The 975,175-nt window shown below is 44.0% G+C and overlaps 2 protein-coding genes and 1 long non-coding RNA gene across 8 annotated transcripts; 1 reads left to right on the top strand and 2 right to left on the bottom strand.

Annotated features, from left to right (window-relative positions):
* Nucleotides 1-460: 460 nt before the first annotated feature.
* Nucleotides 461-435,053, bottom strand: STEAP2 (STEAP2 metalloreductase). 3 transcript variants are annotated; one of them, XR_013601690.1, is made up of 6 exons: nt 434,911-435,053; nt 399,928-400,424; nt 259,730-260,257; nt 184,273-184,437; nt 82,821-83,029; nt 461-6,353 (listed from the first exon to the last, which is right to left on the bottom strand). XR_013601690.1 is itself a non-coding variant. In XM_078663584.1 (5 exons), exons 1-5 carry the CDS (start codon nt 435,050-435,052, stop codon nt 6,069-6,071), a joined length of 1,617 nt encoding a protein of 538 aa, XP_078519710.1. In that variant the 5' UTR covers nt 435,053; the 3' UTR covers nt 461-6,068. The 3 variants fall into 3 exon arrangements, 2 of the variants coding, with proteins under 2 accessions (XP_078519710.1, XP_078519711.1); XM_078663584.1 differs by lacking the exon at nt 82,821-83,029; XM_078663585.1 differs by lacking the exon at nt 82,821-83,029 and having other exon boundaries at nt 434,907-435,005.
* Nucleotides 435,039-537,294, top strand: LOC144784653 (uncharacterized). Of its 2 annotated transcripts, XR_013601692.1 has the most exons (5): nt 435,061-435,174; nt 452,481-452,521; nt 459,589-459,653; nt 507,152-508,157; nt 536,894-537,294. It is a non-coding gene; the product is annotated as an uncharacterized LOC144784653 (long non-coding RNA). The 2 variants fall into 2 exon arrangements; XR_013601691.1 differs by lacking the exon at nt 536,894-537,294 and having other exon boundaries at nt 435,039-435,174; nt 507,152-509,412.
* Nucleotides 537,295-548,848: 11,554 nt separating this feature from the next.
* Nucleotides 548,849-691,642, bottom strand: STEAP1 (STEAP family member 1). 3 transcript variants are annotated; one of them, XM_078663583.1, is made up of 5 exons: nt 691,581-691,642; nt 689,996-690,134; nt 648,984-649,496; nt 554,676-554,840; nt 548,849-549,488 (listed from the first exon to the last, which is right to left on the bottom strand). In XM_078663583.1, the coding sequence occupies exons 2-5, from the start codon at nt 690,029-690,031 to the stop codon at nt 549,231-549,233; spliced, it is 972 nt and encodes a 323-aa protein (XP_078519709.1). In that variant the 5' UTR covers nt 690,032-690,134; nt 691,581-691,642; the 3' UTR covers nt 548,849-549,230. The 3 variants fall into 3 exon arrangements, with proteins under 3 accessions (XP_078519709.1, XP_078519708.1, XP_078519707.1); XM_078663582.1 differs by lacking the exon at nt 691,581-691,642 and adding an exon at nt 690,919-691,463; XM_078663581.1 differs by lacking the exon at nt 691,581-691,642 and adding an exon at nt 690,928-691,462.
* Nucleotides 691,643-975,175: the final 283,533 nt, after the last annotated feature.

Genomic DNA, 975,175 nt, shown 5'->3' with positions numbered 1-975,175 from the left:
TAAACATCATCACGTCCACCCTCTGCTCAAAGCCCTTCACTGGCTTCCTGTTTCAGAGCGCTGCAAGTTCAAACTAGGCTGTCTTACTCATAAATCTTTGGCCGGCATCGGCCCTTTCTTCATCTCTTCCCTCCTATATCGCTATGTCCCCTCCAGACACCTCCGATCCTCTGACCTAGCACTCCTCCAGGTACCCAGATACAGGCGCAAAAAACACGGAGGTCTCAGATTCTCTTTTCTGGCCCCCTCATTCTGGAACTCTCTTCCATTGGAACTTAGACTCTCTCACTCCCACCCTCAATTTAGGTCTCTCCTTAAAACCCACCTTTTCCGTAGTGTTTATTCATAAGCTTTTCTCTCCCCCCCCCCTCTGCCTCCCGCCGAATATAGTGAACAGCGCCAAGAAACCGTCCGGTGTATGCCGCGCTTTATAAGTAATTTTTACATTACAGTTAAAGCAAACAGTACAAAAATCAAAAGACATTTTATTTTTGGACGCACCACTTTTTGTTTAAATTACATTCACATGTACAACTTTACACTAACAAACAATTAAATTTGAGGAGAACCCTGCCTAAGTAATATGACAAACACAGTAATCAAAAGAGCCAAATACACAATCGCATAAAGGTAGGATAGGCAGAAGCAATTCAGAAAGATGTTTGTGAAGGGAATACAAATGGTTATAAATTTCAACGATTTAAGACACCTTTAAATGTTTATCACCAAATTCTTATTTAAATATGTGTAGATTTATTTTTTCATCTCAGTGGACCAAGGCAGGGAACTTACAAGTAAAAAAAAAAAAAAGGACATTGACCTTTATATCTGTGTCCACTGGCGGAAAATAAAACACAGCATCTGTGACAGGCAAGTGCTGCAAAGTGACATCATCAGAAAATAAGAAACCCATCTGGACACGGGAAGGAGGCAACACAGTGCATACCGTTGGTGTACCAGGGCCTATGGTACTATTTTATTCCAATTAAACAATAAAGTTATTGCTACTTTCTTTTACATTTTTCTTGTTAAGTGTTTTATTCTTCATGGCCTAAGACAAGGGTGCTATATACTATGTTAAATAATACATCTTGTTTTGTCCAGTAACACTCCATTCATGAAAGTACAGGATTCTATTTTATGTATATAACACTGCACTACTGTTTTCAATGGTCATGCCTCTTTTAAAGGTTTCTTAGATACTCTTCTTAGGCCATACCTGTTTTAGACCAGCTCCATAGCTTTTTCATGCACTTAAGGGACAAGCTGTATTAAAGAGCCAAATGGTAATGACATATGTTCCACTTGTGATATCCTCAGTATATGTATTATTAATACATTAGTTAACACCATCGCTGCTGATGGAATTCTCCTCCTGTGCTGGCCCTTATTAAAATGGGTGTGGTCGTGACGGAACCATTCCGTCATCAGCACAGCCCAACCATGACTGATGACGGAATGGTTCCGTCACAAGCATCGAAGGGGTTAATACAGCCACTCATACCCTCATTCATATGCTAGGGACATATACTTCATGTTATTGCATTCCCTACCAAACTGTGGTCCTTAGTTGATTAAAATAATGTTTGCAGTGTGGTCAAAAAGACACTGTATAGTTTATTAAGCATCATTTATCAAATGGGTGCTTAGAAGGCATCAGTTTGTGTTAACCGGGGCCAGTCTGGGCTCTGAAACTATTTCCCAAAACATTTCTAACTCCTTCCCACAAGGAACTGTTCAAATAGTTGCATTACCTTGTAACTGAATGATAATATGGATACAGGTCCTCAGTTTCAAACAAGAATCCATTGGCTTGTTACAAGTCTGGATATACTTGAACATTTACATGTTGACGATATACACGAAAAAACCAGCGCAGCTGACCAAAAACGTATCAGAAAATGTAACAGAACGTTCACCTTACTGATGAAATCAGCCTTCAAAATGATTTTTAAAAGTTTGGACAGCATACTGTATAGAGATTCCCATTTTCATTGCAGATCCTGTGATAGTAATACTGTGGAAAACAGGAAAACTAAACAGCAATAACATTCAGTGATTTTTGGTCTAGGAACATATGTTTCTTAATAAAAAAGTTTTCACCATTATTTGTTTTATGTCCTGCACTGCAGTTTAAATGTACACTGCTATTTGTTAAACACACTTAATCAAAGTCAGTTTTGATCTCATGATATAGATTAACTTTTGCTATACGAAGTACAAAAAAAAGAATTTGAAAAAAAATCAAACATAAGAATTTGTTTAAATGCTAAAAGTTTAACTCTAACAGAATGTTCATCAGTGCCACGTAGGACTGAAGTTAAACTAGCAAAAAAAATGTAATATATTATTGAGACACTCAATGTTAAAATATTTAGCAGGATGTGGTAGAACGCTCAGGTTGGAATCTTATATGATTTTGAGAAGAGCCAACCATCAAATCCACATTTCCTTCACAATAATGAAGTTCTTCATAATTGAGAAGACACACAGCTTTAGTTGTACCAACACATTCCTTGATCTGCAGCTAGACTGAGCGACTATGTCACAGCCATTCAATAGTGAACAAGCACACTTAAATGGTAACAAAACCAAATTGCCAACTATTGGAAACAATAGATGTCGCTGGCATGATGCCCTTTAACCCCAGCCCCACCTCAAGCTAACAGAACTGCCAGCCATTTGTCATGGTCAAATCTCTCGGGGTTCAGCCTGGTGAAGGCCTCTCCTTAAAAGCACACATCAGCATTGTCTCCTCATCCTACTGTAATCTGTCGACAGTGATGGAAAAATCCTTCCCTTCTTGCCTCATGAACTCCACTCGAGGGTGGTTTTTGGCTTTATGCCTCCTATATTGACTATTACAATTGTCATTACGTAGACCTGCTTGACTCCCAATTCCAGAAACTGCAGAGGACTCAATAATAGCTGTAAGGAAAGTCTCCTGATAAGTTTGATCATGTTCAATGCACAGACGGTACTCCACGTGCTTTCCATGAAGCAGGGGCCAACCTGGAGAGCTTCTGTCTCACGCATAGGGTTTATTATGGGTCGAGCTATGCACAGCTTAGAGAGCAGCTTTCCTTGTAAAAGGCCCTCAAACCTTTGCCCTCTAGTTCAGTTCTTGTAATGGAAGATCCTTAGATCAGTCTTTCATGCATCAGCAGACATTTACGAGGAAACATGGACCCCAAACTTTGGAATGAGCTCTCTTTGCATCATCCAGAATAATGCAGTTTTTAGAAATGCCCTCGTTGCTTTTCTGCTTTATTGATGACTGCATGTTAAGCCATGCTTACCGCTAAATTTGTTTTTCCTCCTAAAGCATTACTTTTAAATTACTCCTTTTGTATCAGGGCCAAAATACCTATGCAGTGCTTTCATGTGCTCTAAAAGTAATAAATAAAATAGGTGTAAATGTGCGCCCTTATTGTTTCTGTGTGTCTGAGTGAAACTTCCACTCCTACTGTATAATGTACTGGTTGTGTATCTGAAGGAAAGCTGCACTGAATAAATTCTATATACATACGGCAACTCTTACTGCTGCTGCCTGTACCGTACTGTTCTTTGTGAGGGAGGGACGCTTCCAGCGTCCCATATCGTACCAGTTCTGTATCTGAGAGAAGCTTGCACTGCTGCTCTGCGTGAAACACATTTCAGTGAGAAATTATGAAGGCTGAGATAAATTAATTACTCTGAATGCCCTTTCAGTTATAAATAAATGAGAAAAAAAGAAAAATCACAGTTCAACCGTCTCAAATGAATTTTTAGTGTGCAATGATAAACTTGCACGAAATCCCCCAGTTTGCCTTTTGATTGAAATACAGGGCACTCCGTCCTCGATTATACATGTTTAAAAGCAGCCTCCCAATCCACACCAACAATCTTATCCATTTCCCAAGCATTTACGATTAAACATCATATTGTATTTAGCATTTTGCACCCAACTATAAATGGATTACTTTACTTGCTCTGTTATTCAGTGGTGGAAACCATGTGTTACAACAGAAACGAACAGAGGTTTTGCAGATTTGTCTTCAACTCCGAGCAGTATAAGCAGCATTCAAACTGAATGACAAAGCCTGGTTTTCTTGCTGCGACAAACAATTAGAAGATAATACACTGAGCATCGTGGCAAGTAAACACGCCACTAATTTACACAGAATTCGATAGGATGTTAAAAAATGTTGATCTACTAAAAGATATTCCCCTTCAGTGTATGTAGACAATACATTGTTTATGCAAGGGTTGATTACGACAACTGGAAGGGGAGTGTGAGGCACAAAGGGACCAGAGGCTCCAACGTCTCTGCCAAAGCAAGGCGTGTGCTGCTTTGCTAACTAACTGCAAATCCTCAAGGGATTGTCATGCATCTGGGCCTTCGTTAACAGTGACATCAAACGTAGTAATTACTTTAAGGACAACAAGGGCTTGTGCATGCTGTGGGATTTTGGTGTGCTGCCCTAATTACTCGTCCAGCGACTGTGACATTATCTTACCAACGAAAGTGAGTGCAGAGAGGGGACAGAAGGAGCAAGATTTCAGGGTCGGCTGTTGCTGGGGCATACTACTGCAAGGCAGGGTGGCCTTTGGCCGGGGGGCGAGCTGGACCCAGGCCTGGGGCAGCAATGTTCCGAGGGACGCAGCAGGGAATTACCTGACTTAATGTCATTCAAACAGCAACTCGTCAATCCCACTTTGTTTTAATCGGGTCCCGTTAAAGACTTTGTAAACTGCTCTTAATGTACTTCAGCCTAATTGTTAGCACCCCATCAACCCCTTTCCTCCTCCCAACTCCATCAAACCTCCTGCCGACACACCGCAATGACCCCCACACCCAACCCCCAACCCACAATAAACACCAATTTTCTTTACGCCTAAGGCACAGTCCCGGTCAATCAGATTTAGGGCCGACCCTTCTCCTAGTTGCTGTGGCTAATCCAGAACTAGAAACTGGGAACTTGCTCACTAGGCTTGCTCAAAATAATTTGGGTCAGGTAGTACAAAAAGCACCAGGACGACTTTTGCGCACACACAGTAGCATACTAAAAGCTGTAGAGTGCTACAATGCAAGCAAGAAATTAAGCCCCCACCACCTGGTGAGGTAGTGAAAGGCAGCCATAATTGGTGTATAAAGGCCTCTCACACTCATGATCCCCAGATCTATGCCCCTGGTTCCAAATTTGCCTTTCATCAACTCTCAATGATTAAGTCTGCAGTGAGTAACCACAGTCTCAACTGTCAATAAAGGCTTGTCCTGTTTAAAGCCAAAACACCAATATAAACAAGGATGGCAATGCCAATGTGTGTGGGTTTTAAGGAATGGTGTATGGTAATGTGAAGCATTACAAGCAAATGGCATGAGAATGGACATGCATTTGTGTGGCAGCAAAGAACTGTATAATACAATTGGTGTAGGTTGAAAGGTCAGGCGACAGTTGCACGGTCAAGCCAGACCTAAAAATCCATGTAGGTTAATGATTGTCTGGTTCAGTCTGTTGCTACCAGGGAAAACACTATACATTATCTAGTTATCTAAGACATTTTTAGAGCATTACAATGTTGTGTGTGTGCCCCTGAAAATGTAGGCGCAGGAATCCAGATAAATGTACAAAATGATAACATCTATGTGGTGGGAAAGCACTTTTTTGTGCAAGCACACATTTCTGTCCAATCAAAACATGTACTCCTGGCTCCCAACGTGTGGCCAAAGCCAAACCCCCATTCTAGTGATGTTCACATAATTGTCTGGCAACAGCTGCACTGTCAAACCAGACCATAATAATCACACAAGGCACAGAGAGAACACAAAACACATGGGTACAAAATGATAAGCTAAACAGAGTTTACGGGTAAGCAATAAGTACACAATATTACTTTGAGGTTTGTTTCCAGGAGTAGATATAGATAATCCACTGCGGTTAAAGGCTACAATGAGCCGGTGTTTCAAGCACATCTTCGCTGTGTTGGTGTAATTGTGTTTCAATCATCTCCAACAAAAAAGACTTACATAAAAGTATTGATTAGCAAATCAATATTAACAGGTACTGTCAATATGGGTTACAGCATCAAATGACTGTGATCCTTTCTGGTGAGAGCTGTGATGATGTACCATATGATTCTTCAATAAATTGGCTTCTCTCCCAACCTCGTCTGATCCTTCTCAGTCTCCAGCTCACACATGGAAGAAGTAAAATAATTTTACCCAGCACTACAACGAATGGTAGCACGAGACCAAGGACAAAGTTTGGTGGGGTGTAAAACCTGTAGTATTCCTCTTCGAAGGCTCTTTTCCATCCATAAATCAATATGTGAAATGTGCCTATGAGAAGAGCGACATATCCAAGTGTGGACTTTGAAAGACAGAAAAAAAAGATGTTAAACAAGTAGAATAGAAAACACTTTACATAAGACATCATTCTTGATAGCATGCAAATGGTGCATTTTAAAAGACTAAGCAATGTAAAAAACACATAACTGCATCATAAAAATACACAGATTCAGGGTTTAGCCCAATGGCCCTTATGTATCAATGCATTTCTCCATAGACCCAGAATGGAGAAACTCCTTTGATACATCACGCCCTCTATTCATAGAAAAGGTGGTTCAGGATTACAAAATCTGCATGTCTATATATGTTACTTCTGTTGCTCTTTCTCCCACCATTCTGATATTTCTGAGGGCTGTAAATAGCTGATGTGACTAATAGCGAATTTTACAGTTGTCAGTTTAAGAGAGTTGGCCTTATGGCGATTCAAACTGATGACCTGCACATCAATCCATAGGGAGAGTGTTTAAATCAATGATCAATCCTACCTGATGAATGGGAATTTGCACATGGTGTCTTTCGGCACTCTTCACATTTCTACATGTCAAATAGAGCCTCAGTGCTAAATTGGTCCACACGGTCAATTTCGGTGCAAGTTTTCTCAAGCTGAAGCTTACACATGGCCGTGTCCTGGGGGGCGGGGGATACGCATAGAAGGGGATAAGGGGGCTTCATACTTTGCTCTTTTAACACAGGGAAATGCACATTTATTCATTTTGAAGATGGTACACTATCTCCTTTGGTGTGTGCCTTCCCTACCACAAAAGTATGTTGGGGAGAAGCCTGTTTTTCTTTCCTTTTCACTTAACAACAGAATATGACATGTTCTCAGGAAAAGTCATTTAGCAAATTTGAACTCAATGAAAGAACTGCAGGCAAAGTAATTACCTGCAGTGTTTCTGGTTCAGAGTCAAACAAGCTTGACTTTTCTGTATTGTGAAGGTGTTGTCAATGTTCTGTAATAAACGCAATATCGGTATGAGGGTACCACAATATCGTAGACCTATGGTCATGCAACAAAAATGTAGCGTGTCAAACATTGTTTTTAAAACTAGTGCTCTATAGCTCCTCTGTAGAGTTAATATTAGAAAATCGACACCCTATGGAGCGATATTTTTGTAAATGATATTTAGGCCACAATATGGGTCAGCGATATTTTCAGCATGAGCAGTGCTAATGTGCACCCAAACACAAGTTGCGCGCGCGCGCACACACACACACACACACACACACACACACAGTACATTATATGCAGCTACAGTATATAATAACATTAGCTGATCAAAAAGAAAAGAAACAGTAAATATTAAAAAGCATTGCAAAATAAACAGGGCACAAAATTGAATTAAACAAATATAATTTTACAATTAAAACCTTATCTTTAAACTGATAGCTAACAAATATTTAATTCTAGTATAAAAATACCCCATCAGTTTAAAGTATTATCTTGGTTTTCAACAACAACAGAGAGAACATAGAGAGCCATTTTTTCAAAAATCCTAGTTGGGTTGTTGCCAGAGGTGAGAATTAACTCAAGGGACTAACAGCTGTATGTAATCTGTTCTCTGCATCTGTTTTCTCGAAGACTAAACCCCTGATTAAAAGGGAAAAAAACGATATATATATAGGATTCTGAGTCACTGTACTCAGCCCACGACCTGTCGGACCTGCTCTCCTTGGGTTGGAACGTTGTGCGGGGACTTGAGAGGTTTCCTGAGTGTAATTAACTGCACACAGCGCGCCCAGTACTGCCACGCCTGCACTTTCCAGCAAGATTCAACTTCATTCCCCCACGTCCCACCGGCCCAGGTATGAAGGTTTCTGGGAGCTGTAGTTTCCAGCGACGCTACAGCTTGGTGGATGGTCACATGGTTGGGGGAGGCGTCGGCTCCTTACCTGAGAGCATGCAGAACTATTTTAACTGGGTCAAACTCACCTGCAGTTCGTCAGCGGCATCTGAGGAAGCCACACCCCGCCGAAATGCATTATGCCACAACTGCTGTATCATTAATAAAACCTCTCTCGAATTTCCCTGCCTGTGGCCCCTTCCTTCTGCTTTGCTGGAGGTTTTCGTGGATATTGTTGTGTCAGCCAGAGACACATTAAAGGGGCCCCGTTCTACAAGCTGGCTGCCACTGTTACTGGTTCCTGCGCAAGCAGTCGTTTCTTCGGTCAAGGTATTGACACGTGACAGCCCACCTTTGGAGGGTGAGACAAGCCAGGGATGCCGCCACACGGTGGTCTGTGACTGCACAGAGGATTCTGAGTCACTGTACTCAGCCCACGACCTGTCGGACCTGCTCTCCTTGGGTTGGAACGTTGTGCGGGGACTTGAGAGGTTTCCTGAGTGTAATTAACTGCACACAGCGCGCCCAGTACTGCCACGCCTGCACTTTCCAGCAAGATTCAACTTCATTCCCCCACGTCCCACCGGCCCAGGTATGAAGGTTTCTGGGAGCTGTAGTTTCCAGCAACGCTACAGCTTGGTGGATGGTCACATGGTTGGGGGAGGCGTCGGCTCCTTACCTGAGAGCATGCAGAACTATTTTAACTGGGTCAAACTCACCTGCAGTTCGTCAGCGGCATCTGAGGAAGGCACACCCCGCCGAAATGCATTATGCCACAACTGCTGTATCATTAATAAAACCTCTCTCGAATTTCCCTGCCTGTGGCCCCTTCCTTCTGCTTTGCTGGAGGTTTTCGTGGATATTGTTGTGTCAGCCAGAGACACATTAAAGGGGCCCCGTTCTACAAGCTGGCTGCCACTGTTACTGGTTCCTGCGCAAGCAGTCGTTTCTTCGGTCAAGGTATTGACACGTGACAGCCCACCTTTGGAGGGTGAGACAAGCCAGGGATGCCGCCACACGGTGGTCTGTGACTGCACAGAGGATTCTGAGTCACTGTACTCAGCCCACGACCTGTCGGACCTGCTCTCCTTGGGTTGGAACGTTGTGCGGGGACTTGAGAGGTTTCCTGAGTGTAATTAACTGCACACAGCGCGCCCAGTACTGCCACGCCTGCACTTTCCAGCAAGATTCAACTTCATTCCCCCACGTCCCACCGGCCCAGGTATGAAGGTTTCTGGGAGCTGTAGTTTCCAGCGACGCTACAGCTTGGTGGATGGTCACATGGTTGGGGGAGGCGTCGGCTCCTTACCTGAGAGCATGCAGAACTATTTTAACTGGGTCAAACTCACCTGCAGTTCGTCAGCGGCATCTGAGGAAGGCACACCACGCCGAAATGCATTATGCCACAACTGCTGTATCATTAATAAAACCTCTCTCGAATTTCCCTGCCTGTGGCCCCTTCCTTCTGCTTTGCTGGAGGTTTTCGTGGATATTGTTGTGTCAGCCAGAGACACATTAAAGGGGCCCCGTTCTACAAGCTGGCTGCCACTGTTACTGGTTCCTGCGCAAGCAGTCGTTTCTTCGGTCAAGGTATTGACACGTGACAGCCCACCTTTGGAGGGTGAGACAAGCCAGGGATGCCGCCACACGGTGGTCTGTGACTGCACAGAGGATTCTGAGTCACTGTACTCAGCCCACGACCTGTCGGACCTGCTCTCCTTGGGTTGGAACGTTGTGCGGGGACTTGAGAGGTTTCCTGAGTGTAATTAACTGCACACAGCGCGCCCAGTACTGCCACGCCTGCACTTTCCAGCAAGATTCAACTTCATTCCCCCACGTCCCACCGGCCCAGGTATGAAGGTTTCTGGGAGCTGTAGTTTCCAGCGACGCTACAGCTTGGTGGATGGTCACATGGTTGGGGGAGGCGTCGGCTCCTTACCTGAGAGCATGCAGAACTATTTTAACTGGGTCAAACTCACCTGCAGTTCGTCAGCGGCATCTGAGGAAGGCACACCCCGCCGAAATGCATTATGCCACAACTGCTGTATCATTAATAAAACCTCTCTCGAATTTCCCTGCCTGTGGCCCCTTCCTTCTGCTTTGCTGGAGGTTTTCGTGGATATTGTTGTGTCAGCCAGAGACACATTAAAGGGGCCCGTTCTACAAGCTGGCTGCCACTGTTACTGGTTCCTGCGCAAGCAGTCGTTTCTTCGGTCAAGGTATTGACACGTGACAGCCCACCTTTGGAGGGTGAGACAAGCCAGGGATGCCGCCACACGGTGGTCTGTGACTGCACAGAGGATTCTGAGTCACTGTACTCAGCCCACGACCTGTCGGACCTGCTCTCCTTGGGTTGGAACGTTGTGCGGGGACTTGAGAGGTTTCCTGAGTGTAATTAACTGCACACAGCGCGCCCAGTACTGCCACGCCTGCACTTTCCAGCAAGATTCAACTTCATTCCCCCACGTCCCACCGGCCCAGGTATGAAGGTTTCTGGGAGCTGTAGTTTCCAGCGACGCTACAGCTTGGTGGATGGTCACATGGTTGGGGGAGGCGTCGGCTCCTTACCTGAGAGCATGCAGAACTATTTTAACTGGGTCAAACTCACCTGCAGTTCGTCAGCGGCATCTGAGGAAGCCACACCCCGCCGAAATGCATTATGCCACAACTGCTGTATCATTAATAAAACCTCTCTCGAATTTCCCTGCCTGTGGCCCCTTCCTTCTGCTTTGCTGGAGGTTTTCGTGGATATTGTTGTGTCAGCCAGAGACACATTAAAGGGGCCCCGTTCTACAAGCTGGCTGCCACTGTTACTGGTTCCTGCGCAAGCAGTCGTTTCTTCGGTCAAGGTATTGACACGTGACAGCCCACCTTTGGAGGGTGAGACAAGCCAGGGATGCCGCCACACGGTGGTCTGTGACTGCACAGAGGATTCTGAGTCACTGTACTCAGCCCACGACCTGTCGGACCTGCTCTCCTTGGGTTGGAACGTTGTGCGGGGACTTGAGAGGTTTCCTGAGTGTAATTAACTGCACACAGCGCGCCCAGTACTGCCACGCCTGCACTTTCCAGCAAGATTCAACTTCATTCCCCCACGTCCCACCGGCCCAGGTATGAAGGTTTCTGGGAGCTGTAGTTTCCAGCAACGCTACAGCTTGGTGGATGGTCACATGGTTGGGGGAGGCGTCGGCTCCTTACCTGAGAGCATGCAGAACTATTTTAACTGGGTCAAACTCACCTGCAGTTCGTCAGCGGCATCTGAGGAAGGCACACCCCGCCGAAATGCATTATGCCACAACTGCTGTATCATTAATAAAACCTCTCTCGAATTTCCCTGCCTGTGGCCCCTTCCTTCTGCTTTGCTGGAGGTTTTCGTGGATATTGTTGTGTCAGCCAGAGACACATTAAAGGGGCCCCGTTCTACAAGCTGGCTGCCACTGTTACTGGTTCCTGCGCAAGCAGTCGTTTCTTCGGTCAAGGTATTGACACGTGACAGCCCACCTTTGGAGGGTGAGACAAGCCAGGGATGCCGCCACACGGTGGTCTGTGACTGCACAGAGGATTCTGAGTCACTGTACTCAGCCCACGACCTGTCGGACCTGCTCTCCTTGGGTTGGAACGTTGTGCGGGGACTTGAGAGGTTTCCTGAGTGTAATTAACTGCACACAGCGCGCCCAGTACTGCCACGCCTGCACTTTCCAGCAAGATTCAACTTCATTCCCCCACGTCCCACCGGCCCAGGTATGAAGGTTTCTGGGAGCTGTAGTTTCCAGCGACGCTACAGCTTGGTGGATGGTCACATGGTTGGGGGAGGCGTCGGCTCCTTACCTGAGAGCATGCTGAACTATTTTAACTGGGTCAAACTCACCTGCAGTTCGTCAGCGGCATCTGAGGAAGGCACACCACGCCGAAATGCATTATGCCACAACTGCTGTATCATTAATAAAACCTCTCTCGAATTTCCCTGCCTGTGGCCCCTTCCTTCTGCTTTGCTGGAGGTTTTCGTGGATATATAAATATCCGAACACAAACAGCCCCAAGGAGAGCGCACTTTGCGTAGCGGGTGCCGGTGTAGAGAACGGGCTTGTCCTCATACTATCTCTCTCACCAAAGGTTCCTTTGTGGAAAGGAAAACACCGCACTCCAACAGGGTGTGATACTTCAAAGATTTATTCTTGTGCAGTTAACACCACTGACCACCACCAACGCATTTCAACCTAACATTAAGTCTTGCTCACCTTTCCACGAAGGAACCCTTGGTGATATATATATATATATATGTATATATCCTATGCTTAAGACTTTGCTGTAGAAATGGCAAATGCCTTTGTCACTTTCTATCTCGGCGTGGATGGCACTGTGCTAAACCTATGCTTTTTAAAGACTTTTATAGAGAAGCAGACATTTGAAGTGAGCAGATCTAGAGTGTGACGCTGGTGTTGAGAGTGCTCTATACAGGTGCTGCTTTCCACCTAAACTTAAGAACTACCCAGAGTTCTCTACTTCTTTTTTGCATAATTTATGCGTCACTCTATGCCTGAAAGGGTATTGTTTTGACTTATATTGGGTGCTCCCTTGTGTCTGGACAAAGCTATACCTCTCTGAAGAGCTCATATTAGAGCGAAACACTGTCAGTTCTTGCTTTTAGTGATTTTAGGTTGGCTTCGTTGGAATTTTACCAAATCTAAGCTGTAATACTGTGCCTGGAGTGGTAAATGGCTTTTGTCATTTTACAGACCGGCGTGGACAGCACTGTGCTAGTCCTATGCTTAAAGACTTTGCTGTAGAATTTAAACAACGAGAAAAAATGCCAATACTGATATCTTCTTTTGAACCACAATCTTTTCAGGAATGCAAAGACTACTGTGCAATGCAAACCAAGTGCTATTTAATAGCTGTTTATTAAGAAGATTGTTATTTAGAAAATTATTTGAAATTCAGACAAAGATCACAACAAGATTATATACCAACAATGGGAGTGAACACTAAACATGAACAAAAATCACACATGGCTTCATTCATCACTAATCAAACATTCCACAGTCATACCTCACACATACACTCAAATAGGTACTCACTCAAGCGGGGAATAAATGCACCAATGGAGGAGTACTAAGTCTGCCAACAACAATATTTACATCATAAATTGTTTAAAATATACCATATCCAATTCCATTCAACAGTTGAATTCATTCAAAAGAATATATATACAACAAGGTTAGGTGTATTGTTGCCACACAAAAGATTACAAAGAAATTAATTAGAAAAAAGGGCAATTTGGCAGACCCGATGGTCTACGCGTTTCGAATCCATTCTACTTATGGGATTCTCCTCAGGACCAACCAAAGCCAGTATCAAAAGGTAGAATCTTGTCAATCTTATGCCACCATATCTAGTCCTCCTAATGAAGGTCCAACCAAAGTACTCAAAGGACTGGTTTAATAGTGTACACGACCCACTCAACCCTCACAGGGGTAGTGGTTACCTCCAAACGCCGAGTGGCGCTGGGCAATATAGTTTTCTTCCTTGCTCGAGGCACAGGGGTGATAGAGGGTCTTCCAAGCTGTGTACGCGGCATTAAAACCGGGCGGAATTAACAAATAATGCAGAGAATCAACGCTGCGATGTGAATCACGAACGACAACAATAAACGCCGGGATCAGTCGACGGTTTTGGCTTCGTCGTCGACACTGATGTCGTCGACGAAATCTTTATCATCGTCGATGGCTTTTTAATTAGAATAATCGACGACACAGGCTTACCCGCCGTCGACGATGGAGTAGTCGTCGTCGTTGATGAGAAGGCTGACGACGCCGTCGTCGTCAACACCGTCGTCGTCGACGTCGAAACATAGACTGGAGACACAGTCTTCTTCTGCGCTGAGGAAAGCGTTGACGAAGTCGTCGTCGACGACGGCGCAGGCTTCCTGAAGGCAGGAACCTCCTTGTCAGACGTTGTGGATTTTGCCTCTGAAGACTTTTTGACAGTCTTTTTAGGAGGAACGTCTGTAGGGCTAGGGGAAGCAACCCTTGGCCTCTTCAAGGATAATTTAGAGGAAACAGAAGCTATCTCACCGTCCTCTGAAGACTCCAGGTTGTCTCTGGTTTTCAGCCTGTTCAACCATAGTAATAGTCGTCCTTCTCTGTCTTTAAGAGTCTTTGTAGAGAATGTTCTACAAATTCTACATTCTTTTGGTGTATGGTCCGGATAAAGACAGTATAAGCAGGTTTCATGCTTATCATCAATATGGAGCCTCTCCTTACCACAAGAAGAGGAAGCTCTGAAGAGACCCTTTTTCTGTTGATCAGCCATGGTAGAACTATGAAGAAAATATCCAATTTCTGCTGAAGAAAAGAGTTTAAACAAGGAAACCTGAGAAGAACTCAGGTGGAGACTACCTAGCACAACGTGCTGTAGAAAATCTGAGAGACTGAGGCTCCTGACAGGAAGGTTCTAGAGGGAGGTGATAGCTGATTGGCTACCTTCTGGAGTTTGGTCCTTTTTACAAAAGGACATAGATAGGCTACTAAGGCGAGGCCCTTAGGCCTATTTTTCTCTATATATGTGTATAGGACATTGATTTTCTATGTACCGGAGACTCCCGTCTCGACGACGGGGAATGATTCAGGCATGTGAATCTATGAAAGACACCCATAATACTGGATAATTGCTGAAAGAAGCAACAGAGGCATAGAAAGAAGCAAGAGAAGTGCAGAAAGAGGCAAGTAAGATGGAGACAGAAGCAAGAGCTGTGCAGAAAGAACAAACAGAGGTGCAAAAAGGCAAGAGTGGTGCAGAAAAAAGTAGGAGAGGTGCAGAAAGAGGCAGGAGGGTACAGAAAGAAGGAAGAGAAGTGCAGAAAGAAGCAACAGAGGTGCTGAAAGAGGCATGAAGAGTGCAGAAACAGGCAGGAATGGTGCAGAAAGACAGAACAGGGGTGCAGAAAGACGCAAGAGGTGCAGAAAGAAATAAGGGGTGCAAAAAGAGGCAAGAGGGGATTAGAAAGAAGCAAGTGAGGTACGGAAAGAGGCAACAGAGGTGCAGAAAGACGCAGGAGAGGTGCAGAAACAAGCAAGAGAAGTAAAAAAGAGGCAAGAGAATTGCTGAAAGAAGCAACAGAGGTGTGGAAAGAAGCAAGAGAAGTGCAGAAAGAGGCAAGTGAGGTACAGAAAGAGTCAAGAGAGGTGCAGAAAATGGCAAGGGAACTGCAGAAAGAGGCAAGAGGGATGCAAATAAAGGGAAGAATGGTGCAGAAAGAAGCAAGAGTGGTACAGAAAAAAGCAAAAGAAGTGCAGAAAGAAGCCAGAGAGGTGCAGAAAGAGGGAAAACAAGCGCAGAAAGAGACAACAGGGGTGCATAAAGAGACAACAGGGGTGCAGAAAGAGACAACCGGGGTGCAAAAAGAAACAACAGGGGGCAGAAAGAAGCAAGTGATGTGCAAAAAGATGCAATAGAAGTACAGAAAGAGGCAAGTGAGGTGCAGAAGGAGGCAAGAAAACGGCAGAAAGAGGCAAGAGAGTTGCAGAAACAAGCAAAGGGTGTAGAAAGAGGGAACAGGTGTGCAGACAGAGGCAAGAGAGGTGCGGGAAGAGGGGTACCGAAAGAGGCAAGAGGGATGAAGAAATTTGCAAAAGAGGAGCAGAAAGAAGCATGAGCAGTACAGAAAGAATCAACAGAGGTACAGAAAGAGGCAAAAGGGGGGCAGAAAGAGGTAGGAGAGGTGCACTAAGAGGTAAGAGAGGTACAGAAAGAGGCATGAGGGGTGCAGAAAGAAGGGAGAGAAGTGCAGAAAGAAGCAACAGAGGTGCTGAAAGAGACAAGAAAGGTGCAGAAAGAGGCATGAGAAGTGCAGAAAGAAGCAAGTGAGGTGCAGAAAGAAGTGGAGAAAGAGGCAAGAGAGATGCAGAAGGAAGAGAGTGAGGTGCAGAAAGAGGCAAGTGAGGCGCAGAAAGAGGCAAGAAAGGTACAGAAAGAGTCAAGAGAAGTGCAAAACCAGGCAAGAGAAATGCACAGAGGCAAGAGAGGAGCAGAATGAGGCAAGAGAGGTATAGAAAGAAGCAAGAGAAGTGTAAAAAGATGCAGGTGAGGCAAGAGGTGCATAAAGAGGCATGAAATCTGTAGAAAAAAGCAACAGAGGTGCTCAAAGAGACAAGTGAGGTGCAGAAAGGGACAAGAGAAGCGCAGAAAGAGGCAAGTGAAGTGCAGAAAGAAGACAGTGAAGTGCAGAAAGATGCAAGAGAAATGCAGAAAGGGGCAAGAGAGGCACAGAATGAAGAGAGGCTTGTGCACCATTAGTACCAATTTTAAACTCACATTAGGCAGTAAGTAACACATGACCAGTTCAGCTTTGCAAAGGGGCTTCCACCACGCTGTAACATGTAAAGCTGCATTTTTGGGAACATTTGAGCCGTTTCAGCTAGAAACAAGGCTTTTTTTGTTCAAATCTGCAGATTAGGCAGCAGATGGTGGAATATTGTGGAAAATGTTTAATTATGTGTAAATTGGTGCAGCCGAACAGTCACATAATTCCAGTGGCCCTGCTCATACCTCCGACTAGGTCCAATAGTGCTCCTCAGTGGTTCCTTCTGTTTCTTGTGTCTCATTGAGTTTATAGTTTAGCTTCTATGGAAACGAAGAAGACTAAACCTGAGGTTACCACTCCACAACAGAGTCTACAACACAGACTACAATACCACATATTACTCCCCAAATCACATAATTCCGCCTCCAAATAATTCATTTACACTGAATACCACATACTTTCTACTCACATAATTGCACTACACACAACGAACATCCACTCTACAGCAAAAATACACTAGTAAAAAACTTTTACATTTACAACGCAAATAGCTCTAACTCTCGCAAATGCGAAACCTATTATATTGCAAATGCTTCTTTAACTAGTAGTCACGTTTGCAGAGTGGTGGAGAAAGGGTGCTGGGCCTCCGACCAGCCCTCAGGAATTCCGCTTCTTGATCCCCAAAGTTCCTCATGAGTAAAGTGGACTTCATCCCCCATCCCGTAGTCTGCCCGGAGGCGCGTTTGCAGAGTGGTGGAGAAAGGGGGCGTGGCCTCCGAAGAGGTTTTAGCAATCCCACTGTGTGGGACTTACTGAAGGTAACAAGAGGGGTAGTTGGCTCCAAGGACATCCTTGGGGGCCAACTACCCCTCCTATTGCCTCCAGTAAGTCCCACACAGCAGGATTGCTAAGTTCTCATAGCAGGCCATGCCCCCTTTGCCCACCACTCTGAAAACGCGCTCCCGGGCACGCTCTTGGATGGGGATTGAAGTCCCCTTAACTGCTGGGGGTCCTTTGGGGCCAACTAGCCTACCTCTTACCTCCAGTAAGCTTCAAACAGTGGGATTGCTTTGAGGTGAACACAGCAAAAACACAGTTGATGGACAGAATGCAGAACAATGTCTTACATTCACCCCAGTACAAAGATCTGGGCCTAAATCCATCGTTTTTTTGCACTCCACACCACCCTAGGTCAGACAATGGCTATATGCAAATCAGCCTTGACCCTGTGCCTCATGGGAACAGTCCAGCCCGAACTACCAAGCCATGTCTTTCCTAGACCGGAATAAAGCATCCAAGGACCGGTTTCTGGCTATCAGCCTTCTTCAGCCTGGATAGCTTGACTCCAGTGATGTGGAGAGCCTGGGACTCACGTCTGAGCATACCCAGCCCACTTGGGGTGAAAATTGCAAAAAAATACACAGTTGATGGACAGAATGCAGAACAATGTCTTACATTCACCCCAGTACAAAGATCTGGGCCTAAATCCATCGTTTTTTTGCACTCCACACCACCCTAGGTCAGACAATGGCTATATGCAAATCAGCCTTGACCCTGTGCCTCATGGGAACAGTCCAGCCCGAACTACCAAGCCATGTCTTTCCTAGACCGGAATCAAGCATCCAAGGACCGGTTTCTGGCTGCCAGAAACCGGTCCTCGGAAGCTTGTTTCCGGTCCAGGGAAGGCATGGCTTGGCAGTTCGGGCTGGACTGTTCCCATGAGGCACAGGGTCAGACTGATTTGCATATAGCCATGTCTGAACTGGGGTGGCAGAGTGGGCTAAAGAACGGTGATGGATTAAACCCAGATCTTTTGACTGGGTGTGAGTGTTTGATTGGTTCAGATGCTCCGTCCATTACCACCCCCTTTGGTACCGCTTTTGGCCGCCATAAGTGTGGCAGGGTATGCTCAGACGTGAGTCCCTTGCTCACTTTGCCACTGGATTCAAGCAAGCCGGGCTGAAGACGGCTGGAATGCCAGAAACCGGTCCTCGGAAGCTTGTTTCCGGTTCAGGGAAGGCATGGCTTGGCAGTTCGGGCTGGACTGTTCCCATGAGGCACAGGGTCAGACTGATTTGCATATAGCCATGTCTGAACTGGGGTGGCAGAGTGGGCTAAAGAACGGTGATGGATTAAACCCAGATCTTTTGACTGGGTGTGAGTGTTTGATTGGTTCAGATGCTCTGTCCATTAACACCCCCTTTTGTACCGTTGAGGTGAACACAGGCTACACCCCCTTTCTCCATCAATCTGCAAATGCGCCTCCTGGCGCGCTATTGGTTGGGGATGAAGTCCCCTTTCCTCCTGAGGGTCCCTGGGGGCCAACTAGCCCTCCTGCTACCTCCAATAAGACCCATACAGCTGATTTGCTGAGAGTGCTCAGGCCACACCGCATTTTTACACCACTCTGCAAACGCTGCACCTGGCGCACTGTTGCTTGGGGGATGAAGTCAATCTATGTCCTGAGGTCCTCAGGACACAAGAGGATCTCATCGCCCCACCAGCAGGGCACCAAGAGGCGAGTTTGCAGAGTGGTGTAAAAAGGGGGGAGGCCTTAGACCACTTCTCAGCAATCCCACTGTGTGGGGCTTACTAAAGGTAATTGGTGGGCTACTTGGCCCCAAGGGGCCCTAAAAAATGAAGTGGCCTTAATACCCCAACTTAGAAAGCACCAGGGGGTGCGTTTGCAGAGTGGTGCAGGGAAGGGGCGGGGCCTCCGGCGAGATGTCAGCTTTTCTTTAAAAAAAAAATATTTTTATAAGGGGTCTGTGTGGCCCCTCACTTCTTTAAGTATTTTATGGGCCATGGGGACCCCATCCCCAGGGCCTGAGCATTTTTTCTTTTAGTATTAAATATCTTTTATTGAGCATGTCAACACAGAATGATCATCAAACAAATGTGAGCGGTTGCCAAGCAGTTCGTTAATACCTAGGGTTCGAGTACAGTGGAGGGAGTCCAGGACGACATTGCATTACCAAAAGCGAATTTATACACAGCAAGCCGCCTACAACCTATCATGGGCCGGCCGCGTTTCAAACATTGCAGTATTACGTCATGAACGCTACTGTTCCTTCTGTAGACCTTCACCTCCTTCCGCCTTAGCGTCTCGTAGCCCGCCCCAAGTGCCGTACAACGCCGTTGGTCGATACACTCCTCAAACAACAAACCCCAACCGCCTCCCCGAACCCAAGGAATCAAACCCTCCCCCTCCCCAACACCCCCTCAACCCCCGTCAACCCCCCCCAACAGTCCCGGCCCCCCCATGCCCTCCCTCACCCTCCCCCCGTGGTCCATGATCTCGTTCCAATAGTTGTGACAGCATCGTCCATTGCATTTTTTCTTTTAAATAAAAAAACAGGAAGGGGGCCGCGTGGCCTCCCTTCCCTGGGCCAATAATAGCCCGGGGACCACATCCCACGGGTCTTGTCTCTTTTTTTTTATATATTACAGTAGGGGAGGGAGGCCGCGTGCCCCCCCTTCCCTTTGCCAGTTCTGGCCCCGGGGACCCCATCCCCCGGTTAGCCTGGAATATTTTGGGGAGGGGGCCGTGTAGCCCCCCTCTTAAGGCCAGTTATGGCCCCGGGGCCCCATCCCCAGGGGTCGGCCTTCCTTAAGTGTACTGGAGAGCTAGAAACAGTTCATGTATGTAAAGGTAGCCCAATAAAATGTTATTTCGAACAAGTGTGCTATTGAAGGACGATCTACACATAACTGCTGTGCAATTATGTTATTAATGCACTAGATTGCATCTCTCTTGAAAAAACTCTACGTAATTCCTTACATATTCCATTCTAGATTCACTTTACAGAAGAAAACTGGAGCCATAATCCCAAGGCCTAGTTATTGTGATTTTAACTCACTGCACTAAAAGGTGTGTGTTCTGGTTAAACATAATTCTTTACAATTTATTACTACAGCGTTGCAAATTGAAATAACTTTCTTAATTGTCAGGAAGCCTGTTCAATCTACTTTCATTTTACTGCACAAACTTTACTCTTTAAATCCTGGTTTTAGTGAAAATGTCTTGTTTTAAAACAAACAAGATGGAAAAAGTGCCATAATAACAGTAGACCAGAAAAAAACAGTATCCCAGGTGGGATTCAGAACCAAATTTATTAAGCTTTAAAATAAAACAAGCATGTGCAACTGTGTTATAAGCCACATCCCTCCTATGCCCCACCTCCACCTCCTCCCCCATCCACACCCATCTCCATCAGCATTTCCTCCTCCTCCCTCTCCTAATCAATGGTCGCCTAATATACCAGAAACGTTCCATCATTGAACACAGACCTTGTGGTGCTTCTGTGGGCAGGCTCTAGATATGGGTTCTTCGAGTTTGTAGCACCAGTGCATAGTGGAGGTCTATTTGACAATGCTTGGGGCCACAATACCAGTGCATTAACGAGCAATGTCTATTTGCTAATATACTGGCAATGCCTACTAATACGTGTTTGTGCCTAGAGAGACCCAGATCTTCCGAAATGACCAACAAGGCTACACTCAGGTTAAGTTCTGTTGGTTTCTCCAGCATTTGGGAAAATGTTCCTGTGTTGGTATTCCAGTACGTCGCTATTACAGAGCAGGATCACACCATGTGGAAACAAATCTGCTTCAGGTGCGAGGCATCGGAGGCAGTCCGCAGTGGTACGTTTACCAGCCCTCCATAGATTCACGGGTGTATCGTAGGTGATGTGTAAGTAGTTAAATTGGATCATTTTAAGTCGAGCCGGGTCCCACGCAGGCCTCCCATTTCAGTTTAAGAGCATCAACAAGTGTTCTGTATATTTGGGAGATCCACCCCTTCCCCAAGGAGCACTGGAGGAGCTTAGCTATGATTGGGAGCCTCGGATTCCATTCAGTAACGGAATATAGAATGTCTTTTTTTTTTTTTTTTTCCAAAACCTTTATTGCACTTAGCATAGTACACAGCGGTTCGCCAACAACCCCACGGGCCGGCCGCTATATCGTGTAAGTTAGACATGATTCAAAATTGCAATGTAGAAAAGAAAGCAACAATGTAGTCAAGTGTCCAGTAGAACATATTACACATTAAAAGTGCATTCGATACAGATTTATCAACGTTAGAGGTGGTTTTGGTGGCATTTTGTCTTTTTATGAAAAATAACAAACTACAAACCAAAAACAGTAGGAATGATAGTGCGGTCTGACTTAGGTCAATGCAATTTCTCTCGGGAGATGTATATTCCCTCCCCCAGTGTCAGTATGCTAATGCCCCAGTTCTCCCCCCATTTCCGTCCACCCTCCTCCCCATTCAGCACGTCGAAAGAGGGGACGCATACAATAGCCCCGTTCGCTCTCCTGCCCATCCACTGCAACCCAGGTCATCCCCCCTCTTCCTCATCTCCAGAGTCCTCTGGTTCGTCCTCATCTAAAGGATCACAAATGTCCCCCCTGTAACCATTCCATTTCAGCCACACTTTGTTCCATTTCCTCGGGCAGGCTCGACTAGAATACACCGCCCTCTCAGTCACCATCACCGCATCCATGTGTAGACACCATTGGGATTTGGACGGGAGGACCGCCACCCCCCATCGCTGTGCTATGTCTCGCTTTGCCATCATCAAACCCACCGTGACCCAGATTTGTTCATACCTAGACAGGTCCGTGGGTTCCCAAATGTTAAGCAAGCACCTCCGCGGGTCGGGCAGCAGGGACCGATTCAGAGTTTGGGAGATCGTACGCAGTATTTGTTTCCAGTATTCCTGTATCCCGGGACATTCCCATATAGTGTGGAAAAAGGTGCCCTCCTCCCCACATCCACGGAGGCAGTATTGATGCGGCGCTCTATGTATGCGGTGTAGCATGTACCTCGTGTAGTATACTCTGTGCAGCACCTTGAATTGTACCAGGCGCATACGCGCTGAGATGCCCACCTCTTTGGATGAGCCCAGTGCTGCATTCCATTCATGTTCATCCATGTCCCCTACGTCCTCTTCCCATTTCCCTTTGAGTTGGAGTGTTGGGTCCGGGGAGTTATTAAGCAATTTACGGTACGTGAGCGACGTCGCCCTCTCCAACATGTAGTCAGTGAGGAGACGGTCCTCCAGAGGCGAGGAGTCGGGCAGAGGTGCGTCGGGGGGTAGGGCCGCGAGCAATGCATGTCGTATTTGAATGTATCTATAAAGCTCCCTGTCACCCAAGCCATACAATTCTTTTAAGCGGGTGAAGGGTATCACAGCATTCCTCTCCCATAAGTCACCCACCGTGGAGATGCCTATCGCGTCCCAGTGTTCAAAGCCCTTAGTGTTTCTCATATTACCTAGTGCCCGTGAGTCCCATAGCGGAGTCAACCCGGTGAGCTTCCCCTTCCAACCCAATGCCGCCGTCGCCGTGTGCCACAATTGAACGGTTAATTTAGTGGGGCCCACTAAAGCCCGTACCTTACGACGGTCGTATAACGGTCCCAGCATGGTATCTATGCCCAACTGATCCCTATCCAACTGGAAGGCAGGTTCGGTATGCGGGGCATGAATCCATTGGTTTATTGGTTTCAGGTGTACAGCCCAATAGTACAACTTGAGATTTGGCAGCGCAATACCCCCATCATACCAATCCCTATGTAGCTTTGATTGTGCCACGCGTGCAGGGAGGTTACCCCACAGAAGGGTCGATACTAGAGCAGCGACTCTCTGGAAGAATCGCGGTGCCACGGGATAGGGTGTATTTTCGAGGACGTACAAGAAACGCGGCAGTGCCATCATCTTATAGAGCGCCGCCCTGCCCAAGAGTGTCAGTGGCAGGTCAGACCAGAATCCGACATCTCGTTTCAGCCTGTCCAGGTGGGGTTTCAAGTTTTTATCGACAAATTCAACCGGATCCCTGGTGACGTGGATCCCTAAGTATCTAAAGGAAGAACCCGCCCGTTTCAGCGGGCACGTGTCGGACAGAATCGGGGCCGGGCCTCGCAAAACGTACAGCTCCGATTTGGTCCAATTCAGCGCATATCCAGAAACGCTGCCATACGCATCGCAGATATTCAGCAACGCCGGCACCCCATCCTCAGGGTCTGTCAGGTAAAGCAGCATATCATCTGCGTATAGTGACAGACGGTCTTCCCAACCCCCCCTCCACCTTATGCCCTTGAGAAGCGGTGTGGTTCTCAGAAGGGTCGCAAGAGGTTCCAAAGAGATTGCAAACAGCAGGGGCGAAAGAGGGCACCCCTGTCGTGTGCCCCTTCCCAACGGAAATGTACGTGATATATGGCCGTTAGCCACCACCTGCGCCACCGGGTCGGTGTACAGTAGTTTGATCCATGCTATGAAGCGAGGGCCGAACCCCAGACGGCTCAATGTCTCAAACAGGTATTCCCACTCCACCAGATCAAAAGCCATTCTGGCGTCCAGGGCCAAAATCACTGCTGGAGTGTCGATAACGTCCGCCCTAGCCAAGATCCCATGCAACCGCCGTAGATTTAAAGAGGTGTTTCTATGCGGCATAAACCCGGACTGGTCCGGATGTACAATTGACGACAGATGGGGCAGGAGCCTTTGTGCCAGGAGTTTAGCCAAAATCTTCGCTTCGGCGTTAAGTAAGGAAATAGGCCGATAGGAGGAACATTCATCCGGCGGTTTGCCGGGTTTGGGGATGGCCACGATGGTCGCCGCCCGCTGGTCCGGCGGGAGGCGACCCCCTACCAGACAATCCGCATACATCCCCAACAGATGCACACTGAGGGCTTCAGGCATTGCTTGGTACCATTCAATGGGTATGCCATTTGGGCCCATTGCCTTTCCCGGATGTAGAGCCATAATTGCCATCTGGACTTCATCGACAGTAATGTCTGCCTCCAGCTCAACTGAGGCCTCCTGCGACAACGTCTGGACCTCTATCGGAGCCAAGAGGGCCCTGGCCCTTTCAGCGGTAACCATACATTCCGGGGTGTATACTCGCTCAAAATGGGTCGCCAGCAACTCTGTAATTTGTCGCGGATCAGTGTGTATTACCCCTCTCTCATCTTTCAGACTTTGGATTCCCCTAAAGCTGCCCTCTCGCCTATCAAGCCACGCAAGCATTTTTCCAGCTTTGTCTCCTACCTCATAAATTCTATTACGAGTGTCGGCTAAGTGACCCTTCACCAGCCGACGCAAGTGATCAGCATATAATTGTTGCTGGAGGGTGAGGGCGTGAAGGCCGGCGGGAGAGGGGTTAGTCTCATGGGCTTCGGTTTGGGCCAGCAGCGCCACCTCCAGCTCATCCACCTCCCGCGACAGCTGCCGTCTATGCCCCGTGATGGAGTTGATTGCTTGCCCCCTTAGAACCGTTTTGTAGGCTTCCCAGAGTACTGCCGGGGAGCGCACCGAACGTATGTTTTCAAGGAAATACTGCTTCGTCGTGTTTGTGAGAGCCTTACGGACCTGTGGGACCTTGAGGTATGTAGCACTAATGGGGTAAATGCGTTTTCGCGCACTAGCCTGTGTGGAGAGTGACAACGTGAGTGGCGAGTGGTCGGAAATCCCCCTCGGGTGAATCCCCATTGCATCAACATAGCGGAGGCCCTCCCCCAGTGATAGGAAGTAGTCAATGCGCGACAGACTGCCATGTACCGTAGAGTGGAAAGTGTATTGTTGCGCGCTGGGGTGTAAGTGCCTCCAGATGTCAGTCAAACCCATGGACGTCGCGAAGCGTCGGAAGTAGGATTCCCCCCCCTGTGACGCAGGCGCGGGGTGCTTGTCCAATTGTGTGTCCATGACAGCATTAAAATCCCCCCCCAGAATGATCTCACCTTCAGGGAGGGTCAACAGGAATTCCCCCAGTTTCGGGAGGTGGACCGACTGCAAAGCTGGTGGAATATAGACAGACACCACATTGAAGAGCCTCCCCTCCCATTGCCCATGCAAAGCTGCGAAGCACCCCTGGTCATCGGTCTTAGTCGACAAGGGAAGGAATCGGGAGTTCTTTCGTACCAATATACCAGAACCCCGGGATCCCGACGTAAATTCAGAGTGAACCCACATTTTATAGCCACGCCTATCCAGGGCTTTCGCTGCCCCCCCTACCAAATGTGTTTCTTGCAGCAGGGCCAAGGTAGGTCGCTGGCGCTTAATTGCAGTCAGAACCAACCCCCGTTTAACCTTGTCACCCAAGCCTCTCACATTCCAGGACAATAAACATAAGGGAGGGCAATGTGAGGCAGCGGACCCCACGTCCATTACCGGGCCAGTACCATCAGCCATCAGTGCTTAGAGTGGTCGGGGTGTATCGTTTGAGCGGCTGAGTCGCAAACATGGCCGTGCCCCTGCACGGCAACGAGGAAGGGAACATTACGGGGGCATAGCATCGCTGTCTTTTCCCAGCAACATACATTGGCGCACACAAGGGTTAAAGCAGTGGCCCCGACCGCTCACATACATTCCTAACAGAAACAAGAACAGTTCTGAACAATCCCCCCTCCCTGCCCCCCTGCCAAACGGACTTCGAACTGCCCGCCACCCCAACCAAGCAGAGTGCTTTACCCTTCCCATAACTAGAGTACTTGCGCGTAGGGGGGGAGAGCGTCTCCCCGGGCTGGCGGCCTCCCTGTATGCCGTCGGGGCGGCCATGCCAGAGTCTACGTGCAGCAGTCCAAACAGCAATTCACAACGGGAGCCAGTAATCTCCAGTGATGCAGAGTTCGGGGTAGGAGTCATTCGGTCCCACCTCCTCCTTCAAAGCCATGGGACGGAGACCGCTCCAGTCTCTCTCCTCGACCAGATGTCTGGGAGCCTGTTCATCTGCCACCCCTACGATCGTGATCCGGCCTATGCGTCTTGCGTTGTCTCCCAACAGTGTGCCAGCCCTCCAGCCAGTCCCGGGCCGTTTCAGGGTTATCAAAAAACCACACCTTTTTGTCCGCTACCACTCGAAGTTTAGCCGGGAATAACATGGAGTACGGCAGTTCCTTTTCTCTCAGGGTCTTTTTCACTTCTAGGAACGTTCTCCTCCGCCTGGCCACTTCTGCCGTGTAATCCGGAAAGAAAGCAATCTTTGAGTTTTGTACTTGTATGGCTGGCGCAATCCTTGCGGCCTGCAGAATGGCGTCCCGGTCGCGGAAATTGAACAACCTGGCCAGTATTGGACGCGGCGCGCCTCCCGTCCTGGGCTTTCCTCCCGGAACACGATGGGCCCTTTCAACCGAAAAGAAGTTCGAGAGCCCCTTAGGTTGCAGCCGGGTCTTGATTAAGTCCTCCACATAGAGGTCAAGTGTCCCCGTGTCTTCCGATTCCGGCACACCTAAGATACGGACGTTGTTACGTCTGGAACGGCCTTCCTGGTCATCCAACTTGTCTTTAAGAAGCTTGTTGTCCGTCTGCAGTCGTTCCACCGTCGTCTGTAATTCGGACACATCCTCGACCAGCGACTTGGTGACCACTTCCACCTGTTTGACCCTTTCGTTTATTTTTTGGAGATCAGCCCGTATCAGGGTGACTTCAGTCGCCGTGGCACCCACCGTCGCCTGTACCTGGGCCAGCGCCGCCAGGACATCATCAAGCGTGGCTTTCTTCGCCCCCTCCGCTTCTGCCACTTTACCAGCCGATATTCGCTGCTCCTGGGGTGGTGAATGTCTGCTGTACGCAAACTTGTCCAGTTTGGCTTGGGCGGAGGCACTTTTTGGGCCTCTGTTCGACATGACTTTAGGTTAGTCCAGCCAAAGAAGGGGTGGGGGAGGGGTGCCTTCCGTCGCACCGGCCCGCGCAGGTGGACCCACAAGGAAGTCGATGATGGCCCCTCGCAATTACACACCAGGGGGGGGGGGGGGGGGATGTCACCCCTGCCAATGCCACTCCTCGGCTATTTGCCGGTTGCGCCCTGAATCTGCCCCCCAGCTGCCTTCCGGATTATGGCCTCATGGTAGGCCTCGTGGATCCTCAGTGTCACTGCTGTGCAGTAGTGTCCAATCTCCCGCCTCGTAAATAGAACCGGCAGCAGGGGCCCCACTGGCGCCCTCGGAGAAGTGGCTGTGTCTGGCACACCTGGGCCCCTCACTGCCGGCTCCGTGAAGATGAACTGGCCGGCCCTCGGCCCTGTCGCAACTTGTTGGGGGCAGCGGGAGAGCAAGTGTTCCGAGGCGCCGTCCGCTCCTCCGGGTGAAGCGCGTGAGACGGGGGCCACACTCGAGCGTCCCCAGGGCCCGACAGTACTGGACAGGGCTCCGTGGGTGCGTAGATCGACTCACCCGGCGCACCGGCACTTCCGGCCTCCCCTCCTCCGGCTTCAGGCCACTTCCGGTCGGCCGCCTGCGTTCTGTGGCTCCGCGGCTGCAGCGCTGCAGGCAGGCCCAGCTCCTCCTCTTCGAACAGTCGGCGATTCCGCTCCCGGCGAAGCCTCCGTCGCCCCCAAAATTTCAGCAACGGTAGCCGCACGGTCTCTGGGTCCGGTCCGCCCCACCCAGCTGGTGAGGGAAGGATATAAGATACGGATTGATGCGGGAAGCCGCTTCTTCCCGGGAGCCTCCCTAAGCAGCGGCCGCCATCATCGGCTGCTAGCCACGCCCCCCTAGAATGTCTTTTTTAATCAATATCTGTGAAACTAGGTTGAAGAGAGAGAGACAAAACAGGAACTGGAGCTCATGGAATGAGTGCATGGTTGTCCCATGCTAGACATTTCCATATTAATCTGATCCTTAATCTGTCCCACTTGCCTCAGCCAGCGGCCTTTCCAGAGCAGGGTCTGCCTCTGGGGTCTATTATACCAACCCACCATTCGCAATATGGACCACCACGACTGGATCACTACTTTTGTGGGTTCCAGAAGCCGCTGATGGAGTGAGCTGCCATATAGTCAAGTTTATTTATTTATGATTTTGGAACTCAAATTAGATCCACATAAAGAAACAACACACGCAAATACATTTCAATACAATCACTAATAAAGTTTCCAAGAAAGAATAAACATTTAAAATCCTCTAATATATTTCTAGAAAGCTTTTAAAAAAGTTAAAAATGTTATAACAGAACATTTCATTAGGGGGATTATAGATGGAATCTAACAATGCAGGGGCTGAAAGAATACTTAATTGAAGACAAATTGGTCTCAGCCATTTACGCCTATAAGAGATTAAAGCTGGACATACAAAAAGCACATGGTTGATATCCTGCCATATAAAACATGCAGTGTTGTGTCCAGTACCATACAATTTATTCTAGTCTGTACGCTGAGTCTCTCAAGCCACCAATGAGCCAGTCATTACTTGAAATTGGAAGGCGCAGTAGTACAGCCGTATGTCCACCATGTCCATATCATACGACTGCTGACAACACCAAATATGGGATGCAAGAGTTTTGAACCATCGCACCGGGATTGCCAATGGGAAGTTTTGGAGGGTATATTAAATTCATGGTAGGATTATCATTTTGAATAAAGTTACTTTGCCTAGTAATTTATTGGTAGCAAGAACCAAGTTCGGAAGTCCACTTAAATGAGGGCCTCTAAGGGTGTCATGTTGAGGGACCATGTGAGCTCTGGGAGCACAGAAACATATATACGCCTAAATATTTCAAACTGACCCATTTGACTGAAATCTGTCCTGGCCATGCACTCACATCCACATTCCCAGATACAGGGACTAAAAGGGCATTTGTCCCAGTTGACGGGGAGCCCGAAGGCTTCCCTGTAAACCGACAGGAGCAGCAGTAGTCTGGGACCAGTTACCGAAGGGTTTCGGGAATATATGAGTACTTCATCTGCATAAAAGGAGATGCAGTCCTCCTCATCAGGGCCCCGCGCCAACCTTGCAGCTGAGTGTCACAGCGGATGAATCCGGCTAGGGGTTCAATTGCCAGGGTGAAGGGGAGGGGTGATAGAGGATAGCCTGTCTAGTGCCTCGCTGGATTGGGAGTGTGTGAGGAGGAGCCCGCCTTTACCCCGTGATAGGTCCCCACCACAGCTTTCCAAACGAGTTGCCGTCTGTCGGCCTGGACAAGAGAGGGTTAACTAACCCGGACTCCTCTTCCCTGCAGGAACGCCCAGGGAAGAGTACCAACCAATGGGAAGAGACCTGGGGCATTACAAGGGTGGACCTGGCGAGCAAGGAGGAGAACCCGGAAGACGCCTAGGAGCAAGGAGGACGGCGTGTCGGACCCGGACGAGAGGAACCTGGAAACCCTGAAGACGGTTGGACCCGACGACCGACCGAAGACCAGCGCTGGCACCGCGGAGGACGAGGACGGCGTCACCGGTGAAGCAGAGGACTGGTCCGAATATTGGTGGTCTCCCCCGGAGAACGCCAGTATGCTGCCGTAACTCGGGAGAGTTCCGGCATTCGCGGTATGTGAATCGGGCGAGGGAGGGTGAGGGGAGGGAGATAACGTTCTTGGGGCACGGGGATTGAAATGTTTTGTTTTCCATTTGCCTCGGGGAGGAGCACGGGGATTGAAGTGTTTGCCGTGTTGCCTCGGGGAGGGGAACGGGGATTAAGTGTGTTTTTTTTTTCTTCTCCTTTACCTCGGAAGGGGAGGAGCGGGCGCACCTTTCTTTAGCCAAGCTTTCTGACACTGCATGTTGCTATCCCTATTATTGCCTACTAGAACATGGCAATTAACTGTTCGTCACTAAAGAAACTCGTAACCTGCAGAAAGGGACGAGTTGAGACTTCTGCGCCTTATACCCCGAAACCTGACCACGTTCCATCCTCTGCCTCTGCACTACCTTTTGACCAAAAGCACACCCTGTGTTCCCTACCACCTTGGTGACGGTACTCTTATACCAAACATAACTTTGTGACAGCCCTATTTACCGCCTCGGTTTCTTCCCTTTTCTACGGTACCCAGGGGAACGCCATCACCACCCACCTGAAGAAGAAATCGGCAGAGCAACCTCCAACACCATCCAGAAACTATCATCCCGAAGTCTCGCCTGTGTTGTTCTTTTATTTTGTGCACTGTGTTTTGAATAAATACGCCATCATAGATCCACGCATAAGACCTCCTAGCTTCTTTTTCCGCCTGTCCCTCTCACAGAGTGGTTCCAAGAGTATACCATTATTACGTACATGCGCTGCAGGACTGAAGTACAGGATGCTAACAAATCTGTAGTACCTTGGGCCACATGCCATACACTCAAGTACAGCGGCTAGAAAAGACCAGTGGACTGAGGCAAAAGCCTTTTCAAAGTCCACTAGAAGCAGGTTGTATGTATCAGGTATTTTGGACCTGCATAACACTGCACGGTGAAGACGTCCGATACAGTGACGCGTGCTGTGCCCCAGCATAAAGCCACATTGGTCAGGATGCACTAAGTTGATGACTAATCTGGTGAGCCGGTGGGGGGGTGCTAGTATCTTGGCGAATATCTTGAGTTCGGTGTTAGAGATATAGACCTGTGTGAGGAACAAAGGTCAGGGGAGTATTACTGGTTTGTGGATAACTACTATAGTCACCAAATCAAGTTCCTCAGGGAATCTGCCATAGTCGACAACGTCTAGGTACAGTTTGTTTTTTTAACATTTCTTTTTATTAACAGAAGGTTATCCACCCCTTGACTTATGCCCATTGTGACACAGATAATAGGTAAAGCACGAATACCAGTTGGTATCAAAATTCTGACTAATTACATTGGTTGGTATAGGAAGGTTTGCAAAGCAACAATCTTTTACATGTATAATTAATGATAGTCAGGTGAAAAGGTCAACACATTGGGCTCTCTCTATATGTATTCCATCCACCCCAGATCTTCTCCTATTTCTTGGGGCAATCCCTACCCTCATACACAGATCTCTCCACCACTATGCAGCAATCCAATGTTTCGCGCCAAATGTAGCCTTGCCAAATGTGGCCTTGCCCCTTCGTACATTCAAAGTCTGGGTACACCTTACGTTCCAGCTCGACAATTGAGATCTTCCAGCCTCTCACTGTTTACAGTTCCCAGATTTCGACTTGTCCGTATGAGGGGTAGCTCCTTTGCTTGTCTTGGCCCTAGGATTTGGAATTCTCCTCCAATTCCCCTTAGGAACTGTCCCTCTCTGCTATCTTTCCGTAAATGCTTAAAGACGCTTCTATTTTCTGACTCGGCTTGATCTCTGTGCTTCCTTTTTGCATGCTGTTTAATTGATCCTGCCTCCACATGCTACTGCGCCGGGAGATCATGTTGGGTAGCTGCGTGCTTTACAAGTGCAATTAATAAATAAATAAATACATTGTTCCGGTGGTCTACCCTCCAATTACTACCACAGAGGCGAGTCTGCTCTTTTGGGAGAGTGCCCACTTTTCTACTTTCATTGAACTTTTTCAGGAGATAAGGCCAAATGGTGGGTGCCGTGAGTTTGTATAATTCTATAGGCATACTGTTGGCCCCCATAGCTTTGCCTGGTTGTAGTGCTCCGATGATTGCTTCCTTTCCCCTTCCGTGAAATTGCTTTTTAGAAGCAATACCTCATCTGGAGAAAGGGCCGGGAGGAGTCTGGCCGCTAGGGAGTCCTGCTCCGAGGTCACCACATCTGAGGAGTAAGTAAGTAAGTAAGTAAATTCTTTATTCCTCGGTTAATTAAAACCATTACAATGTATAACATTCGGCGGCATTTAAAACAAATTTTAAGGAATGGGGAAGGAATAATAAGTAGCAGAAGGGAAGGGGAAGAAAGTTTAAAAGACGAGTATAAAAACTATGTTACAAAAAGACTGTCACTGGTTCCAGTGAGCTTTGCTGGAGCACAAAATTGTCATTCAGTGTTCTTAGATCTCGACGAGGATCGATTCGATGGCTGTAGGCCTCGTTTATTTCACAAAGCTGTCCAGAAATTTTACTGATCGGCAGATCAGTTGTGGGTCCACTGAACATAGTATCTGGACTATCGCGGATCGACAGGTGCAGACTCCTTGCTCATTGAGTTTGTCTTTCAGCCAGTGCCTCCGGTCTTGATACATGGCAGGACAGATACAAACTATGTGTATAATGTCTTGTTTACCTGCACCACATCTGAGGAGTATAATTTTGAGTGATTGGGTGTGAAAGCGTCTGCAATAGCTTGTGGTTCTCTTAGGTGCTCTCCGTCTGGTGACTCCACTTCTGCCCCCCATCTGTTGGTGTGTTCTCCCCTATCTAGCCAGGCAGGTTTTTCCCCAGATCGTTCTCCCAGTTCATATACCCGTTGTTGTGTAGCTTTGGGTTTGATCCTAGCCGCCTCTGCTACTACATCTCTATACTATTGTTGTTTCAGTCGTAAGCGGTGTTGTCTGTCTATTTGTGCATCCTGCACTAACTGAATCTCAAGCTTTAGGATCTCTTGTTTGAGCGCCTCCACCGTTGCATTTTTGTCCCTTTTGTGTCCTACTATCAATGAGAGGGCCTGACCTCTAGTTATCGCTTTTAGGCTTCCCAGAGCGTTAGTGAGGAGATGACGGAATGTTAATTTTCATTAAAGTAGTGGGTTATTTGTTTTAGGAGCCCCTCCCGTATTGGTGGGAGTTTAAGGAACCAGGGATTTATGGAGATTGTATCCCTCACTCTTGGAGGGCCCAACATTATCTCGCCCATACAGGGGTGTGGTCCGATATCCCTCTCGCTAGGTGCCTCACACCACAGAATTTTATTAGGGAAGAGGTCGATGAGATGAGGAGGTCAATGCGGGATATGCTACCGTGGGCCCCAGAGTGGAAAGTGAAGTGTTGTAAAGATGGATTGAGCGTCCTCCAGACATCCACCTTCCCCAGTGCCTTTAAGAAGTTTGTCAGTTGGGTTTTACAAGGGGGGACCTGCCTGGGGGGGTGGGAGTTCATTCATGATTCAGGTCTTCAATCAGTATTGTTATTTGAAGGGAGATTGCATGGGGAGGGGTAAAACAACAAAAGAAAGAACACCGCCGTCAGTACATACGTCTGGGGTTTGAGGAGGGGTGGGGTAGTGGGGAGGTTCCTTAAAGCGAGATCCTAGGTTGCATAGGTCTGCATGCAGCAGGGAGACTTTGGTTGTACCAGTGTCTATACGGAGTTCCAGTGGGGTACAGACTCCCTGGATTGCTGCCATGATGTAGTGCAAAGACACAGAGCCTTCATCTGGTGCCTGCGGGGCGTCAGGGGCCTGAGGACCTCCATGGTTTCAGGCCCCTTGGCTTGTGCAAATTTATCAATCTTTGTCTGTTGGGACACTTTCGTGGTCTTTCTGCTGGTCATCCTGTGAGAGTAGTTGTGCAATTTTGTGGGGGAATGAGGGGCGCAGGAGTATTCGATGCCGCCTGTTTGTCGGTTCCAAAATGTCCAACGCCGCCTCTCGAGTTTTTCCCCGCGTGACACCCTCCAACCCGCTCGGCCCCTTTGTACATTGCTCCAGCAGCACTAGGTCCTCTTCAAGGGTGTGTGTCCTGCTGCACACCCGGCTACGGTTCTGTAGATGTGGTTGGATAGTGTATTGTGGGTGTGGTGATATTGTGGTGATATCGTGCCACAGGAGATCTCTCCGCTCCTCAAGAATAGAATGAAAAAAAAGGGGGATGGGCTCATACTTCTCCAACACAACTCAGTTGGGTAGTTATAGGGTGTGCAGTCTTCGCTTTATTTTCTACTCCCCTACCTGAGGTGACTCCGTATAGATTAGTACTGAGATGTATGGAGTCATGATTGGTCGATAAATTTAGGACCATCAATGGGTTGTGGCTTCTAGGAACAGAGTAAGTTCTCCCCTCGTCTGGGAGTCTGATGCACCCTCAGATGGGCGAGAATGCTACCATGTTCGGGATTTCAAACCGTCTGCAGGCAGTATCGCTCACCTCCTCACTGATTGAGGGTAAATTGTGCGGTATTCAGCGCTGTTGCATCTAGGGGTGGCTGCCGGCTCGTCCAGTGTATAGACCAAGCACCAGATAGGCGGTGCTCTCATAGTTCAGCAACTGGAGGGGTGGTTGGAAGTGGGAAGGAGGGGTCGGGCGGGCCAGCTCCCAGTTATTTTCCGCGCCTCCGGGGTTCCAGCAGACAGCCTCTTTTCACTGCCGCCCCAAGCCACACTCACTTCAAGGGCCCTCGGGGTCTCTCTAGCATAGCCATTCGGGTCGGGCCGCATCCCGCAACCCCGCCGGGTTTGAGATCTCCATAAGTAGGGAGTTGAGGTCTGCTCTTTGAGAGAAAGGGAGGGAGGGAGGGAGGGAGGGAAGAGGGATATGTGGCAAAATGGGGTTGGATGTGTCTGCTGGGAAAGTGGGACAAGGATAATAAACAGCCCGATGGTAGTCAGCAAAGCATACGGCTATGGCGGCCCACCTCCGTTCACCCATACTGTCTGCAATATCCAGGACCACCCTTGATGGCATGTTTCCGGGGGCGAACCAGTCAAATAGCTTGCTGGATTTGTGCAATGTTAATAGAGTTGTTAGACTGAGGTTTGCACGGACTGCTGAGCATAATCTAATACTAATTGTCATAGGGCAGTCTTATCTCGAACAGTCTCTGGATGTGAGGGAGGACAGGGGAAGGGGGGGTACCCAATGCATTGTTTTCCAAGACGGAGCATACACATCTCGAGGTCAGTCATATGGGATAGTTTAATTTGCTCCATGTGGCGCAGGAGGAACCAAGTAATGCCTTTGATCATGGCTTTGCCAGTGACCTAGAGGGTCCTAGCTGAGAAGACCGAGCACAGATTAATTGCGAAATAAGCTTGGATTTCTGTCTCCAGTGAGTCTACATATTGAGGGTCAGAGAGATGCCAAGCACCGAGTCACCAGATTGGACAGCGAGTGGCTACGGTAGTCCAGCAAAACAGGGTAGTGGTCTGAGATTTCTCGCAGGAGAATGTCTGTGATTGTAGTGTGTAGGTAAAGTTCGATGCAGTACATGGTCTTGTGTGTTGCTGAGGTGAGAGTGAATTCCCGTTGCTAGGGATGCTAGACTCTCCAGATATCACAGAGCCCCGGAAAGGACATCAGATCTGTTAGGGATTCGGAAGACTCCGTTCGGTACATCGTTAGAGCGGCTGTAGAGTCAAATATGGGGTTCGGCAAAAAAGTTACCCCCTACACTGTAATTCCAGGAGGAAATCCCAAAATGATTTGCCTACAAGCCTCCTGAGGCAGGATGTAAAGGCTGAGCAGGTTATATTGGTTCCCTTCAAGTGCGCCTTCTACTCCCAAATAACAGTCCTTGTGGTCTAAGGTAGTGGATACGACTTGAAAGGGTAAGTTCCTGTGAAAAAATATTGCTACCCCACTCGTGCCTCTAAAAAACTCTACGTGGAAAACCCGGTCATTCCCATAGTGACCAAGGATGGAGTACTGTGTTCCAAAAATATAGGTTAAAACCTAAGAACTGATGGAAAGCGTCTTTTGACATATTGTAGAATCACTGCACAATTGATATGATACAGGAGACCTTTTACATTCCAGGTAATAATTGAGAAGTTAGGCATGGTGAGATGGAAGGCCTAGGAGCCATTGAGAGCGACCGAGTAGTCACGGCCCGGCTGGCCGTGTTGTTCGCAGCAAGAGAGGTGGATGGCGAGAGGACAGTAAAGAGGAGCATAGAGTATACAGCCGGTCTAGGTAATGCAAACCATATTAATAACTGTGTAACAAAACATCACAAAAACAATACGCATACCCCACCACCCCATCCCACTCCCCGACACCCTCCACCCCATACGGCCCTCTAGAAGCATCCGTCACCCAACATTCCCACAAACCAAAACAGGTACCAATAATTGTTATAGCTGTGGATTGGGGCCTCCACTATACTCTGGTATCTGCATTCCAAGTGGCTGCTGCATGGCTCAGATTTTCAGCTGTGGCCTTGTCCAAGTAGATCCACAGTATGGAAGGGCATTATGGGGCCTGTAGGTTTCCTACATTCTGGGGACAGCTGTCCAAGGAAAGGACTGCATCGTTGGTCACTTGCGAAGACAGTGGCTCAGGGGGTCTTGAGAGGGTCTCCAAGGGCCGTAAACTTACCTCTGTCTCAGTGGAGTCTGATAATCATCAGTTGATGCCTCTGATCCTGCGTGATCTTGCCCTGTGTTGTGACCACGGGCATGAAGGGTTGTGATGCAGGATTTTTCTCTGTGTCAGGCTCTGGGAAGGATACCTGTCGGACAGGTGGATGCTCTGTTTTCCAGCTGCCCAATCCCAGGCAGCCTCGGGGTATCGAAGAAGTGAGTGCAAGAGTCATGAATGAACTTCAAAGAAGCAGGAAACATTGGCATATACTGTAAGTTCATCGCCCTGAGAGTTTCTTTAACCTCTTGAAAGGATTCACCCTTCTGCTGTACTCCTTGGGAGTAGTCTAGGAAAATCATAATACGTACTAATTGAAAATAGAAATCTTCGGCTTTCTGTGCTTCTCTAAGGATGACATCTCAATCACGGAAGTTCAGTACTCGTGCAATGAGCAGTCGAAGGGGCACTCTGGGTGAAGAGGTCTTGAAAAGGGTTTTTAGTCAGGAATAGAAAGGGGCGCACAGCTAATGGTTAGCGCTTGGTGTAAATCCATTCAAGTAGGGTATGAGGTGCAAAAAGGTTGAGGGGATAAGCCCTATAACAATGAAAGCCTTCGCCACCACTGTATATAGTACAAAACAGATCACCTATGCACACTCTCGTAGATAAATTGAATATGTCAAAGTGGACATAGAAAGCAAAGGACACAAAGCCTATTAATAAAATGCAAAATAACAGATCTTGTCCTTGGAGTAGGTTGTTCCAACAGTGGTGTCTTTAATTTTCAACAGAGACCAGCCGACACGTGTTTCGTTGCACAGGGGATTGTTTCCCGCGACTCCTCAGGGCTCAAAATACAATGCTGGGAAAGGGTATCGAATGAGTATCAGAGAAAAACTCCAGAGAGAGGTATGGCAATTCCGGGATGTGTTCCGTAAGAACACTAATGTTAAATTTCAAGCCGCCGTTGTGTGGGACGACGATGTAGATAAAGAACGCCTTCTAAATTCGAAGGTCTTTGGAACGCAGACGGGTGCATCTGGAACCAGTTACTCGTACCGTGATATGGCAGGGTCACGAGTACCCTTTCCCCAGCATCTTTGGATCCTGGGAGATTGAGAATTCCGAAACTATTTCCATTACCCTCCTACAAGTCCTGGGCCCTGTTGGGTCGGAATTATCACCGACAGAGCGACTCACGCAACGACACTCTTTGTATTTTGAGCCCTGAGGAGTCGCGGGAAGCACTTGGGGTGAAGGCCTGTAGGCCAGGGACCTATGGGCGAGTTCCAGTACAAACTAAGAAGTTAACTGATAAGGTGGTATCCAGGATTGTGACCAGGATTAAAGAAATGCTTCTGGAGCTGCTTACTCCGCCTGGAAACCCACAAATCACAAGTTATTACATCTCAACCTGTTTTTGTCATCTTCCGCCCTTGCCTTCAATTGTTTTGAGAAAATTATGAAGGGGTTCAGTCCAAATTACCCTCCCATACCTGGGCTAGGGACATCACAAGGATGAAAAAGTAGAAAAAATGGGGTATTGAGGGATCAATTCAACAAAAACTTTATAACCAAGATATATTTAATTATCTTGTTATGTACAATTATTTGCAAGGAATACAATTTCACAAATTTACAAACACAGATATACGCATCACAGAACAAGGTGGCACACAACAGCAAAATTATATATAGATTATACACAATTACAATATATATACACATCACACAAATATAATACATACATTACATATAAAATGGTGTACCCTACAAAAAAGAAGAATAATTGGGATATACAATATTCACTACAAGCTTAGAGTGATATATAGCTACAAAGGAAATCCTCTCAGCGCCTGAGTTGTAAATTCTCTTTACACAAAATATATGTATATATATATATATATATATCAATGCTCGAAGGTGTCCACCTTTGAGTAGCACGCGAACAGCAGCTTGGTTTATGTATAGGTGAGGACGGGGATCCACTCGTAGACGCCGCTCCGTACGGGATCTGCCCGACGCGTTTCGAAGCTCCATATGCTTCTCTTCAGGGGCTTTAACGGAAGCGGTGTGCGCAACCGCCGACCCACTTCCCCATTTAATATATAACACACCCACCGATGGGAGGCTCAAATGAGACTGTGCATTCTGGGAAGTGTGGTCCGGGAAGCACACAATCAAGTCCTGTATGGACTCCACCAGTGGGCCCGTCCTCGATTCCAAGTATGACTGCTGCTTCACTTTCGTGACCCCCAGGGTACCGGGGTGGTGCATACTCCGCGGCTGGACGGCCGCGTATAAATCAATGCTCGAAGGTGTCCACCTTTGAGTAGCACGCGAACAGCAGCTTGGTTTATGTATAGGTGAGGACGGGGATCCACTCGTAGACGCCGCTCCGTACGGGATCTGCCCGACGCGTTCCGAAGCTCCATATGCTTCTCTTCAGGGGCTTTAACGGAAGCGGTGTGCGCAACCGCCGACCCACTTCCCCATTTAATATATAACACACCCACCGATGGGAGGCTCAAATGAGACTCTGCATTCTGGGAAGTGTGGTCCGGGAAGCACACAATCAAGTCCTGTATGGACTCCACAAGTGTGCCCGTCCTCGATTCCAAGTACGACTGCTGCTTCACTTTCGTGACCCCCAGGGTACCGGGGTGGTGCATACTCCGCGGCTGGACGGCCGCGTATAAATCAATGCTCGAAGGTGTCCACCTTTGAGTAGCACGCGAACAGCAGCTTGGTTTATGTATAGGTGAGGACGGGGATCCACTCGTAGACGCCGCTCCATACGGGATCTGCCCGACGCGTTTCGAAGCTCCATATGCTTCTCTTCAGGGGCTTTAACGGAAGCGGTGTGCGCAACCGCCGACCCACTTCCCCATTTAATATATAACACACCCACCGATGGGAGGCTCAAATGAGACTGTGCATTCTGGGAAGTGTGGTCCGGGAAGCACACAATCAAGTCCTGTATGGACTCCACAAGTGGGCCCGTCCTCGATTCCAAGTACGACTGCTGCTTCACTTTCGTGACCCCCAGGGTACCGGGGTGGTGCATACTCCGCGGCTGGACGGCCGCGTATAAATCAATGCTCGAAGGTGTCCACCTTTGAGTAGCACGCGAACAGCAGCTTGGTTTATGTATAGGTGAGGACGGGGATCCACTCGTAGACGCCGCTCCGTACGGGATCTGCCCGACGCGTTTCGAAGCTCCATATGCTTCTCTTCAGGGGCTTTAACGGAAGCGGTGTGCGCAACCGCCGACCCACTTCCCCATTTAATATATAACACACCCACCGATGGGAGGCTCAAATGAGACTGTGCATTCTGGGAAGTGTGGTCCGGGAAGCACACAATCAAGTCCTGTATGGACTCCACAAGTGGGCCCGTCCTCGATTCCAAGTACGACTGCTGCTTCACTTTCGTGACCCCCAGGGTACCGGGGTGGTGCATACTCCGCGGCTGGACGGCCGCGTATAAATCAATGCTCGAAGGTGTCCACCTTTGAGTAGCACGCGAACAGCAGCTTGGTTTATGTATAGGTGAGGACGGGGATCCACTCGTAGACGCCGCTCCGTATGGGATCTGCCCGACGCGTTTTCGAAGCTCCATATGCTTCTCTTCAGGGGCTTTAACGGAAGCGGTGTGCGCAACCGCCGACCCACTTCCCCATTTAATATATAACACACCCACCGATGGGAGGCTCAAATGAGACTGTGCATTCTGGGAAGTGTGGTCCGGGAAGCACACAATCAAGTCCTGTATGGACTCCACAAGTGGGCCCGTCCTCGATTCCAAGTACGACTGCTGCTTCACTTTCGTGACCCCCAGGGTACCGGGGTGGTGCATACTCCGCGGCTGGACGGCCGCGTATAAATCAATGCTCGAAGGTGTCCACCTTTGAGTAGCACACGAACAGCAGCTTGGTTTATGTATAGGTGAGGACGGGGATCCACTCGTAGACGCCGCTCCGTACGGGATCTGCCCGACGCGTTTCGAAGCTCCATATGCTTCTCTTCAGGGGCTTTAACGGAAGCGGTGTGCGCAACCGCCGACCCACTTCCCCATTTAATATATAACACAACCACCGATGGGAGGCTCAAATGAGACTGTGCATTCTGGGAAGTGTGGTCCGGGAAGCACACAATCAAGTCCTGTATGGACTCCACAAGTGGGCCCGTCCTCGATTCCAAGTACGACTGCTGCTTCACTTTCGTGACCCCCAGGGTACTGGGGTGGTGCATACTCCGCGGCTGGACGGCCGCGTATAAATCAATGCTCGAAGGTGTCCACCTTTGAGTAGCACGTGAACAGCAGCTTGGTTTATGTATAGGTGAGGACGGGGATCCACTCGTAGACGCCGCTCCGTACGGGATCTGCCCGACGCGTTTCGAAGCTCCATATGCTTCTCTTCAGGGGCTTTAACGGAAGCGGTGTGCGCAACCGCCGACCCACTTCCCCATTTAATATATAACACACCCACCGATGGGAGGCTCAAATGAGACTGTGCATTCTGGGAAGTGTGGTCCGGGAAGCACACAATCAAGTCCTGTATGGACTCCACAAGTGGGCCCGTCCTCGATTCCAAGTACGACTGCTGCTTCACTTTCGTGACCCCCAGGGTACCGGGGTGGTGCATACTCCGCGGCTGGACGGCCGCGTATAAATCAATGCGCCAGAAATCAAACACAAGAAGTAAATATATGGGGACTCCTTAGAATGATGTCAATTGTTTTGAGGTAGTGAGTAGCTTGGTGACCGAGGTCTTGAGGACGTCATCTTCCAGGGAGGAGACCCTATTTGCAGCTTCTGCGACTGTGGATGTAATGTTGCGAAGATCCTATCTAGCAAGGTTATGTCCACTTTCACTTTGTCAATTTTAGTATCCACGGAATCTTTGGAGGCTTAGGTTGCCTTGAAGAGGATACCGGTCTGTAGATTCCTCTGACTGTGGCATCGGAAGCCCATTTTCATGGTGTTACCAGCAACTGAGTGTGTGGTAGTAGTGAATTTGTCTGGGCTGGAGATGATGCACCTTTATGTTTACCCGTAGGGTTTTCTCGAGCGGGGCAGTCTGTTGAGTGTCTCCGGTGGGCCCCCTTAGGCCCTCTGGGGCGTCTTACGAGAGTTCGCCACAGGGAGACCCGCTTGCCCCAGGGCCTAAAGTAATCTTTAACACCCGAAAAGGATAGAAGGTGCAGTTGAGCCGCGGACCTGAAGTGAGTTTATTTTGTTTATAAAGTCTCAAAAGATTATCTACGTCCACCCTGCGGATGGGTGCACCGCCCAGTGCAATGTAGTCAGGTCATCGGGCAGATCTCAGTGGGGCCTAAAGGCTTCCTTCATGTATGTGCTGCAGATCCGCTAGTCGAGGCAAGAATGGTTCGGGGGGCAGCTCCCTAACTGCCTAGGCCACACTCCATCGCAGCAGCATTTAAAGAGGGTCAGAAGCCAGGTGGGAGCTGCTCAATTGCCGGTACGAATCAGGTACAAGCCCAATTCCACTGCTACAGGTCGCAGGAGCACATTATGGTGGAGCCTCCACACTTCACTCTGACTTCTCCAGCCGGCCGCTGTAGGTGTCACTACTGCAGAATGGTGCAAGGTGTGAAGCCACTAGCGCCAAGTCATAGCCCAAGGTCAGCAAGGCCCAGTCTGCTCTGAGACAGCCCCTTGCGACCCGCGTCCCTCTCATTCTCGCATGTCTCTGGGGCACTCAGCAGGGTCAGCTAGGGAAGAGCAGTCTGAAGGCCACGTTTAAAAATGTGCAGCCATATGCATTTGTCAGGATAATGTTGGCAGCCTAAGCCACGCCCCTCCGGGAAAGATGTGTTAACCATAGAAAAGACACACCGCTCTCACAGAAATCCTACACTAATGATGATCATTTACTATTGCAAGGCACTGGGAAGTGAACTAATGAAATGGGATGAGAAGCAAAGAAGCCACCTAGGAGTTGGAGTTTATTATTTGTAATTATCTTACAGCAATAATTCAAAACAAAGTAGAATGGTAACACACATTGTAAATCAAAACCCCAGTAAGCATTTAATAATGTAATGATCATTTCAAGGAGTGAAATGTGCAATAAACAACGGTGTCAGAACCCGTTCAGAGGGTCACAGGGCAAGCAGGGGAAATAGGGCCCAACTGTAGGCGTTGAGGCCTTTTACTCCTGAAGCCTGAAATACTATGGATCCTGAGCAATTTGAGCAAGTGCTCGTTCAGGACTGGACTCTGTGTTAGCGCAGATCAAGCAGTTCAAGGCTTCTTGGGGAGCAAAGGGGGAGGTAGACATAGGAGGTAAACACAGACCGACAACTCAAAATACCTGCAGAAGCAGCAATTAATGATTGTCCAGCGTGGAAACTGAGGTACACTTTGTACTCATTTGCCGCAAGTATATATAAATCCCTTCTGCCCTGGGTGGCAAAAATAACGGAGGCTCATGTTAACAATGTACTGACCCAGTTTGTGAACAAAAATTGTATCCTAGACCCTTCTCAGAATGGGTTCCGAACGGGTCATAGTACAGAAACGGCCCTTCTGGCCACTACTGAGCAGATCCGGTCTCTTGTGGACAAAGGTCAAAGTGCGGTGCTAATTTTATAAGATCTCAGCGCTGCCTTTGACACGGTGTCCCACGAGATTTTACTCCAGAGAGTCGAGGAAGCAGGGATAGAAGGCCTGGCCTTGGAATGGCTTGGCTCATTCCTGACCAATAGATCATTCCGAGTCTCATTACCCCCACACACATCTCAGACCCATGCCATTGGTCAAGGGGTTCCCCAAGGCTCGGCCTTGAGTCCACTGCTCTTCAACATATACGTCCAGCCTCTAGCTGCGGTCGCCAAGCAATGGGGCCTCACGATCGTCTCTTATGCTGACGATACGCAGCTAGTGGTCACCTTGGCGGACGGTGCCTCTCCCTCGGCCTCCAAATTCAAAGACGGCATGACGGCAGTGGCCAATTGGATGGCAGCCAATTGTCTAGAGCTAAATGCCGGAAAAACTGAGGTTCTGTTGGTGGGTAAGCACGTCAATCTGTGGAATGATCAATGGTGGCCGGCAGCCCTGGGATCAATTCCCACCCCAAAAAGTGAAGTAAAGAACCTGGGGGTCATGATGGATTCCTCACACTCCTTTCAAGCACATACCAGGCAGCTAGCCGCATCGTGTTTTGGTATTCTGCGAGGCTTAAGACCCATCCTAAAATACTTTGCCCCCTCGGTCCGTCAACTTATCGTGCAAGCTACCATCATTTCACGTTTAGACTATTCAAACTCTCTTTTCCTGGGGGCAAACAAAGTAGAGATAATAAGAATGCAGCGCATTCAAAATGCGGCGGCTAGAGCCTTGGTGGGTCTGCCACGTTTCTGCTCAGCCTCCAGCACTATCCGTAAATTGCACTGGCTCCCCATTGATAGATGCATTCATTACAAAACACTTTGTATTTCTTTTAAGATTCTGAAAAGCGGTAGCCCAGCTTTGCTGAGCAACTTGATCTCGCACTATGTTCCGTCGCGCCCTCTTCGCTCAGCAGAGCTTCACTTAGCTACGGTGCCTAGAATTACGCTTTCCAGGACAGGAGGTCGGGCTTTTCGATATCTTGCGCCAAAGCTTTGGAATTCCCTTCCGGTTCACATCTGCGCTATTAACTGTTTGACATCCTTCAGAAAGGCTATTAAGACCTTTCTGTTTCCATCACCTTAGTCTCTTCTGGTAATTCCTTGGCTGGCTCATATTGTTATTGTCTCCTCATGTGACAGCGCCGGGACGCCCCTTAGCTGGGGCAGCTGCGCGCTTAATAAACGGCTAACATAACATAACATAACATATCCCCGAGATATAGGTGGTTTCTTTATATATGTCACAGTGTAGGCGTGAAAAAGTGCACAGTGGTATTGCACCTACTAAAAACTGATACAAGAAATGCGTTATTAAGCTGTAACTGCAGTTATCCAGTATTGGTGTCTTTCATAGATTCACATGCCTGAATCATTCCCCGTCGTCGAGACGGGAGTCTCCGGTACATAGAAAAGCAATGTCCTATAGACATGTATAGAGAAAAATAGGCCTAAGGGCCTCACCTTAGTAGCCTATCTATGTCCTTTTGTAAAAAGGACCAAACTCCAGAAGGTAGCCAATCAGCTATCACCTCCCTCTAGAAGCTTCCTGTCAGGAGCCTCCGTCTCTCAGATTTTCGTACGCACCAAGCTAGGTAGGCGTAATACTGTTAGAGAGATAAGTGAGTCCTTCAAGGGGAGGCGGGAGGGTTGCATGTGAATCTATGAAAGACACCAATAAGGGATAACTGCAGTTACAGGTAAGTAACGCATTTCTTATCCAGTATTATGGTTGTCTTTCATAGATTCACATGCCTGAATCAGAGTAGCAAGCAATACATTATGCACATTTCTGATGGAACAGCATATACCAGTCTATAGATAATACATATCATGCGACTATGAGCCATCAATAAGTAACAAGAAATAAGTAAATAAATGTGCATACCAGCGAAGGATGGCGGGAAGGAGGAAGGCTCACCTCATTGGAATAGATGGCGAAGCACAGCCTGGCCCACTATTGCATCCTGCATCAGTTCCGTATCCAGGCAGTAGTGCCTGGTGAAGGTATGTGGCGACTTCCATGTCGCTGCTCTGCAAATGTCCAGTATTGGCACCCCAGCGAACAGTGCAGCCGATGTGGACACAGCTCTTGTAGAATGAGCTCTTACTTTGGAGTGCAATGGCCGTCCGGCTCTGTCGTGGCAAAAGGCAATTGCCGAAGATATCCATCTTGAAATGCTTTGTTTGGAAATCGGAATGCCTTTCCTTGGTCTACTAAAAGCGATGAATAGCTGATTTGTTTTCCTGAACTGTTTTGTCAAGGTAAAATTTAAGACACCTTTTCAGGTCCAAAGAGTTCAGAGTTCTTTCAGCTGCAGTGCTGGGATTTGGGAAGAATGATCGGAGGACTACAGGCTCATTTAAATGGAAGTCTGACGGGACCTTAGGAATAAACCTAGGATTAGTTCTTAAAACCACTCCGTCTTCCTTAAACTGCATGAAGGGAGTCTGCATTGAAAGAGCCTGTAGTTCACTGACCCTTCTTGCTGAGGTCAGTGCCAGTAGGAGGGCTGTTTTCCAGGAGATGTATTTGATGTCTGCCCTGTGAATGGGTTTGAAAGGGTGTTTCATCAATTGGTTGAGGACCACATTGAGATGCCATGTTGGTGGAACCCTCCGTGGCCGAAGAAAGGATCTGTAGAGTCCTTTAAGGAACTGTTTTATTAACCTGTGTGACCAGAGAGAGGGCCCTTTTGAAGTTCTTGTATACCATGAAATCGCCGCCAAATGAACTCTGATGGAGGCGTACGCAAGGCCCGACTGTGCCAGGTGTAGCATGTATGGTAGTAGCTGCTCCGGAGTAGCCTGAAAGGGATGTAGACCTTTGTCCTTACACCAGATGCAAAGCGTTTCCACTTTAAGGAATAGGTTTTGTTTGTGCTCTCCGCTCTTGCCTTCGCGAGGACATCTTTGCACTCCTGCGGGATGTCTAGCTGGCAGAACTCTCGGTACTCAGGAGCCAAGCCGATAACCTGAGTGATTTCAGATTCGGGTGCTGTACTTGGCAGTTGGACATCGTGAGCAGGGACGGATGTTGACACAGACGGATTGGCGGGTGAACTGAGAGGCGATGGAGGTCCGTGAACCAATGCTGCCTCGGCCAGAACGGGGCAATCAGAATCAGAGTGCAGTGCTCTGTCTTCATCTTTCTGAGGACTCTTGGTATCAGAGGGAATGGCGGAAAGGCGTACGCAAACACGTTGCGCCAGGTGATGGAAAATGCATTTCCGAGGGACCTTAACTCCGGATGTCAACTTGCGAAGTTGCGGCATTTGGCGTTCTCCCTGGTGGCAAAAAGGTCGATCTGCGGTGTCCCCCATTCCGAAAAGATGTGATCTAGCACCTCTTGGTAGAATTCCCATTCGTGGGACATAGATCTCTGTCTGCTTAGAGCATCTGCTATGACGTTGTCCTTGCCTGGGACATACTCCGCTTTTAACGTGATACCGTGGAGCACAAGCCAGTTCCAGATTTTCTGCGATTCGCAAGATAGTGTGAGCGAACGCGTTCCTCCCTGCTTGTTCAAGTAGTGCATCGTCGTAGTGTTGTCGGTCCTGACGAGCACTGGGGAGTTCTTGATGCGCGGTAGGAAAGCCTGCAGAGCTAGAACAAGCATTTGCAATGCAATAGGTTTCGCATTTGCGAGAGTTAAAGCTATTGGTTATTGGTATCTGTTTTGATATTTAACATATACATAAAAGGCATTGCCATTTACAATACCAATAACTTAAACTCTTGTAAATGTGTGACCTATTTTACTCAGCTGCCATTGTCCCGGCGGCTTGGAAAGTGAAAGCACACATGGCGTGCTGAATGTTGCAGGAAAGCATGTTGTGCCTGCGGTAGGAGAAACTCATTAAAGAAAATAGTGCTTACAGACTAAATAAGACATACCGTGTAACAACAGAAGTAAAAGGGCCAGTCCTCATGGGAGGTTAAAAATGGAGGCAATGCAGTACTAAGGAGGGACTAAGAAGCCTATTAATGAATCAGGAGCCAGCATTTACAAAGGATAATGACACAAGCCAATGAAAAATATGGGAGGAGTGTGGGCAGAGCTTCAAGTCCATACTCGAATACAGCATGCCTCTCAGAGCAGCGCATGCGCTGCCCGGACTTGACCTAAAAAAAAAGAAGGTCGTGGAGCAGGCAATAATTTGACAGGAAATGGAAAATAATCTGTAGAGGAACAGGACAGGGGCCACGCTCAGTAGCACTTGTCAGAACGCATTAAAAACTTAACGATATACTTCTGTTGAACAATAGCATGGCAACGATCCTATGAGGCTATTTAAGAGATGTCTTAAAGTCTTACAGTTTACCTGTGAAACACCAAAAATTCAGAACATTCAACCATAGCTCACTGAAGTTGACACATATTCATAACATAAGAGAATAGCCATTTACATTAGAGAGGGCAAATTTTGACTAGCTGAATACACTTTATGTTCTAAATTCCGATGTCAATTTTTCATAGTATTGGCGCGAGGCCTTGCATAAATCCATTTGGTCTCCTCGAAAATAATGCTTTTAAAATTATGTTAACTGAAGGAGTACTTGTTCATATATCCTTCATGTTATATTCTACCATTAATTTGTATTATAAGTAGTTTGTGCTAGAACCAGCAATGTACATCGTCCAGCATTTACAGCCACGTGCCTTTTGTGTAAATAGGTACACGAAAATTGTACACACTGTTTCTACATCGAAGTTTAAGTACATAAAAGCTCTGCAGGGAAAATAAATGATTTTCCCATATTCGATTTTCAATTGGTACCAAAAAAAACACGCAAAACTGTCTGGCAGACTATATCAAGCAGCCATGAATCCGGCGTGGCAATGCTCTTTCAGAAAACGCTGGCACATAAATATGTGGACGTCTGCCTGTATTTGACTTTCAGGAACATAAAATGAAAACAATATCGTGTCGTGATGGAGAACAGCTTCTCCGCCCTGCTCTGCTTGGTGCATGCCAGTAAAATATTTTTAAAGAACGCCTTATGCGTGAAAATGCTAATTCCTTCTGTTTACGTTTGCCTGTCAAGGGCAGGCTCCAGGAGAATGAAATTACAATTCGCAGTGAATAAAAAGAGCGCAAGCGGCTAAACGGGCATGGCCCTGGTACGCATCTAGACTGTGACTGTACCGTAATGAAACCTACGACTCTTTTGTTCAGTGGGTAAGGATAAATTCAAATGCTAATCCTCGAAGGTTCTTTTGTCTTTATTAAAGTGAGTGTCAAGCTCAGCGCAGTATTTTTTCTATTCTGTTCTTTCCTTAAACTACTCTCAGCCCAAGCCAGGACTACTTCCCAAGACCACTTTTCATGGCGTCTTGGTTTAATCCTTATCATGTCTGTGGCACAAAATGGCCGCCTGTCATTTATTGACCAAGGCCCGGCCGCCCCCCTGCCTTTTACTGCTCCCAGCCTCTCATGCAAAGTGCTAATACAGTGCGGGGCGGGATGAACGACAGAACAAGGCAGCTGCAAATGAAAATCACCCCAGGGAAGGTTACAACGAGATAAAGTTTTCGACAATAAGATTCCAGAGACTGCTGACTGGGGGTAAAGCTCAATATTTTGGTCTCTGTACAAATTTGCTTCAATCTTATACAACTCCCATGCAGCCGCGTCCACAGCTGCACGCTGTAAACAACAAACACATCTATTTCCGTCAGTCCTGCTGATGCTACGAGAAAAGTGCCGGAGCATAAGACATGCACAGATGCGGAGTCTCACCTGAGCCTGGCACTGCCCTCCGTTTGGCCCCGCTAACTTAATATCGTTGTTACGCAGCTATGGGTCTCCTGGCAGAGAGCTGGCTCTGGGCAGAAAGCCTCCTTTCCAGCTCATCTGACAACTCCAATCCTAGAAGCATCCAGGGCCCAATTAAGAAGACACATCTTATCAAGGAGCTTATTTTGCATAACAGAATACAAATGACGAATAAAAATTTAATGTTTAATAACTTAGTACAAAGAGGGCTGTTGATATAGAAAGCCCGGGATTTGTATGGGCGCTGTCAGGCTCGTGATAAAACTGTTATATAGGAACACTTGGCAAACAAGTCAGGTCCCGGGCCGTGCTGTGATTGGCTGACGTCACGGGGGTGTCCCGGGCAGGCAGCCAATGACAGCCCGGCCCGGGAATGACGTCACGGGGGTGTCCCGGGCCGGCAGCCAATCACTGCGCGGCCCAGGACAAAGGGGCGGGGCTTAAAAAAACACCGCGAAACGCCCCCGAATCGCGTTTTCAAGAGAAAGCGTGATTGACAGCCTCTGTCTCCCAATGGCTAGCCTCCATTTATGGAGCTAGCTAATGGTAGACAGAGGCTGAACCAAAGTACATATGTAGGATCATGAGGTTTCGCCATGGGCGGAGCAACTGCGTACGCAGTTGCAACGGCCAGGTCGAAACCTAAAAACTGCCCTCAGCTTTAGGAGGTTGATATGGAGCTGCGTTTCCTGGTCCGTCCACTTGCCGCTGATCTGAAATTCCTGGAGGACAGCTACCCATCCCTCTAGAGAGGCGTCCGTTGTTACCACATGTGGGGCTGCAGGAAGCAGGAATGGTAGCCCTTGTGAGAGGTTCTTGAGCGACCTCCACCAGAGTAAGGCCGTGATCATTTGTTGAGTTATCACAATGCGATCCTCGAAAGAACCTGTGCTTTGAGTCCATTGCTTGGTCAAGGCCTCCTGCAGTGGGCGCATTCTGAGCCGACAGTGGGGAATAAGCAGGATACACGAGGACATCATCCCCAAGAGGGACTTGAAAGTACGGACCCATAAAGTCTTCTTCAAGGCTACTGCGGTGGCCAGAGTGATAAGCTTGTGCTTTCTCTACTGAGATGGGAATGCTTTTGAACATTCCGTATCCAATGTCGCCCCGAGAAAGGTAAGAACTCGGGAGGGCTGTAGAGTAGACTTCTCGTGATTGAGCGTCAGACCCAGGTGCTGGAAAAGATTCAGACAGGCGCTGGAGGACTTGGCTGCGCCTTGCATAAATGGTGCTTTCACCAGCCAGTCGTCCAGATATGGGAAGACCTGGTGTCCATGCTGTCGTAGGAAAGCCGCCACTGGAGAGAGGCACTTGGTGAATATCCGAGGTGCCGACTTGAGGCCAAATGGGAGGACACAGAATTGATAGTGTTGACCCGCCACTGCGAATCTGAGGAATTTCCTGTGACCTTTGTGAATAGGGATGTGGTAATATGCGTCTTGCAGATCTAAAGACGTCATAAAGTCCCCTTCCTCTAGTAACCCCAAAATCTCCTGGATCGTAACCATGCGGAACGATTAACTCTTCAAGAATGCGTTGAGTGCCCTGAGATCTAAGATGGGCCTCCATTTCTTCCCTTTCTTTTGTATCAGAAAGAAGCAGGAATAAAATCCCTTTCCTCTGCGAGCTGATGGTACTCGCTCTATTGCTCCTTTCTTCAACATAGAAGAGACCTCTTGAAGGAGTAATCGTAAATTCCTGTGTTGCATTTTGTGAGGAGGAGTTGTCGGGGGAATTGATTTGAATTCCAACGAATGTCCGAATTGGATCAATTGGAGCACCCACCAATCTGTTGTAATTGATCTCCAATTGCTGAGGAAGTGTGTCAGTTTTCCTCCAAGTTTGAAAAAATGAGATTGTGGACGGACTGGCTGCTGGAAAAGGTTATTGGCGTCTGCCAGTGGTTTTCCTTTGTTTTTTTCCCCTGTAGTTGGACCTTCCATACGAGGTCTGGCGACCTTGTTGCTGCTGTCGCTGTTGGTATTGCGATTGGCCCTGATTATAGGAGTATGTGGATTTGTTTTGGTAAGATCCTTTGTAAGAGGATTGACCTCTACCCCTGCTCCCTCGAAAGGACCGGCTCCTAAACTGTAGTGTGCCAAGCGCCTTTGCCGTGTCAGTATCTTTCTTGATCATTTGTAGGGCCTCGTCGATTTTCGCCCCAAAGAGGTGTTGGCCATCGTAGGGCATGTCCAGTACCTTAGTTTGGACCTCTTGGCAGAAAGATGTAGCTTTAAGCCACCCCTGCCTTCACAAGACCGCAGCCCCTGCCAGCTCTCTGAAGCCGGTCATTGCAACATCCATCGCACAATCAATAAGTTCCGATGCTGATGTTTGGCCCTCTTTAAGGAGGGATTGAACCTCCTCTTTCACGGTGTCTGGTAGCTCCGCCAGATACGGAGCAATATCCTCCCACAATTGCCTGTTGTAGCGGCCCAGTAGCGCAATGGAATTAGCTACTTTCACAGTCATGGCCGACATGGTGGAAAAGCGTTTGCCAATATTGTCTAGTTTCCTGCCCTCCTTGTCCGGTGGAGCTGACAATGGAGCCGCCTGGGTAACCACAGAATCTGGCTTGGGATGACCAGTAAGGCAGGCTGGCGCTGATGTTGGTGCCTTATACTTTTTGTTCAGCCGTGGTACCACTGCTGAGACTGAGGCTGGTGTCTGCATCAGCTGTTTTCCCTGCTCCCATATGTGGTCAATGATAGGAATTGATCTGGTTGTTTTCTTAACCGGGTCTTTAAAATCATACAGGAAACAGTCTGTTTCATGAGATTCCATCATCATATGGAATCTTTTGGCCGCTCTCTCCACTAAGTTGTGAAATCCGCCAATATCCACTGGCGGTGAGTCTGAGGTAGTGGGCTCAGGTGTGGCTGGAGAAGGAGCGATGTAGTCCTCATCGTCTCTATGGTCAGACTGGTCATCTCGGACCTCTCCATCCTCCGGTTCTTCAACTTCTTCGTCAGAAGACGGGATATCCTGCACTGGCTCTCTTTCCTGATGGATCACTAATGGTGATGGTCTAGGCCGTGAAGATGGCGTCGGTCCAGATGTAGCTGGATTTGTCCCCTTTGATGGAGCAGAGGACGATTCAGGAAATCGCTGCTTGTAGCCTTGAATCAAGAACTGCAAGTCTGAAACTATAGACACAGGAAGGTATACCATTGCCGTGACTTGCGTCTGGACTTGTGAATGCTCAGTCTCGTTTGTAAATTCCACTTCATCCCTCTCATCATCAGTGCTTTGGGACTTCACTATTAGCTGTGAAGGACTGGTGGCCTGTTCGTACAGATCCTCGTCTGAGTCCTCGTCCTGCAGTAGGCAAGTTGGGGGCAACTTTTGCACCATACTGGGAGACGTTAAGTCTAGTGTTATTGGCATTTTTGTGCCCTTTTTTCCAAGAGGGGTTTGATGCATGCCCTCTGCTGGTGTTAATGGCCCAGTCTTCGGTGGTGGGATCGTAGACGGCTGCATGGCAGCTGACAATGGAGAAATCAGCTCCGAATGCTTCCATAGTGTCGACGAGGACGTCGTTGACGGTGTCGTCGTCGACTGAATATCAATCGTCGTCGTTGGCGCCTTCGTCGACGGTACCTTCGTCGACGGAACCTTCGTCGTCAGCACCTTCGTCGACGGTGCACTCGTCGACGGTGTCTTCATCGTCGTCGATGCCTTCGTCAACGGCACGCTCGACGAAGCCAAAACCGTCGACGTCTTCGACGGTTTTGGCTTCGTCGTCGACACTGATGTCGTCGACGAAATCTTTAGCGTCGTCGATGGCTTTTTAATTACAATAATCGACGACACAGGCTTACCCTCTGTCGACGATGGAGTAGTCGTCGATGAGAAGGCTGACGACGCCGTCGTCGTCGACACCGTCGTCGTCGAAACATAGACTGGAGACACAGTCTTCTTCTGCGCTGAGGAAAGCGTCGACGAAGTCGTCGAAGTCGTCGTCGACGACGGCGCAGGCTTCCTGAAGGCAGGAACCTCCTTGTCAGACGTTGTGGATTTTGCCTCTGAAGACTTTTTGACAGTCTTTTTAGGAGGAACGTCTGTAGGGCTAGGGGAAGCAACCCTTGGCCTCTTTAAGGATAATTTAGAGGAAACAGAAGCTATCTCACCGTCCTCTGAAGACTCCAGGTTGTCTCTGGTTTTCAGCCTGTTCAACCATAGTAATAGTAGTCCTTCTCTGTCTTTAAGAGTCTTTGTAGAGAATGTTCTACAAATTCTACATTCTTTTGGTGTATGGTCCGGATAAAGACAGTATAAGCTGGTTTCATGCTTATCATCAATATGGAGCCTCTTCTTACCACAAGAAGAGCAAGCTCTGAAGAGACCCTTCTTCTGTTGATCAGCCATGGTAGAACTATGAAGAAAATATCCAATTTCTGCTGAAGAAAAGAGTTTAAACAAGGAAACCTGAGGAGAACTCAGGTGGAGACTCCCTAGCACAACGTACGGTAGAAAATCTGAGAGACTGAGGCTCCTGACAGGAAGGTTCTAGAGGGAGGTGATAGCTGATTGGCTACCTTCTGGAGTTTGGTCCTTTTTACAAAAGGACATAGATAGGCTACTAAGGCGAGGCCCTTAGGCCTATTTTTCTCCATATATGTCTATAGGACATTGCTTTTCTATGTACCGGAGACTCCCGTCTCGACGACGGGGAATGATTCGGACATGTGAATCTATGAAAGACACCCATAATACTGGATAACAGAAACATTTGGATTTGCTCTTCAAGATTCCTAAAGTGGGCTTGGTCTATTAGAACTGCCGTGATGTAGGCTAAGGCCAGATACGTCACAGTTGGTTGCACAATTCACTTAAGAGCTACAGAATTTTTATCTGGACAAGTGAGCAATTGAAAATTATAACTGATCACTGAAAATTACATGACCACCATTTTAAGATCTGGTTGAATCCGCAACTTGTAACCTTCTGCACTATTCATTTTAGAGCTGTCTGGCCTTTCATCTAGGGGAGTTTGAATTGTAATTTCGATTGACATATTCTTGTTGTTAATTGTTTGGTCTTGGTCTTCGGTTTTATTTGTTAAAATCTGTTCTTGCTGCCTCTCAAATGCCTGGCTTTACACATGCCAACTCCATCCACTCTTTGCACTATCTACAGCGCATTGCCAAGCGTTACTCGTTCTCATACTTCTATTAACATATTTATAACTTGTTTTAACTGATATTTTAAGAGTTTGTTCTTGTTTATGTTGTATTGTACTTTTTAAGGTTGTCTGTGACAAAAATAAAGTAATTTGATCAAACTGATGATGATTGTCCAGTCAAATACTTGCTTTAATGGGGGTGGCCTGGAGGGGTGTATTTATCTATGAACACAAAGTAAAACATGACATTGACAAGCAATACACAGTCCCCTGGGATAAGTGTTCTATTATTTCATAGGAGGGTCCCTGATTCTCAACTTCCCTCAAGCTAGTGGTAATTCCCCATTCACTATAAGATGCATTCAGGTAAAAACCCACTAGTAGTCGGAGTTTGAGGAATAGCACTTTGAATCTCGTTTAAAGTCAAAAGTGTTCCAGTGCTGCAGCACTAGCTGACAAACAAGTTCCCCCAGTGCTGTCCGGCCTGAAAGTAGTCTTACCCGCACTGGCAGGATTACAGCGACCAGACTCTAAGCACCACACCCTATGTTGTCAATGAAGCTGCAGAGGTTGTCTCCAGTAAGTCTTTCACATGCATCCCAGGCTGGCAGTAGTCAAAGTTCCCGAGTTCCTCACACACGGTCCTGCGACACCAGTGGCTGGGGGGGTTCTAAATGCTACTATGATGCTGGGTAAGTTCTTCGGTTCCTCCCAGGTTGGGGGTGTGACGATCCTGGTACTGGTCCTCAGTCATAGCTCAAGCCGGCTAAGGTCACTGCAGTAGCCTCGTTCCTCCATCTGTTTCAACCAGACACGCTTCTTGGTTGGTTCTGGTGCACTCCTGTGGCATACGGGGTTACCATTCCTCCTCTAGGCATAGGCTCCAGACCAATCGGCACACCAGAAGTATTCACAGTGGTCCCAGCTGACATATGGGGGTTGCCGCTTAACACTGCACACGGCCAATGACTCGTTCAGGTGCAGCAATGGTCACGACTCATTTAACATCAGCCCTCCTCTGGCATGTGAGGTTGGCAGCTTCTCCCTGCACTCCGGCAATGATCCGATCTGTGCAGCAGCCATCTACGCACATTATGCTACGGGGATCCAATCGTCAGGATCCCTCTACTGCACCGCTCTCTCTCTCAAACTTTCTTCTTTTCCTCACAGGGCATAGTGGTCTTGGCAAGAAGGTAGGCACTGGTGCTACAATGCAGGTGGGCTTGGATTCACTAGGTGATGTCCCCTCACCCAGCTTGTGACGACCAGGCCTTGGCTCCAGTCCTCGTCTCAGGCAGAAATTTTGCAGAGCTTCTCCTCCTCGCACAGCCTGACTGGTTGCTTGAAAGTTAACAACATTTGAGGGTTTAAAGCTCCCTTTCTTATAGTCAATTTCCAGACATCAAATATGGTTTAGTCTGAGTACTGAAGTTTATCTTTTTTCCTTTTGAAGTGCCCTCTCCTCTGTTCTCTCTTCCTCCACAAAGCAGTGCGTCACAGCAGGATCAATTCCAAGTCTGATGGCCCCATAACACAGGCCATGGCCATGAATAGAGGTTCACTCCTGGATGGCTGCCACAGTGATGTGAATCAAGAGGTTACCCCAGTGCCTCTGCCATACTAATATGATTCTCTTATAAGCCCCATATCCTTCCTGAGATATGCCTGGAGCCCTTCATAGTGACCTCTGTCTGAATCATAGAGCAGGCTTTTTAAGTGTACTGGAGAGCCTTGCTCTACTTTTCTCTAATGTGTCCCACCCAGCTTACAGGAATACAGCAATGCACAAATCAGTCTACGGGGATTCCCCTACTTCCGCATGTTTCTGCATTCAGCCCTGGCTCTTCCAAAATGGAACAGTCTCTTCCCAGGATCGTAACACTCACAGGCATACATTTACCCAGCACATGCATGTAGCATGCATGTAGCATACATGTACTGTGCAGCACTACATCCTTCATATATTGTACCAGTCAGAGGCACACATACACCCAGCACATACATAAAGCATACACGCACTGCACAAGTAGTGCATTATTTTTTTATTGTTCCATTCACTGCCACACCCACCACATGTATACCACATACATACTGAGCAGCACTACACACACAACCAATGTAGGCCATGGGTGAGTTAAGCACACAAAACTGGAAACTTAAATGAGTGAGCCCGTAGGGTTCAATAGGTAAAAATGCCCTAGTCACTCCTGCTGATCACTACATTGTATGCTGCCTCCACTGCACTCATACTGGTCAGTTCCTGGGAAAGGTCGAAGCCCTTCACAAACATGAAATTAGCACTTTGGACGCCCCTCTCGGTTTAAAAAGACGACAATCTGTGAGACAGGCTTTTGTCATGGCAAACACACATGATTCACGTTTGCCCATGACAATAAAAGTCAGCATTAGGGATCCAGATATCAATACAGTTGGGGCACTCAGGTCAGGGATGCACGTCCATCACAATGTGACTGACTTTTCCATCCAAACAATTGGACACTTAATAAAACCAAACTACTATTTCAATGTTGTTTTCAAAGTTACAGAAATGTGTACGTGTCAAAGACTATAGTATTATAATATGTCTGCAAAAGGACCATAGAGGTTTCAACCCGTAATGTCTGGCTTGGGATGGCTTCAACATCAGGATGATATTGCTGAGTCACTTCTAAAAGTCACCATTCATCAGACATAAAACAATGGGCCTAGGGCCTTCAGTATAACAATAAACCAAAACATGCTGTCTATTAAGTACAGAGTTTGTCAGTTCCTGAAAACTCAAGTAACAATACAACAAGGCCAAAAGATGGATCGGTCCTAAAAAACACTCACAGCTATATGTTTGAATCGTGTCTGTGGACCCCATCCTAAATCAGACAGAGGCTTGCACTACAGTTCACGCTCCGTTACCTACCCCTTTTAGTTCAAGCCTAGGCAGCGCACATGCGCTGCCTCTGAGACGCGTTGTAATCAGTGTTTGGGCTAACAGCACACTCAGTTCCGTTTTACTGCTCACTTCAATTGACTTTTAAAAATTCTTCCCCGCTAGTGGTTTATCCTTCCGTTTTGTCCCGCCTTGTTGTCATTTGAATCAGCCCATAGAGCACCGTCTAACTTCCCCTCTCATTACGCTGTTGTCTTTGTGTTGTGTATGTGGTACTCCTTTTTCTTTCACACGTTCTCCTTCGAGTTCCGTTGCGCTATGTTCTTTCGGCACCGTCTTTAACTTGATTTTTTATTCATTTAAAATGCTTCGTAAACAGATGCTGGTTGTAGCAGTTGCGATGCGCAGTGAATGGCAGCCATGAGTCTAGCAATGAACGAGGGTGGCCTTGGAGCACAAGGCAAGAGCTTTTTAACTGCTGCTGCTTGTGTCCATCACACAAGTTTTACCTGAGCCCCAGGCTACACCATATTTAGGTGAGGAAACTCCGCCTTAGGCCCGTAGACTGCAGGATGCGGTGGCTCCTGGTTTGGACAACTGCTTTTAATACAAACCAGTGCAGCAGCAAAGCCTCACTTACGTACTTTAACAAATAACTATAAAACATAGCAGTGAAAAGTAGAGACAATAGAGCAAAAGGCACTAGAACGTTTCTCTGAAGTGCGCTCTCTCGCACCACATGGGGCACTCTCAGCACCACCCGCAGAAGCATGATTCCCCGGCCGAAAAGTGCAGGCTCCGAAGGAGGCTACACTTCACCAGCAAAACAGAACACATGAGTATCTTTCTGTCTCCCTGCAGTCTCCATTCACAGACTCCCTCCCTTCAGTCGCCGCCTTCATTCTGCTGGGCGGTTACCTTTAAAAATAAAGACTCTGATGGTGGCAGTTTTTGCTCAGTCCCAACAGCCTTCATTTTTATTTTTCTATATGCAGACAGCGTTCACCATTCAGACATTTAAGGCAAAAGAGGAAGCCAAAGGGGCAGCCATCTTGAAATATATATTTTGTCTGTAGTTGCATTGTAGCAGTTGAGAAAAAAAACTGAATTTTTAGTGATTTAGTAGACTATGTACTTTTTAAATCTTTTAAGATAACTCTGCCCCCGTCCTAGATAAATCATTTAAAAATATATAATGCTTACATTTGGATGGGATGCCACAACTGTGTATGTTTTGCCCTTTTCTTTCACATTCTACTTCCAAAGACTTCCAAGTCCACTGTTGCCTTCCAGAGTTGTAAAGACCCATGCACATTGGTGCAACCCCTGGATTAGATCATACATGAAAAACCACGATAGCTGTGTTTCCTTAATACCATTTTAACACAAATGTGCTGCTGAATGTGCACAGTGGTTTGAAAACAGTTTTTATCGGAGAGTCTGGATGTCTGAGGCTTGCGAAGCAACCAAAGCCCAAATCGAGGATGGGCAGCAGAAACTTCAGAGGCAAGGAAAGGAGTGGGCCATCGTTGAAAGATAGCGTATGCAGTCTCACACAATGGCTGACTCCAATTCTCAAACTAAATAAAACACAACAAGGCGTAGATCGTATATGTAGGAACAACCAGAACTAATAATGATCCAAATAATAAAATGCTTGCTTTGGAGTCATTCAATGTGCAATGTAACTTATGGGTCAGTGATCCAAAAAGCCTATCAGTTCCTTGGGTGTCTAGGAAAACAAAGCTTGCAATGTATAATCAATGCTAACTTACACAGTAGGGACCAGGACTGCATACGTACTAGAGTCTTTTTCATCATTTACAATCAGTAAAAAGATATTGCTACAGTACAACACAGTGATGTGAAAGTGCTTGTAGAATGTCTAATTTGCGAGCATAGTGAAGGTATTCATCCCAAAAAACAATATGACAGTCCAAAAACAGATAGTCAACAGTGGCCCTTAAAGTTAACACTACACTTGTCAAGCTGGGGCTGACCAGCTACTTACTTGCATCTCCTCTGCAAGTTTATCTGACCCTCTTTTACTGGGTGATGGATGGTCAGCCATTTGAGACAGTGAATATGGGGCATTTAAATGGTGTGCGATTCTATGCCCTTCCCCTCTGTGCCTTTTTAGTTCTCGCCTAGGCAGCGTCTGCACTGTCTCTTTGAGACATGCTAAATTCAGGATATGTGAGAGTGCACCAGACATGTGTCTGAGTACCTAATGCACTGCCTAAATCACTCTTAGTACGTTATTGTTTTTCTAGATTCCCCCGATGAAGGGCCTCAGTTACCGCCCGAAATGCATTTGGATTTGTGATTGAACTATATTTGAATAACTGTATACCTTAAGCTTGGACTTTGTGAATTTCAACATTTTCCATGGATACATTGATCGCTTCTACATAAAGGAGAGAAAAAATCAAAAGAATAAAAGAAAAGGAACCATATGTTTTATTTCATCTACGTTTGTATACTGAGTATAACAGTTCAAAAATTGCTAAAAATGTATTTTGATCATAACTAAAGTTTGCTGTTTTACACTCCTAAGAGTGATTTAGGCAGTGCATTAGGTACTCAGACACATGTCTGGTGCACTCTCACATTTTATGACAAAAGGTTTGCAGAACCTTTTTCCTTTTGCACGCAATTGCGCATTGAGTATAAATTTGATTAAATGTAATAACCACTATTGACTATTTGTTAAAACTGAGTGCATCCAGGTTGCCTTGACTTTCAATTTCAATATTACTCTGCACTGCAACCACTTTGCACCACCCTAGAAAAAGTTCACCCTTTTAAAACGCACTATGGCATCTTTTGATGATATAGCTCATCTAACAGACAATAAAGCACAAACAAAAGCTTATACCTCAGCTGAAGCTGCAGACATTTATGAACTCATCAAATAAGTAAGGAAATTCGATGTTTCCTCTGGTCCAGTTCAACAACAGATTAAACAACTCGAGTATCTTATGCGACGTGAAATCAATCAACGCCTGCATGCCACAACGCTCATTCAATACCATTGAGCTAGTAGGATCCCCCGCGGATTGGGTCTATCAATCAAACCCATGTTATTCAAAATGAATAAAAAATGTATGGAAAGATGGTACGCTATCTTAAATAAATGCTCTCTCGACCTTATTTTACTGATTATCGAAGAACTTTCACAAGTCCTCGTTGGTTTAGAGACCGAAATCAAAGACTTACAAGCTACTTTAACAACGTATGGAAACTGAATCCTTTACCTCCACTTTAGAAGATATCAATAAAAAGCTAGACTCCTACGCTAAAGACCTCCACGAACGCAAAATCAGAACATTTCGTCGAGACACAATCGACTATAAACTGGATGAGGTCTACTCTTGGGCTGAAGTGTATGCACAAAAAAAGAACATGGCAGAAAAAATCTGATACAGCGTCTTCTGATGAAAGTGTAGTTTCCATTACTGACACTCAAATGACCAGACCACCCGTATCCACAATATCCAGAAGCGACCCAGCCAAAGGCGTGCCTTCAACATCAAAGTCTTTTTTATCCACCAGCCCGGCTGCAAACGCACCGCCAATGGAAACCGCACCTCAAAAACCCGCAGAGGTCACAGATTCAGGAAAACCGACGAGAAAGAAGAAACACTAGTTGTTAATATCTCCTCAAAACAGCTCACTCAAACTCAAATGACGGTACTAAGTAAAGGCTGCTCATTTGTACCGACGAACCAAGCAAAAAACTTAGATGCCCAGATAGAGCTGTTTAGATTCACTAGAAAATTGAGGCTACGTTACTTTTTTTCCACCATAAATTCTTCGATGTCTATTCCAGAATCCACGGAGTTACAAGAATTCAAACCGAAAAGCTCCTTCATTTCGCCAATCTCTCATAAGACAATTGATCTTTTCGAGACTCTAGCAAAACAAGATATTGCGAAACTGCCTTCAACAGCTCACTCTAAACAAAATTTATCAAAAAACGAAAAGGATTCACTACGTGCACTACAAAACGATAAAGATCTACACTTCACCCGTGCTGATAAAGGTGGCGCACTAGTGGTCATGGACCAAGAAAAATATGAACACAAAATAGAAGACATGTTAAAAGACACAACCACATATCTTCCTTTGACTCATGACCCCACCAATGAATTCTTGAAAGGGCTTCACATCATTCTCAGTAAAGCTCTAGAAATGAAATGGATTACCTCAAAAACTAAAGAATACTTATTCAGCAGGTACCCGCGGAGACCCCGCCTGTACATGCTCCCCAAGATTCATAAGTCCCTAACAGATCCTCCACTGAGACCGATCGTCTCAGGATGTGATTTGACACACGATACCTTGGGAAGATATTTGGACACCTTTCTTCAACCCATTGTGAAAGCTTGTAAAACTTATGTACAAGATTCAACACATTTACTTAATATCCTTGGTTGCACTAACATTCCATCTGATGAGGAAATCTGGCTAAGTACAGTGGATGTCGTTTCCCTGTACACTTCCATCCCTCATTCAGAAGGCATTGAAGCCATTGAATGGGCATTACTAAGAACTGACTAACTGAGAGCTAATCGAGTGTTTTTACTTGAAATCTTAGAATTTTGCCTTTTCCACAGCTATTTTCAATGGAAAAACCTTTTTTCTTGCAATCCAATGGTACGTCAATGGGATTTCCAGGAGCCCCCAGCTATGCTAACATCTTTATGATGAAATTTGAAACAGAAAACATTCTATCTAAAGCTGATTGGTCTGAGCATCTATTATTGTTTAAACGATACATAGATGATATTCTTATCATATGGCGAGGTTCGCGTGATACACTCGAAAACAACATTCTGAAACTGAATAACATCCACCCACGTATTCAGTTTACTTCTCAAATTGAAGCCAAAAGTATTCCATTTCTTGATGTATTAATCACTCTTCAAGAACAGCAAATCACTACTTCATTGTACACCAAAAAGACTGACCGTAACAACGCTCTGGCCTACCAGAGTTTTCACCCCTGGTCACTCAAACGCCACCTACCATACAGTCAATTTCTTCGAATCAAGCGGATACATTCTGAAGAACGGACTGGCATGCAGACCATTGAGAACTGCAAAGATAAATACAAAGCAAGAGGGTATCCACCTTCAATCATTCAACAAGCAGAAATCAGAGCTAACACCCTTAAAAGAGAACAACTACTAACTAAATCCACAAAGGCTGATACTCCTAAAAGAGAAGTTTTTGTCTCCACCTACTCCACGCAATCAAAAATGCTTAAAACCATTATAACAGACAGATGGTCCCTATTGAGATCAGAACCAGATTTTAATGATATGTTTTGTGAACCACCAATGTTTGCTTACAAAAGAGCACGCAATTTAAAAGAAATTCTTAATAAGTCACCGACTCCTCGAGTTGCATACAAAGGAATGTTAACCTGCATGAACTGCTCTAATTGCGGGAATATGATCAAAGGCAACACTATCAACCACCCAAGATCAGGAAAATCAATTCATCTTAAAATCAACGCAACTTGTAACAGTCATCATCTGGTATATTTCATAAAATGCCCATGTGGCCTATTATACGTAGGCAAAACGGAAAGAGCATTAAGAATTCGGATTACTGAACACAAAAGTCGTATCAGGACTCAAACTACAATTTCTCCAATAGCAGTCCACTGGCGCAATATGAAACACAACATAGCACAACTGAAATGCAGAGTACTTGAAACAATAGATTTACGACCAGACAGAGACACTAACAAATATTTATCTCAGCGTGAAACATACTGGATTTGGTTTTTGCAGACACTGACCCCACTAGGTCTTAATGACAAATTCGAACTAGCATGTTTTCTCTAAATTGTGAACTCTCAGTATTTTATACTCGATATGCATAGTAATTTCATGATTTTGCATTTATACTCACACTTAATTGAATACTGTGATCACAAATTGAATCTCTACTGTTTTGAACTTATGGTCGAAAAACCTAATGTTTTGTATTCAAACTTATACTGAGTGTAATAATGTGTTAATTAATCTCTTCCGTTTGTACATATCAGATACCTACCTGTTGTTAACTGGATCTTTACATTCGTATTTAGCCTACTCTTTTTTGTATTGACGCAATATTTCCCCATTCTAATATGGCCGACACTCTCTTTTCTTAATCTCCGGTCCTATTTTCATTTCTACTCACTTCCGGATATCTCCGATAAACACAAGCCGTGGGCTCACACGACTAACACTTCCTGCATGGTTTCCACCGGGTCTCCGGCATGCCGTTTCGCGTTTAACACTGGTAAGAATATAACTTTCTAGTACGCTCACACACAATCCGTCATTTAATTTGGATTTTATTTTTACGAGCCACTCGTTTGTTTTCCACAGGCGTCGTTGCACTGACGAACAAAGCACTCTAGACATCTTATTGAAAACCATTACGGTAAGCTATACTTGAGTGTTGTCAGGATTCATGTGTACTTAACACTGACAAGCGACGAAACTCATTGAGTTTCATGATTCTTTTACTTATTCAGCTGTCGCGTTTTCCGTGATGGCATAAGACCTCTCGAGAAATTCATCCGACTTCGTAAGTGACTCACTGGATGCTGCACGCACGCTATATCTGCATGCTCACTAATTTCTGATTATTAATTTTCCCTCGACGATCTCTCTCGAGTAATGCATGATTCGTTCACCTTAAGTCAATTTTTTTCACTTTAGGCACGTTGCTGTTCACTACCACTTGGCATGTCCACTCTTACTTTCGGCTCCTCACTATCCAATCCTCGATTCATTTCAGTTATTACTCTTTCCACATGTTATAACTTATTGTTGCTTCACCATCCATTTCTTGGATACATTATTATTCTGGTTCTCTGATATACCCTAGCCCCTATTCCTTGCTTCTGCGTTTGTGTTACTAAATAGCCTGCAGCCTAAGATCTCTTTTCTTAAAATACGTTATTGTTTTTCTAGATTCCCCTGATGAAGGGCCTCAGTTACCGCCCGAAATGCATTGGGATTTGTGATTGAACTATATTTGAATAACTGTATACCTTAAGCTTGGATTTTGTGAATTTCAACATTTTCCATGGATACATTGATCGCTTCTACATAAAGGAGAGAAAAAATCAAAAGAATAAAAGAAAAGGAACCATATGTTTTATTTCATCTACGTTTGTATACTGAGTATAACAGTTCAAAAATTGCTAAAAATGTATTTTGATCATTACTAAAGTTTGCTGTTTTACACTCCTAAGAGTGATTTAGGCAGTGCATTAGGTACTCAGATACATGTCTGGTGCACTCTCACATTTTATGACAAAAGGTTTGCAGAACCTTTTTCCTTTTGCACGCAATTGCGCATTGAGTATAAATTTGATTAAATGTAATAACCACTATTGACTATTTGTTAAAACTGAGTGCATCCAGGTTGCCTTGACTTTCAAATTCAGGATATCGGCATTAAGCTCTGTCCACTTTCCGCCCATCTTTTTAATTGGCTCCTGTTGCTGTCCTTTGTAAATGGTGGCTTTTCATTGGTTAATAGGCTTAGGAGTCCCTCCTTAGTGCCGCCTTTTCTCTTATTATAACCTTCCATAATGACAGTCCCGGTTACATGTCCCATTACTCGTTATGTTATTTATTAGTTTCAGGGCATTCTTCTACTTTTTGCTTCGTTAAGCTCCGGAAGTGCATGCAGCCTCGTTTGCACCCTCTCCTGGGTTGCAGCTGAGTCCTCCTCCTGTCCGTTTGAGCCCTCTCTTCAGCTGCACCTGCCTCCTCCCTACTGCTTTTTCAAATGCAGGGCCTACAATATGCTTATGTTTAGGATTAACGCATTTCAGCATTTGAGGCTTGCACGCTCGTTATGGGCGCTCTAGGTCCTGTCCTTGCTTCAACCCTCGCCCGCTGCAGGGCGCACGTGAACGGTGGGAAGGACAACCGCGCCACGAAAACATCATGTGACCCACGGACTCCCAGCGCCATGCTGTGCTTTAACTTTTACTATGGCGACCACGCGCCTCGCCAAACTCAACTTCCTTAACCGCTCAGCCAGCCTCGCCAGGCACTTTCAGGCCAGGAGTAGTAGTTCAGCCAGCTCAATTATGTGTTAGCCCAGACACCGCCATTATGGTTCCTCTTATTAGATCTGTATGCGGTATTATCTTTTTCCTCAGTTTACAGCTTGAATACAGCCTAGTCTTTTTTCTGTCTACACACCATATGAGTGGTAGCTTCCAACAGCCGTAGTACGCGTTAACACGGATTCACATAGCTCCACACATGCTTCCACTTATAAGGTAGATGCGGATTTCAGTCTCATTTCCCATATTCGGTGCAGATGGCAGGCCGAGAGTAATGGCTCCGGAGTGTATGTAGAAAGCGGTTGTAGTCCATGGTTAAGTCCCTTCCTATCTAGAGAACCATTACACATGCTATTTATATTGATTTGTCACCTTCCGTGGGGCGCTGTTTTATTAAGCTCAAACGTTCCTATACAGTGAAGCTTTTTAAGTATTATGGACTTTGATCGATAAATAGCTGCGAAGCACAGTTTGTACATTTTTGAACTGTGCATATAGCTGGAATCTTTATGTATCTGCAGTATTGGACCACACCACTAATTTCATTGCCAAATCTCTGCTACTGCACTTCTGCAGCCTCTCCCCCACCCCCCAAATACACCGCTCTTGCTGCTCTCTGGTATTTCTCTTTAATACTGCTCCATGTAGCTCCTGAAAACTTGCTGCCCCCTGTTCCTTCCTCTTCAGGCAGGGCCACTGGAATTGTGTGGCAGGGGATGACTCCAAACCTCATACATCCACTCCAAAGTAAAATTCAGACATTAGACATTGTCATTTGCAAGGCCAACAGCTCTAACTCTTGCAAATGTGAGACCTATTGCATTGAAAACGGTGTTCGACTTCGAGCCTTGTTGCATTCTTGCCGTCTCCTGTCCTCCTTGCATACATCTGTTTAATAGGTGCTGCAGAATTTCCACTATACTTCGGTTCTTGGGAAATATTCCTGGTTTGTCTGGGAGCTAGTCACAGACTACCTGCTCACCAATACTTGTGTATACTTACTCGACTGACTTCCAACGCAGGAGATGTTGCCCTACTGTTATGTGTATTTGTAAAGCGTAATATCACCTGTGAGATTATTCTAGCGATCAGCAGGAGTGTGTGTGTGTTTGTGTGTGTCTCAAGCCTTGCCTAGGGCAGGTGTGTATGTATGCTTAAATTATAAAACCTGGGTAATAAAAACAGTGAACAGTGTTAACCTTATCAGCCCTTTTGAAGTATGATACGCAACCAGCTTCAACAAGTTCAAATTCTCATCTAAAAGATAACCCCCAAAGGTAGATAAATGCTGCAGTATCACGAAAATAGATCAGACAAGAACGCCTGTCTGGAACTACACATTGTCAATTAAAAGAGTAGTAAAATATCATCTGGCACATTTCAAGCTGGAGCCATGGGGAGTGGGTCTGCCTCTTCCTGTCAATGACTGGCCCACCCTTGGCCCAGGCTTCGGCAGGGCGCACCCAACCCATGTCCCAAGCATTGGGTAAGGTCAAAGCGCTTTATAGGGGGTAGTCAGGGGCCCGCCTACTCGGCGATGATGGATCCTGGTACTTCATGTTCCAATACAAGCCTGGTGGCATTCTGCACAGCGGGTAAAACCAATGCCACTTATTGTGAGTAGTAAACAGAAGCCCGCCTCCTCTGCAGTAAAAGATCCGGGGTCTACGAGTCACCACACAAGGATGATGTCTTGTCTCTACCTACCCAAGCAGTTCATGCTCATTTGGGGTGTACGGAGATCCCCTTCCTGCCAGATACTGTGATTCACAGATAGTATCGGCCTTTTTACCAATTATCATTTGGCAGACTTCAATAGGTGTAAACAGATTTTCTTAAACAACAATATGGCTTTTGGTAACAGGGAGGAAGTTGACATGGCCAATGACAAGAGACAGATTATGTTAAGTGCCAAGGGAAATCACTCTTTTCAGAAACCGATCAGATAGTAATGTTGTTGCTGGGAAAATCTGAAACCCTGAGACGTAAAAATGCACATATAGGCCATTGAGGCGGGTTTACAATGTTTCGGTTCTGTACACATCTTGATGTGAATTTAGTGGGGTGAAGTTGCCAATTTATACTGCAACCTCACTATTGAAATCTATTGTTGCTTGTACCACTTCTTGAGGCTGGGAAGCCTAGAATCTACTTGAGGATGGTGGAGCATGGCTAATCTGAGCATACCTTGGTAGCTTGCAGCTGAATGGTGTCTTCTTGTACAAGACATTAATTAGCTGTCCATTTCACTAGAGGATACAGGAACACATGCACGCACGCACAAACTCTCTTGGCTTGGCCATGCATATCTTAATACTAGAGCAATCCTATCTGCCATAAATGTCACTGGAAAGGGTCCTGCAGCACTAAACAATACTTTCCATGGCCAGGTTGTTCTCTCTTTTACAACGTTTCTCTAATAGTGAGTAACTGACTTTGGTCAACGGAGTGGTCTGTACTATGTTGATGGTATACATGACACCACTACCATATTTTCCTTTACCATCTTGTTCTAACCCCAACTATGTATGAAGGAATACATGTCTACATATCTCAAAGTGCCAGTGCTCATCTTGTTGGTCAGTGAAATCCATAGTGACTTCTCCAATGTGCTTCCTTTTGAGTGCAGATTGTAGGATTCCTTTTCCATTTTGCCCTGTAGCAGAGTGAAGGTCTGGTAATCATCACCTGAGCTTGCCTCTGTACTAGGAACTTATGTACAGGAAGTCTTGTTGAGTGAAGTTGGGCTTTTTATCTATGCAGGTGGGTAATTATGCAATGTTAGGGCACAGAAGTGTCAAAAGAAGTGTCAAAAGATGTTGTGTACTGAAAGTTCTCAGTTTAGACCAGCTTTCATGAGGCGGGATAACGTTGTGAATCTTGCACGTTTTCACTTGTCTTACTGTGCATGAAGTTATGGATTGGTCTGCGAAGCTAGTGTCTGGTGATAGTCAATGGCATCTATGGGTAGGATAGTCCTTGCTGCGTCTAGATGCACTGGGAGACGGCAATAAAGGAGCTGTATTCCGGCATATCTGAGGTGGCTGCTGTAATCAATGTCATTGTAGGACCGCAACTCTGTTATATGTCTTGATTTTCTTCAAGTGCTGCTGTTGGCACACCATGGCACTGTTGCATTCAGACACACTACTATCTTGGAATTAGATTATGCAGTCTTCTTGTAGGTAGTGCTGCAGGGGTCCTGCACTGCGTGATCTTGTCTGGTGTAGGTGGCATTATCAGTTTGATAGGTGTTCTTACATCCCAGATTGCTCTTCATGGGACAGATCTATACTGGCTGCCTACTTTTCCCTGCAAGTTTGACATGTCTTTCTAAATAAGCTAATTCTGCCTTCTCAAGCATTGAGGATTTTGCTTCATCTTGGTAGGTGTTGAGTTTCTGTATGGGAATGCTTCGAGTCTACGGGTCAGTTTTCACAAGAGTCAGTTTGCACAAGCCACCCAGCTTGTGATGATGGCCCGTTTGCAGAGCTGTGAAATATTGGCAGGCTGGGAGAGGAAGGTCTGTGCAATGTTCTGGGAGCAGTCCTGGTGCATCCAGATCAGCCATGGCATTGTCCCCTTCATGCTTGTCTGAGAGCTCGACAAGTGATAAGGAGGAGGCAAGCAGCATGTTGCTAAGTGTTTCAATTGCTTGCAGGTCCTGCTCAGCTCTCTTTGCAGCCCCGCCTTAGCCTCTGAATTCTCCACATGGAAGTGCCGGTCCAGCAATAGAAGCCTACTCGCAGGGATGCATTGTCACATCATCGCTGTTCACTTATAACACATGAATACAGATAACTTTACAGAAAGTAGTCTCCTGCACTTTTTTTATTAGTATTCCTCAACATTTTCGGAGCAGTGTGGCTTTTCCCTTTACTATTTCCCCAAAAAATTACCCAAAGTACACTATTAGAGCGACCCCACTTTTTTGACATATCACCCAACACTTGACATGTTCTAAGCTATTCCAATTTCAATAGGTAATGGCTGTGTATTGGTATTACCTCTTCATTCTCGATTTGCACAATGGTAGCACCATGCCATCGTTAATCTAACAATGTACCTTTTTTTCATTGGCATATATTTTCAATGAATATCTAATTCTCGTGTTGCTTATGTCATGGCAAATATAATCGTTGCAGAAGCTTATTGAATAATAATCTTCCCTTTATGCATTGTTGAACTGAACTTTCCATAGTGTTGGGAAAGTAACTGAATCTGCCAAATCTTCTTCTATTGCTCAACAATCACTGGGGAATGTGTGTAAAAGTAAGAGCCCCATTGTTATTTTCAATTTAAGGCACTGGAGGCATGGCAAAAATTACACACTGTCAGAAAAGGAAGTGACTTGAGGACAAACTTTGCCCTGCGGGAAAGTAAATAGCTGTTTTATTTTTTAAACGTGGCTCAGTGTATCAGTCAAAGTCACTGATTAGACAGTCGGAAAGTGACATCTAGATTTTCACAATACACAAGATATAAAGACCAGACAACTGAAAAAACAAGCATTTGCAATAGGTCTCGCATTTACGCGAGTTTGAGCTATTGGCATTGTAAGTGACAATACCTTTTATTTATGGTTTTGTTTTTAAAACCTAAATAAAAGGCATTGTTATCTACAATGCCAAAAGCTTAAACTATCGAAAATGCGAGACCTATTGCATTGCAAATGCTTGTTCAATAAGCAGTAGTTCCTGAAATTCCCAACCATGATCTTCCATCATGGGACAGGTACTAATCTCCGCAAATAAGAAAAAAAAACAAAAAAAAGCATAGATTGACGTTTCCAGGGCCCACTTAAGAAATGCATTCAGGTAGGACAGCTCGCTCACAATACCATATATATGCCCCTGAGGACTTGCAGAAACACCCCTCAAAACACCAAAATCCTAGAACCGGAGGCAACATTATGCAACACACTCATCACTGGTAAACACTAAAAGTGCAATAAGCCCGCACTACTTTCTGTTAAAGCCAAGGGGAGACAGAGTGGTCATATGCGTTCAGTGTCCGGGACAGCGTGGCACCGGGAGCGAACAAAAGTGAAAAAGCTCTGGGAGATACAAGTGTATCTGACACCCTTAACATGCATCTGTTATTCATATTTTCGAAACAATTAGCAACTAACTTCGATATCGCCAATTAGCCCAGTGTCATGCATAACACATCACATACTATCTTTTGAGAAGCATTCCTCTGCATGATGGGATGTGTAGAGTCCATGTTACCATGAACACAGAGGGGTTGTCGGCTATATAAGATTCTTAATATGCTAGATAACCATACTGTGCGACATACTGCAACGCTCACCATATGTGGCAGAGAGACAATATTTTTTTTTTTTTAAAGAGGGAGAATAAGTAGCAAGGTGCAAGTGGGGTAGCGAGAGACTCTACTATCCCTTCTTACCTTCTTGCGTCTCTTTCCACCCCCTCCCCCGGCTGCAGCTCCGGTCCCGGTTCCAGGCACTAAAATCGGGTTCTTCTTCAGAAAAAACAATGACATGGTGCTTTGCTCGATGTAATGCACAAGCGCAACTTACAAGTGCAAGGTTAAACCATGGCCTCGCCTACCTTCTACACTGTTAGAAATAGAAACAGAAGAAAGAACAGGCAGCCCGAGTGGCAAGCACCAAACGTACGGCCATGTTGAACTCGTGGCACATCACATATGTCAAGGAAATCAAATGTTGTCAAAAATGTGATCGTAAATTTAGACAAACTGACTGATATTACCAAAATATGCCTGGAGAGTGACATGCATTATCTCCGTAAAATAAATGTAGTATCCAAGAGTACTATCCCAGACTGATTGTAAAGAAAATAGTGTATTGTGACGCTTAAATGAAGACGTTTACCTTCCTCGCTAGGTCATTAGTTGTATTCCTCGTTCATTGCCGGAAACAATTCCTTTTGTCAAAAAGGGATTGGTTTATGAAATATGAGAGGAACGTACCCCTTGGAACTTTACCTACCTAGTATAAGTGCAGCCTCCTAAAGCAAGGGGCAGGAGATGGAGATGTGCATACGAGTGCACAACTCCTGTACAAGCTGTCGCCGTGAAGCGCGCCATGCGCGCATTCTGCTCAAACGCCGAGAACGCGGACAGGAGATGTGCGTAGGCGTGCACAACTCCTGTTCTCTGTATACGTGTGTAGGAAGGTGGATATCTGACTATGGTTACCCCCAAACTTTTTGCCTGGTGTTTAGCTGATTTTTTACTTTAGTTGGCCTGGGACCCTGCTATTCAGGGCCCCAGGCTAATTGCTCTCTCCTTAAAATAGACTCCATGTACCTTAGGTACATACACAATTGGAACTGGTTCACCTTATTGGCCCCTGTAACAGTGTACCCAGGTACCCAGGGCATAGGTGCTTCCAAGGCCTACCAGGGGCTGCAGCACGTATTGTGCCACCCCTGGCCTGGCCTCCATATTTGACACAACTGGCTGATCACTCAGCTGGGGTAAGTCGGTGTAACCACCCCTTACTTAGGTGTAGTATGCCTATACCTAACCTAAAATGGACACATATGTTCCTATCAGTCACTCCTATGGAAGGCCTCATCAATCTTGGAGGCAGAGTGCTTGGAAATATGTGAGATGGTGCTCTGGCATGAGCTGAGCCTGTCTGCAGCTTTCGGAACCATGTCCTTTAGCTGTTTCATGATACTGCCATACCATATACTCTTAAGTGCATTATAATCCTCGCGGTTAAATGCTATCTTAGGTTTGGCTTTATCAAAACATGTCGATTAAGGTGTCATACGAATTGGAATACTACCCCCTCGCCAGTTCTGGCGACGGGGGTAGCATTCCACCCTTCTAGAGGGACCCGACATGTACCTAACCTGAACCCCGGTTAAAGTTAAACAGAGCCTCAGCATCACAAAATGGATGCTGCCACCACAGACACAAGTCTGACCTCCTGTTGCCGGGAGTCCTTCCAGCGAGGGCAGTTTGGACAAAGGGTTTCCTGCCTTGGGAGGTGCTAGCACCACCCCAGACAGGATTTTGTGTATTGGGTAGGACAGGGCTGAATAGAATCAGACATGCCTGGGGCACACAAGGTGTCCCTGTGCATAGGCCAGTTCAAACCGGTGCTGGGGCTTTCCAGCCCCAGTCCTGGCGCGAACTGGACAAAGGAAAGGGGGTGTAACCACTCCCCTTCCTGGTCCCACCCAGAGGAGGGGCCTAGTAGGTGATCCGGCCCCCCAGATTCGAATAAGAGTGGGAGCTGTGTCCTGAGACTTCAGATCATCCTGAATCAACTTGAAACTAAGAAGACGACTGGACTTCGACATTCTGCTGCACAGAAGACTGAAGAGCATCTCCCTTGTGGCCTAGGAGTGGCCACCCTGTGAACACAGGCACCATCCAGCAACTCGACGTCTGCTTTGCCGCCGCCTCCCGCCGGAGCCCGAGCCCAGAGCCTGATAAGACCCAGACTCCCAGACTTCTCACAGCCCGATCCACAGTCCCTGCAAAGAAGGGACCCGTGGAGGCACCGAGAGACGTGGGACCGGAACTCTTGAAAGACCCCCGAGAAGCTGACTGCGCAGCATCCGAGGCACCCTCGATGCTGTGCTTTGGGGTTTGAGAAGCCCCAACCTCGAGCAGCCCTTGCACCGAAGATCAGCCCCCAGCATCTCCACGATCTGCGTGGGGCCCTTTTGCACTGTGCCACTCGACGCGCCATCCCGGCCACTTGCCACGCGGCTAGCGGCCATCTTGGCGACAAAATCTACGAACTACACCGCTGGTCTGGTTGCTCCAGACTGGCCCTTGCTCCCCTGAAACGGAGCACCCGCTCTGACCTTGCTGGTCCGAGTGAGAAGCTTGAATCACTTCCTGCGTGGCTTGCTTTAGCCAAGGCCTGTTTGCTCCAATCAAGTTGCCGACACCGCCATCAGCGAGAGCCTACGTGGGACAGCTCGTGACCAACGCCTGGACGTCCTTGACCTCTTCGTGTCCACGTGGCTGCAGAGACAATCTTCACGACATCGCCTGTTTGCACCCGACATCGCCTGGTTCCTTCCTGGTTCCACGGTAGTCACTGGCTAGTGACTTTGAACATTGTCCCCTCTGCTTTCAGGTCTTCACCTCTTCAGATCCACCCTTGGATCCACCGGAACTCTTCACATCGAGCCGCCTGCAGCATTTACAGCTCCAAGCACCATCGACCTGCGTGACGAAACCCGACACTACTTTGACCCTATGCACCCGCTTCCTGTGGGTGAGGTAACTCAGCAACGCCGGTGTTCCCACACTGGTATACACCTCTAGTGTCTGTGTCTAAAGTTTCATCCTTTTAGGTCACTCGGAAGGTTCCTTAATAACTAACTTTGTAACTTTTACGCACCATTGACATTGCATTGTGCGTGCGTGCACTTTCCGCACTGCACCCGAGTCCCGCGGGCCTTTCCTGACTTCATCACTGCTAGTCTCGAACAGCTCCAGCGATTCCCCAGGCCCTAGGCCTCTTCACTTTCCCCATAGTGGTTCTTATACCACTATTTTGGTATATGGTTTAGGTGGCCCCTAGGACTCATCCATATTCGTGCAACTTTTGTATATTTAAACTGTGTTTTGTTTTAACGCATTTGCTTCTGTGCTCATCAAGAGTATAGGGGATATTTGTAGAAATAAATCTATATATATTTTCAATATATATCTGTGTGGTGTCCTTTCATTTGGTATTCAAGGGATTGTGTATGGTAAAACAGCTTGCTTCACATGCCTTTACAGAGTTTAGCCTAAGACTGCTTAGTCCATGCTACCCCTAGGAAAGCTTGTCTATAAGGTTGACTTTACAACCTGCACCATAAGGGTTGCTTGGCATGGTACAAGGTGATCACTAGAACTAGTGAGCATCATATACCAGGCCAACTTCCCACATTGGTGAGCAGCGGATTGGGATTTGAGCTTGCTGTTGTTTTACCATTACAATCTTTGAGAGTATCATTTGAAAGATCATACAGGTACCTGATAGGTACACTAAAACAAGACTAGTATATTTAAGTTCTACTGAACTTAGTTGTTGTAGAGGATAGGGAGTAGCACACCCTGACTACAACTACTAGATAGGCTTTGTAGGAAAACACAAGTGTAGGTAGATTGCAACACATCCACCACACTAGAGCAATGTCTGGAGCAGAGGGATCCACTGGACCTATCTCTGTTGAGAGTGACCCTCCAAGGGCACCATCCAAATTTGCTATCTTTCCTTTTAAGGAACTGAGGCAGCTGTGTTCCATGAGAGGAATCAAAACAGGTCCTACTCCTACAGCAGGACACCTCAGAGAGCTGTTAGACCAGTCTGAAGCTCTAAAGAACTCCAAACCAGGCCCCTCAGGGACTGGTGATGGAGGTTATCCTTCTAAAGAAGAAAACACTGATGCCCCTGCCCCTGTTATCCACATAGATGAGGAAGACAGGTCACTGGAGACACTCAGCCAGAGGATGAGGAAGAAGAGGAGGAGGAGGAGGAAAGTGGGTCTGATGATGGGAGAAATAGCCAGGTGTTAGTCAGCAGGCTTAACCAGGCTAACCTAAGCTTATTTGGGACTGAAGGTGGGTCCAACCCATTCAGACCCCCAAATGGACTTAACCAGGAGCATAGGAGGAGGAGGAATCACTCAGGTGAATCCAATACTTCCCATGTTTCTAGAGGTTCTCATGGCAACTCCAGAAGGGAGTTGACTAGCCCTCAGAGAAGGGAACATGAGGCCAAAATGAGAGAGGCTGACCTTAGGATCCAGAAGCAACAATTAGAAGTTGCCCTGGCCAAAGAGAAACTTGCTAGAGCAAGGCAGCCTAGAGAGAGTGGATTAGGATCCACTGGTGGCAGCACTATCCCTAAGGATAAAGACAGGTCCTATGACAATAGAAACCTGAGTAAGATTGTGCCCCCCTACAAAGTTGGGGATGATATCCACAAATGGATGACTGCACTTGAGAGAGCCTGCAAAGTACAGCAGGTCCCTCAGGATCAGTGGGCAGCAATCTTGTGGCTCTCCTTTGAAGGTAGAGGCCGAGACAGACTCCTCACAGTTAGTGATGGGGATTCTAGAAACTACCTGGTCCTGAAGAGTGCTCTGATTGAGGGGTTAGGCTTAACCACTGAACAGTACAGGTTAATGTTCAGAGACACCCAGAAGACACAGACTCAGGACTGGTCTGAATTTGTTGAATGTGCCACTAAGGCTCTGGAGGGCTGGTTGCTGGGAAGTAAGGTTACAGACTATACAGGATTGTATAATTTAATTATGAGAGAGCAAATCTTAAGTAATTGTCAAAATCAGCTTCTACATCAGCACCTGGTGGACTCTGATCTGACCTTTCCACAAAAATTGGGTAAGAGGGCAGACAAATGGGTCAGAACCAGGATCAGGCCTAAGAACCAGGGTGGTGACCAAAAGAAAGAGACTACCAAGCCTCAAGAGAAAGGTGGGGATAAAACCAAAGAGATAACTTCCCCAGGGCCCCAAAACTCCAATGGAAAGGGTGGCCCCATGACACTTCCTCTACAGAGAAAAAGCCTTATTGCCATAACTGTAAAAAGCCTGGCCATTGGAAAACTGACCCCAGTTGCCCTAGGGCCTGCAATAAGGAGAATATCCCTCCAGGTAACACTCCAACACCTCCTGTTACTGTTAGCAGTAATCCCCCAGGTGTTGGGAGCACCCCCCGGAATTTGGGTGGGTTTACCTTTGGAGCTCAGGTGGATTCTGGCCTAACCAGGACCCCTACCTCAGATACTCTTGTCTATGAGACTGGCATGGGGTTTGCCAATTTCACTGATTGCCCAAATACTTTGAGCAAGTATAGACAAGAACCCCTCATCAATGGTTTGAAAGTTGAGGCCTACAGAGACACAGGGGCTAGTATCACCATGGTGACTGAGAATCTAGTCCCCTCTAGGCAACTTTTACCTGGTGCCACATACCAGGTGACAAACATTGATGGAGTTCAGAAAAATCATCCCATAGCAGTGGTAAATCTCAGCTGGGGAGGAGTCACTGGCCCAAAGAGAGTGGCAGTGTCCTCAAACTTGCCTGTAGATTGTCTACTGGGGAATGATTTGGAAATCTCAGCCTGAGCTGAGGTTGAACAACAAACCCATTCTAGAATGGTAAATCTCTATGGAAAGGTTAGTGGGGCTGTGATGGCTACAGCCCCAATCGAAGATGTCCTTCCTGAAAAGGTTGGTAGGGCTGAGCAAACCTCAGCCCCATCTTTAGCTAACTTCCCTCCTGAAAAGATTAGCAGGGCTGTGATGGTAACAGCCCATACCCAAACTGAGTCTCCTCCTGAAAAGGTTGGTGGGGCTGTGATGGCCACAGCCCAAACTCAAACTGATACATGTGTTGTGAAGCCTGAAAAGATGGATCACTCCACACAAACAGAGAGCATTGAGGAGGAAGAGAAATCTTTCTCCCACCAGACTTTAGGAAAGGATCAGCCTCCTCAGGGAACTGATCTTACCCCTGATGAAGGAACTGCCCCAGAGGTAGTCAGGCCTAGCCTGACAGAGCCTCTGATGTCAGTGGACCCTTCTCAGGTGGGACCCAGTCTGGAGCAGGTATCCTGCACCTCTCTACCTTGCCTTAGTCAGCCCAGGGCTGCAGAGGACAAGAAGGACAGTGAGCCCCAAAGGGCCCCCTGTCAAATAAAGCACCCACATCAACAGATTAGGGGCACCGAAGCTAGCAGCCCTAGCCAGGTGAAAACTTTAAAAACCCCTGAGGGATCCCCCTTAAAATTAGTTAGGGACCTCCCCCAGATGGATTCTGTTGGGCACAGCCAAACCTGGGACCCGAAGGGCCCAAACCTGAACTGTCCCTCCAGTAAGCCAACCAAGGGGACCCAGCCTCCAGCTTTAGGTAGCCAGAGGTTGACCCTGAGAGCACAGTGCAACTCAGTCAAAGAAAGAAAGGCCTACATGGTGGAAAGTGATTGGAGGAAGCTGAGGCCTACAGAGGAATCTCACTTCAGTACTCCATCTCAACATCAGCCTTTAACTTTGCCAAGACACACCACAGGTAGAGATTCCCTATGGTGGAGACCCTCAGACACCCTTAGGGTGAGGGATTGCTTAGTGGACCATGAGACAGGGGGTAACCAAGCCAGAGCTGGTACTTCCTTATATGGCCACTTAGGCAATATAGGCTTACCTGGTCAAGGATAGCCTTATCTCCTTTCGTTTGGGGGGAGGGGGGGTTGTGTAGGAAGGTGGATATCTGACTATGGTTACCCCCAAACTTTTTGCCTGGTGTTTAGCTGATTTTTTACTTTAGTTGGCCTGGGACCCTGCTATTCAGGGCCCCAGGCTAATTGCTCTCTCCTTAAAATGGACTCCATGTACCTTAGGTACATACACAATTGGAACTGGTTCACCTTATTGGCCCCTGTAACAGTGTACCCAGGGCATAGGTGCTTCCAAGGCCTACCAGGGGCTGCAGCACGTATTGTGCCACCCCTGGCCTGGCCTCCATATTTGACACAACTGGCTGATCACTCAGCTGGGGTAAGTCGGTGTAACCACCCCTTACTTAGGTGTAGTATGCCTATACCTAACCTAAAATGGACACATATGTTCCTATCAGTCACTCCTATGGAAGGCCTCATCAATCCTGGAGGCAGAGTGCTTGGAAATATGTGAGATGGTGCTCTGGCATGAGCTGAGCCTGTCTGCAGCTTTCGGAACCATGTCCTTTAGCTGTTTCATGATACTGCCATACCATATACCCTTAAGTGCATTATAATCCTCGCGGTTAAATGCTATCTTAGGTTTGGCTTTATCAAAACATGTCGAGTAAGGTGTCATACGAATTGGAATACTACCCCCTCGCCAGTTCTGGCGACGGGGGTAGCATTCCATCCTTCTAGAGGGACACGACATGTACCTAACCTGAACCCCGGTTAAAGTTAAACAGAGCCTCAGCATCACAAAATGGATGCTGCCACCACAGACACAAGTCTGACCTCCTGTTGCTGGGAGTCCTTCCAGCGAGGGCAGCTTGGACAAAGGGTTTCCTGCCTTGGGAGGTGCTAGCACCACCCCAGACAGGATTTTGTGTATTGGGTAGGACAGGGCTGAACAGAATCAGACATGCCTGGGGCACACAAGGTGTCCCTGTGCATAGGCCAGTTCAAACCGGTGCTGGGGCTTTCCAGCCCCAGTCCTGGCGCGAACTGGACAAAGGAAAGGGGGTGTAACCACTCCCCTTCCTGGTCCCACCCAGAGGAGGGACCTAGTAGGTGATCCGGCCCCCCAGATTCGAATAAGAGTGGGAGCTGTGTCCTGAGACTTCAGATCATCCTGAATCAACTTGAAACTAAGAAGACAACTGGACTTCGACATTCTGCTGCACAGAAGACTGAAGAGCATCTCCCTTGTGGCCTAGGAGTGGCCACCCTGTGAACACAGGCACCATCCAGCAACTCGACGTCTGCTTTGCCGCCGCCTCCCACCGGAGCCCGAGCCCAGAGCCTGACAAGACCCAGACTCCCATACTTCTCACAGCCCGATCCACAGTCCCTGCAAAGAAGGGACCCGTGGAGGCACCGAGAGACGTGGGACCTTTTGCACTGTGCCACTCGACGCGCCATCCCGGCCACTTGCCACGCGGCTAGCGGCCATCTTGGCGATGAAATCTACAAACTACGCCGCTGGTCTGGTTGCTCCAGACTGGCCCTTGCTCCCCTGAAACGGAGCACCCGCTCTGACCTTGCTGGTCCGAGTGAGAAGCTTGAATCACTTCCTGCGTGGCTTGCTTTAGCCAAGGCCTGTTTGCTCCAATCAAGTTGCCGACACTGCCATCAGCGAGAGCCTACGTGGGACAGCTCGTGACCAACGCCTGGACGTCCTTGACCTCTTCGTGTCCACGTGGCTGCAGAGACAATCTTCACGACATCGCCTGTTTGCACCCGACATCGCCTGGTTCCTTCCTGGTTCCACGGTAGTCACTGGCTAGTGACTTTGAACATTGTCCCCTCTGCTTTCAGGTCTTCACCTCTTCAGATCCACCCTTGGATCCACCGGAACTCTTCACATCGAGCCGCCTGCAGCATTTACAGCTCCAAGCACCATCGACCTGCGTGACGAAACCCGACACTACTTCGACCCTATGCACCCGCTTCCTGTGGGTGAGGTTAACTCAGCAACGCCGGTGTTCCCACACTGGTATACACCTCTAGTGTCTGTGTCTAAAGTTTCATCCTTTTAGGTCACTCGGAAAGGTTCCTTAATAACTAACTTTGTAACTTTTACGCACCATTGACATTGCATTGGTGCGTGCGTGCACTTTCCGCACTACACCCGAGTCCCGCGGGCCTTTCCCGACTTCATCACTGCTAGTCTCGAACAGCTCCAGCGATTCCCCAGGCCCTAGGCCTCTTCACTTTCCCCATAGTGGTTCTTATACCACTATTTTGGTATATGGTTTAGGTGGCCCCTAGGACTCATCCATATTCGTGCAACTTTTGTATATTTAAACTGTGTTTTGTTTTAACGCATTTGCTTCTGTGCTCATCAAGAGTATAGGGGATATTTGTAGAAATAAATCTATATATATTTTCAATATATATCTGTGTGGTGTCCTTTCATTTGGTATTCAAGGGATTGTGTATGGTAAAACAGATTGCTTCACATGCCTTTACAGAGTTTAGCCTAAGACTGCTTAGTCCATGCTACCCCTAGGATAGCTTGTCTATAAGGTTGACTTTACAACCTGCACCATAAGGGTTGCTTGGCATGGTACAAGGTGATCACTAGAACTAGTGAGCATCATATACCAGGCCAACTTCTCACAACGTGCACGTCCCGTCCCCCTTCCGACGAAAAACCGACAACAATAGAACTCGCCAAGGCGAGCTACTCATGCGCTGCATCGCTAGGCGAGACCTACAAATAGTACGCTTCATTAGGTTCAATGTGGAAAACCATCAAGCAGTGTGTAATATATAAATCTGAAACACATGCTCTCCGTTTTGGCGCCTGTGTTGTTCTAGCAGGTTCGCCACTTCATTTAAACGGGATGGGGCATACTGCCGCCAGGAAAAATGTACCCATGGAAACAAATACAGGAATGGTGGATTTGTGAGACGAGATGCCCGTGGCAAAACTGTACATCGACATAATGGGGCGCAGAGTAATCTGTGAAGTAACCCTGAGAATGCTATGCCATGAGTTGTTTCTCTGAATATTATGTCACAGACTAGACACCACGAGAACCGTGTACCACAAAATAGTGTCAGAGCTCAATGCCCTAGATCAATCAGGCATATGATAATCAAAATCTTCTGTGCCACAGCAAAGCCAGTGCAACCTACCACAAATCTGCAGCTGTATCTGGCAATAGTTCAAGCAGACCACTACAAATGGAAGTACTGCTATCAATATTTTAATGAAATCTAATCAAGAGGATTAACAATTATATCCCGAAATGATAAAAATAATCTGTATTCTGTATAATTGTTATGGGTTTCAGTCTAGAGAGCCATGATAGGCAAAAAATGATTAACTTGAATGTGGACCTAAGTAATTTCCTGTTGCTGAGGTTAGTTTAGGAATTTCACTCATTACCTTTTTGTTTTCCTCACTGCATGCTCTAAATGAGATGGGTAGTCCTAGGCACTGGTCTATAGTCCTTGTGTTATAGGAATCAAGCTACACATTACTGATAAGGCCTAAATTGCCCAATACCAGTAAGGTGCTGCTTGTGTTACAATATCGAGGGGAGCTTGCCTGGCAATTCGTTTTGGACTCTTCCTATTGGAGCAGAACCATGGCTGATTTGCAATCATTTGGCCCTTCTCCCTACCCGGCCCCACAACCTGTAGCCGGGACCCCACACACAGTTGAAAGTTGTGTCAACGGGCTTCTAATACTTGCCCTTAGTTGTACAGTTTCATCCTCCATTTTAACACATATTCAGATTGTGATTCAGATGCCAGTCAAAGGAGAAAACCTTTTACTATTCAAATGCAAAATCCCTTTCAGAAAAATAAGGCAGAACAATCTAAACTGAGGGACGAAACCAGTATTTCACAGATGCCTCAGCATTAGTAATAATTGTACAATAATTTTGTGTGGCCCCTGAAGGTACTCAAACATCCAGCCCCATGCTGGGTGCCATAATACTATTTTACAAGTCCCCCTGTACACTGCACCATAGGTTCTCCTCAGCTCTCAGGTAAGAATAGGGAAGAACCAACTTACCAGCTTCGGCAGGAGAAACAAACAGGGATGTGGCCCGCGTATCTCTCATAACCTGCATGTTACAATTTAGGGTGGGCGGTGACCTCCGCTCCGCCAGCGGAGTTTGCAGAGTTTTGCAAACTCCGTGCTCAGCTGGGAACACAGAGTTTGTAATAAAAACTCTGATTCCATTGCATGCCGAAGTTTGCTCCCGCCGCTTCCCCCTAGCTAGGACAACATTAAGAGACACACATAAACTATATGAATATAACTGATCACGAAAAACCACATCAAGACGATTCGCTGTCTAAGCATCACTTTTTATTTCTATCTGTGAAGATTGAAGTGAGTGTCTTCCAATCATTACACTCTCTAGTGTACGCTCTGTCAATTCAAGTGTCAGAATAGGAGCGCCGTTGTTTGCAGAATTCGGATTGGTTTAATGTTTGGGAGAGTGTAGCTAGATCATTTAATTTCTCATTGGAGTCTTGCTTGGTTGTGCCTCTTAGTAGATGTAGGCAAGGTGTCGGTTTGAAAGGTTCTAAGTGTCTCAGAGTGCTGATTGACAGATTTCCTTCTCCAATAGGTATACGGTATACTGTGAGGCAGCCAATAGATGTGTTGTGAAGGAAGTGCGAAGGTTGAATGAGGTTTGGGTTCAGTGCGAGTTACTGGCGGTGTGGTGACCCTTGAGAACTGTTGCCGATATCTAATCACCCCCAACACCTGTGGCCGCCATGAGTGGCCGCCATGAGTGCCCCCGTATTCCGTACCCTCTAGTCTCGCAGTGTGTCATTAAGACAGTGGGTCTTTGGTGATCTATACCGCCGCTGGATGGGCAGCGCAGGCTCCACCATGCCTCGGGAGGAACTGGAGTCGCTGGTGAAGCAGCACAAGGTGGTGGTTTTCATGTGTGGATTCAGTAATGCCGTTGAACAGATTCTGCGCATGCACGGTGTACAGGAGAATGGAGCCCACAATGTTCTTGAGAATCAGGACTTGTGGCTGGGTGAGTGTTGAATGGGGGTACAAATTTAGTAGTGTGCCACTAGAGTTGTTGCTCTGTGGGTTTATGGCCCATTGTCCAATTGCAGTCCATTCTGCCTTGGCGCGCACATTATCCATGCCACTACTCCCCCTTATGGTTACTGCCACAGTGCCAGGCTTTCCATCACTATGCATGTCCCACTGGAAAGTAACTGGGCACGCGAGCCGGCTAGGCAAACAGCCATGTGGAACCAGTGACAAGGAAGACATGGCATCAGAATGCTGAGCCTGTTAGCTTGCTTCTCTCTCACTCACTCCGCTGAGCGGATCACTGCTGAATTCCACTGAGTTTTTATGCAACTCCGCGGAATTCCGCAGAGTGCAACTCCATGAAGTCCGCCCACACTTGGTTAAAATGTGTAACAAGTAATGATCAGATCCTGCCAGAGACGGTCAGCAATGCGTGTATTTGGTTTGGTGTGGGATACTAAATGCCTTTTCCCAAAGAATGCATACACACAAAAAACATTTTTAAAAGGCTTTATACATTAATTCCACATGTAGTGCAGAATATGTGAAAACCCTTAATTGCATGTATAAGCGTTATGGTGATTGAAACAAAAGATGTAAAGAATATGAAAAACTGCCAACATGATTAATGACATTCACTTTTGATGCACTCTGAGACTGAATCAGTCCACTCAGTTCTCTTCCTCCTCAATTCTAGCATTCGAACCAAAATCTTGTCAATATCAGGCGTTTCCTAAATGGTGCACAACCATACCTGCTTATTATGTTCGTATTTTCCCATTGTGTTGCTTGCTCGTGGGCAAAGCTGCTCTTCATCTCTGTTTTGTCACTGTTCTGAAGACAGTGTTTGTCACGCAGAAGATTCTTCTGGAATGTCTGAAGCTAGTCTTTCTCTAAGAGGCTCGAGCACAGGCTTTATATTAATATTGTTCAGCATTAATATGAGAAAACGAAACGTGTGATCTGTGATGCAAGGTATGAAGAGAAACAAGTAAATTATCTTGCACATTTGTCCAAGACTACTGTGTTTGTCACTAAATAACACATTGCATGAATACATGACATATGAACTGCTGATGCACCATCAACTTATAATAAAAACATTGCTATACAGTGAATATACAAATGAAAAAAGCAAGCAACATTATGCACAGCAAAATATATGTAAATGATAATGAGCACATGAATAAATGTAGGCTATGAGGGGGCTGAAAAACAGAAATTAGCAAAGAAATATGACCGAGTAAAAATGTGCTGAGATTGAAAGAGGCTGGAATTACCATTTCGGAATAGTACCTGCACGGGTAAACCCATTACGAGTTAAACCACTTCTAAATAGAAATAAGTGTGTGGACATGGAGTTACCATGCACTCCCTTTTATGAGGGATTTAACTCCCACATTTGCAACCTGCTTTAAGAAGGTAGTAAATGTTGCTATTGCCATAGCAGTCAATCCTCATATGATTTTACCAGCAGGAATAATATCCAGCTGGTAAACGACTGTGCCATACTCCCACACCTGGGAAAATGGTGTGTAGGCCGAGTGGTCCATTCGTGATAAGATGGAACCCTACCTAGCATTCCACTCCGCCCGACTCTTAATCAGGTCCTTTACATTTTAGGGTTAGGAAGTTGTTTCTCTGTAAATTAACATCATTTATTATTTTACGTTCTGATGGACAGTCTACTCTTCGTAAATGTCTTTTTGAAAACGGGGTGTTTTGGTTCACTTTCTCCCACTTGCTACATCACTCAAGCCTGGTTGCTTTAGACTAAGTACAACGGTTCATAGAAAGGGGAGAAAGTGCACAAAAAGCGTGCATATTTCATGAAGGCCCTAAGGAAGAACAGTCTTCATATGGTAAAATGAGGAGAAAAAAAAAAGATTTATGCATGCCACAAATAGACAATCTCTTCAAATGCAAAGGTTTAGGTAACAAATGTATTCACCAATACAGGCGATAAAAAAGTAACTGTGAATGAAGTGAACATGAGGGCTTTGAGAATCAGTTTTAGATTTCAAAATATTAGAATGAGGGGGCACCAAGCTTTTCATGTAGGGATGTACAATGTTTTCACTGAGAACATTAGTGTTTACTAAAGTGCTGCTAGTCAGGAGTCTGCTCCGGACACACTCATCTTCCTGGTGGTCTGGCAACATTTATATAGCATCAAAAAGACTATTAATTGTGTTTAGAAGGTCTGTGTTGGTAGTGAATGATGTCAGAAATACTGTGCTTAAACTGAACACACTTAAAGAGCTCTATATAAGATAAAGTACCGCCTGTCGCACATTAGAAGGATATTTCAAGTCACTGAGGAGTTCTTTGAAAAGATAGAGGAAGGAGGCCAAAGACCTAGTGCCTGTAGAGCAGGGAACTCCCACCTTTCTAATAGCAAGAGCTACTTCTGGTTATTGAAAACGGTTGTGAGCTGCTGACTAATATAGGGATAAGATAAATGTACACAGAGGTCAAATAACTTAAAGAAAGAGCATAAACCATAAACGGCACAGGAGCTTTCTCGTAAAATGTTTACATTTGGGGTCTCTATGGATCAGTTTTGCCCCTCTGCTCTTGACAGCGAACGGGACAAAGAGAAATAGAGGAAGAGAGCGAGCGAGAAAGAATGCGAGAGGATAAAGGAGAGGAACAGAAGAACAAGAAAGACAAAGTAATAAGAAAGGAGGGAAAGAATGAGGAAACAAAAATAAATAGCAAAAGGAGCAAAAAAACAAGCATTGGCATAGCCAATAGGTCTCGATTTTGGGACCTTATAAGTATTTAGTTTTGCAGCAAAATATCCTTGGTGCAACAACATCAGCTGTTCGTGGCTAAACCTTGTATCTTATAAGTGTTTAGCCATGCAACAGTTGATGTTGTTGCACCAAACATATTGTGCTGCATAACTAAATACTTATAAGGTCCCAAAAGCTAGACCTATTGGCTATGCCAATGCTTGTTGTATATAAGGCGGTGTCCCTGGGGTCTCCTCCTCTTTGTCTCCTTGGACCCAGGGAAGCTGCAAGAAGGTTGGAAACAGAGAGGCATGTGGCACGGTGGGTCTAGGGAGGCCTGGCATAGGGTTGCAAGGACCACTTGGCTCAGTGCAGTGTTAGTGTGATCTTTAGTGCTGAGGTTGACGGGTTCGATCCTTTCGTTGGTTAAAATAAACAAACAAACAAACAAATAAATAAATAACACAATAAGTTTTAATTTTTGGAGGCCCGTACCTGGCCTTGCCTAGCGGTGTAGGAAGCCTGAATTTGTTATGGGGGATATATGGGCAGCTGCGTGGTGTTCAGCAGGTTTATGGGATGGGGCGTTGTCATCGTCGCCCCTGTTTCCTCTACTTCTTGAGGGAATACATGCGAGATTACAATGCGCACCGGGGTGGCATCACGGCTGTGTTCTGACGGATTCGATCCTTTTGTTGGTAAACAAAAAAAAAAAAAACTCAATAAGTTTTAATTTTTGGTGGAGTGTCACTGGCCTTGCCTAGCGGTGTAGGAAGCCTGAATTTATTGTGGGGAATATACGGGCAGCCGCGTGGTATTCTGCAGGTTTATGGGATGGGCGCGTGGTCAGTGTTGGCACGTCATCGTCGCCCCTGTGTCCTCTACTTCTTGAGAGAATACATGCGAGATTACAATGCGCACAGGGGTGCATTGTGGCTGGGTTCTGCGCGTTAGCGTTGGCAGGAAGGGTTCTGTTCCCGCTGCCGACGTTGCATTTTTTAAAATAAATAAAAAGGTGCTGCGAACAAACGTGTTAAATTTCACATTAATTTTTACACCTTGAGCATACTCGGTGTTCCAGGGGCAATCCTCTTAAGCAGTTGGGCAGTGCAGTGCCTTTGCCTGATGCTTCTGCCGCATGGTACAGGGCGGGCCGATAGGTGGTGGGCGTGGCCGGAGGTGCGCATCATTTTGTTGCCCCGGTAAGGCGTCCCGCGGCAGCGGCCTTATTTCTTAGGCTAGTGACCCACTGGCTTTGGCAGTCAAGCAGGCGCAGAGAACCTATGGACCCAGATTGTGGTTTAATGTCCTCCGAGGCAGCGTGTGTCTGCATGGGCTAGTTCTTGCGTATACCATCATGAGTGAGCAGTAAATGCACACCGTTGGGGGGCCAAATCCTGAGCTTTAAGGCAATTTAAAGCCGCGGCTGGTTGCAGGCTCAAGTTGCATGGTCGGACTGATGCAATGGCCTGCTCGTTTCTAAAAGGGGTGGGGCTTTGGCTTCCGGCACTGTGTATCTTGTAGTTGGCCCGGTTTTATGAGGGTGGATTGCTTATCCCCTTGTTATGGTTCGGGGAATTGACCCTATCAAGTATTTGTTGCACATGCCAGTCTCGCTGAAGGGCAGACGGGAGCAGAGTCCTTTAGTGTAAAGGGTATGCGTGTGACTATGGTTTCTGGTTTTAAAGGTGTTCGATTCCTGCCATTGAAGAGTTTTTTCAACCTAAAAGACCACAATCACCTTTGGGGATTAGGGAGCCCGCCTACACTGGCTGAGCACATGATCTTGAATCCGCTCCCTGTTCTTGCACCTTCGCTGCTCTGGGCAAACCAGATATATACATGCCTAATTACAACCGCATGGCAGCTTGTACATGTAGGCCATTTCTGTGTGGAGTCCAATATTCTAAGTGCAACACAATCTACTTTATTATGGGAGGTAGAAAGCACAGTATTAATAAAGTGCTGTTCAATGCAACACCACGCAATGAATTGTTAGCGGACATCATTTGGAGTAGGTTCAGCAGAAATTATATGGTTTTATTTCCTAAAGAACCTTGATAATTGTTTCTGTTTGTTATAATACTTTGTGTATCTACGTCTGTTGGAATTCAAAATAGCTAGTTCATTCCACATTTTCCTGTAAACACATAATGTACTGCAAACTTTGAATTTCCCTGCCGAATGTTTATAACAAATACGTAAAATAATGTAGTTCTCCATTGCCGAATAATTCCAGCTGCCCATACAATAATAATACTCTGGGATAGAAAATCGATGAGGAAACTGAAAATCTTTAAACTCCACAGGACATCTTTTAGTGGCTGTATCACATTTACAACACAGATTAAATACACATGCAGTTGTTCAAATGTATTTTATTTATTAATTAATTCGTTGGGGTTTAAGTCTATAATCGCGGCACCCGTTATTTACTTTTAACATTAAAAGTGAAGAGCGGGTGGCAAGATAAAAGCAAAGAAAGAGATGTTTTTTCTATTTCTTTACTTTTGCTATAATCGCGGCACCCGCGCTTTACTTTTAAGTAAAGCATCTATTTCTTTACTTTTGCTATAATCGCGGCGCATGCGCGTTACTTTTTAACATTAAAAGTGAAGAGCGGGTGCCACGATTATAGCAAAAGTAAAGAAATAGATGTTTTTCTATTTCTTTACCTTTGCTATAATCGCGTCACCTGCGCTTTACTTTTAATGCTAAAAGTAAAGCGCAGGTGCCACGATTATAGCAAAAGTAAAGATAGGGACACGGACAAGGCGGAGCGAGTGGGTGCGTGGCTGTGAAAGTGAAAGCAGCTGCAGCATCCACACGCTCAATGACCCGTGAAAGACAGATGGCGGCTGCGAATGTGCCCACTCGCGAGAACGCATGTGCTAGGCCAGCCATGGCAGCATTTTTTGTAAATGTGTATTCAGAAGGGATTAAAGGAAATAGCACAAAGACAATGCAAGAAGAGTAAGGGGGCAGCAAAAAGGACGAACAAGTAGGAAGTACAAAAGGAGAATAAGAACAGATCTGAAAAATGAGGAGTGTAAAGTAAGACAGCACCATTCTGCTGTGGGATGAGAGAGTCCAAGAATAGAGCCAGAAGAAACAGTCAAATAGGAGTCAGTTAAAACAAGAATATGAAATGAGAAGAGAGACTAAGACAAGAGCACAGAAAAAAAGAGAGAAGGAAATGCAGCAATGGGTACTGACAGTGCAAAGCTGCTGATACAGAAGACAATATCACTGAGGCGTGAAGATAAAGAGTGAAACAATCAAACAGAACAGAAAGTAGGGATGGGATGGGAGAGTGAGAGAAGTCTACAGAAGAAATACAAGCTATAAGTGAGCAGAAGCTCAGAAATAAAAAGCATTGGCAAAGCTAATAGATCTCACTTTTTAATAGTTATCCGACCGTTTGACTTTGCCAGTGCTTGTTGTTGATGTCGTCTTGCATCAGCAAACGGCAACAAATACGTTTTTTGTGCCAATGCAACATGCTTCTTGTGCCGATGTGGAACTGCATAGAAGGGAAAAGAAAGTGAGATCATGAAAACATGTGAATGAGTTACCACGCAGGCCTGCACATGTCATAAGACTTTGTGTTTTATCTGACTATAACAAGATGAGAGACACCAATCTTGGGGTGGTAAATAAAAAAGTATAAAATGTGTGCTAAAGCATGTATGTATGTGTGTATATATATATATATATATATATATTACCTACTGGCAGTCGCCAGTAGGTATATATAGTTAGGACCTAGTTACCATAGGAAATGCCGAACATTCTATTGGGAATAACTTTGGTGCCGATTGAGGGATCTGCCTGTAATTTTCCTTAAATTTGCCTCGCTGCGCTCCGGGGGGATTCGTCAAGCGGGGGCCGAGAAAAAAGGGGGGGTCCCAAAACGTGTTTCCCCATGTTAATTTCCATAGGGACATTCTGACAAGGCTACAGCTCGATTGGCTGAACGGAATTACACCAGATTTGGCAAAATGGTAGGGACTGGTATGGAGCAGTGCCTTTTGTATGTTTGGTGTAAATCCCTCCAGTAGTTTATGAGAAAATTGAATGTGAAATTGAGTCAGATGCAATTTTCCATAGGACCTTTAGATACAGCTACAGCCCGAACGGCTGAATGGAATTACTGCAAACTTGGCAAAATGGTAGAGACTGGTATGCAGAAGTGCCTTTTGTATATTTGGTGAAAATCTCTCCAGTAATTGTTGAGAAAATCGACTTTTTTCAAATTATATATCTATAGGCGGGACACGGTGCGCGCACGGGCTTGCACCGTCCTTGCACGTGCGCGGACCTTAGCGTGCGCGTGCAGAATTCTGATTGGCTGTTGGACGTCTGTCAACATTCCAGTCGAAAAGAGGAAGTGTTGTCCGCCATCTTGTTTTTGTGGCAGATGATAGTGGTTGTAAACAGAAGTGTAATAGTTGACAAGGAGGCAGGGTAGAGATTCCTGAGCCCCCTAGTTTTGTCATGGTGTCTGTAAAGGACCCCGAAGGTTGAAAAAAATAAAAAATAAAATTTGTTAAAAATCGCGGGGTCCGCGCACCGTGCGCGGACCGCAGCTCAAAAAGACAAAAAAGAAATACATTAAAATAACAAGTTTCAGTGTTTAGATGTTGGTTGAGTGCAACATTGAGTGATGACTCTTTCACCTTTGGGTTTAGGTAGGTGTTTTGTGGAGAGTTAGTATGGTAATTGGTAGAGAGCATTGGGGGTAGGTTGAAGATAATGTGAGTTTGAATGTGTTGATAATTTGAACCAATTAAAATGTTACTTTGGTTTTGATTTTGTGTGTGATGAAATGTGATTGGCTGGGTATTTGAATATGTATGAAAAATGAGAGGGAAACACAGCCATTTTGAGATTTTAGTGTTTGAGGTATACTTCTGAGGTGTGAGATTGAGACAGAATTTACTGTACAACAGTTTTCTAGAAGGTGAGTTGTTAATTTGTAAGGAGAACTCTGTTGTTCACTTTAAGTTAATAGGAAAAATGTTTTCTATTAGTTATTTAATGTTTTTCTCTAATACTTATGGATTGAGTAGGGCAACATCAGATGCAGTGCTTTGTATTTCTAATTCTTGCTTGATACTATACACTGTCCAGGGAAACACGGCCATTTTGTGACTATAGTGTCTGAGGGACTTTTGTGTGGAATTTTTGGTGTTCAATTTCTGGTGTGTGTTTTACACAGTAGTAACTCTTCTTATAGAATTTAATAGTTTTTCTCTGCCCTATCTCACTCTTATCCTGCAACATCTCACTGTCTTTCTCTTTCTTTTAATAGTACACTAACTTCAATAATGGTTGAAAATGAAGAGTCATTTGACATCGTTATAGACATTTTTGTGACTGTTATTGAGGATGTTCCTGTTGATGAAAGTAATCCTGAAGGAGATACCATGGCAGATTTTTTTGATGAAACACTAGATATGGAATTAATGGAATGTGTAGACGTTGTTGAGTTTGACGAATCATTTTCAGACACTTTGATGGATGAAATTTCTGATGAAGAAATGCTACAAGTTCTTTTAGATTTTGAAAATTCTGATAAATAAATTTTAATTTAGTAAAGAAAAATAGTTTTGAAAATTATACTTATTTAAATGTAATTTATGAGGTAGTAGCAAAGTGATACAATTTTGTGTTCTTCATGTCCTGTATCCTTTCTGTCACTGACTGTCTCTGATGCACTAGTTTACAACATAAGTAAGTATATAGAACAGCAAGTGTGTTTCACCAGAGTAGGAACTCATGACCCCCTACGCCAATTCTGACCACACATTGAGAAAGGAAGGAATCATGTGAACAAATCTGTTTCTGCTTTCCTGAAAGACTACAGTATGGATTCAATATACCACAATAACTTGCATTACAACGTACAAGGTATCTACAGAGGAGACGATGTCCATTTCCATTTAGTTTTATTTTTATTTTTTTTAAATTCCAATAGGTCGGCGCACCGTGAGTGCTCGGTGAATGCACGGTGCGCGAACCCTTTCGCCGCCATTTTGTGGTTTCGGAAGAGAGTGAAAAATAGAACTTAAAAACGTGGGAAGGGGGTAGGGTAGAGTGTCCCTGACCCCTTAGGCCTTCTCAGGGGGTTCTTCAAGGACTCCTAAGGTTAAGAATAATGTTTATTTTTTTTTTAAATACCAGAAAACACGATAGGTCCGCACACGGGGAGTGCTCGAGAAGGGCTCGGTACGCGGACCTCGGTAAAAATTAATAAAAAAATTAAGTTAAAAATCATATTTGAGTGTTTACATGTTAGTTGGCTCTAAAAAGAGCCGTTATGTTCATTGTGGTTTTTTTGGTACCTACAAGTAAGTACCAATGCAGAGTCTGATGTTACAGGGATAGACTTTGTTCCCTTCATCAGTGAAATGTACACCATCTGTCCTATAGATGCCTTGCATGTTGTAACGCAAGTTGTTGTGGTATATACAACCCATTCCATAGTCTCTCATGTATGCAGAAACAGATTTATTTACATGTTTCCTTGCTTTCTCAATCTGTGGACAAAATTGATTGGACCAATTCCATTTTTGCCTTTGGCATATATTGGAATAGACAAAGGCAGTTTGAGGAAAAAGTGACATAAATTGTCCAAAGATGTCCTTCAATAGCATTTCCAGACCAACCCCAGTCAAAGTGCATAAGTCATTTCCACCACAGTGCACAATTATGAGGTCAGGATGTGGGAGATGCATGAAGGATTTCACCAATGGTATCAATTGGTGACATCTCAATCCTCTCTGGCCAATCCATAAAATATCCACATTTGGTAAATCAAGGTTTAAAATTCCTCTGTTTGTTGCATACCTTTTAGACCAGAATACAAAACGGTGTCCTACAAACCATACTGAAGGCATCTTCAAGGCAGGTCTGGTTGTACTCAGATGAGGGCTGTAAATGAAATGGCAGTTGGAAAGCTTGCTGTTTAGAAAAAAAACAAGCATTTGCAATGCAATAGGTCTCGCAGTTGTGAGAGTTTGAGCTATTGGCATTGTAAATGGCACTGCCTTTTATTTATGTGTTGGTTTTTAAAACATAAATGAAAGGCATTGTAATTTACAATGCCAATAGCTTAAACTGTCGCAAATGCGACACCTATTGCATTGCAAATGCTTGTTGGAAGTTGCAACACTTATATTATTTAGCCTGTCACTGTGTGTAGGCATTTGAAGCAAGCAAAGAATAGAAGGACGAACCTGGAGAAGGGCTGCCTCAGAAAACTGGGTGTGAGTGGCCATTTTAGGATGATAAATGTTAAGCAACACCAATTGACAAGATACTCTTACAAAGTAGAAGGAGGTTAATAGATACATGAATGGCAATTATTGTTTTTTCCCACTTCCGAAAAATAGTCAAAATTACTGCAGTTCATTATTTCTTCAAAGCCATGTTTGTAAGCATCTTAATGTGCACAAGATCATTTTTTGCTTTGTCCACATATGTTTTCCTAGTTACCCTTCTTGTTGAAAATGCAACGTTTCTAACAAACAACATAGCTGTTTCAAGTGAGCTGCGCTGGTGAGGTCACACAACTGGCTGGCCCTGTGATCTTGCCAAAAGGGCATCCTTCTATTATGTCTACTTCAGAAACCTTTTTGGAATATGGTAAACCGCCCGACTCCGAGTCACGTTTTTTTCTGCAAAGGGGCCTTGCTGCCCTTTTATAGCCCCGCCTATGTATGAATATGTAGAACCACCATAGAGAGCATGATGGGAACTGCCGGCAGCAATATATGTAATCACCTTAACGTACATGAATTTTTTTTGCTTTGCCCACATATGATTTTCTACTTACCCTTCTTGTTCGAAATGCAATGCTTCTACTAGCATGCTTCTGACATGCTGCTCAGCTGTTTAAAGTGAACTGTGCTAGTGACGTCTCACCACTAGCTAGCCCTGCAATCTTGTCAAAAGGGCGTCATTTTATTATGTCTACTTCAGCAGCCCTACTCGGATTCACGTATTTTTTTCTGCAAAGGCACCTACCTGCCCTTTTATAACTGCGCATATGGCGAAGAGCAACCAAACATTACAAATAAAACAAGTATTAGTGGAGAGGCTATGGGGCTGCTGACTCGAGAGTGGGAGATCCGGATTTGAGTCTCTGCTCCTCAACATTTTGTCATTCTGGGAAAATCACGTAATTTCTCCTGGTGATAAGTTGTGAATATATATGTGCTGCAAAACAAAAAAGCACGTAATGAACCGCTTTTATGGACGCTCTATTAAATAAAAAGCCACGGCGATTGCTGCTCGATGCTGTGGTGAAAGTGGGAGGGGTGGGGTGTTCTTTGCAGACAAGCATTACGGACACTCTAATGGGGCACTTTGAACAAAGAAAGTGAAACCAGCCACGACATCCATGGCGATTGCTGCTCGATGGTGTTTGGGAGGTGGGAGGGGTGTTCTTTGCATGGAAGCATTATGAGCGCTGTAACGGGGCGCTTCTGAAATAACAAGTGCTGGGTGAGAGCAGAAAGGAAGCGTCTGGAGCAAAACATTTACAATTAATGAAAGAAATCCTAAATCAAAGTGCGAGCAGCAGAGAAGCAACGGCGGGCAGCAATATGAACCAGTCTTTGCTTCCAGGTTGTAGATGTTTGCATTAGAGGACAGGCACTTTTTTTTAGGTCCATAGGGAAGTCACCTGAACAGGCTGCTTTTCTGGTGGATGACATTTCAAGGTTGTCTCATTTATTAACCTTAGAAGAATGAACGATTGAGTGAGCACCTGGAAGAATTCACTCTTCCGTCTTGTAAGTTAGCTGCAGGCAGTGGGGGCATGTATTTCAATGCGCTGTTTTTCCACAAGTGGAACTTGTGACTAGTGGTTTGTAGAAGTATCTGAGCAGCATGTACCCTGACCCACTGAGCTGTTGTAACAGAATACAAACCTGTGACCTGCAGGTTACTTGCCAAGCTCTGCATGAGGCGCAATAACCCTCCAAACTATGTTAGGACAATTTAGCTTGTGGCCAGCAGATTACACGCAATTCTCTGCAACAAATGCTAAATACCCTAATTTATTTTAATATGTGATCGATAAAGTGAGCTCGAACAGCTTGGTGCGTAGTTTCCTCTAGTCCATCTGTTTGTGGGCGGAGTGTGATAGAATAATGTTTATTTCCTGGCAGGCTGCAGGCGTATCTATCGCTGCTATGTCCCACAGACTCCCCTGGGTTACTGTTGTAGCAACCTTCCTCTGCCTCCTGGGCCTTCTGAGACACCTGTGCCCAGTACCCCGTCCAGAATGCCGGTTATAACGCTCAACCCGCTGCCTGGTCCTGGCTGGCCTCGGTTGGCCACTGAGGCTGTGCAGCAAATGCCTGCTGCTTACATGGAAATTTGTGAACGCCATGTTAGATGCGTCAGCCAGCTAGATGGCTCAGTGAGTTGATTGCTGTAACCTACATGTCACGGATTCGAATCCAGCAAGGCCATCTCAGCCGTATAGCCTTCCGATGCCAGTAAACTGAGTACCTTAAAAATTGGCAATAGGCAGATCTGTTGTTCACAGTGCCGAGAAACAAAAAGATACAAGGCGCTAAATAAAAAGGAGATTATTATTTTTATCCTCACAGACAACGCTTTTCTAAACCTCCCTTCACTACCTAAACCTATAAAACATTCTACAAGTTGCGGGCGCATGGTGGGAATTCTCTGCATGGGAGTGCATTTGACATTCAGTAGCTCGCACGTAAATTATTTAAGCAGGACACCACTTCTGGGCTTGTAGGTAGAAAGAAGTCCATAACCCCGGCTGTCACTGGAATAAATAAATATTAATTGACATGAAAACTGCCCATAGTTGAGCATAACACTGAGCAGCTCCGTGGTGCACACAATTAAAAATTAAAAGCTACCAGAGCCTTGGATTGCACTACGAGCATTGTTTTTCATTACTTTTGAATGATGTCATTTTGAAAATTACACATTAAGGAGCAGGTGTGTAAAATATGTAGAACAGCTTTATGTCTCTGCATTTTTGCTACGAGTCTTGCCAGCATGCTTTGTAATTTGAATCCAGCCGCATTCCAAGCTCAGACACGAGACGAAAAAAAAACAAAAAACCATGGCTGTTTATCGGCGCCGCGCGCCTCTCTGCAGACTCCCCCTGCATTCCAGAGAGGCGCGCGACGCGATCCGGTCTGCCATGCCATGCTGTGAAGACAAGACCTGGCCGCGAACGCACAACGTTATCCTATGGGGAAACGCTGCGCGCGGCCAGGTCTTGTCTCCCTTCGTCGTTCTCAGACTGCTGAGACGCCGACTATAGTTCTCGCTGCGAGAACGCGCTTTCAGCGCGTTCGTCGTAGGCGAGACCTAAAAAGGAGGACATTCACTGCACTTGAAGCTTAAGAAATGATTGGTGCTTTCTGAAAATGGAAAAGAGCATATTACGGTACATAGTTTTGTTTTTTAAAAGAAGCAATTCTATTGGTTCACAAAAGGTCATTGAAAGAAACATTGCACATGATTAGCTGTTATATTGAAAGCTCTAACAACCTTGCTGGATTCATTTGCAACATAGCATGATGAACTTTTAAACTCTGTTCTTCCTTAGGTGGGAGTTACCATGGTAACAGGTTGAATGAGCAGTAGGGGGATGGGTGAATATTATGTGAGTTTGAAAGTGTGTAAATGTAGAACCAATTGAAATGTTAGTTTAGCTTTGAAATAGTGTGGTAAGACATTTCATTGGTTATGAGCAGAAATAAGTGAGAAGAATGAGTGGGAAACTGTGCCATTTCTGTTTCCAGTGTCTGAGCTGCAGTTCAGGGATTCTGCTTAAGAAAATCTGGTGTGTGTTTCACACTGTTCTACATTTTCAAAAGCGATTTTAAAGGTGAGTAATATAGAGAGAGTGCTGTTTGCAGTATTGGGAAGCATAACAAGCATATTGGGCTGTATTCCTGTTGTATTTTGAAAATGAGTCAGGTTTCTGCATTGTAGTGTAGTGTTCATTTAAATGGGTTGTGCTCTGTGTGTAAAATGATTTACCATGCTAAATGTTTTTTGATTACATGTGTGGCTTAAAGATTTTTGACAAGGATCACAGTGAGTGTCTGTGTGAATTAAGGAATTATATTTTTACCTTTTTCCATAATGTTAGCTGTGTGTGCCTACAGTTTGCATTTTTTAGTTTATACGGTAGACTTCTTTTTAAATTGTTTTTTATGCTTGAATTCAATGCTGGTATAGAGATAGTGTAATGGTTTCATTGGACTTGTAAATATGCTCCTTTTTTAGAAGTGCCTTGTGCAACCTTTAACATGGGTGGAAGCAGTGAATGTATGGAGAGGGATAGGAATAGCTGATAGAAAACCACATGAAATGGTGTGGAAGATGCATAAAGGATTTCACTAATGGCATCCATTGAGATGGAATATAAGATAAAGAGGGGCATATTTACAAGCCCTTGCGCAATGTTTGACATGGGTGCAAGCAGAAAATGCATGCAGAGTAATAAAATTGGCACACAGACAAGAATATGAAATGTCGTGAGAGATGCTTAAAGGGTTTTTCTAATGGCATAAATTGAGATAGAATATACAAAAAAAGAGAGGCATATTTACAAGCCTGTTGCGCAATGTTTAACATTAATGCTGGTATAGAGATAGTGTAATGGTTTCATTGGCATATTTACAAGCCCCATGCGCAATGTTTGACATTAATGCTGGTATAGAGATAGTGTAATGGTTTCATTGGCATATTTACAAGCCCCTTGCGCAATGTTTGACATTAATGCTGGTATAGAGATAGTGTAATTGTTTCATTGGCATATTTACAAGCCCCTTGCGCAATGTTTAACATTAATGCTGGTATAGAGATAGTGTAATGGTTTCATTGGCATATTTACAAGCCCCTTGCGCAATGTTTAACATTAATGCTGGTATAGAGATAGTGTAATGGTTTCATTGGCATATTTACAAGGCCCTTGCGCAATGTTTAACATTATTGCTGGTATAGAGATAGCGTAATGATTTCATTGGCATATTTACAAGGCGCCTTGCGCAATGTTTAACATTAATGCTGGTATAGAGATAGCGTAATGGTTTCATTGGCATATTTACAAGCCCCTTGCGCAATGTTTAACATTAATGCTGGTATAGAGATAGTGTAATGGTTTCATTGGCATATTTACAAGCCCCTTGCGCAATGTTTAACATTAATGCTGGTATAGAGATAGTGTAATGGTTTCATTGGCATAAATTGAGATGGAATATACAAAAAAGAGAGGCATATTTACAAGCCCCTTGCGCAATGTTTGACATGGGTGCAAGCAGAAAATGCATGCAGAGTAATAAAATTGGCACACAGACAAGAATATGAAATGCCGTGAGATATGCGTAAAGGGTTTTACTAATGGCATAAATTGAGATAGAATATACAAAAAAGAGAGGCATATTTACAAGCCCCTTGCGCAATGTTTGACACGGGTGCAAGCAGAAAATGCATGCAGAGTAATAAAATTGGCACACAGACAAGAATATGAAATGATGTGAGAGATGCGTAAAGTATTTTACTAATGGCATAAATTGAGATAGAATATACAAAAAAAAATATTTACAAGCCCCTTGCGCAATGTTTAACATTAATGCTGGTATAGAGATAGTGTAATGGTTTCATTGGCATATTTACAAACCCCTTGCGTAAGGTATATTCTTGTCTGTGTGCCAGTTTTATTACTCTGCATGCATTTTCTGCTTGACATCTACCAGCTGACCTGTCCCTGCAATGAGAGATACATAGGGATGACGATTCGCAAGTTTCGCACACGGATGCTAGAGCACAAGAGTGCCTTCAGGTGCAATAAAAGCTTTTCGAAATTGACTAAACACTTTCTGGAACATAATCACAGGGAATCAGACTTTAGTTGGACGGTTCTTAAGAAGCATATATCCCCCCTCACATTGGCGATGTGTCAAAATTTTTGTTCATGAAAGAACAAAAGTGGATTTATAAATTGCGTACAGACAGTCAAGGTTTAAATGACGAAATACCCTGGACCACCCTTTAGATCCATACATATAAAGATCCAATTAAGGGGTCCATATTTATGAGTAAGTACGTTCTTCCTATATACTGGGTGTGGAGGCTTACTATGGTAATAGTGAAGATCGATAAGTCTCCTGGTCGACACTATATAGATTTATCATGCCTTGCTATGCCACTTTCAGCATAGTACACTAAGCATAGTATCAAGGGACGTACAGAGGGGAACAGCTTCTTACATAAGTGCCCACGGTCCACTGGACCAAGTTGTTTCGAATAATATGGTATGTCAACTCTTTTTCTAAGCATAGGTCAAGTATTCCCATGGAAACACAGATTACACCGTCTCATTATCCGTTTTTCCACAGAACATGCTGGTACCAACTTTACTTTCATCATGGATTGTTTCCTTGGTGTTTCTAAGCTCGTGCACTACGATTACCACGCACTATGATTTGCACTCTTACATCCCAACCATCGATCAGTTCAAGTCATTCTTTGCGGCAGTCTTTACTGACACAGTTACATAGGAGTATTCACTGCCCAGTGGATAGAAACTACGCGCACTCCAAACTACAGTTCGTAAATTGGTGAAGTCATTATGTAGTTTCTTGAAAGATCGCGAGACCACGCGCTTCAGTTTGTTGTTCACGAACATAGCGTAAGAAGAGCATATTTCCGGACTACAATAACTCTGACAGTGACGTCATCATGTAGTTCCCTAGACATCGCGAGACTACGCACTCGTGTTTGCCTGCATTGTTTCTTCCGATGCAGTGAGAAAAGAGCGAGGGTAAGCCTCTGTTTTGCTTTACCTTCTTTGTAGGTATACCACAATGCGCTTCTGTATATGCCGCTATATTAGGGTAGGCTAAATATGAACGCTTGACTGGTGGCACGTTTTTCCATTTGAATCGTAGTGCTTCCCTTTGATTGGGCACAGACATTTTGTTGTGACCTATAAGTACACCCTAGCCTGCACCGATCGTTGCCTCCCCCTGACTCGGGACTTGTCAGAGGCAACGACGGACAGGTATGATGTGGGGTGCCACAAATAATTTGTGATTTTAAGTCTCTGAAAATCCTTAGCAGTAATGTGCCATCTGAGAGCTAAATGGGGCTCACATTTCTAGGATTGGTCTTATAAGTTTGAGAGTAGTGGTAGAGAAGCTACCCTGGAGGGGCGAACCTCTAGAGTTTTGAGAGGTATGTGTGGAGAGGATTTGTAAAGCGTTAGGAAAACTGGCAGAGTGCACCCGAGGATGCAAGGGAGAGTGGAATCAGTTTCTTCACCCTCTTGTATTAAGCACGTGTTTCCTTACCTTTACAGAGCGGCCCTCATTTTTCCTGAGCACGGTCCAGGTGAGGTGAGGTGAGGTCTAGTCCCCGGTCATGCTGGGTGAGTGTTACAATCTTTACTTACTCTACTATGAAGAGAGAGATAATAGGACGCAACTCTAACACTATGTCATGTCATGGTGTTTGTTATTTGAGATGTACAGTTACACCACTTGACACGGAGGATTTGTAATTGATCTACTGTATCCTTTTGAATACTTCCTTGGCAGGAGTATAAGTTACTCACTTTATTTTTCATTCACTACACTTACTGGTTTGATCACTTTGCAGTAGCAATGGTTTAGAACAGAGGCCCTGAAGAAGGCCTTGGGTCTTTTCCCCACTCAGGCTGAAACATGTTGGCCCTCTTGCAGTTACTTGTTTAACACTGCTTCTTTGCACTGTTCTTGTTTTTAACTAGGAAGGGGTCAAGTTTTAATAAAATATGTCTTTTTGCCCTCTATCCCATTTTAACTCACCACTATTATAATTTTTGCACTGCACATGAACCCATCAGATCAATTTCATATGGTCAGAGTGTGATTGTGGGTATATACCCAGCTGCGGTTTAGGGTAAGACAGTGGTCTCAATGATCAAGAGACTTATTACCCTTTTTGGATGACCAAATGATAAAATTGATCATAACAAGTCTTTGATGGGAATCCTAGAAACACTCGTTGGGTTTTATACAATCACCTGTGGCTGTGTTTATTGAATTGATGTCCTATTTTAGGAATCGGATCAACTTTTGATCATCGATGCATCTTATTAGACACCATCGACTACAGATTGAGGCTCTTTGATATCCTCATAAGTAGACCCCTAGGTTTTTTGGTTTTTTTTGTTGTTGTTTATATATTGATTGGGGGGTTGTAACCTAGGCTAGGTCTTTAAATATCCCTCAGACCCTCTCTCTACTGTTTCGTATACTATAGAGAGTGATATGAGACACACAAAGAGAGATGTGAACTAGTGTTTATATTGTTTAGTTAATGTAATTGCTATGTGCTATGTTGGTAGTGGTCTATAATGTCATATTTTTCTTTTCAACAGATTCTAAATATCTACAGAGTCATAATAGATTATGCCTACCAAGAACCGCAAACAAAGACTTTATAAGCAAGTTTTATCAATCAAGAGGACTCAATTAGAAGATTCATCCAGAAGACAATCTTCAGAGAAAAGAAAAAATGCTCCTGGTAATGCACCTGTGCTTCCTATTTTTTTGCAGGATAACTTGAATGGACTCTTGTGCAAAGGTTATTAGTTTCTGGCAACAAATGCATTACATCATCAAATTCTTAGGTTCAGGTTGGATATTTGCAACCATTGATGCTTGCATTGGTTGTGCTGTTGGTTGAGAAGAAGTGCTGGGAGCAGAGCCCTGCTCCTCTGATGATCATTTCATACTTTACTCCAATTGTTTGGATGTATATTCTTGAAATGGCGTTCCATGCTAAAAGTTCCAAAGCTGTACTTCTTCTGTGGATCCCCTCTGGAAAGTACAGTGTCACAGATTTTGCATGTGACAAAAGGCGCATTTACCTTTTTCTCTCTTTCTGGGTTTTTTAAAAATTTCCGTACTATGGACTCTCTCTGTGTTCAAGGGGTTTTAGGAACAAACTCTTCTGAAGATGAAGTAGAAGAATCCTCAAGTTCCTTATGTTCAGAATGCTCTTGTCCAAAGGCTATTAGTTTCTGGCAACGAATGCATTGCATCATCAAATTCTTAAGTTCAGGTTGGATATTTGCAACCATTGATGCTTGCATTGGTGGTGCTGTTGCTTCAGAAGAAGTGCTGGGAGTAGAGCCCTGCTCCTCTGATCTTTTCATTACAGCTTTACTCCAATTGTTTGGGAGTATATTCCGGACATGGCGCTCCATGCTATAAGTTCCAAAGCTGTACTTCTTCTGTGGATCCCCTCTTGAAAGTACTGTGTTACAGATTTTACATGTGACAAAATGTACATTTACCTTTTTCTATTTTTCTGGGTATTTAAAATATTTCCGTACTATGGGCCTCTCTCTGTTCTAGGGGTTTCTCAGGTTCCTGCTGTTCAGCCATTTCAATAGATTTTTCAAGAGAAAAGTGCTGATGAAAAAAGGTGTTGCTTCCTCAAAAGCCAAAGAAGAATGATGAAGATGACAGGGGTCTTTCAAGAATTAGAGTAGGAAGTATTATAAACCAATAAAATCTTTTGTTATAAGGTCACATGGTTGGACGTAAGCTTACGGAGTGTTTACGGAGCGTTTACGGAGTGCTCACGTAAGCTTATGTTGCGTTTACGTTTTATTTACGGAGCGCTTACGTCATCTTATGATGTGCTTACGTGGTACGCACCCTCGTGACATTTATAATTGTTTAAATAAAGTTATATATGTTGTTTAAAAGTTTAAAATAAACATGTTCTTTATTATCTCAGTTAATATGTTCCTTTATATTGTATAATGAATAAGTAGATATAATGATTTAGCACCCTCGTGAGATATATAATTGTTTAAATAAAGTTATATATGTTGTTTAAAAGTTTAAAATAAACATGTTCTTTATTATCCCAGGTAATGTGTTCCTTTATATTGTGCAATGAATACGTAGATATAACGATTTAAAGTTTATAAAACTTTCGGAGGTAAATAATGAATTCCTGTGTACATGCATATCTGTGCATGTACATTTGTGCCATGTGGCACACATACATGTCATAAGACCATGTATGTGTGTGACATGGCACACAAGTCAGAATCAGGGGTGCAACAGGCTGTCAAAGTGACAACCTGTCTCCCTTGTCAATTCGGTAATTTTACCGATTCGGTATTTACTGATTCGGTAATTGCCATTGATTCCTATTGGCCTCAAGACTTATAGGAATCAATGGCAATTACCAAATCGGTAAATACCGATTCGGTAAAATGAGTGAATTATACAGATTTGGTAATTTCAAAAGAGAAATTACCTACATCCAAATTACCTACTCTTAAATATTGAAGTGGTATGATTTGGTATTTATGAGTAGGTAAATCGAGATTACGTACATTTGGCCTATTGAGTTGTTACATATTTCTATACATATGTTACATTTCAGTGCTTTGGAAGTAGTACAATATACTATAGGTAAACACCTTATAGGTTTATGCTGTACCACATCCTTATAGTTTTGCACTTTGACATTCAGTATGACAAACTTTTACATACAAACATAGAAATTTAGTTCTTTTTTTAACCAGTAGAGGTAGTTGCAAAAAGAACTGTTTGGTACGCACCCTTACAAGATTTGTAATTGCTTAAATAAAGTTATATATGTTTTTTAAAAGTTGCTTAAATAAAGTTATATATGTTGTTTAAAAGTTGCTTAAAGTTATATATGTTGTTTAAAAATTAAAATAAACATGTTCTTTAATATCCCAGATAATGTGTACTTTTATATTGTTCAATGAATATGTAGATATAACGATAAAACTTTCTGGGGTAAATAACGAATTGCTGTGTACATGCACATCTGTGCATGTACATTTGTGCCATGTGGCACACATACATGTCGTAAGACCATGTATGTGTGTGACATGGCACACAAGTCAGAATCAGGGGTGCAACAGGCTGTCAAAGTGACAACCTGTCCCCTTTGACAATTCGGTAATTTTACCGAATCGGTATTTACTGATTCAGTAATTGCCATTGATTCCTATTGGCCTCAAGGCCCAAAGCAATCAATGGCAATTACCGAATCGGTAAATACCGATTCGGTAGAATGACTGAATTAAACAGATTCAGTAATTTCAAAAGACAAATTACCTACATCCCATTTACCTACTCTTAAATATTGAAGTGGTATGATTTGGGACGCGATGTAGGTAGGCATTTACCGGTCGGTAACGGCTGAATTTGGCCGTTACCGACCGGTAAATGCCTTTTCCTATGTAGGAGGCATTTATTTACCGATTTGGTATTTTTACCGATTCTGTATTTACCGAATCAGTAAAATTACCGAATCGGTAAATACAGACTCGGTAAAAATACCAAATCTGTCAATTCTAATGTAGGTAGCACTGTTGATAGTGCTAGAGGCATCTAAGAATTCGTTATTTACCACTCAATGCAATTGGGTGGTAAATAAGGAATTCCTGTGTACATGCACATCTGTGCATGTACACCTGTGCCATTATTATTATTATTATTATTTAGTCACTTGTAGAGCGCGAACAGCTACCCCCAACGGGGGTGTCCCGGCGCTGACAGCGTGTGTAGTCCAAAAGGGTCCAACCGGAGGTTCCAACAAGCTAGATCTGGGAGAAGAACCAGGTTTTGAGTTTCCTGCGAAAAGTAGTCTCGGATGAAAGGAATCTGAGTTCTATTGGGAGGGCATTCCACAATCTGGAAGTGGCAACCACAAATGCTCTGCCGCCAATGCGAGATAGACGAAAACGTGGGCAGAACATAAGCCCGAGATGGTTAGATCTTAGATCCCTTGTAGCTAGGGATCGCCTGATTCGGAGCTTTAAGTAAGCCGGGCCCCGGCCATTGAGGGCTCTGAAAGCAAGGACCAAGGCCTTGAACTGGATGCGGTATCTTACAGGTAGCCAATGGAGTTGGACCAGATGGGGTGAGATCGAGTGACGATAGGGGATGTTGCAAACCAGCCTGGCCGCAGAATTCTGCACTAATTGCAGTTGATTAATGAGATATGCAGGGGCGCCAACATATAGACTGTTAGAGTAGTCCAGATGAGATGTGATTAGAGCGTGTACTACTGCTCTGCGGGAATCAAGAGGTAAAAAAGGAGTACTTTTTTTTATCATTCGGAGTTTTCCGAAACAGGCTGATGACACCTTATTAATCTGGGTTTTGCAGGACAGTGCTGTGTCAAATTGAAAGCCCAGGTTACGAGCAGCTTGCACCGGCACAGGGGGGGGATTGAGTTGAGATGGCCACCAGATGTTGGAAGGGAAGGGAGATTTTTGATTAAAAAATAGCACCTCAGTCTTATCAGTATTCATTTTAAGATTGTTGATGGACATCCATGAGGCGATGTTAACCAGACAGTGGCGGAAGTCTGCCATGGAGCTGTCAGAGTGATCCCTGAAAGAAAACACAAGCTGAGTGTCATCAGCATAAGAGATCACTCTGACGCCCCATGTTTCGACTAATTCCGCCAAAGGCCTCAGGTATACATTAAATAAGAGGGGACTGAGAGCAGATCCCTGAGGAACCCCCCATCTCAAAGGTTTTTTGGAAGAAACAAAGGGTCCGAGGGAGACCTGTTGAAATCTATTAGACAAGAAAGATTTCACCCAAACCAGAGGAGTTCCACCTACACCTACCTCCTGTAAGCGAGTCAATAGAATGTCGTGTGAGATGGTATCAAATGCGGCGGATAGGCCGAGGAGAACCAACATGGTCTCCTCGCCCCTGTCCACACACTCGCGAATAGATTCAGATACTTCCAATACAGCTGATTCTGTACTAAAATCAGGCCTAAATCCTGATTGAGTATCATGAAGGAGGTGGTTGGATTCCAGATATTCAGATAACTGCTCCTGTACTGCTTTCTCCAACACTTTTGCAGGCTTGGGGAGCAGTGAGACGGGGTGGTAGTTGTTAAAGCACAGTGGGTCAGCACCAGTTTTCTTCAGAATGGGTATCAATAGAGCCTGTTTCCATAGGGAGGGGAAAAAAACAGATTCCATAGAAGAGTTCCATATGTCTAGCAAGGGTTTAATCAACAAAGGTGCCAAGTCACTCAGGACATCGGCTGGGGCAGGGTCCAGAGGGGAGCCAGATTTACATTTCAAATACAGCGATAGAGCATGGTCTTCCGTTAAAGGCTTAAATGAGGTAAACACATCCGCATAGTTGATGGACTGAACTGGCGGTACAGTGAAAGAAATATGCTGGATGTTTGCTGTGATCTTGTTTATTTTCTCAAAGAAAAAGTCGGAAAGTCCTTCACTGAGTAATTGGCTAGGGATGATAGGGGAGGCCATTGCGGACGGATTCGCAAAATCCTTGACAATATTAAAAAGGGCCTTGGAAGAATGTTCCGCTCTTTGAATTTTATCTGCAAAGTACTCTTTCATAGTTAGACGTTTCAATTTATGAAAATCTTTTAGCGCAGATCTGTAGCGGGCCTTGGCTGCCGGGTCATAACCCCGGCGCCAACTTCGCTCCAGTTTCTTACACTTACTTCTGTTTTCTCGTAATAACTGAGTGAACCAAGGGGCCGAAGGTTTGGATCTTAAAGAAGAGAGGTTTTTCAGAGGGGCAATCTGCTCGATAGCTTCAAGAAGATTTTTTATTAAATGAGGCTACACGTTCATTAAGATCGTTAACTGGGGAGGCCGAAGTGGTGTTAAATCCATGCTCCAAAGCAGGATAGGTAACTTTGTGCCAATTTCTACCCTTGTCTCTGCAGGTGGTTTCTATCCTAGATGCCTTGGACAAATAAACCTCAAACGGGATTAGATGATGATCAGTCCACGTTAGTGGCACCGACGGGAGGACTTTAAGGCCCGGAAGATTTGAAAAAATCAAATCAAGAGTGTGGCCTGCAGAATGGGTCGGACCGCTCACCTCTTCAGCTAGATTTAAACCTTGCATAGCGTCAAGAAGATTTTTAGCAGACAAACAGTCATGCAAATCAACATGGTGATTAAAATCCCCCAGCACGATGAAATCAGAGTGTTTAAGGGAGAGATCAGCCGTGGCGGCAATTAACGAGTTCAAAGCCGACTGATGGGAACGCGGGGGATTATACACCAGCAGACCTGAGAATATAGCAGCGGAAGACTCAGTGATGGAAAAATAAAGAGCCTCTATGGGCTCGACGTTAGGAATTTTCCTAGAGGTAATGGTGAGGTGGTCCCGTAAAATAACGGCAATGCCTCCGCCAGGTTTCCAACCCTCGCGGCTAATTCCTGTGAAGTGATAGCCCGAGGGAATAGCTAGGGCAATATCTGGATTGGACGTGTCCTTAATCCAGGTCTCGGTGAGGAAAAGTAAATCCCATGGTGTAGATGTTAGTAATAGCCAAATGTCGCTCGAATTGCATGGCAGAGAGCGGCAATTTAGTAAGCCAGCTGTGAGGGATCGCGTGGAAGGGGGGGGGGGCTTCGGAGTGGGAGAGGGGGAATTGATATATGTAGCTAAGGAAAAAGCGCAGTTGTTACATTTAAAATTGGAGCTGCAAGGGGAGGCCAAATCGCAACAGATCTCAGGGGTGCAAGGTGCCTGATTTAATGCCATGAGCTGGGATCTAGACCAAGGTTGATAAAGGTAGAGGGGGGGAGCAGAAGCATGGCTGGCCCTAGGCACGGGGCTGGCGCGGACGGGCGCAGACGGGCTCGCCTTTGGCGCGCCGCCGGCTCGCCTTTGGCGCGCCGCCGGCGCGCCCGCTGCGCTTCCGGTGCCAGGGAACCATTTATGCCTGTGGGGCGGGAGGGGCCGAGCACTAGACCGCTCGCCGGCTCCTACCTCACACAAGATGGCGCCCAGAGTAGTCGATCCCAGCCAGACCGTAGTCGTCTGTGATGGGGGCTACAGCGCTTCTGGGAGACGAAGGTAATTCCCAAAATGTAAGCGCAGAGAGCGCAAGGACAATAAGTATTTTTAAAATAGTGGGCGAAAGTAAAATGCACCACAAACAATTTGCGATGAGTTTTAAAATAATAAGCATCAAGTCACATAGATAATAAATCTCTCAAGCAGAGTCCCGGCTTTCCGCCTCAGGACTTACTTACACAGCTGTTAATCGCCGAGTGAAGGGAGAGCCAGTGCTTTTATGCTTGTGGGGCGGGAGGGGCCGAGCACTAGACCGCTCGCCGGCTCCTCGCCTCACACAAGATGGCGCCCAGAGTAGTCGATCCCAGCCAGACCTTAGTCGTCTGTGATGGGGGCTACAGCGCTTCTGGGAGACGAAGGTAATTCCCAAAATGTAAGCGCAGAGAGCGCAAGGACAATAAGTATTTTTAAAATAGTGGGAGAAAGTAAAATGCACCACAAACAATTTGCGATGAGTTTTAAAATAATAAGCATCAAGTCACATAGATAACAAATCTCTCAAGCAGAGTCCCGGCTTTCTGCCTCAGGACTTACTTACACAGCCATGTGGCACACATACATTCCCTAAGGGCATGTATGTGTGTCACATTGCACACGAGCCAAAAACAGGGGTGCTACAGGGTGTCAAAGTGACACCCTGTTCCCCCTGGAAGGATTCGGTATTTACGGATTCGGTAATTACCGAATCGGTATTTGCCATTGATTCCTATGGGCTTCAAGGCCCATAGGAATCAATGGCAAATACAGATTCGGTAATTATTGAATCGGTAATTAACGAATTTTACCGAATCGGTAATTAATTCGGTAAAAATACGTACATCCCCATTGCCAGTTCTTAAATACCGAATCGGTATGATTCGGTATTTAAGAAGTGGTAATCTGGGATTACCTACATCGGGCCCTCGGTATTTATGAGTAGGTAAATCGAGATTACGTACATCTGGCCCATTGAGTTGTAACATATTTATATACATATGTTACATTTCAGTGCTTTGGAAGTAGTACAGTATACTATAGGTAAACACCTAAAGTTTTTGCACTTTGACATTCACTATGACAAACTTTTACATACAAACATAGAAATGTAGTTCTTTCTTTAACCAATAGAGGTAGTTCTAAAAAGAACTGGGTTTTTTGTTGTTTTTGTTTTGCTGGAAAAACGATGTAAAAAAATAAACTTTTTAAGGCAGATAATTGTTCAACCGGAACAAACTATGAAAAATAAAGAAATAAATTATGGGGTGCACATGTGCTTCCTGTTTTTTTGCAGGATAACTTGAATGGACTCTTGTCCAAAGGCTATCAGTTTCTGGCAACGAATGCATTGCATCATCAAATTCTTAAGTTCTGGTTGGATATTTGCAACCATTGATGCTTGCATTGGTTGTGCTGTTGGTTGAGAAGAAGTGCTGGGAGCAGAGCCCTGCTCCTCTGATGATCTTTTCATTACAGCTTTACTCCAATTGTTTGGATGTATATTCTTGAAATGGCGTTCCATGCTAAAAGTTCCAAAGCTGTACTTCTTCTGTGGATCCCCTCTGGAAAGTACCGTGTCACAGATTTTGCATGTGACAAAAGGCGCATTTACCTTTTTCTGTCCTTCTGGGAATTTCCAAGCTATGGACTCTTTTGGTAATCTAGGGGTTTCAGGAACAAACTCAGGTTCCTCATCTTCAGAATGGTTAGATTCCTCATGTTCTGAATGCTCAGGTTCCTCATGTTCTGAATGCTCAGGTTCCTGCTGTTCAGACATTTCAATAGATTTTTCAGGAGCAAAGTGCTGATGAAAAAAGGTGTTTCTTCCTCGAAAGCCAAAGAAGAATGATGAACATGGGAGGGGTCTTTAACAATTGGAGTAGGAAGTATTATAAACCAATTAAATCTTTTGTTTTGAGGTCACATGGTTAGACGTAAGCTTACGGAGCGCTTACGTTGCGCTTACGTAAGCTTACGTTGCGTTTACGCTCTATTTACGGAGCCCTGACGTCATCTTACGATGCGTTCACGTAGTACGCACCCTCGCGAGATTTATAATTGCCTAAAGTTATATATGGTCTTTAAAAGTTTAAATTAACATGTTCTTTATTATCCCAGATAATGTGTACCTTTACATTGTGCAATGAATACGTAGATATAACGATTTAAAGTTTATAAAACTTTCGGGGGTAAGAGCGCGAAGCTTTTACGGTGCGCGGATGGAGCTCTTACGTTGCGTGCACGTGCGACGTACCCTCGCGAGATTTGTTACTACTTAAAAAAGTAATATACTGTTGTTAAAAGTTTAAAAAAACATTTTCTACATTTTAGCAGATATTGTCTACCTTTAAAATCTACGTTAAAAACGTAGATATTATGTTTTAGAAACTTAAAAAATTTGCCGGGGTAAGAGCTCAGAGCGTTTACGGTGTGCTTACGGAGCGCGGACCCTGTAATCATATAAAAAAAAACCTAGAAAATAAAAATTATATATATATTATATTAAATATATATATTCAGTGAAAAAACCATAGGTTTCAAGCCTTACATAGTTAGGTATTAGCATTTAAAAAACCTTGCAAATTCACTAAAAAAAACATAGGTTTCAGGTCATACATAGTTAGGTATTAGCATTTAAAAAACCTTGCAAATTCACTGAAAAAACCATAGGTTTCAGGTCATATATAGTTAGGAATTAGCATTTAAAAAACCTTGCAAATTCACTGAAAAAACCATAGGTTTCAGGTCATATATAGTTAGGAATTAGCATTTAAAAAACCATTGAAATTGCTCCTATATAGTTAGTTGTACTAACTATATTTCGCGCACCCGCAATCCACTGCTGATGATGTCACATATTACATCATTCATGACATGGTCAGTGACATCACTCATGACATCTCAAATGGCATCACTGATGACATCACTGATGACATCTCAATTGACATCACTGATCAGATCACTGATGATATCATTCATGTGATAATACGATGCACTGCTTCACACTCTAATATAACCTTTGATACACCCAGTGTTAAACACAGACTAGCATTCTTATTTATTTTTTTGTTTTTTAAGTTTTATATAGCGCTGTCAAGACCCAGAGGTAACAGAGCGCTTTACAGTCGAGAATAGCATATAATCAACAAAAGCATGACATATGAAGTGTTTTTGACAATCAACGAGTGTCACAGTGAGAGCTGCATATGTGTACTGCAGAGCTTCTTTGGTTTCAAGGGTTCAATACACTTTACAGTCATAAAATCGCATATAATCACCAAAGGCATGGCATAAGAAAGGTATTGACAATCCACGAGTAGTAGTAAGAGCTGCATAAGTGTACTGCAGAGCTTCTTTGGTATCAAGGTTCAATGCGGGCACAACGTTCTGGTGTTGCAGTCTGTTACATCTTATCCACAGCCAAGAGAACGGATGAGGAACAAGGATTTGAGTTGGGTTTTAAATTCCACAAAGGACACCAATACCAGTTACTACATACGCACACACTGATTGCTAGGTCTATACACACATCCAATCATTTACCCATACAATCACTCATACATACAGTCACTCATCAATACAACACTATCATCTGCACTCAAACACCTATACAGACACTCACACTCTGCCACTCATCCATGGAGTTACTCACACATCTAGTCAGTCATGCAAAGAATCAATCACACTTTCATTTCCTCAACTATACAGTTATACACACAACACCTTACTTATTCAAACATATACTAACACATACTTACTTTGTTATACAATTACTGATACAAGTACACAATGATCCATACAGCCACTCCCACAATTAGTGGCTCTTATGTATAGTCATATATATATGCCAGCTACCCCCACACACACTCAGTCTCCCATACAAATACTTCTGCAAACAATCAATAACACATATAGCCACTCATATAGCTACTGATCAACACATGCAGCAGCTTACACAACAACAGACATACTGATGCACACATTCAGACAGTTTAGTCACTAACCCATGCATTTAGTAAGACACATTTAATCACTCACTCATACAGTCAGTCACGCACCTACTAAATCTTTCATCCAGACACTTATACATCCACTCATTTTTCAATATGTAAAACATATTTAAACTTTACAGAAACACACAGTCACTGGATGATATCAGTGATGTAATCAGTGATGTCATCAGTGATGTCACGGACCATGTCATGAATGATGTAATATGTGACATCATCAGCAGTGGATTGCGGGTGCGCGAAGTATAGTTAGTACAACTAACTATATAGGAGCAATTTCAATGGTTTTTTAAATGCTAATTCCTAACTATATATGACCTGAAACCTATGGTTTTTTCAGTGAATATATATATATATATATATATATATATATATATATATATATTCACTGAAAAAACCATAGGTTTGACACCAGTTATAGTTAGCTGGAAATTTTACTCGCATAAAACCAATGAAATTCCCACGTTATAGTTAGTTGGACTCACTATAACTTGCGCGTGCAATGCACTGCTGATGACGTCACATATTACATCACTCATGACATGGTCAGTGACATCAGTCATGACATCACTGATGACACTATCCAGTGAATGTGTGTCTTTTTTAAAAATAAATATGTGTTATATATGTATATGTAAAAGTTGATGGAAGAATAAATGTTTAAATAAGTGATTACTTGGATGTTTTAAAACATTTTTTTTATTGGTTAACTGGTTTATTAAGTGTATCTTAGTGAATACATATATTAGAGAGTAATGTTTAAATATTTAAATATATGTATTAGTGTTTCACTTTGTGTATAAGTGGTTACATGGGTTGGTGAGTAGCTACATGTGTATGTATATGGGTTATTAGATGTTTTTGTTAGTATCAGTATGAGTGTTTGTATGGTTTGGTGGGGGTATTACTTAACACATAGATGCATGAATGACTGACTCTCTCTTTGTATGTGTTTTGAGGCAGGCATATGTGCAGGACTGTATGGGTGGAAGAGTGTGTATATGTGTGTGTTAGTGAGTGAATGACTGTCTCACTAGTGTCTTTATCAGTAACTACATATGTTTAATCTAATATATGTGAATATTGATGTATATAAGTGAGTATATGTGAGAGAAAGAGATTGTAAGAGTTCCTGTTTAGATAAGTATGTGTTTCTATAAGTGATTGTTTGAGAGAGTAAGTATGTGTAAGTTTCCATAGAAGTAAGGTGGTTGTGTGTGTATAGCTGTATATGCAAATAAATGGATGTTCAATAGTTTATTTGCATGTGTGAATATGTGTGAGAGTATCTTTTGGATGACTGTCGGTGTGTAACAGGATGTATAGGTGTATCACTACATATCATGAGTGAGTATATGTACGAGTGACTATATAGAACTGTTGATCAATGAATGGATGTGTATATAGATGGTGGAATTATTGAATTGTTTGTTGTAACTGGTATGGGTATCTCCATTTTTTTGAAAATTTTAGTTTCTATTTTTGAATATGTGTTTCAAGGGTTACATTACAGTGAAAAGAGGTCTGTCACTCTGTCACAAGGATGTTGTCATCAGTGATGTCATGACTGATGTCACTGACAATGTCATGAGGGATGTAATATGTGACGTCATCAGCAGTGCATTGCACGCGCAAGTTATAGTGAGTCAAACTAACTATAACGTGGGAATTTCATTGGTTTTATGCGAGTAAAATTTCCAGCTAACTATAACTGGTGTCAAACCTATGGTTTTTTCAGTGAATTTCATAGGTTTTGTAAATGCTATTTCCTAACTATAACGTGTGTAAAACCTATGGTTTTTTCAGTGAATTTCATAGGTTTTTTAAATGCTACTTCCTAACTATAACGTGTTTAAAACCTATGGTTTTTTCAGTGAATATATATGTATATATATAAAATTTCTATGGCAAAATGAAACCCCTCATTTTGTTCCTTTTCAAATTAAATGTATTAAGTGTTACCACTTTATTCCAATCAAGATGACTTCAGGTGTGCCATACTTTTGTCATAAGTAAGACTGTTAGCGTTCTAGTTGTTCTTTAGAACACTCTGGGACATTCTGTCATTGGGCTATAGTTGGGCTACATCTGGCTGATATTTGGGCTACATTTGGGCTCTTTTGTCTCTGGTGGCCATCTTGGGAGACTGCATATCAGAATTTTTTTAATGAAATATAAGAGGATTTGAGAAGTCACTCAAAATGTGCCCTAATTTTTCTTTCTTCAGCACTAATCATAATTTCTATGGCAAAATGAACCCCCTCATTTTGTTCCTTTGCAAATTAAATGTTTTAAGTGTTAACACTTTATTCCAATCAAGATGACTTCAGGTGTGCCATACTTTTGTCATAAGTAAGACTGTTAGCGCTCTAGTTGTTCTTTAGAACACTCTGGGACATTCTGTCATTGGGCTATAGTTGGGCTACATTTGTTTTTTTTGTCTCTGGTGGCCATCTTTGGGCTACATTGGGCTACATTGGGCTACATTGGGCTACATTTGGGCTCTAACATATATATAGCCCAATGTAGCCCAATATATATTTTTTCAAAGTTAATTTTCTCAGCAACTACTGAACAGATTTACACCATTCAAAGAAAAGCGTAATCTGCGAGCCGGACTCTACCTTTCTACCAAGTTTCTTATAAATCCATTCAGCCGTTCGAGCTGTAGCCGTGTCTAAACGTCCTATGGAAAATAACATGGGGAAAACACGTTTTGGGACCCCCCTTTTATCTCAGCCCCCACTTGACGAATCCCCCCCAAACTTTCAGGGAAGGAGCGGAGCGGAGCAGGCCATCTTCTTTGAGAAATTCGCAAAGATTCGTCCACCGGCGCCAAAGTTATTCTCAATAGAATGTTGCGTATTTCCTATGGAAACTAGGTCCTAACTATAACTACCTAAGGGCGACCGCCAGTAGGCAATATATATATATATATATATATATATATATGTAACGCAAATGCCTGAGCATTTAAGGGGCACACTGCGGGGCTCTGCCTTGCGGGCTTGTTCGTTCCAGCATACGTCTCCACACTGCATATTGTTTCTTGCCCGACGCGTTTCTGGGGGAACCTCCCCCCCTCCTCAGGGGCTGCTTCCATCAGACGCTCGAAGGTGCATCATTTGTTTTCTTGACCTTTTGTTAGCACAAGTCTCAAGGTAGGCGTATATTGTCATCTTACGTCATACCCAGCATTGTGGGACTTGTAGTTACTATGGTGATGCACGTGTTTGTGTAAACTTTTTAGTAAAGTCGAGGGTCTGGGATCCATCTTGCATTCTATTAATACCTATAGTAGGCTGCCTGTGTGTTTCGGTGCGCTGCATATGTAATAACGAGTCCTGCGCTCATACTGCTTCCAATTAGTTTGGAGACCCGAGCTTCATCCAGCTGCTCGTTTGTTCCGATTAGCTGGCGATGGTGCTCCCTCCACGGCCAGGCTGCCGTGTTGTAACATGTAACGCAAATGCCTGAGCATTTAAGGGGCACACTGCGGGGCTCTGCCTTGCGGGCTTGTTCGTTCCAGCATACGTCTCCACACTGCATATTGTTTCTTGCCCGACGCGTTTCTGGGGGAACCTCCCCCCCTCCTCAGGGGCTGCTTCCATCAGACGCTCGAAGGTGCATCATTTGTTTTCTTGACCTTTTGTTAGCACAAGTCTCAAGGTAGGCGTATATTGTCATCTTACGTCATACCCAGCATTGTGGGACTTGTAGTCACTATGGTGATGCACGTGTTTGTGTAAACTTTTTAGTAAAGTCGAGGGTCTGGGATCCATCTTGCATTCTATTAATACCTATAGTAGGCTGCCTGTGTGTTTCGGTGCGCTGCATATGTAATAACGAGTCCTGCGCTCATACTGCTTCCAATTAGTTTGGAGACCCGAGCTTCATCCAGCTGCTCGTTTGTTCCGATTAGCTGGCGATGGTGCTCCCTCCACGGCCCCTTAAATGCTCAGGCATTTGCGTTACATGTTACAACACGGCAGCCTGGCCGTGGAGGGAGCACCATCGCCAGCTAATCGGAACAAACGAGCAGCTGGATGAAGCTCGGGTCTCCAAACTAATTGGAAGCAGTATGAGCGCAGGACTCGTTATTACATATGCAGCGCACCGAAACACACAGGCAGCCTACAATAGGTATTAATAGAATGCAAGATGGATCCCAGACCCTCGACTTTACTAAAAAGTTTACACAAACACGTGCATCACCATAGTGACTACAAGTCCCACAATGCTGGGTATGACGTAAGATGACAATATACGCCTACCTTGAGACTTGTGCTAACAAAAGGTCAAGAAAACAAATGATGCACCTTCGAGCGTCTGATGGAAGCAGCCCCTGAGGAGGGGGGAGGTTCCCCCAGAAACGCGTCGGGCAAGAAACAATATGCAGTGTGGAGACGTATGCTGGAACGAACAAGCCCGCAAGGCAGAGCCCCGCAGTGTGCCCCTTAAATGCTCAGGCATTTGCGTTACATGTTACAACACGGCAGCCTGGCCGTGGAGGGAGCACCATCGCCAGCTAATCGGAACAAACGAGCAGCTGGATGAAGCTCGGGTCTCCAAACTAATTGGAAGCAGTATGAGCGCAGGACTCGTTATTACATATGCAGCGCACCGAAACACACAGGCAGCCTACTATAGGTATTAATAGAATGCAAGATGGATCCCAGACCCTCGACTTTACTAAAAAGTTTACACAAACACGTGCATCACCATAGTGACTACAAGTCCCACAATGCTGGGTATGACGTAAGATGACAATATACGCCTACCTTGAGACTTGTGCTAACAAAAGGTCAAGAAAACAAATGATGCACCTTCGAGCGTCTGATGGAAGCAGCCCCTGAGGAGGGGGGGAGGTTCCCCCAGAAACGCGTCGGGCAAGAAACAATATGCAGTGTGGAGACGTATGCTGGAACGAACAAGCCCGCAAGGCAGAGCCCCGCAGTGTGCCCCTTAAATGCTCAGGCATTTGCGTTACATGTTACAACACGGCAGCCTGGCCGTGGAGGGAGCACCATCGCCAGCTAATCGGAACAAACGAGCAGCTGGATGAAGCTCGGGTCTCCAAACTAATTGGAAGCAGTATGAGCGCAGGACTCGTTATTACATATGCAGCGCACCGAAACACACAGGCAGCCTACTATAGGTATTAATAGAATGCAAGATGGATCCCAGACCCTCGACTTTACTAAAAAGTTTACACAAACACGTGCATCACCATAGTGACTACAAGTCCCACAATGCTGGGTATGACGTAAGATGACAATATACGCCTACCTTGAGACTTGTGCTAACAAAAGGTCAAGAAAACAAATGATGCACCTTCGAGCGTCTGATGGAAGCAGCCCCTGAGGAGGGGGGGAGGTTCCCCCAGAAACGCGTCAGGCAAGAAACAATATGCAGTGTGGAGACGTATGCTGGAACGAACAAGCCCGCAAGGCAGAGCCCCGCAGTGTGCCCCTTAAATGCTCAGGCATTTGCGTTACATGTTACAACACGGCAGCCTGGCCGTGGAGGGAGCACCATCGCCAGCTAATCGGAACAAACGAGCAGCTGGATGAAGCTCGGGTCTCCAAACTAATTGGAAGCAGTATGAGCGCAGGACTCGTTATTACATATGCAGCGCACCGAAACACACAGGCAGCCTACTATAGGTATTAGTAGAATGCAAGATGGATCCCAGACCCTCGACTTTACTAAAAAGTTTACACAAACACGTGCATCAATATAGTGACTACAAGTCCCACAATGCTGGGTATGACGTAAGATGACAATATACGCCTACCTTGAGACTTGTGCTAACAAAAGGTCAAGAAAACAAATGATGCACCTTCGAGCGTCTGATGGAAGCAGCCCCTGAGGAGGGGGGGAGGTTCCCCCAGAAACGCGTCGGGCAAGAAACAATATGCAGTGTGGAGACGTATGCTGGAACGAACAAGCCCGCAAGGCAGAGCCCCGCAGTGTGCCCCTTAAATGCTCAGGCATTTGCGTTACATGTTACAACACGGCAGCCTGGCCGTGGAGGGAGCACCATCGCCAGCTAATCGGAACAAACGAGCAGCTGGATGAAGCTCGGGTCTCCAAACTAATTGGAAGCAGTATGAGCGCAGGACTCGTTATTACATATGCAGCGCACCGAAACACACAGGCAGCCTACTATAGGTATTAATAGAATGCAAGATGGATCCCAGACCCTCGACTTTACTAAAAAGTTTACACAAACACGTGCATCACCATAGTGACTACAAGTCCCACAATGCTGGGTATGACGTAAGATGACAATATACGCCTACCTTGAGACTTGTGCTAACAAAAGGTCAAGAAAACAAATGATGCACCTTCGAGCGTCTGATGGAAGCAGCCCCTGAGGAGGGGGGGAGGTTCCCCCAGAAACGCGTCGGGCAAGAAACAATATGCAGTGTGGAGACGTATGCTGGAACGAACAAGCCCGCAAGGCAGAGCCCCGCAGTGTGCCCCTTAAATGCTCAGGCATTTGCGTTACATGTTACAACACGGCAGCCTGGCCGTGGAGGGAGCACCATCGCCAGCTAATCGGAACAAACGAGCAGCTGGATGAAGCTCGGGTCTCCAAACTAATTGGAAGCAGTATGAGCGCAGGACTCGTTATTACATATGCAGCGCACCGAAACACACAGGCAGCCTACTATAGGTATTAATAGAATGCAAGATGGATCCCAGACCCTCGACTTTACTAAAAAGTTTACACAAACACGTGCATCACCATAGTGACTACAAGTCCCACAATGCTGGGTATGACGTAAGATGACAATATACGCCTACCTTGAGACTTGTGCTAAAAAAAGGTCAAGAAAACAAATGATGCACCTTCGAGCGTCTGATGGAAGCAGCCCCTGAGGAGGGGGGGAGGTTCCCCCAGAAACGCGTCGGGCAAGAAACAATATGCAGTGTGGAGACGTATGCTGGAACGAACAAGCCCGCAAGGCAGAGCCCCGCAGTGTGCCCCTTAAATGCTCAGGCATTTGCGTTACATGTTACAACACGGCAGCCTGGCCGTGGAGGGAGCACCATCGCCAGCTAATCGGAACAAACGAGCAGCTGGATGAAGCTCGGGTCTCCAAACTAATTGGAAGCAGTATGAGCGCAGGACTCGTTATTACATATGCAGCGCACCGAAACACACAGGCAGCCTACTATAGGTATTAATAGAATGCAAGATGGATCCCAGACCCTCGACTTTACTAAAAAGTTTACACAAACACGTGCATCACCATAGTGACTACAAGTCCCACAATGCTGGGTATGACGTAAGATGACAATATACGCCTACCTTGAGACTTGTGCTAACAAAAGGTCAAGAAAACAAATGATGCACCTTCGAGCGTCTGATGGAAGCAGCCCCTGAGGAGGGGGGGAGGTTCCCCCAGAAACGCGTCGGGCAAGAAACAATATGCAGTGTGGAGACGTATGCTGGAACGAACAAGCCCGCAAGGCAGAGCCCCGCAGTGTGCCCCTTAAATGCTCAGGCATTTGCGTTACATGTTACAACACGGCAGCCTGGCCGTGGAGGGAGCACCATCGCCAGCTAATCGGAACAAACGAGCAGCTGGATGAAGCTCGGGTCTCCAAACTAATTGGAAGCAGTATGAGCGCAGGACTCGTTATTACATATGCAGCGCACCGAAACACACAGGCAGCCTACTATAGGTATTAATAGAATGCAAGATGGATCCCAGACCCTCGACTTTACTAAAAAGTTTACACAAACACGTGCATCACCATAGTGACTACAAGTCCCACAATGCTGGGTATGACGTAAGATGACAATATACGCCTACCTTGAGACTTGTGCTAACAAAAGGTCAAGAAAACAAATGATGCACCTTCGAGCGTCTGATGGAAGCAGCCCCTGAGGAGGGGGGGAGGTTCCCCCAGAAACGCGTCGGGCAAGAAACAATATGCAGTGTGGAGACGTATGCTGGAACGAACAAGCCCGCAAGGCAGAGCCCCGCAGTGTGCCCCTTAAATGCTCAGGCATTTGCGTTACATATATATATATATATATATATATATATATATATATATATATATATATATATATATATATATATATATACAGAAAAGAAGGAGAGAACTCTGGGTAGTTCCCAAGTTTAGATGGAAGGCACCTCCTGTATAGAGCACCCTCAATACCAGCCACACTCTAAATTTGCTCACCTCAAATGTCTTTTGTCATTTTACAGCTCGTCGTGGATAGAACTGCGCTAATCCTATGCTTAAAGACTTTGCCGTACAAATAGCAAAAGACTTTGTCCATTTCTATCTCGCGTGGATAGCACTGTGCTAATCCAATGCTTAAAAACTTTGATAGAAAAGTAGACATTTGAGGTGAGCAAATTTAGAGTGTCGCTGGTGTTGAGGGTGCTCTATACAGGAGCTGCCTTCCACCTAAACTTGGGAACTACCCAGAGTTCGCTCCTTTTTTGCATAATTTATGCGTCACTATGTCGTAATTTAGCAGCGATTAGATTAAGCATTAGCAGAAGACATCCTGTATTTAGAGACTATCTTGTCTTTTTATGGAATCCATTTTGTATTTGGCAGCCATTTTAGATGGCCATGTGCTCACCATGTACTCAGTCCTATCTTGCTGTTCTCTGCTTGGTATATTTAGCCTCTTCCTCCTACTTTGCACATGCTCAGTTGTGCTTGCAGCTGCTAATATTCTGTAACTGTCAGGATGTGCTTGCTAGCATTGGCAAAACTGTTAGCTCCTCCTACTTGTCGACTGTGCATTTTCTGTATGACCATCTAAGTGTGTAACTCTTCTTATGTGCACTTGTACTGCCCTTTTTTAGCCCCTGTGAGGGTATATAAGAGATGCTGTGGCCTTCAGTCCTCAGACCATCTCATTCAGAGTGCTGCAGCTTCTGTGTGACATGGCCTCACTTGTTGTAATTTAATAAATATGTTTCTCTTGATTACAGATTCTGTGCCAACTTTTTCATGCTGCTTTAAAGGATCAGGTGTTAGTGCAAACCCCTGAGATGGGATTTTTGATTTCCTTCATTTGGCGCGCCAACTTGGGGCTCATCAGAGCGGTGACTATCTGAAGGAGCGATCTTGTCAGGAGACAGACATTTACTGAGGAAGACAAGGCAGGATTCTACTAAAGGAGGTACCAATTCTGGGGGTTCTTAGTCTCTGTAGCCCAGTCTACTTCTGATCTTACTGATTTTTGATCCTCCACATGATGGCACCCCTGACTGAGAACATTTCTGGCGTGAATATTTTAAAAGAAAAGACTGTTAGGTCATTCAAAACTTGGCAGATAGAACCTGGACGCTCGTGCTTGGTAAGAACCATTGTATGGTAATTACTGTGAGCTTATGGTAGCCAGTGACTCGCAAGGCAGTTTTAGGATACGCTTGCTGTGGCTTATGGATATGGATATGGATATGGATATGGATATGTATGGATGATCGATCATATTTATGATATGGTTTATGTGATATGTGCGTTGCAACAAATGTAGGCAGGTAATGTGGAGATGTTTCTCCATTTATGGTTATGAGCGGCGCAATGATTAAGTGCCATTTTAGATTATGATAATGCATATTTTGCATTATGTTTGTTTGCATGCCTGTTCCAAACTCACATGTAAAATGTGTAGTTTTATGAGAGGTACCATAGTGAGATATGAATTGAATTAGCCGGCTTCCCCTAGAGGGAAAACTTAAAATAGGTTTTAGGTATGAAAACATATTTCTTCCTTGGTGAAATTTTTCCCCAGGGAATTTAAATATGCCCATAATACACATGAGGATCCTTTGTTCTGTGCAATTTTATGTATGAAGATATGCAGAGCGGTTTTTGGTGTTCTGCCAGCCTGAATTAGTGAATTGAGAGTATTTCTACTTCAGTTTTTAGAATACTGTTGAGAATAGGGTTTCTCCTTGTAAATATGACTTACAACTGGAATTTACATAGGTGGTTTGGATGCAGTCTGCGGGCTGTGTTTTGTTTCTGGCTTTAGTGTTGACCCATGGTTTAAAAGGTGTGTTTAAATGTCTAGCTGGTTTGTGGGTTTTTCCCATTCATGTAACTTTTGCTTGTACATTGCGTCGTCGCTATTTACGAAACATGGCTAAAGCGCGCTGTATTGTGTGTCTTTTGTGTTTTACCCCTTTCTGTTTATGTCTGTACTGAGCTCAAATGCATTTTTTGTGGTTATTTTTGATGTTTTCAGTCTGTTAAACATAATGTTAGATTAATTAATATTAGGGAAAAATTCGATAGAAATTCAGGAATGACCTATGTGATGTGCTAAACATAACTATATGTTTCTCCTTAAAGTTATAGGGTAAGGAATAGCGCACATGTACAATTGTTAAATGTTTAAGGGATAAACTTAAAATTCTTATTCACTAGGAATATTAAAGGCCTACAGCAGAAAAATTAAATGGTGTGTTTTTGTAGACGACACTCTCATAACATGTTTGCTCCTATACATCGCATTAGATGTTAACGGACAAAACAGTTTAGCTGGAGTGAATTTTTCTGAACTCGAAATGTGTATTCTTGCACACGCATTTCAAAGCTTGGAATGTCTGTTTTTAGTAAGGCTGCCACCAGGAAATTCAACACTGGGTAGGGCTTGCCGTCAAGGACACAGCTGTTGTTTTCGCAGGCCATGTTTATTTAGCCAGGACTTCTTCCTTAAGTTAAACGTGCAACTTTGCATTTCAGAGTGTTATTTTGAAAGCAAGGTTTACAAAAATAAGGTTAATTATTTGAATCAGAGACATACATTTTAATTGCGGTTTCCCTTCTCTTTTAGCATTTATGGCTCTGTTGCTAAAATCATTGTCCTTTTCAAACAAAAGTGGCGCGAAGTTGACGTGTATTTAAAATTGAGATTATATGCTTAGGCGAATGACTGCTCTAAAAAGATAAGCAAGGGGCAGATTTATAATAGGGATGCAGCTTGGTTTTAAGATATAGGATTATTACAAAAACGAAATATGGAGAGTAATTTTTTTAATTATGACATAAAAAAATTTATTTTTGAAAAAAATAAGGGCTTTTTAAAATCGTTTTTTTATATTCATAAAGCTTAATACTCATACTGTGACCTCCTAGCATTATAATTTAATTTAAGTTGTGCAGTACTGCATAATGAGGACATTTATGTATGGGACATTCACTTGGCGCAGGCGTAAGAAGTCATTTTTTTTAAAGATTTACATGAGATATGTCTAAGTCTGTTTCCTGCAATCTCTAAAGAACATTTTGAGGATGATTAATATGTAACACAATTATAGGTTATTTATTTCTAAGTGCCTCAAATTGCAAAGTCGATATTGTGTTAAATAGACCATTTTAAAAGGCTTTCTTGCCATTTAAACTAGTTTTATAATGCCTTAGGCTTCAGTGAATGCATACATTCAAGTATAATACAAATGTGCACGTTTGCTTTTTCATAGCTTAGTGAGTTAATGTGCCCAGCGCAGAGGTTTGTGTTTAATATCAGGGTTGAAGGTTTTTTACTTCAGCGGGGCCTACTGAGCCATTCATTCATTTAAGGTTGATAAAATGTGTAGCATTGCATGGCACAGTGACACACATTTATTCTGAAGCTGGTATGGTGTGTTGTTATGTTCCATGAATTATTCACAGTAAATGTGTTAATGCTCTGAGAATAAATAAATTGTAGTTCTCTAAAAGAAGTAATATATTTAAAATGTCTTTTTTTAAATAGGGTTGATTATTGCACAGACTTGCAGAGACTTATTGTCTTTGTCAGTTTCACAGGGAGGTTACAAGAAAGCTTGGTGCTCCAGCCAGATTTTGACCTTTAGGTCAGTGTGGTGGGGGCTTAGGAGTATGTGACAACAAATGGTGAAATGATTGCTTGGAAAAGCGTCACGCAAAGGAGCCATTCACGTCGACATTTGAAGAGTGCATTCCTGACACGGCTTTTTATAAACAGCAGGGCCTAAACTGGGGGGTTGGTGTAAGGGACACGCAGAGACTGTGAAAGAGTTTTTGCTTAAGAGATTTTGTACATTTACAAAAACTGGGTGGTTCTACTTGAGATTTTGCGTGTTATGTGAAGTATTGGCTGTATGATGAAACAAAGATGTGTCTTTATGACTTCTTTGAAATGAATTATCTGTGCATTTTTATGTTTTTTGCATTTCTTGTATGAATTTTCCCTGCTTTTCCTGTGTGTCTGACGCAACACAGTAAGTTATATTTGACAGCTGATCTTCACTGACTGCTTGATCTGCTGTCAAAAGGGTGAGGATGGATTAAAAGAAGGTGTTATTTAGGTATAAGTCTGACAAAATTAAAATGGGCCCGAATGTTTTTTTTTAATGTTATTGGAGTGTTTATTGTGCAGAAAGTGCATGAAATGGTGTTGCATGCTATTGTGTTTTTCTGTGCTTCGGTATATAGCAAAGTATATCTGATGGCTTGGCATGAAATGTCCTATATTATGTATGTTTGTGATCCATGTTGGTGCTTTTGTAAGTTTTTCTGTGTTGTGAAGGGATGACATGACGATGTATATCCTTTGAGCAACAGTGGTTAAAACTTGTTAAGTGGTAAAACTTGCTGATACTAAATTATGATATACGATATTGTTATATTGTGAGCCAGAACAGACAGCACTTCACCAAGTGCATGCCTGTGTGGTTATAATATATACAGCAAAGTGTGTCACCTTTACTCACGTTACTGCTCTTTTCCCTTAAGGAAAAGGCAGCCTCACATTTATATTTCCTTGATTGGACCTAAGGAAGCAATTATAGATCTGTGACTCTTATGCAAGGTGACCTAATTTCTATATAGTATTAGTTAAATGATGTTCTGTCTTAAAAGGAAACCAGGTTTCATTTTCCCCGAGAAAGGAAGGAATGGGATCACTAGCTGAGATTACCGTAGATGGTGTAGTGGCCAGCGGTAGAGTTATAATATGTGTACTATTTTTGACTTTTTTGTATCACCCATGCTCTTGGCATTATGTCCCAAACTTGATTGTCACCCAAGTCATTTTTTGTCCTTCCTATAGATTTTTCTTTTGCTGCTTCTCCCCTGATTGATGTCACATTGTGCCTAGTTTTTGGGGATTTTAGCTGTGTTCTAGTCCTATTTTCTTTTTCGTTTTTCTTTCACCATTTAGAGGTTTACATTTCCAGACTACAGTGATGTATCAGGTTCCTCTATAATATGTGTAATTCCCTTTTGTATGACGAAACTGGTTTTCAAAATTTCTTCAGGCCTACTCTGATGTTTTCTAGTCTGACTGTTAGGGTAGTGATAGATTATAGTAAGATCAGTTGTCCACCTCAATAGGAGATACTTTCACGTGTATTTAGTATGACAAATTCAAATGCCTATTCTAAATTTGGTTTTCAGTTCTTTTTTCCCTGCTGCTTTAATTTTTGGTGGGATCAGATGTGTCCTAATCATAGAAATACCAGGACTCTAGTTCTTGTCTGTTGTTTCTACATTGCTATTAGCTTTTGTATTGTATAGTCCACCTGACGCACAATTAGTCTACATGTCCCTGATAATCTGTATTATGTGATTTCTCTTTTTGAGGTGTTCTAGATAAGGAATTTAGGAACACCTGCACTTAATAATTGAGGAAAGTGTGCTTACCCCCTTAGACAATGCCACTATGTGTGAAGACATCCATTATGTAGTTGTCTACCTTTAGATGGATGAGGGTATGCTCTCACATGGAAACCCAATTGAAGAGGCTAGAGGTGCTGTTTTACCTACTACCTTTTGTCTTTGTACTCTATGACAATTACAGTATTTTGTTTTTGATCACTATAGTCCCATGGTGTATGGCCACTCCTTTGAAGATTGCAGGCCACCTGCTTGCAAATCCCCTGCAATGAATTGTTTTTTGTATACTTGCCAATAGGTCCAGCCTGTGTTTTTTTTTACTCTCACATAGATAGATGGAAGTGGTTCTTGGGTGCCTTGCTAATATATGGGGCATCCCAAGACTAGGAAGTATTTTCTAACACTCTGTTGATAGACTGTTTCTGTGCCTTGTCTAAAGACAATTTGTTCTGTCCACCAATAGATATTTGCTGCTGTACAAACCACTACCAGAGGGGCCCGGACATCAGATTCAGCCTGGGGAGTCAGCGTCAGCACCAGTGCAGCTTGAAGCCAAAGTGAAGGTAACCAGCACAAGCATTTCTGGCAACTAGGACCTCAGTGAAGGCGGAAGCCCTGTGATTAAGTGTGTACCCCTGCCACTGTTTTGAGCGAAAGACGGGGTCACAAATCAGAAAGGAGAAATCGTGGATCATGCCTAGCTGAGAGTCACAGACCGACCAGAATGGCAAGGAGGTTTTGCTTGAGGTGACCCCTTCTGAAACAAGGGTTGCTTCAGAGATCCTAGAATCAGGCCTCTGATTTCTGGTCCTAAAGTGAATACAAGTTTGCACCTTTGTTTGTTGGTCAAGAGATACCTGGGTACACTGGATGCAATGTGTAGCCCCAACGAATGAGCAGTGCGCCAGCAGAGCAATATAGGAGATAGGGAAGGACTTGAGATTAGGGTTCAAGTTCTGTGTCTCTGGTGCCTGTTAGATTGAAGTGAAGAAAAGTGGTGCACTGTTTGAGACACTGGACAGGATCGCTAAGAGCATTTGCCTGTTGGGTGACTGCCCTATCCTGAAAGAAGAGACTTTTTTCCTTGAAACTGGACTGTGATTCTTGAGTTGCGAGTTGTGCAGCTCCACCGTGGAAACAACAAAGAGCCTGCCTGTGAGGCTCAAACGGACACAGGGAGAAGACTCCCCCTCTGGTTGGTTGTACAGCAGATTCAATTTCCCCAAGGACTTCCTCTTTTTGTTAATAATGTATCCCTTTAGTTGTCCCATTTTTGAAGAGCAGCCCTTTACAGCTCTTGGTCCTAATTCCTATGGCCCTGTGTGGTCCTTCTGGTCCCAGATATGCTTGATGTTCTAGCCATCATAAAAGGAAAATGGAACAGTCAATTGGAAAATGTTTTTATTAGATATGAGCTGTTAGCTATTCTGAAATTTAAAATGAATAGTCACTGAAATGCATAGGAGCCCTGAAAATGTCTACTAGATGATTTTAGGATTTGCTTTAGCTTAGGCCAAGAAAAATGATAATTCTGTTTATAATAGTGGCCATTGCTTTCCCCTACTGTCTGTATGTTTATTATGATCCAATGCCCGTTTTTCTTGGATTCCTGCTGATACCCTTAGTGAAATGTTTAGACTGGAAAATGCTCCTCTAGCAATGAATTAAGATATTGAAAATTGTGAAAATGAATGTACAAATATTTTCTATGTTCTTACTGGATCATGGGAATGTCTTCAGCTAATGCTGAAAGGGTCGTCTGTCGTAATTTAGCAGCGATTAGATTAAGCATTAGCAGAAGACATCCTGTATTTAGAGACTATCTTGTCTTTTTATGGAATCCATTTTGTATTTGGCAGCCATTTTAGATGGCCATGTGCTCACCATGTACTCAGTCCTATCTTGCTGTTCTCTGCTTGGTATATTTAGCCTCTTCCTCCTACTTTGCACATGCTCAGTTGTGCTTGCAGCTGCTAATATTCTGTAACTGTCAGGATGTGCTTGCTAGCATTGGCAAAACTGTTAGCTCCTCCTACTTGTCGACTGTGCATTTTCTGTATGACCATCTATGTGTGTAACTCTTCTTATGTTCACTTGTACTGCCCTTTTTTAGCCCCTGTGAGGGTATATAAGAGATACTGTGGCCTTCAGTCCTCAGACCATCTCATTCAGAGTGCTGCGGCTTCTGTGTGACATGGCCTCACTTGTTGTAATTTAATAAATATGTTTCTCTTGATTACAGATTCTGTGCCAACTTTTTCATGCTGCTTTAAAGGATCAGGTGTTAGTGCAAACCCCTGAGATGGGATTTTTGATTTCCTTCAACTATGCCTGCAAGTATATTGTTTTGACTTATACTGGGTGCTTAAAGACTTTGCCGTACAAATGGCAAAAGACTTTGTCCATTTCTATCTCGGCATGGATAGCACTGTGCTAATCCAATGCTTAAAAACTTTGATAGAAAAGCAGACATTTGAGGTGAGCAAATTTAGAGTGTTGCTGGTGTTGAGGGTGCTCTATACAGGAGCTTCCTTTCACCTAAACTTGGTAACTACCCAGAGTTCTCTCCTTTTTTGCATCATTTATGCGTCACTCTATGCCTGCAAGGGTATTGTTTTGATATATATATATATATATATATATATATATATATATATATATATATGAAAATGGAATTTGGGCGGGGGTGTTGAGGTAACTGGGAGTAACGTAGAAGCCAATAAAAAAAACTGAGAGAAAAGTGGGGTTAAGAAACAGACAAGGTTTGAGTGTGTGTGTGGGGTGGGGAGTAGTCAACACCGTGGGTCTGATAATGATCTTGGCAGATGGGATACTTGTCACAAACATGATGGATATCCCGTCCGCCATATAAGAAGTTCAGTTATATCCTATGGAATACAGCGAACGGGATAAGCATCATGTTTGTGGCAGAGTATCCAGCCTGCCAAGATCGTACTCAGGCCCTGAGTTCATAGGGATTTGAGGGGGGAGAATATCACACTAGAGAAAGCAGAAATCATTCTCCATGACGTGCTGAAAGCAAAAGAAAAACTGTTTCCTAATGCGGAGCTGTGGAAGGATACAAGTCATCCAATCAAAAGAATAGTGAAGAAGGCATGTTTTGGAAGAGCGACAAACACAAGAAGAGGAAGAAAAGCCCTTGAATAAGATAACAGAAAATGAAATCGACAAGAAATCAAAAGCAAAGGGCTGACCCAAAGTCCATTGTTAAGTACAGGCATTCGCCACAACAGGTCTTCAATAATAGCTAAATGAAGAGGATAAAGCGCATACAATAATGAAATGTAGGTGAGGAAATAAAGCAGAGAGAACTGAAAGATGTGAGAGAGCAGAAGCGAGGACGTTGCATAAAAAATAATCCTTTTTGGTTATTCTAGTACATTTGAGAAGATTCATTATGGGCAGGCCACATTCTGGGAAAGAGCAGAGTAGTCAGCACAGAGAAGGGTAAAAGGGAACAAGTCTTCTGCTATAATCGCGGCACCAGGGCTTTACTTTTAAGTAAAGTGCGGGTGCCGCGGTTGTAGCGAAAGTAAAGAAAATAGAAAAAAACATCTATTTCTTTACTTTTGCTATAATCGCGGCATCCGCGCTTTACTTTTTTAACAGCAAAAGTAAAGAAATAAATGTTTTATTCTATTTGTTTACTTTTGCTATAATCACGGCACCCGCGCTTTACTTTTAACGTTAAAAGTAAAGCACAGGTGCCACGATTATAGCAAAAGTAAAGACATGGACACAGACAGGGCTGAGCGAGTGGGCGCGCGGCTGCAAAAGTGAAAGCAGCTACAGCATCCACACGCTTAATGACCCGTGAAAGACAGATGGCGGCTGCGCGCGTGAACGCAAGCGCTAGGCCAGCCATGGCAGCATTTTTTTAAGCCCTTACTTAAAGTCTGGCCAGATCAGCGCATGAGCTGAGTCAGGCGAGATCTAAAAAGGAGACGAGGGAAAAGTCAATTTGAGGGAAAATAAATGAGGAAGAAAAAAGAAAACAGTGAAAGGAATTAAAGGATAAGAAAGAAAGAGGATAAGAAAGAAAACATAAGAAATGGAAAAAGAATGAAGGAAGACCATGATCGAGAAAGAAAAAGAACAAAAAAAAGAAGGACAGTAGGGAAAGGAAAACCGAGAGAAAGAAAAAGTAGAAAAAAATAATAAAGGATCCAAGATGGAGAGACACAGAGAAAAGAAGAGTGGGGTAAGAAATGAGTAAAAGAAAGGAAAAAGTACAATAAGTAAATACAACAATAAAAAGATAGAAAAAAAAACAGCGACGGAAAGATAAAGAGATAAAACTGAAAGAAAAGAGGAAAAAGTGGGGACAGGAAGAAGAAGAGAAAGGTTAAAGGAAAGGAAGTACAGAGGGAAAAATCAAGATCGAGGGGAACAAGAAAAAATAAATGGAGAAAGAAGAGGGAAAACAGTAGTATTGAAAAAGCAAAAGAAAATATTTATTGAGAGAAGGAAAGAAAAAGGGTGAAGAAAACTAGAGGGAAACGAAAACTAGAAAAAGAGGAGATAAAGAATTGGTGGGGGGAGGGATAGAAAGAAAAAAACAAGCATTTGCAATGCAACAGGTCTCCAAATAATAAAGTTTGAGCTATTGGTATTGTAAATGATTTTTTTTTATTTATGTGTTGGTTTTGAAAATAGCGAAATTAATAGCTTTGTCATTTACAATGCCAATAGTTTTAACTTTCGCAAATGTGACACCTATAGCATTTGTAATGCAATATGTGTTGTATTTACGTGACTTAGAGTGAGGGCGATAGTTAGAAGCGTGCACTGACGTCTGGTGGTGTGTGTGTGAATGGTGAAATTGTGCACTGACGGCTGGTGGTGTGTGCGTGACTGGTGGAAGCGTGCACTGACGGCTGGTGGTGTCTGTGTCCGGTGAAAGCGTGCATTGGTGGTGTCTGTGCGTGGTGAAAGCGTTTACTGATGAGTGATGGTGTCTGTGCGTGGTGAAAGTGTGCACTGACGGTTTGGTTTTCAGTGTAGTTGTGTGTGTGTTTGTGTTTGTATGTGTGCTTGTGTGTGTGTGGTTGTATGTGGTTGTGGGTGTGTGTGTGGTTGTGTTTGTGTGTTGTGTGTGTGGTGTTGTGTTGTGTGTGTGGTTTTGTGTGTGTGGTTGTGTGTGTGGTTGCACTGTAAGGCATTCGCGAGCGTGGCAGTGCTAGAGTTCACACCTTTTCAGTGAGAGGCTTCGGGGTAGAGGTGTGCCAGAAAAAAACTCATATATATATATAGATATATATATATACATATATATATATATATATATATATATATATATATATATATATATATATATATATATATATATATATATATATATATCAGATATACACAACAGTTTCAGCACACAGCCGACCGTACCAACGCCCCCCACCACCACCCTCCGCGCCTGGACCCCGGTCAACACCGAAGACACCATCCGCACGATGAACTCCATCCACTCCGGATCACCAACCGACCCCTGCCCTCACCACGTCTTCAAAAAGGCCGACTCCGTCATCGCACCCCATCTCCGGGACATCATCAATGCCTCCTTCGACGCCGCCACCTTCCCAGAGAGCTGGAAACCTTCAGCGGACCCCACCAACCTCAAAAACTACCGCCCCATCTCGCTCTTGCCTTTTCCTGCCATGGTCATCGAGAAGACCGTCAACAGACAGCTGGCCGCCTTCCTCGAGACGAATGGATCCCTCGACCTCTCGCAATCCGGCTTCCGGGCCAACCACAGCACCAAGACCGCCCTCATCACAGCCACCGACGGCATCCGAGCCCTATTCGACAACGGGGAAACAGCGGCCCTCATCCTCCTGGACCTCTCCGCAGCGTTCGACACGGTCTGCCACCGCACCCTAGTGCAGCGCCTCAACAACATCGGAATCCAGGAGAAGGCACTGGAGTGGATCATCTCCTTCCTCGCCGGAAGAACACAGAGTCCGCCTCCCCCCGTTCAGATCCGAGGCCACCGAAGTCATCTGCGGCGTACCACAAGGATCATCGCTCAGTCCCACGCTTTTCTTTTTTTCTATTTTTTTTAAATTAATTTATTTTGTTTTAATCAGTGAAAACATGCAGTAGTACAGAGTCACTTGCCTACATCCCTTCTCGGGCCGGCAGCACCGTCTGTCATCATCAAATCAGGAATCATGTACATTGACAACATAAGTAAACTAGCAACTTTCATTTACTGTGAGGTTAAGGATCATTAGCTGTACCAATGTGTGCCTGTACTACATGACGTATTTCATACAAACAAGAAAAGGAAAATATGCCCATCAGTACGTTCCCCCCCGATAGTCTGAACTTCCCCTCCCAATCTCACTCCCCCCTCCCCCAACTGACCTAAACTAGATGCGCTTACCAGTTACTAAGCCCTACTGTGTTGTGAGCTGTGTACTCTGTGTATGTGCCAGTTGAGCTGTAGTCATGTGTGTGCATGCTCGCCTTGCCGTGCTCCCTTTCCCTACATTGTGTGTGCCGCTATACAAGTCGTGATACGTGTCTCCCGCCCATGTCCCACCAATGTCATGGCAGAGGGGGGTGGTGTAGGATCTCTCCCCCGTCGATATTATCTAGTGGAGTGTGGCAACCCTCGGCACCTCGCGTCCCCCCTGTGAATGTGTCGGTGTGTCACTCTCCGCATCCTTGGCTGTCAGGTAAGCCTGGTACAAGCCCCAGAAGTTCTTAGGGTGGCTCCTAGGAGGGAGCAGCTCTCCAAAGGCCTCCGATTGCGTATTACAGTATAGCATCTCGCGAGACCATCTTCCCAGGACTGGCAGAGGCCCTCGCATCCAGCAAGTCGCTACCACTGTACGCGCCACCAAAAGACCCATGTCAACAAGCCTGCGCAGTGGAGCGGGGACCGACTTGGAGTAACCCAGCAAAGCAAGAGCCGGGTCTGGCGGTATCTCTACCTCAGTCATATTACTCATTTCGCTAAAAACCGCCTTCCAGAATTTTTGTACTCCCGGACACACCCACGCCATGTGCATAAAACCAGCTATCGGCGCGTGACACCTCTCACACTCCGCTGATTGTCTAAGACCATATTTGTGGAGTCTTTCCGGGGTGTAGTACACCCGCTGTAAATATTTAAAATGAATCAGCCGGTGCCTGGCATTCAGAGACACCCTCCTAGTACTTGTACAGCAGTAGGTCCACATAGCGTCGTCTATCTGTACGCCGAGATCCGCCTGCCATGCCAATCTCGCCCTGGTGTAGTTTACTTGTGTATGTTGGTGTCCAATTTTGTACAAATTGGTAATCAATTTACGTTGGGATGTTGTTTTTATCACGTAGGTGAACTCCGGTATTTCTGGGGGCTCCGCTAGGTCCGGGCCAAGCAGTTCCAGAAAGGCTCCACGTACTCTATGATATTGAAATTTTTCTAGGAGTGTATGGTGCTCTCTGCCCTGCGAAACCTGCTCCCAGGTCTTGACTATCCCAGCCTCGAACAAATCTCCCATAGTTTTAATATCAAGTTTTTGCAAGGCCCTGACTACTCCAGTTTCCACAATCGTGGGGAGCCATCTTGCCCATTCAATCGGCATCAACGGGGAGTAAAGAAGCTCGCAGGCCTGTGATCGCAGTATCGAGTGCCAAGCGTGATTAGTGGCCATAACAGAGTCGAGTGTTCCCACTCTGTGGTCCATAGGGTCACATACTGTAGCCGGCAGCGGAACAGGGGCTGCAAAGAGACGCTCCATTATCACGTGTGGGGTGTCTCGACGGCCGTGAATCCAGGTGTGTAAGTGCGTGGCTTGCGCAATTCGGTAGTATCTTTCAAAGTTAGGCGCTCCCAACCCACCCTGCTCATACGGGAGCATCAGAACCTCCCATTTCACCCTAGGCTGTCCACCCCCCCATGCCAATCGAATGAGGAGCTGCATGAGAGTACGGAAGAATGATTTCGGCATTACTATGGGGAGATTAAAGAATAGAAAGAGGAAACGGGGAAGTACCACCATTTTAATGATAGCTATTCTACCCATGAGGGAAAGCGGGAGTTTGCACCACCTGTCGACATCGTCAGCTAGCTTGCTACAGGCCACCCCATAGTTTTCGCGGACTAAAACGTCCGGGTCAGTGTGTATCCGAATGCCAAGGTATCTGACTGGATCCGTAGACCACACTAGAGGGTACTCCATGTCAAAGCAGTCAGTACCTCTAGTTAGCGGGAATGCCACCGACTTAGTCCAGTTCACACGTAGTCCGGAAAGTGCCCCAAAGCGCACCACTTCCCGCAGGACCGCCGACAAGTTATTAACAGGATCCCTGATATATAGCAGTGTGTCATCAGCATACGTGGAAATCCCTATCTTATATGTCGGAAAGCTGATAGCTCTGTGTCTGTGGTACTCTCGAAGTGCACACGCCAAAGGTTCCGCAATCAGCGCATACAGTAGCGGAGATAGGGGGCAGCCCTGCCTGGTGCCTCTACTGATCGGGAAGGGATCCGATACAGCGTCTCCTATCCGAACCCTGGCTGTAGGCTTATGGTAGAGTGCACCCAACATTTGGACAAAGGGTTCGCCCACACCCAGCTTTCTCAACACCCTAAGCAGAAAGGGCCACTCCACTGAGTCAAAGGCCTTCTCCATGTCTAAGAAGACAGCAACAGCCTGCGTGTCTTGGCGGGTGTGTTGAATCGCGCCCAGTGCCGTGCGAATGTTATAGTTCAGGTTGCGTTCAGGGATGAAATCAGCTTGCTCCGGCGCCACCAAACCGGCCACCAGCGCCAAGCGCGTCGCCAACACTTTCGCGAAAATCTTGGCGTCAACGTTGATCATCGATAATGGCCTATACGACTCGCAATGGTCAGGGGGCTTCCCTGGTTTAAGTATCGCTACTATGAGAGCCTCTCTCATGGATGGGGGCATCATTCCAGTCTCACATATTTCGTCAAATAGAGTGGAGAGATGTGGAATCAGCAGGTCTTTGAAGGCTTTGTAGAAGCCCACCGTCAGTCCGTCCGCCCCGGGGGCACTGCCGGATCTCATGCCCTCTAGAGCGTCAGCAATTTCATCCTTTTGCATCGGGTCCATAAGGAATTCCCTTTGCCAATTTTCCAGGAAAGGCATCTTGATATAGCTCAGATAGTCGTCTATTTCGTCCTCTACATTGGTTAGTCTAGCTCCCCCTCACCATAGATGCGCGCTGAGGCGTATTTACCCAGGTGGCGCACCTCCCTGTCTGCTTCTTCACTAAATTCCCGGAGCAGATCCTGCATTCTTGTCACGTCAGCTTCGGGATCGTTCGCTTGGTGAGCCCGCTCCAGCCTCGCTATACTCTGCTCTAGGTATGACAGTCTCTGTCGTATGGCCCTAAGTACACTGGAATGTTTTGCCATCACCTGGCCCCTTATGACCACCTTAAAAGTCTCCCAGACGGTGGAAAAAGTGTCAACCGACCCAACATTAGTGCCGAAGAATGATTCTATCTCTTCGGCCAGCTCTGCTCGGAAAGTCTCATCAAGCAATGAGTATGGAGGGAACCGCCAGGTGTAGGGGGGTATTCTTTTCTCCGGGGTGTCTATCACCATCAGAACTGGGGAGTGATCAGATAGTGTACGAGGCAGTACCTCACATCTCCGTACATGTTTCATCACGACACGTGACGCCAGCCAATAATCTATTCTTGTATAGATGTTGTGGAAAGCAGAGTAGTGTGTGAAGCCCCCTGTGTTCGGATATTTGTCCCTCCAAACATCAACTAAGTCTAGTGTGAGCATTTCCGCCTGTAACTGTTGTGCCGCTGCCGCCGGGCGTCGTGAGGGCCCCGCCGATCTGTCTACCTCCGGGTCAAACACCAAGTTGAGATCGCCCCCCCATAGCATCTTGGAGTATGCATACGGGGTACACGAGCTGGCCAATGCATTGTAGAATGCAGGAGTGTCATAGTTCGGGCCGTACACATTGACTACGATAAAGTCTTGCCCTTTCCCCACACACCTCGAGATAACAAATCTGCCATCCGGGTCGGCTCTCAATAGCGTAAGCTGTAGCCGGGATTTGGGGTTGACCCAAGTGAGTACCCCCCTGGAGTGTGAAGTGAAACCTGCCTGCACAGTGCATCCCGCCAACCCTCTAGTATTCAGCATTGTACTAGTGGAAACTAAGTGCGTTTCTTGTATGAGGGCCAGGTCAATGTGCTGTCTCTGTAGGTAGTTCAACACCTTCCGGAGCTTACGATAATCATTAAGACCCCTCACGTTCCATGTCAGGGCCCTGAAGCAGATCGTGTCTCCCTTCAAGCCAGGGTTAGTCGCTTCAGTCATAGACATTACAATCTAAACAGCACTATATAGGTCACAAAAGCAGGAATGTTGTGGCACTCAGGGAGGGTCAACTGGCAAGGACGGCGCCCTCCCGCCAATGCACCAAAGGTAACACCGCAGTGTCTGGCAGACATGGGCGAGCATACACTAGCTGATATGGGCGAACATACACCATCAAACACACCTTGTATTTACCTCATCAACAATCCATTGTTGTCACCTGCATTCAAGGCATCCCTAAGAACTTTAGCATACAGCAACATCTCGTAAAACAATCCCCAACCCCCAACCTCCCTCCCACAGCAGACCTCCCCCAACTTGGCCCGACAGTATACCATACCTTCCCATCCCCCAGCGTCTCCCCACCCAGCCCCAACTTTACCCCAAGTGGCCCACGTCCGGGCCACAATAGCCAAAGGCGCTAGGGCAGAGGTCACCAAAGTAGTCAGCAGTCGTAGATCCAACAGTTCTCTATGTGATTCGACCCCTACGCCTACATACCCTTATTATCTACCATTGCGTAGTGAATCTTAGCATTTCTCAAAAAAAGAAAAAAAAAGGGGGGGGGGGAAACTCCATGCTCCCCTTACACGCGGAACGTGGGTATATCTCACCATTCGAATTACTCGGCCACCTGCCATACCTCCCGCCCAGTAAATGTATTACGAAATGCACAAGTGTCCGCCATACAACCCAAGAATCATTGTCACCTCATTCCCGCCCCTGCTGGTGAGCCCACTCATATACCTGGGATAAACACACCTAAGGGGGCCCCCTCACGGGTGAATACTGAACCATTAACAATATGTACAAACAATGCAAGAGGCATTGTCCAGTAGTCAAACATTGGTAAGATCTCACCCAGTAGACTCCGCTGTACTCGTATATGAGCTGCTGATCCTCAGGTTCGTCCATTCGCCCACAGAGTTCTGGAGCAACGCCACTACCGACCCCGCCCCACACATGCAGCGGGAGGGAAGCCGCTCGCTCAGTCCTGCTCGTCCAGCAGCGCTGTATCTTCATGGTCCTCACTTTGGCTACGCGGGCTATTTCGCCGTTCCTTCGACCATACCTTCAGAGATTTCTGTAGCTCCCTCGGGTCTGTGAAGAAGTGAGATCGGCCCTGCTTATTGATGCGGAGTTTAGCGGGGTACAACATCGCGTAGTCCAGACCCAGCTCTCGCAACTGCTTCTTGTAGGGGGCAAAGTGGCGTCTCTCCTCTTGTACCTTAGCCGTGAAGTCCGGGTACAAAGATATGTTCATCCCCTCAAACTGCAGTGACCCCTTTTCTCTGGCCACTCGCAACGCCGCATCTCTGTCCCTGTAGTTTAAGAGTTTGGCTATGATGGGTCTTGGTGCAGTACCTGTTGCAGGCTTGGGCCCCAGGGTGCGGTGCGCCCTCTCCACAACAAACATCGATGAGAAGGTTTCTTCGCCCAGGAGGGTGGTAAAGAGCTTCTCAACAAATAGCTCCATTTTCCCAGTATTTGTCGTTTCCGCCACTCCCGTTATTCGTATATTCGAGCGCCTGGAGCGCGCCTCCAAGTCCTCCGACTTGTCCTGGATGACTTGTAGCAGCTTACTGAACTGCCTGCGATCTTTGTCCCACTCCAATTGCGCTTCTTCGACCTCCGTGATCCTCCTTTCCGACATGTCGAGGCGTTCCGCATTCTTATCAACCCTCTCCGACATGCGGTCCATGCGGTAGGAAAGGGCGTCTATTTTGGTGCCGACTGCTGTTATGCTATCCTGCAGGCCCTTCTCCATGTTTGTCAGCATGTCCCTGATTTCTGAGCACATCCCGCCCTCAGGTGCTGTAGATCGCGTTGGCGACCCCGCGGCCTGAGGCTCCGGGACCTTCGCCCGTCTTTGGTCGAATGAAAGCTTGGGCTGAATCCTGTCGCCCTTACCCATGGTGCACCCGCCAGTCGTCCAGTGGGTGTCTGCTACTCGTCGCCCGTAATTCTGTTCACTCCTCGTGGGGCTATCAGTCGCGAGCCACAGGCTGCGTTATCGGCGTAGGGCGTGAAGAGTGACTCTAAGCTCCGCAATGCCTTGCCCACAGGGGCCCTTTGTGAACGTCTATCCTGGAGCGGGGCCCTCGTCGTGCGCTTCACTCTGCTCACCGGTCTAAGCGGGGCGGGGGGGGCAGAGCCCGTCGCGCAGTGGGCGCTGTGTGTATAGCCGCACCCCGTTGCCCTCTGCGTACCTCTCTCCTCTTGTTGCAGTGCGACGTGGTGCCGAGAGTGTAGGCCAACCGACCTCCCCGGGCCCGTGGTGAATGGATACCAGCGTGTCAGGTCACTGGGACGGGGTCTCCGCGGACACAGCTCACCCCCCACCTCGCCTCAGGACACTCTTCAGAATAGTCCCCTCGTCTCAGGAGGGGCGTCGATGTGGTCCAGAGCGCCGTTTCGCGCTCACCGTCACAGTGGGGGGCCAGGGATCAGGGCCCAATGTGCGGCGAAAGCACTCGTGTTTTCTGCGCCTGTAGGCCGTCAGCGGCAGTGTGCCAGACAGAGACGCGATTTGGGCTCCAAGGTCCGGCTCCAGCGACGGTGGCACCGCAGGATCCGGCGCGTCTCCAGCGGAGATCGGGGCGCCTCGCACGTTCCAGGGGCACTTAGTACACAGCAGCCAGTGCCGGCCGCGGCTCCCGATCGCCGTTTAATATGCCTGTATCAGGGCGGGAATGCGTCTTCCAGGCCTGCAATGCTGTCCGGCAGGTCTTCGGTGGCTGGAGGCGCGCTGTCTGGCGCCGACACGGCCAACTCACACCGCCGCGGGGAGAGGCCTGTCACCGCGCCGCACGCACAGCTACGTACAGCGGATCCTCCTCAGCGCAAGACCGGGGATGGAGGCCCAGTCCGCCACTCTGCGCGTCCAGTAATTGCGAGCCGGCGTGGTTCTCCCCGGGAGTCGGAATCTCTGACCGGAGGTGCCGGACGCTTCTCCCAGTTAGATTCAGCTGCTGGATTGGCGATTCACACCAATGGAAGGATTATAGTAAGGATTATGAGGGTATCGGCGAGGAGCCTAACGCTCACGCGTCCACCATCGACGCTGGCAAGCTCCGCCCTCCAGTCCCACGCTTTTCAACGTCTACATGAGCCTCCTCGCGGCCATCGCACGCCAACACAACCTCAACATCATCTCCTACGCCGACGACACCCAGCTGATCCTCTCCCTCACCAACGACCCCGCAACCACCAGAACCAACCTACACGAAGGGATGAAAGACGTAGCCGAGTGGATGATGAACAGCCGCCTGAAACTGAACTCAGATAAGACGGAAGTTCTCATCCTAGGATCATCACCCTCCGCCTGGGACGACTCCTGGTGGCCCCCTGCCCAGGGCAGCGCACCCAAACCAACGGACCACGCACGCAACCTGGGCTTCATCCTGGACTCCTCCCTCTCGATGACGAGACAAGTCAACGCCGTCTCCTCGTCATGCTTCAACATCCTACGCATGCTACGTAAGATCTTGCGGTGGATCCCCACCGAAACCAGGAAGATGGTCACCCAGGCCCTCGTCACCAGCCGACTGGACCGGAACCACAGCCAAACTTCAGAAAAGACTCCAGCGCATTCAGAACGCCTCAGCACGACTCATCCTGGACATCCCCCGTCACAGCCACATCACCGGACAACTGAGAGACCTGCACTGGCTCCCCGTCAGCAAAAGAATCACGTTCCGACTCCTCACCCACGCACACAAAGCTCTCCACAACCAAGGCCCCAGATACCTCAACGACCGCCTGACCTTCTACACTCCCACCCGCCAGCTACGATCGACCAGCCACGCCCTCGCCGCCGTTCCCCGCATCCGAAGAGCCACAACGGGAGGAAGATCTTTCTCCTACCTGGCTGCCAAGACATGGAACTCCCTCCCCATCCACCTCCGCCTGACCCAAGACCACCTCTCCTTCAGGAAGCAACTCAAGACCTGGCTGTTCGAGCAGTAGCGGACCCCCCTCCCCCAAGCGCCTTGAGACCCTCCGGGTGAGTAGCGCGCTATACAAATGCTTTGATTGATTGAATGATTGATAATAAACGCCAGATTGCAGCATAATGTGTACTAAAATAGATCAGCCTAACAAAAGTGTGTAAAAGACAATACATTAAAAAAAAGTTGTGCGCATTAGCTCAGGCGAGACCTAAAAAAGGACCATGAAGGGCCCCTTAAAATACGGCTCCTCAGGGAGAAAATTAAGCAAAGGAAGGGGAGAAAAACGTTTTTCATAGTGGAAGACCCACTAGGTTGTTTAGAAAGCAATATGTGAATATAAGTTAATATATGATCATTGCTCTTCCATGCCTAGTGCAACTACGGGTCCTTCTACCCTGCCTAGAGCGTGTGCAGCCCCTTCTCCAGGATTAGTGAATGTGATGTTCCCTCTTTCATTTCCATAGCTCATCCTCGCCTAGGCTATCACTTCAATGTGACTTGGAAGTACTGGAGGAGATAAGTGTGTTCCTGCAGCCTTCCGTGCAGCCCAGTGGATTGCAGCAGATGGCTCGTGCTTAGCTTTCCTCCTGGTCTGCTGAAATAATGATGAATCTCGTTGGCCTAATGACACATTAGAAAGAAGGTGGCTGCAGGCCAGTCATGTCTCAAAGCTCCCCTTTCATGTACAATGTCCACTGTGGATAGCATCAAACAGCATTATTGCAGCAGGCATTGTGTGTGACCCCGGTTATTGCGTGCGTGGCCTGTAATTTATAAGCTCAGCTTTCAAGCACTTAACTGCTCAGTTTGGCGCTGTCTCAGTCTCTCTATAGCCCAAGAGTATACAGATACGTCGTGACCTGGAGTTCCAAGCAGAGCAATCGGAGAACGGTTTTTGATCAGAAACGACAGACGTACTTAAAATTTTGTTAGAATTGCCTCACTTTTCTTCTTCATGCTTTTCACGAGCATAAGGAGATGGTGTGGCCTGGATCCTTGGCACACAGTTCCAGAATCTTCCACTCGTTGAAGACTCTTTCTTTGCATCTGAGCTAAGCTAGCGTTTTCTTCAATACATTCCCCATTATATTTCCTCTGTGTGCCCTATGAGTAAATTGGGTTGTTGATGAGACAAAGAGTTTTAAAGTGCAATCTTTATTTTATGGGGAGCCAAGAGGAGCAAACGCCGCTAAGACCCCAGCCGAACTGTGACAGGTCATATTGGGTTCGAAAACGAGGTTTGAACCGCAAGCGTCCTTTCATTGGCTCACACCTTTAGCACGACGGTATGACCGGTGGCTCCCTTCTGAGAGTGTGCAAAAGGTCCAGCTGGGCAGAAAACGTGACGTTCAGTCTGGGATGAAAAGCGGAGAGGGCTGGAGGCACATTGCCGGTGCCTGCCTCCACCGCCTACCAAGCCCGTGCAGCCGCCACCACCGCGGGACGAGAGGAGTCCGATAGACCCGGTGAGTGGGGTGGGGGCTGTGTGTGTGTAGGCGTGAGCCCGTGAGTGGGGAGGGTGTGTGTGTGCGCGTGCGTGACCCGGTGAGTAGGGTGGTGGGGCTGTATGTGTGCGCGTGAGCCCGTGAGTGGGGTGGGGGGTGCGTGTGTGTGTGTGTGTGTGCGTGTGTGTGTGTGTGTGTGTGTGTGCACGCGCACGCACACGTTATCTGCTTCCTGGCAATGTGGGACAGGAGACGTGCACGCTCACATGGGGGAATCTCCTGCGCGTGCACATCCCCTGTCTCAGATTCCCAGGAAGTGGGCAACAATAGATACTTCGTTGGACGCAATGCTTCGCATTGCTACACCAGCTCGACCTAACAAAGAGGGGGCAAAAAGAGGGTAGAAATGAGAAAGAAAAACGTTGAGAAAATAGAGTAAAATAAAGCCTAGAGCAAAAAGTAAGAAACTAACAAAGAACGGATAAAAAAGAAAGAGCGGAATAAATTAGTGTAAAATGATAGAAAGAAATAAAAAAGGGCAGAAAAGACACTGAGGAAGGAGAGAAAGACATCAAAGCAAGGCAAAATTAAAGAGAGGGCAGGAGAGGCAAGAAAGAAAGGAAAAATTAAGTGCACTTTTCAGAAGAGGCACTGTCGGCTTTCAAGACCTCACAGAAACCTGTTCAGTGTTTTAAACAGCAGCTAACTTATGTGGGCATGTTATCTTACGTTATGTTATGTTAGAAAAACGTATACAGCGCACAGTTACCCTGAGGTGTCCTGGTGCTTGCTGCAGCCCTCCCACCTTTCGTAGATTGCTGCCAGAGTGGTGTTCAGGACAACCATGTTTTCAACACCTTCCTAAAGGCCAATAGATCATTAAAATTTCTCAGATAGAAAGGGAGCTCGTTCCAAGCCTTAGCTGCACCAGAGGCAAAACTTCTGCCTCCCCATCTAACTTTTTTTGTAGGTGGTACTACTGCTAATTTCGCACCTGACGAACGTAAAGATCTTTTAGGCACGTACCACTGAAATTGATGCTTCAGATGGGCTGGGCCTGTGCCTTGAAGAGCTCGGAAAACTAAACAGTGTTTTAAAGAGGACCCGTTTTTTAACGGGCAGCCAATGAAATTTTTTGATTGCACTCGAAATCGATGCGTGTGTGGGGTGGGGAGTAGTCAACACCGTGGGTCTGATAATGATCTTGGCAGATGGGATACTTGTCACAAACATGATGGATATCCCGTCCGCCATATAAGAAGTTCAGTTATATCCTATGGAATACAGCGGAAGGGATAAGCATCATGTTTGTGGCAGAGTATCCAGCCTGCCAAGATCGTACTCAGGCCCTGAGTTCATAGGGATTTGAGGGGGGAGAATATCACACTAGAGAAAGCAGAAATCATTCTCCATGACGTGCTGAAAGCAAAAGAAAAACTGTTTCCTAATGCGGAGCTGTGGAAGGATACAAGTCATCCAATCAAAAGAATAGTGAAGAAGGTATGTTTCGGAAGAGCGACAAACACAAGAAGAGGAAAAAAAGCCCTTGAATAAGATAACAGAAAATGAAATCGACAAGAAATCAAAAGCAAAGGGCTGACCCAAAGTCCATTGTTAAGTACAGGCATTCGCCACAACAGGTCTTCAATAATAGCTAAATGAAGAGGATAAAGCGCATACAATAATGAAATGTAGGTGAGGAAATAAAGCAGAGAGAACTGAAAGATGTGAGAGAGCAGAAGCGAGGACGTTGCATAAAAAATAATCCTTTTTGGTTATTCTATTACATTTGAGAAGATTCATTATGGGCAGGCCACATTCTGGGAAAGAGCAGAGTAGTCAGCACAGAGAAGGGTAAAAGGGAACAAGTCTTTTGCTATAATCGCGGCACCAGGGCTTTACTTTTAAGTAAAGTGCGGGTGCCGCGGTTGTAGCGAAAGTAAAGAAAATAGAAAAAAACATCTATTTCTTTACTTTTGCTATAATCGCGGCATCCGCGCTTTACTTTTTTAACAGCAAAAGTAAAGAAATAAATGTTTTATTCTATTTGTTTACTTTTGCTATAATCACGGCACCCGCGCTTTACTTTTAATGTTAAAATAGCAAAAGTAAAGACATGGACACAGACAGGGCTGAGCGAGTGGGCGCGCGGCTGCAAAAGTGAAAGCAGCTGCAGCGTCCACACGCTTAATGACCCGTGAAAGACAGATGGCGGCTGCGCGCGTGAACGCAAGCGCTAGGCCAGCCATGGCAGCATTTTTTTAAGCCCTTACTTAAAGTCTGGCCAGATCAGCGCATGAGCTGAGTCAGGCGAGATCTAAAAAGGAGACGAGGGAAAAGTCAATTTGAGGGAAAATAAATGAGGAAGAAAAAAGAAAACAGTGAAAGGAATTAAAGGATAAGAAAGAAAGAGGATAAGAAAGAAAACATAAGAAATGGAAAAAGAATGAAGGAAGACCATGATCGAGAAAGAAAAAGAACAAAAAAAAGAAGGACAGTAGGGAAAGGAAAACCGAGAGAAAGAAAAAGTAGAAAATAATAATAAAGGATCCAAGATGGAGAGACACAGAGAAAAGAAGAGTGGGGTAAGAAATGAGTAAAAGAAAGGAAAAAGTACAATAAGTAAATACAACAATAAAAAGATGGAAAAAAAACAGCGACGGAAAGATAAAGAGATAAAACTGAAAGAAAAGAGGAAAAAGTGGGGACAGGAAGAAGAAGAGAAAGGTTAAAGGAAAGGAAGTACAGAGGGAGAAATCAAGATCGAGGGGAGCAAGAAAAAATAAATGGAGAAAGAAGAGGGAAAACAGTAGTACTGAAAAAGCAAAAGAAAATATTTATTGAGAGAAGGAAAGAAAAAGGGTGAAGAAAATTAGAGGGAAACGAAAACTAGAAAAAGAGGAGATAAAGAATTGGTGGGGGGAGGGATAGAAAGAAAAAAACAAGCATTTGCAATGCAACAGGTCTCCAAATAATAAAGTTTGAGCTATTGGTGTTGTAAATGATTTTTTTTTATTTATGTGTTGGTTTTGAAAATAGCGAAATTAATAGATTTGTCATTTACAATGCCAATAGTTTTAACATTCGCAAATGTGACACCTATAGCATTTGTAATGCAATATGTGTTGTATTTACGTGACTTAGAGTGAGGGCGATAGTTAGAAGCGTGCACTGACGTCTGGTGGTGTGTGTGTGAATGGTGAAATTGTGCACTGACGGCTGGTGGTGTGTGCGTGACTGGTGGAAGCGTGCACTGACGGCTGGTGGTGTCTGTGTCTGGTGAAAGCGTGCACTGGTGGTGTCTGTGCGTGGTGAAAGCGTGTACTGATGAGTGATGGTGTCTGTGCGTGGTGAAAGTATGCACTGACGGTTTGGTTTTCAGTGTAGTTGTGTGTGTGTTTGTGTTTGTATGTGTGGTTGTGTGTGTGTGGTTGTATGTGGTTGTGGGTGTGTGTGTGGTTGTGTTTGTGTGTTGTGTGTGTGGTGTTGTGTTGTGTGTGTGGTTTTGTGTGTGTGGTTGTGTGTGTGGTTGCACTGTAAGGCATTCGCGAGCGTGGCAGTGCTAGAGTTCACACCTTTCAGTGAGAGGCTTCGGGGTAGAGGTGTGCCAGAAAAAAACTCATATATATATATATATATGGATATATATATATATACATACATATATATATATATATATATTACCTACTGGCGGTCGCCAGTAGGTATATATAGTTAGGATTTTTTCTCTATGGGTTTTTTGAAAATTCTATGTCTAATAACTTTGGTGTTTGTGGACGGAATTGGCTGAAATTTTCAGGAAAATGGCACATTTTGTTTCTGAGCAGCCCCTGAAAATTGGGGGGGGTTCGTCCAGGGGGGGTTGAGAAAAAAGGGGGGTCCCAAAACGTGTTTTTAACATTGAGTTTTCCATAGGGCGGTTGGCCTCACTTTTAGCCCGAACGGCTGAATGGATTTGCACGAAACTTGGCAAAATTGTAGGGACTGGTAGCCCGATGTGCCTTTTGTAGGTCTCAATATATGTGCTACAGTGGATTTTGAGAAATTAACGTTTAAAAAAAGATATATATCTGTAACAGCGGACCGGGCAGCGCTCCAGGACGCGTACTTTTCGCGCAACGGAGCTTTGTGAAGCGAAGCTGATTGGTTCTCCGGCGTCTGTCAACATTCCAAACAGTCCGTAGCGGCCGCCATCTTGTCTCTCGGTAGGATCGAGAGACAAGAGGAGGCCAAAGCGAAGGGGCAAATGACCATAAGGGGGAATAGTAGATCCTCGCTGACCCCCTAGGTTTGATGTGGAGGTTTTAAAAGGGCCCCGCGGGGCAAAAAAAAAAAATAATAATAATAATCGAACGGCTGAATGGATTTGCACGAAACTTGGCAAAATTGTAGGGACTGGTAGCCCGATGTGCCTTTGCTAGGTCTCAATATATGTGCTTCAGTGGATTTTGAGAAATTAACGTTCAAAAAAAGATATATATCTGTAACAGCGCACCGCTTCGCGTACTTTTCGCGTTACGGAGCTTTGCGAAGCGAAGCTGATTGGCTCTCCGGTGTCTGTAAACATTCCAAACAGTCCGTAGCGGCCGCCATCTTGTCTCTCGGTAGGATCGAGAGACAAGAGGAGGCCAAAGCGAAGGGGCAAATGACCATAAGGGGGCATAGTAGATCCTCGCTGACCCCCTAGGTTTGATGTGGAGGTTTTAAAAGGGCCCCGCGGGGCAAAAAAAAAAAATAATAATAATAATCGAACGGCTGAATGGATTTGCACGAAATTTGGTAAAATATTAGGGACTGGTAGCCCGATGTGCCTTTGCTAGGTCTCAATATATGTGCTTCAGTGCATTTTGAGAAATTAACGTTCAAAAACAAGATATATATCTGTAACAGCGCTTGGCTTCGCGGAGATAAAATTATATCTGTATTACCTAGCTGTTGCTAACACCAGTTAGCGACGGCTAGTAGGAGATAGCGACCATCTTGGGCCCCACTTTGCATGTGAGTGATATTTATCACTAATGACATGCAAAGTGGGCATGCCAAGATGTTAGCGACTGGAAACAGTCGCTAACATCGCTATCTCCTATTATCAACTTTTGGAAATATTCGAGATAAGCGCGAATATCTCCAAAAAGTAACAGCTGCCCTGAGCAGTTCTTAGCCATGTTATCCAATGGGAGGTGGATAACATGGCTAAGAGCATTAGCTCGGTAATGCATGAATATCGCTGAGTTTTCAGCGATATTAATGCATTGCGGTCGTTTTTTATCGTATTTGCGATAAACCTTGATAATAGCAAGGTTTATCTGCGATAATTTCTGACGGTAAAAAAATCTTTGCAATGCATCGTTAGGGATAAATATCGCTTAACTTTGGTAATATGCCCCAACGTCTGTTAACGTTCGATTCGAAGGAAATCAGGAAGTGTTGAAAAACATTGTCTGCGCCATCTTGTCTTTTTTCAAATGCCACACTTTTGTCGTGCACGGCAGCCATTTTAGATGCCTTGACCAGACCCACTCTGTGCACGCTGTCGATCCTTAGCATGGCTCCCCACCCTCGCAAGCATCTCACCCAGGCAGTGGTCACCCCCGCTCTCTGTCTTATGCATGGGTAATAAACCTCCCCCCATCTGCGCTGCTCTTCCCTGAGAATCACACCCTGTGCCCGCCCGACACCTCCCTTTCGCCCTATTCACTACCGCACCCTCTGACACTCCTTTTCCTCTGTGTCCGATTGTCCAGGCCGGTCCTAGGCTATCAGCTAGCCCTGCAGATGTAGTTTATGGCCACAGCTGTAAAGAATCACCCCTCTTCAAAGGAGTTATAGTAGATCTAGGCCCACACTCGATGAGATCCGTCACAGCAGAAGCGTTGCTATTATCTGAAAACCATCCTGTATTGTGATTGGGGAGGGGACCGAGCGTGAAGCGGAAGATTCCAGGGATGACTCTTTGTACATCAAAGTTTTTACAATTATGTGTCACATTAAAAATATATAGCACTCCGACAAAGTAGTAAGATTATAAAACTTTAATAATTTATAAATATATACAAGAAAACAAAAATAGTAATAACATATAAACATTTTTAGGGAAAAACAACGAAGTAGCGGTCGGCTGTGCGAATAGTCCCAACGCAGCACAACGTCCAGATTTCCGGCGTGGGGCGTCGCGGGGGGTGGGTCATCAGTAGCAAACTGTTGTGCGAATAGTTCCAAGGCAGCAGAACGCGCCGAAATCTAGATGACACGAAAGTGATGTCTAGTAAGTTGCCACCCAGCAAATAACGGCGTGGGGCGTCGCGGGGGGTGGGTCATCAGTAGCAAACTGTTGTGCGAATAGTTCCAAGGCAGCAGAACGATGGCACCAAGGTGATGTCCAGTAAGTTGCCGCACTGGTTTTGGTATCCTACAATGCTGCTCCGAATAACGGCGTGGGGCGCCCCGGGGGAGGCGGCGTGAACGGGCCTCTCCAGGTGGAGTGTCATCTGTTGTAGTGGGGCGCCCCTTTACCGTTTCAGTTGCCATTCCGTCCGTTTTTGGTCCACTGTGTCAAAAGCCGCCATTCATCTGAGTTGCGCCCACTCTTGCGGTGCAGCGATAGGCGGCTGTCACAGGACTCTCAAAATGGTAGCAGGCTCTTTCCTTTTTGGGCCTGGTCCACTGAAATGGCTCTGGGACACCTTGGAAATCGGACGCTTGTCTGCTAGGTCTTGGACCCCATTCTCGAAAGCGTCCCCTCCGCCTTGAGAATTCATCAAAAGTTTTGGGGGCCCCGACTCCTGCAGGCTTCTGGTGGGGAGCGGCTGCCATGATTGCTCGCGGAATGACCACGACGGAGCTACGAGATGGTGGTGCTCTCATGCTGACGCCAGTTTAGTCTGAAACATCCAGAAACAAGGTGGGGCTTTCATCGTTTGCGAAAAAAAAAAAGTTTTCATCCAATGAAAAGTGTTGTTTTTAGGTCATATGATCAAGCCTTCCATCATTAGGAAACCAAAAGTAAAATGAACCAATGAAAAGTTTTATAAACAAGTCACATGACCTGTTATGCGGCATAGGGTATAGAATGCGGAGAAAATACGTTGGCACGTGAGGCGGCGTCAGTAGCGGACCGATGTGCGAATAGGCCGAAGGCAATACAACGCGCCAAGATCCGGATGGCACTGAGGTGGTGTCCAGCAAGTTGCAGCACTGGTGTGGCCATCCTACAATGCTGAAAGTCGGCGTGGGGCGCCCCGTTGGCCTGTGAGTTTGCGTCAGTAGCGGACCGATGTGCGAATAGGCCGAAGGCAGCACAACGCGCCAAGATCCGGATGGCACCGAGGTGGTGTCTAGTAAGTTGCTGCACTGGTGTGGCCATCCAACAATGCTGAAAGTCGGCGTGGGGCGCCCCGTTGGCCTGTGAGTTTGCGTCAGTAGCGGACCGATGTGCGAATAGGCCGAAGGCAGCACAACGCGCCAAGATCCGGATGGCACCGAGGTGGTGTCATAGTTGAGAGTTCTGAGCAGCGGTTGTAACACTGTCTGAAGCTTATTTGCAGCTGCTGCAGCTTCACTATGCGTCAAGATCCGGATGGCACCGAGGTGGTGTCTAGTAAGGTGCACTGGTGTGGCCATCCTACAATGCTGAAAGTCGGCGTGGGGCGCCCCGTTGGCCTGTGAGTTTGCGTCAGTAGCGGACCGATGTGCGAATAGGCCGAAGGCAGCACAACGCGCCAAGATCCGGATGGCACCGAGGTGGTGTCTAGTAAGTTGTCGCACTTCTATGGCCATCCTACAATGTTGAAAGTCGGCGTGGGGCGCCCCGTTGGCCTGTGAGATGGCATCAGTAGCGGACCGATGTGCGAATGGGGCCAAAGGCAGCGCAACAATATTTTCTGATTTGAAGACACCACAAGGCGCTGAGATGCCAAGATCCGGATGGCACCGAGGTGGTGTCTAGCAAGTTGTGGCACTGGTGTGGCCATCGTACAATGGTAAAAGTCGGCGTGGGGCGCCCTGTTGGCCTGTGAGATGGTGTCAGTAGCGGACTGATGTGCGAATGGGGCCAAAGGCAGCGCAACAATATTTTCTGACTGACACCACAAGGCGCTGAGATGCCAAGATCCGGATGGCACCGAGGTGATGTCTAAGTTGCGGACTGATGTGCGAATGGGGCCAAAGGCAGCGTAACAATATTTTTTGTATGGAAGATACCACTAGGCGTTGAGATGCCAAGATTCGGATGGCACCGAGGTGATGTCTAGCAAGTTGCTGTACTGGTGTGGTCATCCTACAATGCTGAAACTCGGCGTGGGTCGCCCCATTAGCCTGTGAGATGGCGTCAGTAGCGGACCGATGTGCGAATAGGCCGAAGGCAGCACAACGCGCCAAGATCCGGATGTCACCGTGGTGGTTTCATAGTTGAGAGGCACTTCATCTGCAGTGGGGCGCCGAGATCCGGATGGCACCGAGGTGATGTCTAGCAAGTTGCTGTACTGGTGTGGTCATTCTACAATGCTGAAAGTCGGCGTGGGGCGCCCCATTAGCCTGTGAGATGGCGTCAGTAGCGGACTGATGTGCGAATGGGGCCAAAGGCAGCGCAACAATATTTTCTGAAGAGAAGACACCAAAAGGTGCTGACATTCCAAGATCCGGATGGCACCGAGGTGGTGTCTAGCAAGCTATGCAGTTGAGTTGTGTGCGCACTTGCGGCGAATAGGTCGAAGGCAGCATAACAATGTTTTCTGAATAGAAGACACCACAAGGCGTTGAGATTCGGTTACCACCGAGGTGATGTCTAGCAAGTTGCCGCACTGGTGTGGCCATCCTACAATACTGCTCCGAATAACGGCGTGGGGTGCCCGAAGGGGGGGGGAGCCGGCGTGAATGGGCCTTCCTAGGTGGAGGCTCGTCTGCTGTAGTGGGGCGCCCCTTTACCGTTTCAGTTGCCATTCAGCTGAGTTTCAGCTGCTCTTGATGCTACAGCGACAGGCGGCTGCAAGAGGACTCTCAAAATGGCGGCCTGTTCTTTGGATTTGGGCCTGGTCCACTAAAATGGCCCTGGGACACCTTAGAACTCGGACGCTCGATTTTTTTTTCCTTTCCTGTACATGCAAAAAAAGGTAAATGCCCGGTACGTTACACGCTTCATCTGCCACGATGAACTCTCCAGAGGAACCGAAAAAAAATATAGTTGTGGTAACTATACCATGCATCGTCATATGGAGAGGTGGCACCAATTAATTATAGTGCTGCATAAAAGAGAGATTTGGAGGAGAACCCCTGACCTGCTAGTACATTCATCAAAGAAGTGGCACTGAGAGCTTCAGAGGCAAGGGAAACGGTCCCAAATATTTAGAAGAACTTTGGAAAGATTAAACTGACATGTTTAGATTGTGGCAAATTAATTTCATGTGGACAGATGAGTGTTACTCTAATAAATACAGCATATGAACATCATTATAGTCGATGGTTGGTAGAGACATTTTGACTATATCCTGGACCTGCCCGTCCTCGCCCAAAATGGCGCCGGAATAAATGGGACTCGTAACTCCTTGTTGTGTACTGGTTGCAGAACCTTGAAATCACGAGATACGTATGCAGTTTTGAAGCACATGGCGGGCGGGGACGAGAATTGATTGAATATTTCGACATCCCTATTGATATTAAGTTCTGATGTGTTATTGATTACTGTACTGTTGAAAGTTCGAATTAACGTCACCCATGGTACTTGCCCGCAAATGTATATCTAGATAATTTTATTGTAACTGGCCCTGTCGTATTTTAATTATAAAATGTACGTCCACCGATTCCGTAACTGTTAGACACCTTAGTTCTTGCAACCTAATGGCCCGCCCGTTACGTTCCTCTACAGTGTAAATGTCTATTCATCATATACGATTACAGTTTGCTCCGTGGCAGGCCCACGTGGTTATAGGCTCGTATTTGTATAATGAAATTTTCACAATAAAGGTTTTTAAAAGAAAACATGGTAGTAGTATATACATTGGTAAAGTTTTTAATAATAGTGACTGTTTTAGAATCATTAAAAGGCAAGTGAAATAAAGCAGACCAATTACATGAAGGGTAAAAGGTATAATACGAAGGAACGCAGTAAAGATAAATGGTCAAGGGCTGTTGTGTTTTCTATTCCTGCAACATAAAGTGATCGATAAGAATCTCATATTCAGGCGTATCGGCGACTAAGACAGCAGGTCGACCCTCTTTTGCTCAACGGCTCCGTCATGGGACGAAGAAACGCTCTTTTTCTCGAAAAAAGAATATATTTTACTTGCAGGACAGTTGTAAAATTTCCGGGAAAGTACATTAGCCTGGAACATTATAACATATATTTAAGAAAAAATAATGTTCGGAAGTAATGAAAAGCGTAATTTTTAGGTCATATGACCAAGCCTTTCATCATTACAATAAGAAAAGTAAAATGAACCAATGAAAAGTTTTATTAACAAGTCACATGACTTGTTATGCTTACGTTACGCGCTGCGCGCCCCGGATGACTTCCGGATGCGCTAACGCGGCGCGTCATATGACGCATTACGCGACAACGCAGGTACAGAATATAGTCAAAATGTCTCCACCAACCAGCGGTCGGAACACAACCCCTTTCAGCAGGCTAAATAGTTCTGTTAAATGACAACAGAAGGGACAGGCAACAAGAACCATCAGTCAAAGAGGGGAGGGCTAGTTCTTCTCTACCGGGTTACATTGGGGCGCTACCGGAACTGATCGAATTGGTAGTCTACAGTGTTTCTGGATGTTTCAGACTGAAGCTGGGGTTAGCATGAGAGCAGCACCATTTCGTAGCTCCGTCGTGGCCATTCCGCAACCAATCATGGCAGCCGCTCTTTATTGTTATTTTGGGCGGGGTGGGTGGCGGAGCCGAGCTGTTTTGCAGCCATCATTGTGTGGAGTTCAGTTCATCTCACTAGTTTTGTATTTGTCATGAGGGGTTGTTCCTAATGTTTCTATTTTAGCGAGGTCAAAAAGAGATCCCATTAGTGGCCTACTGATTTTGCTCGATTCCTTTTCTTTTTTTTTACACGATTTTTCGTTATCTGCAAAGACTAAACAGAGTATTGCGACTCTGTGTTTGTTTGTAAATAGAGAATGAACCAAAGAGAACTAATTCTAAAACAGTAAATACTTGAATAACAATCAATCAAATGGAGAGAGAAGCAGGCACGACGGATTACAACGGGGGCAAAGGCCTGCGTTAACTACCTTTCACTATCTGCAAAGAGAGAGTACTCCTAATAGAAATGAGGGGGGGGGGCACCATTCAAAGCAGATCAGTGTGCATAAACACGAAAATGTTTTCACTTACCACGTACTTGACATTCGACAGCTTATGATATTTGCTATTAAAAAACCATTGAAATTCACTGAAAAAACCATAGGTTATAGACCATATATAGTTAGGAATTAGCATTTACAAAACCTTGAAAATTCACTGAAAAAACCATAGGTTATAGACCATATATAGTTAGGAATTAGCATTTAAAAAACCTTATTTTACTCACACAAAACCATTGAAATTCCATATATAGTTAGTTGCACTAACTATATATCGCGCACCCGCAATCCACTGCTGATCATGTCACATATTACATCATTCATGACATTGTCAGTGACATCACTGATGACATCACTGATGACATCTCAAATGACATCACTGATAACATCACTGATGACATCTCAAATGACATCACTGATGACATCACTGATGACATCTCAAATGACATCACTGATGACATCTCATTTGACATTACTGATCACATCACTGATGACATCATTCATGTGATAATACGATGAACCTCTTCAGACTCTAATATAACCTTAGATACACTCAGTGTAAACAGACACTCATAGACTGTCACTCATCCATGGAGTTACTCAGACACTTAGTCAGTCATGCAAAGAATCAATCACACCTCCATTTCCTCAACTATACAGTTATACACACCTTACTTATTCAAACATATACTAAAACATATTTACTCACTTATACAATCCTGGATACAAGTTCACAATGATCCATACAGCCACTCACACATTCACTGGCTCTTATGCACAGTTATTTATATATGTCAACTCTCACATGTACTGTGTTTTACATATGTACTTACTTTGACATGTAGCACTGAGATATCCATTCACTCACCAATACACTCATGCACACAGTCAACCGCCCATACAGCTGTTTCCACATGCACTTTTGAACCCATACATCTAGTCAATCAACTGCTCACACATCTATGCAGAGAGTCATACACCTCCCAGCCACCCAGACACACACTCAGTCTCCCATACAAATGCTTGGGCAACCAATCAATAACCCATACAGTTAATCATATAGCTAATGATCAACACATGCAGCAGTTTACAGAACAACAGACATAATGATGCACAAATTAAGACAGTTTAGTCACTAACCCATGCACTCAGTGAGACACATTTAATCAGTCACTCATACAGTCAGCCATGCCCCTACTAAATCCTTCATCAAGACACTTATACATCCACTCATTCTTCAATATGTAAGACATATTTTAACTTTACAGAATTATACAGTCACTGGATGTAGTCATCAGTGATGTCATCAGTGATGTCATTTGAGATGTCATCAGTGATGTCATCAGTGATGTCACTGACCATGTCATGAATGATGTAATATGTGACATGATCAGCAGTGGATTGCGGGTGCGCGATATATAGTTAGTGCAACTAACTATATATGGAATTTCAATGGTTTTGTGTGAGTAAAATAAGGTTTTTTAAATGCTAATTCCTAACTATATATGGTCTATAACCTATGGTTTTTTCAGTGAATTTTCAAGGTTTTGTAAATGCTAATTCCTAACTATATATGGTCTATAACCTATGGTTTTTTCAGTGAATATATATATATATATATATATATATATATATATATATATATATATATATATATATAAATCAGGTAGCAAGTGCATCAGTGTCTTTTTTATTTCATTTTCTCATGTGCAGCAGGAGTGCCTGTCGCCTTGTTCACCGGAATACAATATATATATATATATATATATATATTATTGTCACAAATGAGGCGGCACAACTGGATTCTTATTGAAGCCTTTTAATCAGCGCTTCACCCACTTGGTGGGGTGAAGCGCTGATTAAAAGGCTTCAATAAGAATCCAGTTGTGCCGCCTCATTTGTGACAAAGTGATTTTTGGGTCTGGATCCGACCCCTGGGCTGAGCACACACTGATGAGCGCACTCGAATTCTGCTGGATCACATTGTGGCATATATATATATAGATCCAGAAATAAGTCCTTCCTTGCCAAAAAGATCAGAGGACAACAGCGGGGATTCCAGGTAACCTTTTTATTCGTCGCATTAGGGCATAATGCATTTCGGCGTTTTCTTTGCCTTCTTCAGATGCCTTTCCATGCCTTGGGTCACTCTTGTTTCCTCTCATGGCTATCGCGGTGTCCAAGTAGTTGGAGTAAAGCAGACTCCGCCTTGATGCTCTGCAGCTGTTGTTTAATGACCCCTAGGACTCAATATCCCAGAATGCACTCATCAACTGAGAGTTATCTGCGGAGAAATGTAGCGCTCTTCAATGCGCCTTGATGTACCTATTGCCATGGGGGGGGGAGGAGGACAGATTTGAGTCCAGAGAGTCCTGAAAAAAATGATGACGTGAAAGGCCACCTCAGGTCCCCAACGCTGCAACCCCAGGATCAGTTCCAAACAGGGCTGTGACACTGTGATGCCGTGATTCAGTATCTCCGTACAATCCTGGACTGCAATCAGCAGCAGCCACTTGTCTGTAGTGTTCTCGAAGGTGGGCCCGCAAATAACCAATACCTTGATGATTTCTGCCACAACGCATTCACTTATTGCGGGCCACTTGTGCAGCGGGTCCTCTGTAACACGCGCCAGGGCACAGCTCGTGTAAAATATCCAGAAATAAGTCCTTCCTTGCGAAAAAGACCAGAGGACAACAGCGGGGGTTCCAGTTAAACCTTTTTATTCGTCGCATTAGGGCATAATGCATTTTGGCGTTTTCTTTGCCTTCTTCAGATACCTTTCCATGCCTTGGGTCTCTCTTATTTCCTCTCATGGCTATCGCGGTGTCCAAGTAGTTGGAGTAAAGCTGGCTCCGCCTTGATGCTCTGCAGCTGTGGTTCAATGACCCTTAGTACTCAATATCCCAGAATGCACTCATCAAGTGAAAGTTATCTGCGGAGAAATGTAGCGCTTCAATGCGCCTTGATGTACCTATTGCCATAGGGGGGAGGAGGACAGATTTGAGTCCAGAGATTCCCGAAAAAAATGATGACGTGAAAGGCCACCTCAGGTCCCCAACGCTGCAACCCCAGGATCAGTTCCAAACAGGGCTGTGACACTGTGATGCTGTTATTCAGTATCTCCGTACAATCCTGGACTGCAATCAGCAGCAGCCACTTGTCCGTAGTGTTCTCGAGGTGGGCCCGCAAATAACCAATACCTTGATGATTTCTGCCACAAAGCATTCACTTATTGCGGGCCACTTGTGCAGCGGGTCCTCTGTAACACATTATCAACACACTTGTATATCTGAAGTTGTAGAGTGTCCATTATTTGCTGTTTATTAACCTCTGATCTGTGCTACATACCATACCACACACCACATTATTTTATATTGGTACATTATATGGGGCGTTGCAGTTGACATTTCAAGACTGATAGCTAGAGTTGACTGTGCTGGTGATCAAACATGTGAACTTCATGTTCAAATGTTCTAATCTACATGCTTATGGACACTTGTACAAGTATGTATATGTACCTGCAGGGCGCAAACTTAGGGGCACATTATGATGGCGGACGGACCTGAGTCCGTCCGCCACCATAGAGTAGGAGGGACCGTCCGCAGGTGCTGCGGCGGTCCCTCCATGCAGATTAGGATGTGACCGCCAGGGTGGCCGTCACATCCCCAATCTTTAACATTGCGGCGGGTGCAGCTTCAGGCATAAACGCAACAGGGATCTGTTGACGTATTTCTGTCTAGACAGTGTACCTGTGAACATCAGGGGTGGTGACCGATTACAAAAGCTGAGGCGATTAGAATCGCGCTATATTATAGACCTGCAAAGTAAAACACCGCTGGGATTGAATATGCATGAGGAATTGGCAGTACATCTGGGGTGATGTTTGCATTACACGTGTTTAGATGTATGTATATTACGGTATCGTAACACCTAATATGGTCGGCTGACCATTACGGGAATTACAGTAACTGATGAGTTATGATACTTAGATGTTTGGCCAGTGCTTGACCGGATGGTCATGTTGATTGTGATGATTCTGAGATTATCTGTTTCTAAAGATCATGAAGTACATGCTAATTTGTGCAATAGAAGTTTTTTTCACTGCATGGCCCATTCAGGGCTGGATTAATACATAGACTATAAGGGCTTAATTGTGGATCATGCCCATTCAGGGCAGGAATTTTGATAATCGTTCACCTATATAAGGTGGGACTGTATAAATATGAAATGTTGGCATACTGCCTCTGCATATCTATTGCAATATTTGAATGCTACAATATGGCGGCACCCCCAGCGGAATGCTTTGAGTCCTTTGTCTATGTTGATGAAATGTTTACAGGCAGTGATTATAAAATGTAAAATGGACGCCGCGCGCCTTTGTATGACAAATTGACGAAGGCCGATGCCGAAACGCGTCTTTGCTATGCTGTGAGGTTTACGAATAATAAACCTGAGTAAACCACCCCCACGAGTGCTGCAATTCTTATACAGAGTTTGAACCTGTGGATGTTGTGAGCTGAATATATATATATATATATATATATATATGCATATATATATATATATATATATATTACCTACTGGCGATAGCCAGTAGGTATATATAGTTAGGATTTTTTCTCTATGGGATTTCTGAAAATTCTATGTCTAATAACGTTGGCGTTTGTGGACGGAATTGGCTGAAATTCTCAGGAAAATGGCACATTTTGTTTCTGAGCAGCCCCTGAAAATATGGAGGGGTTTCGTCAAGGGGGGGCCGAGAAAAATATATATATCTGTGACAGCGCTCCGGTTAGCGCCCCGGTTCGCGTACCGGACGCGTCACGGAACTTTGCGAAGCTGATTGGCTCTCCGGTGTCTGTCAACATTCTAAACAGTCCGGAGCGGCCGCCATCTTGTCTCTCGGTAGGATCGAGAGACAAGATGTGGTGAAAAACGAAGGGGGAAATGAAGGAAAGGGGGCAAGGTAGACCCCTCCTGACCCCCTAGGATTGATGAGGGGGATATTAAAGTCCCCCGCGGGGCAAAAAATAAAAAAATTAAAAATTTGCGATTTTTCGCCGTAGAGGCACGCCCCAGTACGCGAACCAGGCAGCTAACCGGGCAACTAACCGGCAGCGTAACGGGAGTCTGAGGAGAAGCTGATTGGCTGTCAACATTGTAAACAGTCCGGAGCGGCCGCCATCTTGTCTCTCGGTAGGTTCGAGAGACAAGATGTGGTGAAAAACGAAGGGGGAAATGAAGGAAAGGGGGCAAGGTAAACCCCTCCTGACCCCCTAGGATTGATGAGGGGGATATTAGAGTCCCCCGCAGGGCAAAAAAAAAATAAAAAATGTTGCCATTTTTCACGGTAGAGACGCTTCCCGGTACGCGAACCGGGCAGCTAACCGGCAGCGTAACGGGAGTCCGCCATCTTGTGTTTTTGGAGCGTCCGGTTCGCGTACCGGGTAGCGTCCCGGTAAGCGTAACAAGGGGAAAACCAAGAGAAACAGTAAAAAAAAAATTAAGGGAATAGATTTCCAGCAAACTTGGCAAAATTGTAGGGACTGTTTGTTTGATGTGCCTTTGCAAGGCCTCAAGATATGTGCACGTGTGGAATTTGTCTAATTAAGGTTAAAAAAAATATATATATCTGTAAGCGTGCTCCGGCGCGCTTACGTTACGGGTTTTGTTTGCGCTGCAGAGCCGATACGTCACGGTTATGCGATGCGTCATGAGGCGTCTCACGTGGCTACGTGATACGTCACGTAATAAAGAATATATTTTACAGCTATAGATATTAGCTTTTAAAAAACCAATGAAATTCACTGAAAAAACCATAGGTTATAGACCATATATAGTTAGGAATTTGCATTTACAAAACCTTGAAAATTCACTGAAAAAACCATAGGTTAGAGACCATATATAGTTAGCTGGACATTTTATTGACATAAAACCAATGAAATTCCATATATAGTTAGTTGCACTAACTATATATCGCGCACCCGCAATCCACTGCTGATGATGTCACATATTACATCATTCATGACATGGTCAGTGACATCACTGATGACATCACTGATGACATCTCAAATGACATCACTGATGACATCACTGATGACATCTCAAATGACATCACTGATGACATCATGACACACCAATACCAGTAACTACATACGCACTCACTGATTCCTACGTCTACACACACATTCACTCATTCACCCATACAATCACTCATACATACAGTCACTCATTATTACAACACTATCATATGCACTCATACACCTATGCAGACACTCTGCCACTCATCCATGGAGTTACTCACACACCTAGTCAGTCCTGTAAAGAATCAATCACACTTCGATTTCCTCATCTATACAGTTAAACACAGAACACCATACTTTTTCACACATATACTAACACATACTTACTCTCTTATACAATCACTGATACAAGTACACAATGATATGCACAGAGTCACACACCTCCCAGCCAGCCACACACACACTCAGTCTTCCATACATCCACTCATTCTTCAATATGTAAAACATATTTAAACTTTACAAAAACACACAGACACTAGATGATGTCATCAGTGATGTCACTGACCATGTCATAAATGATGTAATATGTGACATCATCAGCAGTGGATTGCGGGTGCGCGATATATAGTTAGTGCAACTAACTATATATGGAATTTCATTGGTTTTATGTCAATAAAATGTCCAGCTAACTATATATGGTCTCTAACCTATGGTTTTTTCAGTGAATTTTCAAGGTTTTGTAAATGCAAATTCCTAACTATATATGGTCTATAACCTATGGTTTTTTCAGTGAATATATATATATATCAGATATACACAACAGTTTCAGCACACAGCCGACCGTACCAACGCCCCCCACCACCACCCTCCGCGCCTGGACCCCGGTCAACACCGAAGACACCATCCGCACGATGAACTCCATCCACTCCGGATCACCAACCGACCCCTGCCCTCACCACGTCTTCAAAAAGGCCGACTCCGTCATCGCACCCCATCTCCGGGACATCATCAATGCCTCCTTCGACGACGCCACCTTCCCAGAGAGCTGGAAACCTTCAGCGGACCCCACCAACCTCAAAAACTACCGCCCCATCTCGCTCTTGCCTTTTCCTGCCATGGTCATCGAAAGGACCGTCAACAGACAGCTGGCCGCCTTCCTCGAGACAAATGGATCCCTCGACCACTCGCAATCCGGCTTCCGGGCCAACCACAGCACCAAGACCGCCCTCATCACAGCCACCGACGGCATCCGAGCCCTGTTCGACAACGGGGAAACAGCGGCCCTCATCCTCCTGGACCTCTCCGCAGCGTTCGACACAGTCTGCCACCGCACCCTAGTGCAGCGCCTCAACAACATCGGAATCCAGGAGAAGGCACTGGAGTGGATCATCTCCTTCCTCGCCGGAAGAACACAGAGTCCGCCTCCCCCCGTTCAGATCCGAGGCCACCGAAGTCATCTGCGGCGTACCACAAGGATCATCGCTCAGTCCCACGCTTTTCAACGTCTACATGAGCCCCCTCGCGGCCATCGCACGCCAACACAACCTCAACATCATCTCCTACGCCGACGACACCCAGCTGATCCTCTCCCTCACCAACGACCCCGCAACCGCCAGAACCAACCTACACGATGGGATGAAAGACGTAGCCGAGTGGATGATGAACAGCCGCCTGAAACTGAACTCAGATAAGACGGAAGTTCTCATCCTAGGATCATCACCCTCCGCCTGGGACGACTCCTGGTGGCCCCCTGCCCAGGGCAGCGCACCCAAACCAACGGACCACGCACGCAACCTGGGCTTCATCCTGGACTCCTCCCTCTCGATGACGAGACAAGTCAACGCCGTCTCCTCGTCATGCTTCAACATCCTACGCATGCTACGTAAGATCTTGCGGTGGATCCCCACCGAAACCAGGAAGATGGTCACCCAGGCCCTCGTCACCAGCCGACTGGACTACGGTAACTCCCTCTACGCCGGAACCACAGCCAAACTTCAGAAAAGACTCCAGCGCATTCAGAACGCCTCAGCACGACTCATCCTGGACATCCCCCGTCACAGCCACATCACCGGACAACTGAGAGACCTGCAATGGCTCCCCGTCAGCAAAAGAATCACGTTCCGACTCCTCACCCACGCACACAAAGCTCTCCACAACCAAGGCCCCAGATACCTAAACGACCGCCTGACCTTCTACACTCCCACCCGCCAGCTACGATCAACCAGCCACGCCCTCGCCGCCGTTCCCCGCATCCGAAGAGCCACAACGGGAGGAAGATCTTTCTCCTACCTGGCTGCCAAGACATGGAACTCCCTCCCCATCCACCTCCGCCTGACCCAAGACCACCTCTCCTTCAGGAAGCAACTCAAGACCTGCTGTTCGAGCAGTAGCGGACCCCCCTCCCCCAAGCGCCTTAAGACCCTCCGGGTGAGTAGCGCGCTATACAAATGCTTTGATTGATTGAATGATTGATAATAAATGCCAGATTGCAGCATAATGTGTACTAAAATAGATCAGCCTAACAAAAGTGTGTAAAAGACAATACATTAAAAAAAAGTTGTGCGCATTAGCTCAGGCGAGACACTGTTTTATGAATTTATAATTAATTGTGTTATTGATATTTTTACTTTGTATGTTAATTAGTGTTTTTTTAATTAGAATAGGTCAAGTGTATAATTTGGTTATATATTTGAACCCAAATGTTTTTATCCTGAGTATATACACTCAATCATAAAGCATAATTTTGTACTTTTAATTTGTATGTTGCGCCTTGTGTTGTCGCTACCTCCCTGGTGATATCATATTTGATGGTTACTTTTCACAGAGACCTAAAAAAGGACCATGAAGGCCCCCTTAAAATACGGCTCCTCAGGGAGAAAATTAAGCAAAGGAAGGGGAGAAAAACGTTTTTCATAGTGGAAGACCCACTAGGTTGTTTAGAAAGCAATATGTGAATATAAGTTAATATATGATCATTGCTCTTCCATGCCTAGTGCAACTACGGGTCCTTCTACCCTGCCTAGAGCGTGTGCAGCCCCTTCTCCAGGATTAGTGAATGTGATGTTCCCTCTTTCATTTCCATAGCTCATCCTCGCCTAGGCTATCACTTCAATGTGACTTGGAAGTACTGGAGGAGATAAGTGTGTTCCTGCAGCCTTCCGTGCAGCCCAGTGGATTGCAGCAGATGGCTCGTGCTTAGCTATCCTCCTGGTCTGCTGAAATAATGATGAATCTCGTTGGCCTAATGACACATTAGAAAGAAGGTGGCTGCAGGCCAGTCATGTCTCAAAGCTCCCCTTTCATGTACAATGTCCACTGTGGATAGCATCAAACAGCATTATTGCAGCAGGCATTGTGTGTGACCCCGGTTATTGCGTGCGTGGCCTGTAATTTATAAGCTCAGCTTTCAAGCACTTAACTGCTCAGTTTGGCGCTGTCTCAGTCTCTCTATAGCCCAAGAGTATACAGATACGTCGTGACCTGGAGCTCCAAGCAGAGCAATCGGAGAACTGTTTTTGATCAGAAACGACAGACGTACTTAAAATGTTGTTAGAATTGCCTCACTTTTCTTCTTCATGCTTTTCACGAGCATAAGGAGATGGTGTGGCCTGGATCCTTGGCACACAGTTCCAGAATCTTCCACTCGTTGAAGACTCTTTCTTTGCATCTGAGCTAAGCTAGCGTTTTCTTCAATACATTCCCCATTATATTTCCTCTGTGTGCCCTATGAGTAAATTGGGTTGTTGATGAGACTAAGAGTTTTAAAGTGCAATCTTTATTTTATGGGGAGCCAAGAGGAGCAAACGCCGCTAAGACCCCAGCCAAACTGTGACAGGTCATATTGGGTTCGAAAACGAGGTTTGAACCGCAAGCGTCCTTTCATTGGCTCACACCTTTAGCACGACGGTATGACCAGTGGCTCCCTTCTGAGAGTGTGCAAAAGGTCCAGCTGGGCAGAAAACGTGACGTTCAGTCTGGGATGAAAAGCGGAGAGGGCTGGAGGCACATTGCCGGTGCCTGCCTCCACCGCCTACCAAGCCCGTGCAGCCGCCACCACCGCGGGACGAGAGGAGTCCAATAGACCCGGTGAGTGGGGTGGGGGCTGTGTGTGTGTACGCGTGAGCCCGTGAGTGGGGAGGGTGTGTGTGTGCGCGTGCGTGCGTGACCCGGTGAGTGGGGTGGTGGGGCTGTATGTGTGCGAGTGAGCCCGTGAGTGGGGTGGGGGGTGCGTGTGTGTGTGTGTGTGTGTGCGTGTGTGTGTGTGTGTGTGTGTGTGTGTGTGCGCGCGCACGCACACGTTATCTGCTTCCTGGCAATGTGGGACATGAGACGTGCACGCTCACATGGGGGAATCTCCTGCGCGTGCACATCCCCTGTCTCAGATTCCCAGGATGTGGGCAACAATAGATACTTCGTTGGACGCAATGCTTCGCATTGCTACACCAGCTCGACCTAACAAAGAGGGGGCAAAAAGAGGTAGAAATGAGAAAGAAAAACGTTGAGAAAATAGAGTAAAATAAAGCCTAGAGCAAAAAGTAAGAAACTAACAAAGAACGGATAAAAAAGAAAGAGCGGAATAAATTAGTGTAAAATGATAGAAAGAAATAAAAAAGGGCAGAAAAGACACTGAGGAAGGAGAGAAAGACATCAAAGCAAGGCAAAATTAAAGAGAGGGCAGGAGAGGCAAGAAAGAAAGGAAAAATTAAGTACACTTTTCAGAAGAGGCACTGTCGGCTTTCAAGACCTCACAGAAACCTGTTCAGTGTTTTAAACAGCAGCTAACTTATGTGGGCATGTTATCTTACGTTATGTTATGTTAGAAAAACGTATACAGCGCACGGTTACCCTGAGGTGTCCTGGTGCTTGCTGCAGTCCTCCCACCTTTCGTAGATTGCTGCCAGAGTGGTGTTCAGGACAACCATGTTTTCAACACCTTCCTAAAGGCCAATAGATCATTAAAATTTCTCAGATAGAAAGGGAGCTCGTTCCAAGCCTTAGCTGCACCAGAGGCAAAACTTCTGCCTCCCCATCTAACTTTTTTTGTAGGTGGTACTACTGCTAATTTCGCACCTGACGAACGTAAAGATCTTTTAGGCACGTACCACTGAAATTGATGTTTCAGATGGGCTGGGCCTGTGCCTTGAAGAGCTCGGAAAACTAAACAGAGTGTTTTAAAGAGGACCCGTTTTTTAACGGGCAGCCAATGAAATTTTTTGATTGCACTCGAAATCGATGCAAATTTCGAGATTCCAGTGAGCAATCTGGCTGCTGCATTTTGCAACATCTGAAGTTTTTGCATACTGTGCTCCTGCATGTTTAAGTATAGACTATTACAATAGTCTAGTCTTGACATAATCAAGGCTGTGACCACTGTGCGCTGGCCGTCTTCTGGCAGAAGAGGCTGAATTTTCCTCGTAGTCCTGAGAGAATATATGTTGTGGCAGAGACAACGGCATTGACTTGACCGCACAAGTCAAGGTGTTCATCTATTACCACTCCCAGGTTTTTAACTTTCCTGGAGGGTATTGGTAAAGTCCCGATTGAGTTTGGACACCAAATGACTCGATCAGGGGGGCTGATGGAGCGAGATAGAAAATAGAAATCTGTTTAAACTCGTGAAGTCACACTTCCATAACATAAAATAATAATATTAATAATTTGTGATGTGTTATGCTAACACAACTTGATTAAACTTTACACACGGGGACATTAACATGTGTGCTCATAAACGTGCATAATTGTTGCATCTTTTGTTCGTGCAAAAATAATAAGATAATTTTGTTGTTTTCGTTTTGTCATTACTAACTGCAGCAGATTTAAAAGAGGCATGTGCTTATTTTGCTTTTCTTGTCTATGTGGTGTCATTTCTACTATTCTAGGTGCATATAAGGTTTAATGGTTTCATGAAGACTGGTAAATATAAAATGCTGCTTTATTTGTTTGCTTCTTGCTAGGTAACATTAGACTAATTGGGAGGGTTAATCAATTAGTAGACGAAGGGTGGAAACAGAATAAATAATATTTCTTACATTAATACTTTTCTTGTGTTTGTTTTATACTAGAAAAATAAGTTGCCTGCTTTTGGGCCTAGTTTGCTCGAGTTTGCTAAAAGATGAATTTAATTTCTGCAAGGAGCACGAGATGTCCATTTTAAATGTTTCCATCAAAATTACATTCACTGAACAATGAAGAAGCGTTGTCATTATTTTTGTCGGACGTGGCCAAGGTCAGAAACCGGTAGAAAGAACATTTGATAACTTGGCATCCGAGGAAGTGTAATGAAGCCAGTGAGAACTCTTGCTCAAATTTGTTGCAAATCAAGGAAGCTTTGGAACACGTACAAGAAAGACAATGGTCCCAAAGAATATGACCGAATGGAAGTTTTGAAATGTGGGTGACATGTCACTTGTCACTCTTGGACCAATGAGACATCGACTTTTGCAGAAAATTTTCCTTTACTTAGATTAGCTAGCATAGAAAGGTATAAAAAACCCATGCCCTAGGGATGGGCTGGCTGCTGCTTTTCAACTTTCAGATGAGGGTGTCGTGCTGTCGGACTTTGCGTGGAGCACGTAAGAATCCTTAAAGAACTATACTTTATTTTCATTTATTTAGCTTAGTTAGGGACTTAGGATTTTTAGAAATGCTAAACTTATAATTCCTTGCTTAAAACTGTATTTTTCTTATGATATTTTTCAAACATGCTTGCTATGATTCTAATAAAATTTGCATTTATAAAATTATATTCCTAATAATTTAAAATTAGTTAATAAAATCTTACTCTTGAAAACAAGCTGGTCTTGGTTATTCAGAAGTACAGGTTACTATTAGCTAGATGCCATTGCCATGGTGGTCATTTAAATAGTTAGGATTTGTTCAAATGATGTCATCGTTTACCGCGGATGTATATAATTGTATATAATTTGTAAATAAGTTGTATAGGTTTAATTTGGCCACCTGATTCAGTAGGTCAAAATATGTCATGTTTGGTTAATGGGTCCATGAGTTAAAGTAGTATTTTATGAAGTAGGTTATAGAGTTAGGTAGCATTGCTTATGGCATATTTCCTATAGGCCGCTGGATCAATTATTCTGGTAGCAGAAATTGATGGTTGCTAAGGGTAACCAAGGTGTTATGATAGTTGCTAAGGGTAACCAAGGTGTTATGGTATGGATATAGGATCGATGTTTAACACATGTTGAGTTTGTTTTTTGTGCTATATGTGAGTCGTACCGGTACAGATTGTGTGATGAGAAGGTAGTCACACAGGGCATTTGATCTGTTTCAGAGTAGTGATATCGTCGTGTATCACGAGTGTTGTGGTCGTGCAACACAGTTTTAGGGCTAGGTGTGAATCTTGTATAGTGAGGATTATCTAAGAAATTTGAACAGCATGAGAATAGGGACAATGCGCCTGTTGTAAAACTCACTGTGATAAGAGTATTAGTTATATTCGAGCTTGAGTGAAGGGTAGGGTAATGTCGGTGCATGATTATCTATAAACAGGTGAGAGTCCTGTACGGGTACATGTTTTATATCTATAAAGAGGTGAGAGTCCTGTACGGATAACGTCATTATTTTGCTAACGGTGCATGATTTCTATAAACAGGTGAGAGTCCTGTACGGATTTCATGTGTGTTTGAATTTAGGGATTTTTCCGTGTGAAAGTGCGTGATTGTTTTGTAATTTATGTTCGAGTGGAACTTTCGGACAGTCACTTAGTTGTGCGTTCTGAGGGAAATGAGTTCATAATTACTTGTTTAAAGGGTAGAGTAAAAAGATTACTGTACTGGCAAATGCATATTCTATGGGAATAGCGTCGTCTATTCCGAGAATGAGAATACTTGAATGTATGTAAACTATTCTATTTAGAGAAACAGACAGATGAGTCTTTATTGTCATTGTTAAAAATTAATTTTCACTGAAAAAGTGTTTTCAAAATGGCGCTGTGAAAAGATTTTGTGAAGGAGGGGTAAGCGCTAGGAGTGAGAAGTGAGAAACCGCAGCTGCTGTGTACGTCACAGAGCCGCGCTGGGATTGGGTGATATACGTCATAAGCTGTGTCCTGATTGGTTCTTGAATCTCTGACGAGCTGTAAGCTGATTGGTTCTTCAGAAAATCTCAATTTTTATTGGTTGAGTAAAAAAGTGACGTAGCTCAACTCTCATTGGCTTGTTGGTGTGTTTCGCGCACGGATTGGTTGTTTTTGCAGAACATCCCGGAAATATTTTACGAACGAATTTGTCGATTGAATTTAACTCTTAAAAATGAGTTATCATTTTAAACACGTTGAGAAAAAGCCAACGTTGTTTCAGAAACTTACAAATTTTATTTCACCTGACAAGAAAATTGAAACGCGAGGTGGTAAATTACTTCATAAGTACAAAACACCTGCAGCGTATATGGAAGGTGAATATGGTTATCATACTGTTTTGTGGTTTGATATTTGGAAACACTACACTAAGGATGATGGTGTTTTGGCTTGGCCTGATGATGGTTCATTTAATGTAAAAGTTTTGAGAAATTTGAGAGAGAAAATGAATGCTCTTACTCCAAAGCCGAGACCAACTCAATTTGAAGCTTTAGTTGAATGGGAGGATGAGATGTATCAATTACAAAGGGAAGCAAGTGGAATTAAAAGACCTCCTAAGGCTCCAAGTTATAGAAGAGAGACACATGAGGATAGGATGCGAATGTGGAGACAGGGAAGCATGAGTGAGGGACTCTATTTAATTAGAGAGATGGTTTTAGGTTCTCCTGATGGAAAAAGAACTGAAAAGAGAAATAATGCTCCTGTAGAAAGTGAATCTGAGGATGCAGTTTTAGAAGAAATCTACACTTCAGATAAAAGGAATGAGCCTTTGAGACCCCCTAGGTCATGGTCTACTCCGATGGTTTCTACAGAAACTACACCGAGTGCACCTCCAGTTATTGAAACTCCTAAAATTTACCCAAATAGTTCTGAATCTTTTGAAACTCCAAGAAAATCAGAAGCTGAGGCAAATGCAAATGTCTGTATTGGAGGTAGACATTTTTCATTAATTCCAAGAGAAAGGGAAGCTCCAAAAAATTATGTGAGAGAAGTTAGAAATGTGGAGGCTGGAGATTCTTCTGAGTATTTACGATCAAAAGAAGAATTAATTCGACAAATAACAAAAAGCATGGAAGCTGTGACAGTTCCAGTGACAATTGGTCCTGTTCAGCCTGTTTTTGAGCAAAGAGAAGTTAATAAGACAGGTTTGACTGTTCCTTTAAATGCAGAAATTCAGAAGGTTGCTGAAAAATTTTACTCAGACATATCTGAAATTAACTCTTCAAAATCGAGAATGCCTAATTTGACTTTTAATGAGGATTTATCTCCAAAATCAACGATGAGTGCAGAATCTGATGCTGAGTGTTCAGAAGTCAGAGTGACAAAACCTAAACTTGATGTTGCAAAATTAAAAGCAAATCTGGAGGAATTAATAATTGGTACAATTGGTCCTGACAGTTTACATTTTTATCGAGATGATGAACTACTGTTCATTTGCAAGAGTATTCAGTGGAAAACAAAAAATAAATATGATCAGTTGGATGAACTGGCAGCTGAACTTGAAATTGATTTGAGCAGGCAAAAGAATTTTGCAAAACATTACAGATTAGACTTTTCAGAAAGTGACATTGAGAATTTGAACTCAATGGGAAGAATAATGCACATAAAAGATTTGATTGTTTACATCAAAAAACTGGGAGAATTGAGCAAGTGGAGAGTGAAATGGACGAGAAAGAAGGAAGATGAGAAATTGGAAAAATTGTCAAAACAATTTCCAATGAGAGAGATTGCAGGTGGAGGATATGTTCATGTCCCTTGGTCAAGACAGGACATATTGCTGTTCACAAATGATTTTCCAAGACTGAGAGAAAAACCAGTCGAGTGGTACAGGCAAGTGGACAGGTTCATCAAAGTCTCAAAAGTTTTGTGGATTGATCTGGATGGATTTTTTGACATTGTTGTCCCATCAGATCTTTGGACAGAATGCAAAATAGCCATAAGTTGGCCAAAAGTAGAACCTGAGCGAATTAAAGAAACAGGTGCTCCAAATCCAATTGTAATGGATTTTTATGGAAAGGTGATTTACTGGTTGAAAAACAAAATTCCACCAAAAGAGGTCGATTGGGTTAAGATAGAAAGAACAAACCAGGAAACAAAAGAATCGGTTCATTCATTTTACGAAAGGTTACTGTTGATTTTTAAACAATACAGTGGCTATGAAAAACTAGACGAGAAAGATATGAGTCATTTCGTCTATAGATTTGTTTATGGTTTGAAACCAGAAATTGCAGATATGATCAGGAATAGTATTGTCGGATGGCAAGCACTTTCTGTTGATGACATTTTGAGAAAAGCAAAATACTGCAGTGATGAGTTAGAAGTGAGACAAAAGAAGCTCAAGGAGAAAGCCATGTGGGCTCAGGTAAAAGTGGCTGAGCAACAGATTGCTAGTCTTGGTAATAAAAACACAAATTTTGTTCAAACTACAATTTCGAATCAAGGTCAAGGGAAGTTTAAAAGTAATAATTTTGTCAGAAAAATTAACCCAAGGATTGAAGAGATGAAGCAAAGATTACCTTGTTTTAATTGTGGCGAGATTGGACACTGGAAAGATGAATGCAAGAAACCACCTAGAAATTTTAAAAGTCCATTGTTAAATCAACAGATGCAGAGTGATGTTGACCTGCAGCAACAGCTACAGTTGCAACAGAATTTAAACGAGTTAAATCTTCAGCGACAGCTGCAGCAACAGGTGAATAACCGACAGAGTCAATTGCCACAACCTCCTTTTCCAAATTGTGGGGGAACTCAAAAATATAATTCTGGTGTGGGATTTCAAGGAGATGATCAGGTAATAAAATCCCAAAGGCAAAAGGTGCAAAATGCTTCACAACAGTTTTTGTTAACAGAAGGTCAGGAAAGTGATTCTGATGATTTCTACTGACGGTGCCCGAGAGAGGAGGAAGAGTGTGTTGTTGGAGTCACTCTTGAGGTTGACCAGTCTGGTCCATTTGTAAACGGGAAAGTTAATGATGTAGACATCACTTTTCTAGTGGACACTGGTGCTACCCGTTCTACTGTTAGATCAGTGGAAATTGAAAACCTACCTCTCTCTGGGGATACCATCCAAGTTGTCGGAATAAGCAATCAACAAATCAGAACTGATTTGACTGATCCAGTACCAGTTGAAATTGGAAATTTTAAAGATAAGCACAGATTCGTGGTTTGTAACAGTAGTCCAGTGAATCTATTGGGCAGGGATATATTGTGCAAGATGAATTGCAGAATATATTGTTCTCCTGAAGGAGTTGAATTACAAACAATGGAGGAAGATGGCTTGTACAGGATGACAATGATGCTAATGGAATCAGAGGAAACAAAATTGTTTCCTGCATTTGAAAAAGAGAATTTGCCAGAAGAGCTCAAGGAAACAGTGAAATCTGAAATTTGGGATTTGACTGGGAATGAGATGGGTCTGATGAAACATGTCGATCCAGTCAAAATTACACTGAAGCAAGGAATACAGTTTCCTAATATTCCTCAGTATAAGATGAAAGCAGAGACTATTGAAGGAGTTATACCTGTGATTGAAAAATTCATTAAACAAGGTGTCTTAAAAGAAATTGAGAGTAGCCCTTGTAATTCACCGATCATGGGAATTAAAAAATCGAATGGAACGTACAGGATTGTTCAAGATTTGAGATAAGTTAATCAGATTGTTGTTCCATGTTGTCCTGTGGTTCCAAACCCAGCAGTCATTTTGTATCAGATTCCACATGATGCTGAATGGTACACTGTCATTGATCTTTGCAATGCATTCTTTACTGTTCCTTTACATCCAGAGAGTCAGGAAATTTTCGCTTTTAGATTCCAGAGTAGGACCCTTGCATGGTGTAGAATCCCTCAAGGCTATACAGAGAGTCCTTCAATCTTTAATGAGCTGTTAAAAAGATCTTTGGAAGATTTAGATTTACCTGGCAGGTCTACATTGGTGCAGTATATCGACGACTTGTTGATTGCTGCTAAAACAAGAGAAAATTGTGTAACAGACACAATAATACTTTTGAATCATCTTGCAGATGAGGGACATAAAGTGTCTCCAGCAAAATTGCAGTTTTGCAAACAAGAAGTGAAATATCTTGGTCACAGAATTGCAAAGGGAAAAAGACATGTGACAGTTGAGAGAATAAAAATGATTCAAGCAATGCAACCACCAAGAACACAGAGACAGGTTAGGATGTTTTTGGGGATGGTTGGCTACTGTCGACAATGGATAAGTGGATTTTCGGTAATTCCGAAACCACTACAGAGACTGACAAAGTCTGATGTAAAAGATCCAATTATCCTCAATGAAGCTGAGATGGAATCTTTTGAGAACCTGAAAAAGAGTTTATGTCAAGCTCCTGCTTTGGGCATGCCAAATTATGAGAAAGATTTTGAACTGTATTGCAGTGTTAATCCAGAGACATGGGAATCTAAAGAAACCCATTGCATACCTCTCTGCAGTTCTTGATCCAATTGCAAAAGCCTTACCAGGTTGTTTGAAAGCAGTTGCAGCTACAAGTGTCAGTCTTGAGCAAAGTGAAGGAATCATAATGGGATTTCCTGTGAAAGTTTTTGTGCCTCATTCGGTTGAAATATTACTGACAAGAGGTAAAACTCAACATTTAACCAGCAGCAGATTGACTAAGTATGAGAAAATCATACTGGGAGCAGACAGGGGCGGCTGGTGACATTTGAAAGTGGTGAGGCGTAAACTAATTTGCATATTGCACCGCAGCGAGCGCAGCGAGCGAGCGCAGCGAGCGAGCCCGAACCACCTTGCATTCATCCATACATCATTCATGCATCCACCCATCCATCCATCCACCCACCCACCCATCCATCCACCAATTCTGCATCCATGCAGCATCCATCATTCATTCATGCATTCACCCATCCATCCTGCATCCATCATTCATTCATGCATCCACCCATCCATCCATCCACCCTGCATCCATCCATCATTCATTCATTCATGCATCCATCCATCCATCCATCCATCCACCCATCCCCCCATCATCCATCCTGCATCCATCCTGCCTCCATTCCTGCATCCATTCCTGCATCCATTCATGTGTCCACCCATCCATCCACCCATCCTGCATCCATCATTCATTCATGCACCCACCCATCCATCCACCCATCCATCCTGCATCCATCATTCATTCATCCACCCATCCACCCATCCAGCATCCATCCATCATTCATTCATGCATCCACCCACCCACCCACCCACCCAGCATCCATTCCTGCATCCATTCCTGCATCCATTCATGCATCCATTCATGCATCCATTCATGCATCCACCCATCCATCCACCCATCCATCCACCCATCCATCCTGCATCCACCCTGCATCCATCATTCATTCATGCACCCATCCATCCACCCTGCATCCATTCATCCATCATTCATTCATCCACCCATCCTGCATCCATCCTTCATTCATGCATCCACCCATCCATTCATCCACCCATCATTCACCCATCATTCACCCATCATTCATCCATCATCCATCCACCCACCCATTCCTGCATCCATCATTCATTCATGCACCCATCCATCCACCCTGCATCCATCCTGCATCCATCATTCATTCATGCATCCATCCACCCATCCATTCATCCACCCATCCATCCTGCATCCATCATTCATTCATGCACCCATCCATCCACCCTGCATCCATCCTGCATCCATCATTCATTCATCTACCCATCCACCCATCCTGCATCCATCATTCATTCATGCATCCACCCATCCATTCATCCACCCATCATTCATCCTGCATCCATTCATGCATCCACCCATCCTGCATCCATCATTCATGTATTTTTATGACCATATAACTTGCACACAGCTTGTCAGTGTTTAATACCAGTCTCGAACCTTGTACTCCAGCACCAATGATACATGATTAATATTAAATGTTTTTAAAAACATGTATTTATTCAACACCAATTTCACACCTTAGTCGGAACATCATTTTTATTTGTTTTTTAAAATATCTATTTATTTAACACCAAAGTAAGTCATGTATACATTTTTATGGTTCGATAAGAGGCTCGAACCTGGTTTCCAAGCACCAAAGTCGGCCGTGCTATCCGTCAGGGGTTATGTAACCGGGCTATGTAGTGACCAGCCAATCCTGCGCCAGGATTGGCTGGGGGGGCACCATGACTCCTCGCCCAGTCGCCCTGTGTAACCCCGGGGGCTGCGGCCCGCCCCCTGGTCCTCTCTCTAAGGGGGAATTCACAAGAAAACGATCTGCGCATGCGCGGGCATGTTTGTGCCCAAAAATACACTTGCGCAGCTGCAGCAGCCCGATCCTTCCCACCCCCTTGCGCACTCCGGGAAGGTCGGGTGTCTCCCGGTTTCCCGGCCGGCAGATAGCGCGATTTTTTAAAATAATTGTGTTTGGCTTCTAGTGACGACGTGGTGGGTCCATGGGGCATAGTGGGGCTTCGCCCCCACGCCCCAATGGACGCACCGCGCCTGGGAGCAGACAATGTTTCCATTTCGAGATGCTTGAATTTGAATCCTTCTACATTACTGCCTGATTCTGAAATTGTTGATGAAGATGAAATGGAACATGAGTGTTTGGATGTCATGGAATTTTGCACCAAACCAAGGCAGGACATTAAAGATGTACCTTTGCCTGAATCAGATGTAGTCTACTTTGTGGATGGCTCCTGTCTGAGGACAGAGGGAGGTGTTTTGAAAGCAGCATACTCAGTCTGTACAGTTGCAGATGTTGAAGAAGCATCATGTCTTGAAGGAATTCGTTCAGCACAGGTGGCTGAATTGATTGCTTTAATTCGTGCTTGTGAAATATCAAAGGACAAAAGAGTTACCATCATTACTGATAGTCAGTATGGGTACGGAGTTGTGCATGATTATGGACAGCTCTGGTCTCAGAGAGGTTATCTGACTTCAGCAGGGTCACCAATTAAGAATGCAGTTTTTATCAAAAGATTAATTGATGCCATACAGTTGCCAAAAGAGATCGCAATTGTAAAGTGTGCAGCACACATAAAAGGAGTGGATATCTCAAAGGGTAATGCCTATGCAGACGAGACAGCAAAATACTGTGCAAGAAAATGTTGTGCATACAATCGGGAAAAAAGTAAAGAATCTGATTCAAATTCATTAATGCTAACAACGGTTGTAGAGACATGGCAGGAAAAATGAAGCAGATGATGAGGAAAAAGATTTGTGGTTAAGAACAGATTGTAGACCACGTGATGAGGATGGAGTGTGGACCTACAAAGATGGCAGAATAGTCTTACCAAATTGTTTGATTGCTGATATGGCCAGATTGTTACCTCGGTCCTCGGATGCTTGTTTCCGTTCTGGGAAGGACATGGCTGTTGTAGTTCGGACTGGACTGTTCCCATGGGGCACAGGGTCAGCGCTGATTTGCATATCGCCATTGTCTAACCCAGGGTGGTGTGGAGTGGAAAAACGATGGATTTGGGCCCAGATCTTTGGACTGGGGTGAATGTGTGACATTGATCCACATTCTGTCCATCATTGTTGTGTTTGCAGTTACCGCTCTAAGTGTACTGGGGATGCTCAGACGTGAGTCCCAGGCACTCCACACCACTGGAATCAAGCTAGCCGGGCTGAAGAGAGGTGTTACCTCGAAACCGGGCCGGTCCTCGGATGCTTGTTTCCGTTCTGGGAAGGACATGGCTGTTGTAGTTCGGGCTGGACTGTTCCCATGGGGCACAGGGTCAGCGCTGATTTGCATATCGCCATTGTCTAACCCAGGGTGGTGTGGAGTGGAAAAATGATGGATTTGGGCCCAGATCTTTAGACTGGGGTGAATGTGTGACATTGATCCACATTCTGTCCATCATTTTTGTGTTTGCAGTTACTGCTCTAAGTGTACTGGGGATGCTCAGACGTGAGTCCCAGGCACTCCACACCACTGGAATCAAGCTAGCCGGGCTGAAGAGAGGTGTTACCTCGAAACCGGGCCGGTCCTCGGATGCTTGTTTCCGTTCTGGGAAGGACATGGCTGTTGTAGTTCGGACTGGACTGTTCCCATGGGGCACAGGGTCAGCGCTGATTTGCATATCGCCATTGTCTAACCCAGGGTGGTGTGGAGTGGAAAAACGATGGATTTGGGCCCAGATCTTTGGACTGGGGTGAATGTGTGACATTGATCCACATTCTGTCCATCATTGTTGTGTTTGCAGTTACCGCTCTACGTGTACTGGGGATGCTCAGACGTGAGTCCCAGGCACTCCACACCACTGGAATCAAGCTAGTCGGGCTGAAGAGAGGTGTTACCTCGAAACCGGGCCGGTCCTCGGATGCTTGTTTCCGTTCTGGGAAGGACATGGCTGTTGTAGTTCGGACTGGACTGTTCCCATGGGGCACAGGGTCAGCGCTGATTTGCATATCGCCATTGTCTAACCCAGGGTGGTGTGGAGTGGAAAAACGATGGATTTGGGCCCAGATCTTTGGACTGGGATGAATGTGTGACATTGATCCACATTCTGTCCATCATTGTTGTGTTTGCAGTTACCGCTCTAAGTGTACTGGGGATGCTCAGACGTGAGTCCCAGGCACTCCACACCACTGGAATCAAGCTAGCCGGGCTGAAGAGAGGTGTTACCTCGAAACCGGGCCGATCCTCGGATGCTTGTTTCCGTTCTGTGAAGGACATGGCTGTTGTAGTTCGGACTGGACTGTTCCCATGGGGCACAGGGTCAGCGCTGATTTGCATATCGCCATTGTCTAACCCAGGGTGGTGTGGAGTGGAAAAACGATGGATTTGGGCCCAGATCTTTGGACTGGGGTGAATGTGTGACATTGATCCACATTCTGTCCATCATTGTTGTGTTTGCAGATTGTATCATGGCCCAGCTCACCTTGGAAGAGATTCCATGGTCAGACTATTTCGAGAGACTTGGTTCAATACAAAATTTAGAACGATTGCAGAGTCTTTTTGTCAAAGGTGTTTATCATGCCAACAAATGAACCCAAACAGGAAATCAGTTGTAGGTACAGGGGTAATTGGTCGAGAGGGTGGTCCCTTTACAAGGTTGCAGATGGATTTCATTGAAATGCCTCTACACAATTGTTTGAAATACGTACTTGTGATTGTTTGTTTGTTTTCAAGATGGGTGGAAGCATTTCCTACACGACATTGTGATTCAGTTACAGTGGCAAAACTGCTACTCAGAGAAATCATCCCAAGGTACGGTTTTCCAGTCACTATTGAGAGTGATGGAGGAAGCCATTTTGATAATAAACTGATGAAGCTGATATGTGAGGCGTTAAGCATTGAGCAGAAAATACACTGTGCATACAGACCAGAGGCATCTGGGGTGGTTGAACAGATTAATGGGACTATTAAAAACAGGATTGGAAAAATGTGTCTGGAAACAGGAGTAAAGTGGACTGATGCTCTTCCACTTGTTTTAATGTCATTGAGAAGTACACCTGATAAAAAGACAGGTTTGAGTCCTCATGAAATACTGATGGGAAGAGTCATGAGACAAGCTTTTGTACCTGTGGGCAAATTGTTGAGCATAAATGACAGTGCTATTTTGGATTACTGTAAAAAGTTATCTGATATAGTGACTTCTGTGTCTAATCAGGTGGGAACTGAAGCACAATCAAATGAGAAAGTTCTGACACATGATTTGAGACCTGGTGATTGGGTCAGAACAAAAGTACATCGAAGAAGAAATTGTCTGGCTCCTAGGTGGCAGAAGCCTAGACAAATAATTCTGGTCACTACAAATGCAGTGAAATGCAGAGGATTGAAAAGGTGGATTCATCCTAGTCATACTATTCCAGTGCCTACTCCTGAGAGTTCTGATGTTGAAAGTGATACTACAGAAGATTCTGATTCTGAAGTAGAAGGTGAAACAAATCCAGATACTGAAGATCGACAGAGAGGTCGACATCTGGAACCTGTGCCTGTGAATGGAGAGTTGACAAGAAAAGATTTGGAAATTATTGAAACAGATTCTGAAGAAGAAGAGAATCTATTAAAAGGAAAAACAACTGAAGATTCAGTCAAGAAGATTAATGGAGTAAGTTCTATCGAGGACAGAGAAGCTGAATCAAAAGAAATTTCTGACCAGGAGAGTATCGAAAAGCAGAAGTCAAGCTCTGAAGTAAGGAACGGAAAACCAGAATCTGGGAAGTTGGAGGTAATTGAAGAGGAGGAGGAAGACGAATTACCGAGTACCAGTGATGGAAGACAAAGCATAGTTCCTGAAGGAGTGAAACTGCCGAATAGAGAAGTTCCTGAGTCAATCATTGAAGTTTCAGACTGTGATACTGAAGAAAGTGACGTGGATAGTGAAAGTAGAAGTCCAAAGAAAAGATCTTGGAAGTCAGAGACAAGTGCTTCAGAACCAAAGAGAAAATTCGTGAGGAAAACAGATTTTTGGCCTGGTGGAAGATTGAGAGTCAGGTTGATCAAAAAACCGAAAGAGCAGGTAGAAGAAATCAGTAGTCAAAAGGGTTCTGAAAAGGAAGTTGGAGTTGGGAGAAAAATTGAAGTAGTGACAAGAAAGGGAAAGAGGATTATAAAGCCAAATCAGAAATATAAATCTCCTGAGTGGACTTATCTAGTAATTCCACCTGTCATTGACATTTACGATAGTAGTCAAGAAGAAGAAATTGAAGAAATTAGTGACAATGATTGAAGTACAGAAATTTTAATTGGGATTTTTGGGTTTTTAACTTTTGGCGAAAGGCTGAAGAAATCTTGTTAGGTGACACAAGGTCGAAGAAAACTTGTTTAGTTGAGGAAAACTTACTTTGTGACATAAGGTCGAAGAAATACTGTTAGGGTCTTGAAAAAAATATATATATATATTTTAAAAGGGGGGTGTAAATAATTAATCATTTAATTTTTAAAATAGTTTTTTTTGTTTTCTTTTAAGGCAAAACTAACCAAAGATGCCTTACGTTATGGAACAGAGTACTTCAAGGTGTTCCATTTTTAAGAGATGCTGTAAGATGACTCTGGTGTGTCTGCTCATTTTAATTCTGCTCTGGTTAGTTTTAGCTGTGATCATTCCATTTGAAATTAACAAAGATTTTAACAAAGCCAACATGACAAGCAAAGCTTCAGTTAGTCAAAACAAACATAGTGCAACAGGCAAAGTTATTGATCATCAACCTAATATTCATCAGGACAAATCTATTAGTGATTTTTCAAGCAATACATTCACAAAGCTTTTGAGTGAATATGTCAAGGTAATGGATGCAAAAGATTGCTACGTCTGTGTTAAATTACCTGCTTCTGTTTCAGAGGGAGTGACATACAATATGCTTCCTCTTACATATGGTGTGACATGTAGTGTGTTAGCTAGCTTGTTCTATCAAACTGGACGCTTAGAATACTATTATTCAGATTTTGACGAAATTTTTGCAAATTTAAAAATTGAGGGTGCTTTGAATAAGCATAAGAAAGCTAAACAGATGAGGGAATTTTTCCTTGTTACTAATGAACTCACCTATGAGTATGCTTACAAGAACAATCTAACCTGTAAACTAAGTGCTGAAGGAAAGAAGTTTTTGAATCTAGTTGAAGAGAGGAGAGCAATCTACAAGAGAAATGAAATAGTCAAGCAGACTAAGTCTAGGTTCTGGCAGAAAGAGGATGAGAAGCTAAATGGCAAAATGCTTGATAATGTTGCAATTCACATAGACAAACCAGTTAGTGGTAAGCTTTGCATTAGAAGAGACAATACACTTTTTGATAACTACTTTGTGGGTGCAAGTAATTGTGAAGATACATATCAGATCATGGGAGGTTGGGGATTCAAAGGTGGAAAAGATCCAATTTTTCCTGGAATTTATTTTGTTTGTGGTGACAAGGCTTACTACAATCTCCCTGATCACTGGTATGGAACTTGTTATGTTGGGATTGTTTTTCCTAAAATGTTCCATGTTGACAGAGATTCGGAAGGACTGTTCAAAATCAACAATTATGTAAATAGGGTTAAAAGAGAAACTTTCACAGAGGTTTTGGGAGATATTTTTCAAGCAGTGATACCTTTTGTAGGTATAACCCTGAATGCAGGAAGAATCAGAAGATTGTCCACAATTGTTGACAGATTGTCAACAGATACAGCTGATGGTTTTCAATTAGTGAATGTTGAGGTCATTGCAATCAGATCCATGGTGATTCAAGATCGCCTTACTTTAGATATACTCTTAGGAAAAGAGGTAGGAGTCTGCGGCATTTTACATGTGCAACATTGTTGCACCTATATCCCTGACGAAAGTAAGAACATTGAGATGTACATTAAAAACATCACAGAGATGCATTCAGAGATAATTCCATTAGAAGAAGAAGATTTTACAGAAAGACTTTCAAAAAGATTCCAATCAATTAAAAATTGGTTCCATGACATTGGAAGTTCTCAAAAAGATTCCAATCAATTAAAAATTGGTTCCATGACATTGGAAGTTCAGTTCTTGGCAATATTTTGGCACCTTTGATTGTGATAATATTCATTTTTGTTCTGACAAAAATTGGTTGTTTGTTGCATAAGAGAAAGAAACAAATGAAGGAAAAGAGAAGAATTTATAAAATCAAAAAAGAAGAAGAAAGGGAGATTGAGTTACAAGAATTACACAGAGCACGTTATGACAATTGCAAGGATTTTGCAGAAACAAATTTCTAGAAATACTGACACAGATGAATTTGAATCATTTTCCAAGAAATCTAAATTTCCAAATTTTGGGTGGTGGTGTGGTGATTTGTTAATCACTAGATGAGGGAGTTGATGGAGCGAGATAGAAAATAGAAATCTGTTTAAACTCGTGAAGTCACACTTCCATAACATAAAATAATAATATTAATAATTTGTGATGTGTTATGCTAACACAACCTAGATTAAACTTTACACACGGGGACATTAACATGTGTGCTCATAAACGTGCATAATTGTTGCATCTTTTGTTCGTGCAAAAATAATACGATAATTTTGTTGTTTTCGTTTTGTAATTACTAACTGCAGCAGATTTAAAAGAGGCATGTGCTTATTTTGCTTTTCTTGTCTATGTGGTGTCATTTCTACTATTCTAGGTGCATATAAGGTTTAATGATTTCATGAAGACTGGTAAATATAAAATGCTGCTTTATTTGTTTGCTTCTTGCTAGGTAACATTAGACTAATTGGGAGGGTTAATCAATTAGTAGACGAAGGGTGGAAACAGAATAAATAATATTTCTTACATTAATACTTTTCTTGTGTTTGTTTTATACTAGAAAAATAAGTTGCCTGCTTTTGGGCCTAGTTTGCTCGAGTTTGCTAAAAGATGAATTTAATTTCTGCAAGGAGCACGAGATGTCCATTTTAAAAGTTTCCATCAAAATTACATTCACACACAATCCAAGCTACACAGAGACTGGTACAGCGGGGGCATCGCGCTACCGAATTTAAAACTGTATTACTGGGCTGCCCAATTGAAACCCATTAATCAGTGGATACACGCACCGCAGGCCGAGCCCGCATTTCATTCGGACAGGGAGCAGTTGGGCGCTGATAGTCTGTTGGGTCCACTGTATGATCGGCGCAAGTTGCGCACCCTGCTCGGCCCCACCAAGTTAACGGTACAGATATGGCACGCAGCCACGGCAGCTCTGGGCTGGAAGGGGAGAATCACGAGGATGACTCCGCTGTGGGACTCTCGCGCACTGGGCAACCTGAAGAACACCAAGGGGTTCGCACAATGGGACACAATAGGCATTTCCGTGGTGGGTGACCTGTGGGAAGGGAGTGCAGTGATCCCCTTTGCCCGACTAAGAGAACTCTATGAGCTCAACGACAGGGAACTCTACAGATACATTCAGATCCGTCACGCATTGCTTGCAGCCATTCCAGCAGATACGCTACTCCCAGAGTCCTCACCCCTGGAGGATCGCCTACTCACGGATTACATGTTAGAGCGGGCGACATCCCTCATCTACCGCAAATTACTTAACAACAGCCCCGAACCCACAGCACACCTGAAAGAGAAATGGGAGGGGGAGGTTAACGACATGGATGAACACGAATGGAACGCAGCACTTGGGTCCCCTAAAGAAGTAGGCATCTCGGCACGCATGAGATTAGTGCAATTCAAGATCCTGCACAGGGTCTATTACACACGGACAATGTTACATCACATACACAGGGCGCCTCATCCCTATTGTCTGCGTGGATGTGGGGAGGAAGGCACATTCTTCCATACTATATGGGACTGCCCCAGGATTCAGGCATACTGGGCACAAGTACTCCGCACAATTTCTCAGGCATTAGAACACTCCATACTACCTGACCCGAGGAGATGTTTGCTAAATATATGGGAATCTACTGACTTGACCCGATACGAGCAACTTTGGGTCATGGCGGGGCTTATGGTAGCGAAACGTGACATAGCACAACGCTGGGGGTCAGCAGAACTACCGACTAAATCCCAGTGGTGCTTGAACATGGATCGGGTGATGTTGACCGAGCGGGCAGTATACATCAACCGTGCCTGCCCCGGGAAATGGAATAAGATATGGCTGAAATGGAATGAGTACAGGGGGGGCATCTGCGAACCCTTGCGAGAGGAGGCTCTGGATGTCTCCGACGATGAAGGGGAAGGGGGCTAAACCTGGGTGGGAGGGGGGAGTGACGTGTGAGCCTGGGCTGCAGCGGAGGGTGGCCTCATAAAGTGTAGACTGGTGAGCGAAGGAGGTAGGGACGGGCGGGGCGGGTGGAGGCATACGCGCGCTGTCTAGGGCTGGCAGATTCCCGTACATCAGAAAGGCACGAAAAACTTGAAATGCTTTGATTCATGTCAGACCACAATGTCATTCCTAACTGTTCTTGTTACGAGTTTGTTATTTTTCACAAAAAAGGAACTACAGAAAAAAGAAAACTCCATCAAAACCTCAATTCCTGCATTGAATAATTGCTTAAACGGCACTTTTATTGTTTCAGTACACTCAGTCACAAATTCCTTGTCACTGTGATATTGCTAACCTTTTTGCTGAAAGTCTGTGTACTCAACGATCCTTGGATAGCGGCCGGCCCACAGGGTTGTAGGCATTCCGCTGTGTTATATGCAAAGTGCAATAAAGGTTTTGGAAAAAAAAAAAAAAAAAAAAAAATTACATTCACTGAACAATGAAGAAGCGTTGTCATTATTTTTGTCGGACGTGGCCAAGGTCAGAAACCGGTAGAAAGAACATTTGATAACTTGGCATCCGAGGAAGTGTAATGAAGCCAGTGAGAACTCTTGCTCAAATTTGTTGCAAATCAAGGAAGCTTTGGAACACGTACAAGAAAGACAATGGTCCCAAAGAATATGACCGAATGGACCAATGAGACATCGACTTTTGCAGAAAATGTTCCTTTACTTAGATTAGCTAGCATAGAAAGGTATAAAAAACCCATGCCCTAGGGATGGGCTGGCTGCTGCTTTTCAACTTTCAGATGAGGGTGTCGTGCTGTCGGACTTTGCGTGGAGCACGTAAGAATCCTTAAAGAACTTTACTTTATTTTCATTTATTTAGCTTAGTTAGGGACTTAGGATTTTTAGAAATGCTAAACTTATAATTCCTTGCTTAAAACTGTATTTTTCTTATATTTTTCAAACATGCTTGATATGATTCTAATAAAATTTGCATTTATAAAATTATATTCCTAATAATTTAAAATTAGTTAATAAAATCTTACTCTTGAAAACAAGCTGGTCTTGGTTATTCAGAAGTACAGGTTACTATTAGCTAGATGTCATTGCCATGGTGGTCATTTAAATAGTTAGGATTTGTTCAAATGATGTCATCGTTTACCGCGGATGTATATAATTGTATATAATTTGTAAATAAGTTGTATAGGTTTAATTTGGCCACCTGATTCAGTAGGTCAAAATATGTCATGTTTGGTTAATGGGTCCATTAGTTAAAGTAGTATTTTATGAAGTAGGTTATAGAGTTAGGTAGCATTGCTTATGGCATATTTCCTATAGGCCGCTGGATCAGGGCCAGAGAGGATACATAAATATTAAAAAGCGTAGGGCTCAATGATGGCATCTGTCTCTATTCTCAAGCCTTCTGATAAGCATTTATCATCTGAAAACGGCTCAAAGACAGCCTGCTAGCTACTAGTAGCTCGTCATCCACCTGTTGGAGACCCCTGCTTTAGCAGGTCATGGAAGTTTGAGGTGACTTGCAAATCCCTTTTACCGTACAACAAAAGACTTTTTATTCCTTATAAAGCATGACCACACCATCACTCTTACCACAAACTGCTAATTACTTGGTGTCTTGCTCCTTCATATGAAAGCGATAGTATTGTTGCAGACATGAAGTATAAAAGAGGAATCTACAGTGCAATTTTAAACTTGCTATTAAGCAGTTAGTAATTTGTTGCAAAAACATATCAAAATAGTTTACTTGAAATCAGGTTAAAGAAATGACGTAATCTGAATAAGCATCAAGTAATATGCAGAGAGATCATTTCTTCTCTCTAATAAAAGATGTCCAAAACCATGTTGCCACACAACTATCATTTATGCTACATATCTTGCTAACACTGCAACTGTAATTCTACGTGACCGCCTTTCACCTTGGCTGCTGCCTCTGCAGCAGGCATTATGACGTCACAATTTAACTGTAAAAAAGTTACTACACTTGAGCTGTTACATAATTTCCTTATTGCACATGACTTCAGACATCACAACTCAATTGTAGTAAGGAAATTAAAGACAGCTTTTTATACTGGGAATGCAGGCTTAAATGTATAACAAAAAGATAAAGCAAATTAGTACCCCCGATACGCAACCTGATTAAGAAAATATGAGACACATCTTTATATTTTAATATCACAGCGCTCAGGAAAAAGCTTGCTGACTGAGAAAAGCACAATTTCTCAAAATTGAATAACAGATAACACAAACTCATATTTTGCAGCTTTATTTAAAACGATATTAAGATTTTCCTCGCAGGGCACATGTCTTGCATTCACAATATCAACCAAAACTAGGAGGAAGCCCGGTTCTGCCTTTGGTTGGTGAAAACCCTACACAGGCTCTGACCGCCAAACGTCTTGTCTGCATGTTGCTGTGTAGCGTTATATTATGAGCCACAAGACTCCGCGTAGTTGTGACATACTTCTCTGCTATTGTTTTTGTGATCAACATTGCTTCAGCTGTGGCTTTATGTTTCAAACTGGCACAGTTAGGCTGCTACAAAAACATTCTTATGTAGTTCAATCATGACTCTAACATGTCACATGTATTTGTAAAGCACACGTTCACCCAGAGGTATCTTGGCGCTGAATAACATGGTTTTTGTTACCCAACTCAACGGTACTCATTTTATCGACCTCAGATGGATGAAAGGCTGAGTGAACCCCCCGGGATTTGAATCTGTGACCATGAGGTCGAACAGAGGCTCCAGTAGTGGATGCATTAGTCCACTGAGCCACCAGATCTGGGATCAGAGCCTGGGTACTGTTGATAATTGGGAGGCATTTGATCTATTCCTCAGGTCCAAACAGGAGCATCATGAATTGATAAGACAAATGAAGACCTGCCTCGTAGGTAAGATTCTGAAGTGGCCCTGCAAGAGGTTTTTTTTCTGAATCATTAGTATCCAAACACCATTTCGACAAAGAATGTGCTCACTATAAAAACACATCTGACTATTGTATCTAGGAAACTGTGCATTCAACAGGACAACAAGAGCACATTAATACAAAAAACCCTTTTGGGCGCCTGCACACTATCAAGATAGTCTGTTTTTTCTCAGTAACACAGTACAGTTGGTTGGTCAATAACCCCTGAAATGTTAACAATCGAATTACTTTAGAAAGCCAATGTCAGTGACCAGCACCCACACTCAGGGGCTGCCGGTTTTTTATGGGCAATGGGGCTATGCCCCTTCCATTTTCTAAAGCATAATCATTGTCTGTAAGGTGGAGCAAAGACTGTCAGGCGGAGCATAAACGGCCCGATGCTTTACTTGCGTAGGCATCTGGCAGTCTAAACCATTCTTTGCCAGGCAGAAGATTTCACAGCAATGAGAGCAGAGACCTAATCAGCCTGGCGAATCCCTGTCAGGTCCTCCCCCTAATGACGAGGGAGAGCCTCACCAATACAGTTTGCCCTTGTGCATCAGGTTTAATCCCTGAAGTGCCGAGAGCGGACTATCAACGACGTCTCGTCACAGAGTCAGCAACCTTCACTGACCCAACCTCACTCCTTGAGGAGATAGAGGAGGTCTCTCTCTCTTTGGCTGATCCATGGCCAGGTTAGCCAATGAGGGGAGGTGGCAGGATCCTATGGTCCTCCATTCCCTCCCCAAACGGTCCAGCTCCTTCTGGTGCTTTCCACACCTCCCCAAGCCCCCCCCCCCCCCCCAGCGGTCCTGCTGTCACTGCAGCGGCCTGGTAAGAATTTTTTTTATTTTTATGTTTGGATGCATGTAAATATGTATTCATTGCTCCACGTGTGGATGGGTGTGTGCTTGTGAATGGTGGGTCTGAGTATGCACGCTCGTAAATGGATATGTGAGAGTGTGCTTGAGGATGGGTGGGTGGTTGTGAATATGTGTGTTGTGCTTGCGAGTGGATGCCTGGAATTAAGTGTGCGTGTGTATGCCCACTCCACTATTGGTAGGAATTATGAGCAGATGCTGCTCCCACTCTGTTTCAGCACTACTGTCCGCAGATGATAGTATAGCCTTTTATGTAACGAGGACTTATAACCATTAAAACATACATACAGTGCAACATGCACACAACAATATTTTGAAAAACACAATAAAGAGTATTACTTGTTTGAAATCTACCTGAATAAAACTGAATTCCCTCCAGTTTAAAGCACTGCTCACTGAAGGGATGGAGGTTATTGCTAGCAGAGAAAGCAACCCAAGGCTCATGATTCCAAAGGAAATATACATTTCAATTCTCCATACTTCTTCTTCATTCCAGGAATTTTCAATATTTGCATGAACCTAGTGAGGAGAAAGCCACATAAAGAAACCATATTAAAGACTACATATGTAGTACATCTAAAGCAAAATTTCAAAAGCACACTTTCAGCATAAAACGTTTTGGGACTCCTTGTTCAAAGTTTTTTTAGACAAATATCAAATTAACAGATTCCTATAACTTGTGTTGTTATTTTACAGATCTTTCTTCCAATACTGCTACTAGACCTACATGAGATGATGTAGCAGCCTCAGTCAAACCTTGTACAGAATGAAAAAAATGCTTCGTTTGGTTCCATAAAATATTTTTTTAAACAAAGAAAATATGCTCAATTCTGTGCCAAGCAAGCATCCCTGGAAGATACGCTTCGTAACTCAAACTAAATAAAATTCGGAAGCTACGTTTAAAGAATAAGATTTCTTAAAAAGTCATAATACAGATTTGTAGCAGCCGTGGAAATTACATATTTACAAACCGGAAGAAAATAACGCAATGTGTTACACTTGTTTGTAAACATAGCAGACGTTACAGAACTGCAGTGATCAATTTATATTCACAAACTGTTAGTGTGCAGCAGTGCTCAAATTATATTCACAAAGTGTTAGTGTGCAGCAGGTTGTAATAAATTGATCGATATATTGATTATATGTTTATGATGAAAAAGCTCTAGAAATAGAACTTGGAAATCATGAATTGCAGGCTATTGTAGTGATATGTTCCACAGATCTGTTATTCTAGTCACACATATAAAGAGCAGAACAGACTACGCCTAGTTTTCCACAGGACTTCTCTTACATCTATTGCAACAAACAGCATATTTGATGTTAGCGGGATTAAACATTAATTCCCATAACCTGATACATTTAAGCCGTGCACAATTTTCCTGGATATAGCAAACTTCACCCCAACACCTGCCCTAAAGACCTATTTACTAATGTACGACTTTGCTGCCAACATTCCAACAAATACAACACTTCAACGCAACATCAAACATAAAAGGAAGATACATGGGGCCTATTCCTGCCCACTTAAGGTTTGTATAATTGTGTCCAGCAGTCGTTCCTGTACATTTCAGCAAAAGAATGAATTCACTTGACAAACCTCCCCAACACTGGCAAAAAAAGATCCTAAAATGGACAAATCCCATTTTTGGAAAAAGTACAGAGATTTGTCAAATAAGGACTGGAGTTAAGTCATTAACAAGGGTTTCCCTATGCATGTGTCACCAATCCATCACTGTCGTCTGGGATATCACCAACGTCATTTGTAATGTCATCCGTGACATCATGGGCCCGATTTACAAACTCACTAAGGTAGTAAGGTTACATTAACAGCCATAAATGACTCCATGTTTTTCTGCACGTAAAATTATGGATTACTAAAACCCCCCATGTAAGAGGGGGAAAGTGGGAAAAACAGGGCATGGTTTACCATGACAATTTGTAAATACCTCAAAGCTCATGAGTTTGTACGCATTCATCAACTTCTCTCTGATTCATTCCCACGCACATCGAATACATTTGTACCCAAGTTAAGGTCAGGTATAACTCCCCTTTCAGGTTAGAAAGTGTAATGATTACCCCGAAATATGGTGGGGGTAAATGGGAAGGGGTCTCTCCCTATGGAAAAATGTTTTCACATAGAGAAAAACGAAACCATAAACGAGCACTGGCAAAGCCGGTAGGTAATACTTATGGGAGAGCTTTTGGCTATGTCAATTTCTTTTAGCCATGTTGTGTGCAGCATGGCTGGCAGGAAAAAAAGCATGACGTTTCCACGAGGGGCTGTGATCTGGTTTCTTAGTATGGGAAAGTGCTCCGCCATCACAAAAAAAATAATGTTTAACATGTCAGAGCTGAGGTTCTCCGTTTTGTCTTGGCATGAAGACAGCGACAAAAGGTCATGTAGAGCAGGGAGTACAGTGCAGTTTGCATCTTTGTAGCATCATCAAACTGGTTGACGTGACTTTTGGGCACTTTTTTTCTGGGCTGGATAAGAGGTGGCAAGAAATACAAGCATTTACAATGCAATGGTCTCGGCATTGTTAAAGTTAGAGCTATTGGCAATTGCTCATGACATTATTTTTATTTATGTTTTTGTCTTTGAAACATATAAATAAATGGCATTGTCATTTACAATGCCAATAGCTTAATCTCTGGCAAATGCGAGACCTATTGCATTTGCACCCACACAAATTAACAGCTTCAAAACGAATCACATAGAAAACACATCACACACATATCACACACACACACATATCACACAAACACATATCACACACACACGCCCATATCACACACACACACACCCATACCACACACACACACACACACATATCACACACACACACACACACACACACACACACATATACACACATACACACATACATATCACACACACACACACACACACTCTCTCTCTCTTTCCTAAAGTTTTGTAAACACAAAGCTTTGGTCATGAAAGATTGTCCTCTCCAGAGACGAATTAAGGAAACAGAAAGAAAACAAACGTGGAGATGGTGGAAGATAAGGCAGAGGACGCAGCCAGTGAAGACGCAAGCCATGGAAAGCATGCATTAAACTGCCAGACTGGGGTGGATAACAGAGACCGAGGCGAGAACAGAGCTGTGACATTTGCTCGCTCGCCCGCCCTGTAAACAAGCCTTCTACACACTGCCTGATATTTCCATCTCCATTGATTGCAATGAAATGACCCCCAAAAACACTCGCTCTCACCCTGCTTCAGAAGAATAGCAATTCAAACCGGCTATTATACCCAAACAGTTTTCTTTCGAAATATCGATGTCTCCACTTGTGCAGCTGGGAAAGGGGGATGAACCTAGTTTTGATTTTCAAGTGAAAATAAACACACTCAAAAAACAAGCATTGGAAATGCAATAGGTCTCGCATTAGGAAAGTTTGCGCGATTGGTATTGTAAATGACACTTTTTTTATTTATGTGTTGGTTTTGAAAATAGCAAAATTAATAGCTTTGTCAGTTACAATGTCAATAGTTTTAACTTTCGCAAATGTGACACCTATAGCATTTGTAATGCAATGTGTGTTGTATTTACGTGACTTAGATGTATTGATATTACAAATACCAATGGCTTTTAATTTTGTAAATAATGTGGTGGTGGATGCGGTGGTGGTGCATGTGGTGGATGTGGTGGATGTGGCGGTGGATGTCATGGTGGATGTGGAGGTGATGGTGGATGTGATGGTGGATGTGGTGGTGGATGTGGTGGTGATGGTGGATGTGGTGGTGGATGTGGTGGTGGATGCGGTGGATGTGGTGGTGGTGGATGCAGTGGATGTGGTGGTGGTGGATGCGGTGGTGGTGGTGGATGCGGTGGTGGTGGTGGATGGGGTGGTGGTGGGTGTGGTGGATGTGGTGGTAGTGGGTGTGGTGGATGTGGTGGTGGTGGGTGTGGTGGATGTGGCGGTGGATGTGGCGGTGGATGTGGCGGTGGATGTGGCGGTGGATGTGGCGGTGGATGCGGTGGTGGATGTGGTGGTGGATGCAGTGGTGGTGCATGTGGTGGTGGTGGTGGTGGTGGTGGATGTGGTGGTGGAAGATGTGGTGGATGTGGTGGATGTGGTGGTGGTGGATGCAGTGGATGTGGTGGTGGTGGGTGTGGTGGATGTGGTGGTGGATGCGGTGGTGGTGCATGTGGTGGATGTGGTGGTGGTGGATGTGGTGGTGGATGTGGCGTTGGATGTCATGGTGGATGTGGAGGTGATGGTGGATGTGGTGGTGGATGTGGTGGTGGATGCGGTGGATGTGGTGGTGGTGGATGCGGTGGATGTGGTGGTGGTGGATGCGGTGGATGTGGTGGTGGTGGATGCGGTGGTGGTGGAAGTGGTGGTGGATGTGTTGGATGTGGTGGTGGATGTGGTGGATGTGGTGGTGGTGGATGTGGTGGATGAGGTGGTGGTGGATGCAGTGGATGTGGTGGTGGATGTGGTGGTGGGTGTGGTGGATGTGGTGGTGGATGCGGTGGTGGTGCATGTGGTGGATGTGGTGGTGGTGGATGTGGTGGTGGTGGATGTGGTGGTGGTGGTGGTGGTGGATGTGGTGGTGGTGGATGTGGTGGTGGTGGTGGTGGTGGATGTGGTGGTGGATGTGGTGGTGGATGTGGTGGTGGATGCGGTGGTGGATGCGGTGGTGGATGTGGTGGTGGATGCGGTGGTGGATGTGGAGGTGATGGTGGATGTGGTGGTGGATGTGGTGGTGGATGTCATGGTGGATGTGGAGGTGATGGTGGATGTGGTGGTGGATGTGGTGGTGGTGGTGGATGCCGTGGATGTGGTGGTGGATGCCGTGGATGTGGTGATGGTGGATACGGTGGTGGTGGTGGATGCGGTGGTGGTGGTGGATGCGGTGGTGGTGGTGGCTGGGGTGGTGGATGTAGTGGTGGTGGGTGTGGTGGATGTGGTGGTGGTGGATGTGGCGGTGGATGTGGCGGTGGATGTGGTGGTGGATGTGGCGGTGGATGTGGCGGTGGATGTGGCGGTGGATGTGGCGGTGGATGTGGTGGTGGATGTGGAGATAGCGCATACTTATGGCATGACTAAAAAAAAAGCAAGCTGGTTCTGAGACGCTGCGGGCTCTTAACGACAGATGAAATCAGCAGCATTCCTGGATTTCTTAAAGTTTGTCAGAGGGGAGGGGGGCCGTGGGCTTTGCAGCACTCATGAGGCGGTTTTATACATTTTGGTTATCCATTCGTTGTGGGCAAGAGATGGGGAGATTACCAGTGACGGAGGGCAGGGCGCAGACCTTTGCAGCTGTGAGCGCATTCAATTAATGAAAAAAAAAAAGAAGACACGGCCGGCCGGCCGTGAAAAAGCCTTTGATGCAGCAGGGGGTAATTAGGGGAGGAGAATGGCTGGGCTGAGGCAGAGCGCAAAGCCTTTGATGCAGCAGGGGGCGGAGCAGGAAGAGCTGCTGGCGGCACCAAGCTGACGATTTGATGCTGAGCACGCGCATTTTAACTAATTGCGCTTGCGCATTGAGTTAAAAGTACACATGCACTGCATCAAATCGCCAGTCTAGGTAAGCTCTGTTTAAGCCCCTATAGTCTCGCTCTGCTCAATGCGCATGCGCATTGACAGGCGAGACCTAACAATGCTTATCTCCCGGGTGGACCAGGTTAACCATTTTAAGAGTATTGTAGCGGGGTGGCCACAAGTGCGCTTTCGCCCGTTATTGCAGGTAACTCTGTAAGCCATCTGGTGGTGTCTAATTATGCCTCACTGGGGCGTTAAATCGCTTGTTATTTCATTATAGCTGTGTGAAGAAAAAAAAGGTTGTACGGAAAGCAGTAAAGAAAAAAACAGAAACTTGCTCACATTGATTTAAAAACCGATGGAAGGAGAAGGGAATTTTTTAATTCTAGAAAAATGAATGGTAGAATATTCCGCAGTGGGTGGTTACGCAGTGGGCCCGCACGCACGCGTGATACCATTGCGTCAGGCCGGTGAACAACATGTCAGAATATTTTACTCTTAAACGTGACTATACCATTACATATCTAAACCGTAGCCTCGTGCGACTGACGCGAGCAGTCAATAGTTACAAAACATATGTCTGAGAGAATAACAGGAATGCATGAAGGCTGAGCTGCAAAAATAAACAAAGATTTGTGATGAGGGACAATGACATGAATGAAATAGCTAATCACACAATGGAGTGCCGAGCTCAGAAAACGTTGATTAAAGCCTGGTGGAAATTCCAGTTGCAACTGGTTACTACTGGCACCGGTTGCAGATGATTAGTTTTACACATTGAACCACATGCATGTCCGCCAGGAGGACACTCTGGAGAGGCTACACGTCGCTGGGTTTGCCTTTGTTCTTACACTCAGATTGAACAGATGCTTTTGCACAATCCCTTCTTTCATGCACAATCCCTTCTTTCATAACTTCTTAAGGAAACCCACACAATACGGTTTATTAAAGGCTTCTTTTAGAGGGGAAAACGTAAAATGTGGCTTGCAGTTCCAATGTTTACAATTGGAGGGGTAAAGTTTCAGAATGGACTGCGGGCGCCGAAGAGCTGAATAGCCCAATTACAGCCACGCGAAAAGGGGACATTATTGTTTTAAAATCGACTGCCTGTTCGCTCTTTCACTTTCTTGGTACTCCAAAATGTGGGTTTGTTGGTTAGTGCCTGGAGAGAGGCTTCTATCTTGTGTAAGCTAGGAAAGGGGAACAGCGCCTGGACCGTTCCCCGAAGCCCTCTTGTAAAGCCCGCCCCGTCTCCCTTCGTGGTTCTGGCCGTAAATTGTTGTGTGATGTTTGTTGATGGTTCTTGTATGAGAGATGAAAAAGGTGTTCTTCGTGCTTCGTATGTTGTATGTACAGTGGCCATGGTTCTTAAAGCAACCTGTCTAGAGGGATAAATTCAGCCCAAATTTCGAAGTTGGTCGCTTTGACCAGGGTCTGCATAATTGACAAAAATCTACGAATAATCATATTTACGTATAGTCAATATGGTTTTGGGGTGGTGCATGACTTTGGTCAATTGTGGATGCAACGTGGATTCCTGACTTCTTCGGGATCACCGGTTCGGAATAGTAAAGATTTAAAAGACTTGTTGAATGCACTACAATTGCCCAAAGAGATTGCAGTGGTTAAATGTCCGGCACACAGATCAGGAAATGATTATGTGACTAGTGGAAACAGATACGCTGACCAAGTGGCTAGTTTCTGTGCACAAAATTCAGTCTCGATTAATAAAGGAACAGAAAAAAAGAATACAGATTGTCACTTGATGTTCTCCACTATTGAAAGGTCGGATGAAATTATTCAGGTGCAGGAAGAAGCCAGTGATGAGGAAAAAGAATTTTGGATTAAATCTGGCTTTAAAAAGAGATCAGATGATAAAATATGGGTGTATACAGATGACAGTAGTGATGTCAGATTGTCTACTGTCACAGATGGCCAGAGTGTACAATGGAATTACACATGTGGGAAGAGATGCCATGATCAGAGTCTTTAAGCAGTCATGGTATAACTTAAAGCTTAGGGTTATTGCAGAGAGTCCGTGCCAAAGGTGCGTCAGCAGCAAAATCAAGGCAGAAAACAATTGTTAGTTGGGGTTGAATTGGAAAAGCAGCTTGACCTTTTACCAGGTTATTGGCAGACTTCATCGAGCTCCCTCCTTGTAATAGACTAAAATATGTGTTGGTTGTTGTTTGTCTGTTCTCTCGTTGGGTAGAAGCTTATTCGACAAGAAGAAGTGATAGTCTAACAGTTGCTAAATTGGTTTTGAGAGAAATAATACCTATATTTGGATTTCCAGTCTCTTTAGAAACAGATAAAGGTAATCATTTTAATAAGGAAATAATTTGGATGATTTGCTCAGCATTACAAATTGAGCAAAAGCTGCATTGTGTCTATCGAAAAGAAGCGTCGGGCGTGGTCGAGCAGATTAACAGTACAATTAAGTCCAGACTGTCAAAAGTGTGTGCATCGACAACACTGAATTTGCCAGATGCTTTACCCTTGGTGTTAATGAGTTTGAGAAGCATTCCTGATAAAAAGACTGGATTATCCCCTCACGAAATTATTATGGGAAGAGCATTGATACCAACAGATGAATATTACTGATGATCTAGTGCTTGATTATTGCAAGGGATTGGCTGATGTGGTGCATTCTGTGTCTCATCAGGTGGATAAATTTCAACCACAACACAACAGGAGCAAGCACATGATTTAAGTCTAGGTGAGTGGATCCTGGTGAAGAAACATGTGAGATCGCCGTGTTTGGAACCTAGATGGCACGACCCTTACCAAATCATATTGGTAATGAGGACAGCAGTGAAGTGTGGTGGCTTGCCGGATTGGATACACGCAAGTCATACAAGAAGAGTCCCAAGTCCACTTGAAAGACAAAAAGAACAGCAACTGGAGAGATGAGAAGAGCCAGAAGCTGAAGAACCTGAAGCTACAGAATCTGAAGATACAGATTCCAAAAGTGTTGAACATGTGCTAGAACAGCAGAAAAGTCGAATAAAGTAGACACCAGCTACTGGGTCTCATAAGATTGCTGTTGAGAGTGGCAATGGAGAAGTGTTGAGTGAAAACAAAGAGCAAGTGCAACAGAGAAAAGGTCTCAATAAAAGAACTTGCGAACTTGACACTGAGGCTGAAGAAACAGTTCAAGGAAAGAAAGCAAGACAAGGTGATGTGTGGCCAGAGGGAGTGAAAAGACTGAAATATACTCTGAAATAAAAGATAACCTGATACGATAATTGAAGTTCCTGATCAGATTGAGCAAAGTGAGTCTGAAGAAGAGTCAGTTCATAAAACGAAGAGAGTAAGAGTTCCAAACAAGAAATACACAGCTCCAGAATGGACATATGTAGTGTTGGAAGAAATTGAAAACACAGATCGGATCAAAGAAGACACGTTGGTACATAGCAAAGTGAAGGAGACGGTTTTGAACGACCTCAAAGATCTGTATAAAATAGGGTGAAAAACAAAAATTCATTGAAAGAATTACAGAAAATCAAATTAGAAAAATCTGTAGAAGAAAAGGATATTAAGAGAAAAAAGAAAAAGAAGGGGTAAAGAAGAAAGCCATAAAGTGTGAGGATACACTACTTTTGATAGATTTTTAAATTTTGGATAGATTTTTAAATTTTTATAGATTAGATTTTTGAGTTAGATTTTTGAGGTTTTCTTAGTTTTTTAAAGAATGGACAAATATTTTGTGAGAAATGGCAAATACAGCAGAGACTGGACATCAAAATCGTAGTTTTAAACGTAGATGTATTAAATGCTTGCCTAATGTTGGTGTGGTTAACATTAATTGTTATTGTGCTTGTCTTAAAGTTAACTAATCACAAGAATAACACAAATACTAATGGTGTAATGAGTGATAAAGACTCACATATTACATTAGAGAAGATGAAAGATGATAGCATCTCATTGAATGTTTGTACGAAATTACTTTATGAGTATGTGGATATAATGGATGCAAGAGATTGTTATGCGTGTATGCAATTACCATCGTCTGTCTCAGAGGGGGTGACCTATCATCACCTACCTTTAACATATGGTGTGTCCTGTAGTGTATTAACAAGCCTCTTCTACGAGAAGGGTAGTCTCCAATACTATTACTCTAACATAGATGTAGTGTTATCAGAAATTCCTATTAGAAAGAATATGAATTGAATAAATAGTGCAAAAAATGCAGAATACATGGGACAATGTTTTCATTCTACACAAACAACAGATACAGTATATGCACATAGACATAATTTAAAGAAATAGAATTCATTAACATGGTTGAGGATAGAAGACGAGAGATTCAAAGAAAAGCTGGTGAGCAAAAGTCTCATGTACCTCCATGGGTTTTCAGAGAAGGAGATTACAAGAAAGGCGAGACTTATGCTGCCATGACCCTAGACTGGTATCATAAAGGGAAGCTTTGCTTGCTTAGACAAAAGATTGATTATAATAATTATTTCATTGGTTCTAGTGAATGTGACCATACCTTTCTAATTAAGGGAGGATGGGGAATTAAAGGGGGAACTGATCCTGTTTTTCCAGGAATTTATTATGTGTGTGGTAAGAATGCCTACTATAGGTCGCCTGCAAATTGGTATGGGTGTTGTTATTTAGCCATTGGATTTCCGAAAATTTATCACATGGATAAGAACAATAGAATCAATGAAGTAAAGAATGGATTAATACCCAATAAGAGAGCAAGTTTTTCAGAAATAATTGGGGATGTTTTTGGAGCATTGATACCTTCAGTTGGAGTTATTCTGAATTCATTCAAACTTTAAAAATCGTCCCCAGTGGTTGATCGTTTATCAACAGACACTGCGGTGGGTTCTTAATGGTGGATACTGAAATGGTTGCGATTAGATCTATGATTTTACAAAATCGTCTTGCCCTTGATGTATTATTGGCTAAAGAGGGTGGAGTCTGCAATATGTTGAAAATACAACAATGTTGCACTTATATCCCAATTTGTAGCAATTATAGCAATTGGCAATTCCCTACATTAGGGAATCGCAAATTACCACCAACTTCATGTATAAAATTGTTTATGTCCACACGTATTAATTATCGCAAACCATAGATTGATTAAGAACTCTATTACTGTCCTAAATTATTCCTTACTGTTAGGACGTTTTGATGTCAGATTGTTTCAGAGGGTATATCACTTGAGTGAAGAACATAGGTGAAGGCTTTATTCAGAAACTTCATTTTTCATGTATTCACAATGAATAAACATGGTGGCAAATTGTGTAAAAGTATTTGTTTTTAGTAAAAAAATAAATTATGTAATAAGAATGCACACTGCTCCGCTGAATATATTAATTTTTACAAAACCTATCATGTAATGCCCCAGTCTTAGTAGAATCTACAGAAAGTGTTTTTACAGTGTGCATTAGTTATTTTTTAAAGCGGTGGATGCAATATTTGCCCTGAATTGTAGTGGGTGTGTGTGTGTGTGTGTGGGAGGAGGGGGTGTTGTAAATGTGTATGAAACTTATATAGCGCAGGACTTACCCTGGGGCATCTCCGCGCTTGCTTAGGGAACCCGTCCTGGTATTCCCCTGTGAGAAACCCCGGCAGGGTATCCACAAGGTGAAAGCCAGGCATCCCGCCACGAGGGGCCGATGTGGAGATTAAGCAAGCTATTGCCCAGAGTCGCAGAGTGTGACCCCGTGAGTCGAGTAGGCACCGGAGCGAGAATTGTCGAGACCGTGGAATTTATGAGCCCGAGACCCGCCGAGGCGGGGAAACGAACCCTGGTCCACGGTCGATCTCAGATTCCGGGTCTGCCGCCTCTAACCACTGAGCCACACTTCTCCACTTGTGGGGGTGGGGTGAGTGGGGTTGTGTGTGGGGTGGTGTTTGTGTGTGTGTGTGTGTGTGCGTGTGTGTGTGTGTGTGTGTGTGTGTGCGTGTAGTGTGTAGTGTGCAAGGCAATTTTTTCTTGACCAAGCGATTATGCCATTTTTTCTAAAGTTTGACAAGGATCCCCCCACATAGCCCAAAAATTATCTTGATTGTGCCAGGTGCTGCATATTGTCATGGGTGCTCCCGTATGCCATGATGCAAAGGTGTTTACAAGATGCCTCGCATAGGTTTTGTACTTGAAAGGTAACCTTCTGATACAAAATACTATGCCTCAACAAATTGAAAACTTTTCACACATTGCATGTGTGTTATATAGTGCAGCACACATGTAATGTGTAAAAAGTTACAAGAAATTCAAAACATTTCTCCAACTTCACGCCTTTCTCAAGAAGGTGTGTTTTTCTGATGCAAAGCCCTGTCTAACATCTTTCACTAGATAAGGCTTTGCATTAAAAACCTGGGTTGGAGCATGGAAATGCCCAAAAAACACCCATAGCAGGCCCTGGGATGAAAAGTAATGCAAAGCAGCACAAAGCATTATGTGTGCTACTTTACACTTTAACAAAGTGACACCCGGGTGTTCTTTGCACGGATTTTGCCACCTCTGAGGCAAGGGGCTCGCAAAAGCAGTGCCAAAGGTGGCAGCTGCAACTCCTGGAAACATCTAAATGGCCTCTGTGCAGGTGACATTGTGGGAAGCACATTTGTCTTAGAACGTGTTCACTATTTTAGTTAGTTTTTTATTTTTCACAATAAAATCTTTTTAGCACTTTTCTCAGAGAGAGAAACAATATAAACTGAAAAAGACACAATTTTGAGAGGTTGCATTCCTAAGGTGCCCACTGTGTGAAAATTGTTTTTTGTTGGGGTGGTGGTGGCGTGGGTTCATACGGGAGAGGAGTTGGCCTAACGGGTAGTTTAGTAAAAACAATGGTTCTGTCGGGCATGCAAACTGATTACTTACAAATATATATCCATCTTTTCAAGGTTGTTTCAGTTATTTTGTACAATCATCAGATGACAGCATTTGTCTAAAAGCAAATCCCGTAACAAGGAGAACATGTAATACTATATTTTTAATCACTGAATTATTTTCATTCATGAGTACCTTGTTTTTGATACATATAAATTAATCAAAACAATTCAACATAACTTCATAACAAACGGCGCATATAAATAAGGTGCGTGCAATGTGACTTGTGGTGCATTTGTGAAAAAGTGAATTATATACAACAAGTGAGTGAAGGGAGGGGTTGGGGGAGGGTACGTGGTGTTTCTTAGTAAACACTTTACAGGCCCGTTTCCATATTTGATTATAATACAATCAGTACGCCACTTTCACTTGGCCTTAGTAACTGAATGTTCTGGACTGGTCCACTGGAGGTAATATCGTCGACGTTTCGACCCTTGGACGCCTTAGTTCTGGGGTCTGGGACGGGTCTTCTTCAGGACTTAAGAGGATGGGGTAGTGAAATTGCGCCTATGGGCCATTCTTGAGATCAGCGCCCAGTGGGTGTGTGGGTTGATGACCCCTCCGTTCGAGCCATCCGGCTTCTGGAAAGTTAGGTTCCTGACGAATGAGATTAGCAAGTCCCGTTATGCTTTCCACTGCTGGTCGGGTATCGGAAACAGAATGCCGCCGAAGATATCCAGGGCGCTCCTTATCTAAACATCAGCCGCCTCAATTTGAGCGATCTGAGTACGTATTAGTCGTATTGAATTGTCGTGTAGACCCGCGCACTGGGTAGGAATCCCTCTGATGCGCAACCGGCAAGTCGCAAATCTGGGGAACCAGGCTTGAGTCTCTGCAATGACGCTGACGATCCTGTGATTCTGGGCAAATCACGTAATCTCCCCATGCCTCCCAAAAAAAAGAATGTGTCCTCATGTAACGTAACTGGTGCTATGTAAAGCGCTCTGATACCCGATTACGGGTCAAGTTCCACACTTTGCAGTTCGATTAAAGGAGGGTAAAGAAAGGGAACATACTAAATCAAAACGACTTTCACAATTCAGATGACAGTTTAAATAGGAAATGAAATCTTATGCAATTCAGTTATTCAGGTTTAGCTTAATCACTAAAGGGAAGGTAAGAAAAGGAACAGATGCTATATAGAAAATGATTCAGCATTTGACTAAAGGTGGGTAGGAAAATGGGAACACGCTAGTAATCAATGAAATATGTGAGAATTTTATTTACCAAAGGATGGGGAAAGAAAAGGAACATATGCAATATAAACAGGCTTTGCAAAATAGGGTAGGTAAGAGATAGGAACGCAAGATAATATCAACACCCACACAAACTTATATTTACCTAGGATAGAGTGAAGACCAACCCTGGCCACGGGTCAGTTTGGAAAAGACGGGAAGAACCCCAAGGACTTAGGTGCCAGTAGGCGAGCAGGTGCAGCTCATGGACAGTCAGGACAGAATACCCCACAATTTGGATCAGGCCCGGTTCACCAAAGGTTAAGACCAACACCTGCAGCTTCGGTTGCAACGCCTGCGCTACTCCCTCTCTGCAAGGAATCTGCCAAAACCCCGATTGGGTTCTCGAACCTTTCAGCAAAGTGCTTCGCCAGCACTTTCACCTCCCAAAACCCCGAATGGGTTTCTCGAACCTCCCAACAGAGTGCTCCGCAGCTCTCTGCTTAAGTCCCCTATAGAGTGCGTTGGGTCAGTGACAGGTCAGCTATTCGGACAAGTCGGACAATTTTTCTAGCTAAACCTACGCTAGTTATACTGTTTTTCGGGTCAGTGTACCACCCCCCAATGTTGCAAGTGTAAGGATCCCCAATTTTGATTGGACAAGGGAGAGGACAGGTCATCACCCCACCTAGAATTTTGACTTTCTCAGGCTTAATATTCAATTTCTGTACCCGCCCCTCAAATTCCATTTTCTCATGACATATGCCTTTCGTAGAACAATGGTGAATATAGCAGTTATTACAAATGTATCAAATCCTAGTACAGTTCAGCTTCTTCTCGCTAGGTCGCAGGTCGGTTCCCAGGAGCATCTTGGCTGTGGCTGCCAGCTGGCTGGGTTCCACGTCTGCAGAGTTCTTTTTCCCTCTCAACGTGACTTGCGCAGTAAGGACTTTCAAAATGGAGTAGTAAGCACCTCCCAGGCCAAAGAATACGATACATGAAAAGTAAGAGAAAACAATTTAGAACACAATAATAAATTATTACACTGTATACCATGAATTTCTATACTACACCCATTACTGTAATATAAACTATAGCGTTAGGATTAGGCAGAACGAACAGCTTAGCGAAAGCAGCAATGCAAGCTTCAGGCATGTGAGAACACACAGCAGCCATCTTAATTCTATTGCGTATGTGCAACTATTTTCCCTCCGAGACATTGAATACGTCACGTCACATGGGTATGACCGACGCATAAGCAGTCTAAATTCCCAAGTAGCTGCGGCCATTTTAATATGCAAGCGTATTAAGGTTAATAAACACATAAGCAAGCTTCACTCGGTCGCCCCGTATAATGTAAAATGCGCAAAATTAGTAACACGAACATGTTGGTTATTTTATTAACGTTATTCGAGGTTCATGAATACAAGCGAGTCGCTTAATGTGCGAATCCTTGCTCCATCAATAGGTCTGGGTTCAGGAGGGACAGTGGGGTTATTTGAGGGACAGAAGCAGGGTTAGGCATTAGCTCTATGTTATCAACTGATTTAGGGCTAGGGAGAGTGTTTGAGTTAAGTTAAACTGCAGGACACAGTTAAAATTAGGGTATTGGTTAGTGATAGAGTTCAGGGAGCAAGCAAGGGAACTGAAAGAAAAGTACATTTTAAACAAATTATCTGAACTAAATATATATTTCAACAGATACTAGCAATTTTGATGCATTTGCAAAATAATATTTTGAAATGGAACGTGTTTATAATAGAATTTGTTTGGGACTTTAGTTCTGATACTCAGGGTAACAGTGCAACCAACAGCTGACAAAAAAAGAAAATACATTTAAACAACTAGACCACTGTGAGGTTTCTATGATTAAACCCACCACAGGTCCTGTCGTGAGCGGCACGGGACGGCAGAAGCTGCTTGTATTGAAGTATGTTTTCCCTCTCCAGAAACGTATGTGTTATTTAATTGAGCTGCTAATCTGGCAGCAGACATTGAACCAATATCTAGCTAATTTAAAATAAAAATTCTAGTGATTAAAAGATATGAGCACTTTAATGGAGACCCAATGTAATCCACGGTAAGCATAGACTCATCACAACTAGACCTGCACAGTATCCTGGCAACAGCAACCACCAGAATGACATACAAATGTAGACTATCAGCACCAAGGACACACCTCGGCGCCCCTTTTAACTGTGCACCAAAATAGTTTTATTTTGCTGTTCCAAAAGACCAGACCAGGAGAAATCAGTGTACGTGTCCATCCATGACCCTCGGACATCCATGATGTAAAACACACAGAGAAGAGACACCATGATTGACATTGGTACTTGAACCATTGTCAGCGTTTGTGAAGCAGAAGCCCAGAAACACTTATGCCCTTCAATCCCACAAAATGTCCAACTCTTTTTAAAACGCACAATCAACTCTAAAGCTATTCGTTGTAATCACATTTTGGCAGCGGTACCAATCATCAAGAAAGTCCTAACGTCGCTGTGCAGGCTTTTGGTGAATAGTAACAAAAAAAATGTACGTTCAGAGGTGTAAATATGCCTAAATACAACCCGAGCACATAGTTGCGGCTTCAAAAGGAGCCCCTAGATCCAGAAAGGAACAGACAGCACGCTTCCACCAAGCCTTTATGAACTAAATGACATACACGAAATGAGGTAAATACTTGTAACTGCGTGCCATCTCAACATGCTTGGCTGTCATACTGAGAAATAAAAGTTACATCCAAGAAAAAAAAAGACAAAATATTTACTTCACAGTAAGTACAGTGAAAGTAAAGCTGCGGGCTATTCTATCGTAATGTAGAGAAACCAAATGAAAACAAGCATTGGAAATGCAATAGGTCTCACATTAGGAAAGTTTGAGCTATTGGTCCTATAAATATTTTTTATTTTTATTTATGTGTTTGTTAAAATAGCTAAATTAATAGCTCTGTCATTTACAATGCCAATAGTTATAACTTTCGCAAATGTGACACCTATAGCATTTGTAATGCAACATGTTTTTAGTCACGTGACTTAGATGTATTAATATTACAAATAACAATGGCTTTTATTTTTTTTGTTAAATTAATTGTTAAATAATTTATTTAATTTGTAATGGCAATAGCTTAAACTTTTGTAAATAACTTTTGTGAAGATTATATTCAGTGTTTTTTATTGTGACGAAAATCCAAGAACAGAAGTGAAACATCTTTTTTGTGATTTGTAATAAAGCTTGAAAGCTTGAAAACAGCTTGAAACAGTGTCGCCTGTCGTGAACTGAGGGCTGTAACTCACTGTGTAATGCACTATATAAAGGCGACCACAAAATACAGAAACTGTGAATTGAACTTTACAGGAAATGGGAGCCGAACAATGGGGAGAGGGAGGGCAGGGTGATTTATGCTTCCAGATTATGAGGTGGAAGTGCTCTGGCGAATACACCGCCCCCTCCCCACAGTTGCAAGTCAAACTTGAGCGAAGAGAAGAACATGCAGTGTTGCAGATCCTGAGCTAACTTTTGTTTACCTTTGTCAGTGGCAGTGTAATCCCTGTCAAAGATTACATGTTGTTTTTATTTATTATTTACTTTGTGTTTCAGCCTGCCGCTAGTTGTGCTAGTTGTGTGCGTGTGTGTCTGAGTGGGAGTATTCACTCACTCGCTCATCTTACATGAAACCGAGCTGCATAAAGCCTTGGGGAGTCCTCAATACTTAGGAACCTCTGCTGTCACAATACTAAGAAACAAGCTTGGCAATGAAGCCAGCTGGTTTAAAAGGGGGAAGGCTGTCGATTCTCTGACATCTAAGATAACATAAAGCACAGAGTGATGTTACCATAGTGTAGCCCACTTCTTGGTAAAGTTAGTGGCAAAATAACAAGACGGTTGATGCATCATAATCTTGGTCATGGGCAAAAGCTGGATCAAGGTTATCCAGGCAAAGAACTGGTCACGGGCCACTAGTGCGTGATCGCTCATTATAATGAACCAAACATAGCTCCCCTTAATACACAGCTGCCAGGTGAGGCTTGCTACCTTCTTTTTGTAGCCTTTCCTGCCTGTCTCCTGACTTTCGGAGACGTTTTTTTTCCAAATTAATTGTGAATCGGCATCAGCTATTTGGCCATTTGTGTGGTTGCATAGCGGCAAAGAAGAAACACATTTAACTGCTCCTGAAAAAGGCAGAGAATGTCCTTGTCAAAGCTCTAGGGGAACTAAGTATTTAATTACTCTTCTATTCTCTGAGTACTTTAGCATACAAAATTACATAAAAATACATCCTTCGCAAGAGTTTGTGATATTTCTCGTATGTGGCAGAAAATGTGCTGCACATGCTTTCCTTGTGATGGGAAAACATAACACTCCTTGGATGCCGCTAGTTGTGCTAGTTGTGTGCGTGTGTGTCTGAGTGGGAGTATTCATGTGAGTGTGAGTGTGTGTGCATGTGTGTGTGTGTGTGTGTGTGTGTCTGAGTGTGCATGTGGGTGTGTGTATGTGAGTGCATGCATGTGAGTCTGTTTGCAAGTGCATGTGTGTGTGTCTGTGTGTGTGTGCGTGCGTGTGTGTCTGTGTGTGTGAAGAATTCTCTCATGCTGTATTTTGAGAAAGCTTTTGTGTATGCTGTCTATGTTTGTAAGCGCTGCGTTTAAAAAACAAGATGGAGGGAAGGCAGAGAAGGGGAGGGGGAGGAGAAATGCGACACAGCGGGCAGGGGAGGGGGCGGAGCAGGTAAAAAAAACAAGACAGAGGGAAGGCAGAGAAGGGGAGGGGGGAGGAGAAATGCGACACGGCGGGCAGGGGAGGGGCGGAGCGGGGAGAGCGGCGATGAGGGTGTGAAGCAGCAGGGGCCTTTGAAGTGAAGCCAAGCTTCACTTCAAAGGTATGGGAGGAGTGCTGCTGGTGATTGACTGGCGATTTGATGATGTGCACGCGCATTTTAGGTCAATGCGCTTGCGCATTGACCTAAAAGCACACGGGCACAGCATTAAATCGCCAGTCAATCGCCAGTCTAGGTAAAGCTTATTTAAGCCCCTATAGTCTCGCTCTGCTCAATGCGCATGCGTATTGAGAGGCGAGACCTAAAAAATAAGTGCAATTCATAACCTCAGCATAAAACTAACTTCAACACAACTCTCGTACCCTTCTGTCTTGGTGGCACCCTTGTCCGTGGACAGGAGGTTTGGGAGGGGTGGAAAGCAGGTCTGTAGCAAAGCACGCAATGATTCGGACAGCCTTAGGCTCTCCCACACACCCATAAGGATGATTCATACAAGTCTCTTTGATCTTTCACTCAATGTCATTAACCGTAGCTTTTTCCGAGCATTTCAACCTGCGTGCAATTTCACACTGAATGCTTACTTGTCTCGATGCCAATGCATTTTCTATAGGAGTACCTTCCTGTACATGGCTTTTCAGCCCTGGGCAGACAGCTGCTCTGACGGACGAACAGCCACATCCATGCTTTCTAGCTTATGTGGCACTAATCAAGAAACCCGGGGCTGCGCACAAGAAGACACGCGGCCACCATAACTGAATGTAAAACTGTGCGATATATTTTTAAACGGTGCCACGTTACCCAGGCCGAATGAAACGGCTTTAGTGAGGGCTTAAGGCACATTATTTCAGATTTTAACAAAAAACTGCGATGTGGGCAACCTGTGCACAAGACGCGCAGCCGACATCATTTAATAACAATTTTAAAAAAAGCCTGGTGGACTGTACAAATAGAAAATAATAATTAATAAGGTTTTATTCACACAACACTCACTTGTAAAGTAGACCGTGAAGAGAAGCTTTTATTGTTGCATTTGGCCACACAAGCTTCGAACTCTCCACATTTATGTACACCAATTTACGGTGAGGTAAATGGAAAAGGAAAGAAAAGCGAAACGGCAAACAGATTGCAAATGAGGGCTTCTGTGATGCCACCTCGAGGCAGGACCACAAAAGGACAGATGTAGCATAAACTGTAAACACCCTTGAATTACAGCACAACAATGGTTCAAGTGATGCTTTCACGCTGTAGAACAAATGGCACTGATCATGTCACGAGACGCACAGCAATGATGCCGGCTGCTGAGTGCGCACGCTGTAACACTGCCCTTTCCCACATGGAGCAGTAACCATGGAGACGGGGACTAAAACTAGTTTAAGAGCAACATATACCATGGCTTTTTATATACTTCCAGAGCACGCAGCGCTATCACAATTCATAGCCATACATTCACACTATTGCCAGCAGGAAGCAACTGCTTGGGGAGAGTCAAATAAGACAAGCAGGCAGGCAGGCGCGTTTGAAGACAACACCATGGATTACTTCGGATTCAGCAAGTCTAGAATAGTTCATGCATGCAGTACTGCACTGCCGTGGAGTTTCTATGCAGACGTTTGACTGAGCAGTTTCAGACGGTAAGCTTGTAGGTATGAACAAACCAATCATGATGACCTGTGGAGAGGAGTCACTGATAATCTGCGAGCATTGCACGACACACACTGTTAGCTAGATTCTGCTTCCCTGGCTCCAAGAAATGCATCATTGCTTCCTTGAGAAATGGATCCAAAAATGAAAATTAACAATCCCGCCGAGTGGTTCGCGCGAGCCACAGGAGACGTGCTTTCAATTATAGTGCCCGTGTGTGAGCACGATAATTGAAACCACGTGACGGCCTATTGGTGTCTATTAAGCGCACCAAGCACGTAATAGACACCAATAGGCCGTGGGCGGAGCAATGCACCCGCCTTTGGCCAATAGCGTGCAGTCTTTCATTATAAGACGCACGCTAAGGCCACTGGGGTAGCTGAAAAGGAAACGCGCACGCACGAGCCTGTGCGATTCCAGGTCAGCTTGAAAACCCCGTTTTTCTCCTACTAGAGGTCTCGCGACCTGCTCGTGCAGTGCAACGCAGGTCGCGAGATCTAAAAAGGAATTAAAAAGGAATGAAAGGGGAACGAGAATGGTAAAATAAATGAGCCCAGAAAGGAAAAAAGGATGGAAAGGAACAAGTGGTAGGAAGATAGGAGGGAGTGAGGAAGAGACCAAAAACAATAAGTGGCCAGGATGTATGTTTCAGACATTGGTCACATGCTACAGCATTTTGTTACTGTTAGTGGTTTAAGTTCCTCAAGAAACAATCAACAAGATTCTGAGTTTATGGACATCACAAAGCATAACAAAACCAGTTCAGTGGATTCTCTTGATGGGTGATTTTAATATGAATCTCTTCCAGGTATCTCCTAGGGATCAAATACTGGACGTTATGGACCAAATCTGGCATATTCCGGCGAAGGAAGTACCCAAACAAAGATCTGATAGACTGGGCAAAGAAGCGGTGAGAAATTTGGAGCACCACGGATTCAGAGTATTAAATGGCCGGACGTATCAGGATATACCAGCTCAAGCGACTAATTACTCGGTAAAATCAAAAGCAGTCATAGATTACTCACGAATATCACTCCCAATATATCAGATGGTAACAAGTTACAAGTTGGGCAATAGGCTGGAAAGTGATCACCAAACACAAATTATTAGTCTCAAATTTTCCTCTACATGACCAAACTGCCCCAGAGTTAGGTCAGAACATTGGCCTTAATTATATGAGACTACACTGGTCAGTAAATAGTATACAAACTATTGAACAGCAAGCAAGAGCCCAGTGGAAAGCTTCAAATAAAACAGATCAAAATCCTTTGACGAAGTGGGTGCTGCTTTCAATCTGTCTAGTAGAAAAAAATGCTGTTCAGTCAAAAGTCAGGACAGCAACAGTTACGTCATTCCCAAATAAGATGTCTGCACAACTTAAAACAGCAAAGAAAAAATGTAATCATGCCTTAAAGGTTTTAAGAACTGACGCATCCTTCAGAATCAGAAATTAGGCCCTACCAAAATTAAGGTCACTTTATAAAAAAGAGGTATGGTTACAAACAAAAGCTAGATCTATATTGGTGTAAAATTAATTATGCAGCTAAACGTAAAGACGCAGGTGAGTTTTGAAGAAAATGGCAGGAAAAAGCAACTAATATCTTCAAATATATCGGAAGAAGTCTGGGAAAAGCACTTGGGTTCTACATCAGGTGCCAAAAACAACATAATAAAGCCAGTGGAAGGTGGATCAGGTGATCATTTAAGGGACATCATGCAGTTAAAAATCTAGTACACAACAGTGGAAACAATTATAAGCTCTAGTCGTCGGAGTGGTGCGCCAGGACCAAATGGCATCTCGCAAGCCCTATTTAAAGAAAACTCGCAATATTGGGCTAATAATCTGACAATACTATTTAATTACGCCTTGAAGAATGAAGAAATTCCAGATAAATGGATGGGCTCATTCTGGGCCCCGATCTTTAAAGCTGACCAGTCCTCGGATCCTGTGAATTATAGGCTAATAGCCTTAATGGATTGTGAAGTGAAGTTTTTTGCTAAATGCCTGCTGGCAGAGCTAACGGCTTGGGTGGGAGATAGTAAACAGCTGCCAATGAATCAAACAGGGTTTATAAAAGGCATGGGGACTATTTTTAACATTCAAATGTTAGCTCTTATAACTGAAGTGTCGTTCATTGAAACTGTATTTATGTTTTATTGATTTTAGTTCGGCCTTTGACACGGTACAAAGGAATATTCTTTGGAACAAGTTATCAAAAAGTGGAATTGCACCTAGTTTGTTGAGAGCGATCCAACTGCTGTAAACTAATACCTGGACGAGAGTAAGGTTGGGGCAGGGTACATTACTGTAAAAAACCTGATAACAAGGAATGGGCAGAAGCAAAGATGTGTGTTGGCTCCTACCTTGTTCAGCCTGTATTTGGCTGATATTTCGCCTAGGTTGAACGATAGTAATTCTCATTCCACGTCGGTGGCAGGTTTTAAGGTGTCCCATGTATGGTATGCAGACGACATTGTATTAATAAGTTACACAAAGGTGGGGCTGCAGAGACTAATAAACGAAACAGCGCGATGTGCTTCATCTCACAGGTTGAAGGTAAACTTAAAGAAGTCATAAAAACAATGCTGGTGTCAAGGGGGTTAGCAGCGCAACCTCGATTGAGTATAGAAAGGTCTGTATTAGAATCAGTTTCAGAGATGCTAGGGGGTCAGGTAAGAATAAGTGGGCTGCACTATATAGAAGAAATAACTCACTAATTGCAGCATTTGAAACCCTAAAGAACAACTTAATTGGTCTTCACCTCAAACCATTACTAGAAGTAATATCAGTAAAATACGTTCCTTCTCTGACGTATGGTGTATAGACGTTTAGAGGACGTGCTGAAAATATTATAGACAAGCTGGTACCAGGTACCTATAGTAGCTTGTTTTATTTCCCTCAGCAGACATCACCAGCGCAAATTCGACTTGAATTTGGCCTTAGATGACAGAACCTAAACAGCTTAGGGGCAAATTCGAAATTTTGACACAAACTGAGACGGGATAATAACGCAACGCTGATGAGTGATTTAGAAGGCGATAAGTGACAATAAACATAAGCAGGCCAACAATTGCTTCAAATTGGCTATAGATATGTTCAAGGCTGAACAATTATGGGCTTTACCTCTTTCACAGGTGGCATTTAACAAAGTGATAAATGGGTGTAACAAAAAAATGTCCTTGCTGCTGGATAAAGCAGCATTGGCTAAAAGAGCCCATGCATGGACAGGGATTGCTTCATATGGTATGCTTAAAGCTCAGAGCTATATAGGGGGGTTTAAATAGCCAAAGGGCCAATTTGAAATTTATGAATCTCCGGTTAGGCAATAGCCTATTCCATGGGGACACCCTAACATGGAAAGAGTGGTAATAGGATGTGTCACCTCAGTAATTATAATAGAGAAGATATTTTTCATATCATCTGTAGTTGCACTGGGCTTTTAGTGGAACGTTGGAGGCTGCTGAGGCAGGATTTTAATAGTCAATTGATACGATCAGGCCAACAAGCAGTCCTTGCCAGCCTGCAGTGGGAAGGTTTGCAATTTACTGGCAGATTTTTGAAGTTTATAGAAATAGAAGAGAGGAAATTAATAGTAATCAATTAAGAGGTTTTTTTGTATTTATGAATTGAGGAACTGTACTTTTAATTATGTGGTTTTTAAATAAGGGTTTGGGATTGCTTATGTATGAAAGGCAAGAAAACTGCATAAAGAGGCTTTACTTTTTGGATTCTTAAAACATTTGTATTAAGATATTTTTTACTGTAAGTTTGTACTAACTGAACAATACATTTTTCATTAATTCCTTGCTCTCTTAGAAATACCAGAAAGTGCAGGCTTCAACTCGGATGGTTTCAAGTGGTCTTGCAAGCAAAACCAAGTATCAAAATCTGCGTGCATAAAAAATCAATCAGTACTTGCTCCTTGTTCCAGGGAAGTATACATAGACTCAATGAACTGGACATGAGCTCACCAATGAAAAATAAAAAAATAAAACTGACAACGTAGCCAAACAATGGAAAGCAATGGGCGGCTAAAAACCCCTTTTCAGAATTTATGTTTTAGGTCTCATCTAGGCAGGGCTTGCGCGGTCTCTTTGAGACCTGCTGTATTCAGGTATGGACTTGAAGCTCCAGTCATTTTACGCCCATCTTTTCAATTGATTCTGTTACAGTAGTTTCCAAACGGTTGCTTTCGATTTGTCAGTAGGGTTAGTAGTCCCTCCTTCGCACCACCTTTTCTCCTTTTGCAACCTCCCATGGGGACGGGCTCTTTTACTGTGTTGTTACTTGGTATGTTTTATTTAGTCTATGAGCACTATTTTCTTAAACGGCTTTCCCCCACTGCACACACATGACATGCTTTCGTGCAATGGGGTCCCTTTTCAACTCTCTGCTGACTTTCATATTATGCGTGGTGGTATCACTTGGGCATGAAGTAGAGCCACCTTTCTTTTGTTTTGCACGCCCCAAACTCTTTTCCTTCCTCCGTCCCGCTTCGCATTAGGAGCCCTCCCCACCCCACTCAGTATTCTTGTTCGGCGTTATCAGGGGGGTGGAACCGGTCCCTAGTCACAGCTTGAGGAGATGTCCTCAAAATACACACTAGGACGCTGCTCCCTGCTACCCTCCAGGACAGCCGAAGCTGCCTCATAGCCATGCTGGCGCCGCAGCTACTTGGCATGGCGGGTGTCATCAGAAACACTCCATCCGCCATGCCCCCAGCTCTGGCAGAATTTGCATCTTTCCCCAAACCTGCATCCTGGCTTGTTCTGCCTATTTTATTAAAAAGTAGGCAATCCTATCCTCTTTCTTCCCCTTAAGGTTAAAGTATCGGGCTGCGCACGCTGCTTTTTAACTTAAAAAATGGCGGACGTGCAGCTCAATATTCTTTCCCTCACAGGTCACAGACCACAGCGCCCACTTTCATTAGTAACGCCCGCTTTCATATCATACGCCCACTTTAATATTATAAAATAAGATCATCAACATGGGCGCAACAAGGCGCCCACTTCAATATTATCAACACAGGCGCAGAGCTTTAAGCTGCAGCACGGCACCTGCTTTTCAATGCTCTTGGTTGTCTACTGCGAAATGTACTATATTAATTTCCAATAGGTCAGGCTGCACTTCCTAATACAGGGTTCATTATTAAAGAGTACCCTCCAAAGAGCAGGGCAGTGACCGCTAGTCACCTGGAGTGCTTATGTCATGGGTTATTTAAGAGCATAATGTATCACACATACAGTTAGAATCATGACCGCTCTGGATTGCTGGGAGGCATGTTACTTTGGCTATGCTCTAAAGAGATTGACTGAATCACTTGTGTTGTGTTTCACCAAACTGTAGCTCTGTCGACTTAGGCAGCCAATGCACAAATATGCCTCAAGGTCATACGTTTAGGTCCAGACTGGTTCACTCTTCTCTTGCTCTAATACGGTTAAAGCTGATAAAATGAGGGCTGTTAAGTTGGGTAATAATAATAATAATTATGCTTTTTATTGGCACCCACAGAGGATATGATTTCGTTTGTTCAGTGTGCTAAATAAATGTAGTAATCAACATTGTAGGACATAAAATACCTATAAGCTTGCAATCTCTCTATACATAACTGAATGTTGTTTTTTACTATAGTTTAGTAGTGATATTAGTCATCTGAAATAAGACATAATTACTCAACTGTAATGAGCTTTAAGGCTGGCTTAAAAGTTAGCTGCCACCTTCCATTCTTCTTAAATTAGTGCAGCCCTCTTTTGCAACTCGTCGCCGACAAGCCTGTGAGCTTATTGTGCATATTTTAAGCCATACCCTTTAATCGCCTACACCACGTCTTTTTAAAAAGGATCCATTTTAAAGGCCACCCAAGCTTTTCTCATCTCACTAAAAGCACTGCTCTCCTGTCCTAGGATCCCTTCTATCCTTCTCCCTCCCTTACTCTTCCGGACCATGCCTCCATGGCCATCTGACTATTTGCAAACAGAACAGAGAATGCAAATAAAAAAGCTAAATTAAAAAATGTTGTCATTTTTAACGCCAGCAGCTCTAACTTTCACAAATGCAAGAACTATTACATTGCAAATGCTTGTTTTTCTCCGTCTCAGGCACGACCTACAAACGTGCATTTGCAGCTTAGCCTTCTTTCCCAGAGTGTGTAAATGTGCACTGTGTACAGTGAAGTAGAATGGTAACTATTCACATGACTAACTTAGTGTAAGCCTGGAAGGTATTCCACGTGTACTATTGCAGAGTTTTGTGAAAAAGAGAAAAATGAAAATCTGCAGGATTATTAATTCTACAAGTACAGATTTACGATTCCTTGTGTGAAACGTGTATTGTTTGTTAGGTCACGACGAGTTGTGTATTGGGAGGGGTCATCTGTAGTCACGAATCTCTCAACATAACTAGGCAATATCAGTGGCCTGTAGATTTTGGATCATATCAGTAACTTGTAAGATAAATATTTTGACGAGTTTCACAGTTTTTTATTATAGTTTTTAGATCACATTAACACATTTAATTCTCAGCAAACAGTCCCCCCCCCCCATTTTGTCATGTAACACTTTAGCCTCTGGCTAAAATAACAGCACATATATAGTCCTTTAATTGTGCACAGAGGACTGTGCATAGTTTATTGCTGTACCAGTGGCTTGTCCCTATGTCTCAGAACCTGCTGCGCATGCCTTTCACCCTTGTGCAACAATCTTTTGGTAGAATTGTCTGTACCCAGCCTTTGCCACACCGATCTAGTTAACCTTCTGTGAGCACAGTTGAGCTGTGTGAAGCAGGCTTTAAACCCACGGCATGGCCCCTCTACTCAATCAGAAATATGGGCAGTGGCGATGGTGGTACTGGGAGCAGGGTGTGCCCTGATATACATTAACACTAGCTTTTTGAATAGTAGCCAAGCCACTGGTAAGTTCAAGACTTCTTTACTCGTCCTCCGTCTGGCTGTAACTGCAGGTCAACAGAACCCCCGCTACCTCCCTGTTCTAGCTGAGTTCCACGCAGGGAACTCACCCAAAATTCTACCCCAACACCCCCCCCCTTCCTACCGGATAAAATATGGACAAATTACTAAATGAACGAGGAGACGCAAAAAGGAATTAGACAGTGGAAAATAAAACACATGACATATTATTCATGAAGAACAATAGCAAGGAAATTACCTAAAAGGGCACAATGGAAAACAAATTAAACCCTTTCGTAATCGCTAAACTTCGTGGGGCATACCTTTGCCCTGACAGATGCTCTCAAGACAGCACTACTCCTGGTCGGGATAGGTCTTGAAGGATGTGCCACAACTCTGCCAAATACCCTCCCCGCAGCACAGCCATTGGACTGGGTACAGTCACCCTTGACCAGAGAGAAACCAACATACACCCCTATCTTCCTCCCTACATACTCAGGTTTTGATCTGGGTAAAACAGAAATAAAACACTTGTTCCACGTCTTTCCATTTTCTAATACCACAACATGTTCCTTCACACCAACAGGTGCAGAAAAACGTGACCAACCCTTGCGGACAAAACCCGGTCTCTTAATTCTAACACAGTCACCCACCTGGACAGTTAGAACACGATGATGTTCATTCATGGAACCATACCTCTCCTGCACTGCAGTCCTCACATCTGCTACCTTCGCCATTTTTGTTGCATCCACAGTTATCCTTTCCATCCACTCTTTAATATGCTTTGTCCCTGCAACTCTCCCCCTCAGCAAAGTAAAAAGAGACATCCCAGTGCTTATGTGAGTAGTAGTTCTCATGGACCACAACATATCAGTTCACCACTTGTTTCCAATGTGACCCATTGATGAGTGCAAGCTGCAATTGATCTTTGATGCAACAATTAAACCTCTCCACAAGACCATTGCTGCGGGGATGGTAGAGAGAAGTTAAAATGTGCTTTATACCAGAATCAATAAGAAAACTATCCATTTCACTAGATGTTAATTGGGTTCCGTTGTCCGTTATCAACTCTTCTAGAAACCCTTCCCTAGAAAAAATGTCTTTGAAGAACTTCATGATAGTGTCCGAATTCTTACTGTCCACAAATTTCCCCTCGGGCTACTTAGACATATAGTCTATCATAATCAACGCATATTTGGGTGTACTGCCCCAAAACTAAAAGGTCCAGCAACATCGAACGCCACTTTACTCCATGGAGTATTCTTAACCACTATAGGATTGACAGGTGACAGGCAAGTCACTTACGACTGGTCACTGAGGATACACGTACAACAATGGCTAACATAGTGTTCAATCGCCCTGTCAACGCCAGGCCACCAAAAATCCTCCCTTATCCTTCATTTCATGGCTCGGATCCCAGGATGACCTTCATGGGCCAGGACCAGCACTCTCTCCTGAAGACACTCTGGGACAACCAACTGCTCACTCCTACACAGAATGCTCCCCACAATGGAGAATTCTTCCCCTACTCTCCTGAAAGGGACCAATGATTCAAGGGTATTCCTAGGAGTGGGCCAACCATCTACCACACACTTCATCACCTCTAGAAGGGTTCGATCATTTGATGCTGCATCTAACATTCTTGTTCAGACATTGCCCCCTTTGTGGAATCACCAATCGAACTCCCTACACACACAATTTCTAAATCATCTATATCCTCCTGAACTTCATCATTGTCCTCTAAGGGCAACCTTGAAAGGCAACTGGCAACATCATTTTTTACACCAGGCACATACTCCAACCTATACTGGTAATCCTTCAGTCTATACTGCCACTTGGCGATGCGCCGGGTCGCTCTTCCCCCGCCCCTGGTGGTGAACAGAGCTAAAAGAGGTTTGTGGTCAGTTCTTAAAACAAATTTCCTTTCCCCACACAAATTGTTTGAAATATTGAACACCCCACCACATGGATAAAGATAATTTTTCAATCGTGGAGTAAGATAATTCTTCTCCACAAAGCTTCCTAAATGGAAATGCAATAGTCTCTTCTTTTCCCTCAGCCTTTTCCTGCATAAGCACTGCCCCCAGACCCACATTACTAGCATCAGTGATTATAATGCATGAGTCATTAATGTCAAACATTTTTAGCGGACCAGCATTTACAATTTTCTATTCAATAGCTTCAAATTTTTTCTCGCAATTATCATCCCACACAGGTTTTTCATAAGGCTGTTTTGTCAGAAAAATTCTTAACAAATTTGGAGTAGTACTCCACCATCACAAGGAATGAATGGAGCTGATCCTTGTTTTGGGGTTTCAGTGCACACAATGGCATCCAGAATTTTTATCTTGGGCTCAATTCCTTTCCTGGATACATGATGACCCAACTAATCAACACCCTTTTGTGAAAATGAGCATTTCTCTTTTTTTAGTGTCATCCCGCTTCCCTTGATGATGTCAAGAACTGTCCTCAGTCTGCGGTCATTCCCTGAAAATGTGGATATAATCTTGGAAGAACATAACCCCTTTGATGTTTCTGAACAGATTATTCATCAACCGCTGGAATACAGCGTATGCTGAAGCTAATCCAAATGGCATTCGGATATAACTAAATGCTCCTTCAGGCGTAACAAAGGACATTAGATGCCAAGAGTCCCTGCTTAACTCAATCTGATGATACGCCGATGATCCACCAAGAGAGGTAAAATATTTAGCATTGCCCAAGGTTGACAAAATTTCATTTATGTTGGGTAACGGTTGCCGATCCACCCAGATTTTAGAATTGAGATCTCTAAGATCCACACAAAGTCTCGTTGACTTGTCAGCATTGAGGCAAGTACGATTATTCCTATACGACACAATTTATCCTGTTCCATTTTTAATTCCCCACATAAGCTTAGAGGTACTTTACGCACCTTATGAGCTACAGCCTTTGCGCGGGTTTCAAAACTATGCAGTGCTGAAAACCTTTAAACTTTCCTAGCCGTTCACAAAAGACATTGGGGTAACATCTGGCTCATTCCTCAACTCCAATTTGGATGACCAAATTGTAGTTAGAAACACTTGCTAAATGACAAGTCCTAGATATGTTGTCAACATTTTGTTTAGACATTACCATATCGGGATGAATAGGGTCTAAAACAATCCCAAAATCACCTTGTTCATTCCAACCTAACAAATTACTACCCTTCTCAGTCTTAAATTTGCTCACAACTTCCACTCTTTTGCCACAACAGTGTTCTTGATTTCACCAATATCTTTTTTGTTCAGCAAAGTAAACGGAGAACCCGAATCAGCCAAGAATTTTATGCCTTTCATGTTCACAGAAATAGAATAAGACCGGGGTTTCCTCTTCCGTAAGGCTGTGATGGACGATATCGCTACCACAGTGTTTTCCCTTTGATCTATTGAGGACAGCATCAAAAGAGTGTTGTTTTCGTCATCGGAGTCGCCGAAATCTTCCCCAGTGTTCTTGATTAACTGTGGAGGAGCAGATTGTTGAGTAGTGTTTTCGTTGAACACTCATGCAAAATGGCCTCTATGTCCACACTTGAAACACAATTGATTCAATGCCGAAGAATATCTGGCATTGACCAGATGGGATCTGCTCCCACAGCGGAAGAATGATCTTCGACATTTGAGAAAGACTTGGATTGGTTCCTTTACTGGATTGCTTAGCGCTGGACTTGGTGTTAAGGTGTTTCACCTCCCCAGATTTGGTACCTTCTTTCATTTCCTTCATGCATACTTGTGAATGTTCGATACTTCTTGCTAGCTTTAATGCAGACCCTAGATCAGGATCTGCAGTTGATAAAAGTTTGTCTTGGATTTTCCTACTGTTGGTCCTTTCTATCAATTGTCTCTGATAATATCATCAATGAACTCTATAGTTGCATGTTGCAGCCAGTGTTCTGAGACTTGCGACAAAGTCATCAATTGATTCTCCTGGAAGTTGAGAACTTTCAAGAAACTTGTGGAGTTCAAGCACAGTGTTGTTCTTAGGATTGAAACGCTTGTCTAGGGTACTAATAATGGAGGCATACTCGTCAATAGTTGTTGAAGAATCCCCGCTCTCCGCTCTCAATGTGAAAACACAATCTCCAAAGGTAATGTTTTCAAAATATTACGACCTTCAGTACCTAGATTGTAAACTAAGAGTGCTTTTTTTAAGTGAAAGTGTAGGCTTCAATAGTTTCTTTCCATTGATGCCAATTTAATGGAGGAGTGCCTGGTGCTTGAGGAAAAGGTGCTTATGCCACAATTCTCTCCATAGGATAAATGCTATGGTTAGATGATGAGAATTTTAGTAGCTGCTGTAGTAAGAGTAATCATAAAGGTATATGGACTGTTGCTGAGTTTCTTAAAAAATAATAATAATATATTATTAAAATAATAATAATATTGAAATGCTTTAATAAAATAACATTTCCCTTGAGTTAATCTTGAGATGTATTAAAATCATGCATCAAAGCAGGTAGAGTTCAAATTAATTCTTTATTGGTCCTCCGTCCGGCCGTAACTGCCGGTCCCCGAACCCCGCTATCTCACCATTCTATCAGTGTTCCACACAGGGAACACAACCAACATTCTACTCCTTTCAAGATCACCTGGAATCCTTTTGTAACAAACATTTAAAAGAATACCAAATGTATTTACGCCAGACAACTAAACTGGCCTTATCCGAGTTAAGTTCTTTCTTAAAGCACCTTAAAAAGCAATGCTTCTATGAGAAATCCCACATTGTATCGTTCCCTAAAATGGAGGATGCCAAGACAAACATGCCACCAGGCAGTGTTGGCAGGTTGTCACGATTGACCACTTTGCACCCATATGCTAATTTAACTGAAAAGTGCAAACGTTTATGTTGAATAACACACACATAATAAATGCCAATTTTGTAGTGGGTAGTCCTACCTAGACACAGCAAGCATACAAGTGAAGCAACATAATGTATTGACTTAACTTAGCCTAACTGTTGATGCCATATTAACAGAGATTTTTATGCTAACATTGAAAGGGCCTATTTTTCACGACTGAGCTGTTTTGCATGAGATAATTTCTTTTCACTGCAGATGCTGCAACTTACCAGAAGTCTTCTGTTAGTTTGTGAATAGGAATTGGTTTTGTACTAGAAAACTAAAAGTAAAGTTCTCACTCGGGGAAGGGGAGGTGTAATTAGACAACAGGAAGAATGACTTGTGAGAAGAACTGTCTGAACTGCAAGATGTGGATGAAGTATCTTTTCAAGGACTTCTTTTTTGTGGTCCACTGTAATGATGTGAGAAACTAGAGAGTTTACACGATCCCAGGGTTTATCAAGCGCCTATTGCATATTCAGATAGGCAAATGCGTTATTTGTTTCCATCTATGTATTTTTAGTTCATATTAGTGTGTGCTCCGAGACTAGGTTGTCGCATACTGTAGATCCTTTTCTGGGTTTCTTGAACCCATCTCTCTCTCATGATAGATTACTTTTTGAGCATATTCCCATTTACTAGAGGTCTGCTTATTTATAGGTGAGAATATTTTTAGATTTATGCGTAGGGATTTTATTCTCTCATCAGAACTCTTTATTGTTGTCTGAACTAACACCTTATTGCATTCTTAATTTATATTAGGGAAATTCCTTTATGGAACACGCTTGCTTCATTATTACTATTTTGACAATTTTTACTAATATTGTTTTTTATCTTATTTTGAAATTTGAATTTATAATGACTAAATATTAATACTATTGAATAAATAAATCTATTTGAATTTCATTGTTAATCAAACCCTTTAACTTGTACAAATTCTCTTCATTGATTTTACAAATGTCAAAAGAATTGCTGACACTGAAGGGTTGATTTAAACGACTGCTCCTTTTAAATGCTCACAATCGATGAACAAAGGTCCATAAAACCAGTGGCAGGGGTTATTTAATGATTACACCGAAGATTAAGGCATTAACACTTGGTCACTTTTATTTGGTCGCCTCCTATGGAAATTAATGCACTACATTAATTTAATGCTGCAGCAACAAATGATGGACGGAATGCTGTAACGCCACCCTAGTTTGGACCCAGCCATATGCAAATCAGTCTTGACCCTACTACTCAAGACAACAGTCCATCCCGAACTGCCAAGCAAGGTCCTCACTGGACCGGAAACAAGCATCTTGGGACCGGTTTCAGGGTTTCGACCTTCATCGGCAATGCTAGCTTCAATCCAGTGGCACAGCAACCAAGGGATCCACATCTGGGCATACCCATCTCACTTAGGACAAACAGTGCTGCAGCAACAAATGATGGAAGGAATGCTGAATGAATAAAATATTCACCTCCAGTCAAGAGATCTGGGTTATAACCATCGTTCTTTTGCTCACTACCCCACCCCAGTTTGGACCCAGCCATATACTTTTATTTAAGACATCTTCCTCCTGAGTAAATGATCTGTTTATTGAGTGACCTCAAGGGCAGTTCATCCTACGCTCCCAAAAAGTTACACCACCCAGAACCGGACAGGCGGCGAGTGTGAAGTTATATCTGAATATACACATATAAGAAATGTTATAAGGAGAATATTCTTGCATAACTTAACCCATTTAGTGTTTGCTTTACAGGTTCCAGGCTTACGGAGTGCTAAGCCTGTGCTGAGGTGTTTATTTCTTCCTTTGGTAATCACAGGTCTCAGAGGCACTGGAACTTTTGTTGCATGGTTTAGCCTGTGTTAACTTGCAGCCTCATACTCTGCCAGTTTTCCAGTCACATTTTCAAAATATTAGTCATAATATGCAAGAGTTATTAGAAACCTAAAGTTTCCATTTCGTATAGACTAACCACCTCAATCATAACTACAAAACTACAACCACCAAATTAGAAATATATATATATATATATATATATATATATATATATATATATATATATATATATATATATATATATATATCTGTGAAATGGTTTCAGCAAACTTCACCAGGCAACACAACTATATTTTAGTTTACCAGACGTAGATGCTTCAGACTGTAAAGAGTGGGATCCTACAATTCTAGGACGGGATTGACAAGTGGTGACCCCTATATTGGGCCAGTTGGCATTCATGCCCCCTTAGTAGCGTTGAACCGTGAATGATAAAAACTGGTTTAGCTCAATGGTAGCTGGCCCATAAGTGTGTGGCGTGAGAGCCCTTCTACTTTCCAGTGCCCACTCATGACATTCATTACAGTGATGACTGGCCAATTAGGACTTGGTAGGTGTAGGCCCACTATTTACTAGTCACCCCTCTAGGGGCTCATTAGCTATGCTGATGGCTTGCACAAGTAGATAGAGGTTATCCGAGCCACAATTCTCTTATGTGCTGTGTGCATGTATAAAAAAAACTGCTATAGCACACTCGAGTCAGGGATGGCGCTAGCATGTGCCATCTCTCAGGCAAGGGCCTCCATAGACCATTGCCTCCTCTGTTAAGTACAGACTTGGCAGGGACTTGTGTGGTACAAAAGGAAACTATCAATCATGACTGCTTCTACAGGTTCTTGTTACCGCATTTTTACTGGAGCTTTCTTAGGTAAAAACTGTCTGCACCCCAACAGGCCCAGGAAAGGTAAGGCAGAAAGGGAGAAAAGCATGTATATGTGTCTGAGCGTGTATATGGTGTGAATATGTGTATGTGTGTGGGGTGAAAATGTATGTGTGTGTGTATGTGTGTGAGGTGAATGTGTGAGTTTAAGGTTGCGCGGGCGCATATCTGCGAGCAAGTGAACGGATGTGAGTGAATCTGTGTGTGTGTTTGATTCGGGGAAGTAGGGGTATTGTTGGAGAGATATTAGTGCTCACCTTGGCTGATAGGTTCATAAATTGGTCATCTTTGACATATAGTGGCCATTCTTAGTGACGGTCTGTCTATCCCTAGCATATATTTGCCCATATCTGACACATTGGAAAAATTCTACCGCAAGATTAATGGTGAGAAATCTTTGACATATTGTGCACATTCTTGATGGCACTCTGGATATCCATTCTTCACATTTAGCAAGTATTCTTGATAATATTCTGGCCATCACTGGAGAAATGGCAGCAAATCATTTATACACTGGGGCAGTGTTGATAACATTCTCAGGGATCACTCAAATAACTTTATACCATTCTTGACACACCGTGGGAATTCTTGTCGACATTCACCCTGTACCTCACATAATAATGGGTGATTCTGGACTACTGTTGCCACCCCCAGATCAGGCCTGGCGTAACAGTGGTCTATCGGTGCCATACCGTAGCTATTCATCACAACTGGCAATCCATGGGAGGTAAGTGCTTCTTCCTTGAAATATATGGGGCATTTTTACAATGTTCTAGTTGTCCCTGGCATAATTAAGACCCACCCGTAGCATACAATGGACATTGTTCACAGTAACAGCGGATCATCCTTGACAAACTGAAGCCGTTCTTCACTCCATTTCAGATATCCTTTGCATGATGGTGATCATCATTGACAAGTTACAGGCTTTCTTGACGTAATTGATGTTATCTGTAGAACAATGGTGAGCTCAATGGACCCTATCCTTCACTTACTGTGGTCATTTGTTAAATAATTCTAACTATCCCAGGGCTAATGCCGATGAAAATCCCTGTCATCTGGAGGCCACTCTGGCAACTGAGTATAATAAGTGGGCATGATGTCAGAATTTGTCCATGTGTGGCTGAGGGTGAGTGAGTTCTTGGTGACCATGACAAGCTGATATTTGGGGACAACATTTGTATTTGTCAAACATGAAAATCTAGAATTTTGGCAAAAAATACATTTTTATGAAGCTGGCAAGTCTTACAGTAGCAATGAATGGGGCTTATTTATTCAAAATGTTTCAGTTAAATGGTGAAACACGAGTATTCTCAGAAATTAGCAAGCTGGCGTTGTTTATACGATCACTGCATTTCTGGAGTACATTTAAAGTGGACATTTGAGTGGTAACTTGTTCCTTTAATACAACCAGCTGCTTTTAGGGAAATGGTGTGCACAATCTGGAAATTCTGTAAGGAAAAAAATTAAATTTTCCAATGGTGTTCCAAGCAATCTGAACCAACCCTCACATATGTCCTCACCCCGTTTCCAAGGACCGTTAGTGTTTACCCTCTGCACACAAACCTTGAAAAAGAGTGTAGTCTTAGATAATTTATGTGACACACTGTAAAATATCCTATTCAGGCCTGGAGGAATAAATATGATGTTTTCAGAAAGAAAATCCAGAGCTCCACTAAAGTAAATCGGGCTCACGTGCTTCATTCAGACGATTCAAAGAAGGAATTTCTTGCCCATCTCTTTCAAAGTTCACCATATGCTACAGATTCAACTATTGTGGATGAAATGACCTGGAATTATACCATTTAAGAAGATCATGTTATCTTTATTACTCAAACATGCAATTACATTTAAAACTGAATTATGGTAAGTAAAGTCCAAAGGTTTCACCTGGTTTGATTTGAGCATCAAACTCACCCAGTCCTAAATAGTTAGCCACAAAACTTTGCATGTTGACACTTATTTTACTGTAACGATTGAATGTATGGTGTTCAATGCAACTCAACACATTATAAACAAGCATTTGCAATGCAATAGGTCTCGCATTTGTCAGAGTTAGAGCTAGAGCTATTTGCATTGTAAATGACAATGTATTTTACCTTTGTAGTTTGGTTTTGAGTATAGTGGATGTATGAACAGAGAGACAGCTACAGCACTGCCTAGAGGCCTTAGAATAAGGCATTACCACTGGTACCAGAGAAGCAGCTGCAGCACTTCGTAGAGGACTTACCGATGAGACCAGAGAAGTAGGTAGCAGCCCTGTGTACAGGACTTATATTGAGGAATTACTGACTAGACCAGAGAAGCAGCTACCAGCACTGTCTAGAGGACTTAGAATGAGGAATTACTGACAGGGCCGAAGACGTAGCTGCAGCACTGTCCAGAGGACTTAGAATGAGGAATTACCACAGGGACCAGAGAAGCAGCTGCAGCACTGTCTAAAGGATTTAGAATAAAGAATTGCAGATGAGACCAGAGAAGCAGGTAGCAGCATTGTATAGGGGACTTAAAATGAAGAATTTCCGAAGCAACCAGAGTAGTAGCTAGTGGCACTGTCTAGAGGAACAAGAATGAGGAATTACCATTGGAACTATAGAAGTAGCTAAAAACACTGCCTAGAGGACTTAGATTCTTGGCGGAAATGGAAATTCATCACAGAATGATCATCCCTGTGTAGCCTCAAGTAAACAGTATGGCAGAGTGTTTTTTGCCCACAATAAAGAGGGCATTGGAATGAGCCGGCTCCCTCTGCTCTTGGCGTCCTCAGGCATTCAGGACATGGTCACTACAACGCCTTGTTCCGAGTCCAGGACATGGTCACTACAACGCCTTGTTCCTTGTCCACTCCAGGCCTTTACTCGTTGCTTGGGCACAAAGCCTGTTAACATCAGTTGCTTTCAGACAAAAAATGTGCACTGTAGCTGCCTTCACGGCGCACGGACATGCTCTGAACACATGCATTCTAAGAGTCATAGGCGTGGAGTAACCACGGTGAACCAGATGTGTTATACTGCAGATCTGACAGTAACAGGGTGAGATGGTGGAGTTTGTTATGCAGCAGACCTACTATACTGACGGTGCATCAGCGCTTTGCCAAAATATATAGCTAGAGGCGCTACACTGCAGGAACGCTACTGTAAGGTACAAGGGTTTTAGAAACATTATACTTCAAAGGCGCTAGAGCGAGGTGGAAGATGTTTTGTAAACCAGAAGTACTACTCTGCAGGTCCGGCTGCCCTACTTTGGGACACAGAAGTAAAATGTGCTACAGAGAAGCAGTACATCCGAAGAGCTTTAGTAACTAAAGAGAGCGCAGGACTTTCGGTATAGATGCTGCACTATCAAAGTCAAACAAAATAGAGTTAGTCTTGGAAAATCTCTCTAAAAAATGTTTATGGCTTTGTTGTGATTATTTGTTTTTTCCAACTGAAAATAATTTGTATATTTTCCCATTGTTTGTTAGCTGTCTGTTTTTAAAAAAATTCTGCTTTGCATTGTATGGAAGTGGTATGTTTGAGGTTTGAGTGAGAACAATTTGAAATGTATTTAGAATGCTGGTTGTAAATAGGTCTTTGTTGTACATAAGGTCGTAGATGATAAACTTGGTATAAATTAGTTTTCCAAAAAAGTCAAAAGTGAATAATTGACAAAAAACTAAAAGAAAAAATGAGACTTTTTGCTCACAAAACATAGGTTTAATCTCAGATGTTTTTGCCAAAAATTAAGGCAAGCAACTAGTTAGCTGCACGTGCACTCTGTTTTGTTTATTATTAGCTTGTGGCAAGCTGTGCTGTTGGGAGCCCAGACCCAGTGGTGGTGTTAGTGCACTGACAATAAAGCACGGAAGATTGAATGCTTCAAGAAGTAGCACATATATTATATGGAAAGCAGGTGCATGATATTGCAGTTGCACTAAAGAGACGCATGAGTTTTTATTAGGTCACATAGGTGCTAGACAGAGAAGCGATACAACCAGTGTGCACACACTCACCGATGCCGAACCCCACTAAACTGCACCCCACCAGCAGCGCATCCTTGCTGCTGGCGACTCCCATGACCACAGAGCCAGCCGTGAAGAAGAAACTGGCCAGCAAGATGCAAGGGCGGCGGCCCAGTGCCTGTTGAGATACCCCCCGGTCAGTGCCGGCGCACCCACGGTACCAGACACCAGCATCTCCTCTGTCCTCTAAAAACGATCCCAAAAGCGCTCTTCCCCCTGCTCCCTATTTGTGTACACTGAAGTTAGCTCTCTGAGAGGAAGGGGTGTGCTGTATGTAGCTCTGACAGGTAAAGATGCAGCTTTCAGGGTGGCGATTGTTCCGAATGAACATGCTGGACTGGCGACTAAACTTAAGGTGTCCGTTCTCATGCTCGGAGCCTGTAAGATATTGTATTTGAAAAAGTTTAGCCTCTATAAACTACACGTGCTGCAAAAGTTGTGTAACTGACGAGTCTTTACTCTTTAAAATAAGAACCTGCAAAATAAAGGATATCTTGGAATTATCCAGCTGTGACAAACAGATGTGAGTGAGTCTACAAAGGACACCTCCACTGGCCTCTTAACGGATGTCACTAGACATATCAATGAATGATTAAGAGGGCAGTGCTAAGATGTTTAAGTGTTTTTTGTGACAAACACGTTATTACATTAGTCAAAGGGATTCCCATGCTCCCGATTCCCTTTGTAATTCACTAAGGATTAATATTACCTGATGACCAATAATCCAAAAACTGTAAAATTCCACTTTCAATTATAGCGGGTGAAAGAAATTCCTAACTTTAAAGTGTGACCACACAGGCGTGCGCGATAAACCGTTTTGTTCCCCATCTGGGTGAATAAGTATGCATTTGACATGTCCTGTACTCGTCAAGAAGACATGATTGGCCAAATAGGTGCCTAGAAACAAACGCTGCCTCGGCCACGAACTACTCCAACTATTTAACCCTTACCTTAATGGAACAAAGTGAATTTGTGTCAGTTTCTTTTTCTCTTTTGCTCCATTAAGAAACTTTTTGGAGGAACCAATGTTTCTTTTGGCAATTTTCTCCAATTATAGAAAGATTTACATCTGAAAAGAATTTCAAGCATCAGTGTGTATGTGGCGTAACGCCTATAGCGGCAAACTGGGGAACTGGGCTTGAGTCTTGACGGGAAGCTCAACATCATGCAATTATTAAGAACGACAAGCATAAATGCATGCAGTCACCCATACCTTGCAAGACAATCACACTTCTCTTTCACATTGTCACACAGCTGTGCAGTGTGTTCCCCTGTGACCTTTGAGGTTTAAATGCACCCAGACCAAAGACGCTTAGTATTTGTTTTTGTCTTCACACGACGAGAAAAATTAAGTCTCAGTCACTGAAAATTGTGCCTGACAGCTGGGGTGCAGCTGCTCTGTTTGACACCAGTCAGCCAAAACTTCCCCCAATTGAAAAGAGGTGCTTGGGGGCTCAGTGCGCCCCTCCGCGCCACCAGGGGTTAAGGAGAAGAGCTCCACATACTTTTGCAGGACTTGCCTGCAGTCAGCTGCTGTTGGTCAGAGGGTGTCTGAGTAGACAACTCCATTCACTGACCCGTCTGTGGGACTGTAAGAGAGGAGGTCAGTGTGAGGTTCCCTCTGTCTCCTGATCCTCATCAGTAACCATCAGCATGGTCACATCAACACATTCATAAAGTAGTTTGAGGTGGTTCACATGGATCACCCTTTTGCGAGTCATGCTATTGCCCAGGTGTACCAAGTAGGTGACCTAACTTTCTTTTATAGGATAGGGTAAGGAACACTCCATTTGGCTTGGATGCCTTGGTGCTTCTGCCCTTGGATGGGACTCCACCAGTGCAGCCTTTTGGTCATACCAGAGCTTCTGGAGCTCTTGGCTGGCGACAAGATTTTTAGATGCGTTTTCCATGTACTCTGCCATTCTGGAACAGAGGCCTAGTACATAGTCCACAACACAGGGGTGAGGAATTCCTATCTCCCGATGCCAGAGACATCTAGATTTCTTAGAAGGGCAAGAGGTTTTAATTTGTATTTTGTCCAAAGGACAAGTAGACAGTGTTATGGTAATCCGATACACAAACACTGTAGGTCACAGTCAGTTAATAAGTTGCTCTAAGCAGTTTATTGGCAGTGAAAGAGTGAATGCAAAAGCTGGGGCCTGCACTTTAATTTCCCCAGAACAGAACAACAAAATGATAAAGCAGAGTTCAAAGTTGGAGCCAGCTTGATAAGCTTGTGTGGCTTCCAGGCCCTCCTCTGGTCCTTTTATTTTCTTCAAGCATGAGACAAACATCAGCTTCTGCAGCTCCAGTACACTAACAGCACTGGCATGTAAGAGGCTGCCTTATCTGCCTCTTGGCCCCTTGCTCTGACTTGAACTGTATGACCCTTGCCTTGTAGTTTCTGCTCCACTCCTGGGCCTCATCTTCAAATCACTTTGCTTTCCCTTCTCATGCACCCCCTCCTTTGCACTTTGCCTTTCCTGTACACCTTATGTTAAACCCTTGTCTGAACATGCTAACCCCACACCACCACCCTCCGCTGCCCTCTCTGAGATCCCTGACCCGCTCCCCTTGGCCTCTCATATCTTACCTCATCGAGGTTCACATTAAAGCTCATTAGTTTCCCCATGGGCTTTCATGCAGGCCTAAGGCCACCCCCAATTCTGTCCTTGCACTAGGCCTCTCATATCACTTTGTGACTGGACCAGGGGCATTGTGAACACACTGCTGTAGAAACTACAGCAGCTGTGGAGTTTTTGATGGGCCTCTTCAGTCTGCAGGCCCGCAGACAAAGGCCCATAATGGACTTGAAAGGGTGGGTGGGTGAGTGAGTGAAAGGGTGGATGAATAGAGGAATGGATGAATGTGTGAAAGGGTGGATGGATAGATGCATGTATGAATAAGTGAAAGGGTGGATGTATAAATGCATGGATGAATGCGTGCAAAAGTGGATGATAGATGCATAAATTAATGAGTGAAAGGGTGAATGGATAGATGCATGAATGAATGAGTGAAAGGCTGGATTGGTAGACGGGTGGATAAATGAGTGGAGTGTAAGGGTGGATGTTTAGATCCATAACTGAATGAATGAGTGAAAGGGTGGATGGATAGGTGCATGGATGAATGAGTGGATGGATAGGTGCATGTATGAATAAGTGAAAGGGTGGATGTATAAATGCATGGATGAATGCGTGCAAAAGTGGATGATAGATGCATAAATTAATGAGTGAAAGGGTGAATGGATAGATGCATGAATGAATGAGTGAAAGGCTGGATTGGTAGACGGGTGGATAAATGAGTGGAGTGTAAGGGTGGATGTTTAGATCCATAACTGAATGAATGAGTGAAAGGGTGGATGGATAGGTGCATGGATGAATGAGTGGATGGATAGGTGCATGTATGAATAAGTGAAAGGGTGGATGTATAGATGCATGGATGAATACGTGCAAGAGTGGATGATAGATGCATACATTAATGAGTGAAAGGGTGAATGGATGGGCGCATGGATGAATGAGTGAAAGGATGGATGGATAGATGGATGAGTGGAGTGAAAGGGTGAATGGATAGATGCATGGATGAATGAGTGAATGAGTGGATGAATGGAAGGATGGATGTGTGAAAGAATGGGAGGATAAGTGCAAGGGTGAATGAAGGGATGGGTGAGTGGATGGATAGGTTGAAAGTGGATGGATGAGTGAAAGGATGGACGGCTTATTGAAAAGGTGGATTAATGGGTGAGAAAGTAGATGACTAGATGGCTGACTGGGTGGGGGATGGATGGGTGGGTGGAAGGGTTGATGGATGATGGATGGGTGGGTGGACAGTTGAGTATAAAGGTGGATGGAGGGATTAGTGAAAGGGTGGGTGTATATATGAGCAAAACGGAAGATGGATGGGTGAAAGGGTGGATGGATGAGCGAAAGCATAAATGGATGAAGTGAAAGGGTAGGTGGATAGATGAGTGATGGGGTGGATGGATGAGTGGATGGTTGGATGAGTGAAAGGATGGATGAGGGATGAGTGAAAGGGTGGATGAATAGGATGAACGGGGTGAAAGGATGGATGGATGAACAAAAGAATGGAAGAGTGAAAGGAAAGCGGGATGGATCAGTTGGATCGATAGGTTTGGAGATGGCAGGATAGGCTTTAGCAGCTACAGTAGAGGTGGAGCGCTTGATGGGCCTCTTCTGTCTGCAGCTCGGCAGACAAAGACTTGTAATTAATTTGAAAGGATGAATGGATGTGTGGGTGAAAGGATGAGTGAGTAGAAGTGTGGCTGGCTAGATGGATGGATGAGTGAGTGAGTGACTGGGGTGGTTGAGCGACGGGGATGGTGGATGGACAAAGGATGTTATAATGGAAAGGGTGAATGAGTGGATGGGTTACAGGGTGTAAGGATTAGAGAGAGAAAGGATGGATGAGTGTAAAGGGTAAGTGGATGGATGAGTTGAAGGATGGATTGATGGATGTGTCGAAGGGTGGGTGGAAGGATGAGTAAAAGGAAGGGTGGATAGATGGAGCGAATGGAAGGGTGTATAGATTAAGTGAAAGGGAGGGTGTATGGATGAGCAAAAGTATGGATGGATGGTTGAAATGGATAGGTTTAAAGATGGATGGGTAGATTTGGATATGGATGAGTGGATGGACTGACGGATGAACAGATGGACGAACAGATTGGTGAAAGGCTAATGGATAAAAGAATGAATGGGTGCCAATGTAAAGGTGAAATGCTAGATATCAGTGGGTGAAAGGATGATTGGATAGATGCTTACATGGATGAGACAAGAGAGCTATTCTGGAGAGCTTGCTTGGTGTCATAAAAACTTTGAATCAACATGGGGGGTATTTAAACTTTCTGGTTACTCACTTGGCCCACACTATGCTCCTTTCTCTACTTCGGGATTATGAGGTAGGCGTGGTGCTGTTTGCCAGCGCGTTCTAACTAGACAGCTAGTATTTGGTCTCATAAAGGCCACATTGCCGTATAAATTCCTGGCACTGACCAAAACTACTTCGTAAAAGAGCAGAATGCGGTCACACACAATGAAGCCAGCTCACAGATAGGAAGAGATAGCATTTTAATAAAAACAAAAGGTCTAGGTTAACTCAAATTTAATTAGTGGCTCAAATGTTAAAGTCACGAAAGTGCACCCATGATATATGTCCTTGTAGTAATGCAGATTTACGTTTTTCATGAATTTCCTTAAGTAGGCCAGGAAACTGTAGTCCTAGAAAATATTTGTGAATTGCATCTTAGCATGAGCAAATATGAATATGCCCCAGCGGAAATCTGTTGAGTGTTTACAAGTTCACTTTCTCCAACCAAATTTTTCCCAGCCCTGGAAGAAACTTTACTTCTGCCGTTGTCAGGGGTACATTTCCGACCTTTCTCAGTATGGGAAAAGATTAGAGAAGAGCTGGTGAAAACCTCTAAAATTCAAATCCTTCTATAGTATTAGCCTGACATAACCAGAGAGGCTATTATCAGAGCTCTTCTATAAAGAGATTGAAGCCATTATTTGACAGCGCACTACATGGCACCAAAGGGACAAGTGGATTTTGTTAAAGGACAAGTAGATTTATGAAGCTACTTGTCGGACAAGTACATATTCCATTAAATTCCACACCCCTGACAACATCCTTCTTAGGTTCTTGGAGAGTCTTCTCCCAACCTTCCTTCACAAGACAAAGTGGTCCCTAAACAGGATGACCAAAATGGTGAAAATTCTACTACCCTTCTGAGGCATCTCTCTGTAGGCAAAAAGCAGGCATGACAAAAGGATATCCCATCTCTTATTGAGTATTTTAGGGAGTCCCATGATCATGCCGGTCAATGTCTTGTTAAATCTTTCAACAAGGCCAATGGTTTGTGCGTGATAAAGTGTGATGAACTTTTAGATCACCCACACTCATTCCACATGTTTCATGCAGACATGAAGATGGAACCTCTAATTGATACCACCTATAACACCCTACCCTGGTAAAGATACCAATAAGGGCTTTGGCTACTGCAGAGGCTGTAGTAATCCTAAGGGGGTTTGACTCAGGATACCTGGTAGCATGATCCACTACTCCCAGCATATGTTTGCTTCCTGATGCTGTGGGTGGCTTAAGTGAAGCCACTACATTCATGCCTACCCTATCAAAAGGAGTCCCAAATACTGGAAGTGGAATTAAAATGGCCTTTGGGTGTCCCCCTGTCTTGCCATTGGCTTGACAGGTGACACAAGAGCAGACAAACTCCTTCACTTCCTGGGACATTTGGCCAGTAGAAATGTCTGGCAAGCCTATTTCATGTTTTTGTCTCTCTATAATTCCCAGCTAGGGGGATGTCATGGGACAATGTGAGGAAGAATTCTCTAGATGCCTGAGGCACTACCACTCTCCTAGTTACACCAGGTTTGGGGGTCTCTGGCCTCAGTGTAAAGGAGCCTCTCCTTCAAATAGGTCCTGTGGGAGCCACTGACATCTCCCTTTTACTGTTAAACAACTTGCTGTCCCAAGGCTTTCAAGAGTAGGACAGGTCCTCTACCAAGGGCACGGCTCTTCTCTAGAGGGCCCCCCTGGGCCCAGGAGCTCAACGTGGTAAGGTGCAAGTTCCATGGGCTCAGTTCCCTCCTGGGGTAACAAGTCCTCCCCCCTGAGGAGAGGGGTCCTGAGCTATGTGCTGTTCAGAAGCTGGTCCCCCAGTCTTCTTACCTTTCCTCTCCTCTTGGAAGGTTGGGCCATTATTCCAGACTCCAACTCTTCTTTCTCACCCTGTGCTCGACTTTGTACTCTTGTTTTTACACACATCATCTCAGGGATTTGCAGCACAGCTTTTAGCTCTACCTCAGCCCATGCTGAGGTCTCCAGATAATTCCCTATCAGGCATTCAACTGGGAGTTTTGACAATACCACTACCTGTTTCAGGCCAGCAACCCCTCACCAATCTAATGACACCATTGGCTGAAGTGAAATTATCAGCGTTGGTGATTGGATTGGTTTTTCCAGTCAAATGTTTACCTGGGGAAGAAAAAGAATAAAAAAACAAATATATATTTTCCTGGGGAAAACAGTGAGTCTCTCACCATTGTGACACTGGCACCTGTATCCCTCATCAGGGCTTCTATTCTAGTCCCATTAATCAACGGGAACTACTGGTACTTTTTCAGGTTACAGGGCCAGACAGCTAGAGTGGCCAATTCGACTCCACCCTCAGAGACTAAAACAGCTTCAGTGCAAAGCCTAACTTGCTCCTTGCTCTGGGCACAACATTGATCCCATCTTGAGACTTGCCACACCAGTGCTAACTGGTAAAATTCTATACGCAGCCTGAAGCGCACCTACCTCTCCGTCGTTGAGGAAGGGCTGATTGGACACCATTTTTCGAACATGAAATCCCAGATGACGAAGTTCCACTATTGAGTGGGCTGATGGGTACTTTTCATGGGTTCTTATTCTGAACTGGGTTCTTATTCTGAACTGTATTTCAATACTCACTTTCCTCTGTGTGTCTCCTGTACTACAGTAATCGTCTAGTTCCAGTTACCTTTGTAGAATACTTTATAGGCTCTGCATTGTGTTGAGAATAAACAAAGACTTGTGGCATCTTCCGTGTGTTTAATTGTACAGTTGGGGGACAAGATACCACAAGGTCTATAAACTAATTCCCCTCGGGCCCTTCTCCACTCTGTTGTTCTAAGGGAGTAGTAGGGCATTCTTTTTGGGACAGGCAGAATCTTCAGTTCTGTGTCCAAACTTCTTGCAGATGTGACACCAGGCCTTGAAGGGAATCGGAATCTTTACTATTGTACCCACTACTGGGCTGGGAAGAGTTCTGGGGCCCACCCTCCTGTGCAGTGTTTTGGGGGCCTTTAGGCGAGACTTGATGTATTTTTTTGTATCACTTTATTTTTCATCCAACCAGTAACATATTACATACAAGACAAGTCAGGTTACTCTGTGCAGTTGTACATAACATTTGGAGTCACAAGTTACATCATACACATATCAGTTAACACATATGTCATTCGAAGATCAACGGAGGTTATCTTAACCCACTTGTGGTTCTACACTCCCCAGCAATCCAACTCACCCTCTAGCCCATAGTGCCTATTTCCAGTGTAGTGTCCCAGGCATGGCAACATAGTGGCCATTTATATCTTGGGCAACTCATGGTTCGGGTTCCGTTGCTGCCTGTAAGTATTGAACAAGCGGCTCCCAGAAGTCTCTGGGCCTCAAAGCTTGTGGGATAACCTCTGCATAAGTCCCCAGCGTTGTCTTACAATATGTCATGTCCATGATCCAGTCTAAGTCTGGGGGGTCTTTTGCTTCTCCACTTCATCGCAATACACCTTTTTGCTAGTAACAATGCTACCGCCAAACATTTCCTACGTCTGGCGTGTTTACATTTCCTAACACCTAGAATGCATACCAAGGGGGTGTTTGGGATTTGCTCTGACAGCATTTCAGATAGTGTAACTGTAACTTCGTCCCAATATGTCTGCAGTTGAGGTCATAACCAAGAGGTGTGTAAAAAGTCAGGGCCTGGTGCGTTGCACCTCTGGCAGTTGTCAGTCTCTCTCAAGCCCAGCCTGTGAAGTTTGGCCGGTGTATAATATATCGTTGATGGAGGAATTTGAAATGAATGATACGCAAATTGCAATTTGATGTGAGAAGTGTAAGTTGTGTGCAGCTATATTGCCAGTCCTGTTCATCAATTGTCTCACCTAGCGACATCTCCCATCTACCTAGTGCCGCGCTAGGTTTCTCAGCCTGTTCCTCTTGAGCTGCGTTATATAAGCGTGTCACCAGTCCATTCCGATTGGGAGCCGTTAATAATATTGGTAATATTTATAAGACGCAAGCAAGGGCAGCTGCTCTATATGGAGGTGAGCTGTGGGGACACTGTGCTGCCCCGGAAATCACAAAAGTCGAGTCCAAATTTGTAAGGCGATTATTATCACTTCCCCAGAGTACCCCATTAACACCACTGAGGTTAGACTTGGGACTGACGCCCATTGCAGACGAGTTAACAGTAAAACCTCTAAGGTTCTGGCACAGACTATGGACCACTCCAGATCTCATAAATTACAGGGATGAACTCAAACAGATCCTGAGCCTTAACTGTGTGGGCAAAATTCCCTGGCTCGCGTTCATCAAGCGTGAACTTTTAAGTTTAGGACTACAGCCCATGTGGGAAGAGCCAGACAGGGCCTGTGTCCCGACATAGAATCGAAATTTGCCTAGCTTAGTAACGGTAAGTTTCAATTCTTTTAAGGACACGGAGGCGAGATTATCCCTCCCAGACCTCCGGGGGAGATCCCATCCGTATGAGAGTAAGTAAGCAGGTTTTGGCTTTCCTGGTCATTTGTTTATTGGTATTGTTAATGCAATTTTTGTACCTGTGAAGAGTGGTTTGCTTTCAGATTTTGTCGGCTTTACCACGCGTACGCTGTTGTGTCTCTTCCGCTAGGTAATGAAGGTTCAAAACAGGACCGTTGAAAGGTTGTCGTGACTCGCACGAAGAAAGAGGAAGAGGGCACAAGATGGACGCTCTATCTGCATGTTATGGACACTGTCAAAGGACTATCAATCGGTTGATACCTATGGACTGATGGGATATGTAGTTTCATAATGTATTTTTTCTGATGTAATGTTCATAATCCCTCGTTTGGGATTTTGATTTTTCCTGAATTGAATGCTTTTCTGGGCTGCTGTGAGTTTGGTTATAATAAACAGTGGAGAAAGGAAAAGCATAATCCTCGCCTCCGTGTCCTTAATAGAATTGAAACTTACCGTTACTAAGCTAGGCAAATTTCGATTCTCACTGTAGTCTATCAGAGATGTCATTTTTTTTCTGAATGCTGGAGAAAGTAGTTGACGTCGCAGAGTAGCTTTTTGAGTGTACATCATTTGTCATGCAAAAAGCTACCTTTAATATAAAGAAAATGAACCCAATAGGCTTCCACTGACAGAGAAGAAAAGGAGCTAGCTCCTTTAAGAACCTGAAAAGCACCTCTACCCACAATGCCTTGAAGCGGCAGTTTGTCTGTGAGAGTCATTTCTTTTTTTTAACGGAAAAACGATGACTCGTATGTATAGAAAGCCGGGAAGGAGAGTAGATCGTTTTTTACTTCAATGAAGATACCTATGATGCAGAACTAGAACTACAGGTATGTAACCTTTTCTTCTGCATTGTAGGGTCTTCATTGATAGTCATAAACGTAGAGTAGCAAGCTATAGAAAAGCTATTTCCACTGCTGTCAGTCATTTGTTATAAGAAGAAAATGAGACCATTTTGCAATGTAGGATACAATCTAAAAATATGGGCGGTATCAAGAAAAGCAAAATCATTAAATTATTTAAACAGGTTTCTAAGTGTTTCTTGGTCGAACTTTGCTTCCACTTGAATGTCTAAGTCTGTGTCTAGACAATAGTGTCTTGTAAAGGTATCTATTGACCTCCAAGTGGCTGCTTTACAGATATATTCAATCGAGACATGCAATATCCACAAAGTGGTTGCTGCTTTACTTCTTGTTGAGTGAGCCTTAGGTTTACCTGATAAAGGGTTGTTGGCAATCTGTGAACATAAAGAATTACATGAAGCTATCTACCTTATAATGGTTTATTTCGAAGCAGCTAAATCTTGCTGTAAAGAGCCATAGTTTACACAGAGTTGGTGGGATATTCTTATATCCTTTTATTTGTCCAAATAAAAATGGAGAACTCTATTATAATATGTAGAGAATGTAGAGTGTTTCTCCCTCTGCTATAGACGGGTTAGGAAAAAAGGTAGGCAGTGTAATTGATAGATTAACATAGAAATCTGAAGCTACTTTTGGTAAAAAAAAGATGGATGTGTACATAATACTTCTCTATTATGATAAAACAACTATAAAGGGTTCTAGTGATGACAACGATTGCCGTTCATTAACTCTGCTTTTTTAATAGCCATTCCCTCCGTACATAGTTTCCCGTGACAGATGCTGTACAGTTGATTAGTGAATTGGTTCGAATGGGAGACCCATCAATCTTGAAAGTACTGGGTTTAGCTCCCTTGGAGGCGATGCTCTTTTAACTGGAGGGGAAACTTTCTAAAATAAATCCTTCATCGCAGGAATCTTGAAAAAGGATAGCTGTAGTGAAGATTTCCTGTATACTGTAATAGCGGCTAAGTTGACCTATTGATCAAAATTGCTGACCAGATATGGCTAAGTGAAGCATGTATGGTAGAATTAAATTTTCTTGTGCGTTGATAGAGTTAGGTCTGTTGTTTCAACACCACATGTAGAACCGTTTCCATTTGAGAGCATAACACAATCTTGTTGATGGTCGTTTTGATTCTGTAAGGATATTCATACATTCCGCAGGTAAGTTTAAATGGTCATATAGTGTGATCTCAGGAGTCATGCTGCCAAATTCAAGGATTGTAGAAGTGATGTAGGACCAGACCTTATGTCTTGATAGGAGGTCTGATCTGACTGGAAGACATCGGTTTTGGGTCACAGATAACTGGAGAAGATATGTGTACGACAACTGTCTCTGACAGTCCGATGCGATTAGAATCATTTTCAGGTTCGATTCCTGTAATTTCTGGATTAACAGCAGTATTAGCGGCATTGGTGGAAAGAACAAGTTACTTACCTTCGGTAATGCTTTTTCTGGTGGATATAGTATCTGCCTGTGGATTCCTCACCTTGTGATATCCCCTGAGCCAGCAGCATTCAGAATTTTTTTGTAGCTCTCCACGCCGACGAGGACGACGTCACAGAAGCCCAGCTTTGCTCGCGACTCCGCTGACGTCACTGGAGCCATAAGAGAGTCTTGTTGGCGTGATGACATCAGTTCCGCCCTTTTTTTCCGTGCCTTCGAGGCACACGTACGGGCCGACACCAATATTACAGTATACATAGTACACAGGATTTGAAACAATACACACAGTGTAAAAACAATTCAGAAAAACACTTCCATTGAAAGTACAAATAAACAATATCAACATTGTAGGTATACAAGGGTGGACAACGGGGAGGCGGTGGGCCAGTGAGGAACCCACAGGCAGATACTGTATCCACCAGAAAAAGCGTTACCGAAAGTAAGTAACTTGTTCTTCTGATGGATACACCTGCCAGTGGATTCCTCACCTTGTGAATAGAGTCCCACAGCAGTCCCCACTCCCAGAGGAGGGTGTCCACCCTTCTATACCAAAAAGTCCTGTAGGACAGAAAGCGCAAAGTTCCTCACCTCGGAATCTAAGCAGTAATGCTTCGTAAAGGTGTGGAGGGAGGCCCAAGTTGCCGCTCTACAAATGTCCTCTACAGGAACACCTCTAGACAAAGCAGATGTTGAAGACTTTCCTCTAGTAGAGTGAGCTCTAATACCCTCTGGAGGTTCCTTACCAAATCTTGATGCACAAGATAATCCATCTTGAAAGGGTGCGATTGTGCACCGCTCTGCCTTTCCTGCAGCCAGCAAAACCCACAAAGAGCTGGTCATCCACACGATAGTCTTAGTCCTATCGAGGTAAAAACTCACCGAACTCTTAGGGTCCAGGCGGTGAAGCCGCTCCTCCTCCTTTGAAGGGCGAGGGGGAGGATAGAAGGAAGGAAGGAAGGGTAATGGACTGCCCCAGATGGAAGGGAGTTACCACCCATCAAGTAGGTTAGGACAAGATTTAAGTCCCATTGAGGCACAATAAAAGGAGTGGGCGGATATTTGTTGGTAAGGCTCTTAATGAATCGTAACAAAATAGGTGATTTAAACAAGAACGGCTGATCCGGCAAGCAAAGGTGCACCGACAAAGCCGATAAATAGCCCTTCACAGTAGCCACGGCAAAACCCAGCTGGGCTAAAGAAAGAGCAAACTGAAGGATGTTGGATAAACGAGCCCTTAAGGGGTCAATAGACTTCTCTCCACACCATGAGACACATTTGGACGACCTATAGGAATAAATATACTTGATGGATTGTCGTCTGGCCGAAAGAATCACATCCACCACGTCAGGCGGGAGAGAGAAATAATTCAGATTTCAGATTGCCCCGTTCAATCCCCAGGCATGAAGGTGTAAGCTCCGGAGGTGGGGGTGTAGATCCTGCCCCTGCGACTATGAGAGGAGGTCTGCCCTGAGAGGGAGGGCACGAGGAGAGGTGGAGAAGATCTGTGTACCACACCCTTCTTGGCTAATCCGGGGCGATCAATATGACTTAGGCCAGGTCTTGGCGAATCTTCCTCAGAACCTGAGGAATCAAGGGTATGGGTGGAAACGCATAAAGGAGTTGTGAGCCCCAACTCAACTGAAACACGTCCCCCAAAGCTCCCCGCATCGGATACTGGAGACTGCAGAAAAGGGCAGTGAACATTCTCGTGAGTGGCAAACCGGTCCACCTGAGAAGTTCCCCACGTCCGAAAGACGTGACGAACCACCTCCGGATGAAGCCTCCACTCGTGGTCGACAGAGAATTGCCGATTGAGACTGTCCGCATGCACGTTCAGAACTCCGGCCAGATTATTTGCCAACAGACAAATCTGATGGTCCTGAACGCAGGACCAGAGATGCAGAGCCTCTCTGCAGAGACAATGCAACTCCACTCCTCCCTGCTTGTTGACATACCACATCGCGGTAGTGTTGTACGTCAGAACTTGAACCGACTGACCGCGAAGGGAAGGGAGGAAGGCCTTGAGCACCAAACGTATTGCCCACAACGCTAGAAGGTTGATGTGACGCAACCTTTCCTCTGAAGACCAAAGACCTTTGATCTCCAGGTCCCTCAGATGAGCACCCCACCCTAAAGTGGATGCATCCGTTATCACTGTGGCAACCGATGGAGGAAGATGAAAGGGCTTTCCTTGAGACAGGTTGCCCTCCACACTCCACCAAGAGAGATCCGCAGCAGCTTCTCTGGAGATCCAGATTGATTCCTTGAGATCTCCGTTGTGTTGATACCACTGCCTGCGGAGGCACCACTGGAGCGCACTCATGTGCCAGCGTGGATGGCTGACCAACAGAATGCAGGAAGCAAACAGACCGAGCAGGCGAAAGACCTTTAGGACTGGAACGATGGCTCCATTGTAAAACAAGGAAATCAATTCCTGAATGTCGAGAATCCTTTGTGGAGGAGGGAATGCTCGACAGACAGTAGTGTCCAGTACCGCCCCTATGAAGAGGTTGCGCTGAGAGGGCACCAGGTGAGACTTGGCACGTTTATCAAAAAACCCAATTTGTACAACAGCTGAGCTGTCACCTGCAGATGATGAAGCACCTTCTCTGGTGACTCTGCTTTGAGCAGCCAGTCATCCAGATAGGGGAAAACTGGAATCCCCGATCTTCTGAGATGGGCTGCCACCACTGCCATCACCTTGGTGAAGACTCAAGGTGCAGTAGTAAGTCGAAACGGGAGAACCGCAAACTGATAATGTTGCGACCCCACTGTGAAACGGAGATACTTCCTCTGCGACCTCAGGATCGGGATATGAAAATACGCGTCCTGCAAGTCAATCAACACCAGCTAGTCCTCTTGCTGCAGTGCCTGAAGAACTTGCGCAAGGGTGAGCATCTTGAACTTTTCTTGCTTCAGAAAAAGGTTCAAGATCCTGAGATCTAGGATTTGATGTAACCTGCCATCCTTCTTGGGTATCCGGAAATACCGGGAGTAGCATCCCTGACCCCCCCTCCTGCTCTGGAACCACCTCTATCGCACCTTTTTTCAATAATATTAAGACTTCCTCCTGCAGGAGAAGAAGGTGGTCCTCCGAGCAAGCCCCTTGACAAGGAGGGTAATTTGGAGGGAATTCTCGAAAGGGAAGGGCATACCCATTCTCCACAAAATTGAGAACCCAAAGGTCTGTAGTGACCGATTCCCAATCTTGCAGAAAATGAGTAAGCCGACCCCCCACAAGACCAACATGATCCAGAATGGTAGATCTAGGGTTGCTTTGCTGTGGTAAGAGAGGGGGAGGTAGAGGAAGAGGAGGAGGAGGAGGAGCGCTGACGGCCTCGTGGGCGACCTCTGTTTTTGCCCCTGTAGGATTTGTACAAGGTGTTTTGTTGCTGCTGTTGCTGCTGTTGAGGTCATCTATATGTCTGAAAGGACAACTTCCCAAATCCCCTATCTCCTGAAGGACGAGCCTCTAGTTTGAGCTTGAAGACCAAGAGATTTGGCTGTTGCCTTGCTGTCTTTAAATCTCTCTAAAGCAGCATCCGCCTTTTTAACAAAAAGTCCTGCACCATCAAACGGTAGGTCTAAAAGCGTAGCTTGAACATTAGCCGAGAACTCCGAGGAGTTGAGCCATGCACTCCTTCTTGTAGCCACAGAAGATGCCATGATTCTGGCGACAGAGTCAGCAGTGTCTAATCCACTTTGTATCACCTGACGTGCAGCCGCCTGAGTAGCATGTAACACTTCCTCAAAATTCTTTCTATCCTTTTAGGACAACTTAGGTGCGAGCTGTTTAGCCAAATCCATTAAAGCATGGATATATCTACCCATAAGACAGGTGGCAATAATTGACTTTAGTGCCCTGCTTGCCGAAGAGAAAACTTTCTTGGCAGATTTCTGGAGACTCTCTGTCCGCCAGAACTTGCGGAAATGCACCTGAAGATCTTTTTGTAAAGGCAGCCTGAACAACAAGGCTCTCAGGAGAAGGATGGGAAGATAAAAAGTCAGGATCCCCTGGAGCCACCCTGTATCTCCGTGCAATGGTTTTGGAAACTCCAGGGGCTGAAAAAGGCTTGCGCCAAACTTCCATCACAGGGTCAGTGATTGCCTCATTGAATGGCATTAGAGGTTCAATTACAGAAGAAGGTTAATGAAGAACTTCTGTTAAAATGTTCGACTTAAACTCAGTAGTGGGAAGCTGAAGATCCAAAAGTTCTGCTGCCTTTTTGGTCACTGTGTGATATGGAACCACATCCTTGGAAGGAGTATCAGATGCAGGCGAAAGTTCCCACTCTGGAGAGATATCAAGGTCACTTGCTTCCCTCAACTCAGCAAAATATTCATCTGAGTCCTGAACCTCACCTTCCTCCATCTCCTCCAACTGATAACTCTGTTCTTCTATAACCCTCTTGGCCTCTCTCCTAGATCTTATTCTAGGTGCAGGCGTCAAAAGAGCCAAGACCGACTCAGTCGGATTCGGAACCGGCATCATGCACGGATCCGACAGCGCCGCCTGCGCCGAACGAGGTCAAATAGAAGGCGCCGGAGAAGATGGAAGCGGCGTCGATGTCCTCGGCGCCGGGAAATGCCAAGACGGCTCCGCCGGAAGAAAAGGCATTAAAGGGGCCTGGGCATAGGCCTGAGGAATCCCCAAATTAAAAGCTAATAGACCCATGAGACCCGAAGGTGCACCAGAGGGGTACATAGCCCTGTTGAAGACTCCGTACATAGCATTGAGATAATGCGACGGATCTTGAACCGGACCTGGAAAAGGAGGATAGGTCCCCAGGACTGAATCTGAGGCAGGAGTTACCGTGTTCAGGCCAGCCGGCGCCAACAGCGAAACCAATGGAGTCGCCTGCTCATCCGGCACAGGAATCTCTTCTTCTGGAACCGGAGAATGAACCGAAGTCGGTGAGGGAACCGTCGTCGGAGATCGAGGTGGAGAAGCTGCAGGCAAAGCTGATTTTTCAGGAGAAGCTGGATTCGAGGGAGAATGAGAAACAAAGTCCTTATGGCGGGGTCGAGATGGAGAGGTCGACTTCGGGGCCACTTCTTTATCAGAATGGTGTCTTGATGAATGCCTCTTCTTCTTAGCTCTCGAAGCATGCCCCGACGTTGACTTCGTGCCCGACCTCGACCTGGAGCGCAACCTCGACCTTCTCCTACTTCTTTTTTCTTTTCTCATCTTCGCCATGAAGATCTCCACTTCCCTCTATTTCAGTGCCTTCGGATTCATTTTCCTGCAGTAAGCACATCCCTGGACGTTGTGATCCGACGATAATCATCAAGCATAGTCCTCGTGTGGATCAGTAATGGACATATGTACTCCGCACTCCCTGCAAGGCTTGAACCCGGACTTCCTCGATGACATCCTTAAAAGGAAACAAGAAGAAGCACAGGAACACAGCCAGAAACACAAAGTAACAAGCGTAACAACAGAGAGTCCTAGAAAAACCCGTTAGCGTCGATGGCGCGGAAAAAAGGAAACTGACGTCATCACGCTGACGAGGCTCTCTTATGGCTCCAGTAAAGTCAGCGGAGTCACGAGCGAGCCGGGCTTCTGTGACATCGTCCTCGTTGGTATAGAGAGCTACAAAAAAATTCCAAATGCTGCTGGCGCAGGGGATATTCACAAGGTGAGGAATCCACTGGCAGATGTATCCATCAGAAAGCATAGGCTAATGGAGTTGACTAGTTAATCAATAGGGCATTACACATCGAATGAGATTCTGACACCCTGGATGCAAATTCTCAGCATTTTTTTGTTTTGCGTCGTGGCGAATAAATGTAATGTTGGTGCACCCCATTCTGCGCTGATGTCCTGCATTACCTTGCCAATGACAATCCATTTGTGATTTTTTTTATAATAACAACTGAGAAAATTAGTTTGAACATTTGAATTCCTGGTATGTGAAAGGCTGTAAGAGACAATCCTCTTTCTAGTGGCGAAGTGTCACATTGCTTGAAGCGGAAGTGGTAGCTGGCTTGGTTTTGTTCCCCCTTGTTTGTTAATGTAATACATTGTCGTGGTTTGAATCAACAGATCCTTGGAGGTGAGAGCTAGGTGCACTGATTTTAGTTCTAACAGTTTTATGTGGTAAGACCGTCTATGACCACAGGCTCTGAACTGTGAGGTGGTTAATAAGTGCGCCCCATCCAAGAGTGAAGCATATGAGACAATTGTTTGCGAAGGATGTTCCTTCAGAAAAGGAACTCCTACTTGCAGACTGTGAGGTTTGGACCACCAGGTCAGAAATTGCCGTGCACTGATAAATATATTCGTCTTTCCATGTCCCATTTTTTGTGACCATTGGTTCCCTAGACAATACAGAAGAGGTCCAAAGAAGATTCTTGCACTTAGGACTATGAATATGCAGGATCTCATGGACCCTAGGAGAGATGCGATTTGACAAAAAGTTTGTTTGACTTGTTGAATTAGGTCTATTTTATCTGTTTTTGATAATACTCTCTTCTCCTAAAGATACAAGTTTTCTCTTGGAGTATCTATTTTTGCGCCTAGAAAAGTGAGGCACTGTACTGGTGGTGAGATCGATTTCTTAACAAGCCTAGTCGGGACAGTACATTTTTTGAGTTTTAAAGTCTTTTTTCCGCTTCCACATAGAATCTGCCTTTATTAGCCAATAGTCGAGATAGGGATATACAAATATTATTTTTTTCATGTGAGTTGCAACTACTGTCATACATTTTGAGAAGGTACAAGGAGCTGAATTTAGACTGAATGAAAAAACAGCATATTGATAGTGTTCATTACCTACCAGAAACATTGGATATTTTCTGTGAGGACGGGAAACTGAAATGTGAATATACAAATCCTGTAAATCTATTGCACATAACCAGTCACCTTTACTTATGTGAGGATAGATTTGATGAAGGCCCACTATCCAGATTTTTTCTTTTTTGATAAAATTGTTAAGGAATCGGAGGTCCAGGATCCGTTGATAAACTTTGGGATGGCTTTTCTTTTGGCCCAGAAAATACCTAGTGTATATACCTTTGTTGATCTAGCTTGAAGGAACCTTCTCTATTGCCCGGTTTTGTAATAGTAAATACGTTTTGTGTTGTAGATTGATTAGACGACCAGCTGAAAAAGGCCATGGTCAGACAGATAGTGGAGTGTTTGAAGTGGATTGACTATCTTTTTTGTATGATGTTAAACACCAGTCTGTCCGTGGATATGTTTTTCCACTCTTCCAGGAAAAAGCCACCCCTCCTGTCAGGATTGCAAGTATTAGTACTTTAGTAAGGCAAGGGATGAGAAGGGGTGGGGTCTGTAAGAAAAGCAACGTGTGTTTCAGATGTCCAGTGATCAATCATTGGAAAACAACAGCCAGTTTGAGTGTAGGAAAGGTTTTTCAAGATGGCCGTCGTTTTAGTTCAAGGATATGATGCATCTGGTGTTATCACGTTCTTAGAATTTCTTTGTCCAGCATTGTTGAAATTCTAAGCTGTGCACTTCAGTTTGATCTTGAAAGGAAATAAACGTCTCAATGGGCATCTCCTTAGCTTTAGTGCAAGTTACATGAAAGTAAAGCGTTTCCCTTTATATTTCCATCTGGGGACAGTTCCTGGAAGGTGGAGAAGTGATTGTGAACTGTGCATTATCATTACAAGGTTCACAGAGATGTCTTCACTGAAGGTGATAGGTTGGAGCAGAATTCCGGATCTGAACACCAATTACTCAACCTCCACGTCTCCAGCAACTCCATCTATTGGGCGGAACAGGGTATTGAGTGGCATCCGGCAGCTCAGGCTCTTCGATGCAGCGGTCATTCCTTCAGGAAGGTCACTTGAGTTTGGCCTTCATTTTTCCGATCCCGAATACTAATATGCGGTCATCATCCCGTGTGAGCGAAGCATTTTTCAAAAGTACTTTTAGTGCAAGTTTAAAATCGAAATGCTCAGAAAGTAAAATGGATCATTTAATGACTCTCTAAGGGCAAAGTCAAACTCAAAGACTTTTTGCAAAGTTTGCTACATGCCGACGGTTTCCCTTTATAGATACCTTTGGGGCGGCTTCCCTATCTTTTCCTGCTCAGTCTTCCCATCCATGTTCCTTTTTTCGTTTAATGGCCAACTCAGTTCTGAAAAATTCTATTGAATTACAACTAAGAGACTATAATCGCAAAGAAATCCAAAGCTACAAAACTGACTACAGATCGAAAGATATAGAAAGGACGCATGTAAAAAGATCAGATTGCAAAGGAAAAGTGGTTACAATGCTACAGATATTTGAACTATTTTTGAGTCTATCAGCAGAAACATTAAAACACTAAATATGAAATTGTAAATAGTTAATTACCAGAAGAGAGGAAATAACGCCAATAAGCTAGGTATGATAATATCAGTTAAACATATAGATAGAAATGTAATTCTTTGAGAATAGCAATTATAATGTTGTTATAATTTAGGCTTTAGGTATTCCCTCATGTTGAAGACAGCAATAGTACACAGAAGACACAATGAAACAGACGAAGTCAGTTAGAGGGAGTCCAGCTGTCAGACGGGAGTTGTCTCTTCTCTATCCTGTTCCCCTTTCCCCCTTGCTGGTGACATTAGACTGTATTCAGGCTGGTGGCACTGATAGATGGGCACTGGGAGCCTGCATCAGTTCTGTCCCTGTGGACAATTCAGGGTCCTGGCAGCTACCCTACCTTATTGGTAAACTTTTGAACGGATGTCAGTTTTCATTGTTCATTGTTGGAGTCGTTTATTCCCTTGTACTGAGAAGATTTTGTTGCAGCCGTTCTTTTTTGGTATCTCCTCTGACATGCTCTGTGTGAATGTTTCTGCTGGTGCAAAGGCTGTTATGGGCATCTAGGGGTTTGAACCCTATGATAATAGAATTGCCTGTCTTTTGGTTTATATTGTTGCTTGTAAAATATTTTCTGCTCTTCTAGACCAACAGCTTTAAGTGTTTCAGCTTCATTTTTCATCCTGAACATTTCTTCCACAGTGTGTTGCGCGAATAGTTATCAATCAATCAGGGAATTGTAAACTCACTACTTACCTGTGAGGGTCTCAAGGAACTGGGAGGCGGGGGGGGGGGTTAGGGTGAAGTGATGTACCTGAAAATTGCCAAAGTACAGTTTTTAACTAGGCATCAGATTTTAGGGAGGCTATATGAAGCAAATATCATCTTCCCAGGAAAATTCCATAACAGAATGAAGTCACAGAGAATCCACTGAATCAACTGCAACACTAATAGGTTGATTCAAAATTAATGAGCCTTCCTTAATCATTTCCCAAAAATCTTGCTGTCTGTGAGTGGGAATATCAGATACAAAAGATTTCATGCCATCCCATATCTCTCTGTGATATGTACCCAGAAGAGCTGCTGCATTGGTATTCATTAAATGGGTGGAGGCTGTACTGTAGATATTTTTCTCTATTGCGGCCATTCTTTAGCTCTCCCTGTCCAGTGGAGCTATGGAGCGAAGCACGTTTACGTCTAACTGCCATAACTATAATGATTGAATCTGGTTTGGGATACATAAAAAAAAGGTGATCTTGCTGTGGTGGCTTATATTTCTTAAGCAATCTTGGTATAGCAGCTTTAACAGAAGCCAAGTTGAATTTAATTATTCTTGTTCAAGAATGACGAAACTGTTGGTTGAGGAGTGTTAATGTTCAGTTTGGTTGGACCTCTTACCAAAGCTTCTTGGAAAATAAGGATATCATCCACTAGAGATACTCTAGATAAGTGGTTTCCAAACTTTTGACTCCTGAGGATCCCCACTGAATCACTACTGGAAGCCGGGGACCACCAAACAATTTGTACAATTTGAATTTCTTTTTAAAAACGCCTTTTGAAGCAGAGGCAATTTAAAGAGGGAGACAGCCTGAATTGGGTCTATTGGCATGGACATGTATGCATACAGCAGTGTATTATTTAGTGGTACAAGTCTCCTGCACTCAGCCATAGCAGCACCTCTACATTATCATTCCAGAGCCTTGGAGGGGTGACCCTTCCTTACAGCAACAGGTTGAATGATTGTGAATTATTAGCATTTTTACCTATTCACAGTTTAAGAAGGTCTAAAATATTATACAATTATGAAGCATTTTATAATAAAGACAAGCCCCAAGGAGCAACAAATATTGTGAAAATTCTAACAAGATAGTGCACAAAGCGATGAGTCCAGTGTACAGAGCAAATTCAAGGTCTGTATTAGGAGTTCATCATGGAAGGGCAAGAGATGGCAGGAAGGTATCTGCACAGGAGGCATATTGTTTCAGCGAGATCATGGAACAATGCTATGCCAATTACCATAAACCCCTGTTAGACATAACCTTTAGTCACAGACAGCAGAACAACATTTTACCACCAAGGGGTGAACAGTGCAGTTAAGGCATATTTCAGAGAGGACTCGCGTGGCACCTGACATGATCCTCTCTTGTTAGGATGCCCACTGCCCCGTCCCTTGCCAAAAACAAACTGCAAAGGCTACACAGAATAAGAGCTTGATGATTCTGAATATGAAAGCTTGACAGCACAGATAATTCACCCATGGGCTTGTGGAAAGTGAGCTATCAGACAGCAGGACAAAAATCCTACTGCTGATCCTGGCTGCATCTATTTTTGCCTGCCTGCCAAGTAACGGTAACCTATACACATGTGCCTTTCAACGCTTTATTGCTTTTATTGTATTGCCTGTATTTTCATTGTTGTGTCTGTGACTGCCGTTGTCGGTCTTCCCCTGCTGCCGGTACCTGGTCCGTGCCCCTTTTTCTTCCCTCTGTTCCCCTCGCTGTCCCCGTGCTCTCTCTGCCCAGTCTTTTCTTCTGTACCCCTCGCTACCCCGTGTCTCTGCCCAGTTTTCCCTTCTGTATCCCTCGCAGCCCCGTGTCTCTGCCCGGTTTTCCCTTCTGTTCTTAGCTGCACCTATATTTCTGTATTTTGCCTCTGTGCCTCTCGTTTTTTGTGCCCGTCTGCCCTCTGTGCCACTCATTTTTCCCTCGTTTTTTGTGCCCATTTTGCCTTCTGTTCCACTCGCTTTTCCCTCGTGTTTTTTGTCCCTTTCTGACCTCTGGTCCACTCGTTTTTTTGTGCCTTTCCGCCCTCTGTTCCACTCGTTTTTCCCTCGTTTTTTGTGCCTTTCTGCCCTTTGTTCCACTCGTTTTCCCCCGTTTTTTTGTGCGTTTCTGTCCTCTGTTCCACTCATTTTTCCCGCTTTTTTTGTGCCCTTCTGCCCTCTGTTCCACTGGTTTTTTGTGCCTTTCTGCCCTCTGCTCCACTCGTTTTTCCCCTCGTTTTTTGTGCCCTTCTGCCCTCTGTTCCACTCGTTTTTTTGTGCCTTTCTGCCCTCCGTCCCACTCGTGTTTCCCTCGTTTTTCGTGCCCTTTTGCCCTCTGTTCCACTCGTTTTTGTGCCCTTCTGCGCCACTTGTTTTTCCTTGTTTTTGTGCCCCTTTTGCCTTCTGTTCCACTCGTTTCCCCAGCTGCTGTGTCCCCTGCGGGCCGCCCCCCTGACTGCCCATTCGCTGCCCCCGCCTCCCGATTGTATTGTTGTGGTCGCGCTGCCCCTGCGCCAACATTCACAGCTCTTGTGTACTGTGAGGACGCATGGGCATTTCATTTTTCACTACGACAGGCACTAGAGTCCTGCAGACCCCCGGGGAATGTCTCATGGACCCCTGGGGGTACGCGGACCACAGTTTGGGAAACGCTGCTCTACATGGTGACTGAGGTGGAGAGGTTGGTGTATAAGAGAAACGCGGATGGCGATCTGAAATGTGAAGTGGACAGACCCCTTTTGTTACCGGGCATTCTAGGTGGTGTTGTCGGAACAGGTGAAGCGTTCTATTTTCTGATAGGAGACATGAAAATAGTTTTGGAAGCTTTTCTGTCTGGTGAAAGAACGAAGGGCTTAAATGGTTTGAGGCCTCTTAGACTTCTGGATGATGCTTTGTGGGTGAAGTGGCGTATCTGTGAGTCACTGGATCATCAGATGCTTGAGAAGCTTTAATAGGGGCAGAAGGAGAGCCAGACCTCTCTGGGGATGAAGAAAGCCTAACCCGAGAAATCCTTGAAGTCGAAATAAATAGAACCGATGTCGTACAAGTCTTCTTGGCTGTTAATGGAGTTTGTGGTGGTGAAAGATGACTTTTTGACATTGTATGTTGGGATTTTGATGTCGATCGAGTGTGTGATGGTAGCGGAGTTGGTGCAATTGTGTTCTTCAGCATCAATGACAGTGATAGTCTGGACGTCGATTTGTATGCTAAACGGTGACAACAAAGTTCCGACATAAACCCTTCTTCAGAGGATCAGCATGCCGATGCTGAACGTCTTGACAGCGATGTTGGTGGTCGCGATGCCGACAAGCTGTGTCAATTGGAGGGTCATCGATGACTATGTCTGGGAGGAGATCTTTTATCAGCAGATCTCCCTTTGTGGGAGTTTTTTTGCCAGATTTGTAGGTTTCTTCAGAAGGACAAGACTAAGCTCTTTCTAATCTTCTCTTTTTCTCTTTCTCTGCTCGAATGTCCTCATGCCTCTTAATCTGATGCCCTCCCTTTCCTCAAGACTCCTTTTTGACATTTTATTACAAACGTCACATCCTTTTGCCTGATGTGATGGTGAAAGTCACACCACACATACTTTGTATGCATCTGAGCTTGCCTTCTTTCTTCCACATACGGGGCAGTTGGCAAAAAGAGGCGGCTTTCTGACTGGAAAAAAGTGTTGGCTCAATGTAAAATTAGCTTTACTCAACTGAAGGAATGTTAAAACGTTTAGTAAAACAATGGCTTGAAAAATGCCTTAGCTAAAAACAATTGTTTCGAAGGTGCCAAGAAAACACAGAGGTGTTTAGAGATCCTGCCTGAAGGATCCAGAAAAAAGAACCGACTATCACAGGCAAACTGCCACTAAAACGCACTGTAGATAGGGGTACTTCTCAGTTTCTTAAAGGAGCAGGCTCCTTTTCCTTCTCTGTCAGTGTAAGCCTACCTCAAAGCTTTTTCTCTTCATGCTCTTTATATTAAAGGCAGCTTTACTCCATGACAAATGATGGACAATCGAAAAGCTACTGTCTATTTTCTCAACATTCGGAAAGAAAATGAGATCTCCCACAGACTACACTGAGAATCCACGGGAAATTAGCTTGAAAGAGGAATATTCTCCAATGAGAATTTCTACAAAGATTATATACATTAAAAAGGTTTTCCGGGGTCCACATGAGCAGCAGAGAATTATTCAACATTTATGACTATTAATAAAGATCCTACAATGCCCAACCATGTATACATTTTCAGCAATGGTTCCTCCTGTAAGGATTGCCTTAAACACAGTAAGAATATGAAAACATGCTCTAGTTGATTGAGAGACTGGCACATGCCAGAGCTATTGCCCTTTCTAATATTATAAATGAAATTCTTGCAATGCAAAGTATGGTTATACAGAACAGAAGGGCTCTGGATCTTATCCTTGCAAAGAAGGAAGGGGTATGTGTGTAAGGGAATAAACAAACACTCAGTGCTGTGACCATATTCCCAATAATAAAAAACACAGCAGCAGATCCTCCGCAATGGCGGAGGAGCATCGTCCCACTGGATCAGAGCCAGCAAATGAAAAATAAAATTATATTTTAATATTGTTTTATTTTTCAGCAGATGGCTGAGCCAGCGTGTGTAGCGCAGAACTGGGGTCACACAGAGGAGTGGTTGTGTACTTCTAAGTGCTCATGTCTGTTTAGCTGAACGTTTTAGGCCAGCCAAACAGACTTGCGCAGTTAGTTTTCTCCAACCCAGCTGTTTTCTACAGCCGGGTGAAGGAACATGCCAGACTGCCTGCGCAGATCGTCTAAGCAGCCCGCTCAGGTCAATCCCGGCAGCTGTTCTCATAGTATACGAGCAGCGTCTGGTTTGGTTGAGCAGTCTGTTCTAGGGAATGTAGAGAGCAGCAGGAGAAGCGAGAGGCGGCCGCAGGATCAGGTACTTTTTAAATGTATTTTTTTATTACAACCACTGCGCCGCTGCTGCCCAGCCGTCCCCCCCCCCCCAGCAGCGTATTGGAACCAGCTGTGACTGGAAAAGCATGTGAAGAACTTCAGATCTGATATTTCAAAGGTCTTGTGAGAAGAACATGACATAGGTAGTCCGGGTTTTTGGGAGAATGTAGGGGGTGTATGGGAAAATGAATATTAAGCCTCATTAGTATAGTAGCTGTTCTTTTTGTTCGGCTATGAACTTGTGCTGGGCCCAGTCTCTCTTCAAAGTGCTTGGAACTAGGGAGGGGTTGCTGGCACTTCAAGGTGTATGAGGAAAGGTTAGGAGAAATGAAGGCAGACTAAGTTAGGCAGTATGAATATCAAAGAGGGCAAGATGATTAAATGACATTGAGTGATGAATGGAGAGGAGGAGGGAAAATGATTCTCTATGCCGCAATTAAGAAACCTGGCTGACTCCATCATGTTTATTTGTGTCTACACCATCACATGACACAAAAGCACAGCTGGGCTAATATTAGAAATCTTAAAATGGTATTTTTCAGAGCTCAAATTTCTTATGCTGTGAGAATTATATGGGAGGATGCTCACAGTGTTCTGTGAGTTAAATATGAGTTTTAATGTTGAATCCATGGCAGGAAGAAGGTTTCTTCCTCATTAGTCTTGCTAGCTGTGCCAGGATGAGCTATCATGTATAATTAATGAATGCTTTATTTCTCTGCATGTGCTATTTGGAGATTTCCATTACTTGACAAGGGAATATCTGTTCATGCTTAGTGATGAATTGTTAGACATGTAGTAACAGACACTGGCTTAGAGGTCCTTTCATAAATGCTTAGCTCTCAAAGTATCCCCCACCTTGGAATGGTTAAATCACTCTTACAGAGTTTCAAATTCAGGATTCCTATTTTCAGCACTCAGAAGAAGGTAGCAATTCACAGAAAGAAGCAAAAATGCACCGTTTAAAGTACTCCTACAGACGGGTGAAGATGTATTACTTTTTAGAATCCACATTCATTTCTAATACAATTACTACATCTGGAAATGTGTGCCAGGAGCACTTTAACAGACATACTAATAGGAATGTCATGGGCCCTGTAGACTGAGGTTCCCATTCCCTAATATGTAATTCTGCATTGCATAGGCTTAACTACTAGGGAAATGGTGCCCAATCAGTAAACGGACATTAAAAAAAAAAAACATTTCTCTCCAATAGGGAAAACTTTCTTGCCTATAGAGAAACCCATTTCCTAAATTGCCCTCCAAATCTGTCCATTCCCAACCTAGTCATTGAGTCCTTTGCTGAAGTAAATTTCTGATCATTTTCAGTGTGGGAATTGACCATTCATAGTTTGTGAATGTCCACAGCTTTCACAGTCAGGGTGAACTACGCGTCGTTTCGACAAATTCCCATCCCTTGCATAGAGTTAACACTGAGCATTTCTCAGCATTCATAGCACAGAAATAAGCAGTAGCAATCCAATTTAATGTTGCCAGGTTTCCTTGTAAGAACACCTGGTAGGCGTAGAGAAAGGCATTTTCCACTGTTGATATTTGTTTAGGGATTAGGGCTGAAAATCACTTGTCCCAATAAAGTCTCAACTGTATTGAAATGTTCAAGTCCAGGTGCCACTGAAAATATTAAAGATTCTCAAGACAATTTTTCTTTGAAAAAAAGTTGCGTAATTTCACAAATATTTCAAGATGCTAAGGTAATAAAGTAGTGTTATACAAATAGCCCATTTTGATGCATATCCTTGGGAGGGACAGACTTGTGAAGCATGCATCTCCATCTTCAGATACGGGGTAGTTGGTGCTCTGTCTCCATGGCCTGGAGTTAGTGGCTGCTGGGGAGTAATCCTCATAAACAGTGTAGCAAGTCATGTTCCATCGCCTTTCTGATGAATACATAAGGATGAAACACTGTGTCAAACGCTGTACAAAATTGGCTTGAAGACCAGAGCAAAGACAAACACACAGAATATGGAACGCCATGTTCTGCATTTACCACAACGCATTGCTTGGGGACAAATTGAACAGGCCAGCTAGTAGTTTGCAACTCCACCTTCAGGTAAAAATAGAACCAAGGATGGCTTGGCTTGAAACAGATGTCTATCAAAGAACTGAGTCCTGTTGCACTTTCCATATAGACTATATTGGAGAATCAGACAATTACACACTTTTCCATGACTCTAGCTCACAAATACAATTCATACAGTCCGGAGCTGGAGCTCAAGTTTCTACCTGTGACTGCAATAAGATTTCCCTGCATAATCCCTTGAACTGCAAAACACTTTGAAAGTCATTGATAAGTAAGGATATTCTAAAGCACGTCTGCCATTTGTATTATTTCTGGCATTGAGGCCTATCAAAAATGTGTCATTTCTTATTGGGGTGTGCGTATGTCTTAGTATTTGTGCAGTGCTGGCCCTGCCCCTTATACAGCCTGAGTGTGCATGGCTTTATGCCTATCTCGTATACATTTCCTGTGTCCTTGCCCTGCTTTCCCTGGGTTCATATCTCAGTGTTTGTGTGAGAAAATCCCTTCACAATGTACTCCTAAGATTTCTCTTCGTCATAAGTTTCCTACAGCCACAGTTAACTACTTGGAGGGTGGCTCACCAAATCAGGACAGGAGGTCTGAGGGTAATGACCATGATATGAGACTCATGAAGGTATCACTTTTTCTGCTTTCCAGGGTTCACGATACATCCAGTACCCAATATCAGTACCCAAGTGCATGTCCTAGGACCACTTTGTCTATTGCCCGTTGTGAATATTGTGTTGCAGCAACCATTTCCTACTGTCGCAATACTGATGTCCTATCGTCTGTCTTCCCCTGCATTTGGACAGGTGTCCCAGTGTTCTTGCCTCAGGAGATTTTGTTCATGTGTCCTTGTCACAGAGTTAGCATCCTAATGTTGGTACCTTACTGACCAAGTTCCATGGCTCCGTGACTATGCACAACTGTTTACATTTGTATGTAGTTGTCTTTGTTCCTTTTTCCTTTTCCATTTGCCCTTGTGTCTCTGGAAGAACTTCGGTCTATTTCATGAAGTCATGTTCCATATTCCATGGCCCAATATGTGTGCCTGTATCCATGTCACATCATTCAAGGCCCAGTACATAACCCACTGTTCTCCCACTGCCCTTGCCCCAACCAGTCCGTGTCTTCATGTCCCAGAGTTTCTGTCCCAATGTCTGTGTTCAAGTGTGTTTGTTTCAGTGTCCTTATCCCAGTGTATATTTCAGTGTCCTTGTCATAATACAATCAAGCAAAGCAAAGCAATTTTGATACAGATAACCCTCTGCTCTGCACTTCCAAGGCTTTCACTCCGACCTAAACTTCACCCAGTCCTGCAACAAACCCATCCACAACAAGGGCACCACCCTAGACTTAGAAATCGCCCAAGAAAACATCATACAACTGGATTACATATCACCCTGCGACTGGTCAGACAACTACCTAATCTCACTTCAAGTCTTGGAAAGGGTACTGATCAGACAGAGTCAACCCCGTAAAAGCAATCAATGGGCACACGATCTAAGGAACATCAACGTTACTGATCTTATCCACATTAGCAATAACCTCCCTCCTCTGCCCCTAATATGACTAACCTTGAAGACCTACCCAAACTTTACATCCACTCCATGACGAATTTGCTTGATGAAATCACTCCAAAACAACTCAAAAGGTTTCCCAGCAAACAATCCAATCCCTGGTTTAATTGCCCCCTTATAAATGAAAGACACAATCTAAGGGTGGCAGAGAGATCATGGATGTTGGACCAGGCCCTTTTGGCAGGTTCACTCCAAAACGTTTTGCTTTTTCCTGGCCTATTTCTGTAACCTGGTGGTAGTGATTTTAGGTCTCTGCGCACTTTTTCACTGTGGTCCAGTGTAAAGTGCGTGCGCCCTCTGTGTGTGGTGAGAGTGATCTGCCCTCCCATAGGAATGCATGGGGAATATGTGTGACCATGGTAGTTCCTGATGTGTGGGGAGTGCAGGGCCGAGTTTGGTATGTGCGAACTCGTGAGATTGAATGCTGTGCAATGATGTATGCGGCATGATTGTGTCTAGTGTGGAAGTGCCACTTCTAGAAGTTGGCATGTTCGTGTAATTTGTGTCTGGTGTGTGATTGGCTGGAGCTGGCTGGTGAGCCTGGCTCCAGGAGTCTGGAAGGGTCTGCCCCGGTGGTGAATGGAGAGATTAGCATGCTGATGTGAGGGAGGAGTACACCTGGGACCCGAATAGGGCTGGTCCTTCCCTCCACAATGCTGGCTCCACCCCCTGTGGTGCGTCTGATGTCCCTAGCCTGGCCAGTGAAAGGGAGTTCCCCATAACCAGTTGTAGCTGGTTCTCCCTTGCCAGCACCTTTTACAACAAAGGATGTTGTTCCTGTTGTGTGCGTGGGCAAATGCTTTACACATTGCATCCGGGATAAGCCGGTCTGCTCGTGCCAAGCTACCAAGGGGGTGAGCAGGGGTTATCTTGGCGTGTGACTCCCTTGCCCGGACTAGAATGGTGGTTTCTGCCTGGCTTTGGCGCAAGCCTTAGCCAACCAGAAATCCCAGTTCTAACTTTGGTGGCAGCGGTGGGATTAGGACTTGTGTTTGCGCAGTACCACAGCGACTACTGGCTACATTACAAAACTCTGCATGTTAGATAGTCACATGTTGGGGATTATTGTTTTTGATTTTGTTTTTCCTCAAGAGTGTCATTTTCCAATGGTGTTCCTGCGTTTTATGTTTAGTGGCAGAAGAGAGAAAATGACAGGGCGGGACGCCAGTAGAGGAGGAGGTTCCCATAGATAATGAATCCCTTGCTGGTTCCAGTGCCCAATCCCTGTTCCTGTCCCCAGGGGTGTGGGTAGATGGAAGAGAGGGAGTGTGGAGGAGAAATTGCTTGCTCGGGAGGGTGGTTATCCCATGAGTGTAGTGTGTGTGTCTGGATTCCCCAGTATGGTGGGATCCAGTGGTGGCAGCTAAAATGTGTCCAGTGCGTAAAGTCCCATTCCCAGTTCCCAGAGTATGGTGCCTGATGCTAAGTAAGAGGGGTACAGGTTGAGAGTCAGGGGCAGTGAGGAACTGTCTCACCAGTCTGGAGGGGGAGTGTGTGGATGAGTGGTGTGTTGAACTGGAGTTGGTGTGAGTTTTTTTTGGTAAATAAAAAGAGCTTGCACGGGAGGTGTACCTCTGGTGGTGTGCAGGAGGTCCTGCAGAGGCACTGGACGAGAAGGTGGACGTCTGGCGGTGGGCTAGATGTCTTGCAGAGGCATTGGGGAGTGATTCCAAAAGGAGTGGCTTGTGTATCTGATGATCCTGTGTAGGGGAAGAGGTTCATGTGTAGCCCAGCTAGGTCCCAGTAGGATGGTAGGGGTGTAGGGGCTCACGTCCTGTCTCAGTGGAGGCGGAGTGAGTGTTGGACGGTGTGTCCCACGTTGGCCCGAAACCCTGTCTCAGGGCCTGGAGGGTTCCTTAAGGGAGCGCCAGGTCATGGGCCTAAGCTGTACTTACAGGTCATCTGAGGAGGATCTTCCTGTGTCTAGAGGATGGAGAGTGTCTGTAGCCAGAACTCCGGCGGTCCTGGTGTTGGGCAGTACCGCTCCTAAGTGGAGGGTGCAGAAGTCCTGGTTCGCTGGGCATTTGCCCGTCTAGAGTGCTTGACCATTTGTGGGGCCTCTGGAGGTCGTTCCCCGAGGAGGGGGGAGGCCAAGTTCAGGTTCAGCCTGACTTGGAGGGAAGGGCATCTGTAATCAGTGTCCTGACTGGTTTGGCTTCCAGGGGTACCGCTCCAAGGTGGGAGGGTGCAGAACTCTGGAAGGGGGTGCAGAGGGAGGGCGTCCTTACCTCTGACCCCGGTGCAACCTGAGGATTTAGATCCTAGGTTGGGAGATTAGGAAACTTCCAGATCAAGAAGGAATCTCTGCCAACGTAAATCAGCTGAAGAGACTGAGGGGGCTGCCCTTGCTGTGTGTTCTGGGGCTCACCAGCAGTTTGTTGTTTCCACTAAGGTAGAGGAAAGGGGACTTTGCTGTGTGCTGTGTCCCCCCCACCTGCTTGAAGAGGGACTGTGCTGTGTGCTTTGTACCTCCGAAGAGAAATAGTTTCCAGGTTCCAGACCAGTGATGGAGAGAGGTCCTGATCTGGTGGGAGAGATGTGTTCTGGTGGGTGCTTCCCGTGGAGGGTGCAGAACCCCAGAAGTAGAGGTAGGGTGGGGCATTCTTGCCCGTGACCTCTGGTCAGTCTGAGGGTATGGTCCCTAGGTTGAAGGACCAGTGGTAGTTGTAGCTACACTGAGAGGGAGAGTGGAGACTGGCTATTGTGTGCCAGGGGTTACTGCCCCCCACTCTGTGAAGTAGTCAGGACCTGTGACATCTGGATGGCCTAGGGCCTGGTCCTTGCTGTGGACGACTAGAGAGTGCCAGTGGGGTATCCTAGTTGGGCCAGAGAGCTCTTGTTGAGAGAAATCCATGTGGGTTCAGAGTGGCGTAGAACCGGAGGGTGTCCCTGCCGTGCGGGCCCGTGTCCGTGTTTTGTCGCCCAAAGCAGGGAAGCCCATCAAGGGAATGATTGGTCTACCCTGCGTTTTGGCTGGAAGGGGGTCGTGTTGGACCTGGCCCCTTTGGCAGGTTGACCCCAAAACTTTTTGCTTTTTCCTGGCCTATTTCTGTAACCTGGTGTTAGTGATTTTAGGTCTCTGTGCACCTTTTCACTGTGGTCCAGTGTAAAGTGTGTGCGCTCTCTGTGTGTGTGGTGAGAGTGACCTGCCCTCCCATAGGAAAGCATGGGGAATATGTGTGACCATGGTAGTTCCTGATGTGTGGGGAGTGCAGGGTCAAGTTTGGTATGTGCGAACTCGGGAGATTGAATGCTGCGCAATGATGTAGGCGGCTTGATTGTGTCTAGTGTGGAAGTGCCACTTCTAGAAGTTGGCGTGTTAGTGTAATTTGTGTCTGGCGTGTGATTGGCTGGAGCTGGCTGGTGAGCCTGGCTCCAGGAGTCAGGATGGGTCTGCCCCGGTGGTGAATGGAGAGATTAGCATGCTGATGTGAGGGAGGGGTACACCTGGGACCTGAATAGGGCTGGTCCTTCCCTCAACAATGCTCGTTCCACCCGCTGTGGTGCGTCTGATGTCCCTAGCCTGGCCAGTGAAAGGGAGTTCCCCATAACCAGTTGTAGCTGGTTCTCCCTTGCCTGCACCTTTTACAACAAAGGATGTTGTTGCTGTCGTGTGCGTGCGCAAATGCTTTACACATTGCCTACGGGATAAGCCTGTCTGCTCGTGCCAAGCTACCAAGGGGGGGAGCAGGGGTTATCTTGGCGTGCGACTCCCTTGCCCTGACTAGAATGGTGGTTTCTGCCTGGCTTTGGCGCAAGCCTTAGCCAAACAGAAATCCCAGTTCTAACAATGGAGAAACTCTACCTCTACAACAAACCTCAAGCAGTTGAGGAAGACAAGAAGTGCGTATCATAAACATATGCGTTGCGCCTAAACCAATCACTTTAAATCACAACTTAACAATGGCAATAACAGACCGGAAAAACTCTTGAAATCATCAAACAATAAGCAAACCACTCAACCAACCAGTTCTCTTCACCTAACTACTCACTTCCAAGTGGTGAGGAGTTCTCTACACACTTCAGAGACAAAACAAGAAAGATTGAGCTAGAAGTACAATAAACCATTACAAATACACATTTATCAACCCAACCAACTCCCTTCTCCATGTTTACCCTTGGTCAGTCCCCTCTCTCAGGATACAGGGATTATACTCCACAAAATATTGCGGCGTGGAATACCTTTTCACTACTTGATGAAAAACTATTATAACCTCCCAGGAACCTTCAAATCATTTCAATGATCTGTTGCCCGCCAAGTGCTTCAAAGAGCTTAGATCCTTTGTGCTCCCACTCTGGTCTAAGATTGTCCACAAATCTCTCCTGCAGGGTCTGATTCCTGACTGCCTCCAATTAGGATAAGTCACCCCCATCCGGAAGAAGCCTAATGCAGTATTATCTAATCCGAACAACTTTCGGCCAATCTCTAATAGCATGACCGTAGCCAAGTTACTTGAAAAATGTGTTCACAAACAACTCTGTAATCACATAGAACAGTTTCAATTTATGGACCAATTCAAATCGGGTTTCAGATCCAGACAGTCCAGAAACTGCCCTAACACACATCGTCGATTACGCCTTGAGATTACTTAACCAGAACGACCTCTGCCTTCTTATACTTCTCGATCTCCCATCGCATTCAACACGGATACGCACTCTCCCCCATGCTTTTTAGGTCTCGCCTGTCGATGCGCATGCGCATCGAGCAAGCGAGACTATGGGGGCTTATCCACTCTTTGTCCAACTTGCAAGGAATCGTGGCGATTCCTTGCAGTGCCCGTGACTTTTAAGCTCAATGCGCATGCGCATTGAGCTTAAAAGCGCGTGCACATGCCCCCAGCCGCCTGCCTTGCCTACTCTCCCAGCTGGTGCCGCTCCACCCCCTGCGGCATCAAAGGCTTTCACGGCCGGCCGGCCATGCTTTCAGTTTCACGACCGGCCGGCCGTGTGAAGTGCATTTCAAAGCCCGCTCTCCCTGCTCCGCCCCCTGCTCCGGCCGAGACGCATTTCTCCTCCCTCCTCCCCCCTCCTGGGTCAGGTTACCCTGCTTTCTCTTTCGCTTTTTTTTCACTAGTGATTAACTTTTCCTTCGCCTTGACGCCGGTGGATGCAGCGTTTCCTCGCTCCTAGGTAGGTGTCTGGCTTTTGTGCAGTTGGAAGAGCTTCTCTGCAGCAGTTTTCTTTCGTTTCCTGTGTTTCTGTTGGCTCCTTTGAAGTTGGAATGTCATTGGAGTTGGGTGTTTGTGACTTTCTTCTCGGCTGGGCGGTGTTTTAATGCGGGAAAGGAATTGCGTGTTGTTTATTTTTATTTGTATAGCCCCATACTCTTTTCATGTTCGGTATGGTTACTTCTTGTTGGTCTCAAACTTAAACTTTCGCACAGAAGTGTCTGTAAAGTGAAGTAGTTGTTCTAATGTAGCTGTTTGGATGGCATCGCGGTGCTAGGCGCAGGTGAATTCAAATCAAACCAAGTAATTAACCCAGTCGAAAAACATTTAGGGTACTTTGTATTTAAATGATTTATCAATGCGTTTTCTTTCAGATAACTGAAAGGTGCAACACAGCATTTTAATGATGTTTACATAATCAGAACTGCATGTATTACGAACAGTAAATGCTGTGTGTTGAAATTCAAGTTCCTCTAACAAAGGTGTGCTATATGCTTTAACAAGTACCGCGCTACATGAAAAGCTAACACAGCATGTGAAAATAACTTTACTTTTCAGGAGCACGTGAACAATAACAACGTGCTGATATCGAATTAGACATGCCTGTTGTTTGTCAAGAGAGTGGAAGTGAGAACTTGTTGTGAACACTGTTTTTAAGTTGTGGTGTTGTGTCTCACTGAGCAGCGCCACACATCACGCATTTGGCATGTGCCCGTTTCACAAAATATCAGCACATTTAGGGAATGTTCCTCAGAGCTCAGCGCGCGTGGTCGGTGCGATAAAAACTTCACTTGTTCATGCACACTAATTGCCTGCCAGCGCCGAGTTATTTGCAGACAGACTGTACACCGCACCGCAGCCGGGTGCTTCATGCCAAAGTGTGCTCTGCAGAGTTTAACATGCTCATTCTCGCGTGGTAGCATGTAGAGAAGGTGCTTCTTGTGTATGTTGTCATGTATTAACATTAATAATAAATCGTATTTCGGAGACTCCAGCATACCTGGTACACAGGTGATTTGCAAGACACGTTTTATTTCTCTCCCAAACACAAACGCATGCAGACAGACATGCTGTTGCTGCAGAGGTCGATGAAATCTCCATAAAATTATCGAAATGAAATATAATTCACTGTTCCTTTGGTTTATCAACTCCTTTACACTTTTGAGTTGCGAATGTGTACCATTAAAGAAAAGAAAATACATTTAAAAAAAGTTCAGAGTGCCTACTTTCTGAGAGGTGTGAGGGCTCCAACAAATAACTTGAAGTAGAAGCTGGTTTTCTGTGTGATCTTGTTTTTTCAAGTCGTTTTTAGGTCTCACCCTCACTCACCCTCACCCTCACTCACCCTTAACCCCTCACACTCACTCACCCTCACCCACCCTCAACCCCTCACCCTCACTTACCCTCACCCTCACTCACCCTCAGCCTCACTCACCCTCACTCACCCTCAACCACTCACCCTCACTCACCCTCACTCTCACTCATCCTCACTCACCCTCAACCCCTCACCCTCACACTCACTCACCCTCAACACCTCACCCTAACTCACCCTCACCCTCACTCAACCCCTCACTCACCCTCACTCACCCTCAACTCCTCACCCTCACTCACCCTCAACACCTCACCCTCACTCGCCCTCACCCTCACCACCCTCAACCCCTCACCCTCACCCTCACCCTCACTCACCCTCACCCTCACTCACCCTCACTCACCCTCACCCTCACTCACCCTCACTCAACCTCAACACCTCACTCACCCTCACCCTCACTCACCCTCAACCCCTCACCCTCACTCACCCTCAACCCCTCACCCTCACTCACCCTCACCCACCCTCACCCTCACCCTCACTCACCCTCAACCCCTCACCCTCACACAGTGCAATAGGTCTCAGACCATTTCAGTTAGAGCTTTTAGAAAGGTTTATGGCTTTTTTTATTTGTAATTCTTTAGCATAGGCTACAGGAAACAAAAATGCTAAACATTTACAAAAAAAACCCATAAACAATTCTAAAAGCACTAACTCTAATGGTGCGAGACCTATTGCATTTCCAATGCTTGTTAACCTACTCATGGAAACAGTCACCGAAATTCTGAACTTCGCAAACATACAATATCACACGTATGCAGACGACACTCAATTAATTATACTTAAGAATGTCATCACCGGATGACATCACAACTCTTAATACTGCTCTTCTGAAAACCCAACATTGGCTAACTCATAATCACCTTATGCTAAAAGTGCTCAAAGCGGAATTCCTCTTGATTGCTTCCCAAAATCACTCTGCCCCATTGAAGACTGGCTCAAACTACTAATAGGGCTCAATTGTGCTCCTCATGTTGTAGATTCCGCTAAACCATTTGGCATAACCCTGGACAAACACCTGAATAAACAAAATCACATCAGTGCAACCACAAGAGGAGCCAATTAACAACTTAACAAATTAAGGAAACTCAAACCTTTCCAGTCAACGGATGACATGCAGTTAGCAGTACAATCCCTAGTATTCTCCTGCCTTGACTAAGGCATAGCAACCTTGGTGGGGCTACCTAAAGCCGGACTGGTTCACCTTAGAGCTACGTTGAACTCAGCGGCCAGACTCTTCATGGGATCACGAAAACAAGATCACATCACACCAAATCTAACTCAACTTAATTGGTTCACTCTTAAAACAAGGATCCAGTTCAAGCTAGCCTGCCTGCAACTATAGACTTGAAGTTACCAAACTAACTTTTAGCTCTTGCTTTACCGTTTGGATCTACCTCTTATCCATGTTTTGCTTTGTTTTCTTATATCTATGATGATCACCCTATGTCTGCTTAACTTCTTTTATGGTTTGCTTACATGTACAGGACTCTGATACTCTGTCGGTTCATGTCCGTGCTATACAAAACTTTTCAAATAAATAAAATATTGAACCACACTAAATACTGTAACTGTTCTCTGTATGATAATGACAAAATGCATTTTACCTAAATGAGGAAAGAGACATCTTACCTGTTGATAAGCCATATTGAGGAATAAGTATCTCTCCGACCTCCTCATTGGTAAACAAAGGCTGTAAACAACATGGACCACTGCAAAAAAAAAACTAAGTAATCCAAGCTGTTTCCGACACTGTAGCCAATTTTCCAGCCAAGGAGGGAACCGTCTATATTTCGTATGATGGAAGAGCTGGTAGGCAGCTGCTAATAATCCTGCCAGGTACACCAAGGAAAGAAGGGTGATAGCAACAATTGGCAAAGTCTTGTTCACAATTTCAATAGGAATTTTGTAGAAGTCGCTCTGCTGGTTTCTCACATAGGGATGAATGACATCTCGGATGAAAGAATAAATGAAGAAAAAAGTAGCAAGACTCACAGCCACTACCACTGGACCTTTCCACAGGGTGAATAGCCTCAGAGGTACATTTTCTATGTCTCTTGCAGAGGATAATGTCCCCAGATCTATGGGGATGAAGTTCAGTTGGCGTGCTAACTCGATAACCTGATGGCGAGCTTGTTGATCATTGCTGCAAATATACACCTGTTTAAAAAACAGAAATATGTCACGACTAATACTCAACAACATCATTTGGAACAGCTCAGAGTTAGAAGGATTTACAGATTAAAATAATTAAGGTAGCATGTAAATTTTAATAACTGCCTCATGCAAAAATGAACATGCTGGAACACTCATCTTTTCCAAATGCAATTCAGTACATTGAGAGCATTACAGATCATAAATGAATTCATAAATATATTGATACAGAGACAAAACAAAACAAAGCATGAAAATATGACCACAAACATTTCATATGCAACAGACAAAGACTACTTTTTTTTAATGACCTTGAGTCATTTCTAGATTGCCTACCTTTAAAGGAAACTGCTATGACACCTAAAGCCCATTAACTTCTGAGCTTATATGACTCAAGACATCCATGTACCCAAATGACCACTATATAAGAGAATTGTACTAACATCATGCTTGCTAATACCATAACAAACGCTTAAATCATTCATCCCAAAGACTGTTTGAGTTCTACTGCACTTGTCGTTCTGGATGCCTCACACTATAGATTCACTTAGGCTGCAGTAGCTGATAACCGTCAGCAAAGTATCATTTTTAACTACTGAACTGCTACTTGTATCACCATTGTAACCTGTACTTTTGTCACTAATGATACAAGATTCTACAGTTTAAAGGTTAAAAGTCATCATACAACTTTATTTGGCTTAAAATTTAAAAAACAATAAAGAAAATACAAAAATAACAATGCAGCCGTTAGGTGGCTAATCACGTTCTATGAGTAACGTGCCAAATATAGGTTAAAACTAAATGATGGACTTCTGCTGAATTAAAATTTTGCAAAACAAAAACAAAAAAAACACAGCACTTGTCTACATAGTCTGATCATAAACTCCGTCAAATTTGGTTTAATAAAATTAATTCTGAGGGCCTGGAAAAAAAAAAAAAAAAGAAAAACAATAAGGAGCATTCGTTTTACAGGGGTAACAAATCAGTAGCGGCTGACAGATATAAAGACCAGCAGTCCCTGGGACAGCATCAGACTCCCCATCCAATCCCCCGGCTACTCAAGCATGAGAGCAGCGTGGGGATTGGCCCGAGCGGGCTGGATTAATGCTCGCTCATGCACAAGGAGTTTGTGCTGTTTCTCCAACCCATCTGTACAAAACAGCCTAGTTGGAGAAACCGAAGATTGCATGTCAGTTTGACTGACCTGAAATGGACGGCCACACTGACATGCGCACTTAAAAGTGTATATTTAAATCTCCCCAGCCCCCCCCCCCTCCCATGGCTCAGCCTACCCGTTCCTCCCTGAACAAGCTGGTTCAGAGCCAGCAGATGAAAAATACAACAATAGTAAAATATAATTTTGATGTTCAGCTGCTGGGTCTGAGCCAGTGTGACGATCCTCCTCCACCATAGACGAGGAGCCGCCCTGGTAATAATCCAAATACCTAGACCAATCATTACAGCATGGAAATAAGACAATGGGGTGGGCCAGATTTAATCTAACATGAGTACAAATAAATCTTTGTTGTCTATTATGAATAAACACCAAATTGTCTTGCAGATCTGATAGTGAACAATACCACCTATACACGACTTTTTGACTAGCAGCAAGACTTTTTCCACTTCCAAATGTTGTAAACATAAGTGATTAAGTTCAACCTTACCAACTTTAGCTAATGTCATTGAACAGTCAAAAAGATGTGGGCACTCATGTTTATGACAAAATGCCCTGATGTAGCTACGACATGGAATATGGAGCACACGATCTAAGGCCAAACAGTCCGAGGTGATCTGTTGGCTCAATATGGCCTCCTGCTTGGTCCAAACCCTGTAACAGAGGAGCAGGGGTTGAAGCCTGATTTGGTCTTCTACAAATGGCACACCTAATTCGCTGTAACACAGAATAGAAGCGCAACTTGATGAACTGACAACAGCCTCCTTATACGGACATTTTGTGTCACTTGAAGCTTCGTGACTGGAGCAGGCCCTCAAATTCCACATCCATATATGGCTGCTGATATACACTTGGTACGATAGATAGTGCACATTTCCTTCAGAGGAATTGTCCCAAATTAATGCGAAAATTGCATTAATGGACTTTGCCAACGGAGGATTCCTAAGAGTAATATGTTGCTTTCATGAGCATCCTGTATCAAAAAGTACCCCAAGAAAGGAAAGGTGGTAATCTATTTAAGAGTGGCATTCTCTGCACAGAACCGACACTGGTATAGATACTTCTTTCCAGAAATCACGACAAAAAGGTTTACCCAGGTTAACCTTCTGCTATAGGACATCCACAAATGAAACTGAAGTATTTAACAAAGCTTGCAGTGCCCTAGGAGTATTAGCCATCAGGACATCATTGCCGGCAATCAGGAAAAAGGCTGAAGATGAATCTGTATTTAAAATAAAGCAAAAAGAACAAGAATTACAGATAGCCTCCCTAGAGCAGCAGATTAATCTAATTCCCATACAGAAGGAGCTGGAGAGCTTAAAAATTAAATATCAGGCTAATCTGGATAAAATGATCAAAGAAAAGTGGGATGCAAGTAAACTGCAGAACTTTTCTTATGGGGAGAAATCTGGTCGAATATTAGCTTGGAAGGCTAGATCCGATCGTACTAGGAACCAGATAAGTAAATTAAGGATACAGAGATCTGGGGACATCTCATTTGACAACGACGAGATGTTGAGAGAAATTAAAACGTATATGCAACATCTATATATGGGGAACAACGACCAAATCTTAACTGAAGGTGCAGTCCATTGGTTAGAGGGGGTATGCCTGCCACATCTGACTGAGACAGATAGCCTGTTTTTGAGTTCTTTGATCAAGGAGGGGGAAGTTCACGATCAATTAAAAAGAATGGCCAGAGGAAAAGCAGCTGGCCCAGATGGGCTCCCGGTAGAAGTATACCAAATGGGGTCTGACATATTGGTTCCTATTCTTACGTCTTTATTTAATAAAGTACATCTAGTAGGAGAGCCCATTCCCCCGTCCTGGTTAGAGGCCACTGTTACGTTAGTTTTGAAGGCAAATAAAGACCCTACTAATGCCGAGTCTTATAGGCCAATCTCACTGCTAAATATAGATTACTAAATCTTTGCGGGCGTGTTGGCAGGGAGACTGGCCAAAGTAATTAAGACTGTGGTCCATGAGGATCAGAGGGGGTTCATGCCTGGTAGACAGCTGAACGAGCTGACTTTCCAGGCAATTGCTGCCATTGATTATGCCACAGAGGAAAAATCTCCATTAACTATCGTAGCAATTGATGCCGCCAAGGCCTTTGATCAGGTTAGTTGGTTGTACTTGTGGGAAGTTCTGTTAAAGTTTGGTATTCCAGCCAACTTTATAGCATCTGTTAAATCATTGTATCAACACCCCAGAGCCAAATTTCTTGTAAACAACTCACTTACAGACTGGGTTCAAATAACTCGCGGCACCAGACAGGGATGCCCCCTCTCTCCCTTATTGTTCAATCTATATTTAGAGCCCCTGGCTATCCAGTTAAGATCGGATACTCTAATCAAGCCTTTCCGTATAAATGAACTAGATTTAAAACTTGCCTTATACGCGGATGATCTTTTATTGTTTACATGCAATCCTGAAATATCAATTCCGCGATTATTTCATCATGCGGAAGCTTTTGGTGAGGCTTCAGGGTACAGAATCAACAAAGAGAAAACCGAGGTCATGCAATGGAATCCGGTGGTTCAAGTGCCTGGAACAAAGCCTCGGATGAGATATCTAGGTGTACATTTGCTACAGAACATCTCCGAGATTTCCAAAGCCAACTTGGACAGAGTTTACAAAGATATAAGTGTACTTTTACATCGATGGTCGGGACTGCCATTGAACATTTTCGGGAGGGTAAACCTAATTAAAATGGTTATTTTGCCAAAGATCACATTCCTCTTTAACTCGATTCCTTTGTCATTTAACCCCAAGGATATTGCCAAATTGCAGGGACGAATAGGATCTTTCATCTGGAACTCTAAATCACACCGAATCTCCATGAAAAAATTGAGAAGAAAGCTGAAGATAGGTGGACTTGCTATGCCTGACATCCTACATTATTGCCATGCTTTTCACTTTAGAAATTTTAGACAAATGGCTGACAAAGCTGATACATCTTGCTTGGGTCGGCTATTTCAGGCGCTATTACATAGCATCCCCCTAGGGCATGAATCTTTCTTATTTAAGTTTGGAGACCCAAAATTCTACAAGAAGGTCAGACTAAAGATATTGGGAACGGCCCTGAGAAGTTGGGTGTTTCTGAGAAAAAAACTAGATATCCCCTATTATACACCTCTGGCCCCTATATGGGACTCTCCGGGAACACCCGAATGTCTCAGGGATCAATTATCACTCCCCCTCAGAACAGCTGGTATCATGCAGTGGAAGGACCTCCTTGATGACTCAGAGTTACTAGGGTGGGATTCACTCTCCCGTCTGACAAACGGAACTCTTACCAGGTTCAAATTTTATCAGTTATCTAGCTGGTGGAGTACTATAGCTTGGGGTCTAACAGCTAATCCTAAGTTTGATCTGGTAAAGAAAAAAGGGAGCTGGAAAAAAGAGATCTCCTTCTGGTATGAGGCTTTAAATGAGAAGGATGAGGTCACAGAACTTGAACTTAATAAACTATGGGGAGAAGTAACAGCTTTGCAGGGCGATAAATTACGAGCTCTATGGGGAGATTCTTTTAAACTACTACATACAGTCGTGAAATCAGCCCCCTTAAAACGAAATCATCTGTTCACCCTGTACAGAGCGTATATATCCCCTAAGAAACTGGTTAAGTTTACAAACCTTGAACACTGCTGCCCACGCTGTAAGGCTTCTACTGCGGACGATGTGCATATGTTTGTTGAGTGCCCAAGACTATCGCCTTTCTGGGCTAAAATCGAAGAATTTATAACGGAAGTTTTGGGTACTCATATAGCCATTACACCCATGATCATCCTTTTTGGGCTAGGGGAAGAGTACCAGCTTAATGAGATGAGGACCAAATTCTTATTTTATATAATGGTATTGGCTAGACGGGAAATATGTAAATCCTGGAAATCAGAGAAGGCTCCCACCTTTGCTGATTGTCTAAGTTATATCATATATGTCAGCGAATCTGATATTGCTTGTGATGGCTTAAGCCTTGTTAAGATCTGGGCGGCCTTGGCGGCTTGGCGGAACAGATGAGAAGATTCCTATGATTTTACCCGGGTACTGTTGGTGTTTTGTCTCCTACCCAACCAAGGGTATTCCAGATTAAAGGGTATGGAGTGGACATAGCAAACAGTTTCAGCCTGGAGGGGATTCTCTTTTTGAATCCCTTGAATTTAATCCTGGTGGCCGGTACATCGCAATGGCGAGAGGAGGAGATACCCTATCCAGAATACCCATTATTGGTATATGAGGAATTAAAAAAAAAAAAAAAAGAGTGGCATTCTCTGCACAGAACCGACACTGGTATAGATACCTCTTTCCAGAAATCACGACAAAAAGGTTTACCCAGGTTAACCTTCTGCTATAGGACATCCACAAATGAAACTGAAGTATTTAACAAAGCTTGCAGTGCCCTAGGAGTATTAGCCATCAGGACATCATTGCCGGCATAAATTAGAAGTGGGACAGGGCCCAATCTGCAGCATATCGCAGCTGTTCTCCAGCAACACACTCTAAGTACAGTCTGTAGCGACTTATACAGCATATGATAGGTTAAGTATAAGGGGAGTGCAGTATATAATGTTATTTCAATGTATTGACCCTGTTGGACTGCAACTATCCAGCATTGTGCAGCAGATTAACACCTAATGCCCATCTTCACAGCTTGTAAGTGTACACCACATTGATCCATGTAGTTTAAGCGGAGAGAGGGGAGGGGGTCAGATCAAGCCCACCAAACAAAGGAGAAGTTCTTTAGTAAATGACACAGTTAAAGAATGATTATACAAAGCAGAGCCTTGGAAATTGAGACATATCCATTAGGACTATTTGTATGTTGGCAATACTGTTGCATATCCTGGTGTCTAGGGTCAAGGTCTCCACTGTTTGGATTCCTAACCCACGGGTGCAAGGACTTAGTTCAGTGCACCACCACTGAGTAAGGAAGTCCAGGTTATTGCAGCCCCACACAGTCCACTGATCATTACTGTCGGCATAGTGTTTGTGCTTTCTGTGTTACTAACAGCCCCATACAGGGTTCAGGGATACAGTGGTAATTCAAACCCAATTTCGTTCTTAGAATAGCACACTCAAGCATAGCACTAAGAAAAGACTGAGTCACATGTACTAAAACATTTTCCCATAGACGGAGAATGAGTAAAACTCTTTGATACATCCGGCCCTATATATTTAAAAATGTTTAATTCAACTGTTTTATTATATTGCTTAATACATGAATAATAACCATAGAATGCAATTTAAACATTGCTTGTGCATGTTGATAGCAGTGAGAATAAAATTAACAGTTTGGAATGTTCCTAGCAGCCTACCACCCTAAAGCTACTTCTATGGGCTACACTATGAGAACCTGGAATAACCAGCCTCTACAGTTTCTCTGGCCCTGTGACCCGCATACCTATTCACAGAGGATCATCTGTGTTCAACAGCCTTCACCAGGGACAGAGAGAGCTCCTTCAGAAGGAAAACACACAATCAGTTAAGTTCAAGCCCTCTGTAGTATCCTGATGTTATGAATTGCCTCTCCCATGTTTCCCTGTCCCTGGCTGCTCAGCCTGTGTGAGTGTTCTAGATGGAATGTTTGGTGTTTGGGCTATGAGTGGAATGCTTGGGTGACTGAATCAGGAATTATAGTTGATGGATGGGGCTGAGCAGCTAGCAGGCTGCTCCCGTGGGGTTGCTGGACTTATACCTGGCCTTGTTCTACCTATTTACCAGCCTATTTGCTACTTGAATGAACCTACATTGTCTACATATCTCTAGCGTGGTCCCTGATTACTACACTTATTTTTGGTGACGAGTTGAGGACGTCCCCACGCTCTACAGTGGTACAAGTGGACATAAAAATACTTCAGGATGCCTCCTTCATCATGATGGAAAGGAGCCGACTAAAGCAAGCCACAGGAACAAGACGAAACAAACAAGAGTTACATGGGGACACACAACTGTGTCACTCTAAAGACATTATTCTACAAGGACAATATATGAAACTGGTACAGCCACAGCACGCAAAGCCGCACCACCGGTGTCCATCACCTCGGACAGCCCCCACACAAGCGTGCTGTACAACAAGATACTTCATGGGCGCTGCGCAGAGTGAGCTTTTGAGTACAGTAAGTCTATATCTTCACTACAATGACGTTGCCCAGAGCGTGTGCCTGTTCATTGCCTGCGTTGGAACTGAGCCAGGAGACATGTTTGGGGCTGCGCTGTCGTCAAATCAGTGGCAGTAGCTGGAAGTACGAGGTCAGGTGATAAGACGTGTTTGAGGCCAAACAGCTGTGGTGTCCACAAACCTCAACATACAGTACGCCAGTACTTATGATGCAAAGAAAGTGTTTGGAAGAGCGATTACGGGTGACCGAGCATGTTTGCACCATATGACACTCCTGAGCAGACTTAGGACAAGTCTGGAAGTGAACTTTTCCCACTTAGCGACAATGTTTTGCGAGCGTAGGTCAATTTTTGTCTAGCATTGTTGGGTTAGGCTGAGACCTCAAGTCTTCAGCGTCCAACCGCAGTTTTGAATAAATAAAAAAAAAAAAGAACTTTACAAGCGCCTGTGTGCGCTCACCTTTGTTTAGCACTTTTATCACACGCAGTCTCTGCTCTGTTCTTCCTCACATTGCGTCGCATTCTACAGTATGACGTGCCCGTTCCCTCAGCTACATTGATGCCTTCTGGCGTTTAGGGGACGCCGCTGCCGTGAGCCTCCCAGGACTACGTGACACAGCACGCCGCCATTTCGGTGATGACACACAATGCGGATTCTCGCTTTGGGTCTCTTTCTCTTCGCCAATCAAGTCTACACCTGCACGTCGTGTCAAGATGGAAGGATGTTAAGGACTCCTTATAGTATCTTCGGCGCGTTCCTGATGGGCTCTCTGCAGTCCGTGAAGGGACTCGCTCTTTTGTAAAACTCTTCTGGCTGGAGGTACTTTTCAAATCTTTTCAGTGTGTTTTTAGCTGTTCTTTCATCCAGTTTCACTCATTCAGTTTGCCATGATCTGCCATTCACGTCCATTTTACGAGTACGGAGTTTCAATAAAGTTAACTGAAGCTTGATGACTGACAAACGTCTGAGAGAGGAATGCTCAGCAAGGCGCTTCATCGCTTACTGTTCCCCAGCTGTTCTCTGTATCGAATGAAACATACGTTTCTTTATTTGGGCATAAAACTTTGTTAGCTGAATGGTCTGAGGCGGAGCAGCATTTGGACACTTTCATGGGAGTCTTTGCTCACAAGTGTTGCCTACGATCCAGTTAAATGACTGTTACAGATTCACTTTTGCTTTCTGACAATGCTCCTACAAGCCTTATATGGGGATTTGTCATACTTATTGATACAGTGTTAAGCAGTGTTATTTTCGAAAATGTGCATTGAATTTCTGTTTGTACAGTGTTCACATTATCCCTTATATGAGGGGTGGCCATGGGGGTACGTTTTTTGTTTTTTTTCCTCCCTTATCTACATTTTTTGACCTCGTTTTGGGGGATGATGATTGTGTTTTGTTGCAGGGGTGGTCCCTGCGTGCATAAGACACCTTGCGCTGCACAGATATTTGTTGCAGGGGTGAGTCTCTGCGTGCATAAGACACTTTGCGTGAGTTTTTGTTGCAGGGGTGGGTCCCTGCGTGCATAGGATGCCTTGCTTTGCACTGGGTTTGAACTTTTTAGACTTGCTGGTTGTCCTCGTTGGTCTGCAGTGGCAGGACATTGGGTAATAGTCCCTCTAGTCCTCATTCACAAGTACGTTGTCTCCTTCTTAGGGTGGGGGCAGGATGTCGGGTACTAGTCCCTTCTGTCCACATATACTTCACTCCTTACATTGGAGATGATACATTTGTACGTTTTCTCATTTTTTTCTTCATAAGAGGAGGGGGATGGGTATTATTGTTTATCCATCTTTCTCTCTAGTCTTCTGTTCCTTTCCCTCTAGTGATGCGTGTTTCCCACATCCCTGAATCTGGGCTCTAGATTAATCTGGATTCGTTTTAGTCCCCTTGCAATGTTGTTTTTCCCTATGTACTGTTGCTTTAATTTTATGTATACAGTTTTATGCTGTTTTTATCTTTTATGCTTGGTTTACGTTACATCATTCTTCTGTTCATTAGGGAAGAGAAATGCAGTATCCTGATGTTAAGGATTGCCTTTCCCATGTTTCCCTGTCCCTGGCTGCTCAGTCTGTGTGAGTGTTCTGAATGAAATGTTTGGTGTGTGGGCTATGAGTGGAATGCTTGGGTGACTGAATCAGGAATTACAGTTGGTGGATGGGGCTGAGCAGCTAGCAGGTTGCTCCTGGTGGGGTTGCTGTGACTTATACCTGGACTTGTTCTACCTGCCTGTCTGCTACCTGAATAAATGTACATTGTCTACATATCTCTACCGTGGTCCCTGATTACTACACCTCATCACTGGATCGACTTATCATAAGTGTATATGCACAGCAGTCTGCCAGGCTCTCACGTAATAAACTGGTGCGAAGTCCTCTCCAATTCAGTGGTAAAATGAAGAGGTTTATATAGAATATTGACCACTGACTTGATCTACATTGCAAAACCTAGTAACAACTATCCAAATCTGAGATACAAATGGTCTAAACCAGCAAGAAGAAAATATATCAACTTGGACTACATGTTTATCTTATACGACTGTTAAACCTTAAAACTTAAACATTGCAAGTTAGTGGCATATTTGTGTTGTCTGATGGTATAAAAAATCGTTGTTTAGAGGAAAAAACACTTTCATAAGTTCTGCGAAAGATAATGACATTATGAATGTGGACCAAAGGCAGACAAGCGAATTCAACACTTTCAAGATAAAGCCCGACTGGGAGTTCACGACATACCCAGCTTGTTTGTATAAGGGTTACTACATACCCATAAAGTGCTATTTCTGAAAAGGTATCCCTTCGATTGATGTTGCCTAATGCACAATTTCATATTAAACCATGGCGTTAATTGGAACATTTGCAACTGTAAAAATTCCAGCATCAGATCCTTCCATGGAATCTGTTTGGTATGAAGCTTGACACTCTTACAACCCTTCGGTCACGATTTGTGGAATCTGTGGGGTCGCTAACTACCTAGGGGTAAAAATATCATCTAAAACCAGAGATATAATTGCTATAAACTATGATGCGTTATTAAGAACAACCGTTTTGCTATTAAAAAAATGGCATAAACTTCCTTTAAATATCATTAGTAGAATCCATCTGATTAAAATAAAAATCCTTCTGAAATTCCTTTATTTATTTCGATCTATACCACTGGCACTTAATAACTCCTTTTTTTAAAAACTTGACGCAATTTTAGTTGTTTTATCTGGGGATACAAGAAAGTGCGTAGGTCCCTGTCAGCACTTAAAGGCTCCTTAGCTACGGGGGGGACTGTACTTCTGGGCCACTTTTATCAGTCGTCTTCGTTCCTTGCTTACTTCGGATACGCAATTTTTTTTCCATATGATTATGCTCAACTCAGATTCTAGAATGTTTTTGTTAAGATTGAATGACCCAAATTTTTACAAAAGGGTCCAATTTAAGACCGCCAGAGACACAGCCAAGATTTGGTTCAATATTTTGTCTTTTTGTAAAACATATTTTTTTCATCCCAAACTACGGCTTTGGGGAAACCCGGGATCTTTAACGACGGACGGGCAAACAAACGGTCCACCTACGGAATTTCTACTCTTGGGGTTCTCTATGGCTCTAATGGCTTTTTAGATTTCGCTGCACTTAAAAACTTATATAACTTGACAGAGGAACTGAGGTTTAAATATATTCAAATCCATGACTTTTTGGTTCATGAGGAAAATGAAATTTTGCCTGACCAAGATGCCCCCTACGTGTACCCTATGTTACATGTATGTGCATGTCACCCATGCATATTTCTCTTAGTGGCTTGAATCACAAGGCCTCTGCAATCACGTCCTGCATTAAGGTGCCTGTCATCAAGTTTCCCAAACGTTAAGCTAACATGAAGGCCCATGTATTTGCATTGTGCACTTTTAAATAAATATCGTAATAAACCCTTTTTGTGGTTCAGTCTGAGCCACTTTCTGAATTAGGGTTTTCATGACTCCTGACACACTGCAAGCTGCAGTTACGTAACTCTGACCTCGCATACTTCTAGCTCAGCCGAAAGAGACCCAGCAAGGGTTGCCAAGATAGTATTATGAATAACAGTTATCTGCCTGCTGTACAGAGTCACATTCCTGCCCAGTGAGGAAGGTAAACAGAACCCGTCCGCGGAAGATAGGGCCTAGCCTAGCCTCTCTGTCTCCATTGAAGTAAATCACAGTGCTTGCATCCATAGAAAGCTCACAGCCCCATGCAATGCACAAAGAAATATATGCTTTTCTGATTCTTAGCGATGAGCAACCTTTGCTTCAGATAATACATCCCCTGACTTAAGATATCAGTTAGTACCAGACGTGCTGGTCGCCTTGACACTAAAGATCTCTCTACTAGACTGAAAGTCAGCTCTCCTCCCAGTTACACGTCAATTGCACGTCATGCTCAAATTGCGTGCACAAGTAGGGCAAAGTTCCAGCTTGCCATATAACTCCTCCTCTATGTAGCCACCCACCTATCACCCACCTGTGACTCATCAAGTGTACACCCTCATGCACGCCCACATGCTCTTATCTCTTTCTTTCATGCTCTGCCTGGAGCGCTCCTCCCTATGTACAAGGAAAAATGTATATATGTGTTGTTCTCTGTAAATAATGTTAGAAGACCCTTCCTGAACCTCAGTGGTGATGGAACAGATTCTCCCTTAACTCGAGTTATTGGAATAAAGCCCTTTTAACTTGGACACCACGGACTCTCTGCCTCTCATTTGATACATGCTATTTGTTAATGCCTAGAAATTATGCCAGGGTAATATTTTATTTACCACATTAATTTGGCGCCCGAACAGTGACATATCCTTTTCCCCACGCGCCGGAGTTGTAGGTCCAGCTTTGCCCCCTTCTACAGCCGTGACGGACTTTAAAGTGTACACGCCATCGCGATTTCCCGTTACTCCCTCAGGCCCAGGAGGAGGACGGACTGTGACCAGGCATCCATACGAGGCGGTGAGGATTGCGGATCGTCTCAACCAGAGCCCGACTTGTGAGAGAGCAAGGTCCGAGGTTTCCAGAGGTCCACCCGTTCCGAGGCACATGCGTAGACGTAGATGCGTAGAAGTCCGAGGCCTTCAAGTTTTGCTTCTCGGTGAGTACCACTATGGGGAATGCATAAAGTTTCAAGACGGGTTCATTTTATATGAACACGGTCAAGACGGGTCCACGTTATTCGTGGAAACGGTAAAGACGGGTTCAAGTTATTCGTGAAAACGGTAAAGACGGGTTCGTTTACACGAGCGCGGTCAAGACGTGTCTCATTTTTGAGACCGGTATGGTTGTACTGTATTCCAGTGCATATAGTTTTTCAAGTACATGTTTAGTTCTCTGTATTGGTTTAGATCATGTTTGTTTTAATGTTATGATGTTTTAGTGTGAATGATTGTTGATTGTTTCAGTCTATTTTTGTGTATTGTATTTCCATTGTGTTGGTTTCAACATGCCACTGTTTTCAAAATTGCGTCAGATAGGGACCAGAAAAGGTATACTAGAAGAGTCAGTTAACATCCCGCCTAGAGACACACCTGGTCATTATATGTATAATAAGCATGGATTAGACGCCATCTTGTTTTTAGATTTATGGGTAGACTATACAAAGGACCTGGAGGAAAAGTATAGATGGCCTATCTCAGGAACATGGGATTCAGAATGCATTATGAGAGTAGAGGAAGCGCTATGGAAAAAGAAATCAAGACCCTCTCAGAAAGATGCCATTGAATTATGGCGCAAAGAGTCACATAGGAGAACAGAGAAAGAATTTAATAAAGCAGAGAGAACTAAACAAGCAGCGGAAAAAGTGAAAGAAAAAGAATTGCGGGAGGAGGGGGAACGGGTCAAAACAGAACAGACTGATAGAGAAAGGAACGCCGTCGTTACTGGTATTTATCCCGTCCTCTCAGAAGAACTAGCTAGAATGACCCCCTCAGAAACACCCAGTAGGTCGCAAACGCCACCACCTGTACCCTTTAGAGTATGTAGAAAGAAGCCAACAGTATCAGAGGCTTTTATTTCCTCCTATCTAGAATAGTCCCCATATATATAAGTTTACTGTGGAGTTCCTTGTAAATAGCTCCTTGTAAATATGGTTTATGAAGAGAATGTCATTATTATAACTTGTTGAGTTTCTTGTGAATATGGCTTGTGAATAGCGCCATGTAGTTATGGTTTGTGCAGAGCATGTTATCATTACGTTAGGCAGGAGAGAGCTGGATCTTTTTCAAGTGCTTGGAGAAAACGTTTTGGAGATGTGCGTACGTGTTATGTGATAACGTGGAGAGATGAGTTCATGACTTTCCCATGTACTGCAGTCATTGGGGAAAGATTGTGCTTCAGCTGCCAAAGAGTTAATATCTTGTATTGAGAAGGCAGTATTTGTTTTAACATGCTGTTTAACAAGGTGTTGAGGGATTTTGGCGTTTTTTGGTCGAGATTTGGCCGATTTATGGCCGTTTTTGGTGTTTGGGGGGGGGGGGGGCGTGTTTTTGAGCGGATATTTGTACCCGTTCCAGTGGATGGATTTGGTTGCCTTTTGGTGAGGATTTAGGGAATGGCTTGGACTACTGTGATGCCAAATTTGAAAAGGATCTGAGCTGTGGAAGTGGTGGAAAAAGCATGTTTTGTGCGGAGGTGCGATTTGCCATGTTATCCAATGGGCGTTTTTCTGAAAATTGAGAAATTATTTTGGGGGTGTTCCAGGTGCGCTAGGGGCCCGGGGGTTGGATCAGCGGTAGAGGAGGTGGATGGCCAGGTGTGCTGAATTTTGGGGATTTTTGGCTTGGGCGGAAGGGTGTGTTTGGCTAATGTGTATTTTTGGAAAATGGAGCTGTTTTGATTTGTGCGTGCTTTTAGGCCGAGATTTCGTGGTGTGCTAAGTAGTTCTTAACTGAGTCTGCGGGATCGGCTGAAACTTGGGAGTGTCTAGTTTTGCGGCAAAGTAGTTTGAAGGAAATTGGTGGAGGGGAAGGCTTCTTTTTGGCGTAGTTTGGAAGTGCGTTTTGGCACGATTTCATGGCTGTGTAACTCACATGCATGGTTATGTGAGCTGACACTAAAAGTCAGTGAGTATTTAGTTGATTGATGGTTTGATTTAACTTTTTCATTGGTTGCTGGGTCTGCCTATGTGCTTTGTCAGTTTGCTGACTGAAATGGTAACGTCTTGCATGGAGAGTAAAGAAGTGTTCATTTAACATTCTATTTCAAATGCGTCCGTGTATTTGTGTGGGTTTGCCTTGGAACACTTGATTTAATGTGTTTGACTCAGAGGTCGGTAAGCTGTAAATAAACCAGTCGGATTGAGATAAGGGTTTGCACGGAGGGTGCTTTAATGTTTTCACGGTTGAGAAGAAAATATAAAACAGACCCATCATAGAATGTGCTTTTAATTAGTGTAATGCAACCGTGTGTTTTTTTTAAATTAAAATTTGTTCTATAAAATATACATTGTTATTGTTCCCAATGCAAGCTGCCCTTTAGTATAGCGTGTGACAGTTAATCCACTCAATTAGACAACATGGTTTTTTGAACCTCAATTAGAAAACATGGTTTTTTTTGGAAATGATGAATCTGGCCCTTTTTATAGGTAGAATAGAAGAGCTTGCACACTTAATTATGAAACTCTTGGTTCTGCAATGCAAAATTATAGTGTTTCACATGTTATTTTCATAAAGTAAAATGTGATGTGTTTCCATGTCATGTTGTTCTGTTTCTTTTTTTCCTTTGCAGCTAGTAACAATATTTTATAAAATAATTATTTTAAAATGCTAGCATGTGTCTAGGTTACGAAATAAAATATGTCCTTATTAATTACTGATTTTAGGATGTTTTTTATCACGTTTTAAATTTGCTTCAGTTAAGTTAGAGAATGTTGGTTAGCTATCTGTTTTGAATTACAGAGAATGTGTTTTTCGACCTTGAAGTGGCCTGACTCCCAGGGAAAGATATTTTGTAAAGGGAGGGCTTTTCCCTCTTGAAGCTCCGAGCAGTACCCGTCTTGTTATCATTGGCCATACTCCAATTCTTTTCCGCGGACATTTGTTGATATAAACTGACAGCCCTGTGGGTGACATCACAGTGAAGGGGAAGGCAGTGTAGAGAAAAAAAAACTTGATGAGCCGCAGAGAAATTGTTTATATAAGGGGGGGGGGGGTCAAGTTGCTCTTCCTTACAGCCAGCACAGAAAGCTTCATTGACTTCAGATAAGAGCATGCTTGCAAATGAATAGTTTTTTCCTCGTAGTGTAAACAGAATAATTGGCAGGGGTTTCGCTCTTGCAATGAGTCCTAGCATTTACAGTCAGGCATTAAAAAGACAGCTAGACAGTGTTCACATGCCTCCCAACACTGCTTACTACAGTACGTAGATGACATCCTAATTACAGCACGTTCAGAACCAGACTGCGCAAATGCATCACTGACAGTGTTACATTTTCTGGCTGACAAAGGGCACAAGGTGTCCCCTTCCAAGTTGCAATTCTGTGAAAAGCAAGTGGTGTACCTTGGACACTTACTTTCCAAGGAGGGTAGACAACTAACACGAGAACGCATACAGCTCATTTCTAACCTTTCACAGCCCAAGACACAGAAAGAAGTACGTGCATTCATTGGCCTCACTTCATACTGTAGGCAATGGATTCCCCAGTATGCCTATCTAGCCAAACCACTCATACAGTTAACTACACAGGAGGCAGCCACTCCGACTGTCCTCCCTTGGACACAAGAACATACCTTGGCATTTGAGGAATTAAAAAGAGCATTATGTCAAGCGCCAGTTCTAGTCCTAGTTACAGTAAGCCTTTTATGCTTTTCATAACTGAACGGGATGGAACAGCGTTATCTGTCCTCACACAAGATCAAGCAGGAAAACACAAGCCTTGTGCTTATTTTTCTAGTGCCTGAAATCAGTTGCAGCAACAGCCCTAGCCATAAGACAAAGTGACTCGATAGTGTTGGGTCACCCTCTGACAGTACAGGTTCCACATGCAGTGGAGGTTCTCTTAAACAGGACACAGACACAACATTTGACTGTAGCAAGACTGACAGGATATGAACTGACATTATTTCAACCACACATAGAGATCAGACGTTGTAATATTCTGAATCCTGCTACACTTTTGCCCTCAAGTACAGTAAATGCACCGCCACACGACTGTGTGGAAGTAATGAATATAGTGACGAAACCAAGACAAGACCTGACAGATATTGCACTTCCAGACCCAGACTTAACGCTCTATGTAGATGGATCCTGCATGAGAACGAGTGCAGGAGAATTAGTAGCAGCATATGCTGTGACCACTGCTACTGATGTCAAAGAGACACAGAAAATAGACACACTATCAGCACAAGCAGCAGAGCTCATCGCTCTGACACAAGCCTGCATAAGAGCTAAGCACTTGAAAGTAAACATTTATACTGACTCACAATATGCCTTTGGCGTAGTTCATGATTTCGGGGTACTTTGGAGGGAGAGAGGTTTCTTGACCTCCCATGGGACCAAGATCCAGCACGGCCAGCTCATTCAAGCCCTGTTGGAAGCAATACATTTACCTACAGCCATTTCTATCCTGAAGTGCAAAGCACACACCAAAGTTACAGACACCATTTCCCAGGGTAATGACCTGGCAGACCGAACAGCTAAACTTACAGCCCAGACAGCCCAGACACCAACAGACACGACAAGGACAGAGGTACCATTACTGACAACATGTATGACAGTCAGGGATCCCACTCAAGATGTACTCGACATACAGACACATGCCACTGCAGATGAGATAAAGAAATGGACTGAACAAGGAGGGGTCCAGACTGAACAAGGTTGGATGACTAAGGGAAAAGGTACATGGTTTCTTCCAGATTCTATGGTACAAGTAATCATAAACACAGCACATAGTCCAGCACACTTGGGAGAAAAGGCAATGATAGACAGCTTACAGAATATCTGGTTTAACAAGCACATGCGTACAGCAGCGAAGCAGAAAGTACGAACATGTATGATCTGTTGCCAGTTCAATCCAGGTAAAGGCATTCCGGTGGAACAAGGCGGATTTCATCCTCCTGACCACCCTTTTGAGGTCCTCCAGATGGATTATATCCAAATGAACAGATGTAGAGGTTACAAGTATGTCTTGGTAGTTGTGTGTGCACTATCTAGATGGACAGAAGCATATCCACTTCCAGATTATACTGCTGTGACAACAGCCAGGCAATTAGTGCGCGAGTACTTCCCCAGGTATGGATTGCCTCGGGTCGTATATTCCGATAACGGTCAGCCATTCTCCTCTGAATTAATGAAACAAGTGTCTCTTCTGTTAGGATATACTTGGAAATTCCATTGTGTAAGACACCCTGAAGCAGCAGGCCTTGTAGAAAGACATAATCAGACAATCAAAACAAAACTTGCTAAGATATGTGCAGAAAAAGGCGTGGATTGGATGGTAGCCTTGCCGGTTGCCCTCTTTTACATGCGTATGGTAGCTCATTCCAGAACAGGCCTATCCCCGTATGAAGTAGTCTTCGGTAGACCGCCAAATATGTGGGGTACACCTATGCCTAAAAGAATAACTGATGTTGACAGTAACATGCTGACAGATTACCTGGCTTCCTTGATGTCTGCACTACTCTCTTGTCGTTCACAGGTTGCTGCCGCCTTCCCTGACAACACCCAGGTCAAGGAACACGCCATAGTCCCTGGGGACTTCGTTTTTGTGCGGAACCTTGATCGATCAAGCCCCCTTGAGCCACGTTGGAAGACGCCGAAGTTGGTGCTACTGACCACGAGGACCGCAATAAAAGTCGAGGGACGCAAAGGATGGATCCACGCTCAGCATTGTAAAAGACACTTTCGACAATCTGGTACTTCAGTAAAAGACAATACAGACTTTACGCCGCTTGCACCGCCTGCGCCGCCTTTACTAGAAAAGACTCCACAGCAGGAGTATAAATCTAAGTTAAGATCTAGTAAGTCAGACGTAGTTTAATTGTCTAAGTCCACTCGGTGGTGAATCGGTTAGACTAGATTTCTGACATGTATAAGATCACATACGAGAATAGTAAGAAAAAAAAAACATGAAAGCAAAATACTGCAAGCTACTACGCAGTAGATGTATAGTTACTTTGATCATTCTTTTTATTCTGTGCATTGTTATAATCTGTGTCAGTTTATTACTACATGTTTTCTTTCCTATTTCCTCACATATACACTCTTCTAGTAACAGCACCATAGAGCATACATTTAGTGAACTGCCACCTCATGAATTGTCATATCGACTTGCATTGCGTAACAATACTTTTATTCAAATGTTACACCATTCTCACCAGACCAGCAATGCGACTGATTGCTGGGTATGTGGCCAACTGCCACCTTATCAAAAGGCGAAGGGAGTTCTGCCCTTCTATCCTCTACCGTTCTCACACAATGGTTCATGTGGAGCATGGTTTGCCTTAATGACCTCAATAGATAGAAAGTACATAGCTTATCCAGGTGGCTGGGTATATGGAAACCTGAATAAAGTAATGAATGAAGCATGTTTTCCAGACAAAGACGGATTTCCTCAAAGGAAGGGAACCGATCTAGAGAATGAAGAGTACGAGCAGGGAAATGCATCCGTTAATTTTATAATGGTAAATGTTCAGCCCAAGCAAAATACAGGTCCACCGTTTATTTCAGTTCTACCAGCAAAAGGTGATTTATGTGTTGGAAAGAAAGGTTCAGTACATATGGGACACAGCGAGTGTAAAGTTGTAGTAGAGTTTAATGATGAAGGACTTTCTTCTTTCAAAACATCACGCCATACCTATTTCATTTGCGGTCAGACAGCCTATGTACATCTGCCCTTAGACTGGGGTGGGACTTGTTATATAGCATTCTTATTGCCACCTGTATTCTTGGCCCCATCCCATTATCATAGAGATTCACGACTAGAACATGTTAGAGTAAGGAGAGAGACAGATGCCTCAGGGATTGATCAGACTGAAACAGCTTGGGAGCAATATACAGATTTCAACAAAGGATTCTTTTTCTTCATAGGTCCCGTCCAAAACAGTAAACTGATACGCAAGTTGACAAGGACTCTTGAGGCAGTAGTGAATGTGACTGCATCTGCCCTGGCGAACTTGACCCAGGAACAGTCTGCTATGAGACATGTTGTTCTTCAACATCGCCTCGTTCTAGACGTCATCTTGGCAGATAGGGGTGGAGCTTGTAGCGTGATCCGATCTAGTTGTTGCGTTTTCATCCCAAATAACGCGCCATCTGTGTATGCAGCGATAACAAGGCTCCACAAGATTGCTCATGGCATACATCAAGACCCAGGCACATGGACTTGGTCCAGTTGGCTCTGGGGTGTGATATCTGCTTGGGGATGGAAAGTGTTGTCCTTCCTAGGAATGATCCTACTTATGATATTTGGTTGCTGTCTCTGTCTGCAGTGTGGCCCGGCCATTTGCGGCCTGTGTGCAACTGCATGTGTTCCACATCCAAGTATACAAAGGGTTAAGGACGAACAAATGATGCTGTATGATCAACTATACGGTCTCATGAATATAGATGTATCCTGAAGGGTTAAGTAGGGGACAAGGAGGGAATGAGGAAAATGAAATTTTGCCTGACCAAGATGCCCCCTACGTGTACCCTATGTTACATGTATGTGCATGTCACCCATGCATATTTCTCTTAGTGGCTTGAATCACAAGGCCTCTGCAATCACGTCCTGCATTAAGGTGCCTGTCATCAAGTTTCCCAAACGTTAAGCTAACATGAAGGCCCATGTATTTGCATTGTGCACTTTTAAATAAATATCGTAATAAACCCTTTTTGTGGTTCAGTCTGAGCCACTTTCTGAATTAGGGTTTTCATGACTCCTGACACACTGCAAGCTGCAGTTACGTAACTCTGATCTCGCATACTTCTAGCTCAGCCGAAAGAGACCCAGCAAGGGTTGCCAAGATAGTATTATGAATAACAGTTATCTGCCTGCTGTACAGAGTCACATTCCTGCCCAGTGAGGAAGGTAAACAGAACCCGTCCGCGGAAGATAGGGCCTAGCCTCTCTGTCTCCATTGAAGTAAATCACAGTGCTTGCATCCATAGAAAGCTCACAGCCCCATGCAATGCACGAAGAAATATATGCTTTTCTGATTCTTAGCGATGAGCAACCTTTGCTTCAGATAATACATCCCCTGACTTAAGATATCAGTTAGTACCAGACGTGCTGGTCGCCTTGACACTAAAGATCTCTCTACTAGACTGAAAGTCAGCTCTCCTCCCAGTTACACGTCAATTGCACGTCATGCTCAAATTGCGTGCACAAGTAGGGCAAAGTTCCAGCTTGCCATATAACTCCTCCTCTATGTAGCCACCCACCTATCACCCACCTGTGACTCATCAAGTGTACACCCTCATGCACGCCCACATGCTCTTATCTCTTTCTTTCATGCTCTGCCTGGAGCGCTCCTCCCTATGTACAAGGAAAAATGTATATATGTGTTGTTCTCTGTAAATAATGTTAGAAGACCCTTCCTGAACCTCAGTGGTGATGGAACAGATTCTCCCTTAACTCGAGTTATTGGAATAAAGCCCTTTTAACTTGGACACCACGGACTCTCTGCCTCTCATTTGATAAATGCTATTTGTTAATGCCTAGAAATTATGCCAGGGTAATATTTTATTTACCACATTCATAGGATGAAAATCTCCGGAATCTCAGATTCTGACATCTGGGATTGTTTTTACTCGTCAAAGACTAAATCATTCATTAGCACAGGATATAGCTGCTTGATTTCGTATAAAAAAACCGAGTGCTTAAAATTAGCCGAGAGATGGAGTTCTAAGCTGAGCCGGACCATAAACTCGGATCAAATAGCTCATTCTTTCTCAAAAATTAACAATTTGGTGCAATCATTGAGCTTAAGACTGCAACAATTCAAAACCACGTGTAGGTTATATCATACCCCTGAAGTGATTCTTAAGTGGTCAGCAAACGTTTTATATAGTGACCGCACCAAATGTCCCAAATGTGACATCATTGGGGCTAATCTGGAACATATGCTATTTTCTTGTCCGTCGTTAAGGGAGTTTTGGTCTGTCATGGATAGGGTGCCTAAAATGAAATTGGCAATGCCTCCCTCACTTTCGGCTTTAACTGTACTTTTAGATATTCACGATGTTACCCTTCCTCAACAGGCCTTAACCACCATCCTACTATCCTGTGCCAAATTAACCATCGCTCGCGCTTGGATCTCTTCACAACCACCACATATCATGGAGTGGTGGTCTCTGGTTAATGAAATTCACGGCATGGAGGAGGCTTTGGCCTGACTCAGAGGCGCTGGGTCTCTTTTAAAATTTAATCAAATCTGGGGTAATTTTATCTAAAAGTTTCTTTGGTTTATATGAAAGGCTTAATTTAAAATGTTAATGAGGTATGTTTCTTTCTCTCTGTTTATTCAGTATATATCAAAAAGGAAAAACTGTACTTTTATACAGTGTTAAAAACTAATTTATTTTTTGTTTGTTCCTGTCTGAACTGGTTTATTCTTGTTGTTTTTGTGCTACTAATAAAAATCTTTAAAAAAAAAATTTTAAAAAAAGAAGCAGCAGCTTGAGACACTGGCTCGAATATCCCCAGATTGGAACTCAAGCAGTCGATGTTACTGCACTCTTTAAGGGGCTTCTCATTAATAGTAGAGGGAGGTTGTGAGGCTCTACTCTGAAGTCTCCTTGGTGTCCAAGAGGATCTGCTGTACAGGATCGGCCATATGGTGCTTCCCAATGTAGTCAATGGACACTAGTCTGTTTTTCTTGCAACCAGCTAGTAGACGCAGCATTATCAATTGTGTGCCTTTTACCCTTGGATCTGGGGTAGGTGGTCTATAGAATGGTTCAAACACTTATGGAAGGATCTTCTCGCTGTAAAATCACCTACTTGGGGAGTCCACCCAACAGCAGCTGGCAATACATTTTCTTTGTCAGTGGCGGTTTCAAAATGCTTCAAATGACATCACGTGTCTCTGACCTCTTGGACATTTTGAAAAATAGTTAATGGTAGTCTAGGTCAAATTCTTTTTCTTCTGCCACGTTCTCAGGATTATTTACATCAGGTACGAACTTAGCTACCCCAAAGAGTATTTTGTATGGATTGTTGCTACCCTCTACTCTTCTAGGTAACGCATTAATGCTCTCTGAACCTCATAGAGGAGTTGGCACCAACTAAATTTTGAATGAGCACCCTAGCGGTCAGAGCTTGTTTAGTTATGGCATTAGCTTGCTCGATGAATCCATGGCTCTTCAATCGAAATGGGTTGCAGAATTGCAGACATAATCTGAGAGAAGATATTGTAGTCCTGCAATCCTTTGAGGCAAACGCAGAACCATTGTCTGAATAAAAGATATGAACTGCTCCCAAGCACTGCAAGTCCGTTAGGACTGCTCGAGCACCAGCATTTCTTTTTGGCCAAACCCACAGGAATCCAGAACATGAATAGATTACTACCAATATGTATTTATATCGATTAATGGTCCAAATATAAATTCTAAAGGGTAGGTTGGAGATGGTGAGGGGGGGGGGGTCTGCTCTGGTCGTCTAAAAGTAGAAGCTTTAATCTGCTGACAAATATTACATTCTCACACTTAATCTTTGGCTTGCTTTGGTAAACCAGCCAGCATAAGCATAGCTGTAGCACTGCAACTGTGGCACTCATGCCAGGATGGGAAGACGCTAGACCTTCATGGGCTGCTTTAACGTAATCTAATCTAGACAGCTTACTTGTTATTGCCCTAATTCCCACTTGGGTATGGAAGCCACTGTAATTTGATCCGAATTGAGTATGTAGGATTATCAAAAAGGAAAGCAGACTGGAAGCATTTCAATCTTTACTATCGGTTGTATCGCTGTTAGTATATGTGTCAAATTCCGCTTGAGATCTGGTTAGGACTGGTAATTTAGCAGTATGCACAACAGCCTTCATGGCAGTTTCAGCTACACAGTTCCATTTGGCCTGAATCCAGTCACAATGAAGGCCTAAAGTGTGCCTCTCATGAACCAGTAGAATCTTGTCTTGTAAGACATCTACCTATCCATAGAGTTGTTTATTTTTAATAGATTTCCCTTTTGAATCTGTTCAAGTGCCAGCGTTTTAAATCAGCATTGTAACCTTGCAATCAGAAGGAGAAATCAGACCCTATTATTGAGGAAACTGACAGATCAGCTTCTGCGGTGCAAACACCAAGACATGAACTTCTTAGCAGGTTGTGCTGTCACCTAATAATTTGTTGTCTTTAACTACACCTTGCACTTTTGCGCAGGCTGCAGAGAACTTTTGTCTACTACCATTCGTAGGCTGTGCAGAGCCCTCTGTTAAAAACATGTTCAGGTATGACTCATGGATAATACTTGAGGAGTTGGAGATATATTTTGTTCATATCAGAGAAATTCTTATGTCTGGAGAGTCCGATCATAGTCAAACTTTACTTCAACTGCACTTAGCGAAGAGGCCCATTGCACCATCTTGGTTTAGATCAACAGCATTAGGAATGCCTGCCTTAGTGGCCGCTTCTAGAGTGCATGTGAGGGAGAAACCACAATTATTCGCTTTATTAGTAAAAAATGCTTCTACAGTAGATTAGAAGTGTGACTTGTAAGCTATGGGAATTGTCTGAACCCTAATTGTACATTACATATGTATAACCCGAGGTGCTTGGTACAATATTTAGTACTAGGTTAGTCTTGTTATACTTACTCTGTAAATATTTTGTCTCTATCATGTCTGCCTGTAGCGCACGCAAGATAACAGTGTGTTTGTTTGTCTATTGTTTTGGAGAAAAGGACTTTGCTTACTCAGCATAATGTGGCAAGTAAGTTCGCCCAAAGTTAAGAACTCCCAATCGGGATTGTAACTTCTTAATGTGTCTGGGGGCTGCAAGGTAGCACATTTCTGAATGAAATCTTGTGCAAGTCTCTCGCTTTGGATAATTCATACCCAGGAAAAATCAGTCAGGTCAACACTTTTAGATTTTTTAAAGTTAATTTTGTAATCATGTGATGTCAGTATTGTCACAATACAGTCCACTCTGGTCTGTATTTAAGTCATAATCTGTGAGGTAAAATTTGTTGATGTAAGATCGTGCCTCTGGAACTGGTTGTAAGACCTCAATAATATGTGCCGATAACAAGCCAGGGCTATCCTTTTACCCCATGGTTATCTCTTAAAGGAATATTTAATTCCATTGAAGATAAAGGCAGTTAGAGATTCCTTTTCAGGCACTATGTTTTGACTAAAAAACCCATTGGAAATGTCCAGGGTTGTTTTGTATTTATTCATACCAGTTTAGTCATTAAACCCCTGCTGGGACCACTTTCAACTCTGTATGCCCGTGTGTGCGAGTTCAGATTTCCATAGTTTAAAACTATCCTATATGATCAGTCTGGCATTTAAGTGGGGAAAAAGGAGTTTTCAAATGTGAATTACATGGCACTTAAAACCTTGATATTGTAGGCGATTTAATATTGCTTCTACATCGTGCTTCGTAATATAGTTTCATAGGATATAGACCCTACATTTGGGGCTCACTGGGTAAGGGAATAAAATGTGGAATACATAGCTTCTCTCACCGAGCTTGGTTTCTGTATAAGGTTGAGGTTTGTTTTACAGCAGACTCTCTTGCATAAATTTACCCGATATCCTCAGGTACTATGGAGTAATACTACTCATATCGCTTCCTCTTATTGGGGTGCTTCCCTAATGAAGACCGGGGGTCAAATGACCTCTGCTAGTACACTATTATAGGCTTCAGATAAATGAGGCCAGAAGACTACTTTAATTGTGCTCAGTATATCCCCCTCAATATGTATATTTAAACTATTAACCCTATCTGGAGAATTTAAGTGTTTATATGTAGTCTTAACCTGCATTTGTTCATCAGTTGGCCTATCAGCCCACAGAACCTCCTGGAGAGTCTGATGAACTATTGTCACCTGCTGCACTGTTTAGCAGTGCTCTTGCCCAAATCCCATTCCGCAGACATAGCCGTAGCTGACATGGCATGCTTCTTAGAGTCTTGCCACTTTAAAAAATAAAAATAAATAAGTCTTAAGGGTTAGAATCGAAATTTGCCTAGCTTAGTAACGGTAAGTTTCAATTCTATTAAGGACACGGCGGCAAGGATTATGCTTTTCTTCCTTCGCTATATTCCAATACCAAAAAACACAGCAGTCAGAAAAGCAATAAAATGACTTTTTCTTACAACAGGTAGAAAAAACGTAATTTGCTCTCATAAGTAATGAAAAAAAAACAGTCGATAAACATCAAATCCCATCAGTCCGAGGGATAGCATCCTAACAGAGTCCTTCTACACTGTCCATAACTCATAGAAAGCTCCACCATCTTGTGAAGACCTCCAATTTCTTCGCGCAAGTTACGCCTTCACTTCATTGGTCCTGCTTGGCTCCATCATATCCTGCAATGTTAGGACAGCCAGTGATTGTATTTCAGGTCACCTTCCCAAAGTCAACACCACATCTTTCAAGAACAGTAGTATGCAGACAACAAGTATTTCACTGGAAAAATTAAACCAGTTTACTTGCGTAAGTACGGGTGGGTTCGCACAAAGTGTGCAACGGAAGGGATGATCCTCGCCTCCGTGTCCTTAATAGAATTGAAACTTACCGTTCCTAAGCTTGGCAAATTTCGATTCTATGTCAGGACCGGAGGCTCCGATTATGCTAGTTCAAAGCTTACTTACTACCAACTGAGCAACCTCCACCACTGGTTTGAAATAAAACCTTTTGAAGGTGGAGTCGGAAGACCAATCTGCTGCGCGCATAAGGTCTTCTAACAGACCTCCTAAAAAGAAAGCCTTCGAGGCCATGGCACCTCTCGCTGAATGTGCACCAAACTGCTTTGTATCAATACCTACCTCTTGCATGAACCATCTCACCCACCTGGCTATCGTAGGGGAAGAGACAGCATGGTGTGGGTTCTGCAAGGCAATAAGGAGTTGCCATACGCCTGGAGGGCGGAATTCAATTGCCATTTCCTCATAGGATTTCAGACAGTTTACCACACAGAGCTTGGGCACATCCGCAAAGGCCGGGTAAGAGATCGTCCTGGAATCTGACTTGGTGCGGCGACCAAGTGTAAACGTAACCCCTTCTGGGGAGAAGACTCTTGCTGTAATGTCCAAAGCCCGAACGTACGAGACCCTACGACAGGACACCAAGCACAAAAGCACAGCTAATTTTGCCGAAAGTTCTTTCAAAGAAAGGTATTTATTAGGTTGCCAGGACAAAAAGAGGTTGAGGACCAAATTGATGTCCCAAAGTAACGTGGCTCCGGGGGCAAAGACAAACGAATACCTCGCAGGAGCCTACAAACAAACGGGTGCTCCCCAATCGGGGCACCGTCCACCGGGCAGTGAGCTGCCGATATTGGCGATCTTATCGCGTTGATAGATCTGTAAGCCAGGCCATCCGTAGCTAGTTCGGCCAGGAAATTCAACATGGGAACGACGCCTGCGACCACAGGATCCAAATCCTGTCAAAGAACCAACGCATCCACTTGGTCTATGCGGACCTGAACCGCTTAGAAGTGCTGTCTGCCCAGGCCTTTGTCAAGAGGCTTTGAGCTTGTCCCGAAAGCGGCCAGCGTCTCCTGAAAGCCTCCATGCCATGAGACGGGAGAGATCCCTGGAGTATGAGGTGGTGATGCTCCCTGTCCAGATTCAGAAGGAGATGAGGAAGCGGAGGGAGTAAGATAGGAAAATCCCAAGAGAGTTCCAGAAGAACTGGAAACAAGACTTGAGACGTCACCACCACCGCCTCCGCCCTCAAAAGGCGAATTCGGGTCGCCGTTCGAACCACCATCGCGAACGGTGGAAAGGCATAACCCTTCTCCAGACTCCAGTCTTGGAGAAAAGCGTCCGTGGCCTCCGCAAGAGGGTCCGGCCTCCAGCTGAAGAAGCGCGGAAGCTGGTGGTCCAGGCGGGACGCAAAGAGGTCCACCGAAAACGGTCCCCAGAGGTTGTCCAACCATTCGAAGACCCGAACATCCAGCTTCCACAGGCTGGAGTCCCTCAGGTGTCTGGAATGCCAATCTGCCACCTGATTGGCCTGACCAGGTAGGTACTCCGCCGTCACCGAGACTTGGTTTGCCAGGCAATATTCCCAAAACTCCTTTGCCAGGTTCGCCAAGGCATGGAACGGGCCATAACGTACCGCTGACACGTTGTCCATCTTCAGTAACACGCACGAGGTCGCCTGATGCCTGGTCCAACAGCGGAAGGCGAAAGAACCTGCGAGAAGCTCCAAGCAATTGATGTGCAACTCCTGTTCCTCTAACGACCACACGCCGCCGGTACAGAACTCTCTGCAACGGGCTCCCCAACCGGACCTGCTGGCGTCCGATTCTATTACCAGATCTGGGGATGACTCGAAGATTGCCCGGCCATTCCAGGTCTCCATGTGCTGCAACCACCATGCCATCTCTTCTCTGGCGTCCTCCAACAGGGGGACTGACTGATCGTACGACAGCCCCTTCCTGAGATGGTGCGCCTTTAGACGCTGCAAAGCCCGGTAGTGAAGCGGGCCTGGGAAGATCGCCTGTATGGAAGAGGAAAGAAGACCTACCACCCGCGCTAGCTGGCGGAGCGACGTCTTCGGTTTGGAGATAGTCTGCCTCAAGGGGTGACGGATCTTGGGCATCTTGCGGGCCGGCAGACTCAATGAAGAATTCACGACGAATCCTAGGAAAACTAGACTTTGGGTCGGAGAGAGGACAGACTTGCCCCTGTTGACGACAAACCCCAAGCTTTCCAAAAGGGAGATCGTCAGCAGCCATTGGGATAGCAACGTCCTCGGACACTGCGCCATGAAAAGAATGTCGTCCAGATACACGATCATTCTTACCCCGCGACCCCTCAGGGATTCCACCACCGGATGTAGCACCTTTGTAAAACACCAAGGTGCCGAGGAAAGTCCAAATGGAAGGGCGGTGAATTCGTACACCTGACCCCGCCATAAGAACTGGAGGAAACAGCGATGAGGAGGATGGATCGGGACCACCAGATACGCATCCTTTAGGTCCAACCTGACCATCGAATCCTGAGGCAGGAGGTCATCCCGTAGATGGATACCCTCCATCTTGAAGTGTCGGTAAACCAACCACCCATTGAACTCTTTGAGGTTGATCACCGTCCGTCGTCCCTCGTCCGTCTTTTCCACCAGAAAGACGTTGCTGAGGAAACCGTTGGGATGCAGGGCTGATCAACAGATGACTCCCTTCATGAGCAAAGCGGACACGTCCTCGTCGATCAGCTGTTAATCGGGAATGGAGAAAGATGGGATGTGGACGCACGGCCTGCCGCGGTCGGTCGTAAAACTCTATATGAAAACCTCTCACGGTCTGCAGAACCCAGGCATCTGCTGTGAGTGCCGACCAAGCATGCTGAAAATCCGCCAAGCGCCCCCCAATGCGCACTTGCTCCGCCGGGATGACACTCACCTACTGACTGACCACCGCCTGAGTTGCTCTTTAAACCGCTGTGGCCTCGGAAACGTTGCCCCTTGGTGGGGTAGAAGTTGTTAAAGTTTGCTGAGGTATGGTACTGTCCTCTGCCGGAGCCTTGTCCCCTATTATTGGTCTGCTGACCGCCGCGGCCGGTCGCACGGCCCCTCCCGCGACCGGCCCCTTTGGAAAAACGGGTTTGGAAGACCCTCTTGATATTCGATTGGGCCTTGTCCAGTGAGGTGAATGTGGCAACGAACTTCCCCAACTCTTTTACAAAAGTGTCCCCAAACAGGCCCCCTGTGCCACGGCTCCTGCCTCAGAGGACGCCAAATCACCTAGCTTTGGGTCCAGCTTGATGAGTAAGGAGCGCCGGCGTTCTGTTGACAGGGCGCAGCTGGCATTACCCAAAAACAGTTATTGACCTCTGCGCCCAGTTGGAAAGAACGTCTGAGGAGATAACGAACCCCGTCGCCTTCGCCTCCTCCGCCATGTCCAAGATCTTGGTCATTGGACCAATGGCATCCAGGAGCTTATCCTGGCACGATCGCCAGGAATGATCTATCCTCTTACGAGGGTCCTTTATGTATTTAGCGAGGAAGGTCGGCATTTTGGAATCTAACTCGGGAGTAAACACTACTTTCCCCTCCAACGTGGGGCGCGGACACTCCGCTCTAAGGCACCCCCGCGCTTCCTTCTCCAGAGGCTTGCGGAGGCGTCCCACCACGAACTTGGCCACCCTGACCCCAGGGGCCCAGGCTGCTGAATGTGGATGAATAATTCCATCCGGATCTAGCATGCCAGAGGCGTCCTGGGGCAAGGTGCACGAGGAACTAGCCGGTCGCCAGGACCGCGAAGACCCCTCGTCGTTGTCAGAGTCAGCTGGGGAACCCCCGTCCTGGGACGGGGAAGGGCGTGCTGTGGATACTGAGGGCTCAGGTGGCGGGGGAGGCACAGATGAGGGTGGCACGGACTTGGCCAGGAACGCGCTTTTCAAGAGTTCGAAGGCATCCTTGTCCATCCACTACGCCCCTTCCGCGCCACCTTCCCCGCAAACCTTCTTGTGTGGTGGAGGATCCTCACCAAAGCTGGTGGCACGGGAGCTGGAGGACCCCCGTGAGCTTGGGTCAACCTAGCGCACTTCGCAATAATGCGGTTAGTCAGGCGCTCCTCCATCGGAGTCACCACCTCCATCTCACACCTGAGAATGGAGGTATCTACCGCCTCAAAGAAATCATCATCCAGAGGTAGGTACTGCGTCACCACCTCCTCTTCATAATAACTATCCTGCTCCATGGCCCCTTAGATACCACTGGCCAGGTATTTAGGCACCAAAATTAGGGGTCACCCACCCAAGAAACTTCTGGCAGCACTCAGGGAAAAAACGGGCTAGCAGTAAAATTACCAAGCCCGTGAACACACAAGAGAAACCCCCCAGTGCAGGCCTAATCTCCCCAACTACCAAATCTGGAGGAGTGGTAGGCAAACAGGCAGAAAAGAGGACACCCCCCCCCACTATCCTGGGGTCTATGGGCAGATTGGAGACCTGCAAATGATTTTGTGCTGAGGCAAAACTCAACAATGGGCTCCACACAATGCCCTAGGCACGCGGGCTGTCAGACGGAACTGACACAGCCTAGCCGCCACCAAACGCGCCTCCGTGAAAGTGCACAATGTCGCCGTCAGCGAGGAAAACAAGGCAAACATTAGATATTGAACCCATTTCACCATGAAATGTACTGATTTTTCAAGGTCTATGTTCCTTGTGGCTTTGTGAATCTTTGAGAGACTTATTTTCATGCGTTATATACCAGCATTTTGAAAGGTGTGTGGGCACTCGAGCCATATTTTTATTCTAGGGACGAAAGATGGAATGTCTCCGCTGTTAATATGTGTAGAAGGACTCAGTTTCAGGCAAGTATAGGACATGTTTAAATTGTACAAAAGTCATGGCGGCAACATGATAGTGAATAGCTGCATGCTGGAATAAGGTTTTAGATGTGGGTGCAAGGTGAGATGACATTTTATGAGTTTTAACCACAATGTCCAAATACACTGTGGAATACAGCTGTATCGTACCATGCCATTTATGCAGCCATGGTAATAAGGCTTAAAAGCACAAACATTCGGTTTTTCTCAAGCACCAGCGAGATTTTGTTATGATCGCCTATCATCTATTGTCTTATGGTTTGAAGTTGTGTAGTAAAACAGCATATTTGTATGTGCAGTGCTCCCAGATACCCTGTTCTAGACAAAACTAGCTGGTGAACACTCTGAACGACCTTCGAGTGCTTGTTGGCGCAAATTAATTTGAAAAGCTGTGTCTCCATCTGCTTCATAGTAAAGGATGGCAACTGCAGCGGTAATAGACTGCTGTCATACAAAAATTTACATTGAGCAGAATGTATTCTGTCCAGCCATGACATTTCCAATCTTCCACACCAGTGCAGATTGTTCTGGAACATTTCAAGCAGACGTGGAATGTTAGGCTTCCAAAGAGGCCTTTACCTGCTGAAGTCATGGCTAAGTGACTCATTCTGACCATGGTCATTTTAAACCACAAGCAAGCACACTCCCATTCAGTATCAGACTGAAATATTGAGTGCAGTGTATTCACCAAATTGACTTTGAATGCCAATACCAATTCAAAGTTTTGAATTCTTAACTATTTGAGTAAATGTTGTTGTGTTATCCCTCATCAACTAAAGGATGCCATCTGCGAACGGCACTCATTCTACCTGTCCACTGGAGTCAGGGAACTTTCAGATTTCAGAGCGCTGTCAAATTTTGACAACATGTTTCTTGAAGATGAAGATATTCTGGCGTGATGCCCATCCGTACCAACCCTGCTCTCCATCCACCTCTGTGTAAATAGGTCCCGCCTCCTTGCAGCGAATCAAAATATTAATAGCTTGAATGCCTTAGTAGACGTGCTGCTGTCTTAAAATGACTCATGGACTCCAGGAGCTGCATAGGCAATATTGAAGTTAAGTTTCAGCCCAGCTCTCGAAAGGCCTCTGACTAATTTCCATTCATAACACATGACATCGGCCACAAGCTAGTATGCTTTCTCACTGGACTTCAGTCGGAACATTCGGACACTTACAAACCATACAGTTGCAAACTAAAGAATATACAATAAGAATCGAATGCGGTCGTCTTTGGTGACCAAATAACCAATTAACCATTGGCCATGCATGTTAAATACAAGTATTCTTAATGACAGAACAGTCAGAAGATATGAGCAAGAGAGAGGGTTCTTTTTGTCTTAAATGGGTTTATCTGAAGAAGGGAATATTTACAGATGGGAAAAGTGTGATTCTCAGTGAAACCCTATTTCCATTCCATATGTAGAACCCTAAAGTAGCATCAAAGTATGACTAGCATGAAACCTAAAGTGAAGACACTTCACAATGGGAACTCGTGCATTAGTATCTATTGATATTTCAAGAGCAGGAACCTAGCTAGAGGGACACAGAGGTCTGGATTCATGATGGTTGATGTCAGCAAGTTGTCAACAAGTCCAAGAGTCTGGATATTATATTACGATTCACAAGTATTCAGATTTAACAAGTTGAAAGCAACACACTGAGAAATGTTAGGCACCAGGAATTAAGAAGCAGTTCTCATGAGTGGACAGAACGACTGTAGCAAATGTTAAAATTAATTACAAATCGTACCAAATTCGTTGTTCTGCAGCTATACACATTAAACCCTAGACCGGAGATCTGACTGTTAAAACATGACAACATTAAAAGGAGAATATTACTGGAAACGGGTATACTTATGTTTTTTTACAAGTGTCAGTTTAATCAAAAAAAGTCAAATTACACCGAACAGAACACGAAATAATAATAGGGTGCGGAGTCTGACTAAACATTTGACAAGCGACAGAGCTAGATCATAGCCTACTGGGGTGGTCATAAGTGCCAGGTGGCTCTTGATTACACTGTTTATGCGTGCAGTGGCGGTCCCATTTGTACCCGTGGTTTTCACTGACCGATACACGGATGTCACAGTTAGACATTTGCAGCGTTAGTATGTGGGTGTTCAGCTGAGGTACATTTTTCTGAACAGAAGGGGATCTTCACACAAAGTCACTGTCAAGGGCTACGTTTTTTGCTAGTTGAAACCAACACTGCCAACTAACGAAGCTCCCAGGTTGTGAAGTCAACTGAAGCACAGTAACCATGGCAGCTGATGGAACTGGATATTGCATCTCGGTATTGAACACAGAAAGCAAAATTATATGAATTGAAGACAAATAATAATGAAGATGGGTATTTAAGCTTAGGCGAAGTAAAAAAAAACCCACTTAAGATCAACTTAATAAAACGGTAAAATATTCATAAAACGTTCTTTAATATACTGCTCCTACCCAGGACTACTGCTATTCCTAAGCTATACAAAGAGCACGTGTTACTATCACCTAATGCTACTCGTTCTACCTACATTGGAAGTATGGGAAGATGTCGCATGAACGGGAAAATCTGAACTTGGCTCTGCCTTTTGAATGTGGAATAGTCCCCGTTTACTAAACTGTACAGTCTTTACAAATAATAAATATATTAACTGATCTAAAATGTGCGCAAACTCGCTTACAATGCTCACAACAATCCACATACATTGCTATACAATTATTTGCATCTGTTTAATATATTATTGAAACGTAGCTTAGTAACAAGAGTTTCTTATCTATTATCTCATCCAGTATTTAGAGACAAATGAGACGGAGAGGCATGAAATATTTGAGGATTCAATCAAATAATCGATCAATCAAGAATCCAATAAAAAAACAACCTATCAACCGCATTCTCTAAAATGGTTGACACTTCAGACTAGCAACAAATCGATAGCAGCACAGTTTGCCAAACTAAATTCAGCGTGTAGGTCAGGGGAGTAGGGGGGCTAATGTATCATATGCAAGGAATCAGTGTTTTTAGTTCTGGAATTAGCAAATATTATACACATATAATATAGTTACTTATAAGGGCTTAGGCCAATCCTCTTCGTCCATAGGTTTGTTGTTGTGACATGCACGATTTTCCCACCAATTTCACATATAGCACATGGGCAACGTGTCCGCTCATTTCCACCATTGACTAACTTCACTGCAAGTAATGGCATTCAGATCTTCCACAAAGAGGACACTTGCATGCAAAATAGCTCCCTTTAGCCAGTAGAACTTCTATGAAAAAGTGAGCTTTTTGAGAATAAAAACGTATTTTGCTTTAAGCCATTTTTTCCAAATACATGTAGTCTCATTAATAGAGTGCCAGTATATAAATGTATTTGACCGTGCTATCCTGCAGCAGGAACTCTTGCCTGACAGGGAGTTTTCCGAAATGAATTAAGTCAATATATGCTTTCTATGATCTTCTAGAGTGAAATTAATCAACAGAACTATAGAGGAGAGGGCACTCGTCAACAGCTGTCCTTCAGTGGACAAAGCGGTATTAGGTCCTTAATGGTAAAGTCATAGAAAGCAATCAATTCAGAAGACAATAAGCAAGTAGGGACAGCAGCTCAAGCTTGGCAGCCATGTTCCCCATAATGGTTCCACTGTTAAGTCTGGTAGGCTGGAGGTAAAATCATGAGAAATACTGACTGAGGAAAGGGTCTTTCAGTTGGTTTTTGAAAGCAGGAAAGGAGTTTATTGTCCAGATTACTTAAGTGATGGAGTTGAAAACCTCGGGAGCACAAGCCGAGGAGAATTATTTGGAGGTACTACTTTTGCTTGACTGCTGGAATTTCTAGTAGAAGCGACTCTGTACTACAGAGTTGACGGAACCCACCGGAGAACTCCTATTTCTTAGCCAGGTAGTGAGACAGATATAAACAGATAAGTGTATGAACTATGAAAATCAGTTTAAGATTAGATCATCTCTCATTTGGCAGCCAGCTTAATATAGGGTTGATGTGATTAAAGCAGTCAACAACTGGGATAAAAACGAGTTGTAGCCAAGTATATATTAGTTGGAGAATGCTTCAGGTGTCTAGATACTGCATAGATCAAGATAGTGAGCTACCTACATAATGCATTCCTTAAAAAGGCATCAAAAGTGTCATCTAGGGAGAAGGAAATATTGAACTATGGCACTTATAACCACAGACCAGCTATATATTTAGGTCGCATGTCGGTACAACTATATTCATCTACTGAAAAACATCTGAGCACATATTCTAGCCAATGAATTTACCCCATGTCTTCCTTCATTATCGGCTATTTTTTTTCAATGGGCAAAATTGGACTTTTGGAAGCAAATATATTAAATAATGTTAGACAAGGCAGTTTTGACATGATCAATAGGTACCAATACTGTCAGAAAACCAAGCTCGCTAAAACAAATACATGAGGTGTGCCCGAAGAAATTAAAATAGAAGCATCGAAATTACATTTTCATAACTCAGATGAGAGTAGGTTTAACTAGACCATCACGATTAAGACACAGGAATTAAAAAAAAAAAAACTCACAAAAGCCAGGATGGGGAAAACTGCCGTATTTCGCGGTAGTTGTTGGTTTAGAAAGCTCACCTAGTACCATCAGGCTTCAAAGTGCTATTAAAACTAATACACTAAAGTGATGTCAGTGATCAGTGTGAACAAAACGGACGGACAGAAATAGTAACGAAATAGCCGGGTCATCAGATTGTTACTGAATCTGAAGAGCTCAGCCTTAGCACGCACGGCGCTTAATCCCAAGCAGAGCAGCTTCAAGGCACTTAAATGGAATATGAAGTGGCGATTCCAGCTTGGAATAAAAAACTTTATAAACTAGGCACAGGGTCTCGCATTTAGTACGTTCATACAAATATGCCCGGTCATCCTCTATGTTCTGGTTCATAAAACCACCAGGCTCCTGTTTGACAAAGTGCCCTTGATAGGGGTGTCCTGTGGTACTGTCTAACACCGGATGCAAAATTAATTACGTTGTTCTAAATTGCATAATTTCATGTACTTTGTGTTATACTTTTTTTCCTTTCTGTCATTATACCTTCTGGCTTATTTGGTGGTTGGTAAGGTAAAATCCTATTGTGTGACCACCAGAACAACACCAACAGAATTTTCGCAAGAGGCTCTTGTTAGCAGCACTGATTTTTGTGTGTTAAAAATTGGGTAACTGGTTGAGTGGGGAGCGAGCCCTGGTCAAGCAGCAGCCACAATCTTAGTCAGTGCAAGGCCTAAATTAGGCCTAAATTAACCTGTGCTCACCCTCTGGTAGCTTGGCACAGAGCAGTCAGGTTTAACTTGGAGGCAACGTATAAAGCATTTGTTCAACACTTCAAACAGTAAAATAGTGAAAACACCACACAAAGATCTCACACCAGGTTAGAAGAACAGAGCAAAACTAAAAAAAATAAAAACAAGAAAAAAATTACAAAAATCCAATCACAAGAACCAGAGCTATGGATTTTTAATGCATGAACTGTAAAATAGCACCTAGAAACAGAAAGCGCCAACTGCAGCTATCTGGTTGTGGTAAAGCAGGTCAAAGTCAAAAATCTAACCGACTGTGATAGAGGTGTGGTCGGACACAGTCCCAGATTAGTCCCACTCAAGTTTTACCTTCTCAAATTTTGTGCCAGGAGTCCTGTTCGCAGGAAAGAAGTTCACCGGGAGCAGTGAGAGTGGCACTGGTCAGCATGTGAGGAGGTTCGAAGAGCAGCCTTGCTGGGTGAAGAGAAACTTGCAGCTGCTAGCACTGGTTTCCAGTGAGAATGGTCCCACTCGCAGTCGCAAAGAGCCCATAAAGCTTGACTTTAAGAGCTTGAGAAGCACATCATGGGCAAAGGAACTGAGAGGTGCCTCTTGGGGGTCAGGAACTTGTTGAAGACAGGTCCGGGAGTTGTGGGGAGCCAGCTATGCTCCCAAGACTCTCATCAGGAGGCCAGCAGACTAGCCCTTTGAGTCATTCTGGGGTCTTGGGTTCAAGATGGGTTCCAGGTCCAGTTCTTTCTCTCCAAGCAAGAGGGCAGAAGGTCAGCTTAGCAAGGAAGCAGCTCATTCAGAGAGACAGTCCTGTCAGCAGCACAGCAGTCCTTCTTGGCAGAGTATCCATAGCTCCAGTACTTATGCGCAGTGGTGCCTTTGGAGAGGGGAAGACTTCAAAGACATGCCTTTGATGTGCACAGATGTTCTCCCTTCCAGCCCTGGCTCCAGACTCTCTGCGGGGGGAGGGGTATGCAGCCTTTTGTGTGCGAACAGGACACAGCCTATTCAGGTGTAAGTGAGGCTGTGCCCAGCTCCTCCCTCCCATCCTGCCAGAGAAGTCCCCTTTAGACACACCTAAGCTCCCACTGTGTGTGGCTGTCTCGGAGGAATAAACAAAGCCCAACTGCCAACAGTCATGTGATCAGAGACAGGCTACAGGCACCAAATGGCTAAAGCACAAAAATGCCAATTTTCTAAAAGTATTTACAACAAGGGGTGGTGATGGACAGAGTCTCTGAATTAAGCAGAGTACTCTCACCCAGTCAAGAGATCAGGGCTAGATCCAACACCGTTTTTTAGCTCATTGCACCATCCCAGTTTCAGAACCTGGCTGTATGCAAATTAGTCTGTCCCTGGCCCAGTGCATCATGGGGACAGGGCAGACCAGACTACAAAAGCCAATTCTTACACTGGGAAGGAAACAAGCTTCCGGGGACCGGTTTCTGGCATTACAGCCGTCTTCGGCCCGGCTTGCTTGAATCCTGATGGTGCAATGAGCAAGGGACTCACATCTGAGTATACCCTTCCACGCTTAGGGTGGACAAAATTATTTACAACAAGGGGTGGTGATGGACAGAGTCTCTGAATTAAGCAGAGTACTCTCACCCAGTCAAGAGATCAGGGCTAGATCCAACACCGTTTTTTAGCTCATTGCACCATCCCAGTTTCAGAACCTGGCTGTATGCAAATTAGTCTGTCCCTGGCCCAGTGCATCATGGGGACAGGGCAGACCAGACTACAAAAGCCAATTCTTACACTGGGAAGGAAACAAGCTTCCGGGGACCGGTTTCTGGCATTACAGCCGTCTTCGGCCCGGCTTGCTTGAATCCTGATGGTGCAATGAGCAAGGGACTCACATCTGAGTATACCCTTCCACGCTTAGGGTGGACAAAATTATTTACAACAAGGGGTGGTGATGGACACTGGGCCAGGGACAGACTAATTTGCATATAGCCAGGTTCTGAGCTGGGATGTGGCAGTGAGCTAAATAACGGTGATGGATCAAGCCCTGATCTTTGGACTGGGTAAGAGTTGTCTGCTTAATTCAGACACTCTGTTCATCACCACCCCCTTTTCTGAATCGTTTTTGGCCACTATAGGTGTGGCAGGGTATACTCAGACATGAGTCCCTTGCTCACTGCTCCATCAGGATTCAAGCAAGCCGGGCCGACGAGGCTGAAATGCCAGAAACCGGTCCCCGGTAGCTTGTCTCCTTTCTGGTGAAGAATTGGCTTGGTAGTTTGGTCTGCCCTGTTCCCATGATGCACTGGGCCAGGGACAGACTAATTTGCATATAGCCAGGTTCTGAGCTGGGATGGGGCAGTGAGCTAAATAACGGTGGTGGATCAAGCCCTGATCTTTGGACTGGGTAAGAGTTGTCTGCTTAATTCAGACACTCTGTTCATCACCACCCCCTTTTCTGAATCGTTTTTGGCCACAATAGGTGTGGCAGGGTATACTCAGACATGAGTCCCTTGCTCACTGCTCCATCAGGATTCAAGCAAGCCGGGCCGACGAGGCTGAAATGCCAGAAACTGGTCCCCGGTAGCTTGTCTCCTTTCTGGTGAAGAATTGGCTTGGTAGTTTGGTCTGCCCTGTTCCCATGATGCACTGGGCCAGGGACAGACTAATTTGCATATAGCCAGGTTCTGAGCTGGGATGGGGCAGTGAGCTAAATAACGGTGATGGATCAAGCCCTGATCTTTGGACTGGGTAAGAGTTGTCTGCTTAATTCAGACACTCTGTTCATCACCACCCCCTTTTCTGAATCGTTTTTGGCCACTATAGGTGTGGCAGGGTATACTCAGACATGAGTCCCTTGCTCACTGCTCCATCAGGATTCAAGCAAGCCGGGCCGACGAGGCTGAAATGCCAGAAACCGGTCCCCGGTAGCTTGTCTCCTTTCTGGTGAAGAATTGGCTTGGTAGTTTGGTCTGCCCTGTTCCCATGATGCACTGGGCCAGGGACAGACTAATTTGCATATAGCCAGGTTCTGAGCTGGGATGGGGCAGTGAGCTAAATAACGGTGATGGATCAAGCCCTGATCTTTGGACTGGGTAAGAGTTGTCTGCTTAATTCAGACACTCTGTTCATCACCACCCCCTTTTCTGAATCGTTTTTGGCCACTATAGGTGTGGCAGGGTATACTCAGACATGAGTCCCTTGCTCACTGCTCCATCAGGATTCAAGCAAGCCGGGCCGACGAGGCTGAAATGCCAGAAACCGGTCCCCGGTAGCTTGTCTCCTTTCTGGTGAAGAATTGGCTTGGTAGTTTGGTCTGCCCTGTTCCCATGATGCACTGGGCCAGGGACAGACTAATTTGCATATAGCCAGGTTCTGAGCTGGGATGGGGCAGTGAGCTAAATAACGGTGATGGATCAAGCCCTGATCTTTGGACTGGGTAAGAGTTGTCTGCTTAATTCAGACACTTTGTTCATCACCACCCCCTTTTCTGAATAATTTTCTAAAAGTGGCATTTCAGATTTGCAATTTAAAATCCGACTTCACCACAAGCTTGGATTTTAAATTGTGACCAAAAAAAGGCAGTTTGCTGAAACGCGTCAGGTTCATCATGTTTCATTCTGTGCGCGCTATTGAAAATAAATGCTATTTCCCGGAACCTGGCTGTGGCACATCTTTTGGTATTTCATTAACGGGAAGTGCTGTCTCCCGCAGCCATGGCCGCCCTGCAGGTTGTAGGCCCAGACGACAGTAGAGTCTTTTGGAGTGATTTATGACGGGGCATGACCCGCTCACCCCTTTGCAAGCCTGTGGATTATCCGGCGATGTTGTGAAGGGGGAGAGAAAAGGAGCCAAGGGAGGTCAATACCTCCGCTTAGCAGGTTCTGGTTAATGCGCTATTGAACATGTGCAGGCATAACAAGGAATGCTTCTTGTGCACCAGTGTCTGTCAACAAGCCATACTTACAGTTTAACATCATTTGGAAAGTTTGCAGTGGTAAAGAACATCATTGTGAAAGTACAGCTAGTACACTGTTACTGTAGGTGCATTATGGGACTTGCAGTTTGGCTTGAAGGCACGTGACTTGAATGAACATATAAATATCACCTGGGACACTGCACAAAGTGATGACGCACCTTTGAAAAAGGCAGTTTTTGAAACGCGTCAGGTTCATCACGTTTCCTTCTGTGCGCGCTATTGAAAATAAATGCTATTTCCCGGAACCTGGCTGTGGCACATCTTCACAGCCGCCCTGCAGGGTTGGAGGCCCCCGACGAAAGTGGAGTCTTTTGGATATATTATATTATATATCACAGCTCCACTCGCACCAACAAAACAGTGCACTCATAGGCGGGTTCTTTCTGTGGTGGTGCCCAAATCAACATCGACGCTCCAGTCAACTTCCCTTCTTTTCAAAAGAAGTCAAGCACTCCACTGGGGTAGAGTAGCAGATCTTTATTTAGCCATCAGCAGCCTTAGACAGACGCGTTTTGTTTCCTTCGTCAGTGTCAGTTTCATGCACTGCGAGGACGCCATTTAAACTATTTTCCAGTCACCCGGGTGACACCCTCGATGATGGCAAGAGAACTTCACATATGTCTCATAAACTGTTGGCCATCTTAACACGGTACATTCATGTGCTTTGCAATGGAACTTTCGTAAGAATATGCCACAGTAAACAGATTGCACAGTGTGTAAGCAACATTATGATTAACATACTATTTACAGGTATCACAGTAGTATTTACAAGTATTTAAACAGAACAAAGTTCACGGCCGTATATCAGCTAATTTGAAATTAGAAAATGTGCAAGTGCGGGCTCGAGAGAATATAGTCACAGTTCAGCCAGCCACGCGTCTGTCTAAGGCTGCGGATGGCTAAATAAAGATCTGCTACGCTACCCTAGTGGAGTGCTTGACTTCTTTTGAAAAGAAGGGAAGTTGACTGGAGCGTCGATGTTGATGTGGGGCACCACCACAGAAAGCACCAGCCTACGAGTGCACTGGTTTGTCGGTGTGAGTGGAGCTGTGAATTGTATCCGGAGCACCGTGTCAGGACTTGTTAGCAGTGGAAACGCGCTGGGAGAATAATTGCACACCGAAATACCGTCCCAGACAGCAAACTTAGGTGACAGGTAAGCGGTGTATTAAAGACTGTATACAACTTCTTAACCCTGCTAAAATAGATTTCTGGCACAAGGCGTTTTCTGGGGCATGCGTAGCGTGTGAGGAGCGGCTGCCCTCACACTTATGAACAGCCATCAATATGTTTGATGAAACAGACCGCTGCGAGGCTGCACGGGACATTTTCAAAAAGCACACAGCAGCAGAGGGGAGTACAGAAACTACATCTAAAGTAAAGATACACAATGTCCTCCAGGCTCAGTTTGTAAAATTGGAAAGATTATATGAGAGAGAAGTAAGGAAATAGTGGGAGGCCACCTCCTTACAAAATTACATGGATGTGGATAGGGTACCGCAGGGACTGCGGATCTACACAGTCCCTGCGTATGAGAACCCGGACCCGCGCATTTTAGAACAATGGGCAGAATACACTGCAGAATCATGTAAAGGAATGCTGGACATCCAAGTGAAATTTGCTTGAAGCGATCGGGCAAAAGCCTTGGAAGAGAGTGCGAGTTTGGAGGAAGAAATCCCGAAAGATACCGATAAAAGCAAAATTGGAGAGATGAGAGAACAGATGAAGCAACGGCTGGCTAAATATGAACATAAGATACGGCAAAGGATACAAGAGAAATTTGAAAGAGACAAAACGCGATTACAGCCAAGGCCGGTTTCTGACATTCGCAAAGAAATTTGAAGGACCCCGTACAGAACTAACGAAAAAGACCACTGCTGCCCCACAAGAAAGAGTCGAGACCTCTGAGTCTGAAGTAACTGAGGGGGAACAATCTGGCGATGAGACATCGACAGGACGGAACAACCAAGTGAAGACTCCCTTTCACTTGGAGTTCAACCTGATCCGCCAAACCTGGCTCAGAGGGGGGAAGAGCAAGCCACCCGAAAAAAAAGAACAAAAAGACACGGGGGCTGGAAGGGGAAGAACAGGAGCCTCTGGAACACGCAAGAAGAGAGGAGCCAGATGGTAGAAACTGCTGATAATCTTTCCATAATCAATTTGACGAACTGAGAACTAACAACAACAGAAGAAGAGACACTTAAACTAGGACTAACATTCTGTCCCAATAACAAACTGGAATTTACTCAAACCAGGATCGAACTGTTCAAATTAGTCAGGAAGATCAAGCTACACAAATTCTTCAAACTGAAGCCCTCTATTTCAGAGGCTAGACAATTAAAAACGAAATCCCAATTGAAGGACACTGGTATCCTTGCTGTACAGGACCTGGACATGCTTGAAATGTTGGAAGAACTACGCACTTAACAGGTCCTTGATGACACTGGATGTACAGATATGGGTCTAAGGACAAGAAGAGTAGGGCTCTAACAAGAGGCACGAGTAACTTGTTTTAAACCCCTGTCACAATTCAATCCACAGATGCCCTATGAGGCTATTGATTCTTTCTCTGAGGCAGTCTTATGGGTTCTGACAAAATTCCGTCCCACCTTGTCAGAATCCCCGGGGCGCGGTGGGACACCGCTGACTGCAACCGCCGAACTGACGCCGATCCACACGTCACGAGAGATCAGGAACCACAAGGTCCGGCATGCCTAGCGCGCTCATCGCGCACCCGGAAATGCGTACTTAATGCGCATTGGACGGAAGGGCCACTGTCGAATATTTTGGTAACTGGCCGGCCGTCCGTTGTGTCCCGCTGTACCTTGGATCCTGGGAACACGGAGCTGGGTGCAGTTTCGGCGTCGGAGGAGATACCGCTTTACGGAACTCAGGTATCCATTTACAGGAAGCGAGCGGCTGCTCGTTTTGGAATACCGACTTGGAGTCCGGTTAGAGCGTTGATTTTTACGCTCCCGGGACGGACAGGAACAGAGACGCCCACCAAAGGAGGTGGTTGCCGCGTCTCTGTTTTGGGGGCTTGTGTACTGATTCAGACCCCTCGGTGGAGCGCCCGGCCGGGTGTTCCCGAGGCGAGTGTCTAAACTAGAAGACGCCTTGGCGAGATTGCCCCATCAGTCGTCCTCGAACGGCATTTTCGGCCGTTACTCTGCACAGTGTCCTCTGTTGGTTGGATACCGGGACCGGTGTCCATGCAGAGGACGGTTGGATCTCGGCCCTTGTGAGCCCTGGGCCAACGACTGATGGGTATCGTATGACTTACTTTATTTCCGCGAGACTAAGCATCGCATGTACTATTGTTTTTCCTAACCTAAGTGTACTTGTGTTTATTAAACAAGTACATAGCAGTACAATTGTATCTTGTGGGGTTTTCTTACCAAAATACTCGATCCCGAGAAAACCGGGAGATTACATAATATTCGACCATCTCAAACTAATCCTCTCCCGATCGAGGTAGGAAGACCATGGCCACGCTGGATGATGTGGTGGCGGCCTTGGCAGCCGTCCAAGTAGAGCTGACGGCTTCCAGGCAGGAAATCGCGGACCTAAAAGCTAGGTTTGAAGCAACGCAGCGGAATCCCTTTGATGCAGGCAGTCAGGCAACGCCTCCATCCCCGGCGGTGGTGGTAGAGATGCCCGTGTCCGTTCCCCTGGCCACTCCGGAACGCTACAGCGGAGACCCCGAGTCCATGCAGGTATTCATGACTCAGGTGGCATTGCATTTGTCCTGCAAACCCAAGGCGTTTCCCACGAGCCAGGCCAGAGTGGCCTTTCTCATCTCATACCTCGCTGGAAACGCGGCTCAATGGGCGGTGCCTCTTGGTGAGCAGGGACGACCCCATCCTATGCGATTGGGGGGCGTTTCGAGAGGAATTCCTGAAAGTATTCGACCGACGGGCGGATACTTATACCGCAGACCGTGAACTACTGGAACTACGTCAAGGCAACCACGACGTAGTACAATACTTGAACACCTTTTGTCGATTGGTTGCGGAAACCAAATAGCCGGTATCGAAACAGATAGCTGTGTTCCATCAAGGACTGAGAGAAGAGCTCAAAGATGTAGTGGCACAGATCGACCCCCAGCCCAAAACATGTGAAGGTCTTATCGCCTTGGTCCTACGCTTGGATCATCGGTTGGGGGAACGCTGAGGAGACCACAAAAAGAAAGGGAAAACCATGCCAGTCCCAGGGACGCCAGGAGCCCTAGAGGGCGTCGTATCTACCAAGGCCGAACCCATGGATATCGGAGCCGTTCGGGCAAGTCTTACTTCTACGGAAAAGGAAACACGGAGTAAGCAAGGCCTCTGCCTGTATTGCGGCAAGAAGGGACACTACGTCCGTGAGTGCCCTGCCAAACCAAAGACCAGCCGCAACAGGGCCTTTCGGCCAGTAACCGCAGCAGTCGACATCCAGTCGGAAAACTAACTGACTCCCTGAGAAGCGAAGGGACCTCTCGGAGTCGCTCTACCATCCCTTCTTTGTTGAGTCCTTCTCGGTCGCAACCGCAGCACCTCTACGTCACCGTTCAAGTATCCATAGACGACAGGTGGAGGGCAGTAGAGACCATGGTTGACTCAGGGGCCACTGGCCTATTCATGGACGAGGATGAGGCTTGTCCGTTGGGGATCACCCTCGTGCCCAAGGATCGCCCGGAGGATGTGTATGCCGTGGATGGAAGACGACTGGTCACCGGCCCCATAGGGCATCACACGGGTGTACTACCGGTAAGATATGGGGAAGATCACGAAGAGGGCATCGATTTCAGCAGCATCCGCGCCCCTAGGTACAGGATCATCCTGGGTCTGCTGTGGCTCGAGAAGCACAACCCGACCGTGGATTGGGTCACCCACCAGATCAGGATGACATCGCCGCATTGCCGCCAACACTGTGGGGTACAGAAAGGGCTCGCACCCGGTTCTGGAATGGATTACACGGTGGCCACAGCAGCTGAGAAGGCAGTTGCGTTGCCCGGTGTGTACCTTGCCTTCCAGGACGTCTTCGATGAGGCTCGGGCTGAGGTCCTCCCTCCGCACCGGATCTACGATTGTCAGATTGATTTAGTTCCGGGTGCCAGTATCCCCAGCGGCAGGCTGTACGCGTTAACGGAACCTGAAAACCTCCATCTACGCTCCTATCTCGATAAGCTCCTTAGGTTGGGGTTCATCCGACCCTCTAAGTCTCCGGCCGCGTCACCCCTTTTCTTCATCCCAAAGGCCAACGGTGAGTTGAGGGCCTGTGTAGACTTCAGGGAGTTGAACGCGATCACAGTGAAGAATCGGTATCCTCTGCCGCTCATAAACGTCTTACTGGAACAGGTGAAACATGCCCGGGTGTACACGAAACTGGACCTCAAAGGGGCATACCATCTGGTGCGGATGCGCAACGGCGACGAGTGGAAGACGGCATTTAAGACCAGATTCGGCCTCTTCGAATACCTCGTCATGCCGTTCGGGCTCTGCAACGCCCCTGCGGCCTTTCAATACTTCTTAAATGAGGTATTCCGGGACATCATGGATGAGTATGTAGTGGTGTACATTGAAAATATCCTCATCTATTCCAACACTGAGGAGGAACATGTACACCACGTGGCCACGGTACTCCAGAGACTCAGAGACCACCTGCTGTTCTGCAAACTCAGCAAATGTGACTTCCACGTCACATCAGTGGAGTTTCTGGGAGTGATGCTGAGTCCTGAGGGCCAGGAAATGGCAGAGCGCAAGGTCGAGGCCGTGGAAGATTGGCCAACGCCACAGGGGGTGAAGGACGTGCAGTGTTTCATTGGGTTCGCCAATTTTTATCGCCGCTTCATCGATGGATTTTCAGGGTTGGTGGCCCCAATAACACAGCTGCTGCGTAAGTCACAGCCCTTCCGATGGAACGCGGATGCTCAAGACGCTTTTGTGGCTCTGAAGAAGGCCTTTATTTCTGCCCCTATCCTGGCACATCCGAACCCTGACTTGCCTTACGTGGTGGAGGCGGACGCCTCCGAGGTCGCAGTAGGAGCCATCCTGTCGCAACGACACCAGCATTCCAGAGTACTACACCCCGTGGCGTTTATGTCCAGAAAACTGAACCCCGCGGAACGGAACTACCACATAGCGGAGAAGGAGCTTCTGGCCATAAGGGACGCTTTTGCGGAGTGGAGGCACTGGCTGATGGGGGCCAGACATGATGTCATGGTGTACACGGACCACCGCAACCTGCAGTTTATGACCGCGGCGAAACACCTGTCACCTCGGCAGATGCGGTGGATGCTGTTCTTTTCCAGTTTTCGCTTCCACATCACATATAGACCTGGCTCGGAAAACAGGAAGGCGGACGCACTGTCCTGTCAATCGTCTGCTCTGGCTCCGCCTCCTGCGCCGGTGCACTCCATCATCCCACCGGGTGCGGTGATCGGGGCGGTGCAGCCAGACCAATTCCTTAGGGGCATTCAGAAGGGGATCCAATAGTTCGCCTGGAAAAGGTGGCTATCGTGCCATAAGGAATGGCGGGTGGTAGACGGTATGCCTGTGCACGGTAGTCGCTTGTTGGTGCCCACACCCCGATTACGGAAGCAGGCCTTTGAATGGTGCCACACGTCGCCCTGCGCGGGCCATCTGGGGTTTGAGAAAACCGTGTCCAGTCTGGGAAGGCACTTCTGGTGGCCGTCGATGCGTTCGGATGTCCGCAGATGGGGAGATGAGTGCTCAGTCTGTGCCACCGCGAAAACGGACCATCGCAAGCCACAGGGCCTGCTGCAACCACTTCCGTCGCCCTGTAGGCCCTGGGAGAGCATTCCCGTGGACTTTATCGTGGGGTTACCGAAGGATCAGGGCTGTACGGCGGTCATGGTGGTCGTGGACTATCTCACGAAGATGGGGCACTTCGTGGCCTGCAGGCAGGTACCCTCGGCGGGCCAGCTAGCATTGCTCCTACTGAAGAACGTGGTACGGTTGCATGGGTTGCCCACGACTATCGTGTCGGACAGGGGCTCGCAGTTCACGGCCCAGTTCTGGAGGAAGTGGTGTTCGGCGTTACACGTCACATCGGCCTTATCGACGAGCTATCACCCACAGACGGATGGGCAGATGGAACTCCTTAACCAGTCACTCAAGCAGTATCTGCGTTGTTTCGTGGACCAGGGGAAGGAGGAGTGGGTGGATCACCTATGGCTAGCGGAGGTCGCTTACAACAACGCCACCCACAGCTCCACCAAATCATCTTCGTTTTACACCAACTATGGTCATCACCCCAGGTTTCTACCTTTCGTTCACCCGGTGAAGGTCCTTCGGGTCCCAGAAGCAGCTAGGAGAGTGGCACACATCAAGGAGACTCTGGTTCGATCTCGTGCCTGCCTGGAGGCGGCCGAAACAGCGTACCAAGCCACGGCCGACAGAAAGAGACGGCCAGGACCTCTCTATTCGGTGGGGGGAGTACGTTTGGATATCCACCAGGAATCTGCGGTTCCGGAAGCACAGCGTGTTTCAGCCTAAATTCATTGGTCCGTATCGCATCACTAAATGCCTCAGCCCTGTGAACGTGCGCCTAAGTTTGCCTAGCCACCTGAGGATCCATCCGGTGTTCCACGTATCCCTCCTGAAACCTGCCGCTCTGGGCAGACGGGTGCCTTCGGGGCCGGTATCTGTGGACGCCGATGTGGAGTACGAGGTGGCAGGGATCCTGGACTCCAAGTGGCGGGGCGGCAAGCTCTGGTATCTGGTGGCGTGGAAAGGGTACGGCCCTGAGGAACAGTCCTGGGAGCCCGAGGCGGGCGTCCACGCACCGCGGCTGGTTACTGCATTCCACAAAAAGCACCCTGCCTGCGCGGGACATGTTCGGAGGGGCGGTTCAGGGGGGATGTACTGTCAGAATCCCCGGGGCGCGGTGGGACACCGCTGACTGCAACCGCCGAACTGACGCCGATCCACACGTCACGAGAGATCAGGAACCACAAGGTCCGGCATGCCTAGCGCGCTCATCGGGCACCCGGAAATGCATACTTAATGCGCATTGGACGGAAGGGCCACTGTCGAATATTTTGGTTACTGGCCGGCCGTCCGTTGTGTCCCGCTGTACCTTGGATCCTGGGAACACGGAGCTGGGTGCAGTTTCGGCGTTGGAGGAGATACCGCTTTACGGAACTCAGGTATCCATTTACAGGAAGCGAGCGGCTGCTCGTTTCGGAATACCAACTTGGAGTCCGGGTAGAGCGTTGGTTTTTACGCTCCCGGGACGGACAGGAACAGAGACGCCCACCAAAGGAGGTGGTTGCCGCGTCTCTGTTTTGGGGGCTTGTGTACTGATTCAGACCCCTCGGTGGAGCGCCCGGCCGGGTGTTCCCGAGGCGAGTGTCTAAACTAGAAGACGCCTTGGCGAGATTGCCCCATCAGTCGTCCTCGAACGGCATTTTCGGCCGTTACTCTGCACAGTGTCCTCTGTTGGCTGGATACCGGGACCGGTGTCCATGCAGAGGACTGATGGGTATCGTATGACTTACTTTATTTCCGCGAGACTAAGCATCGCATGTACTATTGTTTTCCCTAACCTAAGTGTACTTGTGTTTATTAAACAAGTACATAGCAGTACAATTGTATCTTGTGGGGTTTTCTTACCAAAATACTCGATCCCGAGAAAACCGGGAGATTACACACCTGTATCAGAGAACTAAATTTAGAAAGAACTTAAACAAGGATCAAGAAACCCTACTGCTCAATCTCAGCAAAAACGATAGAATCATCTGCAAGCCTTCTGATAAAGACGAAAATATCGTGCTGCTGATGAGAGAGCAATATTGTAGGGAATCTTTGTTATGTGGTTGCCTTGCCCTCTGCCTGTGTGTGTTTGTCTGACTATTGTTTATGTCTACATTATTTTAACATCTGATACAGAGAGGGAGGTATAGCTGGAAGTGAGCAAGGCAACCACATAACATAATTATGCAGGAAGCCTCTCACCGCAAAACCACATAGAGAGAGGGAGACACACGCAAAAGCGTATGTAGAACATCACTCATGCATGCAGCAGGAAAAGGGCACTCAGCACTAAAAACAGGCAATAACACAGCGCGTAACATATTATGATAAAACTAACATAGAGCGCTAAGTGGTCAATGAATAGAATTGATCAACTTAAATAACATGGACCGACTTTCTCTACAAGTACCAGCATGCAAAGCAACTATCATGTGTATAAAATGTTGAAATCAAAGAAGGACCAATTGTCTAAAACAATGCCGTGATCAAGAACGCTGAAGTTCGAAACGCGTAGGCGATCTCAATTGTTGGAATAAAATAACTTGTAAAACCATCCCCGAGTGGAGTGCCATCAACTTTGGAACTTTTGTGTTTTAATACGAACGGGAGACTGCCTTGACCCCGTGGATGGCACCAGCTTAACAGAGCTCCTCTTGCGACAAGGCAAAGTGCGAGGGAATTTGACTTACAGGGGCGAGCCCAACGCCCACATCGCGTCTCCGCTCAAAAGACCGGGTGAGGAACAACCCGATAACTTGGTGAAAAAAGTGCTATCTGGAGCTGCAGAAAGGAAAGAAAAAGCACGTAACCCAAGGAGAGCGAGTGAAAAGAAAATACAAACAAACCATCCCACCGCCTGACTGGTTGAGCGCCGACGTGCTGGGTCGGAGGACACGGACACGGCCGGGAGTCTCCCAGGTAAGGAGAATCGGCGATGGGGTAATGTTTGTGGGCGTTGCCAGCGAGGTGAACAAAACAGTACTAAGGCTACCATTAGCTGTACCAAACGAGTTTTTCGGCAAAAGCAGTCTGAAAACAAATCACCTCACACGGGGATACAGAAGCCAATTGAGATTTGAGGAGAATAAATTACTCCGAGCGCAGTAATTGAGCAAGTATCAGTTACGGGCGCTAAGAAAGACAATTAACCCTTCGAAACGATTAAAAACAAAACGTCTGACCAACTAAAAGCATTTAAAGACGCAAACATAATAAACAAAGCAGGAAAATCAGTACGATATTACAATGGAGGAAAGAAGCGCAAAACGGGCTTCCAAAGCAGAAGATATTTTTAAAAAAACAATACCAGGCAGAAAACGAAGGGACGATACAAGTAAAAACACCTTGGCAATTATTTCTAACATCAAACAATTGTTTGCCAAACTAGAAAAATTGCAACGAAAAGAGATATCCCGTTCATGGGAAATAATCACTTTGGAAAAATACGTTGAATGTGATATGGTCCCTAGAGGATTGAGAATATTTGTGCTACCAAATCATCCAGACACTAAGCCAGAAATGCTGGAAGAGTGGGGCAGAAACAACATGGCATGCTCCAGGAATATGCTGCTAATAATAATCAAACATGCCCGGATAGAGGTAGATGAACTACATGTGGCCATCAGTGAGATCGAGAAATGCATTAGTGAATTAAATGAAAATCCTGAAAATCTGAAGAAAATGAGAATGGAAATGGAAACGAGTCTGGACAAACATGAAGAAGATGTCCAAAACAGAAAACAAAGAAAATTTAGGAGAGACGAGGATGATTATCTATTTGGAACAATCTTGACATTTGCCAAAAAATACGACTCCAATAAAAAACAGTGGAAACGCACTCCGAATGGCAATGAAGAAAAATCACTAAGTGAAGAAGAATCGGAAGTCAGCGATGGTGAACAACGACAAACAGGGGGCCAACAGCTAAGTTTTTTAGACGAACCTCAGCTACTCCACAAGGAGCAGCAAACGTCGAAAGCAAGACCTCAAAGAGGAGGATACAATCGCACCAGAGCCAGAGGCAGGGGCTCATTCCAAGCACCAAAAAATCCGGCAGGAAAACAAGGAGAAGCAGGAAACACAAGTGGTGGATACAATCTGAGAAACAGAACAATAACAACGAAAAAGTAAAACCCACCAAAAAGAACAGAAAAATGCCAAACCTGGTGATCAACCTATCCAGGTACACCCTGACTAAAAGCGAACGGAATCTTCTAAATAAAGGACTCTCCTTTTGTCCAGAAATCCACCAAGAGATGACGGATACAAAAATTGATCTGTACAAGTACGTACGAAAACTAAAACTCAAAAAACATTTCAAAAGATATCCGAAATTAGAAACAACATTACAAGAACAAAAAGAAATAGATAAAACCCAACAGAAAAGTCACAGTCTGTTTAAAATGGCGGAAATATCACAACTTCGAGTGGCTCATGACTTAGCCAATGAAACATCAAGTACACAACTGGGCGACACTCAAATATTGGAGGGAATGGAAATGAATGAATGAATGAATGAACTGAGTTTTATCATGCGCAAACTTTGCCCAATGGGCGTCAAGGCGCCTAATTCAAATAATACAGCTTGCAAATCAAACCAGCAATCTCTCATTGGTAGGCTTTGATAAAGTACCACGTCTTAAGGGCCTTTTTAAACAGATCAATTGAGGGTAAAGTTTTGACCTCAATTGGAAGAGAATTCCAAAGCTTAGGAGCGGCAGCAGAAAAGGCTCTCGCTCCCCATCTGGCTAGCCTTGTACGGGGCACTACCAGTTGAAATAACCCTGCAGATCGAAGAGATCTGGTTGGGATATAGCGGGTAAGCAGAGACCCAAGTGCATCATCCGTGCCAGCTGCAAGAGCTCTGTATGTAAGACATAGAATCTTAAAAAAGACTCTATGCTGAACAGGGAGCCAATGAAGATCTCTCCTAGCAGTCGTGGCTGAAGATGCCAAGGGAAGGGCCAGAACAAAACGCGCTGCAGCATTCTGCACGATTTGCAGTCGATGGATAAGGCCCTTGTTGGACTCCACATACAGGGAGTTGCAATAATCGAGCCTGGAGCCAACAAGAGCGACTGCAATCTGCTTACGAGCCTGGAGAGAAAGATGGTTACGGATCCTATTTAGGATCCTGATAACACCCCAGCAAGTGGCCACGGTCCTATTTACTTGGAGCGTCATAGAGAGTGAGGTGTCAAAGACCACGCTGAGATTTCTGGCTGATTGGGAGGGAGTGGGGCAGATGCCAAGAGATGAAGGCCACCAATCGCTCGACCAAACATCTTGGTCTTTCCCAAAGACCAAGACCTCTGTCTTGTCGCCATTTAGCTTTAGGGAATTGATGATCATCCAATCTGCCACATGCTGCATTCATGACCTAAAGCTAATGGCAGATGTATGGACAGAGGAATGAGCCAGTGACACCATGATCTGGGTGTCATCGGCGTAGGACACCACCTCCATCCCCTGCGATCTTACTAGTCTAGCAAGGGGGGCCACATAGATGTTAAACAGGGTCGGACTAAGGGCCGACCCCTGTGGCACCCCACATTGCAATGACTTGGCAGGGGAGAGGAAATTTCAGAGGTTTACTCTCTGTTCTCTACCAAGGAGAAAGGAGTTAAGAAGATTCAAGGCCGGCCCAGTAACCCCTGCCTCCCTGAGCCGAGATGTTAAAATGGCGGGAGACAGGGTATCGAACGCGGCTGTGAGATCTAATAGGACAAGTACTGTAGTTTGGCCACTACCCACTTTGCGTCGGATGTTATCTACTACAACAGTGAGTGCGGGTTCAGTACTGTGATGCTTTCTGAATCCGTGCTGTGTGTTATCAAGATACTCACTGGTCTCAAGAAAAGTGGAGAGGTGAGAGTTGAGGTGTGCCTCCAATATTTTTGCAGGGGCCGGGAGCAGAGAGACTGGCCTGAAGTTTTTAAGAAGGCCAGGATCCAAAGACGGTTTCTTGAGGAGAGGCTTCACAATAGCCTTCTTCCACACTGGTGGAAAGGAACCCTGGACAATAGCCCTATTCATGACTTCCAACATGAGCGGAAGAATGCTGTTTCTGCACTCCTTCAGTATTTTTAGCGGTAAAGGATCCATTGGGGAGGAAGATTTAGTCCTATCAAGTAGGAGGTTCAGTCCTTCCAAAGACAATAGAGGAAATTGCATAAATAATTTGGAAGGGCCTTCACCCAAAGTGTCCAGACTGGCTATGGCAGAAGGAATATCCTTATCCAAGGAGTGGCATTGGGCTTATAAAGCGATGTGAGTGTCCGAGATTTTACTGTGAAAGAAGTCGGAGATGTTATTACAAAGATCCTGAGAACTAACTACAGGATCAGGAAATTGGAGAGAGCATAGTGAATCAGCAATTTTAAAAAGTTCCCTGGATGAGGTTAGGGAACCTGTAAGATTGGAAAAGTACTCCTGCTTCTCCACTACAACTCTCTGTTTATAGTCCCGTAAAGCGGACTTATGAACCTCTCGGTCTTTCGGATCCCAGGATTTCCTCCAGCTTCTCTCGCTGCTCCTATACCCCTGCCTTAAAAGTCTCAGATGTTCAGAGAACCAAGGTGCAGTGGGTTTCTGGCGAGCTACATATCGAAGGGAGGCGGGGGCAAGCTTTTCCACAGCATTAGTAATAGAGTCCGTAAGTTCTTGAGCTGCCTCATCCGCATCCTTAAAGGAGAAAGACTCCGAGATCCGAATATGAGAAGCAATAGTGTCATCTGTAATATTTCTAAAGTTTCTCCTAGGAATAAATGAAGTAGCGACATGATTGGCTAAGGGTGGGGCAGGAAGAACAAGTTCAAGCGGTACTGCAAAATGATCTGTCCAGACCAACGGCAAAGGCGGGCCAGTAGATAACCTAGAATCACTAGAAAATACCCCATCAAGAATATGGCCAGCCTTGTGTGTTGGGCTACTCACCAACTGAACAAGGTCACAGGCTCCGAGTGACTCAATTAATGTCAGGGTATCCTTTGAGCTGATTTCATCAAGATGGAAATTGAAATCACCCAAGATGGAAAGATAGGATTTTCCAAAATAAGGTTCTAGGATTCTGAGTAAATCTGAGGAAAAACTCGCCCTAGGGCCGGGTGGCCTGTATATGAGTATTCCAGTGAAAGAGACAGATGGAGCACACAAAATGCAAAAATAGAGTGCCTCAAAACGATCTCCAGGCATTGATAGAGATTTAACAGTGCAAGAAAAAGAAGATTTGAAAAGAACGGCAATTCCTCCACCTCTACGCAGTGGTCTATCCTGCCTATGGAGAGAATAGCCATCAGGAATGGTCAAGAGTAAATCGTGACCGGAGGAATCCGAAGCCCAGGTCTCCGTGATAAAAACCCAGTCCGGCTGTCTTTCTTCCACAAATTCGTGGAAGGCAACGTTGTGCTTGATCAACGATCGCGCATTAATTAGGAAACCGGTTTTAGGCAACAAAACAGAAAGGCATCCCAAGCGCGAATGGGATCTTATAGGACTGGGAACAGGGCAGCGAAAGGAAACCTTACATGTCATGCATCGCTGGGAATGTAGGATTCCTTCAGGAGAAAAGCGGTGAGAGCATCGCTGCTCTGATGGTCTAAAAGCCATGAGTTCCGACATGGAGTATTGCCTAGGTACCTCATAGGGTGGAGGGGGGGAGCCCGCCGAGTCCAGCCCGCCCTGCAGCACGTCCTCAACGCGGACGGGCGCAGACGGGCTGAACTCAGGCGTAACTCCGAAATAAAAACCAACAAAAGACCAAAAACATCCTTTAAGGCCAAATCAAAATTCTGCCCAACCCTATACCCAGGTAACAAAATAGACATCTTTCAGGACCTGGTGTTAGGAGAACTGGAGAAAATGAACAATGTCAACCACAAAAGAGGTGAAAATCTAAGCAAGGAAGAAAGATCGGCAATAAAATCGCTGAAATTAAATACCACCATCGAAATCAAGCCTGCCGACAAAGGAGGTAACATCGTCATCCTAGAAAAAGAAGATTATGTAAAAGAGGCGACGAGACAGCTGGAGGATACAACAAAATATACTTTACTTGCAAAAAACCCCACGAAGGAGTTGACATTGGAACTAAGAAACAAATTGGAAAAATGGAAAAAACTTGGCCTCATATCAGAACAAGAGAGGAAATTCCTAATGGTGGAAAATCCTATAACACCGACCATATACTTCCTCCCGAAAGTGCACAAGACCCTTAACAAGCCACCAGGGATACCAATAATCTCGAGCTGTGGCAGCCTGTACGAAAATTTCTCAATCTACGTGGACAATTTCCTTGCACCAATGGTCCCCACCCTAACATCGTACATAAAAGACACTGGCGACTTTTTACGAATAATATCGAACACTGATTGGCAACCAAACTACCTCCTTATAACGATTGATGTAATCTCGTTATATACTTCAATTGACCATACAATTGGCCTCCAAGCAATACAATACTTCCTTCAGCAACAACCTGTTGGCCAATATGAGCATTCAAAAATGTTGTCAGAAATGATAACGATGTGTTTATACAACAACGTGTTTCTATTCAACAGGAAGGTGTATGCACAGTGCTGGGGGACAGCCATGGGAGTTTCCTTCTCTCCAAGCTACGCAAATCTCATGATGGTGTGGTGGGAGAGATGCGTGGCTTGGGGAGAGGAAAACGACCACCCTATGGCCAACGTGGCGCTGTGGCTGCGCTTTATTGATGACCTGTTCCTGCTCTGGAGGGGAACAGAGCAGGAATTTCTCTCATTTTTTGAGGTCTTAAACAGCAACACAGTTGGACTCAAGTTCACTTTCAATCTGAGTTCCAAAGAGATAGAGTTCTTAGACACGAAAGTCTACGTGAGGAACAATAAATTAGAGACAACTGTGCACCGCAAAAAAACAGCAACCAACAGTATTCTTCACGGTAAGAGCTTCCATCCTGAGAGCCTCAAAAAGAGTATACCCTACGGTGAACTCCTCCGTATGAAAAGAAATTCCTCTGAAGAAAGCGAAATGGAAGTAAAATTCAAAGACACGAAAACCTGTTTCATACAGAGAGGGTACAAAATGACGGATATTGTCAGAGGACAAAAATGCAGCCAGAGAAATTAATAGGAATGAAATGCTCACATCTGAAAAGAAGACAAACAAGCCATCACTAAGGAAGAGAAAGAGAGAACAAATAGACAAAATCAATACAGAAGAACAATCGTCCCCAAACACAATGGAAACAACATCGGAAGAACAACCAAGGTTGATAATTAAATACACGAAAGAAAACCACAAAATACAAAAAATACTGACGAGATACTGGCATGTACTAAAAAAGGATGGTGACATTGGCAGTGATATAGGAGAGAGACCATTGGTAACCTACAAGAGAGCTCCAAATCTATCAGATCACCTAGTACACAGTCACTTTGTAGACCGGAAGAGTCCCTCTTGGCTGGAAATTAAACAAAGAGGATTTACAAAGTGCTTAGTGTGTAAAGCCTGCCAGATTGGAAAAAATCTGAAAAACATTTGTGATCCGTCAGGAAAGAACTTTGAAATAAGAGAGGTGATAACCTGCGAAACATCTTTCGCCGTGTATATACTGCAGTGCAACTGTGGTAAGAGGTATATAGGGAGTACCACATGTCCCCTAAAAAAACGAATCCTTGAACATACTCGGGCGATACAAAACAAAGACTTCTCATACGCCATGGCAAAACATATAGCCACCCATCCTGGCAAAACCTGGCATCATATGACATACTCAGGTCTAGCTATGATACCCCAACATGAACGTGGTGGGGACAGAAAACTCAAATTGAGACGACTCGAGTCGAGACTTATCATGAGATTCAAAACCATGCAACCACAAGGACTCAATGGGGACGCTGAACTTTATGTTCATCTGTAATTACTAGTGTAAATTGTAAAATATTGACTGAATGAAGGACTGCATATTAGAACTGTAACTGAATGATCTATTATACACATGTATACTATAACTTCTCCCATACACATGTGGTAACGAATTGCGGTGACCAGGGCACTCAGCCTAGGAACCACGAGCACTTCCAGCTATACCTCCCTCTCTGTATCAGATGTTAAAATAATGTAGACATAAACAATAGTCAGACAAACACACACAGGCAGAGGGCAAGGCAACCACATAACATCATTATGCAGGAAGCCTCTCACCGCAAAACCACATAGAGAGAGGGAGACACACGCAAAAGCGTATGTAGAACATCACTCATGCATGCAGCAGGAAAAGGGCACTCAGCCCTAAAAACAGGCAATAACACAGCGCGTAACATATTATGATAAAACTAACATAGAGCGCTAAGTGGTCAATTAATAGAATTGATCAACTTAAATAACATGGACCGACTTTCACTACAAGTACCAGCATGCAAAGCAACTATCATGTGTATAAAATGTTGAAATCAAAGAAGGACCAATTGTCTAAAACAATGCCGTGATCAAGAACCCTGAAGTTCGAAACGCGTAGGCGATCTCAATTGTTGGAATAAAATAACTTGTAAAACCATCCCGAGTGGAGTGCCATCAATTTTGGAACTTTTGTGTTTTAATATATATATATATATATATATATATATATATATATATATATATATATATATATATATGTATATATATAATCAATCAATCAATCAATCAATCAAGGCATTTATAGAGCGCACTACTCACCCGGAGGGTCTCAAGGCGCTTGGGGGGGGTGGGGGGGTGCCGCTACTGCTCGAACAGCCAGGTCTTGAGCTTCTTCCTGAAGGAGAGGTGGTCTTGGGTCAGGCGAAGGTCGGTCGGGAGGGTGTTCCAGGTCTTGGCGGCCAGGTAGGAGAAGGACCTTCCTCCTGTTGTCGCTCTTCGGATGCGGGGGACGGCGGCGAGGGCGTGGTTGGTCGATCGGAGGTGGCGTTTGGGAGCGTAGAAGTTGAGGCGGTTGTTGAGGTAGCTCGGGCCTTGGTCGTGTAGGGCTTTGTGTGCGTGGGTGAGGAGACGGAAGGTGATTCTCTTGTTGACGGGGAGCCAGTGCGGGTCTCTCAGATGTCCGGAGATGTGGCTGCGTCGGGGGATGTCGAGGATGAGTCTGGCTGAGGCGTTCTGGATCCGCTGGAGTCTCTTCTAGAGCTTGGCGGTGGTTCCGGCGTAGAGGGCGTTGCCGTAGTCCAGTTGGCTGGTGACGAGGGCCTGGGTGACCGTCTTATTGGTCTCGGTGGGGATCCACCGGAAGATCTTCCGTAGCATGCGCAGGATGTTGAAACAGGACGCGGAGACGGCGTTGACTTGTCTGGTCATGGAGAGGGAGGAGTCCAGGATGAAGCCCAGGTTGCGTGCGTGGTCTGTCGGTTTGGGTGCGGTGCCCAGGGCGGGGGGCCACCAGGAGTCGTCCCAGGCGGAGGGCGAGGAGCCTAGGATGAGGACTTCCGTCTTGTCTGAGTTCAGTTTCAGGCGGCTGGTCGTCATCCACTCGGCTACGTCTTTCATCCCTTCGTGGAGGTTGGTTCTGGCGGCGGCGGGGTCGTTGGTCAGGGAGAGGATCAGCTGGGTGTCGTCGGCGTAGGAGATGATGTTGAGGTTGTGTTGGCGTGCGATGGCCGCAAGGGGGCTCATGTAGACGTTGAAGAGGGTGGGGCTGAGCGAGGAGCCCTGAGGAACGCCGCAGATGACTTCCGTGGCTGCAGATCTGAACGGTGGCAGGCGTACTCTCTGTGTCCTTCCAGCGAGGAAGGAGATGATCCACTCCAGAGCCTTTTCCTGCGTTCCGATGTTGCTGAGGCGCTGCACTAGGGTGCGGTGGCAAACAGTGTCGAACGCCGCGGAGAGGTCTAGGAGGATGAGGGCTGCTGTTTCACCGTTGTCCAGCAGGGCTCGGATGTCATCGGTGGCAGCGATGAGGGCGGTCTCGGTCTCGGTGCTATATATATACATATATATATATATATATATATATATATATATTACCTACTGGCGATAGCCAGTAGGTATATATAGTTAGGATTGTTTTCCATAGGGAAATCGCAACATTCTATTGGGAATAACTTTGGCGCCGGTTGAGGAATCTTCCTGAAATTGTCCTTAACTTTGCCTCGCGGCGCTCCGCTCCTTCCCAGAAAGTTTGGGGGGAATTCGTCAAGCGGGGGCCGAGATAAAAGGGGGGTCCCAAAAGGTGTTTTCCCCATGTTCCATAGGGCGGTTGGACTCACTTTTAGCCCGAACGGCTGAATAGTTTTCCACCAAACTTGGCAAAATTGTAGGGACTGGTAGCCCGATGTGCCTTTGCTATGTCTCAAGATATGTGCTCCAGTGGTTTTTACGAAACTTAACTTTGAAAAAATATATATTGGGCTACATTGGGCTATATATATGTTAGAGCCCAAATGTAGCCCAATATAGCCCAATGTAGCCCAAAGATGGCCACCAGAGACAAAAAAAAACTAATGTAGCCCAAATATCAGCCAGATGTAGCCCAACTATAGCCCAATGACAGAATGTCCCAGAGTGTTCTAAAGAACAACTAGAGCGCTAACAGTCTTACTTATGACAAAAGTATGGCACACCTGAAGTCATCTTGATTGGAATAAAGTGTTAACACTTAAAACATTTAATTTGCAAAGGAACAAAATGAGGGGGTTCATTTTGCCATAGAAATTATGATTAGTGCTGAAGAAAGAAAAATTAGGGCACATTTTGAGTGACTTCTCAAATCCTCTTATATTTCATTAAAACAATTCTGATATGCAGTCTCCCAAGATGGCCACCAGAGACAAAAGAGCCCAAATGTAGCCCAAATATCAGCCAGGTGTAGCCCAACTATAGCCCAATGACAGAATGTCGCAGAGTGTTCTAAAGAACAACTAGAACGCTAACAGTCTTACTTATGACAAAAGTATGGCACACCTGAAGTCATCTTGATTGGAATAAAGTGGTAACACTTAATACATTTAATTTGAAAAGGAACAAAATGAGGGGTTTCATTTTGCCATAGAAATTTTATATATATATATATATTCACTGAAAAAACCATAGGTTACACACCAGTTATAGTTAGGAATTAGCATTTAAAAAACCTTTGAAATTCACTGAAAAAACCATAGGTTTCACACCAGTTATAGTTAGCTGGAAATTTTACTCGCATAAAACCATTGAAATTCCCACGTTATAGTTAGTTGGACTCACTATAACTTGCACGTCTGCAATGCACTGCTTATGACGTCACATATTACATCACTCATGCATATATTTAAATATTTAAACATTACTCGCTAATATATGTATTCACTAAGATACACTTAATAAGCCAGTTAACCAATCAATTTTTTTTTTAAAACACTGAAAAAACCATAGGTTTCAGGCCTTATATAGTTAGGAATTAGCATTTAAAAAACCTTTGAAATTCACTAAAAAAACCATAGGTTTCAGGCCTTATATATTTAGGAATTAGCATTTAAAAAAACCTTTGAAATTCACTGAAAAAACCATAGGTTTCAGGAGTTATATAGTTAGGAATTAGTTTTTAAAAAACCTTTGAAATTCGTCAAAAAACTATAAGTTTTAGTGGTGTTATAGTTAGCTGGACATTTTACTCATACAAAACCAATGAAATTGCTCCTATATAGTTAGTTGTACTAACTATATTTCGCGCACCCGCAATCCACTGCTGATGATGTCACATATTAGATCATTCATGACATGGTCAGTGACATCACTGATGACATCTCAAATGACATTACTGATGACATCACTGATGACATCATCCACGTGACAATCACATACACCTTTTCATACACTATTACAATTTTTCATCAGTTTGTAAAATACAGAGTATCATATTTAAATCCATTGTCACAGCAATACAAGTATCTAAAAATCCACTCAGTGATTCATAGATGTTTACACACATCTAATCACTTACCAATGGATTCACTCATACATGCTGTTAATGAACAATAGAACACTATCAAAAATACTTATACATCTATATCGACATTAAACAACAGCACGCATCCTATTCACATATGAAGTCATCCTACTCACTTATGCAAACAATGGATCATACTTACATATTTACTTAGCAAAACACTTATACAAACACCACTTCTTCTATTCATTTAGATAGTAAGTCATACTAAGTGAATTATAAAATCATTATTACAAGTATACAGTGTTGGCCCTGCGCGGGGCAAGCCCAGCACAAAGGGGGTAGCTTGGCTCAAGTGACAAGGCAAGTGAAGGCTGTAGTGTTAAGCCGGCTTTGACCCAATAATAACCCCCTGTGCAGCCACACCAAAAAGAAGGACACCACACCACTGCTGTAGAAAAATACGATTCCTTTATATAAAAATTTGTGAGGGAAAGTTCGATTTTAAAAGCACAAATACATTTCCTTCAGTATCAATTTCGGGGACTCAGTTCAAGAATAAATATCATAAATAATGTCACAAATAAGTAGCATTAATCAATAGGATAGATTTCACAAATAAACATTGGTCAATAAATAGCGTCAATAAATAGTATAAATATCACGAATAATTATTGTTCAATAAATATATAACTATTACATTTGCACACAGAATCAATACTGGTTCGTTTTGGCTTATCAACCACTTGTATGTTCTGGTATCGCTGCCACCAATTAATTACTTCAAAGACATTGCATTTGCCAAATGTTTCAATAAGGAAAGATTACTCTTACAGTTTGTGCTGATTAGGGCATACAGGTTTTCCTCTGAGTACTGAATTACTTTTGGTACTCTTTTGGGACCAACCAGGGTGTATGCGCGTGAATCTAAAAGGCAAGGAAACACAGTGAACACTTCATTTCGCTTTCGGCTGCCACCGGGGGAAGACCTCTGTTGCCGGTGAGTCAATGTGCGCTTAGGGGCTTCCAGACACTGTTAGTACTCGGGCCGCACCAGTTCAAAGTCTGTAGACTGACGAACGGGCTGCCGGCAGAGTCGCACAACCTTCGCGCTGTTCTAAGCAATGCCGGTTCACAGTTCTTTCCCAACGCTGCACCCCACCTCACAACGGCTGCAATCGGGGAACGATGTAGTCGGGCACAGTTCTCCTCTCGTCAGCGACGGGGTTCCCAGGGGCTCCGTGGACCTCCCTCAGACTTCCTTCTTCGGGGTGGTTCCCGCCCACAGCTACAACTCCCGGGTCACAGAGGAGGGGCAGAGACGCTAGTCCCGCCCAAGGAAGGCCGGCCTTTCCCCGCCCCGGCGCACCACCTCACCTTCAATATGCGCAGGAAACGCTCTACGCTGATGGGGCTCGGAGACGTCCGAGCTCCTCACTGGAGGTGCCTGTCACAAAGGGGGGCACTTCAGGGATCGCGGTCGCGGCGAACTTGCTCTCGCCTCGCGACTCGTGAAATCAGTAACGATTCACCACCGGGGGGGCGGGGAGGCACACGACTCGGCCAAAGTCTTTGGGGCAATTGAGGCACTCGCTGGGCAGGCGCTGTAGGCGCTAGGTCGTTACACACGCAGCTGACTGGAACGCCAGTCAGGGTCAACGCTAGGAGCCTTAGCCACTCTACTGCCTGCGCTACCAGCCGCCTCAGGGGTCAACAGGGCAGGTGTCAATCTGGTGTCAAGTCAGGAATCTAATCTAATCTGCATCTTCTATCTTAATCCAAAATGGCCGCCAGGGACTGGGCCTTATATAGCCAGTGCCCTGGGGTACTGGCACGAGCCAGAAGGTTCTAGAACTCTTGTGGTTCTAGAGCAGCCATTTTGTGTACCTAAGGAAAATAAAGGAATTCCTGTCAGAAATGCGCGCCAAACAAAGGGGGCCAAAACCTCAAAAGGCCAGGGTTCATGAAGGCTCCAATGGGAGTCACTTCACATGAGGAAAAAGGGTGTCCACCATTTTAGGTCCATTTATACAGGTTGACAACCCCGGTTTGTAATGCCACAGGTTTGGGCCAGGCGCCTTGTACATAGGTGCCACAAACCTTGTGAGCAACTGGGCGTCAAGGAACATCTAACCCCATGAAACAACACATAAAAAGTCCTGGTAGACAAAGAAAAGCGACAAATTTTGGGAGGTACAGGGGAACAAAAGAAATCATAGTGGTGAGGGGACTCTCAGAAGCAGACGGGTCTAACACGCGTCCCCCCCAGCTGAAAATGGGGAGAGCTACCCAACCCCTTGGGAGTTCTTAACACTAAGGCGGAAATACCTGGAGAGACCGTCTGCATTGGCGTGGTCAACTCCGGGTCGGTGTTCCACCCGAAAGTCCATTCCCTGTAGGGAGATAGACCACCTCAACAGTTTGGGGTTTTCCCCCTTCATCTGCATAAGCCAGTGAAGGGGTCGGTGATCTGTCTGAACAAGGAAGTGCGAACCAAATAAGTATGGTCGCAGCTTCTTCAGCGCCCAAACCACCGCAAAGGCTTCCCGCTCAATGGTACTCCATCTCTGTTCCCGGGGAAGCAGTCTCCGTGACAGGAATACCACGGGTTGATCCAGACCCTCTTCATTGAGTTGCGATAACACCGCCCCAATGCCAATGTCGGATGCATCTGTCTGGACAATGAATTCCTTCGTGAAATCTGGAGCCTTCAGGACTGGAGCGTTACATAAAGCTTGTTTCAGAGTGTCGAAGGCTCGCTGACAAGCCTCCGTCCAGATGACTCTCCTGGGTTGCTTCTTGGCCGTGAGTTCTGTGCGGGGTGCCACTATAGTGCCATACCCCTTCACGAACCGTCTGTAGTAACCTGTGAGGCCCAGGCAGGCTCGGACCTCAGTCTGGGTCTTGGGGGGTTTGCAGGCCATGATTGCCTCAATCTTCGCCTGAAGGGGCTGCACCGTTCCCCGGCCCACCAAGTGACCTAAGTACACCACCGACCCCTGCCCAATCTGACATTTGCTGGCCTTGATCGTCAAACCAGCCCGTTCCAGGGCCTGGAGAACGGTTTGCAAGTGCTGCAAGTGATCCTCCCAACTGCTACTGAAGACAGCTATGTCATCCAAGTAAGCAGCAGAGAATGACTCCATCCCGGTGAGGATAGTGTTCACCAGCCGCTGAAAAGTGGCAGGAGCGTTCTTGAGCCCGAAGGGCATAACACAGAACTGGTAGTGTCCTTCAGGTGTGGAGAAGGCTGACCTTTCCTTGGCTCCATCAGTCATGGGAATCTGCCAGTACCCTGCAGTGAGGTCAATGGTACTGAGATATTGGGCAGCTCCCAACCGGTCAATCAGTTCATCCGCCCGAGGGATCGGATGAGCATCGGTCGTGGTTACCGAATTTAGTCCTCGGTAGTCCACACAGAATCGTAATTCTGGTGTGGCGCCGGGTGCAGCAGCTTTGGGAACCAAAACCACCGGGCTAGACCAAGGGCTACTTGAAGGTTCGATGACTCCTAGCTCCAGCATCTTAGCTACTTCGCTTCGGATGCTGGCCTTCACCTTGTCAGACAGCCGGTAAGACTTTGACTTCACAGGTGGGCTGTCCCCTGTGTCCACGTCATGGGTACAGAAGTGGGTCTTACCCGGAACAAGGGAGAACAGAGGAGCGAATGAACCCAAGACCTGGCGACATTCCTCCTGCTGCTCAGGAGTCAGGGATGGCGAGAGTTTCACTCCCTCTACCGACCCATCCTTTTCTTGAGACGCTAAAAGGTCGGGGAGAGGCTCAGTGTCCTCTTCCTCCGATCCATCAGTCACCATAATCAACATGACTTCGGGCCTCTCGTAGTGGGGCTTGAGGCGATTGGCATGTAACACCCGATGCGGGTGCCGAGGGGTCTTTACGTCCACCAGATAGGTAGCCTTGCCCATCTTCTCCAACACCTCATAGGGGCCTGTCCAACGGTCCTGGAGGGCCCTCAGCTCTCCAGGCTCCATCACCCACACCTTCTGGCCAGGCTCCAACTCCACTGGGTGAGCATTGTGGTCATACCATGCTTTCATGACTGCCTGACTGGCTTCCAAGTTGTCAGAAGCTTGCTTCCACAACTTAGCCATTTGGCTCCGGAAGGCCAGCATGTAGCTCACCACATCCTGGGGAACTTTCCGGGGAGACTTTTCCCAGGAGTCCCTCACCAGGCTGAGAGGTCCACGTACAGGGTGCCCGTACAAAAGCTCGAAGGGGCTGAAGCCCACTCCCTTCTGTGGCACTTCCCTGTAGGAAAAGAGCAAACAGGGTAGGAGGACGTCCCATTTCCTCCGCAGGCTTTCGGGTAGACTTCTGATCATACCCTTCAAGGTTTGGGTGAACCTTTCCACAAGACCATTGGTCTGTGGGTGATAAGGAGTGGTGAACCTGTAAGTCACTCCACACTCCTTCCACATGGCCCGCATATATGCTGACAGGAAGTTGGTCCCCCTGTCAGACACAACTTCCTTGGGGAATCCCACTCGGGTAAAGATCCCCATCAGGGCCTTCGCCACTACCGGTGCAGTAATGGTTCTCAGAGGAATTGCCTCTGGATACCTTGTGGCGTGATCCACCAGTACCAGGATAAACCTGTGACCGGATGATGTCGGTGGATCTAGGGGCCCAGCAATGTCGATGCCCACCCTTTCAAAGGGGGTGCCAACGACGGGAAGTGGTTCCAGGGGAGCCTTCAGCTTCGTCCCTGTTTTCCCACTGGCTTGGCATGACACGCACGACCGACAGTATGTGTCGGACGCCACTCTCATTCGAGGCCAATAAAAGTGGGGGACAAGCCGGGCAAAGGTCTTGTCCTGACCCAAGTGTCCTGCCAAGGGAATCTCATGAGCCAACTCTAACAGGAAGGCTCGGTAACACTGTGGGACTACCAGGGCCCGTGACAATCCGTGCACTGGCGCCCTGGGCTCACTGTAGAGGAGACCATCCTCCCAGTAAACACGATAGTTACCAGACTCGTTACCTGCTGCCTGGGCTTCAGCCTGTCGCCTCAGACCCTCGAGGGTGGGACATTCCCTCTGTCCCTTGCTCAGTTCCTCCCTGGATGGACCTCCCTCCACTCGCCACTCCGCGGGGATAGGCAGATCCTCCAACAGAACCATGTCCTCCTCCGCGGACTCCGGGTCCACCTCCACAGGTGGCCTATCCGTCTCACGGGGCATGGACATCGAGGCAGGCTCCTCCTGTCCTCGATATGTTCCCTCATCAGCAGCTGGGTGGGCCATTATTCCAGGCTCCAACCCACGCGACTTCTCCTCTTGAGCAGCCGCAGACCTGGTACTCACACAGGCCCAATCAGGTGTACCCAGCATCTCAGTATGAGTCCGGTATTCCACCTCCTTCCAAGCATTGTGCTCCATATCACTGCCCAGCATACAATCGACTGGCACGGCGGGGCTTACGGCAACTCGAAGTGAACCTGCAACCCCTCCTCACTCAAAGGGAACCTCGGCCACAGGATAGTGTCCCATTCTGCCGTCAGCCATCGCGGCTGGATGAAGTACGCCTGGAATCACCTGCTCTGAGGACACCAGATGACTCCTTACCATAGTCATACTGGCTCCTGTATCTCTCAGAGCTTCCCCTCTATGGCCATTGATGGTGACCCATTGCCCATACTTGGTAGTATTTGAGGGCACCTGGATCTTTGGAACCATCTCCCGATCACCCAGGGACACTAAGGTGACACCCGCCCACTCCCTCCCCTTAACTAAGGGCATCTCCTCCCCGAGCGCTACACTAGCGACTCCCGGGGCCTTTCCTCCAGTGGGAGGGGGTGGTCTCTTTGGGCATTTCATGTCTCCCTTATAATGTCCAATACCACCGCACTCAAGCAATGGATAACCCTTGGCTGCTGACTCTGGCCAGGATTAGGGTTCTTCTGCGGGTTAGCCTTAGAAGTGGAGAAGAAACTTTTCCCCTTAAAGGTATTTTGGGGGCCTTTGGAGAACTCCTGCTTCTTGTTATCTCCCCCCTCTTTCTTCTGGGGAGCGCCCTGTCCGGACTTCTGAGAATCTCTCCCCGTCCCCTTCGTGGACACTCGGGTACTTACCCAAATGTCTGCCTCCTCAGCAAGCTTACAGGGGCAAGTAAGTTTGCTGTCTACCAGGTGTTGCCTCAGCTCGGGAAGACATTTCTCGAGTAGATGTTCCTTGAGTATTAGGTCGTACAACCCTCAATAGTCCTCCACCTCACTACCTTGGACCCACCCATCCAGGGCTTTCTTGGCAAAATCCAGGAAGTCAACCCAATTCTGTGAGCTCAGTTTGTGGCTGCCCCTAAACCTTTGCCGGTATTTCTCGGGGGTCAACCCAAACTTTCTGATGAGCGCCACCTTCATGGCGGGGTAATTTACCTGTTCCTCCCGGTCTAGGGCCAATAGGGCATCCCTACCTGTCGGAGGCATGTACCGGTATAATCCACCACCCCAATGCTTCTCATGGATCCCATGGGCTCTTAAGGAGACCTCATAGGCTGCCAGCCACTTGGCTATGTCGTCTCCAGCGGTATAACTGGCGACTACGTCCTTGGGTAAATGGGGCCTGGACTCCCTGGCAAATTCCTTTGACTCGACACCCTTCGGAGTGATGTTAGGGGCCTGGAATTCGAGTTCTCGTAGCTTGAACTCGTGTTCCATCCTTTTCCCTTCCATCTGCAGCTTGGACTCATGTTCCAACCTCCTCCCCTCCCTCCTTTCTTCCAACTCCATTTTTGCTATTTCCCACCTTAACAGTCTTTCCTCTCTCCTGTCAGCTAACTCGGTTTCTGACAACCCTCTCGATGACACACTGCTGCCCTCCCGTGAGGTTGCCTTGGGGCTGATTGACATCTCACCCACCCCCGGGGGACATTCCGCAGTCCTATCAATGACAGTACCTCTGTCCGATTCCTCCTCCTCCACCGTTCCCTCCGTGTGTGCTTCCACCCATGCTCGCAGACTAGTACGAAGCTCCTCTCTTTTGGCCCCTCGCCTGACAAACACTCCCCTCTCCTGACAGAAATCCTTGAGCTGTGCCACAGTATAGGTCTCCAGCTCTGACATTTCGAATTCCATCTTGTCAGTGAAAAGTGTGGACAACCACCCCTAAGTAGGTGACCAGGATAAGAATTTTGAGGGTCACTTCCACCCACCTCCAGGAAAGAATTTGGAAAAAGCAAAACGTTGAATTTGAGGGCCGCTAGGAGAAAACTCCGGGTGTGTACCTTTGGTGCACACTGAATTATTATGGGGTACAAAACAGCACGGCTCGAAATCCCACCGCTGCCACCAATTTTATGTTGGACCTGCGCGAGGCAAGCCCAGCACAAAGGGGGTAGCTTGGCTCAAGTGACAAGGCAAGTGAAGGCTGTAGTGTTAAGCCGGCTTTGACCCAATAATAACCCCCTGTGCAGCCACACCAAAAAGAAGGACACCACACCACTGCTGTAGAAAAATATGATTCCTTTATATAAAAATTTGTGAGGGAAAGTTCGATTTTAAAAGCACAAATACATTTCCTTCAGTATCAATTTCGGGGACTCAGTTCAAGATTAAATATCATAAATAATGTCACAAATAAGTAGCATTAAAAAATAGGATAGATTTCACAAATAAACATTGGTCAATAAATAGTATAAATATCACGAATAATTATTGTTCAATATATAGAATAAATAGGATAACTATTACATTTGCACACAGAATCAATACTGGTTTGTTTTGGCTTATCAACCACTTGTATGTTCTGGTATCGCTGCCACCAATTAATTACTTCAAAGACATTGCATTTGCCAAATGTTTCAATAAGGAAAGATTACTCTTACAGTTTGTGCTGATTAGGGCATACAGGTTTTCCTCTGAGTACTGAATTACTTTTGGGATCAACCAGGGTGTATGCGCGTGAATCTAAAAGGCAAGGAAACACAGTGAACACTTCATTTCGCTTTCGGCTGCCACCGGGGGAAGACCTCTGTTGCGGTTGGAGTCAATGTGCGCCTAGGGGCTTCCAGACACTGTTAGTACTCGGGCCGCACCAGTTCAAAGTCTGTAGACTGACGAACGGGCTGCCGGCAGAGTCGCACAACCTTCGCGCTGTTCTAAGCAATGCCGGTTCACAGTTCTTTCCCAACGCTGCACCCCACCTCACAACGGCTGCAATCGGGGAACGATGTAGTAGGGCACAGTTCTCCTCTCGTCAGTGACGGGGTTCCCAGGGGCTCCGTGGACCTCCCTCCGACTTCCTTCTTCGGGGTGGTTCCCGCCCACAGTTACAACTCCCGGGTCACAGAGGAGGGGCAGAGACGCTAGTCCCGCCCAAGGAAGGCCGGCCTTTCCCCGCCCCGGCGCACCACCTCACCTTCAATATGCGCAGGAAACGCTCTACGCTGATGGGGCTCGGAGACGTCCGAGCTCCTCACTGGAGGCGCCTGTCACGAAGGGGGGCACTTCAGGGATCGCGGTCGCGGCGAACTTGCTCTCGCCTCGCGACTCGTGAAATCAGTCACGATTCACCACCGGGGGGGCGGGGAGGCACACGACTCGGCCAAAGTCTTTGGGGCAATTGAGGCACTCGCTGGGCAGGCGCTGTAGGCGCTAGGTCGTTACACACGCAGCTGACTGGAACGCCAGTCAGGGTCAACGCTAGGAGCCTTAGCCACTCTACTGCCTGCGCTACCAGCTGCCTCAGGGGTCAACAGGGCAGGTGTCAATCTGGTGTCAAGTTAGGAATCTAATCTAATCTGCATCTTCTATCTTAATCCAAAATGGCCACCAGGGACTGGGCCTTATATAGCCAGTGCCCTGGGGTACTGGCACGAGCCAGAAGGTTCTAGAACCTTCTCTGGCTGTGACAATGACATGGCACTCTTGAGGGGTATTTTGGACACTTAGAGCCACCGTACTGTGGTTCTAGAGCAGCCATTTTGTGTACCTAAGGAAAATAAAGGAATTCCTGTCAGAAATGCGCGCCAAACAAAGGGTGCCAAAACCTCAAAAGGCCAGGGTTCATGAAGGCTCCAATGGGAGTCACTTCACATGAGGAAAAAGGGTGTCCACCATTTTAGGTCCATTTATACAGGTTGACAACCCCAGTTTGTAATGCCACAGGTTTGGGCCAGGCGCCTTGTAAATAGGTGCCACAAACCTTGTGAGCAACTGGGCGTCAAGGAACATCTAACCCCATGAAACAACACATAAAAAGTCCTGGTAGACAAAGAAAAGCGACAAATTTTGGGAGGTACAGGGGAACAAAAGAAATCATAGTGGTGAGGGGACTCTCAGAAGCAGACGGGTCTAACATACAGTTATCCATACAATCACTCACACAATCATTGTGTCTTATGTATACTTATTTATATACAACAACTGACACATACACTGCCTTTTATTTTTCTAGTTTGTTGGACCTGTACCTTTGAGAAATATATTTGCTCATCACCACACCCATAAAGAGATTCCCTCACCCAAACTGTTAGAACATGTAGTTTTAACTTCATATATCTACTGAATCAACTATTCACACATCTTTGGACAGTCACACACCCCCCACCGAACCACACACACTTTCACACTCCCATACAAATACTCAGTTAACTAATCAATAACTAATATAGACTTTCACATAGCTAGTAACCAACTGTAGAATCAGTTTACACAACAACTGACAAAGTGATACAGATATTCACACAGATTAGTCACTATCCACTATATTTAGTGAGACATTATAAATTGGTCAAGTAAACAGTCAATTACACTGCTACTAAATCCTCCATCCAAATATTTCTTTATATATATCCACTCATTCTTCAATGTAAATTGCTATATATATAATGCATATTTAAATAACGAAGCAAACCACATTCACTGGATGATGTCATCAGTGAGGTCATTTGAGATGTCATCAGTGATGTCACTGACCATGTCATGAATGATCTAATATGTGACATCATCAGCAGTGGATTGCGGGTGCGCGAAATATAGTTAGTACAACTAACTATATAGGAGCAATTTCATTGGTTTTGTATGAGTAAAATGTCCAGCTAACTATAACACCACTAAAACATAGTTTTTTGAGTGAATTTCAAAGGTTTTTTAAAAACTAATTCCTAACTATATAACTCCTGAAACCTATGTTTTTTTCAGTGAATTTCAAAGGTTTTATTAAATGCTAATTCCTAACTATATAAGGCCTGAAACCTATGGTTTTTTCAGTGAATTTCAAAGGTTGTGAATTTCAAAGGTTTTTTTAAATGCTGATTCCTAACTATATAAGGCCTGAAACCTATGGTTTTTTCAGTGAATATATATATATATATATATATATATATATATATATATATATATATATATATATATATATATATATATATATATATATATATATATATATACACACACACACAAGCGCATTCCCGCAAGTTGTGTGGACCTGCAGCAAAGGAGTTTCTGGGCCCTTTAAGAAATTTGAAACAAACTTGAATAAAAAATAAACATTAAAATGATCTCAAGGATTAGGTAGCGAGGGTGGTGGGTGAAATAAAATAATAAAAAATAGAGCTGGGTGGCAGGAGAAAGAATAAAGGTGGGAGAAAAGCAGCACATAAGGGACAGCACAACAAGAAGAGCGGGGGCAAGTATTTGTCAGTGGAGAAGAACATGAGGGAAGAAAAGGAAAACACATGCACTCTCATGGTTTCATTTGACGGAGGACACGCTCTAAGCCCACTATAGGCTTTCGGGTTAGTTCACAAGAGGTTCTTCGCAACAGAGACAAATAATAAGAGACCTTTAAAGTCTTGAATTAACAGACTGGTATATTCAACCTTACAACTTCCATTAATTCCGCTACAAATTTATGTGACGATTTATCCAAATTTTCATATAAATAATCTCTCCAAATCGGCACAGCATTAAATTATGTGGCAACATTGACAGTTCAATTTATCAAGGCCCTCAAAATTTCACCATCCTATGGTCATCCTTTCTGGATATGGCCTCCTCAGAAATTCAGAATACAATTAACAAATGTAAATCCAGATCTCCATCCAATCTCTGTCCTTACAGAGGACATATCTCCTCTGTTCTACTAAATGTACCTTTAAAAGATATTAGCAATCTTTCCGCTTGAAAACCTATGAGCTTTACAAAAGGTACCACATAACCCCTTTCAGAAAAAAGCATTAACCTTGATCTATCCACGTTCTCTAACACAAACCTACCACTCTCTTTTCAGCAATGGATACATTTTTAGAACTCTCTGAAGCCAATCAACTTTCTGCTGTTTTAAAAACGCCAACATCTTAGATGATGGCCATATGGATTTTCATCATGGGTATAGATAGTACTGAGACATCTAAGGTAGCTGCTATCTACAACGTTTGCTCATCTCCTGATTCTGAATGCATACATTCCCAGATTTGCACTTTCTCCTTATTTATTCAACGTTTATGATGATAAATGTTTATTGTTTAGTAAAAGTAAGCAATAAAATGTCTTTATTTTTAAAAACTTAAAAGCTTTACATTCTCAATGTAATTAAACTTACTAAATCGAAAGATTTAGCTTTCTACCACTCAGTTAAGAGATACTGTTCAGGCCTGTTTGTAAAGTTACATGCATTCTCCACTTAAATATCATGGACAATTAAGTTTCTTAGTACTTCATAGATTTCTTTGTCTGCTTTGTAGCTAGTGTTTCTGTTTTCAGTGCCAGATTATGGCAGTTGAGAAACTGTATCAGTTCACAGTTCATTTGAGAATCTGACAGGGCCAGCCCTGCTATTATGGCCACTCTGCATGTCCTTATTCTTCTGGTGTTTAGCGCTTTTCCTCATAAAGTGGCTCGTGCTGTGCAAAGTTTGGGACATGTGCAAATTAGATGAATAAAGTCCTCTTTGTTACTGCCGCAGAGTCTGCTTTGTGATATACCCTTTTGGACCCAGGTTGACTGGTCTGCAATCGATGGTAGTTTCCCGAAGTGAAGAGCCATCAGTTGTCTTTTTTGGTAGTTCGAAAAAGTAATACTTCGATAAGGTGCCGGCGGAAGAATCTTATAATTTTTGATCACCATCCAGGCATGCGTGCTCTCCCTAAAGAGGTTTTAATTGACTAGCAAGGAGTGAAATTTTGCAGTTTTGTTTATTACTTGCTTGAAGGTTGATTAAGTCAAGTTTTTGTTCCAAAGCTCGCCTGTACAAGTGGTCAGGCTTTTTGAAGGTATTGATTGTATGGTGATTTTGTGTTGTTGTCTAGTTCCGCCAAGAGAGCTTTGTTCAGGGTGGAGTTAGCTGTAATCTGTTTCAGTCTATACCAAAGCTTTATCGTTGCATGCATCCGCCCTATTGTTTCGTTTATTAGACCAAATTCAAGTCTCACGTGCTGGTGAAGCAGACTAATGTATCTGAAAAACCTTTTTGTGTGTAGAGACTAGCAGTTTGTTCAGAAGTTTGGAGTGTTTGCCATGTAGAGCAATACTATTTACAACAAGGGGTGGTGATGCACAGAGTCTCTGAATTAAGCAGAGTACTCTCACCCAGTCAAGAGATCAGGGCTAGATCCAACACCGTTTTTTAGCTCATTGCACCATCCCAGTTTCAGAACCTGGCTGTATGCAAATTAGTCTGTCCCTGGCCCAGTGCATCATGGGAACAGGGCAGACCAGACTACAAAAGCCAATTCTTACACTGGGAAGGAAACAAGCTTCCGGGGACCGGTTTCTGCCATTTCAGGCGTCTTCGGCCCGGCTTGCTTGAATCCTGATGGTGCAATGAGCAAGGGACTCACATCTGAGTATACCCTTCCACGCTTAGGGTGGACAAAATTATTTACAACAAGGGGTGGTGATGGACAGAGTCTCTGAATTAAGCAGAGTACTCTCACCCAGTCAAGAGATCAGGGCTAGATCCAACACCGTTTTTTAGCTCATTGCACCATCCCAGTTTCAGAACCTGGCTGTATGCAAATTAGTCTGTCCCTGGCCCAGTGCATCATGGGAACAGGGCAGACCAGACTACAAAAGCCAATTCTTACACTGGGAAGGAAACAAGCTTCCGGGGACCGGTTTCTGCCATTTCAGGCGTCTTCGGCCCGGCTTGCTTGAATCCTGATGGTGCAATGAGCAAGGGACTCACATCTGAGTATACCCTTCCACGCTTAGGGTGGACAAAATTATTTACAACAAGGGGTGGTGATGGACAGAGTCTCTGAATTAAGCAGAGTACTCTCACCCAGTCAAGAGATCAGGGCTAGATCCAACACCGTTTTTTAGCTCATTGCACCATCCCAGTTTCAGAACCTGGCTGTATGCAAATTAGTCTGTCCCTGGCCCAGTGCATCATGGGAACAGGGCAGACCAGACTACAAAAGCCAATTCTTACACTGGGAAGGAAACAAGCTTCCGGGGAACGGTTTCTGCCATTTCAGGCGTCTTCGGCCCGGCTTGCTTGAATCCTGATGGTGCAATGAGCAAGGGACTCACATCTGAGTATACCCTTCCACGCTTAGGGTGGACAAAATTATTTACAACAAGGGGTGGTGATGGACAGAGTCTCTGAATTAAGCAGAGTACTCTCACCCAGTCAAGAGATCAGGGCTAGATCCAACACCGTTTTTTAGCTCATTGCACCATCCCAGTTTCAGAACCTGGCTGTATGCAAATTAGTCTGTCCCTGGCCCAGTGCATCATGGGAACAGGGCAGACCAGACTACAAAAGCCAATTCTTACACTGGGAAGGAAACAAGCTTCCGGGGACCGGTTTCTGCCATTTCAGGCGTCTTCGGCCCGGCTTGCTTGAATCCTGATGGTGCAATGAGCAAGGGACTCACATCTGAGTATACCCTTCCACGCTTAGGGTGGACAAAATTATTTACAACAAGGGGTGGTGATGGACAGAGTCTCTGAATTAAGCAGAGTACTCTCACCCAGTCAAGAGATCAGGGCTAGATCCAACACCGTTTTTTAGCTCATTGCACCATCCCAGTTTCAGAACCTGGCTGTATGCAAATTAGTCTGTCCCTGGCCCAGTGCATCATGGGAACAGGGCAGACCAGACTACAAAAGCCAATTCTTACACTGGGAAGGAAACAAGCTTCCGGGGACCGGTTTCTGCCATTTCAGGCGTCTTCGGCCCGGCTTGCTTGAATCCTGATGGTGCAATGAGCAAGGGACTCACATCTGAGTATACCCTTCCACGCTTAGGGTGGACAAAATTATTTACAACAAGGGGTGGTGATGGACAGAGTCTCTGAATTAAGCAGAGTACTCTCACCCAGTCAAGAGATCAGGGCTAGATCCAACACCGTTTTTTAGCTCATTGCACCATCCCAGTTTCAGAACCTGGCTGTATGCAAATTAGTCTGTCCCTGGCCCAGTGCATCATGGGAACAGGGCAGACCAGACTACAAAAGCCAATTCTTACACTGGGAAGGAAACAAGCTTCCGGGGAACGGTTTCTGCCATTTCAGGCGTCTTCGGCCCGGCTTGCTTGAATCCTGATGGTGCAATGAGCAAGGGACTCACATCTGAGTATACCCTTCCACGCTTAGGGTGGACAAAATTATTTACAACAAGGGGTGGTGATGGACAGAGTCTCTGAATTAAACAGAGTACTCTCACCCAGTCAAGAGATCAGGGCTAGATCCAACACCGTTTTTTAGCTCATTGCACCATCCCAGTTTCAGAACCTGGCTGTATGCAAATTAGTCTGTCCCTGGCCCAGTGCATCATGGGAACAGGGCAGACCAGACTACAAAAGCCAATTCTTACACTGGGAAGGAAACAAGCTTCCGGGGACCGGTTTCTGCCATTTCAGGCGTCTTCGGCCCGGCTTGCTTGAATCCTGATGGTGCAATGAGCAAGGGACTCACATCTGAGTATACCCTTCCACGCTTAGGGTGGACAAAATTATTTACAACAAGGGGTGGTGATGGACAGAGTCTCTGAATTAAGCAGAGTACTCTCACCCAGTCAAGAGATCAGGGCTAGATCCAACACCGTTTTTTAGCTCATTGCACCATCCCAGTTTCAGAACCTGGCTGTATGCAAATTAGTCTGTCCCTGGCCCAGTGCATCATGGGAACAGGGCAGACCAGACTACAAAAGCCAATTCTTACACTGGGAAGGAAACAAGCTTCCGGGGACCGGTTTCTGCCATTTCAGGCGTCTTCGGCCCGGCTTGCTTGAATCCTGATGGTGCAATGAGCAAGGGACTCACATCTGAGTATACCCTTCCACGCTTAGGGTGGACAAAATTATTTACAACAAGGGGTGGTGATGGACAGAGTCTCTGAATTAAGCAGAGTACTCTCACCCAGTCAAGAGATCAGGGCTAGATCCAACACCGTTTTTTAGCTCATTGCACCATCCCAGTTTCAGAACCTGGCTGTATGCAAATTAGTCTGTCCCTGGCCCAGTGCATCATGGGAACAGGGCAGACCAGACTACAAAAGCCAATTCTTACACTGGGGAGGAAACAAGCTTCCGGGGACCGGTTTCTGCCATTTCAGGCGTCTTCGGCCCGGCTTGCTTGAATCCTGATGGTGCAATGAGCAAGGGACTCACATCTGAGTATACCCTTCCACGCTTAGGGTGGACAAAATTATTTACAACAAGGGGTGGTGATGGACAGAGTCTCTGAATTAAGCAGAGTACTCTCACCCAGTCAAGAGATCAGGGCTAGATCCAACACCGTTTTTTAGCTCATTGCACCATCCCAGTTTCAGAACCTGGCTGTATGCAAATTAGTCTGTCCCTGGCCCAGTGCATCATGGGAACAGGGCAGACCAGACTACAAAAGCCAATTCTTACACTGGGAAGGAAACAAGCTTCCGGGGAACGGTTTCTGCCATTTCAGGCGTCTTCGGCCCGGCTTGCTTGAATCCTGATGGTGCAATGAGCAAGGGACTCACATCTGAGTATACCCTTCCACGCTTAGGGTGGACAAAATTATTTACAACAAGGGGTGGTGATGGACAGAGTCTCTGAATTAAGCAGAGTACTCTCACCCAGTCAAGAGATCAGGGCTAGATCCAACACCGTTTTTTAGCTCATTGCACCATCCCAGTTTCAGAACCTGGCTGTATGCAAATTAGTCTGTCCCTGGCCCAGTGCATCATGGGAACAGGGCAGACCAGACTACAAAAGCCAATTCTTACACTGGGAAGGAAACAAGCTTCCGGGGACCGGTTTCTGCCATTTCAGGCGTCTTCGGCCCGGCTTGCTTGAATCCTGATGGTGCAATGAGCAAGGGACTCACATCTGAGTATACCCTTCCACGCTTAGGGTGGACAAAATTATTTACAACAAGGGGTGGTGATGGACAGTCTCTGAATTAAGCAGAGTACTCTCACCCAGTCAAGAGATCAGGGCTAGATCCAACACCGTTTTTTAGCTCATTGCACCATCCCAGTTTCAGAACCTGGCTGTATGCAAATTAGTCTGTCCCTGGCCCAGTGCATCATGGGAACAGGGCAGACCAGACTACAAAAGCCAATTCTTACACTGGGAAGGAAACAAGCTTCCGGGGACCGGTTTCTGCCATTTCAGGCGTCTTCGGCCCGGCTTGCTTGAATCCTGATGGTGCAATGAGCAAGGGACTCACATCTGAGTATACCCTTCCACGCTTAGGGTGGACAAAATTATTTACAACAAGGGGTGGTGATGGACAGAGTCTCTGAATTAAGCAGAGTACTCTCACCCAGTCAAGAGATCAGGGCTAGATCCAACACCGTTTTTTAGCTCATTGCACCATCCCAGTTTCAGAACCTGGCTGTATGCAAATTAGTCTGTCCCTGGCCCAGTGCATCATGGGAACAGGGCAGACCAGACTACAAAAGCCAATTCTTACACTGGGAAGGAAACAAGCTTCCGGGGACCGGTTTCTGCCATTTCAGGCGTCTTCGGCCCGGCTTGCTTGAATCCTGATGGTGCAATGAGCAAGGGACTCACATCTGAGTATACCCTTCCACGCTTAGGGTGGACAAAATTATTTACAACAAGGGGTGGTGATGGACAGAGTCTCTGAATTAAGCAGAGTACTCTCACCCAGTCAAGAGATCAGGGCTAGATCCAACACCGTTTTTTAGCTCATTGCACCATCCCAGTTTCAGAACCTGGCTGTATGCAAATTAGTCTGTCCCTGGCCCAGTGCATCATGGGAACAGGGCAGACCAGACTACAAAAGCCAATTCTTACACTGGGAAGGAAACAAGCTTCCGGGGACCGGTTTCTGCCATTTCAGGCGTCTTCGGCCCGGCTTGCTTGAATCCTGATGGTGCAATGAGCAAGGGACTCACATCTGAGTATACCCTTCCACGCTTAGGGTGGACAAAATTATTTACAACAAGGGGTGGTGATGGACCGAGTCTCTGAATTAAGCAGAGTACTCTCACCCAGTCAAGAGATCAGGGCTAGATCCAACACCGTTTTTTAGCTCATTGCACCATCCCAGTTTCAGAACCTGGCTGTATGCAAATTAGTCTGTCCCTGGCCCAGTGCATCATGGGAACAGGGCAGACCAGACTACAAAAGCCAATTCTTACACTGGGAAGGAAACAAGCTTCCGGGGACCGGTTTCTGCCATTTCAGGCGTCTTCGGCCCGGCTTGCTTGAATCCTGATGGTGCAATGAGCAAGGGACTCACATCTGAGTATACCCTTCCACGCTTAGGGTGGACAAAATTATTTACAACAAGGGGTGGTGATGGACAGAGTCTCTGAATTAAGCAGAGTACTCTCACCCAGTCAAGAGATCAGGGCTAGATCCAACACCGTTTTTTAGCTCATTGCACCATCCCAGTTTCAGAACCTGGCTGTATGCAAATTAGTCTGTCCCTGGCCCAGTGCATCATGGGAACAGGGCAGACCAGACTACAAAAGCCAATTCTTACACTGGGAAGGAAACAAGCTTCCGGGGACCGGTTTCTGCCATTTCAGGCGTCTTCGGCCCGGCTTGCTTGAATCCTGATGGTGCAATGAGCAAGGGACTCACATCTGAGTATACCCTTCCACGCTTAGGGTGGACAAAATTATTTACAACAAGGGGTGGTGATGGACAGAGTCTCTGAATTAAGCAGAGTACTCTCACCCAGTCAAGAGATCAGGGCTAGATCCAACACCGTTTTTTAGCTCATTGCACCATCCCAGTTTCAGAACCTGGCTGTATGCAAATTAGTCTGTCCCTGGCCCAGTGCATCATGGGAACAGGGCAGACCAGACTACAAAAGCCAATTCTTACACTGGGAAGGAAACAAGCTTCCGGGGACCGGTTTCTGCCATTTCAGGCGTCTTCGGCCCGGCTTGCTTGAATCCTGATGGTGCAATGAGCAAGGGACTCACATCTGAGTATACCCTTCCACGCTTAGGGTGGACAAAATTATTTACAACAAGGGGTGGTGATGGACAGAGTCTCTGAATTAAGCAGAGTACTCTCACCCAGTCAAGAAGAATTAAGCAGAGTACTCTCACCCAGTCAAGAGATCAGGGCTAGATCCAACACCGTTTTTTAGCTCATTGCACCATCCCAGTTTCAGAACCTGGCTGTATGCAAATTAGTCTGTCCCTGGCCCAGTGCATCATGGGAACAGGGCAGACCAGACTACAAAAGCCAATTCTTACACTGGGAAGGAAACAAGCTTCCGGGGACCGGTTTCTGCCATTTCAGGCGTCTTCGGCCCGGCTTGCTTGAATCCTGATGGTGCAATGAGCAAGGGACTCACATCTGAGTATACCCTTCCACGCTTAGGGTGGACAAAATTATTTACAACAAGGGGTGGTGATGGACAGAGTCTCTGAATTAAGCAGAGTACTCTCACCCAGTCAAGAGATCAGGGCTAGATCCAACACCGTTTTTTAGCTCATTGCACCATCCCAGTTTCAGAACCTGGCTGTATGCAAATTAGTCTGTCCCTGGCCCAGTGCATCATGGGAACAGGGCAGACCAGACTACAAACGCCAATTCTTACACTGGGAAGGAAACAAGCTTCCGGGGACCGGTTTCTGCCATTTCAGGCGTCTTCGGCCCGGCTTGCTTGAATCCTGATGGTGCAATGAGCAAGGGACTCACATCTGAGTATACCCTTCCACGCTTAGGGTGGACAAAATTATTTACAACAAGGGGTGGTGATGGACAGAGTCTCTGAATTAAGCAGAGTACTCTCACCCAGTCAAGAGATCAGGGCTAGATCCAACACCGTTTTTTAGCTCATTGCACCATCCCAGTTTCAGAACCTGGCTGTATGCAAATTAGTCTGTCCCTGGCCCAGTGCATCATGGGAACAGGGCAGACCAGACTACAAAAGCCAATTCTTACACTGGGAAGGAAACAAGCTTCCGGGGACCGGTTTCTGCCATTTCAGGCGTCTTCGGCCCGGCTTGCTTGAATCCTGATGGTGCAATGAGCAAGGGACTCACATCTGAGTATACCCTTCCACGCTTAGGGTGGACAAAATTATTTACAACAAGGGGTGGTGATGGACAGAGTCTCTGAATTAAGCAGAGTACTCTCACCCAGTCAAGAGATCAGGGCTAGATCCAACACCGTTTTTTAGCTCATTGCACCATTCCAGTTTCAGAACCTGGCTGTATGCAAATTAGTCTGTCCCTGGCCCAGTGCATCATGGGAACAGGGCAGACCAGACTAGAAAAGCCAATTCTTACACTGGGAAGGAAACAAGCTTCCGGGGACCGGTTTCTGCCATTTCAGGCGTCTTCGGCCCGGCTTGCTTGAATCCTGATGGTGCAATGAGCAAGGGACTCACATCTGAGTATACCCTTCCACGCTTAGGGTGGACAAAATTATTTACAACAAGGGGTGGTGATGGACAGAGTCTCTGAATTAAGCAGAGTACTCTCACCCAGTCAAGAGATCAGGGCTAGATCCAACACCGTTTTTTAGCTCATTGCACCATCCCAGTTTCAGAACCTGGCTGTATGCAAATTAGTCTGTCCCTGGCCCAGTGCATCATGGGAACAGGGCAGACCAGACTACAAAAGCCAATTCTTACACTGGGAAGGAAACAAGCTTCCGGGGACCGGTTTCTGCCATTTCAGGTGTCTTCGGCCCGGCTTGCTTGAATCCTGATGGTGCAATGAGCAAGGGACTCACATCTGACTATACCCTTCCACGCTTAGGGTGGACAAAATTATTTACAACAAGGGGTGGTGATGGACAGAGTCTCTGAATTAAGCAGAGTACTCTCACCCAGTCAAGAGATCAGGGCTAGATCCAACACCGTTTTTTAGCTCATTGCACCATCCCAGTTTCAGAACCTGGCTGTATGCAAATTAGTCTGTCCCTGGCCCAGTGCATCATGGGAACAGGGCAGACCAGACTACAAAAGCCAATTCTTACACTGGGAAGGAAACAAGCTTCCGGGGACCGGTTTCTGCCATTTCAGGCGTCTTCGGCCCGGCTTGCTTGAATCCTGATGGTGCAATGAGCAAGGGACTCACATCTGAGTATACCCTTCCACGCTTAGGGTGGACAAAATTATTTACAACAAGGGGTGGTGATGGACAGAGTCTCTGAATTAAGCAGAGTACTCTCACCCAGTCAAGAGATCAGGGCTAGATCCAACACCGTTTTTTAGCTCATTGCACCATCCCAGTTTCAGAACCTGGCTGTATGCAAATTAGTCTGTCCCTGGCCCAGTGCATCATGGGAACAGGGCAGACCAGACTACAAAAGCCAATTCTTACACTGGGAAGGAAACAAGCTTCCGGGGACCGGTTTCTGCCATTTCAGGCGTCTTCGGCCCGGCTTGCTTGAATCCTGATGGTGCAATGAGCAAGGGACTCACATCTGAGTATACCCTTCCACGCTTAGGGTGGACAAAATTATTTACAACAAGGGGTGGTGATGGACAGAGTCTCTGAATTAAGCAGAGTACTCTCACCCAGTCAAGAGATCAGGGCTAGATCCAACACCGTTTTTTAGCTCATTGCACCATCCCAGTTTCAGAACCTGGCTGTATGCAAATTAGTCTGTCCCTGGCCCAGTGCATCATGGGAACAGGGCAGACCAGACTACAAAAGCCAATTCTTACACTGGGAAGGAAACAAGCTTCCGGGGACCGGTTTCTGCCATTTCAGGCGTCTGCACCATCAGGATTCAAGCAAGCCGGGCCGAAGACGGCTGTAATGCCAGAAACCGGTCCCCGGAAGCTTGTTTCCTTTCCAGTGAAGAATTGGCTTGGTAGTTTGGTCTGCCCTGTTCCCATGACGCACTGGGCCAGGGACAGACTAATTTGCATATAGCCAGGTTCTGAACTGGGATGGTGCAGTGAGCTAAAAAAACGGTGATGGATCAAGCCCTGATCTGTTGACTGGGTAGGAGTGTTCTGATTAACTCAGATACTCTGTCCATCACCACCCCCTTTTTGAAATTATTTTGGCCACCATGAGTGTGGAAGGGTATGCTCAGACATGAGTCCCTTGCTCACTGCACCATCAGGATTCAAGCAAGCCGGGCCGAAGACGGCTGTAATGCCAGAAACCGGTCCCCGGAAGCTTGTTTCCTTTCCAGTGAAGAATTGGCTTGGTAGTTTGGTCTGCCCTGTTCCCATGACGCACTGGGCCAGGGACAGACTAATTTGCATATAGCCAGGTTCTGAACTGGGATGGTGCAGTGAGCTAAAAAAACGGTGATGGATCAAGCCCTGATCTGTTGACTGGGTAGGAGTGTTCTGATTAACTCAGATACTCTGTCCATCACCACCCCCTTTTTGAAATTATTTTGGCCACCATGAGTGTGGAAGGGTATGCTCAGACATGAGTCCCTTGCTCACTGCACCATCAGGATTCAAGCAAGCCGGGCCGAAGACGGCTGTAATGCCAGAAACCGGTCCCCGGAAGCTTGTTTCCTTTCCAGTGAAGAATTGGCTTGGTAGTTTGGTCTGCCCTGTTCCCATGACGCACTGGGCCAGGGACAGACTAATTTGCATATAGCCAGGTTCTGAACTGGGATGGTGCAGTGAGCTAAAAAAACGGTGATGGATCAAGCCCTGATCTGTTGACTGGGTAGGAGTGTTCTGATTAACTCAGATACTCTGTCCATCACCACCCCCTTTTTGAAATTATTTTGGCCACCATGAGTGTGGAAGGGTATGCTCAGACATGAGTCCCTTGCTCACTGCACCATCAGGATTCAAGCAAGCCGGGCCGAAGACGGCTGTAATGCCAGAAACCGGTCCCCGGAAGCTTGTTTCCTTTCCAGTGAAGAATTGGCTTGGTAGTTTGGTCTGCCCTGTTCCCATGACGCACTGGGCCAGGGACAGACTAATTTGCATATAGCCAGGTTCTGAACTGGGATGGTGCAGTGAGCTAAAAAAACGGTGATGGATCAAGCCCTGATCTGTTGACTGGGTAGGAGTGTTCTGATTAACTCAGATACTCTGTCCATCACCACCCCCTTTTTGAAATTATTTTGGCCACCATGAGTGTGGAAGGGTATGCTCAGACATGAGTCCCTTGCTCACTGCACCATCAGGATTCAAGCAAGCCGGGCCGAAGACGGCTGTAATGCCAGAAACCGGTCCCCGGAAGCTTGTTTCCTTTCCAGTGAAGAATTGGCTTGGTAGTTTGGTCTGCCCTGTTCCCATGACGCACTGGGCCAGGGACAGACTAATTTGCATATAGCCAGGTTCTGAACTGGGATGGTGCAGTGAGCTAAAAAAACGGTGATGGATCAAGCCCTGATCTGTTGACTGGGTAGGAGTGTTCTGATTAACTCAGATACTCTGTCCATCACCACCCCCTTTTTGAAATTATTTTGGCCACCACGAGTGTGGAAGGGTATGCTCAGACATGAGTCCCTTGCTCACTGCACCATCAGGATTCAAGCAAGCCGGGCCGAAGACGGCTGTAATGCCAGAAACCGGTCCCCGGAAGCTTGTTTCCTTTCCAGTGAAGAATTGGCTTGGTAGTTTGGTCTGCCCTGTTCCCATGACGCACTGGGCCAGGGACAGACTAATTTGCATATAGCCAGGTTCTGAACTGGGATGGTGCAGTGAGCTAAAAAAACGGTGATGGATCAAGCCCTGATCTGTTGACTGGGTAGGAGTGTTCTGATTAACTCAGATACTCTGTCCATCACCACCCCCTTTTTGAAATTATTTTGGCCACCATGAGTGTGGAAGGGTATGCTCAGACATGAGTCCCTTGCTCACTGCACCATCAGGATTCAAGCAAGCCGGGCCGAAGACGGCTGTAATGCCAGAAACCGGTCCCCGGAAGCTTGTTTCCTTTCCAGTGAAGAATTGGCTTGGTAGTTTGGTCTGCCCTGTTCCCATGACGCACTGGGCCAGGGACAGACTAATTTGCATATAGCCAGGTTCTGAACTGGGATGGTGCAGTGAGCTAAAAAAACGGTGATGGATCAAGCCCTGATCTGTTGACTGGGTAGGAGTGTTCTGATTAACTCAGATACTCTGTCCATCACCACCCCCTTTTTGAAATTATTTTGGCCACCATGAGTGTGGAAGGGTATGCTCAGACATGAGTCCCTTGCTCACTGCACCATCAGGATTCAAGCAAGCCGGGCCGAAGACGGCTGTAATGCCAGAAACCGGTCCCCGGAAGCTTGTTTCCTTTCCAGTGAAGAATTGGCTTGGTAGTTTGGTCTGCCCTGTTCCCATGACGCACTGGGCCAGGGACAGACTAATTTGCATATAGCCAGGTTCTGAACTGGGATGGTGCAGTGAGCTAAAAAAACGGTGATGGATCAAGCCCTGATCTGTTGACTGGGTAGGAGTGTTCTGATTAACTCAGATACTCTGTCCATCACCACCCCCTTTTTGAAATTATTTTGGCCACCTCGAGTGTGGAAGGGTATGCTCAGACATGAGTCCCTTGCTCACTGCACCATCAGGATTCAAGCAAGCCGGGCCGAAAACGGCTGTAATGCCAGAAACCGGTCCCCGGAAGCTTGTTTCCTTTCCAGTGAAGAATTGGCTTGGTAGTTTGGTCTGCCCTGTTCCCATGACGCACTGGGCCAGGGACAGACTAATTTGCATATAGCCAGGTTCTGAACTGGGATGGTGCAGTGAGCTAAAAAAACGGTGATGGATCAAGCCCTGATCTGTTGACTGGGTAGGAGTGTTCTGATTAACTCAGATACTCTGTCCATCACCACCCCCTTTTTGAAATTATTTTGGCCACCATGAGTGTGGAAGGGTATGCTCAGACATGAGTCCCTTGCTCACTGCACCATCAGGATTCAAGCAAGCCGGGCCGAAGACGGCTGTAATGCCAGAAACCGGTCCCCGGAAGCTTGTTTCCTTTCCAGTGAAGAATTGGCTTGGTAGTTTGGTCTGCCCTGTTCCCATGACGCACTGGGCCAGGGACAGACTAATTTGCATATAGCCAGGTTCTGAACTGGGATGGTGCAGTGAGCTAAAAAAAACGGTGATGGATCAAGCCCTGATCTGTTGACTGGGTAGGAGTGTTCTGATTAACTCAGATACTCTGTCCATCACCACCCCCTTTTTGAAATTATTTTGGCCACCATGAGTGTGGAAGGGTATGCTCAGACATTAGTCCCTTGCTCACTGCACCATCAGGATTCAAGCAAGCCGGGCCGAAGACGGCTGTAATGCCAGAAACCGGTCCCCGGAAGCTTGTTTCCTTTCCAGTGAAGAATTGGCTTGGTAGTTTGGTCTGCCCTGTTCCCATGACGCACTGGGCCAGGGACAGACTAATTTGCATATAGCCAGGTTCTGAACTGGGATGGTGCAGTGAGCTAAAAAAACAGTGATGGATCAAGCCCTGATCTGTTGACTGGGTAGGAGTGTTCTGATTAACTCAGATACTCTGTCCATCACCACCCCCTTTTTGAAATTATTTTGGCCACCATGAGTGTGGAAGGGTATGCTCAGACATGAGTCCCTTGCTCACTGCACCATCAGGATTCAAGCAAGCCGGGCCGAAGACGGCTGTAATGCCAGAAACCGGTCCCCGGAAGCTTGTTTCCTTTCCAGTGAAGAATTGGCTTGGTAGTTTGGTCTGCCCTGTTCCCATGACGCACTGGGCCAGGGACAGACTAATTTGCATATAGCCAGGTTCTGAACTGGGATGGTGCAGTGAGCTAAAAAAACGGTGATGGATCAAGCCCTGATCTGTTGACTGGGTAGGAGTGTTCTGATTAACTCAGATACTCTGTCCATCACCACCCCCTTTTTGAAATTATTTTGGCCACCATGAGTGTGGAAGGGTATGCTCAGACATGAGTCCCTTGCTCACTGCACCATCAGGATTCAAGCAAGCCGGGCCGAAGACGGCTGTAATGCCAGAAACCGGTCCCCGGAAGCTTGTTTCCTTTCCAGTGAAGAATTGGCTTGGTAGTTTGGTCTGCCCTGTTCCCATGACGCACTGGGCCAGGGACAGACTAATTTGCATATAGCCAGGTTCTGAACTGGGATGGTGCAGTGAGCTAAAAAAACGGTGATGGATCAAGCCCTGATCTGTTGACTGGGTAGGAGTGTTCTGATTAACTCAGATACTCTGTCCATCACCACCCCCTTTTTGAAATTATGTAGAGCAATACTGGCGTATGTTTTTGTTGGAAGCATTTTGGCTGATATCACTACAAACAAAGGGTTGTATGATGGCCCCTTCAGTTTTTTTGCCAGGGTCCTAAAGGCAAATGTTAATGAACTAGTTCTCTGTGACATATACGTTTTCTGCTCTCCGCGGTTTAGTCTGTGGTCTATATAAAACACCAAATATTTATAATTAGTTACTTCCTCTGTATCTTAGTTGGGCCCTCATTTTCACTTGCTGTTATGAGCCCTTGTAGTTTGTTTTGGAGCTCCTCAATGGTTTCATTAGTCCATTAAAGCCGTTTTAGGTCAATTGAGTGGATACTTCACTCTGTTGCCTGACTAATCTGGTGTTTAGTTAAGTTTAGGTTAAAATAACGGTTTTGATAGTAGTGATCTCTTCTGGTGGTGAATTCAATTGTGAATCTGAGAAGAGGCATCAGTGGTAATGAAATTATCGTATAGTCAAGTCTGGATCGCAACGCCCCTCCGAGAAAGGTATGTTTGGGTGGGATGTCTTCCGTTGTTTTGTAATTTATGACTCTCAAGACCAGGTATTCTAATGTTTTTATGAAGTGTCGTCCTGTGTGATCAGGAAGGACAGTCTTAAGTTGGTATTAAGGTGGTACATTCCAGCATTTGTTAAGAGCGGCTAGTTTCTCGCCTTAATCTGGGGTGTAGATAAGGTTAGAGTTGAAGTCTCCTGTTAGCACTATGTCCCAGGAGGGGTTAGTGCTTCTTATGTCCACGATTGTGGCTTTGAAAAGGGCATTATGAGCGGTTTTCTTTTGGGCCTTGGATGTGCATAAATGTTAATCAATAATACTGTTCTTGGTTTCTCAATTGAGTGTAGCGCAACTTTAATTAATTGCACATTTGGTCCGGAAGAGGCTATCTGCTCTGATTTGATGTTTAGGGCTGTGGACACAGACTGCCAGGCTGCCTTTCGGGCAGCCGTGTTTCCTGTGTTTCTCTCCTGGTGTGTTATAATGTGTGAAACCTGCAAGTGGCAAGTTCTCCAGTGCTTGAGGGGGGCTGCCTTCTTACAGCCATTTTTTCGCTCTGTCTATATTCCAAGAGAGGAGATGGAAGTTTCCGTTATTGGATTTGGCAGTCTTTCAGTTACCCTTCGCTTCATTCAATATTCCCGAGAGCCAGCTCCATTGGTCGTTGTCAAATTATGCTTCTGCCTTTTGTCTTTATATGCCCCATTCCGCTGTGCGGTTGATGTACTTCTTCATTTCGCGTTCTGCAGGACTGAGTACACCTGTGATTTTCCTTTTGTTTGGTCTGATCACAGGTTAGCTTTGTGGTTGGGATTTTCAATGAGTGGACCGGGGTAACCAGGTTTAACAGGCTTGGATAGTTTTATTCCCCATGATTCAAATTGTAGGTTGTAGCTCATGATGAGCTGGCTGACTTCCACTGTCATGTGGTAAACGTTTGTTCATTGTTTTTTTTTTCCCTTCGGGCGATATTCCACGTCCAGAAGATGGATTTACTTTAGGTGTTTTAAGGCAGGGATGTCTGTTAGCAATTTTAATATATTTCCACTATTTAGTATGTCCTGTCGACCCTGCGATTTGTATTCTGGTGTTAAAACTATTTGCTACATTGATAATCCACACTGCCGGGTTTTTACACTGGTTGCCTCCCCTTGTTCTTTTTCCGCTGTAGTGGACTTCTGCAGTCTGAAGTTTCCTTGTTGATACATGCTGCCTTATTTATGTTGTGTATTGAGGTTTCTGATAGAGGAAAGTTAGTCCGAATGGTCTCTTTTTGTTTTATTGTTTTGTCCTGTTCTAAGTTTCCAGGCTCCGTTTCTCGGGGGGTTACCCATAGTAATTTCACTTATTTGCATTCTGCTGAACTTGCTTGGTCATGGTTATGTGTGTAAAACCTAAGGATTTCTTTTTGCAGGGTATTAAATGCAGAAGATGGTACCTTCTGGATCTTGTCTTGGTTGCATATTTGTTCGTGATCTCGGTTTCGAGGCTTGTTCATTTCTGTCGTGTCTTGGGCTTTTTTTGGCCTTCCTTGCTGTGTGCAGTCCTTGTTCGTGGAGTCTTTGCGGATTAGGATATTAGGGACTTATTTCTTGTGAAATATTCCTCCTAGCAGGTCTTTGTACTTTGGATTTGTTCCACAAGGCGTTGTGCCCTGGGTTAATATGTTTGTTGATTGTAGGGCATTTCTGTCTTGTTGCTTTTGTTTCCTTTTTCAAATGTCTCTTTGGTTTGTTCGCTGCCTTGGGTCCTTTTTGTTGTTCCTTTTCTTGTGCAGAGTCCTAAGCCTCCCCAAGTATGCGCAGTTGTTTTTCCACAGGGTTCCGGTCCTGCGGCGCTGTAGGAGTTGGTACCACTTGGTTTGTTTTGGTCCGCTTCTTCCAGACTATCCATTTCAGTGTCCCAATCCTTCTGGTTTCCCTTTGAAGTATCCCTGGTTGAGCTAAATATTGAGAATATTTTGGTTGCTTGCTCAGTAACTTGGTGTTGTTTTATTTCTTGCTTTCACACTTTTTTTGTCCTCTTGTTTGCTTTATCAGGTTGTGTTGTCCCGTTTTTACTGTTGCCAAGTCACCTTGCATAGTCTCTGCAGGTGCTGCCTTCGTTTCCAGAGGTCTTTGTGGATCAGTTGACGTTTTTGTTACCTTCTGGTCTTCTTTCGGTGCGGCCTGTGAGGGAATTGCTATTTGTACTTTGTGCGCAGTGTGGTTGATAGGAGTTGTATTTAGCTTTTTGAGAGCTATTATTTCTTTTAATAGAGTTAGTAGGGGGCTCAGTTTATCTATTATCAGGCCACAGGCACACAGTCTTTGCTCTGGTGAATATTTGGATTGTGCTCTTGTTATTAAATTATTAAGATTATTCAATTTTGTGTTTATCCCGGCAATGTGTAGCACTGTCATGTTCATTAATTAAATTTGAATGTCCAGTTTATCCGATTGCATATTGAGTGCCTTTGTAGAGGATTGTAGTGTATGTAGTAATGTTCTAAAGAGCTCGAAGTAGCTACTTGTGTCGCTAGGTATTTCGTCTTGTGTTGGCATAGGTTTTGGTTCCAGGTTTGTTAGTTGGTTTCGGTTGTGTATTTGGCTAGTGTCCTGTGGTGAGAGAATTACTTTGGTTGGGTTTTGCTTACTGTTTGGGCCATTTGTTTCCCTATTGCTTTGTGTTGAGTAGCTGTAGGCGTACCCGCTGATCGGCTCTTTTAAATCTATGTCTTGTAGTGTCTCATTGTTAGGTGTGAGCCTTATTGTTCTCTTTGAGTTTTCTGAGCCTTCTAATTCATCTAGATTTGTATGATGAACCTGGGCTACGGTTTTAGGCCCTTGTATTGTTTCGTATTGTGTCATAGGCTTAAAGGATGAAGTAGGACAGAATTTTTTGGCTTATGCATAAGTTTGTTGACTGAGCTTTTGAACTTATGTTTTCTCCTCCGTTGCTCCCTTCTTGTCCGAGCTGAGATAGGTGCTCAACTGTGATCTGGTTATCGCTCGTGCCATCAGTGTTTGTTGGGACCTCTATTATTTCCTCTGTGTCTAATACCCTAATTGTGGGTGGGTTCCCATTAGCCTTACACATCTTCCTGGTTTCTTCCTTTGGGGTTTCCAGGTCCATGTCTACCATGTCCAAGTTTTGATAGATTGCCAAGCTATTTGGGTCCTTTACGTTGTTTGCAAGGTCGTTTTGCTTCTCTTTTGTGATAGCATTGTAGGCCATCCTCTGAGGTGCTAGTGTCTTCAGAAGGCCTGGTACCTCTCTAGGCATCAAATATTTAATGGCCCCCGGGTCTTCGAGGAAGGAGAAACTGGAGCTTGTAATTTTAGTACCACTTTTCTGTGTTCCTAAACATTGTTAAAATCGGCAAAATTATAGGACTCTTTTGGGTTTTGGCCCGGTCTACAGCTTTTGCTGGTTGTCTTGTATTTCGGTTTTTTGCACCTTGCTTCATGTTGCTAGGCTTCTGGGACTGATTCGGAGTCCGCCTGACTCCGTCTGATCTCTGTGTTTCGTGGGTTTCCGTAAGCTACCGTAGGACACCTGACACTTGTCCCGGCCTAACCTTCTTAGGTCTGACAGTCCTGTCGGTCTTATGGCTGCAGGGGTTAAGCGAGGATTGAGCACGTAATTATTTGTTGCCCCTTTTCTTCGGGTTTGTGCTCGGATTGCTTTAGATTTGTATTCCTGTGTACCTGTATTCTGAATTTTATTCAGTAGTTTATTGTAATTGCTGTTAGTTTCAGATGTGGTTTGCTTTGAGATGGAACCCTTTATTTATGCCCTTGTTTGTGCCCTTAATTGTGTATTTTTCCAAGCGGCTAGATCATTGGTTTTAGGCTGCTCCAGTTGTTTGGGCCAAGAAAGGCAGTCAGGCTTGTGACAGTTGGTATGAGAGCAAGATTGAGCTTGTTATGATCTTCTAGTTGACATTCCCTTTTGGGAAGATGCAATCTGGCCTGCAGGTAATGGTCCCCCTTGATGCTTTAGGCTGTGTTAGGGGTACACCGTTAGAGTTGTTGGGACTAGTAAGTTGTGGCTCCCACCTGTGCCGCACCATCCAGCACTGAAAGCTAGGATGTCGATGTGTCCCTACCCCCTGGCACGTCTTCTTGTCAGGGGGCAAGGCTCAGCTGTGTTGGGTAGGTGGTTTTGGGGCCAACAACGGTGGTAGAGGTAGGAGCCAAAGGCTGGGGGCGTATTCTGCTCAGTGGTAAGCAGCTTTAGCCTACACCCCACCCCGCTGCCATCTTTACAGTCTCCTACACTGTAGCCACGGTAAGCTCTGCAACCCCATTTGTAGGGTGGCTGATGTCCGCTGTTCTCTACTGCCCAGTTCCAGGCTAGGAAGGCAGAGCAATAGCGAGGGGGCATCGAGGAGAGGTCGGGGCTGTGGGGTCCTAGGGTCCTAGCGAAGGGACCCGCAGGAGCCCAACGAACCGCAAGCCACAACCAGACCAATCTGGGCCGCTTCAGTGGGGGAGTTTGGACTCACGATCTCTGCGGGACTCACCCGCTTTGTCCCGCCACACTGTCTCCACTGCTGGACTGCCCAGCCTCACCTCCACTCTCATGATGCCGCCCTGTCACACCACACCACACCGTCGCCATCTGCCGAGGCTGTAGTTTGCGGCTGCGGATTTCCCTAGAGACACTGAAAACTAGCACCTCCAACCTCTCTGCTCGCTCCGCACCATGCCCTGCTGTGAACCGGAAGAGCTTGCTTTGTTTGGGGTACGAGAATTTACAGATTAGCGCCAAAACATTTGTGTTGTACAGCCCGTTGTCTGTGAATGTAGGAGTCCAATTCTGTACATATGCTCGCAATATTAGACTTATTTGACACCTAGCTGGAAAAACAAATACTAACACCTTTGGGAATTGATTCAAGTTAAGGATTGAATTGAACAAACCTGGCTAAAAATTAACTTCAATAATACTGGTAGTAATTCCTTAACATGTTCTCAACTCAGGCCTCAAGGCCCTTTTGGAACCTTCTTAATGACAATAAAAAGTCTTGGCATCAAAGTGGACTCTAAAGTTAAGATGGATGTTGTAGGAAATTGGGTGTTTGAATAGGGGGTGTAAAGACCCTTCTCAAGCAACAACCACTATCCCGGTCAGGGTGAACCACAAAAGTCACTAAATAAACCAGTGCTTAATCCTCTGGTAGCTTGGCACAAAAGCAGTCAGGCTTAACTTTGAGGCAATGAGTAAAGTACTTTTTGCAGTCCATAAATGTTATTATAATAAAAACAATACAGAAAGCACAACAATTTTGAAAAATAAATAAATAAAAATCATGAATACATTTGTCACCAAAACGACAAAAACCCAATTAGTAGATGGGGAAGATTATGTTATGGCACACTGACATTGATGACTGCCTTATGATTCCTGGCCTGCGTTTTTGGACTTTTCATTGAGTGGCTTGCTGCGTTAGGTGGGTCTGATGGGACCCAAACAGACACAAGCCTATGGTCGATTCTACTGCCACATCCGCCCTAAAACTGATTTACTGGAATGTGTATGGGCTTGGAGAAAAAAATAAAAGAAGGATAGTATAACAATAGACTCAATGCTGTCCTCCTTCAGGGGACTCACGCGCTGGATAACAAGAATCAGGCTTTGGATAGATGAGGCTACAAGGTGCTGGCCCATGGGGGTTAGACTGCGGGCTTTAGAGGGGTTGGTATTATAGTAAAGAAGTCGTTCCCACTCACTATTCACCATGTCTGGCAAGATACCAATAGGCGTTCCGTAGCCCTCACCAGGAACTGGGATGGGGAAACAGTCAGTCATTGTTTGGTCTATATACCACCTTGTCTACATGACTCTAGACTCCCCGACCTGGGTGCGATACTCCTTCATAATCCGTAAGGGTAAAATTACTTCTAAGAGATGACTTCAAGCAGTAGCAGCCAAAGCGGAAGATTCCCGGGAGCTGCAGGCAGATATTCGTCTTTCACGTCTCTCGTACTCAAGTAGAGCACTTCTTGAAAAAGAGATTTCAGAAACCGATATCGTGAGAGCAATCCGAGATCTGAATTTGGGCAAGGCAGTCGGTCCAAATGGCATTGAACTACACAAAATGTTAGCCCCACAGCTGGCTCCTTATATATCATGCATGTTTAAAGAAAATAGACCTAAAGGGATCACTCCCTAGAGACCAAAGGTTAGCTACTATCATGGGAATTCAAATGGTGGGAAAGCCACCGGATGACTGTACCTTCTACTGGTCAATATCACTTCTAAATGTGGAGATCAAAATTCTGGCTAAAGTCTTGGCCTAAATTGATCACAACTCTAGTCCACCTCGACCAGTCGGGTTTCATGCCTTGCAGAAGCACCACTCTCAATCTGAGGCGCCTCTATGGCATCCTGAGCCAAACAGGCAACTTACAGGAGAGCACCCTTGTACTCTAGCTGGACACCAAAATGGCATTCAACATGGTGGTGTGGGACTACATGTTTGAGGTACTGGCTAGATTGAGCTTTGGGCTACGCTTCCTGCGATGGATGCAACTCTAGTACGCTGAACAGTTGGCTCATGTAAGAGTAAACCGTGTAATATCTCACATATTTGGGCTCCATTGCGGCACCTGGCAGGGCTGACCATTATTGCGACTCATTTTTACTCTAGTACTGGAGCCTCTCGCTTCCTAGATCAGGCAGCAACCATTGGTGTAAGGTATGAATTGTACTGGCACTTGGGAGGTCAAAATTTCGCTTAATGCAAAAATTCTGCTCTACATACTCACTTTATTTGGTTGATACTCTAACTATTATATTAATTGGTGGAAGTCTCAAATATATATACTGCAGGGGCAAGAACACTGACTGCCCCAAGACTGCGAAGTACAAACAGTCACTGAGGGTTTCCGCTATCTAGGTATTTACATAACGTCTGACTGGAACTGTTTTTTTAAGAACAATCCATCACAAGTGCTAGACAGACTGAAGAGGGATGTCCACCATTGAAGACTCCTACCATTGTTGCTCATTTGTAGGGTGGCTTAATTTAAAATTCTACAAAATATGTCCTACACAATGTATTCCTCCGATTATATAGCCATTTTGGGCGAGATCAGGACGCTACTCTAGGATGGGGGCCAGGCACGAATAACGCTATACAAGCTTACAAGGGGGTAGTACAATGGTGGGATTGCCCTCCCTGATATAAAGAAATACTATTGGGCGTCTCATATTAACCACTAGTAATAGATGGGTCTTCTTCAACCCCGGATGAACTCGATTATTGCATGGACAGACTCGAGATGCACCCAGGGGGACATCTTTTGGCCGTATATGGGAAGGCCAAATGCTCACACACTCTGGGGCAACGGCGATCATGGTGAATCTTTGGCACGCAGCTACTACTGCCCTGAGATGGAGGGACAAGATCACCCAGATAACAACGCATTGGGAAGTGGGTATATGGGGACACAAGGAACACAGCCCGCATGTTATGGAAGGAATCTAACTGGCCTTTCCCGTGTGGGTGATTTATAAGCCCATGGTGATGTGATCCCATGGGAAGAGTTTCAGCATGAATATCAACTAGCCCCAACTGAGACCAATCGCTACCTACAGGTGCGACACACACTTAGGGCCCTGTTGCCTAAGGGAGCGTAACTCCCAGAGTCCTCTCTCCTAGAGGACAGGCTGCTAGATGAATATAACCCCGAAAGGACACATCCCTGACATATAAAAAATTGATCTACAACACTCCTGATGCGTTGCTGCTTTTGAGGGAGAGATGGACCTGGGCAGCCTGGAAGATGATGAATGGGATGAGGCCCTGATGTTTACGAGAGAGGTAGCCATATGATTGAGGCTTCACTTTGTTCAACTCAAAGTTCTTCACCATGCCTACTATTCTCAAAATATGATGGTCAAAATGGGTAAAGCGCTGGACGTTTGTTGTTGATGGGGATGTGAACAGGTTGTCACGTTCCTTCACATGGTGTATAACTGCCCCATGGTGCAGAGATTTTGGGAGTCCGTAGTGACATGTCTGAGCGATGTATGTGCTGTGGGAGTGCCTGCCTCTGCAAAGTGGTGTCTACTTAACATCTGGGGCAAAACAGATCTGATCCGTATGGAACGGACATGGATTACCCAGGGCTTAGGCATCGCTAAGCGGAATAATGCAAGATTGTGGGGAGCAGTACAAGTGTCACAATTTGGAGAATGGAAGAGAGACAGGGGCTGGTGTATGCAAGAGAGTGGTTTGGGGTCTGCCCCCACACGTGGGTGAAGATTTGGGCATGTTGGAATGAATATAGAGGGAACATTTATGCACTCCGTGCCCCCACTTATGTAGATGGGGAACCAAATGACCATGCCACCTCTGTGAACACTGTCAGTTGTGTGCAAGGGCAGGCGTAATATGACGGGAAACAGGATGTCATTATGTCAGAGTTTCATGGGACTGTCAGTGAATAGCAGTGTTCTGTATATATTCTTTGTTGAAATGGCCCCCCCAAAAAAACAAAAGTTAAAAAAAATCCAATTAGTTGAAACTGAGATATACATTTTAAAAGTGTTTTAGAAAAACCCAGTGCCAACCACGGGCATCTAAATCGCACGAGACTGGGGCAAAGTCCAAAGTTATGGCTTACCGGGATGGAGGGCAGTACAGATACAAGGAGTGGATTAATCCCGGTCTCAAATTTAATGAAAAAGTTGCTGAGATGGTAAAGTTCAGCGGCACACAGTGTTCGAGGAGTCTTCGCCAAGGAGCCTCTGGACACATTCACTGTCAAGATTTCTATGTTCAGATGAGAGCTCCACAGGGCTGAATACCCCTTCGAAGAGGAGACGCTGAACAGTATTGGCTGGTGCGTACAAGAAAGTAGCCTGAGTTGCTGCAAAGTCAGGTCAACCGGAGATGCAGCTTGGGAGGAGAGGTAAGCAAGTAGGTCTAGTCTCCTGTTGGTTCTCTGGCTACTTTTTGGTGGAAGATTTTCTAAGTCCCAAATTTTGTCTGTCTGGGTACTTTTAGCACCACTTCCAAGGGTTCGAGACTGGTTGGACCCACTTGGAAGGCAGGACTCACTTCAGGCAGGATCCAGGTGCAGTTTCAAGGTTGTTGGAGCCTGTTGTGTCCCTGTAGCTCAGAACAAGAGGCCAGCCAACTAACCCTTGAGGTCATTCAGGTAATCCTGGGTTCACTCAGCATGGCAAGCATCTGAAGGTACAAGGGAGGCTTCAAGCAGCAGGGCAGTCGTCTTAAGTCCTCCGCAAGTCCATCTGGCTCTGGAAATTTGTTTTGTTCCCCTGCCCAAGATTCAAGTGGTCTAGGTGACAATGGATGGTGTCAAGTTCTTTGTGTGTTGGAGGAAGCCCTTTGAAATGTAAATGTGACAGGGAAAAGCTCCGTCCCACCTGTCCAGGCATGAATTCCCATCCTGCCAACATCTAGTCCCCCTTTGTCTCACTGTCTGGAAGCAATTCACAAAGGTCAACTGCCTTCTATTCACTGTCACGTAAACCAGGACACAGGTTACAGGCACAAAATGGTTAGGACAAAAAATGTCAACTTTCTAAAGGTGGCATTTTTAGAATTGCGACTTAAAATCCAACTTTACCATTAAAGAAGATTTAAAATCACAATTAATTTGAGATCAAAGATGAGTTTTCTACCTGTTTTAATCAAAACTAAGCACTTATTAAATGTAATAAGGTAACTCAGCGCTATCCTATGGCAGAGGTAAGCCTTGCGGTAATGAAAAACTAAGTCAGCATCAGTGTGGGTGGCCACGCCCATCCTTCAGCTCACAGTCACAGCCTGCATGATGAAAAATAAAATGATAATATGTTTTATCATCATTTTATTTTCACTCATACAAAACCACTGATATTCAGCGCTTCTAGTTACCTGAGCTAACTATACCTTACATCCCTGCAATACATTGCTTAGGACCTCACATATTACATCACTCTTGACATGGTAAGGGACATCACTGATGACATCATTTACTGATTGCGAGTGAGTGTTAAACATATATTAAGGTATTACAATAGTTAAATTACTATACTTTGTGTATTACAGAGTGATAAAATGTCTAACATATATTATGTGAGTGGCTGTGTGACTGTGTATCCATGTGTGAGTGGATGTCTGAGTGGCTGTACAGGTGAATAAGAGGGTGTTGCGGTAATTGCATGAGTGTGGGAGTTGCTATGTAACTGGCTGTACTGATGGGTGAGTGGGTGGGTGGCTGTGTGAGTAGCTACTTGGGTGAGAGAGTGGATATGTGAGTGGCTGTATGGGTGACTGACAGTGTAAGTGGTGGTATGGGTGACTAAGTGGATGCTGAGTGGGTGTTTGATTAACTGATTGGTTGTCTTCTCGGCTGTATGGGTGAGTGAGTGGCTCTGTTGGGAGGCTGTATGTGTGAGTGACTGGATGTGTGAGTTGTATGGGTGAAAAAGTGGGTGTTGGGTGTTAGACCTGGTATCATTGGCGGGAGTCTCCCTTCCATTTTTTACTGATTGCCTCCTCTGTTTTTGATCTGTTTTGCGGGTTAGATGCTTTGGGCACTGTGCCACTGCTATTCAGTGCCACAGTGCAAGTGCTCCCTATTTTAGATTGATGTATTGATTACTGACTCCATGATTGGGTTATTTGATTTACTTGTCAGACCCTAGTACAGTGCACCATGTGTGCCCAGGGCTTGTAAATCAAATGCTGTTGGTGGGCTTGCAGCACTGGTTGTGCCACCCACAGAAGCAGCTTGTAAAGTGTGTCTCAGGCCTGCCATTGCAGAGCCTGTGGGCAGTCTAGTACTGCCATGTTGACTTGGCAAGTGCAACCACATGCCAGTCCCTAAACCTTCCCTTTTCTTCATATCAGACACCCCTAAGGTAGGCCCAAGGGCAGGGGGTATTGTAAGGATAAGGTAGGACATGCCCTGGTGTGTGTGGCATGTCCTAATAGTGAATTACATCCATTTTTGTTTTTCACTATTGCAAGGCTACCTGTTCCCCATAGGCCAGAATGGGCAGTTTGATTATAACATCTTATAATTCTAACTGACTCAGGGAACATGGCAGGAATTAGAATTTAGTATGCCTGAACTCAGGATGATAAAATACATCTTTTAGTAAAGTTGGTTTTAACATTCTGTGTTTGAAAATACCACTTTTAGAAAGTAGGTATTTTCTTGCCTAACTATCCAAGCCTTCCTCTGCTAGGTTGTGTATTCCTTGTCTGGAGTTTTAGTGACAGGGGATGGGGGATTCCAGGAGACAGGGTGAGACAGCACATGGCTGAATAAAGAGATCTGCATGCCCTCGGCCTGGTTGCCCCCTCGCTCCCCGCCTGCTGCCTGCCACTTACCTGCTGCCTGCCTGCCTGCTGCCGATCCATCCCGGCGCCCCAGCCGCCGCAGGGCCGCCCGCCTTGATCGCCGATCCAGCCCGGCGCCCCAGCCGCCGCAGGGCCGGCCGCCTGGATTTCGCGCCGGTTTTTGACGCGACCCCGCCCCCCGCCTACCGATAGGCCCACGCGCTCCCCGCCTCCCGCCTGACCCGCCCTCCCGGATCCCTTCTTAAGGGGACACCGACCCCATACTTGCAGCGACCACTGTGCCCTCGGCCTGGTTGCCCCCTCGCTCCCCGCCTGCTGCCTGCCACTTACCTGCTGCCTGCCGCCGATCCATCCCGGCGCCCCAGCCGCCGCAGGGCCGCCCGCCTTGATCGCCGATCCAGCCCGGCGCCCCAGCCGCCGCAGGGCCGGCCGCCTGGATTTCGCGCCGGTTTTTGACGCGACCCCGCCCCCCCGCCTACCGATAGGCCCACGCGCTCCGCGCCTCCCGCCTGACCCGCCCTCCCGGATCCCTTCTTAAGGGGACACCGACCTCATACTTGCAGCGACCACTGTGCCCTCGGCCTGGTTGCCCCCTCGCTCCCCGCCTGCTGCCTGCCACTTACCTGCTGCCTGCCTGCCTGCTGCCGATCCATCCCGGCGCCCCAGCCGCCGCAGGGCCGCCCGCCTTGATCGCCGATCCAGCCCGGCGCCCCAGCCGCCGCAGGGCCGGCCGCCTGGATTTCGCGCCGGTTTTTGACGCGCCCCCGCCCCCCCGCCTACCGATAGGCCCACGCGCTCCCCGCCTCCCGCCTGACCCGCCCTCCCGGATCCCTTCTTATGACGCCCCCTCAGCGACCGCGCAGCGGACGCGCGCAGCGGGAGCACCAAATGAGCGCCGAAGGTGCGCCAAAGGTAAGCCCGTCTGCGCCCGTCCGCGCCTGGACCGCGCCCAGTGCCAGGACCCCTGGCCCCCGCAGATCCCAGCCCACCCGCCGGACGTACGACGCCGCCACCCTCATCGCACTCAACGACGGACGAGCCCCGGGATGCTACCGTGCCACCCCGAGGCGCTCCCACGGACCCTTCTGCTGCACCGCCTGCAAGTTCACCTGCATCCGGACCTGCCTCGCACCAGCACCCGCCAAGACGAACACCAGCACCAACCACCTCAAGTGCATCCTGCTCAACACCCGCTCAGTCCACAGACACGCCATCGAACTCTGGAACCTCATCGACACCACAGCTCCTGACGTTGCCTTCCTCACGGAGACCTGGATGAACGCCTCTTCAGCGCCCGACATCGCCATCGCCATCCCGGACGGCTACAAGATCATCCGGAGGGACCGCACCGCCAACCAGATGGGAGGAGGCATCGCCATCATCCACAGGGACACCATCCGCATCACGACCCACACCGACGACATCCTGACTACCGCCGAACACCTACACTTCCAGATCCACACCGACCCGAAGACCACCCTCAGAGGCACCCTGATATCCTGACCCCCGGGACCACGCACACAATTCAGCGAGGACATCGCCGACTTCGTCAGCCCGCATGCCCTCCCCTCCGCTGACTACATCCTCCTGGGGGACCTCAACTTCCACCTGGAGAACAACAACGACCGCAACACCACCACCCTGCTCGACAACCTCGCCAACCTCGGACTCAAGCAGCTGGTGACCACCCCCACCCACCTCGCCGGACACACACTCGACGCCGTCTTCTCATCCTGCAAAGACATCGCCTTCAGCCACGCCACAGGACTCCACTGGACGGACCACAGCTGCGTCCACTTCACCTTCAGAAGAACGACGATCCACCACCACCAGCAACAGGTCGCCCGCAGAAACTGGAGCAAGATCACAGTCGACCAGCTCGCCGCTTCCCTGAGCCAGCACCCTCCCGCCAGCTCAGCGAACCCCAGCCAGGCCGCCGACAACCTCACGAAGTGGATCAGCAACTGCGCGGACGAACTCGCCCCACTGAAGACCCCGCCCAGCAGACCCGGCAGCAAGAAGGCCCCATGGTTCACCGACGAACTCAAGAACTCCAAGAAGAACTGCCGAGCCCTCGAGAAAGCCTGGAGAAGGGAGCCAACACCGGACAACATGACCACCCTCAAGCTTGCCACCCGGAAGCACCACCAGCTGATCCGCGACACCAAGAAAACTGCATTCAAGGACCGACTGGACAACAACGCACACAACTGCAAGGAACTCTTCAACATCGTGAAAGAGCTCTCCAACCCCAACGCCGGAAACAACGACATCACCCCATCGCAAGAACTCTGCAACTCCCTCGCCTCCTACTTCCACAACAAGATCGCGGACATACACAACAGCTTCAACACCCAACCGACGAACGCCACGTCCGACTCAACCGAACCACCGCCCCCCACCACCACCCTCCGCGCCTGGACTACTATCAGCACCGAAGACACCGTCCGCACGATGAACTCCATCCACTCCGGATCTCCGACCGACCCTTGCCCTCACCACGTCTTCAACAAGGCCGACGCTGTCATCGCACCCCACCTGCGGGACATCATCAACACCTCATTCGACACCGCCACCTTCCCTGAGAGCTGGAAGCACGCCGAACTCAGCGCTCTACTTAAGAAACCATGACATCCGAACCCTGATGGATAACGGAGAAACAGCGGCCCTCATCCTCCTAGACCTCTCCGCGGCCTTCGACACCGTCTGCCACCGCACCCTAGTGCAGCGCCTCTACAACGTCGGAATCCAGGAGAAGGCACTGGAATGGATCATCTCCTTCCTCGACGGAAGAACCCAGAGAGTCCGCCTACCTCCGTACAAATCAAAGGCCACCGAAGTCATCTGCGGCGTACCCCAAGGATCCTCGCTGAGCCCAACCCTCTTCAACGTCTACATGAGCCCCCTTGCGGCCATCGCACGCCAACACAACCTGAACATCATCTCCTACGCCGACGATACCCAGCTGATCCTCTCCCTTACCAACGACCCCGCTGCCGCCAGAGCCAACCTTCACGAAGGAATGAAAGAAGTAGCCGAGTGGATGTCGACCAGCCGCCTGAAGCTGAACTCGGACAAGACGGAAGTCCTCATCCTGGGATCCTCGCCCTCCGCCTGGGACGACTCCTGGTGGCCCCCCGCCCTGGGAACTGCACCCAAACCGACAGACCACGCACCCAACCTGGGCTTCATCCTGGACTCCTCCCTCTCCATGACCAAGCAAGTCAACGCAGTCTCCTCGTCGTGCTTCAACATCCTGCGCATGCTACGGAAAATCTTCCGGTGGATCCCCACCGAGACCAGGAAGACTGTCACCCAGGCCCTCGTCACCAGCCGACTTGACTACGGCAACGCCCTCTACGCCGGAACCACCGCCAAGCTCCAGAAGAGACTCCAACGGATCCAGAACGCCTCGGCCAGACTCATCCTCGACATCCCACGACACAGCCACATCTCCGGACACCTAAGAGACCTGCACTGGCTCCCGGTCAACAAGAGAATCACCTTCCGTCTCCTCACCCACGCACAGAAAGCCCTACACGATCAAGGCCCGAGCTACCTCAACAACCGCATCAACTTCTACGCTCCCAAACGACACCTCCGATCAGCCAGTCACGCCCTCGCCGCCATCCCCCGCATCCGAAGAACGACAACAGGAGGAAGGTCCTTCTCCTACCTGGCTGCCAAGACCTGGAACTCCCTCCCGACCGACCTGCGCCTGACCCAAGACCACCTCGCCTTCAGGAAGAAGCTCAAAACCTGGCTGTTCGGGCAGTAGCAGCACCCCCCCCCCATGCGCCTTGAGACCCTCCGGGTAAGTAGAGCGCTCTATAAATGTCTATGATTGATTGAATGGGTGGGAGGAGTTGCACCTGGGACCTGAATAGGGTTGTGCATTCCCTCCACAATGATGGCTCCACCTCCTGTGGTGTGTCTGATGTCCCTGGCCTACACTGTGAAAGGAAATAAGGAGTCTTGTTAACAAAGTGCGCCAAGACTGACCAGAACTGGTTTGGACTAGGCAGAGGCCCCTCTGCCTTCAGAGGACAAAGGATTTTGCAGTATAAATATGGGGACCCAGACCGCAAGACTTTAGATCGCTTCTGGAAAAACAAGACAAACCTTTACCAAAGAGAAGAACCAAGGAAGCTGCAGGAGTTTGGACTGCCCCCCACCAGTGTGCTGTGTGACTGGGTTGGCCTGCAGTGGTTTCTTTATTGCCAAGGAAAGAAGAAAGGAACTTTCCTCTTGCAGAATAGTACTCCAAGGGCTTGAACTTGTGCTTGCTTCCTGCTGAAGTCTCAGGGACAAAAGACTTCACCACCAGCTCCCCTCAGAGTTTCCTTGCTGGGAATTCTGTCTGCAGAAGTATGTGTGTCACTGGGAGCTGGAAGCGCGACGCATCGAGAAAAAGCGTGTCGCAGTCTCAGCTGTTGCAGTTGTATCCCCAGAGAAGCGTGTCGCCGCAACAGAGTTTGCCGCTGCATCGCCAGAGATCCGTGCCTTCGTCAAAGCTGTTACCCAACGCATCACCGGAGAAGCTGACACCGCCGCAAGGTCGCCGTCGCATCACCAGAGAAGCGTGTCGCAGGGCCTGTCGCGGCTCCAAAGCTTCAGAGTTCGCTCACCGGGCGTGCAAGCATCGTCATCACGTCGTCGCATGGCCGCCATCTTATCGCATCACACAGGATTGTCGCATCGCATCGAGGCGCCATCTTGCCGCATTGCAACCGGGCCGCAGGACGAGAATCTACACATTACCTCTGCTCCAGTAAGGATTCAGACGCATCCTCTATTCTGCGCAAGCATTGAGGCACGACGCATCGTCTCCCCCGAAGCACAGGACTGATGAATCTCCCACTCTACGAGTCTTTTGTTTGTTTTACGTTACGCATCCAGGTACTTTTGTGAGAACTTTGCCACTCTCCCCCACAACTTCTATTGGCTCTGGTAGAGGGCAGCCCTCTAGGCGCTATTCCTAGACAGCGGAGAATCCGAGGTTCTTTCCACGAACCAGGCCGCGCCCCCGCCTGCTTCCACCCTGCTCGGGGCTGTTGGTGAGCGTGGCTCGCTCTGTGACCCTGGATAGGACACTGTTAGAAATGGGATCTCTGGTTGGCTAAGGCTTGCGCCAGAGCCAGGCAGAGACCACCACTCTAGTCAGGGCAAGGGAGTTACACGCCAAAGATAACCCCTGCTCACCCCCTTGGTAGCTTGGCACGAGCAGTCAGGCTTATCACGGAGGCCATGTGTAAAGCATTTGCGCACGCACACAGCAACAACATCCCAGGCACACACAAAAGGAACTCCACACAAGGTTATATCAAAAATAGCCTTTGTATTCTCATAACACATTAGAATAGTACTCACATAATATACATGGTGCCACCTGGTACTAGGTCATATGTACAAGGGATTATATACATCTGACAGGGCCCACTGGACCACTGTCGGAACCATCACAAAGTGAACTTTTTAAAAGTAAGACATATCAAAAACATACAACCAGTAATCACTGGTAACCACTGTACTCAGCATCAGCCTGTACCATAAACCACATTATGCACAGTAGCACAATAGGCGCAAATGACATTCTGTGCCAACCTCACCAGCATAAACACATTATGCAATCCTCTCATAAGTCTAAACGCATTAGACCTTAACCTCGTAAGCAGAACTCACATTAGGGGCATAAATCACATTGGAGGATAACCTCCCAAGCATAAACCATTATATGCAAATAACCTCATACATAAACCACAGTTAGCGGCATCAAACAGGGTGCATAAATGAAAGCAGATAAATCACATTTCCTAGCACCACATAAATCACATTAGGGCCTAGCGCCCTATTACCCTAACAGTACCCCTGTCCAACTGGCCATATCAAAGGGGCTCGAATGCCCTATGTCCCAAAGTCAGGGCGCGCTGCCAATACTGCAGACGTCAAGGGTGCGCACTTTGCGCAGGCCTAAACATAGCAGCTGGCACCAAGTGCTGCGCAGCTGTGAAAGTACTGGGGGTAGAGGAGTGCATCTAACTCTTATCTTATTCACAATAATGCCCCCCTCCCCCAAAGAACTGTGGCCTAAACGTTGCAGCTGACGCTACTTGCCGTGCAGCTGTGCATCTCACATGAAGGCCTGGCACTCACTGTGCCCTTTAAACAAATGGGTAAAAAAGTAGCAGCTGCCCGCGTTGGTGCGATGCAGCTGAGAACACTACAACTGGGCCCTGGCATGACTGTGCCCTCGGGGCCCCACTGGGGCTCTCTAATCAACTCTGCCCCCATAATTGCAGCTGCCTGCGCTCTCGCAGGACAGCTTGGGTCATCTGCAAAACATTACAGCTGCCCTCTGCCAGGCGGGGCAGCTGGGATTGCCAACCTAGAGGCACATTGGCCCCTCTGGGCCCCTTACATCAAATATGCCCGAAAAAGAAATGGTCCCCGATGTTGGAGCTGCCCCCTATCAGGCGGGGGCCGCTCAGGAAAACGGCACCAATATTGTGCCTTGACATGTAGGGGGATGCGGGCCCCTCTGGACACTTTGAAATAATGTGCCCCCTTGATGCAGCTGCCCGCAACTGCGGCACAGCTGTGAAGCACAACAAAGGATAGGGAGGCAAAGGATATGGAGGAGCACTACAAGCGCTCCCAAATCAGCCCCCACTCACAGGAGTCTCAACGCGGCTTCCTGCCTCCTCTGGTCACGACGATCTGGGCTCCCATCAGGTCGGCAACACGCGGGGCTCTCTCTGCACTATGAGAGCCCCACCGATCAATGCCAACATTTCTCGGCAAGCACAGCTTCCCTTATCCATGGAAGCCCCGCGCTGCCATCAGCGGCGTTGTCCGCCGTTCTGCACTTCGTCTGGGCTCTTAGTGTGGACACGGAGCTTCCCTCTGGAACGCGGAAGTCCCGCCCCACGTCAGGCCTCATGCCGCCTGACTTCTGGTTGTGGAGCACTCGGGCTGCAGCGGTGATCTCCTTCCCAAAAGTAGAACCCGGGATGGGCACCCGCGTTTAAAAAGGAGTATAACACTGCCATGTGGGCTGGGCACCCATAACTTACATATAAAAAGGAGCAGGGTGGGCACCCGCGATTGTAGAAAAAAACACGGGGTGGGCACCCGCAATTTAAGGCATACGGGGGAATGCCTATGATGGGGATTCCCTCACCAAGGGCTGCAGCTCAGGGTTGCGCAGCCCCCAGGCTCTCCTCCTCAGGGAAAATAAAGCGCTCTGGAGAATTAGAAATAAAGCGCCCACCAGGCGCTAGGATTAAAGTCTTGGAAGTCTAAGATGAAGGGGCCATGCAGTGCCCAGGGAGGCAAGCCCTCCTGGCAGCCCCCTGGGTCCCTGCAGCAGCACGCCCCGGCAGCAATTCTGGTACAAGAAGCGAACATTTTCATGGGTTCACAGCCCCTATATTTATATCAGCATTTCCCTTTGTGTCACAGCACAGGGCTTGGGGATACCAGCCAGAACTGGTTTAGGAGGGATTTGGAGCACTTTGTTTTACCAAGCTCCTCTTCCCATTTGTCAGGTGGGGGCTCAGTGATCAGACACACCACAGGGGGCGGAGCCAGCATTGTACAGCCTGGGCACAGTCCTATTCAGAGTCAGGGGATTTCTCCTCCCACTACTCTCAGCCCGGGTGTCCCATTCAGCCTAGCTGACTCACCCTGCCCTTCTTGGAGCCACCCACACCTCTCAGCTCCTGTCACTCACAAGCCAGACATGCGATTCACATCAGGCAGGCAGACACATAGCACACAGAAATGCCAACTTCTAAAAGTGGCATTTCTCCACCAGTCACCATAATTCTGCGCATACCATTGCGCGCATTTATTCTCACGAGTTCATACATACTAAACTCGACCCTTCATGCCTCTCATACCAGGAATTACCATGGACACAATTATCCCCCCATGCATTCCTATGGGAGGGCAAGCCAATCTCACCACACGCACTCAAAGAGTGCACGCACTTTACGCTGGGCCACAGTGCTAAAGTGCCCAGAGGCCTAAAACCACTACCACCATGTCAGACCTTAAGGGCCAAGTCCAAAAGGCACAAATTGGCCACACGTGCCATGGACAGGCTGCTGTATCACTAGAGCACCTCTAGAGTCGCCCACACCAGGTGTGTGCTGTGGGTGAGAGTGGCACGCACTGTGTTCCTGGATAGGGCACGGACTCTGGGCACACGTGCCGTCCGTGGATAGGCTGCTGTCTCAGTAGGGCACCTTTAGAGTCACCCACGCCAGGTGTGAGCTGTGGGTGAGCATGGAACGCTGCGTGTCCCTGGATAGGGCACGAACTCTGGGCACAAGTGCCGTGCCGTGGACAGGCTGCTGTCTCAGTAGAGCACCCGAGTCGCCACACGCCCGGTGTGCGCTGTGGGTGAGCGTGGCACTCTGCATGTCCCTGGGTAGGGCACGGACTCTGGGCACACGTGCCGTGGACAGGCTGCTGTCTCAGTAAGGCTCCACCAGAGTCGCCCCACACCTGGTGTGTGCTGTGGGTGTACGTGCATGTGATCTGTCCCTGGATAGAGCACTGACCCTGCTAGGCACACGTGCTGTGGACAGGCTGCTGTCTCAGTAGTCGCCCCACGCCCACTCATTCTCTGTGAGATCGGATGGCAGAGGCCGTTGTTCGCCAGTTAGAAGGTTAATACCAGCGCACTCAGCTCGCCATTACTTCTATACAGGGGAGCAAGGTCTACTGCCGGCTTCTGCACCAGGAGACCCGTCTGTTCTAGGAGGAAACCGGCAGATGTGTCTGTCTTCACCACGATGACACCGGCCAATGTGTGCGTGCCGCATACAGGCGGATGTGTGGGTGCTCCAAGCACGTTTTGGCATGAGCCTCTCTCCCTGCCACAGCCAGGGGAGGGGCTGTGCAGTCACTTGTCAGCTTTTCTCACATTTGCAATTTCTGCCCACTCAGCGTTCTTCGGAAGGGGCTAGCACAGGGAGGGGGGCGAGAGGGAGGGGGAGGCCAATGCCGCTGAAACGCAAGCTCTGGAAACAACTGGAAGAAGCTGTCTGTATAAATGTAAACAAAACCGAAAGCGCGGTGACTCTGAAGCAGGCACTGCGTTTTTATTTAAAGTTAAAAAAAAAACTGAAATAGACAGTGCAAGCACCCAGAGTCTGCTGGAACCCCTTGTCCTCCCCGTGACCCAGTGTGCCTCCGAGCTCCATACCTGCTTCACAGCTTTCATGAAGACTTTTCTTTTCTGCTTGTTAAATAAACAAGCAGATAAGAAAAGACTTCACGACAGCCGTGAAGCAGGCGATCCAGTCCGGACGTGCCAAACCAAAAAGCCAAAGGGAGGCAACCCAGATAGCTAATTTCCAATGGCAGGCCACAGTTTAGAATAAACGGTGACGCCAGCCAATGGAAATGAGGGTCAGGGCCTAAAGCCTTTTTCTAAAAGTATTCATTAGCAATAAATCTCGCCGAGCGAGCTGCGCATGTGCGCAGCAACGCTAGGCGAGACCTAAAAAAGACCTAAAAAGGAGCTTTAGCTCATCATCCATTTTTGGTTGATAGACCTGAACCCTCGGATTGGTTACCTTAACTCTGAATAGAATTTGCCATTGTGTTTATGGACCACAGCAAGCTATGTGGTTTTCAAACCTTGGCTAAGGGTTAGTAAGCCACAAATAAAGGGTCTTGGACTGTTGTTGGATCTCTTGGACAGTTTGTGGACTTAGTTCAGGGATCACAAAGCCTCAGGAAGGTCCAAACAAAGATCCATGAGTGTGCAAGGGTTTACAAACTCTACAAGGTCCTGGTAAACAAACTTAAAAAAAATAAATATATATTTTATATATATATATCATTATTTTTTTAAAAGGGGCCATTGGTTGAAGGCCAGTTCCTCTACCTTAGGTAAATGACTTTTGAGGTTTGGTTGTCTTTGGCATGGCCTGGCCCCGTGCCCATCCCCTGCTGCACAAGTGTTGGTCTTGTGCAGCAGGGGATGACTCCCTTCAGCGGGTTCAGCACAAGGTCCTGCACCCATCTGTTGAAAATATGGTATATGATAAAAAAAAAACTGAATTTCACTGGAAAGCCCAAATTAAAGTAAAGTGTTATGATACTTCTGGTTTAAACATCTTTGTGTATGTGGTTAGAAAATGGGTTTCTGGTTGGCTAGGGTATGTGCACCTAAGCAAGGCAGAACCCACCACTCTAGTATTACAAGGGAGTTACTCACCCAAGATAACCCCTGCTCACACCCTTGGTACATTGGCAGAGTAGTCAGCTCATCCCCGAGGCAATGTGTAAAGAGTTTGCTCAACACACACACCAGTGACACACTAGGCACAACACAGACTAGGCTCCACACAAGGTTATATAAAAATATACTGTTTGTATTGTACACCAAAATACATTAGTTCACATTGGTTAATCCTTGTTTTGTACACACTTCGCTTTGCAGGTAAAAATACGTTTTAGCAGTGTCTACAATCAAAAGTGTCATTTGTTTTAGCAACCACCTGGTACAGAATTATGTGGTATTATTATTCACTTTGTAAGAAAACACAAGAGTTATGTGGTGAGCACCTGAATTATTGATCACCTGGTAAATAGCATTGCTTTATCGATCAACTGATTGCTGAGAAGCAAGGGAACCACCCTGGGAAGATCGGGTGGTAGCCGACTCCGCTCCAGGGCAAGGTTGCCGTGTCAGGGGGCTGGGCTGTTTGCCCGTATGCCACCTTAGCGCGGCCATACCAGGTAGAGAAAGCTCCCTTGAGCACTAGCTCTAAGCGGAAGGTGAGAGGTGCCGATCCCGCAACGGGGCACCTTAGATAGCCAGCGTAAATGTAAATTAAATGTAAATTGATACTTGTATAGCGCACTACTCACCCGCAAGGGTCTCAAGGCGCTTGTACGAATACCGCTGTGGAACCCATCCTGGCTTTCCCTGTGAGGCGTCCACTCCTGGGCACCCCCAAGGTGGAGGCCAGGCATCCTTAGCGTTGTGGGGGCCGTTGTGGAGATTAAGCAAGCTATTGCCCAGAGTTGCAGAGTGGGACTCCATGATTGGAATAGGCACCGAGGCGAGAATTATCAGGTCCTTGGAATTTTTGAGCTCAAGACCCGCTGAGGCGGGGAATTGAACCCTGGTCCCGGGCTAGACCTCTGCATCAGGGTCTGCCGCTCTAATCATTGAGCCACACTTCTCCACTGTGTGGAATGCGGAGCCCTCTCGCTGTGTTCCTGGGCTGGGGACAGGGAATTCCTCAAGTTGGTGCTACTGTGACACAGAGCGGAGCGGTGCAGCTCTTTCCGACCGGAGCGCGTTCTCGCTACCCTGAAGCTCAATGCGGCATCTTGCAGGGTGGGGCTGTGGCAGACCGTGGCTCTTTCTCCTTCTGGTGGGTTCACCATTGCTAGGCGGCACCTAGTACCCTGCGGCGTCTGCGGGGGCTTATCTTTGGAGGTCGGAGGTCACAGGGGAATGAGTCTCAGTCCCAGACTCGGGCCACAGGCGGTGATCGGGGTGGCGACCTTGCAAACTGCTGCCTCGTGTTAACTGAGCATACAGAGCTCCCAAGAGCAGTACAGAGGGAAGCAAGGCATGCTGTACTTGAAAGGAAGAATGCCCCCAAAGCCATGGCAGAGCCAAACATACGGGGCTCTGCGGCGACAACACTCACAGGAGGCCAGGGAGGGCAAATATATACAAAGCTCTATGCCAGAGCAGCACACAGAGTGTTTGGTAGAAATAGAGTACAACTTTGAGGTCTCTGAGTTTCCTAGAACAGGAGACCAGCACGCAAAACCCCTTGGAGAGCACTTCACAAGCAGGATACCTCAGCAGGGCGAAAAGAGTCAGTCTTTTTCCACTACTATAGACAGAAGCAGCAACTGCAGGCCAACCCACCCCTCACTCAGAAAAAACAGCATTCATCACACAGTCCTTCCACTCTTCTTGGCAGGGTCCTCTTGTTCCTTGAAGTAATCTAAAGTTCTGGGGTTTACGGTCTACTACTTATACCCCATTTTGTCTTTGTTCTCTTGATGCAAGGGTCTCTGAGCCCAGTCCAAACTATTTCTGTCCTCACTGATGCAGTATGGCCACAGGGGGTGGAGACAGCATTGTGCAAGGGAGGCAAGCCCTATTCAGGTGCAAGGAAAATTTCTCCCACACTCTAAATGTAGCCAAGGTCTATTCAGCTCAGCTCCGAGTCACACAGGAAGGGCCAATAGGCAGTAGCACACAGAATGGTAAAACAAGAAAATGCCTACTTTCTAAAGTGGCACTTTCAAACACACAATTTAAAACCACCTTTACTAAAAGACGTGTTATTAAATTCTGAGTTCAGAGACACTAAACTTTAAACTTCTATCTTGTCCCAATGGAAAGTGATACTTGTAAGATGTTACAAAGTATCTCCCATTCTATCCCATGGGACAGATAGCCTTTTTACAGTGAAAAACAAAATTGGTAGTATTTCACTATCAGCACAGGTCACCCACACTAGTACATGTCCTACCTTTCACATACACTGCACCCTGCCCATCGGGGTACCGGTGACCTACATAGGGGTATCTTATATGTAAGAAAAGGGAAGGTTAGGGCCTGGCAAGTGGGTACACTTGCCAGGTAGACATGGCAGTTTAAACTACGCACAGACACTGCAGTGGCAGGTCTGAGTTACCTTTTCAGGGCTACTCAGGGATTGTGGATGGCACAATCAGTGCTGCAGGGCCCACTAGTAGCATTTGATTTACAGGCCCTGGAACACTCAGTGCACTTTACTAGGGACTTACCAGTAAATAAAATATGCCAATCAGGGAGAACCAATTGTAATAACAATTTTCACAGGGAGCACTTGCACTTTGACACTGATCAGTGGTGGCAAAGTGCCCAAAGCATCTAAGGCAGAAAATGAAAATGAAATCCAGCATAGGCTCAAAATTAAAGGAGGTAGAAGCAAAAAGTCAGGGGAAACGCCAAAGATGGCAAGTCTAATATATGTCAACTCACTTAAAGTATCGTTCTTGTAGAAACACATAACTTATATTGAAAAATATTATTTTTTTAAAGGAAACAGAAATTAATTGAAAAACAAATAGTTAAAGTGGAGCTACGGTTACAAGACAAAACCTAAAAAGTGAAGTTCACCAGATACGGTAATGTAAACTTAACTTTAACGTGAGCCTCAGTTGTGCACTGCTTGCAACCCAATTGTGATATCACGGATAAAATGTTAAATGACATTTCAAATGACACTGATAACATCGACTGATGATATAATCCAATGGTACCAGAATTATCTTAACTCTTCTTTAAGAAAATTATTATGGTAGTTTATCACGGTATGTATGTTCATGCTTTTTATAGTTTGAATGATTAGGTTTGATTTTGTGGTTGTATTTCACAGTTTGATTATTATCAATGGACAATATGGTTATTGTTATAGGCCATGAATAGCCAAAATTTGTTTTGTGCAGTAAGGGTTGGCAAAGCGTAATTATAGTACACAAAATGGTTATGATTTAAGATTTCTTCCCAACATTTGTGAATATGTTGTCAGATTCACAAATCCTGAGACCACAGGAAGGTCTGTGGGTCCTAGGAAGGGTCTAGGATTCATGAAACTGAAACCAAATTCACAAATCTCACCATACAAATATTTTTTTATGTTAATTTTAAATGCAAAAGAGTGTGCAGTAAGGTCCCTCTCAGATTGCAGCTATGAAGCAAGAGATAATCTGGATCACCCCCAATCCTGGCCAGGAACAATCTACTGAGGTACACCCTGTGAAGGCTTTTTAAGTAAAGTGCACCAATCTGAAACCTGACGTATAGCCACCAAGTGGGGAGAGGGTGTGGCGTAATGGCCAGAGCTGCAGACTTGGACCTGGGGAACCAGCTTCGATTCTTGACTCAACATCCTGTGATTCTTGGCAAATCACTTAATCTCCCTCTGCCTACCATAAATCAATGTGTCCTTAACTGGTGCTCATGAAAAGCTCCGGTGTTGATGATTAAGTGCCAGTGCCGAGCACTGGAAACAACCAGCTCAAATTAAGCAGTGATAGCCACCTTCCTCGGTGCTGCTACTTCTTCCACCCATTCCCCATAATCAAACGTGTTCCTCACATTTTGCCTTCAGGTCAATCAATGGGTACTGGGTGTTAGTTATAATGGGGCAATTTATAAGAGATGGCTTTCTGCAGGATTCCATGTGCCAAAAGGCTGTCCTCAAATGGAGACGCATCAGCTAAAGGGACGTTTTGAGAGACGTGTGCTCTAAGTGCATGGCACAGTTGCAGGAGTCTAAATGCCTGAGTGCTACCTAAGTCAAACTTCTACTGTAAATCACCCATGGTCTTTCGTCTGTCAGTAACCCATACGGCTCCCACTTTGCAAATGCCAACATTGGAACACCCGCAGGGTCCCCATCTCTTGTATTAAGAAGCTGTTCCAAAGGGGGTTTTCCTGTGCTAGGATCCCTATCCCACCAACGGAGGGGGTGATTAGCCCCATACCAGGACAGAACCACAGCTAGGGTATGTTGAGAGAGCCAAGCTTGGTCTCTCTTCTTATAGATGGCCTCTGGGTATCCGCTAGCCCATTCATTGAGTACACTTTGTTGGGAGGTCCAGTTATAGCTGTATGTTGGGGATGGCAATCCCTTCCCAACATGCAAACTGGTCAGTTTCCCCAGGGCTCTTCTTGCTGGCTTCCCATTCCTCAACAGCATCCTAATTTCCATCTCTACCAGTTAGAAGAATTCCGCCAGCACCCAGTAAGGGATGTTTTGGAGTACGTAAGTATATTTTGGGAGTGTGATCATCTTAAGCATGGTGGCCTTGCCTAAGGGAGACAAATGCAGACCGCACAAATGGGCGGTGTAATTTCAGAATAGGTGTAGAGTTGTCCGCAAGTTCTTTTGGAAGAATTCCTCTCGGTCTCTGATGATGAATAACCCCAAATATTTAAATATCACCCTGTTACTACCATTGGGAATCACCAGCCTTAGCAGCATTCTTAAAAGAGGCCACCCAGAGAGTGGGTATAGCACTAACTTCTCCCAGTTAATGTGGAAGCCAGATTATGCCCTGAACATGTGAAGCAATCGGTCAGCTCTTGTCAGTTATGTACAGTAGGACATTGTCGGTGTACAAAACATATGCTCAAGTGTCGTCCCAGTTGAGCCCATGCACCAATGGGTTGCTCCTTACACAGCAAGCAAATGTGGGCACACTGCCCGAACCCGCCTTCTGTGCGGAACAGCTCAGAGAACATTCTGTTTACCCTTACTCAGGTAAGGGGTTCTGAATTTAGGAGGTTCACCCAGGACAAGTGTGGTACAAAGCCCATGATCTTTAGTACCGCCTGAAAGTACGCCCATTCCCGTGTATCAAATGCCTTGGCAGCATCCAGTGAGAGGAACGCTATCAACTCCTGCAGATCTATAGTATAAGCCATACAGCCGTACAGTCTTCTGAGGTGGAGGAGTGTGGCAGTTGAGCATGAAGCCAGTTTGATCTGGATTCCCCGAGTCGGTGGGCCAGTATTTTAGCTACTATTTTAGTCTCGATTGAGAAGCGATAATTATCGGTAGGATTTGCACTCCGCCTGCTGGACCTTTTTGGGGATCAGCACAATCGTTGTTAGGAGAAGGTCATATGGCAGGGCTACCATGTCACGTGCACCCTCAAAAATAGCAAGCAGATGAGTTGTGAGCCTACTTGCCATATTCATGCAGAATTCTGCCATAAACCTGTTAGGGCAGTCAGCTTTGCTGGGTTGCAGTTCTTTGCTGGCATCGCCTACTTCCTACTCAGTCAGGGGTGGGGGCATAGAGTTTTGATTTATCAGCACGTCAGATTTTGCGTAAATTCGCCAGGAGAAATGAAAATACAGGGGGGCGGGGGGGAGGGGCGGAAGTCTGAAAAATACTTGGTGTCCCATTTTAACTGGCAAATTAATTTCTGCTCTCCAATACAGGGGAAAAAAATAATAAAACAGTGAACGGAAATACACCAAACTTGGCATGAAACTAGAATTTTAGCCAGTGAAGACTTAATTTATAATCTTACAAAAACGTTAAGTAGTTAGAGAGATCCTGAAATCTGAAAAGGTGAAATTTCAATATTTCTATAACTTTAGCACTGTTTGACAAATGTGTATGAAATTTGGCAGTCCCCTAGTATGTTTAGCTTACTCAAGAGTATTTTTATATTGATGTAGATTCATCAAGTAGTGGTGGGCACAATTAAAACTGTAGTGGTCAATAGACCATTCATTTGCTAACAACTGTGACATGTTTTGAGGATCCTGTATGATGTCTGGCAGGGAGCATATTTAGTCTTCTGTAGGTATGGCAAGATTCATGCAGATCCGTCAAGGGGGCAAAGTAAAATGCATGTAGTCAGGATGTGGGATATGACCCTCCCAGAAGATTTGGATGGTTGCCGAGGGTCAACAGCAGGAAACAGTGAACTGTTGGTTAAAAATTCCAGGGGGTGGTGCATCAGGACTGTACACACAAAAGTTAAGACAGATGACCCTTGATGTTAAATGTCTTCAAGAGACTCATGTTGTGTAAGGGAGGAAATTCACCAGGATGAAGGAAAGGGCATATTTCTCTCCAAGTAGCAGCTGTAGGAGGAGTGGTAACTGGTTTGTAGAATAGGCAATTTATGTCTTTGATTCTGATGATTTGCGAGGAAGAAGGATGACTGAGGGTGTAAAATGTCACAATACTATGTTTGTGATCTAATCCATTAAGGGTTGCTTTCAAAACTGTTGGATGCTTTAAAAACAAAAACGATAATCTTATATTGGAGAACGGGTGGCTATCAAATTCTGACAACGTCACTGGAGATGCGGATTGTGTTTTGGATGCCAGACGATGGACGTACCACATGATAAAACAGAGGTCCTGTATGTGCAGATTATGAAAACGTTATATGAGCTTTAATGGCCCTACTTGACTAACGGAATGCTTGGTATGTGGGAACACATAAAAAAAGATACACCTTCTCACTGGATTCTTTGCCATGAATACCCAAGAAATAACGTAATTTTAATGTCCTCCTGAATGGCACCCCAATGACACAAAAACATTTTTTTACTTTTTCCACCAGATCAACTAGACCAACCATTATGTTGCTGCTGGAGCTAGTATATGACAAATACCGGGAGATTGTGGGATTTTCAACCTCTAATACAGGTAGGGTAGCACATGCCACTATGTGCATTGCCATGAAAATGTTCACAAGTTCCAAAATGAGTCTGTGAGATAGTCAGTATGAAGCAGAATTGCATGCTGGGGTACGAACCAGCCACTGTAATAGGAACATCCGGTATGAGTGGAGGAGAAGCTAGGGGCTCTACCAACATTACTCTTTTGGGGGACTTTAACCTGCATTTTGACGACCCCAACAAGGATGGTGCCTCAGATCTAATACAGGACTTATTAGCTATTCAGCTAACACAAAAAGGTAAAGGTCCCACACATAAGAAAGGCCATACCTTAGACCCGGTCTTTACTAACCCCTTTGTTGTTTCTGACGGCCAACGGCCGTCACAAGCAGTACCTCCATAGTGCTGCGCACATCCGTTGGCCGCCGCAGCCCCACCCCCTCCGCTAAACCGCAGCACCGCGGCGGAATTGCCGCCGCGGTTCAGCGGTTAACAACACTGAATTGTCGGTGGATAACCCTATCCCCCTGCCTTGGTCGGAATACCTCCTGATCCCCATCTCCCTGAGCTCATCAACTCCGCCCCAGTCACTAAATTCATCAGCAGGAGAGTCCACCCTTGGTCCAAACTCCCAGTAGATTCGTGGATCTCTGCTCTAGACAATTTAAAGCCAAAATTAGACTCAGTCCTATTTCAGCCTCGTAAAAATTCCTTCATTGGATAGAGTCCTCGCTAGACTCAGTTATTCCTGTTAAACCCTGCTATAAAATGAGAGAGAAAATGTCTCCGTGGTACTCTCCCGAGCTTCGTTCACTTAAGCAAGCCTGCAAAAGATTGGAGAGGAAATGGAGGAATTAATACAAAGGACTGAGTAAAAATAAATACAGAGAATCTATATAACTCTACCAAACGGATATAAAAAGAGCACAGGCCCTTTACTATGAAGGTATTAACTCAGCAGCTAATACTCCTTATCGCGTCACGAAGAACCTCCTAGAGCTCCCTGGTTCAGGAACATCTTCCGAGGTCTCCATAGAACGTGGTAACAAACACGCGGAATTTATTTAAAGAAAAATCAAAAATATATACACTGTATTCCCCCGCTCACCATGTCCTAGTGACCTTCTACTAACGGACAAGCCCGCACTTCACACGGAGCACGTACTGGAGGAACTTCCAACTATGAATTTGGATACTTTGTCAGAAATTTTTTCCCAAATAAAATCATGCTCCCCCCTTGATCCGTCTCCTCCCCACTTCCTTTATAAAGCCAAAGACGTGATACTCCCTGTCATTCTGGAGGTGATGAATCGGTCTAGTTCCACCGGCGTAGTCCCATTATCCTGGAAACATGCCATGGTGAAGGCATTACTCAAAAATCCGAGCTTAAACCCAGATGATTTAGGTAACTATCGTCCCCACTCTCTGCTTTCTATGATTGCCAAAATCTTGGAAAAGTATGTCAACACGACCCTCTCTGATTTCTTAAAAACCTGTGGTCTCCTGCATTATCCCCAGATCGGTTTCCGCCCTCAATGTGGAACCGAAACTGCCCTTCTTGCTGTGGTAGAAGAATCTAAGAAAATCCTTGATCAGGGAGGAGCAGTAGCTATTATCCTCCTTGATCTAAGTTCGGCATTTGACACGTCAATTTTGACATTCTTAACAGACTTAGGAGGGTTGGTACTTCAAGTAGTGTTATTACCTGGCTCTGGTCTTACTTAGACAGTAACACATTCCAGGTTTTCTCAGGGGAGTCCACTTCTAGGAGCCTATCGCTCAGCTGCGGAGTCCCCCAGGGCTCGTCTCTGAGCCCTACACTAATCAATGTTTACATGAGACCACTTGCTGATATTATTTTGCCTTATGGGATTTTAATTGTCACGTATGCTGATGATACGCAATTGGTAATTGCCCTCAACGATTTTTGGAACTTCCCCTCTGATCTTGAATCCTGTCTGGAGAAAGTAGCTACCTGGATGGAACACTCCTGTCCCAGGCTCAATGGAGGAAAAACTGAACCTATACTCTTGGGCAACGCCATTAGCATGGCTCCTAAACAGGCATGGCCAATTTGCCTTGGCCCTGCCTCAAACCCTAACACTAAGATGAAAAGCCTGGGCGTCTGGCTGGACAACTCCTTTAAATTTGACCACCAAGCAGTGAAACTGGCAGGAGCCTGCTTCATCACTCTCAGACTGCTTCGGATCGTTCTCCCTCTCCTTCCTATGGGGAAAGGAGAATCCTGGTCCAGGCTTTGGTCCTCTCTCATTTGGACTATGGCAATTCTCTTTACCTAGGAGCATCTAAAGCAACGATATGGAAACAAAGTCGCACAGAACTGCCCTGTGCGGCTGTTCCTCAGATTCCTAAAAGTCAGTGGGCTAAGCTGGCTCTGAAGGCCCTACACTGGTTGCCAATTCTGGAAAAAGTACAAATCAAATGGGGGAAGGGCTAGTAATCAATAGCTTCCACATCACCCTCTACAGCCCTAGGAAATGCCGTCACTCTGCTAATCTTAATCTTGCAGTCAATACCAAAATTAAGAGGGTAAGAAGTGGAGGAAGAGCCTTCTCTTACAATGTAGGTAGACTCTGGAACACTCTGCCCCCACACCTATGCTTGGAACCTCGCCATCTCCCCTTTCGAAAACTTCTTAAAACATGGTTATTTCAACATCTCACCCTATAATTTTCTCAGTCCTCCTCCTGTTCAGCCGCTAGCGCTGGGATGCCTTAGGGTAGCTATGTGCTTAATAAATTCTGAAGTAAATGTAAATAAAATATTAACCATCATGGCATGATCTGTTGCCTTACAAAATCGCTTTCCAAATCTAAGTAATCTTCATAAAGAAGCTTTTGAATTAAGGGACAAAATAGGGAATGTATACATTGAGTTCTGACTCTCTTTAGCCCTACTACATGTTTTTCCTTTCTAACCACCTGTTTTTTTTTTTTTAAATCACTGCTGTGAGTGAATCTCATTTAACGAGTCTCATTCACTGTAAGCTTTAACAAAATGGTTATGACTGCTAACCATCAGTGCGTGCCTTTTAAATTAGGGCCTGCTAATGCCCAGCTAGTGTAAGAGTCTCTGGGCTGGTTATATGTGATCACATGTGCACATGCATGTGCGATCTGAGTGAATAGGACTACCTTCTAACTCAGCCTTATATTTGCACACAGATAGCCTGTAGTAGATGAGACCTATAATAAATTGCTTCTGGCTTGTGTAAGGCTTATAGTTTAATTGGTCAGTTGTACTTTACTGTATTCACATTGTATGTAAAAACTGCACTGTGTCGATTTGGAGGGAAGTTTAACATGGGCTTCCCTATTGCAACAAAGGGCCAGAGTGGTAATATAATATCAATTTGGTCATATTTTTAGACCTTTGGGGTTTTGGTCATAATTATCCGAGTAAGACCTTAAATAGACTCAGGCACCTTGAAGTGATTAAAAATGTTCCTGGGAAAGGAAGATGGTGGAGGCAGACTCTGTACAAGTTAATTACATTCACACTGCCTGACAAGCATGGGCATGCCCATCTGCAGAGAAACAAAGGGAGACAGCCACACCTCTGGTATCGCTCATGGGGGTGGTGCCTTGTTTGACATTTTGGAAGTAAATGATCAGGATGTCGTATTTTACTGTATTGCATTTATATAGCATTTACTACTCTAGAGTTGAGGTTGAGTTTTAGATTCATCGTAGCCTTCTGATAGCTGAGTGTGGAATGCTGTGATACATTCCACTGTGTTTGTTAGGGGCAGAGCTTAAGGCTCTCCGAGAGCAGTGAACACTAACCACGTGAAGTTGCCATCTTGAAAAGTCCCAAAATGCTGAGCAGGAGGGATGGGGCAGATGAAGTGATGTGTCAATTTTGGAGGTGCTCACTATCTGGGACTATCTACCCCCACTTAAAAACTCCTGCATAAAGGAGACTCAGAAAGGGACTGGACGCTGTACAACCTAAGAATGGAAGGATCCCTCATGGATGAATCCATTTGTACAAATATGATTTGGACTCTGTGGAGCTATGCCTCCAAAGCCAGTGGCTCTGGCATCCCCATCCCCCCTAAGAAACTGAAGAGGTTGTGGACTTGCTAGGGACTCTAGAGGAGAGGGTTCGCCAGAACGTGTGTGAACTGGTCACAGGGCAAGGGAACAAAACCTAAAGGGGTACTCTTCCTGGGCACACAGGTACCCTGGAAGTAGCCAAGTGTTTGTGGGCCTGGTGAGTACAGGCAGGGAGGGCCATCTGTCTAAAAAGCTGCTGAAGAAAATGCTGAATCAAGGAGACATAGCAGGAACCTAGACAAAGGGCTTGGATCCTGCAAATCCAGCACTGCTGGAAAGAGGCAGCTGGGTGGTGGAACTGCAGGAGAAGCTGCAAATAGGCCATGGTGAGAAACAAAAAGGGCAGACTTTTAGCATTCAAATACAGGAAGATCAGTAAAAAAATATATTTTAAAAAAAAACCTTGTTTCAGAAACATTTGAAAAGATTAGAAACCACAAGACCAACGCCAGGCACAAAATGCTGCTAATCCAGTCAAATCTCCCTTTGTGGGGGAACTGCCCAGCGGGCCCCCAGTAGTGACATGTCCGCAAATCCTTTTACAACACTTCCCGATGTGCACATTAGACTCTGGGAAGAAAAGCTCCAAATGAGACCAAAGAGGCTAGTCACACCCTTGGGAAGAACAGAACCCCGGTAACGCAACAAGTACCTAATGCTCTCCAAACCACTCCCAATCCCTTTGATTAGCCCCAGGGAAGACCTGGGTCATTGCCAAGGACTCTACTTCAGTGAGGCTACTGAGAGGGGTGGGCGTGGCTAGCAGCCCAAGATGTTGGTCGCATAAGCTACTTGCTCCGGGCACGGGATATAAATCCGTTCATTTCCCCATGATACCGGTCATCCCGGAAGCGTGACAAGGTGCCAGGTTGCTGCCGATGTCGGACTGGGCGTAAGAGTGCGGCCAATATGAGTGCAGAAGTGGGCGCAGAGCTCTCCCTGCGAGTCCCGGCCTGTCGCTACTGGTGAGACCTGAAAAACCACAAGTTTGCTCTGCATCAGGGGCTGGCGCCGCCCCATGGGCACAAAAGACCATGGGAGTGCCCCAGACATCGTCTGAGTGGAACGACAAAGGGCTGTGGACTGAACGCCAAGGCCCCAAACATTACCGGCACGGTGAGCGTCTTCCCCCTCAGCTGGGGGCTGTGAATGGGCAAGGTGGGCGGGACCTGCGGCACGGGGAATCGCGTACGGATCCGTGAGACCCAGAGCGGCACCATCGTGTAACTCAGTTCGGCTAAACACCCCGGGAGCACCATGTTGGAAGCGAGGCAGTACTGCAGCTCTGGGCTCGTGGACCCCCATGATGGTGCTGCTGACCCTTCCCCCCCCTCTACCCCCCCCCCCGGAGAACCAGCCAGTGGCTGCAGGGTCTGCGGAGACTTGGCGAGTGCCTGCTGGGGCCATCCTACACAATACTGGAGCCCCTTAGAATCCTTTCTTTTCCACTCCCCCCCCATAGCCCCTCCCCTAGTGTATAGACAAGGGGATAGATTGGACTTTACCCGGGCTGTCATAGTTGGAGTACTTGAAGGCAATCGAGTGTCTGGCAATCCTGAGCCCCGAACCGCTGGAAACATCTCAGAGTATTAGACCTTCCTGAGTGGGTCCACAGCCTAAAACGTTCATTGAGGATTGGCTCAAGAACAAAGTTGCTCCGACAGGCCTGTCAGATCTTTTTACGGTGGAACGTGCCTATCGGGTTCCCACTAGAAAACCCATTCAAGATACTGAACCATAGAGACCGAGACCACTTGCTACAAGCAGCTTGTGACAATGGCTCGATACAGTTCAACAACACGAAAGTTTCAATTTTGCCAGACTACACTTTAAAGGTCCAACGCAAGCGCTCCTCATTTATGGAGGTAAAGGCTCATATCCATGCGGCTGGCCTTTTGTTCACTCCCAATTTCCAGCCAAGTTAAAAGTCATTCACAACCAATGCTCCTTCTTTTTTGACACGCCGGAGGGTGCATGGGACTGGCTAGACAGGAACTTCCCCGAAACTTGGGGCACTGAGCGTCGTGTAAGAGCACAGCAGAAATCACAGAGACTGCCACACAGACGCAGTGGTCTTGGAGGGCAGGCAGGAGGCCCTCTGATCGGCATCTGCTTTGAAGTCTGCCTGCCCGCCTATCAGCTCCAGTCCCTCGGAGGAGGTGACCTCGGACTCCGGGGTGGGGGTGGGGGGGTAGTATGGCCTGTTTCAGGATCCACGCAGCTAAGTAATGACCCGCCGGGCTGAAAATATTCTGTGACGGCTAGGGAGGTACACTAATTTCAGTGAATGTATGCTGTCCCAGCGTTTGTATTAACCCAGCCGGTGGGGTTGCGACCTGGTTCCTGTAAAACACTCTGCTATTGTTATACTTGCCTAGGGACACGACAGCAAGTCAAGATGTCAACTCTCGTGGCCCGGCTCATCCGGGGCTGAACCACCTACTGCATATGGCTTACACGTCTTCCACATCAGTAGCCTACCCCACAAGCGAAAGCACTTGTTATTGTACAGTTCACTATGTTAATGTTTAGCATTCAGTTTGGTCGACCGAATTTGACTTGTTTGACCGAGTATTGGGATCACGTTGATTTGTTTAACTTGCTGCTGGTCTGCTCGCTAATACTCTGAGGAAGGGTACTGAGGGCTGGTGGGGGGCTGATGGTATCCATGCCTTTCATAAATGGCATCTACTGTTATCTCCTGGAACATAGGGGGTATGGGCTTGATCCACAAGCAGCGCAGGATATTGGCTCAATTGCACAGACGCCGTGCCTAAATAGTATAGCTACAAGAAACGCATTTAGTGCCCTCCGAAACTTGTAATTACAAAGAAAATTGAGGGGTCAACTGTATTTGGCTGCATATTCTGCTTTCTCACGTGGGGCAGCAACATGGGTTTGTGCTGGGGTCCCATTCTCTCCGACTGATAGTAAAATCGATGACCAAGGTAGATATGGGTTATTACAGGGCTCTTTGGATGGTAGGTGAGTGGTACTGGGGTCTATATATGCACCTCACATAGATCAGGAAGCTTTTCTGTCCCGCCTGTCAAACGCCCTTTCGGAATGAACGCAATATCCATGGTTGTTGGGTGGGGATTTTAATGTGGTCCTTGATGTAGGATTGGATTGTCCTCACCCACCATTACCGGGAACAGTAACGATATTGCAGGCTAAGATCCTGTCTCAGTGGGTAGACGGGTCAAACTTACTATATGTATGGATACTCCAACACAACAACATGCATGAATACGCCTAGATCGATTTCTCTGCACACCGGACCTACTCTCTTCTACATCACATAGCACTTACTTAGGGAAGACCATCTCAGACCATAACCCGCTTGAATTAACAATTAACTGGGGCCGGGTTCCCTCTCAGATTCCAACGTGGCGCTACAGCCTTTATTATTAGAAGACCTAGTATAGACACCATAGCTACGTCGGTACTCGCTCGTAATAAAACGCTGGGCTCGGATGGGTTACCCATCGAGTTCTACTCCATATTTGCTTCTCGATTGGCTCCCAACTATTGCAGTTATAGAATACTTCACTTGAGGAGGGAGTCCTACCGTCCAAAACTAGGGAGGCGATAGTGACATCCTTAATAAAACCTGACAAACCCCTAATGGACCTCTCTTCCTATAGACCGCTATCTATTCTAAACACAGAATACAAGCATCATGGGTACTTCCCCTTCTTCCTGGGCTAATACATACCGACCAGTGTGGCTTCATACCCAGACGTAATACTTCCCTAAATATTCGTCGCTTCTTCACTTTAATGCATGCGGCTCAGGATCCCTTTCCATGTGTAGCTTTCTTTCTTTAGGTATTCGACAAGCTTTTAATACTCTTAGCTGGTCCTATATGCTTGCAACACTTACTACGTTTGGGATCCCTCCCAATTTTTGTCAATGGGTGAAGCTACTCTACACCAGGCCAACACCACAAGCAAAAACAGGTTCCAACATCCCCTGCATATCATATCTTTCATGGGACGAGCCAAGGCTGCCCCATCTCAACACTATTTTTTTAATTGCATTGGTGCCCCTTGCTCAACATTTGCACCAAGTAAGGAGGGCATTTGGTATACCGGTTGCCACGCTATCCACTCGATGTCACTTTATGCCGATGACATGTTGTTATATTTTAAAGACATGCAATTAGATTTGCATCATATAGCTACCCTGATGACTCAATTTGGGTTCATATCGGGTCTACACCTAAATGCCTCAAAATCTATAGCATTATCCTTTTATAATAATTGCAAACTGCCCTATCTACAGTTTGGTCCAATACAACTTAAGGTGGAACTGGTCACATTTAAGTACCTTGGTATCCAAATATATAAAACTACTGTCAATGCATTAGAGGGAAATTTGATCCGTACAATCACCTCCTTAAAATCGCAGGTGGTTTTTTGGACTAACCTGCCAATAACTACAGCAGGCAGGCTAGCAGTGGCCAAGATTGTCATGTTGCCTAGGCTCCTGTATCAATTTGTGAATCTGCCAGTGGTGATTCCAGCATGGATCTTCAAACCTTAGACTCTTTACTGACAAATTTGAAATGGGATCCGGGGAGTCATAGGATAGCCACCATTAAAATGCAGTTGCCTAGTTCTAAAAGTGGATTTGGGGCCCCAGACTTCAAGGAATATTGTATAGTCGGACAGTTGCAGTGGCTGGCTTATAGGCTAGCAGGCCATAATTTGTTGGAAATTAGATACTCTACTGCGCAGCTAAGGCTTGGATCGTTGCAGTCATTGCTTTGCCCGAATCCAGGAGAATGAGGGATGCCCCCTTCCTTCTCCAGACGGCGCTCCACTATTAGAAACTAGCGCTGAAATATACCAAAGTATCTACCCCATATGTTCCAAATGTTCCCCTCTGTGGCTTGCCAACCCAGCGGGGAGTTCTATCGGCCAATAGGTTGAAGCAGTGGGAGGAAGTTGGAGTTGAGACAGTGGGCTCCCTGTTTACGAATGGAATCTTGATGCCCCACAGCGAGTTTGTGCAAACTCATGCAGTACCTAATACGCTGTTTTGACCAACGCTACAATAGCGCATTTTATATACCAGCACTGGCTAGTGGAGCAAGAGACCCCCACCTTTCGACTATTACAAGTATTCCACATAATGGCTTATGGAAGCCATTTGGTCAGATGGTTGCACCGTGGATTGAGGGAACACTTGGACGTCCCACTGGTATCTCTTCGCCAGAAGTGGGAGAGAGACATAGCCAGGGAGCTCACGGACAGGGAGTGGGCAGTGGTTCTAGAATATCCCAAATGAATCTCTCGTAATGGCCGATTTAAATTCATACAACTTTTAATATTGCACAGGGCATACTTAACGCCACATAAGATACAGGCAATGTATCTGACTGCTTCCTCAGACTGTCCTCAATGTCATTTGCCTTATGCCGATATCATTCATATTTTCTGGGCCTAGCCCAAAAATCCGAACGCTTCTGATTAAAGACCCCCGACTACAGGTCACCCGCGAGGAGATCGGGTGCAAAATGTTAACCAAGCTTGCATACCACACCTGGGGAGACTTGTATGCCCAGGGGCAGTTCCGCACACCACATCAATTCTTTGGGGAACACTCACCCACAATAATGGACACATTCCTGTATACCCCGCTCCGGCAAAACGTACGTGCTGTTACCCCCAAATTTCCGGACGAACCTGACACCCATGCACCCTTTCACGCTCTCCTGCAGAAGGACGCCCCGCAGCACGTTGTGTCACTGCTTTACAAGCACGTGCAGAACGCGCCACTGACTACCACACTGCGGGCACGCACGGACTGGGACGGAGATCTTGACGTGCCACTGACGGACGAACAGTGGGAGGTCAATTGCACTCAAACAAATGCAGTAACGGGCAATGCTAGGTTAGGCTTGGTGCATTTAAAATTTTACATCGCTTATACTATACCACTGATAAACTACACAAGTTCCGCCTCCGAGATGATGATCGCTGCTACCGTTGTGGGAGGGAGGGAGCGGATTTTTTACACCTGGCATGGACCTGTCCCGACGTTGCCAAGTACTGGACTGAGGTTTTTGGGGGCCTGTCGGACATGTTGGGGGTGGAGATAACACCGTGCCCGCTAGTGGCGCTGTTAGGCCTCACGCACAACACTATGACTATACACAAAAAGTTTCTGCCGCTGAGTCTGCTCTTGGCCAAACGCCAGGTGGCGTGCAGATGGGGTCGGGGACGTGCCCCCAAATTTAAGTCCTGGATATTGACCATGATGACGTGGCAAGACCAACTGCACACTTATGCAGAACAACTGCCACATAAGTCATGCCCAAAAGATGTCTGGGGAACACTCACAACCTACCTTCTCAGGCAGCAAGAGGATGAGGCGGAGGGATCGGGGGAGGCCGAGGGCACACCTGCTGGAGATACCAAGGCAGCTCACTAATCTTGTTAGGTCCCGCCTTCATGCACACGGATGTAGATTGGACACGGCCCACACTGACTGCCTATTCTGGGGGTGCCACCTCATACACTGGAATGGACTAGACTGATCAGAGGCTGTATCTGAGCTGGGACTAGGCACAGAGGTACCACAGCTGAACTGAATTGACAAGCCGCGTGTAACACCAGTATTGTATATTGCAGGACCTGTCGCACTGTTATTATCTGGATTGATACCTGTAGCCATAAGACACCTTGGTACGGTGCATGCACATATTATGTGGTGGGAGGGGGGAAGTTGTTAATTACGTTTAACTTTTAATTCCCTTTTTTACAAATGAATATCAACATGTACGGGAAGGTGCCCTTTCGCATATGTACTTACCTGTCATTGTATTGGATGTCTTTATTGCACTGATGTACCGTACCTTTTCGTCTACAATAAAGTTTTTTTTTTAAATAAATAAATAAATATCCGAACGCTCTTCTTGGTCCACCATCAAAGCAGCCTCATGGGCCTACACCCGCTCCCAAAAAAAGCGGTGGTATTGCGGTGCTTTACATATCTTTCCCTAATATTGGCCCAGTGGTTGCTCACACAACGCTGGAATTTGCACTCAGCGCCGTGAAGGGGAGCATGGGGGGAGGAAGTAATCAGGTGGGCCACTGCAGAAAGAGAGGCCCTGCTTCATGACAAATAAAGGGGACTTAGGAAAAAAAAGAATCTCAAAGGAATGGGCCCACTTATTGAAACAATTCCAAATGATTATCGTAGCTGACCAGAAGGAGTGAACACAGGGGCCCACCCTAACACATCTGATCTCATTCATTGAAATTGCTCACAGTGGATTCATTACCACTAATGTATTAATCAGTTGTCCTTCCCTTCCTGCCCCCCTCCCTTCTCCCCTCTCTATTACCCCACACAGATATAACACATGAATCGGATGACCGGACCATGGTAGCAAACTTTTTTTATTTGTTTCTTAGGGGTAGGGGGGGGCTGGAGTGGAGCACGTTGCTTGTTTAAAACGCTGATACTGGTGCATGTATGTAATACTTTGATACACAGTAATGACTGTAAAAGCACCTCAACCTGGTTATTTTTTCAAGATCCAACTGTGCAAATTACAGAATTAAGTATGAAGAATCAGATGCTCGAAATCTTGAAATTGTATGCATAACAGCAAATAACATCACATGTATACACAACTTTAAAATGAATAAAACATGTGTGAAGAAAAATAGTTACTTGGGCTTCACTCTTGATTTGCCTCATTCCTGCACGGACGCCCACGCCCTGTTCGTGCCCCGGCCTGCCACAAACTGACCAACTCATGCTCAACCAGTTGGACAGGGAGTTTCGCAGATGCTTATTGTCTTCACCCTGCGCACTACGCCCTGTGGGGAGTCCAGCAGCGACTATCTGCTGACTTATCAGATTGACCCCCGCTTGTTGTGTAATTATGTTTTTTGTTTGTTCTCCTTACACGCACAGGGTGGGGATGAAGGGTATATAAGATGCAGAAGCAAAGTACTCAGCAGATTGCCTCCTCAGACAGCTATGGGTGTCGGTTGCTGATGCGCTCTCTCTCATGAGACTGCAATAAATATATTTTCTCTCCGTGCTCCAGTGTTGGACTCTGTTTGTATTCAGAACCCGTGGACAAAGGGTGACCCTGCACCTTTGGGTGGTCTTCTGACATGCCCCCCCAAATACACAATGTGTTGTGCCTTTCTTGAACATTTCCACGTTGTACTTTTGAAGGTTTCATATCTTAATAATTTTCACACTGTTAATTATGTTTATTAATAACACACTTATGAACAGACTTGATCAAGTAAGACTATTTGCAAAACAATCATGCTCCATTACCGGCATTATCTGCCTATAAATCAAAAGCATGGGAGCAACCATATAGGGTGCAGAATTATGGGTCTATAATTTACCTGCCTTACAATCTCGTGAGAAATCTGTGTTGTAGCGAATGCTCAGTTTAGGCCTAGTAAAACCATTGTAAGTATTGGGAACATAACTGGGCATGGCCAAACTAGCAGACAATTTAGCCTTTAGTCCGTTCACTACTGGATCAGTCTGTGGTCGAACCCTGCCATGGCAGTGTTCTGGAAAGCCTTTCATAATTTACAAAGAAGCAGGGAATATTACTCTATACCATTGTTTCCGCATGTAAAGAAACCTGAGCATATGAACAAGGATGCTCTACAAATTGCAAAAAAACGGTATTGGGGCCATGTGAAGCTAGAGGATGTGGCGAGGAAAAAAATTCCTCTACAATATTTACCTAAATCATAAACCAGTGCCTGGTTTTGAACTTACGTCCAGACTTCGAAAAATCAAAATGTTAGTAGACCTGCAGGTCTAGTGACTTAAATAATCTACTTGACCTAACTGTACCACTCTTGACCCATAAATTGGTTTCAAATGATGTGATCCTGGACAAATATTTTAATTCACTGAGCCGCCATTTGCTTCATAATCACATTTAAGGGAACCTTCAAATATGCTAATTCAGCAGGTCTGCTGCACAAAACAACTCGTTTTTATTGACCAGACTAAACTTTTGCTCCATATAGAATACAAATCTAGCCACATACAGGATACACATGACCCAGACTTGCCTATTAGTTAATTAACAGCATTGCCATCAGGGCAGGGGCAGACAGGTTTCTCAAATCATGTTTAAAACCTATCACTTTTAATAAATACATAACTAAAGCATGAATGGAAACACACAGTAATTTGCAATCAGCAGATTTTATATTGAAAAGGTCACAAAACTTCCCATTGATATGTGGTTTTACCAATAAAACTATATAATGTATAAACAATGTTTGGAAATCAAGTTTCTGTAAATATTTGCCAATTGCACATGACCACGAAAAGTCTTCTGATTTGTTTTACTCCTATTTAAATCTTTGCATCACATTTCTCAATTACATAAACAATTGCTATAGTAATTCCTGAGATATTTTGCAATATCTGTACTATTCATTTACAAGCTATCCAAATGTTGTGTTAGAAAAAGAAAATTAAATTATACAGCCTTTTGTTTCACAATGATTGTCAGACAGCTCACTTGACTAAAACCTCTAACTGTATTAAGAGAAAGAAAAATAAACTCTAGGCATATGCAAGTGGGAAAGCTAGATTTGTTTTAACAATGCCTATCTGTCTTCTGTCTCACAAGCCACATATTTATTTTTCTTTTTTCAAAGTACAAAGTACCTTTATTATTTCAGACAAAGTAGCCATACAATAAAAATATACATTATAAATTATAAAGTGTAAAAATGATTGTAGCAGTTGTTGCAATATAAATGCATAAACTCCTTGAATATTCCATTCAAGACAGTTATAGAAGTACAATTTATAGAAGTACAATTCATACACAATATCTAATACTTCAGTCTTGGTGCTAAAACCCAGTTGCATGTTACAATCAAACAGAGGAAAAAACTCCCATAATATAAATAACTCCTAATGTAACTGCTTACATTCATACTTTATATAGCTTTCTAGAGAAATAAAGAATGCCATAGAAAATACAGTTTATACCCATCAGCAGCTAAGTGATCCTGGCTTAGCTGAAATGAGATCTTGTTGCTTTCCATGCTGAGTAAATACATGCTGCTACTGCAAGGTATATTTCCCTCAAGTCCGTCCTGTAACAAAGTTTGAGGGCTTTCTTGCATCACCGTATGTTCTATTTTAAAAACAAGGAACGTAAAAAGTACTTTCTGTGTTGCAAGGTGTTGGTACATGAAAAAAAATGAAACAGGCTATTGTTTCTGAGCTTCCCAAGGCATAGTTATGGGTTTCCGAAATGTTTTCTGCAGGCTTCAACCACCATTGAACTCGGTGTTGGATGTAGACCTTGATAGGTCACATCCCCCGCTGACTGACTCCCCAACACGGCGCATAGCTAGAGGCAGGATGGAGTGGCAGGCGAGATGGGGCTTAACTGACGTTTGGCATGCCCAGCATCCACACACCCGAGATTACTCTTTCTTCTCGGGCATGCATGAATTGCATGTGAGCCTAGATGCGCTGTTGTGCTCCTCGGCATTGATACCGGCGGTAGTGAGCACCGAATACCTCACACGGACGGTCTCTGATCACAACCCGTTACTAGTCACTATCCGGTGGTTTCCGGGTGTCTCCTGTGTTCCTACCTGGAGATTGCGCCCCGAGATGCTAGAAGACCCGCCTTTCCAAAAAGATTTAGAGAGGATCACACAATATTTCGCAGAGAATGATGGCATGACTGAGGAGAGGGCGACAGAATGGGATGCCTTCAAAGTGGTAGTCAGGGGGTTTTGTATAGCTCAGAAAGTGGGAGTACGTAAGGTACTATTGCAGGACCTCGATAGGGCAGATAAACAACTCAGAGAGTTGGAACAATTGCGACCAGGTCACCCTGACCTACAGCAACAATGTACAGCAGCAAGGGAAGCAGTAGCGGTTGAGGTAGAAAGGCTGCGCAGCTTCGACCACAGGACATACATAACCAGATCCCATGCAGAAGGTGACAAATCAGGAGCCTTGTTGGCCTGGCTTGCCAACCCCACGCGCCGTGGCTCCCCCATCGTGTCCATGCGCACAGTTGAAGGGACAGAGGTGTATACCCAGCCCGAAATCCTGCGCAGTTTCTCAAGCTATGAGGCTCTGTATAGGAGTAAACTAGTGGCTGGATCTCCTGCCATCAGCGAATTTTTGGAGGCACTCCCCTTCCCGAAGTTAGACCCTGAGCAGGCGAAGGAACTGGGCAAAGATTTTGAAATAGGGGAAATTGGCCACGCCATAAAGCAGATGGCGCGTAATAAGACCCCAGGATTTTTATTTTTGTATTTTTTTTTCTGTGTCCTCTTTACACAACAGTTTAAAGTAAGGAAGATTTCAGGGACCCTTCTCAACTTCGGGCAACTCTGAGAGAGGGAACCCCTTACATCCATATACTTGTAAGGAGAAGGATTCTTGTTTCGGATTTGGGATGAGCTAGCCATTATGGCTTCTCTTACAAGCCTTCCTTAATGTTGTTGCGGTAGCGTAATCATTGGACATTGCAGTGGAGTATAATGAGAAATCCAAATATATTACTTCCACAATATAGTATACCTTATATATACACATCACAATTTTAAATTTTAAATCACCCCTTATGAAACTCTTCCCAAATGTCCCAGAATTTATATTTTTTAGAGGTAAACTTCTTATTTTTATCAAGGTTATACACTTTCAAAATTGACGCCAGCCATTCATTATGGGTCGGTGGGGCTGGGTTTATCCATTTTACACAAATCTCCCTCCTTGCCAAAAGAATCAGAATGAAAATTAAGTTCTCTTGAGCTTTAGACAAGGGGCTTACTACATTTATATTGGTGACCCCAAAAATAACTAAGTTCATACTTACAGAAAGTTGTCTTCCCAATACCCCTTCTAAGGTATTACCCACATCTTTCCAGAAATTATCAAGACTGGGACATCGCCAAAACATATGTAGGTCGTCAGCCATCTGTAAGGCACATTTTGGACAGCTCTTCACTGTGGCTCCGTTCATTTTGGATAGCCTTTTCGGAGTCCAGTAGGCTCTGTGTATAGTGAGCAAATGATTTCTTTTGAGAGCAGCAGACGTTACAATCGACCAGCATTTGTTCATAGATACTTGCCATAAGTTGCTTGTATCCAGCGTCGGCAGGTCTTTTCCCCAGATCCTCTCTGGAATTCGGAAATCATCCTCCCCAGCCGAAATTAGGGCCCAGTACCAAAAGGATGTTTCTTTCAAAAATGGATTTCTCGTCTGCATCTTTATTTCCAGGGAGATGTTACCTTTCCTAGTTTCTTTGAGGGTCTTACTCCAACTCAATAGTTGGTAATATTTGAATTTCGAGAGAGTGGAGTTTGTACATTGAGATAATATTTCCCATTCAAGAAGTTTATTTTGAAACAGAAGCTTTCCCCATTCTGTTATTCCGGCAGACATTAGAGGGATCGCTAAACTGTCCTTAAGGCAGTCTGGTGTCGTCTGGGAATCCCAAATCGGGGCCTTATCGCTATAGAAGGGGATATCTACTGTAGATCTAACACAATACCACAATCTAGCGGCTGATTTCAGGACCTTCAATTTAATTTTTTTGAAGAACTTCGGGTGGCCGAAATTATACAAAAAGTGGCTGGTGTTATTCGTTAGATTTTGTAGGAATAGTGGATAGTTTTCGTAAGGGCCCAACAACACTCTACTACTTTTAAATTGGAAGGCTCTGCAGTATTCTAGGAGGTCTGGACTAGCTATACCTCCCTGCTCTTTATTTCTCCTTAGTTTGTGCCAAGCAATTCTTGGTTTCTTTGAAGACCATATAAAACTGGATAAATCTCCCTGCATCTTTTTTAACTTTTCTCTATTAAACTCGAGCGGGATAGTGTTAAATATAAAGGTAAATTTTGGCAAAATTGCCATTTTTATGATGTTAGATTTACCCAAGAATGTTAAAGGCAAACCCCTCCATACTTTCAAGAGTTTTTTTACTTCGAGCTCTACCCTATGGAAGTTTATTTGGGTTATTCTATCAATATCTTTTACTAGGTCGATACCCAAGTATCTTATTTTTTCTTTACAGAAAGGGGAAACAAAATTTTCATTCCAGCTTATAATTTCGGTTTTATTTTGATTTATCTGGTAACCAGATATCCTCCCAAAAGTTGTTAGGGTCTCTTCTGTTGTTTTAAGAGCCTCTTCTAGATCTGAAGTAAAAATCATGAGATCGTCTGCATAAAGAGCTACTTTCTTATGCCACCCTTGATAACAAAATGGGGAGATTGAAGGGAGATTCCTAAGACATTCTGCGATCGGCTCAATATAGAAGTTAAAAAGCAAGGGGGAGAGGAGACACCCTTGGCGTGTTCCTCTACCTATTAAGATATTATTTGTTAGGTTGCCATTAATTAAGATTTTAGCTCTAGGAGAGTTGTAGATGTTTTTTACAACTTTTACGATGTTATCCCCCAACTTAAACTTCTTTAATACCTCACTTAAGTAGCACCAATTAACTCTGTCAAACGCTTTGGCAGCGTCAATCGTGATTATTGATAGTGGAATTTTCTCTACGATGGCAATGTCAATTGCCCCAATCAACTCTTGTGTGAGGTCTTGAAGGTGTCTTCCTGCCACGAAGCCCTTCTGGTTAGAATTTATTAATGACCCCGCGATTTTCCCTAGTCTTTTTCCCAAAATTTGGGTGAAGATCTTATAATCACAATTTTGGATGGATATTGGGCGATAAGATCAAGCTAGAAATAAAATAAATAGTATAAATCCAACAGACAGTTCTCAAAATGGGTCAGAAGAAAAAGTAATAAAGGAAGAATTTTCAGCCTTCTTTTCCAACCTTTATACGGAGGACTGTAATCCTAAAATTGAGGAAATAACCAAATTTCTAGACGCACAGAACATCCCAGTTCTAACCCCTGAAGAAAAAGAAATTTTAAATAGCGAAATAAAAATAGAGGAGGTAGATCAAGCTATAAAAAAACTAAAAAGAGGTAAAGCAGCAGGTCCTGATGCCCTTCCTAATGAATTCTACATGAGGCTAAAAGACATTCTGGCTCCCCAATTAACAGCGCTATTTAATAAGATTTTTATAAATAACGATAGAATCCCTGAGTCATGGAATGATGCAACCATCTCTGTCATTTTGAAACCAGGTAAAAACCCGAAAAGACCCCAGGATTGGACGGTTTGCCTATTGAGTTTTATGCCACGTATGTCGACCTGTTGGCTACCCGGCTGCTGGCAGTCTACAGAGAGGCGAAGGTCCTGGGTCGGCTACCGCATACTATGCGCGAAGCGCTGGTGATCCCTTTATTCAAGTCCGATAAGGAGAGCAATGAAACAACATCCTACAGACCGCTATCGATGCTCACGACGGATTACAAAATCCTGAGTAGCATTTTGGCTTCCTGACTGATGGAGCACATGACCTCACTGGTTCATGAGGATCAAGCGGGTTTCATCCCTAAACGTAACACCACCATGAACATACACCACCTGATGCGTGTACTAGGGGAGGATCATGCGGAGGCCCCTCACCCCATGATACTGTCGGTTGACCTGGAAAAGGCTTTCGACAGCCTCGAGTGGGAATACTTATATAGGGTCCTTGGCTGCTATGGAATAGGAGACGGATACATGAGATTGACCTCAGTGCTCTACGCTTCGGCGAAGGCCAGGGTGAAGTCGGGTACACTGATATCCCCCCAATACTCGGTGGAAAGAGGTACGAGACAGGGGTGTTCGCTATCCCCATTGCTCTTTGCACTGGCGGTGGAACCCCTCGCGATGGCGATCCGTACGGGAGCTCATTACAAGGGTCTGCGGAGCATAACGGGGCAGCAGCACATTTCCCTATACGCTGACGACCTGTTACTCTTCCTGGAGGATGCCGACGGGGCCCTGCGGAGAGCCGATGACCTGTTGACCACCTTCGGTGCAATCTCGGGCCTTAGAGTAAACTGGCCTAAGACATGCCTGTTCCCAGTATGCAAAGGGGAACCCCAACCCATTACGACACGGGCGGTCCGGTGGGAGCCCAGCGGCCTGAAATACTTGGGGGTCTATATATATCATACCCCGGCAATGTGCTGGAAGGCAACATCTCCCGTTGTATCAGGGCATTAAGGGGTAGCATGTCCTTTTGAGCGACTCTCCCGCTATCGGTGGCGGGCCGAGTGGCACTGCTGAAAATGGAGGCGCTTCCACGCCTACTCTATTATTTTAGAACGCTCCCCATTTGGATCCCTTCCACTGTCTTCAGCCACTTGAAATCGTTAGTGGTGTCCTTCCTATGGGGAGCGGGCAGACGTAGAGTGGCACTTGCAACACTAATGAGACCTAAATCAGAAGGCGGGTTAGCTGTTCCCGATTTCGAAGGGTATTACCTAGCGGCTCAATTACAGGTCTATACCCAGGAGATAGCTCATGAATTCAGAGGACCGGAAGACAAGCGAGGTTTGGGTATACCCAGGCATGTACTCTCCTATATAGCCATGCAGCAGAGAATGGCCCTCAGAGACCTCACGCAAGAGGAGCGCACGCTTCGGCTATGCTGGAACCGCACACAGCGCAAAGCGGGGGTACGACACCCATATGCCCCGGAAATCCCGTTAGGGATGCTGACGGCGTTGCCGCATGGCGGAGATTGGTCGCAGCTTCAGTCCTGGGAGGACGCGGGGATACAGGTCTTAGGGGATTTATATGAGGGCGGGGTATTGCTGTCCTTCCCGGCACTCATGGACCGTTATGGGCTGCCTGGAGGCGACTTCCTACTGCACACGGCGCTTACAAGGGCAATACAGCTACATTGGAAGGAGGGGACGACCGAGCCAACAACGACCATGGCCTGCCAGTATACCATGATGGCAGCTGGTACGGTTAAGGCGGTCTTGTGCCTGTATACCAGAATCCTTAATGAGGGGTTACCGCCGCTGGTGCTGCTTAAAAATAAATGGGAAGCTGATATTGGGAAAGAAATTCCCGACACAGTTTGGGCACAATTACAACGTCGGGCCTGGAAGAGCACGCGTAATGCGCGATTTCAACTGGTGCATTTTTATATCCTTCACAGGACGTACCTGACCCCGGGAAGGATCAAGAAATACTTTGCGATTGATACAGCGGCTTGCCCTAGATGCGGGACGGCGGGAGTGGACATTGCCCACATGCTCTGGTCATGCCCTAGTTTGAGTCTTTACTGGCAAAAGGTGGGAGAAAAACTTAACACGGTGACGGAGCGCGATCTACAGTTTGAAATGGCTGTTGGAATCCTCCATTGGTTCCCACACACCCCTAAACACAAGATTACAAGCAAATTTATAGACATGGGACTCATCTTAGCGAAGCGCGAAATCACACGACACTGAAAGGCTCATACGAGCCCAGCGGACACTAAGTGGCGCACTGAGTTTCTTAAATGGGCGGGTGGTGAGAGTGCATTGCGATTCCAATTGGCGCGACGACAACAGAACGATAAGGCTTTGGAGGCGGCGCAAGCGTGGGAAGCCCTAGTGCAAACGCTACGCGATTATGATACACGACTTATTCATGTAGACTAACACCACAATTAGACGGTACACCCATACCACAACAGGTACATTGCATGATTTACTAGCTGGTAATCCTTAGCTTCATCTCCACAGCGACTATCCTGGTTCAAGGCACCGATGGCGGGGGGTGGGGGTGGAGGGAGGGATGGTATGTTTTATTTTTGGAATCCCTTGAATATTATGAACGCTTTATTAAGGTCGCTCTTATGGGTCCGAGTTCGAGGGGATGTGCTTACTTTAAGGACTCCTGCTGGGCCCTCCATCGGGCAAACCCGCTTCACTGTGATTGTGGGGAGGGGGGAACTGTTCTAATTGATGTGAGCTTTGTTAAAACTAATAAAAAAATGTGTTTAAAAATAAAAAATTGGATATAGGACTTCTCCTACACTCTCATAAAATGTGGGGGTGAGCCGTCCCTCGTCCGACCACGGAAGGTGTGTTACTCAGGGAGCAAAATCTCCAGCCATTTCTAGTATGCAAAGGAGATGGGGAGGAGTTTAGCAATCCACATAAATGTGCTAGTTTGTGGGCATTAACAGATTCTCAAGGTAAGCCACGCCTTGGAACAACCTCTTCCCACCCCTTGAGTGGATTTTACAAGTAAGTATTTCTTCACATCCATGAAGGAGGCATGTGCACTTCTAAATGGGTTTACACCTGCTGAGAATCTATCTGTGGAGTCCTTGCAGGTGTAATAAAGTAAATTTGACTGTAAACTTATACTTACAATCAAATTCACCTTTATGACCCATTATGCTGGAATGGTAGTAGCATTTACAGAGTTTTCAGAGATCATATTTGATATTATATAATACTTGAAATAGTTTGAGGGGCTTTGTGCGGTTTGGCAAACCACTGCATCTGGAAGTCTCATCTTAGCACAGATCGTAAATAGAAAGAATATTTACTACATTATATAAGAGGAAGGTCTTTGATTAAAATTACTGAAAGTTAGAACACAAATGAAAAACACTATAAATTTCCAACAAGCCATTAACTCATTAACAATGAAAGTGACATTTTGGCATAGAAGGTTTCATTAGTTACAAAGCAGCAAATTATAGAACTTGTGTCAATACATAAAAACTGCCAAATGCATCTGTCAAGGCTGCACGGTTGCAGGGTTCGTTGCTGGATTGGATTACCTCCTTCCTGAAGGACCTCTCCCAATCTGTCCAACTGACCCCTGTTTACCACATCAAGAGACCACAAAGACTGTGGCGTTGCCCAGGGATCCCACCCACCTCTTTAATCTGTTCATATATCCTTTAGTCCACTCATTTAAAAACAGACACTGTGTTATATACAACTACGCAGACAATCTGCAAATACTGTTCAAGATCAACAACACCCCCGAATCAATGGAAACCTTCCAATCCACAATGCTGTTTATAAGCAACTGGATGAATAGTAACAACCTTAAACTTAATTCAGACAAAACCAAAATGGCCTTCACCAATAGCAAAATGAACTACTGGACAACCTCATTCTGGTCCCCCTAAACTGATACCCTCTGCCCCCAACTCCAAAAAAAGTCAGTAAAAAGCCCCAGGGTGCTAAATTGATGATTAACTTTTCCTGAAACTCCAAATTGGGTCAGTGATTTCCTCTTGTTTTTTTCTACTCTACAGAATTAGGAAAATTGCCAGGTTACTCACGCTTGAAGCCCTCACTCAGGTTGTCATCATTCCAGTTCTCTCTAGAATTGATTATGCAAACACATATACGTTGGCTTACCTAAAGTACCTAATTTGCAGGATCTAAATTGTCCACAACCAAGCAGTCCAGCTAATATACCGACAGCCCAGGAGGTGTCACATTTATTTATTTATTCAAATTTATGTGTCAGCGCAACAGCTACCCAAAAAGGGTTTCCCGGTGCCATGAGGGAACAGCAAAGAGAAGGGAGAGACCTACTGGCTGAAAAGCCAAGTCTTGAGAGACTTGCGAAACAGAAGGAGATTTGATTGCATGCGGAGAGATAAAGGCAGAGCATTCCAAAAACAGGACCCAAGTATGCAAAAGCAGGGGACTGAGAATTGAACCCTGTGGGACCCCATAAGATGAAAAATATGGCTTGGATTTAGCGGTCGATGAAAAAACCTGAAAAGTGCGGTTAGAAAGAAAAGACATAAGCCAATTCAGGGCCGCCCCGGTGACACCAGAAGATTGGAGGGCCTTTATGAGTATGGTGGGGGAGACCGTGTCAAAGGCCGCGCTTAGATCAAGCAATACCAGGGCCATTGTTTCACCTGCATCCAGGTTCTGTCGAAGCATTTCTGTAACACCTAAGAGTGTGGACTCAGTAGAATAACCGGTCCTAAAACCGGACTGGGAAGGAAGCAAGAGCCCATTCGTTTAGATGAACTTAGATAAATGGACAGTGATGTGTCTCCAAAATTTTTGAGAGAGCAGGAAGCAGCGAGATTGGACGATAATTTGAGGGAAGCGGGGGTCAGAGTTAGTGGGACAACCACTGCATGTTTCCAATCTGAAGGGACAATGGACTCCATTAGGGATGCATTAAGAAGTTCGAGGATGTAACAAAGTGATGGTTGTTCGATCTGCTGTAGTACCGTAATGGGTAGTAAATCGCAGTGGGATCCCGATTTAATTTTTACTAAGATGTTGTATAAGTGTCACCATGTCCAAGGGTGGCCAGGTATCAACTCACATCACCCCCTTCCTGAAAAATCTCCCTTGACTGCCTGTGGCACAAGGGTCCATCTTTAATACTGGATGTATTATCTTTAAAACGCTCAACGAAAATAGCCCTGCATTCTTCACCTACCAAATCAAGAACTACACCCCTAAACGCTCTCTGCGTTCATGTTTATGAACTATCTCATGGTGCCCAAATTCAAAAAGAAGATAATGAGTGGCTTCAGTTTCTCTGTCCTCGCTCCCAACATATGGAATTCCCACCTTCTCGAGATCACAACAGTCCCATGTTACTCGATTTTCAGGAAGCTCTTAAAAACCTGGCTATTTAAACAAGTATACGATGAACACCCCTCCAAGAGTATTATCCTACATGATTCGCTCAGTGCCAAGAAACAGTCTGGTGAAGTGCGCTCTACAAATTCTGGTTACATTACATTACTTACCCTATTTTGTTCCAACAAGAAGTGCCGGAAGTTCTAGCCTCTCTCACAATTCTCAACCTTAACACTAAGTTAATTGTGCCAACATTAATCATCACTTCTACGTCGGGGATACTCAACTGTATCTGAAACTCTTCCCTAAAGATCTTGAGTTTTTGGCTAAACTTTTCAAGGACCTTTAAACATGGTTGCCCCATCACTACCTAAAGCATTGCCCAAGTAATAGAGTTCCTCCTGCTGCCCCACATAACTCTTGTATGCTGAGTCGAACACGATTTATCTCACTGTTGAGCTCTAACTCTTCAATAGTGGAGCATGCTACATCCCTGGGCTTCCACATGGAAAAAAAACCATAACCTGCAAGTACACATCAAGGGAGCACAATTACAACTCAGACTCCTTTTGTTCCAGATCTCAATTTTAGGATAAGTATCAAATCACTAATGCTGTTCTGAACAGTCCAAGTCAACACCCAAAACACAGGTATTTCCAAACTGCTTATAGCTCCACTAAGCAGCAGCCCAGACAGGACACTGGAGCAGGACTTTCAACATCTTACCTGTTCTGGTCCCCACACAGTGCATCTCTGAAGCAGTGAGGAACATCTATAAATCAGGCTGTGTTACACATAAAGCTGTATGTTCCAAACTCTGAATATTCAACTCACCCCATGTGATTATAAAGCATTCTGTCACCAATGAGGTCTTGTACGTGATATTATAATACTGCTAATAAACAAAACAAATACTGTTCCTTTAATAGCAATATAAACACAGGATCATATTTAGATAACAAAAAAGTGCTTACCTGCCTGCTGGCATCTTTCGGCCCCAATTGAAGGTCCCATGCAGAAATTACATTGAATCCTTTCACTACTGAGCAATCAGGAAACAGTGACGCCAGATATTCAGCATTTGATTCAGGGTACTGGTTAAGTCTCATATTGTTGCTTACATCTATTAATATTTTTCCAACAAGCAGATGTTTCAGGTCCCATAAAGAAGTATAGTTTTCTCTGTGTATAGCAACAAACAGAATGCTTGATTTTGTCACAGCGTCTTCGTGATGCGTCACATCAACCACATGTGGAAAAAACTCTGAGGCACGTTTAGGGTCTCTGCTTCCAAGAACAACGTGGTATCCACATCGAATCAGTCTAATGGATAACGATTTGGCAAAGTCTCCACTTCCTAGTATGCCAATGGTCATCTTTTTGGTCCCCTTTATGCCATTGACAGAGTTTGGCAAGAATGATTTGTCAAGGTTGTTAGGACTTCCCATCATAGAGATTGATTCCATGGTTCCTATCATAATTTGAAAGGGTATGAAAAAGAGAGAAATAAATGACTTCATTGTAAATAATGTACATTGCTGTAATTAATTAAATCTATCTAGTCAGTTGGTGGACTGAATAAGTTAAAGTATAGCTCTAGAGCACTGAAATAATCATGCCAGGACTGGAAAACAGATGGTAAGTCTACGTGCTATTAACTGTACAAATCGGGACCAGACAATGAAGCTAGTCTGGCTCAAAATCTGGCATTTTCAATGAAATAGAATGCCCACATAAGTTATAAAGTGGTTAAAATGCCCACTGTACTAAGGACTGGTTTATCCATTAAACCAGTGGCAAGAGCAGCAAATGTTAAAGCAGATTGTACCAGCTCAACTACCGCCCCTCCCTACCCAACAAGCATGGTCTTTCAGCAATAAAAGTATTATTCACCAAAGTAATTTATTTTTCAAAATCAACAAGCACATTGTAAGGTCACCACAGCAAGGATACTACATGTTTGCTACTGAAGATTTCCTCTGCCAAAATGACATACTGTTTACACCCAAAATTGTGAAAACACACCTTTAGATAGAGATCTTTAAGATCATTCACCAAATACATTAGGAACTCCAAAATGACAGTAAAACAGACTAAGGGCTGGATTTAGATTTCGGAGGGCAGGTCACAATGGTGACGGATATTCCGTCTGCCAAAATATAAATCCCATAGGATGGGATACCTATCAATGTTGTGACGTAGTAACCCATCCACCGAAGTTTAAATCAGGCCCTAAATTCAATTGATACTCTTCAAAGAAACACCCAGAAGAAACATTGTTTAAGGGAAAATCTATCAAAGGAACAGGATAATCTTTCTTAATTAGTACTACAGTTATACATCCTATCATAACAATGGTGTTTAAAGCATTACTCTGTAATAGATTTCAAATTGTATAGCTTCACCATATTCTTTCATCATTATATCTAGCTACTCTTAAAGAAAATGTTTTCATTATGTTAATTAGCCTCTGGCAGTTTGTGTTTCTTTTAGAAAATTCTTCATCAGGTTTTTGAAGTTCTGATACAACTGCAAGATCGTTCATAATATCAGCTTCAATACTATTGGTAAATTTGAACGCATTTTTTAAGCATATCTTCCTATAATTATATAATAGTGTAGGTTCCTCTTATAATACTATTTATGGCACAAATTATTCACATATATAGAAATGTCATCTCTGTAAATAACATTTATAAGGATGCTCTTATACAAGCTCAAAATATAAAATGCAATTCTTGTTGCATGACATTAAGTTTTATCGATGATGACCTCCAGAACTTACTCTCAAGGTGCTGGACCTCCTTTGGCTAAAAATTAAGATATAGCTATTCTACCATTAAAACCAAATAATAATGGGACCTAAAAGTTGTTTTAGAGCGTTTACTGAAAGTGCACTGTAGTGTCCATTAAGGAAAGTAACATAAGGACTTCCAAACTAATGGCGCTTTTAGGCTGTTCAGCCGCATGCGGGTCCACTGAATAGGGACCCATATGTAGTAAAATTCTAAAACTATTCCAAAAAATGTAAAGACCAAGACTACCTCTACTATATTCCTCTTCAGAAACCATTCATACCGACAGCACATGCTCCCAAAAAAAGGCACCTTCATGCTAAAGATCTTTCTATTCCAAGTACATAATTTCCCTATATCTTCAATGGTTCTGTAGACCGCAAGATGTTAACTTCATGTCATCAGTGTACAATAAAAAAAAAATCAGGACTTGACACCAAGGAAGGAGAAGCACATATGTAAGGATTATTGTGTGTTCCATATCTGCCAAGAAAAGATTAACTAGACATGGTTCAAGGGCATAGCAATTCGTCAGACCATTACAGAATAGGATTTTGCTACATGAGTATTTTTTAGAGAATTTTGCAGTCAGACCAATCTGTTAGGGTGAAGTTCAATCAAAGTTTTCACAATCCTTTATCGACGTCACAACAGTACAGCGTATTCAGTGCCTGCTCCTACTAATGCAGGTAAATGGAAAGGAGAAATTCATAAGCATTATCCCTTCTACAATATTTTTTGTCAAATATGGTAGTGCATGTTCCTGCCGAAACATTAAACAGAAGTGCATTAATCACATTTGATACTACATCATGTTTGCTTTCGATTACCCATTGTCCTAAGTGCCCTAACCATATAATCGTGCAGCTTTATACTTTTTCAGTAAGAACTGTGCGTTTGTTGCACAACATAAAACGTTAGGATGGTGCAAGTCTGTTTCCCTCCATATCCTCAGGTTATGTTGGCCTATAGCCCTGCTAGCTCGCAGTGCACCTTGCATGGTAACAAATGTGTGTGCAATCTCAGAACAAGACAATCCTGACTCCCCCAAGAAATCGTGGTAACAGATCTAAAACCTTTTCGTTCAGACTCTCATGCATACCCAAAGGAAATATGCATGAAATACAACCACTGCAGTTTCAATATTTATGGAAGCAGTGAGATTCTTGAGTAAAATACGTGCACTGCACTCAATAATAGAACAAAACATATTACCCTAATTAGCAATACGGGAGTGGTGGAGAGAATGAATAAATGCACCATTGTGCTAAAACAATGAATATATGCTGGCAGATAGTAGCGTAATATAGGATAGTGAAGAGTAGTGTTCTCCTTCCCAACGCTTCCTAACCTGGTTTGGCCTCGGGTGGGTGATCTGCCAAGAATCCCTGGCGGGCAATTGTCATCAGGCTGTCCGTCTTGGTGTAGAGCGGGACATCCCTTGTGGAGATGACAGGGATCGGCGGAGCTGAATTTCCAGGATGCCACAGCCTCAAAGTGTCAGCACAGTGCTACACTGATTTTAATAAGGAAGGGAATTTGCATATATAATAAACCGTGCCCATGTTGGCATGTTGAGATCTTGGTGAGGCCGCAATTGTTTGTTAGCTAGACAGCGTTGTCAACTACTAGGCAACAATAAACTATGAAAATTGTGCTGTGAACTCTACACATTGCACTCAGTATTCAAGGTGTCACGATAGTGTGCCTACGAAGATGAAATGTAAGCAAATGCAGTTTAGGGAAATCCTATCTTGCACTGACACGTACACAAAATGTTTGTCAAAAGTCACAGAGTTGCAGAAAGAAGGCAACTTAAGAAAAGTGAGCATAAAGATGCTGCTGTTTCTAGTAGGCCAAGTGACAACAACTCTTGGCACTGAAGGTGAAATAAAGCTATCAATACGGAACGTAAATAATGCAAAAACTCATGCGCTGTAAAATATAAAAACCTTTAAAAGCAAAAAACAGTCTCTGATCCTTTAAGACAGTAAGTATAATGAAAGCCACATCATTTTTTAAAGCAATTCAGTAAAAGCATCTTGAAAACAATTTTAACATAAAAAAAAACGAATTAAACAATTTGTCCCATGACTCGAAACGGCCGCATTGTTTAAATGTTCTGAAAAGTAAATTAAACATTGCTGCTCCTAGCTACCGCAGATGATGTTCCCACAGGCACCTTTCGAATCAGATTCATTAGGCATATATGTTTCCATCCAGCCCCCTCAGCTGCCGCTGAAGGAGGAGTAGCCAGTGCCAAATCCGCAGAAGTCGAGCCAAGAACCCGTCTACCAGGAGGAGAAGCGTCCCAGGAGGGCTTGTAAAATGCATTTAGGAGCAACGGTAGGCGCCATGGACAACAGCACAGATGGACCATTAGCAGGTCGATCAGTAGGGCAATGCTCAGGTGACTGCACCAACTGCATCCCCAAGCGTACATCTAAAGCACCATAGAAAGAGAATAGAAGACAGAGAAATATGGGCTGCACATATTGTAGGCACACAGGCCGAAAAGGCAAGAAGCAATCATTATTTAGATCCTAAAGTAAGGGTGCGCCAAAACACTATCATGCTTTCACGACACAGGAGCACATTGTAAGGGTCAGATACATTTGGCCTCGTGATGGGGCCTCCATTGCGGAGTAGAAAAATAAAAGCACAGTCCCAACGATCGGGAGCAGGACCAGCGGAAGACCTTCAAAAATGCTTCAAGCACGGAGTGTATGAATGATGGAATAACTACGAAGAATGACTGGAAGGTACTAACCAAACCAGAGCCATGGATCTTTAAAAAGTGTGCTACTCCCGTTGTATTAGACGTATTAAAAATGTGGTGCACCATCTCCACAAAATTGTGTGGGGAAATTAGTGTGAAGTAGCGACTGTATCTCAGAAGGGACCTTGCAACTTGAAGATCAAACGTCTCCCTTGCAGATGTTAAGTCCACATCTTTCTGGAACAAAGCAGCTTTCAGTCTGCTTAAGGCATAAAAGCACACACTGAAAAGTTTAATTGAAGGCCACAGCATTGCCCCCCTAACTGTACAGGCAGGCGGAAACAATACTTCGGTACAACAGGTCACGACCGCAGAAACCTTCACCAGATAAGCAATTCTCGGTTTCATGCCACACCAACTCCGATCATTCAAAATAAAATAACTCCCATCAGAGAGCAACCTGAACGTCAAACGGATCACAAAGGTTGGAGAACCCTTCAGATAGAAAGGCAAATTACCTATGGCTGCGTTACATACGGCGTGCAGAGACATTCCCTACACACTAACGAACTTCCTAAAGTACTCTCGCAGTCTATGCCGCTAAGAAAAACTTCAGTTTTGCCATTCCTACATCGATGCCTAAAAGGTAAAATCCATGACTAGTGCACACACCCTTCCCTTAGCGCTTCATAAGTGCCCGACTTGATGGTGTTGTGAACAGTACTAAAGATGGAATGTCGATATTTGCAGAGAAATAGAGACGTCTTCTCTTGCGGTGTTCCAGCGCCACATGCAGAGAAAGAGAGACCCTTAGTGAGGAGTCCTATCTGTTGTTTCTTTTCCCAGGGGGAAACCAGGGGGAAGTGAGGACACCGGTGTTTCTATAGTACAGAAGGCTATGTACAAAACGGACGGTGCACGTGAGGGAGATAGGTGAGGAGGGGAGGGGGGAACTTGGGAGCAAAGGGACGGTAAGGCAGGGAGAATGATATATACAAATTTACACGGAAGCGTCCCGCCTCCCCAGCCACACCGACACACGGTGACGCACCTGGGTGAGCCACACTCCTCCGTGAGTGTGGCTGGGCGCTGAGAGGTATCGTTGGCCTCCTGGCTCTACTTTCCGATTCGTCTTGTTTTCCTCCACGACCGCTGGGCTCCTTCTCACTCCGTCTCGTTCTTCGCTCTTCTCCTCCGAGGTGCCGGGACACACTGCTTCCCCTTCTTCCTGCTTTTTCATCGGTTCCATTGGTTGCACGTCATCAGGGGGCGTGACTGCTTCTGCAAAGCTGACTGGTCGGCACAGCGACTCCACTGGGGAACGGCCCTCTTTCTCAAAGCCGGCCCCGTAAAAGGAACATGCCTCTCCACTCGCCGAGGGTTGACTCCACCAGCTGTCGTACTCCAACTCCCATGGGTCATGAGACGGCGAAAGAGAGATGGGAGGCGTGTCAGTGGTCTACCATTCTTTCAACGGGGCAGTGTTCGATTCCCAACCTGCCTCCCCGCTACAGGGGCTTACACGTGTAAGTGGTGCAAAGCGTCAATGTCACCTTGGACTGAACGTAAAATCTGTGTGTGTGTTCAGTTGTCAAATGTGTACTTGAAAAGTCTGGATTATCCAGTTGTAAAATGGTTTAACCTGTTCTGCTTAATCTGGTATGTAATTCTGCCAAAATTTAGGAATTCCAATATGGATTGAATATTCTTCAATGTGTTTGGTGGTTGTAAACGTGCACACTTCTCTAAGAAGAGCATCGCAAGGCTTTAGCCTTCACTTGACAGCTCATATCCCTAAAACAAGACACTGAGATGGGAAATCCTAGTTTTTTTTAAAGTTACATTTATAGCCCATTTGGGCAAATCCAGGGCTGTTCTTATACCCCTGGGGTAAACTACAGAAATGTTTCAGAGAACCTAAAGCGCTGAGGTTTGTCAAATACCTGCTTTCAGGTGCTATCTTTTTGGCTGAAAAATCAATTCAAGATAGAGTGTAGCTTTATATTTTTTACGCATTATATTGTTCATTAGTACTACACTATGCACATTCTGTACTGCGAATGTAGGTGTAGCTGTATTTAAATGTCTAATCTAATAATGATGAGGTTTCATTACTGGAAACAAGGGATTATTCAAAGGAGACATGCAACTTTCTATTACACCTTGATATTACAGTTGCGTGAGAACTTGTCTAACTTGCTTTTTGGCATCAGTCTTAATGGGGCACTGTATTTAAGGATATGGAGTTCACCTCATGGGTGCTAAGTGATATTGAGAACTGTTGTCCTAGTCTACCTTGGTTACGGTATAACACAGGACCCAGCGCTAACGCCCACTCCTTGGAGTATAAATGTTTAACTGATTCGGGAGGAGGTCGAAATAGGCAGGTAAAATAACAGTTTCTCCTGACCAATTTGAGCTTACAATTTGTGACTTATGGGCCTTTGGGGGGGGGAATATTTAATGTAGCTATCAGTGCTACTGTTTATTGATGTATAAAAGATTATTTTAATTAAGCTGGGGCACTGAGTGGCGGGGGAAGGCAATGGCAGTCTCCTTCACTCAGACTCTTATTTTGGGTCGGTCCGCTTTACTATATGAGTGGGAGTGTGGGAAGGCGGGCGTGGGAGGAGGATGGGGTGAGGAGGGTTTCTTGGGGGAGTGGGGTGGGGGAGTGGGGTGGGGCAGGTGTGGAAAAAGGGGGGAATGGGGCACAAAGAGAATTTGGAGATTATATGATAGTGCAGTGAAGACTTCCTGAGAATATGGGGCTAGGGTACCCAACGGCGGGGGAAAGCAAGATCTGAAGACAGCACTAGGGAACCATGGCTAATTTATGAATTGCGATATCAGAAAAGTTATGAGTAGGGAGCTACCCTTTCTGTCAGGAAAAGGATTGGGTCGACAATTGTGCAAAAACGGAGTACCTTTTCCTGATTGTACCTTATGTGCGGTGTGCCTACCCCTTTGGTGGTGGCCACCGACGTGACAAATGACTGTGCAATGTGGTCTAGGTTACCAAATTTACAATAAAAAGTTCCTACTAAGATATTTTTCTACCACTATGTATAAACATGTCTTTTGTAAACATAGCTATACAAGCAGTTTTTAAACTTAGAATTGTTTTAATGATTGTGTTATGAATATGTTGTGTATCAATTGAATATATATCGTACTGTGTTTTCTTATGTAACAATATTGTGATACTATGATCTTTTTAACTTAATTTTATTAATAAACGCACAAATATTTTTTATAAAAACAAGTCTTTGATTCATATATGGTTCCCCATTGCACAGAAGGGTCTTGATATTTTTATTGTAAATTTGGTAACCTAGACCACATTGCACAGTCATTTGTCACGTCGGTGGCCACCACCAAAGGGGTAGGCACACCGCACATAAGGTACAATCAGGAAAAGGTACTCCGTTTTTGCATAATTTATGAATTGCGACAATAAAGGTTTGTGGCTTAAATGACCCTGCCAAACGGCGGAAGGTGACAGAGGACCTATAAATATTGTGGTCCGATATTGTTTGCTTCCGTCAAACTGTAGTGCTAGAGGCACTTCTATGGTTTGAAACCACGTGATGACCTTTGACTACAATCATTTTAATTGACTTTTGGTGTTTTACTTTACCCTAGCCTGAATAGAAGTCCTGCATATGCCTTTCTTCCCTTGAAGATTTCTTCTGTGTAATCTTGCAGTCTTAAAGTGGGAGCTGTCACAGAGTAGAACAGCTTGCCAAGAATAGAACGTGCGGGATGTGCATTTAATAGAAGAAGGGAGAGAGACCCGGAATGTACTTTTTAGGTTTCGCCTATTACCATTCGCTTGCGAATGGAATAGGCGAAAATTCAAGGGCTTGATCGACTAGTGAAACCACTGCGGTTTGACTGCGGTTTCTTCACAGTGCATGTGAGGTCACGTGAACACAAAAGCGGGTCACGTGACCACACAAGCACGAGCATCTCTCTAATCCGCCTGACCCCATCAGGCTCTCCCGCCCCCATCCGGCTTCCCTCCGTGCATCTGCCTGCCACACTTCTCCCCTCGCACGCATTCCCGCAGCCAGTTCTCCTCCCCTTATGGCCGCAGGCCCCGTGACTCCCTGACTCGCATCTCCCAGCAGGCAGCCCACCCCCCTCCCACTCCATATGGGCAACCCACCCCCTCACTCTCCAGCCCCTGCCTTCTCTCAATACAGCGATGTTAAGAATTTAGAATAATATGTCGCAGAAGAATTGCTTGCACTTTCGGGCCCTCTAAGCCATCTGTTGCTTCCCCAGTGCTCACTTCTCCTCCCCCCTAATTAACAACCCTGCTGTTTCACACTTCTTCACGGCTGTGAGGCCGTGCTTCAAAGGGATCTGCTCCCCCCGCCCCTAAAAGCTTCTTTCGGCTTCGTTTCTGGCTGTGTCGTGTGGCCAATGCTTGTTTATCCATGTAATGGCTGGAACAACTGTGGCTCAGTTTGGGATTCCTGGGATAATGTTCTGCTATTTGATTAGGAGGGCACTCATAACGTTCATCCTTCCTGTGCCAGGCACGGTTTCCAGCCCAGTACTTTGGACTTTTTCTTTTGATCCCTCACTGTGACCTTCCGCAGCGATGATAATGCACTAGCACTGCAGCACAGATGTTATCAATATTTTGACGTTCAGCGCATTATAATCACCTCATGCCAATCCAGCTCACCTTCTGGCACCTGATGGGAGGCACAGGCGTCATTGCTTGAACTCGGAAACATCTTCTAGCACCTTTAACCCCAAGCTCTGCCTTTCTAACTAGGACGGAGCAACCAGTACATGCTGGCTCTCGCCCCCTCGCACTACGCAGTGAGCACGCAGTTCCGCAAAGGGCACGATTACTCAGTGACACAGTGATTACCCACATCTTGTAGTACCTTCTCCAATCTTATAGTTATGCCAAGGCATGTCCTCCTACCCAGACCGCCGGTGAGCGTCATGCACACGGAAGTGAGTTTACATTGGTGCAAATGCACGTCAGGGTTTCTCTAAAATATTTTTGACCTATGCAAAAACCCTCATCTTTATTATTTGGGTTTTTTTATGCAGTTTTATTTGTTTTTTTTTATGCAGTTTTATATAGCGCGCCGGTGAGCGTCATGAACACGGAAGTGAGTTTACATTGGTGCAAATGCACGTCAGGGTTTCTCTAAAATATTTTTGACCTATGCAAATACCCTCATCTTTATTATTTGTTTTTTTAATGCAGTTATATATAGCGCAAACTCGACCTGAAGGTATTGGAGCGCTTTACACGACCACCAGTTACATTAAACAAGGCCACACTCCTTTTTGGTAGGCACTGGGAGATTAAGTGATTTGACCAGAGTCACATGATGTTGAGCCGACGCCGAGACTCGAACCTGGATCCCCAGCTCCAAAGTAAGCAGCTCTGGTGTTACGCCCCCTTCCGTTTAGTAAGGTGTTCCCTACCCATTCCGACCCTCGATAGGGATTGACTCCTGCTCGAGAAGGATGGACTCTCCATCCCCAGGTTCCAAAGTCAGTAGCTCTGTCCGCTACGCCACACCCTCACCCACCCAGCTCTCCCCTATCTGTTTCCTCCTCTACCCCACCTTTCCATGGTCTCTTCCTCTCTCCCCACATGCTTTCTCTTTTTTATTTGCCCTTCTAACTGTTTCCTCTTTTCCACCTCCTCTCCACCGCCCTCAGCATATTTCTGCATCTTTTTCACGCCTTTCTCTGCCCCATCTTATCTTAGTCTTTTCTCTCAACTTTCACCATCTGTTCTTTCTCTCTCTCAGCTGGCCGACCATGCTTTCCCCTTCTCTCACGGTTCACTCTCACTGTTCCAACACTCGGTCTCTCCATCTCTGTTGATATCCTTCCGTCCTCCTTTCTCACCATCATTTCTCACTCAGTTTCACTCTCTAGCAGTGCAACAGTCTTTGAACTCTAATTCTACGTCCATAAGCACAGCGCTGCTCCTGGCACCATCATTCAAGGTCAGCTGTCACATTCTGCTGGGGGGGTGTTGTTTATATTTGTAATTTGCTGCGGTACGTCTCGGGGAGTTAAACGCTCGCTACGGAGGTATGTGGTGAACTGCAGTCAGATGTTTGAATCACGACTCACTTTCCCGAAGTTTGCACTGGGCAGTAACAACCCTTTTTATTTACAACACTGAGAAATAGCAGAGAAGTGGTATATTAGCCCGAGAGCATCAACGCTCTTTAGCCGAGCACCAGTTACATTACACAAAGTCATGGCGTTTTTAAAGCACAGGGAAATAAAGTGATTTGCCCAGGATCACAGGATGTTGAGCCGTAACCGGTACTCGAACCTGGTTCCCCAGTTCAAAAACTGGCAGGTTCGTCTCTTACGCCTCATCTGCTCAGTATTTACTTTAAACGCTAAATTAATAACGTGCTATTTTACATTTTTATTAAAGCAGTTCCTGTGACTGCATGTATTCTTCTGCTTTGCATTTCCCTAGACTAGTACTGTAGTGTAGCTGCCCTTTCCATTTGATTCCCGAGCCGCCTGCCTGCTTCACACCTCAACGGAATGCGACCCCCGCCCACGCAATGCCGAGAGCCAGTTTCTGTTTGATCAGATTCCACTTTGCTGGCTTCACGCTGGCTCGGTACCTCCTTCCCTTGTGACAAATTGTCGCGATAATGCATTCTCTGCAGAGCAACGGGTTTATCAGAGATGTCTCATGTGTGTCTCGTTGTGAGAGCTGGGTACACTCTTTTGTGTATGGGTGGCACATCAAGTTTCTCTGCGCAAAGCGAGGTAGGTAGTGTTACACTGAAAACAATGTATTATATTTTTCCCCAGCGCCACGTCTGTTCTGTACCAAAAGTGTTTTTATGTCTCAAGATTAAAGCTATATATTTTCATACATCGTTTCCTCTTGCTTAATGCTTTCATTTTAAAGAAGTATGTATTTCATCATTTTATCTTTGCTTGTGTTTTATTTACGCGTCGCATTTTCTCTGATTTTCCTAAAGATGTTTATCCAAAAAGGCTCAGTTTGAGCATGCAGTAACTGGAGTGTTTCATATTTAAAAAAAAAAAACACACACGAGGTAGGAGAATGCGTGCAGTGGCACTTAACAAATTAACAAAATGTAAAATAAATAAAGATGGAGGCAGTGCCAGCTTGAGAACCTGTATGAGGAGCCATATAGTAGACAAATGTGTTCTCCCACAACCTCAAATATCTGTCTGCCCCACCCCCCTCTGACCAACACAAACTTACTCACACATACAACAAGCACTGGCGTTGCCAATAGGTTTCGCATTTGGAAAGTTGGAGCTATTGGTTTTGTAAATGACATTTTATATTTATATATTGTTATTGACAATGCCAATAACGATATATAAATATAAAATGTCATTTACAAAAACCAATAGCTCCAACTTTCCAAATGCGAAACCTATTGGCAACGCCAGTGCTTGTTAGTCATGAAATGCACTGTTATGAGCAGTGGTGATCAAATGTGCATTGTGTTGTACATTGTAGATGAAGTACATGATGCTATAGGCACTGGTGCACAAATGTGCATTGTGTTGTACATTGGGAAGTATTATGAAGTTTGTACTATTGGCTTTGACATGCCCTCATGTCATCTTGAATTCTGACTCTGTCTTTCTTGAGCTTTTTGCGTGCACAGGCAGGCCCCCAGAGTGCTCAAGTTATTTGGGTTATTCACGTTCAAGCTTGCTTTGTTTTTGGAGAGGAGATTGTTGAATGTACCGCCAGAGGCTTTCGTAAGCTTCGGTAAGATAAAGGCTGGAACATGTGAGAATGCAGAGGAAACATGGGAACTCCTTTTGCCTTTGGAATGCTTACTTGGAAGGTGGCCAGTTCCAGTAAGTCTCCTTGGCGCAGAGGGAAGGTTTCTCTGAACATTCTAGCGTGTTTTCAGATTATAAAGCAGGGGCTTGTCGACTTAGGGACCAGGATTGTTTGAGCCTGAACGGTGGACACATCTTCAGTGCAGCAGTTCCCCGCTTTGCTAAGTCTCTTGTCCCAAGTTGTGAATCCCCCAGTCTAGAGTGGGTCAAGATGAAGTTTGCAGACGGTGATGTATCTTGTTAGGTCTCGGCAACGAGAACTATTGTCGCCTAGTAAGCTAGCAAGGGACTACAGAGAGGTGGACGAGCCGACCAGGGTCTGTGAACGCGCACAAAGGCAGGCAGGCAGGCAGGCATGCGCCAGACACACACACAGACAGACAGACACACGCACGCACGCATGCATGCATGCACGCACACACACACACACACACACACTCTCACACTCTCTCTCTCTCTGCCGCCCCCCCCCCCCACTCACCGGGCTCTTTCCCTCCGCATCGGGTCAGTCACGGCAGAAGGCAGACTTGTGTCTTCTCCGGCGATCTTCAGCTGATGTGCACGCCCACGCTGCGTCGTGCGCGCCCGTTGATCCTCAGCTTGTTTACAATAGCGATCGTTTCTTCCGCTAGCACTCCGTGGCATCTCAGACGCACAGCAGGTAGCATTAGCACCTCTTGTTTTAAAATGCGTTTGTTTATCTAGGACGGACACGTTTACTGGTTGCTTGTTATTTATTGTCTTCTTTCCTCTGCTTTCCCCTCCCACCCCCTGCATGCGTTGCTTCTTCCCTTCCCACCCAGTGTGTATTGCTTCTTCCTAACCCCCAACCCCCCACGGTCGGTGTTGCTTCTTTCCCTCCTACCCCCATTCAGGGTTGCTACTTCACCAGTCACCCCAGAAAGTGTTCCCTATTCTCCTATTGCACATATGACATGCTTTCCTACAAGGACACCTGCTTTTCCACTCCCTGCTCCTCATCTCTGGCCCGCCCCGGGCGTCGTGCTTTAGGTTTTCGCACTGCGCCAGCTTTCATATTAACAACACTGGCGCCATGCTTAATATTTTGACAGGAGCCCGCTTTTATGTTTTTTTTTTGGTATTCATTAGCATTTTTTTACAGTAGTACAGCACGCTACACGTAATCTTCAACAAGGGCAGCCACGCAGCCCGCCTAGCTCTATTTCAACATCTGCCGCTCCTAATCAGCAACAATGGTGGCTGCACCTTCTACATCTTTTTCGTGTTTATCCAGTTGGTTCCTTTGTGAGATCTACACAACTATGTGCCTTTCCATTCAGTGGTCTGGAGTGCAGGTTTGCACGTATGTCGCAGTTTATTCAGATTCCTGACATACCGCGGTTTTGCACCAGCACTGGTGTGTTTCGGGCGGCCTTCAAACTGATTTATGTTCTGCATCTCTTCCCCACCAAAGCAGTGTCCAGTCCGAGTGCGCTCTTCGAGGACTTGTCGTTTCACTAGTTCTAGGAGCAGCTCGTGTGAGCACCAGTGTTTACAGGCGCACAGGCTGTTCATATTACTTATCGTCCCTGAGATATTTATTACCTATCTCGACTCTAGGGCAGTCACAAATTCTGACACTGCTTCCTACCAAGGACCTTTTATGGCCACATAAGAACCATTGTTTTTCTAAAACATTAGTCAACCCCAGGTTCACTTATTAGAGTCCCCTTGTTTTCCTTACTACATTGTTCTCACACGGCACGCCGCACTCTATTTCAACATCTTACAATGCTTTTTAGGTCTCGGCAACGAGAACTATTGTCGCCATGTAAGCTCGCAAGGGAGTACAGAGCGGTGCACGAGCCGACCAGGGTCTGTGGACGCGCACACACAAAGGCAGGCAGGCACACACCAGACAGACACAGACAGACACACGCACGCACACACACACGCACACACACACACACACAGCCTCCCTCTCTGCCCACTCCCTCTCTGCCCCCCCCCTTCTACCCCCACTCACCGGGCTCTTTCCCTCTGCAGGGGGTCAGTCACGGCAGCAGGCAGGCTCGGTGTCTTCTCCGGCGATCTTCAGCTGATGTGCACGCTCACGCTGCGTCTCCTGCGCGCCCACCACGCTGTTTCGCGCCCGTTGATCTGCGTCTCCTGCGCGCCCACCACGCTGTTTCGCGCCCGTTGATCCTCAGCTTGTGATTACTACTCCTTCTAACCCGGATTCTAAATTACTATTTCTTGGTTCTCTAACTCCACTCTGTTGATTCGTAACAAACTGATATTCAGCACATTTCACAGTCTCGCTTTTGCTTCTCATAAATACAATAAGATTATTTTAAGCAATGTCTACCCTTCTTTTGGTTCTGTGCCTATTATGCTTCGGACTATAGAGTTTTAGAAAGTGTGGTGGAAGATTCCGTGATATCAGCGGTGTGCACAGTGCAGAGTGAGTGTGAAGAGTGCAGAGTAGTGAGTGCAGAGTAGTGAGTGCAGAGTAGTGAGTGCAGAGTGAGTGTGCAGAGTGAGTGTGCAGAGAGAGTGCAGAGAGAGTGTGCAGAGAGAGTGTGCAGAGAGAGTGTGCAGAGTAGTGAGTGTGCAGATGAGTGAGTGTGCAGATGAGTGAGTGTGCAGATGAGTGAGTGTGCAGATGAGTGAGTGTGCAGATGAGTGAGTGTGCAGATGAGTGAGTGTGCAGATGAGTGAGTGCGCAGAGTAGTGAGTGCGCAGAGTAGTGAGTGCGCAGAGTAGTGAGTGCAGAGTAGTGAGTGCAGAGTAGTGAGTGCAGAGTAGTGAGTGCAGAGTAGTGAGTGCAGAGTAGTGAGTGCAGAGTGAGCGTGCAGAGTAGTGAGTGCAGAGTAGTGAGTGCAGAGTAGTGAGTGCAGAGTAGTGAGTGCAGAGTAGTGAGTGCAGAGTAGTGAGTAGTGAGTGCAGAGTAGTGAGTAGTAAGTGCAGAGTAGTGAGTGCAGAGTAGTGAGTAGTGAGTGCAGAGTAGTGAGTAGTGAGTGCAGAGTAGTGAGTGCAGAGTAGTGAGTGCAGAGTAGTGAGTAGTGAGTGCAGAGTAGTGAGTGCAGAGTAGTGAGTGCAGAGTAGTGAGTGCAGAGTGAGCGTGCAGAGTAGTGAGTGCAGAGTAGTGAGTGCAGAGTAGTGAGTGCAGAGTAGTGAGTGCAGAGTAGTGAGTGCAGAGTAGTGAGTGCAGAGTAGTGAGTAGTGAGTGCAGAGTAGTGAGTAGTGAGTGCAGAGTAGTGAGTGCAGAGTAGTGAGTAGTGAGTGCAGAGTAGTGAGTAGTGAGTGCAGAGTAGTGAGTAGTGAGTGCAGAGTAGTGAGTAGTGAGTGCAGAGTAGTGAGTGCAGAGTAGTGAGTGCAGAGTAGTGAGTAGTGAGTGCAGAGTAGTGAGTAGTGAGTGCAGAGTAGTGAGTGCAGAGTAGTGAGTAGTGAGTGCAGAGTAGTGAGTAGTGAGTGCAGAGTAGTGAGTAGTGAGTGCAGAGTAGTGAGTAGTGAGTGCAGAGTAGTGAGTGCAGAGTAGTGAGTGCAGAGTAGTGAGTAGTGAGTGCAGAGTAGTGAGTGCAGAGTAGTGAGTGCAGAGTAGTGAGTGCAGAGTAGTGAGTGCAGAGTAGTGAGTGCAGAGTAGTGAGTAGTGAGTGCAGAGTAGTGAGTGCAGAGTAGTGAGTGCAGAGTGAGTGTGCAGAGTAGTGAGTAGTGAGTGCAGAGTAGTGAGTAGTGAGTGCAGAGTAGTGAGTAGTGAGTGCAGAGTAGTGAGTGCAGAGTAGTGAGTGCAGAGTAGTGAGTGCAGAGTAGTGAGTAGTGAGTGCAGAGTAGTGAGTAGTGAGTGCAGAGTAGTGAGTGCAGAGTAGTGAGAAGTGAGTGCAGAGTAGTGAGTGCAGAGTAGTGAGTAGTGAGTGCAGAGTAGTGAGTGCAGAGTGCAGAGTGCAGAGTAGTGAGTGCAGAGTAGTGAGTGCAGAGTGCAGAGTGCAGAGTAGTGAGTGCAGAGTGCAGAGTAGTGAGTGCAGAGTGCAGAGTAGTGAGTGCAGAGTGCAGTGCAGGTATGTGCAGTGCAGTGCAGGTGAGTGCAGGTGAGTGCAGTGCAGTGCAGTGCAGGTGAGTGCAGTACAGGTGAGTGCAGTGCAGGTGAGTGCAGTGCAGGTGAGTGCAGTGCAGGTGAGTGCAGTGCAGTGCAGGTGAGTGCAGTGCAGGTGAGTGCAGTGCAGGTGAGTGCAGTGCAGGTGAGTGCAGTGCAGGTGAGTGCAGTGCAGTGCAGGTGAGTGCAGTGCAGTGCAGTGCAGGTGAGTGCAGTGCAGTGCAATGCAGGTGAGTGCAGTGCAGTGCAGGTGAGTGCAGTGCAGTGCAGGTGAGTGCAGTGCGGTGCAGTGCAGTGCAGGTGAGTGCAGTGCAGGTGAGTGCAGTGCAGGTGAGTGCAGGTGAGTGCAGTGCAGGTGAGTGCAGTGCAGGTGAGTGCAGTGCAGGTGAGTGCAGTGCAGGTGAGTGCAGTGCAGTGCACGTGAGTGCAGTGCAGTGCAGGTGAGTGCAGTGCAGTGCACGTGAGTGCAGTGCAGTGCAGGTGAGTGCAGTGCAGTGCAGGTGAATGCAGTGCAGTGCAGGTGAGTGCAGTGCAGGTGAGTGCAGTGCAGTGCAGGTGAGTGCAGTGCAGGTGAGTGCAGTGCAGGTGAGTGCAGTGCAGGTGAGTGCAGTGCAGTGCAGGTGAGTGCAGTGCAGTGCAGGTGAGTGCAGTGCAGTGCAGGTGAGTGCAGTGCAGTGGAGTGCAGTGCAGTGGAGTGCAGTGGAGTGCAGTGCAGTGGAGTGCAGTGGAGTGCAGTGCAGGGGAGTGCAGTGCACACTGCACTGGAGTGGAGTGCAGTGCAGGTGAGTGCAGTGCAGTGCAGGTGAGTGCAGTGCAGTGCAGGTGAGTGCAGTGCAGTGCAGTGCAGGTGAGTGCAGTGCAGGTGAGTGCAGTGCGTGCAGTGCAGGTGAGTGCAGTGCGTGCAGTGCAGGTGAGTGCAGTGCAGTGCAGGTGAGTGCAGTGCAGGTGAGTGCAGTGCAGTGCAGGTGAGTGCAGTGCAGTGGAGTGCAGTGGAGTGCAGTGCAGTGGAGTGCAGTGCAGTGGAGTGCAGTGCAGTGGAGTGCAGTGCAGGTGAGTGCAGTGCAGGTGAGTGCAGTGCAGGTGAGTGCAGTGCAGGTGAGTGCAATGCAGGTGAGTGCAGTGCAGGTGAGTGCAGTGCAGGTGAGTGCAGTGCAGGTGAGTGCAGTGCAGGTGAGTGCAGTGCAGGTGAGTGCAGTGCAGGTGAGTGCAGTGCAGTGTAGGTGAGTGCAGTGCAGGTGAGTGCAGTGCAGGTGAGTGCAGGTGAGTGCAGTGCAGGTGAGTGCAGTGCAGGTGAGTGCTGTGCAGTGCAGGTGAGTGCAGTGCAGGTGAGTGCAGTGCAGTGCAGGTGAGTGCAGTGCAGTGGAGTGCAGTGCAGTGGAGTGCAGGTGAGTGCAGTGCAGGTGAGTGCAGTGGCATGCAGGTGAGTGCAGTGCAGGTGAGTGCAGTGCAGTGGCGTGCAGGTGAGTGCAGTGCAGGTGAGTGCAGTGCAGGTGAGTGCCTTGCAGGTGAGTGCAGTGCAGTGCAGGTGAGTGCAGTGCAGGTGAGTGCAGTGCAGGTGAGTGCAGTGCAGGTGAGTGCAGTGCAGGTGAGTGCAGTGCAGTGCAGGTGAGTGCAGTGCAGGTGAGTGCAGGTGAGTGTAGTGCAGTGCAGGTGAGTGCAGTGCAGTGCAGGTGAGTGCAGTGCAGGTGAGTGCAGTGCAGGTGAGTGCAGGTGAGTGCAGTGCAGTGCAGGTGAGTGCAGTGCAGTGCAGTGCAGGTGAGTGCAGTGCAGGTGAGTGCAGTGCAGTGCAGGTGAGTGCAGTGCAGTGCAGGTGAGTGCAGTGCAGGTGAGTGCAGTGCAGTGCAGTGCAGTGCAGGTGAGTGCAGGTGAGTGCAGTACAGGTGAGTGCAGTGCAGGTGAGTGCAGTTGAGTGCAGTGCAGTGCAGGTGAGTGCAGTGCAGGTGAGTGCAGTGCAGGTGAGTGCAGTGCAGTGCAGGTGAGTGCAGTGCAGTGCAGGTGAGTGCAGTGCAGGGCAGGTGAGTGCAGTGCAGGTGAGTGCAGGTGAGTGCAGTGCAGTGCAGGTGAGTGCAGTGCAGGTGAGTGCAGTGCAGTGCAGGTGAGTGCAGTGCAGTGCAGGTGAGTGCAGTGCAGGTGAGTGCAGTGCAGGTGAGTGCAGTTGAGTGCAGTGCAGTGCAGGTGAGTGCAGTGCAGGTGAGTGCAGTGCAGTGCAGGTGAGTGCAGTTGAGTGCAGAGTGGTGTGTATTGACAATGTAAATGACAATGCCATTTATTTATGATTTAAAGAAAAAAAAAGAAATGTCATGAGCAATGCCAATAGCTCTACCTTTAATGATGCCGAGACCATTGCATTGTAAATGCTTGTTTTTGATTAGTGCAATTGTGATGCGTGGCTGTTTGCGTGCATATTCCGTTTCCAGTGGCTATAATCATATTGACTTTGTGATGTGTGAGTGAGTATGTGCACATTCAAGGTAATCATCTGATGTATTTAGTGTATATATCTTTCCAATTTCTTGTAGGACGTCCAGTATTATTTGCTGCTTCTGTTTATTTTTATCCATGCATATACATTTGAATGTTATTCATTTGACATGTGGGAAGCCTTCCTTTTAGACCATTGCATAAATATTACCCCAAGCCTTATTCTGAAAAGAGAGTCTTTGATGTGCTTCATTTTATAAAGTGAAATCCCTTTCTAGGTAGTGTTGTGTAATGTTCATTGCTTCATCGTGCTTGCGCCTCCGTGTGGGAGAGTAGTATTTAGGAGTGTGAAGCAAGACAGAAACACATATCGAGGGGGTCAAATAAAAGGGTGCTTGAGAAATTAGGGTATAATCTTCTGACCTACACCACGCAGGATATAAGAAGAATGGGTATTCTAATCCGAAATAAAGACATTTTATGCAAAAAGGCAGTTGACTGATCAATATGGCCGGTGGGATAATGCCACACTCTCTTTTACTATATGCTCTATATATGGTCCAACAGGGAATGACCCAGAGTTATTCGAGTTCTTAAATCACAAGCTGGCCATTTGGCCAATTATAATATGCAGAGATATGAATAGTAATGGGATCGGGGTTAAGGAGTTAACAGCACAGGTCGATACACAGGCTGAAAACCAAAGGTTTATATAGCCCATATTCCCTTGATTCATGGCAACAGGTTAATAGATGTCTGGCATCACCTCATGTCATCAGATTCAGGAAGTACATATTTTTCGGCGCCACATAAGGACAGTTGCTCGCCTTGATTACTTTCTGGTCTCTCAAAGTATAATAGGGGAGTGTAGTAATGAAAGGTACCCTTGAGTAATGTCAGACTATAACCCCCTGGCATTAGGGATAACACTCATTGAAAGGGGGGGGCACTTACAACAAAGTTGGACATTTGAAAGGGGTCTATTGGCCAATGAGGGCTATTTCACTCACATGAAGAAATGGATAGAGAAATATATGGAGAGGAACAGAGGTATCGCCCCAGATGGGTATGGTGTGGGATGCCTTTAAGGCTAGTATACGGGGGAGACAATGAGTTTTAGTCTGCACCGTAGTAAAAGACAACACCAGTAGCAGAATGATCTGTATAAAAAACTAAGGACTATAGAAGAAGAATTAGTGGTCGCTATTGAAGCTGCAGTACCCATAGAGAACATAGGGGATAAGCTTGCCCTGGCTAAAGCAGCTAGAGGTGAGGCAACGACTGAGAAAGTAACAGAGAAGTATATGATGTTGCAGGTAGAATGTTATGAATATAGCAAGCGAGTTGGACATACATTGGTGGCGCGCACTAGGCAAAAATCGGTACACAGCGAGATAGCGGCAATTAAAAACGAAAGAGGGAACCTGGTAACGACTGTCAATGGATTCCGGGAGGAATTCCGTAGGTTTAATGAAAAACTATATGATGCTGAGAGGGATGGTGATGACAATAGAATCAGGGAATATCCAGGCCCAGAGTGTAGGGAGAAATTCTCTCAGGAGGACAGTGAAACTCTGGAGGCTCCTTTTACGTCTGAAGAAATATTTAGAGCACTTAGTGAACTCTCGCCGGGCAATCCCTTTGGAGTTTTACAGAGTGTTCTGGGCAGTTCATGGGCCAAACTTAATTAGCACACTTGTGCAGGCTCATATGGGAGAGCCCCCGCCAGAGTCATGGGCTCAGGCCAGTATTGTGTTTTTTCAGAAAAAAGAGAAGCAGGCCACCAACCCAGGTCACGGTCATGAATAATGATGCAAAATTATATTTCAAGGTCTTAGCAAATCGACTGAGTCCAGTTATTGGGCAAGTCATTTTGCCTCAGCAGCACCCTTTTATACTAGGTAGGGGGACTACGGATCATGTTAGAAGGGTTATTACGCTCTTCGATGCACCCCTGATCGCAGTAGACCTTATGGTACTTATATTATTAGATGAAGAAAAAGCCTTCGATAGGGTCTCCTGGGATTATTGGTGGGCCATTCTTAAAAGGCTCGGGCTGGCAGGGGGTTCATTGAGGCCTTGCAGGTGATTTATACAGGACCAACAGCCAAAATAATAATAATGGGTGGGCAGATAAAAAGAGGGACTAAGCAGGGTTGCCCGTGATGTCCCCTATTGTTCGCATACTACATTGGCCCATCAAATACGGAAAATTGAGGTGAACTCAGACATCAAGCTTATTTACTCCCATAGGTTTGAAACTAAGATTTGGCCTATGCGGACGACTTAGCGATCGTTACACCATTTCCAGAGACCGCAATAATGGAATTCGTGAAAAAAGCAAGGGCTTTTGAGAAGATCTCAGGGTATTTGCTCAATCACCATAAAACTCAAATTGTAATTAATGGGCATCTGAACACAGCTGATCCCCGGGTAGTACAATTGGCAATTTATTTAGGGATAAAGAGATCCCCCAATGTAGATCAAATTGTGGAACTGAATCCAGCACCCACTATACAGAAAGGGCCACACGACTTTCATAGAATGATAATTTACACCTTTCAATTGTTGGCCGATGCAATATCTTAAAATTGCTTTTTCTCCCCCAAAGTCCTCTATTTGTTTAGATCTATAGCCCTGACATTTGATAAATCTTGGTTTAAGAAGTTGGATGGAACGGTTAATAGGTTCATATGGGCACACGAAAAGACCAGGCAGGCGCTAAAATATATGTCTCTTCCCTAGGGAGAGCGCTGGCTGGCCCGTCCCCAACTTCAACCTACACTATTTGGCGGCAGCCCTTCAATATATGTGTGGGCTTATTAGGGGAAACCTGTTGGATCCCTGGAACAGGGTGAGGGTACCTGATATTTATGAACTACTGGTAGGGAAAGAAGCCAAAAACTTATTTCTGAAGTTTTGTGAACCCAGCTGTTATACGAAGGTAAGGTTTAAGACCCTTTTGGCCGCTTTCTATTATGGGGGTCATTGAAGAGAACGATGGGGATAGGAAGAATGAATTAATATACTCCACTCTCATTTCCGTCAGTTTTTGATGACAGATCAATGAAACAATCAATGGATTTAGCGGTGGAGAGGGTTGGGGATTTGTTTAGTGTAGTTGGATTTAAGGCATTTATCGAGATATGAGATAGTTATGGGATTTGCCGGAAGGATTTTTAAAAATATTTGGTTAAGACAGGTGGTCCAAAAGGGAAAATTGTTATTATGGACATGGCACAGGATAAAGAGGGCTGTACTATCAGCCGGATTTATAATGAGTTGAGCAACCTGCGATCAGACGATCTTGAGAGGCAAGCAGATAAATGGAACCACAGACTTGGTACAGAGATGTCAGGTTTCTGGAATCCCTGAATATGGGTCATTCAATAGTGTGTTTGTCAGGGCTGCAGGCACAGCATTATAAGAATGTTAGATCTATATTATACGCTTGCTAAAATAGCTAAATTGGGTGGATCAGTGGGTATCATTGGTCCTCGCTGTCAAACCCCTGGGGAGGACATGGTACACATATTCTCTACATATCCACAACTTGAAATCTTGAAGAGAGACATAGAGACATTTCTGAAGCTTTCCCTGAAGGTGAAAGTAGTGTTAACACCTGAGTTAATGGTGCTGGGAGTTAGCAGTTCGGGAGCAGATGGAGCTCATCAGTATTTTACATTTCTGGCCAGGGCGGTGGCCAGAATATGTATTTTCACAGACTGGCTGGACATGGTGGCCCCCTCATATTCTCAACGGCTTGTCCGTCTTCTATCCATTTTGAACCTTGAAAAAGAGATCTATAAACAATAAGGCAGGAGGGCTAAAAGATAGGGTAAAAATATTTGGGCTCCGATTTATTAATGGCAGAGTGAGGATGGAGGGGGGTGGAACATTGATGTAGTATAGACATGTCTTATTGTATTGTTTTCCCAATAGTGCTTAATTGTTTACGCTTTTATCTGTGTTTCAACCTTGAATCTCCTTGTGGTATGTATTTATTCATGTGCTCTTTGTAAAATGTCTAATAAAGTATTTTAAAAATTAAAAAAAATAAAAATGTATACCCTTCATACCCATTTTGTATTCATTAGATTTTACCACATGAACTGATAGACAGTCGGTACACAATGAAATGTTAGCTTTGGAATTGTGTATTTTTGTACAACCACCATATGCTCAATATATTTCTGAAAACAGAAAAATCTGATGGAATTAACACTATATTACTTTTGTAAACTAGACATCGGTGAAGAAAAAATAAATCATCCTGCATGAAAATATTGTCACCAATTTCGCCACTTTTTGAATCCCGAACTTTATCTACTTTCCTGAAACGTACAGCTTTCTGGAGTCACACTTTTCCCAGCAAAATGCTGGTGGGTCGAAGCCACAAAAATCATTTGCATAGCCAATAGGTCTCGCCTTTGGGACCTTATCAGGGTTTAGTTATCCAGCACAATATCCTTGGTGCAACAACATTGTTGCACGGCTAAACACTTATAAGGTCCCAAAGGGGAGACCTATTGGCTATGCCAATACTTGCTGGGCAAGATTGGGAATCCCAAGGAAGCAAGGCAGCAGAATCAGCAATACAGTGCAGCAGAGGCTTAGCACAGAGCGTGTCTAGTGCTAGCCTAGAAGAAGTGGGCAGCTCACAGCTACAATATCTAGAAAGCGACAGAAGGATCTCGTTTTGATGTAGCACTTCAACCTGCTGGAGTGGAATGCCTGGTTAATTTACAATCCTTCCAAGTATGGCAGCAACCAGTTCACACTCATAGTAGGTTTTCCCATAAATGTAAAGCCCTAGTTAGAGGGTACATGCAGTTTTGCAACATTTGGGAACGAGTGGGAGAGTTGCTCTGTAGTCCAGGCTTCTCATGTTGCGAGCATGTTTTGGTAGTATGTGTCAAAACACAGAATTAATAATGCATAAGAGTTTCTCTTGGGGATTCTAGGAAAATATAAAAACCAATAAAAACAAATAAAAAAAAAGTTTCTTTAGGGCAAACAATGTGTATCCTACTGCCTGGAAAAGAATTAAGATGATGTGGTGGTGGTTTGGCCATGTCATTTTCTGTGAGAGGAATCTAGCCTCAGGTTTGAGTCTGTTTGTTGCACAAAAAAGTTCATCATCATGTAGGGCTAATCCTAAATGTAGGTGCACCACAGGTGATTGAGATCTCACCTCTACTCACATTTCCTCCAGTGTTTGCAATCAGTATTCGGTTTACAATCATTTTAGGGGTTCCAATATAGACTGCTCCTATTTCACACCAAACCTTTTTCTAAAAAATAAAACAAATAAAAAAGTGGTCCTCATTAGCAGAAGTGACTGGAGGGCGGAGAGGCGTTGAAGGCATCTCCCCTGGGAGCAACCAAGATGCAGGTAAAATACTATAAATAAGTTACCACCAGCTAAATTCAGGGACAAGAGAGTCAAAGGAGGCTGCCAGCCATATCGGAAGAGGCGGGCAAGTTTAAAATTATTCATATAAAGAGCAAAGTTGAAGTTCAATGATTCCTTAGATCAATCATTTGCCTTCCGCAGCAAGCATGGCCGGAATGCTGGCAGCTGATAAGATTGTGTGCCGGGCAGCTCCCCCTGCTGCTTCTGCAGAGACTCTGTTGAAAAACAAGTTTGCTGAGCCGCTGATAATATTTACCATATTCAGCAGTGTGGGACAGAACTATTGACTTTACCAATGCTTGTTGTTGTGTGTAAGAAAATCTTGCAAGAGGAATACATTTTAGTCCATGGCCTGGACATCAGATAGAAATCTACAATCCTTGAGTATGCCAAGTGAGTTTTGATATTTCCAGGTAAGAGAAGAAATGAGGGAAAACAAAGACTGTGCAAGAGTGGGAATCAGCCATTGTTCTTAAATTTCTCAACTTATTACACTCTAGGTCATGGTATTCGAAGCACTGAGCTTTCTGCTGCACAAACTGTAAACATGTGTTCAATGCATTATAATTTTGAGAGGTTGATCAGGATCAGTTGGCCAGTTACAAAAAAAGATATCATACTCAAGCATTAGCCTTTGGTATAATAGGAGCCCTTGATAGTTTTTAAGAAATGAGCTTGTAGAACTTCTGCGCACTGATACATTCTGGTCTATTTGATATCATAATATGCCAGAGATTTACTTTTGAATAAATGTATGCGTTGCTACAGCAGCTGAAGGAGGCAAGTCCTAAATCAGAGTTCTAAAAACTAAAACTAAAACTAAAAATAAACTTGAGCCTTACCGGACCACAGGCGCTGCCTTTCCTTTCCAAGGGGACACAGCATTTCGCATCGGCACAGCCCGCCCGCCCGCCGCCGCCCGACCCCTTCAGCCACCTCGGGGGTCCGGCCGCTGAGTGGAGTGTGGGCGTGGCACAAGGACCACAAATCCCAGCAGCGCTAGCGGCGCATACCGCTACCTTTGCGCGCCAGGAGGCGCATAAATCAGGCGTCACCCCGATCGAGGGGGTGAAACTAAAAATAAACTTGAGCCTTACCGGACCACAGGCGCTGCCTTTCCTTTCCAAGGGGACACAGCATTTCGCATCGGCACAGCCCGCCCGCCCGCCGCCGCCCGACCCCTTCAGCCACCTCGGGGGTCCGGCCGCTGAGTGGAGTGTGGGCGTGGCACAAGGACCACAAATCCCAGCAGCGCTAGCGGCGCATACCGCTACCTTTGCGCGCCAGGAGGCGCATAAATCAGGCGTCACCCCGATCGAGGGGGTGAAACTAAAAATAAACTGGAGCCTTACCGGACCACAGGCGCTGCCTTTCCTTTCCAAGGGGACACAGCATTTCGCATCGGCACAGCCCGCCCGCCCGCCGCCGCCCGACCCCTTCAGCCACCTCGGGGGTCCGGCCGCTGAGTGGAGTGTGGCCGTGGCACAAGGACCACAAATCCCAGCAGCGCTAACGGCGCATACCGCTACCTTTGCGCGCCAGGAGGCGCATAAATCAGGCGTCACCCCGATCGAGGGGGTGAAACTAAAAATAAACTTGAGCCTTACCGGACCACAGGCGCTGCCTTTCCTTTCCAAGGGGACACAGCATTTCGCATCGGCACAGCCCGCCCGCCGCCGCCCGACCCCTTCAGCCACCTCGGGGGTCCGGCCGCTGAGTGGAGTGTGGGCGTGGCACAAGGACCACAAATCCCAGCAGCGCTAGCGGCGCATACCGCTACCTTTGCGCGCCAGGAGGCGCATAAATCAGGCGTCACCCCCCTCTCGCGGGACGCCGGGCGAAGCCCGGGCTAAGGGCGGGCCCTCTGAGGCCCTCCGAGGTCGGGTTGGGTACACCCCATTAACATCACTGCCCGACGGTACATCAGGTAAAACTATGATATCTGTTATATGTGTCTAAGATTCTCCCCTGCTACTTAGGCTACAAAGACTAATACCTTTCATGACATAGAGCTCCCCCGCATGATACATACCGGGAGACCTCTAATTTCTCCATTTAGTGCTTGCTACTGCACCCTGGCCACAACTACATCGCAATGTCTACCAGGGGAAGTAGAAGTAAAACTGCTGCAGCAACCAGTACATCCATAATTGGCCCTATTGACAATTTCATTACGAGAACTCATGACGCTATTGACTTAAGCATCTCTCTCCTTGAAAGAAGAGTCTCACAAGACTTAGAAGCTGCTAGGCGTAGGGCCTCATATGAACTATTAACAACTAAACGTTCCTCCCTTGGTGAAATTTTGTTGGCAAAAACTCCTATTAAACAACATGAACTACAACCAGGCTGCTTGCAAGAAATACTGCCCGATATTCACACCATTCCTAACGAAATCAATTTATCGGCTACGGACCCACTAATTGATTGTGATTCTGATACGAGCAATGATCTTGAAAAGACACCAGATCTAAACATAAATCTTACCCCGGAAAATACGGAAGTAAACAGTCCTATATCATTAAGACCCTCTGAAGAGGGCGCTATTCGTAAACAGACTCAACAACCAATAATAACTATCCCTCCTCCTCCAAAACTACGTAAAAAATCTAAAGCTCCATCTAGAAAAACCACAATCAAGCACTCCATAGTTAGTGGAATAACAAACCAACCCCAGCCTTCAACGGAAGCAATGCAGAAAAAGGCCCAGGAGCATCCAAATAATCTTAACGTATCAGCAAAACAAATAAAAGACGACCAACTAATAGAAAGAGTTGGCAATCTTTTGGCGATCTTTATCTCACCAATCGAATCTAGATTGACTCGAATTGAAAAGAAACTTGAGGAACTCATCGCTGTTAACAAAAAGACTCCCACTAGAGACATCGTACCTACCAATACAGCAGGAAACATAAATACCAACACAACCACCATTACAAAACCGACAGAAAAAGTTACATCATCTGCAGCGAGAACAACAAAACCACAATCAAACCCACTTCCTCTAGTAAGTAGAGATAAGTTTACAAACAACTCTACTACAGGAAATGGCCCAACTCTAAGTACAACCACTAGCATTCAGGCGGTAACTACTACTCCAGGAAAGACGACAGCATCATCTCAGGAACAAAAAAAGAGACACAACCATTTAACTTCTACTACTACAAACTCTCAAAAACCCTGGCTAACACATGATCCTCCATATAATTCAAGGCAGATCCCTTCAAGAATCAATCTTCCTCCCGAATGTGGTGCTTATGTATTGATTTTGGTTAATGTGCCTAGGCTTAGGCATGATCAAGAGGAAACTTTTTCATCTTTGAAAAATAAGATCCTGCATTGGATGATAACAAACTGTAACTATCCGATAGAATGCGCAGGAGAAATAAACAACGTACAGAGAGTAGGATGGATAGGCCCTTTAAAGAAAAAATTCGAAGGTGACTGCGTATCCATAAGCTTTAAAAATCCACAATGGGCCGAGAAAACTCTGGCTAGAGCCCCCCAACCCTCGGTTTGGGAATTTAACACTACTTTACTCCCGCTGGGGTACTTCTATAGACACCTGATTACTGATGCACCAACAGTGGAACCCAACCTACCCACCCCTCTTTTCGATCACCGTCCAATGCTTGTAAACAACTCCCCCTTTTTACAGCAGTACCCTAAATTTACATATCCGAACATCCATATGCAAAGACATCAACCACAGGTTCATTCTCATTTTATACCTCACCCCTATCTGTCTACAATGCCAACTAAAGAATATAGGGACCCTCGTTGGCAACAAGTCGCTGCCGCTCCTGGCAATCTCTACAGTATTCCAACACAAAATAGGTTTGCTGCACTTTCCACTCTTGACTTCAATGATTGACAAGAAAATACCCACTTTGTAGGACTAGAGACCAATACATTAAATCTAGAAGCTCAGATGTCAGGAAGTGCCCTTAATACCCAGGGAATAAACATTCATAACTCCATAGCAGAGAATACTCCAATAACTCAAAATCAAGCAGGACCAAATGACGAAACTAACTTAGTACAAACAATAATTAGTCCTGATCTTCATGGAATTTCTACAATCAAGATAACTTCTCCCAGATATAATAGAAGTACTTCCTTAATACATATAACTTACTGGAATATAGCAGGCTTGCTGGCTAAAGTAACAAACCCTAACTTTTTAAACCAAGTGACTGCGAGCAGTATTATCTGTCTTCAGGAAACTTGGGCTATTGAGCCATTACATATAATGGGATACAAGACCTTCCTTTCTTCAGCAAAAAAATCTTCATCTGGAAGAAACAGTGGCGGTTTAACTATCTATATAGCCAATACTTTACATCACGAAGAGATAGTTCCTGTTAAACTACATGAGAATTACCAAATAGTTATTCTAAAGACAACTAAACAGACGTTATACATTATTGTAAACTTCTATAACAACAAGAAACTAGACGATCTGACTAATCTTCTTCAAGAGATTTCTCTTACTTTACAAGACTTAAAAGAGAAATTCACTAATAAAACATGCACTATACTCTGGGGTGGTGACTTCAATATCCACTTATGCGAGAATAACAACACAGATAAATGCGGGATAGAGGAAGATGATGGTAATATGATCACCCACTTTACTCACTCACATGAAGGCGAAAAAATGAATGAGGTTGTAACTGAATTAGAACTGGGCTTTGCAAACGAACTAAAAACCTCCCAAGTACCTTTTACACCAACCTTTAATGGTAGGGGACTAATGAGTCTGATAGACTACGTCTTGATCTCAGCACATAAAGGCCCAAATATAGAATTATTTGAAGTACCCAAAAACCCTTTAAGTGATCACTTCCCGATTGTAATCATCTTAAGAGAACAAAAAAAACAAAAAGATCTTGATACATTTTCTCTACTACATCAACAAAACCTAGAGTTGGGGTCTCTTAACGGCTACACCCTAAAATGGGGTAACGTTGATAAAAAAGCGATCACCTCAGGAGTAGTTACAGCATGTAAAAACGAGATATCACTTTGTCTAGACTATGAGGCAGAAAGTTCCAATATAATAGCTAGTTTCAACACTATTACAGAAAAGATAAAAAAGGCATTAACTAGATCTTGTAAACAGATAAACTGTGAAAAGAAAGGCTGGTTTAACCCAGCTTGTACTAAAGCACACATAAAACTAAAAAAAGCATTAGGCAGGAAACATAGAGATAGGGCGAAAATTACTGCTTTAAGGAGAGAATATGCCTTGGCAATTAAAAACAGAAAACAAGAGATAAAAAATGAGTTATGGGAGCGTTTAAAGAAAAGCTCAGAACTCAAAGATAGCGCTGAGTTCTGGAAAATAGTAAGGTCACCATACCTCACAGGTAAGGAGGATATACCCTCTATTGATGTTGCAATTACCAACACCGAATGGGTAAATCATTACTCAAATGTTTTTGGTTTAGGATCCTCATATAATATGGAAACAACAGACTTGCTGAATCAGGTTATCTATCCGTTAAACCTGCAGTTTACGCACGACGAGGTGCAGAAAGCATTAAGGTCCTCAAAAGTAGGTAAGGCCCCGGGGCCTGACGGGGTTCCCGTTGACATTTATAAATACGAGGAAGAACTCTGGTCCCCGCTCCTGACAAATGTATTAAACGCATCACTAGAAGAAGGCCTGATAAAATCATGGAAGTCTTCTGTACTCGTCCCGATCTTTAAAAAGGGAGACCGAAATTCACCAACTTGCTATAGGCCTATCTCCCTCCTGGACTCTCTTGGGAAGGTCGCTGGTCGGATCATACTCGAGAGACTCCAGGAGTGGGCTGTTACTAATAATGCTATATCAGATATACAATACGGCTTCCGCGAGGGTCTAGGCACTGTGGATCAAGCGTTAAACTTGTCCCTATTGGCAGGAAAGTATTTAGAGGCCAAGGGGAGTGTTTTTCACATGGTGTACGTAGATCTATCCGCAGCCTTTGATTGTGTTATACACTCAAGGCTGTGGATGATCATGCTGAAAATGGGAGTAGATCCTCCTATCGTTGACTTCCTAAGAGAACTTTATACCGGAACAACAGGCAGAGTCCGATTCGGGACAAAGGGACAACTGACAGATAGCTTCGGTGTGGAAAAGGGGGTCAGACAGGGATGCGTTCTGGCCCCCTTTCTATTCACCCTTTATACAAATGGCCTCGAGACAGCAATGCTTGAGGGAAGTAAAGACCTCCCCTCGGTCGGTCGTCGGCATATACCTGCCCTGCTATATGCCGACGACGCGGTCATTTTGGCTAGAACATCAGTGGAACTGCAGCGAGAGCTGGATAGATACTGTGAATTTATGTTAAGTCTAAACTTGTTTTTAAACGCTAAGAAAACTTTTACCATGCATGCGGGGAGGAAAACCATGAAACCTAAAAGACTATTCGTGAAAGGAGAAGCGTTGGAAAGAACATCCACCTACCAATACCTGGGAATCGTCATTGACGACAAATTTAAGTGGAAAGCAGCAATTTCTGCTAGGAAACTATCCTTTCTAAAAGCAACAACGGCCTTGAGATCATTTGTTCAAAAATTGGGCCACAAGCCACCTTTAGAAACATTAAAAATCTATAAGGCAAAATGTGTCAGTACCGCTATCTATGGGGCAGGGATATGGGGCTATGCAAATGTGACTGACTTACAAAAAATAGAAAATGCCTTCTTAAGATCCCTACTGGGGCTACCGAAAAATTCCTCTACATACGCCTGTCACGAAGAGCTGGGCATAGACCATCTAGAGGATATTATAAGAACTCAACCTATAATGCTCTGGCGCAGAATCTGGGTCACTGAACAATGTCATCTAACCAGACTCATTATCCAAGACATACAGACGCTCGAGCACTATGGGCGGATGAAATGGACAGCCTACATAAGAGCCTTTTTAAAGGACATGGGATGCAGTCATTATTTTACAGACCCATCATCTCTAAACAGTATTTCCAAACTAGAACTGAGGAAAGCATGCCTATCACATTTGCATCAAATGCGTCTGCTAAAAGAAGTCCATAAACCCTCTGTACAACAAAGTTTATTAGTTCAAACAGTATCATCCGTCGAACCCTATTTGATGTCTAATATGACCCAATTTGATAAACTACTGTTGACACGCTTCAGGTTCAATATGTTCCACTTAATGGTCTGTTTTCCCACACAGAATGATTGGTCATCAAAACTGTTGTTGTGCCCTTGTGACTCCCAATCACAGCAGTCAACGATACACACAGTCTTATTTTGTAAATTTTTTGAGGCACCCCGCAGACAATGGCTATTGCCCATATTCAAGTACTGGGGCCTGCGCCAATGTCGCCAAGCTTACCTGGCGTTACAATATCTGGAAAATGAATTGATAGCAAAAGCAACTGTACGTTTCCTGAAATTTTGCATACGCCATAGGTCTAATCTCTAACAACTAAATGAGTGAAGAGTCCATAAGGGATGGCAGTAAAAGTTTACTCTTTTTTATGATTTTATAAACTGTATTTTAAACTTACGATTTTTAACAGTCCTTTTTTAAATTGAATCAATGTATAAAAATGTATTTCTATGAACTTTTATGGTTTTCTTCTAAAAAAAACGAATAAAGTTATTTTTGATTTGATTTGAAATCAGAGTTCACTAAAAGAAACTTACGAGACATCTTCCAAAACACATTTCAAGGACATCACCCTAGGAATCTGTTTCAGATTAAACTTGAGGAAACGGGAATCAGAGGAAAGATATAAGTGGGTTGTTCTCGCATGCAGTTAGTAGAAGGCTTTCAGGCTACAAATTAGTTAAACGCACCTCTAAGTAACTGTTCCTTGGCTCAAAGTCACCAGACGTATTTACACAGTGCACGAGTCTCAAATGGTAACAACTGTAGTCTACCAACGCCTTTGATGGGAACTTTAAAGTACATTCAGGATCATATACTGATAGGTATTTAGTTCACAGTTTTTACTTGCGATTGGATAACAACAAGAGCGGTAATAGAGAGAGAACTGCTCATTATCAAGACATGCTGAAACACGAAAAGGGATTGTCTGCCTCGCTACCCTCTGTCTGTGATCTAGGACTGCATCTTCCTTATGTCAATGCCCCCACAGCACACCAACTAGCCAAATAAAAGAAAGTGTATCGCAATTCTAAACTAGCGGTCTTCACTTTTCAAGCACTCACACTTGTGGTGGCATCCATCTTGGGGAAGCGAGCACCGGCCATATGTTTGTAATTAACGGCGCCATGCCGCTACCGGCCATATGTTTGTAATTAACGTGGCCACGCCGCTGCTCGCTCCTGCAAGGTGGATGCCGCCACTAGTGCAGGGCTTGAAAAGTACAGACCAATGGCTAAAGGCCGGCCTAGAGCACGCTGCCTAGGCGATACCTAAAAATTCAAGTAGGCAGAGCTCACAAAAAACAGACACCACTTTGAAAAATGTAAAAATTTAGAAGAATTTTTTTTTCTATTAACAAAATGTGCCGGTTCCTAAAAGATGGGAAAATGGCTTTATCACAGCAAACATTTTGTTGATGCTAATAATAATAAGAAAAATAAGTATGCACAACACGTTTCCTCATTCACAAAAATAAATAAAATGTTTCTACATTGTGTTTATTTTTTTGGGTTCCCTCGGGGAATCCACAAACCCAGGGAGTCCCTGCCACATGGGGAAAAGGGGCGTAAATTTGGCCTATCCCCAGGTCAAACAGGATTACTTTAGAAGCCATCCCAGAGTCACTGGATGATCATCCAACTACCTTAGAAGTCATTTACACGTCATCAGACATCATCAAGCTCTTGAAGTCATCAGCAAGCTGCAGAAGCTCAGGCTGATGATTTGAGGATGACTTGAAAATGAGTATCTGATGACTTTAGAAGGTGTCATTATTCAAGGATGACTTGTAAAGGAGTACCTGATGACTCTAGTAGGCGTCATTATTCGTGATGATTTAAGGAGGACTTGAAAATTAGTATCTGCTGACTTCAGAAGGTGTCATTATTCATGATGATGACTTGTAAATGACTCTCCGATAACTTTACAAGATGACATTGTTCCTGATGACTTTGGGGTGATGTGAAAATAAGCAGCTGAATACTTCAAAGGTACTATTGTGTTTTCAATAAGATGTTTTTGCGTCTGGTGATTTTAACAGGAATTGTTTGTCTATTTAAAGAGCACGTCCACCACTTTGGTTTCAGTTTTCCAGAAAAATGCAAACTGTTGGATGATTGCACAATGAATTGCAGATAAACGTCTGACCTCCTGCAGCTGGGAGCCCCAAAACCCAAACATACCCTGAACCCCCAAATTAACCCTTGCACCCCAAAACCCAAACACACCCTGAACCCCATTATTAACCCTTGCACCCCAAAACCCAAACACACCCTGAACCCCAATATTAACCCTGGCACTCCAAAACCCAAACACACCCTGAACCCCCAAATTAACCCTTGCACCCCAAAACCCAAACACACCCTAAACCCTAAAATTAACCCTGGCACCCCAAAACCCAAACACACCCTAAACCCTAAAATTAACCCTGACACCCCAAAACCCAAACACACCCTGAACCCCCAAATTAACCCTTGCACCCCAAACCCAAACACACCCTAAACCCTAAAATTAACCCTGGCACCCCAAAACCCAAACACACCCTGAACCCCCAAATTAACCCTTGCACCCCAAAACCCAAACACACCCTGAACCCCAATATTAACCCTTGCACCCCAAAACCCAAACACACACTAAACCCCAAAATTATCCCTGGCACCCCAAAACCCAAACACACCCTGAACCCCCAAATTAACCCTTGCACCCCAAACCCAGACACACCCTAAACCCTAAAATTAACCCTGGCACCCCAAAACCCAAACACACCCTGAACCCCCAAATTAACCCTTGCACCCCAAACCCAAACACACCCTAAACCCTAAAATTAACCCTGGCACCCCAAAACCCAAACAAACCGTGAACCCCCAAATTAACCCTTGCACACCAAACCCAAACACACCCTAAACCCTAACATTAACCCTTGTACCCTAAAACCCAAACACACCCTAAACCCTAACACTAACCATGGCACCCCAAAACCCAAACACAACCTGAACCCCCAAATTAACCCTTGCACCCCAAAACCCAAACACACCCTGAACCCCCAAATTAACCCTTGCACACCAAACACAAACACACCCTAAACCCTAATATTAACCCTTGTACCCTAAAACCCAAACACACCCTAAACCCTAAAATTAACCTTCGCACCCCAAACCCAAACATGCTCTAAACCCTTAAATTACACCTGGCCCCCCAAAACACAAACCCACCCTCAACCCTAAAATGACCATGTACGCCCTAAATTCCAAAAGCCCTACAAACCCCCAAACTTTTTATGCATGCGGAATGCCGGGAGGCGCTGCTGTGATATGATACTTTCTGTACCCCCAGGCTGCACTTCCTTCATAGAGTATTTCCATAAACACATAGTTTAGTGGAATCCTATTGTTAGACTCTTTAAACAACTGTGGACAGACCTGCTTATGGCCCGATGAATAGGTCTTGCAAAGGAAAACAAGCGTAGTCGTCATGGTGACTGCCAAATTCACTCCATCACAATACTAAAATACATTTTTAAAAAGCACAGCTGCCTCGAACACAATGCCAAAATTACCTACTGTAAACCATCAGTCTGCCGGCTGGTTGGGACTCGAACCGCAGATCCTCGATGGAGTGCAGCTCTCTCACCTTTTCATATACCCCGGTGGATTCCTCTAGCAAAAGCCTACGCACATTCGGGAGCGCCGAAAGTGACGTCATTGTTCTGCGGCAAGAACGAAGACTGCCGTGAGTGCAATGGCCATTAAAGGGACAGGTGGATTGGCATCGGTCTCTTTATTTTTCCAACTCCACTTCCTTCATCGATTCCAGCGTATACTCAGGTAAGAGCTGCAGCTGTTAAAAAAGAGCAGCATCGATCCTCCGCTCTCGGTCCCAGCTGCTCAATTTCCGTCCCAGACCAGCTTCCTCATTTTTCGGAAAGCACGAGTTTTCATTGAGGGGGCAACTTCAGACGCAGCTCCCTGCATGTGTGTGCTTCGTACGTGTTATAATTAATGCCTGCGTTGCATCGTGTCAGCCTGCCTGCTTGCTAAATATGCACCTTTTGTGTTTGAGCAGGTGTATTTTTGTGTATGTGTGACGTAGTGCGTGCCTGTGTAAGTTGTGGAAAATTGCAAAAAGCCTAAAAAATGTGTTTTACTGCAAGTTCTTCGCCGTAAGGAAAAATAAATTACTGCCCGTATATTGTTGGTTCCAAGTGCACCTGCGTGTATTCAAGATTCTCGACCAAATGGAACAGTTTTCGATCTACTGAAAAGTTGTCAATCAAAGAAGGCTAAACACATTTATTTATGTGAATATTGTATATTGTTAAGCATTACTTGTGTCCTTGCAACTTGTAGTGAGCTTTCATTACTAAATGAATGTGTGCTCTATTGTTGAATCCTGGTCACGTTCCCCAAGCTGTGTAGTGTGCAGACCAGCACATCTTCTAAAATACTGGCAGTTTTCATGGATGCGTTTCAAAGCATAAGGATAAATGCTTCAAATAACTTAGCCGTTGTAATGCTGGTTCCTTATTTTGTTTGCTATTTGTGTAATTGAAAGGCCTGATTGCCTGTGGCGATTGAGGTTTACGCCCTATTTAGGAAACGTAGTCCGACGCATTCCAATATCTACTTTAGCAAAACAGGCTATCATTCTGGTTTCGTTCCATGTGCATGCAATGTTTTCTCGTTTGTATATATTATTGAGACGGGGCCAATTGCGTATTCCCTGTTTGCGCTAATTTACCTTGACCGCTAAGATCGCTGTAAAAATGAAGCAGGTCTTGTTACATCTGCCACTATCGACCCCAGCCATATATTATCCAGTTAAAACCTGATCTACTGCTAAAGTACTGAGGCAGAGGGATCGAGCCCTGAGATAAATCACATTAATATTTCCTTCTCTTTCTCGCTCTCTCTCTCTCTCTCTCCTTGTGCGCTCTCTCTCTCCTTGTGCGCTCTCTCTCTCCTTTCTCCTCTCTCTCTCTCTCTCTCTCTCTCTCTCTCTCTCTCTCTCTCTCTCTCTCTCTCTCTCTCTCTCTCCTCTCTCTCCTTCTCTCTCTCTCTCTCTCCTTCTCTCTCTCTCTCTCTCTCTCTCCTCTCTCTCCTTCGCTCTCTCTCCTTCGCTCTCTCTCTCTCTCCTTCGCTCTCTCTCTCTCTCCTTCGCTCGCTCTCTCTCTCCTTCGCTCGCTCTCTCTCTCCTTCGCTCGCTCTCTCTCTCCTTCGCTCGCTCTCTCTCCTTCTCTCTCTCTCTCCTTCTTTCTCTCTCTCCTCTCTCTCTCTCTCCTTCGCTCTCTCTCTCTCCTTCTCTCTCTCTCTCTCTCCTTCGCTCTCTCTCTCTCCTTCGCTCTCTCTCTCCTCTCTCTCTCTCTCCTTCGCTCTCTCTCTCCTTCTCTCTCTCTCTCTCTCCTTCGCTCTCTCTCTCTCCTTCGCTCTCTCTCTCCTTCTCTCTCTCTCTCCTTCTTTCTCTCTCTCCTCTCTCTCTCTCTCTTCTCTCTCTTTCTCTCTTCTCTCTCTCTCTCTCTCTTCTTTCTCTCTCTCCTCTCGCCTCTCTCTTTCTCCTCTCTCTCCTTCTCTCTCTCTCCTTCTCTCTCTCTCCTCTCTCTCCTCTCTCTCCTCTCTCTCCTCTCTCTCCTCTCTCTCCTCTCTCCTTCGCTCTCTCTCTCTCTCCTTCGCTCGCTCTCTCTCTCCTTCGCTCGCTCTCTCTCTCCTTCTCTCTCTCTCTCCTTCTTTCTCTCTCTCCTCTCTCTCTCTCTCCTTCGCTCTCTCTCTCTCCTTCTCTCTCTCTCTCTCTCTCCTTCGCTCTCTCTCTCTCCTTCGCTCTCTCTCCTTCTCTCTCTCTCTCCTTCTTTCTCTCTCTCCTCTCTCTCTCTCTCTTCTCTCTCTTTCTCTCTTCTCTCTCTCTCTCTCTCTCTTCTTTCTCTCTCTCCTCTCGCCTCTCTCTTTCTCCTCTCTCTCCTTCTCTCTCTCTCCTCTCTCTCCTCTCTCTCCTTCGCTCTCTCTCTCCTCTCTCTCCTCTCTCCTTCGCTCTCTCTCTCCTTCGCTCTCTCTCTCCTCTCTCTCTCTCCTTCGCTCTCTCTCCTTCTCTCTCTCTCCTTCGCTCTCTCTCCTTCGCTCTCTCTCCTCTCTCTCCTTCGCTCTCTCTCCTTCGCTCTCTCTCCTTCGCTCTCTCTCCTTCGCTCTCTCTCCTTCGCTCTCTCTTTCTCTCTCGCTCTCTTTCTCTCTCGCTCTCTTTCTCTCTCGCTCTCTTTCTCTCTCGCTCCTTCTCTCTCTTCTCTAAATTAATACAATAAATTTCTCGTATTCTTTCTGCAGTCTCTGTTGGAACTGGGGTCACCAGTTCCCCGAGGGTAGCATGGCACGAGCGGGTAGACATCCGAAAGCCTACCTGTAAAGTGACCATACAGCACACACATCCACTGAGGCAGTAACATGGGCACGCAATGGTGACGCCACTCCAGTGAGCTTGTATCAAAAGCAAGTAACTATTTATTATATAGAGCAGGATCAGGGTAACCAAAAATTCATAGTATCAATAACTTATTAGTTTTCCTTTAGAATACATATGTTTCCACACTTGGTAATAAATACTTAGAGGAATAAATATTAAATATTGGATTATATTAAATATTCGATAAACTCAGGCCTGACCTCAGCCTTGCTCCTTGTCAGCACCTGCAAGGAATTCATTATAAGAACATATGAACAACATTGCATTAAGCACCACTAACCATTTCTTCAGGTAAGCAAAAGGGGCACTTCATCACCCATGCCGCACATTTAGGGTTGAGACCACACCCGCAAAATTTTTAAGGCAATTCCGGGAACACTAAAGTGTCAACTCTCTAGACATTTCAATAGCAGTAACATTTCCCAGCTGCAGGAATAGGCAGTGCATTAAGTGAGGATAAAACATTTAATTAAATGTAAAACATCTCATTAGCCGCAGCATTAGGCTGGCATAACTCTCTTCCTGTCTCGGGAGTAAAACAGTTCTGCAATCAGGCATAGGCATTTCATGTAGCAAGAATGGGCATCCCTTTAGGTAAACACCCTATTAGGTAGACATCCCATTAGGCCCAAATAACCCTTGCATTAGCCATCACTAAACCGGTATAAGGCCAAAATGAGCATATAACTTTACTCCCCGGCAGGGGTTAACTCAGATGATATTTGCATTGACCAGGTCACAAATGCAGTTATCTCACTAACCTCTGCAGCACTACGCTTTTAGAAATGACTCAATATTCCCTTAGGTGAACACAACCATCTCCTGCGGTCGAGATAGCTTTAACTTAACTCACATTTCCGTGAGCGGATAAAAGGATTCTATTTCTCCGGTATAAACATATAAATACTTAAATGGTGTATATTAAATAACTGTAGGTCAGACATCTCATCAGGGAAAACCAGCATTTCATTAAGACATTTCCACAGAGTATGCAACAGAGCATTTCATTAGAGGCAAAGCATTTCCCTAATGTAAAACTTTTCATTAGGAATCGGGCAATTTCACCTTAAATAAGAATAACCCTCTCATGGTGGAAGGCAACCATTTCACTGGGGCTAGGAACCCCATTTCCTCAGGCACAAGTAAAACCTTTCTTTAGGCAAAGGTAAAACATTTCATCAACCATGAATAAACATTTCCTTAGACAGGGCGACCAGTTCATTAGGCCAGATTAATCATTTAAGTCAAATCATTAACGGACCCCTAGCCAGGGGTAAACTCAGTGCTCAACTGTCCCTAATGGGCTGTGTCCCTGTTCTGGCCCAACTCCGGGGCCTTTTGTGTGTAAATAGGGCCCAGCAACAACTTTCCCCGAGGGGGAGGGGCGGTTCCGGAGCCTCCTGCTCACTCTTGGGAGGCCCCGCATCTACCTGCGCCCTCCCCCGGGGCTTTACCTTGAGATCTTCGGCTCCTCGAGGAGCCCTTGTACTCTCTCAGGTCTTCTCCGGCCTTTTCCGACCACACAGCTGAGTGGAGGAGGGCTCGTGCTCCTTCTGGAGCCCTCCGGTGCCTTCTCACAGTGCCGGGCCGGTCGCGGGGCCCAGCCGGGCATTGGGCCAATCAGATCTTTGTTGGTGCGGGGGCGCGGCCTGTGGAGATTGCGGCCGGGTGCCCCCGTCACGTGGGGCGGGGTGGGGTGCGGCTACAGGGCCTAGCGCGGCCCTCTTCGAACACCGGTGGCCCTCTCCTGACACCGAGGGCCGCCGCAACGTGAGACTCGGCGGAGAGGACGCTTCTGGGCGGCGCGGCCTGCTGGAGATCGCGGCGGCCTCCCCAAGGCTCCAGGGGCCGCCGCAAGGACAGCACACAATCGGGCCGGCGCGACCCACCACAAGTCGGCGGCGGTGAGGTAATTAGCCAGCGCTCCTCTCCCTCCCAACGCTTCACAGGGGGCAGACTCGTGGGGACAAGCGGCGCTCCAGCCCCAGCAATCACATGGCATACAGCGCTTCCACGGGCACCCCAGTTCTGGGAGCTAGCGCTCAGACAGCAGTAGCGCTTCGGCAATTTTAGCACTTGGGCAGTTTCCACAATAGCGCTCCTGGCAGCCACAGATCCTCAAATGACAGCGCTGGGCACTCAGGGTTAGTTACAGCAATAGCGCTTCTCAGGCACAGCGCTTCTCAGGGGCCATTCCCATAAATAAGGTAGTTCAGGCAGCACCAGCAGGACAGGTAGTCCAGGGTGCTAGCGCTAGGGAATAGGAGCGCTTAGCCAGCAGGCAGTTTATTTTAGTTGGACGCAAACCAGCAGATCAGACCGGATAGGCCACACAGTGACAGGTTAGCGCAGGGACCCAGGTGGCGTCAGGGAGCACAGGGGGGTGACTCGGCGCCAAAACTTGGTTGATCCCTCAATAGTCCTGTAGGTAGAAAAGTTTCTTCTTGGCGCTTTAGGTTTCTTGCGCCCTTGTAAATAGCAGATTCTTAGCTCATTGAAGGGGGGGGGTTTGAGTTGATGGCTGATATCAAATCTCCTCAACCAGTCCCTTCAAGTGGTCCCTGGGTCCCCTCCCGCCGGGCCATGTCAACGGGCTAGTTCAGGATTCCTCAACACTTGGAAGGCAGCACCTAAGCCCTGTCACTCCCAGTATCAAAAGTCCCTGACTAGGCCCTACTGCCTAAAACTCCTGTGTAGGTTCTCCCCTAGGTCTCTCTCTTCAGTTCTCCTCAGTTCTCTCTGGAAAGTTTCCCTCCCTTTCCTTTTATAGCGCCAGTTGACCGTTGGCAGTGGCAGTTGGTGTCACCTCACCTGTTCCAGAAGGTTCCAGGAGGTTCCACCATTCTACCTATGGCAGGCTGGTATAGATACATTGTTTGAGGGTTCCAGCCAGCTCCTGGCCACTAGAATGCGCCTGAAAAGACCACGCTGCAGTAGCAGGGGTCAGGGGCAGCCATGTTAGGGGAAGAAAGCACCTGCACCTTAACATTAGTTTAACATTACACAGGGCTTTCTCCATTACACAAGGCCTATACACTTTTGTTACAATAGGGGGCACCCTAAATTAAAGGAATAAAAAGCGAAACATTTCTGGGGAAAGGGCCAAGTCCCACAGTCTCTTTCCAAGCTTCGTTATAAATGGGCCAGATTAACCATTTTTTCCAATCAGGATCAGTTCTGTTTTTAAGTAAAATAGTTTTTATGTCGACCCCCCCTCCTTCAGAAGTGTTTTAGCTATCAGATGTAGGTGCAGGTATAGACGGTTTGTTCAAGTCTTTTATCTTGGCTAGGCCAAGGCAGGATGTCTGTTGAACAGTGTCATTCAAAAACATTATTTGTTCAGAGATAAAGCAGGCTCGAAATAAAGCTTCTATTCCCTGTACTTGCCAGTCTTTTGAGCCCCAGACAGTTTTTGTTTCTATGTTGTCACTCCAGAAGTCGAAACCTAATGAGGACGGCTGGGCATAAAAGGCTGCTGAATAAATTTGCTTTGTATTGGTTAACATACTTTTCATTCCTGTCTTATTAACATTTCTAAAGTAAAATGTAAGCGGATTTGTGATATTAAAACCTGAGAAGTATGGACATTTTTCATGGAATGTTTTTGAGCTACCTTTTGGTGGCGTTGGACAATGTTCCCATTGATTGAAAGTATAAACATTTTCTAGGGTTTGCAGATTTGTGCAAGTAATGATGACCATAGTGATTATAACAATACATTTTTGCCTAATCTGATGAACCTTCTAAGTATTCATGTTTTGTAAATTTAGCAACTGCGCAGCCCCCAGCTATGCAAATTTGTTTATGCACCGTCTAGAGGTAGAACATATTCTAAACAACCAAAGATGGCGGGACAAGATCCGTACTTTCTGGCTGTACATTGATGAAATTTATCTAATCTGGGCAGGTCCACCAGAAGAAATCATTACCTACATCAATAACATTGACGATCACATTGAATTTACCCACCAAACAAGCACCCAAAGCTTACCAATCTTGGATGTCATGATAACAGTGAAGAATAACAAAATTGAAACAGAACTATACATCAAACCAACAGACAGAAACAATGCTCTACACTTCGATAGTTGCCATCCAACAGCCTTGAAGAAACATCTTCCATACTCCCAACTACTCAGGTTGAAGAGAATCTATTCAGAGATAGAGACATACATTAACACCGAAAACCACATGTTACTGAAATACAGAGACAGAAAATATCCTGAGCCAGTCCTAAGGACTGCCAAAGAACGGATTCAAACCAAGAACCGGATGGAATTATTATCGACCCAAAAAAGTCAAGAAAGCACTCAAAGACCAGTGTTTGTATCAAAATTTTCAAGTAGAAGTACAGCAATTAAAACGATCATCTTAAAAAATTGGCAGATGGTACAACAGGAACCAGACTTTTGTGGTATCTTCAACCACACACCACTGTTTGCCTACCAACGGTCTAGAAACATAAAAGATTTACTGGAAGCCACTCCACAACAGGCCACAATGACATATACAGGTGAAAGTCCCCAAATATAAGAAGTCCAGGATCGGAGGCAGATCTTTCAGAGTGGCGGCAGCTAAGCTGTGGAACAGTTTGCCGGCCGATGTCCGCCAAATTACTCATCTCCTACCTTTTAGGAAACGAATCAAAACTTGGCTCTTTCCTTCACCCCTTTAGCCTGCTAGTTAAAGTTCAACCTCCCTGTCTATAAACCCAGAAGTAGCCACCAGCGCCAGGATACCTGCAAGGTGACAGTTGCGCTTAATAAATGTTTTAAATAAATAAATAAATAAAAACCATGTCTGAACTGCAGCCACTGCCATAATGTGATTAAAGGTAACACAATGAACCTCCCAACATCTGGAAAAACTATCAAACTGTATACGAACGCTACATGCGACTCAATGAACCTGGTGTACCTGCTTAAATGCCCATGCGGCCTCCCGCATGTGTGCAAAACTGAAAGAAAAATAAAAGTGCGTATAACCGAACACAAAAGTACCATTCGGAATAAAATGTTGAAATCGCCACTTGCTGCACATTTCATTTCACACCAACACAATGTAAGCCAACTTAGATTTTTGGTTTTGGAGATTGTACCTGTCAGACAGGGGATTGACAATAGGAAGAGACTACTACAGCGCGTAATTATTTGGATCAAAAGACTTGATGCTTGCCATCCAAAAGGACTGAATGACAGGATGGAGTACAGTTGCTTTCTCTAACATCTCATGTTCCTGTAACACGCACTTTGTCATGTGTACCACACCTATTGTTTTCCTACAGAATTGAAATGCACACAGAAGCCATGATTATTGTTTGTATTGCATTTTTATTGTGTGCCTATACAGTCTTTTTTCATTGTATACATAACCCCTTACCCTCACGGAGACCACAAGACAAATGTTTATCTATGAGGTGCAGTTTACACCTCACCCCGTACTCACACCGCACCATACACGTGAGGAGTTTTCTCTTTTCATTTGAAACTTTATTATCACATGCCCCACGAACACCAGCCATTCCTAGGCTAGTAATCCTACATTGATCATATTGACCAACAACCAAGGTGTTTTCACACAATGTTTGCATTCTTTGACCTTTTCCCGAGCCTTCCTGTAACTTCCAGGGAGGCACGACACCACTTCATCATGGCGGACTCCTAACAGTCCTCTTTCAATGTTCACCCCTTCGGGAATATTTTTAACTGCGGCGGACTCTTACACACCCACGCGTACCCGCTGAAGACGCCAGCACGAACCCATACAAATCTACATCTTCAATCCGGTAAGCTGGATAACCCGTTGGCCCATTATCCGCGCAATGTCCGATTACATGCCTTCACATCGAATACCGATATGCCGATTGACCTCACCGCACCGCCCGAGACGTTTTAACACAGTTTGTCCGTATCGTTTAATTTCACAAGCACGCCACCTGGTCGTTTTGTATCACACACCATTCACCACCGTGTAAGCACTTCTAAAGCACGACGGACGCTGTCACTGACCTCCTTCGCGCACATCTGTATTCTGACCCTGCATGTAACACATCTATCCGGCACAGTTATTTATCGTGCACTCACGCTATCACTGTGTTAATTTAGTACAACACTCACTCCTAATGGCTTCTGGCACTAACCCTGAGTTATGAGACTTTAACATGTATATATTGTGTTGAGGATTAGTTTTCACCCCTGACTCAAATGTATTTGATAATCCACAGATTGTGTACCAGTCCCCTGATGAAGGGCATACGTCCCGAATTGCATTGGGATTTATTTTGGTAAATCGGATGAAACCATACAAATATACCACCGAACCAATGATATTTTGATTTAAATTGTATCCTGATGAATTAAATCTGGATTGAACTTCATTTGAATAAATGAATTGATAAACAATCAACAGTGACTTAGTCATATCGTTATTGAACAGTACAGAGGGACAACGTCTCCTAAGGAGGGCCACCAAGGGCACAGTGTAGTTTGGTTCGTCACTGTATTCTCATTTCGCACAAACCCGACCACCTCAAGGTCAGGAGGGGTCTACCCTGTGGCACCCAAAAACTACAAAAATTGATTTATAATCCAATTGAACATCAGTCTACTCACACTAAAAATAGGAGTGACACACATTATATAGACATTATCCTTGTAAATTTAGCAGACATCTCTAAATCTGACATCATGTTATTAACAGTCTCAAAGTCCCAATCATCAGAAAACGTGCTTTGTGAAACAAAGTCACTCACGGAAACCTTAAATTGATGTGGAATGTTCAGCAGCTCTGCTGGACCATAAATGTCATAATCAGTTCTATCCCATGCTATTCCACCAGGTATAGGAATGGCTGCGATGTTTACTGATATCAAGTCTCTTTGTTCACGATGAGATGATTTGTGTGGCTTCAAGAGCAAGTTGATCTTACTTGCTGTGTCCATTTTACTATATTTTCCATTTATCATCGTCCCCAAAGTTAATACCATGATTAGCCAAATTAGGAGTAAATGTACACCAAGCACAATCCAAAGTTCAACCCATGGTGAAACCAGATACGTTTTTTCAAGTTGCTGAAAGAGTTCTGTTACTTTATCTTTAAACGTTTTATTTGCTGATGTCGTTTCAGGCTCACTGGGATCCTCAGAAAACGTATCAAAGTTGATGAAATAGCCAGAGGCAGTTCTGTCAATTGTTGGAATTGCATCAGGATTATTTGAAAGCGCTGGGGCTACCGGATCCTTTGTCATATTAGTGTAGTCCGATGCTACATCATTGTAGACGGAGTGTCTTGATGAACTGTAATTTTGGGTTTTAAGAGGCACAAGTTCCATATCTTTATTGCTTAGTCCTTTGTTCTGTGCTGCAGAGTCTTCAAATGTTATTAGTCTCTCAGTCTGAACCTCTTGGATAGTAGCAAGATTTGGACTTTGTAGCCCACTGGACCTACTACTTATTATCGGACACATGATGTGGTTTGATCAGGTCGATGGATACAAACCTGTTCTTTTTTTTCTTCCAGCAAGGGGCGGCAGTAACACTGTTCTTGATCCGTGGATTGCTAGCACTGGTACTGGTTTTCTGTAGGAAGGCCCAAATTCCTTCTTATCTGCAATCTTTTCTCTGACTAGATCCCCGAACTTTGGAATCCAGACTGGCCTTGCTGGGACGGGTGGTTCTCCTTCAGTGGTCGTTGGCTTCGGTATTGTGTTGCTTTGACTTCTCCTTTTCTCGTTTAAGTCCTGCAAAACAGCCAAACTGTCTTTGATATCAAAGGTTTCTTTTTCCACCACTGAAGTATGATGATCGAGGTCCTGGACAAGCATTCTAGTACCAAAAAGTATTTCATATGGAGTGATTCCACCCAGCGAATATCTTGGCAGATTATTTAAACTACGTTGGACACTTATTAGATGTTTGACCCACCCGTCACCCGAGCCTAATACCCTAGCTGTTATAGATTGCTTTATGTCCCGCTTTTTTCTATCTACTACCGAATTTCCCTCCGGATGGAATGAACTCGAATACCGCAATGCAACACCCAGATTGGCCATGGCCTCTTTGTAAGCTTTGGAGCTAAACGCAGGACCCTGGTCAGAATGTAGCATGCCGACTGCGTATGTGCCGATAAAGACTTGCAAATCTTTTATAACAGTTCGGGCGTCAGCCGAGCGCTGAGGCCACATCCAAATGAATCTTGAGCATGAATCCACTGCGACCATGATATATTTATAGTTACCATCCCTCTGTAAGGGACCGCAGTGATCCAGGTAAATGCAAGCTAATGGTTTATTGAAATTAAAAGGGGCGTCTGCGCCAGGCGTTTCAGTGTTGAAACCTTTATTTTTTGGCAGATTTCACATTCCAAAAGATAGTTTCTGGTCTGATTCCTCATGCGCGGCCACCAGTATCTTTGTTTTAGTAATGACACTATGGCAGAAACACCTGCGTGTGCAGAGGCAAGCCCTTCATGTGCAGCTAAGATTAGTCCTAATCTATCTTCCATGTTTGGAATTACTCTATCCCCCACTCCAGGGATTTGAGCAAAAGGAACATTATTTATATCGGTTATATATGAGTACTTGAGTGGAAAGCCTTTTGGTAACATTTTACCGCTGTCTTTATTGGAAGCGGCGACAGCCTGCAATATTTCACTGGCTATTGTTGTTTTTGAACAAGTGAGTGCAGCTACGGAAGCCGTTTGTTCAGCTGCCTTCGCGGCTTCATCAGCCAATGAATTCCCTGCAACGTGAACACCATCACGCTGATGACTCAATGTATGGATCACGGGAGTCTTTTGTAGTTCTTTCTGTAATTGAACTACTTGTTCCCAAAGCAACTTATGCTTGATTGTGCCACCTTTTGCATCTTTGAAACCGTTTTGAACCCAGTTCTGCAAGTATTCATTGTAAGACTGGACGCAGTAATACGAATCGCACACTATGAGTGTGGGGAATTCGCGATCAGTATTTTCAAGCGCCATCTTGAAAGCCTGTAGTTCAGCTCGCTGAGCTGTACAGATTTCGAGAGATTGTGTTTTTGTGACCATACGTCGGAATTTACCATCGCACCAGCGACCTTTAACAATCGCACACGCATCACTTTAAGCTTGTTTACCCCCAATTGCGGGTTGTGCTGATCCGTCTGTATAAATTATACATTTGTACTGTTCTAGAGGCAGAATCTCAGTGGACAGAGGACATTCTTGTTCGTATTGTAGAAATTCTTGTGTTTTCAAATAGGGGTCAAAAACGTATTTAACGTCTGTTGCAGCAAGAGAGTTAACCCATTGTATCCATCTTGGATGTAAAGCCTTAGCATTTGGAATGCTTGCTTTTGTCACTGCCTCTAAGGTAGGTACAGGAGTAACAACCATTATGCGTTTACCCTGTGCTAGAGCTCTCTTTTGCTACTGCAGTTTGAACCGCTGTCAGAATTTTTTCTGTTGAAGTGAATTTCATTTCAGCTTGTATGTACAAGTGTGATTTGTAAGCAGTCGGTACCTTTTCACCTTCATTAAAGGTTAAGTACGTAAATCCGCATCTTCCTGAGATTATTCGTATTACAAGATTGCGTACGGTTACGCGTGTCTGTAAATGTGATGTTGCTAACATGTCTGTTTGCACTGAACGCACAATTTCTGTGTGTTTTTGAGTCCAATTAGTAATTTTGAAATCCGGTTTTATTAATTCGTAGAGAGGTTTAACCCTTTCTGTGTAGTTTAGAATGTAAATTCTTCCGAAATTCAGGAAACCTAGAATTTACTAAGTTTTTAAGCGTTTTGGAGGTTGGAGCAGCGCACACTTTTCTAAAAAGTTGGCTGCCAAGCTTTTGCCTTCACTTGATAACTCGTATCCCAAGAATAGGACGTTGAGGTGGGCAATTCTTGATTTTTTTAAAGTTGAATTCGTACCCTTTGGAGGCGAAGCCAAGTATTCTGGTGTTCACCCTGTTCAAGTGCCTGTCCATGTCATCGACATAAGATAATGCCTCATCATCATACGTTTGTAGTAACTCTGTTACTCTGGCTGAAAATAACTCCAGACTATCCTTGAATCCTTGGGGGAGACGACAGAAGTGACGCTGTGACAGAAGAAACCGTTAGAAAGATGTAATGTGGTTTTATATTTTTTGCGCATGATGTTATTCATCAGTGCTGCACTGTGTGTGCATTTTGTACTGCAAAGGTTTTGCAACAAGAGTTTAAATGGCTGTAGTCCAAAACGAGACGATATGTATTGTCTGGTTTGGCGACAGGAAACAAAGGATTGTTCATTGACGAGGTGCATGTTTCAATCACCCCTTGGTATTCAAGTTTATCTAAGATCTCCTTGACCTGTTTTTTAGCTTCTTGCTTAACTGGATACTGCCTCTGTGCAGTTGATTGTGATCTTAACTGGATTTTGTGGTGAGGAGAATCCTAATCCCATCACACATGATTTTTATATAATACTGGAGCCTTGGCTACAGCCCATTTTCTGGCATGGGTGTATTTTAAGTGAATTGGAATATGATTCGAGAAAGCTGGCATAATGATGTCTTCGCCGTGTGGACACTCGCTGACAAATTTTGGTGGCCAGTCTTTTTCAGCTAGAAGAATGTCATAACACTTAGAGAGCTTCTCCCAAAAGAGTGCTCTTATTTTCCTAGTTATGTCCCCCTCCATCCGGAGCGTTACTTCATATAACTTATGGGGTACACTAACCCTGGTGTCGGCAGTTTCAACTTGAATGTACTCATTCAAGTCCACTGTCTCCAGATGATCCTTCAAGATCTTGCGAGCTATGGTGACTTCTGCTGCGCTGTCCAGCATTGTCTGGGCCCACTCCCCGTTCTTGAGTTGTGTCCTCAAGATCCTCGGCATGTCTGATTTTTAGACCTGCTACCTTCTTTTTGGTGAATTGGATTTTCCTATTTTTTTAATCGTGTTGATCGTCTTTGGACTTCACGCGTTCTTCCTTGTGTTCTGACCGTCCTCTTCTTTCCGATTTCTGTGAGGAAGTCTGAAAGGTACGAGAGGAACTTATATCAGTATCAGGTATTCTCAAATTATCCCTATTCCTGAGGTTATACCTCTTTTGAGGAGACCTTCCTCGGGACTGAGAACGCTTCTCATTAGAAGTTTGTTTAGTAATTTCCCACTTCTTTTTAGGAGTAGTGAGTGTTTTTAATAAAGACCTTTTCAGGATTTTCTGTTAGTTGGGGCTTTACTGGTTTCCCACCCAAACTATCTCTTCCTAGTTCTTCATAGGATTTTTCAATTATTCTTTCCAGTTCATATGGTTGCTCAGTTATATCAATCTCTCTTATTTTTCGGCGGATCGCCACGGATGCTGCCTCACCTTTAATATTAGCTAATATTACAGCTGAGACCTGTTTAACATCTTTCAGTAATTTCATACCCAGATTAAAGCGGGCTCTGCCCCTTATTCATTTTGAATCTGTTTTAGGACGTCTGGTATCACCGCCATAGACGGAACACCATGTGTTTTTGTGTATATCGCAGCAAAGACTGTACCCCAAGTGTCGCAGTCCTCCAGGTTTGGTGCGATCCCCATTGGTAAACAGATTGTTAAAATCCTGTGTTTCTCATGAGGTGTACTGTCAGGAAATACTGCCTTGATTTGAGTAATTTTTGGAGCTATCCAGAATGGAATTTGTTCCCTTTTTGTGGGCAATTTACCAATGACTGATTGTATAGTCTGTGGTGTAATTTTATTTGTGTTCCCCTGGTGAGGGGTTTGTTGTGGAATCCTTATAGGAGGTTGGACTGTTAGAGTCCGCATAACATATTGAACCAATTGTCTATGTATTTTAATTAGTTGTTTTAGTTGAACTAATAGTTCTTCACTTGACATTTCTTCAATGTCAGGATGAGGTGTATAGCTGGCTAGTACCAGCCATTTTGCACGTGGTCTACCTAATGGATCGAGCCTGGTAATGTGATTTTGATGTTGTAGGGCGCCTTTAAACCAGAGCTGATGCTCTTGGTAAGTTCGTGAAATTTCAATGTCCTCGAAAGGAACGTATTCCGTTGGCTGAAACGCATGCGATACTGCATTTGCTTCAGGGAAGACTATCCATGAATAGAATACATCTGTCTGCCGATATTCTAGTGTGCCTCTATGACAAAAATTACCCTACCACCTCTAGGTGATAGGCCATTCGTTATTAGCTTTATAGCAATGGTTTTCCTTAGGTTTTCCGGGATGATTATAGCATCTGCATCGGTTTCTTGGAAACCTGTAATGTTTAAACCCGGTTGGGCTGCAGCCCCACCGTTCTCGCTTTGTCATTTTGTTGACTGAAAGTTTGCAGAGCAAGTTTCAAGGAAACACAGATAAGGTGCACAATATTTTGGAACGCTATCCTTAAACGTTGAATCGAACCAAAAACTAATACATAGGATTTTCGTCCTACTCAGTAATGGCGGATATTTTATCCAGACGTCTATTGGAGTATTTTACGGGAAAAAGAGGTCTCTGTGAAAAGCACGACTGAGTTACTCTAGTGTTTAGCGTTAAATTAGTGCCTTACCAAACGTTGGGCGCCATGTAGCGTAGTTCCTATATTCCCAATAAGTTCTGCGTATTGGAATAATATATCCTATAGATTTGACATAGGACTTATGTCTACTAGGTCTCTATCGAATATATTAGACTTAATTGTGAGTGCCAGCTAGCTTAGGTCACTAGAAACTTTCTCGAATAAACAAGAAGGGATTCGTTTCTGACAATCGCATAAATATGACAACTTTGTTTCCCAAAGAATAAAACTGATCTTCAGAGTTGTGGAAACAATAGATAGATATTTCACTCAGTCAATCGTGCATGCTTTGTTTAATCTGAGGTGCAGAGAAATAGAGAGACGGGCGTTTTCAATAAAAGCCTTTATTGAACAGTCTTCTTTCTCATGCAAGTAAAGTGAACTGCTACAATCGTAATACTGGTTGCAAAGTATAATGCGTACAGTAAGAAGAGTATTATAAAATAATAGTGTAAAAGCATTGTATGGTTCCTTGACCATAGATAAATACATACATAAATACCAAAGGCTAAAAGTATTCAACTGGTGCTTCTAAAATATGTCTACCCCAATGTACCTAACCTAAGTCTAGTACGAGGGAAGAAGTAAGATAGCTGTAGCATAGGTTTAGTTTGTCTTTGCCAAGAATCTAACCAAGATTTCTCTTAGCGTCTACTCAGCTCCGTACCTTGGTTTCAGAATGTCGGAGGTCTGATATCTCTGTCTCGGGGCTCGATTTCCCAACACCCCGTGAGGGGAGCTTGGAAACACTGGAGCTGGATTCTCAGCGAGAGAAAGGACTGCTTCTCTGTCAGTGCGGCAGCTGGAGGGTCGGCTTCCTTCGGCACTTGCTGTAGCGAGCTGCGTCGGGCAAGTAGATAGTCGAGCTGCTCCGAACCAATGTGTGTTTGCTAGGGCAAGTGTAGGCAGATTTATACGTTGAAGGTGCCTTGTTTGGCGTAAAGTCAGACATAATAACGTCACCTAAGAACCCAAGGGAATGGTAGTTCTTTGAAAACGCCATGATTTCTAGGACAAATCAATATTCAAGTAAGGGGATGTCCCTGACTGCTGAAGCCGAGTTTTCCAAGAAATCGTTGTGGCTTTTTGGGACTAGTGGAAGTAGCAATGCCTGTATTTGGACTGGATGGGGTATGTCTAAATATGGGCAGGATTTCTATGCCTATATAAGGGCAATGTGAATTGTACCTATATAAGGGCATGAATCGGTAAATTACACTTGGATCCTAAAATGCTCCACAAACCTTTCCAGCGTGTCTTATTTTCACAGCCTGGTCACTCAATGCGTTTCGGAGGGAGTACGAGTGCACGTAAATCACCCAAGTTTATACATGATCATGTGACACCTTGTCATAATGAACCGTGAAATCAGACTCCTTGTGCAATACATCGTAATGAAGCTGGAATGCAATTCGTTCTATAATACATTCAGATGCTGCGCGTTGTGCTTTTTTAAATCCAATGTGCAACAAAAATAAATTTCTAGCATCAACATTTGGTATTAAACATTTGGTAGTAAATTGTGCTTCATAATAAATAACATAACGTTTATGTCACGCGTATTCTAGCTGTATGCCAAGAAAAGAACTTTCAGCCGTACACCGCATAATTATCAAAAAGCCCCAGTGGGCTTAACCACAGTCTAAATATAGTGCTATCTGTCCTAAAATGCATTTAAATACGGCGCGCACTGCTGATCTAAATAATATATGCAATTAATTAATTTTCTTAGCACCAATCTTTAGGTCAGATAGTGTCGCTTGGTATGCACATAAGGTTTTTCGCACACAACAATCAAATCGCTCCTGTGGGCTTAACCACATTTAAACACAATAACTGAGCTGGATCTGCAATCTATCAAACAGTACATTTGAAGGTGAAACTAAATACTTTTCTTTTGCGATGTAAACCATCAACAGAAAATGCCCTGCATATTTTTCTCATTTGAGACATTCAGCAGGCTTACAGCCCCAGTGGGTAGATTTGTCAGTCTCTGTGAACAGGTCCAGCCACGTCAGTCTTTAATAATAAGGCATACCAGTCTAACCCTGGTGGATATAGACCACATTAAAAAAAGTGTGCGCTTAACTCACTCATAACTCCATTTTAACTGCTTAAACAGCCTTGCATTCCACTCTCCTTTCTAGATTCAACAAGGACCTGTGAGAAGAAAGTGAGAAAGAGAAAGGTGAGAAGATTGTTCAAAATGCTATTTACATACACTACTTACAATTAAAATTTGCGAAGCGGTACCAGCAAGCAATAAAAACTATAATACAATCATTCTCAATCAGAGTAACTCAGAACAGTTATGTACATTCTACGTTCTCTGCAGATGTCGGCCTATGTTATCCCAAGTGTATTGATAAAGCCTCATCACAGTTGTGTCCCTCGGGTTGCATTGTGTGGAACTTAATTATCAAACGTGATTCTAGTCTTATCAGTTCCTGAGTCCTATCTCCCCCTCCTTCCCTTATGTGGATATTGTCTTGGACAGTGGTTCTCAAACTTTTGACTCCTGAGGACCCCCAATGAATCTCTGCTGGAAGCCGGGGACCGCCAAGCAATTTGTACAATTTAAATTTCTTTTTAAAAATGTCTTTTGAAGCAGAGGCAATTTCAAGAGGGAGACAGCCTGAATTGGGTCTATTGGCATGGACATGTATGCATACAGCAGCGTTTTATTTAGTGGTACAAGTCTCCTGCTCTCAGCCATAGCAGCACCTCTACATTCTCATTCCAGAGCCTTGGAGTGGTTACCCTTCCTTACAGCAACAGGTTGAATGATTGTGAATTATTAGCATTTTTACCTATTCAAAGTTTAAGAAGGTCTAAAATATTATACAATTATGAAGCATTTTATAATAAAGACATGCCCCAAAGAGCAACAAATATTGTGAAAATTCTAACAAGATAGTGCACAAAGCGATGAGTCCAGTGTACAGAGCAAATTCCAGGTCTATATTAGGAGTTCATCATGGAAATGGAAGAGATGGCAGGAAGGTATCTTCACAGGAGGCATATTGTTTCAGCTAGATCATGGAACAATGCTATGCCAATTACCATGAACCACTGTTAGACATAACCTTTAGTCACAGACAGCAGAACAACATTTTGCCACCAAGGGGTGAGCAGTGCAGTTAAGGCATATTTCAGAGAGGCCTTGCGTGGCACCTGATATGACCCTCTCCTGTTAGGATGCCCACTGCCCTGTCCCTTGCCAACAACAAACTGCAAAGGCTAGACAGAATAAGAGCTTGATAATTCTGAATATGAAAGCTTGACTGCACACATAATTCACCCAAGGGCTTGTGGAAAGTGAGCAATCAGACAGCAGCTCGAAAATCCTACTGCTGATCCTGGCTGCATCTATTTTTACCTGCCTGCGAAGTAACTGTAACCTATACAAATGTGCCTTTCAAAGCTTTAGTGCTTTTATTGTATTGCCTGTATTTTCATTATTGTGTCTGTGACTGCTGTTGTCTGTCTTCCCCCGCTGCCTGTACGTGGTCTGTGCCCCTTTTTCTTCCCTCTGTACCCCTCGCTGCCCCGTGTCTCTGCCCGGTTTTCTCTTCTGTACCCCTCGCTGCCCCGTGTCTCTGCTCGGTTTTCCCTTCTGTTCTTAGCTGCCCCTATATTTCTGTATTCTGCCTCTGTGCCACTCGTTTTTTGTGCCCGTCTACCCTCTGTGCCACTCGTTTTATGCCCCTTTTGCCTTCTGTTCCTCTCGCTTTTCCCTCGTTTATTGTGCCTTTCTGCCCTCTGTTCCACTCATTTTGGTGCCTTTCTGTCCTCCCTTCCACTCGTTTTACCCTCATTTTTAGGTCTCGTCCTTTACCATTGCGAAGCAATGGGAAATGGGGGAGAATTATAGTGCTTGATCGGCTAGTGAAACCACTGGCGTTTCTTCACAGTGCATGTGAGGTCACGTGGCCACAAAGCGGGTCACGTGACCACACAAGCACGAGCATCTCCCTAATCCGCCTGCCCCCACCAGGCTCGCATTCCCGCCCCCTCACCAGGCCGCACATCTGCCTGCCACACTTCTCCTCCCCTCGCACGCATTCCGCTGCCCCTCCTTTCTCCCCCCGCCAGAAGCCTCGCAAAATCACCCCTCCTGCTCTACCTCCAAATAACGCCTCTCAGTCGTCTTCAGCGTCTTCTCTCTTGCTTCCCTCCCTCTTCCACCCTATCCCATTGCCAGGGCTCCCGCAGTCTTTTTTGTCTCCTCTCTCTCGCTGAATGTCCCCTCTCCCTCTTCTTGCCTTCTTGCCTTGTTTTTTACGCTCTCCTCCTCTCCTGTCGGACCATGCCTCCCTCCTCTCCTTCCGTACCGCAACCTCTCGTCCTTTTCAGCCCCACTCCTCCACTCTGTTTTCCTAAACCTTCCCTGCTCAGCTTTCTTCTCTCTTTCTTCCCGTCTCCGCTTCCCCCACCAGCTTCTCCTGTTCAAAAACAAGCTCGGCACACACAACTCAGCTGCCCCGGACTGGCGCGAAGTAACGCACAGCATTGCTTCAAGTTACTTCCTTCTCAAACTCCCGTGGGCATGTTGGCAGCCAGGCCGTGTCTCACATTTCTCCCCCTGCTTTCACTTTTTTTTTTTCGCTCTCCTCCTCTCCTGTTGGACCATACCTCCCTCCTCTCCTTCCGTACCGCAACCTCTCGTCCTTTTCAGCCCCACTCCTCCACTCTTTTTTCCTAAACCCTCCCTGCTCAGTTTTCTTCTCTCTTTATCCCCTTCTCTGCTTCCCCCACCAGCTTCACCTGTTCGTAAGCAAGCTCGGCACACACAACTCAGCTGCACCGGACTGGAGCGAAGTAACGCACAGCATTGCTTCAAGTTACTTCCTTTTCAAACTCCCGTGGGCATGATGCAAAAGTGCGCAAAGCCACCCAAGCAACCCTTAGCAATAAAACCTACACTGTCTCAGAGTGCTTTGAAGTGGCCATCAGGCACCACAACAGCACTATATACAACGAACAATATTGGCCATTATCTCTGTCCAACGCTCCCATCATTTTCACTATGTCATTAAGATGCTACTGTACTGTTTTCACTCATGTTGTTATTTTAATACTCTTCGCATGTCTAATTTGATTAAAGATGGGCGCATCATCTCTGAAGTCATTTGCACAATTTGTTTTGCAAACTGCATTTCGTGAATGGGCCGTCTGCACTCCAGCCATCTGGTCTCTCCTTCCCTCCCTCCTTCATGCACTCCTTTTTCAACGAGTGCATGAGGTCTCGTGAACGCGCTTCAATTCGCCTGAGCTGCCTGCCTCCACATCAAAGCCATCTGTTGCTTTGCGCTCGGCCTCAGGCCGGCATTTCTCCTCCCCTAATTATTCACTGCATGGCCGGCCGGCCGGCACATCAAAGGCTGCTGCTCCCCATGCGTCTCGTCAGCCCCCCATTAAACAGCACAAGCGTCAATCCTGGTTTCCTCTATGCAGCGCTTCTTCCCCTCAACATGCCATGTTGACCAGACCACCAAAACCTTTCACCACTGCCTCCTCTCCTTATTTATTTGGGAGTGATGCCACAAATTATATTTTTAGGGCTCGTCCTTTCCTATTAAGCGCAAACTCGACCAACGTAATTGGAGTGCTTTACTTGTCCTAAAATGCCGTGTTGTCTGTCCCTCGAGCTTGCAGTTTTTTTTCTCCGGGTATCCTCCCTTGTTATAGTAGTGTAGCCACGTGTCTCTTCTTTAAGCAACTTCCGGGCCCAGGCTTTACCCCCGTCCCCATGACATGCTGGAATTCAACATGGTGCCACTTACTGGTTCAACTTTATTTATTTTCTCCCCATTTTCCCCCGTTTGTACTCATCTTTTTTGCGATTCCCACTGTCCATTCCAGTTTATCCCTTCTTCTCTGTTCGTCTCAGTCTTTCTTCCTTTCTGCCTTATCAAGCATGCATCCTGGTTCCCTAACAACCATCAACGGGAGACTCCGTCTTTTTATACTCTTCTCTCTCCGCCGTGGGCTTGGTCTCTCGTCTCTCTGTCCCTCCTTTCATCCTATGCTCTGTCCCCTCATAGTCTTCCTCTGTCCGTGGCGGGCTCGATCTCTCCTCTCCCTGTTTCCTCCCTTCATCACATCCGTTATCTTCTCATACTCTTCCTCTCTCCATAGCGCCCTCTGTCTCTCAGCTTCCTATCCTTCCTTTCATCACATGCTCAACCATCAACGGGAGACTCCGTCTTTTTATACTCTTCTCTCTCCGACATGGGCTTGGTCTCTCGTCTCCCTGTCCCTCCTTTCATCCTATACTCTGTCCCCTCATAGTCTTCCTCTGTCCGTGGCGGGCTCGATCTCTCCTCTCCCTGTTTCCTCCCTTCATCACATGCGCTATCTTCTCGTACTCTTCCTCTCTCCAAAGCGCACTCTGTCTGTCAGCTTCCAATCCCTCCTTTCATCACATGCTCTGTCTCCTCGTACTCTTCCTCTCTCCGTCATGGGATCTGTCTCCTCTCTCCCTGTCTCCTCCTTTCATCACATGCTCTATCTTCTCATACTCTTCCTCTGTCCATAGCGCCCTCTGTCTCTCGTCCCTCATGTTCACGAGCTGTCTGTCGTGTCGCTCTCTGTCCATCCACTCCTCGCAGGATCTGTAATGCCTGGCTGTATAGCGCCTAGATAGCTCGAGCTATATTAGTGGCTCTCCACACCTACACACATTGTAGAAGGGTGAAGTGCGGGGGGTCTGCGGCTCAGTGATGAGCCTAATGCATGTAGCAGACTGCGGGAGGGGTGGGTCACGTGACCGGCAGATAGGGGTTCCAGTGTGTAATTCTGCAAGGTGCTACAGAGCCAGTCCTCATCAGATGTCCAGACTGACTGCTGCGAACCGTCAGTAGGCTGGTGGGGCTTTTGGTATTGTAAATAACAATGCCTTTTCATTTTTGTAAAGTAAACATTGATCAGCGTGAAGGGAACTATCATAGCAATTTATTTTTTGTTGCATTCTATGGGGGATTACAGGAAGTATAGAATCTTTTTGCATTTTTCTACCCGTTCACAACTTATTTTTTTCTTTGGGTTTCCGATTTTCATTAGGATGATTGTGATATATTTGGAGCAGATTACTAACTGCTTTTTGGTGTATTTAATTGTGTACTACAGATCAAAATTGTAATATGCATGCATCCATACTATCATTTCATCTGACAACACAAGACAACAAGGATGTATACGGTTTATGGGAAGTGTGATGGTATGACTTTGTATGATAAGCTATAAAATACATTCTGCCATACATTAAAAGGGTATTAAAAGTCACCTCTGAGTTTCATGCTCTTATAAAGGAACTTGGCCTTCCGTATCGCTCATATGCACAGAATATGCCTGAAACAAATGTCTGTATAAAAATTATAAATTATGGACAATACTAATTAGATTTTAGGTAGCTTTTTCAACACACTTCTGCTGTTTCTATGCCTTGTAAGAAAGTTACTACCAAAACCAGTTTAATGGTACTAAACTCACTGACCTCAGAAGGATGAAAGGCTAAATTGGCCTTACCAGGATTCAAAAGTGTAAACTGCTTGCTATCTACAAGTCATGAATGGACATCTAGGGACACACAAGCATACGTTTCATTTTTGCACACCATAATTTCACAAGTTTTTTTGTCCCTATGGTCCAAAGTTGAAAATGCATTGAAAATGCAATAGGTCTCGCTTTTGATTAAGTTAAAGCGATTTGCTTTGCTAATGGTATTGTATAGCAAAGCAAATGGCTTTAACTTAATTAAAGGCGAGACCTATTGCATTTTCAATGCTTGTTTGTGCCTTTCTGCCTTCTGTTCCACTCGTTTTCCCTAGTTTTTTATGCCCTTCTGCTCTCTGTTCCACTCGTTTTTTTCTGCCCTCTGTTCCACTCGTTTTTCCTTGTTTTTGTGCCCCTTTTGCCTTCTGTTCCACTCGTTTCCCCAGCTGCTGTGCCCCCTGCGACCCCGCCCCCTGACTGCCCACTCCCCATTCGCTGCCCCCGCCTCCCGATTGTATTGTTGTGGTCTTGCCGCCCTTGCGCCAACATTCACAGCTCTTGTGTGCTGTGAGGACGCATGGGCGTTTTATTTTTCACTACAACGACAGGCACTCTAGTCCTGCGGACCCCCTGGGAATGTCTCACGGACCCCTGGGGGTTCGCGGACCACAGTTTGGAACACGCTGGTCTAGGACACAATATGAGACCAAGCTGTTGTTTCTTTTATGGTGTGTGGTAAAGTGCCTGGCTACAGGGTACTGTCTGTCGTTGTTTTTTATTGCCCTTAGGTGTTCCAATACACGTTTCTTAGCCGGATGTATGGTGCTTCCTATGTAATATATGTTGCATGGGCATTTCTGGGCACAAACTACATATTCAGTGTTGCATGAAAAGTGTTTCTGTATCCTAAATGGTTTACAATGTGAGAAGAGTTTCACCTCTTTGACATTGCTGCTGTATTTGCACCTGCCGCAGACGTATAACCCTTAGACTGTGTTTCTTCTAGTGTTGGGGGGAATGAGTGTGTTACACACAATGTCTTTAAGAGATTTGGCCTTGCGATAGGTAGTCTGAGGGTAGTCCTCAATCTCTGGTGTCAGGTCTTTGTCTGTTTTAAGGACATCCCAGAATTTTTTAAGGGCTTGTTTCACTTCCAAGGACTGTTTATTAAACCCTGTTATGAAACTGACTTTTTCTGTACTTTTAGTGTCTCTTATTGGCACTGGTTTCTCCAACAATAGCTCTTTTCTGTCTCGTCTGTCTACTTCGACCAGAGCATTATCTATGCAGCTCTTTTCTGTCTACTTCGACCAGAGCATTATCTATGCATGTTTTGTGTACCCCCTTTCTCGAAATCTCTCAACCATGAAGTCTTTTTCGATATCAAAGTCTTCCTGTGTACTAAAATTCCTTTTTGCCCGTAAGAGTTCACCCAATGGGATGCTCTTAACCAGACTCTCAGGATGACAACTATGTGCGTGCAATAGACTGTTACCCCCAGTTTCTTTCCTGTACAAAATTATGGTCAATGTGGTGTTTTTGACATTAATTTTCAAGTCCAGAAATTCGAATGTCTCTCTATCAATGTGGCTAGTGAAGGAAAGGTTAAACGTGTTAATGTTCAGTGTATTAACAAACTCTTTGGCATCTTGTTCACTCCGTTCCCATATGCAAAAAAAATCTTTTTTGTAACGTACCCAAGTTCTTATGTTGGTTTTAAATTGGTCCAGGGGTCTGACTACTTGTTCCTCCCACCAGCCCAGGTACAACCCTGCAAAACTGGGGACGAAGCAAGTACCCATTGCGGTTCCAAGGGTTTGACGGTAAGTGACACCATCAAACACAAAGAAATTCTGGGTAAGACATGTTTGTATCATTTCCAGAAGCATTTCTGCATGAAATAGAAAGGAAACTGATCTGGTCCTCAAAAAATATCTGCATGCCCTGATGCCCATTTCATGCGGGATACTCGTGTATAAGCTGTTGACATCAAGTGTCATCAGCAAACAGCCTGGGTTCAAATCAATTTGATCAATTATCCGTAAAAAGTAACCCAAATCTTTTAGGTAAGCGGGTAGAGTCTGTACCAATGGTTGTAGATACAAATCAACATACCTAGAGGTCTTCCTGGGGGATATGTCAGATTTGTATGTAATTTTGGAAGAAGTGAAAGGGCTGGTATTTTGGGATGTTTGCATTTCAAAAAGTTAAATTTTTTTACTTCTAACAAACCCCCATCTTTCCACACCCCCCAACTGTTCCTGGTGTTTGTGGTTGGCTGCTTCATACTGTTGCCTAGTGCTCTTTTCGTATTTACTCAGGTCATTCAATTGTGAGAGCCCTTCAGTTAAATTCATTTCTTTAGAGAGCACCACAATGTTCCCCCCTTTGTCTGACTTTTTTTATAACAATTTGATTGTCATTTTTAGGCTAAGTATAGCTGACATCTGGGTTGTAGATAAATTGGTCCTTCCATATCTGTTCTTTTTGGATATTGTGTCAACTTCTTTGATGACCCCCTTCTCGAACACATAAATCGCTTCATTCGCAATTTGGGGCAAAAAAATGGATTTTGGCTTAAAGCCACTGTCATGGTTGAGGTCTTATCGTACATTTTCATTGATAAGATTCAAGATGGGATCATCAATAGTATTGGGATCACCCCCTAAGTCATGGAGCAAATGCAACATCTCAGTATCACATATCTGTATGGTGCTAGGTTGGTTTGGAGGGTCTGTCTCTTTTTCTTTTACTCTAGTGGCAAACCATTTCTTTAATCTAAGCTTACGAGTGAACTGGAATAAATCAATCCTACTCTGCGTGTAGTCAAAGTTAGCTGTTGTGGGGCAGAAAGAGAGACCATATGACAGTACCTCAACTTCGGCCTCGCTGAGCTTCCGCTTTGAGAAGTTGACAACAGTCATGGTGTTCTTCATTTTCTTTTCTGTTGTCCCCTTGTCCTTGTTCCCACAGGGCTCGATATCTCCTCTCTGATGGAGGCGTTTGGTCTTCCTTCTACTCTGCCGCCTCTTCCACGTCATCGTTGTCCCCCTGCGCCTGGTTTGCTCTGTGTAGCCAACCAGCCTTGGGCTACCAGTGAGAATTCCTTTAAAATTTTCTCTTTTGGGCTTAGATGGTTGGCACTTGGCTCTTGGCCCACTTCAGCATTTGTTTGCACTTCACTGGCCTGGTGTTCACTTGTTGATGCTTCGCTCCTTCTGAAATGTAAATCTTCCACTGGGGCTCTTGCGGTGCTGTGCTCCTTTGCAGATGTTGTGGCTTTTGTGCGTAGGTGGTCATACTTTTTTGCGAAATTTAGGATTTGTCCCCTTTCGTAGTCAATAAAGTCTTGCACAAATTTCCTTTGTTTTTTCTCTGATGTCTTTTTTATTTTTTTCCAATCTCATGTCCATCTTGGCCATATCCGCTTCAAATTCCTCCTTCTCACATGTGGCTTGCAGTTTTTCAGTGAGCTCTTCGGTTTCCTCTGCTATTTTTTCACAGTCTTTTTTTGGCATATTTGACCAAGAGCTGTAGCATTATCATGGAACATTGGTGGTTGTTGTTAGCCCACTCCTCCACTATATCTGGATCTGGTTCACTAAATGTGGGTGTGGTGTAAATTCTCAGGCCCCTTGGGATGCGACCTGCTTCCACATATTTATGTAAAGTGGTTGCTTCCCGCCATTTATTTTGTTCCATTTTTAAAAGCTTCCACAGTCTGTCCCACATTTCTTTTTTGTCCAGTGTACCCTCACTACTGCCGAGTATCCCCGCTCTGTTATAATCCTGTCCTGAGTTTGTGTTAGTAAACATTTTGTTTGCCGCCTCGCTTCGTTTCAAATTTCTCGACGAGGCCATCTTTGTGAAAGATTTTCTTAAAGCGCTAATGCCTCCCGCACACCCTGGCGGAGACAGCGGTAACCGATACTTCTCGGTCTTCCCCCGTTCCACTCGCCCCTTTATCCAGGTCAGTGAAGGAAAAGCGTAGCTCACTCGCCAATCGACGTGTCGAACCGCAGTCCCGCTGGCAATCCTCAGACCGTTGGAGCTTCTCAATTTCCGGTGATCTTGGTGAAGGCTTTCCCCATTCAAAGTTCGCTTGTTGACAAAGGGCGGGCAGGGGGTTTCTCACAAGTAAATCCCACCTTAGTTGCTGCGCAGAAACCCCAGCCACTTGGGGTGGCGGATACTCGGATGGGGTCGCGAACCCCAAATATCCAAAACTAATCGTTAATGCAGTTTGAAGAAAAACGATGTCCGAGCCACTTAATCCTTTTCAGCGTGTTTTATTTTCACAGCCTGGTCACTCGACGCGTTTCGGAGGGAGACCTCCTTGGTCACGAGTAAGAGTGCACGTAAATCACCCAAGTTTATACATGATCATGTGACACCTTGTCATAATGAACAGTGAAAACAGACTCCTTGTGCAATACATCGTAATGGAGCTAGAATGCACTTCGTTCTGTAATACATTTAGATGCTGCGCGTTGTGCTCTTTTAAATCCAATGTGCAACGAAAATACATTTCTAGCATCAACATTTGGTTTTAAACATATGGTATTAAACTGTGCTTCATAATAAATAAAAACGTTTGTCACGCGTATTCTGGCTGTATGCCAAGAAAAACATTCGGCTGTACACCGCATGATTATCAAAAAGCGCCAGTGGGCTAAACCACAGTCTAAATATAGTGCGGTCTGTCCTAAAATGCATTTAAATACGGCACGCAGTGCTGATCTAAATAATATATGCAATTAATAAATTTTCTTAGCACCAATCTTTAGTTCAGATAGTGCCGCTTGGTATGCACATAAGGTTTTTCGCACACAACAATCAAATCGTCCCTGTGAGCTTAACCACATTTAAACACAATAATTGAACTGGGGTGCAATCTATCAAACAGTATATTTGAAGGTGAAACTAAATACTTTGCTTTCGCGATGTAAACCATCAACAGAAAATGCCTTGCATATTTTGCTCATTTAAGGCATTCAGCAGTCGTACAGCCCCAGTGGGCAGATACGTCAGTCTCTGTGAGAACAGGTCCAGCCAATTCAGTCTTCAGTGCCTACAAGACCCACAAATTAACGCTGATTCATTCGAGTCGCCCATTGGCGGGCTCGTATTTTTAAGTGGGAGGTGTGGCCTCTATGCACAAATGACTGTCGCGCCTCTGGAGAATGCAATGAGCACAAAACGCGTTGGGCGTGAATCGACAGGCATGCTGTAAACTGGATCTGCCCGCCGATCCGGCTTTTATCATGAAGGTCGCTGTAGTGGATGTCAGAGTGCGTCACCACAGGTAAGAACTATATATATATATATATATATATATATATATATATATATATATATATTACCTATTACCTATTACCTATTACCTACTGGCGATAGCCAGAAGGTATATATAGTTAGGACCTAGCTACCACAGGAAATCCGCAACATTCTTGGGAATAACTTTGGCGCCGGTTGAGGAATTTGCGTGTAATTTTCCAAAATTGTGGCCAGCTCCGCTGCGCTCCTTCCCTGAAAGTTTCGGGGGGATTCGTGAAGTGGGGGCTGAGAAAAAAGGGGGGTCCCAAAACATGTTTTCCCCATGTTAATTTCCATAGGACGTTCTGACAAGTCTACAGCCCGAACCGCTGAACGGAATTACACCAAACTTGGCAAAATTGTAGGGACTGGTACACAGAAGTGCCTTTGCTATATTTGGTGAAAATTGCTCCAGTTGTTTTTATGAAAATTACCTTTAAAAACACATATATATCTGGGCGGAGCCTAATCACACATCTCATCGTGAGATCTGATTGGCTGTCAGCACTTCATCCAAGAAGTGTTGGCAGCCATCTTGGGACCAATATACATAATAGCACCTCATTAAAAAGCATTGTAGTTGATAGAGGGTTTTAGGACTTTAGTTACATTATAAATCATTTGTTGATGGTACCATACTCATTTTAGGAATTGTGGTGTGTTCTAAGGTGATTTTACCATGTGAAAAAACCTTCTGCTCGGATATCATGAATCATGTTTGAAAGAAAACTATTATCTCATGCTTTTCCCACAGTGGTTTGGAAGGGGATCTATAAGCTAAACTGAAAGCATATTTTCTGTAAATTCACATTATCTTTCTCAGTCATGTGAGAATGAAGTCTGACATTCTCAGTAAAACATGTACATCCAACAAGGACAGAGACTGTCAGTTGATTCCTTTGTGTTCTACTGCAGCCTCCTAGAGTGTTCTAAAGAAAAACTAGAGCGCTAACAGTCTTACTTATGACAAAAGTATGGCACACCTGAAGCCATCTTGATTGGAATAAAGTGGTAACTCTTAAAACATTTAATTTAAAAAGGAACAAAATGAGGGGGTATATTTTGCCATAGAAAGTATGATTAGTGCTTCAGAAAGAAAAATTAGGGCACATTTTGAGTGACTTCTCAAATGCTCTTCAATTTCATTAAACAATTCTGACATGGAGTCTCCCAAGATGGCCACCAGAGACAAAAGAGCCCAAATGTAGCCCAAATATCACCCAGATGTAGCCCAAGTATAGCCCAATGACAGAATGTCCCAGAGTGTTTTAAAGAACAACTAGAGCGCTAACAGTCTTACTTATGACAAAAGTATGGCACACCAGAAGCCATCTTGATTGGAATGAAGTGGTAAGTCTGAAAACATTAATTTAAAAAGGAACAAAATGAGGGGGTTCATTTTGCCATAGAAAGTATGATTAGTGCTTCAGAAAGAAAAATTAGGGCACATTTTGAGTGACTTCTCAAATCCTCTTCTATTTCATTAAAAAAATTCTGACATGCAGACTGAAACATGCACTTTGAATACCAGCAGCAGACTTCCCTGGTGAGCAGTAGCTTTACTACAGTGATCTAATGAGCAACTAGAGTGCTAACATTCAGAATTTATGGCAAATGTGTGACACATCTGAATGCCTTCTTGATGGAACCAAAGTAAACAAGCATTGAAAATGCAAAAGATCTCGCCCTCGTTTAAGTTAAAGCCATTCTGTTTGTAATGAGGTGGCTTTTTAGCTTTGTTTTTATTAGTGTTTTTAAAACTTTCATGTAAATAACATGCATATATGTATGCATGCATTTATATTTGTATTTATATAGATATGCAGATTATATATGTTTATGTATATATATATATATATATGTGCGTGTAGAGAGAGGTAGAGATTAGTAGAGAGAGAGGTTGAGAGTAGTAGAGAGCAGTAGAGAGTGTGTAGCGGAGAGAGTGTGTAGCGGAGAGAGTGTGTAGCGGAGAGTGTGAGTAGCGGAGAGTGTGAGTAGCGGAGAGTGTGAGTAGCGGAGAGTGAGTATTAGAGAGTAGTGGAGTAGTAGAAAATGAGTAGTAGTGGGTGAGTAGTGGAGTAGTAGAAAATGAGTAGTAGTGGGTGAGTATTAGAGAGTAGTGGAGTAGTAGAGGGTGAGTAGTAGAGGGTGAGTAGTGGAGTAGTAGAGGGTGAGTAGTAGAGGGTGAGTAGTAGAGGGTGAGTATTAGAGAGTGAGTATTAGAGAGTAGTGGAGTAGTAGAGGGTGACTAGTAGAGAGTAGTGGAGTAGTAGAGGGTGAGTAGTAGAGGGTGAGTATTAGAGAGTAGTGGAGTAGTAGAGGGTGACTAGTAGAGGGTGAGTATTAGAGAGTAGTGGAGTAGTAGAGGGTGACTAGTAGAGGGTGAGTATTAGAGAGTAGTGGAGTAGTAGAGGGTGACTAGTAGAGGGTGAGTATTAGAGAGTAGTGGAGTAGTAGAGGGTGAGTAGTAGAGGGTGAGTATTAGATAGTAGTGGAGTAGTAGAGGGTGACTAGTAGAGGGTGAGTATTAGAGAGTAGTGGAGTAGTAGAGGGTGACTAGTAGAGGGTGAGTATTAGAGAGTAGTGGAGTAGTAGAGGGTGACTAGTAGAGGGTGAGTATTCGAGAGTAGTGGAGTAGTAGAGGGTGACTAGTAGAGGGTGAGTATTAGAGAGTAGTGGAGTAGTAGAGGGTGAGTAGTAGAGGGTGAGTATTAGAGAGTAGTGGAGAAGTAGAGAGTAGTGGAGAATATTCCAAAGTTTGGCACAGCACCACTTGCACAATAAGTCCAATCAAATCATATCACTTAGAGTCCTTATTGAAGCGCTGAATCTTGGTGTATATTCAAATGCTTTTATTTTCCTTAAGTTTATGTACCACAGCCAGCCGACGCGTTTCGTTCTGTACAACAGAACTTCTTCAGGGCGTTCTTATTTCCTCCAAGTTATGTCGGTATCCTGTTGTCATATAACTAGATATTTCTTCCAAATGTTAAACGAGACGCAAGTACATTCTTATTCAAAGAGACTAGGTATCAATTTTACCCACACAATTCGGGCAGACTTGAGTAATTTATAGCATCCTCAAAGTCAGTCTTGCAAAAATTCCAAAGTATAGGACATGATAATCCAAATCCAAATGTTTCTCATTTTCAATCGTTCGGAATATCGGCGTTTGGGCAGATATGACCCAGGGACCCCCAGTATGCAAGGGGAATTAGTCCCCCTCTGCAAACGCGCCAGTGGCCTGCGTTGCAGAGAGGTGTAAAAAGGGGCATAGCCTCATTACACCTCTGTGCAATGCAGCCCCCTGGCGCATACTGGAGGTTCCAGGTGGGCTAGTTGGCCCCCAGGGACCCCTAGTATGCAAGGGGAATTAGTTCCCCCCTCTTCAAACATGCACGGGGGCTGTGTTGCAGAGAGGTGTAAAAAAGGGTGTGGCCTCATTACACCTCTCTGCAATGCAGCCGCCTGGTGCATACTGGAGGCTCCTGGTGGGCTAGTTGGACCCCAGTATGCAAGGGGAATTAGTTCCCCCACTGCAAACGCGCCAGGGGGCTGCGTTGCAGAGAGATGTAACAAGGGGCATAGCTCATTACACCTCTGCAATGTAGCCCCCTGGCGCATACTGGAGGTTCCAGGTGGGCTAGTTGGCCCCCAGAGGCCCCCAGTATGCAAGGGGAATTAGTTCCCCCTCTTCAAACTTGCACGGGGGCTGCGTTGCAGAGAGGTGTAAAAAGGGGCATGGCTTGATTACACCTCTCTGCAATGCAGTCCCCTGACGCATACTAGAGATTCCTGGTGGGCTTTCAGGTCTTATATAGTTAGGAATTAGCATTAAAAAAAACTTTGAAATTCACTGAAAAAACCATAGGTTTCAGGCCTTATATAGTTGGGAATTAGCATTTAAAAAACCTTTAAAATTCACTCAAAAAACTATAAGTTTTAGGGGTGTTAGAGTTAGCTGGACATTTCACTCATACAAAACCATTGAAATTGCTCCTATATAGTTAGTTGTAATAACTATATTTCGCGCACCCGTGCTGATGATGTCACATATTACATCATTCATTACCTGGTTAGTGACATCACTGATGACATCTCAAATGACCTCATCCACGTGACAATCACATACACCTTTTCGTACACTAGTAAAATCTTTCATTCTGAGGACTCGAATGCAGTGTTTTAGCAAGCAGGAAGAAAGAAATAATCGTGAAGAATATAATGCAGAATGTTGCAATGCCACAGAAGACAAATGGTGAAATGAGGTGTGTGTAAGAAAGTGGCCGTATGTAATAAAGGGATACAGTTTGAAAATTATATAGAAAGTGTCTTTATTTAAGTGCCATAATTGGACCCACTGGTGCAAGAGCTAGGGCATCCAGCTGAAGCAAACTTGAACTGCTTCTGCTATATTCAAACGTAAGCTCCTGCATCCATGAATTCCATATTCCATATTACATGTTACAGTTCCATGTGACATAGACAATACTGATTAGACTTGAATGAAGAAAGAAAAAAAAAAAGGAAATTGCAAAATGTAATCATCAAACTTTTTAGGTACTCTGGTACTACTTTTATGTAACACAAAATTATCAACAGTAAAACAGCAATGTGTTTTACAGTAGATTCAATGTGGTGCGTGTCAGAATTGGTACTAGTTCTACCCACATTGGAACTATGAGGAGGAATAGAAACATTGCGCTTCTGAGAAGCACATTTAGTACCTTTCTAGTCAAACCATACATTGTCTTCAGCTGTTTAAAAAAATCATTCTTGTGTAGAGAGCTGAGGCATCGAGCTGAGGCAAACTCCAACCGCTTCTGCTGTATTCAAACCAAAGCTCCTGCATCAGTGAATTCCACATTACATGTCGTAGTTCTATGTGACATATACAATAGCTATTAGACATGAATGACTACATTGTACAATGAAAATAAAGGTAGGATACGATTACCACACTGTGCCAACCAGTTCCTAAACAGTCGTCTTTTTTTTTCATTTTTATCATCAGGTTGTGAGCAGAGGCTGAGTATGGGTAAGTTAGTGCGCTCTGTCTGCACCACTCATACGCATCATTGCAGGCTACGCACACGGTCTTTGTGTCTTCGCGGATTGAAAACTGTGGAGCTCAAGTCAATGCCACGTGGCTGTGGGCCTTTGCTGAACGCTCTCTGGCCAACACTGTAGACAGCAGTGTTCACATTTGAGATTGAGTCGGTATTGTAGATGACGCAGTCCTGTAGGAAAAGACATTGCTCCAGTGCGCTCCGTCCGCACCACGCATACGCATCATTGCAGGCTCTACATATGCTTTTTTGTTGCTTCGCTTATTGCAAACTGTGGAGGTCAAGTCAATGCCACATGGCTGTGGGCCCTTGGAGAACGCTCTCTCTGGCCTACACTGCAGACAGCAGTGTTCACATTTGAGATTGAGTCTGTACTGTAGATGACGCAGTCCTGTAGGAAAAGACATTGCTCCAGTGCACTCTGTCTGCACCACTCATACGCATCATTGCAGGCTCCGCAAATGCGTTTTTGTTGCTTCGCTTATTGCAAACTGTGGAGCTCAAGGCAATGCCACATGGCTGTGGGGCTTTGCTGACCGCTCTGTCTGGCCTACACTACAGACAGCAGTGTTCACAATTCAGAACGAGTCGCTATTGCAGATGATGCAGTGTTGATGGCAACAGATATTGCTCTTGGTACGGCCGGCCCGCAGGATGCATCATCGCTAGCTGTGCACATGCTGAATGCTTCTGATGAGGCTATGTGAGTGCACTAGAACTGATGGAGTGTTTGATATCTTTTTGTGTATTATTTCAGACCTATTGATTGTGTCTCAGTATACCACAAGTTGTGTTTCTTTTACAATAGATTTTTTTCTGTATTATTTCACATCTACTGTCCCTACCTTAGTGCGGTACAAAAGGGGGTGGTGATGGACGGAGCATCTGAACCAATCAAACACTCACACCCAGTCAAAAGATCTGGGTTTGATCCATCACCGTTCTTTAGCCCACTCTGCCACCCCAAATCAGACATGGCTATATGCAAATCAGTCTGACCCTGTGCCTCATGGGAACAGTCCAGCCCGAACTGCCAAGCCATGCCTTCCCTGGACTGGAAACAAGCTTCCGAGGACCGGTTTCTGGCATTACAGCCCGGCGTCCCAACAGCCCGGCGTCCCAACTGATTGAAAGTAGGAGACGCGCGCTGCGGGCAGAGCGAGTGGAGATCATTGCCGGTTATCTTTTTAAAGCTGTTTGTGCAATAATTGTTTTTTAATCACTGTCGCTTCCCCGGTCCACCGCTGCCTCGGCAGATTGCTGTGGAGGGAAGTTGTTGTTCTACCACACCGGAAGTGATTAGACTCCCGGTGTGCACCACACATCATTCAGACAGGCCCTTGGCCTATAAGGGGATGGCGAGTCAAGCGCGCCGAAGACGCGCCTAAGACAAGCCCGTCTGAGCCCGTCCGCGCCAGTACGTCGCCTCTCGCCAGGGACGCTGGTCGCGTGGAAGGTGATAGATATACCTATTCCAGGGACACACTTTTAGGCCTTAACCACTCATCTGCGCAATGCCGTAAGACATTCCCCCGGTATAGAAGGTGCTCTTTTAAATGCACCTGTGGATATATGCTTCCTAAACTTACCGCACCCCCCTTATTGGCTAGTACTAATCCACAACAACGACTGTTGATTGCCCAACTCAACACTAGATCACTGGCCAAACATCACATGGAAGTCCATGACTTAGTTGAGGAACATTCCTTAGACATCTTGTTTCTTACAGAAACCTGGCTTCAAGATGATATGAATACTATTATCAATTTGGCCACTCCAATAGGATACTCCGCCTACATTCTCAACAGGCAATCCAGAGGTGGAGGCATTGCGGTTATACTGAAATCTCAATACCTATGCCAATTTACTGAAATAGATATTCAGGGGTGCGAATCTGCCCGTTACAGCATTAAGATAAATCCCTACTTAACGCTGTCGGGTCTCCTGATCTACAGACCTCCAGGGCAAGATAACCGCTTTATTAAAGCTCTTGTAGAAATAGTAGGATCGTTGGCAATAGTTACGGCTAATTTTAATATCTTAGGAGATCTAAACCTCCATTTTGATCTCACCTCTGATCACAAAATCAACAGTCTATTAGCCGACCTTGCAGCATTTCAACTCCGCCAATTAGTCACGTGCCCCACGCATAGGGCAGGCCATCTCCTGGACCCTATCTTTACCAATCTAGTTGAGGCCTCGGTTGATGGGCCCATTCCAATTGCCTGGTCCGATCACATGATGGTAATAAAGAAGATGGCCGCCGAATAAGAGCTCTGTGAAAGAGCTCCTGGGGTAGGGATCACCGCAACCGGTTTAAATCCCAGGAATACCCCTAGGACGAGCTAACTCCCTTGCCAAAATAATCTGTAAGATGAGGAGTATAAGAATAAAGTAACCCGATCTGTGTAACGGGCAGCGTAATGGGCGCATAGGAAAGCAGCTCGGAAGACCGGTCATCAAATAACGGACACCGGACACACACTGACCTGGAAGAAGAGAGAACCTCCGGAGTCTGATTGCCCATCCGTGGTGTCTGGTGGAAGCTGGACGCAGACTGAAGATAAAAGCGGCATCACGCGGACAGCCGAAGGGATGTTTTGAACCCCCGTCACGACACCGATCTGAAGTAGCCCGGAATCTGCCTGGGAGAAGGGACATCCCCCCCCTGGTAGGTGTCAAGGCCAGGAGACTCCTACGAGGACCATACCACTTAAAGGAGAGCATTCTCGCAGCAAGCCAATCCCCAATAGTAGTGAGGCGGCATCGGGGACCCGACAACGCGAGCAGAGGCTAACAACGCGTCGGAGATTGCAGCAAGCACGCCTGAAGCCGCGAGCAGAAGATAGAAGCGAGGCGGCAACTGCAACGGGAGCCTGTGGAGGCTCCCGCACCCAGCAGTGAGTGAGGAGAAAAGCGGGAATTGTATTTTCACTAATAATATCAAAGAGTGAAACAATCGGGAGCCTAATACAGCCCTGCCTGACCTTAAAATGGCGCCCAAATCGGACATGAATAACAACAACGTGATTAAGGCGAAATAAGCGCTCGAGTACTCAAGGCTGAGATTTAAAGAAATAAATAAGAAAGGACACATCCTGTACAGAGTAAAACTTGTACCTCCTTGGGAATAACGAATAATTGGAATAATTGAAATAAAAACAGTCGATCAGGAAGAGGGACTTACTCTAAGAAGTGGAAAGAGAGAAAGTCTTCTCTACTCAATGAAGAAAGTAGTGGAAAGAGAGAAAGTCTTCTCTGTTGAATGAAAGTAGTGGAAAGAGAGAAAGTCTTCTCTGTTGAATGAAAGTAGTGGAAAGAGAGAAAGTCTTCTCTGTTGAATGAAGAACCAGATTGGCAGCAGCCATCTTACAATGGCTGTCTACTATATTACATAACCCAGAGTCACTACAAGTAATGAGACAACGAGAGAACTAATAGATCTCCAACTGCGACCAACAGGAACTTCAACGACAAAAAGATAACAGTAATAAACTGAGGGGAAAGAGGAAATGTTATCTACCTCGGCACAGCAAGTTTTATCTATACACGCCTAGATTCGGAAAGAAATGACAGAACTGGAACAAAACATCATCAGCAGCCTTTCTTCCCTGAGGCAAGCGGAGGACAGAGACACTTGAAGACTTGCTACACAGAGCCAAGATGAGCGGGCGAGACCTAGAGGCGGTACGCTCGATAGCTCAGATTATAAAATACCCACCTAATCTATCCAAAAATGCAGCTAAAAAGTTTAAACACGACACCCTGAGAAAAAACCAGGACATACTATTCACGGACCTATATTTCAATATAACTACAGGCACATCTATGAATGACCTCATATTTTACACGAACAAAACAACAAAATGGCGCAATACCTTCTCAAGGATGCTGGCCATAAAAACGATTACAAACATCCCTCATGGCACAAAAATGATGACCGCACCATCATACAGATGCAGAGCAGAACTAACTATCACCATATATAAATCGGGTACTGTGCTGATACAAGCAGCAAACCGAGAACTGGAGAAATTTGCCAAGATATTCCAAATAATGAAAGATTCCATAGAAGACCCAAGACACCAGCCACACCAGACCTCACCGAGAGATATTCCCGCCACTAATGATAACACCAGAGGAGTCATTAGTAACAGAGGACACCAGGCTCAAAGCTCTAAACGAGAAGATAGACCTGAGATGGCAATGTCCAAGCCTGAGAACCCGACAGAAAGAACGGAGAGGTTTATCAATCAGGCAAACAAGGAACAAAACCAGCTCCAAAGAGAGGAGCCGTCCTTGCTCATGAACGAAGAAACCTCCCAGGTAGAACATACATCGGACTCGAGATCAATGCCCCACGACAACCAGGAAGTGGACGAGGGAAAGTATATCAACCCCCCTACACCGTCCTCGAGTACAATACCAACGTCATGCAGACTCTCACCCTCAAACACACTCACAACAACACAGAACGGAGCGAACAATGACGACACCTCCAATAGAAGCGGAAGGGACAATCAAACATGGGTTACAAAGGAAAGGGATGCGGAACTAAGAACAGATCCAAAAAAGAGAAGAACAAAACACAAAGCCCGGATAAACAGATCTGTCTACCCTAAGAAATCACATCAGAACAGGAATGATATTACCATGCTCAAGAAACTAGTAAACATGATGGCACAAATCACTATAAACTCCTCACAGGCAATTGAAAAAATCGAGGAATTGACGTCGAGCATTCACTCCAAGGTCACGCATATCCAAAACGTTGTACACGGCCCACAAAGAAAGAGTAACGAAACGATCTGGCAGTTGAAACATAATGACAATCGACCGAATAGGACAAAACCACTATCAAAGGAGGAAACTCTGGCCTTAACCCGATCGTATGAAATACCAGACCGCGAGAGGGAGGAAACAATCAAAACAGTACCACTCGACTCAAACAGAACATCGAGAAAGAATGATAGAACATCTAACCCCTACAATCTACAGCAGGTACAACTTACAGCAACAGAGAATAAAAATGGAGACCTTAGCAACAAAGAAAAACTTCTGACATGTCTACTACTCAACTGCCGGTCGGCAACCAAACATGCATCGGATATAGCTGACCTCATCATTAACAAGGGCATTGATATAGCAGTCCTTACTGAAACATGGCTTACGGAATCCTCATCCCCTTCCATGGATCTCTTAGTTCCACCTCAATACAACATTTTGAGACTTGATAGACCCATAAAGGTAGGAGGAGGTATAGCCTGCATTCACAGATCTGATATTGAGGTCAAACAAATCCAAGCCGACCCGCTAGAATCCAGCGAATACCTAGGTCTTAATATAAGAACAACTAACAACCAAAGATGCAACCTGCATTCGTTTTACCATCCACCAGGAGACAGCGCAAAGTTTACAGAGGAGCTAATGGAGATCATAACAACCAACTCTAACGACGGCGTCAATAACATTTTTCTTGGTGATTTCAACTTACATTGGGAGGACCACAACAACAAACTGGTCAAATCGCTGAAAGATTTCCTTGATGAACTGAACCTTATTCAACTATGCACACAACCCACTCACTCGAAAGGAGCGACGTTAGACTGGATTATTTCACGAAACAAAGACACATCAATCCTCTCTATAACACCATGTGACTGGTCAGATCATCATGCCATAACATTCGTGATACCTACAATGGAAAAAGGCCAGACCAGACAACCCCTCAAGACCAAAAAATGGGTTAGAGACACAAGAGATGCAAACTTAGAGCTTCTAGTTGAACGTTGTGAAAGAGACCTAAAACCTCATAACAACCTACAGAATGTGAACGAGCTGACCGACCACTACATAACAACTGTCGAAAATATTGTCAATAACACCATGCCATTAAAATTGAAAAAAGTCTCAGAGAAGACAAAAAATCCATGGTTTAATTAATCTTTAAATGAAGAAAGGCGTAAATTGAGAATGGCCGAAAGAAAATGGAGACAGCACCCTTCATCCCCAGAGCTGAAAGCACTCAGAAAAATTAGAGGCCAATATAATAAAATGATCATCAACTCAAAACAAGAATTCATACGGTCAGAACTGGACAATGCCAAAAACAGACCACGGAAGCTCTTTGAAATCTTAAAGCAACAATCAAACAAACTAGCCAAATCTGTCCATGAGAACTCAAAAACACCCCTAAATTGTGAAGAATTTTCTACATTTTTCACAGAGAAGGCAAAATTGCTAGAAGTAGAGCTCAAAAATGCTGTGGAAAACCTTCCCATAGAACCAATACCTACGAAAGATACCGCCGCTACAACGGTGAGTACCTTGACAAAAAATGAGGCAAGTTGGGATACGTTCGAACTATATGACCAGCACAGTATCGCCAAAACGCTTTCTGTAATTAAACCAAACAACCACTACCAAGATCCACTTCCCGCAAAATGTGTAAAAGAAATCAACCACGTTCTGGTTCCAATTTGGACCGAAATTATAAATGCCTCACTATCACAAGGGATCCTCCCTGACTGCCTAAAAACAGGTCAAGTTGCTCCCATTATCAAAAAACCCGCAGCAGATAGATCAGACCCAAACAACTTTCGCCCAGTGACCAACATCCCGCTACTGGCCAAATTAATTGAGAAATGCGTACAGAGTCAACTAAGTCAACACATCTCCAAGTTCTCATTACTTGATGAATGCCAATCAGGATTCAGAGCAGTGCACAGCACTGAAACAGCGATCCTCCATATTGTTGATGATGCTCTACAGGCACTTGACCAAAACAAAGCATGCCTACTGATTCTCCTAGATCTGTCCTCGGCCTTTGACACGGTAAATCACAAAGCATTACTGACCAGGTTACGGGACAGGATGGGACTATCAGGAACCGTGCTGAAATGGTTTATCTCTTTTCTACAGAACAGGACACAGCGATTCCTGGTCAACCAGTCAATCTCACCCCCATGCCCTATCTCAATTGGAGTCCCTCAAGGATCAACTTTATCCCCAGATTTGTTTAACCTTTACGTCGAACCGCTAACAGAAATTCTCCCAAAATCACAAATATCCTATCACATGTATGCAGACGACACGCAAATATACTTAAAGATTTCCTCCCTAAAAGACTTGGAACTAATGAACAAGACGCTAAAAAAGGCTCTACAATGGTTAACTACCAACCAGCTGAAGCTGAATGCGCACAAAACAGAGTTCCTATTAATCTCACCAGCTAGGTGCCATGCGGAAATAAAGGAATGGACGAAAGTGGTGACTGCGCTAAACTGCACCCCTACACTAATCAAGTCAGCGAAATCGCTAGGAATCACACTGGACGAGAATCTGGACATGAAAGCCCACATCAACTCAATGGCTAAAAATGCCCGATTCCACCTGAACTACTTAAGAAAACTGAAACCATTCATCTCAGAGGCGGATCTCAAATTGGCAATCCAATCCTTAGTTATCTCGAGGATTGAATATGGCTGCACCACTTTAGCTGGTCTACCAAAAATGTCCACAGCGCCATTGAAAGCATGCCTAAACGCAGCGGCAAGAATTGTCACCGGATCTAGGAAATACGATCATATATCGCCACACCTGAAAGCTTTAAGATGGCTACCCTTTGAAGCAAGAATACAAATGAAGATAGCATGCATCACCCATAAAGCGCTACACCACAACACCCCAAGATACTTAGCGAAGAAAATCCAGCTATCGGGAGGCAATCGACCAGCGAGGAGTACTGAGGAACTGCTACTACGGCCAGCCTTTTTCCACAAGAAAAGAACCTATGACAGAGCGTTCTCTGGAGCTGCCCCCAGAATTTGGAACTCACTCCCTCCTAGCATCAGGAAGATCCAAAATGTGGCATCATTTAAGCAAGAAGTGAAGAGCTTTCTGATGAAGAAATATACTACCTAGATTGAACAATCACGAGCTGATAATGACTTAACTATCATACCTGTTCACACATTCTACTTATGATAGAAGTATACCCACCATTGACTATCAACGCTAACTGCACACGTACTGTATATTTATCATCTACCTCATATTTGTTGTCTGTATAACGATCTGATATATATGTCTTTCTCCTACACCTTCTATGTCAAGCGCTCTGATACCTACGGGTCTTGTTCGCGCTATACAAAACTTTATAATAAATAATAAATAAATAAATTATGTCATGTCCCATACATGAGGTGTCCAGTGGGAACAATGCCCAACGAGTCCTCAAGCGCCCGTGGCGTAAGCTACGTCTCGAGGATTTGAACGCCCTCCTGAAAGGGGACCCCCTTGATATTGAGGGCAACACTGAGCTAGGCTATGAAAACGTCTGCACCTGGTTGTCCCAAGCCTTAGACTCTCTGATCCCAGCCAACTGGATCAGAGCTCGTTCTCAGGAATCCAGTCCATGGTACAACGAGGAGCTCGCTACCCTTAGGAAGGATTGTAAACTTATCGAACGTAGATGGAGGAAATCATAAGACCTGGCATTAAAAGGCCAATACAGGGCGACACAAAAGATCTACCATAGAAACATCTGTAGGACTAGAGCCGCCTACTATACCAACGAGATCAAGGCCAGCCAGAACCCTTCGAAAACCATCTTCAAAATCCTAAAAGACCTCTCTGCCAAAAAAGTGGCGGTAGCAACTAATGCCTCCTATCTGCATTGTGAGAAACTTGCTTCCTTCTTTATAGATAAAATACGAACTATCTATAGGTCCTTTCCAGCCACCCCTGAACTTACCCTCCTAAGTAGAGGTACGCCCAACAAACTCACGACTATTCCCGAACTAAGTCAGGACAATTTTCTCAGACTCTGTGGGAAAGTGTAATCGGGCTCTCCCGCAGACCCGCTAAAACATGCCCATTTTAAAGAAGCCTCCGCACTTATACTCAGTCCCCTCCGTGAAATTATTAACTCTTCCTTTAGATCTGCCATCATACCCACTAGATGGAAGCAGGCTTGGGTATCCCCCATATTTTAAAAAACCCACGTTAGACCCTACAAAACCGGAAAGTTTTAGGCCAATATCACTGCTTGCTTGGCCGGCCAAGGTGGCTGAATCCCACGTGAATAGCATCTTAATGAAATTCCTCTGCGCTAATTCCATCCTCGACGCCTCCCAGCACGGATTCCGCGCGGGACATAGCACTGAAACGGCACTTCTAGGTGTAACAGAACATCTTCGGAACATCATGGACTCCGGTCAGACAGCAGCGCTGATTCTTCTTGATCTCAGCGCTGCCTTTGACACGGTCTCACACGAGGTACTGTTGCATCGATTGGAGGCAGTAGGAATCTGTGGACAAGCACTAGAATGGTTCAGGGCATTCTTGACGGGCAGGTCCTTCCGTGTATCTACCCCACCGTTTCTATCAATGGAACGTGCAATTGAGCAGGGAGTACCCCAAGGATCTGCACTCAGTCCGACGTTATTTAATCTCTACGTCCAGCCACTGACTGAGGTCGCCAAACGATGGGAGCTTTCTATAGTCTCATACGCGGACGACACTCAGTTAGTGGCAGTGCTGAGTGAAGATTCTGGGCTGAACGCATCAAAGTTTAAACTTGGCTTGTCCGCAGTTACCAACTGGATGACATCTAATTACCTACAGCTTAATGCCAACAAGACTGAGGTCTTACTTGTAGGAAAGGATGTCTCAGCCTGGGGAGTGAAATGGTGGCCTGATATGCTCGGAACCCCTCCTGAACCCAAAAGTGAGGTAAAAAACCTTGGAGTCTGGCTAGACTCGTCGCTTAATTTTATTACCCACACTAAAAAGGTTGCCGCTACTTGTTTTGGGATCCTTCGGAACCTGAAGCCGATCTTAAAATTTTTCGATCCCCCTACTCGCCAGCTCATAGTTCAGTCCTCCATTCTATCTCGACTTGACTATGCGAGCTCCCTACTTTTGGGAGCTAACCAGGCAGAGGTAGGAAGACTGCAACGAGTCCAAAAGGCGGCGGCAAGAGCCTTGACGGGGCTCCCCCGCTCCCAGTCGGTCTCTAGCACCTTGACCAAACTCCACTGGCTGCCCGTGGACAAGAGGATTGAATTCAAGACCCTCTGTCTGGCATTTAAAATCTTGCACTCTGCATCTCCCTCCATGCTCTGTCCCTTGCTGACCCCCTATATCCCCAGGCGCGCGTTACACTCAGAAGGTCAGCACCTAGTTGTGATTCCTCGAATAAATCGCGTGCGACAGGGTGGACGCTCTTTCCGCTATCTCGCAGCGAAACTATGGAACGCCCTGCCACTCCAGATTCGGGGCCTACAGGACCTCTTGCCATTCAGAAAGGCTATCAAAACCCACCTCTTCTGTTGATCTCTCTGTTATGTTATTGCCGCATGTCCACTTCTCAGTAGCCGTTTTCCTGCTCATTAAAGCGCCAGGACGCCCCTTAGCTGGGGCAGCTGCGCGCTATATAAGCACCTATAACATAACATAACATAACATCTTCAGCCCGGCTTGCTTGAATCCAGTGGCAAAGTGAGCAAGGGAAGGCGTGGCTTGGCAGTTCGGGCTGGACTGTTCCCATGAGGCACAGGGTCAGACTGATTTGCATATAGCCATGTCTGAACTGGGGTGGCAGAGTGGGCTAAAGAACGGTGATGGATCAAACCCAGATCTTTTGACTGGGTGCGAGTGTTTGATTGGTTCAGATGCTCCGTCCATCACCACCCCCTTTTGTACCTACCTTAGTACAGCACAAATTATTGATTCTTTTAAAATTGAATCTCTGTGTGTGATCCAATGATTACTGTTGTAGTTGATGGTATCAGCAATTATTCCCTGAGGGCTGCTTTTCCCTCACCCCACAGGCATCCAGCACAGACGTCGCTGGATATGTGACCCTGGTAATAAAAAGGTGTCGAGCGCGCGTGCCTATATCCACTTCCACTATCTATCTGTGTCATTGTAATCATTATATATGCATGATACTGCCCCTGGGTGGTTCCACATTATATTGTGCTGTGGACAGCGTATGCAAATATGTTACCTCTGGTAGTGGAGAAAACTTTGGTTATGTAACTTTTAGGTGTATGGCTATCACAGGTGGAAGGCTACTTTACAAACCATGAATATTGATGAAGATCATGGTTGCATGTTGTGTGTAGTGTAAGATATGTGTACGCAGCAAAAAGTTTAGAAAAAAGATCTCGAAGCAGAAGAGGTGTGTCTCATCAAATGCAGTGCAGAGATTGACTAAAATCGGTGGTGTTTTCCAACTGTACAATAGGAAATGTTATGAACTAATGAATTTTTTTATGGTCACATGCCTATCGCGCACACTGCGCGTAAGGAGACCTCACCCGACGTGATTTTGAGAAAATATATTTACTATAAGTTTATTACAGTTAGAAATATATAAATGCTTAAAATATTTTTGATTATCGCTTGTTCTCATTTACACTGTAAATTTATTTACATATAGTTTTGAGACAAAAAAAATGAGGGAATGGCCTATGCGGCACGACATCGTACGTCTATGATGTAACACAGGGCATGGCAACGTGCACTCGTCGCATACGCAACAGGCTCGACCCTATACGTACATGACGTAATGCACGGCTTGGTAGTCCGTACCCGTCGTATACCAAAGTAGCAGCTGGCGCGACCTCATATGTATATGTTGTTACGCACAAACCCGTGGGGGGGGATACGAAATGGGCATCATTGAAATGTGGTGGATAGGATACGTGTGCTGATCGAGCTTGGTAGACTACTGGTACGGAACTGTAGTTTTCTAAAAATAAAAAATAAATGATACACATTTTTTGGGGAAGATATAAAACATTACATAATTTTTAACGTAAAAAAAGAATGAGTTGCCAAATATTTAAAAACAATTAGAACAAATGTTGGTTTTATAAATATTAAAATATGAAATTAACATTTAAAAAACCTTTGAAATTCACTGAAAAAATCATAGGTTTCAGGGACGTTATATTTAGTTGGACATTTGACTCCTATAAAACCAGAGAAATTCACCAGTTATAGTTAGTTGAGCTAACTATAACTCGCGGCCCGCAATGCACTGCTGATGACGTCACATATTACATCACTCATGACATGGTCAGTGACATCACTGATGGACATCTCAAATGACATCACTGATGACATCATCCACATGATAATCTGATGACCATACCGATGCTCTAATATAAACCCCTATATACACCCACTCTAAAATACAGACTACTATTTTTGAAACCATAAACACAACAATGCCAGATACTACATACCACCGACTATTTCATAGGTCTATAAACACATCTAGTGACTTACACATACAGTTACTCATCAATACAGTACTATAATATGTACTCATACACCTATACATACAGTCACACTCTACTACTCATCCATAGTTACTCACACACCTAGTCAGTCATGCAAAGAATGAATTACATACTCATTTACTCAAGTATACAGTTGTACACACCAACTGAGTTATTTATACACACCACATCACTTTTTTATGCAGATACTAACACATACTTACTGTCTTATACACTCGCTGATAGAGCAGACACTCCTTTATACACCCACTCTTTAACTAACTTACTCTCACGTATAGTCATTTATATACTCCAGCACTCACATATACTGCCTTAAAACATATGTAGTTACTCACATATTCCACTGAGACATTGATTCACTCACCAAAACACCCATACACACACTAACTCACCCTACAGCCCTTCCCAGATTCACTTTTGAATCCATGCAAGCGGTGAATAACCCACTCAGACATCTGTGCACAGTCACCCCCAAACCGACCCACACAGACACTCAGGCACCCATACAGATACTCAGACAACAAAGCAATAACCCATATAGACAGTCTCACCAACCCATGCAGCCGCTTAAACACCAACTGAGAGACCAATACAGAGTTTCACACAGTTTAGTCACTAACCCATGTATTCAGTAAGACCTGTTGAATCACTCACTTATAGTCAGTCACGCACCTACTAAATAATCCATTCAGGCACTCCTCTCCCCGGAAACAGGTCAGAGCACACACGGGTTGTGTTTCCTGTCACTTTTAATGCACCGGCATGACGCTTTTCAGCATTGCTGCCTTCTTCAGATGCCCCTTATAACAAGTGCTGCAGTGTTTGTGCTTTTCAAAGGAACTTGCTCCACTCCGATTGGTGGAAACCACAAGTGGGCGTGGCAGAAATTTCCACGATCTCGGCACTCCGAGGTATCGGTTGCAGGCGCTTCGGTAAGTACCTTCCCCAGTGGGCATCGCCTGCTAGTTTCCTCCACTTTCTCCGATGTTTCAAGTGCCTCGTAGCAAGACTAACACAGTCCTCATCCTGCCGCTTTTGTCCCTTTAAATGTTTAACCACAGTTGGTTTCAACAAGTGTTGTTAACTTGTGATTGTGGGTTAGCGGCGGTCCGGCAGCAACCAAGATCATTAGTTTGTTCAACAGTTTTCCACTCACATTGCCAGACTGCTTGAGGAAGGGGGCTCTTGTGCTCGTGGCCACACCAAACATCCAAAACTAGGACCCAGACTCCTCTCCACTGAAACCTGTCAGAGCACACACGGGTTATGTTTCTTGTCACTTTTAATGCACCGGCATGATGCGTTTCAGCATTGCTGCCTTCTTCAGCTGCCCCTTACAACAAGTGCTACAGTGTTCGTGCATTTGAAAGGAACTTGCTTCACTCCTATTGGTGGATACCACAAGTGGGCGTGGCAGACATTTCCACGATCTCGACACTCCGAGGTATCGGGTGCAGGCGCTTCGGTAAGTACCTTCCCCACTGGGTGTCGCCTACTAGTTTCCTCCACGTTCACCCATGTCTCAAGTGCCTCGTAGCAAGACTAACACAGCCCTCATCCTGCCGCTTGTCCTAGTAAAATATATATATAAGAAGTCATTGTATATTTTATGTGAGAACCTTAATGATGGATATTCTATTTTGTCGGAGTTTCTAGTCTGCCATTGGGAATTTCCTTGTCTCCAGCAACATATCTGTTAATTGTGCATCTGACACACATAGACAGAAAAGTTCTAATGCTTTAACTACTTGTCTTTACCTAAACCTAAGCTATTCCTTTCTCTGACATAAATTGTGTACTAAACCTGTGCATGAAGTTCTTTACCTATGTACTGAAGAGGGAATTTACTCAGGTATATTTGATCGTTATTTAAGTGTACACAGCTGTATAGTTGCACATAGAGATTCACAAATGCACTGACTCTCTCATTCTCTTACTTATATTCAGGAGGCGTAGAGAGTCTACCTGGGCACCACCCCTGTCCTGCTTTGGCACCGTGGGACATTTCTCTCTTCCTATTTTCACTTCACCCATTCCACATTGATTAGCTGTGACACTTGTTGGGCAGTCTTGGTGGTGGTGGATGGAGGTTGGGAATGTGCTTCATGCCCTCTCTATCGCTCTTGCCTAGGTGAGATTTGACAATGAAGTCCAAGTATCACACTTCCCGGCATGTCTTTCATCCGACTAGGCTCGAGGTTCGCCTGACTTACACGGAAGTGTTTCAGAAATACTTTGCACACCAGAGGGTGAGCACAAGTTAATTTATGGTGTGTATCTGACTTACCCTGTCTAGGATTGTAGTTCCTGCTTGTACAGGGTGCATACCTCTGCCAACCAGAAATCCTATTTGTAACAAGAAGTTTTAAAAAACAAACCTGAAGAAGATGACCCTACAATCGGTCTGGGGAGAGGGCAGGAATAAGTAAGTCTGCACAGCTGCAGTTGCCCAAGGTGGAGGAGGATGTTGGGAGCATCTAACTCTGAAAATGAATACATGGCATTGCAACTCCATTGGGTAACGGGTTCACTGGGTGACTCAAGCAGATTTGAGGTAAATGTTTGGTCCTGATTGCACTGAGTCATTTGTTCTGAAAATGCTTGTCGTTAGCAGTAAACCTTGGGTCCAATCGAAATTACTAATGGTAGCCCGATTACCTGGAAAATCTGATACTTTTATTGAACTAAAAGAGCAGTTTACCCTACTGAGTGCACTTTGTGGTTACACCCTAAGATACACAAGTTGCGGTAGGTTGCTAATAAGGAATGCTAACGTAGAGTTAGCAAAACTAAATAACTAAACTGGATGACCTGTTTGAAAGCCATAAATAGTTAATGTTCGAGAAACTGAGGAAACACAGTACGATTTCAGTGGGTCAGTTAATAACATATGGTGGTTCACACATATAAACAGAATATAGAAGGAAGGTGAATCGCATCCACCCTCACTGGAACACTGCACACCATACTGACACCTGGAAGGCCATAAAAGCAATCACCAAACTTTATGGTAACATATCAGAACAGACCAGAATAAAACTTTCCTCACTAAGGGAGCAGTGGGAGCGCAACATAAATAGATGGGTGACTGACAATAGCTGAATAGCCTTCAACAATCTTCAGAATTGTGAGGTTTAAATTAATACCGTTAAACATATTCCACAGAGCATATCTCATTCTGCACAGGCTGCATAGCATATAAATAAATGCCTTGAGTGAATGCCTGAGATGTTTAAACAAAGATGAAGACCTAATGCATATGTTTTGTGACTGCTCAGGACTATCCACCTGCTGAGGGGTGGGGTAGGTGTTTATGGACAAAGTGTCTGAGATTATGGCCAAGATTCACCCACAATTGCTTCAGGTTATTATCCTTGGTTTATATGTGATCCAAAAAGCAAAACTAGAACACAATTTTGCATATCCAAACGAGATGTAGCAATACCTGGGAGCTGACACAACCCCGCCACTAGGCACTTTGCTAAGAGAAATGAGCAGAGGTGGAAAGCGATACATTGACTGCTTTTGAGTAAGGCAATCTCTTGGTCAGACAGGGCTACAGGTTGGGATGAAAATGTACTAGTGCTGAAGACCAAACTTGATGACAGGTCACAGTAGAATACAACTGATCAATGGAAAATGGTGACTAAGCACGAGAGGAAGTGTTTACCTTATTCACTACACATACCCCCTCCCCCTCACATCTACAACTTTGTCTTTGTTCCGCCCCAGGAAGTGCAGGTGCTATATGTCGGAAATGGGTTAATAGTTGATTGGATTGATACCCTACTCAATCAGAAACCACAATTTGTGTCCGGGTAAAACACAAGAACACCTCAAATTAACCTGTGCTCAACCTTCTGGTAACTTGACACAAAAGCAGTGAGGCTTAATGTAGAGGCAATGTGTAAAGCATTTATGCACCACTTGAAACATTAATAAAATGAAAACACAACACAAGGAAAATCCCATACCAATTTAGAAAAAAACTGAAAATGTAATAAATTATTTGACACTAAAACAATACAAATTCAGTTAGAACAAAAGTTATGCAATTTAAAGTGTTTGTGAAAATCAAGCGCTAAGAAGCAAAAAGCACTAAGCATGGTTATCTGGTCGCAGTAGACCGGGTCCAAGTCACAAGTTCAGGTCAACCGCGATGGAGTGCAGGCCGGATAAAAAGACAGAGTTCAGTCTGCTGAAAAAGTACCTTGTGGCCTGGGCGTAGAGATAAAAAGTCCTTGCAACATGCTGCGCTGGCCGGCATCGAAAAATCGTCGACGAAGAGATGTGATGCAAGGTCCTTGCATCGTGAAGCTTTGGAGTCGATGAACGTCGATGAAGAGTTGTGATACGAGGTCCTGTGTCATAGAGGAAGCCAGTGGGGCTTGCAGACACTTGTACAGAGATGCGCCAGCAAAGGGCCCGAGATGCGTCACGCTGAGCCAGTGTCGGCGTTGAAGAAGCTGCCAGTGTTTGCAAGGACTTGTGCTGAGATGCGTCAAGAACAATCTGTGTCACGCTGGGCCGGAGGCAAAGACAGGCTGTGTCACAGCATGTAGAGATGTGTGGATTTGTTGATGATGAAAACACCTGTTAGGTCTTTGTGGCTTTGAGCAGGGGGCCAGCTAAATGACCTTAGGAGGTTTCCTTGAGTTGTGGGCCTACACATGCAGGCTGGACTCAGCAGGACAGCTCATAGCAGCAGAAGAGTCCTGGTGCAGCACCAGCAGGCCTTGGTGAGCAAGCAGTTCCCCATGGCAAACGTCACAGCTGGGTAGTATTCAGTCAAGGATTTAGAAGGCGTGGCATATCACACTTGAGGGTCTCAAGGCACTGCTTGTTAACTGCTTGATGGTGATCTGTTGATTCGAACAGCCATGTTTTGCATCCTTTCATGAATTGCCAGAGCTGTGGGGTGGTCGTGAGGTGCAGGGGAAGGCTGTTCCAAGCTTTAGCTATCAGGTGTGAGAAGGAGCGTACCCCGCTGTTGCCCCGGTAAATCCCGTAGGTGTCTGCGAGGAAAAGTGAGGCGTATCATAGGTGTCTTGTTGGTTGGTCGAAGGTCATGCGTTTGTGGATCTATGCTGGTCCTTTGTTGTGCAGGGTTTTGTATGCGTAAGTGAGCTTCTTGAACTGGCATTTTTTCTGGGCCGGAAGCCAGTGTAGCTTTTTGAGGTGCGGTGTGATGGGGGTCCGTTGGGAGGTGGAGAATGAGTCTTGCCGCTGAGTTTTGTATTGTGTAGTCTCTTCAGGAAGTGTGTGGTGACTCCTACGTAGAGTGTGTTTCCGTGATGAAGGCCTGCGTGACGGTCCTTCTGGTGTTGACTGGTGCCACCTGGAGATCTTGCAAAGCATGCATAGGATCTCGAAGCAGGCGGATGATACTGCGTTTACCTGTTTCTTCAAAGATACCTTATTGTCCAAGATGATGTCGAGATTGCGGGTGTGGTCGGTCAGGGCGGGAGATGGGAAGAGTCAAGCAGGCTGCCAAGCGTCCTTCAATGCCGAGGTGTTGTTCTCAAAGAGGAAGACTTCTGTTTTGTCCATGTTGAACTTGAGTTTTTTTTTTAATCCAATCGGCTACATTCAGTCTACATTTGTGGAAGATGGCTCTGGTGGTGGAGGGGTCTGTTGACTGCGAGAAGATGAGCTGGGTGTCGTCGGTGTAGGAGATGATGAGTCCGTGCAATCTGACGGTGTTGGCCAGGGCGGTCATGTACATGTTGAAGAGGGTGGAACTGAGTGACGGTCCTCGGGGGACGCAGCAGATGCTCTTCTTGGGGTCTGAGGTGAATGGTGGGAGACTGGTCCTCTGAGTTCTTCCGCTTAGGAATGAGGTGATCCATTTAAAGGCATCTTCCTGGATTCCGATGTGGTGGAGTCTTTTGATCAGGTCCAAGAGGATGAGGGCTTCTGTTTCACTGCGTTCCAGGAGGGCCCTGATGTCATGGGTGGCTGCAATTAAGCCTGTCTGGGTACTGTGGTTGGCTCAGAATCGGGATTGAGAGGGGGTCCAGGAGGTTGTTGTTTTCCAGGTGTTTGATGAGTTGCTGGTTGATTGCCTTCTCAAGACCCTTGGCTGGAAAGGGGAGCAGGGAGATGGGCTAGTATTTCTTCAGTTCTGTTGGTTCAGTGATAGGTTTCTTCAGGAGGAGCCTCACTCCAGCGTGTTTCCAGTCCTTCTTCCTGGCAGAGTCTACAGGACCAGGAGTATCTGAAGGGCTGGGTCTGAGGGTCATATATTTAGACCAGATGCCCACTTTGAAGTGGGGGAAGCATCTAGAGTCTTCTCCCTACAGAGATGTCTGTAATTTCCTCCCTCCCTGCCATGGCCCCAGCTTGTCTGTGGGCACACAAGTATAGTGTGAAACCCTTTGTGAGTGTGCTGATGCACTCTTTTATCATGTGCAAGTGTGGTAGGTGGTAGTTCTTCCCCCTCATCCTGACAGAGATGGCCCATCCTTACAGCACACATGCCCTCTTTGTCTCACTGTCGGGGAGTAACACACAAAGGTCAACTGCCAGGTACACCCAGTCATGTGAACCAGATACAGGATGCATGCACCAAATGGTTGACAAGAACATGCAACACACTAACCCTGGGTAGTCCCAGGGGAGGGAACTAGAGGCACAGGGTATTCAGGGTGAGCTGGCCTCCCTACTAAACATGTATACACAAAAGAAGCTACCCTGAATGTAAAATGACCGAGGGTTAAAGGTACTTGGTCAAGTACCTGGCATCTCACAAAAAGTGAAGGACTGTCCTCACACACCACCAGGTGTCATGCTTCATCATTGGCAGTCCTCGCTCTCTAGAAACTTGGTTTCGTAGAGAGCGGGCCTACACCTGGAGACAGGAAGGCACTTCTAAATCTCAGTGGGGGCCCATGAAAGTGAGTGATTGTTAAAAACCAATATAATTGCCAAAATGGATTTATTTTAACATGCATCTACTTGATATTAAAAATGGAAAGAATGGTGATTAGGGGAATTAGTACCCCATCACGTAGTGATTAAAGTCATCAACATGTTTCTGCTCATATGGCCCAAGGGGTCCGCGGCATTCATCACGACGGAAAAAAGGTTGTGGGCTGTTTCTCTTACCAAAAAGTTAGTTCAAAATTACCACTTCAGAGAGAGATTAATCTGAGAGGAATTCTGTCAAAGTATAGTGAAAACTGTAGTGAAAGTTGCCCCACATTCATCAATATAGATTTAGTGACTTTTGTGTGAAACACGTGTCACTGCAAACTTGAGACACAGTTTGTTTTTGCACAGAAGTGTGAGACCAGCTCACAGCCTTATCCTAATTGAGGTTCATAAACACCCCATGGGAAGAGGGTGAAGGAAAGATACAAAACTCACTTTGGAGGAGCACAAATGTACCTAAAGTATAAACAATCAAATATTGGAGTTCATGAACAAATCCAATCCAGATGCAAGCTGCTTTATAAATTGACCATGTCCAGTCTCTTTATTAATATGTCTCTTTTTCTTCAACAAAATAATTCCATTGTATACATCAAAAAATGAAACATCTTATATGTACAATCCTACTCCAATCAATCATAACACTTGTATAGCGCACTACTCACCTGGAAGGGTCTCAAGGCGCTTGGGGGAAAGGGTCCGCTACTGCTCGAACAGCCAGGTCTTGAGTTTTCTCCTGAAGGCGAGATGGTCCTGGGTCAGCCGAAGGTGGATGGGGAGGGAGTTCCACGTCTTGGCCGCCAGGTAGGAGAAGGATCTTCCTCCGGCGGTGGCTCTTCAGATGCGTGGTACAACGGCGAGGGCGAGGCTAGTAGACCGTAGCTGGCGGGTGGGTGTGTAGAAGGTCAGGCGGTCGTTGAGGTACTTGGGGCCCAGGTCGTGGAGAGACTTGTGTGCGTGGGTGAGGAGCCGGAACGTGATCCTCTTGTTGACGGGGAGCCAGTGCAGGTCTCTCAGGTGGCCGGAGATGTGGCTGTGGCGAGGGATGTCCAGGATGAGTCGGGCGGAGGCGTTCTGGATGCGTTGGAGTCTTTTCTGTAGCTTGGCTGTGGTTCCGGCGTAGAGGGTGTTTCCGTAGTCCAGTCGGCTGGTGACGAGTGCTTGGGTGACCGTCTACGTGTTTCGTCCCTTGAAACGCGTAGGCTATGGCTGTGAAAGGGGCGGAGTGAACTTTCAAGAAAGGCCTGGCTTGGGCCTAGCCACTCCCACAGCCTAATTTAGCTGCTGCACCAGTCTCTCTTTGGATTTCTCCACAGCTTTCATTCTATTTTCTAATAAACTGCTTATTTATTTATAAATGTAATTCTGTTGTCAAGAAAATGGAAAATAAAAATTCTATCAATAATAAAAAGAGACAGCAGGTTTCACCTCCACCAATTAAAGGTGGTAGAGTCATCTGAACCTTATCTTTAATACTGGAGGAAATTCAAGCACTTCATGCTAATACAGATACAATTGCATCAGAAGTTAAAAACATACTCAAAGGAATGTGCAGTTTGTGGTAAATAAATAAATAATACCCTATTTTTGACTAGACTTATAGCATAACAGATAGCTCAATAAATAAGAGTCAAGATTCGAGGTAGTAGGAGTTTCTGCAGGTTTATTACAGCATAAGGACAGGATCAGGACAACCTGCATAGGAACAGAATGACAGGGCCCAGCAGGACAACTGGGGCCCAGCAGCTGCCGGGGCTTGGTCTGGGATGAGCGCGCTAACATTCAATAACAAAACATTGACTTATATACATAGCGCAAACACATAGCATTACATTGCAGTAGGCGTAACAGTAGGTGGAGTAGAAGGCGTGACGCGTAGCAGTCGCGAGAGATAACAGAAATAAGGGGTGTAACTGGGAGTTTACTTAGACATGTGATGCAAAAACGTAACAGAATATGTCCTGAATGGGCGGACACATAGGAGGGGGCTACCTAAGGAGCCGGGACCTCTAACCTAATGGTGCGCGGAAACTAGCAATGACGTGTTACTAGGAGAAGCTGGGGGCTACGAACTCTGTGCTAGGAGCAGAGACTAAAGTCTGGAGGGTCGGAGCGACATGTACCTAAACCCTATCTGGTATCTAATGTTTAGGGAACATGTTGATATAAACTAGAAGTCATGAGGGGAAAAGCTAACTTGATTCTAAGACTGGACCATGCATTATTCTACATGTAGTGCGTGAAGAATATTAAATGACCATTAAATGCAGTATTTCTCTAACATGGAGACGAGAAGGCTAGACAATGACGGAAACTATTGATGCAGTTCAGTAGCTTAGGAATGCAGAGGAGGAGGACTGAACTGATAGCTGGAACTATAACATACTTTTGGCAGACTCAGAGGCAGAGCCGGGGTGCACCGGGCACTGCAAGGCAGGAAGTAAGTGAAGGGTCGAGGATACAGGTGGGGGCTGTATCGCTCCTCAGCGAGGCTTTCAGAAAACAGGAGCTGAATCTGTGGTCCGGGCCCTTTTGAGGCCTAGAAACGGAGACTTTATAATGGAATAACGTGCACACTGAGAAACGTGGCAACATTATTTACATAGGCCTGATATTCGTAGTATTCACGAGGACTGGAAACTAACATACTAGAGGTGGACACAACTGTAATTGCGTCTTTAATCAGAAATGGGGAATAACATATGCATATTGATCATGCACACATAACATATGATGGATGAGGCGTAGGGACACAGAACATGGCAAAATTTACTTTTCCACATTCCCTCCTTGTCACTACGTTTCCATCAGGAAACATCAATATTCATGATACCGTCTATCATTTCATACAGTACCATTTGCTCGTCTCGAATTGTCTTGGAACGAGATTTAGAACGGGGCTTGGGACTAGGAATACAAGAGGTAGCACACATGCTGCAAATCGCAGGGCCACATTGTATACAGAGGCAGCAGCTAAATATGATCGCTACTGCAATACCTAAGAAGGACAGGACTTTCCATCCCCATGCGGAAATTATATTCCAGAACCAACCGGACCATGTCCAGGTGCCTGGATCTTGGTGTAACAGATGGGCAATTTTATGGAGTCTGGTTATAGCTGAATAAACAGACGGCGCGTTATTTGGAATGAAAATACAACAACTGGATCCGAGAATTCTACAGGCCCCGCCCCTATCGGCCAGTATGACGTCAAGGACGAGACGATTCTGTAAAACGACAATTCTCATAAAGGATTGCTCTTCAGTTAAGTTACCTAGAGCGGAGGCAGTCTCATCTACTACTGCTTCAAGGGTTCTTGTTAACCTACGAATAAGCTTACTATTTACAACTGTACCTAAATAAGGGAAAACACCTTTATCTATATCAATGAATTGCTCTGCGGCAGTTTCAGTATAATCGACAATCGGGAGATTTCTCTTGTGTCTAGTGTGTACTAAGAAAGAATTCCTATGATAGTCAGGTGGGGCTAAAAAAACAGGTGGCAGTAGGAAAGCAATGTAACAGGTTCCCTCCCAATCGAGGGGCAGACGGACATATGCAGTTTGACCACAAATAAAATAAGAATGACGTGAAGCTTTGAAAATAGATTTCCCACTGTCACTATACTGGATAACAGTAGTACATTCACTATGACCTATATGTACAGAACCATAACTACGGACACATAATTCGCCTTTGACTGGTAGTACTGAAATAGCGGGTGAGTCTGGAGTAGTATCAGACTGAACATTCAGAACCATGAAATTCGACGAATAATTTCCTAAATTATATACTTCATTTTCTAAATCTAAACCTGTTCTGTGGGGGAAACCTTGCTTGTCTGGGAAACATGTACTGTTAAGAAAAGACATATCTGTTGAGGATGACGTTAACGTGGACCATGCTCCACACGAACCATTGTGTGAGAATGGATAAGGAAAGAGTGGCAGAACTCCCTTCGGTGTCTGGAAAGGGGGGAGTCGACCACACACCCAACAATTAGTGGCATTGCTGGTCTGGTGTGAATAATGTAACATACGGATAAATGTGTTATTACGCATAGCGAGGCGGTATGCATATTCGTGAGGAGGCAGATCACTAAACGTGTGCTCTACTGTAGCATGAGCAGACATATTTACATGAGGAACTGAAAAACACAGATAGAAAGCATAGCTGGTGCAGGAAATCATTATGCTGATGAATAATACGAAACTCAGAAAAACGATACATTTGATTGAGCTTTGACTGACTCTCTCACTATGGGGGTCTATTTTATACATGTCAGAAACAGTCTAACCGTTTCACCTAGGGGAGGACTTATACAATCAAACTGGCTGACTTATTAGACCTGAGCTTTAACTTATACTCCTGTTGCGGAGTTTTCTCTAACAAGGGAGGGAATGTAACAATGTCTTGTGCGGGACAGTCCTTTAAAACAATGTTCTGGCAATCCTTCGAATCCTGGGAAATGTTCTTGGGAATGTTTTTAAAGACTGGTTTCGGTCCTTTGAAAAGTTTTACATGAGAAAGGTGGACCCACCCCTTCCTGCCTTCCAACTTGACGGCAGTTCGGGTGGTCAAGAGGACCTGACGTGGCTCCTTCCAACGTGGTTCCAGCGGACTTGATCTGTCAAAATTTCTGATCATCACTAGGGAGCCTGGAACGATCTCGTGCGGTGCCACCTCAGTATTGTCTGGAAATGCGGCGGCAACCTGTGAACGACATGAGTTGAGGGCAGACATCAAGGAAGCTAGGTAATCTGTCAACATATTACATGAAACATCGGTAATACTTCGGGGTCTAGGAGTACCCCACATGTTAGGGGGGCGGCCGAAAACGACCTCATACGGGGACAGACCTGATCTGGAATGTGCGACCATACGCATGTAAAACAGAGCGACTGGCAAAGCTACTAACCAATCCACACCCTTGTCTTTACATACTTTTGCTATACGGATTTTCAGAGTCTGATTATGCCTTTCGACTAGTCCAGCTGCTTCTGGATGGCGTACACAATGGAACTTCCACTGGTACCCTAACAACAGGGAAACGTGTCTCATGAGTTCAGATGAGAATGGCTGGCCGTTATCAGAATATACGACTCTAGGGAGTCCATATCTAGGGAAGAATTCACGAACCAACTGCTTGGCAGTGGTCGCGGCTGTGTAATCTGGGACTGGATATGCTTCTGTCCATCTGGACAAGGCGCATACAACTACAAGGACATACTTGAAACCTCGACATCGCTCCATTTGAATATAATCCATCTGGAGGACCTCAAAAGGGTGGTCAGGGGGCTGGAAACCACCTTGTTCCACCGGAACACTTTTACCTGGATTAAACTGACAACATATCATACAGGTACGGACTTTCTGCTTGGCTGCAGCTCGTAAATGCTTGTTGAACCAAATGGTCTGGATACTGTCTAACATAGCTTTTTCTCCTAAATGTGCTGGACTATGTGCGGTATTGATAATGACTTGAACCATAGAATCGGGGAGAAACCATGTGGCTCTACCCTTCGTTAACCATCCTTGATCTGTCTGGACCCCTCCTTGTACAGACCATTTCTTGATTTCATCGGGAGTAGCATGTGACTGGATATCTATGACATCTTGTGTAGGGTCCTTAACTGTCATGCATGTAATCGGATCTGGAGTATGTGTCAGATTGACTGGAATGTCTGGAGTCTGTGCTGTAAGCTTGGCTGTGCGGTCTGCTAAATCATTACCTTGGGAAATAATGTCAGTAACTTTCGTATGTGCTTTGCACTTCATGATAGCAATAGATGTCGGTAAATGTATGGCATCTAACAGGGCTTGAATAAGGAGACCATGCTGAATCTTGGTTCCATGAGAAGTCATAAAACCTCTCTCCTGCCAGAGCACTCCGAAGTCGTGTACAACTCCGAATGCGTAACGTGAATCTGTGTAAACATTAACCTTCAGGTTCTTGGCATGTATACAGGCTTGTGTCAGAGCAACTAGCTCTGCTGCTTGAGCGGACAGAGTATCAATACGGTGTGTTTCAATAACTTCAGTGTCAGTAGTCACTGCATACGCGGCGACTAGTTCTCCTGTACTAGTTCTCATACATGAACCATCCACATAAAGTGTCAGGTCAGGATCTGGTAACGGAATGTCTGTCAGGTCTTGTCTTGGCTTTGTCGTAATGTTAACTACTTCCACACAATCATGTGTGTCTGGATTTGAACTAACTGATGGTAACAGTGTAGCAGGATTCAGGACGTTGCAGCGTCTAATTTCTATGTGTGGCTGGAACAGTGTCAATTCATAACCTGTTAAACGTGCAATTGTCAAGTGCTGAGTTTGTGTTCGGTTTAAAAGAACTTCTACTGAATGTGGAACTTGTACTGTCAGGGAATGTCCTAAAACTATAGAATCACTTTGTCTGATAGCTAGTGCTGTGGCTGCAACTGACTTGAGGCACGCAGGCAACGCCTGGGCGACTGGATCTAATGTGCTCGAAAAATAAGCACAGGGCTTGTATTGACCTGCTTGATCTTGTGTGAGGACAGATAATGCTGTACCTTCGCGTTCAGTAACGAAAAGTGTAAAAGGCTTACTGTAGTTCGGTGTAGCTAGAACTGGAGCTTGACATAGGGCTTTCTTTAACTCGTTGAAACTAAGTGTATGGTCAGATGTCCAAGGGAGGACAGTCGATACGGCTGCCTCCTGTGTCGTTAACTGTATCAGTGGCTTGGCTAGAAATGCATACTGGGGAATCCATTGTCTACAATAAGAAGTAAGGCCGATGAAGGCACGTACCTCCTTCTGGGTTCTTGGCTGGGGAAGACTCGCTATTAACTGGATACGGTCGGGTGTCAACTGCCTACCCCTCTTGGACAGCAAGTGTCCTAAGTATACCACTTGCTGGACACAGAATTGAAGCTTCGAAGGTGACACCTTGTGCCCCATCTCGGCTAGAAAATACAGAACTGTAAGTGATGCTCGCTCGCAGTCACGTTCAGAACGGGCTGTGATCAGTAGATCATCGACATACTGGAGCAGGGCAGTGTCAGTTGGCATGTGAATGTTGTCTAGTTGTCTCTTGAGTGCTTGACTGTAAATACTAGGGCTTTCTGTGAAACCTTGAGGAGCGCGTGTAAACATATAGCTCCTTCCATTTAAACAGAATCCGAAAAGAAACTGGCTATCTGGATGAATTGGAACACTAAAAAATGCATTCTTGAGGTCAATAACAGTGAAAAACATGGCTTCGGAATCAATGGCTGTTAACAGGGAAGAAATGTCTGGAACAACTGGGTACTGAGGAATAATACATTTGTTAAGCTCTCGTAAATCAATCACTAATCGATATACTGGGGGTGCATTTGGATCAGTACGTTTCATGACTGGAATGATCGGAGAATTACACACATTGGAGTCAGTTTCTACAACTACTCCTTGAGCCATGAGCTCGTCAATAATTTTGGATAAGGCTGCTACAGCCTCAGGTGGCAATCTGTACTGCCTGATTCGTGGTAACACTACACCTGGTTTGAGAGTCACACGATAGGGTGTGATTTGCATGTAACCTACATCAGTTGGACCTTGCGCCCATAAATGCTGCGGAACATTAGACAATCTTGAATCAAAATCTCGTAATACATAGTGACCCTTAAAGTCACGTAGGAACAGACGTATTCCCTCTGGGGAACAGCAAATAACTGCACCTAATTCTTTCAATGTCTTAATGCTTAATAGATTTTCTGGACATGACTTAGTAAGTAACAGATCAGTAGTACGGGACAATGGACCTACTTCTAGAGTAACTGGCTTAGATATTTCATTAACTATGGGTTTTCCTGAAAATCCAAGGGAAACATTTCTTGAGCCTGAGAGCGGAGCCCCTGGTACTTCGGCGTGACTAATTGTGGTCCTACTTGCCCCTGTATCGATCAAAAACTTTCTGTCTTTCCCTAATACTTGACTGTGAACATAGGGACCTTCTTGGTCTACAGGTATCTCGATGAGAGGCAAGCCTACCTCCCTCTCTAGGCTGTTTCATGAATACTGCTGGTACTCTGGATACTCGGACTGTGCATACTGGTACATCTGCGATGTAACGTGCTGTGTTGCAGCAATAGGCTGCGGTACTGTAACTGTCTGTTGTGCATTCTGTGACTGAGGAGTCTGTGAAACTTGTTCTTGTCTTGGCGGACGTGGTCTTTCTTTAGTCTTACCAGTAGCTATGTTGTGTTTCAGAACTGCACACTCGTTTATAAAATGACCTGGCTGTTTACAATAGTTGCAGTTCCCTTTAACGGGAGCTGCAGGATGACTGGCTTGATTCGGACCTCTCTTCTGACTGTCTTGAGGAATAGATTGTGCAACTAGCACTTTCATTTTCGTGTCTTTCATACGTTTTCTTTCGTGTTCTTGCTCTTCTCTGATTCTATTCTGGTGGTACTGGAGCATCTGGAGCATCTGGGACGGAGTATTTGCTTGCCAGGTGCTTTCGACTTTCAAAACTCGGTTTTTAATTTGTGGACTTGAATTCTCGACTAATTTGGTAACGAAAAGGTGAGGGTATGACTCACTACTTGTCTTGAGACCACTATTAATACTGAAACATTTCTCAAATCTAGAATAAAAATCACTAATATCCTCATCTTGTTTCTGTTTACAGGCTGAGATTGCATCCCAGTCTTCTTTCCTAGTTGTCAATAATCTGGGTAAAACTTGAATCAATAATTCTGGTAATTCTTTACATTTATCTCCAAGACCGGTACCTGGTACTCGTGCCTTGTCTTCAGCTTCTAGAGCTGCCCAATCGATCTTTTTCTCTCCCACCTCCCATTCTTTTTCCTTTAACTTTTCATACACCCCTGCGGGTAACAGGACCTTTAACATTTTAATGATATCTGGGTAAGTGTATTCTCCCATACGGAGCATGTCTTTTAATTCTCTATGGAACCCCGCTGGATCTTTGTCATGACAGGGGATTAATTTCTTCATTTCAAGAAGTTCCATCTTTGATATCGGAGTGTTTACAAACACTCGTTGCATTACGCCACCCGCCCCTTGGACTGGGTGGACTTCTCGTAGCGGATTCTGTCTGTCTATGTAGAATGGTTTACTTTCTGGGGGTGAGACATGAACAAAATGCGGGTTCAGGAACGTTCTATACTTGTGGCGCTGTTCTAGAATGACACTTATTAAATCGGTACCTAGACCTCTCCATCTGTACTGGAGTAACTCGTTCAGGATATCATGTAACGGGCCTGGATCAGAATGTTGACCCTCATACAGGGTAATGAGGTGCTGGATCATATACATACCCACCAGTCGTTGCTCGGCTGGGGGCAGTTTCAGAAACATTTGTGCCACTATTTCGTCTGGAAAAGTGGTAGAATCAGTAATCCATCGGACTGCTGATCGGGCTAGTTCTTGTTCGTGCATGGTACTTAATTCGCTATAACCGACTCGTGATTTCAGAATGTGATCGGTAGCTTGAAATACTTGTTCTAAAGAGCTTTGTTCTGGTGCTAGATGTTGAAAAATAGACTTGGGTTCTAGACGTAAATGGCGATCTGGAAATCTGGATTTTCCTACATACGCTATTCTGGCGGGATTCTCGTCTTCCTCTTCAGGATCAGAGATACTTTCTTTCTCGCTTACTTGTGCTGCTTTACGCTGTTCGTGTAACCTTATTATTTCTTTACGAATTTTCTTGTACATACTTTCCATGGCACTAATGGTCTTGTGCTTACCCTCGGCTATATTATCACTCCACCTTGTTAAGATTCTCATTTCGGCGGGATCTTTAGACGGATAATCTTGTTCTCTTATTAGACAATTGATCAGGAACTTTAATATCATGAGCTGAATCTCGGCTTTCCTTTGAGACATAATCTCGCCAATACTTTCTGGATCATCCCCTGTACGGATGAAACGATATATTCTGTCTAGATCTTCTTTCATATTCGGTAAGGTGACTAGATACTCGGTCACCCTTCTTACGCGTACGGAATATAAAACCATATTATACTCGCCTGGGACTGTGTCATAGACACATTCGGCAAGGGCTTGTCTGATTTCTGTAACAGACTTATTACTTTTAGGAGTACGCTGTGATGCTTGGGCATGTAATTCGAGTGCTGATAGACGCTTGTGTGGCGGTGGGGTTTGAGGAGGACCTCCTCCTGCGGCCCCTAGACTGGAATCGTCGACTGACATTCTTCGTGCTTGCAGGGTCGGTAATTGTAACGTGGGCTGAACTTGTATGACAGGCTGACCCGGGGGTACCGTAACAGGTACTCCGGTGTCTGGAGAAACGGGAAGTGCCTGATTTACAGGGACAGGTGGAGCGCGAACTGGATTGGCATATTCTGGAACTGTGTCGTCCAAATAGGACGAAATAAAAATATCAGCTGCGGTCGGTTTGTGACGTAGCTTGGTCGGAACTAATGGTGGCGGGAAATTACTGGGTGCCTCTGGGGTCGCTTTTGGCAAGCCTTCGGCAAGGAGAGGATACATACCCTTAATAAGGGCATGCCTCTGTCTGTCTGACTGTTCGACTTTGACTTGTTCACCTATCTCGATTAATTCTCTTTCTTGGGCTCGTTCTTGGGATTCTCTACTTAACTCTGACTTTCTGACTTCCTTTTCCGTTCTTCTATGCGCTTCCTTACGCCATAACTCGATGGCATCTTTCTGTGACTGTCTGGCTTTCTTTTTCCATAATGCTTCTTCTACTCGCATGATACATTCGGCATCCCATGTACCCGATACGGGCCATCTATACTTTTCTTCTAACTGTTTGGTATACTCTACCCATAAATCTAGATACAATATGGCGCTTATGCCATGTTTCTGATACATAAAGTGACCTGGACTGTCCCTAGGCGGAACAGGAACTGCTGCTTCCAGCAGACCCTTTCTAGTTTTTAACTGACGTAACTTGGAAAAGAGCGGCATTCTAAACTTGAATCGGAACACAATACAATACACGAAAAACAATAACAATTGGGAAAACAATTCAGGCATACCACGACATTGGAAATACATTAAACAATATTATAAATAACAGTTCGAACAGAATACTACCTGAAAATACTGAAAACAGAACAGAATTCTCGAGAACGGAACAGACTAGAGTTACTGGATGCACTGCTGTAACAGTACGGAACATACCGGTCCCATAAAGGAACGCATCAAGACCCGTATCCACCTAGGTGAACACTTCGTTTGTGGGCTTGGGTACCACCAACCCACGGACCAGGAGTCAATTTAGACTGACCCTGTCTAGACACTACCCCAGCATTGGTACTCACCGGGCAGCACGGAACGGAAGGCCTCGAACGGGACTGGACTACGACGGACTTCGGACTTCGGACTTCAGTTACGGGTGGGCCTCCGGATACCTCGGACCTTGGACTCTCGGCTTGGGCTCTGGTCGGGACTCGCCGCGTTCCTCCACCGTCTCGTTCGGATGCTGGACCGCCTCCTCCGTCTCCTCCGTGGGCCTGAGGGATACTTGAAGCAGAAATATCTGCACTTGGCCAGTATGGTTCCGTCACGACTGCAGAGGGTCAGGGGGTCGGCGTGGCTTCACCGACGCGTGGGGAAAGGGCAAGTCCCTGTTCGGGCGCCATTATGTGGTAAATAAATAAATAATACCCTATTTTTGACTAGACTTATAGCATAACAGATAGCTCAATAAATAAGAGTCAAGATTCGAGGTAGTAGGAGTTTCTGCAGGTTTATTACAGCATAAGGACAGGATCAGGACAACCTGCATAGGAACAGAATGACAGGGCCCAGCAGGACAACTGGGGCCCAGCAGCTGCCGGGGCTTGGTCTGGGATGAGCGCGCTAACATTCAATAACAAAACATTGACTTATATACATAGCGCAAACACATAGCATTACATTGCAGTAGGCGTAACAGTAGGTGGAGTAGAAGGCGTGACGCGTAGCAGTCGCGAGAGATAACAGAAATAAGGGGTGTAACTGGGAGTTTACTTAGACATGTGATGCAAAAACGTAACAGAATATGTCCTGAATGGGCGGACACATAGGAGGGGGCTACCTAAGGAGCCGGGACCTCTAACCTAATGGTGCGCGGAAACTAGCAATGACGTGTTACTAGGAGAAGCTGGGGGCTACGAACTCTGTGCTAGGAGCAGAGACTAAAGTCTGGAGGGTCGGAGCGACATGTACCTAAACCCTATCTGGTATCTAATGTTTAGGGAACATGTTGATATAAACTAGAAGTCATGAGGGGAAAAGCTAACTTGATTCTAAGACTGGACCATGCATTATTCTACATGTAGTGCGTGAAGAATATTAAATGACCATTAAATACAGTATTTCTCTAACATGGAGACGAGAAGGCTAGACAATGACGGAAACTATTGATGCAGTTCAGTAGCTTAGGAATGCAGAGGAGGAGGACTGAACTGATAGCTGGAACTATAACATACTTTTGGCAGACTCAGAGGCAGAGCCGGGGTGCACCGGGCACTGCAAGGCAGGAAGTAAGTGAAGGGTCGAGGATACAGGTGGGGGCTGTATCGCTCCTCAGCGAGGCTTTCAGAAAACAGGAGCTGAATCTGTGGTCCGGGCCCTTTTGAGGCCTAGAAACGGAGACTTTATAATGGAATAACGTGCACACTGAGAAACGTGGCAACATTATTTACATAGGCCTGATATTCGTAGTATTCACGAGGACTGGAAACTAACATACTAGAGGTGGACACAACTGTAATTGCGTCTTTAATCAGAAATGGGGAATAACATATGCATATTGATCATGCACACATAACATATGATGGATGAGGCGTAGGGACACAGAACATGGCAAAATTTACTTTTCCACAAGTTGGTCAATGAAAATATCAGACAATTCAATTAAAATACAAGATAATAAGGTAAAAGTCGACGCTTTCACTCCACATGTGGCGGAAATTTCACCTATGTGCTCACTACTGTTGGACATGGAAAACCGCAACAGACAATATAATCTACGCATATTTAATTTACCGGAAGATGTTGGGGGGGGCTAACTGTAGATTGTATTTGGAAAATCTAATTCCTGGCCTCTTACAAATCAAATTTCCAGAAAAATGGGAAATTGATAAAGCTCACAGGATTCCCTTCCATCGAAACCCTCAGCACACAAAACCGCAACAAATGATCTTTAATGTTTTTCGTCACCATCATTTGGTTTTAATCAGAAAAGCAGCATGAGAAATACCTTCGCTGATGGTAAATGGGAATAAAATATTTATTTATCAAGATTTTGCCAAAGAAACTGGCAATTCGCAAATAATTCACTGCTCTTCGCCCTCCACTGAGAAGTCTTGGATTCAAATATGCCAATAAACATAAGAGGGGCCTTGAAATCTCAATGGGTAGAAAGAGAGCATGGAGAAACACAAGTTAAATAACAGAATCTTCCTCCATAGTATTATACCATTGTGTGTGACTCATCCACACTACACAATTAGTTGTCCCGCAGGATATGAAACATCACAGCAATATGTCAACTCACATTTTATTAGTATCAAAATTAAGTAAGATGATCACATAAAAACACATTTAAAAATTGTTTCCTTTTCTTTTAACAATGTGGACAATACATAGACAGAGACCCATGATTTTAGTACGAGGCTAAATACACAACACTACATCTACAACACTGACATGGAGAGAATAACAATAATTAAAACGTGACAAAACACATAATGCAATAATACAATAAACAACAATACAAGAAAAAAGACTAAACTGTAAAACGCCTACGCGCATTTCGGAACAAAACAAACATATACACAGTTCCATCAGGGCGAGAATGTATAAGCCGGTATTTGGGGGGCCATCTGTATTCAATTGGAGCAACCACCGTATGTGTGGTATAGCAAGCTCACAGGCCGTAAATTTGGAGTATACGAGGAAAAAAGTACGCCAATGTTATCCAGAGGTCCGAGAGTGCATGAATCAAATGAGCAGAGGCTCCACATGGTTCAAGGTGCAAAGCAATCGCGGCTGGCAATTGATCCTAAAGGCCCACTGGCGAGAGTTGGGCTGAGAAATGCCGTCCCCGTCCGTGATTCAAAGGGAGGCGTATAACCTGATGAGAAACATAACAAGGAAAGAGATGCAGCGAAAATGGGAAAACTTTGATTCAAAATGGCCTTTTTGATCCATCAACAATGCGCATTTGGAAAGATAATTTCTCAAAATCTTTTCATCGTCCTGAAGAACTGAGACACTTTATAGATCAACAGTCACAGCATTTAATGGATACTTATGACTCTGCTACTTGATTACTGCCAGTTATGCCTCTTCTGACAAACTGCTAATATTTTCTTATATTGTGCTCCAACGGTTCCGGTCATGCTTGTAGAGCGTGTGTGCGTTTCATGTTTCACATTTATGTCTTCTGTTTGTCGTTTTTTCCATGTTTTTTCATTTCTCCTTCCCTTCTGCTTGTTCTGGAGCTACCTTTTTCTCATTTCTTATCTTTTCTTACTTTCATCTTCTTGATTTCTTTTCTCTTTCCCTCCTATTATGGCTAAGATTCAATATCTTAAAGTAGTTTCATTAAATGTTAAAGGTTTGCGCCATCCAGTTAAACGCACAAAAATGTTAGACTATTTAGGTTGTTGCAAAGCTGATATTTGTTTTATACAAGAGACTCATATAGATGACAACATTTTAGATTATATGAAGAAAAAATGGGTTGATACTATTGTCTCATCTCCTGCTAATGGGAAAAAAAGTGGTGTGGCAATTTTTGCAAAAAAATTACACTGTCATATTTTGAGTAAACATTCAGATGCGGATGGTAGATATATACTCGTTAAAATTAAAGTTCATGATCATTCTTATTTTTATTAAATGTTTGTGGTCCTACTGCGGATGACCCTGTTTTTTGGACTAATCGTACGACAGAGATTCTAAAGAGTTCTACTGTTTGGTAATGTTCCTTTAATTGTTGGAGGTGATTTTAATGTTATATCTCATACTAAATTTCACCCCTCTAAAGTTTATTTTGCTTTCAAATCATTTATTAAAACCACTAAATTATTTGATATTTTGAGATTACAATTTCATACAGAAAAAAGTTTTACATTTGTTCAAACCCTCATAATTCCCATTCTAGAATTGATTATTTATTAATTTCCAGGCAATTCATTAACTCTGTAATTAATCCTAAGATTGGTAACATTGATGTCTCAGATCATGTTACGATTTCTTTTGACTTTAGATTCAACTTTTATTAAACAATCTAGATGGCGAATGAATACTGGTATAGCTTTGAATAAATATAAAAAACCAAAACTTTTAGCCGCCATTCAAGATTATTTTGTACTCGACCCTGAAGGTTCTTCTTCTATGATTAATAGATGGGATGCTTTTAAAGCTTATATTAGTGGTGTAACGATCTCTATTATGGCTCATGAAAATAAAACCTTTAACGCAAATGTTAAAAACCTACAAAAACAATTGCGAAATTTGAACGACTTTTTATTACATCTAATGATCCTCAATATAGATTTAAACTACAAAAACTGCATTATGAATTTAACTCAATCCTTAGTAAAAGAGCTGGCATCAGAATGCTAATGCTAAAGCCAGATTTAGCTTTAATGCTAACAGATCGGGAAGACGTTTAGCTAATTATTTACGTGTAAAACAGGATAAAACCCAAATCAATTCAATTCATGGTCCTCAAGGTAAAGTCGCTTTATCTCATAATGAAATCGTTAATTAATTTTTGAATTTCTATTCTAAAGTATATAATAAGCCCGATTTTCAAGATGTTTCCTTAATTGATTCCTTTTTAACTTCCTGTGGATTACCCAAGATATCACAATCGGATACAATTGGATTTGATGCACCCATTTAAAAGGATGACATTTTATCGGCCATAAAATCTCTTAAAAAAATAATCTCCTGGTCCTGATGGGATTCCGGCGGAATTCTACAAAGAATTTCAATCACACCTTTTACCTTTTTTATTTCAACTTTTTGTGTTTTTTGGTTCTACAGGAACTACCTCTGGTTCTTTTACTGAAGCTTTAATTATTGTACTTCCCAAACCTGATAAAAATCCCACTCTTGTATCTAATTATCGTCCTATATCTTTAATTAATCAAGATTGTAAATTATATGCTAAAATACTTGCTAGTAGATACGGCCCTATATTAGATTCTATTATACACCCTGACCAATCTGATTTTATGAAGAATAGATATTCTGCAAATAATACAATAAGTTTGCTACATATTATACTTTAATGTTACCCTCAGGAATTTTGGCCTAAGATGCTGAAAAAGCTTTTGACAAAATCCATTGGCAATTTTTATTTCATACATTATCATCATTTAATTTTGGAGATTCTTTTATACGCGTGATTTCAGCTCTATACTTTGTCCCCACTGCTCGTTTATTTACCAATGGCCAAGTTTTGGATCAATTTTCCCTTTTTAGAGGTACAAGGCAAGGTTGTCCCCTTTCTCCACTTTTGTTTTTAATTGGCATTGAACCTTTCCTTACCTCTATAAGAAAATTTGATATTATTAAAGGAATCAATATTAAGGATGTTATTGTTAAAACATTAGCTTATGCGGATGATGTGCTTTTATTTATCAGTGATCCTATATCCTCATTCCCCTCCTTATTGGATATTATAGCAAAATATTCTTCAGTTTCTGGATACAATTTAAATACCAACAACTGATTTTTCCCCTTCAATATTTATTGCACTCCTGATATGCTTCCCAAGAATGAAATAATTTGGCAATAGAGTAAATTAAAATATCTTGGTATTTTATTTACTTCGTCCATAAAATCGACAATAACTTTAAACTATGACTTCATCTTAAATTATATTAAAGACAAAACATCAAAATGGTCTTCATTACATCTTTCATGGTGGGGTAGAATGGATTCTATCAAAATGACTATAGCTTCTAAAATCATTTATACCCTTGCCATGATTCCTACTCAATTTCCATTAAAGTTTTACAAAGATGTTGATAAACTTCTCTCTAAGTTTCTTTGGAATAACACATCACCTCGTATTAGTTGCAAAAAATTAAAAGTGCCCAAATAGAATGCTGGATTTGGTATCCCTGACTTTTTTCTTTATCAAAGCCTTTTTAAAACAAAGTTCATTATGGTTTAATCAATCCTTTTTAAATAATCCACCTGCTTGTCTATATATTGAGAAATCAATGGTAAATCCATTCCTATTACCCACTTTGTTACCATGTCCAACAATGCAAACATTTTTCATAAATCGGTTATTCTTAAATCCACTAAAATGATTTTTAATGACCTAGACTTAATTTTTCTAGTTCCCATGAATAATACTGAAGACTTATCACTTTGGTACAGCAATGTCATAAAATTGAATAGACATTTCAGTTTTTGGTTTTCATGGATTAAGGCTGGTATTTTTTATCTTAAAGATGTTTATTCCAATGACACTTTAATTTCATTTGAAACGATACAATCAAGATTTGGTTTATCTCAGTCCGACCATATTAAATATCAATATTTGTGCAATTCGATCTTAGATTCTTTCCCTAATGCTATTCCTTCTAATGTTACTGCTGATTTATCAATTTATATTCAAACTGTTTCCATATCATCTCATGATGTTTCTATTCTATATAACAAATTATCCCAAACTTTAGGTAACAATATAGATATGTTCCAACTCTTTGGAATAATGAGCTTTCACTTTCCTTGTCTACTGACACATGGAAAGATATTTGGCTTAGTAGTATATCTGGATGGTTACCGGTTTCACTCTACCAAACTAATTCTTATATTTTATTCAATCGTTTATGGACTCCTTTACGTTTGTTCCATGCTAAACTTCTTCCCTCTGCAGACTGTTGGCATTGTAAAATGCAACCAGGTACTTTACAACGTATGCTTTTTGATTGTCCTTTAGTTTTTAAATTTTGGTCTGAAGTTTGGGATATTCTAAAAAAGGTTTTAAAAATTCATGTAGATATCTCCTACCAAATGTTAATATGCAAATCTGCTGTTGTATCACAAAACGTAACTGATTTAGAAGGTAACTTTTCAATTTCCTAATTTCAGCTGCGTTGAAATCCATTACTTTTTGTTGGAATGATGTTTCTATATTATCTGGGAATGCTTGGTGTTATTGGGTTCTTTTTACAAGAGGAGGTGATCAGTTATCCATGAATGGGATTATTCATAATTCTATCTCTTATCAATCTTTTTGGTTACCTGTTGATGTTTATTTATCCTCTTAATGGTATATTTATAACTTAACTTTCTTTTTTATTACAATTAGATCATACTTGTTATAACATATAGTAGCTCTATTATAATTAGTGCATTCGTTTTTAGGTTTCGCCTCGTCAAAAGCTGCGCCGCGCAGCTTTTCGGCGCAGGCGAAATCTAATGTTTACAGTATGTGGCTTGGGAATCCGCCCTCTGTTCCATTGGCTAGCTCCATAAATGGAGGCTAGCCATTGGAACAGACATCGGTCCGTCATGGCCGGAGCAGATTCGTGGGCGTTCCCGCGATTCTTACTCATCCCACCCCTTTTCCTACGTCATGCGGCGGTGGGCGGTGGTTTATTTTTTACTTTTTTTGGGGTCATTCCTTCAGGCCGACCACCGCCGGAGGAAGTCCAGTTCGTCTTTGCGTGTTTCGTTGTGTCTCCGACTGCATTCTGGTCAGGCTTGGTTTGTCCGCAGCGCTGATCTCTCGCTGCCTGCTGCGGGTGTCCACGGACCGCTGCTGTACTGTGCCTACTCCTCCGTGGGCTCTGCTTCTCTGGCATCTCTCTCTTCTCTGGACTCCGTTCTCGCCATGTTGAGCTGCGCCTTCCAGCGGATGCTGCTTTTGCTGCTCCTCTCCCCGGCCTCCGGTAGGTGCTCTTGGTGGACTGCACTCGTGCAGCCCTAGAATCATTTCTGAAGGGATCCTGACTCTAAAAGCCTCGACCACACAAAGCAACAATGCCGTGATTAACTCTTTGTAGTGTTAGTGTTAGCACCCGCCACTGTTTTTACTGCGATCCGAACCTGAAAGCATGATTCCTAGAGTGGAATTAGTTGTGTTTACACCAACGTTGGTGAAATCTGGGGCTGATGGTTGAAACTATTGGCATTGTAAATGACAATGCCATTTATTTATCTGTTTTCAAAACCACCACATAAATATACATTTTGTCATTTACAATGCCAATAGCTCAAACTTTTCAAAAGGCGAAACCATTGCATTGTAAATGCTTGTTATAATTGTACCCTCCTTCCTTCCCTCTTTTATGTGTCATATGAATATGTAACATTTTCTTGCCTATTGTAAATATTTTGATGGCTTTTGTAATTTCAGAATTGTGAATAGGTTTTTTCGCTATATAATATTATTTTCTGTATTGTCTATATTATTTGTCTATAAACAAAATATTTTAAACTCCCAAAAAATAAAAATAGAAATTTCAAAAGTTCATGCAAAGTAACTTATGTTTAATAAATGCTAAATTTGCAGTGGGAAGTCATATTTAGCTGTTTCAAGCATACAAATGAAATGATAACGCATTGATTTAAGGTAGCCTAGCTACTGATGCCATATTAACAGTGATTTATACAATAATACTGAAAAGCCTGATTTTCACATTCAACTGTTGCTTTGTTTTTCTCTCTCTCCCACTTCAGATGCTGTAACTACCAGACGTCTTCTATTAGCTAGTGAATAGGCATTTGTTGTGTATTGGAGAACGGATAGTGAGGTTCTCACAGGGAGGAGAGGACATTACATGACATATGAGTCATGGGAAGAACTGTCTGAATTGCATGATGTGGACAAAGTATCTTTTCAGGGAATTGTTTCTGTGGTCTATTGTGAAGATGTACAAAACTAGGGAATTTGCCTGCTCCCATGGCTTTCTGCAAATCCTACTGGACACCGAGAACGTGGAATGTATCAGATGTCACAATTTGTGTTCTTACAGATGTATATTAGTGTGTTCCTAGAGTAGATAGATACACACATGCACGCACGCACACACACACACACTCTGTCTGCATTCTGGCTTCAAGCATATGAGAGTATTCTAGGCTCTTTACTGAGATCTGTCGGGTTATCTCTCCTCAGGAGAAATACCCTATTAGCATTTTTCTGTTTAAAAAGATGCCTGCTGATCCGTAGCTGTTAAAATTTCCTTTTGCGAAAGCTTCATGATTATGCATATTACTCTCTAATCAGAACTCTTTATTGGGTTCTTGAACTTACCCCATTTCTTCTTCTTAAATTGACATTCTGACCCTTAATTTAAATAAGGGAAATTCCTTTATGGAACATGCTTGCTGTATTATCTCAATTGTATTTGTGATATTTACTAATGAAGGCAAAATGTTTGGGGATGACCCTGCAGTTAGGGTCAAGTACAACACTGTAGTAAGCCTCTGCAATTATGTGGCGTGCCGACTTATCCTCCCCACAAATGAACTAAAATTTAATGAAATACCAGTATTTGTAAAGCACGAACAATTACCCCTAAGGTTGTCAAGGCACTGGGGGTCATCAGGAAGATTAAGCGAGCTATTGCCCAGAGTCACATTGTGCTGGGCTAACCTGGCGCCAGGGATTGAACCGTGAGCCACCGTGTTCCGGAGTCAGCCGCCCTGGCCGCTGCGCCACACTTCTTCCACACAATTTGCTGTAAGTAGCCTTTGCTATATCTTTAAAGAGTAGCCTTAATGCATTATAAATATAATGAATGATTTGTGCCACTGTTGCACAAAATGTAAACATGACTACTCTCAAGATGCTGAGTTTCCAAAAAATTAATTCTTGTTAAGGTTAACAGTATACCCAGTGTGCAATGCAATATGCTGCATTAAGATTGCAAGCTTATACAGAATGTGTATTACAATTGTGATAATCAATTAAGAAATGAAACAAAAATGTGATTTCTGTGTAATAAGCTTGTTCAGTTTAGTAATATAACACACTTTCTTAGTGTCATTGACCTCAGCCAGCTGATGTCCGATTCTGTTTAATATATGATGTTGCTGCTCTCAAGGTATTTTGTTTTTATGATGTAGAATAACTCCCACAAGGGGTACAGACTTCTGCAGGTATTGCTTTTATTATCTGCTGGATCTTCATGTCTTGTGATGGTCAGTGGTTTAATGCTATCAACCATCACAAACTGCTTTCACCCCACCATCAGTGCGCTTTCTAGCACATTACTCTCCACCCTCTGTAACTTTAGAACATACTTTGGTAGTGCAGTTTCCACCTTTCACCTCACAGTCAATTCAATTGAAATGGATTTCCTTAAGGTTTCCACATATGCCTCTTGACCATGCATCTCTTCTTTTTTTAGTCCAATATTCCAGGTGACTCAAAATGCAGGCACGGTGCGTCCATTGGGGCGTAGGGGCGAAGCCCCACTAAGCCCCATGGACCCACCACGTCGTCACTATTATTTTAAAAAATCGCGCTATCTGCCGACCGGGAAACCGGAAGACACCCGACCTTCCCGGCGTGCGCAAGGGGGGGGGGGGAGGATCGGGCTGCTGCAGCTGCGCAAGTGTATTTTTGGGCACAAACATGCCCGCGCATGCGCAGATCATTTTCTTGTGAATTCCCCCTTAGAGAGAGGACCAGGGGGCGGGCCGCAGCCCCCGGGGTTACACAGGGCGACTGGGCGAGGAGTCATGGTGCCCCCCCAGCCAATCCTGGTGCAGGATTGGCTGGTCAATACATAGCCCGGTTACATAACCCCTGTCGGATAGCACGGCCGACTTTGGTGCTGGGAAACCAGGTTCGAGCCTCTTATCGAACCATAAAAATGTATACATGACTTACTTTGGTGTTAAATAAATAGATATTTTAAAAAACAAATAAAAATGATGTTCCGACTAAGGTGTGAAATTGGTGTCGAATAAATACATGTTTTTAAAAACAATTAATATTAATCATGTATCATTGGTGCTGGAGTACAAGGTTTGAGACTGGTATTAAACACTGACAAGCTGTGTGCAAGTTATATGGTCATAAAAATACATGGATGCAGGATGGGTGGATGCATGAATGGATGCAGGATGAATGATGGGTGGATGGGTGGATGCATGAATGAATGATGGATGCATGAATGAATGATGGATGCAGGATGGATGCAGGATGGGTGGATGGGTAGATGAATGAATGATGGATGCAGGATGGATGCAGGGTGGATGGATGGGTGCATGAATGAATGATGGATGCAGGATGGGTGGATGGATGATGGATGAATGATGGGTGGATGAATGGATGGGTGGATGCATGAATGAATGATAGATACAGGATGGATGCAGGGTGGATGGATGGGTGCATGAATGAATGATGGATGGATGGATGGGTGGATACAGGAATGGATGGATGGATGCATGAATGAATGAATGATGAATGCTGGATGGGTGGATGAATGGGTGGATGAATGGGTGGATGAATGAATGATGGATGCAGGATGGGTGGATGGATGGATGGGTGCATGAATGAATGATCAATCAATCAATCAATCAGGAGTTTGTTAAAGCGCGACTACTCATCCGTAAGGGTCTCAAGGCGCTAGGGGTGGGGGGGGAGTTGGTGGGGTGCAGGTTCCATTCCATCAAGGAGGGGTCTGTCGAAGAGCCAGGTTTTGAGGTTTCTTGCGAAGATGGGGAGCGATGTTGTCTGTCTGAGGTGGAGCGGAAGGGCGTTCCATGCTTTGGCCGCGAGGAAGGAGAAGGAGCGGCCTCCCGATCTGGTCTTTCTGGTGCGGGGGACCACAGCGTAGGAAAGCTGGGCTGATCGTAGGGTCCTTTGGGGTGCGTGGAATTTGAGTCGGCTGTTCAGGTATGCTGGTCCGGTGCCGTGGAGGGCCTTGTGTGCGTGGGTGAGCATCTTAAAGGTGATTCTCGCCTCGACGGGGAGCCAGTGGAGTGTGCGCAGGTGCTGGGAGATGTGGCAGTGTTTTGGCAGGTTGAGGACCAGTCTTGCGGCGGCGTTCTGGATGTTCTGTAGCTTGCGGATGAGGTTTTTGTTTATTCCGGCGTAGAGTGCGTTGCCGTAGTCGAGTCTGCTGGTGACCAGGGCGTGAGTGACTGTCTTTCGGTGTTCGAGGGGGATCCATTTGAAGGTCTTACGAAGGAGGCGGAGGGTGTGGAAGCAGGAAGATGAGACAGAGTTGATCTGGCGGTCCATTTTGAGCTCGGAGTCCAGGATGATTCCCAGGTTGCGTGCGTGGTCTGTGGGGGTTGGCGGGTTTCCGAGGGCGGTGGGCCACCAGGTGTCACTCCAGGCGTCGGGGTTTGGGCCCATGATGAGTACTTCTGTTTTGTTGGTGTTTAGTTGTAGGCAGCTGTTTTTCATCCATTTGGCGACGGCTTCCATGCCTTCTCGAAAGTTACGTCTGGGGGTGTTGGGCTCGTTGGATAGGGAGAGGATGAGCTGGGTGTCGTCTGCATATGACATGATGGATGCAGGATGGGTGGATGGATGGATGGGTGGATGGGTGGACACATGAATGGATGCAGGATGAATGATGGGTGGATGAATGGATGGGTGGATGCATGAATGAATGATGGATGCAGGATGGGTGGATGCATGAATGATGGATGCAGGATGGATGCAGGGTGGATGGATGGGTGCATGAATGAATGATGGATGCAGGATGGATGGATGGATGGATGGGTGGATGCATGAATGGATGCAGGAATGGATGATGGATGGGTGGGTGGATGGATGGATGCATGAATGAATGATGAATGGATGCTGGATGGGTGGATGGATGGATGGGTGGATGAATGAATGATGGATGCAGGATGGATGGGTGGATGGATGGGTGCATGAATGATGGATGCAGGATGGGTGGATGGATGGGTAGACACATGAATGGATGCAGGAATGGATGGATGATGGATGGGTGGATGGATGGGTGGATGGATGGATGGATGCATGAATGAATGAATGAATGATGGATGGATGCAGGATAGATGGGTGGATGCATGAATGAATGATGGATGCAGGATGGATGGGTGGATGGATGGATGGGTGGATGCATGAATGAATGATGGATGCAGGATGGATGGATGGGTGAATGCATGAATGAATGATGGATGCTGGATGGATGGGTGGATGCATGAATGAATGATGGATGCAGGATGGATGCAGAATTGGTGGATGGATGGGTGGGTGGGTGGATGGGTGGATGCATGAATGATGTATGGATGGATGCAAGGTGATTCGGGCTCGCTCGCTGCGCTCGCTGCGGTGCAATATGCAAATTAGTTTACCCCTCACCACTTTCAAATGTCACCAGCCGCCCCTGACAAAATGTAAACATTTCTAGCCACTGACCAACGTCTTACTACCCTGTTTTCCCACACTTATTCCCATTGAAACGCTCCGTCCCATGTGCAGCTGGACCTGCCTTTACCAAGTTCACTCTTGGTTTTATTCCTCTCAACTTATGGTGGACCCCATATATTCAACTGAGCATACAGTGAAGGCACACTCTTTCAGTCTTCTGTGATCTTTTGTCGACACTGCATCATGTCCCTCCATGTTATCACTGTAAACAAAAAAGTAATTTTTTTGAGGAATATTACATGGTCAATGCCACATTTGATATTCATGCAAAAACACAGCACGTTCTCTAGCATCTTCTGTTGGCAGGCAGATGACAAATTCATCACATGAAAGAAACATGCAAATCCCAGTACAGCCAAGACCTCCGAGATGTTTAGAAGACAATACCAATCTACCCAATGTTTTTTATGAAGATTGTGCAAGTCTGCACACAAGCAAATTCCTTGGATGTCAGAATGATTGTGCAAGTCTGCACACAAGCAAATTCCTTGGATGTCAGAATGTTTGGTACCAAAATCTGATGCCTCTGTCTTAAGTTACCTGACTGTAGTAGCTTTTCCAATTCCACCATCAGCTGATCCTTTTTAAGATGGGATATTGTTCTCACTATATGCACTATTGGTTTGGCTCCTTTTTAAGCATAACCTCCTGGTTAAAACCCCTTGCAAATCCAAATCATTGCAAAAAGGTTGAAGGGATTTCTTCACTATGTCTTCACCCTTGAGACCCTGGCAATAACATTACATGCTTCTTGGCATTCATGTTTAGTGTTATCTCATGTCTGGCTGATATCAGTAGCCGACTAAGTTATCACCCCTCTCGACAACATACACCATCACTACCTTTCTTCTTTCCTAAAATATAACATCCTTGCAAAACATTATTACTGGTTCAATCCTAATTTTGTCATATAATCCTGCATTATTATCTGCGCCTATAAATTCATCCATGCATTTACAAAATTCTCTCTATCCACTTATCTCCTGCCAGTGTGTATGGAGAACCTCGATCTTCTAGCAGTTTGATACCTTTTCCATCCAGTTTTAATTCACATTGCAACATTCTCTCAAAATCTGTTTCACTTCCCACGTTGTTCACCTATACGACAAACTCTTTGTTTCTCTCCTACTCAATATTTTCCCCTTACCAGCTGGTATTTATTCATCATATACACTCTGGCAAAGTGTCTCTTCTTCCCACAATTTTGACACCGCCTGTTCTGCACAAAATACACCACATTATTTGATGTGTTTCCCAAATTCCCTCATCAAAAACATATCACTGTATTTTCACCTCCTGCTTTTGAACAATGTCATTTTAATTTACAGTGATCTCACCCTTATTTTCTTCATACACAGCTCTGTATTGAATACTGTTAGAAATACCGATACCTTCTATCAAACTAGGATTTTTGGTCAGGATATCTCCTTCAACCTTAGGATTGTTGGTGCAGCAATCTAATCAATAAGAGAGTTCATCAGTTCTCCAAGCTCACAAGTGTGAAATAAGTTCCTCAGTGCAGGTACACAATCATCCACTTGTTTTTATTTGTCTTGTGACTTGGCATAGATCATGTGTCTCTCTAGTATCATTTACAAAATGCATTCCAGGTTTTCCAGATGGGAGCTGCTGGGCATTGAATGATTGGGGGATATATGGAGAGGGCAGACTCGGATAACATTTGAGGAGCTGCAGCAAGAACATGAGATGGCAAAGTCACAGCATTTCATGCACTGAGGTGAGATATACTAGAGGGAGAATAATTGCCAGAGTCAGCGCCATTAGAGGACCGACTCCTATTGAATCCCATGACAGACAATCATCTCTCTGACATACAGGAAATTAATGGACAATTCCCTGACCCTCTCAAGTCATTAAGGGAAGCATGGAAGGGAGACATTTAACTCATTGAGGAAGATGACTGGGAGGAGGCAGTGAAGAGGCCCAGAGAAGTTGCTATACATGCCCGTTTTTGCTTAATGTGGCTGAAGGTACTCCACAGATCGTACCATTCTAGATCCCTACTACACCGGCTAGAAAGGTGTGATACAGCCCTATGCGCCAGAGGATGTGGCATGGTGGGTTCCTTCTTCCACATACTGTGGGACTGCCCAGTGATTCAACAATACTGGAATGGGGTGGTGCAAGTTATTGCCCAATTACAGGACTCAATATGTTGCTGAAGGCTTGGTGGTACCTCCTGAGTATAACAGGTGAAGAAAATGGCCCAAATATCAGAAGATATGGCTAACATTAACCGCCAGGGTCGCTAAGTGAAACATAGCATGGGCCTCGAGAGCGGGTGGACCCCAATGTGTTGCGTATTGGGAATCGGATGTGAATTGGTGTCAATGGACGGAACATGTGGTATACCAGATTTGGTGCTGCCCAAGGAAATGGCAGAAAGTATGGGACAATTGGCGTAACTATAGAGGATAGTGAGTGGTTACCACAAAGGATGAGTTACTTTCTGAGGGTTAGACCCGGGTCATTGATTCAACTTTAACCTACTGTGATGTTTACACAAGTGTACATTGGGAACTTTCCACTCGATCCAGGTGGATATTGTGACTGTACTGTGACTTGTTTCTTTGAAATGCCTACTATGCAAATAATCACTCAAGTATGTATTCAAAGCAACTATTTAATAAAAAAGACTTACAAAAAAAATGCATTCAAATTGTGTAGGGGTGGGATTATGGAAGCCAACCGAGCTTGAAAATGTCTCTACACAAGTGCAGCTCCTTCATCTGTTCTCAATATCCTCTGGCTGACAACGGTTTGGTGGTCTAGTGACAACCACAAATGCTGTTGACTGACTGGTCAGATGTATCAGCAGCGAATTCCCCCCTATGGAATTTAGATTAGCGATGGACTGAGCTGCTGGAGTTTTGCCTAGCTGGACCCTGTGCTGGTGACTGGCTGGGTGAAAAGTGGCCCTTGTATTCCGGTGCTATTTCTGCTTTCATGACCTGTTCCAATGTAAAATGTCTCGAGGTGAATCACCAGCTCAAAATGAATGTAAGCGGGTTCCATGTGTACATCTGAGGTGGCTTGGCAGTGCTCACCCCAGTGGATCTGGCAAGCTAATATTGTGTACCTTTAATTCACTTTCTACTCCCCCATATATTTCTTACCCATTGCATTCATAATTAATATAATTTATATTTTGACAAATATGTTACACAAAAAAAATAAGACCTTAAAATGTGTTATTGCCTAGGGCAAATGCACTCTAATCTCGGCTACCCAAAGTGTCAAAGATAATGCAAAACATCATTTTCTACGTGAAGCACAAGATTAGTTAAAGAAATAAGCTCTTAGCATACACTTTTTTCCTCCTTTGAAAACCTTTTTCCAAAGATTTCGTTTGAAAATATAATTTATACCTATCTGTAATGGCACCAGTATTTGTACCAAGTCATTGGATATCAATAAATTATGCAGGTATTCAGAAGTGAACATAAGAAATTATAATTTATTTTTTCACGTTCCTTTTCAATGGAACAGGCTGGCCATTAGGACAGGGGCTAGGATTAAGATCCTTTACTACTAGGTGAGCACAAGCACTTTTTACCACCAGCGAAGAAGAGGAGGCTGTGGTATTGCTCACGCCTGGAGAAAAACAAGATCTTTTCTTAAAAAACTCTGAACGGAGTCTGAATTGGCAACTGGTGGCCAGTGATGTGCAAACCACCACCCTCGAGGAGGCAGATCCTATGGCTTCTCTTGGCCTTGAACAACAACAGCCTGTGGAGTCTGAAAAGCAGATCCCACCACCATTTGAACCTGCACTGAGCCCCTCATTAACTCTAGAAGGCCCCATTCCATCGGGCCTCCAACTGCAACCCCTGCACTGGCATAATTTTATCCTAGAAACGTCTGCTTAGGAGAACACCAACAGTGGAAGTACACTTCAGCTCAACACCCATAGCTCTCATGTGCAGCCCATCCTCTATCCATTGAGAGCAGTCAAAGACAGAATGTCTCCTTGACTGCTTTCAGTGAGGTCACAGGGCTAATCAGAGAGGTTCAGGGAACGATCTCTCGGGACTTAGTTGGAGAGGTCAGCCAGGGTTCCCTAGAGACATTCACTGAACAGCTCTAAACTTTATGTGGTGCCAAGACCACCTTGATAGTAGGTCATACGTCACGTATGCCTCCCCAATCTGCCTCACCTCCTATTGTCCCATCTCCCTGTCCAACTGTGATACCTGGTTTTCCTCCTACTCCTGTGTTTCCTTCTTCCTGGGGTGTGTCTGGTCCTGCCAGGGCCAGCCATTTAAGGTCCGCATTGGAGGAGGACTTCACTAATGTTGTGGTGAATACAGAGAGCAAGGGACTAATACTGCCCTCAAGCCAGGAACATGACATGGGTACCTTTTCTGGCTTGGGGTAATGAGTTTATTATGATTTTGGAAAGGGTACTCATGTTTTGGACTACAAATGGACTTTGATTTGTCCCCCTTGTAGAAAAGCTTCTTTCCTTGACATTTCTTAAAGTTTTTAGGTCGAGCCTGGGCAACGCATTTGCGCTGGTCTGCAAGCCATGCTGTATTGGTGTAAATACTTGAGGCCCCCTCACTCTCTGCACATATTTGTCATTGGCTTGTGTCATTGTCCTTCGTAAATGCTGGCTTCTGATTCGTCATTAGGCATGTTAGTCCCTCCTTAGTACCACATAGTCTTCATGTGTTATCTCCCATGAGGACTTGCCCTTTTACTTTGGTTGTTACACCAGGCGTCTTCTTTAGTCTGTAAGCACTATTTATTTAGGTCGCTGCATGCAATATTGGAGACCGCGCTTGCATTTTTTAAAAATTAAAATCAGGGCGACTGCTGGTGCACTTTATCTTTGGCAGCCGCATGCTTTTCCTGCCTGTTCACATTTTTTACAAAATGCAAGCTCCCTTGAAGCTAGCCCTTTTCTGGTGAGCGCGGCACCCGATCCCCCGTCACACGCTCCCTAGGTGTGTCCGTCCAGAGGAGAGGCATGCACATGTTTACTGAATAATTGTTGACTGTGTGGAGCTTGGGTGCTGTGCTCACCAGCAAAGGGCTAGCTTTAAGGGAGCTGGCTATCTGTTAAAAATGTTAATAGGCAGCAAAAGCAAGCGGCTGCCAAAGATAAAGTGCGGCAGCCGTCGCGCTGGTTTTAATAAAAAAAATGCAAGCGCGGTCGCCAATATTGCATGCAGTTGAAAACCCAAACAAATAAGATAAAGCGCAGCATGCATCGCGCTGGTGAACAAAATAAGTAACCCTGCAACTGTTTATTTTTCACCTTATCACCCTCACACAGCAGACTGGTTGCGCCCCATTCTATGTCAGGCTCCGATTATGCTTCTCATTTCTTTACCACTTTATTCACAGCAGCCAATGAAAGAAAAGTTTCAATAACACTACATTACCCATGAATACCAATATTTCACATGAATAACCATAGAACACAGCCCTATATAAGCCCTAACCAAGATGACAGTGTCCTCTTTCTTTGCTGCTCCACAGCCAGTTAAGTGCTCTTCCATACTCTCATGTTAATTTGCATGATGGTTGTGATTTAAAGTTGATTACGCGTGTACTGTATGTGCTATATTGTATTTTCAATAATTATCTGTAAGTTGTTGTGTTTAGCAACTTTTGGTTTGCTGATTACAGTGCTTTGTGCCCGCTTAGTGAGCTTTGTGATTCTTTATTTTCAGTTATACGGTGTTGACCCGCTTCCTTGCGGGCAGCGCGCGACTACAACAGCAGTGCTCGTGCAACATTAGCGGTCTCTTTGGGAACGCTCTGCCTTCACCTGCGTCTGTTGTATTGGTAATTTGATTTGATTGTAAGATTTATATAGCGCTAGAATGCCAAAGGGGGGCTAGGCGCTGCATCGGAGGAGTCTGCCAGGATTATGATAGACGAGGTAGGAATTAGTTTGCGAAAAGCCAAGTTTTCAGTGATTTTCTAAAATAGAGTAGTGTTGAGCATTTTTTAATGGTTAAAGGAAGCGTGTTCCACAATTTTACAGTGTTCAGGATAAACCTGCTTCCTGCCCAGCGAACTCTACTAAATTTGGGTGTCTGGAGGAGTTTACTCTGAGCTGAGCGTAGAATTCTGCATGGATGATACCATGAAAAGTGCTGTTTCGGGAACGCAGGTCATGTTCCATGCACTTCTTCGTACGCTAGACATATAGATTTAAATTCAGTCCTCTTTTTTACTAGGAGCCAGTGAAGTCGTTTTAGTCCTTGGGAAACGGACTGGAACTTGGGAATATCCAGCAACATTCTGGCAGCAGCATTTTGCACCCGCTGGAAGTTTAAGCATGTGCTGTTTCTGAAGGCCCATATAAAGGGCATTTCCATAGTCCAGTCTAGCCATGGCTAAGCTCGTCACCAGTGTTTTTACTGCATCTGGGGGGATAAAGAGCTCTCACTTTCCGGATTGACTTCAGTGTTCGATAAACCTGAGAGGCAACGTTATTGATCTGATGTTGAAAGGTAAGTCTGTCATCAAAGATGATGCCCAGATTCTTGACCTTATGCACTGGGGGAGGAAGACTTCCATATCCAGAGGCCATCAGTTCTGTGACCAAAAAGAGGTGTCGGAACCCAGCAGGAGAACCTCTGTTTTGCTTCCATTCAGCTTTAGGTAGTTTGCACTCATCCATTGGTCTACGTGGGACATACATTGATTAAAACAAGCAGCGATTTCCTCCAGATTACTTGAGATGGACACTACTATCTGGCTGTCGTCCGCATAGGAAACCAGCGAAAAGCCAAACTGCCTGATGATATCAGCTAAGGGAGTCACATAAAGATTAAACAAGGTATGAATCAGTGAGGAGCCCTGGGGCACCCCACATGGCAGTGTAAACTGTTCTGAACAGGAATCACCAATCTGAACATATTGCAACCTGTTTAAATAGGATTTGATCGAACTTAGAGCAGAGTTCTTAACTCCCACCTTTGGGGGGCCTTCTGATAAGAATATCACGGTGTCAAAAGCCGGGAGAAGGGAGCAAGGACGCGTGTCAATTAGACACGCAGTGCTCTTTCTAGTTCGCACCAGTGGCACACCCCGCACATGCGCAGCGGCCATTTTGGATTCCTTCTTAATCGATCAGAAGGCTTAAACCAATGCAGGAGCAGCGTTCTTTGCTCCGAGTATCCCTATCCCTCATGCTTGCTCACAGTGAACACCTGAGAGTCCTGAACTTTAGGGCTGTACAATTCTGCATAGGCTTTGTCTAGAGTGGTTGTGGAGGCGCTCCCTCCACCTCATATCAATAATATTGCTATTTGGCTTGCCTGGGGTTGCTCAACTCCCCTTTTATATTGCTTCTGAACTGGGGTATTAACCCCTCATATTTGGGTCATTAGTCTTCCTTCATTGGGACAGTACAGTTGCACTGCACACTCTCATCATCGCAGAGTATTTCTACGATGAGGAGTATTTTGATGAGGAACCCTCTGGGTCTGTGGAGCAGGATCTGGGTATTGCACTGGATGCAGGAGTGCAAAATTCAGTTAATAAAGCCCTAGTGTGAGCCATAGAGCCTTTGAAATGCCACCTTAATATATATATATAAGACCCAAACCCAGTGGGAAAGGTACCAAGAGCCCCCACGCAGAGGACTTCTGTAAACTGGTCAAAAATATGGCCTTTGACTACGGTTATCACGCCCTCCCTCCTGAGTCGTCGGCAACGGAATCCTTCCACGACGACTATGGGGATACCTCATCATGCCACACTTCTGACCAAGAAGAAGCCCCCAGACCTAGTAAATGCTCACGAAAGGAGACCCCCTTCTCAACCCAAGGTGCTCAATTTTGAACCAAAAGAGATCATTCATTCGAACTCTACTACCTGGTTACCCCCTCAGGAGGTGTCAGATTAAAATCAGGCTCACCAAAGCCAGGCTTTCGACAAAGAGGTTTGAGCGAGGTTACGCTCCGAGTGCTCGAGACAGACCTACCAGGTAAAGTGGAGGAGACTACCCGAAATGACTAATCTAAAGAAGTATTTAAAGGACCCTAAGAAGGGCAAAGACCGGGCATGGCGTTCTTGCCAAGACAAACTCCTCAATATGTCAGGTCTTCTAACGAAGATCTTGGAGTTGGGTTTTAAGGCAAAATAATCTGCTTTGGCTACAGAACCAGAGTAGCTTATAGGCTGGACTCAACAGGCTATATGCCAGTTAGGAAACGTGAATTGCACTATGTCCAGCAAAAGACAGCGTTCTATCCTCTTAAAGCTGGATCCTAAATTATCAGAATTATCCACATCAGAATCTCGTCCTATAGCTCAAGGCCTGCTCTTAGGACACCCCTTCCTCAAGAAACTCACCAAGTGTGTTGCTACCTTTAGCAGTCTGGATTAAGCGCAGGGGTCCTTACGATGCACTTTTCAACCGGTTTTCGGCAGGACAGGCCAATAAATAGAGGGTGCTCGTTCGGCCAGGGTTACCAGAAAGGCGCCCCCCCCAAGGTCAATACCACCAGCAGCGCGGAGGTTATCAAGATCCCAACAATGCATCATTCTACCCAACCTGACGCTCCAGAAATCATTTTAGGAAGGGTAGATACAGAGGACACCAGGGTGAAAACCAGGATGCTGGAACTACAGGTGAGACTTATTCTATTTTCAGAAGTGGTGTTGGGGGTTGGATCCAATCCTTTTTGCAGGTGTGGCACACAATCTCACAAGATGCTTGGGTTCTAGAGACAGTGCAGGGGTACAAACTGGAATTGTACAGCTCCCCCAGTCAGGTTTCCCTTGCCGCAGTGATGTCTTTTTACCAGCAAGAGCAAGATTTTATCTCCTCTGAAATGTAATCTCTTCTGAAAAAGAGGCAATAGTAATCACTGATTCTCACCCCAGGGGGTTTATATGCAGTATCTTCTTAGTCAAGAAGAAAGGGGGTGGATCCAGACTAGTGTTAAATCTAAAAGACTTTAATAGATGGGTAGTCTATCGACACTTCAAGATGGAGGGCATCCATCTTCTTCGTGATCTTCTCCTGGAAGGGGATTGGATGGTCTGATTAGACCTAAAAGACGCGTACCTTTCCGTTCCCATTTTTGTGCCACATAGGCGTTTCCTACAGTTCCTCTGGCAAGGATTCTACTACGAATACAAGGTTCTTCTCTTCAGTCTTTCATTGGCACCATGCTGCTTCACAAAACTCCTTTGACCGGTAGTAGAATCCTTTAGAGTTCAGGGAGTACGTCTAATCATCTATCTGGATGACATAATAATCATGGCATGGTTAATTGTGAACTCACAGAAATCAATCCTTACTCCAACACAATCAATAGAGTATCCATGATTCCAGATCGATTCCCAGCAATGCCAGTTACTCCATCCAGCACAGAAAGTCAGATCGATCAAGAGAGAATTGAGATTCTGAACAGGCAGACTGTATCATTGAGATCAGTTGCCCGACTGGTGGGTCTGCTGGCCTCTTCGATACAAGCAATTTTTCCAGACCCCTTTCACTATCTGGCGCTTCAGAGACTCAAAATTCAGCATCTCCGGAAAGGCCTTGGTTATGCAGAACAGATCCTCCTCTGGAGGAAGTGAGGTGGAGATGCTGTGGCAGTTGGATTACATGGAGGCCATTTTCGGTTCCACTCCAGAAGTAGTGATCGAGTTGGATGCCAGCCATTGGGTTTGGGGAGCCCGTTGCAAACAGATCTCCATGGGTGGTTGTTGGTCCCAGGACAAATTGTGTTTACATATCAACTGCCTGGAGCTCCTGGCAGGCTCTTTTGCGATTTGCAGTCTTTCACCACGGAAGGCAAACTGTTGTATCTTACTCTACATTGACAATGTCTCAGCAGTCCGGAATTTGAACAAGTTGGGGGGACGAGGTCCCGGGTTTTAGCGGAGATCCCCAAGAATTTTTGGCACTTCTGCCTACAACACAGAATTTCTGTATTAACTGAATACCTTCTGGGTTGCAGCAACACAGTGGCGGATTGGCAATCCCGATATCGACTGGACTTCAGCGACTGGAGACTCCATCCTCCGATTTTTCAAGTACAGAACAGCCTACGTGGTCCTTGTCAGCTAGACCTTTTTGCATCATGTCTCAACAGACAATGCCCAGCCTTCTTCATTTGGCACCCAGATCCTGAGGCGGTAGCCAAGGATGCCTTTCTCCAGGACTGGTCAACAACTCTGTGTTATGCATTTCCCGCATTTATGATGATTCCCAGGGTGCTAGCGCAAATTTGCCGCCAAAGGGTGGAATTAATATTGATTACCCTACTCTGGAGAGTGCAAGCATGTTCCCCAGTACTTCTGGAAATGTTGTGTGCATCTGATCCAGCGGCCTATAGAAAATATATCATAAACAACGCTACCCAACTTCATAACCTATAAACAAAATTCTATACTAAAATTTGGACCCATTTATAAACCTGACATATTTTGGGCCTACTGAATCAGGTGGTCAGATTAAATCTATATACACATTATCTACAAACTATATACATTTTTATACGTCTGCGGAAAGAATATTGTCATTAGAATAAAACTTTATCATTTAAACGACCACCATTGGCGACGTGATCTAGCTAATAGTAACCTACACTCCTGAATAATCAAGACCAGCTTGTTTGTCAAAAGTAAGATTTTATTTACTAAATTATGGTATATAAGTTGATAGTTTTATAAATGAATTTTATTAGCAATAAAGCAAGCATGATTGTAAAGAAACGTGAGTAAAATACATTTTAAGCAAGTGAATCAAAATTAAAGTAAATATATAAAGTTTAGCATTTCTAAAACCTAATTCCCTAACTGAGCTAAATAGATAGAATTTAAAGTAAAGTTCTTTGAGGATTCTTACGTGCTCCACGCAAAGTCCGACAGCACTTCACCCTCATCGGAAAGTCAGAAAGCAGCAGCCAGCCCATCCCTAGGGGCATGACTTTTTATACCTTTCTACGCTAACTAAACTACGCAAAGGAAAGTTTTCAGAAATCTTCGACGTCCCATTGGCTGAGAGTGACAAGTGACATGTCACCCACTTTTCAAAACTTCCATTAAGTCACTTTTCTTAGAGACCATTGTCCCTTCCGAGTGCAACCAGGAGCTTCCTAGGATTGCAACATTTGTATAAAGTCATTCTCGCAGCGTCCATTGACTTCCAATTGACTTCCGCGGATGCCAAGTTAAGGACTGACAAAATGTTCTTTTTCGACCTTGGCCATGTCCGACAGAATGATGATAGCACGTCAGTTTTTGCTTTGTGAACGCAGCTTTTGACGAACAATTTATTTCAGAATGGGCGTCTCAGCACTTTTGCAGAAGTAAAATTCAGCATATTGTAGCTCGGGCAGACAAGGCCCAAAAGCAGACAACTTATGTTTTCTAATATAAAACAAACACAAGAAAAGTATTAATGTAAGAAATAATGTAGATTCTGTATCCACCCCAAGATTTACTAATTAATTAACCCACCCGATTAATCAAAATGTTACCTAGCCATTGCAAACAAATAAAGCAGCGTTTATATCTACCAGTCTCCGTTATTCCATGAGACTTATATGCACCTAGAATAGTAGAAATGACATCACACAGACAAGGAAAAGCAAAACAAGCACATGCTTCTTTTAAGTTTGCAGCAGTTAGTAATGACAAAAACGAAAACAATAAATTATTTTATTATTTTGCACGAACAAAAAAAGATGCAACAATTATGCACGTTTATGAGCACACATGTTAGTCCCCCCCATGTGTAAAGTTTAATCTAAGTTGTATTAGCACGACATATCACAAATCATTAATATTATTATTCATGTTATGGAAATGTGACTTCACAAGTTTAAACAAAATTTTGTTTTCTATCTCGCTCCATCAACTCCCTCATCTGGTGATTAACAAATCACCACACCAGCACTCAAAATTTTGATAATTTAAATTTCTAAGAAATCGATTCAAATTCATTTGTATCAGTAAACCTAAAAGTCTGTTTCTGCATAATCTTTGGAATTAGCATAACGCTCTCTATGTAACTCCTGTAATTCGATCTCTCTTTCTTCTTCTTTTCTGAGTTTATAGATTCTTTTCTTTTCTTTCAACTGTTTCTTTCTTTTATGTAACAAACAACCTATTTTGGTCAAAATAAAAATGAATACTATTATAATCAAAGGTGCCAGAATCTTGCCAAGAATTGAACTTCCGATATCATGAAACCAGTTTTTAATTGCTTGAAACCTTTTTGAAAGTTTCCCTGTAAAATCATCTTCTTCTAAAGGAATTATCTCTGAATGCATTTGTGTAATATTCTTAATATACATTTCAATATTCTTACTTTCGTCAGGTATATATGTACAACAATGTTGTACATGTAAAATGCCACAGACTCCTCCCTCTTTTGCTAGGAGTATGTCTAAAGCAAGGCGGTCTTGAATTACCATAGATCTAATTGCAATAACTTCAACATTCACTAATTGAAACCCATCAGCTGTGTCAGTTGATAATCTATCAACTATAGTGGACAATTTTCTGATTCTCCCTGCATTTAGGGTTATACCAACAAAAGGTATTACAGCTTGAAAAATATCTCCCAGAACTTCAGTAAAAGTTTCTCTTTTAACTCTATTTACATAATTATGAATTTTAAACAATCCTTCTGAATCTCTGTCAACATGAAACACTTTAGGAAAAACAATTCCCACATAAGTTCCATACCAGTGGTCTGGAAGGTTGTAGTAGGCTTTGTCACCACAAACAAAATAAATCCCAGGAAAGATAGGATCTTTTCCACCTTTAAATCCCCAACCTCCCAAAATCTGATAAGTATCTTCACAGTTACTTGCACCTACAAAGTAATTATCAAAAAGTGTATTATCTCTTCTAATGCAAAGTTTTCCACTAACTGGTTTGTCTATGTGAATTGCAATATTTCAAGCATTTTGCCATTTAACTTCTCATCCTCTTTCTGCCAGAAACTTGACTTAGTCTGCTTGACTAATTCATTCCTCTTATAAATTGCTCTTCTCTCTTCAACCATGTTCAAAAATTTCTTTCCTTCAGCACTTAATTTGCAAGTTAGATTATTTTTATAAGCATACTCATAAGTAAGTTCGTTAGTAACAAGGAAAAATTCTCTCATTTGTTTTGCTTTCTTATGCTTATTTAAAGCATTTTCAATCTTAATATTTGCAAAAATTTCATCATAATTTGAATAGTAATATTCTAAACGTCCAGTTTGATAAAATAAACTAGTTAATACACTACATGTTACAGCATAAGTGAGAGGAAGCATATTATATGTTACTCCCTCAGAAACAGAAGCAGGTAACTTAACGCAGACGTAGCAGTCTTTTGCATCCATTACCTTAACATATTCACTCAATAGCTTTGTGAATGTATTACTTGAGAAATCACCAATTGATTTATCTTGATGAATGTTAGGCTGATGATCAATAACTTTTGCAGACGCACTATGTTTAGTTTGGCTAACCAGAGCTTTGCTTGTTATGTTAACTTTGTGTAATTCTCTATTCATCTCCAAAGGGATAATCACAGCTAGAACCAACCAGAGCAGAATTAAAATGAGCAGACACACCAGAGTCATCTTACAGCATCTTTTAAAAACAGAACACTTTGAAGTGCTCTCCTTAACATAAGGCATTCTTGGTTAATTTTAGCCTCAAAAAATAAAAATAAATTTTAAAATTCTAAATTTATATTTACACCCCCCTTTTAAAATATTTTTTTTTTTTTTTTTTTTTAAAACCCTAGACAAGATTTCTTCGACCTTATGTCATACATAAGTTTTCTTCAACTAAACAGTTTTTCTTCGACCTTGTGTCAACTAACAAATTTTCTTCAGCCTTTTGCCAATTTAATATTTCTATACTTCAATCATTGTCACTAATTTCTTGGATTTCGTTTTCTTCTTCACTACTATCATATATGTCAATAACAGGTGGAATTACTAAGTAAGTCCACTCAGGAGACTTGTATTTTTGGTTTGGTCTTATTATTCTCTTCCCTTTTCTCGATATCACTTCAATTTTTCTTCCAACTCCAACTTCTTTTTCAGGACTCTTTTGACTACTGATTTCTTCAACTTGTTCTTTTGGCTTCTTGATCAATCTGACTCTCAATCTTCCACCTGGCCAGTAGTCTGCTTTTCTCACGTACTTTCTCTTTGGTTCAGAATTATTTGATTCTGACTTCCAAGTCCTTTTCTTTCTGTTTTCACTTTCACCTTCCACGTCACTTTCTTCAGTTTCGTAGTCTGAAATTTCAATTGACTCAGGAACTTCTCTATTCGGCAATTTCACTCCTTCAGGAACTTCACTTTGTCTTCCATCACTGGTACTCGGTAATTCGTCTTCCTCCTCTTCCTCAATTACCCCCAACTTCCCAGATTTCGGATTTCTGTTCCTTACTTCAGAGTTTGTTCTCTGCCTTTCGATACTCTCCTGGTCTGAAACTTCTTTTTGTTTTGCTTCTTTGTCTTCAATGGAGACAACCGAATTCTCAGTTATCTTTCCTTTTAACAGATTCTCTTCACCTTCAGAATCTATTTCAATTATTTCCAAGTCTTTTCTTGTCAAATTTCCATTCACTGGCACAGTTTCCAGATGTCGACTTTCTTGTCGATCTTCAGAATCTGGAATTATTTCACCTTCTGTTTCGCCTTCTGCTTCAGAATCAGAATCGTCTGTGGTATCACTTTCAACATCAGAACTCTCAGGAGTTGGTACTGGAATAGTATGACTAGGATGAATCCAACGTTTCAATCCTCTGCACTTTACAGCATTAGTAGTGATCAAAATTATCTGCCTAGGTTTCTGCCATCTAGGAGCTAGACAATTCCTTCTCCGATGTACTTTCGTTCTGACCCAATCGCCAGGTCTCAGATCATGTGTCAAAACCTTTTCATCTGATTGAGCTTCAGTTCCCACCTGATTAGACACAGAAGTTACCATATCAGATAACCTTTTACAGTAATCCAAAATAGCACTGTCATTTATGCTCAACAGTTTACCTACAGGTACAAAAGCTTGCCTCATAACTCTTCCCATTAAAATTTCATGAGGACTCAAACCTGTCTTTTTATCTGGTGTACTTCTTAATGACATCAAAACAAGTGGAAGAGCATCAGTCCACTTTACACCTGTTTCAAGACACATTTTTCCAATTCTGTTTTTAATTGTTCCATTTATTTGTTCAACCACTCCTGATGCCTCTGGTCTGTATGCACAGTGTATTTTCTGCTCAATGCTCAAAGCTTCGCAAATTAACTTCATCAGTTTGTTATCAAAATGGCTTCCTCCATCACTCTCAATAGTGACTGGAAAACCGTACCTTGGGATGATTTCTCTGAGCATTAGTTTTGCCACTGTAATTGAATCACAATGTCGTGTAGGGAAAGCCTCTACCCATCTTGAAAATAAGCATACAATTACAAGCACATATTTCAAACAATTGTGTAAGGGCATTTCAATGAAATCCATTTGTAACCTGGTAAAGGGACCACCCTCTCGACCAATTATTCCTGTCCCCACCACTGATTTTCTGTTTGGATTCATTTGTTGGCATGACAAACACCTTTGACAAAAAGATTCTGCAATAGTTCTAAACTTGGTATTGAACCATGTTTCTCTGAAAAGTCTAACCATAGAATCTCTTCCCAGATGTGCTGGACCATGATATAATCTGGCCATGTCAGCAATCAAACAATTTGGTAAGACTACTCTGCCATCTTTGTAAACCCACACTCCATCTTCTTCACGTGGTCTACAATCTGATCTTAACCACAAGTCTTTTTCTTCATCTTCTGCTTCATTTTGTAAATCTCTAATCTCATGCCATGTTTCTACAACAGTTGTTAGCATTAATGAATTTGAATCAGTCTCTTTACTCCTCTCCCGATTGTATGAATAATTTTTCCTTGCGCAGTATTTAGCTGTTTCATCTGCGAAGGCATTTCCCTTGGAAATATAATCAGTTCCTCTAGTGTGCGCTGCACACTTAACAATGGCGATTTCTTTTGGCAATTGTATTGCTTCAATTAATCTCCTAATGAAAACTGCATTTTTAATTGGTGATCCTGCTGATGTCATGTATCCTCTCTGTGACCAGAGTTGTCCATAATCATGCACAACTCCGTACCCATACTGACTATCAGTAATGATGGTAACTCTTATATCCTTTGATATTTCACATGCACGAATTAAAGCAATTAATTCAGCCACCTGTGCTGAACGAACTCCTTCAAGACATGATGCTTCTTCAACATCTACGACTGTACAAACTGAATATGAAGCTTTTAAGACACCTCCTTCGGATCTTAAGCATGACCCATCTACAAAGTAGACAAAATCCGATTCAGACAAAGGTCTGTCTTTGATGTCTTTTCTTGGTTTTGTGCAGAATTCCATGACATCTAAACATTCATGTTCTGTTTCAATGTCATCAACAATTTCAGAATCAGGCAGTAATGTAGAAGGATTCAGATTTAAACATCTTGAAATCGAAACATTATCTGCTCCTAGTATGATTTTCTCATACTTTGTCAATCTGCTACTTGTTAAATGTTGAGTCTTACCTCTTGTCAGCAATATTTCAACTGAATGAGGCACAAAAACTTTCACAGGAAATCCCATAATGATCCCCTCACTTTGTTCGAGGCTGATACTTGTAGCTGCAACTGCTTTCAAACAACCTGGTAATGCTTTAGCAATTGGATCAAGAACTGCAGAGAAGTATGCAATAGGTTTCTTTAAATTTCCATGTCTCTGAATTAACACAGATAATGCACATCCTTCTCTCTCACTGCAATACAGTTCGAAATCTTTCTCATAATTTGGCATACCTAAAGCAGGAGCTTGACATAAGCTCTTTTTCAGGTTCTCAAAAGAATCCATCTCAGCATCATTGAGAATAATTGGATCTTTTACATCTGACTTTGTCAGTCTTTGTAGTGGTTTTGCAATTACTGAAAATCCACTTATCCATTGTCGACAGTAACCAACCATTCCCAAGAACATTCTGACCTGTCTTTGTGTTCTTGGTGGTAACATTGCTTGAATCATTTTTATTCTCTCTATTGTTACTTGTCTTTTTCCCTTTGCAATTCTGTGACCAAGATATTTTACTTCTTGTTTGCAAATCTGTAGTTTTGCTGGGGACACTTTATGTCCTTCTTCTGCAAGGCGATTTAACAGAATTATTGTGTCTGTTACACAATTTTCTCTTGTCTTTGCAGCTATTAACAAATCATCAATATACTGCACTAGCGTAGACCTACCAGGTAAGTCTAGGTCTTCTAATGATCTTTTTAACAGTTCGTTAAAGATTGAAGGACTTTCTGTATAGCCCTGAGGGATTCTTGACCATCCGAGGGTCTTACCTTGGAATCTGAAAGCAAAGATTTCATAACTGTCTGGATGTAAGGGAACAGTAAAGAATGCATTGCAAAGGTCAATGACTGTATACCATTCAGCATCATGTGGAATCTGAAATAGAATTACTGCTGGATTTGGAACCACAGGACAACATGGAACGACAATTTGATTAACTTTTCTCAAATCTTGTACGATTCTAAATGTTCCGTTAGACTTTTTAACTCCCATAATTGGTGAATTACAAGAACTACTCTCCATTTCTTTTAATACACCTTGCTTGATTAATTTTTCAATTATAGGTGTAATACCTTCAATTGTTTCTGTTTTCATTTTATATTGTGGAGTGTTTGGAAATTCTATTCCCTGTTTCAATGTAATTTTTACTGGATCTACGTTTTTCATCAGACCCATCTCATTTCCAGTAAAATCCCATATTTCAGATTTCACTGTTTCTTTGAGTTCTTCAGGTAAATCTTTTTCTTCAAATGCAGGAAACAATTTTGTTTCTTCTGCTTCCATCATCATCATTGTCATTCTGTATAAACCATCTTCCTCCATTGTTTGTAACTCAACTCCATCAGGAGAACAATATATTCTACAATTCATTTTACATAGGATGTCTCTGCCCAATAGATTCACTGGACTACTATTACAAACTACAAATCTGTGTTTGTCTCTGTAGTTTCCAATTTCAACTGGTACTGGATCAGTTAAGTCAGTTTTAATTTGCTGATTACTTACTCCGACAACTTGGATGGTATCCCCAGAGAGAGGTAGGTTTTCAATTTCCACTGATCTAACAGTAGAACGGGTAGCACCAGTGTCCACTAGAAAAGTGATGTCTACATCATTAACTTTCCCGTTTACAAAAGGACCAGACTGGTCAACCTCAAGAGTGGCTCCAACAACACACTCTTCCTCCTCTCTCGGGCACCGTCAGCAATAATCATCAGAATCGCTGTCTTGACTTTCTGTTAATAAAAACTGTTGTGAAGCATTTTGCATTTGAACTCTTTGCTGCTTTTGCTGTTTTTGTGGTTTTATTACCTGTTCACTTCCCTGAAATCCCACGTTTGGATTATATTTTTGAACTCCCCCACAATTCGGAAAAGGTGGTTGTGGCAATTGGTCTTGGCGATTATTCACCTGTTGTTGTTGCTGTTGCTGTAACTGTCGTTGAATATTTAATTCGTTTAACCCCTGTTGTATCTGTAGCTGTCGCTGCAGGTCAACACCATTCTGCATCTGTGGATTCAATAAGGGATTCTTTAAGTTTTTAGGAGGATGAGGACACTCGTCTCTCCAATGTCCAATTTCGCCACAATTAAAACAAGGTAATCTTTGTTTCAACTCCTCAATCTTTGGGCTAAATTTCTTTGGGAAATTATTATTTTTAAACTTTCCTTGTATCTGGTTTGTATTTCCAGTTTGAACAAAATTAGTGTTCTTATTACCCATGCTGGCAATCTGTTGCTCAGCCACCTTTACCTGAGCCCACATGGCTTTCTCCTTGAGTTTCTTCTGTTTTACTTCTATTTCATCACTGCAATACTTAGCTTTTCTTAGAATATCATCTACAGATAGTGATTGCCATCCGACAATACTATTTCTGATCATTTCTCCAATTTCAGGTTTTAGTCCATAAACAAATCTATAGACAAAATGGCTCATGTCTTTTTCATCTAATTTTTCATAACCACTGTATTGTTTAAAGATTAACAGTAGTCTTTCATAAAAAGAATGAACTGATTCTTTTGTTTCCTGTTCTGTTCTTTCTATTTTAACCCAATCGACTTCTTTGGGTGGAATTTTGTTTTTCATCCAAACAATTACTTTTTCATAAAAATCCATTACAAGTGGATTTGGAGCACCTGTTTCTTTGATTCGCTCAGGTTCTGTTTTTGGCCAACTAATCGATATCTTGCATTCTGTCCAAAGATCTGATGGAACTACAATATCAAAAAATCCATCTAAATCAATCCACAGAACTTTTGACACTTTGATAAATCTATCAACTTGCCTGTACCACTCAACTGGTTTTTCCCTTAATTTCGGAAAGTCATTTGTAAATAATAGAATGTCCTGTCTCGACCAAGGGACATGAACATATCCTCCACCTGCAATTTCTCTCATTGGAAATTGTTTTGACAATTTTTCCAATCTTTCATCTTCCTTCTTTTTTGTCCATTTTACTCTCCATTTATTCAGTTCTCCTAGCTTTTTGATATATACAATCAAATCTTTTATATGTACTATTCTTCCCATTGAGTTCAAACTCTCAATGTCACTTTCTGAAAAGTCTAATCTGTAATGTTTCGCAAAATTCTTTTGTTTACTCACATCGATTTCAAGTTCTGCTGCTAGATCCTCTAGTTGATCATATTTATTTTTTGTTTTCCACTGAATGCTTTTACAAATGAACAGTAGTTCATCATCTCGATAGTAATTTAAACTATCAGGACCAATTGTTCCAATTATTAATTCTTCGATATTCGCTTTTAATTTGGCCACATCAAGTTTTGGTGTGGTTACCCTGACTTCAGGACTCCCTATATCTGATATAGCACCCATTGGTGTTTTTGGAGATAAATCCTCATTAAAGGTTAAATCAGGCATTCTCGATTTAGAAGAGTTTATTTCAGATAAGTCTGAATAAAATTTTTCAGCAGCCTTTTGAATTTCTGTATTTAAAGGAATAGTTCATCCTGTTTTGTTAGTTTCCTTTTGGTCAAATACAGGCTGAACAGGGCCAATTGTTACTGGAACTGTCACAGCTTCCATGCCTTTTGTCATTCTTTTTATTAATTCTTCTTTAGATCTTAAATATTCATTATAATCAACATCTTCAACATTTCTTGCCTCTCTTGTATAATCTTTTGGAGGTTCTCTTGCTCTTGGAGCCATTGTAAAATGTCTACCTTCATTTCGAGCATTCTCGAATTCTGGTCTTCTAGGAGTTTCAATGATTTCACAATTATTTGGATAAAGTTTAGGAGCTTCATTAATTGGAGGTGCACTCGGTGAAGTTTCAGTAGAAACCACCAGAGTAGACCATGATCTAGGAGGTCTTAAAGGCTGATTCTTTCTAGCAGTTGTATATATTTCTTCCATAACTGCATCCTCAGATTCACTTTCCATAGATTTCCCTGCAGGAGTACCCATTACCATTTCATGAATTAAATACAATCCTTCACTCATGTTTCCCTGTCTCCACATTCGCAATCTATCTTCATGAGTTTCTCTTCTCCAAGGTGGATTTTTAGAAGGTCTTTTAATTCCACTAGCTTCTCTTTGTAATTGATACATCTCGTCTTCCCACTCAACTAAAGCTTCAAATTGAGTTGGTCTCGGTTTCGGAACAAGAGCATTCATTTTCTCTCGTAAATTTCTCAAGACTTTTACATTAAATGAACCATCATCAGGCCAAGTTAAAACACCGTCGTTCTTAGTATAGCGTTTCCAACTATCGAACCATAAGACAGTATGATATCCATATTCACCTTCCATATACGCTGCAGGTGTTTTATACTTATGAAGTAGTTTACCACCTCGCGTTTCGATTTTCTTGTCAGGTGAAAATAAATTCTTAAACTTCTGAAATAATGTTGGCCTTTTCTCAACATGTTTAAAATGATAACTCATTTTTAAGAGTTATATCTAATTCACAAAATCGTTCGTAAAATATTTCCGGGATGTTCCGTAAAACAACCAATCCGTGCGCGAAACACACCAACAAGCCAATGACAGTTGAGCTACGTCACTTTTCTGCTCAACCAATAAATTTGGAGTTTTTCCGAAGGACCAATCAGCTCACAGGTCGTCAGAGACTCAAGAGCCAATCAGAATATAGCTTGTGACGTAGGTCACCCAATCCCAGCGCGGCTCTGTGACGTACACAGCAGCTGCGGTTTCTCGTTTCTCACTACTGGCGCTTACCCCTCCTTCACAAAATCTTTTCACAGCGCCATTTTAAGGACACTTTTCAGTGTAAATTAATTATTAACAATGACTATAAGGACAACATCTGTTCGTTTCACTATTTAGGATAGTTTACATACATTCAAGTATCCACACTTCGGAATAGACGGCGCTATTCACACTAAGGATAATATTCAATTGTTAGTAGAGTAACCTTACCCCACCCTTCTAACACGTATAATTATGAACTCGCTTTGCTCTGAACCCACCGCGAAGTGAAAGTTCTAAGAGTTCCACTTGAACATAAAATACAATTCAAACTCGCACTTTCACACTGAAATTTCCCTAATTTCAAACACACATGAAATCCGTACAGGACTCTCACCTGTTTATAGAGATCATGCACCGTTAGCAAAATAACGACGTTATCCGTACAGGGCTCTCACCTGTTTATAGATATGAAACATGTACCCGTACAGGACTCTAACCTGTTTATAGATAATCATGCACCGACGCTAATTTACCCTTCACTCAAGCTCGGATATAACTAATACTCTCATCACAGTGAGTTTTATGGAAGGCGCTTTGTCCCTATTCTCATGCTGCTTTAATTTCTTAGAAAACCCTCACTTTACAAGATTCAGACCTAGCCCTAAAACTGTGCTGCTCGGCGACAACACTATGGTACACGGCGATACCTCTTGTGATACTCGGCGATATCACTACAAACAGAACAGATGGCTTGCGTGACTAATTTCTCGCCACACAATCTATACCGGTATAGCTTACAGATAGCACGAAAAACGAACTCAACATGTGTTAAAACATCGATCCTATTTCCATACCATAATACTTTAGTAACCCTTAGCAACCACCATATTACCTTGGTTACTCTTAGCAACCATCAATTTCTGCTACCAGAGAATTGATCCAGCGGCCTATAGAAAATATATCATAAACAACGCTACCCAACTTCATAACCTATAAACAAAATTCTATACTAAAATTTGGACCCATTTATAAACCTGACATATTTTGGGCCTACTGAATCAGGTGGTCAGATTAAATCTATATACACATTATCTACAAACTATATACATTTTTATATGTCTGCGGAAAGAATATTGTCATTAGAATAAAACTTTATCATTTAAACGACCACCATTGGCGACGTGATCTAGCTAATAGTAACCTACACTCCTGAATAATCAAGACCAGCTTGTTTGTCAAAAGTAAGATTTTATTTACTAAATTATGGTATATAAGTTGATAGTTTTATAAATGAATTTTATTAGCAATAAAGCAAGCATGATTGTAAAGAAACGTGAGTAAAATACAATTTAAGCAAGTGAATCAAAATTAAAGTAAATATATAAAGTTTAGCATTTCTAAAACCTAATTCCCTAACTGAGCTAAATAGATAGAATTTAAAGTAAAGTTCTTTGAGGATTCTTACGTGCTCCACGCAAAGTCCGACAGCACTTCACCCTCATCGGAAAGTCAGAAAGCAGCAGCCAGCCCATCCCTAGGGGCATGACTTTTTATACCTTTCTACGCTAACTAAACTACGCAAAGGAAAGTTTTCAGAAATCTTCGACGTCCCATTGGCTGAGAGTGACAAGTGACATGTCACCCACTTTTCAAAACTTCCATTAAGTCACTTTTCTTAGAGACCATTGTCCCTTCCGAGTGCAACCAGGAGCTTCCTAGGATTGCAACATTTGTATAAAGTCATTCTCGCAGCGTCCATTGACTTCCAATTGACTTCCGCGGATGCCAAGTTAAGGACTGACAAAATGTTCTTTTTCGACCTTGGCCAAGTCCGACAGAATGATGATAGCACGTCAGTTTTTGCTTTGTGAACGCAGCTTTTGACGAACAATTTATTTCAGAATGGGCGTCTCAGCACTTTTGCAGAAGTAAAATTCAGCATATTGTAGCTCGGGCAGACAAGGCCCAAAAGCAGACAACTTATGTTTTCTAATATAAAACAAACACAAGAAAAGTATTAATGTAAGAAATAATGTAGATTCTGTATCCACCCCAAGATTTACTAATTAATTAACCCACCCGATTAATCAAAATGTTACCTAGCCATTGCAAACAAATAAAGCAGCGTTTATATCTACCAGTCTCCGTTATTCCATGAGACTTATATGCACCTAGAATAGTAGAAATGACATCACACAGACAAGGAAAAGCAAAACAAGCACATGCTTCTTTTAAGTTTGCAGCAGTTAGTAATGACAAAAACGAAAACAATAAATTATTTTATTATTTTGCACGAACAAAAAAAGATGCAACAATTATGCACGTTTATGAGCACACATGTTAGTCCCCCCCATGTGTAAAGTTTAATCTAAGTTGTATTAGCACGACATATCACAAATCATTAATATTATTATTCATGTTATGGAAATGTGACTTCACGAGTTTAAACAAAATTTTGTTTTCTATCTCGCTCCGTCACATCCCCGATTCTCCTTCCACATCGTTGGAACCTATTGCTGGACCCGCACGGATCTTCACATCCAATGAGATTGTCAGAACAACTCTCTCTGGAAGCTTGGCAGGTTTCCCGGACAGATGGAGTGTCCCAAGGCTTTGGAGAGACGCTCACAAGTTTATTAGTGATGCCTGGTCAGCTAATACCAACATGCCAAACTCCTCAGCCTGGAAACAATGGTGTAGCTGGTGCAGTGGACAGGACGCCTATCCTGTTAATGCACACTTTTCTCTAGTTATCAACTTTCTATCATCCATCGCCTCTTCAGGAATGGTATACAGAACTGGCTATGATTTTTGATCGGCCATTTCAGCAGGCCATGATCCAGTGAATGGTAAACTGGTGGGAGAACACCCTTTGGTGTGCAAGCTTCTTAGACGTGTTCGGATGACCAGACTCACAGGCCTAAAGTACTCTGTTCTATGGGATGTGTTTGTTGTTTCAAGGTTTTTGGAATCATGGCCTTCTAATAAGTAATTATCAAGGAAACAATTATCGGCCAAACTGATCATGTTACTGTGTCTTATCGTATATAAAAGAGTGTCAGATGTCTGTGCTTTGGATCTGGCGTGACGCAGAGTCTCCCCAGAAGGGGTTACTTTTTCCATTTCAAAACAAACTAAATGTAATACCTCTTCAGTATCCTATCCGGCTTTTCCGGATAACCCTAAGCTTTGTGTAGTACAATGCTTGAAAGCATATGAGGTGAGTACTGGTGTATTTTGTTTAGATATGAAGGGGTCAAATATTGATTGCGTTACAAAAACCTTTCCACCCAGTGACCCCGGCCAACCTGACAAGATGGGTGCGTTGGCTCATGGGCGAATCAGGCATTAATGTTTCCAAATTTGGAGCTCATTCAGCTCGAGGGACTATGGCTTCAAAATCTTTTGCCTTGGGGGTTAGCCTTGTGGATATCATGAAGGCAGCTAATTGGTCAACAGAGACTACTTTTAAAACGTTTTCTTACAAACCGATTGTTGATGTGGCTTCTGTTGTGGTGGCTAAGCTTTCAACAAGCATAATCGGAGCCTCTGGTCCTGACATAGAATTAAAAATTTGCAAACATTCATGACAAGAATTTTCAATTCTATCAAGGATCCAGAAGCAAGGATTATCCCACCCAGGTTAAATTGGTTTATATTGTATTAATGTAATGAACATGTTTTTCTTATGCAGTTCACTTCCCTTTTTTACTGTCATGATTGGTAACTTATGTGTTGGGATCAGGGTTACGGTCTTCCCCTTTTCAATTCCAGGTGCAGACGGCAAGTAATGCGTTTTTGAAACAGGTTTTCTACGTATACACGCTGCAGTTTGTGGAGAAGAACGCCTTCCTAATGCTGGCCAATCATCAGACTTCGTTTTGTCCAGGATCGGCATCAAGAGTTAAGCCCCGTTGGGCTCCAAGTTGAATCTTCATGATAAAGATCGTTGGTGAATGCTGGATCGACGTTTTTTCAAGTTACTTGGTTGGAAATTATTTAACTGTTGGGTTTTACCCAAAGAAAGAGGACACTTTTACCTTGGTCAAGGCTTATATAGGGTTGTGCTCTATGGTTGGTCATGTGACATATTGGTATTCATGTTTAATGTAGTGTTATTGAAACTTTTATTTCATTGGCTGCTGTGAATAAAGTGGTAAAGAAATGAGAAGCATAATCCTCACCTCCGTGTCCTTAATAGAATTAAAAATTCTTGTCACAAATGTTTGCAAATTTTTAATTCACTTTCGGGTTCTAGTGCATGATTAATCTGAGATGGGGAGTCTGTTTTCAGTTTCTATCATTCTAAACATGGCACGTAACCTTGCCATGCATAACATCACCTACAATCCCCGTTTTCATTCACTGCAAGGCTGTGGGCATGCATCATGTCTCGGGATTCGTTCCTTCTTCTGTCCATACGTCTCCAAATCTTACCGCATCCCTTAAACTGTGAAGAACAATTGGGAGAACATGGCACTGTGTAAGCATACTTTAAACCTTTCAGAAGGATGGAAAAGCCAAGCGCACAGAGTTGGATCTGTTCACGCAGATGTCACTGGCATCGTATTACCACAGTTTCTTTTCCAACAAACTGAGATGTCTCTGTTACCATTAATGCTTAACTTGATGGCACAGGTTTTATGTACATTTTAACATTATTAAGTGCTTTAGAATTTAGATCATACATAAATATTCAGAATACAGTGAAAGGTGGTTAATTAATACCATGAGCACTTGCCACTTAATGCAGACCATGCGCACACCCACATCCCCCACGTCTCGCTTGGCTGACTCCTCTTCCCATCTACCTTGTTTCCTTTCTGCCCCCTCTTAGGTGCCCCCCCATACTCTTCCTCTCTCTCACTGTCTTTCATTTTCGCGGTCACTCTCCACTTGTTACCTACAACAAAAACATATTCACACATTAGCACACAGAGAAAAGCTGCAGTTGTTTTGCCGACGGCTTAGTCGTCGATCATTTGTTTTTCTCATGGAAATTAACACCGGCCTGCAGTTGCCTACCCTAACAGATGTTGTTTCATAATGGGTTAGAGGGAGGATTCTTCGTTTGGTGTCGATCCACATAACGTCATCTCCTTTGACAGAGCTAGAGGTTGTGTTTGTGTGAATGCTTTCAGTAACCGACACAGTAAGTGATCTAGAAGATGTGAAAGAAATAACACATTTTGAATAGGGTCATGTACTGGAAGTCACTTTGAAATTTGGAGATGCATATATATGTTTCCAAAAACTTCACCCTCTGGAGCAAATAGATTGTATTGTAGGTGACCTTAACTTGTAGTTTTTCATAGATATGTGTAGGGTGTGGCGTTTCAGTGACTTCACAGTGTCCGTTGTATAAGACACGTAGTATCTTCCTTCCCTGTCTGCATAGTTAAGTATGTCCTGCAAGTAGCCATACTACATTGAGAAACTGAGCTGTTAACGTACTTCTGATGGGTGTCCATTTCTGTATGTAGTGCTGTTAAATAAATGGGTATATCTCTTTCTGAGTGTCTACCTGCAGCCTGCTTTCTGAGGATATGGCACAATCATCATTAAAAACTTATGACAAGTTAACGAAGCTACATGTGCACATCACCTACAGAGACAAATACATGCCTGTCCACCACCACAGTCGGTCACATCTGAGTGCCTCTGACTGTGCCCAGGTTAAGCAGTCCTCCTGTTTGGTCATGCAGTAAAGGAGTTAAGGTTCTAACCTACTTCCTTCATAATACAGGAAAGGATGAATTTTTCTACATTGCTGTGGGAAGACATGCATTTGTGATATTTTATCATCAAGAATGGAGGAATTTAACAGCTGTGATCTGCTGTGCCACAAGCACACACCTTTAACAACTATTGATACAGGCCACGTGATGCTTGCCTGGAGTCTGGACTGTGGCAGTACAAACGCGCACAGCTGCAGCATGAGTGACAAGCGCTGCTTTTAATTGAAGAGAAGCTATTATCCGAGTTCAAGGGTATGACTAAGTGGTGGATTCTGAGGCTCATGGGACACCATGTCTGTATGAGCAGTGCCCCTCATCTTGCACATGTGCAAACAGCAATAAGGGATTGAGGACAGATTATTATTTTAGCATTGAACTGCTCCATCAAAAGGTATGAGGAACTTTTGTAACGGTGCATACATCACACATACTTTAGGACCTACTATATATTAAAAATAGTGCAAACCTGCTGCAGTGGTGTGTGTACATCAGGCTGCTCAACACTGAGTCAACAATTGGATTGTTACCTGGGTTGGCTTGCATAGTGTTCTCTCATCTATGTTGAAAAGGGTGTGTGGTGTTGCTTAGCTTCTTTAACTTTATTAATTCTGCTTGCAACATGAAGGAATATCATGGTAGTAAGGATATGATTGAAAATTAAATTGCTCAATGGTGTTGAAATTTCAGGGCGGATAATTGAAAGCGTAGCAGAATCAGCTCGAATATTTAACTTAAATATTCCACTAATATCCCCGTACAGTTAAAAATCATTAGGCTTCTTGCCTCTGCCAAATCGCTGAGTGAAATATTAACAAATAACCGAAATGCCCAACTGAGTATCAAGGAAAAATAACTGGTCATAGAGCTGAACTTTCGATTGGGCTGTTTGCAATTTGCATATTTTCTCAACATGCACACACATTCTTGCATATATACTGTATCTTTACTGTTTTTTTATTTAGTTGGTATGGGTTTCCGAATCACATAAGTGTTTCTATATGGAGTCTCGGTGGAACTGTTATCTTTTAATAAATTCAGAAATGTTAAGGGAATATTGAGTAAATCTAAGAATTCTTTTATGTCCTGAAATTGACGTTGCCAAGGAGAGTGTCCAAAGATCTGAAATAAATGCTAAAGGAAGTGATGGGATGATGAATGCGGCGCAGATTAGTAGGGATGAAATGGATGATATAACTGTATTAACCAACTTTATTTCACCCTCACAAACATGAGTATAATCCTATAACGTGATAACCATATAAAATTAGTAGATGGAAGTGCCTCAAACTAGGGCATCCTTGTTGGCATCTTTTTGTCATGTCATTAAAGATCTTAAAGTATCACGTACGCATCTTCGATGATAATGTTGCCTTTGTCACCTTAGGGGACTTTTTGCACATCACTGTAGTCAAGTCAGACAAATCAGATCAATACAAATACATAGTACATGGTCTCCTGACAAATAGATGGCAATAAATGAGACAAATGATTAATTCTATTAAAAGTGCATGTCTTGTACTGACGTAGATCAGGATGTATGCCTTAATACAAAGTAAATCTGCATTTTCTCTGAATATTAACTACATGTAGAACAAATCCAAAGAACCCACCTCTGGGAACTTTGTGACACATAGCGCTATCCTCTAATTAGTATCTGAACAAGTTGTAGGCATGCTTAAGTGCAGGATATATAAAGAAAAATAATCTGAGTAGGTCCTCAGCCACAATACTATCACTCAAGCCCACTGATCACTTCTTACTTAACAAAATCAATTCATTAAGTGCATGACTATTGAAATATTGCATGGTGGAGGAATATGAAGAACACTGTCACTGTCACACATTTGTTTCTGTTCGAAATTGAGTAGAAAGATGCAGCTGGAGGAAGAATCTAGTTTTAAAATATTTAACTTGGTCAGGTCAAAAGGTAGTGTTATTTAATTATGTGGTGCAGCATTACTAATTGTGGGCATGGCTTTGCTCTGCCACACATACTAGTAATTGATTTCCTCCTAATTTACACGTTAGAGTTGTATCATCGGGGTGCCACTAGAAGATTTGAGGGTATATTGTGCATCCATTTCCATGCATATGCTAGGGACATTAGAATAGATGTAAGGGTGCCTCCACTGGTGCAAAAAATAACAAGCATTTGCAATGCATTAGGTCTCCCATTTGCGAGAGTTTGAGCTATTGACATAGTAAATAAGAAAGTCTTATATATATATGTTTTGAAAGCCTGCAAGCTGTCCATAACAGCACCCACTTTGTACTTATAGTCCTTGCTTACGAGAAGCAAGGCTGGCAATAATAGAGGCGCAGTTACTGCCGACCTTGCTTCTCATAAGCAACAACTATAAGTACAAAGTGTGTGCTCAAAACACATAAATAAGACATTGTCATTTACAATGCCAACAGCTCAAACTCTCACAAATGCTAAACCTATTGCATTGCAAATGCTTATTATTATTATTTGCCCAATCCTTCCGAGTTAACTTTCCCCTTTGCTTTACAACTCCATTATTTAATTCTGACCCTTTCCATAGACAGTTTTTAATTTCCTGAAAAATTATATTTTTTTTTAAACACGTTTTAATTTGAAAACCTACATGAAAAATCTTAAATCTCAAACATTAATGTCTTTCTTACTTTTTAGAAATCCAATTTGGCAAATTAATTCATTGAATGTCAGCCAAAAGAAATGTTTACCTAATTAAAAGCTTTTTCAATATCACAAAGATATTTTTTTAATGCTTTACACTGTGAAGGTAAACAAAGAATGCTACATACATCACACTTTCCTATGTGGTAAGTGCCACATCAAACATTCAACACAGATGAAAGTTAGCTACAGGTTTGTACAGATTGTTATTACTCAAACATTGTTACAATGGCTGTGTGAGGGATAGAGTTGCGATATATCAGATATCAAAAGTTGTTTTGGTGGGTCTGTCATGCTATTTAGCTTATGCAATGCTGGCTGTGAGACTGACTGAGACTGAGATTGTGCTGTGGATGGTTGAGTCGGTAATGGCTGAGTTGGTGGTGTTGGAGGTTGAGGTGGGGGAGGTGAAGATGGTGTAGGAGTTTGTGGCAGAGGGGTGAGGTTAGTAGGTCATATATCCCTCCTACACTGAGGTGCTTCCTACATGCTTTTGACCGGAATTTTTTCCTAATTGCCTTTATCATCTTTATGGCCAAGCAATGTTGCCTCGCACTCTGTTCCCTTGCACTCTGTTCCCTTAAAAGTTCGAAGATGTTCTTGGTGCATCTTTGAAAACACCAAAATAAGAACAACAGCGCCAAAAACAAAAAGAGGCAGATAAAAGATATGTTGTTTCGTAATATCATAGAAACAATCGGGAATCCAGAGTTTGGATGTCACAGGACATCAGCTGCACTTATGAGGAAAGTCATCCTTTTTTGGAACAAGAAACTTCACACACATAATAGTGTCATGCTTCATCATCGGCATCCTCTTCCCACCCTGGTAGGTCAGTGCCACCAGAGCGGACTCTACCTCCTCAAAGACTTTAAAGGAAGGAGGGAGTTCTTTAATAACAAGCATTTGCAATGCAATAGGTCTCGCTTTATGAAAGTTTGAGCTATTGGTCTTGTAAATGACAATTGTTTTATTTATGTGTTTTTGAAAATAGCTAAATTAATAGCTTTGTCATTTACAATGCCAATAGTTATAACTTTCGCAAATGTGACACCTATAGCATTTGTAATACAACATGTTTTGTATTTACGTGACTTAGATGTATTGATATTACAAATAACAATGGCTTTTAATTTTTTTAAATAATTAATACTTAAATAAAAGTGATTGTAATTTATAATGGCAATAGCTTAAACTTTTGTAAATAACTTTTGTGAAGATTATGTTCAGTGTATTTTATTGTCAAAAATCCAAGAACAGAAGTGAAATATTAACATCTTTTTTGTGACATTTGTAATAAAGCTTGAAACATTGAGAGAACATATTTGAACCAGTTGTTGTTGAATGGTTGCACAGACTGATGCTGTGATGGCGCGGAGTGATGTTGTGGTGGCGACGAGTGATGCTGTGGCATTCAGTGATGCTGTGGTAGCGCATAGTGATATTGTGGTGCCCCTGAGTGATGCTGTGGAGGCCCTGAGTGATGCTGTGGAGGCCCTGAGTGATGCTGTGGTGGCGCAGAATGATGCTGTGGTAGCGCATAGTGATGCTGTGGTGTTCCAGAGTGATGCTGGGCTGTGGTGTTCCAGAGTGATGCTGTAGTGTTCCAGAGTGATGCTGTGGTGGTGCTGAGTGATGCTGTGGTGGTGCTGAGTGATGCTGGGGTGGCGCTGAGTGATGCTGTGGTGGTGCTGAGTGGTGCTGTGGTGGTGCTGAGTGATGCTGTGGTGGTGCTGAGTGATGCTGTGGTGGTGCTGAGTGATGCTGTGGTGGTGCTGAGTGATGCTGTGGTGGTGCTGAGTGATGCTGTGGTGGTGCTGAGTGATGCTGTGGTGGTGCTGAATGGTGCTGTGGTGGTGCTGAGTGATGCTGTAGTGGTGCTGAGTGATGCTGTGGAGGCCCTGAGTGATGCTGTGGTGGTGCTGAGTGATGCTGTGGTGGTGCTGAGTGATGCTGGGGTGGCGCTGAGTGATGCTGTGGTGGTGCTGAGTGGTGCTGTGGTGGTGCTGAGTGATGCTGTGGTGGTGCTGAGTGATGCTGTGGTGGTGCTGAGTGATGCTGTGGTGGTGCTGAGTGATGCTGTGGTGGTGCTGAGTGATGCTGTGGTGGTGCTGAGTGATGCTGTGGTGGTGCTGAATGGTGCTGTGGTGGTGCTGAATGGTGCTGTGGTGGTGCTGAGTGATAATGTGATGGTGCTGAGTGATGCTGGGGTAGCGCGGAGTGATGCTGTGGTGGTGCTGAGTGATGCTGGGGTTGCGCTGAGTGATGCTGTAGTGGTGCTGAGTGGTGCTGTAGTGGTGCTGAGTGGTGCTGTGGTGGTACTGAGTGATGCTGTGGTGGTGCTGAGTGGTGCTGTGGTGGTGCTGAGTGATGCTGTGGTGGTGCTGAGTGATGCTGGGGTGGCACTGAGTGATGCTGGGGTGGCGCTGAGTGATGCTGTGGTGGCGCTGAGTGATGCTGTGGTGGCGCTGAGTGGTGCTGTGGTGGTGCCGAATGGTGCTGTGGTGGTGCCGAGTGGTGCTGTGGTGGTGCCGAGTGGTGCTGTGGAGGTGCAGAGTGGTGGTGCCGAGTGGTGCTGTGGTGGTGCTGAGTGATGCTGTGATGGTGCTGAGTGATAATGTGGTGGTGCTGAGTGATAATGTGGTGGTGCTGAGTGGTGCTGTGGTGGTGCTGCAAATAAAGAGCCATCTTGCTGTGCTTCCCCATTACATGCACAGAGAGACACACCTGCCAGATCTTAAGAAAAGATGCATTATGGAAAGAAATCACTGCCCATCACAGTGGTGAAGTTGATATACAGAACCCTCTGGTTTCAATTTCCAGTGGCCTCGGCTTAGCTCTTTTGATGTTGGGGCCTGTGGAGAGAGTGTGTTTGGACAGCCATGGGGCGGAGTCGTCAAGCCTTTAAATATGCTGGAGAACACAGACCACCACAGAGCACCGCACAGGGGTCCTTAGATCAGAATTACCGAGGCGCTGTCACTAAGGGAAACACGCATCTAGGAATGCCATATATCGCCCAAAGGGAGGAACCACGGAGGAAGTTTATGGAAAGCGAGCACATTCCCTCGGTCTTTCAAACGTCAAAAAAAAATACAACTGATGGCATTGCTGTCAACAGGCAGTAAATCTTACTTTCAAAGCTGACCCCGTTGTGAGCGAATTCTCTTCAAATACAGATAGTAAAGGGAGAAAATGATGCGCTTTCAAGAAATAAATAGACGAAAAAGACTAAATGAATCAAAAAGAGATTGCGGTGGCATTAAGTATCTGGTGGTTTGATGTTTTCCACCAATTCTGATCAGGACAAATGCGTGCTTGCAAAAAAAAAAACAAGAAGTTCACAGGGCACCCACTCTGCCAAGTTTAGTACATAACTGTTCAGTACATGCCATATGTTAGGAATCGGATGAATAAACAAGCGCAAAAGACACGCAGGATACTTAAAAGCGGCCGCGAAATGAAATGAAAAGCGGCCGCGAAATGAAATTAAAAGCGGCCGGGAAATGCTCTCGGCATTGCGTGGGCGGGGGGCGCATTCCTTTGAAGTGTGAAGCGGGGGAGCGGATCCCTTTGAAGTGAAGCTCTCGGCATTGCTGTGGCGGGTCTGATGCAATGATGCGAGGCAGGCGGCTCGGAGAGCAAATGGAAAGTGCGTGCATGGGCACATGCACTCGGCGCAATCCGCCTGGTTTAGCTTTCGTGGATCCAACTCTATAAGTCTCGACATCTGCAATGCGCAAGCGCATTGGCAGAGGTCGAGCCCTAAAAACGACTGCACAAGTCAGGATCGAGACTTTGCTAAAAATACCTCGATGTTCCTCGGTATTTTACCTATATTAGTGATGACACCAGGTATATCTAAAACAAGCATTGGCATAGCCAATAGGTCTTGCTTTTGGGCCCTTATAAGTATTTAGTTATGCAGCACAATATCCTTGGTGCAACAACATCAATTGTTGCATGGCTAAACACTTATAAGGTCCGAAAGGTGAGACCAATTGAATATGCCAATGCTTGTTTTTTTCTTTTCAGAGTTTTATATAATGCAAACTTGACCCAAAGGTATCAGGCATCAGAGCGCTTTACATGATGACCACTGCGTTCCACGAGCAAGAACACATTCATTATTGTTGGGCACAGGGAAGTGATTTGCCCAGAATCACAGGATGTTGAGTGTCATTGATGAGACTCGAATGCATAATGTGCATATTTGGCCACCCAGTCTCAACGTGTTCTTTCCTTTAGGAATTGCATTTTACAAGTGTTCATTAGAGCATTACATTAAACATTTAACTTTCCTAATTCCAATAGTAACCTAACCAAATATCATCTGGTGCACCGGGGTAGAAAACAACTCAATCATCCGCTCTGGCTACAGACCACTTTGACTGAAGGACAGCATGTCTTGAATTCTGCAAGAAAGAACAGCGAGAGAGGGCTTTTGCCCAGTCCCCCCCGCCTCCCCCGAGTCACTGGTGTTCATGTCCATCAAATCCACAGTATTTCATGGATGATTACATTGATCCATTTGTATTTCCGTTCATTTCGGTGATGGGGCTCAATTACTCATTTTGTTAGGCTAGAGCCAGAGTGTGTTCTTTGATGTATTTAGTTTGCCGAAGCGTTAACATTTCAATTGCTGGTTTGTGGCTTTCTTGTTTAGGATTGACTGCTGTTTGAATGCTTTAGACTATTTAAAAAACTAATCTCCAATGAGCAAGGCTTGGTTTTACGTTACTGCCATGGTAACTTGTAGCTGGATTGACAAATGTACTTATGTAAAAAGTTATGCGCGCACACTGGTTTTCCAAAAAGATACTGGCCCTTTGTCAAAGGTATATACGGTGCAATATTTTGTTGAGTATTACTAATATATTCACACCTTACAATTCAAATGTATTCTCTGATTCCTTTTCATAACACTAGTCTTTGAGCGTACAACTCTGTAATTGGGGTCTGTTCAGATAGGAGCTTACATTAGGGCCCAAGATGTTACTTTGTTTTGATATTTTCTTTGCACCTCATACACACGGTCACACAACTGTTACTAAGTACTCATTCTAACAAAAAACTTATTGGTGTTGCCAATGGTTATTTTGCAGTGCATGCATTCAAACTCAGTGAATTTGTGTTGGGTTTATATTTAGTACTCAACGAAAAAATGCACTATCTGAATCGTGTTGCCTGCAGCACAAGAGGCAGGTTACCTACACAGGCCATCGCACTTTCCCTGTCACACAGACAGTGCTTCAGAGACTACACAGCATTTTCTGCACCCTTGTCCGATTGCTGGCTGTAACCTAAATTTAGCCCGGAGTCCTTACTAGAGGCAAAAGACAGCACCAAACTAGTTTGAGTATCCAGCCTGTGCTAGACTCAAGAAATGTACTGTTGCCAGCTGTGGCCTTTCTCTTATACACTCTGCTGAGGGAGGATAGATTTTGCAAATATACCATTAGCAAGAAAGCATGCACCTTCTCCCATGGAATTCACATTGCTGTGATCAGTCAGTGCTTGCTTATCTCATCTTTTGAAAAAGCCTAGAAGTAAAAGCCACAATGAAAATCTCGACTTCGCTTTGCTAAAGATATGAATTTCTATTCTCACATCACAACTTAATTTATTTATGTATTTATATTTTTGGATTTCTGCAAGTGCCAAACATTACAGACAGTCAGAGCACGCTCGTGGGAGGCATTCTATTGAACAGGAAGGATAACAGAGGGGTAATATGGGGTTTGGGAAGGAAAAACTAAAGAAAGTGAGGTGGAAAAATAAAAATAAGAGAGATGGAGATGAGAAAATCGCAAGTGAAAATATACAGCGGAGACAGAAGAGTAAAAGCCATATAGAGGCAGAGAGAGAAACTGGAAGACGTGGAGGCAGGGAGAGAGAGATGGAAAGAGGGAAAAAACAAAAGTTGAGGCAAATACTTGGCGAAAGAAAGTATTCCTGCAGCTGTATTAATAAGGAAGGGAGTTTCATTGACTGAAACTCTATTTATATTTTCATGAAGCTGGTACTTATGGCAGGAAGCATATGAGAGTTCCCCGGTTGTGCTCTAATTTTAAGTGCTACCCAAGGCCGACATGAACAAAGGCATCTTCTGGGGTCACCAAAAGGGATACAGATTCAAACATGCACCCAATTTTTGTTTGCAGAGCTGAAACTTCACGGGTTAACTTCTGTTTCCCAACTTTTCATTCCTTCCTCATAGACTACGCACTACCAATTATCAAAGCATTCCCTCCCACGTCTTCACCAGCCTCGTTCAAATTATGGCATCACAGGAGGATTTTGTGGAACATTAAGCACAATGGAACAAACACACACATATACAACTTGCAGAGATAAGTAAGCATGAAAACGTGCTCCTCATCAATAAATAAAACAAATGTCTTCTTGAAGTCTGTTCCACCTTAATAAAACCTGAGTAACACTGTATCCAGTGCTTTAGCTGTACTCACTCTTGCAACAACATCAAGGAGTTCTCCTGTTCCTGTTGGTGAATCTATAGGGTACATTGTATTGAATACATGCGCAAATGCAGCGTTATTATTCTCCTGTTGTTAGATTGAGTGTTAGCATTAATTATTAATTCTGAAAGTGTCGCTAGCAGTGATGCAATTAATGTATCATGTGTTCACGAAAATCAGTTAGTTGTCATTATTACCTTATTTCACACAACGTCCCAAGTGCGTCTTTCACTTTCTAAAAACCTATAAAAAGTGCCCCTTTTGGTAGATGTGCCAAACATTTTCTTTCTTTCTTTGCAGTTCACAAGTCGAACTGTTATTTGATTCTGTACTTGAAATATTTTCAATTCTAACCATTGATTTATTCTGGAGGTCGACGTTATATTGAAACCTGTTGAAATCTGTCACTTCTTATGAATATTGATTTACTTGAGGAACTAACCATCTTTTGCCTCCTTTAATCATTATAAATTGTAATAAAACTTTATGGTTTGACTTTGAATCATTGTCTTGTGAAAGTCTGATTTAGAATTGAAGTTCTTGCGTCACCTTCCATAGTGACTCACGTGAACATGATCCAGCAAACTAGGCACTGGTAAATAATTAATTAGCTTTGTGTAAAGTGCCCACAACATCATTCTTGCTAAACGGTTAGAGCTATGCAATTACCTGTATTATCACCTCGTGGGTGCTAGAAATTCACATAGAACCTGGCAAAGAATGTATTTCACTTCAACACTTGAATCAATATTGCAAATGGTCTTCTTGAAAGAAGACACTTTTTGGGAATTGACAAGCCCCCCCCATTATTAGCCAATATCAGTGCATAAATAGGACCACTGGGATTGCATTTGATTGTTAGTTGCCTTTTTAATGACCTTGTGATGAACTACAAATAATTAGACATGTACCAGAGGACAAAAATATGTTCAAAGATCCTATACTAAAACGTATCTATAAAACTTGAATAGCATCTCATCTTTTAACAGTTTGGCCAGATTCCAAAGATGCTGCTGTGATTTTCTCCTGTAGGAGGACTGCAGGTCTACTCCTCAATTGGAAAGCCAGGAGTAACACAAGAGTATGTGATACCTAAAAAAAAACAATCTTTCAGAATTGGGTCCAGTTTTTATAATACAACATACAAAGGTGATACAAACAAGTTAATGAACTAATAATACATTTATTGGCTTCTGAAACGTTGGAACATCTCCAAGTGTGGGAGACGTACATCACAATTTAAAAGTGTTTTGGTGGTTGGTTGTCTCTTTTCTCATTTCCCATCCAGTTCGAATCTTCAGCAGTCTCTTGTTGAGGCAGGGAAAAAGAAGGATCCCTTTACAAAGAAGTACTACAAGAGGGAGAAGAACCGCTAGCATGAACGTGGGAGGTGTGTACCAGATAAATTGATTCATATCCACCCATTTATTCCAGGCAAACACGAGCGCATGGGCAGTACCCAACAGAAGTGCAAAATATCCCATCTTGCTCTGAAAGAGAAAATATGGATATATGAGATTTCTTTCAAAAGCATCCTTATCTTCATAGTGCTGCATCAAACGGAAGTTATACTTAAACAAAATCACGGGCCCTGTGAAAATTATTTGAGTTTAAGGTTTCGAAACGGCGAAATGAAAGTGGGGGCAGTTGTAGATGCAATATTGCATAAACCAGTTACATGGATCACTCCCGTTTGAATGGGGCAGATGATCACCACAGCCAATATAATGCAAATAGTTTCTTCTCTGGCGGGGGTTAGGGAAGTGAAATACAAAGATCACACTATTTGTGGTCCAATTTTGTAGCAACATTTCCTGATTACATCAATTGCACTACTGCTGGTGAAATTTTGTAACCTTATATAGTTTGTAAAATAGCACACTTCTGAACACGTAAAAGGGTCCTCATTGCAGTTTGTGGCAAATTGCAACAATGTACAAATGGTAATTTGAATTGAAACAAAAAAATATAATCTCAAAAAATGGATTGGACTAAATGTGCACCCCACTGAAAAATATGCATATGTTTTTTAAAAGCCCAGAACTTAACAATGACATCTCATTGGGCAGTTCACAAAATCTGGATGCTTGACTTCGAGCACAATCATCAGAGATCATTATTTTCATTTTCATTACTATCATATAATCATAGATGCATGACTGAGGAGTTGTAGGGATTTACTCAAATACATCTAGGATGATTTATTGTCTAGCAGACATCACAGATTGGATGATATTTCATTGGCTCCCATTGAAATTGAACACTGTGCACTCTACTAAACTGCCATAGCAAATGTTTAAGAGTTATTTTTAACCATCATCTTCGATCATTGCCATGGGCTACCACTATCTACTTCAAAGGCTAAGGCAAATACCCAGGAAAGCCGCCTGTCCGGCAGTGGGGCTGTATCTAAATGAGTATGCTGGGGAAATCTCAGTCCATGCACCGTAGAGAAGCTTTTTTTCCAACTCTTAAAGATCTGTCTAAACCATGTCAGCAGGTTTAATGCCTAGTAGCAATGAGGACTGATCAAGTAGTCAGTACTCTCTCTGCTGACTGCCTGTTGAAGAACCACTAATCAATATAGACAACTATGTTTAAACACCTTATATGGCAGTAACTACTGTGCATTCTGCTAAGGGGAGACATCGTTTACATGGCATGCGATACATTTCATGCCATTACAACGTGGTAGTTACATCGCAAATCATTACTACGCAAGCCGTTACAACAACTTTCTGTAGGGGGAGAAGGTGTTGGATTTAAAATCCAACACCTTCCCTACTGTTGCACAAACTGGATTTGGAATTGTAAATTATACTTAGGCTTTCCTGTTTTCAGTTTCTATTTTTGGTAAATTCTGGTGGGGTTTTTTCAGTTTTTACAATACTTTAGAAAACAGTGGATATCAGTGGTTACACATTTTTGCGCCATTAAAACAACAGAAACAGTGTTTTTCCGGTGTTTATGGAATTTTATTTAATTTTAATTATTGCTTGCTTTCTGCACTGAAGTGGTATATGAGGTCCAAATACATTGTTACTGCACCAGAATGGACTACAAAGTCAATAGCATTCTTCATTAACTCTGAATATTATAAAGATGCTTTCAGCATACCGTCTAGCAAGAGACAAGTATCTCTTACAGGGAAGCATTTCAGCTCAGTAATCGATTTTGACAGACCATCATACAAGTTTTTCACATTGGTAGCTGAATTACTGTAAATACAAACAATATCCCTTACAATATTTATTGAACTTGGTAGGAAGTTTTTCCAGCAGCATTCCAAGTGACACTGCAATCCATTTATACCAAACGCCTGGTGTCATGTTTTCACCACTATCTCAGAGCTTGGTGACAACATTCTTTTTACATATAACTGTCACTACATATTGCATTAAATGTTTAAATCTCGGGGTGTTTGGTAATTCACGTGCAATCAACACTGACTCACTAGAAAAGGGGCTGATGTATCAAAGTATTTCACCCATTCTCTGTGTGTGGGTAAATGTGATGGTACATATTAGGAAAGATTCTTATGAAACCAGACTTTTTACTTATCAGTGAAATCAAATGTAGCCAAAATATCAAATATGATTTTGATATTTCCAGATTCTCTACAGTTTATAAAATAACTAAATAAAACATAAAACATGCTTCTGAACACAGCATCTTTAGACCAAAGATAACAAAACTGAAAAAAGCCGAAGGGAGGAGACACAATGTTTTAGTGACATCCGTAAACAACAAAACTCAAGCAGAATAATGTTAGCCCAGTCTTTCTTGATGCTACCTTGTATAACAAAGTTACATTGTAATGGCCCCTTCAGGAAGGAATATAAATGTTTCCTTTTACTCATCTTTTCCTTTTTGTTGAATAGCACTTAGTTTGTGGTTGCAAAGGTGTTTTTTCAGTGTTTATATGTTTACACCGGTGATGGCTATTTTCCTTTCGGTGGAGTTTTATCAGTTATTATAGGTTTAAACCTAATTTCAGATAGCCTAATTATACTATTTCAAAGTCCAGCGCGCTCCTTCAGCAAGTCATTGTAACGACTTGCGTTGTAATGATATGCGATGTATCACATGCGTTGTAAAGAGACATATTCTCTGCTCAGCTATTGCCTTTTTTTAAGACAGGTTTGTCATGGACCAATGGCAATCTTAGTCACAGACCCTGAACTTCTTTGTGATCCAGTGAAGATTTGTATGTATATGAGTGTGTATATTGTATACGTACATATATGTTATTTATGGAATACTCATAAATGAAAAGATTATAGAGAAACTTGATGGATATGTGACTGTAAAGGCCAGGCAGACCTAAAGGAATGTGATTGCTATATAAGAAACTGCTATGAAAGAGACTGTTTAAGTATCCCTAATAACTAAGGCAAGGTACATGTGGCCTGGTGGGGACCTTAAAATGAGTGCAGTGACCATAGGGGCCAATCTCGAGTGTAACTCGGAGAAGACTAGAGTGTCTCCTTTCATACTGTCCTGAGGAAGACCTAACTACATGAACCTATACTATACATCATTTTGATGAGTTGAAACGTTGACATATGAGAAATAGCCTGCACTTCTTGATAATGTGGGAAAGAAATCAAGAAATGTTCTTGTCTGCCCAAGTGAAATGAGTTCTGAGGTTCTTTATCCAGGGCTACACGAATTGGTACTAATAAAGTGAGAAGTCTTTTCCTATGTACACACGCTTTCACAAATCGCACAAGCACTTTGTCTTGTGTTATCACTACTGCACAGGGAGCGCCTTTCAGTAAGGTATATCTATACTAATATAATAAAGAGGGAGCCCAAACCTTTGAGGCGGGTAATCTCAGGAACCACAGCACCAATCACAACACCCAATACAGCATTGGAAAGGACAGTTGCAGCAGATGGACATAGGCTATACAGCTGGCCACCATATACATTCGAAGGGTAAAAGAACCTTAGGGGCAAAGTAGTCCCTTGTGAGCATTCTGCTCGGGGCGTTGTGCAGGGGGCGTGTGTGTGTGTGCGTTGTGGTGGGGGCGTGGCCATACAGCGATGGGCGCGGCATTCGCTACGTGTTAGTACTTCCTTGTGGCCTTGTGCGTTGTGCTGGGGTGCGGAAATCAGGTAAAACAAGCATTTGCAGGGATCCGTTGTGGGCATGTGGGGGCGTGGCCAACGCTACGTGTTAGTACTTCCTTGTGGCCGTGTGCGTTGTGCTGGGGGCGGAAATCAGGTAAAAGCGGGGGGCGGAAATCAGATAAAACAAGCGTTTGCAGGGATCCGTTGTGGGCATGTGGGGGCGTGGCCAACGCTACGTGTTAGTACTTCCTTGTGGCCATGTGAGTTGTGCTGGGGGCGGAAATCAGGTAAAACAAGCGTGTGCATTGTGCTGGGGGCGTAAATCTGGGGGTGTAAATCAGGTAAAACAAGCGTTTACAGGGCTCCGTTGTGGGCATGTGGGGGCGTGGCCATACAGCAATCGGCGCGGCATTCAACAGGCATTCGGCAAAAAGGGAGCGCGGAAATCCTGCAAAACAAGCATTCACAGGACTCCGTTGTGGGCGTGTGTATACCCGGACAACGTCGGGACGGGTTGCTAGTTGTTTATAAAGCAATGTTGTTAAAAGAAGATATACTTTTTTTTTCTTCAAAAAAATTATTGAGACTTTTGTGTGTGTTTGAAAGTTTTGTGTTGTAGAGGATCGTTATGCGACCTCTCACTGGAAATCTAAAACTGTTACATATTCGGGCAGAACTTTTGTTTGCACTGGAAATGTTGTTATCTGCGCATTTTGGGTGATTTTCTCCTGTCTGAAGAGACGGGGTGGAGACCAGATACAATAAAAGCTACGAAATACATATATTTATGCATTAACAGCATAAATAATACCCAACTCATGAAATAAACATATTTAAGGGGCAATGTTGGTTCCTACTACTTAATCGGTATATGATGTTTGCATGTGTATAGCTGTATTTGTAAAAAAAAATTATGGATATGCAGTATGACTTAACATTAATATGGACTGTTAGATTATACTCCTTTTGCCAGTCACGCATTAATATGACAGGTCCTCCACTTTTATACCTTTTCTTGCAGTATTTTTGACCTTGGACTAATTAATGAAACTGACACAGGTACACGCACAAACACGTACAAAGTGATATTTTCAAAGGCATATGTTATTTTATTTAACGTAGAAAAACACGGACATACTGGCACTATCACCGAGGACAGTTTGATGTACGTTATCCAATTTTTTTTAAATATTAGGGGTTTTAATATATTTTGCGTTCTCTGTTTACAAAAACTGTACTTGTCTTTATTTCGGTTGGCCATTTATGCCATTTGTCTGAATTAAATTATGTAAGCGCACATTTTAATTTCAATGCTTACTATTTGTGACAAAGGCATTTAAATTCGCTCACTGAATACCAAAAATATGTATTTTTTTAATAACACATCAGATTACCACTTCTAAGCATTGTAAATGATAGACATTAGTAAAGCCCACTTTATGGCATTTCAATCCACTAACTTGAGAAGGATGGCGAGCAGACTCACCATGATCTACACCATCAAGGCACACAACCAGTTTCCCTCACTGGGCCAACCTGAAATCTCTTCTGTGCTTGCCGTTGTTAAAGCTACCGGTGAAGAATAAATTGCACACCATTACCTGGATACACTGAAACTCTCTCCAAGACAACGAGTTGCTGACTGAGGGGATGGAAGCCACAGCTTGAATTGCCAAAATGGCAAGTGCTAAAATTCCCAGGCAGACATAAATTTCCATTCTCCAGACGTCGTGCTCAATCCAGGCGTTCTCTTTCTGTTGCTTGACCTGTAAAAGACAGAGTATTCATTATGTCTTTCTTAACAAGTTGTTTGTCTGATTACAGAATCTAAAAAATGAGGCATATGTCCATTATATGGGATCTGTGCATTTTATATTTCTTTGTGTAACAATTTGTAATTGACCTTTTAATTTGCTGGTTGTATACTGGTTTTCCTCACCAGTCCTTTACGAAATGAGAGTTTTTCCCGGTGTGCAGACAGTTTGCTTATCCAAGGGATAACACCAAACCCAAAAAAAACTATAGTTTACCCTTTAGCCCTCCCAATTAAGCTCATTACCTCGTCTTCTGTCTTCCTCGTCCAAGTCCTTATGATATGAGGATGCATCTAATCCCGTATCTGAGGTGGCCGCTCCCAATAAATAACTCCCAATCAACTACTGCTACACCCAAGTACAAAATGTAATTCCTCAAATAATATACAGTCTTCAAGAGTTCGCAGAAGCTACCAGTTGAGCTTCAAAGTTTGAAGTAACTGCATCATCAACCAAAGGTCTATGGTGTGTCATAAATTGGTGTGCACAGAACCAAGTTGCAGCAGAACAAATATCTTTATTGAAGCACTTTTAAGGACTGTCCAAGAAGAAGCTAGAAGTGGCAACTCCTTCGCTAGATCCACATTAACTTGGATTTGATAGAGTCTTTCCTGGTTCATAATATGCCATGAAGGTTGTGAAGTGCTACCATTGACTTAGCCCTGAAATAGCTGGCAACAGACCTTGGTTAGCTGCATCAAATTAGCTAAATGAACAAGTTACTTTGGTAACACTCTTTCTGGTGGACACTCTATCTATCGCAGATATCTCACCGTAGGATATCTGCCATGTGCCAGACTGGATCTGGAACAATTTTCATAGCAGTGCCGGTAGGTGGAATTGTATAGCTCCGCATTGGATGTGACCGAGCCAACCTGCATATAGGCATCACCCCTGTGCACTGATGTCAGCAACTTATCACACTTTTCATGCCCTCAGACTCAGAGTCTAAACAATTGTTGGTAACAGTGTGCTGAATATTAACTTGGGACCTTTTCTGATGTAAAAAAGCAGCCACACCATAGAACTGAAATGTAGGAAGGCAGGTTAGATTGAGTATACACTAAAAAGTGCATTACTGAAGGTAAGTAATTGTTCGTCTGATGGATGCATCTAATCACAGATTCTACACCAGATAATAGATACCAAAGTACTATCTTCCCAAAGGGGAGAGTCTGTGGAGTGGGCTCAGACCAAAAACTCTTATAGGACTGAGTGGGCAGGATGTCCATCCCGCTGACCTGGCTGTCAGAGCAGCGGTCCTTTGTGAACGTAGATGGACTCTGTGTGTCAAAACAGTGGTATAAGTCCTAGTGGAATTGTCTCTCAGACATTTCAGAGGCTTTTTCTTGGCTGGTGCATAGCAGATTTTAATGCAGAGGACTAGCCAACTGAACAAGGATGTCCTTTGGAATCATAAAGCTATGTTGGGGTCCAACTGATGGAGCCTCTCCTTCTCTTTGGAGGGGTAAGGATCAGCAAAGAATGTTGGCGAACAATGGATTGTCCAACATGGAAGGAAGTCACAACTTTTGGTAAAGAGGGTGCGTATGTCCTATGCACCAATTTGTCTGGGAAAAAGGTGGAGTTGGGTGGTTGCACTGAGAGTGCCTGTAGTTCACTCACATGGTGAGCTGACACAATTGCAATGAGGAAGACAGTGTTCAAGGTCAGGAGAAGCAGTAAGCAGCAATGTATCCACTCACAGGCCATACACATGAGCAATGCAAGGCAGAAAATGTGTGTCATCATTTAATAAACCTCATAACAATCGGTGAATTGAACATGGAGAGTTGGTCCGGCAAACATAGAAAGGCCTAAAGGACCGACACGTAACCTTTTATAATGCTCACTGCTAAACCTTGCTGTGCTAAAGACAAAACAAAGAAAAAATGTCTGACGCTTTTGCCTGTAAGGGATCAGTGTTGCAAACACTCCATCAGATTACAAATTTGTCCCACTGCCTGCCATACATGGATTATGAAGAAGGGCGCCTAGTGGCAAGATTGACATCAACCACTTCAGGCAGCAAATCAAATGCAGTCAAGTGCCACTGCTCAGTCTCCATGCATGTAGGATGTGCAGATACGGGTAATGGGCCCTGCCCTATTGTTGAGACTGGAGGTCCTTGCAAAGTGGCAGTCTGATCTAAGGACAGATACTCATGCACAGGAGTTCTGAGTAACCCACTCTCCTGCCCCAATCCAGGGCCAAAAAAATGATGTTAAGCCAGTAGTTCTATATCTTTTCCTGACCTAGCGGCAGGAGAGGAAGAGTTAGAAAGGCATGTAGAAGTCCCTTGTTCTAGTCCAGCCAGAATGCTTCTCCAAAAAATTGTTGACACTGCACTGACACTACATAGTCTTGGATGTGGTGAAAATGTCTAGCTGGGGTTCTCCCACTGTCAGAAAATGCTCTGCACCACCTCAAGATAAAAATGCCACTTGTAATCACTGAGGTGACATCTGCTCAGTTTGTCTGCTCTGCCAGTCAGGGATCCTACCCTACTGATTTGCGATCAGTAATATGCTCTGCTGCTCTGGCCACCACAAGAGATGGAAAGCCTCCTAGCACAGGACCCATGACCCCACTAGTAGTACTGTCCCTGAAAACCTGTACAAAGCTCTCCTTTTCGGCTAGCAGGAAGGTTTTCAGAACCAGATAAATGGGCCATAGATTCAGCAGATTGATGTGGAGCCTCTGATCTCCATCTCTCCCAATGACTTCCCCAGCCCAGCAATGACGCATCCACCACTACCATCAGCTTTGTGTGGGAATGGAGAGGGGCCACCACTGCAAATATCTAGCCATCTCCTCTGAAACCTGGATGGTGTTGGAAAGACTGCCTTGATACTGGCCCCCCTGGAACTTCCAGTTCCATTGCAGAGCACACATTGGCCACTTAGCGTAGAGGATGAGGGAGCATGAGGCCAACAGACTAAGAATCCTCATTAACACTTTCACCGTCATCCAGGACCGAGTCTGAAACATCACGAATAAAGCCCAAATTTCCTTGCTGCTATGGACGAAAAATCCCAAGCTTCACTGTGTCCAGGACTACCTCAATGAATGGAAGCCTCTGTGAAGGAATCAGTTGAGACTACGGGTCATTCATATTGAATCCTCAACAGTGTTAAAAGTTCTTCTGTTGTGTGGTGGTGGTCTACAACTGACTGCCGGAGGCCCCCTTTCATTTTTTGAGATGTGAAAATAGTGAGAATAAGAGCCCTGCCCTCTTTCCACGCCTGTTACCCTCTGCGTGGCTCCCTTGCAGAGTGAAAGGTGCACCTGCTGAAGCAGTATGGGCAGATTCTTCTGGAAATTGTTCTGGGGTGGGAGGGACAGTGGGCAGTGAGGAAAGAAAAAGCTTGGCATGGTAAGACCCATTTGGTTAATGTGATTAATCACTATCTCAGAAGGAAATGTTGAATCCTGTCCCCTACTGGTTGGGTGAGCATCACAAATGGCAAACTAAGGCAGAGTTTTTTGGTCATTATAGCGGAGATGGTGGAGTTGGAAGATGAACGCCCACTCTGAACGGTACGCTACGTGTCAGATCTGTCACCACAACCTGGAAAACGACTGGGTTGTATGCTGCATCACTGGCTCAGGAGCTGTAACACCCCTCCGGAATAGCCTCTGAACTTCTGGAACTGATGCAGAAACTTGCAAGGGTCAACATTTCCAAGGAACGCGCCGTAGTTCGGCTGTCTATGAAACATTCCAAAGTGGAGTCCTCCATCTCTACGAAGAGGCGGGACCTATCGATTGGCATGCCCATTAGTGAGGCATGTACATCACCAGAGCATCCAGTGAACCACACCCATGAGTGTCTATGAAGGATATCACTGGTAGTGGCCAACATGCCCAGGCAATCCCTGATATCCAGACCTACGTGGATAACATACTTATCAGCGTCTTGCCCATCATGTATTGTGTGGGCCAAAGAGGCCCCAAGATCTTCCGGGACCACTAGCAACATTTTACTGGCTATGTCTTAAATTTCATGTGTGTAGCAGATCACTGCGCTAGTCTGGTGGAAGAAAACATGCACTAGCCAAAAGCATCAATCCTCTTCAATTCTATATCTGGAAGAGTGGCTGGAAAAGAGTTGAGATTCACTTTCGAAACCTGTGCAATATGGCTTTCTGGCCAGGGGTGTTTGTTGAGGAAATCTGGGTCACCAAGAGTCTATGATACCTGTCCATCTGTCTATTTACAGGTGGGAAAGAATATGGTTTCTAACATGTAGACATGAGAGAATTTGTGAGGATGCCATTATATGTAACTAGGGGCTCAGATGTTGCTAGCCCAGGCTGAAGAATTTCAGTCAATACATACAGTTTTGGCCTCAATGGAAAGCAGCTGTAATCCTAGCACTCAGGTTACCTTCTAACTCACCACGGCAAATGAGGCACTATCTTCCATTGGTGGCCCACATGGTGAGTCAAGCTCTATCTCAGGAGAGGTATCAAACCAACTGGCCTTCTGTAAATCAAGGTATACGGCATCAGCAGAATAATCTAGCAAGCCATCCCTTTCATTATCGTCTTCAACAACCTCCTCATGTATACCCTGCTCTGCCTCAGAATCAGAACCAAAATGATAATGCAGCCTCTTGTAGTTGCAATGTGGAAGAGAGATGTAGCCTAACGGCTAGGGTGGCCGATCTCAAATCTGGGGAACCGGGTTCCAGTCTCGGCAATGACCCTCAACATCCCATTCCTAACAAAAAAGTGAATGTGCCCTTGTGTAATGCAACTGATGTTCATTTAAAGCGATCTGATACCATTAGGTCAAGTTTGTGCTATATAAAACTATGGAGGGAAAAAAGCACGAGGGTTAGAGTCAGTTTGCCACTTTTTACAAACTTATAAAGATGTGGCTGTTCTGATTTACTTGAGGTGGAAGAAACTTTATGAGTTGCTTAAAGCATTGGGAAACCCCAGGCGGGTAGCTGTTCGTGTTTTAACATAACATAGCATAATGACTTCTAGCGCCTTTGTAATTTCGTAGTGTGACATCAGTCAAGCTCAGCCGCACATTCGTTTATGGTACAAAATTGGCGTTAGCAAAGGACCATCCTTCAACACCTGTGGAATCTGCACCTGCATCAGGTTGAAGGAACAAGTGTGTAGGCCTTGAGAAATTTACTTGCCGACTTGCTATGGTGAGTCATATTTTATTGGGGTGAGATATTTTTTAGGGCTTACTGGCTCTGTCTTTCGAGATCGCTCCAGCTAGCAAAGAAAACTGTTCTGTTCATTCAGAAAAGGAATGAGCAATAAAGAGGTCTTTAAACCTTTTTTTTTATCTTGTGGCATTTGATGTGCATTCAAAGACAGATGTCAAATGTCAGCATTTGCCTTTACAAATTGCTGCTTATTTAATCCTGGAGATTATTGTTTGACTATTGTGCTGGGCACACAACATTTAAATGGTTCATAAATGAATTATACAAATATTTCAAAATATATTTCAGTAGTTAAGAAAGCATTTTTTTCTGAAGTGAGATGGAAGAGATTTCAAGAGGATCGAAATAATTCAGAAATATTTACTTGGCAATGTGCAAATGATAAATATTTGCTGAAAGCGGAATTCTAACATTGCTGTTTTATCAGTAAAACTGTATGTCAGTGGGAAAGTTTGTGGACATTTCAATGGAAAATGTCGGCAAATTAGTAATATTTTTATTAAAACCAAAAGTTTTAAAATATGAACTGAGAAACATTACTGCCCCCTTCCTGATGACAACTAATAGGCAAATCAGGGGTCGTGTGTACCTTGTATGTGGGCTAGACTTCTATTGTACATGGAGCAAAAGTTTAATCTCTTAATTCAAACAGTAGAGTTTTTTTCAGCAGACATGGTCAATTTACATATTTGAAGGTGCTCTCATATGTGACAAAGAAAAAAAAGGTGACTGTAAAATAAAATATTTTCCCAGGATCACACAATATGAGTCACATTTATAGTTCAAATGCATTTCAGTTAGGTCAAGGTCAGTCAGTTAGGTCAAGTAGATTATTGAAGCCACTAGATCTGAAGTTATTAAAGTTTTTCTGATTTATTGAGGCCTGGTGTGGATTGTGGGCTGAAGTAGAAGTGTGCACCAGAGTTGGGATGGGCCCGGTAATAGGTCCGAAGAGGACAGACAGTGCAGGGGGAGAACCAGGCGGCCGTAACCTGACTGAAGGCTCCTGCAGTGCAGTTCTGTGGGGCCTGAAGGCATGTCAGAGGGAGCCAGAAGCACACTGAAGATTTGCAGTATGGCCACTTTGAAGGCCACAATATGTTGTGCAGTCGATAATGATCTTGGAAATACTAAATGAGGTTCTCGGTCTCGGATTTCTGCTGGATACACAAGGGTGCACTTATTAAAAATCTCAACACTAGAATCCAAAGATACACCTTGTGGCTGGGGTCCTGCCCCTACTGCACTCAAACCTAGGCACTAGAAGAAAGGGGGAAAATGGATCTACTGAGTCGGGGCAGTAATCTGAACTGAATTGATTTGCTGCTCACGACACACAGTAGGTCAAGTCAGACTGCGTATGAGAGCCCGTGGCCTAGTAGTCTTCACACAGCTGTTCCTGACGCACGCTTCTTGAAACACTGGTCATCAAATTTGCATTTAATTTTTCCTTCGCAATTATGACAAAATGCTAGTTTTTAATAATTATTCAATGAGAGGCTGATACCTCACTTTTGAGTTTAATATGTAAGAGCAAATAACTAGAGCTGGCACAAAGTTTACCATTTTTTTCTTATTCCCTAGAAGGATCAATCTACAAGACTCAACTTCCATATAGGCCACTGATTGTTTAGTACATTAGAAGGGCCAACATGCTTTAGTATGCACATGCGGATTCTGGTACAGCATCTATTTATAAGGATAAACCAGGTTCTTGCCAGTCTCAGAGACCGATAACCACTGTGTCCTGGTGCAGTGTTCCGACACCAGGAAACATGCAGCGCACATTCAGCAATCCTCTGGAGGGATTAAAGAATATTTCTCTCGCCAATACCCACATCTAAATGCCTAACTTGTCAAGAAATTCTCTTTGTCTGAAGTGTAACTTTATTATATGTTCGTTGAGAGTAAGTTTCAAAAGTAAGGGAACAGAGTTTGCCACTCGAGCCTAGCACCTGGTGTGTAAATTAGCAAGTCAGACGAGAGGTAAGAAAAGTGGGAAGGTAGAGCAGCATGTGTAATTATGCTAATCATTACTATTTATCTAGAACACAATACAGCTATTTTTTAGAACATAATAAAGTATGTTTACTTTTACCCAAATCAATAGAACCAATGTTATCAAACCATTGAGCTAAACATGCAAGGTTCCAAGAGTAGGCCTTACAGATATCACGCAGATGGTCGCAACAGGAACATAACACACTGTGCTATTTTACTAGCATATGCATTTGTGTCCTTCACTCAACAAATACATTATTCCACTGAACCATCTTACATAGATTTGCACATCACACGCGATGCGCTGCTCATTATGATTTTGACCTTTGAGCAGAGCTTAACCACAGCCATCCATAGCAAGTATTTTACCAGTTAAGCTATTTTCACAATATAATAGCATGATGTTTGCCGACTACAAGCTCACTTTGCAGGCTGCTACGTTAGGCCCGCTGCACTACCCTTAAATAGCGGTCTTGTCTGGTTTGGAACGATTAGAAAGAAAAACAGCACAACTTTACTATGACCTTTCTCCTTGATCTCAAACTCTTCGGGAGTAGAGCTTTCTTTAATACTGGATATGTAACAAGCTCGGCGCCCGGGAGCGAGAGGGGCGCACACGGGCTGCAGGCGCCATTGTTAAGCATGCACTGTGCTAATTTAAATAAATAAAAAGACAACTATGAGGTGCACAACAAAGGAAAGGCGTGAGTGCTCCATTATAAAGTTAAAGCAAAATATTAAAATGTTGGACCTGTACTTGTAAGCGTGGCACCCGGGTGGGAGGGGGCTGCAGGAGACAGGCGCCATTGTCGAGCGCTCAGTGTTGTTCTCCTTCACAGCACCTGAAGAGGGAATGTGTAAGGAAACTGTGATTGGCCGGTGCGCCTGAACCTTGAATGGACGTGATGTATGACCAAAGTGAACGAGTGAGGAGGCACTAAAGAAAAGCAACATCGGAGTGAGCTAGCGGTAAGTAGGAGGCGGGAAAAATGTGTTGGTATTGATGACAGCAGGTCTTGCAGACAGCGCATGCGTGCTGATGCTCAACCTAAAATGCACTACTTCCTTGACAGCCAGGTCGATGGAACTGACATTACACCCATTGTGTACTGCATAACATTTTGGTCTGACCCCACTCCACAGGTTCTCTACCTTGGAGAGGTACTGCTTTGGTATCTATTCTAAGATATGGAATCTGAAATTAGAAGTAGCCATCAGAAGAACAAATTACATACATTACATTCAGTAACGTTATTTCTGGTGGATACTCTAACTGCAAATTCTTCATTGCCCTCTCACCTCCCCATTCTGTAAGTGGCCCCAACGTCTTAAAAGGTCCCTAGTTAGTATTTTGCACACTGTTGCATCTGAGGGCGCAGAAAAGGTAAAAATAGGAAACTGACATCAGCACGCAGAGGTGAAGATTATATGCAGCTTTGCTCCACCACTTCTACAGCAGTGTGGATCCAATGTGGAGCTGCTCAATGGCAACTAGGGTTACATAGCAGCACTGCAAAGAAAAATCTCTGGATCCAGTCTGGTGCCTGTGGGATATTCTGTGGTGAGCAATCCATGGTTAGAAGGATCCACCAGAAAGAGAGTCCACTTTCATAAAGGATGTTGCGTACTCTAGGTAAACATAAAATGACCTATGCAAATATACAGAATACAGACATTATTTTGCTTCTGTAGTAAGAGATAGAAAAAAGACCATTAGAACTAGATCTTGTTTACAATTAAAAGTGGAAAGAATCTTGGGTATAAAAATTGCATCTGGTCTATAGACAATTTTTTCTTAAAAATAACATTTAAAAAAATGCAGGGAAGGTTGAATGGCTCCCTGCTCCCCAATCCATCCACATAAACAAATCTCCCTGCCTCCTTATCAGTAGAAAAACTTGAAGACTTCTTTGTTTATTTGTATACAAATGAAGTTAACATGCGATTTACTTCTACGTATGACTTTGAACATGTGATTTTTCTTGATGTTGAATTGTTGGTTGAGAAGGGCAAGTTGTGTAGCAAAATGTATCGCAAGGCGACTAGCTGTAACTCACTGTTACATGCGGATAGCTGTCACCCCAGGAGCCAAATAAATGCTATCCCATATGGGGAGATGTTAAGAGCAAAGAGGAATTGCTCTGAACAACGAGATTTTGAGAACAATTTAGAGGACATTGTATCCAGATTTAGGACCAGAGGGTATAATGAGAAGATCATAAACAAAGCGAAGTCGAGGGCAACCAAGCTTGAGAGACAAGAAACTTTAAAGACGAGGGCCAAATTACCAGTGACTGATGACAAACGAGAGATAGTAAGAATGGTTACCAACTATGGTGAGGGAAGTCATAAATTATATGGAGTACTCTCTAAATATTGGCATTTATTGAAAAGTGATGTGGATATTGCCCCGTTTTTGAAAGATACACCGTGTATTACTTTTAGAAAAGGAATTACTCTTTCGAATATTGTTAGCCCTAGCTATCCTAGAGAGGTACCAAAAACTAACTGGTTGAGTAATCAACTGAAGGGTTTCTATTGTTGTGGTGGATGCAGTTCATGTAGATGGGCCATGAGGAGAATCAATGAATTTCACTACAACAATACTGGTGTAGACAAGATAAATACTTTTATCAACTGTGATACGACCTTTGTCGTATATGTGATTGTATGTACCTGCATGAAAATCTATGTGGGGAGTACCATCCGTAGACTGAGAGAACACTTTCAGGCACTTAAAGATGGAGACACTAGGTATCCAATAGCAGCACATTTGGTACAAAATCATGATGATGAACATATTCATAAATTTAGATATCATGGAATTGACCATGTTAAATTGGATAGGAGGGGTGGAAATAGAACTCTGCAATTAAGACGTAGAGAGGCTATGTGGATAATGAAACTGCGGGCTGTTGAACGGGGATTGAACCTGGATTCAGAACTACAATACTTTTTGGGCCAATAATATGAAGATTTTTTATTAAGAGCGGAATTAATGAAACAATTGGTCTGTACAAATTGTTGTGTGTGATATCCAGTTCGGCAGATTTAATCATCAGACTATACTATATTGCTTTAGTATGATATCAATGTTGTTGAATAGCCTTTGGATAAGATGTTGATACTGTTGGATAACACTTGGAATATATTTGTTGTATAGAACATACTGTACGAGAAAAAATCACTATTTATTTTATTTATTTATCGATTTATTGAGCGCGGTTGCTGCCCGGAGGCGTCCAAGCGCTAAAATTCAGACAGAGATGTGACGGGCAGAGATGCGAGAGCTAGATGGGTTTGGCGAATAATATTGTTTTCAGCTTCTTGCGGAATGAGAGCAGGTCGGGTGTGGATTGAAGAGAGAGGGGGAGGGCGTTCCAAAGCTTGGCGGCGTTCAATGAGAATAGCCTGCCCCCAGACCTGGCTCTCTTTACTCTGGGAACGGTTGCCAGAAAGGCATCCGTGGACCGGAGGTTCCTGTTAGGATGGTATGGGGTAACCAGGCTGTTGTTAATTGCTGATCCGGTCTTCCAGAAGGCCCGATGCGTAATGCACAGTGCCTTAAATGCCACTCTCTGCCTCATTGGCAACCAATGGAGGCTTTTCAGGCCGTGTCTGGCAGACTGGGATCGTGGAATCTGGAGTATGGTACGTGCTGCGCAGTTTTGTACCACCTGCAGTTTCCGGAGGGTCATCTCAGGCGCCCCTAGGTAGAGAGCGTTGTTTGAGTCCAGACGGGACTGGATGAGGCCTTGAACCGCCACCTTCTTGGCGTCCAGGGGCAAAAGTGGGAGGACCTTCCTCAATGATCTAAGTAGGCCAAAGCATGTGGCGGACAGCCTGGTGGCCTGAGTGGAGAAGGAGAGCTTATTATCTAGCCATACTCCCAGGCTCTTCACACTATCCTTGGGAGTAGGGGGTACACCTAGGCCAGCGGGCCACAAGGAGGTAAAGGGTACTGGAGAGGCTGGGCCTAGGAGCAAAAGCTCCGTTTTTCCTCCGTTCAGTTTGAGGGAGGAGTTGGTCATCCACTCCCTTACGTTCTCCAAACAGTTCAGTAGGTCAGCCGAGGATTGCCTGTTGTTCTCTCGGGACAATGAAACCACTAGCTGGGTGTCGTCGGCGTACGACACGATCTTAATGCCGTACGGTTCGACTACCCCCGCCAGAGGTTTCATGTATACATTGAATAGTACAGGGCTCAAGGACGAGCCCTGCGGTACTCCACAGCTGAGTGGCCTGCTGGTAGATGTTGTGTCGCCATCAAAGATCTGAAAGGATCTGTCAGCTAGAAAGGAACTGAACCACCTTAGTGCATCTCCCGAGATTCCGATGTTCTGGAGCCGGTTCAGCAGGGTGGTATGGCTGACCGTATCGAAGGCCGCGCTTAGATCAAGGAGGATCACTGCCACTGATCCTCCCTGATCCATGATCCTTCGTGATTCCTCGGCGACTGCTAGCAGGGCAGTTTCGGTCCCATGTTTTGGTCTGAAACCTGTTTGGGACGTGTGAAGCAGGGAATGATTCTCTAGGAACTGGACCAGTAGGGCATTAATATATTTCTCCAGCACCTTGCCAGCCCACGGGAGAAGTGAGATGGGGCGGTAGTTGGAGTGGTCAGCAGGGTCTAGGCTAGGCTTTTTTAAAAGCGCCCGTACCATGGCTTGCTTCCAAGCAATGGGGACTGTACATGTAGCTAAGGACAGATTTAACAGTTCCAAGATTACGGGGAGGATGACTTCACCTGCCTGTATCAAGATTTCGGGAGGGGCTGGATCGCGGGGAGAGCCCGACTTTACTTGGCGTGCCACTTTGTCTAAAGTGTCAAGGTCCAGGAGGGGGAAGTGATCAAGTGTATGCTCAAGAGTCGGCTGGTCTGGGAGGGGGAAGTTTTCCAGGTGAGATGAGTCGGACGCCTCGTGGATTGAGGCCGTGGCTGGAAAGGTAGAGTATATGTTTAGTACCTTATTATAAAAGAATTCCGCCAGTTCGTCACATTGCTCCTGGGTCTTAATCAGAAGGGGAGCAGTGACGACACTGGTAGATTGTTTTATAATATTAAAAATTTCCTTGGGCTTGGATTTAGATTCCAAGATTTTGTCGGAGTAGTAGCGTGCCTGAGCTGTCCTAACCCCTTCTTTATAGACTCTGATCGCCTCTCTATAGGATGTCTTCTTTTCCGGGAGGAAGTCCAAGCGCCAGGCTCTCTCTTGTTGTCTGCAAATACGTTTTAACTCTCTTAGCGAGTCGGAAAACCAGGGGGCTGATTTCCGCACTCGCTTTGAGGACGATCTGCGAAGAGGCAGGAGTGGATCCAAGGAGTTTGTGATCCAACTTACATAGTTTTCGTAAGCCAGGTTGGGGTCTGGGCAATGTGGCGGGCGAGTGGAGTCTAGCTCACGTCTCCACAGTTCCACGGGGAGTTTTGACCAGTTTCTCCTCATTGTAGTTTGAGGGGTAGGTTGGGGGGCTTTGACGGTGACCCAGGAGAACGGGACCAGAAAATGGTCGGACCATGGGAGGGGGATGGGTTGGTCCGTGATTAGATCCATACAATTGCTAAAGATAGGATCCAGAAGGTTGCCTTTTTCGTGGGTCGGGGCAGTAACCAACTGGACCAGTTGGAGGGCTCCCAGGTCATCTATTAACTCCATGGCGGCATGGTCTGATGGCGAGTTAAAATGCAGGTTGAGGTCTCTATGACTTCTTTACAGCATGAGATGTATAATGGTTATGTCTACACTAGTTTATAGATTGAATGTTCATATTGCACACATTATACTATGTTATTACATATTGATCTATATTAACTCTGTTTGCCCTTGACATAGTTTATACTTATATATCTTTGATATGGAAATACTTCTTTTCATTTCTCCTCTAAAACCTCTAACTTCCTTTTCTATATTTTCGATTTTGGTTAGATTATAGAGCTCTTATTATGTGGAAAGTACTAAATCTTTAACTAGTATTCAACTTTGTGAAATACGATTGGCCCAGTGGGGCGGTATCCTGATCTCTGGAGTAAGAGGATACGGGTTCGAGATCGGTTTTGGACGCGCCGAGTGACCTGGTTAATTCTTTGAGATAAGAGTGCAAATTTTATTTTAAGTTTAGGAAAGAATATTGGCTTCTGAATTGTGAGTATTAATCAGATATATCAAACTTTTTTACATAAAGTCGGACTTTCCAGGCAATTTCTGGACGTGAATTACCGGCACGAGCAATAATGAGAATGGAAGACGGACTTAGTTATACAATGGGAGATACAATTAGGGTTAAGTCTGAGTTTTATATACTTCCTCATACTAATCAGTTAAATTAGGGGCCAGCATGAATATATCTGATATATTTACAAACTAGTATCACCAGAGAATAATGATTAGCACATTTTGGTACAATATTGCTTATAATTTTTTACTCTTTAAAGATGGCGCCCACGGGTATGAGCTTTAAAAACAACACATGCAATGGCGCTCATTCAGTACGCGAACAAACTTTTGGAAGGACAGACACGTCGGTTTTGGTGAGGGATGCTTGTCTTATCTTGTAATTTTAGGAACTAGAACGGTTTATTAGACCGTCTTCACTGATTTATGGCTTATCCATTGCAGGTCACGTACTCGTGAATGCTCGATCACAAGACATTTGAGGTAAGATGAGATTGGTGATCACTAAATGTAATAGTACCTTTATTAATATTCACATTGGGATATGCGATATATATGAGATCTCGATTTGTCGTTTATTTGATTTACAGGAATGGGATAATTTTTCAGACACCATAGAGTACAAAAGCATCCTCATGTTTAAGATGAATTAGTTACAGGTGAGCAAGATCTGCAGCAGTCTTAAGGTAGCGTTGTAATAATGGAATATGAGGTGTACATTGTCTTTTCTGCTCACATTTTAGGACAATTTTGGATTAATCTCTATTGTTGATGAATGCTGGACATATGCTGTCTTTATATTGTCGAACTGGTTAAAGTTTTCAGGTGAGCAGATCGATTAGAGTGTATCTGACAGATGTTTATATAATTGCTAGTCTATTCATAGTTATATCATGGAACTTTTGGTTTTAAAAGCTTACGGTCTGAGTGCCACTAAAAACAACTGTTCTATAGGACGAGGATTGAGGAAATACTAGGTAATATGAGGTGTTCCTTTGGAATAATAACGGCATATACAGCCATCTTTAGGATCTCAAGAAGGATGTTATATTTTTTTAAGGAGGAGTGTTTATTTACAGCCTGATCTTCAATCGGTGTACTTGTATGACATATACAATATTTTTGAAATACCTGGAACCTTTATTTCTTTTGCAGTGGTCAGAGTCACTAAGTCAGGACGTTTAATATTGGATATATTGGAATTTAAGTTTAAAGGTGAAATAGAATTTTATTTCAGTTTTACTTATTTCTTGGTGGAAATATGCACTATGGTGAATCTTGACCCTTGGTGGCTTGCTGTATATTTATGCTTGTTTATCTTGACACCAATATGGGGATGACTCTTGTTCTGTTTAAATTACTTCTAAGCTTTACTTATATCTTAAATTTCAATTGTAATTATACCAATGGAGTTGTTATATAAATTATATTGATTTGTATATTGTTTTCTCTGAGTTGCAGCCCTGACAAAGTAAATTGGCACAAATTAGTGCATGACGAAACACTTGTTGGCTGCCTTTTGCAATTGATGAAGAAATTGGCTTGAATTTTGGAATTACTGACATTTGTTTTGAAATAAAAGACATTGGATGCCTTTACGGTTGGACCATTTGTACAAATTTGGAGGAATTCACCGTCTGGACAACAATAAAGACTGACTGGCGCAGCACGAGATTTATCTTGAGATATGCAAATTGTGACAAATATTGTCTTCTCTTGGTTGTACCTAATGCTAAGTGCTTATTTTTCTAAATTACTATAAATTAACCTTATTATTTACTAGAGTAAGTGCTCAGGGCGGAATTGATAGTTTATTAGTTGAATACCCACTTTGTGGGTGCTGTGGGGTTGTCTGGTAACCAACCTCTTTCCTCCCTTTGAGACACTGTTAAGTACATATACTTTAGTTACTACACCCTGACAGTAGTGCGCCCTATCTAAACCTGGTTGCCAGGATGTTTAGTACAACAAATGATAACTGGATCTCATGGCTACACTTTGCTTCATCACGACTCACTCTGGTGAAGAAATGGAATAAAATCCCATCTCTTCACCAATGCCTAATAGCTCCTCTTACTTCTGGCCTCTTGTCACTGTCCCCTGACGCCACCCTCCCGGCTGCTTATTGATGTTAGGCAAAAATAATAAATATCTAAATAAATGTTTTACATTTTCAGAAATCAGAAATTCACATCAGAAATAACATTGCATCCCAATATCCCATAGATGGAAGAGTTCTTTCACATGAAATCCAAAATCCCATGGTCAGTATTTTCCTCTGTTTTTCAATAATTGGCTGCACAAATTATAAAACACACTTCATTTCAAACTGTTATTATGCAGACCCATTCCCTCCTTGGTGGTTCAGATCCAGGGATTTACCTGAATGGACATCTAAAATACTTGCCTCCATTGAAAACGTTTTTCAGCCATGTTTTAAAAAGGAGAAGGTAGTATGCATAAAAAGACCTGTGCCTAACACACGAAAATGTTTTTTCTTTATTACTAGTGCATCTCCTACAGGTATCAAAGAAACTTAAAATGCAAAATTTAGTTGTTACGCATCCTCAGAATTTAAAACATAATATAAAACAAGCATTTGGAATGTAATAGGTCTCGCATTCACGCGAGTTTGAGCCATTGGCATTGTAAATGACAATGCCTTTTATTTATGTTTTGGGTTGTAAAACATAAATCAGTGGCATTGTCATTTACAATACTAATAGCTTAAACTCTTGCAAATGCGAGACCTATTGCATTGCAATAAAGGGCCTTTTCGACCGCTTGTTAGATTGTAAATATCAGAGGAAAAGACCGCCCTGCGACGTCTTCAAAGTAGTGATGAATACTGCAGTGAAGAAGATGTGTAAGTGTTGTAAATTACAAAGACACAAAGTGTGAAGTGAGAGTTACATATCATCTGAGCTGTAAACACCATCAAAGAGCTCCAACACCTTTCGCTCTGTGATTACTATGTCACAGCTCTGGAGGAAGAGCTGTAGGGGGGGGCGATTTCCTTCCCTCTCTGTGATTTGAGTGTGCAGTGTGGCATTGCGTAATGTCATTGCTATCTTTGGCCTAATAAAAACACTCCAGCTGTAGTGGGGCCCTGGCTTTACCTCCTGGTGCAGGGCAGGCTGTGCTTTATGGCAGGCATGGAGGGAGGGAGGGAAGGTCTCGGCTGCAGCTCTGGCCTCGTACAGTGCCCCTGCTATTACTAGTGAGCGAGAGGCGCTGAGTTGATGGTATTGATATTACTATTGGTGGTGGTGGTATTGATGGTGGTGGTGGTATTGGTGGTGGTGGTATTGGTGGTGGTGGGATTGGTGATGTTGGTATTGGTGGTGGTGGTATTGATGTTGGTGGTATTGGTGGTGGTGATGGTGGTGTTGGTGGTGGTATTGGTGCTGGTGGTATTGGTGGTGGTATTGGTATTGTCGATGGTATTGTTAGTGGTGGTATTGGATTGGTGGTGGTGGTGGTGGTATTGGTGGTGGTATTAGTGGTGGTATTGGTGGCGTTGGTGGTGGTAGTGGTATTGGTGGTGGTAGTGGTGGTATTGGTGGTAGTGGTATTAGTGGTGGTGATATTGGTGGTTGTGGTAGTGGTATTGGTGGTGGTGATATTGCTGGTGGTGGTATTGGTGGTGGTGATATTGCTGGTGGTAATATTGGGGGTGGTGGTAGTGGTGGTATTAGTGGTGATATTGGTGGTGGTGGTATTAGTGGTGGTATTGGTGGTGGTATTGGTGGTGTTGGTAGTGGTGGTATTGGTGGTTTTGGTATTGGTGGTGGTGGTGGTATTGGTATTGGTGGTGGTGGTAGTATTGGTGGTGATGGAGGTAGTGGTGTGTCATGGTTGCGGCGTTTCGCCGCACTACGTAAACCCCTTCACACATACGGAGGACTGAAAACCCTCACTTCCGGGTGAAGGTTAGGTTGCGGTCTAGTTCCGCAAACATGGAACCGCCTCCACTCACCCAGCGCTTCCGGGGGAATCCGCTTAACTAGTGCGGTTCCCGCCGGTTCGGCGCTTCGAATCCTGCCCAGAATCCGTCCTGAAGCTGCCTGCATCGGACCAGACGGTCAAACAGGTATTCCGAGGTCACGCAGGAGCGCCACCTTGTTTTCGCCCTCAAACACTGTTTGCATTCCCGACGGGGATGGCCTGCAGAGTCACCGCGCTGGAGCGCTTTACTTTGTTTTTTCCCGCATCGCGCCGAAGCGCGTTCCTTGTTTAACCCCACACCGTGCTGGAGCGCTTTTCATTTGGGTTTCAGTCACCTCGCCGGAGCGCTTTACTTTGTTTGTCTCGCAACGTGCTGAAGCGCTTTCCTTGTTTAACCCCACACCGTGCTGGAGCGCTTGTCATTGGGGTTAAAAGACACCGTGCTGGAGCGCTTTACTTTGGTTTGTTCCGCATCGCGCTAGGGCGCTTACCTTGTTTCTCCCCACTCCGCTTGAGCGCTTTACTTTGGTTTGTCCCACATCGCGCTGAATCGATTTTACATTGTTCTGCCTGAGCAGCACAGGAGCGTTTACACTTGTGTTGCTGAGTACGCTGGAGCACCACTTCCTTTTCCCTGCTAAAGATGTCTTCCAGGGCCATGGTGCTTCTGCTGCCAGGTAGCTACTGTTCTTTATGTGTGTGGAGGTGCACGTAGGATTGGGTGGGGTAGCACTCCTCCTAACTGGGTCTTCCTTTGTCTCCCTGCCAGCTGGTGTTCACGGTCCTTCCCGAGTCAAGAGAACGTCCTCTCCTGAAACTAAGGGGCTCCTTCCCATCATCTTTAGCTTCCTTCCCTGGTCCCATCTCATCCCAGCTTGGTGCATCTTCTCCACTGAGTAAGGTGGGTACAGGGGCGATTGCACTTGTCTCTGCGGGATTACTTCGCAACCTAAGGTAAGCCTTGTGGGGTACCTGACATGGTGGAGTATTGGTGGTGAGATTGGTGGTGGTGTTGTTGGTGGTGGTAGTGGTATTGGTGGTGGTGTTGATGGTGGTGGTGGTGGTATTGGTGGTGGTATTGCTGGTATTTGTGGTGATATTGATGGTGGTGTTGGTATTGGTGGAGCTGGTGGTATTGATGGCAGTGGTATTGGTGGTGGTGGTATTGGTGGTGGTGGTACTGGTGGTGGTGTTGTTAATAAAACAGGCTTTTGAAAACAACCAGTCAGTTGGCTTTAGTGCAGATGACATGTAACACAGATGTGCTGTTGTCTGTTTCAGCCCATTAGCACAGGATTATGTGCTTCCTGGAATTCACATGACTTAAATCTCTAATCATTTCTAAATCCATTTTACTTAGGGGGTTGAAACAGACAAGAGATAATGCCGGGTTAAAGTGATTGAAAGCAGCCGTCCATGTTACGGGGCGGGTGTGCTGCTTAAAAAAAACCAAGCGGTTTCAGCTGAAGCTGCGCATGCCCGGCCTGCAGTAAGAGAAACTCAAAAAAGTAAATAGAGCTTACGGACTAAATAACAGGTCCTGTGTAACATCTGAAGTGAAAGGGCCAGTCGCATTGGGAGGGTACAAATGAAGACAAGTCCGTACTAATGAGGGACTAACAAGTCGATTAACGAATACGAAGGCAGCATTTACCAAAGACAATGACAAAAGCCAATGAAAAATATGGGAAGAGAGTGGGCACGGCGTTTCTCCCATACTCTACTACAGCAGTCTCGCAGAGTGAACAGCGCATGCGCGCTGCCACTAGGCTTGACCTAAAAAACTGTTTTGTGGCCCCAAACACTGCATTTCACATATTCACTGTGTCTTACAAACTCAAAACATCGTTTTGCTATTTCTAAAATACTGTTTGTAAGTCATAACGACTTCTCACCTGCAAAACGGGTTGTGCAACACATTCTGAATTACAGTTATGAGGGGCGAATAAAGAGTGTTCCCTCCGAATTGAAATTCGCAATTGGGTCGATAAGATACTGACTCTTAAGTTGAAAAAATATTTGAAAGAGGAAGCTGTCTATGCAGGACAGTTTTCTAGGGGGGCAGTGAATGCTCATGTCAATGCTTTCCCAACAGGATTTGTGTTTTAAAAAGAGCACCTATTCCTTTAAAAAGGTATGTGTCCTATTTGGGAATGTGAACACAGTTATATATGCCAGCTGTCACCTTGAGGCCACCAACCCTATGTTCGTAATCAATTGTATGGCCACCTGTCTAATTTCATTTTGTATCTTGTTTTGCGACTTTCCCTGAGTGGACATTCTGCAACATGACCTATTAGTATAAACGTTGCATCACAAATGATTTTTTTTTTTTTTTATTTTGGAATTTTATAAAGCGCTTAAGTTACGCTCTCCGGCGTGTCCCTGCGCTAAGATTGAGTAGGTGAGAGGGTGGAAATTAAGGCAGTGCTAAGCGAAACAGGTATGTTTTGAGGGCTCTACGGAATTTGGCCTCAGAGGGTTCAAGGCGTAGTTCAGTTGGTAATAAGTTCCAATTCTTGGCTGCGAGAAGTCGGAACGATCTGCCCGCCATGCGGGCTCTACGGATTTTGGGGACTGTGACCAGACCAGTGCCAGAAGATCTAAGCATTTGCTCTGGTCTGTAGGGGGTGATAAGACCGTTTAGGGGGGCGGGTGCTCTACCTCCCAAAATGCGGTGGCATATGCAGAGGGCTTTGAATTTGATCCTTTCCCGGATTGGCAGCCAGTGAAGGGACTTTAGAGCAGCTTTAGAGGACGTTCGCCAAGGGAGCCTCAGCACCAGCCGGGCTGTCGCATTCTGCAATACTTGGAGACGATTAAGACTGCTGGCCGTACTGCCCAGGTAAAGGAGATTGGCATAATCGAGTCTTGATGTTACCAGGGCATGTACAAGGGTCTGTCTGTCTCCAACAGGGAGCATGTCAAGGACCTTACGTAAGGTCTTAAGTATCCCAAAACACATTCCCACTACCCGATTAATCTGGGGCGCAAATGACAGTTCGGAGTCAAATAGTACCCCTAGGTTTTTGGCCTGTTGACATGGCGCAGGAGTGGGGCCCAGACAGTCCGGCCACCATGCTGAGGACCACACAGATGGACCCACCCCACCACGAGCACCTCAGTCTTGGAGCCATTCAACTTCAGGCAGTTGTTAGACATCCAGGAGGCTAGCTCCTGCATACAAGCACTGAAGTTGGCGGCCGCAGTTCCGGGCGCTCGTGATAGGGAGATGGCCAGCTGCGTATCGTCCGCATAGGATACAAGTTGGATATCATATCTTTCCACAATAGTGGCTACAGGAGAGGCATACAGGTTGAAGAGGGTGGGGCTTAGGGCAGAGCCCTGGGGAACCCCCTGATCAAGATTGAACAGCCTGGAGTAGTGTTCACCCTGTCTAACCTGAAAGCCTCTCTCCGTCAGAAAGGATTGTATCCACCTAGGTGCCTTCCCATTGATTCCACCCTTGTTAAGACACTGTAGCAAGATGGAATGTGCTACAGTGTCAAAGGTGGCACTTAGGTCAAGCAAGATGAGTGCCATAGTTTGCCCCTCATCAACTCCTTGCCTGATGGTTTCAGTGGCCCGGAGCAGCGCAGACTCAGTGGAGTGGCGCGGGCGAAATCCAAACTGCGTGGGATGAAGCAGATTGGATTGATCCACAAAGGTCGTAAGTTGAAGATTGACCACCTTTTCTGCATACTCATTCGCAAACCAATAGGTGTGAAAACTGCACATCCTGGTTTGCAACCGAGCCTGAGTACATGGGGCCTTCATTTCTAATGATCATCTCTTGAGTGATTAAATATTGTGAATGACTACAAGCTTGACTTGGATCAGGGTGGTGAGTTGGTGGTGTATTTGGTTATTGTTCAGCACCACTGAACTATCGATTACTCTGATAAATGTACCAGTTAAAATGTAGACTGCTCTCACAGGCTTCCCAAGCTTAATGTAATTGGTTTCCACATTTTGGGAGTCACTGATAAATATTGTTTAAATTCCTCTTGATCTAGAACCGGCCTGTGTTGAAAGATAATGACAGTATTTACTATATCAGTGAAGTAGTTAAATGCAATTTATCATACCTACTTTTCATTTCTTTCTTTAAGCCTACATCACTTTAGGTGTTTTCACATGTTTTTCAAAGAATCCTTGATCAGACTTTGAATACTCCTGACAGTTCTTTATCTACCAAGCGCAAGTCTCACAAACAAGATTCTTTTTAGAAATCCTTCCACATTCCCCCTGGTCTACTCTCAACCCGAATTTCTATAAAAAATAGAAGCCAAACTGGTTGACCATGTCATTGTAACTCAAGTCTTACACGCTTTTGCTAATTTAGTGACCTGTCTTTGATGAATTTTCAAATTAGTATTCTTTTTGTGGGCACATGGAATTCAAAGACTGAACAAGGGAAAAGCACTTTTTTCCCTCTTGTACCTCTTAAAATTAAAGATGACATAATCCTTTAAGATAAAGGGTCTTATTTAGATTTTGGTGGAAAGCAAACTCCATCCTAAACATGGTAGATGTCCGTATTAAAAGTGCATTATAGTCATAGGCACGTGTAATATGTTGGATGGGACATCCACCAAGTTTCTGGCGGGTTACCCTGTTCACCAAGAAAACATTATTATTTGCTTTAGTCTCAAACTAGAACCATAAGACTCTTCATTATATTAAGCACGACCAAACACTTCTGAATGCATTTTCCCAGTCTTAACCTGTAGCAAAACACCTTTAAGTTTAGTTTATCAGGAAGAAATTCAAAAAACCTCTGGCTTCTATTACCCACGTCAAATGTGCAATAAAAGTTTCAATCGGGGTTGATGAGAAGTAGACTAAGTCACAATTTCCTTGGATCTGATCCATAGAAAGCAAATGTATTTCACCAGAGGCCGTGGTTAAGTCTTACCAAATATATAATACTTTACAGGTAGAGGTAAATAGTGCTTGGCTTTTTTCCTATTTTTGGCGAATCAGGTGACTGGGATAAGAGAATCAGGGCTTAATTTAGGCTTAGGCTGCAGCCGAAAATTTCCAATTATAAATGAGGTGCTAAGTCTAGCAAAGAATCCACTAGTTTGATTCCCCCACCCTAGTAATAACATGGTGTAGGAAATAACATCAGCGAAAGTTCCTTCAGATGTATACCTTTCTCTAGGAGCTCTAAATCTAACCTTAAGAGAAAGACCTTTAAACTCCAGTTCCTGAAGACCATCTATAAATAGGTCATGGCTGAAGCGATTGCAAACTGTAAAGTGGAATCACAGTCATAAGCATCAAGAGGAGAGGGAAATTCTATTTTTCATTTGATTAGCTAGCTAGCATAATTTGTCTTGCAAGCAGTAGATATTAGTTCACCTTTCCTGCCCTTCCACTAGGATATGTGGGAGGAACTTCATTCAGGGAGCTGTAAACAACAGTGTTCCATTGAGTCCAAATAGAGTATAGCCCAATCACGTAAAAAAATTGGCATCCTTCAACAGGGATAATGGACTGCCCTGTAACACATGATTCAATGTCAAATCCATAGGCCCCCTTCTTCAATCTGTGAATGAGCAGTAGCAAATCCTTCTATTTCTCACACAAATATATTGAGAGTCACCAGCCGATATTTCCCTGGAGGACAGCGTACTTGCACGCAAGACCCTACAACTAAGGATTCCTGCACGCCCGATTGTACTGCCCGCGAGTCAACCTACAAATAGCCGAATCGGTTAATTAAAGCCCTGGCTGGTCTGAAACCAACCACTCACTTTAGCTGGTCGCCCTTTGAAGTCACCATCCAGAATCATTCCCCATTTACAGGGGCACCATTGGGTGCCCTAGGGCCTACCCCTTCACTGCGCCGAAGGGCTCATTCATTTTGGGATTGACTACTGCCCTTCTGCTGCCCCAGATACTGGGTGCTCACGCCCCGTCCTGATGAGGAGGTGGCCGAGGTCGAAAGGCAATCAACAATAGACCTGTTATTGCCTCGTTCACCAAATTTCTATAATATTTAAAAACGGTCATACGTCTTTTTATGCGTGATGCACATTTTTCTTTTCATATAATTTATCACTGCAGTTTTCTTCAACTATGTGTGAGCACTGGATCTTGTTACAAAAAAATAAAAATGCATAATAATGATAAAAAAAAGTTTTATCTTATCTGGCCATGGGTAGTTCATGATGTGTTTTAAATCAATGAAGATAATATGTTCTCTCCTTTTGATTGATTTCTTAGTGAACCATTGTTTCTTATATATAGTATTAACTCACGCTCTCAAAAATATTGGGTTTAACCATGTTAGGAATACTACTAATAGTTGGGAATGAGCTTCAACAGCCTCCTCTCTTGACTTTAAGGTGGGTATTGCATCATGAATGCTTGCTATGTTCTTCTCTACAACTTAGGGCTTGGAGGCCAAAATAGGTAACCTTCCTGATGGCACTCTAAATTTGACACCAATGATTTATTGTCACCACTATTTTGCTACAGACTTGTTTGAAGTACTGGAACAAATCTGCTTTAGTTATTAGACTGTGTGGCGGTCGCCAGTAGGTATATATAGTTAGGACCTAGTTACCATAGGAAATCCCCAACATTCTATTGGGAATAACTTTGGCGCCGATTGAGGGATCTGCCTGTAATTTTCCTTAAATTTGCCTCGCTGCGCTCCGCTCCTTCCCTGAAAGTTTCGGGGGGATTCGTCAAGCGGGGGCCGAGAAAGAAGGGGGGTCACAAAACGTGTTTTCCCCATGTTCATTTTCATAGGGACATTCTGACAAGGCTACAGCTCGAATGGCTGAACGGAATTACACCATATTTGGCAAAATGGTAGGGATTGGTATGCAGCAGTGCCTTTTGTATGTTTGGTGTAAATCCCTCCAGTAGTTCTTGAGAAAATTGAATTTGACATTTTTCAAATGGCATTTTCTATGGGACCTTTAGACACGGCTACAGCCCGAACGGCTGAACGGAATTACACCAAACTTGGCAAAATGGTAGGGACAGGTATGCAGTAGTGCCTTTTCTATATTTGGTGAAAATCCCTCCAGTAGTTGTTGAGAATTTGAATTTGAGCAAATTATATATCTATATGCGCTCAACATTCTATTGGGAATAACTTTGGCACAGATTGAGGAATCTGTGTGTAATTTTCCAGAATTTTTGCCAGCTCCGCTCCGCTCCTTCCCTGAAAGTTTCGGGGGGATTCGTCAAGCGGGGGCCAAAAGGGGGGTCCCAAAACGTGTTTTCCCCATGTTAATTTCCATAGGGACATTTAGACACGGCTACAGCCCGAACGGCTAAATGGAATTACACCAAACTTGGCAAAATGGTAGGGCCTGGTATGCAGATGTGCCTTTGCTATGTTTGGTGAAAATCCCTCCAGTAGTTCTTGAGAAAATTGAATTTAAAAAATTTCAAATGGCATTTTCTGTGCCACCTTTAGACACGGCTACAGCCCGAAAGGCTGAACGGAATTACACCAAACTTGGCACAATGGTAGGGACAGGTATGCAGTACTGCCTTTTCTATATTTGGTGAAAATCCCTCCAGCAGTTGTTGAGAAAATGGAATTTGAGCAAATTATATATCTATATGCGCTCAACGTACGCGCACCATATGCGTACGTGCGCGTACCCTTACGTGCGCGAGCGAGTTTCTGATTGGCTGGCAGTCGACTGTCAACATTCCAAACTGTCCAAACCAGGAAGTGTTGGCCACCATCTTGTTTTTCAGGAGAACTGAGGCACAAGAGAGCCCAAAACAAGAGTGGAAAACACGAAAAGGGGGCAGGGTAGAGACCCCCCAACCCTCTAGCCCTTCTAAGGGGGTCCCAAAAGGACCCCCAAGGGCAAAAAAAAAAAAAAAAAATCAAAAACAAATCGCAGGGTACGCGCACCGTACGCGTACGGTACGCGTACCGTGCGCATATCCCACGATTTAAAAAAAAAACACTCTTGTTTTGTGCTCTCTTGTGCCTCACTTCTCCTGAGAAACAAGATGGCTGCTCAGGTGGTCCCAGAAGGATAATAACATATATAAACGTTATCCGCTAATAGAATTAGCATTTACAAAACCTTTGAAATTTATTGAAAAAAAATATAGGTTTCACGCCTGATATAGTTAGGAATTAGCGTTTAAAAAACCTTGCAAATTCACTGAAAAAACCATAGGTTTCAAGCCTTATATAGTTAGGAATTACCATTTAAAAACCTTGCAAATCCACTTAAAAAACCATAGGTTTCAGGCCTTATATAGTTAGGAATTAGCATTTTAAAAACCTTGCAAATTCACTTAAAAAACCATAGGTTTCAGGCCTTATATAGTTAGGAATTAGCATTTAAAAACCATTGAAATTGCTCCTATATAGTTAGTTGTACTAACTATATTTCGCGCACCCGCAATCCACTGCTGATGATGTCACATATTACATCATTCATGACATGGTCAGTGACATCACTGATGACATCACTGATGACATCTCAAATGACAAAACTGATGACATCACTGATGACATCTCATTTGACATCACTGATCACATCACTGATGATATCATTCATGTGATAATAGGATGCACCTCCTCACACTCTAATATAACCTTTGATACACCCAGTGTTAAATACAGACTACCATTCTTGAAACCATTGACACACCAATACCAGTTACTACATACGCACTCACTGATTCCTAGGTCTACACACACATTCACTCATTCACCCATAGAATCACTCATACATATAGTCACTCATCAATACAACACTATCATATGCACTCATACACCTATACAGACACTCACACACTGCCACTCATCCATGGAGTTACTCACACACCTAGTCAGTCATGCAAAGAATCAATCACACTTCCATTTCCTCAACTATACAGTTATACACACAACACCTTACTTATTCAAACATATACTAACACATACTTACTCTCTTATGCAATCACTGATACAAGTACACAATGATCCATACAGCCACTCGCACATTCACTGGCTCTCATGTATAGTCATTTATATATGCCAACTCTCACATGCACTGTGTTTTACATATGTACTTACTTGGACATGTAGCACTGAGATATCCATTCACTCACCAACACACCCATGCACACAGTCAACCGCCCATATAGCTGTTTCCACATGCACTCTTGAACTCATACACCTAGTGAATCAACTGCTCACACATCTATGCACAGAGTCACACACCTCCCAGCCACCCACACACACACTCAGTCTCCCATTCAAATACTTGGGCAACCAATCAATAACCCATATAGAAACTCATATAGCTACTGATCAACACATGCAGCAGCTTACACAACAACAGACATACTGATGCGCACATTCATACAGTTTAGTCACTAACCCATGCATTTAGTAAGACACATTTAATCACTCACTCATACAGTCAGTCACGCACCTACTAAATCCTTCATCCAGACACTTGTACATCCACTCATTCTTCAATATGTAAAACATATTTAAACTTTACAGAAACACACAGTCACTGGATGATGTCAACAGTGATGTCATCAGTGATGTCAAATAAGATGTCATCGGTGATGTCATCAGTGATGTCATTTGAGATGTCATCAGTGATGTCATCAGTGATGTCACTGACCATGTCATGAATGATGTAATATGTGACATCATCAGCAGTGGATTGCGGGTGCGCGAAATATAGTTAGTACAACTAACTATATAGGAGCAATTTCAATGGTTTTTTAAATGCTAATTCCTAACTATATAAGGCCTGAAACCTATGGTTTTTTAAGTGAATTTGCAAGGTTTTTAAAATGATAATTCCTAACTATATAAGGCCTGAAACCTATGGTTTTTTAAGTGAATATATATTCACTGGAATTCACTGGTCCAGTGGAAGGCTAGCAGTAGCCGAAACGCGTAGGCCGTCCATATCTATGCACGCATATTTGCACATGTAAACTTTACCTGTCTGCTGTGCCGTGACTTCGCCGTGTGAGGAGTAGTGTGGAGAATCCAAGGAATATAAACATATATATATATATATATATATATATATATATAGTGAAGCCACACAGTCTAATAACGATATATATATATATATATATATAAGTCTTCGACAAGAGCCACAAGTTTATGACTCTGCAATCTTCCTGACGGATGAAAGATGAAAGCAGGAGTTCCCACGCTTTCTCCAACTGGTACATGCATAAGAATGTTTTAGGTACAGGAGCTAATTGTGGCATCAAGGAGTGTAAGGAATGATATGGTGTGTAACAAGTGAATGTGTGTCTGTTGTAAGAAGAGCCCTTGTTGAGGACTCGTAAGGGGAATGCATTGGGCATTGAAGATAGAATGTTTCTGAATTGGAAGCCAGTGAAGTTATTGCAAATGCTGTTTGGTAGAATCACAAGCTGGAATATTTCAAAGTAGCCTGGTTGGCCGTGTTCTGAAAAATCTGTAGATGATTACCTATATAAGCAAGGTGGCCAAAGAGTGAGGAAGTAGCATAGCCCAGATGGGAAGTAACATGAGCCTGAATCACTGTCTTGTGAAAAGCAAGTGGTAAAAGGGAAAAAAACATTCTTACTAAATAAAGAATGTGGAAGCAGATGTGTGCAGAGAAGGTGAATTTGTTGTTGAACAGGACACCTAAGTTCCTAGAAGGGCCACATGTACAAAATTTAAGGATTGCAAGTTCCTAATTTTCATTCTTTGTGAATCGCAATTAGGAAATCCCAATGCCTAATGTACAAACATGATCAAGTTGGTAATAGTGATTCCCAATGGGGGTTGCAATAGACCTACCTCATGAATATTAATGAGGTAGGACGCGATTTTCAACCCATTTGGAATTGCAGCCGTCAACAGCTTGGTGGCAAGTTGAGGTCAGCAGACCACCATTTCTATGATTGCTTATTAATAAAGCAATTGTTATTTTTTTTTAAATGCTGCCCTATTTCCTTAAAGGAAAACAGGATTTATTTAAATAGAAAAAAATCAAACATTTAAATTTAATTTTTTAAGAGTGAGCAGTGGTCCCACTGACTGCTTGTACATAATATGTGTATCAACATTCACAAAGAGGAAGGGGTCCCGTGCGGACCCCTTCCTAATTGCAGAAGGTTACCATCATCCTTTAGATGTTGGTGGAAAATGAGTGTTCTGCGACCATAATTTGGTTACAAAACATTCACATATACTACTGATAATTGGTATTGGGAAAGGACGCCATAAACACGCCCCTTCCATACACTGATTTGCAAACCCAAATTGTGATTTGGTAACAGGTTACAGAATCACAACTTGACTTTTGTACATTTCAAAAACTTTTTTGCGGTCACAAACGGCCCGATTCTGCGAATTGGGCTGTTTGCAATCTCTAAAAAGGTTTTGTACATATGGCCCCTTGTTTAAGGGGCCAGCTGTTGAGAGACTAAACCAAATGATGCTTGCAAAAAATCAGACCTCTGTTTTCTAGCCGAATATTTAAGGCAATCTAAATGGATCCTATCTGCCACTGACGCGAAACTGGTACAAAAAGAATGTTGGCTTGAGTAGAAGCGATATCATTAGTGATGGAAACAATAATATGAGTATCGTCTGCAAAGGAAGTGGAGCAGCGTAATTTTAGCTCCACACTTAGACGTCAAAGAAGAGAAATATTTACGTGCACTTAGCACCATATATCCTGCATGACCCAATCCTATTAATGTAGATGAAGCATTAAACATATTGCTGGAGTACATTCACGGAAGAAATAGTTATTCACTTAAGTGTGTGCACTAATATTTTCATTATAATGTCACAAATTGTAGTTCTTAGTTCACATTTACACTTGTGTATTTCGAGTTATTTATAAATTAAATTTTATGTACCCATATATTCATATATTAATATTTGCATTTACTCTATAATCATAGGGGCATATACAATCATGCATTTACTGTGTACACTGATTTAAAAAAAATTAAATTAGCTTAACCAAAGGCCTTTAACATTTGGTCTTTAATGTTGAATCCTCAACATGAAAGTTTTGCCTGTGCTGCAATGTTCTTTCTTTTGCAGGTGAGTTCACATGATCTCATAACCAGTGAATGGCATATTGTGTATAAGAGATAAGAAGCTACATGAGTAGAATTCTTGACTAGCATGAGAGGCACTAAGGAACTAAGAAAGGACTCCTATTCACATCGTACGTATCGGGAGGAGACTGACATCCACAGTTGTCCTGATGGCCAAACCAAAAGATGGGAAAACTGATTAAAGTTGCCAATTTCTACTGTGAGGAGTTGGAAATCTATTGGAGTTGATGATATGGGCTTAATTGGTGTTCACACTCTAGTCTTTAGGGCCAGTGGTCTTTGAGAGGTTTAGACCTCTCTTTTGGAGAACTTTTACTGAAGTCTCCTCTATGCAGACACAATCCTACTTTTCCTGATTTAACTAGGTTTCCCTAGCCTTCAACTTTAGTTTAGAATTAGTTTAGGTGACTTCAGATGTATTCATGTATATATGGGAGGATCTAAACCAGTACATGGATCATCAAATTCTATTTCATATTTTCTGTATTGCCGTAACAGAATTTTTGATATACTTTTGGATACTAAGGCTTTCGTTTCATTCAACATTTTGGAATACCAGTAGTGCTATTGTATCCATGTTTTTGAGATTTATATACAAGTTAGTTTGGCTCTTAATTTATAATAAATTCCATTAAATGTACTTATCAAAACTAAGTCCTTAATGTGTGAGCAAATAGGTTACACTACAAATTGAATAATTAAATTGAGGCTAACTCCTGTTTACCTCTCCAGCAACTACCAAAGGTCCATCGCAGGACAAATGGTAAGAAGGACCCAATGCGCCATCAGAGGTGATATTGAATCCATGACTTCTTACCAGTTCGAGGGAATGGTTTGGGTCCTGTATCTGTACTGGCTTGGACCACACAAATCTACTGAACAAAAAAAGGTGCCAGACAGATTTTATTTTTTCATTTGATAAGCCCACTCAGTCAAAATGTACTGGAGGGTGATTTAATTTATTTTAGTTTTTTTGATTTTTTGAAAAAACATTCATCGCATTTAAAATATATGTCATTAGAAATAATCATCAAACAGTGAAAGATTTACATAAAAAATTACATAGAAACAATTCTGTGCAATGGTAAACTGTACAAGTGCTCAAACGAAATATATGTGATTTGATACACACAACACGAAACAATACACAATCAAATACCTAATGATACATTCTCATTAGAAACCAGTCCTTTCTGTTGGATGTAAAAGACAAGCGGGCCTCAAATTATAGGTAAAAACTGCCTGTCTTACTAGAGCCTGGGATTAAGGAAACTAATTGGGGGGTTGCCCGACTGGGGACACACAATGTGGATATAGACAACCCTAGTGGCACCCTTGTTGTTTTTCAGGCTCTATGTCAACGCGTTTCGAACCACCACGTTAGTATGGGTTCTCCTCAGGACATGGACTGGACCGATGCCAAAACTGAAAATAATAAAACAAGGTAATGTGAGTGTTGTGATCTCTAATGAAACTTGGTTAGATATTACAGACTCGAGACTCAAAAAGTATTAAAAGGGGTACCTGAAAGTGACTAGATAAGTCACTGGTAGATAGTTGCAATGTTGCTCGGGCGGATATAGCTCAGTAGGAGGTTGCAGTCTAATTAGAGGTCTCACTTGTGGCGTATTTCTATAATCAGACACAGGGTGGTATCAGAGGAGTCTCATAGTCTCATAGCACACGATAAACTTGGTGTGGAAACTGTACATGGAAGCCTACCTCAATAGACTGGCGTGTAGACCGTGGAGGCAAATCATGCACGGTCTCCTGACAAACGGCGGAACCAGACTGGGCTGGAGCCGGCCTAAAGAAGAAAAGTTGGTGCTCGTTATAACTATGCGTCAGGGATTATACGCAAACCATACAGTATAATATACTGTATGCTGAAAGCGGCTGAAACACTCGGTGGCGGCCGGCACGCGAACCCAGACGTCTCACAGTTGGTGTCAGCTTGTAGTTGTAGCACCAATCTCCATAGACCTGCACGGATGAAAGGCCGGGGTTTAGAGCCTGTGCCGTCGTGGATCTGACAAATGCATTTCACATCTGAAGAGGCAGACTGCACTTACCAAAGAATCACGAGCAGTCAAGACGATCTGTTCTTTGAACTCTGTAGCGGCGTTCAGTTTAGAATGGCCGCGCGCAATGAATGCAGAGTTAAAGGGACCGCGCTGGGTCACATGTGTTGCCGGGGCCGCTGGGACATGTAGTCCAAGGTGTCATGCGGTTGAACCACAGAGTTGGACACGGCGGCGGGGGCCGGATGGGAGGCTAGAGACCACCTCATAATGCAACACTCCCTTTGAACATGAACATGCACCCTATTATAATGCAATGAAACACGTCAAAACCGCACACTGGAAGACAGCAGGGGGCATAGCCTGAGTAGGCACAGAGAATCTACAGGTTGTTTATTTCAGACAAGTCGTTCAATCCAGCGTGGGCTGTATCAAATTTCAGTATTAGATATGCTTCCCTCTGCGACAGTCTCAAGTCGGGATCACCTCCTCCACCTGATTTAATCACTGAGAGCACAGTCCATTTTAGATCGTCCACTTTATGATTTTGCTGCTGGAAATGAGCCACCAAAGGAGCTGTGAGGATATTGTTGTTAATTCTGGACCGATGCTGAATGATCCGTTGTCTCACTTCTTGGGTTGTTTTGCCAATGTACACCTTTGGGCAGGGACATTGGATGGCATACACCACGTATTTAGTTTTACAATTGGTGTGCTCTTCATGCCGCCAAAATTTCTTTCCGTAGGAAAACAAAGAACCTTCCACTGTGAGATTGCACACTGAACAGGTACCACATTTTCTGTGCCCCTTCACAGGAGTCGCGCCGAAGATCGTGCCCTGAGTGTCACGCTTCTTTTTTGGTCTTGTGGATGTGATCAACTGTCCTATGCTGCGGTTCTTTTTTAATGCAAAGAGAGGTGATCCCACATCCGGGAGGACTTCTTCGACTAAATGCCAGGAATTGCGGATGATTTTCTGTAGTGGGTGCGTATGGGGTCCAAATGTGGATACACATACCATCCGCTGGGTTGGTGGCTTGGATCTTTTTTCCAGCAGATGCTCTCTGGGTGTCCACCTGGCTCTCTTCATAGAGTGCTTGAGAAGCTTTCTGGGGTAGCCTCTGTCCTGCAGTTTTTTTGAAAAAATAAAATCTGTCTGGCACCCTTTTTTTGTTCAGTAGATTTGTGTGGTCCAAGCCAGTACAGATACAGGACCCAAACCTTTCCCTCTGACTTGTTTGTTGAGCGGGCGCTTGCTCGCAAGGTTACTCACACGTAAAATGAAGTGTGTAAACTTTTTCCATTAATTGGACTCAGGCCCATCGGATCCTGAGTCACTAATATGTCTGACAGAGATACATTGTCCTTCAGTGAGGATCACATTCAGAAACTTCTTTCAGACTCGACACTCTTCTCATCTGTCAAATTGAGCAACACAGCAAAACAGCTTAATGTCTCAGACAAACTTATAAGATTGCAAAAGAAACACGTTCGAACCGAACTACACGGACACATTTTACTTGCCAGTCTAAAAGCCGGGATCATCCCCTGGGGTTTACAGGTAAAGAACGTTCCTGTCATATTTACTGACGACCCAGTATATAGAAAGGGGTTCAGCTGCATTAGTACGAAATGCAGCCGAGATTTGATGGTGCATACCATTGAGACGGCACAGAGAATCTGCAAAAAAGAGGAGGAGGAAATTGAGGAACAGCTTCAAGCTATCAAAGACAACCATACAGACACGGAAGCCAAACAACTTTTGGAAAAAATAGAAAAAGAATTGGCCACCTTTAAAGATCATACTATCAATTTCAAGACAACCAAATTTGAAAAAGATCTGAAGAATTTCAGTCTTGAAGTAGTTTATCCGTATCTCAAAGACGAATTTTACACGCGTCAAGATTTCACCAGGTTTTTGAACACTTATCAAGGGAGATCTAGGAAGAAGTTTTCCACATTCTCCGAGACATCCTCTTCTGAATCTACTGGAGACTCGGATGCTGGTGAAGGCCCCCTAACAGAAATACTCAAAAAAGACCTTTTTTAGGACAGGGCCAGCAACAGAAGAGAACCAGGTTCAAGCCCCAATGGGAAATGACAACTCGAAAACAACACTACAAGTCCTAGCTAAATCTTCTATCATCAACCTTTCCGAGAAAGTACTATCTAGCGCTGAGAAGGAGGTCCTGGAACTGGGACTTTCATTTGTACCAGGTACATTTATGGACTTCACTAAAATCAAACTGGAAATGATGGAATTTTTCCGGAAGATCCGCCTTAGATGGTTCTTCCGTGATTCCCCTGATCAACTACAAACTGAAGCTTCGGGACTGAGGAACAAGTCGTCTTTTTGCCCCCCCAATCACAACACCTCAAAAAACATCATTGCGTTCGAACGTGCGGTTATGTCATCACTGAACGTACTGGAGAAGAAACGTCCCTACGTACCATCAAATCTTTCAAAGGAACAAAAGGAAGCCATCCAGGAGTTGAAGAATCAACAGGATGCAATCATCAGACCAGCTGACAAGGGTGGTGCAGTGGTCCTCTGGTCTAAGGAGTTGTATAGAACGGAAGGAAGAAGCCACGTATACAACCGAGAATGGTACCGCCCGATCACACAGGACCCCACAAGCCAAATATCGCAGGAAGTCAAACAGCTCGTCCAGGACGCCAGAGAGAAAGAAATAATTGGCCCCAAGGAAGCAGAGTACCTGATCAAGAAGTACCCTAGGGTGCCACATCTGTACTTCTTACCTAAAGTCCACAAAGATGCCAAAACACCGCCTGGCCGCCCCATTGTGTCTGGGTGCGACTCCGTCCTTGAGCCTATTTCCAAATTTGTGGATGTCTTTCTTAAACCGCTAGTAGTCCTAGTACCATCCTACCTGCGGGACACAATGGACTTTATTAATAAAGTCGAAATGTTACACTTCGATCCTTCCCAGCAGTTGATGGTGACGATGGACGTTGCGTCTTTATATACGCAAATCTCTCAGCAAGATGGACTCGATGTACTGGAAATATTTTTGGAAAAAAGGCCAAGACCACACCGGGTCCCTACTGAACTACTTCTAGCCTTCGCTGGACTTGCGTTGAAAAGAAATTATTTTTCATTCGAAGATGAGCTTTTCCTGCAAATTAAAGGCTCAGCAATGGGCTGTCCGTTTGCCCCAGAAATGGCGATTCTGTATATGGGGCAATATGAAGAGATGTTTGTGTACAACAATAATCCGTATAAGTCACACATCCAGCAATGGCTACGATACATAGATGACGTTTGGTGCATCTGGAATGGATCAATAGAATCATCGGAATCCTTTCATGTTTGGCTGAACAACCGAAGCCCTGACATCAAGTTCAGCCTCACTTATGACTCCAAATCGTTACCGTTTTTAGATGTGGAAGTCAAAGCTACCACAGATGGGTTGGCATGTACCTTATATCAGAAACAGACGGACAAAAACAACGCCCTGCATTTCAAAAGCTACCACCCCCGGAGCCTTAAGAATAATCTTCCCTATGGACAATTTCTTAGGGTTAGAAGGAACTGTTCTAGAATCCAAGATTTTGACATCCATGGGCAAGCCCTGGTTAAAAAACTGCAGGACAGAGGCTACCCCAGAAAGCTTCTCAAGCACTCTATGAAGAGAGCCAGGTGGACACCCAGAGAGCATCTGCTGGAAAAAAGATCCAAGCCACCAACCCAGCGGATGGTATGTGTATCCACATTTGGACCCCATACGCACCCACTACAGAAAATCATCCGCAATTCCTGGCATTTAGTCGAAGAAGTCCTCCCGGATGTGGGATCACCTCTCTTTGCATTAAAAAAGAACCGCAGCATAGGACAGTTGATCACATCCACAAGACCAAAAAAGAAGCGTGACACTCAGGGCACGATCTTCGGTGCGACTCCTGTGAAGGGGCACAGAAAATGTGGGACCTGTTCAGTGTGCAATCTCACAGTGGAAGGTTCTTTGTTTTCCTACGGAAAGAAATTTTGGCGGCATGAAGAGCACACCAATTGTAAAACTAAATACGTGGTGTATGCCATCCAATGTCCCTGCCCAAAGGTGTACATTGGCAAAACAACCCAAGAAGTGAGACAACGGATCATTCAGCATCGGTCCAGAATTAACAACAATATCCTCACAGCTCCTTTGGTGGCTCATTTCCAGCAGCAAAATCATAAAGTGGACGATCTAAAATGGACTGTGCTCTCAGTGATTAAATCAGGTGGAGGAGGTGATCCCGACTTGAGACTGTCGCAGAGGGAAGCATATCTAATACTGAAATTTGATACAGCCCACGCTGGATTGAATGACTTGTCTGAAATAAACAACCTGTAGATTCTCTGTGCCTACTCAGGCTATGCCCCCTGCTGTCTTCCAGTGTGCGGTTTTGACGTGTTTCATTGCATTATAATAGGGTGCATGTTCATGTTCAAAGGGAGTGTTGCATTATGAGGTGGTCTCTAGCCTCCCATCCGGCCCCCGCCGCCGTGTCCAACTCTGTGGTTCAACCGCATGACACCTTGGACTACATGTCCCAGCGGCCCCGGCAACACATGTGACCCAGCGCGGTCCCTTTAACTCTGCATTCATTGCGCGCGGCCATTCTAAACTGAACGCCGCTACAGAGTTCAAAGAACAGATCGTCTTGACTGCTCGTGATTCTTTGGTAAGTGCAGTCTGCCTCTTCAGATGTGAAATGTATTTGTCAGATCCACGACGGCACAGGCTCTAAACCCCGGCCTTTCATCCGTGCAGGTCTATGGAGATTGGTGCTACAACTACAAGCTGACACCAACTGTGAGACGTCTGGGTTCGCGTGCCGGCCGCCACCGAGCCGGTGAGTGTTTCAGCCGCTTTCAGCATACAGTATATTATACTGTATGGTTTGCGTATAATCCCTGACGCATAGTTATAACGAGCACCAACTTTTCTTCTTTAGGCCGGCTCCAGCCCAGTCTGGTTCCGCCGTTTGTCAGGAGACCGTGCATGATTTGCCTCCACGGTCTACACGCCAGTCTATTGAGGTAGGCTTCCATGTACAGTTTCCACACCAAGTTTATCGTGTGCTATGAGACTATGAGACTCTCTCTGATACCACCCTGTGTCTGATTATAGAAATACGCCACAAGTGAGACCTCTAATTAGACTGCAACCTCCTACTGAGCTATATCCGCCCGAGCAACATTGCAACTATCTACCAGTGACTTATCTAGTCACTTTCAGGTACCCCTTTTAATACTTTTTGAGTCTCGAGTCTGTAATATCTAACCAAGTTTCATTAGAGATCACAACACTCACATTACCTTGTTTTATTATTTTCAGTTTTGGCATCGGTCCAGTCCATGTCCTGAGGAGAACCCATACTAACGTGGTGGTTCGAAACGCGTTGACATAGAGCCTGAAAAACAACAAGGGTGCCACTAGGGTTGTCTATATCCACATTGTGTGTTCCCCAGTCGGGCAACCCCCCAATTAGTTTCCTTAATCCCAGGCTCTAGTAAGACATGCAGTTTTTACCTATAATTTGAGGCCCGCTTGTCTTTTACATCCAACAGAAACGACTGGTTTCTAATGAGAATGTATCATTAGGTATTTGATTGTGTATTGTTTCGTGTTGTGTGTATCAAATCACATATATTTCGTTTGAGCACTTGTACAGTTTACCATTGCACAGAATTGTTTCTATGTAATTTTTTATGTAAATCTTTCACTGTTTGATGATTATTTCTAATGACATATATTTTAAATGCGATGAATGTTTTTTCAAAAAATCAAAAAAACTAAAATAAATTAGATCACCCTCCAGTACATTTTGACTGAGTGGGCTTATCAAATGAAAAAATAAAATCTGTCTGGCACCCTTTTTTTGTTCAGTAGATTTGTGTGGTCCAAGCCAGTACAGATACAGGACCCAAACCTTTCCCTCTGACTTGTTTGTTGAGCGGGCGCTTGCTCGCAAGGTTACTCACACGTAAAATTAAGTGTGTAAACTTTTTCCATTAATTGGACTCAGGCCCATCGGATCCTGAGTCACTAATATGTCTGAAAGAGATACATTGTCCTTCAGTGAGGATCACATTCAGAAACTTCTTTCAGACTCGACACTCTTCTCATCTGTCAAATTGAGCAACACAGCAAAACAGCTTAATGTCTCAGACAAACTTATAAGATTGCAAAAGAAACACGTTCGAACCGAACTACACGGACACTTTTTACTTGCCAGTCTAAAAGCCGGGATCATCCCCTGGGGTTTACAGGTAAAGAACGTTCCTGTCATATTTACTGACGACCCAGTATATAGAAAGGGGTTCAGCTGCATTAGTACGAAATGCAGCCGAGATTTGATGGTGCATACCATTGAGACGGCACAGAGAATCTGCAAAAAAGAGGAGGAGGAAATTGAGGAACAGCTTCAAGCTATCAAAGACAACCATACAGACACGGAAGCCAAACAACTTTTGGAAAAAATAGAAAAAGAATTGGCCACCTTTAAAGATCATACTATCAATTTCAAGACAACCAAATTTGAAAAAGATCTGAAGAATTTCAGTCTTGAAGTAGTTTATCCGTATCTCAAAGACGAATTTTACACGCGTCAAGATTTCACCAGGTTTTTGAACACTTATCAAGGGAGATCTAGGAAGAAGTTTTCCACATTCTCCGAGACATCCTCTTCTGAATCTACTGGAGACTCGGATGCTGGTGAAGGCCCCCTAACAGAAATACTCAAAAAAGACCTTTTTTAGGACAGGGCCAGCAACAGAAGAGAACCAGGTTCAAGCCCCAATGGGAAATGACAACTCGAAAACAACACTACAAGTCCTAGCTAAATCTTCTATCATCAACCTTTCCGAGAAAGTACTATCTAGCGCTGAGAAGGAGGTCCTGGAACTGGGACTTTCATTTGTACCAGGTACATTTATGGACTTCACTAAAATCAAACTGGAAATGATGGAATTTTTCCGGAAGATCCGCCTTAGATGGTTCTTCCGTGATTCCCCTGATCAACTACAAACTGAAGCTTCGGGACTGAGGAACAAGTCGTCTTTTTGCCCCCCCAATCACAACACCTCAAAAAACATCATTGCGTTCGAACGTGCGGTTATGTCATCACTGAACGTACTGGAGAAGAAACGTCCCTACGTACCATCAAATCTTTCAAAGGAACAAAAGGAAGCCATCCAGGAGTTGAAGAATCAACAGGATGCAATCATCAGACCAGCTGACAAGGGTGGTGCAGTGGTCCTCTGGTCTAAGGAGTTGTATAGAACGGAAGGAAGAAGCCACGTATACAACCGAGAATGGTACCGCCCGATCACACAGGACCCCACAAGCCAAATATCGCAGGAAGTCAAACAGCTCGTCCAGGACGCCAGAGAGAAAGAAATAATTGGCCCCAAGGAAGCAGAGTACCTGATCAAGAAGTACCCTAGGGTGCCACATCTGTACTTCTTACCTAAAGTCCACAAAGATGCCAAAACACCGCCTGGCCGCCCCATTGTGTCTGGGTGCGACTCCGTCCTTGAGCCTATTTCCAAATTTGTGGATGTCTTTCTTAAACCGCTAGTAGTCCTAGTACCATCCTACCTGCGGGACACAATGGACTTTATTAATAAAGTCGAAATGTTACACTTCGATCCTTCCCAGCAGTTGATGGTGACGATGGACGTTGCGTCTTTATATACGCAAATCTCTCAGCAAGATGGACTCGATGTACTGGAAATATTTTTGGAAAAAAGGCCAAGACCACACCGGGTCCCTACTGAACTACTTCTAGCCTTCGCTGGACTTGCGTTGAAAAGAAATTATTTTTCATTCGAAGATGAGCTTTTCCTGCAAATTAAAGGCTCAGCAATGGGCTGTCCGTTTGCCCCAGAAATGGCGATTCTGTATATGGGGCAATATGAAGAGATGTTTGTGTACAACAATAATCCGTATAAGTCACACATCCAGCAATGGCTACGATACATAGATGACGTTTGGTGCATCTGGAATGGATCAATAGAATCATCGGAATCCTTTCATGTTTGGCTGAACAACCGAAGCCCTGACATCAAGTTCAGCCTCACTTATGACTCCAAATCGTTACCGTTTTTAGATGTGGAAGTCAAAGCTACCACAGATGGGTTGGCATGTACTTTATATCAGAAACAGACGGACAAAAACAACGCCCTGCATTTCAAAAGCTACCACCCCCGGAGCCTTAAGAATAATCTTCCCTATGGACAATTTCTTAGGGTTAGAAGGAACTGTTCTAGAATCCAAGATTTTGACATCCATGGGCAAGCCCTGGTTAAAAAACTGCAGGACAGAGGCTACCCCAGAAAGCTTCTCAAGCACTCTATGAAGAGAGCCAGGTGGACACCCAGAGAGCATCTGCTGGAAAAAAGATCCAAGCCACCAACCCAGCGGATGGTATGTGTATCCACATTTGGACCCCATACGCACCCACTACAGAAAATCATCCGCAATTCCTGGCATTTAGTCGAAGAAGTCCTCCCGGATGTGGGATCACCTCTCTTTGCATTAAAAAAGAACCGCAGCATAGGACAGTTGATCACATCCACAAGACCAAAAAAGAAGCGTGACACTCAGGGCACGATCTTCGGTGCGACTCCTGTGAAGGGGCACAGAAAATGTGGGACCTGTTCAGTGTGCAATCTCACAGTGGAAGGTTCTTTGTTTTCCTACGGAAAGAAATTTTGGCGGCATGAAGAGCACACCAATTGTAAAACTAAATACGTGGTGTATGCCATCCAATGTCCCTGCCCAAAGGTGTACATTGGCAAAACAACCCAAGAAGTGAGACAACGGATCATTCAGCATCGGTCCAGAATTAACAACAATATCCTCACAGCTCCTTTGGTGGCTCATTTCCAGCAGCAAAATCATAAAGTGGACGATCTAAAATGGACTGTGCTCTCAGTGATTAAATCAGGTGGAGGAGGTGATCCCGACTTGAGACTGTCGCAGAGGGAAGCATATCTAATACTGAAATTTGATACAGCCCACGCTGGATTGAACGACTTGTCTGAAATAAACAACCTGTAGATTCTCTGTGCCTACTCAGGCTATGCCCCCTGCTGTCTTCCAGTGTGCGGTTTTGACGTGTTTCATTGCATTATAATAGGGTGCATGTTCATGTTCAAAGGGAGTGTTGCATTATGAGGTGGTCTCTAGCCTCCCATCCGGCCCCCGCCGCCGTGTCCAACTCTGTGGTTCAACCGCATGACACCTTGGACTACATGTCCCAGCGGCCCCGGCAACACATGTGACCCAGCGCGGTCCCTTTAACTCTGCATTCATTGCGCGCGGCCATTCTAAACTGAACGCCGCTACAGAGTTCAAAGAACAGATCGTCTTGACTGCTCGTGATTCTTTGGTAAGTGCAGTCTGCCTCTTCAGATGTGAAATGTATTTGTCAGATCCACGACGGCACAGGCTCTAAACCCCGGCCTTTCATCCGTGCAGGTCTATGGAGATTGGTGCTACAACTACAAGCTGACACCAACTGTGAGACGTCTGGGTTCGCGTGCCGGCCGCCACCGAGCCGGTGAGTGTTTCAGCCGCTTTCAGCATACAGTATATTATACTGTATGGTTTGCGTATAATCCCTGACGCATAGTTATAACGAGCACCAACTTTTCTTCTTTAGGCCGGCTCCAGCCCAGTCTGGTTCTGCCGTTTGTCAGGAGACCGTGCATGATTTGCCTCCACGGTCTACACGCCAGTCTATTGAGGTAGGCTTCCATGTACAGTTTCCACACCAAGTTTATCGTGTGCTATGAGACTATGAGACTCTCTCTGATACCACCCTGTGTCTGATTATAGAAATACGCCACAAGTGAGACCTCTAATTAGACTGCAACCTCCTACTGAGCTATATCCGCCCGAGCAACATTGCAACTATCTACCAGTGACTTATCTAGTCACTTTCAGGTACCCCTTTTAATACTTTTTGAGTCTCGAGTCTGTAATATCTAACCAAGTTTCATTAGAGATCACAACACTCACATTACCTTGTTTTATTATTTTCAGTTTTGGCATCGGTCCAGTCCATGTCCTGAGGAGAACCCATACTAACGTGGTGGTTCGAAACGCGTTGACATAGAGCCTGAAAAACAACAAGGGTGCCACTAGGGTTGTCTATATCCACATTGTGTGTTCCCCAGTCGGGCAACCCCCCAATTAGTTTCCTTAATCCCAGGCTCTAGTAAGACATGCAGTTTTTACCTATAATTTGAGGCCCGCTTGTCTTTTACATCCAACAGAAACGACTGGTTTCTAATGAGAATGTATCATTAGGTATTTGATTGTGTATTGTTTCGTGTTGTGTGTATCAAATCACATATATTTCGTTTGAGCACTTGTACAGTTTACCATTGCACAGAATTGTTTCTATGTAATTTTTTATGTAAATCTTTCACTGTTTGATGATTATTTCTAATGACATATATTTTAAATGCGATGAATGTTTTTTCAAAAAATCAAAAAAACTAAAATAAATTAGATCACCCTCCAGTACATTTTGACTGAGTGGGCTTATCAAATGAAAAAATAAAATCTGTCTGGCACCCTTTTTTTGTTCAGTAGATTTGTGTGGTCCAAGCCAGTACAGATACAGGACCCAAACCTTTCCCTCTGACTTGTTTGTTGAGCGGGCGCTTGCTCGCAAGGTTACTCACACGTAAAATTAAGTGTGTAAACTTTTTCCATTAATTGGACTCAGGCCCATCGGATCCTGAGTCACTAATATGTCTGAAAGAGATACATTGTCCTTCAGTGAGGATCACATTCAGAAACTTCTTTCAGACTCGACACTCTTCTCATCTGTCAAATTGAGCAACACAGCAAAACAGCTTAATGTCTCAGACAAACTTATAAGATTGCAAAAGAAACACGTTCGAACCGAACTACACGGACACTTTTTACTTGCCAGTCTAAAAGCCGGGATCATCCCCTGGGGTTTACAGGTAAAGAACGTTCCTGTCATATTTACTGACGACCCAGTATATAGAAAGGGGTTCAGCTGCATTAGTACGAAATGCAGCCGAGATTTGATGGTGCATACCATTGAGACGGCACAGAGAATCTGCAAAAAAGAGGAGGAGGAAATTGAGGAACAGCTTCAAGCTATCAAAGACAACCATACAGACACGGAAGCCAAACAACTTTTGGAAAAAATAGAAAAAGAATTGGCCACCTTTAAAGATCATACTATCAATTTCAAGACAACCAAATTTGAAAAAGATCTGAAGAATTTCAGTCTTGAAGTAGTTTATCCGTATCTCAAAGACGAATTTTACACGCGTCAAGATTCCACCAGGTTTTTGAACACTTATCAAGGGAGATCTAGGAAGAAGTTTTCCACATTCTCCGAGACATCCTCTTCTGAATCTACTGGAGACTCGGATGCTGGTGAAGGCCCCCTAACAGAAATACTCAAAAAAGACCTTTTTTAGGACAGGGCCAGCAACAGAAGAGAACCAGGTTCAAGCCCCAATGGGAAATGACAACTCGAAAACAACACTACAAGTCCTAGCTAAATCTTCTATCATCAACCTTTCCGAGAAAGTACTATCTAGCGCTGAGAAGGAGGTCCTGGAACTGGGACTTTCATTTGTACCAGGTACATTTATGGACTTCACTAAAATCAAACTGGAAATGATGGAATTTTTCCGGAAGATCCGCCTTAGATGGTTCTTCCGTGATTCCCCTGATCAACTACAAACTGAAGCTTCGGGACTGAGGAACAAGTCGTCTTTTTGCCCCCCCAATCACAACACCTCAAAAAACATCATTGCGTTCGAACGTGCGGTTATGTCATCACTGAACGTACTGGAGAAGAAACGTCCCTACGTACCATCAAATCTTTCAAAGGAACAAAAGGAAGCCATCCAGGAGTTGAAGAATCAACAGGATGCAATCATCAGACCAGCTGACAAGGGTGGTGCAGTGGTCCTCTGGTCTAAGGAGTTGTATAGAACGGAAGGAAGAAGCCACGTATACAACCGAGAATGGTACCGCCCGATCACACAGGACCCCACAAGCCAAATATCGCAGGAAGTCAAACAGCTCGTCCAGGACGCCAGAGAGAAAGAAATAATTGGCCCCAAGGAAACAGAGTACCTGATCAAGAAGTACCCTAGGGTGCCACATCTGTACTTCTTACCTAAAGTCCACAAAGATGCCAAAACACCGCCTGGCCGCCCCATTGTGTCTGGGTGCGACTCCGTCCTTGAGCCTATTTCCAAATTTGTGGATGTCTTTCTTAAACCGCTAGTAGTCCTAGTACCATCCTACCTGCGGGACACAATGGACTTTATTAATAAAGTCGAAATGTTACACTTCGATCCTTCCCAGCAGTTGATGGTGACGATGGACGTTGCGTCTTTATATACGCAAATCCCTCAGCAAGATGGACTCGATGTACTGGAAATATTTTTGGAAAAAAGGCCAAGACCACACCGGGTCCCTACTGAACTACTTCTAGCCTTCGCTGGACTTGCGTTGAAAAGAAATTATTTTTCATTCGAAGATGAGCTTTTCCTGCAAATTAAAGGCTCAGCAATGGGCTGTCCGTTTGCCCCAGAAATGGCGATTCTGTATATGGGGCAATATGAAGAGATGTTTGTGTACAACAATAATCCGTATAAGTCACACATCCAGCAATGGCTACGATACATAGATGACGTTTGGTGCATCTGGAATGGATCAATAGAATCATTGGAATCCTTTCATGTTTGGCTGAACAACCGAAGCCCTGACATCAAGTTCAGCCTCACTTATGACTCCAAATCGTTACCGTTTTTAGATGTGGAAGTCAAAGCTACCACAGATGGGTTGGCATGTACTTTATATCAGAAACAGACGGACAAAAACAACGCCCTGCATTTCAAAAGCTACCACCCCCGGAGCCTTAAGAATAATCTTCCCTATGGACAATTTCTTAGGGTTAGAAGGAACTGTTCTAGAATCCAAGATTTTGACATCCATGGGCAAGCCCTGGTTAAAAAACTGCAGGACAGAGGCTACCCCAGAAAGCTTCTCAAGCACTCTATGACGAGAGCCAGGTGGACACCCAGAGAGCATCTGCTGGAAAAAAGATCCAAGCCACCAACCCAGCGGATGGTATGTGTATCCACATTTGGACCCCATACGCACCCACTACAGAAAATCATCCGCAATTCCTGGCATTTAGTCGAAGAAGTCCTCCCGGATGTGGGATCACCTCTCTTTGCATTAAAAAAGAACCGCAGCATAGGACAGTTGATCACATCCACAAGACCAAAAAAGAAGCGTGACACTCAGGGCACGATCTTCGGTGCGACTCCTGTGAAGGGGCACAGAAAATGTGGGACCTGTTCAGTGTGCAATCTCACAGTGGAAGGTTCTTTGTTTTCCTACGGAAAGAAATTTTGGCGGCATGAAGAGCACACCAATTGTAAAACTAAATACGTGGTGTATGCCATCCAATGTCCCTGCCCAAAGGTGTACATTGGCAAAACAACCCAAGAAGTGAGACAACGGATCATTCAGCATCGGTCCAGAATTAACAACAATATCCTCACAGCTCCTTTGGTGGCTCATTTCCAGCAGCAAAATCATAAAGTGGACGATCTAAAATGGACTGTGCTCTCAGTGATTAAATCAGGTGGAGGAGGTGATCCCGACTTGAGACTGTCGCAGAGGGAAGCATATCTAATACTGAAATTTGATACAGCCCACGCTGGATTGAACGACTTGTCTGAAATAAACAACCTGTAGATTCTCTGTGCCTACTCAGGCTATGCCCCCTGCTGTCTTCCAGTGTGCGGTTTTGACGTGTTTCATTGCATTATAATAGGGTGCATGTTCATGTTCAAAGGGAGTGTTGCATTATGAGGTGGTCTCTAGCCTCCCATCCGGCCCCCGCCGCCGTGTCCAACTCTGTGGTTCAACCGCATGACACCTTGGACTACATGTCCCAGCGGCCCCGGCAACACATGTGACCCAGCGCGGTCCCATTAACTCTGCATTCATTGCGCGCGGCCATTCTAAACTGAACGCCGCTACAGAGTTCAAAGAACAGATCGTCTTGACTGCTCGTGATTCTTTGGTAAGTGCAGTCTGCCTCTTCAGATGTGAAATGCATTTGTCAGATCCACGACGGCACAGGCTCTAAACCCCGGCCTTTCATCCGTTCAGGTCTATGGAGATTGGTGCTACAACTACAAGCTGACACCAACTGTGAGACGTCTGGGTTCGCGTGCCGGCCGCCACCGAGCCGGTGAGTGTTTCAGCCGCTTTCAGCATACAGTATATTATACTGTATGGTTTGCGTATAATCCCTGACGCATAGTTATAACGAGCACCAACTTTTCTTCTTTAGGCCGGCTCCAGCCCAGTCTGGTTCCGCCGTTTGTCAGGAGACCGTGCATGATTTGCCTCCACGGTCTACACGCCAGTCTATTGAGGTAGGCTTCCATGTACAGTTTCCACACCAAGTTTATCGTGTGCTATGAGACTATGAGACTCCTCTGATACCACCCTGTGTCTGATTATAGAAATACGCCACAAGTGAGACCTTTAATTAGACTGCAACCTCCTACTGAGCTATATCCGCCCGAGCAACATTGCAACTATCTACCAGTGACTTATCTAGTCACTTTCAGGTACCCCTTTTAATACTTTTTGAGTCTCGAGTCTGTAATATCTAACCAAGTTTCATTAGAGATCACAACACTCACATTACCTTGTTTTATTATTTTCAGTTTTGGCATCGGTCCAGTCCATGTCCTGAGGAGAACCCATACTAACGTGGTGGTTCGAAACGCGTTGACATAGAGCCTGAAAAACAACAAGGGTGCCACTAGGGTTGTCTATATCCACATTGTGTGTTCCCCAGTCGGGCAACCGCCCAATTAGTTTCCTTAATCCCAGGCTCTAGTAAGACAGGCAGTTTTTACCTATAATTTGAGGCCCGCTTGTCTTTTACATCCAACAGAAAGGACTGGTTTCTAATGAGAATGTATCATTAGGTATTTGATTGCGTATTGTTTCGTGTTGTGTGTATCAAATCACATATATTTAGTTTGAGCACTTGTACAGTTTACCATTGCACAGAATTGTTTCTATGTAATTTTTTATGTAAATCTTTCACTGTTTGATGATTATTTCTAATGACATATATTTTAAATGCGATGAATGTTTTTTCAAAAAATCAAAAAAACTAAAATAAATTAGATCACCCTCCAGTACATTTTCACTGAGTGGGCTTATCAAATGAAAAAATAAAATCTGTCTGGCACCCTTTTTTTGTTCAGTAGATTTGTGTGGTCCAAGCCAGTACAGATACAGGACCCAAACCTTTCCCTCTGACTTGTTTGTTGAGCGGGCGCTTGCTCGCAAGGTTACTCACACGTAAAATGAAGTGTGTAAACTTTTTCCATTAATTGGACTCAGGCCCATCGGATCCTGAGTCACTAATATGTCTGAAAGAGATACATTGTCCTTCAGTGAGGATCACATTCAGAAACTTCTTTCAGACTCGACACTCTTCTCATCTGTCAAATTGAGCAACACAGCAAAACAGCTTAATGTCTCAGACAAACTTATAAGATTGCAAAAGAAACACGTTCGAACCGAACTACACGGACACTTTTTACTTGCCAGTCTAAAAGCCGGGGTCATCCCCTGGGGTTTACAGGTAAAGAACGTTCCTGTCATATTTACTGACGACCCAGTATATAGAAAGGGGTTCAGCTGCATTAGTACGAAATGCAGCCGAGATTTGATGGTGCATACCATTGAGACGGCACAGAGAATCTGCAAAAAAGAGGAGGAGGAAATTGAGGAACAGCTTCAAGCTATCAAAGACAACCATACAGACACGGAAGCCAAACAACTTTTGGAAAAAATAGAAAAAGAATTGGCCACCTTTAAAGATCATACTATCAATTTCAAGACAACCAAATTTGAAAAAGATCTGAAGAATTTCAGTCTTGAAGTAGTTTATCCGTATCTCAAAGACGAATTTTACACGCGTCAAGATTCCACCAGGTTTTTGAACACTTATCAAGGGAGATCTAGGAAGAAGTTTTCCACATTCTCCGAGACATCCTCTTCTGAATCTACTGGAGACTCGGATGCTGGTGAAGGCCCCTCTAACAGAAATACTCAAAAAAGACCTTTTTTAGGACAGGGCCAGCAACAGAAGAGAACCAGGTTCAAGCCCCAATGGGAAATGACAACTCGAAAACAACACTACAAGTCCTAGCTAAATCTTCTATCATCAACCTTTCCGAGAAAGTACTATCTAGCGCTGAGAAGGAGGTCCTGGAACTGGGACTTTCATTTGTACCAGGTACATTTATGGACTTCACTAAAATCAAACTGGAAATGATGGAATTTTTCCGGAAGATCCGCCTTAGATGGTTCTTCCGTGATTCCCCAGATCAACTACAAACTGAAGCTTCGGGACTGAGGAACAAGTCGTCTTTTTGCCCCCCCAATCACAACACCTCAAAAAACATCATTGCGTTCGAACGTGCGGTTATGCCATCACTGAACGTACTGGAGAAGAAACGTCCCTACGTACCATCAAATCTTTCAAAGGAACAAAAGGAAGCCATCCAGGAGTTGAAGAATCAACAGGATGCAATCATCAGACCAGCTGACAAGGGTGGTGCAGTGGTCCTCTGGTCTAAGGAGTTGTATAGAACGGAAGGAAGAAGCCACGTATACAACCGAGAATGGTACCGCCCGATCACACAGGACCCCACAAGCCAAATATCGCAGGAAGTCAAACAGCTCGTCCAGGACGCCAGAGACAAAGAAATAATTGGCCCCAAGGAAGCAGAGTACCTGATCAAGAAGTACCCTAGGGTGCCACATCTGTACTTCTTACCTAAAGTCCACAAAGATGCCAAAACACCGCCTGGCCGCCCCATTGTGTCTGGGTGCGACTCCGTCCTTGAGCCTATTTCCAAATTTGTGGATGTCTTTCTTAAACCGCTAGTAGTCCTAGTACCATCCTACCTGCGGGACACAATGGACTTTATTAATAAAGTCGAAATGTTACACTTCGATCCTTCCCAGCAGTTGATGGTGACGATGGACGTTGCGTCTTTATATACGCAAATCCCTCAGCAAGATGGACTCGATGTACTGGAAATATTTTTGGAAAAAAGGCCAAGACCACACCGGGTCCCTACTGAACTACTTCTAGCCTTCGCTGGACTTGCGTTGAAAAGAAATTATTTTTCATTCGAAGATGAGCTTTTCCTGCAAATTAAAGGCTCAGCAATGGGCTGTCCGTTTGCCCCAGAAATGGCGATTCTGTATATGGGGCAATATGAAGAGATGTTTGTGTACAACAATAATCCGTATAAGTCACACATCCAGCAATGGCTACGATACATAGATGACGTTTGGTGCATCTGGAATGGATCAATAGAATCATTGGAATCCTTTCATGTTTGGCTGAACAACCGAAGCCCTGACATCAAGTTCAGCCTCACTTATGACTCCAAATCGTTACCGTTTTTAGATGTGGAAGTCAAAGCTACCACAGATGGGTTGGCATGTACTTTATATCAGAAACAGACGGACAAAAACAACGCCCTGCATTTCAAAAGCTACCACCCCCGGAGCCTTAAGAATAATCTTCCCTATGGACAATTTCTTAGGGTTAGAAGGAACTGTTCTAGAATCCAAGATTTTGACATCCATGGGCAAGCCCTGGTTAAAAAACTGCAGGACAGAGGCTACCCCAGAAAGCTTCTCAAGCACTCTATGAAGAGAGCCAGGTGGACACCCAAAGAGCATCTGCTGGAAAAAAGATCCAAGCCACCAACCCAGCGGATGGTATGTGTATCCACATTTGGACCCCATACGCACCCACTACAGAAAATCATCCGCAATTCCTGGCATTTAGTCGAAGAAGTCCTCCCGGATGTGGGATCACCTCTCTTTGCATTAAAAAAGAACCGCAGCATAGGACAGTTGATCACATCCACAAGACCAAAAAAGAAGCGTGACACTCAGGGCACGATCTTCGGTGCGACTCCTGTGAAGGGGCACAGAAAATGTGGGACCTGTTCAGTGTGCAATCTCACAGTGGAAGGTTCTTTGTTTTCCTACGGAAAGAAATTTTGGCGGCATGAAGAGCACACCAATTGTAAAACTAAATACGTGGTGTATGCCATCCAATGTCCCTGCCCAAAGGTGTACATTGGCAAAACAACCCAAGAAGTGAGACAACGGATCATTCAGCATCGGTCCAGAATTAACAACAATATCCTCACAGCTCCTTTGGTGGCTCATTTCCAGCAGCAAAATCATAAAGTGGACGATCTAAAATGGACTGTGCTCTCAGTGATTAAATCAGGTGGAGGAGGTGATCCCGACTTGAGACTGTCGCAGAGGGAAGCATATCTAATACTGAAATTTGATACAGCCCACGCTGGATTGAACGACTTGTCTGAAATAAACAACCTGTAGATTCTCTGTGCCTACTCAGGCTATGCCCCCTGCTGTCTTCCAGTGTGCGGTTTTGACGTGTTTCATTGCATTATAATAGGGTGCATGTTCATGTTCAAAGGGAGTGTTGCATTATGAGGTGGTCTCTAGCCTCCCATCCGGCCCCCGCCGCCGTGTCCAACTCTGTGGTTCAACCGCATGACACCTTGGACTACATGTCCCAGCGGCCCCGGCAACACATGTGACCCAGCGCGGTCCCTTTAACTCTGCATTCATTGCGCGCGGCCATTCTAAACTGAACGCCGCTACAGAGTTCAAAGAACAGATCGTCTTGACTGCTCGTGATTCTTTGGTAAGTGCAGTCTGCCTCTTCAGATGTGAAATGCATTTGTCAGATCCACGACGGCACAGGCTCTAAACCCCGGCCTTTCATTTGTGCAGGTCTATGGAGATTGGTGCTACAACTACAAGCTGACACCAACTGTGAGACGTCTGGGTTTGCGTGCCGGCCGCCACCGAGCCGGTGAGTGTTTCAGCCGCTTTCAGCATACAGTATATTATACTGTATGGTTTGCGTATAATCCCTGACGCATAGTTATAACGAGCACCAACTTTTCTTCTTTAGGCCGGCTCCAGCCCAGTCTGGTTCCGCCGTTTGTCAGGAGACCGTGCATGATTTGCCTCCACGGTCTACACGCCAGTCTATTGAGGTAGGCTTCCATGTACAGTTTCCACACCAAGTTTATCGTGTGCTATGAGACTATGAGACTCCTCTGATACCACCCTGTGTCTGATTATAGAAATACGCCACAAGTGAGACCTCTAATTAGACTGCAACCTCCTACTGAGCTATATCCGCCCGAGCAACATTACAACTATCTACCAGTGACTTATCTAGTCACTTTCAGGTACCCCTTTTAATACTTTTTGAGTCTCGAGTCTGTAATATCTAACCAAGTTTCATTAGAGATCACAACACTCACATTACCTTGTTTTATTATTTTCAGTTTTGGCATTGGTCCAGTCAATGTCCTGAGGAGAACCCATACTAACGTGGTGGTTCGAAACGCGTTGACATAGAGCATGAAAAACAACAAGGGTGCCACTAGGGTTGTCTATATCCACATTGTGTGTTCCCCAGTCGGGCAACCCCCCAATTAGTTTCCTTAATCCCAGGCTCTAGTAAGACAGGCAGTTTTTACCTATAATTTGAGGCCCGCTTGTCTTTTACATCCAACAGAAAGGACTGGTTTCTAATGAGAATGTATCATTAGGTATTTGATTGTGTATTGTTTCGTGTTGTGTGTATCAAATCACATATATTTCGTTTGAGCACTTGTACAGTTTACCATTGCACAGAATTGTTTCTATGTAATTTTTTATGTAAATCTTTCACTGTTTGATGATTATTTCTAATGACATATATTTTAAATGCGATGAATGTTTTTTCAAAAAATCAAAAAAACTAAAATAAATTAGATCACCCTCCAGTACATTTTGACTGAGTGTGCTTATCAAATGAAAAAATAAAATCTGTCTGGCACCCTTCTTACCAGTTCAGCAGGCAGGGCCACAGCAATATTAAAAAGGGAGAGCTTAATGAAAGGCTGAACGGAATTACACCAAACTTGGCACAATGGTAGGGACAGGTATGCAGTACTGCCTTTTCTATATTTGGTGAAAATCCCTCCAGCAGTTGTTGAGAAAATTGAATTTGAGCAAATTATATATCTATATGCGCTCAACGTACGCGCACCATATGCGTACGTGCGCGTACCCTTACGTGCGCGAGCGAGTTTCTGATTGGCTGGCAGTCGACTGTCAACATTCCAAACTGTCCAAACCAGGAAGTGTTGGCCACCATCTTGTTTTTCAGGAGAACTGAGGCACAAGAGAGCCCAAAACAAGAGTGGAAAACACGAAAAGGGGGCAGGGTAGAGACCCCCCAACCCTCTAGCCCTTCTAAGGGGGTCCCAAAAGGACCCCCAAGGGCAAAAAAAAAAAAAAAAAAAAACAAATCGCAGGGTACGCGCACCGTACGCGTACGGTACGCGTACTGTGCGCGTATCCAACTATTTAAAAAAAAAAACACTCTTGTTTTGTGCTCTCTTGTGCCTCACTTCTCCTGAGAAACAAGATGGCTGCTCAGGTGGTCCCAGAAGGATAATAACATATATAAACGTTATCCGCTAATAGAATTAGCATTTACAAAACCTTTGAAATTTATTGAAAAAAAATATAGGTTTCACGCCTGATATAGTTAAGAATTAGTGTTTAAAAAAACTTGCAAATTCACTGAAAAAACCATAGGTTTCAAGACTTATATAGTTAGGAATTACCATTTAAAAACCTTGCAAATCCACTTAAAAAACCATAGGTTTCAGGCCTTATATAGTTAGGAATTAGCATTTTAAAAACCTTGCAAATTCACTTAAAAAACCATAGGTTTCAGGCCTTATATAGTTAGGAATTAGCATTTAAAAACCATTGAAATTGCTCCTATATAGTTAGTTGTACTAACTATATTTCGCGCACCCGCAATCCACTGCTGATGATGTCACATATTACATCATTCATGACATGGTCAGTGACATCACTGATGACATCACTGATGACATCTCAAATGACAAAACTGATGACATCACTGATGACATCTCATTTGACATCACTGATCACATCACTGATGATATAATTCATGTGATAATAGGATGCACCTCCTCACACTCTAATATAACCTTTGATACACCCAGTGTTAAATACAGACTACCATTCTTGAAACCATTGACACACCAATACCAGTTACTACATACGCACTCACTGATTCCTAGGTCTACACACACATTCACTCATTCACCCATAGAATCACTCATACATACAGTCACTCATCAATACAACACTATCATATGCACTCATACACCTATACAGACACTCACACACTGCCACTCATCCAAGGAGTTACTCACACACCTAGTCAGTCATGCAAAGAATCAATCACACTTCCATTTCCTCAACTATACAGTTATACACACAACACCTTACTTATTCAAACATATACTAACACATACTTACTCTCTTATGCAATCACTGATACAAGTACACAATGATCCATACAGCCACTCACACATTCACTGGCTCTCATGTATAGTCATTTATATATGCCAACTCTCACATGCACTGTGTTTTACATATGTACTTACTTGGACATGTAGCACTGAGATATCCATTCACTCACCAACACACCCATGCACACAGTCAACCGCCCATATAGCTGTTTCCACATGCACTCTTGAACTCATACACCTAGTGAATCAACTGCTCACACATCTATGCACAGAGTCACACACCTCCCAGCCACCCACACACACACTCAGTCTCCCATTCAAATACTTGGGCAACCAATCAATAACCCATATAGCCACTCATATAGCTACTGATCAACACATGCAGCAGCTTACACAACAACAGACATACTGATGCGCACATTCAGACAGTTTAGTCACTAACCCATGCATTTAGTAAGACACATTTAATCACTCACTCATACAGTCAGTCACGCACCTACTAAATCCTTCATCCAGACACTTGTACATCCACTCATTCTTCAATATGTAAAACATATTTAAACTTTACAGAAACACACAGTCACTGGATGATGTCAACAGTGATGTCATCAGTGATGTCAAATAAGATGTCATCAGTGATGTCATCAGTGATGTCATTTGAGATGTCATCAGTGATGTCATCAGTGATGTCACTGACCATGTCATGAATGATGTAATATGTGACATCATCAGCAGTGGATTGCGGGTGCGCGAAATATAGTTAGTACAACTAACTATATAGGAGCAATTTCAATGGTTTTTTAAATGCTAATTCCTAACTATATAAGGCCTGAAACCTATGGATTTTTAAGTGAATTTGCAAGGTTTTTAAAATGATAATTCCTAACTATATAAGGCCTGAAACCTATGGTTTTTTAAGTGAATATATATTCACTGGAATTCACTGGTCCAGTGGAAGGCTAGCAGTAGCCGAAACGCGTAGGCCGTCCATATCTATGCACGCATATTTGCACATGTAAACTTTACCTGTCTGCTGTGCCGTGACTTCGCCGTGTGAGGAGTAGTGTGGAGAATCCAAGGAATATATATATATATACATATATATATATATATATATATATATATATATATATATATATATATATATATATATAGTGAAGCCACACAGTCTAATAACGATATATATTACCTACTGGCGGTCGCCAGTAGGTATATATAGTTAGGATTTTTTTCCTATGGGATTTTTGAAAATTCTATGTCAAATAACTTTGGCGTTTGTGGACGGAATTGGCTGAAATTTTCAGGAAAATGGCACATTTTGTTTCTGAGCAGCCCCTGAAAATTTTGGGGGGGTTCGTCAAGGGGGGCCGAGAAAAAAGGGGGGTCCCAAAACGCGTTTTTCCCATGTTAATTTCCATAGGGCGGTTGGCCTCACTTTTAGCCCGAACGGCTGAATGGATTTGCGCGAAACTTGGCAAAATTGTAGGGACTGGTAGCCCGATGTGCCTTTTGTAGGTCTCAATATATGTGCTCCAGTGGATTTTGAGAAATTAACGTTTAAAAAAAGATATATATCTGTAACAGCGGACCTGGCAGCGTCCCAGGACGCGTACTTTACGCGCAACGGAGCTTTGTGAAGCGAAGCTGATTGGTTCTCCGGCGTCTGTCAACATTCCAAACAGTCCGTAGCGGCCGCCATCTTGTCTCTCGGTAGGATCGAGAGACAAGAGGAGGCCAAAGCGAAGGGGCAAATGACCATAAGGGGAATAGTAGATCCTCGCTGACCCCCTAGGTTTGATGTGGAGGTTTTAAAAGGGCCCCGCGGGGCAAAAAAAAATAAAATAATAATAATCGAACGGCTGAATGGATTTGCACGAAACTTGGCAAAATTGTAGGGACTGGTAGCCCGATGTGCCTTTGCTAGGTCTCAATATATGTGCTCCAGTGGATTTTGAGAAATTAACGTTCAAAAAAAGATATATATCTGTAACAGCGCTCCGCTTCGCGTACTTTTCGCGTTACGGAGGTTTGCGAAGCTGATTGGTTTTTCGGCGTCTGTAAACATTCCAAACAGTCCGTAGCGGCCGCCATCTTGTCTCTCGGTAGGATCGAGAGACAAGAGGAGGCCAAAGCGAAGGGGCAAATGACCATAAGGGGGCATAGTAGATCGTCCCTGACCCCCTAGGTTTGATGTGGAGGCTTTGAAGGGGTCTCGCAGGGCAAAAAAAATATATACAGTTTTTTTAGTTTTTTTGCGTGGAGTGCGCCCGGTTCGCGAACAGGGAAGCGTTCTGGGGAGCGTACTTTCTTGAAAATTAGTGAAAAAAGTTAGAGTAAAATAATAATTGTGAGTGATCAGATGTAGGGTAGCTCTGAGAAGAGCTTTTGGGTTTATGGTACATTTAGGTACTTATAAGTAGGTACCAATGCACATTCTTAAATTCAGAGTGAAAACTCTGTTGCCCTCATCTGAGAAGTGAACTCCATCTCCTCTGTAGATATCTTGCATGTAGTAACGCAAGTTATTGTTGTACAGGGAGCCCATTCCATGGTCTCTCATGTAAGCTGAAACAGATTTGTTTACATGCTTCCCCGACTTCTCAATTTGTGGACAAAATTGGTTCGACCACCTCCATTTCTGTCTTTGGCATATATTTGAATATACCAAGGCAGTCTGAGGAAAAAGTGCCATCAATTGCTCAAAGGTGTCCTTTAAAAGCATTTCCAGACCTACCCCAGTCAAAGTGCCCAAATCATTACCTCCACAGTGCACAATTAACAGGTCAGGTTTTGGCAAATGCATAAAGGTTTTCACCAATGGTATCAATTGGTGACATTTTAATCCTCTGTGGCCAAACCACTTAATTTCCACATCTTGTAAATTGAGGTTAGGTAAATTCCTGTTTTCAGCGTACCTTTGAGCCCAATATATGTAACTATGTCCAACAATCCAGACAGAAAACATGGTGAGAGAAGGTTCTGCTGCAGTCAGATGAAGTGTGGCAATGAAATGGCAGTTGAAAAAATGAGAGTGTAAAATGAAAAAAACTGAGGAGTTTCTGTGTTAATGAAGCAGTAAGAGTGATTGGTGGATTTTGATTGCTGAAAACAGAAAGTTAGTGTGCATGGATGAGTTCGTTGAAAGATGTATTTTGAGTGGCGAAGAAAAAATCATTAAATGAAAGAATGCTCTGGATATGCAGGTGCACTGAGAGTTCTGAGTTCAATTGCAACATTGTTGTGTGAGAGGTCTTGCAAGAGGTGGTTGCTATGCAGAAAAAGCAGAGAGGGGGCAGAGGGGGGAAGGGTTTTGCTTTGAAAAAAAGTGAGGGAAGAGTTTTGATTGGGTGACATGAGAGATATGTGTGAGGAATTACAGCATTTCTGTGCTTTTGATAGCTGCAGACTCTGGAGTGCATACCTTTTGCTCTGCTGAAGACAAATTGGTGTGTTTCTGAGACTGTTTTGAAACTCAAAGTATTTGCTAAGGTGAGAAAAGATTTCTTTAATTTAGATAGAAAATAGTGTGCTTTAAGGAGAAAATTATGAAGAAAGTTGTGTTTTTCAAATGTTGCTTTGTCTCAAGTGTTTCACAAATAGATTTTGTTTCTTTGAGAAATTGTGATTGGAGAAAATGTGAAGTATTAGTACTGACAGGGCTTTTATGTGCATAGGAGCTGTGGAGTGTTTTCAAATTATGACTTGTAAATCGTTTTTGAGAAAAAGCAATGGTTTTAATATTGATGAGAAGGACATAATGGTGTCTGCTTGTTTATAAGGTAATTGAGAGTCTCTGATGTTATTTTTCCCATTTCAATGTAAGAAGTTTGTCTGTGGAGCAAATTGCTTGTAAATATGCTCCCACCTGTGCATGGCAAATTTAGATTTTGAATGTTTCCGTTACATAGGCATGTTAAAGGTGATTGAAACATGCTGCAAAGGCAATCAAAAAATGCTTTTATGTGTCTTAAGGACATTTTAAGTCATTTCCCCATGTGCAGTGTTTTCAAATTATGAGTTGAAAATCGTTTTTGAGGTAAAGGAATGTTTTCAAAATTTATGTGCGCCATATGACCCCAAATTTCTTTTTCAGGGGTGCAGCAGGGTGTTCTTGAGACACCCCTGCACCGTCGGAAAAATTCGTAATTTGCGATGAGGTAATTGCTAATCGCAAATTGCACCTTCATTCCTATGGGCCTCCTGCTGCATGGAAATGAATGGGTAATTTGTAATTAGCAAATAGCTCATCGCAAACTAGGAATGGTAAAGAATCGCTATTTATTCCTTAAAGTTCGCTATTTAGGAAATGCAAAAAACTTTGATGATACATATGGCGGTTTATCTCTAACAAGATAAGAAGCATAGGGATAGATTTATGATGACTGGCGCATCACCAGGGATGTGTTAGTCATTCTGTGCCGCTGTTCCGTCACCTATGGTGTGCTGCATTTACAATGCGGCGCATCATGGGGCAAAAACAGCACAGATGCGTGACGTATTTGTGCCGTAAAGTTGGCGCATTGCTGGAGTTGTATCGCAAGTGTGATGAAGCTCCAGTAAGGTTGAGGGGTGCCCCTGTCGCAGGGTTTCTGTTCTGACACAGAACTGTGGACAGAGGATTGGAACCTCGGCGAATTAGGGTGTCCCAAAACTCACCTTAGTAATCAAAACCCCTTAGCAAGCTAGGTACAGTGTCACATTGGATATAACAAACTCTCAATGTTTAGACAATCCAGAATATGAACTTATAGTACCTCAGGATACGTGGAACTCATGAACAGTCGGTCGTTATATATTTCTTAGAAACGAGAACATGGAGTTAAGAAGAACACATGTGTATTTGAAATGTTTATTTACTAATGCCGTCTTCTCAGGCGTAGTATCTTAGATTATACAAGTACACATATTATCAGTAGCAAAATTACCAGCATAGTTACTAGTACATAAAAAGCGAATGGTGACAGTATGTTAACATGCTGTAAATGAATAAGAGTTAGCAACACTTATAAGCAGCCGCGGGCCGTGGAGGGAGTTACGGTGGGGCAGGGAGGCGGGGAGGGGGAGGGGCAAGGTAGAGAGGGCTCCACCCTGCTTCTCCCCCTCCCCGCCTCCCTGCCTCACCGTAACTCCCTCCACGGCCCGCGGCTGCTTATATCTCACCCTCCCTAATACACATATTATATTATTTGCTAAGAAGGTCTCTTTGTGTTGGTTTAGGGCGTGCCGATACTTTAGTGTCTTAGATTTAAAGGAATCACATCAGCATAGAAAAGATAATCCATATGACGTGCTTAATATCGCCAACGGCATTGTGCCATAATATTCTAGCATGCGATGGCGGAACAGTGTCAGCAGCTGCAGGGCGGGAGCTTGCATAGGAGGGACATCCATATTTAAAAATGTAAAAAAGCACAAGAGCGTCCGCTGGTAATGCAAGTAAAAATGGGAATCCACGAAGCACAGTGGAAAAATATAGAATGAAAGAAAGCAAGGATGACTCCAAAGATTTTCTCAAATGAAGTCACGAGACCACTGGTAACAATTTTAAAAAAGTGCGCCAGGCCCTTTGTGGAGGACGCGTTAGAGATAGTCCGAACCATCTTGCTGAAATGGAAAGGCGAATCTGTATTTAAAAGGGTCTGCACCTCTGTACGGGTGTTCGCTGTGTGAAGCACGAAAGTTTCACGGGCCGAACTCAAGGCCACCTCTCTCTGAGACAAAAGAGCTCTTATTCTTGCCATGCCGTTGAAATCTGTTCCCAAGGTTGGTATTTGTGGCCAGATTGAAAACTCCCTATGTTCATGTGTGGGAGGAAATAGAACATTTCTGCAGCAAATAACCCGTTCATTTACTGTTACGATAAAATGAATACTTTTAATTAACCCAGAACAATCTTCATTATTGAGCATCAAATAACTACCATTTTCCAAGAACTTGAACGTGGGGATGATAGCAGGAACTGGTGTGCCTTGCAACACGCAAGCCATATTTGGTCGGTGTTTGTTGCATGAACCGTGTAACTGTATGTGCCTACACATTAGTGAATGATCTGGCGTCTCAGTGCATTCCTCTCCATTCAGATAAAGTTCTTGATCATCTTTGAAAATCTGTATGTGTATGGAAGCGACCAGACTTCATGAAGAAAACCACTACCTAAAGGTTAATAACGACCTATTGGTATATATTTCATACAATTTGAAAACTTATATAAAGCAAAAGGCAGCGTTATTAAACCGTGGATAAGGCACGTTGCCAAAGCAGTCAACCTTTTGGATTTATACTGGAAATGTTAAAGGAAGAGTTACGGAGTAGGGCCTGTAAATCTTTAATAGACAACGAGTAAAATTACTCCAACCATCATATTCCTCTAACTCCGGGATAGTAGGGGTGTTTAATTTTTTAGAAGTAGCCAATCCAAAGCATTTGGTCTGGGAAATTGTTTTATTCACAAACCACATATGTTTTGGGATGAGACATGCACGGTGGAAAGCCTCAGTGCCTTGTACCTGCCAGGTTCGTGAACCCCAAACTGATGTAGATCCTGGATATTTTTACTCTGTATTACGTTAGCATGGTCTCATTACTGGTTTAAACGCCATTTTTCCTTTTTTGTAACTTCTGCACACGACACTTAGTTGTTGCTTTAGCTTTCAGCCTACCTGCGTCAAGATCTATGCCTGCTTCAAGCAGGCGCAGGGTTTTGATGTAGCTTTGTCCTATCTGATTGTAAATGCGGCACACCGTGGGTGGCAGAGCAGCGGTGCACGTTAACTGGTGCATCCCTGGGGATGTGCTAGTTAATATAAATCTGCCCCTTTACATTTAATTATGTGCAGGGGACACAGAGTAGGTGAGGTTTATCCAAGGTTAAGAAGAGATGAGTCCTGTTCAGTGAAAAATTGGAGATAGGCTTCAGTATATTATATACTTAAGTAGTGTGTTAAGTTTTTGATGACTGTTATTAATTTACTGTTGGGTAATAGTGGTTAATAACATTTTTTATTATATTTTACCACAGATTCAACTGCAGATTATTTCAAGATTTTAGGATGCCTAGCAAAGAAAGAGTAAGAAAGGCTGCAAAACGTCAAAGACAGCAGGACCATGGAATAATGCAGCAGTCCTCTAACAAAAAGATTTGTCAAGTCACCAAGAAAGCACCGGGTAAGAGTCGAAAAACAGTCATAAGAAATATGTGTAGTAAAAAAAATATTACTACAGAAAATGTTTCAGTCCAGAAAAGGAGAAAGAATTCAAATGGTAAGGAAAGGCCAATGAGAAATGTTACTGCTAGAGTAAGAGATAACTCTATGCATGAAAGTAGAAGGAAACAACAGTTTAGGGATATTCGTAAACGAATGTTCCGCAACAGGATAATTGGGAATTTGTTAAAAAATATTAAGAAAGGTCAGCAGAAAGTGGTTTTTTATAAGAGAAAAAAAATAGTTGAGAAAGTTATTGATCAGGCATTTGAAATTAAACGTAAGTTATTTATTTTGACAATCAATAGAATTAGGAAGCTAAACAAGGTAATTTATGATTTCAAAAGAAATAGTAGATGGAAGAGAATAGTTAATCGTAGTAATTTTTGTGAAGTTTTTCTGGAGAATGGATGCATAGTTCAAGCTCTGAGGCATTTTTTAATGAGGAGAGTTATTTCCAGGATAATGATTTGGTGCATGCAGTTGACACCAGTGGTCGAGCTTATGAAGTGAAAGATGGTTGTCCAGTTGAAAAAGAAAAACTTGTGAGAACAGAGATAGAAGAGGTGTTAGGTAATGAGGTTTTAGGGAGACGTCCTAAGGGTCCTGTGTACACCTGGAAGTGTAGTAGTATTTGCAGTGTACGACAGGATTCCATCAATTTGCTTTGTGATTTTATACGGTCATTTAGTAAGAAAAGTTTGAAGCAGAAAATGAAGTTGTTGCAAGAATTAGATCCTTGCAGAGTGAGAGAAGTGATAGGTTTGCATGGTCATTCACTGGCTTGTCTTTCCAGGAGAGTATGCCAGAGTGTTTTTTATCATTTCAGGATGCTAGCAGTGCATCATAATAAAGTGAGGAAATTAGTTAGAATGTTGTATTATGCTAAGAGTCCAGCAATTATGCTTAAACAATTATGCGCTGCTCTTTTGCATGGTTCTGAAATAGATGTGAAGAATATATGTGAAGAAATTGAGTTTTGTTACTTTGGAAGTAAAGAGGAGAATGTTGAAATTGACCAAGAAGAAGAGAGTAATATGGAAGATAGTGTACAGGTTTCCAGTACAGATAATTTCCAGAGGGAAATTGCGACGTTTGAGGTGAAATCAAGTGAGAGGCCAAATTTCACTTGTGTGTGTTGTCGACGCACTTATTATAAGAATCAGACTAAGTTAGTGGATTTATATGGAAAAAGTGAAAGGGAAAATAATAGTGAATGGAAGGATTTTACAACATACTTGATGGTAGAAAATTGTTTTGATTTGGGATTGGATCAACGTGTGTGTACTTATTGTTGTAACAAATTAAATCAAAACCAGATGCCTGCTAGAGCAGTTCATAATAATCTGGAATTGGTTGAGATTCCTTCTGAATTGAAGGATTTAAATACTTATGAATCTATTTTGATTCAAAGTATCCATCCCTTTCAGGCTATTGTAAGAATGGAGCCAAAGACAGGGAAATTGCCTCCATCAGATTTACAGAGAGGATTAAAGGGAAGAGTTGTTTATTTGCCTCTAGATTTGAAGAAAAACATTAACACAATTGGAGTAGAAAAAGTGGAAGAGGAACCTCTTGTTATCTTAGTTAATGGGGTTCCGACAAAGAATAAGAAAATATGGCAAGATTTAGTAGATGTTAGGAAAGTCAAAAGGGCAACATTGTATTTGAAAAAATATAATAAATACTATAAAAATGTATATGTTGCAGAAGAGGAAGTAAGTGAGGAAGAGGATAGCGATTTGTGTGCTGGTCAAATTGAGAAAGTAGAACCCTGTACTAGTGAAGAAATATATGAACATTATAGTGTTCATCCTTTGCATTCCAAGGAAGTCATGGGGAATGCTATTGAGTTGTTTCAAATGAAACAAGCGAAAGGGAGTCCCATTAGTGTTTGGGAGGAAAGTTTGGAAGCTCGGTGTTTCCCACAGCTTTTTCCAACAGGTCAGGGAGGAAGATATGATGAGCGACCTCATCAAATTCCTGCTTCTGAATACCGGACTTTGCGATTGTATGCAGGAGATCCTAGGTTTCGACAATGCATTCCTTATTTGTTTCATCTCCTGTTTGAAAGCGATCTGTCTGGACTGTCATATGCAGTGAACCACATCTTGAAAAGTGGTATACACATGCAAAACATCTCGGCAAGTGACTTTATGGATAAAGTCAATGTCCAAGACAGTATTTTGGATTCTCACCTGATTAATCTCATGGCGTGTCAGCGTGGTACTAATGAGTACTGGTACCGTCGTCATGGTGATTTAAAATGTATGCTGAGGAACTTAGGAACTCCCACATGGTTCCTCACTTTGAGCTGTGCTGAGTATGGCTGGGAAGACTTACTTGAATTTCTACGAGAGGCAAATGCTAACGTAGAAAACATCGAATTCAAGACACCCGGAGAACTGTGCTCTTTGGATCCAGTCAATGTATGTAGGTACTTCAATCATAGATTTGAAGGTATGATGTCTTTCATCATGAATAAGAAGAATCCACCTCTTGGAGAGGTGTTGGATTTCTTCTGGAGGAAGGAGTACCAAGCAAGAGGTGCTCCTCATATACATATGTTGCTGTGGATCAAGGATGCACCTAAATTTGGAACGGATGCAGACGACTCAGTGATGAGTTTCATAGAACAGTATTCTACGTGTGCTGTTCCAAACGCAAAGGAGAAAAAAAGCCTAAGAGAAAAAGTTCTACGTTTCCAAAGCCATCGATGTGGAAAGTACTGTCGTCGTAAATTCCGGAACAAAGACAAGTTCTACACCAAATGTCGTTTCGGCTTTCCACGATCGGTGATTTCTAAAGGAAGAGTGAACAGTTTGATGTCTTCGCTGCGACATAATGTGATGAAGAAATCACCTAAAAACACATACAATTTGAAGAGGAACGAAGAGTCTAAGTACATCAACGACTATAACCCGGTGATTTTGTCCATGTGGAATGCTAACATGGATATACAGTTTGTGGCTGATAACTGTATGGCTGTGGCTCGGTATGTGACATCTTACATCACCAAAAAAGAGAAGACAGAATTGAAGGATATGTGGGAGGACATTTCCCATGAAAAGAGCCTCAGCAAGAAGTTGTACAGTTTCAGTCTGAAGATGTTGTCGCATCGAGAAATCGGAGCTTACGAATGTTCTGACCGGTTGTCTTCAGCAAGTCTCTATGCCAAGTCCAGGAGTATCGTTTGGGCGAGTGTTGGTCTTGCTGCAACGCGTAATCGAGTTCTGAAACCTGTGCGGGAAATTGAGTATTTGGCGGAAAAGGAGCCAAACAGTACCGACATTTTGAAGAGCAACATGTTGGATACATATTATCCAAATCGAAGCAGTCACCTCGAGAATGTTTGTCTGTATGAGGTTCTGCAAAATTACATATTCAAGAGGAACATCAAAGAAGATACTGAGAAAGGAGTGTATGCTGTAATAGGAAGTGAGGGATGTCTGGTCAAGCAAAGAAAATGCCACTTGATAAACCATCGAAAATTGAGTGGCGAATCTCCTGAAAAAAAGGAGTTTTTCTATTTAGCACTTTTGCAACTTTTTAAGCCTTGGCGTGCAGAAGAGGAACTGCTTGGAGATTTCCTTTGTTACGAAGACTCATTCAATGCTGCCAAGGAGACCATAGAATGTCCTGCTTTTCCCAAATATGTAGAAATGTTGAATGTGGAAATTGAGCAGGAAGCAACGATTGCAGCCGAGATTGCCAGAGACAGTTCTCAGGACAGTCAGAGTTCTGCTTCATTGAGTCAGGATCCACTAGGAGGACCTCTTATCGAAAATGAAGCTGCCACTGCTATGAATGAAGTGGAAAGAGCCATGGCACATGCTCAGGAGGATGTGGTTAACTTAGAAGAGTTGGAAAGACAACTCAACGTTGAGCAGAGGAAAATATATGACGAACTTACCATGCAAATTGATCATGGATTAAGTCATGACAAGAAAGAGTGCTCATGTACGTCGTTGAAGCCTGTCCGACTGTACGTGAGTGGAGAAGCGGGAACTGGAAAAAGTTTCCTTATTAAAGCAATTTCATGTTATTTGCAGGAAAGGACAGAGTCATCGCTGTCTTGTGTTGTCACCGCTCCAACTGGACTGGCAGCACATAACATTAAAGGGATTACTTTACATCGTTTACTGATGCTGCCAGTGGAGCATGACAACAAATTAGAATATCACAAGCTATCTGGAGATGCTTGTTTTGAAGTTTCAAGAGTCTTGAGGAAAATGAAACTTCTTATCATTGACGAAGTAAGCATGGTTTCCAATGTCATGCTTGCCTTTGTGCATTTGAGAATGCAAGAAGTTCTCAAAACAGAGTATGATGTGTTATTTGGTGGCAAACACATCATTGTTTTCGGAGATCTTCTGCAGCTGACACCAGTGAAAGGGCAACCTGTGTTCAAAATGCTCACGCATGAAGATACCAGGAAGTGCTTAGGGAGTATTGGCAACGTCAATATATGGTTAAACTTCAATTATGCTGAACTGCATGAAAATATGCGTCAGGCAAAGGATGAAGTTTACAAGACTATTCTACAAGATGTTAGAATTGGAAAAGTGACCGAGCATGGGAAAGAAGCTTTACATGCACGATTACTGACAAATTTATATCCAGACGAAGATGTTGTGCCTGCGAATATTTTTCAGAAAGTTACTGAGAAAAAATCTGGAATATGTTTGATGCCAACTCTTGCAGAATGTGCCAAATTCAACAACAAAATGTTGCATTTAGAAAAGCAAGAGATTGTGAAATTGGAAGCTATTGACAGAGTAGAGCATATGGGATCAACAATTATTTTGTCTGAGAATCTGAAAACAAAATTGGATTCATTAGAGAAGAGTATATCTAAAACTGCGGGTTTTGAAAAGACTCTGAATGTGTGCTTGAACTGCCGTATAATTTTAAGAAGGAATTTACATGTTGAAAGAGGTCTGGTAAATGGATCAATGGGTAATGTTGTTGATTTTGTGAAATACAGAAATAGAGATGGAATTGAATTTTTAAAAATTAAATTTGATGGCATTGAGGAAGTACAGCTAATTGCTCGTTGTTCTGCTAGATTTTTGCTTGTAAAAGACTTATATGTTCGTCGTAAGCAGTTTCCTGTTTGCTTGGCATATGCGGTGACAATCCATAAGTCGCAAGGTTTAAGTGTAGACTGTGCATTGGTGAATATTGGCAGTTCTGTGTTCAAGGAGGGTATGGCATATGTGGCATTGTCACGAGTTAGGACTTTATCGGGATTGTACTTGATTGAGTGTGATGTCACAAACATTTGTGCGGATCTAGATTGTGTTAAGGAATACAATAGGTTGAGAAGAGAGTATGCGCCACATTTGCCTCAGTATCCTTTGTTTGAGAAACGTGTGGTAGGCCGGAAACGAAGAAATGTGACCAATACTGGGGAGGTTGTAGCAAAAAGACGAAAAGTCGATGAACCTGAAATTATAAGCAGAAACAAAAAGGATTCTGTTGAAGATGTTGTTGGTTTTCAATTTGAAAACAGTTCTGGTGTCAACTGCTATGCTAATGTAGTGGTTAATGTTTTGTTTTCTCTACAAAATGTAAAAGAAGAGATTGTGGTCAATTCTGATCAAAGATTTTGCAGTTTGTTAAATTCTGTGTTAGAGAAATGTAGCACTGATAGAACAAACATAGAAAGTGTGTCTGAAATTCGAAATCTGTTAGACAGATGTTCAGGCCAAACACAATTCTCTCAAAATAGTCAGCAAGATTGTCAGGAGTTTTTAATGTATATGCTTGATGTATTGTATGCTGAAGGTGTAGATGTAGATCATCTGTTTGGGCTTTCTTATCAATGGCAGCATGACTGCGAGAACTGTAGGGTATCAAGTAGTACTAGTGTAGACTCAGAAAGATTTATATATTTAACTTTGCCAGACAGTAAATCAGCCTCTTTTAATAAGCTAGTAAAAGCAGCTGATCACAATATGGAGTGTAGGCAATGTAAATCTGAAATGATGTCCACATTATTTATACGAACATATGGCCAGTATGTCATTTTAATGTTCCAACGATGTAGGCCTGATGGAACAAAATTGACAACTTTAATTAAAAATTTTGTGGCTTCACAGTTGTCAATATCAGGAAGGACTTTTGTAACTGTAGCAATTATATATCATGATGGTTCTTCAATAACATCAGGACATTATACAGCTTATTTAAAGTGTAGAAATGGCTGGTCATTCTGCAATGATTCTGTTTTAATTTTCAAAAAAAAATTGCCATATGACCTTAAAAACTCTTACCTGGTGTTTTTAAAACCAAAATTTTAGGGAAAGAATCTCGGGATGTGCTCTGAGGAATTTCAAGAAGTTCTCATGGCTCCTACACTATTTGGCCTTGAAGATAAGTGTAGTACAGAGACATAACTTTTTACCATAACACTGGACGTTATTGAGAAATACGTGCACTTTGAATGAGTTCAGAAAAACTATTTCTTTTTATAAGCTAATTGAAGCAGCGAATCAAAACATGGAGTAGAGGGAATGTAAGTCTGCAATGCTGTCTACTGTTTTACATTGCTTTGTGATTAAAAGTGATGTAGAGAATTAAATAATTGTACTAGTCATAAAGGTAGTGTAAGTCTGCTTCATAGTAAGCAGTATCAGTGTGATAGGAAATGTAGAACATGATTGAGCAAGAAGGGGAAGATATTACTAGTCCAGGATTGTGTAAATGATCTTCAACATTTTAATTCTGAAAGTTGCGGAAATGCGAAAAGACGGGATTGGCTAACAAGAAATCCAAGAGTTATACATGGCTCTGACAAGATTTGGCCTTGTGGAATCTTGTGGTAGAGAGCAAGAAGTCATTTATTGTATGTAACATGTTTTTGAAAACGATGGAGGTTTTCTTTCAGAAAGTGGCGGGTTGAAAGTAATAACAGCACAACAGAGTGTAAGCTGTTCATAGGACATCCTTGGCCGTCATGGAAAGTAAGTTAACTTTAAGGAGTTCTGAATTCTGATTTCTAATGTTGTATGGGTTTTTTAAACACAATCATTTTGATTGTGTTTTTTTTTCCCCGCTGTTATATGATGAATACCTTCAAGTCACTGTTTTAGTGAAATTTGATACATTCTGAGAACAGCAAAAATAAACCATTTAACATGTATAATTAATTCTGTTCTGTTTGGATTTATGATGTACATGTAGAACTGTGTAGGAGGCATGGAGAAGGTGAGGCTTCTGTAAGTGTCAAAGTTGTTGCATACAGTGCTCATATTCTACGTAGTCTTTTATATTTCATTACTTTCACTGTTTCTGACTGATCTAAAAAAAATTTTTTAAAAAGAACAGTAAGTATAAGGGAAGGAAACAGACAGTTATGTTAAAAGAAACACAGCTATAGGGAATAAACTAGGGATACTGTTACCCGCAATCCTCTGCTGATGATGTCACTGAGCATGTCATGAATGATGTAATATGTGACATCATCAGCAGTGGATTACGGGTAATAGTATCTCTAGTTTACTCCCTTATAGCTGTCTTTCTTTTAACATAAGTGTCTGTTTCCTTCCCTTATACTTACTGTTCTTTTTAAAAAAAAAAAATTTTGGTTCGCTTCCGGGAGCGAACTGGGAAGCGAACTAAGAGAAATAGAGGTTGGCACAGTTGCAAATATTGTACCAATTTTTTAATAACGGGGAGGTAGTTCTGAAAAGAACTTTTTTTTAAATTGTTTTTGTTGTTTTATATTTTTTTAATTATTTTTCTGAACATTTTTTTACTTTTTTTGAATTTTTCTGAACAGTTTTATATTTTTTTTGTTTTTTTTTCGGAGGGGGCAACGAAAACGATTCATTGTAAAGGGCTCAACAGGAGCAAGAAAACAAAAAAAAAGAATTTATTGTTTGGGGAGTTTCGGACAAACATGAGCATGATTGTCAATAGCTCTGTTGATCAGAGTGATGCTACTTTCTCCGTAGCAAATGAATCCACTGCAATGTACGCAGACTTGTTTTACTTCACGAAATCTCGTTTGTATATTTGGCACCATCTCCCTGCCCTCTGGTCCCGTTACTTCCGGTACAACAGATCTTGTGGCCATAATAGGGAGATTATCTAGGTCGTCCTGTTCCTCTTCTTCCTCTTCTTGCTGAATTATAACTTTAGCAGGTGGTCCACTCTTCCTTGGATGTGGTGGAGGTGGTGGGGAAGCACCAGCTGAAGCTAGTAAAGAAGCCATTGCTCACTGGTAACAAAGGGTCTTTCTCTCACAATGATGAAAGTCAGAGTGAGGAAAGAAGGAGGGATTTTCACCATTTGGGAAAAAAAATAGTTCTCAACCAATGAAAAGTGTTCATTTTAGATCATATGACCTAGTCTTACATCATTAGGAAACCGAAAGTGAAATGAACCAATGAAAAGTGTTATTACCAAGTCACATGACCTGCTGTGTGTATGTTACGCGCTTTGCAGGGCCTCCCGGTTTGCTTCCAGAAACCTGTGCTTTGCGACTCGGTAAGCGTACGAGTTCGCTAACGTAGCACGTCATATGACGTATCACGCGACAACGCGAAACGTCATGCGGACGGGAGGCGTCACGATGTTGTTTTCTAACGCGGCAGTTGCGGTAAAGAAACGTTTACCGGCTCGCGGTCTATTTCGCGGCATCAAGGTCAGCTAACGGGAAGCTTCCCGATTCGCGAAGCGGGAACGAAGAAAAAAAAATATTTAAAAAAAAGTTATTAATAAACATATAAAATATATTTTTGGATTTAAAGAAGAATACATTTTACAGCTACAGATATTAGCTGTTAAAAAACCAATGAAATTCACTGAAAAAACCATAGGTTATAGACCATATATAGTTAGGAATTAGCATTTACAAAACCTTGAAAATTCACTGAAAAACCCCTAGGTTATAGACCATATATAGTTAGGAATTAGCATTTAAAAAACCTTATTTTACTCACACAAAACCATTGAAATTCCATATATAGTTAGTTGCACTAACTATATATCGCGCACCCGCAATCCACTGCTGATCATGTCACATATTACATCATTCATGACATGGTCAGTGACATCACTGATGACATCACTGATGACATCTCAAATGACATCACTGATGACATCTCACTTGACATCAATGATCACATCACTGATGATATCATTCATGTGATAATACAATGCATCTCCTCACACTCTAATATAACCTCCGTTACACCCAGTGTTAAATAGAGAGTATCATTTTTGAAACCATTGACACACCAATACTAGTTACTACATACGCACTCACTGATTCCTATGTCTACACACACATTCACTCATACAATCATTCATACATACAATCACTCATCTTTACAACACTATCATATGCACTCATACACCTATACAGACACTCACACTCTGCCACTCATCCATGGAGTTACTCACACACCTAGTCAGTCCTGAAAAGAATCAATCACACTTCCATTTTCTCATCTATACAGTTAAACACAGAACACCTTACATTTTTGAAACATATACTAACACATAGTTACTCTCTTATAGAATCACTGATACAAGTACACATTGATCTGCACAGAGTCACACACCTCCCAGCCAGCCATACACACACTCAGTCTCCCATACAAATACTTGTGCAACCAATCAATAACCCATATAGCTACTTATATAGCTACTGATCAACACGTGCAGCAGCTTGCACAACAACAGACATACTGATGCACACTTTTAGACAGTTTAGTCACTAACCCGTGCATTCAGTAAGACGCATTTAATCACTCACTCATACAGTCAATCACGCACCTACTAAAACCTTCATTCAGACACTTATACATCCACTCATTCTTCAATATGTAAAACATATTTAAACTTTACAGAAACACATAATCACTGGATGTCGTCATCAGTGATGTCACTGACCATGTCATGAATGATGTAATATGTGACATGATCAGCAGTGGATTGCGGGTGCGCGATATATAGTTAGTGCAACTAACTATATATGGAATTTCAATGGTTTTGTGTGAGTAAAATAAGGTTTTTTAAATGCTAATTCCTAACTATATATGGTCTATAACCTATGGTATTTTCAGTGATATATATATATATATATATATATATATATATATATATATATATATATATATATATATATATATATATATATATATAAGTCTTCGACAAGGGCCACAAGTTTATGACTCTGCAATCTTCCTGACGGATGAAAGATGAATGAAGGAGTTCCCACGCTTTCTCCAACTGGTACATGCATAAGAATGTTTTAGGTACAGGAGCTAATTGTGGCATCAAGGAGTGTAAGGAATGATATGGTGTGTAACAAGTGAATGTGTGTCTGTTGTAAGAAGAGCCCTAGTTGAGGACTCGTAAGGGGAATGCATTGGGCATTGAAGATAGAATGTTTCTGAATTGGAAGCCAGTGAAGTTATTGCAAATGCTGTTTGGTAGAATCACAAGCTGGAATATTTCAAAGTAGCCTGGTTGGCCGTGTTCTGAAAAATCTGTAGATGATTACCTATATAAGCAAGGTGGCCAAAGAGTGAGGAAGTAGCATAGCCCAGATGGGAAGTAACATGAGCCTGAATCACTGCCTTGTGAAAAGCAAGTGGTAAAAGGGAAAAAAACATTCTTACTAAACAAAGAATGTGGAAGCAGATGTGTGCAGAGAAGGTGAATTTGTTGTTGAACAGGACACCTAAGTTCCTAGAAGGGCCACATGTACAAAATTTAAGGATTGCGAGTTCCTAATTTTCATTCTTTGTGAATCGCAATTAGGAAATCCCAATGCCTAATGTACAAACATGATCAAGTTGGTAATAGTGATTCCCAATGGGGGTTGCAATAGACCTACCTCATGAATATTAATGAGGTAGGACGCGATTTTCAACCCATTAGGAATTGCAGCCATCACCAGCATGGTGGCAAGTTGAGGTCAGCAGACCACCATTTCTATGATTGCTTATTAATAAAGCAATTGTTATTTTTTTTAAATGCTGCCCTATTTCCTTAAAGGAAAACAGGATTTATTTAAATAGAAAAAAATGAAACATTTAAATTTCATTTTTTAAGAGTGGGCAGTGGTCCCACTGCCTGCTTGTACATAATATGTGTATCAACATTCACAAAGAGGAAGGGGTCCCGTGCGGACCCCTTCCTAATTGCAGAAGGTTACCATCATCCTTTAGATGTTGGTGGAAAATGAGTGTTCTGCGACCATAATTTGGTTACAAAACATTCACATATACTACTGATAATTGGTATTGGGAAAGGACGCCATAAACACGCCCCTTCCATACACTGATTTGCAAACCCAAATTGTGATTTGGTAACAGGTTACAGAATCACAACTTGACTTTTGTACATTTCAAAAACTTTTTTGCGGTCACAAACGGCCCGATTCTGCGAATTGGGCTGTTTGCAATCTCTAAAAAGGTTTTGTACATATGGCCCCTTGTTTAAGGGGCCAGCTGTTGAGAGACTAAACCAAATGTTGATTGCAAAAAATCAGACCTCTGTTTTCTAGCCGAATATTTAAGGCAATTTAAATGGATCCTATCTGCCACTGACGCGAAACTGGTACAAAAAGAATGTTGGCTTGAGTAGAAGCGATATCATTAGTGATGGAAACAATAATATGAGTATCGTCTGCAAAGGAAGTGGAGCAGCGTAATTTTAGCTCCACACTTAGACGTCAAAGAAGAGAAATATTTACGTGCACTTAGCACCATATATCCTGCATGACTCAATCCTATTAATGTAGATGAAGCATTAAACATATTGCTGGAGTACATTCACGGAAGAAATAGTTATTCACTTAAGTGTGTGCACTAATATTTTCATTATAATGTCACAAATTGTAGTTCTTAGTTCACATTTACACTTGTGTATTTCGAGTTATTTATAAATTAAATTTTATGTACCCATATATTCATATATTAATATTTGCATTTACTCTATAATCATAGGGGCATATACAATCATGCATTTACTGTGTACACTGATTTAAAAAAAATTAAATTAGCTTAACCAAAGGCCTTTAACATTTGGTCTTTAATGTTGAATCCTCAACATGAAAGTTTTGCCTGTGCTGCAATGTTCTTTCTTTTGCAGGTGAGTTCACATGATCTCATAATCAGTGAATGGCATATTGTGTATAAGAGATAGGGAGCTACATGAGTAGAATTCTTGACTAGCATGAGAGGCACTAAGGAACTAAGAAAGGACTCCTATTCACATCGTACGTATCGGGACGAGACTGACATCCACAGTTGTCCTGATGGCCAAACCAAAAGATGGGAAAACTGATTAAAGTTGTCAATTTCTACTGTGAGAAGGTGGAAATCTATTGGAGTTGATGATATGGGCTTAATTGGTGTTCACACTCTAGTCTTTAGGGCCAGTGGTCTTTGAGAGGTTTAGACCTCTCTTTTGGAGAACTTTTACTGAAGTCTCCTCTATGCAGACACAATCCTACTTTTCCTGATTTAACTAGGTTTCCCTAGCCTTCAACTTTAGTTTAGAATTAGTTTAGGTGACTTCAGATGTATTCATGTATATATGGGAGGATCTAAAACAGTACATGGATCATCAAATTCTATTTCATATTTTCTGTATTGCCGTAACAGAATTTTTTATATACTTTTGGATACTAAGGCTTTCGTTTCATTCAACATTTTGGAATACAAGTAGTGCTATTGTATCCATGTTTTTGAGATTTATATACAAGTTAGTTTGGCTCTTAATTTATAATAAATTCCATTAAATGTACTTATCAAAACTAAGTCCTTAATGTGTGAGCAAATAGGTTACACTACAAATTGAATAATTAAATTGAGGCTAACTCCTGTTTACCTCTCCAGCAACTACCAAAGGTCCATCGCAGGACAAATGGTAAGAAGGACCCAGTGCGCCATCAGAGGTGATATTGAATCTATGACTTCTTACCAGTTCAGCAGGCAGGGCCACAGCAATATTAAAAAGGGAGAGCTTAATGAAGCGCCTTGCTGTCCTCTGCATTGAATAAACGTTTTGCGTGACTTCTCAAGAGGGCAGATCATTCTATTTGATAGCAATACAGAGTAGGAGACCGTATCAAAAGCTGTGGAAAGGAAGAAGGAAGTGCCATTTTCCAGGTCCAAGATGCCTCTAGTATAATTACTCACGGTATGTGCTGTGTCTAGGGCTCAAGCAAGACTGAGAACTGTCCAATAGGTCATTTGTTTCAAACTATCTAGCAAGCTGATCATTCACTGCCTTCTCTAAGATTTTAATTAGATGAGGGAACAATGAAATATGTCTAATGTTGTAAACAAGGGTAGGCTGTAGACGATTTGGCTCTCTTTCAGGTCTGTGAGTCAATTGGCCTAAATCATGTATATTCCCACTAACACACATACAGATTATTGATCGCTTGCCCCGCCCAGATTCACGCCCACAATGGTGCTACGATACCTTCAAGTATCTAGGCATACACATGCATCACTCTGACTGTGATTTTATGAGGGCAACCAGAACAAGGCCATTGGCTCCATAGGCTGCTCGCTCCCCTTTTTGCGTTCACTTCTGCTTTCTCCGCTGGGTCGGGTCGCGATTTCTAACATGCTAATATTACCCCATCTGTTGTATTATTTCTCAGCTCTGTCGCTTGTGCTCCCTAGATCCTTCTTCTGTGATTTGGACGGATTGTTACTGGACTTACTTTGGATCTTGGGCTGGCGGCGGGTGGCTCTGTAGAATCTACAGCTCTCACTCACGGATGGAGGGGTAGAAGCTCCCAATTTTGAACAGTACTAGGTCGCGGCACAACTCCAGTGGCCTATGTCCTGGTTGAGTGCCCGCTGCACCCAGAATCCTCACTTGTTCACTCAATCCTACAGGGAACTGCACTTTATTCTTGGGTACCTGACCCTACTATTCATCCTACGCATGAATTCTGATTAATGGTGGTGGGCAGCACTTGCTGGCGTCACTATTTGCATCCTAAGGACCCTACACTACCATATTCAACCTTTATTCTCATTTGGGATTTGCCCCATTACGTCGGACACCGAGGAGAATTGACTCATGCCAATGGATCGATGCTGCCGATACCCAAGCAGGGTACCTTTATAACAAAGGCACGTTCATGTCTTTCCCGGAACAGACCGAGATCTATGGACTGCAGATGGGAGTCTTTTTATCCTACCATGTACAACGTCAGGTCATTCATAAGATGTGGGACACCAGAGAGTCCGAACAGCCTTCATCCCAGGCTCTGTCCTTATTATAGACATATGACTCCACACACCATGCTGTCACGCTCTTGTATTCTGCCCTTAACGCTACTCCTCTTGTTCACACCATGAAAGCACGTGCCAGATGGGACCCAGTACATCACCAGCCTCTAACTGATACAGGATGGACCTGCCTCTTGCGACTAACTAAGGACGTCTCCTGCAATCCCAGCTTTCGTTTTACCCAATTTAGTTACATACACCACCTTTACCTCTCCCCACTCCGCATCCAGTGCATGTTTCCAGCCAGTTATCTGGAATGACCATGTTACAGGTTACAGAACGCTGACTTCATATACATGTTATGGACTTGTTCCCCATTGTTGCGTAAGTGGACAGAGATGACGTCATTGGTGGCACACACACCACTTCACCCCTTCTCCTGAATCTTGTTTATTGGGGCTGCGGCCACGTGTGAAAGGAGACAAACACTTGCATCACTACATTGATCTAGCCTTCATTCTATTCAAACAAAATAAAGCCATGGCGTGGAAGTCCCCTACCTCTCCTTAGGTCCGTACCTGGCTTAATGTACTGCTTACATGGACTAGAGCAGAAGCACATACTCTTGATCCAGATACCCACACGGGAGGAGAGATATGGGAGATGTTATTGATAGATGTTGAATCTAAAAATGCCCTTCATGAATCCCCAGCACTGAACATTCATACATACTAACCATTATTGAGTGACGTTCAGCTGAAACCATGCTGTCATCTCCCATGCTCGTCACCAATTTCTTCGACACTATATTGGCGCAATCTGACAAAATTCCACCACGCAGAGTTATTCCTTTCTTCCCTCCCTGCCGTCCTCCTTATATCCGGCCGGTCTGTTCTTTCCCTCCCCACGTTGGGATTGGTGCCCGTCAGGTCCTTCTCCTTGCCCCAGCTGATGGGTGTCACATTTTTCTTGTACGACACTGTGATGTACCCTCCTTTCTAATGTTAGGATACTAGGCTACGAGGATCTTTAGTTATTCACTAATTAGTGTCATGTATTACAGAGCTCTCACACTGTTCTACTGTTGTTCCTATACACCCTCTACCATTTTTCCCTATCCCATACCTTTCCCCTACACTCAACCCTCCCTGGCCGTCAATGGATCAGTTATATGAATGGTTGCTTACTACACAACATATAACTGTTACGCCATGTTATGTATACCATGACACTCTACTACTTTGTAAGCAAAAGCCATACATTTGCATTTTATTACCTCTGGGTGTTCCTACTGTCCTACATTGTTAATAAAAATATATTTAAAAAGGAAAACAAGGGTGGGCAGTAGTTTTTGTTTTTTAGCAGTGGTATTACCATTGCTTTTTTAAATCCATGGGAACAGAATTGGTGCCAAATGAATTATTGCATAGTGTGGTTAGACGTGCACCAATTTGACTGGAAAGTAACTAAATAAATTTGGGTGGGGGCATGGATTCCTCAGGGAGCCAAATTTAATTCTGTTTAACAACTGAATAGCTTGTGCCTCGGAAAAGGAGAAAACTCATATAGAAAAGATCCAGAGTTAATAATCTATTATAGGTTTATTATGATTGTAAGAAACTGGGTTGTTAGTTGAGTGGGGAGGGGGGTGATCCCTGTTCAAGCAACAGCCACAATTGAACAATTGCCATCAGGGTGAATCACAAAAGTCTCTAAATTAACCTGTGCTTAACCCTCTGGTAGATTGGCACAAAAGCCGTCAGGCTTAACTTAGAAGCAACGTGAAAAGTAAGTTAAAATGGTTAATTTTTTTTATCAAGCATGTTATTACATTTCAAAAATACTCACTAATTATACTTGGTTTTTATTAAAAAAATAAATATATATAATTTAAAGTTACAAATAATGTAATTAATTTAACATTAATTCCTATGGGGGTGTTACTTTAAGTCTCTGCCTCACTGTTTGCTATGGAAATGCGTTGTAGTACCAGTGGATGGCTATGTGTGGACTTGATTGACTCAAAGTTTGAGGTAGAATATGTTTGAGCTTGTTATGTACTATTAGGGCTGTAGCAAATTTCGAACTGTATTTTGTGAATTGCAATGGTGTTACTAGTGGGGTGTGTTTTGCATTAGCATGTATCTTCCAAAACACCTCCTTAATTTTCTGTTAGGGCCCGCGCCTTTTATAGTAATTATTCCCCATTTTTTCAACACACTACTTCCTTCCACATCAACTACAGAAATGAATAACTACATGCCATCGTGGCAGAGAACTTCATACAGATGGGAGAGGAGGAGATCTACATCAGCGGGCTTGCAAATGGCATTTTGTAGTAAGCAAGTAGTACTCCTCAAGCACTGCCCTAGGTACTAAAAAATGCAGTTTGTGAATCTGACCCAATGTCTCTTGACTAAAAGGCAGATGCGTATTTGTGGGGTAGAAATCCATAATGCAGGAATACTGGATTGCCTTAGATCTGTTGGGTACTAAGTGGTGCCATAATTGGTGTAGAACGTCTCCTTATGCCCCTAGGCCTCAGTGTCGCTGCAACTGAAGCATCATTGATAGTTTCATCCTGCATCTAGCACAACAAAATCATTTGTCCTTTGGTAGTTAGGGATAATGAGATCACGGTTTTGTATATGCTGCACAATAGAAATTAAAAAAAAACTACAACCTGCTTCACGTAAGCAACTAACACAGAACAAAGTCTGACAACAGACTGTAACGCTCTTTCTGTCCATTTGCAGAAGTCTCTTAGAAGAATTATTTTATATGGTGATGTTTGACTCACTTCTATTGTTAGTATCACAAAATACCAGGATTGAGCAAGAAGTATTACATGGCTCACTGGTATGAAGCAACATTTCCACACGCGTACCATTCTAGGAAATATGGAAATAGAAGAATGGTGCAATCAGAAAGAAACCAGTATTTTCATCATACTGAGGTAGGTGTCGAAATACCTCTCGATACCACTTGCCAGCACCTGGTGAATTTCTTTTCCTTCCTCTTAGTCACAATATTTACAGGCTATGGTGTAGAAATATACACTATCACAATCAATTACAAATCTGTATTATGTTATACATCTGCCGTAAGGGAGACAAGTAGATTGGTATACTGTAATGATATTCAATAGCACTGCAAAAATCTCAGTTAAATTCAATTGTGCACTGAGTATAGTTGGCTCACATATAAAGGCTTAAATATTTTACTCCAAATAATGTTTTAAGAAATTAAATCACCAAATCCACGAGTAACAGAGATCTCTGCCCAGTTATACTTTGAAGGTCAATGATAGTAAATCAGGACGTGCACTTGAAAATAAATTGAAACAGGCTAATACAGCATTTTAGTCATTATTTTTTTATCATAAGATGGGTAGGCAACATTCTATGACATAGAATCTTTTTCTTTAATCCCTTAACTGCTGGGCCTTTTTGCCCCTAGTGCTGAGCCCTTTTTGACTATTTTGGGTATTTCGTGATTAGGACTGCATAAGGTATCCATGCCGAATTTGCAGCCTTTTTTCCCACCATCCTAGGGATTCTAAAGGCACCCAGGGTTTGTTGATTTCCCAGGAGGGGATCGAGACAATAGGCAAAAAAAAGGCAACATTTTGAGTTTTGGAGGGGAAAAGAAGGAAAAAGTGATCTGAATAAAAGTGTCAGTTTTTTCCCAAGAATCGCATAAGCAAACGGTTGTTGTGCTTAAGGCACCATCTTCCCAGATTTCAGGAAAATGCAGTGCTGAATAAAAAAACAGTTTTGTTACCACAGTAACAGCATTTTTCAAAGAGTAGACCATTTTTTATATTTTTCTGCAAACCTCAAACTTAGCTTGAAGTCACACATTTTCCTTGCATTTCTGTGATGGAATCTTTCTGAATCCACACAAATCCCACCACTCAGGATTACCCCACTTGTGCCAATAAAAGCTTTGTGCCACATGTGTGGCTTGGACTAGTGCTGTGATAGAAATTAATCAAACCGATGTCAATGGGAACCCTTATGAGGTGACTCTCATTGACCTCGGTTTGATCCATTCCCATTGCGGGCAGATGTCCCAGCCACACAAATGGCTCGGAGTTTTTATTGGCACAAGTGCGGTAATGCTGAGTAGTAGGATTTGTGTGGATTCTGAAAGATTCCATCACAGAAATGCAAGAAAAATGTCTGACTTCATCATAGTTTGAGGTTTGCAGGGCATTGTGGGTAAGAAACCCACATGGGATCCATGCAGGGCACACTAACATGAAATCCCCTCATTGTCTAGTTTCCAAAAATGTGTGTGGTTGGCAGGTTTCCATGGGTGGCAGCCGAGTATAGCCACAAATTCTGTAGCAACCCTTATCGCTCATATCTCTATGTAGCCCTTTGGGGCTTTTGTGTCAAGGTCTCTTGGCCAACCCACACAAGTGAGGTACCATTGTTATGGGGGACCTGGGAGAATGCTGGTCGGTAGGACATTTTTGGCTTCCCGAAGATTCCAGAAGTATTTCTCACAGACTTGAGGAAAGTGTTTGTTTTAGCCAAAGCTTGTGGCTTGCAGCGAATTGTGGTTAAGAAAATGTTGTGGAATGTGTGCGAAGCACACCACCCTGGACTACCCCTAGTGTCTAGTTTTCAGAACTGTCTCGGTCTGGTAGGTTTGCCCAGGCCTATCCAAGCCCAAAATGTGCAGCCATTCATTGTTGTAAGTGGGAAGATATTGGGAGTTAATCACACTCTGCTGGCACATGTGTTAAAATGACACCAAAAGGAATCAAATGTACTGTCGCTTGCCATTGGGATGGGATTTCTTAGTCTGCAGGGAGTTTAAAGACTGAGGCTTCAGAGGTGAGGGTGGGGCAGATGTAAGAATGGGCCAAACCACCCGATTATTTTATTTAAAAATAAAATATTCCTGCATTACAGTGGTCTTTCTGGCTTCCAGGGGCAAATTGGGATAAACCTCCTGTCTGTGAAAAAACCTTCTTGAGTCAAAATAAAGTGGTATGGGTGTTGCACTCTGGCATTGGCCCCACCCCCACCACAAAAGGGACAAACCAGAGTGCTTCACCTGCACCACTTTATTTTGTCCCAAAAGCAAAATTCTTGATGTCAGGTAGACTTTCTACCCCCCTCCCACCACTGGGTATATATTTGGGGCTACCTCCCCAGTTGGTACATGCCTACTACCTGGGATGAATATTCCCCCCCCCCCCCCCGGCGGGGTTGAAGGTCTGTTGGACCGCGTGGCGGGGAGAGCAGAGGCCCATGTCCAGGGGGGTCACTCCCCTCCCCCAAAAAATACTGCATAAATGCAGTCCCTAGTATCTAGTGGTCTTTCTTCCACATGAAGGTGCAACCCGGGGTAATTTCCCCAATCTGCCGCCTGGGGGGCAGAAAAACTGTGCCCTTTTGGGGAGGACAATGCAAAAAGAACAATTGGTAGACAGAATGCAGAACAGTGTCATACATTCATCCCAGTACAGAGATCTGGGCCTAAATCCATAGTTGTTTTGCTCCCCATGCCATTCCAGTTTGAACCCAGCCGTATGCAAATCAGTCTTGACCCTGCGCCTCCTGGGTGGAAGCATGGCCATGCCCATGGTGGGAAGTCCCACCCCCGCTGTTATTATTTTTCCTAGTGTTTAGTGGGCTTTCTGCCCCGCTGGGGGCAGACTGGGGCAATCAACCCATCCACCCTCAGGGGGGTAGAAAGACTGTCTGCGTATTTTTTTAGGGGCAGGGGAATGGCCATGCCTATGGTGGGCAAACCCACCCCAATGTCTATTTTTAGGTCGATCCTGGGCAGCGCACGTAATGTGAGGTATGCTGAATTCTGGTAGAGACTTGAAGGCAACCTACTCTCCGCCCATATTTTTCATTGGCTTGTGTCATTGTCCACTATGAACTGTGGCTATTCATTGCTCAACAGGCTTAGTCGTCCCTCCTAGTACCCCCTTGTCTCATTTTGTAACCTCCCATGGTGACACCCCTGTTACGTGTGTTGCTACTCGGTAGACTTTAAGTACAGCCTCCAACCACTATTTTCTCAAATAGCTTGACACGCTCTTTCTAATGCTTTTTTTGAGATGTTCATAGCACGGACGCATTTGCAATGCAATAGGTCTCGCATTTGCGAGAGTTTAAGCTATAGGCATTGTAAAAACAACACATAAATAAAAGGCATTGTCATTTGCAATGCCAATAGCTCAAACTCTCGTAAATGCGAGACCTATTGCATTGAAAATGCTTGTTATAATATGTCCAAAACTCTAGTGGACTTTCGCAGTTACTTTGTGTTTTGTGTGGTCAAGGATGCTGAGAGGATCTCCCCCTTTGTATTGTCAGGTAATGAGCTTCCATGAAGCAAGGTTGTTTGGGGATTGTTGTGTGCAGGTGGTGGAGCCAGTCACATAGTAGAAATTGGATATAATACATGTGCACCCTGACTTAATAAGAATGTTTTGAACAAGAGTTCTTTGGAGATATTTGACTATTGTAGCGATCCCAAAAAGGAGACTGATGTACAGGGGTTGGTGGAGCTATTTACCAAGGAGAAAGGAGAGAGAAATGAAGAAACTGGATCAAATCTGTGGGAAACTGTGTGGAAGTTTTGTCTGTGTGTACACATCATTTTTTTAACTACCATTTAAAATACATTGTTCCAGAAGAAACTCTTGCTGAAACTGTAGCCAAGAACGATAAACATACATACACTGAAGGTAAAGACATTAAAGTCCTGGTGAATTATAATACAGTGCATCGTCCAACCACAGACAAAGGGTTATTGTAACCAGAATGTGAAAATCTCTAATCTATAACTAAATGGAAGGGTAGGTGCAGCTATGGGAGGTTCTGGGGTGTTCAGAAGAGCAAGATAAACTTAATTAGAAATGTATATATATTTGATCCTTGTTGGGCTCTTCCTTCTATAACATAGTCTCTAATAGTGAAACAAAAGCCAGAAATAAGCAAAACCATGAAAATAGGTGTGGATGGTGGAGGCACAGATTGAAGATTAATCCCAAGAACTAGTGACAACCTTAGCGAGCTCTTAAAACAAGAAAGTTTGAGAATTGGTAAAATAACAACATTCAAAAACTCAAGTCACTTGTTGGTAGCAGGTGAAGATAGGAGCATGGATGGAAAAAAAAAGCTTAGATACTGGTAAAACCAATACCAGTAGGTTAGGAACAGACATCATAACTCATCAAGGATCAATGAAACAGGGATACCTGCACAGAACACAGAGCCTATAAAACTGAAGAAAATGGAGACAAATGTATCAACAGAGATGTGTTATAGAGGGGACAAATCATCTGAAAGGAAGTGACGAGGCAGGCAAAGAAATAGTACACTCACATTTAGCATTGCCCACAGGGGAGCAAGAGACCTTCGAAGTAACAGAATCTGAGGAAGCCACCCAGAGGATGGAAAAAGGTGTTAAAACCATAATCGATCCTAGTTTGATAGCCATTGCCTCAGAAAGACTTGTAATATTCTAGACAAAAGAGGTGCCTATGAAGATTAGGGGCTGAATAGGACTTTCTTGCAGTGAGAGCGGGCTGGCACGCCACTGCCCGCACCCCCAAAGTCAACTGCTGGCCGCCCACCAAATTAGGAGTTTTCTTCTGGTCTAGTGGGCGGTCCTTTGGTGTTCCCACAGCGGTGCCTTTGAGAAAGGCACAGCAATGGAAATGCCAAAGCAAGTTTCTACAGGGCATAGACTATTTAGTCCATGCCTTGCAGGAACAGGGCATGCATACACACAGGGGGGTACCCCATGAGCTCCTCTGCATGTATCCCAGAGTACAGGGGCAACAGGGGGCCCTGCAGGACTCTCTTTGTTTCCCCACCGCCAGCCATTTCATGGCTGGCTCACCGCTATAAAAAGACTGATGGTGGGGAAACTCAGAATATGCTTGGCAGTGCCGCAGGGGAACGGCAAGCATATTGTTGCCTCAGACTGCTGTGCCATTGCCATGGAACGCGGTTCCCTGGCAGTTGCGGCGATCCCAAAACGGCCCCTCCGCTGTCCTTGTAATATGGCGGTCGGACCCCTGGTGCGGCTGTACTCAACTGCCCCCGCACCTCCAACATGGGTTCAGCAGTCTATCCCGTAATCAGGCCCTTAAAATAGGTCACATAACAGAGTTAGCGAGTCAAACAATTACAAATATGAAAGTCTATGGAATAAATAAGCAGAACCCCTGGTTCACTGGATCCCTCAACAATGAGAGGAGATGCTTCCGGCAATCAGAAAGAATCTGGAGACAGCACCCCTCCGCCGCACATCTAAAACTTCTCCCCAGGCCAGAAATGCCTACACCAATAACATCCTTAACTCTAAAAAATAATTTTTCGGATCCAAACTTGAGAACGGCAAGAACAGACCTCGCAAGCTCTTTGATCTGGTCAAACACCAATCCAATAAACTGGCCAAAACTTCGAAAGAAACCCCCAAGTCTTTAATATCATCTGAGGAATTCTCCTCCTTTTTTGCTGTCAAAGTCACAGCCTTGGAAAATTAACTTAGTGCCGCCACATACTCTCTATCCCTTACTGGCCTGCCCCCTCCTCCTGCGATTCCCCCACAGATATAAGATCACTGATGATGTCCATGAAAGTCCTGGTTAAGAAGCACTGCAAAAGTCTCAACAAATTAGAAGTTTTTGCTTTAACACCGCAGTGTATAAACTCCACTGCTGCAGATTGCATCCATCTGAAGACCCTGAACATTGGCAGAAGTAACCGATGCCTGCCTAACAAAGATAGCCTCTGCCTTGAAAGAACTAACCATGCTAAATGTAACAGGGGGCAATGTGGTTAGAGATCGTGTTGGCCATCATATTGTAAAGCAATATCCAAAACTGGAAGGACTGACTATCAGTTCGTGCCCACAAGTGACTGATGTAAACCTGGTGCAGATAAGCACTTATCTGCCCACAGTTCGATATCTTGATGTAAGTGAATGCAAAAAGGTAACAGACACTGGGATCCAGGCCCTAGCAAGAACCTACCTTCAACTTTGTTATCTTGATTTAAGTACTACGGGAACAGGAAAAAGAGCTGTTTGCTTGCTGGCCAGCTATTGTAACAAAACACTAGAGTGCCTAAAGCTCAGTTTCTGCAAAGATGTCACTGTGGATGCTGTGGAAAAGCTGTACAGAAAATTGCAAAAGGCTGGGTCTTAAAGAGTGCGTCTGGAATTTTCTCGGACCATGGCACACCCCCACCCGCACTATTCTTACATTCCCCTGAGTACACTTGACCCCTACCCGGACAGCGGAGTTCGAGCATTTTCTCCGACGCCCGGTGGAGCTGCTCTGTTTCAGCTAATTGAGGAGATCGGCCTTGGTTTATCCCCTGACCGTCACCTGCCCAGCCGGACACTGGACACTGTCTCTCCTCTTCTCCCTGTCTCGCTCTCCCCCCTCTGTGTATTTCTGCCGTTTCTGCCTTTTCCTTGTCTCCTTTCTTTCAGTTTTTCTGACCGATACCTGTTGGAGCTTCCTAGAGAGCTATAGAGGAGACTGGCCTTGGATTATCTCCCTGGCCGTCACCTACCCATTCGGTCTTTGGGCTGACTTTACCTTTATCTCTTTCCCGTCCTCCCCCTCGTCCTCTTCCTTCTCACCCCACCTCTCCCCTTTCCCTCTCTATTTGTCTCTCCGGACATTGGACACAATTCTTCCTCGCCTCCCTGCTATGGCTCCTTCCTCCCCTCGTTTCCTATAAATTCTCTCAAACGGATTGTTTGTTTACTGTACCTTACTACGCTATTGTAACTGATGTAATTTGTAACGCAAAGTTCCTCTCTATATAGTGCTCTGATACCTACGTGTCTAGCCAGCGCTTTATAATTCTTTTGATGTACCTTCTAATGCAACATTCCCCTGGTTATGCTCTCTGATAACTCTGGGTCTAGATAGCGCTATATAACCAGTGCAAATCAAATAAACTAAAAACTGTTTTTCATGAACGCTGAGACCTGAGCAACTTGGCTGATGACCGGTGGAGCTGTTTGACAGCTAATGAGGAGTCTGGCCCTGGTTTTCCCCCTTGACCGCCACCTACCCAGCCGAAGATTGGGCATTGTTCCTCCTCGTCTCCCGCTTTTACCCCTTCCTCCCCTCCCTCCTACGAATTATTGAAACATGTTTATGTGGACTGTACCTTACTATGCTCTTGTATCTGATGTAACTTGTAACGCAACAATCCTAAATGTAAAGCGCTCTGATACCCTCTTGGGTCTAGTTCGCGCTATATAAAACTTTATAAATAAAAAAAAATAATAATAAAATAAACCTAAAAATCAAGCACTCTGGACTGACTTCAACCTCTATGACGAAGACTCCGTTTCTAAAATCCTATCGCCCCTAAACCCGAATAACCATTTCAACGACCCGCTCCCCCCCAACTGCCTAGTGGCCATCGTCCAATCCATTATTCCTAGCTGGACTGCAAAAATGAACGCCTCACTCCAGCAGGGTTCCATTCCTGACTCTCTGAAAGCCGGCCAAGTCCCTCCCATTTTGAAAAAGCTGTCGCTGGATCCAGCCATCCCGACACTTTCAGACCTATCTCCAACATCCCCCTCTTAGCCAAAGTGTTGAGAAGTGTGTACAACAGCATCTAAGTCAGCACATCAACAACTTCTGCCTTTTCGATAACTTCCAATCTGGATTCAGACCTGGGCACAGTACTGAAACAACCATTCTCCACATCATTGACGATGTTCTCCAAGCCCTGGACCAAGGGAAAACGTGCCTTCTAATCCTCCTAGATCTATCCTCGGCCTTCAACATGGTCAACCACAAAAAAACTAATCAAACGCCTCAAACTCAGGATGGGTTTGGATGGCTCTGTTCTAGAATGGTTTAGATCCTTCCTCCAAAACCGAACGCAGCGATTCCTAATCAACGACAACCTATCTGCTCCCTCTCCGGTCAAGGTCGGAAACCCTCAAGGATCAACCCTGTTCCCTAGCCTCTTCAACCTTTACCTTGAACCACTTGCCGAAGTACTATGCACAGCGAATACCTCCTACCATATGTATGCTGACGACACTCAGCTCTACATCAAAGCCTCTTCTCTCGAGGATATTCTCTCCCTGAATGAGGCCCTGAAATCAACCGTCCATTGGCTCACCTCCAATCAACTTAAACTTAACGCTAAGAAAACAGAATTTCTCTTAATTTTCCCTCCAAAAACCAATTCCGAGATTCAGATATGGATCAAGGGATATCACAGCCTTAGATTGCCCACCGACCATTGTGGACTCAGCAAACTCTCTGGCAATAACCCTTGACTGCAATTTGAATATGCAAAACCACATCAACTCGAAGGCCTAATCAGCCAGATTCCACTTGAGCTACCTCTGGAAACTGAAACCCTTCCTTGACACTACCGACCTAAAAAGTGCAGTCCTAGCGCTAGTAATCTCCAGACTGTAATATGGCTGTTCCATTCTCACAGGTTTACCCAAGATCTCCCTGGCACCCTTAAAAGCCTACCTTAATGCTGCCGCCAGACTTCTTACAAGCTCAAAAAAATTTGACCATATCTCTCCACACCTGAAAGCTTTGAACTGGCTTCCCCTCGAGGCCAGAATACAACTCAAACTGGCTTGCATCACACACAAGGCTATATACTCAAACTCCCCTGCTTATCTCGCACAGAAACTTGTGGTATCCTACAGAATGAGAAACTCCCGTTCCGCCAGGGACTCTTACTCCAACCTGCACGGTTCCCGAAAAAAAAAAACTTGTAAACCGGGCTTTCTCTGGATCCGCTCCAAGAATATGGAATGCTCTCCCGCCCACCATCAGAAGAATCCCTTCTCTGGCATGTTTCAAAAAGGAGGCCAAAACCTTCCTTATGGGTAAATTCCTCTCCTAAATGCTGCCTCCTTCCAACCAGACCTTGACCAACTACCGACTAGCGCCTCCCTTTGGAATACCGAGCTACCTCATCAAGAAATCTGGGGCCTTATCTGGAGTTACTTAAATGTAAACTGTAAATATGTGTCCTCTACCCTTAATGTGATGTCTTGCCTATTGTACACTTCTATGATCCCCTGTAAAGCGCTCTGATAGCCTAACGGGTCCAGTTCGCTCTCTATAAAACAATAAAAACAAAACAAACAAACAGGAGATGGGCAAAGTATACTGACTAATCATCTGAAGTTGGGCACCATGGTGCAAAAATATGTCCTAAGTAGAGGACACTGCTACTCTAGGTTCTGGGAACTAAGAACTAGAAAACCAGATTGAAACATGGTTGTAACAGAATTGAGATTTGGTAAATGAAAGCTGGTTCTTCCATTTTCTGTTGTGAGGATTGTGTTTTTATGGCAATGTATAAATGTTCACACAACAATGAGCACTGCAGCATTTGCACTCTCTTTATTTACCGAATGTTGAATACCCAGAATTAAGTAAAGTGGCCCTGAAACTTTTTGAAACAGAACACTGTATGATTAACAAGATTAGGAACAAAACAAGACAATAGTAATAGCTACAGACATAATTTCTGTATGCATACCTGAAAATGAATCTCACTGCAAAATTGTGTCCAGCTCCTTGCTTAGGCGTAGAAATACACACCTAGGCCTGGGGTCATCTGGTGGCTTGAAAAGCCTATCAACCCCCAACATTTCTGGACATGAGCGCCTGCATATAAAGATGCCATTACTTTTACTTATCCAGGATGTAATACTCCGGTCAAACATTGGTTAAAAAAGGATTTCCTCACATTTCTGTGGTTAGAAAGTTCCATATTGTGTGGGGACCACCAAAGTCCTCACTCCTCAGATTTCCAACACCTCTAACAATAAACACAGTACCTGATTTGTGTGGGTAGGCCTATCCTAACTGACAGGAGCAGACAAAGCACATGACCATGTGAAGTAAAAATAGTCTCAATCTGGTCTTCACGTGGTCATGATTTCTGTATATTCCAGACTAGTGCAATCAGCCACCCACACATAATGGGTACTGTTTTATTGGGGGAAAGATGGAATGATTGGATAGTAGGACTTTTGCCATTTGCCTGAGGTTCTGGAGTTTTCTGTTACAGATAAAGAAGGAATTGTGATTTTATTTTACCATACTTTGACCTCTGCTAAGGATTATGGGTAATAAAAGATGTTTAGATTTATCCAAACGATATCAACATGGATTCCCCTGATTTGATGAAAAAATGTTGAAAATGTCTTGTACAGTATTCTATCCCGGCCATTCAGCCAGGCCAAGAGTGATACAAATCTTATGATGTGTGTAATATTATAAATATATGCTTGTGGCATGTTTTCATATATCCAGACTTCTTACAAGCTCAAAAAAATGTGACCATATCTCTCCACACCTGAAAGCTTTGAACTGGCTTCCCCTCGAGGCCAGAATACAACTCAAACTGGCTTGCATCACACACAGCTTTATACTCAAACTCCGCTGCTTATCTCGCACAGAAACTTGTGATATCCGGCGGAATCAGAAACTCCCGGTCCGCCAGAGATCTCTTACTCCAACCTGCACGGTTCCGGAAAAAAAAAACTTTTAACCGGGCTTTCCATGGATCCGCTCCAAGAATATGGAATGCTCTCCCGCCCACCATCAGAAGAATCCCTTCTCTGGCATGTTTCAAAAAGGAGGCCAAAACCTTCCTTATAGGTAAATTCCTCTCCTAAATGCTGCCTCCTTCCAACCAGACCTTGACCAACTACCGACTAGCGCCTCCCTTTGGAGTACCGAGCTACCTCATCAAGAAATCTGGGGCCTTATCTGCAGTTACTTAAATGTAAACTGTACATATGTGTCCTCTACCCTTAATGTGATGTCTTGCCTTTTGTACACTTCTATGATCCCCGGTAAAGCGCTCTGATAGCCTAACGGGTCCAGTTCGCTCTCTATAAAACAATAAAAACAAAACAAACAAACAGGAGATGGGCAAAGTATACTGACTAATCATCTGAAGTTGGGCACCATGGTGCAAAAATATGTCCTAAGTAGAGGGCACTGCTACTCTAGGTTCTGGGAACTAAGAACTAGAAAACCAGATTGAAATATGGTTGTAACAGAATTGAGATTTGGTAAATGAAAGCTGGTTCTTCCATTTTCTGTTGTGAGGATTGTGTTTTTATGGCAATGTATAAATGTTCACACAACAATGAGCACTGCAGCATTTGCACTCTCTTTATTTACCGAATGTTGTATACACAGAATTAAGTAAAGTGGCCCTGAAACTTCTTGAAACAGAACACTGTATGATTAACAAGATTAGGAACAAAACAAGACAATAGTAATAGCTACAGACATAATTTCTGTATGCATACCTGAAAATGAATCTCACTGCAAAATTGTGTCCAGCTCCTTGCTTAGGCGTAGAAAAACACACCTAGGCCTGGGGTCATCTGGTGGCTTGAAAAGCCTATCAACCCCCAACATTTCTGGACATGAGCGCCTGCATATAAAGATGCCATTACTTTTACTTATCCAGGATGTAATACTCCGGTCAAACATTGGTTAAAAAAGGATTTCCTCACATTTCTGTGGTTAGAAAGTTCCATATTGTGTGGGGACCACCAAAATCCTCACTCCTCAGATTTCCAACACCTCTAACAATAAACACAGTACCTGATTTGTGTGGGTAGGCCTATCCTAACTGACAGGAGCAGACAAAGCACATGACCATGTGAAGTAAAAATAGTCTCAATCTGGTCTTCACGTGGTCATGATTTCTGTATATTCCAGACTAGTGCAATCAGCCACCCACACATAATGGGTACTGTTTTATTGGGGGAAAGATGGAATGATTGGATAGTAGGACTTTTGCCATTTGCCTGAGGTTCTGGAGTTTTCTGTTACAGATAAAGAAGGAATTGTGATTTTATTTTACCATACTTTGACCTCTGCTAAGGATTATGGGTAATAAAAGATGTTTAGATTTATCCAAACGATATCAACATGGATTCCCCTAATTTGATGAAAAAAATTTGAAAATGTCTTGTACAGTATTCTATCCCGGCCATTCAGCCAGGCCAAGAGTGATACAAATCTTATGATGTGTGTAATATTATAAATATATGCTTGTGGCATGTTTTCATATATCCAGACTTCTTACAAGCTCAAAAAAATGTGACCATATCTCTCCACACCTGAAAGCTTTGAACTGGCTTCCCCTCGAGGCCAGAATACAACTCAAACTGGCTTGCATCACACACAGCTTTATACTCAAACTCCGCTGCTTATCTCGCACAGAAACGTGTGGTATCCGGCGGAATCAGAAACTCCCGGTCCGCCAGAGATCTCTTACTCCAACCTGCACGGTTCCGGAAAAAAAACAACTTTTAACCGGGCTTTCTCTGGATCCGCTCCAAGAATATGGAATGCTCTCCCGCCCACCATCAGAAGAATCCCTTCTCTGGCATGTTTCAAAAAGGAGGCCAAAACCTTCCTTATAGGTAAATTCCTCTCCTAAATGCTGCCTCCTTCCAACCAGACCTTGACCAACTACCGACTAGCGCCTCCCTTTGGAGTACCGAGCTACCTCATCAAGAAATCTGGGGCCTTATCTGGAGTTACTTAAATGTAAACTGTACATATGTGTCCTCTACCCTTAATGTGATTTCTTGCCTATTGTACACTGCTATGATCCCCTGTAAAGCGCTCTGATACCCTAACGCACAGCTTTTCAGGGACACGGTAACGCAAGGAAGCGCAGCGAGCCCGAACAACCTATGGTGGGTTCGGGCCCCACACCCCCCACACACACACCCCACCCCACACACAACCCCACACACACCACCCCACAGACACACTACCCCACACATACACACCTAACACACAACCCCACACACACACACACCCCCCACACACACACCCCCACACACACACCCCACACCCCCCCACAACCCCACCCCACCCCCACACCCCACACACACACCCCCACACCCCCCCCCACACACACACCCCCACACACACACCCCACACACACACACCCCACACACACACACCCCACACACACACCCCACACCCCCCGCCCACACACACACCCCCCCCTACTTCCCTGAGAAATTCTTGAGCAGGCCTACTACAGCTTTTTTTTCCCCCAAACACTATTTAATGAAAAGTAAAATCGCCCATGCTAGTTAAATTAGTAAGGCTAAATTCCAATCTTAATTGGCTGACTTGAACATAGTTGGAAGCCCCAAACCATATCAGACTGCGGTGGACAAGACTGTGTCCGGATCTTTTTTTAATTTAGAGCCATATGAAAGGAAGCAATATCGAATAGATGTAAAGAATGTTGCTCTGAACAGTTCCAGGATAGAATCTACACATGGGCTTCTTAATTTAAAATACATCTGGCGTAGTTAGTACTGGCACGTTTTCCGGGGGCACACACACAGCCGCACCCAAGCAGTTCACAGGTCTTTCAAAGACCATTATTCATATTATGGCCCCTGCAGCGCCACTCTGCCTGTTGCTGGAAGGCCCGCGGGGTTGATCTAAACAGCATGCTAAAACCGGGGCATTTGGATCCGCACCCGAGCACTTCAGAGGTCTTTAAAGACTTTGCATGTTATTAGGGCTTTGTTGTTGCTTCGCCCCTTCTAAGAGCCCCTGCAGCGCAGCTCTGCCGATGCGACACATCTACATATGTGGCGCGACACAGGAATGTGTCACGCCACATAGTTTGGAAAGCTGTGCCCTAACGGGTCAAGTTTGCGCTCTATAAAACAATAAAAATAAAACAAAACAAAACAAAAGTTTAGGGGAGAGAACTGCGACCACATGACAGGTACCCCCACCCAGCATTTTGCTTGCAATTTGTTTACAAATTTCCCAAAAGCACTACGCTCAGTTTATGACCTGTTGAACTCTTAATCCACAGAAAATCCATACATGTATGGTATCCAAACGCTCCGTGGACACAGAGGAACAGAGCTGTGGGTCAATCTTAACCAGGGATTTACTTCTGCATGAGGGAAACTGAAGGGATTTAAGATGTTTTGGGGAATAAATACTAAAACTCTGACAAACATCATAGTTGTTGTAATATTACAGCCAGCTCTTAGTATGAGGGAAGTGTGGCACCCAGTGACAGAAACATAGGATGTGTAGATGCTAAATCCATATGGTTATAGTATGATCACCTAGAGCATGAGTGATATTTGTGACCAAAGACATATAACCTTAGCTTTCCAAATTCCTAAAATGCACAACACACAGTTTATCACCTGTGGGCAGCCTGAACCCAAGGAAAACCCATACATATCAGGCATATGTGCTTCCTAAATGTGGGTTACTGGAGAAAATTCCCATGTTTTGGTAATAAAAAGGTAATAAATATCAGATCATTGTCATGTTCCGATGGGTACCCTTGCCAGCTAGTTAGGGCAAGGGAGGTATGGCTTGCAACAGTAGAGTCCTCACGTCTCTCAGAAAAAAACATATTCGTTATACTTTACATATAGTTGTGAGTCTGATGACTTTCATCAAATGATTGATGCACCCTAAACAGAGTTTCCACCACCGTTTTGTGTCCTGCACTAATATTACATAACTCATTGTGCCGAACACATTCCCTAGAAAACCCATACATATTTGGTATTGCTGGACTCCAGAGATTCAGGGCAATGTTTCCTTGGTCAGCGTTTCAAGATTTATGTTTGTCTATTTAAGAAATGCAACAAAATATTAAGCATATTTGTTAAAAAAATTAAAATATCTCAATTTTTTTTCATTTGACATTCAAGCTGCACTGATATATTGATCATGGGTTTCCACCAAAACATAGCTCTATATGTCCTAAAATAACAGCCACTGCTATTCTCTGATACTTTTCAAGTGGAAAAGAAAGCACATACTTTGTTACTTTTTGAGGCACACTTATACAATATCCTATTTAAACTAACTGCATAAGTAACCAAAGGTTAGAAAGAGAGATACTATTGAAGTTAAGATACCAAGTAACCTAAACTCATCACCGTCGTTGTGCTGGGTAAGTATGTAAGTTAAAGACAGTTGCAATGCCTATACCTTAAACTCTCCTCCAAACATCTAAAAGAGCTACTGAGAACACAAAGTCACATGCCCTGAGGGATTTCTGGTATGCAACAATATGATAATAGCACCACTCTTTACAGGCATTGCACTGAATACCCTTGAATAAACAGACTGCCTTCAACTCATTCAGTCCGAATCATGAGGAGCTGGATTCTGTCTCAATCATAAGGAGCTGAACGTTGCTGAATTATCCTGCAAAATCTCAATCTACCTGTTCAGAGGGCATCTTCCGTTTGATTCCCACAGCACCGTCCTATAAGTAAAGCAACATATGTACGACTCTCTATGCACATGTACGACTCCACACTTTGCAACTCCTAGGATACCTGGATCTGAAAAAGGACTGCTTCGTAAATAAGAAAGAGATGGCAACCTACATATAATATATTTAATAGCCTTATTGTCCATTGCTGAGGACTATACTGCTTGCTAAAGGCCCTAAAACCAAGTTATAGGTCTTTGCTGTAGGCGAGGGCCTAACCCCTGGTAGAGGGCCTTCAACAACTGGTATAGCACGAAGCAGAAGAAGTATAAGACTATTAAAATATTCCACCCAATGAAAGTAGAATGTTTTAAAGTAAAAAGGGAGAAACATAAAGACAAACATTGGAATGTTGGAGCAGAAGGTTTACACCAGCCAATATAAGCCAAGAGCTACTCGTTTGTCTTCAATGGTGCTCTCAACATTCCAGTGTTCTAATATATCCTTATAGTCTGGCTTATAGCGGGCTATACCGGCTATTAAAGGCCGAAGGCGAGGGACTTTAACAAGGCAGCAGGACTTTAATAGCCGGTATAGACCAGCTACGAAGGGCTATAAGGCTATTAGAACATTCTGCCACTAGAGGGCAGAATGTTCTAACAAATAGAACAAAGGCTTTAGGGAGCACAAGGGGATTGAAATTCCCTCAGGCTCCCAGAAGCCTTTTTTCACAGCCAGAGCTGTTAACAAAAAAACATTGGAATGTTAGAGCTCCGGGATTATACCAGCCATTATAAGCCCGGAGCTACTCCATTGTTTTTAACGGAGCTTCCAACATTCCAATGTTATAATATAGCCTTAGAGCCTGTTGCGGGCTCTACCGGCCAATAAAGGCCCGGTACCAGTGTTAAAGACCCGAGAAGGCTCGAGCCTTTAACAAGAGGGCAGAATGTTTTAATTTGGGCAGAATATTCTAATTTGCAAAACAAAGGCCTCACAGAGCCCGAGAGGGTTCAAATCCCCTCAGGCTTCATGAGGCCTTTGTTAAACATTGGAATATTGATGCTCCGGGCTTCTACCGGCCATTAGAAGCCCTGAGCACTCCATTGTTTTCAATGGAATGCTCAACATTCCAATGTTCTAATTATCTGTATTGTGTACAAACAGAAACCCAATTCTTGGCATAAGGACCTTTAAATTTCAGTGTATGTATACTTTTGCCTGTCTTACCTCACTCCTTCTCTCTCTATTGATATATCTGTTTGACTTAGCCATGCAGATTAATGAATGCTACACAACAAGTTAAATTTAAAAAATACCAAACACAAAGGTTAATTTCTGTTCTACTACATATGAAGTATATCTTACAGGCTCTTGGAACTGATGCATTTGAAGCGATTCACATGAGACTTCTTACATATCGTTTGCATTTATTTAAGGGATAATCATACATACCTGTTGATATGCCCAATTCAGCAGTTTATACCTATAGGATCGCCTCATCGGGTAGCACAAGCTGTAGATTGCGTGCATTGCAGCAAAGAAAAAGCTGAGCAGGCCAAACTGTTTCCTTGCCAACATCCATTTGTCCAGCCACTGGGGAAACCTTTGATATTTTGAGCCATGGTAGAGCTGCAAACATGCCGCGAAAAGTCCAGGTAAGAAAACCAATGCCAAGAGAGTGACAGAAACAACTGGTAATACTTTGTTGATGACCAGGATTGGAATTCTGTAAAATTCATTTTTGTTGGCAGTTAGGAAGGGGTGCAGCACCTCCCTCAAAAAAGTGTAAATAAAAGTCAACAGAGACAAAGTAGCTGCAATTTTCACTGGTAGATGCCATTTTGGAAACAGGTGAAATTGTCTAGTTAAGTGAGAAGGAAATTCAAAGACATCAATTTGGGAATCGGTATGGCAGGTCAAATATTCAGGTTCATCTGGAGCTTTCCTCATTTCCATATCCAAATCCTGAAAATGAAATTAAACAGTAATGTCAGCATCATCAAAACAATAAATAAAATTTAGAGTAGGACTCAGAAAACGTATATGCATTAAACAAATGTAATTAGCAGTATAAAAACATAGTTGAATATTCCATTCAGGTGTCTTTCCCTCGATGATCGGCAGTTTATGGATAGTGCGCTGCCAGCGGACGAGATTGCCCTGGCTATCCGTTCATTGAACTCCGGTATGGCACTAGGCCCCAACGGGCTTCCCATGGAACTCTATAAACTTAAACCGGATAAACTCGTGCCTTATTTGAAGGAAATGTTTATGGCATCCAGGGGCGCAGGGATTCTCCCTAGAGATCAGAGAATTGCGTCGATAGTTGTGATCCATAAGGAGGGCAAGATTAAAACAAGCTGTGCCTCCTACAGGCCCATTTCACTCCTTACCGACGAGCTGAAAATTTTGGCCAAGCTCCTGGCAAATAGACTGGTAAAAGTCATCAGCGAACTGGTGCACCCCGACCAGTCGGGCTTTATGCCCCATAGGAACACTGCCCTAAATTTGCGCAGACTGCACTGGGTGTTAGCCAGAGCTCACACTCTACAGGAGCCAGCTATAATTGCGTCACTTGACGCAACAATGGCATTTGACTCAATAGAATGGCCTTACTTGTGGGCAGTTTTGGCAAAGTTTATTGGATGGGTACGTCTGCTGTTCTCGGAGCCGCTAGCTCAAGTAGTAGTGAATAATAGAGCTTCAGCTCCCTTCTTGCTGGGACGGGGCACCCGTCAGGGTTGCCCGCTGTCCCCCCTTCTTTTCTCTTTGGCTCTGGAGCCTTTGGCCGCTTGGATACGTTGGGAGCCTTCGATCAAAGGTCTGCAGTGGACCCCTGAATGGGAGGGCCATATATCATTGTATGCAGATGATATACTGCTTTATCTGAACCTCTCCGCGTAAATCCCTTATTGTGGTCTTTGATGTCCTGGCTTCCTTCGGGAGAAACTCGGGGCTTTCCATCAACTGGGAGAAATCCCTGCTGTTTGTATTGAAGGGAAACCCCCCTGTCCCTCCAAGAAACTGTCCTATACAGGTTAACACAGAAGGGTTCAAATATTTGGGAATCTTTGTTTCACTGGATTCCTCGCTTAGGTATACTCGAAACCTACTCGAAACCTTCTTCCTCCTCTCAGAAGACTTAAGAGTGATGTTTCCAATTGGAAGAAGCTTCCTCTTTCATTGTTGGGAAGGGCAGCCCTCTTTAAAATATTGGCCCTCTCCCGTTTTCTCTATGCCCTGCAAAACACCCTGGATGTGGTACCATCTAGATACTTTAGTGAGATAGAGAGCTTACAGCGGAATTTGTGTGGGAGGGTAGGCCCAGCATTGCTTTGTACAAATTAACACTAGCCTGGTATGACGGAGGCATATCCCTCCCGGATATCAAGAGATATTACTGGGCATCCCAGCTGGCCGCGATCAACCACGGCACATATGGCCGGATTGACGACCCTGGATATGCTATGGATAAGTGGCTTCTCCCAGGGGGTAGGTATTGCAGAGCCCTATATTCTCGACCTAATAGACTGGCATTCACGGGGCTGACTAAACACTCGGTCAAGGTTTGGCATGTGGCCACGGGTTCACTGGGCTGGAAAAATAAGCTGGCCATGGCTGTGGGACTCGGAGCAATTAGGCACGCTCTGGAAGACAAAAGGCTTCGACAAGTGGGATCTCATAGGAATTTCCACGATCTAAGATATCTGGGGGAAGGGGAGAATTAAATCATTCGAGGACATGCAGGTAGAATATAAACTGGCAGGGTCTGAATACTTCCGTTATGGACAGATTCGTCACTCCCTTCTCTCTGTGCTTCCCAAGGGGACAGAGCCACCAGAGCCTCCCTCCTGGAGGACAGGATACTAGACGGTCACCTACCTGACAAAACAATCTCCTTGATTTATAAGAAACTGATCAATCACAGGCCTGACCCTCTGGAGGTGCTGAGAGACAAATGGATGCAGGACGGAATGGAGCTGGATGAGGAAGATTGGCAGACAGCAGTGTCCTCCCGTAGGGAAGTTGCAATTCCGGCCCGCTTGTGATTAGTTCAGCTTAAAATTCTCCATAGGATTTACATCACGGGACCGCGGCTGGTGCAAATGGGACTATCAGACAGGGGGCTATGCAAACGACAATGTGGTCAAGTGGGTACCTTTATACATATCATCTGGGAATGTGAACTCATCAATACATATTGGCGCAATATACATGATGTCTCAATCAACAGAAGAGTGTCAGTTTGTTATGCGTATAAGCACAGACACAAGAGAAAGGTTTAGGAAGAAAAATCACATTGGATTTTTACAGGAAGCCCTCACTCACCACCCTGGTTGGTGACATGCTTCATCATTGGGCCCACCAGGAGAAGCTGAATGCCTCCCTGGTGTGCTACAACACCAGGATACTGCGGAGCAGGTTTTTGTGACAGTAGTGTGAAAAAAAGTGAATTTAAAAATGTCTAGGTCGAATACCACACGGAAAAACTTTATTCAGTGGTCAACCTGACATATTAAAATATGTGTAGGGAAATTACCAAGTAGATTGTTTGGATATTTCCACTCAAGGTGGGGTCGACATGATTCTGCCCTTTATGTGTGATTTACTGGGCTTTCTTCAGGACCATGGGGAGTGTACCTCAGCGGTATGGGCGCGCTAAGGCCCACCCTGACCTGAGGACGTGAAAGTTAAAATAGTGTATTTATTTATTTTGAAAGTTTTATATAGCGCGAACAAGATCTTTGCAGATATCAGAGCGCTTTACAAAAACAAGGGGTAAGAACAAGAGAGTGATTAACAGACTTTTGAGCACTGAATAGTTGTAGGTAATAAAGTAGCAAAATAGGGTAGGTACATGAGGGAGCATAGTCAATCAGATAAACCAATAATACAAATAAACAATCAGATAAACAAATAGTACAAATAGGTGCAGAGTCTCAAATAGATACAAAGTAAAAGTTCAGGTGAATTTAGCCATGAGGATAGCTTCTTTCTTAAAAAATGTAGTGGAGGAGATAAGCCTGGTTTCTGGAGGGAGTGAATTCCAGATCCTGGGTGCCATTCCTGAAAAGGAGCGTTTATATGTTTTTTCCTTCCGAAATCTTCGAGGTTTCAGAAGAAGATTTTTTGTGCTTCTAGTGGTTCTTGAGCCACCAGATATTGTCAGCTTCTGAGTGAGGTGGCCGGGTGAGTTGTGGTGTACAGCCCTGTGTGTCATGCAGGCAATTTTCAGATGTATTCTGGCTTCAAAAGGCAGCCAGTTCAGGGATTTTAAGTCAGGGGAAATATGCGAGTGTTTTTTTGATCCAGTGATGAGTCTCGCTGCAGCGTTCAAAGAGGCTCTTAGGGGAGCAGTTGTAGATAGGGGGAGTCAGCAAAGGGCGACGCTACCGTAGTCTATGCGAGGGATGACTAGGGCTTGTACTGCAGTTTGGAAGTCCTTGGCTGGGAGGAAGGGTTTAAGTTTCCTCAAGGTATTGATTTGGAAATTAGCTCTTTTAGTTGCCTTGCTGATATGCTGCTGCATGTTGAGATTGGCTTCAAGTGTTATGCCTAAAGATTTCGCTGAGTCCACGATGGTAGGTTGGACCCTGAGTGCAGTTAGGTGCTTAAGCCAAGTTTGAGTGGTGGAGATTTTCACGGGAGGTGAGATCAGAAGGAACTCAGTTTTCAGAGCATTGAGTTTGAGGTGATTATCGGCAAGCCATGATTGGGTGTTTCTGATCGTTGAGTTCAGAAGTTTGATGTCTTTTGGGAATTGTAATTTGAGATATAGTTGGGTGTCGTCGGCGTACATATGAAAGTGTACATTAGATGCTTGTAATAAGGTGGTGAGAGGTTCCATGACTAGGTTGAACAATGTTGGGGATAGGGAAGATCCTTGTGGGACGCCTAATGTTACAGGCACTGGTGGGGACATCAAGTTGTTGCTCTTGAATTTCTAAGACCGGTTATGCAGAAAGGAAGTGAACCACTTGAGAACAGTCCCAGATAGACCCATTCTGGTGTTTAACAGCTCGAGTAAGTTCTCGTGTTTGACGGTGTCAAATTCTGAAGAGAGATCAAGAAGGATGAGGAGGCAGGTATCGTTTTGATCTAGGATTTGGAGGGCGTCATCGATTATGTGTGTCATAGCAGTTTCAGTACTGTGCCCTGCTCGGAAGCCTGATTGATGAGGGTTGAGGAGGTCAAACTGATCAATGTGTTTTGTCAATTGGAGTTGTACGCATTTTTCCAACAGTTTGGCAAGGGTGGGAATATTGGTAATAGGACGGTAATTGTTTAGGTCAGTAGGGTCAGCTGTTGGTTTCTTGAGTATAGGTGTGACTTGTCCAACTTTGAGGGAGTCGGGGATGAGTCCTTGTTGAAGTGAACTGTTAATAATTTTGGTCCAGAGTGGGAGGAGCAATGGGATTAAGTCTTTTACAGCGTTAGCAGGAAGGGGGTCTGTGAGGTGATTAGAGGGTTTCAAGGTGCCGAGCAATTTGTCAATTGTTTCTTCTGAGTAGGTGTCAAAGGATGACCATGCAGCATTGTTTTTTGGTTCAGTGGGTGTTATGCTGTGGGGGTTGGAGTAAAGGCTTGCGTCATTGAGGAGATCGCTCCTTATGTTATCAGTCTTTAGATTAAAGAAAGCAGGATGGTATATCGCCCATTTTGCTATGTGATTGTTGGGGTTGTTCCTTGGATTGTGTTTTGAATAGTTCAAACAGTTTTCTTGGCCGTTTTTTTGCTTGGTCGAGCTGGAGTCTGAAGAAATCTGATTTTGAGCGCTTGATTTTCCTAAAGTAGGCGTTTCTCTTTTTCTTCAGAGTTTTAAGGTGCAATGCCGAAGGGGCTGATCTCCAGGTGCGCTCTGCCATTCGCATGGCCCGTCTATCTTCGTTGAGTCTACCATCGTACCATGGGTTGGAGTTCTTAGTGGAGACTCTTTTCAGTTGCAAGGGGGCGGCCTCATTGATTATAGAAGTCATAGAGTTGAGGTAGTGGTCGGTCAAAGATTGAACGTCAGAAGCGCCGGTAGGGGGAAGGAGATTGCAGCTGTGGGAAGGTAAAGAGTTTGGGTTGAGTTTCTTCAGGTCCCTTTTCCAGACTTTGGATTTGGTGGATTGAACTGGGTTAAATGTAACTTTTTCATTGATGAAGAATGTGATAATGTGGTGGTCTGACCAGTCACAGGGTTGGATTGACCCAAGTTGGGTAGAGTCCTCTTTGGAGATGATAAGGTTGAGGATAGAGCCTTTGTCGTGGGTCAGGCTGTTGCAGATTTGGGTGAGGTCAAGAGCGTTGGGGAAGTTTTTGAGGCTATTTACCACTGCGTCATTGTGATCGTTCCAATGGAGATTGAAGTCGCCAAGGAACATTTGAGTGTTTTGTCGTCCGGAATTGGTTGAGATTGTGTCCATGAGTTGTTGGGTGAAGATGAGGTTGTCCCCAGGTGGGTGGTAGATGATGTGTAGAGAGCATACAGGTTTGCTCTCGCTGATGACATCGAGGCAGATGTATTCACAGGAGGTAAGAGAGGGGGAGGTGACTCTAGAAACTGAGAGGTTGCTCCTATAAATACATGTTATGTTATGTTATGAATTTGTAGAGCGCTCAGCTGCCACAGCAAAGTGGCGTCCCGGCACTATATTGAAAGATAACACAACCAGAAGGAGAAACGAGAAGAAGCAGGGAACAGATCTAGAGAAGTGGAAACAGAAAGGTCTTGATGGCTCTTCTAAAGGATAGGAGATCCGGTAGGGCACGGATGTCGACGGGTAAAGTGTTCCAGAGACTCGCTGCCAGTACACCAAAAGAGCGACCACCAATTCTGGTTTTCCTGAAGCGAGGGACACATGCCAGGAATTGACCCGTCGATCGTAGAGTTCTGGAAGGAATATAGTAGGAGATTGCCTGTGCAAGGATAGGGGGAGATGAAACCTTTAAAATCTTAAAAACCAGGCACAGGGCTTTGAACTTAATCCTCTGTCCAACGGGCAGCCAGTGTAAGTCATGGATGGTACGTCTAGCAGAGCAGAATTTAGGCAGGCCAACCAGCATTCTGGCCGCCGCGTTTTGCACGCGCTGAAGGCGTGTAAGTTCAGCTTGGTTAGCGCCCAAGAGAAGCGAGCTGGCGTAGTCCAATCGGGACAGCACCGTAGCTTGGACAATGAGTTGCCTTGTAGGGGCATCAAAGAATTTAAAAATGGGTCTGAGGCTCTGAAGGACCCCAAAGCAGGTGCCGGGGGTCCTTCAGATTCCACCGCCTGTCTTGCTGGACCTGTCAAGTCTAATGATGTGGTAGTTGGGGGGAACTAGAATATCCATGATAGGTGTAGAAGATTCAGTTAACCAGGTTTCAGTCAGAATGGTTAGGTCAAGGTCCAGTGTTTTGATGAGATCAGCGATGTCGGAGGAGTGTCTAGGGGCCGATCTGCAGTTGAGAAGTGTGCATTTGAGCTTCGGGGTGCAAAGGGTGGTAGAGGGTTCTAGAGTGAGGGGGACTTTTTTAAGGTTATTAGGGACGGAGCCTCTGCTGTTTTGTGTGGGGTGCCTAAGGGGGTTAGAGTGATTCGTGGGGATGGAAAGGTGTGTGGTGGCTAAGTGGTTTTGGGGAACTGGGTCATATGAGCGGAGGAGGGTGCGTATGTCGTGGTCCGAAAGTGGATTGATGGTGCGTCGGGAGCGGTTGGTGGGATTGCGAGCGGAGATTGAGGTCCAGTGTGGGGAGTTTTGTGTGAGAGGGTGAGTAGGATGGGTGGGGGATTTGTTAGGGTGGGAAGTGGTGGTGGGTAGGGGGTGTCTGGGGTGTGTGAAGAGTAACTCTTTGAGGGTGTGGAGATCTTCTTTGACTTGGAGGAGGGTGGACATAATCATGTCCAGCTTGGGATTGGGAAAGGAGTTGGGGATGGGCACTGAAGGTGAATAAGTGTCTAGGTTACTGGAGTGGGGGGGAGGGGTGTGGTGGTGTTAGTGCAGGGGTTGGTGGTATTAGTGAGTGGGTTGGTATTCGGAAGGGTAGGGAGGTTGGGGGGGAGGGGTGTGGTTGAATTAGGGAGGAGGTTAGTGGTATAGGTGAGGGTGTTGGTGGTAAGAGAAGTAGGAAACTTGGGGGGAGGGGTGTGAAAGGATTAGTAAGGGGGTTGGTGTTATTGGGCCGGGAGTAAGTGGTAGGAGGGGGAGGGAAGTTGAGGGATGAGTGTAGGCTGGGGGTGGCTGGGGTGCAGTTGAGGTAGTGGGGACTGAGAGTGGGGGGGAGAACTTGAGGGAAGAGTGAAGGCTATGGGTGGCGGGGGTGCAGGTGTGGTAGTGGGGACTGAGAATGGGGGGGAGAAGTTGAGGGATGGGTAAAGGCTAGGGGTGGCGGGGGTGCAGGTGAGGTAGTGGGGACAGAGAATGGGGGGGAGATGGGATGGGAGAAGGTCCTGTTGTGGGGAGGGGGAGTGCAGTTAAGGGAGGTGGGGTGTTCTGAGAGTCTAGTTGGAAGTGGGATTGGAGGGTTATGTTTGGGGGTAGAGGGGGTGGGGGTGGGGAGGATGTTAGAAGAGGAGAGATCTACGCCTGGGATTGAGGGGTGTGAAGTGACTGTAGCACGTGGGTGATAGAGTAGAGTACTGGGGGGAGGGAGGAGGTGTGTGTTTGTGGTAGGAGGCGCTGTGGAGTCAAGGTTGTTAGGATTGGAGGCCAGATGGGTTGGAGTCTGAGGGTTGGAGATATATTCTTTGATAGTGGGGAACAAGTTGTCGAATAGGTCAAGGTTCCTGTCTGTGGATTGAATTAAGATAATGCCGTTGTTGTAGATAGTGATGGTTGCTCTAGCTGGGAAGAGTTGGGGGATGGGTGAAGGCTAGGGGTGGTGAGCTGGTAGGAGACGACGTGGCTGGATGAGGGTAATGAATTCTTCAGTGAATTTTTTGCACATACTGAATAGGTCCGGAGAGGTGTTCTCAGGGGTGTTTTTCATTGTGGTGTGTTTTCATTCTGACAGTCCCAGAGTTAAGGTGTCCAACATTGGTGCAGTGACTAAGTGGTGAGCCCTGACGAACCTGCCAGAAGTTGTGAAGGCAGTGAAACATGTTGGCTGCAGGTATTGGTATGCAAAATTAAGCTACCAGCCTTTTTAGTTCATCAGAACACACCTATTTCAAGAATAAAAGTGTGCAACAGGTGTGTCTGTTGATTTTAATCACTTTGTGTGTCACATAAAGGAGTGAATGTGATTGCTCCTTGTCTGCACTTTATATTTTACACTCCTAGTTGGTTTGGTCTCGACACATTTTTCTTTCTCCTTTTGAATTTGAAGGACTACCAATGATGAGAAAGGGGGCATAATTTGGTAACATCTGCCATTTGCCCCGAGGGTGGTGCGCCTGTGAGGTGTCATTCTTCACAGATATTAAGTGTGGGTGGATGTACTTTCTCAGTGGAGCAGACATCGAATAGTACTCTGTGTGACTGTCGGTTTGAACTTCACCACGAAATTCCCTTATTTTTGCAAAGATTTGTTTTTGGACGATACACATATAGCACACCCAGCTACATATAGAGGGGGTGTGATACAGGATTTTGACAGTGGGCTTTTCCAGTGCATGATAAGAATAAGATTGACGTGAAGTAATAGAGTGTTATCCAACGTCCTGGGTACAGGGTTTTTTGTTATTGATGCAAAGAAAAAGAGAACAAACCAACAAGTTGTGGGATTTACCTCGAATTCAGAGGAACCTGTATAGTTTGTTAGTTAAATGATCCACGCCCCATAGGTCTCGGGAGGGGGGTGGAGGCCAAAAATGGCACACCGCCTGCAACGCCTAGCACCCGCTAGGTACCTAGGTTCAGCCTCTACCGGAGCTAGGTAAACAATATACATGATACCATACATAAAGTCCTTGGGGTCTCTCTTTCACTGGAGGCGAGGAGGTGCTTACTTAACCTCTTCTATGCTAATGACAAGGTCAGCTCGTCATGCAGTACCACTGGAGCTGTGCTTATGACGAGCTGACCTTGTCATGAACAATGGTAAATCTGGGAATGCAGCACAGGAGGAAAATCTCCTGTAGCATTGAAGGTGTTAATATCTGGGAGCCTACTGATTTGAATACCTCACAGACGCAATGGGCTACTTTGGGATTCATGATTGCCAAACGAAATATTGCCCAATTGTGGGGAGCTGGGCAACCTCTCACCCTGGAAGTGTGAGAAAAACAATTGGACTGGTGCATGCTTAGGGAGAAAACTGCATATCTTGTGAGGGGATGCCCTCAAAAGTGTTCATTGATTTGGGGGCCTTGGAATAGTTACAGAGGGGGAATTTGTACACCACCCCTGGCTGCCACTTTGTGAAGTTCCCATATAATTATGAATGTTGTTTAATCTGTTGCCCCCTGATTTATGCTCGGCTGCCTAGTTTGACCCTCTGTAATGTGATTTAACTGATGCTTTTTCAATAAAAAGAGTTATAAAAAAAAAAGAATATTCCATTAGGAGCAGTTCATTGCTATTAAGAACAGTGTAAATGGAAAGTAGTAATATGGGCATTTAATAATATACTTTTTTACATAAGTTCTCAAGTTTGTATGTATGTATATATGTGGTATTTCTATAGTGGAATCTCAGTCAAAAGGCAGTAGAGAGCTGCATATGGTCAAATACAGGCATAAAGTTAACGAGTAATAGGCGAGGAGGTATCAGGGACTGTCAGGGACTGTTCGGGACTGTCTGGACAGTCAGGGACTTGGGCAGAGACTGCTGACGGGGTAGAAAAGGAAGCAGTAAAATGAGTACAGCACTGCATAGGATCACAAAGGAAGTCAGAGGAAAAAAGGGATCCAAATGGAGCCTGCACGAAGGAACAAGATGGCTAAGACTCAGAAAGGACAGGCACTCATGAGGCGGTTCAGCATTCAGAATCACTACACCCAGGAGGGATGTGCAATACACTTATATATAAAACAACATTAACAATGAAGGGAATGTGGGGTAAAGCACTCTGGAGCTCCACACGGTAAGACTGAAGTTCAGTACGTTCTTCACCCACAATTGCTGTTACAGATACTGACTGCAAATACCCACATATAGGATATACATGCAAAGGCAGGGTCTGTGGAGCTGATACCAATGGTGATGTTATAAATGTAACTCAAAGAAAATACTCACAGTGAACAAGAAACACCACCTAGGTAGTCAGCTGTGCCCACGGATCCTGGCGATCAAACAGGAGCACGCAAGGCAGTAACAGCAAGGGGGTAGAACTAAACACACGCGCAATAGACAAGGGGCTAGCAAGGAGGAGTGCTTAACAGGAAAAGAAGGAATTCACAGGGCACACTTGGCAGAAAACAAGTAACAAACATACAAGGTAATAGAAGCAAGGCAGCAGGAATAGCAAGACAGTGAACTAGGAACTGGAACCAAGGAAACAGGAAAAAAAGCAGGGACTGGAAAAGGATATGCAGAAGGGGAGGCTACAAGGGTATACTAGAATAGTGTTGGATAAGGAGTCAAGAAAACAAAGTAGCACTTAAGACTGTGCTGGAGCAAGAACAAGAATTTAGCAAAAGTCCAGCTGTCAAGTTAGCACTGCAGGCAGTGCTCGTTCAAGGAAACAGGAAATAGCTACAGCTCAGGAAAAGGAGTCAAGAGAGCACTGCAAGCAGTGCAAATCAGGAACAAGAAATAGCTGGTGCTCAGGAACAGGAACAATGAATAACTATAGCTCAGGAACGCAGGGAACAAGGTAGCACTGCAGGCAGTGCTAATTGAGGCACAGGGAATATCTACAGCTCAGGAATTCTGGAAACAAGGATATCAAAATCTCAGGAAACACTGGAAACAAGGATATCAAAAGCTCAGGAAACACTGAAACAAGGATATCAAAAGCTCAGGGAACACTGGAAACAAGGATATCAAAAGCTCAGGAAATACTGGAAACAAAGGTCAGCCTCACTGGTACACAGCTACAATGACCAACCTTGACCTGAAGGGAGCTGGGGCTTCAAAGAGCTCACAGTAATCAAATACATCAGGTGTGAGCAGACTAGCAGCAACCAGCTACAGGTGAGCTGAATTCCTCCCCCCATCCTTGTCCTGCAGGGGTGGAGACAAAGCAGTGAGCATAGAATTCTGGATAACAGAGTGTCAAACATGAGCAGGCTGTCTTCAAGTATGAGCAGGCTGGCTTTCACAAAACCCAGCATGGATTAGGAATGGATGTCAATTCCCAAATAGTGTCCAAATGAGTGGGTCAGTATATGCATGAAGGGGAGGGTCCAGAATCCTATTATGACACCCGAGAGTCCCACAGTTCAACCGCCTAGTGGCGACACGAGAACGCAGGGAGCAAGTCGTAACAGGAAACTGGGCTGTAGACAGTTAACATACTTTGATGTAGTCACATTTCCTCTAACTAATTATTCCCTGGATCAGTAGATGGGCACTTCTTATATATTTGGGATAGTCTAGTTCATCTCCCCTGTCAGTATAGTATTATTTAAAGTGTAGAAGTAGTGGACCCATAAATCAATATAATGAATGTAAATATTCACTGGGGTTTTGCAAATGCCAGGTTTTGTCTGTTTCATGATGCAATTAATGGTGGCAAGGGTTTGGAGCCTGATGTAAAAAGCCCTTTTGCAATCACAAACCCCTATCAGCCACAAAATCATAGTATTTGTGACCACAAAAGGGCTTTTGTTTATGTCCCAAAAACTTTTTACGACTTGTAAAATGGTTTTTGCAATCTTTCTAAATTGCAAGTAGGAGGGGGTGTGAAAGGGGCATCCATTTATTACGGATTTAGGAAAGGAATGTATCATTGGTTTAGTTGTGATCATAAACTATTGATGAGTTACTGAACTTCGAGTTGAGGTGGTAAGAGATTCGCAAAGGGTAAGGAGTTCTCTTAGGATCCGTTCCCATTTGGTAATCAAGTCGGTAGCCACGGGCTAAGTAGCCAGTAGTTCAAAACCCCATTTCCTAAATGAATGAAGTTTTCTAATATCAAATTTATTTTTTAAAGGAAGCAACAGTTCCTTTGAGGAACATAAGCGGCTTAACAAAAAGCCATTTTGGAATACAAATCAGAGATGGTGGTTTACTGTCCCTTGCTGGCCACCATCCCTGTGTTTTTAGTCAATCACAGGGGTTCACAAACTGCAACTTACGGAATGAATATTAATTTGGTAGGTCATTCTGTGACCTCTTTTGATCCTATATTTTATGAACAGATGATACAGTTTGCAGAATCAGATTGTTTTTGCAAAAGTCTGTACACAATTTGCAACTATTTTTTTTTAAATGTAATCTTTTTTCATCAGGCCCTGTGTTCGGTATTGATTTCTCTGCAAGTCATAATTTAGCAATTTATAGCAACGTGTATAATTCAGTAGCCTTCCTTATTTTTTCACTTGTTCACTTGAGTAAGCATTGGCGGCCAGCACAGATAAGCGTGATGAGTCGTGGATGGGTTGGAAGGGGGGAAGTCTACAGACGACGGAATAGGTATAATTAAATAAATAAATAATACCTACTCCGTCGTCTGTTGACTCCCCCCCTGCCGCGCCGCGCCCCACCTCGCTTACCTATGTTGGCCGCCGCTGTGAGTAAGTCAAATAAACAAAAATTGTTCAAGTCAGAGAGGAAGCTGGAGTTGAGGGCTGTTCGTTCCTGAGCTAAAAGAAATCAGGGGCCCAAGGCCTATTGGTTTGTCACACACAGCACTTCCCTTTAACTCATTTATTCTTAATTGGACTTCGTCATGCAAGAGTCAAATTTGATTACCTAAACAAATAAAAAGTTTAGATCTTTAATTTTATAACATTTATATTGCTTTGAACACTTTGTCAAACAGAACTGATCGGTATAAAACAAGTCTAGAAATGACAGATACTGAAAGTGCTCAAACGGTGGGCAGTGACATTCAAACAATATGTTCTATTATTTCACTAAATGTTTGAAGTTAGCAACATCTGTTTGAAGTTGGGGGCAGAGGCCCAATTTGCACAACCCGGAAAAGCTGAGATGTTTTCTCTTCAGTAACTTTCACATTTTTGTTCACAATCAGGTTAATCATTCTTATGGGAATGTAGATATTCTGAAGAAAGGCAATGTCATGATTGCTCAATAGGTAAAAAGTTGGCTTCGAGATGCAGCTCTTGGTGAGTATACATGGCGGCCTTTAAGCCGACTGTAGCTACAATGGGCAGTCAATCAAAATGGAACTACTATGAGCTTTTTGGCATCCAAATTTAATAATTAGTTAAAAAAGGCGTTCTTTCCCCAATTTTCGCGAGGTGTTTATCAGAGAGTTGGGCCCCGGTTGTTTTGTCTCAAGTAGCTGCTCCCACCACAACAAGGCCAGGCAGTCTCTGAGCTCAGTGAGCTGAGAGCTTGGACTGGCTGCCTTGGACTTCAATAAGCACCCTGGCTTCAGATGCCCCTAGTGGGTACAAAGGACCTTAACATATCATCTGCATGCTAACATCTGACAAGTGGTTGACACTGGTGCTTTCATAATAAAAATGTCTGACCTCACATATTAAAGAGCCTGTTCAAAAGCTGGGGTAGAAGTTCTACTGAGCATTGCCAAGAAGCTTGTGTTCTCACATTATCAGGTCTTCTGGATATGGAATTGTCCATGAAGGTTTGAGGAAGGATAAGAGGAGTATTCAACATTATTTTTTAAAAGCTTCCTCTGACAGAGTTACCTTGGATGATATTTATGGGGAACAAAGTGACAGTTTGCTCATTAAATCAGCCTGGTGGGGAAGGGAACTCAAAAACAAATTGAGGAAAATCTCACCAAAAGTATAGAACTTTTCAGGCAAGCTAGTACAACAATTAAGGTTATTCTGAGGGAGTAAGGCTACAACAAAGTTTTTAGGCAGAGGCAGAGGTCCCACTGCACAATGAAAACATTTCCAGTGAAGTTCCAGCTTGATCATATACTAGGGGTGCATGAACTCAGTTCTCCTACAACTGTTAAGTTTCTAATTATAAGGAATGTTGGACCTGTGCCTGAAATACTGATGTGGGATTTATTGGAGTTGGATGTCTGGCTGTGCCTTCACTTGTCTGGTAACAAATATGAAGGAACCGGTGTGTTGAAATATAGGGTGTGTTGTTGGTGCAGGAGCAGATTCAAGTGGTGTGAAACAGAGGAGTTTGACACCAAAATTGGACTTTAGTTTGTTATGATGTATGTTACGCAAACTGGCCTTTTGCAAGACACTGCTAGAGGTAGCACCTATACTGGTGATAGGTGCAGATAGAAAACACTAAAAAGATATTTCCCCATATTATGTCCTTTTCATTTAGGTCATGGCCAAGTACAATCCTTAAAAAACATTAGGTAGTTATTAAATCCTATCAAATTCCTAGCTGGATCGCACAGTGTGTGGCCCCACAGACACTGCTCATCCACCCTCTAATGCCCCAGATGGATGATGTGTAGGCACTGGACTTGAACAAGCCCACCGGTCATTCCATGGTGCTCTCCTCAGGTTATATTCATGAGATATTTGTCTGCAGGAGAGCTTACTTAAATGGGAATGGCTGCAGCATACCCCTCTGGTTCCTGCAGTGATCATTATCACGTTATCACCCATTCGCCTCAACACAGATAGTTTGGTAGGCTTACCAATAACCTCTTAAATATTTGTTGAAACCATATTGGGGCAAGGTGATTTACCTTGTTATAACACCCTTCTGCATCCATCATTCTGAATACCACTCATGGGTCCTAAAAGGACAGGTTCAAGGCGATTGCCAAAGGGTTAATATACTGCAGGCACGGTTTGTGATATTTTTGAGTCTCAAACCACAGAATGGGCATGGGATACTTTGTTGTGCAACTAAATGAAAGGGTTGAGCCCTTAAAAAACTGCACAGATGTGACTGCCACTTTTGTTGCACCAGTCACCACTTTTGTGGAAGATTCAGGCCTCTCAACTCAGTGAAAATTGATTTAGAGTGCAAAGTAAATAAGGCTACTTTAGAGCAATGAGCCGGGCCCATATATTTGCCCACATGTCTGAGTGACATTCGATCATCACTACCAGCAATCTAGGAGAAGCTTCTAATCTGAGATTTTGTACTAGAAAACTGAATCTTCACAACTCTGTCACGCTTGTGCAGGGGTTTTTAAGTGGAGGTGGAACGTCTTAGGGGCAGGCACCCCTGGCGGATCCTAGGATGCCACATCATCTCTCCACCCCTGTCCCAACCCTTTTGTACAGCATTCTAGGACAATCCAAAAACTTGAAAGGCAAGCCTCACCTAAGTTATCTCCAGTGGTCTAGGCTTAATCCTTTGTTTCAGTGGAACTTGGCTGTACCAGCCCTGGTTCAGTGTGACAAAACTAATTATCAGGTGCACATTTCCTCCAAGACTCTTTCTTCTTCCAGGAATTGGGTCAATCACTGTTGTCTTCTCATTTGTTTGGGGAGGTATTTGATCCCTCTCCTAGGGAGAAGAGTAATTAACTTGGCCCAGTACTGGGGTCAAAGGCCTGGAATCTGATTATGAGCTGAGCCAGAAAATATGACAAATCCTGAAATACCATAAGATCTGGATATGGGTTAAGCGAGTTTACCAACGCCTACAGCCCTACAATTAAGACCCACCACAGGCCGACTCAGCAGCAATTTCAAAGGTGGGCACAATGGCCACCCACACCCAATGGTGCGGAAATAGAGGAGGGATTCCCGAAATGGATGTCACAAGTGTTCACCTCGGCCAATGGCTTCTGGGTGAGGGCGTGCCTGTTAGCAGAGAGAGGCGTGCGCATGGGTTCGTGCACACCGAAGGGACCCTCTAGTAGCATATCATGCAACAGGATGGAATGCGCCTGTGCCAAACAGTGCAAACCAACAAGAAGAGGGGACCCTCTGCTCGCACCCATTTTACTATAGACCTTCAGTGCACTGCTCTTAGGGGGTAAAGTGAGACTGTGCTGTCTGTTAGAGCATACAGCCGGCAGGCTGCTCTTCATCAGTGGGGGCAGGCACTGACCAGCGCTGCAGGGGTTAAAGGAGCCGGACAACACCGGTGAGTGCAGGGGGGGGGGGGCAGGAACTGCTTGCCGGAGAGCGGAGTTGGGGGAGGATTAGTTGTGCAGCCAGGTGGTGAAGCTGGAACTTGGTAGGCATTTAAGCAGAGCCAAGTGGCCAGGAGAAGAAGGCAAGCATACAGGAAGAGGCAGACGGAGCAGGCGAGACTAGTTTTAATGAATACAGGCTTTAATTAACTCTTAGCCTTTCTCTCAACACATTGGTCCTTTTTTGTTGATGTTATTTGAATATTTCCTTTTCTGTGACATTATCATCAATGGTTAAAACATAGATTGCTGTGCTGGGCATATTTTTTCAAAATTCTGATTTTGTATTGTGTGGTTTTTAGGTCTCGCCTAGACGAAAGCAAAAGCGAAGCTTTTGCTGTCTAGGGAGACAACTTATGTCGCCACTTTCCGGGCTTTCCGGGGAATGTAGACAGCAGACTGTGACGAGCTTGTCCTCCTGGAGATTGTAGCTCGTGAGCGCGCACGTCGCGTCGCCGTCCCTGCTATTCCCATGCACAGAAAGGCTCCCGCACGCATGCGCACATACACACACTGCATGCATACACACACACACACACACGCACCCCCCCTTTAACAGACACACGCGCAGACAGACACACGCACGCACAGACACACTACAACAGACACACGCGCACACCCCACCCCCACTCACCCCTCCTCCTCCGTAACACACTCACCTGTTCTGGCGGTGCTCGGCGTGCCTCTCGGGCGGCGGTTGCGCTTTGCGGGGCACTCTCACCACATGAGAGCCCCGCCTTCTTCATGCGCCCGGCCGCTCTTCACCCGGTCCCCCATCTCGGGACCGGGACTCGATCAGGAGCCCTCGGGGCTCCTCGGACAGTGGCTTCTCTCTCGCGCCGCGATGGGGGCGGGACTTCCGCTTGGGGCCGCGCTGCGATTGGCCGGCTGCCCAACCGCTTACGGGTCGTCGCAGGCAGCGCGGCGGCCCGGCGGGAAGCAGGAACTTGTTTAACTGTAGTTGAGAAATATTTTTTTTAACTTATTCTGTTCGTCATATAGAAGATGTACTTTAAGGTCACAGCGGAGTGGGGTAAGGTCGTTTTCTAAGTAACTGCTCTGTGAGGTCCCCGGCAATGCGCTGTGCACTGTGGAGTTCGAGGCACAATGTTAGACAGTGACATCACAAATTATTGTGTATTTGTTAGTTTGACGTCACATTAATGTTGGCATATTAATATCCAGGTTTGCCTTTGGTTGTATGGTGGATGTGTGTGATCAGCACATTTTGTGAGGGGGCGGTTAGTGCAGGAAACTGTCTGGGTACTGTGCAGTATGATGTTACAGGCTTTGTGTAGTGATGTGCCTTGCACAAGTGTCCCTGGTGCAGTATGATGTTACAGGCTTTGTGTAGTGATGTGCCTTGCACAAGTGTCCCTGGTGCAGTATGATGTTACAGGCTTTGTGTAGTGATGTGCCTAGCACAAGTGTCCCAGGTGCAGTATGTTGTTACAGGTTTTGGGTAGTGATGTGCCTTCCACAGTGTCCCAGGTGCAGTATGATGTATGTTATAGGCTTTGTGTACCTTGTGTTTAATGGGCGTCGCCTGTGAGTTTTAAATACGCCCCCCCACCCCAGCTCCCCCTGTACGGACGCTGCACAAGCGGGCGCTGTGTTAATTTGAGAAATCTGTGGATGCTTCCTCCATTGTTTTTTTTTTACTTATTTGTGCTCGAAGCATGACTTTGTTTTTTTCTTCAATTTGTTTCTTTCTTTTTGAGCAGTAACAATGGTAGCTGCGTGGGTATGCGCAGCTTGCCAAAACTGTTTTTATAGTAACTCAGCAAAGCGCCTATTTTAAATATGTTCCATTCCTTGCACCCTCACCCCACTGCACAGACCTGCGCTTCACGGTTTGGGACGCGGGCGCTGCTCACTAAAGACTCCGTGGAGGCTTCCTCCATGATGCATTGTTCCCGCCCCCATCCATGCACTTCAAGTATCTTGATATCTTTTTTTTTTACCAAACGCAGTGTCCACTCCATAGTGTCTGCCCTTTTTTATATCGGGGCAACCTTTGTTAAACTGTCCCCCTGATCCGCACACACTGCGCTACTTCTCCTCAAGTTGCAATCCATGCTCCTGCAGCGGCCCAAGACCCATCTTAGCCACTTTCAGGATTCAGCCCGGTTAGGTACAAGGGGGGAGGAGGATGAGCAAGCATCCGCGAGCCTCCCCGGGGCACCGGCCAGAACATGGTTAAACTATATACAGACGTGGAAGATTTGTGTAGACATATAAGGTATTTTTTATTAGCTTTAATGATTATTTTTGCTCAAAAATGCCTGGTGATATTGAGCTCATTATTAGTGTGGGGTCCACCACCCTCTCTTATTTTTTCGAATTTGTGGTTCGCGGCACAACTTCATTTCTTACGGCGTGCAGCTTGGAACTTATTTTTGTTCATCATGCAGTTCCTCCGTGATACCCTTGTTAGACTATGACTGCGTATTTGTATGACTCATCCTAATTACTAACACGCATTTGCAATGAAAGGTCTCACATTTACGCAGTTTGAACTATTGGCATTGTAAATAACAGTGCCTTTTATTTATGTGTTGGTTTTTAAAATATAAATAAAAGGCATAGTCATTTACAATGCCAATAGCTTAAACTCTCCCAAATGCGAGACCTATTGCATTGCAAATGCTTGTTCCCATTTCCTTTTGTCATAATCAAGGTGGTAGCCTGGACCCTTTTTCCTGTCAATTTATTCTTTGCCGTGTCTGTACCCTATAATTGTGTATATATCTACGTGAGCATGGACCTTACTTTGTAGGTTAGATTAGACTGTGTATTTGGTGTCCAATGCATTAACTACTTTAGTGTCCTTTTTCAAGCGCATTCCCTTCGAGAGGGTGACACATTAAGTGTGTGCCCTGGAGCATTGCTGAAGTTGTTTTTCTATGCCTGATGTATTTGTGTCCCTTAACTGCTCCTAAATCTGGTTGGGTACAGAGGCTACCAAGGGGCAACCTATGAGGCACCCACAGGAAGACTTGTGTCTTTGCAATTCACACCTTCTGTGTCATGCCTCAATTTGATGTAATCCCCCTGACGTATGGAAATAGTAAACAGACTTGTCTGTGCTCATGGCTGCTGGGTCTGTGCATAGAGCAACTCCACCTGTGAGCAGAACTCCGTGAAGTAGAGTGAAGTTCCGCTCACAGGCTGTGAATAGGTCTCAGGTGACTACCTGTGGAGAGGTGTGGCGCCGCGGCCAGGGCGACTGACGCTGGAATCTGGGGATCAGGGTTCGATCCCCAGCTCCGGCGGCAGGTTAGCCCAGCACCATGCGACTCTGGGCAATAGCTTGCTTAATCTTCCAGACGGCCCCCCAGCGCCTAGAGACCCTAACGGGTGATTGTGCGCTATACAAATGTGGATTATCACAGTAAAGGACCAAACAAAACAGGTACTCAAAAGCGATAAATCCTGGTTGACTAAATGAGCAGAACTCTTTTGCTAAAAGACATTATTTGGCTTGTCCAAACAATGTCTCTCGATGAAATAGAACAAACAAGGGTCCACTATCACATGCTCAGCTACAGAATATTATCAGTCTGGCATTTGTGACCCAAAGCATTAGAAGTATTTGAAGATGTAATTGAAACTTCAACAGAGGCAGAAGAGAAATTCAAACAACGATTGTTCCTATATTATTTGTATTGAATATAGGTCCATCTCTCATACCATTCAGAACAGACTGTCTATATAAATTATTGTCAAATATATATATTATTTATTATCAAATGTACTAAGACATTACATAATAGAAATGACATTTGAGCAGTCACAGAAGTGCATGTATGTTATTGAACGAATGGGTAAATGCACATGCATAAATATCTAATATCCTCTGAAACTGCGAGTGGGTCATCTCATGTAACCATGACAATGAACATGTAGCTGGTTTATCATATGGGGGAGAAAAGAAATGATCTCTGTGGGAGGCTGGCTCAGTATATGATGTACACTTATGTAAGTGGACACCTTGCACTGATCCAGACAACCCTTATGTGGAATTTAGTGGTCTTAGACAACCTTAGAAAGCTCTCTAAGTGGTAGCTGTGGAGAGCAGCCTTCAGGCTTAGTCCAGAAGGAGTGTAAAGCAGCTTGTTGTACCAGCACATAATCTTATTGGTATGGATTAAGAGAAAAAGAATCACACAGTGTATTTATAAACATATATATTTATTATAAGACACTCACTAACAGATACAGATATCTCCTAGCTGGAGATATACACAATACACACAATGCTTTTCAATGGAAACAGGTAAGTAGCACAGAATACACAGTGGTTCCCAGGGGGAGACCAAACCATATACTAAAATAGTGGAACGTGAACCACGACTCGAGTCAGGACTACACCCAGAGGACGTAGAAGTGTCGGGGACCCGAGGAACCACCCAAAGTGAGTATCTAGGAGCCCTACGGAGGTTGTAGGCAGTGTGGGATCACAACTGCGTTCTCTGTAGAAATCAACGTGTAAATAGCGGTTGCAATTTTAAAGAGACACGACCCTTCCCAGTGGAGCCTGAAGAAAGCCTGTGAAAGACAAGAGGTTGGAGAGCCACCCCAACCATTGATACCCTTGGAACCAGTTTACCTGCACCAGGGACGCCAGGTGCATAGGTGTGAAGTGGCGTCGGAAACCGTTGTCAAACTCAATTGGAGACTTCAGGAAGTTGCAGCTGCTGGGGAAGGGGAAAGTGTCCGGTGGAACCCAAAGATGGGTTCAGGGTGAAAGGTATCGGTAAACAGAGGGGACAGTGTCTAGATCACTCAGGAGTGACCAGGGGTCACAGAAGATGAGTGCCCACCAATGTCGGGTGTTGCAGGAAAGGTGATGTCACCTTGGAAATGCAGCTGTGAGGACCAGGAGATGCTGTGGAAGACCAGGAGCCATTCACGAGCTGTCCTATGTCAGATGTCGAGAGTTGAAGGGTCGGTGTCCGTAAGGAGCACCAACAAGCCTTGGCAACTGCAAACAATGTAGAAAGCGAAGAAGGTGCAGTGTGGGGACCAGCAAGGTCCAGGGGACTCACCACAAGTAGGGGAGTCAGGTCAGGCCCGAGCAATCAGAGGAGCCCAAAGAATTTAAAGGTAACACTTAACAGGACCCACAGGACGGAGGTACTGGAGTCGCAAGAAGACCTTGAGCAGCTCACCAAAGAAGTACTCTCACGGTGCAAGTGATTTGTTGGGGATGAAGATCTTGGTCACAGTAGATGCTTGAGGTTGGGGCTACTGAGCCTGCAGATCTTGAAGGAAGGAAGCCAACATGCCTTTGCAACAGCAAGTCGATGCTGTACACAGGGGTTCAGTTCCTGCGTCTCCAATGAGGGATACTCGCCTCAAACTTGATTAGAGGACAGGGCGGGCATCAAGGGAGGTGAAAAACCACCATCTGTGTTGCTGAGCCTTTCAGAGTCCGTGGGAGCCCCGGATCAGCACACCAGTCCGCTTATTTGCGTTGTCTGCAGATGCAGGGAAGTGACTCCTTCACTTCAAGGGAGATTCCTTCAGGTGTCTTGGATGCCCACAGGCCTTGGAAGGTTTCTTGTTTGGAGCACAGGCACAGACTTTGCAGTTGATGAGCAGGGCGAAGAAATCAGGAGCAGCAGGAGTCTTTCCTGTTGCAGCCTTGATGCCCAGAACAAAGTCCGGAGTGCCAAGACTGTCGAAGTTGAAATGGTGTCTGAATTGAATCGTGCCACACAACGAATCTAGGGACCCACCCTCAGGTAAGCCCTTAAATTCCTTAAGGAAAGGGTTGGGACGTTTCAAGGGAGGGGTTGGACAGTGGGGAGGATACTCCCATGTCCTTTGTCCAGTTTCACTCCAGAGCGGTAGCCAACGGCTCCCTGAGCTGGTTTGAACTGTACTATGCAAGTAGGGCACAAATGCGCCCTTCAAGCAGACTGAGTGGCGCTGGCAAGCACTCCCACCCGGCCCCAATACACTAAATCCTGTCTGGGAGGTGGTCACACGTCCCTGTGAAAGGATACTTATTGTTCTGCCTTCTCCTGCTTGAGCTTGCCTCAGCAGCAGGAGGACAAAATCGTGTCTCTGGACGGCAGCAGCCATGTTGTGCTGTCCGGGTCTAGAAGACTGGTACTGGGAGCCCTAAGGGCCTACCGGAGGGCCTTTACAGTGCTTGGAATCATACCTCTCACACCGTTTCCAGTGTGGGGATATGATTCCAAAATGTTTGAAACTTAACATGACAGAGCTCGTTACAGCCAGTTTCAAGATGGTGATCGCTTAATAACAGGGTGCCCCTTTTTATGTTATAGGGCTGTCTCACTTAAAACCTGGGAGAATGGACTCCAAAAGCTGTAGGGGTGTCCTGCTCGTGCAGGGGCACACTCACACTGAGAATCGAGCACCCTGCCTTCAGGATTGAGAAGGCCTGCTGTAGGGGTGACTTATAGATTTTAAGTGCAGTGACCCTAGATATAGGGAACCTAAATCTGTCATATGTGGTGTTAGAACCAGCTTACACAGGCTGCAATGGCAGGCCTGTAGTGACAGTTTGAATGGTCTCCCATTGGTGGCATAATACATGCTTTAGCCTATGGACGACCTCAGGGGTATCTATGACCTGGGTACCATAATACCGTATACTAGGGACTTAAAAGGATACCCCAGTATTCAATCTGGGATGTACCTAAATATTTACAATAACAATTTAGGGGAGAAAGCAGAGAGACTGGGGTCCTGATTAGCAGGATTCGAGCCAGACTAGTTAGAAACAGCATAGCACCAGGCAAAACGTAGGGGAAATCCAGAAAAGCAGATAGTACTTTCCTACAGTCTCTGATATGGCCCCCAAAGTAACATGCATAACTATTCTGTATTGTCCGATGTGTCTTCTGCAGGTAATGTACTCTGTGCAGAGGAGCTGTCCAAGTTGAGCTATGCAAGATATGTTTTGAGCGGGCCCCAAATGTCTTTGGTGCTGGGAGTGATAGGTTAGAGAGAACCATACAATTCAGATTGATCATTACAGGTAATCAAGCCTTGTAGTCAGTCATCCTTGCTCTGGACCTGCGTTCCACACCAGCACATGGCTGCCCTCTGCTTAGCCAATATACCTACGGACATCAGGGCTGGGTGAAAAAATACCTGCCTAAATCGCTCCACATCTCAGGCAGTTATGTGGTCTGAAAGAATCAATCCTCTGTTGTTTGGCAGGTCTGATAAGAGTTATTAGGAGTTTATGGTGGGGATTGAATGAAATGGATCTAGTTTGTGTACAGCAGTATGTCCATTTAGCTACCATTATCTCACCCCAAGATCTCGTTCACAGGCTTGTTTATTATGTGATGAGTCCCCTTTACAGTGTTCGAGTACCATTGCCTAGATTCGAGAAACACACCAAGTCACATCGGGACTTAATTGCCTGTGTCAATGGTGGCATTTTCTGTGGTTCTTTCGTAAACCCCAGTAGGTTCTCCTGAGCCATGTGCTAGAGTTTCATGAATGGATAGGTGGTGAGGGGTGACCGGTCTCTACGCTGTAAGAATTGATAATGAGATGGAAACGTCCCATTAGCATATAAGGGACCAAATTCTGTTAACCCTGCACTCAAAAAGCAATGTTGAACGTTGACCTCTTGTGTTAAGGGGAGGAGAGGGTTATCAGCAAGTCTGAGAACTGGGGACTATAAGAAAAGAAGCCCCACCATTAGTGTAACTTTCTTTTAGGCTCAGGTCGAGGCAGCGGTGGTGATAACTTCAGCCTTGGGTGGGGAGTCGGTTGGGGCTGTCGGAGGGAGGCCCACCAGTAGTAGAGATGCCAGAGGGATTTCTGTTTTTTGCTCCTTCTCTGGAATAATATATAGTAGTCTACTATCAAGATGATACTGCCATTTAATAAAATGTCCTTGGGCTGCTATGTAATAGGTCTCTAGATCTGGGACTTCAAATCCCCCTTCTCATATGTTAGTATGAGTTGCTTGTCCACCCAGGACAGTTTCATAAGGAGTGTTTGCAATGAGTGAAAGAAGGTTTTAATTAAAGTAATAAGTATACAAAGAAATAGGCACGGAAACCTGGGGAGGCCAATCATTTTTGTGAATCCCCCTCCACCGGACAAGGAGAACGGTAGTTTTATTGAGGTGTTCCCTTGTTGTTGTAGGTTGACCACTGATTGGTTGTAGTTCAGCCGGACAATCTCCTCCCTGCCCCAGTGCATGAATATTCCCATGTATTTAATGGAGTTTGAGACTTTAAGGATTGGAAACTCTGATTGCGGGGCCTCTACATCATCCGTCAGATGAAATAGCTCTGTCTTGTCCCAACTGATCTGAATCCAATGGTATTCCCCGTACTGTATTATCTCTCAGATTAGGGAAGATACATTGTTTGTAGTGTGGTGGACAAATAGGAAAATGTCATCAGTATATACATTGATAATAGTATATAGCCGGATCAGAAAGCCAGGCATCTCTGCAGATGATAGTCTTGAAGTTTCCTGGCTATTGGAGTGGAATAGAAAAGTTGAGTCAGGGCAAGGAACCGATTCAGGATGCCAAATTGCTTCATAACCACCTTCCATAAGGGCAATTCTAAGGAGTCAAAGGCCTTTTCAGTGTACAGGAAGGCCGTCACCGCCTTTGACCCGGGGTTGGGCAGTTGTAAAAGGGCAAACATTGTCTTCAAGTTTATGGCAGTGGATCTGTGGGGAACAAATCCAGACTACTGGGGACAGAATCCCCTCCATCAATCGGAACAACTGGGTCGCTATACCATTAGCCAGTATTATATTATCTAGGTTTAATAGTGAGAGAGGGCGAAATGATGCATTTTGAAAATTATCCCTACTGGGTTTAGGAAGTAGGGTGATGATCACCTCATGTACCGTTGGAGGCAGTGTGCCTTTCTTCAGTGCATCCTCATACATCTGCAGGAGGCAGGGAGCTAAGATGTGTTAAACACCTCGTAAAACTCTGACGTGAAACCGCTTGGGATTTACTCTCAGCTAAACTGTCAGTGGTGGCCAGGATTTAATTGAGAGTGAGGGGAAAATCGAGGAACAGTATATGGCCATGATCCAACCATACCAAAGTCGCTTACCAAGACAGTTCTCTATTTGGTCAGAGGTAATGGTAAAACATGACTATATAGGTGTGCTTAGGAAGTAGCAAAAGTAGCTAGTCTCTCCATGCTAGAAGTTCACAAGTGTGGTGATTATTTAAAAATATAGTTGCTATTGCGATCCCTTATGAGGAGCATGGCTAGCATATTCCCCGGTCGCTCTCCCTCTTTGTACCTTTCGAGCCTGCATGTATCGGCCCAAATAGTGGAGATCCCTATCTGCCAATTCTGCGTATTGATACAGGAGCGTAGTGTTACTTCATAGTTACAAAAATTATATATTTTGAATTGGCATTAAAGGTCCTAGTCCTCATCAAATTAGTTGGAGAGGCATTCGCACAACTGGTTAACTAATCAGCAGCCTCTTAGGGTAATGGGTAGTCTCAGTCCTCCTAGACTCCAGACACTATAAAATCAAGGTAAGACAGTGCTCCTTTGTTTGTTGGTCCAAATATCAGCATAGACCATATGGGGTAGGCATTTGGGGAATTCAGGACCTGGTATCATTGCAAACTGTTGAAAATATTTTTCACGGCAAATTATTGCGATTACCTGGGAGTGTACCGGCATGTATATGCCACGAAGAGCTGGGATTTACTCAATTGAGAGATACTGTTAAAGTAGCCCCCACTATGTTATGGGTCTCCATTTGGTGTCGACCTGAAACAGCAATGACTAAAGTGGCAATAAATGACTGCTTGGTGCAGACAAGGCTGGTGACATCCATTGGGTGAAATATGTTAAGACCCAGTTTCACTTAATTGGGTGACAAGAACTTTTTAATAATCCCAAATTATATCAAGGCATAGAAAACTAATTGTCAAAAAAGAATTAATGGCCCATATGACAAAAGAAAGGGAAGAGTGGGAGAGTGGTATGAAGTTGGTGAGGTCTTATAGCATGCTGATAACAACCAGACACATTGAACCGTACCTGCTCATTATTCTCACTACATATCATTTCTATTTGGTAAGATTTCGCCTCAATATGTACCATCTATTGGTTGCTAATCCATCTACAGCCTTTTGTGATAAGGATCTTGCAGTCTGCCTATGTGATTCGAATTGTGTCCAGTCGCAGCTACACGTTTGCTTTTATTGTGGCCTGTATAAGGAACCTAGAAAAGCCTTACTTGTCCCTCTGCATATGAAATTAAATATTAGTCAATGTAGATCTGCCCTGTTACATCTCCAACTGCTACAACCTGAAATGGTGCGCCAAACAGTGTATAGGTACATTGCAGCCTCTATTAAACTACGTAAGATTGTGGGGAAATAAATTGTTGTTTTTTTTGTCAAACTATTGTTTTTTATGATTTGATTGCTAGATGTTATTATATGACTATTTTTGTTATAGTAAGTCATTATAATGTCTATGCACTTTATTGAACCAAATGTATTTAATAGGAGCAGTCTCTTTGGTTTTAAAATGTGCTCCTATTATACATTGATTACATGGCATTATAATGTATTATTTTATTACATTTATTAATGACTTATAATTATATATTTTTATAACTTGCTGAAATTATATGTGCATCTTTTATGGTTTTTGAACCGAATAAAAAATATTTACTTACCGCATAGGCAAAGTCAGAAAAATGACCCTTTCCCAGTTCCTAGAATCATGTCATGGAGAGAAAAGAGTCCGACAGAATTAGGAATAGTTCTTCGAATGTTCCTCCGGCAGGCAGGGATTCTTCTAACACAGTGAGATGGGATTTATTGCAGAGTTTTAAAAGGAAAGTTGTGATGCCATGAGCAGGGAATCTTAACTTCCCAAATTATTGGCTCTCGCTTCTATTACGCAGTGATGTCATTCATTTTCTGCGAGAGTGTGTGGTGGAAACAAATTGATTAAAGAACTCTTTTCTCGACTTTATCTCTAGCCAACATAAACCGGAAAAGCCCAGTCCACTTTAATTGAATTCCAACACCTTCTGCTGGAACATACTCAGAAAATCCCACAGAGGACAAGTGGCAACACAGTGGCGGCTGGTGAGGTTTGTGAGTGGTGAGGCTAGGCTTGGTTTGGTCAGGGGAGGGGGGGTTTGGAGGGGTAGATGGGACTTCTGGCATTAAAGGTCAAGGTCCTGGAAACTCTACTCCAGGGTCCACCATGACCCTGCCTTTACCTCTGCAGTAATCTCCAGATGCCTTCCTAGACACCCCTGGTGCGAGTCCCTTTCCCTGACTCCACAACCATGCATCAGGTTGTTTCCTTAAATTCTAGCTTCTACAGGATCCATTGTATACCCAGTTGGGGGGCGGGGCACTGCCTGTGGCAGAGGTGATGTCTGTCTCCTTACACGCTGCCAGTTGTCATTTATGACATGAAACGTTGTCATAAATCCACCTCAGCCCTCTTTCAGCTACTGCCAGATACTCCATTCCTGCTCACTCCAGCAGGGTCCTGCCTTCTCCCTTTGTGATGGTTTTCACATCATTTCTCTTCCTCCGTCTTACCTCTTTGTGCGTTTTGTCTAGGCCCTTGTGGCACCTACCTGATCTCTAACTTTACCCTCAGACCTTTCTTGCAACCACCACTGTCCTGAGCCACAGGCCCCCTGAAATGAAAGTACTAGTGGTGCCCCCTGCCATCCCTCATGGAGGCTCTGTCTGAAGTTAATCTATTACTGTACTACTTCTAGGACGCCACACACTCAGTCCCCATCCTCGCCTTATTCTAAGTTTACACAGCAGGGTAAAAGCAGCTGCCTTTTCTATGCGATCTGTCTACAGAAAATAGACACCTGCTTCCATTATCAGTACCAGAAGCCTTCAGCTACACACTGAAACCCACAGGTGAACTGCAAAACTAGATGCACCGCTCCAACCGAGCCCCTCAAACTGGACACACCGATCCAGCCCATATCCCCAAGACTGCACACACAGCCCGGCACAATGCACTTACAATTTAAACATAGACTTATGGTACCCAGCCTAGTGATGAGAACTCGAAAAATACATTTTCATTTCCAAAAAGTCAATTGGAAATAGCTATGATGAATTTCGTAGTATGTCATTGGCAGCAAGATATTGCAACAAAGCATTAATGGTCACGTAGCACTTAAGAAATTATAGTGTCTTAAAAAAGTACTTCTGATGTGGGAACTGGAAATCAACTCAGAATGTCTGAGAGGCATGCCTCTTTGGATTACTGTAGCTGTCCTTAGTGAATTGAAACATCTTTGTTTATTAAAGTACACCTCTGTTTCTAGCGCCTTCATGCAGAGGAGCTAGAAATGTACAGTTGCATAGTAAGATCATAAAGGCCAATTGTGCAGGAATGAAAGAGTGCCTGTTGACCTGTTCTACTGTTAGGCTGCTGTTTTGATAACAGTCAGTGTGAGAGTTGCTCTCTGAGGAATGTCCAATCTCAAAACAGATCTGTCTTTTCGGCCTGAAGGCATGGTACTTACTGTTTGAGGACCATATAATACTTTTTTCTAAGCCCCTTGTCGATGTCTGTAGCAAGTCACTTAATAATGGAATTTCAGTTGTCGGCTAAGCCATGCTGTCCTTTACCGGCTTTTGTGTCCAGGAGAGCCACTTTACTATGTACCAGGGGTCTGAGGGTCCAATGATCACGCCATAATGCTGTTTATTTATCCCACAGCGAGATCATGGTGCTGGAGTTACACTTTCTTAAAGATCACGTCTCCATTGGACAGGTTTAGCTTGATTTTAGGGTGAAATACCTCGACAAAGCGGTGGGTTCTGTGCAGGGTTTTGACGTATGCAGGAAGTATGGCACCTTAACTGGTGGCGGTGTGTGTTAGGATAAAAAGCAACAATAATGAAGATGGTGCAACAAGGTCAGAGGAGACCCCGAAACCTCTGCAGAGAGCGGCAAGGGCCCACTCAGTAATTACAACAAAAGTCCCGTGCACACGTTATGCGAGGTGTAAATGAGTGTCATGCTTATTTTAAAGAACAATTAGTAAATGAAACAAAGTGGACACAATTGAAAGTCTCTTTTTTCATTCAAAAGATTGTATTGGACCTTCCTTTGTGGAAGGGTGACATCAAAAGCAAAAGACCAGCCGACACGTGTTTCGTCATGCCGGCAAGACGCCTGTGACTCCTCAGGGCTGTTAAGGAATGTGAAGGTGAAGGTCCGTATAGCCTGTGATATTTCCGACCCGGCGTCTGGGGTCTGGGTTAGAACATCCGTGATAATGTGTTAATTGTGGATTTGGGGACGGGCGGGTGCATCCGTCCAAACCAGCTAAATGCCTAGGATAAGGCACCGGAAAGACGAGTCCTGTCTTCCGAGGGGGCTGGAGACCTCGACCAAGGCTGCTGTTCTGCAGGTTTTTAAAGGGAACATTTACTTTCTGAAGCACACTGCTGAGGATTTTATATGCTCTTCCTCCATGCTACATCAAGTAAACTTGTTTGGTAGCAGCATTCCGCATTCCTCTTGAATGCACCATGTCACACTTACATGCTACGTACAGGCCAAAATGTGTCTGTGATTCTCGGAGACTGTTGTGAGATTATACTCTTTTTCGGGACTGAGTGTTTTAGGAAATGCTTACAATGAAGGGGCGTGGCTTGGATGGCAGCGCAGGCGGTTGCCTAAGTTCGAGAGCTCCGTGACCCCGGGGGGAAAAAGCAGCGAAAATAACGGCGAAACGGATGGAACTCCCGCACAAAGTGGCAGGAGGTGTGTAGGAACACACGGGGAAGCACAGGAGGTGGTTGTGCTAACGGTACGTCGGGGCTGAAGCAGAATAAGCCAGGAATTACCCCAAAACAGGAGAACGGAGGACGCAGCCCAAAGATGGCGGGGTCATAAAACCCAGCAATATCGCAAAACTTCTACAGCGATACCGGAGAACTTCACCAAGCCTGAGTCGGAAGCGACGCTAAACGCGAGGTGCTGCGCCCGGCAGGAAAGGCAAACTCAGGTCAGACCGGAACGAAAACGGAATAAAATAAAGGCTGAGTAAACAAGGGACCAGGCAATAAGGGCGGCCATCTTGGGAAGTCCACGCTGCAAAATGACAATAGTGGCTACGAGGAAGGAAGCACACGAAACGCAACGTGGCTCACAGGCGGGTCCACAAGTGAGCTGGAAAGACAAGCGGCTATACACCGAGGAGAGGGAGCGGAGAAGCGGCACCAGATCGTGGCAATTACCCTTGGCGCGCACCGGACCAAACGGAGGCAGCCAAAAGGACCAGGCGACGGACCCTCCACAAGCACTGCTCAGGGGGGAGGCAACTCAGCAAGTAAGCCGCCCGCTTTTCTGGAAAAAAAGAAATAAATCGGCAGCCCTTAGCGTAAAAAGCCTACCGGAAAAAAAACGGCGGCCATCTTGGGAGGGGCAGCTCCGGACCAAGCGAAGGCTGCCAACTGGACCAGGGACCAGGCGGAGGAGGCGTAGGACAGACCCTCCACAAGCGCTGCCCAGGGGGGAGCAACATAGCAAGTAAGCCGCTCGCTTGTTCAAAAACTAATCTGCAGCCCCCTAGCATAAACAGCCTACCGAACACAACGGTGGCCATCTTGGGAGGGGCAGCAGCCAAGAGAGAACGAGCACGGGCAGAACTCCGAGTGCGCAGGCAGAACGCATAAGAGCGGAGTGCCAGGAATAATCCCAAGAGGAGCCAGGGAAAGCGAGCACGGGCCCCCTGCTCACAATACCCAGCACAGATTCACAAGTCGCCGAGCCAGCAATAATCAAACGAAGCATCACGGCGGAGAAGATCATCATCAACTGCGGCCATCTCGGGAGTGGGCGAACCACACAACGACAAAAGAATGGGCTGGGGACGAGTGGCAGAGGCCAGCAATCACTAGTAGCCGGCACCCTAGAGCGGGAAAACCACACAGGAAGGCACAAGCTAGGGGAGCAGTACAAGCGAAAGGGGATCAACAGCGGCCATCTTGCAGTGGGAGAACAGGAGCCCATCGCTGAAGAACCCATCCACCTGAGACAGACAACAAGCAAGGGGGGAAATAGAACAAAAAGGGGAAAGGAAACCCTGGCTTCACTCTGGCACAGTGAGAGTGTGAGGGCGGAAGGTGCATACGGCAAGAACAAGGCCAGCAGGCTAGCAGCAGGTAGCCCTGGGAAGCTGGCCTAACAACACACAACTAAGCCCACCAGCGCTACAAGGAAGAACAAGTAGCGGGGTGAGGCAGGAGCGCTGAGGGTGAAGACAGAGTGAAGCAGAAAGGGCGAAAGCGACAAAGTGATAGTAGCCCTGGCGTCAGGGCGAACCAGAACAAGGACAATAAGGTGGCCCAACAGGTTCACGTTTGGGAGCACGGCAAAGACGAAGAAAGTCATGAACTACGCCAGATCCAGCCCATCACAGGGCGCGCAACAAGCAGTCCAGTATAAGAAGGGAAGGTTGCCCGCGCATCAAGGAATAAAAGGTTGTGGTGGGATGACAACCAACGACATCAAAAAGATCAGGAAAGATCTAGACTCACCAGTCAAGCTGCAGACCCTACAGAATACGGAGACAGCGATGGACCTGCTCCTAAAGAAAATAATAGAGGCCAACGACTTGGCAAAAGCCACAAAGATCTCCATGGACAATGTCCAACTAGAACTCACAGCCATACGTGCCGACCAGAGCAAAATAGTGAGCAGAGTAGGCGAAACGGAGAGAAGATTCAGCGAAGTAGAAGACAAATCGGTCACCATGGAAAAAGATGTTCGCTACATATCCAAGATCTCCAGCGACCTACAAAGAACGCTAGCAGAACAAGAGGACAAAAACAGGAAAGGGAACATCAGAATCCTTGGTATACCGGAAGAAGAGGAGGAAGAAGCAGGCTCATGCGCGGCGCTACTCGAAGCTTTGATACCCAAGCTGACTGGGCTAAACTTCGAAAGAACATTCGAAATCGACAAAGCTTACAGAGTGCCAGCCACAAGACAGCTGCACATGAAAGGCCCGAGAACAATCATCTGCAAACCGCTGAGAGCGAACCACACGGATGCCATCTTTGCCTATGCACGCAAAGGTCAACCCCATAACTGGAAGGGCAAGAAGATTATCATCACCCAAGACTTCTCTAAAGGCACAGTAGAGACAAGGAAGGCGTTCCTGGCACTGAGAGAAGCAATGAAGAGGGCTAGGATAACTTGCAGCTTTGTGGGCCCAGCAAGAATGAAGATAACAGACAGGAAAGGCACGCAAACGTTCGACGATCCAGCAGAGCTACGCAGATACCTTCAGGAGCCAGACCAAGAAGAGATGGAACAAAGAAGCCCGGGAACGGCAAAGAGAAGAGCATCCTCAGACGGCTCGGAGACAGGCGAAAATGGCACAGCAGGTCGAGGTTGAAGGACACTGACAAGAGACTGGGTCGATCTGACATTTACCTAAATTGAACACTGCTACCTCAATTGGAAGACACACCTACCTCATGATAAAGGGATATGAGAACTAAGCTAGGACAAAAAGAGAGTCATCTCAGGGAATGGGACACGAGATATGCACGAGATCCAGCCAAGAACACAAAATCACTCAGAACTTTGAGCCAGACCTGGAAAACAGAGACAGACAAGATATCCTTTTATCAACGTTTAACACGGAAGGGTGCGGGGGGAGGATCTAATGTACCCGGGGGGCGGAGGGCGGTGAACCGCTGCTGTCGCACATTTACAGTACTTTGACAGGGGGGAGGGGGGAGGGGGGAAGGGAGAGGGGGAGGAGGCAGGGGGAAGATCATGTAGCGCGGACAATCCTTGCTTGGTGGGGCTATCAACTCTTTTTTTCTTTCTTACTTCTTTTTCACCTACTTACACATACTTCCCTATCCCAAACCAGACCCCGGGGGGGGGCCAAAGACGGGTGGCGAGAGGTGAGTCCACACCGAAGGCAGAGATCATACAGAGGTCACAACCCAGAGAGCAGCTATCCTATAGGGAAACCATGACTACTCATAATACTCAAGGCTTAGCACAGATTACATCTGACATCAAGATTGTGTCACTGAACGTCAAAGGCCTCAATCACCCCGTCAAGCGACGGAAAACACTAGACTACCTGAATAGGCTCAAAGCCGACGTGTACGTGCTCCAAGAAACTAGAGTGACCACAGAGGATGCTAACAAACTTAAGGCAAACTGGATAAGCGACATAGCATGCTCACCAGCAGTCAACAAAAAAGGAGGGGTGATAACCATTATAAGCAAGAAAGGGAAATTCAAGACTCTGGGCAGTGCAGCAGATACGGAAGGCAGGAGACTAGTCACAAGCATCAAAAGAGGAGAGGAAGTAATGCACATAGCTAACATCTATGGGCCGAATGCCTCAAAGAAAAAGTTCTGGGAGGAGGTAGAAAGCGAGCTCAGCAGGATCCCACTGGGAGAACTACTGATAATGGCAGGGGACATGAACGAGGCGATGGATAATGCCACAGACAGGCACCCGCACAGGCCAAGCCATGCCACACAAGAACAGAACATACTCAAAAACCTTTGCACCAAGCTCGCACTAGCAGACCCATGGAGACTACAACACCCCAGTGCCAGGGAGTACTCATTCTATTCAGCACCACACAACTCGTACAGCAGAATAGACTATATCCTCATGTCAAGCTCACACACACACTTGACGGACAAAACAGAGATAGGACCGATAACAGTCTCAGACCATGCCCACATCTCCCTCTCCATAAGTGGGAAACACAATGAGCTACCGAGCAGGGGGTGGCGTCTCAATAGTGACATACTTGAGGATCCCGCCAACACCGGGGAGATTGAGGAGGCGATCAAAGAATATCTCTTATTTAATGACACAAAAGACACAAAGGAGGAGACACTGTGGGACGCACTCAAAGCCACAATAAGGGGGAAACTCATAAGTATTAAGGCAAGAATGAACAAAAAGAGGAACAAACACATTAAAGAACTGGAAGAACAGATAAAGGAACTAGAGAGCAACCACATCGCGAACATACTAGACAGGAACACACTTACAGCGCTAACAAAGAAAAAGTATGAACTCAACAGACTATTAAGCGAGAGGGCAACGACATGGATAAACAAATACAAATCCATAAACTTATGCTCAGCCAACAAAGCAGGTAGGGCACTTGCAGGGTACCTAAAAGCCAAACAGAGACAGCACTCAGTTGCAGCGATCACCGACACAGACAACATAACGCACACAGGGAACAAACAAATCCTCGAAACCTTCAGGAAGTTTTACAAAGACCTATACACCGCAGACAAAGCACTAAAGGCGGATGGAGGGGCGAACCTTCTCGAGAAACTTGACCTACCCAAGCTAAGCTGCGAACAAAGTGAGGCGCTAGACCAAAACATAACAAAAGCTGAGGTAGGGATGGCCATAGACGCACTAAAACCTAACAAAGCCCCAGGGCTTGTTACAGTGACACAGTGTTCACAGTGACTTTTTACAAAAAGTTCCAAACGCAGCTTAAAGACATACTAGTGAGGGTATTCCAGACGTGCGCAGAGAAAGGAAGCATGACAGACTCAATGGCAGAGGCAAACATTATCGTCATCCCCAAAGAAGGGAAGGACCCACAATTCCCACAAAACTATAGGCCAATATCCTTAATAAACGTAGACTGCAAAATCTACGCTAAAGTTATGGCAGCTAGAATAAACACATACCTACCCACCCTCATACACAAAACACAAGTGGGATACCTGAAAAACAGGCTCTCACAGGACAACACGAGACTGCTCTGCCACCTAATAAACCGCACGGCAAGCAGCACAGAGAAGGCAGTAATGATTGCACTAGACGCAGAAAAAGCCTTCGACAGAGTCTCGTGGCCATTCCTAAACGAATGTATGCGCAAATTCGGATTTGGAGATAGATACAGAGGAATGATAATGTCCCTATACAAAAACCCCTGAGCTCGAGTGGTAGTTAACGCAGCAACATCAGAAACATTCACCCTAAGTAGAGGGACGAGACAAGGCTGCCCCCTGTCACCAGGATTATTCCTGCTGGCAATAGAACCCCTTCTCCACATGATCAGAACAAACACGCAGATCACAGGTGTGGAAGTGGAGGGTCACGCCTTCAAACTCGCGGCCTATGCGGATGACATCCTGATCACCACAAGCAACCCAAGGGAGTCAATCGAGGCACTGGTACAAACAATAGAGGAGTATGCACACGTCTCAGGGTATAAACTCAACAGGGATAAATCAGAATGCAAACCAATGAACTGCCACACTACCAGAGCAGTACTAGGCAAGTCAGGCCTGGCGTGGCAAACGAAACCCCTAAAATATCTGGGACTCCTCTTTGGGAAGGACCTCAGATCAACACTAGAGCACAATGAGGAAGCAATGATGAAAAAGATCAAAACGAAGCTAGACACATGGGGACCCAAATTCGTCAGCTGGTGGGGCAGAGTAGAGACAGTCAAGATGATGATCACCCCAATGCTCAATTACTTGCTGTCCATGCTACCACTATCACTAACGACAGACTTCATAAACAAATCGACAAAGCCATTAACTCGTTCCTATGGGGAGGTAAAAAACCTAGAATAAGTCTAGCAAAGCTCAGGCTAAAAAAAGAGCAAGGGGGACTGAACCTCACAAACTATAAGGCCTTCCAGACGGCATGCCTTGCCAAACAAGGGCTACACTGGGTAGCACCAACACCAGAATATATGCCAGTATGGCTGGAGCTAGAAAGGGGCATTCTAGGAGGAGCAGACCCAATCATGGCCCTCACGGCAAATAGACACCCAGAAGCCAAAAACTCAATAATACGGAACACAAAAATAGCACTACTGAGATTAGATAAAGAGCTAGAAGTAAGCATCAGAGGCACCAAATGGGAGTCATTATGGTACAACACCAAAATCACATACAAAGGGAAAACGCTAGACAGCAAAGAATGGCTCAGCAGGGGCATAACAACACCGGCACAACTAGAGGCAGGGAACAACCCACTCTCCTACAAGACGCTCCAACAAACAACTAGCCTACCAGACAAGGAATTCTACGAGTTCCTAAGAATCAAAGCCGCCATCACCAGAGCGAACCTCTCCAAACACAAACCAACCATCATACAGTATGCACAGAACCTAAACACGGCAGGTCATCAAACAGCGCAGATCTACAAAATAATCACACCACGCATCACCACTCTTAATGACAAAACAATAGCCTTCTGGGAAGAGACCATCCATAGACCGCTAAGTGATGAAGAGAAGGCCAGACTATGGTCATCAGCGTCCAAAAACAAGATCACACCACAGTTAGCACAAACAAAATACTGGATACTACACAGACTACACTGGACACCGGCGAAACTAGAAAGAGTTGGGGCAAGCGACAACAGCGAGTGCTGGAACTGCCACAAAGCAAGGGGGGACCTAGCCCACATGATATACGATTGCCCCAAGGTCAAAGCGTTCTGGAGTAAAGTATACAACCTAATAGACTCGATCACGGGATGCCAGATACAACGAGGGCTAGCAGGGATAATCACCGGATTCCTAGAGCCACAACTCCAATCCAAAGAAATACGTGATTTAGTCGACATGCTCCTGGCGGCAGCTGTAAAAAATATTCTGGGGTACTGGAAGAACTCCAGCAAAGCCACTTTCAAGCGTTGGTTCAACTGGGTAACATTCCTTCGAGGGGCAGACAACATCACCGCCAAACACAAGGCGGCGAACCACACAGCCAAAGAGGACATGTGGGCAGCCCTAGACGAGTATCTGACGCAATAAACCCCCCCCCCCTTCTTCTTTTCTTCCTTCTTTCTCTCTCTCTTTGCTACCACTGGGCCAAGTATACATGTAAAAGCAGCCCAAGAAAGACAACTGTATACAATGTACATGTGAAACTTATTCAATTCAATAAAAAAAAATTGAAATAAAAAAAAAAGGAAATGCTTACAATTTAAGTGAAGGGTTTTCCACTTTACAAATGCGTTGGCTGTTATGAAATGGAAAAAAGATTGTTTTACGATTATATAGGAAAGCATGCACATTGCCCATGTGCATCGCCATATGTTTCATGGTGTCATCTTGGTATGTGTTTGCGTGCATAGGTGAACTAAGGATGAACCTGTTTTCCTCGCCTCCCTCTTAACTGGGCTTCTCTCAACCGTGCCACAAGTTTCTGTTTCCTTGCATTTTGATATAACTCTGCCATGATAACGAGACTGGCTAGAGTCTGCATGCACACCCCTAATTCGCACTCCAGCATCCGAAACACTACAATCCATGTTGCTGCTTGTTATTGTCTTGTCGCAGTAGGTCCAGTACAGGGCTGTCCAACATAGGTACAGAAGGCCCAAATATATGTCAGATGCTTACCACTGGCATAGATAAGTTCTAGTGAGATTAATTGGATGTACATATATTGACTGTGGTTATCCAGAAACTCTGGCAGGGCTTAAGCCCACCGTGGCCTCCCCTGATTGAGGACAAGTATTGCTGAGATTGTGAAACCCTAATTCTTCTGAAGCTCCTGCCCAGCTTGCCACGTGAAGAGGTTAATGGGAAGCAAGGCATTGATATCACCGCCCAAAAACAAAGAGGCAAGCAAGATAAGCAAAAGAAGCAAAGAAGCAATCCAGTGAGCCCTGACAAAAACTTGGGAAGACAAGACAATCGGCACAAGACTCTGAGGCAGCCGGACCACTGCAAGATAGTGCCCACTGAAGCATGGCGCAGGTTCTAAGAACAGAGATGGAGTCCAGGGCAAATGTGCACTCACTGAGTTGTGTTTTAAGGAGTGATATTGATTTGCTGGAAAACTGCTAGGTCATATGCAACTTAAGAGCTGGTTATTAATCCAGCAGTGCAAATTCAAACGTCACCTTTCCAGCTCACAAAATACATAATTAACCTAGATAAACGTCTTGAACAACATATTGGCAGCCAGCCAGTCCCAGCTGTTCATTTTTTATTTTATTTAATTGCTAACGTCTGGTCCACTGCACTCACAGGGTTGGGAGTTGTAGGGAACGTCAGGACTGAATGGGACTTAAAGGGCACGCCGTCGCCGACACATAAATATTCACCTTCAGTGGGCCCCACCTTGCCTGCTCCTGGCTGCCAGTGAAGCCACACTGGAGCTCGAATTGTATCCACACTCCTGCAGCATGGTGCAAGCAGACATCTCGAGTCTGTGCAATGTGTCTTCAAAAGTCTTGAGGACAAACTGCGCAGACTCAATTTCTGGGCTTCCCGCCTGCAGCTAACCACACCTTTCCCAACTCGTCACAGGTCCCTCCCCCTGTGACGAGTTGGGAAAGGTTAGAGTGACCATGCTGTCCACTCCCTGATTGACGTGAAGCCCCAGCGCACCGGGGCGTCATTTCACCTCCAGGTCATCAGGGGGTGGAAACTGGTCTTCAATGCTGTGTCTTTGCCGAGCTGATGACCTCACAGGCCTCAGGGCTGAGAGATCATCACCCAGGCAAATAATATAGACTTTGGGCAGGTCTGTTGCAGTGTGTCATGACGACTCATCATCACAGCAACAAACAAGCAGGGTGAGTGTCAGTATGCACAGCCCAGGCCTAAGCAAAAGATGCGTGGTTTTTGTTTTTAAGAAGAAGCAAATTAAAAGACTTTCCTTTAATTTAGGAAACTAGCTTTCCTGGGGTGAAATTAAAGGGGGCAAAGCTCCGACGCCAATGGACAGAAACCGCCGCTGGGCAACATTCTAGTGTGGACTCATTTCTGACAAAGTGACAGCCATATGCACTAGCAAATGTAGGGAGAAGAACGGTTCAGCATTTTTTACCCCTCCTGGTTGTTGTTTATGTTCCATTGAATTTCTGCTAATGCAGATGTGAAGCTAGAGTTTGATGAAAAGAAGTTTAAAGTCCTCAATTCACAAGTGCTGAATATTAAATGAATTCACTTAAACTGGCTGGTACGCACATTTTGCATACATCTGGAATACTAAATTGAAATAGCTAACTAACATTTTTCATCCAACATAGTTATCATATGTCATTACCTATAGCATTTCAATGTGACAATACTTGTAGCAACTATTCCTGAAATCTAGTTCATATTAATACAGTATACCTGCCATTAAAGGCGTAGGCCTTGCACCCAGGTTGTCAAGATTCAGAGCAGATTTCTATGACACATGACAATCTGAATTGTACAGAAAAAATATTCAGGTCCACACATCCAACAGTGTACAGATGCAACAATCAAAATAATTTGAAAATGTACTAATGCCATAGAGTAGGCAATGTACTAATATTTTAGTATCTTCCTTTGTCTGCTAAAGGCCATAAAATCAGTCAGGTCAGTTCTACAAATTTGGTGTCTGCAATTGTAAAGCAAAGATCTTTAAAGACACCTTTTAAGGCCGGGTGTTAGCCATGACTTTTTCATTTAAACAAAATTATTTACATCATATACATACTTATAGGATCTTTCAACAAGCTTTGTTCATACACTGGTCTGTCAGGGTGCAATTCACATTTTTGTTCAGTCCAATACAGCATAAATGTGCTTAAACTGCATTATGTGCTGCCAATTTTCAAAACCTTCCTTTGGTGAAAGGATGGTGAAATATCTTGTAAAAGATTTTTTTATGGCTAGTTAGGTTGACCCAACTGGCCCAGTGTGCTTGGAGTGTACAATTTGCCCGAGATTGTGATGTAAAATAGAATCTGGTGCTTTACATTGCACCAGGTTTAATGGCCTGATGCAGGGGCGGCTCTAGGCTCATGGCGGCCCTGGGCAGGGAGCATAGGTAGGGGGCCCTGAGGCCGCCAAATCCCTGCCAGGGGCTGCCATGCAAATATGTATCTAAGTATATATATTGGCGTGGCGACCCCTGGGGTTTGGCGGCCCTGTGCAGGTGCACAGCTTGCACATGCCTAAGGCCGTCCCTGCCTAATGTGTATTAAAATAGAAAATTTGTCATTCACTGTGCTAAAATTCGTAGAGACCCAAAATCATGTTATGCCGAGAATAATGTTACTGACCCTGTGTGCTTTAAAATGCACTATTTTACACATATAGTCTCAATGAATGGCTCAGTGATTTCTTTATACACTACATCAGAAATGTGAAGGGTGCCCCCCCACAAGTAATTTTGATTTGGGTCTTATGATATCTCTTTCTCCACTAACCCGTGTTAGCACCCCCCCAAAAAAAGTTTGATTGTACTTGTGCCCCTGTACAGCGTTCCTAACTACCCAAGGTAGGTTACGCTGTACGAGTCCTTTAAGATACAATACAAACACAAATTTGGGCATTACGGGATGGCAGGGCTCAAAATGACAAAAACAGCTTTATGATTATATGAGTATTCCGACTTACCACTGAATTAAACTCTTTTTCGACCGTAATATGCATTTTTTAGTCCTTTTTTGTCATTCCAAAGTCCTCTGTTACTTTTGAACTCCACTCCAGAACACTGTGTCTTTTATTTTCACACAGATATCATGAAAGGCCAATCCTAGGTAAACAAACACATTAGAGAGGACTGTAAGCACAGAGAGGAAAAGGGCAGGTACTTTAACAACTAAATGTCACCCAACGACTTTTTGGCAGAGTTTTACAGTTTAAAAAACTAGAGCGGCATGATAAAATCCATGATTTTTAAACAACGTTGAACGATATACTTCTGCCAGTTCCATTTTAAGAAGAAACCACACTTAGGCAGTACCCATTTCAGACGATGTAGCCTTACGGCTAGAGCGGTCGCCTTGGAAGCTGGGAAGTGGGTTCGAGTCTCGGCAACGACGCTCAACCTCCTGTGATTCTGGGCAAATCACGTAATCTCCCTGTGCCTAACAAAAATGAATGTGTCCTTCTGTAATGAAACTGGTGGTATGTAAAGCTCTGATACCCGATGTCTCGGGTCTAGTTCGCGCTATATAAAACTAAAAAAAAAACGATTGCGTGGATGTATAATCTACAAAGGTGGTCTAGTTTAAGGTGACATGTTGTCAGCATTTTCAGCACTGAAATACAAACCAATTATAATTTTGGGGGGAAAGGTTACATGTAAAGTCTTACTTCTGCCCAAAAAGCTGTGTTTTATTGAGTGCCTTCATGGAGATGTTTAAGGAAAAGAAAATGAAAACATTTTACTTAACTGAAAACCCCTCTAACGGAGAGAACAACTTCATATTTGTTTTAAGAGGAAATGTTTTTACATTTTGTAACAAGCGAAAAAAAGGTCCAGTGAGAGAGCACGTATTTATTTCTATTCGAGCCCTAATATCTGCCATACATACCTTACTTACCTCGTCATGGGTCTTCTCTGTAAACCAAATTCAAGATCCCGACTCTTGCCCGGGAAGGCACACGGCCCAACTGTAGCTCCTTGTTCCCTTTTCACTGCTCTACTATGATCCAGTCACGTGGGTGTCTGACACTCACATACTCACACACAGCGCGCGGCACCACCATTGATGCCAAAGCCAGCCCGCTCCAGACAGGAAGAAGTTGTCACTTGAGTCACCTTTTGAAGTAGGTAACGTGGCGGCGCGAGTTCGATGGGGATCATTGAAAGGCAGTCAGACCTGTAAGGCAACCTCGGGAGCTTTGCAGCAGGACAGGGCACACGATAAGGGAGACGAGTTTCACAACATCACGAGAACTGGTTCCAGGGTCAGCTGTAACAATTCAAATATTTGGTCTCCTGTAGATCGGGGGTCAGGGCTGACATTTAGACTACGCCAATGTTTGTGTTAACCACTTCTATAATTTGAAGTGGAAAAGCATATCCTCACAGCAACGACATGTTAAGGTGTCACGTACCTACAGAGTATCTTTTGATTTTCTTTCGGAACCACCCATGCATGACAAGACGTCTGAATCAGGAACTCGTTTAAGTCTACTTTGATAATACAACTTTAATGCATGCCCGTGGTAACCCCGCTTCCGATGTACTTACTCACTAGCCACAAAACCGCTTCTGCTGTAGCCTGCTGAACAAATTAAACTCTCAAGAGTCACTGTGAACAGATTTCAACATTGCCAGTTACTGTAAAATCAAGGACATTCCAAGCATATTCCAGGAAAAAGAATGCCACAGGGACACCTAGCGGAATTAATGAGAACTGTAGCTTAGTTGCCCAATGTCATTGCATAATAAGGAGAAGAATTGTGAATAATAAAGGAGCTGTTGCTGTTTGAAACAGTGCTTATTTTGTGGAAAAAAAGCAGACATAAGTGCAAGTTCCTAAAAATGTTCATAAGATGCCACAGCTCACTTCCCTCATTCTCACCACCGAATGCCTGCGGAGACCTTACCAGCTGCCTGCATATACAATGCCCAACTATGTAGCGTAGCAAGAAAGTGCAGTGAGCGAATCTTAAAAATAAGGCATTAGGGGTGCAGGGTGATTCTTCCCCTGCTAATATTTTGAAAAAGTCAGATACAATTGTGCATTTCACACCCCAAATTTCACTTAAATTTGCTAATGAAATAGAATAAATCCTGCAGCAATAAGCCTATTTCAATTACCATGCCACTGAGAAAAGGAGGAGTCTGCAATCAATTTAAAGAAAACCACGCCAGTGCTGCCTACCACATGCCACTGAATGCAGTTAAAGCTTTATGTGGGTGAAAGAGACGGGGTGTTCTCTAAAAAGGAGCGTGGCTAAAGAAACTTCGTTAGCAATCTTTTCCAAGTGACGTGTAAAACATGTAACGCATGGCCGGTGCTACGCATGGGCAGTGTGGGCAGCTGCCCATGGACTCGCACTCTGCCTACCAGGATGGGGCCCGCACAATAGCAACCAGTCCTCCTGTACCCTTGCCGATCAAAGTCTCTTTATCATTGGGCTCACGGAAGTGGCCCCCCTCCTGGGGCCTCTCAGGGGTGGTGTGGGACGGCCTAGGGGAGGGGGACACCTCTCTGACTGCCCATTCAAAGACTCTGCAGGACACCCATTGTCAGCACCTTAGCCCAAGCAGGTTTAAAACTCTCAGCCCCCAAGCAGTTCTCACACCTGCAGTCTGGAATGGGCTGTAAAAGAGGTCTAAGAGGAGAAGCTGAGGCCCAGGTGGAGTCTGCACAAAGCAACTTCCTGGAGCCCAGAAGGTGTCAATTAAATTTCAGGGGGCCTCGCGCATTCCCTTTTGCCCAGGACCTGGAAAACCCCAGAACCGGTCCTGATGTAACGTATGGAACATACGCCTAAAACAAGTGAGAACTATTGGCTTTGCCTATGCTTGTCCGTACTATCACATACGTGAGTAATAACAATGATATTGTTATGAATAAATATGATTCTAAATGTTTCAATTCTGAAAATTTAAGGCTGCATATTAAATATTCCTAAGGACAGTGGAAGTATATGTGGTCTTCAGAGTATCTCAGTCACTCCCGTTCTCCCATTTCTGAAAATCCTCCCTCTGCATATCTTACGTTTTTCCTTTTTAGCTCGGTCTTTTCACTCTCTCCTGCTGCTTGAACCTCCTTTCATCCCAAGTTAATCAGTTCTCACGTACACACAACCCACCTTCTCTCCTGGGAGCTCTTCATTTTCTTTCCATTTGGCACAGTCAATATTTGACCAGCTGTGTACCCTTTCACACACTAGCTCGTAGAATCACAATGACAGTTAGCATGTTGTGACCATCGCTCTGCGCTATCTGCAGAGAGGCCAATAAATGGATGTGCATGTAGACTAAATACTTTTATGACCCACTGACACCCACTGTGAGATACTCCCACTGCCTTCTGTCGCTTCACAGCTCTCACATGTCTCTCGTCATGCACACCAGAGATGGATAGGGATTAAAAATCGTCCCAGGCACGCAAAAAAAGTGCCCACATTTGCAAATTGCTTTTGCAGAAAAACACTACTTCGGCGAAATTTTATTTAAAAAAAAAAGGGGGGGGGGAGTTTACAAAATGCACAGATTCGTTTATACTGGTGAAACACACCTGAAAACAAGTGAGGCCACTTCTGCTCAGGCCCCCTGCCCCCTCTCAATATGCATATATAACTGGGCCGGGCCAGTGAGAGAATGGGAGTGACACCTCTGCCGTTGATAAAAGGGAGTTAATGGACGCCCATCTACCTCCAGAAAGGCCACTCAGGCACCCACTGGGCCGCTGGCGGCATGGAACAATGTAGAGACCGCACAAATCGGCCCCCCATGCTACTCAAAAAAGCAGCCCACAGCTGGAATTTGGATATCAGCCCCTCGAGCTTTACCCAAGTGCCCCGGTGTTACCAATCCGACGCTGATGCACACCCACCCATAAACTGAACTCACTTAGGCACCTGGAGGCGATTCAGTTAACAGTATGTGTTATACTCAAACGTTGCATAAAAAAACTCCAGTATCACAACATTTGGAAATATCAAATGCTCTTAGTAGATGCAAGATAAAGTAAAATGTGACATGTAAACTGGGACTGCATCACTGACAATGATTAACTTAAGGGTGTTCATAGTCAATGCTGAGAAATATATCTGGGTTTTAGTCCATAAATGACTTGATGAATATATGGCCCAAACGGGCAGGACCGACTATTTAAAGCCCCGAATGCAGTGATTCGTACTAATCTATAACATAGAGTTTAACTTTAGTGTAGACTTCATTGTACTTAATTAATATTGTTCCTGCGCGCATGTGAAAGAAAAACAGGTTTCTTAAAATTTGAGAATATTGCGTCAGGCCTCCAAGCAGATAGCAACAGGCTTTCACCAACTGAGCATCCAACAAAGTGGGTAGCACAGAGGGAATGAATGCGAAGGAGTGCCCTTTACTCACGAAAATGCCAAACCTGTACCGCGGCACACCAGTTGTCATCAAGTAGTCGTAACATCTCGGTTCAACAGTGCAACCTCACATGGGTTTTAACCTGGCCAAAATGTTTAGATCAGAAGATCACTGGAAGTGCATAACTGTGAGTATACATTATGCATTAAAAGGATAGGAGACACCTCATGTAAGTGGCCAAATGTGGCACTGAAGGGCCTTTACAATGCCCGGGATTCTCATCACATAAGTGGTCCTCTGTATGTAAGTGTGAGGGAACTGTCCATATTAATTTCAGTCAATCCAGCAGCATTATTAAAAGATTTGAAATGTTAACTAACTCTGGGTGGCACAGCCATGTCTCATGCCTACATCTGACCGGCCCTCTGCATATCTAGACATTCATAGTTTTGCTAGCTTGTGTATTGCTCAAAATATGTCTAAGATGACTCAAATGCTGTATTGAGTCAGGTAACTTGGTGCATAGTTAAAAATAATCATGCATGTTAGTTATGTCTGGCCAATATAATTTTCTGCTTCTTGTTCTGTCGGCATATATTTCAGGGCCAGAGAACCTTCTAATCAATCATGGTACACTGAAGACCACATGCCCGGAAAGTGATAGCCCAACGCAGATTCAGGGTAATCTTCTTGACAGGCCACCTGCTCTACCAGACACAAGCTGGGGATTTCTAATCTAAAGCATTTAGGTCGTTTTACAGCCGTAATGGTGGCTTCTGAGTTGGTGAAGATGCGGTAAAGTAAGTTCGTTTGTTAATCATGTTTTAAAGTGCTTCATGCATTTTGCCTGTTTGGATATTTCACTAAATGAAGACAATATTGTTTTTTCATATTGTAATTGTAATTGCATTTTTATAGCGCTTACTACCCCATACGAGGCGTCAAAGCGCTTTTTCGGCGAGTAGCACGCTACTCCGGGACCCATAGAGGATTAGTGTTGAATTAGTATAGTGAAAAAAATAAGTATATTTTAAGTGGTTGATAGGTTAGTCAGTGTAATGATTTCCAGGCTTGTTCCGCAGGAGCGTCAGGAATTTGGAGAGCAGTCCTCAGCCTTCCCCTACGGCCTTCCGACTCTATCAGACTCTAGAGTATCGGATGGCACGCCAGGGGAAAACAGGGAAACAAAACAAGCAAAGGCGGGGAAAATAACAGGTCTTGACTGTGGAACTTCCGTGTGGACACTTGATGAGGAGACAGGCTGTAAGGGAAGGAAGATGTTACTACCTATACTGTATTACAAAACAGTGTACATAACAATGTCTATATATGTATACCACACCTACCGCTTCTAATAGTATAGACCTTGAGATACCACTGGTGGATGGAATTGGCGTCCGCTCTCTCTGTGCTAGAAAAGGACCAAGAGTATAAGCACTCTACCCCACTCTGTTCTAGTATCATAAGAAAGTGATATGTGAATCTCACCATACTATCTTTATCAGGAATACTTGAAGAGTGTCCAAACTCTATTCCAAAGAAAAGGGTGCATGTGCGTGCCTTTATTCTGAAGAATGTACAAGGTATAATCTGCCAGAGAATAACACACTTGTTAGACACAACCCTAACCATAAACAAGATAATAATAGAAGCAGCGCAATGCGCTGTTACCGTGATTCTAGTAGCTGAGTCACGAAACACACTGGTCCACGCAAGTGCCCCAAACAAGGATGTTCCAAAATGCCAAAGGGAAGGTTGGTTGGGTGGTTCACGTAACGGGAGACAGCTCCGGCCAGTGAACCAAAATATGCAGCAAGCAGTGCCCGGCCGGGCGACGGGGAAAGACCCGGCCTCCGGGCGGAGCACCAGGAGCGGGGATGTGAGGGAGAGGCAGCAACCAAGATATGCGGCAGGCAGTGCTCGGCCGGGCGACGGGGAAAGACCCGGCCGCCGGGCGGAGCACCAGGAGCGGGGATGTGAGGGAGAGGCAGTACTCGGCCGGACGACGGGGCAAGACCCGGCCGCCAGGCGGAGCACCAGGAGCGGGGATGTGAAAATAGAGAATAGAATTGATAAACCCAACACGAGTTCCTTCACTCGAGTTTATGGGAAAAAACAATAAAGGTAACAGAAATGTCTCCAATCTGATCACTAAGAGTAAATGCAGTCTAGGAACCGCCAAGGAGGCCGACGGGAACCACAGAACAGGACTCCAGTTCAGAGGACGCGGAGAACCAGAACAGGAAACCTCCCGAACAAAAACCGGAAGTCGGGCAAAATCTACAGGGACAACACACACGGAAGTGGAAGCTTGACGCTAGAACGCAAAGCGGCGTTCTGGTGACTTGGTGCGTCTTTTATAGTGTCCTCGGGGCATGACAGGCAGTTATTTGGATTTGGAATGATAGCAGAAGGATAGAGGAGGACAAAGGTTTCTGTTTATTTAGCGCTTGTTGACGCACGCTATTCAGGAAGCCTATAAAGGATTAGTGGTGAATTAATATGGTGAAATATGAAGTAATTTCAGTGGTGGATACTAGTCTGTTACTTGGAGTGAGAAGGATAGCGGAGGGATAAAAGGGGAAGAAAGATTTGCATTCATATAGCACTTGTTTCCCCCTGATGGGTGTTGAAGCGCTTTTCTGGCGAGTAGCATGCCACTCCGGAACCCATAAAGGATTAGTGTTGAAAATTAGTATAGTGTAAATATGAAGTAATTTGAGTAGTAGATATGTTATTCAGTTATTTGGGTAGTATAAAAGTATAGTTGAATATGGAATTTGAGAAGTGAACATTTTAGTCGGTTAATTTTGATCGAAAAGGATAGTGTAGGGATAAAAGAGTGAAGGATTTTTTTTTAGGTCTTAGTAGTAGGAGGAGGCTTTTGGATGAGTACTTGTGTATTGCTCAAAATATGTCTAAGATGACTCAAATGCTGTATTGAGTCAGGTAACTTGGTGCATAGTTAAAAATAATCATGCATGTTAGTTATGTCTGGCCAATATAATTTACTGCTTCTTGTTCTGTCGGCATATATTTCAGGGCCAGAGAACCTTCTAATCAATCATGGTACACTGAAGAGCACATGCCCGGAAAGTGATAGCCCAACACAGATTCAGGGTAATCTTCTTGACAGGCCACCTGCTCTACCAGACACAAGCTGGGGATTTCGATCTAAAGCATTTAGGTCGTTTTACAGCCGTAATGGTGGCTTCTGAGTTGGTGAAGATGCAGTAAAGTAAGTTCGTTCGTTAATCGTGTTTTAAAGTGCTTCATGCTTTTTGCCTGTTTGGATATTTCACTAAATGAAGACAATATTGTTTTTTCATATTATAATTGTAATTGTAATTGCATTTTTATAGCGCTTACTACCCCTGACGAGGCGTCAAAGCGCTTTTTCGGCGAGTAGCGCGCTACTCCGGGACCCATAGAGGATTAGTGTTGAATTAGTATAGTGAAACAAGCAATTACATTTTAAGTGGTTGATAGGTTAGTCCGTTATTTGGATTTGGAATGATAGCAGAAGGATAGAGGAGGACAAAGGTTTGTGTTTATTTAGCGCTTGTTGACGCACGCTATTCAGGAAGCCTATTAGAAAAGGGTTAGTGGTGAATTAATATGGTGAAATATGAAGTAATTTCAGTGGTGGATACTAGTCTGTCACTTGGAGTGAGAAGGATAGCGGCGGGATAAAAGGGGAAGAAAGATTTGAATTCATATAGCACTTGTTACCCCCTGATGGGTGTTGAAGCGCTTTTCTGGCGAGTAGCATGCCACTCTGGAACCCATAAAGGATTAGTGTTGAAAATTAGTATAGTGTAAATATGAAGTAATTTGAGTAGTAGATATGTTATTCAGTTATTTGGGTAGTATAAAAGTATAGTTGAATATGGAATTTGAGAAGTGAACATGTTAGTTGGTTAATTTTGATTGAAAAGGATAGTGTAGGGATAAAAGAGGGAAAGATTTTTTTTTTAGGTCTTAGCAGTGGGAGGAGGCTTTTGGATGAGTAAAAAGGAGTTTTGGAGGGGAGGAGTCAGAGGGAAGAATTTAGAAAGGTTTGTTTTAGGGGATCGGTATAGTAAAAAGAGGTGTCAGATGATGCAAGGAGGGGTAGAGTAGGAGAGAGTCTAGAAAGGGTTATTTTGGCCATCATAGTAGTGGTATGAGGTTTGGGATAAATGAGACAGTGGATGTAGAGGATATATTGATAATGTATAGGATGTGAGATAGGGTAGTGCATTGAAAAGAGTAGTAGAAAGAAGTTTGAGATGAGTCAAAAGGTTGGGCTAGAAGATATATTGAGCGAAGTATAGGCTGAGAAATAGGGTGGTGCATTGGAAATGCTAAATTAGAAGACAGTGATAAATATATAGATCCATAAGTACATTGAAAGTATATAGATACATAAAGGAAGTAAGTATATCTAGATTAAAGATATTGATAGAGGCACAGGATGAGAAATATGTTAGTGCATTGGATATGCTTTTTTCAGGAGAAAAGTAACAGACACACAGATCCAAGTACATGGAAGGTACATAGATGCACAATGGAAGTATGTACATGTAGACAAAAGATGATTTTTATTTATTTATTATTATTATTATTCTTTTTTTCTCTTAACATAATTATTTTACATGCTTATACAAAGCAATACACAAAGATAGGTCCATATCTATAGTGAAAACAAATGCTTATATACAGAGAGATATGCTGTAAATTTCTGTTTGCTTATGGTGCTTATGTGGGGAAGAGCCAAATCTTGAGTAGTTTTCTGAAGATAAGGTGGTTGTCGGTGGATCTTATGTTGGGGGGTAAAGAGTTCCATAGTTTGGCTGCTTGAACAGAGAAGGATGTGCCACCCATGCTTTTTTTCTTGTATGGTGGGATTTTGCGGCAAAATGTTCCTTTAGAGCGGAGGTTCCTTTGTTGAATGTGTTTGGTGATTTTATTCCTGATGAAGAGTGGTCCTATTCAATGTATTGCTTTGTGGGTGTTACAAAGCAGCTTGAATGTGGATCTTCTGGCAACCGGTAACCAATATAGTGCTTTCAAGGCAGGGGAGATGTGGTCTAGCGGTTTGATATGCAAGAGTAGTCTGGCAGCCGAGTTCTGAATCCGTTGTAGTCTTTTCATGATCATTAAAGGTGATTAGTGGTAGAGGCCATTGGCGTAATCAAGTTTGGACAGAACAAGGGAGATGGTAGCTTGGACCTTGAGTGGAAATCCCAAATGAGGGAAAATTCGTTGCAGTGTTTTTATAGTAGCAAAGCTTGATCTTGCTAGTTTATCCACTTGGGCATTCATCGACAGCTTGGAGTCCATGGTCATTCCGAGGTTTCTTACTTCCTTCAATACTTTAGGCAGTGATCCCAGTTCATCAGGCCATGCGGCAAGCGGGTTGTAATTTTTCCAATCGCCACACGTGAGTATTTCAGTTTTTGAAGCATTCAATTTGAGATGGCTCCAAGTCATCCACTGATCCACGGCTCTGAGACAGCTGAAAATTGGTGATTTTCCAATGTCTTTGGGGCATTCCAGTTGAAGGAGTATTTGCGTGTCATCTGCATAGTTGTAGCACGTGAGGTGAAATTTATTGATCAGTACTGGTAATGACTTCATGTAGATGTTGAAAAGCATGGGCGAGATGATAGAACCTTGAGGGACCCCTGCTTTTGTGGAGTACGGTTTGGACGAGAAAGGTGGGGTAGGACGCGATCCAGTCTAGAGCAGTTCCCTCTATGCCAGCTTCATAAAGTCTTTGTTTTAGAGTGTCATGGTGAACAGTGTCAAAGGCAGCTGAGACGTCCAAGAGGAGTAGCGCAGCAACCCCGTTGTGGTCAGCTGTATTCTTTAGGTCATCCCAGATGGCAAGGAGGGCAGATTCAGTGCCTCTTCCTGAACGGAATCCTGTTTGGAAGTCTGAAAATATGTCATTCTCTTCAATGAATTGTGACATTTGGGCGAACGCTGCTCTTTCTATCAGTTTGCCCAGGAAAGGTCCATTTATAATGGGTCTGTAGTTGTCAGGGTTCAGTGGGTCCAAGTTTGTTTTCTTCAGTAAAGGGCATATGTATGACTTTTTGAGTTCTTTTGGAAATATTCCAGTAGTTAAGGAATTGTTGATGATTCTTCTTACTGGAGTGGCAGCAGAGGTTGTTAAAGGAATTGTCTTGAAAGTTTGTGGCGGACAGGGGTCAGAAGGGCTGCCGGCAGGCCTGCTTGCTTTGACCAGGTCCATAAATTCATCGTGTAAGATGTGTTGGAAGGAATGGAGAGGCTTGATTACAGCATTCTTGGATTGTAGTTTTGTACAAGGGTTAGTGCTGGTGCTTTGTTTCTGTTTTAAGTACTAGTCCAACGTGTATGCTTTGTCCGTGTAATGATTTGCAAGTTTGTCTGTGAAATCTTGAGTAACAGGATGAGTTCCTTCTAGGCAATTTGGTTTGCGAAATTCATTGAGTATTTTATAGAATTCTTTATTTGCACATTTAGCATTTTGAATTCTGTCTGAATAGTACCTTTTCTTAGCTTTTTTGATAGCAGGCTTGTATAATCTGTTAATTTTCTGTAGGTGAAGTTTGTCTTGTTTGGTGTTTGTTTTGAGCCAGGTACGTTGCAGCTTTCTAATTTGTTGTTTTATGTCTTTTATTTCTATGTTTCTCCAAGGCGCTTTTTTTCTTTTGTTCTGTTGTGTGGTTTTGAGTGGTATCAGGATGTCAAAAGCTTCCTGTAGCCACTCATATAGATTTTGAACAGAATTTGTGGTTTCCAGAATTGTACTGGATGTTAGTTGTGTTTCCAAGTGTTCCAAATTGAGTTTGTTCCACGGCCGATAGGTGGATGGATGTAAGGTAATTTTAGGTGAGTCGCTTTGCGTTGTATTATGTTGGAAAGCAAGCAAGTGGTGGTCTGACCATGTGACTGGAGTTATAGTTCGAAAGGTAACTAGTTCAGTATTAGCAAAAATGACATCTAGGATATGTCCAGCGGTGTGTGTCGGATTGTGGACAATCTGATGCAGGTTCAATGCGTCTAGGCCGGTGACTATTGTTTTTGGATGGGTCATATTGGATTTATCAAACCAAATGTTAAGGTCACCCAGAACTAATAGGTTGGAGTGTATTGTTATCCGGTTTGAAACTGTGTCTAGAAGTAAGTCTGGGAATGTTGCCTTGCTAGGTAGAGGTCTGCAAAGGAGCAGGAAGTTACAGGAGGAAGACGGTGTAGGATTGCATCTTGTTAGAAGAGCCTCACAATTCTTTATGGAGATGTTGTCAATTTTAGTGATATGTATTGTTTGCCTGAATACAACAGCTAGACCACCTCCTGTTTTGGCTATACGATTTTGGGTGATTATTTGATAGCCTAGAGGAATGGCTTCATGCAGGACTGGAGCCATATCCTCGCCCAACCATGATTCAGTTATGAATAGTATGTCTGGTTTTTCATCGGTGACAAGGTCGTAGATGTGATGCTTATTTTTAGAGAGGGATCAAGCATTTATTAGTAGACAGTGTAGAGAGTGGCCTTTGGTGATAGTGGGTCTTTGTTTTGTAGAAGAGTGATCAGTATTGTGTGGGTTTGTAGCAGGTGTGTTTTTAGTGCTGGTATTAGCTGTATTAGGATAGCAATCGTGTAGCTGTTCTGTATCGTGTTCCTCATCCAGCATGCTAAGAAGGCATTTTGATGGGTCTGCATGTGTATGTGTTGGAGATGGTGTTTGAGAGTGAGTTGGAGTGCTGTGTTGCTTTTGTGGTGTAACATTGTTGTGAAGTAGACATGAGGAAGCAAAGTTGTGAGGTGTGGCATGTTGCTTATATTTTTTGCGTGTGTTTAAGGCGGAAGGTGTATGAGTCAGGGGCGGTGGTGCAGCATGTGGGTCATGTAGTAATGTTCTAAATTGTCCAATAGATGAGAGGTGGTTAGAAGAGGTGTGCTGTATTGCTGTATCTGTGTTAGGTGTGGTGGTAGAGTGAAAGCTTGGTATTGGAGTTTGTTCCTTTGTATGGTTTGAAAGGTGGGTATATGTTTGTGTTTTGTGATGGTAAGTATTATGAGGTGTTGTGCTTTGAAGATCTTGTTGTGTTGGTGTGTGTGATATGTTTTACTTTTGAGGAGTAGTGAAAAGGGGTGCTGATGTATATGTTTCATGCACTGGATTTGGCTGTATAGTATTGTTTGTGAGAGGAGGTTGTGACGTAGAGGGGGTGGTGATGTGTTTATGAGTAGAGTGTATGTTGTGTGTAGGAGGGAATGAAGTAGAGGTGAGAATGTTTATCTTAGACTTGTTTGTTGCAAGAGTTACAAAGTGTGGTGGTGTGCAGTGTGTGTGTTGGGGGAGAGGTGTGGCGCCGCGGCCAGGGCGACTGACGCTGGAATCTGGGGATCACGGTTCGATCCCCGGCTCCGGCGGCAGGTTAGCCCAGCACCATGTGACTCTGGGCAATAGCTTGCTTAATCTTCCCGACGGCCCCCAGCGCCTAGAGACCCTTACGGGTGATTGTGCGCTTTACAAATGTGGATTATTATTATTATTATTATTGGTGTTATTATGGTAGAAGGGAGAGGAGGGTGTTTGTTGGGCAACGGATGGAAGGATCATTATATGTTTGTTAGTGATAAGAGGTGGTCTGTTAGGTCTAATTACAGCAGGGAGAGTGTGTCTGAATGGGATGTAGTTATGTATGGTGTTGATTGGCATTGTGTTAGTGATGAGTGTATTGGTTAGTGGTATAGGATAGAGTTGTGTACTGTTTGTAGGTGATGGTGGAAATGTGTGGTAGTTGGGATAGTAGGGTGTGTAGATGTGGTTTGGTTGGGTTTGTGGTGCATGCTGGTACATTAATCTGTGCATAGTGTTGTGCGTGGTGTACATTTGGTGTGAGTGTGTTGCTCTGTTTGTGGATGTGGATGGTGTGGGCTGGTTATTGCTAAATGAAACAAAGGGCGGCAGATGTAAAAGAGGGGAATATAGAACAAGCGTGACGCTTCCATAGGGATAGTATGGCCTTTTGGGGAAAGCTTCCTCTTTCCGTGATGGGTGGGGTCCACCCATTAAGATGGTGGCTCTTCCTCGGCTGCTCTACTTTTTTACCACGCTACCAGTGTGGATCTCGGTGGCCTGATTCCGGGAACCGGATGCCTACCTATCGGCATTCATATGGGGAGCGGGCCGGAGGCGAGTAGCACTGAGCACGCTGAAACGACCCAGAGTGGAGGGGGGCCTGGCACTGCCAGATATGGAGACTTACGATCTGGCAGGACAAATGCAGAGGCTAACGCAATGGGTGGCGGGAAGCATTGACCAGGACTGAGGAGTACCACCCTTCACTCCAGACAGGATGGAGGTGTTCAGCACACTGTTGGGAACTGCTCAGCCCGGACTGGTTAGTAGCACTGAGCATAGTCTGATCAGACGGTGTTGGAGTCCGTGCAGACAGAAAATCAAGACGAAAAGGCCATACTCACCAGAAATGGCAATGACAATGCTGGATGCCCTACCCCAGGGCAGAAATTGGCGAGATATAGATGACTGGGTGCAGGTGGGGGCTACGAAGGTGGGACATCTTTTCCGGGATGGGGAGCTGATATCCTTTGAGGACTTTAGCACTGACTGGGGCATTCCCCAGGGGCATTTCCTACTCTAAGGGGCAATTACGGGGTTCTGAGACGACATTGGGGGACGGGGACGACAGAACCAGTACGACAGGCCACCTCCGAATATATAAGCCTGGCAGGGGGAACCATCAAGGCGGTTGCATGTCTTTGCAGAGCCATTGGTAGGGATACCATACTGCCACTACACCGATTGAAGGACCAATGGGAAGGGGACATTGCTGGTCCGATAGCGGGTAAGAACTAGGAGAAAGCGCTGGAACAGGCGGCTAGGGTCTCCAGAAATGCCTGCTTTAACCGAATTAATTTTTACACATTCCACCGGGCCAATCTGACTCCGGAGCGCATTAAAAAAGTATTTTGCTAGGGAGGATGCCCAATGCCCGAGGTGTAATACGATGGGAGCGACATACTTCCACATGGTGTGGAGCTGCACTTCATTAGCACATTATTGGTCGGCAGTGATGCAGAAGACGGCTAGGATCACGGAAAGGGCTATACCATGCACACAACACATGTACTGCTGGGTTTGTTCCCACATACAGCCAAAACTATAACCACGGACAGGTTCCAGGACCTTGCCTGTGTCCTGGCGAAGCAAGAAATTACACGCAACTGGAAAGACCTGAGGGGCCCCAGTGTACAGGGTTGGATGCGGGAGCTAGTAAAATGGCTGTGAGAGTAGTATCCTTCTGAGGAATGCGCAGCTAAGGGATAGACAGGGAGGAGAGAGCCAGGGCATGGGAGGCATTGCTGAACGACATAGAGCGGGAAGGGCAGGCATCTGCTGCTTCTACTCCGGAGAGGTCGCCACAGCGGGAGCTTCAATAGCGGCGGAGACAGGGAGAGATTACACTGAGGATCCAGAATAAGAGAAAGAGTCTTCAATGAACAAAGTCCTGCTCATACTCTGCAGTAAAGGTACATTTCTTTTTCGTTCTTTCTTCCCGGGTTGCAAGTCGAGAGTAGAAGTAGATATATTTAATACTTTGGTTCTTTTGTTTCAGAAATTCATACTGGCAAAGCGCTAAGGGGCCTCGTAGGCTGTAACATAAACAAGCCCAGTGGCAGAAAATCCAAAAACTCTTGGAGTAAACAAGCTGGAGCATCTGCTCCAACTCTTGAAAACAGGTTCTCACTAAGTTAGTTACGTGCACGAGAGAGAGAGTCAGTTCGGGTTGGCATTGTTTTTGCATCATTTATTTATTTAGTTTTTTTAGAATATATGGTCCATTTACATGAAGCCCTGATGATAGTCCCAGTGCTATTTGCCTGGGTCTTGAAACACGTTTATCAATAATTCTTTCATAGTGTGTAAGTCCATTTTTGTCTTTAAGTGTATGTTATAGTGAATTGTATATATGTGTAAGTTCATGTGTGAATTTGATAAGTCTGTGTTTCTTTTTCAGTCCAAAAAGAATAGTTTTGATCAATTTTTAAATTAATAAGAAACAGGAATGGTTTAATAAAAATCCCATTCGGACAGAGAAAAGTGTAGACTGTTTGTTACTCCATGAATAGTAGGAGTGTACGGAAGTACGTAGCTGGGTTCATTGTTTTGTGTTCTGAATTTTGAAAGCCCTACCTGGCCCCAGTCTTTTGGGCTTTAGCCCTATAAGTGTTTGTAACTTTGTAAAAGTGGTATTGCCAGAATTGCAACTTAAACTCCACCTTTACCATTAAAGAGCATTTTAAATTACAATTCTCTAGAGACCAAACTCAACTTTCCTGCCTTCTCCCAAATTAAATGTGTCCCTTATTAACTGTAATAAGGGAATCCAATGTTATCCTATGGGAGATGTAGGCTTTATAGTAGTAAAAAACAAATCTAAGAGTTTTTCAATAACAGGATATGTAAAAGTTAAAAACACATGTTCAACTTTGTAACTACACTGCACCCTGCCCTATTGGCCATTTAATGCATATCCTAGGAGTCCCTTTTCCTTATATGTATTACAAAGGAAGGTGTAGGCCTGGCAAAGTATATACTTTGACAGGTCGAAATAGCAGTTTAGAACTGCACACACAGGCAGTAATGGCTGGCCTGAGACATGTTTAGAGAGCTACTTCAGTGGGTGGCACAATGAGTGCAGCAGGTCCATTAGTAGCATTTCATTTATGGGCCCTGGGTACATGTAGTGCCACTTTACTAGGGACTTACAAATAAATTAAATGTGGCAATTGGGTGTAAGCCAATCTCACCGTTTTTAAAGGAGAGAGCACAAGTATGTTAGCACTGGTTAGCAATGGTAAAGTGTGCAAAGTCCTAAAGCCAACAAAAGATTCAGAAAAAAGAGGAGGTTAGCAGGCAAAAAGTATGGGGGAAGATACCCTAAGGTTAACAGGCCTAACACAGATTTTTGCCATGTTGTGGCAGAAACACTGCTACTAGCTCTTAAATTAGGTTTTAAATGATCTGGATTTAATTCATTTTATAATTCAGCCGTACCATTTAGTAGAGGTAGCGATAAATGAGGCATGGAAAGTGTTACATTTGCCGTCACTTCAATGTTTAAAAAAAAAAAAGAATTGCCACTGCATCGCCGTCCTTTAAATAATAAAAGATTTATCACAGCTATGAAAAACCATCATATCTCTTTTACATGTTTATTACAATTACTTAAAAATGTCATATAAAAATGGTATTATTAATAATAAATGTATTAGTTTAAAAGTATTTATTGGACAGCAAATTATAGTATGAACTGAAAAAACCTAACAGTGTTGGCTTTTGCCCCTTTCCCTAGCCCTGCTTATTACTTTGAGGATGTACACATTCATCACAAAAGCTGGTTAGGACACAGAAGACCACCAGCATTCCTGATACAATGGTGGATCTACAGCTTGACCTGCATGAATGGGTCACAAAAACGGATAATGCTACAGGGCAATGCCACAATACATTTGCTTTCACAGTTGGAAAAATCCATCCATCACTGCACAGTGCCCTGTAAATTCTGAAAAAGCAACTTAGTTTATAGCAAATGTAACACGTATGGGCAATTTCGGGTTGTCCATACCAGAAAGCTTGCAAAAAAACAGGCGAAATAACAAAAAAGATGAGTCAAATTTGAAATCATTTCAGATGTAGAAACAGTGACTTTTGCCCTGCAGTACTTAAATATTCGAAGCATACTCACAGGCAAAAGCTACTATCCAAGCAAACATTAATACCTAAACTGCTACTTCTAATTGGTAATCACAAGCAAATACCCTTATCCCTCCACTTCCTCAACCTTAATCTCATTCCGTAACAAGAAGGTGCAATTATAACCACCCAAAGAACAAGTCAAAATATAATTACAGTTTAGCAAATCTAACAGCATCCCCGTAGCTCCAAAAAACTGCATTATAATCCACAACTGAAAAGACATTCTAAAGCTTGAAAACGTTAAAAAAACATAATTGGGGGAAAGTGAAAAATGCTGATAAATAATGATAGAGAAAGACCCTCTAAAGACTACCCTTTACCCCCGTAAAAAGCTGAAACACCATCCTAAGGTCCAAAACATTTATAAAAAAGAAACACAATTGAGGTAAACTGAAAAATACAGATATATAATGATAAAGAAAGACCCTCTAAGAAAGCCCTGTATCTCTAAGAAAGAAAGCTCAAGCATATCTAGGATTTCAGCACCAAACTCTTAAAAACTAAAAAGATTTAAAAAACGGAAAAGAAATACAGCCAAGGTAAACCAAAAAATAAAGAGGAAAAATTTACTTTTTCACAGCCATCCTTTGAACTCTATCATTTGCCTTAAAAACATGCATGCCTCTTGTTGGAAATAGGGTCTCGAGTTGGCAGAGGTATGCACCCTGTCCATGTAGGAACCACCACTCTAGTCAGGGTAAGTCAGATACACACTCTAAATTAACCTGTGCTCACTCTCTGGTGACTTGGCACAGATCAGTCAGGCTTCAGAGGCAATGTGTGATGTATTTGTGCAACACATATTACAGTAAAGCACAGAAAAACACCACACAAAAATAATCCACACCAGGTTAGAAAAATAGAGCTTACTTTAATGAACAAAACAAGACCAACACCACAAATATCCAATAAGCAGGATTGAAGTTCTGAATTTTTAAAAGAACTCTTGAACTATAGTGCTTAGAGTCATAAAACATCAACTGGGGCTATCTGATCGCACTGGGCCGGGTTAAATCTGAAAGTCAAGCTGATTGTGGTGGAGCACAAGTTGAATACAGAATCCATGCATTACCTTTATGGAGGATGTGTTGACATCAAGGAGCAGCTGCATCAGTTCCAAATCTCGCAGTTGGGTTCCGCCTCGTGGCTAGAGCCCTTACGATGAAGACATGGTGCCATCTTCGAGCCTCACAGTCGGGTCCTGTGTTGACGGTTCCCTTATGATGAAGGTGCTGTGTCGTCATCACACCATTCTGTTGACGCTTTGGAGTCTTCGAAGCAGCACTGCATCGAAGGTGAATGAATCGGTTTTGACAGGTGCAACACAGGTGATATGTGGAGTTTGGCAGAAAACAACTTCAGAACCCCTTTGGAAGGATCAGGACTGGATTGGCACCTCTTGGCAGGGCAGGACTCACAGTTGGCAGACTACAGCAACTGAAGCAGAGTTGAATGAAGCCTTTGATGTCCCTGACACTTTAGAACAGGAGGCACGCCAGCAAGCCATTGGAGTCACTTGGTTCTGGGGATGTAGAGATTCAGGTCCAGTCCTTCTCACCACCAGGCAAGGGGCAGCAGGGCAGGCAGAGCAGGAGCCCAGAAAATATAGCAGAGTCTAGCGGAGAGTCAGTCCTTTCAGCAGCACAGCAGTCCTTGTTCCTGGCGGAGTGTCCTCAGGTTCAGAGTGTACTTAGTTGATGGTGTCAGGGGTCTAATACTTAAACCCAGTTGGGACTTTGAAGACTGTGAGACTTCTAAGAGGGGCTTTTTTGAAGTAACATGGTCCCTGCTCTTCCTGCCCTGGCTCCAGGCTCATTACAGGTGTGTATGCAGCTGTTTGTGTTGGGACAAGCACAGACCTATTCAGATGCAAGTGTCAACTCCTCCCTCATACCTAGCCCAGGAAGACCCATCAGCCTGGTAATAGGCCATCAGGATGTGAATGTCACACTTCATCTCCCTTTTGTGTTAAACCGTCTACAGGGAATGTACAACGCTCAGCTGTCACCCCACTCCAGACCTGTATTCAGAAACAGGCAGAGGCACAGAATGATTAAAGTAAGAAAATGTCAACATTTCAAAAGTGACATTTTCAGAATTACAATTTAAAATTCGACATCACTATAACTTGTGATTTTAAATTGCGAGTCCAGAGACACCAGACTCAAACTTTCCATCATGTCCCACCTGGAAATTGCACTTATAAGATGGAACAAGGTAATCACAATTTTCACCTAGATAGGCCTTGCAGTAGTGAGAAACAAATGTAAGTGTGTTTTACTACCTGACATGTAAACTTATTAGTACATGTCCAACTTTTTAAAATACACTGCACATTGCCATTGGGGCTGTCCAGGGCCTACCTTAAGTGTGACTTATATGTATTAAAAAGGAAAGATTGGGCCTGGCTAGTGGATTATCCTGCCAGGTCGACATGGCAGTTTAAAACTGATGGAGAAGGGTTTTGTGAAAATTAAAAACCTGCTCGAATTAAACCAGCTGAAACATTTATTTACAGTGTGCTGTGAAAATGTTATTAAAAGAAAGCTAAAATAAGGGGAAATGCTGTTGCGCATGCGTTTCTGATGCATGAAACTAGGCCGCAAACGCTTTTGGCTTTAAGAAAAATAAAAGACTAATGCTGCTTTTGTGCATGTTAATAACGTTTGCTAGGAAATAATAATATGGGTTGTGCATGGGTTAGTGCAACGCTGGGATCGTGTGCAATGAAATTACATATCATGAAAATAATAATGTTTGTGTTTGTTTTCTGAAGAAAAGCAAGCATGGGCCTACTCTTCTGCATGTCACTCTGGAGTTAATAATTGGAGAAGAAATAAAATGACCAAAAGAGGGATTCGAGAGAGAAGAGAGAGCGCAAAGGTTGTGCGTGTCCTTGTATGACTGCCAAGCTACGGAGTAAAAAGATAATCAGTAGAAGCAAGCTACTTCCTTCTCAAGATGGCAGAGGCAAACAATGGATGCATAGAGACTTGCAAAATGAAATGTGCTGCAGGAAATATGTACTATGATTGTTATTCAGAGTTATTTCCTGGGAAGAATCTGTCGTAATGCTGAAAGTTTAAGACAAAAGAACATTGAATACGATGGTCATGCTGAGAGTGGTGTGACATGTACACCCCCATCCTTAGCCAATGAGACACGGAGTTTATTCTCATATTGAAACAAATGTGGGTTGGACATTTGGGTTTTAAGGTATAATTGATGTGCCCGGTGGGTGGGGTTAAGAGAGGTGTCGCTTAGAGGTAGCGGGAGATCGTCGCTGTTGTCGGTTTGCTGTTTCCAGATACAGGCCTACCAGTTTCCTGATTCCTGACTTAATCTTTGCCACTCGACTCTTCTTGAGGGGCCTTACTGCCCTTTGGCCAGAGGGTAGATTTCACTGATTCTTACTTGGGTTAGTATAGATAATATTCTGAATTTGCATTTGCAAATGTATTTTGTCTTTGAAACTTTTCTCTTTTCACCTACCCACCCCTTCAATGCATTGTTTATTTGACATTAGTTTGATTCTGTACATTGCTAATACTTTTTCTCCATGATAATCTATGATTTGCATTGGACGGTACCTGATGAGCATTTAATACACATTATTTTTAGATAAACATTATAAATTACACACTGAGTCTGTTATTATTTAGTAGTATTGATGAGTACATAATATTGCTATCAACAATTCAATTCCCAAAGGTCCGTTGCCACAAACATATACTTTCTATAAGGAGAAATGCAGGTTCAATTGTGTATTTGGTAAAGTTGGGTATAAACTTGTATCACACTGAACCCAGCGTGAAGGGATTAATTGGGTAAAGTAAATGGGCCTTTGTTTGTGTAGGAATGATTCATCCATGATCGCTGGATCAGAACTGAACGCACAGGCTCTGTAATGGCAGGGCTGAGGCATGTTTAAAGGGCTACTGGAGTTGGTGGCACAATCAGTGTTGCAAGCCCACTAGTAGCATTTAATTTACAGGCCCTTGTCACATGTAGTATACTTTTGTAGGAACTTATAAGTAAGCTAAATAGGCCAATTGTGGATAAGCAATGTTACCATGGCTTAGGATAATCCTGGGCGTAGTCTGCATAGCAGGGCTACGCAGAGTGCCACGGAGTTGACAACAAACTCCGTGGCACTCTGCGTAGCTCCGCTACGCCGCCACCTCCACCCCCCTATTAATAATATAACTGAAAAGTACATTAAAGCATATCAAAAAGAGTTACCTTTAAACCACAGCGTCCCCGGGCTGCCCTTCTTGTCTTCTTCGGCATTAGAAATACTGATAAGAAAACTGCGCATTCTTACAAGAAATGCGCATGCGCGGGCGTGCGCTCATGCACAGTTTTCTTATCAGTATTTCTAATGCCGAAGAAGACAAGAAGAAAATAGCAAACAAGGTGTCTAGGGAGGTTCTTAAATCAAAGTTGTAGTAAACCATAGACCATTAATTCCAAAGTTTATAAGCTTTATTCCACTTATTTTTGATATTTCAACAAAGACATTCAGAAATCAATTGAACATGTCTTTTCAAAGAAACACCACATTAGTAAATCACACAATACAGAAACATTTGAATGCATGATTTAAAAACATTTCTTGTGAAAAATGTTTACAACACATACATAGTGCAAAATAAATTTGTGAAAACAAATATTTATAACAAACCAATAATCACAAGACAAACATCAATGACTTATGTATGCCAGCCTAAAATTCAACTAGTCCTACAATCAGATTAACACTAGGCGGACAATTACTCATTTTGGAAACACATATCTACTGTCCTGCCTGTGAGAGGATGGGGATATATATCCTACTGGTGGGTGTTGTCGAGAATGAAGAGGGAAATATTGTTTTTTAATTCCTCTTGCCACACCCCATCAACAGTCTCCCATGCTCAAAGCTTTATGTGTTGTATATATTTTTCACAAGAATGTTTTCAAGTCATGCATTCAAAACCATAGGTTTCAGGGACGTTATAGTTAGAAATTAGCATTTTAAAAACCTTAGAAATTCACTGAAAAAACCATAGGTTTCAGGGACGTTAGAGTTAGTTGGACATTTCACTCATTCAAAACCAGAGAAATTCTAACGTTATAGTTAGTAGAGCTAACTATAACTCACGCCCCTGCAATACACTGCTGATGACATCACATATGACATCACTCATGACATAGTCAGTGACATCACTGATGACAACACTGATGACATCTCAAATTACATGACTGATGACATCATCCAGTGAATGTGTGTTTCTGTAAAGTTTAAATATATTTTATATGTATTAATGCCAAGGTGTATTGAACAATCAGTGATTCATTAGTTCCATTACTGACTAGGTGTGTGAATAACTCCATGAATGAGAGGCGGTGTCTGTATAGATATGTGACTGGATATGATAATGCTACATTGATGGCTGACTGTATGTATGAGTGACTGTATGGGTGAATAAATTGATGTGTATGTAGACCTAGAAATTAGTCAGTGGATATGTACTAACTGATATTGGTGTGTTTATGTTCGAAAGATATAGTCTGTATTTTAGAGTGGGTATATCAAGTGTTAAATTAAGGCCTGATGAGGTGCATCAGATTGTCACGTCGATGATGTCATCAGTGATGTCATCAGAGATGTCATCAGTGATGTCACTGACCGTGTCATGAATGATGTAATATGTGACGTCATCAGCAGTGGTAGCGGTGAGCTCAACTAACTATAACAGCGGAATTTCTATTGTTTTGCATGAGTGAAATGTCCAACTAACTATAACGTCCCTGAAACATATGTTTTTTTTCTGTGAATTTCTAAGGTTTTATAAATGCTAATTCCTACCTATAACGTTTGTAAAACCTATGGTTTTTTTCAGTGAATTTCAAACGTTTTTTAAATGATAATTTCTAACTATAACGTACCTGAAACCTATGGTTTTTCAGTTAATTTCATAGGTTTTTAAATGCTAATTTCTAATTATCATCCCATTCTCAACCTGGTAAAAACTGCAAATCTCTCCACTCTTCCATCGATACCTTCCACCAACAAAATCACCACAAACAAGAGCCACAACTAACGCTAATGATATGCAAAGTGGATGTATGACGTTACAACGCATACTTTTACAACGCCCACCGTTACAACGCGGTTTTTACCACGCATACCATTACAACGCATAGCGCTTTGGGGTGCAGGATAGTGAATAGTTTAATTTACTATTCCAACTCCAGTCCCCGTGGATAGTAGGGAAGGTTATTGGATAGTAAATTAACCTATTCCCTATCCTAGAGCGCCCCCCAGAGCAATGCGTTGTAATAGTTTGCGTTGTAAAAGTTTCGTTGTAAAGGTTACATACCATGCAAAGTAGGCATTCCCGTGCAAAAAAAACCACAAAAACACCACTTCCCCATATTTTCAACAACCAGCCAAATCTGCAATGCGATCTAAAAAGCAGAGGATAAGCCGACTTACGAGTAACAAATTAACATCAACCTTTAACTGGTGTAAGGAGGTCGACTATCTTTTGCGTGAATTAGACCCAACTCACAGCCACATCTAAAGACCAACATGTGATAGAGCTACTGATCATGCAGCTCTGACACCCAACAAGGCCACAGCGCCACCACCACCAGAACCACCGCCCTGGACCACCCCCTGCTACTACCACCGAGGCAGCGCAAAACAGGACAACGGATCTTCCCAAAATACCATGGCCCCTCAGCCGCACAATAGCTGAATGTTGGGAGATGTGGCAGCCATCTATATATGAAGAAGGCAAGTCACCCATCAATAATAATGCACACAATGCCAAGTGTAACACTGATGTGCTGCACAGACCTCACTATGCAAACCACAAACCTCTCCATGTGGAGATATACTATTGATACTTGTACTGTAGTGCACATTGGACGCAACCATGTTACCTCAAACAGTGGGGAAGATCTCAGTCATGTAGCTGTGCTGTCCCCCCCTAGAAGCGGAAGCCGAGTGGGTTGGTCCAATGTACGTCACTCCAGCATAGGAGTATGAATACATAGCCCAGGCCCTGGGCGTGGTGCACTTCTGGGAAGACCAACGAGTCTGTAGAGCGGAGGCACTCCTCCTGGCATGTGGCTGCCGCCATGACCACGGGCCTCCTCCACACAAGCCCCCTGCGAACCCAGCGGCACAGCACCACAGACTTATGTCTGTACCGACTACTGCCTTTGATCTACACTGCAGACAGCAGGGTTCATAATTTGAATTCAGCCTTGATTTAATAATTGCACAGAGAATTGTATTCTATGTCCTAGGATTTTGTCAAGAAGAAGTGACAAAAAGCATTCCTCGATGTCTATGCTAACCACTGCCTTCGATCTACACTGCGGACAGCAGGGCTCACAATTCAGATACAGTGGCGATTGCAGATGACGCAGTCCAGTTCGCAAGTCACATTGTTCCCAGTGCGGCCCGCCGGGACCATGCATCCTCGCAGGATGCGCACACGCTTCATGCTTCAGGTGCTACTAACTCACTGCACCATAAGTCATCTCCACATGCCCTTATAAAGGCAAAACATTGAACCCAGTGCGGTCCGCCGGGACCATGTATCATCGTAGGGGGCGCACACACTGAGTGCTCCAGGTGCCACTAACTGTGCAGCTCAACTCAAAGCCACATGGCTGTGTGCCCATCCTGACCGCTGCCTTCTCCCTACACTGGGGTTACACGGTTCACAATTCAAGATTAATAGCGACGCAAATTGTGTAGGAGACTATAATGGGTTAAGAAGACCAAATGCTCCCAATCTGTGCAGCTCAAGTCAACGTCACCTGCCTGTGAGCCTTTTCTGACCGCTGCCTCCGGTCTAACCTGTGGAAGACCGGCAACACGTGGTGCCAACTAACCCTGTTCAACGCAAGCCGATCCCACATGTGTAACTGGTTCCTGAGTCTTGAATGGCAGCGACCCCAACTTCGTGACAGCGCCCACAACACCAGACTCCCTTCAATCAGTGAAGGATATTTGCATATGGAAGGCCAACGACACGTGGTGCCACTGAACCTGTACTACGCAGGCCGGTGGGGCCACCAACTTATGCACATGGCTATGGGCCCTTGCTCACCGCTACCTCTGACCTACACTGTGGAAGACCAGCCACACGTGGTGCCACTGACTCTGTTCAACTCAAGCCAATCCCACATGTGTAACTGTGTCCTGAGTCTGAATAGCAGTGACCCTAACTCCATGAACCAACTAAAGCAGCAGACTCCCTTCAATCAGTGAGGCATATTGACATATGCAACGGTGACGACACATGGTGCCACTAACTTTATTCAACACAAGCCGATCCCACATGTGTAACTGTGTCCTGAGTCCTGCATCGCACTGACCCCAAATCCGTGGCAGCGACCACAGCACCACACTCCCATCGATCAGTGAGGCATATTTCGATATGCAAGGCTGGCGACACATAGTCCCACTAACCCTCTTTAACACAAGTGTGTCCTGAGTCCTGAATTACAGCGACGCCAACTTCGTGGCAGTGACCACAGCATCTCACTCCCTTCGATTAGTGAGGAGTATTTACAGATTGAAGTCTGCCGACAAGTGGTGCCACTGAACCAGCACTACGCCACCAACATATGCACATGCCTGTGGGCCCTTCCTCATCGCTACCTCTGGCCTACACTATGGTCAGCAGGCCTCACAATTCAGATACAGTCCTGACTCCACATGACGCAGTCCAATAGGCAAGACACATTGCTCCCAGTGCGACCCGTCCACATCAACCATCATGACAGGCTCATACATTCTCAATGCTTCTGCTACCACTAACCCTATTTAACACAAACCAATCCCACATGTGTAACTGTGTCCTGAGTCCTCAACGACAGTGACCCAAACTTCGTGGCAGTGACCACAGCACCAGACTCCCTTCAGTCTTATTTGTTCTTCTTTTCTTTAAATATTTTTTTTTATATGTAAATCTGTACATGACTAAGATTCTTCTTTCTTCAACCGCACTGGGGCACTTCCGGGCCCAAGAAGGTTGTTGGGGGTATGTTGGTAATGTGGGAAGAGGGTACGTTACCTGCTAATGTGGGGAGAGGGAGCAGCAAAGGGGTAGCAAAGGGGTATCGCTCACAGAAATAACTCTGATATGTTTTCACAAATGCCTCGGACAGATGCCAGCTGATGGACTGAATCACAAAATGTTTTATATAGTGTGAGTTATGAACAGTTCGGACCAGGCTCGCAGAGGGACAACTGCGGCCTGTCCGCTCGACTCCCAGATGCAGTACTACGAACCGTCTGCGTCATTGTTGCTATCCCTGCCCTGTTCCGTTATACGCCACGCCACGCCACTCCGATTACGTTCCGACATTGGCCCCACACAGCTACCTGTCGCAGGCGTACTCACTGTTGGTGTGCAGATCAGAGGTCTAGTTCTCAACATCTCACGGCCACTCCCTGAGGGCAGGTTTGCACACACACCACACCCATCTGGCACAGGCCATGTGACCACGCAAATATAATAGATCGACAACGTAATATCCTTTATTGCCGGTGCTGACTAGCTGGCGGACGCTCCACGGGTCTCAACCATAAAGAGTCCATAAAAAGTTGCGCAGAAGGTTAGTCGCACCCTCAGCTGGATGGCTGTCAGCGGCACCAAACCCCAAGGTGGTCTCCACCATTGACGACTCAGGACTCAGCGACATGTGTGCCGGGCTTCGGAGAATCTGTAGTGGTCTCCACCATTCAGGACTCAGCGACATCTGGGAGATCCGCGAAGAAGCTGATGTGGTCTCCGCCATTCAGGACTCAGCAACTTCTGTAGGATCCGCGCAGAATCTGATGTGGTCTCCGCCATTCATGACTCAGGACTCAGCAACACATCTGAGATTGGCGGAGTATCAGATGTGGTCTCCGCCATTCAGGACTCAGGACTCAGCAACACATCTGAGATCGGCGGGGTTTTGAAGGGCAAGTGGAGTCGGCCCACTGCTGCACACTCCGCTAGCACCAGGTAATTATTTGCTCATGGATGCGCAGAGGCGACAGTCTCTCTCTCTCTCTCTCTTTCTCTAACTTCCCTCTCTTCTCTCTCACTCTCTTCATTCCTTTCCTTCTATCTCTCGCTCCCTTCTCCCTTTTGCACTCCCTTTATTTCCTTCCCTCTCTTTTTCTCTCTGGCTTCTTTTTCCTTCTCTGTTTCTCTCTCTCAGTCCTTTGATATGTGCATTACACACATCCTTATTTTGTGCTTTATTTTCCAGGCTCTGTCGTCGAATTCCATGGTCCCCACAGCACTCTTCCACCTTGTTCTTTTCTATTATGTTTGTTAAATTTTGTTTATTGGTTTATTTGTTATATATATATTAATAAAAAAATAAAATTTGAAAATAGTTTATGGTTTATATCTGTTTATAAAAAAAAAAAGTTTGACAAAAAAAAATTATTAACCTTTTCGGTTGTTTTCTTAACTGCTGTGTGACTCTTTCTTGTTCTTATTACTGTTATTTGCTGATATCCACCATGGTGTTAAATTTTGAAGCACTTATCGCGGGAATACTGGGGATCTCTGCACTATGCACCAACGTCTGAATGCTGTGTTAGATTTATCTCAACTTTAGTTGCATTAAAGTGCTGATAATGAAATGCAGAGTAGCCGTCCCGTGCAAAAAGACACATGGTGCACCTATGCGATTTATTCAAAATACTAAAATACTGTATTGAATTAAACATAGGTAGTGCCTCCACTTACAGTGGACACACAAAATCAATGAAGAAATCTCATTGTATTTATATTGATTAGGAATAGTGCGTCAGGGGCTGCTTCTTGATGGGATACACTGCCCAGTTTGTATGTTGTTCTGCACACAAAAAAATGACATCACAACTTTCACAACTGCAATGCGAAATTAATTCCGGCGATAACCCACGTTACCACCAGGAATTTTACACCTGCTTTCTGCTGGTGTTAAGCAGGACGACTACCTGCAGCATGAAAGGAAAGACAGCCAAGAGCCGCACCAGAACACCCACAGTCAATGAGCACGATACAGGGATACCCATGAGGGCTACAAGACTCATCGCAACAACACCAGGACCACCAATGCCCCCAAACGTGCATCTGAGCAAGTGTGTCTGTGTGGTCAATGTGTTAGCATGATAGGCACGTACCCTGCAACATCACAGTGTGCTGTCTTCAGCAGATGTTACCATGTCACCTCAGCGTTGGCAGTGACCCTGGACATGTATCTATGCACGCATATTCCTGCTAGCACAACACACGTGTGCTGGTCCGGCGAACACAGGTCAGCGCAGGGGTGTGCCTATCTGGCAAGGGAAACAGGGTGTCTCGGACATATCCGTGTGCAGGAATTGCGGTAAGTGTGTCTCTGTGTTCTGGTGTGGCCTGCCACAAGGGGCGCAGCAGACATTGTTGTGAAGTGGGATACACCACCACCAAACGGCACTCTCATGGTGTTGTTCGAATGCCGCAGGACATGCTGGAATAGACATTACAATGCTGTGCCGTATGAGTGCATGGGATACAACAGAGCACTGCACAAAAGTGTATGCGCTTGCCGGAGGGAGAAGCAGCTGTTTGGCAATGTAACACACAGTGAACTCGCCCATGTGCCACGGGCTAGGCATCTCATCCATGATGCCCACGGTCGCAGACATCCCACAACACCCATGACCGACCGTTCTACACATCCTGTGTGATTGCAGCGTGGTTTTCTCTTCTATGCTCGTTCAGTGGTGTGATGTTGTCTGGTTGTGTGACTTATGCTCCTTGTCGGTGTGTTTCATAAGGGGCACCTTTTTTGACTGGAGTTATATATATATATATATATATATATATAACTAATATGAATCAGTATTCGAGCTTGATTTAAGTTACGTGCAATAGAACTTCATATAGTGACCAATTTTATATCTTTGACTGTTAAGTTTAGAATTGCAATTTTGCTGCTAAATTTTGGACCATCTACATTGGTTTTTAATATATGAATTTTTAGCTCTGTATTTACCATTTATATAAAATTTTATTTATGCTGCAGTTGTGTTTTAAATATTTAATTATTTATAAATATTTATGGAGTTTGCGTTATTTGCACCATAATACTAATCATTGTACTGTAATTGCATTTTGGCATTTATTGCATCGCAACAGCCTTTATCAATGACATTAGGTTGTCTATGTCTATGATTACCTATGTTATATTTATGAGCACAAGCACTTTAAATAGCAGAAAAAACTCTCCATTGGCGTTTCATGTGATCAAGGCCTCTGCGAGGCTGAAACGCATAATGGTGGTGGTCAGGGCATCTGAAAATAAAATCTTAATGCACCGATACCTGGGTCTGCCTTCATCCTTCCAGGGGATTGTGGTGGCGAAGTATTGTGTGTATATATATATATATATATATATATATATATATATATATATATATACCAGTAACTTTTCCCCATCAAAGGAAAAACGGGTCGCACAGCCAGATTTGATTATAACAGCAATCTTCTTTTATTACTCAAAGTATCACAGGGCAATAGCGCAACTGATCTACGCGTTTCGGTGTCTCTCCACCTTGCTCACGATCAACAGGGTTGCCCCACCCCTTTGCTTTTTAAAGATTACATTTTTTTGCTCTCATTTCCTGTCACATGTTGTCCCAAGGATTCTGGTCCTTGTAGTTTACAACTTGTTTATAACAAAAAAAGTCAACCTTAATAGTGTTCAAAATGATGTTTTTAACCAAACATGTTTATCTTAGTTCTTTTTTGTCCTGTGTATATTGCCTTCCAATAGGCTGATCCATATTTATATTTTTATGCCTTCCAATAGGCTAATTTTGGATTTATAGCCACTGCTGGACAGATTATATATTTAAATTCTTTTGCACTGTTTCTGCTTCATAGGTGCACATATAGTTCCTCCGATTGATTTAATCCATTTGGATGCAGGCTCCTCAGATTAATGATAAATCTCGATTCTGCTTGCCTCAGTTTTCTCTCCCGATCACCTCCACGTTCTCCTTTAGGAGTTGTTTGTATGCCATAAAATTTTAATTTTTGCCAATCTGCCTGATGGTGTTGTTCCATGTGTTTTGCTATGGCATTTGAACGGTCCTTATGGATTGTTGCCCGCATATGTTGCAAAATTCTGTTCTTCAATTCTACTGTTGTACTGCCCACATATTTCATTGGGCATGGACATTCAACTACATACACCGTGAATGGAGTTTTCCATGTGATGCACTGTCTGATTTGCCACTTCTTTTTGTTTGCCAAAGTCAGCTCTTTTGTAGGTTTGGCTATTTGGCACACCTTACATCCGTAGCATTTCACAAACCCTTTGGTTTTGAGCCAATCATCTTGTCGTTTCTTCTGAAAATGACTGTGAATCAAGTGATCTTTTAAGTTTTTTGCACGTCTGTATGTTATCGTTGGATGATTACCCACGATTTCCTTCACTGTGTCATCCAACTGTAGCAGTTTCCAATTCTTTCTTAGAATTTTCCCAATTTTCTCACTTTCTTGGGAGTAGTCCATGATCAAACGAAACATATATATTACCTACTGGCGGTCGCCAGTAGGTAGTTATAGTTAGGACCTAGTTTCTATAGGAAATCCTCAACATTCTATTTGGATTAACTTTGGCCCTGGTGGATGAATCTTTGCGAATTTCTCAAAGAAGATGGCTCGGTCCGCTGCGCTCCTTCCCTGAAAGTTTGGGGGGGATTGGTGAAGTGGGGGCTGAGATAAAAGGGGGGTCCCAAAACATGTTTTCTCCATGTTATTTTCCATAGGACGTTTAGACACGGCTACAGGTCGAACGGCTGAATGGATTTATAAGAAATTTGGCAAAACTGTAGAGTCCGGCTCGCAGATTACGCTTTTTTTGGAATGGTGTAAATCAGTTCAGTAGTTGCTGAGAAAATTAAAGTTAAAGTCAATTATATATCTATAAGCGCGCACGGGTGCGCGCACTCAAGCGGCTGCGCGCGAGCGGATTTTTTTTTTGCTGCGTGACGTCTGTTAACGTTCGATTCGAAGGAAATCAGGAAGTGTTGACTGCCATTTTGTCACTGCGAGTAAATATATTGTTCATTTCAAAGCGTTGGAACATGGAAAGGGGAGAAGGTAGAGATTGTTTTGCTGCGTAGGTTTTCTCAGGGTGTGCAGTAAGGCCCTTAAAGGCGAAAATATATATATATTTTTTTTAAAAGTTGCGGGGTGCGCGCACCCGGGCGCGCACACCTATTTACAAGAGTGTGAAAATGGAGATAAATCAGAAGTTTGAGTGCTTTGATATAAGGTGGCTCTGAAAAGAGCCCTTGTGTTAATTGAGTTTTTTCTGCATTTATAAGTAAGTAGCGATGCAGAGCCTGATGTTGCAGAGGAAGATTCTGTTTCTGCCTTCCTTCTTACCTAGTTATGGTTTTTTCACTCCCACTCCAGGCTTTTAGTCTGTGGATGGAAAACCATGAACCTAGACTCACCTATGAAAATCTTACTATTGATGCTTGACTGAGGCCAAGGAGATCAGAGTGCATGTCTGTGTAAGGTGATGTACCTCTGGGGAGATGATGTTACGTTTAAACGTAGCCCCTGAGTGCTTAGTTCGGTTCTGTTCTCTGTCACTGTTGTTGATTTAGAGCCCCAAATACAAAGGCTTGTTGTTGCTTGTGAATCCCCAAGTGTATATTTGCCCATACTGATCCATAACGCCCCGGCCTATCCATGTCGTAGGCCGCAAGAGTGGGCGAAACTCAGCTGGCCGAGCAAGACTTGGGGAGGGGGCAGGAGCCAAGAGGAAACAAGGAGGGGTTTTCATCATTTGGGACAAAAAATAGTTCTAAACCAATGAAAAGTTTTATTAACAAGTCACATGACCTGTTATGCTTACGTTACGCGCTCCGCGCCGCGCCCCGGATTGCTTCCGGGAAGCTGCGCTTCGCGCCTCGCGCACCGGAGCACTTCCGGGTGCGCTAACGCGGCGTGTCATATGACGCATTATGCAACAACGCGATACGTCGTTGGAGCTCCACCGGAACTGATCGAATTGGTAGTCTACAGTGTTTCTGGATGATGTTTCAGACTGAAGCTGGCGTCAGCATGAGAGCACCCCGTGGCTACGTCGTGGCCATTCTGCGAGCAATCATGGCAGTCGCTTCCCACCGGAACGCTGCGGGAGTCGGGGGCCCCGGTGACTCTTGTAGAATCTTCAAGGCTGATGGGATGCTTTTGGGAATGGGGCCCATGCCCTAGCAGTCAAGCGTCCGAGTTCCAGGGTTGTCCAGAGCCATCCTTGCAGGCCAGGCCCAAGTCTGTGGAGCCGACCGCCATTTCCTGAGCACCGTGGCAGCCGCCTGTCGCTGTATCGCAAGAGTGGGTGCAATTCAGCCGGATGGCGGGTGAGACGCTGTAATAGCAAGAGCAGGCGTAATTCAGCTGGCCGAGCGAGGCAATGTGCCGCAGGAGCGGGCGCAACTCAGCTTGTCGACTGAAGCGCTGGGGTGTAGCTGAGAAACCTCCACCTGGGGAGGTGGGGGAGGCTCGTTCGCGCCGCCTCTCCCTTCCAGTGCACCCCACGCCGTCTCCTGGCGCAGGTATATGTGATGGTTGGACCAGGGCACCGCAGGACGTGTCTTTAGGGGTGTAGCTGAGAAACCTCCACCTGGGGAGGTGGGGGAGGCTCGTTCGCGCCGCCTCTCCCTTCCAGTGCACCCCACGCCGTCTCCTGGCGCAGGTATATGTGATGGTTGGACCAGGGCACCGCAGGACGTGTCTTTAGGGGTGTAGCTGAGAAACCTCCACCTGGGGAGGTGGGGGAGGCTCGTTCGCGCCGCCTCTCCCTTCCAGTGCACCCCACGCCGTCTCCTGGCGCAGGTATACGTGATGGTTGGACCAGGGCACCGCAGGAGGTGTCTTTAGGGGTGTAGCTGAGAAACCTCCACCTGGGGAGGTGGAGGAGGCTCGTTCGCGCCGCCTCTCCCTTCCAGTGCACCCCACGCCATCTCCTGGCGCAGGTATATGTGATGGTTGGACCAGGGCACCGCAGGGCGTGTCTTTAGGTCAAACCCTCAACTATGGCACCCAACATCCAGGACTTATGCCATTTGTGCAAGGCAGTGACATCGAAGCATCTCAGGGACCAAGCATATCCAGAGTCCTTCCTACAGCCTCTGCGTTCCTTCTTACCTAGTTATGGTTTTTTCACTCCCACTCCAGGCTTTTAGTCTGTGGATGGAAAACTATGAACCTACACTCACCTATGAAAATCTTACTATTGATGCTTGACTGAGGACAAGGAGATCAGAGTGCATGAGTCTCATGCTCGATCGATTGAGCTGGCCGGATCAGGCAACAAGAAGGTGGTGGGGGTGGCGGCATCAGCAAGGCATCCCCCCACACAACTTGTCGGACATCACCTCTGGATGTACTGGGGACGAGCCTTGGCGCATGGTGTCGTCCCCGGGGTATTTGCACAACGGTCCTCCACCCCTAGGCCGCCAGCTATGCTACCTCGACAGGAACAGCGTCATGCATTTGGATCAATGTTGCAGCAGGCTGCCATGTAAATAGTTATTTAATGAAACGTTTTACCCTGTTACTTTGTTGGTGTGTTGTATATATTTATAATATTTGCATAAAGTTTGTCGTTATTTTGGGCGGGGTGGGCGGCGGAGCCGAGCTGTCTTGCAGCCATCATGGCGTCGAGCTCGGTTCCTCTCACTAGTTTCATATTTCTCATGAGGGGTTGTTCCTAATGTTTCTATTTTAGCGAGGTCAAAAAGAGATCCCATCAGTGGCCTACTAATTTTGCTCGATTCCTTTTGTTTTTTCGAACGATTTTTATGTTATAGTTTGCTAGCACGATACAGCGGCTAGTCCGCATTTTATATATATGTCCTTTTTATTAGGGGTGTCCTCCGGTGGAGTCGGACGATCTACCTCTAATAAACGGTCCGGGTTGAACCAACTACCAACAAACGGGGCAGAGATAGGCATGACGGGTTACAAAGGGGACAAAAGTCTGCACTACCTATCCTTCACTATCTGCAAAAACTAAACAGAGTATTGCGACTCTGTGCTTATTTGTGAATAGGGAATCACCCAAAGAGAACCAATTTCGAACAATCATAGGCTATTGGCAGTGGGCAGAGAGGGCATGACACACAAAATGGCTGTTACTTACGTGCATGATAGGGCCTAAAAGGGACTAGATGGCGTGGCAACTGTTTCGCGACTTTCACTTTACTTTCAACAGTGGCTGTGGTGAACATAAATGAACGCCGCTTATGTATACCTAATTTTAGTCATTTTCCACAAAAAAGCTTTTGATATTTTCTATTAAAAAACCATTGAAATTCACTGAAAAAACCATAGGTTATAGACCATATATAGTTAGGAATTAGCATTTACAAAACCTTGAAAATTCACTGAAAAAACCATAGGTTATAGACCATATATAGTTAAATATCTCAAGTCCATCTCTGCACTCGATGGAGATACAGGTCGTCGATCAGAAGATGTGCTGGCCACCTCTAATGGTAATAGCGTGGCCAGGGCTTTTGTCGATGCCTCTGCAAATTGCACAGGGTGCACTTGTTTGACATGCCGCACCATGGTATGTATGGAAAAGGAATATTTTTTTGTTGGATTTCCTCTTGAGAGAAACGAGTCACATATCGTGCAGGTTACTTTTGGTGCATTTACTTTCTTTTCATCTTCAGGATAAGTGAAAAATTGCCAGATGAAAGATTCTTTTTTTCTTCTTAAAGGTAGTCGATCATTTTGTTCAGATTCGGAAGATGAATGAGATACGGTAGCCATTTCACCAAAGTCATCCGAAAAATGTAGGACGTTGTTCTCTCTTGAGAGTACAATAGATAGTGAGGGAAGTGGGTGGAGTGCTGCATGTAAATTCCAGAATAGAAACTAGTAAGAACCAATTGGAAGTGTTGTTTTCATGTTGCAGCAGGCTGCCATGTAAATAGTTATTTAATAAAACGTTTTACCCTGTTACTTTGCTGGTGTGTTGTATATATTTATAATATTTGCATAGGGTATGTCGTTATTTTGGGCGGGGTGGGGGGCGGAGCCGAGCTGTCTTGCAGCCATCATGGCGTCGAGCTCGGTTTCTCTCACTAGTTTCATATTTCTCATGAGGGGTTGTTCCTAATGTTTCTATTTTAGCGAGGTCAAAAAGAGATCCTATCAGTGGCCTACTGTTTTTGCTCGATTCCTTTTGTTTTTTCTAACGATTTTTAAGTTAAAGTTTGCTAGCACGATACAGCGGCTAGTCCGCATTTTATATATATGTCCTTTTTATTAGGGGTGTCCTCCGGTAGAGTCGGACGATCTACCTCTAATAAACGGTAAGTGTTCCTCTGAAGGAATGTGTCTTGAAAGTGGCTGACTGTAATGCATGATATTTCACTCAGTGACTTTCAGGCCCATGCTGTTTCAAAACTGTGCATGTGCTTGAAGCAGGCGTAGGTATTGACGCAGCATTGTGAATATAGTGCATTGGTGAGCCTTGCTGGAGCTGCATCACTCTTGCGATGCAACTCTAGCAATGTATTACTTTTTCAGCACAGATGTGTTACGCATGTATGGTGTTTTTGTACCATGGTGCGCCACATTTCAAATGTGGCACACCATGGGTAACGGAGCACTAGCATACTGTGGTGCACATTAACTGGTGCATATCTGGGTATGAAGTAGTTAACATAAATCTGCCCCATAGGTTACAAATCCGCGTTTAGTAGAGTGTTCGTCCTTTGTAGTGTTATGTTTTTTCTGTTATTCTATGTAGGTATGTAATATTGCAAGATTTTTGTCACGAAAAAGAAGCCATGAGTATTGGGTTTGTGAAAGATTGCAAGATTTTTAAAATTAAAAAGCAACAACCATGGCATTGTTTAATATAGTATTGTAAATACTTATCTTTAACAATGATGAGAGAGTAAAGAAAGGTTAACCTGATGTTTTAAAGTTATTCACAGGCTTCTTTAGAGGAAGTATTCTATATGATTGTAGCGTGGGTGTTTCACTTTTTTATAGGTAATAGAATGCATTCTGTATGCTGTAGCAGGAGGAGTACTACATGCATGAATATTCTTCAGTGCTTATTTTCATTTCGTAAGTGGTATTGAGACCGACACAGAACTTCAATGGATCAGAGGGGCTGTTCCTGTGCATCTGGAGGACTGCCAAGCCGTTGCAGCAGTGGGAGTGAGGCCTCTCACGACAGAGAACTTCAATGGATCGGAGGGGCTGTTCCTGTGCATCTGGAGGACTGCCAAGCCGTTGCAGCAGTGGGAGTGAGGCCTCTCACAGGGGCGTAGCGCAGCTCCTTTTGATGTTCACAATTGCAGATAACAGGGTAGAGATGTCCGTGGAATTTATGGATGGTTAGTCACACTAGAGTGTGCGCGGCGCCCCTAGCACCTCATTACGGCACACAGGGGAGCCGCGTTGCACAGTTTGAGAATCAGAGACTTAGGAGATAAACCTTCATAATAGGAAGGCTTCTAAGTGATAAAAATCGCCGGTGCTCAGCGTTAAAAATATCACTGCTATCGGTGGAATTTTCCACGGTGTTAGTGCTTCAACAGCAATGGGAACACATATCTGATAGAAAATCCTGTAACAATCTCAGTATTTCACATTATCGCGTGAAAAGAAAGTCTTCCGAAAGATGTTGAACGTTGTTCTCTTTTGAGAGTAGAAAACATAGTGAGGGAAGTGGGTGGAGTGCTCCGTGTAAATTGCAGAATAGAAACTACTAAGAACCAATTGGAAGTGTTGTTTTCAAGTCACATGACTTCATATGCGCGTCTCAGGACGTGTACGCGGTGACAGTATCTGGTCACGTACGTCATTTGGAAGTAGCGGTCTAATTCAGCGAAGTTTCAAAACGTGAAAAGGAGTAAATCCAAACACATCCGGATTTAATAAATCTTCTGAGCTCAATTCAAGCATACAATTGTTAAAGTATAAAACCTTTTATATTTTTTTTAAAAATACCAAGGTGTGTACATTCGGTCACGCACGAAAGTTTAAAAAGACATTCGGCTCCATTTAATGTAAATTTTCATAATAATAAAAAAGAAGCCTAGGTTTAGTGTCTTTGACGTAGTATACATTCTTTGATGGGTCTATGAAGAAAGTTAATAAGTTGCTATTGCAAAGTTTTCACAAAATATATAGGCGGGTGCGCGCACACGGTCGCGCACGAACGAAAGCCAAAAAAAGCGGAGATAAACCCTCTTTATAATATGCTCCTGGAGCTCTTTTTGGTACAATGAGTTAGTTCTGAAAAGAACTTTTTTTTTAATTTATTTTTTTAAAACAAGTGTTATGTTGTTTTTGATTTTTTAAACTTGCAACAACATTTTCATGTGTGACACAGGATCAAAATGAAATGAAGAAATTTATCTTTTCTCTGGGCATTTATGACTCTCAATTTTTAGTTTAGTAAGAATGAGGCTCTGCTCTCCGTACAGAAGACGTTCTCCACACTTGTTGCATTTCATGTGCACCTTTGCAAGATATGGTCTCAAGTCCATCACAGCACTCGATGGAGATACAGGTCGTCCACCAGAAGATGTGCTGGCCACCTCTGATGGTAATAGCGTGGCTAGGGCTCTTGTCGATGCCTGTGCAAATTCCTCAGGGTGCACTTGTTTGACATGCCGCACCATGGTATGTATGGAAAAGGAATATTTTTTTGTTGGATTTCCTCTTGAGAGAACCGATTTGCATATCGTGCAGGTAACTTTTGACGCATTCACTTTCTTTTGTTCTTCAGGATAAGTGAAAAATTGCCAAATAAAAGATTCCTTTTTTCTTTTTAAAGGTAGTCGCTCATTTCCTTCAGATTCGGAAGATGAATGCGGAACGGCAGCCATTTCAGCAAAGTTTTCCGAAAGATGTTGAACGTTGTTCTCTTTTGAGAGTACAAAAGATAGTGAGGGAAGTGGGTGGAGTGCTCCGTGTAAATTGCAGAATAGAAACTACTAAGAACCAATTGGAAGTGTTGTTTTCAAGTCACATGACTTCACATGCGCGTCTCAGGACGTGTACGCGGTGACTGTATCTGGTCACGTACGTCATTTGGAAGTAGCGGTCTAATTCAGCGAAGTTTCAAAACGTGAAAAGGAGTAAATCCAAACATCTCCGAATTTAATATATCTTCTGAGCTCGATTCAAGCATACAATTGTTAAAGTATAAAACCTTTTATATTTTTTTTTAAAATACCAAGGTGTGTACATTCGGTCACGCACGAAAGTTTAAAAAGACATTCGGCTCCATTTAATGAAAATTTTCATAATATTAAAAAAGAAGCCTAGGTTTAGTCTCTTTGACGTACTATAAGTTCTTTGATGGGTCTATGAAGAAATTCAATAAGTTCAAATTGCAAAGTTTTCACGAAATATATAGGCGGGTGCGCGCAGTCGGTCGCGCACGAAAGCCTGGAAATGCGCTATCCATTTTATTGAGAACTGTTGCCGAGAGTGTGCACACCGGGTCGCGCACGAAAGTTTAGAAAGGTTATTTTTATTTACAGACAAATTTTAATGCGTTCAAAAAAAGGCAAGGTACAGACTTTCTAATTCTGTATCGCTTTACAAGGAGTCTCTATGCAACTTGAACAGTGAAGAAAACGGCTTGTTTCCGAAAAAAATATTGCCAGAACTTTATTGACAAAAGTATAGGTTGCATACACGAGATATTTCTGAATTAGCATTTTAAAAACCAATGAAATTCACTGAAAAAACCATAGGTTTTACACACGTTGTAGTTAGGAAGTAGCATTTACAAAACCTATGAAATTCACTAAAAAAACATAGGTTTTACACACGTTATAGTTAGGAAGTAGCATTTACAAAACCTATTAAATTCACTGAAAAAAACCATAGGTTTGACACCAGTTATAGTTAGCTGGAAATTTTACTGATATAAAACCAATGAAATACCACGTTATAGTTAGTTGGACTCACTATAACTTGCGCGTGTAATGCACTGCTGATGACATCACATATTACATCACTCATGACATGGTCAGTGACATCACTCATGAGATCACTGATGACACCATCCTTGTGACAGAGTAATAGATGTCCTTTCAGTGTAATGTAACCCTTCAAAAACATTCAAAAAAAGAAAAAAGAAACTAAAATTTTCAAAAAAAAAGAGATATCCATACCAGTTACAACCAATTCAGTAATTCCACCATCTATATACACACCCACTCATTCACCAACAGTTCTATATAGTCACTCATACATATACTCACTCATCATATGAAGTGATACACCTATACTTCCTGTTACACACCGACAGTCATCCAAAAGTTGCTCACACACATACTCACACATGCAAATAAACTATTGAACATCCATTTTTTCACATACAGAGCAATACATACACTACCACCTTACTTCTATTGAAAATTACACATATTTATTCTCTTAAACAATCACTTTTCGAAACACATACTTATGTAAACAGGAACTTTTACAATCTCTTACTCTCACATATACTCACTTATATGCATCAATATTCACATATTCTAGATTAAAACATATGTAGTTACTGTTTAAAACACTAGTGAGACAGTCATTTACTCACTAACATACACATATACACACTATTCAACCATACAGTCCTGCACATATGTAGTCTTCAAAATACATACAAAAAAAGAGTCTGTCACTCATGCATCAATGTTGTAAGTAATTCCCACACTAAACAATACAAACACTCATACTGATACTAATAAAACATCTAATAACCCATGTACATACACATGTACCTACTCACCAACCCATGTAGCTACTTATACACAAAGTGAAACACTAATACATTTAAAAATGTAAACATTATTCACTAATATTTATTTTTCAGAAAAACACACATTCACTGGATGGTGTCATGAGTGATGTCATGAGTGATGTAATATGGGATGTCATCAGCAGTGCATTACACGCGCAAGTTATAGTGAGTCCAACTAACTATAACGTGGAATTTCATTGGTTTTATATCAGTAAAATTTCCAGCTAACTATAACTGGTGTCAAACCTATGGTTTTTTTCAGTGAATTTCATAGGTTTTGTAAATGCTACTTCCTAACTATAACGTGTGTAAAACCTATGTTTTTTTTAGTGAATATAGATATATATATATCCCGACAAGAGAAGGCGCCTCTTCCTCGCGGGTTGGGGTCCGTACTGAGGTGTGTCAGGCACCTCTGTTACATCCAACCAAGGAGGTGTGCGCCATTCGGCACGCTACACAGACCACACCATCAGACTTGACAAAGTTCATTTTATTCATGAAGAATGCAGGCATAATGCGTTTCGAGTTTACAACAACTCTTTCTCAAATGCCATCAGCTAACATGTCCGTGGGTTCGTTAAGATTTTTAAACGTAACTCTTGAAACAGCGAAGAGGGACTGCAGTCTCTTACATCCAGTTAAAGGGACAGTGATTCAGGAATTTGTTTGCACGCTTTACAGGTGAAACAGCAGGGGTGAGTACTTCACAATGTACTGGGTTTACAAGTAACCCCACAGTGGTACCGATGTCACAGTTTCCTCTGCTGTTATAACTTCAAACTTGATATATATTCACAGGGACTACATTGCCCCTGCTGTTTCACCTGTAAAGCGTGCAGAAAAAATTCCTGAATCACTGTCCCTTTAACTGGATGTAAGAGACTGCAGTCCCTCTTCGCTGTTTCAAGAGTTACGTTTAAAAATCTTAACGAACCCACGGACATGTTAGCTGATGGCATTTGAGAAAGAGTTGTTTTAAACTCGAAACGCGTTATGCCTGCATTCTTCATGAATAAAAAGAACTTTGTCAAGTCTGATGGTGTGGTCTGTGTAGCGTGCCGAATGGCGCACGTCTCCTTGGTTGGATGTAACAGAGGTGCCTGACACACCTCAGTACGGACCCCGACCCGCGAGGAAGAGGCGCCTTCTCTTGTCGGGACTTTTTGGAAATGAAGCGTGGAGCTTCCTTAAAGGGTGCCCTCCGGCTGCCGAAAATTTACACGACGGAGTTTGCATTGGAAGGGCCCCCAGGAGGGGCCCGCCCGAACTTTGAATGGATATTTGGTGCAGCAAGGGTTTGCTGGGGACTTCTCCCTAGCACAACAGACTTGAGGTTTCAACTGGGGAAATTCGGAAAGCTACATGATATCTGCGTGGTAGTGAAATTCCAACAGTACAGAGATAACCGAGGTATGGAACCTTTTCCTTTTAAATGCCTGATGTGCACTCGGGACACTTTGTGCTTATTGCAATTTTGCCACAATCGACAGTGAAGACCAGCATGAATTTGAAGGGCTGTAAAGGAGCATTATGGGCAATGTAGTCCCTGTGAATACATATCAAGTTTGAAGTTATAACAGCAGAGGAAACTGTGACATCGGTACCACTGTGGGGTTACTTGTAAACCCAGTGCATTGTGAAGTACTCACTCCTGCTGTTTCACCTGTAAAGCGTGCAGAAAAAATTCCTGAATCACTGTCCCTTTAACTGGATGTAAGAGACTGCAGTCCCTCTTCACTGTTTCAAGAGTTACGTTTAAAAATCTTAACGAACCCACGGACATGTTAGCTGATGGCATTTGAGAAAGAGTTGTTTTAAACTCGAAACGCGTTATGCCTGCATTCTTCATGAATAAAAGAACTTTGTCAAGTCTGATGGTGTGGTCTGTGTAGCGTGCCGAATGGCGCACGTCTCCTTGGTTGGATATATAACGCGCCACAACAGGTGAGCGGAATCACATGGGGGAGGAGCGGAGTGGCGCCTACATCTACAAGCGGCAGGTAGGCTTTTCGAGACATTTCGTCAGGTGCTGGGCGCTGAGGAAGGCCACTGTGCCGAAATGCATTCGCCGCCACCAGACTGCCATTTGTTTGAATAAAGCCCCTCCTTACACTTCCCCTCTGGGCTGCTGCGTCTTTTCTTCTTCTGAGGAGGGACTTTCCTGCACATATCCAAGCGCACAGCCAGAGGCGCATTGCAGCAAGCCCCTGTCACAACCTGGGTCCGGACTTCACTGGCCAGCCTCACGGCGTTTTGTTCTTGTTTCCAGTAATGGACTGGTCCGGTACCCGTCCCCCTTGCAGTGTGATTCAGAGTGGTTGAGGATGCATACCTCTCTTTGGGCATTACGCCCCTGCTCTACACCTCGCTCTGCTGGAGGGACTGGTGACAGGGTACCGGTACGCGTACCCTGGAGAAAAAAGAATGACAGAGTTGTTAAAAAATGTTGCATTTTTTTATAAATTGGAGGTAGTTCTAAAAAGAACTGTTTTTTTAATTCTTTTTGTTGTTTTATATTTTTTTATTGTTTTTTTGAATTTTTTTACTTTTTTTGGCTTTTATGAACAATTTTATATTTTTTTTAATTTTTATGGGGACAAACAAAAAACAGGGAATTGTAAACGGCTCAGCTGGAGCAAAAAAAATCAGGAAAAATTAAGGTTTCTTTTTACAGTTGTGGTTGTCTCCAGCACGGTTGATCAGTTTGATACTTTGCTCTCCATAGGAAATTGTAGTCCCGCAAAATTTACAAAGTATTTTATAATCTCCAAACTGGGGTTGGATATTTGGGACCATCTCCCTTGTCTCTGGACCCGATGGAGTGGGTTGTTTTCTTTTGGAGGTGCTGGGAGAAGATTGGGGAGGGTTTCTTGTCAGTTCTCTGACCTCTGCCGCAGCATAGTTGTTTGGGTGCTTGCGTTGCATATGGCGAATCATTGTATTGTTGCCAAATGAATACTTTTTTGCAGGGTTCCCCCTGGAAAGTACAGTGCCACAGATGAGACATGTGACTTTTGCAGCATTTACTTGCTTTTGTCCCCTTGGGATTTTAAAAAACTCCCACACAAAGTGCTCCTTGGGTTTATAGGGGGTATTATCTTCAGGCAAGAACTGCCTCTCCTTCTCCTCCTCCTCCTCCTCCTCTTCTTCTTCACCACCACTGTGGTGTTGTGGTGGTCCTTGTGGTGGTGGTGGTTGAGATGCTCCTGCTGCTGCTGCTACTGTAGCCATTTCTCACTTACTACAAACAGGTCTGCAAACAGGTCTTCCTCAGTCAAAGTACAAAGTGAGAATCAGGAAAAAAGGTGGGGGCTTTCATCATTTGGAAAAAAAACTGCCTGAACCAATGAAAAGTGTTATTTTCAGGTCACATGACCCGACGCGCTTACGCTACGCGTGGGGGGCGCTTACGTATCGCGATCGTATGCGCTCGGGCGCTTCCGGGTGCGCTTACGCCTTGCGTCATAAGACGCATCACGTCACGATGATGTTTTCGCTCGCGGCAATAGCGCTAATGGGACGCTCACCGGTACGCGCACCGGGGCGCGCCGCAAGACTGCGCTTACCGGTGCGCTCACCGGTACGCGCACCGGGAGCGCTCCAGGGCAAAAAAAATAAAATAAAAAATAAACATGAACAATATACATAAAAAAATAGTATTACATAAATCTACAATATAGGATTCATTATAAAAACATTATATTTCATAGCTATAGAAATTTGCTATTAAAAAACCTTTGAAATTCACTGAAAAAACATAGGTTTGAGGCCCTATATATAGTTAGGATGTTAGCATTTACAAAACCTATGAAATTCACTGAAAAAAAAACCATAGGTTTCACACCAGTTATAGTTAGGAATTAGCATTTAAAAAACCTATTAAATTCACTGAAAAAACCATAGGTTTGACACCAGTTATAGTTAGCTGGAAATTTTCCTGACATAAAACCATTGAAATTCCCACGTTAGAGTTAGTTGGACTCACTATAACTTGCGCGCCTGCAATGCACTGCTGAAGACGTCACATATTACATCACTCATGACATGGTCAGTGACATCACTCATGACATCACTGATGACACCATCCTTGTGACAGAGTGACAGACCTCCTTTCAGGTTAATGTAACCCTTGAAACACATATTCAAAAATAGAAACTAACATTTTCAAACAAATGGAGATACCCATACCAGTTACAACAACCAATTCAGTAATTCCACCATCTATATACACATCCACTCATTCACCAACAGTTCTATATAGTCACTCATACATATACTCACTCATCATATGTAGTGATACACCTATACATCCTGTTACACACCGACAGTCATCCAAAAGTTACTCACAGACATACTCACCCATGCAAATAAACTATTGAACATCCATTTATTTGCATATACAGCTATACACACACTACCACCTTACTTCTAAGGAAACTTACACATACTTACTCTCTTAAACAATCACTTATAGAAACACATACTTATTTAAACAGGAACTCTTACAATCTCTCACTCTCACATATACTCACTTATATACATCAATACTCACATATACTAGATTAAAACATATGTAGTTACTGATAAAGACACTAGTGAGACAGTCATTCACTCACTAACACACACATATACACACTCATCCACTCATACAGTCCTGCACATATGCTGTCTTCAAAACACATACAAACAGTGAGTCAGTCATTGATGCATCTATTTGCTAAGTAATACCCCCACCAAACCATACAGACACTCATACTGATACTAAAAAAAAATCTAATAACCCATATACACACACATGTAGCTACTCACCAACCCATGCAGCCACTTATACACAAAGTGAAGCACTGATACATATATTTAAATATTTAAACATTACTCGCTAATATATGTATTCACTAAGATACACTTAATAAGCCAGTTAACCAATCAATTTTTTTTTTTAAAAAACATCCATTTAGACACTTATTTAAACATTTATTCTTCCATCGACCTTTACATATACATATATAAAACATATTTATTTTTCAGAAAGACACACATTCACTGGATGGTGTCATCAGTGATGTCATGAGTGATGTCACTGACCATGTCATGAGTGATGTAATATGTGAAGTCATCAGCAGTGCATTGCAGGCGCGCAAGTTATAGTGAGTCCAACTAACTATAACGTGGGAATTTCAATGGTTTTACGTCAGTAAAATTTCCAGCTAACTATAACTGGTGTCAAACCTATGGTTTTTTCAGTGAATATATATATATATATGTATATATATATTTATATATATATATATCTGCAATACCTTGCAGCGCTCCACCATTCAGATGAAAATACAAGGCATGGACCAACTCGTTTGCAGCATACTGTTTATTCACCCAACAAACAGCTAGTCGTGACGCGTTTCGGCCGCCCCTGCGACCTTGGTCACCGATATATATATATATATATGGAAAAGTATTGTGGATATATATATATATGTATTACCTACTGGCGGTCGCCAGTAGGTAGTTATAGTTAGGATCGTTTTCCATAGGAAATCCGCAACATTCTATTGGGAATAAGGTTGGCGCTGAATGAGGGATCTGCCTGTAAATTTCCTTAACTTTGCCTCGCTGCGCTCCACTCCTTCCCTGAAAGTTTCGGGGGGATCCATCAAGCGGGGGCCGAGATAAAAGGGGGGGTCCCAAAGCGTGTTTTCCCCATGTTAATTTCCATAGGGTGGTTGGACTCACTTTTAGCCCGAACGGCTGAATGGATTTCCACCAAACTTAGCAAAATTGTAGGGACTGGTACCCCGATGTGCCTTTGCTATGTCTCAAGATATATGCTCCAGTGGTTTTTACGAAAATTTACTCTGAAAAAATATATATTGGGCTACATTGGGCTATATATATGTTAGAGCCCAAATGTAGCCCAATGTAGCCCAATGTAGCCCAATGTAGCCCAAAGATGGCCACCAGAGACAAAAAAAACAAATGTAGCCCAAATATCAGCCAGATGTAGCCCAACTATAGCCCAATGACAGAATGTCCCAGAGTGTTCTAAAGAACAACTAGAGCGCTAACAGTCTTTCTTATGACAAAAGTATGGCACACCTGAAGTCATCTTGATTGGAATAAAGTGGTAACACTTAATACATTTAATTTGAAAAGGAACAAAATGAGGGGTTTCATTTTGCCATAGAAATTTTTTATATATATATATATATATATATATATATATATATATATATATATATATATATATATATATTCACGATTCTGGCTCAAGTTTCCAGTCCAATGGTGCTCTTTTTACCGGTGCACGACTACCAAGCAGAGCCCCGCTTGAATTTATTGCACAAATCTCCTTAAAGGAAGAATAAGTCGGCACTCACAAAGTTTGTCCCAATCTTCTTATTATTTTCTTTGTAATCACTCCAGCATAGCAAAAAATAACCGTTTTTTTGCTATGCTGGAGTGATTACAAAGAAAATAAAAAGAAGATTGGGACAAACTTTGTGAGTGCCGACTTATTCTTCCTTTAAGGAGATTTGTGCAATATATATATATATATATATATATATATATATTCACTGAATAAACCATAGGTTTCACACCAGTTATAGTTAGGTGGAAATTTTACTCGCATAAAACCATTGAAATTCCCACGTTATAGTTAGTTGGACTCACTATAACTTGCGCGTGCAATGCACTGCTGATGACGTCACATATTACATCACTCATGACATGGTCAGTGGCATCACTCATGACATCACTGATGACATCTCAAATGACATCACTGATGACATCATCCAGTGAATGTGTATCTTTCTGAAAAATAAATATTTTTTATATATGTATATCTAAAGGTTTATGGAAGAATAAATGGGTAAATAAATGTCTAAATGGATGTTTTTTTGCGTAAAATTGATTGGTTAACTGACTTATTAAATGTATCTTAGTGAATACATATATTAGCGAGTAATGTTTAAATATTTAAATATCTGTATCTGTGTCTCACTTTGTGTATAAGTGGCTGCATGGGTTGGTGAGTAGCTACATGAGTGTGTATATGGGTTATTAGCTGTTTTTTTGAGTATCAGTATCAGTGCCTGTATGGTTCAGTGGGGTATATTACTTAGAGCACAGATGCATGAATGAGTGACTCACTATTTGTATGTATTTTGAAGACAGCATGTGTGCAAGACTGTATGGGTGGATGATTGTGTGTATGGGTGGGTTAGTGAGTATGTGTTTTTATAATTGATTGTTTAAGAGAGTAAATATGTTTCCGTTTCTGTAGAAGTATGTGTAGTGGTGTGTATATAGCAGTATAATTAACTAAATGTTTTTTTGATAGTTTATTTGCATGTGTGAATTTGTGTGTGAGTAACTATATGGATGAGTATAAGTGTGTAACAGGATGTATAGGTGTATGAGTACATGTGATGAGTAAGTACATGCATGAGTGACTATATAGAACTGTTGGTGAATGAGTGGATGTGTATGTAGATGTTGGAATTACCTAATACGTTGTTGTAATTGGTATTGGTTTCTCCTTTTTTAAGAAAATGTTAGTTTCTATTTTTGAATGTGTGTGTCAAAGGTTATTTTATGCTGATAGGAGGTCTGCCACTTTGTCACACCCTTGCTCATGGACAGGAATATATATATATATATATATTCACAGAAAAAACCATAGGTTATAGACCATATATAGTTAGGAATTAGCATTTACAAAACCTTGAAAATTCACTGAAAAAACCATAGGTTATAGACCATATATAGTTAGGAATTAGCATTTAGAAAACCTTATTTTACTCACACAAAACCATTGAAATTCCATATATAGTTAGTTGCACTAACTATATATCGCGCACCCGCAATCCACTGCTGATGATGTCACATATTACATCATTCATGACATGGTCAGTGACATCACTGATGACATCACTGATGACATCTCAAATGACATCACTGATGACATCACTGATGACGTCTCATTTGGCATCATTCTTGTGCTAATACGATAAACTTCTTCAGACTCTAATATAACCTTAGATACACTCAGTGTATACAGACACTCACACACTGCCACTCATCCATGGAGTTACTCACACACCCAGTCAGTCATGCAAAGAAACAATCTCACCTCCATTTCTTCAACTATACAGTTATACACACCTTACTTATTGAAACATATACTAACACATATTTACTCTCTTATACAATCCCTGATACAAGTTCACAATGATCGATACAACCACTCACTCAGTGGCTCTCATGCACAGTTATTTATATATGCCAACTCTCACATGTACTGTGTTTGACATATGTACTTACTATGACATGTAGCATTGAGATATCCATTCACTCATCAATACACTCATGCACACAGTCAACTGCCCATGTAGCTGTTTCCACATGCACTCTTGAACTCATACACCTAGTGAATAAACTGCTCACACATCTATGCACAGAGTCACACACCTTCCAGCCACCCCCACACAAACTCAATCTCCCATAGAAATACTTGGGCAACCAATTAATAACACATATAGCCTCTCGTATAGCTAATGATCAACACATGCAGCAGTTTACATCACAACAGACATAATGATGCACAAATTAAGACAGTTTAGTCACTAACCCGTGCATTCAGTAAGACGCATTTAATCACTCACTCATACAGTCAATCACGCACCTACTAAAACCTTCATTCAGACACTTATACATCCACTCATTCTTCAATATGTAAAACATATTTAAACTTTACAGAAACACATAATCACTGGATGTTGTCATCAGTGATGTCATCAGTGATGTCACTGACCATGTCATGAATGATGTAATATGTGACATCATCAGCAGTGGATTGCGGGTGCGCGATATATAGTTAGTGCAACTAACTATATATGGAATTTCAATGGTTTTGTGTGAGTAAAATAAGGTTTTCTAAATGCTAATTCCTAACTATATATGGTCTATAACCTATGGTTTTTTCAGTGAATTTTCAAGGTTTTGTAAATGCTAATTCCTAACTATATATGGTCTATAACCTATGGTTTTTTCTGTGAATTTCATTGTTTTTTTAACAGCTAATATCTGTAGCTGTAAAATGTATTCTTCTTTAAATCCAAAAATATATTTTATATGTTTATGAATAATTTTTTTTTTAAATATTTTTTTTTCTTCGTTCCCGCTTCGCGAATCGGGAAGCTTCCCGTTAGCTGACCTTGATGCCGCGAAATAGACCGCGAGCCGGTAAACGTTTCTTTACCGCAAGTGCCGCGTTAGAAAACAACATCGTGACGCCTCCCGTCCGCATGACGTTCCACGTTGTCGCGTGATACGTCATATGACGTGCTACGTTAGCGAACTGGTACGCGAAGCGAGTGCCAAAGCGCAGGTTTCTGGAAGCAAACCGGGAGGCCCTGCAAAGCGCTTAACGTAAACACAGCAAGTCATGTGACTTGGTAATAACACTTTTCATTGGTTCATTTCACTTTTGGTTTCCTAATGATGTAAGACTAGGTCATATAATCTAAAATGAACACTTTTGATTGGTTGAGAACTCTTGTTTTTCCCAAATGATGAAAATCCCTCCTTCTTTCCTCACTCTGACTTTCATCATTGTGAGAGAAAGACCCTTTGTGATCACTGAGCAATGGCTTCTTTAGTAGCTTCAGCTGGTGCTTCCCCACCACCTCCACCACATCCAAGGAAGAGTGGACCACCTGCTCAAGTTGTAATTCAACAAGAAGAAGAAGAAGAGGAACAGGAGGACGAGCACGAAGAGAGGCAGTTTTTGCCTGAGCAGCCCAAGACGTCTCACCGGAAAGAAAACTTCATTTGGCAATTTTTTAAAATTCCCAAAGGTCAGAAAAAAGTAAATGCAAGATACGTTACTTGCCTTATATGTCAAGATAGACTGTCCAGAGGGACCGACAAAAAATACAGTTTCGGAAACTACACAATGCATCGCCATATGACTAGGTGGCATCCTAACAACTACAGTGCTGCACAGTTTCGGAACGACCTAGATAATCTCCCTATTATGGCCAGAAGATCTGTTGTACCGGAAGTAACGGGACCAGAGGGCAGGGAGATGGTGCCAAATATACAAATGAGATTTGGTGAAGTAAAACACACCTGCGTATTTTGCGATGGATTCATTTCCTACGGAGAAAGAAGCATCACTCTGATCAACAGAGCTATTGACTATCATATGCAAGTTTGTCCGAAACGCCCAAAATAATAAATACTTCTTTTTTTTGTTTTGTTGCTCCTGTTGAGCCCTTTACAATGAATCGTTTTCATTGCCCCCTCCAAGAAAAACCCAAAAAAATATAAAACTGTTCCGAAAAATTCAAAAACATTAAAAAAATGTTCAGAAAAATAAAAAAAAAAGTTCTTTTCAGAACTACCTCCCCGTTATTAAAAAATTGGTACAATATTTGGAACTGTGCCAACCTCTATTTCTCTTAGTTCGCTTCCTAGTTCGCTCGCTGGTACGCGAACTGGAAGCGAACCAAAAACAGTAAGTATAAGGGAAGGAAACACACACTTATGTTAAAAGAAAGACAGCTATAGGGGAGTAAACTAGAGATACTATTACCCATAATCCACTACTGATGATGTCACATATTACATCATTCATGACATGCTCAGTGACATCATCAGCAGAGGATTGCGGGTTTTTTGGCAACATGCCTTATCCACGGTTTAATAACGCTGCCTTTTGCTTTATATAAGTTTTCAAATTGTATGAAATATATACCAATAGGTCTTTATGAACCTTTAGGTAGTGCTTTTGTTCATGAGGTCTGGTCGCTTCCATACACATACAGATGTTTCAAAGATGATCAAGAAGTTTATCTGAATGGAGAGGAATGCACTGAGACGCCAGATCATTCACTAATGTGTAGGCACATACAGTTACACGATTCATGCAACAAACACCGACCAAATATGGCTTGCGTGTTGCAAGGCACGCCAGTTCCTGCTATCATCCCCACGTTCAAGTTGTTGGAAAATGGTAGTTATTTGATGCTCAATAATGAAGATTGTTCTGAGTTAATTAAAAGTATTCCTTTTATCGTAACAGTAAGTGAACGGGTTATTTGCTGCAGAAATGTTCTATTTCCTCCCACACATGAACATAGGGAGTTTTCAATCTGGCCACAAATACCAACCTTGGGACACGTTTCAACGGCATGACAAGAATAAGAGCTCTTTTGTCTCAGAGAGAGGTGGCCTTGAGTTCGGCCCGTGAAACTTTCGTACTTCACATAGCGAACACCCGTACACAGGTTTGCCTTTCAATTTCAGCAACATGTTTCCGACTATCTTTAACGCATCCTCCACAAAATCCCTGGCACACTTTTTTAAAGTTGTTACCAGTGGTCTCGTGACTTCATTTGAGAAAATCTTTGGAGTCATCCCTGCTCCCTTTCATTCCATTTTCTCCACTCTGGTTCGTGGATTGCATTTTTACTTGCATTACCAGCGGACGCTCTTGTGCTTTTTTACATTTTTAAATATGGATGTCCCTCCTATGCAACCTCCGACCCTGCAGCTGCTGACACTGTTCCGCAATCGCATGCTAGAATATTATGGCACAATGCCGTTGGCGATATTAAGCACGGCATATGGATTATCTTTTCGGTTCTCCTACTTCACCTGTGTCCAGCCTGTATTTCACTGCCTGACCTGTGATTTCGATTGGGCCATTGATTTGTGTCTCTGCGGACCGGTTTCTCCTGACGTCGACTTTAATCAGCTGATGACTCCTATCATTACTCACGAGTTGATTTGTCCTGGCGAAAGGATTATGGCTGTGGCATTGATGCATGGACTACTTGGTCCCTGGAATTTACTGGCGGCAGCACAGTCTTTCTTGGAACACAGCTTTCTTGAAAACCCACCGAGCTGTCCTCTGATGGTGATAGAGGATCCGGTGCTGGGAGAGCACGTATGTTCTTTTCCGCTTTTAAATTGGATGGCTGAACTGTTTTCGGATGAAGACGGTGACTTCCTGTTGGAGGCTGTTGCAGCTTATTTTGCATACACAGTTATGTCATAGACCTTTTTCATGTTTCATATGCTGAGTACTAGCATTTCATTGACAATTCATTGACTTAATTGTCAAGTTTTTATTATTTACCTTGCCTATTGGCTTAAGACTCGATAAAGTACTTGGCTGTTTTATTTTTCTTTAGCATTGAATTTTCCTAGTTTTTAATGCTTTACCTTGCGGACCGTCCACATATAAACTTGCAATCTGCTCTCATGAGATGGCACTTCTATTATCTTATTCAGTTCGTTTCCGGATCATGAGGAGGTGTCATCTAGGTCCTGGATATCTTTACACCGTGTTAAGTTAGCATGGGCTCATTACCGGTTTAAACGCCATTTTTCCTTTTTTGCAACTTCTGCACACGACATTTAGTTGTTGCTTTAGCTTTCCACCTAGTAGTTCATCGTGGTTTACATGAGAATAATATGTTATTGGTCTACTATCTGCTTTACTTGTTAAACTATATCTGTACAGCGAGTGCTAAAGTTTCAAGAACAACACGATACAGAATTGTTATGAGGTCTGATCTCCACGACTTCATACTCATAACATAAGTGCAACTTCTGCCAATTCTGGGCATGAGGCGGGTTTTATATTGCTTTGCCGAACACACATACACAACAGTTGATGCGGTTCACATGAAGAGAGAGCTGGTGTATGCTGATGTGATTCCTTCAAATCTAAGACACTAAAGTATGGGCACGCCCTAAACCAACACAAAGAGACCTTCTTAGCAAATAATATAATATGTGTATTAGGGAGGGTGAGATATAAGCAGCCGCGGGCCGTGGAGGGAGTTACGGTGAGGCAGGGAGGCGGGGAGGGGGAGAAGCAGGGTGGAGCCCTCTCTACCTTGCCCCTCCCCCTCCCCGCCTCCCTGCCCCACCGTAACTCCCTCCACGGCCCGCGGCTGCTTATAAGTGTTGCTAACTCTTATTCATTTACAGCATGTTAACATACTGTCACCATTCGCTTTTTATGTACTAGTAACTATGCTGGTAATTTTGCTACTGATAATATGTGTACTTGTATTCTCCACCCTGCTTCTCCCCCTCCCCGCCTCCCTGCCTCACCGTAACTCCCTCCACGGCCCGCGGCTGCTTATAAGTGTTGCTAACTCTTATTCATTTACAGCATGTTAACATACTATCACCATTCACTTTTTATGTACTAGTAACTATGCTGGTAATTTTGCTACTGATAATATGTGTACTTTTATTATCTAAGGTACTACGCCTGAGAAGACGGCATTAGTAAATAAACATTTCAAATACACATGTGTTCTTCTTAACTCCATGTTCTGGTTTCTAAGAAATATATAACGACCGACTGTTCATGAGTTCCACGTATCCTGAGGTACTATAAGTTCATATTCTGGATTGTCTAAACATTGAGAGTTTGTTATATCCAATGTGACACTGTACCTAGCTTGCTAAATAGTTTTTGATTACTAACGTGAGTTTTGGGACACCCTAATTCGCCGAGGTTCCAATCCTCTGTCCACAGTTCTGTGTGAGAACAGAAACCCTGCGACAGGGGCACCCCCGACCCTTGCTGGACCTTCATCACACTTGCGATACAACTCCAGCAATGCGCCACCTTTACGGCACAGATACATCACGCATCTGTGCTGTTTTTGCCCCGTGATGCGCCGCATTGTAAATGCAGCACACCATAGGTGACGGAACAGCGGCACAGAATGACTAACACATCCCTGGTGATGCGCCAGTCATCATAAATCTATCCCTATGCTTCTTATCTTGTTAGAGATGAACCGCCATATGTATCATCAAAGTTATTTGCATTTCCTAAATAGCGAACTTTAAGGAATAAATAGCGATTCTTTACCATTCCTAGTTTGCGATGAGCTATTTGCTAATTAGCCGAATGTAGCCCAATGAAGCCCAATGTAGCCCAATGTAGCCCAAAGATGGCCGCCAGACACACAAAAAAACAAATATAGCCCAAATATCAGCCAGATGTAGCCCAACTATAGCCCAGTGACAGAATGACCAATCAGCTTCGCAAACCTCCGTTACGCGAAGCGGAGCGCTGTTACAGATATATATCTTTTTTTGAACGTTAATTTCTCAAAATCCACTGGAGCACATATATTGAGACCTAGCAAAGGCACATCGGGCTACCAGTCCCTAATATTTTGCCAAGTTTCGTGCAAATCCATTCAGCCGTTCAATTATTATTTTTATTATTTTTTTTTGCCCCGCGGGGCCCTTTTAAAACCTCCACATCAAACCTAGGGGGTCAGCGAGGATCTACTATGCCCCCTTATAGTTATTTCCCCCTTTGTTTTGACCTCCTCTTGTCTCTCGATCCTACCGAGAGACAAGATGGCGGCCGCTACGGACTGTTTGGAATGTTGACAGACGCCGGAGAACCAATCAGCTTCGCTTCACAAAGCTCCGTTGCGCGAAAAGTCCGCGAACCAGAGCGCTAACCGGTCCGCTGTTACAGATATATATCTTTTTTTAAACGTTAATTTCTCCAAATCCACTGGAGCACATATATTGAGACCTACAAAAGGCACATCGGGCTACCAGTCCCTACAATTTTGCCAAGTTTCGTGCAAATCCATTCAGCCGTTCGGGCTAAAAGTGAGGCCAACCGCCCTATGGAAATTAACATGGGAAAAACGCGTTTTGGGACCCCCCTTTTTTCTCGGCCCCCCCTTGACGAACCCCCCCCAAATTTTCAAAGGCTGCTCAGAAACAAAATGTGCCATTTTCCTGACAATTTCAGCCAATTCCGTCCACAAACGGCAAAGTTATTAGACATAGAATTTTCAAAAAACCCATAGAGAAAAAATCCTAACTATATATACCTACTGGCGACCGCCAGTAGGTAATATATATTTGAATACAAAGGCCCGAAAGCTTGAAGAAGCACTCACAGCAGTTGTGGCCAAAACCGGATTTAATTTCAGAAAAGACCAGCATCTACATTTGAGGTGCAAATGTTCTTGTGCCGACGCGTTTCTAGGCCGTAGCCTCTTCCTCATGGGCAGCTCAAAGTCACGTGGCAGCTTGGAACTTTGCCTAACTCCGCGGTCAGTACAGCAGATGTCAGTCACATAACCAGCGTGGTATTTGGGGGCCCACTGAGGGCGAAAACATTGCTTTTAATTGAAAGCAAACACGGAACTTACTACAAGTTGTTAATTTTCTCCAATCTGGACTCGAAGTCCCAACATGCACCGCACTGCATGTATGCATTGAACGTTACCCACTGGGGGTTTTGACAAGTATTTAAGATGCTGATTGGAGACATCCGTGTTTGACTTTGAGCTGCCCATGAGGAAGAGGCTACGGCCTCGAAACGCGTCGGCACAAGAACATTTGCACCTCAAATGTAGATGCTGGTCTTTTCTGAAATTAAAGCCGGTTTTGGCCACAACTGCTGTGAGTGCTTCTTCAAGCTTTCGGGCCTTTGTATTCAAATATATATATATATATATATATATATATATATATATATATATATATATATATATATATATATATATGTATATTCACTGAAAAAACCATAGGTTTCACACCAGTTATAGTTAGCTTGAAATTTTACTCGCATAAAACCATTGAAATTCCCACGTTATAGTTAGTTGGACTTACTATAACGTGCGCGTGCAATGCACTGCTGATGACATCACATATTACATCACTCATGACATGGTCAGTGACATTACTCATTACATCACTGATGACACCATCCAGTGAATGTGTGTCTTTCTGAAAAATAAATATTAGTGAGTAATGTTTAAATATTTAAATATATGTATTAATGTTTCACTTTGTGTATAAGTGGCTGCATGGGTTGGTGAGTAGCTACATGTGTAGGTATATGGGTTATTAGATGTTTTTCTTAGTATCAGTATAAGTGTTTGTATGGTTTGGTGGGGGTATTACTTAGCACATAGATGCATGAATGACAGAATCTCTGTTTGTATGTGTTTTGAATACAGCACATGTGCAGGACTGTATGGGTGGATGAGTGTGTATATGTGTATGTTAGTGAGTGAATGACTGTCTCACTAGTGTCTTTATCAGTAACTACATATGTTTTAATGTAGTATATGTGAATTTTGATGTATATAAGTGACTATATGTGAGAGTAAGGGATTGTAAGAGTTCCTGTTTAAATAAGTATGTGTTTCTATAAGTGATTGTTTAAGAGAGTAAGTATGTGCAAGGTTCCTTAGAAGTAAGGTGGTAGTGTGTGTATAGCTGTATATGCAAATAAATGGATGTTCAATAGTTTTTTTGCATGTGTGAGTATGTGTGAGAGTATCTTTTGGATGACTGTCGGTGTGTAACAGGATGTATAGATGTATCACTACATATGATGAGTGAGTATATGTATGAGTGACTACATAGAACTGTTGATGAATGAGTGGATGTGTATATAGATGGTGGAATTACTGAATTGGTTGTTGTAACTGGTATGGGTATCTCCATTTTTTTGAAAATTTTAGTTTCTATTTTTGAATATGTGTTTCAAGGGTTACATTACAGTGAAAGGAGGTCTGTCACTCTGTCACAAGGATGGTGTCATCAGTGATGTCATGAGTGATGTCACTGACCATGTCATGAGTGATGTAATATGTGACATCATCAGCAGTGCATTGCACGCACAAGTTATAGTGAGTCCAACTAACTATAACGTGGGAATTTCATTGGTTTTATGCCAGTGAAATTTCCAGCTAACTATAACTGGTGCGAAACCTATGGTTTTTTCAGTGAATATATATATATATATATATATATATATATATATATATATATATATATATATACATATATTCACTGAAAAAAACATATTGATGCAGCAGGTTATACAACAACAGAGACAGTGATACACACATTCACATACTTTGGTTACTAACCCATATATTCAGTGAGACACATTAAATTACTCACTTAAACAAACAGTCAGACAGCTACTAAATCCTCCATCCAGACAGTTATATAGCCACTCAACCTTCAATACAGATTGGTATATATATAATAGATATTTAAATTTCAAACAAAACCACATTCACTGGATGATGTCATCAGTTATGTGATTTGAGATGTCATCAGTGATGTCATCAGTGATGTCACTGACCATGTCATGAATTATGTAATATGTGCCATCATCAGCAGTGCATTGCATGCGCGCGAGTTATAGTTAGCACAACTAACTATAACGGAGGAATTTCTATGGTTTTGTATGAGTTAAATGTCCAGCGAACTATAACACTCATGAAACCTATGCTTTTTTCAGTGAATTTCAAAGGTTTTTAAATGCTAATTGATAACTATAACATCTCTGAAACTTATGTTTTTTTCAGTGAGTTTTAAAGGTTTCTTAAATGCTAATTTCTAACTATAACGTCTCTGAAACCTATGTTTTTTTCAGTGAATTTCAAAGGTTTTTTAAATGCTAATTTTTAAGTGCAATAGTAGTTATACCTATTTTTTTGTACTGAATTTTTTTAACTGTTTATTTATAAATATTTTACTTCTTAATCAACATTATATATTTTTCGGAAAATTGCGAAAATAAGAATTAAAAATAAATTTAAAACTGAAATATTTGTACTTTTTTTTGTTTTTTTGTATTTTAATATATTTATATAATTTTCTTTTCAAATTTTTTGGGGGAGGCGTGCACTCAAAGCATACATACCGCAGTGCGTCCGCGTATTCTAGCTGTCATTTTGGAAAAGTCGTGAAGGATCCGGATATGGTGAGCGACGAGTGCATGTTTTTTTTCAGTTACGTCATAAACTTACAATGTTACATGGTGTGCGCGACCGGTATGCGACTGGTCCGGGACTCCTGCTCCAGCGCATTTGCGACACATGCGTATTACGGTATGTGATGCTTGCGCGGTGGCGGACCCCACGTGACAGCATATACATGCTGGGGCGCGCTGGGTGCACGACTCCCGCAAATTTTTTTAATGTTCTGAAAGGATATGTACGTGTCTTTAATGTACATAATATGGCAAAGGATTATCTAAGGTATTCATAAAAATAATATATTTCTACTTGTAATAAACTTATATTATTTTTAAATATATTTTCGCGAAGTCACGTCGGGTGCGCGCTTCGTGTGCGCACGGTGCGCAGATCCAATGTGATCTAAAAAAAATCGATTTGATTGGTTCATAACATTTCCCACTGTAACTATTGAAGGGCCCCACCCATTTCAATGAATCTGTTTGGAGCAGTTGATAAGAGACATCTCTTCTTCTTCTAGAGCTGGTTTTGGAATTTTTTGGTGTTTTTAAAAAATTGCATTGGAGAAATGGCATCTGGTCACAAGCTACCCATCATTCTTCAGATGAAGATATCTTGGAGGAAGATCCACCCAAGCAGAGGCCTGAATCAGTGGTATGGACATTTTTCCCCTTTCCTGCCAGAGAAAAAAAGGTAAACGCAAGAAAAGTCACATGCTTGCTATGTGACAGGGTCCTGTCGCGAGGCAGTGACAAGAAATACTCCTGTGGAACAGCGAGTATGTATAAAAATCTGCGGACCATTCACTCGAAGAATCTGGCATGAGAAGAAATGAGCAAAAAATCCACCACCAGGCATTGCTAGCACCTGCGGAGTGTCCACTTCAGCACCACCAGTAGACATTCGCCCAGAATTTGCTTTTCTGCAGCAGCACTGCACTAAGTGCAAAACCATCATCTGTTATGGTGAACAGTCAGTGGACGCTATTTGTGCAGCTCAACGGAAACACAAATGCATTTTTTTTGTTTTTGGAATGATGTTGAATTCCAAAAGCTAACTGTTTACTTAGTTCATTTTTTGTTCAATTTTTAAAAAACACCAAAAAAAGTACAACATTGTTAAAAAACTACAAAAAATAGAAAACAAAAAAACAAGAAAAAACAAGTTCGGAACTACCGTATCTGGTTTAAAAAAAGAACTATAATTGCATGGTAATGTCTGAAAGTTTGGTTGAATGTATGTATAGAGCATGATTGACTGAAAGAATGCATTAGGACTGTATGGTGAATTTATAGGGGCAGATCTATGAGGAAGTGCTGCAGCGTGACACTGCAAGCCCTTTAGCTGCACCGCGCTGCGGCCCTTCTGAAGCACAGGGATGTAACATATTTACATGAATATGTCGCAATTCTGTGCTCCCTCTGCACTAGCACACAAACTGCAGCCATGCAGTGACGCAGGCACCCTTGCACCATGATGCAAGGATATCTGTGTCGTGGGGAGATTGTTTTTGTGCAGGAAGGGACTGCTTCCTGCACAAAAACAATCACTAAAGGCATTTTCCTCCTTCAATGTGTGCTGTGGAATGCAGCATGCATTGAAAGAGGAAAAAACGAGGAGAAATGAAAACATTTCTCCTTATTGTGCCTCATTACACCACCTCTAGGGTGGCGCACCATTCACACGTATCTACTGATTTACACTTTCTCGTAAACCTTGAGATGTGTTATTCCATGGGTGTTGTGTGGGAACAGACACAGCAACACCCATGGAACGCCCCTTCAATGCAAAGTGCTGCGTTTGAATGGGTCGTATTTTCAAGGAGAGGAAAAGCCACGCAGGGTGGCTTTTCCTCTTCTTGTAAATATGGAGGAGTCCCCAGCGCCATCAGTACGTTACGAAAAGTGACGTACTGGTGGCACAGGGGGCTTGTAAATCTGCCCCATAAGTCCTTAGGTATTGGCAGAGTGATACAATAAGATCAAAGTGCTGGATGGGTGATTGACGAACTGCATGAGACTGACAGGAGATATCCTAGACTGCATGAGTACTACTTCAGTATTAAGTGGAGTGTACCAATAGTATGTATCTGCTTAAAGGTTTGTAGGGATTGTGCACAGAATATTGTACGTGTACTTGTGTTGGTGCCTAGGTCATACTATAAGAACATCGCTAGTAACTAGAATGATGACAGTGCTGCAAACAGAGTGCTCAGTTAATTTAAAGGGGTTAGGTATTGTCTCAATGCCTGAGTCATTCTGCAAGTGCATAGACAGTGACTGGGTTCCTGGAGTGCTAGTAGTTGACAGCAGGAAATGTTTATAAACACTTATATTTCAGCAGAGTAATTGTAGTGTAGTTCCTATCATCCCAATAGGCTCTGCGCATTGGAATAATACCTACAGCAGTAAAGGCCTAGACCAGACGTTAACTAGGTCTACTACTGTCGATACTAGACTTAAAGTTTTGGGTTTGCCAGCTTAGCTCAGAGTTCACTAGAAACTTTCTCGAATGTTCAAGGAGGAATTAACTTCCCTGATTAGACAAGAAGGGATTTAGTTTCTGACAACCATAGAACATGACAACTTTGCTCTCCCCTAATCAAGAGTAAATCTCGAGAGTCGTGTGAACAAAAGGCAATTTATTTTACTCAGTCAGTACGTGCATTCTTAGTCTCATCAGATTGTAGAGAAAAGGAAGAGACGGGCGTGTTCAATAAAAAGGTGTTATTTATTGATCAGTCTCTTTTCTCATACAAGAGAAATGGATCGATATTATTGCAATACTTATAGTTAAGTAAAGTGCATACATTAAAAGCAATAGTATAAAATAATACTGTAAAAACATTGATATGGTTTCTAAGCCATAAGATGTTTTAAAATGAATAAAAAATATTACATACACATATACATTTGACTAAACGTACTCAACTGGTGTTTCTAAATACGCCTACCCCGTGTACCTGACCTAAGTCTAATACGTGGGCGGGAATAGAAAGTTACAGTTTAAGTTAAGTTTGTTTTTGCCAAGTGAATAACTAAAGAATTCTCTGTGAGGGGTTATTCAGTTCTGTACCTGGAAGTTAGGATGAATGAGGAATGGTATCTCTCTCTCTGGTCTCGATATTCCAGGCTGCCTGCGAGGGCTGCCCAGAAACGCCGGTGCTGGATTCTCGGCAGGAGAAAGCAGCGTGTCTCTCAGCGCGTCAGGAAGGCGGGGCTGCTGCCAGCGGGGTCTGCTCTGCTCTTGGCTTCGGCAAGTATGGCTGCTCTGTCTCGTCACCACGCGTGTGTTTTGCATAGGGCAAGATCGGTAATATTTATACCTTTAAGGTGCCGAGATTGACGTAAGGATGGACATAGATACGTCAATAAGGATGTCATACGACTTGCTCGTTAGCACATTCTTTTACTGAAGTTCTCGGTGAAATCAAAACAATGGCCGCAGGGTTTTGCCCAGGTTGTCATAGGTTTGATTTGTTATGAGAACTCCGTATGCCTTATCAGGGGCTGGAGGAATATCGCTTGTCTAATTAGATCGCAAGCGTTATGACCTAATCAGATAACACGTTCCTGTGCCGTAGTGTGACTGCGTCAGATAACGGTATCTGCATCATGGGGGTTTTCTGCCTCATGGGCTGACTGCTAGTTAACTTGTTGGTTTGTTTAACTAGAATAGGGTCAGGAATAGGGGGATCGATTCAGAACCTATAGGAATACATCACACCCACTCCACGCTAACTATGTACATATTTACTAATCTATGCATAGTATAACATAGTACAACATACTATAGAGTATAGTGTATACCTTACCACCCCAAAATACATAAAAGCATTTTGAAATTTTCAAATATACGGAAAAATTGCAGACATATGTATTGTATGCACTTAAGCTGTAGAAAAATGCCAAAGTAATCGCATTTGTATACATTATTGCTTAATTGGTATATGAGAATTACACATGGAATGGCTTCTTAATACAGAAAAAAGTTCGAGACCATTCCATCACAGAATAAAATATTTGTAAACGTATCAGCGGGCAGCTAATGTCTATAAGCTATCTAAAATTTAGAAACCTTAGTTCTCTAAGAATAGTTCTTACTTTAAGCAGAAGATAGTGTCCCGAAAAATATGCAAAAATATTTGGGGCTGCTGAAAAATTGCTGTCCGTGAACTGGAGGGAAAATTGTTCATGTGACTTTATTTTTAAAGTTGAAGGCCGAATTCAGGGAACGCCGTGTGCGAGCTTGCTCAAAAGTCTCTATTTCTGTTCTGGAGAGAACATCATATCATTCAGGCTTTCGAAAAAACTGTCAACAGCTTCCTGGGAAAGTTCCACTAACTCGGAAATAGGTGTAATCATGCATTCTTGCGCATGATTGTCTCTATTGACATTCTGATTTGCATTACTGACAGAAGGTCGTACCTGTTCGATGCTGCTTTCATCTTGAACTTCACTACCCATCAATCGTAGTGGTGAAGCTTCCACGAATGCCGTCATCAGGATTGGTAGCCTTTGAGGGCAGCACAAAGCATGAACCTTGATCGGGCTCAACAATGTTTCTGCATCCATCGGCGCATCCGATTGTAGCGTCAGACAGGTGTCTAACACGCATTCTTCTCCGCATAGCAGACATCTCAATACAGGTAAAACACATCTTTGCCACATTGGTCGAAATGATAGAAACCAAGTCATGTTCAGGTCTCTAAGCCGGGAGAGTCCCAGGATTTTTGATATCCGGTCCCGGTATCCAATGGCTAGGATTGTTTCTTCTCTTGTCGCCAGAGTTTTGTCTGTGACATGGGTTGCCATAACGAAAAATAAGGACTAAGAATAGGATTCCTGCAATTAGTCCCAGGATCAGGGGAAGTCCGCCAAAAATCGAATGGACGAAATCTTGAAAAATACCCAGTATGGCTTTGAATGGTGTTAATGCCATCGAAAATACTGTCTTAAATACCTTTGAGACCCCATTGGTATCAGAAATATTTAAGATTTCATTCAGGATTTCCGCGAAATGTACGGGGGAATTAGTTGATAACAATGAATGTATCTCTGCAGTCGTCCTTGCGACTTGTAGATCATACGTTTCTTTTGATGACGAAAGCCTGGTAGGCGTCTGAAGAAGCACTGTTTTCATTCTGCTTAAAGTATCTATTCGAATAGAAGTAATTTTCAAATCGGGCCATGCCCTTGCCTCCCTGTCTGGGAAGGAGCTGGGGAACAATGAGCGTCCACAGCACTTGACCTTCGCAGTCGTAGTTACTAGATAAGGAGTCCCGGGCATAAGACTACAACATCTGCGGTCTACAATAAGAATGTAACTCCCATTATAAAATCTTTGAAAGAATGGTTCTATTTCTGTTGCAGGTGCGCCTTGCTGGTGACATGAAAGGTTGTATGAATTCCCTTCACAGGCTCCATGCAAACTAATTCCGTTACACAGAAGTGTGCCACTTAGTGACATCGCACAATTGTTGCCACTAAGAAACACTTTCTGTCCTTTATTACTGACACATGCATGTGAATAGGGCAGGTTCCATGTTGTTTTAAGGTACCCCTTTCCCAATTTCCCGTACATGCCAGCCTGTATATATTTTTGGCAGTATTGAAACCTGAAGGTTGAGATTGGAATATTTATTATCCCATGTATTATCCATTCACTGACAGGTCGTTCTGACATTGTCACTGGTAATCTTTCGAGTTTTTCAATGCTCAAGATTGTATAATCAGCACCCTTTTGTGCCATACTGATTTGTCTATCAGTAAGGTTAAAGATTTGGAATAGTGACGTTGTGTTGATTAAACGCCAAGGCACATAGCCTGAACGCAGATTTTGTAACGTCCAGCCAAGCTGTACAATAGAACGCAATTGAGACTGACCGTGTTGTAATAACAGTAAGTCCTGCGATAATATGTCGATTGCTGAAGACACAATGCTGTCCAAAGAAAAAATTCTGGAGGACAGAGTCATTAACCCATTGTCCACTACAGAAAGTGATTTTTCCAAATTAATACGGTCAATTTCCCGTATTCTCTCTGCTGTTTCAATTTGAGTAACCTTCCAGGCCTCATTGTATGCTGCATATACAGAGGCTGCTATGAAACGCTTTTGACGCTGTTTGCGTGGTCCCAAAGTGAAATCACGCAAGTCAGCACCATCAGTAAGTAAAGTTAGGTGTTGCTTAATTTCTGCCAGTGTGGAAGTTTGTAGCCACTGAAGGCATAATTTGCCCACACTGTAGGTGGTTATTATCCCTGGGTGATGTCTTTGAGGATATCTAGGGTCTGGCCTGGTCATTTTGAACCCCTGTGTTTTGTTCAGGAATCTGTCTTGACAGTTATTAGTATCTGTGGGCTAGATCAACCACTGTTTCCAATCAGGATGTGTTCTGTTTTGGTTTAATATATGGTTTACGTCTATCTCTTCATCTGTAGAAGTGTTGCTAAACATTGTTGGCTTTGGAATAGACGGTTTATTTAAATCTTTGATTTTGGCTAGGCCAAGACAGGTGGTTTGTTGAACAGTGTCATTTAAAAATATCATTTGTTCTGGGATCATGCAGGCTCTAAACAAAGCTTCTATACCCTGTACTTGCCATTCTTTTGTACCCCAAACACTTTTCAATTCAACATTTTTGTCCCAATAATCAAAACCAAAAGAATTCATTTTTTCAAAGAATGAGTCTGAATATAACAATTTTGTGTTGGTTATCATGGTCTTGGTCCCTGTTTTGTTTGACAATTTAAAATAAAATGTTTCAGCATTACTTGTGTTAAAACCTGAAAAATATGAATATTTGTCGTAAACGGTTCTTGAGCTCCCTTTTGGAGGTGTTGCACAATGTTCCCATTGATTATAATTGAAAACATTTCTAGGTTGTGCAGATCTATGTAAAAAATGGTTACCATAGTGGTTATAACAGTACATACTATCATAATTTGTAGAACCCTGCAAATAATCAAGTTTGGTAAATTTAGCAGACATTACTAAGTCAGACATCATATTATTAATGCTTTCGAAGTCCCAATCATCAGCAAATGAGTTTGGTTTTACAAAGTCACTCAAGGAGATCTTAATTTGGTGTGGATATTTCAGGATCTCGACCGGACCATAAATTTCATAGTCAGTGTTGTCCCATGCTACCCCACCAGGTATCGGATTGGCTGTGAAGTTGGCTGAAGAAAGTTCTCTTTTCTCGACGTGTGAAGATGTGTGTGGTTTGAGGATCAAGTTGATTTTCTGACTTGCTGTGTCCATTTTAGCATATTTTCCCTCAATGAAGCGCCCCAATGTTAGTATCATGATGAGCCAAAGTATGAGGATAAATGCACCAAAACCCACCCAAAATTCAATCCATGGGGAAATCAGATATGTTTCTTTCAGTTGTTTCAAAAGTTCCTTAGCTTTATCTTTAAAGGTTTTTGATGATGGCTGTGTCTTTGATTCACTGAAGCCTTCAGAGGAATCATCGAAGTTTATGAAGTAGCCGGATGCAGTTCTGTCAATTGTTCCAATTGCTTCAGGATTTCTGTTACTTGCATTTTCACTTGTTACTTCATTATAGATTGGTGTGTCTCTGCTAAATGTTTTTATTTGGGTTTTCAGAGGTCTTAGTTCTATTGCATTGTTGCATAGTTCATGTTGTTCTTCTGTAGGCGTTTCGAATGTGATGAGCCTCTTTGTTAGGACCTCTGTACTGGTAGCAAACCTTGGTGTTCTGCTACTTATTGGGAGTCCACTTGGCCTACTGTTTGTTATCGGCCACATGTTGTGGTTTTACCAGGTCGATGGATACAACTCGGTTCTCCTTTTTACCAGCAAGTGGCGGTAGTACAACTGATCTTGTCCCGTTGACAGACAAGACAGGAACTGCTTTTCTGTAAGAAGGCCCAAATTCCTTCTTTACCGCGATCTTTTCCCTGACTAGATCCCCGACTTTTGGAATCCAGACAGGTCTTGCTGGGACAGGTGGTGGTTCTTCAGTGGTTGTTGGCTGTTGTTTCAACTTTATGTTGCTCAGGTCTTTTCTTGTTTTGTTTAAGTCCTGCAAAATAGCCAAACGGTCTTTGATATCAAAGCTTTTTTCTTTCACCACTGAAGTCTGACTATCAATGTCAGAGATCATCATCCTAGTTCCAAATAATAATTCGTACGCACTGAATCCCTTCAGAGAATTTCTTGGCAAGTTATTGAGACTACGTTGGACACTTATTAGATGTTTGACCCACCCAGCTCCCGAACCTAATACCTTCGCCGTTATAGATTGCTTTATGTCACGGTTTTTTCTTTCAACAATTCCGTTCCCCTCCGGGTGAAATGGACAAGAGTACCGCAATTGCACGCCCATGCTGACCATGGCCTCCTTATAAGCCCGAGAGCTAAAAGCAGGACCGTGGTCTGAATGCAGCATGCCAATTGCGTATGTGCCGATAAAGACTCGCAAATCTTTTATAACAGTTCTGGCGTCAGCCGTTCGCTGGGGCCACATCCATATGAATCTCGTGCATGAATCCACTGCGACCAGGATATATTTATAGTTACCATCCCTTTGTAAGGGACCACAGTGGTCTAGGTAAACACAGGCTAATGGTTTATCCGAGATTAGAAGGGGCGTCTGAGCTGGACGTCTCACAGTTGATACTTTCATTTTTTGACATATATCGCATTCTAGAACATAGTTCCTTGTTTGTCTTCTCATTTGTGGCCACCAGTATCTCTGTTTTAATAATGATACTGTGGCTGAGACGCCAGCATGGATAGAAGCAAGCCCTTCGTGTGCCGCTATTATTAGTCCTAACCTATGTTCCATGTTTGGAATTGCCCTATCCCCCACTCCAGGGATTCGAGCAAAAGGAACATTGTTTGCATCAGTTATGTATGAGTATTTTACTGGAAAGCCTTTCGGGAGTGTTTCTATCGAATCCTTTTCTGAAGCGCTGACAGCTTGTAATATTTCGCTGTCTATTTTTGTTTTTGACCGGGTGATGGCAGCTACGGAAGCCGTTTGCACAGCTGCCTTCGCGGCCTGATCAGCCAATGAATTCCCTGCAACGTGAACGCCATCACGTTGATGACTCAGTGTATGTATCACGTGAGTCTTTGGTAGTTCTTTTTGTAAAAGAACTACTTGTTCCCAGAGCATTTTATGCTTGATTGTGCCACCTTTCGCATCCTTGAAACCATGCTGAAGCCAGATCTGCAAGTATTCATTGTAAGACTGAACGCAATAATACGAATCGCACACTATGAGTGTGGGGAATTCTCGATCGGTATTTTCAAGCGCCATCTTGAACGCCAGTAGTTCAGCTCGCTGAGCTGTACAATCTCCTAAAGATTGTGTTTTAGTGATTGCTGGTTTAAATTTTCCTTCGTGCCAGCGACCTTTAACGATCGCGCACGCAGCGCTGTAAGCTTGCTTACCCCCCACTGCGGGTTGTGCTGATCCGTCTGTATATATTATACAGCCGTACTGGTCTAGAGGCAGAATTTCGGTCGGCGGAGGACATTCAAATTCATATTGGAGAAATTCTTGTGTTTTTAAGTAAGGATCAAATTCGTACGCCACGTCTGTTGCAGCAAGAGAATTAGCCCATTGTATCCATCTCTGATGGAGTGCTTTAGCATTTGGAATGCTTGCCTTTGTTATCGCCTCTACGGCTGGTATTGGTGTCACGATTATTATTCGTTTACCTTGTGCCAGGGCTCGTTCTTTTGCTATAGCTGTCTGTGTTGCCGTAAGAATTTTTTCCGTTGGGCTAAATTTCATTTCAGCCTTAGTGTACAAGTGTGATTTGAATGCAATTGGTACCTTTTCTCCCTCATTAGAGGTCAGGTATGTGAATCCGCATCTCCCTGGGATGACTCGAATCACAAGATTGCGTGTGTTATCACGTGTTTCTAATTTTGTTTTAATTAGCATGTCTGTTTGTAGGGATCTCAAAATTTCTGTGTGTATTTGAGTCCAATTGGATCTTTTAAAATCTGGTTTTATCAGATCATAAAGGGGTTTGACCCTTTCTGCGTAATTTGCAATGTATGTTCTTCCGAAATTTAGGAAGCCTAGAATCGACTGTAGGTTTTTTAGTGTTCTAGGTGCTTGGATTACGGCACATTTCTCTAGGAAATTGTCGGCCAGGCTTTTGCCTTCACTTGATAATTCATATCCTAAGAACAGGACTTTCAGATGGGCAATTCTGGATTTTTTAAAGTTGAATTTGTAACCCTCTGCTGCGAACCCAAGTATTATGGTGTTCACTCTCTTCAAGTGAGTCTCCAAGTCATCATCTGTTAAGTAAATGTCATCGACATAAGATAATGCTTCATCATCATATAGTTGTAGTAATTCTGTTACTCTCGCTGAGAATACCCCCGGGCTGTTCTTGTACCCCTGGGCTAACCGACAGAATTGTTTCTGAGTGCCATTTATTGAGAATGCAGTTAAATATCTGCTCTCTGGTGCTATGTTTTGACAAAAGAATCCATTAGAGATGTCTAATGTTGCTTTGTATTTTTTGCGCACTATGTTATTCATTAGTGCAGCACTGTGTGAGTTTTGCACTGCAAAAGTTTTGCAACATGTGTTAAGGTGTCGGTAATCCAAAACTAGACGATATGAATTGTCTGGTTTGGAGACCGGAAACAAAGGGTTGTTCATTTGTGAGGTGCAAGTTTCAATCACCCCCTGGTATTCTAGCTGATCTAGTATTTCATTTACCTGTTTTTTAGCTTCTTGCTTAATTGGGTACTGCCTTTGTGCAGTTGGTTGTGATTTTAACTGGATTTTGTGAGGAGGAGAATCCTCATCCCATCCCACGCGATTTTTATATAAAGCAGGAGCTAGAGCCACTGCCCACTTTCTAGCAAGTGTGTATTTTTTATGAATTGGAATTTGATTTGAGAAGGCAGGCATAATTACTTCTTCGCCATGAGGGCACTCCCTGACAAACTCTGGTGGCCAGTCTTTTTCAGCTAGAAGGATATCATAGCCCTTGGAGAGATTATCCCAAAATAGTCCCCTTATTTTCCTAGTCTTATCCCCCTCTATACGCAATGTTATTTCGTATATTTTGTGAGGTTTGCTAACTCTGGTGTCCGCAGTTTCCACTTGAAGATATTCATTCGTGTCCACTGTCTCCAGATGATTCATAAGGACTTTGCGAGCTATGCTCACTTCTGCTGCGCTGTCTAGCATTGTCTGAGCCCACTCTCCGTTTTTTAGTTGTGTCCTCAGTATTCTCGGCATTGTTAACTACCTTGATACTGGCTACCTTCTTTTTTAGAAATTGTAATTTCTTTTTTAGTTGAGCAGGTTCCTTGTCTTTGGACTTGGTGTGCTCTTCTCTTTGTTCTGATCGTCCTCTTCTTTCCGATTTCTGCGAGGAAGTCTGAAAAGATTGAGAGGGACGTGTATCAATGTCTTGATATATATCAGGCTTTTTAATATTATCCCTATTTCTAAGGTTATATCTTTTCCCAGAGAGGTCACTCTGAGGTGACCTGTGTCTTTGGTTCGGAGATTTTTCTCTTCGCCTAGGAGACCTTCCTCGGGACTGGAATTTCTTTTCTTTAGGATTGGATTGTTTGTTTCCATCCCAGTTCTTTTTTGGTGATGTAGAATTATTATTAAAAAATATTTTTTCAGGACTTTCAATTAGTTGCGGTTTTACTGGTATTCCACCTAAACTATCTCTACCTAGTTCCTCATAGGATTTTTCTATGATTCTGGCAATTTCAGCTGGTTGGTCTGCTATATCTGTCTCTTTTAACCTCTGGCGGATCGCCACGTTTGCTGCTTCACCTTTTATGTTGGCTAATAATATAGCCGAGACCTGCTTGAAGTCTTTCAGTAATTTCATACCAAGAGTTAAAGCGGGTTCAGGGCCATATTCATCTTGAATTTGTTTTAGCACATCTGGTATTACCGAAATGGATGGAACACCGTGCGTTTTTGTGTAGATGGAAGCAAAGACTGTACCCCAAGTGTCACAGTCCTCAATGTGTGGTGCGATTCCCATTGGAAGGCAGATAGTCAGAATCCTGTGCTTTTCTAGCGGGGTGGTGTCAGGAAACACCGCCTCTATTTGGGTGATTTTCTGTGCCAACCAGAATGGTATTTGTTCCCGTTTAGCCGGTACTTTACCTAGGCAGGACTGGATGTTCTGTGGTGTAATTTTATTTGTGTTCCCCTGGTGAGGGGTCAGCTGTGGGAGTTTAATCGCTGGCTGAATTGTTGAAGTCCGCATCACATACTGGACTAATTGTCTATGTATTTTTAATAATTGTTTTAGCTGTGTTAACAGCTCTGCTGCAGACATCCCTTCGATGTCTGGGTGTGGTGTGTATCCGGCTAGGACCGGCCACGTTGCTCCTGGTCTACCTAAAGGACCGAGCCTGGTGATGTGATTATTATGTTTTAGGGCGCCATTAAATAAGAGCAAATGCTCTTGAAATTTGAGTGGTACTTCCACCTCCTCGAAAGGAGTGTACATTTCAGGAGGTTCCTCTATTTTGTAATAGTGGAAGTACTTTGTTACAGCATTTGCTGCTGGAAAATGTATCCATGAATAGTATACCTCTGTCTGCCGATATTCGTGTGCCTCTATTACGAATATGACTGTACCACCTCTCGGTGTCAGTCCATTTTCTATAAGTCTTAGGGTTATAGATCTCCTTTTGATGACCGGGATGAGTATTATATCCTGGTCTGCTGCCTGCATGGTAGCATCAGCTGCTGCGAGTTCAGTTGCTAATCTAACTGCCTCTCTTTCTTCATCACCGTCTCCCATTTTACTGACAGGATGGTTATTTCTTTTGTTTGCAGATCAGGTTTCTTATGGAAACAAAGGTTAGATGCACAATATTTTGGAACTGTTTATCCTTCAACGTTGACTTATACCAAGAACCATACATAGGAGTTCCCTCCTGCGAGGTCTGGCGGATATAACCTTTCACCCACTCCAGACGTCTTTGGAGTAAAAGGGGTCTGAGTGAGAAAGCACGACTGAGTTACTCTAAATGTCTTACGTTAGTTTTATCGCCCTTTCCAAACGCGTTGGGCGCCATGTAGTGTAGTTCCTATCATCCCAATAGGCTCTGCGCATTGGAATAATACCTACAGCAGTAAAGGCCTAGACCAGACGTTAACTAGGTCTACTACTGTCGATACTAGACTTAAAGTTTTGGGTTTGCCAGCTTAGCTCAGAGTTCACTAGAAACTTTCTCGAATATTCAAGGAGGAATTAACTTCCCTGATTAGACAAGAAGGGATTTAGTTTCTGACAACCATAGAACATGACAACTTTGCTCTACCCTAATCAAGAGTAAATCTCGAGAGTCGTGTGAACAAAAGGCAATTTATTTTACTCAGTCAGTACGTGCATTCTTAGTCTCATCAGATTGTAGAGAAAAGGAAGAGACGGGCGTGTTCAATAAAAAGGTGTTATTTATTGATCAGTCTCTTTTCTCATACAAGAGAAATGGATCGATATTATTGCAATACTTATAGTTAAGTAAAGTGCATACATTAAAAGCAATAGTATAAAATAATACTGTAAAAACATTGATATGGTTTCTAAGCCATAAGATGTTTTAAAATGAATAAAAAATATTACATACACATATACATTTGACTAAACGTACTCAACTGGTGTTTCTAAATACGCCTACCCCGTGTACCTGACCTAAGTCTAATACGTGGGCGGGAATAGAAAGTTACAGTTTAAGTTAAGTTTGTTTTTGCCAAGTGAATAACTAAAGAATTCTCTGTGAGGGGTTATTCAGTTCTGTACCTGGAAGTTAGGATGAATGAGGAATGGTATCTCTCTCTCTGGTCTCGATATTCCAGGCTGCCTGCGAGGGCTGCCCAGAAACGCCGGTGCTGGATTCTCGGCAGGAGAAAGCAGCGTGTCTCTCAGCGCGTCAGGAAGGCGGGGCTGCTGCCAGCGGGGTCTGCTCTGCTCTTGGCTTCGGCAAGTATGGCTGCTCCGTCTCGTCACCACGTGTGTGTTTTGCATAGGGCAAGATCGGTAATATTTATACCTTTAAGGTGCCGAGATTGACGTAAGGATGGACATAGATACGTCAATAAGGATGTCATACGACTTGCTCGTTAGCACATTCTTTTACTGAAGTTCTCGGTGAAATCAAAACAATGGCCGCAGGGTTTTGCCCAGGTTGTCATAGGTTTGATTTGTTATGAGAACTCCGTATGCCTTATCAGGGGCTGGAGGAATATCGCTTGTCTAATTAGATCGCAAGCGTTATGACCTAATCAGATAACACGTTCCTGTGCCGTAGTGTGACTGCGTCAGATAACGGTATCTGCATCATGGGGGTTTTCTGCCTCATGGGCTGACTGCTAGTTAACTTGTTGGTTTGTTTAACTAGAATAGGGTCAGGAATAGGGGGATCGATTCAGAACCTATAGGAATACATCACATAATTAGATAAGGGCATGCTTCTGTCAGGATGATTGTAGGAGTGGACACAGACTCACAGTGTGATTCCAGACAAGCATGACTATTACCTGGACTTTTGCAGGGACTGACTTAGTAGTCTGCAAGGGGTTAAGGGACCGCATATATTGTGCACATTTGACTGTACCACTGCTTGTCTCAATGCCTGAGTCATTTTGGAAGTGCATAGACAGTGACTATGTTCCTAGAGTGCTAGTAGTTGACAGCAGGATACGTTTATACATGCTTAGGTTTCAGCACAGTAATTAGATAAGGACATACTTCAATCAGGATGATTGTAGGAGTGGACTCAGACTCACAGTGTGATTCCAAACGAGCATGACTATTACCTGGACTTTTGCAGGTCTGACTCAGTAGTCCGCAAGGGGTTAAGGGACCGCATACATTGTGCACATTTGACTGTAACACTGCTTGTCTCAATGCCTGTATCATTCTGCAAGTGCATAGACAGTGAATAGGTTCCTAGAGTGCTAGTAGTTGGCAGCAGGATACGTTTATAAGGACTTATGTTTCAGCAGAGGGATTAGATAAGGATGTACTTCTGTCAGGATGATTGTAGGAGTGGACACAAACTCACAGTGTGATTTCAAACAAGCATGACTATTACCTGGACTTTTGCAGGACTGACTCAGGAGTCTGCAAGGGGTTAAGGGGCCGCATATAGGGGGTCATTATGATGGCGGATTTCCCGCATACTCCGGCCCGGCGGAAGCCACCGCCGGCCCGGAGTATGCGGGAAATCCGCCGAGGAGGCCTGAAAGACCCACCGCCAAATCAGGATGGCTGGTGGGTCTCACAATGTGTCCGCCGCTTTTCCGCCGCGGTCGGAAGGCGACCACGGCGGAAAAGCACTAACATGGCTGTCGGTGTCTATCAGACACCGCCAGCCATATTAGGATGTAGGGAAAGTAATGCTTTTCCGCCGTGGAAAAGCATACGGACAATCACTTTGGGGGCCCGTTGCGGGCCCCCTGGGTGAAGGTTGCGTGGGGGGTGCACATGGGGGGTACTTATGGTACCCCCCTGCCTTTGAGTGCACGAAGCGGCAGGCACCGCGCGGTGCCTGTCGCTTTGTGCATGCAAATGCACAGCTTTCGTTTTTTACATTGCGGCGGGTGCTGCTTCAAGCTGCACCCGCCGCAATGTAAAACATACAGGATGTGACCGCCAGGGTGGCGGTCACATCCTAATTGCCATGGAGGGACCGCCGCTGCCCATGCGGACGGTCCCTCCTACTCAGGGGTGGCGGACGGACGCAAGTCCGTCCGCCATCCTAATCGGCCCCATATTGTGCACATTTGACTGTACCACTGCTTGTCTCAATGCCTGAGGCATTCTGCAAGTGCATAGACAGTGACTGGGATCCTAGAGTGCTAGTAGTTGACAGCAGGATACATTTATAAGCACTTATGTTTCAGCAGAGTGATTAGATAAGGACATGCTTCTGTCAGGATGATTGTCGGAGTGGACAGAGCTGCTTCAGAGCTATAGAACAGGTCAGAAGAGCTGCTTTAGAGCCAGAGAACCAGGTCAGCAGAACCTTTGTAGAGCCAGTGACCCAGGTCAGCAGAGTTGCTGTAGAGCGAGAGAACCAGGTCAGCAGAGCTGCTTTAGAGCCATAGAACCAGGTCAGCAGAGATGCTGTAAAGACAGAGAAACCAGGTCAGCAGAGTTGCTTTAGAGCCAGAGAACCAGGTCAGCAGAGCTGTTGTAGAGCCGGAGAACCAGGTCAGCAGAGCTGCTCTAGAGCCTAAGAAGCAGGTCAGCAGAGCTGCTCTAGAACCAGAGACCCAGGTCAGCAGAGCTGCTTTAGAGTCAGAGACCCAGGTCAGCAAAGCCGATCTAGAGGCCGAGAACTAGGTCAGCAGAGTTGCTGTAGAGCCAGAGAAACCAGGTCAGCAGAGCTGCTTTAGAGGGAGAGAACCAGGTCAGCACAACTGCGTTAGAGCCAGAGAACCATGTCAGCAGAGCTGCTCTAGAGCCAGAGAAACCAGGTCAGCGGAGCAGCTTTAGAGGGAGATAGCCAGGTCAGCAGAGCTGCTTTAGGTCCAGAGAACCAGGTCAGCAGAGCTGCTCTAGAGCCAGAGAACCAGGTCAGCAGAGCTGCTTTAGAGCCATAGAACCACGTCAGCAGAGCTGCTCTAGAAGCAGAGAACCAGGTCCGCAGAGCTGATTTAGAGCCAGAGAACCAGGTCAGCAGTGTTGCTCTAGAGCCAGAGAACCAGGTCTACAGAGCTGCTTTAGAGCCATAGAACCAGGTTAGCAGATCTGCTCTAGAGCCTAAGAACTAGGTCAGCAATGCTGCTGTAGAGCCAGAGAAATCAGGTCAGCAGAGCTGCTTTAGAGGCAGAGAACCAGGTCAGCAGAGCTGCTTTAGAGCCAGAAAACCAAGCCAGAGGAGCTGCTTTAGAGCCAGAGATCCAGGTCAGCAGAGCTGCTCTAAAGCCAGAGAACCAGATCAGCTGAGCTGCTTTAGAGCCAGAGAACCAGGTTAGCAGAGCTGCTCTAGAGCCTAAGAAACAGGTCAGCGGAGCTGCTCTAGAGCCAGAGAACCAGGTCAGCAGAGCTGCTGTAGAGCCTGAGAAACCAGGTCAGGTAGAGCTGCTTTAGAGGGAGAGAACCAGGTCAGCAGAGCTGCTTTAGAGCCAGAGAACCAGACCAGGAGAGCTGCTATAGAGTCAGAGAACCATGGTCAGCAGAGCTTCTTAGAGCCAGAGTTCCAGGTCGGCAGAGATGCTCTAGAGCCAGAGAACCAGGTCAGCAGAGCTGCTTTGGAGCCAGAGAGCCAGACCAGAAGAGCTGCCTTAGAGCCTACGAAACAGGTCAGCAGAGCTGCTCTACAGCCAGAGAACCAGGTCAGCAGAGCTGCTGTAGAGCCAGAGAAACCAGGTCAGTAGAGCTGCTTTAGAGGGAGAGAACCAGGTCAGCAGAGCTGCTCCAGAAGGAGACAACCAGGTCAGCAGATCTGCTCTAGAGCCAGAGAACCATGTCAGCAGAACTGCTTTAGAGCCATAGAACCGGGTCAGCAGAGCTGCTTTAGAACCAGAGAACCAGGTCAGCAGAGCTGTTGTAGAGCCAGAGAACTAGATCAGCAGAGCTGCTCTATAGCCTAAGAACTAGGTCAGCAGAGCTGCTCTAGAGCCAGAGAACCAGGTCAGCAGACCTGCTGTAGAGCCATAGAAACCAGCTCAACAGAGCTGCTTTAGAGGGAGGGAACAAGGTCAGCAGAGCTGCTTTAGAGCCAGAGAACCAGGTCAGCAGAGCTGCTCTAGCTGACACTGACTGACTGACACTGACTGATTGACACTGACTGACACTGAATGACTGACACTGACTGACTGACACTGATTGACTGACACTGACTGACTGACACTGATTGACTGACACTGACTGACTGACACTGACTGACTGACACTGATTGACTGACACTGACTGACTGACACTGATTGACTGACACTGACTGACACTGACTGACTGACACTGACTGAAACTGAAGGACTGACACTGACTGACTGACACTGACTGACACTGATTGACTGACACTGACTGACTGACACTGATTGACTGACACTGACTGACTGACACTGATTGACTGACACTGACTGACACTGATTGAACGGACACTGACTGACTGTCATTGACTGACACTGTTTGACTGACACCGACTGACTGACACTGATTGACTGACACTGACTGACACTGATTGACTGACACCAACTGACACTGACTGACACTGACTGACTACTCTCTACTACTCTACTACTCACTCTCTAATACTCTCTCTCTACTACTCACTCTCTACTACTCACTCTCTACTACTCTACTACTCACTCTCTACTTCTCTACTACTCACTCTCAATTACTCTCTACTACTCACTCTCTACTACTCCCTCTCTACTACTCTCTACTATTCACTCTCTACTACTCACTCTCTACTACTCTCTCCACTACTCACTCTCTACTGCTCTCTACTATTCCCTCTCTACTACTACTCTCTACTACTCACTCTCTACTACTCACTCTCTACTACTGTCTACTACTCACTCCACTACTCTCTAGTACTCACTCTCTACTACTCACTCTCTACTACTCACTCTACTACTCTCTACTACTCACTCTCTACTACTCTCCCTCTACTACTCACTCTCTACTATTCACTCTCTACTACTCACTCTCTACTACTCGCTCTCAACTACTCTGTACTACTCACTCTTCACTACTCGCTCTCTACTACTCTCTACTACTCACTCTCTACTACTCTCTCTACAACCCACTCTCTACTACTCACTCTCTACTACTATACTACTCTCTACTACTCTCTCTACTACTCACTCTCTACTATTCACTCTACTACTCTCTACAAATCTCTACCACTCACTCTCTACTACTCTCTCTCTACTACTCACTCTCTACTACTCACTCTCTACTACTCTCTAGTACTCACTCTCCACTACTCACTCTCTATTACCCACTCTCTACTACTCACTCTACTACTTACTCACTACTACTCTACTACGCTCTACCACTCTCTCTACTACTCACTCTTTACTACTCTCTCTACTACTCACTCTCTACTACTCTCTACTACTCACTCTCTACTACACTCTCTACTACTTGCTCTCTACTACTCATTCTCTACTACTCTCTACTACTCACTCTACTACTCACTCTCTACTACTCACTCTACTACTCACTCTCTACTACTCTCTACTACTCACTCTCTACTACTCCACTACTCTCTACTACTCACTCTCTACTAGTGTACTGCTCTCTCTCTATTCTACTCACTCTCTACTATCCACTCTCTACTACTCTTTACTACTCACTCTCTATTACTCTCTCTCAATTACTCACTCTTTACTACTCACTCTGTACTACTCTCTACTACTCACTCTCTACTACTCTATACTCTCTACTACTCACTCTACTACTCACTCTCTACTACTCACTCTCTACAACTCACTCTATACTACTCTCTACTACTCACTACTACTCACTACTACTCACTCTACTACTTACTCTCTACTACTCACTCTCTACTACTCTCTATTATTCACTCTCTACTACTGACTCCCTACTACTTACTTTTACTCTCTACTACTCACTCTACTTCTCTCTACTACTCACTCTCTGCTACTCACTCTACTACTCACTCTCTGCTACTCTCTCTACTACTCTCTACTACTCACTCTCTACTCTCTACTCTCTATTACTCACTCTCTACTCTCTACGTCTCTCTACCTCTCTCTCTACTACTCTCTACCTCTCTACCTCTACCTCGCTACCTCTGCCCCAACCTCTACACCTCTACCTCTACACCTCTAGCCTCTCTACCTCTCTCTACATGCACACATATGCACATATATATGCATATATAAATGCATTTATATATATGTATGTGTATATATTACCTACTGGCGGTCGCCAGTAGGTAGCTATAGTTAGGACCTAGCTACCATAGGAAATCCGCAACATTCTATTGGGAATAACTCTGGCGCCGGTTGAGGAATCTGCATGTAATTTTCCAAACTTTCGGCCAGCTCCGCTCTGCTCCTTCCCTGAAAGTTTCGGGGTGATTCGTGAATTGGGGGCTGAGAAAAAAGGGGGGTCCCAAAACATGTTTTCCCCATGTTAATTTCCATAGGACGGTCTGACAAGTCTACAGCCCGAACCGCTGAACGGAATTAAGCCAAACTTGGCAAAATTGTAGGGACTGGTACGCAAATGTGCCTTTGCTATATTTGGTGAAAATTGCTCCAGTGGTTTTTTTGAAAATTAACTTCAAAAACACATATATATCTATAGGTGCGCTCCGAGCACTCACAGGTGCGCGTACCGGGGAGCGCACCCGGCGCGCTACGGGAGTGCGCGAGTGCAAAGCTGATTGGCTGTCGGGTGTCTGTCAACATTCTAAACAGTCCGGAGAGTCCGCCATCTTGTGTCTCGGTAGAATCGAGACACAAGAGGTGTAAAAGAAAGGGGGAAATAATTAAAAGGGGGCAGAGTGGACACCCCCCTGACCCCCTAGTTTTTCTGAGGGGGGTCTAGAAGAACCCTGAAGGGCAAAAAAACTTTTTTTTTGTTGAAATTTTTGCGGGGTAAGTGCTGGGTGCGTTCCCAGGTGCGCGCTCCGGTACACGCACCCTGAGCGCACCACAGGGAAAAACAGTGTAAAAAATTATAGTAAAAAAATAATTTAGAGAGCTTAGAGGTAGGGTAGCTCTGAAAAGAGCTGTTGTGTTATGTGGGTGTTTTTTGTACCTACAAGTAGGTACCAATGCAGAGTCTTATATTCAAGAGGAAAACTCTATATCCCTCATCTGTAAAATGCACACAATCTCTCCTATAGATGTCTTACATGTTGTAACGCAAGTTGTTGTGGTAAATGGAACCCATACCATAGTCTCTGAGGAAAGCAGAAACAGATTTATTCACATGTTTCCTTGCTTTCTCAATCTGTGGATAAAATTGGTTGGGCCAGTTCCATTTTTGCCTTTGGCATATATTAGAAAATACCAAGGCAGTTTTTGGAAAAAGTGACATCAATTGCCCAAAGATGTTCTTTGAAAGCATTTTCAGACCTACCCCAGTCAAAGTGCCAAGGTCATTGCCACCACAGTGCACAATTATGTGGTCAGGGTGTGGTAGATGCAGAAAGGATTTTACCAATGGTATCAATTGGTGACTTCTCAATCCTCTCTGTCCAATCCATACAATGTCCACCTTTGGTAAATCAAGGTTGTAAATACCTCTGTTAGCTGCGTATTTTTGACTCCAGTGGACAAAGCTATGACCCACAAACCAGACTTTTGGCATCTTGAAGGTAGATGTGCTTGTATTCAGATGAGTTGTGGAAATGAAATGGCAGTTTGAAAGTAGGAGTTATGTAAAAAAGTGGTTGAGATTCAGTGCACTTGAAAAACAAAAAATGATTGGTGCTTTCTAAAAATTCAGCACTGAAAATTAGGGTGCATGCTTTTTTTTTAAATAAGTCATTTCAATGGTTGAGGAAAAGTCATTTCAAGAAACATTGCACATGATTAGCTGGTACATTAAGTGGTCAAACACCCTTGCTGCATTTTTTTGCAACATAGTATGATGAACTTCTGAACTGTGTGCTGGGTGAGGAGGGAGTTACCATGGTAACAGGGGAATGAGCACTGGGGGGATGGGTAAATGTTATGTGACTTTCAAAGTGTTCAAAAGTACAACCAATTAAAATGTGCAGTTTCTTACTCCACTTCATTAACTCCTTCTCTTTCTTCCTCTGTCCTCTTTGTTCTACACTCCCCTTCCCTCAATCTCTCTCTGTTAGTCTCATTCTCTCTGTCCCCTTAGTCTCTCACTCCTCTTCTGTCACGCTCACTGCCTATAACTCAGCCACACTCCTACACTCACCTTCTTTCAGACCTTTTCCTTTACTTTCCTTCGCCTCTCTTCCCATCCTTCGCTCCTTCACTCTTTTCCCTTCCCTTACTCCCCTTACTGCACTTCAGTAACTCCTTCTCTCAATCCCTCTGTCCTCTAACTTACTCACTCCCCTTCTCTCACTCTATCTCTGTTACCCCCATTCTCTCCGTCCTTTTAGTCTCTCACTCCTCTTCGATCACACTCACTCCCTATAACTGAGCCATACTCCCACACTCACCTTCTTTCAGACCTTCTCCTTTAACTTCTTTCCTCTCTCTTCTCTTCCTTCACTACTTCACTGTTTTCCCTTCCCTTACTCTCCTTACTCCACTTCACTAATTCCTTCTCTTACTCCTTCTGTCCTCTTACTTCTATACTCCCCTTCCCTCATTCTCTCTCTGTTAGCCTCATTCTCTCTGTCCCTTTAGTCTCTCACTCCTCTTGTGTCACTCTTACTCCCTATAACTCAGCCATACTCCCACAGTCGCCTTCTTTCAAACCTTCTCCTTTACTTCCCTTCCTCTCTCTTCCCACCCTTTACTTCTTCACTCTTTTCCCTTCCCTTACTCTCCTTACTCCACTTCACTAATTTCTTCTCTTACTCCCTCTGTCCTCTTACTTCTACACTCCCCTTCCCTCATTCTCTCTCTGTTAGCCTCATTCTCTCCGTCCCTTTAGTCTCTCACTCCTCTTCTGTCACGCTCACTCCCTATAACTCAGCCATACTCCCACACTCACCTTCTTTCAGACCTTAACCTTTACTTTCCTTCCTGTCTCTTTCCTTCTTTTGCTCCTTCACTCTTTTCTCTTCCCTTACTCTCCTTACTCCACTTCACTAATTCCTTCTCTTACTCCCTCTGTCCTCTTACTTCTACACTCCCCTTCCCTCATTCTCTCTCTGTTAGCCTCATTCTCTCCGTCCCTTTAGTCTCTCATTCCTCTTCTGTCACGCTCACTCCCTATAACTCAGCCATACTCCCACACTCACCTTCTTTCAGACCTTAACCTTTACTTTCCTTCCTGTCTCTTTCCATCTTTTGCTCCTTCACTCTTTTCTCTTCCCTTACTCTCCTTACTCCACTTCACTAACTCCTTCTCTTACTCCCTCTGTCCTCTTACTTCTGCACTCCCCTTCCCTCATTCTCTCTCTGTTAGCCTCATTCTCTCCGTCCCTTTAGTCTCTCACTCCTCTTCTGTCACGCTCACTCCCTATAACTCAGCCATACTCCCACACTCACCTTCTTTCAGACCTTAACCTTTACTTTCCTTCCTGTCTCTTTCCATCTTTTGCTCCTTCACTCTTTTCTCTTCCCTTACTCTCCTTACTCCACTTCACTAACTCCTTCTCTTACTCCCTCTGTCCTCTTACTTCTACACTCCCCTTCCCTCATTCTCTCTCTGTTAGCCTCATTCTCTCCGTCCCTTTAGTCTCTCACTCCTCTTCTGTCACGCTCACTCCCTATAACACAGCCACACTCCCTCACTTATGTTTCTTTCCTCCCTCACTCAGTCCTCTACTCTCACTTTTTCTTTCACTTTCTCTGTCTCTTCACTCCCTTACTCACCTTGTCTCACACTCACTTGCCTTTATCCAGTCTGTATCTCCACTCTTTCCTCAACATCACTGCTCTTTTCTTACCTTTCCACCCCCGTTCCTTTACTACATTTTCTTCACATATCCTCATTCCTCATGTTCACTCTCCTCCTTACTCACCTCCCACACTCACCTTCTTTCAGTCCCCCTACTTCACTTCCCTTCCCCTCTCGTCCCTTTCTTTGATTTCTCACTCATTTTCCTCTCCTCTCTCACTGCACTCCACTTCAGTTACTCTTTTTGATTTTTTTAAGAATACAGCTCTTTTTTGAGAATTGGAGGTAGTTCTAAAAAGAACTTTTTTTCTTCTTCTTTTTTCGTTTTTTTTCTCAACAAAAACAGGGAATGTCAAACTGCTCCACAGGAGCAAAAATAAAAGAATCAAAATTAGGGATGGAGACGGCAGCGGTGGTTCTCTCTTGTTCGGACAATGTTCATAATACTTTGTTCACCATAACAAAGTAGTTCATCACAATCTTTGCATTTGATTGTGATGCCATCAAAAACAGGCTGAATATTTGGAATCAGCTGTTCTGGTCGCCCCCTCAACGATGATGCAGTTGATCCTCCAGTTGAAGTAGAAGCACCATCCCTTGGAGCCTCTCGTGCCAGAGCCCTGACACTCTGCCGGGCATAGTTCTGAGGATTCAAACAGTTAATGCCTCACCCAACTGTTAACATCCATATATAACGTGGACCGGGTAGAGATACATTTTCAATACTACCTGGAATCTGTCCAATAACATAAATCCAAAGGTCTGGATGTATTCTTTACCAATATAAAATCACACAGGACCAGATCATTCACCCAAGAAAAAGTGTGAAAGATAGAGAGAGTACCTCACGATAGAACAACCCGAGGGGGTTCCCGGTTGATGGTTCCCGGTATACCCACTTCTCATCATTGGCAACTCTCTCTATTGTGAAAAGACAAACGTGCTCTCAACAGAAGAGTAGTGCGGACGTGAGAATAGTGAAGGAAGAACACAAATAGTGACCAACGTATCAAACCACTGATACCTGTTGAAAGTGTCAAGAGACACACAACAGAACCCCAAATAGACCGCACCAAAAAAACAAATAAGTTGTGTAGTGGTGCTTTGCTTGCTGATACCGTTTTATTCTGATGCAGCGAAGCACTACTAGTTAAAAATGGTTACTTATATACCATCAGAGTTTCTTTCCTCAAGCCGACATGTTTCATCGCACCTTCTTGTGGCGATTTCATCAGGGCATATGAGGGGTTTTCTATTCTCAATCTTTTCACATTATACTGGACCTGGAGTGCGCTATGTCAGCACATACCAGCGTCACTCCTCAGGACACAAAAGTGAAAGAAGAAGTGAAGGAAAAGGGTGGGGTTTTCATTAGTTGTAAAAAAAACTGTTAACAACCAATGAAAAGAGTTATTTTAAGGTCACATGACTTGACACGCTTACGCTGGGCGCACCGGAGCGCCTCCGGGGGCGCTTACGCGGCGCGAACATAGGCGCTTCCGGGGGCGCTTACACGGCGCACCTGAGTGACGTTTTGGTAGCTTTACGGAAATGCAAAATCATTTTCATTCAGAAAATCAAAAATACTACTTTTATAAGCATGGTACTGAATGTCTTGCATTATTATTTAGTTTTCATACATATTTTTTTTACGAACGCAGAAATAGCGCTCTCGCTGCGCTCTCGGGAGAGCTTACCGGTGCGCGCACCCTGAGCGCTACAAGTCAAAATGATACGGGTAAGCTTACCGGTGCGCGCACCCTGAGCGCACCAGGAAAAAATTATTAAAAAAAAGAAAAATACATTGAAAAAATAATTAAAAAAAATAAATTAATAATAATTAATACTTATACAGAACAGCTAATAAAAAAAAACCACTAAAAATCGTAGGTTACAAACTCGATATACATAGGAATTAGCCTTTGAAATTCACTGAAAAAACCATAGGTTTCACACCAGTTATAGTTAGCTGAACATTTTACTCATACAAAACCATTGAAATTCCCACGTTATAGTTAGTTGGACTCACTATAACTCGCGCGCCCGCAATCCACTGCTGATGATGTCACATATTACATCATTCATGACATGGTCAGTGACATCACTGATGACATCACTGATGACATCTCAAATGACATCACTGATGACATCACTGATGACATCATTCATGTCACAATACGATGCACCTCCTCACACTCTAATCTAACCTTTGATACATCCAGTGTTAAATACAGACTACCATTCCAGAAACCATTGACACACCAATACCAGTTACTACATACGCACTCACTGATTCCTAAGTCTACACACATATCACCAGAGGTTTCACAATCATTATAGTTAGAAATTAGCATTTAAAAAACCTTTGAAATTCACTGAAAAAACCATAGGTTTCACATTTGTTATAGTTAGGAATTAGTATTTAAAAAACCTTTGAAATTCACTGAAAAAACCATAGGTTTCACACCAGTTATAGTTAGCTGAACATTTTACTGTCATCAGTGATGTCATCAGTGATGTCACTGACCATGTCATGAATGATGTAATATGTGACATCATCAGCAGTGGATTGCGGGCGCGCGAGTTGTAGTGAGTCCAACTAACTATAATGTGGGAATTTCAATGGTTTTGTATGAGTAAAATGTTCAGCTAACTATAACTGGTGTGAAACCTATGGTTTTGTCAGTGAATATATATATACATACATATATAAACATATATATAATCTGCATATCTATATAAATACAAATATAAATGCATGCATACATATACATATACATATACATATATCCATACATATGCATGTTATGTACATGAAAGTTTGAAAAACACAAAAAAAAGCCACCTAATTACTAACAGAATTGCTTTAACTTGAACGAGGGCGAGACCTATTGCATTTTCAATGCTTGTTTACTTTGGTTCCATCAAGAGGGCATTCAGACGTGTCACACATTTGTCATAAATTCTGAATGTTAGCACTCTAGTTGCTCATTAGATTGCTGTAGTAAAGCTACTGCTCACCAGGGAAGTCTGCTGCTGGTATTCAAAGTGCATGTTTCAGTCTGCATGTTAGAATTTTTTAATGAAATAGAAGAGGATTTGAGAAGTCAAAATGTGCCATAATTTTTCTTTCTGCAGCACTAGTCATAATTTCTATGGCAAAATGAAGCCCCTCGTTTTGTTCCTTTGCAAATTAAATGTTTTAAGTGTTACCACTTTATTCCAATCAAGATGGCTTCAGGTGTTCCATACTTTTGTCATTAGTAAGACTGTTAGCGCTCTAGTTGTTCTTTAGAACACTCTGGGGCATTCTGTCAATGGGCTATACTGGGTGATATTTGTGCTACATTTGGGCTCTTTTGTCTCTGGTGGCCATTTTGGGAGACTTATTTGTTATGAAGTTTCCTAATTTCCTCATTTACTACAGTCTCCTCAGTAGGAAATATTTTCAGTTTTTTACTTTGGTTCCATCAAGAAGGCATTCAGATGTGTCACACATTTGCCATACATTCTGAAGGTTAGCACTCTAGTTGCTCATTAGATCACTGTAGCAAAGCTACTGCTCACCAGGGAAGTCTGCTACTGGTATTGAAAGTACATGTTTCAGTCTGCATGTCAGAATTTGTTTTATGAAATAGAAGAGGATTTGAGAAGTCACTCAAAATGTGCCCTAATTTTTCTTTCTAGAGCACTAATCATACTTTCTATGGCAAAACGAACCCCCATATCTTATTCCTTTTTAAATTAAATCTTTTAAGAGTTACTACTTTATTCCAATCAAGATGGCTTCAGGTGTGCTATACCTTTGTCATAGGTAAGGCTGTTAGCACTCTAGTTGTTCTTTTGAACACTCTGGTAAGCTGCAGTAGAACACAAAGAAATCAACTGACAGTCTCTGCCCTTGTTGGATGTATATGTTTTACTGAGAATGTCAGACTTCATTCTCACATGACTGAGAAAGATAATGTGAATTTACTGAAAATATGCTCTCAGTTTAGCTTATAGCTCACCTTCGAAACCTCTGTGGGAAAAGCATGAGAAAATAGTTTTCTCTCAAACATGATTCATGATATCCCAGCAGCAGGCTTTTTCACATGGTTAAATCACCTTAGAACATACCACAATTCCTAAAATGAGTATGGTACCATCAACAAATGATTTATAATGTAGCTAAAGTCCTAAAACCTTCTATTAACTGCAATGCTTTTTAATGAGGTGCTATCATGTATATTGGTCCCAAGATGGCTGCCAACACTTCTTGGATGAAGTGCTGACAGCCAATCAGATCTCACGATGAGATGTGTGGTTAGGCTCCGCCCAGATATATATGGAGCTTCGAAACGCGTCGGGCAGATCCATTACGGAGCGGCGTCTACAAGCGGATCCCCGTCCTCACCTACACATAAATAAAGCTGCTGCTCGCGTGCTACTCACATGGTGGACAACCTTGGAGCGTGAATCTATATGCGGCAGTCCAGCCGCAGAGTATGCACCACCCCGTTAACGTGGGGGTCACGGCAGTGAAGTAGCAGCCGTACATGGAATCGAGGACGGGCCCACTTGTGGAGTCCATACAGGACTTGATTGTGTGCTTTCCGTACTACACTTCCCAGAAGTCTCACTGGAGCCTCCCATCGACGGGCGAGTTATATAATTGGAGAAGTGTAGCGGGTGCGCACACCGCTTCCGTTAAAGCCCCTGAAGAGAAGCAGATGGAGCTTCGAAACGCGTCGGGCAGATCCATTACGGAGCGGCGTCTACAAGCGGATCCCCGTCCTCACCTACACATAAATAAAGCTGCTGCTCGCGTGCTACTCACATGGTGGACAACCTTGGAGCGTGAATCTATATGCGGCAGTCCAGCCGCAGAGTATGCACCACCCCGTTAACGTGGGGGTCACAGCAGTGAAGTAGCAGCCGTACATGGAATCGAGGACGGGCCCACTTGTGGAGTCCATACAGGACTTGATTGTGTGCTTTCCGTACTACACTTCCCAGAAGTCTCACTGGAGCCTCCCATCGACGGGCGAGTTATATAATTGGAGAAGTGTAGCGGGTGCGCACACCGCTTCCGTTAAAGCCCCTGAAGAGAAGCAGATGGAGCTTCGAAACGCGTCGGGCAGATCCATTACGGAGCGGCGTCTACAAGCGGATCCCCGTCCTCACCTACACATAAATAAAGCTGCTGCTCGCGTGCTACTCACATGGTGGACAACCTTGGAGCGTGAATCTATATGCGGCAGTCCAGCCGCAGAGTATGCACCACCCCGTTAACGTGGGGGTCACGGCAGTGAAGTAGCAGCCGTACATGGAATCGAGGACGGGCCCACTTGTGGAGTCCATACAGGACTTGATTGTGTGCTTTCCGTACTACACTTTCCAGAAGTCTCACTGGAGCCTCCCATCGACGGGCGAGTTATATAATTGGAGAAGTGTAGCGGGTGCGCACACCGCTTCCGTTAAAGCCCCTGAAGAGAAGCAGATGGAGCTTCGAAACGCGTCGGGCAGATCCATTACGGAGCGGCGTCTACAAGCGGAACCCCGTCCTCACCTACACATAAATAAAGCTGCTGCTCGCGTGCTACTCACATGGTGGACAACCTTGGAGCGTGAATCTATATGCGGCAGTCCAGCCGCAGAGTATGCACCACCCCGTTAACGTGGGGGTCACGGCAGTGAAGTAGCAGCCGTACATGGAATCGAGGACGGGCCCACTTGTGGAGTCCATACAGGACTTGATTGTGTGCTTTCCGTACTACACTTCCCAGAAGTCTCACTGGAGCCTCCCATCGACGGGCGAGTTATATAATTGGAGAAGTGTAGCGGGTGCGCACACCGCTTCCGTTAAAGCCCCTGAAGAGAAGCAGATGGAGCTTCGAAACACGTCGGGCAGATCCATTACGGAGTGGCGTCTACAAGCGGATCCCCGTCCTCACCTACACATAAATGAAGCTGCTGCTCGCGTGCTACTCACATGGTGGACAACCTTGGAGCGTGAATCTATATGCGGCAGTCCAGCCGCAGAGTATGCACCACCCCGTTAACGTGGAGGTCACGGCAGTGAAGTAGCAGCCGTACATGGAATCGAGGACGGGCCCACTTGTGGAGTCCATACAGGACTTGATTGTGTGCTTTCCGTACTACACTTCCCAGAAGTCTCACTGGAGCCTCCCATCGACGGGCGAGTTATATAATTGGAGAAGTGTAGCGGGTGCGCACACCGCTTCCGTTAAAGCCCCTGAAGAGAAGCAGATGGAGCTTCGAAACGCGTCGGGCAGATCCATTACGGAGCGGCGTCTACAAGCGGATCCCCGTCCTCACCTACACATAAATAAAGCTGCTGCTCGCGTGCTACTCACATGGTGGACAACCTTGGAGCGTGAATCTATATGCGGCAGTCCAGCCACAGAGTATGCACCACCCCGTTAACGTGGGGGTCACGGCAGTGAAGTAGCAGCCGTACATGGAATCGAGGACGGGCCCACTTGTGGAGTCCATACAGGACTTGATTGTGTGCTTTCCGTACTACACTTCCCAGAAGTCTCACTGGAGCCTCCCATCGACGGGCGAGTTATATAATTGGAGAAGTGTAGCGGGTGCGCACACCGCTTCCGTTAAAGCCCCTGAAGAGAAGCAGATGGAGCTTCGAAACGCGTCGGGCAGATCCATTACGGAGCGGCGTCTACAAGCGGATCCCCGTCCTCACCTACACATAAATAAAGCTGCTGCTCGCGTGCTACTCACATGGTGGACAACCTTGGAGCGTGAATCTATATGCGGCAGTCCAGCCGCAGAGTATGCACCACCCCGCTAACGTGGGGGTCACGGCAGTGAAGTAGCAGCCGTACATGGAATCGAGGACGGGCCCACTTGCGGAGTCCATACAGGACTTGATTGTGTGCTTTCCGTACTACACTTCCCAGAAGTCTCACTGGAGCCTCCCATCGACGGGCGAGTTATATAATTGGAGAAGTGTAGCGGGTGCGCACACCGCTTCCGTTAAAGCCCCTGAAGAGAAGCAGATGGAGCTTCGAAACGCGTCGGGCAGATCCATTACGGAGCGGCGTCTACAAGCGGATCCCCGTCCTCACCTACACATAAATAAAGCTGCTGCTCGCGTGCTACTCACATGGTGGACAACCTTGGAGCGTGAATCTATATGCGGCAGTCCAGCCGCAGAGTATGCACCACCCCGTTAACGTGGGGGTCACGGCAGTGAAGTAGCAGCCGTACATGGAATCGAGGACGGGCCCACTTGTGGAGTCCATACAGGACTTGATTGTGTGCTTTCCGTACTACACTTCCCAGAAGTCTCACTGGAGCCTCCCATCGACGGGCGAGTTATATAATTGGAGAAGTGTAGCGGGTGCGCACACCGCTTCCGTTAAAGCCCCTGAAGAGAAGCAGATGGAGCTTCGAAACGCGTCGGGCAGATCCATTACGGAGCGGCGTCTACAAGCGGATCCCCGTCCTCACCTACACATAAATAAAGCTGCTGCTCGCGTGCTACTCACATGGTGGACAACCTTGGAGCGTGAATATATATATATCTATATATATATATATATATATATATATATATATATATATCCTTTAATATCTAAAAAACTTCTGAATAGATTTACACCATTTAACAAAAAGGCACTAGTCTGAACCAAGGACTACATCTTTGCCAAATTTGGTGTAATTCCATTCAGCAGTTCAGGCTGTAGCTGCGACTGAAGGTTCCTATGGAAAATTACATGTTAGAATGTTGCGAATTTCCTATGGAAAATAGGTTCTAACTATAACTACCTACTGGCGACCGCCAGTAGGTAATATATATATATTACCTACTGGCGGTCGCGACTCGCCAGTAGGTATATATAGTTAGGATTTTTTCTCTATGGGATTTTTGAAAATTCTATGTCAAATAACTTTGGCGTTTGTGGACGGAATTGGCTGAAATTTTCAGGAAAATGGCACATTTTGTTTCTGAGCAGCCCCTGAAAATTGGGGGGGGGGGTTCGTCCAGGGGGGGTCGAGAAAAAAGGGGGGTCCCAAAACGTGTTTTTAACATTGAGTTTTCCATAGGGCGGTTGGCCTCACTTTTAGCCCGAACGGCTGAATGGATTTGCACGAAACTTGGCAAAATTGTAGGGACTGGTAGCCCGATGTGCCTTTTGTAGGTCTCAATATATGTGCTACAGTGGATTTTGAGAAATTAACGTTTAAAAAAAGATATATATCTGTAACAGCGGACCGGGCAGCGCTCCAGTACGCGTACTTTTCGCGCAACGGAGCTTTGTGAAGCGAAGCTGATTGGTTCTCCGGCGTCTGTAAACATTCCAAACAGTCCGTAGCGGCCGCCATCTTGTCTCTTGGTAGGATCGAGAGACAAGAGGAGGCCAAAGCGAAGGGGCAAATGACCATAAGGGGGCATAGTAGATCCTCGCTGACCCCCTAGGTTTGATGTGGAGGTTTTAAAAGGGCCCCGCGGGGCAAAAAAAAATAATAATAATAATAATCGAACGGCTGAATGGATTTGCACGAAACTTGGTAAAATATTAGGGACTGGTAGCCCGATGTGCCTTTGCTAGGTCTCAATATGTGTGCTCCAGTGGATTTTGAGAAATTAACGTTCAAAAAAAGATATATATCTGTAACAGCGCTCCGCTTCGCGTACTTTTCGCGTTACGGAGCTTTGCGAAGCTGATTGGTTCTCCGGCGTCTGTCAACATTCCAAACAGTCCGTAGCGGCCGCCATCTTGTCTCTCGGTAGGATTGAGAGACAAGAGGAGGCCAAAGCGAAGGGGGAAATGACCATAAGGGGGCATAGTAGATCCTTCCTGACCTCTTAGGTTTGATGTACCATTTTGCCAAGTTTGGTGTAATTCCGTTCAGCCATTCAGGCTGTAGACGTATGTAAATGTCCTATGGAAAATTGCATGGGGAAAACACATTTGAAAGTGTTGAAATTTAGAACCAATTAAAATGTTACTTTGGTTTTGTATTTGTGTGTGATGAAAGTTAATTGGTTATGTATATATGTCAAATGAGAGGAAACCACAGCCATTTTGTGATACTACTGTCTGAGGTACATTTGTGAGGAATTTTTGGTGGTGAATTTCTGGTGTTTGATTTACACAGTACTAACACTTCTCCTACTTTTAAAAAGGTGAGTTGTTAATTTGTAAGGGGAACTATGTTGTACACTTGAAGATAATTTGAAAAATGTTTTCTGTTATTTATTTGCAGTCCTTCTGTTATACTAAATACTTGATAAAGTTAGTTTTATATTATGTATTACTAAAAACGATAAATGAAAGTGATTATTTTTTTCTGCAATTTACAGCAAGCAATTTCAAAATAAAATGGCTCACAATGAAGAGACCGTGGCAATTTCTTTTGAATTGTCCACTACATTGATTGAAATTGAGAGCACCAATAATGAAATATTGTCACAAGGAGGAGATGACTTGTATGATTCCATTAGATTGATTGAAATGGACAGCACCAATAATGAAATATTGTCACAAGGAGATGACTTGAATGATTCCACTACATTGATTGAAATTGAGAGCACCAATAATGAAATATTGTCACAAGGAGGAGATGGCTTGTATGATTCCATTAGATTGATTGAAATGGACAGCACCAATAATGAAATATTGTCACAAGGAGGAGATGACTTGAATGATTCCACTACATTGATTGAAATTGAGAGCACCAATAATGAAATATTGTCACGAGGAGATGACTTGAATGATTCCACTACATTGATTGAAATTGACAGCACCAATAATGAAATATTGTCACAAGGAGGAGATGACTTGAATGATTTTTTTGATCAATCTGTTGATGGCGAATTTATCGAATGTTTGGAGACCATAGAGTTACAAGAATCATCATTGCAGACTTTTCATGAGGAAATTGCTGATGAGGACATGTTACTAGTTCTTTCAAATTTAGAAAATTCTGAAGAATAAATTCATATTTAGAAATCAAAAATTGTTTGAGACATTATTCATTTTTATTTTTAATTTATGAGGTTGTAGCGAAGTGATTGTAGTATAAAATGAGACTTATAGTATAGAGTGCAACATTTTTATGTTACATGGTAAGTTTACTCATATTTACTTCCCTTCTGCCACTATATTATCTCCAATGTGTATTTGACATCTCTTCTTCATCTCCGGCCTCCTTTCTCTCACTGTGTGTCTCCGATGCATCTTATCGCTGCTATTTTGTGTAATTACAGAAGAGAGTAAAATAAAATAGTTCGGAACGTGAAAAGGGGGCAAAGTAGAGTACCCCTCACCCCCTAGGCCTTTTTAGGCGGTCCCAAAAGGATCAGTTTCTGCTTTCCTGAGAGATTATGGTATGAGTTCCATATACCACAATAATTTGCATTACAACATGCAAGATATCTATCTCCTATTACCAACTTTGAGATATTCGCGCTAAGCGCGAATATCTCCAAAAAGTAACACCTGCCCTGAGCAGTTCTTAGCCATGTTATCCAATGGGAGGTGGATAACATGGCTAAGAGCATTAGCTCGGTAATGCATGAATATCGCTGACTTTTTAGCGATATTCATGCATTGCGGCCGTTTATTATCGCATTTGCGATAAACCTTGATAATAGCAAGGTTTATCTTCGATAATTTCTGACGATGCTTAGCGGTAAAAAATTCGTTGGTAAGCATCGTTAGCGATAAATATCGCTTAACTTTGGTAATATGCACCAACGTCTGTTAACGTTCGATTCGAAGGAAATGAGGAAGTGTTGAAAAACATTGTCTGCGCCATCTTGCCTTTTTTGAAATGCCACACTTTTGTCGTGCACGGCAGCCATTTTAGATGCCTTGACCAGACCCACTCTCTGCACGCTGTCGATTCGTAGCATGGCTCCCCACCCTCGCAAGCATCTTCCCCAGGCACTGGTCACCCCCGCTCTCTGTCTTATGCATCGGCAATAAACCTCCCCCCATCTGCGCTGCTCTTCCCTGAAAATCACACTCTGTGCCCGCCCGACACCTCCCTTTCGCCCTATTCACTACCGCACCCTCTGACACTCCTCTTCCTCTGTGTCCGATTGTCCAGGCTATCACCTAGCCCTGCAGATGTAGTTTATGGCCCCAGCTGTAAAGAATCACCCCTCTTCAAAGGAGTTATAGTAGATCAAGGCCCACACCCGATGAGATCCGTCACACCACACGTGTTCCTACTATCTGAAAACCATCCTGTATTGTGATTGGGGAGGGGACCGAGCCTGAAGCGGAATATTCCAGGGATGACTCTTTGTACATCAAAGTTTTTACAATTATGTGTCACATTAAAAATATATAGCACTCCAACAAAGTAGTAGGAATATAAAACTTTAATAACATATAAATATATACAACAAAACAAAAACAGTAAAAACATTTAAACAACGAAGAGACCGTGGCAATTTCTTTTGAATTCCTGATGAGGACATGTTACTAGTTCTTTCAAATTATGAAAATTCAGAAGATGTTGCCTGGGGGTGGGTCGTCAGTAGCAGTCTGTTGTGCGAATAGTTCCAAGGCAGCAGAACGCGCTGAAATCTAGATGGCACGAAAGTGATGTCTAGTAAGTTGCCGCCCAGCAAATAACGGCGTGGGGCGCCGCGGGGGTGAGTGAGTCCAGTAGGCACCACAGCTATTCTTACCGGCATTGCAGAATTACTGCTGGGGACAATGCCTGTGCTGTAGCAGGGTCACAGCAGAAACAAAAAGGATTCTGTTGAAGATGTTGTTGGTTTTCAATTTGAATACAGTTCTGGTGTCAACTGCTATGCTAATGTAGTGGTTAATGTTTTGTTTTCTCTAGAAAATGTAAAAGAGGGGGAGGCAGTCCAAAGTTCCGTTAAAAGGGCAAAGGAAAGGATCGGTGGTTTGAACTATCAGTCAAAAAGGGGAGGGGGTGCAACAATTTTTCCTACCGGGTCACACTGTGCTTTCACCGGAACTGAGGTCTGCAGGATTCTAGTAATTCAAAGTGAGGCTGGCGCCAGCATGGGAGCGCCGACGTCCCGCGGATACAGTTTCGTCACTCCACGGGCGATCATGGCAGTCATTCCCCATCGGGGGTCGGAGACTCCCGCGGCTCCTCTAGAATCTTCAAGGTCGTGGAGGACTACGGTGGTGGAGTCAACCAGTGACCGGGACATTTCTTTATGCTGGGCCCGCTCTTGCCAGGTCGACCGCCATTTTGAGAGTTCGGTAGCTACTGGCGATCGCGGGGTCAAATGAGCGGACGGGCTCCACCCTGCCGGGCGAGACGTTGCAGCATGGCCACAGTGGAAGAACCCTTTTCCGGGCGCCTGGAGCGCTGAGGGTGCAGCTGGGAAGCCTCCACCTGGGGAGGCGGGAGAGGCCTGTTCGCACCGTCTCTCCCTCCCAGTGCACCCCACGGCGTCTCGCTTGAGATTTGTTATGGCCGGACCAGGCGATGAGGACGAGGGGGGGGGGGTCGGAGGCATGTGCAAGACATCCCCCCCCAGTGTTGTCGCAGCCATTATTCAAGAAAGAAGAAGTGTCCCGTCCGTCTTCGGGCCGGGCTTCCGGTAGATGTCGGCCGGACGCCCCTGGCTCTGGCCCCATGAACGGGTTTCTTGGTTTATCGGCTGCAGCCGGATCCCGTCGGCCTCGGCCCCCCGACCGTTGGTGGCCGGACCGGAAGAGCATGTGGCGGGACTACCTGAAACTGTCAAGGGCCACCGCGGCCGGACTGGGAGAGAGAGGGGAGGGTCGAGGAGACATTCCCCCCCCCCTGCAACTGTTCAGCGTTGTAAAGGCAATCCCCTGGCCGGGTCCCGCTGGCCTCGGCCTCTCCTCCGGCTACACCCTACGTTAGGATCTCCTGGCCGAGGCGTGGCAGCAGGACCCGCCTTATATGGGCTGCTCCCGGCTGGGCGTAGCCGCAACCCTGCCCCACCTTGGAAGTTTCCAGAGTGGGGGCGGATGTTCTACTGACTTGCATTTTCCCTAGTCTATCGATTTTTTTGGCGTGGCAGGCGGTGGGACAGCGAGGGGTGATTTGGTTTCTCTTACTGTTTTTCTGGTCTCTCACCACTGGCATATTTTAACGTTTTCTTGTTTCTAGGACATTAATAGGTTTTATCATTACGTTATGTTATCGTTTCTTTGTTCGTTGTTTAATAAAAGTTCATGTTCATCAGTGGCCTACTGATTTTCGTTTTCCTATTCTTTTCTTTCCAGGTTGTTTCATGCTAAAGTTTCTGTTAACAGGATACAGTGATCACTTCGTTGTTATTGCATATGTCCTTTTCACTAGGGGTGCTCTCTGGTCGGGCCAGATGACGTATCTCTAGTAAATGGTCCGGGTGAAACAGGTGCATCAATCAGTGGGGAGTAGATAGGCATGACAGATTACAACGGGGGAGAAAGGTCCGCATTACGTACCCTTTCACTATTTGCAAAGATTTTCCTACGTATATTTGCAAACAGGGAATACCTCCAAAAAGAACCAATTCCCAAACAGTCAATGTTTGGGGAAACAATCAATCAATGAGGAACGAAATAGGCACGACGTGTTAAAGGTTTGCGTTACCTACCCTTCACTATCTGCAAAGGGAGAGAGAATATTCCTATTCTTCCTCGTTTGCAGGCAGAGAAGATTCTTAAGAGAATCAACTTCGAACAATTCAATGCTCGATTCAAACAATCAACAAGGGGTACTGTGAACACAAATGAACGCCGCTTATGTACATACACATTGGTATTATCAACAGGTTGTTCCTAATGTTTCTATTTTAGGGAGGTCAAAAAGAGATCCCATTAGTGGCCTACTGATTTTGCTCGATTCCTTTTGTTTTTTTACACGATTTTTCGCTATCTGCAAAGACTAAACAGAGTATTGCGACTCTGTGCTTGTTTGTAAATAGAGAATGAACCAAAGAGAACAATCAATCAAATGGAGAGAGAAGCAGGCACGACGGATTACAACGGGGGCAACGGGGGCAAAGGCCTGCGTTAACTACCCTTCACTATCTGCAAAGAGAGAGTACTCCTAATAGAAATGAGGGGTGGGGGGCAGCATTCAAAGCAGATCAGTGTGCATAAACACGAAAATGTTTTTACTTACCACGTACTTGACATTCGACAGCTTATGATATTTGCTATTAAAAAACCATTGAAATTCACTGAAAAAACCATAGGTTATAGACCATATATAGTTAGGAATTAGCATTTAAAAAACCTTATTTTACTCACACAAAACCATTGAAATTCCATATATAGTTAGTTGCACTAACTATATATCGCGCACCCGCAATCCACTGCTGATCATGTCACATATTACATCATTCATGACATGGTCAGTGACATCACTGATGACATCACTGATGACATCTCAAATGACATCACTGATGACATCACTGATGACATCTCATTTGACATCATTCTTGTGCTAATACGATAAACCTCTTCAGACTCTAATATAACCTTAGATACACTCAGTGTATACAGACACTCACACACTGCCACTCATCCATGGAGTTACTCACACACCCAGTCAGTCATGCAAAGAAACAATCTCACCTCCATTTCTTCAACTATACAGTTAAACACACCTTACTTATTGAAACATATACTAACACATATTTACTCTCTTATACAATCCCTGATACAAGTTCACAATGATCGATACAACCACTCACTCATTCAGTGGCTCTCATGCACAGTTATTTATATATGCCAACTCTCACATGTACTGTGTTTAACATATGTACTTACTATGACATGTAGCATTGAGATATCCATTCACTCATCAATACACTCATGCACACAGTCAACTGCCCATGTAGCTGTTTCCACATGCAGTCTTGAACTCATACACCTAGTGAATAAACTGCTCACACATCTATGCATAGAGTCACACACCTTCCAGCCACCCCCACACAAACTCAATCTCCCATAGAAATACTTGGGCAACCAATTAATAACACATATAGCCTCTCGTATAGCTAATGATCAACACATGCAGCAGTTTACATCACAACAGACATGATGATGCACAAATTAAGACAGTTTAGTCACTAACCCATGCATTCAGTGAGACACATTTAATCACTCACTCATACAGTCAGTCACGCACCTACTAAATCCTTCATTCAGACACTTATACATCCACTCATTCTTCAATATGTAAGACATATTTTAACTTTACAGAAACATACAGTCACTGGATGTTGTCATCAGTGATGTCATCAGTGATGTCATTTGAGATGTCATCAGTGATGTCATCAGTGATGTCACTGACCATGTCATGAATGATGTAATATGTGACATGATCAGCAGTGGATTGCGGGTGCGCGATATATAGTTAGTGCAACTAACTATAAATGGAATTTCAATGGTTTTGTGTGAGTAAAATAAGGTTTTTTAAATGCTAATTCCTAACTATATATGGTCTATAACCTATGGTTTTTTCAGTGAATATATATATATATATAGGACAGTTGAGCCTCTGATGATGAGCAAATGGCTCAGAAACACGTCAGGAGAAGAACGCCTGAGAGCTGACACCGGCATACTGATTTGTCTTCTACCCGCTGGATTGCAGTGCCGCTCGTGTGCTGCCTAGCCTGAGGGCATGGTGTTTTTCAATTAATACGCGGCAGCCCTGCCCCGGAGGCATGCACCACCCCGAGTGCTGGGGGTCACGGGACTTTGAATCACCGAAGCCTGATGTGAAGTGGTACCAAGGGATTAATGGACACATAGTATTCTGGGGCCTATACAGAGCTGTATATTTTTCAGCTGTGGCGCTCCCATCCAGGGAATCAACACTTACTATAAATCCCACAATGCAGCGTTCACACTCATTTGAGTTTTTTTCAGTCAACAATTAACAGTGGGAGTGTTGAGCGCCAAGGACAGTCGAGCCTCTGATGATGAGCAAATGGCTCTGAAACGAGTCAGGCGAAGAACGACTGAGAGCTGACACCAGCATACTGATGTGTCTTCTACCCGCTGGATTGCTGTACCGCTCGTGTGCTGCCTCGCCTGAGGGCATGGTGTTTTTCAATTAATACGCGGCTGACCATGTCATGAGTGATGTAATATGTGACGTCATCAGCAGTGCATTGCGGGCGCGCGAGTTATAGTTCGCTGAACTAACTATAACGGGAGAATTTCAATGGTTTTGTAAGAGTGAATTGTCTAACTAACTATAACGCCCCTGAAACCTATGTTTTTTTCAGTGAATTTCTAAGGTTTTTTAAATGCTAATTCCTAACAACAGCGTGCCTGAAACCTATGTTGTTTTAGTGAATTTCAAAGGTTTTTTAAATGATTGTTTTTTTTTGTTGAAATTTTTTTTTTTCAATAATTTTTTTATTGAAAAGAAAAGTTTTGTATATACAAGGTGTAGTATACAGGTGTAAAAACCTGGCTTGGGTCGGGGACAATCGAGATTTGCCCGGCGGTATTGCCTCTGTGACCCACGAATTATTAATCAATGAAGAGGCAGGCGCTGGAGACTGGAAAGCAGGAAACAAGGTTTTATTCTCTCCGGAGGAGAACACAGCAAAACAGACAGCAGGTATCGTTCTGGGGTGCTCTAACTTATTTCTGGGGCCTGGCCCTTATATACAGGGTTTGCGGTTTTATTATAGTTTACATACTTATGGCAAAGCTTTGATGAACGGAAAGACATTCCCGGAATCCCCCCCTCCGGGCCCGTTCCCACACACATTTACAGTAGAAGTCCCCACCCTGGTCACAACAGGTGATGAATATCGCGCAGCTGGATATTCCGCCCATTCATGGAATGCGGGGTTCGATCGGATCTCATGGGGTGGGGGCTTTGATCAACTCGGGGGTCCTTTGATGAGGGGGAGCTTTCTATTGTACGGGGAGGGGCAAGGAATAGTATCGGCAGAGCTGGGTGTCGGCCTGGGAACGAGGAAGACAAACGGGCGCACGGGGAAAAAAAGGGGGGTTTGCATCAAAGGGCCGGGGACCATGAAAGGGAAGAAGGGAGGTGTTGCGCTGGGAACAGGATGGGGGTCTGAGGCAGAGCAGCGCTGAAGAGGGGTTTATGATTCAAGGCAGGTGCAAGCAGGGGGTTGGTCAGCGTGCAGGCTTGGTGAGGGCGAAGGGCCATGTCGGGGGCCAGTGGCATAAAAAAGGGCTTGTTCTGATCAGGGCATTTTAAAATGGCGGGTGCGCACGAAAAGTGTGGCATCGGGGGAAGAGGCAAGATGGCGCAGATAATGTTCACCAAACCGTGCTAATTTTCCACAGTCCTCCCTTTAACATATTCAAGACATCTTGCTGGTTCATTTTCTACTCAGTTCTATTCTGGTGGGCATAAGAAAAAGCAGTAGGAACCCTAGGTGAAGGAGTAGTAAACATTACATTTAAGATCTCTAGTTTTAGGAGGCGGACCTATTGATAAACTTTGATAAACTTGTGTAGCAGGAAAGTCATAGTAATGCAATGCAAAGGTGATTCGAAGTGAGAGCAGTGAGTACATTTCATAAGGTGCATTGATGGATTGTTACATAATTAATACGATGTTGGCTGGGAGAGAAACGAGACGTAGCAGAAATGATAGTGAAGGAATGTTCGAAGTTTAGTAAGTTGTCAGCAATTTTTTTCGTCTTCTGTTGGCACTGTGGAGCACCGGCGGTGGAGCTACGAGTCCAGCTCTATTCTAAGTTCCGTGTTGCAGAGCACGACCTTTTCCTCGCGTTTCTGATCAAAAAGGTCTTTTTCGCCCTGCGTCCTTTGGGATCAATAGTCAATAAGTTCAGGAGGAAGAAGAGTGTTCAAATAGTCCATAGGGTAGGTCGGAGAAAAAGGGGGGGATGGAGCAAGGCCAGATCGGGAACAAACTAGGGAAACGAGAGATTCAGATGAGCGGGCTCATGACCGCGTCTAGAGAGCGGGGACCTTTCGGCACACATTCGAACATGGAGCAGGGGCATCAGGTTAGCCCTTTCTTCTCATTTTGTTGGAGATAGTGCCTCGTCCTGTAGCTCTGTTCTGTCGCGGTCTCGCCTTGGCCCATGTCGCAGACGTTCCATAGTCCGTAGTCAGGCCACGTGCTCCCACATCCGGTCCTTCCTTCCTCCGACAGTCGTACCCTTGAAGGAGTTTGAAAAGACAGTTTTTAGAGAATTGGTAGAGGAAAGTAACCACATAACTCTATTTCTCTCCCAGCTCCAGGTAAATGAGGATAGAAACGTTCGCTATATTAGAGTTCACAACTGACATATAAACGATCGATGGTGGTCCTGCTGGATTTATTATGACTTTCCTTCACAACTGTTTAATATAGTCATGACAGTTCATCTGATGGGAACCCACCTCCGTAATACAATCCTGACAATGCCAAACCGTTCTCTAGGGGTCTATATTTACAAAAAGGGTGGTGTGAGCTATCAGCATGGTACTAATAGGCCTCTCGCTGAGAGACGAACATAGGCTAAACATTTTTCATATTATCAATGCATCCTGCTCTTTTAATTAAACATTTTCACTTTCGACAAGGTTCATTGCAATGGGTTTCTTTGCTCCGGCCTAATCTTAAACTTTGTAAAACATCATTCTGGTCCCTATGCAGCCTCTCGCGGCCTGATTACTAAATTAGAAAAGACAGGGGTCTCATCGGAAGACAACTAGGGACATAGAAAACTGTGATGGGGGGGCATCATCTTATTTTGGGTTATAAGGGTACTGTTGGCAGAAGGCCACAGTTCAGTTGGTGAGCATTCAGTGGCATTTCTCGAATTCCAAACTCTGAAATTTGCCTATATAAAAAAAACATTTCTAGGAGCCACAGCTGGCCTGTGTTAGTCGCGAGTCGACCCACCTTTTACAATCGGGGGATGAAGGATAGTTAAAAACTCTTATCTGGGGGGGGGCAACTGAACGCAATACTGGGTGCGTCCTGAGAAGATGGGGAGGTTTCGGTTACCTTTATGGTTTGGGTATCGCAACAATTCGGGGCGGGGAAGGTCGCGTCATCTGAGGCATTTTATCTCAGAATAGGAGCCGCTGACATGTAGTTCCCTCATTTCGGGTCAGACTAGGGAACCTCAGTCAGCTTACCTGTCCTTTCCTTTATGGCCAATTCTCGGTTTCGTCAAGATATTTTTTTGAAAGGAGAGGCGGTGACACAGCATTAGGGTGATTTTATTAAAGACAAGTTTTGAGCAAATACCGGCGGTATTTGAAGCCAATTGGGTGGTGTGCTAGGGGTGGCAGTCTGCCAATTTCGGGGCTAATCGCTCGGAAGAGTGGGAGTGTGAAGGAGAGAGAGAGAGAGAGAGAGAGAGAGAGAGAGAGAGAGAGAGAGAGAGAGAGAGTGCAACGGCAGGCTAAATAGTACACGTGTGACAGGGAGAGTGGCAGTGTATTTAAGGAAGGCTATTTAGTGCGTTACACAGCAAAGGACATTCACGGGTCTGCATTAGAATCTTGAAATCATGCATTTTGAGGCGGACGAGCATTAGTCAGGGTAGAGGGGACATGCTTTGAGAAAAAGGAAAAAGAAAGGGAGGTACCATTGTGTCGCACGTTCTTGCATTCTTGGTCCTTCGACCAGTTGAGTCAACGCTTCAGTCACACACACACATTCTCTCATAGGTTCGATTCACCCGTGACATGGGTTCATTCGCGCAGCCTGGGTTAAGGGTGATCACTTTTCATCAGGTCATACTAGTTTTACGGGGGTGTGCTACATGAGTAGTTTGCAGGCGTGCTTATGTGCCACCTTGCAGCGTTGGTCCGCTTCGCCTATTAGACGGGGCAAGGCTTCAGATCCTCGTCATACCTCGGTTGCGGCCCCTGATGTAACCTGTAGAGGGAGGAAAAAGAGGGGAAGGGAGGGGGACAACATTCGCGCATATCAAATACATGGATTCGAGAGTCCTTTACTTACCTCATACTCGTCTTTCCTCATCGGGGTAGAGTCCCCGGGGATATGGTTTCTGGAGTCGGGGAGGGGCAGTGTGTCCTTATAGGTCGTGTGCGGGGAAACGTGAAAAGGGAACCAGAGGTGCCTAGTGCGAGGTATCTAGTTAGCAGATGTATCTCACTATCGGGGTCCTTAAAATCTCCTTCAACGCTGTGACGTTCTAGGGTTCTTCGGTTCTAGGGTCAGCTCTGTTCCCTAATACCTTTGAATCGTTGTACTTTATAACATTTACATCGTTTTATTTTACCCTTTCTTTTACATTCCCTCATTTATACCGTTCGTTTTACCCATCCTTGGAAGTCGAGGTCTTCCTCCATGCGAGAGTTCATGAGTCAGTCGCGTACCTTGAAGGCAGAGTGTCGTGTCGTAGACCCGATCCGTCCTCCAGGGCTGGGCAGCCATCTTCTTAATAACCTTAAAGAGAGAGCATAGTAGGGTGCACAGAAAAGAACTCTCCCGCCCATCCCATATTTTCAAATAAAGCATGCAATACCCGTTCATTATTTCGAAGACCTTTATTTTTGCAAAATCATAGCACGTGGATTTATGAGGGTGCAGTCGTATTTGGTCGGACACGGCAATGGCTAAAGTGCGTACAGTGGGGTGTCGTTTTGCAGTAATAAAAACGTTAGAAAGTTTTAGCAATTCATTTGTAGCAAGCTTAGAACGTCTATCAGTTGGCCGGGGGCTCGGGGGCGTTTAGTTCATAATTTAGAAGCACAGTCAGACTAGTTGCAATCAGATTTTCCTATATGCATACCGTGTGCGTGCATCATAAGCGAGGTTATACATCGGTTATATATATATAAAAACATAATACATTGTACATTTATAATCATCATTTTTAACGGGATCCGTTTACATGTTCCCCGAGTGAGCTCTCCTTTCTTCTTGTCAAGTGTACAAAAAGGGTCATATATGTCTCAGAACATTAAGTTTGTATAGTAAAAAGGGACACCACGAGGTGTTCGTAAGTTCCTATCGATACCGGCGCCATTTTGGGCGGGGCCGGGTTAGTCCGGAAGTGGCGTCAGGAAAAAAAAATGTTTCCTACAACCGGCAGTTGGACCAGAGTCCTTTTCGGCAGTTCTAGAATTCATGCTAACAGAAGGGGTGGCAATGTCATGTTTATTTCGTTGGCGATCAAGGCAGTTGTCCCTTACCGGAGGCCTGCAGTGGCCGAGGGTTCCTCCGGGGACCTTTGTAGAATCTTCAAGGCTGTGGAGATGTTGTCGGAGGTGGGGGCTCGTGCTCCGGTGGGCGAGCGGCCGAGTTATATTGCTGTTCAAAGTTACTCTAGCAGCCGGGGCCTGCCTTCCAGCAGACCCAGACGCCTTTTTTTGGGGCCCTGCAGCAGTCCCCTCTCATCGAGTCTGCAAGAGTGGAAGAGACCTTTTTGGGGACAAAAATAGAGAGTGGAACTTCGTGTTGTGGAAGCGGGACATTCGGTTGGGGTGCGGCTGTGATGCCCCCACCTGGGGGGGGGCGAGGGAGACTCGTTCGCGCCGTCTCCTTCTTCCGGTGCACCCCATGCTGCTCTTTTTCATCGGCCCGCATGAAGGTCTCTCCACATCCGGTGCTCCCCAAGTCTTGTGCTCAGTGCTGTGGGAGTATGGCCACCTGTGGCGCACATTCGGTGCTGCACAAGTATCGGTGCAGTCATTGCAGATTCGGTGCTCCGAAAATATGGGCACCATTGCACGTTCGGTGCTGCGCAAGTATTGAGGCACCATCGCCTGGCTGGGGGTGTTCGACATTGGGCCGGGGGCTGGGAGACCTCCTATCCATGGAGGTGGGAGAGGCTCGTCCGCGTCGCCTCTCCCTCACAGCCCGACCTGGACGCATTCCTGCGGAGGTATGGACAGGGCATACCGCCGTCCGGAGCTGCTGCGGTTGTCACGGAAGGGAAAAGGAAGAGGTGTCTCGTCCTTCTCTGGGCCGGGCTTCCTTAGGTTATCGGCTGCAGCCGGACTCAGTTGGCCCCGGTCCCTGGCCATTGGTGGCCGGACCGGGTGGACATGTGGCGGGACTACCTGAAACTTTCCAGGCCCGTTGCGGCTGGGCCGAGGAGGCATGTGGCGGGACTACCGGCAACTACCTAGGGCCTCTGCGGCTGGACTCCGCTGGCCCCTGCCTCTCCTCCGGCTCCCCCATACGTTAAGATTTCCTGACCAAGGGTTGGCAGCAGGGCCCGCCTTATATGGGTTGCCGCTGGTTGGGCGTAGCCGTAACCCTGCCCTACTTTGGAAGGTTCCAGAATGTGGGGGGGTGGTGTTCTGTTGGCTTTTATGTTCTACAGTTTACCGTTCTTGTTTTTCTAGCGTTATTGTGTTTTTCTTTGCTTGTTATGTTAAAATAAAAGTTCATGTTTATCAGCGGCTTACTGATTTCGTTTCCCATTTTTTTTTTTTTTTTTCTTTCCAGGTTGTTTCATGCTAAAATTTCTATTAACATAGTTTATGTAACATGGAAGCACGTGCAGGGGGATGACGCAGATTCATATATTACGTACACACAAACTCAAACGGGGGGGGTGCGGGGACAGTAAAAAGCATGATACACAAGATCCAAAGACAAACATAAAACAGTGATTGGCCATAATTTTTCTCTTTCTGTCTGTTAATTTAGAACTAGGCTGGGTTCCCGTCTTTACATTGTCCGGCCTAGGAAAATTCGAACATGTCGCTGAAATCGTTCTGGCGAAATCTGTGCCATCGGGCATAATCAAACGTGGTGGTTCTATCTGGTCTGTCCATGCGAGTCTGATTCTTCTTTGCCTCGCGCTTTTTCTCATTCTGCCGGCCTGTCGTCCCTGTCGGCCCTCTGCCCCTACTCACGCTCAGTAGAGTCGGGCATTGGGCTTTCCAGTGTCCAACGTATCTACAAAAAGCGCATTGGTCTTGCCCTAAGTCTGGCCGTCTTTTGCATATTGTCGGGGGATAAATTTTGGGTCGTGGTGCCTCGGGGTTGTCCTGTCGATATGTTTCTCTACCTGATCTGTCCTCGTCTTTTCTCTGTCGTTGCATAGCCTCTCTGCGCCACATACCGAGACTGTCGAGCATAATAGGCGTTGTCTTATTATTGCGAAGGGCTATTTCCAACGTTTCTATTTTATCAAGGTCAAAGGACCCTACCAGTGGCCACTGTTTGTCTTGACATTCTTTGGTATACCTGTGCCACAATTTATTATAGGCTATGGTGACTAATCCATAGTTTATGAACATGTCCTTATTAGGGGTGCCTTCCAGTGGAGCTATATGATCCACCTCTAATACACGGTCCGGGCTGAACCAATTATCAATCAGTGGGGAGAAGACAGACATGACGGCTCGTAGCGAGGGACAAAAAGTCAGCACTGCCTATCTTATCACTGTGCGCAAAGACTAGACAGAATATTTCTATTCTACGTTGTTTGCGGGCAGTGAATACCTCATGAACAAAAATAAAAAAAGAGTAACCAATAACGAGGAACAATCAATAATAAATAAGATAGAGTAGAATCAATGGGGAGAGTAAGTAGGGCGCAAAAGTCTGCGTCCTCTACCCTTTCACTATCCGCAAAGAGGAATCTGTTATTTCCGGTTTGCAGACAGAGAATCTCCAGAAGACAATCTGCGACCAGTAGTTCGGGGTCAAAGAACCCAGTTAATCAGTGAGGGAGAGGGAATCTCCCAAAAACCGTTAAGAAATAATAGAGTCAGTGGGGGAGAAAAATAGGCACGACGGCTGCGTTACCTATCCTTCACTGTTTGCAAGAGGGAAAGAGCCTACTGTTTCTCCGCGTGCAGACAGTGAATCTCCAAATAAGTTAACAAAGAGTAATACTAGTATATATATATATTTTTTTTTAAACAATCAAGCAATCATTTCGCAATCCGTCGTGTTTACACGACCTTACCCGGACCGTATGGACAGTTTCTTGTCTTCCGAATCCAGCGCCTGTTCGTCCTCTTTTTCTCGTATTTCTCACGGCACTCCTAATGGTCCCCAGTCAGGACCGTAGATCGCTCGAGAGAGGTCTGTTCGGAACTAGTGAAGTTCGGATGATCGGCTGCCAGACGAGGGTCTATTGGGCAAGAGCTCTCCCGATCGTTGCAGTTGTTCACTCTGTCGTCGGGACCTCTCCCACTGGATCCACGAGTCGCTGATGGGCCCCACGCTTGGGACGCCAATTGTAAAAACCTGGCTTGGGTCGGGGACAATCGAGATTTGCCCGGCGGTATTGCCTCTGTGACCCACGAATTATTAATCAATGAAGAGGCAGGCGCTGGAGACTGGAAAGCAGGAAACAAGGTTTTATTCTCTCCGGAGGAGAACACAGCAAAACAGACAGCAGGTATCGTTCTGGGGTGCTCTAACTTATTTCTGGGGCCTGGCCCTTATATACAGGGTTTGCGGTTCTATTATAGTTTACATACTTATGGCAAAGCTTTGATGTACGGAAAGACATTCCCGGAATCCCCCCCTCCGGGCCCGTTCCCACACACATTTACAGTAGAAGTTCCCACCCTGGTCACAACAGGTGATGAATATCGCGCAGCTGGATATTCCGCCCATTCATGGAATGCGGGGTTCGATCGGATCTCATGGGGTGGGGGCTTTGATCAACTCGGGGGTCCTTTGATGAGGGGAGCTTTCTATTGTACGGGGAGGGGCAAGGAATAGTATCGGCAGAGCTGGGTGTCGGCCTGGGAACGAGGAAGACAAACGGGCGCACGGGGAAAAAAAGGGGGGTTTGCATCAAAGGGCCGGGGACCATGAAAGGGAAGAAGGGAGGTGTTGCGCTGGGAACAGGATGGGGGTCTGAGGCAGAGCAGCGCTGAAGAGGGGTTTATGATTCAAGGCAGGTGCAAGCAGGGGGTTGGTCAGCGTGCAGGCTTGGTGAGGGCGAAGGGCCATGTCGGGGGCCAGTGGCATAAAAAAGGGCTTGTTCTGATCAGGGCATTTTAAAATGGCGGGTGCGCACGAAAAGTGTGGCATCGGGGTAAGAGGCAAGATGGCGCAGATAATGTTCACCAAACCGTGCTAATTTTCCACACAGGGGCACAGTCACAAAAAGAGCACCCCAGGGGGGTGGGGGTGGGGTAAAGATATAGCGAGAGGTCGCAACGACATTCTGGGCTGGTGGGGTTACATATTGTTCATATGGTCGGTGATTGTTCTTGTCTTGGGCCCCTGACCGCCTTCCCTGGTGGTGAGAAAGGAAAGAAAGAGAGTAGAGGAGGAGAAATGTATGGCTGTGATGTTGATAGGAGCACAGTGCGCTCGGGAGGTTATGGAATGACTAAGCGGCTAGTTGTCTACGGTGGCTTGTGTGAGGACAGATAGTTATCCAGGGAGAGCCACATTTCGCACTTAGTGTGGGTTTTGGGAGTATGGTTGGATGTTATGGTGTCTGCTAACTATGCTTACAGTGGTAGAACATGGGAAGAAAGAAGAACATAAACGCACTAAAAGAAAAAAAAGAAATGCAGAAAGAAGCAACAGAAGTGAAAGAAAGTGCAGGAAGAAGCAAGACGTGCAGAAAGCACAAACAAAGGAGCGGAAAGAAGCCTTGTTGCAAAATCATCCTGTACCTTCAACTTTTTCAGACCGGTACTGGTGGTAACTGAGTCTGACTAACCAGTCCTAGAGCCAGTGCTATGTTAAAAGACACTTAGAATACAGCGAAAACACCTACATACACTAGGGAACACTATGCGTTGGGGTCTCTCTGTGATTAGCACGACCTCCTCTGTAAGCACCTAGTATATAATAGGGCAGGGGGATTAAAACAACCTATTAAAACGCACCACAGGGCGTGTTTGCACACGTCACCTCAGGCCCCGTCCCCTCCCTTTACCACTGTGCAAACACACTCTGTGGCCGTTTTAAGTTGGAATATTAAGTCCCCTTGAATCCTGAGGGTCTCTAGTGTCCAACTAGCCCACTAGGTACCTCCAGTAAGCGCCACAGAGCTGTGTTGCAGAGAGATGTAAAAAGGGGCACGGCCTAGACCACCTCTCTGCAACGCAGCGCAGTGACGCTTACAGGAAGCACCTGGTGGACTAGTTGGCTCCCAGGGTCCCCCAGGATTGAAGGGGGATTATTTCCCCAATTTAAAACGCGCCACAAGGCGTGTTTGCACACGTCACCTCAGGCCCCGTCCCCTCCCTTCACCACTGTGTAAACGCGCCCTGTGGCAGTATTAAATTGGGAGATTAAGTACCTTGAATCCTGAGGGTCCCTAGGGTCCAACTAGCCCACTAGGTGCCTCCAGTAAGCGCCACATAGCTGTGTTGCAGAGAGGTGAAAAAAGGGGCACCGCCTAGACCACCTCTCTGCAGTGAGCGCAACGCAGTGGGGCTTACTGGAAGCACCAGGTGGGCTAGTTGGCCCCCCGGAACCCTCAGGATGGAAAGGGAATTATTTCCCCAACTTAAAATGTGCCACAGGTGGTGTTTACACACGTCACCTCAGGCCCCGTCCCCTACCTTCACCACTGTGTAAACACGTCCTGTGGCCATTTTATGTTGGGAGATTAAGTTCATTTAAATCTTGAGTGTCCCTAGGGATCAACTAGCCCCTTAGGTACTTCCATTAAGTGCCACAGAGCTGCGTTGCAGAGAGGTGTAAAAAGTGGAATGGCCTGGACAACCTCTCTGCAACGCAGCGCTGTGGCGCTTACTGGAAGCAACTGGTGGGCTAGTTAGCCCCTAAGGTCCCTCAGGATTGAAGGGGAATTATTTCCCCAACTTAAAACGCGCCATAGGGCGTGTTTGCACATGTCACCTCAGGCCCGTCCCCTCCCTTCCCCACTGTGTAAACACGCCCTGTGGCCATTTTAAGTTGGGATATTAAGTCCCCTTGAATCCAGAGGATCCCTAGGGGCAAATTAGCCCACTAGGTACGTCCAGTAAGAGCCACTGCAGGGAGGTGTCAAAAGGGGCACAGCCTGCACCACTTCTCTGCAACGCAGCTCAGTGGCACTTACTGGAAGCACCTGGTGGGCTAGTTGGCCCGTAGGGTCACCTCAGGATTAAAGGGGAATTATTTCCCCAACTTAAAATACGCCACAGGGCGTGTTTGCATACGTCACCTCATGCCCCGTCCACTCCCTTCACCACTGTGTAAACGCGCCCTGTGGCAGTTTTAAATTGGGAGATTAAGTCCCTTGTGCACACGTCATCTCAGGCCCCGTCCCCTCCCTTCACCTCTGTGTAAACACTTCCTGTGGCCTTTTTAAGTTGGGAGATTAAGTTCATTTGAATCTTGAGGGTCCCTAGAGATCAACTAGCCCACTAGGTGTTGTAAATTAGCAGCGATCAGGTTAGCGTTAGCAGAAGCCATCCTGTATTTAGAGGCTATCTTGCCCGTTGTGTGGAATCCATTTTGTATTTCTTTCAGCCATTTTGTATACCGTGTGCTACGTCGTGTTCACCATGTGGTCTGTCCTACCTTTCTGTTAACTGCTCTTGAAATCTGCCTAGATAGGGGATATATTTAGCATCTTCCACCTTCGCACATGCTCAGTTGATCTTGCAGCTGTCTTTGCAGCTGCCACTAGAATGTAACTGTCAGGATGTGTTTGCCAAAAACAGCCACTGTTAGCTCCTCCCATTTGTTGACTGTGGATTTTCTGTATGACCATATATGTACCTAAAACCAGCATTTTGTACTTGTACCCCCTTCATTTGAGCCCCTGTGTGGGTATAAAAGGACCAAGCTCCTTCAATTCAGGGTGCTACTTCATGCATTACCGAAGGGTGCTGTGTGAATTTAGTTCCACCTCATGAGGTTTAATAAATCTTTTTTTTCTATTCCAGTTTCTGTGCCAACTTCTATCCTATTGGTCTGAGGACTCTGTGCAGAGAAAGGCGAACCCCTTGCACTGGTAGGCCTTGCTGATGCTCACTACTACAAATTGGCGCTACAACGCGGGACTCATCGGCGACTCGGATGCCCAAAGGACTGGTCGAAACGAAGGATTGGAATCTTGTGTTGAATGCGATCGCTGCCTGAGGAGACTCGAGACTTGGCAACCATGGCGTTTTTCCTTTCTTTCTGATCTGACCATCCAGGTGGTGCCGGTCCTCGACTGAGATCTCTTCTGTTGATTCGCTGTGCAGTGACCATTTGGTCGATTTGAGAACTTGGCAGTTGGAACCTGGACACCATTTGATTGGTAAGAGTCTTTCTTGCAGTTGGTTTTTGATGCCTTGAATTGGTAAGGTAGTTTAGTAACACTTACTGTGACTTTTGATTTGAAGGATTGGTCAATATTTGTATTTGTTTGTAAGGTCTATATAAATTGCAATTTATATAGGCAGGTAATGAGGAGATTTTTCTCTATTTGAATTTGTTTGAACGGTGTAAGGTACGAAGAGTACCTTAAGCGCTACTTTGAGTCTAATACTGCATATTTGGCACTATTGTTGGCATGCCTGTTTCCAGCACACTTCGTAGGATGTGTTGCTTTTGTAGAGGTACCAATTTGAGACTCGATGAAGCACAACCGGCCCCCCCGGAGGGGACGCCAAATAGGGACATGTATATTAAGTTGCGTTGGCCTATGCATGGGTCATTTGATTTGCGAAAGATTCAGTATGTTGTAGTGTAGTTCCTATATTCCCAATAGGCCCTGCACATTGGAATAATATAAACAGCAGTGTAGACGTAGGACTGAAGTCGACTAGGTCTCTACTGACTATATTAGACTTAATTAGTTTTGCCAGCTAGCTCAGAGGTCACTAGAAACTTTCTCGAATAAACAAGGAGGAGTTTAACTTCCCTGGATAGACAAGAAGGGATTAGCTTCTGACAACCATAAAACATGACAACTTTGCTCCCTCAGAATAAGAGTGTATCTCTAGAGTCGTTTGAAAACAATAGACAGCTATTTCGCTCAGTCAATCGTGCATACTTAGCTTCACCAGAGTGCAGAGAAATAGAGAGATGGGCGTTTTCAATAAAAGGTGTTATTTATTGAGCAGTCTTCTTTCTCATGCAAGAGAAATGAATTGCCACAATTGCAACACTTAATGTAAAGTAAAGTGCGTACAGTAAAAGGTAGTATTATGAAATAATACTGTAAAAGCATTGATATGGTTTCTTAGCCATATGATACTTTAAAATGGATAAAATATATACATACATAAATACATTGACTAACGTACTCAACTGGTGCTTCTAAATACGCCTACCCCGGTGTACCTGACCTAAAACTAATACGTGGAAAGGAGTAAGTAAGTAGCCGTTTGAGTTAAGTTGGTTTTGCCAAGGAATCTGAATCAAGAATTCTCTTTAAGGGTTTAGTCAGCTCCGTACCTGGGTAATAGAAAGCAGGAGGTCTGGTATCTCTCACTCAGGACTCGATATCCCAGCAACCCGCAAGGGGGGCTGGAAACACCGGAGCTGGATTTTCTCGGCTGGAGAAAAAGACAGCGTCTTTCTCAGTGCGTCAAAAGGGAGGGGCGGCGTCCGTGGGCTCTCGTATCAGCTGGGCTCTTGGGCAAGTAGATAGCCGCTCTGCTCCAAACCACCGTGTGTTTGCTTAAGGCAACGTTGGTATATTTATACCTGAAAGGTGCCGGGTTTGACGTAAGGTTGGACATAGGACGTCAATAAAGATGTCACTAAGAACTGGCCGTTCTTTCAGTGTTCACAGGAGTTCTAGGACAAATCAAAACAAAAGCATGGGGAATTCCCAGGTTGCTGGAGGTTTGGTTTGTTTAAAGAACGCGTTGTACTTTCTAGGAGTCTAGGGGAGTAGCCTTGCCGTATTTGGACTGCAAGGGCTATTACTAAATATGGATATGATTCTTATGCCTTTATAAGGATATTATTTTTTATAACCATATAAGGGTATAAATCGGGAATATCGAATTAGGGCCCTAGATAGAAACACAACACCCACTCCACGATCTAATGTCCATCATTACTAAAACTAAGCAATAGTAAACATATAATGATGCATGTGTGTTTTCCAACCCACCCCAAAATACATAAATCGCATTTGAAATGGTATCTGGTAAATACACGAAAATGAGTATTGGTACTGTACGCTTTTCAAGCAGTGGTATCATTCAGTTAAAAATGCATATATATATCAGCTGAATGAATTGCGAAATTTACACATGAAATGGCTCTGAATACAGAAAAGAAGGTCGAGACCATTCCATCACATATTTATACAAATTCTGTACATATGCTAGAGGCTGAGGTAAAATATTGTCTCTATAGTTCCTAAAATAGAAGCTCTGTTCTCTAAGAATAGTTCTACTTTAAGCAGAGTATTTTGTGCCAGAGAAAGTGTAAATATTTTCGAAGTGAAAACAAATAATTTCGCTTTCAGGGGGAAAATAGTTCCAATTGTTTTCAGTAGCTGTGTTTATCAAAAACTGAAGGCCGAATTCAGAGTTCAGGGAACGCTGTGTGCTCGTTGTTTAAAAAGTTTATTGCCGTTGTTCAGGGGAGAACATCATTTCAGACAGACTTGCAAAAAATTGGTCTACGACATCAGGTGAAAGTTCGACCAAGTTTGAAAATGCTGTAACAGTGCATGTGTGAGAATGAGTGCTATCATCGATGTCAGGATCAGCAATGCTCACTGAAGGTTGTACCTGTGTGGTGCTGCTTTCATCTCGTACCCCACCGCCACATACTCGTAGTGGTGAAGTCTCAACGAATGCCGTCATCAGAATAGATAGCCGCTGGGGACAACACGATGCATGAGTCGTTACCGGACCTAGCAAGGTATCTGTATCCATTGTTACTGCTGATGGTAGTGTAAGGCAGACGTCCAACACGCATGCTTCTCCGCATAGCATACTTCGAAGCACAGGTAAGATGCAATCTTGCCAGATTGGTCTGAATGAAAGAAACCAGGTCATATTCAGATCTCTTAGCCGGGCTAATCCAAGGACTTTAGTTATGCGGTCCCGGTAGCGTATTGCTAGGATTGTTTCTTCCATCTTTGCTGGAGTCTTGTCTGTGGCTTGGCTTGCCATATCGGAGCAGAAGAATCAAAAATAAAATTCCTGCTACGAGTCCCAAAAGTAGAGGCAGACCGCCAAAAATGGAACGCACAAAATTCGGGATAAAGCCCAGAACTGTTTCAAAGGGTGCTAACAGTCCCGAAAAAATTGTCTTAAATACATGTGCGATGCCACTGGTATCTGACATGTTTAAGATTTGGCTTAACATTTCTACGAAATGCACGGGGCAATTTGTTGATAATAGGGAATGTATCTCTGCCGTTGTCCTTGCAACTTGCAGATCATACATTTCTTTGGACGAGGTCAAAGGCACAGTTGTCTGTAAAAGAATAGACTTTATTCTGCTTAAAGTATCAATTCGAATAGAAGAGATATTCAAATAAGGCCATATTGCCGCCTCCATGTCTGGAGTGCTGTTTGGATACAATACTTGCATACAGCAAGTGACCATGCAACTAACGCTCACGAGATAGGCTTTTCCTGGCACCATGCCACAACAGCTGTGGTCACTTATTAAAACATAGCTGCCGTTGGAAAGCTGTCTAAAGAATGGCTCTATCTGTGTTGCAGGAGTGCCGTGCAGGTGACATGAAAGGTTATTCGAAGACCCTTCGCAGGCCCCATGCAAGTTAATACCTTGACACAGAAGTGTACCGCTTAGTGATTTTTTACAATTGTTACCACTAAGAAATACCTCCCTTTTCCTTTCATTATAACATTTGTGTGTATAAGGTAATTTCCATGTTGACTTGATGTAGCCTTTACCCAACCTTTCATACTGGCCCGCTGGTATATACTCTTGGCAATATTTAAACTGGAAAGTTGTTATCGGAATTGTAATTATCCCGTGTATTATCCATTCAATGACAGGTCTTTCTGACATTGTCAATGGTAATCTCTCAAGTTCTTCAATGCTCAGAATTGTATAGTCTGCTCCTTTTTGTGCCAAACTGATTTGTTTATCAGTAAGATTAAAGATAGAGAATAATGACGTTGTGTTGATTAAACGCCATGGCACGTAGCCTGAACGCAGATTTTGCAACATCCAGCCAAGCTGTACAATAGAACGTAATTGGGACTGGCCTTTTTGTAACATTAGCAAGTCCTGCTCTATTATATCAATAGCAGATGATACAATACTGTCCAGTGAATATATTCTGGAGGACAGAGTCGTTAACCCATTGTCCACAACAGAAAGTGATTTTTCCAAATGAATACGATCAATTTCTCGTATTTTTTCTGCAGTTTCAATTTGCATTACTTTCCAAGCCTCGTTGTACGCAGCGTATATACCGGCCGCTATGAAACGTTTTTGACGCTGTTTGCGTGGTCCCAGTATGAAATCACACAAGTCAGCACCGTCTTTAAGTATTTATTTATTTATTTATTTAAACTTGTATTGCGCACAGCTACCCTCAATGGGTTTCCCGGCGCCAGAGATAGATAAAAGAAAGAGACAAGCAGAAGGCCCGAAACAGGGCTGGCTGTGCAGGGAATTTAATTAAACAAAAGGGTCTTCAGTTTTTTACGGAATGAACAGAGATCGGTCTCAGCTTTCAGAGCCGACGGGAGGACATTCCACATCTTTGGGCCAAGATAGGAAAAAGAGTGGCCGCCCATTTTGGCCAGTTTGATTCTGGGAACAAGGAAATCGCCACTAGTAAGATCTTAAAGTCCGACCAGGCTTATAGTCTTGAACCAGGTTCTGCAGGTATTTGGGGGCAGAACCCTGCCTGATTTTAAAAAGGAGGCATAAGGTTTTAAATTTTACACGGTTCGGGACTCTAAGCCAGTGAAGATCACGCAGAGCCTGAACTGCGGAAGATCTCCGAGGTATATTACACAATAAATGGGCTGCCGAGTTTTGCACCACTTGAAGCTTATTTAAAGTGGCCTTATCAGCCCCAAGATAGAGCACATTCCCATAATCAATACGAGAAATCACAAGAGCCTGGACGACAGTTCTCCGAGTAGAGCAGGGTAGCATCCACAGGATCTTCTGCAACCATCTTAGGGTGGAAAAACAGATTGCAGCGACCTTAGTTACCTGCTGTCTCATAGAGAGCCTATCGTCTATGAGAAAACCTAGGTTGCGGGCAACGGGGGCTGACTTCGGCAGAGGGCCCATATCACTGGGCCAATGTCGAGGGCCCCACAGGTCTTTATTCTTGCCCAGGATGACAACCTCGGTCTTGTCACCGTTGAGCTTGAGCAGATGGTCGTGCATCCAAGCAGCAACGCGTGACAGGCCAAATTTCAAGGCCGAGATCTCATGACCCTCACTGCTGGAAAGAGAGAACACAATCTGCGTGTCATCGGCGTACGAATAGATTGTCAAACCGGCGTCCTCCACGATAGTAGCAAGGGGTCTGATATAGATATTAAACAGCAGAGGGCTGAGAATCGACCCCTGAGGGACGCCGTATGCCGATGAATAAACAGCAGATTCAGCTTCTGTCGAGAACACCTGAAATGTACGCTCACCTAAAAAGGAGGTAATCCAGGCCAGCGCAGATCTAGCGACACCAAGGGAGCGGAGAGCATCAAGAAGGATGGAATGAGACACGGTATCGAACGCTGCACTCAAATCCAAAAGGATGAGTGCAAAGGTCTCCCCGCGATCGATACCGTGCCGAAGCCTCTCCGTCACCCCGAGAAGAGCGGACTCAGTGGAGTAATGTGCGCGAAACCCGGATTGGGACAGATGAAGATATCCCACGTTCTAGACAAACGAATTAAGCTGAGTGTTCACATGTCGTTCCAAGATTTTGGAGCATGCAGGCAGCAGGGATATAGGCCTGAAATTGGCTAAATTAGAGGTGTCCGCAACGGTCTTTTTCAGCAGGGGAACTACCATGGCATGCTTCCACTCTTGCGCCACCAGAGACTCTGTAAGAGATGAATTTAGGAGTCTCATTAAGACTCTTCGTGGTTCAAGGTCCAACAGTTTTAACATTTTCATAGGAACAGGGTGCCTAGGAGAGCCTGACCTGATACTGTTCAGACACGAGAGGAAGGTGATGTCATCAAACAAAGGCCAATCGTGAATGTACATTGAAGGGGGAGGTAGAGGACTGCTAAAAGTAGCCACCGGTTGGGAGTCAGCAAATGGCGGGGAAGTATTCAAAATTTCATGAATACGCTCCACCTTAGAAATAAAAAAATCTGCGATGGCATCACACTGTGATTTATCCAATGCCGGAGCAGAAGGTACTGTGTCTGCTCCCGTTAGCTTCTTCACCACAGCAAAAAGAGTCCGTGGACAGTTCTGTGCCTGGGTAATCGTGGATGCGGTAAAAGTGGCCTTGGCCAATTTACAGTTAACATGGTAGCTTTTTAGTGCAACTTTATAAATCGCCTTACTAGAGGTAGAATAGGAAAGTCTCCATTTCCTTTCCAATGCCTTGCACTTGGCTCGTTGTAATTTTAAATCTTCAGAGAACCAAGGTGCAGGAGGATGAAGGGATCTATGGTTATTAGATAAAGGAGGAGAGGATGCAATTACAGCATCCATTAACCACTGGGAAACTACAGCATTAGATTCTGAACCAGAGCTTTCCAGAGTCTGAATAGATTCAGTAAGATGATGATTGAAAGTCACCATATTGAGCTTGTCCCATCGATAGGAAGACTTGCTCTTACAAACACAGGGCTTAGAGTTGGGTGAGGAGAAAGGTAACATAAAGTGTACCGCAAAATGGTCAGACCATTCTAACGGGCGGGCCCTTTGGGAGCAATCATAAGGCAAATTAGAAATGATTGGATCTAACAGATGACCGGCCGAGTGGGTAGCCCCAGAGTTACGAAGTAAAAGATTAAAAACTTCAAGGTCAGACAATAACGACTGACTAGGAGTACCTTCCGCATCTTCAAGATGGATATTTAAATCACCAAGAATGGTGAAATTAGCCGTTTTAAGTAACACGGGAGATATAGTGTCAGCCAACGATGATATCCAAGGGCCAGCATTACCCGGAGGACGATATATTAAAAAACCGGACAGCGTTAGTTGAGGGCCAATCTTCAATTTGAAGAGTGCGGCCTCACTTCCAGGAAGGGGGAATGACTCCAGTTTACATTGGTAGATGGTTTTAAAAATAATAGCAATCCCCCCTCCCTTCCCGGAAACCCTGTCCTGGTGTACCATAGCATAATTGTTTGGAACGGCTATGGCAATGTCAGGTCCAGAGCTTTCGTGAAGCCAGGTCTCAGTCAGAAATAATGCATCAGGCAACTCATCATTTATAAAGTCAAATAAATTGAATTTATTTTTGGGGAGCGATCTGCAATTTATGCTCCAAAATTGAAGAGGAAGGGAGGCTAAAAGTTTCTTAGTGGGCTTCCTTTTACCCCGGTGATGCGCCTTAGCAGTTTGTGTCTTTGAAAGCAACATCTTACTGGTGGAAAAGCCACAGCCAGCACAAGTGAAGTAATGGGTAGGCAGAGTACATAATGTACAAGAGGCGGATATATGGGGTCGCAAAGATCGTAGTGTGATGTATTCCTATAGGTTCTGTATCGATCCCCCTATTCCTGACCCTATTCTGGTTAACAAACTAACAAGTTAACTAGCAGCCATCCCATGAGGCAGAAAACCCCCATGATGCAGGAACCGTTATCTGATAAAGCCACACTACGGCACAGGAGCGTGTTATCTGATTAGGTCATAACGCTTGCCATCTAATTAGACAAGCGATATTCCTCCAGCCCCTGATAAGGCATACGGAGTTCTCAAAACAAATCAAACCTATGACAACCTGGGAAAAACCCTGCGGCCATTGTTTTGATTTCACCGAGAACTTCAGCAAAAGAATGTGCTAACGACCTGGTCGTATGACATCCTTATTGACGTATCTATGTCCATCCTTACGTCAATCTCGGCACCTTAAAGGTATAAATATTACCGATATTGCCCTATGCAAACACACGCGGTGGTGACGAGATCGGAGCAGCCAGACTTGCCGAAGCCCAGAGCAGAGCAGACCCCGCTGGCGCAGCCCCGCCTTTCCTGACGCGCTGAGAACGAGACGCTGCTTTCTCCTGCCGAGAAATCCAGCTCCGGCGCTTCCGGGTAGCCCTCGCAGGCAGCCTGGAATGTCGAGACCAGAGACGAGAGATACCATCCCTCATCCATCCTAGATTCCAGGTACAGAACTGAATAACCCCTCACAGAGAATTCTTTAGTCATTCACTTGGCAAAACAAACTTAACTTAAACTGTAACTTTCTATTCCCGCCCACGCATTAGACTTAGGTCAGGTACACGGGGTAGGCGTAGTTAGAAACACCAGTTGAGTACGATTAGTCAAATGTATATGTGTATGTAATATATCTTATTCATTTTAAACCTTCATATGGCTTAGAAACCATATCAATGTTTTTACAGTATTATTTTATACTTCTGCTTTTAATGTATGCACTTTACTTAACCATAAGTATTGCAATAATATCGATCCATTTCTCTTGTATGAGAAAAGAGACTGATCAATAAATAACATCTTTTATTGAACACGCCCGTCTCTTCCTTTTCTCTACAATCTGATGAGACTAAGAATGCACGTACTGACTGAGTAAAATAAATTGCCTTTTGTTTTCACACGACTCTCGAGATACACTCTTGATTAGGGGAGAGCAAAGTTGTCATGTTCTATGGTTGTCAGAAACTAAATCCCTTCTTGTCTATCCAGGGAGGTTCAACTCCTCCTTGCCTATTCGAGAAAGTTTCTAGTGAACTCTGAGCTAGCTGGCAAACCCAAAACTTTAAGTCTAATATCGACAGTAGTAGACCTAGTTAACGTCTGGTCTAGGCCTATACTATTGAAGGTATTATTCCAATGCGCAGAGCCTATTGGGATAATAGGAACTACACTACATGGCGCCCAACGCGTTTGGAAGGGCGATAAAATTAACGTAAGACATTTAGAGTAACTCAGTCGTGCTTTCTCACTCAGACCCCTTTTCCCATAATACTCCAAAGACGTCTGGAGTGGGCGAAAGGTAATATCCGCAAAACCTCGCAGGAGGAAACTCCTATGTATGGTACTTGGTTTAGTCAACGTTGAAGGATAAACCGTTCCAAAATATTGTGCATCTAATCTTTGTTTCCATAAAAAACCTGATCTGCAAACAAACAAAGTAACCATCCTGTCGGTAAAATGGTAGACAGTGATGATGAAAGAGAGGCAGTTAGATTAGCAACTGAACTCGCAGCAGATGATACTGCACTGCAAGAAGCAGACCAGGATATAATACTCATCCCGGTCATCAAAAGGAAATCTATAACCTTAAAACTTATAGAAAATGGACTGACACCTAGAGGTGGTACAGTCATATTCGTAATTGAGGCACACGAATATCGGCAGACAGAGGTATACTATTCATGGATACATTTTCCAGCAGCAAATGCTGTAACAAAGTACTTCCACTATTACAAAACAGAGGAACCTCCTGAAGACTATACTCCTTTCGAGGAGGTGGAAGTACCACTTAAATTTCAAGAGCACCTGCTCTTATTTAATGGCGCCCTAAAACATAATAATCACATCACCAGGCTCGGTCCCTTAGGGAGACCAGGAGCAACGTGGCCGGTCCTAGCCGGATACACACCACATCCAGACATCGATGGGATGTCTGCAGCAAACCTTTTAACACAGCTAAAACAATTAATAAAGATACATAGACAATTAGTCCAATATGTGATGCGGACTTCAACAATTCAGCCAGCAATTAAAATTCCACAGCTGACCCCTCACCAGGGGAACACAAATAAAATTACACCACAGAACATACAATCCTGCCTAGGTAAAGTACCAGCTAAACGGAAACAAATACCATTCTGGTTAGCACAAAAAATCACCCAAATAGAGGCTGTGTTTCCAGACACCACCCCGTTAGAAAAACACAGGATTCTGACTATCTGTCTTCCAATGGGAATCGCACCACACATTGAGGACGGTGACACTTGGGGTACAGTCTTTGCTTCCATCTACACAAAAACGCACGGTGTTCCATCCATTTCGGTAATACCAGATGTGCTAAAACAAATTCAAGACGAATATGGTCCAGAACCCGCTTTAACTCTTGGTATGAAATTACTAAAAGACTTCAAGCAGGTCTCGGCTATATTATTAGCCAACATAAAGGGAGAAGCAGCATACGTGGCGATCCGCCAGAGGCTAAAAGAGACAGATATAGCAGACCAACCAGCTGAAATTGCCAGAATCATAGAAAAATCCTATGAGGAACTAGGTAGAGATAGTTTAGGTGGAATACCAGTAAAACCACAACTGATTGAAAGTCCTGAAAAAATATTTTTTAATAATAACTCAACATCACAAAAAAAGAGCTGGGATGGAAACAAACAATCCAATCCTAAAGAAAAGAAATTCCAGTCCAGAGGAAGGTCTCCTCGGCGGAGGGAAAAATCTCAGAACCAAAGACACAGGTCACCCCAAAGTGACCCCTCTGGGAAAAGATATAACCTTAGAAATAGGGATAATATAAAGAAGCCTGATAGATATCAAGACATTGATACACGTCCCTCTCAATCTTTTCAGACTTCCTCGCAGAAATCGGAAAGAAGAGGACGATCAGAACAAAGAGAAGAGCACACCAAGTCCAAAGACAAGGAACCTGCTCAGCTAAAAAAGAAATTACAATTTCCAAAAAAGAAGGTAGCTAGTATCAAGGTAGTCAACAATGCCGAGAATACTGAGGACACAACTGAAAAACGGAGAATGGGCTCAGACAATGCTAGACAGCGCAGCAGAAGTGAGCATAGCTCGCAAAGTCCTTATGAATCATCTGGAGACAGTGGACATGAATGAATATCTTCAAGTGGAAACTGCAGACACCAGAGTTAGCAAACCTCACAAAATATATGAAATAACTTTACGTATACAGGGGGATAAGACTAGAAAAATAAGGGGACTATTTTGGGATAATCTCTCCAAGGGCTATGACATCCTTCTAGCTGAAAAAGACTGGCCACCAGAGTTTGTCAGGGAGTGCCCTCATGGCGAAGAAATAATTATGCCTGCCTTCTCAAATCACATCCCAATTCATAAAAAATACACACTTGCTAGAAAGTGGGCAGTAGCCCTAGCTCCTGCATTATATAAAAATCACGTAGGATGGGATGAGGACTCTCCTCCTCACAAAATCCAGTTAAAATCACAACCTACTGCACAGAGGCAGTACCCAATTAAGCAAGAAGCTAAGAAACAGGTAAAAGAAATCCTAGATCAGCTAGAATACCAGGGGGTGATTGAAACTTGCACCTCACAAATGAACAACCCTTTGTTTCCGGTCTCCAAACCAGACAATTCATATCGTCTAGTTTTGGATTACCGACATCTTAACTCATGTTGCAAAACTTTTGCAGTGCAAAACTCGCATAGTGCTGCACTAATGAATAACATAGTGCGCAAAAAATACAAAACAACATTAGACATCTCTAATGGATTCTTTTGTCAAAACATAGCACCAGAGAGCAGATATTTGTCTGCATTCTCAATAAATGGCACTCAAAAACAATTCTGTCGGTTAGCTCAGGGGTACAAGAACAGCCCTGGAGTATTCTCAGCGAGAGTAACAGAATTACTACAAACATATGACGACGAAGCATTATCATATGTCGACGACATATACTTAACAGATGATGACTTGGAGACTCACTTGAAGAGAGTGAACACCATAATACTTGGGTTCGCAGCAGAGGGTTACAAATTCAACTTTAAAAAATCCAGAATTGCCCATCTGACAGTCCTGTTCTTAGGATATGAATTATGAAGTGAAGGCAAAAGCCTGGCTGACAATTTCCTAGAGAAATGTGCCGTACTCCAAGCACCTAGAACACTAAAAAACCTACAGTCAATTCTAGGCTTCCTAAATTTCGGAAGAACATACATTGCAAATTACGCAGAAAGGGTCAAACCCCTTTATGATCTAATAAAACCAGATTTTAAAAAAAAACAATTGGACTCAAATACACACAGAAATTTTGAGATCCTTACAAACAGACATGTTAATTAAAACAAAATTAGAAACACGTGATAACACACGCAATCTTGTGATTCGAGTCATCCCAGGAAGATGCGGATTCACATACCTGACCTCTAATGAGGGAGAAAAGGTACCAATTGCATTCAAATCACACTTGTACACTAAGGCTGAAATGAAATTCAGCTCAACGGAAAAAATTCTAACTGCAACACAGACAGCTATAGCAAAAGAACGAGCCCTGGCACAAGGTAAACGAATAATAATCGTGACACCGATACCAGCCCTAGAGGCGGTAACAAAGGCAAGCATTCCAAATGCTAAAGTGCTCCATCCGAGATGGATACAATGGGCTAATTCTCTTGCTGCAACAGACGTGGCATACGAATTTGATCCTAACTTAAAAACACAAGAATTTCTCCAATATGAATTTGAATGTCCTCCGCCGACCGAAATTCTGCCTCTAGAACATTACGGCTATATAATATACACAGACGGATCAGCACAACCCGCAGTAGGGGGTAAACAAGCCTACAGTGCTGCGTGCGCGATCGTTAAAGGTCGCTGGCATGAAGGGAAATTTAAACCATCTATCACTAAAACACAATCTCTAGGAGATTGTACAGCTCAGCGAGCTGAACTACTGGCGTTCAAGATGGTGCTTGAAAATACCGATCGAGAATTCCCCACACTCATAGTGTGCGATTCGTATTATTGCGTTCAATCTTACAATGAATACTTGCAGATCTGGCTTCAGAATGGTTTCAAGGATGCGAAAGGTGGCACAATCAAGCATAAAATGCTCTGGGAACAAGTAGTTCTTTTACAGAAAGAACTACCAAAGACTCACGTGATACATACGCTGAGTCATCAACGTGATGGCGTTCACGTTGCAGGGAATTCATTGGCTGATGAGGCAGCGAAGGCAGCTGTGCAAACGGCTTCCGTAGCTGCCATCACACGGTCAAAAACAAAAATAGACAGCGAAATATTACAGGCTGTCAGCGCTACAGAAAAGGATTCGATAGAAACACTCCCGAAAGGCTTTCCAGTAAAATACTCATACATAACTGATGCAAACAATGTTCCTTTTGCTCGAATCCCTGGAGTGGGGGATAGGGCAATTCCAAACATGGAACATAGGTTAGGACTGATAATAGCGGCACACGAAGGGCTTGCTTCTATACATGCTGGCGTCTCAGCCACAGTATCATTATTAAAACAGAGATACTGGTGGCCACAAATGAGAAGACAAACAAGGAACTATGTTTTAGAATGTGAAATATGTCAAAGAATGAAAGTATCAACGGTAAGACGCCCAGCGCAGACGCCCCTTCTAATCTCGGATAAACCATTAGCCTGTGTTTACCTAGACCACTGTGGTCCCTTACAAAGGGATGGTAACTATAAATATATCTTGGTTGCAGTGGACTCATGTACGAGATTCATATGGATGTGGCCCCAGCGAACGGCTGACGCCAGAACTGTTATAAAAGATTTGCGAGTCTTTATCGGCACATACGCAATTGGCATGCTGCATTCGGACCAGGGTCCTGCTTTTAGCTCTAGAGCTTATAAGGAGGCCATGGTCAGCATGGGCGTGACATTGCGGTACTCTTGTCCATTTCACCCTGAGGGGAACCGAATTGTTGAAAGAAAAAAACGTGACATAAAGCAATCTATAACGGCAAAGGTATTAGGTTCGGGAGCTGGGTGGGTCAAACATCTAATAAGTGTCCAACATAGTCTAAATAACCTGCCAAGAAATTCTCTGAAGGGATTCAGTCCGTACGAATTATTATTTGGAACTAGGATGTTAATCTCTGACCTTGACAGTCAGACTTCAGTGGTAAAGGAAAAAAGCTTTGATATCAAAGATCGTTTGGCTATTTTACAGGACTTAAACGAAACAAGAAAAGACCTGAGCAACATAAAGTTGAAACAGCAGCCAACAACCACTGAAGAACCACCACCTGTCCCAGCAAGACCTGTCTGGATTCCAAAAGTCGGGGATCTAGTCAGAGAAAAGATCGCGGTAAAGAAGGAATTTGGGCCTTCTTACAGAAAAGCAGTTCCTGTCTTGTCTGTCAACGGGACAAGATCAGTTGTACTACCGCCGCTTGCTGGTAAAAAGGAGAACCGAGTTGTATCCATCGACCTGGTAAAACCACAATCATGTGGCCGATAACCAATAGTAGGCCAAGTGGACTCCCCATAAGTAGCAGAACACCAAGGTTTGCTACCAGTACAGAGGTCCTAACAAAGAGGCTAATCACATTCGAAACGCCTAAAGAAGAACAACAAGGACTATGCAACAATGCAATGGAACTTAGACCTCTGAACACCCAAATAAAAACATTTAGCAGAGACACACCAACCTATAATGAAGTAACAAACGACTATGCAAGAAACAGTAATCCTGAAGCAATTGGAACAATTGACAGAACTGCATCCGGCTACTTCATAAACTTCGATGATTCCTCCGAAGGCTTCACTGAATCAAAAACACAGCCATCATCAAAAACCTTTAAAGATAAAGCTAAAGAACTTTTGAAACAACTGAAAGAAACATATCTGATTTCTCCATGGATTGAATTTTGGGTGGGTTTTGGTGCATTTATCCTCATACTTTGGCTCATCATGATACTAACTTTGGGACGCTTCATTGAGGGAAAATATGCTAAAATGGACACAGCAAGTCAGAAAATAAACTTGATCCTCAAACCACACACATCTTCACACGTCGAGAAAAGAGAACTTTCTTCAGTCAACTTCACAGCCAATCCTATACCGGGTGGGGTAGCATGGGACAACACTGACTACGAAATCTATGGTCCGGTTGAAATCCTGAAATATCCACACCAAATTAAAATCTCATTGAGTGACTTCGTAAAACGAAGCACATTTGCTGATGATTGGGACTTTGAAAGTATAAACAATATGATGTCTGACTTAGTGATGTCTGCTAAATTTACCAAACATGATTATTTGCAGGGTTCGACAAATTATGATAGTCTGTATTGCTACAACCAATATGGTAACCATTTTTTACATAGATCTGCACAACCTAGAAATGTTTTAAATTATAATCAATGGGAACATTGTGCAACCCCTCCAAAAGGAAGCTCAAGAACCGTTTATGACAAATATTCATACTTTTCAGGTTTTAACATAAGTAATGCTGAAACATTTTATTTCAAATTGTCAAATAAGACAGGGACAAAGACCATGATAACCAACACAAAATTGATATATTCAGACTCATTCTTTGAACAAATGAATACTTTTGGTTTTGATTATTGGGACAAAAATGTTGAATTGAAAAGTGTTTGGGGCACAAAAGAATGGCAAGTACAGGGTATAGAATCTTTGTTTAGAGCCTGCATGATCCCAGAACAAATTATATTTTTAAATGACACTGTTCAACAAACTACCTGTCTTGGCTTAGCCAAAATCAAAGACTTAAATAAACCGTCTATTCCAAAACCAACATTGAACAGCAATAGCTCTACAGATGAAGAGATAGACGTAAATTATGTATTAAACCAAAACAGAACACATCCTGATTGGAAACAGTGGTTGATCTGGCCCACAGATACTAATAACTGTCAAGACAGATTCCTGAACAAAACACAGGGGTTGAAAATGACCAGGCCAGACCCTAGATATTCCTAAAGACAACACCCAGGAATAATAACCACCTACAGTGTGGGCAAATTATGCCTTCAATGGCTACAGACTTCCACACTGGCAGAAATTAAGCAACACCTAACTTTACTTACTGATGGTGCTGACTTGCGTGATTTCATTATGGGACCGCGCAAACAGCGTCAGAAACGTTTCATAGCAGCCTCTGTATATGCAGCATACAACGAGGCCTGGAAGGTTACTCAAATTGAAACAGCAGAAAGAATACGGGAAATTGACCGTATTAATTTGGAAAAATCACTTTCTGTAGTGGACAATGGGTTAATGACTCTGTCCTCCAGAATTTTTTCTCTGGACAGCATTGTGTCTTCAGCAATCGACATAATATCGCAAGACTTACTGTTGTTACAACACGGTCAGTCTCAATTGCGTTCTATTGTACAGCTTGGCTGGACGTTACAAAATCTGCGTTCAGGCTATGTGCCTTGGCGTTTAATCAACACAACGTCACTTTTCAATATCTTTAACCTTACTGATAAACAAATCAGTATGGCCCAGAAGGGTGCTGATTATACAATCCTGAGCATTGAGAAACTCGAAAGATTACCAGTGACAATGTCAGAACGACCTGTCAGTGAATGGATAATACATGGGATAATTAATATTCCTATATCAACCTTCAGGTTTCAATACTGCCAAAAATATATACAGGCTGGCATGTACGAAAAATTGGGAAAAGGGTACATTAAAACAACATGGAACCTGCCCTATTCACATGCATGTGTCAGTAATAAAGGACAGAAAGTGTTTCTTAGTGGCAATAATTGTGCGATGTCACTAAGCGGTACACTTCTGTGTAACGGAATTAGTTTGCATGGAGCCTGTGAAGGGAACTCAAATAACCTTTCATGTCACCAGCTAGGCACACCTGCTACAGAGATAGAACCATTCTTTCAAAGACTCTATAATGGGAGTTACATTCTTATTGTGGACCGCAGATGCTGTAGTCTTATGCCCGGAACTCCTTATCTCGTAACTACGACTGCGAAGGTCAAGTGCTGTGGACGCTTATTGTTCCCCAGCTCCTTTCCAGACAGGGAGGCAAGGGCATGGCCCAACTTGAAAATTACTTCTATTCGAATAGATACTTTAAGCAGAATGAAAACAGTGCTTCTTCAGACGCCGACCAGGCTCACGTCATCAAAAGAAACGTATGATCTCCTAGTCGCAAGGACGACTGCAGAGATACATTCATTGTTATCGACTAATTCCCCCATATATTTCGCAGAAATCCTGAATGAAATCTTAAATATTTCTGATACCAGTGGAGTCTCAAAAGTATTTAAGACAGTATTTTCGATGGCATTAACACCATTCAAAGCCATACTGGGTATTTTTCCAGATTTCGTCCATTCGATTTTTGGCGGACTTACCCTCATTTTAGGACTAATTGCAGGAATCCTATTCTTAGTCCTTATATTTCGTTATGGCAAACCATGTCACAGACAAAACAGCTACGACAAGGGAAGAAACAATCCTAGCCATTGGATACCGGGACCGGATATCAAAAATCCTGGGACTACCCCGGCTTAGAGACCTGAACATGACTTGGTTTCTTTCGTTTCGACCAATGTGGCATCGATGTGTTTTACCTGTATTAAGGTGCCTGCTATGCGGAGAAGAATGCGTGTTAAACACCTGTCTGACGCTACAATCGGATGCGCCAATGGATGCAGAAACATTGTTGAGTCCAACAAAGGCTCATGCTTTGTGCTGCCCTCAACGGCTACCAATCCTGATGACGGCATTCGTGGAAGCTTCACCACTACGATTAAGGGGTAGTGAGGTTCAAAATGAAAGCAGCATCGATCAGGTACGACCTTCTGTCAGCAATCCAAATCAAAATGTCAATGGAGACAATCATGCGCACGAATGCATGGTTACACCTATTTCCGAGTTAGTGGAACTCTCCCAGGAAGCTGTTGACAACTTTTTCGAGAGTCTAAATGATATGATGTTCTCACCAGAGCAGAAATAGAGACTTTTGAGCAAGCTCGTACACGGCGTTCCCTGAATTTGGCCTTCAACTAGAATAGCAAAATACCATGAACAATTTTCCCTCCAGTTCACGGACAGCAATTTTTTTTTCAGCAGCCCCAAAATATTTTTACGAATTTTTCGGGACACTTATTTTCTGCTTAAAGTAAGAACTATTCTTAGAGAACTAAGATTTCTACTTTTAGATAGCTTATAGACATTAGCTGCCCGCTGGTATGTTCATAATTATTTTATTCTGTGATGGAATGGTCTTGAAACTTTTTTCTGTATTAAGAGCCATTTCATGTGTAAATTCTCATATACCATTTAGCAATAATGTATACAAATGCGTGATTACTTTAGCATTATTTCACAGCTTGAGTGCATACAATACATGTAAATGCTTTTTTTTTCCGTATATTTGATAATTTCAAAATGCATTTATGTATTTTGGGGTGGTAAGGTATATACGATACTCTACAGTATGTTTTACTATGCATAGATTAGTAAATATGTCCATAGTTAGCGTGGAGTGGGTGTGATGTATTCCTATAGGTTCTGTATCGATCCCCCTATTCCTGACCCTATTCTGGTTAACAAACTAACAAGTTAACTAGCAGCCATCCCATGAGGCAGAAAACCCCCATGATGCAGGAACCGTTATCTGATAAAGCCACACTACGGCACAGGAGCGTGTTATCTGATTAGGTCATAACGCTTGCCATCTAATTAGACAAGCGATATTCCTCCAGCCCCTGATAAGGCATACGGAGTTCTCAAAACAAATCAAACCTATGACAACCTGGGAAAAACCCTGCGGCCATTGTTTTGATTTCACCGAGAACTTCAGCAAAAGAATGTGCTAACGACCTGGTCGTATGACATCCTTATTGACGTATCTATGTCCATCCTTACGTCAATCTCGGCACCTTAAAGGTATAAATATTACCGATATTGCCCTATGCAAACACACGCGGTGGTGACGAGATCGGAGCAGCCAGACTTGCCGAAGCCCAGAGCAGAGCAGACCCCGCTGGCGCAGCCCCGCCTTTCCTGACGCGCTGAGAACGAGACGCTGCTTTCTCCTGCCGAGAAATCCAGCTCCGGCGCTTCCGGGTAGCCCTCGCAGGCAGCCTGGAATGTCGAGACCAGAGACGAGAGATACCATCCCTCATCCATCCTAGATTCCAGGTACAGAACTGAATAACCCCTCACAGAGAATTCTTTAGTCATTCACTTGGCAAAACAAACTTAACTTAAACTGTAACTTTCTATTCCCGCCCACGCATTAGACTTAGGTCAGGTACACGGGGTAGGCGTAGTTAGAAACACCAGTTGAGTACGATTAGTCAAATGTATATGTGTATGTAATATATCTTATTCATTTTAAACCTTCATATGGCTTAGAAACCATATCAATGTTTTTACAGTATTATTTTATACTTCTGCTTTTAATGTATGCACTTTACTTAACCATAAGTATTGCAATAATATCGATCCATTTCTCTTGTATGAGAAAAGAGACTGATCAATAAATAACATCTTTTATTGAACACGCCCGTCTCTTCCTTTTCTCTACAATCTGATGAGACTAAGAATGCACGTACTGACTGAGTAAAATAAATTGCCTTTTGTTTTCACACGACTCTCGAGATACACTCTTGATTAGGGGAGAGCAAAGTTGTCATGTTCTATGGTTGTTAGAAACTAAATCCCTTCTTGTCTATCCAGGGAGGTTCAACTCCTCCTTGCCTATTCAAGAAAGTTTCTAGTGAACTCTGAGCTAGCTGGCAAACCCAAAACTTTAAGTCTAATATCGACAGTAGTAGACCTAGTTAACGTCTGGTCTAGGCCTATACTATTGAAGGTATTATTCCAATGCGCAGAGCCTATTGGGATAATAGGAACTACACTACAGTAGAGTAGATGCAGAATACGTTACACGAATGGCAGAAGGATCGTGGGGTAACTGGCCCGAGCTAAGATACAAGGCGTCAGTGTACTGCCCGTCCTGCAGCCCGTCCTCAGCGCGGACGGGCGCAGACGGGCAGAACTCAGGCGAAACTCCGGCGATATTTCAGCGATCCCGCTGCGCGTTACGGCTGCGCGTCAGCATTTACAAAAAGTGACCCTGCACACCTCAAAAATAAACAAAGCAGTGTAAATGCTATTTATGCATATGATCACAATCGCTCCAATAGTTCTCCCAAGAATTCCAAAGTCAAATTTCTTCTGTAAGCAGATTCTTTTATTCACAGTTGATGATTAAAACCAATAGCTATTGGTTTTAATCATCAACTGTGAATAAAAGAATCTGCTTACAGAAGAAATTTGACTTTGGAATTCTTGGGAGAACTATTGGAGCGATTGTGATCATATGCATAAATAGCATTTACACTGCTTTGTTTATTTTTGAGGTGTGCAGGGTCACTTTTTGTAAATCTGATTTGTAAAACAATCTCTTGTTTTCTAACTTTGGGATCTAGGGGATTGTATCCCAGACCTTTTGCACCCACATACATGTATACTTTAGGGACTGTGTTACCAGTGCAGGCATAGTAGCCTCAATCCCTTTTTTCTGGCTTGAATTGCTGCGCGTCAGCATGCCTTGCTTTATGCTGGTCTAGCCTCCTAGCGACTAGACCGCTGGGAGCATGAAGCGCCGCCGGGTGTGTGCCCCACCAAAGATGGCCACCACATGAGACGGGGCGAGGGACCCGCGAAATGTGGTGTTTTCCCGATTACAGTGCAGGTAAGCGGGACAGAGGTGCAAGTATGCGAGGCCAGTTAAAAACACGGGAAAATAGAAGTAAAATCAACTAATTAGACAAAAAGAGGTAATTTTAAAATTATGCACGCGGAGCTGCACAAAAATGCAGCGCTAGTCCTGTGATGCACCAGAGCTTGAGTAAAGTCAAGTGTTGCTTAATTTCAGCCAGTGTGGCTTTTTGTAGCCATTCGAGGCATAGTTTCCCTTCACTGTATGTTGTAACTATCCCTGGATGTTGTCTCTGGGAGTATCTAGGTTCTGGCCTGGTCATTTTGAACCCCTGTATTTTGTTCAGGAATCTATCTTGACAGTTATTTGTGTCTGTGGGCCAGATCAACCATTTTTTCCAATCAGGATGTGTTCTGTTTTGGTGTAAAATATGGGATACGTCTATCTTCATGTCTGTAGTGCTATTACTATCAGGTATGGGCTTTGGAATAGACGGTTTGTTTAAGTCTTTTATCTTAGCTAGGCCAAGACAAGTAGTCTGTTGAATGGTGTCATTCAAGAATATTAATTGTTCTGGGATCATGCAGGCTCTAAATGATGCTTCTAGACCTTGGACCTGCCATTCTTTTGTACCCCAGAAGGTTTTTGTTTCAATGTTGTTTTTCCAGAATTCAAAACCAAATGTAGTCATTTTTTCATAAAATGTTTCAGAATAAATCAATTTAGTATTTGTAAACCTTGTTTTCATTCCTGTCTTATTTAACATTTTAAAATAAAACGTTTCTGCATCACTTGTGTTAAACCCTGAGAAGTATGGGAATTTCTCATAAAATGTTTTCGAGGTGCTTTTAGGCGGTGTTGTACAATGTTCCCATTGTTTATAATTTAAAACATTTCTAGGCTGTGCAGACTTATGCAAATAGTGATGACCAAAATGATTATAGCAATATAATTCTTCTTAATTTGATGAACCCTGTAAATAATCATGTTCTGTGAATTTTGCTGACATTACTAAATCTGACATCATATTTTCAAAGTCCCAATCATCAGAGAAAGTACTTGATTTTACAAAGTCACTTAAGGAAACCTTAAACTGGTGCGGATATTTCAAGAGCTCAATCGGGCCATAAATTTCATAATCCGTTTTGTCCCATGCTACTCCACCGGTTATTGGATTGGCTGTGATGTTCACTGATGACAGTTCTCTTTTTTCTATGTGAGATGACTTGTGAGGCTTTAGGACCAAGTTGATGTTCTGACTTGCTGTGTCCATTGTACTGTATTTTCCTTCAATGAATTTTCCCAAACAAAGAACCATGATGAGCCAAAGCAGGAGGAAAAGTACACCTAACACAATCCAAAATTCAATCCATGGAGAGATCAGATAGGTTTCTTTGAGTTGATGAAAGAGTTCAGTTACTTTGTCTTTGAAAGTTTTTGTTGCTGGCGTTTCTTCATGTTCACTTGGATCATCAGAAAAGTCATCGAAATTGATGAAGTATCCAGATACAGTTCTGTCAATTGTTGGAATTGCTTCCGGATTTTCTTTAGTCTTTGGATCTTTCTTGGAGACATTAGTATAGTCCGACGCTACATCATTGTAGACAGGTGTTTCTTGACGAAGTGTTGCAATTTGGGTTTCAAGAGGCACAAGTTCCATCGCTGTGTTGCATAGTCCTTTTTTATTCACTGCAGGTTTATCAAATGTGATTATTCTCTCAGTTTGAACCTCTTGGATTGTAGCATTTGGTATTCTGCTATTTCTTGGGAGTCCACTGGGCCTACTACTTATTATTGGCCACATGATTGTGTTTTTACCAGGTCAATGGATACAACTCGGTTCTCCTTTTTACCAGCAAGGGGCGGTAGTAGTAGTAGATCTTGTTCCGCTGACATCTAAGACAGGTACTGCTTTTCTGTAAGAAGGCCCAAATTCCTTCTTTACCGCGATCTTCTCTCTGACCATATCCCCAATCTTTGGAATCCAGACAGGTCTTGCTGGGACAGGTGGCTTTTCTTCAGTGGCTGTTGGCTGTTGCTTTAATTTTATGGTACTCAGGTTTCTTCTTGTTTCATTTAAGTTCTGTAAACAGCCAAACGGTCTTTGATATCAAAGCATTTTTCTTCTACCACTGAAGTGTGACTATCAAGATCCTGAATGTACATTCAAGTACCGAACAATAGTTCGTACGGAGTGAGACCTTTTAGAGAATTTCTTGGCAGATTATTAAGACTACGTTGGACACTTGTTAAATGTTTTACCCACCCATCACCCGAACCTAATACCCTCGCCGTTATAGATTGATTTATGTCCCGATTTTTTCTTTCCAGTGCCGCATTTCCCTCAGGAGGGAATGGAGAAGAGTACCGCAATGCAATGCCCTTGCTGGTCATGGCCTCTTTTTAAGCTCGAGAGCTAAACGCAGGACCCTGGTCAGAATGTAGCATGCCAATTGCGTATGTGCCGATAAAGACTCGCAAATCTTTGTATAACAGTTCTGGCGTCAGCCGAGTGCTGGTGTCTACATTTTAAGTGAATCTAGTCTTAAATATTAATGGGACGCATTTCTCCTGCTGGATTTTTGCGTATAGATAGCCTTATGCTTTCTAAAAAAGGGGTCCTGGCAATACTCCGGTCGGTTCACGACTGCGATCTCTGTTGCAGTTTGGACAGCCCATTGCAAATTTGTAATGTTGCAGGCTCATCCCCGGCCACCAGTATTCTGATTGTAATTCTCTTAGAGATTCCACGATCTCTCGATGCCCTAGACCCTCTCCCATGTGTGCGTCTGCTATTAATAAGACTCTCCTGTTCGTGTTTGGAATTACTCTATCCCCCACGCCAGGGATTTGAGCAAAAGGAACGGAGTTTGCGTCTATTATGTATGTATAATTGAGTGGATACTTCAGAGGTAATGCTGCATAGTCGCCTTTTAAAGACGCTTTTACCGCCAGCATTGTTTCTTCGTCTATGTATTTTTTAGAACGCTTTTTTGTGGCTACGGAAGCCGGTTGAACCGCTTCCGCTGTGGCTCTGAGAGCCAATGAATTCCCTGCAACGTGAACGCCATCACGTTGATGACTCAGTGTATGTATCACGTGTGTCTTTCGTAGTTCTTTCTGCAAAAGAACTACCTGTTCCCAAAGCTTCTTATGCTTTATTGTGGCACCTGTGTCATCTTTGTAATCGTTTTGAACCCAGTTCTGCAAGTCATTATTGTAAGACTTGACGCAGTAATGCGAATGGCACACTATTATTGTAGGGAATTCGCGATCGGCATTTTCAAGCGCCATCTTTAAAGATCTTATTTCAGCTCGCTGAGTTGAGCAGTTTCTGAGTGATTCAGTTTTGGTAATTAATGGTCTGAATTTACCAAAGCGCCAGCGAACTTTCACAATTGCGCACGCTGCGTTATAGGATTTTTCCTCTACATCGTAGTGTTGTGCAAATCTGTCCATGTAGATTACACATGTGTACTGTTCAAGAGGCATCATTTAGATTGGCAGAGGATATTCTTCTTCATATTCTAGATTTTCTAGTTGTTTCATTTTCGGGTCAAAATAGTATTTCACGTCTTCTGCAGCAAGAGAATTTTCCCATTGTATCCATTTTGGATCTAATGCCACAGCATTCAAATTGCGTGGGCTTGTTAATGCCTCAAGGGCTGATTCTGCTGTTAAAACAGTTATTCTTCTACCTTGGGCTTGGGCTCTTTCTTTTGCTACAGCAGTTTGAACCGCTATCAGATTTTTTTAAAAGTAGAACTGAATTTCATTTCAGCTTGTGTGTACAAGTGTGATTTGTAAGCTATTGGTACCATTTCTCCCTCATTGGAGGTCAGGTACGTGAATCCGCATCTTCCTGGGATGACTCGGATTACAAGGTTGCGTATGTTTTCGCGAGTTTGCAATTTAGTTTTAGCTAACATGTCTGTTTGCAATGATCTTAAAATTTCTGTGTGTTTCTGAGTCCAATTGATTGGTTTGAAATCAGGTTTTATTAATTCATAGAGAGGTTTAACCCTCTCCGCATAATTTAGAATGTATGTTCTTCCGAAATTAAGGAAACATAGTATTGATTGTAAGTTCTTCAGCGTTTTAGGTGCTTGGAGTACAGCACACTTCTCTAAGAAGTTGTCTGCCAGGCTTTTGCCTTCACTTGATAATTCATATCCTAAAAACAGGACAGTTAGATGGGCAATTCGTGACTTTTTAAAGTTGAATTTGTAATTCTCTGCTGCGAACCCAAGTATTATGGTGTTCACTCTTTTCAAGTGAGTCTCCAGGTCATCGTCTGTGAGATAGATGTCATCAACATAAGATAAGGCTTCATCATCATACATTTGTAGTAACTCTGTTACTCTTGCTGAGAATAATCCTGGGCTATTCTTGAATCCCTGTGGGAGTCGACAGAAGTGTTTTTGCGACCCCATTATTGAGAAAGCGGTCAAATACCTGCTTTCAGGTGCTATGTTTTGACAAAAGAATCCATTAGAGATGTCTAATGTCGTTTTATATTTTTTGCGCACGATGTTATTCATCAGTGCTGCACTGTGTGAGTTTTGTACTGCAAATGTTTTGCAACAGGAGTTTAAGTGTCTGTAGTCCAAACCTAGATGATATGAATCGTCTGGCTTGGAGACAGGAAACAAAGGATTGTTCATTTGTGAGGTGCATGTTTCAAACACCCCCTGATATTCAAGTTGATCTAATATTTCCCTGACTTGCTTTTTAGCTTCTTGTTTAACAGAATACTGCATTTGTGCAGTGGGCTGATTTTTAAACTGGATTTTGTGAGGAGGAGAATCCTCATCCCATCCTACATGATTTTTATATAATGCAGGAGCTTGGGCCACTGCCCATTTTCTTGCAAATGTATATTTCTTATGAATTGGAATATGATTTGAGAAGGCAGGCATAATCATTTCTTCGCCATGAGGGCACTCCCTGACAAACTCTGATGGCCAGTCTTTCTCAGCTAAAAGGATGTCATAGCCTTTCGAAAGGTTATCCAAAAGAGACCCCTTACTTTCCTAGTCTTATCTCCCTCTATACGCAATGTTATTTCGTATATTTTATGGGGTTTGCTAACTCTGGTATCCACAGTTTCCACCTGAATGTATTCATTCGTGTCCACTGTCTCCAGAAGATTCATCAGGATCTTGTGAGCTATGGTCACTTCTGCTGCGCTGTCTAGCATTGTCTGAGCCCACTCTCCGTTTTTCAGTTGTGTCCTCAGTATCCTCGGCATGTTTAATTATTTTAATACTAGCTACCTTCTTTCTTGGAAATTGTAATTTTTTACTTTGGTGAGAAGGTTCCTTGTCTTTGGACTTGACGTGCTCTTCCCTGTGTTCTGACCGTCCTCTTCTTTCCGATTTCTGCGAGGAAGTCTGAAAAGATCGAGAGGGACATGTATCAATATCTTGATATCTATCAGGTTTTTACAGACTATCCTTATTTCTAAGGTTGTATCTTTTCTCAGAAGGCTCCCTCTGGGGAGACTTGTTTCCTTGGTCTGGAGATCTTTCTTTCCGTTGAGGAGACCTTCCTCTGGACTGGAATCGTTTTTCTTTGGGAGTGGATTGTTTATTTCCATCCCATCTCTTTTTTGGAGTATTTAGATTATTTTTAATAAAGGTTTTTTCAGGATTTTCAGTTAGTTGGGTGTTTTACTGGTTTCCCACCCAAACTACCTCTACCTAGTTCTTCATAGGATTTTTCTATGATTCTGGCAAGTTCATAAGGTTGTTCTGCTAAATCTGTTTCTTTCAATTTCTGGCGGATCGCCACAGATGCTGCTTCTCCTTTTATGTTGGCTAATAATATAGCAGAGACCTGCTTGAAGTCTTTCAGTAATTTCATACCCAGAGTTAAAGCAGGTTCTGGACCATATTCATTTTGAATCTGTCTTAGCCCATCTGATATAACCGCCATAGACGGAACACCATGTGTTTTTGTGTAAATGGAAGCAAAGACTGTGCCCCAAGTGTCACAGTCCTCCACATGTGGTGCGATCCCCATTGGAAGACAGATAGTCAGAATTCTGTGTTTCTCAGTAGGTGTAGTATCAGGAAATACTGCCTCTATTTGAGTGATTTTTTGTGCTAACCAGAATGGAATTTGTTCCCGTTTTGAGGGTATTTTATCAAGACATGATTGCATGTTCTGTGGTGTAATTTTGTTTGTGTTCCCCTGATGAGGGGTCAGCTGTGGAATGTTAATCGCTGGTTGGAGCGTTGAAGTCCGCATTACATATTGGACCAATTGTCTATGTATTTTAATTAGTATTTTTAGCTGGGCTAAAAGTTCCCGGTCTGACATTTTATCAATGTCTGGATGTGGTGTGTAGCTGGCTAGAACCGGCCACGTGGCTCCTGGTCTACCTAGTGGACCGAGCCTGGTGATGTGATTTTTATATTTTAGGGCGCCTTTAAACCAGAGCAGGTGCTCTTGGTAATTTAGTGGGATTTCAACCTCCTCGAAAGGAGTGTATTCATCCGGAGGTTCCTCTATTTTGTAATAGTGGAATTCTTTTGTTACAGCGTTTGCTGCAGGAAAGTGTATCCATGAATAGAATACCTCTGTCTGCCGATATTCATGGGCCTCTACCACGAATATGACTGTACCACCTCGTGATGTCAGTCCATTTTCTATAAGTTAAATAGTTATAGTTCTTCTTAAATTTGCCGGGATGAGTATAGAATCCGGGTCATTCTGTTGGAGAGTTGTGTCATCTAACAACAGTTGAGACGCTGTAGCATCTCTTTCTTCGTCACCGTCCGGCATTTTACTGACAGAAAGTTTTTTGTTGCAGAGCAAGTTTCAAGGAAACAAAGATTAGGTGCACAATATTTTGGAACACTGTATCCTTCAACGTTGACTAAACCAAAAACTATACATAGGAATCTCTTCCTACTAAGTTCTGCCGGATTTTAACCTTTTACCCACTCCAGACGTCTTTTGGAGTTTTTACGGGAAAAAGGGTTCTGTGTGAAAAAGCACGACTGAGTTACTCTAGTGCCTTGCGTTAGATTATCGCCTTACCAAACGTTGGGCGCCATGTAGTGTATTTCCTATATTCCCAATAGGCTCTTCGCATTGGAATAATATAAACAGCAGTGTAGACGTAGGACTGAGGTCGACTAGGTCTCTACTGACTATATTAGACTTAATTAGTTTTGCCAGCTAGCTCAGAGGTCATTAGAAACTTTGTCGAATAAACAAGGAGGAGTTTAACTTCCCTGGATAGACAAGAAGGGATTAGCATTAGCTTCTGACAACCATAACACATGACAACTTTGCTCCCTCAGAATAAGAGTATATCTCTAGAGTTGTGTGAAAACAATAGACAGCTATTTCGCGCAGTCAATCGTGCATACTTAGTATCACCAGAGTGCAGAGAAATAGAGAGACGGGCGTTTTCAATAAAAGGTGTTATTTATTGAGCAGTCTTCTTTCTCATGCAAGAGAAATGAATTGCCACAATTGCAATACTTAATGTAAAGTGAAGTGAGTACAGTAAAAGTAGTATTATGAAATAATACTGTAAAAGCATTGATATGGTTTCTTAGCCATATGATACTTTAAAATGGATAAAATATATACATACATAAATACATTGACTAACGTACTCAACTGGTGCTTCTAAATATGCCTACCCCGGTGTACCTGACCTAAGCCTAATACGTGGGAAGGAGTAAGTAAGTAGCAGTTTAAGTTAAGTTGGTTTTGCCAAGGAATCTGAATCAAGAATTCTCTTTAAGGGTTTAGTCAGCTCCGTACCTGGGTAATAGAAAGCAGGAGGTCTGGTATCTCTCTCTCAGGACTCGATATCCCAGCAACCCGCAAGGGCGGCTGTAAACACCGGAGCTGGATTTTCTCGGCTGGAGAAAAAGACAGCTTCTTTCTCAGTGCGTCAAAAGGAAGGGGCGTCGTCCGTGGGCTCTCGCATCAGCTGGGCTCTTGGGCAAGTAGATAGCCGCTCTGCTCCAAACCATTGTGTGTTTGCTTAAGGCAACGTTGGTATATTTATACCTGAAAGGTGCCGGGTTTGACGTAAGGTTGGACATAAGACGTCAATAAAGATGTCACTAAGAACTGGCCGTTCTTTCAGTGTTCGCAGGAGTTCTAGGACAAATCAAAACAAAAGCATGGGAAATTCCCAGGTTGCTGGAGGTTTGGTTTGTTTAAAGAACGCGTTGTACTTTCTAGGAGTCTAGGGGAGTAGCCTTGCCGTATTTGGACTGCATGGGCTATTACTAAATATGGATATGATTCTTATGCCTTTATAAGGATATTATTTATTATAACCATATAAGGGCATAAATCGGGAATATCGAATTAGGGTCCTAGATAGAAACAGAACAATGTGGAACTATGTATGTTTAAGCGAAGGACTAGGCAAGATATGTTTGAATGTGTGCGAATGTGGGAGAAAGAAGTGCATGTACGAATGAAGCGTGAGCAAGCCTTGATTGAAAAAGAACAGCAAAATAATATTTATGTGAAAGCATTAGAGTTAAAAAACAAGGAAACAAAAGAACTAAAAGAGAGAGAGGATAGGGAGCGCCATTTACAGGTAACTGGCCAATACGCTGTTAGGCAACCCCTTTATCCTATCCTTAATAAACCGCAAGATGATTTCTTGTTATTAGATCGTTCTCCACCTTTGTATATTTTCCCTTCCGCTCCTCATAAGTCAGATGAGGAATCTTCTACAGATCAGGATAAAGCGCGAGAAACTCGTTCTATGTTGCCCACTGCGCGTTCTGCTGAGCTTAGATCTGCTGCTCGCAAAGCCGCAAGTAATACTGCTTCTGCCTCTGAACTTTTAGATGACATGAAGAATTGGCAGGAAAGGGAGCAAGTGTATTTTACAGAGGTGTTTGCCACAGAAGTAGTTGAATGGTTTAGGAAACATTCTGAGGAATTGGAGCCTGTTGATATAGCAAATGATTGTAAGCAAATGCATGATGTTTTTTTTCTCTTTTCTCAGGTGGCTGACCCTATCAGGCGTTTGGTTAAATTACGTGTTGAGGCAGTCCATTTGCGAGAGGATAAAAAGGCAGCAGACGCAGCTGCACAAACATCTCAGACCGGCGTGGCGCAAGCTTCTATCTTCGGAACAGATAAGACTATGATAGTGTTGTAAATAGAAGCTGGAGCCTGGTATCATGTAGGTTACTTTATTCAAGTCTTCAGGATATTAAGTAAAGTTACAAAGAAGACCCACCAGGAGTGACTCGCTTGCCACTCAGCCTGCCTGGTTCCAACTGCCAGTTGTCACCAGGTCAAGCCCCAAACACTCCATGATGTCACCCAAGGTTCTAGTGGTGACATCATGTGAGTGACTATGAAATCCCCAGAGGTAGAAAGAAGACAGGCTAAATACAACACATCTCCTTTCTTTAGGGAAATCAACAAGATGGAAATACAATTGATAAAATTATCATGTGTGTACACATCCATATGAAAGTACACATAGCATCCATTCCACAGATGGAGAACAAACACATCCCAAACAGTTACAAACACAAGTCAACGACAACACAACCCAAACACAACTAGTCCCAAGTCCCATCCCCTTTCCTTGGGAAACACAAACACAAACTAAATTAGACGAAAAATAATTAATGGAGACCACTTTGCTCCGTAACGGGTTACATCCCTCCCCGTGAACTACACCTTGGAGTAGCCATTGCTCCGTCCCCAACTTCCTAAATGGGGTACTCACCACCCTTAAATTTTAAGAATAAACTCTACAACGTAACGGGGTACAGCTCTCCCCATGAACCATAACTGGGATACAATCATAACCCCAAAAACACAAAATAGACAGGGTACACATCTTTAAAATAGGAGTATAAGTTTATAACTTCCAACACTCAACCACACATGGAAACCATGTATACAGATTCCAAGAACAACTCCTCCTATAATAAACTGTACAGGGCCCTCCTGACCCCAAAAAACAACAAGCCATATATGCACACCACCCTGTAGGTGCACAATAATACGACACTTGCCACTCACACGCCACTCATGACACCTGAAAATACTCCATGTGGCTCACAGCAGTCCAAACGCAACACTACGCAGGTACTCACTGTATACGCCATTAACTTGTAACCAACTACGCCAAAAAGAAAACACACTTTTCCCTGAAACATATTGTATAAGGCACACGCCACCCCAAAATGAACAGTAATGAGACAAATGAACCACCACACACACTCACCAACCACCACTCCCAGAAAGCACAAGACAAACACTACAAATGACCAGCAAAAATAATGTTAAATAAAGTCCCATGCTCCGGTGAGCGGTCTCTCACCCGAGTTCTCCTTGAAGTTCTCTTCAGTAGTAGGAAACGCTGTAAATATGGCAAGATTCGCGACGTCTTCCATAAAAAACAGCATTCCGATAACACTCCCCTCATCGTCAGGGCTTAACTCCCATGTCACATCCAGAATGTTTGTGCCAGCCTTTGTTCCCCTGCAATGTAGTGGAGTTACACATTCTTCAAAGGTCACAGTGCTTTATGCCACAAATCTAACTGCAACACGATGTCCATAACGTCAGTACAAAACGGCAATATTTTCTGCCCATGAACCATTTGTCTCACAAGAAACAAGACACGTTTCCATGGTGACGATATTGTGTAGGGCTGGGCGGCTCTCGGCACGTCGCTGCTTTAAACGTGTAAGTGCGGCATGAAATGAGAACATCCTTACGTCATAAAGAGCTTCACCGGGAAGGTAAGCTACACGCATTTCTTATATTTAAAAAAAAAACACAGACAGTTGAAGTATCCATGGCGCATCTCGCAAAGTCAGTTGAAGTATCCATGGCGCATCTCGCAATGTCAATGAGAAACATTTTCAAAGTACGTGCAGACAGCTTCCGCAAGACTCTGCTTAGTCTATAAACACATGCGCTGTGTGCTCCTCACTCGGACAGTTCCAACAGCTTTTAAGAATAAGCGCTTCATGCTCTTCACAGTCTGACAGCTCAACTGCTTATTAAATATATGCGCTGCGTGTTGTAGGCTTTTGAAATGTGAAATGTTATAGTTTCCAAACACATGCGCTGCGTGTACTGTTGTGGGCTTTTCTTTTTAAAATAACGTGCGCCGGTAGAGTCTAACATCCTCAAATATAAAGCCGCTTTTCTGTAAACTCCGTGTAAACTTTTAAAACACCTGCTGCTTATTGCAAACTCTTCAAAGATTACTGGCTCACGACGATGACAGTTTTTATGTTCAACTCTTTTTCCTATGACAGTTTTATAAACACACTTGACTGTTGGTCTTCTGGCATACTCAGACGGTGCCTTGTTCTGTTTGAATTCAGTGTCAGCCACTCGACGACAGTCAATAATTATAGCTCTCTACAACACACTTGACGAATTAAGCTTGCTGAATTAAAGTAACGACAGTCTTTCAATGGTGATATGCAGATTAAGTTGATTACTGCTTTTCCACACACAAGTGAAATTGACCAAGACTCACACAATATAATGCAGAATTACACCCTGGGTTTGCAGGCCGTCCGATTACACAGGACACTGGTGGGACTTACCAGGGTGGATGTCTTGTCTTCTGCTTCAATCTCTCTTTAATTTAAAAGTTCTTTAATTTAAAAGTTCTTGAACAGTTCCTTAATACTTTCTTTTGCTTTGCGCTGAGGGTTCTTTTCTTCTTGTTCCCGTTGTCTGCATCTTGTAAATACGCTCCAAAATGTCTCAATGTCGCCAAAAATGTTGTAAATAGATGCTGGAGCCTGGTATCATGTAGGTTACTTTATTCAAGTCTTCAAGATGGTAAGTCAAGTTACAAAGAAGACCCACCAGGAGTGACTAGCTTGCCACTCAGCCTGCCTGGTTCCAACTGCCAGTTGTCACCAGGTCAAGCCCCAAACACTCCATGATGTCACCCAAGGTTCTAGTGGTGACATCATGTGAGTGACTATGAAATCCCCAGAGGTAGAAAGAAGACAGGCTAAATACAACAGATAGTTCATGCAAAACCTATGTGGGAAGCCGCGCCTTTGTATGTTCCTCCTAGAGGTGAGGGAACAGAGGGAAGTTCTGCCGATTCGACGGGTTACTTTATTTATATTTGGGTCTATACTCCTTGGAATACAGCGGATGATATGGCCCTTAAAAATGCATTGCCTGATCCGCGCAAAAATCCAGCAGCTTTTTATGAGGAAGTTGAGGGTGTTATTAGCTCTTGTACCATGACTTTGCCTGATATTGATTTGTTTTTCGGATTGATATTGCCGCCTGACATGTGGAGAACTGTGCGTAAAGTTGATGATCGTGCAACTTTTGGGGCATTATGGAACGAGTTAGAACAAATGGATGTAGAGCGGGAGCCTGCACAGAAACCGTGTAAATTGATTTTAGATCTTCATACAGCTATATTAGTTAAGTTAAAGATGATTATTCCCCCTAAAAAGACAGATTGCAACTGTATTAGCTTCGTGTAAGCAAAAGGCAGATGAATCGGTTTCAGATTTCTTTACAAGCTTTGAGGAGGCATTCCATGATTTTAGTGGCCAGTGATTGACAGATGACACGGGTAGGCATCTGTTTGTCGATAAATATGTCGCAAGCCTTTTGCCAGGAATAGCTAGTCACCTAAAGGCCAGTGAGAGTTCATGGACTACCTCTTCTCCGGTTTCTCTTTTGACTATGGCTCAGTATTATGAACGCCAGGAATTAGAAGCGAATGGTAATGAGGATAAAAAGACTAAAGAGTTGAAAATGAAGGTTATGTTGGCTCAGGCTTATGGTCCGCCTTCTAGAGGTTAAAAAGAAATGAATCAAATGGCTGCATTATTAACGACTATAGCGGACAAGGAGGAATTAAGGAAAAGAAGTCATTTCTGGACAGTTGCTAACTCTTTCGGAAGGCTGTCACCTCAATCTTACTTGTCGTATCATTTAAAACCTAGGCTTAAGAATAAATTTATGTATTTAAGGCTGGGAAGATATCCGACAAAGGATGGTATACCAAAATGGGAAAATCAATGGGCATCGAGCATTTGCAGGCTCTGTAGTCAAAGGGAGGAAACACTAACACACATCGTAACCTTATGTCCAGCTTTGGCAGAGGCTCGGAAGTTGATCCTAAAACCAATTTTTAATGAACTAGGAATTAGAACATGCAGGCAAGCAATTATTACCTGTTTGAGTGGGGCCAATATAAAACTTACTTACCACTTTGTTAAGTTCATTATTATTGCTGAGAAGAAACTCAAAGACGAAGAACAAGTAAATAACAGTTTATCGTGATCCAAAGTAAAAAAAGAAACTTATTTTAGGAATTGTTTAACTCAAAATGTATGCCAGTTGAAGGGTCTATTAGAATAATCTACTATAGTTACGCACATTGCACTTTACTATAGCTAGTAAATGGAAAACAGCAAAAAATGTATTATACTAGTATTTCCTACTGCTAACACTGTCACTTTAAGTTAAATGCTGCTATAACAGTGATTGCTGCTAATATATTGTACTCTAGTTAATACCTGTATTTTAAACAGTGTGTAAACGTTTAAACATTATTATGGAATCGACTGTATTAATGCAATTTTAGATGATCATTTTAATATGATTATAACTTTGTGCATAGTATATGTTTGTTTATGTAGGTTGCTTTTATCTATTCTTGTTTGTAATGATTTTATTTAATCAACAAATAAATACTTACTTACTTACTTACTTACTAGAGGTTATGTTAGAGGTGGACGTGGATCTTATGGTTTGTCCTTTCCTTCCTATACTCGTTCGAATTTGTCTGTTGACCAGTGTGCTTACTGCAAGAAATTTGGACACTGGATATCTGATTGTCCAGTGCTGCGTGCTCAGCAGTGTCCATGTGGTCCGGGACAAATGAGAAGTCGTTCAGGATATTCAGGGCCTAGAGGAAGCACGAATGATTGCGCTAGGTTTGATGCTAATACACGTGGGCAGGATGGGTTTAACACTTTTGATAGAAGGAACCAATATCAAATGTCCGACTAAGTGCTGTCTGATTTTCAAGATTCTGCTTATGCATAGGATTGCCTAGGATGGGGTAAGGAATCAGTTGAAGTTCCAGTAGATCGGAGGGGTCCCTATGTTACAGCACATGTTTTGGGTTCTACTGATCAGTTTCTGGTTGATACAGGAGCTACTCGTAGCGCCTTATCTAATCAATTGGTTCCAAGGGCTCCCCTGTCTGACTCAACCATTACATCGATAGGGTTCGATGGAACACCTTCCCGTAGCCCATTGTCACAACCACTTGCATTTCATGTTGATAAGTTTACTGCTCCATGTTCATTTTTGCTTTCTCCGAACACACCAGACAATATTGTGGGTCTTGATATGCTCAAGTATTTCAGGGCTACAATACGATGTTCTCCCGAAGGATTACGTGTTATTTTGAATGACAACTACCCCACAATTGAGAGATATTGTTTTATTAAAGAAGATACTGCATTAGCTTCACTCCCTAGTACTTTGTGGGCTACTTCAGACACAGATGTAGGACAGATGGTTATCCCACCAGTGCATATTAGTGTCAAGGAGGGTGTTTCATTGCCACGATTGCCTCAATATAAAATTCATGATTTGATTAAAGTTGGGGTTGTGGAGGAAGTCCCTTACAATGTTTGTAACAGTCCTATTCTGCCCATTTTGAAAAAATATACTGACACTAGGATTTACAGATTCATTATTGCTTTGCGAGAAGTTAACAAGATTGTAGTACCGCAATATCCTGTGGTTTCTGACATAACGACACTACTTACTTTGGTTCCTCCGACAGCAACTACATTCTCCGTGATAGACTTGAAAACCGCTTTCTTTTCGATCCCTATTCATCCTGATAGCCGATATTTGTTCGGTTTCACTTTGAATAATCGATCGTATAGATTTTGTAGAGTTCCTCAAGGGTACACTGAGAGTCCTAGTATCTCTAGCCAAGCACTGAAAAGACAACTTGATTCTTTCGTCTTACCCAAAGGAGTGGCTCTCATTCAATATGTCGATGACATCTTGTTGTCAGCTGATACAGCTGAACTGTGTGAAGAGTGTACTTTGTCTTTGCTTTCTTTTCTTGCTACACACCATCATAAAGTGTCACGAAAGAAATTGCAATATTGTATACCGAAGTTAACCTACTTAGGTCACCTTCTGTCTAAGGAGGGCCGTGGACTTACATCAGATCGCATTCAAGCAATTTTAGATACACCAGTACCTTCCACTCAGAAAGATGTCCGTGCATTCATTGGTCTGACCTCGTTTTGTAGGCAATGGATATTAGGGTTTTCTCACATTGTCAAACCCTTGCTAGCACTTTTGACAAAAGACACTCCAATGCCCCTTCCATGGACAACTGAATGTGAGAATGCTTTTCGACAGTTACGTCAAGCTCTTTGTTCTGCACCAGTGTTAGGCACTCCAGATTACACAAAGAATTTTACACTCTATGTACACGAGAAAGATGGATGTGCATTGTCAGTTCTAGTACAGACACACGGTGACAAGCAGCATCACTGTGCATATTTTTCAGCTGTTCTTGATCCTGTTGCTCGTGCATTGCCTGGGTGTTTTCGTTCAGTTGCAGCAACAGCTGTGTCCATACGTCAGAGTGAAGGGATAGTTTTGTCACACAAACTGTAGGTGCTAGTACCCCATGCAGTAGATGCCCTTTTAAATCAGACCAAGATACGATACAACACTTAACTAGTGCCCGTTTGACAGGATACGAATTGACACTGTTAGCACCTCATATTGCCTTGAAGAGATGCGACACTGAACCCAGCCACTTTGTTGTCATATCCTGCGACTCAGTCTCAGTCAAAGGTGCCTCACGATTGTATATTCCTTACTGAGGAACAGACAAAGGGTCGCATCGATTTGCAAGATACGCCCCTTCCAGATGTAGATGAGGAGCTGTGGGTTGATGGGTCCTGTTTGAAGTTGCCAGATGGTACGACCTCAGCTGCATATGCAATTACGATACTTCAGACAGTAGTGGAAACAGTTTGCATACCACAGAAGTCAGCTCAAGCAGCTGAACTAATAGCTCTGACACGAGCGTGTGAACTTAGCACTGACTTGCGTGTGAACATCTATACAGACAGCCGCTATGCTTTTGGAGTGGCCCATGATTTTAGCCTGCTTTGGAAGGAAAGAGGCTTTCTTACATCCCACGTGATACAGATAATGCATGGAGAATTAGTGCATAACCTTTTGACTGCACTAACATATCCGAAGAAGATAGCGATTGTGAAGTGTAGCGCACACAAGAAAGTGACTGACAAGATAGGACAAGGTAATGCTTGTGCTGATCATGTAGCTCGTGAGACTGCAATGCAACGAAGTACTACTTCCATGCACGAAGTGAAGTCTCAAGCTGAGCGATGGCATGATGTTAGAGAAGAAGTACTAGATGTACAGAGATCAGCTTCTGTAGCAGAACTTGAGCAATGGTCTAAAGAAGGAATATTGGACGATGAGGGCTGTTGGCGCAACAAAGACATGGATAGATGGAAATTGCCTGCAGCCTATTTACAACCTATGGTTCAAATGGCAAATGGGCTGGCACATGTTGGCGATCTAGCTATAACGACATTGCTTACGCAAGTTTGGGAGCATCCTGAAATGACTAGCACAGCTAAAAGAGTAGTACAGTCTTGTTTGATCTGTTGGCAGTATAATCCTGGAAAAGGGACACGGACTCCTACAGGAGGGTTTGCTACATCGACTGCACCTTTTGAAGTCTTGCAGATGGATTACATCCAACTTGAACGCTGCAATAATCTGAAATACGTCCTAGTGGTGGTATGTGCCTTCAGTAAATGGATAGAAGCATACCCTACAAAGGATAATACAGCTCTCACTACAGCAAAGGTGCTACTTAAGGAGTTTTTCCCTAGATACAGTGTTTGTAAACTTTTGTGGAGTGACAACGGACCTTATTTTATTGGGCAACTTGTTGAGCATGTCCTGAAAGGATGAGGGATCAAGCAGAAATTCCATGCAGTCTTCCACCCACAATCAGCAGGATTAGTGGAGAGGTACAACGCCACTTTGAAACTAAAGTTGGCGAAAATACTGGCTTCCACATCTTTACAGTGGCCGGATGCACTACCCTTGGCATTGTTGTCCATAAGATCAGTGCCACATTCATGATCCGGCCTTACACCCTATGAGGTGGTATTTGGGAGACCGATGACCATTTGGGGAGTTCCTAAGCCACGCCCCATACATGATGTACCTTGTGTTCTGATGAATGATTATTTGGCACAGTTAACCGACAGTTTGATCTCTGTTCATCAACAGGTTCGAGAAGCTCTTCCTGACAGATCTACAGGTGAGGCCAACGAACTCCGACCTGGTGACCAGGTTATGATAAAGGTCTTCGACAGATCGAACAGCTTTGGGCCGAGGTGGCGAGGACCAGAGCAAGTGCTCCTTGCGACGAGGACTGCAGTTCGAGTACAAAACAGAAAGAACTGGATCCATAGCACACACTGCAAACGTGTGTCGCCTACCTTGGTGGAACCTGCTGTGTTGACCGACCATCGAGAGATCCTGGAAACGGAGAAAGGCCAAGCTATTTCACCTAACAAATCTGAAGGAGTCTTCCCGGACCACACGATCGCTGAAGAATCCCGATATCAACTGAGACCAAGGAAAGAATCTGCTTTGCCCAAAAAGACTGGTTAAGCTACCACCCTGGGTTAGTGCAACAGAACGCCGATGTGGCAAGAGGGGGGGATCAGTCCTGCGTAGTGTAGTGACACCCGTCTTGACCCTCGGTGAAGAAATCAGCGGCTGCCCAGGGATAAGAGCTCCAACGATTGTTTCAACGAGTTTGCAGTAAGATCGATTATTGCTGTTGCTAAAATGCATAACAAAAGAATAATTTGTGCTTTAGGGTTTGTTGGTGTTATGGTGGCTATGGCAGCAATTACGTGGTACATTGAGACGGTGACCCCTGCTCGACAGCTTTTTGTTGCCACTACTCCAGTACCAGAGGAACACCACTACTTTACACTTCCCTACCATGAGCAGAAGCATCGACAATCCTACCTCAATAATACCTTCATCCAGATGTTGCATCATACACATAATGCCACGAATACCACCAACTGTTTGGTATGTGGTATGATTCCTGCCCACCAGAAGAAGGGAGGAACACCTTTCATTCCTCTTCCCTTCTCTCACAAGGGTTCTTGTCAAGATTGGTATGTGCTTTTGTTTGTATCTGGAAAGCCTTCAGTAGGTGGGATTAACTTCCACCTTAATAAAGTATGCTACCAAAATAAAGAAGGTTATCCACAAGCTAAAGGGACTAAATGGCAATGGGAAGAGTATCAACATGACAATATTTCGACACCATGGGGGTCATTAGGATGACGGACGGACTTAGTCTGCCCGCCATCCCGTCGGGGGAAGGGACTGCCCGCCATAAGGGTGGGGGACCCGTGGGGGGTATTAGGATGCGCCCGCCACAGTGGAAGGCGCCTCATGCATGTTTAACATTGTGGCGGGCGGTGCTCTCAGCACCGCTCGCCACAATGCTAAAAATGCTTGTGATGCATTTGCATACACAAAGCGGCAGGCACCGCGCGGTGCCTGCCGCATTGTGTATGCAAATGCAGGGGGGTACTGCAAAAACAACAATGATGGACAGAATGTGGATCAATGTCACACATTCACCCCAGTCAAAAGATCTGGGCCCAAATCCATCGTTTTTCCACTCCACACCACCCTGGGTTAGACAATGGCGATATGCAAATCAGCGCTGACCCTGTGCCCCATGGGAACAGTCCAGTCCGAACTACAAAAGCCATGTCCTTCCCAGAACGGAAACAAGCATCCGAGGACCGGCAGGTACCCCTTATGTGCACCCCCCACCTCGCCTTCACCATGGGAGTTCGCAGGGAGCCCCCAAAGTGAAGACCACCTGCCTTTCCATGGCGGCATTGCCGCCACGGAAAAGCAGCTCCCACAGCCCATGCTAATATGGCTGGCGGTGTCTGATAGACACCGACAACATATGTACCCTTTTCCGCCCTGGCCGCCGCGGACCCCCCAGCCATACTTATATGGCGGGGGTCATTCCGGGACGGATGGCGGGTGGTTCGCCCTCACCAGGCCAGCGGTGGCAACCGCCGTCCTGGCGGGGGCGAACCGCCCGCCATCCTAATGGGCCCCCATATGTCTTTATGAATATGAGAGCTATTAAGACCAATGGACTATTTGTGATTTCTGTTACTAGAGCTAAAGCAGATTTGTGTATTAGTAGTATTGGGAGAATTCCAGTAGGAAGGAGTGAGTGTACAGTGGTACTGACTATTGAAGGTGCCAATAATAGCAGTTTTACAGCCTCGCATAATACTTACTTTGTGTGTGGCAATAAGGGATATTATCAACTACCTGTTGGGTGGTCAGGGATTTGCTATGTATCCTTTCTATTGCCGCCTGTGTTTCTGACACCTGCATCTTATCACAGAGACTATAAACTTTATAATGATATCTCTAAGAACCGAAATAAGAGAACAATAAGTATGGACGAAGTCGATCAAACTGATACTGCTCTACAACAATACGTCAGTTTTAACTTAGGATTGTTCTTCTTTGTGGGTGCTGCATTGAACAGCAGAAAGATAAGGCGATTGACTCGTGTTGTGGAAGCTGTTACCAATCAGACAGCTATGGTACTTGGAAACATTACAGAGGAGCTACAAGTTGCATGGTATTAGCTGTGATTCTGGCTGATCGAGGTGGTGCATGCCGCATCATTGGCAGCAGCTGTTGTGTCTTCATTCCGGATCACTCGCCTTCAGTATATGATGCAATCTCTAAACTGCATAAGATTACTGCAGAAATTCACCCAGAGACTGGTACATGGACATTTTCGAACTGGATATGGACACTCTTTATCACTTGTGGCTGGAAGCTACTGACTGTTCTATGTATACTATTGGTGATACTATTTACATGCTGTGCATGTATACAATGTCCCATGCTTTGCTATATTTGCATTACTGCTTGTACACCTGCCAAAAGAAATGTTGCAGGAATGAAAGCCCACAAATGCTAACTAAAGAGATCACTGAACTAATGAGCATCGATGTACAGGATGCATATCTAGATTACCCCAGATAAACGAATGTCTTCAGTTAACGCTAAAAGGGTCGGCTGTTGTAAATTGGCAGCGATCGGGTTAGCGTTAGCAGAAGCCATCCTGTATTTAGAGGCAATCTTACCCGTTTTGTGGAATCCATTTTGTATTTCTGTCAGCCATTTTGTATGCCATGTGCTATCTTGTGTTCACCATGTGCTCTGTCCTACCTTTCTGTTAACTGCTCTTGAAATCTGCAGAGGGACGAGATATATTTAGCATCTTCCACCTTCACACATGCTCAGTTGATCTTGCAGCTGTCTTCGTAGATGCCACTAGAATGTAACTGTCAGGATGTGTTTACCAAAAACAGCCACTGTTAGCTTCTCCCACTTGTTGACTGTGCATTTTCTGTATGACCAAATATATATACCTAAAACTAGCATTTTGTACTTGTACCGCCTTCATTTGAGCCACTGTGTGGGTATAAAAGGACCAAGCTCCTTCCATTCAGGGTGCTACTTCATGCATTACCGAAGGGTGCTGTGTGAATGTAGTTCCACCTCATGAGGTTTAATAAATCTTTTGTTTCTATTCCAGTTTCTGTGCCAACTTCTATCCTATTGGTCTGAGGACTCTGTGCAGAGAAGGGCGAACCCCTTGCACTGGTAGGCCTTGCTGAGGCTCACTACTACATAGGTACCTCCAATGAGTGCCACAGAGCTGCGTTGCAGAGAGGTGTAAAAAGTGGAACGGCCTGGACAACCTCTCTGCAACGCAGCGCTGTGGCACTTACTGGAAGCACCTGGTGGGCTAGTTAGCCCCCAGGGCCCCTCAGGATTGAAGGGGAATTATTTCCCCAACTTAAAACGCACCGTAGGGCGTGTTTGCACACATCACCTCAGGCCCCGTCCTCTCCCTTCACCACTGTGTAAACGCGCCCTGTGGCCTTTCAAAGTTGAGAGATTAAGTCCCCTTGAATCCTAGGGGCCCCTAAGGTCAAACTAGCCCACTAGGTACATCCAGTAAGCGCCACAGAGCTATGTTGCAGAGAGGTGTAAAAAGGGGCGTGGCCTCTGAACACCTGTCTGCAGTGCAGTTCCCTGAGGGTCCCTGGGGGCCAACTAGCCCACCAGGTACCTCCAGTATGCGCCAGAGAGCTGCATTGCAGAGAGATGTTCAGAGGCCACGCCCCTTTTACAACACTCTGTAACGCAGCTCCATGGCACTTACTGGAGGTACTTGATGGGCTAGTTGGCCCCCAGGGACCCTCAGGATTGAGGAGGAATTAATTCCCCAACTTAAACTGCGCCACAGGGTGTGTTCGCACACATGTCAACTCAGGCCCGCCCCCTCCCTTCATCACTGTGCAAATGCGCCCCGCGGTGCGTTTTAAGTTGGGGGATTAACTCCTCTTCAATCCTGAGGGTCCCTGGGGGCCAACTAGCTCACCAGGAACCTCCATTAAGCGCCACAGAGCTGCATTGCAGAGAGGTGTAAAAAGGGGTGTGGCCTCTCTGCAACGCAGGCCCCTATCGCATACTGGAGGTTCCTGGTGGGCTAGTTGGCCCCCAGGGACCCCAGTATTCAAGGGAAATTCGTTCCCCTTCTGCAAAAGCGCCAGGGGCACGTTTGCATAGTGCTGAAAGGAGGGGGTGTGGCCTCCGGCGCAAAGCCGGTCTTTTTTTATTTTATTTTTAAGAAAGGGGCTGTGTGGTCCCCCTTCTTTTCCTACTATGCTTGGCCCTAGGGCCCCATCCGCCAGGGCCTGCCCCTGGGGGATGGCCCTTCCCCTGGGGCATGGCCATTTAAGAAAAAAAAAAGAATTGTTGGAGAAGGCCAGCCTCCTGCCTTGCCCCTCCTTAGGCCATTTATGGGCGTTGGCGGTCCCCAGGATCATCAAGGGCTCCAGGAGGGGGGCCGCATGGTCCCCTCCCAATATTTTCAAAGCCCCGGGGGGGTGGTGGTCCCCAGGGTTTGGGGTCCATAACGGAACCCCAATTTAAACTCTTAGTGCCCCGGGGAGGTGGCAGTCCCAGGGTGTGTGGGGGGGGCTCAAGCCCCCTCACACAGGGTTTTTTTTATATAAAAGCCCCGAGGGTGGTGGTCCCCGGGGCTGCAGGAGGGGTTGTGAGCCCCCTCATATATTCTCATAAAGCCCCAGGGGCTGGTGATCCCTGGGGCTTGGGGGCCCTTTGAGCCCCCACCCATGTATTTTGATGCCCCAGGCTTGGCGGTCCCCAGGGATGGGGGGGCTGTGAGTCCCCCGCACATATTTTTGTAAAGCCCTGGGGGTGGCGGTCCCCGGGGCTTGGGGGGCCTTTGAGCCCCCCCACCCATGTATTTAGAAGCCCCAGGGGGTGGCGGTCCCCGAGCTGGGTGGGGCTGAGAGCCCCCCACTTAATTCAGAAAAGCCCCCAGGACTTGGCCCCCCGGGAGCTAATTAGCAACTTTTTTTTTATCGGCAGGATCCGCGCACCCTGCGCGGTTTTTGCCGATTTAAATTTTGTTTTTTAAATGTTGGCCCAGGTGGTCCTTGTGGGAGCCCCTAAGCAGGCCTAGGGGGTCAGGGTGTTTCTACCCTGCCCCCTTTTTGCATTTTGCACGTTTTTTCTCTGCTTTCTTGTGCCTCTGTTCTACTGAGGCACAAGATGGCTGCCAACACATCCTGATTTGGAGTGCTGACAGCCAATTAGCATACACCTCGTGATCTGGAGGGTGCGCAGATCCTGCGGGCCATAGATATATATGAGATTTTACTTTTCATTTTCTCAGCAACTGCTGAATGGATTTACACTATTTAACAAAAAGGCACCTTTCTGAACCAAGGGCTTCCTCTTTGCCAAATTTGGTGTAATTCCATTCAGCAGTTCGGGCTGTAGCCGCGGCTAAAGTTTCCTATGGAAAATTGCATGGGGAAAACACGTTTTGGGACCCCCCTTTTTTCTCGGCCCCCTCTTGCCAAATCACCCCGAAACTTTCAAGATAGGAGCGGACTGGAGCGCCCCACGAGTTTTGATAATTTCACTAGGATTCGTCGAGCAGCGTCAAAGTTATTGGAAATAGAATGTTGCTGATTTCCTATGGAAAATAGATCCTAACTATAACTAGCTACTGGCAACCGATATATGCAACCAAATGCGCCAGAAGACACGGGACAAGATACGGGAGACGATACGATGATAAGAACGAGCCTCATTGGGCGAGCTATCCGAGGCCGAATAAACCTCCCCCTTCCCGAGGTGAGCGCATTCAACGTACTTGAACGGCGGCGCAAAGCAGCAGGGTGACAGTAGGCGCATGCTGATATATACACTCCTGTAAGGCAGAGTGACGAGTGATATTTGTCACAGGACATGTACTGTGAAAATGCGCGCAGAGATGCAGCGAAGGGGATGTTTAAAAGACAAGACACAGTAACTGCAACTACTAGTTCACAGCCCCCACAACAACGTTTAAAAACAAAATTGGATGAACTTCTAATCAAGCTAGAAAGACTATATGAGCGCGAGGTGCGCAAATGGTGGGAGGCAACGAGCCTCCAAAATTATATTGATGATAAGAGGGTACCCAGAGGGCTCCGGGTATACACCATTCCCTCGTATGAAAACCCAGATCCCCAGTTACTAACAGACTGGGCGGAACACACAGAGCTACTGAGAAGGAACACTGCGCATACTAGTCAGATACGCCTGGAGTGATCGGAAATAGGCGCTAGCTGAAATTGCAACATTAGAAGAAGAACTATAGAAAGAAGAAGATGCCAGTAAAATAACAGCATTAAAAGATCAAATGAAGAGTAGGCTGACCAGATATGAGGACAAGATCAAGACCAGAAAGCAGGAAAAGTACACGAGAGATGAAAATGATTACTTACAAGGCAGAGTGCTAACCTTTGCAAAAAAGTACGACGCACCGAGAAAGGAAGTTACCTCTGAATCTGATGTGACGGATAATGAGGCAGTGGAAAATCAGCAAAAGAGACCCGCAGTAGGAAGAGCAAAGGGAGGTCAAACTGTATCTCCTCCCCATTTTCACGACGAATGCAACGTAAATCGCCAAGCCTGGCTATGGGGGGGGGCAAGGTGAAGCCACCAGAAAGTCAAACCAAAGGACCCGCCGGGCAGGAGGCGGCCGGAAGAGGACGAGGGCAATCTTGGAAAAACAAGAAGAAGACCTACAGACGTTAAGATCAAAAGACGACTTAACAGTAGTAAATTTGGCTAAAAAAACATTGACTGAAGCAGAAGAAAAACTTTTGAGCCTGGGGCTAAGCTTTTGCCCGAACAACAAAATTGAATACACCCAAACTAGAATCGACCTGCATGGCTTTGTAAGGAAGCTTAAACTTCATAAGTACCACAAAATTAGATCAGCAACAAAAGGTCCAAAAATGATATTGAAAAGAATGACAGCCACTGATACATTATCATGTGATGACCTAAGGAGTGTGGAAAATCTTGAAGATTTAAGACTAGAGAAAGATATACAAAGCTCACAAGATCTTACGATGGTTGATAAAGCAAGAATGAACAATATAGAACAAGAAAGGGAAGAAAGTGTATTTAAACCAGCTTCAACTTTCTGCCCAGCTATGCCATGGAATGCAATTGATGCATTCTCGGAAACAGTTTTGAAAGAACTGGTGGCCATGAGAGGGAATCAGAGAACCTCAAAATGGGATGATAACATCTCACCACAAGAAAGGAATGCATTAAAGGCCTTACAGGAAGATGAGGAAACCATCATTAAACCCTCTGATAAGGGCGGAAACGCCGTACTTTTAACAAGAAAATATTACCGCAAAGAGGCTTTAAGACAACTAATGGATACCCAGTACTATCGAAAAACAGGTACTGAAAAGTATAATGAGAGTGTACAACAATATGATGAACTTGTGAGCAAATGGTATAAAAGATCAATGCTTGTGAGTGAGGAAAATATCTTCCTACGGAGTAATAACCCGACAATACCCACCTTTTACCATCTACCCAAACTGCATAAACATGCCACAGAACCACCAGGGAGACCGATTGTTTCATCGATTAATGGACTAACAGAAAATATGTCTAAATTTATTGCCAGTTTCTTATCTCCCCTAGTGGTCCAATTGAAATCCCACGTAAGAGACACTAAAGATTTTTTATCTAAATTAGAGGATTTGGTTTGGGACCCAACATATTTACTGATGGTATTGGATATAACCAGTTTGTACACCAATATTAGGCACGAACTGGGGATAACTGCTATTGAACATTTTCTCAACAAGAGACCGGCAAGATTTGCACTACATAATTGCATGCTGTTGGAGTTCGTTGAATTCTGTTTGACAAATAACATCTTCCTGTTCGATGACCAACTGTATACACAGGTGTCTGGAACGCGATGGGCACCTGCTTCGCTCCCAGCTACGCAAATGTATTAGTGGGCTGGTGGGAGGAACGGGTGCCCATGGCACTCGAGACAAACGGACAGGAGACAGGTAGGGTAGTGAGGTGGTACCGGTATATTGATGACCTCTTCATCGTGTGGCAAGGGACGATGGAGATGGCTCAAAAGTATACCGAGGTCCTGAATAACAACACCTGCAACTTGCACTTCTCGGGGACAGTTAGTCCAGTGGCAGTGGACTATCTGGACCTGAGAGTGTTTGTTGAGCAGGGCAAGTTACACACCTCACTATTCCGTAAACCCACAGCAGGGAACTGCATCTTAAGGGCAGACAGCAACCATCCCATAAAACTCATACAGAGTATCCCCTATGGGAACTACTCAGACTGAAGAGAAACAGTAGTAGGGATGAGGATTTTGAAGTTGCAGCACAGAATTGCATTGAGAGATTTATCGTGAGAGGATATGAGATTCACACCCTAATCAAATCACTGACAAAAGTAAGGAAGATACCAAGGGCTAGTCTACTACAAACTAAAACTAAGAACACGGAATCAGATACAGGTGGGAAATTCCGGATGATAACATCATATTCCACTGAATCGCGGAATCTTAGAAGAATATTTGCCAAAAACTGGCACATTCTTCTAACTGACCCCGTAATTAAGGGAGACATCCCCCCGAAACCCCAAATAACCTTCCGCAAAGCAAGATCACTCAGAGACACCCTGGTAAGAAGTCATTTTGAGAAAAAGAAACCTAAGAAAAACGCACTGTCTGAAATGAAAGGCTTCTTTCCTTGCGGAAAATGCAAAGCCTGTGCAGGGAGCAAAAGGGTATTGTCATATTGGGTTGCCGGGGCAGAGATGACAAAGCCCATAAAGAAATCCCTTACGTGCAGCACACCTTTTGCTGTATATTGTCTTGTCTGCCCGTGCGGCTTAAGATATGTGGGCAGCACAATTCATCCACTAAAAATCAGGATATTGGAGCATCAAAGAGCGATTGAGAGAGTAGACCCCTCCTACCCAGTCACAAGACATTTTGATGAAGTACACAACAGAGACAGGAGCAAATTACAATATTTTGGACTTGACAGCATTCCAGCAAGCACGAGAGGGGGCCATAGGTTAAAACAACTTAGACGTCTGGAGTCCATATATATAATAGATTTGATGACTAAAGCACCATTAGGGCTTAACAGCGGAGAAGAACTAGCTGTACACTTAGGAAAATAAATAGCTAAGAAAGTCATGTACAATCTATGATAAATGGTATGCTCCGTGATAAAAAACAGCCCTGCCATTTATAGCTAGAGATATGGACACCATATATGGAGAGCAAGAGTTGCTTGGATTAAGAAATCATGCATGTAATTTTGTGTTTCTTGTGTGTTTTTTCTGTATTTTCGGTCATTATGGTTTTGCCCAATTTGGTCTAGTCTAAATGAAATGAAATAAGACTGCAATACGGATTGTATTGAACTATTGAAACTGAGCTTCTAACTGTGATAGTTTATGTACATATGAATCGTGTTTTATTTAAAAAAAACTATGGGAGTATGATGACAAAACATTGACAGTGCTAAGGTCTTCTTTTTTTGCTAATATAAGGAATTAGGGACACAGGCCATTGGATGGCCATATAGCTGGAGGAATAATCCCATAGAGGCTGCTGATATGCCATATTCAAACCTCTGTGTAATGGTCAAACAGGGGTTACACGCCGATCCACGGCGGAATTTTTGAATAATGTATATACATTGTATATCTAACAATCCGGCAATTTGCCAGATGTAGGATATTATTTTTAAGCATAAAACGATGCGATCTGTAAAATATATAAACTATTTCAAATGTGCAAAATATTTTAGGCATGCCCAGAATTGGGATTATAGGCCGATCCACGGCAACACATTTGACCAGCTAAGTCTTGCATAGCGCAGTTAAAGTGTCAATCTTGTAAACATCATTATGCCCATTAACTGGTTGAAACTTGCTCATTCAAATATGGCGCGACTATTTGCAAGAATGTCGTAAGTCCCTCCTTTATGTAATGCATTGACCAAAATCATGTGATATCCCTTAAATACACTGTTGTTTGGCGCGCGACAATCGACACTGACGAAGGCTTGCAGCCGAAACGCGTTTGTCGACTCTGTGTAATAAACAGGAGAGTTAATATCAACTTGCCTACGAGTGCTGTTTTCCGACAGGAATTTGAGGATTATGAGCCACACACACATATATATATATATATATATATATATATATATATATATATATTACCTACTGGCGGTCGCCAGTAGGTATATATAGTTAGGATTTTTTCTCTATGGGTTTTTTGAAAATTCTATGTCTAATAACTTTGGCGTTTGTGGACGGAATTGGCTGAAATTTTCAGGAAAATGGCACATTTTGTTTCTGAGCAGCCCTTGAAAATTTGGGGGGGGTTCGTCCAGTGGGGGCCGAGAAAAAAGGGGGGTCCCAAAACGTGTTTTTAACATTGAGTTTTCCATAGGGCGGTTGGCCTCACTTTTAGCCCGAACGGCTGAATGGATTTGCACGAAACTTGGCAAAATTGTAGGGACTGGTAGCCCGATGTGCCTTTTGTAGGTCTCAATATATGTGCTCCAGTGGATTTTGAGAAATTAACGTTTAAAAAAAGATATATATCTGTAACAGCGGACCGGGCAGCGGCCCAGGACGCGTACTTTTCGCGCAACGGAGCTTTGTGAAGCGAAGCTGATTGGTTCTCTGGCGTCTGTCAACATTCCAAACAGTCCGTAGCGGCCGCCATCTTGTCTCTCGGTAGGATCGAGAGACAAGAGGAGGCCAAAGCGAAGGGGCAAATGACCATAAGGGGGAATAGTAGATCCTCGCTGACCCCCTAGGTTTGATGTGGAGGTTTTAAAAGGGCCCCGCGGGGCAAAAAAAAAAAATAATAATAATAATCGAACGGCTGAATGGATTTGCACGAAACTTGGCAAAATTGTAGGGACTGGTAGCCCGATGTGCCTTTGCTAGGTCTCAATATATGTGCTCCAGTGGATTTTGAGAAATTAACGTTCAAAAAAAGATATATATCTGTAACAGCGCTCCGCCTCGCGTAACGGAGGTTTGCGAAGCGGATTGGTCATTCTGTCACTGGGCTATAGTTGGGCTACATCTGGCTGATATTTGGGCTACATTTGTTTTTTTGTGTGTCTGGCGGCCATCTTTGGGCTACATTGGGCTACATTGGGCTTCATTGGGCTACATTGGGCTACATTTGGGCTCCAACATATATATAGGCCAATGTAGCCCAATATATATTTTTCAAAGTTAATTTTCGTAAAAACCACTGGAGCATATATCTTGAGACATAGCAAAGGCACATCGGGCTACCAGTCCCTACAATTTTGCCAAGTTTCGTGCAAATCCATTCAGCCGTTCGAGCTAAAAGTGAGTCCAACCGCCCTATGGAAATGAAGGAAATGAATGGGTAATTTGTAATTAGCAAATAGCTAATCGCAAACTAGGAATGGTAAAGAATCGCTATTTATTCCTTAAAGTTCGCTATTTAGGAAATGCAAAAAACTTTGATGATACATATGGCGGTTCATCTCTAACAAGATAAGAAGCATAGGGATACATTTATGATGACTGGCGCATCACCAGGGATGTGTTAGTCATTCTGTGCCGCTGTTCCGTCACCTATGGTGTGCTGCATTTACAATGCGGCGCATCATGGGGCAAAAACAGCACAGATGCGTGATGTATCTGTGCCGTAAAGGTGGCGCATTGCTGGAGTTGTATCGCAAGTGTGATGAAGCTCCAGCAAGGGTCGGGGGTGCCCCTGTCGCAGGGTTTCTGTTCTCACACAGAACTGTGGACAGAGGATTGGAACCTCGGCGAATTAGGGTGTCCCAAAACTCACGTTAGTAATCAAAAACTCCTTAGCAAGCTAGGTACAGTGTCACATTGGATATAACAAACTCTCAATGTTTAGACAATCCAGAATATGAACTTATAGTACCTCAGGATACGTGGAACTCATGAACAGTCGGTCGTTATATATTTCTTAGAAACCAGAACATGGAGTTAAGAAGAACACATGTGTATTTGAAATGTTTATTTACTAATGCCGTCTTCTGAGGCGTAGTATCTTAGATTATACAAGTACACATATTATCAGTAGCAAAATTACCAGCATAGTCAGTAGTACATAAAAAGCGAATGGTGACAGTATGTTAACATGCTGTAAATGAATAAGAGTTAGCAACACTTATAAGCAGCCGCGGGCCGTGGAGGGAGTTACGGTGAGGCAGGGAGGCGGGGAGGGGGAGAAGCAGGGTGGAGAATACAAGTACACATATTATCAGTAGCAAAATTACCAGCATAGTTACTAGTACATAAAAAGCGAATGGTGACAGTATGTTAACATGCTGTAAATGAATAAGAGTTAGCAACACTTATAAGCAGCCGCGGGCCGTGGAGGGAGTTACGGTGGGGCAGGGAGGCGGGGAGGGGGAGGGGCAAGGTAGAGAGGGCTCCACCCTGCTTCTCCCCCTCCCCGCCTCCCTGCCTCACCGTAACTCCCTCCACGGCCCGCGGCTGCTTATATCTCACCCTCCCTAATACACATATTATATTATTTGCTAAGAAGGTCTCTTTGTGTTGGTTTAGGGCGTGCCCATACTTTAGTGTCTTAGATTTGAAGGAATCACATCAGCATACACCAGCTCTCTCTTCATGTGAACCGCATCAACTGTTGTGTATGTGTGTTCGGCAAAGCAATATAAAACCCGCCTCATGCCCAGAATTGGCAGAAGTTGCACTTATGTTATGAGTATGAAGTCGTGGAGATCAGACCTCATAACAATTCTGTATCGTGTTGTTCTTGAAACTTTAGCACTCGCTGTACAGATATAGTTTAACAAGCAAAGCAGATAGTAGAGCAATAACATATTATTCTCATGTAAACCACGATGAACTACTAGGTGGAAAGCTAAAGCAACAACTAAGTGTCGTGTGCAGAAGTTGCAAAAAAGGAAAAATGGCGTTTAAACCGGTAATGAGCCCATGCTAACTTAACACGGTGTAAAGATATCCAGGACCTAGATGACACCTCCCCATGATCCGGAAACGAACTGAATAAGATAATAGAAGTGCCATCTCATGAGAGTAGATTGCAAGTTTATATGTGGACGGTCCGCAAGGTAAAGCATTAAAAACTAGGAAAATTTAATGCTAAAGAAAAATAAAACAGCCAAGTACTTTATCGAGTCTTAAGCCAATAGGCAAGGTAAATAATAAAAACTTGACAAATAAGTCAATGAATTGTCAATGAAATGCTAGTACTCAGCATATCAAACATGAAAAAGGTCTATGACATAACTGTGTATGCAAAATAAGCTGCAACAGCCTCCAATAGGAAGTCACCGTCTTCATCCGAAAACAGTTCAGCCATCCAATTTAAAAGCGGAAAAGAACATACGTGCTCTCCCAGCACCGGATCCTCTATCACCATCAGAGGACAGCTCGGTGGGTTTTCAAGAAAGCTCTGTTCCAAGAAAGACTGTGCTGCCGCCAGTAAATTCCAGGGACCAAGTAGTCCATGCATCAATGCCACAGCCATAATCCTTTCGCCAGGACAAACCAACTCGTGAGTAATGATAGGAGTCATCAGCTGATTAAAGTCGACGTCAGGAGAAACCGGTCCGCAGAGACACAAATCAATGGCCCAATCAAAATCACAGGTCAGGCAGTGAAATACAGGCTGGACACAGGTGAAGTAGGAGAATCGAAAAGATAATCCATATGCCGTGCTTAATATCGCCAACGGCATTGTGCCATAATATTCTAGCATGCGATTGCGGAACAGTGTCAGCATCTGCAGGGTGGGAGGTTGCATAGGAGGGACATCCATATTTAAAAATGTAAAAAGTTTTCTCAAATGAAGTCACGAGACCACTGGTAACAACTTTAAAAAAGTGCGCCAGGGCCTTTGTGGAGGATGCGTTAAAGATAGTCGGAACCATCTTGCTGAAATTGAAAGGCAAATCTTAATTGAAAAGGGTCTGCACCTCTGTACGGGTGTTCGCTATGTGAAGCACGAAAGTTTCACGGGCCGAACTCAAGGCCACCTCTCTCTGAGACAAAAGAGCTCTTATTCTTGCCATGCCGTTGAAATGTGCTCCCAAGGTTGGTATTTGTGGCCAGATTGAAAACTCCCTATGTTCATGTGTGGGAGGAAATAGAACATTTCTGCAGCAAATAACCCGTTCACTTACTGTTACGATAAAAGGAATACTTTTAATTAACTCAGAACAATCTTCATTATTGAGCATCAAATAACTACCATTTTCCAACAACTTGAACGTGGGGATGATAGCAGGAACTGGCGTGCCTTGCAACACGCAAGCCATATTTGGTCGGTGTTTGTTGCATGAACCGTGTAACTGTATGTGCCTACACATTAGTGAATGATCTGGCGTCTCAGTGCATTCCTCTCCATTCAGATAAACTTCTTGATCATCTTTGAAACATCTGTATGTGTATGGAAGCGACCAGACCTCATGAAGAAAAGCACTACCTAAAGGTTCATAACGACCTATTGGTATATATTTCATACAATTTGAAAACTTATATAAAGCAAAAGGCAGCGTTATTAAACCGTGGATAAGGCACGTTGCCAAAAAACCCGCAATCCTCTGCTGATGATGTCACTGAGCATGTCATGAATGATGTAATATGTGACATCATCAGCAGTGGATTACGGGTAATAGTATCTCTAGTTTACTCCCCTATAGCTGTCTTTCTTTTAACATAAGTGTCTGTTTCCTTCCCTTATACTTACTGTTTTTGGTTCGCTTCCGGTTCGCGTACCGGCGAGCGAACTGGGAAGCGAACTAAGAGAAATAGAGGTTGGCACAGTTCCAAATATTGTACCAATTTTTTAATAACGGGGAGGTAGTTCTGAAAAGAACTTTTTTTTTATTGTTTTTGTTGTTTTATATTTTTTTTATTATTTTTCGGAACATTTTTTTACTTTTTTTGAATTTTTCTGAACAGTTTTATATTTTTTGGGGTTTTTCTTGGAGGGGGCAATGAAAACGATTCATTGTAAAGGGCTCAACAGGAGCAACAAAACAAAAAAAGAAGTATTTATTATTTTGGGCGTTTCGTACAAACTTGCATATGATAGTCAATAGCTCTGTTGATCAGAGTGATGCTTCTTTCTCCGTAGGAAATGAATCCATCGCAAAATACGCAGATGTGTTTTACTTCACCAAATTTCATTTGTATATTTGGCACCATCTCCCTGCCCTCTGGTCCCGTTACTTCCGGTACAACAGATCTTCTGGCCATAATAGGGAGATTATCTAGGTCGTTCCGAAACTGTGCAGCACTGTAGTTGTTAGGATGCCACCTAGTCATATGGCGATGCATTGTGTAGTTTCCGAAACTGTATTTTTTCTCGGTTCCTCTGGACAGTCTATCTTGACATATAAGGCAAGTTACGTATCTTGCATTTACTTTTTTCTGACCTTTGGGAATTTTAAAAAATTGCCAAATGAAGTTTTCTTTCCGGTGAGACGTCTTGGGCTGCTCAGGCAAAAACTGCCTCTCTTCGTGCTCGTCGCCCTGTTCCTCTTCTTCCTCTTCTTGTTGAATTATAACTTGAGCAGGTGGTCCACTCTTCCTTGGATGTGGTGGAGGTGGTGGGGAAGCACCAGCTGAAGCTACTAAAGAAGCCATTGCTCAGTGATCACAAAGGGTCTTTCTCTCACAATGATGAAAGTCAGAGTGAGGAAAGAAGGAGGGATTTTCATCATTTGGGAAAAACAAGAGTTCTCAACCAATCAAAAGTGTTCATTTTAGATTATATGACCTAGTCTTACATCATTAGGAAACCAAAAGTGAAATGAACCAATGAAAAGTGTTATTACCAAGTCACATGACTTGCTGTGTTTACGTTAAGCGCTTTGCAGGGCCTCACGGTTTGCTTCCAGAAACCTGCGCTTTGCGACTCGCTTCGCGTACCAGTTCGCTAACGTAGCACGTCATATGACGTATCACGCGACAACGTGGAACGTCATGCGGACGGGAGGCGTCACGATGTTGTTTTCTAACGCGGCACTTGCGGTAAAGAAACGTTTACCGGCTCGCGGTCTATTTCGCGGCATCAAGGTCAGCTAACGGGAAGCTTCCCGATTCGCGAAGCGGGAACGTAGAAAAAAAAATATTAAAAAAAAAATTATTCATAAACATATAAAATATATTTTTGGATTTAAAGAAGAATACATTTTACAGCTACAGATATTAGCTGTTAAAAAACCAATGAAATTCACAGAAAAAACCATAGGTTATAGACCATATATAGTTAGGAATTAGCATTTACAAAACCTTGAAAATTCACTGAAAAAACCATAGGTTATAGACCATATATAGTTAGGAATTAGCATTTAGAAAACCTTATTTTACTCACACAAAACCATTGAAATTCCATATATAGTTAGTTGCACTAACTATATATCGCGCACCCGCAATCCACTGCTGATGATGTCACATATTACATCATTCATGACATGGTCAGTGACATCACTGATGACATCACTGATGACATCTCAAATGACATCACTGATGATATCTCATTTGACATCAATGGTCACATCAATGATGATATCATTAATGTGACAATACAATGCATCTCCTCACACTTTAATATAACCTCTGTTACACCCAGTGTTAAATACAGAGTATAATTTTTGAAACCATTGACACACCAATACTAGTTACTACATACGCACTCACTGATTCCTACGTCTACACACACATTCACTCATTCACCCATACAATCATTCATACATACAATCACTCATCTTTACAACACTATCATATGCACTCATACACCTATACAGACACTCACACTCTGCCACTCATCCATGGAGTTACTCACACACCTAGTCAGTCCTGTAAAGAATCAATCACAGTTCCATTTTCTAATCTACACAGTTAAACATAGAGTACCTTACATTTTCAAACATATACTAACACATACTTACTCTCTTATAGAATCACTGATACAAGTACACATTGATCTGCACAGAGTCACACACCTCCCAGCCAGCCATACACACACTCAGTCTCCCATACAAATACTTGTGCAACCAATCAATAACCCATATAGCTACTTATATAGCTACTGATCAACACATGCAGCAGCTTGCACAACAGACATGCTGATGCACACTTTCAGACAGTTTAGTCACTAACCCGTGCATTTAGTAAGACGCATTTAATCACTCACTCATACAGTCAATCACGCACCTACTAAAACCTTCATTCAGACACTTATACATCCACTCATTCTTCAATATGTAAAACATATTTAAACTTTACAGAAACACATAATCACTGGATGTTGTCATCAGTGATGTCATTTGAGATGTCATCAGTGATGTCATCAGTGATGTCATCAGTGATGTCACTGACCATGTCATGAATGATGTAATATGTGACATCATCAGCAGTGGATTGCGGGTGCGCGATATATAGTTAGTGCAACTAACTATATATGGAATTTCAATGGTTTTGTGTGAGTAAAATAAGGTTTTCTAAATGCTAATTCCTAACTATATATGGTCTATAACCTATGGTTTTTTCAGTGAATTTTCAAGGTTTTGTAAATGCTAATTCCTAACTATATATGGTCTATAACCTATGGTTTTTTCTGTGAATATATATATATATATATATATATATATATATATATATATATATATATATATATATATATATATATATATATATATATGGTGGTCGCCAGTAGGTATATATAGTTAGGATTTTTTTCCTATGGGATTTTTGAAAATTCTATGTCAAATAACTTTGGCGTTTGAGGACGGAATTGGCTGAATTTTTCAGGAAAATTGAACATTTTGTTTCTGAGCAGCCCCTAAAAATTGGGGGTGTTTTGTCAACGGGGGGCCGAGAAAAAAGGGGGGTCCCAAAACGCGTTTTTCCCATGCAATTTTCCATAGGGCGGTTGGACTCACTTTTAGCTCGAACGGCTGAATGGATTTACACGAAACTTGGCAAAATTGTAGATATTGTTTGGCTGATGTGCCTTTGCCAGGTCTCAATATATGTGCTCCAGTGGATTTTGATAAATTAACGTTCAAAAAAATATATATATCTGTAACAGCGCTCCGGTTAGCGCCCCGGTTCGCGTACCTGACGCGTAACGGAACTTCGCGAAGCGAAGCTGATTGGCTCTCCGGTGTCTGTCAACATTCTAAACAGTCCGGAGCGGCCGCCATCTTGTCTCTCGGTAGGATCGAGAGACAAGAGGTGAAGATAAACGAAGGGGGAAATTAATGAAAGGGGGCAAGGTAGACCACTCCTGACCCCCTAGGATTGATGAGGGGGCAATAAAAGTTCCCGCGGGGCAAAAAATAAAAAAAATAAAATTTTCCGTTTTTTCGCGGTAGAGGCGCGCCCCGGTTCGCGGACCGGGAAGCAAACCGATAGCGTAACGGGAGTCCGCCATCTTGTGTTTCGGATGAATTTAGACACAAAATGGAGGATAAAGAATGTTGGGAAAGGGTATAAGGGGGCACAGGAGACGTATCCTGACCCCCTAGGTTTTCTAAGGGTGGCTGAGGAGGCTCATATATGTCGAAAAAGAAAATTGTTTTTTGAATTTTTCGCGAGGTTAGCTGCCGGTACGCGAACCGGGTAGCGCACCGGGAAGCGAACAAAAGTGAAAATTTGTGAAAAAAGGTACATTTGAAATTTTTAAAGAGTAATCATAGTTAAGGTAGCTCTGAAAAGAGCTTTTGGGTTCGGTGTAAGTTCTAGGTACTTATAAGTAGGTACCAATACATAGTCTTAAATTCAGGATGAAAATTCTGTCCCCCTCCTCTGAGAAGTGAACTCCATCTGCTCTGTAGATATCTTGCATGTAGTAACGCAAGTTATTGTTGTAGATTGAGCCCATTCCATGGTCTCTCATGTAAGCTGAAACAGACTTATTTACATGCTTCCTCGATTTCTCAATTTGTGGACAAAATTGGTTGGACCACCTCCATTTCTGTCTTTGGCATATATTTGAATATACCAAGGCAGTTTGAGGAAAAAGTGCCATCAATTGCTCAAAGGTGTCCTTTAAAAGCATTTCCAGACCTACCCCAGTCAAAGTGCCCAAGTCATTTCCTCCACAGTGCACAATTAACAGGTCAGGTTTTGGCAAATGCAAAAAGGTTTTCACCAATGGTATCAATTGGTGACATCCTCTGTGGCCAATCCAGTTAATTTCCACATTTTGTAAATTGAGGTTGTGTACATTTCTGTTATCAGCATACCTTTGAGCCCAGTGGATGTAACTATGTCCAACAATCCAGACAGAAAACATGGTGAGAGGAGGTTATGCTGCAGTCAGATGAAGTGTGGGTATGAAATGGCAGTTGAAACAGTAGGAGTTTATAATGAAAAAAACTGTGGAGTTTCTGTGCTAATGATTCAGTAGCAGTGATTGGTGGATTTTGATTGCTGAAAACCGAAAGTTAGGGTGCATGGATGAGTTCTTTGAAAGATGTACTTTGAATGGTCAAGAAAAAATCATTTTATGAAAGATTGCACTGGATATGCAGGTGTACTGAGAGTTCAGAGTTCAATTGAAACATTGTTGTGTGAACTTGTAAACATGAGAGGTCTTTCAGGAGGTGGTTGCTATGGAAAAAAGGCAGAAAGGGCAGAGGGGTAAGGGTGTTGATTTGAAAAAAGTGAGGGAAGAGTTTTGATTGGGTGACATGAGAGATATGTGTGATGAATTACAGTATTTCTGTGCCATTGTTGGTTGCAGCCTCTGGAGTGCATACCCTTTGCTCTGCTAAAGAAAAATTGGTGTGTGTCTGAGACTGTTTTGAAACTCAAAAAGTATTTGCTAAGGTGAGAAAAGATTCATTTAATTTAGATAGAGTATAGTATGCTTTAGGGAGAAAATTATGAAGAAAGTTGTGTATTTAAAATGTTGCTTTGTGTGAAGTGTTTTACAAATAGATTTTGTTTCTTTGAGTTACATAGCCATGTTAAAAGTGACACAAAAATGGTGCAAGGCCCTTAAAAATACGCTTTCATGTGTGTTAGGGCATTTTAACTCACTTCCCCATGAATGTGGGTGAATAATTGGTTTACTTGATGTGTTTAAAAACGTTTCTTGAAGTAAATTAGGTTTCTTGATATGTACTGCTAGAGTTTCATAGGCTGCTTGGGGCATATTTACAAGGCCTTTGAGTCACTTTGATGTTATTTTCCCCATTTTAATTTAAGTCATTTCCCCGTGGTGCAAGGTCCTTGTAAATACGCCCCCATGTGTGCTTGGCAAATTAAGATTTTGTTTCTTTGAGTTACATGGCCATGTTAAAAGTGACGCAAAAATGGTGCAAGGCCCTTAAAAATACGCTTTCATGTGTGTTAGGGCATTTTGAATCACTTCCCCATGAATGTGGGTGAATAATTGGTTTACTTGATGTGTTTAAAAACGTTTCTTGAAGTAATTTAGGTTTCTTGATATGTACTGCTAGAGTTTTATAGGCTGCTTGGGGCATATTTACAAGGCCTTTGAGTCACTTTGATGTTATTTTCCCCATTTTAATTTAAGTCATTTCCCCGTGGTGCAAGGTCCTTGTAAATACGCCCCCATGTGTGCTTGGCAAATTAAGATTTTGTTTCTTTGAGTTACATGGCCATGTTAAAAGTGACGCAAAAATGGTGCAAGGTCCTTAAAAATACGCTTTCATGTGTGTTAGGGCATTTTGAATCACTTCCCCATGAATGTGGGTGAATAATTGGTTTACTTGATGTGTTTAAAAACGTTTCTTGAAGTAAATTAGGTTTCTTGATATGTACTGCTAGAGTTTCATTGGCTGCTTGGGGCATATTTACAAGGCCTTTGAGTCACTTTGACGTTATTTTCCCCATTTTAATTTAAGTAATTTCCCCGTGGTGCAAGGTCCTTGTAAATACGCACCCATGTGTGCTTGGCAAATTTAAGTACTGACAGGGTGTGCTTCTACATAGGAGCTGTGTTGTGTTTTCAAATAATGACCAGAAAATCTGCACAATGAGATACCTAAGCAAAGGAAACACAAGTGATGTGATTGTGAAATGAGCAAAAGAAATTGCACGTTTTTCAATTACATCACCTGTGTTTCCTAACATTACGAATCACATTGTGCAGATCAGGTTTAGGCCTGTCCAGGGAGACAGAGGAGGTCTGGCCTTTGTTAAAGAGTGCAGTGGACATGACTCACTTCATTGGTAGGCATGCACATGTATTATCTCCTCTGTACTCTTCAACAAGCCTAAATTTCATCTGTAACCCTGAGTAGGCCTCACCTCAAACAAACCCCTGGATAGGCCACACCTTATCGGCATCCTGAACCAATCATTTAAAATGTTAGGGGCAGATTTATGATGGCCGTGTGCCTCTTTTGCGCCGCTGTGCGTCACTTTTGTGACGCAGTGGCGGCGCAAAAGATGCGCTATGTTGCGACATATTTACAACTTGATGCATCTAGGCAGATGTGTCACGGTGTAAAGTCCTGTGCCACATGAAACCGGCGTCAGGTTTCATGTGGGCGTTTTGTTGCAGGGTGGGCATTCATTTGCATGAAATCCCTGTAAAACTAATACAGTGAAATTTAGAAGATTTCACTGAGTCAGCTTTATGGCATTGCTGAATCAAATCCTTACGCCTGTTTGAAACAGGCCTAAGGAGTGATGCACCATGCAATGTGTGGCTTGCCCCTGTGCATTGCAGTAGACATGTCGCGCTTACGACGTGATTCCTGCAATGCACCGCTTTTGTGGCACAGATGAGTGACGCATCTGTGCTGTTTTTGCTCAATGGTGCTCCACATTGTAAATGCAGCACATCATGGGTGGCAGAGCAGCGGCGCACGTTAACTTTTGCATCCCTGGGGATGTGCCAGTTAACATAAATTTGCCCCTTTACATTTAAGTATGAGCAGGGGACACAGAGTTGGTGAGGCTTATCCAAGGTTAAGAAGAGATGAGTCCTGTTCACTGAAAACTTGGACATAGGCCTCACCTCCTCAGCATCGCTGGACATGGTTAAATAATATCTGCAAAATGTTACTCTTGTTAAACAATTTTACTATTATAGTCTCTGAGATTTGTCTCTTACTCTGCAACATCTCATTGTTGTTCTCTTTTTTTAAAGATAACGATAACATCAAGCATGAGTGATAATGAGCAATCTGTTGATCTCGATCTTATCATTGAACTTGTCATTGAAACATCAGTGGAAGTAGATCCTTTGGATGATTTAAATCCTGTGGATGATGAAGAATATGATGAGGATGCCGATTTGTCAGAATTGTATGACATAGGGTGGGAAGCTGACCTGGTCGAGCCTATGGAACTATAAAGACTTATTTTTAAAAGTTACTGGAAATGAAAAGTAACCATGTTAACCGTTTCATTTAAAATTAAATACAACTTCAAAAACAGCTTGTGTGAAGTGTCTTTAATAAAATAGTGAAATATGCTAATAAAATTAGTTCAGATTCACATATAAAAGAGCACAGGTCAAATGTAGAAGCATTCCATTTCTTTGCTACTATTTGTGAGTTTTAAATTTGCCAATGCACTAAAAATTATTGTATGTAGAATTGACAAGTAGTGTGTTAATTTTTTGACGACTGTTATTGATTTACTGTGTGGTAATAGTGGTTAATAACATTTTTTATTATATTTTACCACAGATTCAACTGCAGATCATTTCAAAATTACACAATGCCTACGAAGCAAAGAAGGAGAAAGGCTACAAAACGTCAAACACAGCAGCTTACTACATGCTTGCAGCAGTCCTCTACAATAAAAACTTGTCAAGTCACCAAAAAAGGTCCGGGTAAGAGAACAAAATCTTTCCTACGAAACATTTCCAGAAAAAAAGTATCACTACAGAACATGTTTTAGTCCAGAAAAAGAGAGCTAATTTAAACGGAAAGGAAAGGCCACTCAAAAATCTTACTGATAGAGCAGGAGATAACTCTGTGCATGGTAGTAGAAGGAAAAATCAGTTTAGGGACATTCGTAGACGAATGTTCCGCAACAGGATAATTGGCAATTTGTTAAAAAATGTTAAGAAACGTCAACAGAAAGTGGCTTTTTATAAGAGAAAGAGAAACATTGAGAAAATTATTGATCAGGCATTCGAAATTAAGCGAAAGGTATTTATTTTGATAATCAATAGAATTAGGAAACTAAACAAGGTAATTTATGATTACAAAACAAATAGTAGATGGAAGAGAACAGTTAATCGTAGTAATTTTTGTGAAGTTTTTTCAGGAGAATGGATGCATAGTTCAAGTTGTGAGGCATTTTTTAATGAGGAGAGTTATTTCCAGGATAATGATTTGGTGCATGCAGTTGACACCAGTGGTCGAGCATATGAGGTGAAAGATGGTTGTCCGGTTGAAAAAGAAAAACTTGTGTCAACAGAGGCAGAAGAGGTGTTAGGTAATGAGGTTTTAGGAAGACGTCCTAAGGGACCAGTGTACACCTGGAAGTGTAGTAGTATTTGCAGTGTGCGACAGGATTCCATCAATTTGCTTTGTGATTTTGTACGGACATTTAATAGGAAAACTTTAAAACAGAAAATGAAGTTGTTGCAAGAATTAGATCCTTGCAGAGTGAGAGAAGTGACAGGTTTGCATGGTCATTCACTGGCTTGTCTTTCCAGGAGAGTATGCCAGAGTGTTTTTCATCATTTCAGGATGCTAGCAGTGCATCATAATAAAGTGAGGAAATTAGTTAGAATGTTGTATTATGCTAAGAGTCCAGCAATTATGCTTAAACAATTATGAACTGCTCTTTTGCATGGTTCTGAAGTAGATGTGAAGAATATTTGTGAAGAAATTGAGTTTTGTTACTTTGCAAGTAAAGAGAAGAATGTTGAAATTGACCCAGAAGAAGAAGGTAATGTGGAAGAGAGTGTACAGGTTTCCAGTACAGATAATTTTCAGAAGGAAATTGCCACGTTTCAGGTGAAATCAAGTGAGAGGCCTAATTTCACTTGTGTGTGTTGTCGACGCACTTATTATAAGAATCAGACTAAGTTAGTGGATTTATATGCAAAAAGTGAAAGGGAAAATAATAGTGAATGGAAGGATTTCGCAACATACTTGATGGTAGAAAATTGTTTTGATTTGGGATCGGATCAACGTGTGTGTACTTATTGTTGTAACAAATTAAATCAAAACCAGATGCCTACTAGAGCGGTTCATAATAATCTGGAATTGGTTGACATTCCTTCTGAATTGAAGGATTTAAATACTTATGAATCTATTTTGATTCAAAGTGTCCATCCCTTTCAGGCTATTGTACGAATGGAGCCAAAGACAGGGAAATTGCCTCCATCAGATTTACAGAGAGGATTAAAGGGAAGAGTTGTTTATTTGCCTCTAGATTTGAAGAAAAACATTAATACAATTGGAGTAGAGAAAGTGGAAGAGGAACCTCTGGTTATCTTAGTTAATGGGGTTCCAACAAAGAGTAAGAAAATCTGGCAAGATTTAGTGGATGTTAGGAAAGTCAAAAAGGCAACATTGTATTTGATGAAAAACAATAAGTACTACAAGAATGTATATGTTGCAGAAGAAGAAGTAAGTGAAGAAGAGGACAGCGATTTGTGTGCTGGACAAATTGAGAAAGTAGAAGCCTCTAAAAATGAAGAAATATATGAACATTATAGTGTTCATCCTTTGCATTCCAAGGAAGTCATGGGAAATGCTATTGAGTTGTTTCAAATGAAACAAGCCAAAGGGAGTCCCATTAGTGTTTGGGAGGAAAGTTTGGAAGCTCGGTGTTTTCCACAACTATTTCCAACAGGTCAAGGAGGAAGATATGATGAGCGACCTGATCAAATTCCTGCTTCTGAATACCGGACTTTACGATTGTATGCAGAAGATCCTAGGTTTCGTCAATGCATTCCCTATTTGTTTCATCTACTGTTTGAAAGCGATCTGTCTGGACTGTCATATGCAGTGAACCACATCTTGAAAAGTGGTATACAGATGCAAAATATCTCAGCAAGGGACTTTATGGATAAAGTCAATGTGCAAGACAGTATTTTGGATTCTCACCTGATTAATCTCATGGCATGTCAGCGTGGTACTAATGAGTACTGGTACCGTCAACATGGAGACTTAAAATGTATGCTGAGGAACTTAGGAACTCCCACATGGTTCCTCACTCTCAGCTGTGCCGAGTATGGCTGGGAAGACTTACTTGAATTTCTACGAGAGGCAAATGGAAACATTGAAAATATCGAATTCAAGACACCCGGAGAACTGTGCTCTTTGGATCCAGTGAATGTATGCAGGTACTTCAATCATAGATTTGAAGCTATGATGTCTTTCATCATGAACAAGAAAAATCCACCTCTTGGAGAGGTGTTGGATTTCTTCTGGAGAAAGGAGTATCAAGCAAGAGGTGCTCCTCATATACATATGCTGCTATGGATCAAAGATGCACCCAAATTTGGAACAGATCCGGATGACTTAGTGATGAGTTTCATAGAACAGTATTCTACATGTGCTGTTCCAAAGACAAAGGAAGACAAAAGCCTAAGAGAACAAGTTTTACGCTTTCAAAGCCATCGTTGTGGAAAGTACTGTCGTCGTAAATTCAGAAACAAGGACAAGTTCTACACAAAATGTCGTTTCAGCTTTCCACGACCGGTGATTTCTAAAGGAAGAGTGAACAGTTTGATGTCTTCGCTGCGACATAATGTGACGAGGAAATCACCCAAAAATACATACAATTTGAAAAGAAACGAAGAGTCCAAGTACATCTACGACTACAACCCAGTGATTTTGTCCATGTGAAATGCTAACATGGATATACAGTTTGTGGCTGATAACTGTATGGCTGTGGCTCGGTATGTGACATCTTACATCACAAAAAAAGAAAAGACAGAATTGAAGGATATGTGGGAGGACATTTCCCATGAAAAGAGCCTCAGTAAGAAGTTGTACAGTTTCAGTTTGAAGATGTTGTCGCATCGAGAAATCGGAGCTTACGAATGTTCTGACCGGTTATCTTCAGCAAGTCTCTATGCCAAATCTAGGAGTATCATTTGGGCGAGTCTTGGTCTTGCTGCAACACGTAATCGAGTTCTGAAACCTGTACAGGAAATTGAGTATTTGGCGGAAAAGGAGCCAAACAGTACAGATATTTTGAAGACCAACATGTTGGATACATATTATCCAAATAGAAGCAGTCACCTCGAGAATGTCTGTCTGTATGAGGTTCTACAAAATTACATATTCAAGAGGAACATCAAAGAAGATATTGATAAAGGAGTGTATGCTGTAATTGGAACTGAGGGATGTCTGGTCAAGCAAAGAAAATGCCAATTGGTAAATCATCGAAAATTGAGTGGCGAATCTCCTGAAAGAAAAGAGTTTTTCTATTTAGCTCTTTTGCAACTTTTCAAGCCTTGGCGTGCAGAAGAGGAACTGCTTGGAGATTTCCTCTGTTACGAAGACTCTTTCAATGCAGCCAAGGACACCATAGAATGTCCTGTTTTTCCAAAATATCTAGAAATGTTGAATGCGGAAATCGAGCAGGAAGCAACAATTGCAGCCGAGATTGCTAGAGACAGTTCTCAGGACAGTCAGAGTTCTGTTTCATTGAGTCAGGATCCACTAGGAGGACCAGTTATCGAAAATGAAGCTGCCACTGCCATGATTGAAGTGGAAAGACCCATGGCTCATGCTCAGGAGGATGCGGTTAACTTAGAAGATTTGGAAAGACAACTCAATGTTGAGCAGAGGAAAATATATGACGAAGTTACCAACCAAATTGATCATGGATTAAGTCATGAGAAGAAAGAGTGCTCATGTATGTCGTTGAAGCCTGTCCGACTGTACGTGAGTGGAGAAGCAGGAACTGGAAAAAGTTTCCTCATTAAAGCAATTTCATGTTATTTGCAGAAAAGAACTGAGTCATCGCTGTCTTGTGTTGTCACCGCTCCAACTGGACTGGCAGCACATAACATTAAAGGTATTACTTTGCATCGTCTACTGATGCTGCCAGTGGAGCATGATAACAAATTACAATACCACAAGTTATCTGGAGATGCTTGTTGTGAAGTTTCAAGAGTCTTGAGGAAAATGAAACTTCTTATCATTGACGAAGTAAGCATGGTTTCCAATGTCATGCTTGCCTTTGTGCGTTTGAGAATGCAAGAAGTTCTTAAAACAGAGTATGATGTGTTATTTGGTGGCAAACACATCATTATTTTCGGTGATCTTCTGCAGCTGACACCAGTGAAAGGACAACCAGTGTTTAAACTACTTACACATGAAGATATCAGGAAGTGCCTAGGGAGCATTGGCAACGTTAATATATGGTTAAACTTCAATTATGCTGAACTGCGTGAAAATATGCGTCAAGCGAAAGATGAAGATTATAAGAATATTCTACAAGATGTTAGAATCGGAAAAGTGACCGAGCATGGGAAAGAAGCTTTACATGCATGATTACTGTCAAATTTGTATCTAGAAGAAGACGTTGTGCCAGAGAATATTTTTCGGAAAATTACTGAGAAGAAATCTGGAATATGTTTGATGCCAACTCTTGCAGAATGTGCCATCTTCAACAACAAAATGTTGAATTTAGAAAACCAAGAGATTGTGAAACTGGAAGCTATTGACAGAATAGAGCATATGGGAGCAACAATTATTTTGTCTGAGAATTTGAAATCAAAATTGGATTCATTAGAGAAGACTATATCTAAAACTGCTGGTTTTGAAAAGACTCTGAATGTGTGCTTAAATTGCCGTATCATTTTGAGAAGGAATTTACATGTTGAAAGAGGTCTGGTAAATGGATCAATGGGTAATGTTGTTGATTTTGAGAAATACAGAAATAGAGATGGAATTGAATTTTTAAAAATTAAATTTGATGGCATTGAGGAAGTACAGTTAATTGGTCGTTGCTCTGCTAGATTTTTGCTTGTAAAAGACTTATATGTTTGCCGTAGCAGTTTCCTGTTTGCTTGGCATATGCGGTGACAATCCATAAATCGCAAGGTTTAAGTGTAGACTGTGCATTGGTGAATATTGGCAGTTCTGTGTTCAAGGAGGGAATGGCATATGTGGCATTGTCACGAGTCAGAACTTTATCGGGATTATACTTGATTGAGTGTGATGTGACAAACATTTGTGCGGATCTAAATTGTGTTAAGGAATACAATAGGTTAAGAAGAGAGTATGCACCACATTTGCCTCAATATCCCTTGTTTGAGAAACGTGTGGTAGGCCGGAAACGAAGAAATGTGACCAATAGTAGGGAGGTTGTAGCAAAAAGACGAAAAGTCGATGAACCCGAAATTATAAGCAGAAAGAAAATGGATTCTGTTGAAGATGTTGTTGGTTTTCAATTTGAAAATAGTTCTGGTGTCAACTGCTATGCTAATGTAGTGGTTAATGTTGTCTTTTCTCTAGAAACTTTAAAAGAACAGATTGTGATCAATTCGGATCAAAGTTTTTGCTGTTTACTGAACTCTGTGTTAGAGAAATGTAGCACTGATAGAACAAAAATAGAAAGTGTGTCTGAAATTCGAAATCTGACAAATGTTCAGGTCAAACGCAATTCTCTCAAAATATTCAGCAAGATTGTCAGGAGTTTTTAATGTATATTCTTGTTGTTTTGCAAGATGAAGGTGTAGATGTAGATCATCTGTTTGGCCTTTCTTATCAATGGCAGCATGACTGTGAGAACTGTAGGGTATCAAGTACTACTAGTGTAGACTCAGAAAGATTTATATATTTAACTTTGCCAGACAGTAAATCAGTGTCCTTTAATAAGCTAGTAAAAGCAGCCGATCACAACATGGAGTGTAGCCAATGTAAGTCTGCAATGCTGTCCACATTATTTATACGAACATATGGCCAGTATGTCATTTTAATGTTCCAACGATGTAGGCCTGATGGAACAAAATTGACAACTTTAATTAAAAATGTTGTGGCTTCGCAGTTGTCAATATCAGGAAGGACTTTTGTAACTACAGCAATTATATATCATGAAGGTCCTTCAACAACATCAGGACATTACACAGCTTATTTGAAGTCTAGAAACGGCTGGTCATTCTGCAATGATTCTGTTTTAACTTTCAAAAAAAAATTGCCTTTTGACCTTAAAAATTCTTACCTGGTGTTTTTACAACCAAAATTTTAGGGAAAGAATCTCGGGATTTGCTCTGAGGAATTTCAAGAGGTTCTAATGGCTCCTACACTATTTGGCCTTGAGGATAAGTGTAGTACAGAGTAAAAAGTTATTTTTGAGTTTTAAGTAGTTCCTGAAAAAAAAGAAGGTTTTCTTACAGAAAGTGGTGGGCATGGATTAGTTAAAGGACAACAGAGTATTTCCCAAAGCAAACGGTGTTCTTACCATAACACTTGACGTCATGGAAAAATAACTGCACTTTGAATGAGTTCAGAAAAACTGTTTCTTTTAATAAGCTAATTCAAGCAGCCAATCAAAACATGGAGTAGAGGTAATGTAAGTCTGCAATGCTGTATACATTATTTGTACAAACATTTGGTTATAATGTCATTTTAAAATTCCAACTATATAAACCTGATGAAAGTAAGTTTTCAACTTGAATTACAAATGTTGTGGCTACACAGTCGTTGATTTTAGGAAGAACATTTGTAACTGCAGCTATTATATGACATAATGGTCCTTTGACAACATCCGCTTATTACACAGCTTATTTAAAATGTAAAAAAAGCTGATGTTTCGGAAATGATTCACATTTGACTATGAAACAATGTTGCCTTTTGACTTAAAAATATTCTTACTTTCTGTTTTCAGAAGAGAGAATTTTGAGTAGGTAACTGGCCTATAATGATTCTAGGAGTTGATATAATTTTATGTACTGTTTTAAATTGCTTTGTGATTAAAAGTGATGTAGAGAATTAAATAATTGTAGTAGTCATAGAGGTAGTGTAAGTGTGCCTCATAGTAAGCAGTATCAGTGTCATAGGAAATGTGGAACATGAGTGAGCAAGAAGGGTGAGATATTACTAGTACAGGATTGTGAAAGTGATCTTGAACGTTTTCTTTCTGAAAGTTGCGGAAAAAGAAAATGACGGGATTTGCTTAGAAGAATTCCAAGAGTTATAAATGGCTCTTACACGATTTGGCCTTGAGGAGAAGTGCGGTAGAGAGCGAGAAGTCATTTATTGTATGTAACATATTTGTCAAAACGATGGAGCTTTTCTTTCAGAAAGTGGCGGGCTGAAAATAATAACAGCACAACAGAGTATAAGCTGTTCATAGGACATCCTTCGACGTCATGGAAAGTAAGTTACTTTTAAGGAGTTCTGATTTCTGATTGGTTATGTTATATGGGTTTTTTAAACACAATCATTTTGATTGTGTTTTTTTTCCCCGCTGTTATATGATGAATACCTTCAACTCACTGTTTTTAGTGAAATTTGATATATTCTGAGAACAGCAAAAATAAACCATTTAACATGTATAATTAATACTGTACTTTGTATAGTGAATTCTAATTTGTACTCATCTTATCTCATGCTCACTCATCTTTTACTACCTTCTATCAATCCTCCTTACATACTCACATTGCCTTTTGTTTTATTCTCTTTCACCCTTGCTATCTAACTCCACTTATCTTTCAACCTTTGTTTCCCTAATCCAACTCTGCTTTTTTCTTTTCTCCCTTGCACCATTTTTCAGCTTTTAGACCTTCTGCTTCACTTGTCTTTTCCATCTTTCCTCCCTTTGTTTTCTAAATTAAATATTTTTGTGTTCTCTTTTTTGGTGCAATCAGTTAGTATAACTCACCCTCACTCATTTATCTTTCTTGTTGCCTCACTCAGTCTGTATCTCACACTCTTTCCTTCACTTCCTCTGTCTCCTCTCTCCCTCACTCTCTTTTCCTTATTCACCCTTTCCTTATATAGTTTACCTTACTCACTTTCTTTTAGTAGCTTACACAACTTCAATTTAGTTTTCTCTTTGATCCTTCTTTTCTGTCACTGAAAGTATCTTCCTTTTTTTTCTCTTACTAATTTACTCTATTACAATTTCTTTTTGTCTCTGACTGTCTATCACCGTTTCTTTCTCTTTTTTTTCCTGCATGTTTATCTCTAACTTTATTTCTTTGTAAAATTGGATGATTTTCAATCTTTTCCCTTGTCTTTTCTAATTTTTAAATACATGTTTTAATATTTTTCAAATTTTTGTTCTTTCTTTCACAGATTGAAAGTATAAAAATAACAAGTGACTAAGTTAACGACAATTATAAGGTAAGTGTTTTGTACTCTTTTCGTTACATTTCTATCACATTTAACTTCTATTAGTTCCACTGCTTCATTTCTTTAACCCTCAGTTTCCTGCCTTTGCTACTTCCCTCATTCCTTTCTCTATTACTTACTTACTCTACTCCTTCCACTCCTTTTCTCAGTCCCTCTATTCTCATAGATCCTCACTCCTGTTCACTCACTCCGTCTCTATTACTCTTACTGTCTCTGACTGATCACTCTTTCACTACACTATGTTATTTACATTTCTTTGCTGTTTCAATTATTCCTTTTCTCTCACTTCTTCTTTTCTGCTTTCTGTTTTTTCTCTCTGTTATTCCACATGTTTTAACCTTAGTCACTGTCATACATCTTGTTTTATTCCTATTTACTTTCACTCACTTTTTTCTTAACACTTTCCCTCAGGGTTGTTCTTTTAGTCCGGTTCTATCCCTACCTCTCATTCCACATCCTTTACTGTTTTTCTTCTTAATTTGAACATTCACTCATATTCTCCAAGAAACTCTTGTTTATTATTCTTCTACTCTCCTTTTTTTCTTTCACTTCCTTATCTATTTTGTGTTTCTCAATTATACCCTCTTACATCTTTTCTTTGGTAAATAGATGTATTAAACAGTATCTCTGTGTTACTCCCTCTAGCTGTCTTTCTTTTAACATTACTCTCTGTTTCCTTCCCTTATACTCACTCTTCCTTTTTAAATTTTTTTTTTTTTGTTTCGCTTCCGGTTCGCGTACCGGCGCGCGAACCGGGAAGCGAATCAAAAGAAATAGAGGTTGCCAGAGTGCTAAACATTCTAGCAATTTTTTATAAAGGGGAGGTAGTTCTGAAAATAACTTTTTTTTAATTGTTTTTGTTGTTTTATATTTTTTTTTATTATTTTTCTGACCATTTTTTTACATTTTTTGAACGGTTTTATATATATATTTTTTTGGGGGGGAGGGGGAAACGAAAATCATTGATTATAACGGGCTCAACAGGAGCAACAAAAAAAAAAGATAATTTACTTTCTGGGGCGTTTTGGACATTTATGATTTTCAATTGCTACGTTGATCAAATTTATGCTACTCTCCCTGTAGCAAATTAATTGGCCGCAATAAATGCACACATGCTTCACTTCCCCGAACTTCAACTGGATGTTGGGGACCATCTCCCTCGCCTCTGGTCCCGTCACTGCCTCTCCAGATGATGTACTGGCCACAGGAGGGGGGGTTTTCCTGCAGGTGACGTACCTGCGCAGCACTATAATTTATAGGGTGCCACCTCTCCAAATGCCGATGCATAGTGTAATTGCCATAGCTGTACTTCTTATCAGTCCCTCTGGACAGATTTTTTTTACAGATGAGACAAGTAACGTAGCGGGCATTAACTTTTTTTTGGCCCTGGGGAAATGAGTAAAATTGCCAGATGTAATCTTCTTTTACATGGGACCTCCTTGGTTCTTCAGGCAAAAACTGCCTCCCCCCTTGCTCCTCTTCCTCTTCTTCCTCTTCTTCCTCCTCTTGATTGAGGATTACCTGAGGAGGTGGTCCTCTCTTCCTAGGAGGTGGTGGTGGTGGTGGGGGTGCACCAGCTGCAGCTACTAATGAAGCCATTGCTTATTAGTCAAAATAGGTCTTCCTCTCACAAAGTTGAAAGTCAGAGTGAGAAAAAAGGTGGGGGCTTTCATCATTTGGGAAAAAAAAATGTTCTAAACCAATGAAAAGTGTTATTTTTAGGTCACATGACCTAGCCTTACATCATTAGGAAACCAAAAGTGAAATGAACCAATGAAAAGTTTTATAAACAAGTCACATGACCTGTTACGCTTACGTTACGCGCTGCGGGGAGCTGCGGGGAGCTGCGGGGAGCTGCGCTTCGCGCCTCGGTTCGCGCTCCGGAGCACTTCCAGGTGCGCTAACGCGGCACGTCATAAGACGCATTACGCGAGAACGCCATACGTCGCGCTTACGCGACGCGTCACGATGTTGTTTTCTAACGCGGCAGTTGCGCAAACGGAACGTTTACCGGTTCGCGGACCGGGTCGCGGCACCAAATTGAGCTAACGGGAAGCTACCCGGTTCGCGGACCGGGAGCGAAACAAAAAAAATAATAAAAAAAAATACATAAAAAAATTGTATTAAAAACATATAACATATATTTTTCGATTTAAAGAAGAATACATTTTAAAGCTTTTGATATTTGCTATTAAAAAACCATTGAAATTCACTGAAAAAACCATAGGTTATAGACCATATATAGTTATTAATTAGCATTTAAAAAACCTTGAAAATTCACTGAAAAAACCATAGGTTATAGACCATATATAGTTAGGAATTAGCATTTACAAAACCGTATTTTACTCACACAAAACCATTGAAATTCGCATATATAATTAGTTGTACTAACTATATATCGCGCACCCGCAATCCACTGCTGATCATGTCACATATTACATCATTCATGACATGGTCAGTGACATCACTGATGACATCACTGATGATATCTCAAATGACATCACTGATGACATCACTGATGACATCTCAAATGACATCACTGATGACATCACTGATGACAACATCCAGTGACTGTATGTTTCTGTAAAGTTAAAATATGTCTTACATATTGAAGAATGAGTGGATTTATAAGTGTCTGGATGAAGGATTTAGTAGGTGCATGACTGACTGTATGAGTGAGTGATTAAATGTGTCTCACTGAGTGCATGGGTTAGTGACTAAACTGTCTTAATTTGTGCATCATTATATCTGTTGTTCTGTAAACTGCTGCATGTGTTGATCAGTAGCTATATGAGTAACTATATGGGTTATTGATTGGTTGCCCATGTATTTGTATGGGAGACTGAGTGTGTGTGTGGGTGTCTGGGAGGTGTATGACTCTGTGCATAGATGTGTGAGCAGTTGATTCACTAGATGTATGGTTTCAAAAGTGCATGTGGAAACAGCTGTATGGGCGGTTGACTGTGTGCATGAGTGTATTGGTGAGTGATTGGATATCTCAGTGCTACATGTCAAAGTAAGTACATATGTAAAACACAGTACATGTGAGAGTTGACATATATAAATAACTGTGCATAAGAGCCAGTGAATGTGTGAATGGCTGTATGGATCATTGTGAACTTGTATCCGGGATTGTATAAGAGAGTAAATATGTGTTAGTATATGTTTGAATAAGTAAGGTGTGTATAACTGTATAGTTGAGAAAATGGAGGTGTGATTGATTCTTTGCATGACTGACTAGGTGTGTGTGTAACTTCATGGATGAGTGACAGTCTGTGAGTGTCTGTTTACACTGAGTGTATCTAAGGTTATATTAGAGTCTGAAGAGGTTCATCGTATTATCACATGAATGATGTCATCAGTGATGTGATCAGTAATGTCAAATGAGATGTCATCAGTGATGTCATCAGTGATGTCATTTGAGATGTCATCAGTGATGTCATCAGTGATGTCATTTGAGATGTCATCAGTGATGTCATCAGTGATGTCACTGACCATGTCATGAATGATGTAATATGTGACATGATCAGCAGTGGATTGCGGGTGCGCGATATATAGTTAGTACAACTAACTATATATGCGAATTTCAATGGTTTTGTGTGAGTAAAATACGGTTTAGTAAATGCTAACTCCTAACTATATGTGGTCTATAACCTATGGTTTTTTCAGTGAATTTTCAAGGTTTTGTAAATGCTAATTCCTAACTATATATGGTCTATAACCTATGGTTTTTTCAGTGAATATATATATATATATATATATGTTCAGAAGCAATGCGCCCAGCGCTTTCGGAAGGGCTCACCACGGCACCCCCAAACCATCCGGCTTTTGCTTGCTCCCGAAGACCCCACAGCTTCCCTCCTCATTGATTAAAAGAGTCCGACGCGTTTCGGGGCAGACACGCCCCTTCCTCATGGACAGTGACACAGAAGCATGATCGGCTCACCTTAGCGATTTAAATACGTTTTATTTAAATCATGTCCTCCCTAAGTGTGTGTGGTTAACAATGCTAAGTTGCCAGGGTTGCTGGTAACTGTAGTCCGAAGGTGAGTCATTAGTTAATCCTTGAGTAGGTTATGCTTCTCTGTGCTGGTTAATGTCTTTACTTTCATTCCTTGAGTAGGATGTAGGAGGGCAGGCTCCGAGGTTGTAACTTTATCATGGAGTGTCGCGCTGGCAGGCAAAGATAAGCATCCTCGCCACAGTCTTCACCAAGTGCAGCATTACTGGACGCCTGACGAAGCGGAGCTCCTCCCGCGGTTGAGGCCAACCGTATAATATGTTCAGAAGCAATGCGCCCAGCGCTTTCGGAAGGCCTCACCACGGCACCCCCAAACCATCCGGCTTTTGCTTGCTCCCGAAGACCCCACAGCTTCCCTCCTCATTGATTAAAAGAGTCCGACGCGTTTCGGGGCAGACACGCCCCTTCCTCATGGACAGTGACACAGAAGCATGATCGGCTCACCTTAGCGATTTAAATACGTTTTATTTAAATCATGTCCTCCCTAAGTGGGTGTGGTTAACAATGCTAAGTTGCCAGGGTTGCTGGTAACTGTAGTCCGAAGGTGAGTCATTAGTTAATCCTTGAGTAGGTTATGCTTCTCTGTGCTGGTTAATGTCTTTACTTTCATTCCTTGAGTAGGATGTAGGAGGGCAGGCTCCGAGGTTGTAACTTTATCATGGAGTGTCGCGCTGGCAGGCAAAGATAAGCATCCTCGCCACAGTCTTCACCAAGTGCAGCATTACTGGACGCCTGACGAAGCGGAGCTCCTCCCGCGGTTGAGGCCAACCGTATAATATGTTCAGAAGGGTTGTATGTCTAAACAACTACTGCCTAAACCACGATTGCCTTAACCACGAAATCCTAACCACGATCTATTTTTAACCACTACCTTTTTAAGCACGACTTCCTAAACCACGAAATTAAACATCTCGTGGTTGGCCATTAGATGGCACTATTGTACTTGCAATACTTCTTGCGTGAACCAATTAAAAAAAAAAACTGTTCTAAATGTTCTATCTTTTATGCTTTGACAACGCATACCATTATTTATTTATTTTTAATGTATCCTTTTTTTGGGGGGAGACCCCCCACACCCCCCTAATCTTCCCTTAATTATGAGGAGTGACGTTATACAGGACACATTATACTTCGTTGTTCAGCCTTTCGTTGTTCCGGCCGACGTTGTTCATCAGTCTTCGTTATTCTCTCCTCGTTGTTCAGGTGAGTCGTGGTTAAATCATCGTGGTTTAGGATGTTTCCCGTTCAGAAGCAATGCGCCCAGCGCTTTCGGAAGGCCTCACCACGGCACCCCCAAACCATCCGGCTTTTGCTTGCTCCCGAAGACCCCACAGCTTCCCTCCTCATTGATTAAAAGAGTCCGACGCGTTTCGGGGCAGACACGCCCCTTCCTCATGGACAGTGACACAGAAGCATGATCGGCTCACCTTAGCGATTTAAATACGTTTTATTTAAATCATGTCCTCCCTAAGTGGGTGTGGTTAACAATGCTAAGTTGCCAGGGCTGCTGGTAACTGTAGTCCGAAGGTGAGTCATTAGTTAATCCTTGAGTAGGTTATGCTTCTCTGTGCTGGTTAATGTCTTTACTTTCATTCCTTGAGTAGGATGTAGGAGGGCAGGCTCCGAGGTTGTAACTTTATCATGGAGTGTCGCGCTGGCAGGCAAAGATAAGCATCCTCGCCACAGTCTTCACCAAGTGCAGCATTACTGGACGCCTGACGAAGCGGAGCTCCTCCCGCGGTTGAGGCCAACCGTATAATATGTTCAGAAGCAATGCGCCCAGCGCTTTCGGAACGGCTCACCACGGCACCCCCAAACCATCCGGCTTTTGCTTGCTCCCGAAGACCCCACAGCTTCCCTCCTCATTGATTAAAAGAGTCCGACGCGTTTTGGGGCAGACACGCCCCTTCCTCATGGACAGTGACACAGAAGCATGATCGGCTCACCTTAGCGATTTAAATACGTTTTATTTAAATCATGTCCTCCCTAAGTGGGTGTGGTTAACAAAAGCCGGATGGTTTGGGGGTGCCCGGGGGATTTTTGGGGTCTTTGTGCAACTTTGGAAGTAGATAAAGTACTGGTGTTCTCGGATGTGCACAGTAGAGGTATTGATATTCCTCTTGTTCAATTAAACCTTTATCCTTCCAATCAAAGAGTAATTCCCTATATTTGGTAATAGAGCTCAATAATTCCTCCTTGTTGCTCTTACAGTAACACTTCTCATCACTCAATTGGCGATAGCCTTCCTCTAGATATTTTATTTTATCCAGTATGACCACGTTGCCTCCCTTGTCACTTTCTCTAATAACAATAGTGTTATCTTTCTTCAATTGTTCAAGGGCCACAATTTGGTCTGGAGTTAAGTTTTTTTTGGATTGTACGATTTTTTGATATCTCATTTTGATTAGATCTTTCCCAACTCCTCTTTCAAAAACATCGATTGCATCACATTGTACATTAGGTAGGAAGATCGATTTAGGTTTGAAATGGGATCCTGGATTGATTCCCAAATCTGTCCCCAGTACATCCAGGTCTGTAACATTCGTGGGATCAGAGCTTAATACATTAATAAATGCAGCATCATTCACGTCAAGATTGCAAATAGTTGTGGAAGTACTCACAGTTTTTTGTGTCTTCGGTTTCGTCACAAACCATTTCTTAATTTTCAGTTTTCGTGAGAACAGGAATAGATCAATCCTAGTTTCAGCGAAATTCATGTTGTTCGAGGGGCAAAACGATAATCCTAGGGCCAGTGTTTTCTCTTCTTCTTCACTCATTGGCCTTTGTGAGAGGTTGACAACTGTCATATTCATTTTTGATTCTTTGCGCTCCTCGTCATCATTCCCATGGAAGCTTTGTTGCCGTTTGCGCCACCTCTTTTTGGCTTGTTTGTTCCGCCGGTTCCGCCTCTGTGCCCGCGACCTCGAGCTCTTGCTGGGCTTCCGGTCTGATATGTGTCGTTTCGTGTCTTGCTGATCATCTGAAACTGGAGTAAAAAATTGGGGTTTTTTGAGGGGCCCTCAATGGCTTCCTGAATGGTCTCCACAGTCGAAGCATCCGAGATGTTCCCATCGGAGATATCACTTTCTGTTATATCTTGATTGGTTCGGGTATGACCTACTGTTGTTATAGCTGCTCCTGTTTTCTTGTCAAATAGATGGTCATATTTCTTGTGGAAGGTTAGTGTTCTACCCGCCTGATAGTCTCTGTAGTCTCTTAAAAACTTCCTCTGTTTTTTGGCGGTAATTTCTTCTTCTAATTTTTCCATTCTTACGTTTAGTTTCTTAAGAAATTCTTCCAGCGCCTCCTTAGTCATGAGTTGACCAATTTCTCCTGTTAGCTTATCGATCTCAGCCAGTATTTTCGCCCTATCCTTAAAGGCATATTTCACCAGGATTCGCATCATTATGCTGGAGCACGCAGCGGAATTATCCGACCATTCCTGGAGCATCTCCAAATCCGGGTCCTCATATGTGGGAACTGTAAACACCCGCAGTCCCCTCGGAACTCTCTTGACATCAATGTAGCGTTGTAGTGACTCTGCTTCCCACCATTTGCCTAATTCCTTTTTGTATAGTTTCTCCAAAGTCACTAGTTTGGCTTGCAAGCTTGTATCTCTACTGCTGATGGTAGCTACTATGGTTTCACCGACAGCGTTGTTGGGGTCAGTCATAAACAGCTTGTCCGCAGCTTTCTTTCGACGAGCATCTAATTCACCCGCCATGTTGTTAAAAATGAAATAAACTCCTGTGCAGCTCTGTGCGCACCGTGTAAATTTTGCACAGATATTTGTTTAGCAAACAGTGCGCTCCCCGCCTCTGGAATATGCGCAATCAATTTCACAGTAAGTGAGGGTTACCGTCAGTATTCCGTGACCGTCGGCTCCACACCGCTCCCGATGGGTCCCGCGGTCCTTTTCCTGCTGGTCACTCCTCAGTCATGTACCTGCGCAGATTTGCAAGTGTTCGTCCGTCCCTGATCTTGACATGAAAATCGCCAGATCATACAATGTCCGGGGTATTTAAAGTTCGCTTCCCCTGATAAACGGAACGGCGTGTCTTTGAATCCAGTGGGTCAGCTTACTCCTCTGACTTAAATTCTTCCCACCACCGCTGGTTAGGAGTAAACTGGCATGGGCGGTCTCGTTGCAGCCACCAGCTGGCTGTATGAATTCACTCCGATACCATCGTAATATTTACCGATGAAAAACGAGACACCCAGGGCTGCAATCTTCAAGGAGTTTATTAGGCAAGTGAAGAAAGTTCAGCGACGCGTTTCGCCATTACGGCTTTGTCACGCTCGTCTAGTAGCATTCAATCACATTATTTAAACACCACCCTAGTGCACACAGAAAATATTCGTGAAATGGCGGCGGCCATTTTGTAATATGCAAACAACCAATATATCAATGCAATTTTAGATTCAATCAACTTTAGTCTGTTGCTAGGTCATAAGTCCTTATACCTAATCAAAGTGAATCTTGCGGGAACACATATATTATATTGCCTTATCATTCACCACCCTAATCCATCTTACGCGATTCTTAGTTTGCAGGGTGTCATTTAAAGCTAGTAATTTAAGCATATTATTGTATTTGCGGTTAACGTGTACAGATCCTGATATCCTATAACATGCTCTTGACAAATATTACAAAACCGGCAAGGGACTCCGCCCCTACACACGTCATGGTTTGTTTACTTCTTCATGCGCAAATGTCATATGAAACAAGCTGGGAGCACAATCATGTTTTACCGATCTGCCACTTATGTACAGTAATGCCCCAGTGGGCCCGCAAAAAAGAAATACATAATTTTAGACGACCCAACCAAATGTAGTCTGAGCATATTATGAGCATTTTTCTCCCCGTCTGCAGACGTTGATTACCCTTATGCCCGACGAGAATATTATTATCATATTCTCCTACATATAACGCCCCAGTGGGCACTATTTTACAGATGAATCATCTCAATCAATGTCATCATAAGGGGTGGTTTAAAGTCTCACTGTGAAATCAATGTTCAAAGTTCAATATATTGACCCATAAGTTCAGAAGTGCATATTGGTTGGATCAAATCCATACTGGTCCGCCACCACGTGAAGTGTCAATTCCTGAAAATAAAATACATAATATTAAAATCAAAGAAGCTGCGGAAAGTTGTCAAAACTTATTCATACAGGTGGACTCCTAATTCTTCAGTCACATTCAATCCCTTGGGAATTAAACATTCAAAATCCACAATGTACTTGGACTCAAGTTTTCTGAGTGATAATTCTTGGTTGCCACCCCTTGGCCCCAACTCAACACTGTCAATCACAACCAATTGCACCAATTGTTCATTTTGCATGTGCATTTCAAAAAAGTGTCTGGCCACCGGATAAAGTTTGTTATTGTTGTGAATAGCTCGTAGGTGTTCCAGTACTCTTTTTTTCGCCGTATGTTTGGTGCTGCCCACATACCATTTGTTACATGGGCAGATCAAGATGTATACACTGTAAGTGGTATTGCATGTTAAATGTTTCCGAATCGTAAATATCCTTTTGCTATTTGGTACCATCAGTGTTTTAACATCTTTACTGAATTTGCAAGCCTTGCATTTTCTACAACACTTGAACCCCGCATCCATATTATTCAAAACAGTTTTAGAAGTCACATTGTTGTGACTAAGTTCATCTCTGAGCGATTTACCTTTTCTAAAAGTGATTTGTGGGTTATCAGAGAGATATTTCTTCAAGTGATCATCCGTTTGTAGAACATGCCAGTGTTTTTGGAGAATCTTACGCACATTATACGATTGTTCAGAATATGTGGTAATAAATCTGATTTTCTCAGTCTCTTCTTTATTGGTCCGTGGGATCAGTAACTCTTCTCTTTTCTTAATGGCTACTCTGTCTATGGCAGCATTGATTACTTTAGAGCTGTACCCTCTTTTACGAAATCTTTCACACATGGTGTTTTCTTCCTCCTGGTATGTGTCAGTGTCACTGCAGTTGCGTTTGGCACGCAGTAGTTCCCCATAGGGTATACTATTAATTAGACTGCGTGGATGGCAGCTCGTCGCATTCAAGATGCTGTTACCTGCTGTTTTTTTGCGGTATAGTTTGGTGTTCAGTAAGTTGTTCTTCACCGCCACCCGCACATCCAGAAATTCCACCTCTGTGGTACTGTAATTACCAGTAAGTGCAAGGTTCAAGTCATTCACATTCAATTTATCAATGAATGATTGTAATGAGACAGTGTCCCCACGCCAAATAAAAAAGATGTCGTCTATGTATCGCAGCCACAGGGCCACTTGATCGAATTCTGCCATTTCCCTGACGACCTGCTCCTCCCACCAGCCCATGAAAAGATTAGCATAGCTGGGAGCGAAGCAGGTCCCCATGGCCGTGCCCTGTGACTGACGATACAAGACTTCATCAAAATAAAAGAAATTGTTGGCAAGACAGAATTCAATCATCTCCACCAACATTGCTGAATGTTGAAAAAAGGAGGCAGATCTAGTTCTGAAAAAGTGTCTTACAGCATCTAATCCATCCCGGTGTACTATGCTAGTATATAGGCTGCTAACATTCTTTTATTTTGATGAAGTCTTGTATCGTCAGTCACAGGGCACGGCCATGGGGACCTGCTTCGCTCCCAGCTATGCTAATCTTTTCATGGGCTGGTGGGAGGAGCAGGTCGTCAGGGAAATGGCAGAATTCGATCAAGTGGCCCTGTGGCTGCGATACATAGACGACATCTTTTTTATTTGGCGTGGGGACACTGTCTCATTACAATCATTCATTGATAAATTGAATGTGAATGACTTGAACCTTGCACTTACTGGTAATTACAGTACCACAGAGGTGGAATTTCTGGATGTGCGGGTGGCGGTGAAGAACAGCTTACTGAACACCAAACTATACCGCAAAAAAACAGCAGGTAACAGCATCTTGAATGCGACGAGCTGCCATCCACGCAGTCTAATTAATAGTATACCCTATGGGGAACTACTGCGTGCCAAACGCAACTGCAGTGACACTGACACATACCAGGAGGAAGAAAACACCATGTGTGAAAGATTTCGTAAAAGAGGGTACAGCTCTAAAGTAATCAATGCTGCCATAGACAGAGTAGCCATTAAGAAAAGAGAAGAGTTACTGATCCCACGGACCAATAAAGAAGAGACTGAGAAAATCAGATTTATTACCACATATTCTGAACAATCGTATAATGTGCGTAAGATTCTCCAAAAACACTGGCATGTTCTACAAACGGATGATCACTTGAAGAAATATCTCTCTGATAACCCACAAATCACTTTTAGAAAAGGTAAATCGCTCAGAGATGAACTTAGTCACAACAATGTGACTTCTAAAACTGTTTTGAATAATATGGATGCGGGGTTCAAGTGTTGTAGAAAATGCAAGGCTTGCAAATTCAGTAAAGATGTTAAAACACTGATGGTACCAAATAGCAAAAGGATATTTACGATTCGGAAACATTTAACATGCAATACCACTTACAGTGTATACATCTTGATCTGCCCATGTAACAAATGGTATGTGGGCAGCACCAAACATACGGCGAAAAAAAGAGTACTGGAACACCTACGAGCTATTCACAACAATAACAAACTTTATCCGGTGGCCAGACACTTTTTTGAAATGCACATGCAAAATGAACAATTGGTGCAATTGGTTGTGATTGACAGTGTTGAGTTGGGGCCAAGGGGTGGCAACCAAGAATTATCACTCAGAAAACTTGAGTCCAAGTACATTGTGGATTTTGAATGTTTAATTCCCAAGGGATTGAATGTGACTGAAGAATTAGGAGTCCACCTGTATGAATAAGTTTTGACAACTTTCCGCAGCTTCTTTGATTTTAATATTATGTATTTTATTTTCAGGAATTGACACTTCACGTGGTGGCGGACCAGTATGGATTTGATCCAACCAATATGCACTTCTGAACTTATGGGTCAATATATTGAACTTTGAACATTGATTTCACAGTGAGACTTTAAACCACCCCTTATGATGACATTGATTGAGATGATTCATCTGTAAAATAGTGCCCACTGGGGCGTTATATGTAGGAGAATATGATAATAATATTCTCGTCGGGCATAAGGGTAATCAACGTCTGCAGACGGGGAGAAAAATGCTCATAATATGCTCAGACTACATTTGGTTGGGTCGTCTAAAATTATGTATTTCTTTTTTGCGGGCCCACTGGGGCATTACTGTACATAAGTGGCAGATCGGTAAAACATGATTGTGCTCCCAGCTTGTTTCATATGACATTTGCGCATGAAGAAGTAAACAAACCATGACGTGTGTAGGGGCGGAGTCCCTTGCCGGTTTTGTAATATTTGTCAAGAGCATGTTATAGGATATCAGGATCTGTACACGTTAACCGCAAATACAATAATATGCTTAAATTACTAGCTTTAAATGACACCCTGCAAACTAAGAATCGCGTAAGATGGATTAGGGTGGTGAATGATAAGGCAATATAATATATGTGTTCCCGCAAGATTCACTTTGATTAGGTATAAGGACTTATGACCTAGCAACAGACTAAAGTTGATTGAATCTAAAATTGCATTGATATATTGGTTGTTTGCATATTACAAAATGGCCGCCGCCATTTCACGAATATTTTCTGTGTGCACTAGGGTGGTGTTTAAATAATGTGATTGAATGCTACTAGACGAGCGTGACAAAGCCGTAATGGCGAAACGCGTCGCTGAACTTTCTTCACTTGCCTAATAAACTCCTTGAAGATTGCAGCCCTGGGTGTCTCGTTTTTCATCGGTAAATATTACGATGGTATCGGAGTGAATTCATACAGCCAGCTGGTGGCTGCAACGAGACCGCCCATGCCAGTTTACTCCTAACCAGCGGTGGTGGGAAGAATTTAAGTCAGAGAGTAAGCTTGACCCACTGGATTCAAAGACACGCCGTTCCGTTTATCAGGGGAAGCGAACTTTAAATACCCCGGACATTGTATGATCTGGCGATTTTCATGTCAAGATCAGGGACGGACGAACACTTGCAAATCTGCGCAGGTACATGACTGAGGAGTGACCAGCAGGAAAAGGACCGCGGGACCCATCGGGAGCGGTGTGGAGCCGACGGTCACGGAATACTGACGGTAACCCTCACTTACTGTGAAATTGATTGCGCATATTCCAGAGGCGGGGAGCGCACTGTTTGCTAAACAAATATCTGTGCAAAATTTACACGGTGCGCACAGAGCTGCACAGGAGTTTATTTCATTTTTAACAACATGGCGGGTGAATTAGATGCTCGTCGAAAGAAAGCTGCGGACAAGCTGTTTATGACTGACCCCAACAACGCTGTCGGTGAAACCATAGTAGCTACCATCAGCAGTAGAGATACAAGCTTGCAAGCCAAACTAGTGACTTTGGAGAAACTATACAAAAAGGAATTAGGCAAATGGTGGGAAGCAGAGTCACTACAACGCTACATTGATGTCAAGAGAGTTCCGAGGGGACTGCGGGTGTTTACAGTTCCCACATATGAGGACCCGGATTTGGAGATGCTCCAGGAATGGTCGGATAATTCCGCTGCGTGCTCCAGCATAATGATGCGAATCCTGGTGAAATATGCCTTTAAGGATAGGGCGAGAATACTGGCTGAGATCGATAAGCTAACAGGAGAAATTGGTCAACTCATGACTAAGGAGGCGCTGGAAGAATTTCTTAAGAAACTAAACGTAGGAAAAATTAGAAGAAGAAATTACCGCCAAAAAACAGAGGAAGTTTTTAAGAGACTACAGAGACTATCAGGCGGGTAGAACACTAACCTTCCACAAGAAATATGACCATCTATTTGACAAGAAAACAGGAGCAGCTATAACAACAGTAGGTCATACCCGAACCAATCAAGATATAACAGAAAGTGATATCTCCGATGGGAACATCTCGGATGCTTCGACTGTGGAGACCATTCAGGAAGCCATTGAGGGCCCCTCAAAAAACCCCAATTTTTTACTCCAGTTTCAGATGATCAGCAAGACACGAAACGACACATATCAGACCGGAAGCCCAGCAAGAGGTCGAGGTCGCGGGCACAGAGGCGGAACCGGCGGAACAAACAAGCCAAAAAGAGGTGGCGCAAACGGCAACAAAGCTTCCATGGGAATGATGACGAGGAGCGCAAAGAATCAAAAATGAATATGACAGTTGTCAACCTCTCACAAAGGCCAATGAGTGAAGAAGAAGAGAAAACACTGGCCCTAGGATTATCGTTTTGCCCCTCGAACAACATGAATTTCGCTGAAACTAGGATTGATCTATTCCTGTTCTCACGAAAACTGAAAATTAAGAAATGGTTTGTGACGAAACCGAAGACACAAAAAACTGTGAGTACTTCCACAACTATTTGCAATCTTGACGTGAATGATGCTGCATTTATTAATGTATTAAGCTCTGATCCCACGAATGTTACAGACCTGGATGTACTGGGGACAGATTTGGGAATCAATCCAGGATCCCATTTCAAACCTAAATCGATCTTCCTACCTAATGTACAATGTGATGCAATCGATGTTTTTGAAGAGGAGTTGGGAAAGATCTAATCAAAATGAGATATCAAAAAATCGTACAATCCAAAAAAAACTTAACTCCAGACCAAATTGTGGCCCTTGAACAATTGAAGAAAGATAACACTATTGTTATTAGAGAAAGTGACAAGGGAGGCAACGTGGTCATACTGGATAACATAAAATATCTAGAGGAAGGCTATCGCCAATTGAGTGATGAGAAGTGTTACTGTAAGAGCAACAAGGAGGAATTATTGAGCTCTATTACCAAATATAGGGAATTACTCTTTGATTGGAAGGATAAAGGTTTAATTGAACAAGAGGAATATCAATACCTCTACTGTGCACATCCGAGAACACCAGTACTTTATCTACTTCCAAAGTTGCACAAAGACCCCAAAAATCCCCCGGGTCGTCCTATTGTGTCCTCAATAGGCTCACTGATGGAATGTACCTCGAAATATATTGACTATTTTTTGAGGCCGTATGTAATGGCTCTTCCTTCTTATATTAAGGATACAACCCACTTCCTCACAGCTATAAACGACATTTTTTGGGAAGAAGACTTCATGCTTGCTACACTGGATGTTAGCAGCCTATATACTAGCATAGTACACCGGGATGGATTAGATGCTGTAAGACACTTTTTCAGAACTAGATCTGCCTCCTTTTTTCAACATTCAGCAATGTTGGTGGAGATGATTGAATTCTGTCTTGCCAACAATTTCTTTTATTTTGATGAAGTCTTGTATCGTCAGTCACAGGGCACGGCCATGGGGACCTGCTTCGCTCCCAGCTATGCTAATCTTTTCATGGGCTGGTGGGAGGAGCAGGTCGTCAGGGAAATGGCAGAATTCGATCAAGTGGCCCTGTGGCTGCGATACATAGACGACATCTTTTTTATTTGGCGTGGGGACACTGTCTCATTACAATCATTCATTGATAAATTGAATGTGAATGACTTGAACCTTGCACTTACTGGTAATTACAGTACCACAGAGGTGGAATTTCTGGATGTGCGGGTGGCGGTGAAGAACAACTTACTGAACACCAAACTATACCGCAAAAAAACAGCAGGTAACAGCATCTTGAATGCGACGAGCTGCCATCCACGCAGTCTAATTAATAGTATACCCTATGGGGAACTACTGCGTGCCAAACGCAACTGCAGTGACACTGACACATACCAGGAGGAAGAAAACACCATGTGTGAAAGATTTCGTAAAAGAGGGTACAGCTCTAAAGTAATCAATGCTGCCATAGACAGAGTAGCCATTAAGAAAAGAGAAGAGTTACTGATCCCACGGACCAATAAAGAAGAGACTGAGAAAATCAGATTTATTACCACATATTCTGAACAATCGTATAATGTGCGTAAGATTCTCCAAAAACACTGGCATGTTCTACAAACGGATGATCACTTGAAGAAATATCTCTCTGATAACCCACAAATCACTTTTAGAAAAGGTAAATCGCTCAGAGATGAACTTAGTCACAACAATGTGACTTCTAAAACTGTTTTGAATAATATGGATGCGGGGTTCAAGTGTTGTAGAAAATGCAAGGCTTGCAAATTCAGTAAAGATGTTAAAACACTGATGGTACCAAATAGCAAAAGGATATTTACGATTCGGAAACATTTAACATGCAATACCACTTACAGTGTATACATCTTGATCTGCCCATGTAACAAATGGTATGTGGGCAGCACCAAACATACGGCGAAAAAAAGAGTACTGGAACACCTACGAGCTATTCACAACAATAACAAACTTTATCCGGTGGCCAGACACTTTTTTGAAATGCACATGCAAAATGAACAATTGGTGCAATTGGTTGTGATTGACAGTGTTGAGTTGGGGCCAAGGGGTGGCAACCAACAATTATCACTCAGAAAACTTGAGTCCAAGTACATTGTGGATTTTGAATGTTTAATTCCCAAGGGATTGAATGTGACTGAAGAATTAGGAGTCCACCTGTATGAATAAGTTTTGACAACTTTCCGCAGCTTCTTTGATTTTAATATTATGTATTTTATTTTCAGGAATTGACACTTCACGTGGTGGCGGACCAGTATGGATTTGATCCAACCAATATGCACTTCTGAACTTATGGGTCAATATATTGAACTTTGAACATTGATTTCACAGTGAGACTTTAAACCACCCCTTATGATGACATTGATTGAGATGATTCATCTGTAAAATAGTGCCCACTGGGGCGTTATATGTAGGAGAATATGATAATAATATTCTCGTCGGGCATAAGGGTAATCAACGTCTGCAGACGGGGAGAAAAATGCTCATAATATGCTCAGACTACATTTGGTTGGGTCGTCTAAAATTATGTATTTCTTTTTTGCGGGCCCACTGGGGCATTACTGTACATAAGTGGCAGATCGGTAAAACATGATTGTGCTCCCAGCTTGTTTCATATGACATTTGCGCATGAAGAAGTAAACAAACCATGACGTGTGTAGGGGCGGAGTCCCTTGCCGGTTTTGTAATATTTGTCAAGAGCATGTTATAGGATATCAGGATCTGTACACGTTAACCGCAAATACAATAATATGCTTAAATTACTAGCTTTAAATGACACCCTGCAAACTAAGAATCGCGTAAGATGGATTAGGGTGGTGAATGATAAGGCAATATAATATATGTGTTCCCGCAAGATTCACTTTGATTAGGTATAAGGACTTATGACCTAGCAACAGACTAAAGTTGATTGAATCTAAAATTGCATTGATATATTGGTTGTTTGCATATTACAAAATGGCCGCCGCCATTTCACGAATATTTTCTGTGTGCACTAGGGTGGTGTTTAAATAATGTGATTGAATGCTACTAGACGAGCGTGACAAAGCCGTAATGGCGAAACGCGTCGCTGAACTTTCTTCACTTGCCTAATAAACTCCTTGAAGATTGCAGCCCTGGGTGTCTCGTTTTTCATCGGTAAATATTACGATGGTATCGGAGTGAATATATATATATATATATATATATATATATATATATATATATATATATTACCTACTGGGGTATATATAGTTAGGACCCAGTTACCATAGGGAATTCCGAACATTCTATTGGGAATAACTTTGGCGCCGATTGAGGGACCTATTTGTAATTTTCCTTAAAGTTGCCTTGCTCCGTTCCGCTCCTTCCCTGAAAGTTTCGGGGGGATTCGTCAAGCGGGGGCCGAGAAAAAAGGGGGGTCCCAAAACGTGTTTTCCCCATGTTAATTTCCATAGGGACATTCTGACACGGCTACTGCTCGAACAGCTGAACGGAATTACACCAGATTTGGCAAAATGGTAGGGACTGGTATGCAGCAGTGCCTTTTGTATGTTTGGTGTAAATCCCTCCAGTACTTTTTGAGAAAATTGAATTTGAAATTTTTAAAATGGCATTTTCTATGGTACCTTTAGACACGGCTACAGCTCGAACGGCTGAACGGAATTACACCAAACTTGTCAAAATGGTAGTGACAGGTATGCAGTAGTGCCTTTTCTATATTTGGTGAAAATCCCTCCAGTAGTTGTTGAGAAAATTGAATTTGAGCAAATTATATATCTATATGCGCTCACCGTACGCGCACCCTTACGTGCGCAAGCGAGTTTCTGATTGGCTGGCAGTCGACTGTCAACATTCTAAACTGTCCAAAGCAGGAAGTGTTGGCCACCATCTTGTTTTTCAGGAGAACTGAGGCACAAGAGAGCCCAAAACAAGAGTGAGAAACAAGATGGCTGCTCAGGTGGTCCCAGAAGGATAATAACATATATAAACGTTATCCGCTAATAGAATTAGCATTTACAAAACCTTTGAAATTTATTGAAAAAAAATATAGGTTTCACGCCTGATATAGTTAGGAATTAGCATTTAAAAAACCTTGCAAATTCACTGAAAAAAACATAGGTTTCAGGCCTTATATAGTTAGGAATTAGCATTTAAAAAACCTTGCAAATTCACTTAAAAAACCATCGGTTTCAGGCCTTATATAGTTAGGAATTAGCATTTAAAAACCTTGCAAATTCACTTAAAAAAACATAGGTTTCAGGCCTTATATAGTTAGGAATTAGCATTTTAAAAACCTTGCAAATTCACTTAAAAAACCATAGGTTTCAGGCCTTATATAGTTAGGAATTAGCATTTAAAAAACCATTGAAATTGTTCCTATATAGTTAGTTATACTAACTATATTTCGCGCACCCGCAATCCACTGCTGATGATGTCACATATTACATCATTCATGACATGGTCAGTGACATCACTGATGACATCACTGATGACATCTCAAATGACATCACTTATGACATCACTGATGACATCTCATTTGACATCACTGATCACATCACTGATGATATCATTCATGTGATAATACGATGCACCTCCTCACACTCTAATATAACCTTTGATACACCCAGTGTTAAATACAGACTACCATTCTTGAAACCATTGACACACCAATACCAGTTACTACATACACACTCACTGATTCCTAGGTCTACACAAACATTCACTCATTCACCCATAGAATCACTCATACATACAGTCACTCATCAATACAATACTATCATATGCACTCATACACCTATACAGACACTCACAGACTGTCACTCATCCATGAAGTTACACACACACCTAGTCAGTCATGCAAAGAATCAATCACACCTCCATTTTCTCAACTATACAGTTATACACACCTTACTTATTCAAACATATACTAACACATACTTACTCTCTTATACAATCACTGATACAAGTACACAATGATCCATACAGCCACTCGCACATTCACTGGCTCTCATGTATAGTCATTTATATATGCCAACTCTCACATGCACTGTGTTTTACATATGTACTTACTTGGACATGTAGCACTGAGATATCCATTCACTCACCAACACACCCATGCACACAGTCAACCGCCCATATAGCAGTTTCTACATGCACTCTTGAACTCATACACCTAGTGAATCAACTGCTCACACATCTATGCACAGAGTCACACACCTCCCAGCCACCCACACACACACTCAGTCTCCCATTCAAATACTTGGGCAACCAATCAATAACCCTTTTAGCCACTCATATAGCTACTGATCAACACATGCAGCAGCTTACACAACAACAGACATACTGATGCACACATTCAGACAGTTTAGTCACTCACCCATGCATTTAGTAAGACACATTTAATCACTCACTCATACAGTCAGTCACGCACCTACTAAATCCTTCATCCAGACACTTATACATCCACTCATTCTTCAATATGTAAAACATATTTAAACTTTACAGAAACACACAGTCACTGGATGATGTCATCAGTGATGTCATCAGTGATGTCAAATGAGATGTCATCAGTGATGTCATCAGTGATGTCATTTGAGATGTCATCAGTGATGTCACTGACCATTTCATGAATGATGTAATATGTGACATCATCAGCAGTGGATTGTGGGCGCTCGAAATATAGTTAGTACAACTAACTCTATAGGAGCAATTTCAATGGTTTTTTAAATGCTTATTCCTAACTATATAAGGCCTGAAACCTATGGTTTTTAAGTGAATATATATATATATTCACAGAAAAAACCATAGGTTATAGACCATATATAGTTAGGAATTAGCATTTACAAAACCTTGAAAATTCACTGAAAAAACCATAGGTTATAGACCATATATAGTTAGGAATTAGCATTTAAAAAACCTTATTTTACTCACACAAAACCATTGAAATTCCATATATAGTTAGTTGCACTAACTATATATCGCGCACCCGCAATCCACTGCTGATGATGTCACATATTACATCATTCATGACATGGTCAGTGACATCACTGATTACATCACTGATGACATCTCAAATGACATCACTGATGACATCACTGATGACATCTCAAATGACATCACTGATGACATCTCACTTGACATCAATGATCACATCACTGATGATATCATTCATGTCATAATACAATGCATCTCCTCACACTGTAATATAACCTCCGTTACACCCAGTGTTAAATAGAGAGTATCATTTTTGAAACCATTGACACACCAATACTAGTTACTACATACGCACTCACTGATTCCTATGTCTACACACACATTCACTCATACAATCATTCATACATACAATCACTCATCTTTACAACACTATCATATGCACTCATACACCTATACAGACACTCACACTCTGCCACTCATCCATGGAGTTACTCACACACCTAGTCAGTCCTGAAAAGAATCAATCACACTTCCATTTTCTCATCTATACAGTTAAACACAGAACACCTTACATTTTTGAAACATATACTAACACATAGTTACTCTCTTATAGAATCACTGATACAAGTACACATTGATCTGCACAGAGTCACACACCTCCCAGCCAGCCATACACACACTCAGTCTCCCATACAAATACTTGTGCAACCAATCAATAACCCATATAGCTACTTATATAGCTACTGATCAACACATGCAGCAGCTTGCACAACAACAGACATACTGATGCACACTTTCAGACAGTTTAGTCACTAACCCGTGCATTCAGTAAGACGCATTTAATCACTCACTCATACAGTCAATCACGCACCTACTAAAACCTTCATTCAGACACTTATACATCCACTCATTCTTCAATATGTAAGACATATTTTAACTTTACAGAAACATAGTCACTGGATGTTGTCATCAGTGATGTCATCAGTGATGTCATTTGAGATGTCATCAGTGATGTAATCAGTGATGTCACTGACCATGTCATGAATGATGTAATATGTGACATCATCAGCAGTGGATTGCGGGTGCGCGATATATAGTTAGTGCAACTAACTATATATGGAATTTCAATGGTTTTGTGTGAGTAAAATAAGGTTTTTTAAATGCTAATTCCTAACTATATATGGTCTATAACCTATGGTTTTTTCAGTGAATTTTCAAGGTTTTGTAAATGCTAATTCCTAACTATATATGGTCTATAACCTATGGTTTTTTCTGTGAATTTCATTGGTTTTTTAACAGCTAATATCTGTAGCTGTAAAATGTATTCTTCTTTAAATCCAAAAATATATTTTATATGTTTATGAATAATTTTTTTTTAAAATATTTTTTTTTCTTCGTTCCCGCTTCGCGAATCGGGAAGCTTCCCGTTAGCTGACCTTGATGCCGCGAAATAGACCGCGAGCCGGTAAACGTTTCTTTACCGCAAGTGCCGCGTTAGAAAACAACATCGTGACGCCTCCCGTCCGCATGACGTTTCACGTTGTCGCGTGATTCGTCATATGACGTGCTACGTTAGCGAACTGGTACGCGAAGCGAGTCGCAAAGCGCAGGTTTCTAGAAGCAAACCGGGAGGCCCTGCAAAGCGCTTAACGTAAACACAGCAAGTCATGTGACTTGGTAATAACACTTTTCATTGGTTCATTTCACTTTTGGTTTCCTAATGATGTAAGACTAGGTCATATAATCTAAAATGAACACTTTTGATTGGTTGAGAACTCTTGTTTTTCCCAAATGATGAAAATCCCTCCTTCTTTCCTCACTCTGACTTTCATCATTGTGAGAGAAAGACCCTTTGTGATCACTGAGCAATGGCTTCTTTAGTAGCTTCAGCTGGTGCTTCCCCACCACCTCCACCACATCCAAGGAAGAGTGGACCACCTGCTCAAGTTGTAATTCAACAAGAAGAAGAAGAAGAGGAACAGGAGGACGAGCACGAAGAGAGGCAGTTTTTGCCTGAGCAGCCCAGGACGTCTCACCGGAAAGAAAACTTCATTTGGCAATTTTTTAAAATTCCCAAAGGTCAGAAAAAAGTAAATGCAAGATACGTAACTTGCCTTATATGTCAAGATAGACTGTCCAGAGGGACCGACAAAAAATACAGTTTCGGAAACTACACAATGCATCGCCATATGACTAGGTGGCATCCTAACAACTACAGTGCTGCACAGTTTCGGAACGACCTAGATAATCTCCCTATTATGGCCAGAAGATCTGTTGTACCGGAAGTAACGGGACCAGAGGGCAGGGAGATGGTGCCAAATATACAAATGAGATTTGGTGATGTAAAACACATCTGCGCATTTTGCGATGGATTCATTTCCTACGGAGAAAAAAGCATCACTCTGATCAACAGAGCTATTGACTATCATATGCAAGTTTGTCCGAAACGCCCAAAATAATAAATACTTCTTTTTTTTGTTTTGTTGCTCCTGTTGAGCCCTTTACAATGAATCGTTTTCATTGCCCCCTCCAAGAAAAACCCAAAAAAATATAAAACTGTTCCGAAAAATTCAAAAACAGTAAAAAAATGTTCAGAAAAATAAAAAAAAAAGTTCTTTTCAGAACTACCTCCCCGTTATTAAAAAATTGGTACAATATTTGGAACTGTGCCAACCTCTATTTCTCTTAGTTCGCTTCCCAGTTCGCTCGCGGGTACGCGAACCGGAAGCGACCCAAAAACAGTAAGTATAAGGGAAGGAAACAGACACTTATGTTAAAAGAAAGACAGCTATAAGGGAGTAAACTAGAGATACCATTACCCGTAATCCACTGCTGATGATGTCACATATTACATCATTCATGACATGCTCAGTGACATCATCAGCAGAGGATTGCGGGTTTTTTGGCAACATGCCTTATCCACGGTTTAATAACGCTGCCTTTTGCTTTATATAAGTTTTCAAATTGTATGAAATATATACCAATAGGTCGTTATGAACCTTTAGGTAGTGCTTTTCTTCATGAGGTCTGGTCGCTTCCATACACATACAGATGTTTCAAAGATGATCAAGAAGTTTATCTGAATGGAGAGGAATGCACTGAGACGCCAGATCATTCACTAATGTGTAGGCACATACATTTACACGGTTCATGCAACAAACACCGACCAAATATGGCTTGCGTGTTGCAAGGCACGCCAGTTCCTGCTATCATCCCCACGTTCAAGTTGTTGGAAAATGGTAGTTATTTGATGCTCAATAATGAAGATTGTTCTGAGTTAATTAAAAGTATTCCTTTTATCGTAACAGTAAGTGAACGGGTTATTTGCTGCAGAAATGTTCTATTTCCTCCCACACATGAACATAGGGAGTTTTCAATCTGGCCACAAATACCAACCTTGAGACACGTTTCAACGGCATGGCAAGAATAAGAGCTCTTTTGTCTCAGAGAGAGGTGGCCTTGAGTTCGGCCCGTGAAACTTTCGTACTTCACATAGCGAACACCCATACAGAGGTGCAAAACCTTTTTCAATTAACATTTGCCTTTCAATTTCAGCAACATGTTTCCGACTATCTTTAACGCATCCTCCACAAAGTCCCTGGTGCACTTTTTTAAAGTTGTTACCAGTGGTCTCGTCACTTCATTTGAGAAAATCTTTGGAGTCATCCCTGCTTCCTTTCATTGTATTTTCTGCACTCTGGTTCGTGGATTGGCATTTTTACTTGCATTACCAGCGGACGCTCTTGTGCTTTTTTACATTTTTAAATATGGATGTCCCTCCTATGCAACCTCCGACCCTGCAGCTGCTGACACTGTTCCGCAATCGCATGCTAGAATATTATGGCACAATGCCGTTGGCGATATTAAGCACGGCATATGGATTATCTTTTCGGTTCTCCTACTTCACCTGTGTCCAGCCTGTATTTCACTGCCTGACCTGTGATTTCGATTGGGCCATTGATTTGTGTCTCTGCGGACCGGTTTCTCCTGACGTCGACTTTAATCAGCTGATGACTCCTATCATTACTCACGAGTTGGTTTGTCCTGGCGAAAGGATTATGGCTGTGGCATTGATGCATGGACTACTTGGTCCCTGGAATTTACTGGCGGCAGCACAGTCTTTCTTGGAACAGAGCTTTCTTGAAAACCCACCGAGCTGTCCTCTGATGGTGATAGAGGATCCGGTGCTGGGAGAGCACGTACGTTCTTTTCCGCTTTTAAATTGGATGGCTGAACTGTTTTCGGATGAAGACGGTGACTTCCTATTGGAGGCTGTTGCAGCTTATTTTGCATACACAGTTATGTCATAGACCTTTTTCATGTTTGATATGCTGAGTACTAGCATTTCATTGACAATTCATTGACTTATTTGTCAAGTTTTTATTATTTACCTTGCCTATTGGCTTAAGACTCGATAAAGTACTTGGCTGTTTTATTTTTCTTTAGCATTAAATTTTCCTAGTTTTTAATGCTTTACCTTGCGGACCGTCCACATATAAACTTGCAATCTGCTCTCATGAGATGGCACTTCTATTATCTTATTCAGTTCGTTTCCGGATCATGAGGAGGTGTCATCTAGGTCCTGGATATCTTTACACCGTGTTAAGTTAGCATGGGCTCATTACCGGTTTAAACGCCATTTTTCCTTTTTTGCAACTTCTGCACACGACACTTAGTTGTTGCTTTAGCTTTCCACCTAGTAGTTCATCGTGGTTTACATGAGAATAATATGTTATTGGTCTACTATCTGCTTTACTTGTTAAACTATATCTGTACAGCGAGTGCTAAAGTTTCAAGAACAACACGATACAGAATTGTTATGAGGTCTGATCTCCACGACTTCATACTCATAACATAAGTGCAACTTCTGCCAATTCTGGGCATGAGGCGGGTTTTATATTGCTTTGCCGAACACACATACACAACAGTTGATGCGGTTCACATGAAGAGAGAGCTGGTGTATGCTGATGTGATTCCTTCAAATCTAAGACACTAAAGTATGGGCACGCCCTAAACCAACACAAAGAGACCTTCTTAGCAAATAATATAATATGTGTATTAGGGAGGGTGAGATATAAGCAGCCGCGGGCCGTGGAGGGAGTTACGGTGAAGCAGGGAGGCGGGGAGGGGGAGAAGCAGGGTGGAGCCCTCTCTACCTTGCCCCTCCCCCTCCCCGCCTCCCTGCCCCACCGTAACTCCCTCCACGGCCCGCGGCTGCTTATAAGTGTTGCTAACTCTTATTCATTTACAGCATGTTAACATACTGTCACCATTCGCTTTTTATGTACTAGTAACTATGCTGGTAATTTTGCTACTGATAATATGTGTACTTTTATTATCTAAGGTACTACGCCTGAGAAGACGGCATTAGTAAATAAACATTTCAAATACACATCTGTTCTTCTTAACTCCATGTTCTGGTTTCTAAGAAATCTATAACGACCGACTGTTCATGAGTTCCACGTATCCTGAGGTACTATAAGTTCATATTCTGGATTGTCTAAACATTGAGAGTTTGTTATATCCAATGTGACACTGTACCTAGCTTGCTAAGGAGTTTTTGATTACTAACGTGAGTTTTGGGACACCCTAATTCGCCGAGGTTCCAATCCTCTGTCCACAGTTCTGTGTGAGAACAGAAACCCTGCGACAGGGGCACCCCCGACCCTTGCTGGAGCTTCATCACACTTGCGATACAACTCCAGCAATGCGCCACCTTTACGGCACAGATACATCACGCATCTGTGCTGTTTTTGCCCCATGATGCGCCGCATTGTAAATGCAGCACACCATAGGTGACGGAACAGCGGCACAGAATGACTAACACATCCCTGGTGATGCGCCAGTCATCATAAATGTATCCCTATGCTTCTTATCTTGTTAGAGATGAACCGCCATATGTATCATCAAAGTTTTTGCATTTCCTAAATAGCGAACTTTAAGGAATAAATAGCGATTCTTTACCATTCCTAGTTTGCGATGAGCTATTTGCTAATTAGCCGAATGTAGCCCAATGAAGCCCAATGTAGCCCAAAGATGGCCGCCAGACACACAAAAAAACAAATGTAGCCCAAATATCAGCCAGATGTAGCCCAACTATAGCCCAGTGACAGAATGACCAATCAGCTTCGCAAACCTCCGTTACGCGAAGCGGAGCGCTGTTACAGATATATATCTTTTTTTGAACGTTAATTTCTCAAAATCCACTGGAGCACATATATTGAGACCTAGCAAAGGCACATCGGGCTACCAGTCCCTAATATTTTGCCAAGTTTCGTGCAAATCCATTCAGCCGTTCAATTATTATTATTATTATTTTTTTTTGCCCCGCGGGGCCCTTTTAAAACCTCCACATCAAACCTAGGGGGTCAGCGAGGATCTACTATGCCCCCTTATAGTTATTTCCCCCTTTGTTTTGACCTCCTCTTGTCTCTCGATCCTACCGAGAGACAAGATGGCGGCCGCTACGGACTGTTTGGAATGTTGACAGACGCCGGAGAACCAATCAGCTTCGCTTCACAAAGCTCCGTTGCGCGAAAAGTCCGCGAACCAGTGCGCTGCCCAGTCCGCGCTTACAGATATATATCTTTTTTTAAACGTTAATTTCTCAAAATCCACTGGAGCACATATATTGAGACCTACAAAAGGCACATCGGGCTACCAGTCCCTACAATTTTGCCAAGTTTCGTGCAAATCCATTCAGCCGTTCGGGCTAAAAGTGAGGCCAACCGCCCTATGGAAAACTCAATGTTAAAAACACGTTTTGGGACCCCCCTTTTTTCTCGGCCCCCACTGGACGAACCCCCCCAAATTTTCAAGGGCTGCTCAGAAACAAAATGTGCCATTTTCCTGAAAATTTCAGCCAATTCCGTCCACAAACGCCAAAGTTATTAGACATAGAATTTTCAAAAAACCCATAGAGAAAAAATCCTAACTATATATACCTACTGGCGACCGCCAGTAGGTAATATATATATATATATATATATATATATATATATATATATATATATATATATATATATAGACAGGTAGATAGATATAGTAGACATATATGTATATGTGCTCCTGAGATTGGCGTGTTTCCTCCAGGCTGCCTTATCGCTGGTGGTGCCGTGCATGCAGCGCTCCGCCACACGCTGCTCACAATTCAAAAATGGGTCATTTCTTGTAAATCTCCCAGGAAACCACGGCACTCCAGGATTTCTGTTGTTATCAAAGCGTGTTTATTTCAGCAGATTCAATAAACACCAATGCGTTTCGGTGCCAAGAAGCACCTTTGTCACAGCGTTTGTTTCTAGCAACAGGTATTTTTTTATTCATTTGTTCGTACTCGTGTTTGCATAAAGTTCATCACGACAGAAATAGGACTGTTCCATAAACATTGGCGGCCATCTTTTAACATGTTTGTTATGGAAATTAGTTCATTGCACTTAAGATCCTTTTACAATTACAAGTAATTACTTCAATAAACAATAATCACTCATATAAACATAGAAATACTGCAATCTCATTAATAATTATTGATGGGTCATGAACATTTCGAGAATAGACAGCAAAGATCACATGTCAACAACAGTTGTTACCATATTATATATATGTATATGTATATATAAAGGGTGTTGAAAGTGCATATTTCAGTCGGCATGTCAGAATGGTTTAATGAAGTAGAAGTGGAAAATATTTGGGCACTCACTTAAAACGTGTCCTAATTTTTCTTTCTAAAACACTAACCAGAATTTCTATGACAAAATGTATCCCCTCATTTTGTTCCTTTGAAAATTAAATGGTTTAAGCTTTACTAGTTTGATTCAATCACTAATGCTTCAGATGTGCCGTACGTTTGTCATAAGTAAGACTGTTAGTGCTCTAGTTGTTCTTTAGAACATTCTGGGGGGCTGCAATAGTACACACAGGAATCCACTGGCAGGCTTTTCCTTTTGGAAGTACATGTTTTACTGAGAATGTCAGACTTCATTCTCATATGGCCAAGAAACATACTGTGAATTTATAGAAAAGATGGTCTCATTTTTGCTTCTGGAGCACCTTCTATAACCTCTGGGAAAATCATGAGAAAACAGTTTTCTCACAAACATGATTGATGCCATCCCAGCAGAAGGCTTTTTCACAGGGTACAATCATCTAAGAACACAAAACATGCAATTCACTACAATGCATTTCAATGGGGTGCTATCATGTATATTGGTCCTAACATGGCTGCCAGCATTTTCTGTTTAAAGTGGTGACAGCCAATCAGTTCTCGCCATGAGATCTGTGCCTTGGCTCTACCCAGAAATCCTTATTTGCTTTCCCTTGAATTTCTCAATAACTGCTAAACAGATGTACACTAAATAACTGAAAGTGTGATCTGTGAACCAAAATCCACCTTCCTGCCTAATTTGTTTAATTCTTTCCAGCGGTTTGGGCTGTAGTCATGTTCAAAGCTCCAATGGGAATTAACATGGGAAATCATATTTTTTTACCCCTCTTTTTCCCAGCCTCAGCTTGACGGACCACCCCAAACTACATGACTACAGCCCAAACCACTGGACTGAATTACACCAAATTTGACAGAAAGATAGCTCTTGGTCCAAAAAGAATCCTTTCTGTTATTTGGTGTAAATCAGTTCAGTAGTTTTTGAGATATTAAAAAAAAACATTTGTATATCTAGGGATGCGGGATCCGACAGGCCCTGTGCTGAAATGTGATTGGCTACCAACACTTCAACCATAAAGTGTTAGCAGCCATCTTAGGACTCAGCAGAAAAACTTTTTTTTAAAAGAAAAGGGGGCAGGGTAGGAATACGCTGACCCTCTAGCTCTGGTCCTGGTGTCACCCTGGTACCTGGCAGGCTAAAAAAGCTGTTTCGGTGGGAGTCGTCTGGAGCCGCGACTCCCGCTGAAAAATAAGAAAAAAAGAAGAGCAGGCTCTCACACTTCTCGACTGTTTAGCCTCCAGGTGGGCCAGGTCCCTGGGGCATGCAGGATTAAACAAAGGAGGGGGTGCACGGGCCACCCTCGTGAGGCTCTTTTAAGCCCTGGGAGCCACTACCTCCCAGAGGCTTTTAAAATAAAATGGAGGGGTGTAATGATGGCACAATTTGGAATTGCTTGTGAAGATGAAGTTTAATGAAGGTAACAGGTGAGGGCCAGGCAGCACGGCTTCCAGTCCACAGAGCAACAGTAACTGACTCTGGACTGGAATGACTTGAGAGAATGCAACAAGCATTCCATGCCTCGCTCTCAGAATAGCAATACATCATATTAGAATAACATTACACCATATTAGAACATAACACCCCCCCTTTTTTTCACCAAGAGGAATGCAAAAACAATAAAGATACAAAATTAATACTTACATTTCTCTACAACCACATAACAAATTCCTTCAACCATCTGGGAAGCACTCTCTTCTTGGTACCACTCACACTGACACCTTCTGCTAGTACAGCCGACTCAGTAGCGTCAGTAATGCCACTCATTCCAGATATCATCCCTTCTACAACATCAGTGGTTCCCAATGACACTTCCCAGCGGAATCACTCTTCCAGCCCGCGCTCTCCACCACCTCCTTTTCCAAGCCAACAACCGGAAGAGCAGTAGTGTGCATAGCTCCTGGGTCAAGAAAATCTTCCATCCATTCAATGTCCTTTACACCGTCAGAACACTTCAAACCTTCAAGTAAAACACTGGAAACTCTCCCTGAACATAAAGCAATACTCTTTAAATTCCACACTCTTCCATCATCCAAACGTACAGCATTGCACAAAAGCCCCACCACTTCTTGTGGTGGACCAAATTGATTATCACCCTTAGCAATCTTACCAGGTCTCTTCACTTGAACCAAATCACCAATTTTGAGTTGTACTTCTTTCACACCATGGGTTTTATCATAATAGGATGTACTCTTATCATGTACCTGAATGAGTCTATCTCTGACTTCCATAGCAGACCATTGTTGCAGTGTGCCATCACAAAGCCAAACAGGAGAAAATGTACATCTTGGTCTCCTACCTCTCATGATAACAAAAGGAGACAATTCTTTAGAAAAAGAAGTGCACACCGGGTTTCGTGTATTTTAAAACTGAAAGTGATTTAGACATGTGATTATATCAAAAAATCATTCTGCACTCATATAATTATTGTTCATACCGTTTTTTTTAATTTTATTTTGAGTGATATCTGATTTTGTTTTATTTGACGATTTTTTTCTCTTATTATTTTTACTTTTTGCACATATACATATACTTTGTTTGTTTCCCAAAACCGTTTTCCTGTACAAATATCTTAAGAAATTATCAAAAAAATAATTATTAGATTTAAAAATAACCACTTAATCGTTATGAGAATTGAATGAAAACGCAGAAATTAATTCCTTCAACGCGTTTCGGCCGTTGCCTTCCTCAGGAAATCTGCTTTGTTCTTTGTAACAGTTAATGTGGCTTTTAATTTCCTGTTCGATCCACCACACCTGTTGCCTTATTTTCTTTCTGAAGTCTGTAGTTACTGCATTCCTCTTGTGGGAGATCTATACTAAGAAATCATAGGAGACCTCTTCTATATTGGCCCGGTTAATCTGCTTGGCTGTATGACTGCTCGCGTTTTCTATCTTTGGTGAAGAGTATAGGAGGGTGTCCTATCTTGAGTCTGTCTAAACCTCTTCTATATTTGACCGCGTGGTCTACTAGTCTGTTTCGCTGTTCTTAGTTCCCGACTTGAATGCTTCAGGTTAGTGGGTTCTTGTCTGGTATATTCGGATGTCGTCCTCGATGTAGTCCGACTGCCGGTCCAACAAAAGGAGACAATCCAGTGGCATCAGGGGTGGTGATCCTATAAGCCCAAACTGCCTTCTGCACTTCACGTTTCCAATCATGTCTCTTGTTCATGGCTGCTTGAATAACACCCTTAATTACATGATTAAAGCGCTCAACAGTGCCATTACCACTATGATTATAAAGAGCAGGAGTCCTATGCTTGATCCGTACTCTGTCAATATACTCGTTTGCTCTCTTAGATGTAAACTGCACCCCATTGTCACTTAAAATGCTTGCCGGTAAGCCTTCCATTATGAACATTTTGTCCAGGAACTTTAAGACAACATCTGTATCAACTCTTACAACAGACCTGTGCAGACATAAAATTAAAAAACAGAGTATGTTTAAATTCTACACATAAAAACAATGGTCGCTGTGAGTTTTCTTGTTTCTTTTAATACTTGTTGGCACAAAAACCAGCCAGCCGACACGTGTTTCATCAGAGAAACAGTGAACTCTGACTCTTCAGGGCTGGATTGGAACAAAAGGAACTCGCTCAGTACAGATCATACACAGTTTGGTAACAAGACAGATCACACGATTATGCAACTACCGTGAGTCATCCAGCATAAGTGAAAACCAACTTTGGAGGAGACTCCAGGGGCTCCTACATGCTCCATACCTTATTACTGACTGACATTCAGTGACTCTTCCCATTTAGTAAGCAAATCATCGTCTAATTCATCGTAGGTGGGTAGAATCTGTGCCCGTAAGCCTCTAGGTATTCTTTTCAGTCTTAGGTACTGTTTTAGTGTAGTACCATCCCACCACCGTGCATTTTCAGTCTTCTTTAGTCTTTCAAGTTTCAGGAATTTTTCCCTTAGACCCTCACTGCGAGTTTGGTTTCCACTAGTGGAAGGGTTGTTACTGCCTGCACCTACTGATAGGTTACCAAACAGTTCATCTACTTCTTTGTCTCTTTCCATAAGGTGGGCGAACTCTTCACGAAAATTACAAGGTGACTACGTCGTGGCTGCAGTTCCTTAGTCAAATTTGTAATGCTAGGAGAAAGTGTTTTAGTGTAAAGGAACCAATGGCGCTCTGCAAAGTGTACGGAGGTCAAGTGGACATAGAACTATTTACTATGGTGCTAATAGGAAGGGGAGGCCCTTCTAACCCCTTACTTAGGGGCCCATTGGGATGGTGGGCGGGTTTCACCCGCCGGGGCTGTGGTAGCTACCACCGGACCGTCGGGGACAATCCGCCAGCCACCCTCAACAGAATGAACCCCCGCCACATTAGGATGGCTGGGGGGTCCGCGACAAACGGAAAGTCCATCCACCGCATTTCTGCCGGTCGCGAAGTCGACCGGCGGAAAAAGTGCTTGTCTATGGTGGCGGTGTCTGCGAGACACCACCAACCATATTAGGATGTGTGTGGTCAGATGCTTCTCCACGGCGGCATTGCTGCCGTGGAGAAGCATGCGGTCTCTACTTTGGGGGCCCGTTGCAGGCCCCCATGGTGAAGGCGAGGTGGGGGGTGCACATGGGGGGTACCTGTTGTACCCCCCTGCATTTGCATATACAATGCGACAGGCACCGCGCGGTGCCTGCCGCTTTGTGGATGCAAATGCACAACATGCATTTGTCACATTGCGGCGGGTGCTGGTGTAAACACCGCCCGCCGCAAAGTTACAAATGCATGAAGCGCCCGCCAGTGTGGCGGGCGCATCATAAGAAGTGGTTGAAAAAACGTATCTAAATGAAACCACACACAGAGAGGTGGCCAACAACTCTACAAAACCAATGTCGAATTACCAACCACCCGTTCTGTGTGAGTACTCCTTTCTTGCCTCCCTTTTAGGAAGGTTCTTTCACTATCACTATGGGCACCAGATTTGGTGGCACGAGTGTGATTGTGTGTTACAAACACTTATGTCGTCTCAACTAAACACAAACTCACGTGGTGATAGAGATGATATTTTTCACATATTCTCTTTTTAGAGATACACTTCGTGTATCCACATTGTACTGTTGTGCATGATATTTTGTTCACCTGATTAAACACTTGATATTCTTTAACTCAGCATTTACAGTCAGTAATAAGGTATGGCGCATGAAGGAGTCCCTGGAGTCTCCTCCAAAGTTGGTTTTTACTTATGCCGGATGACTCACAGTGGTTGCATAATCGGTTTGATCTGTCTTATTACCAGACTGTGTATGATCTGTACTGAGCGAGTTCCTTTTGTTCCAATTCCAGCCCTGAAGAGTCAGAGTTTACTGTTTCGCTGACAAAACACGTGTTGGCTGGCTGGTTTTTGTGCCAACAAGTTTTAAAAGAAACAAGAAAACTCACAGCGACCATTGTTTTTATGTGTAGAATATAAACATATTCTGTTTTTTCATTTTATGTGTGCACAGGTCTGTTGTAAATGTTCCAGTGTTTGGTGTTCCAAACACTAAGTAAGGGGTTAAAGGGTCGCCCCTTTCCTGTTAGCACCATAGTAAATAGTTCTATGTCCACTTGACCTCCGTACACTTTGCAGAGCGCCATCGGATCCTTTACACTAAAACCCTTTCTCCTAGCATCTGTATCAACTCTTTCAACAATTTTTACAGTTGGCCTCTTTGAAAATAAATCAATGGCAACTAAACCATATTCCTTAGATTCTCTCATAGGACCAAACATATCCACAGCAATCACTTCCCATGGTAAATTAGTAATGAAACCTTCACTCATTGGCAGTTTCAATGTTTTTAAAGATTTGTCAGCAGATTAACAAATCTCACAGTCTCTTACGAATCCCTCCACAGCCTTGTCAATACCCGGCCACCAAAATATACCTTTAACAATGGTTTTAGTTCTCACAATACCAAAATGACCTTCATGGCATAAAAGTAAAATTTTGTTCCTCAATTCCTCCGGAGGAATGACTCTGTCACCTCTCACTATTACATCTTTATTTACTGACAATTCCGTCCTAACTTCTCAAAAAGGTCTCAAACTATCAGTAACACCTTCCTTCTTGGGCCAACCTTTGCATAAACACCCCAAAACTTGTTGTAATCTAATGTCCTTACTTGGTTCCTTCATCCATTCATTTTATCAATGGCTGGTACACTAGCATCATGCACAAATGCAATGTTAAAATCACCCCAAGGGTCATTCGAGCATTCTTCCATAGGAACAGGCAATCTGGAGAGACAATCAGCAAATAAATTCCTTGATTTGCATGGAAATTCTTGCCAATCTTGCAGAAGCTGTAACACTACCCTCAGTGGTGAGAATCTTAATTAAAGGGCGATGATCAATGCGAATCAAAACCGGTTTCCCCCACACAAACACACCTAAATGCTCTAAATCCCAAGTGCAGGCTAAGGCTTCTCTTTCAATGATAGGATATTTACTTTCCGTGGGGGATAAGGACCTAGAAGCAAATATAATTATCCTCTCACGATCATCAGTTTCTTTCTGTGACAATACAGCCCCTAATCCTTTGTCACTTATGTATGTGGTTAAAATGCACTCCAAATTGGGATCAAAGCTACTTAGAGCATTTACATTCTGTAAGTCATTCTTCACACGATTAAACTCTGCATCACACTCGCAAGTCCATTCAAATGTTGTATTTCTTTTCAATAATACACAAATGTTGAATACTTTACTTGCAACATTTGGATGAACTTTGCACAATACTCAGCCATTCCTAAGAATGATTTCCTTATTGGTAGGAGCAGGTGAGTCAACAATAGTATTGACTAGGTATGATTTGGGTCTTACACCATCTTGACAAATAACATGTCCTAGATAGGACACGCTCCTCTGTGCAAATTTCCATTTGCTGATTTCGACAGTTAAACCCACATTTTGTAGTACATTCAAGACCTCTTTGAGTTTACAATCGTGTTCCTCCTTGCACTTGGCAGCTAAAAAAATTTCATCTTGGAAAAATTTAACATCATCCATCTTCCCCAACAATTTGTGCATTAAATGCTGAAAAACAGCAGCCGCTGATGCGAGGCCGAAAGGCATGCACTTAAATTGATAACAACCGCAAGGTGTTATGAAAGCAGTGAGCTTCCTTGACTCCGGCGATAACATCACCTGGTGGTAAGCCGCTGACAAATCAATGGTGTGAAATCAACTAGCACCCTTGAGTGAGGACACCATTTCATTGATCTTAGGCAGCGGAAACCTATCTATAATGATGTTATTATTAAGGTGGCGCAAATCAATGCATAGACAGATTTTACCATTCCCCTTGTGCACCATCACCACCGGAGAAATCCATTCTGAACTTTCCACCTCTTCAATTACATTCCTTTCCAACAACCCTTCCAGCTCTTTTGCTACTTCATCCCTTATGAGTATGGGAATTGGCCTCACCTTATGTATCTTAGGTGCAGCGTTTGTTTTAAGCACAAAACTTTTAAGTGATCCTAAATCCTTACTAAACCCTTTAGGAAATATCCTACTTATATCATCTTGTAATCAACTAGAATCATCCACGACGAGTACCTTCTCTTCACTGTTGGGGTTCAAGATAATGGGCAAATTCTTTTTGGTCCATCTAACCTAAAACGGAAGGACCAAATTCAGCTACATATAATTTCCCTCTGGCAGATCTTCCTTGGAAATGTCAACCATCGGAATCCCAACATATTGATTTTCTCTCCCCCTTGAAACTCAGTGGATTAACATCTGTAGGCATTAATATTTTGCCTATTTTTTTGACACATTTTACCTTCCAGATTTCCTTGTCAATTATAGTATAAGTTGATCCTGAATCAATGACCACCTTAACTAGTACACCCCCAATGGATATATCACATATGGGCTTATCCTTCACTGTACTATTACCCTGGACACTTTTAACACTCTCATTCATTACTTTCCTTCTCTGCGTCAGGATCATTAAGATCCTCATCCTCATATAGGTATTTGACATTACTTTTTTTCTCCTACACATTTTACTAAAATGGCCTATCAATCCACAAATACTACATCTTTTCTTTGCAGCTGGACAGTTTCTGCTGAATGCTACATTTTCTTTACTTCCACAACGATAACATTGCCTCTCTTCTGGTTCTTTATCTCTCCATACATTCCTTTGTATCTGATTGAAAATTTTGCTCAAGTTGTGTTGCTGTTGTTCTCGGTTAGCCCTCTGAACTTTAAGAACTGCCCCTGTGTCTTTGTCAGAATCTTTAAGCTGTGTCGCACACCTTCCAGACATTTCAGCCTTCCTTACAATAGAAAGTATATCCTCTAAAGGCGAGTCACCATTTACCCATAAACGTTCTTGTATTGTAGAATTGTTACAATGCATGACTAATTGATCTCTCAGCAATTCATTGTGCAAATCTCCAAACCTGCAGTCAATAGCAAGTCTCTTCAATTCATCAATATAGTCAACCACAGGTTCACTTTTGTTCTGTTTCCTTTGAAAAAAATTGAAACGCACCATTCCCATGCAGACTTTAGGTGCAAAATAATCAATTTCTGCATTTGATGTCATTTTTGGTATGCGGTTATACGTTTTTATTCCTATTGGAGCCAAATGTAAAATACTTATTTTATTTTGATCAGCATCCATTTTACCTGCTTCATCAACAGCACTAATGTAATTCACAAATTAATTTTTCCATTCTAACCACTTCATATTTGGACGTGATCTTGATGACCAAACGGAGGGCTTATAGTAAAATTTTGTTGAGCCATTACTCCTTGATCTTGATGATCACCTTCTTCCATAAAGTTATTAATATATAATAAGGTTACACAATAGTATTTGTTTTGATGGTAATCGTATTTGTTTTGATGATAATCCTCTAAAAATCAATATCAATTTGTATGTAATGGAAAGTTATATTGTATGGGGCAGATTTATGTCAGACTTGCGCCACGTTTACGCCGCCGTTGCATCACGCAATGGCGGCGTAAACGTGGCGCATCCCTGTGACCCATTTACAACGTGACGCATCTAGGCAGATGCGTCACGTTGTAAAGCCCTGCGCCACATGTGGGCGTTCCGGCGCAGGTTGGGCATTCCGGGGCAGGTGCGCCTCGCAAAAGTGCCTGCGTGAAATCTACAAGATTTCACGCAGGCACTTTTAGGCCAATGCTGCGTCAAAACCCTGCGCCTGCTTGAAGCAGGCGTAAGGCTTGACGCAGCATTGGACAGATAGGGCCCCCCAGAGCATTGCTGGAGCTGCGTCGTGCTTGCGACGCAACTCCAGCAATGCGCCGCCTTTACGGCACAGATGTGTCACGCATCTGTGCCGTTTTTGACCCATGGTGCGCCGCATTGTAAATGCGGCACACCATGGGTGGCGGAGCTGCGGCGCACAATAACTGGCGCATCCCTGGGGATGCGCCAGTTATTGTAAATCTGCCCCCTATGTGTATTAACTGTGTATTAAGCAAATACAGCAAAAGTACACAAAAGGTAAATAATATATATTAAACACCAAAAATATCAGCCTCCCCTGCTTCCTCACCTCAAAAATGAGCTTACCTGCAGAAACGATCAAATGGCTTTGCTGCCATGGAGTAGTGTCGCAAGATGTCCGCCACGCAAAGGTCCCGTTGCGTGACCTAGCGCCATGACATCACGTGGTGAGTCTGAAGTATGCGCGTCACGGGACCTTGGTGTCAGAACGTTGCCACTGCTTGAAAGACGCAGCGGGCAACACCAGCTGTAACTGCGCAGGGCCAAATCCCTACTACTTACTTACAGGCTGCTCAGAACTTGAAAACGGATGGATGAAGGTTCCGATCCTTATAGTTGGTAAGGTTTAAAACGAACATTTATTCCTTTCCATCTGTTTATTGAAACTTGAAAGAAAATTCAAGTCTTTCATCTGCTTGCAAATGAGTTGATGGATGGCTTCCAGGCGTACATAACCAATCGTCGCCAATTGTAATGATGGCACAATTTGAAATTGCTTGTGAAGATGAAGTTTAATGAAGGTAACAGGTGAGGGCCAGGCAGCACGGTTTCCAGTCCGCGGAGCAACAGTAACTGACTCCGGACTGGAACGACGTGAGAGAATGCTACAAGCATTCCATGCCTCGCTCTCAGAATAGCAATACATCATATTAGAATAACAATACACCATATTATAACATAAAAAGGGGGGCCGCATGGACCTCCTACATGGACTCGTTGTAGCTCCAGGGAAAACCATCTTTCCAGGGCTTTATTTTAAATTTAGAGTGAGCCTATATGGACTCCACTCCTGGAGTGGGTTCAAGCTCCAGGGACCACCACCTCCAGGGGCTAAATTAAAAGTAATGAGGGGGTTGCGCTGACCTTGTGGGCCCAGGGGGCACCCACCTCCCGGGGGCCTATAATATATTTAAAACTGGGAGAGGGCCTCGTGGCCCCCTTCCCGAGCCATATACTGATCTGGGGACCATCTCCTCCCAGGGGCCAGCCCATCCAGACCAAAGGAGATTGGCTACGCGGCCCCCCTCCTTGAGCCATAAATGGCCCTGTGGACTGCCACCCCTCAGGGCCGGCTCCTGCTATGTCCTGGGTGCCCACCCCTGGGACATTGCTATTTGATTTTGCTTGGTGTCACGCCTGCTGGGCGTGACTGATTAATCCATCTTTGACGCCCATCTTTGACCATCGGAGGATTTAATTCAGCACTTCATCTCCCAGCAGCCAACGTGCTTAGACTCATTCGAAACGCGTCAGGGTCAAGGACTGCTGCTTGTAATTGCCGGCTGACGTGATAGATGTACCGAATAAAGCATACGGGGAGAAACTCTTTGTGCCTGAGTGCTCCCTACCTGTTGGACAACTCCCCACTGAGTGTGATATATATATATATATATATTCACTAAATCAACCATAGGTTTCACACCAGTTGAAGTTAGCTGAACATTTTACTCATACAAAACCATTGAAATTCCCACGTTATACTTAGTTGGACTCAGTATAACTCGCGCGCCCGCAAGCCACTGCTGATGATGTCACATATTACATCATTCATGACATGGTCAGTGACATCACTGATGACATCTCAAATGACATCACTGATGACATCACTGATGACATCATCCAGTGACTGTGTGTTTTTGTAAAGTTTAAATATGTTTTACATATTGAAGAATGAGTGGATGTATAAGTGTCTGGATGAAGGATTTAGTAGATGCGTGACTGACTGTATGAGTGAGTGATTAAATGTGTCTTAATGAATGCATGGGTTAGTGACTAAACTGTCTGAATGTGTGCATAGTATGTCTGTTGTTGTATAAGCCGCTGCATGTGTTGATCAGTAGCTATATGAGTGGCTATATGGGTTATTGATTGGTTGACCAAGTAATTTTATGGGAGAGTAAATGTGGGTGTGGGTGGCTGGGAGGTGTGTGACTCTGTGCATAGATGTGTGAGCAGTTGATTCACTAGGTGTATGGGATCAAGAGTGCATGTGGAAACAGCTGTATGGGCGGTTGACTGTGTGCATGGGTGTGTTGGTGAGTGAATGGATATCTCAGTGCTACATGTCCAAGTTAGTACATATGTAAAACACAGTGCATGTGAGAGTTGACATATATAAATGACTGTACATGAGAGCCAGTGATTGTGCGAGTGGCTGTGTGGATCAATGTGTACTTGTATCAGTGATTGTAAAAGAGAGTAAGTATGTGTTAGTATATGTTTGAATAAGTAAGGTTTTGTGTGTATAACTGTATAGATGAAGAAATGGGAGTGTGATTGATTCTTTGCATGACTGACTAGGTGTGTGAGTAACTCCATGGATGAGTGGCAGTGTGTGAGTGTCTGTTTAGGTGTATGAGTGCATATGATAGTGTTATATTGATGAGTGACTGTATGTATGAGTGATTGTATGGGTGAATGAGTGGATGTGTGTGTAGACCTAGGAATCAGTGAGTGCGTATGTAGTAACTGATATTGGTGTGTCAATGGTTTCAACAATGGTAGTCTGTATTTAACACTGAGTGTATGAAAGGTTATATTAGAGTGTGAGGAGGTGCACCGTATTATCACATGAATGATGTCATTAGTGATGAGATCATTGATGTCAATTGAGAAGTCATCAGTGATGTCATCAGTGATGGCATTTGAGATGTCATCAGTGATGTCATCAGTGATGTCACTGACCATGTCATGAATGATGTAATATGTGACATCATCAGCAGAGGATTGCGGGCGCGTGAGTTATAGTGAGTCCAACTAACTATAACGTGGGAATTTCAATAGTTTTGTATGAGTAAAATGTTCAGCTAACTATAACTGGTGTGAAACCTATGTTTTTTTTAGTGAATTTCAAAGGTTTTTTAAATGCTAATTCCTAACTATAACGAGTGTTGAACCTATGGTTTTTTCAGTGAATTTCAAAGGTTTTTTAAATGCTAATTCCTAACTACAACGAGTTTGAAACCTACGGTTTTTTAAGTGAATTATTAAGTTTTTTTAATAGCAAATTTTTATAGCTATGAATTATTATAATTTTTTCTAATTATTCCAATATTCTATATTTTTGTATTATTAATTTTTGAATGTATTTTTCCTGTTTTTTTAAAATATTTAAACCCTGGAGCGCTCAGGGTGCGTGCACCCGTAAACGCAGCCGCACACGTAGCGTGAGCGCAATTCCCGCGAGCGAAAAATATATATTTATGTATTTAAAGTAAATAATAATGGAAGACATTCAGTGGCATACTCATAAAAGTAGTATTTTTGATTTTTAAAAACCGTATTTTAACTTTAAACACATTTCCGAAAATCGAGCAAAACGTCGTTCATACGCGCCGCGTAAGCGCCCCCGGAAGCGCCTCCGTAAGCGCCTTGTACGTGCCGTGTAAGCGCCGCCGTAAGCGTCCCGGAGCGCGCAGCCTAAGCGGGCGTCAAGCCATGTGACCTTAAAACAACACTTTTGATTGGTTCATAACAGTTTTTTACACAACTATGGAAAGTCCCCACCCATTTCTCTCACTACCTCTTTGCAATTGCAGAGAGAACACCTCTTGCCTGTTTGTCATACTACTAGCACTCATTTTTCAAAGATGTCTGCTTCCCAGGACCCCTCCACAGACTCTGATGTGGAATTCCTGCCTGAGGATCCCCCCCAAAGAAAAGTTAAAGAGCATTTCATTTGGAAGTTCTTTACTTTCCCAGAGGGGGAAAAGAAATGTAATGCTGCAAAAGTAACGTGCCGGATATGTGACACAACTCTGTCACGTGGGGATCCCACTCGAAAGTACAGCTTTGGGAATGCTACCTTGATCCGGCATGTGGAAAGGAGGCATCCTAACAACTTTGCTAGGGAGAGCACCAGGGACCTGGCACGCAATCCCCCGAGATATGGCGCCTCCACCTCCACCGGAGCATCTACATTGTCTGGGAGAGGAACAACAACAACTTTTATCCCCGACATACAGCCGGTGTTTGCAGATTTGAAAATAAAATGCAAACAGTGTGATGAACGGCTCTGCTACGGGGAGCAGAGCATTCAACTAATTGTTCGAAAGAAGGAGGAACACCGCTGCTCCACCCAGCCCTTATTTTTCTCCTTTATTTTGCTCCTGTTGAGCAGTTTTGCATTCCCTGGTTTTGTTTTTGTCCTGAAATAAATCCCAAAAATATATAAAATCGTTCTTAAAAAGTAGAAAAAAAATTAAAAACAAAAAAAGAAGAAAAAAAAGTTCTTTTTAGAACTACCTCCAATTCTCAAAAAAGAGCTATATTCATTACATATTGTGTCATTCTTTTTTTCAATGAATGTGTACTGCATAAATGTATCGATAAAATGACTAAATGAAGGGGAGAAAGTGACTGAGAGAACAAATGACAGAAGGGGAGTGAGGGAAGGTGAGTTGTGAACGGGAGTGAGTCGAAGTGGAGTGAATGAAGAAGAGTGACAGGGAGTGAGGGAAGGGAATGGGTAAAGGTGAAAAAAGGGGATTGATATTGAGGGAAGTAGGGTGAGGGAGGATAAAGTAATGGGAGTGAGAGTAAGGCAAGGGGAGTGAGGGAGAAGGAAGGGGGAGTGAGTGAGGGGGAGTTGATGACAGTGAGGGATGGATGGTGAGTGAGGGTGAGTGAAGGGAAGTGAGAGAGTGAGGGGACGGAGGGAGTGAGGGTAAGACAGAGGGAGTGAGGGAAGAGGAGTGAGGAAGTGAGAGGACAGAGGGAGTGAGAGTGGAGTACGGTGAGAGAGGAAAGGAGAATGAGTGACAACGCTTAGGAAGGGAAGAGAGGGGAAGGGAAGTGAAGCAGGGGGACTGAAAGAAGTTGAGTGTGGAAGAGGTGAGAGAGGGGAAGGGTAGTGAACATGGGAAATGAGAATAAGTGAGGGAAGCGGAGTAAGGGAACGGGGGTGAGGGAGGGTGAGAGAAGAGCAGTGAGGTTGAGGAAAAGAGTGATGAGAAACTAAATTTTGTTTGTCACACTTACCTTATAAGTAATGTAAACTGAATTACATATTTTTACTAAATGTAATATCTGTGGAAGAGAAAAAAAAGTAAGTTATAATATTTATAATATATATTTCAAAATACAAGATACTAGGCAGGAGATTAAAAGTCATAAAAGGGTACTAAGAGATGAAGTAGGAGTGAAGGAAACAGAAAGGGAAACAAAGGAACGGTGAAGGACAGAAAGAGGGAAAGAGAAATAGAGGGAGAGCAAATGACTGAGAGGATAATGAGGTGGTTAGATTGAGTGACACAGAGGGAAAGAGGGAGAGAGAAATGAAGTGAAGGTGAGTAAGGGACTTAAGGAATGTGAGTTAGCAAAACTAAATGAGGAAAGGGGAGTAAGGGAAGGGGAGTGAGTGAGAGGGAAGGGGGAGTGAGTGAGGGTGCGTTCACGACAGTGAGGGATGTAAGGTGAGTGAGGGTGAGTGAAGGGGAGTGAGAGAGTGAGGGGACAGAGGGAGTGAGGGTAACAGAGAGGGAGTGAGGGAAGAGGAGTGAGAAAGTGAGAGGACAGAGGGAGTGAGAGAAGGAGTGAGTAAAGTGGAGTAAGGTGAGTGAGGGACGGGGAATTACTGAGGGAACAAAGGAAGGAAAGAAGGGGAAGGGGAGTGAAGCAGAGAGACTGGGAAAAGGTGAGTGGGGGAGGAGAGTGAGGGGAAGGGGAGTTAAGGATGGAGAATGAGGATAAGTGAGGGAAGTGGAGTAAGGGAACAGGGGTGAGGGAGGGTGAGAGAAGGGCAGTGAGGTTGAGGAAAGAGGGGTGATAGAGGGTGGATAAAGGCGAGTGAGCATAAGACAAGGGGAGTGAGGGAGTGAGGAGATAGAGGGAGTGAAGAAAGGAGTGAGAGAAGGGGACTGAGTGAGGGAGCAAAGAAAGGTAAGTGAGGGAGTGTTGGTCAGTTAAAGGGAGTGAGCGTGAGGGCAGGGGGAGTGACAAAGTGAGGGGATAGAGAGAGTGAGGGTAAGAGAGAGGGAGTGAGGGAAGGGGAGTGTGGATGTGTGAGGACAGAGGGAGTGAGAGAAGTAGTAAGTGAAGTGGAATAAGGTGAGTGAGAGAAGGAAAATGAGTGAGGGAGCAAAGGAAGATAAGAGAGGGGAAGGGGAGTGAAGCAGAGGGACTGAGAGCAGGAAAGTTGGGGAGGGGAGAGAGGGGAAGGGGAGTGAAGGAATAGGGAATGAGGGGTAGTGAGGGAAGCGGAGTAAAGGAACGGGGGTAAAGGAGGGTGAGAGAAGGGCAGTGAGGGTGAGTAAAGAGGGGTGATAGAGGATGGATAAAGGTGAGTAAGCGTGAGACAAGGGGAGTATAATATATATTTCACAATACAAAGTACAAAATAACTTGTACAATATGTTATATGATTTATTTTGCTGTTCTCAGAATATATTGAATTTCACTAAAAACAGTGAGTTCAATACTACTCATCATATGACAGCGGGCAAAAAAAAACACAATCAAAAAGATTATGTTTAAAAAACCCATACAACGTTTCAATAAATAATGTAAAACTTAGAAAAAAACATATCTTAAATGTTTTTTTCCAAACAACAATTAGTTACGTACATTTCAACAATCACAAACTAATAAAACATTAGTATGTCATTATTATACTCTGAAAGTAAAGTAATATAAACACATATATTAACAACATTTACCCGAAATACTCATTTTTGATTCACTTACTTTTCCACGAGGCCAAATAGTATATGAAAAGTCCTTTTTTTGGAAATTACTTAATAGTACTTTTAAACTTCCATTTACCCGACTTTCTGAATGAAAAGCTGCAACATCTATTCGATCATCTAACAATAGTTATATTTCCACCTCTGGCTCACTCATGATCAACATTTCCTATAATACTGATATCACTCCCTATGTGATACACTTACACTACCTCTATGAGAACTACATGTTTTTTATTATCTTGATCACTCTCACTCACAAAGTAATTTTGAACAGCAGACTAACTTTTATTAACTGCTCTAATCTTCCTAGGCCAATTACTTTTCCTAAAATTTGGGTTGTAAGAACATTAGGTAAGAATTTTGTAAGTCAAAAGGCAAACGTTGTTTGAAAGTCAATTGAGTATCATTACAATAAGTCCAGCCTTTTTGACGTTTTAAATAAGCTGTGTAATGTCCTGATGTTGTAGAAGGACCATCATGGAAAATAATTGCTGCAGTTACAAAGGTTCTTCCTGAAATTGATAATTGAGAAGCCACAAAATGTTTAATTAAAGTTGTCAATTTAGTTCCATCAGGTCTACATCATTGGAACATTAAAATTACATACTCTCCATATCTTTGTATAAATAATGTTGATAGCATTGCAGAGTTACATTGGGTACAGACCATGTTTTGATTTGCTTCTCTAACGAGATTATTAAAATACACTGATTTGCAGTCTGGTAAAGTCAAATATTTAAATCTTTCAGTGTCTATAGTAGTACTACTTGAAAAGGAACAATTGTCGCAGTCATGCTGCCATTTATAAGAAAGGCCAAAAAGATTTTCAACATCTATAACTTCATCTTGCAATACAACAAGCATATACATTAGAAATTCCTGACAATCTTGCTGAATATTCTGTGAAAATTGATTTAGACCAGAACATATGTCTAAAACATTTTGAATATCAGAAACACTTTCTATTTTTGTTTTATGACTGCTACATTTTTCAAACACAGTATTCAACAAACAACAAAATCTTTGATCCCGATTTTCAACAATCTGCTCTTGTAAAGTTTGGAGAAAAAAAACAACATTAACCACTACATTAGCATAGCAGTTGACACCAAAACTGTTTTCAAACTGAAATCCAACAACATCTTCAACAGAATCCTTTTCCTTTGTGCTTACAATTACTGGTTCATCTAGTTTTTTTCTTTTTGCTACAACCTCGCTACAATTTTTCTCATTTCTTCTTTTTCGGCCTACCACACGCTTTTCAAATAAAGGATATTGAGGTAAATTTGGAGCATATTCTCTTCTTAACCTATTATATTCTTTTACACAATTTAGATCTGCACTAATCTTTGTCTCATCAAAATCAATCAACTATAATCCAGATAAAGTTCTGACTCGAGATAAAGCAACATATGCCATACCCTCCTTGAACACAGAACTTCCAATATTCACCAAAGCACTATCTACACTTAAACCTTGAGATTTATGAATAGTCACCGCATATGCCAAACAAACTGGAAACTGTTTTCGGCAGACATATAAATCTTTATCAAGCAAAAATCGAGCAGAACAGCGACTCAATTGTTGTACTTCATCAATTCAATCAAATTTAATTTTCAAAAATTCAATTTCATCTCTATTTCGGTAATTCACAAAATCAACAACATGACCCATTGCTCCATTTACTAAACCTCTTTCCACATGTAAATTCCGTCGTAAAATTATACAACAATTTAAACATGCATATAGACTCTTTTCAAAACCAGCAGTTTTAGATATTGTCTTCTCTAAAGAATCCAATTTTGATTTAAACTTTTCTGACAAAGTAATAGTAGCTCCTTCATGCTCTATTTTATCAATAGCTTCCAGTTTTACAATCTCTTGATTTTCTAACTTTAACATTTTGTTGTTGAAGATTTAACATTCTTGCAGAGTTGACATCAAGCATATCACAGATTTGTTTTCAGCAATTTTCCTATAAATATTCTCTGGGAGAATATTTTCGTTTGGAAACAAATTTGAAAGTAATCGTGCCTGTAAAGCTTCTTTGCCATGTTCACTTACTTTTCCAATTCTTATATCTTGAAGAATATTTTTATAATCTTCATCCTTTGCCTGTCGCATATTTTGAAGCAGTTCTTTATATTTAAAATATAACCATATATTAACATTTCCAATGCTTCCTATGCACTTTCTGGTATCTTCATGCGCAAGCATGTTAAACACTGGTTGTCCTTTCACAGGAGTTAGCTGCAGTAGATCTCCAAAAACAATGGTGTGTTTGCCTCCAAATAACACATCAGACTCTGTTTTAAGAATTTGTTGCATTCTTAAATGCACAAAAGCAAGCATTACATTGGTACCATGCTTACCTCATCAATGATAAGAAGTTTCATTTTCTTAAGGACTTTGGGAACTTCACAGCAAGCTTCTCCAGATAGCTTGTGGTATTGTAATGTATTATCATGCTCTTCTGGCAGCATCAATAAACGATGTAAAGTAATCCCTTTAATGTTATGTGCTGCCAACCCAGTTGGAGCGGTAACAACACAAGAGACCAATGCCTCAGTTCTTTTCTGTAGATAAGTTGCAATTCCTTTAATTGGAAAACTTTTTCCAGTTCCTGCTTCTCCACTCACGTACAGTTGGACAGGTTTAAATGATGTACATGAGCACTCTTTTTCTCATGACATAAACCATGCTCAATTTGTTCTATGACTTCGTATATTAACGTTTAGTTGTTTTTCCAATTCTTCTAAGTTTAGTACATCCTCCTGAGCTTGTTCCATTGCTCTTTCCACCTCATCCATGGCAGTGGCAGCTTCATTTTGGATAATTGGTCCTCCGAGTGGATCCTGACTCAACGGAGCAGAACACTGACTGTCTTGAGAACTGTCTCTAGCAATCTCTGCTGCAATTGTAGCTTCTTGCTGTATTTCATTGTTCAACATTTGCAGATAATTAGTAAAAGCAGGATATTCTATAGTATTTTTGCTTGCATTGAAAGAATCTTCATAACTGAGAAAATCTCCAAGTAGTTCCTCTTCTGTACGCCATGGCTTAAAGAGTTGCAAAAGAGCTAAATAGTAAAATTCCCTTTTGTCAGGAGATTCGCAACTCAATTTTCGATGATTAATCAAATGTCCTTTTTTTTGTTTCACCAGACATCCTTCACATCCAATTACAGCACATACTCCTTTATTGATATCTTCTGTAATATTACTCTTAAAAGTATAGCTTTGCAGTACTTCATAGAGACAAACATTGTCAAGATGAGTACTTCTATTTGGATAGTATGTATCCAACATGTTTGTCTTCAAAATATCTGTACTGTTTGGTTCTTTCTCTGCCAAATACTCAATTTCTTGTACAGATTTCAAAACTCGGTTTCGTGTTGCAGCAAGACCTAGACTCACCCAAATGATTGTTCTAGATTTGGCATATAGACTTGCTGATGATTACCGATCTGAACATTCGTATGCTCCAATTTCTCGATGCGACAACATCTTCAGACTGTAACTGTACAATTTCTTACTTAGGCTCTTTTCATGAGAAATTTTTTCCCACATTTCCTTTAGTTCTGTCTTTTCTGATTTTGTTATGTAAGACGTTACATATCGAGCCACAGCAATAGAGTTGTCAGCAACATATTGAATATCCATGTTAGCATTCCACATGGACAAAATGACTGGGTTATAGTCATTTATGTATTTTGACTCTTCATTTCTTTTTAAGTTGTATGTATTTTTTGGTGATTTTCTTGTGACAGAATGTCGCAAAGAAGACATAAAATTGTTTACTCTTCCTTTAGATATAACTGGTCGTGGAAATCCAAAACGACATTTTGTGTAGAACTTGTCCTTGGATTTTAACTTTCGACGACAGTATTTTCCACAACGATGGGTTTGAAACCGTAAGACTTCATGTCTTAAATTGTTTTCTTCTGTACTTTTCGGAACCACACATGTAGAAAACTGTTCAATAAAATTCATCACTGTGTCATCCGAATCTGTTCCAAATTTAGGAGCATCTTTGATACATAGCAGCATATGTATGTGAGGAGCACCTCTTGCTTGATACTCCTTTCTCCAAAAGAAATCCAAAGCCTCTCCAAGAGGAGGATTTTTTTTGTTTGTGATAAAAGACATCATAGCTTCAAATCTATGATTGAAATACCTGCATACATTAACTGGATCCAAAGAGCACAGTTCTTCAGGTGTCTTGTATTCTATATTTTCTATGTTTGCATTTGCCTCTCGAAGAAATTGAAGTAAGTCTTCCCAAGCATACTCAGCACAGCTAAGAGTAAGGAACCATGTAGGAGTTCCTAAGTTTCTTAGCATAAATTTCAGTTCCCCATGACGACGGTACCAATACTCGTTGGTACCACGCTGACATGCCATGAGATTAATTAGCTGAGACTCCAAAATAGTGTCTTGCTGTTGGACTTTATCCATAAAGTCCCTTGCCGAAACATTTTGCAGATGTACTCCACTTTTCAGTATATGGTTCACTGCATAAGAAAGTCCAGACAAGTCACTCTCAAACAGAAGATGAAACAAATATGGAATACATTGGCGAAACCTTGGATCTTCTGCATATAATCTTAAAGTCCGGTATTCAGATGCAGGAATTTGAACAGATCGGTCATCATATCGACCACCTTGACCTGTTGGAAATAACTGAGGAAAACAACAAGCTTCCAAGCTTTCTTCCCATACACTAATGGGACTTCCTTTTGCTTCTTTCATTTGGAACAACTCAATAGCATTCCCCATTACTTCTTTGGAATGCAGAGGATGAACACTATAATGTTCATACATTTCTTCACTTCTAGACACATCTACTTTTTCAATTTGCCCAGCTGAGAAATCACTGTTCTCTCCTACAGTTGTTTCCTCTTCCCCCACATATTCATTTTTGTAGTACTGATTGTTTTTTTTACCAAATACAACGTTGCCTTTTTGACTTTCCTAACATCCACTAATTCTTGCCATATTTTCTTACTCTTTGTATGAACGCCATTAACTAGAATAACCAGAGGTTCCTCTTTCACTTTTTCAACACCAATTGTATCAATATTTTTCTTTAAATCTAGAGGCAAATAAACAACTCTTCCCTTTAATCCTCTCTGTAAATCTGAAGGAGGCAATTTTCCTGTCTTAGGCTCCATGCGAACAATAGCCTGAAATGGATGCACACATTGAATCAGAATAGACTCATAAGTATTTAAATCCATCAATTCAGAAGGAATGTTTACCAACTCAAGATTATTATGTACAGCTCTAGCAGGCATTTTGTTTTCATTTAATTTATTATAACAATATTTATAAATACGCAGATCAGAACCCAAATCGAAACAATTCTCTACCAACAAATAAGTTGAAAAATCCTTCCACTCATTATTATTTTCCTTTTCACTTTTTACATATAAATCAACTAACCTAGTCTGATTCTTATAATGAGTTCGTGGACAACACACACAAGAAAATTGGCCTTTCACTTGAAATGCCCTTAAACTTTGTAATTTCATGGTTAAAATTTTCTGTACTTAAATTCTGTACATTCTCTTCCACATTACCTTCTATTACTGTATCAGTTTCTGCGCTGCCCTCTTTTTCACCAAAGTAATTAAACTCAATTTCTTCACAAATGTTGTTCACATCTAATACAGATCCATGCAAAAGAGCACTGTTTAACTGTTTTAGCTTAAGTGCTGGACTTTTTGCATAATACAACATTCTCACTAATTTCCTCACTTTAGTATGATGTACTGCTTACATCCTAAAATGATGAAAAACACTCTGACATACTTTTCTAGAAAGACAAGCCAGTGAATGCCCATACTAACCTGTTTTTTCTCTCACTCTGCAAGGATCTAACTCTTGCAACATTTTAATTTTTTGTTTTAGACTTTTTTAGTATATGTACGTAAGACATTGCGAAACAAATCAATTGAATCCTGTTGCACACTACAAATACTACTACAATTCCAAGTGTACACTGGAGCATTAGGATGTCTCCCTAAAACTTCATCAGCTAACACCTCTGCTGCATTTCTAGGCACAATTTTTTCTTTTTCAATCGGACAACCGTCCTTCACCTCATATCCTCGACCACTGGTGTCAACTGCATGCACCAAATCATTATCCTGAAAATAACTCTCTTCATTACAAAATGGCTCACAACTTGAAATATGCTTCCATTCTCCATAAAAAACATCACAAAAATTAGTCAGATTAATTACTCTTTTCCACTTACTTTTTGATTTCAAAACATTGATTACCTTGTCTAGTGTACGAATTCTATTGATTACTAAAATATATAAAAATGAATTCATTTCAAAAGCCTGATCAACTATCCTCTCTATACTTTTCTTTTTCTTGTAAAAATCTGTTTTCCTTTTACAATTCTTAACATTTTTAATAAATTTAAAACAATTCTGTTATAAAACATTCGCCTACGAATGTCAATGAACTGATTTTTACGTCTATTAATATAGACAATATCATCTCCATAAACTTTTTCTACATTTTTGCTGGGATTTTGCTTTTTCTTTGTAGTTGCAGAAACATTTTTTTTCTTTTGTGCATTATCTTGACTTTTTTTACATTGAGTTATATTCCGTATAAAATGCTTTGTTGCCTTACCAGGAGCATTCTTCTTTTTCTCCGTATTTAGTTTTTTACATACATCTTGTAATTGGGTTTTCTTGTAAAAGTAAGTTTTTTTATATTTTCTTCTTCGAACAAATTTAGTAGGCATATTGCTTCTTCTTTTTGTAGATAATTACAATCTGTTGTAAAGAAAAAAGAACATATTATAGACCACTATTAACATACTACATAGCAATTACAATAACTAAACAATATAAACACTAGTTTACAACATAGGTATGTTTATAGCACAGCAACTGTGTCTCACCAGAGTAGGAAATGATGCAGTGAGTGCTGTTTCTCACTTTCTGGCAGTGCAGAAAAGCTTCAACATAAATGTCACTCTCTGCCTGCACCATCTCTCTCTTTGCGTGTGTCATCTCACTCTCTGCCTGCGCCATCTCACCCTCTACCAGCATCATGTCTCCCTCCACTTGCGTCATCTCACTCTCTGCCTGCGTCATCTCTCTCTTTGCGTGTGTCATCTCACTCTCTGCCTGCGTCATCTCACCCTCTACCTGCCTCATGTCTCTCTCCACTTGCGTCATCTCACTCTCTACCTGCGTCATCTCTCTCTTTGCGTGCGTCATCTCACCCTCTGCCTGCATCATGTCTCTCTCCACCTGCGTCATCTCTCTCTTTGCGTGTGTCATCTCAGTCTCTGCCTGCGTCATCTCTCTCTTTGCGTGTGTCTTCTCACTCTCTCCCTGCGTCATATCTCTCTCCACCTGCCTCATCTCTCTCTTTGCGTGTGTCATCTCTCTCTTTCCCTGCGTCATGTCTCTCTCCACCTGCGTTATCTCTCTCTTTGCGTGTGTCATCTCTCTCTTAGCGTGTGTCATCTCTCTCTTTGCGTGTGTCATCTCACCCTCCACCTGCGCCATCTCTCTGTTTGCATGTGTCATCTCACTCTCCGCCTGCGTCATCTCTGTCTTTGCGTGTGTCATCTCATTCTCTGCCTGCGCCCTCTCACCTTCTGCCTGCATCATGTCTCTCTCCACCTGTGTCATCTCTCTCTTTGCGTGTGTCATCTCACTCTCTGCCTGCGCCATCTCACCCTCTGCCTGCATCATGTCTCTCTCCACCAGCATCATCTCTCTCTTTACTTGTGTCATCTCACTCTCTGCCTCCACCATCTCTCTCTTTGTGTATATCATCTCACTCTCTACCTGCGTCATCTCTCTCTTTGCATGTGTCATCTCACTCTCTGCCTGCACCATCTCTCTCTTTGCGTGTGTCATCTCTCTCTTTGCGTGTGTCATCTCACTCTCTGCCTGCACCATCTCTCTCTTTGCATGTGTCATCTCTCTCTTTGCGTGTGACATCTCACTCTCTGCCTGCACCATGTCTGTCTTTGCGTGTGTCATCTCTCTCTTTGCGTGTGTCATCTCACTCTCTGCCTGCACCATGTCTCTCTTTGCGTGTGTCATCTCGACCTCTGCCTGCATCATGTCTCTCTCCACCAGCGTCATCTCTCTCTTTGCGTATGTCATATCACTCTCTACCTGCGTCATTTCTCTCTTTGCGTGTGTCATCTCACTCTCTGCCTGCACCATCTCTCTCTTTACGTGTGTCATCGCTCTCTTTGCGTATGTCATCTCACTCTCTGCCTGCACCATCTCTCTCTTTGCGTGTGTCATCTCTCTCTTTGCGTGTGACATATCACTCTCTGCCAGCACCATCTCTCTCTTTGTGTGTGTCATCTCACTCTGCCTGCATCATCTCACCCTCTGCCTGCATTATGTCTCCCTCCACCAGCGCCATCTCTCTCTTTGCGTGTGTCATCTCACTCTCTGCCTGCGCCATCTCTCTCTTTGCGTATATCATTTCACTCTCCACCAGCGTCATCTCTCTCTTTGCGTTTGTCATCCCACTCTCTGCCTGCGCCATCTCTCTCTTTGCATATATCATCTCACTCTCTACCTGCATCATCTCTCTCTTTGCGTGTGTCATCTCACTCTCTGCCTGCACCATCTCTCTCTTTGCATGTGTCATCTCTCTCTTTGCGTGTGTCATCTCACTCTATGCCTGCACCAGCTCTCTCTTTGCGTGTGTCATCTCACTCTCTGCCTGCGCCATCTCACCCTCTGCCTGCATCATGTCTCCCTCCACCTGCGTCATCTCTCTCTTTGCGTGTGTCATCTCACTCTCTGCCTGCGCCATCTCACCCTCTGCCTGCATCATGTCTCTCTCCACCAGCGTCATCTCTCTCTTTGCGTGTATCATCTCACTCTATGCCTGCACCATCTCTCTCTTTGCTTATATCATCTCACTCTCCACCAGCGTCATCTCTCTCTTTGCGTGTGTCATCTCACTCTCTGCCTGCACCATCTCTCCCTTTGCGTGTGTCATCTCTCTCATTGCGTGTGTCATCTCACTCTCTGCCTGCACCATCTCTCTCTTTGCATGAGTCATCTTTCTCTTTGCGTGTGACATCTCACTCTCTGCCTGCACCATGTCTCTCTTTGCGTGTGTCATCTCACTCTCTGCCTGCACCATCTCACCCTCTGCCTGCATCATGTCTCCCTCCACCAGCGTCATCTCTCTCTTTGAGTGTGTCATCTCACTCTCTACCTGCATCATTTCTCTCTTTGCGTGTGTCATCTCACTCTCTGCCTGCACCATTTCTCTCTTTGTGTGTGTCATCTCTCTCTTTGCGTGTGTCATCTCACTGTCTGCCTGCACCATCTCTCTCTTTGCGTGTGTCATCTCTCTCTTTGTGTGTGACATCTCACTCTCTGCCTGCACCATCTCTCTCTTTGCTTGTGTCATCTCACTCTGCCTGCATTATCTCACCCTCTGCCTGCATCATGTCTCCCTCCACCTGCGTCATCTCTCTCTTTGCGTGTGTGATCTCACTCTCTGCTTGCGCCATCTCACCCTCTGCCTGCATCATGTCTCTCTCCACCAGCGTCATCTCTCTCTTTGCGTGTGTCATCTCACTCGCTGCCTGCATCATGTCTCCCTCCACCTGCGTCATCTCTCTCTTTGCTTGTGTCATCTCACTGTCTGCCTGCACCATCTCCCTCTTTGCGTGTGTCATATCTCTCTTTGCGTGTGTCATCTCACTCTCTGCCTGCACCATCTCTCTCTTTGCATGTGTCATCTCTCTCTTTGCGTGTGACATCTCACTCTCTGCCTGCACCATGTCCCTCTTTGCGTGTGTCATCTCACTCTCTGCCTGCACCATCCCTCCCTTTGCGCGTGTCATCTCTCTCATTGCGTGTGTCATCTCACTCTCTGCCTGCACCATCTCTCTCTTTGCATGAGTCATCTCTCTCTTTGCGTGTGACATCTCATTCTCTGCCTGCACCATGTCTCTCTTTGCTTGTGTCATCTCACTCTCTGCCTGCGCCATCTCACCCTCTGCCTGCATCATGTCTACCTCCACCAGCGTCATCTCTCTCTGTGCGTGTGTCATCTCACTTTCTACCTGCGTCATTTCTCTCTTTGCGTGTGTCATCTCACTCTCTGCCTGCACCATCTCTCTTTTGCGTGTGTCATCTCTCTGTTTGCGTGTGTCATCTCACTTACTGCCTGCACCATCTCTCTCTTTGTGTGTGTCATCTCTCTCTTTGCGTGTGACATCTCACTCTCTGCCTGCACCATCTCTCTCTTTGCGTGTGTCATCTCACTCTGCCTGCATCATCTCACCCTCTGCCTGCATCATGTCTCCCTCCACCTGCGTCATCTCTCTCTTTGCGTGTGTGATCTCACTCTCTGCTTGCGCCATCTCCCCCTCTGCCTGCATCATGTCTCTCTCCACCAGTGTCATCTCTCTCTTTGCGTGTGTCATCTCACTCTCTGCCTGCATCATGTCTCCCTCTTTACGTGTGTCATCTCTCTCTTTGCGTGCGCATCTCACTCTCTGCCTGCACCATCTCTCTCTTTGCATGTGTCATCTCTCTCTTTGCATTTGACTTCTCACTCTCTCCCTGCACCATGTCCCTCTTTGCGTGTGTCATCTAACTCTCTGCCTGCGCCATCTCACCCTCTGCCTGCAACATGTCTCTCTCCACCAGCGTCATCTCTCTCTTTGCCTGCGCCATCTCTCTCTTTGCATGTGTCATCTCACTCTTTGCCTGCATCATATCTCTCTCCTCCAGCGTCATCTCTCTCTTTGCATGTGTCATCGCTCTCTTTGCGTGTGTCCTCTCACTCTTTGCCTGCATCATATCTCTCTCCACCAGCGTCATCTCTCTCTTTGCGTGTGTCATCTCCCCTCTGCCTGCATCATGTCTCCCTCCACCTGCGCCATCTCTCTCTTTGAGTGTGTCATCTCACTCTTTGCCTGCATCATGTGTCTCTCCACCAGCTTCATCTCTCTCTTTGCATGTGTCATCTCACTCTTTGCCTGCATCATGTCTCTCTCCACCAGCGTCATCTCTCTCTTTGTGTGTGTCATCTCCCCTCTGCCTGCATCATGTCTCCCTCCTTCTGCGCCATCTCTCTCTTTGAGTGTGTCATCTCACTCTTTGCCGGCATCATGTCTCTCTCCACCAGCGCCATCTCTCTCTTTACGTGTGTCAGCTCACTCTCTGCCTGCGCCATCTCACCCTCTGCCTGCATCATCATGTCTCTCTCCACCAGCATCATCTCTCTCTTTGCGTATGTCATCTCACTCTCTGCCTGCGCCATTTCTCTCTTTGCGTATATCAACTCACTCTCTACCTGCGTCATCTCTCTCTTTGCATGTGTCATCTCACTCTCTGCCTGCACCATCTCTCTCTTTGCGTGTGTCATCTCTCTCCTTGCGTGTGTCTTCTCACTCTCTGCCTGCACCATCTCTCTCTTTCCGTGTGTCAGCTCTCTCTTTGCGTGTGACATCTCACTCTCTGCCTCCATCATGTCTGTCTTTGCGTGTGTCTTCTTACTCTCTGCCTGCGCCATCTCACCCTCTGCCTGCATCATGTCTCACTACACAAGCGTCATCTCTCTCTTTGCTTGTGTCATCTCATTCTCTGCCTGTGCCATCTCACCCTCTGCCTGCATCATGTCTCTCTCCACCAGCGTCATCTCTCTCTTTGCGTGTGTCATCTCGCTCTCTGCCTGCACCATCTCTCTCTATGCGTATATCATCTCACTCTCTACCTGCGTCATCTCTCTCTTTGCGTGTGTCATCTCACTGTCTGCCTGCACCAGCTCTCTCTTTGCGTGTGTCATCTCTCTCTTTGCGTGTGTCATCTCACTCTCTGCCTGCACCATCTCTCTCTTTGCATGTGTCATCTCTCTCTTTGTGTGTGACATCTCACTCTCTGCCTGCACCATGTTTCTCTTTGCGTGTGTCATCTCACTCTCCGCCTGCGCCATCTCACCCTCTGCCTGCATCATGTCTCTCTCCACCAGCGTCATCTCTCTTTGCTTGTGTCATCTCACAGTCTGCCTGCACCATCTCCCTCTTTGCGTGTGTCATCTCTCTCTTTGCGTGTGTCATCTCACTCTCTGCCTGCACCATCTCTCTCTTTGCATGTGTCATCTCTCTCTTTGCGTGTGACATCTCACTCTCTGCCTGCGCCATCTCACCCTCTGCCTGCATCATGTCACTCTCCACCAGCGTCATCTCTCTCTTTGCCTGCGCCATCTCTCTCTTTGCATGTGTCATCTCACTCTTTGCCTGCATCATGTCTCTCTCCTCCAGCGTCATCTCTCTCCTTGCATGTGTCATCTCTCTCTTTGCGTGTGTCCTCTCACTCTTTGCCTGCATCATATCTCTCTCCACCAGCGTCATCTCTCTCTTTGCGTGTGTCATCTCCCCTCTGCCTGCATCATGTCTCCCTCCACCTGCGCCATCTCTCTCTTTGAGTGTGTCATCTCACTCTTTGCCTGCATCATGTTTCTCTCCACCAGCGTCATCTCTCTCTTTGCATGTGTCATCTCACTCTTTGCCTGCATCATGTCTCTCTCCACCAGCGTCATCTCTCTCTTTGCGTGTGTCATCTCCCCTCTGCCTGCATCATGTCTCCCTCCACCTGCGCCATCTCTCTCTTTGAGTGTGTCATCTCACTCTTTGCCGGCATCATGTCTCTCTCCACCAGCGCCATCTCTCTCTTTGCGTGTGTCATCTCACTCTTTGCCTGCGCCATCTCACCCTCTGCCTGCATCATGTCTCTCTCCACCAGCGTCATTTCTCTCTTTGCGTATGTCATCTCACTCTCTGCCTGCACCATCTCTCTCTTTGCGTATATCATCTCACTCTCTACCTGCGTCATCTCTCTCTTTGTATGTGTCATCTCACTCTCTGCTTGCACCATCTCTCTCTTTGCGTGTGTCATCTCTCTCCTTGCGTGTATCATCTCACTCTCTGCCTGCACCATCTTTCTCTTTCCGTGTGTCATCTCTCTCTTTGCGTGTGACATCTCACTCTCTGCCTGCATCATGTCTGTCTTTGCGTGTGTCATCTTACTCTCTGCCTGCGCCATCTCACCCTCTGCCTGCATCATGTCTCACTACACAAGCGTCATCTCTCTCTTTGCTTGTGTCATCTCATTCTCTGCCTGCGCCATCTCACCCTCTGCCTGCATCATGTCTCTCTCCACCAGCGTCATCTCTCTCTTTGCGTGTGTCATCTCACTCTCTGCCTGCACCATCTCTCTCTTTGCGTATATCATCTCACTCTCTACCTGCGTCATCTCTCTCTTTGCGTGTGTCATCTCACTGTCTGCCTGCACCATCTCTCTCTTTGCGTGTGTCATCTCTCTCTTTGCGTGTGTCATCTCACTCTCTGCCTGCACCATCTCTCTCTTTGCAGGTGTCATCTCTCTCTTTGCATGTGACATCTCACTCTCTGCCTGCACCATGTTTCTCTTTGCGTGTGTCATCTCACTCTCTGCCTGCGCCATCTCACCCTCTGCCTGCATCATGTCTCTCTCCACCAGCGTCATCTCTCTCTTTGCCTGCGCCATCTCTCTCTTTGCCTGCATCATGTCTCTCTCCACCGGCGTCATCTCTCTCTTTGCGTGTATCATCTCACTCTATGCCTGCACCATCTCTCTCTTTGCGTATATCATCTCACTCTCCACCAGCGTCATCTCTCTCTTTGCGTGTGTCATCTCACTCTCTGCCTGCACCATCTCTCCCTTTGCGTGTGTCATCTCTCTCATTGCGTGTGTCATCTCACTCTCTGCCTGCACCATCTCTCTCTTGGCCTGCATCATGTCTCTCTCCACCGGCGTCATCTCTCTCTTTGCGTGTATCATCTCACTCTATGCCTGCACCATGTCTCCCTCCACCAGCGTCATCTCTCTCTTTGAGTGTGTCATCTCACTCTCTACCTGCATCATTTCTCTCTTTGCGTGTGTCATCTCACTCTCTGCCTGCACCATTTCTCTCTTTGCGTGTGTCATCTCTCTCTTTGCGTGTGTCATCTCACTGTCTGCCTGCACCATCTCTCTCTTTGCGTGTGTTATCTCTCTCTTTGTGTGTGACATCTCACTCTCTGCCTGCACCATCTCTCTCTTTGCTTGTGTCATCTCACTCTGCCTGCATTATCTCACCCTCTGCCTGCATCATGTCTCCCTCCACCAGCGTCATCTCTCTCTTTGCGTGTGTGATCTCACTGTCTGCTTGCGCCATCTCACCCTCTGCCTGCATCATGTCTCTCTCCACCAGCGTCATCTCTCTCTTTGCGTGTGTCATCTCACTCTCTGCCTGCATCATGTCTCCCTCCACCTGCGTCATCTCTCTCTTTGCTTGTGTCATCTCACTGTCTGTCTGCACCATCTCCCTCTTTGCGTGTGTCATATCTCTCTTTGCGTGTGTCATCTCACTCTCTGCCTGCACCATCTCTCTCTTTGCATGTGTCATCTCTCTCTTTGCGTGTGACATCTCACTCTCTGCCTGCACCATGTCCCTCTTTGCGTGTGTCATCTCACTCTCTGCCTGCACCATCCCTCCCTTTGCGCGTGTCATCTCTCTCATTGCGTGTGTCATCTCACTCTCTGCCTGCACCATCTCACTCTTTGCATGAGTCATCTCTCTCTTTGCGTGTGACATCTCACTCTCTGCCTGCACCATGTCTCTCTTTGCGTGTGTCATCTCACTCTCTGCCTGCGCCATCTCACCCTCTGCCTGCATCATGTCTCCCTCCACCAGCGTCATCTCTCTCTTTGCGTGTGTCATCTCACTTTCTACCTGCGTCATTTCTCTCTTTGCGTGTGTCATCTCACTCTCTGCCTGCACCATCTCTCTTTTGCGTATGTCATCTCTCTGTTTGCGTGTGTCATCTCACTTACTGCCTGCACCATCTCTCTCTTTGTGTGTGTCATCTCTCTCTTTGCGTGTGACATCTCACTCTCTGCCTGCACCATCTCTCTCTTTGCGTGTGTCATCTCACTCTGCCTGCATCATCTCACCCTCTGCCTGCATCATGTCTCCCTCCACCTGCGTCATCTCTCTCTTTGCGTGTGTGATCTCACTCTCTGCTTGCGCCATCTCCCCCTCTGCCTGCATCATGTCTCTCTCCACCAGTGTCATCTCTCTCTTTGCGTGTGTCATCTCACTCTCTGCCTGCATCATGTCTCCCTCCACCTGCGTCATCTCTCTTTGCTTGTGTCATCTCACTGTCTGCCTGCACCATCTCCCTCTTTACGTGTGTCATCTCTCTCTTTGCGTGTGTCATCTCACTCTCTGCCTGCACCATCTCTCTCTTTGCATGTGTCATCTCTCTCTTTGCATTTGACTTCTCACTCTCTCCCTGCACCATGTCCCTCTTTGCGTGTGTCATCTAACTCTCTGCCTGCGCCATCTCACCCTCTGCCTGCAACATGTCTCTCTCCACCAGCGTCATCTCTCTCTTTGCCTGCGCCATCTCTCTCTTTGCATGTGTCATCTCACTCTTTGCCTGCATCATATCTCTCTCCTCCAGCGTCATCTCTCTCTTTGCATGTGTCATCTCTCTCTTTGCGTGTGTCCTCTCACTCTTTGCCTGCATCATATCTCTCTCCACCAGCGTCATCTCTCTCTTTGCGTGTGTCAGCTCCCCTCTGCTTGCATCATGTCTCCCTCCACCTGCGCCATCTCTCTCTTTGAGTGTGTCATCTCACTCTTTGCCTGCATCATGTGTCTCTCCACCAGCGTCATCTCTCTCTTTGCATGTGTCATCTCACTCTTTGCCTGCATCATGTCTCTCTCCACCAGCGTCATCTCTCTCTTTGCGTGTGTCATCTCCCCTCTGCCTGCATCATGTCTCCCTCCTTCTGCGCCATCTCTCTCTTTGAGTGTGTCATCTCACTCTTTGCCGGCATCATGTCTCTCTCCACCAGCGCCATCTCTCTCTTTACGTGTGTCAGCTCACTCTCTGCCTGCGCCATCTCACCCTCTGCCTGCATCATGTCTCTCTCCACCAGCATCATCTCTCTCTTTGCGTATGTCATCTCACTCTCTGCCTGCGCCATTTCTCTCTTTGCGTATATCAACTCACTCTCTACCTGCGTCATCTCTCTCTTTGCATGTGTCATCTCACTCTCTGCCTGCACCATCTCTCTCTTTGCGTGTGTCATCTCTCTCCTTGCGTGTGTCATCTCACTCTCTGCCTGCACCATCTCTCTCTTTCCGTGTGTCAGCTCTCTCTTTGCGTGTGACATCTCACTCTCTGCCTGCATCATGTCTGTCTTTGCGTGTGTCATCTTACTCTCTGCCTGCGCCATCTCACCCTCTGCCTGCATCATGTCTCACTACACAAGCGTCATCTCTCTCTTTGCTTGTGTCATCTCATTCTCTGCCTGTGCCATCTCACCCTCTGCCTGCATCATGTCTCTCTCCACCAGCGTCATCTCTCTCTTTGCGTGTGTCATCTCGCTCTCTGCCTGCACCATCTCTCTCTATGCGTATATCATCTCACTCTCTACCTGCGTCATCTCTCTCTTTGCGTGTGTCATCTCACTGTCTGCCTGCACCAGCTCTCTCTTTGCGTGTGTCATCTCTCTCTTTGCGTGTGTCATCTCACTCTCTGCCTGCACCATCTCTCTCTTTGCATGTGTCATCTCTCTCTTTGTGTGTGACATCTCACTCTCTGCCTGCACCATGTTTCTCTTTGCGTGTGTCATCTCACTCTCCGCCTGCGCCATCTCACCCTCTGCCTGCATCATGTCTCTCTCCACCAGCGTCATCTCTCTTTGCTTGTGTCATCTCACTGTCTGCCTGCACCATCTCCCTCTTTGCGTGTGTCATCTCTCTCTTTGCGTGTGTCATCTCACTCTCTGCCTGCACCATCTCTCTCTTTGCATGTGTCATCTCTCTCTTTGCGTGTGACATCTCACTCTCTGCCTGCACCATGTCCCTCTTTGCGTGTGTCATCTCACTCTCTGCCTGCGCCATCTCACCCTCTGCCTGCATCATGTCACTCTCCACCAGCGTCATCTCTCTCTTTGCCTGCGCCATCTCTCTCTTTGCATGTGTCATCTCACTCTTTGCCTGCATCATGTCTCTCTCCTCCAGCGTCATCTCTCTCCTTGCATGTGTCATCTCTCTCTTTGCGTGTGTCCTCTCACTCTTTGCCTGCATCATATCTCTCTCCACCAGCGTCATCTCTCTCTTTGCGTGTGTCATCTCCCCTCTGCCTGCATCATGTCTCCCTCCACCTGCGCCATCTCTCTCTTTGAGTGTGTCATCTCACTCTTTGCCTGCATCATGTGTCTCTCCACCAGCGTCATCTCTCTCTTTGCATGTGTCATCTCACTCTGTGCCTGCATCATGTCTCTCTCCACCAGCGTCATCTCTCTCTTTGCGTGTGTCATCTCCCCTCTGCCTGCATCATGTCTCCCTCCACCTGCGCCATCTCTCTCTTTGAGTGTGTCATCTCACTCTTTGCCGGCATCATGTCTCTCTCCACCAGCGCCATCTCTCTCTTTGCGTGTGTCATCTCACTCTTTGCCTGCGCCATCTCACCCTCTGCCTGCATCATGTCTCTCTCCACCAGCGTCATCTCTCTCTTTGCGTATGTCATCTCACTCTCTGCCTGCACCATCTCTCTCTTTGCGTATATCATCTCACTCTCTACCTGCGTCATCTCTCTCTTTGTATGTGTCATCTCACTCTCTGCTTGCACCATCTCTCTCTTTGCGTGTGTCATCTCTCTCCTTGCGTGTATCATCTCACTCTCTGCCTGCACCATCTTTCTCTTTCCGTGTGTCATCTCTCTCTTTGCGTGTGACATCTCACTCTCAGCCTGCATCATGTCTGTCTTTGCGTGTGTCATCTTACTCTCTGCCTGCGCCATCTCACCCTCTGCCTGCATCATGTCTCACTACACAAGCGTCATCTCTCTCTTTGCTTGTGTCATCTCATTCTCTGCCTGCGCCATCTCACCCTCTGCCTGCATCATGTCTCTCTCCACCAGCGTCATCTCTCTCTTTGCGTGTGTCATCTCACTCTCTGCCTGCACCATCTCTCTCTTTGCGTATATCATCTCACTCTCTACCTGCGTCATCTCTCTCTTTGCGTGTGTCATCTCACTGTCTGCCTGCACCATCTCTCTCTTTGCGTGTGTCATCTCTCTCTTTGCGTGTGTCATCTCACTCTCTGCCTGCACCATCTCTCTCTTTGCAGGTGTCATCTCTCTCTTTGCGTGTGACATCTCACTCTCTGCCTGCACCATGTTTCTCTTTGCGTGTGTCATCTCACTCTCTGCCTGCGCCATCTCACCCTCTGCCTGCATCATGTCTCTCTCCACCAGCGTCATCTCTCTCTTTGCCTGCGCCATCTCTCTCTTTGCCTGCATCATGGCTCTCTCCACCGGCGTCATCTCTCTCTTTGTGTGTGTCATCTCTCTCTTTGCGTGTGTCATCTCTCTCTTTGCTTTTGTCATCTCCCCTCTGCCTGCATCATGTCTGCCTGCGCCATCTCTCTCTTTCAGTGTGTTATCTCACTCTTTGCCTGCATCATGTCTCTCTCCACCAGCGTCATCTCTCTCTTTGCGTGTGTCATCTCTGTCTTTGCGTATGTCATCTCCCCTCTGCCTGCATCATGTCTCCCTCCACCTGCGCCATCTCTCTCTTTGCGTGTGTCATCTCACTCTTTGCCTGCATCATGTCTCTCTCCACCAGCGTCATCTCTCTCTTTGCGTGTGTCATCTCTCTCTTTGCGTGTGTCATCTCCCCTCAAAGAGAGAGATGGCGCAGGTGGAGGGAGACAACATGCAGGCAGAGGGGAGAGAGACATGAAGCAGGCAAAGAGTGAGATGACACACTCAAAGAGAGAGATGGTACAGGCAGAGAGTGAGATGACACACGCAAAGAGAGAGATGGCGCAGGCAGAGAGTGAGATGACGCTGGTGGAGAGAGACATGATGCAGGCAGAGGGAAACATGATGCAGGCAGAGGGGAGATGACACACTCAAAGAGAGAGATGGCGCAGGTGGAGGGAGACATGATGCAGGCAGAGGGGAGACATGATGCAGACAAAGAGAGAGATGGCGCAGGTGGAGGGAGACATGATGCAGGCAAAGGGGAGATGACACACGCAAAGAAAGAGATGACGCTGGTGGAGAGAGACATGATGCAGGCAAAGAGAGAGATGGCGCAGGCAGAGAGTGAGATGACACACTCAAAGAGAGAGATGGTGCAGGCAGAGAATGAGATGACACACGCAAAGAGAGAGATGGCGCAGGTGGAGGGAGACATGATGCAGGCAGAGGGAGACATGATGCAGGCAAAGAGAGAGATGGCGCAGGCAGATAGTGAGATGACACACTCAAAGAGAGAGATGGTGCAGGCAGAGAGTGAGATGACACACGCAAAGAGAGAGATGGCGCAGGTGGAGGGAGACATGATGCAGGCAGAGGGGAGATGACACACGCAAAGAGAGAGATGACGCTGGTGGAGAGAGATATGATGCAGGCAAAGAGTGAGAATGAGAGAGATGACGCAGGTGGAGGGAGACATGATGCATTGGCAGAGGGGAGATGGTGCAGCAGGCAGAGGGTGAGAAGACACACGCAAAGAGAGAGATGGTGCAGGCAGAAAGTGAGATGACACATGCAAAGAGATAGATGGTGCAGGCAATAGAGACATGGTGCAGACAGAGGGGATAAATAATGCAGGCACACGGCAGATAGCGCAGGCAGAGGGAGAGATGTCGCCAGCACAGGGTAACCTGACGCAGGCAGTGGGAGAGATGGCGGAGACTGAGAGTGAGATGGCACAGACAAAGAGTGATATGGCACAGGCAGAAGGGGAAATGATGCAAGAAGAGGGTGACACAGCAGAGGGTGAAATGGTACAGGCAGAGGGAGACGGCTTGTGCAGTCAGAAAATACATTTCCAATTTACAGCACTATCTCTATAACAGCATTGAATGAAAGCATGAGAAACAATCTAATACCCTATAAGCAAAGAGATGCAAACTGTGAGGAGATACAGGTGACATTATAGAAAAAGGTGCCAATATAATTCTTTAATTTACACAGACACTCAGTGTGATCCTAGTCAAAAATGTTAAAGCCATACATTTTACCAAAAAACATTTAGCATAGTAAATCGTTTAAGACACAGAGCACAGCCCATATAAATGACCACTACTTTACAATGCAGAAACCTGACTCATTTCCAAAATACATTTCCAGTGTGCACCATTCGTTTTTTGCCAGCATTACATACAAACATGAGACACAATGCAAAAAGAAACAGTACCCTATAAGCAAACAGATGCAAATTGTGAGGAGACATTATAAAAAAATGTCCAAATATAATTCTTTAATTTACACAGACACTCAGTGTGATCCTAGTTAAAAATGTTAAAAACAATCATTTTACCTAAAAACATGTACCACAATAAATCATTTAAAAGACAGAGCACAGCCCATATAAGTAAGCACTACATTACAGTGCAGAAACCTCACTCATTTCCAAAATACATTTCCAATATGCACCATGAAGTTTTTTACCAGCCTTACAAAAAACATGAGACACAATGCAAGAATAAAGAAGCACAATATGCTTGTTAATCTTCCCCATAGTGCATACAGCACTCTATCTATATTAAATGAATCATTACTCACCTTTAAAAATGCTTTTGAAGATTTGTGTCACACACACCAGATTTTCTTAAGCAGAATCTCTGAAATGCACCTCAGACACTAAAACCTCAAAATGGCCCTGATTCCCTCTTACTTTTCACACATATGCCTGTGTATAACCAATCAAATTTCTTCCCACACAAATTCAAAACCAAACTAACATTTTAATTGGTTGTACATTTCAACACTTTCAAACTCACATAATATTCACCCATCCCCCCACTGCTCTTTCTGCCTGTTACCATGGTAACACTCCACACATCACCTAACTGAGCAAACAGGTGAAAAGATCACCATACTATGTTTCAAATGAACCCAGCAAGGGTGTTTGACTTCTCAATATACCAGCTTATCCTGTGCAATGTTTCTTTCAATAACTTTTTCCCAACCATTAGAATTACTTTTTTTTAAAAACAGAAGCATGCACCCTAATTTTCAGTATTGAATTTTCAGAAACAACCAATCATTTCTTATTCTTCAAGTGCACTGAATCTCATCTACTTTTTTTTTAAACTCCTACTTTTCAAACTGCCATTTCATTTCAAGAGCCCATCTAAGTACAACAAAATCTCCCTTCAAGAGGCCTAACGTGTGGATAGTGGGACATAGCTATGTTTACTGGAATGAAAGGTATGCAGCAAACAGAGGTATTCCCAACCTTGATTTACCAATGTGGATATTATGTGGATTGGCCAGAGAGGATTGAGATGTCACCAATTGATACCATTGGTAAAATCCTTTTTGCATCTCCCACTCCCTGACCTCATAATTGTGGACTGTGGTGGAAATGACCTAGGCACATTGACTGGGGTAGGTCTGGAAATGATTTTAAAGGACACCTTTGTGAAATTGATGTCACTTTTTCCTCAAACTGCCTTTGTATATTCTAATATATGCCAAAGGCAAAAATGGAACTGGTCCAACGAATATTGTCCACAGATTGAGAACCAAGGAAACATGTGAATAAGTCTGCTTTCCTCAGCGACTATGGCATGGGTTCTATATACAACAACAACTTGCGTTACAACATGCCAGGCATCTATAGGAGAGATGGTGTACATTTTACAGATGAGGGGAATAGAGTCTTCCTTTTGAATTTTAGACTCTGCATCGGTACCTACTTGTAGGTACTTAAATCACACACATAACTCAACAGCTCTTTTTAGAGCTACCCTACCTCTAAGCACTCTAAATTCTTATTTTACTCTATTGTTTTTCACTGTTTTTCCCCGTGGTACGCTCAGGGTACGCGTACAGGTAAACGCACATGTAAGCGTACATGTATACGCGCCCTGAGCGTACTCCGCGCAATTTTCACAAAACAATAATAGTTTTTTTGCTCTTCGTGGTCCTTCTAGGACCCCCTTAGAAAACCTAGGAGGTCAGGGGGTCTCTACCCTGCCCCCTTTTAATGTTTTCTCCTTTTGTTTTTCACCTTTTGTCTCTCGGTTCTTCCGAGACACAAGATGGCGGACTCTCCGGACCATTTGGAATGTTTACAAACACCCAAAAGCCAATCAGCTTTCCGCTCGTGCACTTCCGTGGCGCGCCGGGTGCGCTTACCAGTACGCGTACCCAAAGCGCTTGAAGCGCGCATATAGATATATACATTTTTTTAAAGTTAATTTTCATAAAAACCACTGGAGCGATTTTAACCAAATATGGAAAAGGCCCTACTGCGTACCAGTCCCTACCATTTTGCCAAGTTTGGTGTAATTCCGTTCAGCGGTTTGGGCTGTAGCCGTGTCTAATCGTCCTATGGAAATTAACTAATAATTTTTCTCGGCCCCCGCTTCACGAATCCCCCGAGACTTTCAGGGAAGGAGCGGAGCGTAACGGGCCATCTTCTTTGAGAAATTCACAAAGATTCATCCACCGACGCTAAAGTTATTCCCAATAGAATGTTGCAGATTTCCTATGGAAACTAGGTCCTAACTAGGTCCTAACTATAACTACCTACTGGGACCGCCAGTAGGTAATATATATATGTATATATATATATCCGAACAAAGACCAGCGCTTTTTCCTTCAGGCACCAGAATACAACACAGCGACCAAGGTATCTTTCTCCAAATCAATTTATTAGCATATTAAGAGGGCTATGGCGCGTTTTGGTACCTTCCGAGCAACCTTGCTCGGAAGGTACCAAAACACAAAAATGCAGCTGGTGCACAGTATACACGTCCTTGCCAGTCTCACCAGGAGCAACTTGGACTGCCCGGAGGCTTCCGGCATCTAAGGAAACTATCCTCATCACATCATTTACGGATGTGGACATAATTGGTGGATGAAGGCACTGCGCAGCTTGGATTTTTGGACCCGTGTTGAATCAGACCTTCGGGTTGGTTGCTTGGACATACCTGTGTAGCCAGGCCTGGCACCAGGAATAGGTTGCCACACCCTGTCCTGAAGAAGACTCGCAGCTGAGGCTTCAATTTCCCTCCATGCATCAGCCAAGTCGAAACTTCGACGCCCTCCACCTTCAAGACCTGTACCCTTTACCCCTCCTACATTCCTTTGGAAGAAGCATTAATTGCACATTGTATATTTACAGATTACATGTAAATGGACGTTTAACATTGGACAGGTCTATCCACTCTGATTTTGAGTACCAGTAAATCTGAAATTATCCTAATTGTATCAATCATTATTCCTGTGACTCTCCCTCTCACTATCCTTCACCACCACTCCCCCAATTCTTTCCTTCCTGCACCTATATTGAAAAGAATTATCGTGTTGAGTAAACTGAATAAATGCTGTTTAAAGAAATTGAATTTTGTGGCGCTATTTCCTATGTGTGTCGTCCATACATGTATTCATGAATAACTATTGAGTGTATGTATGAGGGAGTTTGTTGGAATATTGAGTATCGATGTTGTAATGCTCCACACAACACGATTGTATATTATTGAATACAATTCATGTTAAATTGGTCACGGACCATTTTTCATATTCCCGCACAGTATACAAGGACATGCTTCCCCGTGTTCTAACTCCCTTTCATCCGTTAAGCATAGTAAAACAGAGCCAGCACTGCAGGGGTCGGATATTGTCCCTTTAGTTACTCATTCATGAGTGAGTGCATTTAAACAGAAGACACTGTGTTTCGGCTGCGTGACCAGCCTTGTTCCGTGGGTTGCCATATTTTTTCACATTAATTCTATCATGAAAGCTAACTTTACAAATTTGTGCTTTCAATTTCTGTTTATCTGTGTTCGTTCATGACCCTACATTTCCACCTCCAGTTTACTTGTTATTACTTTTCTCACTCACTTCCTAAAATGGCCGATGGCTCGTAGTGTAGGGGATCCCCCATCCATTCCTCTGCACTCTCACCCTTACTACATTCACTTCCTGTGTTCTTCATCACAACTCAAATGGGACCAAAGACTTTTTCCTGGTTCATGAACAAGAAAACACCTAACCTCCCTCCTTCCCCTATCCCTATCTCTGGACCCCTCCCTGGTCCCAGCCATCCTTAGTCTCTCGGGCACCTTCTCATCCGCACCTACATGCCCACACATACCATGGAACTCACAGGCACCCACACACACAACATCGTCTATCCCCCCGGCCTCAGAAAAAATCGGCCAAACGGTTCAAACACAATTTTATCAAATCACACCCTGAAACTCTCTTCGCTGATCCCTACTTCTCCCCACACACTGGGCACACAACCATCAACATCATCTTTCACACGAAACGGAGAGCCCAATGGAGGAAAGCACTCCTAGCCTCCTTTCCGATATCTTCCACGAGAAAATCGAAAGCTATCTATATTGCCCCCTCCCAACTCTTCCAAGCTACAGCAACTATCACTATCTACAAAAACGGTACTATCCTCATCCAAGCCACGGACCATAGTTTAAATCCCCTTGACAACATCTTCCCCATCATTAAAGAACGAGTGGACAATACCCAAGCTGCCTCCCTATCCAACCCTACCACCATTATTCGTGGCGCTATCGCCCTAACCCCCTTTGGCTCCTCCCCTTATCCACACTCCCATCCATCAAGTGCTTCAGACTCATCCACCTCTTTGCAGCACCTCACCGAAACATCTCACGCTTCCCCTACCCATCAAGGCAGAGACGACATCCGCACCACACATAGCAACTGAAACCACCCAAGGCTCGACCATAGCTCCTCATCCCTCCTTCACAACCCCCTCCCTCACCTTCTCTCCTCCTACTCTTACCACACCTCACAATGCCACACTCAACATCGACTCCTCCCAGCTCAAACTATCCCCCCCTAACAGGACCAAATCTACATATGTACCCCCATCAGCAAATTATTCCTCTCCTGATATGACTAGTATTCGTCACCCTGCCCACACAACTCCTCCCTTATCCATCTACCCCCCCACCCCACCCCCTCCTTTCATTAACACACCCAATTTGAACTCCGACCAGACCAATCAATCCACATATAGCAAGACCCACTCTACTTCCGCACCCAACTTAGCAATTGAACCCACCACGGGAACCAGCATAGCCCCCCACCCCTCTAACAGTACCCTCTCTCCCCCTACCTCTTCCCCTACTCGCGACAACACAACTAGCAAGAACCCTACTCACACTAACCTATCCCCCACAGCTCAGTCACTTACACTCCACGGGTCACCCCTTGATTCCTCAGATATCAGTCCACCCTCTGAACACCAACTGCTCCTAACCGCACCTCACACACCCTCACACAACACCCCAAACCCACTACTCAGCCAGCTACATCAACATTCCTCCCACACACACACACACCTACACATACCTACTCACGCAACCCTGCAACAGCCCATACACCCAACCAGTCTACACCCCAGACTTACACACTTCTCTCACCACCTACCACCCCTATCATAACCACACCTGACACTAGATTAGATGAGATTATGTCCATGCTTCACATAATCAAAAAGGATCTCCATGCTTTTAAAGTGATGCAATCGAGTCATCCATGGTTTCCCAGATCCTACAGAACCAGTTTACCCAGCAAACCCCCTACTCATCTTCCTAGCACCCCCAAACACAACGCTCCCAGCTGGAAATCAGTACCCTCCCGTAATCTATCCTCCCGGCCAACCCGTACCAACAACCCTTTTTCGGAGACCGATCTTCGCACTCTCCTGCTTCTCTCCTTCTTTACGACCCCCGTTTCACTCACACACATGCCTATCCCTTATATCCTCGCCAACCCTCACAGGCCCTCTTCCCACGACAACAGAGGAATCACCGTCAATAATCTCTGTAAAGGCCCAATCATACAGGAACACACCACCTCCCCCACCACACCCTGGCTTAAATGCACACTCCTGAACTGCAGATCGGCCTCTAAACACGCCACTGACATAGCCAACCTCATTACCTCTACTGATCCGGACCTGATAATTCTCACTGAAACATGGTGTACAGAATCCTCCTCGCCTCTCATCAACATCCTAGTACCCCCTAACTATGACATCATCAGGCTTGATAGGACTGGTAAGATTGGAGGAGGTATTGCATGCATACACCATAGCAACATCACCGTAAACAGAGCTATATCCTCGGCACTCCCTTCCTGTGAATACATAAGCCTCGACATCAACAGTAATGGCAAACCTGACTGCTTGCTACACATCATCTATCACCTACCTGGTGACAACCTCCTCTTCACAGAACTCCTCATGGACTTGATCACTACTCACTCTGGTCGACAAAACACCCACATTTTCCTGGGCGACTTTAACCTCCACTGGAACGATCCCAACGATACAGTGGTCAACAGTGTCAAGAACTTCCTAAACGCCTTAGACCTCAACCAAATCTGCAACAGCCCTACACACAATAAAGGGGCAACTCTGGACTTAATAATCTCTAAGAGCGATTCCACTCACTTGGAGTCGATCCTCCCCTGTGATTGGTCAGACCATCACATCATCCACCTTCTTCATCAAGGAAACAGTCAAACTTAACGCGGCCCAATCCACAAAACCTAAAGTATGGAAAAGAGACTGGAAAAAACTCAACCCAAACACGTTATCTACTTCAAGGCAGAACCTACTTCTACCCCTTGCTGGGTCCTCCAACGTACATGATCTTACTTGTGCTGCAGCAGTTGTTTCCAGTGCTTCAGAGGGCCGGGCTTGGCTACGCCAATCTCCGCTGCACCAGCAGCTAAGGGCCGGGCTTTGCTCCGCTTGTTCCCCCGGCCGGGCTTGGCTCCACCGGGCCCCTCCCACCCCTGTGACCAGCAGTGGGCGTCAGAGGCAAGCACCAGGAGGCGCATTAAAGGCTCCCTCAGTGCTGAGTTCGAGGGGGGTCTTACTTGTGCTGCAGCAGTTGTTTCCAGTGCTTCAGAGGGCCGGGCTTGGCTCTGCCGATCTCCGCTGCACCAGCAGCTAAGGGCCGGACTTTGCTCCGCTTGTTCCCCCGGCCGGGCTTGGCTCCGCCGGGCCCCTCCCACCCCCGTGACCAGCAGTGGGTGTCAGAGGCAAGCACTAGGAGTCCCATAAAGGCTCACTCGGTCCCTCGTCGCGCGGGACGAGCCGGACGAAGCCCGGACAAAGGGCGGACAGTCTGTGACAGTCCGGGACAGGACACGACTGGGCTAGGCCAGGGACCCTGATTCTTATTTGATGGTGGACTTCCATGACCCATACACAGTGAGACTTTAACCTATTTAAATCCTTCTCAAGTATTTGTACTAGGTGTCTTGTTCTACCCTGTGTACTTTGGTAATGTTTCTGACTGTACCTCCCAAACTATCATTCTCGGGCATGTCTAAACAAAAGGGTCCCCTAGTGCCAAACACCCTGGATAATTATCTGGTGAAGGTTGTGAGTAAAATTAATAGTGAGAGACGGCAGTCATCGGGGTTAAGTTGTTCCCCTATATCCCCTACATCCCTCACACCGCCCAATACGCAACCTTCACCAGTATTACCGGCACGGGATGCCAGCAGTGATATCATCAATCCCGATTCCTCTGCCAGTGGCTTGCCCGAACTAAACACTGCCCCCACAGTTGATCTAGAACTATCCCTGGATACTATGGTACAGAAGCCACCAACTCCTTCACCTAGAGCAGTCAGAGCATGCAGGAAAGTACAGACCAAACGTGGGGGGTCACGCTCTGCTAGAAGAAGATTAGTTTCTCCACCCAAAATCCCAGATAATGATGAGGCCATCCCGGTGAAGGGTGACACTGTGAAACTGGAGGATGAACAAATTAAAAAAATTAGTAAGCATGCTCGATTTAAAGATCAAGGGTATTTTCAAACCCCTTCTGGCCAAAACCGATCAGCTTACTGCAGAGGTCAATAGACTAGGAGGCCTCCTCAATAAGACATTGGAGGAAGTAGGTAGCCTATCAGCATTGGTGTCAAATAGGTGTGAAATCCAGGAGGTTCACCCTGGAGGAGGGGTGGGAGGTAGTGAGAATGTTGTACAACAACCCCCGCCCACCCAGCCCCCAGTAGGTGAAGAGGGCCAAACTGTAGCCATAGAGGCTCCCTCAACAACACTCAAAGAACCACGCCAAGAGAGCAACTCATTCCAATTTGTAGTGGAAGCTTCTCCGTTAGTTTTGGTTCTGGCAAACGCTCCTCCTTTGACACCTGGGCAGGTAGAGTCAACAACCTCTTTGATTGATAAAGCGCTGCATTGGTTGACAAAAACCATGTCGATATCTCCCTGGGAAAAACAGCAGTTAGCAGGGGAAATCATTATGGCTAGAAGGGTAGCATGGCTTGGGGATTACCCGAAAAAATTTAAGGGTGACTGTAGAGCCTTGAATTTTTCAAGACCTGAGGTACTCCCAAACATATTGGCAAACTTATTCCCCCCACAACATAGGGATTCTGATATGATCCCACTAACTCTTGACTTTTTCTACAGTAGGAGATGGAGTGTAGCGAACTTTAGTAGATCTTGGTCGAAGCGGGCCCCTGTGTTGAGTACATTGGGGAGGGATGTCCAAACTAGGGATGGAGGTATTAGTCTGGAAAATCGGTTTGGGGTTCTGTCCAACCTGAATGAATGTGATTGACTCTTGACGGCTGATAGATCTGCAGATATGGTAGCAACAGAGATTGGCAGAAAGCATGGTCCTAAGGTTTGGAGCGGGACACAAACTAACATGGCGCCTATACCTCGTACAATCCCACTGGAGAGATCCCACCTCACAGGGCAGCCAGCCTATAGAGAGCAGGAACCTCCGACAACTAACTTGCTCGGATCCATTTGGGGAATATGATTGCCCTGAAACAGACGGGCTCCCCCTAGAGAAGAACTGCCTCGTGCCCATAAACATAGAACATCAACCAGTGATTGAGGGCGCGAGCCCAGTAGCTAAAATCTCACAGGATTCATCTAGCATTCTACCAGGGTTGTCTTTTCTTTCATGGAACCTCGCTGGAATCGATAATAAGATAACATCCCCTGAATGGTGTAGTTTTGTTGACCAGTATGACATCATCCTCTTTCAGGAATCCTGGTCTGTGGTTCCAGTTTATCGCCTGGGGTTCCTCAATTTTCATGCTCCAGCCACCAAAAACTCTAAAGGTCGTCCTGCTGGAGGTTTGATTATTTGGGTTCGACAAGCCCTATGCTGTAAGGTGCAACAAATTAGTTCCGCTTCGAATGACATCTTGTCAGTTAAAATCACATGGGAAAATGGTCAAGGGGTGGCTATCTACAATATTTATGCAAGGGGGACAGCAGGGGGACAAATATCTGAGGTAATCTCAGCTCTTGATCAGCAGCTTGAGGCACTCCCAACACAGTTGTCTACTATAGTAGGTGGAGATTTTAACACTACTTCTGAACCCCTTGGACAAGAGGATCAGTTTCTCGCTGCTGAGGAGGACAGCAAATGGGGTGTTCCCCAGCTTGAATTACCTGCTGTAAAAAGATGGTCAGCCGTAGCAATACAGCTTAAGGCCCTATGCTTAGTTAGAGGGCTTAGAGCAGCAAATGGATGCACTCCGTCCGATCGCATGGGAAAAAATACATTCGACAATGGTAGGCATTCTAGTCTTATAGATTACATCCTGGTGGACATAAGATGGTGGCACAGTCTGATAGATATGACTGTTAAAACTAGGATGGAAAGTGATCACAACCCACTTTGTATGGATTATCAAGCACAGATGGGGACTAAAGAACCGAAACCGGGGTGTGGGAAGGTCACCTTGGACATCGTCGCTTCCAATAACATGCGTCACATTAAATGGGGTAGTTTTATTGAGAACCCTGAGAAACTGGAGGTCCTTAAAAACATGGTTGTCGAAGAAGTGGCTAATTTAAATACTAAAAAACAAAAAGGTATGTGGAGGGTCAAGGGGAATATTTAGTGACCTGTCTGCTCATACCCCTAATACAAGATACAGAAAACACAACAGAGCAGACCAGGTCTGGAAAAGTGTGTAGCTGTACTAGCCGAGGTGTAACCGTGGATGCATGCATGCACATAAGGTGTTGTAGCACACTGGCTAGATAAATCCCATCAGACCACCCTTTATGGTGGAATTTACGTCATGTGGGATGTTTATTGATCATTCCAAATCACAACCGACTTAGTAGTGTCGATATAAAATGGATGTCAAAAAACTAGCCGTGATGACCATCGTGAAGTGGTATTTACTAAAGTGCAGTGCTTAAAGGGAAAATAGTGAAAATAAAATTGACTACACGGGCATTGTAAAGTATTCAAAATACACAACATGTGTCAAAAATTAAAAACACGCCGAGTAGTAAGACTACCCCATGGCGTTATGTGCAAATCGGTCGACATGTTTCAGCCCGTGGGGCATTGCCCCGGCTTTCTTCAGGACCATAAACAGAGAAGCTACTGCAACTGTCAATGATTTGTTAGATCAAGAACAAAGAATGTACTAAAAAAAAAGGTACATATCTACCAGGAACCTTCACATTTGACTGCCCACTGGAAGGAGAGAAGAACATCTTCTTCCTAGAAAACAAAAATTGTTTCACATACAAACACCATATAACACACACACATCCACATGTGTACACAAAGACCGTACAGACAAAACACACCTGCATGAATGAATTGCATTCAGCATTATATGAAAAGCATTATATGAAAAGTATAATAGCTTTGCCACCACGAGGCATTTCCCCATGGTGTTACTCACCCAGCTTTTTGTGGGTGACGACCTCACCTCACCCGGCGACCGCTCGGGAGAATGAGGCCCCGCTCTACAGTGTAGAAAAAAGGAAACCATGAGTACATGACTCTATGGTGTCCAAGCCAATTGCTCTACACCAAAACCCAACAGACGTGTGTTAGTGCCCCAACTGTTCAACCCTGAATGCACCCACATGCATGTCCATAAGACACTTGGAAAACATATGAACTGAAAGGCTCTTTAATCATAGAGCACATAACTAGTGTATAAATTACCCTCAAAGCGTGCTATTAATAGCTCATAAATGGCTTGCCTGGGATAAAAGTATATGATTAAGTATAGCAAGTCCTAGAAATATTAATTAGGACTATCCATGCTAAAGGGCTGATCAATTGCCCAACGACCTAGAGCAACAGAGTCATCGATGTCTAGGGCTATAGGGGCCGACCTACACTCATCAAAACGAGTAAGTTCAACTACATCACTACTGAAGGAAAAAACACCATAAGACTAACCTGTCCGTCGGTGCCTCTGATGGTAAACCGAGCGGAAGTGGAGGTGTCAGGATAGTCGCCCTTTACCCTTTTTATAACTGCCGGTTAATTAACTCGGCGTTGGTAGCAGCGCAATGTGGACGGTAGCGTGAATACAGAGACACTGCTCACACGCGCATGCGCAAAACTATGGGCGATAGCGTGGGAGGAGAGACACTACCCTCGTGCCCATGCGCTGTAGCCATAGTGCCCGAGAGATGGCATGTGTTGTTTATTATCGCTACCTGTTTAGCGCGCGGAAAAAGAACGGGGGGGTTATCCGAAACTGTCATCTCGGGGGTTGCAGAAGGAATGGTAAGGAACAGAACCTCAAAGAAATACTGCTCAGCTTGTAGGGCGTATAACAAGTTTAATGGTTTCTGAGGTCACAAACCAACCCTGGATACAGGTACATAGCCAGTGGGGAAACACTGTATTCATGTCAAGCACCCCTTGGTTATTTACACGAATGATTTAGTGAAGGTATCTCGTCATGAGTGAACATGTTGTAGATGTACTAGGTCCCAAATCCATGGTAATTAAACCATACAGAGTCACTCTGTGATAGAATGTGACATCCAATGCAAACTGATTATTATAAGAGAGGAATGAGCCTCTGAGTGGAAACTGATAGTTTAGATCATAAAGGGTTCCTTTTTGGAGAAGCGCAATATGGCACTTATAAAAGATCTTTATAATTACTTTGAAAATTATTTTTGTCTCAAGTGTCAAAAGAGAATAGGTGTCCGGACTGGGTGAACAGAAGGGAAGCGCACACAATTATGTTGGGTGAGCTTGGGGTGCAACAAGAAATGCGTTGCATCCGTTCAAAAATGACCCGCAACTGAAAAGTTGCTCTAAATATCAAAAAACAAAAAGGTATGTGGAGGGTCAAGGGGAATATTTAGTGACCTGTCTGCTCATACCCCTAATACAAGATACAGAAAACACAACAGAGCAGACCAGGTCTGGAAAAGTGTGTAGCTGTACTAGCCGAGGTGTAACCGTGGATGCATGCATGCACATAAGGTGTTGTAGCACACTGGCTAGATAAATCCCATCAGACCACCCTTTATGGTGGAATTTGCGTCATGTGGGATGTTTATTGATCATTCCAAATCACAACCGACTTAGTAGTGTCGATATAAAATGGATGTCAAAAAACTAGCCGTGATGACCATCGTGAAGTGGTATTTACTAAAGTGCAGTGCTTAAAGGGAAAATAGTGAAAATAAAATTGACTACACGGGCATTGTAAAGTATTCAAAATACACAACATGTGTCAAAAATTAAAAACACGCCGAGTAGTAAGACTACCCCATGGCGTTATGTGCAAATCGGTCGACATGTTTCAGCCCGTGGGGCATTGCAATTCATTCATGCAGGTGTGTTTTGTCTGTACGGTCTTTGTGTACACATGTGGATGTGTGTGTGTTATATGGTGTTTGTATGTGAAACAATTTTTGTTTTCTAGGAAGAAGATGTTCTTCTCTCCTTCCAGTGGGCAGTCAAATGTGAAGGTTCCTGGTAGATATGTACCTTTTTTTTAGTACATTCTTTGTTCTTGATCTAACAAATCATTGACAGTTGCAGTAGCTTCTCTGTTTATGGTCCTGAAGAAAGCCGGGGCAATGCCCCACGGGCTGAAACATGTCGACCGATTTGCACATAACGCCATGGGGTAGTCTTACTACTCGGCGTGTTTTTAATTTTTGACACATGTTGTGTATTTTGAATACTTTACAATGCCCGTGTAGTCAATTTTATTTTCACTATTTTCCCTTTAAGCACTGCACTTTAGTAAATACCACTTCACGATGGTCATCACGGCTAGTTTTTTGACATCCATTTTATATCGACACTACTAAGTCGGTTGTGATTTGGAATGATCAATAAACATCCCACATGACGTAAATTCCACCATAAAGGGTGGTCTGATGGGATTTATCTAGCCAGTGTGCTACAACACCTTATGTGCATGCATGCATCCACGGTTACACCTCGGCTAGTACAGCTACACACTTTTCCAGACCCGGTCTGCTCTGTTGTGTTTTCTGTATCTTGTATTAGGGGTATGAGCAGACAGGTCACTAAATATTCCCCTTGACCCTCCACATACCTTTTTGTTTTTTGATATTTAGAGCAACTTTTCAGTTGCGGGTCATTTTTGAACGGATGCAACGCATTTCTTGTTGCACCCCAAGCTCACCCAACATAATTGTGTGCGCTTCCCTTCTGTTCACCCAGTCCGGACACCTATTCTCTTTTGACACTTGAGACAAAAATAATTTTCAAAGTAATTATAAAGATCTTTTATAAGTGCCATATTGCGCTTCTCCAAAAAGGAACCCTTTATGATCTAAACTATCAGTTTCCACTCAGAGGCTCATTCCTCTCTTATAATAATCAGTTTGCATTGGATGTCACATTCTATCACAGAGTGACTCTGTATGGTTTAATTACCATGGATTTGGGACCTAGTACATCTACAACATGTTCACTCATGACGAGATACCTTCACTAAATCATTCGTGTAAATAACCAAGGGGTGCTTGACATGAATACAGTGTTTCCCCACTGGCTATGTACCTGTATCCAGGGTTGGTTTGTGACCTCAGAAACCATTAAACTTGTTATACGCCCTACAAGCTGAGCAGTATTTCTTTGAGGTTCTGTTCCTTACCATTCCTTCTGCAACCCCCGAGATGACAGTTTCGGATAACCCCCCCGTTCTTTTTCCGCGCGCTAAACAGGTAGCGATAATAAACAACACATGCCATCTCTCGGGCACTATGGCTACAGCGCATGGGCACGAGGGTAGTGTCTCTCCTCCCACGCTATCGCCCATAGTTTTGCGCATGCGCGTGTGAGCAGTGTCTCTGTATTCACGCTACCGTCCACATTGCGCTGCTACCAACGCCGAGTTAATTAACCGGCAGTTATAAAAAGGGTAAAGGGCGACTATCCTGACACCTCCACTTCCGCTCGGTTTACCATCAGAGGCACCGACGGACAGGTTAGTCTTATGGTGTTTTTTCCTTCAGTAGTGATGTAGTTGAACTTACTCGTTTTGATGAGTGTAGGTCGGCCCCTATAGCCCTAGACATCGAGGACTCTGTTGCTCTAGGTCGTTGGGCAATTGATCAGCCCTTTAGCATGGATAGTCCTAATTAATATTTCTAGGACTTGCTATACTTAATCATATACTTTTATCCCAGGCAAGCCATTTATGAGCTATTAATAGCACGCTTTGAGGGTAATTTATACACGAGTTTTGTGCTCTATGATTAAAGAGCCTTTCAGTTCATATGTTTTCCAAGTGTCTTATGGACATGCATGTGGGTGCATTCAGGGTTGAACAGTTGGGGCACTAACACACGTCTGTTGGGTTTTGGTGTAGAGCAATTGGCTTGGACACCATAGAGTCATGTACTCATGGTTTCCTTTTTTCTACACTGTAGAGCGGGGCCTCATTCTCCCGAGCGGTCGCCGGGTGAGGTGAGGTCGTCACCCACAAAAAGCTGGGTGAGTAACACCATGGGGAAATGCCTCGTGGTGGCAAAGCTATTATACTTTTCATATAATGCTTTTCATATAATGCTGAATGCAATTCATTCATGCAGGTGTGTTTTGTCTGTACGGTCTTTGTGTACACATGTGGATGTGTGTGTGTTATATGGTGTTTGTATGTGAAACAATTTTTGTTTTCTAGGAAGAAGATGTTCTTCTCTCCTTCCAGCGGGCAGTCAAATGTGAAGGTTCCTGGTAGATATGTACCTTTTTTTTTAGTACATTCTTTGTTCTTGATCTAACAAATCATTGACAGTTGCAGTAGCTTCTCTGTTTATGGTCCTGAAGAAAGCCGGGGCAATGCCCCACGGGCTGAAACATGTCGACCGATTTGCACATAACGCCATGGGGTAGTCTTACTACTCGGCGTGTTTTTAATTTTTGACACATGTTGTGTATTTTGAATACTTTACAATGCCCGTGTAGTCAATTTTATTTTCACTATTTTCCCTTTAAGCACTGCACTTTAGTAAATACCACTTCACGATGGTCATCACGGCTAGTTTTTTGACATCCATTTTATATCGACACTACTAAGTCGGTTGTGATTTGGAATGATCAATAAACATCCCACATGACGTAAATTCCACCATAAAGGGTGGTCTGATGGGATTTATCTAGCCAGTGTGCTACAACACCTTATGTGCATGCATGCATCCACGGTTACACCTCGGCTAGTACAGCTACACACTTTTCCAGACCTGGTCTGCTCTGTTGTGTTTTCTGTATCTTGTATTAGGGGTATGAGCAGACAGGTCACTAAATATTCCCCTTGACCCTCCACATACCTTTTTGTTTTTTGATATTTAGAGCAACTTTTCAGTTGCGGGTCATTTTTGAACGGATGCAACGCATTTCTTGTTGCACCCCAAGCTCACCCAACATAATTGTGTGCGCTTCCCTTCTGTTCACCCAGTCCGGACACCTATTCTCTTTTGACACTTGAGACAAAAATAATTTCAAAGTAATTATAAAGATCTTTTATAAGTGCCATATTGCGCTTCTCCAAAAAGGAACCCTTTATGATCTAAACTATCAGTTTCCACTCAGAGGCTCATTCCTCTCTTATAATAATCAGTTTGCATTGGATGTCACATTCTATCACAGAGTGACTCTGTATGGTTTAATTACCATGGATTTGGGACCTAGTACATCTACAACATGTTCACTCATGACGAGATACCTTCACTAAATCATTCGTGTAAATAACCAAGGGGTGCTTGACATGAATACAGTGTTTCCCCACTGGCTATGTACCTGTATCCAGGGTTGGTTTGTGACCTCAGAAACCATTAAACTTGTTATACGCCCTACAAGCTGAGCAGTATTTCTTTGAGGTTCTGTTCCTTACCATTCCTTCTGCAACCCCCGAGATGACAGTTTCGGATAACCCCCCCGTTCTTTTTCCGCGCGCTAAACAGGTAGCGATAATAAACAACACATGCCATCTCTCGGGCACTATGGCTACAGCGCATGGGCACGAGGGTAGTGTCTCTCCTCCCACGCTATCGCCCATAGTTTTGCGCATGCGCGTGTGAGCAGTGTCTCTGTATTCACGCTACCGTCCACATTGCGCTGCTACCAACGCCGAGTTAATTAACCGGCAGTTATAAAAAGGGTAAAGGGCGACTATCCTGACACCTCCACTTCCGCTCGGTTTACCATCAGAGGCACCGACGGACAGGTTAGTCTTATGGTGTTTTTTCCTTCAGTAGTGATGTAGTTGAACTTACTCGTTTTGATGAGTGTAGGTCGGCCCCTATAGCCCTAGACATTGAGGACTCTGTTGCTCTAGGTCGTTGGGCAATTGATCAGCCCTTTAGCATGGATAGTCCTAATTAATATTTCTAGGACTTGCTATACTTAATCATATACTTTTATCCCAGGCAAGCCATTTATGAGCTATTAATAGCACGCTTTGAGGGTAATTTATACACTAGTTTTGTGCTCTATGATTAAAGAGCCTTTCAGTTCATATGTTTTCCAAGTGTCTTATGGACATGCATGTGGGTGCATTCAGGGTTGAACAGTTGGGGCACTAACACACGTCTGTTGGGTTTTGGTGTAGAGCAATTGGCTTGGACACCATAGAGTCATGTACTCATGGTTTCCTTTTTTCTACACTGTAGAGCGGGGCCTCATTCTCCCGAGCGGTCGCCGGGTGAGGTGAGGTCGTCACCCACAAAAAGCTGGGTGAGTAACACCATGGGGAAAAGCCTCGTGGTGGCAAAGCTATTATACTTTTCATATAATGCTTTTCATATAATGCTGAATGCAATTCATTCATGCAGGTGTGTTTTGTCTGTACGGTCTTTGTGTACACATGTGGATGTGTGTGTGTTATATGGTGTTTGTATGTGAAACAATTTTTGTTTTCTAGGAAGAAGATGTTCTTCTCTCCTTCCAGTGGGCAGTCAAATGTGAAGGTTCCTGGTAGATATGTACCTTTTTTTTTAGTACATTCTTTGTTCTTGATCTAACAAATCATTGACAGTTGCAGTAGCTTCTCTGTTTATGGTCCTGAAGAAAGCCGGGGCAATGCCCCACGGGCTGAAACATGTCGACCGATTTGCACATAACGCCATGGGGTAGTCTTACTGCTCGGCGTGTTTTTAATTTTTGACACATGTTGTGTATTTTGAATACTTTACAATGCCCGTGTAGTCAATTTTATTTTCACTATTTTCCCTTTAAGCACTGCACTTTAGTAAATACCACTTCACGATGGTCATCACGGCTAGTTTTTTGACATCCATTTTATATCGACACTACTAAGTCGGTTGTGATTTGGAATGATCAATAAACATCCCACATGACGTAAATTCCACCATAAAGGGTGGTCTGATGGGATTTATCTAGCCAGTGTGCTACAACACCTTATGTGCATGCATGCATCCACGGTTACACCTCGGCTAGTACAGCTACACACTTTTCCAGACCTGGTCTGCTCTGTTGTGTTTTCTAATTTAAATACTCACATTAACAAGCCAGACTTTCCCCAAATAATGTTTGAGGCACACATCCACTTTTTTGCAAAACTCCAACTAATTTTTAGGAAAACCATAAAACCAGATAAGGGAAACAAAAAACAATCAAAGGAGGGGTGGTATAACAATGCATGTAAATTAGCCCGCCAAAACTTGAGCATAGAAATAAGGTGCAGGAACCCCACAGGGGTGAGAAAGGCAAGGGAGACCTATAGGCTTGCCCAGAAGGTAGCAAAGAAACAGTGGGATGAGGAACAATGGCGTGATTTGAAATTAGCCTGTGGGGCAAAGGATTCAAAACAATTTTGGCCCCTTGTGAAATGGGATAGAGGAGGTGCAGCTAAAGCCCCCAAAAACAACGTTGCCAAACAAGAGTGGGTAGATTTCTTCAGACCACAATATGCTCGTAACCGAACTGAAGAAGATTGTCCACTACCCCCAACTATTTTTTATCAAAGTCAGCTTTTTACAATTAAAGACTTTAGCATAGCACTAGATTGCGTGACCGGGGGAAGAGCTCCAGGCATGGATGGCATCCCCGCTGACGTGTTTTTAAGTGATAGATCATCTTGGTGTCAGTACTTTGAGTGTCTAGCTAACTCTGTGGCTAGGGGCGCGCCAATCCCATCCTCATGGAAAGGTGCCGAAATAATTCCGGTCTTTAAAAAGGGTGTCAAATCTCTACCCAGTAACTATAGACCCATTAGTCTTATAGACTCAGCCCAAAAACTCATGGGTCGTTTAGTACAAAACAAACTGCAAACATGGATAGAAGAACACAATATTTTGTCCCCATATCAAGCCGGCTTTCGGCCATGCACTAGTTCAATTGACCAGGTTTTTAACTTCATAGCACTTTACTGGAGGAACGTGGCCTTAACTAAGGGGACACTTTATGCGGTCTTTGTAGACCTGAAATCGGCTTTCGATTTAGTCCCCGTTCCAAGCTTTGGAAGGTTCTCGCTGAGTCAGGGGTATCCCCGGAGCTATTGACTCTCCTTGTCCGCCTGCATGAGAACAACTACGCCAGAATCAGATGGGGGATGCAGGGTGAGGTGACCGACTCATTTCCTGTCGAGCGTGGTGTTCGGCAGGGGTGTGTACTGGCACCCACGCTGTTTTCACTATACATCAACGGTATTGTGGATCATCTTAACCGTTCCCCCACTGATGCCCCCATTTTGGCTGGGGCCCGCGTGCCTGTTCTCATGTTTGCGGACGACACGTTGATTGTTTCCCGGACCCCGAGTGGGCTCCAGAAGGCTGTGAATGCGTTCGGAGAATTTTGCCAACTGCGTGGACTTGAGATAAACACCTCAAAAACCAAGTTCATGTCCCTGAGTCAGCGGAAAACCTTCAAAGGCACAATTAATTTTAATGGAACTCCACTAGAGCAGGTAGAGGCATTTACGTATCTGGGAATATCTCTCCAGAGTAACATGGGCTGGAAAAGTGATATTGACATGGCTGTTTTAAAATGTACCCAGCTTGCAGGTGCCTTAGCCACAAAGCACAGAGCTTTTTTTACTAAGCCAATCACACCTGCCCTAGAGATTTATAACATGAAGGTCATAAGTGCCTCTTCAGAACTTAGGGGATTCAATTACTTGAACCAACTAACAATGGCGGAGAATACATTTCTACGTTGTTTAGTCGGGGTCTCCCAAAGTACTCCTACCATCCCGCTTTTATATGATCTTGGCAGGAAAAAAATTGAGGATATAGTACGGCTACGGCCCCTATTATATTGGAGGCGTATCTGGACAACTCCAGAACTAGCTCACTACGCCCTTGCACTAAAGGACATCATTAGGGCAGATCGCTTTTATTCTATCCAATGGCTTAAAGAGATAAGGGGCCTATTAACAAAGTTGGAGCTTGACCACCTATGGGTAGATGCAGACGTCCAAGTTTCCCGTCAAAAACAATTCTGAAAAAAAAGTATTGGAAATGATTTGGATGTCCACCCATAGTACCTGTGTAAACACTAATTTAACAGTACGGTTCCTTGATTTTAAATCCCGCCCACTCTGTGAAGCTTATTGGGATAACATAGAGGGTCCGCTTGACCGAAAGCTGTATTTCCAGTTTAGAACTGGAACTTTACCTGTAAAAGCTTTCAGCTATAAGTGGTCAGCAAATCGGGATGACAAATGTCATAACTGCAAAGATTTGATTGAGAATGTATCCCACATGCTGCTTGTATGTCCCCTCTATACAAGTCCTCGCAGCAAGTGGCTAAAACCAACGTGCATCAATATGGGCACCCGGAGATACATTATTATTATTATAATTAAATTTCTAAAGCGCTCAGCTACCCGTAGGTTTCCCGGCGCTAAAACCAAAAAGTGAGAGGAGAGAGTCAGAAGAGAACTGTTTAGATGTCAAATAGCCAGGTCTTTATCTGTCCACGGAACCTGAGGTAGTTAGGTTCAGTTCGTATCTGAAGGGGGAGAGAATTCCAGAGTGAGGGGGCCAGCCAAGCAAATGAGCGGCCACCCATTCTGGCTTTCTTGATTCTAGGAACTGACAGTAAGTTTTGATTAGAAGATCGGAGATTACGAGGGGGATGGTATGATTGTGCTAAGGGGTTGAGATAAGAGGGGGCTAAGCCAGAGTTTATTCTGTGGATGATGCAGAGGGCCTTGAATTTTGTCCGATTTTCAATTCGGAGCCAGTGCAGAGAACGAAGGGCATTAGAGGTAGGAGAAGTGTTAGGTAATTTGCAGAGAAGTCGCGCTGCCATGTTTTGAACTGTCTGCAACTTACACGTCACCTCTTTACTGGCTCCCAGAAGAAGGATGTTCCCGTAGTCCAGTCTTGAAGTAATAAGAGCCTGGACCACTGTCTTCTGAGTGTCCAAGGGAAGCATCCAAATGATTTTTCGCAACCACTTGATGATAGTGATACAAGTGGATGATGTTTTAACCACATGGTTCTTCATAGATAGTTGGTTATCGAAGGTGACGCCAAGGTTGCGAGCGGTTATGGATGGGGTGGGTAAAGGGCCCATTTGTGAAGGCCATTGCCGGGGTCCCCATAAGGTGGTGTTGAGACCGAAAAGAAGAACCTCAGTTTTGCCCCCTATTTAGTTGTAATTTGTTGTCCAACATCCAGGCTGCGATGTTACTCAGACCTGTACGGAGGGAAGAGGATGAGGAATGAGAGTCTGAGGAAAGGGAGTAGATGATCTGGGTATCATCGGCGTAGAGTAAATAGTGAGCCCAGCTTGCTCTGCAATAGTAGCCAAAGGTCTGACATACAAATTGAAGAGCAAGGGGCTCAAGATGGAACCCTGCGGTACACCGTACGCCGATGTGAAGGTTTGAGAAGCAGAGGACGAGGAGAAAACTTGAAAGGTGCGATCTGAAAGAAAACTAACAAACCAGTTGAGAGCTGTGCCGATAATACCAGATGATCTGAGGGCATTGATAATGATGGCATGGGAAACCGTATCAAATGCGGCACTCAGATCAAGTAAAATGAGTGCCACGGTTTCACCCTTATCAACTCGGCCCCTGATGTTTTCCGAGACACCTAACAGAGTGGATTCAGTCGAGAAACCACGTCTGAACCCAGATTGAGATGGATGTAGTAGTCTACTAGCCTCAACATGGGTTGACAATTGGGAGTTAATGTGTTTTTCCATAATTTTGGAAAAGACTGGAAGAAGTGAGATTGGGCGAAAATGAGATGGGATACTAGGGTCTGCATTAGTTTTTTTTAGCAGGGGTACTATCATTGCATGTTTCCATGCAGCGGGTACTGAAGCTGTGTTAAGGGAGGTGTTAAGAAGATCCACAATCAGTGCAAGAGAGGAATGGTCTAGTTTGTTTAGTATATGAGGAGGAAGGGGGTCCCGAGGAGATCCGGATTTAATTTTGCGAATGATATCAGAGAGAGTCGTGATGTTAAATGGCTCCCAAGTGTCGATCAGAGGAGAAGAAGGAGAACTGGTATCACGATGAGTTCTGGAATCACAGGAGATCATGGGTACAGGGGAAGTGTAGGGAGTATATAGAGCTGAAGTAGAAGACGAGCCCTCTAGTGTCCGCTGTTCAGTGAGTGAGCTAGGAGTGGGTGGGTAAGACATGGAAGGGGAAGGGGCAGATTTCTGGAAATTGGAATAGATGGTATCTATTTTGGCTATGAAGAATTCGGCCAGTGAATTACACTGCGCAGCATCTAGGCTAGGTTGTTTGGGTTGACACAGAGCGCCCGACAAACTCTGAACTACCTTAAAGAGAGCTTTAGGGCGATTTTTTGCTTCAAGAATGGTGATATTAACGTGCTCCACTTTAGCAATTTTACATAAAGAATGATATTTGCATAAAGCGGCTTTATAAATTTGTTTTGAACAAAGATCGTATTTTAAGCGCCATTTACGTTCAAGATTTTTGCAGATGGTTTACATTGAGGCGCTAAGGATATTGGAGACAGATTGCTCACCCTGTATAGCGATTGCTGTTGCTAAATTTCTAAGGTGGGCTTGGATTATACGCACTCGCACTTTAAACTCTATAGAAGTTAGCCAATGAACCCTAAGACACTTAAAAATATAATTGATCTTGTTTTATGTATGTATATTTTAGCTGTTTTAAAATATCCTCCTAAAAAATTTGTTTTTTAATTCGTAAATGACAGCTACAAAGATTTAATAACTTTTTAACATTGTATTTTTTATTGCTATTTAGTATTTATAATGTTTATGTATAATGGTTGTGATAGGATGTATAATTTTGCTTTTATGACATGCTGTCGAATAAAGCTTTTTGAAATTGAAATTTACATGGTCTCACCAACCACTACCTTAACTCTATGACCTTGATTATTAACGAATTCGCTCCCCTGCAACTAAAGAGAGTTTCCACTAAAGACTCTAAACCCTGGTTCAATGATCTTAACGAGGACAGACGTTTCCTTAGAACTACTGAACGGAACTGGAGATCCGCCAAGCTCCTCAGGACTCTAAAAAGTAAAAGAAATGCCTACTATCGAAAGGTCAAGAGCACCAAAGCAGTCTTCTTCAGCCAACAACTTGACCAGGCAAGAAACCGCCCCAAAAAACTTTTTGAATTAATCAAAACTCAATCTAAGGACCAATCTCAACGCCCACAAGATCTAACTCAACCAGAACCCACATGTGAAGACTTTTCTAACTACTTTAAGATAAAGACTGAGAACATCAAGAAAGATCGCATCAAGATCTAAACTCTCACTCTTGCCCGCTCACCAAAACTTCACTACCCACAAGTTCCACACAACAAATCCCGTCAAAGTTTGTTTTAAAAAACGATGCGGCATGGTCATACTTTTACATCTATTCTGAAGACGCTATAGGCAAATTTCTCAATGCCCTGAAGCCTTCCAATCATCTCAGTGACCCTCTCCCCGCAAATGCGGTTAAAGATCTTACCCCTTTGCTACTACTTCCCTGGACCAAAATCATAAACAGTTCACTTCTACAAAGTTGCATCCCTGACTCCCTAAAGGTGGGGCAGGTATCTCCCTTCCTTAAGAAACCCACATCTGATCCCACGAACCTAAACAACTATCGCCCCATCTCCAATATTCCCACCCTGGCCAAACTTCTGGAAAAATGTGTTCACCACCAACTGACAAATCATATTGATCACTTCAACCTCCTTAACACACACCAATCCGGCTTCCGTGCAAGCCATAACACAGAATCAGCCATGACACACATCATTGATGATGCACTACAAATTCTTGATCAAAACAAAGCATGCCTTCTGATCCTACTAGACCTCTCCTCAGCGTTTGATACGGTCAAACACGAGAACTTGATAGATCTGTTGAAGCACAGAATGGGTCTATCAGGATCAGTGCTCAACTGGTTTACCTCTTTTCTGGAAAACCGGACTCAAAAATTCAAGGTCAACAACACCCTGTCGAAACCCATTCCAGTTACGCTAGGAGTCCCACAAGGTTCCTCGCTATCCCCTACACTCTTTAACTTATTCATGGAACCACTCACCGATCTGCTACAAGCGTCCAACGTGCAATTTCACTTGTACACTGACGATACCCAACTGTACCTCAAGATCAACACCCTTGATGACATTAATCTGCTTAATACTACTCTTAAGTCCACCCAAACATGGCTATCAGAGAATCACCTCAAATTGAATGCTTTAAAAACTGAATTCCTCCTAATTGCCCCACTCGCCAAAGCCCCTATAATGCACAATTGGATCAAACACCTTACAGCACTCAACGTTCAACCAACCATTGTGGATTCAGCAAAATCATTGGGTATAACTCTGGACTGCAACCTCAATATGCGAAAACAAATTAATAACACAACAAAGGGAGCAAACTTTCAGATTAATACACTAAGGAAGTTGAAAGCCTTCCTACCTCCCAATGACTTCAAGATGGCGGTTCAAGCTCTAGTTCTACCGCGGCTAGACTATGGAAGTAATTTACAAAAAGGGGGGTGGTGATGGACAGAGTATCTGAGTTAATCAGAACACTCCTACCCAGTCAACAGATCAGGGCTTGATCCATCACCGTTTTTTAGCTCACTGCACCATCCCAGTTCAGAACCTGGCTATATGCAAATTAGTCTGTCCCTGGCCCAGTGCATCATGGGAACAGGGCAGACCAAACTACCAAGCCAATTCTTCACTGGAAAGGAAACAAGCTTCCGGGGACCGGTTTCTGGCATTACAGCCGTCTTCGGCCCGGCTTGCTTGAATCCTGATGGTGCAATGAGCAAGGGACTCATGTCTGAGCATACCCTTCCACACTCATGGTGGCCAAAATAATTTACAAAAAGGGGGTGGTGATGGACAGAGTATCTGAGTTAATCAGAACACTCCTACCCAGTCAACAGATCAGGGCTTGACCCATCACCGTTTTTTAGCTCACTAATTTGCATATAGCCAGGTTCTGAAACTGGGATGGTGCAATGAGCTAAAAAACGGTGTTGGATCTAGCACTGATCTCTTGACTGGGTGAGAGTATTCTGCTTAATTCAGAGACTCTGTCCATCACCACCCCTTGTTGTAAATATTTTTGTCCACCCTAAGCGTGGAAGGGTATACTCAGATGTGAGTCCCTTGCTCATTGCACCATCAGGATTCAAGCAAGCCGGGCCGAAGACGGCTGAAATGCCAGAAACCGGTCCCCGGAAGCTTGTTTCCTTCCCAGTGTAAGAATTGGCTTTTGTAGTCTCGTCTGCCCTGTTCCCATGATGCACTGGGCCAGGAACAGACTAATTTGCATACAGCCAGGTTCTGAAACTGGGATGGTGCAATGAGCTAAAAAACGGTGTTGGATCTAGCCCTGATCTCTTGACTGGGTGAGAGTATTCTGCTTAATTCAGAGACTCTGTCCATCACTACCCCTTGTTGTAAATATAGACTATGGAAGTGTCTCACTTTGCGGTCTCCCCAAAACCACCACAGCTCCCCTAAGAGCCGCCACCAACGCGGCAGCGAGACTCATCACTGGCTCGAAAAGAAGGCCCCACATCTCCCCTGACCTAAAATCTCTAAACTGGCTGCCATTTGAAGCCATAATCCACCTGAAAATAGCATGCATGACACACAAGGCCTTACATCACAATGCTCCCAGCTATCTCACACAAAAACGTACAATATCCGGTGGGTCTAGATCCACAAGAAGTGCGGAAAACCTCCTTTTGAAGCCACGAAGTTCAACAAGAAACAAAACGTATAAATGATCCTTCTCAGGAATGGCACCCAGGATATGGAATGCCCTTCCACCGGAAATAAGATTGAACCCCTCCACCGCATCCTTCAAGTTGAAAGTAAAAGGCATCCTGATGGCGAAATTCTCCTAAACATAGTCCCAGGCTTTCATTACCATGCTTCGTCAGTTCGCCCTTGCTCTGCCTCTTACTGCTTTGCTGTTTGTTTACCTAATTATTTGCCATATACCTGACTTTCTTATCCTTATTATACTACTATGACTCATCAGGCCCTTCCTGTTCTGCATCATGTTGATTTACTTTTTGTTTTCTCTTATAATGCTATGTATTATGGTCTTGCATCTCTGTTAATGTATTATATTTCTAAACTCATCCACTGTAAAGCACTCTGATACCTGCAAGGGTCTTGTCCGCGCTCTATAAAACTTTCAAAATAAATAAATAAAATAAATAAACAGGCTTCAGGACCTGATGCCAGCTCTGATTCATCCGGACCAATCCGGGTTCATAAAGGGTCGGCACACACACGACAACTTGCGACGGGTACTGCATTTGATAGAGAAGGCTGACAGGTTCCGCATCCCGGCAGTGCTTGTTGGGTTGGATGCGGAAAAAGCGTTCGATCGGGTCGATTGGGGATTCTTGTTCCGCACCCTATCTGCTTTCGGTTTTTCGCGCCAGTTCATCTCCATGATTAGGGCTAATTATAGCTGCCCTAGCTCGAGGGTGATGATTAACGGACATCGATCTGCCCCCTTCCCTCACTCACGGGGGACGAGGCAGGGATGCCCCCTCTCCCCTCTCCTCTTCGCATTGACTATCGAACCTCTGGCGATTGCGATACGGGAGAAGGAGCAGATCATAGGCCTTCCCTTTACGGGCGAGCAGCACAAGATTTCCTTATTCGCGGATGACGTGCTGCTGTCCTTGGGGGACCCAATCCACTCACTACCGCATGTTCAGGAGGTCCTCTATCGATTTGAAACGGTGGCTGGATTTAAGGTTAACTTCGACAAGTCATATATACTGAACTTGACTCTTCCCCATGCAGAAGTGGAACGAGTGCGTTTGCTCACGGCATTACCGTGGGCGTCTGCCTCCCTATTGTACCTGGGAGTACGCCTGACTCCCACTATAGGGTCTTTATTCGCGGCTAACTTCCCCCCGATGCTAGCGTCGATGCGAGCTGATCTAGATAGGTGGAAACCGAAGTTTCTGTCGTGGCTTGGAAGAATCCATGCTCTTAAGATGGTGCTCTTGCCTAAGTTCCTCTATCTATTCCAGGCCCTTCCCATCCCTATTGAGGTGGACTTTTTCCGAAGATTGAAAACCTTGATGCTGAAATTTGTTTGGCAGGGCGGGCGAGCACGGATCCCATTTTCGACACTGCGACGTCCGAGGAAGGAGGGAGGAGTGGGATTCCCGGACATGCTTTTATATTACAAAGCTGCGCAGCTCCGCGTGATCGTGGAATGGTCCCAGCGCTGCTCAGAGAAACACTGGCTACACATGGATAGGAGTGTGACGGGGAGATCGATATGGGATTTGATTTGGAAGCCCAAGGGGGATAGACCTAAGAATGCCTACATTAGCACGCCGACTAGCACGGTCCTAAAGGTGTGGGATACGGTCTCCAACGATGACCACTGGACCACGTTTCTGTCCCCCTTCACCCCCATTCACTTCAACCCGGCGTTTCCGCCTGCGATGCAGGAGGGGCCCTTCCGACTCTGGAGAGAGGGTGGTTGTAGGGCGCTCACGCATCTGTTCCATGGAATGTCTCCGCTCACGTTCCATAATTGCATGCGGGACTATGGGATCCCGATTACTGAGCGCTTCCGCCATGCCCAGCTTCTTCATTGGGCAACTTCGACGGATGTGAGGGAGGCCGCCACCAGGGCACCCTCCCCGTTCGAATGCTTCCTTTTACGCACTTCCACTATGAAAGGGACGATCTCCTTCCTATATGGGTTGCTATTGGCCACTGTGAGCGCCCCGCGAACCCGCTACATGGAACACTGGGAGGTCCTTCTAGACCGGGATATATCGGAGGACGAGTGGAAACGTCTCTGGAGCGAGGTAATGTCGCACAATCACTCGGTGGCCCTTCGGGAAGCTCACTTGAAGACCATGCACGATTGGTATCTTTACCCATCCAGGCTCCATCGAATCTTCCCGGCATCCTTGGACAGGTGTTGGCGGGGTTGTGGCCTCCTGGGGGACTTCCGCCACATCTGGTGGGACTGCCCGACCATTCGCCCTTTTAGGGCGGAAATTCTGCCCCATATTAAGGATATCCTGGGGTATCCGATTTCGGACTCCATGGCCCATGTTCTGCTAGGTCTCCGTGACCCGCAGTTAGAACATCAAACTAAAGCAGATAAACGAATCCTGTGGTTATGCCTTGGGAACCGCTAAACTCACGCTGGCTGCAGCATGGAAGAAACCGCAGGCCCCGGCTCTGTCACTGTGGCACGCGAGACTGTGGGGGCTACTGAGCATGGAAAGAATGGCGGACACCTTCCTGGGCAATTTTAAGAATTTTATGTTCCGATGGGGCCCCTTGGTTCGCTTCCTGTCCCGAGGCTTACCGTCTGCGGTTTGCCCGCCCACGCTACGTGCTCTTCACCTTTTCCAGGTCTAATCCGAATACAGGGATACTGCGATCGGTTGTGTATGTGAGAGTGTGGTTGCCACCACCGGGGGGGAGGAGGGGAGGGAGGGTGGGGGGCCCAGTTACCCTAGGGGTTTGTTATTGGTTGCGACGTTGCTCTAGTACGGGGGTTGTTAGCACTATTTCCTCTACTGGGCACATGGCCGAGCAGGCGCCTTCGCCTGGGACTCTTTGTCGAGCGCTGGACTCGTACCTGGACTTTGCTATACTGCCTTGTGACCCAACCTTGCACTCCCCCATTTGTATTCTCTGAGAGTATCTATGGCGTCCCCTGTGAGGGACTTATGGCGGATATGTCGCTTGTGTTATCTTTCCTACTTTGTCTCCACTCTTTTTTTCTTCTCTTTCTTACAAACTTCTAAATAAAAATTTTACAAAAAAAATAAATAAATAAACAACGATCTCCCCAATAATCCTTCTTCACTTGTTACCATTCTATTGCAGCAGCCATCTTAGAATAATCTATTTATTACAATACCAGTTCTTTTCATTTCGACTTTATATCCTATCTCACAATTGAATCATGTATCGTGATAAAGCATCTTATTGACGCTTCAATTCAAATTGGATAATCAGAATATTTTCCAAAGAGTTTCAAAAACATTAAAAATAATATATATATGATTTATTTCTCATTCTATGTTGGTGGTCATCTTTTCGATTTATAATCATTACAATACAACAATATCAATTTTCTGTTTTGATGTTTCTATTTGATTCTTCAACCAATCACTAATATATTTTCATGCTATGTCGCACTCATATTTCAATTCAAGTAGAGAGTTCTCATAATTTCTTTCACAATATTCAAAGGAACCCTCCATAAATGCATAAGTGGTTTGTACATTCGGTTCCATTCATTTGACATGAAATATATAATGAATTTCCTATTCTTACCAGGTCGTAACACACAAATTCTAGCATATGTCTAAACACATTCAGCCCTAGTGTTTAATATTTTTAAAGAATTATCAAAGAATTAAGCATCTTATTTATCATCATTTATCATCTCTACAAAATACATGTTCCTACTCCATATTACACAATCAAATAAATATTAGACTTACATCTAATCAATGTATCTAGATATCTAAGCCTTCTCAATATAGTCAATATGTGTATCTCCTCAGTGATTTTTGTAAATTATTGTATCTAATCAATCTATGTAGTATAAATTCCTACAAGAGATGACTATCAAAACTAAGTATAAAAGACGATGCTAAGAAAAACAAAATGAAGTTGATTAAATCATACGGTGTAATCCCATATGTATATTACAGACAACCAGAAAAGGAAATACATATCCTGATAATTTGAATTTTCTATGTTCCTAAGAATACATGGAGTTCTTCATCTTTGTTTAATCCGCCAGGATTCAGAGCATTGCACTGTATTATGCAACATGACTCCAAAAATCTCAATATTTGCTCTTTATTAAAACCATGATCATTTTGAGGTATCATGTCAAATGCAAAATATTTCATGCCATCTACTTTGCCATTATGTTGTTCTGCAAAGTACAGATTCAGAATAATTTAAATCCCAATTTGTGATGACTCTAACATAAACATGTTTAAACTGTAAATTGTAACTGTAATAAACATATTTAAAATATATAAACACGTTCAACATTAAAAAATATATATAAATGTACTTATAATAACACATAAAAAATCTTTTAAATTATAGAAACACCAAAATTCACATTTCAGATATTTCAATCTTTCAATTTTATTGTATAAAATATTACTATGCAAAATAGAAAGACAATATACTTACAATCAATAATACTTACCTGGATATAATGATACTTTCTATATTCTGTCTTCGGTATTTAGTACCATTAATATTCTGACCTCGATAATAATGGGGGGGGACCTCTGACAACTATTCATAGTACTCTATCCTTCCCATTGTTCTGAATACTTCATAAGTATATACCTCCTACAGAGTCTCTAACACACATACACTCACACCCTTCAATTCGAAACAATTCATTATAATTTTATTTTACTCTTCTTCCCTCTCATACAGTCACTATTACAAGTAATTTGGTTGCTATAGCAGGAGGCCTTCCTAATGCAGCAAGGCAACATGCAAGGCCTCTCTTGAAATGCACCCCTACAGCACACAGAGATATGCCGCTATGCTATCCATACCACTACCACACTATAGGTAATGTCTATACCTTTGTTGCACCTTTACAATGTTTTACTGGTGGTTCATTTCGATAAACTAATTTACTCAAGTATGATTCATAGTTATATTTTTAACTCACAAGTATGCTCATTCGCTTCTTGTTTTAATATACTTTTACAGTGTTGTTGTCCCTGCCACCACCTGCCACCACCTCTACTTCTGTTCCTAGTGCTGCACCAAAACTGACTACACACAGCTGACATATTCTTTTGGGTTTAGGTCAAATATATCTCTTACTTTGTACGTTACAGGATAGTTGTATATCTAATGTCCAACATCCCTATTTTCACCCATATTTCCATCTTCTTCTACTAATGAGATATCCTTTGCACCTTTATTAGCTTTATGACAAGATAATGGCAGCACAATAGTCTTTCCTTTAGCCCAGTTAATAGCATCCAGAATTGGACTGTGTGTTTATATTACTATGTAACCAACATGTCACCATTCCGTCCTAACAAAGGGCTTTGGATTGCCTACTACTCTGTATGTACCATTCTTGTTAGCTAAAGTGAGACAACAGCGTCTGATGTCCATATCCTTTGCTGTCCACATTAGAACCAGTGCTACAGATGACAGTAGGGTACATCCTAGTAGCTGCAATTTTGCCCTCTACCATTGGTTGCTCAGGTAAGTTTCTGAACATCTGACATCTAGTTCTATATCACCTTATTTGCATTTTCTCAGCATCTTTTGTATGTTTTTTTAAATGTCTGATTTTTTATTTTTTCTATATTTTTTATGGGTTATTGGTTATCTTTCATGGATATCTCTATGCATTAAACACATCACCCTATTTTATATCCACCACCCTTTTCTGTATGTTGCACTGCATCTTTATCACTTTCCATCAACCATCATAAACTGGCCAACAATTGGAGGTTCATTTCACTGTGGACCATATCCAGTATTCACGATCTACTGTGTGGCGTGGGGTCTAGATGATCTAGGGACCCGCCTGGCCACGGTGTGGACGGCCAAATGATAGGACGGATCACTTGGTTTGTTTGATGGTTATCCACAAGGATTATGTTCTGGATTTGGTTGACCAGTCTGTGATCGTTGTTCTAGAGAGATTCCTTCTCGAGAGTACCTTTCCCATTTCCCACACATGTATCCCCTGTTCTCCTTTGTTTGACTTTTATGAGTTATCATATGGTGACTGTAGCACCAACTGACATAGTTATAGTTTTGTCAGTACGGCCAGTATAATGTATGGCTTATAGACCTCCTGGGTTCTTGGTTGTGTTTCACATGTTGCTTTTGGGGAAATGAACCAGTAGTAGGTCTTTAATCTTTTCCCTTTGACCCTCCCCTCCCTGTATGTTTTTTGTATCTCTATGCATTGACATCGTTTGTGTCAAATAGCTCTGTTGTTCATAGATTAATAACTCTTTATCTTTAGTTCCAAATTAATCTTCTCTCCAGCTGCTGGATCCAGGGATACTTTACAACCATTGTCTCCAAGTACACTGGTTCAGATGCTGACTTCAAAGGGTCCACCCACAAAAGCATCTGTGGCTGGAGCACACAATTTACTATCACACTTGTATTCATTCTATGTAGGGACCAACGCTTAGCTTTATATGAGAAAGTAGGCTTGCTTGTCACTAACTTAAAGTGTGACTTTTTCCTCAATCTATTGTTAACAAGTCTGATGAAGTAACAATGCTATATTGTGCAGGGAGATAGCCATAACATGGGGGCTACTCTCTGTGAGATTGCAGACCAGCTTAAAGCACTCTATTGGGTGGTGACATGGAGATCCATGCCTTGGCTAACACTGTGAAATGTTACAAAGACATGGCAAAGATGCACTTTGAACATCTACGTTTCTTGAGGGAATAAAATGTAGGGCAACATGCCTTGACCAAGAAGATGATAGAGGCAGTAAAAGACATAAGTGCTAATTTCAGTCTGCGAGACCAAGGCATGCACAGGATTCAAGTGAGGCACCACAATCTAGAAGGCACACAACTGTCACAAATCATGATGTGAATCTCCCTGCAACACCACCATCTCCACTTCAATCATCACAAACACATGCACCATCTCAAGCTCCATCTCAAGTACCACTTCAAGTATCACCTCAATCACAAACACAACCAGAATAACAAACATTGTTGCATGGTATGACATATAGATGCCTCCTCCATACCCTGGACATTCAAAATATTCAGCAATTCACTTCACTACTCTCATAACACCTCATTCACTCAAACACATTTACAGTTACTGTTTAATACACTATTCATAAAACTATATTTGTAAAAACCTAACTTCTGAGCACCTTTAAAAATGTAACATTATATACCCTAACCTAAAGTCACGTGTTTTCATGTGTTAGTTGCCATGTTGCATGTTTATGATGTTAATTTGTATGAAATTATTTTATGACATCTATATGCCAATACCTTTCCCAATTATGTCACCAAATTGAAAATGAGTTCCTCAACACGCACTTACTTTGAAAAGATCAGGAATACATCAAAGATACAGTCCCTGGAATTGGGAGAAATGAAAAAAAAAACAGTGGGGCCGATTACGATGTCGTCGGATCACACCCGATGGCCTGTCAGTTGTGATTCGACCGACATCTTTACAAGCGGTCCGTCTGCCGCATTATGATGCGGCGGTCGGAGGCTGAAGGCGGAGGGACTGATCGCTGCCTATCCGACAGGCTCAAGGAGCCCATCGGGGCAGCGGGCGGAAAGCATTCCCCTACAATGGGACGGTGTCTACTCAGGCACCGCCGGCACCACCCTAGGGATTACTATGCACATTTCAGGCAACCTTTCAATGGCTGCCCTACCGCCATTGAAAGGCTGTCGGAAACTTACTTTGGGGCCCCTGGCACGGCTCCCGTCCCTCGGCGGCCTCCGCTAAGCAGCCAGGGGGTGCCCCCCAAACATCAATTTCCTGCGTGCCAGGCACCACATTGTGCCTGGCTGATGACGCATGGATATTTGAAAACATCCATTTTCCTAATGAAGGTTGTGCAGCGGCACTTTTCCGTCTGCTGCATAAGCCGCATTAGGAAAATTGATGTTTACACTTGTCCGACAGGCATTGTAATTAGGACCAGTGTCTTTAGTCAGAGGAGAAATTAAAGTGGAACTGTGAGTGAGCAAACAAGGTCAGGAGGCTACATAGATTTCTGAGTTGGTGAGATCACATCTCTGGTATTACCCTCTTTTCACCTATCAATGTATGCATATCTCAAGAGATCACTACCATATGATTTCGGTCTCATGACTTTCTTGAAAGCAGATATTGAGACATTTTGAGAGGGAAGATGGCTCAGGGGTGTCGGGGTGACTGTGTCCGTTGACTGCTATTCTGAGTCCATGCTCAGAGTAGTATGAGTAGGTAGAACAGGGGGTGATACTGGAGGCCCAGTTGTTATTGGAGCCTCTGAAGTTAAGGAAGGAGAGGTTCCAGGCCCAGAAGTGAGGCCTGTTCTTGGAACACCACTGTAATATATTCTCCAACTCCTGCTGGCTGGTTGTGTCCCATTCTTCCAAGCCTAAAGTGGGCTTCACAGCTTCAGTCTTGAGTCCTTTGGTCGTCCGATGAGATTTTCACTGGGTGGGTGCACTCTCCCTGGTAGGACTTGGCTCATCCTCCTCACTGGTGGTTGAAAGTTCTTGTGCCCACCTTGCAGTCGAAGATCCTGTTCTCTACCATGGAGCCTGCTCTGTTGTTCATTGGTCAGTTCAGTCCGCTGAAAACAAATGGATACCAAAAAAATAATGAGAGTGTATGTCCATTACTTCATATACATAACAGTACTCTTCAAGAAAATGACCACGCTAATTATGAGTAAAATTGACATTGTGAAGATTTTGAATACCCTCTGCTGTGGTAACGGCTAAACAAAACCGGCCATTTTTCACATTGTTAAAGTTATGTCCATTCGTTTTTTATTTAAAATAGTAAGCAATAGTTTCAAAAACTTTAAACCAGGCCTTCTATACAGGACATCTTTCTTGAAATTAGCACATGTAGGTAGGATTGGGTCCTCGCCCACAATGCTGCTCAAGCCACAGTTCCCCAAGCATGCTTCCTACGAGGGAAATGATTTAGTGGTAGAATCGCCTCTTCAGTGTTGTTTGTATATATTTATTAAATATTTACAATTAAAGCATAAATGAAGCTGACAAAATATCGGAAAAGGTTATTGTATTAAATATATACAAGTACCAAATGTATGAAGCTAATACAATTATTGTAGAATGTTACTGCTGATAGAGCAAGCTTCGCATCGCGACTTGCTCGAGTCATGAACCTCGCCCGTGTGTAATCAATTAATAAACTTGTACGTCTTACTAATCTTTTATTTTTTATATTCGAACGAAGTAGATGAAGTTAGCACATGTATTTCTAATACAACTAATCCATGTCCCTAAAACATGGCCGCCGCTTGGAAAATTGCTTCTGCGCATGCGTCAGTCACACTCACGTGACCTGACGTAGTTATAAGTTTGGTGGGAAAAGGTGCGCATGCGTAATACACAGCTTTCGTGAATAACGTGGTGAATGCTCTTGTGTTCGTGTATATGTTGCTAATGTTTAAACTGCATAGTATATTTTTATAATGATAAGTTTAAAGTACAAAACCAATGATGTGTTTTTCATACCGTCACTTCTATGTTTTAATTTGTTTTCGCTTACTTTTCATGTATCCTCGACTCGGAGGGGTGCTGGGGCTGGGGAGTCCATCTTGGAGGGTATTTCTGCGCAGAATCACTAGAGGCTGCCACGACATTGAACTCAGGCCAAAGAAGGTTGATGCCAGAGCCACCCTGGGAAAGTGCACCTTCACCCAGCAAAAGCATCATGATTATGTTCTATTGTATCGAAATGTATTCTTTCCATTGTATTCTCTGCGACTTCTCGTGGGAACCCCAATCTTGCTAGGCGGTACCCAGAGATGCAAAATAGGCCTCCAAATAGTCTGTTCTGATTGGTGTGTTACCCAAATCCTACCTTAGGACCAATCCAAATTGAGGGATTCTGACACTTTGCAACATTGGGGGGTGGTACACCGTCCCAAAACAGTATATCTACCCTGGGTTCACCTAGGGAAATTGTCCGACTTGTCTGGTTTAGCTGACCTGTCACTGACCCAACGCACTCAATAGGTGACTGAAGATACAGAGAGCTGCGGAGCACTCTGTCCGAAATTTGACCATAGACTAAGGTTTTACTAAACCTTAAAGTGCTGGCGGAGCACTTTGCTGGGAGTTCGCTGACCCAATCCGGGTCTTGATCGATAGCTGCAGAGAGGGTGGAGCGCAGGCGTTGCTTCCGAACTGCGGGTGCTGGTCCTGTCCTGAGGGTCCTGTCCGAGAGGTCCTGTCCTGATTCCTAATCTGAGGGTTTCCTGTCCTGTCCTGGGTGTCCATTCTGCACCTGCTGTCCATTGAGGGGTATCCTTCCTTGAGGGTTTTCCTGTCCTTATCTGACCCGTGGCCAGGGTTTGGTTTCCACACCAGTCTAGGTAAATATTCCTCTGAAAACTCTGAATCTTGCACCTTTCTAAATTTCCTGTCTTTTGCTTCAATAAAGACATACCTTTGCATATGTTATTTTTCCATGCTTTCCCGCAACCATTTAATCATAAAGTCATTTGCATATTGGTTTTATAACGTGTTCCTATGTTACCTTATTTGTTAGAAATTATATTCTGCATTGCAGTTTGTCACTTTCTCATATGGTCTAGAACCTCCTTACTTAAATTGTCTAAAGAACTTTTGCCTTGAAGCATAGCGTGTTTCTCTTCATAGACTCTCCTATAGTTATATAGGATCTTTGAATTTACCATAGTATAAACTCTTCCAATAGGGAATCTCTAGTACGTGCATAAGATTGTTTCCTTAATGAATGTCCATTCTTAAACTCTCTTCTAAAATCTGCATAGCATATTCCCGTTGCATCTCATATCAGAATTTCAATGGTTACCCTGACTTTATTTCTCTATAGTTATGTACTTTTCATTATTTTGATTATTGATTGTCTTATTCTTGTAAATCTAATGATTTCTGAGAACGAACTTTAGATAAAGACTTTAAAACTTCCAGTTGTCCGTGGTCATTTACAAAGAGAATTTGAATGTTATTTGTTGGGTTTGTATTTTGCTGCCTTTCCTTTTACAGCTAGCTCCCTGATCCATTGTGGTCATAGGTACCCGCATCGGTGGATGGTAAGTCGGGTATTCTGAAGAATAACGAAAGGAACTCACAAATTATTGATAGTAGACCGTGAGGTCATCCGATCAATGTATATGGTGATTTGAAATATATGGGCCCGAAGACCGGAAGTGGCGAAATTATTGGTCGGGTGACCCGCGCGCTCTATCAGTATTTTCTGGTAGCAGAGTTATGGTTAGGGAATAGTTAAAGGTTAGGTAGGACTAGTTAAGCTAGCCAAGTCGGTAGCTGCTAACATTATTGCTTCTATAAGAGCGGCCATTTCGGGGACTTGATCACTCTCTTCAGATGCGTTGCTTTTGAAATTTATGAATTGTTTGACAATTGTTATTCTTGTTCTTATATTGTTATATGTATTAATCCATGCGTATGTAAAACGGTTTGTTAAGTGTTGTCGGAAATCCCCGGGGAAATTGAATGGCAAGTGGTGAATAGAATCTACTTGCCTCGAGGTCGCAGGCTCAAGGAAAGTTAGGTGCAGGTTAGGTAGAACCGGAAGCACTAACTAGGGCTTTTTCTGAATACATGTGTGAATAAATGTTAGTAACGAGGTTCATTGGCAAAATTCCCATAGTGGCGTAACCTAATAAGGGTCACATCGGAAGAGTAGCAGGTTCATCCGAGCTTGGGTGAAAGCAAAGGGGTCCGCTGGGAAACCTTAGACTCGGATATATCCCGGAAAGAGTGGATGGGTCTAGGGAAGTAACAGGTTCACTGATGCTAGAGTGAAGGGTAGGCGGAAGAGATCTACCCGTAGTGTGTGAAAAGTAAATGGAAGTAGTTTACTTGCAGTAAAACAACTCTTTTTCTGTCTAGACACTTGAGCACTGTGGCGAATGTGTATTCGTCGTAAAATAACCAAGTACTAAGCACTTTAGAAAGAAAGAAAGTTTCCGTTACCTTGTGAAGGGAAGGAGTCAGTCGCGAAGCGTCTCTGACGTCACTCCGTGCCGCGCTGGGATTGGTAGAAACAGCGGGCGGGTAGCGGGGCTGGAATTGTGAAGGAGGGGTGAGCGCCGAAGCGTGAGAACTGTCTCACGAAAAGGCCGCGCACCCATTGGCCGAAAATTATTTGAACTCGTGCACCCCATTGGTCGCACGGAATTACAAGACGCATTCTGATTGGAGGTAATTTTGTAAACAAAGTTAGGCGTAGGAATCGTATGTGGCACTCGTATACTCCGGAGACTAGACCCGATCCAAGAAACCTAGGGTTTGAAAGGGATCAGTGGAAGGCTAATAGATACGACATTATGTACGGAAGTAAGCGAAAATTGTCCCTTGTAAATAAGGTAAAGAATTACTTCAAAAAGGACAAGCCGATCAAAACTAGAGAGGGCATTGTTATTCCACCACCAAATACTCCTGCATCTTTCATGATGTTCGACAGAGGGTACAATACATGTGTGTGGTTAGAAAATTGGGCGAAATACACACAAGATGACGGAATAATGGCCTTTCCGTTAGAAGGTACCTTTAATGGCAGGATCCTATTCAATTTAAGAACCCGAATGAATGAATTACATCCCAGACCGAGACTAACGCAGTATGAGGCATTAGAGGAATGGGAGATCGAGGCTTTCCAAAGGGAAAAGCCCCGAATGGACAAAGGGCTGACAAAGTATTACCCAAAACTAAAACAAGAAACCCGAGACAAAAAGATGAAAGAGTGGAGACAGAGCATGATTGTTGAGGGACTGTTTCCCATGATGCCAGCAGGGGATCCTCCTGGGGGGGGGGGGGAAAGGACAGAGAAATCCAAGCACTGGGGGCCCCTAGGAGAATCAGATGACGAATTGTTAGATGACATATGCATGAGAAGTCCGCCTCCTTATAATGAAGGCCACCGACCTTCGAGTGCAGGGGATGTTCCCCGGAGACCTCTACAAAGGGAAGAGGTCAGGTCCGCAAGTGTAGGAGGGGATTATCTAATTCCTCCTTATACTAAAAATCTAGGACCCGTAGAAACCAGAAGTATTTACCCAAGGAGACCAATTGGTGGGGAGGCGGGATATTCACGTGAAGGAGATTTTTGCTCTCGTCCCCCTTACGGAGGTGAGGTGAGGTCCTTAAGTTCAGGAATGCCATTATTACAGCCACGGGATGAAGAAGATCCGAGAATTCTAGGCACAGGAAGTTTGTTTCAGAAACCTAATTATGGCGGAGGACCAAGTGAGACACATCCCACTGCCCCGAGTTATGCTCCCATTCTAACACCGCAGGTGTTACATGACAAATCCTTGGACAGGTTATTAGAAGAGAAAGAGCGGGAAGCGCTAGCAAACCAGAGAGCTGAGATAATACAGAAAATGTCACAGCTAAATGCAAGTCCTGAAGCCTTGACGATCCCAGTAACTATCGGACCAGTGGTTCCGTTGTACGGGGACCGTCAAGGAAGTCCGAAAACTCCAGTAATTACTCCTGTCATTGCACCGACCAGACCAGAACCATTAATTGTAGATGACCAGACAAGTGAGTGCGAGTCGGAGGTCTCGCTGCTAGATCTGCCCGTTAGAAATACAGGAAAAAGGATCCAGAAAAGACATAATCCTTTTAACGCAAGGGAAATTCAAATGGAATCGACCCCAGGTACTAAGAGTGTCACCTTGGTGACTCCTGAAGAAATCGAAAGATGGAGTCAAGAATTTGAAAAACAAGCGTCCCCAACGAAACCTTTAGATCTCTACAAGCTGAGAATAGAAATAGAGGAATTGATGGCAGGAAACGTAGGATTAGATAGATTAAATACCTACTCTGAAGACGAAATGCTGTTTATCTGCAAGAGTCTCACCCGAAATACCCGAGTACTTCACGAAAAACTGACAGACACTGCTGCTAGCATGGGAATAGATATTTCAAAATCAAAACCACTGCAGAAACCATATAGGGCAGATTTCTCAGACAAGGATTTGGAAAACTTGAATGTTTTGGGGAAGAAAGCACAAAGAACTATTGACCGTATTGCAAAAATGGGGAGATGTGGAAAGGTGGAAAGCCAGATGGGTCAAGAAAAAGGATGAGGCCAGGTCTAGGCAGGCAACTCCCGAATTCGCTCTAAGGGAAGCTGACAAACCAGAACAGTTATGCCCTATGCGTGAAGTACCAGGTGGAAGATACGAACATGTTCCATGGTCCAGACAGGATATTGTATCCTTTACTAACGATTTCCCGAAATTACGAGAAAAGCCCGTGGATTGGTATAGGCAGGTGGAAAGGTTCGTAAAGGTGCAAAAATGCCTGTGGAAAGACCTGGATGGGTTCTTCGATATAGTGGTCCCTGTGGATCTATGGACCGAGTGTAAAATAGCCATAGCTTGGCCTAGTGAGGAATACCCAAGAGATGACAAAACAGGGGAACCATCGAAGGAAGTAATGAGAAAATATGAGCAGGTAATACAGCATCTGAAATTAAAAGTGCCAGCAAAGGAAACTGATTGGACCAAGATAGATAGAACCACACAGGAAAGAGACGAGACGGTGCACTCCTTTTATGAAAGGCTGTTGCAGGTGTTCAAAACATACAGCGGTATAGACAACATCGAGATGAAGGATATGACACTTTTATTTACAGGTTTGTAAATGGTTTAAGACCCGAAAGTTGTCAATGGATAAAAGATAACAAAATCTGTTGGCATACTAAAAAGATGGATGAGGTCCTACGGTACGCAAAGTACTGTGAGGACGAGATGGCAGAAAAGAAAAAGGCTCTCAAGGAGAAGGTTATGTGGGCTCAAGTGAAGCTCGCAGAACAGCAGGAAAAACAATTGAATAAAATGGCCAAAACTACTCAGAATCCAGGTCCTGGGGGTGGGGGTGGAGGAAAGCCCCGGCCCAAAATGAGCAGGGAGGAGGCTAAGAAGAAATTTCCCTGCCACGAGTGCGGAGAAATTGGACACTGGCGAGATGAGTGTCCCTATTTGCAGGATGATAACTCCCAAACACCTGATTTAACTCCACAGACGCAGAATGAAAGACCAAGAAAGACCCAACAACAGGTAAAAACGATTCAGTTGCCCCGAGCACCAAAGCAAGTGTTTAAGGGAAAATCCACGCAGGGTGATGACGTAGAAGTCTGGGGGAGCAATGAGAACAGAAATACAGCAACTTCGCAGTATTTACTAAATGATACCTTCCTTTGTGATGACCAGTACTGACGGGGCCTGAGAGGGGAGGACGAGGAGTGCGTACTTGGCGCCTCCTTGCCGGTAGACCAGTCAGGGCCATACATTGAAGGAAAGGTTGACGGAAATGATGTCACTTTTCTGTTGGACACTGGTGCTACCCGTTCTACTGTGAGAACAGTGGACGTTCCAAACCTACCCCTCTCGGGAGAAGCAATCCAAGTAGTGGGGGTATCTAATCAACTGATTAGTACTCCTGTTACCGAGCCCATGGAGATCTCAATTGGAAACTTTAAAGAAATGCATAGATTTGTCGTTTGTGACACCAGTCCAGTGAACTTACTGGGACGTGATTTGCTGTGCAAAATGAACTGTACCATCTTTTGCACACCAAAGGGTGTTGAAATTCAGACCCCAGATGAAGATGGCATTTATAAATTAATGTTAATCAGACCCGACTCAGAAATTAAACGAATGACTATGCAGGATTTGCCCAAAGAACTCCAAGAAACAGTGAAGCCAGAAGTATGGGACTTTACCCGGAAAGATGTAGGATTAATGAAAAACGTAGACCCCATACAGATAGCAATAAAGGACAATGCAGTGTACCCTAATACTAAACCATACAGAATGAATGCAGAAGTAAGAGCAGGTGTTGCCCTAGAAATACAGAAACTGCTAGAAGGAAACATCATACAGGAAGTAATGAGTAGCCCATGCAACTCACTGATTATGGGCATCAAGAAGCCTAGTGGCAAGTACAGAGTAGTGCAGGACCTAAGAAAGGTAAACAAGATAGTGGTTCCTTGTTGTCCTATTGTACCGAACCCAGCAGTGATTCTGTACCAAATTCCCTGGGATGCTGAGTGGTTCACTGTGATAGACCTATGTCATGCATTCTTTTCCATTCCCTTGCATCCAGACAGCAAATTTCTTTTCTCATTTGCTTTCAACAGTCACGTGTATGTCTGGAATAGGGTCCCCCAGGGGTACACAGAGAGCCCCTCTATCTTTAATCAGATCTTGAAAAAATGCTTGGAAACTTTGGTCTTACCTGGAAATTCTGTTTTGGTGCAATACATTGACGACCTCTTGGTGGCGTCCAAAAGTCATAAAGATTGTGTGATTGACACCATTGCCCTACTGAATCACCTGAGTGAAAAGGGACATAAAGTGGCCCCTGAAAAATTACAGTTCTGTGCAAAATCAGTGAAATATCTGGGGCACCAGATAGAGAAAGGCATCAGGAAAGTAACGTCAGAAAGAGTGAGAATAATTCAAAAGATGCAGTTACCCCGTACTCAGAAAGAAATCAGAATGTTCCTTGGGGTGATAGGATATTGCAGGCAATGGATTCTGGGATTTGCAGTCCTATCTAGGCCTTTGATAAAAATGACCAAGAGAGGAACGCCGGATATCGTAGAATGGGATGATGAAAGCTTAACAGCCTTCACAAAATTGCGAGATTGTCTGTGTACAGCCCCTGCGTTGGGAATGCCAGACTATTCCAAGGAATTTGCCCTGTTCTGTGACACTCGCGATAATTGCGCATTGTCAGTCCTAACACAAGAGCATGGCACGACCAGAAGGCCTGTGGCATATTTTTCTGCCACCCTGGATCCAGTGGCTGCTGGATTACCAGGATGTCTGAAAGCAGTAGCTGCTACTTGCACAAGTTTAGAGCAGAGTG

This window comes from Lissotriton helveticus, chromosome 10 (genome assembly GCF_964261635.1).
Source record: "Lissotriton helveticus chromosome 10, aLisHel1.1, whole genome shotgun sequence".
NCBI classification, from domain to species: domain Eukaryota; kingdom Metazoa; phylum Chordata; class Amphibia; order Caudata; family Salamandridae; genus Lissotriton; species Lissotriton helveticus.
This window is presented reverse-complemented; position numbering and strand designations above follow the sequence as displayed.

What these genes read in the sequence shown, in the direction of transcription:
- STEAP2 (XM_078663584.1), bottom strand. Translation starts at nt 435,052, where the DNA reads ATGACGTCACTTTCGGCGCTCCCGAATGTGCGTAGGCTTTTGCTAGAG. An exon ending in CGAAAGATGCCAGCAGGCAG is followed by an intron (nt 260,258 to 399,927) that starts GTAAGCACTTTT and finishes TTTTTTAAACAG; the next exon opens with GTGTATATTTGCAGCAATGA. An exon ending in TCAATATGGCTTATCAACAG is followed by an intron (nt 184,438 to 259,729) that starts GTAAGATGTCTC and finishes TCTCCTCACTAG; the next exon opens with GTTCATGCAAATATTGAAAA.
- STEAP1 (XM_078663583.1), bottom strand. Translation starts at nt 690,031, where the DNA reads ATGCATATTACGGTCGAAAAAGAGTTTAATTCAGTG. An exon ending in TGAATTGGGCATATCAACAG is followed by an intron (nt 554,841 to 648,983) that starts GTATGTATGATT and finishes TGTCTTTTACAG; the next exon opens with GTCAAGCAACAGAAAGAGAA. An exon ending in GAGAGTTTCAGTGTATCCAG is followed by an intron (nt 549,489 to 554,675) that starts GTAATGGTGTGC and finishes TTTCTCTTTCAG; the next exon opens with AGCAAGATGGGATATTTTGC.